Source organism: Rhinolophus sinicus, linkage group LG16, assembly GCF_036562045.2.
Source record: "Rhinolophus sinicus isolate RSC01 linkage group LG16, ASM3656204v1, whole genome shotgun sequence".
In the NCBI taxonomy this organism is placed as follows: Eukaryota; Metazoa; Chordata; class Mammalia; order Chiroptera; family Rhinolophidae; genus Rhinolophus; species Rhinolophus sinicus.
Genome location: NC_133765.1, coordinates 201,899 through 1,238,859, shown reverse-complemented (window position 1 = coordinate 1,238,859; position 1,036,961 = coordinate 201,899). Strand labels below are relative to the sequence as shown.

The following is a 1,036,961-nucleotide window of genomic DNA, read 5'->3' as shown; positions in this document are numbered from 1 at the left end:
CACCGCCCCCTGCTGCATCCCCACCTCCAACTGAGAGCTAAGAGCCAAACAAAATTAGCTCAGAGAACACAGAGGGCACTTGAGAGTCCAGATGAACCTGCCCCATTGTGAAACTCAAGAGTGTCAAATACTCGGGGCCCCAAAATGTACCTAAAGTGGCCGCAGCCACACACACACACACACACACACACACACACACACACGGCCCCAGCCCAGTGGTTTGTTCGTGACCCCTCCAGGGTGACCAAGTGCGAAGCTATTCGACCTCAGCCGCAAAATGGGCATATAGCCAGTCCCTTCAGCCTGCAACCAACACCACCACTTGGAGTCCTCTACCCAAGGATGTAAAGCTTGCCACTGAAGGCAGACACCCAAGGAGTGGGGAAGACACACTTTAACCCTGAATTCAGTTGAAGATCCAGACCCCTTGAACCACCAGAGAAAACGTCTGCGGTTGGAAATGCTGAGGCACAACCAAGGGAAATATTTTTTGCAGGTTTGTGGGAGCAGCCAAAGCATATCCACTGTGGTCTTCTCTATCTCATTTTATGCTTCACTGTGCTCTGGACTCCTGGTTTTTTATAAGATTAAAAAGCAGGTCTGAAGGACAGACTACTTCCATAGTTGAATACAAGCCCTTGGTTTAGATAGAGGAGGGGATGGTCAGTTCAGTTCCCCCAAAATGCTCCTTGTCCTCAATAAACCACTGTAGGTTGATTCCTACCTCTTCTCTCACTAGTATGCTCCAGTTAGTTGAGCAGAGCTGCCTTCCCCTACCTAGTACCACTGGTGATAAACTGCCAAAGGAGGGACAGCCTTTCCTCACCTTAAATCCAGCATTCTATCACTCTCCCCGACTCCATGACAGACTTGCTGGGGACCTGGCCTCGGGTTCTGCAGTCCCCACTTCCTCCCACCTTCCCTTTTCTCCCCCAGTTTTTCTGTACATCTTAGCATAATCATAGAACCACCCAGTTCTCCCCTCCAGGCAAATTGCTTATCCTCTGGGAAAGTCACTGAACCACTGCCAGCTCCTTCTTCCAATCTAAACCAGCGCCATCTTGTCAAGTATCACCTTACCAGGAGTGGACCACCCTGTGGCCTCCCAAGACCAGCAGCAAAGACACTTGTACCCCCATGTAACCCCCAAGGGAAAATGGGAGGAACAAGGCTAGGATCAGAACACCCTGTAGATGATTCAATTACTGTTTTTTTTCAATACATATTTAAAGGAAACTTTTCTACAAAAGCAAGTGTCAGTCCCCACGGAAAACAGAGGCACGTGTTCCTGAAGTGTGGATTTGAAGATAAGGAAGCTTTGCCCACACAAACTGCTGGCTTTAGGGTCCGGTAGCAATTTGCAGGGAAGGATTAATAGGGCAGGGCCAGCTACTTGCTGATTTTAATTTTGATTTGCAGCTTTGATGCTGGAGAACTGGCAAGAATTCTCAAACATGGTTAATTGACTCCTTGAAAGCCCTCCTCTGTATTCATTATCTGCATTCCAAGCCACTCTCAGGTGGATAATCCGCAAACCCTGAGGCTGTGTGTGCCTTATAAGCACATGGACTGGTGGAAAGCACAGAATTTTGAGTCAGAAGGTCCACTTTGTAACTTTGGAGACTTAGCCAAATAACCTCTCCAAGTTTTCATTTTTTTTATCTGCAAAATAAACCTATTACACAGGATTGCTGGGAGTATCAGATGAGATAATGTGTATAAAGTAAAATCATTGTGAAGGCCCCAGATAGGAGTATTGTATGCAGATGGCATTGGAGACATGGATTCTAGTCCTGGCTTTGCAACCAAGTTACTGTGTGATTTTCGTCCTGGTTATCTCGCCTCTCTTGGCATTGGTTTCTTCACATATGAAATGAAAAGACACCTTGTAGCCCTGATTGTTCCCCACCCCCTTCAGGACACCCAACCTGGGCATGAAATTGCAGCAGCCACAGGAGAGGCCACTCAGGACAACGGTTGGAGTTGAATTGTGCAATTGAGCCAAGTGTTCCTCCTAGCTTCAAAACCAGATCTAAATTGTAAACAAGCCACCACTTCCTCCAAAAGTAACATCAGGTTGGCGTGGGAATATAGACAGACAGAAGGCAGTACCCCATCCCCCTCTTCCCCAACCTGTGCGGTCTTGCTCTTGATGCTGCCCAACTTTATAGGAAAATTAACATGCACAGGAATTTAATACTAGACTCACAGCTGTGTATAAAAAGGTCTTGAGCCTATTGTCAGACTTCGAATTGCCTTCCTCTGTCCTGCCCATCCTAGGCCATCCTGAGCTAGGACTGGAGATGGGGCTAGGGGAAAACCACTCAGAGCTCAGAGTATCCCACATTTTCATCCAGATTGAGTCACTTTTAAAATAGCAACAAGGCCAGCAGTGAAGAAAAGGGGAAATAAATCCCAAAAGCCTGACTGGATTTCTTTCTGTTCTTTCTCCTCTCACGGACTTCCCAGATGTTGGGATCATTCTACTTACCCTCCCCCCAGCCCCTGGCTTGACAACTTCTATTCATCCTTCAGATTCCAAGAGGCCTCCCTCTGCATCTAGCCCAGCTTACATCCCCTGGCTTTAAGGCTCTAAGACCCCTGCAGTTTTTGATAGTCTCTGGTCACATGACCTATTTAACCCCATCGTCCTCTTAAACTACAAGCAGCAGGAGGTCAACAGGTTTGTCTTGCCCACATCTATGTTCCCAGTGCCCAGCATAATCCTGGCATATGGTAGGTGCTCTGTGATATCTTTGGATGAGTGGATATTAATGGAGGAGGGGTGACACCCAATTTGCCTGTGGTGAGGATTAAGGAATAGTTAAGGGGCCAATGTAGTTGAATTTCAGAACTTTTCTTACCACTATCCTTTCAAAGTTGGACTCACTCACAACCAGATCTCTAAGTCACTGAAGCAGAAAAGATCCCTTCCAACACTTGGAATAGTGAACTCTTTCCCCTCTTCCACATCACTTTAGTCAACTAGTGACCTTTTTCCCCACTAGCCAGGGTAAGAGAGAAACACCCTCCTGGCCCAAAGAAATAATAACTCTCCTGCTGTTGTAAAAAATTCCTTTAGTTAAGGCAATGTCCTGCGGGGGACCCTGCTCGCTGTGCCATTTGTCGTGCGGGGCGGCCTGCGGGGTCTCAGCTCTCGCTCCCCACATAAGAACACAGGATATGGCTAGGCCAAAAAGGAACACCCACGGAGCCATAGGTAGGGGAGTCATACCACTATAGTCTCACTGGGGGCTGGATTCACACGATCTGCAACCTGCCATCCACTTCTCCGCCTGCCAACCAACCGACTCCCCTCGACTCACCAACCAGTGCAGCCACGACAGTTATATCAGTGGCCAATCGGTTAACCGGCTACAGCTGACAGCCATCTACTACCTGAGACAGCACCTTTCCATGTGAGGACGAGAGCCTGGAAACTGCTTTCTGGGATTCCATCCCCACATTCCACCCCTACAGGGTCTCGCCTCACAATCTACGTGACAAGTGTCTTCCGTGAGGGTCCCTGTGCAAGAAGCCTGGAGATGAATGCAGTATCCTGGACACAGCCAGGGTTTCTCAGGGCACCACCAGTACTTCTTGGCACAGAAAGACTTCCTGGGCTTCTTAGGGTACCGCCAGTCTCCTCCTGCCCTCCTGGCAGGTGGTACTATCGCACTAGAACCACGCGCCAGGGCTGTGGCAACACTTGAGGAGGGTGGTGAGCATGCCCGCGTGTCACCGCTTTCACTACCCAGATCCGGAGACGGAACTCTCCTACCGACATCTGTAAGCTGAGGTAATGTAGCACGTCCACCCCTAGAATATACTCCAGAACGGGGTAGACATAAACCCTGTAGGTACGAGGAGGGAGCCTTCCTATACCCAGTGGTAAGGAAACAGCTATTACAGTCATAGTCTTTCCCCCGTAGCCATCAATGCACATTGCTGGTCCAGGGAACAGTTCTGGGTTCCCATAGACAAGACTGCAGTCTGCGCCAGTGTCAACTAGGGCCAAAACCCTCTGCACGTTAGAAAGGGACCAATGTATGGACAGTTCCACGTGGGGCCTCCGGTCTCTGCTTGTCCCCTCTGACCGGGTACCTTGGCCCCCACCCCTAATCAAGCTGAAAGGAGTCGGCCTCAAGCTGCCACATGAAGTCCTGGAGGGACACGGGTCGCCCTTTCCCAGACTTCTTCTTTAGGCTTCTCCGGAATTGCTGTTCCGGACGCAACTGTTTCCAAAGTTCCAACAAGAGTGCATTGGGTTGTCAGTCTATGTTTTCCCGATCAACCCCTGCTGCCACTAGATCACGCCACATCTGTGCACGTGTTACTCTCTGAGGCCTGCGACCTCACTCTTTTACTTTTGATTTGGGCTTCCAGGTCTCAACTGTGCGGACCTCCTGTCTTAACTTCCTTCGCCTCCGGTTTCAACATCCCCTAGGGTGGCCATGACAGTTGTAACTTCACGGATCCGTTGCCCCACATAGGGCGTAAGAATGGTAACCAAGGATCCAAAAGCACTCGCAGGTGCAGTATCCAAAACCAGATCTCTCATGCTGGCTGTAAAAAGCTCGTCATCCAGCTCCTGCATATTAAGGTTGAAAATAGCATGTCTCATACCCATTTCAAGGATGATTTGAGTAAGTTCCATATATGACTGCCATTGACTCACAGTGTCTGGCAGCTCGCCAGTCTGTCCCCATACTGTGCGTACCACAGCAGTGAGCCACTCCATTAGAGTGTGGTTGCCCTGGTTTTGGGCCAACCTATGGCAGTTCTGTAACCTTTGTCACAGGGACGGATGCACTGTCACGAAGTCTAGCTTTTCTATCTCTCCTGGGGAGCAGAGAATGTTGTCTGCTCCCTCATCCCATAAACGTAATAGCCAAGCTGAGACTGGCTCTCCAGGGCGCTGTCTGTACCGCCTCCCCAGCTCCTGCAACTCAGTGGGAGTGTAAGGGGTGTAGGTCGTGAACACAGTCACAACTGGGTTGCCGGCAGCAACGCCCCCGAGGCCCAAAGATTGCTCACGTTTTACACTTTGCTTCGAGATTGGCCAGGCTTGGGGGTTGAGAGCTACATTGTCTCCACTAGGTTCCTTCACCTCTGTCTCAGAGTCTCCACTGTGGGGCCCCTCTTCTAACAGGCGGACCTGAGCTTCCAGCGCCTCCAACCGGGACACTTTGGTCTGGTACCTGAGCCACTTTAAGTGCCTCTTCCATGTTGAGACTCAAGACCGTAAGGAACATCCAGCCCACGCGGCCAGCTGTAGCCTTCGCCTCCTCTGGCAGCCGCTCATCTAAAACCTGCAGGGCCCTCTTCACGCTGGCCAGAGAGCCATCCATGTCCTCCCACCCTTCCTTGGGGGTCCAACTCCTGAGAACAGTGGCCACCGGGCACCACACACTGTGTGGGGGCCACCTGTCCTCCTGTCCAGAGTCAGAGGCCATTCCTACCTGGTCGGAATCTTGCTCGCCGTGTCCAGGTGTCTGAGTGGGTGGTGGCCTTGGTGTATAATGTCCATAATCCTTGGAGCCTACAGCAGAAGCAGATCAACAAAAGGAAGACAACGCCTTCCATGGCCAAGAGGGTGGTGTGCAGCTGGAGGCTCGAGTCTCTCAGACAGTCCACACCTCTCACTCCTGGCATCGCTCCTCACGGGCTTCCCGAGGCTGCATTTTCTCTCGCACAAACTGCTCCACCATGCTTCAGTAGGTTTTGGCTGGCACCATACCCTGCTCGCTGCACCATTTGTTGTGCGGGGCGGCCTGCAGGGTCTCTGCTCCCGTTCCCCACATAAGAATGCAGGATGTGGTGAAGCCAAAAAGGAACACCCACGGAGCCATAGATAGGGGAGTCATACCACTATCGTCTCAATGGAGGCACTATAGTCTCATGGGAGGCTGGAGCCACACAATCTGCAACCTGCCGTCCGCTTCTCTGCCTGCCACCCAACCAACTCACTCGACTCTTGAGTCGACTCACCAAGTTACATCAGTGGCTAATTGGCTAACTGGTTACAGCTGATGGTCAATTAGCCACAGCTGATGGCCATCTACTACCCGAGCCGACACCTTTCCATGTGAGGCTGAGAGCCTGGAAACTGCTCTCTGGAACTCTGTCCCCACAGGGCCTGTCTGTCCCCACAGTGGCCTGTGGGGTCTCAGCTCCCGCTCCCCACATAAGAACGCAGGATATGGCTAGGCCAAAAAGGAACACCCACGGAACCATAGGTAGGGGAGTCATACCACTATAGTCTCACTGGAGACTGGATTCACACAACGTGTGAATCCGCTTTTCTGCCTGCTGTCCGCTTTTCTGCCTGCCAACCGACTCCGCTGCTTACTCGCTCAGCCACCATCTTCTTGCTAGCCCCCATTTTTCTGCTAGCATAGCCACAGCAGTTATATTAGTGGCCAATGGCTCACTGGTTACAGCTGATGGCCAACTAGCCACAGCTGATGGCCATCCATTCACAGTTGGTGGCCATTTACTACCTGAGCCAGCACCTTTCCACGTGAGGCCGAGAGCCTGGAAACTGCACTCCTGGCTTTGTCCCCACAGGGCCAAAGCAAGCATTATTGACACCTCTATTTTACAGATTTTGAGAATTAAGGCTCAGAAAGGAAGATTACACGACTTGCCCAAAATCACACAGTTTGTAACATTTAGAGTCAAACTCAGATTCTCTTTTTCTACCACCTCTGATCCCTCCCTTAAAAAGAGGAGAGGAGCTGGTGTTTTAGGTCCTTGGTCCAGTAGGACAGTGAAAACAAGGGCTGAAAGACTGATTTGTTCAAGTCCTCACCTCCTTCACAGCTTGGTCCTGCTTTAACCCTCCCTAAACCAACACTGTCCTTCCCCAGAGGAGGCTCAAGTGAGGAGTAATGTTACAAAGCTCAGGAGCCAAACCCTGTTTTCTATACTTTTCTAGAAGACACATTGAATGAGGGATTTCATTTGAAATTTTCAAATGAGGGATTTTGGTGCAAAATCTGTGAAGGAGCATAGGTTGGTTCCACTGCTTACCCTGGACATCTTGCTTTGACTTCTCAGACACACTTCTTGAACTTGTGTAACAAGAAAGTATTTGTGTGTGAAGCAAAAAATCTAGACAAGTTTCGTATTGTTATGTAAACACAAGGACAAAACATCCTGAAGTTAAGACAATGGTTTGCTGAGGGTCACTGTGAAATTATCCCCTTCCCTATGAATATAGACTAGTGTCGTGCGGGGCGGCCTGCGGGTTCTCTGGTCCCGCTCCCCACATAAGAACGCAAGACATGGTGAGGCCAAAAAGGAACACCCACGGAGCCATAGGTAGGGGAGTCATACCACTATGGTCTCACTGGAGGCTGGGTTCACCGGACGTGCGACCTGCTGTCTGTTTTTCCGCCAACCAACTGACCGATGACTCTCCACTCTCCTCGACTCTGCTCCTCTACTCTCCTAGGCTCTCATCTGTAGCCGCAGCAGTTATATTAGCGGCTAATTGGCTAACTGGCTACAGCTGACGGCCAATCAGCCACAGCTGATGGCCATCTACTACCCAAGCCAGCACCTTTCCACGTGAGGCCAAGAGCCTGTAAACTACTTTCTGGGGCTCTGTCCCCACAACTAGGATTCTCCTTCCTGGGTTCAGAGTGAATGGGAGGAACTAAAGCTGAGATTCTTTGAAAATTCCTGAATATTTACACATCAAAGGCTTATATATCCTTCCCTGTGAGCCCTTGCAGTAAAATAACTGGGTGAGCACAGCTTTAGGCACAATTGTGCCTGGAGATATTCCCAAGCAATTTGGTCACAAGCAATTTAAGTGATGCTTTATAGATCAACACAAGCCTCGAAGTATTCTTGGGGCTATCAAGACTGGGAAAGTAGGGCCACACTGGTGGCTCAGGCGGTTGGAGCTCCAGGCTCCTAACTCCGAAGGCTGCTGGTTGGGCCAGTGGGCTCTCAACCACAAGGTTGCCGGTTCAACTCCTTGAGTCCCGCAAGGGATGGTTGGCAGCGCCCCCTGCCACTAAGATTCCTGCAACTAAGATTGAACACGGCACCTTGAGCTGAGCTGCTGCTGAGCTCCCAGATGGCTCAGTCGAACAAGGTTGCCAGTTCGACTCCCGCAAGGGATGGTGGGCTGCGCCCCCTGCAACTAGCGATGGCAACTGGACCTGGAGGTGAGCTGCGCCCTCCGCGGCTAGGACTGAAAGGACAACAACTTGAAGCTGAACGGCACCCTCCACAACTAAGATTGAAGGGACAACAACTTGACTTGAAAAAAGTCCTGGAAGTACACACTGTTCCCCAATAAAGTCCTGTTCCCCTTCCCCAATAAAATCTTTAACATCCGGCCATCAGCTATGGCTAGTGAGCCATTGGCCACTAATATAACTGCTGTGGCTATGCTAGCAGAAAAATGGGGACTAGCAAGAAGATGGTGGCTGAGCTAGCAAGCACAGATTACAGATAGTGAGTGAGTTGAGGGGAGTGGAGGAGAGTCGGTCAGTTGGCAGCAAAGCGGACAGCAGGTCGCATGTCATGTGAACCCAGCCTGGAGTGAGACCATAGTGGTATGACTCCCCTACCTATGGTTCCGTGGGTGTTCCTTTTTGGCCTAGCCATATCCTGCGTTCTTATGTGGGGAGCGGGAGCTGAGACCCCACAGGCCACTGTGGGGACAGACAGGCCCTGTGGGGACAGAGTTCCAGAGAGCAGTTTCCAGGCTCTCAGCCTCACATGGAAAGGTGTCGGCTCGGGTAGTAGATGGCCATCAGCTGTGGCTAATTGACCATCAACTGTAACCAGTTAGCCAATTAGCCACTGATGTAACTTGGTGAGTCGACTCAAGAGTCGAGTGAGTTGGTTGGGTGGCAGGCAGAGAAGCGGACGGCAGGTTGCAGATTGTGTGGCTCCAGCCTCCCATGAGACTATAGTGCCTCCATTGAGACGATAGTGGTATGACTCCCCTATCTATGGCTCCGTGGGTGTTCCTTTTTGGCTTCACCACATCCTGCATTCTTATGTGGGGAACGGGAGCAGAGACCCTGCAGGCCGCCCCGCACGACACCCTCTCTCTTTCTCTTTCGCTCTCTGATACATTCTAATAGGGCCCAGGGATTTTTTTTCTCCTTCCATTTTTCTGCACCAGGAAAAACAAATAAAAATGCTCCCCCGCTCTGGCCATTGTTCACCTGATCAACTAAAAGGCCACTTCCTTTTTTTTTCCCCCCAATTATTTTTTACTTTTCACTTACAGTTCACATACAATATTATATTAGTTTCAGGTGTACAACATAGTGATTAGACATTTATATAACTTACAAAGTGATCATCCAATAAATCTAGTACCCATCTGACACCATACATACATAGTTATTACAATATTGTGGTCTATATTCCTTGTGCTATACTTTACATCCCCATGACTGTTTTGTAACTATCAATTTGTACTTCTTAATCCCTTTGCCTTTTTCACCTACCCCTCACCCCCCCTCCTATCTGGCAACCATCAAAATGTTCTTTGTATCTATGAGCTTGTTTCTGTTTTGGTTGTTCCTTTATTTTGTTCTTTAGATTCCATGTACAAATGAAATCATATGGCATTTGCCTTTCTCTGATTTTCTCCATGCAGCACAATATACTCTAAGTCCATGCATGTTGTTACAGATGTTTACAGATGGCAAGATTTCATTTTTTGTGTGTGTCTCTCTAGTATTCCATTGCATATATGTACTACCTCTTCTTTATCCTTTTATTCATCAACGGACACCCAGGCTGCCTCCACATCTTGGCTATTGTAAACAATGCTGTAATGGATATATGGATGCACACGTCCCCTTGAAATAGCATTTTGGGTTTCTTCAGATAAATACCCTGAAGTGGGGTTACGGGTCCTTCTTTGTTTCTTGTTGTAGCCTTTGTTTTAAAGTCTATTTTGTCTGGTATAAGTATTGCTACTTCAGCTTTTTTGTTTGTTTCCATTTTCAAGAAATATCTTTTTCTGTCCCCTTTCTTTCAGTCTGTATGTGCGTCTTTTGATCTGAACTGAGTCTCTTGTAGGCAGCACATGGAAAGGTCTTGTTTTCTTATTCATTTAGCCACCCTATCTTTTGACTGGAGCATTTAATCCACTTACATTTAAAGTAATTGTTGATAGATGTTGATATTGCCATTTTATTATTCATATTTTGGATCTTTTTTTCTTCTGTCTTAAAAATGTCCCTCTAATATCCCTTGTAATACTGGTTTGATGGTGAGGAACTCCTTTAAGTTTTTGTTTTCTGGGAAGCTCTCTCTCTGTCCTTTGACTCTAAATGATAGTTTTGCTAAGTAGAGCAATCTTTGTTGTAAGTCCTTGCTTTCCACTGTTGAATATTTCGTACCAATCCCTTCTGGCCTGAAAACTTTCTGTTAAGAAATCAGCTGACAGTCTTATGGGAGCACCCTTGTAATTAACTCACTGCTTTTCTCTTGCTGCCTTTAGGATTCTGTTTGTATTTAACCTTTGACATTTTAATTATGATGTGTCTTGGTGTGGGCTTCTTTGGGTTCACCTTGTTTGGGAATCTCTGAGTTTCCTGGGCTTGTATGCCTATTTCCTTCACCAGGTTAGGGAAGTTTTCCATCATTATTTCTTCAAATAGGTTTTTAATTCCTTGCTCTCTCTCCTCCTTTTGGTACCTCTATGATGTGAATGTTGGTACACTTGATGTTGTCTCTGAGGTCTCTTAAACTATCCTCACTTTGTTTTATTCTTTTTTCTCTTTGCTGTTCCAATTGGGTGTTTCCTGCTACCTTATCTTCTAAATTGCTGATTAGATCCTCTTCTTCATCTAGTCTGCTGGTGATTCATTCTAGCACATTATTCATTTCAGTTACTGTAGTCTTCATTTCTCACGGGTTCTTTTTTTATGTTTTCTTTCTTTTTGTTGAAGTTCTCCATGAGATCATTGAGCATCTTTATAACCAGTGTTTTGAACACTACATCTGGTAGATTACTTGTCTCCATTTTGTTTGGTTCTTTATCTGGAGCTTTGTTCTGTTCTTTATTTTGCAACATGTTTTTTTGTCTCCCCATTTTAGCTGCCTCCTTGTGTTTGTTTTTATGTATTAAGCAGGGCTGCTATGTCTCCTGGACTTAGTAGTAGGTGTCCTGTGTGGTCCAGTGGCTCAATCTCCCTGGTCACCTGAGCTGGGTGTTCCAGCTGTGTGCCTTGTATGGGTTGTATGTGCCCTCCTGTTGTAGCTGAGCCTTGGTTGCTGGTTGCACATCAATGCGAGGGATGCACCCATGGGCTTATTGGGTATGAGGATGGCCTGTGACTGCAGTGGAGGAGTTGTTGTGCAGGGGCTGACTCTACAAAGCAGGATTCATTTTTGCAGGACTTTGGTGCCTCTCCAGTCTGCCCTTTGGGTGTGTCACCCATGAAGACAGCAGGGTGTTTCTCCAGGTGGTCCACCAGGTGTGCTATCTGTGGGACCTCCTGGGAGGGGCTCCAGCACAGGTCAAGCTCAACTGCAGTCTGTACTATGCTTTGGGCCATCTGGAATGAGCCACAAGCCATCCACACATGGCTGCCATTCATGCTGGGCTTGAAGGTGTCTGCAAGAGGCTAAGCTGTGAACCAAGGCTGGCTGCCACTAGTGCCATGTGTGGGGCTCCTTAGCAAGAGGTATGGGGCACACTGAGGGCTTGTTTGGGATTTGTGAATATTTAAGAGATTTTTAGGAAAGTCCAAAGCATGAACCAAGAGAGGCCACTTGTATGGAAAATCCACTAGAACAATGACTTTTGCTAGCACTTTATCTGGGAGAAAGCTGCCTCTCCAGCTCTTGCTCTGAAGCCATACATTTCAGTTCCTCCCCATATGTCCCTGGTGCAAAAGACCACTTTTTGATTCTGCTCTGATTCCCTTACACCATCCCAAAGCCCTGCAACCTAAATTTATGTCTCTCTTGAGATGATCATGTTCTGCCTTCCATTATATCAACTATCTTGGTAACTGCCTCCTTTTCTAAATTATAATTAGGTCTTTGGATCCATTTCCCTGTCTTGCCATTAATAGATTATAGCCTATTGAATTGAAATAAAAAGCTTGGGGGGAGTGGGTGGAATTACCCTCACCACCGCTACTCACACCTGTGGCAGTTGATTCTGTAAGGAGGAACACTTCTGAATTGCTGCTTCTGGGAGAAAATTTCCCATCCTAGTGGCCATGTCAAAGGATGCTAGAAAGACAGCTGAGGGTCCTGTCCACACCAGGTGGGTCAGCCTCTCCAATAAGTGAGTCTCCTTCCCTTGCAACATACTTTTATATATGACCTAGTCATTATCTCATTACCAACTGCCCTGTGATAGAGATAATAGTGTCTATAAAGGATCCAGCCACTACCTGCAAAGAACTTGAAGGAAACAAAGACAAATAAACAAAAATAGCAGGAATATGTGAATACAGTGTTAAGCTAATTAAACAAGGAGATCATTAGACTAAAGTGGCTCTAGTGCAAAGGTGTCCTACCTAAACAAATCAGAACCTAAGCCTGTAAATGCTCCACGGTTAAGAAATGGAAACCAATCACAAATGGCCAAACCAATCACAAATGGCCAACCAGGCTTTAAGTTATAGCCAACCAAATAATTTTCTTTCTTTGCTTCCACATGTTCTCTATAGAAGTCTTCTCCCCTGGTTCCTGTCTGGGGAGCACTCCTTACCATTTCCGGTTTAGTGCTGACCAAATCAATCAATTTTTGCTCAAATAGACTCTTAAAATTTATAGTATGCCCCAGTTTATCTTTTAACAGAAAGGGCTCTCTCTCTCTCTCTCTCTCTATATATATATATATATATATATGTTTTAAGATGATTGATGGATTTGGGGAAGGTTAATGGGGAAAACTTTGTGCAGAACAAGATCTTCTGAGCAGTGGTTTCAAGTGTGGGTGGCCAGGGTTGGGGGAGGCATGGATGAAGGAGAAAGTTGAAATTGCTGTGTCCAGAAGGAACAAGAAGTTATTTTATGTGTCTGAGGAGAATGAGGAAGAGCTACAAGGTAGAAGGGTGGGGACAAGATACAGTGTGAGTGCAAACAGGTAGGGTGGTGCCCAGTGCAAGAAATGGGAGGGCGAAAGGCATGGTCTGGGAAGAGCAGAACCCTGAATGGACTGCCTCATCTAATTCCTGTCAGTACTGCGTTACAGGCTGATTTGCAAATGCTGGCCAGCTAGGGCAGCCTTTAATGTGCTTCTTCTACCAGGCTTTTCCCCAGGATCACCACAGAGGCACCTGTTTATCAGGCATGGTATCTCTCACAGGGCACTGCAGGTCATCTCTGTTACTGTGTGCAATTTCTAAATCCACCACGTTCTGAATTTTACATGGTGTCATCAGCTGAATTAACACCTGTTCAAATGATCATTCCCACCAGACTCAAAACTGCAAGTGCTTTTTATGAAGCCATGCATAAAGGACTAAATTTTCTCAGGGAGCTTCAATAAATTGTATTAAATCCTCCACACCAAATAAATTAATGACACTGAGGGTTTGGAACATATCAATAGATCTACTCAGAGGCAAATACATTCTCATTTGGGGTTTGACACAGTGTCAGAGTTAGAAAACTGTCCAACCACCTAAACTAAGGGCTAAGAGAAAAACCCTTGCCCTTTCAGTAGTTATTTAAACAAAAACTTCAATGCTAAATTGGCAGTGGATTTTGTGTATGAATTTTCTTTGCATTATAACATTATGAAAAACCCAAAGAAGTACACGTCAAGGCTATTCTTAATTCTAACGGGCTGCTATTCTGTGATAATGATACCATAGAATACCGCACAGTCTGCCAAGCATGGTGTGTGGTTCCTGCTCCCCCATCTGCCTTACTCACCTCTCAGCAGGGGAGCACCCACCGTGTCCTTGTTTTTCCTGTCCACTAAAGTCAGATCTGACTCTTCACATCTCTTCCACCTCTGATTTAATCTTGCCAGGAACATTTAATCACGTAAACAGAACAAGAGGTTTATATGGGAATAACTTGCATCAGGGAACAGTGTGGAGAGACCAGAGGCATTTAGACACTCAGAAGTCAACTTGATGGAGGAATGTTTTTCCTGTGAGTCCCCAAATGATGGAGATGATGTTGGATCTGCCGGCAGTTTCTGGATGTAGGTCGGGATCATGTCTCGTGAGAACGAAGAATGGAAACACGGACCCAGGAGAGGCTAAGAGTTTTAAAAACAGGATAGTTTATTGAAAGCAAAGGGTTAGAGCTCCTGAGATGAAGGGGGTCCCAAATTAGGGGGGTGCCCCGTGACTGAGGCAAAAGCTCTTACTTTTATACCTTCCCTTGCCTATTTGGGGAAGGGGAGCTGTTTGAAGAAGGGAACTTGTTTGAAGAAGGGAACTGGCGCCTTCTAATGAAATTCGCCTACCAGGTTTGTGCTGCTTGCCCATCCTGAAGGAATTAGCAAAGTAACCCACTCTTATCTATCAGATCTGCTCCATTTGTCAGGCCAAAAGGAATTTTATGATTAACCTCAAGACCTTGTTACATTTTGTCCTGGAGCAAAGGAGTGATTTCAAAACCTGGAGTTTTAGGATATGGCTGTCTTTGTTTATTCCACCAGGGACCTCCCTGTCTACCTAAGGAAATGCTAACTAACCTGTCTCAATCTCCCCTCGGAAGACGAAACCCGAACTGCTGTTAGGGAATAGGGGAGATGACCGCTCTGGCTACTTCAGGCTGAGGAGGGGCATAGAGAGAGACCAGCAGCTAGGGCTTGTCCAGAGGTCTATCTAAGGGTCCCTGGCAGATGAACAAGTCCAGGTGAGGATGTTGTTGTCTTGTAGGCCAGTGGATAATCTGTAGGCTGAGATGCATTGTACGCAACATCATGAGGTAATATCTATAACAATGAATAAAAGAGAAATGAGAAAAGTTTCCTTAAGTCCTGTTAAACTGGGAAGCTAGGAAGTAAGGAAGGAAAAATCCAGGCTGAAGAATCTTGTTTTTAGTTTAATAATGGAAATCTTTAATTAACTGCGAATTATCGGAGACACTGAAACAGCATAATCCTTTAAACTTTTTACATCCTTGATTGTGTTTGAGAAGTAGATAATCTATGGCAGCTGTTTGAGAACTGTTTCTCTGACCTGTCTGAACTCTTGTCCCATGGCATGGATAGCCTGTGAGGTAGATTAAAGCGCTGGTTGGAGCAGCCAGTGAAACCTTTTAGTATTTAGGTGAGAACCATTAGCTCAGCTAGTTGTGTGCTGTCTCCAGAGGGAAGGCTTGTATTTTTTAAGATATTCTGTAGAGTAAGTACAGTATGTCCAGCCTTCCATACGCTATGTTCTATAAGAGAGCTCTCATCAGTGAGGAGCATCCAATCCAGATTGTCCAGGGGCGTTTTTTGTATATATGTTCTGGCAGCATAGGTTTGTATTAACATTTATTGGTAGTTAATTCTTCCTCTGTCTCTGGGAGGAAGGTGGCAGGATTAAGGGTGGAGCAGGTCCATATTTGGATGACAGGACCTTTTAACAAGAGGGCCTGATGCCACAGGAGGCAGCTATCAGTGAGCCTGTGATTCTGATTAGCATTTAAAAACCCTTGAACGTGGTGTGGGGCAAAAATGAAAATGGTTAAGTCTAGCCCCATTGTGAGCTTGGTGGCTTTGGGAACTAGGATGGCAGCTGTAGCTATGGCCTGGAGGCAAGCTGGACAGCCACATGCTACGATGTCTAGTTCCTTACTTAAATAGTTCTAGAGTCCTTTTTTAAGTTTAATTTGTTTATTTTATATTTTCTTTAAGGTATAGACCAATGATAAGAAACAGGCTGAGTAAAATGAGCCCAAATCTAGGGGCTGTCTTTATCTTTACAACCAAGCAGTTTTTAGAGGAAAAAGGTCCAGAGTGAGCAGTTGAGACAGAATAAATGGCTTCTATATCAATTAGGAAATTAATAGGCTTACCACATCAGGATCACTCACAGTTTTACCCCCTGTGGTGGGAACAGCTTGGGAGCCACTGGGAACTTCAGGCCCAACAGTGATGACAGCCATTTTGGGGGGAGGGAGCTGGTCCTTGCTCCCTTCAGAATAAGGGGTACTCTCTCCTGTAGTGTCCTTTAGTCTGTACAGGGAGCACAGCTGTTTTGGAGGATTAGGAATCCAGTGACCTGGGCTTGTATATCCAGAGTGGGCTCTTTTATCTGGCGCTTTCTCTCTGGGGCATTTGGGGTGTCCTGAGCTGGCTTCAGCCCTGGGTTGTCTATAACTGTGGCCAAAAGTCTGGCCTGTCTCTGGTCTTATGCTCTGGTCTCACTGTTCCTTTATTCCTCGTTTTTCTGTCTTGGTTGTTAAAGATATTTAAACAAATTCCCGGTCTTTTCTGGGATCTGAGCCTCTTAATCAGGGATGTAACAGTGGGTCAGAACCATTAGAATTCCCTGCCAGTTAGGGGAAAATATGAAACATAAAAAATTATTCTGGTGACATATATATACTGACAACCAAAAGCAAGCAATTAGCACTTCCACTGGCAAATCCAGGAATATATTTGGCAACCTTTAAAAGCATAGGCTTTTGGGGGCCGGGCCGGCCCGGTGGCTCAGGCCGTTAGGGCTCCATGCTCTTAACTCCGAAGGCTGCCGGTTCGATTCCCACATGGGACAGTGGGCTCTCAACCACAAGGTTGCCAGTTCAATTCCTCAAGTCCCGCAAGGGATGGTGGTGGGCTCCGCCCCCTGCAACTAAGATTGAACACGGCACCTTGAGCTGAGCTGCCGCTGAGCTCCCGGATGGCTCAGTTGGTTGGAGTGTGTCCTCTCAACCACAAGGTTGCCACAAGGTTACCGGTTCAATTCCTCAACCACAAGATTGCCGGTTCAATTCCTTGACTCCCGCAAGGGATGGTGGGCTGTGCCCCCTGCAACTAGCAACGGCAACTGGACCTGGAGATGAGCTGCACCCTCCACAACTAAGACTGAAACAACAACTTGAAGCTGAACGGCACCCTCCACAACTAAGATTGAAAGGACAACAACTTGACTTGGAAAAAAGGCCTGGAAGTACACACTGTTCCCCAATAAAGCCCTGTTCCCCTTCCCCAATAAAATAAAATAAAATAAAATAAAATAAAATAAAATAAAATAAAAGGCTTTGTATGGAATATTTTTTTTTAAAAAGGATAGGCTTTTGTAATGAAATATAAGATATATTTATTAACAGATCTTAATTTCTCTCTTAACATTCCTGTGACAAGAAGCTAGAAATAGATGAACTTATAATGTACCTAATAATTAATACCTGGGCATTTTGTTACTTTGAAATACCTAGATATTTAATCTAAGCTATTTTCTCCACAAATTCTTTAACAGAGATAACATGACTTTAGTATTGTGGGACTCCAATCTAAAAGCTATTTCCCTTATAATGAATCTCACCGTGGGTGGTCGCTGTAGGACTTAGAGCAGCAGAGTAAGGGGGGTGGGGGCCAGGTCTGGCTTGAGAATTAGCTGCTTGGTTTTTTTAAAGTGCCACTTTTTCCTTCAGTGACCTCAGCCTCACACATTCCTGTTTATAGGTGGATTAGGAGATGGGTGTTTGTTGAAGGGGCCTCCTCAGGAGAGGAGGATTCTGCTGGAGTTCTCTTGGAAGACTCTCTTTAGGAGGGGTCTCCCTAGGGAGAGTCTCCTTAGAAGGAGTCCCCCTAGAAGGAGTCCCCGTAGGAGGAGTCCCCTTAAAAAGGGACTCATTGGGGGGAGGCAAGAGATGACAGCCAAAAGAGCCGGGTCAACTTTACGTTTCTTACAGAGATCTGGGTTGTCCCTCAGGGCAAAAAAAGCCTGAACATTGGAACTTGTGACCATTTGCCCTCCTGTCTGTAAAACGGGTCTAGTTGCATGATAGTATTATAATTAATACTTCCCTCAGAAGGCCAAGTCTCCCCGTCTTCCAATGAGTATTTAGGCCAAATCTCTGAACAAAAGAGAACCAGGCGCCGCTTCTTTAAAGTCTGAGGGCCAAATTTGTCCCAATATTTCAAGATGCAGTTCAGGGGGGTGTAGGCGCCTGAGGGCTGATTGCCCATCTGAAAGGGAGGAAAAAGAGAAAGGCGTCCCTTGGCAACTCATCTCCCACAATCTTCTCTGAGGCGTCCCCCAGACGCGTGCGCCAGATACCACGCGACCGGTTCCGAGGCGGGTGGGGAGACACGGCGTGCCAGGATTAGTCGTGCTTACCTGGGCAGCCCGGCCTGTGCCTCCGGGTGGGCACCTACCCTGTCCTGCCTGCATGTTTGGTGCTGGCCCACAGGCTGATAAAGGCTGTGGCTGACAATGAGGTGCCTTAAGATAGAGGGGTGTACCCCTACTCTGGGCATCACAAAAATTGATGGTATGACTAATATAATGGTGCCTTCTAAATAAAGATGTTTAAAAAGGGAGTATATACTTAAAGCTTGTAGAGAAGGCATATGGCCTAGGCAAGAGGGAGTGGAAGGAGGCCCTGAAGCCCAATATGTGAGGGGGAACAAAAAGAGACATCTGAAGTGCCAAAAGTCTTCGGAGAAGGCTGTTTCCTTAAGGAAAAGCGAATCCAGAATATGTTGGTCCTCCTTAAAAACTTTGCCTGGCAGTAGCTGAGGCGGCCTGGTGGGTGGTGCTCCAGAGGAGCTGCTCTCTAGCAGTCCTTCCCCCTCTGGGCTGTTGCTGCAGCCCTGCTGAGCTGGGGCACAGAGCCAGGCAGCAGAGATGCTGCTTGCAGTTCCCTGAGTACAGTGAGATCACGGAAGAACAGGCGATGATTTGAGAGGGAACTTTAAATGTCAGTAAATCTTATCCCAAGTGACAAGAGATGTCCTATAGAGGCAGAGGTTCATCTTCTTACCTTAAGATGTCTTGGTGTCTGCAGGGAGTATTATGGAGGTCTTACAGGGAAGAGACCTCAGACCAGCGTCTCAAAAGTTCAGGAGAGACAGTGACAGGATGAAAGAACAGGAAAGACAAGAGAGTCATCTTGCTGGCACCCTTACGGGCAGTCGGGCTGGGAAGGGACCAAAGGGACCTTTCGTGATTCACTGCTGAGTGGCCAGGGCCAGAATTCCCTCAGTTGTCCGCAAAGGCCCACAGTCCTGGCCACGCACCGGTATTCAGTCTCCTCGTGGAAAGGAGGAATAGGAGAAAGTAATAGGGAGGAGGAGGGAGCCTCCTCCTCACAAGAGAAGAGGGTCAGACTGGGGACAACATTCCCCCGGCTCAGTGCTGGAGGGGATTGATCTCAGCCCTTGCACAAAGCCTTACCTCCGAGGCTTAAGAGTGGCAGCCAGCGCTATTCACATTTAAGTGGCCGACAGAGGCCCACTATTTGTGTGACAGGGCAAAGAGACAAAAATTATGAAGGCCCACAAGGTGGGCAAGTAGAAAAGCACAGATAATATGTACCTCTCCTTCAATCCCGGACGAGCCCCCAAATGATGTAGGAATATTTTTTCTTGTGAGTCCCCAAATGATGTAGATGATGTTGGATCTGCCGGCAGTTTCTGGGTGTGGGCTGGGATCGTGTCTCCTGAGAATGAAGAATGGAAACACGGACCCAGGAGAGGCTAAGAGTTTTAAAAACAGGATAGTTTATTGAAAGCAAAGGTTAGAGCTCCCGAGATGGAGGGGGTCCCGAATGTGGGTGGCCCCGTGACTGAGGCAAAAGCTCTTACTTTTATACCTTCCCTTGCCTGTTTGGGGAAGGGGAGCTGTTTGAAGAAGGGAACTGGCGCCTTCTAATGAAATTCGTCTACCAGGTTTGTTCTGCTTGCCCATCCTAAAGGAATTAGCAAAGTAACACACTCTTATCTATCAGATCAGCTGTTTGTCAGGCCAAAATGAATTTTATGATTAACTTCATGGCCTTGTTATCTTATGTCAACAATGTCCAATGTTGGAAAGGCTGTGGAGCAACTCTATCTCCTAAATATTGCCAGTGAAAGTATAAAATGGTATAATCAATTTGGAAAGCTATCATTTTCTTATAAATATTTACCTATCTTGTGATCCCAGAATTCTAAAAAAAAAATTAAACCATATGCCTACAAAAATGTTGTATAAAAATGTTCATTGTGACTTTATTTCTAATATTCAGACTTTGGAAACAATGCAGATGTTTATCAAAAGGAGAATGGATACAAAAATTAAGGAATATTCATAGAATGGGATATTAAAAAGGAACAAACTATTAATACATACAGCAACATAGACTAATCTCAAAAATGTTATGTTATGTGAAAAAAGCAAGACCCGAAAAAGTGCACATACTGAATGACTCCAGTTATGTGAAGTGTAGGAACAGGCAAAATTAATTCATGGGAATAGAAATCAGAAGTGTGGTTGCCTGTGGGAGGGTGGAGAGAGGGTATTTAATTGAAAAGTAGCATGGGGAAATTTTCTGTGTGATGGCAATTTTCTACATTTTGATTAAGCCATTGGATACACAGATATATTTTTCAAAACTCATCAAACTGTCCACTTAAGAGCTGTGCATTTTACTGTATGCAATTATACCTCAATGAAAAATGAATTTAAATACATAACAGGATGAAATGAGTTGCCTCTCCCAATATTATGCTCCTTGGCATTGGAAATATTCAAGCTAGACTAAATGCTTGTCAGATACATTGTGGAGGGTTCAGTTTAGGTCATTAAAAAAAAACAAAAAACAAAAAAAACAAAAACAACAACAAAAAAAACTTGGATGGAGTGTGGCGGAGTGTGGATTGTGGATTCTGTGGCTCCTGCTTCCTGTGTCTCCAACCCAGCCGCCAGCGAGAATACAGTGGTATGGTATAAGAAATAGTTTACTTATTGCCCCGATGCCTACTGCTTCAACTGCTCAGATCCTGGGAAATAATGAGTCCATTGAACCATGTACCAGCAACATCTACACTCGCAGAGTCTTGTCAGGAGAATTTCAGATTGTAAATCCTCACTTGCTGAAAGATCTGACTGAGCAGGGCTTGTGGAATGAAGAGATGAAAAATCAGATTATTGCATGCAATGGCTCTATCCAGAGCATATCAGAAATTCCTGATGACTTGAAGCAACTTTATAAGACTGTATGGGAAATCTCTCAGAAAACCATTCTCAAGATGGCAGCTGAGAGAGGTGCTTTCATTGATCAAAGCCAGTCTCTGAACATCCACATTGCTGAGCCTAACTATGGCAAACTCACTAGTATGCACTTCTACGGCTGAAAGCAGGGTTTAAAGACTGGTATGTATTACTTAAGGACAGGACCAGCGGCTAATCCAATCCAGTTCACTCTAAATAAAGAGAAGCTGAAAGATCAGGAAAAGGCATCAAAAGAGGAAGAAGAGAAGGAGAGGAACACAGCAGCCATGGTGTGCTCTTTGGAGAATAGAGATGAGTGTCTGATGTGTGGATCCTGAGGAAAGATAAGAGACCAGCAGCACTTCTTCAATAACCAAACTCCTTTTTGAGCACAAATAAGTAGAGTAGGTTTGCTTGAAGTGGTAAGGCTTTGCTGGACCGAATTGCAACAAAAGGATCAATTGAGTTCAAGTATGGTTTTTACATAGTGTTAAAAGGAATGATTTTTGTTTTTGTTTTTTATTGGTGTGTTAGGAATCAAAGTAGAAGTTTTAGGACTAAAAAGGAGTTATCTTGCAAATAGGGAGTGATTAAATAGGGTTTCCTCACCCATTTGGTACCCCATTTTCTGGTGACTTCAGTTTTTGTAATGAAACTTATTGCTGCTTTGACTGTCGTAACACACGAGGAGTGCTGATAAGAATTTTGGATAAAAATTCTATTGGTTATTCTGAAATAAAGATACACATTGCCACTTGAAAAAAAAACCAAAAACTTGGATTATAAGATCTTGATATACCTGATACTGAACTAACCATATATTTCAGAAAAGGCAATAAGCTGCCTTCATCTGAGAAAATGAAGATAGATAAGAAAATTTATGTTAGGTAATAGGTAAGAAAATTAGATAAGAAGTAGAAATAGATAAGGAAATTTATGATACCAAAAACTTGAAAGCATTTAAAAAGTTGTTCTTTCTTTTTCTTTTCTGAAATTCTTTCCCTATCTAACCTTATCTCTACTTCCCTTCTGACACCCAAACCCTTAGCCATTTTACGTTCCTGTATCTCACAACATGAGTTGTTTGTACACTTCCTTTGTGAAACATCCTCACACTTCTCATGAACTTCTGCCCCTCCTTGAAGATTCTATGCAGAAGTACACTTTCAGCACCAGTAAAATTTCCTGTAAACACTACTTTCCACTTTTGAGTTCTATGTCCACCTCAGGTTTACTTGTAGCATAGTATATGCCCTGGGCTAAATGATGCCAAGGTTCCCTCCACTTCAAAGATTCTAGCTCTTTAAACGTATGATTCCAGACTTGAAGAATGAAGAGAAACAGTCAAGCTGTCAGCAGTAGCATCTTTATCAGGTTCTACATGAGGTGAACTCAACGAAAAAATACGACCTGGGCGACACTTTCCTGTGGGAACTACATTACTACACTATCAGCTGACTAGTAACCGCCAGCTGAGAGTGTCAAACTAGTGTGGAGTTGGAGATTTACAGCTTTGAGGCTCATTGTGAAGGGATTTAGCTTAGCAGCTGCATGAGAATGGGTCTGCACAGGAGTGTGTGGGGGGTGGGTTGATAGAAAAGGGTGAATAAAACTCAAGGCTAAATGCAGAAACTGATATTTATAGAGTACTTTCTCTGGTGTCAGATTCTATGCAAACACTGTATCCATTAATCTTGTTTAATCTTCATTATAACTGTGTAGAGAAGTTAAATAGTGTGTCCAAGATTTCACAGCTAGTAAGTGATAGAACTGGGTCTCATTTCCAGGTCTGCTTGACTCCAAACTCTGTGCTCTAAATCACTGTGCTCTACCCTGTCCTGTAAAGAAATCGCCCAAATCATTTTGCCCTGTCCAGATACCCCAACCAGTCCAAAGTGACCATCTTCTTTCCATTTATTTTAGGTTATTTGGGAAGAGGAGTCTACAGCTTTCCTCAGTAACGTGTTCCAGACTCTCTAATGTTTCCAGCCATGACGCTGTTCTTTGTATTTAATCTGAGTCCCCCGCTGCTCTTGTTATATCATTAATAGATGAGCTTGAGGCTCATTTATGCTAATAATTTCAGTGGAAACAGAAGGATGCAGAAACTGCTGCATGAGAATTTTTAAATATACTGGAGCATCCGCTATGTGTCTGGGTTTTCTCAGTTTGCTATAGCAGTGTACTCTAGAGCCATATAAAGGGATACTGATAAGGGGACATGATGAGTCAAGAAGCAAATGTTCATTAAAGAGAGTGGGAAATGGGTTCATCCTCACTAAGGTGCAAGCACAGTAGATCATAGAGTATGTTATAACATGAAGCTATGGTCGAGCCAAGGAAAACACAAGGAACTAATCTAGTAGATAAAGGAACTAGGAGCAGGAAACCGTAACAGTTTTAAGCTGAAGTTTTGCCACAGTCTTCTCTCCTTGGTTACTTTGTCTAAATAAACTAAAACCATGTCAAGTATATTCAGCACCTACTAGAAACTCATTTCACCACCCTCTCCTCTTCCTTCTCTTTAATGCATGTGACACTGTTGTGGGGAAATCCTTGCTTTCAGAAACAGTGCTGTGAGAACCGAGAATATGGGTCCCCCTTGCTCAAAAGCCTGACCTCAGTCCTCAGAGTTGTAAGAGTTGTAACCCAAGATGACTCAGACCATTGAACTGGTGGGTGGGAAGTTTTAAAGCAATGATCCAAAAGCTAGTAAGGGACAGAGCACACTTTGAGAACTACATCACTAAATAAGCAACAGTCAGTTGGTCAGTTTTTTCTTTTACTCTGTTCCCATTTTCTTCAACCAGTGTGATAAATGAGACACAGGACAACTACAGTTTTATAGACACCAGAGCAGAGAGAAAGAACCAATGCATAGAGTATTATCCAGGAGGACAAGCTGAGCAAAGCTTTATGGAGAGACATCCTGGTCAGGGTCAAACATGGAATATGAGATACAAGTAAAGGGAAGAAGGACAAGCCAATTGTGTGCAATATCTGCCTCAAGTGGTCTCTAATGAAGAATAAAGAGAGGAAACTTAACTAGGCCAACGTGTTGACACTTTCATCTGTCAGCGTGAATAAATACACCAGCTCCAGCATCTCATCTTATTGCCGATGCAAAAACCACATGCTTTGCACAAGTCCAGAAACAGGAGCCAGGTTTTCTGGCTGTTGCTTAAGTTTGTACGCTTTCCAAGCTAACCTCTTGGCAGATATCAGTTGAGCAGACAGGGTTGTGAAATTTCCTGAGGAAGCTTTTGGCTATAACAACAAACAGGGCCACCCCAGAAGTGGGATCAAGGTGAGATTGCTGTGCTGGCATTTGAGCTCAGAGGGACTTTCAGCACTCTATACTTCATTGTGTCCGCTGGTTATGGACGGTGACCAAAGCTGTGGGCTGGTCCAATTTGGGTCAGAGGCCTTTTTGAGTTTAAATGGTGAGGAAAGAGATTGAGAGGATTGCGGTACTGAGACTAACCAATTACTTAGGCTGCTACTGGGATCCACAGTCGGGGATTCCCCAAATCCAGGAGCTGGTTCTTAATTTGGCAGGCCCAGAAATTCAGTTTTGTCAAAGCACATGCAGTGATTTGGGCCATTATCAATTTCCTGGCTATCTTCCATTTGCTTATAAGACAGTCGCCATCTCTTCTCATTTTGCTCTCTGCTCCCAGAGGCTGGCAGCATAGACCACATTGACAGAATCCTCAACCCTCTGGATTTTAGTTTTCTTTGACCAGTTGAAGGCACTGGCAGGAGATCATGGTGTGGCAAACAAAGGAAGTCCAGGAGTTATTCCCCCAGTTTTCTACCTTCCAGGTAGCTGTGGATTAGCCATATCCTGGTACTAAAGGCCCCACTCTCTTCCATACAGCTCCCCTCCCTGGGTTCCAGCAACCTCTTCTTGTCCCTTCAGGCCTGGGGGAGGTAAGAATTTCCCCCTGTAATTAGCCTGGAATACTGCACTATTTCTTGCAAATTTTTCACATTTTGTAAATGTAGCTTTATTAAACTCGCCTTAAAATATCCAATTGCATATGCCACCTCAGAACACTTCTGATTTTTAATCAAGCTGATATTCAATTAACATCTGTCAAACTGACAGCAAGTTTATATACTGCCTATGATTTTACCCTCTAACTTTATTAGTTTAGATTGTTGCAAAGAGAACTTTCAAAAGCTCTTGATTTTATCTTGTATACTATGCCTCCAATTTGAATAAGATGCCTTCAGATGGATGGTAGTACCGGGTAATAATCTTGTTAAATATGTATTGGTATTAGCTTGCTTTTTTTAGATTCAATTATGTGATAATATAAAACTAAAACTTTATTAAAACAGTAAAATATTAAGAGCAACTGAATATTAATAGGCTTAGAGTACAATAATTCAGAGCATAAGCTTTAAGTTAGAGATTCAAATCTACCATCTATCAGCTGTGTGGCCTTTGGAAAGTTCCTTAACCTCTCTAGGTCTTGTTTCCTTCATCCCTAAAATAGTTGTAATAATTGTACCAACTTTTTATGGTTGTTATGAAGGTTAAATGAGATAATGTACATAAAACATGACTACAGTTATTATTATTCTCACCATTAGTAATGATAATGATAGTCTTACCTTTTCTAGGCTGAAAGGGACAAGGATGTTAGGAAGTCTGTGCCAGAAATGGAGACAAAGACCAAAGACCTAGATATAATTTGATTCCTTTCTCTCTGCCTTTTATTTATTCTCAATCTCAAACTACTTTTGGATTTCCCTCTAGGCTTACATAGAAAAAATTCTTCTAATTTCATCCTGAAATTTTTCTTGCAGTGAAAAACCTTCCTGAGCACATGTGTGGTTGTTTTAAGTTGATTTTTAAGCATAGGGTCAGCTTAGGGTCAAAAGCAATTTTAAGTAAGTTTTCTCGAATATTTTATTCCTTACCTTCCTGAATGAGATTTTAGACATCTTTTACCACAGTGGTAGAGCAAACGAAACTTTTCTTCCCATCCTAGCCCCTCACCTTTACCCAGCAACAGAATATGTGGTTAGGAAGAAGTGGTCTAGGCCCAGAGCTATTTATTCTCTGTTTATTTTGGGATTTTTGTCCATTAAATTGAGTCATAATTCAGTATAGTAAAGGGATAAATGCTTTCTTAATAAAATGAGACCAAGATTATTGCTCTCCAAGTGCCAAATTTATGATAACAGGGGAATATAAATGTCTTACTTAGAACAGATATGGTATTCATACTGAAGTAATTCTTAAATTCACAACCTGTGCCTGGTTACAGATACTCCCAAAGGAAGGCACCTGTAGTTCAGCGTGGTATATTGCTCCTCTGCTCCCTCCACTTATGCTCAGGTCTGATGCTGAAGTACCTCCTTTCCTGGGGGACCCAGCAAACCCTAATTCCAGAACCTTCCCCTCCTTGTTGCAGAGCAGCAGTGCTGAGTGTAGGAGTAAAGCCACTGATTGCCCGTGAAGACTGAGGATGTGGAATTTACTGTATAAAGGAAAACGCTTAGGTGGGCTGAAATTTGACTACTTCTTTAGGGAAGGTGGTGGATTCCAACAGAAAACGGGATGGGATGGGGAAGCAGAAGAAAGGGGTTAAAGAGATAAGGCTAATAAAAATGAGAGAGATGAGAGAAACAAGATCAAGGGAATGTCCATGAGGGACACCCTCTGAAAACCTAAGAAATAATGTCCAACTCTTTGTAGATGCTACAGACTGAATGTGTGTGTCCCTCTCCTCTCCCCTCCCTTCAATTTATATGTTGAACTCTAATCCCCACTGTGACGGCATTTGGAGTTGGGGCCTTTGGGAGATGATTATGTCATGAGGGAGAAGCCCTCATGATGAGGTTAGTGTCCTTATAAAAGAGGTCCCAGAGAGCTCTCTTGCCCCTTTTGCCACACAGCAAAAAGCTGGCCATCTAGGAACCAGCAAGCAGGCTCTCACCAGACACTGAATCTGCAGGTGCCTTGATCTTGGACTTCCCAGTCTCCAGAAGTGTGAGAAATAGTGAGTGTTGTTTATAAGCTACCCACTCTCTGGTGTTCTGTGATAGGAAACTCGCTTACATGTCAAAGGGAATTCACTGGCTTCTTGTAAAGGGAAAGCTTTCTCTTTTCCTCCTCTACTCACCACATTTCCTCCTACCACATTTCTGGTGACCAAATGTAGGGGGCAGAGCACTTTTCCCACACCAAGTAATTCTGCAACACTAGCTGAGTGTCCTACAATTCAATTCAACTCTCTACCTGAGATAGCATCAGACCCCACAGGTAAAAGGCTCAGTCTCACAGGACTGCTCACCCCATCCCTTCAGATGCTAATCACAACTTCAGGTGGTTTACCTGTGCTTCTGACCAACTGGCTGTAAATCAGACCACCTCCTCGGGTTCATTGAATTTGTTAGAGCACCTCTCAGAACTCAGAAAAAACAGTTTACTTGCTAGATTACCAGTTTATTACAAAGGACATTAAAAGAAACAAATGAAGAGCCAGGTGAAGAGATACATCAGGTGAGGTTTGGAAGGGTCCTGAGCCCAGGAGCTTCTGTCCCCACGATGTTTAGAACACACTACCCCCTCGCACATTGATGAATTCTTGTTCCCCAGCGAAGAAATTCTCTAAACCCCATTTTTTTTTTGTTTTTTAAGGAGGCCTCTTTACATAAGCATGATTGATTAAATCATTAGCTATTGGTGATTAATTTAATCTCCAACTCCTCCTTGGAAGTGAGGGGGTTGGGACTAAAAGTTCCAGCCATCTAATTATGTGATTGGGTCCCCTGGTAACCAACCCCCATTGTTAGGGGCTTTCAAAACTCACCTCAATATAAACTTAGTCATGGTTGAACGGAGCTTGTTATCAATTTAAAAATATACTTTTATCTCTTATTATTTAGGACATTCCAAGAATTTTAGGAGTGCTGTGCCATAAATGGGAATGAAGAACAAGTACAGTCATATGCCACCTAATGATGGGGCTATATCCTGAGGACTGCATCTTTACGTGACTTTGTCATGTAAACATCAGAATGCACTTACAAAAACCTAGCCTACTATATACCTAGGCTATATGGTATAATAGCTTATTGCTCCTTGACCACAAGGCTATACAGAATGTTACTGTACAAAACAACACGAGATAAAATCAAGCACAAGAGAAAATGATGCGATCAAGAGATGTGGTAAATACGAGATGTGTGAGGCTGCTTTGTCATAACACATCATACTGTTTTACAGCAAACTTTTTAATAAGTAGAAAGAGTACACTATAAAATAATGATAAAAAGTATAGTACAGTAAGTACCTAAATCAGTAACAGTCATTGATTGTCATTATCAAGTAGTATATACTGTACATAATTGCATGTACCGTACTTTTATGCAATTGGCAGTGTAGTGGGGCTGTTTACACCGGTATCACCATGCACACATGAGTAATGCATTGCATTAGGATTTTTTTTAAAAAATATTTTATTGGGGAAGGGCAACAGGACTGTATTGGGGAACTGTATACTTCTTGGACTTTTCCAAGTCAAGTTGTTGTCCTTTCAATCTTAGTTGTGGAGGGCACAGCTCAGTTCCAGGTCCATTTGCCGTTGTTAGTTGCAGGGGGCACAGCCCACCATCCCTGGGATGAGTCGAACCAGCAGCCTTGTAGTTGAGAGCCCGTGCTCCAACTGAGCCATCTGGGAGCTCAGTGGCAGCTCAGCTCATGGTGCCGTGTTCAATCTTAGTTGCAGGCAGTGCAGCTGCCATCCCTTGTGGGAGTTAAGGAGTCGAACCCACAACCTTGTGGTTGAGAGCCCACGCAACAATCAGTTGAGCCATCTGGCCACCCGGGAGCTGAGTGACAGCTCATTGACTTCATTCTAGTTGCAGAGGGCGCAGCTTGCTGGCCCATGTGGGAATGAAACTGGCAGCCCCATTGCCCAGAGTTCGTGCTCTAACCAACTGAGCCACCAGTCTGCCCCTGCATTAGGATTTTACCATGGCTATGACATCACTACTTGATAGAAAATTTTCAGCTCCATTATAATCTTGCAGGACCATTGTCATACGTGCAGTCTGTCATTGACTTAATGTCATATATGCATGACTGTATGTCTTATTATAAATCACAATACTACATTTCTATAATCAAGAATCCAAGAGGTGACCTGACTTCAGGCCCAGCTGGTTCCAAGGGTTCCAATTACAACATAAGTGCTATGTTTTTCACCACCTCTTAGTTCTACAGGCAGCTAGTTGTGTTGGCTCCAGGCAGATTTTCTCCATGTGACAGTGAAGATGATCACCAGTTGTCTCTGGCTTATATCATCCTGAAAGGTAAAGAGAAAAGAGAGGACCTCATCTTAGCATATCATTCAGTCTATATCAGTTCCTGAAGAATACCTTGGTGAGATCATATGCCCATCTTTCTATACCCAATAGGACGGGATATTTTGATTGTTTAGCTGGACACATGTGCCCACAATAATCACATAGTATGAGGAAAGGGCATTTCTCAGAAGAAAGACTTGGAGAACAGCTATCCATTGTAGCCCCTAACTCCATTTGGCTTGAAGAGTTTTCAAAAGTTTCCAATTAAAACCTAGTTTAACAACTATGGAGTTCGGTGTGTATTTAGTTTGGGAAAAGAAGCACTGTGGGTTTGATGGCACTGAGGACAGGTCCACATCATTTTCTCTGCCCAGTCACTCTCAGAACTCTTTGTCTTCATGGTGGACTATTGATTGATGATGATAATCGACCTAGTGATTACAATCTAGATTTTAAAATGAAGGTGACACTGCTGTACCGCCTCCCCAGCTACTGTCCCAGGTGGTAACTAGAGACACACCTGTGAGACAGAAAAAGAAAGTGTCTTGGCACAGATTGGTCATGAACAACAGCCACATTTATTCTTTCATACTCTCAGTTCCCCAATCTACTTTTTCTTTCCATTAGGGTAAAGCCAAAACGACAGAATTAAAAAGAGCCCAGTAGTGTATTATTCATAATTTGCCTGTGATAACTCCATGGTGCCCCTTATTTTTCAGTGAAGGGATTTTCTGAAAGCTGCCTTTTATAAATCATCTACTAGATAGTTTCAATTTGATGATAAATTTTGAAAAATAACTTTTGCAAGATCCCTGAAGTTTCAGCCATAACAGAACATAATAGAATTTTTGAAGAAATAAATGGTGATTTCTTTATACAGTTTCTCACATTCAAATACATTTGCATATACAGTCGAGCTAGACGAAATTCTTATTTTCTTATTCTCAGAATCCCTCTCTTCCTTGTATCAGTAAACTTTCAAAACCTAATATGAAATTATTTGCTCCAGAAAGTCTTTCTTGAGTAATCACTTCCAGATCTAATTACAAATTTTTCATCACATAAATAATAATTGTGGTTATAGCTCCAATTAGACTCACCTTCTTTTGTTCATATGTGGATTTAAAGTTTCATGAGTCTTGCAATGCAAGTGTACCTCCTACTTTCCCAAATAGGTGACAATTGGGCAGGAATCCTCTCTTTTGTGTCTGTCTAGCCATCCAGTCCCTCCCTTGTCATCCTCAGGACTGCTTTAAGCAGAAGAGCAACTTATTTACTGATGCAGTGAAAGATTCTGAGCTCTGCAAATTGCAAGAGCTGAGGTGAAATTCCAGCTCTACTATTTACTGACAGTGTGGGGAAAAGGATCAACTTCAGAAAGATTTATTTTCTTACATAAAAAGTTTATAATAAATTCTTGAGGGTTGTGTAAAAATTAAGTAAGATATATGTTCAAAACCACTTAAGGATCCTCGCAGATTGTGTAAAAAGTATTTGTGTTTTTAGTGATATGATTGTAGAAGCTACTGAGTCTATGAAATATCTTTCTCGTTTGTTGTTGACATTTGAAATTCTTTCCCAGAAGACAAAACCTTTTATGCCAAACTAAAGATAAGACTGAAATTGTAAATAATATTGGGGCAAATAACAATGAAATTGAATACTTTCACTTTGCCAGGTATGATGTAGCACTGAGAAAAGGCTCTAGGAGAGAAAAGTGTGCAAGTTCTCTGGCTTAATATACTTCATAAGATGTCACCAGTACCCAGAGATGTATCCTCAGGGTGCAATTGAAAGAATTGCCCTATGGACTACTAAATAAAATAATTACTAATTGTGAAGTACTTGAAGAAACAGTGTAGAGGGAGTAGGCAATATGAGAGCTACTGTAGACAAACTGGTCTGTGGAAAACATCTCTAAGAAGGGACATTTGGACTGAGATGGTCTTTAGGAACCAGCCACACAAAGAGGAGCAAGAAGAAACAAGTAGAAAAGTTTCAGATCAGAATGAATTTGGGTTCCTCAAAAAGTTGTACAAGAGCTAGTATGGTTGGAGCAAAGAGAGAAAGTTAGAGTGACAAAGACTAAGTTTAAAAGGTGAGGAGGGCTGGATCACACAGAATTCTGGGGCTCATGACAGGAAATTTGGATAGAAATTGAAGGACTTTTAGTTATGTGATTTTAGATCAGGGGTTTCCAAACTTTTTTCAATGTTTTTTACCAAGGGCCATATTTGGTAAAATACACAAACAGCCGGACCACTCACTCGAGGTGAAGTACGTATTGCCTCACCTGGTTTATTTAAGTAAACTAAATATATTTTTGGAATTTGCTGTGGGCCAATTAAAAGTGGATTGCGGGCTGCAGTTGGCCTGTGGGCCACAGTTTGGACACCCCGTTTTAGATTGTTTCAAAAGCCTTCATTGGATTTGCACTCAAGATAAAACAGTAGGTAAACACTGTGCTTGCCATCTCTCATAACCACATCAAAATTATAACTAGACTACAGAACAACCTCATTGAGAATCCCCTGAAGTCCAGCTGAACTGAAGTCTACAACTAAGGACATACAGAAGACACCACCTCAAGACTGGTGGATCAGGCTCATCCCACACCTGCGTGAGACCTTTAAAAATTGGAAGGAATATCTCAGCTATGGAGGTCCCCCTGCCCCAGATGAGCAAGCGGTCCCAGCCCCACACCAGGCTCCTCAGCCCAGAGCTCTAATGCCAGGAAGAGAAGTCCCCATAAGTTCTGGCTGTGGAAACCAGCAGAGATTGTGGCTGAGTGAGACAGAGGGTGGCTGCAGTTCCAGGTGTTCTCTTAAAAGGCCCACACTTGCACTTACTCACTGACAGGCTCACTTGCTCTGAGCTTCAGCACTGGAACAGAAGCTCGAAAGGTGCCAGAGAAATATGGGGAACAACTGAATTACCTGTCTTCAAGGTGAGGGCTGGAACAGCAGCTTTCTCCCAGAAAGAAGTATTGGCAGAATTTGTTTCTTTGTTGAGTCCTCCCCACTCCCAGTGCATACGCAGGTAGCTGTCATATCTGAGTCTCCATAAAACTGGCTAATACCATTTCCCTGCCCCACCCTGGTAATTTCCTGAGATGCTGCCCCACCCAACTTTTAGGCCCACCCAAGCCCCTTCCAGTGGCTTTTCCATAAAGATGGCTTATCTTGGCTCATGCTTCAGACTTTCCTAAAATCTCTCAAAGGTTAACAAAACCCAAACAAGCAGAATCTGGCTTCTGCATTTCCTACACCTCTTACTGAGCAGTCCCCAAACTGGCACTAGTGGTAGCCAGCCTTATTTTTTGGTTTTTGGCTTGGCCTCTTGAGGCAACTCTAAGTCCAGTGTGGGTGTTGGCCATCTGTAGATTGCTTTCTGATTCATGCCAGGTGGCCCCAGGCAGGGCACAGGCTGTGGCTGAACTTGACCTGTGGTGGGGCCTGTCCCAGAAGACCCTAGGGCTGATATACCCGGTGGCCAGCTTCAGACCATGACAGAGCATCACCCAGTCACCTCCAAGGATTACATACACAGGGCAATGGGCAGGCACTAGAAACTTGGTAAAGTAAATCCTGCTTCATAGGTGACCCTATGCACAACAGCTCCTCCACTGTAGTCATGGCCAGTCCTCACACCTAATCAATTCAGGGTCAATCTCTCCCAATGACATGCAAACAGCAACCAAGAACTATAATAGGAGGGCATACACAATCCACACAAGGGACACAACTGGAGTACACAGCTCAGGTGCCCCGGGAGACTGATACACTGAGTCCCACAGGACACCTACTGCATAAGGCCACTTCATTAAGGTAGGAAGACGTAGCAGCCCTACCTAATACATAGAAACAAACACAGGGAGCCAGCCAATATGGGGAGATAAAGAAACATGTCCCAAATGAAAAAAGAGAACAAATCTCCAGAAAAAGAACTGGACAAAATAGAGACAAGCCATCTACCAGACACAGAATTTGAAACACTGGTTATAAGGATGTTCAATGATCTCAGGGAGGACTTCAACAAAGAGAAAGGAAACATAGACAAAGCAGAGGATCAAATCAACAATTTAGACAACAAGGCATCAGAAAACACCCAATCAGAACAGCAAAAAGAAAAAAGAGTTAAAAAATAAAAAAGCTGAGGATAGTTTTAAAAACCTCTGGGACAACAACAAGCATACCAACATTCATATCATAGGAGTACCAGAATGAGAAGAGAGGGAGTAAGGGATTGAGAACCTAGTTGAAGAAATAATAATGGAAAACTTCCCTAATCTGGCAAAGAAAATAGACATACAAGCTCAGGAAGCACAGAGAGTCCCAAACAAGATGAACCCAAAGAGGCCCACACAAGGCACATTATAATTAAAATGCCAAAGGTTAAAGACAAAGAAAGAATCCTAACAGGAGCAAGAGAAAAGCAATTAGCTACCTGTAAGGGAGCTCCCATAAGACTGTCAGCTGATTTCTCAGCAGAAACTTTGCAGGCCAAAAGGGATTTGCATGAAGTATTCAAAGTGATGAAAAACAAAGACTTACAACCAAGATTACTCTACCCAGTAATTCATCACCACCAAACCAGTATTATAAGGAATCTTAGAGGGACTTCTTTAAGAAAAAAAAAATCCAAAGTATGAATAATAAAATGGCAATAACTACATATCTATGATGGTGGCTGAATGGATAAAAAAATAAAACCCTTGTGTATATATACCACATCTTCTTTATCCAATAATCTATTGAAGGAGATTTTGGTTGTTTCCATGTCTTGGCCACTGTAAATAATGCTGCAATGAATGTTGGAGCACATATATCTTTACGGATAAATGTTTTCAGATTTTTAGGGGTATATAGCCAGGAGACGGATTGCTGGGTCATATGGTAATTCTATTCTTAATTTTTTGAGGAACGTCCACCCTACCTTCCATAGTGGCTGTACCAATCTACATTTCCACCAACAGTGTAATAAGGGTTCCTTTTTCTCCACAGCCTCTCCAACACTTGTTATTATTTGTATTGTTGATGATAGCCATTCTAACAAGGGTGAGGTAAATATCTCAATGTGGTTTTGACACAACGGAATACTACTCTGCCATAAGAAAAGATGAAATACTTCCATTTGCAACAACATGGATGGATCTTGATATTATTATACTAAATGAAATAAGTCAGAAAAAGTCGAGAACCTTACGGCTTTACTTATATGTGGGAGACAAAACTAAAAGCAACAAAGGAACCAAACAAACAAATAAAGAAGCAAAATCTCATAGACACAAACAACAGTTTAGTACTTACCAGAGGATAAGGGGGAAGAGGGGATGGTAGAAGAGGGTAGAGGGGGTCAAATATATGGTAATGGAAGGAGAACTGACTTTGGGTGGTGAGCACACAATGTGATGTATAGATAATGTATTATAGAATTGTATACGTGAAACCTATGTAATTTTACTAACCATTGTGACCCCAATACATTCAATTAAAGAAAAGAAAACCCTTACATATGCTACCTACAAGAGACTCACTTCAGATCAAAAGAGATACAGACTGAAAGCAAAGGGATTGAAAAAGATATTTTATGAAAATGGAAACAAACAAAAAGATGGGTAGCAATACTTATACCAGACAAAATAGGCTTTAAAACAAAGGCTACAACAAGAGACAAAGAAAGACCCAGTAATCCACCTTCTGGATATTTGGTCAAAGAAACCCACACTACTTCGAGCAGACGTGTGCTTCTATATGTCCATTGCAGCATTGTTTACAATGGCCAAGATGTGGAGGCAGCCTGAATGTCCATGATGGATGAGTGGATAAAGAGGAGGTGGTACATATATACAATAGAATACGGATCAGCCATTGAAGGAAATGGGTTCTTGCCATCTGCAGCGGCATGGATGGACCTAGAGAGTATTGTGCTGAGTGGAGCATGTCAGACAGAGAAAGATAGATGCAATGTGATTTCTGTTATTTGTGGAATATAAGGAACAAAACAAACAAACAGCAGAAACAAACTCATAGCTACAAAGAACATTTTGATGGTTGACAGATGGGAGGGGTGGGGGCAGGTGAAAAAGGGGAAGAGATTTAGAAATACACACTGGTTGTTACAAAAAGGTCATGGGGATGTAACAGTATAGCATAAGGAATATAGTTAATAGTATAGTAATAACTATATATGGTGTCAGATTGGTACTAGATTTATCAGGGTGATAGGTGGGAAGGGTGTCAGGGGGCAGGGCAAAAAAGGTGAAGGGATTAAGAAGTACAAGTTGGTACTTACAGAACAGTCATGGGGATGTAAAGTAAAGCACAGGGAATACAGTCAATTTTATGATAATAACTATGTATTGCGTGAAGTGGGTACTCGGGTAGACTAGTCAGGGGATCACTTTTTAAATAACACAAATGTCTAACCACTATGCTGTACACCTGAAATTAATGTAAAATAATATTCAATGTCAATGGTAATTAAAAAATTAAAACTAACTACATATTTTGCCATGTATAATGAGCACCTTTTTGCCCGAATTTGTGAGGGAAAAATAAGGATGTGCATTATACATGGGTAGTACTAATTCCATATCTATATAAATGTTTTTAATTCTTTTATTTGTGCTTATGAGTTAAAAGTGTAACTCTAGAAATCAATGATGATATCCATATGCAAAATAATACCCTGAATACAATAATTGGTTTTGTTGAACTTACAACGAACTTGCAATGATGAAGAGTTCTTGGCCTCCTATGATGTGTAAATATTGTAAATTTGTTAAAAGGTACATAAAATTTCTTGTACCTTGTATCTGTTCTTGTGTTTTGTAATTATTTGTTACATAAAATTTCTTGTACCATAATATATTTAAAAATAAATGCTAGAATTCCTTTATAATACAAAAAACAAGTACCTAAATGTAAACAAAAATTTGAATTAAAAAAATGAAAGATTTTGTCCCCTTAAAGTTTGGGTCAAAAACGTGGGTGTGCATTATACACAGGAGTGCATTATACACGGCAAAATACGGTAACTAAATAAAAGCCTTCTCTGATTATTCTATGCAAACTGGGTAGGAAGTGGAAATGGGTCAAGAATAGAAAAGGACAGGTTAGGAGAGTAATTGATAGAGTGTAGTGGTTTAGTCTGGAGAAGTGGACAGCAATATGTGTTCTGGAGGTTGACATTATAGGGCTTGCTGTGCCCTGACAGTGGGGCAACAGGAGAAGAGGGGAATCATAGGTAACTGAGGGTTTTCCAATGGGGCTGCCATTTACCCAGAGAATGACCAATGGAGGGAGAGACATTGGGCAAGGGCGATTTTGTTGCTGAACAAGTTTGTGTGTCTTTCAGTTGCCATTTTCTCTTATTAATTGGGAATTCTGGGCATGAAACAGGAAAAAAGATGAAAGAGAATAAAAGGGAATATATGTTCTCATTGTGGTTATTTATTCATTCAACAGATATATATTGGGCACCAATCATGTGCCATGCCCTATTCTGTGTAGGTTTTGAGATTGTCAAAGATCTTGCTCTCATGAAATTTGTATTCTACTAGGTGGGGTTGGGGAGTACATAAAAATAAGTACATAATATACCAAGTAGCGATATGTTATTAATAAAATGTGTGTGTGTGTGTGTGTGTGTGTGTGTGTGTGTGTGTGTGAAAGAGGCATGGTTTGCTCTTTTAGATATGATGGTTAGCAAAGCCTCTCTGATAAGGTGACATTTGATTAGAAAGCTGAGGGAGGTGAGAAATCATCTACATGGATATCTGAGGGCATTCCAGGCAAAGGAACAGTAAGTACCAAGGCCCAGTTTGTTGTGTTCCAGGAGCTTCGAGGAGGCTTGTGTGGCTGGAGCAGAATGATGGTAGGGGAATGCGTCTGTAGACGAGAACAGCTTCTGTACCGCAAAGCTCACCAGAACTATTCAAACTAGCCAGTCTTAACAGCTGTTTACCTGTCCTGTCTTTTCTCTGCTGCAGAAACCCCATTATAGGCCGTGGCCTATGCTTTCCCGTCGCTCCTACTTCTGCCTCCTGACCAAACCTGGTGATTCTCCATGTGGCCTTACATGGTATACAGTGCCCCCTTCTCTTGGGAACTGTAAATAATAAAACGTCTTTCACTGGCATTAACCTCTCCTTGTTACAACTCAGTCACCTTCATCAATTAAGACCCAGGCACAAATCATTCATCCCCCAACAATTTCCTTTTTTCTTTTTGTCCCTTTTCCTCTCCTTCTTTCTCTGAGTCAAAAATCGCTTCTTTCCCTATGTTCCTTACTTAATTTTCCCTTCTCCATGCCTAAGATATGTTTTTTTTGGTTTTTTTGCTCAAGCAGTCTGGTCCGTGCTCCTTCGGCCATCTGAGGCCTAGAAAACGGATATTGGTTTGATTGTTGGTAGAACCACTTGCTGTTCTCGAGTTCACTGTGCTTTGGCACCATCCCTTGCAGACTGCAGGCTCCCTCTTATTTGCCTTGGGGCACTGCTTCAATTCTCCTTGCTCCTGATAGTCCTCAATGAAAATCTAGAATATCTTCAGGCCACCACTGAGTCTAGAGATACATTTCCACTCTGTTTCATGCCTCTGAGAAGTTATTATGGATATTGTCTGCACTTAAATGTTCCCTCTTGAGCTATGGTTCATCCAGCTAAGTAACACTTTAGTGATAATTAGAAAAGACGTGAGTGACACGGGGATTTGATTTGATGGCTTAGTTTGTCTGATATATATATATATTACTGCTAACTTACATGACAATTCTGGGAGGCACTCTTGGTTAGCATAATTTATGTTATTGAAGTGAGAGGTTGTATTATTCTAACTCTTCAACTGAGCTTGCTGACCTGTATAAAGTCAGCAAAATCCAATAATATTGTTAAAGCATCTTTGTACAATCTAACACTAGCATTCGGTGTCCTCTGAATATTTATATTCCAAAGCTTACACAGACATAAAACAGTTTGACACAATACCATGGAATATATTCATGTGTTGTTATGAGTAATTCACAATTGCTTCCTAGTTAAAGTTTTAGAAACTAAGTGCTGAGCCTCCCCTCCTACCAGACCTACTGAAATACACTAGAATCACCCAGTACTCAGACACTGATCCCAGTAATGGTAAGAGCATTCAGTGACAGTTTCCAAGTCTTAGGCGTGGCCTTCCACTGCTTCTGCTTTGCATTTCCCTTCTTAGTGACTGGTATCTTGGTGTTTTGTTTCAATATTATCTTTCAACTGGCTAGAATGTGTTAAGTAACTTCATTCTCCACAATGTACATTCATTGAGCTTCCTCTTATTCTTCAGATATCCCCTAAGAGTCCCCTCAGTGACATGGAAAGGCCTATCTGCAGCACCTATCTGCATGCATCTCTCCATCCCTCAGGAGAACTGTAGCCACCGCCTGAGTGCCCCCATCTTTCCATAATGCCATTTGAAGCTGATCTTAACAGCAACTTACGCCTGCATTTTATAGGTCAACTAGCATTTAACTGAGTAATTAACAAGCCCAGTTCCCTGCTGTGCTAAAATCATACAAAACTAGACCTGTAGATTCCTAACCCCACTTCTATGCTCTGCAACGGGGCTTGATGTCACAGTCACTTTGCGTGGGTTTATCCTTCAGAGCACAATAGAAGCATCATTCTGGATTCCAGGGAAGAAATTTAAGACAAGAGACAGAAGTAGGGGTAGAGAAATGTCACTGGTGCATCCACTAAAGAAAAACCTAAGGCTGCCAACTTCAGCTCTGCAGGGATTGGGGACTAAAGCCAAATAGAGACGGATTTCACCCTATGCCAGCTGAAATCTAAAATACAGTCATTCATTTAGACTATAGCTTGGAGTTATTTCTATGTATCTGTAACTTGGGAAATACAATATTAATCATGGTGTTATTTCTCTTGGACTTGGGGCAAAAGGACTTGAATGGAAGGTTGCCTATTACTATAGCAACATTTGAGGGAGGGAGGTTGGAAGGGAGGACAGTAAGTCTCCCATTTAGAGATTTTTCTCTTTCTCATAACTGCTCTTTCTTATTCCTGTATGCAGGGATTTTGCAAATTAGCTACAAAAAAAGAAAGGCCTCAGTATTTCTTACTTTGCCATTAACTCACACTTTAAAAAGAGAAAAAATGTCTTTATTATTTGACATTAACTAATTTTACTTTATTTATTGATAAACAATAGTACTTTCTTTTTTTTAATTAAAGTTTATTGGGGTGACAATTGTTAGTAAAATTACATAAATTTCAGGTGTACAATTCTGTATTACATCATCTATAAATCCCATTGTATGTTCACCATCCAGAGTCAGTTCTCCTTCCATCACCATATATTTGATACCCTTTACCCTCATCTACCACCCTCCTCCCCCCTTACCCTCTGGTAACCATTAAACTACTGTTGGTGTCTGTGAGTTTTTGTTTCTCATTTGTTTGTCTTGTTCTTTTGTTGTTTTGGTTCATATACCACATATCAGTGAAATCATATGGTTCTCTGCTTTTTCTGTCTGACTTATTTCGCTTAGCATTATAATCTCAAGATCCATCCATGTTGTCACAAATGGTCCTATTTCATCTTTTCTTACCGCCAAATAGTATTCCATTGTATATATATACCACAACTTCTTTATCCATTAATCTAATAGTACTTTCTTATTTCACTTTTTAAAATTAGTTACAGGTATACAAAACAATGTAATAGTTAGACATTTACACCCCTCACAAAGTGATAATTTCCCCCAATCTACTACCCCTCTGACATCGTATATACCATATTTCCCCAAAATAAGACCGTGTCTTATATTAATTTTTGCTCCAAAAGATGCACTGGGGCTTTTCTTTTTTCTTTTGGCTCTCTGAGCAGCACCACAGTGGTCGGCAAGAATAAGCACCTTACAAAAGGCGGCAAGAAAGGAGTCAAGAAAAAAGTGGTTGACCTATTTTCTAAGAAAGATTGGTATGATGTGAAAGCACCAGCTATGTTCAATATAAGAAATATTGAGAAAACACCAGTCACAGAACTCAAGGAACCAAAATTGCATCTGATGGTCTCAAGGGGCGTGTGTTTGAAGTGAGCCCAGCTGATCTGCAGAATGATGAAGGTGCATTTAGAAAATTCACATTAATTACTGAGGATGTTCAGGGCCAAAACTGCCTGACTGATTTCCGTGGCCTGGATCTTACCTGTGACAAAATGTGCTCCATAGTCAAAAAATGGCCCACCATGATTGAAGCTCATGTTGATGTCAAGACTACCGATGGTTATTTGCTTCATCTGTTCTGTGTTGATTTTACTAAAAAACGCAACAATCAGATTCAGAAGACTTCTTATACTCAGCATCAATAGGTCCGCCAAATCCGGAAGAAGATGATGGAAATCATGACCCAAGAGGTGCAGACAAATGACTTGAAAGAAGTGGTCAATAATTGATTCCTGACAGCATTGGAAAAGACATACAAAAGGCTTGCCAATCTATTTATCTGCCCCATGATGTCTTTGTTAGAAAAGTCAAAATGCTGAAGAAGCCCAAGTTTGAATTGGGAAAACTCATGGAGCTTCATGGTGAAGGCAGCAGCTCTGGAAAAGCTACTGGGGGCAAGAGAGGTGCTGAAGTTGAACGAGCTGATGCATATGAGCCCCCAGTCCAAGAATCTATTTAAAAATCAGAATTTTCATGGTGACAAAACTCGTTGCTAAAAAAAAAAAAAAAAGACTCATTAGGGCTTATTTTCAGGGGATGTCTTATTTTTTCATGTACAACAATCTATATTTACTCATAAACAACAATCTACGTTTATTCATTTATTCATGTACAAAAATCTACATTTATTCAAATACAGTCATGTCTTCTTCTGGAACATCAACATAACTTTCCAAACCCCAAATTCCAGCTTAAATTTCTTGTGACTCCATTTCCTGTAGAACCATTGGCCCCAATCTCTCATGTCCAGCAATAGAGCTCTCCTTAAATGAGCACTTCTTGTCCATGTAGCCTGCTCATAGTGCATTGGCAACAGAGCTGTCAGTGTTTATCCCATGAATTCAGGCTAAGTTTCACAAAGTTTCCACACTGATTTCTCTCCATTCTATTTTCAATGCAGTCATTGATTTTCATGCACAAATGGTCCTTGAATGGCTTGTTTATTGCAACATCAAGAGTCTGGAGATAGGCAGTCATTCCTGTGGGAATCATTATTTGATCTATTCTTCTCCCTGCAAAGAAGTTCTTCACCTCTTTAGCGTGGTGAGTGCTGGCTGAATCCCAGACTAGCAGACCTCTTTGGCCACCTTACAAAACAAGTGGCAGCATTAAATCAACCCACTTCCCTTAACTGCTTGTGTGCACCAGGTTTTTTCGGTTTCAAGAACATAAATGCCTGAAACACGTTCAACCTTATCTTTCTTGCACTTAGTGATGATTAGAAGTGGGGCTTTCTTTCCATCCAGATGAATTGCCAAAATACAGGTAACACATGCACCTATGTAACCAGTGGAAGGGATGTAGATTGATGAGGCACCCCTCTGATCAATTGTCATTTGAGATCCTTGGCCCGTGACCACTGCAGTTTCATCTATAGCAATCATGCTAGAGAGTAGGTATTTAGAAAAGTCGATGTCATCAACAAAGGACTTGAATGCAAGTGCACATTTAATAACTTCAATATCTTCCAGCTTGAACCATGTTGTCGATCTTAGAGAAAATTCATATCGCTGAAGGAAGCCATCCAGCCAGTATTGTGAGGCTTTGAATTCTTCTGGGGATATTTCTAACTGTGGTGCCATTGCAAGGGCAAATGCTTGAATATCAGCCCTGCACACAACCAAAGCCTTTGCTTCCTGTCAGCAATCCATTCCCCGATGATGTCTTCCAGCTCAGGAAATAATGGTTGCTGACCGGATCCACACTTGCGCTTCTTAGCATTTCCCTCGTCCACCTGTTGTTGGGAGTCCTCCAGGATTCCTTTCTTGTACTCGATGGACTAGCTCTTCCTTTTTGCACTCATCTTGTCTGGGGGTCAAAATATTACTCCCTTTAAATCTACCATTAAATCAGGTGTCAATTGAAGACTTACAAGACAGGAGTAGCAACAAAAATGATGACAGTTAAGAATAATGGTCCACGCAAATAGACATATGAAAAAATGCTCAACATCACTAATCATCAGAGAAATGCAAATCAAAACCACAATGAGATATCACCTCACCCCAGTCAGAATGGCTATCATCAACAAGACAAATAGTAACAAGTGTTGGAGAGGCTGTGGGGAAAAAGGAACCCTCAAACACTGTTGTTGGGAATGCAGACTGGTGCAGCCGTTATGGAAGGCAGTGTGGAGGTTCCTCAAAGAATTACGAATAGAATTGCCATATGACCCAGCAATCCCTCTCCTGGGTATCCACCCAAAAAATCTGAAAACATTTATACATAAAGACACGTGTCCTCCAATGTTCATTGCAGCTTTGTTTACGGTGGCCAAGACATGGAAACAACCAAAATGTCCTTCGATAGATGAATGGATAAAGAAGTTATGGTATATATACACAATGGAATACTATTCGGCGGTAAGAAAAGATGATATAGGAACATTTGTGACAACATGGATGGATCTTGAGAATGTAATGCTGAGCGAAATGTCAGACAGAAAAAGCAGAGAACCATGTGATTTCACTGATATGTGGTATATAAACCAAAAACAACAAAAGAATAAGACAAACAAATGAGAAACAAAAACTCATAGACACAGACAATAGTTTAGTAGTTACCAGAGGGTAAGGGGGGTGGAGGGTGGGAGATGAGGGTGAGGGGGATCAAATACATAGTGATGGAAGGAGAACTGACTCTGGGTGATGAACATACAATGGGATTTATAGATGATGTAATACAGAATTGTACACCTGAAATCTATGTAATTTTACTGACAATTGTCACCCCAATAAATTTTTAAAAAAGAATAATGGGCCACACAAAAGTGATGAAAAATTACAGGTACCAAAATTCAGAAAAAGTTTCTTTATTTCACACGAGTTCATTAAGTACATCCATTATAATACATGACATATTGAATACGAAGATTCGTATTAGACACAACCATGTCTGTTCGTTATCAAGTGCACATGTTATTCGTGCCTTGTGTCTGTGCTCCGATTGCTCATTCAGCAATAAGTCTCAAGTTCATCTGTTTACATAGGCGTTTACCTCTCATCCAAAGCCGTCCACTTGGGTATTTACAAATACTTAATTATCATTTATATTATCATTTATTTTAAGTATTAATGTCAATAATATTATTTATTTACATTTAATTATATATTAAAATTATTATTTTATAATTCAATACGTCCGTCTTGTGTTGCAACGGATGTACTAAAGGCATCCGTCTGGCTGATGATCTTAACTGGGGTTTATTTTTGGGGTAGGGTTTATGTTACAAGCATCCTGAAAAATCATGCTAGGGCTTATTTTCTGGTTAGATCTTATTTTCAGGGAAATATGGTAGCTGACTATATTCCCTATGCTGTACTCCACATCCCATGACTCTGTGTGTGTGTGTGTGTGTGTGTGTGTGTGTGTGTGTGTGTGTGTGTGTTTATACTTGACATTCAATATTATTCAACTTCAGTTCAGGTGTATAGAGTAGTGGTCAGGCATCTACACAGTCTATGAAGTGGTCTCCCTAATAACTCCACTGCCCATTTAACATCCTACATAATCTTTACAACACTATTTATTATATTCCCCATACTGTATTTCACATCCCTGTGACTATATTGTGACTACTAATTTGTACTTTCTAATGCCTTTACCCTCAATCCCCACCCCCCTCCCATCTAGCAACCATCAGTTTTTTTCCCTATATCTCTGAGTCTATTTCTGTTTTGTTTGTTCGTTTATTCTGTTCTTTAGATTCCACATATAAGTGAGATCATATGGTATTTGTCTAAATACCATATGATTTACTTCACTTAGCATAATATTCTTGATAGTACTTTTATATATATCTTATCTCCTGGTGGATTGTAAACTTGAAGAAAGGCAGTAGCTCTGTCATTACAGCAATATGAGAGTACTGCCCATCAGGCTGTATGCAAATGAGAATTGGCTGTCAGTCACCCTGGAAGGTGTACTCAAGGTACTGCTATTGCTCAACTAATTTTGGAATATAGGAAGGAGGAAATTTTCTAGCTTTCTCCATTTAATACATTTGCTTTAGAATTAGTTCCGAAGTCACACAAAAACCAGTTTGGATATTTTGTAATTATCATACTTCATTTACTAATTTTTAAAAGAATTATTCATATAATTTGTATGTAATAAAATTCACCCATTTCAATACAAAATTCAATGATTTCTGGTAAATTTACAGAGTTGTGCAACAGTCACCACAATCCAATTCTAGAACACCTCCATCACCTGTTCCCACCCTTAGCCCCAGCAACCACTACTTTTTGTCTCTCTAGATTTGCCTTTTCTGGGTATTTCATATAAATAGAATGATACTGTATATGATATTTTGTGCTTGGCTTATTTCCTTTAGGATAATGTTTTTAAAGTTCATCTATGTCATAAAATGCAATGGTACTTCGTTCCTTTTTAGGCTGGATAATATTCTATTGTATGGATATACCACATATGTTTACCCATTCATCAGTTGATGGATATTTGGGTTATTTCCAGTTTTTGACTGTTGTAACTAAAGCTACCTTGAACATTCACATATAAGTCTTTTTTTTTTCTTTCTTTTTTTTTAAGATTTTATTGGGGAAGGACTTTAGTGTGTACTTCCAGGATTTTTTTCCAAGTCAATTTGTTGTCCTTTCAATCTTAGTTGTGGAGGGCACGGCTCAGCTCCAGGTCCAGTCGCCACTGTTAGTTGCAAGGGGTGCAGCCCACCATCCCTTCCAGGAGTTGAAGAATCAAACCTGGTGGTTGAGAGCCCACTGGCCCATGTGGGAACCGAACCGCAGCCTTTGGCGTTAGGAACATGGAGCTCCAACCGCCTGAGCCACTGGGCCAGCCCTACATGTAAGTCTTTGGACTTCACTTCTTTTTTTTTTATCAGAAAATCTATTTCTCAATTATATCTTGCCTTTACTCTCAATAGCTTTGCAGCATTGAGAATATTCAAAAGGATGTACCATAGTCTCTGATGGTGATGCCCAAAGAAAAGAATTTCTTGAAAATTCTTCCTGTACAGATGACACCATTGGAGTGAGCATTATTGTTCTAGAGAAGACAATATTCACTTGATATATAAACTCAGGTATTTTAATAATAAAATAGTTAAACTTATGTGGTGTACACTTGATTTTATACCACTTCTGTGAATCTATCACAGTTTAGCAAAGTACTTGGCAGATAATAAATAGCTGCTTGATAAGTACTTGCTGATTGATTTTGAAATGCCTACAGTGTTTCCCCATGGATAGTAAAATATCAAAAGTTTCGATGTTTAACAGTGTTTTCTCTTTTGTATAAACAACCAAAGCCCTCTGAGAAAATATAACAAGCTATCCAAAGATCCCCAAGTCACAGTTATCTACCGTGGGCAGCCATATTGATCTTCCTTCACCTCAAGAGTCCACAGTTAAAATAATTGCTCTGTGGGATTGGAGAGGCAGGAAGGATTTATGTTGGGCTAGTGGGAGCATTTGGTCAGCCAATGCATTATGTCTCCATGAGAAAGTCACAGGAGGCAAGCTTTCTCTTGGCAGCAGTCTCCCCTGCCCCTTGCTGGCACATTTTCTTAGAAGGTTGACTGGCCTGGATCCAACATTGGCCAACTTGCTCCCAGGCATGTGTGGTCAGATTTCAGATGTTAACTCAACAGACTCCAACCACAAAGAAACTGAAACTACTTCGTGGTCCTGCTTGCTGACATTTTAGCCAACTTATTGGCTCTAGGCAGCAGCTAATGCATATATGCCTGTGGTCTGTGGGCTCTGGGGTGGCATGCAATAAAAACCCACCTTTAATTGGACAAACAAAGTATCTTCCTCTGGGTTTTCCCTGTGCTCAAGAAAATAGTGCATGATAAATGCAGTCTGAGTGTCCACCCAGAGCACATGACCTGTGTGCCTCTTCCCAAGGAACACTACCAAGGACAGGGGAATGACACGGTCTTCTAGCCAGTTTCTACTACTACCCCAGCAGTCAGCTCTTTTCTACATTCATATGATCATAAGTTGTTTCTATTTTAATTTTCAAAGCATCTTCATGCATTTATTAACTCATATCATAAGCATAGGTTTTAGAATTTAACACAAAATGTATTTATATAATTATTCTTTTTTACTACAAAATTTTACGTATCATTTTAGTAGATATCAATTAAAAATCAATACACTCTACATTTTATTGTTTCCTCATTATTTGCTTATCCACCTTAAAAAGTAAGAAAATTATGTATTGTTCAATAGCCAATTAAAATTTTTTCAGCATTGCTGCTGTTTTATCAACTCTATTCTTATATTATTGTACTTGTTTCTACTTTCGGCTCACTCACTGTAGGGCACATTTCTTTTTGTTTGTCCAGCACCCTTTTCTTCTGGGAGGAGTGCTCACCTCCTTCCTAGTAATGCTCTGCTTCCCTCCAGCCACATGATCCAAGTAGAGCTTTCTTCTTCTCACCCATCTCTGACTCTCTGATGCAGGGATTGACAATGACCAAGTACAGTCCTTTTCTGGAATTTTTCCACTGGAACTAAAGGGGAAAAGGGATCTTTGTTCTCTGGTCAAAACATTCTCTGTTTGCATAATCAAGTCCAAGATGGGTATTCTCCCTAGCAACCAAAGCCTTGACTTACCTGCCTATTCTTATCCCATAATCTTGGCCACAAGTCTTTCTGGTCCTATAACTTTATGATTGGCATTTTAATGAATTAGCAAATTAAAAAAAAAACAAAACATTTTTGATCAAAATGGCAGCGTCAAGTGAGCCTCTGGAACTTTCCCCTGGAATTTACAACAAATTGAAAAACTAGAACTCCATAAAGGACTCCCTGAACAGCAGACAGGCAAGATGAAGAGTCTCACTGCTGAATTCACCTAAAGGTGGGCAAATAGCACGAGCCGGGGAGGGGGGAAGGGAGAAGTGCAGAGACGGGGCTGCGGGGGCGCAGGACGCAAACCTAGCTCAGTGCCCTGAGCTCGCTGCATCCCAGAACTACTGCAGCTGTGGGACAGGGAAGAACTCAAACTGCTAGGGCTCCACTTATAGCCCACAGGGCTGAGGGGGCAGCACATAACACGACTGAATCCAATGCTCACGGCAGAAACCTCAGAGCAAAGACTGAGGGAAGAAGGCTGAAAACAGTGGTTTAAGCCCTCACTGCCGAGCAGAGAACAGAAGCCTTAGGACTGAGACTGGCCGCCCCTTCACTACCCTCCCAGAGCTCGCCACGCACCCACCTGCCCGGTGCTAGAAGCGGAACAGTAGCAGTGTCAGATAAGAAGAACAGAATATTTGCAGTTCGAAGACCTATGGTCCGCAGGCAAAGATTTGCAGCCCAACTAGTTCTGGCAAAGGGGAGGGAGCTGTGGAAGCAGGACCGGCTGTGGTGGTGGTCACCGCCATTGCTCTGGGCCAATTCTCACAACTCACCTCACCCCTGTCCCCACCTATCTGGTGAATCCCTGCAGGAGTAAACAGAACTGCTGAAACACAAGGGCTCTGAATCTGGTAGAGGAAGAGCTTTGGAACTTCAAAAGCTCTCTGCATCACCACAGGGACGTGGTGCCCTATGCCCTAGGTGAACTGTTAACAGAGGAGAAGCCCGCCTTCCAGGGAAACCCCCCATTGTGTGAGAAGCTGTAATAGTGCAGAGAAAACATAGCACTACCGTGTGAGAGAGAAAAAAAAGGCTGCAGTCGGGGAGAAAATAAAACATTCTACCAACTAGTACTGGAAAACAAAAGAAAGACCTCTTCCTATCAACCTGTTGCAGAAGCCACTCCTGTAGATGTCTAGGAAGAGAAATAATAAATCAGTAATTGCCATGAATAACCAAGGCAACAAGACAGCTCAGAAAGAAAGTGAAAAGTCTCCAGAAAATGAACTTAAAGATATGGAAATATGTGACTTAAATGACAGAGAATTCAAGATTGCAGTTCTGAAAAACTCAATGAGATGCAAGAAAACACAGAAAGGCAGTTTAATGAACTCAGAAACACAATCAAAGAACAACATGAACATTTTACCAAAGAGATTGAAATTTTAAAAAAGAACCAAATAGAATTTCTGGAGATTAAGAACTCAATAGAAGAAATTAAGAATGAAATAGCCAGCTTAGGTAGTAGAGTTGACCAGATGGAGGAAAGAATCAGTGACATCGAAGACAGAAACCTGGACATGACATGGATGGAAGAAGAAAGAGACTTGAGACTTAAAAGAAATGAGAGAAGTCTACAAGAACTTTCTGACTCTTATCAGAAAGAGTAATATAAGAATAATGGGCATACCAGAAGGAGAAGAAAGACAGAAGGGAACAGAGAGTGTATTCAAAGAAATAGTTGATGAGTACTTCCCAAACTTGTGGAAAGAACTGGATCCTCGAATCCAAGAAGCAAATAGAACACCTAATTACCTCAACTCCAACAGGCCTTCTCCAAGGCACATTGTATTGAAGCTGTCAAAAATCAACAACAAAGAAAGAATCCTCAAGGCAGCCAGGGAAAGAAGATGGTAACCTACAAAGGAAAGCCCATTAGATTATCATCAGACTTTTCAGCAGAAACTCTACAAGCCAGGAGGGAGTGGAACCAAATATTCAAACTATTGAAAGAGAAATTATGAGCCAACAATAATATATCCAGCAAAGATATCCTTTAGATATGAAGGCGGAATAAAGACCTTTCCAGACAGACAGAAGCTGAGGGAATTTTCTAATACACGACCTGCACTATAAGAAATACTAAAGGAGGCTTTTCGATCACCATCAACAGGGACAATTTGTGGCACTCAAAACACAAAAAGGGGGAAGGCCTGAACTGGAATATGGGAATGGAGAAAGTATGCATGCTGAAGAAAATGGAATACTCTAAATACCAAACTTTCTTTTACATAGACTTAATGATAACAACCCCCCAAAAAAATTCAAAACTGAAATATATATTCTAATAAAAGCAGAAAAAAAGGAAAACATCATAGAATACCACCACGCAGAAGTAATAGACAACAAAAAAAGGCAAAGAAACAATGGAAACAGAGCCTTACCAGAAAACTAAAGATAGAATGATAGGAAATCCTCACATATCGATAATCACCTTAAATGTAAATGGACTGAACTCACCAATAAAAAGGGACAGAGTAGCAGATTGGATCAATAAACTAAACCCAACCATATGCTGTCTCCAAGAGATGCATCTTGGCTACAAGGACAAACATAGACTCAAAGTGAAAGGGAGGAAATTGACACGCCAAGCAACTGGTATCCAGAGAAAATCAGGTGTGGCTATACTGATATCGGATGAAATAGACTTCACGGTGAAAAAGGTAACAAGAGACAAAGATGGACATTTTATAATGCTAAAGGGAAATATACAACAAGAAGACATAACAGTCATCAATATTTATGCCCCCAATCAGGGAGCACCGAAATATACCAAGCAACTACTAACAGAACTAAAGGGAGAAATTCACCAAAACACATTTATACTAGGGGAATTAAATACATCATTGACAGCTATGTATAAATCATCCAAACAGAAAATAAATAACGAAATAGCAGCCCTAAATGACACATTAGATGAAATGGACATAATTGACATTTATAGAGCACTTCATCCTAAAACATCAGACTATACATTTTTTTCTAGTGTACATGGAACATTCTCAAGGATAGACCATATATTGGGACATAAAACTAACCTCAGCAAATTTAAGAATATTGAAATCATACCAAGCATATTCTCTGATCAGGAGGCTTTGAAATTGGATATCAACTACAAAAAGAAAGCAGGAAAAATTCCAAATACATGGAGATTAAACAACATACTTTGAAAGAATGACCCGGTCAAAGAAGAAATTAGAGGAGAGATCAAAAGATACACAGAAATAAATGAGAATGAAAATACATCCTACCAAAATTTTTGGGATGCAGCGAAAGCAGCTAAGAGGGAAATTTATATCATTACAGGCCTAGCTCAAGAAACAAGAAAAATCCCAAATAAATAACCTCATGTTACACCTTAAAGAACTCAAAAAAGAATAACAAATGGAACCCAGGTCAGCAAAAGAAAGGAAATAATAAAAATCAGAGCAGAACTAAATGAAATAGAGAACAAAAAGACAACAGAAAAAAAAATATTTTTTTTTTAAATTAAATTTATTGAGGTGACAATTGTTAGTAAAATTACATAGATTTCAGGTGTACAATTCTGTATTACATCATCTATAAATCCCATTGTGTGTTCATCACCCAGAGTCAGTTCTCCTTCCATCACCATATATTCGAACCCCCTTACCCTCATCTCCCACCCCCCACCCCCCACCCCCCTTACCCTCTGGCAACCACCAAACCATTGTCTGTGTCTATGAGTTTCTGTTTCTCATTTGTTTGTCTTGTTCTTTTGTTGCTTTTGGTTTATATACCACATATCAGTGAAATCACATAGTTCTCTGCTTTTTCTGTCTGACTGATTTCGCTCAGCATTACACTCTCAAGATCCATCCATGTTGTCACAAATGTTCCTATATCATCTTTTCTTACCACCGAATAGTATTCCATTGTGTATATATACCACAACTTCTTCATCCATTCATCTATCGAAGGACATTTTGGTTGTTTCCATGTCTTGGCCACCGTAAACAAAGCTGCAATGAATATTGGAGCACACGTGTCTTTATCTCTAAATGTTTTCAGATTTTTTGGGTAGATACCCAGGAGAGGGATTGCTGGGTCATATGGCAATTCTATTCGTAATTTTTTGAGGAACCTCCACACCGCCTTCCATAACGGCTGTACCAGTCTGCATTCCCACCAACAGTGTATAAGGGTTCCTTTTTCTCCACAGCCTCTCCATTTGTTACTATTTGTCTTGTTGATGATAGCCGTTCTAACTGGGGTGAGGTGATATCTCATTGTGATTTTTATTTGCATTTCTCTGATGATTAGTGATGGACAACAGAAAAAATTAATCTGAGAAAATGAAATTTAAAAAAAATTCCATCTGCAATTGCAAAAGAAAGAATAAAATACCTAGGAATAAAGTTACTCAAGTATGTGAAAGACCTATATACTGAAAACTATAAGACATTTTTAAAAGAAATTGAAGAAGACACAAAGAAATGGAAAGACATTCCGTGCTCATGGATTGGAATAATCAACATAATTAAAATGGCCATATTACCCAAAGCAATATACAGATTGAATGCAATCCCCATTAAAATCCCAAAGGCATTTTTAAACAAATAGAACAAAAAAACCATCAGATTTGTATGGAACCACAAAAGACCCCAAATAACGAAAGGAATCCTAAGAAAAAAGAACAATGCTTGACGTATCACACTGCCTGAATTCAGCTTGTACTACAGGCCAACAATAATGAAAACAGTGTGGTATTGTCAGAAAAACACATAAAGCCCAATGGAATAGAATTGAGATCCCAGTAATAAACCCACATGAATACGGACAGATAATTTTTGACAAAGAAGCCAGAAACATACAATAGAGAAGAGACAGCCTCGTCAATAAATGGTGCTGGCAGAATTGGAAGCCACATGCAAAAGAATGAAACGAGACTGCTATCTGTCACCATGTACCAAAATTAACCCAAAATGGATGAAAGATCTAAACATAAGACCTGAAACATAAAGTGCCTAGAAAAATAATAGGTGCTAAACTTATGGGTTCAAGGAGCATTTTATGAATTTGACTCCAAAGGCATGGGAAGTAAAACCTAAAATAAATGAATGGGACTATATCAAACTAAAGAGCATCTGTACAGCAAAAAAAAAAAAAAAAAAAATCGACAAAATAAAGAGGCAACCAATCAAATGAGAGAAGATTTTTGCCAACAATGCCTCCAATAAGGAGCTAATATCCAAAATATATAAGGAACTCATACAACTCAACAACAACAAAAACAATCCAATTAAAAGCTGGGCAGTGGCCCTGAAGAGACATTTCTCCAAAGAGGACATTCAAACGGCCAATCAATATATGAAAAAATCTTCAACATCATTAATCATCAGAGAAATGCAAATAAAAATGATCATGAGCTATAACCTCACCCCAGTCAGAATAGCTATCATCAACAAGACAAATAGTAACAAGTGTTGGAGAGGCTGTGGAGAAAAAGGAACCATCATGCACTATTGGTGGGAATGCAGACTGGTGCAGCCACTATGGAAAGCAGTGTGAAGTTTTCTAAAAAAAAATTAAGAATAGAATTACCATACAATCCCTCTCCTGGCTGTATACCCCCAAAAAATCTGAAAACTTTTATCTATAAAGATATATGTGCTCCCAGCAATCAGACAAGAAAAAGAAAAAAAAGGCATCCAAATTGATAAGGAGGAAGTAAAATTGTCATTATATGCAGATGACATGATACTATATTTAGTGAACCCTGAAGACTCCACCAAAAAATTATTAGAGCTGACAAATGAACTTAGTAAAGTAGCAGGATACATAATTAATATTCAGAAATCAGTTGCATTTGTATATACCAATAATAAAATACCAGAAGGAGAAATTAAGAAAACAATCCCATTTACAATTGCTTCAAAAACTATAAAATACCTGGGAATAAGTTTAACTGAAAAAGTGAAAGATCTGTACTCAGAAAATTATAAGACACTGAAGAGAGAAATTAAAGAAGATACAAATAGATGGAAACACATACCATGCTCATGGATAGGAAGAAATAATATCATTAAAATGTCCATTCTGCATAAGGCAATATACAGATTCAACGCAGTTCTTATCAAACTATGAAGGACAATTTTCACAGAAATAGCACAAAGAATCCTAAAATTTATATGGAACCATAAAAGACCCCGGATAGACTCAGCAATCTAGAGAAATATGAACAAAGTGGAAGGTACCACGATGCCTCACATCAAATTATACTACAAGGCTACAGTAATCAAAACAGATGGTACTGGCATAAAAACAGACACATAGATCAATGGAACAGAATTGAGAGCCTAGAAATAATTCCATGCCTATATGGTCATTTAATATACGACAATGGAAGTAAGAATTTACAGTGAGGTAAAAACGGTCTATTTAATGAATGGTGCTGGGAAACCTGGAGAGACACATACAAAAAAATGAAGTTGGACCACCTCCTCACACCATATACAAGAATAAATTAAAAATGGATTAAAGACTTAAATGTAAGATCTGAAACCATAAAACTCCTAGAAGAAAATATAGGAAGAAACTTTACAGACATTACCCGGAGTAAGATTTTTACTGATATATTCTCTCGGACAAGGGAAGTAAGAGAAAAAATAAACATATGGGATTACATCAAACTAAAAAGATTTTTCATAGCAAAGGAAACCATCAATAAAACAAAAATGGATCCTACTGAAAGCGAGAACATATTTGCCAATGATATATCTTATAAGGGGTTAATATCCCAAATTTATAAAACACTCACTCAACTCAACTCCAAAGAAACAAACAACCCAATGAAAAAAATGGGCCAAGGACATGAAGAGACATTTTTCTAAAAAGGACATGCAGATGGCAAACAGACATATGAAGAAATGCTCAACCTCACTAACCATCAGAGAAATGCAAATAAAAACCACAATGAGATAGCACCTCACCCCAGTCTAAATGGCTATTATCAGTAAATCAACAAACAAGTGCTGTTGAGGATGTGGAGAAAATGGAACCCCTGTGCACTATTGGTGGGATTGCAGATTGGTGCAGCCACTATGGAAAACAGTGTGGAGGTATCTCAAAAAACTGAAAACGGAACTACCTTATGACCCAGGAATTCCACTCTTAGGTATCTATCTGGAGAAATCCAAAACTCTAATTAGAAAAAATTTATGCACTCCTATGTTTATTGCAGCACTATACACAATAGCCAAGACATGGAAACAACCGAAATGCCCATCAGTAGATGACTGGATTAAGAAACTGTGGTACATTTACACAATGGAGTATTACGCAGCCATAAAGAAGAAAGAAATCTTACCGTTTGCAACAACATGGATGGACTTAGAGAACATTATGTTAAGTGAAATAAGTCAGACAAAGAAAGACAAATACCGTATGATTTCTCTTATATGTGGAATCTAAAGAAAGGAATAAATGAATAAACTAATCAGAAAGTCTCAGAGACATAGAGGAAAAACCGAGGGTTGCTAGCTGGGGCTGGTGGGGATAAGGAGGAGATGAGGGGATTAGAAAGCACAATCAGTAACCACAAAATTGCCACGGGGATACGAAAGTCAATTTGGGGAATATAATCAATAATGTTATAAAGACTTGTCCCATTAGGGAGACCACCTCAGGGATGATGTAGATGCCTGATCAGTGCACTGTACCCCTGAAGCTAAAGCTGAAGAATAATGAATGTCAACTACAATTTTATACGTGTGTGTGTGTGTGTGTGTGTGTGTGTGTGTGTGTAGTTACAAGAAGTGGAGTACAGCATTGGGAATAGAGGCAGTGGGAATGTAATGGCTGTATGTGATGTTAGAGGGGTAGTTGATGGGGGAAGGGGGTGCGAGGGATATAAACAATAAATGTCTAACTCTTACATTGTTTTGTACACCTGAAAGTATTTTTAAAAAGAAAAGAAAAGATATATGTGCTCTAATATTCATTGCAGTGGCCAATACATGGAAACTACCAAAGTGTCCTTTGATAGATGAATGGATAAAAAGCAGTGGTGGTATATATACAGAATGGAATACTATTCGGCGGTAAGAAAAGATGATATAGGAACATTTGTGACAACATGGATGGGTCTTGAGGTTATATTGCTGAGCGAAATATGTCAGACAGAAAAAGCAGAGAACCGTATCATTTCACTGATATGTGGTATATAAAACTGAAACCAACAAAAGAACAAGATAAACAAATGAAGAAATGAAAACTCATAGACACAGACAATAGTTTAGTGGTTACTAAACGTAAGGATGGAGATGGGTGGTAGATGAGGGTAAAGGGGTTCCAATGTATGGTGATGGAAAGAGAACTGACTCTGGGTGGTGAACACAATGTGATATATAGATGATGTATTACAGAATTGTACATCTGAAATCTATGTAACTTTACTAACAATTGTCACCCCAATAAATTTTAATTAAAAAAAAAGGAGCACAAATTGGTTGTTACAAAGTAGTCATGGGAATATAGGGTATAGCATAAGTAACATAGTCAATAATATTATAATAACTATGTATGGTGCCAGATAGGTATTAGATCTATTAGGGTCATAGATGGGAATGGGTTTGGGGGCAGGGTGAAAAATGTGAAGGTATTAAAAGGTACAAATTGGTAGTTACAAAATCGTCATGGGAATGTGAAGCATAGGGAAGATAGTCAATAATATGGTAATAACTATGTGTAGTGCCAGGTGGTACTAGGTAGGGGGATCACTTCCTAAATTACATAAATGTCTAAGCACTATGCTATACACTTGAAACTAATATAAAACAACATTGAATATCAACTCTAAGTGAAAATTTTAAAAAGGGAGAGAAAAGATCAATAATATTGTGACAGAGTGGCACAGAGTCAGATGGTTGCTGGACTTATCATGATGATAACTTCTTTACCATAGGAATAAAATCAATAATGTAGTAATAACACTCTATAGTGCTAGGTGGGTACTGTTACATAACTATGATGTACAACCAAAACTAATATAATATTGTTTGTTAGCTGTATTTTAATTAAAAAATCTTTTTTAAAAAAAGTAGTAAGACAAAGGAAAGGAGACAAAGGGGTGAGACAAATTAAAATAGGTGCAAAGTGTGAACTAAGTCCCCTGATTGCTTGGAGTTGCAAATCATTGAACTGGGCTGGAGCAGAGTGTGGAAGCAGGCAATCGGTGAGAGATGGAACAAGAGAAATAAGCAAATATACTTACTATCTCTTTGTGTAACTTCTCACTGAGTTCATCTACTCTTCCCCTAATTTCATTGAGTTTTCTTATAACTAGTGTTTTAAACTCTGTATCTAGTAGATTGCTTGCCTCCATTTTGTTTAGTTCTTTTTCTGGAGTTTTGTCCTGTTGCTTCATTTGAGGCATGTTTCTTTGTTTCCTCACTTTGGTTGGCTCCCTGTGTTTGTTGCTATGTATTAGGTAGACCTGCTATGTCTGTCAGTCTTGGCAGGGTGGCCTTATGTAGTGGATGTCCTTTGAGACCCAGTGGTGCAATCTCTCTGGTCACCAGAGTCAGGTGTCCCAGGTGTCTGTGTTCCTTAGGTGGGTGTGTGTGCACCCTTATGTTGTAGTTGGGCATTGATTGGTGTTGGCACATCAGTAGGTGGGGTTGACCCTCAGGCTGACTGGCTGTGGGCACTGGCCATGCCCACAACAGATTTGTCCCAGTACCTGCTAAGACCACCCTTTGGGTGTGCTGTTTGTGGAGCTAATTGTGTGGTGTCCTGGTGTGGCCTGAAGCTGACCACCATGTAGGGAGGGGCTCCGGTGAAGGCCAAGGTCAGTCGTTACCTGTGCCTTGCCAGGACCCACCTGGTAGGAGCTCCAAAGCGATCCTCAATTGGTAGCTTCCTGTGCTGGGGCCAGATGCATGGGTGGTGGGGCAGGGGAGGCCGCACTGTGAACCAAGGCTGGCTATCACTAGTGCCGGGCCTGGGGCCTGGGGCCATTCAACAAGATGCAGAGGGCACATCAAGGCCAGCTGCTGTCTGCCTCAGGCTTGCAGACCTTTGAGAGTGTTTAGGAAAGTCTAGCAATGGCCAAGTTTGGCTGCCTTTGAGGACCAGCTGCTAAAAGAGGCTCCAGAGGTGAGTGAGTAGGGTGTGTCAGGGTCTCAGGGAGCACCAGGGTAGGGTGAGCAGTGTTCACCAGATTAATGCTGATTCAGATTTCGTGGTGGGAGGAGGTGATCACAGCATTTGCCTACTCCACCATCTTGACCAGAAGTCTCTGCTCTGTCCTGCACTGTCTTCTTCAACTCTCTCCAGGAATCTTTGAGGCTTCTTAGACCCTGGTAGCCATGCACATAGTGAGACAGAGAAAGTGAGGGGCCAGGAAGGATGTCCCGAAACACACTCCTTGGGTCATCCCCGTTGATAGTCTCTTACGTGGCTTTTCTAGTGTGTACAAGATAGTGGATTGAGTGGGGAGCCTGATTCTCCCTTTTGAAGAAGAGAAGATAAGGGTTTATATAAGACCTGGGATTCTTCACTCCTTTGCTGCCCTTTGCAGGTGTAGAAATACTTCATATGCCCAGGCAAAGATTGAGGTGTTCATAGCAATGTATACCTGCCCTCCAGCCCCTGGGGAGGAGGATAGCAATTCTTCAGAAGAACAGTGGACAATTGTTCCCTAGATGAACTGTTTGTTCAAAGCAGGGTTACTGCAGGTTGTGTGTGAGGGGTGGGCTTGGCACCAAGTTCCAGTCACACAAAGGTAAATGTATGCCCTGCAGATTTTTGTAGCTCTGTTTGTGTGCACACAAATGGGTCAGAGCCAACTGCATTATGTAAAACCTCTCCCAGTCATTAAAATACGGAGTGGCTGAGGGGGGTTATAGGGACAGTAATACATTGGATAATGCGGAAAATTTAAAGTAACTCTTGCTCAGATCTCTTTGTCTTTGCTGTTATTACTGTGTTACTAGGGACACATCATGGAAAGAACATATGCTGTGGAACCAGGACTTAGGTTCAAATTCCACTTCACACCTTAACCCAATGACACCACACAGATTACTTAAGGGTTCTGAGCTGCAGTTTCCCCTTCTGTGACACAGAGATACTATCCACCTAACATGTTTTATGGAAAGCTCCTGAACCACAATAGGCATCCAATTAATGGGCGCTGTTAAAGTTATGTTTGTGGAACCTAGCAGGATTCAATATAAAACTTGTAGGCTGGGAAAATGTCATCAAGATCACTTGAAATTTTTTTTCTGAAGCAATGATATTTTTTCTAACTCTGTTGGTGACCTCTAGCTCCTGGACAACAGGCAGATTCATTCCAGATTTCTGGCAGGAGCCTGTGAGTAGTCATTGCCAATAAGAGATCATGTCCCATTTTGTAATCCATCCCCAGAGTTCTATCAATTAAACAAATGAACACCTCCCATGAGCTGGGGACTAAGAGAGGTCAATACTTTCTGAATGTGAAGTACTTTTTGATTGCCTCTAATTGGTCTTTATCCTAAGCCAAATTGGTGTACAGCATTGTTTAGTGCCCATCTTTCATATAGGCTGCATTCAACCACAGGAGGATGAAATCCAGGAAGCAGGAAGAAGGCTGAGGACTTCATGGGCAGAGAGAGGAATGCGGACTGGTTCTAAGGGCAGGAAAGGGTACAAAAAGGCTAGAGGACAAAGAAAGTTGCTGGTTTATAAAACTGACAGTGTTCTGAACTTTCCTAAGAATTGGATATGGAAAGAGAAAGAAACAATGCATTTCTTCAGAGCCTGTCCATAAAGGGAAACTTGAATGACATTTTCAACTTATTTAGGTTGTGACTGTCTTTCAAAGCTGGTGCAAATGCCACTGCTTCTGGGAACCCATATTATTCCTATGCTATAATCACTTGTCCAACAGGGACCCTCGCTGCTTGCATCCCGAGTTCAGAGCGCACTAACATACCCTAGAACAATTATGGTGGCTCTCTAGTATTCATTAGTTGCCTGGGGAATTGTAGACAGAAGGTTTGAGGGGAATATTTGAAGTACAGACAGGGCCAGCATCCCACTGAGGGCAGATGAAGGGCTTATGAGCTGAGGTGCTACAGTTCATAGCTATTGGACATACACAAGACACTCATGCAGTACTTTTCACCTTGCTTCTTCTTGGAGTCTACTGCCCCTGGCACAATTTGGGCCATGGCCCACTGGTCTGACTCTCTAGGATAGACATCCCAGACTCAGGGCTCCTTTTTCCTATCTCCTCTTCAGTTTCCTACCTATTCCTTTTTTTTTGCCTCACTCTTCAAAGAACTTATTCTTCTCATTCACTTTTTTTTTTTTTTTTTTTTTGCTACTTCACATCTCTTCTTTTATTTATTTATTTTATTTTATTTATTTATTTTTTAAGATTTTATTGGGGAAGGGGAACAGGACTTTATTGGGGAACAGTGTGTACTTCCAGGCCTTTTTTCCAAGTCAAGTTGTCCTTTCAGTCTTAGTTGTGGAGGGCACAACTCAGCTTCAGGTCCAGTTGCCGTTGCTAGTTGCAGGGGGCACAGCCCACCATCCCTTGCGGAAGGTCAAGGAATCAAACCGGCAACCTTGTGGTGCGCTCCAACCAACTGAGCCATCCAGGAGCTCAGCGGAAGCTCAGCTCAAGGTGCCACGTTCAATCTTAGCTGCAGGGGGCGCTGCCCAACATCCCTTGTGGGACTCGAGGAATTGAGCTAGCAACCTTGTGGTTGAGAGCCCACTGGCCCATGTGGGAATTGAACCAGCAGCCTTCGGAGTTAGGAGCATGGAGCTCTAACCACCTGAGCCACCGGGACTGCCCCATCACTTTTTTTTTAACCATAAGTCTTTTTAACCATAAAAAGACTTAATGGTCCTTCCCTCTAAAGAGCTTGATGGCTGATAATAGACTAGAAAGTTTGTACAACCCTTATCAACACGCTCAAACTTGTTTGCCCTCATGTAGGGGTCGGGGGAGAATCCGATTCCTAGAAACACAAGCTGATTTCCCACCAGAGTAAGACATGTTTCCAACACTTTCTAATGAGTCATCATCTACCAGGGATGGATAAAAGGACTTTTTACTAGAGCAACAAAATAGAAACAAACAAAAGAACCCCCTTAAATTGGTTCTTAATGGGTCACCCTGCAAACAAAGTCTTTGGTGGGTAACCTTGTATACATTTACTAAATGCCTCCTCTCCCTTATTAGAAGAGGACAAAGAAATGTGTCCTTCTCAGCTTTCCTACCCTGTATCACTTAGCATTGTACTTATACCTAATAAATACTCAATAAATATCTGAAGGCCCCGCTCATGTCTTTATTGCTGCCTCTTTCACTCTTCCTCATATGATGTGGTTTCAAGTCCCTTTGCCATTTCATTGTCATCCCTGACATATTCTCCTATATCTACAGTCTCTTCAAGTGAGGCCCTTGGAAGAAAATTAAACATTTTAGCTATGGTCTGACCTGTCCAGAGCATGAACAGTAACAAGGCCATAACATTAAAACTTCTCTGTAGAGATTAATACCAACCCATTAATCTGTACCTTTATTGGTCACTCAAGCAGTTATAAACCTACAAAACTATTGGCTTTAAGCCATATTTCTCTATCTTGAACAACTGGAAATCAGAGGAGACTTTGATAAATGCTGCTGAAGTCTCAAAACACTCTATCAATCATAGTTCCCTGGTCTACTAGGATATAGTTCTGTCTGCTTAGCTTAAACAAGACAGAAGTTTATTTTTCTTATTTTTTTTTAATTAAATTTATTGGGGTGACAATTGTTAGTAAAATTACGTAGATTTCAGGTGTACCATTCTGTATTACATCATCTATAAATCCCATTGTATGTTCACCACCCAGAGTAAGTTCTCCTTCCATCACCATATATTCGATCTCCCTTACCCTCATCTCCCACCCCCCACCCCCCACCCCCCTTACCCTCTGGCAACCACTAAACTATTATCTGTGTCTATGAGTTTCTGTTTCTCATTTGTTTGTCTTGTTCTTTTGTTGTTTTTGGTTTATATACCACATATCAGTGAAATCACATGGTTCTCTGCTTTTTCTGTCTGACTTATTTCGCTCAGCATTACTCTCTCAAGATCCATCCATGTTGTCACAAATGTTCCTATATCATCTTTTCTTACTGCCGAATAGTATTCCATTGTGTATATATACCACAACTTCTTTATCCATTCATCTATCGAAGGACATTTTGGTTGTTTCCATGTCTTGGCCACCATAAACAAAGCTGCAATGAACATTGGAGCACACGTGTCTTTATCTCTAAATGTTTTCAGATTTTTTGGGTAGATACCCAGGAGAGGGATTGCTGGGTCATATGGCAATTCTATTCGTAATTTTTTGAGGAACCTCCACACCACCTTCCATAACGGCTGCACCAGTCTGCATTCCCACCAACAGTGTATGAGGGTTCCTTTTTCTCCACAGCCTCTCCAACATTTGTTATTATTTGTCTTGTTGATGATAGCCATTCTGACTGGGGTGAGGTGATATCTCATTGTGGTTTTGATTTGCATTTCTCTGATGATTAGTGATGTTGAGCATTTTTTCATATGTCTATTTGCCATTTGTATGTCCTCTTTGGAGAAATGTCTCTTCAAGTCCTCTGCCCATTTTTCAATTGGGTTGTTTGTTTTTTGTTGTTGAGTTGCATGAGTTCCTTGTATATTCTGGATACTAGCCCCTTATCGGAGGCACTGTTTGCAAAAATCTTCTCCCATTCAGTTGGTGGCCTCTTTATTTTGTCAATGGTTTCTTTTGCTGTGCAGAAGCTTTTAAGTTTCATATAGTCCCATTCGTTTATTTTAGCTTTTACTTCCATTGCCTTTGGAGTCAAGTTCATAAAATGCTCTTTGAACCCAAGGTCCATAAGTTTAGTACCTATGTTTTCTTCTATGCAGTTTATTGTGTCAGGTCTTATGCTTAAGTCTTTGATCCATTTTGAATTAACTTTGGTACATGGTGACAAATAGCAGTCCAGTTTCATTCTTTTGCATGTGGCTATCCAATTCTCCCAGCACCATTTATTGAAGAGGCTGTCTTTGCTCCATTGTATGTTTTTAGCTTCTTTGTCAAAAATTATCTGTCCATATTTATGTGGTTTTATTTCTGGGTTCTCAATTCTATTCCATTGGTCTATGTGTCTGTTTTTCTGCCAATACCATGCTGTTTTGATTATTGTAGCCCTGTAGTACAAGCCAAAGTCAGGAAGTGTGATACCTCCATTATTGTTCTTTTTTCTTAAGATTGCTTTGGCTATTCGGGGTCTTTTGTGGTTCCAAACAAATCTGATGATTTTTGTTCTATTTCTTTAAAATATGCCATTGGGATTTTGATGGGGATTGCATTGAATCTGTATATTGCTTTGGGTAATATGGCCATTTTAACTATGTTGATTCTTCCAATCCATGAGCACGGAATGTCTTTCCATTTCTTTGTGTCTTCTTCAATTTCTTTCAAAAATGTCTTATAGTTTTCAGCATATAGGTCTTTCACATCCTTGGTTAAGTTTATTCCTAGGTATTTTATTCTTTTTGCTGCAATTGCAAAAGGAATTGTTTTTTATTTCTTTTTCTGAGATTTCATTGTTAGTATATAGGAAGGCAATGGACTTTTGTGCGTTGATTTTGTAGCCGCAACTTTACTGTATTCGTTGATTGTTTCTAATAGCTTTTTGGTGGAGTCTTTAGGGTTTTCTATATATAGCATCATGTCATCTGCAAAGAGTGATAATTTAACTTCTTCATTCCCAATTTGGATGCCTTTTATTTCTTTCTCTTGCCTGATTGCTCTGGCAAGGACTTCCAACACTATGTTGAAAAGCAGAGGTGATAGGGGACATCCCTGTCGTGTTCCTGAACGTAGAGCAAAGGGCTTCAGTTTTTCTCCATTAATTATGAGATTAGCAGAGGGCTTGTCATATATGGCCTTTATTATGTTAAGGTATTTTCCTTCTATACCCATTTTATTAAGTGTTTTAATCATAAATGGATGTTGTATCTTGTCAAATGCTTTTTCTGCATCAATTGATATAATCATATGATTTTTGTCCTTTATTTTGTTTATGTGATGTATCACATTGATGGATTTTCGTATGTTGAACCATCCTTGTGCCCCGGGGTGAACCCCACTTGGTCGTGATGAATAATCTTTTAATGCATTGTTGTATTCGATTTGCTAGAATTTTATTTAGGATTTTTGCATCGGTATTCATTAGAGATATTGGTCTGTAGTTTTCTTTTTTGTGCTGTCCTTACCAGGTTTTGGTATCAGGGTAATGTTGGCCTCATAAAATGAGTTAGGGAGTACTGTCTCTTCTTCAATTTTTGGAAGAGTTTGTGCAGAATTGGTATTAGATCCTCTTTGAAGGTTTGGTAGAATTCACTAGTGAAGCCATCTGGTCCCGGACTTTTGCTTTTGGGAAGGTTTTGGATGACTGATTCAATTTAGTTACTGGTGATCGGTCTGTTTAGATTTTCCAGTTCTTCATGGTTCAGCCTTGGAAGGCTATATGTTTCTAAGAACTTGTCCATTTCTTCTAGGTTGTTGAATTTGGTGGCATATAGTCCTTCATAGTATTCTTGGATGATCCTTTGTATTTCTGTGGTGTCCGTGATAACTTCCCCTTTTACGTTTCTGATTTTGTTAATCAGTGTCTTCTCTCTTTTATCTTAGTAAGTCTAGCCAAGGGTTTGTCAATTTTGTTAATCTTTTCAAAGAACCAGCTCTTTGTCACATTAATTTTTTCTATTGTCTTTTTGTTCTCTATTTCATTTAGTTCTGCTCTAATTTTTATTATTTCCTTTCTTCTGCTGACCTTGGGTTTTACTTGTTCTTCTTTTTCTAGTTCTTTAAGGTGTAACATGAGGTTATTTATTTGGGAGTTTTCTTGTTTCTTGAGATAGGCCTGTAATGAGATAAATTTCCCTCTTAAAACTGCTTTCGCTGCATCCCAAAAATTTTGGTAGGATGTATTTTCATTGTCATTTGTTTCTATGTATCTTTTGATCTCTCCTCTAATTTCTTCTTTGACCCAGTCCTTCTTTAAAAGTATGTTGTTTAATCTCCATGTATTTGTATTTTTCCCCGCTTTCTTTTTACAGTTGATATCCAATTTCAAAGCCTTGTGATCAGAGAATATGCATGGTATGATTTCAATCTTCTTAAATTTGTTGAGACTGATTTTATGTCCCAATATATGGTCTATCCTTGAGAATGTTCCATGTACACTAGAAAAGAATGTATAGTCTGATGTTTTAGGATGAAGTGCTCTATAAATGTCAATTATGTCCATTTCATCTAATGTGTCATTTAGGGCTACTATTTCGTTACTTATTTTCTGTTTGGATGATCTATCCATAGCTGTCAATGATGTATTTAAGTCCCCTAGTATAATTGTGTTTTGGTCAATTTCTCCCTTTAGTTCTGTTAGTAGTTGCTTGGTGTATGTCGGTGCTCCCTGATTGGGGGCATAAATATTGATGACTGTTATGTCTTCTTGTTGTACAGTCCCCTTTACCATTATGAAATGTCCATCTTTGTCTCTTGTTATCTTTTTCACCTTGAAGTCTGTTTCATCTGATATCATTATGGCTACACCTGATTTTCTCTGGGTTCCATTTGCTTGGAGTGTCAATTTCCACCCTTTCACTTTGAGTCTATGCTTGTCCTTGTAGCTGAGATGTGTCTCTTGGAGACAGCATATGGTTGGGTTTAGTTTTTTGATCCAATCTGCTACTCTGTGCCTTTTTATTGGTGAGTTCAGTCCATTTACATTTAGGGTGATTATTGATATGTGAGGATTTCCTGTCATTCTATCTTTAGTTTTCTGGTAAGGCTGTGTCTCCATTGTTTCTTTGCCTTTTTGTTGTTGTCTATTATTTCTGTGTGGTGGTATTCTATGATGTTTCCCTCTGTTTCTTTTTTTATTTCAGTATATATTTCAATTCTGGATTTATTTTGAGTGGTTACCCTTAAGTTTATGTAAGAGAAAGTTTGATATTTATTGTATTCCATTTTCTTCAGCACGCTTACTTTCTCCATTCCCATATTCCGGTTCAGGCCTTTACTCTCCCCCTTTTTGAGTTTTGGTTGCCACAAATTGTCCCTGTTGATGGTGGTCGAATAGCCTCCTTTAGTATTTCTTGTAGTGCAGGTCATGTATTAGAAAATTCCCTCAGCTTCTGTATGTCTGGAAAGGTCTTTATTCCTCCTTCATATCTAAAGGATATCTTTGCTGGATATATTATTCTTGGCTCATGATTTCTCTCTTTCAATAGTTTGAATATTTGGTTCCACTCCCTCCTGGCTTGTAGAGTTTCTGCTGAAAAATCTGATGATAATCTAATGGGCTTTCCTTTGTAAGTTACCATCTTCTTTTCCCTGGCTGCCTTGAGGATTCTTTCTTTGTCGTTGATTTTAGACAGCTTCAATACAATGTGCCTTGGAGAAGGCCTGTTGGGATTGAGGTAACTAGGTGTTCTATTTGCTTCTTGGATTCGAGGGTCCAGTTCTGTCCACAAATTTGGGAAGTTCTCATCGACAATTTGTTTGAATATATTCTCTGTTCCCTTCTCTCTTTCTTCTCCTTCTGGTATGCCCATTATTCTTATATTGCTCTTTCTGATGGAGTCAGAAAGTTCTTGTAGAGTTCTTTCATTTCTTTTAAGTCTCAAGTCTCTTTCTTCTTCTATCTGTGTCATTTCCAGGTTTCTATCTTCGATGTCACTGATTCTTTCCTCCATCTGGTCAACTCTACTACCTAAGCTGGTTATTTCATTCTTAATTTCTTCTATTGAGTTCTTAATCTCCAGAAATTCTATTTGGTTCTTTTTAAAATTTCAATCTCTTTCGTAAAATGCTCATGCTGTTCTTTGATTGAGTTTCTGAGTTCATTTAACTGCCTATCTGTGTTTTCTTGTATCTCGTTGAGTTTTTTCAGAACTGCAATCTTGAATTCTCTGTCACTTAAGTCACATATTTCTGTATCTTTAAGTGCCTTCTCTGGAGATTTTTCACTTTCTTTCTGAGCTATCTTGTTGCCTTGGTTATTCATGGCGATTACTGGTTTACTATTTCTCTTCCTAGACATCTACAGGAGTGACTTCTGCAACAGGTTGATAGGAAGAGGTCTTTCTTTTGTTTTCCAGTACTTGTTGATAGACTGTCTTATTATGTCTCCAACTGCAATTTATTTTTCTTCTCCCACACAGTAGTGCTGTTTTCTCTGCACTATTCCTGCTTCTTACACACTGGGGGGATTCCCTGGGAGACGGGCTTCTCCTCTGTTAATAGTTCGTCTAGGTCACAGGGCACAGTGTCCCGGTGGGTATGCGGAGAGCTTTTGATGTTCCAAAGCTCTTCCAGCTCCTGATTCAGAGCCCGTATGTTTCAGCAGTTCTGTTTACTCCTGCAGGGATCCGCCCAGATAGGTGGGGTCAGGGGCGGGGTGAGTTGTGAGAGGTGGCCCAGAGCAATGGCGGCAACCACCACCACAGCCGGTCCTGCTTCCACGGCTCCCTCCCCTTTGCCGGAACTAGTTGGGCTGTGAATTTGTGTCTGCGGCCCACAGTTCTCAAAACAGCAAATTTTCTGTTGTTTTAATCCGACACTGCTGCTGTTTTGCTTCTAGCACTGGGCAGGTGGGGGCGGGGCGAGCTCTGGGAGGGCAGGGAGGGGGCGGGTAGTCTCAGTGCCTAAGGCTCCGTTCTCTGCTCGGCAGTGAGGGCTTAAACCACCGTTTTCAGCCTTTTTCCCTCAGTCTTTTCTCCGAGGTCTCTGCCGTGAGCGTTGGGTTCAGCCGTGGTATATGCTGTCCCCTCAGCCCTAAGGGCCATAAGGGGAGCCCTAGCAGTCCGAGTTCTTCCCTCTCCCGTAGCTGCGGTAGTTCCGGGAAGCAGCGAGCTCGGCGCACTGAGCTAGGTCTGCGTCCTGCGCCCGCGTGGCTCCGTCTCCGCGCACTTCTCCCTTTCCTCCTCCCTCCACTTGCGCGAACCTCCTACCTGTAGGTGATTTCAGTCGGTAGTGGGCCTCTTCGTCTTGCCTGTCTGCTGTGCAGGGCGTCCTTTGTGGAGTTTTTGTTGTTCGATTCGTTGTAAATTCCAGGGGAGCTTTACAGAGGCTCACCTCACGCTGCCGTTTTTCTGGAAGTCCAGAAGTTTATTTTTTCTCTCATGAAAAAGTCCAGGCTGGCATGCTGACTTTGCTCCCAGAAATTATCAGGGACACAGGCTCTTGTTGCTGAACCACACCCACACATTACCCTTCATAGTCCAAAAGGACTCATTCATTCACATCTTAGCAAATAACATACATCTTCATTTAAGGGCATGACTCAAAAAGTGCATACTTCACTTTTGCTCATATTCATTGTCAGAATTTGGTCATGTGTCTTAAACCTAGCTGCAAGTTAGGCTGGGTTATTTAGTTTATATTTTCGGTGGTCAGATAGGCTGAATGATGCCCCTTCCCTAGCAGGATGACCATGTCCTAATCTCTGGAACCTGTGACTGTGTTACCTTATGTAGTGAAAGGACCTTGCAGAAATGATTAAGAATCTTGAGATGAGGAGATTATCCTTGATAATCTCTAGGTGAGTCCAATGTAATAACAAGGGTCCTTATAAGAGTAAGGCAGGAAAGTCAGAAAGCAGAGGATAGAAGCACAGGTCATTGAGAGAGGGAGAGAGAGAGAAATTTGAAAGTACCATGTTGGTGGCTTTGAAGATGAAGGAAAGAATTGTAGGCAGCCTCTAGAAGCCAGAAAAGGCTTGGAAACAGATTGTCTCCGAGAACCTCCAGATGAAATGCAGCCCTGTGATTATCTTGCTTGGACTCATTGTGAAACTCACAGGCCTGTAGTTCTAGGAATCTTTTCTATTTCCGAAAATAATTCAGTTTTCCAGTCCTTCTCTTATTGTCCCTGATGCATAAGAGATAACCAAATGGAGTTCAACAATCTAAATTACTCACTCTCTTGGTGAAAGTAGCAGGGGCTCAAGATTTGAAATTGTTTAAAGCATTAGGGTGTTTCCACAATTCCTTCATACACCTTGGAGCATGTATTTCCACCTATGAATGATCATTTAACTTTCAGTAGGGAGATAATTCTCCCTGAGTCAGAATTCAGAAACAACATGGATGCTAAGAATTTTGCTTTCATGTCATCCATCAGTGGCATGCCATCAGCATTCAGTAACAGACTCTGAAGTTCTGCCTTAATTACCTTGGATGATATTAGGTCATCTCCATTGGGTTTATGGAGATCCAAGCCATTGCTGCTCTTGCTCAGTCAGAAAAATGTAAAGATTCAGATTTCTCTGTAGGCCTTTAAGCAATTGCTTGATTACCTTCCAAGAGAGATCAAATGCCTGCATTTCTGGGCCTCCATGCCCCCTGTAGGCCTCTGCTCCGTATACCAACAATAGTTCTAGGGGGGCTAAAACTGATGCATCTGCTTACCTTAGTTCACCCAAGATCCGTCATTTCTTCTAAGAGGCATTTCTTTTAGAGAAGTAGCCTACGGGATAACAGTCAAAATAATGGGGAGGTCAAATAACTCTAAGGCTTAAAATTTCCAAGAGATGAGCACATTTGTCTGTTTTGTCCTTCTCACCTGCTCTGTGTTCTCTCTGCCAACACTCCCTCTGCCCCAGATTCATTGGCAGTCAAGGCAGGAGAAAACAGTCCTCATTAAAATGTACCGCTCTTGCTAATTAGGAGCCAAGGGTCTCCCATGGTGGACTTGGCCTGGGTATTGCCATAAATTTTATAAATAGATTCTTTACTTTGCAAACGGTGGTGTCATAGACAGACCTTCCAATCCTGGCAAATGCTCTTCGCATTCTTAACCCATGGAGGGAATGTGTTAGCACGAGAAGACAGAGGCATTCCTGCTGAAGCAGGGGCTCTCTCCTGACTTCACCCCACTATGTCTGGTCAGCAGGCATCCAACACAATGGCTGAATCTGCGTGCACAACTACAATGTGAAGTAACCATATGACCCAGACTTTCTGGGAAATCTTATTTATTTCCCATTATTTTTACCTTTACAGTAATGGCAACTTGTTAAATGCATACGTATTTTTTTAAAAGTGATCTATTTGTTTTACCTTTTAAAAGACTATTTCTATAAATAAATTCACAAATCAGAAGAAGAAAATCAGATGAGTACTTGGTCTCCCACTTAGGCCTATGCAATCTCCTCTCTGAGAATATGTTGACGCATTTAATTTCTTTCACCTACGAAACTCTCTCTACTAGTTCTGCCTATCTAATGCTTATCTGACATTTCTAGTACTAGTCCTTTTGCAAGACCTGTTCTGAGTCCCTCAAATAAATGTAACCTTCCCCTTTTCTGCAATGTCAGCTTATTTGTTCATCTCTCTCTTATGCCACCTATATGTGGAATGCCAACTCTGTGCCAGGTCCGATGCGAAGCACTTTATATACATCCTTACAGTGAGCTTGCAACTTAGGTGTTATCCCCACTTTGTAAGAAAAACTTGTGACGTCGAGAAACATGCCCCAGATATCCCTTGGCAAGGAGCAGAGCAAGGCTTGAGCCTCTAAACCGCAGTCCATAGTGAACTTGATCCTCTCGTTAGATTGCAGACTCCTAAAGAGAAGATTCTGTCTCTGTCATCTCAGCATTTCCTTTCCACCTAAAGCTCTCAAGGAAACACAGTCCTTAATTACAACCCAATTAGGGAGATATAACATGCCTTCAATAAAAATAGCTATAATAGAAGGCAATCTAAAAGTGTAGTTGGTATAAGAAATAGACCTGCTGCTGGTGAACTTACATTCTGCAAAATTTACTATGACAAGGTTCATATGGCGATTAACTTATGGGGCAAGTTGTTAGCCCTCTAATGCTAGTGATATAATGAAGCATTTCTCAGACTTTAACGTGCATGTAAACCATAATGGGATCTTGTTGAAATGAAAATTCTGATGCATGTCTGGGGTGGGACTCAAGTATCTACATTTTTTAACAAGCTCCCAGGTGATATTACAGCTGCTGGTCTGCTGGCCACACTTTGACAGGCAAGGCTCTAAGAGACTGTACTATAAACTATAATAGTACAGGGAACCTGGAATGAAAAGAAGCAAGAGTTGAGGAGCAGGTAGGCTGTGGAGATTAAAAGCCAGAAGGAAAACATTTCTAAATAGAAGAAAAGTACGGAAGCATTTCATTGTTTGCTAGTATCTCACAGGCCCCATACCTTTTCCTATGTTGTACCCTTGACTTGGAAATCCCTTGCACATTCTCTCACCAACAAATTTTTATTCATCCTTTAAGACAGCTCAGAAGTCAGTGCCAGAAAACTTTGCTGAACCTCTAGTGCTCCTCTTCCATACATTCATGATGGTCAGTGAACGCTTCAGTGCTGTCTATCTGCTTCCCACTTAAATGTCCATTCTTTGAGGTCAGGGACTGTGCATCAAAGATCTGACAAATGATCTTAAATCGCTGAGTTTACAGTGGAGACTGAGGAGTGGGTAGTGAGAAGGCAACAGTAGAGTACTAGAGACGGAAAGTAAACAAAGGTAGGACAGGAAAGGAGTTCTGTACCAGTCATCTGTTACCACAATAAGGCTGTCTAAGAAACAACCACAAACCCACTGGCTTAAACAATAAGCATTTATTTAAGTCATGGAGTGTATGGGCCCGCTGAACAATTCTGATCTTAGGTAGACTCTCTCAAGTGTCTTGGCAGATTGATTTTGCTGATCTTGGCTGGGCTGTCTCACATATCTGAGACCTCAACTCAGGTCTCTTCTTAGAAACTGGTCCCGGTTTGGGCTCATGTTCAAGGCAGGGTTCCAAAAGAGGGAGTAAGATGTGCAAGGCCTCTTAATACCAAGGCTTGGATATAGCACACAAGTACTTTTGGTTCATTTTTGTTGGCCAAAAAAGGCCAAAAGATCAGTCCAGAGTCAAGAACTAGGGAAACAGATAAGCTCTACTTGATAAGAAGAGTGAAAAGTCAAAAGAGTAAAGGCATGGCTATGCACAGGGGAATAATTGGAGCCATTTTTGCAATCAACTGCCATAATTTTAGACTGACTCAGGCTCTTTGACTATTAGTAAGAGTATACAAGTTCCAGGGCAGATGAGTAGGGGGTCTTGACTTTAATGCTGTCACTTTCAGGAGACAACTGGGCTGCAAATCATAACCCTTGCACATCAGTTACCCAGGGTGAATGTTGTTTCCTGGACTTGCTTCTTAGCTGCCTCCTCCTACTGTCCAGCTGGTGTGTGTTCATATAATTCAAACGTGGTCTAAAATTAGAGTGAGCAAACCATGATTGTAGAGGCGAATCTCTTACAAAAATGAAAAATAAAAATAAATAAATAAATAAATAAAACAAAACTAAAGCTAAATATAAATACTTTTACGTTAATCTCCATTCAGATTACCTGTGTTCCTACAATCAATGTAGATACTTAAGAGCTGTTAGTTTTGAATACATTAATAGGTAATACATTAACTAAAGTATAAAAAAGTATATGAGACTCCTCCTTCACACATCCTTCCCTGCACATACACACCATTACTTAGTTTTCCTCAAAGGCAGACAATGTTGTTTTAAAAAATATATCCTTTCAGAAATGCACATATAATCAGATATAAATACATATCTATGTCATCTCCTTGATTCTGCATTTTGTTTTTATTTTTTCAATTAACATTATATCTATAAAGATTTTTCCAAATCAGGGCATAAAAGCTTTTTTATTTTTTGTTACATCCGCATAATTTTCCACTGTGTGGATATGTCATAACTCATTTAATCAGTCTGTCATTGATAGCCATTTAATTTGTTTCCATTCTTTTGCTATTGTATAATTAAAGCTTGATAGGCTTGTGGTAGCACAGTGATGAATTCTAAAATTTAGCCTTATGAATGGATTTTTCTTTTTGTAACGATTTTTTCTTAGATTTTATTGGGGAAGGGGAACAGGACTTTATTGGGGGAACAGTGTGTACTTCCAGGATTTTTTCCAAGTCAATTTGTTGTCCTTTCAATCTTAGTTGTGGAGGGTGCAGCTCAGCTCCAGGTCCAGTTGCCATAGTTAGTTGCAGGGGGCAGAGCCCACCATCCCTTGCGGGGGTGGAGGAATCGAACCGGCAACCTTGTGGTTGAGAGTCCACTGGCCCATGTAGGAATCGAACTGGCAGCCTTTGGTGTTAGGAGGACGGAGCTCCAACCGCCTGAGCCACTGGGCTGGCCCGTCTTATGAATGGATTGATGACAATGACTGCCCTATTATCTTCTGATTGAAGTCTTTGATTTAGTTTATAACCTTGCAATGTTCAAAACAAACAGAGAATTCCATGAAGATGCTGGTTTGGGCATGTGCCCAGCATTTTTGGAACTTTACGTTCTTAGTGACCTCTAGAGGAAGCCATATGGGATAGTGGGAAGATGGGAGTGAGCAGAATGATATGATTACCAATACAATCGGCTGTGTTGCATTTTTAAAGGGCTGATGAGACCTGTTAAGGGGAAATGCCAGTTTGTTCAACCATTTCTTCATGCTTAAGAACTTTTTCGTATTTGCTACGTGTTTCCCCAAAAATAAGACCTAGCCGGGCCATCAGCTCTAATCCATCTTTTAGAGCCAAAATTAATGTAAGACCCAGTATTTATATTATATTATATTACACCTGATCTTACATTACATTATAAAAGACCCAATCTCATATTATATTAAAATAAGATTGAGTCTTATATTAATTTTTGTTCCAAAAGACACATTAGAGCTGATGGTCCAGCTAGGTCTTATTTTCGGGGAAACACGGTAGCTCTACTTTGCTCCTGTTGGTGCTTTCTGTTCTGGAGGGTGAATGGGAGGTGTGCAGAACTGGTGTCCTGAAAAAACTATGATACGGCCATGCTAACTGAACTCTTAGGGGGTCCCAGAACAACTCAGAATATTCTAAATGCCAAAATCACTGTTTAAGATACAAGGAAGACAACCAGCTTGTCTCTTAGTTTATTCAGAACTATGATGTACAACAGTTGTTTCCATACGGCATCTCATGCACTTATTGCCTCAGCATCACCCCAGGTGTGTTGTTAAAAATTAGTTTCCTGGGCCTCACCACATCAGACCCATAGAACCAGCCTCTAGAATCTAGTATAACAAGCACCCTACGGAACTTGGAAGCATTGTCAGGACAGGGAACTCTACCAAGGCAGATAAACACTAACAATGCAGATAAACATTGCTGCATGTAGAAACTACCATGTTTCCTCTAAAATAAGACCTAACCAGAAAAGAAGCCCTAGCATGATTTTTCAGGATGTCATCCCCTGAACATAAGCCCTAATGCATCTTTTGGAGCAAAATTTAATATAAGACCCGATCTTATTTTCAGGGAAACATGTTAAGAAGCTCAGGCCTTACAGACTCAATGTGTGGGACACATTAAATACTCTGCACTATACCAGCCTGATGCTCAGGCTTGGAAAAGACTCTGACTTCCAAGGGTTCAAACGTGAAACTCCGTCCCCTCTTGGCTCCTTGCTGGTCAGGTTTCTGACAGGAACCCTGAATGGAGCTCTGAAATGGTGATCTATAGAGAAGTATGTGGTAGGTTGATGTTGACCAGAGAACCAGCGCAATTCTTCCCCTTCTGTTTTGTATTAATAGTCACGAGCCCTTCAGAATCAGCAATGACTCCCTTGGTGGGAAGCAGGAGGTTTGATTAGGTGCTGGGATTGGTCAGGCTAGCAAGAAAACTAGTCTGAAGAGGGGTACTAGATATAAGGCTGGGCCACAGTACCCAGGCAAGTGGGGATTGCTGTCATGAGGTGGCCCTGCCCACAGAAGAGCAGCTGCTTTCTTGATGAATATGTATAGAATCAGGCCATTTGGTGGTGCTGCAGGAAGGGGAGAGAGGGAGACTCAGGTCTTACAGTCAAGAGTTTATTTTAGGAGCTCTGTTTTCCCTAGGGGAAAGTAGGCCTCCTCACCCATATATGTGGCTATGTTAGGGGACTCAGATGGGGACTAGAAAGGGAGCTGCTGACTCTATGGGTAAATTGTCAAGGGTGGTCACTCTCTCCTAGACTGAACTTGTCTCTTTATGTATGGGAGACATATTTTCCTACTTCTATGTAAATGCACTAAGGGTTTAATTTCCAAGTTCCAACCAGGATGCTAAAAAAACATGCAACACACTTTGCTATTTCAAGATATAGTTGTGCAAATAAATCCTCTTTTAAAAGAAGTCAAAAGCAGTTTCTCAGAGTCTTAATAGTGCTTAGCACATAGCTTGTTTTCAATAAGTGTGTGGCAAAAATTAATGACAATAGATTCACTATCACCCTGAAAGAAAGTGGTATCTAGACATTAAAAGATGTGATATGAGGACATGGTACTGTTCCTATATTTTCCAATGTCCTGGATCTACATTACCATATTTGCCCACAATGACTTGTAATAATCCTTTGTGCTTTGAAGGCATACCACTTCTGTAAAGGAATAAATGGATAAAAAGGATTCACATGCAAATCTCTTCATGTATTTTAGATATGAACTTCAGAGAGAACAATAGAACACTATTTTAAATCCTCTTTCTCTAAGTATCAATCCATGGTTAACCCCAAGGCAACTGGAAGCACCTTTACTCTGCAGCTCCTCATAATTTCTACTTAGGGCTAGATGAAGTAAGGCAGAGAGGCCTGAGTAGTAATACTGGTGGTAAAGATTTTGACTAAAGACACGTTTTTTTGTCTTACTGAGTTGGGTATGAAAGCGATTTTGAAATGAAAGAGGGGGAAAAGAGAGAAAAGACAAAGGGAACCCGAGGGAAGAGAAAAGGTGAGAGAAATGTAATAACTGCTATAGGAAATGGAGCTTTGAAGGGTTGGGGGACGTGGGTGGGAAGGAGATAAAGATGATAGAAATAGAGATATAGAGACAGAGATGATAGAGATAGAGATAGAAGGAGATGGGTGAGAAAGAAGGGGAGAGAGATATCAATTTAACTGATCTTTTCAAAGAACCAACTTTGGTTTTCTCTATTGATTTTCTGTTTTCTATTTAAGTGATTTCTGCTCTTATCTTTATTATTTCCTATTGTTTCCTCCATCTCTCTCTAGCTGCTCTCAGGATTTGTTCTTCAGTTTTTCACAATTTGATTACAATGTGTCTGGTATGGATTTCTTTGGATTTATCATTTTGGGATTTGCCAGACTGCTTGAATCTATCTATGCATTAATACTTTCCACCAAATTTGGGAAGTTTCAAGCATTACTTCCCTTAATAATTTTTCTGTACTTCATTTTTTTTTTCCTGTTTTTCTAGGATGCCAATGACATGAATATTAGAACCTTTGTAATATCTCATACATCCCTGAGGCTTTGCTCAATTTTTTTTCTTTTCTGTTGTTCAGATTGAATACCTTGTATTGACCTATTTTCAAGTCTATTGATTCTTTTCTCTGACCTCTCCATTCTGTTATTGACTCCATCCAGTGCATTTTTAAATTTTAGTTATTGTATTATCTAATTCTGTACTTTCCCTTTGGTTCTTTTTTTATATCTTCTATTTTTTTTACTGAGACTTTGTGTTTTTCTATTTGGTTCACGAATGTTCAAACTTACTTCTTGGGGGATTTTTATAATAGCTGCTTAGAAGTCATTGATAATTCCAACATCTCTGTCATCTTATCATTGGCATCTGTTGATTATCTTTTCCTGTGAAAGTTGAAATTTTTCTGGTTCCTTGTATGCCAAGTAATTTCAGATTATATTCTGGACATTTTAAATATTATGCTATGAGACTCTGGGTCTTGCTTAAAGTATATGGAGAGTGTTGATATTTCTGTCTTAGTAGGCAATCAGCCTAGTTGGGCTCAGGATATATGTTCTGACTATACTGCTATGTGTGTGGTCCCAATATCAGTTTAGTTTTCAAAGCCTTTGCAGTGCTATTCAGATCTGCCCCCACATGTACATGACCCAGTGGCCAGTCTGGGTTGGGGGCAGTGGACTTTCCCATAGTTCAGTTTTCAAAGTCTATGATATATTGTTTAGGGTCAAATCCATGCATGTGAAGCCTGTGAGTAAGCTCAGAAATTTGTAAACAATGTCCCAGTTCCTCCTTTGCCATAATCTCCCCAGTACTTTCTGGCTCTCTAGGGCTCCACTTTTCATTCCTGAAATCAGAAAACTGGGGCTTTAATCCTGTTGCTCTGCTGTGTACTTCCATGATGCCTAGGGCTAAGGGGCAGGAAGACAGAGAGATTTTAAAAAAAGCAACTGGGAGCACCCACACACTTGAGACCACAGCAACTCCAATCAGAGTGAGAGGTTCCCTTTTCTCAGAGTTTCAGGTGCCCATGGGTCCCGCTGTTGCCATGCCTCAGGAGTGGCAACCTGAGGACAACCACCTCAGAATTGTCTAGGGACTGGAGCACAACAGAGAAGAGAAAAAGAAAAAGAAAAACAGACCATTTTTTCCACTCACCTTAAGCATTAGGCATCTCCTTTCTGCTTGTTGAGCCAGAATTAGATGGCTTCTCCTAGAATTCTCTATCCATGTCTAGTTCTCACTTCCAGTTTTCAGGTTTCCTTGAGTCGAGGCCAGGGGAAAAATGTGGGGAGTAGGGGACTGATTGCTGGTTCTGTGGTACTTCAAATTCCAATCTTCTTCCCCAATCCACCTGCTATCATTTATTTTCCAGAGTCTTCAGATAGCTGTTCCAATAATTCTTTCCAGTTTTTATATCTGCAATCAGTGGGAGAGATGGGGTAGAGTATGCTCATTACATCTTTTATGCTTCTATTTTGTTTTGCAATGTTTCTATCTAGCTTTGTTTAACAGGTTGTAAACTGATGAACTAGGTTTTTAACTTTCACTTTATTTCATTCTGTGACAAGTGCACAGTAGCAAAAATCACCAAGGGATAAGTTTATCAAAGAGAGTAACATATGTTTGATTTCTTAACTTTTTAGATTACTTTGCTTCTCTTTAAGATCAATGGCAAGAGAAATTAAAGATAGAGCTTTGTTACTATGCATTGTTCATACCCCTTGAGAAAAATGTCTGTGATGCCTTAAGGTGCTTAGAACACAAAGTAAACAGGAGATTTTAATTTTAGAGTTGGTTTGGGAAAATAGGTTTCTGTTCATACAGAAAGGTCTTTCATATATGCCTCAGGATTTAACTGCAATTCAAAGAAAAACCCTAACAATCTTGCTTTCTCAAAACTTTTGAAAATATGCAATGAATTGCCAAGACCAGAATGTTTTTTTTTATCAAGGACTTCCCAAAAGATAAAATGCAATTTGCTCTTCTATTGGCCTGTTGGGGCAGGTGAATTCCAGGGAGTGATGTATATTTTCTATGAACTCAAACCATTGTTGAATAGAATTTCTGCAGATATTGTCAGTGGGAACATAATTTGGGTCAATGAATCATAAATTCTATTTCGGTAATTTGCCAAAAACAACATTGAGAATATAGCTACCCAGTGGGGGAAAACTGGAAAGAGACACTCATAACTAAACAGCATGGCAGTAGGGCAGGCGGGAAGAGGAGTGAGACATTCTGCCCAACAGATTGCAGACTTCTTTTCAACCAATTAGTCACCAAGCAGGTAGGATTTTTTTTTTTTTTTTTTTTTTTTAGCTCCAAGTGCTGGGAGTAACTATGAATCAGTGAACACAGACTACACAGCCACAAAAAAACAAGAATGTGACACTTGAGATAAGTCCCCTAAGATACTCCAATGACTGACTCTGTTTAGTATATCAACCTATAAACTTGTCTCTTGGAACAAATCTACAGACATTAAATGCAACAGCCTTGTGGGATTCTTGTTGTCCTAGATTCTGTAGATTACAGAAAAAAGCCAGTTCATATTTTGGCTTTATTTTTCCTTCCTTTTGTTTCACAAACTTCAGGTGAAGCTATTGTTGGTGGTGGGAATGGAGTAAAGGAAAGGGCAATGGACATGAATGCAAATAAGAATGATTTGTTGGTTAAAGGTGGCCTTTCCTGCTTTAGAAGTGAAAAAACAGGATCAACAACAATCACCAAGAACCCCAAGTCACCATTATTCATTCCAGGAGTAAATCTAGGACCCTCAACAATTACCCTTCTGTTTAGGTCATCAGGGTACTGGAAGAAAAGAATTTTACCGGAGGGTTTATGCAAAACCAAGATCACACATATTCTGTATTTACCCTCTACTACCAGCCTCTGCACCAGTCCTCAAGAGCTTTGTGCAAGTGAGAATAGCTGTCCTTTGTTTTAGACAAGAACAAACAAGAAAACTGTAGTTTAATTGCAGAGGGAAGAAGTTAGATTAGATGTGAGAAAAAATTGTTGGACTCCAAGAATTGTGAGAAAAAGGAATGAGTTACAGGGGAGAGGAGGAGAGTCTTTTTTCTAAAGATTTTAGAGAGCTTTTTATCTGGGGTGGGCAAAGACAGTCTTTCTAGGAGATCAATTACTGGAACTTAGAGTCTACCATTTTTTTATACTTATTCTTCTGGCTAATAAAGGGTTCCAATTCTGGCCCTCGATATAAGCATTTCCACCATGACTGCTAAGGCAGATATCTTTTGTTCTCAGTTAGAGTGTTTCTGCTGCCATGGGATCGAGTCCACAGGGATCCTCTGTTTCATGTGGGGAAGCAGAAGATAATCAACCTTCCTTTAAAATGAGCAATTGCTTCCTCTTCATTGGGGAAAAGCTACTTAAGTTTTTCAAGAGGGAAAGAAAACCACCTCCCAAAGTTTAAAAGACATTCTTAGCACCAAATCAGCAGCAGCGTCCTAAAGTTGGGGTTCTCAAACCTGGTTGCCCATTAGAATCACTGGGGACTTTGGGCACCATCCAGTCTAACTGAATCAGAAAATTGGGTGGTAGGGCCTGGGCACTGGCATTTTGTTTTTTCAGTTTTCTAGGTGATTGGAAAGTGCATCCCAGGTAGAGAAGCATCATGCAAGGACAGTTGGTACTCAGCACCCTCTTTGAGGTCTTTCTAGTAGTTCAAACATACACTGGCTGGACCAAAGGAGGTGAGTACATATCGTCTACTTCCATGCATCATTGCAGTTTACTGCCATTTGATGGCTGTGTGGAGAATTAGAGCCCCAGGCATTATGTTATGAACAAGCAGCCTGCTCCAGGCTGGGAGCCTGAAGGGAGCCACTTTAACAGCCTTATTTCAAGAGCCCAGGAAGACAGAACCTGTGACTGACTCTCCGGGTGGTGCCTTCAAGTCTCCTTAAAGAGAATGGGAGCTGTGATTCTCCAAACTGCTGATTACAATCTTCTGATCCATCTCCAGCCCTCACAGGGCAGAAAGTGTACAATTTCCAGAACACAATGATATCGTTTTCTGCAGTACAAAGGAGACATGGTATTTGTGAAGCCTTGTGGCTGAGAATGTGAAGGCAACAAAGCCCAGGACTTAGGAATTACAATTCTGGATTTGGACTACCCTAGGTTCAAGTCCTACCTCGTAGTACTAGCATTGTACCCATAAGCATATTACTGACTTTCTTTTGGTTTTGGTTTTCCTTCTCTATAAAATGAAGATAATAATAGTAACTATCTCATAGTGTTGTGATGATGAAATAATGAGTGTAATACTTAGTATAACACATTCAGTAAGAACTGCCTACATTTATTTTGTTGGGGTGGTTGTTGCAGTGGAGGCTGTGATGATGGGGGAGGGAGGTGGGGAGTTTTCTTCAACAAGAGGGCTGTGGCATAGGAACCTGAGGAGGAGGTGGGAGGGAGAGCGCTCTGGTCCTGACAGATCCTCTCAAAATCAGAGTGCATACTTGCTGGGCCTCTGCAGCCCTTGTACTTGGTAGGGAAGAAGGGTGCCCCTCACCATAGGATCATGTACAGTCCTGCACCTGCTCAACCTTAAGAGAAAGTAAAGGTGTCACCTGGCTGTTTGTCCTCCTCAGCATCCCTGGAGCTTCTGAATAAGAAATTAGTCAGGGATCCAAGGAATCTGCATCTTTTCAAGAGTTCCCTGGCTGATTTCACTGCACAGACAGGTTTAAGAACCACGGAACAATCTACTCAGTCCAATGAAAAGGGGTCACGAAAGTGCCTCTATCTGAGCTCGCTGGTTCACTCTGTGTTCACTGCCAGATCAACAGCCTGGAATCCCACAAAATAGTTGTATTATCAAGTATCTTCTTTTAATGCACTTGGTTCTTGATGTGAAATCACAGGGTCTTAGCCCTTAAGATCAAATTCAACAAATACATGGAATTCTGAAGAGGGAGAAAGGTGAGATGTGATTTGGGGACAGAGGGTGATGTGGGAAAAAGAAGGGGACTTCGGGCAACATAGAAGAGGTCACCTGGGAGACAGGCACAGGAAGTGAACCAAGACGTGGAAGAGGGAGCAGGATGCAAGGAGTGAGGATGCCAAAGACAAAGACTGCTTCTTCAGCCTGCTGGATGCAGCCTGTGAGCGGCCATTTCCAGGGCACCTGCTGGGTGGCAAGCGTTGTACCAAACGTTTTAATACCAATTTGATGTTCACAACAGTTCTGCAATGAAGACATTGCTATTTCTATCTGGCAAATGAGAAAGTTGAGGTTCAATTACTTTGTCCAATGAGGTGGACAGGTGGCATTACAGCCCTAAGTCTTAATGGCATAGAGGTGAGGCCAGGCATGAGAAGCAAGAGCAAGCATCTTTAGAGACAAGCTCCTGCTGGTGACCAGGCCTCTTGCCATCTTCTGTCCTTTGTTTTCCCAGACTCACCCCTCTGCAAACAGGTTTAGCCATCCCATTTCTAAGGATGGAGGGAGGGAACTAACCCTAACTGAGTACCTACCACACTCTAAGCATGGTTTAGGAATTTTCAGAGCAGGGAGCTAACTAAGTACTGTCTTCTAAACTCCCAACCAACAGCAAATGCATTTGAAGAATACCTTTACTCGGCTTCTGGTTCTCATGCAGACATTGCTATTAAGTCCCAGAACTTCCTTGTACAATCCCACCTTCCTCTGAACCCTTCTCAGCATATCACTCCTAGCAATTAGATGCAGTTGGCACCAAATTGAAACCTATGAACTACCCCTTCCTGTTCTGTGTCGTTGGGCTTGTTGCCCATGATGCTGATGCCCTGCCTGGAACCTTCACAGACCTGGCTGGGCTAATGCCGTACCTTTCCCACAGCAGCCCTCCTCCCTCTGAGTTGTGCTCTGCCCCTGTGCTGTTGCTGCTCCCATAGAATAGTCACTTGTAGACTTAATGTCACTGCTCTTTAGGCTTTAAATTTAGTGTTTCCTGAAACGTTCTGCCGCTGTCCCCTACCCACTGGATTTAATCAGTCTGGCTCCAGTCAAACCCAGGTTTGCCAAACTTCTATGAACAGTATACGAGTAGATAAGGCAGTTGACTCTTTGGAGACAATTCTGTATTCTGTTCAGTTCCTCATGCATTCATTCATTCATGCATATTTACTGAGCTCTTTCTATGCCTACAGCGCTGAACCACCAGTTGGCTAGTATTTGGGAATGCAGTAATGAATGAAACAGTCCCACACACATGGAATTTAGTATATAAGCTCCTAGAGCAGTGGCAGCGGTACCTACTCTCATGGGTTAGAGAGGGTCTCTGAGAAAGTGTATTTCAGCTGGTATCTAAAGGATGGTTAAGCCAGACAAAAATGGGGAGAAAGGGGATTCCAAGCATAAGGGAAGCATGTGTGATGATTAGAAGTAAGATGGGGTGACCCACTAAAGATGTTGGAAGAGGTTCACTAGGGCTAGAGTGTTAAGCATGCATGATGTATTACTCTTTCTAATGCATGTATCACGTTATGGTGTGAGTATCTGGCTGCCTCTCTCTTTGCACCAGCCTACAAGCTCTGGGAAGGCCACCTCTGTTGTTTTATCTTCATATGCTCAAAGGCCAGCCAAGGAGCACTTATATAGTAAGTACTAAACAAATGCTTACTGCATGCAACTGAATGGAGCCAGCTTTGGACTTGTCTTGTGCCTCTCCCTTTCCCAGCATTCTCATTCTCAGCTCATGTCCTTGAATTTGCTTAAGTTATAGCAATACTCTTGCTACGTGAGTAGAAGGTAACAATATATGAGGAAGTGAAAACATCTCTGAGTATTTTGATGCATCAATAATTCAGATTTTTGTAGCTAGAAAGTTTACCTATGCTAAACTCTTAAAATAACATGGGAGTGTCTTGACATTAAAACCTGTTCTCTTTTCTTGCTTGCTATAAAGAACAGTTTTTGAGGTCCTAATTCCCACAAGTGTAATTCACTATCTAACTGTTTCCTCCCAAAAAGGCCTAGTATTTTCAGACAAGTTATATTTTATTGAGTTATTAAGAAAACGACATGCTTAATAACAAACTTCTAAAAATCTGTTTTCCTTCAAGGTTCTCCTTGGCTTTCAGCAGGTCTAATCAAATCTGGAGAAACGCTGTGTTGGGTCCATCAGTTTCCCCCATGCTACTCTATAAGTGAAGGTCCAGGTCAAGTTTAGCTCCTTTTGACTTTCCTGGACTCCCTGTGCTGGGGGATCCCGCTATTGTTGAAGAGCACCTTGCTTCAGCAGCCATTGGGACATATTCAACACATCATTCTGCCTCCATGCCCTATCCGTCCTTCAGGAGACACAGTCATGGTCAAACCGATCAGACTTTGCACCCTAGCACCCAAAACAATTTTTCCTTTCATTATTTTTCCTACCAGGTATACTAATACTGCAGTAAATTAAAATTAACAATTTACTATTTCACGCACTCGCAGATGGAATTTACAACCCTCCTAAACTCCATTGTCAACTTCCAAATTGATACACAAAAGAAAACCCAGCCAACTATTGCTACTGCTACTACTACCACCACTATCAGCTGACACTTATTTAGCACCTACCAATATTAGGTCACTTAATCTTCATAAAAATCTTTTGAGAGATTCTAGCTTTAGAAACGAGGAAGCTGAGGCAGTTTAGTTCCAACCTTTGTGTTCTTAATCATCACATTAGGATGTTTTCTAGTGAACAATCACTATAGTAGAGTGACAAGAAAGTGGTCTTTGAGTTTGGAAATACCCTTGGCTTTGTCACTTATTAGTTCAGCAATCTTGAGCAGGTTACTTAACTTCTCTGAACCTCAGTTTTATTGTCTATAAAAGAAGTATAATTCTTACCTCATAGTAATGAGTAAATAAAAGAGCATCAAAGGATCTCACATCTCTGTCTCTTGAATCGGCCAGGGAGAATTATTTCTAAATATCTAGTCTCATCTCTGCTTCTTTTTTCTGGGCCCTTACTTGGCACTATTAACATGAATGCCTCCAGACACCTGAGATCAAACATCAAAGGCCAAAGATCTGAAAGCCTATGGAGAACCACTAAAGCCTCAGAAGTGCAGCTCCTCCAAAGGAACTGTGTTAGTCCAGGGTCCAAATCAGGATTAAACATTCAAAAACTGGACGTCATCAAAATGGCGACGTGAGGTGATCCTCTGGAAATCTCCCCTGGAATTTACAACTAATCGAACAACTATAACTCCACAAAGGACTCCCTGCACAGCAGACAGGCAAGACGAAGAGTCTCACCCCTGAATTCACGTAAAGGAGGGCAAATGGCAAGAGCAGGGGAGGAGAGAAGGGAGAAGTGCGGAGATGGGGCCCCGCGGGCGAAGGACGCAGACCTAGCTCAGCGCTCCAAGTTCGCTGCATCCTGGAACAACTGAAGCTGCGGGAGAGGGAAGAACTCGGACTGCTAGGGCTCCGCTTATGGGCAACAGGGCTGAGGGGACAGCATATAATACAGCTGAACCCAACACTCACGGCAGAGACCTCGGAGCAAAGACTGAGGGAAGAAGGCTGAAAACAGTGGTTTAAGCCCAAAATGCTGAGAAGAGAACAGAAGCCTTAGGCACTGAGACTAGCTAGCCCCTCCGTACCTTCCCAGAGTTCACCCCGCCCCCACCTGCCCAGTGCTAGAAGCAGAACAGTAGCAATGTCAGATAAGAACAGAATATTTGCAATTCTGAGACCTGTGGTCCACAGACATAGATTCGCGGCCCTACTAGTTCTGGCAAAGGGGAGGGAGCTGTGGAAGCAGGATTGGCTGTGGTGGTGGTCGCCACCATTGCTCTGGGCCACCTCTCTAACTCACCCTGCCCCTGTCCTCACCTATCTGGGCAGATCCCTGCAGGAGTAAACAGAACTGCTGACACATACAGGCCCTGAATCTGGTGCAGGAACAGCTTTGGAACTTCAAAAGCTCTCCACATCCTTAGAGGGACGCAGTGCTCTATGACCCAGGCAAACTGTTAACAGAGGAGAAGCCTGCCTTCCAGAAAATCGCCCCACTGTGTGAGAAGCTGGAATAGTGCAGAGAAAACATAACACTACAGTGTGAGAGAGAAAAAGGGTTGCAGTCGGACAGAAAATAAAACACTCTACCAACACGTACTGGAAAACAATAGAAAGACGTCTTCCTATCAACCTGTTGCAGAAGCCACTCCTGTAGATGTCTAGGAAGAGAAATAGTAAATCAGTAATTGCCATGAATGACGAACGCAACAAGACAGCTCAGAAAGAAAGTGAAAAGTCTCCAGAAAATGAAGTTAAAGATATGGAAATATGTGACTTAAATGACAAAGAATTCAAGATTACAGTTCTGAAAAAATGCAATGAGATGCCAGAAAACACAGACAGGCTGTTTAATGAACTCAGAAACACAATTAAAGAACAACATGAGCATTTTACCAAAGAGATAGAAATTTTAAAAAAAGAACCAAATAGAATTTCTGGAGATTAAGAACTCAATAGAAGAAATTAAGAATGAAATAACCAGCTTAGGTAGTAGAGTTGACCAGATGGAGGAAAGAATCAGTGACATCGAAGATAGAAACCTGGAAATGACACAGATGGAAGAAGAAAGAGACTTGAGACTTCAAAGAAATGAAAGAACTCTACAAGAACCTTCTGACTCCATCAGAAAGAGCAATATAAGAATAATGGGCATACCAGAAGGAGAAGAAAGAGAGAAGGGAACAGAGAATATATTCAAACAAATTGTCGATGAGAACTTCCCAAATTTTTGGACAGAACTGGACCCTCGAATGCAAGAAGCAAATAGAACACCTAGTTACCTCAATCCCAACAGGCCTTCTCCAAGGCACATTGTATTGAAGCTGTCTAAAATCAACGACAAAGAAAGAATCCTCAAGGCAGCCAGGGAAAAGAAGATGGTAACTTACAAAGGAAAGCCCATTAGATTATCATCAGATTTTTCAGCAGAAACTCTACAAGCCAGGAGGGAGTGGAACCAAATATTCAAACTATTGAAAGAGAGAAATCATGAGCCAAGAATAATATATCCAGCAAAGATATCCTTTAGATATGAAGGAGGAATAAAGACCTTTCCAGACATACAGAAGCTGAGGGAATTTTCTAATACACGACCTGCACTACAAGAAATACTAAAGGAGGCTATTTGACCACCATCAACAGGGACAATTTGTGGCAACCAAAACTCAAAAAGGGGGAGAGTAAAGGCCTGAACCGGAATATGGGAATGGAGAAAGTAAGCGTGCTGAAGAAAATGGAATACTCTAAATATCAAACTTTCTTTTACATAAACTTAAGGGTAACCACTCAAAATAAATCCAGAACTGAAATATATACTGAAATAAAAGAAGAAACAGAGGAAACATCATAGAATACCACCACACAGAAATAATAGACAACAACAAAAAGGCAAAGAACCAATGGAGACACAGCCTTACCAGAAAACTAAAGATAGAATGACAGGAAATCCTCACATATCAATAATCACCCTAAATGTAAATGGACTGAACTCACCAATAAAAAGGCACAGAGTAGCAGATTGGATCAAAAAACTAAACCCAACCATATGCTGTCTCCAGGAGACACATCTCAGCTACAAGGACAAGCATAGACTCAAAGTGAAAGGGTGGAAATTGACACTCCAAGCAAATGGTACCCAGAGAAAATCAGGTGTAGCCATAATGATATCAGATGAAACAGACTTCAAGGTGAAAAAGATAACAAGAGACAAAGATGGACATTTCATAATGGTGAACGGGACTGTACAACAAGAAGACATAACAGTCATCAATATTTATGCCCCCAATCAGGGAGCACCGAAATACACCAAGCAACTACTAACAGAAGTAAAGGGAGAAATTGACCAAAACACAATTATACTAGGGACTTAAATACATCATTGACAGCTATGGATAGATCATCCAAACAGAAAATAAATAACGAAATAGTAGCCCTAAATGACACATTAGATGAAATGGACATAATTGACATTTATAGAGCACTTCATCCTAAAACATCAGACTATACATTCTTTTCTAGTGTACATGGAACATTCTCAAGGATAGACCATATATTGGGACATAAAATCAGTCTCAACAAATTTAAGAAGATTGAAATCATACCATGCATATTCTCTGATCACAAGGCTTTGAAATTGGATATCAACTGTAAAAAGAAAGCGGGGAAAAACACAAATACATGGAGATTAAACAACATACTTTTAAAGAAGGACTGGGTCAAAGAAGAAATTAGAGGAGAGATCAAAAGATACATAGAAACAAATGACAATGAAAATATATCCTACCAAAATTTTTGGGATGCAGCGAAAGCAGTTTTAAGACGGAAATTTATCTCATTACAGGCCTATCTCAAGAAACAAGAAAACTCCCAAATAAATAACCTCATGTTACACCTTAAAGAACTAGAAAAAGAAGAACAAGTAAAACCCAAGGTCAGCAGAAGAAAGGAAATAACAAAAATTAGAGCAGAACTAAATGAAATAGAGAACAAAAAGACAATAGAAAAAATTAATGTGACAAAGAGCTGGTTCTTTGAAAAGATTAACAAAATTGACAAACCCTTGGCTAGACTTACTAAGATAAAAGAGAGAAGACACTGATTAACAAAATCAGAAACGTAAAAGGGGAAGTTATCACGGACACCACAGAAATACAAAGGATCATCCAAGAATACTATGAAGGACTATATGCCACCAAATTCAACAACCTAGAAGAAATGGACAAGTTCTTAGAAACATATAGCCTTCCAAGGCTGAACCATGAAGAACTGGAAAATCTAAACAGACCGATCACCAGTAACAAAATTGAATCAGTCATCCAAAACCTTCCCAAAAGCAAAAGTCCGGCACCAGATGGCTTCACTAGTGAATTCTACCAAACCTTCAAAGAGGATCTAATACCAATCCTGCTCAAACTCTTCCAGAAAATTGAAGAAGAGATAGTACTCCCTAACTCGTTTTGTGAGGCCAACATTACCCTGATACCAAAACCTGGTAAGGACAGCACAAAAATAGAAAACTACAGACCAATATCTCTGATGAATACCGATGCAAAAATCCTAAATAAAATTCTAGCAAATCAAATACAACAATGCATTAAAAAGATTATTCATCACGACCAAGTGGAGTTCATCCCCGGGGCACAAGGATGGTTCAACATCCGCGAATCCATCAATGTGATACATCACATAAACAAAATAAAGGACAAAAATCATATGATTATATCAATTGATGCAGAAAAAGCATTTGACAAGATACAACATCCATTTATGATTAAAACACTTAATAAAATGGGTATAGAAGGAAAATACCTTAACATAATAAAGGCCATATATGACAAGCCCTCTGCTAATCTCATAATTAATGGAGAAAAACTGAAGCCCTTTGCTCTACGTTCAGGAACACGACAGGGATGTCCCCTATCACCTCTGCTTTTCAACATAGTGTTGGAAGTCCTTGCCAGAGCAATCAGGCAAGAGAAAGAAATAAAAGGCATCCAAATTGGGAATGAAGAAGTTAAATTATCACTTTTGCAGATGACATGATGCTATATATAGAAAACCCTAAAGACTCCACCAAAAAGCTATTAGAAACAATCAACGAATACAGTAAAGTTGCTGGCTACAAAATCAACGCACAAAAGTCCATTGCCTTCCTATATACTAACAATGAAATCTCAGAAAAAGAAATACAAAAAACAATTCCTTTTGCAATTGCAGCAAAAAGAATAAAATACCTAGGAATAAACTTAACCAAGGATGTGAAAGACCTATATGCTGAAAACTATAAGACATTTTGAAAGAAATTGAAGAAGACACAAAGAAATGGAAAGACATTCCGTGCTCATGGATTGGAAGAATCAACATAGTTAAAATGGCCATATTACCCAAAGCAATATACAGATTCAATGCAATCCCCATCAAAATCCCAATGGCATATTTTAAAGAAATAGAACAAAAATCATCAGATTTGTTTGGAACCACAAAAGACCCCGAATAGCCAAAGCAATCTTAAGAAAAAGAACAATAATGGAGGTATCACACTTCCTGACTTTGGCTTGTACTACAGGGCTACAATAATCAAAACAGCATGGTATTGGCAGAAAAACAGACACATAGACCAATGGAATAGAATTGAGAACCCAGAAATAAAACCACATAAATATGGACAGATAATTTTTGACAAAGAAGCTAAAACATACAATGGAGCAAAGACAGCCTCTTCAATAAATGGTGCTGGGAGAATTGGATAGCCACGTGCAAAAGAATGAAACTGGACTGCTATTTGTCACCATGTACCAAAGTTAATTCAAAATGGATCAAAGACTTAAGCATAAGACCTGACACAATAAACTGCATAGAAGAAAACATAGGTACTAAACTTATGGACCTTGGGTTCACAAGGTCCATTTTATGAATTTGACTCCAAAGGCAATGGAAGTAAAACCTAAAATAAACGAATGGGACTATATGAAACTTAAAAGCTTCTGCACAGCAAATGAAACCATTGACAAAATGAAGAGGCCACCAACTGAATGGGAGAAGATTTTTGCAAACAGTGCCTCCGATAAGGGGCTAGTATCCAGAACATACAAGGAACTCATGCAACTCAACAACAAAAAAACAAACAACCCAATTGAAAAATGGGCAGAGGACTTGAAGAGACATTTCTCCAAAGAGGACATACAAATGGCAAATAGACATATGAAAAAATGCTCAACATCACTAATCATCAGAGAAATGCAAATCAAAACCACAATGAGATATCACCTCACCCCAGTCAGAATGGCTATCATCAACAAGACAAATAGTAACAAATGTTGGAATGGCTGTGGAGAAAAAGGAACCCTCATACACTGTTGGTGGGAATGCAGACTGGTGCAGCCGTTATGGAAGGCAGTGTGGAGGTTCCTCAAAAAATTACGAATAGAATTGCCATATGACCCAGCAATCCCTCTCCTGGGTATCTACCCAAAAAATCTGAAAACATTTAGAGATAAAGACACATGTGCCCCAATGTTCATTGCAGCTTTGTTTACGGTGGCCAAGACATGGAAACAACCAAAATGTCCTTCGATAGATAAATGGATGAAGAAGTTGTGGTATAGATACACAATGGAATACTATTCGGCGGTAAGAAAAGATGATATAGGAACATTTGTGACAACATGGATGGATCTTGAGAGTGTAATGCTGAGCGAAATCAGTCAGACAGAAAAAGCAGAGAACTATGTGATTTCACTGATATGTGGTATATAAACCAAAAGCAACAAAAGAACAAGACAAACAATTGAGAAACAGAAACTCATAGACACAGACAATGGTTTGGTGGTTGCCAGAGGGTAAGGGGGGTGGGGGTTGGGGGGTGGGAGATGAGGGTAAGGGGGATCGAATATATGGTGATGGAAGGATGTCATGCGGGGCAGCCTGCAGGGTCTCTGCTCCCGCTCCCCATACAAGAACGCAGGATATGGTGAGGCCAAAAAGGAACACCCACGGAGCCATAGGTAGGGGAGTCATACCACTATATTCTCTCTGGCGGCACTATACTCTCACTGGAGGCTGGATCCACACTGTCCGCAAACCGCCATCCACGCTTGCCAGCCCAGCCGCCATCTTCTTGCTAGCCCCCATTCTTCCTCTCTCTCCCTCCTCCGTAGCCGCAGCAGTTATATTAGCGGCTAATTGGCTAACTGGCTACAGCTGACGGCCAATCAGCCACAGCTGACGGCCATCTACTACCCGAGCCAGCACTCCTCCACGTGAGGCCGAGAGCCTGTAAACTACTTTCTGGGGCTCTGTCCCCACAAAGGAGAACTGACTCTGGGTGATGAACACACAATGGGATTTATAGATGATGTAATACAGAATTGTACACCTGAAATCTATGTAATTTTACTAACAATTGTCACCCCAATAAATTTAATGGAAAAAAAGAAAAGTAAAATAAAATAAAAAAACTTCCAAAACTATATCCTCCTATAACTCATACATTCACATAGCAGCCAGCACAATAGTTCTCCTAAACATAGTATATCCTATCACTTCACTGAATATAGTCTTCAGTGTCTTCCCACTATTCTTAGGATAAAACCAAATCTCTTTGCTGGGCCAAAAAGCCCTCCAGGATCTGGCCTTACCTTGTACTGCAGCTTCAGTCACTTTCCAGTCTTCTCCTAAAATTCTGCATTCCAGCTGTGCTAGATTTCCTTCATTGTCTTTAATAGTCCATGCTCTTTCAACTCTGAATATTCCTCCACCCAATTTTTTCTTCCTGGAACCCTTTCTACTGGCCCACCTGCCTGTCACCTTCAGGTCTCTGGCTAAGTGTTGCATCCTTTTGGGAGCTCTTTCCTCCCCCTAGCCTAGTTTAGGTCCTACTGACTTCTGATCTCATAGCACTTTTTTTTTTTTAATAATTTTTTTTTTTTTTTTTGCAGGGGGTATATTGGGGAACAGTGTGTTTTTCCAGGGCCCATCAGCTCCAAGTTGTTGTCCTTCAATCTAGTTGTGGAGAGCGCAGCTCATCTCCAAGTTCAGTCACTGTTTTTTTTTCAATCTTAGTTGCAGGGGGCACAATCCACCATCCCATGTGGGAATTGAACCAGCAACCTTGTTGAGAGCCAATGCTCTAACCAACTGAGCCAATCGTCCGCCCCCTCATAGCACTTTTGTACATTTCCTATCAAAATATTCACCAGACTTTACTGATATTCCTGTTTAATTGTTCCTGTTCTATCCCACCTCCTAGCCCAATGCTCAATATACATGAGATGCTTAAACTATCATGTTTCCCTGAAAATAAGACCAGGTCTTATATTAATGTTTGCTCCAAAAGATGCATTAGGGCTTATGTTCAGGGGATGTCATCCTGAAAAATCATGCTAGAGCTTATTTTCCAGTTAGGTCTTATTTTCGGGGAAACGCGGTCCTAGTTGAATGAACACATTTACCTAATTGACAGTAACATTACCTGACCATTCATGTTTGAGACTTTCCACATCCCTTCAGGAACGTAGTCTTTGTGAGTTCTGCCATTTGCTAATCAACAGCTGCTTCCAAACAAACCTGTTCATTCAAAACAATTAGGCTCTTTTATAAAATTGTGCAGGAAAAGGCTGCAAAACCAAAAGACAGCTGTGTTGCTCTCCTCCTGTAGAACAGGGGGTGTGAGGTTAATTGGAAAGGTGTCTAACATCTGATTCAAATAACTCCTGGTGTTGTTTCCCCTTTAGACTTGCTGGGTAGTTTGCAATGTAAGAAATATCCAAACCTGTAGAGGATTTTTACGGTTTATTTGAGCCGAACTGACGATAATTGCCAGGAAGCAAAATTTCAACAGATTGAGAAAATGTTCCGGAGCATGGCAGTTATGCAGTTTATTTGATACATCAGGATCAAAGGAGGAGGTGTAAGAATAGTTACATGAAATCCATCGGTGGTAGATTAAGGGGGCAGGAGAAAGCAAAGTGGGAAACTCTGGGATTGGATGCAAAGTAAAATGGAGAGACACATACTTCCTTTACATTGGTGGGTACAGGATAGATTATAATTAATATTTACCGCACACAGAGATGGTATTCGGGGAACAAGATAAGCATGAGGGGTTCTGTGGGCTCATGCTCTGGTGCTGTGGCTGTGCTCTCAGGGGTCTGGAAAAGGAGATTATTCTGACATTTCAAAGGTGTGTTATCTTAGATGCAAAAAGACCACAGACAGGCTCACTTACGGGAAAGATTGACCTTTGTCAAGGAAGCTAGAAGACTAGGATGTGACTACCTGCCATGACCTGCTTTTAGTTAGGAATGTTTTATGTTCAGACCATCCTGTGTGGTTACTTTTGGTCTCTGAGTTTATAAGGCCCATGATACAGGCCTCCAGGTTTAGTATGTGGCCGTTTTTTAGTCCACAATGTAGGTTTAGTCCAAACCTACTTTGAGTGCTATGATTAATAGCTAATCATGAAAACACTGTCCTTTAAACGTTTTGAAACTATTTACCCCTAGATGTGGCTTTGTGAACACTTAGACGTAGGTTTTTGCAAAGAAGAGGGAAACATTGTAATTTCTAATGGAAAATAGTAAATTCATAGAATTAAATAGTAAGTACATAGAAAAACTTTCAGGAGCATACTAGATTCACATAATTTTTAAAAAGTATTTTCATACACCTCCTCTGGGTGAAACACAAGTACAGTTGACCCTTGAACAACATGGATTTGACCTGCGCAGGTCCACTAATAGGCAGATTTTTCTCAGCTGACCTGTGCAGTGGATTGACTGTTCAAACCGGCATTGTTCAGGGGTCAACTGGAGGTTGGAAATTGGCATAGGCAGAGAACCTACTTAAATTCTCAGATTTTTGATGGCCTGGGCAGTCAGACCCTAACACCCCCTCCCCACCTCACCCTCACATTATTCAAGGTCCAACTGTAATGAAGCCTCCCTGGGGCCTATGAGGATGTTGCATCTGTCTAAATCTTGCCCTACTGATGTTTTCCCTCTCTAGTTGAGGACCCAAAATACTGGGAAATCTCAACTTAAGACAAACAAAATGTTTCATGAGAATCTGTAGATAAAATTTACTAAACACTCTGAAATCCTGCAGCACCAACAGTGGTATGTTGTCCCACAGGGAATGGGTGTGTGAAATGCACATGTTGGATTTATTTGGGGGTTATTGTTTTGTCTATTTTGTTGTCGTGCCTAAAATACATGGCTGGGAGTAGAACAGTGGAGCTTTAAACGCAGTTAAAAGGAACATAGCAGCAAGGACACATCACTGCCAGGCTGGTTGAGAAGCAGGATTTTCTAAAGACGAGGGAGGGAGTAGATGACCTTTCCAGAGTCTGAAGATTTTTATGATTCCATGCACATCCTCTGTCTAGACCTAAAATGTCAGTGCTCCTGCTTTTGCTGTATCATGGGGAAAAAGTATAACTGCTCCACCTACAGTCTGATCCTAGCAACTACTCAGTCTCAGCCAGGAAAAACAAAACAAAATAAGGGAGAAAAAAAATCCACTTTAAAGAATGAAATTTCAGAGTCTATAACAAAGAATATTCCCTCAAAATTATATTTGCTTTCAAAGGAAATGTAACTTTAATATCTATGTTTTGCACAGTTATCAGTATTCATTCATTCATATATTTTAATGTCTACTATGTAAGACCATCTCATGAAAAGGAAGAGATAAAAAATTTGGGGCCAGCCCAGTGGCTCAGGTGGTTAGAGCTCCATGCTCCTAACTCCTAGGGCTGCCGGTTCGATTCCCACATGGGCCAGTGGGCTCTCAACCACAAGGCTGCCAGTTCAATTCCTCAAGTCCCGCAGGGGATGGTGGGCAGCGCCCCCTGCAACTAAGATTGAACATGGCACCTTGAGCTGAGCTGCCGCTGAGCTCCCGGATGGCTCAGTTGGTTGGAGCACGTCCTCTCAACCACAAGGTTGCCAGTTCGACTCCTGCAAGGGATGGTGGGCTGCGCCCCCTGCAGCTAGCAACGGCAACTGGACCTGGAGCTGAGCTGCGCCCTCCACAACTAAGATTGAAAAGACAACAACTTGACTTGGAAAAAAGTCCTGGAAGTACACACTGTTCGCCAATAAAGTCCTGTACCCCTTCCCCAATAAAAAAAAAATATTTAAAAAGGAAAAATTTGACTCTTTCTTTGACAAGTGAGGAACAAGACCTGAAAAGCTAAGTTAGCTGCCCATGGTTATATAGTGACCCAAGCCAATCAGAAATAGGGGTGAAGATTTCTATACTTCTGAGAATGACTCAACATTATAGTCGTGTTGTCAAACATTATACATCAAATTCTTTCTCCTTTCAGGTCCTAGTATTCGCTCCTCTCTATTCCATGCAACCTGAACCTCATCTCTCTTCTGGCCTCCTCACTTTCTTACCTCTATCCTTACAAACTTCCTCCCAATCTGATAAACTCTCCAGGTCTTACCAGGTCACAGCAGCCTTGTTATTCTTTCTCAAGCACACTAAAGACTTGCCCTGAATACTTGTCTCTCAGATACCCACATGACTTGTTCTTTCTTTTCATTCAGGTCAATGCTCAAATGTAACCCCTTGGAAAGGGCTTCCTCATCTATCTTATCTAAAACAGCACCCTATGAGTTCTTCATTCATTATTTTTAAACATTCATTAAGTATACTTTTAAATTTTTGTTTATTTTGAAATGTAATGCATACAATGAACAGCATATGAAGCACAAAGCCCTCTTCCACCTGCCTGGGGCTCCAGCTCTCACCATCACTGTTACTGACATGGAGCCTTCCTTACTTGACCCTACCTAATGGCTTCAGGACTTAATTACAGAGAAAGAGGAAGACAGGAAGAGAAAGATAGTAAACATTTCCACAACACTTTTAATCCTCATTCTTGGTCCTGAGTTCTAAGTTGAGACCAACATAGGCCTTTCTCTATCAATAAGCACCTAATATCTAATTAGTACCCAAGTAGCTCGAAGCTTGGCACTCTTAAGGGAGTAGGAATGTTCCATGCCAGCTCCTAATCCAGAAGGTTGACAAATTCCTTGAATTCCTATAGGATGATACTTCAAACAATAGGATTTTGTAAGGATTATCTATAAATACTGAATAAGTGATTTCATACTCATCAAGGGATTACTTTTTCCACAACTCCAACCCTGAAAAGTCTTCAGCTGGAGCTGCCCTGCATATTAGCATAGTTGCTTCAGAGGGAGTTGAACACCTGCTTTACTGATATTTTGTCGATTAACCTTCTCAACAGAGTTGTCATTCCAGCCTACAAACTCATATGTGACATTGAATAATTCAACACATCTCTTTGGACTTGTTCCTTCTTATGCAAATAAAGGGTTGAACTCATGATTCGTATCTTTTGATTAATAGCCTTTGTAATAAACTGGGAATCTATTCAATAAACAGGTTTCTTGAATTCTATGAGATGCTCTAGGAAATTAATCAAAACCAAGGAGGTGGTCGTGGGAAACTCTGATTTATAGAATGTCAGTCAGAAACACAGGTATTAACCTGGACTTGTGATTGGCATTAGAAATGAAGTGCAATCTTGTAGGACTGAGCCTGTGGACTCTGATGCTGACTCTGAGTATTGTCCGAATTTAGTTAAATTGTTAAATTGTAAGACACCCAGTTGGTGTTGAATAGCTTATTGGTATGGCGAAGTACTCCCTTCCTCCCCCCTCCCCCCCAAAACATTGCAATTGGTCCTACAACTATACGAAATAAGGGTTTATTTTAGCGCAAGCATAGAAGATGTGGGATTCCTTAGTTGGACTCGGAACTCATCATTTTCTTTGCTCAAGTTCCTCAGCACACTTAGAAGTAATCAACCAACCCAATCATACCCCTAATTTCCACTATAATGGTCTATGCAGCAAATACTTGGTCCTCCAAAGCCTTGCCTTCTCTAGGCACTTGATTACAGATATTTATAAGGGATTATTTAAGTAACTTTTGCTATTGCATATCATGGACTTCCAGTATCCCCTTTAATATTGGAAACAAGGTCATTAATGACTTTAAATCTAATTAGCAAACCAATTTCAGGTAACACAGGACCAATTCAGAGACCTCATTCTTAAGATTCTGACATCCGGAACCATTTTCAGGACCAAATTCCTTATCAGTGTTCTAGCCGAGAAACAGGGATTTGACCACAGACAACTGTGAAGCAGGTCACACAGTCCATATGAGGTAATTGTTTCTGTGTTTGGTAATAGAATCTAAAGTCTGCAGAGTAGAAAGTCAGGAAGAAGAGATGAATGTGACGTGAGTATAAGGGACTGACGACAACCTAGAACTTGGGAGGTTGAGCTGGAATTCATGATGGCAGACTGGCACCCCCGTCATTCTCTCAGAACTTTGAGATGGAGGTCATTAGAGGTTGGAACCCTTCATCTTAGAGTTAATCACACTTCAGGTCTTGCCTTAGGTCAACCAGGTGAGCCAGTAGATAAGTGACAACATGAGTGAACAGCAAAAATGTTTCACAGGCTGCTCCATCTTTTCAAGGATAAAAAGTAACATGTTTGCTGCTCTACTTCTACCTTCTAAATCTCACACAAAATGACTTGTGTAGCCATGCTAACCTAGAACTATGCAGGGAAGTCATTCTGGGAAACAGTTTTAGTTCAGTAAAGTTGACACAATACAAGCCCATCATACCACTAGTCAAAGAAGAAATCTCACTGAAAATAGAAAATACTTTGAACTGAATAATGAAAACACAAGGTATAAAAATTTGTGGACTACAGCTACAGCAGGCCTTGAAGGGAATTTTGTGGCTTTAAATGTTTATATTTATAAAGGGAAAAGTTAAATTCAATGATCTGAGTTTCTACATTAAGAAGTTAGGTGGATAAAAGAGAGCAATTGAAATAAAAAATAAGCAGAAGGAAATAAAAAGATAGAAGCAGATAATTAATGAAATTGAAGACAAACAATAGAGAAAAATCAACAAAGTCAAAAGTTGGTTGTCTTAAAAAAAAAATCAATAAAATTGATATTCTCTAAGCTAGACTGACCAAGAAAAAGAAGAAATGCAAACGATCAATACCAGGAAATAAAAAGGAAACATCACTACAGATTCTACAGACATTGAAAGGAAAAGGGACTATTACAACTTTATGGCAACAAATTTGATCATTTAAATGAAATGAACAAATTTCTTGAAAACAGTGCATCAAAACTGACAAAGGAAGAAATAAAAACATGAAAATGTATTAGAATTTGAATTCGTTATCAAAATTCTTCTTTCAAAAAAATTTCCAGACTTGCTTTGGGATAGGCAAATATTTCTTAAATGGGACATAAAATGCAATAATTGCTCATATGAAAGACAAAGAGTGATAAATTGGTCTTAAAAAAAATTAAATAATTTTTAAAATCAGAAATACAATTAAGGAAATGAAAAGGCAAGCCACAAATTGGAGTAAACATTTGTAATACATATATCTGACAAAGTGTTTGTGCCAACATATAAAGAATTTTTATAAATCAATAATACAAACAAAAATAATACAATTTTAAAATGGCCAAAAGACTTGAACAGATACTTCACAAAAGAAACATAAAACAACAAAAAGCAGGAGAAAAGGTATTTAAAATGCAGCAGGAGAAAAGGAAAATACAAATTAAGCCATAATTTACACCCCCTAGAATGGCTAAAAATAAAGACTGATGATACTGTTAGTGAGAATGTGGAGGCAATGGAAATTCTCACCATTGGTAGTGAGAATGTGAACTGATACAACCACTTTGGAAAACAGTTCAACCGTTTCTTGTAAAAGTAAACATATATCTATCCCAGGACCTAGTAATTCTACTAATACGTATTTACTAAAGAGAAAAGTAAATGTATCCATACAAAGACTTGTACATACATGTTTGTAGCAGCTTTATTCATACTAACTTCACACTAGAAATAACTCAAATATCCATCAAGATACACAGATAAACAAATTGTGATATTACAATGGAATACTATTCAGGAATAAAGAGGAACAAACTATAGACATATGTTAACAGCATAAACGTAACCGTACATGAACTTCACTTCTTTAGCATGCATTCTGCTTTAATCCAAGCTAGCTTTGTTTAGCCTGATAGAACTACGACCCCTTTGCCTTCTTTCCCTAGACCTTCCTACCTATACATACATTGTATGTCCAATCCTTTTAATCATTAAGCCCTTATGTCATTAGGTTCTGGTCAACATCAAATTCAATTAAGAATAAAGCTTCAGATCTCAGAAAAAGAAATACAAAAAACAATTCCTTTTGCAATTGCAGCAAAAAGAATAAAATACCTAGGAATAAACTTAACCAAGGATGTGAAAGACCTATATGCTGAAAACTATAAGACTTTTTTGAAAGAAATTGAAGAAGACACAAAGAAATGGAAAGACATTCCGTGCTCATGGATTGGAAGAATCAACATAGTTAAAATGGCCATATTACCCAAAGCAATATACAGATTCAATGCAATCCCCATCAAAATCCCAATGGCATATTTTAAAGAAATAGAACAAAAAATCATCAGATTTGTTTGGAACCACAAAAGACCCGAATAGCCAAAGCAATCTTAAGAAAAAGAACTATAATGGAGGTATCACACTTCCTGACTTTGGCTTGTACTACAGGGCTACAATAATCAAAACAGCATGGTATTGGCAGAAAAACAGACACATAGACCAATGGAATAGAATTGAGAACCCAGAAATAAAACCACATAAATATGGACAGATAATTTTTGACAAAGAAGCTAAAAACATACAATGGAGCAAAGACAGCCTCTTCAATAAATGGTGCTGGGAGAATTGGATAGCCACGTGCAAAAGAATGAAACTGGACTGCTATTTGTCACCATGTACCAAAGTTAATTCAAAATGGATCAAAGACTTAAGCATAAGACCTGACACAATAAACTGCATAGAAGAAAACATAGGTACTAAACTTATGGACCTTGGGTTCAAAGAGCATTTTATGAACTTGACTCCAAAGGCAATGGAAGTAAAAGCTAAAATAAGCGAATGGGACTATATGAAACTTAAAAGCTTCTGCACAGCAAAAGAAACCATTGACAAAATAAAGAGGCCACCAACTGAATGGGAGAAGATTTTTGCAAACAGTGCCTCCGATAAGGGGCTAGTATCCAGAATATACAAGGAACTCATGCAACTCAACAACAAAAAAACAAACAACCCAATTGAAAAATGGGCAGAGGACTTGAAGAGACATTTCTCCAAAGAGGACATACAAATGGCAAATAGACATATGAAAAAATGCTCAACATCACTAATCATCAGAGAAATGCAAATCAAAACCACAATGAGATATCACCTCACCCCAGTCAGAATGGCTATCATCAACAAGACAAACAATAACAAATGTTGGAGAGGCTGTGGAGAAAAAGGAACCCTCATACACTGTTGGTGGGAATGCAGACTGGTGCAGCCGTTATGGAAGGCAGTGTGGAGGTTTCTCAAAAAATTACGAATAGAATTGCCATATGACCCAGCAATCCCTCTTCTGGGTATCTACCCAAAAATCTGAAAACATTTAGAGATAAAGACACGTGTGCTCCAATGTTCATTGCAGCTTTGTTTACGGTGGCCAAGACATGGAAACAACCAAAATGTCCTTCGATAGATGAATGGATAAAGAAGTTGTGGTATATATACACAATGGAATACTACTTGGCAGTAAGAAAAGATGATATAGGAACATTTGTGACAACATGGATGGATCTTGAGAGTAATGCTGAGCGAAACAAGTCAGACAGAAAAAGCAGAGAACCATGTGATTTCACTGATATGTGGTATATAAACCAAGAACAACAAAAGAACAAGACAAACAAATGAGAAACAGAAACTCATAGACACAGACAATAGTTTAGTGGTTGCCAGAGGGTAACGGGGGCGGGGGGAGGGGGGCGGGAGATGAGGGTAAGGGGGATCGAATATATGGTGATGGAAAGAGAACTGACTCTGGGTGGTGAACACACAATGGGATTTATAGATGATGTAATACAGAATTGTACACCTGAAATCGATGTAATTTTACTAACAATTGTCACCCCAATAAATTTAATTTAAAAAAAAAAAAAAAAAAAAAAAAAGAATAAAGCTTCAGGTCTATCAACCATGACCAAAATACAATAACCAAATCTCAAACAATGAATAAGGTTTTAATACCACAAAGCTAACACCATGGCCTCAATTATGTTTCAGTTCCAGACTCATGAGAGTGGAACAGTCTCACGGATCACATCCCCTGAAAACCAGACAGAACATGCCATGACTGACACCAGGACCTGAAGCCATAATCAATTGCTCCCTGCCTGAGCCCCGACCTGTCAGTAGAGCCCCCAGTCCTAGTTCCCACAGTAACCATGATGAATGAATTTTCCTTTATATAACCTAACCACTAGAGGCCACCTGGGAGCCAGGATTTTGAGAGCAATAGCCCACCTATGGCTCTGGAGTTGGCACCAACTCCTTAAATAAACCTTTACTTTCTTTGCTACAAACTCCTGCTTGTGTTTTCTTTGGGCTTGGATGCATGTAGGCAAGTGGACCCCTTTGAGCCTGCAGTAACATAAATGCATCTCAAAATATGGCAAGCTAAAGAAACTAAACACGAGTACTTACCACCTGATTCCATTCATATGAAATTCTAGAATAGGCAAAATTGATCTCCAGTGACAGAAAATGGATTAGTGGTTACCTAGGACTGGGGACAGAGGACTGGGAACAGACTGCAAATGGAGATAAAACTTTTTCTGGTGAAGAAAATGTTCTGTATCTTGATTGGGGTGGTGGTTACATGGTGTACACATTTGTCAAAGCTCATTGAATTATATATAGTTAAAATGGGTACATTTTATTGTAAGTCAATTATACCTCCATTAAGTTGATTAAAAGAAAAAAGATCTTAATGAAGGGGCAGACAAAAGTCATTACAATTGCTGTCAAATAGTAGAATGTGCACTAAATTTCTAGGTTCTTACTTGTTTCTTTGATAGCATATCAGATGGCTGTTTTCATCTAAGTAAATGGCTTAGTACAATTACAATCTTAAAATAGACGAAGGCATAAAAAATAACACGAGAAGTGATTAAGTCTATAGTATGAATACTTCAATATTTGAATGACTAACTTTTGATATCATTATACTATTTTGTGTTTAAGTATGTTAAAGTATGTTTGAATCATGAGTTTTCAAGGAGGCTAAGAAAAATCCATTAAGTATACAAGTCTGCCTTTTGGGGGGATGAAATAAAATACATTAAATCTCTTGTCAAATGTTTAAGAAAATGTGATTAATGATTAATCAAGTAAATAATGTTAAATGTTTAGAATTTGATTTACCAATTTTGAGTTGTTAATCAAAGAAATGAAAATTTCTTACTTTTATACAAATTGTATCTTAATATCTCCAAGTTGAGCTTAGAGATTTAAGAAAAACTGTTTTACATGTATTTTAATAAAACAAATATTAATTAAAACAAGCATTTATAAGTGTTTTTCTTTCCATACCCAAATCCTGCTTTGACAGTAAAGCTCATTGACAATATGGTTCAAACAATACTTCCTTCTTGTCTTTCTTAAATTTATTTCTCTTTTCCGGGAAGCTAAGTTTCTTACTCTTTACCTCAAAATCTTATAGACTGCTTTTATGGTTTATAGCAACACATTTTTCAAGTCAAATTATTTAACAACAAATAATTTAGATATCTTTCAATTCTTACAAAGAAAACTTACAGGAAATAATGTAATGTTTTACATTATTGAACTATCTCAAGTTCACCTCGTGTTTCTCACCCTCCAATTTTAAGGTGAAAGTATCTAGGCTTTTTTCTCCCTGCGATTGATTTCTACTTAGGGTCTTCCCGAGGCATAATGACAGTACTCATTGACCCTAGAAAGAGGTATCAAGCAGTTTACATGAATAAAAGCCTCCATTGACATTTGTGTTTCTAATTTATTTAATCTTATTAGTTAGGTAGTATTTTCATTAATTTACAGATGGAGAGACCAAGGTCATGCAACCTGCCAAGTGCAGTATTCAAATTGTTTAATTCCAAAGCTCTTCGCTTCTACAGTTCCTCTGAGATGAATTACATTTCAGCCAAAGTTATAGATTATATCCTCCTAGATTTGTCATTTCTTTGTGTAATCAAACAATTGTGAGGATTTTTTTGTAATCCAGAACACTATGTTATATTACTCCAGATTCATTTACCCCTCTAATCTGTACCCATATTACTGATTCACATGAGGTCTGAATCCAGAGTACTGGTAGGTTTTGTTTCCAGTGGACAGTGTGACTTTGAGTGAGAAAAAAAGAATAGTCTATCCTTGATGTAGGAACTGTCTTTGTCCTTTAGTTCTCTTTGTGACTGCCCCAAGGCACACAGCAAATGTCAGCTAGTGAATAAATGGGAAACAAATTGTTGGCTAAAAAAGCAGTGTTTAACAAGAGTCTGGGATTGGGGGGAAGCCGGATGGTTCAGTTGGTTCTAGAGCACAAGCTCCCAACAACAAGGTTGCTGGTTCAATTTCTGCATGGGATGGTGGGCTGTGCCCCCTGCAACCAAAGATTGAAAACGGCCAGAGGGTAAGGGGTGAGGGGGGTGGGAGATGAGGGTAAGGGGGACCAAATATATGGTGATGGAAGGAGAACTGACTGGGTAGTGAACACACAATGGGATTTATAGATGATGTAATATAGAACTGTACATCTGAAATCTATGTAATTTTACTAACAATTGTCACCCCAATAAACTTTAAAATAAATAAATAAATAAATAAATAAATAAATAAATAAATAAATAAAAAGATTGAAAACGGCCACTGGACTTGGAGCTGAGCTATGTCCTTCACAACTAGATTGAAGGACAATGACTTGGAGCTGATAGGCCCTGGAGAAACACACTGTTCCCCCCCAGTAAAAATTAAAAATTAAAAAAAAAGAAAAAGTAGCTTCCTTAAAAAAAAAAAAGAGTCTGGGATTAAATATTTGCACCCAGTGCAGTGTGTGACATGTAGGAGTTCATTAAATATTTATTGAAGAGAATGGCATTTCCTCCATTTCAGTCATTCATTCAGCAAAGTATTTATTAAACCTCAACCATATCGTGAGCATTCTGTAAGGCACATGGTTAATACAATGACAATTCATTCACACATGGTTTTTAATTTGAAGGAATCTGGGATCTAGAATAAATAGGGTACACATAACAATGATGAAAGAAAGCAGTAAATGCTGATATAAGACTGCCAGTCAAGTGTTTTGAGCTTGAAGTTAGGAAGACAAGGAAAGGAAGTTCTTTTCCTCTTATGTTTGTTTCTTTGGACAGCTTTTCTCATGCTCTCCTTGGCAACGAATCTCACGGCCTCAAACTTTTCTTCTGAGTTAATCCCAAATATCTTTGTTCTGATTTGTCTCCCTACTTTCCATCTTCCTCCCAGATATCATCTCTATATAAACAACCTGCCTGCACTATAAACTCCATTTACTAACACTGAACTCATAATTCCCTCCCAAATCTGTCTCTGACTCCTTGAAGATGGGAGGGAAAAGAAACATGATACAGGGTGATGAGAAAGAGGAACTCACAGTATTCAGACAAAGGGAAACAGGGAGACAGACACAGGGAGGAAGACAAGGATTCAGTAAAGGTCTCTGGGTTTTGTACCACCTCCATCCATTTCCCAATTTCTAACATAAAAGTGCAAAATATAATCTTGATTTTCCCTTTCTACCCTATAAGTTTGAAAAAAGTCTTTCACTTGATATTCCTATGGGGGGAATTTAAATCTTCACTTCCATGAATATTCTCTGAGCTCCTCTAAGGGCAAATAGGAGAATGTGATGGTAGTCTACAAAAAAAAAAAAAAAAAAAAAAAAAAAAGTTAGGACTGTTTCACATAATACTGCTTAATAAGACCAGATTTTAAGAAAAAGTATAGCAGGGCGGAGACTAGTTTGATTACCTTTGAGGAAGCTTCCCTGTCTCCATCAGTTATGTCCTTTCTGTTCTGTTAGCTACACGGGAAGAAGAATCTAGAGGAAACTTTAACACTCATAATTGGAGTTATGGAATTAAAGACACAAAGACAACCAGTGAGTGGATAACTTGAAATAGTTTTGAGTTCATTTATCTCTGCAATAATTTTATGGGACACCTCAAAAAGAGGGGAATAAATTACGTGGGTATGGCAAATTGGTTAATGGTTCAAGAAACTGTCATCCCAGCTACACAATTAGACACATTTCCCAGATTCTCATACTTAAGTAAGACAAATATTGTAACAGTAACTCAAAGAGAAAACAAAAACATTTTTTTCTGGATCCCAAGCATTAAGTTTTACGACTGGTCTCCTGCTAAAACATTCAAATCTAATAAAAATATGAAACATAAAAAGAAAGTGATACCTTCCTTCTCTCTTTCTCCCTCTTGACATTGAGCATTTGGGGACATTCTAAAACAGTTTTGACAACGCACATCATTTTTGTGGTTTCGAATTAATATAAAATTTGTACAAAGAATACTTTGTGCTGTTACAATATTCAACCGATACAGCTTTATAACATAATCAACTTTTATTGATTTTATATAAATCGTTTATAGAATGTCTTTGCAAATCATTTTTTCCAATATATTTATGTTACAACAAACAAGATTTCTTTATAAAAATATTTGTCAAATCTTTTTGCAGAGGAAGTGGGGTAAAGTGAAGGGAGAAGCAGGAGAATAATACGTATTTCAAAACTAATCTTCAGTGTTAGGTCTAAATATTTGGCAATTACTCCCTTTTATAGAAAATTAAAGGTTTGTAATATTGAAACATCAAAAGTGCAGTGCATCAATTTAATTAAAAAATCAGTAGTGTCAAATATATTATTTGGGCATCAAACTTCCCGTTTTAACTACAGCAGTTAATTAGTTATTGTCATCAATCTCTTACTGTGCCTAATTTATAAATTAAACTTTATCATAACTATATATGTATAGAAAAAATATAGTATATATAGTGTTTGGAGCTATCTGCAATTTCAGGCATCGACTGGGGTCTTGGAATATATCTCCGATGAATAAGAGGAGACTACTATATGTTCAGATTTACATATTTTTAGACTTATTAAATAATGGTTTTATATAATAACCATCAAAATCTGTAGTTAAATAACCCCAGATCTGGATTAAATTGTGGTAGTATCAATTATTTTTTAAAATTCCAATTTACTCATTCATCAGGAAAATGTAATATTTGACAATGTTCCCAGAGAATAAGCTTCCTATGTATAGGAAGTGATAATCTAATTACTCCTGCTATGTATCAGGTCATTTACAATGCCACTAATATATCAGTATTTTTTTCCACAATGATGTTTCCACTTGAACAAATCATACCAATACTGAAGATGTAATCATTCCTGAAACAAGGAACCATCTTTATATTAGTATTTCTTTGTTATGGTACTTAGTCTTGGTATTAATAAGCACAATGAATTTTTCTTAATGGATATGGTAGACTAAGACGAAAGGGCATAACCTAGTTTCCTCAATACTTTATTCTCTATCTTTTTGAAATGGTTGTTGAGACTACACAAATTACAAAGCTGCTGGATAGAAAGACACAAGTTGTTTCTTAGGCCAACATCTAGTATTTTAAGCATGAGGTTAAAATCATGGTGCTCACCTTGACCTACCATTACGATCATTCCTCAGCAGTACCCACAATGTTGATTTTCAAATGATATCATTTACTCGCTGTCTCTTGGCTGTATGTAGATTATTTTTCCTTATTAAAAATATTAATATTTAATAATTGGGCAATAATCTACTCAGTCTTTGTAAACTCACCATTGAATAATTTTTCATTTTTACAACCATTTCCTGCATGGTCTTTGCACTTTTCTTCTGTCATCTTCTTCACATAATTTAGTGGTCCCTTCCCCTCAAAGGAGGAAGGATTTTTGAACGAGCCTCCAATTCTATCCCACAATGTGAAATACTGTCCATAGTTATAGTCAAAGAACATGTGGTGGTCTGTATGATGAGCTGAGCCATTAATAAATGGCTGTAAGATTTGGGGGACACGAAAATCACCATCATGAATAGAAATTGTCCAGATATTGACCAAGATGTACAAACCTAAATAAACCATCTTGTGTAATGGAAAGATAAAAGGGTATATATGATAAGGCAGACTTTGAAGGAAGCCATCCACAGGGTGAAAAGCATGACTTGCAAATGGAGTAGGAATCTTCCAGATATGATGAGGTTTATGTATGCGCTATATAAGAAAAAAAACACCATTACCATCACATATTTTACCCCATGCAACATTCAACTTGGTATTTCATATTCATGTATGAAATGACCTAACTAAAAAATCCCTTTGAAATTAGCCAAATCACTTTATAAAATGCCTTCCTTCTTTACCGCCAAATAGTAAAATTTTAACACAAACCCTCCAAACCCATAAAGAACACAAACAAAATGTACCTGGTACGTGTTATGACTATGGCTGTGTAAGTATTTAATATAGTTGGAGGAAATTCTTGGAAATAGAGAACAGAATTTATAAACATATACTGCTAAAATGTATATATATTTTTTCTTTCCCCTACAAATGACTTTACCTTATATACAAGCCTATGATGAAGGCCTCTGTGAATCCAGTAGATCAGCATGTCAGTGAAAAACAGGAAGGACAGAATACTAACAATGAGTTGAAACCAACCTAGAAGTGATATGACAGAATCAAGAGTCAGCATTTACTTTTTATACGTCTAAATGCAAAATACGATCCTAAACTCAAACACTATAAACTATCTGTTTTGGCTGATTCACCACATTATAAATTAATCTCCCTTGACTCTCTGGAACCTGTTCATTTCCTCACGTCTCTCATATAAAAACTGGAAGTGTCCCATCTAAAATATTTCTTAATTAAACTATTAAGATATTAATGAGACAGAAAAAGAATATCCCTGAGGTATCTTTATTATTTAAATCTCTGAGGATAATGCTATTTAATAATTTTCCTTCATAAACATATCTTTACATATTATCTCCCTGCTTAGAATTTTATTTTCCATTAAATACCTTCAGCTGAACATTTACTCCATAACCTAACCCTCTTTGATCTTTCCAACCTTACCTGTTCCTAGAGTAACCAGGCCGGTTTACTCGATGTCCTCCCAACATCTTGAAAGTATTAACTTTGTACCTTTACTCATACCATTGCACATATTTAGAACGCCCTTCCTCCTTTTATTTTCACTTACAATCCTACCCACTTTTCAAAGCCTACTCAATTCATCACCTTAGTGTGTGATTTTTGTTCCCTTCTTTAACTAACTAAACTGTTACTTAGAAAGCACGGGTGCTGATGCCAGCAATCCTGGGTTCCAGTCCCACATCCACCATGTATTTGTGGAGTAACCTGGGCAAGTTACTGAAATTCTCTGTATGCTTAATGTACTCACCTATAAAAGGAGCATAATAAACGTCCCTACCTCATAGAACTGATGTAGAATAAAACGGTCTGATATACATGAATAGCTTAAAACTGTAGCTGGTACTTATTAACATTTAATAAATGTTAACTATTATTCTTACTTTGTAATACCAGATATTAGAAATGTATCTGGATGAACTAATTTCAGAATTTCACAAAAATTTTGTTTAGTTAGTGCAGGACTGTTTATAATAGACAAAAAGGAAAAATCTAAAGGTCTAAAAATCAGAGATCATTTAAATAAACTATGGCTATCTATATATGAGAGACTACAATATACTACGTAATGCCAACACTTACACACATGAAAATATGGGCATATATATTGCTAAGAGAAATATATTTTCTGGTTTTCTATAATTGTCGTGTATTACTTAAAGTTTTTTTTTTTTTTTTAGAAGTTTGAATTCAATACAGATAATGCTGTGTTTCCCCGAAAATAAGACCGGGCCTTAATTAATTTTTGGTCCAAAAGACGCATTAAGGCTTATGTTCAGGGAATGTCATCCTGAAAAATCATGCTAGGGCTTATTTTCCGATTAGGTCTTATTTTCGGGGAAATACAGTAGGAAATGAATGTGAAAGTCTATATCTGATCACATCGATCTTCCCCGAGGCACAATTTCATCTAAAAGACTTTAAAATTGATAGATAAACTTAAAGACATGTATACATGTGGTAAGACATGTGCATAAAAACAGAACATTAAAAAACAACGGAACAATTTGTCATTATTTTAAAAAAAGAAGTAGATTTGTTTCTTTAGAAATACCAATCTGTGCCTGACATCCTCATTATTTACTTACCACTTGGAAACTCTCCTATGTCATCATATAATTTGCTGTAACCTCTCAACTCGAGCATGAACAATGAAACAGTGGGAATACTTATCCACGGTAATGCCTGGACAGTAAACACAATTTCTCGATAGACTTGATTCTGAAAACAAAATTTCCACCACTTAAAAATCACAAAATCTACATTAAGCAAAACTAGAATAAAATTGTTTTAGATTGGATTTTTTAAATCTCTTTTATATGAAGGAGCTTACCTGCAAATTGTTTCGATTAAAATGTTAGTATGTAGGAATGGGTGTGTAAGAAAAACATTCCTTTTGTACTGAGCAAAAAAACATTAAATACTTTAAATTCTCAAACTTTTTCTCTTTCCCACAAAATTTGTATTCATTTGTGTCATAATTAACTTCCACCCCTATCCCTCTCTATTTGTTTCCCCCAGTCCTTGGAGACTTGTATTTGACAAATTCAAATAACTGAAATAGAAAAATGATTGTAAACAAATCTAAAACTATTGAGTTTGAATCCTCTATCTACTCAAAGAAAAATATACATAGTAAAAACATATTTCAGTTGATGAAAGTCAAACATAAGATAACTACACAAATGTGTGCATTTATTCATTTATCACTATTAGCAAAGAAATTCTTATTTATGTAACAAGCAAAATACCAAGCTTTTGGTTTAAAAACAAACTTGGATTCATTTATTTGTTTAAAGTAAGGGAAGGAGAAGTGGGATTAGCCCTACCAAAAGTGTCTAACCCATTTAGGGATGGTTTCAAAAACTTTATTTAATGGTTATAACCAGTTTAAACTGAAAATCTCACAAATTCATCACATTGTTATTTTACTGTAACAGTAGTTAAAAAATAGGTAAGAAAATCACTTACCTTTAAAAATTGTGGATGTTTCATTAATGAATGATCGAAGACAAAATAATAGTTCAGTGTTGCAAAGAAGAAATAAAGGATATAAGCACCAAGATTTGTTATAATCAGGAGACTAATAGTTTGTCGGAAGAAGTCATCCTCTGGCCACGTGGCTGGATATATGTATGGTGTGAAAAAATAATAATCTGCAGCATTGAGTACAAGATCCATCTTAGCCCCTAAAGAATAAACATGTGCAACAATTATTAACTCACTTTGACATTTTATTTAAATAAATTTTATTGAGAAATATTGGGGAACAGTATGTTTCTCCAGGGCCCATCAGCTCCAAATTGTTGTCCTTCAATCTAGTTGTGGATGGCGCAGCTCAGCTCCAAGTTCAGTTCCCGTTTTCAATCTTTAGTTGCAGGGGGTGTAGCGCAGCATCCCATGCGGCATTTGAACCAGCAACCTTGTTGTTGAGAGCTCGTGCTCTAACCACCTGAGCCATCTGGCTGCCCCTCCGGAAATTCGGCAGCAGCTCATTGTCTTCAATCTAGTTGTGGAGAGCGCAGCTCACTGGCCCATGTGGGAATTAAACCGGCATCCCTGTCATTCAGAGCTCCCGCTCTAACCAACTGAGCCATGTGGCCGCCCCTCACTTTGACATTTTTCAAAGCAAAAAATTTTCAGAAAAATTATATATGAAGTTCCTGCTTTACTAAGCATAAGTAGTGCAAGTCTACTCCTACCAGCATCCCCTAAATGCCATCTTTAGACCTAGAAGGGATCTTAAATATCATCTCTACGCCAATCTCTTCATATCATACACAAGGACACCAAAACTCAGAGAAATTGAGGCCGGGAATTTTTTCTCTAAGGTCTAACATAAGTCCAGATCTAATTCCATCTTAGTGTTCTTTTCTACTATATGCTAGGGTAACATGGCAAGTAAGTAAAAACAAGAAACACAGGGCACAAGTATTCAGGCAAATAGTTTACTCTTTCAGCAGCCTCTCTCTCCTAAAATAATTCATATTTCAAAGATTTTTGCTTCAGTGCTGAAACTTAAGATTAACTCCTTAAAAGGTATCTCTATATTGCCATTATAAGCATAGAAGTCAGGGACTAACTGTTCTTGTGACAAAAGAAAAGGCCACTCTTATTGACAGAACAAAGAGAGACATATTCTTGATGTTAAGAACTAGACTACATTTATTGCTCTCCTTCTAAGCAGTACTCTAGATCAGCGGCTGGCAAATTGTGGCCATGGGCCAAATCCTGAGCCTGTTTCTGTAAAAAAGCTTTACTGGAACACAGCTGTGCCCAGATGTTTATATATTATCTATGGCTGCTTCTCTAGACAGGGTGGAGTCATTACAACTGAGACAGTATGGCCCACAAAGCCTAAGATATTTATTATCAGGCTCTTTAAAGGCAAAGTTTGCCTATTCCTGTTCCAGATGCTTAAACTTTTGAAAAACTTCAGTCAATTAAGCAAATACTTAAGTCTATTCTATAATCATGATCCTGTTGTATAGTTCAGCTTTGGTGAGCTGACCATTGAATCTATCATTTATGATCTACTCCTTCATTCTTCATTGCACTGTTTATAGAGGAAAATGTGTCCAATACTCCAAAACATCTCTCATTTATAATTGAAACTTTTGAACAACAACAACAACAACAAAATACCAGTCTGGAAATTGACTACCCACTTTAAGTTCCAGGTATTCAAATTGCCTTTATCTGCTACTTATTGAGCCACATAAATAAACATTAACTTATGAATTAAAATGGAAAGAAAAACTGAAAATAAAATTTTTCAAATATTTAATTACTTATTTACTATTTCTCATACTAGATTCCCCACTAAATTCCAACAGGGATTTAGAAAGTCTTTAAAAAAATAATATATATTATATATATATTATATATATTTATATATATAATATATATATATAATATATATCACTATATATCATATACCGGGGGTGCCAAAAATGTATACACAACTTGTATTCATCTTTTGTTATCAGTATCAATTGAGTATTACAATTTTAATACAGTTTTTTCCTTTCTTAAAATGTATATGCATTTTTTTGGCACCCTCTGTATATACGTAGTTTAAAAATAATTGATATAAAAAGATATACAGAGAGAAGTCTCACTTCCAAACATGTCTCTGTACACCACAATGATCATCTTACTTCTAGCCCTCTGGGTAATCATATTTATTAGTTTCTTATGAATCCTTACAATATTTTTAAATGTAAGATCAAACTACAAATATTTATTTCCCTCCTTCTTTACAAAAAGTGACATATTACAAACACTACGACGTTCTTTTCTCTTAACAATGTATCTTGGAGATCTTACCATCATTATATAAAGAACATCCCCTTTTCTGTTTTTAATTAAATACGTAGCTTTATTGATATATAATTCACGTACTCTAAAATTCAACATTTTAGAGTATGATTCAGGAGTTTTCAGCATATTTGCAAAGTTGTGCAATCATCATCACTACCCAGTTTTTGAACATTTTCATCACCTCCAAGAGCTTCTTGGATGTGTGGATTAATGTTTGTCATTCATTTTAAGGAATTTTGGGCTACTATTTCTTAAAATAACCTTTTTACCCATTTTTCTTTCTCTTCTCATTGTGGGACTCCCATTATGCTTATGTTGTTATTCTTGATGGTCTCTTCCATGTCTCTGAGGCTCTGTTCATTTTTCTTCATTCTTACTTCCTGCTCCTCAGACTCGATAAATCTCAACTGACCTATTTTCAAGTTCTTGGATTCTTTGGTCTGTCAGCTCAAATCTTATGGTAAGCCTGATGGTTCACTTTAAACTTCAATTATACTTTCAACCCCTGAATTTTTATTTGGTTCTTTTTAAAAAAAAATAATAATAATTCTATCACTTTATTGATATACTCTCTATCCGTTGGGGAATTGTTCTCATATTTTCTTTTAGTTATTTAGACATGGTGTTCTTTATAATAGCTGATTTTAAAGTCTTTGTCCAGTAAATCCAGTATCTTGGCTTTCTCAGAGATAGCTTCTATTGACTGATTTTTTGTGTGTGTGTTTAAGCCACACTTACCTATTCCTTTGTGTGTCTCATAATTTTTTTTAAATGGAAAATGGAACATTTTAAATAATATAATGTGGCAGCTCTGGAAATCTGATTCCCCAGGGGTCTCCTTTAGGATTTCATGCTGCTATTGTTGTATAAGTGACTTTCCCAGACTAACTGTACAACACCTGTATTCCTTGTACGCACCTACTGAAGTCTGCTCACAAATGACTAGACAGATTTCCTTAAATGCCTTAAACCAATAAGTCTCCCAGACTTTGCTGAGGTGCTGTGTGTTGGGCCATATGTGCTTCTGTAGGCAGTTTACAACTCTGATTTAGCCTTCATTTCCTGCTTGCACAGACCTGCAAGGTCGGCCAGAAGTGAGAGATCAGGGCCTTCTCCCATCTTTCTTAGGTATGTGCACAGCCCTTTTCATGGGAATCATTCCAGACTCTCAATAAAATGTCAGAGCTTTTCAAAGCCTCCTATGGATATTCCTCAGTGTTTCCTTTTACGTTTTTTGGTCAGGCTCTTGTTAGTGCCAACTGTCACCTGTTGACACAGCTACTGCTTCCTATAGCAGTGGTGTTAAACAATCACTACTGATTGTCTCAACCCTGGGGACAGAACTAGTTACCCCAAGCAAGCTCCAAATCATGTCAAATAAAGATAAGCCCGAGAACAGTTTTTCAGGGAACTGCCAGAAGGGTCAAATAATGAAAATTCTCTGGGTTGGGGCTTTTTGGAGAACTACAAACCTGTCCTGTCATTTCATGGTTGCTAGGCTGCTGTTTTTCAGTTACTGTCGCTGCAAAGCTGTTAGTTTTCAAGGCTACCACAGAGCTGAGAAAAGGGGGATGGAAATAGTGAACGTTAAAATGCCACAAAGCTTACTCTTGTCGCTGAGGTTCAGCTACTTTTCTAGAATAAGCATTTCTAGGATTGTGGTAAACATTTAATTTCTAGAGTTCTAAAAAAGCTGATTTTGACAACTTTTGTCCGTATTTTGTTGCTTTTATACAGAAGCAGATTTTCAGAGGTTCTTACTCTGCTATTCTGGACGTCAACACCTCCTCCTTTTTTAATAGTATAGGTCTATCATTCTTTCATAAAACATTTGGTTTCAGATGTATTTTGAAATTCAGAATTTCTAAATTTTTCAAAGTTCAAAACATCTCCGTGATATTAAACACATAAATGTTTGTGTAGAAAATGTATGAATATTCACATTAAATGGGATACACTGTAAATACTAGTACAGTTCATTTATGTACTAATAATTTATATGATTATATGTGTAGTACCAAACTAATAAAAAGTAGAATTGGTGTAGACCTAATAGTACTGTACTACTTCTATTTTTAGAGGAAAATATTGAATAAACTTTCAAATACATACCAAAGTTAAATATCTGTGTATGTATGTGTTCATATACGTGTAATAAATATTCATAAATCTGGTTGCTTAAGGATCTTAGAGATGATACATCAGGTTGGAATTAGACACTGATGATGGGCCAGGATCAGGACACTCAAATGATAAAGCCAGCACTACCCAAGATAGACTTTTGAAAAGATTTCTGCCATTGTCATCTGCCTAATTGACATGTTTCTGCCTAAGCAATTGCTTACCCTAAATGCCTTAAGGAATTTTCCATTTGTATTCACAATGTAGCCATGTAGTCATCATCATTAATGTAGCTATGACCGCCCTCACGCTTAAGTATGTATAACAACCTTTCAGCAGTTTCCAACCAAAGAAACGCATAACACAAGCATCCTGATCAGTGTTCAGCATTTCTTCAGGGTCAGCCTTCCCTGACTTATTTATAGTTTTGGCTGTGAAAATATATGGTGTAATTAATGAAGTCAGGCATCATCTTCTCACGGATGATAAAAAATGTTTCAACATGTTTATCTGCAGGTTAATTTTCAAACCTCATTGGCAGCTAAAATTTTAAGCACTAATTAATGTTGATTGATCAATATCATTTCAAGCATTAGCAATTTTGAAAACAAGATCTTTGTGACTGAACGCTTATAGGAAGTTTTTATTCCTATGCCTCTGTTAACTATTGCAGGCAGTATACTTGCTTTTCCCAGAGTGTAACAGACTTTGGTGAAAAAAAGCTGTATTCCAGTTACAGTGGGGGGAGAATAAATGCTAAACACATTATTTTAACAAAAAGTTGAGGAGAATTCACAAAAGAGCGACCTAGGAATAATTAAACATCTTCACTGTCTTCCAGTCTAGCCTGCCTAGAGCTTGTACCACCGGCATAAGTGTTACTTTTTGCATAAAGATGCCCAGGTATTTTGTCACTCATTCAAAAACTGCAGATGCTAGCTTTTTCTAATCATTGCCAACTAAAATAATTTTTTATGTTTGGAACATTGGCACCTTCTACAGTCATCAATTTTTACTTAGTATTAAAATCTCTCTCCTGTGGTCACTTTTTTTGTTTTTCGGTTTTCGGTTTTTTTAGGAATGAAAAGCAAGTACAGAACTATTTCATCACCACTGCAAATTTATTCAGCGCTCAGATTTCGACAGATATTATCTTAGCAAATTCATCAAGGTAATGTTTAGCAGAATAACTTTCATCCGCCTTTCAGATATTTTTCATCACACTGTGTCCTAAATTTCTGAATCCTTCCTTCTTGATACTAACAGTCATCTTCAACAGCAGTTCATGATATATTCTAGCTTGTTTCATGATCAACAAAGCAATCAGTGGGATTTATTTACATCCTTGTTGTCAAATTCACTTAATTTAAACATGGTTAGGATCTTCATTTTCTGTCCCACCTAATGGTATCCTATTTTTCATCCGTTTGTGGTCCTCACTGCCAGTGTAAAACTTCAGCAATCTGTCTTTAAGACACATGCGGTGGTTGTTTCCATGCTGTCTTTAGTATGAGGCCTCACGAACTCTTAGAATAGCCCCATGTTCTGTGCTATTACTAATCCTGCATGTTTCATTCATTGTTATTCAAAGGGCTATCTTTAACTATTTTTTTATATTATCACGTGCGACTAAACCCAAAGTAACAAAATAGTACGAACAAACAGCAGAGGCAGGGGTATCTGGTAGATGCACCGAGACACAACGGGCACCTAAGCCAGTTGGAATCAAGCTTTAGTCATCAAATGAGTTTGAATACCAAACTTTAAAAAACAAACAAACAAAAACCTTTTGGTTTTCAGGGATTTCCAGACTTTGAAACTGTGGCTAAAGGACTGTGGGTTTATGTTCCTTTATGTGACTTCACTGCTGTTTATTTAACCTGCATATAGGTATTTGGATAGAATCTAACCTTTTGCTATTACAAACAATGCTACAGTGACCCTACTTGGTAAACTTCTATAAGCAGAGGGCCTAGGTCAAGGAGTAACTGCACTGGTAACTTTGGTCAACATTGTTAAATTGCTCCTCATGGAAGCTGTACTACTTTGCAAGTCCATAGCAATGTAGGATACTGCCTATTTCCATACAAACTTACAAAGAATATCTCAAACTTTTGACTATTCATCAGTCTGATAGCAAAGAAATATCTCAGTGTATATTTAATTTACATTTATCTTACTATGAGTGAGGTTGAACATCATTTCATATAATTAGAATAATTTATATTTTTTCTGTGAATTATCTGTTTTTGTCCATTGATCATTTTCCCACTGGGTTTTTAGTCTCTTAAAATCAAATTCAAGAAACTCTTTATTTATTACCGTTTAGCCCCTTGTTTGTGATGAGTTCAAGTATTTTTTCTCAATTTGTCACAGAAAGAAAAATTTTAATTAATACCAAATGCCAGATGTTGACATATATCCTTCACCATACATTGTTCATTCATTCAAATAACAATTATCAAGCACTACACTAGGTAAAGAGTATATTAAAATGACATAATCTAAATCCATCTTAAAGGTAAAGCAACTACAGAAACAAATAATTACATTAGTATGACACGTTCTATAATAAAGGTATATATGCAAATTCTATGAAATCAGAAAAGACAACACAACTACCTCAGCTTACAGTGGGAGGCCTTGAACAACATACCATAAAGAAAAGGTTAGGGATAGCCACTTCAAATAGCAATAACAACTGCAAAGGAATGGAAAGGTCATGGTACATTCATGGCTCACTGTGGTTGGTGGGTGCCAAACAGTGTGATGGGGTGAACCAGAGGGGAAAAAAAATCTTCAAGGATGAACCTTGGTAAAAGGAAAGTGGTGTTAGACTGAAGGGATCTGATGCCCTGCTGAGGAATTTGGACTTTCATACACAATTGGGAGAAACTAAGGATTTTTGAGTTGGAAAGAGGTATAATCAGATCCACATTTCATAAAAACCATTCCATTAGGAATATGGAGTTTTGATGAGAAGCAGGGAGACTAGTATGGTTGTTTCTATGGTAGATTAAGCCAGAGAAGATGGTAGAATAGATACATTCATTGGAGATTTAGCAAGTGAAAAACACCATAGAATTCAATAACTGATTAGATACTGAAATGTGAAAGAGAGAGAAATCTAGGATGACTATGAGATTTTTATCTTGCCTGAGTACTGTTGCCCCTCCCCCACCCAAATTACTGTTGCAGTAACTGCAGCTGGCACTGCAAAGGTCAAGAAGTCACAGATGAGTTCATCAGACTAACTTCTTTGCCCCTTAAAAAACAAGCTGTGTAGATGTCTGACCACTGTGCTATACACCTGAATAATATTGAATGTCAACTATAATTAAATACACACGCGGGGGGGGGGCGGGGGGGGTATGCAAGTGGGACACATTGGGCGAGCAGTAGTTCACCATAATCAGAAGTGTCTGGACGCTAATGGTAACCACTCTGAGCACCTCTTGTAATTGCAGAAGTCAAACCTGACTTGTATTCATCTTTTATTACCAGTATATATTGACTGTTACAATTTTAACAGTTTTTTCCTTAAAATGTGTATACACTTTTTTGGCACCCTGTGTGTGTATATATATATATATAGTAATGGGATGTGGAGTACAGCATAGGGAGTACAATCAATGGAATTCTAACAGCTATATACAATATCAGAGGGTTAGTAGATTTGGGGAGAGGGGTTATCACTTTGTGAGGGGTGTAAATGTCTAACTATTACATTGTTTTGTACACCTGAAACTAATTTAAAAAATCCCTCCAAGAACAGAAGGAAATCTGGCGCAAAGTAAATAAAGCATTACTGTTCCCTTGGATCAGAGATCCACAATAGCCAACAAAAAATATTTTCTCCACAGCACATCCATGTGTCTGTCTTTCATTCAGGCCTCCTCGGCGCCTGAAATGTCTCCTCCAGCGGAGCAGAGGCCGCTAACCAGTCGTCTCTGGCCAGAACCCCTCGCCCCAGCCCGCCGCCCGCTAGTCCGCGAGTCCCGCACGCGCCCAGCGCAGCCCTGCAGCCCGTGTTTTCAGGAAGCCTACCTACCCGTCAGTCTCTGCCAGTGGTCAGCGCAGAAGTCCTACCGTCAGGTCAGGTTCACCCTTACACCGCCGGCGCCTGCCCAGGGCCTGGCATCGAGCAGGCATTCACTAAACGTCTGAAGAAGGATGGAAAAGAAAGAGAGACCCTTAACTTCCCCATCTGGGTGCCATCTTTGCTGTTTCTCTCCATCCCTCTTTTCTCTCCGCTCCCGTCCAGCTCAGGCGTATTCCGTTTCCTTCCCTGCCCTCCGGCCATCCTACCTTGAGAGGGTCCCGCGCCGTTGCAGCTGCGGTCCGATCGCAAGCTGCCGAGGCTCGTGAACCCCGTTGGTCTGCTAGCGGGCACTGCCTGGGAGGCGGAGCGAGACCCACGAGTGCTGAGCCGCCAGCCAATCAGGGGCCGGTAGCATAAGCTGATATGACGGCGAATCGCGCGACCTGGCTGAGCCCGGCTCTCCCAGGTCACGTGGGCGCCGCGCTCTCGGTCCCGCCCCTCTTTTCCTCCTGACAAGGAAGAGCAGAAACCTGATTCAGGTACTGAGGCTGCGTTGAATAGTCTCAGGTTTTTTCGTTTCTTTGCTTTTTAACTGGCACTGACCTCGGTAGCTCAGAGTCTTGTGCCAAGCAGGTTTATCGTATTTGTGGAAACATTCCCAAAAATGATGCTCTACGTTGGGGATATAAATGACATTTCCTTTGAGGTGTGTGTCGGGGGCATTTTCCCTCTCAAGTGAAGGCGGCTCAAATATCTCAGACAATTGCTAATATTAATATTTCTCAACCGGAGTCTGCCCTTTTCATGGAACATTAAATGGCCGGAATCTGGCTGGACCAATTACGTAGGTGTTTAAATGGCAGCAACATTTTCATAGTACAAGTAAAGCAAACCTATGCAGACTAGATGGGAACATCTGTAGATTCCCAGAGAGCTTCTGTGGGGGCAGAGCCCCAAAAAAGTAGTTTCCAGGCTCTCGGCCTCACATAGAAAGGTGTTGGCTCAGGTAGTAAATGGCCAACTGTGATTGCATGGCCATCAGCTGTGGCTAGTTGGCCGTCAGCTGTAACCAGTGAGCCATTGGCCACAATATAACTGCTGTGGCTACGCTAGGAGAGAGAAGGAGAGGAAGGAGAGAAGGAGAGAAGAAGGATGGGGCTAGCAAGAAGATGGCGGCTGGGCTGGCAAGCGTGGATGGCGGTTTGCGGACAGTGTGTATCCAGCCTCCAGTGAGAGTATAGTGCCGCCAGAGAGAATAAAGTGGTATGACTCCCCTACCTATGGCTCCATGGGTGTTCCTTTTTGGCCTCACCATATCCTGCGTTCTTGTATGGGGAGCGGGAGCAGAGACCCCACAGGCCGTCCCGCACGACAAATGGCGCAGCGAGCAGGGTCTCCTGCATGACAAATGGCGCAGCGAGCAGGGTCTCCTGCATGACAGCTTCGCTTTTGTGTGCATGCGTAGTTTTTATTTTTGTGGTTCTTAGCTTTTATAAACATCAATTACGGTGGTCACACTTGTAAATCGACCTTCCTGGGAGCCGCAGTGTAGTGGTTCTCAAAGTCCAACCGACAGCATCAACATCATCTGAGAATTGACTGGAAACACCAGAGCTGCCGAATCAGAAAAGAAACTCTGGGAGGGCCCCAGGAATCTGTTTTAACATTAGAGTGATTCTAATGTTTGATAAAGTTTAAGAACCACTGCGCTAGTGAACTTGACCAATCAGAAGAAAATCTGACTAGTTTAATTTTGCTCTCTCTAGAGTAATACATAGAACAAAATACAGGAAAGTGGAACATGACTAAGTTTGGGAAAAATCGCTTCTATTTCCTTATAAGACCATGAGAAGTGCTACAATGTAAGGGGAGTAGTTATTAGACTCCAATCATTAAAACCTCCTATATCATTGTTGTTTTAAATATCTGTGGCTTGCCTCCTACCTTAAAAAAAAGTCAACACATGTTAGTGTCAGATCTACAACACTTGATATTTGTATATATTGTGAAATTGCTTCCTACTTTCTAAATCACATTTCTTCTCCTTTCTTTCCTTTGTTACCATTCTTATTTCATCCTTTAATTTTTTAGATTAAGATTTTTGTATTCATATCTGGAGAAAATAAAAATGTGGTTTCAAAGGTATTTACATAGTACAAAGTTTCCACATTTGTGGCTGCTGTAGGATAAAGCTTGCCTTTGTGGTTTGTTTAGTCCACAAATATATTTTTCCCCTTTTACTTGAATTAATTTCACATTTAAAAATAACAGACTTCTCTTGAAAGATTGGGAAATCTGACATTGAAATTTTAAGCAAACTTCAAATATAGTGTTCTGAATAGAGAGAATTTTATCATGCAATATGTATTAGTGGTCATTATTTCTTGGTATTAGTAGTTCCCAAGGTTTGAAAGTATGCAACCTGCTCCTGACACCCCAAAGTAGTAATAAATTAGCCCTAAGAGAGAAATCTTTTTTAAAAATTAATTTTAAATGTGTTAATAGAGCATTATAGGATGCAGCTTTCAATATGCTTTCTGTATCCAGGAACAATGTTTAGGTTTATTTGTTTATTTATTTGTTTGTTTCTTTATTATTTGCAAAGTTCTGTACTAGCTAGCCAGTGCCAAGGAATTCAGGTATAAGCTATATACTTGCCTACATATCTACAAGCCATTCAATCATGTATTCAGTAAATAGTTATGGAATAGTTATGGAATGGCTGATAAGTGCCATACACTGCTCTATGCACATGAGCTATAATGGTGATCAAGAGAAATAAAGTCCTGCCTCATGAAGAATATACACTAGTGAGGAGACAGGAAACAAATAAATGAATGTATAATACAATGTCAGTGATAAATGCTATGAAGAACTAAACCAAGAGAAAAAGGATAAAGGGATCAAAATTGGTGAGGGCTGTATCTTTAGACAGCATGGTCAGAGTCAGCATCTCTGAAGGGGGAACATTTGACCCAAATAGGAAAAGGAGACCTCATTCATTTGCAAGATTCTAAACTGAGATAGAGTCTGAATGTTTTTGGTGAATTGGTGGGGCCACTGGCTTACCACATTTATTTCTTTTTTCTTTATTAAAGTTTATTGGGGTGACAATGGTTAGTAAATTTACATAGGATTCAAGTGTACAATTCTGTGATACATCATCTATATATTACATTGTGTGTTCATCACCCAGAATCAGTTCTCCTTCTATCACCATATATTTGATCCCATTTACCCTCATCTACCATCCCCTTCCCCCTTTACCCTCTGGTAACTACTAAACTATCGTCTATGTCTATGAGTTTTTGTTTATTTGTTTGTCTTGTTCCTTTGTTGCATTCAGTTGTATATCCCATATATAAGTGAAATCATATGGCTCCTGACTTATTTTGCTTAGCACAATAATTTCAAGATCCATCCATGTTGTTGCAAATGGCACTATTTCATCTTATGGCAGAAATTCCATTGTGTATATATACTACATCTTCTTTATCCAATCATCTATCAAAGGACACTTTGGTTGTTTCCATGTCTTGGCCACCATAAATAAAGCTGCAATGAACATCAGAGCACATATATCTTAACGGATAAATGTGTTCAGATTTTTTGGATATATTCCCAGGAGGGGGATTGCTGGGTCATATGGTAATTCTATTCTTAATCTTTTGAGGAAGCTCCACACTGCCTTCCATAGTGGCTGCACCAGTCTGCATTCCCACCAACAGTGTATGAGGGTTCCTTTTTCTCCACAGCCTCTCTAACACTTGTTATTGTTTGTCTTGTTGATGATACCCATTCTAACTCATGTAAGGTGGCATCTCATTGTGGTTGTTATTTGCATTTCTCTGATGATCAGTGATGTTGAGCATCTTTTCATATGTCTGTTGGCCATCTGTATGTCCTCTTTGGAGATATGTCTATCAAAGAGGCAACCAACTGAATAGGAGAAGATATTTGTAAACAATACTTCTGATAAAGGGCTAATATCCAAAATATATAAGGAACTTAAAAACAACAAAAAACAAACAATACAATTAAAAAAATGGGCAAACATTTATTTCAATGAATTTATTTTTTAGGGGGAAAGGAGTATTCAAGAAAAGGTGGGTACATAAGTATCCAAAAGCAGATCATAGGAAGAGAAGGTGTTAATTCCTCAACCTGGCCCCATTGGTTGGGTTTTAACTTATAGTATAGTACTTAACATTTTAAGGATCAGAGATCCTTCTAAAAATTAAATGAAAGCTATGGTCTCTGTTACCAGAAAAGTACACATGTGCATAAGATGGAAGTTCTTCCTAACCACTATCTACTTAACTAAGTTCTCATTTCCCTTTCTGAATACACCAACTGGTCCCTATAAAATACTGAAGATTCACAGCAAGTAGCCTTCACTTTGGTTCACCCCTGCATATCTGCTTTTAACAGTCGAGTGGAATGCTTGCCAAGAGTCAATTGTGTTTGTTTCTAAACTATTTCCATCATACTCCTCATAATTATGTAATTAAATTACATAAGTTGATAAAATTTGGGTCAGAAAAGAGAAAGCATTTTTTCTATGAAAACCAAGAAGAATGCTTTGGAAAGACCAGATCAAGATGAGTGCTAATAAAAATAGTCATTCAATTAGGTGTAGGAAAGGGAGTTATAAAAGATTAGAGAAATTTTTAAAAGCTCCCAATCTAGAAGGAGTCTGCATTCAATTTAATTTGCAAGAGTCTTTAACTTGTCTCTACTTTGAGCAAAATGAAACTGAAAATCCAATGCAAAGCACTAGGGATATAATTATGCAAGAAAGACTACCCAGAACTAGTCAGAGGAACCATACTAAAAAGAAAGGCATTAATGACTGGGGAATAAATAGGTAAAAATAAAATTCTTAATGTATACAAAGGTGGACAATTAAGTTTGCAAACTTGCAACGATGTTGCTAACCCTTTTTTTGATATCGGAAGGATTATTCAGTATGAATTTGTACCAACTAGACAAACAGTTAACCAAGTTTACTATTTGGAAGTGCTGAAAAGGCTGCGTGAAAAAGTTAGATCGCCTAAACTTTTTGCCAACAGTTCTTAGCTCTTGCATCATGATAGTGCTCCAGCTCATGCGGCACTGTCTATGAGGGAGTTTTTAGCCAGTAAACGAGTAACTGTGTTGGAACCCCCTCTGTACTCACCTGATCTGGCCGCCAATCACTTCTTTCTTTACCCAAAGATAAAGAAAACATTGAAACAGAGACATTTTGATGACATTCAGGACATCAAGGGTAATATGATGATGACAGCTCTGATGGCCATTTCAGAAAGAATTCCAAAATTGCTTTGAAGGGTGGACTAGGCACTGGCATCAGTGCATTGCTTCCCAAGGGGAGTACTTTGAAGTTAACCACAGTGATATTCAGCAATGAGGTATGTAGCACTTTTTCTGGGATGAGTTCGTGAACTTAATTGTCCGACTGCATATATTAATGTGTATATATCAATATTTATATATATCAATTTTATATATATATATATATATATATATATATATATATATATATATATATGTATCCATGTTGCAGAATCCAAGACCGGAAAGAACCCAAGCGGCACTCAGAGAGTTAGGAGAGTCAGCTTTATTAAGCGGGCGGGCTCAGCGAGATCCTTCCCAAAAGACTGAGCCCCCAGCAAGGTTTTGAGCAAGTGTTTTATGGGTTGGGGACTTCCTTGAGTTGGGGAAGGGGTAGGTGTTGTCTGGTGATTGGCTCGGGGTGTGGCTTGGAGGGGGTTATACAGAAGTGGTCTGGGGCTTAGGCTGGGAACTTCTCTCTCACTCGGGCCACCATTTTAGGTCAGTTCCACGTGGCAGGGAACCATTTTAAGGTCAGTTTCCCCATCACGTCCCCCCTGTTGATGATCGTAAGTGGTAACAACTTAGAGATCATCATATTGGCTAAGAGGACGATAACCCCGCAGGGCAAGGATCCGGGCTGTAGCCCCACGGGTGACGGAGGTCTCTATGAAACGTAAGTACGAGAAGGTTGGGTGGCCAGCGAATTTTCCCCAGCAGCCTGAGGGACAGGAAGGGGAGGTTGTGACTCCTTCCCGGGGAAGAGATAGTATGAGGAAAAGCCAAATCATGGTTGCTGCCTAAGACAGGTTAGGGAGAGGAAGCAAGCAGCCCAGAACAGAAAGTAGAACCTAACAGTCCCTTTTCCAGTGGTGACCAGCTCAGTGGGGAGGATGCAATGAGCAGGGTGAGGGCTAGAAATACTAGGAGTCCAATAACAGCAAGGATGGAGACCGGGCAGACGACGGCGAGGCTCATCCGGGCTGTTTCTCGAGGGTCAGGCAGAGTGGATGGGCTGGGTCAGGCCAGGCATTCCAGGCGTCGGTCTCTGGCTGGGCTCCTTTAACCCAGGTGTGATGGATTCACGGGACAATGCCTGAAACTTTAAGAGCAGTGGGAATAATGAGTATTACAGTATGAGGACCTGTCCACCTGGGCCGGAGGGGTTCGCGTTTCCAATCTCTGACCCAGACCTGATCTCCGGGATAAAGGGGTGTACCGGGGTACAGAGGGAAATGGGGGCCCTTTCCAGAATGTAAGCACATACATCTGTGAGGACCTTGCTTAGCGTGGCCATCTGGTTTTGGAGGCTGGAGAACCCCAGCTGGCGAATGTCACCAGGGAGACTGGTCAGCAGGGGAGGGGGCCTCCTGAACATAATTTTGAAGGGAGAGAATCCAGATTTGCCAGGGGAGCAGCATGCCAGAAGGACGGCTAGCGGTAGGATGTCCACCCACCCTAGGGAGGTCTCCTGGTGGAGTTTAGCCAATGTCTCCTTCAGGGTACGGTTCATGCGTTCAACTTTCCCTGAGCTTTGTGGTCTGTGAGCTGTATGGAGCCTCCAGTTGATGCCCATGGCTCTGGCTACCGTCTGGAGAAGCTCTGCTATGAAGGCTGGCCCATTGTCACTGTGTATGGAAAGTGGAATCCCGTAACGGGATAATTTCCCTGAGTAGGACCTTAGCTACTTCATGGCTCTTTTCAGTCCGAGTGGGTAAGGCTTCGACCCACCCGGAATAGGTACAGACCAGGACCAGCAAGTACTTAGTACCACGGCAGCTTGTCATGTCGGTGAAGTCGACTTCGAGGTCTTCAAAAGGCGCAGCTCTGCTCCTTTGGATCCCGGGAATGGGGCTAGTGCCGGACTTTGGATTGTTCTTTGCACAGGTGAGGCAGCGTTCTCTGATGGACTTGCAAAGAGCTGATAGCCGGCTAATGTAGAAGTTTTTGGCTAGGAGGCCTTCGAGAGCAGTTTTTCCTAAGTGGGTTAACTTGTGGTATTGAGGACCCAGCAGGGCCGGGATGAAGAGTCTTCCGTCGGGCAGTTGCCACCACCCTTGTGGCAATCTGGTGGCCCCTTCTGACTTTGCCCATCTGAGTTCTTCTTCTGTGTACCGTGGGAAGGACGTGGTGGTAGTGTCAGTGACCAAGAGTAGCTCACTAAGGCTTCCATCGCCACTGATTTGGCCGTGGTGTCGGCGAGCCTGTTCCCGACTGCTGAGGGCTCATTGCCCCTCTGGTGGCCCCGATAGTGGATAACTACAACCTGCTGGGGAAGCCAAATGGCTTGCAGGAGCTTAAGGATTTCTTGTTTATTTTTAACAGTTTTTCCCTCCGCTGTCAGAAGGCCTCTTCTTTGTATATAGCCCCATGGATATGGACGGTTACAAAGGCATACCGAGAGTCGGAGTAGATGCTGACTTTTCAGCCCTCGGATAGAGTGAGGGCTCTTATTAGTGCCCATAGTTCTGCCCGTTGGGCCGACCATCCCTATGGAAGTGCCCCTGCCTTGAGTACCTCATCTGTGGTAGTTACCGCATACCACCCATGACGTTTTCCGTCCCTCAGGAAGCTGCTGCCGTCAGTATACAGAGTAAGGTCCAGGTTAGGATGTGGGCTGTCCCGAAGGTCGGATCTGGTGGTGTAGACCTCGTTGATAACTTCTATACAGTCATGTTCTGGATCCCCGTCCTCGGTTGGCAGGAAAGTGGCTGGGTTCAGGGAGCGCACAGTTTCTAATGAGATTGGAGGGTTTTCTAGGAGTAGCCCTTGATACTGAGTCAACCGTGCATTCGACAGCCATCGGGGTCCTTGACTGTTCATTAAGGTGGTGACCGAGTGGGGTACTTTAACTATGAGTCTCTGGCCTAAGGTGAGCTTATCTGCCTCTTTGATGAGAATCACAGTGGCTGTTAGGGCCCACAGGCATGGTGGCCAACCCTCTGCTACAGGGTCTAGTTTCTTTGAGAGGTAGGCAATGGGACAGAGCCATGGTCCAACTGTTTGGGCCAGCAGTCCTGAGGCTCTTTTGTCTCTCTCATGGATGAATAAGTGGAGTGATCTCTCAGCATCAGGTAACCCGAGGGCTGGGGCCTGTCCAAGTGAGCTCTTGAGCTGCTGGAAGGCGTGTTCTTGATCTTCTGTCCATAGCATGGGGGCCTTTTCTTGACCAGCTAGAGCCTCATATAAGGGCCAGGCTATTGCCGAAAAGCCAGGAATCCAGATCCGGCAGAAGGCAGCGGCCCCGAGGAACTGACGGAGCGTCCTCTGGTTGGGGGGCCGAGGGAGGGAAGTGATGACTTTCTTCCGCTCGGTGCTGAGGGCCCGCTGTCCTTTGGCGATGACAAAGCCCAAGTATTGCACTTGTTCTCTGCACAGCTGGGCTTTCTTCCAGGAGACTCTATACCCTGTCTCAGCTGAGTGGGACAGGAGTGCCTGCGTCATGGTTTGGCACTCAGTCTCGGTGGCACAGGCCAGGAGCAGATCATCCACATATTGCAATAGAGGGCAGCGGTATTCTTCTCGAGGGAAAGTGGCTAAATCTGAGGGTAGTGCTTCCCCAAAGAGGGTTGGGGAGTTTTTGAAGCCCTGTTGGAGCCGAGTCCATGTCAGCTGGAGCTGCCGGCTGGTATCAGGTTCAGTCCATTCAAAGGCGAACAGTGATCGGCTCTGGGGTGCCAACTGAATGCAGAAGAATGCATCTTTCAGGTCCAGCCAGGTGAACCATCCAACTTCCGGGGGCAGCTGACTGAGGAGAGTATATGGATTTGGGACTATGGGGTGTAGGGAAACCATAGCTTGGTTTACTGCTCTCAAATCTTGTACTGGCCGGTATTCTCCATTAGGCTTCCTTACCAGCAGGAAGGGCGTATTCCATGGCGACTGGCACTCTATGAGTATCTCTGCTGCTCTGAGACGGGCGAGGTGTTTTTGAATCCCTGCCCGAGCTTCCCTGGAGGTGGGATATTGGCATAGCTGCGGGTTGAGCTGTGGGTCTCAATTCCACCAAAACAGGGGCCTTGTTTTGCTAGCCCAGGCAGGTTATCTTCAGCCCAAACCTCCGAGAAATTGGCCCTGTAGGCTTCCAGGTTCTGTTCTACACTGTTGGTCCCGTAGAGCCTCCATTCTTCTTCCCTTGGGGTGGTGATAGATAGAATAAATCCTTCCACCGGAGCCTGGCAGAGACATGGTGGCTTGGCCTGATGGTTCGAAGGAGATTTGGGCCTCTAATTTGGTAAGGAGGTCGCGCCCTAGGAGGGGAATTGGACAGTCCGGTAAGTAGAGCAACTCATGTGACACGGTGTGTCCTCCTAATTTACAAGTCCTAGCCTGGCAGAATGGCCGGTTCTTAGGTTGATCCCCGGTGACTCTGTAGTCCCTGAGCAGTGCCATCGGCATGGTGACTACCGAGTGTTCTGCTCTGGTATCTACCATAAAAGTCACTGTTTGGCCCCCTACATCTAAGTCAACCGTGGGCTCGTGGGGGCCGAGTTAGAATGAGCCCAGTCACCTTCAGTCCGACTCGATTCCTGCTAACCCTATGAAGTCGGGCTCCTGGCAAATTGGGTTGGGACCATGGGGAGGTCGAGGCTTCCCTCTCTGGCAGTTGGGACACTCATTTTTCCAATGGCCCAGTTCTTTACAGTACGCACACTGGTCTTCTTTTAGCGGGGGGCGGGGGCGGGGGCCTGCCTGCCGGCGGGGAGGTCCTTTCCTTCCAGGGCTGTCCCCTCCCTGTTGGAGCGCAGCTGCAAGGAGGGTTACCTTTTCTCTCATCCTCTTATCAGCTTCTCATTTAGCCACAACCTCATGGTTCCGATAGACCTTGTTAGCCACTTCCAAGAGCTAAGTGATGTTCATTCCTGTGAACCTCTCGAGTTTCTGGAGTTTTCGGCGTATGTCAGGGGCTGCCTGAGTGAAGAGGGCCCCGTTTATCATCCCTTGATTTTCGGGAGCTTCTGGATCGAATGGAGTGTAGACCCGGAACGCCTCACAGAGACATTCGTAGACGTCACCAGGAGTCTCTTTCCCATTTTGGGTCACATCGGCTGTTTTGGACATGTTGGTTGGTTTTCAGGCCCCTGCCCGCAACCCTCGTAGGAGTGCATCATGGTATCAGTGGATTGCACCTCTCCCCGCTTTAGTATTAAAGTCCCAATCAGGCCATGCATCCGGAGCAGCCTCAGTCGCCCAGGTGGCAGCATCCAGGACTTCCCCAGGGGCCACTTCTTCTAGCCACTGCCTTGCCCCCTGTATGAACCGTCGGCGCTCTTCAGTGTTGAAGAGTGTTTGGAGGAGCTGCTGACAGTCTTCCCAGGTGGGGCAATGGGTGTGGAAGATGGACTCCATAAGGTCTATCATGGCTTGTGGTTTCTCTGAGTACCCTGAGGTACGGTGTTTCCAATTTAACAGGTCAGTGGTGGAGAAGGGTTGGTAGTAGATGATGGGGCGTCCTAGCTGGAGGGTCCCGTCGTCTCCCACTTGGTCTGGCCCTCTGGTCTCTCGGAGGGGAAGCTGAAGTGGAGGCATATCCCTAGATCTAAGTCGGCTAGCAGGTCCCGGTGAGGGTTGTAGAGGATCAGGGGCCTCCTGGGGAGGGCTTGGGATGTCGGGTGTCGGCTCAGGGGGTTCGGACAGAGACGGAGTGTCTGGGAATGCTGGGGACACGTTAGCTGTTGGCCGTGGAGCATATGGAGGTGGTAGCACTCTTCATTGGGGTCTCCCTGGTATATGGTCTTAGTTGCCTCTATCTGGGTGCAGCCTCGCAGGCTCTGTGCAACAAAGATCCTGGACTGTCCTTTACTATTGGAGCAGAACCGTACCCAAGGAGGAAGGGTTCAGGCTATATCCAACCACGAAGCAACGTAAGGGAACTGGTCTGGATGTCGTGGGGTCCTGGTGACAACTATGTAGACTCGGCAAATCATGGGGAGGTCAAGAGTGCCTTCTGGGGGCCATTCCATGTCAAAACTTGGCCACTCCAGCTCACATAAAATGCGGAGACATTTGGGGGTCATTTTGACCCCATAGTCACCTCCGAAACCTTTCCTTAATTTCCTGAAATTCTTTAACATGCAATCTAGAACTGTGGATTTCCAGTGACTCCCTCCCATGATGTTCGGTGTCACGCGGACAAGGGAAGGGTTTCAATCAGGCACCCGCCTGGCCATTTCCCTCACAGGAACTTAGGGTACGTCTTGGCTAAGATGTGCCCGTATAAACCCTGGGCCAGGTTGCACCAAGAGTGCGAATCACCATTATGCTGTAAGATGCTACCACGGAAACGCAGGTTGGGGCTCACTCGGGTTCCGTAGCCCACAGGCTGTGGAACCACACAGAATCCCATTCAGGACCAAACACACACACATTCATTCAGGGAGGAAAGACACCCTCCCCCCAGAAGGCCCCTAACTGGAGTCCAAAATGGGACTCAGTGGGAGGTGATCAGGCTCCCCTTGTGCCCTTAGGCAGGCCTAACTGGGTCTGGACCCCTGGGTCTTACCGTGTCCGATGTCCTGGTTGGCTGTCCGTCCTTTCTCCCTACTGGGGTCCGGCAGACAGCCACGGGCCAGAGCCGGCAGGAGGTCACCGGACTCGGGCCTGAGGAAATCAGCAGGGTACGCCTAGCCCTGTCTCGGCTCTTCCGACACCCTATGGCCCGCTTCTGCCAAACCGGTGGCTCAAGGGGCCAGTGCGGTTGGGTCCCGGTCAGGGAACCAAATGTTGCAGAATCCAAGACCGGTTGAAAGAACCCAAGCGGCACTCAGAGAGTTAGGAAGGTCAGCTTTATTACACCGGCAGGCTCAGCGGGATCCTTTCCAAAAGACTGAGCCCCTAGCAAGGTTTTGAGCAAGTTTGTATGGGTTGGGGATTTCCTTGAGTTGGGGGATGGGAAGGTGTTGTCTGGTGATTGGCTCGGGGTGTGGCTTGGAGGGGTTTATGTGGAAGTGGGCTGGGGCTTAGGCTGGGGACCTCTCTCTCCACTCGGGGCCCCCATTTTAGGTCAGTTACACGTGGCAGGGAACCATTTTAAGGTCAGTTTCCACATCATACACACACGATGTAAGCTAGGCTTCATGTATCAGAGATTCAAAATAATCATTATTTACTCCAAAGAAAAGTTTATTTTTCTTTCACATAAAAGTGTTAATTAACATAGTTGTCTGTGGTAATATTACCGTACAAAAGGTCCGACTGCTCACCACAGAAAAGCCAAAACTCCAGAGGCAGTTTGGTGGAAAGAAAAGCAGGTTTAATCCAAAATGCCAGCATTAAGGGATAACAGTGTACTCTCTGTCACAAAGACTGTCTTCCTTCTCTTAATACCACCAAAGGGTTTTATAAGCACGCAAGGAGGGGCAGAACAAAGGAAGGAGAAATTGGCCATACAACTTCAGGAAAAAGTGCTTCCTTGAGGCTGCTCTGCCCCAGGGTTAGGAGTGAATCTCATACTGATGCAAAAGTCTTTCCCAAGTCACTGGGCCGGGCACAGACCAAAGTAAACAGAACCATTGGAACTGGTTTGCATAGTGAAGGTATAGTAAACAGAATTCTTAAGGTTTGGTGGGAGGGAAGGATAGCAAAGAAACATTTTTTCAAAAAGTCACAAGCCAAACCTCAGTTAAATTCAATTATGTCAAAGGTTTAAATTTCAATAGAAGGTATAGGGTCACCGTAACAATCCCCCCTATCTTTTGTTCATTTTATTTCTATAAAATCAGTATAGTTAGATTAGAGAGGAAACAAAACAACTATATTATTTTTTTTATAAACAGATTAAAACAATTTTTAAATTCAGGGATGGGTGGAGGGGGGAAGAGCAGCAACAGCTCCTGCTGCTTCCTGCTCTTTGCTATCTTATTACAGCAGGAGGGGGCTATGTAGGAAGTGCAAGAAAGAAAACACTGGGCTGATTGGTCAAGCCACTGCTGGCATAGCTTGTCCTCAGGAGGTACAAGTTGGAATCCTGTCGGATGACCATGTGGAGATGAAGTTGCTGTGACCTCGATGACACAAACCTGATGATGAGACCAAAAGACAAGGGCCAAAGATAAGCAGTCTGAGAAGAACTGACAAGAAAGTTACTTTCTCTGCTCCCCCGGAAGAGCCTGGGGAAAAAGACAGACAAAGGGACTGAAAATCATGGTGATGCATTCAAAGGGTATCCCAGGTGGGGCATAAGTAGAGGGAAAAGCTAGACTCAAAATAAGGCCCAGGAGAAAAGCACAATGAGCAGCTCCAGCAGTTATTCGTACTTATCGGCCTTGGGAGATTGACTTGTTCATCTGTTTGAAGCGGAGCTTATGGTCTTCAGTTGGCTCATAGAAGCAGGAGTGACAGCTTTCTTTCTGGGGGAGTCCTGTGGAGACTTAAATGAAACAGGTTTGATTCAAGGGAAGTGGATCCAGCTGCTGACTCTCTGCAGCTCGACAGCAGTTGGAGTGCTCGGGAAAACTGTAAAGTGTCCCTGCCATTTAGGAGCTAACTGGTCTGTCAGCAACCCCCACTCTAGGTTTCTAATAATGCTTGGTCCACTGGCTTTCCAGGGCTAGAATGTGTAGAGGGGTGGGCCTGGGGGAGGTGCCAGTCCCCCATATTTCCTAAATGCCTGCTGAATCTCTCCCAATTTAACAACATAGGAGATAACAATTGTGGTCAAAATCAAAAGCAACGGGCAGCAATTAGAGCCAGGGCTTAGAGGTCTCCTGACAAAACTTTTCCAGAGTCCTTTTTAAGTCTGATTTGCTTGTTTTACATTTCCTCCAAGGTACAGGGCAATAGGAAAGAACAGACTGAGTAAAATGAGCCCAAATCTGGGAGCTTTATTTATCTTTACAACTGAGAAGGTTTTAGAGGAAATACATCCAGAGTGAGTGGTTAAGACAGCGTAGTTGGTTCCCATATTAATCAGGAAATTAACAGGCTCACTTGCCATGCCAAGAGTTACTTGCAGTTCCACCCCTATGATGAGAATAGCCTCTTTCTCCTGGAGGACCTCTATGACACTCAGGCCCGTCTCACTCACAGCCATTTGCAGGGAAGGAGCTGGTCTCTGCTCCCTTCAGAATGGGACAATCCCTCCTCCAGGACCCTTTTAGTTTGCACAGGGGTGCAGCTTTTTTGGAGGACTAGAGCACTTCTTACTGCAGTGGTCTGGGCGTCTGCACCCAAAGCAGCCTCCTTTACATCACGTTCCTCTTCTGGAGCTGCCGGGTGCCCTGGCCTTGGCCTGTCTATTAACTGCAGCCAAAAATCTGGCCTGTCTCTGGCCTTGTCTCCAGTCTCATTGTTCCTTTCTTCCCTTGTTTTTCCTTTTTTCCCCCTCATTCTTAAAGATATTTAAACAAATTCCCGGGCCTTCTTTTAGGATCTGAGCCACTTTATCAGGGATGTAACAGTGGGCCAGAATTATTATAATATCCTGATAGATTAGGGAAAACATCAGCCCATACTGTCTTACATTGGCCTATGTTCTGACACCGAGGAGGGCACAAGAACTCTAGCAGTCCTAGAATATAGAAGCTTATATAATTATTAGCAAAACTTAGTTTTCAGATTTCGTTTTCTTGAGTAAACAAAGACCTAATTAAGACAATATAAACATAGAAAATTATTGATGACACAATCTTTGCATTTTACATAGAAAACATTTTCGTAGTATCAGTAGCAGACCGACAGTCTAACAAACTGTCTTACTTATTAGCAGAGAGAGAAAGCTTGAACTCTAATGTTACACCGGCTTACTTTTGATATTCAAATTTACTTAATTATTGTATTTAGCTTAACCATATGTAAAAGTTTCTCAACATTTTTTACCACACAAACCTTTTACAACTTTCCCAGCACCTCGTGTTGTTTTTTAAAGTGTAATTTGATCAAAATGGCAGCATGAGGTGAGCCTCTGTAAATCTCCCCTGGAATTTGCAAATAATTGAACAACTATAACTCCACAAAGGAATTCCTGCACAGCAGACAGGGAAGACGAAGAGGCCCACTATTAAATTCACCTAAAGGTGGGTGAACTGACACTAGCCGCCCCCTCCCTACCCTCCCAGAGCTCTCCCCGCCCCCACATGCCTAGTGCTAGAAGTGGAACAGTAGCAGTGTCAGATCAAAAGAACAGAATATTTGCTGTTCTGAGAACTGTGGACCGCAGACACAGATTCTCACCCCAACTAGTTTCGGCAAAGGGGAGGGAGCTGTGAAAGCAGGACCTGCTGTGGTGGTCACCCACATTGCTCTGGCCCATCTCTCACAACTCACCCCACCCCTGACCCCAACTATCTGGGCGGAACCCTGCAGGAGTAAACAGAACTGCTGAAACATACAGGCTCTCAATCTGGTGCAGGAAGAGCTTAGGCACTTCAAAAGCTCTCCAGATACCCACATGGACACTGTACCCTGTGACCCAGGTGAACTATTAACAGAGGAGAAGCCCACCTCCCACGGAATCCCCCCATTGTGTGAGAAGCTGGAATAGTACAGAGAAAACTTAGCACTACCGTGTGAGAGAGATAAAAAAGCTGCAGTTGGAGAGAAAATAAATCATTCTACCAACAAGTACTGGAAAACAAAAGAAAGACCTCTTCCTATCAACCTGTTGCAGAAGCCACTCCTGTAGATGTCTAGAAAGATAAATAATAAATCAGTAATTGCCATGAATAACCAAGGCAACAAGACAGCTCAGAAAGAAAGTGAGAAGTCTCCAGAAAAGAAATTTAAAGATATGGAAATATGTGACTTAAAAGACAGAGAATTCAAGATTGCAGTTCTGAAAAAACTCAACAAGATACAAGAAAACACAGATAGGCAGTTAAATGAACTCAGAAACTCAATCAAAGAACAGCATGAGCATTTTACGAAAGAGATTGAAATCTTAAAAAAGAACCAAATAGAATTTCTGGAGATTAAGAACTCAATAGAAGAAATTAAGAATGAAATAACCAGCTTAGGTAGTAGAGTTGACCAGATGGAGGAAAGAATCAGTGACATCGAAGATAGAAACCTGGAAATGACACGGATGGAAGAAGAAAGAGACTTGAGACTTAAAAGAAATGAAAGAACTCTACAAGAACTTTCTGACTCCATCAGAAAGAGCAATATAAGAATAATGGGCATACCAGAAGGAGAAGAAAGAGAGAAGGGAACAGAGAGTATATTGAAACAAACAGTCGACGAGAACTTTCCAAACTTGTGGACAGAACTGGACCCTCGAATCCAAGAAGCAAATAGAACACCTAGTTACCTCAATCCCAACAGGCCTTCTCCAAGGCACATTGTATTGAAGCTGTCTAAAATCAACGACAAAGAAAGAATCCTCAAGGCAGCCAGGGAAAAGAAGACGGTAACTTACAAAGGAAAGCCCATTAGATTATCATCAGATTTTTCAGCAGAAACTCTACAAGCCAGGAGGGAGTGGAACCAAATATTCAAACTATTGAAAGAGAGAAATTATGAGCCAAGAATAATATATCCAGCAAAGATATCCTTTAGATATGAAGGAGGAATAAAGACCTTTCCAGACATACAGAAGCTGAGGGAATTTTCTAATACACGACCTGCACTACAAGAAATACTAAAAGAGGCTATTCGACCACCATCAACAGGGACAATTTGTGGCAACCAAAACTCAAAAAGGGGGAGAGTAAAGGCCTGAACCGAATATGGGAATGGAGAAAGTAAGCGTGCTGAAGAAAATGGAATACTCTAAATATCAAACTTTCTTTTACATAAACTTAAGGGTAACCACTCAAAATAAATCCAGAACTGAAATATATACTGAAATAAAAGAAGAAACAGAGGGAAACATCATAGAATACCACCACACAGAAATAATAGACAACAACAAAAGGCAAAGAAACAATGGAGACACAGCCTTACCAGAAAACTAAAGATAGAATGACAGGAAATCCTCACATATCAATAATCACCCTAAATGTAAATGGACTGAACTCACCAATAAAAAGGCACAGAGTAGCAGATTGGATCAAGAAACTAAACCCAACCATATGCTGTCTCCAAGAGACACATCTCAGCTACAAGGACAAGCATAGACTCAAAGTGAAAGGGTGGAAATTGACACTCCAAGCAAATGGTACCCAGAGAAAATCAGGTGTAGCCATAATGATATCAGATGAAACAGACTTCAAGGTGAAAAACATAACAAGAGACAAAGATGGACATTTCATAATGGTGAAGGGGACTGTACAACAAGAAGACATAACAGTCATCAATATTTATGCCCCCAATCAGGGAGCACCAAATACACCAAGCAACTACTAACAGAACTAAAGGGAGAAATTGACCAAAACACAATTATACTAGGGGACTTAAATACATCATTGACAGCTATGGATAGATCATCCAAACAGAAAATAAATAACGAAATAGTAGCCCTAAATGACACATTAGATGAAATGGACATAATTGACATTTATAGAGCACTTCATCCTAAAACATCAGACTATACATTCTTTTCTAGTGTACATGGAACATTCTCAAGGATAGACCATATATTGGGACATAAAATCAGTCTCAACAAATTTAAGAAGATTGAAATCATACCATGCATATTCTCTGATCACAAGGCTTTGAAATTGGATATCAACTGTAAAAAGAAAGCGGAAAAACACAAATACATGGAGATTAAACAACATACTTTTAAAGAAGGACTGGGTCAAAGAAGAAATTAGAGGAGAGATCAAAAGATACATAGAAACAAATGACAATGAAAATACATCCTACCAAAATTTTTGGGATGCAGCGAAAGCAGTTTTAAGAGGGAAATTTATCTCATTACAGGCCTATCTCAAGAAACAAGAAAACTCCCAAATAAATAACCTCATGTTACACCTTAAAGAACTAGAAAAAGAAGAACAAGTAAAACCCAAGGTCAGCAGAAGAAAGGAAATAACAAAAATTAGAGCAGAACTAAATGAAATAGAGAACAAAAAGACAATAGAAAAAATTAATGTGACAAAGAGCTGGTTCTTTGAAAAGATTAACAAAATTGACAAACCCTTGGCTAGACTTACTAAGATAAAAAGAGAGAAGACACTGATTAACAAAATCAGAAACGTAAAAGGGGAAGTTATCATGGACACCACAGAAATACAAAGGATCATCCAAGAATACTATGAAGGACTATATGGCACCAAATTCAACAACCTAGAAGAAATGGACAAGTTCTTAGAAACATATAGCCTTCCAAGGCTGAACCATGAAGAACTGGAAAATCTAAACAGACCGATTACCAGTAACGAAATTGAATCAGTCATCCAAAACCTTCCCAAAAGCAAAAGTCCGGGACCAGATGGCTTCACTAGTGAATTCTACCAAACCTTCAAAGAGGATCTAATATCAATCCTGCTCAAACTCTTCCAAAAAATTGAAGAAGAGACAGTACTCCCTAACTCATTTTATGAGACCAACATTACCCTGATATCAAAACCTGGTAAGGACAGCACAAAAAAAGAAAACTACAGACCAATATCTCTGATGAACACCGATGCAAAAATCCTAAATAAAATTCTGGCAAATCGAATACAACAATGCATTAAAAAGATTATTCATCACGACCAAGTGGGGTTCATCCCCAGGGCACAAGGATGGTTCAACATCTGCAAATCCATCAATGTGATACATCACATAAACAAAATAAAGTACAAAAATCATATAATTATATCAATTGATGCAGAAAAAGCATTTGACAAGATACAACATCCATTTATGATTAAAACACTTAATAAAATGGGTATAGAAGGAAAATACCTTAACATAATAAAGGCCATATATGACAAGCCCTCTGCTAATCTCATAATTAATGGAGAAAACTGAAGCCCTTTGCTCTACGTTCAGGAACACGACAGGATGTCCCCTATCACCTCTGCTTTTCAACATAGTGTTAAAGTCCTTGCCAGAGCAATCAGGCAAGAGAAAGAAATAAAAGGCATCCAAATTGGGAATGAAGAAGTTAAATTATCACTCTTTGCAGATGACATGATGCTATATATAGAAAACCCTAAAGACTCCACCAAAAAGCTATTAGAAACAATCAACGAATACAGTAAAGTTGCTGGCTACAAAATCAACGCACAAAAGTCCATTGCCTTCCTATATACTAACAATGAAATCTCAGAAAAGAAATACAAAAACAATTCCTTTTGCAATTGCAGCAAAAAATAAAATACCTAGGAATAAACTTAACCAAGGATGTGAAAGACCTATATGCTGAAAACTATAAGACATTTTTGAAAGAAATTGAAGAAGACACAAAGAAATGGAAAGACATTCCGTGCTCATGGATTGGAAGAATCAACATAGTTAAAATGGCCATATTACCCAAAGCAATATACAGATTCAATGCAATCCCCATCAAAATCCCAATGGCATATTTTAAAGAAATAGAACAAAAATCATCAGATTTGTTTGGAACCACAAAAGACCCCGAATAGCCAAAGCAATCTTAAGAAAAATGAACAATAATGGAGGTATCACACTTCCTGACTTTGGCTTGTACTACAGGGCTACAATAATCAAAACAGCATGGTATTGGCAGAAAAACAGACACATAGACCAATGGAATAGAATTGAGAACCCAGAAATAAAACCACATAAATATGGACAGATAATTTTTGACAAAGAAGCTAAAAACATACAATGGAGCAAAGACAGCCTCTTCAATAAATGGTGCTGGGAGAATTGGATAGCCACGTGCAAAAGAATGAAACTGGACTGCTATTTGTCACCATGTACCAAAGTTAATTCAAAATGGATCAAAGACTTAAGCATAAGACCTGACACAATAAACTGCATAGAAGAAAACATAGGTACTAAACTTATGGACCTTGGGTTCAAAGAGCATTTTATGAACTTGACTCCAAAGGCAATGGAAGTAAAAGCTAAAATAAACGAATGGGACTATATGAAACTTAAAAGCTTCTGCACAGCAAAAGAAACCATTGACAAAATAAAGAGGCCACCAACTGAATGGGAGAAGATTTTTGCAAACAGTGCCTCCGATAAGGGCTAGTATCCAGAATATACAAGGAACTCATGCAACTCAACAACAAAAAAACAAACAACCCAATTGAAAAATGGGCAGAGGACTTGAAGAGACATTTCTCCAAAGAGGACATACAAATGGCAAATAGACATATGAAAAAATGCTCAACATCACTAATCATCAGAGAAATGCAAATCAAAACCACAATGAGATATCACCTCACCCCAGTCAGAATGGCTATCATCAACAAGACAAATAGTAACAAATGTTGGAGAGGCTGTGGAGAAAAAGGAACCCTCATACACTGTTGGTGGGAATGCAGACTGGTGCAGCCGTTATGGAAGGCAGTGTGGAGGTTCCTCAAAGAATTACGAATAGAATTGCCATATGACCCAGCAATCCCTCTCCTGGGTATCTACCCAAAAAATCTGAAAACATTTAGAGATAAAGACACGTGTGCTCCAATGTTCATTGCAGCTTTGTTTACGGTGGCCAAGACATGGAAACAACCAAAATGTCCTTCGATAGATGAATGGATAAAGAAGTTGTGGTATATATACACAATGGAATACTATTCGGCGGTAAGAAAAGATGATATAGGAACATTTGTGACAACATGGATGGATCTTGAGAGAGTAATGCTGAGCGAAATAAGTCAGACAGAAAAAGCAGAGAACCATATGATTTCACTGATATGTGGTATATAAACCGAAAACAACGAAAGAACAAGACAAACAAATGAGAAACAGAAACTCATAGACACAGACAATAGTTTAGTGGTTACCAATAAACTCATAGACACAGACAATAGTTTAAGGGGGAGTGGGGGATGGGAGATGAAGGTAAGGGGATCAAATATATGGTGATGGAAGGAGAACTGACTCTGGGTGGTGAACACACAATGGGATTTATAGATGATGTAATACAGAATTGTACACCTGAAATCTATGTAATTTTACTAACAATTGTCACTCCAATAAATTAAACAAATTAAAAAAAGACACAGTAAAGGGGGAAAAAAAAAAGAATGTTTGTGGGGATGGCCCGGTGGCTCAGGTGGTCACTGGTTCAATTCCCACATAGGCCAGTGAGCTGCGTCCTCTACAGCTAAGATTGTGAACAACAGCTCTCCCTGGAGCTGGGCTGCTGTGAGCAGCCGGAGGTTGGCGTGAGCTACCATGTGCTGCCATGGGCTACCGTGTGCTGCCATGAGAGGCCAGTGGCCAGAGTGAGTGGCCGGCAGCCAGCAAGAGCTGCCAAGAGCTGCTGTGAGTGGCCGACTGGTGACGAAATGTCTCGGGGCGGGGGGTAGTGCACAAGGCTCATAATACCAGCATGGGCCAGAGAGCTGTGTCCTACACAACTAGACTGAGAAACAACGGCTTGAACCAGAGTGGGGGGTGGGGAGGCAGAAGAAGTGGGGAAGCAAAAAACAAAAACAAACAGAAAAAGAATGTTTGTGGCAGGTAAGAGGAATATACTAGGAACCATGCCTTTTCTGCCTTTGGTTAACATAAAATTAACTTAGTAGCAAATTTGCACTAGAATACAGTCTTTAAATAAAAAATTCTATAAATTCTGGACAGACCCATTGCAAAGATTTTCAAGACTAATGTAATTAAATAAGTTACCTCTTTCAGTAAAATAATATATTTTTGCCCCAGTGAAAAGGTTGTATCAGTGGATTATTGTACTTTAAACTATTCCAACAAAGAAATTCAAGAGTTAGAAGGAAAATTAAAGAATTCTGTGTTGAGGTTTCTTTGTTCTTAAATGACTTTTAAAAGGCTACTAACATTCTAATATGTCATTCTAATCCTACATTATCTCTCTAATACTATCATTCCAATATCATTAAAGTTGAAAATTACTAAATAAACCTACACACACAAGCACACATATATGAGTGGGTTTGTGTTTTTCTTTACGTAGTACTTTATGCCATAACTTCAACTTAACATTTTCCCTCTAATTTCTCTATCAAAATGCAGCATGATTTAGGATTGATCAATACAGTTAGTAAATCGTTAGTTATGAAAGATGCTACATGAGCACAAGATATTATTTCATCTAATGAGAGAATATGTTAGTTTTAAAACTGTTTCACAATCAATATTTTATGCTAACAAATAAAACAGTAGCTAACCCATAGGTCACATGCAAACAGAAACATACAACAAGATGTACAGTGAACATTCTTCCTTCATGTGTTGTTTCCTTAGCAAGTAGATTACTGAATTCTTCGTGGAATGATTAGTCCTTTGTGTTTTATTTCTGTCTATAGGCACAGTTACCTGTCCCTCTGCCATGGAGATGTTATCTTATACAGAGTTGTATTTTAGCAAACATTATTAAACCATCACAAACAGAGCCTTCCATTAGTCAGATCAGAGTTATTTCTGTTGAGTTTTAATACATATGAAAGTACTTCACATTCTGCTAGGGGAAAAGAAAGACCACTAAATATTTCATGGATTTTTCTTGATCAGATTATTTCTCAACATTTTAAAGAAACATTTTTCTCTACAGCTATTTTTGGCAACACGTTAGAGAAATAGATATTAAGCGCAAAATTTGCATGGGATGCCAAGAGGTGGTATTTTCCTGAAATGATGCTTACTGTGTGCATAAAAATAAATAACAAACTGTTCTCCAAGGAAAATGTCCTTGGCATTTTATATGTTCTCTAAAGCTATATTCTCGTAATGCTCTGCATCTAAGGTTTTGAGGAGGGGACGATTCAAATTTTGTTTGGTGTGTGGTACAATATAACTTTGGGTTTCATGAAAACATAAAAAGAGGACACTAGAGGGTGCTGTTTGATTTTCTTTTTCACTGGATTCTACCACAGATGCCACTGCATTTAGGGCCCTAAAAAATGCCATCGTGTTCTCCTGACCAGGACCAAATTATAATGATATACAGGATGCAGATCTCCCGAGTTCTAGGAGAGAGGCCAGAAGGTTCAGAATGGGTAGATGCTTGATTAATTCTAAATTAGTAAGAAAGTAATTCTTTATTACCCTAAACCTGCATGCTTGTCATCTTTTGGTAATGACTTAATTCTTTTAGTTGAAAAATTTTTTTATTAGGTTTCAAGCTCTCACTAAATGTCAAATAGTTCTAAAAACAGTTATAATATTAGACAACGTGAAACAATCAGTGCTCTCAAGTTTTGCCGTTAGGATTTTGAGTAGAGCACACACCTACTACTGGTTAAGAAACTAATTACAGTATTCCCAATTGTCAGAAATACCAGATCCCAAGGTATTGTTTCTTTTGCTATCAGACAAATACCAAGTTAGTAAGAGTCCCAATTAAATTCCTTTTTAAACTTTCTAAGCCATGTGCATTTTTTCACCCTTCCTTGAGGCAAATCTTTTTGAGTGGCAGGAAAAAGCAATGTTCTGGAGTTATCTAAATATATACTGTCATATGGTTTACATCTGTATAGTATCATTTTCTAACATAAGAATGTTTGAAGTTTAGTGTTCTCATTTTATAGAGAGCAAAGTTAAAGTATTGTGATAGCGAATGATTTGTTTCAAGCAGAGAATTAATAGAAGAGTGAGGATCATCTTCCAGTTCTGCCTTCCAGATAAATTAGCTAAGTGGACTGTTTGTTTTTAGTTCTGTAGGTATATTTCTCTTTAATACAGATAGGAGTGACGGACTCAAAGACAGTGTGGCAACTGTCACCTCAGCTTTCCAATTCTTCTTCCTCCCATACTCATGGGAAGGTCACGATTCCCTGCTTTCTGTAAGTTAGTTACAGCTATATAACTTGCTTTGGCTAATGAAATGGGAACAGAGGTAACATGTGTCTGTTGTGGGGTGTGATTCTCCACATTTTCTCTCCTTACCAAGGTGAACCCCAAAAGTCTTGTGTTGAACTGGCAGCATCAAAAGATAATGAAGTTTCAAGAAATAACAAATGTTGGAGAGGATGTGGAAAAAAGGGAACACTCGTGCATTGTTTGAGGGTATATAAATTGGTGCAGCCACTATGGAAAACAGTATGGAGTTTCCTCAAAATATTAAGAATAGAGCTATCCTATGACACAGCAAATCCTCTTCTGGGTATTTATACAAAAGAAATTAAAACACTTACTCAAAAAGATATCTGCATTCCCATGTTCATTGCAGCATGGGATATGAAAACAACCTAAGTGTCCATCAATAAATGAATGAGGAAAAAAGGTTAGGGACACACACACACACACACACACACACACACACACGAATATTATTCAACCATAAAAAGAGAAGGAAATCCTGCCATTTGCAACAACATGGATGGACCTTGATGGCATAATGCTAAATGAAATATGTCAGACTGAGAAAGACAAATACTGCATGATCTTATATGTGGAATCTGAAAAAAAAAAATTTCATGGACAGAGAACACGTTGGTGGTTGCCAGAGACAGGAAGTGAGGAGTGGGTAAAATGAATGAATGTGGTCAAAAAGTACAAATGTCAAGTTATAAAATAAGTAAGTTCTGGGAATAAAATATATAGGATGGTGAATATAGTTAATAATACTATATTGTATTTTTTTAAAGTTGCTGAGAGTAGATCTTAAAAGTTGTAACTATGTGTAGTGATGGATGTTAACTAGACTTATTCTGGTGATTATTTCCTAAAATATACACATATCAAATCATTACGATGTACACCTAAAAGTAATATGTTGTATGTCAATTATACTTCAATTTAAAAAGTGTAGTTCTGACACAGGAACAGAAAAATAAACCAATGGCATAGAATCAAGAATTCACAAAGAGAAGCACAGAGATTAAAACTTGGTATACAATAAAGTTCTGTGGGGAAAGGATAAATTGTTCAAAAAATTCTGTTGAGAAAACAAAATGGTAATGAAGTCTCCATCAACCTCTGTCCCAGGGTGACTAAGAGATTCTGGTAAAAACAAGAAAGAAACCTTTGTTGTTCAACACTGAGATTCTGAGGCTTTGTTGTTGTTGTTATGGCACCTCTGCCTAGTTATCCTGTTGATAGATGAGTTAAGGATGTCAACCAAGTGAGAAATCCAAAGGCCAAAATGTGGCAAGAAAGCATTTCATTAAAAAGCTTAAAAAGAAACAAAACCCTATAAACATATAGTCTTTAATACAGAAATTTCTAATGACTTTGACCTGAAAATCAATAAAGAGGAGTTATTAAATATTAAAACACTCTTCCTTGTATGTTTTTACTTAAAATTCATCTAAGAAAATCAAGTAAAAAATAAACGAGACATTATTGTGTTCAACTCAGATTCTGCCTGATTGCAAAAACCTAAATCTTAAATGCGTAAGTGAGTGCGGTGCATCAGCTCATCTGAGTCTTCTAATTTTGAAGAGGATGGAGGACAGTCCGGAACTGAAATGCCCATGTGAAAAAAAGTACATGCCTATAACATCGATTTCTATCACGGTGAGCGAGACATTGTGTCTCACCTAGAATAGATGATTTGATTCCTTAATTCATCTAAACATGCATTTTCCCATAAGATCTTAAGATGTTCAGGCTGAAGCAGATGTATATTTTTCTCCATCAAAAAAAACCCTGTCATCCTCTTAGCCACATAGCATATCTGACTGCCGAGACAAGCTAGAATTTGTTGACGCTCCCAGAGGGCTGGGAGAACAAAGCAGCTCAGTCTGCACGCCACTGCTTCAACCCAGGGACAGTGTGGTGCCTTCACACGTAAGAGAACAGTAGTTGTATCCACACCCATGGTCAAGGATGCTAAGGATTTCTGTTCAGCTTTTCACAGAGTTCCCAGAAAAATTCAAAACTGCTGTTGGCTTACATCTAAAACAAAACTTTGAAATAAACCTGCAATGGGTTTTACCTTGTTTTGAACCTTAAAAAGAGAAGCATTTCAGGGGTATATATAGCAGGCCCTCCATTTTGTAGTTAATTATAGTAAATGTGTGTTTGTGTGCTACTTACAAAAGAGGGGGCTCCCTGCTTCTCTTCTACAGCCTCTTAACACCCTACTAGTGCTGTGCAAGTACACATGAACAGTCATACAATAAAAATGCATTGAAGCTCTGGCCCAGCAGTGCAGACCTGGTCTAATTGCTGCCTCTCCTGCCTCCTTTTTAAAATCACAATGTGCTATTTAGCGTGCAAGGCTTAACATCAGTAAGAATGATTCCAGCCACCAAGTAATGAGAATACTTGAACACAAAGTTTATTTAAGCATAAAACACATTAAAAATTATTTGGTTGATTTGTAAAAGAGAAAGGATTGGGTCTGAGGGGATGGGATATGAGGAGCAGGGTTCCCCAGGTCTGCAAACAATGTACCCAGTGACCAAGCTGCCATGGCAAGGTTGAAGGACATGGGATTAGGGAAGGAGTCCATCATAAAGAGAAGGGAGCAACACATGCATATCATAGATCAGACACATCCAAACATTGGAAAGATTCCTCAGAGGGAGTCAAACCTCCCAGTCATTGCTTCTTAATATGTTCCACAGACCCTCTCTTTGTAAAAACTATGATCCAGAAACAGCACTGGTTTGACAGATTTCTCTGGTCAGATTTCCAGTTAGACTTTTCTAACCAGATTTTTTTCCTTTACTGGTTAGTTACGTGAACCAAAGTTTCTAAATGACAACTGTTTGGAAATTTTAGGCAAGATATATGCTTTCCACAACTGGCTTTTAGAAGCCCTGTTGTGTACTTTGAAAGAGGAGCTTGGAATTCCACTCATTTCCAGATCTCTGACTGTTTGAGGCAGGTGGCATGGCATTGAGACGCTGCACACTTCAAATAGGTTTTGACTTAAGGGCACACACCTTTGATCCTACAGGGAGTTGGAGTAAGTAAATTACAGTACTTTATATAGCAACCTTGAGTTAATTATGAGGTCATGCCTGATTTATAGACAAAATGCCATAATGAAATCTGGGTCATGATGAGAAGAAGTGTCCAGACTTGAAGTTCAGTGGAAGAATTAGAAGCTGTGAACAAAAAGGAACATAGTAAGTCCTATTAAAAATATGTCTATTTGATAGAGATCAGACAATTTTTCAATTCTCAACTAAATAGAGGCAATTAAACTGGCAAGAACCCACTTTATCCAACTGGCCCTGACTGAGGCAGCAAAGCAGCAGGAGTAGCCCAAGCTCAGAAGACTCCTCCTCACCTCAGTGAACACCAAGGAAGCCACGTACTAAGGCTACTATGGGAGATCTTTTTGTTGGACCAAACATCCCAATCCCAATCACAGCCCAAATAGACTGCATGGCCATATTTAAGGCCAATATTTGGTCCTTAAATGGATGGATAACTTATCTTTAATAAAATGACTTTCATCTTTTAGCTAAAATAGCTGGAACCCAAAGGTTGAAAAACAAAACAAAATGGTGCTAGAATTTCTTGGGAGTTTTCCCAAATTTTCCTTCTTATTTTTTGCATTTTCATTGGTCAGTTGATGACTGAGTGGGCTTCAGTTGAGAATTTCTCCTCCTCGGAGTCAAGAACTTCCTGTGCCCCAGCTCCCTGCCCTGGAAAGGCGGGCGCGGGGTATGGGGTGTGTCTACCTCTGCAGCTCTTGCCGTCCTCCTGCAGGGTTCCGGTCACACAGCTACACAGAGGCCCATCTACTCGGCTTGTGCAAATCTGCTCACACCCTCCATTGTCCTCACACCAGTCCAGCCCTAAAAAAGAGTAGTTGGTCAAATTCACTGCAGACAGTTCAACTCTTCAACTCCTATCTAAGGGCAAGACTTTTAAAGACAGGAGAGAAAAAAGAAAGGCCCAATGCCATTGTGAGTTTTAAAAGCTAAGGAGAAGGTTTCATTACGGTAGTGGGCAGTCTTCTCAAACTGGTACTTGCACCTCCTCGAGGATCCGTCACATTCACACCCAGGGGAAACACAGGCAAGACTCATCTCCAGCCTTCAAGTCCCATTGTTTTAATCGTTTGTAGTGCATTTTAGGAACATACATACTTTTTCTCCTGATAGGTCCCACTGAAATGATCTGTTCTTTGGGTTCTTTGGTATAATCTGTGGCAATCCTGGAATTTTGTGGGCAATTCTGAAAGACAGAATACCAGAGGGAAAATTTGACACAATTAAGCTGATAATTTATTCTTCACCATGTTTCCATCTCCAAAGAGGCAATGGTTCTGGCCTTGAGCACTGTCACTGCTCAAATTAATTAGAACCAATGCCTTCTTGATCCCTGAGCCCACTGGGACTCTAGGCTTTATGTTGAAGAGAATTAAATATATTCTTCCTACTAGAATTAGATTCAAAGAGATTCCCTTCCTGGAATGAGAATCGTTATATCTCATCAGACAGTAATATATTCAGTAGATTGTATAAGCAGTTCTGACCATAATTCACATCTCAATTCTGCAAACATGGGGTAAAGTAGAAAGCTGGAATGTTAAAAGTTAGGGACCAGGGACCAGTGCAATAAAATCTTAGACACATTAGCCATACACAGTGGGGATGAACACCTGGCATGGAAGAGTTGATTGGTTTGTAACCTTATGCCACCAGCCAGGGCACACATCCTGTGTGGCTCTGAGTGAGCTGTAGGACAATCCCTGTCTAAAAAAAAACCTGGATAAAGTATATCCTGAGTCCAGCAGTTTGCTTCTACAGTGGAGTAGAGCTTGGCCTCACTGTTCACTTCGGAGTCAGGTGGCCTGGCTCCTTGAGACTCTGGTGCAGTGGTTCTCAAATGGGCAGCTTTTGTCCCATCCTCCCACCCCCAAGGGACAACTGGCAATGTCGGGAGACATTTTTGGGTGTTGTCAACTGTGGGGAGGTGCTACTGGAATCTAGTGGGTAGAGGCCAGGGATGCTGCTAAATGCCCTACAATGCACACCATAGCCCCCACTACAAAGGGTTATTTGATTTGGTCCAAAATCAGTTAGTGCCAAGGTTTGAGAAATCCTAATCTAGTGATACACCAACGACAGATTGACATTTCAGAGACAGACGAGAGGAGTAAATGGATATTATTCCACTATATTCTCTCTCTTATTGTCCACCAAAGATGACTGCTGCTCCTCAGCATCTGAGGATGATTCCAGTTCAGTCACTTCCAGGACCTATGAGATGTAAAGAACTCTAAGGAGTCACACAGATCCTGGCATTTGTGATCCCTGTGTTGGGAAAACTGGGGCAGCAAGAAATAGGGCTAAGCATTTCCGTTTTTACACTCTGACTTACTATTTTACAGGAGTACTTTTCTGAATCGCAGAGTGACACTGCACAGTGAAGATGAACTTCATCATAATCCCCAATGAATTTAAAGACCGTGACATGAAAGCGACAGGTTAGGGAGACACCGTTCTCCTCGATCCCAATGGTGTTATCTTTAATGTTCTGACACCTATTCAGGCAAAAAAAAAAAAAGGAATCTTTGCGTCACACTTTCGTATAAAACCATTGTAAATGGTAAAAATGCCTTTGCCTTTGAAAGTAACCTCTGGACCATGTGGGTTTGTCATTTATTACCACTCTTATATTTATATAGTTTTTACACAGTTTATACGTAAATATTTATAGTGTCCTTTGAATGCATCAAACAGCACCTCCAATTAGTACCCTAACTGCAACTAAAAACAAAATCACTGTAGGGATGGCACTCAATTTCCCTATGCTTCAGTTTCTCATTCTGCCCCCTCATAATGCTGTGTTTTACTGACATCAGTTTAACAAACACAAGGTTACTTCACCCGTACTTTCTTCAGTTAATTATCGACTTTGGGAGGGGCTCCTGATTCAAACCTTATTGGAAAATCTTTCCACATGTTGAAATAGGTGGGAGCTGGAAAAAAAGGGAGAACAGTCAAGGATGAGATGAAGAATTGTTTTGATGTGACTGTGTCTTCTCTCACCTCCCTATCCTCCTTGTGGTATTGAGACAATAAGCAATGACAGCTGCAGCCCTCCCTCAGGTACAGATATTCTGCCTCCAGTACTTAGTTTCCCAAGTGTATCATAGTCTCTCTTATGCCCCAGAGTCTTTTCAAGTAATGAGTCCCCGAACTACAAGGTCTTCCTGCACGCCGCGCCTTCACATGCATGAATCCTGATCTGTCTCCAAACCAGCCTGTGGCTCCTCTTCTTTCCCCTAGTCCTGCCCTGAGGAGGCAGGAATAAGTGGGTTTTCCTGGATTGGCCAACAGCACCCTGTTGAGCCCCTAGAGTGCAAGAATCAAGTTGTAATCCTCCCTGTGTCTCCAATACACTGCAGGGCACTAGTAAGTATGTAAAAACCTTTGCTGGATGACTGAGGTAGTGAATGAATGAATTGCGCTACCACACTCAAGGATGGCTCACACTAGGAGCCAAGAAGTTCTTTAAAATGATAAAGATAGAAAAGGGCAACTCTTTTTCTTAGGTTTCCTTCCCCTAGCCAACAGAATTAAATAGCTTAGTTAACAGGAAAACTAAAAATTGAAGTAATCCTTCAGCATTCCCACACCTATTAAGTTTTCTAATGAAGTCTTCAAGGCAATAGTCTCCTAAATGCTTTGAAACAAAAACTTGCTTGCTATACTGTTTCTTGTCACTGTTACTCACTTGAATAAGCTAAGTTGGTTCAAAGATTCTAAAATGTTCACAGCTCTTGATCTTCACATAGACCTTCCCTCTTAACCAGACCCCCAACTCCCAGAGAGACGACTTGAGGTCTAAGTATTAGAAAATCATGGAGCAAAAGGGAGAAGCCTAGGGAAGCAAGGACAGGCTATCTGGACACCTGCCTTAGTGTGAGCAAACAAGCCAAGCACTGGAATCGCTTGTCCCCTCTCGGAGGAAGAACTAAGTGTCCTTCCCTCTATCTAGGCACATGAAGAGGAAAAAGAGGTGACCTGCTTGTCCCCAGGCTTCTGAGTCACTAATAGATGCTGGTGCCACCTCTGCCATCCACACAGCTGGAGAGGGACAGACGACCACTCCAAAGTCTGAACTGGACCCTTTTGCTGCTTTTCCATTCAGCGCTGAGCACCAGTTTTCCTGCAAGTTCACTGGGAAAAAACAATACCCACATCCCTCCAAGAAAGGTCAGAAGGACTCAGGAATTAAAATTCTCCCACACGATGAAATCACTTCACTTTGAAGGCCTTTGTTCAGACTCTAGGGAAAGCTGAGATTTATGAACAGGCTCATTTGTTTGCTCTCCCTCTCAGTGTGAAGTCTATTAACTACTATTTAAAAAATGCTCAATGCCACAGTGATCTTCAAAAGGAGGTACAGCCATATCACCTGGGTTTGCATTTGTATAGTGGCTCACATCTTAGCCCTTTTATTTTGGGAAGATACATGGAGAAAAGGAAAACTGTGACATCAGCCCAAGCAACTAGGCCTGCAAGACACCAAGTAGTCTCCAAATCCTTCCCTTTGCCTCTAAGGAAGCTAAAAACCAATTCAGAAAGTCAAATGCCTTAGTGAAATCTTTGCTGAAAATTCCACAATATGCCTCAGCAACCCGTGCCAGCCAACACAAGCCAGGCCTGGCCAATTCAGGAGTTAGTATGTCGTGATACCTGGAAAGATCCTTCCTCTGCCCCTTTCTGATAGGGTGGCCTTCGTTAGCTGTATACCTAACCTCTCAGAGCCTGTTTCATCTGCAAAATAGTGGCTATTATTGTTTGCCCAGAACCACATCCTTCTTCTTTTGGGAAACCATTCCTTTCCCTCCAACCCTAAAGCTAATTACAGTATCCATAGCACTCCCTGACCCAGGACACACTACCCCAAAATCTGGCACCTTGGCATATTGAATTTTTTTTTTTTAATTAAATTTATTGGGGTGACAATTGTTAGTAAAATTACATAGATTTCAGGTGTACAATTCTGTATTACATCATCTATATATCCCATTGTGTGTTCATCACCCAGAGTCAGTTCTCCTTCCATCACCATATATTCGATCCCCCTTACCCTCATCTCCCACCCCCCACCCTACCCCCGTTACCCTCTGGCAACCACTAAACTATTGTCTGTGTCTATGAGTTTCTGTTTCTCATTTGTTTGTCTTGTTCTTTTGTTGTTTTTGGTTTATATACCACATATTTTAAGGTGACTGAGTTTGAGAAAATGTCAGAAGCAGGAAGGTCATTCTGACTTTCTCCCTGACCCTTTTCACCTGAAAGAGGTCATAAAACCTTCATGTGAGAGATGTCCACCCATAACCTGAGGAAAAGAGCATCCTTAATTCCAGAGACAAAGGGACTCAGAAGAATATGAACAAACAGGCCTTCTCAAGTTTCCCCAGTTCACCAATCACCTCCAACTCTTTAACCTGTTATACTGGTCCATGACTGCCCACTCTTCATCAAACCTAGTATAAAACACTCAGGTTTAATAATTTCCTATAGGGTCATCAGCCTTATGAAGGCTCCTGGGTCACATAAAACTTATATTTAATAAATTTGGATGTTTTTCTTCTGTTAACCTGTCTTTGTTCATTTAATTTTCAGACCCAGCCAGGGACCCTAAGAGGGTTAAGGAGAACTTTGTTCTCCCCCGACGACACCAGGCAATTTAATGTCATATCCCTTCCAAACAAAGGAGAAGCAGGGAGCCAAGAATGTCTAATCACATTCCTTCTCTGGGAGTCCCTGAATTAGGGTTAGAAGGAACGCTCACTCCTTGGTAGTTACAATGCTGTAAGAACACGAGTCCAGGTTTGCCAGTGTCTAATGAGGTCAGTGAGAGACAGAGAGACAGAGACAAAGGACAGAGCAAGGGACAGAGAGTCTTGACAGCATCTGGCTCCTTGGATCCAATCATCCCTGAACCCACATCCACTCCTGTGATTTGGTTTTGTAACCATTAAACGCCTTGTTTTCTGCATAAGCCAGTGTGAATTGATCTCTACCACATCTAATAGAAAAAAAAAAGATTGATACAGTCTTCTGCTCTAAGATTTATTATACTGGGGTGATGGAAATGTTCTAAAATTAGATTGTGGTGATGATTGCATCCCTCTTCTAAATTTACTAAAAATCATTCAATTTTACACTTAAAGCAAGTACATTTTATTGCATATAAATTACGTATGCAATAAAGCTATTAAAATAATTATTATTACTTGACATAACTAGTTTTTTTTTAACAAATAAAGATAATTATCATTATTGTTGTTTGGTTTATAGTCTTTACTTTTACATTCATTCACTCATTCATTGATTCATTCAAAAATTTTGTTTTATAACAAAATATAAATTTTGTTATATTTCAGAAAACATACTAGGTGCTGGGCATATAGTGGTAAGTAAAAAGAAATTGTTTGATTTTATAGACTATTATTCTACTTCTTTTTTAATTTTAATAGATGTCCTAGTCACCAACCTTTAGTTATTCTCATTGCATTCTCTCATGTGTAGAGGATCCACATTTCTCTCAAATTGAAATTCAAAGTAGGCAGGACAGAATCCCCTCTTTGATCACACTGAGAATATCTTTGTAGTTAATGCCACATGTACTTGAGGATGGATCTACCACTAAATTATTGTGTGACTTTAAGCAAGTTGCTTGCTCTCACTAAGCCTCAGCCTTTTCATCTATAAAATGAGGCTTATAATATCTACCGTACAAGTTATTATGAGAATTTGACAGTTAATGGATGCAAAATGCTGGCCTTGTAGGTAGTCAACAAATATTAGTTCCCATTCTCTTCTCTAAAAAATGATGAAGATTAAGGCTCTGAGGTTGTCTTAAAAGAGGCTACCCACCCTTCTTCAATGATGAAATATCGGAGTTTATCATTGCTGTCACGGGAGGGGGTTGCATAACATTTGTTCAGCGTCAGGATCAAATGTGTGGCATCGGCTCCAACCACAAAGACCCCTACATACAGCACATCTCGAGTTGTCAACACCACTTCACCCTGGCGGTAAGGATGTTTGTAGGAGGCATTTTTGTAGAGTGCCATCTTGGTGGTGAAACTGCCTTCTTGGGTTGGAACTGTCAGGTTAATGACACTAAAAGGGAAAAAATCATAAGGCAGGGAACCCCAAACAATTATGTTTATTCAATCACCTACCATTTTTCAAGCTGAAAATGCAGAGGGAAGGCAAAGCAGATAGATAAGCAGATAGTGAAGTCTAAGCCTGCACTGTCCAATAGGTTTCTACTAGCCACACGTGGCAATTAAAATGAAATTAAATTAAAATTCAATTTCTCAGCACCCTCAGCCACATTTCAAGTGCTCAATAGTCACATATAACTATTGTATTGGACAGTAGAGATATAGAACATTTCCATCATTGCAGAGAGTTTTATTGAACAGTGCTAGTCTAAGGCATTTAAGTGCAGAAAATAATAATTACTTTTTCCCTAGTGCTTCAAAGATAAAAGCTAGCAATTTTGATTATGCTAAACTTCACTGTCACGGAAAAGACAAAGCCACGCACACAACTCATGAAATTCTTTACCTGAGCATAGGCTTCACAACAGAGTCTAAGGAGATCTTGATATCCAGCTCATAAGCACACGAAAATTCCACATTGATGGTCCGGTCCCTGGTGATGATGTTGCCAGTGTTGTTGGCACTTTCGATCCAGATGGTGTTTTTATACATGATATGAGTACCATTGGACTGCAGAACAAACAGAGGTAAAAAATCATTAAATCTGGCAGTATGTGGCTCACATTTCAAACCCACGCCCCGAAAGTGAAGAAATGGCTTCATTCCATACATAACCCAGAGGCCAGTAGAAATCAGTATGGAGCTCGCCTTGGCATTTACTTGAAAACAAACAAACACGTATTACAATAGATGTCAACAGCACCCTTCAGTCTGATAACCTTTGATGCCCACAGAGGGTGATTTCATGAATTCTAACAACAACCAGCCTCCAGTTGCCTGTGGGAATCTAAATAGGGTACAGCCTGAAGTATTGCCATCATGGGGTAATGTTTAAGTCTTTTTAAATTCTTAATTCAAAATCTCTCCTCTACCAAATCTTTTACTAGACATGCCCACAAATACCAAAATGAACAAATGGAAGTTTCACTTTCTTATCCTCCCTTTCCCTCCCTGATTAAAGAAGGAACATATTTATCAAATGAACACAGATATCAAAAAAAAAAAAAAAAAAAAAAAAAGACAGACAGCAGAGAGGAACAGAAAGAAGAGAAGTAAGAGGCTTTGCTAACCTATAAATTGGATAATCTGATACTAAAAGTTGGGACCTTGCTGTATTTGTCTTAAATGATGTCTGGGACACACTATGCCCCGAAATAGTTGAACCCAGCTGTATTTACCTGGAAGAAGAGCAGAAGCATGAGAGAAGTAACAAAAATGTGTCAATGTGCAGGGCAAAGGATGACAGCACACAGCGTAAACCAAGGAAAGAAGCGTGTCACCATCAAGCTCTTTCCATTCAATCAACTACTTGGCACCAAATGACCATTCTTATGTCTTTCATTTCACATATGCCTTTTGCTCTTTCCCAAGGAGGATATTTCTAAGTGGCTTTAAGGACAATCAATGTGCAGACACCTGGAAGATCACTTCCTCTGCCAGGTGCTCTTCCCAGACCTGATTTCTCACCTGCACGATGTTCCCACAATTCCCTTTGGTGTTGTTGATCTGAAAGGAGATAAAATCTTCCCCCTCGATGCCGGTGCACTGTCTGTCATTGATCCTCACGCCCTCTCTCTCAAAGCCAAGCTGGAAGAGTTTACACTTAGATATGGACACTTCCATTTGGGAAGCCTTGCAGGTCACCTCTGCGTCAATAATGTCATGTGAGTCTGTGGGGAACAGTTATTATGAAAGGCAAGTCAGTGTGAGTTTGTCTTGCTGCAGGGATGGGGATGAGGCATCCATTACAGTTTCCTTTACAAAAAGCTAATGATCTTTGCACAAAGGCTGTGGCATGTCTCACTAAGCTCTGATCAAACCAAACGAGTATAAGAATTCATTCAAAGCAATAACTGGGACACTGTAGAAATGCAAAGATGAAAGTATGAATGAAAGATAAAAATATGAATAAAGTATCTTTTGTCTTTTCTTCATAAACTAGGACTTTGCCCCCACTTTGGAAGTAGCTGTTTTTCGTAAGTTATATACCACATCTGGCTCACTGTGGCTTGGCTAAAGAACATGCCCCAAGTGAGAGCAGCACTGGCTAGGCCACCCCAAAGTCCCAGCTGACTCCCAGGTGAGCAGTAGGAGCTCTTGTTTTATGACATGGGAATGCACCCATTGAGATGTTCTGTGAGTACATAAACACAGGCGAAAGAGCACTACAGAAACAGAGGGAAACATTGTTATCTGCTTAGGTGAAACTCTTGAAGAGCAGCACATGTTGTCCCCTCCTATGGAGCCTTTTAGTCAATTAGGCTTTCACTCTCTAATGTTAAACTTAGCACACGGCTTCTGAGCTTCGTAGTTCAGGCAAGGTTGCTCGCGGAGCTGATGTCCCCTTTTAGTGACATCACAGATGCACTCTTACTGTAAGGGGGCTATGTTAGGAACAGAACCTGGAGTCCTAGTTGATTGCTGTTTGCTTCAAACATTTCAATTGTTTCTTCAGGACCTACCTAAAGCTGGGGCCAGATAAAACTGGCTTTACATGAGTTGTAAAGCACCTGGCACTCATCCTGATTCTTTCACATTTTTGTCAAACCACCTTTCTTCCCTATAAGTCTGAAACATCAGTTTTGATCTCTCTGATGTTGAATGTGGCCTCAGATGGAACTGGCTGATTCCATTCATATATAGATTTATGGTAGAAAAGGATGTAGATATGAGGAAATGAACATTAGCCTACTCTGAAGTGGTCAGATTGCTTCCTTGATCTGTTTAAATGCTCATTAAAGCTTTGTTATTTGGGTTTCTAACCTACAGTGTGGGGGCATATGGGCTCCAGTCCTGGAGCTTTCCTATGTGGCTGCCAGGCCTATCCCATTGGGCCCATCTGGGTGGGGGTGGAGGGAAGGGGCAGGTGTCACTCACTGTTTCCATAGGGGGGTGGCTCGATGCAACCACATAGCTCTCCTCCATTGTCCAGCTCACAGGTTCGGTTGGGACAGTCCGCCCCCACACAGGGATCTTCAACCACTCCTGCTAAAAAGGAAAACAAACAGAAACATGCACAATTTGATTTTCACACAAACACCCAGTAGCATGTGGTTATACTCTTGGATTTGCCACTCTAATGGAATTGGTGATGATCAGATGGCAGTCACAAATTAACAGACAGGACAACCTTCTAGAAAATAATGACAACAGCTAGTAATTGGGCCCTTGCTATGGGTCCAACACTGTGCTTCATGCTTTAGTAGCATTATCACCTCCAACCCTCACAAATGCTCTGTGAGCTAAGTATTGTAACCCTGATTTCAAAACTGAAATTTGCCCAAGGTCACACACAAGTGAAGGTTCTGTGGTGAAGATGGAATGCATAGACACTCTTAACTGCCAAGATACACCATGATTACTGTACTTGTACACCATACTACAAGTATGTGCATTGTATCTTTATAAAGAGCAGGGTCCAAATCATTTATCTCTCTATTCCCAAAACCCAGTCACCTCATAATAGGTGCTCAACAAATATTTGTCAAGAAAGACAATTTTAGGGCCAGTAAGGACCCAGAGAGTTCCCTTACAACAGGACTTCTTAGTCTTTTTGATTATTCATGGTCCATTTTCCCCAGGAACTTCTACTTAATTTTATAAAAATAGATAAACCAAAAACCTACACACAATTCACAAGCACTGACATAGATTAATGGTGCTGTTTTGCTAAAAAGGGTAAAACTCTAAAGAAAATATGTGTACATGAAGTGTCATTATCATCATATTATGAATAATATTTCTGTAGCAGATGAAGCCACAGACCATCTGCAAGATGTTGAATACCTCAGTTTGAGAACCACTGAGGGCATTTTCATTGAGACACTCACTTCTTCATTTAAAGAATCTCTCCTATTCTTTAGGGTATATGATGGTGAGAGCTAAAGAAACAACAACTGTTCAATCCCAGCATGAGCCAATGTCAAGAGTTTAAAAATGAAACAAACAGGGTGGCCAGATGGCTCAGTTGGTTAGAGTGTGAGCCCTGAACAACAGGGTTGCTGGTTCAATCCCCACATGGGCCAGTGAGCTGCACCATCCACAACTAGATTGAAGACAATGAGCTGCCACTGAGCTTCCGGAGGGGCGGCCAGATGGCTCAGTTGGTTAGAGTGCGAGCTGTCAACAACAAGTTTGCTGGTTCAATTCCCACATGGAATGATGGGCTGCGACCCCTGCAACTAAAGATTGAAAACGGTAACTGGACTTAGAGCTGAGCTGTGCCCTCTACAACTAGATTGAAGGACAACGACTTGGAGCTGATGGGCCCTGGAGAAACACACTGTTCCCCAATACTGTTCCCCAATATTCCCCAATAAAAATTTTTAAAAAATGAAACAAACAAAACGGATCTCCACAGCTCTAGATGCCTCTCCTGACCCAGCTGCCATTCCCTCTCCATTCCCTCCCTCTGCTAATTAACTAATTGTAATAGGACTAATTGTAATAATTAATTGTAATAGGTGGGAGTATAGGGATCACCCTATCTTTAATTCTTGGAAGGAAGACTGAATGAAAGCCATCAGCATCATTTAATTACATTTAGTTTTAAAGGCTTCTTTTCATAAAGACACTTTCACTTGCTGAGTAGGCTCAGTAACTGACACAATGGTTACCACACAGCAGTCCCTCCCTAAATATGATGGTTGATTAACACAATGTGAAAACAAGCCAAGAGCATAACAGAAAGAAGGTGTGGAGGCTACAGTCCACCAGAAGAAAAACACCTCACAAATATGGTGGTTCATCTGCCAGTTGGCAGATAAGATATGCCTTTATACAGAGGGAGGTTTTGAGGTTAAAAACAAAAACTGATATATTTTTTAAAATCCCAGACAATTTTTAAAGTTCAAAAGAGTTAATTTTAAAGTTATTTAAAGTATAGTTTATTGACACAACAGAGTAAAATATTAAAGTTATCAAACAAAGCATTTTTGTTGATTTCCAACAGAGACCAGTAATTTGCCTGTTAACAGTATCTCAAATCAGTGAATGCATGTTTTAATTAGCTACACTGTTTTCAGGTTCTGAATGAAATGCATTCCTGTATTTGGTCAGGTTTAGTCTGCAAATTTTCCAATGTGCATGCACAGTCTTAGAATGGGCCAGTTTTCATGGTGGTACCTACGTACACACACCAGGTTGGTGGTATGTGTCAAGGTACATGGAATTCTGTTGGACACAGTATCATCCCACAAAAATGTGACAGTGACCATTTATGTATATGGACACACATATATGTATATGACAAATTTACATATGTTATATACATATTTGTTCCATCTATTACTACTTACATATTAAAAAAATGAACAAATAGAATAATGGATATAGACATCAAATAATTTTCTTAGTACAAAAAAATACAAGAATCTATAGATCTTTATTTTATCACTAATTTAATATAAACACACACACAAAGTTTGGAAAATTAAGTTCACGAAATTTTCACTGTGCACTTACATGGTAGAAAGTTCGCAAACTTAATTGTCTGACCTTCGTGTGTGTGTGTGTGTGTGTGTGTGTGTGTGTGTGTGTGTGTGTGGTGTTCCTTTTATAAATCCAAATCCAACCATAGCTTCCTTTCTACCCAGGCAGATACAGTCAGCTCAGTTCCAACTCAACTTGCCACTTGCCACATGCCTACCTTTTCTGATTTGGGCTCCAACCCATTTTAAAGGAGCTGGTGTAGAGCTGAGTTTGGGATCTGAAATCAATAAGGAGTCCCATACTCTGTCCCTTGACCTCATAAGTCACTAAACTGTTACTCATCTAACTCAGAGAACCTCATATTCCCAAATTGGTGTTTCAAATTCAATCACTGGACAGGAACTACAGGTGATTAAGGCTCCACTGAAAATCCTCCTCATCAAATCTCTGCCATAGCTCACAACTCTCAACTCTCCCACCCTGGAAGCAGATCTATGGATAAAGATGGAGACCAGCCAGCCAAACTATACAAAGCAATGTGGTCAGCAACATGGTTCTTTTAACTTAGAAAAGAATCTGCAGAAATAAAATAATTCTCTTACAGCAATTCTCCTTCTCAATCCATTCAGTGCTGAGGATCCCAAAGGAGCGACAGGACTCTCCATAGGCAGCCAGGGAGCCACACAGCTGGTACTTCTTGTGGTTGTAGCAGCCATCCAGGTAGCAGGACTCGTAGAAGGGAAGGGGGTCGAGCAGCCCATAGCAAGGCTGGAAGAAGCCCTTCATGTCCGTGAGCTTCAGGCAGTAGCCGTCCCCCTGCATCTTCTGGATGTGCACGTTATCGCACATCGCCGCATACTGTGAGAACTGCAGCTCGTTGCAGCTGGGGGCAAGAGGTCTGGTCAGGCTACATGAAGCAAGAGCAACCATCTGCGCCCTCCAGTGCAAGGGAAGATCACATCTGTTACCTCTTTTGCTAACACATAAGTTAGCATGGTATGCCAATCCCAGTACTAACTAGCCATGTGACCTTAGGAAAGTAGTTACGTAATTTCTATTATTACTATCACTGGGATAAGTGAGGGTTAAAATAATGGATTGGTAGCCAAGTGTCAGGCAAAAGGTAGATATTGACATAATAGCCATTAGCCTTTGATATAATGAACTGATATAATTGATATAATCACCACTAATAGGTTATTATATTTATCAATTATTATAATAATAATGGTGACAGTTACTACAATGGTAATGACAGTTGGTAGAATTAAAGATTTGGAAGGAAGTCCAGAAGCTTCTCAACCAGTTCCAGTTTAGCTATCAGAGACCAAAATAAAACCTTCATTAGAAAACTGATGTTGAACTGAAATTGTTTATAGAGGAAGAAAGAGGAAGAAAGGAAGGGAAAGGAAGCTCAAACAGAATCATAATTTCTTAGGGGGAACTGAACCTTGCATATGTCTGGAAGCCCCAGAATAGCTTAAATGTCCACAGTTGTCATTTTTCTAACTGTGGGCCCAATAAGTGACATTTTAGAGAAAGCATCAAGTTAGGAATGCTAGCATCTAATTCTGGCTCTTACAGGGCCTCCTCATACAAATCATCTACTCTAGCCTCAATTTCACCCCAAAAAAGAAGAGATTGGACTAGATATTGCCCAAGGTTCTTTGCAGTTCTGGATCCCATAATTCACAAGACTGTCTAATTTATGATATATTATTGAGTTTACACCTGTAGAAGGGTCAAAGGGGGTTTGAAGTTTCACTTCCACATCTGGGTATTTAGCTGATGTTTGACATGTTTAAGCACAAAGGGAGCAAGCCATTGTACAAGTGAAAAACAAACAAACAAACAAACCAGGAACAGGAAGCGTATCTATAGATCTAGAAAGGTATGACATAATTTAGCAGCCGAGAGGGGTTCTAAGTTAACTATCTTTTAAATAACTTGTATAGCTCATTCTATCTCAGTTGACCAGAGAGGGACCTGATAATAACCTTGGTAACTTCTGTATTTATGAAGGCTTTTCTGACTTCCACAAACTTCTACCTGTACAACCACAAATAAGCCTCTGGTAAGAGTCATGGACACACAATTAGAACCAGCACTGGGGGCGGGGGCGGGGGGACAGGGATAGCCCTTCTTCTCCTGAGTCAGCTCTGAATCCCACCCCAGTAGGGGTGCCCAGGTCCCAGTCGGGTAGCTGGCCAAGTCTTTAGAGTTCTAAGCCTGGGCAGACTCTGGGCAGTTCTTAGCCAAGGGCTGGATGACATGAAAATCTAGAGTCATACCATCTAAGCCCAGTTTCTTCCTCTGCCATTCAAGCAATTACTGAGGCCTCTGTATTATGACAACTCCATAGACCTTTGGCTCAGCTCTTTGCAGGAAAGGAAAATGATGCTATGGAAAGTGCATTTCTTGTGAACACCTGCTGTGGATGTGGGAGGATTTGGCCCACTGAGTCTAGAGGCTAGAACTCTCACCTCTTCTGCATGCCGTTGGTTTTCCAACTCTGGGCCAGCACCACACTGCTCACCACTGGTTTTCCTCGCAAGGTCACATAATCATCAGTTAAGTCCCCATTGAAGTTGCCACAGAGGCCACACACTTTGTTCTGCAGCCTCTCACTGATGCTGATTTTTATGACATTGAAACCATTGTAGTATATCTGGATGTCGGGGCTGGTGTCAATCACCAGGAACCCCTCACTGCTGTAGATTTTGGTTGCCAACCCGGTTATAAATGGAACATTCACTTGTGTGCCATTCACCTATTCAAGAAAAAAAAAGTAAATGACTCTTAGGGCAGAGGTTAGCAAACATTTACTGTAAAGGGCCAGAGTAAATCTCTTACAATCTTTATTGCTATCCATCTCTTCCCTCATGGCAGGAAAGCAGCCAACAGACAATATGTCACTAAATGAGTGAGGCTGTGTTCCAATAAAGCTTTATCTACAAAACAGGCAGCAAGTAGATTTGGCTAAATCCCATAGTTTGCTGATCCCTACCCTAGAGTTCAAGGACACTCACTCATCTTACAGTTCACAGTTCCCCCCAAAGAAGCAAAATATGAAGGCAGAGTGATAAGAAAACAGAAAAATATAACGCGCAACAAATGGCTGAATTTTTGTATAAAACTTTCCCCAGCATAAACCAATTACTGAAAATGAAATCCAATCCTGTGCTAAAGTGAGTCTAACACAGTTAAAATGAATCTGAGGATCATTACAATGTTTGTTGTTTTCTTGCTCATAATGTTCAAACAGAAGGTCCACCCCAGAGGTCCTATAGGCACAGTCTTCAGCTCTTATCATTTTTCCTGCTTTAGAACAGTTTCTTTTCTTAGCCCTTAGGACAGGACATAACATGCTTTTCTTATACTTACAAAATGAATTGTATTCCCCCCCACCCAGGTTATTAGTAACTTTTATTTCTTAAAAAAATCAGAAGGCTTCAAAAAATATGATTCTTTGTTATTTTGGTAGCTTGGTGTCTTTTATTCGGCAATGATGTCAGTTTTTTTGCTGTCGTAGGTAGTCATTTTCACTAGCTCCTGGTTTCTGGACCAACACAGTTGTACCTATGTTGGCCAATTTGCAAAAGGAACTGGGGTGTCAAAAACAGTAGAAGCTTTCACTGAAGTTAAAAACTAGTATTAAAATTCAAACTCTTCTTTGTAAGCTTACAAAATACTGCCAGTCATTTGCCTAACTCCCGATACTAAGCTATTTGATGACTGCTGAAATTTAAGATACACTCAATTATCTGAGCCAATGGTGGAAAGTAGATACACACAATAGCACTGAATTCCAAAAAAATGTTAATGTGTGCATCCTGGCACTCTCCTTGTCCCTCCCTAGCTGTAGTCACAGCACTGGGGTCTGACTCCCTTGTTCAGGTCTACCTGCTGTGAGCAGCCTGGTTTGGCTGAGAGGCTGGAGTCACTATCAATAGTTCATCAGAGCAAATGACCTTCTTAAATGGAAGAGGTAGGAGAAATCCAGGTCGGAGAGGCATATTAGTTATGGGAGTGGGCTAGAGATTCACATTTATTTATATGCAGGTCTAAGACTCAGGTGTAAGAAATCAGGCAGCTGGCATAAGGAAGAGCCAAATAAGAGAAAGTCACCATATTCAGCCTCTGTTTTCTTTTATTTGGCATGTCACCATGAGACCTCCAATAGTAGGGGCTGCTCCAGCAGGTTTTTATTTAGGTAGTTTTTTTCTTTTTTTAGGTAAATGCTTGCCTTCTCCCAGCTTCTAGAAAGGATGGCAAAGATGAAATAGCAGGTTTTGTTACAGGTGAGCAGAGCCAAGAATAATTTTAAAGGCTCTTAAAAACAAATGAGATGCTTTATGTAAATTAATCCAGAGTAAAAGCTGACTTAGCTACCATTTCATCACCTGAAGCTCTATTAGCACCCATGCTGTCACTATGGCCCTGAGACACTGTACCTTTCCTGTAAGCCTTTGGAATTGTCAACAAAGGACTAAATGGGACCCATTCTTACCCTGTGGAATCTTTATACTTTCATTCTTTAAAATCTGGTCATCTGTGTATGGCACACATGAAGCAACAACCTATTATCCTCAAACTTGGTTACCTGGGGAAACCACAACAAACAGTCCCCTAGCCATGCCTTGTTCCAGGGAACATTTCTTAAGAATCAACGATGGGCTTGTCACCTTGACAGTGTTCCGGTCATTGATGAGAATCTGCTCTTCATTAATGTAGAAATAGACAGGCGAAATGATGGTGAGGTTCGGGGACGACCACTTGTCGAAGTTAATGATGAGCTGGAAGGAGATGTCAGGCAGTTTCTGGCAGATTGTGGAGAGCACAAAGGCGCAGTTGGCAGGGAAGCGGAGAAAGGCGCCATCGAAAGTGCGAAAGACACCGCCGCCGGCCGCCAGGCAATAGGAGGTCTTGGTGCTGAAGCAGCCACGCACCCCGTTGCGCAACGCGCACTCCTCGTCTGACTTACACTGGCGTGGGTCGCACTGGATCAAGTTGCGCCGGAAACAGCGGCAGCGCCGCGTGCAGTCACTGTTCCAGAACAGCTGCTTGGGCTGGAAGATAGGTGCCATTTGCATTAAACTCAGGCTATATACAGGCAGTGTCGGGGAGGACCCCAAAGCCCAATCCATCTGGACCCTTTCCCGGGCTGGGCTAGCCTATCTTGAATGGGGCTGGACTTTGCAACAGACAGCAGTAGGGAGGCTGCTTTAATTAAAATGTTACATCAGTTCCATGTAATTCAGATGCCAAACAATATGCAATTTAGTCTATATTGGTTTCAATCAAGAATTTGGGAATCTTTACAGCTGGATTTTAGAACTAATCACAGCCAACCTGAGTGTGCACCTGTTAGAGGAACTAGATGAAGAGAAAAAATATTTGGTAGAAAATTATTCTAACAAGTACCAGTTCCAATTCAAGGATGAAATTTCAGTTCACTCAAGAATAAGAAAATTGGCCCTTTAAAGCTTAAATAGGTTAAAAGAAAGTGATAACCAACCATTATGATAAATCATTTCAACATGTCACAATACTCAACACTCCAAACTTTTTCTTTATATGTAGGCTACTTCTAATTTACTTCTGTTGCAAATACCTCCATATCTATGTGTCCTGAACTGAGAGATTTAGAGAACAGTGAGATTCTGTGAAAGGAAAGCTTGCTTTGGGATCAGGCCACCTGGATTTCAATCACAGCCCTGGCACATTACATGTGCCACCTTGAGGAGAACTACAAGCCTCCCAGATTGTCAGTTTGCTATCTCTAAATTGGAGACAATAACATCTTGCAGGGCAATTCTTGACTTCTGGTCAAGATGGTGGAGTAGGTAAACACCGTGCTTACCTGTTCCCATAACCACATCAAAATTACAACTAAGTTATAGAAAAACCACCCTTGAGAACCAACTGAAGACTAGCTGAACAGAACTCCTATAACTAAGGATATAAAGAAGAAGCCATGTTAAGACTGGTAGGAGGGACAGAGATGTGAAACAGGCTGGTCACATACCCACAAGTGGCAGTTAAGAATCAGGAGTGCTATCTTGGCTGTGGAGGTACCCACTGAGGAGTGAGTGAGGGATCCCAGCCCCACAACAAGATCTCCAGCCCAGAGCAGCAGTGCCAGGAAGAGGAGTCTCATAACATTTGGCTCTGAATATCAGCAGAGACTTTGGGTGAGACAGAGGGCTGCTAGAATCCCAGGCATTCCACTTAAAGGGCCCGAGCACAGACTCGCTTGCTCACAAATGCATGCTGCAAGCTCCAACAAAGGGAAAATGGCTTTAAAAAGGTCAGGGACATTTGGAAAGTGAATTGTCTGGTTTCAGGGTGAGGGCTGGGGGGTCAGCTCTTTCCAGGACTGAGTGTTGGCACATACCATTGTTCCTTTGTTGAGCCCTACCCACCATCCCCACAGCTAGCAAGTGCACACAGGCACTAAATCTGAGTCTATATTGACCTGCCCAACACCACTCACCCCATCCTAGTAATTCCCTGAGACCTTGCCCCACTGACCTCATGTGCCCAACCTGAACTTCTTTTAGTAGCTGTTCCACACAAGCAGCCACCCTCAGCCCATGCTGCAGACTCTCTTAAAATCTCTCAAAGGTACACAAACCCAAAACAAACAGTGGCATGCTGTGTACTTCTTGCTAAGCTGCCCCAAGCCCAGCACTAATGGCAGCTGGCCTCAGTTCACAGCATAGCCTCTTCCAGGCACAGCATAGGCAGCTACCAACCACAATCACATTGTAGCTCCTACCAAGTGGCCCTTGGCTGAGCACAGGCAGTGGATAACCTAGGCCTCCACCAGAGCCCCTGCCAAGAGGCTCCAGAACCAACACACCCAGTGTTTGGCTTCAGACCACATCTGAGTACCACCCAATTAGATCCACAAATGATATACCCAAAGGGTGAACTCAGCAGGAATCAGAGCCTTGCTAAAGCAAATCATACTCTGGGGGGTGGTGAGGGGGTGTCAAACCCACGCAACAGCTTATCCCCTGTAGTCAGGGACAGTCTTCATAGCCAGTCAGCTGTAGGGTCAATCCCACCCATTGACATGCCAACAGCAATCAAGGCTCAACTACAACAAGAGGGCACACACAACCCACACAAGGGACACACTGGAGCACTTGGCTCAGGTGACCAGGGAGATTGTACCATTGGACCCCATAGAGCACCTACTACATAAGAAAACTCTACCAAGACTGGAAAATGAAGCAGATCTACCCAATACATAGAAACAAACACAGGGAGGCAGCCAAAATGCGGAGACAAAGTAGTATGTCCCAAAAGAAAGAACAGGACAAAACTCCAGAGAAAGAACTAAAGGAAATGGAGGTAAGAAATCAACTAGATACAGAGTTCAAAACATTGGTTATAAAGATGCTCAATGAACTTAGGAGAAGAATAGAGGAACTCAGTGAGAACTTACACAAAGAGATAGAAACCATAAAAAAAAATCATGTCTGAAATGAAGAATACAATAACTGAGATGAAGAATACATTCAGTGGACTCAACCGATTTGATAAAGCAGAGGATCACTAATCTGGACAAGTTAGTAGAAAACAACTAATGGAAACAGAAAAAAAAAAGGAGTTAAAAAAAATTAGTATAGTTTAAGCAAACTCTGGGACATTAAGCATAACACCATTTGCATCACAGTGGTACCAGAAAAAGAAGAGAGAGAACAAAGGATTGAAAACCTCTTTGAAGAAATAATGACAGAAAACTTCTCTAACCTGGCAAAGGAAATAGACATACAAGGCCAGAAAGTGCAGAGAGTCCCAAACAAGATGAACCCAAGAGGCCCACACCACGACACGTCATGATGAAAATGCCAAAGGTTAAAGACAAAGAGAGAATATTAAAAGCAGCAAGAAAAAAGCAGTTAGTTACCTACAAAGGAGCTCCCATAAGACTGTCAATAGATTTCTCAACAGAAATTTTGTAGACCAGAAGGGATTGGCATGAAATATTCAAAGTGATTAAAAGGTAGAACCTCAAACTAAGATTACTCTACTCAGCAAGGCTATGATTTAGAATTGAAGGAGAGATACAGAGCTTCCCAGACAAGAAAATGCTAAGGAGTCCATCACCACTAAATCAGTATACAAGAAATGTTAAAGGGACTAGTTGAAGAAATAGGAGGAGGAAGAAGGAGGAGAAAAAGGAGAAGGTAAAGGAGGAGGAAGAAAAGAAGGAGGGAGAGGAGGAAGAGGAGGAGGAGAACAACAACAACAACAACAACAAATAAGAAAATTTCACAAAGGGAAAAAAAGAAAAACCTCTCACTGACAAAGGCAAACACATAATAAAAGCAGTATAACAACCAAATATAAAGCTAGAACAAAGATTAAAAGGCAAAACTAGGAAGATCATGTGTAACTACAACAGTAAACTAAGCAATAAACAAAACACACAAAATAACAAGTAAAAATGATTGTAAAAACATAAACGTGAAGGGAGTGAGTAAAATGGTAATGATTTCAGAATGTGTTCGAACTTAAGGAAACATGAAGTTCAAATAGACTGTTATAAATGTAGCTTGACATATATGAAACATAGGGTAGCCAGAAACCAAAAATCTATAAGAGATATACAGGCAATGAAGGGAAAGAAATCCAAATACAACACTACAGAAAGTCATCAACATACAAGAAAAGAGACCAAGAGAATAAGAAAAGAACAGAGAAGAACTGCAAAGATTATTAGAAAACAATTAATAAAATGGAATAAGTACATACCTATCAATAATTACTTGAAGTGTAAATGAACTAAATGTTCCAATCAAAAGATAATGGGGGGCTGGATGGATAAGAAAACAGGACCCATACATATGCTGTCTACAAGAGACCCACTTCAGATTGAAAGACAACACAGATTGAAATTGAAGGGATGGGAAAAGATATTTCAGGCAAGTGCAAATGAATAAAAAGCTGGGGTAGCAATATTTATACCACACAAAATAGACTTTAAAATAAAGGATTTAACAAAGACAAATCAGGACATTTCTTAATGATAAAGAGATCAATCAAACAAGAGGATATAATCCTTTTAAACACTTATGGACCCAATGTAGGACACCTTAAATAAATAAAGCAAATATTGATGGACAAAACGGGAGCGATAGACAGTAATACAGTCATAGTAGGGGATTTTAATATCCCATTGACATCAATGGGTGGATCATCCAGATAGAAAATCAAGAAGGAAACAGTGTCCTTAAATGACACATTAGATCAGATGGACTTAATTAATATTTTTAGAACATTTCCCTCCAAAGCAGCAGAATATACATTCTTTACAAGTGTATATGGAACATTTTCCAGGATAGACCACAAAACAAATCTTAATAAATTTAAGAAGATTGAAATCATACCAAATACCTTCACCAATCACAATAATATGAAATTAGAAATCAACTACAAGACTAAAACTGAAAAAACACACACACACATAGAGGTTAAATAACATGCTACTAAATAATGAATGGGTTAACAATGAGATCAAAGAAGAAATCAAAAGATACCTTGAAACAAATGAAAACACAACAACTGAAAATCTGTGGGACACTGCCAAAGCAATCCTAAGTGGAACATTCATAGCAATATAGGTGTACCTTAAGAAACAAGAAAAATCTCAAATAAACAATCTAAACTTACACCTTAATGGAACTAGAAAAACAATAGCAAACAAAGCCCAAAGTGAGTAGAAGGAAGGAAATAATGACGATCAGAACAGAAATAAACAGAATCGAGTCTAAAAAAATACGAAAGGTCAATGAAACCAACCTGGTTCTTTGAAGAGATAAACAGAATTCATCAAGAAAAATGATGAACCAGATTCATCAGGAAAAAAGAGAGGACTCAAATAAATAAAATCAGAAATGAAAGAGAAGTGACAACTGACACCACAAAAATATAAAGGACTATAAGAACGTAGTACAATCAATTATATGCCAACAAATTGGACAACCCGGAAGAAATGGATAAATTTCTAGAAACATACAATCTTCCAAGACTGAATCAAGAAGAAACAGAAAATCTGAATATACAGATAATTACTAACAAAATCTAATCAGGAATCAAAAACTCCCAACAAACAAAAGTCTGAACCAGATGGCTTAACAGGTGAATTTTACCAAACATTCAAAGAAAAATTAACACCTATCCTTCTCAAACTATTCCAAAAAATTCAAGAGGAGTGAAGGCTTTCAAACTCATTTTATGACACCAGTATTACCAATTCAAAAACCAGATGAAGACATTACAAAAAAGAAAGAAAGAAAAAAAATTTTTAAAAGAAAGAAAATTATAGTCCAGTAAACCTGATGAACATAGTTGAAAATATCCTCAACAAAATATTAGCAAACTGAATTCAGCAATACATTTAAAGATCGTACATGAATCATAAGTGGGATTAATTCCTGTGATGCGAGGTGACATACAATTAATGTAACATACCACACAAATAAAATGAAGGATATAATCCAACATCCATTTTTGATAAAAACTCTTAGCAAAATGGGAATACAGGGAACATACTGCAACATAACAAATGCTTCAGATGACAAATCCATAGCTAACATCATACTCAATGGTGAAAAAGCTAACAGCATTTTACTTAAGATCAGGAATAAGTTAAGGATGTCCACTTTCATCACTTTTATTCAACACACTATTCAAAGTCCTAGCCATAGCACTCAGACAAGAAAAATAAAAGGGATTCAAATTGGAAAGCAAGAAGCAAAACTGTCATTATTTACAGATGACATGATATGTATATAGAGGACCCTAAAGGTTCCACCAAAAAAACTATTATAACCTATAAATGAATTCAGTAAAGTAGCAGGATACAAAATTAATATTCAGAAATTGGTTGCACTTTCACACAACAATAACAAACTATAAGAAAGAGAAATCAAGAAAACAATCTCATTTACAATTGCATCAAAAAAATAAAATACCTACGAATAAATTTAACCAAGGAGGTAAAAGATCAATACTCGGAAAATTATAAGACACTGTAGAAAGAAACTAAAACAGATACAAATAAATGGAAGCCTATACCATGCTCATGGATAGGAAAAACAACATTGTTTAAATGTCCATACTACCCAAAGCAATCTGTAGAGTCAATGCAATCCCTATCAAAATACAAATGGCATTTTTCACAGAACTAGAACAAATAATCCTAAAATGTATATGGAATGACAAAAGAGCCTTAATAGCCAAAGCAATCTTGAGAAAGAAGAACAAAGTTGGTGGTATCAAGCTCCCTGATATCAAATATACTACAATCTATACTACAAAGCCACAGTAATCAAAATAGCATGGTACTAGTATAAAAACAGACACATAGATAAATGGAATAGAATAGATATCCCAGAAATAAGCCCAAATCGATATGGTCATTTAATCTATGACAAAGGAGGCAAGAATATACAATGGGGATAAAAATAATCTCTTCAATAAACGATGTTGAGGAAATTAGACACATACATGCAAAATAATGAAATTAGGCCAGTTTCTTACACTGTATAAGAATAAACTCAAAATGGATGACCCAAAACCGTAAGACTTAAATGTATGACCCAAAACCATAAGACACCTAGATGAAAACATACAAGGTATGACAATTAAGTTTGTGAACTTGTTCCAACAATATCAAACAGTTAACCAAGTTTACTACTTGGAAGGGCTGAAAAGGCTGCATGAAAAAGTTAGATGAAAACTACCTGAACTTTTCACCAACAATTCATGGCTCTTGCATCACGACAATGCACCAGCTCTCATGGCACTGTCTGTGAGGGAGTTTTTAGCCAGTAAACAAATAACTGTATTGGAACACCCTCGCTATTCACCTGATCTGGCCCCCAAAGACTTCTTTCTTCACCTGAAGATAAAGGAAAACATTTCGATGACATTCAAGACATCAAAGGCAATACAATGACAACTTTGATGGCCATTTATTCGGAAAAAAGAGTTCCAAAATTGCTCCGAAGGATGGACTAGGCACTGGCATCAGTGCATAGCTTCCCAAGGGGAGTACTTTGAAGGGGACCATAGTGATATTCAGCAATGAGGTATGTAGCATTTTTTCTAGGATGAGTTCGCTAACTTAATTGTCTGACCTCATAGGCAATAAACTCTTTACCATGACTCTGTCCTCCCAATCAAGGGAAACAAAAGAAAAAATAAACAAATTATACTACATCAAACTAAAAAATTTTTCACAGAGAAGGAAACTATCAGCAAATGAAAAAGACAACCTACAGAATGGGAGAAGATATTCATGAATGATACATCCAATAATGGCTTAATATCCAAAATTTATAAAGAATTCATACAACTTAACACCAAAACAACTAAACAATCGAATTAAAAAGTAGGCAGAGGAACTGAATAGACATTTTTCCTAAGAGGGCATACAGATGGCCAACAGACACATGAAAACATGCTCAAAAATCACTAATCATCAGAGAAATGCAAATTAAAACCACAATGAGGTATCACCTCACACCTCTCAGTAAATCAACAAACAACAAGTATCAGCAAGGATGTGGAGAAAAGGGAACACTTGTACACAGGTGGTGAATTTACAAATTGGTACAGCCTCTATGGAAAACGGTATGGAGATTCCTCAAAGAATTAAAAATAAAACTACCCCATTGTACTCCTATATACTAACAATGAAATCTCAGAAAAAGAAAAAAAAATTCCTTTTGCAATTGCAGCAGAAAGAACAAAATACCTAGGAATAAACTTAACCAGGATGTGAAAGACCTATATGCTGAAAACTATAAGACATTTTTAAAAGAAATTGAAGAAGACACAAAGAAATGGAAAGACATTCCATGCTCATGGATTGGAAGAATCAACATAGTTAAAATGGCCACATTACCCAAAGCAATATACAGATTTAATGTGATCCCCATCAAAATCCCAATGGCATTCTTTAAAGAAATTGAACAAAAAATCATCAGATTTGTTTGGAATCACACAGACCCCAAATAGCCAAAGCAATCTTAGGGAAAAAGAACAATGCTGGAGGTATCACAATCCCTGACTTTAGCTTGTACTACAGGGCAATAATAATCAAAACAGCATGGTATTGGCAGAAAAACAGACACATCGACCAATGGAATAGAATTGAGAACCCAGAAATAAACCCACATAAATATGGAGAGATAATTTTTGACAAAGAAGCAAAAAACATACAATGGAGAAAAGACAGCCTCTTCAGTAAACGGTGCTCACAGAATTGGAAAGCCATGTGCAAAAGAATGAAACTGGACTGCTATATGTCAGCATGTATCAAAATTAATTCAAAATGGATCAAAGACTTAAGCATAAGACCTGAAACAATAAACTGCATAGAAAAAAACATCAGTACTAAACTTATGGATCTTGGGTTCAAAGAGCATTTTATGAATTTGACTCCAAAGGCAAGGGAAGTAAAAGCTAAAATAAATTAATGAGACTATATCAAACTTAAAAGCTTCTGCACAGCAAAAGACACCATCGACAAAATAAAGAGGCAACCAACTGAATGGGAGAAAATTTTTGCAAACAGTGCCTCCAATAAGGGGCTAATATCCAAAACATACAAGGAACTCATACATCTCAATAACAAAAAAAACAAACAACCCAATTAAAAAATGGGCAGAGGACCTGAAGAGACATTTCTCCAAAGAGGACATACAAATGGCAAATAGACTATGAAAAAATGCTCAACATCACTAATCATCAGAGAAATGCAAATAAAAACCACAATGAGATATCACCTCACCCCAGTCAGAATGGCTATCATCAACAAAACAAATGGTAAAAAGTGTTGGAGAGGCTGTGGAGAAAAAGGAACCCTCATGCACTGTTGGTGGGAATGCAGACTGGTGCAGCCGTTATGGAAGGCATTGTGGAGGTTCCTCAAAAAATTACGAATAGAATTATCATATGACCCAGCAATCCCTCTCCTGGGTATCTACCCAAAAAATCTGAAAACATTTATACATAAAGACAAGTGTGCTCCAATATTCATTGCAGCTCTATTTACAGTGGCCAAGACATGGAAACAACCAAAATGTCCTTCGATAGATGAATGGATAAAGAAGTTGTGGTATATATACACAATGGAATACTATTCGGCAGTAAGAAAAGATGATATAGGAACATTTGTGATAACATGGATGGATCTTGAGAGTGTAATGCTAAGCGAAATAAGTCAGACAGAAAAAGCAGAGAACCATATGATTTCACTGATATGTGGTATATAAACCGAAAACAACAAAAGAACAAGACAAACAAATGAGAAACAAAAACTCATAGACACAGACAATAGTTTAGTGGTTACCAGGGGGTCAGGGGGAGGGAGGTGGTAGATGAGGGTAAAGGGGATCAAATGTATGGTGATGGAAGGAGAACTGACTCTGGGTGGTGAACACACAATGTGATTTATAGATGATGTAATACAGACTTGTACACCTGAAATCTATGTAACTTTACTAGCAATTGTCACTCCAATAAACTTTAATTAAAATAAATAAATAAATAAATAAATAAATAAAACTACCATAAAATTTTCTCGATTTTATTCAAAGAAATTCAAAACACTAATTTGAAAATATGTATGCTTCCGTATGTTTATTGCAGTATTATTTACAATAGCCAGGATAGGTAAGCAACATAAGTGTCCTTTGATAGACAAATGGATAAAGAAAAGGTGGTACATATGAGTATGTATAATGGAATATTACTTGGCCATAAAAAGAATGAAATCTTACCATTTGCAGCAACATGGATGGACCTAGAGGGTATTATGTTAAGTGAAATATGTCAGACAGAAAAAGGCAAACACCATATGATTTCATCTATATGTGGAACGTAAAATACAAAATAAACAAAGAAAACAGAAACAAACTCATAGATAAAAACTCAGAAAAAAACTGATGCTTGCCAGATGGAAAGGAGTTTGGGGGAATGGGTGAAAAAGCAGGAGGGATTAAGTACAGATTGGCAGTCACAAAACAGTTACAGGGATGTAAAGTACAGCATAGGGAACATAGTCAATAATATTGTAATAATTATGTGTGGTATCAGGTGGGTACTAGATTTATCAGGGGTATAACCTGATAAGTTATGTAAATGTCTAACCACTGTGCCATACATCTGAAACTAATATAATATTGAATGTCAGCTGTACTTGAAAAATTAAAACAAAATTTTTCATGTTTTGCAGGGCAGTTGTTAAGATTAAATTAAATAAGATATGTAAAATACAGTTCATGACATACTCGTAGGTAGGCACTCAATAAATCATAGCTGTTTATTATAAGAGGAGAACCAGTCATCTTCTTTCAGATGGTGAGGAATTATATCATGTTTTATAAAATACCTACAACAAAGTGTATCCTCAGCTGGTGGCAGCTATTATTTTGTACTATTCCCTAAATGAGCAAAACTCTGTAGATACAGCTCTACTTGGTAGTTTGTGCTCTTGATCTTGCACTTGTTCTAGCCTTAAAATTCCAGGAAACTGTTGGAAATTGGTAATGACTGTCCAAGTGGGGTGTGGTCCCAAGTAGCCAACTATAGCATAGAGACGGGACACTCAGTGCACTAACTCATTTGATCCAAACAGTGCTATCCAGAGATGTTTTAATGGCACAAGAAGGCCTATGATTCTGTCTTGTCACTGTTTTCTGCTTTAACTATAGACTTATCAAAACCTGAGATATGAACTACAGATATGACTCATATTCAAGAATAAATAGATATAGGATGAGATCTTCCAGGATGTTTTCTCAATCCAATGCACTTCAAGATGCCTCTGCTAGGGGCTGCCTGGTGGCTCAGGCAGTTGGAGCTCTCTGCTCCTAACGCCAAAGGCTGCCGGTTCGATTCCCACATGGGCCAGTGGGCTCTCAACCACAAGGTTGCCGGTTCAATTCCCGCAAGGGATGGTGGGCTGAGCCCCCCTGCAACTAAGATTGAACACGGCACCTTAAGCTGAACTGCCGCTGACAGCCCGGATGGCTCAGTTGTTTGGAGCGCATCCTCTCAACCACAAGGTTGCCGGTTCGACTCCCGCAAGGGATGGTGGGCTGCGCCCCACTGCAACTAAGATTGAAAGGACAACAACTTGACTTGAAAAATGTCCTGGAAGTCACACTGTTCCCCAATAAAGTCCTGTTCCCCTTCCCCAATAAAATCTTTTAAAAAGAAAGGAAAAGATGTCACTGCTAATGCTTTCATCCTCAAAGTGAAATAGTTCCTAGAATCAAGGTCCTTCCAGACCTGTAAAATATTCTAGATGCCAGTAACCTCACAAATTGACTTCATTTCTCTTACCAGATATGCAGAATAACTGAGTGGATGGTCTGGCTTCTTTCTGATAAGAAGTCATACATTACGTGGGTGGAAAGAGAAAAATAACATGATGTATGTGGATATGATCAAGGGTAAATAACTCATCCCACAGGAGAACTTGATCATGAAACTAGTACCACAGTAAAGTTACTGGTGCCAATGCTACTTTCTTTACCTTAATTAGACATGACAATGACAGCTAGGTGATTACCTTACATGCTCATGAGGGTAGATGTGTTTTCTCTTTCTTTCTGAAGAAATGTGTTGTATAAACAAGCCCCTAAGCTTGCTTGAGTTGTGGCAAGTAGATGTGGATTATTTGTTCTGTGAGCTTGCTACTTTCCAGATATAAGCTATCGTCAAAACCCACTGACATTCTGATGAAAAGTGGATAATAATGTTTATAGTATTAACAGCTGCCAAGAGCTGTACTATGCCTTTCCTGAGAGTTCCAAGGGCTTTTATATGCATCATTTCATTAACATGCCTGGATTTTTTATTTACAAAATGCTTCTCAGGAGAACAAGAAAAATAATAGCAGCTACCAGTTATTGAACTACTAGGTGTCAGGTACTAGGCAAGGCACCTGGCATAGATTATTTATACAACAATCATGCTGAGTTGGTATTATTAGTCACATTTCATAGACAGAGCAACTAAAGCTCAGAGAAATGATACAGGTTGCTCAATGTCACATCACTAGTGTGGTTTAGCTAGGATCAAACTCAAGTCTCATTCCATTATGCCACAGACACCCAGGATCTCTGTTGAGGGGTGCATGACACACTTATTAGATGTCTACATTTCAGTAAGGCTCCAGATAGGGGAACAGAGATGAGAAGAGTGCTTTTTCAGTTTTGAGCCTGGTTGTCGCTTCTCTTAGATTGTGAGAAAACTGAATTTATTATTATTTTCTCCACATGTTCTGCTGTTTTCTTTAAAATAATCAGTATTTTTAAGAGCTAACTTCAAAACAGACCTCTCCCAAGAAGTCTTCTTTGATTAGTTCTACTATTTAACTCTACTTTTCCCTGTCTTTCCAATGTAACACTTAAGCAAATTTCCCACTGAAAATGAAATTGATGGTAATTCAACATTTATTTATTTTTTATTTATTCTCAAAGTAAAGTCAACTTAGTTATTTTCAAACAAGTCAATGCATCTTTACAAAAAGGAGACATTATTTTTTGCCTAGTTTATTTCCAATTCAGACACTTCAATTCAATTTTTTAAATGCTGCTATTCTTTTTCATTTAAAAATGTTTAGTTCTGTCGTTTATTATTTTTCAGTTGTTGATATGTTACTTTGTAATTGTTCTCTTGTTCTTTAAAGTGTATGGTTTTTTTTCCTCTGCAAAATAGATTTTTAAGTTCCTTAGGCAGAGAACATACTTTATCATTTTAAGTTCCTTTTAAGGCAGAGCACATACTTTATCATCCCCAATAATGCCACAGCACAATGATCTGCATATAACAGATATTCAATATTTGCTGTTGTTAATTGTCTGCTCACCAATATAAGGCTTTTGTGTCATTTAAACAGACAATGGGCTTGAGACAGAACCATAAGCTAAATACCTTCTCCAGGCAAGAGTTTTCTGGCTGAGTATTATGGCACACAAAGAATTTACAAAGTACAGAACACATTAAAATTACAACTAAATTATAGAACAATTAACCTGGAGAACCATCTGAAGTCTAGCTGAACAGAATTTTTATAACTAAAGATATAAAGAAGAAGCCATGTCAAGACTGGTAGGAGGGGCAGAGGCTCGAAATGGGCCAGCCCCAAACCTCCAGGTGGCAGTTGAAAATTAGGAGGGATATCTCAGCCACAGAGGTTCCCCACAGAGGAGCAAGGGACCTCAGGCTCCCTAGCCTGGAGTACTGGTGCCAGAAACAGGAGTCCCCACAACATCTGGCTGTGAAAAACAGTGGGTATTCCAACCATCTGGATAGAATGGAAGGCTTCGGGAAACTCAGATGTCTTCTTAAAGGGCCCACACAAACTCACTCGCAGGCATTCACCCTGGCCTCCAGCAGAGGGACAGTGACTCAGGGGGACTCATAGACATACAGGGGGAAGGCTGAGGTGTGTGGCTTCAGGGTGTTGGCTAGAAGACAGTCACCATTTTCCCTGTGTGGGGTCTTCCTCCTGTGCACCAGCAGGTGGGTGCCATCTTTGCTTTGTTGAGCTCTCTCCCCACATAGCCAAATCTGAATCTGAATTGGTCTGGTGAGCTTGGCTTGCTCCATCCCGGTAACTCACTGAGACCCTGACACACCCAACTCCACACAAGGTTTTATCAGCTGAATCTTATGGGAGCTGGCAACTCACAGCAGGCCTCGGTTTCCTTGATTTTTTGCTAAGCTACCCCAGACCTAGTACTGGTGGCAGCCATCCTTGGTTCATGGTGTGGCCTCTCCCACGTGCCTCCAGCTTTAGCACAGGCAGCGACCAACTGCAGATCACTTTGTAGTTCCTACCAGGTACTCCTGGATAGTCACAGGCAGTGGCTGACCTGGGCCTGCATTAGAGCCCCTCCCAAGAATCCCCAGAACCAACATACTTAGAGATTGGCTATAGACCACAGTAGAGCACCACCCAATTAGCCCCACTAGTGGCACACCCAAAGGGTGGTCTCAAAGAGCACTTACCCTTTGCTTCTTTATGTAGGGGCTGAAACATAGTTAATGAAGGTGTCTTTGTAGGTGTCACACAGTAAAACATATTAGCTCATTACTTTTTGTACTTTGTAAATTATTTTTTTCCTTAAAATTTTCTTTTAAGATTTTTATTTAAAAATATAGTTAACATACAATATTATATCAGTTTCAGGTGTACCTCATAGTTGTTCAACATTTATATATCTAAAGAAGTGATCACCATAAGTCCAGCAACCATCTGACACTGTGTCACACTATCACAATATTACTGACCCTATTCCCCATGCTGTGCGTTACATCCCCATGATTTATTTGTTTTCTATCTGGAAAATTGAACCTCTTATTCCCTTCAACTTCCCCCCCTTTTTAATTTTTCAATTACATTTACAGTTAGCATTCAGTATAATTTTATATTAATTTCATGTGTACAGCATAGTAGTTAGACATTTGTATAATATAAGAAGTGATCCCCCTAACTAGTCTAGTACTCACCTGGCACTATACATATTTCCTATGCTTTACTTTACATCCCCATGACTACTTTGTAACAACCAATTTGTACTTCTTAATCTCTTCCCATTTTTCTGCTACCTTGTCTTCCAAATTGCCAGTTTGATCCTCTCCTTCATTTAGTCTGCTGATGATTCTTTCTAGTGCATTCTTTATTTCAGTTCTTATATTTTTCACTTCTGACTGGTTCTTTTTTATGGTTTCTATGTCTTTTTTAATGCTTGCTATCTCTTTGTTGAAGTTCTCAGTAACTTCCTTGAGCATCCTTATAACCAGTGCTTTGAACTCTGTCTCTGGTAAGTTGATTCCCTCCATTTTGTTTCATTCTTTTTCTGGAATTTTCTCCTGTTCTTTCATTTGGATGTATTTCTTTGTTTCCCCATTTTGGCTGCTTCTCTGTGTTTCTATGTGTTAGGTAGATATGCTACATCTCCCAGTGTTGCTGGATGGCCTTATGTAGCCTACTAAGGGCCCTGTGTGGCCCAGTGGCACAGTCTTCCTGGTCACCTGCACTGGTTGCTCCAGGAGAATCCCTCATGCAGGTTGTATGTGCCCTCCTGTAATATTTGAGCCATGATTGCTACTGGCACATCAGTGGGTGGGACTGACCCTTAGACTGACTGGCTGCGGGGTTTGACCATGTCCACAGCTTATGGGCTGCTGTGAGGGGGTCTTACCACAGAGTGGGATTTACCCCAGTGGGCTCTACTTTGATGGGGCATGTGCATTCATATGTTCATTGCAGTATTATTTACAATGGCTAAGATGTGGAGGCAGCCTGAATGTACATCGATGGATGAATGTATAAAGGGGAGGTGGTACATATATACAATGGAATATTCCTTAGCCATGAAAGGGAATGGATTCTTGCCACCAGCAGCACATGGATGAACTTGGAGGGTATTGGGCTGAGTGGAATATGTCAGACAGAGAAAGGCAGATGCAATGTGATTTCACCTATATATGGAATCTGAAGAACAAAATAAACAAACAAATAAAACAGAAACACAGTGATAGATATAGAGAATATTTTGATGGTTGCCAGATGGGAGGGAGTTTGAGGAGGTGGGTGAAAAATGGGAAGAGATTAAGAAGTACAAATTGGTTGTTACAAAGTAGTCATGGGGATGTAAAGTAAAGCATAGGAAATATGTATAGTGCCAGGTGAGTACTAGACTAGTTAGGGGGATCACTTCTTATATTATACAAATGTCTAACTACTATGCTGTACACATGAAATTAATATAAAATTATACTGAATGCTAACTGTAAATGTAATTGAAAAATTAAAAAGGGGGGGAAGTTGAAGGGAATAAGAGGTTCAATTTTCCAGATAGAAAACAAATAAATCATGGGGATGTAACGCTTTTCATGGGGAATAGGGTCAGTAATATTGTGATAGTGTGACACAGTGTCAGATGGTTGCTGGACTTATGGTGATCACTTCTTTAGATATATAAATGTTGAACAACTATGAGGTACACCTGAAACTGATATAATATTGTATGTTAACTATATTTTTAAATAAAAATCTTAAAAGAAAATTTTAAGGAAAAAAATAATTTACAAAGTACAAAAAGTAATGAGCTAATATGTTTTACTGTGTGACACCTACAAAGACACCTTCATTAACTATGTTTCAGCCCCTACATAAAGAGAAGCAAAGGGTAGGATGTGTGGGCACAGCATTAAGGCTCTTTCACTGACTCTCATGAAGCTTCACTAGCCAGAAGAGGGAAAACTACTCTTCCCAATCTCGAGTCCCACCTTTTCCTGTTAATAAATGTCCTTAGCTAAGACAGCTACACATATTAGATTCACAGTTACCATATTTCCGAACAATAGCCATATCAGAAGCTTTCAAACTAAGATTAACAGGATAGGAATTCAGGAGCTAGAGAGAGGCATGGCAGAGAGAGAAACACAAATGCTAGTGAGGAGAGGAGGCAGAGTGCCGGAGACTTTGCTGATGCCAAAGAAGGAGAAGAGTGAGGCACAAATGCATTTCAAAATCTAATGCTCAGTGAGCAAGAGCCTCTAGGGACCTGTTCGTAACCTCTTTGCCCTCTCCCGTCCTTGTGAATAAGCATCACAATCTTCATAATGAAGTAGGGAGCCTCTGAGCATTGGAGAGAAATCTGATGATTGGCAAGGAGGAAGAGGCAGGGTTGAGCTCTCCTACCTCGTAATATTTGCCATCTGAATAGCAGCCGCAACTGTGAGGCAGGATGCAGCTCTTGCCATTGAGGACGTAGCCTGCATCGCACTGACAGCCCTCCACACAGTAGTGGTTGCAGTCACTCTTCAGGCGGATGGCAGCACAGCGGGGCTGGCAGACACTCACGCAGCTCTCGTAATGGCTGTTGGGAGGGCACGTGACAGCTGAAACAGAAGACACCAATCAAGACTTACAGAATCACAAGAAGTATAAGGTCTTTTCCTGAGGCCATTGCTCACCCACTCAGGGAGATGGAAGGGGTATGTGGGGGGGGGGACAGTGCAGGGGGTAGGGTGGAGTAAGCTTTACCACCTTTCCTGATTGATATCCTCTGTTTATGGAAAGCCTCTGACTTATTATTGCTCAAATCATGGACCAAAGAGCAGGTGAAGGTAACTGTTCCTCACATAATCTTTGTCCTCTCTTCAGTCTGTTTTTTTGAGATCCTTTAACCTGCTATCTCAAACTCACCTCCGAACATGCATCTTGACTTCAATTAGGCAGTACCCTTGGTGGATGCCCAGGGCACCCCACATTCATTCCTATTCCTGCCTTTACGTCCTCATTCACATATTTAAATTTTTTTTTCAGTTACAGTTGACATTCAATATTATTTTATATTAGTTTCAGGTGTACAGCCTAGTAGTTAGACATTTATATAATTTACAAAGTGACCCCCGCCCCACAATTAGTCTAGTACCTACCTGGCACTATACATAGGTATTACCATATTATTAACTAGAGTCCCTATGCTTTACTTTACATCCCTGTGACTATTTTGTGACTACCAATTTGTACTTCTTAACCCCTTCATCTTTTTCACCCAGCCTCCCAAAGGTCCTCACTCATATTGATCTCTCTGTGAGTGCCCTTCTTTATCCTCAGCCCATCTAAATTCCCCATTGTTCAAGTCCCAGGTGGAGTGCAATCTTATTCATAAACTCTCCACTCTTATAGTATCTCCAATACTAACAACTCACCTTCGTCTCAGAACTTCCACAGAATTGTTTTCTAAGCCAGTAGTTTATAAACAGTAGTCCCCTGAGCTCCTTGATTTCTAAGAAGGCAAATGTGCATTCTCTGTGTGTTGTGTGCGAGAGAGAGAGAGAGAGAGAGAGAGAGAGAGAGAGAGAGAGAGAGAGAGAGAGAGAATATAGACTGATCCATGTCAACTATGTCCTATGCAGATGATTTATGGAAGGCAGTTACCGTCCTGGTGAAGACATGGGCCCTGGAGCCAGATGTAAGAGACCAGTGCCAGTCACTTAGCCTCTCTGGTTCTCAGCTCCTTAATCAGTAAAATGCAGACACCCACAGCATCACTTCATAACTTGTTGGGAAGGATTAAGTGAGTCTATGTGCTTAGAACAGTGCTTAGCACCTAAGTATTCAGTAAGTGTTAGCTAATCATTAAAGACAGGTTTGCTTAAAAGTTTTATATAAACTTATTTTAATAGATGTATATGAAAAACACAACTACTATTGTGTGGGATTTTCTACTCAATACCATTTAGCTTTGAATTATTGTTTCTGTACTGCTGCACGATAAATTGTATGTGTTTATGATGATGCTGCAGTGAACATCCTTGTACACATATTTTTGCCCTCATGAGTAAGTGAATCTGTACAATAAATTCCTGAAAGTGGAATTGCTGGGTCAAAGGGTATGGACATTTACATTCTTGATAGATGCAACTGAATTGCCCTCTAAAGAGGCTACGCAATTTATCCTCCTACCAGGGCTATATGAGGAGGGTTATTTTTCCACATCCTCACTAATTATTTATCAACAAACATCCTGATTCTTGGAAATATGAAAGGTTAAATGCTATAGCTATAAGGGATCACTATCCAGAATGTACAGAGAACTCCTAAAACTCAACTACACACACACACAAAAAGCCTGATTCAAAAATGTCTATTCAAAGGACTTGAATAGACATTTCTCTAAACAAGGAATATGAATGGCTAATCAGCACATGAAAATATGCTCAATATCACTAATCATCATAGAAATGCAAATCAAAACCACTCTGAGACCTCTCACCCATTAGAAGGGCTACTATTAAAAAGCCAGAAAATAGTGGGGCGGCCGGGTGGCTCAATTGGTTAGAGCGCATGCTTTCAACAACAAGGTTGTAGGTTCAATTACCGCATAGGATGGTGGGCTGTGCCCCCCGCAACTAAAGATTGAAAATGGCAACTGAACTTGGAGCTGAGCTGTGCCCTCCACAATTAGATTGAAGGACGACTTGGAATTGATGGGCCCTGGAGAAATACACTGTTCCCCAATATGCCCCAATAAAATTTAAAAACAAAACAGAAAATAACAAGTGTTAGCAAAATGTGGAGAAATTGGAACCCTTGTGCACCACTGGTGGAAAAAGTAAAATGGTACAGTTACTTGGAAAATACTGTAAGTTCCTAAAAATATTAAACATGGAATTACCATGTGATCTAGCAATTCCACATCTGAGTATATACTCAAAATATTTTAAAGAATTGTCTCAAAAACATATTTGTATACTCATATACATAACAGTATTACTCACAATAGCTAAAACATTAGAAACAGCCCAAGTATCCATCAATGGATAAATGGATAAAGAAAATGTGGTATATACATACAATAGAATATTATGCAGCTTTAAAAAAAAAAGGAAGTTCTGCAATATACTACAACATGGATGAAACTTGAGGACATTATGCTAAGTGAAATAAGCTACCCACAGAAAGATAAATATTGCATGATTCCACTTATATGAAGTACCTGAAATAGTCAAGTTCGTAGAGACAAAAATTAGAACAGTGGTTGTTGGGGGATGGGGAGGATGGGGATGAGGGGGGATGGAGAGCTATTGTTTAATGGGTATGGATTTTCAGTTTCGTAAAATGAAAACAGTTCCGGAGATGGATGGTGGTATTGGTTGCACAATATGTACTTAATACCACTGAACTGCACACTTGAAAATGGTTAAGATAGTAAGTTTTGTCATATGTATTTTACCACAATAAAGAAATTGAAAACAATGCTATATCAGCAATATCCCTATTTAGTTTGCATTTTTTGTGAGGTTGATCATCTTTTCATTTGTCTATAATCCATTTGTATGTCTTTTTCTGTAAACCATCTTTTCATGTGCTTTACACATTTTGTGTTACTCAACTTTTGTCTTATTAAATTGTAAAATCTCATTATAAATTAAAGTAGACTTTCGCCTGTCATATGTTACAAAATATTTATCATTTGTCTTTTGACTTTGCTTTTTTTGGTACATTTGTTTGTTCTTTATTATGCTTTTTCCATACAGAAATTTAAAATTTTAAAGTCAAGTTTATCAGGTTTTCCCTTAAGGCTTTGGGTATTTTGCTTAGAAAGGACCTCTCTACTCTAAGATTACCAAACCAAACCAAAACAAATAAAACAAAACAACAACAACAAACACCCCTTCATTTCCTTCTAGTACTTTTATAACTTAAATGTTTTTGTTTAATCTTGGTTCTGTCTGGATTTTATTTTTGAGTGAGGAGTGAAGGAGGGATTTAGCTATTTCCCCCCAGTGATTTGAAATGCCACTTTACTATATACTAATTTCTCCTTAGTGTTTGGCCCTATTTCTGGACTTCTTATCTTTCTACTTGTTGGTCTTTCTGTTCAAATGACTTGAATACACATTCAATTTTAATACCTGGGAAGATATACTACCAATTTAGAGATGTCCATTGTTGTTTTAAGTATGCTGGTCCTATTTCCCAAACTAGACTATAAACTTCATATTTTATACTTCAGAGTCTTCCATGGCACCTAAAACAGTGCTAAGAACATGGAAGGTGGTTAATAAATATTTGACTCTTGAAGACAAAACTTTAAAATTTCTAATACTTGTTTTTTCAACCCAAATGAAATAATGAGAGCTGTGAATGAGGATGTTTCTACACCTGGATTTCTATCATGGTCACAAATGTGTCTCTTGCCATGGCCAGTGGACTGATTTAGCCTTTGTTCCCAGGTGGGCGGGATTCACAGATTGCCTGAAGAGTAATGTATTACAATGCAATGGACAAGGGCTTTGGAGTCAGACTGACCTGGTTTGAGTCCTGGCTCTGCCACCTTCAGCAGGTTACTTACCCTCTCTAAACCTCTTTTCCTCCTCTGTGAAATGGGCATAATAATAACTCCCTCATCAAGTAGTTATTAAGATAAAATGACATGAAATTTTGCAAAGCTTCTAGTACAGTGCCTAGTGCTTCAACAATAGTTTCTGCTGTTAATAGCAGTAGCGGTTGGAGCAGCAGTAATAGATTTTTTTTTCTTTTGGTTATTCAACAAGAGTTGATTAGATCTGCCGAGAACTAGGTAGGAAAACCCCTAATTACCAGACTCTGAAGCAGCAAAAGCTGCCTCTGATAAAAGGGAAAATGATACTCAACCTTAACTGGCCATTGACCAGGTTTCAGGCACTGGGTGGTCTGGTTTATGAGACATCATCACGTTTCATTCTTACAATGGCTGGAAGATACCTCCCAGACCTGATTCTACAGAGCTGTACACCCCCTACAGCACCAGGGGCTTCCCCAGCTCCCAAGAGCCCCTTGGCCTGACCAGCGTCAGAAAGGTAGCATTACACCTTGGGAGAACACTGTCTCTGGAGCCACTTTCCAACTTACCCAAGCCACTTTCCTTGGGAAAGTTACTTCATTTCTCTGAGCTTTAGTTTTATCCTTTAGAAAATGGGACCATTAATATAGGTTGGTGCAAAAGTAATTGTGGTTTAAAAGGTTAAAAACAATTGCAAAAACCACAATTACTTTGGCACCAACCTAATAGTACCTACTTTACAGGACTGCTGTGAGGAGTGAGGATGCATATTGCACTTAGAACGGTGCCTGACACATAGTCAGAGCTAAGTAAATGTTATGCATTTATTATTTTCTTCTCTTACTGTACTTTCACTGTCTAGTACTTTAAGGTTCTGAAAGAATGATAGACTAGGCTGAACGAACTTTAAGAAGGGGTCACTAATTAAGACAATTTACCTCCGTTTCCCCCTCTAAGCCTATTTGTTCAACTTGGGTGAAGAAGTTTTCCAATGCATTTAAAAATAAGGTAATTGAGTAATAAATTATTTCGTTGGTAGGAACTGCTAATATCATCGAAATATTAAGGAACACCAGCATTCTACTTTGCTACCAATGGAGCATTAAGTTTTACAGGAAATTCTGGTTTAACCCCTTTTCTCCTGAAAAGCACAATTTCAACCTGTAAATGGTGGATTGGATTAATTATTAGTAGAATGGGGCAAAGGAGAGGATGTTAGTTCTGCCCTTATATCCCAGTGGTTAAAATCATATCAAATGCAGTTACAAACAACTATATTGAAGACAGACTTTCTGCATTCACCGATCTCTCAAATTGAATGGCTAAGTTGGGATTCAGTCTCTCAGAGCTTTCCTCTGCTTCTGAACTTCAAAATGGGAAACTAAGCTGCCTCCAACTGTTTCCGCCCCCATCCCCACCCACATACCATCTTTAAAGTATAATTTTTTTCTCTTATTTTAGCTGTCATTGCCACCATTTCTTCAAGTGTTCTCTTTTGGATCTTTGCCCCCTGTCCTGAAATGTCAAGGTAGGGAAAGGTGTAACTCTCTTGTGATGTGTACTGTGGCCAGCTGAGGGCCACAGGGATGGGGTTCAAGGTTAAGGGTGAGACAGGACAGCCTCTGCTATGAGTGCCTTAGATCCAGCTCCCCATTATTATGTATAGAGGAGGCAACCAATGTCTGAATAGAACTTTGAGGAAGGGAGAGAAAAGGGTTGCTGGTAGAGGGGCAAGAGGACAAGAAAAATGGTCTTTATATCCTTTATGAAAGAGTCTCCCTTTCTAAAACTGTTTCCTCATCCTACATGATTTTCAGCCCTGTGGGTCCAAGCTCTGTAAAGGTGGGGAGACCTTCATCCTCAGAGGTTATAGGGGTTTCCTAACTCAATTCCTTTTCCTTCCCATGAGTGACAAAAATTGAGACCCATAATTTAAGTTTTTGGTATTGCCCCCCTCTATAAACAGTTCTCTATGATTTCCCTGCTCACTGCAGCTAGAAGTGATGGTTTGGGCATACACTATGCCCCACCCTTCAGCCATCCCAGAGAACAGTTCGGCCACCATGGCATGACTGCAGGTAAAAAGGGGACTCCTTGTAGTAGGTATCAAGAAAGATCAGGCAGAGGGTTCTTTTTAAAACTTTTTCCCCATCCTGTACCATTTCAAGGTCCTTGGGTCCATGACTTTGTTTCCTGATTTGGAAAAAGGCAAGCTCTCTGGTCTCACTGTGCGGACCCTAATGATTCCAGGGTAGCTCTGGGGATTTATCCAGACTCTGACTTTGTTATAGACGTATTTATTTTACTGATGTCATCAAAGGTCAATTAGTCTGGAAAGTCACTCTTCCTGGCATCATTTCCCCAACCCCTCACTCAAGGACTGAGCCTGGATGAAATGGTATTGGCATCTTTTCCCTCCCTCTCCCCAGTTCCTCCCACAATCTACATGAATCCAATTATCTGGAATGTAAACTAACTGTGTAAGCATTAAACTACATTACTGCTTTTGGTTTTTAATCCAAATCGCCTTTATCCAGAATGGAAATAGAGGTTTTTTTTTTCTCTGGGACCCCTGCTGTATCACTTATTTAGAGCTCTATGCATTCAGCATCAATTTGTAGCTTTTTCATACATTTAGGTCTAAAAAGAAATTTGCTATAGTTAATGAGATTGAGATGGGAAAACACATTAATGCAGATTGGCCAAAGACCAATAGTCTTTTCCTATTGTGATGTGCTAAATGCAGGCAAATTATTCCAGTACATAGTATACCAGCACAGCGCATGGGTCAAGAGCATGAACTTTGTGGTTAGAATGTCAAATCTGGACTCCAACTGAGATTGCATAACTTTAGGCAAGTTACTTAACTCCTCTGAGTCTCAGGTTCTCCCCAACTAATTGGGTTCTGGAGGATAATAAATGAGATAATGTTGATGAAGAGTTTAGCACTGGGCTTGGCTCACAGCAAGCCATTGATATAACAACAATACCGTTTAGCATGCATAGAGTGTGCTGTGCTTTCAATTACCTAATTTGATCTTCCTGATGTTTCTGTAGCATAAATGGTATAGACAGCAAGATTATCACAGCACTATAGAGGAAAACTAAGAACCACGGAAGAAAAGTGAAATGTTCCAAGGTCACGCTGATCCTTAAGGACAGAGCTAGGCTAAAATCTAGGGCCTATAATTCTTTTTCTAAAGCTCTTAACATCTTGCTATGTTTCATAAACTCAAAATCTGATACATGACATATGTGGATCAAACAGAATAACACACTTAGAGAAAGCATGTAAATTACCAGTAGAACGATGGGCCCATGAGGTTCTGGAAATAACTAACTAACTAACTAACTAACTAACTAACTAACTAACTAACCAACCTACTCACTCTTCCCCCTTAGTCCTTTGTTAGAATTTTATTGTGCACTTGCTGAGTCCAAATACTATGTATGGTGCTCTGTGCTTTATATAAGCAATCGTATTTCATCTGCAAAGCAACATGTGAAATAAGTGCTATTAACCCCATTTTATAGATAAGGAAAAGGAAGCTCTGGGAGACTATACATCTTGTTTCAGACAACAAATTCAATTCCAAAATGCATATCCTTATATTGCTCTGACACCTATGGAGATGCAGACTGACCTGCCTACACCAATCAAGACACAAGGTGAGCTAACAAGAAGGACTCACAGCAAGAAGTGTAATTCCTCCAGCCGGTCACTGCGATCCCCTGAGTCTGGCAGGTGCTGGCGTAGTTCTGCAGCCAGCTGCAGGCGGTCTGCACTGCGCCCCCATCAATACAAGAGTCAAACAGGCAGTTTTTGTAGAAGAAGGTGGGGTTGACTTTGCTGTGACACTTGGTGAAGCCAGCATTCTGGTTGGGGATCAGGCTGCACAGCTGCTGCACCTTTGAGAAACCTTCCACCTTGGCACAGGAAGGGCAGCGGTCCCCACAGCCAACCTGGCAAAACGTGTCCCTTTTCACCCAGCTCTGCCCAAATTCATTGATACTAGATGCCAGCAGACCCATGGGCATTTCCAGATCATCATCGGGGTTGCCGTTATAGCGGCCACACAGGCCGTAGGTGGTGTTCTGCATGTTCCGAGGGACCGTGATTGACAGGAAGGTCTTCCAGTCATACACAACCTTCAGGCCAAAATCAGTTTCCACCACCACATGGAAGCCAAAGGAAAAGATATTTATCTTCCCTTGTCCCAACTTCAAGGGCAGATACAGCCGTTCATTGTTAACCTGTAAGAGAAAAAGGATTAAAGTAGAGAAATTCCAGAGATCTGCCAGCTCTTTTCCTAATGATTAATCTTTAAGAAGGAGTCCCAGAGAGGGGATTGAGCAGGTTGAATACAATCTTTGCATTTAGTGTTGTTTATGTGAGTCAACTACTATTATTAGGATTTGAATAGACTTAAATGACTATCCTTTGTACACTAATAAGCCTATTTATTTCAGAGCCTTCTGTTTACATAGCATTATTTCCCCAGGAGTTCAAATTGTTTCTTGCAAGTTAATAAGAGGGCAATAAGAATTCACTGAAAGTTTAGACTAAACTACCTAAACCTGGAATGCCTGTATTTTCTATTTCCAGCTCTACTGTGGATTTATTTTAAGCAAACCTCAATTTAAATATAGATATATATACATATATATGTATGTATATATATATACATATATATGTGTGTGTATATATTTTGTTTGTTTGTTTGTTTGTTTATTTGTTTTTTCCCTTAAAGAATGACTTTATTTGCTGTTCCCTCTGCCTAGGATGCCTTTCTTCACCTATCAACAACCTTCTCATCCCCTAGACTCTGTTCAAATGTCGTATCTTCTATTAAGCAAGATTATCTGAGCCTGTGGTCAGAATTAATCACCCCCTTGTTTGGGCAACCAGAATATGTTATTTGCACTTCTCTCATATTCTTCACCACCTTCAGCCAAGATCAATGTATGTACACTGCTATTGAAGCACATATCATAATTTGCCTTATATTATGATTGGTTGTCTATATTTGTATTTCACCTATAAGATTATGAGCACCTTGAGGGCAAGACCCACACTTTATTGATCTTTATACCCACATTCCCCTGGCTATCCGCTGGGCACACAGCACAATACCTCGCACAGAGATGGCACTTGACACATGTTTCCTCCCATATATATTTTTTTTTAATTCAGAAAACAAGGAAACCCCTTAATGTACAACTCCAGAGCTGCACTCTCCTTGAACAATTTTGATTCAGATGAGCCAAATCCTATAACCCATGGCTGGGTGAGTGCGTGAGGGAAAACAGATGGCTTTGAGGGCTAGGAGGAGAGCTGATCTTCCATGTGGGAGAAGCAGGTACTGCTCCTATGGGATATTCTGAGATTGCTCTCTGACCAGAAATATCTTCCCTCCTGACTTCGTAATCTCTCTCCTGTCTGACACTCCTCCCCCACCCCCACTGCACTACTTTAGTTAGACTGTCATCACCTTTCACCTTGACTGCTGAATGCCCTCCTAACTGGTCTCCTTGCTCGGGTATTGCTCGTCCCCTCCATTCACTCACAATGCCACTCCAATATTTCTTAATTCAATTGAAAGCAGTTGATCCAATACTTAAAACCCTCTTCATGGCTTGAATAAAATGTCTGATATGCTTAGCACATCACACGGGTTCTCCAGGAGCCGGCCTCTGCCTCTCAGACCCAATCCACTTACTTCCTCCACTCCAGCAATATCCAACACTTTGCAGTTCCCCAAATGAACCAAGTTGCATCCTACCACCCTGCTATTTCCTTCGCTGTAAGAGTGATGGTGCTTTCCGTGTCCTGCCTGAGGCCCCCACCCTCAGCCACTGTGACTATGGGCTAATGATAACTTATAGTTGGCCTTGGCTCCATGGCAGTCACTTGACCCAGGAGGTTATGACGCCTCACTCCTACCACCCCTCCCCATCCTAAGGGTAGCCTTCAGTCAGTGACTGACCAATACAAGGGACCAACCCGGTGTGCTGGTCATGTGCCAGAGCTCCTGGTGGCCCATACTGAAGCTCGTCTCCAGCTCAGAGCACGTCCTTGTTGAGCTCTCTTCCTCTGGTGCTTCCCTCACTTTCCCAAGAATGCCCGTCTCAGATAATGATGTACTTCCCCCGTCCCCCTATGGGGCAATACTCACCCTTTAAATTTCAACTCAACTATCTCCTTTTCTATGAGTATTTTTCTAGGCAAAATTCATTCATTCATCCAGTAGATATCAATTTTGCATTCCTGTGTGCCAGGCACCGTATTAAATGCTGGAATAAAGCAAAGGGCCCTTTTCCTAGGAGCCCATAAGCATGTGGAGTGACAAGTACATAAACAGATAATAATAACATCATCTGATCAAAGCAACAACAGAGTTAAACAGATGCATAGGCATCAGACTCAGCCTGGGGACAAAATCGGGATGCCTGCAGAAGATGAAGCCCACACCTCGTTCTAAAGGATGAATAAATGTTGGCCAGTCAAGAAGGAGTGAGATCAAAGAAAAGGGAATCCCAAGAAAATGGCAAGAGGACAGAAAAAAAAATACGCCTGATAAATACGAAGAATTACAGCGATTTAGTGCCACAGGAGCATAAAATGTGACTTTGGGAGAGGTGGGCAATGCAGACGGAGAGGTGGGGAGGGCTTGGACCATGGAGGGCCTTATATGCAATATCACACATGTCACAGAGGCCTTTGAGAAACAGCCTGAAAAAGACACATCATTTTGCAAAAAGGAATCATCATTGATGTCAATAAGAGAACTTCAGCAGTATAATGAGGCCAGAAGTCAGACTGCAGAAGTTAAACAGCAAGTAGGAGACATGGAAGCAGACATGGCTCTCCAGGTGTTGGGTAGAGAGGGGAGGAGAGATTGGATAGAAACTAGTGTAGAACCAGGGTGCAAGTTTGTTCTGGAATGAACATGTTTATGGGTTAAAGACACAGGAGGGACCGGGGATGACATGAGCACGGTGCCTGAAAGGTAGAAGAAGGTGACGAGGACACTGTGACAGGTTATTTCAGTGACTGGGTACAGAAGAGTGGAAGAAGGAGGAAGATCATGCCTGATGAGCACAACTTCCCCAACAGGAGGCCCGGAGACGAAGTGACTTCTGTGTAAACACAGAAGACAGATATGGAAGCTCACTGAGAGAAGTTCAGGCCAGGGGGACTCCATCTGCCTTGAAGACTCACACTAGTACACTGAAATCTTTGCACCCAAAGGCTCCCATGTACCGGCTTGCTTCTCCGCCTGAGTTTTGCTGTGCTTTATATTCTTGTCTACTGGGTGCCAAGCAGGAGGCAACACTTTGGGGAGGCAATATAATGGGATTGATGCTAAGGGCTTCCAGATTCTGTCATTGCCCAGGAGAACCCTGAGAAAGAAATGCCCTCTGACTGAGGCAGTCAGGCTCTGAAGCTCCGTAAATGCCACCTCCATCCTGACATCACTGCCCTGCCTCTCTGTGAGTGAGAAATAGAGAGAAAGAGGGAACAAAGGGATAGGAGGCAGAGAAAGGAAGAGGTTGGTATTAAAGCCGAGCCTGATAGATGGAGGAGAAAGGCATAGAACAGGAAGAGAAGAGGGCATGGGGATTAGTGTGGGGAAATGTATTTCAAATACTTAAGTGTTGGAAAAATACCACATGTTTGCTTTTTAGTAAAGAACTTTCCTTTAAACAAATGGCCCTGATCTGCTTCTACAGCCTGTTCAACTATTCTGAGGTGCCCTCATACCCCACACTATGCTCCCCCTCTGGGTCTTCATTGATACTTCCTTTTCCTAGAAAGCCCTTAACTCATTCTTGGCCTTGCCCAGGGCTCAGTTCTGGGTTATCTTTTCCAGAAAGCATCCCCTGAAGCCCTCCACTGGCTTAGGTAATCCCTCTTCGGTGCTCCTCCATGTGTCAGATTATGACCCTCCATGTGTCAGATTTTTCTAGCACTTCACATGACATCTACACTCCCTGAGAACATGCCTGTCTCTCCCACTAGACCCTGAATTCTCTTATGACATGTTTGATTCATTTTTTACCATCAGGGCTTGGCACAGAATAGGCATCAATATAAGCTCATCAAACTAATTAGAGCTAGAGTGATGCTCAAAACCCCACTCTTCTCTGATGGTCACAGGTTTGGCAATCAGTGATCAAGACATCAGTTGTGAGTATCCTCAAAACCGTCCCCTTGGCCTGGACCATGATGGACTTGGCTGTGCTGAAGGCTGGGGGATATGGAGAGAGAGAGAGAGTCCATCTCTACTGAGCTCTGGCTGTAAACAGCGATATGTGGGCTGCTGCAGTGTCCTGGGAGTGGCACACCTTCTGTTGCTCAGCCCCATAACCCTGTTTGGTTTATAGATAGCATATTTATTTCTAGTTTTCCTTGGCTGAATGTATTTTCCCACTCCCCCCACTACTGTTTAATGCAGGGAAAGGTCAGAGTCATAGAGGGACTCTGTGTCCCAAGGAGTCACTTCTATGTTACCTCCATTTCTGAGAGCACCAGCAATGACCCAGGGCTCTGTACTATTTTGCCTGGCACTTCATTGCACACTGTCATATGATGGCCATTATTATTCTCTCAGGAAGAAATGGTGACTAATAATAACATCATTGAAAACCACATGCAAATCAATCAACAAGCAGGTCCTGTAATGCATATTAATAATTCAAAGTAAATGGTAAATCTATCCCCCAAGCCCCAAAAGAAAAGAACCTTCAGTGCATCCTAAACCTGGCCTTCCTGTCAGAGATTTGAAAGCTATATGCTCTGTTCCCGGCTTGGGCACTTAGGATATCTGGGTGACTTAGAAAGATGAGCCCTGCCAAGGAGTCCCCCACCCCTTTAATTAATTCCTCCTTGATGCTCACTACTCTTACTCTCTAATCACCCCCTGTTGTGGGTTGACTTGTATCCCCAAAGAGATATGTTGAAGTCTTAACCTCCAGTACCTGTGAATGTGACCTTATTTGGAAATAAGGTCTTTGCAAATGTAATCAAGTTAAGATAAAATCATATTAGATTAAGGTGGGTCTTAAATACAATGACTGGTGTCTTTAAAAGGAGAGAGAAATTTTGGCACAGAGAAATAGGAGACACAGAGGGGAAAGGCCATGCACATAAAGATGGAGACAGAGTCAGAAGTGATGCTACCACAGCCAGGGATTCTTTACAAACACCAGAAACTAGGAAAGAGGCCTGGAACAAGTTCTTCCCTAGAACCTCAGGGGGAGCATGGCCCTGCTGATATGTTGATTTTGGACTCCCAGCCTCCAAAACTGGGAGATAATAAGTTTCTGTTGTTTTAAGCCACCGAGTGATACTTTGTGAGGGCAGCCCTAAGAAACTTGGACACCCTTCCCTTTCCATCTCTTTATGGGAGGAAGGTTCCAGCAGTGTGGCTCCCATGACTCATGACTTTAGTTGTAAGTTCACTGCATGAGATTAAAGCAGGACACATGCCTGGAAGGTGAGCTGACCCATTAGTCCTTAGCCCTAAAGCAAAGAGAAAGAGAGTGAAACACTCAGTGGGAATGGGGAATAGCTATAATGAAGGAGAGAAGGGATAGCATTGAACAAGGATAAGTGCCCATAAACATCCAATGGTCTATAGGTTAAAATAACTGGGTCAGAAAATAACATGTGTAGCCCCAGATATCTGTATACCTAAGTGCTGAAAGCATGAAACACAAGGCAGAAAATATGATTTCATAATACATTGGATGGGTACTTATGAACAGATTGTATTTCAAAAGAAGAGAAGAACCTGAAAGGTAGAAAGGTGGAAGACTGTTGAATGTCAAGGCAATAAGGAAATGCATGAAAATGAATAAATCTAAGGGTAGGGAGACATCAGACAAGGAGAAAAGGACAAACATGATGCAAGCCACATGGACAAAATGATTAACATGTTTTTTTAACACATATGATGAAAATGGAGCACAGGGAAGTTACTATAATGGGCAGACAGCTCTTGGAAACTTTACGTAGCTAAAAGCAAAGCATCTGATATATACCAAATTTGCTGCAGTGGCAATTTAATCTCCCAGATTGCTGCAAAAGTGACCAGCAGCAAAATGAAAGTCATCGGAAAGGAACCTTGGAAGAAAGGGGTTATTATGTCATCTCATTCACTTACTTAACAAATGTTTTGAGTGCCATTACATGTAGGGCACTGTATAATTATTTAACATAAAGATGAATTGGTTCCTGCCCCAAGAAGCCCACAATTAGGACTGAGTGAGTTAGACATCAACATCACACTCAAAAAAATACAGTATTATTAATGCAACAATGGATATAGTACCAAATGATATGAAGAAGCAGAGAGGAAAACAATTAGGGGTTTAGGCATAATATCCAAGAAAGTGAAAAATGGGCATAGCGAGACCTCTACCTTAGATGCTAAGGTGGCACATTTTCCAATAAATGTGCAAGGGAAGACAGTTTACGAAGCTTAGAAAGCTCTCTTTGTCAGAGCAAGAGGTTTAAGAAATCCTAAGGAAGAAAGAACTCAGTAGTGTTGCCTAGGGAACTCTTTAGAAACAGATCCGAATTTTAAAGAGCATGTACACAAGGAATCCCCTTAGAGATAATTTATGCCACAGACCAGTGAGGACAATGCAGAAAGGCTAACACCTAAACAAGCTCCTCCAAAATGTTAAGCCAGAGGCTGTTGGTTGGCTTGTTTGAATCCAACCTATGCTCAGAAAGAGTGGCTGGGCCTGCTGGTCTGATGTCCTTGGGCCAAAACAGGAGTGCACAGAACTCCTTAAATACAACTCGGTCCAATCTTCATGGTCGAGGAAGTGAAAAGGTGGGAAGGGTAAAAAGAGAGAACTGAGGCCTAGAATAGAGAGATTGTAGGAGAGCCCCTGAGCACTCCAAATGCTTGCAAGACTCAAACTCCTGAATCCTATGAGAGTCAACAAGGAGACTAGAAGAGGGACAAAGAAGCCAAAGCAGCCAATATCATTCTGATCCCTCCCAAAAAGGGAAGGAGGTGAATTAGACAATAGTACTAATTATAGACGCCTAATCCGTGCTGGGCATGTGTTCTCTTTGACAGATGGAGTGACTGCCCAAGGCTGCACAGCAGTAGCCAAGCTGGGATTCAAATGTAGGTCTGTGCTGTCTCTAAAATACTCTGATACAATATGAAAGGTACCATTTTCAGAGCTGGCTTTGCTCCTAATTTGAAGCCTCTGACTTGGGCAAATCATTTTTCTCTCTGAGGCTCAGTTTCCTTATCTGTAAGATTAAAAAAAAAACAAAAACAGAACACCACCAAAGCCCCCCTCTGCTTTTCCTTGGAATCTGAACCAGGCTGATTCAGCCACAGCCTGGCTTGCTGACCCAGGACCCTTGTCCTCACATCCCATGACTCCCTTCCTGGAGTCTGGCCTGTGACTACTCACCAGCACCGTGTGCTTATAGGCCCTGTGAATCACTATGCTGTAGCCAAACATGGTCACGTCCACCTGTTTGACCCACAAGGCAAGTGACGGGTCCCGGTCCTCGTTCTTGGCTGTGACGATGAACTTGGGGAAACTGTCTGAGCTTGGCCTGTTTCCTGTGGTGCACAGGATGAGCGGGCAGCTGGTCTGGAAGTCAAAGGGGTAGCCATCAAAGGTCAGGTAGTGGCCATAGCCCGAGACAATGCAGGAGGCGTCAGTGCGGGCCTGGCAGTAGTACAGGCCGCCCTCCTCCATGCAATACTCATCATCCTTGCAGGGGATGGTCTCACAATGGACGCTGTTGTCTGTGCCGTTGCAATAACAGAAGATCTGGCAGTCCAGGTCCACCCAGAAGGTCTCATTGGTGGCAAGTTGGTGCCCCTCAAAGTTGCAGCCACACTCGCTCCGAGTGACACACTGGCTGCCTTGCAGGGCATAGCCCTCATCGCACTGACAACCCTCAGAGCAGCTGTCCACACAGATAGGGCCCAGGGCCAGGGTCTCACAGGTCTCCGTACACGTCATGCATTCCTCAAAATGGCTGTTCTCCGGGCACTCTAGAGCTGAGGGTGGTCAAGGAGAAGACAGGCTTGAGAAAGGGATACAGGTCAGAGACACAGTGTGGGTGCACTCATTAGCATCCACATGTGTATGCATGCATGTGTATGCATGTGTGTGCTAAGTGTGTACTCTTTTTTGTACAGCACAGTGAGCTTGAGGAATGCTATGCCATCCTCATTCGGGGTGATCGAAGGCTCAGTGAACCCCCTCATCCATGCTCCTCTAGTGCACTTAGCTGTCATTCCATGTAGAAGATTCCAAGACTTGTGATGAGCCTGCACTGAGCTCCCGCTACATGCCAGGCACTGTTCTAAACATTTTAGTGTGACTTTTCTCAACAACCTGGCAGGTAAGGAAAGTCTTATTATCCCTATATTATAGATGAGGAAACTGAAGTTCAGTGACTTAACTTAATCCAGCAAATAAATACTGGAGAGAGATTTAAATCCAGATCTCCCAAGTCAAAGACCCTGGAGAGAGCGTCCCGGAAAGAATAAGTGCTGTGGATACCATCTCTGAGCTTCCGTTTCTTCTTTTGTTAAATGAGGACAATAGTTACCTAGTTCAGTTGTTCTGAGGATTAATAAACTAATATATTAATAAGTTCACAGTAGAGTCTCAATAAATAGTATGCCCTTTCCTTTCTTCACACTTTCTTCTATTATGGATAGGATTTATCTAGGTATTTTTACCTACAAATTTTACCTACAAATTAGTCTTTCCCTTTGTCTTTCATTTCTCTGATTTGCTGCCTTCTGGCCTCTTCCACTTCCTCCCCACCCTCTGTACATGGTCACTTCTACCTTATTTGCTCACACGCTTTCCTCCACCTGGATGGTCCTCACAAAGCCAAATCCTGCCCATCCTCCCATCCTTCAAGTTTCATTTCAAATTGCACATCCACCCAGAAGACTTCCTCAGATCAAGTCTGAATCACAAAGCACAGCACATAAAAAGACAGCAGCATAAGCTGCTCAGCATGGAGTTCTGGGGAACCTTCCCATTCTCTTTATTATTTTAGTTTGTCAACATTTCATATGGACGGGGATGAATTCAGGAGCACAGAAGAAATCTACCTACAAGTCTGTGTAGGTCAGTGAAGGTATGTGAAGGTCCCCACCGTCTCCTAGGAGAATAAGATCTTGCCTTTAAAACTTTGTTTAGCTCTTATGCATACTACCTCCTTAATAGTATTTCAGAATCCAAGGACACAAAAGATGATATGTAATTAAATTGCATGGCAATAATGGCTCTGACCACAAATACCAACTCCACAGTCCTGCACGATGTACTGAAAGCAATCATTTTTATCTCTGGGCTAAACGACTACCTCCACTCCCATCGACTACAACACCATACAGCTTTGGCGTAAAAACCTAGCTCAGCACTGATTAAATATGTTTGTATAGAGGGATTTTCCACATTTTTCTCTAAATTATGAATGTTATAACCCTGACTGCAGTTTTATGTTGATAGTGAATAACATGACTTATTTAAATGGCTCTGACTTTATGACTTGTTGTGTTGTCTGGATTTGTCTGAAAGTCTGGGACATACAGACGTGAAGTAATAAACTTCCCCTGGCCCCTGAAATACCTCTGTGAAATTATTCAATTGGGCAGCCTGGCTCTGCCAACAAGAGGGCTAGTTAAATATATCTGAACACAGAAGCAATGGTTGTCTCTCTAAGTCCAAAGAAGACTATGTACCTGCTTTGCAACTGTTGCCCAATCTAATGCCCACTCTGCAAGATCCTGACCAGAATTACCCCTTAGTACATGGAGACTTGATTAACCAAGCGTGCACTTTCCAGTACTTCCCACCAGACCCACATAAACAAGGTCTAGATGACATATCTTGGAGGATGTCTCAAATTTGAGCCCTGGCGCTCCACCCAAAGAAGCCATGTTCTGTGTGGCTGCTTCTGTCCACTGTTGCTCTCTAAAAAAGGCACATACAAGAACTTCCTCCAGCTCCATGGGCCCAGATAAGGGATGGTAAGAAGCTATTCTCAGGATCCATCACCATCCTACTGCACTTATTCACACAAACAATGCCACCAACCTATGTTCCCTGAAATACAAACAAACAACACAGGATCACTTCCACTGGGTAGGAGTTCATAGTCTAACAGAATGGCAGGGACATGGCCTGGCAACAAACTGGGTTTGGTAGGGGGCAGGCTCAGTAACCCCATGCCATAAATTAACTACATCTGGAAAGCTGAGTGCAGGAGCAGGAACAGAGATTACGTTCAATAAACTGGAGAGAGGACAAAGGAATATGAGGGAAGTGGATTACAAAAAAGAAAGCTTTGGGAAAGTATTGTAAGGTCCCACTAGATGTGGTGGTCAGTAGAAACCTTGGAGCCTCTCTTCCTTTTGGTGACTTTATGAAAAGAGCATGCTCCCAGAATTTCTGCTTTAGGATTCTCAGTATCTGCTATGAATCTCTCCCAAGAGTAGTTAAAGTTCACCAGGGATAAAACCAACCTTTGCTGATGACAGCCACCAGATTCTTCACATGACCCTCAGACTTCCAAAACTCAGAAACCAGAGATTTAAAGAGACATGTGTGTGTGTGTGTGTGTGTGTGTGTGTGTGTGTGTTTGTGTGTGTGGGGGATATTAGTTCTTAGCTCTAAGATGTTTCTGTTGAAAGGGCTTACAGGTAAAGCAAGAATACTCCAATAGTAATGGGTAAGCCTAACCCAGATCGTGGTTTCTAAAAACATTCCCCACAAAAAGGAATCAGGGTTTCTTGGAGTAGTGGCTTATTCTAGTCTGTGACAGGGGAAGGTTAAGAGATGAGTGTTATGCCAGAAAGTAAGAAAATGACAGAGTCATGCCAAAAGGACACAGGAAGCAACTTGAAGGGGCCAAATCTGGAACAATTTTGACACCAAAATAATTAACAAATGCAATATGAAATATAAATCATTGAAACATTAGAAATCCATATTGATAAGCTGGATAGATGACTTAAATAGATAAATGGATGGATGAATGGATGGATGGATGGATGGAAAGATAGATGAAAGGCAGACAGGCAGAAGAGAACACAGGGCTCTTGTCTGCAGTAGAATGACATCTGCTGACTAATAAAAGTGGACAGAGTGCTGTAGCTGGAAACCATCACTTTGTAGTCATCTGACAAGACCTGACCAAGGTATCAACCTGCTCATCACCCATGAGAGAAGGCTGGACAGAGTGTGGTGTGATGTGATACTGTGAGAAAAACACGCATCACCTATGCAAGAGTCTGTGTGGGGGATATACAGTAGAATTTGATCCTGAGGAAACATCAAACCCAAATGGTGGGCCACTCTATTTTTAAAACGGGCAGGCTGTATTCTTTAAAAAAAAAATCACAAAAGACAGATAAAGCTAAGGAATTGTTCCAAATTAAAGAGACTAAAGAGACATGACAACTAAAGGCAACATGTGGCCCTAGACTAGATCTGTATTGAGGGGGGTAAAAAGCCATAATGGACATTACTGAGTCAATTGACAAAACTGAAATATGGATATTAAGTTATTGGGTCAATGTTAAATTTCCTAACTGTAGTTCTGTAAGTGAGTGTCTTTACTCTAAGGAAATACACAATGAAATATTTAGGTGCAAAGGGGCATGATGTATACAACTTACTTTCAAATAGAGTGAGAGAGAATGAAAGCAAATAGGGCAAAACGCTAACAGAGGTTAATCTGGGTAAAAGGTATGCAGATATTCCTGCAACTTTTCTGTAACTTTGAAATTACTTCAAAATAAAAAGTTTTTAAAATAAACAAACTTAGATAGGAATCAATATAATGGAAGAGAGATAAACAAATGTAGAGGATGGAATCTTAAAGTTGGCATTGGTACTGCTTTAGGGCCTATCTTTTTGGAGGGAAAGGGATGGGTGCTCAAGTCCAGTGGGGCAGTCCTTGCTCCAGGTGTGGGTCCCATTGTCCCAGACTCTCCTATCCTTCATATTACTCCTCCCAGTGGCCGCCCGCATAACCAAGGGTGTCCAATGTCAGGTCTTCCCAGAAGTATTCTAATCACTACTAGTATGGCCGCTGCCCTACTGAAAGGGGTTAGATACTCTGGGGACAAAATGAAAAACCAGCAATATGGGACTCTCTTAATAGCCACTGTCAAGTTTGCCCCAGAGAGCAGTGCTAAGCTCTACTCCCTGACTGATCACCTTCTATTGAAATGAACGGGGCCCTTCTTTGCCGAGAGAGAGGGCACCAAGGGAGTCAACACAAAGATTTCTAGTCCTTTGACACAACGTGTATTAGATAAAACCACCAGTCAAAAGGATGGCTAATTGTTCTACAGTGAAGAGACATTGTGTAATTAGAAACAAAATAAAGGTGAGAAACAGTTTGGTTTAGGGTGATGGGCCTTCCAGAAGACACATCAGACTAGGAAAGGTGTACGCAGGAATTACATTGTCCTCGAGCTCAATTCCAGCAGCAAGAGAAATCCTGAAGAAGAAGATCCAGTGTCTCATCTATTCCATCACCACCCAGTTGCCCCCTTCCCCCAATCATGTAGCCCCACTTACGGCAGAAGTCGTAAGTTCGCCAGGGGCCCACCTCCACGTCGGCATTCTTGCAAGCACTTGCATACCGAGCCACAGAATCACAAAGTTCCGACTCGTTGCCTCCACTTTGGCACAGGCGAAAAAGGCAGGTGCGGTAGTAGGCAGTGACATTGACCACCCCATGGCACTCTAGAAAGGAGCTGTTGGAGGGGTCATTGATGATGCCACACCTGGAGCGGCTCCGATAAAATTTGAGCAGCTCTGAGTCATTGTTGCAGGCCTTCAGCAGGTCCCCACACTCCCCGTTGCAGATCTCCTCGAAAGTCGTCCAGCTTTCCAGGAACACTGCCAGGTTGTCCGTGCACTTGCCATTGGGGAGACAGAACTCATCACTAGCATTAGCATTAAAGAAGCCACACAAGCCCCCAGTGCAATTGAAATAAGCGGTGGAGAGCCGGATGTAGAGCAGACCTGTGTCAGAGTATTGGACGCTCACAATGCCCCTGGACTCTACTGTTGTACTGTTTTTATTTCGATATATTTCCAGCTTCCCCGAAGAATGGAAAAAAGGTAATTCCACTTCCTGACCGTTCAACTGAAAAATCAAATCAGTATCATCAATTCCAGCTACATGCGAAGTACCCACAATTTCCCAGGCTATGGAATAAAGATAAGGCTTGGCCCCAGGACTAGCCCTTTGAGAAAAGTCAAGAAGCTGGCAGTCTGTAGAAACCACACAGACAGACATCAACAGTTTTTCATGAGCATCTTTGTTCCTTTAGTTCTAGACTCCTCTGATTCAACCCATAAGCTGTTTATTTCTGTATGTATGAGATTCTAAATAAGATAGCCTGAAACAAAACTGAAATGTGAGCAAAAGCTCTTATATGTGCGGCTTCCTCCTGCTTCCTGACACCTTTTCATAGACAGTGTCCCTTCTCCCCACCTTTCTGGCTCCTTCCTTTCCCTTCAAATCTTAGTTTTCTTCTGTCCCAGCCTCTTGGGGGCATAGAGTGTATATCTAGTTATCTAGCTGTCCAGCCACCTATCTGCCTCCTACTATTATTTCAATAAATTAATCTCTGCCAGTGTTTCAAAATGAATAGAACACAACCCTGCCAGTTTGTGGATGTGTGTTTTATTATGTCCTTGTACAGTACTGCATTGACTTTTGTTTTCTAAAGTAGACTTAAGGTGATACTATGAAATTCATGTTAGCAGGAGAAGGAGGATTCCCCCCTTCTCCCAGCTCTGCTACTGCTTAGCTTGAAGCCCACATCCCTAATGTAGCCCTTTGGGACCCTCATGTGAAAACAAGGTGTTGCACTAGATTCCTTCTAGGACTAATGATCTATGGGTCTGGATGCCTAATCCTGGCTATTTCATACCAGGTCAGCAAGGCAGGAGGCACCATGGCAGTCACCCTTTGCATTAATCCACATGGAGTCCCAACTACAGGTAGGAGAGCCAGTAGAGTACAGGGTAAAGAGCACAGACTCTGGAGCTAGGCTGCCTGGGCTTGACTTTTATTTTGTAGTTGTGTGTCCATGAGTAGGTTACTTAACCTCTCAGTGCCTCAGTTTTCTCATCTGTAAAACGAGGATAATAATATATACATCATAGGATTAAATGTGATACTGCTTAGAATAGTGCTTGGCACATAGTAAACGTCCTATGAGTAATTGCTGCTATGGAGAACTAGTCCTGGTATAACTATCTAATTTGAGAAATTCCAGTTTCACTCTATTTCTCCACTCTTATTTGATGCTGATGGCTAGAAAATGTTCCCATCTTGGAGTCATTGCCTTCCTAGAATCCACTCATGGTAAGAGGCAGAGAGGCAAACCTGAAGAATATGTCTCCTTTACTTGCATGACTCATCGGAAAACTCTCTAGGGCAGCATGAGTCTTACCTTGACTTCTGAAGCCCCGACTCCTCCTATCTTGACCTCCTGGTTGGCCACCAGGATCCGAAGCCCTCGTAGCCAGCCAGGCCCTGCATCGGGCTTCTTCTTGTTGATGTCGATTTCCAAGTACTCTGGCCGCTCAGGGCAGGTCTTGAGCAGTGTGTAGGAGAACTCGGAGGGGAAGGCGTAGGCCGCTCCGTCAAAGGTGTGCAGCACCTGATTCTGGCTGAGTAGGCACACGGTCTCCCGCTTGGGGAAGCAGCCCCGGTAGCCATCCTCCACAGCACACACCTCCCCACCACGGCAGGTCTTGTTGAAGCAGTACACGTCGCCCCCCTCCTCGCACAGGCACTGCACTGTGCAGTTGGCTGTGGCCCAGAAGAATTCCCCCATGGCATAGTAGTGGCCGTTGAAGTCACAGCCACACTTGTGCAGAGGGACACACTGGCTGGTGCTGAGGACAAAGCCTTCATTACACTCACAGCCCTCTGTGCATGGCGTGGCGCAGTTCTGAGAGGCCGTCAGGTCCGAGCACGTGTCGGGGCAGCTGCTGGTGCACACGGAATAGTGGCTGAAGCTCGGGCACTGCACCATGGACACTGACGTGGGGGAGAGAAGAGAGCGTGACAACAAGGTCAATGACCCAGGAGCTAATGGCCCGAAGCCACCACGCACAGGGGCCTGGAAGAACAGTGCTCCTTCCATTTAGTTCCTAGAGTGAGAGCCCAGCAGCCACTCGTTTTGGGAAGACAGACTTGAGGTTGCATCTGTAGAAACGAGCTCAATTGCTTTCCTAACAACTACTGCACAACGTCATTGACCCATGAATTTTGACTCTCATTTGACCATCTTGAGTGAAATTAAACTTCAGATTTCTATCCTAACTAGACTAGATGCATTATTCAATATAGGGTTATTGTTTAGTGATCTACAACCATCAAGATGTTTTAAGATCTTCAATTGATGGACATATAAGTTGTTCTGATTTTAAAGGGCATGGCACATTCTTAGGAGGAAATAAATCCAACTTGCAGGAAAAAAGAAAAATGTAACTGTTAGAGGAGTAATTTGAAAAAATGAAATTTCTAACAGGGAGATACTTAAAATACCTGGGTGACCAAATAAGACTGTGAAAATGAATTCTCTGGGATAGTAAAAATAAAAAAGACAATAATTTGTGTGCCTGTTCCTTCAGGAGACTGGGTTGGAACTAGAACTAGGTACCTTTTAAAGGCTCTTGTTGCCTTGGAAAACTTTGATGCTTATTCCAAGAACATCTACATCTCTGTAAATGTTTGGATCTGGTTGAATCCAATAGGCAGAGGCTCAAGAGCCTGGTAAACTAGCTCTCTGAATTAAATATGATTCATCCCACTGACGAGAGAGAGAGAGAGAGAGAGAGAGAGAGAGAGAGAGAGAGAGAGAGAAGCTGAGGAACGTAGAAGTTAGGAAAGCAGTACTACTAAAAAAAAAATAACCATTGTAGGCAAAAATTTAGTGAGGTAATTTGGATGCTCTTGGATTATACAAGAATCAAAGAGAAGCCATATTCAATCTCAAATTCAATCAGGATTTGGATGCTCCAGACATAATGGAGGCTGGTCAGTCACAAGGAGAAAAAAAATACATTGTCTCTTAGTAGTTTGACCAATACTCAAAGAATTGAATCCGATATATGATAATTTATGTGAACCCAACCTATACTGAGAGAATAAAAATCTCCTTCTGGCCTCGTAACTCAAAGACATTTTTACATCTTCTCACCTCCATAGCACTCTCAAATGCATGGATTATAATTTTCTGTTTATTCCTATGGAGAAAGCCAAGGACCAGGAAAGAAACACAATTGCAATAAGCTGTTTTTTGTTGGCTTGTTCTAAAAATTTATATAACTAGGAAAAGGCGGAGAGATTTAAGTGGGATAGAAGGGAAAAAAAATAATGAGATAACAAAGTGGTACAAAATGCTTAATCCAAAAGTATAATTCCAAAGAAACTGGATTTCCCCACACTGTTTGGGCTTTTCCTAACCACTCAACATTTCAGAAAAAGGGCTTCTTTCCTAGTATGTTATACATCCTATGTGTAGCCCCTTCTTCCACCAGCAGCAGCAGGTCAGCCAAAATGCTACAGAGCAAGAGACACAAAACCTAAAGGGGCTGAAAGTGGAGAAGAGCAAGCTAAGGAACAAGTGCTGTCAGTTCCATTGGGAGGTGAATTACTTTCCCAAAGGCTGGTTTTGATTACCCAGGCCAGTGTCTGCATTTACTCAGCAGCCACAAAGATAGTCACCTACACCTCTAAAAATCCCACCTCCTTGTACAAGTCTGGGATTGCCATACCCTACTACAGGGCCTTCCTCTTGCCAAGTATTTCCTGCCACATATTTTATGTTTCTAGACCATTTATGCTCATCAATGGTTTCTTGTTTTCTGGCTATGATATTGGGTGGGGGGAAAAGGTAATGATCCTTTTACAGTTCATTCTTCATAATTTGTGATATTTCAACCTCACCTCCACTGTCAATTTGTCTTAACAAGGAGATTTCAGAGAAGCCCAGAAACCCTCACCCTGCCCCCTTGCACAGAGTGGCCTTCCATTTGGATGGGATGCCAGCTTACCACACCCAGTCTGCAGTCGCCAGTCTCCAATCGGAATGCCAAGGGCTTGGCATACAAGAGCGTAGGCCTGGATGGCTTGACAGAGAAGTGTTCCATTGTCCCTCACGCTGCACAGGTCATACACGCAGCTGTGCACAAAGGCTGTGGGTTCCACAACAGTGCCACACTCCCATAGGGGGCCGTCTGTCTTATTAAGGAAGCCACAGTAATCAGAGCCAAAGTAGAGGGCCTCAGTGGCAGCATCACATTGGGTGCAGTTGTCCACGCAGCCTGAGTCACACTTCCACTCGGCATGGTAGACCCGCCAGCTCTCTCCTAGATCCAGGACAGACATGGCTGGCCTGCCGTCCGGCCGGAGGAAATCATCCAGCGGGTTTTTATTGTAGTTCCCACAGAGTCCACATGTGGAGTTTATGTAGGAGCCTGGGATGGTAATGGAGGCGTAGTGCTGGCCATCAAATGTCACTAAGAGCCCAAAATCCGTTTCCACGGCAGTAGACATGCCACTCTGGTAGATTTTCACTGTTCCCAAGTCTAAGGTGACGGGCAAAGAAGTCACTAGGTCATTAACCTGCCAACAACAGCAATAGTAAAAGGCAGGTGAACAGGTGCCAGGGCAATGCATCCAGCTGAGGTCAGGAAAAAGGAGGCAAAGCAGCTCATGCTCCAGAGAGAATGCACCTACCCACCCCCAAACTGCCTGGGCTCTAGTAGGCTAGCTTCCTATTAAGGCAGAGGACGGGGGGAACCTTCAAGAGCAGCCTGGCATGGGCCAGTTGAGCACTGCGCATTTAAACTGTGGCAGATGGGCATTGCTAGTGCCACTCCAGCCTCCTCTGGGGGCCGGGTGGTTGTTCACTCTGCCTGCTGGCTCTAGTGCTAGCTTTAAGTCTCTTCTCAAAAGACTAGCTACCTCGCTTTTCCTCTAAATTAATTCTTTAAATTCCAGCTCAAGTCACAATTTTCCATTCCTGGCTCAATGCCTTTAGCAGTCCCTGACCCCTCCTCCCAGCTGAAATGTGTACTATACACCGTTTCCCACAATTTAGCATTGAGGCTGTCCTGTCCTTATTCTCTGAATATTTCACCCTGTCACTTCCTGATACCAGGACTATGTCATGGAATCATTCAACAACAACAAATATGAACACCTACTGCGTACCAAGCACTATGTCATGTGACAAGAAATAAGGAATAAAAGAAAATAATTGCTCCTGGCCCTCATGAGCTCTCAGTCTACTGAGGAACAGGGTACAACTGATATTTATAATATACTGTTTTAAATATGTGTTAATAGGTGACGCAATGGGAGAACAATAAATGAACACTTAATCCAGCTGGTGGAAGTCATGTAAAGCTTTTTAGAGACAATTAAATCTGACTCGAACATTTAAAAATAAACAGAAGTGGCCAAAGGAAGGGTGGGGTACAGGGAATGCCATGACAAAAGAATAAAGGCAGGGTCGAACAGTCAGCAGGGTGTTAGTAGACTGCAGAGATAGCTGGAGACATGGGTGAGGTCGATTCATTCAACAAATACCGATTTAGCCTTTTCCGTGTATCAAGCACTGTTCTAAGAGCTGGGGATTGGCAACAAGCAAAAACGCCTGCATCGCGGAACTTATATTTCAGGTGAAGACGCAACAATAAACAGAATAAATAGGTAAAATACATAAGTATGTCAGAAAAATTTCTGCAGAAAAATAAAGCAGTGAGTGTGGATCAAAAATACTAGGGATGAGGGTTTCTAATTTTAAATAGGATGGTCAGGGAAGAAGACGTCACGGGGAAGGGAACATCTGAGACAAGGAAGCCAAACTGTACTGTTATCTGGGGCGAGAAGGGCTCACACACAGCAGAAAGCCAGGCCCGAAAGCGGAGTGTGCCGGGGCGCTCCTGGGACCCCAAGGGGCCAGTGTGGCTGGAGCAGAGAGAGCAGGAAAGGGCCAAGGTAAATGATGTTAGAGAGATAAGAGCAGACAGGACAGGTAGGGCCTTTCAGCCATTGTGAAGACTTTGGCTTTGACTGAGCAATACAGACAGCCAAGAGGGTATCTAGCGCAAAAGATCAACTTGATCTGACTTTCATTTTTAGAGAATTGCTCTGGTGACTATTTTGGGAACAGCCCATGGGGGGCCTTTGAAGCCGTGTTTTAAAATGAAACGAAACAAAACAAAGTCCCATAAAAACAAAACTAAAGTAAAAAATAATAAAAATCTTGGATTTCTCTTCTGTAGGGAAAGCTCCAAGAGGTTGTAAACAAGGAAATGACATGGTCAGACTCGCATTTGAGAAAGTCCATTTTGGCCAGCATGAAGGACTCATTAAAGTATGTCCAAATTAGAAGCAGGGGAGTCAGGCTGGCGACTGTTGCTAGAATCCAGGAATGATGGAGGATGAGGATCTGAACTACATATGGACACGGAGAGGGAGGGATGAGCCATGGAGTACGTTCACAGGACCTGGGGTTTTTTCGCAGTGGGGAGTGAGAAATGAAGGGAAAATCAAGAGTGAGTCCCAAAAGTCCGGCTCACTTGAGTAGGTGGCTTGACAAGTCTCCAATAGAGAGTTAATTTTCTTTTTCACACTTAGCATGCCTAGAACCCATAGACATCATATTTGTTGGCTGGGACAGTCTGGTTAGTCCTAGGTGGAACTGACTGTAAATGCATATAGTCTTTCCAGGTTGCCCTGGACCCATACTGATTTCTAGCACACAAGAAGGACGAGGGGTCTTTAGTGCCACCATTGTTGCTACTTTCTGTGTTGTCTAGGAAGTGAGACAACAGTCTATCCAGGCATTGCTCCCAAGATTTACTATGGCAGATACCATCTGTCTCTGGAGATTAGTAGGACTTAAGAGGGGCAGGGGACAAGAAAAACATGCCTGAGAAATAGGTCATCCTACAGAGAGCTAGAAGTAGAAAGAAAAACTTAGGCACCGATTAGTTCATCCGTCTCCGCGGTAGCAGTTTGCAACAACGGTGAGAAAAGTCATAGTATAAGGAGGTCAGTTAGCAGGAGCCACGGGTGATTGCTGGGTACTGCCCTGCGCTGAGATGCAGAAAGCGCGATCTTCTCTACGGTTGGTACAACTGTAAATGCCAAATACAGTTGACCCTTGAACAACACGGGTTTGAACTGTGCAGGTCCCCTTATATGAAGCTTTTTTTTTCAATAGGTTCTATAAATGTACTTTCTCTTCCTTTTGATTTTCTTAACCTTTTCTTTTCCCTAGCTTACTTTATTGCAGTATAGTAAATAATACATATATAACATATAAAATATGTGTTTATATATTCGGTAAGGCTTCTGGTCAACAGTAGGCTATTGGTATTTAAGTTTTGGGGAATCAAAAGTTATGTGCTGATTTTTTATTGTGTGGGGGTCTGCACCCCTAGCCCCCACATTTTTCAATGGTCAACTGTATATCCATTGCTGAATGCTCTCATCTCCTTTCACGTAAGCTCCTGCTAACATAGGGTAGTCTTTGTTTCTCAGAGCAGAAGCCATGGGGTAGGCTGTCTCTGGATAATGCAACAGACCCCCACCCCCTCAGTTTCTCTGCAGTGGATCTTGTCCCACTGAGACTGACTTTATCCTTAGGCTGAAATAGGCACCGGTACTTCCAGTTTATACTCTTCTTCCTGGCATAAGTGTCCATTGTATCTCCTTTCACTCTCACACGTCTCATTTTAAACCACAAAAAGAGAGTCCTTATGTGTGTAGCTCACCGTGCTCAGAGTAGGAGCTCCCAGAGAACTCTTACCCCAACATTGTATTTCATTGCTCCAATCCCAGTCCTCAACTCTTTATTAACCAACGGTTGATCAATCTCACCTCTATGCTTTCCTTCTTCTCCCTGTATTCTAGTCATTTCCTGCTTTGATGGTGTTTCTCCCAGGATGTGGGCAGGGGCATGGTTAGGAGAGAGAAAAAGAATCCTAGAAGCATACGCCTTAGAATGGAAAGAGATTTCGGTGGGAATGGCAATGTGGGAATGAGCAAATACGAAGTGTCTACTGTGTCACAAGCTTTGTACTAGATAGTATACATGTGACTATTTTATTTCATCCTCACCATAGCCTTAGAAGGTTCTTATAATCTCCCCCTTTTGCAAATGAGGAAATTAAGGGTCAGGGCTTGCATGACTTGGAGGTGACAGGGTTTCCCTTCACTAGCTGGGCTCCAAGCTATGTTCTCTCTACTACTCCCTGCTTCTTCTGCTACTCCAGTGCTAAATAGGGGTAGCCAAGTCCACTACAGATCCTGAGCCCCGCCTCCTCAATACTATCACCCCATTTTACAGATGGAAAAAATAAAGCTCAAAAAGCTGGCCACTCAGCGGGCAGTGGTGGCACAGGGATTGAGCAGCTCTGTCCCCAGAGTCTGAGCTCTTCATCACCATATGCTAATTGACCTTGGCACTCTTCAGTGGAGCCTCCTAAACTACTAAGGTTTATCTGGGAGAGAAATAGGAAAACTGATAAGTATTAGCTATAAGGAGATATTTATTACATATGGGTTTTAGCTGGCTTTCTTTGGTCCCATTAGCATATAGAATCCTATAATGTTTATTTTGTTACTTGAGAGCAGTGCAAAGGGGCGAAATCCACATATAGAAGCCAATTCCTAACCCCAGTATGTGACGAAAGGCAATCTCTGGTTTTCAAGAACAGATATTAGTGGCCATTCCTGGCCTGGCCCAGCGTGTCTGAAGAAGTCAGTTGCCTTGCAGGCATATCGGGCTCCTTCTTGCTTTCCATCCCTCTCTCTGCCTGTCCCCACTTCACCCTGGGTAGGAGCTGTGCCATCCTCCGAGCCACCCCCCGCCCCCAGCAGAGCAGGTGTATTCAGAGACACTTGGAAGCCATTTGGCAAAAGGAAAAGGAAGCCATTGTTAGCTTGCAGTTGGAGTCACATAAGCTTTTCTTTCTGAAACATTTACATTCATATCCACATCTCTCTGTTGCTACAGAAAATTGAGGAATCCATGTTCTACACTTGGACGATGGAAAAGAGCCACACAAAATAAGCATAGCTGCAGGGACTGAAAGGAATGCTGGTGCCCCTTTCTTTCTAAAAAAAAAAGTCTGACTGAGGGCGAAAAAATTTTTAATCAAAATGGAAAGTAGAAAACAAGCATGAAGCTTTCTTTTTCAACTACAGATATTATACACAATACAGGAAGTTAGTGAACATTTTTCTAGGTTGAAAATGTTAGCATCTATCTACAAGAATAAGTACAGTGCTCAACAACACAATATAAACTGAAAGTGGAAAAACTGCAAACCTCTGTACCCAAACTCTTACCTTTGATTTGATACACAAAACTAAGATTCTAGAAAGAGCTGTCCCTATGGAGACTGACCTAATGATAAGCAAATTGGAACGTCAACCACAGTAACAGCTCCCTTTCCTAATTATGACACTGATAAGCTGCACCAACCTAGGAAGGGTAGAACCAGAAAAAGTGGAATTAGTACCTCAGTTCTGCCTTTTGTTGAACATTCTGCATCAATTAAAACTACCACAAAGAAAGAACTCCTTGTATTGGCATCAGTTCAGCTTTGTAATTTCTGTGATGACCTCCACGCTTGCGGATTAAGAATTGCATGGGGTGGCTGCAATCAATCCCTTGAGGTCTTGGTTATTATTGCTTGAATAAATACACAGCTGCAACAAGGTCTTCATTAACACTATGAAAATCGGAGCCTCCATATATTGAGTAATTGCTGGTGGCTTTCTGCTCTTCTTCTTTTGTCAATGCCCCGGCTTGAAATCCAGGTGGACAGTGACAGAGATGATTTGCATATGCTAAACAGACCAGCAGAGAGCCATCTTCTTTTCTCTCATTCCAGGCAGGAGTGGGGGATTCTGTTAGAGGGGTGTTTGGGCAAAGCTTTCACCGGAACTTCCTATCCAGGCTTCACTACAGAAGTCCCCAAACCCCCTCCAGGTGCCTGCACAGGAAGTACCTCTAGAAACATTTATCAATTTGGAATTCTCTGAGAATGAAGCAGCAGCTCTTAGGCAAACAGGATGGGGGGAGGGGTGTGTGGATGGTTAATCAAAAGCTGTACTGAATTGTGGGTTTGTACTTTGTGTTTACACCATCTCCAAGGCATGGCCATGTGGCTACCACTGTTTTAAGCGAGGTCCATGAGAAACTGAACTTACCTCCCTTTCCCAGTTACTTCTGAGTTTGAATGTGTGTGTGTGTGTGTGTGTGTGTGTGTGTGTGTGTGTACACCACAGTTTATGGGGGAACCAGAAATGTAAATGCACTTTAAGATAAATAGCAGATAGATATGTCAAAGAGGGAGGTTAGGTTAGCTCTTGTACAAATAAAATTTAGTTTAGTAAAGAATTTTACAAGGTTTTTGCAAGGCGGAAAGTGTCATGCATCACTGTGGTACAAACAGCAAATAGTAGAACCAGTAGATCTAGGCAAGTCTTCCCTAGGCTGAAGACTCTCCAGCTTCTCCATCTCCCTGTGAAGGATGGAGAGGGTCTCACCTTGACTTTTCCATAGCTTCCTTTGGGGATGAGAATCTTGTAGCCATTCACCTCCACAGAGAGCTCCTTCACCCAGGAGACAGCTGAGCCCCCACGGTGTTCATTCTTGGCCTCCACACTGAAGAAGGGGAGGCTGGAAGTCTGCAAACATTGCCGTGCCAACAAGTAGGCACAGGACCCTTGGAAGTGAAAGAGGAAGCCATCGAAAGTGTGATAGTGAGGTTCCCCAAACACCACACATGTACTGGTCTCCACGGGGGTGCAGTAGAAGAATTTGCCTTTGGGTTCACACACTTCGTAGGGGCTACAAGAGGCCTCCTGGCAGTAGATCTCATTGTTGAAATCCAGACAGCGGCACTTGATGGTGCAGTTCAGGTCATCCCAAAACACCTCCCCTCGCCGAAGGAACTGTCCTGGGGAATAATGACATTAGAGCCAACATTTACTGAGCATTTATCCTCTGTGCCAGGCATTGGGCTAAACGCTTGACTTGCATTATACCATTTAACCCACAAAAGAACCCTATGAGGTAGGTATTGTTGCCCTGACTTAACAAGTGAGGAACTGAGGCTTGAGAGAAATTAAGTAACTCATCCAAGATCACTCAGCAATTCCGTGGTGAAGCTAGGATTCCAAGTGAATTGGTTTGAATCCAAACTAAACTCTTGGCATGATCTTTTCCATGCTGGTAAGCACACTCTTATTCAAAGAAAGATGCATTATTTTAATCCACGGGCAAGGCATAGGAATTATATCCTTCCTTTCAGCAATAAGAAAAAGGGTATTCCAAAAGAAGGCCCGGCTTACTCAGGTAACTCAGCAACAATGTTCACTCGTTCACTCATCCACTCATTCAACAAACACTTGTTGGGGGCACAGTATGTGCCAGAAAAGGTCAATAGCATGAACCAGGAGTCAGAGGCACAAATTTAAATCCTAGGCTCCCTTGGAAGATTCTAGAAAGGGCTGACCTCTGGCTTAGCACCTTCCAGGGCTCATAAATTTTACAGATGCTGCTTAAGCAGAACTCACAACCATATAAGTTGCCTTCTCTTTCACTCGAGGCCCTGTGAAAATCCAGCCCTTCTCTCCTTTTATCCACCAGTCAGAACTGATCAACAGAATCTAAGTCAGGAGCATGAGGTGGGGAGAGGGGAATGTTTTTAAGGCACGTGCTAATTTTTAAAATGTTCACTACTATTTATTACGGTGACAGTTTTTAAAACCATTTCCCTAAATAAATGATCTCCCCCACAAAAACTTTGCTAATATTAACCTTCAATTGAAATGAGAGCATGTGGGCTGAGGGCTGTGATAGTCCTCCTTTGGCACTCAGAGTCAAGAGAACTGGGCAATGGTCACAACTCTGCAATCGACTTATATGACTAGTGACTTAACTTCCATCTGTCTCAGTTTTCTAACCTGCAAAATGAGGACAATGCTATTTTCCCATCTCTGCCTCATGCAGGAACAGTGATGCTATAAAAAGTTGGCACATGTTAATAAAGGTAGGAGCATTTGTAAATTGAGAATGTCCAAAAAGGAAAGTACCAAAGACACAACATTAAAAAATGTAAATAATGTCATAGACCAGGAGTAACTATAGTTTGGAACTGTGGTTTGAAAAGATTTCTCACATTTTTATAAAACTGAACACCTAGCGAGTAGCACAAGGCGAAAGGTTAACCTAAGCAGAAGGCATGGGTGCCTCAGTAACAGTTCTGTCTATCTCTGTCCAGCAGGAACAATTACATCTCAACAGACAATTATGTTTCAGACCTATTGAGAATAGCCCCCAAATGGGATAACAGATTTATTCACATTCCTAGTTCATAGACATGAGGCCTGAAGAAAGGCCCCTCGAACCTCAACATTCTGTGGCACTAATCCTGACTGCATATATTGTAACAGCCTCCATTCAGTGCAATTTCCAGTCTCTGCTTTTACAGGCTTCCAATAAATCAGAGGAAAATGCCTTTGAATGCAGAAGGTTTGGCCCAAAAGGTAGACTCTCTGAGATAATTTTGTTTGTGAAATGATTATATAATAAACAAGCTCCATGCAACACTTCCCCTGCTATCACCTGCACCAAATCCCAGTCTCATTAGATTGATGTATGTCCAGTGGCACATAAAATGCACAGTAGTCTATATAAGGATATTGAATTTGTCCTGTGAATGAAACCCAAACCCATAACTCAGGAGGAAAAGAATGAAGTCAAAGTGGGGACTTTGTACACAGCTGGCATCTGACCAACTCCACAACTCTGCAAGTCAATGTTTTCCATTACCACAGCATTTCAGTCCCAGGACTCAGGAGAAAGGCTGTCACCAGGCACTTAGGTTGTATAGCCCCAGTCAGCCAGTTCGGCAGTGCTTGGACAAAGGGGGAAAGGCATCGGGTAGATCTCTAGTCCAGGCCATAAAGGGGAGAGAGATAATGAGGTGTTGGTTTGGTATCTGTCACAGACCTTGAGTGAAGCAGTATTTACACTCAGTAAGGGAGGTGGGCACAGTCTCAGAAATCCTGAGAGCTAGATTCTTTTCTGTCCAGTTTAATATCAGCTTAGTTCTAAAACATATATTTGCTATTCTGAACATGGAGGAACTTACAGAGTCCACAGAGGCAAAGATTCCCAGGCAGGCCATTAGCACAAATGACCTTTCAATGGCAGAGACTTGATAAGCCTGACCACAATGCAGGGACTGAAGGGTAGAGGGTGCGAGGATTTCAGACCAGGTGACTATGGCTTTTCTGTATATTATACAAATTGAAGCTGAGTCAAAAGAGAAACCTGAAGTCCCCTGGGTTGCTGAGAAATGCAGGTCACCAGGCCAGGCTTTCTATCTGAGGAGGGCAAGAGAGCTCCTGAAACCTTCATCCCAACCCAAGGCTTTTTTATAGGATCATCCTCTGCATTTCCACAACACCCTGCACTCATGTCTGTCATAATAAGTCTTAAACTATGTCATCACTGTTTCTGTGGCTGGCTTCTCTACCATGGTGGTGTCATGGGAGGCTAGTACTCCTTCATCTTCAGCACCTAAAAGCGCGGCTAGCACCTACCGTGTTTCCCCGAAAATAAGACCTAGCTGGACAATCCGCTCTAATGCATCTTTTGGAGCAAAAATTAATATAAGATCCGGTCTTATATAATATAATGTAATGTAATACAATATAATACCAGGTCTTACGTTAATTTTTGCTTCAAAAGACACATTAGAGCTGATTGTCCAGGTAGGTCTTATTTCTGGGGCTCTCAAAATGTTCTTTGGAAAGACATAATGGCTGGATGGCTGATTGGATGGGTGGGTGGATGATTTACTAATTCTAGTTGCTATTGCCTCCACTCATAGAAGCAGAAATATTTACAGAAATCCTGTTTTCAGAATGCTTTTAGACACATCAGAAGCAGGAATCTGTAAACCAGGATGCTCCTGTGAGAGTCCTGGGCTGTTTTGCACATCCAAAAAGGTTTCAATAGTTCAGAGGAGGCTCCAAACTTTGGATGTCAAATGTAAAGGGAATCCATCGAGGTTCAACTATGGCTTGTTCACACAGCCCTAAAGCCAGCTCTTATTCTTCCCAAATTCCTACATGTTTTGCCACTGCTGGGAAGATTTTAGGAGAAACTGCACTAAAGAGAATGACACTTTTTTTCTTTCTTTCTTTCTAATCATACTAGGAAGTACTGATTTACTCTTGGAGAGACTAGGCAACGCTCCAAGCTCGCCCACTCCTGTGGGTCTATAAAGTGCAGATGGCAGAGCAGGAGTAAAGATGAGAAGAACATTTTAAAGGGAGAGGAGAAATGACAACGATCATGTTAAACAGGAGGGCTGCCTTCTGTCCTCTGGCTGAAAAATCACTCAAGACCCTCATCCACTAAGCAATGTTTGGGACAGGGAGCTGTGTTCACACCCCGGGGAAGGACTTTGCAAACCACAGTGTGGCACATGCAGGGTTTCAGCGCCCGGGCTGCTGACCGCACCTGGTAAAACTACCTTGCTCTCCATTACCCAGCTGAGATGTCAAAAGAGTAAGCCATCAAGAACACGTCCGCCCCCGTGGCTTAAAAGCCTGCCTGTCAATCCACACTGAGCAAATTCTGCTTTGCTGTAGAGAAAAGGAAAAGCCTTTACCTCTGGAGGTGCAGCCATTGGCTGGGTCAATTTCCTTCCCATCCACTTTAAACGCCCAGCGGCCTGGAACATTGACGTTTGTGGTCTCCTGGATATTCACAATATCAGGGGTTCTTGACCCAGGGAGGCTGAAGAAATTCGTGAGGTTTCCACCATTAAATCCTGCCTAGAGCACAGGAGGAAAACAGGACTTTTGAGCACAAACACCACCCACATTGGTTAACTTGTCCCAATACCTTATTTTCAGAATTTAGCACATCTGAAATCAAGAGAGCCCTTGAACTGCAGCCCCTGGGCCACCATTTCAGGTGGGAAAGGCCACCCCCGGATCAAGGGATGAAAGACAGACAGGACGAGCCTCTCTCAGGCCACCTGAAAGGTCAGACCCACTCCTTCACTTAAGATCTGTGGGCAGGACCCCCCCAGGACGCGGAGGCGCATAGGCGCCAGTGCAGAGCTGCCGCACCTGCAGAGCGCGAGGCGCAGCGCCACCTACCTGCGCCATCACTCCCCCCAGGCCCGTCAGGGGATCACCGCCGCTCGCGGTCCCGGTGGTCCAGTTGATTTCATAATAATTGAAGAGTGTGAATGTATAGGAGCCATCAGACACCAGGACGGCCTGGAAGGTGTTCACCTGCAGGAGGGGACGGTGGGCTCATGACTCCCCAGGAGCTCCTCTCCCCAGTTGAAGCTTCCTTTACTCAGCACCCTCCCTGCCCCCAACCAGCTCAGAGCTGCTCCATGCCGGCCCTCGCATTCTGCCTCCTCCCTCCTCCCTGAATTCGTTCTTGCCTCCAGTGGGAAAAGCAAGACATGTGAGATTGTGCACCTAAAAGTGAAGTTGCCTGAGGATAACCTAGAGGCTGATTCAGTGCCTCTTTCACATTTCTGATTTGCACCAGACAGAAAATGCAGAGGCCAGGCTCAGCTTGTGATGATACATGAGCACCTATAGATGGCAGCATGAGCATAAACCACAGGAAATCTTTAAGGCTGGGAAAGGGCTGCAAGCACCTCTTCCCACAGCAGGTGGAGTGGGGTGGGGGGAGGCAGAGAGAAGAGCCAGCCAGTGCTAGTCAGTGAGACTAAAGTGGTGGTATGGACTGTGCTCTCTCACGTCCCAGAAAATACGAGTAATCTGGGGGAGACGTCTCACCCTTTTTTAAATGGCAGTTGGAAAGTGATTTTTACAAAGCACTTTGTGGGGAGAAATTGCTCCTCTAATTATGCATCACTTTATATCTGCAAAATTCTCAACACTCATCTGTACCTCCGAACAATGCTAAGACAGGCAATTTGGGGGGCCATGTCCATCTTATAGCTTAAAAAACTGAAAGCTAAGGGAAATAAATTCCTGAAAATTTCACAATGACCCAGCAACAGAAAATGGGATTCAAGCCAGAGCTACCAGTCTTTCTGTCAACGCACTGTCGTTACACACTGTCTTAATGTTAAACTTTTTAGGACAGAGTGTTATATAAATTCAAACAAGCTTTACAAACAGTTTCTGGAAACAAGCTATAGCAAATGCCATCCTTTACTATTTCCCTTTGCTAATTCCCTACCCCTTGATGTATATTTTCAGGAAATTAAAATAAAAATAGAATTTAAAAAGAAAGACTGTTTTGACCTTTTCCATTCAAGCCTACCACTTTCCCCAGCTGCCTGATATTCTCCAGGTTAGCATTCTGCCAGACGCAGAGGAAGACACAAATCCTTATCCTGTGTAATCAAACTGGGGTAGAGGATCTTGGAAGCCCCAAATCTCCCATCCTAGATGGTCCCAGGGAGGGAGACAAGGTGCAAGTAAAGAAAAGCCCTTTTTGTAAACAAGAACTCTCTCCTCAAGCTCTGTGCTTGCCACAGCTGATGGTGTTTATGATAGGGTCGCCCAGGTATATGCCTCCATTCTTTGGCCCTGCTCAACAGAAAAGGAAACTGGGACACAGAGATGAGTGAGCAGTCAGCTCAAGATTGCTATAAGGTCACTGCAGGGTCAGGTTCAAGACACAGACACAAAGTGAAAGCCACACAAGGACGAAAGCTAAACCCTTCTTTAGACCAGGATTCTCCTTCAGGAAGTGAATTCCTTCTCCATAAATGAAGTTGGAGATATCTCTGAAGAAGCAGGTCTTGAAAGCAACCTATTTCTGATCCTAGAATCACCTTAAAACCAACCAGCCATCCTAACAACACTCCTGAATCTCACTTGCACTCATGGACATCCCTGCTCGCTCTTACACACCCCTGCTCGCACTTATCTGTTCAATATTAGTTTTAAGACTCCTCCAGATTTGTTTTTATAAAACCATGTTTTCAAGTCTTGAAAAACTCTCTTGTACTCCAGAGGACTTCTAATGATACCTGGAGGGGGCAGCAGAGGAAAAAGTTCAGGATTCAGTTAGGAGACCAGTTTGCACCCTGCTCTATCTTCTCTGAGGTTCAAACCTCTTTTGCTGCCACTTGGGCAATTTTCTTAACCTCTCTGGGTCTGTTCCCTTACCTTTCAAGTGGAGAGAGTGCTTATTGTGGAACACTCCTGTGAGGGTTACATGATATGCAAAAATAGCCTATCACAGAGCTGGGCTCATAGTAAGCCATCAGTAAATATTAGTTTTCCTTCCTTAAAGTAAACATGTCCCCTTTCCCTTCCCTTTCTATTGGGCTTCCATGAGACCTGCCTCTTAAAGACTTTTCACACCCAGTGTTTAGTTGGCCTGATGACATGAGTTCCTATACAGAAGGCTAAATCTAAGATAAAAGGGAGATGCAAGAGGGGGCCAATTTCAAAGACAGGGCTGGATGAACATTTCTGCAGCTCTGGAGGATTGCATCATCTTTTTTTCTCCAAGGAGCTAAAAAAAATTAAGAGGTTATCTTGTTCATCCTCATTGAAAGAGTTTTCACCCAGTCCAGAAATTTACTTCAAAGTGCAAATCAGAAGGTATCTAACTTATCTTGCCAATTTTATTGCCAATGGAAGTTTTTCGTTTTTTTTTAACTGGTTATCAGCATTTGATGGGCATTTCTTTTCTTTATTTTCCCCCACTGACACTAAAATTTATCTCTCACTGGCATAAGCGCCATAAGGTCTGAGGCTTAAAGGACACAAAATATCACCCGAGGAGTTGCTAGCAATCCATAACATGACAGAGGGAGACATATGCTTCTTTAGAGGTTATTTCCAGCCGTGCATAAAATGTTTAAATCGTGTTGTTCTGCTCTCCAGAACCTCTCAGCGATAAAGTGTATGCTGGTGCTCTGGTCAAAAGGTGCTAAAATACAAAGTGCTCCCTGCACAGTAGCTATGAATTCTTAGACCAGCACTTTCCCATCTCTGTTTCTAACTCAATAATTTCTGTTCCACCCCCAAACAGCTGACTCACTGCCACGGAAATTGGACAACAGATGGAATTGGAAATACTCCTAAGAAAGCAGAGGGCAGATATTTTTTGAGTGTCTTTGCTTACTGGAAACTATACAGATGATGACACACGTCTGCTACTTCAAAATTCTCCACTGCCAAAGTCACCCAAATAAGCTGCAGGCTTTCCTGAAAAGTGTGTTCTGCCCCTTCATGTAGAAAGTTGATTATCTCTACTATATAATGCTAGTGATAAACTTTCTTATTTGACTGCTCATTTGGGATTTCAAAGCAGATGTTAAAACTTTATTCATGAGATGCTTTAACTGCCCACTCCAATTAGCATCGAATATGAATGCTAGCCCCCATAACATGAAAAAAAAGTTTATAATATAATACAAGTCAGGTCATTTGTGCCCAGTACTAGCACCCTATTTTTATTTATCATCCTACCAGCTTTTGTGAAGGAAAGAAAAAAAGGAAATTTGCTGATGGCAAGAGGCATTTGTGCCTCTGGCAAGAAAAGAGGACCTTTGGGCTCCTACTGGGTCCTTAATCACGTGACTTGGATCAGGTCTCAGTGCCTTAATCCCTCTCCTGCGAAACAGATGCTACCTACTGCAAGGAAGTTGTAGCAGGGTTCTTTTCACACAGTTGTAATGATTCAGGATAGGGATGACACATCTTCTGAAATATTACAGCTGACTGGACTGATTAGGTATGATAACTTCCCCCGTTTCCTGGAAAGGGGGTGGCAAGACTCATTAGTATAACTCAAGGAAACGGACATTCCTCAGTTCTGACAACTACACTCCTTCACAGTAGTGAAGATGGACAAGAATTAAACGTCAGGATATGAAGTGGAAAACGGAAAATTTGAATTATTACAGGTGTGGTGCTGCTCCCTCCATAAAACGTGACTTCCTCCCATGTCACAATGAAAACCCAAGTGGCAGAGAAGGTTGCCATGTCTTTGAAGTACTTCCTGATGTCCTTGGTGGCTCTTTTCAAGATGACAGGGTCCATGGTCTCTCTGTAATAGATCTCGCCTCGAATTCCATTGTGCACATCTGCCCAAAATGGGGCAATGAAGGCCCTCCCATCCGTCAAGGGAAAGGATTCCGGTGTGAACTGGCTCACTAGCACATTGAAGGAGACAACTCCATTGTTATTGACCTGCAAATATAAGAAAGGTTTTGCACAGTGGATCTGAAACCATGACAGCTTCAGAGTCCTAAACCAAGACAGATGCTCACCTAAATCATATGAACAGAAACAACTTTTAAACCACTGAACTAGAACTCCTAAACATTCATCATCTAGGAGGTTTGTTTACTTCTAGACAAACTCATTGGTTTTCTTTCACTTTCAATTTGTGATAAACTTCATTTCTTATTAATAATCCATCTCATTTGCATGTTCTCTATCCTATCTCTATTTACGTTTATCTAATACTACCCAGTTGTGTGTGTATTGGGCCAGGCAAGGGGTAATGTGGGCAATAAAGAAGATCCAGAGGCACAGATATAAAACAGACAGGAAAAAAAAAACAACACAAAAAAAACATGAAAGCAGAAAGTTAAACCTAAAAATTGAGGAGCTGTATATTAGACCTCGATTCCTATGACATGACAAGAGATGAGTGTCAGAAAAAGAAAAATCAAATACTCCATCTTCAAACTCAGACGTCAGGATAAGCTATACCCTGCTCTAGATGAAACATTTAAAGGACTTTTACTGACTGTCACAACCACTCTGACTATCTTATGGTGATTTCTTCATGATTTGCAAATGTCTTAGCAAACTCGTTAAATTATTAAACCTACCTGCAAATAACAAGCCATTATGTATACTCAGTTGACACAGGACCTGTAAACAATTTTGCCTCTGCCTGCATCTGCAGCTCTATGCATTCTGTTTGCTGTGTTTATACCAATTAGTAATATTATGGACATTAACAAGGACCCAGGTCCCAGAGGTAAGTTATCAGTACCTGAGCCAATATTTGTCAATTTGTTTTGGAAGCAAGGGTGTGGAGTTTGGGAAGGAAGCTGGAGAGCCAGCTACAAGGACAGTAAGAATCTATTGTCTGCAAGTAATAGCAGACAAGCCAGAGGCTTGTAAAAAACTGCACTACTAAAAGTGCTAGAAACTCTTGGGAACAATTTGCCGTCAAATAAGTCTGTCCCAAATTAAGGTCCCTCCTTTTGCAAGGACAGGAATTATTCAGACTCCATGTCACATAGCACAATAGAGGAGAAAGGAGCTTAACTAAATACATTTGTTCTAGCTGTCTGTCTGTAAGACTAAGGCTTCCAGAATGAAAGTCCTGCATTTCTCTCTCATCTCCAAAATCAGGTCAACACATTCTGAAATTTACAATCAGCTATGACGACCTAAGGAAGCTCTACTGTGAGTAGAGAATAAAAGGCATTTCAGGATGCAGAGCAATGTGTTTGCTAGGGAATAATGGGTGTAATTAAAACACAGAGACTAGCAGAGGAAGCTGGTGATGGCTCAGTTGCGTTTTGATTATATTCTATAGTTAAGATCAGTCATTCTCAAACTTCAAGAACGTCAGAATCACCTGGAGGGCTAGTTAAAACACAGATTACTGAGTTTCCCTCCAAGAGTTTCTGATTCAGTAGGTCTGGGGTGGGACCTGAGAAGCGACATTTCTAACAAGTGCCCCGGTTATTCTGATGCTACATGTTCAAAAACCACTGGTTAGGTAATGGAAGAGGGAACTACTTTCTAATGTGTGTCAGCCCAGAGCTATAAATCAGCAGTTGGGGAAGACAGAGGTCCCAGATTCCCAGATGGCCAGAGGTATAGGTGTTTGGAGTTTCATTTCTTCCCCCAGGGCAGAACACACAATAGAAAAGGATGTGATATAATCTACATATGTTGCACCCAATCTTGTAAGGTCAAAGACAGAAACAGGTTTAGTTGCTCTGCACCTTCTTCCAATGTGCAGCAGTCGCACTAGCAGCAAACCCAGTAACCCAAAAATAATAATAACAATAATAACCTGAGAATGCAGGTGCCCAGAAGAATTGTGACAGCAAATGGCACCATTTCTTTATGCAGCTATGACAACGGGACTCTATGGAATGTCTCAGACCCAATGAGGGTGGCCAATTCTGCAAACAACTTTTATACAGTAGTTGGTTACCCCTCTACCATGCTTTAACTCTGCTTCAAATTGGTAGGAAGCCTAAGAACAACAGATGCCTAAACTATTTATATCCCCATAGGGGAAAGAAAAATGATATTGCTCTTATCGTGGTTCATTGTATCTTTTTATCTTGTTGAGTAGCAGAAATAATGTTCATGGCATGGGGCCTCTGTTTCACTTCTGTGTCTAATCACCCACAAAAGCAATTTATTGCCCTGTATACTCCTTTACAATGAATATTAGCCAGTAAATGCACCCTTGACTTTCTTAATCATAAAACCTATGAGTTCATGGTATCTCAGAACCTGTCATTTGGGCTGCCAATAAATCCTCCATTCCTGGAGCCCTGGAAGAAGGTATTTTAAATGTTTTCCTTAATGACAAACAAAGGGGAAAGCCACAAAGCAACAGCTGGGCTAGTTCTCCACTTACATAGACAGTGCGGTAAGGAACGCCAAAGAAGAAAATGGGGATGGCCAACTTAATCTCAGATGAGCTTCCGTCGTCTACTTTAGGGGTTTTGGTGTCGTTCTGCCAAAATGGATACATGAGCTCCCTGGGCTGAACTGTCAAGAGAGATGGTGGTTAGATAGATGACAGATTCCTCTTCCATTAGGCAAGCTACTTCCCTCCCACCCACTGAAGCCAGCTTCTTTCAGTAAGTCTTGCAAACTACATGCAAGTCAGACTCCCTTTTCATTTATTCTAAACCTAAGCTATACACAGCGCACGATCTCCTGCCTCTGGAAGGGAGAGAATGGGAGTGATGCTATTTCTCCGCAGGAGAAATAACTTCATGCATCATTTCTAAGCTTCCCTACATGTTAGAGAGCGCAATAGTTAAAACTAGCTGGAAGCTGTGAAATCAACCCTGCCGGTTGCTCTCAGAGCATTCAAAGATGGCTGCTAGGTCTGGCATGGCTTAGATGGCTTGATCCTTGATCAGAAGGCAACGTACAGAGAAGGTGGCTTGTGCTATGAAGCTCCTTTCTAGCTCAAGAACTGTACTATCATGTCTTTTCCTGAAAGGCGTCCTTCCCTCTTGCTGTATAATCGGAGAAGATACCAGATCCCAGAAGGAAAGAAACAACAGTTGGAACTGGGACAAAAGTAGGAGGAGAGGGTTTGTAGTAACTAGCCCATGAATGAGCTTGATTGAGCTCCAGCCCTGTGAGAAGGCTCTCTGCCCAGTTCCTGTTTACAAAAGACAGCAGGGGATCCTCTGGGGCGAGGGAGGTTGGGCCCTGGGAACTCTTTGAAGAGGAGGCTCAGGACTCTTACTCATTATCCTGATCAAAAAATGGGGCAATGAAGGCCCTGATCAAAGGTGGGAGTCAATATACAAGGTACCTTCATATAAATAACTGTGTCACCACCTCTCCCGGCAACCTGGCTTATTTCTCCTCCAAACTCATGCAAGGTGTGTCCAGTTTAGCGAGAAAAATTAGACAATTTCCCAAAGGTCTACATAATTGATGATCAGGTCCAATGGTATCTATGAAATAATCTACATTTGAGGCTGCCTCTGTCCTCTCTCTGTTGAATGAAAATAGAACAACAGAACATTTTCTTTTCTTTCATTTAAAAAAATGGTTTGTTAGGGCCGGCCCGGTGGCTCAGGCGGTTGGAGCTCCATGCTCCTAACTCCAAAGGCTGCTGGTTCGATTCCCACATGGGCCAGTGGGCTCTCAACCACAAGGTTGCTGGTTCAACTCCTCGAGTCCTGCAAGGGATGGTGGGCTGCATCCCCTGCAACTAGCAACAGCAACTGGACCTGGAGCTGAGCTGCGCCCTCCACAACTAAGACTGAAAGGACAACAACTTGAAGCTGAACGGCACGCTCCACAACTAAGATTGAAAGGACAACAACTTGACTTGGAAAAAAGTCCTGGAAGTACACACTGTTCCCTAATAAAGTCCTGTTCCCCTTCCCCAATAAAATCTTTTTTAAAAAAAATGGTTTGTTAGTTTTCAGGGGCAGTGGCAAAACCATTTGGGGCTTCTGCCCACAGTTCTTGGTTGCAGAAATCAAGATGCTAATACCCCATTCTCAGGTCAGCGGCCCTCTCTTTGGGAAAGCCCCTGCTCTGTGTGATGGAGCTGACAGGCTGCTGGGCACCTTGGCAAGGACTGCCCTGCTCCTTTGGGAGCCTTTTAGTAAGAGATAACAGCTCATGTAAGAGAGTGCAGAGTAACCAGAAAGCACAACAGCGTCAGGCCAAGTGCCAGCTTCTCCCCTTCTGGAGCAAGGAACAAGAGGTGATCTGCCTGGACAGAGAGCTAATCTGTTTGCGAGGAGTAACATCAGAGGGAAGCAGGGAAAAGTAGCCTGGTCATTACTGGATAAACATTGTTCCCCAATCCCCAGAAGTCTCTGGGAAGCCAAGCAAATTTGAGCCTTTAGGAGGTGCTGTAGCTAGTTTAATCACAGGAGCACTCAGCCGACTGCTTTATTTAACGTCACAATCGATAGGCAAAATGGGCTTCTCTGACATTCATGTTCACACAGAAGTAACAAATTCCAAATTCCTAGAAGGTAGGAATTAAAAAAAAAATCTCTATAATCCCTATTGTAGCATTATACACAGGTACTTATACTTGAAAAGTGAACTTTCTCAAATTAATAATAAATCAAATTATGTCATGGATTTATTCTTCATGGGGAACTATTTAGGAGTGAAGCCCAAGTGTGAGTAAAGGCTCATATTCACACTGAATTGTAATCATTTTAATGGAAAGATTAATTGGTATTTTGGGCAGCGTTGGCCAATCTGCCTAGGAAATGAAAAATCCATACCACTCACGGAGGAGACAGAAAACTATTGTCGTGAAGACTGCCCGTAACTTCCCTCTCTGCTCCAAAGGGGAGGAAAATGTGCAAGGTTTTTCTCTTCATGAGAGATCTTAACTAGTTCATGATTTTGAACAGGAAAGAATGGACAGTTATAACTTTTCAATTTTAAGAAGAATACAAATAATAAAGATATTTAATATTATAAATACTTAACAAATACTTGTTGAATGAAAACAATGGTGCTTAACAAAAGGGAATAGGTTAAAATTGCAATAATTTTCACCTTGGAAGCCATTAATATTATAAAAATATAACTCATTAACAGCATGACCTAGTCAACACCAGCAGAGTTAATAAAAGAAAGACTATTCTTATCCATGCTAGCTTTAGGCTGGGAATTTCACAAGAAACATAACTGTGCTCCCAGGACTTTGTTTTTTGGGTTTTTTTCACCAGACAAAATGTACTTTCTCAGAGCAGGAGGAGGAGATTGGAGTCAATGGGACTCTTGCATTATTGTGGGGTTTCACACTATAGTTTGTATGCTACAACTATTTAAATTTACCCAACCCTAGAAAAATGTTAGGGCTACACATGCCTTATAGATCTGTTCACTCAGGACTTATAATCAAGTGCCAGGTGAACTAAACAAATAAATAAACAAAATAAAAGATGCTTTAGAATTAGCCATAAAAGTTTCAAATCTATGTAGACTTTCCCACCTTTCTTTTCTAAAATCCAAAAACAGTAGAATGAAGTGTATATGGCTTCTCACCTACCCCAGGGAATGCTACCGAGAGAAAAAGAAGGAATTGTTAAAGGGAATCATTTTATTTTACTGGCAGTTTTAGGTTTTTGGCCATTGTAAAAGGCCACTGACACAAAAGTCACCAATATCAATGCCATCGGAACATCTTGATTTTGGCTAAAACAAATGTATTCTATAAAGTCTGTGCCACAAGTTAAATGCCTTAATGGGAATTAATCCTTAGGTTTGGGCTGTACACATACCTACTCTCTATGCTTCTAATGAAAATAATTCGCATTGTCTTAAGACCCACTCCATTAACATAGGTCAACAGGGGAAACAAATAGCATCCACAGTTAAATAAGAAACAGTATTAAATAAACATTATTCAAGGTTAATGCATTTTGTCCTTGACAACGAAATTTAATTTACATTTTTCCTTGTTGTATCTGTAGACACATGTACACCTGCCAAAACAATTATGGTTGCAACAAAAGTGTCTCTTTATAAGCATGCTAATCAAGAGCTTTATGGAATTCTGTAGTACTCACCTTGGTGCCGTACAAGTGCGAAGATGAAAGAGACCCAAACTCTAAGTAATGATGAATAATTCATCCTGGAATTTTAAAAAGAAAAAGAAAAAAAAAATCCCCAGCTTGCCAGAGTAAATAGAACACCAGGTGTGTTTGGTGGCAAATCCCAAGACATCATAACGATCATAGAACAAATTCACATAACATCAACAGTTCTCAGTCAAGTTGAAATTCCTCGAATGCTGTCAGGTCCTCCTAAGTTCAACACTTCATGAAAAAATTAGACTCTGGCATAGAAGCCAGTTTGGAAGTGTAATGAGATCATTCACATTATCAGGAAATTATATAGAATCAATGAGAGCAGCAATGAGTAAAGGAAAGGCATCTAGTCTGCAGCTACTAAAGCACTGAAAAATAGGACCGGGTTCTAAAGATCCAGGTCCTGGGTTGTGTCTCTAGGACAGAAACTCATCCTCTGTGAGACCTGGCTCTCCTGATTTTCACAACAGCTTTCAATCTTGTTCGAGTAAAAGTCAATTAAAACACAATGCGTTGCTACTGGTAGGAAAATTTAGTTTGTCATCACCTTCTCTATAGTATGGAGCCGATCCAACGTTTTGAAGTACTGACCAGATTCACCCGTACTACAGAAGACTCTGTCCACTGACTCTCCATAGTGAAATAAATGATAGGTACATTAGTAATAAAAAAGAACCATGCCGGGGTTGCTCCTTGGAATTACAATAAAAATGGAACCCAGCACACAAGCAAGTAATTTGTTCCAGCAAATTAATTAAAGAAAACAAGAAGTGAACTTGTTTTCATTTTAGTACAATCAGTTGAACCGGCTGCTTTACTCTCCGTTAGCAGCATGAACAGTCTATGCTGCTCGGTCAAGCTGAGATGCAAACACATATACGAGCTCTAAGTTATACATACACCTGCATAAGAACTAAGTGCATGGGTAGACCATGAAGTTTGCTTTCGACAGTATTCTTATGCACAAAAATCATCCTCTTAGGATAGTTGAAGCTATCCTAATTCTTCAGCCAAAATTTCAAGGAAAAAAATCAGTGACTCTACCCTATTAGAGTTTTATTGTAAATCTTCAATTGTCAAGCATACACACTGAAACTCAAGCACATAATAAATATTAGTCAGCTTTGCTGAAAATGGTGCTAAGACTTTTGCAGAGATCACACAGCTTTAGCAGAGGTAGATGCTGTGTGCGTTTAAGACTTGAGCCCTTAGGGAAACAGTTCAGAGAGCAATAAGGAGGATTCATTTAAATATTCGTATTTATGAAAAATGTCACTAACCTGTTCTGTAGAGACTGGAGGAATTGAGTCAGAAATATTAAGCCAAATCTTGGTAAACCAGGAAAAAATTAGGCAAAACAAGAATTCATGTCAGTTCTCCCCCACTTGCTGCCAATTATTTCTGATTCCTGAAATGATGTCTGAATCCCCTACTCTTAAAACCAAAAATTCAGTTAGTCCTGCGCTAGACTCAGATAAGTGTTGAGTTGCAATCAAGTTTTTTTCTATTGATTAAGGAAAAGTAAATCTAAAGATCAGTTTCAGGATTGCGTAGAGAGGTTCTTTTCCTGAAAAACTAGACCTTTTTTTCCCCCCCTTAAAAAAAAAAAAGTAGATTCAGATGGAAATGTCAGGTACTTGGAGCTGAAACCTTGAGCTTTTTTGATCGGAATCGCTTTGCACTGAAAAACACAAAAGAAAACCCCCCTTCTACCTTTGTACCCAAAAAAAAAGGCAACTGTATAATGTTACAGAATTAGCATCCACTAGCATGGGATTAAAACTCCGAACAAAGCTGCTGCCTCCAACATTTAAATGAAGTTGGTTTTCTACTAAAGCCTTTTTTTGTTTCTCTGGTTTTGAACAGTTGCCACAGATAGACTCTACTCTGTTTTTTCACAGGTGTGCATGAAGTATTTAAAGAAACTTTCTTAAACTTTTCTAGGTTTTATTCCTTCCCTTTCCTCTCTGATCCACCGCTGTGCAGCATGATAGTCCCGGGTACTTTCTAGCAAAACTGAAGGAGGTAACCAGGGCGGGACATGATCTTTCACGAGGGAAAATCCAAACCCCACTCTGGAAACCTCCATGGGTGCCCAGTGAGGGTCCTCAAAGGGAGAGGAGGGAGACAGTCCCCTCCTGACAAAAATTTGCAGTAAGTAAATAATTTGAAAGGTACTGTAAACAAGGGAATAAGGTGTTAAAGTTGGATGAGGAATGAGAAAATTGGCTAAGGCATAAAACTAAGTTTACTATTCAAAATATTTAGAGTGCAATTTGTTAAAACATTTCAACGTAGCAGGAAAAAACTCTCTAAATCAATGGGAAATTTAAAATTACTCCAAATTTGTCTCAGACCAGAGATGTAAATGCCAACAGCACACACACACAAAAACAAACCAAAAAAAAACAAAAACACCCATAATTCCAGCAAGGTGTCCAAAAATGGACTAGTGTGTTTGGGGAACTAATGTTTTAGTCTAAATTATTTAATATTTTTTCCAAAACCCTGTGATAATTCAGTACATTTTGCACACTAAGTTTACTTTCCCACTAGTATTATGAATCCTCCATATATATTTACTCACAGATGTTGAATAACTAAAAGGCACATATTTATGTGACAGAAAATCTCATTTTTGAATGCTTAATCAAAATAAAATTAAACCCAGACTCACCTAGAAAAGCATTCTCCTTGACCAATCTTTATTAAGCTTTTAGTCCAGTATTCAGTCTAAATGTCTTGCAGAATAGTTGGCTCTACTTAAAAAACTGCTAGTGGCATAATAATTGCTTTGGTCTTCTTTCTTCATGCACTCAAGGGTATTTATATCTCAGCCCTTTGACCCATATTAAATGCTTCATCCTTCTTGAGGCAGGACTGCTACTGAGATGAATGCCATCTGGGCATAACCAGATACACAAGATGGTGGCGTAAATGAATCAGAATGAACTTGAGAATCTGGGTACAAGGAGTGCCAGGTACTTGGGGACAGACTGGTCTGATTTATCGCTGGCTGGGCTGGGAAGCCAATCAGTGAGTATGTATGTCAGGTGTGTACTCAATGATTACAGATGGAGAAATGACCAAAATTTCTCTTTTTTTGCTCTTTTTATCTTTTTTTTTTAGGTTATAGTTTTAAAATGTATTTTGCAGTTATAGTTGACATGCAACATTAATTTCAGGTGTACACCATGGTGATTAGACATTTATATAATTTGTGAAGTGATCACCCGAAAAGTCTAGTACCCATCTGGCACCATACATAGTTATTATAATATTATTGACTCTATTCCCTATGCTGTACCTTACATCCCCATGACTATTTTATAACAACCAATTTGTGCTTCTTAATCCCTTCAACTATTCCCCCCCACCCGCAATCACTCTCTCATCTGGTGACCATCAGTTTGTTTTTTGTATCTATGAGTTTGGACAAAACTCTTTATGCTATGCTGGCAGGAGAAGTTATTTGCTGATGATGTAAAGTGAGCAAAGATTTCTGACAAGATTTAGAACAAAGGTGGCGTTGAGAGTGGCTTGAAGCTAGTAACCCAAGTTATTTGTACGTTATAAAGATGGCACAGAATGAGGCTGCTTTTTAGGCAGGAGGAAAGATACCTGAAACAAATAAACACTGTATCATTCCCTAGAAACAGTAGAATGGGCCTTATATGCTGATTGGTTTTGTTTTGTGTTGTTTTCTTAAGGTTCTTACACCTTTTCTGTGAAAGAGAGAGTCAGATTTGAGCTCATTTGAAACAATGCAGTGAGAAGTGTAGCGGGCCAACAGCCTCCAGCTGTTAAGACTTCCTTCAGGCTCAGCCTCAGCATTGGAGCCAAGGGCACACCCTTCTTGGGATGAGGGGGCGGGCAGCCAGTGACTGGGCAAGTGTCGGGAAAACGGCCTAACACTTCCCACTCAAACCAGGACCCCTCTAATAGGCAGTGATTGCTCTGGAGAGCGTAGTTGAGCTGACAAAAACTGTGTCAAGTGCTCAACTGAGGCAGCTATTATGCCAAAATCAGGGCCTGGTTGGGAAATCCTTATATACGTATATATAATGTATTATGTATATAATTTTATATGTATGGGATTTATTATATATATGAAGGTCTGACAATTAAGTTCGTGACCTTGTTGCAACGATGTTGCTAACCTTTTTTGATATCAGAAGGATTATTCATTATGAATTTGTATCAACTGGACAAACAATTAACCAAGTTTACTATTTGGAAGTGCTGAAAAGGCTGCTTGAAAAAGTAGACGATCTGAACTTTTCGCCATTAATTCATGGCTCTTGCATCACGACAATGCACCAGCTCACACGGCACTGTCTGTGAGGGAGTTTTAGCCAGTAAACAAATAACTGTATTGGAACACCCTCACTACTCTCCTGATCTGGCCCCCAATGACTTCTTTCTTTACGCAAAGATAAGGAAATATTGAAAGGAAGACATTTTGATGACATTCAGGACATCAAGGGTAATGTGACGAGAGCTCTTATGGCCATTCCAGAAAAAGAGTTCCAAAATTGCTTTGAAGGGTGGACTGGGCACTGATCTTGGTGCATAGCTTCCCAAGGGGAGTACTTCGAAGGTGACCGCAGTGATATTCAGCAATGAGGTATGTAGCACTTTTACTAGGATAAGTTAGCAAACTTAATTGTCCAATCTCGTATACACATGTACATACGTACGTGTGTGTATGTGTGAGAGAGAGGAGAGAGAGAGAGAGAGAGATTGAGAGAGAGAGATTGAGAGAGAGAGAGAGAGAGAGAGAGAGAGAGAGAGAGAGAGAGAGAGAGAATCATCTGGGTAGTTGTCCCCAGAGATTTTGACTCTCTAGATTTCTGAAGACTTCTGAGCCCTCAGATATGCCCCATTCCACCTAATTTAGAGCTAAAATTTCTGCCAGCAAAGGAAGACAAGAGAGAGGACTTTTCCCTCATAAGGCAACAGTTGACCCCCTATCCAACCCCCTTCAGAAGCTGCTCCCATCTCCTTTCTGAACTGTTAGGCTTATAACCAGGGCTAAGATGCAGCATAACCCAGGCCAGGGATATGCTGGGCCTGGTGAGGGAGGAAAGGGGCTATACCCCAAAGGAGCTGTAGCCTAGCCAGCACATACTGGCACAGAAAGCAGGGAAGGGGTACCCATGGGATTGAATTGTGAGGCTGCTCAATTAAGGAGAATGGGCCAGAACACAGACTAAGGGAAGGTCTGTTGACTTGCAGCTCTCTCTAGGGATATAGCTTTTAACTGGCAAGGACCCCAGGGGATGGTGCAAACTCCCTGCTAGGGCAGCTTCTAAAAGTCTGGAAATAAGTGATAGCCCACATGGAATAAGGTTGAAACACCTGAATTACTGTGACAGATGGCATAAGAGGGGACATAAAAAAGGCTCAGGGAAGTGAACGTGCTACATCAGATATGTGAGTCTGGAAGACCTACCTGGTGATCATGTTCTGTGGGAAGGTCTGTATCATCCACCAAAGTCAGCAGGAATATGCTGGTCAGAGAAGCACCAACATCACTGAGAAGCTCAGTCTTGGCTTCCCTCTGCAGGCCAGCACTGATGCCAGGAGCTTGACTACAGAACTTGCCTGTCTGATAGCAATGGACATGTGATGGGCTCCTGAAGTAGTAGAGACCAGATGGCAGCACTCTACTACTGTGTGAAGCCAGGAGTCATACTCTTCAGAATGACCGACAGATGAGACTGGTAACCAAGGGGGCCTGATCCATAGAGAGTTATGGAGATGATTGACAAAGCCTGGCATCGAAGGGGCAAAGTAGATGGGGAGCCACCCAGGGTATTGCCTACGACAGTATACAAGTATAATAAAGAAGAGCAAGAATTTGTGAGCAAGAGGCCAAAGGCAGTTGCCCCGATAAAAAATCTTGAGCCCTTGCTCAGTTTGTGAATCTGAGTCAGTTTTCCAATCTGGCATCCATAGACTGAAAAGGTAACCAGGTCCCCAAAGGGAAGAACCCTGCAACACCACATCAAGTATGTTCAGTAATGATTCTTCCAGTCGTCCCCCAAAAGACCTATGGCCATTTACTTGAGTGACTGTAGACTGAGGGAAAGGAAATGCCTGGACATTTTGAGAACTGGGGCAAAACTATAATTGGACAAGGGATTTGAGTTAACATTGATACCCAAAGACTCTGATAGAATGGGAACGTACAGGGCCCAGGGAATAAAAGGAATCCTGGCCAAGTCAAGCTGACAGTGGGCCCACAGGAGCTGCAGGCCCACCTGAATATCATTTTTTAAGTCCCAATCTATAATTGGGATAGACGCATTTAGCACATTGGGTCCTTGGTTTGCGGCTATCACTCTAGCCAAGGTAGTAAATATAAGAGTATTGCATCCCTGGGTCAGGGGAAAATGGTAAAGAGCAGGAATGGGGACTCTATTATTAATCTCCATTAAATTGGCCATGATGGGTCCTGAAAAATTACTCGATTACCACAAATTCGGCCAATTTGCAGCTGCTGTACTAACATAGTATCTTTACTAGAGCCATTTAACTTGGCTTCAGATACATGTGTGTCCATTCATTTGGCAAATACATTTTTCCTATCTGAATCGGGAACAAGCAGCAGAAATAGTTCACATTTCAATAGGACAGCAATATACATTTATAATTTTACCCCAGGGCTGAGATCTGGACCCTCTGGATTCCACAGAACATCACCTTGATTCATTATGTTGATAATATCAAGCTGATTGGGCATGATGAGTAAGAGGTGGCTAGCAGGCTGGGGGCCTTGGTAAGACACTGTTCCAAAAGGTAGGAGATAAATCCTTCAAAGATTCAGACCTAGTACTTCAGTCAAGTTTTTAGGAATCCAGTCATCAGGGACATGCTAGGACCTCTCCTTCAAAGTGAAAAACAAATTGCTGCTTCTTACAATCTCTCTACAAAGAAATTTATCCTTCTTTGTAGATTTCTTTGGGTTCTACAGGCCACACATTCCATACCTACGAAATCTGCTCCAGCCCATATTCCAGGTGATATAGAATTGATCCAGCTTTGACTTGGGCTGAGAGCATGAAAGAACTTCATAGTAGCTCAAGTCGAAATGCAAGCAACCCTGCCGCTTGGGTCATATGTTCAGTAGGCCCTTTGTTGTTGAAGGGTGGAAAAAGATGAAATGTGCAGTTTGTTACAAACCTCCATGGGAAAACCACAACACAGGCCCCTGGAGTTCTGGAACAAGGTGATGCCATCTGCAGAAAAGAACAGCACACCTCCTGAAAATCAGCTCATGTGCAACCAAGCCCTGTAATAGAAAATTTGACCAAGATACAAGTGACCAGGTGTTCAGAAATTCCCGTCATGAACTGGGCCTTATTGGGCCTATCAAATCAAAAAGTCAGGTGGGCTCAGTAGCAATCTATCATAAGATGGAAATGGGGACTGGCAATGAGCAAACCACCTGATTATGTAGCCCAGACTCCACGTCACCTTACACAGTTCTACCAGTATTCCCACCCCCAACCCAGATTACATATGGCTGAGTGTGTGTGTGGGGTGCACATGACAAAGAGGAGAAACAACCTTGGCATATGGATGGTTCAGCTTGGTGTGCGTGTGTGTACGCCTAAAGCAGTGGTGGCTGTATTCCAGCCTCTCTCAGGGGTGGCCTTGAAAGACAATGATAAGGAAACATCTTCCCAATGAGTGGAGCTTTTGGGCAATATATCTTGTCATGCACTTTGTGGCAAAGGAGAAGTGTTCTGAGGTTAGAACATGTACAAACTCCTAGGCAGTTGTGGGGACAGAGCCCCAGAAAGCAGTTTCCAGGCTCTCGGCATCACATAGAAAGCTGCTGGCTCAGGTAGTAAATGGCCACCAACTGTGACTGGATGGCCATCAGCTGTGGCTAGTTGGCCATCAGCTGTAACCAGTGAGCCATTGGCCACTAATATAACTGCCGTGGCTATGCTAGCAGAGAGGAGGAAAAGAATGGGGGTTAGCAAGAAGATGGCGGCTGGGCTGGCAAGCGTGGATTGCAGTTAGTATGGCGGTTTGCGGACAGTGTGGATCCAGCCTCCAGTGAGACTATAGTGCCGCCAGCGAGAATATACTAGTATGACTGCCCTACCTATGGCTCCGTGGGTGTTCCTTTTTGGCCTCACCATATCCTGCGTTCTTGTGCAGGGAGCGGGAGCAGAGACCCCGCATGACTCCCTGCATGACAAATGGCGCAGCGAGCAGGGTCTCCTGCACGACAGCAGTAGACAAGGGCATGGAAGGAAAAACCTTGGAAAATTAGGGACAAGGAAGGCTGGAGTAGAGACATGTGGATAGACAGATGGGAATGGACACAAAGTGTGAAGATCTTTGTATCATATGTGCACGTGGGTGAAGGGGCCACAGAAGCATCGATGGAGGTTATGCATGGGCCTAATAGCAGGAACTCCCATTTGGCAAGGCTGACCTTGTTACCACTGCCTCTGGATGTTCAACGTGGCAATAACAGAGACCAAAGCTAAGCCCTCAGCATGTCACCGTTCCTCAGAGAGGCCCACTGGTCACCTTGTGGCAAAATGACTACTTTGGACTACTTTCATCCTGGAAGGGCCAATAGTTCCACCTCACAAGAATAGACATGTATTCTGGATATGTGTATGCCTTTCCTGCCCAGAGTCTTAGCCAGCATCACTAAAGAGAGGCTTGTAGAATGCCTGATCCATAGGCATAGAATTCCATGCAAAACAGCATCTGACTAAGGAACCCACTTTTTAAAATGGGGCATGTGAGTGTGGGCCCATGATCATAACAGGATCTATTGGTTAGAGCACAAATAGTGTAATAGATACAGAAGATGCAGCTCGATGTTTCTTACTGCTTTAGAATCTTCATTCTTGGACATCTGGGTTAACTTTCACAAAATGGGACGCTCATGCAGTCTGTCAGGTTTTCATTCTTAAAAGCAGATTTTAAAAAAGACAAACAAATGAGAAACAGAAACTCATAGACACAGACAATAGTTTAGTGGTTGCCAGAGGGTAAGGGGTGCGGGGGGTGGGGGGTGGGAGATGAGGGTAAGGGGGATCGAATATATGGTGATGGAAGGAGAACTGACTCTGGGTGATGAACACACAATGGGATTTATAGATGACGTAATACAGAATTGTACACCTGAAATCTATGTAATTTTACTAACAATTGTCACCCAATAAATTTAATAAAATAAAATTAAAAAAACAAACAAAAAAACCTGATGTAGTTATTTCTAAAACTTTTCATATTTATTAATATCATGGTAATAATCATTTAAACAGCAAGCTGCCAAGCATCAGTTTATAGCATGAATGCTCTACACCTGTCTTATTAAAGAGTGAATATTACTTACCTCTAAGTAATATTTCTTTTTGTACTGGCCTCACTCATTCTAGACACTGGGCATGGGCTAAACTAATAAATATAGCTTAATTATGAGAAAAATAGCATTGGCTCTTTGAAAAACTACATTGAATGTCACTTATTAATGTTTATTAACCAATCAACAAGAGTTTCTAGATCTCAGATCTCAATCATAAAAGATGTTCATCTCTAAAATTTAAACAAGGACTCAAAGATATTTTCTGAAAAGCAATTTTAGTGTCTACCTCTAGCCAAGGAGTTTGTAATAGCTAATTCTAAGTAGACCAACATAACAAAAATTAGCCTTATTCTAAATCCTTCCTGGCACGTTAGACGTTAGCAATAAAGATGGAAAAAGAGGGTGGGCGGTGGACATACTGTATTCCTTATTACCAATTAGCACCAAGTAATTCCTCTAGAACAACTTCACTGGTCAGCCAGTAGCAGCTCTGACTAAAGCTTACTGTAGACAATAAGCAGAGAGTTTTAGGGCTATTAATCTATCACTTTTCAAGGACACTCAACTTTAACAAATGTTCATACATTAAGGATAAATCATACACACACACACACACACACACACCCCTTGCAGAGGGGAAATCTCACTTACCAATGATTTAGATTCCAGAGGAAATATGGCTTGGAAGACGACATGCATGGCTCATGCAAATTTGTAATGTGTTGAATTCACGTGCCTAGATTTGTGTGCCTAATTGGGAAGAATGCTATCTTGGTGGCACTAACCAGAAACACTATATCAGGCCCAAGATCAGTAATGTCTTTGACTGCTCAGATGTGACAAGTCATAAAACCAGAATAAATATTATTTTTATGTAACTCCAATGGAGAACAATTTGGCAATATCTATCAAAATTACAAACACTGAATTTTTTTTTCCAGGTGTATAATTCTGTAATACATTACCTATAGCTCACATTGTATGTTCACCACCCAGAGTCAGTTCTCTTTCCAACCACCACATATTAGATCCCATCCCATTTACCCTCTTCTAGAGCCCCTCTTCCCCCCATTTTGACTTTTTGATCCAGCAATCCCACTACTGGGAATGTATTCTACAGATTTATTTCAAATATGTAAAAGAACATATGCAGCAAATTGAAAAGAGTAAAAATGGAAGAGAGGGAGATGGGAGAGAGAGAGGAGAGAACTGAAATGTCTATCAACAGGTATTGGTCAAATAAGTTATAAATTACATCTATATTGTACTGTAAACAACAGACAAGTTGATTCCCTATGTACTGCCATAGAGAGATCCCCAAAACACATTTAAGTGGAAACAAAAGCAAGGTGCATGATAGTCTATAATATACTAATTTAGCTCTATAAACAATAAGAAGATACATTCTCATTAGCTATTATTTGTTTAAACTCTGTAAATACACACAAGAAACTAAGAAAAGATGTAGTATATGGGTTAGAATGGGATTTTCTAATGTATATCTTCTTTATATTGTTTGATTTTTGAATCATGTTTTCTGTTTAAAATTAAGTTTCAATTTTTAAAGACTTCTTTTAGTAAACAAACTGAAATTTAACTCAAACACAAATTTAACACAACTGAAGCAATTCATAATGTCCTAGTTGTATTCTCTAATAGTGAAGTAAAGGTTACATCTGCCCTCAAATGTATCAGACATTATCAGAAAACATTTCTCTTCTTTGGTCTGTGTTCTTTAATGTCTCCCTCCTCTTATTCCTATTCTTATTTAACACCTTAACTGTATTACTTAGAAGCATTGAAGGATGAAGTCTGTGAAAGACTCAGTGAACTAAAATTGCATTATAATTTTCTTGGCAGATCTAGAACTTACAGACCATTATAGACAATCTGTTTTCTCTATTTTGTAAGCAGTATTTATATTCTTCACAAGGCTCTCTCTTGAAAATTAAGGAGAACCAACAGTAGCGACGGCCTCATCCTTTCCCATAATAAAATCTTTGATACAGTCTTATTAGGTTGTAAACATATTTTTTTCATCTATAAATACCAATTTTAAGTTCACTTGAACACACTGACAAGTCCTTGATAAAAGTCTGAGTCAGAACTGAGTGACCTCTCTCACCTTTGGCTGTTTACTGAAACAAAGTTTTAAGGTTCTAAAATGTTCTCGGGTTAAAAACCAAATTATCAGTTTTCTTGCATCATATTACTGGCTCATTTATTCTTGTCAGGAACACCCATCACAAGTGTCCAATATGGCATTTCAGAGAAACAGAAGGATATAGATATATACCAGCCCCAATTTCACAGTTCTGGAAATGGCACGAGCACAAATTCCAATTTGGATTTAGAGCCATCAACCACATCAGTGATTCTGTTACACAGCAAATCAATTTAATAAATGGATATTGAGGAACATCTCATTTTAGTGAAACATAAAGACTAACAATAAAGGTGTGTTATGTGGAGGGCTATCGAGAACTTTAGCAGCAACTACAAAATAGTATAGCTGTCAAGTGCATGGATTCCACAGCCAAATTAGAGCATTAAACAGTTATTAGCAATTCTTATTTTACCTATTTAAAGAGAACTATTTCCTTTCTTTATTCTAGTTCAGTCTCTATTGCTTAGGCTCAATTATTATTTAGTCACTGTTTCAGTGTTTTAAAATAAAGTTGTAAAATGCCACTGACTCGGTAGAATGCCGAACCCGTGTTGTGTTGTTTTCTTTAGTTCAGTAAGGTGACAGGCTAGCATAAGAATATGTTCATCTATTATATTCATATATATATATGCAAATATATGTATTTTAACATTTTAATAGATCAGTTTGTTAAACAAAAAAAACCCTAAACATTTCTAGTGTTACTCTCAAATTTTTTAAGAAATCGTAAATTCATTATATTTCAAGGACACACATTATGGTGTTTTTCCTTTCATAGATTAACTCAATTCCTAAATCTTAGTTACATGAAAAAGTTAAAAGTAGATGAAATGACTGATGCTAAAATCTATAACGACAGATACGTATTTTAAAAAGTTACCTGGCTAGATTTGAATTCTAAAGTTCTAAGTCTAAGTTGGAGAACAGTTACTTCTTTTCCAAAGAGTTGGAAAGAAAAATGTGACTTCAAAGGTTAACCATCTTGTTTTATAAACATTTTAATATGAAAGTCACAGCATTTTTCAGTCCAATGGGTACTAGTATCTTGATATATGTCTACACAGACTACTTGCAAGTACTCAGAGGAGCTCACAATAAATGCTAACAGAATTTAGCACAGAAGTTAAAATTAGTTCTTTGAAATCTGAACGAGGTAGAAGCAATTTTAAATTTAAACAGATCATGATATTTATGTACTTCGGAAGCATTGAGAGAAGTTAATAGACTGTCTTTTAAATACAGAAATAAAGTACAGTTCTTGGACCTTCATTCTTGGCACAAGATTAATTTATAAGTTTACCAAGAAATTATTGACAAGCGGGTAGGGTTCAAGTGTCCAAAACTAATTCTTATAGAAAATTACTTTTCAAAGGAAAACAGCATCACAAATTTTTAAATCCTCAAAATGAGATTTGCTTTCTTACTCAAAAAAAGGGGTGCCAAATATCTCAAAGGTTTTTATCCTTAAACGGATAAAAAGAGAGTATCGAAGGCATATTAGAAGTATAAAGCTTTGCTAACACAAAAGCAATGACACGTTTAATATGAATCTTTGTTTTGCAGTTTTTATTCCTAACTTTAACAAAATTCCAATTAAGTTTGTTAAGATGGTGAAACTCTTCCCAGCTTAGGTCATTTCCCCAGAGGACTCAATCATAGCATTGATGTCGATTTTAAGTTATATAAACATACATCTTGACCACACGACCCCAGAAAAAAATCAAAACACAAAGAGAAAGTGGACTTGGATTTTTAATTTTTTTAAAGATTATCTCTGTCTCTACATATATATTAATAAAAAGTGCAAAGTATAGACCTTCATGTTTAAATTATATTCTAAAATATATATTTTCATTAACTGCAGGAGACAACTGGCAAGTAAAGAGCCTGAGAGAGTCCAGTACCTCTTCATCACTACAATGGACATATATTTTAAGGAAGCACCTATGGAAAATAGTGTTCACAACACACCTGGTAACACAGATAGCTTCTGGGTGTCCTTGAAAGCAGTTTGTTTGCATTTTCATGAAATGAAGGGACAAATAAATTCATAAACAGAAATGACATTGCTTCGAACCATCTATTATTCTGTATTCGTTTTGTACGTAGCCAGCCACACTCAGAGGTGCATCAGTAAAAGCTTTACCAGTGAGCTCCAATGGTGATCAGGTCCTTGAGCAACAAGTGTTCTCTGCATTACGCTGATCTAGCTGAAACATGTGGTTAGAATCGAACCTTCCATTTTTCGTAAGTAAACAAAATTTTAAAACATAGCATAACATTGGGCTCTGTTACACATACCTTATGTTTTGGGTTGATTTTCATCAAAAGGTTTTAAAGAAACAAGAGGTTATATAATATCAGCTGCTTTTTTTATGTATTTATGACAATGGTGGCAATAGGTTGCAGACACAATAGAAACTTTTAATAGTAAAACTTATATACGTCTCTGAACTTATTTTTCTTTAAAGCATTCTGGAATACTTCAACAATTCAAATTAGAAAACTGCCTTCTATTGTGGCTTCAGCAGCTACATACATGCCTACATGTAGAAAGGGTCCCTTGGTTTTGATTTGGCTTTCTTTTCTTATTCCTTTCCTTTTTCATAACTGAAAAGAATTTGTTTCAGAAACGGTATGTTCTATACACTGTGTCTATAGCAACAAATCTGTAGCACTGGCTACCAGAGCCTTTGCCTCATAAATGTCAACAATATGCTCTCATTGAATCTGGATGAAGTCAGTATTAATATACAGATCCGCTGCACCAATCAATTACACATAACTTGTAGACTCAAAGGTCTGTGGTCTCTTCTCTCCTTTTTGGCCTGTTATAAAAATAATTTTGGTTAAAAGTGTCTACACAGCACCAATTTTATGTCAAAAGCAGCATCTTTACTCAGCCACCCAAATTTAATCTATAAGTGCACATGTTCAAATATCTTTCCTCATATACTTCTGTTCTGTACCTCTAACAGACCAGTAGTTATATTAGATTTTGCCTCAATCAAAAATTATTCAGCAATTATTAAAACCATCAATTACAATGCCCTAAAAATACCCACATCCACGGAATGAAATAAGTTCCCCTGACATGCAACTGTATAATAGAAGAATTATGCCTGCAGTTGGTGGACACTGTGTTCTGTGATAACAGAACAGGTTTCTAATACCGTGTTTCCCAGAAAATAAGACATAGCAGACCATCAGCTCCAATGCGTCTTTTGGAGCAAAAATTAACATAATTACCCAGTCTTTATATTATATAAGACCCGGTCTTACAGTAGAGTAAGACCGGGTCTTATATTAATTTTTGCTCCAAAAGGCGCATTAGAGCTGATGGTCGCGCTAGGTCTTATTTTTGGGGAAACACGGTAGTAAAAAATCCATTTCATAAAATTTTGTCATATATAAAATATCCTATTAATTGTGGCTATTCCACTTAAGATTAAAGCATAACCTAAGTGTTTGTTCTGCTTTCTGCTGTGGGACAGTCAGGGGTCATACAACCTCAAAAAATAAGATTGCATCTGTTTCCCAGGCTGACAAAAGCAACGGGCTCAATTACACTGTTTCCCTCTCAAATCCACCTGCACTCATGCACGCGCGTGCACACACACACACACATACACACACACACACACACACACACACACACACACAAAGCACCCAACAGTTTTAATCTTCGTGATACTGTGGCCACACTTTTTTTCCTACTTCCAAAAATATGTCAGGAAAATGTGATTGCAAAATAATTATTCTTGTCTATATTCAGCCTGGATTGCCACTGCTCATTTTTATGATTTTGAAAGATAAAGTCTACAGCAGAAGGAAAACAGGCCTCACTTATCTTTCTCAAACCCTTTGGTATCCACCTTTAATGTTACAGTGAACGTAGATTTGACTCAGTAGGCCTGGGTCAAAGGCTTTAGAAATACTGAACCTGAAGTGCATTAAGAGAATAAACATCGGCTATTACGGCATAGGAAAATTTAAGAAATAGCAATAATAAACAAAACACCATGTACATGAAGAATTTACAAGTCACCTGAAAATTTCCTAAGAAACTAAAGAATTTGTAGGAGCAATGGAATCATATAAAAAGATCAAAAGGTCAAACATAATGAGATAATGGTTACATTCTTTGAAAAATACTTCATGTGTACACCTTCTATCCCAGTTATGCTGTCTTCCTCAAGTCTCCCATCTGTAAACATGTGGACAACGAAAGACATATATGAAAGAAAGGGATTGTACTGATTAACAAAGGAATAGAAGAACAAAAAAGATTTCAGAGCAGGTAAGGAATTAGCTTTTAAAGAAAACTGCTTCTGCAAAATATATGACTTGGAGGCAATTCTGAAGTTTTGACACTCATACTTTACTCATAAATTAGAGTTGTTGTTCTTCTGCAGGGGCAACTAACTTGAAATGTGACACAAAAAGAACTCTTCGATTACGACATCACAAAGTTCCAGGGAAGAACTAGGAATCAAAGTACCCTTTGATCAAAATTTCCCACTTTTAAAGCAAAGTGCCAGAGCAAGGGCTTCAAAGATGACACAAACAGAGAAATCACACCACTTTCCCATATTCTCCCCACTTCACTCCCTCACACACACTACAGATAGTTTATTAGCTAATTTTCAACTCTCCTGGTACATATATCCATCCATTACTCTATTGGATTCTTCATAACCTCAGGCCTCTATTCCCAGTAATTTAAATGACAATGATAGACAGATATGAGGAAATACAACAAATAAGCAAAAATAAAAGAACTCTGGAATCCGACATATTTCATGTAATGGAAGTAATGGTTGATACAATGTGCAAGGAACATTAAAAGTCAGATAGTTACATAAAAAGACATCAGACTGCTCTGCCTGTGCTTCCAGAAAAACAGCAAGTTTTCCTAGAGTTTTAACTCTCCATTTACTTTTCTTCAAATTCCTAACAGAGTTACGGTTCCAACTGAGTACCGGAGATCAGAATCAGGTTGAAAATGGTTAAAACATTTAAAATTATTTCAAAAGGGAGAAATGAAGAAAAAAATTACCCAAGTTGAGAAATAAGAATTACGGACAGAATAAAACTATTGGTAAATATGTGCTGACACAAGTCAAAATGAAAAACTGAACCAAAAAAAAGGAAGTGGGACTGAAAAAGAGGAATTGGGAGAGAAAAGTGCTGGCCCTTCTCGTAAAGATCCTTGTATCCTGATTTAAATACTATAAGATTCCCTCCTGAAGGGGATGTACTGTTCATGCTATCTTCACAAGTATACCTAAATGATAATGATAACTAAGCAGTAGGCAAATCCCAGTGAACACAGTAAGAAAACGGTGATTTCTTAGTCATTTTTCATGAGGGAGGAGACACGAACTAGAGATGTGGCCAATTCTGCTGACTGAGTTGAAGAAGTCTTGGTAAAAAAAAACAAAAAACCAAAAACAGCCCCCTACCCATTCTAGGGGGAAAAATATACAACCTCCCCCAAACCTAAATAAAATAAAACAAAACAAAAATAATCTTCTCCCTCCTAAAGAAAACCACATGGAAATAAATGCCCTGCAAGAAGTCCTTATGTGTGTATTTTTACAAGTCTGGTAGAGGTTATTTTGTTTTGGATTCCACATAAATTTTATCTCCATCCCTAATGCCAAAGGAATGCAATGCCCGAGAGCTATACTTCATTTCCTCTGGGCCAAAGGGCGCCTCGTGGTCAAAATAGTAGAGAAGCATGTTGCTTGCGGGTAACTGCACTAGAGTTTTTAATTGTTTCTTTAGTTCTGCAACGGTTTGGTCCAGACGAATGCTCATTTCTTCCACCTGATCATTAAAGTGGACTTCTACTTTGGCACTGCTCTGGGGTCTTAGATCCACTTCTGCCAAAGGCTCCAACTTTCCATATTTTGTGATCAATTCATGATACCTAGAAGGATAAAAAGACAGTGTCAGCTTAAGCTACTAGCAACTGAACTATGGACTTTTTTCAGAACTACTGATACATTACACTGCTATACTCAACATCTTTCTAATATCCTATTCTAATATTCTATCTAGCTGATGATTATTGTGGAATAGGTGATCTGATATAGTTGCCCTTTTAAGAACACAGTAAAATCACATCCTTGTGGATAGGAAAAGCATTTCTCCTAAAGATGGTCACCATGCTTGCTGTTAATCATTAAATAAGAATAGGCTTACAGAGGAAAATAGAACCTAGAAAAGCAGACACTACAAAGATTATAGAGAGAAGTCAAACTTATAGAACTTGCTTTCTTGGGTACCATCATCAAGAAGAGCAGAGAGAGATCTAAGCACATGTTCCTTGATAACAGATGGGAAGCTGGAAGTAGGTCAATAGTTCCTGAGCCCTGGAGAAGCCATAACTTAGAAACAAAAACATCTGGTTGTATGTTAGTTATTAGCCCAGCTTTTTCAGCGATGCCTTGTTAGAATATTCCAGCCTAGTCTTGTCGGCTACAATACATGGAATTTGTGATTTGTGAAAGAGTCAAAAATAAATTCCTATATATAAAAAAAAGTGGTAAATGAGGGATACAAGTTCCTTGATCAAGTAAAGAGCAAAAGAAACCAAGAGCAAAGTGTATTATAGGTGAGATTAGGGACCACAAGGTCAAGCTTCCCATGTGGAAAAGCTTGTCTCCACTATCAGCCTCGGAGGATCTAGGTCTGATTTTATTGAGGGAGCTGAGCAGTTTCCTAAAAACCAGAGGGAAAAAATGCTAAAAAGATCTGATATTAGCTTTATTATAACCAAGGCACACAAGGTTAATTCATGATCAGACTACAATGGTCACACAAGATTATTCCCCACCCTACTTTTGGTTTTAACCCGGTTAAATCAATGTTATAATAAGGTTGATAGGAATATTAAAGACATAGTAAGATGTCTGTGGTCAGAGATGGAGGTAATCATTTCTATTAATGGCAGTAACAGGGAATGTATGGTAAAACAGCACTGGTCTTGGAGTCAGGAGATCTGACATCGAGTCTTGACTCTACCTTGTACTTCATTAGCTGTGTGACTTGGAAACACTCAATCCTTTGGATCTGTTTCCTTATTAGTAAAATTGGGATAATAAGTTCTATCCTTCCTACCTTATAAGACAGTTACAAGAATTATATAAAATAACAGATGAGTAAGCACTTTGCAAATTATAAGTTCATATACAAATTAAAAATATCAACATTACATTTCTGTTGTTCTGGAACTTACATTATTAAAACACATACACCCCTTAGAAAATATACAATGGAAATGTATTTCGGTCGAACTCCTTGGAGAAGGTGGTGGTATGATGAAACAGATTACAGAACCATCGTCTTGCAGGACTTAGCCAAAAATAGTATTTTTTTAAAGGGTTAAAAAAATCACCAGCAGCAACTAACAGAAGACAGGTGTCAACCAAAGGTCATGGCCACCAATTCAACACCAACAGGAGTCCCCAGCTTGAGGTGTAGTGAAGCAGGAGAGTTTACTCAGTGAGAACAGCTTAGTTGTGAAACAGCACGGCTGTGAGAGCTCAGACATGAAACAGCTCCACTGAAGTGGCTCAGACGAGGTGGCTCAGAAGAAGTGGCTTGGGATAGTCAGTTCAAGTGTTCAGCTCCAGCTCCAGTGTGCCATCCAGTGTTCCAGCTCTAGACAGGGAAACTGAAAGTGCAATCCATTGAGGCAGAGGTGAAGCTGGCTTACATAGAGAAGAGTGTCCACACTCAGTCCCTGATTGGTCCATTTCTATGTAAATGAGGACTCCAAATCCTCACACTGGTCAGAATGGGGTCACTCTGATTGGTCAGGGAAGATGTAGATAGCTATGCAGCTCCAACTGGACACGGGAGGTCTCAGTCCTACTGGTTGAACTGCAATCCTAGGAACTCTCTTTTTAGGGTCAACTCAGAGAGCAGGAGCACTGCAGGGATCTTGGCAGCCCAATATGTGGCTTTTTCCTGAAATGCAGCGTGCATGAGAGGCCTCTATAAACGATGACTGCTAGACTCTGGTTATGACTGAGTCCAATTAACTATGAGCAGTCCTTTTTGGCAGGTATATTCTTCTCGGGTCAACAGAGGGAATAACCTTATTGCCATAATCTTTGAAAAGGAACTAAATATCTGAACTAACGGTAAGCCCCTGGATGCATGAGCTTCCTCATTCTGTTCCAACTTCTTCCCAGAATGCTTTCGCAACCACTAGAATTGAAAACTGAATTTCCCATACTCCTTTGCAGGTGAGATTTTTAGCTTCTATCGATCACATTCAACAGTCCTGGGGAGAGAAACAGTGGATCTAGCAGGAACAAGTTGGGTAGAGGCTTCCTAATTACCAGATTGCAGTTCAAGCAGTGTGTTCCTGGAGGCAACACCTCTGGCATCAGCTTGACAATAGATCCCAGCTAAGGTGGTGTTATACAGCACCAGGGAAAGCAGCTTCCTGAGTCTCCCCTTATATAATTCTAGCAGAAATAGCAGTGCCCTTAGTGGGCCCGTTCTGTGGTACCGTTCTAGAGGCAATCCTAGAGAAACAGCCCTTCCAAAGATTTTGTAAGCACCTTATTCCCTGTATTAAACTCCTTTCTTCTTAAAATAGGTACTGTGGCTTCTATTATCTATAACTGAATCCCAAATTATATTCCTTGAAATGGTTTCCCATGACTTCAGCTTGGGCCCCAAGCCTGTGACCCTTGTCTGTATTATAACCAAAGTGACTGTTACCATGTAAAACACAAATATGACCACATCTCTCCGCTACTTAAAATCACACAAGACCCATCAGAATAAAGCCCTCTTTTTTTTTTTTTTAATTGGGGAAGGGGAACAGGACTTTATTGGGGAACAGCATGTACTTCCAGGATATTTTCCAAGTCAAGTTGTCCTTTCAATCGTAGTTGTGGAGGGTGCAGCTCAGCTCCAGGTCCAGTTGCTGTTGCTAGTTGCAGGGGGCCACGTGGAAAGAATGAGAAAAAACTGAATTCTGCCACCATTATGAATGAGCCTGCAAGGTGATTCTTTTCCAGCTCCAATAAGGAACACAGCCCTGCTGACCCCCTGAGTTTGGCTTTGTGAGATCCTAAGCAGAAAAGCCAGTCGAGCCACGCTTTGCCAAACTTCTGACCAACAGAAGCTGTGACATAATAAGTAGGTATTGTTTTAAGCCACTAAGTTTATGGTATCTCGCTACAGCACCAATAGAAAAATAATACAATGACTATAAAAGGTCCTTCATGATCTGGTTCCTTCATAACTTTCCAAACTTATTTTGTGCCATCAACATTACCACTTTTAGCAACTGCTTTTCTACTTGTTTAGATTTAAAAATCAATGTTTGCTTACTAATTCTCAGTAAAAGCCAGCAGGTTTTTGTATGTGGATAAAAGTTTGGATACGGGCTATCACAAATATTCACTCTTTATATTGTGACTCACCACACACTGAATGTGTTCCCCTAAAAGTTACGTAAGTAAAAATCATGATTTCAAGATAATACATGTACTCCTGATTATCTTATTTTGGATTATCTTTATGCAGGGCAAATCAGTAATATAAGAAATCATGATTTTACAAAGTACCCAGTAAATTTTAGAAAACAATTTCTTTCTAGTCTCCCTCCTTAGATACTTTACTCATTATGCAAAAGTCCATCCATACTGAACTACATCTGCATACTCTATATTATCTGGTATTTTCTTAGCATCAGCCCTTATAGTCTTAAGAGGCAAATGATTTCTGATGGATAAATATTCTTCAAAACTAATAATCTCAATTTACATTCTACCAATCAATACTTCCATCTGATTACTTAAAAATATTCAATATTTGAAGGTCTCACTTCTGAAGTGGGCAAAATGTCATAAACCTACATTGGAAGACATTATTGACAAGGATGTGTTACAATAATGAAATGCTAAAATGTAACATATATGACACACACATATATAGATATATATATGAGTGTGCATATATATATATAGTACTCGTGTTCAGAAGTTCTGAACACCATAACATTCTAACAGAAAATGAACAATCACAAGACAAACAAAATTTACTACACACAGCATAAAGGCCAGCATGACCATATGGGCAACTGAGAATGAGAAATGGAAAGCAAATGCTAATGCAGTCTTGTGAAGAACACAACACACAGGCAAACTGGCATTGTATTTTTTTTTTAAATCTTCCTATTAAATAAAAACATCCACTGTGAGAAAAACTTCTTTCAACTTTAAGGGTCTTTGATTCATGACCAGTCAACAACCACACTACTAGGAAAGTGGGGTTGAAGGTGGCGTTAACAAAAAGTGAATAGAGTATGAAGCTATCCCTATGAGAGCTATGGTAGCTAAACTCCCAGTAGACATAAGCAAGTCTTCACACACTAGGGGCTCCTGGTCCATGGCATACCTGCCTAACGTGACAGACACATGAGCAGACTTTAGTAGCATGACGATCAAGTTGGAGGAGATATGCTCATTTTCACTCTTGACGCCTAAGATATCTGAAAACATTTCCTCAATCATAGTTCAGTAATAGGTCTATGACCCCAGAATAAATGTAGACTTGGCACACTACTTGAAAAAGATTGCAGGTTCCTGCTGTAAATCCTAATCTGAGGGTGAATTTATGCTAAAACCTAAAACCCCAAGATGGTTAGAGACAAAAGTTAACTCAGTCTCAGCTCTGAATAGCTTTATAAACTATTAACTAAATAGCCTCTTAACTAAATAACACAAACATTAAATATTTTACATAATTTTTAGGAAACTGGAAAACTAAAGTAGACATAGAACCAGGGGCTTTTAGGTGGCAGAAAGCATCCATATTTGGACCTCATGTCTCCGAATGCATAAAAATAGCTTACACGCTCAAGGAGCATCCTAAAGAAAAATGACGGGATTTATATTTTATGGAAGTGCCTATACCACAGTGGGATTAAACATATCCTGGAAGTGATTTATCTATCTATCCCTTACAACTTGCCTAGAGGTGTGCTCACAAGTGGCTTATATTAGCCTTGCACTAACAATTCTGGTAATCTATTGTTCCTCAAACACAGACCCATATTGAATCAACTGGAGTCCTTATTCTGAATAAAGCTATCTTACTCCAAAATAAATCCCTAATATATACATCTCTCTCTTTAAGGAACGTAACAAATAAAACATGAAAAATCTCTGATGATTCACTTGGATGAACCAAATCATTGAAGTATAACTAGAAGAAAAACATTCATTTAGTTTACTTTGTTTCCCAAGCATCATGAAGGATTCAAAAACATATTCCAAACATCCAATTGCTGTTAATCTTTCTTGCTATAGTATGCTTTTTTCTGATTTTGATATGGTATCATATCATGGCATATAAAAAACATCTCCTTAACATTCTACAACTGGGAGTTTACATTCTACTGAAACAGTTTTCTCAAAGTCACCAATATCCTATTTATTAAAACACATAAACATCACATTTCAATGGCAGAAAGACCTCAGAGATCATCTATTATATATATTATAGATATAGTAATTGAGGGCCAGTTTGTTAGCCCAAAGTCTAAATAGCTAGTGAATGGAAGGGGAGAAAGTAGAACTCAAATCTTATTTTCAGACCATCAGTCTTTCTTAGTTCTGATCATCTTTATGATTTGCTGCAATAATGAATACTGTTCTATAAATTCTCTTCTCATTTCTACATTTCAAATGCCCCCTTTCAATCTCTCTTTATTGGTTCTCATTCTTCTTCTTACCATCTACACTTGGGTAGTCCTTAAAATTCATTCCTGCATTCTCTTCCCTTTTCTCTTCATGATCTTTCATCACAAATCTAATTCTCTTACTTAACTTAAGCCGTAGATGTTTCCCACCTGTCTTCCTCAAACTTCTGCATTTCTGCTACCTCCAGAATAATTTATTCTCACCATTCACATATAGCAAAGTATCTTGAATTGAATTTAGTATTTTTCATGTAGTTTTTCACCAAGGCTTAAGTCACAGATTTTTTTTCAACTCACCATTTCTTAAATTCAAGTCCTATCAAAATTACCTAGTGAATGGATAAATAGAATGTGATTTATTCATGTAATAGAATACCACACATTAAAGAATGATTTAATCTACATTTATCAATATGATTAAGACTTTGGTCAAAATGGCTCCATAAATTCACATTTTAATGCACTTCTGCTCTAAACACTGATTAAAAATGGATAAAATGTAAAAGGTTGAATTCTAAGGAGACAGCTCAGGTTCAAAAATAGTAAACATCTCCATGGACCAGAAACTGAACAGAAATACAAAGCATACAACAAAGAAACCATAGGACTGCTAGATTCCAAATCCAAAGCAGGCAGTAGCAGTCTGGAGTTAAGGTCCTGTGAGGCAAAAGGGATAAAAAGTACTGTATGGGCGAGAGGGGATTTCAAGCCAGGTTCACTGACTGAAGCAGGAGTAGGGTTGGGGAGCGGGTGATGTGAGCACAGGCATCATATAAGAATGCAAAAACCTGCTGTAGATCCACTGTCTGAGGCTACCTCTTTGGAGCAAAGGGTCTAAATAAAAGAAGTAAAAAGATATCTCTACCACCAGGAATGGAATCAAATCACTTGCTGCCCAGGTGACTAGATCTGTATTAATTCTGTAATTTTTGTGGGACAGGTTCTCCAAAATCCATTACAAGAGACAGTTCTGGACCAGGAGTCTGGAGAATCTGTTAGAGACAATTGCAAATGAATGCCAACTATAATTATACACACACACACACACACACACACACACACACACATATATACACACACACATATATACGTATATATACACACACATATATATATGTATGTATATGGTTACAGGAAGCGGAGTACAGCATTAGGAATAGAGACAGTGGAAATGTAATGGCTCTGTGCGATGTCAGAGGGGTAGTGGATGGGGAGGGGGGTTCACACAGTGTGAGGGATCTAAATGATAAATGTCTAAGTATTGCTTTGTCTTGTGCACCTGAAACTATTAAAATTATTTAAAAAAAACCCAAACCATTAGACACAGAAAGGTAAGTTCAAACAAGAAGACATAATCTTCAATGCACATACATCTAACAACAGAGCTTCAAGATAATGAAGCAAAAACTGATAGAACTGGAAGTAAAAATAGACAAATCCCCAACTATAGTTAGAGACTTCAACACTCCTTTCTCAGTAATAGAACAAGCAGACAGAAAATTGTTAACAATATAAAACACCTGAATAACACTAAAAATTTGACCTAACTGACATGTATAAAACATACTGCCCAACAACATCAGAATGCACACGTTTTTCTAGCATATATGAACTATTGACCAAGAAAGACCACATTCTAGGCCAAAAACATACCTCAACAGGTTCAAAAGAATTGAAATAACATAAAGTATGTTTCCTGACTATAATGAAATTAAGCTAAAAGTCATTAACAGAAAAATAACTGGAAAATCCTCAAGTATTTGGAAAATATACAACACACTTGTAAATAACCTATGTTTAAAGAGGAAGTCACAAGGAAAATTAGAAAATATCCTGAATTCAAAGAAAATGAAAATACAATATAGCAAAAATTATAGAATATAGCTAAAGCGGTATTTAGAGAGAAAATTATGTAATTAAATGTTTAAAAGAGAAAAGATCTCAAATCAATGATCTAAGTTTTCACTTTAAGAAACCAGAAAAATATGAGCAAATTAAACTCAAAGCAGCAAGAAGGAATAAACTAATAAAGATACAAGCAGAAATCAATGAACTAGAACTCATAAAAATAATAGAAATCCCACAAAACCCAAAGCTGGTTCTTAAGGTTAGTAAATTTGGTAAACCTCTAGCCAGACTGATCAAGAAAAGAAGATAAGATATCAGGACTAAATGAGGAAACATCACTACAGACTCTAAAGGTTTTCATAATAAGTGAATATTATAAACAACTCTATGACCATAAATTCAATGACTAAAGTGAAATTGATAAATTTCTTCAAAGACACAAACTACCAAAGCTCATTTAAGAAGGAACAGATAACTCCAATCAAGCTACATCTATTCAATAAATTTAATCATTGTTAAAATCTCCAGCAAAGAAATCATTAGACATAGATGGCTTCACTGACAAAGTCTACAAAACATTTGAGAAAAAGATATTAATTCTATACAAATTCTTAGAAAGGAGGAGAGAACACTCACTAACTCATTTTATGAAGCCAACACTATCCTAATATTGAAACAAGACAAAGACATTACAAGAAAACAAAATAACAGATCAACATCCCTCATGGACATACTTACAAAAATCATCAACAAAACATTAGCAAATGAAACCCACCAACATATTAAGAAGATAATACAGTATAAAAAAGTGAGATTCATCCCAGAAATTCAAGGCTGGTTAAACATTTTTAAAAAATCAGTCAATATATTTCACTATATTGACACACTAAGAAAAACTATAGGAGCCTCTCAAGAGATGCAGAAAAGAAAAAGAGGAAAAAAAGAAAAAAGTGTAAGTTATGTAGATTGGAAAAGAAGACAAATATTGTGCCTTGTCATAGACAATGTGACTGTCTACAATGAATCTACAAAATAACTACTAGAACTAATAGTTTAGCAAAGTTGTAGAATATAAGGTCAATATACAAAAATCAATTGTATTTCTATACCTAGCAATGAACAATTAAAAATAGAAATAAAAAAACAATACTATTATAACACGACCAAGATACATGAAATCCTTAAGTAAAAACATAAAACATGCAGGAGCTATATGTAGAAAAACACAAAACACCAATTTCTGAAAGAAATCAAAGAAGACTTAAGGAAATGGAGAGATACACGGGTTCATGGACCAAAGACTCAATGTTATTACAATGTCAGTTCTACCCAATTATTCTACAGATGCAACACAATTCAAATCAAAATACCAGCAGAATTTTTTCTTTTATAATTCAACAAGCATATATACATATACATATATATATATATATATATATGTATTTATATTTATATTTATATATAAAGGCAAAGGAACTAGAATAGCCAAAATAACTTCGAAAAAGAAGATCAAAGTTGGAGGAACCACACTAACTGAAATTCAAAACCTACTATAAAGCTACAATAATCAAGACAGTGTGATACTGGCAAAAGGATAGACATGTAGATCAATGGAAAAGAACAGCAAATCCAAAAATAGAGTCTACATACATGGTTAATTAATTTTCAACAAAGGTATTAAATCAATACAATAGAAAAAGGATAGTCTTATCAATGAATACTGCTAGAACAGGCACCCATATGTCAAAATTAAAGAAAAAACTTAATCCATATCCTATACCATATACAAAAATTAACTCAAATGAATCATAAGCTTAATTGTAAAATCCAAAACTATAAAATGTCCATAAAACATTTAGGAAAACCTCTGTAATCTTGGTTTGGTCAAATAATTCTTAGATATGACAACAAAAGTGCAATCCATAAAATAAAAAAAATCAATTAAATTGAATGTCATTAAGATTTAAAACTTCTGCTATTTGAAAGAAACTGTTAAAAGAATGACATGACAAATCCCAAGTGAGAGAAAGTATTGATAACACACGTATCTGGTAAGGGACATATGTCTAGAATATATAAAGAACTCTCAAAACTCAATAATAAGATAACAAAGTACAAAAATGGGCGAAAGATTTTACATGTCTACTTTACCAAAGAAGGTATTTGAATAGTAAATAAGCTCATGAGAAGATGCTCAACTTCATTAGCCACTAAGGAAATTCAAGTTACAACCACTATATGTCTATTAGAATGGCTAAAATTAAAAACAGAAACAAAAATACTGAAAATTCCAAGTGGTGATGAGGATGTGGAGCAACAGGAACTCTCACATGTTGCTGGTCGCAAAGCAAAATGATGCAGCCACTTTGAAAAACAGCTTGGCAAATTAAACATACATTTCCCATATAACTCAATCTTTCTGCTTCTAAATATTTTGCCCAAGAGAATTAAGAACTTATATTCACACAGAAACTTGTAGGTAACTGTTTATCATAACTTTCTTAATAAATTGATAAAACATTGGAAACACAAATGTACTTCACTTGATGAATAGCTAAATAAACTGTTACATCTATATAAAAGAATACTACTGAACAGTAAAAAGGATCTCACTAGTGATACAGGATAGGTGAATCTCAAAAGCATTATGCTAACTAACAGAAACCAGATTCAAAAGGCTCTCTATACCTTCTTTCAGCAAAGGACAGAACTACCAGGCAGAAAATCAGCCAAGAATAGAGATTTGAATAAAGTAATCAATAAACAGTATCCAATTTACATGTATAGAACACTCCGCCCAACAACAGCAGAATACACATTTTTCTGAAACCACGCATGGAACAATAACCAAGATAGGCCATAAAATAAACTAACAAGTTTAAAAGAATTGATATTACACCGAGTATGCTCTCTAACCATAATGGAATCAAAGTAGAAATCAGTAACAGAAAGATAACAAGAAAATTCCTAAACACTTGTAGTTAAATTTCTAAATAATCCCTGGGTCAAACAGAAAGACTCAAATAAAACAATCTTTTCTAAAAAAACAACAACATAGAAATGAATGAAAATAAAAATATAACATATCATGACATGTGGAATGCCAGCACTGCTGAGAGTGAAATTTATAGCACGAAATATTCATTAGGAAAAGTCTGAAGTCAATAATCTACATTCCCACCTCTAAAGCTACAAAAAAGAAGAGCACATCAAGCAAAAGAAAGGAAATTAAAAAAAACAAAAAGCAGAAATCAATGGTTTTTAAAAAAGGAAAACAACACTAAAAACCACAAAACACTGCTGAAAGAAATTAAAGAAGACAAATAAATGGAAAGACATTCCATGTTGATGGCTTGGAATATTTAATATTATTTAGATGTCTAAACTATCCAAAGCAATCTACATATTCAATGTAATCCCTACCAAATTCTCAAAGCACTTTTTTTTTTCAGAAGTAGGAAAAATCATCCTCAATTTCATATGGAATCTCAAAGAACCCTGAATAGCCAAAAGAATTTTGAAAATGAAGAATAAAATTAGAGGACTCACACTTCCTTAATTCAAAACATATTGCAAAGCTACAATAATCAAAACAGTGTGCTACTGGCATAAAGACAGACATACAGATCAAGGAAACAGAATAGTGAAGCCGGAAATAAAACCTCATATACCTGATCAAATAATCATCAACAAAGGTGCCAAGACCACTCAATAAGAAAAGGATGGTTTCTCCAATAAACAGTACTGGGAAAACTGGATATCCACATGCAAAAAAATGAAGGTGGACCCTTACCTTATACCATATACAAAAATTAAACTGAAATACATTAAAGATCTAAATGTAAGACCCCAAACTATAAAACTCCTAGAAGAAAACGGGAAAAGCTTCATGACATTGAATTTGGCAATGATTTCTTGAATATTATACCAAAAGCACAGGCAACAAAATCATAAATAGACAAATGAGACTACATCAAACTTAAAAAACTTTTGTGCATCAAAATATACAATGAACAGAGCAAAAAAGCAACCTACAGAATGAGAGAAGATATTTGTAAATCATTTATCTGACAAGGGGTTAATATCTAGGATTTATAAAGAAATCCTACACCTCAACAACAATTAATTTTTTTTTAAACATTTAAAAATGGGCAAAGAACTTGAACAGATATTTCTCCAAAGATGACCAAAAAGCATATAAAAGATGTTCAAAATCTTTGATTAATTATCAAAGAACTAGAAATCAAACCCACAATGAGATACCACCATCTCATACCCATTAGGATGGCTTACTATCAAAAAGATACAACTAACAAACATTGGTTGGTGGAAAAATAGGAACTCTTTTCTACTATTGGTGCGATTGCAAAAGGATGCAACTACTATGGAAAATAGTATGGCTATTCTTCAAACATTAAAAATAGAATTACCATATAATCCAGAAATCCCACTTCTGGGATTCAAAAGAATTAAAAAGCTGGGTCTAGAAGAGATACTGCACACCCATGTTCACAGTAACACTGTTCATAACAGCACAGAGGTGGAAGCAACCCAAATGTCTATTGATGGCTGAATGGATAAACAAATGTGGTTAAAACTTGAGAGAATTAAACTAAGTGAAATAAGTCAGTCACAAAAAGATGAATACTGTATGACTCTATTTGTATAAGTTATCAAATTCATAGAGACAGAAAGTAGAATGATGATTGCCAAGTGGTTACAAGGGACTGCAGAAGGTAAGTCATGGGGAGCTGATGTTTAATGGGCATAGATGTTCAGTTTTGCAAGATGAAAACTGTTGTGGAGATCTGTTGCACAACAATGTGAATATACTTAACACTTCTGAACTACACACTTAAAAATGGTTAAGATGGCAAATTTTATGTAATGCATACTTTACCACAATTTTTTTAAAAAAATGATTAAGATGGTAAATATTATTTGTATTTTACTACAACTAAATTTTTAAAAAATTTTAAATGATAAAAAAAGGAATTAACACTAATTTTACACAATCTTGTCCAGAAAACAGAAGAGAAGGGAACACTTACCAACTCATTTTATGAAGCCAGGGTTACCCTGATAACAAAAGCACATAAAATAATTAAAAAAAAAAATACTATATACCAATATTTCTCATGACCTTAAACACAAAAATCCTGAACAAAATATTAACAAATTGAATCCAACAATGTATAAAAAGAAATATATACATCATGACCAAATGGAAATTATTCTAGGTATGCAAAGGTGGTTCAATATTTGACAATCAATCCATCTAGCTTCCCTATCAACAGCTAAAGAAAAATCACATCATATAATTGATATAAAAAAAGAATTTGTAAAAAACCTAATATCCATTACAACAAAAATTCTCAGCATGTTAGATACAGAGGAGAACTACCTCAACTATGGAAAAGATAAAGAGAACCTATTTAAAAACCTATAGCTAACATTATAGTTAGTGGCAAAAGACTGAATCTTTTCCCTAACATTAGGAGCAAAGCGACGATGTCCATTCTTATCATTCTTATGCAACACAATACTGGAAGTTCTAGCCACTGCAACAAGGCAAGAAAAATAAATTGTCATACAGATTTGAAATGCAGGAATAAAAATTTCTGTATTTGCAAATGACATAAAATACTTAGGTGTGAATCTAGCAAAAGATTTGTAAGACCTGTATGTTGAAAATTACCAAATGCTGACGGAAGAAATCAAAGAAGGCCTAAATAAATGAAGGGACATACTGTGTTTATGCATTGGAAGATCCAATAGAGTAAATATGTCAATCTTCCCCAAACTGTTCTATAGGTTTAATAAAATTCTTATGAAAATGTCAGCAAGATTGTTTTGTAGAGACAAAGACAAGCTTAGTCCAAAATTTACATAAACAGGTAAAGGCCCTAAAATAGCTAAAGTAATCTGAGGAATAAAGTGGGAAGAATCATTCTATGCCAGGGGTGTCCAAACTTTTCTCAACGTTTTTCACCAAGGGCCATATGCGGTAAAATACACAAACAGCCGGGCCACTCACTCGAGGTGAAGTACGTATTGCCTCACCTGTTTTATTTAAGTAAACTAAATATATTTTTGGAATTTGCTGCAGGCCAATTAAAAATGGATTGCAAGCCGCAGTTTGGACACCCCTGTTCTATGTGATATTAAGGCTTATTACATAGCTATAGTAATCAAGACAGTGTGGTATTAGTGGAGCTGTAGACACAAAGGTCAGTGGAAAAGAATAGAGAAGCCCAGAAATATACCCACACAAATATACTTCGAATTTTTTAAAAAGTTGCAAAAGCAGTGCAATGAGGGAAGACAGCCTTTTCAACAAATGGTGCTGGAGCAATTGAGCAACTATAGAAAAAGATAAACCAACCTAAACCTCTTACCTTCCACAAAAATTAACTCAAAAAGGGTTATGGACTTAAATGTACAATGTAAAACTATAAAACTTTTAGGAAAAAACCAAGAAAATCTCCAAGATCTATGTTTAGGCAAAGAATTCTTGACACTAAAAGCACAATTCCTAAAAAGAAAAATCGATAAACTGGACCCTCATCAAAATTAAAAATTTTTGTGCTATAAAAGCTCATGTAAAAAGAATGAAAGACAAGCTACGTACTATTAATAACAGAAAATATTTGCACATCACATAGCCAACAAAGGACTAGAATCTATAATATATAAAAAGCTCTCAAACTCAACAGTAAAGAAACATTCCATTCAAAAATGGGCAAAACCATGAAGAGATATTTCACTGAAAAGACTTTACAGATGGCAAATAAACACATGAAAAGAATTTAGCCACCATACAAATAAAAATTAAAATTATAAGATGTCATTATCCATCTATCGGAATGGCTAAAATATAAAAACAGTAACAACACCAGATGCTCGCAAGAATACAGGAAACTCAATCACTCATTTATTGCTGGTGGGAATGTAAAATGGTACATTCTAGAAAACTTTATGGTAGTTTCTCATAAAACTACGCCTGCCATTGCCATACTACTCAGCAACTGCACTCCTGGGCAATTATCCCAGAGGAATGAAAAATTATGTTCACACAAAAACCTGTACAAGAATATTCATAGATTATCTTATCTGTAACCAAAAACTGGAATCAATCCAGATGTCCTTCAACAAGTAAATGGTTAAACAAACTGTGATATGTACCATGGAATACTATTCAGCAGTACAAAGGCACAAACTAGTGATACAGGGAATGATGTGGATGAGTCTCCAGGGAACTGTGTTAAGTGGAAAAAAACAATCCCAAAGGTTATATACTGCAATGATTCCATTTATGTAACATTTTTGACATGGCAAATTTTTAGAAATGCAGGTAAGATTAGAGGTTGCTGGAGGATAGGGATGGGAGTGGGGGACCTGGCAGGGAGTTGAATGTGGTTATAAAAGGGAAACCAGTGAGATATCCTTGTGGTGATGGAACTATTCAGTATCTTCACAATGGTGGCGCATACACATATAATAAAATGTATAGAACTAAACACACACACACAGAAATGCCAAGTAAAGAAATCTGAATAAGATCAGTGGACTGTATCAACGTTAAGTCCTGGTTGTGATAACGTACTATAGTCCTGCAAAATTTTACTATTGGGGGAAACTGGATAAAGGGTACATGGGATCCAGTTACAACTGCATGTGAATCTACAATTGTCTCAATAAAACCTTCAATTAAAAAAAGGCTATATTCTATATGATTCCAAATATATGACATTCTAGAAAAGTCAAAACTATAGGAACGAAAACAAATCAGTGATTGCCAGAGGGTGAGAAACAGGAAAGGACTGAGGAGTACAAGGAGATTTTTTGGGTTGATAGAACTATTGTATATTCTGATTGTTTTGGTGGTTACATACTGTAGTATCTGTCAAAACTCAAATACATACTAAAAAAGGTAAAACTTACTCTGTGTCAATTATACCTCAACAAACTTGACTTAAACAATGGACACTCCTAAAACGTAACCATTTAGCAGGACTGATCAAGAAAAAAAGTAAAGGCAGAAATAAACATTACTAGGAATGAAAAAGATAAATGTTGATATATTTTTCAAAAAACACAAAGATCCCTCATTATGGAATAATACTGAAGATGCATTGTTATATGAAAAAGGCAAATAGCAATGAAAACTATAACAAGAATTAGTGTCAGTAGTTGCCTAGGGACCAAATACCTGAGGGGCTGCTAAGGTTAAAAGTGAGAAAAAGAACTAGTTTTTGGTTTACTCCCTTTTAAAATTTTTCAGTCAGGTTCCATTTACTTCCAAATTTTTCAGTGGAAGTTATTACGTAGTCCAAATGAGAATTAGAGAGAATAAAATAATTTAAAAACTTGAACAACTACCCCAAATCATAAGAACATTATGGATGAGTATGAAATTTTAAACTTAAAAAAACACACAGTTAATTTAATAGAAAAACAAAATTTCCAATGCAATTCATTTTATGAAGTGGACATAACCTTCATAACAAACCCACAAAATAGAAATGAAAATTATAGACCAATTTTAAATATGAAAACATCCTATAAAACATTTTAGAATTAAATTCTGCAGTGTTGAAAAGAACACTTAATATTTTATAACTAACTTGGCTATTCCAGAAATGCAAATATGGTTCAATATCTGAAAATGCATCATTAAAATTTAGATTAACGGAACAAAGCAACATGCTCATCTCAATACACAAAGAACATTCTATATAAAAAAAAATCAATGTTCATTTATGATAAAAGAAACTTTGAAAAAAAGAGATAGTAACTATTTTAATTTGAAGGGCATCTATCAAAATCCTACAGCAAAAGTTGTATTTCATATCAAAGTATTTCACAATGAAACTTTGGTAGTCCCTTTAAAGTGAGAAGCAAGATAAAGATGGCCTCTTTCACTGTTCATTTTAAATATTATACCGGAGGAGCTCCTATCCCAAAAACAGATATAAAAATTATTTGCAGATATGACTGTCCCCATGGATCCAAAAGGAAGTAAAGACGAACTATTCTGTACATCAGCAAGACTAACAGATACATGATCAACACACAAAAACAAATCTATTTTTATACACCAACAATAACCAATTAGGAAGTAGTAATTGAAAAAAAAATTTGAATTTAAAACATCGTAGAAGACGCTGCGCTAGAAATAAATTTAACAGAGATGTGCAAAGCCTTTGTGAGAGAATTAGAAACACTGCTGAAGGACAAAAAAGATGCTCTGAATTAAATTGAAAGTTATCCTATATTCACAGATAATACATAATAGCATCAAGATGTCAGTTCTCCCAAATTAGTGAACTCAATGTAATCAGAATCCTAACTATAGCAGGATTTTTGTGGAACTTGATAACCCAACCCCAAAATTCATAGAAAAAAAAGGTCTATAATAATTAAAGTAATCTGGAAACAATTAGGTGGGGAAAATTTCCCTAATTGGAAATTTAGACTTCTATAATTTAGCAACTTTGTAATGATACAGGAATTAACAAAAACACTGATAAAACAGAACAGGGTCCGGAAAAAGAACCATGAATGTACATGAAAAGCTAGATATATGACAGAGGTGGCATTACAGATCAGTAGTGAATACCAATTATCAATATGGGGGAGAAAATCAAACCCTCAGACCTCTATTTTGACACTATACACAAAAATAAATTCCAAGTAGGGCGGATGGGTGGCTCAGTTGGTTAGAGCACGAACTCTGAACAAGGCTGCCCATGGAACTTCCAAACGAGCCAGTGAGCTGCGCCCCCTGCAAGTAGAATGAAGTCAATGAGTTGCCACTGAGCTCTCAGGTGGCCAGATGGCTTAGTTGTGTGGAGCATGGGCTCTGAACCACAAGGGTGCCAGTTGGACTCCTGCAAGGGATGGTGGGCTGTGCTCCCTGCAACTAAGATGGAAAGGACAACAGCAGGACTTGGATGGAGCTGATGAGTCCTGGGAAAAACACACTACGGTTCCCCAATTAAAAAAAAAACAAAACAATTCCAGATAGATCAAAAACATAAATGTGAAAATACTTCAAGAAAGAAACCCAGGATATTATCTTAAGTGATCTTTCGAAAAGATTTCTTTAATAGATGGAATAAGAATAAACCATAAAGGACTGATACACTTGACATTAAATTTTTCAAACTTCTTTTCAAGAAAATTAAAAGTGAGAGACGTTATAAAATGGCGGCGTGAGGTGAACCTCTGGAAATCTCCCCTGGAATTTATAAAAAATCAAACAACTATAACTCCACAAAGGACTCCCTGCACAGCAGACAGGGAAAACTAAGAGGCACACTACAGAAATAACCTAACGGTGGGCAAATTGTGATAGTGGGGGAGGAGGGAAGAGAGAAGTACAGAGACAGAGTCGTGCGGGTAAGGGACTCAGACCTAGCTCGCTGCTCCTGGTTCGCTGCATCCTGGAACTACCGCAGCTGCGGGGGAGGGAAGAACTCACACTGCTAGGGCTCCATTTATGGCCCACAGAGCTGAGGGGACAGCATATAACACGGCTGAACCCAACGCTCACGGCAGAGACCTTGGAACAAAGACTAACGGAAAAAGGCTGAACATGGTAGTTTAAGCCCTCACTGCCGAGCAGAGAATGGAAGCCTTAGACACAGAGACTAGCCGCACCCTTCCTGTTCTCCCAGAGCTCGCCCCACCCCACCTGCCCAGTGCTAGAAGCAGAACAGTAGCAATGTCAGATCAAAAGAACAGAGTATTTACAGTTCTGAGAACTGTGGACCGCAGACACAGATTTGCAGCCCAACTAGTTCCAGCAAAGGGAGGGAGCTGTGCAAGCAAGAATGGCTATGGTGGTGGTCCCCGCCATTGCTCTGGGCCACCTCTCACAAACCACCCCGCCCACGTCCCCATGAACCTGGGTGGATCCCTGCAGGAGTAAACAGAACTGCTGAAACATATGGACTCTGAATCTGGTGCAGGAAGAGCTTTGGAACTTCAAAAGCTCTCCGCATACCCACTGAGACACTGCGCCCTGTGACCTAGAGGAACTATTTACACAGGAGACGCCCATCTCCCAGGGAAAACCCCCGTTGTGTGAGAAGCTAGAATAGTGCAAAGAAAACATAGCACTACCATGTGAGAGAGAAAAAAAGGCTGCAGTCGGAGAGAAAATAAAACATTCTATCAAAAAGTACTGGAAAACAAAAGAAAGACCTCTTCCTATCAATCTGTTGCAGAAGCCACGCCTGTAGATGTCTAGGAAGAGAAATAGTAAATCAGTAATTCCCAGGAATAACCAAGGCAACAAGTCAGCTCAGAAAGAAAGTGAAAAGTCTCCAGAAAAGGAACTTACAGATATGGAAATATGTGACTTAAATGACAGAGAATTCAAGATTGCAGTTCTGAAAAAGCTCAACGAGATGCCAGAAAGCACAGATAGGCAGACAGGGGAAAGAAGACGGTAGCCTACAAAGGAAAGCCTATTAGATTATCATCAGAGTTTTCAGCAGAAACTCTACAAGCCAGGAGGGAGTGGAAACAAATATTCAACCCATTGAAAGAGAGAAATTATGAGCCAAGAATAATATACCCAGCAAAGATATCCTTTTGATATGAAGGAGGAATAAACACCTTTCCAGGCATACAGAAACTGAGGGAATTTTCTAATACACGACCTGCACTACAAGAAATACTAAAGGAGGCTATACGACCACCATCAACAGGGACAATTTGCGGCAACAAAAACATAAAAAGGGAGAGAGTAAAGGTCTGAACCGGAACATGGGAATGGAGAAAGTAAGCATGCTGAAGAAAATGGAATACCTTAAATATTAAACTTTCGTCTACATAAACTTAATGGTAACCGCTCAAAAAAAACCAGAACTGAAATATATACTGTAATAAAAGAAGAAACAGAGGGAAAAAGCATAGAATACCACCACACAGAAATAATAGACAACAACAAAAAGGCAAAGAAACAATGGAGACACAGTCTTACCAGAAAACTAAAGATAGAATGACAGGAAATCTTCACATATCAATAATCACCCTAAATGTAAATGGACACAACTCACCAATAAAAAAGCACAGAGTAGCAGATTGGATCAAAAAACTAAACCCAACCATATGCTGTCTCCAAGAGACACATCTTAGCTACAAGGACAAGCATAGACTCGAAGTGAATGGGTGGAAATTGACACTCCAAGCAAATGGTACCCAGAGAAAATCAGGTGTAGCCATAATGATATCAGATGAAACAGACTTCAGGGTGAAAACGGTAACAAGAGACAAAGATGGACATTTCGTAATGGTAAAGGGGACTATACAACAAGAAGACAAAACAGTCATCAATATTTATGCCCCCAATAAGCGAGCACTGAAATATACCCAGAAACTACTAACAGAACTAAAGGGAGATATTAACGAAAACACAATTATATTAGGGGACCTAAATACATCATTGACAGCTATGGATAGATCACCCAAACAGAAAATAAATAATGAAATAGCAGCCCTAAATGACACATTAGATGAAATGGACATAATTGAGCACTTTATCCTAAAACTTCAGACTATACATTTTTTTTCTAGTGTACATGGAACATTCTCAATGATAGACCATATATTGGGACATAAAACTAGGCTCAACAAATTTAAGATTGAAATCATACCAAGCATATTCTCTGATCACAAGGCTTTGAAATTAGATATCAACTGTGAAAAGAAAGCAGGAAAACACACAAATACATGGAGATTAAATAACATACTCTTAGAGAACGACCGGGCCAAAGAAGAAATTAGAGGAGAGATCAAAAGATACATAGAAACAAACGAAAATGAAAATACATCCTACCAAGCTTTTTGGGATTCAGTGAAAGCAGTTTTAAGAGGGAAATTTATGTCATTACAGGCCTATCTCAAGAAACAGAAAAATCCCAAATAAATAACCTCATGTTATACCTTCAGGAACTAGAAAAAGACGAAAAATGAAACACAAGGTCAGCAGAAGAAAGGAAATAATAAAAAACAGAGCAGAACTAAATGAAATAGAGAACAAAAGACAAAAGAAAAAATTAATGTGACGAAGAGCTGGTTCTTTGAAAAGATTAACAAAACTGACAAATCCTTGGCTAGACTCACTAAGATAAAGAGAAGACACTAATAAACAAAATCAGAAATGAAAAAGGGGAAGTTATCACGGATGCCACAGAAATACAAAGGATCATCCAAAAACACTATGAAGGACTATATGCCACCAAATTCAATAACCTAGAAGAAATGGAAAAGTTCTTAGAAACATATAGCCTTCCTAGGCTGAACCATGAAAAACGAGAAAATCTAAACAGACCGATCACCAGTAATGAAATTGAATGAGTCATCCAACACCTTCCCAAAAGCAAAAATCCTGGACCAGATGGCTTCACTAGTGAATTCCACCAAACCTTCAAAGAGGATCTAATACCAATCCTGCTCAAACTCTTCCAAAAAATTGAAGAAGAGACAGTACTCCCTAACTCATTTTATGAGGCCAACATTACCCTGATACCAAAAGCTGTTAAGGACAACAACAACAAAGAAAACTGCAGACCAATATCTCTGATGAATACAGATGCAAAAATCCTAACAAAATTCTAACAAATCGAATGCAACAATGCATTAAAAAGATTATTCATCACCACCAAGTGGGGTTCATCCCCGGGGCACAAGGATGGTTCAACATATGCAAATCCATCAATGTGGTACATCACATAAACAAAATAAAGAACAAAAATCATATGATTATATCAATTGATGCAGAAAAAGCATTTGACAAAATACAACATCCATTTATGATTAAAACACTTATTAAAATAAGTACAGAAGGAAAATACTTTAACATAATAAAGGCAATATACGACAAACCCTCAGCTAATCTCATAATTAACGGTGAAAAACTGAAACCCTTTGCTCTACATTGAGGAACACGACTTGGCTGTCCCCTATCACCTCTGCTTTTCATCATAGTGTTGGAAGTCCTTGCCAGAGCTATCAGGCAAGAGAAAGAAATAAAAGGCATCCAAATTGGGAATGAAGAAGTTAAATTGTCACACTTTGCAGATGACATGATGCTATACATAGAAATCCTTAAAGACTCCACCAAAAAGCTATTAAAAACAATCAACAAATACAGTAAAGTTGCCGGCTACAAAATCAATGTACAAAAGTCCACTGCATTCCTATATACTAACAATGAAATGTGAGAAAAAGAAATAAAGAAGAAAAAAAAAAAACATTCCTTTTGCAATTGCAGCAAAAAGAATAAAATGCCTAGGAATAAACTTAACCGAGGATGTGAAAAACCTATATGCTGAAAACTACAGGACATTTTTTAAAGAAATTGAAGAAGACACAAAGAAATGGAAAGACATTCCATGCTCATGGATTGGAAGAATCAACATAGTTAAAATGGCCATATTACTCAAAGCAATATACAGATTTAATGCAATCCCCATCAAAATTCCAATGGCATTTTTTAAAGAAATAGAACAAATATCACCAGATTTTTTTGGAACCACGAAAAGACCCCAAATAGCCAAACCAATCTTAAGAAAAAAGAACAATAATGGAGGTATCACACTTCCTGACTTTGGCCTGTACTACAGGGCCACAATAATCAAAACAGCATGGTATTGGCAGAAAAACAGACACATAGACCAATGGAATAGAATTGAGAACCCAGAAATAAAACCACAGAAATATGGACAGATAATGTTTGACAAAGAAGCAAAAAACATACAATAGAGGAAAGACAGCCTCTTCAATAAATGGTGCTGGCAGAACTGGAAAGCCACGTGCAAAAGAATGAAACTGGACTGCTATCTGTCATCATGTACCAAAATTAATTCAAAATGGATCAAAGACTTAAGCATAAGACCTGACACAATAAACTGCATAGAAGAAAACATAGGTACTAAACTTATGGACCTTGGGTTCAAAGAGCGTTTTATGAATTTGAATCCAAAGGCAAGGGAAGTAAAAGCTAAAATAAATTAATGAGACTATATCAAACTTAAAAGCTTCTGCACAGCAAAAGACACCATCGACAAAATAAAGAGGCAACCAACTGAATGGGAGAAAATTTTTGCAAACAGTGCCTCCAATAAGGGGCTAATATCCAAAACATACAAGGAACTCATACATCTCAATAACAAAAAAAAACAAACAACCCAATTAAAAAATGGGCAGAGGACCTGAAGAGACATTTCTCCAAAGAGGACATACAAATGGCAAATAGACATATGAAAAAATGCTCAACATCACTAATTGTCAGAGAAATGCAAATAAAAACCACAATGAGATATCACCTCACCCCAGTCAGAATGGCTGTCATCAACAAAACAAATGGTAAAAAGTGTTGGAGAGGCTGTGGAGAAAAAGGAACCCTCATACACTGTTGGTGGGAATGCAGACTGGTGCAGCCGTTATGGAAAGCGGTGTGGAGGTTCCTCAAAAAATTACGAATAGAATTATCATATGACCCAGCAATCCCTCTCCTGGGTATCTACCCAAAAAATCTGAAAACATTTATACATAAAGACAAGTGTGCTCCAATATTCATTGCAGCTCTATTTACAGTGGCCAAGACATGGAAACAACCAAAATGTCCTTCGATAGATGAATGGATAAAGAAGTTGTGGTATATATACACAATGGAATACTATTCGGTGGTAAGAAAAGGTGATATAGGAACACTTGTGACAACATGGATGGATCTTGAGAGTATAATGCTAAGCAAAATAAGTCAGACAAAAAAAGCAGAGAACCGTATGATTTCACTGATATGTGGTATATAAACCAAAAACAACAAAAGAACAAGACAAACAAATGAGAAACAAAAACTCATAGACACAGACAGTAGTTTAGTGGTTACCAGAGGGTAAGGGGGGTGGGGGGTGGGAGATGAGGGTAAAGGGATCAAATGTATGGTGATGGAAGGAGAACTGACTCTGGGTGGTGAACACAAAATGGGATTTATAGATGATGTATTACAGAATTGTACACCTGAAATTTATGTAATTTTACTAACAATTGTAACTCCAATAAATTTAAAAAAATAAAAAATAAAAAGAAATAAACTTGAGTGACACATTAATAATTATCAGTTCTGAACAGTGTGAACATGAGTGTTTTATTATTCTCAGTATTTTTCAGTATATATATAGTTTAATTCTAAAAAGCTAACAAAACGAAACAGAGAAAACCAACCCCCTGCCCTTGCCAAAAGTAAAGTTCAGACACTAAAGATCATGATTTGGGAGGACTGGTTCTTATTCTTTTTTTCCTTTGCAGGTATATTCAGATTCTCATATATAATTCCTATCAAGATTAGGAAGGTAGCCTATCTTCTGCTGGGCTGGGAAAGTGGCAAGAAGTCAAAATAAAGTCCAAGGTAATTGGAATGACAAAGGCTGTAAGCGACAGGGAAGGCTAACATTTCAGAGGCTCTCCATGGTGCGCCAAGGAGAAAGCCCCTTTTGTTTCACATCAGACTAGCAGCTGAATGTGAGGAGTGCTGTGTCACTGCCCTTGTCAGAGGATGATGGAGCCTGGCAATATGGAGAACCCCAGGAGACTCAAGTCCCATGTAGGAATGTTCCTTCCCAACAGCAGTTCCTCTGTCTAGAAGGAATATGAGGTAACAGACACAGCACACTAGGATTTCTCCAGCATCCAAGACACAATCAGCCTTCATTGAGATGGTGTCCAAATACAGGCTGCTGCCCTGCTCTCACAATGACATGAAGATACAATCAGCTTTATTTAAAAAATAAAAGAGAGAGAGCCTCAGTCTTAAGGAACAAGAAAACATACTCTCCATATTTTAGAAAGCATACCACTAAAAACTACCAAATAAGCATTTGAGGAATGCCTAATATAAGCCTTGACATCATAAATTAGGATATCTCAGGGCATAGTTTTGAGATTCCTTGCAACACAGAAAGTGAAGTACCAGTGAAGAGTAAAAGCAAAGAAAAGCCTTTAAGAAAACCTATTTCTGGCTTTGCCACTCTCTCTGACAATAGCATTTCCTCCTGTCAAATCATTTCTCACTAGAGCTATGCCTCTTATAACTCCTCTTTATGAAAAACAATATTTTCAAGTCTCAAAAATTTAAAAAAACACCCCAAGTCTATGAATTTACTCCCCTCCACTATCCTTAAAAACAAAAAAGAAACCACTGAACCCCAAAGATAATGATACGTTGATTTCTAAAAGAAAAGTTATAGTTTTCCTTTTTCTCTTTAAAACTAAACAGAGGAGGACTTGGTATTAGTTAAGTACTATATAAGCAATTTAAATCGAATCTCTCAGAGGAAATTAAGAGATAAAGTAAACACAAAAAGGAACAATTTATATATGCGCGATGTGGACAGACATCTGATACAGGGCAAAGCAAAAATAATAGACAGGCATACTTTAACATGTACCAGATTCATGAATGTGGAGGTTTCTTGCTCTCAAAATGGTATTTTATACCCTAGCGAAATCAGGGCTATAAATATCTCAAAAAAAGCAGCAGAACTTCACAATGTGTCTTCTAAGGACAACTTGAAATTCTATGGTGAGATTCAGTCCTAACATGCGTAACTCTGTAGAAGATAGAAGCAACCTCCAAAACACATATCCTCCTTTACTAAAGTCTCAGTTATTAACTAGGTTACTGGGTCTCTCTCAGCTTTTCCTTCTAAATATAACCCCAAATCCGCCCACTGTAACTCCCCCAACTTGAAAGCTTTCAATGATTTCTCACTGCCTATAAGAAAAAATCTCCTGGCATGGCATACCAAGGTTTTTAATGGACTCCTCTAGTCCCTGTCTTCCTCCCCAACATTAGCTGCCATAGTTCCCACTTCCTACTTTTCACTAAGTCATATCGAACTATTGTACTTCACTACACACAGAGTTATTTCATACTTCTGTGCCTTTACTTCCCACATACTCAAAGCTGTCTGGAATACTTTGCCCTCACCTTCACCAGATCAACTCATTTTCTAGGAAGTACCACCTCTTCCAGCAGAGTTAAGTATCCCTCTTTTGTGCTCCCAGAGCATAATGTGACTATTCAATCACTTTATTGAAGAAATGCTATGTTTTCAGACACTACTCTAAGCACTGAGGGTATAACAAGGCACAAAACAGAAGTTCCTGCTTTTACATAGCCTACAGGACAACGGGGGGAGACCAACAGAATACAAGAAATACAGGTTAGGTGTTAATAATAAAACTAGGGTAAGAGACAGATAGAATGGTCAGGGAAGGAATCTCTCATAAGGTATCAGCAAAGGAGAGAGCCAAGCAGTTACCCTGGTGCATTCAAAGAGTGGAAAAGTGCAGAGGCCTGAGGTGGGAGTGTGCTTGACGTATTTGAGGAATAGCAGTGATGGTTTTTTAATAAACTCGAGTTCTTTTTTTTTTTTTATTGAGGAATATTGGGTAACAGTGTGTTTTTCCAGGATCCATCAGCTCCAAGTCAAGTCATTTTTTTTTCCAATCTAGTTGTGGAGGGCAGCTCACTGGCCCATGTGGGAATCAAACCAGCAACCTACGTGTTATGAGCACCACACTCTAACCAACTGAGCCAAATGACTGCCCCTAAACTTGAGTTCTTATAAACTTGCTGCCATGTGGAGAATAAGCTAGAAGGGGGCAAGGGTGGATTCAGGAAGCCCAACTAGGAGGATATTATAATAATGCAGGTAAGAAACGATGAAGGCTTATACTAAAATGAATGGCAAGAAGTAGATTCTATATGTATTTCTGAAAGAAGAACTGAAAGAAAACCAATGGACTCGACATAGGTGGAGAAAGAAATCAAGGATGGTGCCAAGGTTTTTGTCCTGAGCACTTGGAAAAATGAAGAGATGGAGGAAACTTATAGAGCAACAGATATGGTGGTGCAGGTTGGACCAGGGGAAGGTAAACAAGGTTATCAAAAGTTCATTTTTGGAAACATTAGTTACAAACGTGTAGATGGAGATGTCAAGCAGGCATTTAGAAACACTAGTTTGAAACTTAGGGTCAGGTCAAAGCAGGAGGTATAAATCTGGCAGTTATTAGAATACAGAAGGCATGGAAAGCAGCCCCAAACCCAGCACTAGTGGGAGCCGGCCTTGGTCCACAGCTTAGCCTCTCCCATACACCTCCAAGTCCAGAAAAAGGGGCAACCAGCTGCAGACCACTTTGTAACTCATACCAAGTAGCCCTGGGCAGGGCACAGGCAGCAGCAGCTGACTTGGGCTGGCAATCAAAGCCCCTCCCAAGTGGCCCCAGAACCAACCACCTGGTAGACAGCACCACACCAGAGCACCACCCAACCACAAAAGACATAACCAAAGAGCAAACTGGACAGGCACCAGAGCTTTGCTAAAGCGAATCCTGCTCCACAGGATTAGCTCCTGCACAACAGCTACTGCACTATAGTCATGGAAAGTCCTCACAATCAATCAGCCCTACAGTCAATCCCTCCCACAGATGTGCAAACAGCAACCAAGATTCAACTACAACAGAAGGGCACACACAACACACATAAGGGACACACCTGGAGCACTCGGCTCAGGTAACCAGGGAGACTGCGCCACTGGGTCCCACAGGACACCTACCTACTACATAAGGCCACTCTACTAAGACCAGGAGACATAGCAGCTCTACCTAATGCATAGAAACAAACACAAGGAGGCAGCCAAAATGGGGAGACAAAGAAACATGTCCCAAATGAAAGAATAGAACAAAGCTCCAGAAAAAGAACTAAATAAAATGGAGCAATCTACCAGATACAGAGTTCAAAACACTGGTTATAAGGATGCTCAGAGATCTCGGGGAGAACCTCAACAAAGAGATAGCAAACATAAAAATGGGAGAGAGAAAACATAAAAAAGAACCAGTCAGAAATGAAGAAGACAATAACTGAAAATATATATATATATATATATATATATATATATATATATATATATATATATTAGAGGGAATCAATAGGTTAGATGAAACATAGGATTGAATTAGTGATTTGGAAGATAAGGTAACAGAAAACACCCAATCAGAACAGAAAAAAAAATGAGACTAGTTTAAGGGGCCTGTGGGACAACATTAAGTATACTAACATTCCCATTGCATGGGATACAGAACGAGAGGACAGAGAGCAAGGAATTGAAAACCTACTTGAAGAAATAATGATGGAAAACTTCCTTAACCTGGCAAAGGAAATAAGACACACAAGCCCAGGAAGCACAGAGAATCCCAAATAAGATGAATCCAAAGAGCCCCACACCAAGACACATTAAAATTAAAATGCCAAAGGTTGAAGACAAAGTGAATTTTACAAACAGCAAGAGAACAGCAGTTAGTTACCTACAAGGGAGCTCACATAAGATTAACAGCTGATTTCTCTACAGAAACTCTGCAGGCCAGAAGAGATTGGAACAAAATATTCAAAGTGATGAAAAGCACTTTTCATCTACCCAGGAGAGCTATCATTTAGAATGGAAGGACAGATAAAGAGCTTCCCAGACAAGAAGAATCTAAAGGACTTAATCACCACCAAACCAGTATTACAAGAAATGTTGAAGGGACTTCTTTAAGAAGAAGTAAAAAAGATAAAAAATATGAATAATAAGATTGCAATAACTACATATCTATCAACAATTACTTTAAATGTAAATGGATTAAATGATCCAATCAAAAGACAAAGGGTGGCTAAATGGATAAGAAAACAAGACCCTTACATATGCTATGTACAAGAGACTCACTTCTGATCAAAAGATATACATAGACTGAAAGTAAAGGGATGGAAAAAGGTATTTCATGAAAATTGAAACAAACAAAAAAGCTGGGATGGCAATGCTTATACCAGACAAACCAGACTTTAAAACAAAGGGTATAACAAGGGACAAAGAAGGACCCAGTTATCCCACTTCTGGACATTTATCCTAAGAAACCAAAACATCACTTTGAAGGGAGATGTGCACCCCTATGTTCAGTGCAGCATTACTTACAATGGCCAAGATATAGAGACAACCAGGGTGTCCATCAATGGATGACTGGATAAAGCAGAGATGGTACATAGGTACAATGGAATATTACTCAGCCATAAAAAAGAATGAAATCTTGCCATCTGCAACAACATGGATGGACCCAGAGGGTATTGTGCTAAGTGGAGTAAGTCAGACAGAGGAAGACAAATACCATATGATTTCATTTGTATGTGGAATCTAGAGAACAGGATAACAGAAACAAATGTAACGGAAACAAGCTCATAGATACAGAGAGCATTTTGATTGTTGTCAGTTGGGGGGTTCGGGGGAGGGTGAAGGGGACAGGTGATTAAGAAATACAAATTGGGCCGGCCCGGTGGCTCAGGCGGTTAGAGCTCCATGCTCCTAACTCCGAAGGCTGCCGGTTCGATTCCCACATGGGCCAGTGGGCTCTCACCCACAAGGCTGCCAGTTCAATTCCTCAAGACCCACAAGGGATGGTGGGCTCCGCCCCCTGCAACTAAGATTGAACACGGCACCTTGAGCTGAGCTGCCTCCCGGATGGCTCAGTTGGATGGAACATGGGCTCTCAACCACAAGATTGCCAGTTCAATTCCTCGAGTCCCACAAGGGATGGTGAGTAGCGCCTCCTGCAACTAAAATTGAACACGGCACCTTGAGCTGAGCTGCCGCTGAGCTCCCAGATGGCTCAGTTGGTTGGAACACGTCCTCTCAACCACAAGGTTGCCAGTTCGACTCCTGCAAGGGATGGTGGGCTGTGCCCCCTGCAACTAGAAACAGCAACTGGACCTGGAGCTGAGCTGCGCCCTCCATAACTAAGACTGAAAGGACAACTTGAAGCTGAACGGCACGCTCCACAACTAAGATTGAAAGGAAAACAACTTGACTTGGAAAAAAAGGCCTGGAAGTACACACTGTTCCCCAATAAAGTCCTGTTCCCCTTCCCCAATAAAATCTTTAAAAAAAAAGAAATACAAATTGATAGTTACAAAATAGTCATGGAGATGTAGAGTATAGGATGGGGAATACAGTCAGTAGTACTGTAATAACTATGTATGGTGTCAGACAGTTACTGGATTTGTCAGGGTAATCACTTTAAGTTGTATAAATGTCTAATCGCTGTTGTACAACTGTATGTTAACTGTAACTGAAAAATAAAAAAAATTATTCCTAAAAAAAAAAGTAATATAAAGACACAAGGTCTAACAAAAATTATTCACAGCAGATAGATAAGAGTCAAGCATTAAAAGCATGGCTGTAAATGTCTGACGACAATGAAGTCTAGCAGCTTACTGATGACTGTCCAGTGGCCGGTGTAAGAAGACTGTTTATACAGCAAGACACAGAAATCTTGCCTGTGCCTTGCTTCTCATCAATCCTCCCCACGCCTGACTCTCTAGTCTTCTTGTCAATTCTGTGAGTTACATAGTATTTATTATTCTTAAATTGGTCTGAGCTGTTGTGTGTCCTAAGACATTAGTACCATGGAGTAGTAATTACTGCCAATAATACCTCGGGAAATTAAAGGCAATTTGGGATTGTTTTCTAGCCTAGTAGGGACCAGTGAATATCATACCAGCATTCATGGAAGTGATTCTGCAAGTCTGACACGAAATAATGAAATAAGTAATTATCACCTGCGGCCACATGGAATGCTTTAGGTAACTGAGAAAGTGCTGTCAAGAATAAAACAATATAAGGGAATGGAGAATCCAGAGCATCTGCTATTGTGAGGGTTAGCTAAAATAAAGACAATATTAGGGTCAAATCCCCATAAACTAAACTCAAGGGACAGACTGAAACGCAGGTACTTTAAAAAAACAGGGGTTTTCTCTTACAGTAACAGACCTGAGGTAGCTATAAAAACAAATGCACAAGGTTTGATGGTCCAGGTTGAATTATAGGTCAGTTAAATTCGCATCCATACTGGGAATATTCTATGAAAACTGGATCACTCATTGGAGAGAGAAAGTAAGAGAGAAAGAGAGAGCATGAATTGAAATGGAAGTATATGGGAGGATTTGGGAGTATCCTGAATTCCTAATTCTCACTCAGGCCCCCCTTGCTAGCTGGGTCTAATGAGACTGTTCCTCTCTTGTTTGAAAGGGCATTAAAATCCCCTGCCTTAGAGAATTACCTTGCAACAGTAAACTAATTCCCCATTTGCCTCATCCTTCCACATATATACTCTGTTCCCCTATCATAAGATCACAGCATGCTCTAAGGGGCTAATTACAAAAACACCATAAGAATTATAAGGCTCTGGTCATTTACATAAACAAAAATATAGGAAATAAGTATAGTAATAGATTCAGAGTGTGTTAACCAAGGAAGGAAAAGCAATTTTAGATCTAGCTAATTTTGTTGATATAGGTATATTAACAGAGGTTCTGAATTCAAAAAGCTAGATTCAGGGCCCGCCCAGTGGCTCAGGCGGTTAGAGCTCCATGCTCCTAACTCCGAAGGCTGCCGGTTCGATTCCCACATGGGCCAGTGGGCTCTCAACCACAAAGTTGCCAGTTCAACTCCTCGAGTCCCACCCGCAAGGGATGGTGGTGGGCTCTGCCCCCTGCAACTAAGGTTGAACACGGCACCTTGAGCTGAGCTGCCTCCCGGATGGCTCAGTTGGTTGGAGCGCGTGCTCTCAACCACAAGGTTGCCAGTTCAATTCCTCGACTCCCGCAAGGGATGGTGGGCAGCGCCCCCTGCAACTAAAAAATTGAACACAGCACCTTGAGCTGAGCTGCCGCTGAGCTCCCGGATGGCTCAGTTGGTTGGAGCGCATCCTCTCAACCACAAGGTTGCCAGTTCGACTCCCGCAAGGGATGGTGGGCTGTGCCCCCTGCAACTAGCAACGGCAACTGGACCTGGAGCTGAGCTGTGCCCTCCAGAACTAAGACTGAAAGAACAACAACTTGAAGCTGAACAGCACCCTCCACAACTGAGATTGAAAGGACAACTTGACTTGGAAAAAAAAACAAAAAAGGCCTGGAAGTACACAGTGTTCCCCAATAAAGTCCTGTTGCCCTTCCCCAATAAAATCTTTAAAAAAAAAAAAAAAAGCTAGATTCAGTGGTTAGCTGAAGTGGTTTAGAACTATTTAGAGTGATTCTAAATGTTTTCTAGTTGGCTGCTTGGAAAGTGGACTCATTGTGGTCTATACTAAAAGTTGAGACATCACAAATTCTTTGGGACAATGTGAAAGGAGAAATGAATTCAAAACCTTCAGGACACAGGAATGATGGAAATTACTGTCACCCATTTTCCATCTATGAACACTAGGAGGACCCAGAAGACATTTCCTTCTCCAAGGCCTTGAAAAATACACTAGTGAGTAGAACATTCACATCTTTCAAAAACATTTTTTATAGGCCAGGAATGTTGGTAGTAGACACTGAAATCAGGTTGCCCATTTTAATTTCAAAAAGGAAGGAAGAGACCAAAGAGTGGTATATAACCACTAGTGAGTGAAAAAGTAGGCATAATTACATAAATAGGCAGCAAGGCCAGAGTGATAATTAGAATAGCTTGACTACATGAATTTTGTGTAGTAGCTAATCAATCACAGAGTGTTTAGGATTAGAATAAACAGGTTATCTAATTTCATGGAGAGAAAAATGTATTTTCATTCGTACGGGGAATATATTAGGGCAGGTAAGAATAATTTCTTTTACGTAAGTATAGGGAGTAGGTAGGTAGGTAGGTAGGTAGGTAAGTAGATAGATAGATAGATAGATAGATAGATAGATAGATAGATAAATGTAGATATAGATACATAGATTGGGTAGTCTAAGTGGTAGACTATGGTAGATGTTCTTTCTGCTGAATTGTCCCTATTTGGAGGGAAGTCCCAAGATCAGGAGAAGTAAGATTCTACCTCACTGCAGAAGGCAAGGTGGAACAGATAATCCCTTTCCCTACCTCTTGGGAGACAGAGTGTGAGCACATGCCCTAAATATAGCCAAGCCATTGGTCAGATGCATATATTTGACCCTTTGGGAACGAAGCAAAGGACAGTGAGAGATTATTTTCGGCACTTAAGAGGACTCAAAAGTCCATGACACAGCTGCAGTGTCTCATCGTAAAGTCCAGTATTGTATCTAGACATGATAGTGTCAGCAGAGATATATATACAACAAACTGTAAGTTGAAACCTTGGCTATCCTTACCTCCCTCAGTTCCTGTATAAGCCTAGACCTCAGCCTGCCTAACAATCCTTTTAATTCCTCAGTATCCTTCCAATAAATTCCTCCCCTGATTAAAGATGACTTCTGCATTCAAGAACACCAACTACTACAGAGGCATAAATGCCCTTTAGGCATAAATGCCCTTTAGGATACTTACTCCATTAGAGACAGAAAACAATTCACTGCCCACATACAACTATATACTACTTCTTGCAAGACTGGAAGTTAACTGCTATGGAAGACTGGCTCAATGCCAAAATGCTTACTTCTTCCATCAAATGAAGCTATAGATATTAGACCATTTTTTACCTAAAAAAAAATGTGATGCAGTTTAATCTATTATTTCTGGGTTGTGTTAAAAGGCATAGTAATATCTATTTCTCTCTACCTGGCTGTTCCTGGCTAATTTTAAAAGGTTATCTTCTAAATCCTTAATTTGCCTAATATTTTTTAAATGCTTAAGTTTTAAAATTCTACTAATAATACCACAAATCTTTTTTTTTTTTAAGATTTAATTGGGGAAGGGGAACAGGACTTTATTGGGGAACAGTGTGTACTTCCAGGTCTTTTTCCAAGTCAAGTTTTTGTCCTTTCAATCTTAGTTGTGGAGGGCGCAGCTCAGCTCCAGGTCGAGTTGTCATTGTTAGTTGCACCAACCCTTGCGGGAGTCGAACAGGCAACTTTGTGGTTGAGAGGATGCACTCCAACCAACTGAGCCATCTGTGAGCTCAGCGGCAGCTCAGCTCAAGGTGCCGTGTTCAATCTTAGTTGCAGGGGGAGCAGCCCACCATCCATTGGGGGAGTCGAGGAATCGAACTGGCAACTTTGTGGTTGAGAGCCCACTGGCCCATGTGGGAATCCTACCGGCAGCCTTTGGAGTTAGGAGCATGGAGCTCTAACCGCCTGAGCCACCGGGCCGGCCCACCACAAATCTTTTTATGCAGCACTGGTTGAGCCTTACAGAATATCGACCTCAAAGTCTATAAATAATAGAGAAGTCTGGGGGAAAATGGATATATTAAGAATGAATGAATTAAAATCACAGAAGTTTGTAACCAGAAGGACCAACTCATTTGAGTCACGTTTAATGCCAATATGCATCCTGTTTGTCTGAAACTCCTCCTGTTAAATGTATTTCACATCATTCTTAAAGTCATTAAGGAAAGCATCCAGTTTTTTGGGTAACTGATTATAGTTACCAACACCCAGAAACTTGTTTTGAGAGGACTTTTTCTTCTTTGTATTTACCTATATTATACCTGTTACATTTCCTTTTATATTTACAGATTTCAAAGGTAGTTCCTCATATATATAATACATATACATATATATGTATTATATACATACACACAGACATATGCACACACTCTTTATATACTTAAAGTTAATTACTAATTCAGCCCTCAGCATTTCTCTTTATACCCAACCACCCTAAATTCCTTTACTATTTCCTGGAGTCTATACTCCAGTCCTTTTCTCAGTACAATTCTTTAAACCCAGTTCACATGACAACTCTTCCAAACTGCAGAACTTAGTATATATCCTAAAAGCAGATGCAATGTGAGAAAGAAGAGACCGATTTTGGGGGTAAGGGAAAATATGCCCCTGGAGAAGAAAATTAAAAAGGAATCGATGATATGGAGTATAGAGTGGGAACTTCTAGAAGCAGTCAAATACTTACCCAACCATTCTTAATACAAGTGCAAAGCTAGAAGAAATACATTGTGGAAAATTAGACAAGACAGGTTTGTTTTTGTGTTTATTTTTTTAACCTATCACCAATATCCTCTAAGAGGATCCAATAACAAATAATTATATTTTGTTGTACAACAACAGTGCTTAAATTGCCTCAGCACTTGCTGAAGTGTTGCTAAACGAACAAAGGATTTTTACCTGAATGGCACTTCTTCCTGCGGAACGTCCACATAGTAACGGATAAAAAATCTCTCAGAATCTTCTCGCTCACCATCAGTAACAACACTGCCATTCAGTTTGGAAACTGATGGCAATCTGTAAGCAAATACCAAAATAAAGACGTTTTAAGATATTAAAAATATTTGGCTTTAGACATAAAATTACTGGTTTGAGGTCCATTCTCATTCTCTTAAAAGGACACATTTGATGTAGCTCTGCTTGTGTACAACTACTGACATAAACTAAAATGGTGTAAAATAAAAGGACCAAAAATACCTAGTTTCATTTTTGAATGTGACACTGACCTTTTATAATCACAACTCACTTTTCAAAATATGATTGTAGGCAGCACTGCATTGTCCAACTTAAATATAATGCAAGCCAAATTCTCTAGTAGCCATGTTTTAAAAAAGTAAAAATACAACAGATGTAATTAATTTCAATCGTACATGTTATTTAACCCAACATATGCAGGGCATAATCATTTCAACCTGTAATCAATGCTAAAAAATAACTGCGATACTTCACATTCTCTTTTCCATATAAAGTGTTCGAAATCCAATGTATATTTTGTACTTCAATTCAGACTAGCCATACTTCAAGCACTCAAAAGTCACACATGGCTAATGGTACCATACTGGACAGCATAACTCTGTAATCAGTACAATTCGGTTATATACTTCAAGAATTAATTTATTATATTTACAAAATAATTAGTAAATAAAATACAAGGCCCATTACAAGACATTCATTTTAGAAGAAAAATATGCCAAAACTTATCTGTTCAGTGAGATATTAATGAGTATGTTAATAACTGGAAAGCAGTAAAGTGTTTGTTGGTCACAGAAATATTAATACCGTTTAACTAACCACACTTCTTTAGGAAACTTAACGGCTACTGTTCCCCTTTCAAAACTACTATGTATAGTACACAAAGAACAAGTCAAAGTTCCATGGCCCTTTGCACGTTAGCCGAGTATTATTGCTGTTAAAAGCACATACAAATATAAATACTCATCGGTCATTTCAGTAGTCTGTGGGAGTCTGAGACACGAAAGGCAGGGAAGTCAGGAAGAGGATAACAACATAGTAGTCACATTTAAGTCAGTCTATGCAATAAGAACAAAACACAGATGTTGTTCTCTTAAGTTTTACATTAATGAAAAAGCCTGATTTTCAGGTATTTACCCTTTAAATGACCACGATGTTAACAGAGAAAATAAGGACAACTAAAATATAACCGGTTTCCTATTGTACCTACTTTTTCTTCATGACCCAAAACAGAACTTCAGATATTATAAATATCAAGAAGTATAAACATAGACTACATTTGTGAGGGAATTTTTCAGTGGTCTTGGCAAGCCAAAAACATTTCACATTTTTCTCATTATATTGCATTCCTTTCCTTCCAGGATTCAGAGCTACAAAAGCAGCGCCTTCAAGCAGTCTGTTCAGAAGATGGATCAATTTGCAGTGTGCACTCCCCCCCAAATAGTGCATTATTCCTTTAATGAAACAACATGGCCCCTGAGAAAAAAAAAAAAAGAAAAGCAGAATAATCAGGACAACAGACCTGGCTATTACCAATTTCCTTCGCTCCTCGGTGGTATATGGCTGCAGAAGAGGAATTCCTAATAATCTCACTTCTTCAAGTTTGGGAAATGAATTTAGTTTGTCAATGTCTTCCCAGGATTGCAAACCTAATTTGAGAAATATATTGCTTAAGTAAGTCCAGAAAACCATACAAATAAGAAGATAAACATAGCAAGAAAAATTACTTCAATTAATAATATCTCAAATGCTAAAATGATAGTACACTAGTTAGAGATCCTGAGTTTTTATTTTTACTTTTCTTTTTATTCAAGGAAAGAATGAAATACAGTTCCATACCATAAAAACATCCCGATAGCCTCCCCTATTTGTATGATCCTAGAGGTCAAGACAGAGACCTTTATTCTCCAATATCCACTCATCTACTAATTCTCCACCCAAATGTCTTATAAAGGCAATCACTGGTGGTTTCAATGAGCAGGACATGTGTCATGAAAAAAATGATGTGATAAACTCTTTCATCAAATACAGACTAAGAATATAACTGTTGATCAGAGTTGACATTGTCAGACTCAAATTTTTACCTACCAAATTCTAAAAAGGGCAAGGTCAATAGGACCAGAAACTAAATATCTCTCTTTCATACTGTCCACATTTTGGGGGCAGGGAAAACAGATTCAAAATTTAAAACAAACACACAAAAACAAAAAACTTGAACCTTTGGGTAAGAACAACATGCAACAAACTAAGCTCATTTAGTCTTAAAACGAAACTCTTCCCATGGCTGTGAGCAAATCTGTCATCCAAGTCAATACCTGACACTAGTAGGAAATATATCCCTATAATAATGAAGCTGGTCAACTTTAGAACACGTTAAATCCATTTTACAGAACAACATAGCCCCTTCTTATTTCTATCCACCTTCAGCAATTTATGAGAGAAGCAATTTATGAGGACTCTGGTGCATAAACTATCCCAAGTTACAATCGTCCTCTTCCTTTCAGAAGGGCATTTCCATCTGGGATGAAGAACAGAGTTAGCTCAAGGGGTGTCGAGCTGTGAAATAAACAGCTTCCTCATGCAAAATACTATTTAACGTTTTCACTGTATTAACTGATTTCGAGTTTGTTCTCCAAAATGTGTCAAAAATCCACAGAAAATAATTACAGTATTTATACTTTAAGCAAATACAGATAAGGTGCTACAATTTATTAAAATAAATGATTAAATATTGAAATTCCCTATTGTTATTTATTCTTGAAAAACACAAAAATATAGAAAAATGTACATCTGCTCTCCTAAACTTCCTTTCTGGAACACTGAACTCCTGGGATAAAGTCAAACGCCGTAGTCAGCAGCATGGAAATATCATTCGACTATAGACGAATGTCACAGCGAAAATGTTAAAACTTAATTTCCCCCCTTATAACCTCTATGGCAAACTAAACCATTTGCTTTTTCAGTTATAGGTTAGTTATTTTTAGTTATGTAGTTATTTTAAGAAATAGGCTGAAAGATAATGTCAACAGAATGAGAAGAAAAGCCACAGACTAGTATATGTGCTAAAGACACCTCTGATAAAGGGTAGTCACACAAAATAAAGAACTCTTAGAACTCCACAATAAGAAAATGAACAACCGGGTTAAAAAATGGGCAAAAGACCTGAACAGATGCCTCACCAAAGAAGATACACAGATGGCAAGTAAACACATGAAAAGATATTCAACATCACATGTCATTAAGGAATTACAAATTAAAACAACAATGAAATACCACTATACACCTATTAGCATGGCCAAAATACAAAACACTGACAACACCAAATGCTGGCAAGGATGTGAAGCAACAGGAACTCTCATTGATTTCTGGTGGGAATGCAAAATGGTACAGCCACTTTGGAAGATAGTTTGGCAGTTTCTTACAAAACTAAACATACTCTTACCATATGATCCAGAAATTGCACTCCTTGGTATTCAACCAAATGAACTGAAAAATTATGTCTACACAAAAACCTGCACACAGAGGTTTACAGCAGCTTTATCAATAACTGCCAAAACTTGGAAGCAACCAAGATGTACTTTAGTATGTGAAAGGATAAACTGTGGTACATCCAAACAATGGAATATTATTCAGTGCTAAAAAGAAATAAGCTATCAAGACATGAAGGAAACTTAAATGCATATTATTAAGTGAAAGAAATGAGTCTTAAAAGGCTACATACTACGTGATTCCAACTCTGTAACATTCTGGAAAAGGCAAAACTATGGACACAGTAGAATCTCTTTGGTAGTACCCCTCCCCTTCTTTTAGTATACTGACGGAGGGAAGGTTACCCAAACTATCCTTAAACGTTAGGAACATTTCAGCTTCTACTTAACCATGTTTTGGTATGCTCAATGGTTTTGAGGACCTAAAGCAGTATTTTAACCTAGGAAGGGCCAAGAAACCTTGCTTGACACTTTGCATGATATCTTCTGCATTATTGGGGACTTTGCCCTGGCCAGATGAGTCCAGATATTTGACCTCTGTCAGCCTATCTTGTGTGTCTGCAGGGAATGTATGTGCTCCTGGCACTATGGACAGTGGAACAGAATCAACTCCATGACATTACTCTGGTGGCAAAATGCAGTCTGGAGATACAGGACAAATCTGGGATCTACCATACCAGAGAAGGCCAGGATCTGCAGCTAAAGATAGGTAGTAACTACCAAAAGAGATCCAGTTGGAAAAACAAACAAACAAAAAACCCAACCAAAATAAAAAATTCAAACAACAAATGACAAATGGGGGGAAATATGTGCAACTCATATAGACAAAGGGTGAATTTTTCTAAAATAGAAAGAACACTTAGGAATCAAGAAAAGACTAACATTCTAAGAGAAACATGGGCAAAGGACATGAATAAATAGTACGTAGACAAAGAAATACATCTCTTTTAGCATGTGAAAATATGGTCAATTTCATAATAAGAAAACTGTCAATTGAAAGTACACTGAGGGGCAGCCGGATGGCTCAGTTGGTTAGAGTGTGAGCTCTCAACAAGGTTGCCAGTTCGATTCCCACACGGGCCAGTGGACTGTGCCCTCCACAACTAGATTGAAGACAACGAGCTACCACTGAGCTGCCAGAGGGGTGGCAGGATGGCTCAGTTGGTTAGAGCGTGAGCTCTAAACAACAAGGTTGCCGGTTCAATTTCCACATGGGATGGTGGGCTGTGCCCGCTACAACTAAAGACTGAAAGCAGCGACTGGACTTGGAGCTGAGCTACGCCCTCTACAACTAGACTGAAGGACAACGACTTGGAGCTGATGGGCCCTGGAAGGGCACACTGTTCCCCAATATTTCCCAACAACAACAAAAAAAAATTGGAAAAACTGCAATTACTTAAAAAAAAAAAAAAGTACATTGAGATCATTTCTCATGCAGACACACAAAAATTCAGATGCTGAACACACTGTGTTGAGCCTGTGAAGAAGGTTATTGATTGCAATATGCTTTGTAATAAAAGACTGAAAACAATCCATCTACAGGAGACTGATTTAATAAACATGAATATGTCTACTCAGTGAGATTCTTTCTCCGCAACTTAAAAAAGATGTTCTGATATGGCAATACCTGCAAAATATAGTTGAGAAAACATAAGATGCAAAGCACTGTGTTTAATATGCTATCTTTTTATGTAAGGAGGGAAAATAATAATTTTTATAGAAATATAAACTATCTGTATTAAAGTAACACAGGAAAGATATATAAGAACCAAGTTACCTACAAGAGGAAAATAGTGTGTAGATGGATATATAGATGGAATCACTTTTTAATGTATATTTTTCATATGGTTGGTTTTTGAACTATGTTGTTGTCTTATATAACAAAAAATACAAAAATTAAAACAACAACAACAAAAAACTATGGACAGTAAAAAGATCAGTGGTTACCAGGGATTGGGGAGGGAGGGAGGGATGAATAGGCAGAGTGCAAAGGATTGTTAGAGCAGTGAAATTAGTACGTATGATACTACAGTGGTATGTACCTGTCATTATAAATTTTCCAAACCCATAAAATGGACAACACGAAGCATGAACCCTAATGTAAGCTACGGACTTTGGGTGATAAGGAAGAATCAGCGTACGTTCAATTGTAACAAATGGATCACTTTGGTGCTGGGATGTTGATGGCAGGGGAGACTGTGGGGGGGCAGGGAGTATGTGGGAATTTTCTGTACTTTCTGCTCAATTTTGCCATAAATCTAAAACTTCTCTGAAAATAAAATTTATTAATTTCTAAAAATAGGCTAAAAATATTCACTCCTGTGATATACAGAATTAGATGTCAACAAACGGGTAATCAGTTATATATAAACACTAGAAAAGAAAAGTGAGCATTTTGGGATTCCCTAACAACCTAAATCCAGGCAAAATGGTCTAGTGTGTAATTCCTTATATTCTTTTTACTCTGCCTTTTACTATACAATTCATTAATTTAACTCCTTTAATATATAAAATATAAACAGCTAATATAATGCTATGTCTCTTGATTTATGAAAATGAATACCTTAAATTTAGCTAACAGGCATCTGCATGTCACTGTTGAAAATACATCCTATAAGAAGGCACAGCTATGACGAAAAGAAATATACTTTCACTGTATTTCACACATAAGCTAAGATCAATTTGCATGTAGATGAGAACAAGCCTGTACCTCACCTGACTTGTGGAGGCTGATGGATCGCAGATTAGGAAACAACCTGGCCAATGAATCCTCAGGCTCCTCAATAGCATTCAAATGATTGTTGGCCAAGACGAGTGTATCCAGTGAAGGAAACATAACTCCTAACTTTCGTATTTCAGTCCAGTCTTGGAGGTTATTGTCTGTTATATGTAGTAGCTTAAGAGAATGACAGCAAACAGAAGGACAAGACACTGTTTCATAGTCATTAAGGCACAGGAAGAGCTCCTCCAAACTGCAGAGAAAAAAAGGAAATATTTATTGTTTAAAGCAGTTAAGTTTCTACTTTGCACCTACGTATTTTCATTAATTCAAGAAATCAATAACTGCCTACTATGTGTAAGACTCTGCTGGCGTTGTAGAGAAAATATAAAGATGTCTTTCTGAAGCTTAAAATATAGCTGGGAAGAAAAACCCTAAACAGCAGAGAATGATATAACCCAGTACTAAATTAATTATGTGTAGTACTAACTGTTAAGTACAATAGTTCATATAAAAATGGAATTGAAACTGCAGTTGGAATAATCAGGAAAGGATGCATGGCCTTGAAGGAGGGGAAGACTTGCATAAGTTGAGAGGAAATAGAATAAAATTCCAGAAACAACATGAACAAATGTTTAGAAATAGAAATAACTACCATTTATTGAATTCCTACCCTGTGTCAGGCCTTGTGCCATGTGCTTTATAGGCTGGACTTCTACTTCTGCAAGGTAGATATAATTGTGCCCATTTTATAGACAAGAAAGCAGCTCAAAGAGGTTAATTTATCAAAGGTGATATGGTTAGTAAGTGGAACTAATATTTAAAAGCTTACTCTATGCCATGCTAGATGTTGCATGCTGTGAGGAAACCAATTTCATTATAGTGATAGTGAGAAACTAAGATGGAATAAGTGGGGTGAAACCAGGTTCTGAAAAGCTTTGATAATTTCCATATTTACACAAAGAAACTATAGCTTCATATATTTCTTTCAACTACTTCCTTTGAACCCTTATATGCATATTCAAAGATAGATACAAACAAACATAACAAAGCATTTCTAAACTGACAGAAGTAGAATTTCTTGATTATTGAAAAGAATACCAGGTCATTTTTCAATCAGGCCAGCTACGCAATTAATCATCTCGGTGTTAACATATTTTAGAGATACTGTGATTCCCCCCCACCCCCCGCCGCCAAAGAAAAGCACTGAGGCAAAATTCTGAAATCAGGTAATCAGAAGATTAAAATGGAGAAAGGTTGGGTTGATCTAGAAATGATAAGTGCTTCTCAGGGATATTTTCTGGCCAAAGGATGACGTATCCTGTGTCTTGGTGCTACTCAACACTGAACAAGTATTCCAATAAAAATGCTCCTAGATTACCCTCACACCCGCATTGTAATTGCTTCATTTTCATTTTTCTAACCTGTCTCCATTCAATCTGCAGTTCTAGTGTTTCTGAGATGGGAGATCAGCAGTAACTCTATGTACTAACACAGACGGCAACACAGCCCCCTCTCCATCATGCTCTCGGGCTTACTCTGGTAACTCCTGCAGTATCATGTGGACTGTCTCCCAGGAAGCTTTGCTGTTGTTGAGGACAAGTTTGCGAACCCCAGAGAAGGACCCAGCATATGTTCTTTCTAAAACCGACAAACTCAGAGGGTTGGAACTCAGGTTTAGAAACTCCAACTGGGGAACATTTGACACAATTTTACTGACCTAGGGAGAAAAAAAAGAAAAGCATATCAGGCAGTAATCAGAGCTTTTAAATAGCAATCATGCTCAAGAAAGACTGAGTGGGTCTCCAGGCAAAGGGCCATTCACATTAGGGAGTCCTATTTAGTGACAGTACCCACAGAGGGGCATAAGTAATTTCAACAAACCTTGGCAAATAACTTAATCTCTTTCTACAAAAGAGTATCATAAATGAAAAGCAATGGTACAAAAGAAAGATTTCCCACATTGCTTTTGGCAAGGTTTTTGATTCTGTTCTATACGATATTCTCTTTGATAAATGGAGAAAAGATAGTTTAGATGACATTTTAGGACACAAGTTTCCAAAGAGCTGAGACTGGGTCATGTAATCCTCTTTGAATATCTCTTCCTTCCAGTACAACATTAAAGCTAATTAAAGGTTTATTGAAGACCACAAAGTAACAATTCAGTGTTCAAAATTGACTACACAGTCACAATCAGAAAAGTTTCAGCTTGGCTCAAAGATGTACTAAACTTTAAAATATTTTGACTGAAAAATAGCAAAGCATCCATAACTATATAATGAAAGAGAAAATATCATCAATTTAATGATTTCACTAGCAAACTGGTAGACAAAAAAATTTTTAAAAAGGAAACTGAGCATTACTGACCTTAACTACTGGGGTGCCAAAAAAACGTATACAAGTGGACACTTTGGTCAAGCAGTAGTTTGCTGTAATCAGAAGTGTCTGGATACTGATGGTAACCACTTTGAACACCTTTTGGAATTGCAGAAATCAAATGTGACTTGTATTCATCTTCTGTTATCAGTATATATTAAGTATTACAATTTTAATAGTTTTCCTTTTTTAAAATGTGTATATATATGTATATACATATATACACACATATATATATATATACATATATATATATATATATATATATTTGGCACCCTCTGTATTTGCTCTGCATAGTACTAGTGTCTTTGATACAGCTTATTTCACTACATTCTCAAAACAACGTGCAAGATGACAAATACTATTTTCATTATAATAAATGAAGAAACTGAATCTCAGAGATGCTAAATAATTTAACTAAGGTCTCCGGGTCACAAAAGCCAAATCTAGTATTTAAAAAGCAGAGCCACTGTTCTTTCCAATATACAGTAGTCCCCTTTACTCGCAGTTTTGCTTTCCACGGTTTCAGTTACCCGCAGTCAAATATTAAATGGAAAATTCCAGAAATAAACAAGTCATATGTTTTGTTTATTTTAATTTTTTTATACTGGGGAACAGTGTGTTTCTCTAGGGCCCATCAACTCCAAGTCACTGTCCTTCAACCTAGTTGTGGAGGGCACAGCTCAGCTCCAAGTCCAGTCACCGTTTTCAATCTTTAGTTGCACGGGGCACAGTACACCATACCATGAGGGAATTGAACCGGCAACCTTGCTGAGAGCTTGTGCTCTAACCAACTGAGCCATCCGGCCACCCCTCCGGCAGCTCAGTGGCAGCTCGTTGTCTTCAATCAAGTTGTGGAGGGCACAGGTCACTGGCCCATGTGGGCATCAAACTGGCAACCTTGTTGTTCAGAGCTTGTGCTCTAACCAACTGAGCCATCCAGCCACCCCCAAGTCACGTTTTAATGGTGCAGTTTTTGCGCACCATTGTGAGTGATGAAATCTCGCGTTGTCTTACTTACTCTTTCCCACTCAGGACATGAATTGTCCCTTTGTCCAGCATCCATGCTGTATATACACCTCTCCCCATCCATTAGTCACTTGGTAGCCATCTTGGTTGTCAGACCAAATGCTGTGCTATCATCACAGTGCTTGTGTTCAAGTAACCGTCTTTTACTTAATGATGCACAAGAGCCAAAAGCACAAGAGCAATGATGCTGGCAATTTGGGTATGCCAAAGAGAAGTCGTAAGTGTATGTACAAGAAAAAACATAGTAATTACAGGGTTTGGTACTATCAGTGGTTTCAGACATCCACTGGGGGTCTTGGAATTTATCCCCCATGGATAAGCGTGGACCACTGTACCAAAATTAGTAAATTATAAATATAACTAGAAACATATGAAGAATCAGACTTAAAGTAGTATGCAATAAAGGCTAGAAGCCCAGTAAACGTATTAAGCATCAGCCAGACAACGTGGTAACTAAAAGTTATGAGAAAAGGAGTACAACAGAATATTTAGCATTGGTTTTAGAGTCAGAAAGCCTGGATTCAAACCAGGTTCCAATACTTCCTAGCTGTGTGATTTGACAAGTTTGTTAGCCTTTCCAAATCTGTTTCCTCATTTGTAAAATGGAGAAAATAGTACCCATCTACCTCACAGGATTGTTGGTAGAATTAAATGAGATACATATGCAAAGCACTTAAAATAGTCATTGGTACATCTTTTAGAAACTTGTTTCCTTACCTATTCCCCAACAGAATGTAAATTCTATGAAAGCATGGATAGTACTTACCTAGTTCACTACTGCATAGTGGGCACTTAATGTTTGTTGAGTAAATTAATAGCACAAAATCATTCAATAAATGTAACTATTACTAATATGGTAAGTATAGCATGAACCAATATCTCAACCCTGGCTATATGTCATATCATATTTGCTTTTATTTAAATATGTCACAGTTAAAATCATTGGCAGAATTTCAGGATCCCAGGATCCACCTTAAGCTATTAAACCAGAAGCTTCACAAGTGGGACAAGCTTCATAGGTGGGACTTGGATACCTGTTTCTTTTCAGAGCTCCACAGGTAATGTCAAAAAGGTATCCAGTGTTGATACCTATGGGTACGAAGAAAAAGTAATGTGTACTTCACATCAGATTTACTGTGTACTGTACAGTTCAGGAGCTCTAAAATCGGTGAGAAGTAGATTCATTCTAAGAAGGTTCAGAGATGTCAGAGGGAATGTTCCTCACATATATTATTTCATCTGTCTTACACACTAAACCTTTGAAGTGCTGCCATTTTTATCTTCATTTTACAAATGAAGAAATGAGCTATTACAAATAAAACATTCTCCTGCTTGATCTCTTTTGTAACCAAGCGTTTGTGTGATATATGGCTAGGATGTGGAGTTAGATGTGGCCACAACACAACTAAATAGTCCACACAGGGACCAATTCCCTACTGCATTCTACCACCTGAATACTAATGATATGAAGCACTTCCATAGAGAACATGATGACCAGCTATGCTCATCTGTTTTAAGGGCAAAAAAAGATGAAGAAGAATTGTGCTTTAACTACAGCTGAAGAATAACTGTTAATTATAGCGCGGCCCCAGTTAAATAAAACATAAACCCTTTGCTAACTATCCCTCCTTATTTATTTTTGAGGAAAATACTCAAGAAATGGATAATTTAAGGGTTTTGGAAGCAATTTCTGGGAGAATTCCCAAGGCTAACAGGTGTTGATATAATCTTCTTAATAGTCTGCATCTACATTACTGTCCGGTGAGAATAAAGATTTAGAATAATGACTCATTCACCTCAGAATATCCTAAAAAGATAAAATTGGACCATAGTCTAATTCAAGCTGGAAAAAAATAACATATGTTAGAAATAAATATTTTCTTTAAAAGGCTAAAATTATTAAGTATTTTAAGGTAACCTTAATGATAAGATTCTGGAAAATATAATACTCATTACACAGGTAAATTTACTTAGCATAGAAAAAGGTCCTAATAACAAAGATTGACAAACATTCGGTGAGTTTCTAGGGCAGTATATTGACTTTTCTTTTTGAATTCTAAAAATTAAAAATACTGCTCAAGCTGGAATGACTTGAGTATACTCATGTGTAGAAACATGGAGATGAACTTAGATCTCCTTTTAAGTCTCCAGAATTCTATGATTTAATAGGGGCCCTCCACTCTGGCTTCTAAAAAGGAAGAAACTACAGTTTTAAGAAAAATGGGGAAAGCATTGTAAGACAACAATCTGTAATTTATACCCAAGCTATTCTCACCTCACCTGAGTAGCTGATTCAACTGCTTGGTTTAATTTCTTTTATAAAATGGTTTTGATAAGAAAGGGAGAAAAAAGGAGATACCTTGGGAAAGATCAGACAAAAATCTATTTAGCCAACAATTCAAGTCAAAAGCTAAAAAAAAAAGCATCCAAATCTTTGCTTCCCCCCTAAATATTACACTTCTTACTCATATTTACATTAGTCTCTGGACATACATCAGCCAGTAGTTTAAACCACAAAAGAAGTTTCTCATAGTATTAGTGATCATGCAAAACACTAAAAGAACAAATGATATTATTCTATTCCATACTGCTATATCAAATACTGGCTGAATAAATCTTAGCTAATGGCAAGGACAAATGATCTTTTTGGTAATCAGATATAAGGGTTGCAATGGGGTTGAAATGTAATGTCTTAAAACTGTAATCTATGAGGCATTTGTAGCCTAGCAAAGCGTTTAATCAATCCTAAAAATCAATATTCTTTGGTTGTCAGTATTTCTCCCATCTCTCTGTGTTTTGATATATATTCTGGAAGATTGGGATCAACTATAGTTAAGGCTAATAAAGACAAAATATAAAGGAATGATGAAAACAAAAATAAATTGGCAAATGGAAACCTGAAGGGTAGCAGTAACAAATGTTTACACTCGAAAACTGCCTGAAAACAGACTATACGAGTAGAGCACATAAAGGAATATACAAACTGAGCACAGCAGAAATAAACATGTGACCCTCTGCCTATGTAAGTCAATATGGCCTGGAAAATATTTAATGTAGACCTTTGTCTAAGCAGAGAAAAGGCTAAATTACCTACTGTTAACTGTGTTCTGATCCATCCTGACATAAATCGTTCTTCTGAGGTAGCAACTCCATCACTGGTAAAGTGTTCCCACCAGTTAGCAAAAGCATATGTATGTGGTCAAAGCACAAAGCACAACACCTTTGTGAAATGTTACACTTCCAAAGAAACAAATGTAGGGGAATCAGCCTGTGAACATAGGAGTTGAAATGATTCAGAGGAATACTGGGTCTGACTTGTCACCCATGCAGGTCAAAAAATATCTCACCAGAGGTTCAGCAGTAGGACTGCTGAGGGAATCATGGAGATGGGAGTTCTTTCAGCATCTGTGCAGTATGGACAGAGCATGCATGTCAGTTAAGCATCTCAAAAGACAAAGAAGGAACAGATTGTAATTTGTTGAACAGTGAACTAAACTAGATGTTTAGACAAGTAAATCAATCAATAAATGCATGTATAAATAGAGATTGTTTCTTGGAATAGCCCAACGAATCTTTATATATTAACATGTCACACAGAAATCAAGTGACATGCATCTCAAAGAATTCTGATAAACATCTTAATAAAAATAGGAAATATAATTGGGAGTATAAGTTACCGGGTTAAACATGACAATGAAATAAATCAATAAATATAAGAAAAGCTGAAGAAAACTAGGTTAACAAAACAAGGTTTAAGATTTTTCTTAAAGAAGGAAGTTGTGTAGCATTTAACATCTACAGAATGCCTTAATGATTATTTTATCAGCAGCCCTATCCTGTAAATGAGCAAAATGAAGCATTAAAATTAAGTTAATTTCTTAACATCACAGGAAAAGCTGGAGCAAGTGGTCTTCATCAATCCTTAAGATACAACCATTTATTCATAATGCGTTCGACAAACCTTGAGCGCCTAGCATTCTGGGTGCTGATGACAAAAAAGACAAAAATCTCTCCTTTTGAATAAACTCATGGTTTATCCAGTAAGACAACTGTCAAGTAAGCAAGTGATTGCACTACATTGTGATAAATCCTTTCACAGCAGCGTTATACAAGTGCTGGGATCATCTGACTCTGCCTGAGTGAGAGCCAGGGAAAGCTTCACAGAGGAACGGGCCAAGTCTTGAAAGAGACATAGGAAGTGGCTGAGTAAGCAGACAAGAGGTGAAAGAGAGCAATAGATTGAGAATGAATAAAAGCAAGTAAGCTTTTCATGTCAAGAGTTTATCGTGAGCTGCAAGAAAAAGTATGTGGCTAAAGATGGAGATAAAGCTCTAGAAATAGCAAAGGGCCATATGATAGAGGACTACGCATAGAGAGCTCAGACCTTAGTTTCTAGATAGTGAAACGCCGACTAAAGGATTTCAGAGTGTCATGATCATATGTCATTTATTAACAGGAGTCTTGAAGTATTGTAGAGGATAGCTTAGAGGAAGCAGAATAAAACCAAAGCAGGAAAACCCATTAGCAAACTTTTCCAATAGTCCAAGCAAGAAGTAAGAGCCTAAATTAAGGCAGGAGAACAAATGAAGCAGGAAAAACTATTTTTTCCTTATTCTTAAGGATAGCTTCTATTCAGGTAATGTTATAATCAGATAGGTTATATTATATATATTAATAAGAAAGACTATTGTAATATTTTTATTTATGTACTTGGTCTAGTGTTACTCTGAGGTCAAGACATCAGTTATGTCAAACCACCAAAGAGACTTAATAAGTTCTAAATATTTGGAATAAATTTCAGTCACAAGAATATTTTTATTCGAATATATGGTGATGGAAGGAGAACTGACTCTGGGTGATGAACACACAATGGGATTTATAGATGATGTAATACAGAATTGTACACCTGAAATCTATGTAATTTTACTAACAATTGTCACCCCAATAAATTTAATTTAAAAAAAAAAGAAAAAAGAATATTTTTATAATCTTAGTATATCAACCTCAAGCAAGTTTTATGTCAAATTATAGTAATAAATGTTGAAGCAGTAGTAGAGAATAAGCATTGGATGTATAAATTGGTGAAACAGTAGAAAATTTAACGCATTATTGGCAGTCTACACCTCTGTAGTCTTATTAAGCTCTTGATGCCTGGAATAAAGTTCCTCAGTGCTTTTTACATTAATCAATAACAAATTAGCAATAACAAAGTTAACTGAAAATCACCATAGGAACAGTTGAAGCAGTCAGTTATTTATCTTGAGACATACAGAAAACAAGAATCTCAAGTGAGAACCAGAATTCAGCAGACTTACTATAATTAATACAATGGTTATTGTTATATTTCACCAAAATGCAGCCATACAGAAACTTTACCTCATGCCAGTCTTCGAGTTTGTTGTCAGAAAGATCGAGTTCCGACACATGAGCACAGAAAGCAGCAATTTCTTTTTCGTCTCCAGCACAGGTTATTCCACAGCTGTTCAACACCAGTACGCTTGGGAGGTTGAGGCGATCTGAATCACAGGGTAAACAAAACACTTTCTAGGTCAGCCTAATTCTTGTCTACACACGTTTAGCCCCCAGTAATCAAATCAAATTGTGTGAAATCACACAAGGACCTGGAAAACACAGGATATGATGGGAACCAAGCGTTCTGAATTCTAAGTGGAGCCAGCCAAATATGCACTAGGCAATAGTTTGGTTCAAAACTGAACCAGGAGATGAAATAAACCAGGAGGAGATGAGAAATACTGCACCAGTACCACGAAGAAAGTCCTGCAGACTTGGCCTCCAGGCAGGAATCTTTATCCCAACTACTGACAACAGAGCCACCACACAAGCCATTGTCATCTGAACACTACTAGATGGATGTGATTCACGTCTGGACTACCTGCTGTCTTCCTATTGGCCTTAATTCTTTCTTTTCTGAAATTTAGTTCAAAAGTATCATTCTAGATAGCTCTTTTATCTCTGTATGGTGTGTATTTTCACCTTTTGCTGCCTTCGAAAATTATTTCAAACCTTTAGATAGTCTGCTAAACCACTTCTGTTCTTCAAGTTTTTATCATTCAAGAACTCTTCCTTGCTTAAGTGGATACATTTAAATATTTATATCTCTTTCTTTCATACTTGTCCATCAATCATTCCTGTTTCATACTCATAGAATTTGTCTGTTACAAAAATTAAACTTTAAAAAAAATAAAATTGAAATGAAGGTGTTTCAGAGTCTTAAACTATTCAATGGATTTGATCAAACTGGGGTAGTCAAACTATTGCCTAATTAAAAAACATGTGTCAATCACATTGTATCTCTAATAAAAAGGATAAATATGAGAATTCAACCATTCTTTCCCTATTTGTTATAAAACAAGGACTCACAAAGGTAATAAGTTATTAGTGGAGGCCTCAAACTATATGATTTTTCAACTTACTACTTTTCAGTATCAAATTTCTCAAAATGGAAATGGATCCTGAAAAATAATGACCAAGTAAGTAGTCCATTTCTTTGTGCCATTGCAGAGTATATGGAGTGATAAGACAGTTGTATTATGATAAGTGATAAGATAGACATAACAAATGCACAGCAGCCTTTGGATATAGGAACTAAAACACTGTTCAATATTAATCTTCCATAATTACGAAAAACGAATTCTAAGAACTATTACTTACAATATTAAACTGAAATGCAAGCAGAAAACCCAACCTGCACATTTCTAGTTGTAGATCTTTGCTTGTATCATAATCCGTCTCCTAAAACGTCTTTACATTTTTTTTTTTTAATGAATGCATCTGGGTCTTGTCCTTTTATGATGATGATGATGATGATGATGATATTCTCCAAACTGTATTTCTGTCATTTCATTCTTAAAGCGTTAGTTCGAGTGTCATAGCTTTGAACTGTTTTCAGATCATGTAAATTAATTCTTTTAAACTTCTTCCCCAATCATTGTGCCATTCATTTGGCTCAACACAAACTACCTTGTATTATATCTTTGTAAATGTGAGTATCTTGTAATCCAATTAGGCTGTAAGCTTGTTGAGGGCACAGACCAGTCTTGTATTAGGTTGGTACAAAAGTAATTGCCGTTTTGGCAATTATTTTTAACCTTTTAAACCGCAATTAGTTTTGCACCAACCTAATAGTATCTTGCACCCTCCGAATTCCTTGAAAGAATATGTATTTGAAATATTATCATTCAATATTGTTCTTGCTCTACAAGTGCAACTAAAATGCCTTTTGGTCAATCTGGAGGAAAACAAGTCCTTTTAGGTTTTTCAAAAAACTGAAATCATAGCAAGGGAGAAAGACTATTTAACTCATAATTCAAAATAAAGGAAATTATTTGCAAAAAAGGCAACATTCTGATTTAATGTCCTAGGAAAGCTCCAGTAAATAAATGTTTTAAGTCCCACCTTTTTTACCTTTCATAGGAGAGCCCTGAGGTGTGGCTGGGACATGGACGCCCATCCCAGGACCACGGCGGTAAGGAAAGTTTTCAGGACTATATTTCTCACATAATACTTGCATAAAACTCCTTCCACTAGGTTGATCCATCTTCCTTTCCTAAAATTCTACAAGAAAGCAAGAAATCATCAAGATTATTTATTTACTGATACAAGAGATAGTTATTGAGAATCAATTATTTATAAGGAACTAGACTAGGGATTGCAAACATATAAGACATGGTCAACTGCCCCCAAGGATTTATACTATGGTGAGACTTTGTAACTTAAGAAAGCTACATATGTAGACTATGTAGACAAGTGACAGTTCAGCACATGATACTTACAATATAGATTTAAAGTACTACGAGATTTAGAAGAGGAGGCAATCATTTCCAACCAAGGATAACAAGAAGACTCTTGGCTGGTGCGTAAGGTTCATGTGGTAAGGAAAAGGAAAAAGGACTAAACAGGACGGTATGGACTAAAAATTAGACTAAAGAGTGTGAATGAATCCTTCCATATTTGTCCCTCGAAATCCATTCACATCTTCTTTCTTGGTCAAAGAATTTTTAACTGTACACATAGCTACTTTTATTTAGGAATGAGTACATGACTCAGTTCTAGTTGATGAAATAGAAATATTCTATGGTGGCTGCTAGAAATCATCCTTAAAAGAGAGTCCAGGTATTGCTCTTTGCCTGAGTTATTTATTACTGCTTTTGTTGCCCTTGTCCAAGAAGACATATATATAAAAAAAAATACTGCTAAGACCCGTATCAAAGAGTTCACTAGTTATATTTTCTTCTAGGAGGTTTATGGTTTCAAGTCTTACATTTAAGTCTCTAATCCATTTTGAGTTTATTTTTGTATATGGTGTAAGAAAGCGGTCTCGTTTCATTCTTTTGCATGTATCTGTCCAGTTTTCCCAATACCATTCATTGAAGAGACTGTCTTTTCCCCATTTTATGTTCTTATCTCTTTTGTCATAAATGAATTGACCATTTAGGTATGGGTTTATTTCTGGGCTCTCTATTCTGTTCCATTGATCTATGTGTCTGTTTTTGTGCCAGTACGAACCAGTACAAACACCTGTCCATTTATTGAACCAAAGTTTTATTTGTACAATTTACCAACATTTTAGACTATGGAATACATTTCATAATGAGTATATCACAAGTCACCCTGAGAATATAGGGCTGCTCTCTGTTAGGATCCTCATTTGTGAGCTTAAGGATAGCCTGTTTTAGCACAAGACAGTTTGTTCTTTCTATCCATGCAGAGTGACAAGTGTCTGCTTGTGTCCTCTATCCCAGCACTGACTGAGTCAAAACAACTGTGTGAGTCATCTAGGCCTTCAGGAACCTTCAGACTGAAAGGTTTTCTTTTAAATGTAAATTTATCACCTCCAACAGCAGACAATATAGAGCAGGTACAGTGGTACCTCGGTTTTCTAACGTAATCTGTTCCGGAAGACGGTTCAAGTTTTGAAATGTTCGAAAACAGCCGACAGCTAGGCCTCAGGACCTTGCACTCAGTGGAAGCTGCGTGACATGTTCAACTTCTGAGGCATATTCGAAAACCAAAGCATTTACTTCCGGTTTACGGCATTCGTAAAACAAAATGTTCGTCAACGGAGACGTTCGAAAACTGAGGTACCACTGTACTACCATTAGTGACAGCACCATAGCTCTTATCAAAGACTTGTCTCAAGTAAATGTGAACAGAATTTTTAGGAATGTTTAACAAAAAGTCAAAGTAGTTGACAACTGGCAGTTGAAAAGGAATAAAACGTGTGGTGAGGGTGCTGAACTGTCAGTGTCAAAATAATAGTAACGGAGTTTAAATAGCATCTTTTAATCTGAAGCTTCAGAACCACTTAGGTTCAGACCTATGCAATTCAAAGACAATAATCTTACACACAATTTATATGGAGACAAACTGAGGCATGGGACTATTAAAGATATATTCAAGTCAAAATAAGTCCCAGTAAGCAAGCAATCATGGGAACATAAAAACGTTATTCCTCATGGCCCCATGCTTTAACAACTCTTCCAAATAGTCTGGGGTTTTTTGTTTCGTTTTGTCCCCTGCCCCCCCCCGCCCCCCCCCCCCCGACTTAAAAGCAATGCCAGGCGCCTTCATTGGTCATTTTCTAGGATACTCTATTGGAATAGCTTTCCAGGAATGTAGTGTACACATTAATACATGGGTTTTGAATTAGAACATTAAGATTGCAAAATGGATCAGTAACATAAATCTACTCAAAATCTGCTGAGACAGTTTGAGGAGGAACAGTAGGTGGGAAAGGAAAATTGAAAACCAGATTGAAAAATGAGGAAATACAGGATGGAAAAAGATCTTTAACTGGAGCCTTTAAAAAGGTTTTTTGGGGGTGGGAGGGTAATCTATGACTTTCTGGAGAGAATGGCTGTTAAATTACATCTGACTACCTCTACGCTTGGCATAGTTTTAATGCATTTGCAAAAGTGTTCTGAATTGGTGCTGAAAGTCAGGGAGCCAGACATCTTGGGGTGATACTGCTTGGTTCCATTACCAAGTTTGGTGTGCTCCTGTGAAAATTTCAACTCCTTTGTGCCTCAAATCCTGACTGTAATATGCTCTTGTAAAGTGCTTGGAGAAAGTCAGGATAAAGCGCAAGCAAGTTGGAGGATAAGGCACTTGGTGCACTTTCGCCAAATAGATTACTAACAGGACAGAACACACAGTCACCTAAGTGCCCCAACTGCTATCAAGCAACTGACACTTTATGTTTCCAATCAAAGAGTCAGGTCAAAATTAGTATGAAACTCAACGCAACTGACAATAGACAATGTCTGACCATTAACAATGATATACAAAATATATCCCCATGCTGGTATACAAGATCAATATTTACTACACACACACACACACACACACTTTAAAGTAGAGTACCATATTTCATAAAGTATGAATACTACCAGCCTCACTCACAACGTACATACTACCCCACAGAGTCCCAAAGTACACATTTTAAATCTTATAAAAATAGTTTTATCTGCTTATATGAATATGCACAGACTACCTTTGAGACAGGTTAGCTAGCATGTCGCTAGGTAGACAGGGAGGTCCCTGGTGGAATAAACAAAGACAGCCATATCCTGAAACTCCAGGTTTTGAAATAACTCCTTCGCTCCAGGACATAATGTAACAAGGCCTGAGGTTAATCATAAAATTCCTTTTGGCCTGACAAATGGAGCAGATCTGACAGATAAGAGTGGGTTACTTTGCTAATTCCTTCAGGATGGGCAAGAAGGACAAACCTGGTAGACGAATTTCATTAGAAGGCGCCAGTTTCCTTCTTCAAACAGCTCCCTTCCCCAAACAGGCAAGGGAAGGTATAAAAGTAAGAGCTTTTGCCTCAGTCGCTGGGCACCCCCATTCGGGACCCCCTGCTACTCGGGAGCTCTGACCCTTTGCTTTCAATAAACTCTCCTCTTTTTAAAACTCTTTGCTTCTCCTGGGTCCGTGTTTCTTCTTCGGTCTCACGATCCCGGCACTCACTCACTCAGTCCCCTACATCACTTGGGGACTCACAGAGACATATTCTTCCTTCACCTTCAGGAGGATAAAATAGAAATTAATAAAATGAGTACCTGTGGTTGACTCCAGAGATAAATGAGGACTAGTGTGGAAAGGAGATTAGCTTTTCACAGTTCACCCATTTGAACCTCACCAGATGAATACCTCATCTTTTTTTTCATATATCATTTTTTCCAAATATAAAACATTTTTAAGTGACGTATCTGGGAATGATCTAATAATAATTTGCCAATGGTTTTTTCTTTCAGTTCCTCATTATCAATTATCTATGGAAAAAAATTCCAAATTGGACCATGAGGAATATATAATATTAATTTTAAGAGGAACTGGAGAGTGAGGAAGAAAAATAGATGGTGAAAAGGAAATAGCAATTTTTGCAAAACTTGGAAAGAAAAAGAAAGCAAAACAAAACACACCTAAGCTTCAGAATTAAACTACAAATAAAATGACAGGTGGGGTTGAGATGAAGGGGTAAGATGACAGACAGAGCCAGAATGTAGAGTTCTGTTAGTCTTTACCATGGCTTTAACCAAAGCAAAGCAAAAGCTCCACTCTGTGAAGTGTGTAGGATTGGAACAATACCCTCAGGCCTGCTTCACTGTCACTTCCTTTGCTAGCCAAATTAAATGTGCTAATAAAAGTTACCCAAATATTTCATCCCAATTAGCCAAACTGTATCCAAATTACTGTGACTCTGGAACCATAATGGCTCAGGCAGAGATGACAAAGGTATAGCCTAAGGATGCTTTGGGCTCTTCAGGCATCCCTGTCACCTCTTACCCTGGAAACCAACCAAGAAAAGAGGGGTGCTTCCTGCAGCAGGAAGCCTGCAGGATTCAAATTACTGGAATAGTAAATAGTTGGGAACTGATTTACAGCTCTGAAAAATAAACTGCAATAATTCAAAACATGCATTCATTTAGCATAAGGCTAAATCTCCAGGAAGAATTTTCATAGCATAAAAATGGAGAAAAGGGAAACACTCTCAAGTAGTTTAAAATTATTTTCAGTTATTTGGCATGGACCCATTTACACACAAATAACCAATCTTACCTATTCATCAGAGAAGGGCAGAAAAACCTACACTCTGCCAGTATTTTGCCAACAAATATTTGAAAACAAAACGTACGTCAAACACTTGGGATACAGTCTACAATTTCACCTTTAGGTTCCTTTGGTCAGATTGATATGGGAAAGCCCCCTCACTATAGAAATTTTAAGTCTTCTTTTCCCTAGTTTGTTAGCTCTTTAGACCCTGGCTTTGATTACTCTTCTAATCAGTTTCTGAATGACTAAAGATTGCTCCCAGCCTGAATCACAGAAAGTCTTTCACCCCTGCTTCAGATAACTACTTAAAAGCCTGTGACTTTCCAACATCCCTCAAGCCATTCTGGACCCCCCAGGCCAGTATACTTGTTGATTGTAATCCATGAAGCCTAATATTCTTTCCAACCCATTCTGGGCCCAGCTCCTGGACAACTGACACCACCTAAAGGACAGGTTGAATGGCCACAGGCTCTACAGAGCTAACGGATTTATTAATTAAAATCTATTTTCCCTCATTCGGGGGCCTTGGGGATACAGAGGATACCCCAGCAAGACTGCCAGTGGCAACCAAAGAAGGCAACACGGTCTTACAGGCGGTCTCACAGGCGGACCTCTAAACCCCTTCCTCTCATCTAAGATCAGATAAAGCGAGAGTGCCATGAATCCCCCAATAGGCACGACAGCTCTACACCCCTACCCAGCAGGAAGCAGATACAGAAGACCTTGCGACCCTCAACTTCCCACAGAGATTTTATGGGGATCATGTCTCTCAAGATAGGAATCAGGTCTCTGCATTCTTGCACAACCCACAGAATGTGACCGTACAAAAGACCTCCCCTTTCCGCCCAAAACTTCCCCTTTCATTGTAATTATCTACCCCTATGAGAAAACAAATGGGTACAAAAATCCCAACTAGATTAAATTGGTCACTCACGTCGTGCAGTAAAGGCCACAACAATCTTCATTTCACCTGGGCCTCATTATACCATCATTATAGTATCATGCATACGCCTGACTAAATTATAACAGACCAAATCCTGGGAAGGAGCATGCACAGTCTAAAAAGATGAGGTAATAGCTTCTTGTCAATCAAGTGGTCCCACGCCTGGGAAGGAACAGCCCATTCTAGAGAAAAAGGGATAAAAACTCCAAGTCCTGCCAGTCAGCCCTTTTTTTTTCTGGGGGGGGGGGGGGTTGAACCTTTTGTGCCTCTTCTTATGCTCGGCCCGCTCCAAACTCTTTGGTTTCACTACTTTATCTCGGTATCTCATTCAATTCTTTGCTCGAGATGCCAAGAACCTGGACACCGCGCCGAGGAGGGCCCACCCTCCGGTAACAAGATGACATTTCATGCTAGTCATTTTTTTCCTCCATTTAGGTGCCTGTGTCCTTTACAAGACAATCTGAGAATAAAAATCTCTTTACTACTTTTTTATAAAAAAATGGAGAGAGCAAATATAGTTAGTTCTGCTATGTCTTTTATGCACTTTATCAAGTGGTTCCAATTAGACTTTTCTGCCAATTCATGTATTCACAAAACATGTGTCCTCATAAAGCTTACAGTCTCATTTAGTTCTGTTCAACAAACACAAACCACACAGTGCATGTATGTCGAACACTGTGCTAAACACTAAAGAAGTGAGAATTAATAAAATCTAAATTCTGTCCTTAAGGCATCCACAATCTAAGGAGATACATGGAAATAACACATACCTGAAATAAACCACCCAGAAATAGAGAACTCAAACATAAAAAGTGATTAACTTTTCGAAATATGATCAAGAAAGTAGGGGGTGAAAAAAATCTGAAAACATTTATCTGTAAAGATATATGTGCTTCAATGTTCACTGCAGCTTTATTTACGGTAGCCAATACATAGAAACAACCAAAGTGTCCTTTGATAGATGACTGAATCAAGAAGATGCGGTATATATAAATACACAATGGAATATTATTCTGCCATAAGAAAAGATGAAATAGTGCCATTTGTGACAACATGGATGGATCTTGAGATTACTAAGCTAAGTAAAATAAGTCAGCTAAAAAGTTGAGAACCATATGATTTCACTGATATGTGGAATATAAAACTGAAAACAACAAAGAAACAAAACAAACAAACAAAACCTCATAGACACAGATAGTAGTTTAGTGGTTACCAGATGGTAAGGGGGGAGGGGGTGGTAGATGAGGGTAAAGGGGATCAAATATATGGTGATGGAAGGAGAAATGTTGCGGAAAAGTGGCGAGGACCGAGAAACTCAAGCGGCTCCCAGAGGGCAGGGAGAACACAGCTTTATTACACTAGTGAGCCCAGTGGGATTGTTCCCAAAGAACTGAGCACTGATTGGGGTCAGGCGCTTTGTTTTATATGTTTAGGCCTCTGGGTTTGGGGGAAATCCGGCCGGGTGCCAGGGAGATCTGTCCCTAGCAGCTGTGATCCCTCAACTTTGTGTTGACAGGGAGGCCTCTAACTATGGTGCCTGCGGGAGACAGCTCCGATAAGGAGGGAGGAGGAGGGGGGCTGAGCTCTTGGGGGGGCTCCTATGTTTTCTAGATACATAGGAAAGACCGTCCCAACATATTCCCCCTGTTGATGATCGGAAGGGGAACCCTGAAAGATCATCATCCAAACAGAGAGCGACAGCCCCGCAGGACAAGGACGTGGGCGGTGGTTAGACGGGAGACAGCACCTTCGATGAAGTGGACAAAGGCAGCAAAGACGTCTGGGCCGATGGCGGCAAGGAGGAAAGTGGAGAGCAAGAGGGAGTCAGGAAGTCCAGGACTGAAAGCTAAACCCCAGGAGGCGAGCTCCTCGCAGCAGTTCTATACGCGATCCCTGGAGCTCATGGACCCGGCGGTGGGGATCCCAGACTGGCCTACACAGCAGCAACGTTCTTCTTGGAGGAAGAGACAGGTTCCGCACTTTTCGGCCGTGAGCAGATCCAGGGCTCCCCAGTTTATGAGGGCGACTGTCACCAGGCTGGAGAATTGGGTCTGGAGTGACGTGAGTGAGTCTGCGACCCGCTCCATGTCATCATTGATTTCTTGAGAAAGTTTGTAGTAAAAGTCGATGGAAGTCCCAAGGCCGGAGGCACCAGCGGCGACCTCTGTAAAGATGGCAGCACCTATGAGGAAAGGGATGAAAGCCGCCCCGCAGGTGCGAAGGGAAGGAAAGACCCGAGACTGGAATTCAGCGTCAGCAAAACGGGCAGAAGGAGAATGAAAATGAGGACGTAGCCACCTCCACCGTGATGCGCTCCAACACCTGTATGGGTCGCTTGTTACAGAAGAGCGTGCAGAAGGGCAAAGGTGCAGAAAAGCTCTGGCAGCAGGTATCGGGAGCCTGGCAAGGCCAGGGGGCAGGTAACAGGCTAAGTTCCAGGCAGGAGTCAGGGGGCGCCGACCAGGCCGGAGACGATGGAGGCTCTGAGCCGCGGGGCAGGGTCCTGGGCATCCAGGAGTTTGGCCCTGCAGAGGGAAGTCAGGCCGAGGCCACAGCAGCGAGGCTGGGGCAGTGCAGCCCGAGCCATCGCAGCAATCCAGGCCACTGCAATGTCGCGGAGGGCAGTGCCCTGGACTCCACCGTCATCGCAGGACCCGGTTTGGGCTAAGTTAGTCCAGCAGACAGACCCTCGGGGGAAGAGATTGCAGGGGAACTGGGAGGTCTGAGGCTCTTGTTCCGGACCCCCGGAAGCAGGGACACTTCAAGGAGAGACCTAAGGGGGAAAAGGCAAAGGAGGCCTAAGAGCCAGAGGGCCTCAGGCAGGCGAGCACGAGCAGAGGAGAAACCCATAGCAGAAATCCGGACAGGAGGAGACCCCGCTGGGTGGGGGTCCAATCAGGCGGTCTTCTCAAGCGTGGTCTTCAGTGGCTCGGCGGGCACTGGACGAGAAGTCCAGGCAGGCTGGTCCGACCTGCTCGCGTGACTCAGGAGTGGTGAATCCACGGCGTGTTTCTGGGGACCTTAAGTGCAGTGAGGGTGACAAGGGTTACTGCGCATGGGCCTGTTTATATGGGGGGAGGGGCTCACGTCTCTAATCTTGACTTAGACCCTGTCACCTAGAAGGTGGGGCTGGACAGGGGTCCCTAACGAGTCAGGAGTTACTGCGCATGGGCCTGTTTATATGGGGGGAGGGGCTCATGTCTCTAATCCTGACTTAGACCCTGTCACCTAGAAGGTGGGGATGGACAGGGGTCCCTAACGAGTCAGGAGTTCCTTTTAGTAGATGTGAGTGCAGGCTCGTAAGGATCTTTCCTAGGGCGATAAGCTGACCTGGGAGTCACTTACTACTCTGATGGATGATAGCAACGGGGGAGGCCGCCATAGAGAAATTTAAACAGGGGAAAAACCATCCTTTTGAGGAGTACACCGGGAGCGGAGGGCGCCTAAGGGGAGTAGATCCATCCATCCCAGGGAGGTTTTTTTTGGCATAGCTTAGACAATGTTTCTTTGAGGGTACGGTTCATGCACTTTACTTTCCCTGAACTCTGAGGCCGGTAGGCCGTCCATGTGAAGCTTCCAGGAGACATTGAGGGCCGAGGCCAGAGTCCGTAGTACATCTGGGATAAGACTGGTCCGTTGCCCTGTGAATGGTGAGGGGTTATGAAATGATTATGGCTGGAGTCCTTGAAATTCTAGCTCTCGTTGCTTAAGGCCGTATGTTGTATAAGCAGCTACGAAGAGTTTGGGTGGAAAACTGCTGTCAGAGCAGCTGCAGTCAGTGACTCTGGGAACAAGATTACCCCTGGATTGTCTCATAAGACAGCAGAACTGTGGCTGGTGCATCCAGCACTGATATCGGCACTTTGATTTTCCCTAGTGTCTTCCTCTTCTTCCTTTTCAAACTCAGCAAAATTACAGGTCAACTTTTCTTTTCCTTCCTGCTGCTGGAAGTAGGTGAGCCTCCCTTTTACAGGTGGGTTCTCCATCTGGTAGTAAGGTAACGTTAGCGTCAACGCGATCTTTGTTTGGGAGCTTGAGGAGAAGTCGTACGTGCATCGCACTTTTATAAGAAATGAGAAGGAAATAATAAGTAGTAAATCTGTAGCTGCTGTTTAGACGAACCAAGTAACAAAGAAGCGTGTCCCAATCCTGTCAGACAAAATCCAATCAGCACAGGGGCACCAACCTCGTTAAAAGACAGGAGATTCACAAAGTCAGCCTTTTCCCAAGCAGCGCTCAGTAAATTTCTCAGGTGTGCATTCAGAGACACTGAGTACGTCGTTTGCCTGCTTCTCAGTTTTGTGGCAGCAGTTTCCTTTGGTATTATATACTATGGCCTTTAAATAGTCCTCATCTAAAAAACCCAGAGACATTTTACATAATCGCTTATCATGCCGAACCCAGAACACCAAAACTGTCGCGGAGTTTGTAAGCAGAAAACACCTCATACAAAAATTAAAAGTTAACTTGTATGCAAAGTTTAAATGTGGTCTTTAAGTCCCCCTTCGCCGGAGTGAAAAGGCGACTGTTTCCCTGGCTGGGAATTGAACCTGAGTCGCCCGCTTGGCAGGCAAAAATTCTACCGCTGTACCACTAGGGGAGCACCAAGTGTGGCAAAGTCAAAAAAGGAGAAATCCGGACGCAGGAAGCTGGGCGGGGCCTTCTCTTGATGGTCCTCTTTCTTTCTTTCTTTTTTATTTTTCTCTCGCATTACCCAAGCAAAATTGGTTTTACTGTAGTGTGCGGGCTGGGCAAGGCCCAGGCTGCGCTGGCAGAGTGCGGGGGCAGCTGGCGTGGCCGCCTGGGTGCTCCCGGGTTCCCAAGCCGAGCTGGGATGGCTCCGCCAGAGGCTGCAGTCAGGCTGCGGTTTTGTTTAGGTTCGCTGTACGGGAGCACATGCGGGTGTGGCAGCAGGGGGAGAAGCCCCCGGGGTTCTTCAGGGGTGACCGAGCAGGAAGCAGGGACATGAGAGCCGCCGCTGAAAGCTTCACGATGGGTGAGAGGGGGCCGGGGGGGTGCTGGGTGCTGACCGCCGTTGGCTCTTGGCCCCCTCCCTGAGAGGCTGGTGCGTGGAAGCTCGAAAGGAGCTGCCTTTCCTTCTCCCCTGGGGCCCCTCCTAGGAGCTGTGTCCTCTCTCCGCCAGGATCCCTGGGGCGAAGGCCAGAAGGTGTAGCACCACCTGGTGCCCAGGTCCAATCTTGGTCCAATCTTGCTGAAATTGCTGCTTCCCAGGACTGGGGTACGGAGGGGGAGCCGAGAGAGGAGCCTCTCTCCTCCACTACGGCGCTGTTCTGCTGGAGGCATCTGGGTTTGCAGGCACGGAGCGAGCCACCGTGGCTATTCCTTCCAGGACCCACGAAAGCAGAGAAAAGCTGCACGCACGCATGCAGGCTCCTGCCGCCCCCAGGCCTGGCTGGCACCTCGGCCGCATCGGCTGACGGCTTCTATGTTGGCTGCAGGGCGCTCACGCAGCGCCTGGGCCTGGGTTGCTTCCCCTCCCGCTCACATTCGCCCAGAATGTGGGGTTGTGATTGTTACTGTACGTTCCGGAGGTGCCTCTCGGTGCTCCCGCTCGTGCTGCGACTCGCGCTGTCCCCAAACACAGTGGATCGCGGCTTCCCGAAATGTTTTTCTGGCACTCAGAAGTCTGTCCTCAAACATTCAGTGGAGTTTTCTTGTGTCCTCTTGGTGAAGGGGCTTTGTCGGAGGGGCGTTAGGAGTTTCTTTCCGAGCCTGGGTTACGAGAATCCTGCACTGTCCCTTTTTACTAGAGCAGAACCGTACCCTAAAGTCGAAGGATCCTGGCAATTTCCAACCAGGAGTTAATGTATGGAAACTGACCTGGTGAGAAGGATTGCCGGTCACTATAATATAAACACGCCGGATGACGGCCAGGTCGAGGGTTCCCTCTGACTGCCAGCCGACGTTAAAAGTGGGCTATTCTAATTCACAGAGGATTCTTAATTTTTCCTGGGGTCATGCAGACTCCGTAATTTCTGCAAAAACTCTTTCTAAAATTCTTTAACATGCAGTCTAGGACTGCAGGCTTACTTTGCTTCCCTCCCATAGCGTACGATGTCGCAGACGGGGAGAGGGGAATTTACTCAGGTGCTGCCCTGCTGGCGTCCCTCCCGGGAACTTAGGAGCGCTTTTGGCTACAGTGTACTGTGAATAATTTCACTGACCAGGCCTCCGTGGAGTGAATCACCGTTACGCCAAATGACGCTCTTCGAGAATCAGGGCGAAGCATATCCAAGTTTCCATAGCCAAAGCAATGGAATCAGACAATCAGACACACAATCAGTCACTCACACACCGGACTGACACCCTCCCATGGGTGTCCCTGACTGGTAGGTTATAAGAACCTACAGGGAGGTGATCAGGCTCCGCTTCTGTCACATGGGACAGGACTGGCTCCAGACAATGGCCTCGAGGCTTACCTGGTCCGACGGGTGGATCCGACTGGTTGTCCCTGGTCCCTCTCTGCGGGTCCAGCTGGGGAGGCGCAGGCCGCGGCTGCCCGGGTAAGCCCAGTCCAGGGTCCACCAAAATCGGCGGGGCGCACCTACACCCTTCTCGGGCCTCCTGTTGCTCCACGGCCCACCTCTCACCCCACACTGGTGGCACAAGGGGCCATTGCGGTTGGATTTCCCAGTCAGGGAATCAAAATGTTGCGGAAAAGCAGTGACGACTGAGAAACTCAAGCGGCTCCCAGAGGGCAGGGAGAACACAGCTTTATTACACTAGTGAGCCCAGTGGGATTGTTCCCAAAGAACTGAGCACTGATTGGGGTCAGGCGCTTTGTTTTATATGTTTAGGCCTCCGGGTTTGGGGGAAATCCAGCCGGGTGCCAGGGAGATCCGTCCCTAGCAGCTGTGATCCCTCAACTTTGTTTTGACAGGGAGGCCTCTAACTATGGTGCCTGCGGGAGACAGCTCCGATAAGGAGGGAGGAGGAGGGGGGCTGAGCTCTTAGGGGGGCCTGCAGGAAAAACCATCCCAACAACTGACTCTGGGTGGTGAACACACAAAGTGATATATAGATGATGTAATACAGAATTGTACACCTGAAACCTGTGTAACTTTATTAACCATTGTCACCCCAATAAACTTTCATTGAAAGAAAGAAAGAAAGAAAGAAAGAAAGAAAGAAAGAAAGAAAGAAAGAAAGAAAGATAGGTAAATCGTGAGCCATTTTGAAAGATGATGAAGATTAGGTTAATAGGGTGAAGAACATTCTAGGCACAGGAAATAACAGAATGCAAACAGGCACAAGAGGCATGACATGGGCTCTTAAGTGGTATTGTTAAAACATAAAATACATGTTAGGGGAGCAGTGGAGACAGGAGATTTGACTGTAGGGTGGACAGTAGAGTCAGCTTATGACTGACCTTGCTCAGGTTCAACTTTACCCTATAGAGATAAGAATAAAAAAATTTTTGATTGATCACCATGAAAAGAATGCAAGAATGGGGGTTACCAATCTTTATGTAGACTATCAATAGGTTAGAAATGATGAGAATTTTAAGGCCCCTAAAGGACTGGACAATTAGAAGTTCATTCACTTCGGTGAAGTATTTTCAAGACAAGGGAGTAGAAACCATAGTATACAGAGTTAAGGAAATAAATAAAACGGTGATTATAGACCACATCTTTGAGAAGCTTAGATGAAAGTGGAAAAGATGGGACAGTTGAAGAAAAGAAGGGACAAGTGTTCAAAGAGAGAGTTGTTGTATTTTGTTCTTTTTTCTAAGAGGATAAACGATGAATTTATACGCTGAGTCTTTTTTAGGAAAGGGTGCGGAGGTCAATAATAACTAAAAAAACAAGTCTCAGGAGGAAAAATCTCCTGGATAGCATCAAAGAGTCTCTTAAGATTACTAGCTTTCTCAATTTTTGCAAGTTTTTTTTTAAACTTTTTTTTTTTTTTTTTAAGTTTTTGCTTTGTGGACTCTTAACTTCATCCCCAGAAAGCTTCCTTTTCTGGAAGATCCTCACTATACCCAAACCTTCCCAGATTCTTGGACATTTTAGGTAGCTGGGACTTTGTTTTGTTTTCTAAATCTTACTGATCCTCAGTATAAGTGTACCCCAATAAAACATAATTGCTGTTAGGAAAGTATATGAAGGTCAGACAATTAAGTTCGTGAACACATCCTAGAAAAAGTGCTATATACCTCACTGCTGAATAGCACTACGGTCACCTTCGAAGTACTCCCCTTGGGAAGCCATGCACTGACACCAGTGCCTAGTACACCCTTCAAAGCAATTCTGGAACTCTTTTTCTGGAATGGCTATCAGAGCTGTCGTCGTATTACCCTTAATGTCCTGAATGTCATCAAAATGTCTCTCAATATTTCAAAATGTCCTTTCAATATTTCCTTTATCTTCAGGTAAAGAAAGAAGTCATTGGGGGCGAGATCAGCTGAGTAGGGAGGGTATTCCAATAGTTATTTGTTTACTGGCTAAAAACTCCCTCACAGACAGTGCTGTGTGAGCTGGTGCAGTGTCGTGATGCAAGAGCCATGAATTGTTGGAGAAAAGTTCAGGTCCTCTAACTTTTTCACACACCCTTTTCAGCACTCCCAAATAGTAAACTTGGTTAACTGTTTGTCCAGTTGGTAAAAATTCATAATGAATAATCCCTCCCATGTCAAAAAAGGTTAGCAACATCATTGCAACAAATCCGTGAACTTAACTGTCAGACCTCGTATGTGTAGGTTATATATTTTACCCTCCATGAAAGATTAAATGAATGAATAAAGACCTATTAGTAAATTTTTTTCTAAACAATTGCTTTAAAAAATACAAGTGATATATATTCTGAATTTTTTAAATGTCCAATTAAAAATAAGCAAAAAATGTGTAACACCATGTCATTTCCATGTTGACGTAGTTTCCCTTTTTATTAAGCTAAGCTAAGCATGTAAGTTAGTGTTACCAAAAGCTTTTCATAGCTGAAGCATATTTATAGCCAGTCATACCTGGAAACTTTGGTCAACAGGTTTAGCAAGTAGATTAAGGTTGATGATGCCACTTATGATATATACTTTTCCAGACCATTTTCCCATGCTATGTAGAATACGGTTTTTTTTACAAAAAATTAAATTTAGATAGTCTTGTAATCTGCCTTTTCCCTAAACAGCTCATGAAAACTTTTCTATATCAATAAACATATATTTACATAATCATTTTTAAGGTTTGTAGAGTATTCCATTAACAAGCTTCTGCAGCTAAAGTTATGAATGACAGCTATCTGTCCCATAAAAACACTTCAGGGACATTGTCCAAGTCAATATAATGAGGTTACCCAGTCTTGCTCTGTATGGCACCCCAATTTCATTTATCATGAAGTATGTAAACCTGCAATTCTTTCCCACTTACCTCCCCTGAGCATTATGCAGAATACCTAAGTGGATGCCTTCTTGGGATGAAAAGAAAGAAAAACAATTCTAATAAACTTTCAGAACTATTCTGTAGAATTATAGTTCACCAGTTCACAAATTTACTCTACGCAATCCAAGTGCAAAACTTGAGACCAACTGATAAAACCATTATCATGTCACTCCATGCAACCATGATTTCCCACCTACTTATGAACCACCCTATTTCTCAACGTCTCTTTCCCAACTATAAACTAAACCACATCCAAATGTAATAACCTGGCACATCAACTTTTCAAGGTGGAAGATTTTTTTAAAATCCAACACTGCCAAATAAAATGTGAATTCAGACTCCTGCTTAGTCCTTGTATTATGTTATTAGAAAGGCACTGCTACCTTCTTTATTTATCACAGCACTAAGCTTCTCTTTAAAAGCACCACAGACACGAAAATATCTAACTCACATTCTTTATTCCAAAGATCCCTAAATATGTGCCTCTGTGTACTCAGTGAGTACAGACTCAGAGACATACGTATTTTCTAATAAAGAGCTATACCATACATGAGGCACATCTGATGTTGAAAAAAGAAAGCAAGTTTTCTTATCTACAATCGCACATTTGCAAACATGACTAACTTGCGTGCTCATAGTCTACATTTGAATTTCTAATCCAAATGTACTAGTCAAAGAATTTTAACATTTTGATGAGAAAGTATTTGAGGGGAAACAAAAATACAAAAAATATTGCTATTTAAACTGAAGTAACTTTGTGTGAAAATTTTTCTAAGCACTTCTTTATTTCCATAGCTTATTGTCCAGAAATGTTGGCTTAAACCAATTGTCTATATCCCTATTAAATCAGGCATTCTAAGATGTAGAAAAAGACTTTCCATAAGCTTTCAGCAAGAACAAAATAACCTTAATATTCACCATACTCTTTACTCCAATAGCTTCCAAGGAGAGTTCCACCCTTCTCTCCCCTCCCAACTCTTTCTCAAATTTGCATACACCCCCTTCCTACTGGCCCAGATTCAATTTGGGAAAAATCTCAAGGTTTTAATGTTGCACTTAATCAAAATTTAAGAGTAGATGCATTTACCCCCAAGTCAATGTTCCCCAAAAGCCAAGTAGCCCCACAATGCAAAAGCTTGTTAATTCTCTAACTGGGATTAACAAACATTTTAAAGCATAGTAATTTTCCACAACCACCCTCCGAAACACACATACTGACACTTATCTCTAGTTACAGGACATGAAACTGAGGCGACAGGCTCAGGTTTCTGTGACCCAACCTGCATGCTAAGTCATACTTTCTGTATCCTTAATCTGTTGAGCCATCATGCTGTTACTACTAAAAAAGGAGTACTTCATGTCAATAACACATGGCACAACACACAAATCATAGAAATACAACTTATTAAAATACATGAAAACTCTTACACCGCAAATAACTCGTATAACCACATCAAAGTAACTGAACCACAAAACTAAAGCAGCAGTACAGAATGGTCTGGTCACCAAAGGGGAAAAATTATTCTCAACTTCTTCCTGCCAAAAAGGAATGAATATGAATTTCCTGAATGGATTAGTTTTCATCAGAAGAAAATTTTGCGTGCTATCTCTCAGCTATGAATACAGAAGTTTAAGGTCATTCATTACTCAGCTGTTCACAGAACAGATTACCCCATTATCTCTACTCATGAGCACCAACAGAAGCTATTAAGATAAAACAAGGCCCCATTAAGAACAGATTACTAGTTTATCACTCTGCAGCATTCTAGAGGAGTTTATAAACCATTCTGGCTCATAACCAGGGTCTGCCAGAATGTTAAACATGAGCCACACAGAGAGTTTGCAAAAGTTTACAGGTCATTAAAAAAATTCACCAGGCCCTTCCACATTTAATGCTACTGAGGTATTGCCCTATGGTGGTATTGCCGGGTGGTATGAAGTACAGGTTCTAGAACAAAAATGCCTGGATGTAAATCATGACTAGACTCCACCATTCTGTGTGACTATGGGCAACTTACTTTGGTTCTCTAAGTCTCCATTGCCTTATCCCTAAAAAGGGGTAATAGATAGCCCCTAACTCCTAGTTCACAGGCTGCTGAAGATGAATGGTGGTGAGTAAAAATTTAGCACAGTACCGGGCACATAAAAAGCACTTAATAAGTATCAGCTTCTGCTACAGCTACCATCTACTATTCCTACTACCATCACCACCAAGTAAGCATGCTAGTATTAATGTAGGGCTGGGGGACTTGCAATTTTTGTTAAATAGATTCAATCTAATTGTTTTTGGTCCCAGGACTATGATAATTAATGCCAATTAATGATTCAGGCAGTAAAATTGTCTGACATTTATACTATCATTCTTCCTTAACTGGAAGGTCTTCCCCTCGTCTTCACCTGTCTAAATTTTATGCACCCTTCGATGCCCAACTCAAGAGTCCACGTCAGAGATAAAGCCTTTTCAAATACCTCCTGCCATAATTATTGGTTTGCATTGAGCTGAGTTCTCTCAGTGGGCAATTAATCACATCATGGTATGGCATCTTTTTATGGCTGTCCCATATGTTACCAGTATGCATTATACCACTCATACATAGTGATGTGATTCTTGTGTTTATGTCTTGTGTCCTGTGACTGTATAGCTCTTGAGAATAGGGACCATATGTATCATAATGTTTCTTTGTAGCATTATGGACTGGAACTTTGCACTTAATTGGCACTCAGTAAATGTGCTAACCAATAATTTTTCTAATCAATTCTGATTGTGCATATCAAATGTATTTTGTAAAATATGAAAAGATTTATTAATGAACTCTAAGATCAGAGTACTTATGAACAAAAATGCTTCAGAGCTACCACTGAAATACGTAATTACTTCCACCTCTCCGTGGGGATTCCACAAATAAGAGATCTCATGATACAGCAATGAGTCAGTAGCAGAGTCAGAAATACTTACTACCTAACACAACTAAATTCTTATGCAAAACCATCAGCCACAATAGATTTAACACTGAATATCCATATTATACACTTCATATTCAAGAGTTAATCCTTTATGCCGTACTTCAGAATCGGCAATGTTGAGTAACTAAAGATGAATATATGTGCATTGCTGGTGAAAATGGTATAGCTGTTGTGGAAACAGAATGGCAGTTCCTCAAAAACTTAAACACAGGTTACCATATGATCCTGCAATCCCACTTCTGTGTATCTACCAAAAGAACTGAAAGCAGGGACTTGAACAGATATTTGTACACCAGTGTTCAATAGCAGCATTATTCACAATAGCCAAAAGATGGAAGCAACTCAAATCCATGGATGTATGAATGAATGGATAAGCAAAATGTGGTAGTACATATAATAGAATATTATTCAGCATTAAAAAGGAAATTCTACAACATGGATGAATCTTAAAGACAATGCTAAGTGAAATAAGCCAGATACAAAAGGACAAATCTTGTATGATTCCACTTACGTAAAGTATCGTGAGTAGTCAAATTTATAGACACAGAAAGTAGAATGATGGGTTGGGGACAGTGGGGAAGGGGGAGTTATTGATGAATGGGTCCATGGTTTCAGATGGGAACATGAAAAATTTCTGGAGATGGATGGTGGTGATGGCTGCACAACAATGTGAATGTACTTAATGCCACTGAATTGTACATTTAACATGGTAAAAATGGTACATTTTGCTATATATATATTTTACCACAATAAAAATATTTCAAAAAAATTAATGAATAAAATATATCTAAATAAAAAAGATGAATATAGGTCAACCCCAGAATTACTGGTTCTTACTCTCAGCAAACTTATCACCTTCATGCCAACAGTTCACTTACAGATCTTACACAGTGAGAGACAAATCAGCCACGTCTCAATAAGTGCATTTTGTGGGAAATTTGATTTATGATGTATATGATCTTTATTTATCTTTTTCTTGGATTCCTCTACTAATGTTCGCATGGAGAAATGTCACTAGTGGATAAGGGACTAATAGAGTCAAAATTTAAATTACAACGTCCAAAGGGTACTTGCCTTTACTAAACTTATGCCTTAAGTTAATAATAGTGCCTTTGAGAAAATATGACCCTCATAAGTCCCAAAAATAAGGGTTTAATAATTTATAATTGTTTTCAACATTTTAAGACGTGTAATTCTTTCCTAAAATTCTTTGCTCATTTACCTATGAATTAAATATTTTATGATAAAATATTCTCAAAGAAGTCTCTTTATTGAGAGAATGGCATCTGTCAACCAGAACTTAATATTTAAGAGATTTGTTGCACTATTTTTTAAAATAAAATGTTATATAAAGATACGTATAAGCATGAGTGGGACGGAAACGTGCTAAAGTTTATGGTTTCCTGAAAAACTGTCTCTTTCCCAAGACTTCATAACACATTCGGGCCTCATTATTAATGAATTCCTTATCTGCAAATTCACCTACTCACTAAAATTTGTTGTAAGTCAAAAATCAATATTTGGAGCATTTTCACAGCAATACTTGCGGAGTCACTTGCAGATAATCACAGAACAACAAAAATTTTAGTCAGCCGGTGTTCATGCACATTTCCAGCTAAGATAGAACAAGGTAGCATTCTGCCTTCTTGTTTCAGCTCTCATACTGAAACAAGTGTCCTCTTCAGGATCTATTTAGTGCCACGTTTTTCATATTTTTGTGTTGTTGTTTTTTTTGTGGTGACTTACTACTGAAAATGGCTTCCACGTGTAGTGTCAAAGTGCTATTTCGTGTTTCTAAGCACAAGAAGGCTGTGATGGGCATTATGGAGAAAATACCTTTAGATAAAATTTATTCAGGTATGAACTATAATGCTGTTCATTATGAATCCAAAGTTACTGAATTGAGAATATATATGGAATAAGGTGTCTTTAAACAGAAACACATATAAAACAAGGTTATATACTGATCAGTTGACAAAAATGTTGTGACCACAGGCTGGCAGGAACCTAACCCTATTAGTTCCCCTAGGAGCAATGGTTCCAGATTCACTAATTCAGTGTTCATGGCAACTTTCCATACAGCACCATAACAACAAGAATCAACTGTACTTTGTTAAAGAAAAACATCTCAGAAGGGCGGGGTGGGGGGGTGGGAGAATAGATCAATGGAATAAAAAGACAGCCCAGAAACAGGTGCATGTAAATATGGCAGAAGTGACACAGAGATCAACAGTAAAAGGTTAAAACATTCAACAATTGGTCTCAGAACAAGTGAGTATCAATCTGGGGAAAATGAAAGTGAATCCTCACTTCACACACAAAAAAATTCAACTCTGGATAAAATGTAAAAGACAAATTTTATCCTTATGAGACGAAAAGTTATGTTTTTCTAATAGGAGAGCTTTACGGTCTTAATTTAAGGAAATAGTTCATAAACAAAACATAAAAAGAACCCATAAAGGAAAAGTTGACCAGTAAAATGAAAAACATGAAAACATATTATCATGAAAAGACATTAAACACTTAAAAAGACAAGCCAGAAACTGGAAAAAGATACCTGCAACACATGTAACTAGGGTTTCCAGGCGGGAATTCCCACCCGTTCTCAGGAATATTTCCACTTTCCCGTTCCCGAATCCCGAGAAAAGTTGGTCAGGAAATCAGGAATATTGGCTCCTTGAACCCAGTAATACCCACAATTGGAAATAAATGTGCTACTCACGGTGTACCTCTTAGACATTTTTCCTATTTATCGCTAGAGTTTCCGGGTGGGAATTCCCGCCCGTTCTTGGGAATTTTCTTCACTTTTCTGGTCCCAAATCCCGAGAAAAGTTGGTCAGGAAATGGGGAAAATCAGCTCCTTGAACCCAGGTGGTTGGTAGTGTTGGCCGTCACTTTGTGGAAATGATCCATCATGGAGAACAGAAAACAGTTTATATCTCGGGATTCGGGAACAGGAAAGCGAAAAATATTCCTGAGAACGGGCAGGAATTCCCGCCTGGAAATCTACATGTAGCTAATATAGAGAACTCCTAAGAACAATGAGAAAAAGGCAAGCAATCCAATAGAAAAATGAACAAAAGGCACGAACGAACAAGTATTTAACAGAAGATAAAATTCAAATGACTAATGAATAGGTGTAAAAGATATTCAAGTTCAATAATATTCAGAAACAAAAATCAAAATCTCAATGAAATACCATTTTATATAATTTAGCAAAATTTGAAAACTGACAACACCAAGTGTAGCAGAAAATGGGGAAGAATGGGAGCTCCTCCATTGCTAATAGGAGTACAAATACCTTGGTACAAATTATACAAATGAATGCAAATAACTTGTAAAACAATTTATCACTGTCTAGTGAAGTGAAACATGCACCAATTCTACTTCTCAATGTAAAATCTATAGGAACTTGTTCAGGTGCACCAGGAGACAACTAAAGAAAGTCCACCACCACAGTATTTTTTGAAATTACAAAAATCCAGGCGGGAAAAAAAAAAGGACCTTTCCTCCAAGAACGGGCAATTGGATAAACTGCAATATAGTCATAAGATGAAATGTTATACAGCCAAGGAATTTAACAATTGACAGTTTCCTATGATTGCTTCCTCATCAACATGATCAACTTTAAAATACAATGTTGAATGAATAAATAATCACAAGAATATATACAATTCCACTTATACAAAATTAAAAAAACATAGAAAATTAGTTATATTGTTTGGGGTTATATATATATATATATATATATATATATATATAGATATATAGATATATAGATAGATAGTAAAAACTAAAGAAAAGTCAGAGAATAATAAACACAAAATTCAGAATGGCTGGTATCCTTGGAGGGTGGGGGGATATAATCAGGGAGATACACAAAGGCCAAAAACAACTCTTAATTCCCTCCTCAAACCTATTCCTCCTCACCAGTTCCCAACTCTAGAGTTGTATTCAATTTCACTCTTCCTCACACCCTCATGTAATTAATCAGCAAGACCTATCAACAGTACTCTAAAACACCCCAATTCTTTCCATCTCCATTACTTTACTGTTTCAAGCCTCCATCAACCTGTCACTAGGACTGTTGCAACAGCTTCTTCCCTGCTGACTATAGGTACAATCCATTCTCCACAAAGCAACCAAGTGATCTTTTCAAAATTTGAGTCAGATCACATGACAATAAACTTTCCAGTGGCTTCCCTTCACAATTAGAATAAAATCCAATCCCTTTATCATCTACTTCAGGGCTTCATTTAATCTGTTCTCTGCTTACTTCTCTAACCTTAGCTCCCCCACCCTTCACCTAGCTCACAAGGTTTCAGCCAGAATGGCTGTCTTAGTCTCAAACCTGCCAAGCTGATTCTGTCTTAACACGTTCATAAGAATGCCCTTTTCATGGCTCTTAGCTTAGCAGGCTTCATCTCAGCATTTAAGCCTCAAATAAATATAAACACAAACGTTACCTTATCAATGAGGCTGCCTCTGACCACCCCATTAAAAACAGCACCACTGCTGCCATCAATCACTTAACAGTTCACCCTCTTTCATTCTTACCACGATCTGTGCTATTTTTAGGTCCCTCTCGCCCAGAACCTAGTCCCACCAAAGCAGGGATTTGTTGGTCTGGTCCAGTGTTACACCGAGCAGTGTCTGGCAAATGGCAACAAACACTTGTTGGATGAATGAAAAATTGAATTTTACTTTGAAAAAAAAAAAGAGTATCTGGCAGTGAAATGAAAATCAACTACACCAATCAGAAGTATGACAGATGGAAAGCGAAACTTTGAAAACCACTGGAAAAGCATTAATTTAGGAAGAATTTTAGTTTAAATAATCCTTTTCTCAATGGTACTAGTAACAGATCACCTTCTTAAGGACCATTAGTGATTATTAAAGTTTCACACAGGTACACAAGCCTGAGTTTTGGCTGTGTCATCTGCTTAAATCTCCTGTTTTTAGAAGAGCACTGTGATTAAAAGCATGGGCTTCAGCTCGACCTGAGTTCAATTACGAATCTGCATTGAAATTTGAGCAAGTTATCTCTCTATGCCTGCTTTCTCATTTGTAAAATGGAGCTATTAATAGCTACTTCAGAGTCACTGTGAAGATTAAAGTAAGTTTTTAAAGCATCTAGTTGTGCCTGGCGTGTAGTAAGTGGTCAATAAATTGTAGTTATTATGATGAAAGCTGAGAGTAGGAAAGTCCAGACAAATGAAAGAGCTTATATGAGTCAAATAACAACCAAACACCTTCAGTCTCTAATAGAGGTGGGCTAACTGATATTTAAAATGTACCAAGAGCACGTGCCAGGATTAAATACTTTTCCCGCCAAAAGACAAATGTATACAAAGCTAACACATAAGACTGGCCCAAGCACGTTGAGAACATCAAGAGAGTGGCTGTCTTCAACAAGGAGGTCAGCCACACACAAAACCGAGTCTTAAAAAAAGAAAGCCACAGGAATCGGCTAGATAAAGAATAAAGTACATGTAAAGGCCCAAATAAGTGAAAGTGAGAAACGTAGTGATGCTGCTATGGAGTGTATGGGAGGAAGGCTGGAAAACTGGTGGGCAGGACCAGATGGTAAGGATCTAGGGCCCTCTGTGTGTTTTTTTGTGGGTTTTTTTTTTTTTAAGAAAGCTTTTTATTTATGTATGTATGTATTTATTTATTTATTTTTAATTTTATTTGGTTTTAAAGATTTTATTGGGGAAGGGGAACAGCTAGCGCCCTCCACAGCTAGGAATTAGAGGACAACAGCTTGGCTTGGAAAAGGTCCTGGAAGTGCACACAGTTCCCCAATCAAGGCCCTCTGTTTAAAAGTTTGCACTTCATTCTTCAGGCAATGGGGACATGAAGGGGGAAACTTTAACACGCTAATTTGATACTAATACTTCTAAAGAATGCAAAAACACCTGTATGAGTTTAAATACCATAAAGGGCCACTATCTGTTAACAATGAGCAATCTGCTTAACCATGATTGATGTGGAACCTATTCTCAACACTTTTCATTAGATGACCATCCTTACAACAGCAGATAGAATCTATTGAGTTTACTGTGTGCCTTGTATTGTGTTGTTTTACTCGTTCTCTCATTCAATTCTTACAACACCCTTATGAGAGGAACTATTATTAACCCCATTTAACAGATTGGAAAACTAAAGGAAAGATGTTATAGTGAGATGGCTAGTGAGTCTGAGAGATGGGATTCAAATCGAGGCTACCTGACTCCAAAGCCCTAAAATTAAACCAACCTGCTGAATTAATATTGCTCAGTTCATTTACATCATTTGCTCAGAAATTGTATGTATGTACCTACTGTAATTTAAAGCATCATGCTAGGTCAGTGATTCTCAAATTTTACTGTACAGAAGAATCACATGGGCAGATTCCTAGATTTTGATTCAGTAAGTCTAGGGTGGAATTTTCAGAGACCTGCAATTATAATCTTAACTTCATGCAGTTCTGATTCACTTGGTCCATGAACTATACTCTGATAAATCCTGTGCTAGGTGTCCCTAAGATTCAAGGATATTTGATTTTCCTGTGCTCTATGAGTTTACAATTTAAAAGGGGTAAAAACAAGGTACACAAACAATACAAAGCAATTCAGGAAAAGCAATATACAGGCAAGAAAGACTTGAGGAAGAAGGATCATCTATAACAAAAGGAAGATGAATAGGATTTCATTTAGAAAGGAAACACATTCCCTGCAGACTTTCAGGAATAATGTTACATACAAAGAAAGGTAGGATGAGCAGGTAAGATGAGCAGACTGGCTTTGGCTTAGCAGGAACAGAGGATCTGCATTTAGGGATGGAAACATGTCAGAAAAAAAGTAGAGGCTGTGGAATGCCCTCAACGTCACCCTAAACAGTATGGGCTTTATTCAGTGCTGGCACTGTGATGCTGGCACTGTGACTGTTTTTGAGGAAGGAAATAATAAATGACAGCAATATTCTTTGGATAGAGCTCTGATGAAGCTATGCAAGATCAGAAAGAATAACAGACCAAGGGCATAGTTAGGCTGTTAGCATTCTAATTTCAAAGAAATAAGAGTCAGAACAGGGTAGTGGGAAAGTTGAAAAAGGGAAGAATGATAACTCTTAATGACATTGCATGCAGTGCAAAGGCAATCACAGCTAAACAATTTTTTCACCCCTTAAATTCAAATTGTATCACTATCAGCTTCATGTTACTTTTTGGAACTTTTTCTTATATAGCTAACAAGATGCAAAATATATCGAGTTCATTTATTTAAAACACAGCCCATGAGTAGCCAAAACACATCACAGTTATCCACTAAAAAAAAAAAAAATGTATATATTATATATAATATACATATTATATATAGTATATAAATGAAAGAACATTACTCAGAGCTACACAATCTCATGTTACACAGAATTCTAACAAATGTGAGCAACTAATTTCCAACCCACAGCAGTTTGGAAGCAACAATTAGAAGAGGAAAAGAGCCTGATATAGGTGGACATATTTAAGAGTCTGAGGCTCAAAAGAAACGAAAATTTAAAAAGCACACATAATCACTCAGAGTAAATCACTCCACAACTGTTTATTGATAGGTACACGATTCACAGAAAAAAAACAATGAAATCAGTGAGAATCTTTCGTAATATTTCAAAGACCTACCACAAAAAGAAAACTTTTAAACTTTCTTTAAAGATAAATATTTTAAAACAACTATTTACCTGATTAAAAGATAATTTTTAAAGGATGGCTGACACATGACAACATAGCCCTTTCATCAATAACCAAGATATAGTCACTAGGTAATTAAAAGGTAAGAAAGATATATTTTACAACACACAAAGTTTGAAAATGAAAAGAATGCTTTCATAAGGCATTTAATCAAGAATGTGGCCCCACTAATGAAGTTTAATTTGAGCGATTCTTTACTGATGGCTGTGCCTTTGAACTCCATGTTCCAAGTAATATGAAGGCATCCTCAACAAAAAATAACACTATTAAACTGGTCTTAAATATATACCCTGGATATTTACCTACCAAAACCAGGCAACAACGTCATTTGACACTCAACATCCTGTATCAATAGGCTGTGTGGCAACTTTTAAAAGGACTTTTAACGTAGAAACTTAGGTAGGCCTCTCATTTGGCTCACCAGCACTCATTGACATTTATTACAATCAATCCATATAAAGACCTTACCTACTCTATAAACAGATAAAAACAACATTTTCCTGGGGGGAATTAAGATGTTAACTGACTCAAAGTTATACTTAAGTTTATGATTAAGTTTTTAAAACATATACCAAAGCCCTGACCGTATACCTTTAATCACACAGAAGTAGACCATATATTAATTATTGGAGTAAGGAGAGTTTAGGTTTCAGCTTGATATATTTCTTCTAAATAGCAGAAAAGCAAATCAGTGCATATTTACAACACTGTAACATTAAAATAAAATTACCTTAACTATGTTGTAGGAATAAATCAACTAAATGAAACTAGGTCTCATATTTCTCAGATACAACAAAGGATAGAGAAAATTAAAGCAGCCAATGAATTCAAAAATTTCATCAAATAATCAAGCAACATTCAGATATCAAAGATTAGGATTATGGTACAAAACACCAGTCAAATATGCTATATTATAAGTATTTAAACAAATGAAGCAGTAAATTGCACCTGGTCCTTGTAATCATCCTTGCTCTCTAGAAGCATACGAGGACACTAAATGAAGCCAGAGAAATGTGCCTTGGAGACTGAAAAATAAGTTTTTCAAATTGTAATTTGCGATCCATCAATCAATTTAATGGTTTTCTGTCTGCATCTTTTAACTAAAGAAAAAGGAATACATTAGAAACTATTAGACTGCGCCACTTGTAATAAGGGTAAATATTATTTTGTGAAAACTTTTTGTTCATATACAGGTAGTGTGTACTAGACCATGATACAAAATGTATTTCTCACTATGGAGCATGATACAAAACAGTTTGGAAACTCCTGCTCTAGGGATCTAGGCCTAATACCTCAAGACCCAAAGGCTGAATGTTTTCACTAGTCCTCAGCACCTACACATAATCTCTTTGCTTAAGATGGACTCTTAGGGAACCTATTTAAGAACTCTAGGGCAGCATAAAAAGAGGACCGTCAGCTATTCTTGTATTTAGACCAGGGTTAGCAAATCTCCCCACAGCCCTACGCCGACAAACTCCTTGTAAGTTAGCAGCCTTCAGAATAGAGCTCCTCCTTCCTCCATTGACTGTACACAATTCAACTCGTGCATCAACTTTCCTTAACTGCAACTTGCAGAATCAGTGTGTCCCAAGACAAGACACTGTTAAACTTCGCTTCACCCATTCCCTGGATGTCTTTCTAGGAGAGGACCCCATTCTCAACAGATAACAAAGCTCCACACTGCTCCCCTGCCAGGCCCCATCTCACTCCAATCCCCTCGTTCTCAGTGTCTCCCAACTTGGGGGCAGAACGATTGTCCCCAGAGCCTTTAACGAACTACCGCGTCCTGTTATCAGCCGTGAAAGGAGCAGGCTTACTGTCCCCAAGCCTGGTAATGCCCGCCCGCCGAGCCTCCCAGAGAACACGTCCTTCATTGATTTATTTTTTTTGATTCGGTGGTTCCGCGACAAACCTCCTGTTTCCCCACCCAGCAGCCCCAGACTCCTCCCCGCCTCCCGCCAGACAGCGGGCACTTCCCATCCCCCACGCCCTGGGGCTCAGCGAGAAGCCAGGACTCCCCCAGGCACTCGGACTGGCTCCGCCACGAGCCCTCCCCACCCGGGGCCGGCTCCCCTCTCCAGTCCCAGGCCCGCCCCGCTCCGCCCAACCAGACCAGGCCCAGCCTCCCTGTCGTCCGGACGGGCGCCCCAGCCATGTCCTCCTCCCAGACAGGTTTCGTCCCGCCCGGAGACCCTCCCGGTGTCTCCTCACACTGCGCCCCTGCAGGAGCGACCCTCAGCTCCTGGGCTCCGGACCGGAGCGCCTCGGGCCGCGAGGACCCGACAGCGCCGCAGGCCGGGGCCCCACTCACCCTCTCAGCCCGGGGGCGGGAGCTGCTGCGGCGGCTCCTCGGGCTGCGCCTCTCTTCCCCTCCCTCCCGGCCACCGCCGTGGTCGCCGCTCAGCCTCCGGCGGGGTCCCGGCCAGCCCCGGGCCGCTCCGCTTCACCTCGTACCCCACTCGGCCCGCAGGAACCCAGTGTCCTGCATTGACCCGGAAGCAGCTTCCACGGCCCAACAACAACACGTGACCCGTCGCACGTGTCACGTCCGCTGCGTGAATGGGAGGGGGCACCAGAGGAGTGAGTCCTCGCCAACCAACCTCGGGTTGCCATGGCGTCGAGATGTCTGTACTGCCGGTCGTCACTAGAAACACACTTCATCTGCTTTTTTTCTTCCGCGTCATTAGGGGACACCCTAAGTGCAAAGGAGGAGTACAGATTTTCACAGCAGAGTGAAATAGGGCGGGTCAGAGCAGAGGGTGGACCACTGAGAGAGAGACTGCTGCCATGCAAAAACGAGCATTGAGCTCGTCCAGCATTGAGCATTGAGAGCGTTGAGGACCTCTCCAGACTTACCCGGAATTTTGTATTGATTCTGTCACTAATTTGCATTGTGACCCTGATCAACTCACTTCCTGTCTCTGGATTCAGTGGTCCTCTTTAGGTGAGCTCTATACTGTAATCTAATTCCATCCCAGGATGCTTTTGTATGAGGATGTGGTAGCACTCTGGCCTTTATTCTGTGTCCCCTTCCCAAGGTCTGTGGCATCCTGAGTTTTCAATGCTCTAGCACCAATGTAGTAATAGCAGCTTCCGTTTACTGAGCCCCTTGTGGGTACCAGGCACTGTGCATACGCTACTTCTAATTTTACAACCTTCCAAAAGTACGTATTTTGTAGACATGAAAACTGAAGTTCACAGAGGTTAAATAATCTGCCCCAAACCACCCATTACTAAAAGTGAGCAGACTAAGATTTGAATCCAGGTCAGCTGGCACCAAAGGAAATTCCTGCACTTCACATTATGTTCTACTATGGCTCCAGCTCTATACACATTATGTTTGACTGTCGGGCTGTGATTGCTTATTGGACTTCTTTGAGCATTTCTTTTGCAGGAACGTACGCAGAATAGGAATGGTGTTGGCTGGCCCTGAAGAGAATTCAGTCTTGTGTGGATATGTTGGTTTAAGTGTTAGGATTTGAAGAGGTCTGTTGCATAAGGTGTGCATGCTTTCATGTAGTGTGTGTCAGGGAGCAGGTGAAGGGTTGTGATGTGCATGCACGTGTATTTATTGGTTCCTAGAGGCAGGGAGACTAAATTCTTTAGGAGGGATCCAATGGCAGTTCCCAGGGACTTAAATCTCTCATTTTGTTTTGTTTTGTTTTACCCCATAATAGGTAGGGCTTAAAGGAGTTGGGGTTGGGGGAGCTTTAAAGAGCTGATTAAAGAAAGTGCTTCTGAGGATCAAGGGAAGGGTGAGCCAAGCAATGTTTAGTTTAATTTGCTGAGGTGGAGGCTTTCCTTCTCCTGCAGAGAGCGGTGTCTTTCTGGCACCTTAGGATTAATGGCTTTGGGAGCATCAGGTCATTGGCGTGATCGCTGTAAAAAAAATAATCTCAATGGCAAGGACCATGAGAAGAGCAGAGTGAAATATGCACAGAGGAGGCAGGACAGGGTATAGGCTGCATTGACAGTTTAGTGATAGACTTACTTGTGAGCTCTGGTACACTTGGGGATACCCAGAAATGCTTAGGAAGTCCTCTGAGCAACTAGGAAAAAGACAAGAAATGTGGATCATTACTCTTAACAAATATCAGTGGCTAATTGGCTAACTGGTGACAGCTGACGGCCAACTAGCCACAGCTGATGGCCATCTACCCGAGCCAGCACCTTTCCACATGAAGCCGAGAGCCTGGAAACTGCTCTCTGGGACTCTGTCCCAACAATATAGCCAGCATTATCTTTCAAACACTCATATCTGATCATGTGAATCCCTGTCTCTTCTTATTCTGTACCTACCCTGTACAATCTGGTAGCCACTGAAGTAGGAATATGTCTCTGTGAGTCCCCAAATGATGTACATGATGTTGGATCTGCCGGCAGTTTCTGGGTGTGGGCCGGGTTCATGTCTCGTGAAGCCAAAGAATGGACACACGGACAAGGAGAGGTAAAGAGCTGTAAAGGAAGATAGTTTATTAGAGGAAGGAGAAGAGGTTGCAGCTCCCGAGCTGGAGGGGGTCCCGACTGGGGGTGCCCTGTGACTGAAGCAAAAGCTCTTACTTTTATACCTTCCCTTGCCTGTTTGGGGAAGGGAGCTGGAGCCTTCTAATTGAATTCATCTACCAGGGTTTTTCCTTTGCTCATCCTGAAAGGATCAACGAACCAACCTGTTCCTATCTATCAGATCTACTCCTTAGTCGGCCAGAAGGGTTTTGAGATTATCTATTAACCTCAAGGCATATTCTCATGTCCTTGTCCCAGAGGTGAAGGAGACATTCCAGGATGTGGGGACAAAGTCCCAGAGAACAGTATCCAGGCTCTCAGCCTCATGTGGAAAGGTGCTGGCTCAGGTAGTAGATGGCTGTCAGCTGTGGCTAATTGGCCATCAGCTATAACCAGTTAGCAAATTAGCCACTGATATAACTGCCACGGCTGCACTGGTCAGTCGAGTCAGTGAGTCTAGTCAAGTGAGTCGGTTGGTTGGCAGGCAGAAAAGCAGACAGTAGGTTGCAGGTCATGTGACTCCAGCCTCCAGTGAGACTATAGTGGTATGACTCCCCTACCTAAGGCTCCGTGGGTGTTCCATTTTGGCCTAGCCATATCCTGCGTTCTTGTGTGGGGAGCAGGACCAGAGACCCCACAGGCCGCCCCGTACGACAAATGGCGGAGCACGCAGGGTCTCCCGCTCACGACACAGGATATGGCTGCTCTTTTGTTTATTCCACCAGGGACACCCCCCCCCCCTACCTAGCCAACATGCTAACCTGTCTCACCACTAGCCGGGCGTGGCTCCAAATTTAAATTAATTAAAATGAAGTTAAATAAAAATTGCATTTCCTGAGTCACATGACACCAGCCATATTTCAAGGGCTCAGTGGTTAGTGCTATCATATTGTACAGTGCCAATATAGAATATGTTCATCATCAGAAAGTTCTATTGGGCAGTATTGCTCTATACTCTCAATTCCTCATGTTTCAGTTCTTTGGAATCTGCTTTGCTAAATTCTTTGCTTGAAACATTCTTCTTCCAACTACGTGAGACTGAAAATTAAATATAATTGTTTATTTTCTGGTTGTCTCCTTGACAAGCACATAAGTCTCTATGAAGGCAGGAGCTAAGTCTATCTTGTACACCATCAATTCCCCATTATCTCCAAAGGACTGTCATGTAGAAGGAGAGTAGATGGTGCACTAAAAAATGAGGAGGTAACAGAAAGGAAAATTTCTGGTCTTTTATTAGAACTTGTTTATAATTTGGTCATTTAAACTTACAAGTAGCAATTTCATATGGTTCAACCTAATAATAGAGAAGAACTTTCAAAAAATTGCAGCTGCTTCAGTTGATTCTAATGAGTTCCGTGTCACTAGGATAGTTTAAGCAAAGGCAGAATCTGTTAGAATAATTCCTAGATCATTTGGACGGGTTGACCAGTCTGACTCTAAGATTTTAAGTCTGTGTTCCTCCAACTGAGTCTTTAATTCAAGGTTGATTGTTGTCGATGAAAAAACACCCAGCCTAACAGAAAGTTTATAGGAGTTTATTTGAGCCAACTGACGACAATTGCTGGAGAGCAAAATCTCAATGGATCGAGAAAATGTTCCACAAAATGGTGGTTTGCAGCTTATTTTATACACAGAATTAAAGGAGGAGGTGGTAGATTGGTGGTAGATTAAGGGGTAGGAGAATACAAAGCAGGGATATCTCTTGGATTGGATAAAAGTAAATTGGAGAGAAGGTACTTCTTTCACAAAGGTGGGTATGGAATGGTTAATAGTTCGCATAGAGATGTTAATCAAGGGACAAGAATAATAATGAGGGATTCTGTAGTTTCCTGCTCTGGGCTGGAAAGAGGGATTACTGACATTCCAAGGATGTCATAGGTGCAAAAAGACAATAGACAGGCTCATTTAAGGTGAAGATTGACTTTAGGAAGAAAGCTTCAGGCTAAAGATGTGACTTCCTGCCATGGCTCCCCTTAATTATGAATTTTTTTTCTGTTCACGCCGTGTTATGTGGTTATTTTCAGTCTTCTGACTTTGGCAGTTTTAACCTGTGGCCCCTTTTCCGTCCTCATTGTGCTATAACAACAATCATAGCTACTTTTGAGTTTTTACTATGTGCCAGACAATGCTTGATATATTTCACATAATTTCCTTTAATCCTCACAATAATCTTATGAAGTATGTTCGTACCATCAGATTTAGCAAGTGAGGCACAGGTTAAGTAATATACTCTGCAACATACAGCAACATGCAGAGGCTGAATTCATATTTAGGTCCAACAACAGAATCTAAGTTCATAATAACATGGTAATGATGGGATATAGTTGTATCAAGGTTTCAGTCAGATATTTGTCCTTTTAGTTCAATGAATGGTTATTTTATAATGAATGTATTCCGTGCACTTAGCTAGGCAGTTTGAGGAAAACAAAGATGGATAAGGCATTGTCCCTAAAATGTTGTTGGCAAGATAATGCATATATTCAAATAACAGTGATATTGAGACAGGTTAGTTAGAATGATTGCTAGGTAGACAGGGGGTTCCCTGGTGGAATAAACAAAAAGCAGCTATATCTTGAAACTCCAGGCCCTGGAATGTCTGATAGGAATGGGTTGGTTTGTTAATTCCTTCAGGATGAACAAACAGGACAAACCTAATAGATGAATTCCATTAGAAGGCTCCAGCCCCCTTTGCCAAGCAGGTGGACAGGATCACGGCCCACACCCACAAACTGCCGGCAGATCCAACATCATGTACATCATTTGGGGACTCACAGAAAAATATTCCCACTTCAGTATAGGACAATTAAATGTCTATTATTTTAAAAGGGGGATAAGAGGGGGCCGGCCCGGTGGCTCATGCGGTTAGAGCTCCGTGCTCCTAACTCCGAAGGCTGCCGGTTCGATTCCCACATGGGCCAGTGGGCTCTCAACCACAAGGTTGCCAGTTCAATTCCTCGAGTCCCGCAAGGGATGGTGGGCTCTGCCCCCTGCAACTAAGATTGAACACGGCACCTTGAGCTGAGCTGCCTCCCGGATGGCTCAGTTGTTGGTTGGAGCGCGGGGCTCTCAACCACAAGGTTGCCAGTTCAATTCCTCGAGTCCCGCAAGGGATGGTGGGCTCTGCCCCCTGCAACTAAAATTGAACACGGCACCTTGAGCTGAGCTGCCGCTGAGCTCCCGGATGGCTCAGTTGGTTGGAGCACGTCCTCTCAACCACAAGGTTGCCGGTTCGACTCCCGCAAGGGATGGTGGGCTGTGCCCCCTGCAACTAGCAACGGCAACTGGACCTGGAGCTGAGCTGCGCCCTCCACAACTAAGACTGAAAGAACAACAACTTGAAGCCGAACAGAACCCTCCACAACTAAGATTGAAAGGACAACAATTTGACCATTGTTCCCCAATAAAGTCCTGTTCCCCTTCCCCAATAAAATCTTTAAAAATAAATAAATAAATAAATAAATAAAATAAAAAAAATAAAAGGGGGATAAGAAAGTCATCTTTTTAGCTGACGTCTTCTCCCAAGTAGGCAAAATAATGACAGAATTATATGAGAATTCAATGTGAACAGCATCAGCACATAGATGGGAACACAGGTGAAGAGAAAAACAACTGCTTCACTTGAAAGAAAAATGACTGGTTTAGAAATTAAGCCTACAATACTAGTTCTGTTTTTTTCCACTGACCAGCCATGTCACTTGATCTCTTTCTGCCTTAGAGCTTTATCTACCAAATAACCTGGATTGGATAAACTACAGTGGTGAACCCTGAAATTATGTGTAAAATTATATATAAATATTATAATCACATCTCAATATTATTTATCCATTTCACTGTTGTAAGACAATTGTGTTGTTTCCAGTTTGGGCTATTATGCATAGTGCTGCTATGAACATTCTTGTGCTTAACTTTTAGTGCACACACATACACATTTCTCTTGGGAATATACTTAGGAGTAAAATTGATGGATCATAGCTTTAGATCAGCATTGTCCAGTTGAAATATAGTGTGAGTCAAGTCACATACCTGTAATTCAAAATTTTCTAATAGCCACATTAAAAAAGTAAAAACAAAAATAAATTAATATTAATCATGCATTTTGTTAACCCAATATATCCGAAATATTATCATTTCAACATGTTATCAATATGAAAATTATTAATTAGACATTTAAATTCTTTTTACACATTAAATTTTCAAAATTCAATATGTATTTTACACTTACAACAATTCGGACTAGCCATAATTCAAATGCTTAATAACCAAATGTGGTACTAACTACTGTATTGGACAGTGCAGCTTTAGAAAATACTACCAAATGGTTTTCCAAAGTGTTTGTGCCAATTGACATTTCTGACAGCAGTGTATGAGAGCTGCAATGGTTCACATCTTCATCAACACTTGGTACTGTGAGTCTTTTTAAATTTTAGCCATTTTGATGGTGATACTATTTTAGTTTGGTTTAATATGCATTTCCTTAATGATAAAGAGATTAAGTATCTTTTCATATGTTATTGACCAATTGACATCTCTTTCATGAGTCTGGGCCCTTTTTTCTATTGCATTTATCCATTTTTTTCTTATTGGCCTCATAAAATTAGTTGAACAGTATTCTCTTTTTTTATTCTCTGCAAAAATTTGTGTAACATTGGCATTATTTGTTCCTTAGATGATTGTTTGAGTTCTCTAGGGAAGTCATTTTGACCTATAGTTTTCTATATGGGAAGCTTTAAATTATAGACTTGATTTCTTTTAGAAGTATAGCATTATACAAAATTTCCTATTTGTTCTTATGTCAATTTTAGTAAGTTGTATTTTTCTAGGAATTTGTTCACTCCATCTAAGTTTTTAAATATATTAGTATAAAGTTGTTCATAATATTCTACTATCTTTGTCAGAGTTACAGGATCTGCAGTGATATCTCATTTTTTACTCTAGGTCATAGGTACTTGTGGCATGTTGTTTTCCTTGATTAGTTCTGAAAGAATTATTGGTTTTGTTGAATCGCTCTGTTATATTTTTTCTGTTTTCTTATTTTCTACTTATCTTTATTATTTATTTTCTTCTATGCTTATTGGGAATAATTTACTGTCCTTTTTCTAATTTTCTTTTTTCTATAATATGTATTCAGAAGTGCACATCTGCCTCTATGCACAGTTGATTCTTTAGTTTTGATATGTACCATTTTCATTGTCATTCAGTTTTATATATTTTTAAAATTTCTTTAGGCTAGTGATATGATAAATTACATTAATTTATTTTTATTGAGATATAATTGACATATGATATTGTATAAGTGTTGATTTGGTATATTTATATATTGCAATATGATTAACACCATGGTGTTAGCTAACACTGCTATCATCTCACATAGTTAGCATTTCTTTTTAGCAGTGAGAACGTAAGGGTGAAATTCAGTGAATCAATAACACAATTAGACTTAGCTAGTTTGCAGTTTGACTCATGTCATAGTTCACTATCTAGGCACTTGGCAGTTTGATCCATCCTGATATTCAGCTGTTTTCTCTTTGTTTCTCCCCTCACTGATTAACTTAAGAACTCTGTTTTGTTCTCTTTCTCAAGGCTACACATACCTTGCTAAGGTATTTAATCCATTTAATCTACAGAATCCTAACCTGGAAAGGGCAATTTCTTAATCCTCAGGCACCCAGACACCATAATACTCATAAAGCCCCAGGCCAAGGTGGCTGAGTCTGGAGTCCAGAGATAACATTATCTTAAAACAGACAAGACGCCAAGTACGATGTCAGCCCTCAGACCTACCTGACCAACTCCCCCTTTCCTTTGTTCTTTTTGTATATCTATAAAACCTTCTGACTGGTCTATTAACAGGGAGATGGCTTTTGGACAAGAGTCCGCCATCCTCCCAGAATACCAGTATTCTGAGTAAACCTGCTTTTCTTTCCATCAACCATGTCTCTTAATTTTTAACTTTTTTAAGCGGCAGGCAGCTGGACCTTAGCATGGTATCAGGAACAGTTAAAATCTAGTCTCTTAGCAACTTTGAAGTTTATAGTAAAGCATTGTTCACTATAATTACGATACTGAGCTTAGATCTCCAGAACTTATTCATCTTCTAGTTACAACTTTATACCCTAAAATAACACCTCCCCAATTCCACCATCTCTCAACCCTAGGTAACCACCATTCTATTTTCTGTTTCTATGAGTTTGGCATTTTTAGATTCCACATATAAGTGATATCATACAGCATTTGAATTTCTCCTTCTGTGTTATCTCACTAACCCTCAAGTTTCATCCATGTTGTTGCAAATTACAGGATTTCCTTTTTCTCATGGCTGAATAATATTCCATTGTGAGTATGAGTGTGTGTGTGTGTGTGTATCACATCTTCTTCATCCATTCATCTGTTGATGGACACTTAGGTTGTTTTCATATGTTGGGTATTGTGAATAATGCTGTAATAAACAAGGGAGTGCAGGTATCTTTTAGATTCCCTGTTTTCACTTCCTTTAGACATATGAAGCATGATCAAAAAATATGGTGAATGTTTAAATTAAAAAAATTATTACAGCAAAAGACACATTGCCGTTAATCCCCCTCAAAATACTCCCCCTCACTTAGAACACACTTATCCCATCATTCTTGCCACTTTCTGAAGCAGTTTTGGAAGTCCTCTTTCATGAGTGTCTTTACCATCCATCATGACAATGTTCCGTGTTACACATCGCTTCTGGTATACAGCAATTTATGTCAAATAAAAACATTACAGTGTGTCCTCATCCACTTCATTCACTGGATCTGGCACTGTGCAACTTCTGGTTCTTCACCAAGTTCAAAATGACCATGAAAGGAAAACGTTCTGAATCAATTCAGGACATCAAGGCAGCCACAACAACACAACTAAAGACACTCATGAAAGAAGACTTCCAGAACCCCTTCAGAAAGTGGCAAGAATGATGGGATAAGTGTGTTCAAAGTAAAGGGGAGTATTCTGAGGGAGATTAATGGCCATATGTCTTTTACTGTAATAAATTATTTTAATTTAAACGTTCACCATATCTTTGGATCACACTTCATAAATTAAAATTTAGGATTGCTGGATCATATGGATTTGAATTGTGGATTTATTTTTTGAGGAATCTCCATATTGTTTTCCACAGTAGCTGAACCAATTTACATTTCTACCAATAGTGCACAAGGGTTCCCTTTTCTCCACAACTTTGCTAATACTTGTTATCTCTTATCTTCTTTTTTAAAATTATCTTTATTAAGCAATTCATGATTCGGGCATCATTCCACCTAGCAACGTGAAAGGGGCTCCATATCTCTAGTTTTCTTGATGATAGTCATTCTAACAGGTGTGAGGTGATATCTCATTGTGGTTTTAATTTGCTTTTTCCTGATCATTAGTGATGTTGAGTATATTTTCATGTACCTGTTGGCTATCTGAATGTCTTTGAAAAAATGCCTATTTAGATCTTCTGCCTATTTTTAATTACATTTCTTGTTATTAATTCTTATGAAATTTTTACATACTTTGGATATTAACCCCTTATCTAATATATGGCTTGCAAATATTTTGTCCTATTCCATGGGTTGCAGTGTCAGATCAAAAGAACAGAATATTTACAGTTCTGAGAACTGCAGACACAGTTTCGCAGCCCAATGAGTTCCGGCAAAGGGGAGGGAACTGTGGAAGCAGGACTGGCTGTGGTGGTGGTCCAGGCCATTGCTCAGCACCACCTCTCACAACTCGCCCCGCCCCTGTCCCCACCTATCTGGGTGGATCCCTGCAGGAGTAAACAGAGCTACTGAAACACATAGGCTCTAAATCTGGTGCAGGAAGAGCTTTAGAACTTCAGAAGCTCTCCATATACCCCCATGGAGGCGGTGCCAGGCGAACTGTTCACAGAGAAGCCCACCTTCCACGGAATCCCTCCATTGTGTGAGAAGCCAGAATAGTGCAGAGAAAATATAACACTACATTGTTATAATTCATTGATATGTGGTATATAAAACTGAAAACAACAAAAGAACGAGACAAACAAATGAAGGAACAAAAACTCATAGACATAGACAATAGTTTAGCGGTTAGCAGAGGGTAAGGGGAGAAAGAGGATGGGAGTTCTAGAAGAGGGTAAACGGGGTCTAATTTATGGTGATGGAAAGAAAACTGACACTGGGTGTGAAAACACAATGTGAGATATAGATAATGTAATACAGAATTGTACACCTGAAATCTATGTAACTTTACTAACAGTTGTCACCCCAATAAACTTTAATTAATAAAAAAGATATATAGGGAAGAGAAATATGTTAATACCATGAAGATACAATCAGCCAAATCCAGAATGTGAGAAATTGTATGACAAATGACCCATGTTCTTCAACTAAATGATATGAAAAGAAAGTGTGAGGGAATTGTTAGATAGATTAAAAGAAACTTAAGAGACATTAATCAAATGTAAGATGTGGGCCTTGTTTGGATTCTGATTTGAACAAACCATTTGAAACAACAGAAAACTGAAATTAGACTACGTATTAGATCAAATTAAGGTATATGGTTAATTATATTAGGTCTGATTATGATATTCTGGTTATGTTTTTTAAAAAGTCCTTATCAGTTAGAGATACTTATTAAAGTATATATGGGTAAAATTAAAAAAAAAAAAAAAAGAGGACTGTCTTAGTCCATTCAGGCTGCTATAACTGAGTGCAATAGACTGAGCAGCTTACAAACAATGGAAATCTATTTCTCACAATTCTAGAAGCTGAAAAGTCCAAGATCAAGACACTGACAGAGTTGGTGTCTGGTGAGGTGCTGCTTCTTGATTCATAAATGGCCATTTTCTTCCTTGTCTTTACATGGTACAAAGAGAAAGTGAGCTCCCTGGGGTCTCCTTTATAAAGGCACTTCCCATTCATGAAGGCTCTCCTTCATGACCTAATCATCTTCCAAAGGCCCCACCTCTGAATACCATCACACTGTGGGGGTAGAATTTTAACATACGAATGTTGGGGAGATATAACCATTCAGTCCATTGCAGAAACAAAAGTTTAAACCACACCATAGACAAATTAGACCTAACAGACATATAAATAACACTGTACCCAACATCAGCAGAATACACATTTTTCTCTAGTACACATGTAACATTCTCCAGAGTAGATCATACGTTAGGCCACAAAACAAATCTTAATAGATTTAAAAAGATTGAAATTGTACAAAGTATCTTTTCTAATACCATGGAATAAAACTAGAAACCAGTAGCAGAAAGAAAACTGGGACATTTACAAATATGTAGAAACTAAACAACGTAGTCAAACACTCAATGGATTAAGACGAAATCACAAGTGAAATTAGAAAATATGTTGAGACAAATGAAAACAAAACTACAACATACCAAAAATTATGAGATGCAGTGAAAGTAGTGCTAAAAGAGAAATTTATATCTGTACATGCTTACATTTAAAAAAAGTCAAATCTTGGCCACCAACATAGGAACAACCAATGTGTCCTTCGATAGATGATTGGATAAAGATGTGGTATATATATACACAATGGAATACTATTCTGCCATAAGTAAAGATGAAATAGTGCCATTTGTGACAAAATGGATGGACCTTGAGATTATTATGCTAACCAAAATAAGTCAGACAGAAAAAGTCAAGAACCATATGACATCACTCATATGTGGGATATAAAACTGAAAGCAACAAAGGAACAAGACAGACAAATAAAGAAACAAAACTCATAGACACTGATAATATTCAATGGTTACCAGAGGGTAAGGGGGGATTAGTAGAAGAAGGTAAAGGAGGTCAAATATATGGTGATGGAAGGAGAACTGACCCTGGGTGGTGAACACACAATATAATATATAGATGATGTATCACAGAATTGTACACTTGCAACCTGTGTAATTTTACTAACCATTGTCACCCCAATAAATTTCAATTAAAAAAACCCTTCAAATCAATAACCTAATTTTACACCTTAAGTAACTAGAAAAGAAGAATAAAACTAAATCCAAATCTACCAGAAGAAGGAAATAATAAAGATTAGAGCAAAGATAAGTAAAATAGAAAAACATTTTTAAAAACTAGTGAAATCAAGTTCTTCAAAAAGATTGACAAAATTTACAAACCTCTAGCTAGTTTAACCTGGAAAAAATGAGTGAAGACTCAAATAACTAATATCAGAAATGAAAAAGGAGACACTATGTATAACTGATATCACAGAAATACATAGGTTCATAAGAACCTACTAGGAACAATTGTATGCCAACACATTGGATAACCTAAATGAAATGGACAAATTCATAGAAATTTATAATCTAAAAAATTTACTAAACAATGAAGAAATGGAAAATCTAAAGAGGCGTACAACTAGTAAGGAGACTAAATTAATAATAAAAAATCTAACAAAGAAAAAATAGTCTTTAAAGCAATAGGCATTACTAGAGAAAAGTGGGGTATTTCATAAGAGAAAGTTAAATTTACCAGAAAAAGAATACAGTTTTAAATTGGCATGTATCTAATAACATAGTATCAAAATACATGAAATATTTTCTGAACTACAAAGATAAACAGATTCATTCATAGTCATAGTCTGAAGTTTTAACATACCTTTCTCAGTAACTAATACAACAAGCACTCAATCTGCTTATAACAATTGTTACAAATACAATTTGTAATAAAAAAATCAATAACGATATAGGAAGTTTAAACAACTCAGTTAAGAAACTTAGTCTAATTGCTTATATAGAACTTTGAATTCAATAACTGTAGTATACATAGTTTCAAACATTCACAAATACTTCATCCTAAATTCACCATATGCTGAGACATAAAGCAAGCAAAGCTTGATAATTTCCAAAGGATTGATGTCCTGTGGAGTGTGTTCTGTGACCACAGTTTAATTAAACTAGAATTTATTTTAAAATCCCTTTAAAATCTCCATACATTTGGAAATTAAGAAATATACTTCTAAATTACCCATAGGTAACAGAAGAAATCACAAGTGTTATGGACTGCATATTTGTGTCCCCTCAAAATTTGTATGTTGAAACTCTAAACCCCAATGGAATGGTATTTGCAGGTGGGGCCTTTGAGAGATAATTAAGTTCAAATGAGGTCATGAGGGTGAAGCCCACATTTTAGGATTAGTGTCCTTATACTGAAAGAGACTAGAACTTGCTCTTTCTGCCATGTGAGGTACTCTCTCCAGACATCACATCTGCCAATGTCTTGATCTTGGACTTCCCAGACACCAGAACTATGAGAAATAAATGTTTGTTATTTAAGCTACTCAGTCTATGGTATTTTTGTTATAGTAGCATGAACTAAGACAACAAGTGAGATTTGAACTAAATAAAAATAAAAATATAACATCAAATTTGTGGGATACAGTGAAAGCTGTGCTCAGAGAGAAGTTTATAGCATTGAATGCCTATATTAGAAAGAAGTAAGATCTAAAATCAATAATCTGGAAACCAGAAAAAGAAGAGCAAATTAAATCCAAACTAAATAAAAGAAAAAATAAATATTAGAACAGGAATCAATGAAATTGAAAACAGGGAATCAATAGAGGAAATCAATAAAACCAAAAGCTTGCCCTTTGAAAAGTTGAACAAAATTCACAAGCCTCTAGCCAGGATAAAAATAAAAGAAAAAAGATATGAGTTATAAATATAATAAAAGAGGACATCACTACACACCCCGGGGACATGAAAAGGATAAAAGAATATCATAAACAACTCTATGCCCACAAATTTGATAGCCTAGATAAAATAAACCAGGTCCATGAAAGACACAATGTGCTAAAATTCACACAAGAAGAGATAGACAATCTGATTAGCTTATATCTATTAAAGAAATTTAATCAATAATTAATACTATTCCAAAATAAAAAAGCACCAGGCCCAGATGAATTCACAGCTGAATTCTACCAAACATTTAAGGAAGAAATCATACGAATTCTTAATAAACTCTTCCAGAAGATAGAAACAGAAGTACTTCCTAACTCATTCTATGATGCCAGAATTACCCTACTACCAAAATCAATGACATTACAAGATAAGAAAATTACAGACCAACATCTCTAATGAATATAGATGCAAAAATCTTCAACAAAATATTAGCAAATCAAATCCAACAATATTTAAAAAGAGATATGCACCAAGACCAAGTGGGGTATATTCCAAGTATACAGGGCTGGTTCAACATTCAAAAATCAATTAATATCGTTTTCATTGTGTGGATCTTTCATTTCCTTGGTTCCTAAATATTTTATTGTTTTTGATGCTATTGTGAGTGGGATAGTTTTATTTATTTTTCAGATGTAAGCGCACAGTGGCAAGTTCACGAACTCAATGGTCAGACCTCATAAGTTCATATCATCTGCAAATATGACGACAATCTTACTTCTTCCTTTCTGATTTTGATTCCTTTATTTCTTTGAGTGATTGCATAGGACTTTCAGTTTTATGTTGAAACGGTGAGAATGAGCAACTTGTCTTGTTTCTGATCTTAGAGCAAAATCTTTCAATTTTTTTACTGTTGAGTATGACGTGCATTTATCGCATATGGACTTTGCTGTGATTAGGTATGTTCCTTCTAACCCCAGTTTGTTGAGGGTTTTTATAATGAAATAATGTTGTAATTTCTCAAATGCTTTTTTTTGCATCTATTGAGATGATCGTATAAATTATATCTTTCATTCTATTAATGTGCTCTATCACAGTTACTGATTTGCATATGTTGAACCATGCTTGCATCCCAGGGATAAATTCCACTTGATAATGTTATGTGATCCTTTTAATATGTTGTTGTATTCAGTTTCCTAATATTTAGTTGAGAATTTTTGCATCTATATTCAGCAGGGATATTTTTATTATTATTATTTGTGTTTTTCCAGGGCCCATCAGCTCCAAGTCAAGTGGTTGTTTCAATCGAGTTGTGGAGGGCGCAGCTCACAGTGGCCCATGTTGGATCAAACCTGCAACCTGGTTGTTAAGAGCACCACGCTCTAACCAACTGAGCCAACCAGCCGCCCCTTCAGCAGGGATCTTAATCTATAGTTTCCTTTTCTTATAGGGTCCTTAACTGAATTTAGTATCAGGATAATCCTGGCCTCATAAAGTGAGTTTGGGAGTATTCTCTCTTCTTCAATTTTTGGAAGAATTTGAGAAAAATTAATTGGCATTAATTCTTCTTTAAATACTTGTATAATTCATTAGTGAAAACATGTGGTCCTGGGCTTTTCTATGTTGGGAGGGTTTTTTTTATTATTATTGATTTAATCTCCTTACTCTTTATTATTGGTCTGCTCAGATTTTCTATTTATTCATGATTTAGTCTTGATAGGTTGTATATTTCTTTTTTTTAATTGCTTTTTGTTTTTTAGAATTTTAACAGATTTCATTCAATTTGAATTAAAGGGACAGAGACATTAGAAACTGGAAAGAGGCCTCTAGACATGAAACTTGTCTGGGCCTACACAAATGCAAACATGATCCTTTTTTGTGCATCGTAATGATTGGTCATAGGACAGAGCTAACAGCTGCAGTCTTTACCTGGGAGAATTACTGGGCAACACTGAAGGACTTTCAGTTTGTGCTAGGTTGGAACTGAGGTTGCTGTGGGCCAGATGTACTTCTCCCACTAAGTTTTAGAAGTTAGCATCACCTGCAACAAACCTATTTGTTTCCTCTGTTAAATTATGGGCAGTTGGGGCAGTGTTCCTTCATTCCTCAGATTGTCTGATTTCAAGAACCATTCCCAGTTTTCTTTCTTTAGGGAGAGGGCCTGTGTATTTTGCACGCGGGAATATAATTTGATCCCAGAGGATGTATTGGAGCTGCAAATTCTTTGTTACATCTCCCGCAAATGGTGGCATGAGAGCCTTCCACTCCAAAACGGTAGTTTGCTTTAACTGCTGGAAGAAGTAGACCCACGGCATCAATTGTGCTAGCTTCTGAGCTAAGAACTAAAGAAATTGACTTCCCTTATTCAACCCTTGGGACAGGCTGGAATCCCTAATATACACTATAGAAAGTCCAACACTCTAAAATCACCTTTCTGAAAAGACAACCATAGGGTTTTCTGCTTCGCATTTTCGTAGAGCCCAGCCTACCCGTCAGACCTGGCAGAGGACCAGATGTATGAGCGACCTACCTTTCTGACTGCCAATCACCCTGTGATATCACTCAGTTCATATGGATAATCTGACAAGATTTTGACCCCCAATTCTGTGTGGTATGATAAGGGGGTATTGTTTTAATCACCAACAATATCTCCAAGCCCCCTTCTACTTGGTTTCCAGCACTCACATTCATCCCTGTGACCTCCTGATAACAGCACCTCTGGGAAACAGCATCTACTGCAGATGGTGCATTTGGGACATTTTTTCTCTTCCAAATGGCAAGGTGACCCTAGGCAACTGTTTGTCTCTGCTCCCCAGTCTGTCTCTGCTCCCCAGTCTGTCTCTGTACATTGGGGCTTCTGGTTCTACAGAGCACCGAGAATGACACAGATAGTGGCCAGAGCAGAAGAAGAACTGTAGAGTCACATGGCTGTGGAGCAGGAAGTGGGACAAGACACTTCTGTGGATGCAGCCACTTGGAGAAGAGACTGATGATGTCACCAATGTCCCATTGTGACACACACGGTACCTCAGCTGGAATTGTCCAAGTGAGTGCTGGGCGAGGATAATACCCCAGTGCCATGCAAACACAAGGTGATGAGTCTGGATGGACAGGATGCTGTGTTGTTATGCTCAGACTGGGCATTTCTACTGACACCTTCAGGGGAAGACTTTACTGACCTGGTCCCTCTCAACTGACCCTCATTAGAAATCAATTCTGATGGCACTTTCATCTTGGATTTCCAGAAATGTGGAGAAATACCTTTCCATTTTTTATGCCACACAGTGTATGACATTCTGTTATGAGTAGACTAATACATTAGAAGTCAGGGAAATGTGAATCAAAACCTCAATGAGATGTTACATCACACCCACAAGCATGGCTATGATCAACAAAAACAGAAAATATCAAGTGTTAATGAGGATGTGATGTCAAGGAACTAGAATGCTCATTCATCACTGGTGGAAATGTAATATGGCATAGCTACCGTGGAAAAGATTTGGCCTTTCTCTAGTAAGTTGAACATACAAATTCCATATGAACAGCGATATACACCCCAAAGAACTGAAAACAGAACTGAAAATTTCAAAAAATTGTAAGCAAAGTTCATAGCAGCACTATTCACAATAGCCAAAATGTAGAAACCCATAATTTCCATCAACTGATGAATGAATAAACAAATATAATATATCCTTAAAATGAAATATGATTCAGTCATAAAAATGAATGAAGTACTGATACTGGCTCCCACATGGATGAACTGAAACCACGGTAAGTAACACAAGCTAGTGATAAATGGCCAAATGTTGTGTGACTGCATGTATATGACACATCCAGAATAGGCAAATCCATAGAGACAGAATGCAGGTTAGTGGTGCCAGGGCCTAGAGGAAGCGCATAATGGGGAGTAATTGCTCCGTGGTTTGGGATTTCCATGTGATGGTTTGGAATGAGAGAGAGGGTAGTAGATATAGGTGTTTGATTGATGATTGCACACCACTGCGAGTGTACTAAATGTCACTGACTTATACATTATAATAGTTCAAATGCAATGTTTGCTTCTGTGCATTCTACCAAAGAATATTAGAATTGTTCCCCATAGACCCTCTCTGATAGACAATAAGTCTTCTAATATTCTGAGAGCCCAGTCTCCTAGACCCCTTCAAATATATGAGAAAACTTTTTCAGTTTTAAAGGCATTAACCGCTGCATCTCATGGTTTGGCCTAAAAAGACATGGGACTATTTAAGATGAAATATGTGGTGGGTTTGTCTAATGGAGTATAGTGTTATAGAGAGACCACAAAATTTGGAAAGAATTTTAACACATTTCATTCCATTTGAATTGAAAGGGACAGAGACATTAGAAATTGTAAAGAGGTCTCCAGAAAATAAACTAGTCTGGACCTATGCAGATGCCAGCATGAAATTTTCTGTGGGGATCTTAATAATTATTCAGTGGGCACAGCTAGGAGCTGTAGTGTTCTTTTTTTTTAATTAAAGTTTATTGGGATGACAACTGCTAGTAAAGTTACATACATTTCAGGTGTACAACTCTGTAATACATTATCTATTTCTCACATTGTGTGTTCACCATCCAGAGTCAGTTCTCTTTCCATCACTATATATTAGACTCTGTTTACCCTCTTCTAGCGTCCCCATCCCCTGTCCCCTCTTACCCTCTGGTTACCCCTAAATTATTATCTATGTCTATGAGTTTTTGTTCCTTCATTTGTTTTTCTTGTTCTTTTGTTGTTTTCAGTTTTATATGTCACATATCAGTGAAATCATATGGTTCTCTGCTTTTTCTGTCTGACTTATTTCACTTAGCATTATAATCTCAAGATCCATCCGTGTTATCACAAATGATACTGTCACGCGGGGCGGCATGCGGGGTCTCTAGTCCCGCTCCCCACATAAAAACGCAGGATATGGTGAAGCCAAAAAGGAACACCTACGGAGGCATAGATAGGGGAGTCATACACTACAGTCTCACTGGCGGCTGGGTTGGAGACACAGGAGACAGGAGCCACACGATCCGAAACCTGCCATCCACTTGCCTCTGCCAACCAACCACACTTGCTAGCTGCAATCCGTCTCTCTGCAATCCCTAATCCACACACCACCATGCCACGCCACTACACCACCACTACACTACCTCGCTAGCTTAGCCGCGGCAGTTATATCAGTGGCCAATGTCTAACCGGTAACAGCCGATGGCCAACTAGTCACAGCTGATGACAATCTACTACCTGAGCCAGCACCTTTCTATGTGAGGCCGAGAGCCTGGAACTGCTCTCTGGGGCTCTGTCCTCACAGGTACTATTTCATCTTTTCTTACCGCCGAATAGTATTCCATTGTGTACATATACCACAACTTCTTTATCCATTCATCTATCGAAGGACATTTTGGTTGTTTCCATGTCTTGGCCACCGTAAACAAAGCTGCAATGAACATTGGAGCACACGTGTCTTTATGTATAAATGTTTTCAGACTTTTGGGGTAGACCCCAGGAGAGGGATTGCTGGGTCATATGGCAATTCTATTCGTAATTTTTTGAGGAACCTCCACACTGCCTTCCATAACGGCTGCACCAGTCTGCATTCCCACCAACAGTGTACGAGGGTTCCTTTTTCTCCACAGCCTCTCCAACACTTGTTACTATTTGTCTTGTTCATGATAGCCATTCTGACTGGGGTGAGGTGATATCTCATTGTGGTTTTTATTTGTATTTCTCTGATGATTAGTGATGTTGAGCATTTTTTCATATGTCTATTTGCCATTTGTATGTCCTCTTTGGAGAAATGTCTCTTGAGGTCCTCTACCCATTTTTCAATTGGGTTGTTTGTTTTTGTTGTTGCGTTGCATGAGTTCCTTGTATATTTTGGATATTAGCCCCTTATCAGAGGTACTAAAATCTTCTCCCATTCAGTTGGTTGACTCTTTATTTTGACGATGGTTTCTTTTGCTGTGCAGAAGCTTTTAAATTTGATATAGTCCCATTCGTTTATTTTAACCTTTACTTCCACTGCCTTTGGAGTCAAATTCATAAAATGCTCTTTGAACCCAAGGTCCATAAGTTTAGTACCTATGTTTTCTTCTAGGCAGTCTATTGTTTCAGGTCTTACGCTTAGGTCTTTGAGCCATTTAGAATTAATTTTTGTGCATGGAGACAGATAGCTGTCCAGTTTCATTCTTTTGCACTTGGCTTTCCATCTCTCTCAGCACCATTTATTGAAGAGGCTGTCTTTTCTTCATTGCATGTTTTTTCTTTCTTTGTCAAAAATTTTCTGTCCATATTTATGTGGGTTTATTCCTGGGGTTCTCAATTCTATTCCATTGGTCTGTCTGTCTCTTTTTGTGTCAATACCATGCTGTTTTGATTATTGTTGCCCTGTAATACAAGCAAAAGTCAGGGAGTGTGATACCTCCAGCATTGTTCTTTTTTCTTAGAATTGCTTTGGCTATTTGGGGTCTTTTGTGGTTCCATACTAATCTGATGATTTTTTTGTTCTAATTCTTTAAATAATGCCATTGGGGTTTTGATGGGGATTGCCTTAAATCTGTATATTGCTTTGGGTGATACGGCCATTTTAACTATGTTGATTCTTCCAATCCATCAGCACGGAAAGTCTTTCCATTTCTTTGTGTCTTCTTCAATTTCTTTTAAAAACATATTATAGTTTTCAGTATACAGGTCTTTCACATCCTTGGTTAAGTTTATTCCTAGGTATTTTTTTCTTTTTGTTGCGATTGCAAAAGGAATTGTTTTCTTCAATTTCTTTTTCTGAGATTTCATTGTTAGTATATAGGAAAGCAACGGGCTTTTGTATGTTGATTTTGTAGCTGGCACTTTTACTATATTCATTTATTGTTTCTAATAGCTTTTTGGTGGAGTCCTTAGAGTTTTCTATATATAGCATCATGTCATCTGCAAAGAGTGACAATTTAACTTCTTCATTCCCATTTTGGATGCCTTTTATTTCTTTCTCTTGCCTGATATCTCTGGCGAGGACTTCCAACACTATGTTGAAAAGCAGAGGGGATTGGGGCAGCCTTGTCGTGTTCCTGAACTTCAGTTTTTCACCAAAAGGCTTCAGTTTTTCACCATTAATTATGAGATTAGCTGAGGGTTTGTCATATATGGACTTTATTATGTTAAGGTATTTTCCTTCCATACCTATTTTATTAAGTGTTTTAATCATAAATGGATGTTGTTTCATGTCCAATGCTTTGTCTGCATTAATTGATACAATATATGATTTTTGTCCTTTATTTTGCTTATGTGATGTATCACATTGATGGATTTGCATACGTTGAACCATCCGTGTGCCTCTGGGATGAACCTCACTTGGTCGTGCTGAATAATCTTTTTAATGAATTGTTGCATTCGATTTGCTAGAATTTTGTTTAGGATTTTTGCATCTGTATTCATCAGAGATATTAGTCTGTAGTTTTCTTTTTGTGTGTGTTATCCTTACCAGGTTTTGGTATCAGGGTAATGTTAGCCTCATAAAATGAGTTAGAGAGTGCTGTCTCTTCTTCAATTTTTTTGGAAGAGTTTGAGCAGGACAGGTATTAGATCCTCTTTGAATGTTTGGTAGAATTCACTAGTGAAGCCATCTGGTCCCGGACTTTTGCTTTTGGGAAGGTTTTGGATGACTGATTCAATTTCCTTACTGGTGATCAGTCTATTTAGACTTTCCAATTCTTCGTGATTCAGCCTAGGAAGTCTATATGTTTCTAAGAACTTGCCCATTTCTTCTAGGTTATTAAATTTGGTGGCATATAGTCCTTCATAGTATTCTTGGATGATCCTTTGTATTTCTGTGGCATCCGTGATAACTTCCCCTCTTTCATTTCTGATTTTGTTAATTAGTGTCTTTTCTCTTTTTCTCTTAGTGAGTCTAGCCAAGGATTTGTCAATTTTGTTAATCTTTTCAAAGAACAAGCTCTTTGTCACATAAATTTTTCTATTGTCTTTTTGTTCTCTAATTCATTTAATTCTGCTCTGATTTTTATTATGTGGTCTCTTCTGCTGACCTTCGGTTTCATTTGTTTTCCTTTTTCTAGTTCTTTAAGGTGTAACATGAGGTTACTTATCTGGGATTTTTCTTGTTTCTTGAGATAAGCCTGTAATAGTATAAATTTTCCTCTTAAAATTGCTTTTGCTGCATCCCCAAAATTTTGGTAGGAGTGTTTTCATTCTCCTTTGTTTCTATGTATCTTTTGATCTCTCCTCTTATTTCTTCTTTGACCCAGTCGTTTTTTAAAAGTATGTTGTTTAGTCTCCACATATATGTCAGTTTTCCTGCTTTCTTCTTGCAGTTGATATCCAATTTCAAAGCCTTGTGACCAGAGAATATGCTTGGTATGATGTCAATCTTCTTAAATTTGCTGAGGCTAGTTTTTTTTTTTTTTAAAGATTTTATTGGGGAAGGGGAACAGGACTTTATTGGGGAACAGTGTGTACTTCCAGGCCTTTTTTCCAAGTCAAGTTGTTGTCCTTTCAGTCTTAGTTGTGGAGGGTGCAGCTCAGCTCCAGGTCCGGTTGCCGTTGCTAGTTGCAGGGGGCACAGCCCACCATCCCTTGCGGGAGTCGAACTGGCAACCTTGTGGTTGAGAGGATGCGCTCCAACCAACTGAGCCATCCAGGAGCTCTGCAGCAGCTCAGCTCAAGGTGCCATGTTCAATCTTAGTTGCAGGGGGCACTGCCCACCATCCCTTGTGGTACTCAAGGAATTGAACTGGCAACCTTGTGGTTGAGAGCCCGTGTTCCAACCAACTCAGCCATCTGGGAGGCAGCTCAGCTCAAGGTGCCATGTTCAATCTTAGTTGCAGGGGGTGGAGCCCACCATCCCTTGTGGGACTGGAGGACTTGAACCGGCAACCTTGTGGTTGAGACCCCATTAGCCCATGTGGGAATCGAACTGGCAACCTTCGTGGTTAGGAGCATGGAGCTCTAACCATCTGAGCCACCGGGCCGGCCCGAGGCTAGTTTTATGTCCCAATATATGGTCTATCCTTGAGAATGTTCTCTGTACACTAGAAAAAAATGTATCGTCTGATGTTCTGGGATTAAGTGCTCTATAATTGTCAATTATGTCCATTTCATTTAATGTGTCATTTAGGGCTGCTATTTCTTTATTTATTTTCTCTTTGGTGATCTAGCCATAGCTGTCTATGATGTATTTAGGTCCCCTACTATAATTGTGTTTTGGTTATTGTCTCCCATTAGTTCTGTTAGTAGTCACTTGGTATATTTCGGTTCTCCCTGACTGGGGGCACAAATATTGATGACTGTTATGTCTTCTTACTGTACAGTCCTATTTATCATTATGAAATGTCCATCTTTGTCTCTTGTTACCTTCTTCATCCTGAAGTCTGTTTCATCTGATATCAGTATGACTACACCTGATTTTCTCCGGATACCATTTGCTCGGAGTGTCAATTTCCACCCTTTCACTTTCAGTCTATGTTTGTCCTTGTAGCTGAGATGTGTCTTTTGGAGGCAGCATATGGTTGGGTTTACTTTTTGATCCAACCTGCTACTCTGTGCCTTTTCATTGGTGAGTTCAATCCATTTACATTTAGGGTGATTATTGATATGTGAGTATTTCCTATCATTCTATTTTGGTTTTCTGGTAAGACTGTGTCTCCATTGTTTCTTTGCCTTTTGTTGTTGTCTATTATTTCTGTGTGGTGGTGGTATTTTATGATTTACATTCTGTTTCTTCTTTTATTATATCACATGTTTCTGTTCTGAATCTTTTTTGAGTGCTTATCTTTAAGTTCATGTAAAAAAAAGTTTGTTATTTAGAGTATTCCATTTCCTTCAGTATGCTTACTTTCTCCATTCCCATATTTGGTTCAGGCCTTTACTCTCCCCCCTTTTATGTTTTGGTTGCCACAACTTATCCCTATTGATGCTGGTCAAATAGCCTCCTTCAGTATTTCTTATAGTGCAGGTCGGTCGTGTGTTAGAAAATTCCCTCAGCTTCTGTATGTCTGGAAAGGTCTTTATTCCTCCTTCATATCTAAAGGATATCTTTGCTGGATATATTATTCTTGGCTCATAATTTCTCTCAATAGTTTGCATATTTGATTCCACTTCCTCCTGACTTGTAAAGATTGTGCTGAAAAGTCTGATGATAACCTAATGAGCTTTCCTTTGTAGGACCATCTTCTTTTCCCTGGCTGCCTTGAGGATTCTTTCTTTGTTGTTAATTCTTGACAGCTTCAATACAATGTGCCTTGGAGAAGGCCTCCTGGGGTTGAGGTAATTAGGTGTTCTATTTGCTTCTTGGATTCGAGGATCCAGTTTTTTTCACAAGTTTGGGAAGTTCCCATCCACTATTTGTTTGAATATACTCTCTGTTCCCTTCTCTCTTTCTTCTCCTTCTGGTATGCCCATTATTCTTATATTGCTCTTTCTGATGGCGTCAGAAAGTTCTTGTAGAGTTCTTTCATTTCTTTTAAGTCTCAAGTCTCTCTCTTCTTCCATCAGAGTCATTTCCAGATTTCTATCTTCAATGTCACTGATTGTTTCCTCCATCTGGTCAACTCTGCTATCTAAGCTATTTATTTCATTCTTCATTTCTTCTATTGAGTTCTTAATCTCCAGGAATTCTATTTGATTGTTTTTTAAAATTTCAATCTCTTAGGTAAAATATTCATTTTGTTCTTTGATTGTGTATCTGAGCTCATTGAACTGCCTTTCTGTGTTTTCTTGCATCTCATTGAATTTTTTAGGAACTGCAGTCTTGAATTCTCTGTCATTTAAGTCACATATTTCTATGTCTTTAAGTTCATTTTCTGGAGATTTTTCATTTTCTTCCTGAGCTGTCTTATTACGTTGGCTATTCATGGCAATTAATGATGTATTATTTCTCTTCCTAGATATCTACAGGCATGGGTTCTGCAACAGGTCGATAGAAAAAGGTCTTTCTTTTATTTTCTAGTAGGTGTTTGTAGAATGTTTTATTTTCTCACTGACTGCAGCTGTTTATTCTCTCTCACACTGTAGTGTTATATTTTCTCTGCAGTATTTTGACTTCTCACAGAATGGGGGGATTCCCTGAAAGGCGGGCTTCTCCTCTGTGAACAGTTTGCCTGGGTCATTGTGTGCCGCCTCCATGGGGGGGTGTGGAGAGCCTCTGAAGTTCCAAAGCTCTTCCTGTACCAGATTCAGAGCCCGTGTGTTTCAGCAGCTCTGTTTACTCCTGCAGAGATCCGCCCCGATGGGTTTGAACTGGGGCAGAGTGGGTTGTGAGAGGTGGTCCAGAGCAATGGCGGCGACCACCACCACAGCCAGTCCTGGTTCCACAGCTCCCTCCCCTTTGCTGAAACTAGTTGGGCTGCGAGTCAAAACTGCAAATATTCTGTTCTTTTGATCTGACACTGCTACTGTTCTGCTTCTAGCACAGGGCAGGTGGGGACCAGGCAAGCTCTGGGAGGGTAGGGATGGGGTGGCTAGGCTCAGTTCCTAAGTCTTCCATTCCCTGTTCAGCAGTGAGGGCTTAAACCACCGTTTTCAGTCTTCTTCCGTCAGTCTTCGCTCCGAGGTGTCTGCAGTGAGTGTTGGGTTCAGCCATGTTATATGCTGCCCCCTCAGCCCTATGGGCCATAAGCAGAGTACTAGCAGTCGGAGTTCTTTCCTCTCCCATAGCTGCCATAGTCCTGAAATGCAGTGATCTCCAAGCACCGAGCTAGGTCTGCATCGTCTGCTTCTGCAGCCCCGTCTCCACACTTCTCCCATCCCTCCTCACCCGTTTGCACCATTTGCCCACCTTTAGATGATTTCAGTAGTGCGTGTTTTACTCTTGACTGTCTGCTGCGCAGGAAGTCCTTTGTGACGTTATAGTTGTTCAATTTATTGTAAATTCCAAGGAAGATTTCAAGACGCTCACCTCACGCTGCCATTTTTATGACGTCAGTCGACTGTCTTCTTTTTATGCATTATTGAAAGTGGGGTTTTGCAATGGAAACTATTTGGTGGTTAGAAAAGATGAAATAGGACCATTTGTGACAACATGGATGGATCTTGAGATTATAATGCTAAGCGAAATAAGTCAGACAGAAAAAGTAGAGAACCATATGATTTCACTGATATGTGGTATATAAACCAAAAACAACAAAAGAACAAGACAAACAAATGAGAAACAAAAACTCATAGACACAGACAATAGTTTAGTGGTTACCAGAGGGTAAGGGGGGAGGGGAGTGCTGGATGAGGGTAAATGGATCAAATATATGGTGATGGAAGGAGAACTGACTCTGGGTGGTGGACACACAATGGGATTTATAGATGATGTAATACAGAATTGTACACCTGAAATCTACGTATCTTTACTAATAATTGTCACCCCAATAAACTTTAATAAAAAAAGAAAGTGGGGTGTTGATGTCTCCTACTATTACTTTAGAGCTGTCTATTTCTCCCTTCAATTCTGTAAATATTTCTTTCGTATACATATTGGAACTTAGTGTATACATGTTTATAATTATTATATCTACTTGGAGAATTGACCCTTTTATCAATATAATATCCTTATTTGTCTCTTGTAACAGTTTTAACTTAATACCTATTTTGTCTGATATTACTATAGTCATTGTTGCTCTCCTTTTTACTATTTGCACAGCTCTTTTTCCATCCTTTCACTTTCAACTATGTATGTCCTTAGATCTAAAATGAGTTTCTTGAAGAGAGACTTGGACTCTTTTTTTTTTTTTCCATTCAGGCAATCTATATCTTTTGGTTGGGGAGTTTATTTACATTAAAGTACTTACTGATAACAAAGGACTTAAATTTGCCATCCTATTTGTTTTCTGTATATCTTACAGATTTTTTTCTGTCCTTAATTCCCCCATTACTGCCTTCTTTTGTGTTTCGTTGATAATTTATAGTGTAGTGACATATTTTGTTATACTTCTCATGTCCTTTTGTGTATATTCTTTTTTTTATTGGGGAATATTGGGGAACAGTGTTTCTCCAGGGCCCATCAGCTCCAAGTCGTTGTCCTTCAATCTAGTTGTGGAGGGCGCAGCTCAGCTCCAAGTCCAGTTGCCATTGTTTAATCTTAGTTTCAGCGGGTGCAGCCCACCATCCCATATGTGAATTGAATCAGCAACCTTGTTGTTAAGAGCTCACAGTCTAACCAACTGAACCACCTGTCTGTGTATATTCTATAGATATTTTCTATACCATTGTGGTTACATATAATACTCTAAACTTATGACAGTCCATTTTGAATTGATACCAACTTAACTTCAATTGCATATAAAAACTCTAGTTCTTTACAGCTCTGCCTCCCCCAACTTTATGTTATTGATGTCATAAATGGCATTTTTATATATTTTGTACCCATTAACAAACATTTATAATTATTTTTATTCATTTGGCTTTTAAATCTTGCAGAAAATATAAAGTGGAGTTACAAACCAAGATAACAATGATACTAGCTTTTATATTGGCTCATATATTTACCTTTACCAGAGATCTTTATATGGCTTCAAGTTACTGTGTAGTATCTCTCAATTTCTTTTTTTTTTTTTTGTATGCATATAGAAATACATATATTTTTAATTTATCCTCATGGCATTATATTTCACACACTTTTTTAAAATTAAATTTATTGAAGTGGCAATGGTTAGTAAAATTACATAGGTTTCAAGTGTACAATTCTTTAATGCATCATCTATATATCACATTGTGTGTTCACCACCCAGAGTTAGTTCTCCTTCTATCACTATATATTTGATCCTTTTTACTTTCTTCCACTACCCCCATACCCCCTTACCCTCTGGTAACTACTAAACTGTTGCCTGTGTCTATGAGTCTTTGTTTCTTTGTCTTGTTCCTTTGTTACTTTCAGTTTTTTTTTTTTTTAATTAAATTTATTGGGGTGACAATTGTTAGTAAAATTACATAGATTTCAGGTGTACAATTCTGTATTACATCATCTATAAATCCCATTGTGTGTTCACCACCCAGAGTCAGTTCTCCTTCCATCACCATATATTCGATCCCCCTTACGCTCATCTCCCACCCCCCACCCACCGCCCCCGTTACCCTCTGGCAACCACTAAACTATTGTCTGTGTCTATGAGTTTCTGTTTCTCATTTGTTTGTCTTGTTCTTTTGTTGTTTTTGGTTTATATACCACATATCAGTGAAATCACATGGTTCTCTGCTTTTTCTGTCTGACTTGTTTCGCTCAGCATTACTCTCTCAAGATCCATCCATGTTGTCACAAATGTTCCTATATCATCTTTTCTTACTGCCGAATAGTATTCCATTGTGTATATATACCACAACTTCTTTATCCATTCATCTATCGAAGGACATTTTGGTTGTTTCCATGTCTTGGCCACCGTAAACAAAGCTGCAATGAACATTGGAGCACACGTGTCTTTATCTCTAAATGTTTTCAGATTTTTTGGGTAGATACCCAGAAGAGTATCTCTCAATTTCAAAGTGAAGAGTTCTCTCTCTCTCTCTCTCTCTCTCTCTCTCTCTCTCTCTCTCTCTATATATATATATATATATATATATATATAATATATTAATATGTATATGTAATATATGTGTATATATTATATATACATATTTTTTAAGGGCAGAACACTGTAAGTGTCCTTTACCTGATGAGAATTAACTTTTTTTTTTTTTTTTTTTAGAGATTTTATTGGGGAAGGGGAATAGGACTTTTTGGGAAACAGTGTGTGCTTCCAGGGTTTGTTTCCCAAGGCTAGTTGCTGTCCTTTCAATCTTAGTTCTGGAGGGCGCAGCGCAGCTCCAGGTCCGGTTGCTGTTGTTAGTTGCAGGGGGCGCAGCCCACCATCCCTTGTGGGAGTCGAAGAGTAGAACCTTGTGGTTGAGAGCCCAGTGGTCCATGTGGGAATTGAATCAGCAGCCATCAGCATTAGGAACATGGAGCTCCAAGCGCCTGAGCCACCAGGCCAGCTCTGAGGAACTCTCTTTAGCATTTTTTTTAGGGCAAGTTTAGTGGTAATGAACTTCAGCTTTTGTTTCTATGGGAATGTTCTTGATTTTGCCCTCATTTTTGAAGGACAGTTTTGCCAATATATAATTTTTCATTGATAGGTTTTCTTTCCCCCAGCACTTTTTGTTGTTGTTGTTGTTGTTTATATTATCCCACTGCCTTTTGGCCTTCAAGTTTCTGATGAGAAATAGATTGATAATCATATTGAAGATGGCTTATACATGATGAGTCACTTCCTTTTTGCTTTCAAGATTCTGCCTTTATCTCTGGCTTTTGCAACTTTGATTATGATATGTCTTGCTCCAGGTCTCTTTGTGTTTATTTTACTTGGAGTTCATTGAGATCCTTGGATTTGTAAGTTCATTTTTTTCCATCATATTTGGGGAGTTGGGGCCAAGATTATTCTTCAAAAAATTCTTTCTACTCCCTTTTTTCTCTTTATGGGACTCCCATAATGCCTATATTGGTGCCACAAGACTCTGTTCACTTTTTCTCATTCTTCTTTTTTTTTCCTGCTTCTTATGTTCAAGAATTTCTATTGTCCTAAATTCAAATTCACTGATTCTTTCTTCTCTTCATATATGATGCTGAACCCCTATGGTGATTTTTTCATTTCAGTTATTGTACTTTTCAGATCCAGAATTTCTGTTTAGTTCCTTTTTATATTTTATATCTCTTTGTTGATATTCTCATTTTGTTCATATATTGTTTTCCTTATTTCCTTTCATTCTTTGTACATGTTTTTCCTTAGGTCTTTGAGCATATGTGAAACAGTTGTTTTAAAGTCTTCATTAAGTCTGATGTCTCGCTTCATTGGGGATGATTTCTATCAATTTATTTTATTCCTTTGAATGAGCCATACTTTCCTGTATTTTTTAGTATGACTTGTGATTTTGTTGTTGAAAATTGAACATTTGATTATTATAAGGTGGTAACTCAGGAAATCAGTTATCTGCCTTCCCCAAGATTTGCTGTTTTTTTTTTTTTAATTGTTGAAGGTATAATCTGTTTTGAGGCTTTTATAGACTATTTTTGGAAACACTATTTCTTGTCATGTGCTCATTTAAGTCTCTGTTCTTTTAACTCATATTTAGCTAATATTGTGGCCAAGATTTCCTTGAATTACAAGAACAAACAAATAAACAAAAAATGTACACTGAGGGAAGGAGGGAGAGGAATGGAGAAAGAGAGAGAGAGAGAGAGAGAGAGAGCGAGCAGAACCACATTCCTCAGTCTTGGCAGACTAGCTCTGTGCTGAGGCAGTCCCTCACAGATTAGCTATGCTTTCTTTGAGCCTAGGAATCATCCTGAGGTGAAAACTTAAGGGTTTTTCAAGACTTTTCTGAGAACGGGTCTCATCTGAGCATGTGTATGACTTCTAACTTTCTCTGTATACCTGATTGCTTTTGAATATCCTAATTTCCCAAAGAGTCTCACCTCAGCTTCTCCTCTGGGCCTTAGATACAGTATTGCATGTCTTTACCTGGAATCTCTTGTCTACGGTGTCTGTGGGTTTGTAGTCCCCCTACAGCTTTTTCTATCAATACCCACCAGTTTCCCTACCTGTATTCTCGGTTATACAAGACAGAGATGAGTGAGTCAAACATGTCAGAACAGGGTACACAATTATTTTCAGGTAAGGCTGTTCTGTTCCCTTTGATTCAAGAAAGGGAACTAAGAACTGGATTGCTGATGCTATAGACCAAGACTGTCACCACTGCATCAGGGATGTAGTGTGTCAAGGATGAGTAAAACAACACAAAGCTTATCTACAATTTTGAAGTTTCTTTTCTTAATTAGGCGTGCTTGGTTGCTGTAAACCTTTATTTGTTTTCAAATATCTTCAAGTTTGTTCACATAGTTTCTTTTCTCTTTCTGTTTTTCTTTCTTCCCTTCCTCCATTCTCATTCTCTCTCTCTCTCTCTCTCATGGTTTGTGGGCAAACAAAACCTTGGAGCTTCCTAGTCTCCTGTTTTCCTGACATAACTCTAATTGTATTGCTTTTTATTCCTTTTTATCTCCAACCCTCTTTCTGAAATGATTTTTTTTCCTGTGTGACAAACACCCTTTAGTATTTGTAGTAGCAATGAAATACAGGTGATTCATTCTTACACTTTTGTCTTAAATAAAGGTCTTCATTTAATTTCATATTCCAAATATTCCAAAAAAAAATTTCTGTTAGCTCAGAATTATAGATTGGCAGATATGTTCTGTCAGTATTCTGAAAATATCATTCCATTTTCTTCTAGCTTCCACTGTTTCTTTTGAAAGGTCATTAATTTTGAAAAAAATTACCAACTATATTTTCAAATACGTCTTCTGACACATTTGTTCTTTCCTTCTGAGACTCTGGTTACATGTATGTTACCTTGATATATCTCCTATGATTTTTATGCTCATTACAAATTTCATTTATCTCTCCATAATCTAGTATGGATAGGTTAATCTTTCAATTCATTAATTCTCTCTTCAGCTAGTTGTAATCTGCTATAGAATCTATCTATTGAGATCTTAATTTTTAAGTTTTATAATGTGCAAGTTCTCTATCCAAATTCTGAATCTTTTACCTTTTTCAAATATTTTAATCAGTTATTTTGAAGTCTGTGTCTCATAACTTATTATCTGGAGCCCTTGTAGGCTTGATTCAATTGTACATTGCTTCTCTTGGTTTTATTTATGTTTTCTTATCTCTTCACATGCCTCAATAATTTTGAATACATAACATGTTAGTTAAACATCATAGTAATAATTTAAGACCCAAGAAAACAGCTGTTTTTCTCCAGAGACAACTTATATTAGCTTTGGGCACGAAACTAGGGCATCAATAATTTCTGGACACTTTAATCTAATTTCAGATATTACTTGAAATTGTACTTCAAAATCTTTCTGGGCTAATCTATTTCCAGGTTATTCTTTCTTGCAAGAAGTAGCCCTTTAGAGACCCAACAAAAACATGCTGGATTATCAAGGCTTTCCTCTCAGGTTTCCAAAAGCACTGCTCTGTTTATGAGTATCTCACTTGTCTCTTCCTGAATCAGCAAACACTACTAGAAGAAAACAGCCCTAGTGCTTCTCTGGTTGCTGTCTTCTCTTGCATCTTGACCTCTTTCCTTGCCTTACAAAATTTTTTAAACATATATTTGTCCAGTTTTTTTCAGTTGTCTTTAAAGGGAGACTTAGTTGATATTATCTAGTTTATGCTAGAAATGAAAGTTATCAATTCACTTTTACTGCTCTTTCTTTTTTGGTATTTTTTTCTAATCCTTGACTTCATTCAAGAATATAGTGAGAATGGATATGGGAACTTGAGAGAATTTTATTGGGCATTTTGGGCTTAATAATAATAGTAGCTAAACATGCATTGAACTCTTGCTAGAGCCAGATATTGTTTTAAGCTTTTCATGCACGTACTCATTTAGCTTCTAAAGATAAATTTTATGCAAAGCCAAGGTATTTTTCTCCAGTAAGGGCTAATCCTTAAAAGGGGAATTGATTTAAAAGTGATGTACTTCTAGATCTATAGCTTGCTGATAACATTCAGCAACTAGCTCAACACTTGGCCATGGAAGTTAGTCAACAAAATTTGTGGAATAAATGAATTAATGAATAATATCGGAACATAATTGAACTAATAATTGTATTATTAAGTTATATTTTAAAGAACCATTTTTATTTATAATTGAAAATGTCCAGAAGCATCTAATCAAGTGTTCTTAGGCATGTTTTAATTGCTGGCTCCCAATAATGCAACTATTTGGCTACCCTGTTGTTCTCTACTCTGTAAATATTTAGCTCAGCAAAGTTGTGTCACAGTAAGCATTGCCTCTGTGCTAGGAACTTGTCATACATAAACCTAGCTTGACATTAAGATTAAATATTACTGACAGGTATTCACCTGTCTTGGAAGGTTTAGCTGTTCACCTACCTTGGGCAACTAAAAATATTATACATAACGTTAGTCCAAAAGCTTCAGCCAACTGTCAAGACCCCAGGAAGATAATCCTCTCCAATATATAATTCTCCTGTTATGTTTGTTTGTTTGTTTATTTATCTGTTTGATAGAAGTTTATAGCTATGTTTCTCTAAGAATCTTCAAGGTACTCCCACATGACTCCTTTAAACTTGGTTATTTTCACATAAAACTTCTAAATTAGGAAAGAAAGTCTAAATATAGAAAGGGAAAAAGAAATGAGAAAAAGAAAAGTTCAGGAGGGACTTTGGAAGAGCAGATAGTACTCCATACATTTTACACGAAGAAGTTATATAGCAATTGATATCACCTTAGTGCTAGTAGACTATCTTTCCACAAAATTAAAGATCTCTCCTTATTTAATGACCTGATTCTGTGACTCTGTGGTAGTTTTGAAACATGTCACAAACTTGTTGACACTGGTTCCATTGAGTGGTGGAGTCTATGTTCTCTCTCCTTAAACCTGGATGGGCCTTTGTGACTGTCTCAATCAGTTGAGTAAAATGCCAGGTACTACTGCTTTGTTCTCTTGGGATATTTGTGCTTAGAAATCAGCCACTGTGTTGTTAGAAAACCCATGTAGTAAGTCATGTGAAGGTGTTCCAACAACCCTGGCCAACAACTTTGGATAAGGTCTCAGCCAACAGCTAACATCAACAAACAAATATCTAAGTAAATGAACCTTCACACGTTTCCAACCCCCATCATTGAGTCACCCCCAGCTTTGAGTTTTTCTAGCTGGGGCCCCAGACATTATGGAGTGGAGACAAGTCAATCCATTGTGCCCTCTCTGAATTCCTGACCCACCAAATCCATGAGCATAATAAAATGGTTGTTTTATGCCACTAAGCTCGGGGTAATTACTTGTATGACAATAGATAACTGGAACTCACAGTAGAGGACTAGAATCTGGGCACAACCTGGTTTTCCTGGTTCAACTGCCATTGTTCTATCTAACTCCACCCCTGCGATACTCCTCAATTCTCCCCCTACTCTGTCCCTGCACAGTCTGCTCTCCCTTACATGGGCATCTCACGCATTTCATATTCCCCAGGCCTTTGCTGATGCTAGTCCCTCTTCCTTGTTTTCAGCATCAGTAAGACCTGGGTTTGAGTCCCATTTGGGTCTCTCAATAGCAAAGTAATCAATCTCTCTAACCTTACCATAAAAACAAGAAAGAAAAAATGACCTATTTATAGATTAAGTGGCTAATGTATGTAAAGTGCTTAGTGCCTGGCACATAGTAAACACTCGATAAATGTTAGCTATTATAAGTTTGTTCTGGAGTTCCAGTCAAGGTAGCAGAGCAGGTAAATGCTGTGCTTACCTTATCTCATGACCATATCAAAATTACAACTAAACTACAAAACAACCATAATTGAGAATCGTCTGAAATCTTGCTGAACTGAAGCTCTACAACTAAGGACATACAGGAGAAGCCATGCCCAGACTGGTGGGAGGGGCAGAGATGTGGAACGGGCTGATCTTACTCCCACATGTGACCATTAAAAATTGGGAGGTATAGGGGCGGCTGGATGGCTCAGTTGGTTAGAGTGTGAGCTCTTAACAGGGTTGTCGGTTTAATTCCCACATGGGCCAGTGAGCTGTGCCCTGCACAACTAGATTGAAGGACAACGACTTGGAGCTGATGGGCCCTGGAGAAACACACTGTTCCCCAATATTCCCCAATGAAAAAATTAAAAACATATATATATATATATATATATATATATATATATATATATATATATAATCGGAAGGACTATCTTGGCTATGGATGTCTTCCCCCAAGATAGAAGGGATCCCAGAACCACACCAGGCTCCCCAGCCCAGGGTTCCAGTGCCAGGGAAAGAAGTCCCATAATTTCTGATTGTGAAAAACAGCGAAGATTGTAGCTGAGTGGACAGAGGATGGTTGGAGTCCCAGGCACTCCTCTTAAAGGGGACATGCACAGACTTACTCACTGATGGAATCACTGGTTCTGAGCTCCAGTACTGGAGCTGCAGCTGGACAGACAACAGGGACAAGTTGGGGGGAGAGGGGGGACTGAGTTGTCTGGCTTCAAGACAAAGGCTGGAGGGGCAGCTTTCTCCAAAAAGGAGGAGGTGGTGGAAGCTGTTGTTTCTTTGTTGAGCCCTCCCCTCACCCAGCAAGAAGATGAAGGCAACTGCCATATCTGAGTCCCCATCAGGCTGGTTGACACCATTGGTTCACCATGCCCTGGTTATTCTGAGACCCCACCCCACCCAACATTTGGGTACACCCAGGCCACTTCCAGTAGCTTTTTCTTAGAAACCACTTGCCTTGGCTCATGCTACAGACTCTCCTAGGGTCTCTCAAAGGTTCACAGAACCCAGAAAAGCAGTATCTGGCTTGAGCATATCTTGTACCTCTGGCTGAGCAGCCCTAAGCCTGGCACTAGCAACAGCCAGCCTTGATTGCTGATTTCTCAATAGAAACTTTGCAGGCCAGAAGGGATTGGCAGGAAATATTCAAAGTGATGAAAAGTAATGGCAAACAACCAAGATTACTCTATCCAGCAAAGCTATCATTTAGAATCAAGACAGATAAATAGCTTTCCAGACAAGAAAAAGCTAACGGAGTTCATCCCTATCAAACCAGTATTACAAGGAATCTTAGAGAGTCTTTCTTAAGATGAAATATATATATATGTATGAATAATGAATAATGAATAATGAAATGGCAATAATTATGTACCTATCAATAATTACTTCCGACTTCCGGAAAAATGGCGGCGTGAGGTGAGCCTCTGTAAAGCGCCCCTGGAATTTACAAAGAATCGAACAACAAAAACTCCACAAAGGACTCCCTGCACAGCAGACAGGCAAGACGAAGAGGCCCACTACCGACTGAAATCACCTACAGGTGGGAGATTCGCGCGAGTGGGGGGAGGAGGAAACGGAGAAGTGCGCAGAGACGGAGCCGTGCGGGCGCAGGACGCAGACCTAGCTCAGTGCTCCGAGCTCGCTGCTTCCCGGAACTACCGCAGCTGCGGGAGATCGGACTGCTAGGGATCCGCCAGGGCTCCATAGGGCTGAGGGGACAGCATATAACACGGCTGAACCCAACGCTCACGGCACAGACCTCGGAGAAAAGACTGAGGGAAAAAGGCTGAAAATGGTGGTTTAAGCCCTCACTGCCAAGCAGAGAACGGAGCCTTAGGCACTGAGACTAGCTGCCCCCTCCCTCCCCTCCCAGAGCTTGCCCCGCCCCCACCTGCCTGGTGCTAGAAGCGAAACAGTAGCAGTGTCAGATCAAAACAACAGAAAATTTGCTGTTTTGAGAACTGTGGGCGCAAACACAAATTCACAGCCCAACTAGTTCCAGCAAAAGGGAGAGAGCTGTGGAAGCAGGACCGGCTGGGGTGGTGGTCGCCGCCATTGCTCTGGGCCACCTCTCACAACTCACCCCGCACCTGACCCCACCTATCTGGGCGGATCCCTGCAGGAGCAAACAGAACTGCTGAAATGTACGGGCTTTGAATCAGGAGCTGGAAGAGCTTTGGAACATCAAAGCTCTCCGCATACCCACCAGGACACTGCGCCCTGTGACCTAGACGAACTTTTAACAGAGGAGAAGCCCGTCTCCCAGGGAATCCCCCCATTGTGTGAGAAGTTGGAATAGTGCAGAGAAAACATAGCACTACTGTGTGGGAGAAGAAAAATAAGTTGCAGTTGGAGAAATAATAAAACATTCTACCAACAAGTACTGGCAAACAAAAGAAAGACCGCTTTCTATCAACCTGTTGCAGAAGTCACTCCTGTAGATGTCTAGGAAGAGAAATAGTAAACCAGTAATCGCCATGAATAACCAAGGCAACAAGATAGCTCAGAAAGAAAGTGAAAAATCTCCAGAGAAGGCACTTAAAGATACAGAAATATGTGACTTAAATGACAGAGAATTCAAGATTGCAGTTCTGAAAAAACTCAACGAGATACAAGAAAACACAGATAGGCAGTTAAAGGAACTCAGAAACTCAATCAAAGAACAGCATGAGCATTTTACGAAAGAGATTGAAATTTTAAAAAAGAACCAAAGAGAATTTCTGGAGATTAAGAACTCAATAGAAGAAATTAAGAATGAAATAACCAGCTTAGGTAGTAGAGTTGACCAGATGGAGCAAAGAATCAGTGACATCGAAGATAGAAACCTGGAAATGACACATATAGAAGAAGAAAGAGACTTGAGACTTAAAAGAAATGAAAGAACTCTACAAGAACTTTCTGACTCCATCAGAAAGAGCAATATAAGAATAATGGGCATACCAGAAGGAGAAGAAAGAGAGAAGGGAACAGAGAATATATTCAAACAAATTGTCGATGAGAACTTCCCAAATTTGTGGACAGAACTGGACCCTCGAATCCAAGAAGCAAATAGAACACCTAGTTACCTCAATCCCAACAGGCCTTCTCCAAGGCACATTGTATTGAAGCTGTCTAAAATCAACGACAAAGAAAGAATCCTCAAGGCAGCCAGGGAAAAGAAGACGGTAACTTACAAAGGAAAGCCCATTAGATTATCATCAGATTTTTCAGCAGAAACTCTACAAGCCAGGAGGGAGTGGAACTAAATATTCAAATTATTGAAAGAGAGAAACCATGAGCCAAGAATAATATATCCAGCAAAGATATCCTTTAGATATGAAGGAGGAATAAAGACCTTTCCAGACATACAGAAGCTGAGGGAATTTTCTAATACACAACCTACACTACAAGAAATACTAAAGGAGGCTATTCGACCACCATCAACAGGGACAATTTGTGGCAACCACAACTCAAAAAGGGGAGAGTAAAGGCCTGAACCGAATATGGGAATGGAGAAAGTAAGCGTGCTGAAGAAAATGGAATACTCTAAATATCAAACTTTCTTTTACATAAACTTAAGGGTAACCACTCAAAAAAATCCAGAATTGAAATATATACTGAAATAAAAGAAGAAACAGAGGAAACATCATAGAATACCACCACACAGAAATAATAGACAACAACAAAAGGCAAAGAAACAATGGAGACACAGCCTTACCAGAAAACTAAAGATAGAATGACAGGAAATCCTCACATATCAATAATCACCCTAAATGTAAATGGACTGAACTCACCAATAAAAAGGCACAGAGTAGCAGATTGGATCAAAAACTAAACCCAACCATATGCTGTCTCCAAGAGACACATCTCAGCTACAAGGACAAGCATAGACTCAAAGTGAAAGGGTGGAAATTGACACTCCAAGCAAATGGTACCCAGAGAAAATCAGGTGTAGCCATAATGATATCAGATGAAACAGACTTCAAGGTGAAAAAGATAACAAGAGACAAAGATGGACATTTCATAATGGTGAAGGGGAATGTACAACAAGAAGACATAACAGTCATCAATATTTATGCCCCCAATCAGGGAACACCGAAATACACCAAGCAACTACTAACAGAACTAAAGGGAGAAATTGACCAAAACACAATTATACTAGGGGACTTAAATACATCATTGACAGCTATGGATAGATCATCCAAACAGAAAATAAATAACGAAATAATAGCCCTAAATGACACATTAGATGAAATGGACATAATTGACATTTATAGAGCACTTCATCCTAAAACATCAGACTATACATTCTTTTCTAGTGTACATGGAACATTCTCAAGGATAGACCATATATTGGGACATAAAATCAGTCTCAACAAATTTAAGAAGATTGAAATCATACCATGCATATTCTCTGATCACAAGGCTTTGAAATTGGATATCAACTGTAAAAAGAAAGCGGGATAAAACACAAATACATGGAGATTAAATAACATACTTTTAAAGAAGGACTGGGTCAAAGAAGAAATTAGAGGAGAGATCAAAAGATACATAGAAACAAATGACAATGAAAATACATCCTACCAAAATTTTTGGGATGCAGCGAAAGCAGTTTTAAGAGGGAAATTTATCTCATTACAGGCCTATCTCAAGAAACAAGAAAACTCCCAAATAAATAACCTCATGTTACACCTTAAAGAACTAGAAAAAGAAGAACAAGTAAAACCCAAGGTCAGCAGAAGAAAGGAAATACCAAAAATTAGAGCAGAACTAAATGAAATAGAGAACAAAAAGACAATAGAAAAAATTAATATGACAAAGAGCTGGTTCTTTGAGAAGATTAACAAAATTGACAAAGCCTTGGCTAGACTTACTAAGATAAAAAGAGAGAAGACACTGATTAACAAAATCAGAAACGTAAAAGGGAAGTTATCACGGACACCACAGAAATACAAAGGATCATCCAAGAATACTATGAAGGACTATATGCCACCAAATTCAACAACCTAGAAGAAATGGACAAGTTCTTAGAAACATATAGCCTTCCAAGGCTGAACCATGAAGAACTGGAAAATCTAAACAGACCGATCACCAGTGTAAATTGAATCAGTCATCCAAAACCTTCCCAAAAGCAAAAGTCCGGGACCAGATGGCTTCACTAGTGAATTCTACCAAACCTTCAAAGAGGATCTAATACCAATTCTGCACAAACTCTTCCAAAAATTGAAGAAGAGACAGTACTCCCTAACTCATTTTATGAGGCCAACATTACCCTGATACCAAAACCTGGTAAGGACAGCACAAAAAAGAAAACTACAGACCAATATCTCTGATGAATACCGATGCAAAAATCCTAAATAAAATTCTAGCAAATCGAATACAACAATGCATTAAAAAGATTATTCATCACGACCAAGTGGGGTTCATCCCCGGGGCACAAGGATGGTTCAACATACGCAAATCCATCAATGTGATACATCACATAAACAAAATAAAGGACAAAAATCATATGATTATATCAATTGATGCAGAAAAACCATTTGACAAGATACAACATGCATTTATGATTAAAACACTTAATAAAATGGGTATAGAAGGAAAATACCTTAACATAATAAAGGCCATAAATGACAAGCCCTCTGCCAATCTCATAATTAATGGAGAAAAACTGAAGCCCTTTGCTCTACGTTCAGGAACACGACAGGGATGTCCCCTATCACCTCTGCTTTTCAACATAGTGTTGGAAGTCCTTGCCAGGGCAATCAGGCAAGAGAAAGAAATAAAAGGCATCCAAATTGGGAATGAAGAAGTTAAATTATCACTCTTTGCAGATGACATGATGCTATATATAGAAAACCCTAAAGACTCCACCAAAAAGCTATTAGAAACAATCAACGAATACAGTAAAGTTGCTGGCTACAAAATCAACGCACAAAAGTCCATTGCCTTCCTATATACTAACAATGAAATCTCAGAAAAAGAAATACAAAAAACAATTCCTTTTACAATTGCAACAAAAAGAATAAAATACCTAGGAATAAACTTAACCAAGGATGTGAAAGACCTATATGCTGAAAACTATAAGACTTTTTTGAGAGAAATTGAAAAAGACACAAAGAAATGGAGAGACATTCCGTGCTCATGGATTGGAAGAATCAACATAGTTAAAATGGCCATATTACCCAAAGCAATATACAGATTCAATGCAATCCCCATCCAAATCCCAATGGCATATTTTAAAGAAATAGAACAAAAAATCATCAGATTTGTTTGGAACCACAAAAGACCCCGAATAGCCAAAGCAATCTTAAGAAAAAAGAACAATAATGGAGGTATCACACTTCCTGACTTTGGCTTGTACTACAGTAATCAAAACAGCATGGTATTGGCAGAAAAACAGACACATAGACCAATGGAATAGAATTGAGAACCCAGAAATAAAACCACATAAATATGGACAGATAATTTTTGACAAAGAAGCTAAAAACATACAATGGAGCAAAGACAGCCTCTTCAATAAATGGTGCTGGGAGGATTGGATAGCCACGTGCAAAAGAATGAAACTGGACTGCTATTTGTCACCATGTACCAAAGTTAATTCAAAATGGGTCACAGACTTAAGCATAAGACCTGACACAATAAACTGCATACAAAAAAACATAGGTACTAAACTTATGGATCTTGGGTTCAAAGAGCATTTTATGAATTTGACTCCAAAGGCAATGGAAGTAAAAGCTGAAATAAACGAATGGGACTATATGAAACTTAAAAGCTTCTGCACAGGAAGAGAAACCATTGACAAAATAAAGAGGCCACCAACTGAATGGGAGAAGATTTTTGCAAACAGTGCCTCCGATAAGGGGCTAGTATCCAGAATATACAAGGAACTCATGCAACTCAACAACAAAAAAACAAACAACCCAATTGAAAAATGGGCAGAGGACTTGAAGAGACATTTCTCCAAAGAGGACATACAAATGGCAAATAGACATATGAAAAAATGCTCAACATCACTAATCATCAGAGAAATGCAAATCAAAACCACAATGAGATATCACCTCACCCCAGTCAGAATGGCTATCATCAACTAGACAAATAGTAACAAATGTTGGAGAGGCTGTGGAGAAAAAGGAGCCCTCATACACTGTTGGTGGGAATGCAGACTGGTGCAGCCGTTATGGAAGGCAGTGTGGAGGTTCCTCAAAAAATTACGAATAGAATTGCCATATGACCCAGCAATCCCTCTCCTGGGTATCTACCCAAAAATCTGAAAACATTTATAGATGATGTAATACAGAATTGTACACCTGAAAGCTATGTAATTTTACTAACAATTGTCACCCCAATAAATTTAATAAAATTAAAAAAAAATTAAAAAATTTTTTTTATCTCTTTCGTAAAATGCTCATACTGTTTTTTGATTGTGTTTCTGAGTTCATTTAACTGCCTATCTGTGTTTTCTTGCATCTTGTTGAGTTTTTTCAGAACTGCAATCTTGAATTCTCTGTCATTTAAGTCACATATTTCTGTATCTTTAAGTTCATTCTCTGGAGACTTTTCACTTTCTTTCTGAGCTGTCTTGTTGCCTTGGTTATTCATGGCAATTACTGATTTACTATTTCTCTTCCTAGACATCTACAGGAGTGGCTTCTGCAACAGGTAGATAGGAAGAGGTCTTTCTTTTGTTTTCCAGTACTTGTTGGCAAAATGTTTTATTTTTTCTCCGACTGCAGCCTTTTTTTTTCTTTCTTACATGGTAGTGCTATGTTTTCTCTGCGCTATTCCAGCTTCTCACACAATGGGGGGATTCCCTGGTAGACGAGCTTCTCCTCTGTTAACAGTTCACCTAAGTCACAAGGCGCAGTGTCCCGGTGGGTAAGCGGAGAGCTTTTGAAGTTCCAAAGCTCCTCCTGCACCAGATTCAGAGCCCGTATGTTTAAGCAGTTCTGTTTACTCCTGCAGGGATCCGCCCAGATAGGTGGGGCCAGGAGCGGGGTGAGTTGTGAGAGGTGGCCCAGGGCAATGGCAGTGACCACCACCACAGCCGGTACTGCTTCCACAGCTCCCTCCCCTTTGCTGGAACTAGTTGTGCTGCTAATCTGTATCTTTGGTCCACAGTTCTCAGAACAGCAAATATTCTGTTCTTTTGATCTGACACTGCTACTCTTCTGCTTCTAGCACCTGGCAGGTGGGGGCGGGACGAGCTCTGGGATGGTAGGGATGGGGCAGCTAGTCTCAGTTCCTAAGGCTTCCATTGTCTGCTTGGCAGTGAGGGCTTAAACCACCGTTTTATCCTTCTTCCCTCAGTCTTTTCTCTGAGGTCTCTGCCATGAGTGTTGGGTTCAGCCGTGTTATATGCTGTCCCCTCAGCCCTGTGGGCCATAAGTGGAGCCCTAGAAGTCCGAGTTTTTCCCTCTCCCATAGCTGCAGTAGTTCTGGGAAGCAGCGAGCTCGGAGCACTGAGCTGGGTCTGCGTCCTGCGCCCGCGCGGCTCTGTCTCCACACTTCTCCCTTCCCTCCTCCCCCGCTCGTGCAATTCACCCTCCTGTAGGTGAATTCAGTAGTCAGCCTCTTCGTCTTGCCTGTCTGCTGTGCCGGGAGTCCTTTGTGGAGTTATTGTTTTTCGATTAGTTGTAAATTCCAGGGGAGCTTTACAGACGCTCACCTCACGCCGCCATTTTCATGACGTCTCTTTTAGCTGTTTTTAGCACCAAAGTTAACTGGGGGTTTTCTCTAAAGTCACAGTGTATGATGCAGTGAATGTCATACTCAAAAACGTTATTTACAATAGAGTTAGTGAGGTTCATTGCGATGTATCTCAGCTAATAACATCTCACCAGGGGTAATTCTTTAAGAGTAGTTTTACAGGGGCCCAGTACAATCTATATAATCAGCTCTCTGCTAAGAATAAAGTGCAAACAATAGAGTAAAATAGAATCAGAAGACAGTACATTAATAGAATAGATTGGCTTGTTATTATCTGAGTACAAGAAGTTACATTTTGCTATTAAATGTTTCACTTACTTAAATTTTGATCACATTGAAAAGTTTCCTATGCCTTTCCCATGAGTGTCATAAATATTAGGAAGATATAGCTGATAGAAGTGAGTAGTAGCAGTCTGGGAAAAGGTAATTATTATCATCATCATCACAAGCTCCACCACTTCTTGGGCCCTTCTTATTTACTAAGCCCTGTACATATGTACTGTACATGTGTTATCTCTGTAATCCTCTCAGCAACACCAGAAGAGGTTCCATTTTATAATAAAAGGCATTGGATATTGTAACCATTAAATGAATTGCCTTAAGTACCACCAGCTCATAAGTGGTAGAGCCAGATTTTGACTCCAGTTCTGACTTTCCATTGTTTGACCATGCCGCCTCTATATTTCTAACATTTAATTAGGAGTTTGCCCTCCCTGAATTCTTGCAATCCCTTTCTATTTTGTATGACTTCCTTCCAAATGACACATAGGACTAAAAATCATTTGAAAAAAGAAACCACTCTAGGAGAGAAAAAGAGAGGAAGAAAGAGAGAGAAAGAGAGAGAGAGAGAAGCAGTTCTCAATCCTTTTACTCTGTTGATAGTAACATCACAATCTGAGTTCTTGAATAGTCTAATTCACATTACTGTTGACTAACACATTATCATTAAAAACCATTTATCTGCATTCCTTTAATGAAGTTAAGGCCCCTTTTTATGCATTCTGATAGGGAGCTGCTTTTTGGGTTTGTTTTCCTGCTGGCATCTCTTTTGTTTCATCAGCACACTCCAAGTCCATGCCAGTGCCCTCCATATATTACAGATGCACTCAAATCATGAGACCTTAAGGAAAAACTTCCTTGCTGGCATAAGATCAATAGTTAAAACTCCCAAAGTACCTAAGTGAGACCATGTCCATTTAATTAACAATACTGCTTTGAAAAAATGGTTGAGCAAGTGTATCTTGTGGTCAGTTATTAACCTTGAGAGACAGCATAGTTCACTTGAGATGCAGGGTTTTCACTGAATTATTATATTATAAAGATTTATCCATATGGAAATGTGTTGGACTAATTCATTGATTTTTACAACTGTGAATTTTTCCATTGTACTGATTAAATCGTAATTTAAAAAATCTATCCCTTCATTGGTGGACATTTAAATTTTTCCCAGGTTTTAAAAAAATCTATTTTTCTGTTACAAACCGCTACAGTGAATATTCTTGTTTATGTCTACTTTGAACACTTGCAAACATTTTTCTAAAGTATATGCCAAGATACAGAATTGATTAATCATAAAGTATTTCTCATCTTTATCTTTACTAGATATTACCAAATTGTTTTCCAGTTTATACTCCTACTGGCAGTGGATGTATAAGACTTTCTTTTACCCTACATCCTCACCAGTTCTTGCTATTATCTGATTTCTGTTTATTTATTTTGCCTACCTGATGGGTATGAAATAGTATTTAATTGTTGCTTGGCAGGTCTTTAAGTGTTTGAAAATCAGCTGACTTGGTAGCTCTGTGAAAACATAGCCATGTTCTAAATGAAGTGGATAATGCGTGAGAAGACCTTTTTCAATGACGTCCCAATAACTGTGGTCGAGGAGATCAGTCACTACTAGTGCTTTGAGCAGTTGAATTTAAAATAAAAATGTCATTGGTATTTATATTTTAACAAATTGTAAAAAGTTCTTGCCTGTTTCCTGTGCTACTTATCTTTTTCTGTTCAGGTTGGGTTATGAATTTGGTATTAACCAATAAATAAATAAGCCAAGATTGTAGCCCACCTGCATGGGGAAAGTAGTTGCTTAGTAATTTGAAAGCTTCCAGTGGGCTGAACTTCCTTAGACATGCTTTAAGATGTTCCCAGTTGCTTGGGTGGGGTGGAGGGTTTGGACTCTGCCACACAGAAACAGATTGGAATCTTTTGGTTCCCTGAGGCGAGATGGATTATGCTCTGAGGAGCAGCCATGACTCCTGAGGCCTATTAATTAGTTGCCTCTTAATCTGGGTTTATTTTTGCTTTGTTTCTCCAAGCCTTTCGTTAAGTCTTGTTTTATCATTTTAGCCTTGTCACAGCTCTGTTACAGAGAGCCAAGGAGAATTTTAAGTCCACTTGAGTCCAATTTGTGAAAGAGCACAAGTGACCCTGGAGACAAAGGTGGCAGCAACAATGATTTGTGACAATATTCCAAAGAGAATATGAATCTTGAGGGGACAGAAATTTGATTATCAATCTGTCTCACATTCTCATGCAGAGATTCTACCTCCATGCCAGTCTTGGAAGCTTTTATTAAGAGAGACTGTGGGGTTTCTTACAATTTCCCACATAGGCTGTTGGGACAGGTGAATCCTAGCTGATCCAATTGTGAAATAAAGCCCCTATTTCTGAATTTCCAGGGACTTGGCATGATATTGCAGAAAGAACATAATATTTGAAGCTGGAAAACTTGAGTTCACAGCCATCCTGGGAGAGGTTTGTGAACTTGAGCAAATTACTTCAACTCCCTGAGCCCCCAACTCTTCAGCTCTAAAATGAGAGTAAGAATGACTACCTTAGAAAGTTACTATGAGGATTAAATATGATAATTTATGTAAAAGCACTTAGTATAATGCCTGGAACACAATAGACATGAAATAAATATCAGTTCCTTTCCTTCTCCGTCCCCACCCTCACCCCTGTAGGGTCTCTGAGACCAGCTTTCCCACAGACCCAGTGCCCCTGACAACTCCCAGACCCCCAGAATCCTTGGAGGCAGGTCTGCTGGCACCAGACTTTACATGGACCTCTATAATCTTCATAAAGGCTAACTTCTCTCAAACCGTGTCTCTGCTATTGGGTAACAATTGACTTATAATATTAACTCAGTATTATACTTCCTTAACCCAAAGAATTCACTCTACTGACAATTCCAGGTTTACAGGGGAGATGCAGTATTTGGGAACAGTAGGAATGTTGCATTAATTGCTATTAACCTCTAAATCATACCACTTACCTTCAGGGCAAGCCTTGGTGATCAATTTTGACTGGAATGGATTATTCTCTGAGAGCCTCCAGGGAACAACTTTTGTTTTTAGTGCCAGTACAGTAACTGCTTTTCCTAACTGCAGGAAGAGATTTCAGACCAATAGTTGGGATTATGATTATTCATGACACTCTTTGATCTTAAATTAAAATGCTTTCAATGGTTGGTGGCTGGTTTACATGGCGGTGGTTGCCTATGGAACCTTTCATCTCTCAGTTACCATTTCAAATTTGCCCCTGCAACATCATTTTCCTCCAGGAAGGCAACCTCTGATAAGGAATTTGAATGGTGTGTCAGCTCTGCTGCCTACCAATGGAAACACAGCTTGCTGGAAATGTCTTTCCCTCTGGCACAATGGTCCCCTACTGACAGTCTCAGTGGAGAATCTGCAAAATCAAACAAGTTTAATCTCTGACCCCCACGCTGGCCACATAGCAGCGCTTTGTCTTTAGGGCAATTGGGATCTGAAATAATTCATGTTGCTTTCATAATGGTATTCTTTCTCCACAGGAGGTTGTCCATTGCTTAGGGCTATCAATCTGACATAGTTCCCTAGTTGTACATGAAGACTAAAATACCATTTAAGTCTTTGTAATGCAGGGTCTCTGGTCCCGCTCTTGTCGGGTGGACAGAGAATACGGTGAGGCCGAAAAGGCACACCAATGGAGCCATGGATAGGGGGTTCATACCACTGTATTCTCACTGGCGGCTGGGTTGGAGATACAGGAAGCAGGATCCACACGATCCGCAATCTGCCAGCCGCTTCTCTGCCAACCTCCTTGCCAGCGTAGCCACGGCAGTTATATTAGTGGCTAATGGCTAACCGGTAATAGCTGCTGGTCAACTAGTTACAGCTGATGGCCATCTGATCACAGCTGATGGCCATCTAATAACTGAGCCAGCACCTTTTCACGTGAGACTGAGAGCCTGGAAATTGCTCTCTGGGAATCCATTCCTACACTCCACCCCTCCAGGGTCTCACCTCACACCCTATGCAATCAGTGTCTTTCGCGAGGGGCCCTGTGCAAGGAACCCAGCCCACGAGGAAAAGTTTCAGTCTAGTTCAAGTAATGTCCCAGGGGGTGTCCCCCAATGTATACATCCATTGCCACCTGGAGTGGCAAATTTCCCGCGGCAACCTGGGTCTGAACTAACGGGCAGTTCTGTGCTGATCTGACAAGATGACTGATTCGCCACACCATTAAAAGTGAGGGCTCAATCCACTATCATATTAGCCCATAGGCACCTATGAGCAGAAAGAAATAATAGTCATAGGAACCAACACTGGCGAATCCCTTCCATTTGGGAGAATACATGCAAGTTTTTTGTCCTGGGAAAGGAGGGTCGCTGTCACTGGCACCTTTCCCGGTTTGTGGTACCAGACCTTTATGGCAGTGCTTGGGGTCCCTTGTGTAGTTTCAACATGTAGCAGAATAGGCTACCCCATAATAAGCCATAGCGAGATCACATAAGTTCCCCGCAAAATCATCCCAGCATCGGGACCTCCATATACCACAGTCACTTACGGTGGCCACTCGGCCACCACTCCTGGCGTCACTTGGAAATCATGGGTCAAACCAGCCCTCCATGGGGCTAGCAGGCCCAACCACTGACAGTGGGGGCTTTTGACCAGCCAGGGCCAAGTCCATTGCTGCTGTTCCCCTGCTTTCAAGCATGTGGGTGCTGGCAGCAAAATGTTTCAATTGCTGCCATAGCCTGGCTTTAACAGAGTCTCATTTGCAATAACCTGTAACTGAATGGGAGTGGCCGTTTAATGTAGCAGAGCCTTTACTGGTGCGGGCCCTGCCTTCCGTGGTCTCTCATTCAGGACTCTCAGGACGTCCCATAGACGCGAGGCCCAGTCACGCATTGTGGGAGGGTGTTGCAGCACCCGGAGGCCTTGCTTCAAAAGGCCATTATAGAGTTCAATCATGCCAGCTGCTTGTGGATTGTACGGGGTATGAAACAACCATTGTACGTCCATCCTGGCAGCTCAGCGCTGCACTTCTTGCCCCGTAAAATGGGTACCCCTGTCACTTTCAATGACTTGGGGGCGCCCATAGAGGGCGCACAGCCATGTAAGGGCGACCACTGTATGCCGCTGATCCGCAGCCGGACAGGGCCAAGCAAACATCCACCCCATAGCAGTGTCCACTGCTGTGAACACATACATCGCATTGAGGGCCTTAGGCAGAGGTCCAATGTAATCCACTTGCCAGCGAGTGAGGGGCACCCGCCCTCCCGTAATCTGCTGTGTCTCCCAGGGGAGCCTCCGCCTTTGGGGGCTGTCCTGGGCACAGACGGCACAGTCATAGCAGGCACCTGCTATCTCCTGCCATTTCAAAGGCAGACCCAGCGTCTGCTCACCTGCCACATGGTTCGGCTTCCAGCGTGCTGCAATTTCCTATGCAGCCAATGGGCCACATCAGTGGCAGGAGCCCGTTTTAACCATCCGACCCGTGCTAGGGCATCTGCTTCATAATTACCTGGGGACACTAACGGGGAGTGACCTTTGACATGCATTAGGGTCACCTTCTTTTTCTGCTCTAGGTCCCAGAGTTTCTGCCACATGGCTTGACCACAGTGGACGGTGTCCTACCAACCAGATTTGCCATTTCTACGTAGGAAACTACAATGTTAGGCCCCAGAACAGCACCCAGCTTTCAGTACAAATAACTAGGGGCCCAGGTTCGTGGCTGATTATCATCCACACAGCCCGTAGCTCAGCCCACTGGCTACTTTGGCCCGTCCCAGTATCAAACCAAATGGTGTCTGTTTTGGGCTGTACACCAATAGCTGTCCAAATGGCTGCAGCTCCCCGGGTAGAACCATCAGCATACCAGGCATCTTAAGGTACTGGGGACTGTCCTTCTCTGTAGGGTGTGGGCTTCAAGTCCTCCCCTCTAGGCAGAGCACTTGGCTCAGCCTGGGCTACAAACTCCACAGGCCCCAAGACTTGCTGTAGCTCTGTGCTCAAAGGGCTTGAACTAAGGGTGCTACATTGCTCCAAGTAGGCACCCCACTTGGCGAGGGTGGTGGTCTGTGCCACCCCCGTTTTGGGTCCCTGGGTCCACGTACGGACCCACCCCTGGACAGGATAGGTTGTTCTAACCAACACGCGTGCCGTTCCTGTGATGGCTTCTGTGGCCACTAGGGCTGCATACACAGCAGCCAGCTGTTTCTCTATTAGAGAGTAGCGAACCTCCGCTCCTCTCCACAATTGGGACCAAAATCCCACTGGCAACCGGAGACGCTCCTGCCATTGCCAGAGGCCCCAACCGTACCCCTCTTGGGTTACGTGAACATCAAGTTCAAATGGGTGACCAGGGTCTACTACTTGTAGAGCCTGTGCCTGCTGCACTGCCCATTTTGTGGCAACAAAGACTTGTTCTATAGCCTCTGTCCCTCTTTTTTATCATGGAATATAGGGGCCTTGCTATTTGTGCTAAATGGGGTACAAACACCCGCCAATACCCCAGCAGACCCAAATACGTCTGCAGTTGGGAGACCTTGGTCGGCTGGGGAAATGTTTGTATCTTATTAATAATCACTTCAGGTATGACCTTTGTCTTACCTGACCATACAACACCCAAAAACTTGACAGATAAGCCAGGCCTTGAAACTTTTCCTTGTTCACCTTCCAGCCACATGACTTCAGGTGGCGGAGAGGAGATGGAGCTGCTTGGTCTAAATCTGAAAGAGAATCAGACTTTAGTAAAATATCATCAATATAGTGAAACAGGACCACAGAGGATGGGCGATCCCACTGTGACAAGTCCTGAGCTACAAGCCCATTGCAGATAGAGGGGCTGTGCAAGTATCCTTGTAGAAGGACTTGAAAAGTCAATTGCCGCCCATCCCAAGTAAAAGCAAACCACTCTTGACACTCGGGTGCAATGTCAATGGAGAAAAAAGCACTTGCCAAGTCCACTACATAGTGATACGTTCCCAGACGGACAGTCAGACAATCCATCAAATCATGAACTGAAGGAACTGCAGCGTGCAAGGGTGGCGTCACCTTATTTAACTCCCTATAGTCCACAGTCATTCGCCAGGTCCCATCTGGCTTCTTGACAGGCCATACTGGGGAGTGAAAGGGACTGTGCATTGGACTCACAATATGTGCCTTCTCCAATTCCAATATTGTACGACCAATCTCCTCCTGTCCTCCTGGCAGGCGGTACTGTCACACTGTAACCACACGCCAGGGCTGTGGCAACACTTGAGGAGGGTGGTGAGCATGCCCGCGTGTCACCGCTTTCACTACCCGGATCCGGAGACGGAACTCTCCTACTGACATCTGTAAGCTGAGGCCATGTAGCACGTCCACCCCTAGAATATAGTCCGGGACAGGGGAGACATAAACCTTTTAGATACAAGGGGGAAGCCTTCCTATGCCCAGTGGTAAGGAAACAGCTTTTACTGTCACAGTATTTCCCCCATGGCCATCAATGCAGACTGCTGGTCTGGGAAAGAGTTCTGGGTTCCCATAAACAAGACTGCAGTCTGCGCCAGTGTCAACAGGGCCGAAACCCTATGCACATTAGAATATTTGGACAGTTCCATGTGGGGCCTCCGGTCTCTGCTTGTCCCCTCTGACTGGGTTCCTTGGCCCCACCCCTAATAAAGCTGAAAGGAGTCAGCCTCAAGCGGCCGCATGAAATCCTGGAGGGACACAGCTCGCACTTTCCCGGACTTCCTCTTTGGGTTTTGCTGGAATTGCTGTTCCTGACGCAACTGTTTCCAAAGTTTCAACACGAGTGCATTGGGTTGTCAGTCGATTTTTTCGTGCTCAACCCTTGCTGCCACAAGATCATGCTACATCTGCGTGCTGTTACTCTCTGAGGCCCGCTACCTCGCCCCCTTACCTTTGACTTGGGCTTTCAGGCCTTGACTTCTCAGACCTCATGTTTTAATTTCCCTTGCCACTGGCTTTCAACATCCCCCAGGGTGGCCATGGCAGTGGTAACTTCATGGATCTGCCGCCCACACAGGGCATAAGAATGGCAACCAACGATCCAAAAGCACTTACAGGGGCAGTATCCAAAACCAGATCTCTCATGCTGGTTGTAAAACACTCGCCGTCTGGCCCCCACATATTAGGGTTGAACATAGCATGTCTCATACCCATTTCACGGATGATTTGAGTAAATTCCGTATATGACTGCCATTGCCTCACAGTGTTTGGCAGCTCGCCAGCCTCTCCCCATACTGTGCGTATGCAGCAGTGAGCCACTCCATTAGAGTGTGGTTGCCCTGGTCTTGGGCCAACCTATGGCAGATCTGTAACCTTTGTCGCAGGGATGGATGCACTGTCACGAAGGCTAGCTTTTCCATCTCGCCTGGGGAGCAGAGAGTGTTGTCTGCTCCCTCATCCCATAAACGTAACAGCCAAGCTGAGACTGGCTCTCCAGGGCGCTGTCTGTACCGCCTCCTCAGCTCCTGCAACTCAGTGGGAGTGTAAGGGGTGTATGTTGTGAACTCAGTCACAGCTGGGTTGCCGGCAGCAACGCCCGCGTGGCCCAAAGGTTGCTCATGCTTTACTTTTTGCTGCACGATGGGTAGGGCGTGGGGGTGGGGAGCTACACCACTTCCACTCACGACCGCCACCTCTGCCTCAAAGTCTCCACCATGGAGCACCTCCTATAACAGGCGATCCGGGCTTCCAGCGCTTCCCACCTTGGCTGCCGGTCCGTACCTGAGCTGCTTCAGTAAGCGCTTCTTCTGTGTTATGATGCAATGCAGTGAGGAACATCCAGCCCATACAGCCAGTTGCATTTTTCGCCTTCTCCAGCAACTGCTCAGTTAAAACCTGCAGGGCCCTTTCTATGCTGGCTGGAGAGTCATCCATGTCTTCCCACCCCTCCACGGGAGTCCAACTCCTGAGAACAGTGGCTACCGGTACCACACACTGTGTGGGGGCCACATGTCCTCCTGCCCAGAGTCAGACATCGTTCTTACCTGGCTGGAATCTTGCTTGCTGCGCCAGGTGTCTGAGTGGGTACCTTGGTGTAACTCTAGAAGCCCAGGGCAGCAGTGGACTACCAAAAGGCAGGCGACGGTTGTTATGGCCAAGAGGATGGTATGCCATCCGGAGGCTCGAGAGAACCACCAATTTACCGAGGGGTCATGGTTCTCCCAGGCAGATTGCGTTTCCTGTTCCTCGTGCTGGTTGGGACCCTGCTCACTGTGCCAAATATAATGCAGGGTTTCTGTTCCCACTCTCGGCACGTGGACACAGAATATGGTGAGGTTGAAAAGGCACACCAATGGAGCCATGGATAGGGGGTCCATACCACTATATTCTCGCTGGCGGCTGGTTTGGAGACACAGGAAGCGGGATCCACATGACCCGCAATCCACCATCCACTTGCCAACCACACGTGCTAGCCGCAATCCGCCATCTGCTTCTCTGCCAACCCACCACCTTGCCAGCATAGCCACGGCAGTTATCTTAGTGGCTAATGGCTAACTGGTTACAGCTGATGGCCATCTAATAACCAAGCCAGCACCTTTCCACATGAGGCTGAGAGCCTGGAAACTGCTCTCTGGGACTCCGTCCCTACAGTCTTATTCTAACATTTCTCAAATCATTACCAAGCATGAAATCATCTGAAAACTCAATTTTAAAGCATTTGTCTTTGGGGTAAATAAGAAAGAACATTTGCTTCCGTTTACTCTGAGATTTGCTTTTTTCAATATTGTGGTTATTGTGTGTCTTTCTTGCTCTTTGGAGATTAGGCTCCAATATCCTCACAAATCTCTTCATTTTGCTTAATTTAAATGTTTTGGCCAACTTCATGGTTTAATAATGAGAAATAAAATTGGAGCTTTAATGACTACTAAGGAGAAAATTTTCATTTCATTTGGAATTAAGAGAGCTGTTACAGGGGTGGGCATCCTGTCAGATAAGCTGCCACGGCCTTAGCTGGGGCATGCTAAATGCAGCTTGATATACATTTCTTTATATTCAGGTTAATTCTCCATGTGATTACTTTAAATCCTTCAAATCCAGCTCTACATACACCCGCCTGATTACTATGCTCCTATTGATTAGCTGTGAACTATTAATTAAATTCAGGCCATGTGTGAAGCCCCCAGGTCCCTGGAGTGTCCCTCACATGCTGCCCATTGGAGCCAAGGCATATTACCCAGTTCCAATATGCTTCAGCACAAGCTGTATAATGGAGGCCCTGAGAACACAAGTATCAGACAACTAGGGAGTAGAGAGTAGTGTTTCAGCACTTCCACCTGAGTGGATGAACTTAAAAGAGGGAAAGAACTATAAAAAGTTTTAAAACCCTTTCTCAAACTCAGAATGGATTAAAGACATAAATGTAAGACCTGAAACCATAAAACTCCTAGAAGAAAACATAGACAGTAAACTCTCAGACATTCCCCTTAGTATAATAATAATTTTACCGATATATCTCCTTGGGCAAAAGAAACAACAACAAAAATAAACAATACATCAAACTAGAATGTTTTTGCACAGAAAAGGAAACCATCAACAAAACAAAAAGGCATCCAATTGAAGGGGAGAAGATATTCACCAATGATATATCTGATAAAGAGTTAATATCCAAAATCTATAAAAAACTCATATAGCTCAACACCAAAATAGACAAACAATTCAGTAAAAAAACGGGCAGAGGACCTGAGTAAACATTTCTCCAAAGGGGACGTACAGATGGCCAAAAGACTTATGAAAAAATGCTCAATGTCATTAATCATCGGAGAAATACAAATTAAAACCACAATGAGGTAACACCTCACACCTGTCAGAATGGCCATCATCAGTAAATCAACCAACAACAAGTGTTGGTGAGGATGTGGAGAAAAGGGAACTCTCGTGCACTGTTGGTGGGATTGCAAATTGGTGCAGCCATTATGGAAAACAGTACAGAGGTTCCTCAAAAAATTAAAAATAGAGCTACCTTATGACCCAGCATTCCACTCCTGGGTATTTATCCAAAGAAATCCAAAACACTAACTTGAAAAAATATACGCACCCCTATGTTTATTGCAGTGCTATTCACAATAGCCAAGATATGGAAACAACCAAAATGCGCTTCAATAGACGGTTGGATAAAGAACTTGTGGTACATTTATACAATGGAATATTACTCTGCATAAAAAAGAATGAAATCTTACCATTTGTAACAACATGGATGAACCTAGATGATCCTATGTTAAGTGAAATAAGTCAGATTGAGAAAAATAAATACCATATGATCTCACTTATGTGTGGAATCTAAAGAACAGAATAAACAAACAAAATAATAACAAACTCATAGACACAGAGAACAAACTGATGGTTGCTACATGAGCAGGGTTTTGGGGGGATGGGCAAGAAAGGTGAAGGGATTAGGAAGCACAAATTGATAGTCACAAAATAGTCATGGTGATGTGATATACATACAGCATAGGTAATATAGTCAATAATGTAAAAACTATGTATCGTGTCAGATGGGTAGTAGACTTACTGAGGGGATCACTTCATAAATTATATAAATGTCTAACCACTACATTATACACCTGAAACTAATACAAAATAATATTAAATGTCAACAATAATAAAAAAATAATCACAGGGATGAGTAGTACAGCATGGGGAATATAGTCAACAATGTTCTAATAGCTATGTACAGTGGCGTGTGGGTAGTAGACTTGGGGTTATCACTTTGTGCGTTATGTAAATGTCTGATCACTATGTTGTTCTGTACCCCTGAAAATAAATAAATAAATAAATAAATAAATAAATAAATAAATAAATAAATAAAACCCTTTTTCATAAGTTACCACTGGAGAAAGTTATTCATGGCAGGGCTACGTTGCCTAGAATTCCCTTCTTGTTCCAGACTTGAGAAGAAACTCTAGTTGGGTAATTCCCCTTGTGCAAAGAGAGGAGCTTTGGTTTCTTTTGCTTGTATAGAATATAGTGGATCCTCTCTGACTGTCATTGGAGAGGCTGATTGGCACTGATAGGAATTAGCTAGAGATGGACAAATCCATTTCTATTGGGGTCTTTTTGGATGGTTAGGAAAAAAAAATGATCTCAGATTCTTCCACGCTAGTCACCATCATTCAGGTATTTCCCAGGCCATCTTTCCTCACCACATATCACTTCTTTCTAAGAAGTATCCTATAATTATTCACTTAGCATTAATCACCTATTGACTTAGGTTAGAATGCTTTGTACAATTAGACTTGACTTAACACAGATTGTAAATACCTCAATGACAAGAACCTTGTTGATATTTTTAGTTCATTGATTGATTGATTGATAAATGTATCAGCAATTAATCCACTCATTATTTCAGCACCTACCATCTATGCTGAGAGCACTGTGCAAGGCTTATTTGTGGGTATTCCAGGGACTCCAGGAAAGTGTGGTACCTCATTTTTGTTATCCAGTAGTTCAAAATCTTGTTGTATAAGCTCAATGTGTACGGAGGGTAAGTTAGATAATAATACAGTAGCATACAGTAAGAACACAAAGATTCAAAACCAAATAAAAGTGACTAGAAGACAAATGTTAATAGTAAGTGTCTTTTGGTACAAAGAGTTGGAGAGTTTTATTTTTCTTCCACTTGCTGGATTTTCCAAATTTTCTATAATGTGTGTCTATTATTTTACAAATTATAAAAAATAAGCCTTAAAGTATTAATTAAATGGCAATATAATAACAGAAATGTCACAAAACCAAATTAAGATTCAGGGTCAAATGAGGGATTCAGCAAGTGAGCTCCTTCAGTTTTAAGTACCTTGTTTTATGTCTCCTTCAATATCTGTGACAGAAATGTGCACATGATAGATGTTGAAGGAAATTTTTTTGACTATATAATACTAAATGCTTCTTGAATATAAACTCTATTAATTGATTATATAATTTCATTTTTAATTAAAGTTTATTGAGGTGACAATTATTAGTAAAGTTACATGGATTTCAGGTGTACAATTCTGTATTACATCATCTATACATCACATTGTGGGTTCACCACCCAGAGTCAGTTCTCCTTCCATCACCGTATATTTGATCCCTTTACCCTCATCTACCATTCCCCTCCCCCATTACCCTCTGGAAACCACTAAACTATTGTCTGTGTCTTTGAGATTTTGTTTCTCATTTGTTTGTCTTTGTTGTTTTTGGTTTATATACCACATATCAGTGAAATCATATGGTTCTCTGCTTTTTCTGTCTGATTATTTCGCTTAGCATTATACTCTCAAGATCCATCCATGTTGTCACAAATGTTCCTATATCATCTTTTCTTACCGCCGAATATTATTCCATTGAGTATATATACCACAACTTCTTTATCCATTCATCTATCGAAGGACATTTTGGTTGTTTCCATGTCTTGGCCACCTTAAATAAAGCTGCAATGAACATAGGAGCACACGTGTCTTTATGGATAAATGTTTCAGATTTTTTGGGTAGATACCCAGGAGATGGATTGCTGGGTCATATGGTAATTCTATTTGTAATTGTTTGAGGAACCTCCACACTGCTTTCCGTAGTGGCTGCACCAGTCTGCATTCCCACCAACAGTGTATGAGGGTTCCTTTTTCTCCACAGCCTCTCCAACACTTGTTATTATTTGTCTTGTTGATGTTAGCCATTCTGACTGGGTGAGGTGATATCTCATTGTGGTTTTGATTTGCATTTCTCTGATGATTAGTGATGTTGAGCATTTTTTCATATGTCTATTTGCCATTTGTGAGTCCTCTTTGAGAAATGTCTCTTCAGGTAGTCTGCCCATTTTTCAATTGGGTTGTTTTTTTGTTGTTGAGTTGCATGAGTTCCTTGTATATTTTGAATGTTAACCCCCGATCAGAAGCACTGTTTACAAAAATCTTCTCCCATTCAGTTGGTTGCTTCTTTATTTTGTCGATGGTTTCTTTGTTGTGCAGAAGCTTTTAAGTTTGATACAGTCCCATTCATTTATTTCAGCTTTTACTTCCCTTGCCTTTGGAGTCAAATTCATAAAATGCTCTTTGAACCCAAGGTCCATAAGTTTAGTACCTATGTTTTCTTCTATGCAGTTTATTGTTTCAGGTCTTTATGCTTAAGTCTTTGATCCATTTTTAATTAATTTTGGTACATCAGACAGATAGCAGTCCAGTTTCATTCTTTTACACGTGGCTTTCCAATTCTCCCAGCACCATTTATTGAAGAGGCTGTCTTTTCTCCATTGCATGTTTTTGGCTTCTTTGTCAAAAATTATCTGTCCATATTTATGTGGCTTTATTTCTGGGTTCTCAATTCTATTCCATTGGTCTACATGTCTCTTTTTCTGCCAATACCATGCTGTTTTGATTATTGTAGCCCTGTAGTACAAGCTAAAGTCAGGGAGTGTGACACCTCCAGCATTGCTCTTTTTTCTTAAGATTGCTTTGGCTATTTGGGGTCTTTTGTGGTTCCAAACAAATTCGATGTTTTTGTTCTATTTCTTTAAAAAAAATGCCATTGGGATTTTGATGGGGATTGCATTAAATCTGTATATTGCGTTAGGTAATATGGTCATTTTAACTATGTTGATTCTTCCAGTCCATGAACATGGAATGTCTTTCTATTTCTTTGTGTCTTGTTCAAATTCTTTTAAAAATGTCTTGTAGTTTTCAGCATATAGGTCTTTGACATCCTTGGTAAAGTTTATTCCTAGATATTTTATTCTTTTTGCTGCAATTGCAAAATGAATTTTTTTTTGGCAATTTCTTATTTATTTATTTATTTATTTATTTATTTATTTATTTATTTTATTTTATTAAATTTATTGGGGTGATAATTGTTAGTAAAATTACATAGATTTCAGGTGTATAATTCTGTATTACATCATCTATAAATCCCATTGTGTGTTCATCACCCAGAGTCAGTTCTCCTTCCATCACCATATATTTGATCCCCCTTACCTTCATCTCCCACCCCCCACCTCCCACTCCCCTTACCCTCTGGTAACCACTAAACTATTGTCTGTGTCTATGAGTTTCTTTTTCTCATTTGTTTCTTTTTCTGAGATTTCATTGTTAGTATATAGGAATGCAATGGACTCTTGTAAGTTGATTTTGTAGCCAGCAACTTTACTGTATTCGTTGATTGTTTCTAATAGCTTTTAGGTGGAGTCTTTAGGGTTTTCTATATATAGCATCATGTCATCTGCAAAGAGTGACAATTTAACTTCTTCATTCCCAATTTGGATGCTTTTTATTTCTTTCTTTTGCCTGATTGCTCTGGTGAGGACTTTCAACACTATGTTGAAAAGCAGAGGTGACTGGGGACAGCTCTGTCATGTTCCTGAACGTAGAGCAAAGGACTTCAGTGTTTCACTGTTAATTATTAGATTAGCTGAGGGATTGTCACATATGACCTTTATTATGTTAAGGTATTTTCTTTCTATACCTATTTTATTAAGTGTTTTAATCACAATTGGATATTGTATCTTGTCAAATGCTTTCCTGCATCAGTTGATATAATCATATGATTTTTGTCCTTTATTTTGTTTATGTGATGTATCACATTGATGGATTTGTGTATGTTGAACCATCCTTGTGCCCCTGGGATGAACCCCACTTGGTCGTGATGAATAATCTTTTTAATGTATTGTTGCATTCGATTTGCTAGAATTTTGTTTAGGATTTTTGCATCTGTATTCATGAGAGATATTGGTCTGTAGTTCTCTTTTCTTGTGTTGTCCCTGCCAGGTTTTGTATCAGCGTAATGTTGGCCTCATAAAATGAGTTAAGGAGTACTGTCTCTTCTTCAATTTTTTGGAAAAGTTTGAGCAGGATTCGTATTAGATCCTCTTTGAAGGTTTGGTAGAATTCACTAATGAAGCCATCTGGTCCAGGACTTTTGCTTTTGGGAAGTTTTTGGATGACTGATTCAATTTCGTTACTGGTGATTAGTCTGTTTAGATGTCCCAGTTCTTCATGGTTCAGCCTAGGATGGCTATATGTTTCTAAGAACTTGTCCATTTCTTCTAGGTTATTGAATTTGATGGTATACAGTCCTTCATAGTATTTTTGGATGATCCTTTGTATTTCTGTGGCATCCGTGATAACTTCCCTTTTTCATTTCATTGGTCTGTTCCCTCCTTCCCTGCTCACGCAATTTGCCCACGTTTTGGTGAATTCAGTAGTATGCCTCTTCGTCTTGCCTGTCTGCTGAGCAGGGAGTCCTTTGTGGAGTTATAGTTTTTCAATTTGTTGTAAATTCCAGGGGAGATTTCCAGAGGCTCACCTCAGGCTGCCATTTTGATGACGTCTCCACATACACTCTACATAATTTCTTATTACATTGTTGTAATCATTTCTTTCATTATTAAATAAATTCGTCTATTATTTTGTAACATTGTGTTTCGTATCTCTTCAAGAAGATAATAATGTTTTGTATTATAATGTTTCCCTCTTCTGTTATAGTTATGTACATTTGTCTCCTTAACAGAGGACATTTTTAAAGAATGATATTCTGAAGGTAGACTGCATGCTTGACGATTATAGGATCTCAAGGTTGGAATGACAAGGACTTCACTAAAAATAGTAAAGACTTGCAGCCAGGCAGCTGTGTTCAAATCCTATTCCACCATTGATTTCTAATTTGATGCTGCCCAAGTAAAATAGTTTCCTTTTCTGTTATATGAGGAAGATAATATCTACCTGTTGTGAATATAAAAATTGCATATGTAACACACAGAGTATATTATCTGGTGATTTTTTAAGTATTCACGAAAATATAGATATTATTATTGATTACTCTTCTATAATCATCATCATAATAGGTCATCTATTCTGATTTCCCACAAAATATAAGTATCTTCTGTGGTATCCTTAATCGGCTAAGGTAGCTCTGATGTCATTAACTTGCATACTTACAGTGATAGGGAACTTGTGCTTTGTTTAAAAATTCTTCCTTTTATTGATCTATATTCTGTATCTCAGAATGTACCCACAAACCTCAATTGTATACACAAAATTTTCTCCCTCCCCACCAGTGCAAACATAGCATTTAATAAAGTTTTATTGGTTTGAATTGATAGACTTTACCTCTTTGGGCACAATGTCTTGGGTGCAATCCTAATGGTAGGGAGATGAACCACTATCTACTAATAGAGACTGACTACTAGAGGGTCCTTCCAGATTTACAAGTGTAGGTAGCAAACTTCTAGATCTACAAGGCTCTTATATATAATTTTCCTCATTTAGATTGTTATCTCTGATCACTGAACAGGACTCTCTCTCTGGAAGAAAATAGAGCAGCTGAATGCTTATATTAACTAATTGACTGTTCAGGTTCATTGAGGTGTTCTATCTTAAAACTATCAACCCTATTTGTTGTTAATCAGAAACACCATCAGAGAACCTAACAAAAAGTTCCATCTCTTGAGTAATATATTTAGCATCTCTGATGATATCTGAGCATTTATGGAAGCAGGTGGTTTCCAATCTAATGTAAAATATTAGGGGTGAACAGAGTTACAGAATAAAAATGATTTGTCTGCTTTAACAATAAAAAGCAAGAGTCCTACACTGTTTCTCCGAAAATAAGACCCAGCCGGACAATCAACTCTAATGTGTCTTTTGGAGCGAAATTAACATAAGAGCTGTTATTATATTATATTTGTTATATTATATTATATATATTATATTATATTATATTATATTATATTATATTATATTATATTATATTATATTATATTATATTATATTATATTATAGACCTGGTCTTATGCTAAAATAAGACCGGATCTTATATTAATTTTTGCGCCAAAATACACATTAGAGCTGATTGTCCGGCTAGGACTTATTTTCGGGGAAACATGGTAGCTAATAAAAATCATGCACATACGGAGCCCTGCCTATGTTCTGTCTTTTCTGGAGCAACCCCCCTCCTCAGTGGGATTAGGTGGTATGACACAATGGAAGATACCTGGGCAAGGGAGTCAGAGAGAACTGGGTTTGAATCTCTGCCTTTCGCTATTGAAGCTTTCACTAACTGTGTAACTTTGGACATGTTATTTAACTTTCAGAAGCCTTTATTTTCTCTCCCGAAAATAGTCATATTTAACTAAGATTGCTATCACAAGGATTAAATAAACAAATGTTTGTCATGTGTTTGGCATGTGGCTGATACTGAGGACAGGCTGGTTTCTTCCCTCCACTCTCTTCCTTTTTCTTTGATTTAAACATTAACGCTTAGGAAAATGCAGCTTTCTTCTGAACTCATCAAAACCGGCCAGATGTCTCAATATGATAATGAGTCTACCTGCTAGAACCATAACTTGTTGACTTTCAAACTGTTCTGATGTTTTCACATTTTAAAAGCAAGCCACGAGGGGGAATTTTTTTCAGTTTCCTTGGAGAGTAAGGTGGAAAAGGAAGTTGATTTTCATTATTTTGATAAGAAGATTACATTTATTCTGAGCAAGTACTACCTTGATGGGTTTCTATTGAAATAGATGGCCTATGAATCATGTTTTGTTAGTTTTATTTTAGAGCAGAAATCATTTTTTGAGGATAATGAGAAGGGAGAAGGCTGATTGATTTTTTTTTTAAAAAAAACACCAGCATAGGAATGGAGAGACTGAAGTCCTACAACCTGTGTAGAAGGCATAAGATGGCTGGAAGAAAACACTCCTTCATACCTACTGATGGGAGCCAACTCTCTACTAGCCTACAAATATTATCAACTTGCTCTACCCACAGGTTCTTGCCCAGTAAAATAAAGGAAATCATATTTTTGCCTGGTATAATTTATTAAGTTGTTCTGTATACAGTTACTTTAAATCAAGGGAGTATTAGCATATTCCTGCCTCTCAGTTCACACCTTTGGCATTTTTATGTACATTTTCACTCAGTTGAATTTGCCTCGTTTAGTCTTAGGAACCAGTATATCTAAGGAATCCTATGCACTGTGAAAAAATAAAAGAGAAAAAAGGCATTTTCTCTACACTTTCAGGGCCTTCAGTAGGTAAGGGAAAAAGGAACAGCATATGCATCGAGCACATGTAATTCAATGTAGAAAATGACAAGGGCCATGAAGAAACATTGGGAATGTTCAGGAGAGGGAGAAGTTATCTCCCATCCAAATACTACCCAGGCCCAACCCTGCTTAGCTTACGAGATCAGACAAGGCACATTCAGGCTGGTATGGCCATTGACACAAAGGGGATAGGTTATTTCCTTACTCCCTTGGGGATGGGGATCATAGAAGACTTTACAGGGGAAATGATATTTAAGCTGGATCATAACTATGGATAGACTTTGGCCATGTAGAGATGAATGGGAAGGGCATTCCAGGGAGTGGGAACTGCCAAAGCAAAGGCAGAGAAGAAAAGCATGGGATAAATGGGATAAATATGGAGTAGTAAGTGGTGTGGTTTGATTGCAGGGTGAAATGGAAAGTAGGCGAGAAAAGTATCAGGGGAATGTTGAAAGATCAGCAGGGGCTGGATCAGCAAGGGCCTTAAATCCTCTGGAAATAATGGTAGCCTCAGTAAATCTGCTGTTTTATTTGAAACAGAAGATATGGTATAAAACAAGGATATGGAATAAAAATGTTATTTCTGAATTCTGTACTTTATCAGCTAACCTAACCACTCAAATTTGAACAATTTCATTGTCTGATCTTTCTGAAAATTATTTTCTGCCTAAAACGGACAAGGCTGTTGATAAGTACAGAGTAAATAAAAGTCAACCTGCATTGCTCTTGTTCAATAACGCTATAGGCAGAATGCTTTGTGTGGTCTTATTAATGCCAGAGGAACTTTGTTTTGCAGCTGATAGAAGGGATAGGTTTTAAGAAGTAGGCTTGGACATCTGATCATTTGACTGAGAATGACACACACACACACACACACACACACCTTTATTTCATACCTCTACCCATGCATTTGGTTTAGAAATACATTACATCAAAGACCACTCAGTGAGAACTGAGCCACTAAAAGCCAGAAGACTCCACCCAGCAATGTTATCTAGAAGCAGGGAGAAAGGCTGAAGTGATAATGGGAAGCATCTTCCCTCTTCTGAAATGGACGTAAGGAGCACTGACAGGAACCTGCAGGTCTGTGCTCAATGGCTCCTTCCTCACACCAGTTTAGCTTATGTAAAGGGGGGGGCAAACATAAACAACTTTAAGTCTCTTTGCACGAAACTACTATTCATCTGATCCTCTTTAAGCCAGTTTTTAAAGTCCTGTCACCACACTGGAGTGTGTGGGCATGCACAGGCTCCTAGTAATGCTGTGCTGTGCTGTTTCCCTGCTTGTGAATTCTCTCTCTTTTTTTTTTTTTTTCTCTTGTGAATTCTCTCTCTTGAGCTTCATATTCGACCAAAGTTTGGTAATTTAAAATGTTTTCCTATGCTCACTTAGTGCCATAGGATGACAGGTGATGTAGAAATGGAAGTTATATACTGTTATTTTTAATGGAAACGCTACTAAGAATCTCATCAGACCAATCCAAGTAGAAAAACTTTCCAGGCTGATCCCATGTGCTACAGACAACAGGGTGGTTTAACAGACTGAAAAGGAAAATCATTCTAAATGTTCCTATACATCAGAAATTTGGGGGTTTGGTTCTGCATTGATTTTTTACATTGGTTCCACACCTTCATTCTGTTTTCACACTCCTTCCCCTCAATTTAAAAATTATGTGATTTTTTTATTTTTAAAGAGCTCATAATTCACTTTGGACAATTTCATTGCTCTTTCACTTAGTCTTTCTATGTTCTGTAGTGCTAGACTGTTTGTCCCTGCAGCTAATCCCAGTAATATAACTTAAAGAAACCTGGAAATGAAATAGTTGTGAAAGTCTCTAATCAGTGTTGGCAGCAAACAGGAAGAAGCATAATAGGAGAGCCAGAATCCTGTAAAATCAATCAAACAAGCAAGCAAACAAACAAACCCACTGTGGGTGAAAACAAAACAACAGTAACAACAAGCTCTTACCAACATAGCACTGAATTCATCAAAATGAGTTAACCATGTCACTTCAAGGGAGATGACCCAAAATCTTGTTTTTATACACATCAAAAAAATGTTTCTTTTGTGTGTGTGTCCAATTCTATAATACATCATCTGTAGGTTGCATTGTGATTACCACTCCACAAAGAAAACATTTTAACAACTCCAAGGCACAATGCTGCTTCTCCCACTAATATCTATGTCAACTACCTGGGAGAATCTTTAGTCCCTCTGAATTTCCACATGGTTTATATTCCAAATCATACACCCCAGCGTTTTGATTCTGTGCTTCGCTTTCACTGTTTTTTACAGGTAAGTTTTATCTTCCCAGACAGAGTACAGTTCTTCTACTTTTTCATCATTTTCCATAGAATTAATGTGATGCTGCGTGTTAGAGAAATACCCTCTCAAGGTCACTCACCAATCTATGAAAATGTGCCAACAGGATGAGAGATCCTTTGGTCCCTGTTCCCCTCTGACTTTTAACAGAGTCAAGAGAGAACATTAGATTGCACACAGGGAATACTGAAATGGGCAGGATTCGATTCTTTAGTTAATTTTCAAGCAGGAGGATCACTGCATTTATGTATTTGACCTCCATTCTTTATAATATAGACTCTATACTTCTAACTTGTTAATAGGGTCAAATCCCAAGACACAATATCAGTCACAATGTACCAATTCCCTGACATGCTTCAGTAAATCCCAGCCAGTAAAATATTTATATACATACTCTTAGTAAATTTATGGGTAGATTATATGCTCAATTTCTTTATGACTCTTCTCAGGGCCTCAACTCTTCTGCCATTTCCGATCAGAGAGGTTGTTTTCCACTGTCTTGCCTTCTTAGACTTCTGTCTTTCTTGGTCTCAGCACTAGTTCAGCTATTTGTGTAATGGTAATATTAGTATTTTATCATTCATTCTTCAGATTTAGAAATTAGTATGAAATTAATAAAATTTGAATGATAATGTTCTATCAATAATGACAGGACTTGTCTTGCCTGGTTACTCTTAAATTACAATGGGGATGTTGACTTCTTCAGCTCTAAAACTTGGAGATGTTTTTCCTCTAGAAACCACACACACACACACACACACACACTCACGCGCGCGCACACACACACACATATATATATATTTATTTTATTTTTTTCCTATGAGATGAGTTTTCTGAAGCCATGACATCACCAAACTTTGAGGAACAAATTGTAGGATGACAAGGTTGTCAGCCCTGAGGGCACTCTGTTTGGGTCATGGTGGGGGACTTGCTTGTGAAGAGAAAGTCACCTTTCACAGAAAGGCACTGGAAATCATCCACAGCTCAAGGCAACTAAAGGTTTAATTTCTTTGAGAAGGCCCCATAGGAAGCACTAGCTTTAAGCAAAATCTTTATGAAAGGATTCCTTCTCTGAATTTTCCAAACAGGTCTCTTTGTTATTACCCCAAGAGAGCTGACAACCAGTCAGGGAATCAAATCTCCCTTATCATTTCCAGACTATTTTACCTTGCTGCACACACCCCATTGGCGGGAGGGCCACAAATGGTTCTCTCAAGCTTCAGTCAAACCAATCTGCCCGTGTCTGAAATGCCCCAGCCCTTTCTGGTCTCATGTATTTGACTCCTACACCATGGGGAAGTCCCCTTGGATTCCAAAAGAAAATTAAACTCCTTGGAATCCAAAACTAATAAACTTTCACAGAGTGGCCCCAGGTGGATTGGTTATCGTGATATTTCAGTCTCACTTAACCAATAAGAGGGCCGGTTGGCAAGTTCCCAGGATGAATATTCTCATATGAGCATTGGATTAGAGGAAGCCAAAAGATTTTCGGCCATCTACATGCTCAACTTACACCCCACCTGAGTTCTGAGGTAGAGATCTTGTGACGGTTGGGGCCTTGCAAGGCAATTAAAAGAAATAAAGCAAAGTATTATATTTTAATTGATGTAATCTTCAAGCTCCCAGTGGAATCTGGGGTGATATCTGACTAGAGTTACTCTAGGTATCAATAGATGACTATTCTGTGAAAGTGCATTTAGGAAGACAAAGCCCTACGAAGCCTGAACTTCATTAACATGTGTATCTGTTTGGGGTGGGTGTGGGGGGTGGGGATTGGCTCAGACTCCTAGGACTACAAATTGAAAGAAGCCACCTAGACTTTTCTGGGATGTGAACAGAAAGCCGAAGGGGGTGGGGGAGTGGATAGGGCAGTGGAGAGAGGGATAAAGAGAGGGGCAGGTGGAGGGCAAGACAAAGTTGGTTTTTATATTTTTATTTGCTTTTAGAGTGCCAGATATTAGACACACCAAACCATTCTTTCCAAACCAAAATAGCTTTCATCCATCACTAACATTTCAGCGTTTGTTTCTGTTTTATTGTAAATATTTCAGTCAAAGAAAGATAAACAGACAAGAAAAAACTGTTTTATACAGAGTCAGATAGAAAATACAGAATGGAAAAGAAAGCCAACAATCAGCAGCTAAAACATGGAGACAAACGAGAGGAGAGAACCGCCTGCTTGCAGATTCACTCGCCAGCGGGGCGGGTGCAGTGCTGGTCTCAGCAGCTAACAGAAACCGTCTAGCGCTGTCAGTCTTACCTTCATTCCAAACAGTGAAAGGAACAGACTTCACAAATGATTCATGGGGACATTTATTTCTCTAATCTATTTTAAAAAGTTTGTTATTGATCAAGATATCCTGCTCATAAAAATGATTTTTTTTTTTAAAAAAGCAACCCTTCTCACCCCAAACGTGATCTGACAGTAGGGACCACATTGTCAGAAGCAAGGGATGGGGCTGTGGGTTGGAGTACTGTGGCACCATTGGGGGTCTGTGGTCCCTCGGCTTCTGGTGCCCTTCCCACCAAATCCACATTTCTCCACGAGTCAAGGTTTAAAAAATGCTCATGTCCTGCACAGCTTGCTGTCGTTTAGTGGTTAAAAAGGAAAACAATTAAAAACGGATTCAAATTCATGAGACAGAAAGTCAGTCTAGGACAAAACTGGCATCTGTTACAGGAATAATCAGGGTACCATTTTTCCCCCAGAGTGGCAGCTCTAACTAATTACCCTGGCACAAAGAGGATGTTGACCTACCCAAACGGCAAAATCATGGAATTAAGCTCAGCATCTTCCAAAGATATCTTTATTCTAATGCATTCAGAACAGAAAAAAATGTGAGGACAATTTGATTCAAGGTGGTGGTGGAGGTGGTGATAGCGGCTAATTATTTCTTACTCTCTCTGAATTTTTTAAGTTTACAATCAGAAATTGCATAGAATTTGTTTCCTATCAGAAAAGGTACACTTTCTTTATGAAACCCCCAATTGGTGAAGCCAAGCAAAGGTCAAGCAGTTGTTGGAAGCCTCACCCCTTCCATCAGATGAGTGCTCCAGACCCTGTAAACATTGGACAAGCAGAATGGTGACTAGCAGCCATCTGAAAGCCTGGAAAGCATCCGAGACTCTGATTTTGTAGATGGAAGAGTAGTTCAATACTTTATTAAAGTCACACAAGAGAGCCACTGCTCACACTGAGATTAGGATTAAAGAGTTCCTAGTTCCTAGGCCTGTGTATTGCCTACAAGACCCACCTCTCTCCCAGGAACATGTCAAATTCTTGATTACTTAAGGTCTTTCCATTTAATAAACACACACACGTGCACCCCCCCCCCCCCACACACATACACGTTTGCACCCAGGTCTCATGTCTAATAGCAAAAACCACTCAATCCATGTTAGCCTTGGGTGCCTGGCTTCACAGGCAGCTACTGAGTTTGGTTACAAAGAGATGCAGTTGACAAAGTGTGCAAGTGTGCACATACACACAGGGTGGCTGTTCCTTCCTCTTCTGTGACCAGCACGTTCCATCTGAAGCCAAGAGTGTGTTTTGGGAAATTGTATCTTCCCTCTCTGCTCCTTAAAAAAGGCCCCAGATAATCTGTGCACTTTGCTCTTCTGACCTATCTCTCTTCTGAGATCACATTCACAAAAGACCAAATCAAACCCAACGATAGTGAAAATCAGAAAGAGAAAGAGAAAGAAAAGACATACTAACCGCTGAAACGCCACACATTTCAAAGTCTCTCTGAGTAAGCTATGAGTTAACTGGTTTTCAGCTTTTTAAAAATTACTTTAATGGACTTTTATTTGAGACTCAATATCTTATTCGTCTTAAGACCCTTCTCCTATACCCAGAGAGTTCAGCACCTGAAATCTGAAGCACTGGCTGCTCCATGTCCTAAAATTCAGAAAAAAGGATCAGGGATTATTTAGATTTCCATTCCCTAACTTAGTCTCCCCCTCCAAATAAGCAAAACAATAGAATTGAGAAGACAACAAAGAAAAAAAGGGGGGAGGAGGAGGAGAGAGAAGGGGAAAGAAAAGAAAAAAAAATTAACAAAAAAAATGGATATCCAGAAAAGAAAAACTTCCCTGTTGAGTTTATTATTATTATTATTATTATTATTATTATTATTATTATTTTCCTGTAAGAACTAGACCCGGGGTATAGTGGTCCCTTCCTAAAGGGAAATTCCACTGATGATTCCACCAAGTCAATGGACATGTTTGGGCAGGTACCCCCACCCCAGATTCTGTCATTTTGGCGGGAGGGAAAGGCCCAGGAGAGAAACTGGGTACTTGTGGTCTTGGGTTGGGAGGGAGAGCGTCCCTTCCCCACTTGGGTGCAATGTCTCTGAGTGGACTTAGTTCCCGGATAAGGGTGCTGTCTCTGGCTGGGATCCGGGCTCTTTGATCCTTTTGTAAAGTTACCGAATCCCAAGTCCGGAGAGAAGTGTCGAAGTTGTACCAATCTGGGATCTGGACAAACAAAAGTGCCCTCCAGGCCCTTCTGCCTCTGCACCTGGCCTCTGAGGGTCCTGTCCCATGGGGGCTACTCGGGCTCGCTGCTGTTGGTGGTCTTGTCCCATTCCAGACTCTCCTCGCTGCGGGCGGGCGACGGCCGCGCCCGCAGGCCCTGGAACCTGCGGCACTCGGGGCAAACCCGTATGTGGGTGCAGCCGCGGGCTACCAAGGCGGCCTCTTGGGCTAGTCTCTGCGCCAGCTGGTCCGGCTCCCCGGCCCCGCACAGCTTGCCGTTGCTGAGCGTCGCGGTGCCCCGGGGCCGCCGCTCTTCCGGGATGGGGGGCCGGGGAGGCGGCACCGAAGGGCGCCGCCGGCGGGGGTGGACACTGTCCTGACACAGGATGATGCTTCGCAGCTCGGTCACCATCTCCTGGCAGACAGACACCTGGGGAAAACAGGAATGTCACAGCCCAACCTCTCAGACCCAGCCCCTGCTGGTCCCCTGCGCGTCTGTTACATTGGAGGCTTAGGGGGCAGTGCCACAGAATCATATAATCTTGGGTATGAAGATTATATGAAGGCCTTTCAATCAATCTCCTCACTCCCACCTTCCATTTAATATTCACACCCCCTCTGTACCATAATGTTTAACAGCCCTGACAACTGGTTGCCCAATCATTGTTTGAATACCTTCAAAGACCGCGACCTCCCCATGTTAAGAAAGAGTCCCTACCATGTTTTCACATTTCTGTCTACTGCTTCAGTCTACTGAGTTAACAATTCTTCTCCCTGATGTTTTCATCCATTGATATTAGTTAAATTTGGACACTGAAGCCTACTAAATAACCCCTCCACTGCATGTCTATCTTTCAAGTATTTGAAAAAACTACCATATCTCCACCAACATTTTGTATTCAGACTAAAGATGCTCATTTCTTTTAATCAACTGGTTGGAGCTGGAAAGGATGCAGTCTAAAGACTAGAACAACAAAAACCACAACAATACTACTGCTACAGGTCCACAATCTCCTGATACGAAACCCTTGCATCCGGCTGTGTTTCAGAATATTTTGAATTTTAGGAAGGTAATACAATACACATTTAAGAATTATGTATCACACCCAGTTGAGTCTGGGGCAGACCCTATATTTAAACACATTAATATTTCTGCAAAAAAATGTAGGTACCTTCACACTGAGTGAGATAGAGATCATAGACATTAGTTTCATACCAATTCAAGTTTTGTCACCAAATGTATTTGCATCAAACTTAAAAAAAACCCAAAAAACCTTGGAACTTTCCAACCTTCTTAGGTTTCAGAATTATACATGAAGAATCATGAACCTGGACTGCTGCTACTACGACTACTACTACTACTACTATCACACCCATTTCAGAGACGTGGAAATGGAGGCTCAGAGGTTATATATCGTGCTAAAAATTTCTTGACTAATAAATAGGTGACCCAGAATTTGAAACTAAACTTATCTACTCCAAAGAGCGTGCATACTCTGTTTAGTTCTCTACCCTGTACTAGAAAGGACACTTTCCCAGACCATGATGAGAGAAGCCTTCTGCACTTTCATGTTCTTTCTTCCAGTCTTCTAGTTCTATCAACAGGACAGTTTTCCTGCCACAGCCAAATACCTAATGTAGCCCTTACTCTTGATTTTAGCCATTGGGAGTCCTCACTGAATTTTTCAAGGTATATCCAGACCATGGGTGCACTCTTGGGAGAGTAACCAAATATGTACAGATCCTATACTTGAAGCAGCTACAGAGAAGTAGTATTACCTAAAAGAACAAGAATTGAGACCTGGATTCTATACACTCTATTGTTACTAAATAGCAGAGACTCTAGGCAAGTCACTTGACTTCTCTGTGTTTCTAATAATAACCATAACAACTAAAACAAGACCACCTTTCTAATCTGTGACAAGAATGCAACAACATATATTTATTGACTGTCATATATATATACTAAGTACCTTCATGGAAATAAAGAGGTAAAAGACAGTCCTAATTGCAACACAGTGTATAAGTGTTCTATGCACAGATTACAGTGGTGTTAGAAGGAGGAGGAATGATCTATTCTTCTGGTCCAGGGAAGAAGGCAGGAAAATTGGGGAAATTTTCACAGCGAAAGGAACACTGAAATGAGGTCTTTCTTTCTATAAGTAATAAGCATAAGGAACAAGTAAATAGCAGTCATTGAAAGAGTGGACAAAGGTAGAAAGCCAGTGAAGCTGTAGAGAGAAGAAGGAGGGAATCCAAGAGAGTTCAGTGCTTGGTGCCAGGCAAGGCAAGTGAGGATAGAGCTTCTGGAAAAAAAAAAAAGTCCACTTTGTCTAGAGGCACAGTGAGGTTCATTAGGGCACACTGGGTTCTCTTTGGGTTTGTCCATCGGGAGGGGTCAGACCTCTTAGCAATGACCTTTCAGTGCAGGGGTGGGGAGAACCCAGACTGCCCTGGATGGAGGGCTGAATGGGAGGTGAGGAAATGGAGACTGAAACAGTCAGATGACCTTGGCTTGGGAGAAGGGAGGGATAGGCAATAGCAATAGTAATATTGCTATTATTTTAAAATATAGGCTAAGCTTGAGCATGTTTTTAGCTTTGGGAAAGAGAGCAGGCAGAAAAATTAAAGAGGAGAAAGAGGATAACTCGAGTAGCTAAGGAAAGATAGATCAAGGCAGAGATAGACGGATGACAGGAAAGTCTGCTCCAACTGCTGGGGTGGCTTTAGCTGTGAGTAAATTTTTTGGTGTGGGTGTTCATTTGGGGCTGGTCACTCCTGATTTCTTGGTGAGGTGGAAGGTAAAATTAGCCTCTATGCACGACAGAGCAAAGGGTTACGAGGAGTGGGTAATAGCATGACGTCCTGAAGGAAAATGGGAAAGAGGCTGAGTGCAGAAGAGTCAAAGGCCTGGCAGGCAGCGTGGTATCGTGACCCTATGTGAGGGATACTGGACTCCATAAATGTATGGGGCACTGTACACTTATCTGTAGTTAAGAGCTATTTATCCAGTGTCAATTAGCAAAGAAGGTTGTAGGAAGATCCAGAGTTGGGAGACTGAGATAGAGGCTAATGTACTTTAAAAACCAAAGAATGCAATGAGCATGTAAGGATTTCTGCCCCTTCTCTGAGGTAGAATGGAGGTAGAATGCAATAAAGTCCCCTTCCTTCCTTCCTCTCAGACCCTTTGATCTGTGTGAAACTTTTATTAGCCCAGTTTCTAAGCCACAGCTTTGGGAAATAAACTTATTCAAAATCCCTGAGAAGGAAGATGTAATACTTGGGCTCATGTGAACTGAGATATCTCTAAGCATCTTTACTTGTAAGGCAAAAATGTATATACTTAAGATGAAAGAACTAAAGTCACCGTTTCCATTAATAATCTGGTATTTTTGCCTGTTTTTCTTTATAATGATGCATTTTAAATTACAGTTGTATAAGAAGACTTCATTGTTCATAAAACATTTTTCACATATTTATTTGCTGGGCTGTTTCATAGAAGAATCTGAAACCCAGAAGTTAAGTGCCTTTTCTATGGCTACATAATTAGTAAGTGATGAAACACTGACCCAGATCTCCTGCCCTGGGGTCTTTCCTGTGGGAGCTCCACCCTTACGTGGGATTTCAGGTTCTGTCTGAAATTACTGTTGTGTGTGCATGAGCCTGTGAAGTTTGTCCCTTCTGCCAACACTGTAGGCCATACCCCTTTGGAGGTTTACCTCAGTAGCTTCTGAGTGTCGGAGAGTCCATAAAAACTCCAACATAGCCATAAAAATGGCCACAATTAAGCCACAAATAAGAACCACAAAGATTCCACCAATATTCTCCATTCCCAGTCCTGTAAGAAAGTGATAACAAACAAAAAAATAGTGTAAAAGGGCTGGAAGACATAAACATTCTAGCAAAAATGTTAAAAGTCATTTAAATGTCATTTGAACTTGAGTTTTGTAGATGCTTTACACACACATTTCTTGAAGATATATAATTATTCTTTTGAAAAAATGCAGCATAAGTGGAGTAAAAGAGGGGCGGGGGGTCTAGGTACAAACGGAGGAGACTGGTGAGAAGCTTCTGAAAGTGTGTCGGGGAGTGCGAGGGGAGGGTGATTTTAAGAAAAGGGCTCAGAAGAAATTTGATTTAGCTTATATCAAATTACCAAAATACCTGTACATTCTAGCAGTTTCATAAAAAATTTAGCTCATCTTACTAATGTGTTTACTTGATACAGAGCAATTGTTTTAGTCAAACTATGATAGAAAATATATGTTTACCTATCTGTGCCAATATGTTACTAAAATACTAACTTGGAAAATAAAACGTTTTATTTTCATCAGACCAGTGGTTCCCAAACCTGGCTGCCATCAGGACCACCTGGGAAGCTTGTTAAAATATAGGTTCCTAGTCCATCCCTCAGACCTATTGAATCCATATCTCTAAAATTGGAGCCCAGGAATCTCTATTTTAAAACACATTTCACAGTTGACTCTTCTCCAGCCAGGCCTAAAATTAGTTTGCAAACTGGTATTTTTGGAAACATTATATGTGACTATATGAAGGTCTGACAATTAAATTCGTGAACTTGCCACTGTGCACTTACATGATGGAAATTTCGTGAACTTAATTGTCTGACCTCATAAGTGCCTTGACGTCATGCACAGTTTCTGGCTGGATCCTCATTGCCTAGCACAACACCTGGTGCACGGTACATACTCAATAAATATTTGTAGGATTATATGGGTGTTTCATTTCCACAGTGTCAAACACTGAGTTTAACTATGTAACTGCATGCTGTTTTGGGTATTAAAGAAACCCACACTGCAGGGCCCTGTCATGAACACATGAACTCCTGATGCGACAGGGGCCAAGTCATAAATCAGAAAGCATCTTTTATCCAGGGAAATGCCAAGAGCGTCGCTTACATCCTGTGCTATTCCAGAATGCTTACACATGTGAGAATTTTTGTTTAATCAATAGTGCCGTTATGGGACACGTAGCTATGTCAGTGTTATGGAAAGTTAGCGTCACACAACACTAAGAGATGAGCCATTGTTCAGGAGCAGAAATATGATACTAGTCTCTGCACCTTGGAAAGCTGGCAAAAGAGCCTTAAACAGCCATATCAAGATGAGTTGGGTTTCCTCTCACAAAGCCTCAAGTAGATGTCTGTTGTTTCTTTCTTGTGGTTTTAAAATAATATAGCACGGTGCAGTGCCTGCCTACACTAATAATCTGCTCCTATGGCTCCAAGGGCTCACATCCTAAGTGTCTCACACAGATGATGTATTCTGGTCTGCAGGTACACACAGCCAACTCTGGAGTACCTATTTTTTTAATAAACAATAGATTATTTTAAAACTCAATTGTAAGGGAAGGCATATAGAACTTGGAGTAGATTTCTACCTTTGAGAAGGAAGGTGCTGGGGTTCATTTGAACACCTGACCCTCTAACTTGGGACAATTTGGGCAGTAGGTTTTTGACCATAGGAACATCAGGATCTGTGGAGAGGAGGACAATAAGGACACTTAAGAGGATGCACTAAGGACCTGGCTGGGGTGTGCAGGCAGATGCTCTAGCCATAGGTTTAAGGGTGGTGAGATTTGGGGCATTGGGATAGATATGCATCTGAGCATTATGGATGAAGTAGTTTCTTCAGCTAATCCCTGTGGAAAACGGCTGGATGAATATCCCCACTGAAGTGGGAGTGACCAAGGATGCCCACTTATTCAGATAAATAGTCCCCAAGCGACTGTTGAGGTGCTATATGCCTCTCTTACCACTTTGGGATAGTTCTGCCTGATACAGAAAAAAAGACTAGGATCCCCTTGAAGGGCCTCAACCTCCCCTCATGTTTCTGCAAATGAGGTGTTCTGTCCCCTCTCCAGGTCCAATTGTGCCTGTGAGCTCTAGCTGCTTTTCCTTCTTCCCTCAATCACCACCATGGCCCTCCTCAGTCTTTTCCTCCCCACCAACTCTTTCCCTCAGCACACACACAGACTCATGTTTCTCCCTTCTCAAAGAAAAGTAAAAAATCCTTCCTCCCCCTCCAACTCTATCTAGTGAATACCCTTTTTCTTTCCTTCCTCCCCTGGCCACGCTTTTTGGAAGTTATCTATATCACAACTATTTTAAAACATTTTAAAACCCTTAAAATGCTTACATTTGGAGGTCCCATCTCACATAAAAGCAAGTAGAAGAAAATGCATTCCCACACTTACGTTAAACGCATTTTAAAATTTTTGCTTCTGATGTGATTGAATGGCAAAAAAAGGTTAACTTATAATTGGTTGTGATTTCTCAGCAATCGTTGTGCAAAATGAGAATACTCGAACAAAAAGTGTTTCTAAATGTAATGAAGTTTTTATGACTATTAAATTAAAAAATTAATGGAGCCAAAACAATGTCACATTTTGGAGATATTTAATTGAATATGTCTTAAATTATTTTTGCAGTTTTCTTTTTGCATTTTGAAGCTAATAATTTTCTTTAGAGCTCAAACATAATTTTGAATGCTGGAAGACCTTTTAGGCTCTAGGTAATCTTGTCTATGGTATCTGAAAGAGTAAATGATTCTGTTCTGAATTCACTTTTGTTTTTTCCTATTCACTCTTCATTCCAAAGAATTTTGTCTTGCACCACTAAAACCACTCTCACTGTATTCACCAATGAACATTTTAATTCAAACCTATTGGAAAATTTCCAGTCCTGATCTCAAGTGACCTCTTGCAGTACTTGACATTGTCAACCCCGCCCCTTCTTGGCTTTTATAAAACCATTGCTCTCTGCTGTCTTTCAATCTTCTCAATAACCTTTGCTTGCTCTGAGGAACATATTCTCCTCATTTTCCTGTAGTTGGTCTCTTGCCTCTCCTCCAGGTACTGGGCTATTACCAAGTCCTGCTGATTTCATCTCCAAAGTACTTTTGAATTTCTTACCATCTCTCTATTTTTCCTACCACTTCCCTAGTTTAGGCCCTCATTGTCTCTTGTTTGGACTATTGCAGCATCCTCCAAAACGATTTCCCTGCTTGAAGCTGTTTCTTTCTCTAGCTGCCACGTAGTTGCCTTGGTGATCTTTCTGAAATGCAAAGTCTATCTGTGACACATCCTCTAGTAACACAGAACTGTTTGTAGATCCCAGCACATGTCATTGTTGCTCCCATCTTCTGTACCTTTACTCCTGTTAGCACCTCTGCCTGGAACCTATCCCCAACCCCCAGACATATACCTGGCTAACCCAACCCTCTCTAAGATTTAGCTCAGGAGTCATTTTCTTGAGGCCACTTTCTCTGATGTTACCTAACTATGTTAGTTATACTGTTTTGTGTTTAATATTGTATAAAATAATACATTAGTTTTATTTTATATGTGTGGATTTCCCCACTAGACTGTGAGTTTCATGCAAGGAAGATCCATGTTTTGTTCAACTCTGTAATTCCACAATCATTGCGCTTAAACTATAACAAGGGCCCAATAAATGTTTGTTGAAAGAATGAGCAGAAGGAAAGAGGATAAAGAAATCCCAGATGCAGAAGCCTGAATTATCATAAGCTTTGGATCCATAATGTGATATGTATTCATTCCTAATTAAATTTTGTTTGAAATAATAGCAAACAAAGTGTGACAGCCCTTGTCGAGTGCTCCCAGGCTGGTCACAGAGGCAGATGGCCCAGACTGTATTGTGGTTGCCCAAAGTGGGCCTGAACATTGACATGGATAATACACACGGTGGCCCGACAATACTGGGTTCTGACAGGTGTAAGGGCACAGGGGAGGGTTATAAGCAGACAGATGATCTGTGCTAGATCATTTTGATTTGATTAAGGAAAGCTTCTTGGAGAACCTGAAGTTTTCACAGGATGCTGATGGAAACCATGAGTCACTGCAACATCCCATGGTCTTTCTTTCCCAGCCTCTGGGTTTCAGGGCCAGCATGTTAATCATGGGTGCTGGCTCCAGCGTGCTGATTCCTGGCAGAATGGTCTCCTTCCGTTAGGAGTGAGCCTCGTGTACCACTCATGCCTTTAGGAACTTACTGGAAAGTGGAAGCAAGAATAGATTGCTGGCAGAGTCAGAGTTGAGAAACAGATGGAGCAGGGAGTGGGAAGCGAGTGTTAAGAGAGTGCAGCCACTTCTGTTTAACACTGTCATCATTCTCTTAGGAGTCAAATGCCTTCCATGGCATACAGCCATCATGCAGAGGAGCCTTTGATGGGGACTCCTCTAGCCTGACCACAGGCCCTCACTGCACTCACACATGCCTCAGCACCTGTAAGAGGAGCCATCTAAACACCCCTCCCTTCCCTTCTTCAGATGGGAACACAAAGAAACCATTTAAACAGATGGCTCTCAAACTGGGATTTTCTCTTGACACTTGAGTCTCAGCCTCAGCTATGCTCCAGTGTAAGACTGAAACAGAATTGAATTTTCCTTGCAAACTCATGGTTGGTTAAATGCTAACTTTAGTTCCACACCAATGGCAGTTGACAAGTGCAAATGAATAACTTTGTTTGTAAAACTGCAAAGGGGAATGGTAGCCTGGATGGGAATACATTTGAGTAGATTTGAATCTCCTGCTCTGCCTTCAATTCTGATTGGTGAATAATCACTTCTTAGATTCAAGTGCACGTATGTCTCAGGCCTTAAAATCTTTGCCCATCACCAGGGAGCACAGTGGAAATTTTCGACTGAAATGCAGGGAAGTTCTTTTTTGAACAAGGAAGAGGTAGCTATAGACTGGAAGGCAAAGAAACAGAGGCCACAGGAGCCACTGAGGGAGAGGCAGAGAGAGGAGAGACTGGTAACACAATCTCATCAAGGACAGCCTATTTGTTCTTTGACATTCATTAACAAATTTTTCTTCAGGAGTTTCCATGAGCTAAGTGTTATGTTAGGGACTGAAACTCTGTGCAATGCCCTCCATTGAAAACATTTGACAAGAACATGAATTCTTTGACCAATATGACTTTCAAGCACTTTCTGTTTCAGAGTCACATTCACCTACAACTATGCAAATATATTAAATGGTCCCATCTAATTTGTTGTAAATAGAAGCTTCACCTGCCCATGTGTGAGCTGACCTGTATGGCCTTCCCAGAAAATATACAGTGACTCATCATGTTTGTCCTGATGAGGATTGTGAAATGATAAGCTTACCATTTCTTCGTGCATTCATTGGTACATCCATTGTCCAGAACTAGCAGATTCTGGAGACAGTGATGGAGAAGAGTAGGGCAAGGGACACGAAATAAAAGAGAGGTGGGAGAGGTATTTGATAAATTTTGCAATTTATCAAAACATAAGTTATGGGAGAGGCACTTTACAATTTATCAAAATATGAGCTCAAGCACTTCATTTTTGAAAACATTCTCTATCTCATTCAATTATCATTAAAAACACTGCACAGAAGGCCCGCTGTCCAAATTTTACAGTTAAAGAAATGGAAATTCAGAAAACTTAAGTTGCCCAAGTTTTCACACCTAAGATATGAGATCAAGATAAACCTGACTGCCCAGCTAATGTTCTTTATAAAAAGCAGGCTGACCTTTATGAGTGTTTACTATAAAAAAGTTACCATGCTAAACATTTTAATTCAATCCTAACAGTTGCCCTGTTTAATTTAATCCAAACAGCACTACTTGCATTTTCCTGACAAGAAACCCAGATCCAGTCAGGTCAATTGCCCAGGGTGATGAGGGGAAGTGCCAGATTCAAAGTGAAGCCAGAGTCTGAGCACTAATTCCTATCCCACACCGCCACTTCCAGAAGCTTGGGCCCTTCATGCTATAGGGGCATGGTTACAAAACTCAACCTGGCACTCTGATAACTAAATACATTCATTGCTGGGATACCCCCCACCCCCAGAGTGACTGGGGAGAGTGTCCTATGTATGGGCTACTAGTTCCACTGATAAAAATCCATTCTCTCCTTGAGAACATTACATCAAATGTTTGAATCAAATGTTTGATTTATTGACCTAATCTTGGCTATTTCCAGATAAAGTTGGGCTGCTGTCATTATAATTGTGGACCTCCTTTGATGCAGACACACTGGGCCAGCATTTGCGTCTGTTCCTGATCATGCTTCCTGGCATCCCTCTGGAGTTTCTCCGTCTCTTGGCAAAAAATCTGATTTGATTAGGGAGAAGCTTCCTCTGCAAGCATCTCCTGAGACACGATCTAAACTCCTTTATTCGGGTTTCCAATCTTGGCTCTCTCCAGAGAAACCAGAGAACCAGGATAATCAGGCCAGGCCCCCTGAGAAGAAAGAGAGAGGAAAACGTCCTCAGAATCCCCCCTCCCCAATCCCCATCACTGGCCCCCACTCTTGCTAAGATGTCTCACACTTTCATTCCAGTTGTGCCAGACAAGCAAACTTCCTGCTCTCTAAGGATTTTGTGAGTCAATGCCAATGGCCTCTTTTACATCCTTGAAAAGGGACTCTGATTTTCACAGCCTTGTGATGTATTTATGTTCCTTTGAAGCTTGATTGTGAGCTTGTGTTTTTCAAGATAAAGGTATTTAATTTCCTTGGAATTCACTGACTACCTTTTCGTCTAGCAATTGTTCTGCAACGCCTTTGGCAATCCAATCCCCTTGAATTGGGATGCTGGCATCTGTGAGTGGCTAGCGATATTTCTTTTTATAGGAGTTGAGTGAGAAAATAAATAAAATAAGTGTTTTGGAAAAGAAGAGGCAGAAGAAAATGAAACAGCTTGGAATGAATCCCTCTTCTTTTTGTAATTCTCCACTCTTTCACATGATCTGCCATTTCATTTTTTAGCTGTGCATGAAGGTAGACGGTCACTGGACTGTAGGCTGGGAAAGAAGTAGGGAGAGATGAAGTGAAGGGTAACGTTGTTCTCGCCAGAGCCAAGCAAGACCTGGCACAAAGACTCAGAAGTAGTGGCATCATCCCAATGTCAGGACTCTTCTCTGGAATTTGGCCCTGATGTTTGAGATGTCATATTGGATTCGAAGTGGGATAACACCCAAACCTTTCTTTGAAATTTCTTGCATTTTAATAGGATAACAAAGTAGAAAAGGATTATGTTAGGCACCACACATTGTCTGGTGCTTTCTAATTAAAACCAAGTGCCTATTGCCACTCTCAGTATCAGGTTTCTGAAAAAAGGACCCTCTCATTGTTCCGTTCATCTCTATCCCTCTCTGCCTGTTCCACATTCTTTTCCTTCTTTTAGGCACATGTGAAAGCCAACAGATTCAAATCATGAAGAGAAAGATCACCTGGGAGCTGCTTTGCAAAGCAAATTACAACAACTACTCTGTTCAGTTTGAGACACAAGGAGAAGAAAGTTCCTGTGGCTCCATTCCTGGCGACCACTTAAAGACTTACAGGAAGAGATCCTTTGGGTCATGCTAGTCCTTTTCTTCTGCTACAGGAGGGGGCTCTCTTGAGCAGTGAATTCTACTCCGTAAGTCTGATAGCTCTTCTGCCAGAAAGAAACCAAGCAATGGCGCCTCTCGTTCCACGCTAATGCTTCTCCTTTGCTTGGAGAAGATCACGTGGACTTTCCCTTGGCCGGGAAGCCTTTTAGCCTCTCTCAGCAATGTTTCCTTGGGCTTCAGCCATAGCAGAAATGGGGCCATTGCATTATACTGGCACTAGCTGCTGTGGCTGAGATGGGAGCAAAAGCTCTTGTGGTGCTTTGCACAATTCCGAGACAGCTCCCTCTGGGACATCACTGCTTATTAATACAGCTTGCCCTCTTGTTCCAAAAGATGACTGCAGAGACTCAGGTTAACACCGGTTGGTTGATAAAACCCTAGCATCTTCTGAAGCATTGCGACCTGGGCAGTATGATTTCCACTGTTTATTTTCCCTTTTCATCTGCTTGGTTCTTTTCTCCATGCCAGGGAACATTCAATCCCCAAGTGTGGAGCGGAGAGAAGCCTCCTGTTCACTCCTTTCCATCTTCCCTGGGAGCTTGATCTTTCTGTCTCCCCTCTCCATTCATCCTGAACTCTGCTTTGCATTCAGTCTTCCTACATCTCTGTGGAATGAGGGAGAATTTCCAAAACCAACCACTCTGCAAAAATGATAACAATTTTTCTATAAATGTACCTAGTAATCTCTACCTCAAATTTCCATTTCCACTTGATTGCCAAAAACATAGAGACTTCTCAGTCATTTCAGTTTTAAATTCAGTTAGATGCAGTGTTTTCTCTGTTTCCCCTTTCACCCCAGGATGTTTTTCAGGTCTAAGATTGGAAAGGAGATTATGAGTCATGGCATGAGGGTGGGGATAGTTGTCTGGTCTTAATGCTGGATTCTGCTTAGATTTCTAATATTCTTGTCTGGGACCCAGGAAAATGCAAACCTGTCACTGGGCCCTCTCTGCCCTGGGTTCTCATGCCCTCTATCCACTGTAGCAAGACATATATTTCTGGGGCTTGCCAAGCTCCAGAAGCAAGTAAAAATCTCTTTGTCTCTTGGAATCCCCCACTAATCTAATTACATCCATCACTCTTCGCCTCCCAGCAGGGCACAAGGATCCTTTCCAGAGCCCCACCACATTCAAACATATCCTTTCCGGCTCAGAAGCTCCCTGTTCTGGCCAGGGCAACATTTCAGTATCTTTGTTCCTCCCGAGGCAATGACTATTCCCTGGGACAATGAATGCCACTAACAGCCCAGAATTCTGTCTCACAGCACCTACTTTCATCATGCTACATCTCACCCCAGAACCTTTGAGGTCTGCAGCCAATACCCTCAAACCTGGTCCAATGTGGCCAATGGGAAACTCTGGGATGTTAATGGGGGCATCTTCCTGGGACGCTGATTTTACTTCAGCTTGAGGTGGTAAAAACATTTTTTCATTAAATAAACATGCCTATTTTATGTTGTGAGATGCAAAATTCACATGTGGTTTTAGGACAAAACAGAAGACTTTAAAAAAAATTCCAAGCATGGTAGGCTGCTTTAATCTATGTCACTAGATCCCAAGTGTGCACGCTCAGTCTCCTCTGCTATTAACTCCTTCCAGTAGTCTGGGACATACTGGTTTGAAGTCCAAATGCCTTTACCCAGTTTTCAATGCCCTCTTAACTCCAACCTCATCCTACTTAACCAAACCAATTTCTGAGTGTAACAACTATTCTCTACAACATTCCTAAAACAGTGACTCTTAATGAATGCTTCAAGGTCTAGGCCTAATGTCTCTGTAAAGCCTTCCCTGACCTTTGCTCAGAATTAATCACTTCTTCCTCTGGGCTGTCTAACACTTTCTTTATAGCTCTATTAGAGCAGTCCAATAGTACAACCATTGTAGAGACTACTTGTGCCTCTCTGTAAGTTCTAAACCTCTTGAGAGCAGGACCATGTTTTATTCCTGGTCATCATCTCAGAGCCAAGCACAGTACCTGATACACAGTGGTTTACAGTGGTTGTTGGATGCCATGGGGGCTAAGTGAACGCTTTCCATGTCAACACCTGGGGTGTCATGGTTCCTCTTTGTGAGGAAACAGACACAGGATGAGGGTGGAAATGGTACCAGGCTAGAGGTCCTTGAGAAGCTTGCTTATTCATTCATTCATTCTTTCATTCCTTCATTTGTTGTTTGTCCTTTCCTCAAATACTGATGTCAGATGATATGCTGATAACTGGGATACAAAAATAAATAAAACACAGTTCCTGCTCTTGAGTTCCTCATGTCCATGAGGGACAAATATCAAAAGACACAAAATAAATGTCCTGAGTGTTGATTTTAAGAGAACTATCTATTCTTAAGGAGCATGGAATAGACAGGCACACTTGTGGCTTGTGGATACTGTTTAGACCTTTCCTTGTGCCTTATTGCTCCTTTAGGCTTAGATTTCGGAACAAAATTAGTACTTATTTCCTTTCTGCCAGGCACTGTGCTGAGTGTTTAACGTGATTTAACTCCTTCAATCTTCATAAAAGCTCTGGAAGATAGCATTATTCTTATTACCTCTATTTTCTACAGAAGGAAACTGAGGCTCAAAGACCTTTTGTTGTGCATATAACAAGACCACCTATGGAATGGAGTCCATGATCCTGAACCCTATCAAAACTGCCTCAGGGAAGAGAAACATTCTAGTGGCTGTCCGCAGAAAGACAGTTATACAGGAGGTGAAAGTTAGAAGACCTTAGGGGATAGGAAGTGGGGAAAATAAGAAGAGTCCATTGCACTTTTGGTGACATCTAAAATGGGAGAGAGATAATCTATGAGTTGAGGTCCCTTAAGTGAAAACTGTAAGGTACCCAGATCCTGTGTCATCATCCCCACGTGTTTGCCAATTTTACTACCCACCAACTGTTTCTCTATAGAATTAGCAGTATATATAAATAAACACAGATAAGTAAATAAGTGCACAAAAGGGAAGGATCTGTGGTTCGATTTAGAGGTCAGGGATAAAAAGGGAAACTGGAGAGATGGGATCAACTCACTAGTGTCTCTCAAGGGGAAACCAGCTCCAAGAGATCCAATGGGATCGGGTTTACACAAGAAAGGAAAGCTGGGGAAATCCACAACTAGTAGGGAGGAGAAAAGCAGTGAGGCTTGGAGCTGGCCAGAGTTGGTAGCCTGGTGGAGTACGAGCAGGGGCCTGTGGGGTTCCCTGCACCACTCTGAGGCCCTGATCCCTTGCTCTAGGCCATCTCTTTTTTTTTTTTTTAATTTTATTATTTTATTAGTTTCAGGTGCACAAGACAAAGCAAAACTTAGACGTTTATCATTTATATCCCTCACACTGTGTGTGCTCCAGCCTCCCTCATCTGCATATGCTCAGTCAGCTGTTCAGAGGCAGTAACAACTTGATTGTGTGGAGAGCTCTGGGTATGAGGGCTGCTTAGGAAAGTAATTGCAAGCACAGTTTCATTAGTCACTTTAGCACGGCCCAGAAGAACAGTAATTGGTAGCTTTTGCTAACTATCAGTCAGTAGCTTTATTCACACACCCAAAAACATTTATTGAGTACTGACTATGTGCAAGGCTTTGTAAGGGACGCTAGAGACAAAGAAGCATTGAGACTGGGTCTCTGTCTAAGGTGCCATCATACAGGCAGAGAAAACCTAAGATGCAATGTAGTATGCTGAGTGCCCTGTCTAAAAGTCACAGAAAGCAACTGACCCACTGTGGGGAGGTGGGAGATAGAGAGGGGCCAAGGAATTCCTGACACAGATACCTGGACATTTCTCCTGGTTCACTCATCAAAGCCCTTTGCTCTGGATCCCAGGTCCACCTTTCGATTTCTACTTTAGATTTCTCCAGATCAAAAACGAATACTGTGGGCCGGCCCAGTGGCTCAGGGGACTGGAGCACCGTGCTCCTAATGCAGTCGCCGGTTCAATTCCCACTTGGCCAGTGAACTGCACCCTTTACAGCTAAGATTGTGAACAACAGCTCTCCCTGGAGCTGGGCTGCCGTGAGCAAGCTGAGATCGGTGTGAGCTGCCATGGGCTACTGTGTGCTACCAGGAGCAGCTGGTGGCCAGCATGAGTGGCTGGTAGCCGGTGAGAGCTACTGTGAGCTGCTGTGAGTGGCTGACTGATGATTGGCGACTGACTGCCTCAGCCTGGGGAAGCGCAAGGCTCATAATACCAGGATGGGTCAGGGAGCTGTGTCCTACACAACTAGACTGAGAAACAACGGCTTGAACCGGAGGCAGGGGCGGGTGGGAGGTGGAGGAAGGGGACCCCCCCCCAAAGAAAACCAATACTGTTTCCCTCCTTATCTCCTTGGTAGAATGGCACTCTTTCCTACTACTCTCAAGTTCATTATCACAGAACAACATCCAACATGTGTTAACTTATCAATAACCTCATTTTATTTGGACTATTTCAGGCCTGGTCAGATTTAGATTGTTTTCAATCCATGTGTCTTTATGGGGGAGGGGGTGGTGAAGCACCATTTTGCTACCTACACTTCCCCTAGTATAAAGCCTCTAGGCAGCCCACCTCTTTCCATGAGGATCTCTTTCTGCTCCACCTGCCGTTCTGGCTCACAGCCCTGCCCACTGCACTAATTTCTGCCTCCACACTTTCCCTCAAGGTGCTTATTCCCTGAACCCTCCCTACCCATTCAGGTTCTGGGCATCTTCAACATCTAGGTCATTCTATCCAAGCCACAAAACTTTCCTGATGCTTTTCTCTGTACCTTCCCCATTTATCTGCCCCCGCCCCCTGCCGCCTCCCCCCCCCCCCCCCCCGAGTTAGCATCCTCCATATTTGACCTTTGCAGAGTGGAGAGCCAAGAAGTGTGTGGCCTAACTGGGTTCCTGTGATGAAAGGGGCAGCATTTCCTCTAAATTACAAAGGGCTTGCATGCATAGGTCCATATTCCTTAGACCTCTCCTTGCAGGACAGAGAGGCACTTGGAGACAGTTACAAACAAAAAGTCACTCATTCACTGTCTCATGGAAAATCATTCATGCTGAGCAGAGAGGGAAGCACATGGTATTATTATTCATTTTACTCCTCAGTTACCTTCCGAGGGAAGGACATGTATAGGTAAATTTGTTGCATATTTTAGGAAGGCTCCAGTAGATTACTAGTGTGATCTATATGAATTATTGTCCAAACCAGGACATTTTGAAAATGAAAGAGGTTCTAAAAATAACAAACAGGCATTAACTGATCTACAACAGATATAATCCGGGACTATCCTGGGCAAACCAGGATGTGTGTTCCCCCTGCAAAAAAATCATGGGTGCTCAGGGGCCCTCAACTGTCAGTCAGTAACTTCTTTCTACTCAGCCTGATTTAACATTCACTCATTCATTCAGTAAAATATCCATGTTCCAGGCCCTATGGACAGCTCCATGGAGAAGACAGACAGGAAAACTGACTGGTAGAAGAGGTGGGGCTAAACAAACAAATGAATAGAACATGTAATATTAGTTAGTAATGAGGTCAGAAAGGGTTCAGGTGATGGGGAGAGATGCATGGGGTGGGGAGAGAAAGATCTCTCGGAGGGAACTTTGCCTGGGAGGCCAGAGGATGGAACAAGTTCACAGGCCATGAGGCAGCAGCAGTCTGGGAAGCTTGGGAACAGAAAGAAAAGGGGAAAGTCGAGGGAGGAACAGAACAGGTGGGGCTTTTGGCTATAGGAAGCCTGAATTTAATTCTAAGTGATACGGAAGGTTCCTGCAGAGGAATGCTGCAATCTCATTTGCATCTTAAAAAGAATCGCTGTTTACTGACGGAGAATACATTGTAGAGGGGCAAGAATGGGCAAAGGAGACCAGGCTATTTCAATTGTACAGTTGTGAGATGATGGGGACCTGAGCCGGGGGAAGTGGAGGTAAGAGGTGGCCAGATTCAGGAGACATGGTGGAGGTGGTCACTCGTACTTGTGAGCCAGGGGGACATTACATACCTAGGATACGCCAGCACCCTGAGATAGGCCTGACCCCAGCCAGTTCCAGCCTAGCCCTAGGTTCCTTTCAAGCTTCTCAACGTGTCCTAGAAGTCACTCGCTGGAATTTGGATACCAGAAACAAGCTGCCTTGGTCCTCTAGGGCAGGAACATCCTTACCTTTGGCTCTGTGATCTTCCTCCTTGGGGCACTTCCCCCCTTCCCACCATTTGCGCTTCAGAATTTCCAGGCGGTTGTTCTCCTGCAGCTGGAGAATGGCCAGATCAAACTCGTCCCGGAAAACTGAGCCTGTGGGGTCACAGGAGAGCCCAGAACAAAGGATGTGAGTGCCTTCTCATGTAGCACTTTGCTCCCTTTCCAGGGAAACCTCCTGGCCACTCTGCCTGCTTAGCTTAGGGGGTGAATGACAGATGAGAAGTGCGGTGTCCCTGCAGAAGCTGGAGACGCTCTCCATTATACTCAGTGGAGAGCAGGGATTCTGGCTTCATGCAGAGCACTCAGGCTTTTCTGCTTTTCTTCTCTCCACACTGACTGGCACGTCTAGCCCCTGGCCAAGACCCCAGTGTGGGTGAAGTGACAGCTTTCCAGGCAGTTGTGGCACCCTACCTCCCCACCTAGGTGCCACCACTTTCAATCCAGGTTAACTGACATGCAGGAAGCCAGGAAGGGAAATCTGTGACATGAACCTCAGTTGGGCAATTGTCTATTTTATACCTTATTTAAATTAATTTCTCATGTATCTCTCACTACATTACACCTGACAATTGTTTACCCACAGCAGCCACCAATGAGAGAGACAACCATCCAAGAGTATGATGGAAACTCCTCTCCTCCATTTGTGTGGACAGTCCAGTCACCAGGCACCCCAAACCCTCACAGGTGCCTGCAGAGAGCCCCAGAACCCATTGTCCAATCCACCACCCTCTTCACACTGCTCCTCCTTCCATTTGCGGATGGAAGGCTTTGGTTCAGTGCAATTCTTTTTTAATTTTTCTGGTGGAATATGGTCAAGGAGCTTTGGTTCTGGAATTTAGGTTTAATCACACACACACAAAAGGCTTAAGTGAAACCATGGAAAGCTCAATGCCCCAGCATAGGGTGAAGCCTGAAATCATTAAGAAAAAGCTGCCAGGAGTCTGAAAATCAACTAAGTTGCTCAGTTTTCTTGCCTAAACTCTGTAAAGGCCTGATGTGGATATATATCCCAGGGGAAAAGGCTATGGTGAAAAATTTAGGCAGAAGCTTGGAACAAGTAGATTAGTGCTCTTAAACTTTAATGTACATAGGAATTACCTGGGGAACTTGCTGACCTGCAAATTCTCATTCAGTGGGTCTGCATTTCTAACAGGCTTCAAGGTGATGCCCCGCTGCCTGGGCCATGGACTGTACTTTGACAGGCAACTATATCAACTCCCAGATCTCTCTGGACTCTGACAGCCCATGACTCTACAAATAGAACCTTCCCTATCATGGATACAACTATGCTTGGGTATGCAAGCCTGCAGGACCAAATGTGTCTGTGTAACTGACCTGGGTGAACATCAACAGTACCTATGACTAGTAGATACTTAACACACATCTGCAGCGAATGGCTACTTGAACTAACAGATGGTGGGTGTTAGGTGGTAGACTAATGAACATTCCAGGTTTGGAGACAACTGTCCAGACCAGCTAGGCATTTCAAGTAGTTTTCAATGAACTTCAACCATACCAGGGGCCCCATGAAAAGATTATTCCACATACTCCATGTTTGCCAACTTAGCTTCTAAACCGCCTGACTAATTTTCCATCACACTCCTTGTTCTGTTTCTCTTAACTTTCCTGGGTTTAAGCACATTGCTTATTCTATAGTTATGCTCTTACCTCCAGCTTAAGAATGACACACATGCTTGCCTTTCCTGGATACAACCTTAGCTTGACCTAAATTCCATCATACCAACGGACTGTGCAATGCTCTTCCCAGCCTGATGTGAGAAGCTGGACCAGTCCACAGCTCACCTTCTTGCCTATCCTGTCCCGTCCAGCTGGTAGGACTCATTGGCAACATGGACTGGTAAGCTAAGTACTAAATTTGGAGACAGGCGTCCTAGGCTCAAGCCCAGCTTGCTTCTCTACTTGTTCCATGACCTTGGACAAGTAACTTATTGGCTCTGAATCTCAGTTCTATTTTCTAGAATGGGAAGGATCACATCTACCTTGCAAGTGGGATGATTAAGTACGATAGCACATGTAAAAACAGCATCATGTCAGATACAGAACAAATGCATTTCTCTCCCTGTTTCCTTGGTAGGAGATGAAAATGTCTAGTCAGTTTGCATTATGTCAATATCAGTTTGTTCCATGAAAATTTTTAAAGCATTTCACATTTGAGTTCAATTTGTTTTGTTGCTAGAGTATTATTGAGGTGCACCTTAAGTTCATTTTGTGGTTTACTCCACGGTCGTAAAACAAAATGTCAGCCAATAAATTTCTCCAAGGGGCCTATAATCTGTAATATTAATGGGCATCAATAAAATCTGATAGTAAGTGAAGGGTATGTAGGTTTGCGAGTGCCCTGAGTGCCTCCAATTTACAGAACTGCTAATGTCAGAATTTACAGAGTTCAAGGATGAACCATATTATTACCTATGTTCATTGGCTTGGGTTCTGATCAGTCTTTAAGAAGTCATCTGATTTTATCAAATAACATAGGGAACTCTTAAAGAGACACGGAGGACACCAATGTCCCCCAAACAGGCTAAGTGTGAGGTGCTGTGGTAAAGCACCTGACTAGGTTATTAAATTTAACTCTCACAATAATCCTATGTGGTACGTTTTAGAAACCTAATTTTACACATGAGATAACTGAGACTCAGTTAAATAACCTAAACAAGGTTCCAGAGTCAGTAACCAGGGTACATCCCCAGGTTTACTTCAAACTCATGCTCTTCAGACTTTATAGGTCTAAGTGAATCCTATAACGTACAGAGTTCTGAGTTAGGTAAAGATCGAAAGAAGGAATGTGTAAGATAACAGCAAAGATGCACATACTATATGTTAGTTTCCATATAATCTGATGGCCTCAATTCCTACTTCTTCCCTGCTGCTTTGTATGAGGACAGACTTGGATGAGCTCAGCCCTATACAACATGGCTCTCAGTGGCGTGTGTGGAAGGGTGCATGTCCAAATCACCTAAGGAACATTTTCGGATCATCTCCACAATCACAACAATCAGCTAAAAATGTTCCCCCTCATCTTTTGGTAGAGGTACTATCAGCAGGGGAAGGCCCAAAGCACATATTATCCTTCAGGAAGCACAGCTGGGACACCTTTCTGGAAGCCAGATACCACTACCCTCTTATAGCAAAGCAGATGACACACAATCAGCAAGCTGAGTACCAGAGCTTTACCGCCCATTCTCAATTATGTATGCCGATTTGGAGTAGGTGCGTTAGTGAGATCCACAAAAGAAGCCCTCTCATCTAATCATGTCAGTCCTCCTTCATAGTGAAAGAGACCAGGGATACTAACAGCAAAATTAATTCATTTGAGTTTTACTTTTCCTTATCCTTCCCACTGCTAGTAGAGATGTTAATCAACAGAGAAATGACCAAAGGGCAGGAAACAGAAGAGGGGAGAACAAAAGGCCTAAAGAATCCACCAAGGGCATCAACATGCCCTTTAATAATTAATACATGAGTAATGAATCAATTAGCCCTTCAGTAATTAAGGATTGAGAACTGATCACTGATTAGTGGAAGTATATGATTTTGCTTTCTTCTGTTTTTTAACCTCCACAATGCCCACTTAAAGTCAGCGTTAATCTGGTTCTAGAAACAGGGGTTGTTGAATTCAATGCTGCATTCAGTGGTTCTAGCTACTCTGACTCTGCCTGCATGAAGCTCCCCGAGGAGGCTGTTCCTCTCCTGCTTACCCACTGGCATGCCAATCCCGTAGCCCTTGGTGTCCAGCAGGCCCCCAATCTGAGTGAGGTTGCAGTTTCGCTGCCGATAGTACTCATTCATGGTGGACTCCAGAAGGAAGGCATAGTTGGAATTCAACACCCTGGCAATTCCCTCCTCTGTGCTCTTCACAAACACACTTGGCTGCTTGGAATACATGTAATTCCACATGCGTTGGTAGGTCTGATAGCGGGAATTCTGGGAAAAGAACACAAGGAAGCAGGATTGGGAAAAGAAAAAGGAAATGTTGGTTTAAGAAGGGAGGGAATCAAAGTGGGACTTAACATTCTGGCTCTTCTGCTACTCAGTCCCCTTATTATATCCAACAAGCCATTCCCTTTCCCTCATCACTCAACTGCCACTGCTTAATAGCAGGAGGAGGGGGTTGTGCCTTTGATACCTTTCACAGAAGGTCAAAGAAGGAACAGGGTCCTAAGGCACTGTGACTTCTGCCTGATGGTTTGATGACTGATTTTGTCTTATTCACCTTAGCAAGGTCTTCCTTTGTCAACCCCCCATGTTTTGATAGAAGTAAGAATGGGAATTCTGGTTGTGTTCTTCATTGTCCTTCAGGTTGGGGGCAGTGAACTCAGGTCCATACAGGACTTCTAAAGAGACACCATCTGCAGGAATAGTACCAGTTCTTTTCTATCAACCATAAACTAATTATCAGTCACATAATAACAAATAATAACAATTTTGTCTAAGAGAATTCTGGGGGTCTATCCAAATCCTGTGTTTGCATGATGCTATTCCTGGTCCCTGTGCCAACAGGCATTAAGACTTGTATGGAAAACAGAAAACTGAAGGCTTTGTACTTGTTTCACGTGAAAATGAATTTCTTGGGTACTAAGTTTTTAGACACCCATTAACTCTCGGGGAAATCTACCTCCCTAAAGATCCTGAAGCATGTGAAACCTGCTTCTCTATCAGCCTTGGTGATCAGTTACTTGGTCTGTCAGCTAGTACATCACTGTCGCATGGCCTTGAGCCTTGCAAGAGAACCTCAAAGAAGCCATTAGGATACTGATCTGAGACCTATCTAGTCTGGGGTCAATGAAAACAGTTCATCGGAATCTAGTGTTCCTTACATTTCAGTCATTAGTGTATTATTCTAATCTTGTTTTGTCCAAGTACAACCTATAAAATTTAACTAACTTAGAAAAAGTTTAAATATATATATTAGCCTCATCCTATACAGTAATATAAATAAAAGTTCAGATTGGATTCACTGCATATATTTTTTTCTAATACTCATTAAAATAAATATGAAACTCTAGCAATTAAAAAATAGTTCTGCTAGGGAGCACTCGGGATCTTGCTCCATGTCATCAGTTCAGCTCAAATAAAATCTTATAAAAATTCTCTACAGGTTTGGATGTTTCTCACACTGACATTTAACTGGCATAGTCAGCAAGATTCTGAACAGACACACCCAGGACCGCCTTGTAGACCCTGACCTGGTGCTAGGTACAAGCAGGGGCCTGTTGTACTCACTGGTTCCTGCTTTGCATTGGGTGAACTGGAGTCAGTTCTCTCAGAATTTTGGGCCGCCTTGCTTTAAGTAGCAGGCCATGACTTTATCTGAGCTGTTCTTAGAAAATCCTCGGTGGATAAGGGTTGAGATAACCCAGGGAAAGGAAAAACAAATGGGTTGCTGCTTTAATTTTGGCTTTTTAATTGGATTGCTTCCTGAGAGTTAAACACAATCTTTGCTGGTTAAAAGAGTGACTGAGCTCTCTTTAGCTTCAAAAGAGAAAGGACACTTTCTTCCCCAACACATGATAGTTATTCAGATTCCCGAATCCAGAGCGATGGAGATGGGTGCTGGGAGTTGTCCAGTGCGGTAAGGCAGTGGATGCTGGAGAAGCTGGTGGGAGCCTTAGGGAGATGTGTAGGACACCCTGGAATGGGTTTACCCTGAGAGAGGGGCCCCAGAGAGAGGGCCCCTCTTAACAGTTATCTTATACATTGCTCAGTAAGCAATCCGATTGCCTTGGAAAGCATCACAATTCCAGCAGCATCTGGTTAGCTCTTGCGGGCCCTTGTTCAGACATTCTTCCTTGTGGGGTTGCTGAGGAGGAATTTCCTCGAGAACTTAAAGCAGTCTCTATAGGGAAATCCACAGCATTTGGCTTCTCCAGAGATGTGCAGGTAAAGGCTGGTTTTCCCTAGAAGTTCGTTCAGACTCTACAGATCTCAAAATTAAAATGGGAAATAGTGCCTCTGAGGCCGACAAGTCCCATGAGGTATTAGCTTCCCATTAACACTGACACAGCCAAGATGAGGCTTCTTTGATACCTCTAAATTAACCTTTTGTGCACACAATTAGGAAAAGCCAGCTATAAAATTGGGCAGAATGAATGGAAAACATATGTAATTGATCTCTCAAAGTTTCAGAAAAAGGATTTAGATAAATGGATCAATCTATGAGGTTGTTTAGGTGTCAACCCAATTCTTTGAGGTATTAAAAATTATTGTCCTTATTTTAAAAGGGGAAAGGTCATTTGGAACTTGCCTTGTCAAGGACAGATATAAATTTTAAAAGGTTTCCTAAACAAAATTTAGATCCAACTCTTCTGTTTGTGTCTGTGGATGTCTATGTAGTATGTCTGTTGTAAATGTGAGATAATTTTCTACTTTCAGATGGTATTATTATAATTAATTGTAAGGCAAGTGTTTGTAAGGATTGAGTATTCTAAAATTCTCAGAAATATAGAAACTAACTCAAATGATTTTCAAGTTCATGTGATCTAATATTAATCCTTAGTAAATAAAAGCTAGCTTAAGTTTGTTGGTTTAAGTAAAATAGAGATGTCTTTATTTAACCTGGGTTTTACAAAAATAAGTCCATGCAAGTAATTGACTTTTATGTCGACGAAAAAATGTTTCTAAAGGTTACAAAACGTCCATGCTAAAGAATGCTAACTGATTACTTCTTAGTTTTCATTAGACATTGAGGTTTTAAGGGCTAAAATCTCAATATATGTAGGAATAACTTTGTAATGCTCCAGAAGGACCCCCGAAACAGCTCAAAAGATTTGAAATTGCATGGGAAGCATTATAAAATAAGTGAAGAACACTTCTAAGGTATATAGTATGGGTAAACAATGGTTGTAAATTAAACAAATAGTCAGGGCTATGGGAAACCCAAGACTGCCGCTTAGTGCTTTCCTGATTCCTGGCTCCCCATTTTTTGGTTTCTGCATTCCTTCATGTATCACAGTGCATTTAAGCTGAACTTAGATGAAGGAACTTGTGAACTGACATTAAGAGCTGAAAGGAGACATCTTACACTATTGCCAAAGTTTGATAGTTACTTCAAGAAAATGGCAAGTTGGTAACTACTTCCTTTCACAGTAAGCTCCCAGGAGACAAAGACTTTAAAGATCATTGACTGCCACCTGGAGGTTTTGTTTATTGGAAATGATATGAAATAAAACACAATCTCCAACCTCATTGGAAGGGACCTTATCAGACATCTAATTGCAAATGGCCATCTACCGCTGTCTACAGACATCAAAGACTCCTCAAGTTTGAGAAGCCACCAACACCAGAGGTAGACAGATATCCCAAGACATGGACAAGGCCTGTATACCTATGGATTGATGTTGAGCTCAGAATCCATTTTGTTTGATTGGCTTTACCTGTCTGTAAATGATATTAGTCATAAAAATAGTTATACTTGTTTTTTGGACTTTTCTATATAGTACAACTCTTTATGGTTACTGAAGATGTATAAGATAACTGTTTAATTCTCTTTTCATGGCTTATATTAATGTTATACTAGATCCCAAAGGCAGAAAAATAAGACAGAAGGCAAAACTCAGATCATGATAGTTCACAGGACAGAAATGATCCAGAATGTTTGTTTGTTTGTTTGTTTGTTTGTTTGTTTCACAATGAAGCCCATAAGATCTGATTGCCTCATCTCCAATAGTCAACAAGACAGCGTGATACTGAGACTTCCTAGGAATAAGCCTTCTTAGTGCTGTGAGACCACACTATCCGCTTAAAAGGTTGGTCATCAGTACATCCTTTGGATTGATTTATGAACGAAAGGGAGAACTGTGGATGAAAAAAGGGTTCTATGGAAAGTAACCTCACAGGTGATCTGATCATAAATTCCTAACTGGCAGGTGAAGGTGGGTAATCATGCCCCAGGCTGATAACTTCTTCAGTAAAAGGTTTATTTTTACCTCAAACAAGACTTATCCATTGTTTCTGTGCATCTAGGTTAACACGTCTTTCAAATAACCACCCTCAAGAGAGCATATAATCTTGTTAACAATCCTGTAATCCAATCCCCACCTTGCTTTTTTCCCACCTCCATGTAATCTTCCTTATGTTCCCTCCTTAGTTTCAAATGCTTAAAAGAAGCTGCATTATTGTCATTTTCCAGAGCATTTGAGATCTTGCTTCCTGGCATATGTTGGCAGTTTGGCTCAAATAAACTCTTAGAAAAATTAAAAAAGAAATAGTTCTGCTAAACTGTACCTAAAATCATCTCAACTACTACTAATTGTTTACATAAAACACTATGGGACAGGCTAATATTAACCCGAAGTGCTCTTAGGACCTCATTCCAGGGGTATTTTATGGAACAGGAGAAAAATGAACCCCATGTGAACCTCCATACTACATGTTCTAAAGAAATAGTGGATGATGAGACTTTTTTTTATCTCCAATGGGCAAATATCTCAACTTTATTCTGTCCAATTCCTGATGTTGGTGAGCAACCAAATGGTTTTACTTGGAAGAAGGTCATGCTGGAGCCTCCGTGAATTGTGCCATACTCAATGGCAGTCTGGTCAGCCAGGTCATCCACTGACTCAATGGGCACATCCATGCGCTGCACAGTCAGGAAGGCTGCCAGGTTGGCCGTGTAGGATGAGATGATGATCAGCGTGAATGCCCACCTACATAGGAAAAGACCAGGAAGTCATCACTGCTTGGGGCACTCCCAGGAATATGAGCCTGCATCCCAGTCCTACTGTGGCTTAGGAGAGACCAGGTGTTCCTCTGTGGAAGGAGCTCTTAGCTTAGTGGGGGAAGAGGAAAAAACATGGGCATATGATGTCAATGAACAGTATTTGTGAGGATTGCCTAGAAGACAGTTTTCTTTGTGTCTTATTTCCTAAAGGAGGTGATTATTGGGTTGTTATTCAGTAGAGGTGTGTCCATGAACATGAGACAGTTCAGGAGACTAGGGAAATGAGCTAGGGAATGAGTTAAGGGTGGCAGCTTTGGGGGTTCTGCTTAGAGCTAGGATTGGGATGGCTCCCGTGTCTTCTCAGGACACTGCCAACCTTCAGATTGCCACGTACTGAGCACCTTCCATGAGCCACAAACACTATCTCATGTACTCCTTACAACTCACAGAGGTAAAATTTTTATCCCAATTTCACAGATGAGGAAACTGAGGCTCAGAGAAGCAAAGTTATTTGCCAAGGAAGACACTGATAAATTCACATTTTAAAACCAATTCTACAAACTCTAACAGCAGAAATTCTTTAGGAATAATTGTTTAAAAGCACTTTTGAACTATTCAGAAGTTAGAATTAGAAAACACTCTTACAGTGGTCATGCTATTTCAAAATAGAAAGTTGTTTTATTGGGGTAGATTGAACTCATTTAAAATTAGAGTAATTTTGCAACTCAGGCAGCATAAGTACTAAAGCTCTTAAAACCAGTTTTAATAGGTTAAACAAGCAGTATGGAGCTGCAGCCCAGTCCACTTGTTTATAGGGCTTCAAAGACGTATCTAAGTACAACTGAGGTTGTATAATCACACATTCTGAATCAGTGGAGTGTAAATTAATGAGGCTTTACTCATTATGAAGCCATTGCCAACTGAGACATAAAATTGGCCATAGAATTCAACGTGGATTTTGAAAAGCAGGAAGTCCTCCTGGCCCCTTTGCTACTATGTCTAGGACTCGTGCAGGCTGCCTGCCAGGAGTAACATGACAGGGGCATCCATCAACTCGATCGGTGGATCCATATGCCAGACCACCAGTAAGGTGGCCTGGTTTTAGTTCTGGCTTTGTCCCGTTCCACTTATGAGACCTTGGGGAAAAGCCACCCACATCCCCTGAGCTTATTTGTCTGTCTAATAAATGGGGATGATAATGCGTGCTCTGCCTGTATTCTGAGAGTTGTGAGATCAAATGAGATATGTCAGTTGATAATCTGAACATGAGTAGACGAATGTGAGATATAAAGAAATGTAGAGATAGACCCTCACACTGGATATGAGATGAAAATTATTTGGCCACCTTCCCTGTTTTTAACCTGTAAGTGCCAGGTGTCCCTCTCTCCTCAAGCCCTGCTTTCCCTGCTCCTGTCTGGGCTCTTACACTCTGTTCAGAGTTGTTTCTCATGACCATCTCCCAGAGGAAGCTGGAGGGTGAGTGATTCCAGGTGAAAGGGAGCATTCTGAAGCTGCTCAACAACACTGACTACTGATATGGTTTAAGGAGCCCTGGGTATGGACATCACCTCAGAGTTGGCTGTGGGGGTTCCCTCAGCCCCATGGCTACACTCTGGTGTCTGCTCCAGTCTGGGTGGCCATGTGGCTGTTTATGCCACTGGTCCAAAGAGAAGGGGTCAGAGAGTATAAATAGTTTAATGCAAGCCCCTGGCCTCTTCTGAGAAAGCAAATCATGCCCATGCTCTCTCCAGGGCAAGGGTGGGGGTAGGGTCAGTGGAAACTTGGTCCTGTCTGAAAGGGGCATTATGGATTGTAAAGTTGGCATTACTGTCAGGGAATTGGCATTTTCTGTCACCTGCTCTGGGTGAGGAAGCTAAAGGAAGCTAAAGGAAGTCTTTTGACTTCCCACTCCTCCAGGGAGCTGACAAAACTGAGGCCCTGATTTCATGACCAAGAGTTCTGAGAGGCAGAGGGGTGTACAACTCAGAGTTGGGGCCACACCCTCTTTGGAGCGCAGTGGCCGAGCCACCTGGGGCCAACTGCAGAGCAGTGCAAGGCAGAGCAGCTTGCTCAACAGAAGCACTGGGCAGGTGGGGAGCTGCCAGGTGGATGAAGCAGGCCCTCTGTACAGAGCATGGGAATGAACACCCTTTGCAAGGAAAAGCCCAGGTAGAGGGGGATCAAAATCTGCAGGTGACGTCTGCTCATCTCAGGGGTTCTGCCCAGATTTTCTGGATTTGAGGGAGCTCTGTGACTGTCCCTGCCAAGATCATTCCTTCTTCTAGGAATATGAAACCCAGTTCTCTCTATTGATCTACTTGGTGATTTCTGGCCACAGTTCGATAATGGGTGAGCACCTTGCCCACATGTTTTAAACACTATTGTATTTATCATTTGTTAGGGAAAACGAAAATCCTAGCTGGGAAGGGGTCACTTTTCTAGCTGTACTTTCACTTCCCATCAGTCCCTCTGATAACTGTCCAGATGACCTGCTGTCCCAGTATGGGTGTCGAATGGTGGAAACACCGCTTTTCCTTTTCCTCATGTTTGCACAGGCTGGAAAGAAAGGGAGTAAACTAAAGCTGCAAGTCCTATAAGCTGTGACAATCAAGCACAACAGTGGGCTTCTAAGTGAGAATGAGAAACTTGGATTCTGCAAACTTGTTTCTCTACGAAATATATGTATATATATACAGCGGTACCTCGGTTTTCGAACGTAATCCATTCCAGAAGACCACTCGAGTTCTGAAACGTCCGAAAACAGCTGACATCTAGGCCTCAGGGTCTTGCAATTAGCAGAAGCTGTGTGACATGTTTGACTTCCAAGGCGTGTTAAAAAACCAAAGCACTTACTTCCGGGTTTACGTTGTTTATAAACCGAAATGTTCGTCAACAGAGACGTTTGAAAACGGAAGTACTACTCTGTGTGTGTGTGTGTGTGTGTGTGTGTGTATCTCACATTTACCCCTATAATGGTCTAATAGCAATTATTAGTCTATACATTCATGTAGCACTTTCAAGTTTTCAAAGAGCTTTCCCAAACATTGAATTGTTTGACCATGTCCTTTTTGCCCTGGCTGAGCCAGAAGGGAGATTCAGGCAGAGGTTGGCTGACTACCCATGTAAATCAGAGACTGGACTACTCGCTGTCAACTCGCTCCTCAAAATCCTGTCTAACTCTGAGTGACTGAAAGCTTGCATTTTCCCACACCTGCTTAGGTGGACATGTCTGGCAAGCCCCAGAGCCAGGTGCAGAGGGAAAGAAAGCTAGTAGAGGAGGTGTGATATGGCATCTAGGCTGGATTCCTCCTGCAGGGACTTCCTGCACTTGCATACATCTGCATATGCCTTTGCAGGCCCAGCCACTCAAACTCCGGTCATTTTCAAGTCAGGAAGTTATAACTGCTTTGCTGTGGGCTTTCAAGGCTGTTTTCTCACTCTTTCTCCTTCCTTGAATTGGCTCACCTCTGTATCCAGACCTCCGAGGCAGAGAAAGGGGAAAGGGATAAGATGGCACAAAGTGCCTCCACCCACTGTCCCCAAACCTTCTGAGCTGGCAGAATACAGCTCAGCTCCCTGCTAGTCTATTTTGAAAGGCAGAGGCTACAGACTCTCCTACAGGGGAGCTAAAATTCCTGCCTGTCGGAAGCTGCAGCGCAGTTGAGCAGGGCTTACAGAGGACACCCTGTGTGTTGCCTCCCTGTGTGGCACTGCCCTTTCTCTACCCCATCTTACCAGACACCACTGACACAGCGGGTGGATAAGGCTCGAGGAGCGATGGTGGAGCCCTGCTGCATGAAGCCCCCGACTGGAAACCAGAGGCTGTTGCCAAGGGAGTACTGATTCACCAGGAGGTTGCACCGGCCCTGGACACATGGGTGGGGGCTGTACCACTCATAAGGGGTCAACCTGTGGAAGAAAAAGAACATCCACCAGTGCCATGGAAGTGGGCATGAAGGAAAGTGTGCTGGGAAGAGTCAGGAGACTCTCTTTCCTGGCCTCACCTCTGTACTTCAGCCACTGGCCTTGTGGCCTTGGGCAAGCCACTTCCCTTTGCTGGACTTGGAGTTTCCCAACAGAAAAATGAGGAGGTTGGACTATATTGGCAGTTTTGAATTGCTTTTCTTTAATCATAGAAACATCTTTTTTTTCCAAAATAAATTCTGATGTGGAACTCTAATGTACAAAATAGATGAAAGTGGAGCCGCTTGACTATAAGAAAGCTGGGAGTGTGAAGGGTGGATGGCCTGGAAGTTGATTGTCCTGCCACCCCCAGTCCCCTGAAGTGATCACGGAAGGATCCTGGCCCCACAGAGCCACAGATTGAAAACCCTCAGTGTATAGCAGTGGTTCTCAAACTGTAGCCTACGTCAGAATCACCAAGAAGACTTGTTACCGCACAGAATGCTGGGCCCCACCCTCAAAGCTTCTGATTCAATAAGTCTGAGTGAGACCTAAGAGTCTGCAAGTTGCTAGGTGATGTTGATACAACTGATACAAGGGCCACATTTTGAGAAACACAGACCTAGATGGTCCTTCAGGCCATGGTTCTCAACCTTATCTGTGTTTCAGACTCACCTGGGAGCTTATAAAAAATACCAGTGACTAGATCTCGCTCCCAGAGGTTCTGCTTGCTTCAGTTTGTCCAGGTAGGGCCTGGGCATCACTATTTTTTAGGGCTCCCAGGTGAATATAATGGGCACACAGGGTTGAGAAAGGTTCCTCTGAGCTCTCTGCTTCCTGTGAGGTAGACAGAACTCTTTCCCACTGATCCTCTCATCCTTCCCCTGGCTTCTCTCTGACTAATACCTCTGATGTCTAGAGTGCCTTTCTGGCCCGAAGACAAACATTCCCTCCTTTATTCAACAGCCCCAGCCTATCTCCCACACACAGCCTTCCAGCCTTGGTGTGTGTGTGTGTGCGTGTGTGAAAAACCTTCCAGCTTTGATGAGAGATGTGAGTGGGTATATGCCCCGCAGGGATGCGCAGTGTGTTCACAGGGTGTTGTCATCACCAACTTTCCCCGTCCTGTCCCTTCACTCAGCCCAAACTTCACTTGGTATTCTGCAGTCGCTGGCCCACATTCTCATCCTTGCGGCTTGCTCATAAATGCAATGCCAGTGTGTCATCAGTGGCCTCATGTCCTGAGATGTGTTCCTTCCCCTGTGGCTTATGGAGCTGGCTTTGCACTCATGGTGCCTCACCTCGGTGCTTCCCAAGCCTATCGGCCATTGGAAGTGAGCTTCGAGCATGTCAATTCCCAGGCCCATCCCTAGAGATTCTGAGAAGATCAGACTTGGAAATTCTAACTTTTGAAAGCTCCCTCAGTGACTCTAGTACCAGCTAGCTTGGGAATGGCTGCCTTAGATCAGTGGTTTTCAAACGTTTTTCCCTCTAAAATGTTACCCAGAAGTACAATATGCAAGAGATAAAAGTGGAGCTGGTTTGATGAAGATGGGTTGAGGCTCCAGGTCGCTGGCAGCCCAGCCTCTTCTCACTGTCCCTTCACAGTCTTTGACCTGCCGTGAGCTTTCACACTCCGTGGAGCCTTGTTTGAAATCACTACCTTAGGTCAGATTATTCTTGGCTCAGATATTTTACATATATATATACATATATATACATACACACACTCACATGTACACATATACCGTGTTTCCCCCAAAATAAGACCTAGCTGGACAATCAGCTCTAATGCATCGTTTGGAGCAAAAATTAATGTAAGACCAGGTCTTATTTTACTATGATATAGGAACGGATATTATATAATATAATATAAGACCGGGTCTTATATTAATTTTTGCTCCAAAAGATGCATTAGAGCTGATGGTGTGGCTAGGTCTTATTTTCAGGGAAACAGGGTATATAGTATATAATATATATATATATATATGTGTATATATACATATATACGTGTGTGTGTGTGTGTATGTCTGTGTGTCGGCTGTATAGTCAGACTTTTAATACTTTTTTTGGTTAATGTTTTTGTAAATGGTGGATCCTGGGGGGCAGTGTGTGCATGTATGGAGGGCAAGGAAGAGGGGCTGTTTAACCCCCAGGGCTGGTTAAGAAGTTTCAGGCTCCAACAGGCATGGTAAAGCAGCTCTGTGTGTGTGTGTGTGTGTGTATCTGGTGACCAAGCTGGAAGACCATTTCGAGAACCCTCAAGGTCACCTGAGAGCTGTGGCTTGCTATACACAATCAAAAGGGGACTCAATCAAAGGGGGCAGGAGTGAATTAAGGAGTAGCAAAGCCAGGCCTCAGGCAGACAGCTTCCTAAAAACAGTAGCAGACAGTGTGGTGAGGTGGAGGAAGAAAGTGTCAGACAGCATGCCAGCTCCCCACGACTCCCCTGTTGTCACTGACAATAGATACTTGACAGTGGCAATGCCTACAGGCCCAACAGGAGTAGGTGGCTCCTGAGAAGCACATAGAACAGCCTTTGAAGAACACCAGGTCATAAATGGGGTCTTTCTTTGTGGGCCCAGGATGCCTTCCTGAACTTGGCTTTGATCTCCACTGAAAGAAGCACAGACTGGGTGACACAATGTCTCCTGGGCAGGCTGGGAACTGCCCCGAGGTTAGACACAGTTCCTTGGGGCTGTGTCTTCTAACTGGAGAAAGCACACACTCCCCTAGAGCCACTGAAGAGATGTGCTCTCTGGGAAGACCCCACCCCACAGAGGTGGAACATACACTACCCAATCATCTGGTCCTGCTACTGTGGCCCCTAGGCAAAGGAGACCTCTGAGGAGACAGCTGGAATAGAATCATCATCAGCTCTCTAGAAGCTCATCCTGAGCAGCGCTCTCCTCCCATGTAACAGCCCTTTCTGGTCCTCCAGTATGGTGAGCTGAGCTCTGAGCAGGGAGCAGGGATCCTGAGGCAGTGACTGATGAGCCACTAGTACTTGTTCTGCTTCTGGATAGTGAGTTGGCTCTCCTAAAGCCCAGGCTGGTCCAATGGCCCTTAGCTTCAGAGAGAAACAACACTCTCTGTGCACGTCCTAGGGAGGCCCCAGCCATGGAAGGCTCCTTGGGTTGTTCAGTAGGCCCAGGGGCAGTCTTGGGTTTCCAGCTAGGGGGGAGGGCTTATTCTCCTCAACCCCTGATCTGGACCATTAGCCTTAACACTATTTGCAAATGCCTCTCTCCACCCTGTCCTCCTGCCATCTGCCACCCTCCATGGTTCACATTCAACAAGGCAGCTGTGTTTTCATAAGCAGATCCTGCCTCGGGAATGACAAGGCCCTCTGCAGAGGAGGCCTTTTCCCTGGCCTGTGTCACCAAGGCCTTTGGTCCCCGTACTTCGGATTTGCAGGCTATTTCTTATCATTCAGCACTTTGTGGCAGATCCTGGCGAGGACTGATGCCAGGGCAGCCAGATGCGTAGTGCTTAACCAGGGTGATCTCCTTGCCCCCACCCTCCCAAGGTTCCTATACAAGCAGGGGGCCTGAGACTGGGGAGTGGAAGGGGAAAGAGGCAGGGGTGTATATGCAAATTCAGGCGAGCTCACCTGCTTGGTATTGTGCATGTTAGGGGATGTGTGCCTAGATGGGTGGATGGATACTGCCAGGTTGACAGCTGGGAAGAGAGAGGTTCAGGTCCTGAGTCCCCTCCCATCTCTCTAGTTTGGCACCAAGGTCTTCTCCTATGCCCCACCCTTCCCATGTAGTTCCCAGAAGCGGACACGAGGTGGCGGTGTGAGGATAGGGACAGGAAGACTGTACCGAGCCACTAGGAAGAGGACGCAGCTGACGGCCAGGTAGGCTAGAAGCATGAAGAGCCAGACGCCTGGAGAAAAGGGGTCCAGGAAGGAGAAATAGCCGGGTTTGCGTCCCTGGAAATGGAGAGAAAAAGAAGATTCACTGTACACATTCAGTCAGAATGGCCTTTGGGCTAGGCAGAGCAGGGCAGGGCAGAGGGTATGGTGAGCATTCGTCTGGCCCCAGAATGTATTGCCTTGGGCTCTGGTCAATTGGTTTAAATGACACTGGGGGTGAAGGTGTAGAGGGGGCTTCTCTGAAACACCTATCCAACCCTTATCTCAGCAGATGAAACAAAAGAACAGCCCGGGCCACGTCACATCCTAGGGTGAGCGAGGCTTTGGGCAAGCAGAACAGCCCTTAGTGTCCCTTATGTACTGCCTCATGTTCTCCAACGGCAGCACGGATGGGTCCAGAAGCACCTTTGAGCTGCTGTTATCTGTGGTGCTGGAGTAGCACAATAACACCCATCTTGGACACTCACGTCTTTCTTATGAGGATGTTAATACAATAGGCATCCTTGTTTTTCCTTTGTAGAGTGATCTCACACACAGTGAGATCTCATATAAACCTCAAACAAGTGTTGTGAGCCACAGATTTTTATTTTCATTTTAGTGAAGAAACCAAAGTCCAGGGTTGTCAAGAGATGTATCCAGGTCATACAGCTAAGAAGTGGAAGAGCTGGAATGCAAATGCACGTTTTCTGACACAAAGCCCAGGGCTCAGACCATGATGCTGCGGGAAAACATGGTTTGTCCCCAGTTCAGGGATGTGTTTGGCCATGGGAGCCAAAGGACGGAACCAGGACCAGGAAGCTGAGTGACCAGCTCCCAGTCATTCACAGGAAAGTGAAACGGAATGAGAAGGAGAACGTTCAGTAATCTGCTCCCAGTTTTTGGCTGTGTGATCTTAGGCATGTCCACACTCCTCTCCAGCCTCAGTTGGAGCTTGACTAGATCAAAGGTGACACACTGGTGGCCTACAGACCACATATAGCCCACAGACAACTAGTTTGTTTACTCATTTTGATTAGTTGCCAACATTAAATGATTGGGAAATTTCATGTAAAAATCCAGATTTCTGGCTTTTAAAAAATGGGTGATCTGGCAACACTGGGCCTATCTACATTCTCAACTGGCTGGAGCTGAGTTGTGGCTGCCCACTCTAGACAGAGTGTATCCTCTCTGGCTCCCACTGTTCCCTTGGTCTTGCACTAGGCTTGTTGCTTTTATTTACTAAGAAACCACTGGACTAGATGCTCCCTAAGGACCATCCTTAATCGGAAATGAAATAAGATTTTATGATTCCAGAAATCTAGGAAGTCCATGGATAGGACAGAAAAGCACTATGAAGCTCAGGGGTTCTACGAACAGGCCAATTTCCAAGATCATATCAGTCATAGTACGACCTACTGTCAATATTAAGATATGTCATTTTTACACTGGGGTCCATCACAGGCTGACCGTGTCTTCATCATCATCATCTAAGAGCTAGTGGCAGACACAGGAAGACATAGCGAGTGCAGAACCCATACACAGAATCCAAAGGGGATAAAGGAGCCGATCATGGCTACACACCTGCTGAAGCAGAAATCACTAGCTTGGGCCACTTTCGGGGGCCTTCTATACTTCAGAGTTTCACTGGGCAAACATATGTGAGTTCGGCATGCCCTGTCACTCATGACTATTTCATTCTGTGTCTCTCAACTGAGAGATACCTGGGAGAAAAAAATCTTTTATTGTTGCTTTCTGAATTTGAAACCCCATGGGAAGTCAGCATCAGAAATCTATACCTGATTATATCACAACGAGTGAAACTGAGGAAAACGACAGCACTAGTTAAAGCTGCCATGTTTGGTTTTGGGTGATAAGGAACGATGCACAGCCGTGGGAAACATTCCTGGAGACTCAAGTTATAAAACATAGAACATCACATAAATAAGAATCAAGACATAAACACAGCTCCGCTGGAGACATATCAGTCACACTGGCAAGAAAACATCTGATTCCACTTGTGATTTGCCGACGCCAACCAGAGAGCAAAGAACAGGCAGTTATTTGAGAGTTGGGTCTGGGCTTATATAGCCCTGCCTTGGGCCGAGCCCAAGCTGTTTATATGATGCCAAAGAGAAGTATGTTACTTCCAAGACTCTGAACACCTATGAGGATGTTTTAGATTGCTTCCTTCCCAAAAGACATCTGAGTTACTGGTACTTGGGGCAAAATCAGGTGTCAGACGAGTGCCATAGGCATTTCTTCCAAATAATAGGTATTCCTTAACCCAAAGGATGTATGATGGTGACAGTTTTTTTCTGGAGAACTCAAAGTGCTTCATTATATTTTCTGGATTTCAATACCCTGTTCTCCATATCAACAGATGGAAGAACTCAGGGAGGGTCTTGACCCAAGGAGGTGAAGTGCCTTGCTCAAATCATTGATGATGGCTTCAATTTCTCTGGTGCTCATTCGTTGAACTGCACCACAGGGAAGCCATGCTCTCCTTCATTCGAACGACAGCCGTACTGCATCTTCTCCTTTTCACCTCTGAGTTTGCTCCAATAATGTACCTAATTAACTCCACACTTCTCCCCAATGCCAGCAGAATCCCAACCTGCTCCATCTCACCCCCTTAAAGTACTTTTAAACATTATTTACAGCCATCATTATTTATTGTGACTCTGTTGTATTTATAGGCATTTCTATTGATTTGTGCACATCTCTGTTGACTGTAAATTGGGCTGGTTCCTTCTGGTGAATACAACCACTTTGAAGGTAGATAATTGGTTATATGTAGTCTATGCCCCAATTGTCTAGAACAGGTCAAGTCTTGCAGATGGGATTGAAAATTAGATGGCACCAAATTTAGAAATGATTCCTTGACTTTTGTACTGTGCTTCAGACTGGCCACACCATAGCCAGTATCACTGATGCTGTCTGAGGGTGAAAGAGACCCAAAGGGCTGGTGACCAACTGACCACAATCCCCAAAGATGATGAGATTCTTTGACTGCTAATAGAACTGATCATGGAGCTAAAAAGTGGCACAAAACTCTCCTTGCATGTATAAAATTCTTCACATTAAAAAAAATCTATTAACTCACTGATACTTCATTCTATGTGTAATGGAAGAAAGGACATTATTGAAAGAACACAACTGTTTTCCCAGGGTCTGGAGCCAAATGAATAAGAGCCAGGTAATGCAGGACAAGCAGTGAATTTAAACACAGATGCTAGAGCAGACTGCCCAGGATTGAATCCTGGCTTTACCACTTACAAATTGTGTGACACTGGGCAAGTTACTTAACCTCCCTGGGCCTCTGTTTCCTCTACTGTGGAAATAATAAAACCTATCTCCTGGGGTTGTTTTGAGAACTCAATGACACACAGTAAGGACTGTATAGGTGTTTCCTCCCTCTCTGTCTACTGGTAGTCATGGGTGAAGGAGGAGAGAGGTGGTATGTGACAAAAAGGGGAAATTCCTTTTATACTGATGCTCCCTCAATGGACAAGAAATACTATTTTCTGTCATATAATGACCCATGCTAAAGATACCTGGGGGAGAATGCCATCTGGCTATAGTCACTTCCCATAACTCCTGGAATTTCTGTGGGCTATAACATATGAATTATGAGGGTTCCCCAGGGCTCCACAAGGAAGCAATACCAAATTCTCTCCTGGAAGGATGGCTCTTAGAAACCAGTGATTCCAACCTTTGAAATTCAGTTTGACCTCAGCCTTCCCAGACAGACAAAGTGGGTTGTATGTGTGGTGGGTTCTCCTGTGTTTGTGTAAGGGCTGTGTAACCTAGTCACCATTTCCCTACATACAAACTAGTGATATCAACATTCTTCCTTCCCTAGATCCCATCCCCTCCCTAGTAGAGCCAGTGACAAAGGCTCATCATATCCTCCAGGCGGTTTTGTGAGTCTTTGGAACTAAATGGCTATTTATAGAAAAGTTGTTTTTTAATTCTCAGCAGTGGTCAATGATCAATAAAACACTCCCTTGGGCTGAGGAGATAAGAGAACACAGTCTCCATGACTCCTCTGGGAGAAGCACAAGGACATGATTTCTGCTTGTCCCACCCCAGGATCCCATGGATAACCCCCCTCAGTGTGTCTGCTATAGATTGTCTTGATAATATTTTTGACTTAACATGCACATCTCACCTCTGACTCAAAGACATAAGCAATTAGTTGCTCTTACATAAAACACCGAGATGGGTTTGTTACCTATATGTAACCTAAATGCTAGCATATCTGTTTTCACTTTGCTTGTTGGAAATCTGGTATGAGGAGACCTAAGTTCTAACCTTGGCATTGACGTTTCCTTACTGAGTTATCTTAGGCAAACCACTCAACCTCTCTGGGTGCCATTTTTTTCTTCCATATAATGGAACAGCACAATCAGCATGAAGGAGGAATGTGAGAATTACTAAAGCAATGTTGATAAAACACCTTCAGCTTCTTGAGAGAGAAGTACTCAACAAATAAGCAATATTAAAATGACTCAGGAAACCATGTTTCCATTATATGGGCTATTATGTTACTTAGCTTTAAAGAATAGAACACTGTTCATTTTCTGTTTTCTTATAACAGAGTATTAAGCAGTATTAGAAATGATCTACTGTTTTACTTAACATTGTTCTCCATTTTCCTAGACAGTCTTTCTGAAATGAAACAGATTTTCTTGAAAAAAGGGTAATATATCCAGTAAAAATGCTGAGCATTAATTTAATGTCAGCATTTATTTCTTTCTTACTTTTTAATCACTACTTAAAAAAAAAAAGTTTTTCTTGAGAGGGATGACTCTTGCCAAGAGTGAAGAAGAGAGAGAGAGAGAGAGAGAGAGAGAGAGAGAGAGAGAGAGAAAACAGACTATGAAACTTTCATATTTATTAATCAAAGGTGGAACAGGACATTATAGAGAAAAAGTAAACTCACATTTTAAAGAGAGTCTTAAATGCTTTGGCTGGCTTGGGACGCTATACTATCATAAATAGTATCTTCAGATTAGAAAGGATCTTGAAAGATCACCTAACACATGGCCTTGACACAGAGAAATACTCCTATTATACCATAAAGATAAGTAATTGGAAATATGTGGACTTGGAGACAGAAAATGTGTGTTCAGTGCCTTCTCCACCACTGCACTACTTTCCCTGTTTGCACCACGAGCCACCACTAGCCTCAGAACCCTTCCATGTAAAATGGGAATCGTACCACCTGCCTTTGGGGATGCTTTTTAAACCAGAGACTCTATGTGAAACTGCTTCATAAATAAAGAGATGCCTGGTAGATGTTAGTTAGCATACAACTATCCTGGACACATACCCAACCTCCTTGAATATGTGAATACTGAATTTTTCAAAACACTATTATCCATTTGGGAATTATATGTGCCAAATATTGAGTCCCAGGTTGGCTTACAGCATACTCTGATGATGCATTACTACAATAGTCAGTATGTGCTTGAGGAATACAAACTTCCTTTAATATCAGTTTAAACAAAACATCATTAGGCAAATTGCTGCTGTGGAAAAACAAAACAAAAGAGAGACAAAACTAAATGATACATTCCAATGTCAAATATAAACGTTTTTGTTTCTCTATGCTCTTCTCCCCTCAATGCACACAGGTATTTGAGAGCTCACATTATGCATCAATGACTCCAAAATGTCATTGGGGTTATATTGCTATACTAAATACTGAACTTGAACTTCTCAATGAGAAGAAATGAGCTTATATTCCAAGGAAATCAAGAGTATTCAACTTCAGATATCCTGTCATTTGATTCCCATTCTTGTAATACCAGGGGTCACCCCAGATTCTAAAGGCTGGGCCCTCTGTGTGTGGCCTGGAAGCTCATCTTGCCCCAGCCAGGGATTCTGATGCTTTCTCAGGTGGGTGCCTTGTTGTGTGGGATATGCAGGCATCAGAGAGAGAGAGAGCAGTAAGTTCAGGTGGCAGCCATTGCCAGTCCTGAGCAGAAGATGTATCTGGCTGCCTGAAACATTTGCCTCCCATCTCTTTTTTGTTCTCAAGACTTATACGATAAAGGAAGGAAGGGAGGGAGGGAGGGAGGGAGGGAGGGAGGGAGGGAGAGAGGGAGGGAGGGAGGGAGGGAGGGAGGGAGAGAGAGAGAGAGAGAAAGAAAGAGAGAGAGAAAGAAAAATGTATTTAGGTCAGTCATCCTGATAGAAGCCAGGCTTCTGGGGCTCAGTGCTACTAAACCATGAGCCACAAAGGAAAGTAGTACTCATTTCCCACCGGATTACAGGGTTCCTCTCCCCTCTCTCTCCCTCTCTTCCTTTTATACTTAATCAAGCAAACACTGTATGTGAGGATGACCACATTTTCCATACCAAAAGTCATTTCATAAAAATAAATGGTCTGACAAAAGGATGCATTTCCCTTAATGTGTCTCCTACTAGGACATGGAGAGAGAGAGAGAGAGAGAGAGAGAGAGAGAGAGAGAGAGAGAGAGAGAAATGATAATATAATTCAGTATATAAATGCTGTTACAGAGGTATAGGCAGAGCTCAGAGAAGGAAGCAATCAACTCCATCTAGCAGAGTCACATTGAAGAGCAAGTGCCATTCAGGCTGGGTATTGAAAACTAGGGAAGAGTTTGTTAGATAGTTGAGATACAAGAAGATGATCATGAACCTAGATAAGAAGGAAGGAGAGGCTCACGTGACGGGAGGGCAGTCAGCACCACGGGGTGAAGGTGCCTACAGGTGAAGAACTGAAAGGGAGATGTGAAAGATGGGCTTCATTCTCCATGCTAAGAAGGTGGCCCTTGTTCTTGTAAGTGACAGGAGGTCAGTGAATGATTTTAAATAAGAAGTTGATAAATTTTACATCATTTTACATTTGTAAAATAAAATAAAATAAATTAAAAACACAACTCTCAGGCTGCAGTAATGGATTGAGAACGGCTGCAGTGGGGAGCAATTCACATACATTTATTAAATATAATAGGTAACATGTTATTATGCATATGTTAGGTACTGTTACTGTTTCCCCGAAAATAAGACCTAACCAGAAAATAAGCCCTACCATGATTTTTCAGGATGCTTGTAATATAAAAGAAGCCCTACCTTATTTCCCTGAAAATAAGACCAGGTCTTATATTAATTTTTGCTCTAAAAGACACATTAGGGCTTATTTTATATTACAAGCATCCTGAAAAATCATGCTATGGCTTATTTTCTGGTTAGGTCTTATTTTGGGGGAAACATGGTATACATGCATTATGTATATATCCACACTAAATTTGCATGACAACCTATTTTTACAGATGGAAAAACTGAGACACGTGACATGTAGTTAGTAAGTGTCAGATCTAGGAATCATCCCAAGCAGCCTGGCTCCAGAGCCCATGATTTTCACTCTGCTGCTTCTCAGTGTATACTTACACTGACTGCTGTCTGAGGGGTATAGCAATGGGTGAGAAACACATAACCCCCGGCAAAACAAAGAGGCCACCAACTGAATGGGAGAAGATTGTAGCAAACAGTGCCTCCGATAAGGGGCTAGTATCCAGAATATACAAGGAACTCATGCAACTCAACAACAAAAAAACAAACAACCCAACTGAAAAATGGGCAGAGGACCTGAAGAGACATTTCTCCAAAGAGGACATACAAATAGCAAATAGACATCTGACAAAATGCTCAACATCACTAATCATCAGAGAAATGCAAATAAAAACCACAATGAGATATCACCTCACCCCAGTCAGAATGACTATCATCAATAAGACAAATAGTAACAAATGTTGGAGAGGCTGTGGAAAAAAAGGAACCCTCATACACTGTTGGTGGGAATGCAGACTGGTGCAGCCGTTATGGAAGGCAGTGTGGAGGTTCCTCAAAAAATTATGAATAGAATTGCCATGTGACCCAGCAATCCCTCTCCTGGGTATTTACCCAAAAAATCTGAAAACATTTATACATAAAGACACGTGTGCTCCAATGTTCATTGCAGCTTTATTTACGGTGGCCAAGACATGGAAACAACCAAAATGTCCTTCGATAGATGAATGGATAAAGAAGTTGTGGTATATACACACAATGGAATACTATTCGGCGGTAAGAAAAGATGATATAGGAACATTTGTGACAACATGGATGGAACTTGAGATTATAATGCTAAGTGAAACAAGTCAGACAGAAAAAGTAGAGAACCACGTGATTTCACTGATATGTGGTATATAAACTGAGAACAACAAAAGAACAAGACCAACAACTGAAAGAACAAAAACTCACAGATACAGACAATAGTTTATGGGTTACCAGAAGGTAAGGGGGCAGGGGGGAGTGGGACTCTAGAAGAGGGTAAACGGGGTCTAACATATGGTGATGGAAAGAGAACTGACTCTGGGTGGTGAGCACACAATATGAGATATAGTTAACGTATTTCAGAATTGTACACCTGAAGTCTATGTAATTTTACTAACAATTGATGCTCTTTTCTTCCAGTTGATACGACCTCCTTTCCCAAACTGGGCAGGGATCATGACAGACATGGAGGCCCAGTACAGGACAGTGTTCTTCTGAGCTGCTTGAGTGGGCTCTGTGTCAAGGAAACCTTCCTGATGCCCTAGCGGCTGTCAGCTATGTAGCCCAGGCTGGGGTTGCGAATACAGACAAACTCTTTCTCTAGTGCTGGGATTTAGCGTCTGGAAAGGGATTGGAAGCTTGAGGGTCATTTCTTTAGCATGCACATGGCATAAGCCTTTGGTTACTTCCCTGTTGGACAGTCTTATGGTGTCAGATTGTATACTGGAGTATACCATGTGACTAGAGTGTTGGGAAATCCATATACTAGCTGTGCACTTAGAGCCAGTTTAGATGAAAAGATGAGAGAAAGGTTCTCCTGGTTCAGTAGGATAAACTAGGTAAAGTCAACTATGTGCTGGCAATGTAATGATGTCTACTTTGTGCTTGAGGCACAGCCAGGTACCCCCACCCGCCGCCCCCACTACCTGCCAGTATACTTTAATGTCAAGTCCATCCTCTGATGCCCATGGTGTGTTTTCACAAACTCATTTTGACACTCACTCTAGTCACTCTAGTCAACCTAACCAGATACATCCTTTTTTTAAAAGAATGCAGAAGAAGGGACAAGCCAGGTATAAGTGACATTAAATTATCTGCTCTTTATTCACCAGTGCAGATAATCAACAGTAGAAGGAGTCTCCATTCCCACATCAAATGCAAAGTTCAAAGTGAACAGAGGTAGAACTGGGAGTCAGGAGTCCTGGAGAATGCTGGGGTGACTTATCTGGGCTGTGGGCCCCACTATCTCAGAGGAAGCAGAGTGACCAACAGAGCCAATCGCTAACACCTAAGCACCAAGGTTGAATGGTCACTCTTTGCCATCGCTATTCAGTGAGGCAGAAGCAATTTTTATGGGAAAGCCACAACTGTGACTTTTCTATTCTTCCTATTTGGAAGTCCATGCAGCTAATGGGGGAAAAATAGCCTAGCACATTTGCATTAAAGTTTTGAAATCTAAATATTTCCATGAATCATTTGTTATAGCTTGGTGTTTGCATGCAAATAAGTTTAATGACATAAATGTTTATAAAATACGTTTCTTACCATATGAACTCGGTAAAGAATGCTAATTCCCAGAGTCATGAATGGCTTCGAGAAATCAATCACCTTCTCTCGTTCAGCAGTAATGGTAAGGCCTGCCACAGCCAGATCTGCTTTCTGAAAGGGATGGAGAGAGCCGATTAGTGGGGTGGTGTGGGGACAGAGCCAGGAGTGCAGTTTCCAGGCTCTCGCCCTCACGTGGAAAGGGGCTCACTCGGGTAGTAAATGGCCATCAACTGTGATTGGATGGCCATCAGCTGTGGCTAGTTGGCCGTCAGCTGTAATCAGTGAGCCATTGGCCACTAATATAACTGCTGTGGCTACACTAGCAGAAAATGGGGGCTAGCAAGGGCAGATTGTGGATTGTGGATTGCAGAGAGGCAGATGCAGCCAGCGAGAATATAGTGGTATGATTCCCCTATCTATGGCTCTGTGGGTGTTTCTTTTTGGCCTCACCATATCCTGCATTCTTATGTGGGGAGCAGGAGCTGAGTCCCTGCATGACACCCTGCATGACAGGTGGCCACGGGAGGTGGAGGAGTCAGGACTTGTAACCAGAGGCCATCACTACTGAAAAGTTGTTACTCAGCTCTGGCTTCTCTGCTTGGGGAGTGACTCTAAGTAGTCACAGCATATCTGAGGTCTGAATGATCACTCATGAAATGACATGGATATTGAAGCTACAACTCATGTTCATTTGAGGTTAGACTCCTCTAAATACTAAATAAGCATAAAAATCATGGAGGATCACTATAGACTGTGTAGAGATAGACTCAAATGCCCTAAAGGAGGGGTTTCAAAGGAGAAAACTGGTAGCTAGGTTCCCTGGATTCTCAACATTGTGAAGCTTTTTACTCAACTTATTAATTTGTGCAGTCAATAAAACGTCACTGAGTCACTGAGTTCCTACACTTTGGTTGGGGGTGGGGTTACAATAAAATATAAAAATGATGGTACCACAGGAATTAAAAACAATATAATGCAACCCATTCATTTCATGATGAGGAAATGGAGACCAAGAAATTGAGCAAGTGGCCCAATGTCAGAAATCTTGTCCTTGTCAGAGCTGGGACCAGACCTCAGGCCTTCTGGACCACTGGCCACTTGCTCAATTTCTTGGTTAAAATTCACGTGTCACAACAGAGTTAAAAGAAGGGTGTCTGGTCCCTTTCATGCAAAATCACCAGAATTTGTTCTAAAGACGTTTCCTTCCTACCTCTTTGCCTCCACATTGCACCTCAAGTGTCCACATCTGATGGATCTGTCCTGAGTTAACACCCTCTGGGAAAGGAGATGACATAGGCTTCTACAATAATCCTCTCTGTCAGGAAGTTCTTCCTTGTATCTAATTTAACTCTATCCTATTGCAAAGAAAACTCACTCCTATTGGTCTGCTCCCCTATAAATGGAAGGGTGGGAAAAACCGAAAGCTGGTGTTCAGTGCTCGTCCATGCTGTGCATTAACTAACTAACTAACTAACTAACTAACTAACTAACTAACTAACCAAACTAGGCTAGTCACTTCACTTCTCTAGGCTTCCTTAATCTCACCCCTAACACAAGGATGTGGGGTTAAGGAATGCTAGGATCCTTCTCAGCAATTCTCACGGTGATTCTCAAAATGTAGCCTATGACCACATGCATCAGAATTGTATGAAGGGCTCATTAAATTGTGAATTCCTGAGTCTCATGCCTGGATCAGACTCTGATACCCTGGATCAGACTCTCGGGTAGTAGGACTCAGGAATCTGTATTTGTAACAAGTTGCTCAGGTGATTCTGACTTATACTGGTATTTAAGAACCATGTTTTATAACCTAGGCATGTATCACAGACTGGCTGCCATTGGTTTACATTTCAGCTTCTTTAACTCCTTCTTCTAGTTCTGGTGGATCAGTTGATACAAAAGATGAGGAAAGAAATGAGGAAAAGTGAAGTGTCCAACAATCACTACTCATTCAATCAGTTCTGAATGAGTATATACACATACAATTCTTCCAAAATTATTGCAGAGCAAGTAGGGAGACAGATATGCTGGTCCTCATATGACACACAAAGGAATGTATGATTTGTGTACAAAAATGATGAATTCATTGGCAAAGGTCAGTTTCTTCTACATACAACCCCAATTGTCCACTCCCAATTCATGTTCCATCTGCTAACGCAGCCAGGTGATCCAGCGTGGGTCAACAAACTCAAGGCCTTGTAAAGTGAGGTCAGTCTTAAAAGAAACTAGAGTGCAGAGGTTAAATATGTTTAATAAAAAAAAAAGAAAAACGTGAATGACATATTGCATTCATTCTGTATTTCTCCAAGAGAGTGTTGATTACTGCTATCAAGTGAATTAGAAGACTGCTAGATCTTCATTTGGGGACTCTTTGGAGGGTTGTTTGGGCCTTTCAGAACCTCAGCTCTTCAATGACAGTGGCCCTGAATTGAGTTCAGCTCATGAGCACTGGTATAAAACAACAGAAAACAACCACAAAGGCATAGCAGGTGTAACACCAGTTCTGCGTGTGCAGGTTGATGGCAAATCAGTAGCCCAGCCCTGCCCATACCTTGGGATGAAGAAGAGACAGAAGAAAAAAAAAGCGGAATGGAAAGAAGGAACTTGAGAAAACGTTAGGAAAACCAAAACTGATAAAATGGGTAAGAGGTAAACACAGCATCCAGTCCTTTCTCTATTATTTAAAAATATATATGTCCAAATCAATTTTAACCAAAGTCAACAACTCTATCCTCAAGTTTCTTTACCTGCACACTCAGCTTTCCTCCAAAAGAGGCACAGTTTGGATTGAAATTTGGGAATCTCACAAGTTTATAAAAGTTGGCCAACAATGACATTATGGTAAAGCAATTCCATAGGGAGAGCAAGCTAGAAATGGACAGCATCCCAGAAAGACCCTGTCCTGGGTTCCTGCCGGAATGACCACATACCCAGGGAGAGTGTTTGCCCCACAAATAGAGGTGTCACACATTTTTCTAAAAAAGACATACAGATGGCAAACAGACATATGAAAAAATGCTCAACCTCACTAACCATTAGAAAAATGCAAATAAAAACCACAATGAGATACCACCTCACCCCAGTCAGAATGGCTATCATCAATAAATCAACAAACAACAAGTGCTGGTGAGGATGTGGAGAAAAGGGGACCCTTGTGCACTGTTGGTGGGAATGCAGATTGGTGCAGCCACTATGGAAAACAGTATGGAGGTATCTCAAAAATCTGAAAATGGAACTACCTTATGATCCAGCAATTCCACTCCTAGGCATCTATCTGGAGAAATCCAAAACTCTAATTCAAAAATCTTTATGCACTCCTATGTTTATTGCAGCACTATACACAATAGCCAAGACATGGAAACAACCGAAATGCCCATCGGTAGATGACTGGATTAAGAAACTGTGGTATATTTATACAATGGAGTATTACGTAGCCATAAAGAAGAAAGAAATCTTCCATTTGCAACAATATGGATGGACCTAGAGAACATTATGTTAAGTGAAATAAGTCAGACAGAGAAAGAAATACCATATGATCTCACTTACATGTGGAATCAAAGAAAAGAATAAGTGAATGAACTAATCAGAAACAGTTTTGGAGACACAGAGGAAAAACTGAGGGTTGCTAGAGGGGCGGGGGGGTGGGGATAAGGGGGAAGGTGAGGGGATTAGAAAATAGTCAGTAACCACAAGATGGCCACAGGGTTTTGAAAATCAATTTGGGGAATGTAATCAATGTTGTAAAGATTTTGTAGGGTATTCAATGGACACTTGTCTCGTTAGGGAGACCACCTCAGGGATGATGTAGATGCCTGATCACTGCACTGTACACCTAAAGCTGAAGCTGAACAATAATGAATGTCAACTACAATTTTATATATATATATATATATATATATATATATATATATATATATATATATATATATATAGTTACAAGAAGTGGAGTACAGCATTAGGAATAGAGACAGTGGAAATGTAATGGTTCTGTGCGATGTCAGAGGGATAGTGGTTGGGGGCGGGGGGTTGTGAGGGATATAAATGATAAATGTCTAACTATTACATTGTGTAGTGCACCTGAAACTAACAAAAAAAGTATCTATTGTAAGCACTAGCTAATTAATGAGGTGGTTGACTAGGTTTTTAAATGAGTGTTGGTAAATGTCTTAGGTTTTATTAATTGCATGGGCCCCTAAAAAAATAAAGCAGAGTGATTGAAAATTAAAAAAAAAAAAATAGAGGTGTCACAAATAGACACCTCCTCAAACTGGGCCAGACAGAAAAACTGCCTCTCCCTGCTGCCTCACTGCCCCCAGACTGTCTTTCCTTTCTTAGTCCCTAGTTAGGAGAAGTGGGGGGCAGGGGGGCAGGGATGAGATGCAGAAGGGCAATGACAAGCTAAAAGAACCACGGAGGTTTTGTGGGTGTTGTTTGTTATGGTTCATCGACTTGGTATAGAACAGTGATTATCTACTTTGGCTTTGATACACCCCTGGGTATCAGCAACAACCCCATGGGATCAGGTTATTCCAAAAGACATGCATCCATTTTATTTTACCTTAGTTAAAAAGACATTGTGCTATAAAGCAGTCTTAGATGAGGAGATAATGTGCCATGAAGCCAAACTTACAACGAAAGGAGGGTAAGAGTGTCAAAGTGCTAGCAATTGCCAACGTGGGCAGCTGAGGGATGGGCGCAATGGCAGCTCTTCTGAGCGCTCCCCTCTCTCTGGCCACTTGTTGGAGAGCACTGTGCTCTCCAGTTGGGAAAGAGCAGTGGACAGGGTATCAGAAGACCTGGCTCTCCTCACAGCTGGGCCACAGATTCACTGTGACCTTGGATAAGCTATTCCACACTCTGGGCCTTAGTTTCTTCCACAATGAAAAGTTCAACCAGATACTCTCTAAGCTCTTTTCCAGCTCTAAAGTCCACACTTTCGTTTGCCTGCCTAGAAAAGGTACAGCTTAGTTTACTGGCCTCTGTTTACTCAAGAGGATGATAGCGAGTAGCAGAATCGAATGCCATGGAACGATCAAGGAGCGTGAGCTCTGAGGAGGAAACTGTTTATCAGGCTAGCCAGCAAAAAGCAGCAGCTAACAGGGACCCAAGGTGGGGACGTTTTGCTTTAGGAAAGGAAATCCAGAAAGGAACTCAGGAAGGTGCAACACCATCTGGAGAGAGCAGGTCTGGAAGTGTAACCCCAAGGGCTGGGAAACCAGCAAAGGGACTGACCTCTAGAGATGGAGAAGGAACAGAAAGAGGACTGGCAAAGGGGAACTGGCAGAGTTCTAGATGCATCACGATGTTTCTGGTTGTGTCGTGCGTGTGTGTGCGTGCGTTTGTGTGTGTGTGTTTGTGTGTTTGTATGTATCTATCCACAGGGGTCTATACATACATTCACAATGACAGAAAGATCTCCTTCCTCATATTTCATTGAAAGCGTTCTTTTTATTTTGAAAAGCTTTGTTTTCTGCTTCTGAGAGATCCTTTCTTCTATCTCCTGGATGTTTGTGGAATTTACAAGGGGAGGGCAGTTTGGAACCAGCCTGGAGGTGACTTCCGAAACATACTATCCTTTGCCTCATGGAGTTTAGTAGGGGTCATGCAACTGCTGCCATTGCTATCAAAGCCTGAAGGCTCATCGTGGCTGCTGCTCTCCTCCCAGAATGGGCCATGGCTGGGAAGAAGATAAGGAATTCACAGCAGGGCTCAGGTGTGCATCTGCCTGAGTTTGCTACCCTCACCCTGCACTTCCCTGAGAACACCACCAGGGAGGTGTCTGGTGGCAGCACCAGATCCTGGACTATCTGACGCAAACAAAGCTTGCCTCTGTTTCCCTTACCTCCTCTTTCACACACCTGTTGCTTCCTTTGGGCTAAAACTCTATTCCTTCCTGTCAGCAGAGCCCCAGCAGCATTATGCAGACCTCCAGCCTTCTCAGCCCTGCCTCCTTCCACTTAGCAGCTCCTCCCTTACACAGATCAAAGCAAATGAGAAGGTGGGATGGGTCAAAAGACCTGACTGTGCCTCTTGCCAACCACATGTCCATGGCAACTCACTTACCCTTGCTGGGACTCATTTTACTGGGCTCTACAAGGGAGCAATACCTGCCTATCGATATTATGTGAGAGTCAAGAGAGATGATGAATATGAAAGAACCTTATTAACTGTACACACTGTAGCATCCTGCCACACCAATAAGGGGCTGTTACTAAGACTTAGCCTTTAGTGTGGGACAGACTTGTCTGGACTCTGTTACTTATTTGCTGTGTGACCTTGGGCAAGTCATTTAACCTCTGTCTCAGTTTGCTCATAAAAAAGTGGGGATAATAATAGTAATCTAACTTTTAGAATTGCTGAGAAAGTAAGACAATGGCTGTAAATGCTGAGCATGGGGTCTGGTTCAAATAAGTACCCATTAAATGTTTGCTGTTAGGATGATGACAATGGTGATGATGTTGGTAATGAACTTGACGATGATGGTGATCTCAACAAGGACCTATAGAGACAACACCTTAACCAGGGATGAATTATAGGAATGTCTGGGGGACAACCAGCCCTATTCTGCCTCTGTGCAAGACCGAGGCCCCTGGACACTTGGCCCCTCATGGCTTTTCCCAGGTGACCTGGGACATGTACACAGTTGTGTTGACACAATGTGCTTTCCTGGTATGACTGCCGACCTCTGCTGCTCGACATGAGGACCCTCTTGGGTCTCATACTGTTCCATCGTTTGGAAAACTCAAGGAAAAAAACTGACACCCAGCTTGGGAACCAAACCCAGTCATTCTCCAGTTTCTTCCTCGTTATATGATTCTCCTTTGGGGACAGTGGATAAAATGACCTCCCTAGCTTCCTTTGAATTCTTGGATCCACTGCACCATCTCTGATCAGTTTCCAGATCGTTTTTCTCTGGATTTTTTATACCGTCCACCCCACCCCCTCACCCGTTGCTTTCTGTCCTCTGGGGAGGCCATCTTCTCCTCTGTGCCAGCAGCTTTCAAGTCACATTGGCACATACCTTGTTTCACCTGCTGCTCAGGCCCCATAGTGCCTGACATTCTTTGCTGTCATTTATTTAACTCTGTAATTGTGTTACTTAATTCTGGAAATCTTTGGGATGCTACAGCTGGAATAGAAAATGCTACACAGAATAAGGTTGTACTAAGCATTCCTGGAAAACGTTCCAAGGTAATTGTCTCTTGAAATCCCCTGTATAATGAGGCCTGAGGCTCTGAGAATGGGAGCTGGCATTATCCATAACCACTGGATAGGAAGGAGCTCCAAGTCCAGCAAGCTTGGCTTTCCATGGCAGAAGAATGCACATTAGGATCTGGCCGGGGGTGACATAGGGCTCCTGAGCTCATCAGGGAACCCTGGAAGTGCTGGGTCCTGGGTTATGCCTTTGAGTGTGGGATCCTGGGGTAGGCAGGGACTGTCTGCAGAACCCACTGCCCGCTCCTGGTTCTCCCCTCTTGTTTCATGCTCAACAGTCCTCACCACTCTTTACTGATTCTCTGCCCTGCTGCAGGCAATGTGCAACGATGCAGGGTGAGCAAACACAGGCAAGGTCCCTGTCAGCACAGAGCTTACAGTCCACAACCTCCAGGGGGAGCAGATAGTCAGACTGTCAAAAAAACATTGTAAAATTACAACTACAATCAATGTTGTAAGGGAGTCTTATGTAACACCATGAGAAGGTACAGCAGGGTGTTGACAGAGTCTGAGAGGTCCACAGCGCTTTCCCAGGATGAAACACAGTTAACTGAATGGAATTTACCTGTGAGAAGGCCTGCATTCCCAGCGGAAGGGACAGCATGTCCCAAGACTCTGAAACAGGAGAGTTTGGTGCATTCCAGGGGATGGAAGGCCAGAGGGCTAGAACAGACAGGGCTAGGGAGTGCACTATAAAATGAGGTTGGAGAGGCAGGCAGAAGATGTGATGCCTAGAAGAGCAATTGGGAGGCCATGAAGTGTCTTGAGCAATGGATGACCTACAGGATCAGATTTGTGATACTAACACAACTAACCTCCTCTAGCCCTTCCTGTGTGTCAGGCACCAAACTAAGCACTTCACACAAATTACCTTACTCAGTGCTCGCAATACCTCTATGAGCTAAGTTACTATTATTATCCCCGTTTTACAGATTAGGAAGATGAGGCACAGAGAGGTTAAGGAACTTGCCCAAGGTTGCGCATAAAGTAAATAGAAGAGCCAAGATTCACATCTGGGCAGTTTGGCCTCAGAGGCTGTATCCTGAACTTGCAACAAATTCAATTGGCTCTAGTGAAGAAGAAAGATTGAAGAGAGGCAAGAAAGGCCAACCTCATTTTTACTCTCATTTTCTCACCATTTACATCACTCCACTCAGGAAAACCTGGTATCTATGCTACCTCTCCATCAATGTTGCCCAACTGGTCAGCAATGACCTCCGTGGAACAATGTCTAAGGGATGCTTTCCAGCCCTTATCTTGCTGAATCGCCTGGCCAACCACTCTCTCTAGCCCCTGCCTGGCCCTCCTGAATGAGGACAATGCCAAGGACCTAGCTCTCCTTCCTTCCACCTTTCTGTCTTGTGACTACATTGCCCTCCCTCACCGGCACCAAACCAAACTGGGCTCGCATCTATCCCTGCCAGTTACTAACTGTGACTGCGGGTAGGTCTCAAAACCTCTCCAGCTTACTTCTCTCATCTGTGAAATGGAGTAATAATCACCAACTTGGGGTTTTATGAAGATAGATGAGATAATACATATAGCGCACAGCACAGTGCCTGGTATATATAGGTACTCAATTAATGGTGGTGATTAATATTGTTTTTCTAACAAAACTAATTTTATACCATGACAGCTATACCTGTCCTCCCTCTTAAAACATCCACGTTCCCCACTCCTCTAAAGCCCAGCCCGGCAGTCAGGTCCTCATGGTCTCCCTCCTCCTGCGAGTTTGGCCTCATTTTCCAGCACCTCCCCCAGAGGCCCCTCAGCCATTCTAGCTCAGCTGACTCTAGACACACCTTACACTTTCCTATAGTGACAGCTCCAATTTGCCATTTCCTTCATCTGGAATGTCCAGTCGGCAACTCTACCCATTTGTCAAGGCCCATTCAAAGTTTACCTCCTTCACAAAATCTTCCTTATCATCTTCCCTCTAATAAGCCCACCCCTCTCAGTACCCAAAGGAAATAAGACAATGTTTCTACCATTTACATGACATATGCCATAAATTGCCTTGTATTACAGGGGGTCTGGGCTCACATTCCAACTCTGTACTTACTAGCTGTGTGATCTTGGAAAAGGACTTCCTTCTCTGTGCCCCAGTTTCTTCATCCATAAAAGGGGCATAATAACAGTTCCCACCCTCAGGGAGCCTCTATGGGAATTAAATGAGCAACGCGTGAAAAGCCAATGCCTGACACAGAATAACTCTCAACAAATGTTAGCTCTTACTATTATTGTTGTTGTGGTGGTGGACATTTGGGCACATACCTGAAGTTCCCATTGGATTATAAGAAGCAGGGACCATGTCTTTAAACCACTTAACATATATAGTATTTCAAAGTTGCCACTAGCCCCATTTTACAAAGAAATTGAGACCCATAGAGGTTAGTAATTTGCTCAGGTACTCACAGCTAGGATATGGATAAAGCTAGCTTTAGACGTACAGATTCTCACTTTGCTTTCTTACGGCATCACTGTTCACAGTGACTGTCCCCAAATGGGTACACAGTAAGTACCTAATGAACAATCCGTGCAGCCAAGAGTTCAGTGCAAGGCACAGGAGAACAACTGCCCAAACATGGTCTACTCTTGAGTCCCTTCTGGCTGACAGCAGAGTCAGGCTGATTTCTGACACGTATGCAGGAGGGATTTTGTCAGGAAGTGGGATTATTATAACCAGATTCAGGTCATGCTTGGGACGTGGTCAGGTACCGTTTCTCATCCTCCAGCCTAAGGAAGACTCAAAGCCCTCGATCCCCACTAGAGGGCTCCCTGTCCCACTTGCTCCCTCCGGGGCCCAGTTCTTTGTCACACCTTGGATAGCATTACTTGGGAAGCTCAAGCAGAACAGGAATGGGCCCCACACTCTGTACTTAAGGTGGGGTTAATTAACCCCAGGAAAGAATGGAGGTTACAGAACAGGCTTAGCCTGTGTCAGACAGCCAGAAGAGGACGGGCAAGCTCCAGGAGCTGCTTCCAAATTCTCTCCTGCCCTCAGTACTTTTCTGCCGCAGTGGAGCAGATTAACATCTGCACCTCAGCCCATTTCAATTTGATTATCTGCTCACTTCCTGTTTTTGATCAATTTACCTGCTGGGAGCCTTTCTCTCTTGCCCCCTCTGCCCCCACCTAGTGAGATGCCAAGGGACCTTTCCATGACTTGCTGGAGTCACCAAGCTGAATGGAAAGGGGATCTGAAGGAGAAAAGAAGCTCAATCCCACTCCTGGCTCCTGCATCGGTCGGTGTCATCATTTATACTTCCCAATAAAACGCCTCAGGAATGCATCCATCTGCTCTCTTGCCACACTAGGCAGGTTGTCTTCCCTCTCCATCTGCCACAGGCGGGCCAAAGATACATTTTTTAGGGGACATATGACACCTGCAAAATATTTGGTGTCCTTGTCCACTGGGGAGACTGCCAACGTCACTGCTTCTTCCTTCTTTCAGGCCAGGATATAGGAAGAAGGATGAGAGAATAATAAATAGTGCCCAATTAGTCATCTCTCTCTCTCTCCATATATATGTATAAAAATGCATATATATGCATACGTGTATATATGCACATATATACTCTCTATATGTGTTTATATATAGATAAACACACACACACACACACACACACACACTCCACCCAGTCAGTACACAAACTGCAAAGAAGGCCTGCCTCCTCTTCAGAGGGAGGCCCAAAATCAGAGCCCTTGCAAATCAGCCTGAGCCCAAGTTTGTGGAGTTTATGCACGCTCACTGGGCCAAGCCTTCCCTCAGTAACGCTTAGGGAGCAGAGGCCCAGAGAAGCAAAGCCCTCCCTCAGTAATGCTTAGGGAGCAGAGGCCCAGAGAAGCAAAGCCCTCCCTCAGTAATGCTTAGGGAGCAGAGGCCCAGAGAAGCATCAGCACTCCCAGGGTAGCAGCAATGTCTTCTTTACGTCCAAGTGCTCCCTGGCACCATTTCTTGAGGTGACAGGCTACTCTCAGGGTTGGATGAATTCCTTTAGAGTTAAATTAAAATCCCCATGAAATATTTAGTTGGCTCAGCTCAGGGCTATGTACTTGGCCTATGTGGGAAGATTTTAGCAAAGAACCAGGTTTAAGGTAAGAAGGGGTTGGTTTCTGGTCAAGATGGTTGAGTAAGTAAGCTCTGTGCTCACTTCCTCCCATGACCACATCAAAATCACAACTAAATTATAGAACAACCATCACGGAGAACCACCTGAAGACTAGCTGAACAGAATTCCTATAACTAATGATACCATGTTTTCCTGAAAATAAGACTGGGTCTTATATTAATTTTTGCTCCAAAAGACGCATTAGGCTTATGTTCGGGGGATGTCATCCAGAAAGGTCATGCTAAGGCTTATTTTCCGGTTAGGTCTTATCTTTCGGGGAAACACAGTATAAAGAAGAAGCCACATTGAGACTGGTAGAAAGCAGAGATGTGGAACAAGCAGGTTCCACACCCACGGTGTGGCAATTAAGAATCGGGAGGTGTAGCTCAGCTGCGGAGGTCCCCCCTGAGGAGCTAGGGGTCCCAGCCCTACATCAGGCTCCTCAACCCAGGGCATCAGTGCTAGGAAGAGGAGCCCCCATAACACTTAGCTGTGAAAACCAGTGGGGACTACATCCAAGATAGACAAAATGTTGCGAAGAGACCAAAGCACTCTGTTAAAGGGCCATCACACAAACTCACGGGCTCAAAACTCACTCACTCCAAGTTCCAGAGCAGGGGAAGCACATTGAAAAGTGCCAGGGATGTAGGTGGAGGAGCTAAGTTGACTAACTTCAGGGCAAGGGTTGGAAGAGCAGGGAGCGTGGCAATTCTCTTAGGGATGTAAGTGCTGGCAGGTGCTTTATTTTTATTTTTATTTTTTTAAAGATTTTATTGGGGAAGGGGAACAGGACATTATTGGGGAACAGTGTGTACTTCCAGGCCTTTTTTTTTTTCCAAGTCAAGTTGTTGTCCTTTCAATCTTAGTTGTGGAGGGTGCCGTTCAGCTTCAAGTTGTTGTCCTTTCAGTCTTAGCTGTGGAGGGCACAGCTCAGCTCCAGGTCCAGTTGCCGTTGCTAGTTGCAGGGGGCACAGCCCACCATCCTTTGCGGGAGTCGAACCGGTAACCTTGTGGTTGAGAGGACGCACTCCAACAAACTGAGCCATCCGGGAGCTCAGCAGCAGCTCAGCTCAAGGTGCACTGTTCAATTTTAGTTGCAGGGGGCAGAGCCCACCATCCCTTGCAGGACTCGAGGAATTGAACTGGCAACCTTGTGGTTGAGAGCCTGCGCTCCAACCAACAACTGAGCCATCCAGGAGGCAGCTCAGCTCAAGGTGCCGTGTTCAATCTTAGTTGCAGGGGGCGCTGCCCACTATCCCTTGCAGGACTCGAGGAATCAAACTGGCAACCTTGGAATCAAGCTGGCAACCTTGTCGTTGAGAAGACGCACTCCAACCAACTGAGCCATCTGGGAGTTCAGCGGCAGCTCAGCTCAAGGTGCCGTGTTCAATCTTAGTTGCAGGGGGCAGAGCCCACCATCCCTTGCGGGACTCTAGGAATTGAACTGGCAACCTTGTGGTTGAGAGCCCACTGGCCCATGTGGGAATCAAATCGGCAGCCTTCGGAGTTAGGAGCATGGAGCTCTCACCACCTGAGCCACCGGGCCAGCCCTGGCAGGTGCTTTATTGAACTCTCCTTCCACCCAGCTGGCCCAGACAGCTGGGTACTAAATCTGAGCTCTCCATTAACCTGCCTAACACTGTTCACCCCTCCCTGGTAATTCCCTGGGACTCCACTCCAACCAACTCTCCCTCCTGGCCTAAGCCCCTCTGGTGGCTCCTCAACATAAGACATTTGCTCAGCTGGTGCTGCAGACTTTTCCCAAATCTTTCAAATGTCCACAATCCCAAACGAGCAGCAGCTACTTCAGTATGCCTTGCAACACTTGCTAAGTGGCCCCAAGCCCAGCACAAAAGGCAACCCATCTCAACTTGCAATGTAACTCCCATCAGGTTGCCCTAAGCCTGGTATAAGTGGCAGCCAGTCTGGGGCTGGAACACAGCTTCAACTAGGTGGCCACAAACATGGCACAAGTGGTGGCTGGCCTCAGCTCATATCATGATGCCCACCAAAGAGTCCCAAACCAGGTACAGTGGGAACTGGTCTTGGTTCACAGTGTAGCCTCTCCCAAGAACCTCCAAACCCAGTACAAGCGTCAACAAATTCAGATCACTTTGTAGCTCCTATCAAGAGGACCCAAGCTTGGCACAAGTGGTGACTGACCTTGGCCCTTTAAAGAGGCTCCAGAACCAAAACACATGGTACATGGTGGCTGCCTTCAGACCACATAAGAGCACCGCCTAACTAGCTCCACAAATGATACACCTGATGGGCAGACTTGACTGGAACTAGAGCCCCACTGAAATGACTCCCGCCTTGTGGGGTCAGCCTCCATACAGCAACTTGTATGTGGTAGTCACGACCAGTAAACAGATCAGTCAGTTTGCACGTCAACCCAAAGTACTGAAATGTCAACCACAGCTGATGCTCAACTATGAAGATCATGTGTAACCACAATAATAAATTAAGTGATACACACACACACACACACACACACACACACACGCATGCACGTGCATGCGCAAAGTGAAAAAAATGACAAAAACGTAAATGTGGAGGGTGGGGTAAGTAAAAATTGTAGTGATTTTAGAATTTGTTTGAACTTAAGTAACCATCAACTTAAAATAGGCTGCTATAAACATAGCTTGGTATATAGGAAGCACATGGTAATCACAAACCAAAATTCTGTAAGAGATATACAAGATAAAGAGAAAGGAATCCAAAGACAGCACTATAGAAAGTTATCAACATACAAAATAAGAGAGCAAGAGAATAAGAAAGGAAGAGAACTACAAAAGCAATCAGGAAACAATAAAATGGCAACAACTACAGAACTATCAATAATTACTTTAAATGTAAATATACTAAATGCTCCAAACAAAATACATAGGGTAGTTGAATGAATATCTATATGTATATCTATATAGATCTATATAGATAGATATAGATCTATATCTATTAGACATATAGAATCTATATCTGTATCTACAAAACACACCACCTGTACATATGATTTCTACAAGCAACCCAGCTCAAACTGAAAGACACACACAGACTGAAAGTAAAGGGATGGAAAAATATATTTCATGCAAATAGAAATGAAAAAAAAAAGCTGGGGTAGCAACACAAAATCAAACAAAATAGATTTTTAAACAACAGCTGTAACAAAAGGCAAAGAAGGGCATTTCATAATGATAAAGAGATCAATCCAACAAGAGGATAAACATCTTATACACATCTATGGACCCAATATCAGAGGACCTAAATATATAAAGCAAATATTGGTGGAAATAAAGGGAGAGATCAGCACTAAGACAATAATATAGGGGACTTTAACACCCCATTGGCATCAATAGATAGATCATCCAGACAGAAAATCAACAAGGAAACAGTGGCCTTAAATCAGATGCACTTAATTGATATTTTTAAAACATCTCACCCCAAAGCAGCAGAATCTGTATTCCTTTCAAGTGCACATGCAACATTTTCCAGAATAGACGACATATTAGGTCACACAACAAGTTTCAATAAATTTAAGAAGATTGAAATTATATCAAACATCTTCTCTGGTCTCAATGGTATGGAGCTACAAATCAATTAAAAGGAGAAAACTGAAAAAACAACAAGAAAAAACACCAACGCGTGGAGATTAAACATCATGCTGCTAAACAATGAATGGGTTAATAATGAGATTAAGGAAGAAATCAGAAGATACCTTGGAACAAATGAAAGTGAAAACACATTGACCTGAGATCTGTGGGACACCATGCAAGCAGTTCTAAGAGGGAAATTCATAGCCATACAGGCCTACTTCAAGAAAAGAAAAATCGCAAATAAGTAACCTAAAATTATACCTAGAGGAAGTAGAAAAACAGAACAAAACAAAGCCCAAGTGAGTAAAAGGAAGGAAATAATAAAGATCAGAGTGGAAAGAAATGATATAGAGTAAAAAAAAGAAAAAAAGAAAGGATCAATAAAACCAACAGCTGTTTTTTTAAAAAGATAAACAAAATTGATAAGCCTTTAGCCAGACTCATCAAGAAAAAAGAGAGAAGGTCCAAATAAATAAAATAAGGAAGGAAAGATGTTAAGTGATAAACTACACCACAGAAATACAAAGGATTGTAAGAAAATGCTATGAAAAGTTATAGGCTAACAAATTGGACAACCTGGAAAAAATGGATAAATTACTTAGAAACATACAATGTTCCAAGACTGACTCAAGAATAAACAGAAATTCTGAAGAGACCAATAACTATTGAATCAGTAATCAAAAAACTCTCAACAAACAAAAGTACTGGACCAGATGGTTTCACAGGAAAATTTTACCAAACATTCAAGGAAGAATTAATACTCATCCATCTCAAAGTAGTGCAAAAACATGAAGAGGAGAGAAGGCTACTGAGCTCATTTTAAAAGGCCAGTATTGCCTTGATACCAAAACCAGACAAAGGTATACACACACACACACACACACACAAGGAAGATGAAAGAAAGAAAGAAAGGAAAGTATAGGTCAATGTCTCTGATGAACATAGATGGAAAAAATCCATAACAAAATATATTAGCAAACCAAATTGAGCAATACATTAGAAAGATCATTCACCATGATAAAATGGGATTTATTCCTGAGATGCAAGGTTGGTTCAATATCCACCAATCAATTTGTAATGCACCATATAAAAACAATGAAGGATAAAAACCATATGATCTTATAAATAGATTCAGAAAAAGCATTAGACATAATCCAACATCCAATTATGATAAGAAGTCTCAGCAAAGTGGGGATAGAGGAAAATAGCTCAACATAATAAAGGCCATATACGACACCCACAGCTAACATCATACTCAATGGGGAAAAGCTAAAAGCTTTTTCTTAAGATCAGGCATAAGACAAGGATGTCCACTTTCACCACTTTTAATCAACATAGTAATGGAAGTCCTAGCCACAGCAAACAGGCAAGGGGGAAGATAGGCATCCACATTTGGAAAGGAAAAAGTAAAGCTGTTATTATTTGTGGATGACATGCTAGTATATATGTAAAGAACCCTAAAGATTATGCGTGCGCGCACATATACACAAAACTATTAGAAATAATAAATGAATTAAGAAAAGTAGGAGACAAAATTAACATTCAGAAATCAGTTTAAATTTTATACCAATAACAAACTATCAGAAAAAGTAAGAAAACAGTCCCATTATAACTGCATCAAAATCAAAACAAAACAAAAAACCTCCTACGAATACATTTAATCAAGGAGGTAAAAGTCCTGTCCTTGGAAAACTATAAGACATTAAAGAAAGAAATTGAAGATACACATAAATGGAAGGATCATAGATAGGAAAAATAAACATCATTAAAATGTTCATACTACCCAAAGCAATCTACAGATTCAGTTCAATCCCTAACAGAATATCAATGGCATTTTTTCACAGAACTAGAACAAATAATCCTAAAATTTAAATGGAACCAAAAAAAGATCCCAAATAGCATCAGTGATCTTGAGAAAGAGCAAAGTTGGTATCACATGATCTGATATCAAACTATACTACAAGACTATAGTAATCAAAATAGCATGGTACTAGCATAAAAACAGACACAGAATAGAGAGTCCAGAAATAAACCCACACCTATATGTCAATAAATCTATGACAAAGGAGGTGAGAATATACAATGAGGTAAAGACATTCTTTTCAATAAATTGTATAGGGAAAACTGATTAGATATATTCAAAAAAAAAAAAAAAAAGAGGAATGGCAGCAGCGAGGTGGTCTTTCTTGAGTTCTCCGCAACTTACCACAAATTGAACATCTATAACCCATCAAAGGACTCTCTGCTCACCACACAGAACAGCTAAGAGACTCGTACGAGGATTACTTGAAGGTGGGCAAATGGTGAGCAGGGGAAGAAGGCAGGGAGTGGAGTGGAGACGTGGCCCGCACTGGTGGCTGCGGAGATGCAGGGGGTCCCAGGACAGAACGGAGACCACAAGAGCCAGGAGATGGGCTCCTTCCCTGAAGCCCACAGCTGATCTCTCGTGCCTAGAGAGCAGCGTATCCAGCATTTGAGGCAATAACCTCAGCTGAGACCTTCAGCTGGGCCCTAGGTCAGACAAAGGACATAAACACCATACCTGGGCCGCTCGCCCAATCCTACCCCGGCCCTTCTAGAGTCTCAAGCTGGCGCCTGAACTGAGGAGTAGTGTCAGATTACAGAGGAGCCCTAGTGCTCAGGATCTGGGAAGATCTGCTTACAGCTCTGACCCAGGGAAGAGGCTGGGAAGAGTGTGACACTGCTGGGTTGGGAGAGAGAAGACTCCTCCATCCCCAGCCACCACACTTTCTGGCCTGCCTAGGACAGGGCAATTACAACTGCAGAGACACACCCAGGGGTCAGCAGCATGTGGCAGAGGCAGTTTGGGCTTTCAGCAGCTCAGAAATCTCCCGCCCTCCACACACACACACACACACACACACACACACACACGGAAGAAGTGTGTGTGTGTGTGTGTGTGTGTGTGTGTGTAGGGCAGGAGATTTCTCCTAAGACTCAGGAGACCTGGGCACAGGGCTGGCTGTGTTACTCTCAGTGCGCATATGTGCAGGCAAAAGCAGAAACTGCACTGACTTTGTAAAAACTACCATCCAGATCCCATAGACCCACTCATCTAGAACTGTAGTCCCAGGGTCATTCTGGGCACCAGGTGACCGGCTCTGCCTGGACAAGACACAGAGGATTCTTTGGTACAGCAGAGGACAACCTGGAGATTACTTGGTGGGCTTAAGCCAAGACTGGTGCTGCTTTTTTGTTTTGTTTTGTTTTTGTATTTTTGATATTTTTGCCTGTGTTGAGGTTGGGTTATCGGTTGTTTTTACATGTGAGTGTATTTGATTTTTTCTTTGTTGTTGTTGTGCTTGGTGATTTGCTTTGTTCTGAAACTGCCCTACACCAGGACCCAGCTCAAGAGGCACAAGATTCAACATACCCAGAGGCCAACTCCAGACCAAACCAGAGTACTACTGGGTTTGACCTACAAGTGACACACTCAGAGGGAATTCTCTACAGGCATAAGAGCCCAAGCCTTATTTGAGCGGTCAACCCTCACACAGCAGAACATCCATTGTGGGCAGAGCCAAGTCTCACAACTAGTCAGCCTAAGAGTCAATCCCAACTACTGACAAGCCAAAAGCAATTAAAGATCAACTTTAACAAGACAATATACACAACATAAAGGTCAACTTTGGAGCACACACACAGGAGAATAGGTAAGTGGTGCAAGTCAAATATAAAGGACACATACTACATAAGATAACCCAGTAAAAACCAAGAATCCTAGGGGATCTATCTAATACATCGAAGCAAACACAGAGAGTCAGCCAGAATGGGGAAACAAAGAAACATGTCCCAAATAAAAAAACAGAAGAAACCTCCAGAATTGGAACCAAATGAAATAGAGGTAACCAACCTATCAGAGACAGAGTTCAGAACACTATGATAAGAATGTTTAAGGCGCTTAGTGATGACATAAAGAAGGATAGAGAAATCATAATGAACAACCATTAGAACTAAAGAACACAATAACTGGAATAAAGAACACACTTGAAGGAGGTTAGAAGAGGCAGAGGATCGAATCAGCGACTTAGAAGACAAGTTAGTAGAGATCACTCAAATGGAATAACAAAAAGAAATAAGAATAAAAAACAATGAAAATGGTTAAAGAGACCTCTGGGATAACATCAAGCACAACAACATACGCATCATAGGAATACCAGAAGGTGAAGGGACGGATCAAGGGATCAAGGGCATATTTGAAGTAATAATGCCCAAAAACTTCCCTAACCTGGTGAAGGAAGCTGACATACAAGCCCAGGAAGTGCAGAGAGTTCCAACCAGGATAAACCCAAACAGGTCCACACCAAGACACATTATAGTTAAAATGGCAAAGGTGAAAGACAAAGAGAGAGAATCCTAAAAGCAGCAAGAGAAAGACAGTGGGTTACATACAAGGGAACTCCTATTAGACTATCAAATGCCTTTTCTACAGAAACATTGCAGGCCAGGAGGGAGTGGCAGCAGGTACACAAAGTGACGTAAAACAAAGGCCTACAACCTAGATTGCTTTATCCAGCAAGGCTGTCATTTAAAATTGAAGGAGAGATAAAAAGCTTCCCAGAAAAGAATAAGTTAAAGGAATTTATTACCACCAAGCCAGCATTGCAGGAAATAGAAGAAAGATGAAAACAATCTAACTAGAAATAAAAAATGGCAATAACTATGTGCCTATCAATAATCACTTTAAATGTAAACGGATTAAATGCTCCAATCAAGAGACATAGGGTGGCTGAGTGGATAAGAAAGCAAGACCCTTGCATATGCTGTATACAAGAGACTCACCTCAGATCAAAAGACACACCCAGGCTGAAGGTGAAGGGTTGGAGTAAGATATTTCATGCAACTGGAAATGAGAAAAATCTGGAGAAACAATACTTATATCTGACAAAATAGACTTTAAAATGAAGAATATATTAAAAGACAAAGATGGGCACTATATAATAATAAAGGGATCACTCCACAAGAGGACATAACCCTAGTAAACATCTATGCACCCAACAAAGGAGCACCTAAATATATAAAACAGATATTGACTGACATAAAGACAGAGAAAACAGTAACACTATCATAGTAGGGGACTTCAACACACCTCTGACAACAAGGGACAGGTCTTCCAGACAGAAAGTCAATATGGAAACAATGGCCTTAAATGACACATTGGACCAGTTGGATTTAAGTGATATTTTCAGAGCATTTCACCCCAAAGCTGCAGGATACACATTCTTCTCAAGAGCACATGGAACATTTTCTAAGATAGACCACATGTTAGGCCACAAAACAAGTCTTGAAACATTTAAGAAAATTGAAATCATACCAATTGTCTTCTCTGACCACAGTGCTATGTAATTAGAAATAAACTACAGGAAAAAAAAAACTGGACGACACACAAATTCATGGAGGCTGAATAACATGTTACTAAATAATGAATGGGTCAACCAGGAGATCAAGGAAGAAATCAAAATACATTTTGAGACAAATGAAAACACGATGATCCCAAATCTATGGGATGCAGCAAAAAGCAGTCCTAAGAGGGAAATTCATAGCAATGCAGGCATACCTAAAGAAACAAGAAAAGTCACTAATCAACAGTTTATCTTCACACTTAAAGGATCTGGAAAAAGAACAGCAAAATAAGCCAAAAGGGAGTACAAGGAAGGAGATAATAAAGATCAGAGTGGAAATAAATGAAATAGAGACCAGAAAAACAATACAAAAGATCAATGAATACAAGAGTTAGTTTTTAGAGAAGATAAATAAAATTGACAAACCTTTAGACAGACTCATCAAAACAAGAGAGGACCCAAAGTAATAAGATCAGAAATGAAAGAGGGGAAGTGACAACAGACACCACAGAAATACAAAAAAATTTAAGAAATTACTATGAGCAACTATATGCCAACAAATTAGACAATCTGGAAGAAATGGACAGCTTTCTAGAAGCATACAACCTTCCAAGGGTAACTCAAGAAGAAACGGAAAAGCTGAATAGACTGATGACCACCAGGGAAATTGAATCAGTAATCAACAAGCTCTCAAAATACAAAAGCCCTGGACCAGACGGCTTTACAGGTGAATTTTACAAAATATTCAAAAAAGAATTATCACCTATTCTCCTCAAGCTAGTCCAAAAAATCCAGAAGGAGGGAAGTCTCCCAAACACTTTTTACGAGGCCACTATCACCCTGATCCCAAAACCAGACAAAGACATTACAAAAACGAAAACTACAGGCCCATATCCCTAATGAACACAGATGCAAAAATCCTCAACAAAATCTTAGCGAACAGAATTCAGCAATACATTAAAAAGATCATACACTATGATCAAGTGGGATTCATTCTTGGTATGCAAGTGTGGTTCAACATCTGCAAATCAATTAATGTGATACACCACATTAACAAAATGAAAAATAAAAATCATATGATCATATCAATAGATGCAGAAAAAGAATTTGACAAAATCCAGCAGCCATTTATGATAAAAACTCTTAATAAAGTGGGAATAGAGGGATCATATCTCAACATAATAAAAGCCATATATGATAAACCAACAGCTAACATCATACTCAATGGGGAAAAGCTTAAACCTTAAGATCAGGAATGAGGCAAGGTTGCCCAGTTTCTCCACTTCTACTCAACATAGTTCTGGAAGTTCTAGCCACAGCAATCAGACAATAAAAAGAAATAAAAGGCATCCAAATTGGTAAGGAGGAAGTAAAATTGTCATTATATGCAAATGACATGATACTTTATATAGAGAACCCTAAGGACTCCACCAAAAACTATTACAACTGAGAAACGAATTTAGTGAAGTAGCAGGATAGAAAATTAATATTCAGAAATCAGTTGCATTTGTATATACAATAATAAACTATCAGAAGGAGAAATTAAGAAAACAATCCTAATTACAATTGCTTCAAAGACCATAAAATACCTAGGAATAAATTTAACCAAAGAAGTAAAAGATCTGTACTCAGAATATATAAGACACTGAAGAGAGAAATGAAAGAAGATACAAATAGATGGAAACACATACCATGTTCATGGATAGAAAGAATTAATATAGTTAAAATGTCCATACTGCCTAAGGCAATATAAAGATTCAACACAATTCCTTTCAAGCTACCAAGGATATTTTTCACAGAAATAGAACATATAATCCTAAAATTTATATGGCACCATAAAAGACCCCGGATAGCCTAGGCAATCTTGCGAAATAAGAACAAAGTGGGAGGTATAATGATACCTGATATAAAATTATACTACAAGTCTACAGTAATCAAAATAGCATGATACTGGCATAAAAACAGACACATAAATCAATGGAACAGAACAGAGAGCCCAGAAATAAATCCATGCCTATGTGGTCGTTTAATCTATGACAATGGAAGCAAGAATTTACAGTGGGATAAAGACAGTCTATTCAATAAATGGTATTGGGAAACATGGATAGACACATACAAAAAAAATGAAGCTGGACCACCTCCTTACACCATATACAAGAATAAATTCAAAATGGATTAAAGACTTAAATATAAGACCTGAAACCATAAAACTCCTAGAAGTAAATATAGGAAGAAAGTTTACAGACATTACCCAGAGTAAGATTTTTGCTGATATATCTCCTTGGGCAAGGGAAGTAAGAGAAAAAATAAACATGTGGGATTACATCAAACTAAAAATTTTTTCACAGCAATGGAAACCATAAATAAAACAAAAAGGGATCCTATTGAATGGGAGAATATATTGCGAATGATATATCTGATAAGGGGTTAATATCCAAAATTTATAAAAGCTCACTCAACTCAACTCCAAAAAAACAAAAAACCCAATTAAAAAATGGGCAGAGGAGTTCCGGAAAAATGGCGGTGTGAGGTGAGCCTCTGTAAAGCTCCCCTGGAATTTACAACGAATCGAACAACAATAACTCCACAAAGGACTCCCTGCACAGCAGACAGGCAAGACGAAGAGGCCCACTACCGACTGAAATCACCTACAGGTGGGAGACTCGCGCGAGTGGAGGGAGGAGGAAAGGGAGAAGTGCGCGGAGACTGAGCCGCGTGGGCGCAGGACTCAGACCCAGCTCACTGCGCCGAGCTCGCTGCTTCCCGGAACTACCACAGCTGCGGGAGAGGGAAGAACTCGGACTGCTAGGGCTCCGCCAGGGCTCCACAGGGCTGAGGGGACAGCATATAACACGGCTGAACCCAACGCTCACGGCAGAGACCTCAGAGAAAAGACTGAGGGAAAAAGGCTGAAAACAGTGGTTTAAGCCTGCACTGCCGAGCAGAGAACGGAGCCTTAGGCACTGAGACTAACCGCCCCCTCCCTCCCCTCCCAGAGCTCGCCCCGACCCCACCTGCCCGGTGCTAGAAGCGAAACAGTAGCAGTGTCAGATCAAAAAAACAGAAAATATGCTATATTTGAGAACTGTGGCCCACAGACACAAATTCACAGCCCAACTAGTTCCGGCAAAGGGGAGGGAGCTGTGGAAGCAGGACCGGATGTGGTGGTGGTCGCCGCCATTGCTCTGGGCCACCTCTCACAGCTCACCCCGCCCATGGCCCCAACTATCTGGGCGGATCCCTGCAGGAGTAAACAGAACTGCTGAAACATACGGGCTCTGAATCAGGAGCTGGAAGAGCTTTGGAACATGAAAAGCTCTCCACATACCCACCCAGACACTGTGCCCTGTGACCTAGACGAACTATTAACAGAGAAGAAGCCCGTCTCCCAGGGAATCCCCCCAGTGTGTGAGAAGCTGGAATAGTGCAGAGAAAACATAGCACTACCTTGTGAGAGAGAAAAAAAGAAGCCTGCAGTCAGAGAAAAAGTAAAACATTCTACCAACAAGTACTGGAAAACAAAAGAAAGACCTCCTCCTATCAACTTGTTGCAGAAGTCACTCCTGTAGATGTCTAGGAAGAGAAACAGTAAACCAGTAATCGCCATGAATAACCAAGGCAACAAGATAGCTCAGAAAGAAAGTGAAAAATCTCCAGAAAAGGCACTTAAAGATACAGAAATATGTGACTTAAATGACAGAGAATTCAAGATTGCAGTTCTGAAAAAACTCAACGAGATACAAGAAAACACAGATAGGCAGTTAAATGAACTCAGAAACTCAATTAAAGAACAGCATGAGCATTTTACGAAAGAGATTGAAATTTTAAAAAAGAACCAAATAGAATTTCTGGAGATTAAGAACTCAATAGAAGAAATTAAGAATGAAATAACCAGCTTAGGTAGTAGAGTTGACCAGATGGAGGAAAGAATCAGTGACATCGAAGATAGAAACCTGGAAATGACACAGATAGAAGAAGAAAGAGACTTGAGACTTAAAAGAAATGAAAGAACTCTACAAGAACTTTCAGACTCCATCAGAAAGAGCAATATAAGAATAATGGGCATACCAGAAGGAGAAGAAAGAGAGAAGGGAACAGATAATATATTCAAACAAATAGTCAATGAGAACTTCCCAAACTTGTGGACAGAACTGGACCCTCGAATTCAACAAGCAAATAGAACACCTAGTTACCTCAATCCCAACAGGCCTTCTCCAAGGCACATTGTATTGAAGCTGTCTAAAATAAACGACAAAGAAAGAATCCACAAGGCAGCCAGGGAAAAGAAGACGATAACTTACAAAGAAAAGCCCATTAGATTATCATCAGATTTTTCAGCAGAAACTCTACAAGCCAGGAGGGAGTGGAACCAAATATTCAAACTATTGAAAGAGAGAAATCATGAGCCAAGAATAATATATCCAGCAAAGATATCCTTTAGATATGAAGGAGGAATAAAGACCTTTCCAGACATACAGAAGCTGAGGGAATTTTCTAATACATGACCTGCACTACAAGAAATACTAAAGGAGGCTATTCGACCACCATCAACAGGGACAATTTGTGGCAAATAAAACTCAAAAAAGGGGAGAGTAAAGGCCTGAACGGAATATGGGAATGGAGAAAGTAAGCGTGCTGAAGAAAATGGAATACTCTAAATATCAAACTTTCTTTTACATAAACTTAAGGGTAACCACTCAAAATAAATCCAGAACTGAAATATATACTGAAATAAAAGAAGAAACAGAGGAAACATCATAGAATACCACCACACAGAAATAATAGACAACAACAAAAAGGCAAAGAAACAATGGAGACACAGCCTTACCAGAAAACTAAAGATAGAATGACAGGAATCCTCACATATCAATAATCACCCTAAATGTAAATGGACTGAACTCACCAATAAAAAGGCACAGAGTAGCAGATTGGATCAAAAAACTAAACCCAACCATATGCTGTCTCCAAGTGACACATCTCAGCTACAAGGACAAGCATAGACTCAAAGTGAAAGGGTGGAAATTGACACTCCAAGCAAATGGTACCCAGAGAAAATCAGGTGTAGCCATAATGATATCAGATGAAACAGACTTCAAGGTGAAAAAGATAACAAGAGACAAAGATGGACATTTCATAATGGTGAAGGGGACTGTACAACAAGAAGACATAACAGTCATCAATATTTATGCCCCCAATCAGGGAGCACCGAAATACACCAAGCAACTACTAACAGAACTAAAGGGAGAAATTGACCAAAATACAATTATACTAGGGGACTTAAATACATCATTGACAGCTATGGATAGATCATCCAAACAGAAAATAAATAACGAAATAGTAGCCCTAAATGACACATTAGATGAAATGGACATAATTGACATTTATAGAGCACTTCATTCTAAAACATCAGACTAAACATTCTTTTCTAGTGTACATGGAACATTCTCAAGGATAGACCATATATTGGGACATAAAATAAGTCTCAGCAAATTTAAGAAGATTGAAATCATACCATGCATATTCTCTGATCACAAGGCTTTGAAATTGGATATCAACTGTAAAAAGAAAGCGGATAAAAAACACAAATACATGGAGATTAAACAACATACTTTTAAAGAAGGACTGGGTCAAAGAAGAAATTAGAGGAGAGATCAAAAGATACATAGAAACAAATGACAATGAAAATACATCCTACCAAAATTTTTGGGATGCAGCGAAAGCAGTTTTAAGAGGGAAATTTATCTCATTACAGGCCTATCTCAAGAAACAAGAAAACTCCCAAATAAATAACCTCATGTTACACCTTAAAGAACTAGAAAAAGAAGAACAAGTAAAACCCAAGGTCAGCAGAAGAAAGGAAATAACAAAAATTAGAGCAGAACTAAATGAAATAGAGAAAAAAAGACAATAGAAAAAATTAATGTGACAAAGAGCTGGTTCTTTGAAAAGATTAACAAAATTGACAAACCCTTGGCTAGACTTACTAAGATAAAAGAGAAGACACTGATTAACAAAATCAGAAACGTAAAAGGGAAGTTATCACGGACACCACAGAAATACAAAGGATCATCCAAGAATACTATGAAGGACTATATGCCACCAAATTCAACAACCTAGAAGAAATGGACAAGTTCTTAGAAACATATAGCCTTCAAGGCTGAACCATGAAGAACTGGAAAATCTAAACAGACCGATCACCAGTAACGAAATTGAATCAGTCATCCAAAACCTTCCCAAAAGCAAAAGTCCGGGACCAGATGGCTTCACTAGTGAATTCTACCAAACCTTCAAAGAGGATCTAATACCAATTCTGCACAAACTCTTCCAAAAATTGAAGAAGAGACAGTACTCCCTAACTCATTTTATGAGGCCAACATTACCCTGATACCAAAACCTGGTAAGGACAGCACAAAAAAAAAACTACAGACCAATATCTCTGATGAATACCGATGCAAAAATCCTAAATAAAATTCTAGCAAATCGAATACAACAATGCATTAAAAGATTATTCATCACGACCAAGTGGGGTTCATCCCGGGGCACAAGGATGGTTCAACATCGCAAATCCATCAATGTGATACATCACATAAACAAAATAAAGGACAAAAATCATATGATTATATCAATTGATGCAGAAAAAGCATTTGACAAGATACAACATCCATTTATGATTAAAACACTTAATAAAATGGGTATAGAAGGAAAATACCTTAACATAATAAAGGCCATATATGACAAGCCCTCTGCTAATCTCATAATTAATGGAGAAAAACTGAAGCCCTTTGCTCTACGTTCAGGAACACGACAGGGATGTCCCCTATCACCTCTGCTTTTCAACATAGTGTTGGAAGTCCTTGCCAGAGCAATCAGGCAAGAGAAAGAAATAAAAGGCATCAAATTGGGAATGAAGAAGTTAAATTATCACTCTTTGCAGATGACATGATGCTATATATAGAAAACCCTAAAGACTCCACCAAAAAGCTATTAGAAACAATCAACGAATACAGTAAAGTTGCTGGCTACAAAATCAACGCACAAAAGTCCATTGCCTTCCTATATACTAACAATGAAATCTCAGAAAAAGAAATACAAAAAACAATTCCTTTTGCAATTGCAGCAAAAGAATAAAATACCTAGGAATAAACTTAACCAAGGATGTGAAAGACCTATATGCTGAAAACTATAAGACATTTTTGAAAGAAATTGAAGAAGACACAAAGAAATGGAAAGACATTCCGTGCTCATGGATTGGAAGAATCAACATAGTTAAAATGGCCATATTACCCAAAGCAATATACAGATTCAATGCAATCCCCATCAAAATCCCAATGGCATATTTTAAAGAAATAGAACAAAAATCATCAGATTTGTTTGGAACCACAAAAGACCCCGAATAGCCAAAGCAATCTTAAGAAAAAGAACAATAATGGAGGTATCACACTTCCTGACTTTGGCTTGTACTACAGGGCTACAATAATCAAAACAGCATGGTATTGGCAGAAAAACAGACACATAGACCAATGGAATAGAATTGAGAACCCAGAAATAAAACCACATAAATATGGACAGATAATTTTTGACAAAGAAGCTAAAACATACAATGGAGCAAAGACAGCCTCTTCAATAAATGGTGCTGGGAGAATTGATAGCCACGTGCAAAAGAATGAAACTGGACTGCTATTTGTCACCATGTACCAAAGTTAATTCAAAATGGATCAAAGACTTAAGCATAAGACCTGACACAATAAACTGCATAGAAGAAAACATAGGTACTAAACTTATGGACCTTGGGTTCAAAGAGCATTTTATGAACTTGACTCCAAAGGCAATGGAAGTAAAAGCTAAAATAAACGAATGGGACTATATGAAACTTAAAAGCTTCTGCACAGCAAAAGAAACCATTGACAAAATAAAGAGGCCACCAACTGAATGGGAGAAGATTTTTGCAAACAGTGCCTCCGATAAGGGGCTAGTATCCAGAATATACAAGGAACTCATGCAACTCAACAACAAAAAACAAACAACCCAATTGAAAAATGGGCAGAGGACTTGAAGAGACATTTCTCCAAAGAGGACATACAAATGGCAAATAGACATATGAAAAAATGCTCAACATCACTAATCATCAGAGAAATGCAAATCAAAACCACAATGAGATATCACCTCACCCCAGTCAGAATGGCTATCATCAACAAGACAAATAGTAACAAATGTTGGAGAGGCTGTGGAGAAAAAGGAACCCTCATACACTGTTGGTGGGATTGCTGATTGGTGCAGCCACTATGAAAAACAGTATGGAGGTATCTCAAAAATCTGAAAATGGAACTACCTTAAGATCCACCAATTCCACTCGTAGGTATCTATCCGGAGAAATCCAAAACTCTAATTCAAAAAACTTTATGCACTCCTATGTTTATTGCAGCACTATACACAATAGCCAAGACATGGAAACAACCGAAATGCCCATCGGTAGATGAGTGGATTAAGAACTGTGGTACATTTATACAGTGGAATATTACGCAGCCATAAAGAAGAAAGAAATCTTACCATTTGCAACAACATGAATGGACCTAAAGAACATTATATTAAGTGAAATAAGTCAGACAGGGAAAGACAAATACCATATGATCTCACATATGTGGAATCTAAAGAAAAGAATAAATGAATGAACTAATCAGAACAGTCTCAGAGACACAGAGGAAAAACTGAGGGTTGCTAGATGGGAGGGGGTATTGGGATAAGGGGGAAGGTGAGGGGATTAGAAAGCACAATCGGTAACCAGAAGATTGCCATGGGGATATGAAAGTCAATTTTGGGAATGTAATCAATAATATTGTAAGGATTTTGTAGGGTATCCGATGGACACTTGTTCCATTAGGGAGACCTCCTCAGGGATGATGTAGATGCCTGATCACTGTATTGTATACCTGAAGCTGAACAATAATGAATGTCAACTATAGTTTTATATATATATATATTTTGTATTAATTTCAGTTGTACAGCATAATGGTTAGACATTTATATAATTTAAAAAATGATCCCCCTGACTAGTTTATTACCCTCCTGGCACTATACATAGTTATTAACCATATCATTAACTATATTCCCTATGCTTTACTTTACATCTCCATGACTATTTTGCAACTACTAATTTGTACTTCTTAATCCCTTCCCCTTTTTTCACCCATATCTCCCAACGCCCCTATCTGTCAACCATTAAAATGTTTTCTATATCTACGAGTTTGGTTTTTTGTTGTTATTGTTCTTTAGATTCCATATACCGGGGGTGCCAAAACAATGTGTACAAGTGAACACTTTGGTCAACGTTGCTCTAGCAATAGTTGGCTGTAATCAGAAGTGTCTGGATAACCACTTTGTAGTAACCACTTTGAGCACCTCTTGTAATTGCAGAAGTCAAACCTGATTTGTATTCATCTTTTGTTATCGGTATATATTGAGTATTACAATTTTAATACAGTTTTCCTTTCTTAAAATGTGTATACAATTTTTTTTTTTTTTGGCATCCTCTGTGTAAGTGAAATGACATTGCATCTGTCTTTCACTGTTGAAACTCCACTCAGGGCAGTATCTTCCAGGTCCATCCATGCTTCTGTGAATGGCAAGACCTCATTCCCTTCCATGGCCGAGCAATATTCAGTTGTATATATGTACTACCTACTCTTTATCCATTTTTCCATCGATGCCAGGCTGCCTCCAAATCTTGGCCACTGTAAACAATGCTGCAATGAACATGTGGATATGCAGCTCTCCTTGAAGTAGCATTTTGAGTTTACTTGGATAAATTCCCAGAATTGGGATTACTGGGTCCTTCTTTGTCTCTTGCCATAGCCTTTGTTTTAAAGTCTATTTTGTCGGGTCTAAGTATTGGTATTGCAGCTTTTTTTGTTTTTGTTTCTTTTTATTTCTATTTTCATGAATTAACTTTCTCCATTCCTTTACTTTCAGTCTCTGTGCGTCTTTCAATCTAAAGTGAATCTCTTTTAGGCAGCATGTGTAAGGGTTTTGTTTTCTTATCCATTCAGCTACCCTGTGTTTTGATGTGAGCATTTAATTCATTTACATTTAAAATAATTATTGGTAGGTATATAAAGAAGTCCCTGTAAAATTCTTTGTAATACTGGTTTGGTGGTGATGAACTCCATTACCTTTGTCATGTTTGGGAAGCTCTTTATCTGTCCTTCAATTCTAAATGATAGCTGGGTAGAGTAATCTTGGTTGTAGGTCCTTGCTTTTCATCACAGGGAATATTTTGTGCCAATTCCTTCTGGCCTGCAAAGTTTCTGTTGAGAAATCAGCTGACAATCTTACGGGGACTCCCTTATAAGTCACCAATTGCCTTTCTCCTACTACTCTTAGGATTCTCTTTTTGTGTTTATTTTTTGCCATTTTAATTATAATGTGTTTTGGTGTGGGCCTCTTGGGATTCATCTTGTTTGAACCTCGGTTTGTATGTCTATTTCTCTTTCCAGATTAGAAAAGTTTTCAGTCATTATTTTTTCAAATATGTTCTCAATCCCTTGCTTTCTCTCTTCTCCTGCAAATAATGCAAATGTTGTTATGCTTGATGTTGTCTCAGAGGTCTCTCAAATTATTCTAATTTTTTAAAGTTGTTTTTTTTCTCTTTCACTGTTCCAATCGGTGGTTTCTGCTACCTTGTCTTCCAAACCGCTGATTCAGTCCTCTGCTTCATCTAGTCTGCTGGTGATTCCTTCTGATGCATTCTTCATTTCAGGTATTGTATTCCTCACTTCTGACTGGCTATTTTTTATGGTTTCTATATCCCTTTTTTATGCTTGCTATCTCTGTGTTGAAGTTCTCACTAAGTTCCTTGAGCATCCTTATAACCATTGTTTTGAATTCTGTCTCTGGCAGATTGATTGCCTCCACTCCATTTAGTGCTTTTTTGGGAGTTTTTTCCTGTTCTTTCATTTGGGATGTATTTCTTTGTTTTCTTCATTTTGGCTGCCTTTCTGTTTCTATGTATAAGGTAGATCTACTATGTCTCTCAGTCTTGGCCAGATGGCCTTATGTAATGGGTGCCCTGTGGGGCCCTGGCACAGTTTCCCTGCTCACCTGCTCTAGGTGCTTCAGGAGTGTCCTTATGTGGGTTATGTGTGCCCTTCTGTTTTGGTTCAGCCTTGATTGCTTTTGGCACATCAGTGGGCGGCACTGGCCCTAAGGCTGATTTGCTGTGAGGTTTGGCCACAGCCACTGCTTATGGGCTGCTGTGCAGAGGGCTTACCCCACTGAGTGAAATATGCCACAGCAGTCTCTTGTGCCTGCTGAGACTGCCCTTTGTGTGTGCCGCTGTGGGGAAAATTGTGTGGTGCTCTGTTGTGGTCTGAAGCCAACTTCCAAGTATGTTGGTTCTGGGGCTTCTTGGGAAGGGCTTCAGTGCAGGCCCAGGTCACCCACTGCCTGTGACTGGTCAGGGACTCCCTAGTACGAGCTACAAAGTGATCCATGGTTTTTGGCTGCCTGTGCTAAAGTTAGAGGCATGTGGGAGAGACCATGCTATGAACCAAGGATGGCTGCCACCAGTACTGTTGGTAAGATTGTAAATTGGTGCAGCGACTATGGAAAAACAGTATGGAGGTTCCTCAAAAAATTAAAAACAGAACTACCATATGACCCAGCAATTCCACTTTTGGGCATTTATCTGACGAAATCTGAAACACTAATTCAAAAACATATATGGAACCCTATGTTCATTGCAGCATTATTTACAATAGCCAAGATATGGAAGCATCCTAAGTGTCCATCAATAGATGAATGGATACAGAAGATGTGGTACATATACACAACGGAATATTACTCAGCCATAAAAAAGAATGAAATATGGGGCCGGCTCGGTGGCTCAGGTGGTTAGAGCTCCATGCTCCTAACTCCGAAGGCTGCCGGTTCGATTCCCACATGGGCCAGTGGGCTCTCAACCACAAGGTTGCCAGTTTGATTCCTCGAGTCCCGCAAGGGATGGTGGGCTCTGCCCCCTGCAACTAAGATTGACACAGCACCTTGAGCTGAGCTGCCACTGAGCACCCGGATGGCTCAGTTGGTTGGAGCACAGGCTCTCAACCACAAGGTTGCCAGTTCAATTCCTTGAGTCCCGCAAGGGATGGTGGGCTGTGCCCCCTGCAACTAGAAATGGCAACTGGACCTGGAGCTGAGCTGTGCCCTCCACAACTAAGACTGAAAGGACAACAACTTGAAGCTGAACGGCACCCTCCACAACTAAGATTGAAAGGACAACAGCTTGACTTGGAAAAAAGGCCTGGAAGTACACACTGTTCCCCAATAAAGTCCTGTTCCCCTTCCCCAATAAAATCTTTAAAAAAATAAATAAAAAATAAAAAAAGAAAGAAAAATTACCATTTGTGACAACCTGGATGGACCGAGAGGGCGTTATGCTAATTGAAATAAATCAGACAGAGAAAGACAAATCCCATATGATTTTGCTTATATGTGGAATCTGAAAGATAAAACAAAAGAACAAAACAGAAACAAGCTCATTGTTACAGAGAACAAATTGGTGATTGCCAGATGGGAGAGGGGGTTGAGGGGCTGGGTGAAATAGGTGAAGGGTTAAGAAATACAAATCGGCAGTTAAAAAATAGTCATGGGGATGTAAAGTATAGCATAGGGAATACAATCAATAATATTGCAATAGCTATGTATAGTATCAGATGGGTGTAGGTTTATTGGGGTGATCACTTTGTAAGGTACATAAATGTCTAATCATTATGTTGCACAACTGAAACATTACAATTTATATCAAATTTAGAGAAGGATAGATGTAAATTTTTCCTTTCTAAGTTTATGGACTCTCTTAATGCTATCCTCAGACCCTTGGGTGTGCATTGATCCCAGGAAAAGAACCTATAGAGATTTACAAATTTACTGACAATAATTCCTTACCATAGCTCAGCAGGCATTGTGTGATATGGCAGTGTCCTGCTACCCACTTACCACACTCTAGCCTCACTGGCCTTTGTTGTGCTTCTCAAACACGAGTTCATTTTCACCTTGGGATCTTCACACATACTCTTTCCTCTCACTGCAATGTTCTGCCCTGGCCTTGGATAGGCCATCTTCTTCACACTATTCAGATCTCAGTGTGACCTTCCCCAAGTGCCCATCTACAGGATTCCTCTCCCTGACACTCTACGTCTTATTATCCTGTTTTGTGTTCTTCACAGCAAAAATCACAATCTAAAATTGTCCTGTTTATTCATTTAGTTGTTTATTGTCTGTGCAGAACGTAAGCTCCAAGAGACAAGTTCTTATTTGCTGTATCCACATGTATCTCCAGAGACTAGAAAAATGCCTGCACACGGTGGGCACAAAATTAACATTTGTTGAATGAATGCATAATCAAATGAATGAATACATGAATCAAAGAAAGTAGGAGTTCAGTTCATGCTATTCTCTTACCTAGACTCTGAGCTGGGGTACCAATTTTCTAGTAGAGTATTTCAACTAAGAGCACACATTCTAGGGTTAGTCTTGCCACTTGCCAGCATGTAATCTTAGGCGAATTACCTAACCTCTCCATATATCAGTTCCATCATAAGGAAAATGAGGATTGTAATAATACATGCTTCATAGATATGTTGTGAAGACTAAATGAATTAATAGATGAAAAGGACTTAGAATAGTACTTGGAATAGGAAATGGTACAGAAGTATAAGCTATTATTTTTTAGTTGCAATTTAAAGAAGCTACTTCAATCTTATTTTAATATTTTATTGTTTCAAAAACATCAATTTATGTTTAGAAGAGAATGCAAAGAAATCCCATGACTTTCCAGTGTGGGATTTTATCAACGTGTGCAAATATGTTATACAGGATTTATGTAGTTGGGATGTGAAAAAGATACAGCACGAGAGTATGGGTTTCAGCAGGTTACACGAATGCAGTGAAGCCCTGAGAAGCTTGAGCTCTGCTCCCTCGCATTGCATCAGCACTACCATCACCATTGTCATCTCACCTGATTTTCTGAAGACCAACAATTTACATGTCAAATAAAAAAAGAAATAGAAGCTATATAACATTTTAGGATGCTAGCCTCATTTCTAATCCAAATGCTCCCTTTTTTCCCAATCAAATTGATAAAACTTCCAGTTCATACGACAATGAAGTCATCAATAGACCATGTGATAAGAGACCTGAATTTCCACTGGGGAGTTCTCACATTTCTGCCAGTCTCCCATCCCTGATGGCTCCCAAAAACGTTGGGTAAGGTCTGGGACACAGTGTGGGGGTCTGACATTGAGCAAAGCTAACTGGACCACGTGGGGAATCAAACTTGCAGCCCTGACCTTACAAGCAGAGAGCTTGCACTGATCAAGCCGCTGCACACCTATGAGGGGCCTATAGGTCCCAAGCCTGTGTGGGAGGCTGTGTAAAGTGCACTCAGGCAGACTTAGACAAGCGGGTTCTGTGGCTGGAGGAATCTGACAGCACCACTAAGCTCACAGTGCTGTCTTTCTTTTATTTGTCTTCTAACTTGTCCGCCCTGCAATTAGGAATGGTATGATTCCCAGGCCTGTTATTAGAACTGTTTCTGTTGGGTGAAATAAAGTAGCACCATTGTTGGGAACATTGCTGACAGCCATAGAGAACTTTCATGGCCTTTCCCCTTTTCCCCTCTCAACTCCATGCCTATGACTCCCTCTACTGCTTACCCACCCCTTACTTTCCTGCTGGACAGAAGGGAGGTCTCAGAGACCAGCCTCAGAGATCAGTCCGTGAGCTGCCCAGAAAGCGTGAGCAGCGATCTCAACAATTAAATCCATGAATTAGAGAGAATCTAGCCTTTTCCTCATTTCTTATAAGTATATACACAAGTTAAAACCACTGCAAAGGGCAGTAGGGCATTTTCCCAGAGATCCCTGCAGATTTTTGAGGAGGAGAGCTAGAAATGTTGCTGTAAACCTTTGGCCACTCTTCCTGGACGATGAAGTACATCTGGTCTACTTCAGAGAGATGTCCCATCTTGTTGACATGGTCCATGGGCCCAACAATAATAACATCCCCAAAGTTCTTTTTCAGACTTCATTTGAGCCCCACAACAACTCAAGATCAGCAGCAGCCAATTTAGAGATGGCAGAATGGTGCTCAGCAAAGCTATGTGGTGTTAAATTCAGGAGAATGGTTACTTTTGAGGAAGAGCGGGGGCATGTAGAGAGTGAAAAGGGGCATGGTGGGGGGATGGGGACCAGGGGTCTTTAGGGTGCTGGCAAGGGTGTATTTGACCTGGATGTCGATTACATGGGTATATCCCCTTTGTAATAATTCATCAAACTGACATGATTATAGGTGAGCATTTCAATAAAATGATGTTTAAAAGGTTAAGTGATTTGCCCAAGTAGAAGAGAAAATGGCCACCTTGAACTCCTTGGGGTAAGAAAGCCTAGAAGATACACAACAGGCTGCAGGGGCTGCATTAATTGGGCCATGGTTTGGTCATTTTGCATATGAAAGAAATGTAAGCTCAGGCATAGACAGCCCTGTGTATCTCTGTTTAAATATCTGGGTGGCTTTTAACTTAAGAAGGGCTAAAAGGAACATCTGGATGTTTTGACTAGATTTGCATTTGTATCTGGTTAGAGAAAAGTCCAGATCCCTCCTCTGGTCCAAACAGCTGAACAGATTGTGAAACTCCCTGAGGAGCCAACAGCCCGTCTGCAGCAAATACCAGGCAAAGCCCTAGGGGGAGCCTGGCTTTACTGCTGGGAGTTGCCATCATCCTCCAGTACTTGCCAGCCTCCACCTTAGATAGATCTTAAAACCCAGAGAAGAGGGAGAAGAGACTGTCCCAGGTTCAACAGAGATGCTCTCAGTGTTTTGTGATAGAGAGCTGTCAGAGGGCCTCGGGTCTGCCTCTTGTTAGCTGTGTGACCTTGGGAAAGTTACTTAGCCTCTCTGAAGTTGTTTTCTCATGAGTAAAGTATAGATGGTAACAGTTTCTACTTCATAGGGTTGTAAGGATTTAGTGAGTTAATGTAAACACCTGGCACAGAGTCAGTGTTCACTGCCTCAACATATTATGTTGTTCCTGATTTTGGCATCCTGCTTCTATCCACTGTCTATCCCCTCGAAGCCCTTGAGACCTGGCCTCTGCTTTGGGCTGCACCATTCAGTCTGGTGGGGTTTTCTGAAGGCTGAACCCCTCTACTTGATGTGCTCCTACTGTCTTGTCTCCTCCTTCACTGTTGGCCAGACTGACACCAGATTACCCATTTGCTGTGCTTACTGACCACACCTATCCTCTGTTTTGATTTCCTTCCTGTATCTCACTGATTACCACTTCCTGGCAGCTAGCGAGGCCCCCAGTCCACCGTTCTTCTAACATCCAGGACATGGCAATTCTGCTCAGGCTGTGTATTGGATTTAGATAAAGGATCCATTTGGCAAAGGTTGACAGTACCTTTCTAAGCAGTTCAAATTCATTGAATGGACCACATGCTGACATTTAGAAGGATCTAGGCTTTTGTTTTATTGCCTAAATTGCAAATGTAGATACAGCTGGAGCAGGAGTTTGTCATCAAACAAGGGAGCACATCTGAGGGCTGTAGGAGACAAAGAATAATTCCATAGGTTCTGGAAAGGGCGGAGCAGAACAGAGCTCCCAGATGGCTGTGTCTGTGGCTGCTAGCACTGGCACTGGCATGACTGAGCAAGGCCTGGCTCTTGTGCTTGTAAATGGTGGGATGGCAGTTGATTCTGACAAGCTATAGGATGTCAAGAAAAATGGTTTGTGGATAAGCCACTGAAAGCATATATTGATTCTGTCCAGGAACTGTGAAACAGTACGGCCAAGCCATGGCAACAATCAATTTAAACACCATAAGACCTTCTGGTGCAAATTCATTTCTGTGAGTGAGGGATGGCCAGAAGAAAGAAGAAATTATCACATCTGGATTCTTTGAAGCAGGGCTATTTCTTCATCTGAAGGCAAGGATGTACAAGGCCTACCTGCTGGGCCAGGGTAGGAAACCAAAGCAGCAGGATTTGATGACTGAGGTATTGCTAGGAAAGCAAAGCATGGTATGTGTTCAGGACATTTCTGCATAGTAACTAAGATAACACATTGTAGATCCATCTGAGTTTGGAGCCTGATTCTGCCATTTCTCAGCCACATGACCTTGGACAATTTAACTTAATCTCAGAGCCTCAGTTTGCTGATCTACAAAATAGGGGTAATAATACTTTTCCTTGTAAGGTTCTTCAAAGATTAAATGAGATAATATTTGCAAAGCAATTATTAGAACTATGTCTGGCATGTAGTAAGCGCTCAAGAAATGGTTCCCATTACTATCTTTAGATCAATTTCCAGCCAAGACAGGCAAAAGGTCAGCACAGGGAGCCACAAGGGGTTGAGCACAATGGGAGTCTAGTCTCAGGTGAGGTGACTCAGAAGTTCAGATACCATGTTTCCCCGAAAATAAGACCTAGCCACACAATCAGCGCTAATGTGTCTTTTGAAGCAAAAATTAATATAAGTCTTGGTCTTATTTTACTATAAGACTGGGTATAATATAGTATAGTAAGACTATAGTATAATATAAGACCAGGTTTTACATTAATTTTTGCTCAAAAAGATGCATTAGAGTTGATTGTCCAGTTAGGTCTTATTTTTGGGGAAACACGGTAGGTGATTTGTGTACCTGCTTCATGATGTTCAGGCTGCTCTTACCCCTCCCCACCAACACACATACTAAAGAAAATAAAGCCAGCAAACACAATGGGAGAAGGTTTATTCCAAAGGCATTTGGAGAATAAATGTATGCGTGGTGGGGGCTGAGCAGATACCCAGTTAGGCAACTAACTTAAAGAGTGAAGAGAGGTGGAGCTGTGACTTGGGAACAAATTAGAAGACTGGGGGTCAATTTTAGAGACAGACAACTAATCCTGGACATTCCAAACCCATGAGGAGAGAAAAGAGGGATGAGGTTGCTTAAGTTCTTTCTCAAGACAATATTGGCATGAGAAGTGGGGTGAGGTTGAGCATACAGTGGGGTGAGCTGAAGGCCCAGCTATGGGGGAACTGGGGAAGGCAGAGCCCAGGAAGGGGACGCAATAATTTACAGGAAACATGTGCAGTCCCCATGGTTGCAGTGGGAGGGCAGCCCAAGAGAAAACATCATCTCTTGCATCTCCAACCTGCTAAATGCACCAGGACATCTGGGCCACTGGTGTACTTTCCCTCTTACCAGTCAAAGTGATTATCTGAATACCTACAACTGATTCTCAGCATTGGGTTGTTTTGTCCAGGCTGTGAGATCCTTGGGGTTAAGGGCTCTAATGCTTAGCTTTTTTACATGTGCCTTTACAGCATCCCATCCATCCATCACATCCATCCATCCATCAATCCATCCATCCATCCATCCATCCATCCATCCATCCATCCATCCATCCATCCATTGCATCCATCCATCCATCCATCCATCCATCCATCCATCCATCCATCCATCCATCCATCCATCCATCCATCCATCCATCCATGCATCCATCCATCCATCCATCCATCCATCCATCCATCCATCCATCCATCCATCCATCCATCCATCCATCCATCCATCCATCCATCCATCCATCCATCCATCCATCCATCCATACATCCATCCATCCATCCATCCATCCATCCATCCATCCATCCATCCATCCATCCATCCATCCATCCATCCATCCATCCATCATTCCATCCATCCATCCATCCATCCATCCATCCATCCATCCATCCATCCATCCATTGCATCCATCCATCCATCCATCCATCCATCCATCCATCCATCCATCCATCCATTGCATCCATCCATCCATCCATCCATCCATCCATCCATCCATCCATTGCATCCATCCATCCATCCATCCATCCATCCATCCATCCATCCATCCATTGCATCCATCCATCCATCCATCCATCCATCCATCCATCCATCCATCCATTGCATCCATCCATCCATCCATCCATCCATCCATCCATCCATCCATTGCATCCATCCATCCATCCATCCATCCATCCATCCATCCATCCATCCATCCATTGCATCCATCCATCCATCCATCCATCCATCCATCCATCCATCCATCCATCCATTGCATCCATCCATCCATCCATCCATCCATCCATCCATCCATCCATCCATTGCATCCATCCATCCATCCATCCATCCATCCATCCATCCATCCATTGCATCCATCCATCCATCCATCCATCCATCCATCCATCCATCCATCCATTCCGTAATAACTGAGTGCTGTTGTATGCTGGGACCTGTTCCAGGTGATGTTGTATGACGGGGCCAGTAAAGGGATGAATAAGACAGACGTAGTTCCTGATCTCAAAGAGCTTATATTCTAGTAAAGGGAGAGAGGCAATGAACAAATAGTCCCATAATAAAAAAAATGATTACAGATGGTGATAATTTCTTTGAAGACAATACAACAAAGTAATATGGTAAAGTGAGTAGGAGCAACTGCAGGTCCCTTAGGGTGTCAGAGAAAGAATGATTTCAGAAGAGGTGATATCTGGCTTATATCTAGATAACAAAATGGATTTGGGGGAATAGGTTTTTGACAGAAGGAAAAACAAATGTAGTGGCCCTAGGCTGGAGTCGAGCATGCTATGTTCAAGGCACCAAGGAAGGCCAGTAGGTATAAGCACAGAGAGTGAGGGTCAAGAGATGGGAGATGCAGGGCTTTGTGGGCTCTTGATTAGTTCTTCAGATCTAATTTTCCTGCAGAGGGCAGGAAGAGATGGGGTTAGGGCAGTACATTAGGCTAACACCATTGCATATAACCTTTGGAAGGCTGATGACCTCCCCACTATAGAAGCACAACTGGACATGTGGTGCTTCAGTTTTGCGTTGGTCAGTCATGCTTTTGTAGTCTCCCAACACAATGTAGCAAGAAGAAATTGACCCACGGAAGCCTGGGAGAGGGAAGGACCTCGACCCGGAGGAGCATATCTTACGGGATCAGGTGGACATGTGTCCACGTGTATGTGTGTTTGGGAACAGATGGTGGGAAGGCTGAGGACCTGAGCTTTAGTACCCGAGAGGAAATGCAAGTGGGGCCTTAAGTGGAGAGGTGGGTAACGGACAACAGGAGAGGAGAGGAGAGGGCAACACTCACTGAGAGCTACTGCATGCCAGGCACACTTCAGAGACTACTACAGTTCATTGATCTCTCTCACAATAACTTGGGGATGGTTGCTATCATTTCCATTTTGAGGATGAAGACATGGGGGTCAGAAACACTGGGTGATCAGTCCAAGCCTACACAGCTGATATCCAGCAGAGCAGGCATCTGCACCTGGGTGGCCAGCAGGGAGGGAAAGGGTGTGAGGACAGACGGGGGAACACAGTCCGTCCTTCTGTTTCACTAGTACCTGTGTGCTGGCAACCTCCAAACAGAGCTCAGGCCCCGCTCTGCCCTTTTGCTGGCCTTCCTTACCCATGGCTTACTGGACTTCTTTCCACCTCAAAGTCCTGCCAGCACTTCCGGTCCGTGCCGTGTATGCCTCATCTCTGCCATCTAAAGTAACTTTTTTCCGTGTACTCTTTCTCAGTTCATGAGTTTACCAGCAAACTGTCACCAAAACCAAAACCAGGAGATAGCCTGGAGCCTTCCCTCTCCCTCCCTGTTCAGCACCTCCCCATTTAATAAGCAAGCCCCATCGAAGAAATGCCTGTTTAATCCATTACTGCCACTCGAATCTTAATACTGCTACCATCCTTCCAGTCTTCATTTGCATTATTCAGGAGTCCCTGCCCTGGTCTTGCTGCTTCCAGTTCCTCCCCACTCCATCTGTCCATTAAACTGCACCAGTGGTTCTCAAATTTAAACACGCATCAGAATCACCTTGGTGGGGGGAGCTGTTAACATGCAAATTGCAGGGCCCCACTCCAGAGTTTCTAATTCATTAGGTGTGGCTGTGACCCCAGAAGGTGGATTTCTGATAGCTCCTAGGGGATGCTGCTGCTGCTGGCTCAAGCACCACACTTTGAGAACCACTGCTCTAGAGTCTATTTCTACACCAAAGATCTAATCATATCATACCCTTGCTTCAGAACTCCAGCAACTCCCTACTATCTTTAAAATACAATCCAAACTCCTTACAATGATCGTCACAACCTAGCCTAATCTTGCCTTCCAGCGTCACCTCAAACTACTGATTTTCCTTCAACCTATATGTGACCACAGGGCACTATTCGTGTTCCTTAAATCTGTCATACATCTCAGACTCTGTGTCTTTACCTACACAGTTCTCTCTGCCTGTATGCTTTCCCCCTTGGTGCTTGTCAAATTCCTACTTCTCTGTCAAGGTCCAACATGACTGTTACTTCCGTTAGAGGCATCACAGTGGGTTAGAACGACCATGGGCTTTAATGTCAGGCAGGCTTGGCTTCGAATTTCAGGTCAATCACTTAGTCATGTGACCCTGAGTTAGCCTCGCTGTTAAGCTAGAGTTAACCTTAGCTTCATTATACAAAGTGAATAGTAATGTTTCTCTCGTAAGATTGTTGTTGAAGAAGAAATGATGCAGGATAAGCCTAGCAGGTAGTAGATACTCAATAAACAATAGCTATTAGTACCATTAGTTCTGCTTTAAAGCCGTGACTGTCTCCTTGGAGCTGAACTATTTCCATTTTTCTCTGTGTTCCCATAAAGTTTTGTATATGATTCCATTTTGCATATATCACAAGCTATGGTCTCATTATTTTTATACACTGGGCCTCATTCCAAGCATAGTTGGGGTCATTGTATGAATTATAAAAATTGATTCTCACAGCACACTTTGTAGGAAGCATCTTTGTAGGAAGAAAATCTACACGTGGATACAGCCCCACACCAGAGCACATGCTTGGTGAGCAGTGTGAGGGCTAGTTTCAGCTCCCATTCACTCCTTGTACAATATAGAAGCTAGATAACTGTACTTAGAGATTCTATGTATATAGAATGTGAGCTCAGTGAAAGTAAGAACTGTATATTATCAAACAAGCCGCAGCTGACGCTGAATCAATGCATTGATGGGGCAGGTAATATTGGCTGAGGACAGAAAATGTATCAGCAGGGTTAGTAGGGACCTAGACTCAGGTTCAGGAACAGGATCCTTACTCCTGGGGAGGAGGGGAGTGCAAGGACCAAGGTTAGCAACATCAGAGATGCAGGCTTGGGGAATAATCAGGTGCTGAATAACTAAAACTGAGTGGTGAATGGGAACGTGCTTTGGGGAACAAGGCAGAGGTTAAGTCCCTGCATGCTGAACTGGAGTTCCTGAAAGCACTGCTAACCTCAGATTAGAGCCTGGTACATGGCTGAGCCTGCAGGTAATGTCTCACCTCTGCCACATGGGGTGGGCAATCAGGACTAGAATATTCTTAGAAGATATTAAGACACCACTTTCCATAGCTTGCTTTTCCACCCCTTCCCCAAATCAACTTCCTACTGCCCGTCTCTTCTGTTTAACAGCAAGAAAACCTCTTAGAAGGCTTTCAGATGTCTTAATTAATATATTTTCATTTCCTCTGCAGGTTCCTCACTTCCCTTAGTTGCTGGCACTCACTGGGGAACGTGGAAACAATTCCCAAAAAATGAGCCTTCTGACAAATTTCCCAGGCTACTTCTAGATGCCCATGGAGTTTGGAGGGGTACCCAGTCTCAAGAGGCTGAAGTAGCACTGAACATAACTGAACTCTGCCCCTAAGACCTCTGAGATTCTCATATCAACACCTTCACTGGAAAAGAAGCATCACAGGTATCTAAGGATGAGCAGGCAAAGCCCTGAGGTCTTTTCCTGAACCAGGAGCTGACTTCTGCACCTCATGTTCTATGATCGTGGGGAGAGAACAGGTTTGAGACGGCTTCATGGGAGATAGGGATTGTAGCTGTGCACCTTCACAGATGATACATTAATACAATGTCATTCCTTGACCCTGCCCTGCTCAGTGCTCCCGGAGCAAAGCACTCGTATCTCTCGCAGCCACACTAAAGCAAACAGTTCTTTTACACATCTGTACTTCCTTTACTTCCATACCACCTGGTCTACAGACTTTCAAAGACAGAACCAAATCCAATCTGTTCTTTTAACCCAAACCTCTAGCACAGTGACCAACACATAATAGGTCTTAAATTACCATCCATTGATTGCTTTATTAGTCAATTGCCTGGGTTTCTAAGCCTTGGGTTGACAGCTGGGTTGACACAAACCTGCTGAGGGATGAGCTCCCTAAGTTTATGCAAGGAATACTTATCATCGGGTGTCTTGTTCTGCATGATTTAAAGGAACAATTTATTAACACTTGACTGTGTTCTAGGCACTGCGTTAAGTGCATAAGGGTGTCAAGATGAATAAGATACCATGCTTGCCCTCAAGCAGCTGGCAGTCTTACTGCCACTAAGACTCCATTCCAGCAGGCCTCACTCAGAAGTAATCTCTGCCTCCTACTCAGCTATTCAAGTACTAGGTTTGTATTTCTAATACAGCACTTATCCCATACAACCGTGTGTTAAGTAATTTCTGCTTCTGTTTGCCCTTCTAGCGGGAGTGCTCCTAACAGAAGGGGCCTGGTTCCAAATCTCAGCACTTCCAGGTGTTAGCCTCTCTGGGGCTGAGTGCTCTTAGTCTATAAAAAGGAAGTAGTTATAATAACACACACCTCCTGGATTGAATATATAAGTGTCATCCAAGTGTCCTTCTCAGGCTGGCCACTCAGAGCCACCTACATTATTGCTATATTCCTGGACCAGCCTATTCCTTCCTCACCATTCCTCTAGCAAAAAGACCCAGAGGACAGGAAGACTGGACCCAAATCATTCTCTGTTCCAGCCATCGGTTCTCACGTGTCCTGTGTAATGCAGTGAGAAGAGCATAAGATTAGGGTCTGGATATGGTATGAGTCTGGGCTCTGACCACTCTGTATATCTGAGCATGTATTAGTTACTGAATTCTCTGAGCCTCCATGTCCTCATCTGTGGAATGGAGTACTAATTACTGCCTCTCGGGCCATGTAAGGATTAAATAAAATACTATGTGTAGAGCTCCTACGTAGTGTCTGGCCCTTATCAGGTGCTATCAGCCCCCTTCCCTGTTATTCCCTTTCTCTCTGGGGGGCTCAGCTTTGAACTAAGAAGAGTTGACCAAGTGTCTGGAGCAGGGGAGACTCTCATTCTGATTCTCCAGAAAGTCAAAGGAAGCAAAAGGAAGGAGAAAACCTAAAGGTTTTGGCAGAACCCTCCACTGTACGTGGGGCTCATACTTGTCATAGGCTGAGGCTTCAGGAGAGAGTACACCTCACCCTGGAGTGAGGAGAAGAGAAGCAGTCAGAGACGGAGACAGAAGAGCCCAGTTGTATTGGTGGCAGCCTATAGTCATCTCAGAAGGAAGGGGGAGTGGTTGCAGTCTGTAAACTCCTTTTTCTGGCTTTTTATCAGGGGGTATAGGACTGGTGTGACAGGAAAGATCCTCTGAGAACCCAAAATGAGACAGAGTGGTGGAAAACGAGGGAATGATGAGAGAGGAGGAGGGAAGATGGGTGTGGCCTAAGATGCAGTCCAGGGCTGTGGCCCTTTTATTCTCAAGGACAACATTCTGTGAATAATGAACAGATAAGATAGACTTCCTCCCTTCTCAGATCTCGGGGGTTTGTGCATCTCTCAAGAAGCTATTCCAGAATGGACCTTTCCCAGAGTTCAATAGCTATTCCTCTGCCCCTCAAGAGGCAAGGCTACCTGAACCCATGCTTAAAGCCTAAGTGACAGGGAAGCTCACCCCATTCAATAGGCCCTAGAATTAAATGCTGAAACCCTCACACAGTGACCATCTTCTACTGGGCATCCTCACCGCCACTACCTTAATTCAGACCCCATCCCATCCACCTAGATCATTGCGCAGCTGTCTAATGAATATGCCTCCATCTATTTTTCCCATCTTCAGTCCACCCCCTTCTCACCTGCCAGAGTAACCTTTGGGAAGCAAAGCTAATCATGTCACTCACCTCTTTGAATAAAACAATCAGACCACCTTGGTCTTCAATAGCTCCCCATTAGCACTCTGGACATAGCGTATATATCCAAACACATATCCTGTCACACTGGCCCCTACCTACAGCCTTACTTTCCCCTCTTCCCTTTGAAGCCTGATTCCAGCCACATAGAACCATGGCTCGGTATCCAATCTGCATTCGCTGCACCTAGAATATCCTTTTCTACCAAGATGTTCCTTCCCCACCCTAGATATTCCACTCAATTGTCCTTTCCTTGGTGAGCCCTTCCCTGCTCACATCTGTACCATTCCTTCTCCATACGTTTACCAGACCTACCCTTGCCACTCACTACCCATGTGACCTTGAAGAGGTTTCTTAACTGCTTTGCAACTCACTTTCCTCATCTGCACCATTGGGTTATTTTGAGGACTAAATGAGTCAACACAGTCAAGTGTTTAGAACAATGCCTGGCCCACAGGAAACAATGTGTCAGCCATTATTATTATCATTATTAATACTATTAATATAGTATGTATCACACTATACAATAACTCTTGATTTACTTGTCTTTTTGGGTAGATCCTGAACTCCTTACTGGCATTCCCCACATCCAAATAGTGCTTGTCAAACTATATGGATGGACCTAGAGAACATTATGCTGAGTGAAATAAGACAGATGGAGAAAGACAAATATCATATGATCTGACTTACATGTGGAATCTAACGAATAGAATAAATGAGCAAACTAATCAGAAACAGTCTCAGAGACATAGAGAAAAAACTGAGGATTGCTAGATGGGAAGGGGGGTGGGGATAAGGGGGAAGGTGAGGGGATTAGAAAGCACAAATTGGTAACCACAAGATTGCTACAGGGATACAAAAGACAGTTTGGGGAGTACAATCAATAATGTTGTAAAGATTTGATAGGGTATCTGATGGACACTTGTCTTATTAGGGAGTCCACAATGGATGACCATTGCAGTGTACACTTGAAGCTGAATAATAATGAACATCAACTCTAATTTAATATACATATATAGTCACAGGATGTGGAGTACAGTCTAGGTAATAGAGTCAATGGAACTGTAACAGCTGTGTACAATGTCAGAGGGGTAGTAGATTGGAAGAGGGGGGTTATCACTTTGTGAGGGGTGTAAATCTCTATTACATTGTTTTGCACACCTGAAACTAAAAAAAAAAAAAACAATAAAAAAAGCAAAACAAAGTGCTTGTCAGATAGTGGGCACTTTGATAAATGAATGAATGAATGAATCATTTAATTATCATCAAAACCTATCTCTTCCTGATTTGGTAAAGCCCTCCCTGAGCTTGGCTATCACATGGGGAAAGACTTGAACACTCCATTTTAGTCCCAGGATTGGTATCCCTATTTTAAATAATAGAATTCTATGACTTATTTGCAATAAAATAGTCTCTGGCTTCCAGGTGAAAAGTAATCCCAGGGGACTAGTTGTGGTATTTTTTTAGTTCAGCAAAATGTCTCTGGACAACCTTCTCAGTGTATTGAGGTCATGTTCAGCCCACCCCACAAATTCTCTGGTGAACTCCTCCATAATCCTTTTTCATAAGGGCCCAGGAGGGAAAAATGGAATGAGGCATTTCAGCTTCATTTACACTTAATTCATCAACATGTCACTGGTAAGACCTATTTGATGCCAAGGCTTATGAGCCTTGAATCTAAGCCTTCCCAAGCCCCTTCCTTTGAAACTAAATGTACCATTCTGCCTACATGGTGTTGAATGCCAAGAGTGTACTTGTTTCTGAACTTTGAAGCTGGAACGGGCTCTGTCTCTTCCCCGATGTGCTTTACTCTCTCCCAAGTTGCTCTCTGAGGATGTGACATGCAGTCTTTCCCCTTCAGGATAGGCAGTGCTCAGAGCTGAACTGACAAGAATGCCTCATCCACACTGGATGAGAGTGGAAGGGGTCAAGAGATCATCTGCTCAGCTCTTCCAATGCACAGATTTAGTGCAATCCCTCTATAGGCCAGAGTCAGATCTGGGTACCAAGTTCTGCATACCTTCCAAATCCTCTGCTTAGAAGGACATCTCAGAAGTAAATGCTAATTGTGGCTGGAGGGAGATGAGGCGGTAATTCCATCAGGAAGAGACTATGTGCTATTGCAGTCTCAGAAGCCCAAGTTCAACCTCACCTCTGCCACTCAATGGCTATGGTACATTGGGTCAATCATAAGCCTCAGGTTGCCTATCTATAAAATGGGGGCAATAATATCTATTTCACAGAGTTGTTGTGAATAATAAAAAGCTAATGCTTGTGAGAGTAGTTTCAAACATGAAACCAGTGCACAAATGTAAAGGATGAATAAGACAGTACCCAGGACAGATACGAGGTGTGATAAAAAAATATGGTGAATGTTAAAAGAAAAAAGTTATTTCCCAACCGCTCCAGTCCATAATGATTACTTTTTATTCTAAAGTCCTTTAGCTTGTACAATGAAGTGTTTATGCCATTTGTTCACAGTTTTTTTTTTAACATTTTTTTTATTAGTTTCAGGTGCACAAAACAATGTAATAGACATTTATCATTTATATCCCTCACACAGTGACAACCTCCCTCCCACCATCCACTATCCCTCTGACATCGCACACAGCCATTACATTTCCACTGTCTCTATTCCTAATGCTGTACTCTGCTTCTTATAACTATATATATATATATATATATATATATATATATATATATATATATATATATATATATATATATATATATATATATATATATACGTACATACATATATATAGCTAATTGCAGTTGACATTCATTATTGTTCATCTTCAGCTTCAGATGTACAGTGCAGTGATCAGGCATCTACATCATCCCTGAGGTGGTCTCCCAAATGAGACAAGTGTCCATCGGATACCCTACAAAATCTTTACATTATTGATTACATTCCCCAAATTGACTTTCATATCCCCGTGGCAATCTTGTGGTTACTGACTGTGCTTTCTAATCCCCTCACCTTCCCCCGTATCCCCACCCCCTCTCCCATCTAGCAACCCTCAGTTTTTCCTCTATGTCTCCAAAACTGTTTCTGATTAGTTCATTCATTTATTCTTTTCTTTAGATTCCACATATAAATGAGATCATATGGTAGTTGTCTTTTTCTGTCTGACTTATTTCACTTAACATAATGTTCTCTAGGTCCATCCATGTTGCTGCAAATGGTAAGATTTCTTTCTTCTTTATGGCTGCGTAATACTCCATTGTATAAATGTACCACAGTTTCTTAATCCAGTCATCTACTGATGGGCATTTCGGTTGTTTCCATGTCTTGGCTGTTGTGTATAATGCTGCAATAAACATAGGAGTGCATACATTTTTTTGAATTAGAGTTTTGGATTCCTCTGGATTAGATACCTAGGAGTGGAATTGCTGGGTCATAAGGTAGTTCCATTTTCAGATTTTTGAGATACCTCCACACTGTTTTCCATAGTGGTTGCACCAATCTGCAAACCCACCAACAGTGCACAAGAGTTCCCTTTTCTCCACATCCTTGCCAGCACTGTTTGTTTGTTGATTTATTGATGATAGCCATTCTGACAGGGGTGAGGTGGTATCTCATTGTGGTTTTTATTTGCATTTCTCTAATGATCAGTGAGGTTGAGCATTTTTTCATATGTCTGTTTGCCATCTGTATGTCCTTTTAAAAAAATGTCTCTTCACGACCTCTGCCCATTTTTCAATTGGGTTGTTTGTTTTTTGGAGTTGAATTGAGTGAGTTTTTAATAAATTTGGGATATTAACCCCTTATCGGATATGTCATTGGCAAATATCTTCTCCCATTCAGTAGGATCCCTTTTTGTTTTATTGATGGTTTCCTTTGCTGTGAAAAAAAACTTTTTAGTTTGATGTAATCCCACATGTTTATTTTTTCTCTTACTTCCCTCGTGCGAGGGGATATATCAGCAAAAATCTTACTCCGGGTAATGTCTGTGAAATTTCTTCCTATATTTTCTCATAGGAATTTTATGGTTTCAGATCTTACATTTAAGTCTTTAATCCATTTTGAATTTATTATTGTTTATGGTGTAAGGAGGTGTTCCACCTTCATTTTTTTGCATGTGTCTGTCCAGGTTTCCCAGCACCATTTATTGAATAGACTGTCTTCACCCCACCATACATTCTTGCTTTCATTGTCGTAGATTAAATGACCACATATGCATGGATTTATTTCCGGGCTCTCTATTCTGTGCCATTGATCTATATGTCTGTTTTTATGCCAGTACCATGCTGTTTTGAATACTGTAGCCTTGTAGTGTAATTCACATCGGGTTTTAAATTGTCATATAATTACTGCTTATGTGAATCTTTCGTCTCCCCAACTAAATCATAAATTTCTGTAAAACAGACACTGTAAATAATTTGCCCTACTATGCTCTCTGAGGTATTCATTAAATGATTTGCTGAATGAAAAAATTTGAATCACTAGGCTTACCAAGACACTTGCACCTAAATATTGATTTTGGAAGACGTTCTTGTCAACCTGCACTGCAACTGAGCTCACAGGCAGTAAAGTGAATAACTTCCATAGGTCCCAATCAGGTTACTTAAAAAGTTGGACCAAGAAGGTGGTGTGTAAACTGTAAGAAAAAGAAAAGTCTAAGCAGTCCTGAAATCTGTAACCATAGATAAAACAGTAAACATTTTATTCAGGAAGTCTAGGGATAAATATTTTCTCTACTATCTTACAAATTTTACATATTAATTTAAACAAATAGCATAATAGCAAATAGGTTCTCTCTTGTATGCCATTTCCCGTCAATACCTAGTGACTGTCTTGGGCTCTAACCTAAAGAAAGAGTCTAATTCCATATCTATGTTTATGAAAAAAAAACCTCTCTCTCTCTCTCTCTCTCTCTCTCTCTCTCTGTCTCTCTCTGTCTCTCTCTCTGTCTCTCTGTCTCTCTCTCTCTATATATATATATATGCATACACAGAAACCTACATATCTTTAATATTTTGTATATTGTATGCATTATTGCATACATATAATATACACACATGTGTCTGTCTGTACATGCATCAGGTCATATTCTGTATAACTGCCTATTCTAAACAATTATAAATGTATATAAAATTAACTTCATGAAGTAAAAAAAATATTACAGTAAAAGACACATCGTCATTAATCCCCATCAAAATACTCTCCCTCGCTTTGGACTTATCTCATCGTTGTTGGCACTTTCTGAAGCAGTTCTGGAAGTCCTCTTTCATGAAAGTCTTTGGTTGCACTTTCATGGCTGCCTCGATGTCCTGAATTGATTCAAAACATTTACCTTTCATGGTCATTTTGACTTTGGGGAAGAGCCAGAAGTCACACAGTGTCCGATCCAGTAAATAAGGTGGATGAGGACACACTGTAATGTTTCTATTTGACAGAAATTGCCATACCAAAAGCGAAGTGTGACATGGAGCCTTTCCATTGTGATCTAAAAATATGGTGAATGCTGCTGCCGAGTGCTATCCAATGGAAAGGCAGGGATCTTTAATATGGGAAGTGTCACGTGGAACCTTAGTAACAGTGGGTGACAAGTTTCAACTTGTTCAATGTAGTCAGTTGGGTGTGAGCTGCAGTTGAGAGAATGTGTGTTTTAAAGTGTGCTGTAAATCATCCTCCATCATGACAATGCTCCGAGTCATACATTGCTTTTGGTACAGCAATTTCTTCAAATAAAAACATTGATCAAAGTGGCGGGTGAAGTGAGCCTCTGGAAATCTCCCCTGGAATTTAAAACAAATCTAACAATTATAACTCCACAAAGGACTCCCTGCACAGCAGACAGGCAAGAAGAAGAGGCCCACTACTAAATTCACCTAAAGGTGGGCAAAATGCGCGAGCAGGGGAGGTGGGAAAGGAGAAGTGCAGAGACATGGCCACGCCGGCACAGGACTCAGACCTATCTCAGTGCTCCGAGCTCGCTGCATCCCGGAACTACTGCAGCTGTGGGAGAGGGAAGAACTCGGACTGCTAGTGCTCCGTTTATGGCCCAGAGGGCTGATGGGACAGCATATAACACGGCTCAACTCAATGCTCACGGCAGAGACCTCAGAGAAAAGGCTGAAGGAAGAATGCTGAAAATGGTGGTTTAAGCCCTCACTGCTACAGAGAACGGAAGGCTTGGCTTCGGCACTGAGACTAACGCCCCCTCCCTACTCTCCCAGAGCTCGCCCTGCCCCCACCTGTCCAGTGTTAGAAGAGAAACAGTAGCACAGTCAGACCAAAAGAACAGAATATTTGCAGTTCTGAGAACTGTGCTCCACAGACACACATTCACAGCCCAACTAATTCTGGCAAAAGGGCTGGACCTGTGGAAGCAGGACAGACTGTGGTGGTGGTCGCCGCCATTGCTCTGGGCCACCTCTCACTCCACCCCTGTCCCCACCTTTCTGGGCGGATCCCTGCAGGAGTAAACAGAACAGCTGAAACACACGGGCTCTGAATCTGGTGCAGGAAGAGCTTTGGAACTTCAAAAGCTCTTTGCATACCCACATGGACACGGCGCCCTATGACCCAGGTGAACTGTTAACAGAGGAGAAGCCCACCTACCAGGGAATTCCCCCATTGTGTGAGAAGCTGGAATAGTGCAGGGAAAACATAACACTACTGTGTGAGAGAGAAAAAAAGGCTGCAGTCGGAGAGAAAACAAAACATGCTACCAACACCTACTGGAAAACAAAAGAAAGACCTCTTCCTATCAACCTGTTACAGAACCCACTCCTATAGATGTCTAGGAAGAGAAATAGTAAATAATTAATTGCCATGAATAACCAAGGCAACAAGACAGCTCAGAAAGACAATGAAAGTCTCCAGAAATGAACTTAAAGATATGGAAATATGTAACTTAAATTACAGAGAATTCAAGATTGCAGTTCTGAAAAAACTCAATGAGATGCAAGAAAACACAGAAAGGCAGCTTAATGAACTCAGAAACACAATCAAAGAAAAACATGAACATTTTACCAAAGAGATTGAAATTTTAAAAAAGAACCAAATAGAATTTCTGGAGATTAAGAACTCAATAGAAGAAACGAAGAATGAAATAGCCAGCTTAGGTAGAAGAGTTGACCAGATGGAGGAAAGAATCAGTGACATCAAAGATAGAAACCTGCAAATTACACGGATGGAAGAAGAAAGAGACTTGAGACTTAAAAGAAATGAAAGAACTCTACAAGAACTTTAGGACTCCTTCAGAAAGAGTAATATAAGAATAATGGGAACACAGGAAGGGGAAGAAAGGGAGAAGGGAACAGAGAGTATATTCAAACAAATAGTCGATGAGAACTTCCCAAAGTTGTGAAAAAAAATAGATTCTCTAATCCAAGAAGCAAATAGAATACCTAATTACGTCAACTCCAACAGGCCTTCTCCAAGGCACATTGTATTGAAGCTCTTAAAAATCAATGACAAAGAAACAATCCTCAAGGCAGCCAGAGAAAAGAAGACGGTAGCCTACAAAGGAAAGCCCATTAGATTATCATCAGATTTTTCAGCAGAAACTCTACAAGCCAGGAGGGAGTGGAACCAAATATTCAAACTATTGAAAGAGAGAAATCATGAGCCAAGAATAATATATCCAGCAAAGATATCCTTTAGATATGAAGGAGGAATAAAGACCTTTCCAGACATACAGAAGCTGAGGGAATTTTCTAATACACGACCTGCACTACAAGAAATACTAAAGGAGGATATTCGACAACCATCAACAGGCACAATTTGTGGCAACCAAAAAGGGGGAGAGTAAAGGCCTGAACCGGAACATGGAAATGGAGAAAGTAAGCGTGCTGAAGAAAATGGAATACCCTAGATATGAAACATTCTTCTACATAAACTTAATGGTAACTGTCAAAAAAATCCAGAAGTGAAATATATACTATAATAAAAGAAGAAACAGAGGGAAAAATCATAGAATACCAACACACAGAAATAGTAGACAACAAGAAAAATGCAAAGAAACAATGGAGACACAGTCTTACCAGAAAACTAAAGATAGAATGATAGGAAATCCTCACATATCAATAATCACCCTAAATGTAAATGGACTCAACTCACCAATAAAAAGGAACAGAGTAACAGACTGGATCAAAAAACTAAGCCCAACAATATGCTGTCTCCAAGAGACGCACCTCAGCTACAAGGACAAGCATACACAAAGTGAAAGGGTGGAAATAGACAGGCCAAGCAAATGGTATCCAGAGGAAATCAGGTGTAGCCATAACGATATCAGATGAAACAGACCTCGGGGTGAAAAAAGTAACAGGAGACAAAAGTGGACACTTCATAATGGTAAAGGGGACTATACAAGAAGAAGACATAACAGTCATCAATATTTATGCCCCCAATCAGGGAACACCGAAATATACCAAGCAAACTACTAACAGAACTAAAGGGAGAAATTGACCAAAACACAATTATACTAGGGGACTTAAATACATCATTGACAGCTATGGATAGATCATCCAAACAGAAAGTAAATAATGAAATAGCAGTCCTAAATGACACATTAGAGGAAATGGACATAATAGACATTTATAGAGCACTTCATCCTAAAACATCAGACTATACATTTTTTTCTAGTGTACATGGAACATTCTCAAGGATAGACCATATATTGGGACATAAAATCAGTCTCAACAAATTTAAGAAGATTGAAATCATACCAAGCATATTCTCTGATCACAAGGCTTTGAAATTGTTTATCAACTGCAATAAGAAAGCAGGAAAAAACACAAATACATGGAGATTAAACAACATACTCTTAAAGAACAATAGGGCCAAAGAAAAAATTAGAGGAGAGATAAAAAAATAAATAGAAACAAATGACAATGAAAATACATCCTACCAAAATTCTTGGGATGCAGCAAAAGCAGTTTTAAGAGGGAAATTGATATCATTACAGGCCTATCTCAAGAAACAAGAAAAATCCCAGATAAATAACCTCATGTTATACCTTAAAGAACTAGAAAAAGAAGAACAAGTGAAACCCAAAGTCAGCAGAAGAAAGGAAATAACAAAAATCAGAGCAGAATTAAATGAAATAGAGAACAAAAAGACAATAGAAAACATTAATGTGACAAAGAGCTGGTTTTTTGAAAAGATTAACGAAATTGACAAACCCTTGGCTAGACTCACTAAGATAAAAAGAGAGAAGACACTAATTAACAAAATCAGAAATAAAAAAGGGGAAGTTATTACGGATACCACAGAATTACAAAGGATCATCCAAGAATACTATGAAGGACTATATGCCACCTACTTCAATAACCTAGAAGAAACGGACAAGTTCTTAGAAACACATAGCCTTTCAAGGCTGAACCACGAAGAACTGGGAAATCTAAGCAGACCGATCACCAGTAACGAAATTGAATCAGTCATCCAAAACCTTCCCAAAAGCAAAAGTCCTGGACCAGATGGCTTCACTAGTGAATTCTACCAAACCTTCAAAGAGGATCTAATACCAATCGTGCTTAAACTCTTCCAAAAAATTGAAGGAGAGACAGTACTTCCTAACTCATTTTATGAGGCCAACATTACCCTGATACCAAAACCTGGTAAGGACAGCACAGAAAAAGAAAACTGCACACCAATATCTCTGATGAATACCGATGCAAAAATCCTAAACAAAATTCTAGCAAATCGAATACAACAATGCATTAAAAAGATTATTCATCACGACCACGTGTGGTTCATCCCCAGGGCACAAGGATGGTTCAACATACGCAAATCCATCAATGTGATACATCACATAAACAAAATAAAGGACAAAAATCATATGATTATATCAATTGATGCAGAAAAAGCATTTGACAAGATACAACATCCATTTATGATTAAAACACTTAATAAAATAGGTATAGAAGGAAAATACCTTAACATAATAAAGGCCATATATGACAAGCCCTCAGCTAATCTCATAATTAATGGTGAAAAACTGAAGCCCTTTGCTCTACGTTCAGGAACACGACAGGGATGTCCCCTATCACCTCTGCTTTTCAACATAGTGTTGGAAGTCCTTGCCAGAGCAATCAGGCAAGAGAAAGAAATAAAAGGCATCCAAATTGGGAATAAAGAAGTTAAATTATCACTCTGCAGATGACATGATGCTATATATAGAAAACCCTAAAGACTCCACCAAAAAGCTATTAGAAACAATCAACGAATACAGTTAAGTTGCTGGCTACAAAAGCAACTTACAAGAGTCCATTGCATTCCTATATACTAACAATGAAATCTCAGAAAAAGAAATACAAAAAACAATTCCTTTTGCAATTGCAGCAAAAAGAATAAAATACCTAGAAGTAAACTTAACCAAGGACGTGAAGGACCTATATGCTGAAAACTATAAGACATTTTTAAAAGAAATTGAAGAAGACACAAAGAAATGGAAAGACATTCATGCTCATGGATTGGAAGAATCAACATAGCTAAAATGACCATATTACCCGAAGGAATATACAGATTCAATGCAATCCCCATCAAAATCCCAATGGCATTTTTTAAAGCAATAGAACAAAAAATCATCAGATTTGTTTGGAACCACAAAATACCTCTAATAGGCAAAGCAATCTTAAGAAAAAAGAACAATAATGGAGGTATCACACTTCCTGACTTTGGCTTGTACTACAGGGCTACAATAATCAAAACAGCATGGTATTGGACGAAAAACAGACAAATAGACCAATGGAATAGAATTGAGAACCTAGAAATAAAACCACATAAATATGGACAGATAATTTTTGACAAAGAAGCTAAAAACATACAATGGAGGAAAGACAGCCTCTTCAATAAATGGTGCTGGGAGAATTGGATAGCCACATGCAAAAGAATGAAACTGGACTGCTATCTGTCACCATGTACCAAAATTAATTCAAAATGGATCAAAGACTTAAGCGTAAGACCTGACACAATAAACTGCATAGAAGAAAACATAGGTACTAAACTTATGGACCTTGGGTTCAAAGAGCATTTTATGAATTTGACTCCAAAGGCAATGGAAGTAAAAGCTAAAATGAACGAATGGGACTATATGAAACTTAAAAGCTTCTGCACAGCAAAAGAAACCATCGACAAAATAAAGAGGCAACCAATTGAATGGGAGAAGATTTTTGCAAACGGTGCCTCCGATAAGGGGCTAATATCCAAAATATATAAGGAAGTCATGAAACTCAACAACAATAAAAGAAACAACCCAATTAATAAATGGGCAGAGGACCTGAAGAGACATTTCTCCAAAAGGACATACAAATGGCCAATAGGCATATGAAAAAATGCTCTGCATCATTAATCATCAGAGAAATGCAAATAGAAACCACAATGAGATATCACCTCACCCTAGCCAGAATGGCTATCATCAACAAGACAAGTAGTAACAAGTGTTGGAGAGGCTGTGGAGAAAAAGGAACCCTCATACACTGTTGGTGGAATACAGATTGGTGCAGCCGTTATGGAAGGCAGTGTGGAGGTTCCTCAAAAAATTACGAATAGAATTGCCGTATGACCCAGCAATCTCTCTCCTGGGTATCTACCCAAAAAATCTGAAAACATTTATACATAAAGACACGTGTCCTTCAATGTTCATTGCAGCTTTATTTATGGTGGCCAAGACATGGAAACAACCAAAATGTCCTTCGATAGATGAATGGATAAAGAAGCTGTGGTATATATACACAATTGAATACTATTTGGCAGTAAGAAAAGATGAAAAAGGAGCATTTGTGACAGCTTGGATGGATCTTGAGTATATTATGTTAAGCTAAATAAGTCAGACAGAAAAAGCAGAGAACCATAGGATTTCACTGATATGTGGTATATAAATCAAAAACTACAAAGAACAAGACAAACAAATGAGAAACAAAAACTCATAGACACAGACAATAATGTAGTGGTTACTAGAGAGGGTAAGGGGGGTGGGGGGTGGTAGATGAGGGTAAAGGGGATCAAATATATGGTGATGGAAGGAGAATTGACTCTGGTTCGCGAACACACAATGTGATTTTTAGGTGACATGGTACATAATTGTACACCTGAAATTCATGTCAGTTTACTAACAATTGTCACCCCAATAAACTTTAATTAAGAAAAAAACACATTATGGTGTGTCCTCATCCACCTTATTCACCGGACCTGGCACCGTGTGACTTCTGGCTTTTCCTCAAAGTCAAAATAATTCAGGACATCCAGGCAGCCATAATAGCGTAATTAGACATTCAAGAAAGAGGACTTCCAGAACTGCTTCAGAAAGTGGCAAGAACGATGGGATAAGTGTGTTCGAAGCGAGGGGGTGTATTTTGATGGGGATTAATGGCTATGTATCTTTTACTGTAAGAATTTTTTTCATTTTCACGTTCACCATGTTGTTTGATCATTGCCTCATATATCCCTGACTGCAGTAGTTCCCAGTTATCTGTTGTGGGAAGAAGCACTGTGTCTTGGCAAGAACTCCAAAACCTTTTCATGAATGCTTCATTCCTTCACCCTCTATTCTGCTTACTTGACATTGTTCCAACCATGTGAATGTCCCTGCATTTCCCAGTAAGGTGCATATTCTCATCTCAGAGCAGCCACTTCTATATACTATAGTAGTTCCCTTTATCCACCATTTTGCTTTCTGTGTTTTTTTGTTACCTTTGGTCAGCAGTGTACCAAAAATGTCAAATGGAAAATTTCAGAAATAAACAATTCATAATTTTAAACTGTGTGCCATTCTGAGATGAAATCTCACACTGTCCCGCTCTGTCCCACCCCGGGCGTGAATTGTCCCTTTGTCCAGCATATCCATGCTATACACTACCTACCCTATTAGTCGCATGATAGCTGTCTTGGTTATCGGATTGACTGTCAGTAGTATCACAGCACTTGTGATCAAGTAACACTTATTTTACTTAACAATGGCCCTAAAGCACAAGATTAGTGATACTGGCCATTTGGATATGCCAAAGAAAAGCTGTAAACTTGATCATAGTTAGGAATGCATAGAAAAAAACATAGTATATATACGGTTTGTTACTATCTGTGGTTTCAGGCATGCACTGGGGGTCTTGGAACGTATCCCCCATGGATAAGGAGGGACTACTGTATTTCATTTTAAACAACAGCTAACCTCTCAGCTCCACAGCTCTCTCTATCCACAACCCTTTATCTTGTTTTACCCTAAAAACTAAACTTCTTTAAAGAGTGTTCCACAGGATTCAACCACTGCAATGAGATCTCAACCAAGCCACCTACTGAAACTGCTGTTGCCAGTGACTTCTGTATTGCTAAATCTGATGAATGCTTTTCTGTGCTTCCTTGCAAGAGAAAAAAACTTCTTTACCGGTTCTCTTTCAGCAATCTTCACAGGCTGTCCTCCTCTACCTCCCTCTTGAACATGTGTTTTTCTCTCTGGGTGATTCCTGTCCTGCTCATAGATTCAGTAGCCACCTACTATTCACCGTTCACTCTAGCACATCTATAGCTTCAGTCTGCTGAGCCCGCTTTAGACAACATTTTTACCTGGATGTCCAAAAGGCATTTCAAAAGCTAAAATCTTCCTTCTCTTTCCTCTGAGATCCATTTGTTCCTGAATTTTTCGGCTCAATGACTGGTACCACCATCTACCCAGATGTCCAAGTCAGAAACCTGGGAATCATCTTACTGTACTTCTTCTTTCTCATGGCCCACATCCATTTGGTCCTTGAGTCCTGATGATTTATCTATTAGTTTTCAACAGGTTATAAAATATTATATCTACTTTGGTCCCATTTTACAAAAAAAACCCTCATATAAAATACAGGTATATTCATTAAGGAGTCAGAAAGGATGACACTGAAATGTTAACTATGGGTATTAATGGATGGTGGAATTAGGAGTATTTTTTTAAAACATATATATTTTTAAAACATTGTATTCCTTTATGTAAAACTATCTTTAAGATATCCTTTGAATGTGTGCCTGCCTCTAAGTCCCAAGTTACTTTAGATTCTTATCAGCTCTTGCAGCAACATGAACCTTGTATCTGGTTCCCCTGCCGCTAACCTTGTCTCCCCCTCCCCCCACCCATCCATGTCCCATACTGTAGAAGGCTATACAGGCCGTTCATCAATAACCATTGCCCACTTCCTGGCCTCATTTTCCACCATGCTCTGTTTCATGCACCTTCATGCCTTGGATCTTGTGTTCCCTCCCTCCTGGCATGCTATTTTTGTCTCCATGTTCTTCCTGTATCTGACCCACTTCTTCTCATCCTTAAAGATTCAGGTTGAGCATCCCCTCCTGCGGGTGTCTTTCCTAGATGTCACACGTGGAGTTAGGAGCCCTTCCTCCTGACCCCTGCACTGTACTTACTTATCATAGCCTTTCTTACTCTGATTTTACCCAACTAGTCTCCCATCAAAGAATGACCGAAGGACTATCCTACTCATCTTCGTATCTGAACACCTTGAACAATTTCCATCAAAAACTCAGTTTAAATCAATTTATTGGGGTGACACAGGAGTACCCTTGAGAGTGTTACTGAGCCATTTCTTTCATCAAGTTATTCCAGGCTATCTCCTCCTGTCTTCCAAGTACCCCTCCACCAAGACACACCATCACTGCTGCACAGGCCTGCTGTGGGCTCAGCTGTGAAGGATGTGACTCGGGTAAAACCAATCCCAACTCCAGAGTCTCTCAGTCATCCTTCTCCTCTTCACTGATCAGACACAGCACTGGGGGTCAAAGGCCACGGTTTAGGTGAATCTACTTGTTTTCACCACAACCACATCACCACATTTAGTGGGATTTACACCAAAAGCCATGTTCTAATGATTTCCAAACATGCAGAAAACATGCCTGAATGGTCCTCCACAAGTAATCTGCTATGTGTCGAAGCCCAACAGTCTTGGGTGATAATGGCAGGTGAAATGGACGTGAAAAGACTGAGGCTCTAACGCCCACAGGAGATAACTCAGGCCTCTATTCTTTACTCCATGTCATTCAGACATCGAAGAAGTTACTACACTCTTCAAACTCTAAAGAAAGAGATTCTGTAGTCAGCCACCAGCACCTTGGTAGTAGGGTTCTCCTTACACAAAGCCTTTGTTTCTCCTGCTGCAGTTTCAGCTGCACTAGCTTTGTCCATTGTCCAGGTGAAGCTGGTGGGCAGCTCTGAACACACACATTCTGGGGGCACCTCGTCCTTGTGCAAGTTCTCTTTCTTCCCCCGAGTGCCACATGTGTTGCACTAGTGAGCAGTACCAAAGAGCCACACATGCCAGCAGGATGACTGCTGAGTCCTAGCACAGAGGCACTGACTCAGGACCTCTGGACCCCCATGCAGTGATCTCTGGCTTGCCCCAGCATGATGCGAACAATGGTTTTCAGTCTTCACTGTTAACATGTGATTGGCTTAATTTTATTTTTGTACTGGGGAATACATATTACTTGAACAAAAAGAGGGGCATTGAGAATACCTAAAGGCGCCTAATAATAACCACTCATGGGCCAAATCGCCTAATGCTGGCTCGGGGTTCACTCAGTCATGAGGATTTCACTCAGTGTCACCAATAATCCTGCAGGCAGATGGCCTGGCACCAACTGCAGTCTAGTGATCCACAAAGGGAAGTTTCAATATCCACCGGAGGAAGGCTCAGCAGGTTCTCTCACTTCCTTAGTGGCTGGAGCCACATCATCATGGTGTCTCACCCTCTTGGCTGGCCCGGCCCACTGTGTCTGCTCTTCCTGACCCTTCCTGTTGCCTCACACCACTTCATGCTCCACGTTCTTCTAGCCTCCAGCCCTGAGGCTTTCTTAGGCTGCTGAGATGTGAGGATATGCAGGATCTCTTGGTAACCAGGCAGGCACTGGCTCCTCCAGCTGCAGGCAAGGCTGCAGGCTGGGAGGGGGGCCCCGGCTCACACCTGCTCACTGGACCAGCACACCTGATGTGGCTAGTGCTGACAGTACTGTCACTGTTACCTTGGGATCTGACTTCTTTGAAGGTGGCCAGAGGTGCACAACCCAGTATGGGGCAGGGGACGCCCTATGGAGTGAACTGCAGCCAATGAGAGACAGGACTCAGCAGATAAATTCCCCTCCCGCCCGCGATGGACTGTTTAGTGAGGCAGTAATTTCACAGGACCTCTCTGTGGACTGACAATCAGCCGTGCTTGGTGTAAAGCCCTGGCCAGCACAGTGACAAACTCCTGAGATGTGCTCTTCCTCCTGGCCTGCCTCCTTCCCTTTTCCTCACTTCTAATGTCTTGAAATTGCACTCCCTGAGTTAGCATGTAAGCATTTTCCCTGGGCTCTGTTTTCTAGGGAGTCTGGCCTAAGACAACTCTTATACTTCCTGTATGTCAAACACTCTGTATGTGAGCACATGTATGTTCATGCTTGCACGCATGTGCATGTGTGAGTGTTATTTTAAATCCTTACAAAAATTCTTTCCCGATGAACACTGAACCCTTGGGGAACGGTTGGAAAGGATAAAATAAACTGCCCAAGAACACACAGCTACTAAGTGGATAAATGGAAACTTAAGCTTAGGTCCGTCTAACATCAAGATTTCTGCTCTCTCAGATCATGAGCACTGAAGTCACAGACCAGGGCTTAAATGCTGGCTATAAACATACTAGCTGTGTGATCTCTGGTAGGTTACTTAACCTCTCGAGCCTCCCTTTATTTCCTCATCTGTTTAAATGACAGCTGTAGGTGCCGTGACTCTAAGGTTTCTTCCAGTTGGGACATTCAGTAACCCCAAGGCTCTGCTATTACAGCCTCTGAAATGTTCATGTGCAACTTGGGGAAGGGGTTATGCAGGATGGATCCAGGCCTTAGGACTATTGTAATTCCAGAGGAACATCTTGGCAGACATATGAAAGCATTGAGCCTGGGGAGGGAGGGATCCTGGAGTCACCCACTCCTGCGCAGGATCAGTCCCAGTGGCATTCAGACACCCTACTGACTGGGACACTCTTCCTATTTGTCAGAAGTCAATTGGCTGCAACATCATTTCCCAAGGGAAGCCACCCCCCTCCACCCTATGTCTCTCGAGACTGGACCCTGCTCCCTCTCATTGCTCTCATAGCTCTTTCTACTGCATCTCCCTTGCACTTAACACAGTCTGAAATTATACATTAATGTGATCATTCATTAATATCCGTCTCTCACTGGTAAGATTCACGAGGGCAGTGAATCAAGTTTATTTTGTCCCCTATTGTATCTCCAATATTTAGAATCATGGAAGGTGTTCAATAAATGTTAAACGAATGGGTTTAATTAATTAATTAACACTATGCAGCCAAGTCTTGATGAGACCGAAGCAGCATTTTGGCTGGAAAGCCGATCTGGGGTAAATGGTAAGATTCTTGTCTGATTGTCCAAGTCAGTCAGTATGTAGCTGCATGTCCTTGAGTCCCAGACTTCTCTCCTCCTCCTGCCAGTCTGTGTCACAGCTCATTAGGGGGCTGATAAGAGGATGGCTGTATGCTGACTGTGGCATCCCTAAAGTCACCCTACCAGTCACCAGGCAGCCCAAAGTGGCTGAAGCACCGGACTCAAGGTTACTGAGTACACTGATGAGAGGGGCAGGAAAAGGCCTGGTGTTTCAGCTTTCTGTGTTTACACACCGCTGGGCTGCACCTCCACTGTGGGATCCAAGCAGGAAGACTAACTGTTACACGAGAGGTCTGGGGCTGTAGAGAAAAACAGCACATCCTTTTCTGCTGAAGCAAGGTATCATCAGCAGGGTGGGTTTGAGTCTCAAAGACAGCAGACAGCTCCCCGAAGAAGTCTTCAGTCCCCACCCCTGCCCTTGTGAGATGCTTCCAGGGCTCCCCCCTAGGCCTTCTGCACCCTTCTGTTGATTGGTCAGTCCTTTACTTGCAAGCCTCTCCCTGGGAGCAATGCCTCACTTCTGAACCAGCCCATTTTGGATTCCAGAGCATCGGACAATTCACAGTTCCCTGAACAAGCCTTGCTATTTATCCCGCTGCCATCATTGCAAATGCTGTCTGCACTGCCAGACAAGCTCCTAAGCACCCTCCTCCTCAGCTTTGAAATGCCCTTTCCATGCTGGTCTGCACAGAACTTTTCACAATGCTTTGTCAAGGATAGTTTATTTAAGACCCTAACTAACATTTGAACCTTGGAGACTGGGATTAAAAATATTATCTTATATCCCAAGTTTGATTCAGTTAAGGGTTAAAATCATATTAATTCAACATAAAGGGAAGGGAGACAAGAAGAAAGAAAAAGAAGAAAGCAAGGGTGGAAGGGAGGGAGATGTGGAGTAAGGGAGGAGAAAAAGGCAGGATGGAAGGAAGGACCTGGATTTATGTGTACCTTTCGTGGTGACATCAAAATTCAGCTGAGGTAGTATGCTGTGGTGGGAAGAATCTGGGCTCTGGAGTGAGACAGATAGGGGTTCAAATTCCAGCCTTGTTTCATACTAACTGTATGGCTTCTGACAAGTCATTCAAGCTCTCTGAGCTCCAGGTGGCTCATTTGTAAAGTGGGGATAACAAGTAGCTAAAAGGTACGTTTAAAGAGGATTAGAGATAATGCATGTAAAGCACCTCGCACATTGGCTTTGCTGGGAGGCTGCAGGAGATCTCCCTTCAGGGCTCCATACTTTGACTCAGGTTGGATTACAGAGAAGGAAAAGGGTTGGTCCAAGGTCACAGTAAGAACCCAGGTCTGTGCTCTCTGCATTGGGTACCCATTACTTATCTTAACCACAAAAACTCAGTTATGGAAATATGGACAGTGAATGAATAATGATTTAATTAATTTTTAGAGATGGTAATAGTGTGTACCAAGTAAACAAGAGATTTCCCTCTGGAAGAACTTCCTATGTCCTTGCTCTAACCTAACAGATGACTGACATTCTATGATGGTCACCTGCATTTTAATCAAGTCTCTACATTCACCCTGAAAATCTACAGCCTGTCCAAGTGCACCTTGGTCCTGGTAAAAGCACATTGACAATAGCAGAAAAATAATACAAGTAACAAAATAACCATAACTGTGACCAACTCCTCTGCAATTGATCTCTTCCTCCTGTTATTTAACCATATTTCCCCTGATAGCACCTCTCAAGTATCAAAGTCAACTAATGTCGCTGTGTTCCATTCTCTCAGGGCCTGTCCAAGCCCTGCCAGGGGATGCTAATGAGTAACAAAATAATCAGAACAAACAAAAAGCACCTGGATAATCCAAACATGGAATCCAAACCCTCTAATTCGTGTTAATTGGTCAAAGCCTTCCTTACCTGTTACAGGTGCTGGACTGGGAAAGCCACAGGGCAGGCATCATGGTGTTAAATATTCACCAGTGTATGTCGCCAGTGCCAGCTTAGTAAAGATTTGTGCAATGAATGGGAAAATAAATGAAAAATATATAAATGATTGAATAAATGGAAGGCTCATAAGCATACAGCGCAACTTGAAGTCCTTCCACCTCCTCCCCAGCCCACCAATGAGTCCACATCACTTGTTCTGTGCTTACCCTAGTGATCAGCTCCCCGACCATTCCTGTCCAGGTGCCATTGGCCTCGGGAACGCCGTACACGCCGTCCCCAACCAGGTGGATCTTGTAGTTGAACCGGAGAATCTCTGCCAGCTCCTTGAGCATGTCCACACAGAAGCCTTCGTAGCGGTCATTGCCTTCCATCTCCTGGTGGTTCCCCTTCAGCATTAAATACGGGTTTTCCTGCAGCAAAACTGGGCAGCTGTCATTCTCATCTTAGCCCTGGTGTCTCAGCCACATGTGACGGGGGGGGGGCACAGGAGGAGATAGGTTAGAAGGAGATAAGTGGCTTAGGTACTGGGTTACTTGGAGGTGGTGACTAGCTCGCCTCTGACGACTTCAAGGCACTTCTCTTACCAGGAACGCACAAGGGTCCCATTTCATAGTGTCAAGCCAAAGCCCCTCTACTTATTTAAGGTCATTATCTGACCCTACCACCATCCCATCCCTTCCTTTTGTTTATTCCACACAGACCTATCACTGGACATTATGAGCTACAAAGATGCTGAGAATATAGCAGGGCACCATGGGCAAGGGAAAAGCATGATCAAGGGCATTATCCCGAGTGAGATGGAGCGTGGCCTATTCAGGGCATGATATGTCCTCCATTTAGTGGAGTGTGGATTGTGTGGACAGTTGGGGTAGGAGGATAAATTTAGAGACAAATTACGGTTCATGTGGCCCTGGAGGCCCGACATCATACATATATGTGTACATCATACATATATAGCAGGGGGCACTGAGAGTCTTAAAGGCTTAGGATGCGAGTAAAGAATATTCAGCAGCAAGAGAGAACATCTGGGGGTGAGGACAGACACCCCCCACCCAAATATGAGGTACTGACTCCTGAGCCGTAGTTTGACTCAGGGTGGGTTACAGAGAGCTGGAAGGATACAGAGAGGGCAGGCTTGACGACAGGTTGAGGGTGTGGCAGTTTGGTAGGGGTCCTCAGACCCTTGGCCAAGGACGGTGTCATCAATACCATGGATGATTTGGAAGGGAAATGGATTTGAAACGTGTTGAATTTGAGGTGCTGTAGGTTATCCAGGAGGAAATGTCTGACTGAGTCTTTAAAATGTGGAGTGAGGAAAAGACTGGGGGCGGAGATTGGGAGGCTTTTGTATAGAGGTGATGGCTGAAGCTGAAGGATATGTGAGGCCATTGAGGGGGAAGAGCTGAGGGAGGACAGAGAGGGATAAGAAGAGGCCCGTGGGGCGACCATAATCTTAGAGAGTGGGAAAATGAATAGCAGCTATAAAAGAAGATAAAGCAGAAGTAGCCAGAAAAGCTGAAAATCAGGAAAATAAGGTCATGAAAGTCCAGGAGGAAGCAGTTGCAAGAAGGAGAATGCAGACATTCCCATACAGAGATGAAGTAGGGCTGTGACAGGGCATCTGGGTCAGGTGCCACTCGTGACCTTTCAGGGAAGGTTCAGTGGGCGGTGGAGGAATTCTGCAAGTATTGGGGAGGGAATGAAATGTGCACAAATGAGAGTGAACCAGCATTTTGAAAAGTTAGGAGACAAAGGAAGGCAGGCAGACCATCTTTCCACCCAACTGCTACAAGTAATGTCTCTCTCCAAGCTTCATTTCATCATCTATTATGATGGTGCAAAAGTAATTGCGGTTTAAAAGGTTAAAAATAATTGCAAAAACTGCAATTACTTTTGCAGCAACCTAATACAAACAACAGGGCTGAATGATGTCCAAGGGCTCACCAATCCCATGATTCATTTATGATTCCCTAAACTGGAGGGTAGCTGACAGGGCAGCAGGGTGTAGATAAGGTAGTGGTTATGGCATCTTAGGATGGGAGGGACCAGAGTACGTTTGTAGGTAGAAAGGGAGGAATGCTTCAAAAAGGAGAGATTATAGAGAAGAAGAAAGAGATGTGCTAGTGCTAGTTGGTGCAGCAAAGACGCAGGATTTGGTGGGAGGAGACAGAGTCAAGGTGAGTGTGAGGCTGAGAAGTTGGCCTGGAGGTACGGTAGAGAGCATGGATGTGGATACAGTGAGAAGTGAGGAGGCCAGAAGTGAGGGAACTCATGCCAGCCTCCAGAGTTGTGTGGGAGGCAGGTAGTATTGAAAGCGTGGTACGTGAAAAGGTTTGGCAGAACTGCTGAGGGGATATGATAGGGAGTGAGAGAGATGAGCACAGGGATTGCCGAGGCTCAGCTGAAGTCAGAAGGCTGAGTGCAGATTGGCAACTGGGAACAGTGATTGCAAGGGCAACTGGACTTAAGGACCAGCATGAGATGACTGAGCATCATGGCGGAGACAATATTAGAAGCTAAGAGAGGGAAGTGCTGAAATGCTGGTTTGCTGAGCTCAAGCTGGAAGGAACATCTGGGATGGAAAAGATGGAGAACCAGACAGACCAGAGGTCATGAGTGGAGGATGGAGAGAGCAATTTTGTGAGTATGATAAATTCAGAGAAAGGGAGGTAGAAGGTTGTGTGTCAGAGAGGGGAGGCTCCAAGTTGAAGATTATGATACATGATCAAGTCCATTGTTATATCAGTGAGATGGGGCCAGTCTCCCTGTCTTCCACAAATGCTGTCCTCGGCTCAAAGGCTTCTCTCTGTCCCCTCTGCCCCAACTGCTCTCTCTCCCCTTCTTCTGTATAACCCATTTATCTCTGTCCTTGGGTTCCCATTACCTCTTCTGATGCCAACTCACTTCTCAGAACTCCTGTGCTTACAGCTAGGGTCCCACACAACCATCCTCCAGTTTTCCTTTTTGTGCCCGCTCCCAAGTATAATGTAAGAGGGGCATAGGACTAACTCTTTCCCTTCTTTGGTACACCACCTGGTTCCAACATTGAGCACTGGTGGATTGTGTAAGTGAAAATCTCTGAAATGGCCTGATGAACAGGGCTTGGCTGGGGCTTTCCACCTCTGGGATAGCAACACCCTGCGTATCTTATGTTATCCCCAGGACTGTCACAAGCTTATTCTCCCCAAACAGTCTCTACCTGAAATTAATTTAAAATTCACTGACGTATTCAAAGTAAATATACAAAAGATCAATCTTGGAGGGAGGAGCTATATGGGAAAGCTAAAATGTGAGAAAATTGGGGGCTCACGGCACGTTGGAAAACGTGGAGGTCAAGTGCTAGCCTGGAGCAGGAGCCCTGTCCTGGCAGGAGTGTTGGGAGAACGGAAGGCAGGGATGCGAGCAAAATGCTTAACTCAGGGCCTGACACAGGCAGGTGTTGAAGGAGTGGGAGGGAGCTGCGGCTAATTCTGTGTCTGCTGGTACTAACCAGCACATCGTTCACATATCCCAAGTGCACCTGGCAGGAGTGGGAAACAGTAAGGACATGTGCCGAGTTTTAAGGGAGAGATCATACGGGATGACCATTTACAAAGAATAACCCACAAATGGTCGCCAAGGGCTGAACTAACATAGTCATTCTTGGTAAGAGTTACTCACTTGTGTCAGCTATCTTAGACATACATGCACAAGAAAACATTTTTGCTTCAATTGTACTTACTATGTTATTAAATGTCATCTGACACAAAAGTGTCCTGTCCTCACCCCTCATGAACACACGTGTGCATATGTAAACAACTGTGTATGCGTGTGTGTGTGTGCATGTGCACACACATGCAAACACAGTCAGCTAGACATTTCCAGTCTAGAAACACGGCCCTGTGGTCTGTGTCACTGTGGGTCTGACTCAAAGCTCTGAGCACTGTCCAATTCCAGACCCTGAGAGGCAGGAAGTAAAACTCAGTAATGTTCCCATCTTCTTCCCAAACACTTGTTGGCTTTTAAGGAATACCCTTTACCCTGTAGGAAGGAATTCCTTCATTCAAATTCTGAAGTTCCCACTTTGTGTCAGGCACCCCTCTCTTTGAGGAGATCTCGTTCTAAAAGGAGAGGTAGAGCTATAAACAACAACCTCTAATAGAAGTGACACAACAGGGGTGTGTACAAAACACTAGAGAGAGGGAGAAGCAGGAGTCAGATTAGGGAAGACTTCATGGGCAGAGCTTTGAAGGATGTATAGGCATCTCTAGTTGGAAATAGGAATTAGGGGAAAGGGTATTCTGGGCATGTGCAGAGGCAAGGAATGGCATGACACAGTGAGGAAACGTTGGGCAGTACAGTACTGCTAGACCCCAAGTGGCATGGAGAGGAAGCAGGTACGGCAGGCTGGGCATGATTACGACGGCTGTACAGTCCAAGCTCAGGTGTGGTGGGTCCTGGGTAGTACTGGAAGATTGTAAGTAAAGAAATGATGGGACGATTCTGAGTTCAGAATGATTGTACAGGCAGGTGAGAACGGAGCCTGTGAGGAGGCAATGCTGCGGCCCAGGTGAAAGGGACAGGCAGGCCTAAATTAGAGCATGGGCTTTGAGGATAGCTAGCAGGGGACAGATTAGAGAAGTACTTCAGAGGTAGAGAAGACAGTGGGAAGGAGGTCCCAGCAATCACACTGTGTGCCACCTACCCCCAGTGGGCCAGGATCAAGCTTAGTGTTGCCCCAGCTCAGCCAGGCTTTCCACATCAAAGCTGGAGCAGTGACAGCATCACCCTCTAATCTTTCTGACCTTTTCACCCTTGGTTCAGATAAGCTCAAGTTGTAGATGAGATGGGAAGTGACTGGGAGCTAGAGTTGCTCTCTCTGCCCTTTGCCTCGACCCTTCCCTTTGCCCAGAATAATCCTTTCCATATGGCCACATGGCTTTCATCTCACGCTGTCAGGTCTCTGCTCAGATCTCCCCTTCTCTATGGGGCTCTGACCACCGGGTGTTCATATCGTTTGCACTCTCAGTCCCCTCCCAACTCCCCTTTCTCAATTCTATTTATTCCTGATTTCCCAGAACAGTGTCCAGAACATAGTAGTACCCAATAATTATTCCTTCAATACTGAATGAAAATATTGAGCAACCCCTGCTCCTACCCAGTAAAGGGGAGACTCAACAGCCTGACATTCGAGTTCCTAACAGAGCACTACGGACCAAACCCACTCTTATGACCTCACGGCTCACTTCTACCAATGCTCATTTCCTGGGAAAACCTGCACTTTTCAGCATTTCCTGACATCTGACAATGCTCTCCTTGATTCACTTCTCCCTCCTTACTTCTCCCTGTCTTTTGGAGCTCATCTTCCATGTCCCTTCTCTCCAAAGGCTTTGCTGACCTCCCTGATGGGATGGGGCCCATCTCTCCTTCAATCCCTAGGCATTCAGTATGTAGCTTTCTCCCCTGGCTTTTATCCTACTCTGCTTACAGTAGATCGATTCCAGTCTAGGGTCCTGGGCCCCAGGAGTTCATGATGGTAGTGATGGAGGTCCCTGAGCTCTTTTTATAATCTCAAAAAGCCAAAAACAAAACAAAACAAAACAAAAAAACTGACACATTTGCAAACCTTGCACATTTAGCAAGGATAAGGCTTAGCAGGTTAATGAATACATCAAGTCCTTGCTTTGGGTCAGAATTATATCAGTGAGGCAGCACTGGTTATCTCCAGCTGATAAGATGTTGTACCAGGCAGGGAAGTATGCTTTTGATTAGTTAAAGGGGTGGGGTGGGCTGGGGGAGAGGAACAAACTAATTATTGCTTAATACATGCAGTTGATTTAATTGACAAATCTTTTAAAACATGAGATCTTCAGGAAGGAAGAATATCCTGGCTATGAATACACCTGGCTGATATCATCTACTGACTTATAACCTCTTTGAGGATAGAGACTGAGTCTTATTCATTTTGGTGTCTCCAGGAATGAGCACAGTGCCTGGCAGATGGGGAGAAGGGCTTGGCAATTGTTGAAGAAAACTAAATCAAATAGGAAAGGCAGATTGGTCCCTGGCTCTATGGATTGAGAACTCTTTGCTCACCAGCTGGAAATGAAGAAATAGGCCATGAAAACCCACCGAAAGTCAGAGGTCTACTGCAGGGGACCACTTTATATTGTAGGCACCAAGCAAGGTAGGCTGTTGGGGAAGAGGAGGGGGCCATCCTGGTGGACTTCTCCCACCTGTGTCATAAGGTCCCCTTCCACTGGCCATGCACAGCTTCCCTGTCAGGGTGCCCCTGGAAGAGGCACCCACAAACTGTGGTGTCTCTTCACCCCATCCCAATTCCCCAGCTGCTTTGGAACTCATCGAATGTCATTTCCATATGAAACAGCAACTTGATTTTAATTACATTGCTATATATTGGCCTCAGTGCTGTGATTACAGCTCCCATCTTCTGTTCACTGGGAAGCCTATGAGTAGCCTGGAACTGGGGGAGGCACCCGGGGGAGCTACAGCTGGGAGGCCAGGAAGCACCCTGCTTACCAGGATAGTGGTGACAACCAGGGTGGTATTGAAGAGACTGTCGGATATGTTGGAGGCGTAGAGGCGGCTGTCCATGCTGAGGCCGTCCGCCACGTGCCACTGGCCAATCTGAGGAGACCAAGGAGAAAGGACTGGGAAGAAATGGAGGAAGGAGGAGTCTGGGGAGCTGGGCTGCTGAAATCGTGCCGTTTTCCAGGGCTGGAAGGAGCTGCCTCTGGTTGGACTGCACGTCAGCCATAGAAGCAGGGAGGGGTAAGGCCTATGGAGCAAAGAGGCTGACCTGGGGCAGGGGTACTGTCACATAGGGTTAGGGGGGCTTCAGGCAATGTGGGCAGACCTGTGAGAGGAAGGCAAGAAAGGGGTAAAGACTTAGGAGAGGTGGAAGAGAAAAATGGAAAAATAAATCAGGAATGGAATGGAGTTCAGGGCGTTCTCTCCCACAAAAGGGGATGGAACGCGTGGAATCACATTATCTTGAGTCAGGAATGAGCCACAAAGTTCTTCTGCTTTAGCCTGCCTTCATTCAGTCTGATTATCTAAATAAAAATCAGGATAGTATGCTAGAGAGGACTGGTATATATTATGCCCTTAATAAATGTTTGACTGGGTCAATGAATGCATAAACCAGAAGAAGGAAAAGACCCAGGTTCTAGTCCTGGTTGATTAGCTTACTAGCTGTGAGAACTCAGGTAAGTGACTTAAGTCTTTGTGAGTCTCAGTTTCTCTGTCTATAAATGGGGATGGTAATGTTTTCCCTGCCTTCTTCTCAGAGCCAACTGAGATCATGGATGTGCCACTTTGGGGTTACATTATTCAGCCAGACTCAGGAGCATGGATCTCAATTGCCTTAACCCCAGAAAAGTTACTGCACCTCTGTGAGCATGTTTCCTCATCTATAAAATGGGAATAACGAGAGACACTTCATTAGGTGGTAGTGAGACTGTATTTGACCTGACATTCAATAAATGTTATTTTCCTTCCTCTTCCCCATTGTCTTAACTTCTAGGGGAAAAAAATAATTCTACAACTTAATTCCCCATTCTAGAAAATCACCTAAACCTAAACTCAACAGCATTAGGTTTTTAGATGGTTTGTTTTCCCAGTGGAACCCTTTTTATAAATGTGTGTGTGTGTGTGTGTGTGTGTGTGTGTGTGTGAGAGAGAGAGAGAGAGAGAGAGAGAGAGAGAGAGAGAGAGAGAGACCAATATATTTCTACTAGCTGGAGCCTCTGGCAAACCATTTCTGTTGCTGAGTGTTTGAGGTGGGCAGCCAAGGAAGACGGCTGACAGCTGGCTAGAAACCCAATGAAATACACACATTTCTGGGCATCAGCAGCAGCTTTCCTGAAAAACCCTCTTAAGTTCCATGGGTGCCATGTGGCTCTAGTCACCAGAGTTGGGCTCTGGGTCCCTCTTGTGGAAGCGCCAACATTAATAAAGACATGTCTCACCCTTGGCCCCCACCTCCACCCCATGGGGTCAGTGGGTTGAGGGTTATAGGGAGCCGGAACCATCTCCCTGATGTCATGGTCTGGAGCTTGAAGAGGGGAGGGCCAAGCTAGGACCACCTTGGGCCATCAGCTGGGACCTCTTGCAGGCCACCAGTTCCAGGCAGTTTCTATAGTGCTACTTTCATCTGCCAAAGAGGAAATGGCCAAAAACTCCTTTCCAAGCCTCTGTGAGGATGCCACCTGGAGAATGGTGGGCAGCTTTCCCCATCTCTGCAAGAGTCCTGTACATGCTCATGTTCTGATTTTAGTTTACAAACAGTATTTCACACATCCACAAAGGAAGCCCCATTTTTCAGATAAAGAAAATGACACCAAAATAAAAGAGCCCACCCAACTTTCCCAAGGTCACCTTGCCCATTGTTGAAAGGCTTGAGCTTTAACCCTTGTGCTCTTTGTCCCAGATGACTCTTCCTAAGGAAGCCTTCATGGCCATCCTGTCTGGCTCCTCCAATGTTCTACTGCATGTTTCTGTTTACATATCTCCCCACTAGCCTGTATGAGGCTGGCCTATTTATTCTTGCACCCAGCACCTTGTTGAGGGACTGGTACTTGGAAGAAGGGGGAAGTCATCATTTCACACTGGCAGATTGCTGCTGTCAGTGGGCCTGGGACAGAAGGCAGGTGAGCCTTTCTCTGGCTCTCTGGAGTGTCTATTGTCTCTCAAAGAGGTCAGCCAGGTCAGGTTATGGTTGAGCTTTCCCCATCTCCTCTCTCTTTGCAGGGGAAAAGGGTGGGGAGGATGAGGGATGAGCTGCTAGATTTTTCAACTGAAAGGGGAAAGGAGAACAATAGTTACTGGACACCTGTTGTGCTAGTTGTGCCTCAGTTCAATCATCTCTGAATTCTCCCATCAACCTTATAGAATTATGATGGGTTTTTTGTTGTTGTTGTTGTTGTTTTTAGTAATTTTTTTAAGCTTGGGAACTCAGTGTGATCTTTCATTGTCCTGCATCACGTGGTGCATTGCAATTGAGGTGTTATAGGGAATTCTGTTTACTCAGAAGTTGTGGCCGTATATCTTTTTTTAATTTAATTTTTTAAAAAAATTTATATTGGGGAACAATATATTGGCCCATCAGCTCCAAGTCAAGTCGTTGTCCTTTAATCTAGTTGTGGAGGGCGCAGCTCAGCTCCAAGTCCAGTCACCGTTTTCAGTCTTTGATTGCAGGGGGCGCAGCCCACCATCCCATGCGGGAATTGAACTGGCAACCTTATTGTTGAGAGTTCATGCTCTAACCAACTGAGCCACATGGCCCTTCAGCGACAGCTTGTTGTCTTCAACATAGTTATGGAGGGTACAGCTCACTGACCCATGTGGGAATCTAACTGGCAATCCTGTTGTTAAGAGCTTGGACTCTAACCAACTGAGCCATCCAGCTGCCCCAGTTATGGTGTTTTTATTTTATTTATGAGGCTCACAGAGGTTTAATGGTTTGCGTAAGGTCACCTAGTTAGTAGGTATGGCATGAGTTTGAACCCAGAGCTGTCTGACTCCTAAATCCAAGGTCTTTCCTATCTTTGTTGCTGTCTCTTGGGTGGGGACACACATGTGCCCCTCCATGGAAGCAAGCCTGGCTAACCAGAGAAAGGCCTGAAGGGGCCTCAGCCATCCAGCAGGATGAAATGATTGTCTACAAAGTCAGGTGAAATGACTGTCCTTTCAGAGGCTCAGTTTCCTTGTCTTCAAAATGGCAAGAATTGGCTCCCAATGGTCTCCTAAGGTGGGAAGAGCCAGATTTGGATAGAAGGCATAAAGAGCAATTGGGCTGGATGTCAGCATTTGGATATTTGGGATAGGATTGAACTTCTTAGGGCACCATCTATCACCCTAAATTTGTATTTCACACCAACAAGGCCAGCAAGACCTCAGCCGCATCCCAAACCACTTCCCACTTCACTGTTCTCAGGGGACTCAATCCTCACTAATTGCCTGCCGCAGCCCCACACTACATGTTTTTACCTGAGCCATGAGATAGCCTCCTACAGAAGCCAGGAATAAAAATGATTTACCCAGAGCCAGATCCAATAGCCTGAGCAATTCACCTCCCGCCCTAATACCTCTGGGGACATAGCAAAGAGACTAATTAGCCCCTAAGCTTCAACCAGGAAATGAATTTCCCACCCACCCTCCCATTAGCCCCCAAGAAATTAATAAACTCATCAGATCCAACAAAGTGGCTTGGCAGTTATCACCCAGTACAATCTAATTGCTGAAAGGCAGTAGGAGGGAAAGTGAGAGACAGAGCCAGTCACCCTGTGGTACAAGATAATTGCCCCACTCACTGGGCACTTACCATGCCACACACATGCCAGGGGTGGGCAGGAGATATGTCATCACTGACAATATGTGGCTCTGCCCCAGCCAAATTCCCTTGCTCCACCCTATTGACATCTACCCCCCAAACCTCCTGCAGGAACAGCTGTTTTATAAGCCACTTCTACACGCCCATATGTGTGGGCTTGATAATGCTTCAAGTGATGTCTTCCCTTGGCCCTTTCCCTGTACTTCCTGTCTCTCCCACTAGCTCTGCCTTTCCATCCTTGTCCCAGAGGCCCTAGGGATTGCAGTGAAGGGAGAAGAGGGTATGGATTTAGACACCACCACTGCTAGAATATATAGCACCTTAACGCAGACAAGAAAAAGGCTGATGTGGCCCTGTGGGTGCATGCAGAATACAGGCTGGATTTCAGCTTCTATTCGCCCTTTAGCATTGCACAATTTGTACCATGAATGTAATAGTCCCAGAATTTGACAGAAGGTATAAAGAGCAATTGGGCTGGATATCGCTTTTGGATATTTGGGATAGGGTTGAACTTCTTAGGGCTCTATTTATCACCCTTAACGTGCATTTCACACCAACAAGGCCAGCAAGATCTCAGCCCCATCGCAACCCACTTCCCAGGAGGACCTGGGTATGACCTGGTTTCTCTGCTTATGAGCTATTTGACCTTGGGTAAATTACTTAATCCCTCTGAGCTTCAGTTTCCCTCCATCTATAAAATGGGGGTTAAAATTGTAGTTATTACCTCAGAAGATTAAACAAGATGGTATACATGGAAAGTACTACTATGTAAGTACTTGTTAATTTAATTTTCAATGCCATTGTCTGATGCAGAAGATGGGATCTCTTCTGTGCCTCACAAAGGGCTTTGCACTGTAGACTTTAACTTATTAGACAGATTAGACCAGTGCCTCAAAACTTGGTTTCCGGATCAGCAGTATCAGTGTTAGAAATGCAAATTCTCAGATCCCATTCCAGAATGACTAAATCAGAAACTCTAGGAGTAGGGCTCAGCAATATGTGTTGTAGCAAGAACTCCAGAGGATCCTGATACATGATGGGTTAGAGCATAGCAGGAAGAGCAACTCTGACAACAAAACATGCTGACACAGAAAGGCAAGGGTATAGAGATTAACAGTGTTTAGGTGCCTACCTGTGGTGAGTCAGGAAATGTTTAAAAACTGGCTCTCCAAGAAAAAAGGCCCTGATTCACAGCATCTGCCAATTTCTATGGTGTAACACTCTCCTCTGTGGCTGATTTCAAGCTACCAACCTGATGTGACCAAACAGAGGTGGGGAATAAAGTGTCCAATGGGCTCTCACCACCTGGGCAATGTGGCTCCAGCACACCACTGGCACCAGCCCTGTTCACACAGGCTCTGTGCTGGAGTTTATGCACCCAAATCTCACTGCCAATCCTCTCAATTAGTAAGGAAAAACGAGGTCCGGTCAGTTCATCATTTACGCTAGTAACAGAGCTGGTAAGTAGAAAAAATAGGATTCAAAACAAGGCCTATGTGCTCCCTACTGGGATCACAATATTTAAAACAAGTGTATTCTCCTCACTACAGATTTCTTAGAATAAACTACTGATGATACCAGTGCTTAGTCAAATATAAAAATTTACGTAGGCGACGTCATCAAAATGGCGGCGTGAGGTGAGCCTCTGTAAAGCTCCCCTGGAATTTACAACTAATCGAACAACAATAACTCCACAAAGGACTCCCTGCACAGCAGACAGGCAAGAAGAAGAGGCCCACTACTACTGAATTCACCTAAAGGTGGGCGAATCGCGCTAGCGGGGGAGGAGGGAAGGGAAAAGTGCGGAGACGGAGCCGCATGGGCGCAGGACATAGACCTAGCTCAGTGCTCCGAGCTCGCTGCTTCCCGGAACTACCGCAGCTGTGGGAGAGGGAAGAACTCGGATTGCTAGGGCTCCGCATATGGCCCACAGGGCTGAGGGGGCAGCATATAACATGGCTAAACCCAACGCTCACAGCAGAGACCTCGGAGAAAAGACTGAGGGAAGAAGCCTGAAAACGATGGTTTACCCATCACTGCCGAGCAGAGAACGGAAGCCTTAGGCACTGAGTCTAGCTGGCCATTCACTACCCTCCCAGAGCTCGCCCCGCCCCCACCTGACTGATGCTAGAAACAGAAGAGTAGCAGTGTCAGATCAAAAGAACACAATATTTGCTGTTCTGAGAACTGTGGACTGCAGACACAGGTTCACAGCCCAACTAGTTCTGGCAAAGGGGAGGGAGCTGTGGAAGAAGGACCAGCTGTGGTGGTGGTCGCCACCATTGCTCTGCACCTCTCACAACTCACCCCGTCCCTGTCCCCACCTATCTGGGCGGATCCATGCAGGAGTAAACAGAACTGCTGAAACATACCGGCTCTGAATCTGGTGCAGGAAGAACTTTAGAACTTCAAAAGCTCTCTGCATACCCACACGGACACTGGGCCCTGTGACCAGCCGAACTATTAACAGAGGAGAAGTCTATCTCCCAGGGAATCCTCCCATTGTGTGAGAAGCCGGAATAGTGCAGGGAAAACATAGCACTACTGTGTGTGAGAGAAGAAAAGACTGCAGTCAGAGAGAAAATTAAACATTCTACCAACAATTACTGGAAAACAAAAGAAAGACATTTTCCTATCAACCTGTTGCAGAAGCCACTCCTGCAGATGTCTAGAAAGAGAAATAATAAATCAGTAATTGCCATGAATAACCAAGGCAACAAGACAGCTCAGAAAGAAAGTGAAAAATCTCTAGAAAAGGAACTTAAAGATATGGAAATATGTGACTTAATGACAGAGAATTCAAGATTGCAGTTCTGACAATACTCAACGAGATGCAAGAAAACACAGAAAGGCAGTTTAATGAACTCAGAAACACAATTAAAGAACAACATGAGCATTTTATGAAAGAGATTGAAATTTTAAAAAAGAACCAAATAGAATTTCTGGAGATTAAGAACTAAATAAAGGAAATTAAGAATGAAATACCAGCTTAGGTAGTAGAGTTGACCAGATGGAGGAAAGAATCAGTGACATCGAAGATAGAAACCTGGAAATGACACAGATAGAAGAAGAAAGAGACTTGAGACTTAAAAGAAATGAAAGAACTCTACAAGAACTTTCGGACTCCGTCAGAAGAGCAATATAAGAATAATGGGCATACCACAAGGAGAAGAAAGAGAGAAGGGAACAGAGAATATATTCAAACAAATCGTCGATGAGAACTTCCAAAAAATGTAGACAGAACTGGATCCTCGAATCCCAGAAGCAAATAGACACCTAATTACCTCAATCCCAACAGGCCTTCTCCAAGGCACATTGTATTAAGCTGTCTAAAATCAATGACAAAGAAAGAATCCTCAAGGCAGCCACGGAAAAGAAGACGGTAACATACAAAGGAAAGCCCATTAGATTATCATCAGATTTTTCAGCAGAAACTCTACAAGCCAGGAGGGAGTGGAACCAAATATTCAAACTATTGAAAGAGAGAAACCATGAGCCAAGAATAATATATCCAGCAAAGATATCCTTTAGATATGAAGGAGGAATAAAGACCTTCCCAGACATACAAAAGCTGAGGGAATTTTCTGATACTTGACCTGTACTACAAGAAATACTAAAGGAGGCTGTTCGACCACCATCAACAGGGACAATTTGTGGCAACCAACATAAAAAGGGGGAGAGTAAAGGCCTGACCCGGAATATGGGAATGGAGAAAGTAAGCGTGCTGAAGAAAATGGAATACTCTAAATATCAAACTTTCTTTTACATAAACTTAAGGGTAACCACTCAAAAAAAAATTCCAGGACTGAAATACATACTGAAATAAAAGAAGAAACAGAGGGAAACATCACAGAATACCACCACACAGAAATAATAGACAACAACAAAAAGGCAAAGAAACAAAGGGGACACAGCCTTACCAGAAAACTAAAGATAGAATGATTGGAAATCCTCACATATCAATAATCACCCTAACTGTAAATGGACTGAACTCACCAATAAAAAGGCACAGAGTAGCAGATTGGACCAAAAAACTAAACCCAACCATATGCTGTCTCCTAGAGACACATCTCAGCTACAAGGACAAACATAGACTCAAAGTGAAAGGGTGGAAATTGACACTCCAAGCAAATGGTACCCAGAGAAAATCAGGTGTAGCCATACTGATGTCAGATGAAACAGACTTCAGGGTGAAAAAGACAACATGAGACAAAGATGGACATTTCATAATGGTGAAGGGGACTATACAACAAGAAGACATAACAGTCATCAATATTTATGCCCCCAATCAGGGAGCACCGAAATATACCAAGCAACTACGAACAGAACTAACAGGAGAAATTGACCAAAACACAATTATACTAGGGGACCTAAATACATCATTGACAGCTATGGATAGATCATCCAAACAGAAAACAAATAAAGAAATAGCAGCCCTAAGTGACACATTAGATGAAATGGACATAATTGACATATATAGAGCACTTCATCCTAAAACATCAGACTATACATTCTTTTCTAGTGTACATGGCACATTCTCAATGATAGACCATATATTGGGACATAAAATCAGCGTCAGCAAATTTAAGAAGATTGAAATCATACCATGCATATTCTCTGATCACAAGGCTTCGAAATAGAATATCAACAGCAAAAAGAAAGCAGGAAAAACACAAATACATGGAGATTAAACAACATACTTTTAAAGAAGGACTGGGTCAAAGAAGAAGTTAGAGGAGAGATCAAAAGATACATAGAAACAAATGACAATGAAAATACATCCTACCAAATTTTTGGGATGCAGCGAAAGCAGTTTTAAGAGGGAAATATATATCATTACAGGCCCATCTCAAGAAACAAGAAAAATCCCAAATAAATAATCTCATGTTACACCTTAAAGAACTAGAAAAAGAAGAACAAGTGAAACCCAAGGTTAGCAGAAGAAAGGAAATAAAAAAAATCAGAGCAGAACTAAATGAAATAGAGAACAAAAAGACAATAGAAAAAATTAATGTGACAGAGAGCTGGTTCTTTGAAAAGATTAACAAAATTGACAAACCCTTGGCTAGACTTACTAAGATAAAAAGAGAGAAGACACTAATTAACAAAATTAGAAATGAAAAAAGGGAAGTCATCACGGACACAACAGAAATACAAAGGATCATCGAAGAATACTATGAAGGACTATATGCCAGCAAATTCAACAACCTAGAAGAAATGGACAAGTTCTTAGAAACATATAGCCTTCCAAGGCTGAACCATGAAGAACTGGAAAATCTAAACAGACCGATCACCAGTAACGAAATTGAATCAGTCATCCAAAACCTTCCCAAAAGCAAAAGTCCGGGACCAGATGGCTTCACTAGTGATTTCTACCAAACCTTCAAAGAGGATCTAATACCAATCCTGCTCAAACTCTTCCAAAAAATTGAAGAAGAGATAGTACTCCCTAACTCATTTTATGAGGCCAACATTACCCTGATACCAAAACCTGGTAAGGACAGCACAAAAAAAGAAAACTACAGACCAATATCTCTGATGAATACCGATGCAAAAATCCTAAATAAAATTCTAGCAAATCGAATACAACAATGCATTAAAAAGATTATTCATCACGACCAAGTGGGGTTCATCCCCGGGGCACAAGGATGGTTCAACATACAAGAATCCATCAATGTGATACATCACATAAACAAAATAAAGGACAAATACATATGATTATATCAATTGATGCAGAAAAGCATTTGACAAGATACAACATCCATTTATGATTAAAACACTTAATAAAATGGGTATAGAAGGAAAATACCTTAACATAATAAAGGCCATATATGACAAGCCCTCTGCTAATCTCATAATTAATGGAGAAAAACTGAAGCCCTTTGCTCTACGTTCAGGAACACGACAGGGATGTCCCCTATCACCTCTGCTTTTCAACATAGTGTTGGAAGTCCTTGCCAGAGCAATCAGGCAAGAGAAAGAAATAAAAGGCATCCAAATTGGGAATGAAGAAGTTAAATTATCACTCTTTGCAGATGACATGATGCTATATATAGAAAACCCTAAAGACTCCACCAAAAAGCTATTAGAAACAATCAACGAATACAGTAAAGTTGCTGGCTACAAAATCAACGCACAAAAGTCCATTGCCTTCCTATATACTAACAATGAAATCTCAGAAAAAGAAATACAAAAACAATTCCTTTTGCAATTGCAGCAAAAAGAATAAAATACCTAGGAATAAACTTAACCAAGGATGTGAAAGACCTATATGCTGAAAACTATAAGACATTTTTGAAAGAAATTGAAGAAGACACAAAGAAATGGAAAGACATTCCGTGCTCATGGATTGGAAGAATCAACATAGTTAAAATGGCCATATTACCCAAAGCAATATACAGATTCAATGCAATCCCCATCAAAATCCCAATGGCTTATTTTAAAGAAATAGAACAAAAAATCATCAGATTTGTTTGGAACCACAAAAAACCCCGAATAGCAAAAGCAATCTTAAGAAAAAAGAACAATAATGGAGGTATCACACTTCCTGACTTTGGCTTGTACTACAGGGCTGCAATAATCAAAACAGCATGGTATTGGCAGAAAAACAGACACATAGACCAATGGAATAGAATTGAGAACCCAGAAATAAAACCACATAAATATGGACAGATAATTTTTGACAAAGAAGCTAAAAACATACAATGGAGCAAAGACAGCCTCTTCAATAAATGGTGCTGGGAGAATTGGATAGCCACGTGTAAAAGAATGAAACTGGACTGCTGTCTGTCACCATGTACCAAAGTTAATTCAAAATGGATCAAAGACTTAAGCATAAGACCTGACACAATAAACTGCATAGAAGAAAACATAGGTACTAAACTTATGGACCTTGGGTTCAAAGAGCATTTTATGAATTTGACTCCAAAGGCAATGGAAGCAAAAGCTAAAATAAACGAATGGGACTATATGAAACTTAAAAGCTTCTGCACAGCAAAAGAAACCATTGACAAAATAAAGAGGCCACCAACTGAATGGGAGAAGATTTTTGCAAACAGTGCATCCGATAAGGGGCTAATATCCAGAATATACATGGAACTCATGCAATTCAACAACAAAAAAACAAACAACCCAATTGAAAAATGGGCAGAGGACTTGAAGAGACATTTCTCCAAAGAGGACATACAAATGGCAAATAGACATATGAAAAGATGCTCAACATCACTAATCATCAGAGAAATGCAAATCAAAACCACAATGAGATATCACCTCACCCCAGTCAGAATGGCTATCATCAACAAGACAAATAGTAACAAATGTTGGAGAGGCTGTGGAGAAAAAGGAACCCTCATACACTGTTGGTGGGAATGCAGACTGGTGCAGCCGTTATGGAAGGCAGTGTGGAGGTTCCTCAAAAAATTACGAATAGAATTGCCATATGACCCAGCAATCCCTCTCCTGGGTATCTACCCCAAAAATCTGAAAACATTTAGAGATAAAGACACGTGTGCTCCAATGTTCATTGCAGCTTTGTTTATGGTGGCCAAGACATGGAAACAACCAAAATGTCCTTCGATAGATGAATGGATAAAGAAGTTGTGGTATATATACACAATGGAATACTATTCGGCAGTGAGAAAAGATGATATAGGAACATTTGTGACAACATGGATGGATCTTGAGAGTGTAATGCTGAGCGAAATAAGTCATACAGAAAAAGCAGAGAACCATGTGATTTCACTGATATGTGGTATGTAAACCAAAAACAACAAAAGAACAAGACAAACAAATGAGAAACAGAAACTCATAGACACAGACAATAGTTTAGTGGTAACCAGAGGGTAAAGCAGGTCGGGTGGGGGGTGGGAGATGAGGGTAAGGGGGATCAAATATATGGTGATGAAAGGAGAACTGACACTGGGTGATGAACATACAATGGGATTTATAGATGATGTAATACAGAATTGTACACCTGAAATCTATGTAATTTTACTAACAATTGTCACCCCAATAAATTTAATTTAAAAAAAAAACACAAGAAAAAAACACAAAAAAACAAACAAACACTATGGCTAGAGACCCCAGAAAATGAAGACTAAACTATAGTTTCACAGTCTCTACTGTATAAGTCTGTGCCTTGATATAAGACCAGCTATAAAGGCATGTAATGTAAGCCTCCATGATGATCACCCCGCAGGACATTTATTGAATTTAAATCCAATATCTCCAATCATAAAAGTTTAGTTTACATGGAAGACTGGGTTATGAGTAAGGGCCCAACTGAGTGCCTGAGGAGGTGATTTGAGGAAAAAAGGGAGTTGCTGATGTTGGCTAAAGACCTCATTCTCTTAGCGAAAATATTCCCTTAGTACAAAATAAGGGCTTGCATGCAGAACGCTGTGAATATTTTTGATCGAAGAACGACGACTTTGGCAAATGCCAAAGGTGAGATATCAAAAACAAGCCCAGGGAAAGCTAGGAAGACTCTTTAACAAATGTATTTTGCCGGGGCTTATTAAGCCTTCATGTCAGTTGGTCTAACAGTGTTTTGTTCAACTGTGGTTGCAACCCATTAGTGGGTTATGAAATCAGTTTAGTGCATTCAGGCCTGCATTTTTAAAATGAAACACATATTAAGAGTAGATCAGAGTACAACACACATAGCAGAGAAACTGTTCATAATTTTTGGGTTTAATTATCATAGCATAATGATTATGTATGTCCTGGATTGTAATCTTGCAAGTGATGCTCAAAAACTATGCAAGTGCCTGGAATAAGGATTTGGACAACTTACCTGCTCACAACTATATAACAGTCCCTAACAGAGTATCTGGAATATAACTGATACTCAATAAATACATTTTGGCATCAATGAACTTCTAGTCCTAGTCACTTGTTGTAACTAAAGGACTAACTGTAATAAAATTACACAGGCTAATACTTTTGAACATTTCTATGTGTTACATTTGTTATCTCACTTAATTTTTCCACTCACTCTGCAAGGAGGTTATTGCTGTCATCCTTGTTTTATAGATTAGAAAACAGGCTCGGGGAGGTTAGGTTTCTTGTCTAAAGTTCCATTGTTAATGCAGATTCAAACATACTGCCCCCAAGATATTAATTTTATTGGACTACAGACATGTAGCTGAACAGTTAGTAAACAATTGAATTGTTCTTCTTTACCGTTCGTATTTGCCGTAAGTGACTCTGCTTGAGTGTCCATATTCCAGAAGTCAGCCTTTGCTTTTCCTTGCCTTTGATTCTGACATATGTATGTTGAAGAAGATATTTAAATAAAGAGGGACTTCCGGAAAAATGGCGGCGTGAGGTGAGCCTCTGTAAAGCTCCCCTGGAATTTACAACGAATCGAACAACAAAAACTCCACAAAGGACTCCCTGCACAGCACACAGGCAACACGAAGAGGCCCACTACCGACTGAAATCACCTACAGGTGGGAGATTCGCGCGAGTGGAGGGAGGAGGAAAGGGAGAAGTGCGCGGAGACGGAGCCGCGCGGGCGGAGGACGCAGACCCAGCTCAGTGCGCCGAGCTCGCTGCTCCCCGGAACTACCGCAGCTGTGGGAGATCGGACTGCTAGGGCTCCGCCAGGGCTCCACAGGGCTGAGGGGGCAGCATATAACACGGCTGAACCCAACGCTCACGGCAGAGACCTCGGAGAAAAGACTGAGGGAAAAAGGCTGAAAATGGTGGTTTAAGCCCACACTGCTGAGCAGAGACCGGAGCCTTAGGCACTGAGACTAGCCGCCCCCTCCCAGAGCTCCCCCGCCCCCACCTGCCCGGTGCTAGAAGTGAAACAGTAGCAGTGTCAGATCAAAACAACAGAAAATTTGCTATTTTGAGAACTGTGTACCGCAGACACAAATTCACAGCCCAACTAGTTCCGGCAAAGGGGAGAGAGCTGTGGAAGCAGGACCGGCTGTGGTGGTGGTCGCCGCCATTGCTCTGGGCCACCTCTCACAACTCACCCCGCCCCTGACCCCACCTATCTGGGCGGATCCCTGCAGGAGTAAACAGAACTGCTGAAATATACGGGCTCTGAATCAGCAGCTGGAAGAGCTTTGAACATCAAAAGCTCTCCGATACCCACCGGGACACTGCGCCCTGTGACCTAGACGAACTATTAACAGAGGAGAAGCCCGTCTCCCAGGAATCCCCCATTGTGTGAGAAGTTGGAATAGTGCAGAGAAAACATAGCACTACCGTGTGGGAGAAGAAAATAAGTTGCAGTTGGAGAAATAATAAAACATTCTACCAACAAGTACTGGCAAACAAAAGAAAGACCGCTTTCTATCAACCTGTTGCAGAAGTCACTCCTGTAGATGTCTAGGAAGAGAAATAGTAAACCAGTAATCGCCATGAATAACCAAGGCAACAAGATAGCTCAGAAAGAAAGTGAAAAATCTCCAGAGAAGGCACTTAAAGATACAGAAATATGTGACTTAAATGACAGAGAATTCAAGATTGCAGTTCTGAAAAACTCAACGAGATACAAGAAAACACAGATAGGCAGTTAAAGGAACTCAGAAACTCAATCAAAGAACAGCATGAGCATTTTACGAAAGAGATTGAAATCTTAAAAAGAACCAAATAGAATTTCTGGAGATTAAGAACTCAATAGAAGAAATTAAGAATGAAATAACCAGCTTAGGTAGTAGAGTTGACCAGATGGAGGAAAGAGTCAGTGACATCGAAGATAGAAACCTGGAAATGACACAGAGAGAAGAAGAAAGAGACTTGAGACTTAAAAGAAATGAAAGAACTCTACAAGAACTTTCTGACTCCATCAGAAAGAGCAATATAAGAATAATGGGCATACCAGAAGGAGAAGAAAGAGAAGGGAACAGAGAATATATTCAAACAAATTGTCGATGAGAACTTCCCAAATTTGTGGACAGAACTGGACCCTCGAATCCAAGAAGCAAATAGAACACCTAGTTACCTCAATCCCAACAGGCCTTCTCCAAGGCACATTGTATTGAAGCTGTCTAAAATCAACGACAAAGAAAGAATCCTCAAGGCAGCCAGGGAAAAGAAGACGGTAACTTACAAAGGAAAGCCCATTAGATTATCATCAGATTTTTCAGCAGAAACTCTACAAGCCAGGAGGGAGTGGAACCAAATATTCAAACTATTGGAGAGAAATCATGAGCCAAGAATAATATATCCAGCAAAGATATCCTTTAGATATGAAGGAGGAATAAAGACCTTTCCAGACATACAGAAGCTGAGGGAATTTTCTAATACACGACCTGCACTACAAGAAATACTAAAGGAGGCTATTCGACCACCATCAACAGGGACAATTTGTGGCAACCAAAACTCAAAAAGGGGAGAGTAAAGGCCTGAACCGAATATGGGAATGGAGAAAGTAAGCGTGCTGAAGAAAATGGAATACTCTAAATATCAAACTTTCTTTTACATAAACTTAAGGGTAACCACTCAAAATAAATCCAGAATTGAAATATATACTGAAATAAAAGAAGAAACAGAGGAAACATCATAGAATACCACCACACAGAAATAATAGACAACAACAAAAGGCAAAGAAACAATGGAGACACAGCCTTACCAGAAAACTAAAGATAGAATGACAGGAAATCCTCACATATCAATAATCACCCTAAATGTAAATGGACTGAACTCACCAATAAAAAGGCACAGAGTAGCAGATTGGATCAAAAACTAAACCCAACCATATGCTGTCTCCAAGAGACACATCTCAGCTACAAGGACAAGCATAGACTCAAAGTGAAAGGGTGGAAATTGACACTCCAAGCAAATGGTACCCAGAGAAAATCAGGTGTAGCCATAATGATATCAGATGAAACAGACTTCAAGGTGAAAAAGATAACAAGAGATAAAGATGGACATTTCATAATGGTGAAGGGGACTGTACAACAAGAAGACATAACAGTCATCAATATTTATGCCCCCAATCAGGGAGCACCGAAATACACCAAGCAACTACTAACAGAACACAAGGGAGAAATTGACCAAAACACAATTATACTAGGGGACTTAAATACATCATTGACAGCTATGGATAGATCATCCAAACAGAAAATAAATAACGAAATAGTAGCCCTAAATGACACACTAGATGAAATGGACATAATTGACATTTATAGAGCACTTCATCCTAAAACATCAGACTATACATTCTTTTCTAGTGTACATGGAACATTCTCAAGGATAGACCATATATTGGGACATAAAATCAGTCTCAACAAATTTAAGAAGATTGAAATCATACCATGCATATTCTCTGATCACAAGGCTTTGAAATTGGATATCAACTGTAAAAAGAAAGCGGAAAAGAACACAAATACATGGAGATTAAACAACATACTTTTAAAGAAGGACTGGGTCAAAGAAGAAATTAGAGGAGAGATCAAAAGATACATAGAAACAAATGACAATGAAAATACATCCTACCAAAATTTTTGGGATGCAGCGAAAGCAGTTTTAAGAGGGAAATTTATCTCATTACAGGCCTATCTCAAGAAACAAGAAAACTCCCAAATAAATAACCTCATGTTACACCTTAAAGAACTAGAAAAAGAAGAACAAGTAAAACCCAAGGTCAGCAGAAGAAAGGAAATAATAAAAATTAGAGCAGAACTAAATGAAATAGAGAACAAAAAGACAATAGAAAAAATTAATGTGACAAAGAGCTGGTTCTTTGAAAAGATTAACAAAATTGACAAACCCTTGGCTAGACTTACTAAGATAAAAGAGAGAAGACACTGATTAACAAAATCAGAAACGTAAAAGGGGAAGTTATCACGGACACCACAGAAATACAAAGGATCATCCAAGAATACTATGAAGGACTATATGCCACCAAATTCAACAACCTAGAAGAAATGGACAAGTTCTTAGAAACATATAGCCTTCCAAGGCTGAACCATGAAGAACTGGAAAATCTAAACAGACCGATCACCAGTAACTAAATTGAATCAGTCATCCAAAACCTTCCCAAAAGCAAAAGTCCGGGACCAGATGGCTTCACTAGTGAATTCTACCAAACCTTCAAAGAGGATCTAATACCAATTCTGCACAAACTCTTCCAAAAATTGAAGAAGAGACAGTACTCCCTAACTCATTTTATGAGGCCAACATTACCCTGATACCAAAACCTGGTAAGGACAGCACAAAAAAGAAAACTACAGACCAATATCTCTAATGAATACCGATGCAAAAATCCTAAATAAAATTCTAGCAAATCGAATACAACAATGCATTAAAAAGATTATTCATCACGACCAAGTGGGGTTCATCCTCGGGCACAAGGATGGTTCAACATCCAAGAATCCATCAATGTGATACATCACATAAACAAAATAAAGGACAAAAATCATATGATTATATCAATTGATGCAGAAAAGCATTTGACAAGATACAACATCCATTTATGATTAAAACACTTAATAAAATGGGTATAGAAGGAAAATACCTTAACATAATAAAGGCCATATATGACAAGCCCTCTGCTAATCTCATAATTAATGGAGAAAAGCTGAAGCCCTTTGCTCTACGTTCAGGAACACGACAGGGATGTCCCCTATCACCTCTGCTTTTCAACATAGTGTTAAAGTCCTTGCCAGAGCAATCAGGCAAGAGAAAGAAATAAAAGGCATCCAAATTGGGAATGAAGAAGTTAAATTATCACTCTTTGCAGATGACATGATGCTATATATAGAAAACCCTAAAGACTCCACCAAAAAGCTATTAGAAACAATCAACTAATACAGTAAAGTTGCGGCTACAAAATCAACGCACAAAAGTCCATTGCCTTCCTATATACTAACAATGAAATCTCAGAAAAAGAAATACAAAAACAATTCCTTTTGCAATTGCAGCAAAAAGAATAAAATACCTAGGAATAAACTTAACCAAGGATGTGAAAGACCTATATGCTGAAAACTATAAGACATTTTTGAAAGAAATTGAAGAAGACACAAAGAAATGGAAAGACATTCCGTGCTCATGGATTGGAAGAATCAACATAGTTAAAATGGCCATATTACACAAAGCAATATACAGATTCAATGCAATCCCCATCAAAATCCCAATGGCATATTTTAAAGAAATAGAACAAAAAATCATCAGATTTGTTTGGAACCACAAAAGACCCCGAATAGCCAAAGCAATCTTAAGAAAAAGAACTATAATGGAGGTATCACACTTCCTGACTTTGGCCTGTACTACAGGGCCACAATAATCAAAACAGCATGGTATTGGCAGAAAAACAGACACATAGACCAATGGAATAGAATTGAGAACCCAGAAATAAAACCACATAAATATGGACAGATAATTTTTGACAAAGAAGCTAAAACATACAATGGAGCAAAGACAGCCTCTTCAATAAATGGTGCTGGGAGAATTGGATAGCCACGTGCAAAAGAATGAAACTGGACTGCTATTTGTCACCATGTACCAAAGTTAATTCAAAATGGATCAAAGACTTAAGCATAAGACCTGACACAATAAACTGCATAGAAGAAAACATAGGTACTAAACTTATGGACCTTGGGTTCAAAGAGCATTTTATGAACTTGACTCCAAAGGCAATGGAAGTAAAAGCTAAAATAAACGAATGGGACTATATGAAACTTAAAAGCTTCTGCACAGCAAAAGAAACCATTGACAAAATAAAGAGGCCACCAACTGAATGGGAGAAGATTTTTGCAACAGTGCCTCCGATAAGGGGCTAGTATCCAGAATATACAAGGAACTCATGCAACTCAACAACAAAAAAACAAACAACCCAATTGAAAAATGGGCAGAGGACTTGAAGAGACATTTCTCCAAAGAGGACATACAAATGGCAAATAAACATATGAAAAATGCTCAACATCACTAATCATCAGAGAAATGCAAATCAAAACCACAATGAGATATCACCTCACCCCAGTCAGAATGGCTATCATCAACAAGACAAATAGTAACAAATGTTGGAGAGGTTGTGGAGAAAAGGAACCCTCATACACTGTTGGTGGGAATGCAGACTGGTGCAGCCGTTATGGAAGGCAGTGTGGAGGTTCCTCAAAGAATTACGAATAGAATTGCCATATGACCCAGCAATCCCTCTCCTGGGTATCTACCCAAAAATCTGAAAACATTTAGAGATAAAGACACGTGTGCTCCAATGTTCATTGCAGCTTTGTTTACGGTGGCCAAGACATGGAAACAACCAAAATGTCCTTCGATAGATGAATGGATAAAGAAGTTGTGGTACATATACACAATGGAATACTATTCGGCAGTGAGAAAAGATGATATAGGAACATTTGTGACAACATGGATGGATCTTGAGAGAGTAATGCTGAGCGAAACAAGTCAGACAGAAAAAGCAGAGAACCATGTGATTTCACTGATATGTGGTATATAAACCAAAAACAACAAAAGAACAAGACAAACAAATGAGAAACAGAAACTCATAGACACGGACAATAGTTTAGTGGTTGCCAGAGGGTAACGGGGGCGGGGGGTGGGGGGTGGGAGATGAGGGTAAGGGGGGTGGGGGGGGAGGTGAGGGTAAGGGGGATCGAATATATGGTGATGGAAGAACTGACTCTGGGTGATGAACATACAATGGGATTTATAGATGATGTAATACAGAATTGTACACCTGAAATCTATGTAATTTTACTAACAATTGTCACCGCAATAAATTTAATTAAAAAAATAATAATAAAAAAAAAATAAAGCATGAGGAAGAGGATAGTGGGGTACAGTGGAAAAAGTTAAGCATCGGGAGTTCTAGTTTCTGTATCTGGCTCTGCTATCAACCAGCTCTGGTCTGAGTCCCACATCAGACCCATCATGCTCCCATTCACCCAGGGATGCACAGCCATCCATTAAGCTATGGTCAGAATGTCACTCTGTGGGGAGGCCCTTCCCAACCCTCCTGTCTCACTTAAATACCCCATCACAGGAACTTAAGCGTAATGCCTTAGAACTGCCCCTTTGTAGCACTCATCACACTTGTAATCATATAGTTATTTAGGTAATTATTTGTTTCAAGCCCATCTCCTCCACTGGACAATACATTCCACAAGTGGTAAGATTCTGTCTTGTTCCGCATCATATACCCAATGCCTAGAACAGCATCGGTGCTTAGTCATATTTAGTGATTACATTAATGCATTCTCCTTATGGAGCACCCATTATAGACCAGGCACTGTATTGGGTGGCTCCAGCTCTCAGTACAGTGCCTGGCCTGCAATAGGTGCTCCATAAATGTCTGCTGAATTGCATTATGAAATTCTTTTAGGCAAGTAACTTCTTTTTAGTCTTCAGCTACCTTACCTATAAAAGAGGGTATAGTCTAGCCCCTTCCGGCTCAAACATGAATTCCTAAAAATGCAGGGTATATTTATAATGTGATATGGTTTTTCAAAGTGCCTTAGGGCAGAGACTGGGAGAGATAGGCCCGAGAGGGGCAACATCAGGAGGCCTCAGACAGGTGACTGTAGGGACAGGAAAGAGAGCACTGGAAGCATGGCTACCCAGACATGGAGATGAAGCAAGTGGTTTCTCATGAGAGAGATTCGACAAGGGCTCTCTCCCACTTGCCACGAAACAGTTTTCTCTGAGTCTTATGGTTGATGTGTGGCATTCTTCCACTAGAGAACCTGGTTTTGGAGCTAAGACATTGTGCTTGGTTAATGTGGAAATAAATCTAAAAGTGTTAACACATTGTAGTCTTCTTAGTTGCACACAACCATTTACAAAGGCATGACAGTTTCAGTGCAAGGAAAGAGACTGTCTCCTACTCAGACCACACCGGAAATAGTGCATATTGCTCCAAGCCCCACTCTTTAAGTGGAGCATCAATAAACTAAAGTGTGTTCCAACAATACTGATCAGGAAGGTAGAGATTGAAATTACATTATAGAAGGAAAAAGTACAGGCAGTCATGGGAAGGATGGAAAAATGAGTGAACCTAAGAAACAGAACTAAGGACAAAAGGCAGATGCTTCAAAAAGAAAGAATTGTGCCCAATATAGATGGGAAAGCTTTCCAAGATGAAATATTCTGTCCCCATATGTAGTGAGGTCCCCAACACTGGAGGTATTTACAAACAGACTTTATTTCAGAGAAAGTAGTATTTGCAAGAATCCAAGCATTTGAGTTGAGCAGTGGTCTAGAGGGCCTTTATCATCCCTTTTGGCCCCAGGAGTGTAGGATCTAGATTCTACTTTGACATCAGGGGAACCAAGAGGAAGTCCAGGGCATCAAGGGCAGATGAGCTCCCTGGACATTGAAAGAAAACAAGAGAGGAGGGGTAGCGAATGCAGAGAGAAAACGCCACTTTTCAGCTATTGAAGAAAATGTCCGCTACTCATAACTTTGTTCATTCCTGGTCTTCTCTCCTGGCCGAATCTCATTACAGTTGATTCTCATCTTTCACAGTAGTTCTGGTCTACAAAGTTCCCACAAATACTGAATTAGGAAATACTGAACCATTTCTCCTAAGGGAAATGCAGGGTTACGTTTCTATGAGGACTCTGCTCACACTTTCGTGAACAAATCAATATATAACCTCATTGTCTGTGTTGCTGCTTACAGACACACCTTATTTAATCTATTTTGTTGATTCACTAATATTGAACAACAGCACTATAACTCATGCCTTGAATGCTGCTTTTCTAACATCTGTATTTTCTCTATAAGGCATATCACAGCTGTCTTGCACTTAGGAACAATAGACAGCACTTCAGCCTAAGCTTGGGGGTCATTTTAAACAGCAAAATCACCAAGAAAAAGAAAAAAAAAAAAAAAAGACATGACACTAAATAGACCATGAAAAAGACACTTCTTGGCAGTATGAGAGCTGAGAGAAGAAGGCAGAATGTCACCTTGCTCCACCTTGGCTGGGAACGCACCCTCTGCAGACTCAATTTTTTCACTGCTCTGCACATGTCTAAGAAAGTGCCATGAGTACTGATTTGGGGGTTATAAAAGAGATTTTAGTGAATAGACAAATTTTCAAGTATGGAACCCACAGATAATAAGGATCAATTGTACTCTGTGTTGAATGTTTGGCTTTGCAAAGATGTGCCCGGACTTCCATCCTGAATCCCCAACCTCTGGGATGTGAGGTGGAATTCGGTGTAGCCTTCACCACACCCCTTGCCAAAGAGAACAAACCTATGGTGGCTATTTCCAGGGATTCTAGTGACAGGTAAATACTATCTAGGGCAGGACTGCTGCCAGTTCACCCCAGTCAGCTCTGATTACATATGCCACCCCCAGTGGTGCTCTCAGGGATTTAATGGACTCTCCAACTAGCTCAGGGTTTCAGAAGTTAAATTTCCCTGAGTGAAGATGCTCATATCACCTCTGTTTTTTAACAGAAATACTGATTTCAATAATTTCTTTTACCTGTATCTCAACTTTCTGTTTTTTATATGTTTGGTCAAAAATCGCACAGACTCTCTTCTAAATATTTTGGGGGTTGATCAAACTGGTGGGGTGAGTTCACGGCAGAGTCTGTAAGTATAAAGACTCAGCTGCACACCTCTCTCACCTCCCAGAAGATATTTCGAATTAGCTGCTGAGGAGAAAATTTATCAGAGATCTCAGACATGCTGGAGATTTTTCATCATACAAGAAAATTACTGCCAATGAATGTGACACAGTCAGCAAGGACATACAGAGTGCCTGGCTTCAGTTGTTAAACTCGCCAGTAAAGGAGTATATTGGGAAAGCTGTTGTACTAATAACACAACTTTGAGCTTTGAGCAGCAGATGCCAATTAAATTAATGGTTCTGATGAAGCATCTGGGCTGAGGGAAGCTGGTCACTCACTGTCCTTTAGGGAACAGCAGAATGCTGGAGGGCCAGGCAAGATGTACAGCTGGGCTTTTGGGGATGGTCTGAGAATGGTCCATCACTGCCCTTAGATGGATGCCTGCTTGCAGGTGAGAGACAGTGTGTGGTTGAGCCTCACTGTCCTCAGGGAAAATGGGGAATTTTTAGTTTTGGGGTCTCAGCCACTCTTGTCTGAGTCAGGCAAAGCCTAGATGGGCTTTAGACTTTCCAGGAGTAGCCATGACTTCTGGTTCTTGTCTTAACACCTGTCCAGAGCCATTGCAAAGTGCAACTGGTGACACTACCATGTTAGGGATGGAGGAAGAAGAGAGGCAGGGGAGGGAGAAGGCCGTAAGGAACCCGTCCTGAAGCAGGGAGGGGCTGGCTGAGAGAATTTATGTCCAGCAAGCAAGGGTGGTCTTTGTAGGCCTCTTGCAGATGTCTCAGCCCTGCTTTGTCTTTCTCCATGCCCTGAACCAGCATTCCTATTCCAGGAATACTGCATGCAAAGATAGAGAAATACCTATATAGATAAACATCTCCATGAAAGATGACAGAACTAAATTTTGCATAATATAGTAGAATCCTCAAATCACATCTACAAACAATATTTCACTTTGTTCTCACAATGATCTTATGATGCACATAAAACAGATATTATAACTATCATCCTGATTTTATTGAAGAAGCAATTGAGGAACAGAATGCTAGGAACTGTGAGAGCTGGGCCTTGGCCCTGCATCTTCCCACTCTCCTCTAGTGCATGACTGCACACCGCCCCTCTCACCTCCCTGGATTTTCCTCTCCCCTTGGGCCACCTGCCTTCTCTCCCCACACCTCTGGCCCGTAGCCTGCCCATGTCTCATCACAGCTAACTGATGCAGGCTGCTTCAAGAGACCAAATTAGCAGCTCAGCCTCTTCCAGCTCTCCCAGGCATGAGCTGGCTGAAGAGGCACGGAAAGGATTCCCTGAGAACTGGCAAACTTCCCCTGGCTGAGCTCAGGCATGCATCAGGCATATTACAAGAAATACATTTAAAACACAGCACTTTAAACCTTGCTCCTCTGCCCCCAAACAGCCCTGTTTGAAAATTTAAGTAGCTCTAACTTGTTTGCAGGCTGATGTGTGAATCAGCTTCTGTAGTCGGAGAATTTTCCATCAAAGCTGATAAGCAGGAAGTCCCTGTGCTTTGGGAGAAAGAATCCAATATACATAGTCCAGGGAGGCAGCAGGAGAGAAGGCCCTCACGTTACACCCTTCCAAAGCCAACTCATCTGTCCCTTGTCTGTTGTCCTGGGGGTGGCCAGGTGAACCAGATGCTCTCACAGGAGGAGGTCCTTACTAGACTTTTAATTAACTAGAAGAGTAATGCTCTTAGAGAAAGGAAAGAAAATGGAAAGGGAAAAATGAATCAATGATTTGAGGGGCCTTCCACTCTAATTTTCAGATTCCTGTTGTCAGTGGGTAGGCTTGTCATGTGAAATCTCCCTTGAACAAACTGGGGAACAGTGACTTTTGAGAACTCTCATGACAAAAATCCGAGGTCCTAGGGCTCTGGTGTCCTTGCCAGATGTGAGCTCATTAGGGCCAGAAAAGCCAGCTGGTCCTGTGCACTTCCTGCACACTCCCCAGGCTCTGGTTATCTGGCCCATCCTTTCTCCAGGCCTATGCTGAGCCGCACTCTGTACTCAAGGAGTCCCCATCCCTGGAGTGATGACAGTGTGAGAACACTACAGTACAGGCAGGCACAGGGAACATATACACAGAACATCTGAAGACTTCCTGAGGAGAGGCTCTCTGAGCTGAGTTCTGGAGATGTGAGCATGAATTGTCAGGGGAGAAATGGGGGTGCGCAAGGAGACCTGTGCATTGGGGCACTGGCATGGGGAATGAGACCACCTGGTGTGTCCTGTTCAAGGTCAACTTCATTTACTGTCACTGGGGCAGAGCGGCTGAGAGTGTATAAAGTGGAGGCGGCTCAAAGGCAGAGTAGGCCCAGCACAGGACAGCTATGCTGTAGAACTGCCACTTCACCCTGAAAGCAAACCGGGGCCACCATGAGGTTTTAAGCCCATTAATGACACAGTCCCTTCTCTGGTGGGAAAGTTGGTCTAGGTGACCTCTCCTCCAACTCTAATAATTTATGATATTCTATGAGACTTAGTCAACTATTTTAAACTCATGCCAATTCCCCTTCTCCCGGCTCCTTAATTAAAAGGAATAAATAAGTGACTTCTCAGTAACCTTCAAAGCTCCCACCCGCCAAACCACCCATCTCTTTCTCCCCTCCCTCCACCCAAGAATCCGCTGTCTCAGAATTTTCTCATCAAAGGCAAATTCACTCCCATGACTCTCCCGAGGAATGGCCCACCAAGCAGCCTCCCCAGCCTGCCCACTCTAGTCCGGTCTGTCCCCCAGCCTGGGAGATGGCACTTGAGGCTTCTGATTTCCAGCAATTAGCTTCCCCACACCCCCCCGCGCACCCCAGCACTCTGAGACAGGTCCCGCAAAGGCAGCTTCAAAGAAAGGATCTGAATATTTATGGTAAACTCCTTCCTCAAATTGAAAATGTATGACAACAGCAATCATGGCACTCTCAAAGCAGCTTCCCCCACTGGCAGCTTCCCCACTATCGGGGCCTTAATGGCTGTTTGCCTTAGTGCAGGTGGGACCTGAGTTGTCACAGAGGGTGTTAGTAAGAGGGGCTGGAGAAGAGGGCATGGATGCAGGGTGGGACCTCTCCATACAGAGAGGGATACCCTCCTCGCTGTTCTCTAATGCCACATGCAGGCAGGCAATGGAAGCACAATCTCTCATCTGACGTGGTGTTTTCAGGGTTTTGTATTGTTCTTTGTTTTCTTTTGAAGGTATCTAGAGATGGGAATAGGAGGCGGTACCACCAGCAGGTCTGCTAAAATTGCCATCCAAGCAACAGAAGATGTTTCCTGGTGCTCCCAGCTGTAGAGGGCCATGAAAAGAAAAGTAGCTGTCTTTATGTCACTCAGGGGTGCTGCCAAAGCAAGCTCTGTCAGCCAAGATGTCTGGAGAGGAGATTAAAGAGAGCCAACCTATCCTCCCAGCAACTGGTGGAACCCGCAGGAACTGCAGGAAATTGGATCTGGATTCCCCAAAGCTTCTTAGAGGATACCAGATCCCTGAGATCTTGGTTTGCAAGGGGGACTCACAAAAGCCATCTCTCCCGTTCTCCTGCCTCTGGTTAGAACTCCGTATCCCAGAAAACCAGCCCCTTGGAAAGCTGAGTTATCAGCTTTGGAAAAAGAAATATACCTACCAGTTCATAATCCATTTGGCCAGCTCTGCCAATCTCTCCATCTCCATAGGAACAGAGTTAAATGGATCAGAGGTCCAAGGAAAAGGTGACTCAGGGCTGGTTTCTATGAAAAATTCATGTGAAAATAACCCTGTGTATTTGGAGAGGGGAGCAAGTGGAGAAATTAATTGACTCTAAGGCCCAAAGTTCAGAATGAATAAAAAATCTGGAGACTAACTCCCGGAAGCAAGTTAATGTGGCAAATAGAAATTTAGTGTTTGGAGTGAGGAAGGTGACAGTCCCACAGTACTCTCTCAGCTCTGTGCCATTTGCCCCATCATGGCAAAATGGTTTCCAATTTGGACTCATGTTTTAACAGAGACCTAGACAAACCAAAAGGCATTAGTGGGGGAGAGATTGGAAGCTGTGTTGTTGTGCTGGGAAAAGCTATGGGGAAGAAAACAATTGGAGGGAAGAAAAAGCTGAGCACTGCACAGTAACTGTTGGCTGCAATTGTTGCCTTTCCTGAAAGATGATGAGCTCTTAAAGGGACCATGATTCATTTACCTTGAATTCCCAGCCCTTGAAAGAGAGAAGGTACTCAAGATTTTCATGCTAAATTTCAGGAAGTTAAATCAAACTATTTTTAAATATTTGAAGAGCTGGTAAAAAAACAGAAAGCAGAGTATTCTGGGTTGCTTCACAGGAGAGGATTAGGAGGCAGATTCTGACCCAGTGCCTAGAAGATTTTGGAATGTGTCCCTTGGGAGGTGGTGAATTCCCCAGTCCAGGAAATACTCAAGGAGAGGTCGGATGGCTGTTTCTCTCAGGGACACTGTGGAGAACATTCTTGCATTGGGTGGAAAATTTAGACTAGAGGCCTCAGTGGTCTCCTCCAGCATGTTCTAGGGCCATGTCACAAAATGGCAAGACCACAGATTTTGAAAAACTTGATGCAGACTCACTTTGTAAGTCTGGAACTAACTAGCTGTGTGGATGTAGACACATTACTTTATCTCTCTGTGTTTCAGTTTGTTTACCTTCAAGAATAGCTTTTATGCATGTTTCATAAAAGATGAGACATTTTAAATACACATGCATACCACCCAGCACAGTGCCTTATGTAGGAGACACCTAATATATATTAACTGTTCTTATTATTATGTAAGTAGAGCCAGTTTTCTATCTAACCACCGGCAAGCAGAAGGGAGTAAGATGCAAATCTAGTTTCAATAATCCTTGGGTTTAGAAAGGCCAAATGTTGCAAGGTTCCCGTTTTCATTGCACAGAGAAGGCACACCGAGGTGCCCCTTTGTGATATACAGCGCCCAGTGGAAAACTCGCGATCTGCATCATTAGCCACGGATGTTGAACCCCCTTCCTCAGCCTTCCCTCTCCCACAGGCTGACGTAGAGCTTGTTAAGCCATTTCAGATCCTCAGATGAAAGGTGTACTCCTCTTATTACAGCCCTAACAGAGTCGCTTGAGGTTTGCTCAGAATCTCTGATCTTTAGGCTCAGTTAAATGAAGGAAATTAAGGGCTCTCTAATGCTGTGCTTCTTTTCCCCCCCTTGCCTCTTTTAAATGTGATTTCTCCCAAATTAGGAAGGGAGATTATACTATTCCAGTACCACCCAGGATATCCTCTGGGGGACGGGAAGGGAGAACATAGGATGGGGATGGGAGATCTCAAACGGGCAAAACCGAGGGGATGGAGCTAGAGAGGCTGGAAGCAACACTACTGACTTCTACATCCATAAATGAGCAATTGGGAGAGGATGCAGGTTCAGAAATGTCACTTCCAGGACACTAGGGAATATCTTCCCCTAAACCGGCTTCAGTGGAAGCTCCACAGAATTCCAAGATGGAAAACTGTCTCCAAACCAAATCAAAATGGTAAGTTTCTAAGTGGTAAAACACAACTCTAAATTTTAAAGACTATTTTTAAAACGGTAACAATCCCTTAATCAACCACTGGCAGGGAATGTGTCATTTGGTTCAGACATTTTACCAGTTACAACCCGCTGGGTCCCTACATGATGCTTTCTACATAATCAAAACCAGTTCTTAATAGTCACTCTTCCAAACAGGAAGAGAACAAACAGAACCAAATCCAAATGAGAAGGTGCCATCACTAGAGACAGCTCAGCCCAGCAGGTCCCTGGGAGTCAGGAGCCCTCCTGGTTTGCAGCAGGTGGCAGCAAAGCAACAGAACTGAGTAAAAGGGTTTGATTTGTGGGGCTCAGGGATTCCAGGAAAATGAGGAAAGGCCGAGAGTGGGAGACCCAAGAGCATGGGCTTCGGTGTTGGACAAACTCGAGCATGAGTTCTAGTTCTGCCCAAAGTCCTTGCTAACAGGTCCCCTCCCTGAGCTTCAGTTTCCTCATTTGTGAAATGGGGGGTTTATCCACCTTGAAGGGACATTATGCAGATCAGACGTGCCCTGCAGAGTACCCATGTGATGTCTGGTACACAGCAGGTACTCAAGAGATGTCATTTCCCCCTGCTCCTTGTCACTCTCCTTTCCCCTGCCATCATCGCCTTGGATGGAATTGGGAGAATATTAGAGCAGAGATACTGACATTTCTCCCATCCTGGAAAAGAAGCAGAATTAATTATCACCTCTCAAACCATTTATTCATCCTGTATTCAGCAGGGGAAAGACACCTGTCAGAAGGCAAAGATTGGGCCAGTGATTGGCATGGGATCTGGGGACCAGTGCTGTGAAGCTATATCTGTGTCCATATACATCTTGCAAAGTTTTCACTGATACTTACAGAACCTGAGCCAGACAGTAAAGCAGCAGGACAGTCACCAGATTTGTTGAAGAAAAATGGTAATAAAGAGGATTATCATAATCTACTTTATAATTCCAATCAGGACTATGTGTCTCTTAGGGTGGCTGAAGGTCAAAAGCATCATCCTCTTTCATGGTTACTTCTGCAGCAGATTCTGTTCAACATTCGCTCAAAAAGATGGGGGTAGGATGTGGGGAGGTCAAGAAGGAATTCTATGTATAGAAGCTGCAGTTGACTAACATTCTTCTACTAGGACAGCACCTGTCAAAGAGTAATCTGTGGGCCACCTGCACTATAATCATCTATCTAGGTGTCAGTTAAGAATATGCAGATTCCTGGAACGCACTCAGTTTTACTAACTGAGAATTGTGGGGCCTGGGAATGTGCACTTTAAGACAAGCATCACTGGTGTAGGATAGGGCTGGCTGCTCAATCCCAGGGGTGTGTGGTCATTCTTACATACCTCTGGGATTGAGCAGTCAGCCCTACCCTACATCAATGATGTGTGCTGCTGAAGAAGGAGCAGCAGCTGCCGTTTTGGATGCCTCAGAGCAGAAGACCTTGCTGGGCTGGGGTGGGGGCTGAGGGAAAGGTGCTGGTGGCTGGAGATGGTGTGTCTTAATGACTTAATCTTGCAGCCCGGCAGCTGGGAAAAGCCAGCCTGTGTAGCAGATGCTGGAGAAGCAGTTAAGGTGAAAAGGGACTTTGAGCTTAATCAGCTCTCGTTCAAGTGGGGGGTGGGATCAGGGGCACCAGGCAACTCTACCAGCACAGGTGTTGCCTGATGGAAGGGGTGCTAGACGTGGGCTCTTCCAGGGGAGCACTCAGAAAGCAGGGGTGAGCAAGAGAAGTTTTTCAAAGCCTTGGATTAGGCTTTCCATGGAGGGGGTCTGGAGCTCGGCGTGAGCATTATGTTCTCCTAACTATTGCTTCTCCACCATGACTATCTCCACACACTCCATTTCCTTACCCTGTTTTATTTTCCCTATAACACTAATCACTACTGACATTACATTATATATGTTTTGTTTGCTTATTGTCTGACCCTAGAATATAAGTTCTACATTTTTTTTAACCTGTGTCTAGAAGACAGCCTGGCACATAGGAGGCACTCAACAGATATTTATTGAAAGAATGAATGAATATTCTTCACTTTATACCCCACAAGCACAGGGAAAAGATTGCCTGACAATTTCCCTGTAGGCTGGCTGCTTCATTTGTTCAGGCAAGTATGAGCCCGAGGGCACGATTTGAGTTTAATAACCACAAATTTCACTTATTTTTTTTTCTATGTCAGTCTCCCTCCCACACTGTGAGCTCTCTTTCAGGCAGGGACAATTTTTCAGCTTTGTTTCCACGAGCCTGACCCATAGTACAGGCTTAAATGATTGTTAGGTAAACCAATTGACCACTTTGTGAGACTCCATACTATAGTATTAGGCCACCTACTTCAACCCTGGTCCCATCTGGGAAGTTATGAAGAATAGTAGCAGTTTTCGTTGCTTAAAGACCATATAGCTCTGGCCCAGAGCTGTGAGGAGCTATTTATAGAGCTGGCACCAGGACTCAGGGCTCTTCTCTCTTGGGCTGGGACTCATTCCTTTTACATTTTTTCATCTAAGATGGGTGATCAGGCCTCATGGCCCCTTGTAATCAATGTCCTCCTAGAAGGAACTCGAAGGGACCTTGTGAGAAGTGGTAAAACAGAACCTCTCAGACATGGTGATAGGATGTTAACATGACAGGCCTGCAAAATGTTTGCCCAGGGTGCCATCAGAATCACCTTGGGTGTTTGACTGCATGGGTTCCTGGGTCCTAGGGCTACCTAATCAGACTCTTATGGGGTAGAGTCTAAAAAAAAATCTGTGTTTTTACCAAATTACCAAGGTAATTTTAATGCATGATTTATCATAATGGTCAACAACTTGGGCTTCAGAGTTAGAGGTATTTGGGTTCAAAACCAGTTGCTATTACTATGCATTCAAGGCCACATGAGTCAATCGCCTCAGTTTCCTCACTTGCAAAATGGGAATTAATAAAAAGTACCTACTTTGTAGGGTTACACGAGAAAATACACGACACACTTAATGCAGTATATGGCCCATGTGAGAACTTACTAAATGAAAACTGTTGTGATGATGGTGTTAATTATGAAGGTGAAGACACGATTCTTAATAATCCGGAGAGGCAATCTTGCAATGGGATGTCCCCTTGTTCAGCAGCTCTGAGAGTCAGGAAGCTCTTCAATATGTCTGCTTCCTGCTATAATTAGTGCACCACTTCCTAATCCTCAGGTTATTTAAGGTTGGAGAAGGGCTAGGCTAAGGCTAGAGAATTAATTCTTAGAGTGATGGGAGGTTGGGAGATCTTCAGAGAGACACTTGGAGTGGCTGTCAGAACCCCTGTTTCCTCTGATGGAAGAGAATCGGAGAAAAGGAGAAGGTTAATGCAGGAGAATAAGAAAAAGAGTGGTGAGTTGAAAGGAGCTACAAAGAACAAAGCACCCCTAAGTTGATGGGAGAAGACAAGTAGCAGACAGGAGAGGAGGAGTGACATGATTGGCATGGTGGTGGTAGTGGGGAGCGTGGGTCAGAAAAGAGCTAAAAGGAGAGAACTGGCTGTTCATTCTAATGCCAAAGGAATTCCTCAGCCCCCATGGGACCTGACGGGTGTCTGACCAGCAAGCAACCTGGAGTCTGACACTGCTCAGGGTTAGGGCAAGATTCAGGGAGTACAGTAATTCAAAATAGTGGACAAGGCTTGGGAATTCCTTCCTTACCTGTCACCCCCTTGCCTCCCTTCTCCCCTTAATAAAGCATGGTTGCCCCTTTCTTGGTATTTTGCTGGGGAGGCAGCCCCTGATCCACATCAGCTGATCCTTGAGGCAGGAAGGGGGGAAGCCAGCACGTGCCAGAAGTCTTTCATAGGATGCAGCATGTTGTTCTTGGGGGTAACTGAGAGCAGGAGGCCATTCTGAGTGCCAAGGTGAAATAGGTTGGGGACAGAGAAAGGAACAAAGAGGAGGTCTGCCACCATGGCAGCATAGCTAGGCTTACCTGCTGAAAACCATTCCTTGTGAACTGTAAGATTTTCAAGGCATAGTTGGACCTCTGGCCTTTGCTGTTGAATTCAATGTGGCCGGTGAGACCTTCCAATTCTACCTGTCCAAGAGAGAGTGAGTTACAGCACCAAATAGGCCCCATGTTCCACTTGGCCCAAGCAAACATTCTGCACATGTGCTATTTAAGCATGCCCAAATAGCATACCCAAGGAACAAGTCATCAAGATCTGTTCTCCTGCCCACCTTTCAGCCATGGGATCTTGAGACTACAAATGTGATGTCTCTGAAACTGGTTCAGAATTGGCCGGGGCTGGAGGAGGGGAAGGATGGCTCATACCCAATGATCTCACAGCTGTTGCATAAACCAACACAAGGCCACGACGCTAACTTGAGCTCAGATCCCCCTGAGCTCCTCCTCTAGGCCCTTGGCTGTTAATAGCATTTATCCTATTTTGAAAAAAATCCAAGAGGTCACAAAATGGCTCACCCACCCCCAGACTACAAGAAGTGAGGATGAACGGACTGAAATGCAAAATCCAAGCCATTCTGCTCCAGACTCCTCTGACAGATGTCTTCTTTGTGGGCTAGAGATCCATGTCCGTCCACTGGAGAAGGCACGGCTGGGAGAACACGGGGCACCTGGTACCAAGTTAAGGGAGCTGGGCCTGCAACTCCCTGCGGGAACATGGGCTACAGCAACATCGTACGTTTTCATTTGTGTGGAATTTTTCTGGGACCACCTGTGAGCCAAGGGGTCAGGTTCCAAGCCTGGAATCTAGGGAGCCCTTAATAGTCTAAGGCTCTTGAGGGCAGTTGTCTTGTAAACAAACTTGCCATGGGTTCCTGGTGATTTTAGGGATTAGGGAACCAATGTGACCCATCATCCATTGAATGGTGTTGCCACAGATTGCTTTGTTATCTGGGGCTGTGATAAATTGCGGAGGCCTGGACATTCATGACCCTGAAGTGATTCTCCCACTGGCAGGTTGGGCATGGCCCACAGGGCCCCAGCCACCCCTTACCATGCGCAGGTAGTTCATGAGGCTGGTGCCGTGCTGCCAGATCTGCGCCGAGCCACAGGACAGGGGCTTCACACCAATTTCCTGGCTCCGGTTCAGTTCCTGCACCGCAGTCACCACAGCATAGACAGCGTCAAACAGCAGGGCTGAGGAGAGCTGGGCGAGGGCAGAGGGCAGTTCTCAGATAGAGGAGGCCATGTGGGTGGGCCAGGGTGGAGGAGCAGAGCAAGGAAGTAATAGGTGTAAAAGAAGGGAAGGGAAAGGAGGAAGAAAAGGGAGAAACACATGGAGGAGGAAAACAGGAGAAAAGCAAAACAAAGAAGAAATAAGTGTGTGTCTTTGTTGCCGTTGGCCCACCTCCAGTCTCTGGACTAGCTCCACTTCCTCCACTAACAGTCCAGGGCTCCCCCAGGGCAGACAATGGTGGCAAAAGGATTGGACCAACAAACCAGCCTTTTGGGCCCCAAATGATTTCAAGGATATCCTTTTGTCTCTTTGCTGCAGGGCAGTACCAACTTCCATTGCTCTCAGAGATCCCCATGAAGGGGACAGAGTTGCCTGTCTCAGGAACCCAGTCACTGCCCTCAGATATGCCCATTCTACAGGGCTCAGTTGAAGATCACTTCCTCTGGGAAGGCTCCCATGATATTGTTTCTTCTTAGATGTACTGATTATTACAGTCCATGTTGTACTATTAATTTGATAGGTATGTATGAAGTACATGCTAAGTTCAAAGCTCAAAGATGAATAAGACCCTATTCTTGTGGTAGGTTATAGTGGAATAGGCGAAGGGGTACACAGAGACAGGACAAAATAAGGGTAACATGAAACTGAGTCAGATGAACACACAAAGGTCTGTGAGGCTCCAAATAGGAAGATAGCTTACCTGGCTGGGTAATCAAGAAAACGTTTCTTGGATGCAGCATTAGGACTGAGCACTAAAGGTTTTGGTAGAAAAATTACTGGATCTGGGAATGGGGAGCAGCAAAGGAAGGGAGAAAGGAATTCCAGATATGGAACTGTATGAGCAAAGATAAAGAGGTGGAAAGTATAGAGCACACCTGGAAGGGAGGATGGGAAGGGAAGAAGCAAGAAGCTAGAAATGAGGCAGGGGTCTTACTCTGGAAGGCTGGAAGGCCAGGGGGAAGAGACCAGTGCAGTTTTTGTCCATATTTTTATCTCCCTATTACATTGTAAGTTCTTAGGGCAGGAACATGCAGGGCCTTAATCTCTCCATCCTGTATAGTTTCTAGCACCAGGACCTGGCATGTGGTAGGCCTCCAAGACATATTTCTTGAATCAAATTAAATTTTGGGTAAAATCTGCCCACAAGACTCCGCCTGAACACTATATGAAGTTAAGTGGATGTTAGCATCCCTTGGGGAGGGAAAGGCTGAGAAGTGTTTGGATGGAGATGGTAGGAACAGAAGAACAGAAGACACTTGTTGTTGGGGAATGTGCCATGAAAGAAGGCGATGACACTATGCTGTGTACATAAGGTCCCTGACAAGAGAGCCCTACTGAGTGTAAACAACTATAGGGTCAACTCTGTCCAGGGGCCCTGAGGGGAGGCCCAGGAAGGCAGGAGAGGCCTTCTGAGAGGAGTGATGTCAGAGGTAGGAAGTCCACACACTACCCCATTACAAAGCAACTTCCTTCACTGAACTGTGACATTCTATCATGGGCAATGCAGTACCATCCCTTCCAAGACTCTTCTTTCAACATAGGCAATAGTTGAGATCATTCTCCATGTGACTTCTTCCAACCTTCCTTCTACCTGGCCAGGCCCTGAGCACTAGGTTGGAGGCAGGGAGGCCATTTTGTGACCTCTTGAATTTTTTTCGAGCTTTGCAGACAGAGTGTAAGCAGCTTGAGACAGTGATGTGCAGGAAAGAGAGCCTGAAACCAGGAGCGCTGAACCTGGAGTCCAGATCCCAGCCCTTGCTTATGTGCTGAGTGACCTCGGCAGGCTGCTGAACCTCGCTCAGAATGAGCGCCCTTATCTGCCTCACAGGTCTCTATGGCAGAGGTCACCATTCCTGAGGGTGTGGGCTATGAAGATGCAGACACAAGTCAGAAGGTGCTCAGGGAGTTGAATTAAGGCTCTGGAGAGTAGTAAGAACAGGGTGTGATAAAGCAGGAAACAGTTTGGGAAGAGTGACTTATTTCCTTCACAGTTTGGCTAGATGTGGGGCAAGGAGGCCTGTAATAGGAACTGGGTGGGCTGACGACTTTCGATAATCTTTCTAAAAGGCAATTACAGGGAAACCCGGCCGAATACAGTTCTATGCCCCAACCCAAGTTCACTTGCAAAACTGCCTGGCCAGTGTATTTCCCTTTTTCCCTCTCACCCACCCCTCCCTCCTTCTCTTGCTCCTTTTCTTCCTCCCCACGTTTATTCAGCCCCTATGATCTGGCAGGGACTGGAGATCTCCACATCCCCCATCATCTGCCAAGGTGCTCCAGCCTAGCATGACCACTGTGTCCCCTCTGCCTGCATTGGGTCTCCTACCCTCCCAGCTCCATCACCTCTCCTTTACCCAAAGCTTGGTCCTGAAGCCACCTGTGACCTGCAGACCAAGCCGGTCAGGGCACCTACACAGTGTGATCAAGATGGAAACCTCTGCAGTCCTGCTGAGCCGTGTTGACCAGCCAGGCTCCTCCAAGTCCCTCCCATCCATCATCCATCATCCTTCATTCCCTTCTTCACCCCACTGCCTTTTCTCCTTTGCAGCTCAGCTCCTTCTTCATTTGACTTGCGGCTCACCTGATTGATGCCTGATGCTTCTTGGTCAGCTTACAATTGTCCATGTCCTTTGCATATAATTCATTTTCTCCTGAGCACATGTGGCTCTTTTATTAATGGGCCTCTTACATTTCCTTGCCAAAAGGACATATGAAAATTATGAATGCTATAGACTCTCCAGCTTAGACAAACATCTACCTGATGGGATAGTTATCCCTACTGACATTGGCTTCTAGATCCTTCCGTTTGGCTATTTAAATGATCCTGTAAACTCATTTCTGTCCCACCTTCTCCCTTGCTTCCCAGTTAATCTTTCAATTCTGAGACCCTCAAAATTAATGAGTGTTAGAAGGGGAAAGGAGCCTAGAAATCAACTGGTCCAACTCTCTCATATTTACAAATGAAGAACCAAGTCTCAAAGAGTTCTCTTGCCTACTGTCACCAAGCAAGACAGTGGCAGAGCCAGGATTGGAGCCCCAGCACCGTTTTCCCTGGTCTGGTTTGTACCCTCTCTGCAGCAATGTCTTTCCACCTCACTTCCCAACCAGGCACCTCTCCAGAAGCTGGGAGTATGTCATTGCTCTATCAGATTGATTCTTGTGCTTAGTCTCCTGAGACAACATGGGCAACCTTTCTAGATGTGGTTACCTTCTCAATAGCAGACAGGAGCATGAGGCTCTTGGGTCAGAGCTGGGGGCAGGGAATGGTGGTGGTCAGAGGCCTCTCTGCTGCTCTGGATTTGGACATCATCCAGTTTGCCTCCTGAGCTGACTGATTGTTTGTCCTGATGTTAACCGCTTAGTTAACAGCCACTTGGAACTTCTGTTGGAACAGGACTTATAAGGGTAGAACAGAGGGGGCAGAAGAAGGGTACCACCAGTTGTTTACCTAGCACCCATTTTCCCCTTTTTTCTCCCTAACATAACCTCCATTTCATTCAGGCGTCCTCCCCTCCCCCAACCAGCCTTAGCTCCCAAGTGAGCCTGAGTGGTCCAAGAGTCATCTCATCCCTCTGTGTGATTCAGGACTGGGCAAATGGCCCAATTCTGACCACCGATACATGAACTGAGGCCTGGAGTGAGGGATGGCTTCTCAGAAGAGCTTCCTGTCTCTAAGAGAGGCACTCCTTCTGCCTTTGGGCATTCCTGTCCCTGGACATTATGCCTGGACCACTGGCAGTCATCCTTGCTCCAGCCTGAGGATGATGTTGGCACCAAGGGGGACACAGCTGAGTTGCAAGGAACATGGGTTTGCAACAAAATCCCTCTGGAATCTGCCCTACCTCTCAACTTGCGATGACACGGAATGATATATTTCCTTTTGTTTGCACGAGGCAGTTTAATTCAGGATTTCTGTTACTGGAAACTGAGAGTACCCTAACTGGTACCAAGGCCCTGGGGAACCCCTTTGCTCTTAGAGGTACTATTGACCCAGGCCCCTAAAGAGCCCTGGGCCTCATCTCCTCTCCAAAGGGCTCTTCTTCTCATGAGGCTGCACCCTGGTCCCAGAGATACCCTCCTCACGTCACTGAGGACTTGCAGACACAGCTCCCCACACCACTTCTCACATCCTCCCACCGGGCCCCAGTGCGTTTTTCATGGCTAATGCTCTTTTATTAGTAAAGGATCCACATGCTGGGAGAGGTGTGTGTGCCTGTTTGCAGTGTTCTCTGGCATCTCAAACTTCGTGGTTTCTGAGTGCGTCTATTAACTACAACCCCAACAAGGCATGCTGGGGAAGGGAGCAGATGGAAGGGACATCGTCGAGGTTCCTGTCTCCTCTCCATCTGTGTATTCAGAGAGGTGACCCAGTGACATAGGTGACATATCCCCAGTATGCTCTGGGCTTCACAGGCCCATCAGAGCTCAGTCTGTCAGCCTGGGCTGATCTGAACTGAAAACTCCTAAGCCCCAAACATCTTCTCCCCTCCCAGTCCTGTCTCCTCAGGGTCCTCCATATATAGCCAGACGTCTCTTTTCTTGAAGGCTCCTGGCAATCTGCCCAAGCCTCTCACCTGGACCTTCCACCTGCTTCTCTGAGACTTTGCCTTGCATCCTACTTTTCTCCAGCTTATCTGCCCTGCCATCACCAGTCTCCTCCCTCCCCTCACCCAGTTTTACCTCTGATGGTGTGAAAGCTTGTAATCTCTATCTCATCAATTTTCCATGTCCATCCTGAAAAACCTTTTTGCTCTCCTAATTGCTTTCTCTCTCTGATATTATTTACTAATTTAGCTCTGGAAAGCCTTTGGGACAGTCGGCGAAAAGCAGTTCTGGTACAAAACATTTCTCTCTCTTTCCATGTCTCCACTTCTAGGCCTAATGTTCCTGCCAGTTTTTCATCTCATTTCCCTTCCCTTTCACAAAGAACCTCCTCTGTCTTTCTGTGGTTTCTTTTCCCCATCTGCGTGTACCTGCCTCTTGGTCTAGTCTCTGCTTCTCCTGTCCCTGTCTCTTCTAAATATTCAATCCCCCAAATGCCTCAATCCTTATTTAAAATGCTCTATTCTTTCTTGGCACCAAAATGTTGCTTGGCAAGGAACCCTCAATTCTCTTGTTTTTATATTTTCATTTGGTTCCTCATTGTTATGTTCTTTTGAGCTATTTGTAAATCGTTCAGGGGAATGAAAGACTCCATATGAATTAAGATGAGTCAATCTGAATCAGGGAATCATGGCTCAGTTTCTTCCCCCAGCCCTCAAATTAAAACATCTTCTAAATACATACCTGTGACTTGCATCTTCCTGACATCCCCACCCCACAGATCACTGGATTCCCAGAGTCCTCTTGGATGCCCATTTGTCTTTGAACCTTTGTAACTTAAACTCTGCTCCCCAATATAATACCAGGGCAGGAAGCATTAAAATCTCATGGAATGGTTCTTGCAATCTGGGTTTTATTCAATTAAATAAACACTTATTTACAGACATCTGTTTTAACCTAAATTCTTTTTTTTTCATCTTTACTTATGTTTATTTGTTTGTTTATTTTTTTAACATAAATTCTAATTACTTAATCTAGCCCTCTATAATTTTAGTGATTTTCCACAATTTAGTGCTTTGCAGTGCGATTACTGGGAATGGTGCGTGAAACTAATGGGTACATGTCTCCATTCACAACACTCCTTCTGCTTGCATCATCTCAGGCGAAGCACGTTTGCAGTTTGGTGCCGGCCACCTGGGGGTTCAGCCTGGGTGGGGGGGGGGCACTGAACTTTCTTTCATGGTTACACCTCAGTTCAGCTACTCCCTCTCCATGCTCTTAGAACTGGGCCCCCTTTCCAGCAAGCTCCACCTGGAACACTGTTGGCCCGACTGAAAAGGTGAGGAAGAGAGTGAGGCTTGCACACCAGTAGGGAGGAAAAGAAACAGGAGAGAGAAAATGGCAAGAGTAGAGAGGGACCATAACGTGTAGGAAAGCAGGAAGAGAAAGAGAAAGGAGGTTATGCGACAGAGGAAGGAAAAAGGAAAGCATGACAAGAGGAGCTGAGAGAAGGAAAAGAAAGAGAATGGGACTGAGGCAGAGAGAGAAGGGGAGAGGAAAAGGGAAGAAGAAGAGGGCAGTGGAGTTGAAGAGGGAGAGGGAAGGAGAGCCGGTTCCCGCTGAGATGGGAGCTGGTGGTAGCCTGTTTCGAAAGCTGGATGGGGAGACAAAATCAGGCTGTGCTTTCCTGAACCTGATTATTTCTTGCCTTCCAGTTCCCCAACAAATTAAAGAGTTGGGTTATTTGTGCTGGGAATTTCAGCTCCCGAAGTGACAGGAAGAGAGATGCTGCTTTTTAAAAGGTAGTTGCTAAAGTGAGAAGCCTTGAGAAAGATTTGTTGCTGTTTGAAGCTGTGAGCCTCCTTTCCGTTCCACATTCTTCAAGGTGAGGAGTTTCTGTAACACCTTCCATTCTGTCTCAGAGGCCACAGCGACTATGGCTGGAAGGTGCTTCGTCACCGAGAGGCACATTTGGGCTCTTGTCCAGTCTGCATTGAAATACCAACCCCTGGGGACCCTCAGTGTGCCACATAGATCTTCTGTGCCTCAGCTTCCTCATTTGTCAAAAAGGGGTGCATGACCACTTTTATCTGTTATTAGGATGCCATAGGAGAAAAAGGAGGTCAAGGTAGGACAATTTCATGGGGAGTGCTACAGTATTGTTCGGCTCTCTGCCGAGATGAAAGCAAATGGATGAGCGTCCTGGTCTCCTCAGCTAGAAACAACACGTCCCAATTTTACTGGCAAAAAAACCAAAGGGGCTTGGCCAAAAGAAAGCTGACAAGTAGAACCGGAATCTGTGGCCCAGGACTGGTTATCCCCTCCCAGTGACCAGTTCTGGGTGTAAGGCTCACACTTGTTCTTCTCACACCGTCCCTCTGAAGCACTGGAGCGGGCGTGACACAGGCTAATTCTTTTTCTCCACGCCCAGCAGGAGCGTCTCCAGAGAACCCACCCATTCCCCACATGCCCCCAAGTATTCTCAGGTAGCACAAGATGCTGAGATCTTGGGAGAACTGAGACTGGATTGGGAAGAAGAATGAGGTCAGGGTGTTACATCTTTTAAACTGCCTGCGGTTACTTTCATGTGACAGGGCACCATACCCAGGAGCAAGTCAGTGTTTGGATGCCTCTATGCCCTGCACAGTGTCCTTCACACAATAAATGAGCATCAGCAAGGCATTTGCTCCCCCTCCTCTAGAAAGCCTTCCCTGGATTCTCCAGGCAGAATAGAGGAGCTTCCCTCTGCTTCCCCAGGAGCAGCCTACCCCTCAGAACCATTTTCCTAGAGGTGGAGGCAGGTCTTGCTTGCTCCTCATGTTGCAGAGCTGGACGACAAGGAATTGGGCCTTCTCTGTGGAGGATCACATGATGAGCCCCAATCCTTCACCTGCTCTGTACTTAGACCCTTTGCCATGTGACTTCACATTTTTTTTTTTTCCTCTGCAAGGTGAAGTATGTTTCCTCATCCCCTGACTTTGAGTTTGTGTGCATGGCTTTCTTTGGCCAACAAAATGAGATGGACGTTACCATGTGAACGTTTGGGGAGCCTAGGCCTAAGAGGTCTTGTGTGTTTCCACTTGCTTTGCCATCTTTCTGCCACCACCATGAGAAAATGCCAGGCCAACCTGCTTGGTCAAGGCAAGGATGGGATGTATGTGGAACAGAGCTGCCCCAGTCAGGCCCAGCCTAGATCAGCCGACCCCTATCATTGAGTTTGCTCAGTCAGATCTGCAGAGCTGCCCAGCTGAACCAGCTTAGGTGAGACAATCCCTAGCTGACTCTCAGATCCTGGAGCTACATAAATGCTTATTGTTGGATGCTAGTGAGATTTTGAGGGTTGGTGTTTACACAACATTTCTGTTGCAAAAGCTACCTGACACATTTACTAATGTGTATCCCAGTGACTGGCATATAGAATGTTAAATGAACTCATTTGATGAATAGCTGTGCATCGAAGATAGAACCATATCCCATTTTATCTTCATGACAATCCTCAAAGATGGTCAAGCATAATTAGCTCAAAATCACAGAGAAAAAGGCTGAGGTCCAGAAGGGTTACACAGTGACCTAAGATCACACCACAAGACAATGACAAGGCCAGTACCTGAATCCAGGTCCTGTGCCGCCGAGGCCAGTGTTCTTCCCAGCACTTGTGAGCACAGCAAGAGCTGGCCCCACAGCCTGTGGAAGGTACTGCTTGGACTTTGTGTCGGGTCCTTACAAACCATCCTCCCAGGTACCAAGGGCCTCTCACCTGCCTTCTTGTGGTCCATGTGAGCACTAATAGAAGGGCTGAAACCCTCCAACAGAAACTGGAAATGTGATGCGGGGACATTTCATTGCAGTCGGCCAGATGCCAGCTGTGGAATGGTTTGAGTTGGAGAGGAGGCAGCAGGTTTCCTTCCCTAATGTTGTGCTGTGAGCCTCTCAAGTCCATTCGCAGCTCATTAGAACACTGGAGAGACTATGAGAATGGCAGACAAGACCAAGGGGACAGGGCTTGTTATCCTGCTGGGAGGGATGAGCCTGGTCCTATCCATGACGCTGTGCTTCCGGACGTTCCTTACTGTCCCTTAAGTCATCTAATGGGAGTGAGGACCCCTTTCCTTCAGACGTTTCATCCTCAACAAATCCTCCCTATGGATTCTTACCTCTTTTAGGTCTAAAATACCTTGTTGTAATGTGCTCCATAACCTTCCATAAAACTTAGTTCTCAAGCCCCTTTCTCCTGTCTGGTTCTTCCTGAGCTTTGCATGAGTTCTGACCCCTCAGCCACTTCTTCCTTCCGAAGCTTTCCACCAGGATACACAATCAGAAAGGCACAGAGTTTGGTAAAACCACTTTGCCTATGGCCCTGCCTTCAGCAGACCCAGCACTACTAGATCACCACCTTGGACAACTACTAATTAGGTGCCAGTGTCCAGAAATGGCCTTGCCTCTGAACATGTCTTATCAAAAACAGGTAGGTATTGCTTCTATTTCAAAAACCCACTGGAGAATGTCTCACTCCAGGAAGGTACCCGATTCCATTGCCATCTCCTAAACCTAATTCTTTTCCATTTCGAAGTCATTATTCCACCTGCCTCACTTATTCATTCATTCATTTGACAAATACCCATTGATTACTTTCGTTTTGCCAGACCAATTTATAGTACAGTGTGGCAAGGGAATCATGGTCCTAGAGAAAGGCAACAATGGCATAGTGTTTAAAACTGTGAACTGTAAACCCACATCGTCTGGATTCTGATCCTAGTTCCTCTGCTCATTAGTTGTGTGATCCTAGGCTGCTTACTTAACCTTTCTGTTCCATCATCTCTAAAGTGGAGATACTGATAGTAGTTACCTCAGAAAGTTGTTGCGAGCATCACATGAGCTGCTTTATGGGGTTTTTGGAGGTCTAACTGTAACATGGCTAGGATAGGACCTAGAAAGCCATGCAATCCCTATCTTCTGAGAACCTGTCTTTTAACAAATGGACACAAGCAGACATACCTGACCTGCTCCACAGAGTAAAGACTTCAAACCTAAGGGAGAATGGCAGGGAAACCTTTGCTTCCATCATATACACAGCAGGGGAAGGAAGTCCAAGGAGGAAGAATATAGGTGAGGGCACAAAAGAAGCCTCTCTGGACGAACTTCTACTTGGGACAGTGGTCCAGTGTGATGGACCAGGAGTCAGGAGTCTCAGAATCTAGTTTCAGCCTGCAAAAGGCTTGGTGTTTGCCCTTGAAAAAGACCCCCATACCGCCCAGTCCCAGTCTGGGCTTCAGTGTCCCCACCTGAAAAATGAGGGAGTAGGTCAGCTAAAGACCCTTCCAATAGTAAGATTCTTGGATTCTAAAATCAGGTAGCTCTCAGCAACAGTATCATCAGGAGTCTGGCCCCAGGATGCTTACAGACATCACTAAATGACAACTCGGTGCCTCCACACAACTCTCTCCCTGCTGTCTCCTCCACCAACCTTCCTGTTTACAGCTCACTATGTCCCAAATCTTTTCCCTTGTAACCACTTCCAAACACTTGTATGCACCTCTTTTTGAGCTGGGCCTGGAGAAGTCTGGACTCCAGGAGGGTTTGTGCCCCCCCATGTCTGGCCCAGTGGGGGATGTATGTGGAGGCAAAGGGGTACCACAGAGGGGCTATGGTAGGTACTTACCGCAGGCCCAGGAAAGGGCACATGGTCACAGTTCTCCTGCCAGGACTGGTTGAGGCTTTGGGCAAACTCTTGGAAGAAAGCATGTGATTGGTTGAAAATGGAAAATCCCAGGATGTTGACACGATCATCCACAAGGCTGTCCATTCTCTGGAGCGAGAACTCCTGGAAAGACCCAGCAGTCAGATACAGAACAGAGTTAGGAAGGGAAGAAGTGGGGGGACTTTGCTGACTCACATCGGGGTTTCATTCTAGTCAAATGAACACTTACTGCCAGGTACTCTGCTAGGCACTAAGGGCCAAGAGATAACTAAGAGTTGCCCTTCTGAGAGCACACAGTGTTGGGAGAGGGGAGAGAGAAAAAGAGAAATAAGCAGAATAATCTCTAAGAAATGTATATGTCAGATGCCATAGATGGAGAGAGAAAGAAAACACGGATGTGCCTGGTAGGGGCAGAACTGCATTCACAGGTGTGACCATTGAGCTGTCTTGAAGGATGCATAGGCATTTTCTGGGTGAAAAAATGTGGATGAACAAAGACTATTCCAGACAGAAGTCACCATGGATACAGACGCACAGAAGGAAGAAAGTGTGTGGCCCTTTCATTCAGCTGCCTGCAGAAGCATTGCTCCTCAAAGTGTGATCCACAGAACACCTGCCATCAGATTCACCCAGGTACACTTAAAAAAAGGGATGATTCCTGCACCTCACCTAACACCAAATGAATCTGAGGCTTTGTGACTGAAGCGCCAGGAGTCTGCATTTTCAGCAGATGCCAAGGTCTTATGCACACCAAAGTTTGAGATTTCCAGGTTAGCACGTAGGATGTATGAGGGTGGGTAATGGTGGGAAATGAAGCTGGAGAGGTGGGCAGGGGCCGAGCTTAAGGGGCCTGGATGCCAGGCTAAGGGGCTTGCACTTTATCCTGTATGAGATGGGACCTGAGGCGACTGGAAGTAGATAAGTGACAAGATCAAGACTGCTTTTGAAGAATCTCCATCTGAAGGTCTGCAGATAGAGCTTTTCATTCATTTCACAAATATTCAAGCACTTACTGTGTACCAGACATAGGCACCAAAGATGTTCTAGGCACAGAAGATATGAACTACAGAGAGTTTCTGTTCTCAAGGAGCTTGCAGGTTACCATAAGAGAAAATTGTAAGTAAACAAATAAATACATATAATTCCAGATATCTATGGAGGGGAAGAGTGGGGGACTGCTACTTCAGATGAGGCAGTCAGAGAAACCCCATCTAGGGCAGTGACATTTCAGAGCTCAGGGGAACTCTCTCAGAACACATGGCCCTCATCCAATAACATGGTACCACCCAGGTGTTAGCTCAGCAAGCTAAACCCTGCAGGTGTGAGTCCCACTGAAGCCAGTCAGTGTCATAAGGAGAAGACTCTCTCTCCTCAGGCGGGGTAGACCTCCAAGGCCATCCTTGGGCATCCACAAGGAAACCAGGCAGGGAGGTGTGGATTATTTGGCTCCCCAATCCCGGCTCCTGGGAAAATGCCTTCAAATATGAGTCAGGTCATCTTCGTGCACTGAAGTCACATCCATCACACGTTCATTGCAAGCGCCTCACACACAGCTCTGCACTGCGTGGGCACATGGTAGTTAAGACATCAGGACTAACCCATCCACCACCCCCCGACATGACAGATGGAAGGTTCCTTGAGCTTCCTTCCTGGCTAGGCAGAGACATTGCTTTCTTTCAGGTGGTCTCTTTTCTTAAGACTTCATGCCTCCAGGCCCCTGGCACACCCCCTGCACCCTCCTTCGCACCTGCAGTCAGCCACGGCCAAGGCCTCAGGCTACAGGCCTGAGCTCCCCTGTTCAGAGTCCAGCCTCATTAGCTGCTACCGCACACTGAAGTTACAAAGATTCCTTTGGAGACACCAAGCCCTGCCACTGTGGAGTCAGATGAGGATGGTGTGTACTTTGGGTGCTGCCACATTCCTGGTAGGGGAACACAAACATGCCAGAGAACGTATTGATTCATAAGCTGATATTATGTTATGTCTCTATAACAGAGCAGCTACCCATGTGCTGTGGGCTATCAGCAGGCACAAGGGGACAGATGGCTAATGAGAAGAGATTCATCTGGCAAGGGGGGCGGTGGCAGAGACACAGGCAAGGCTGCTGTTAGGCACCTGAGGGGCCTCACTGGCCATGGTTGGTGTTGGGGGGAATTGGAAGATGTCCCCTCTCCCTTGTCTTCCTGTCGATGTGGGCAGCTCATCGCCTGTCCTCCACCCTCTCCCCAAATGCACAGCCTGGTGGAAGGAAGCCTATTTCAATAAAGCCCTGATGTCTTGGATGTCCAGAGACTCACAGTGGCAACAGGGGGACATAGTGCATAAGAGCTTGGTGTTCAAATCCAGGTTCCATACCATACTGGATGTATGACCTTAGGGAAGGTCTTTCACCTCTCTAGGCTTCATTTCCTCATTTTGAAAAGTGGCAATAATAATGGCAGCAACCTCAGAGGTTAATTCAAGGAATGTGTAAGATCCATGCACAAGGCTTAGCATATCTGACACATGAGAAGTGCTCAACACGTGACAGTTACTAAAATTACTACCATGAGATCTCGGGCAGCTTCTGGCCCTCCCTCTATATTACCTTGTTAGTTCTACTTGTCTTGGAGATCAGAGTTAGAAAGGTGTTTCCTTTAAATGTATGTCCCAGGTACAGAAAGAATGAATGTCAACTGCAGACACTTAGAGATAGCCCTTCTAGAACTCAGCCAGTCTATCTTCTTGTCTATTAATTCTTACTTTCTTATCCCTCACTTACATCTATTTTCAAAGGCCCCCTTAAGATGAGAAGATCCAGGATCTTCCCTGATAATTCACCCTATTTATAATGACTCATGGGAGAGCTTGTGAAAGGACAAGAAAAGGGGTAGTATGTTCTCTTATCATAATTTCCCAGGACACTCTAGGATTCTACTCCCTAAGCACCCTCACAGTCAGAAAATGCTTCTTTATGTCTAAACTTAGACTCTCCCACTGCATTTGAAGACTAGTTTCTAAGTGAATATGGGAAGCAGCTGACCACAGCCAGTTTCTACACAATGAAAATCTTCTAAGTCAATATTTCCCAAAGTATGTTGCTCAGGACACTAGCTTTTCCAGAGGATGTTAACAGAAATTTCATGAAAACAGTTTCATGTTCAAATAAATTTGAAAGTATTGCATGTCAAATCTACCTTTTAAAGAGTCATAACACACATTAGCATATTAAAGTTTTAAAAAAGTGCTAAAGTGGATCAGCTTGTTTAATTTTGTTTAACCCAGAACTTTAAAACATATTGACTATGGAACACGTTTCCCCTCAAAATCTATGAACGTCTCGCAGTAGTGTTCTACAGAACATGATTTGGGAAATGTTACTCTAAACATAGGGAAACATGCATTATGAACCAAACTCAAGTGGTAGAAACATTTTGCTGAGAGGGATATTTCATAAAATTAAAAATTTCACGAGAGATGTCGTAAAAATGGCAGCGTGAGGTGAGCCTCTGTAAATCTCCCCTAGATTTTAAAACTAATCAAACAACTATAACTCCACAAAGGACTCCCTGCCCAGCAGACAGGCAGGACAAAGAGGCCCACTACTGAATTCACCTATAGGTGGGCGAATCATGCGAGCGGGGAAAGAGAGAAGGGAGAAGTGCAGAGATGGACCCACGGGCTCAGGACACAGATCTAGCTCAGCACTCCGAGCTCGCTGCATCCTGGAACTACCACAGCTGTGGGAGAGGGAAGAACTCGGACTGCTAGGGCTCTGTTTATGGACCACAGGGCTGAGGGGGCAGCATATAACACGGTTGAACCCAATGCTCACGGCAGAGACCTCAGAGAAAAGACTGAGGGAAGAAGGCTGAAAACAATGGCTTAAGACCTCACTGCTGAGCAGAGAATGGAAGCTTTAGGCAATGACACTAGCAGCCCCCTCGCTACCCTCCCAGAACTCACCCCGCCCCCACCTGCCTGGTGCTAGATGCGGAACAGTAGCAGTGTCAGATCAAAAGAACAGAATATTTGCTATTCTGAGAATTGTGGGCCACAGACACAGAATCTCAGCCCAACTAGTTCCGGCAAATGGGAGGGAGCTGTGGAAGCAGGACCGGCTGTGGTGATGGTCGCCGCCATTGCTCTGGGCCACCTCTCACAACTCACCCCGCCTCTGGCCTCACCTATCCAGGCAGATCCCTGCAGGAGTAAATGGAAATGCTGAAACACACGGGCTCTGATTCTGGTGCAGGAAGAGCTTTGGAACTTCAAAAGCTCTCTGCATACCCACACGGACACTGGGCCCTGTGACCCAGGCGAACTATTAAGAGAGGAGAAGTCCATCCCCCAGGGAATCCCTCCATTGTGTGAGAAGCTGGAATAGTGCAGAGAAAACAGCACTACTGTGTGAGAGAGAAAAAAATGGCTGTAGTCGGAGAGAAAATAAAACATTCTACCAACAAGTACTGGAGAATAAAAGAAAGACCTCTCCCTATCAACCTATTGAAGAAGCCACTCCTGTAGATGTCTAGGAAGAGAAATAATAAATCAGTAATTGCCATGAATAACCAAGGGGACAAAACAGCTCAGAAAGAAAGTGAAAAGTCTCCAGAAAAGGAATGCAAAGATATGGAAATATGTGACTTAAATGACAGAGAATTCAAGATTGCAGTGCTGAAACAACTCAATGAGATGCAAGACAACACAGAAAGGCAGTTTAATGAACTCAGAAACACAATCAAAGAACAACATGAGCATTTTACGAAAGAGATTGAAATTTTAAAAAAGAACCAAATAGAATTTCTGGAGATTAAGAACTCAATAGAAGAAATGAAGAAAGAAATAGCCAGCTTAGGAAGTAGAGTTGACCAGATGGAGGAAAGAATCAGTGACATCGAAGATAAAACCTGGAAATGAAACGGATGGAAGAAGAAAGAGACTTGAGACTTAAAAGAAATGAAAGAACTCTACAAGAACTTTCTGACTCCATCAGAAAGAGCAATATAAGAATAATGGGCATACCAGAAGGAGAAGAAAGAGAGAAGGGAACAGAGAATATATTCAAACAAATTGTCGATGAGAACTTCCCAAACTTGTGGACAGAACTGGATCCACGAATCCAAGAAGCAAATAGAACACCTAATTACCTCAATCCCAACAGGCCTTCTCCAAGGCACATTGTATTGAAGCTGTCTAAAATCAACGACAAAGAAAGAATCCACAAGGCAGCCAGGGAAAAGAAGACGGTAACCTACAAAGGAAAGCCCATTAGATTATCATCAGATTTTTCAGCAGAAACTCTACAAACCAGGAGGGAGTGAAACCAAATATTCAAACTATTGAAAGATAGAAATTATGAGCCAAGAATAATATATCCAGCATAGATATCCTTTAGCTATGAAGGAGGAATAAAGACCTTTCCAGACATACAGAAGCTGAGGGAATTTTCTAATATACAACCTGCACTACAAGAAACACTAAAGGAGGCTATTTGACCACCATCAACAGGGACAATTTGTGGCAACCAAAACATAAAAAGGGGGAGTAAAGGCCTGAACCGGAATATGGGAATGGAGAAGTAAGGTGCTGAAGAAAATGGAATATTATAAATATGAAACTTTCTTTTAGATAAACTTAAGGGTAACCACTCAAAAAACATGCAGAACTGAAATATACACTGTAATAAAAGACAAAACAGAGGGAAACATCATAGAATACCACCACACAGAAATAATAAACAACAACAAAAAAGGCAAAGAAACAATGGAGACACAGCCTTACCAGAAAACTAAAGATATAATGACAGGAAATCTTCACATATCAATAATCACCCTAAATGTAAATGGACTGAGCTCACCAATAAAAAGGCACAGAGTAGCAGATTGGATCAAAAAACTAAACCCAACCATATGCTGTCTCCAAGAGACACATCTCAGCTACATGGACAAGCATAGACTCAAAGTGAAAGAATGGAAATTCACACTCCAAGCAAATGGTACCCAGAGAAAATCAGGTGTAGCCATAATGATATCAGATGAAACAGACTTTAGGTGAAAAAGTTAACAAGAGACAAAGATGGACATTTCATAATGGTGAAGGGGTCTGTACAACAAGAAGACATAAGAGTCATCAATATTTATGCCCCCAATCAGGGAGCACGGAAATACACCAAGCAACTACTAACAGAACTAAAGGGAGAAATTGACCAAAACACAATTATACTAGGGGACTTAAATACATCATTGACAGCTATGGATAGATCATCCAAACAGAAAATAAATAACGAAATAGCAGCCCTAAATGACACATTAGATGAAATGGACATAATTGACATTTATAGAGCACTTCATCCTAAAACATCAGACTATACATTCTTTTCTAGTGTACATGGAACATTCTCAAGGATAGACCATATATTGTGACATAAAATCAGCCTCAGCAAATTTAAGAAGATTGAAATCATACCAAGCACATTCTCTGATCACAAGGCATTGAAACTGGATATCAACTGCAAAAAGAAAGCAGGAAAAAACACAAACATATGGAGATTAAACAACATACTTCTAAAGAATGACCTGGTCAAAGAAGAAATTAGAGGAGAGATAAAAAGATACATAGAAACAAATGACGATGAAAATACATCCTACCAAAATTTTTGGGATGCAGCGAAAGCAGTTTTAAGAGAGAAATTTATATTATTACAGGCCTATCTCAAGAAACAAGAAAAATTCCAAATAAACAACCTCATGTTACACGTTAAAGAACTAGAAAAAGAAGAAAAAGCTAAACTGAAGGTCAGCAGAAGAAAGAAAATAACAAAAATCAGAGCAGAACTAAATGAAATAGAGAACAAAAAGACAATAGAAAAAATTAATGTGACAAAGAGCTGGTTCTTTGAAAAGATTAACAATATGACAAACAGTTGGCTAGACTCACTAAGATAAAAAGAGAGAAGACACTAGTTAACAAAATCAGAAATGAAAAAGGGGAAGTTATCACGGACGGCACAGAATTACAAAGGATCATCCAAGAATACTATGAAGGACTATATGCCACCAAATTCAACAACCTAGAAGAAATGGACAAGTTCTTAGAAACATATAGCCTTCCAAGGCTGAACCATGAAGAACTGGAAAATCTAAACAGACCGATCACCAGTAACGAAATTGAATCAGTCATCCAAAACCTTCCCAAAAGCAAAAGTCCGAGACCAGATGGCTTCACTAGTGAATTCTACAAAGAGGATCTAATACCAATTCTGCACAAACTCTTCCAAAAAATTGAAGAAGAGACAGTACTCCCTAACTCATTTTATGAGGCCAACATTACCCTGATAGGAAAACCTGGTAAGGACAGCACAAAGAAAGAAAACTTCAGACCAATATCTCTGATGAATACAGATGCAAAAATCCTAAATAAAATTCTAGCAAATCGAATACAACAATGCATTAAAAAGATTATTCATCACGACCAAGTGGGGTTCATCCCCGGGGCAGAAGGATGGTTCAACATATGCAAATCCATCAATGTGATACATCACATAAACAAAATAAAGGACAAAAATCACATGATTATATCAATTGATGCAGAAAAAGCATTTGACAAGATACAACATCCATTTATGATTAAAACACTGAATAAAATGGGTATAGAAGGAAAATACCTTAACATAATAAAGGCCATATATGACAAGCCCTCTGCTAATCTCATAATTAATGGAGAAAAACTGAAGCCATTTGCTCTACGTTCAGGAACACGACAGGGCTGTCCCCTATCACCTCTGCTTTTCAACATAGTGTTGGAAGTCCTTGCCAGAGCAATCAGGCAAGAGAAAGAAATAAAAGGCATCCAAATTGGGAATGAAGAAGTTAAATTGTCACTCTTTGCAGATGACCTGATGCTATATATAGAAAACCCTAAAGACTCCACCAAAAAGCTATTAGAAACAATCAACGAATACAGTAAAGTTGCTGGCTACAAAATCAACGTACAAAATTCCATAACCTTCCTATATACTAACAATGAAATCTCAGAAAAAAAAAATACAAAAAAAGCAATTCTTTTTGCAATTGCAGCAAAAAGAATACAATACCTAGGAATAAACTTAATCAAGGACTGTGAAAGACCTATATGATGAAAACTATAAGACATTTTTGAAAGAAACTGAAGAAGACACAAAGAAATGGAAAGACATTCCGTGCTCATGGATTGGAAGAATCAACATAGTTAAAATGGCCATATTACCCAAAGCAATATACAGATTCAATGCATTCCCCATCAAAATCCCAATGGCTTATTTTAAAGAAATAGAACAAAAAATCATCAGATTTGTTTGGAACCACTAAAGACCCCGAATAGCCAAAGCAATCTTAAGAAAAAAGAACAATAATGGAGGTATCACACTTCCTGACTTTGGCTTGTACTACAGGGCTACAATAATCAAAAGAGCATGGCATTGGCAGAAACACAGACACATAGACCAATGGAATAGAATTGAGAACCCAGAAATCAAACCACATAAATATGGACAGATAATTTTTGACAAAGAAGCTCAAAACATACAATGGAGCAAAGACAGCTTCTTAAATAAATGATGCTGGGAGAATTGGATAACCACGTGAAAAAGAATGAAACTGGACTGCTATTTGTCACCATGTACCAAAGTTAATTCAAAATGGATCAAAGACTTAAGCATAAGTCCTGACACAATAAACTGCATAGAAGAAAACATAGGTACTAAACTTATGGACCTTGGGTTTAAAGAGCATTTTATGAATTTGACTCCAAAGGTAATGGAAGTAAAAGCTAAAATAAACGCATGGGACTATATGAAACTTAAAAGCTTCTGCACAGCAAAAGAAACCATCGACAAAATAAAGAGGCCACCAACTGAATGGGAGAAGATTTTTGCAAACAGTGCCTCCGATAAGGGGCTAATATCCAGAATACACAAGGAACTCATGCAACTCAAAAACAAAAAAACAAACAACCCAATTGAAAAATGGGCAGAGGACTTGAAGAGACATTTCTCCAAAGAGGACATATTAATGGCAAATAGACATATGAAAAAATGCTCAACATCACTAATCATCAGAGAAATGCAAATAAAAACCACAATGAGATATCACCTCACTCCAGTCAGAATGGCTATCATCAACAAGACAAATAGTAACAAGTGTTGGAGAGGCTGTGGAGAAAAAGGAACCCTCATTCACTGTTGGTGGGAATGCAGACTGGTGCAGCCGTTATGGAAGGCAGTGTGGAGGTTCCTCAAAGAATTACGAATAGAATTGCCATATGATCCAGCAATCCCTCTCCGGGGTATCTACCCCAAAAATCTGAAAACATTTAGAGATAAACACACAAATGTTCATTGCAGCTTTGTTTACGGTGGCCAAGACATGGAAACAACCAAAATGTCCTTCGATAGATGAATGGATAAAGAAGTTGTGGTATATATACACAATGGAATACTATTCGGCAGTAAGAAAAGATGATATAGGAACATTTGTGACAACAGGATGGATCTTGAGAGTGTAATGCTGAGCGAAATAAGTCATACAGAAAAAGCAGAGAACCATGTGATTTCACTGATATGTGGTATGTAAACCAAAAACAACAAAAGAACAAGACAAACAAATGAGAAACAGAAACTCATAGACACAGACAATAGTTTAGTGGTTACCAAAGTTTAAGGGGGGTGGGGGGTGGGAGATGAAGGTAAGGGGGATCAAATATATGGTGATGGAAGGAGAACTGACTCTGGGTGATGAACACACAATGGGATTTATAGATGATGTAATACAGAATTGTACACCTGAAATCTATGTAATTTTACTAACAATTGTCACCCCAATAAATTTAATTTAAAAAAATACAAAAAACAATTCCTTTGGCAATTGCAGCAAAAATAACAAAATACCTAGGCATGAACATAACCAAGGATGTGAAGGACCTATATGCTGAAAACTCTCAGACATTTTTGAAAGAAATTGAAGAAGACACAAAGAAATGGAAAGATATCCCGTGGTCATGGATTGGAAGAATCAACATAGTTAAAATGGCCATATTACCCAAAGCAACATAGAGATTTAATGCAATCCCCATCAAAATCCCAATGGCATTTTTTAAAGAAATAGAACAAAAAATCATCAGATTTGTTTGGAACCACAAAAGACCCTGCATAGCCAAAGCAATCTTAAGAAAAAAGAACAATGCTGGGAGTATCACACTCCCTGGCTTTAGCTTGTACTTCAGGGCTACAATAATCAAAGCAGCATGGTAATGGCAGAAAAACAGACACATAGACCAATGGAATTGAATTGAGAACCCAGAAATAAAACCACATAAATATGGACAGATAATTTTTGACAAAGAAGCTAAAAACATACAATGGAGCAAAGACAGCCTCTTCAATAAATGGTGCTGGGAGAATTGGATAGCCACGTGCAAAAGAATGAAACTGGACTGCTATCTGTCACCATGTACCAAAATTAATTCAAAATGGATCAAAGACTTAGCATAGGACCTGACACAATAAGCTGTATAGAGGAAAACATAGGTACTAAACTTATGAACCTTGGGTTCAAAGAGCATTTTATGAATTTGACTCCAAAGGCAATGGAAGTAAAATTTAAAATAAACAAATGGGACTATATCAAACTTAAAAGCTTCTGCCATCAACAAAATAAAGAGGCCACCAACTGAATGGGAGAAGATTTTTGCAAACAGTGCCTCTGATAAGGGGCTAATATCCAAAATATACAAGGAACTCATGCAACTGAACAACAAAAATAACAAACAACCCAATTGAAAAATAGGCAGAGGAGCTGCAGAGACATTTCTTGAAAGAGGACATACAAATGGCAAATAGACATCTGAAAAAATGCTCAACATCACTATTCATCAGAGAAATGCAAATAAAATCCACAATGAGATATCACCTCACCCCAGTCAGAATGGCGATCATCAACAAGACAAATAGTAACAAGTGTTGGAGAGGCTGTGGAGAAAAAGGAACCCTCATACACTGTTGGTGGGAATGCAGACTGGTGCAGCCGTTATGGAAGGCAGTGTGGAGGTTCCTCAAAAAATTACGAATAGAATTACCAGAAGGATTACCCAGCGATACCTCTCCTGGGTATCTACCCAAAAATCTGAAAACATTTATCCATGAAGACACGTGTGCTCTCAGCTTTGTTTACGGTGGCCAAGACATGGAAACAACCAAAATGTCCTTCGTTAGATGAATGGATAAAGAATTTGTGGTATATATACACAATGGAATACTATTCGGCAGTAAGAAAAGATGATATAGGAACATTTGTGACAACATGGATGGATCTTGAGAATGTAATGCTGAGCGAAATAAGTCAGACAGAAAAAGCAGAGAAGCATATGATTTCACTGGTATGTGGTATATAAACCAAAAACAGCAAAAGAAGAAGACAAACAAATGAGAAACAAAAACTCATAGACACAGACAATACTTTAGTGGTTGCCAGAGGGTAAGGGGGGCGGGGGGTGGGGGTGGGAGATGAGGGTAAGGGGGATCGAATATATGGTGATGGAAGGAGAACTGACTTTGGGTGGTGAACACACAATGGGATTTATACATGATGTAATGCAGAATTGTACACCTGAAATCTATTTAATTTCACTAACAATTGTCACCGCAATAAATTAAAAAAAAACATCAAAAAAACTCATAGACAGACAATAGTTTAGTGGTTACCAGTGGGTAAGGGGTGTGGGGTGTGGGAGATGAGGGTAAGGGGGATCAAATATATGGTGATGGAACGAGAACTGACTTTGGGTGGTGAACACACAATGGGATTTATAGATGATGTAATACAGAATTGTACACCTGAAATCTATGTAATTTTGCTAACAATTGTCACTCCAATAAATAAAAAAAATTTTTCACGATTACAGGGGATTAAAGGTCATCTGGTTCCTCCTGCCCACCACGAGCTCCAACACAGAATGCACATTTGGCGCACTCAGGTCCCCTGTGCTCCCCCAGCCATACTACCTGGCTGGCTGCGGCCTTCAGTGAAATGACAGAAAGGGCTGGGCGCCCTGGGGTTCAGGGGACATGAACCCTGAACAGGTTCTCATGGGGACCTTGATTCCTTTCTTATGAATGTCAGAGGAAAATCCTAAGGGTCCCTCCACACTCCCAATGGGATTGTATCCCATTGTCATAACACCAGAGAAACCAAGGTAAAGAACAGAGCAAATGACCATCTGCAAGGCTGAGTGGTGGACCAGAGGCCAAGACCAAGTTACTCCAAGCACATGTCGCTTTGTGACAGCCCTGTGTTGCCACTGCATTTTCATGCATGTGGCCTTTCTCGCCAAAGACCTGCATGTTTCCAGAAGGCAGAGATGTGTGTGCCTCATGTTTGAACCCCATACTGCACCTGGCACAGTGCCTGATACCTGGAAGCTGTTTGGTAAATGTTGGTAACGACCATTGGTTTAAAATGTCTCAATGCCATAGGGTCCTCACTGTGCCCAACTCTGATCACTAATCACAGTCTTACCCCTACAGATGGTATAAGGACATGAGGAGAATCTATACCAACCCTGGATTATCCTGTGGAAGTTGCATTATTGTGTTTGGAAAAACAAATTCTTGACAACTTGTTTTCTTATCATTGGGTTCTTAGCCACTTGTCAAATGAGAAAAGTTTTGCTAAATAAGGTGTTAATTCTTAGGTTTGGCTATTTGTGTCTAGACAGAAGCCTTGAGTTGAAGTTCCAGATCTCCCAACCATAAGTAATTACAATAAAGCAGTAATAATAATAATAATACAACTGCTATGATGTACTGACCGCCAACTGTGTGCCTGGCAGGACTAAGCACTTCATTTACATGCATGATCTCAGTCCACTCAAACCCAGACCCAGCTGACTTCAAAGCCAGTGCTGTACATTCCTATACCATTCTCCGTGGTGCAGCCAGTGTGTGGGGCACCAAGGGTTAGGGGCACTCTGACTTCATTGTGATTGTGCTATGAAATAGCTGGCAAAATTGAGTTAAAATTGAGTTCAGAACACACAACTCGACTTTAAGACCAGTGAAAAGATTTACAGCTACAAAATGAACACTGGTAGTCTAAATGAGTAAAGGGATTACCAAGCATCAACTAAATCTCTGGATTTTAATTACACAGGGGTTCCGGGTTTGGTGTGGGTTTCAGATTGAGAACTAACAACAATCCTGAGAACATGGGAGTGCTGAGGTCTGCCCCACACCATGTCTGTTCAGCATGAAGAACCCAAAGAAGGAATATAAGAAAACACCAGGGTGCAGCAGGTAGGGAGGAATTATAAATAAATGCAGTATAATTAAAGACATGCTAGAGAAGTAGGCAGTCAAATGCAGCTTCATGAACTTGGCCAGCCTCTACTAAGTGTTTTCCAGAGCCTTAGCCATCTCTATAAAACCTCTCTATGGTCACTGTCATTTGAGCCACAAATGCTTCCCTGCTGGCCTGTCAGCTGTCTCTCTCATTGTTGTATCCCCACTGCCTAGAGAAAATCACTGAAACCAAAAGCTGGTTCTTTTGCTTTAATCAAATGATTAGGTTAATAATTCTGCTGGAGAATGTGGGTCTGCATGGAATTGGAGTTATAACATTTTAAATCAGATGTTGTCAATTGGTATTTTGTCCTGGATTTTCTTCATTGAAATTCCACATCCCAAAAAACAACCTTGGTTTAAAAAAAAAATTAATCTCTTTATTTTTATCTCTTGTAATTAGACAAGTTTCCTCGTTACAAAATGAGGGAAATAACACTTCACAGTGTTGCTGTGAGACTTAAAAGAGATAATACATAAGAAAGTGCTATGTAGTCTGGAAGAATGATACAAACTTCTTGAATTTTTAGTAGTACTATTAGCAGTAATCATAAAATAGTTCAAGGAATGCATTTTGCATGTACTTTGAGGCATCGTTAACAGGCAATGAAGAAGACAGTGTGGGATGGGAGCCTTCGTGAAGCCCACCCGATGAGGCCACAAATTGGGCTTCCACGCTCTTGCATAAAGCCCTCAGCCTTAGTCGGCCCTAGAACCTTTAAAGCTCCCTTCCTGCCAGGGGTACAGGCACCCTATAAAATGTGCCATCCCAATGCCTTACAACCTCTGGAATCTTTCCAAATTCTGCCACTTGGACCCAGTCGGGTTCCGACTGTCTTTCCATGCAGAACCTTCACTCCAGAATGGTTCTTATTCTTAACAGTGGTGTTTCAGTCTCTTGCTTCTTGGCTGCTTTCACCCAAGATTCAGACTTTGATGCCCTCTGCTCCATGCTTAGCCCTGGCCCCTCACTGCCCAGGAGGGGAGACCCAGCAGCCTTCTATCACCCAAACCACAAGTCATTTATTAAACATCAATCGATTATTGAGTATAATAACATTAACTACTTCCTTTGACATGGCTGTGCATGGCTTATAAGGCACTGTCATGTATCACTTTTGGTCCTCACAAGCATATTTGGAGTGAACAGGCTAAGTTTTATTCACACTTCCATTTGGTGGAAGAAAAAACAGAGGTGTCTAGGAGTTAACTGTCTTGCCAAGAGACAGACATGATGTTAAGTTCTGGGCCCCTGTCACACAAGATCAGTATTTATTATCCCATTCCTTCCTACTGTGTACTCAGCACTGGGCTAGGTCACCAGGAGACACAGTATATACAAAAATGCATGTCTCCTTCCTTGAGCTTGTTAATGACTGACGGCTTTTAATATTCTCACCCCAGGAGTACTGCGAACACCAAAAGATTCCAATTTCTTAAGCTATTATTATGAAGCTGGAATGATGGAGATATCCTTAAGACCATATCACTCCTAAACTTGAACTCCAGTTTTCCACCCAAATCTGATCCCCTCTCTTGGTCACCTATCTGTGAATGCGGTTATTATCCACTCATGATGCAGGCGAGAATTGGGAACTCATCCTCCACTTGGCCGACTCTCATGCTCCCCATCTCATGCATGCAAGCACACATTAGTTGTCGCTGGAGAACATTTTACTGCCTTAACATCACTTGAATCTGTCCCTTGCTCTTCATCCCCTCACCTCTACCTCAAATCTCTTCACCATTCAGCTGTTGCTCCTGAATGATGAACAAATTGGTTTCCACTCTTCCAGTCTGGCATTTCTCCAGGTTCCTGTTCCATGCTACTGCTGGAGAGGTCTTTTTAAACTAGACATTTGACCATGAATCTCTCTTTACCTCCCAATGTTCCTTACTGCACAGAGGACAAAAGCAAACTCCTTAGCTAAAAACAGACATGTCAGTTCACACTATGAATCCTGTCTACCCCTCTGCTTATTCTTTACCTTGACCTCCTCCATCATCCAAGCCAGGCAGAACTGGCTACTGTATCAACTGGGCCACCACTGTACCTCACAGGTATACTTATCATTACTTAGAACTGTTCATCACATGAGTGTGTTCAAAGCTATCTCCCGAAGATGGGTGCACTGAAGGCCAATGCACTTACATTACCAGCATCTACCTGGGTACACAACAAATAGGAAGAAGTCAACACTGTTGACTGAATCAATTTAGGAAGGAAGCACCTGTCAGGCTGTCCCTCATCTTACTGAAAGAGCAGGCTGGTCCCCTTAACTTTCCAAGACTTTCTTTACGGCTATACCCATTTATTTTGCCTTGGGACCCAAGGTATGGCAGAGGCCAGTACCCAGATCCTTGCCTCACAAGTGTCCTCTTAGCCTTTCTCATGAAAGTGCTGGAGACACCAGAAGCCCAGCATCTCCTGGATACCTTCACATCCTCTCCCTCCCTTCAGGTACCTGTCTGTCTGTTCAGCATCAAAACTGTGCTTTCTGTAGGCTGGGTGAGTGCTTCTTGTGTAATAGGTCTTTGAATAAAGTAGCAATTGGGAGGCTAATTCATACCTGTCAGGGAATTCTGTTTCAAGAGAGACTTTGTCCTAAATCTCCCAGCTCCGAACTCCCCTGGATTCTTCTTCCTATGTGTTTCCTATTCGTGGGGGATAACCATGATGTGAACACACATATCCATTCCTCCCAGGAACTGTCCCTTCTGTGTTGTTCTTTCCCAATGTGAGTCCACACAGAGCACTTCAAAAGCAGACCATAACCTGCACCGTTCCTTGTACCTTACCCTGAACCTGTGCTCAGCAAGTGTTCTATGTACATTTATTAAATGAACTAATATTCACTTGCAAACACCCATCAAGGTGGGCCCACATTTACAGTGACTTCAGTCATTTGCTCCCAGGAAGAGGAAAGCAGAGACAAGGTGGGAGAACCCTACTGCCTCTACCCCAGCAGTTGTGACGATCTTTACTTTGTACTTAGAAGACCATTCTGTGCCTCCAGGACTAAAGAAGTAGTCATTAACTGTAAAGCTGGAACTTCAGTGGGGTCAAGCTGATATGAAACATGGTGATACTTTGTGTTCTCTCTCCTCCCCAGCAGGAGGCTGGGGAGCCCTCATGCTTTTCTGTAGGCCAGCTTCCTTTCGGGCATTAATGCCTCGTCTCTGAGGTCCCCTGCACTCAGAATCCACTGATCAGGCCTCCTGTCTACCCATCAGGTGCTAAATTTCTCTTTCCAGGTCCCAATTCATCAGTCTCAGGCACGTAGAGACCCAAGGCCCTACTCCATCTCCCCAGTGGTGTAAGGAGTTGCTGAGGAAGGTGAGCAGTGCTGGCCATCAGCAGCCTCAGCCTGCCCCCAGCTCTGCAGCGGAACCAAATCCATAGGAGCTACAGTCTGTCTCAGACATGCTCAAGATAGCTCAGGAGTTATGTGAGTAAGACAGGACCAGGACCCAGGCCACCGGGCTCTTAGATGGCTTCCCACAGCAGGAGAGAATGTACAGAACATGAGATTTTTCATATCGTGACCATTTTTGCCTCATTCATCTCACAAAAACCACGAACATCCCCTGCAGGACACACCTCCTGCTAGGCCCTGGAAACATAATGATGAACAAAGCTCTGTTTCTGTCCTCAAGGTGCTTATCCTCACAGGCAAACGGGAGACAAGCCCCAAACAGTGGTAAATGCAAGTTCTAGGAAGGCAGGCAGAGGTGGTCCTTTCTATCAGAATTTCTGTTGATTTTCCTAAGCTGAGTGCTGACTGCAATCTGAGTTCTGAAAGAGGAGCAGGAGTCAGCCAGATGAAAGGTGGGAGGAGAAGCCTCTCAGACAGGAAATGAAGAAATGTGCAGAGGTCTGGATGAGCGAGGGCAAGTGACAAATTCAGGGAACTGCCAAATGACTCAGTCTGGCTGGGGTGGAGGGAAAGTCGCAGGCTAAAGACCAGAGGTAAGTAAGTTCCTAAGAGGCTGCTTTGGTCTTTCTCCTGAGTGTAGCAGGGAGCTATTGCAGTGTTTTAAGTAAAGGAGAGATATGACCAGGAATAGTTTTAGGAAGTTCTTAACCCTCAGCCAAGAAAAAAATCCAGCTTTGAAACACAGGAGAGGCATCCACCATGTGAGATGGCTAGAGGCTTCAGCAGGACGGGAAGGTGTCATGCTTGCCACTGGGCTGTGAATGTGAGCTGTCAGCACCACAAAGACAGGGCGAGGGGAAGCCACAGACACTGATGAATTGAGCTGTTGATGCCTTTGACACTGAGTGGAGCCTGATGCTGGGGATAGAAATGCTGATTGCTTAATAATAACAACAGAATTTGCTACTTCTAATGGTGCTTGTAATATAATAGCACTTACAGTGTAATAATAGAATTTGCTATACTGTCTTTTATTTTCTTTATGCTTTGCAAACGTTCATTAAATAACAAACACTCTTCTCAGCAGGGCCCAAATTCTTCAGGACAGGAGTCTCTGTGGTAGAGACAGTCCCAAGTGGCCTCAGTTTCCCCCTTTGCTCTGGCTCTCAGTCTTCTCTCAGGGACTTGTTTACAGACCACCATTGGAGCCCAGGGGTGTGTCCTGACCAGAGCCTCGCAGGGGGCCAGCAAAGAGAAGCTGGGGCTATTACCTACATTATTAGGGCATGTACAGTTGCTTGCCCCAAGAGTCTCCAGTGCTGTCTTCCTGGTTCTCTGGCTAGGTCTCTCATTATCTATTCTTTCATTGGGGGCGGGTGTGGGGAGTAAAAAATACCTAATTTACATGGTTGGCACATGCGGTAGTCAGGATTCTAAGATGTACCCCAAGACCCTTTCTCTCCCCCTAACATAATCCCTAGGACTGTGACTATGATGAATTTTATTTCTGTGATCAAGTCATGTTATATGGCACAGTTGACTTTAAAAGAGGGAGATGATCCAGGTGAGCCAAACCTACACACCTGAGCCCTTTAAAAATAGTTTTCTCTGGCTGGTGCCAGAAAAGGAAGTCAAAGAGATTCAAAGTGTGAAAAAGGTTCAACTAGAGGGAGGGTCTCTGTTGATGAGATGGAGATGTCATGGGCAGGGACAAAGTCAGAGAGAGGTGAAGGAGGGGTCATGGGCAAGGACTCGAGAGTGTTCTCTAGATGCTGACAGTCCCTACCCAAGCACTAAGCAGATGACAGAGATTTCAGTTCCACAATTGCAAGGGTGTGAATTCTGCCAACAAGAGGAATGAGCCCAGAAGAGGCCCCTGAACTCTGGATGAAACTGCAGGACACTGACCCCTCGATTTCAACAGGAGCAGAATGCCCAGCCATGCTGTGCGGGACTTCTGACCAAAAGAACTATAATATAAGCTACTCACTTTGGTGGTAATTTGCTACACAGCAATAGGAAACTAAAACAGCACAGAAAAGCAATAAAGATCGATTTGATAAGGGTAAGATGTATGCTGGGAGGTCAAAGGCATTCTCAGCTCTACCACTTGTTGAATGAATATTCTTAAACAAGGCTCTCAAACTTCTCTGGGCCTCACTTTCCTGCTTTGTGGAACTGGAGCACCTACCTTGTGGTGACATTTTGAGGACTAAAGATCTTGAACATAAAGACTCAGTATGGTGTCTGGGACATCATTGGCACTCAGAACCAGGGAGCAACAATTACATAACCAGCTTGCGGGGAATTTTTATTATTAGACTCTCTTGATTGTGGATTATTGGGAATTGCCGGGTCACTAGGCATAAGGGGAGATTGAGTCATCGCTCATTGAATTAATGGGATTTGTGAATCTTTAACAAATTTTCAACAGAGGTCAAAACTGGTCTCCCCTTCTCCCAAAGCTCTACTAGACAGAAGGCCTGGACAATCAAAGGGGGGTGTTTCCATTAGGTTTCCAGAAATAATGAACCAGAGTAGTCCCCCAGAGTCTAGTTCTTATTTCAGTTTGATTTATTTCATATGCAGAGCCAGATGCTGTGAGTACAGAGTCCCAGAGAGCAGTTTCCAGGCTCTCGGCCTCACATGGAAAAGTGCTGGCTCAGTTATTAGATGGTCATCCGCTGTGGTTGGGTGGCCATCAGCTGTTACCGGTTAGCCATTAGCCACTAATATAACTGCCGTGGCTAAGCTAGGGGGTTGTTGGTCACCAGAGTAGCGGGTGGTGGATTGCGGCCAGCAAGTGCGGTTAGTAAGCGTGGATGGTGGATTGCAGATCGTGTGAATCCTGCTTCCTGTGTCTCCCCCGGCTGCCAGAGAGACTGGGGAGCAGGAAGACCCCCTGTTGGGGTATTGGCGGATGTTTGCCTTTGTGTCTGGACCAGCAAGAAACAAGTAGTATGACTCCCCTACCTATGGCTCCGTGGTGTTCTTTTTTTTTTAAATTTATTGAGGTGACAATTGTTAGTAAAATTACATAGATTTCAGGTGTACAATTCTGTATTACATCGTCTATAAATCACATTGTGTGTTCATCACCCAGAGTCAGTTCTCCTTCCATCACCATATATTCGATCCCCTTTACCCTCATCTCCCACCCCCCACCCCCCACCCCCCGTACCCTCTGGCAACCACCAAACCATTGTCTGTGTCTATGAGTTTCTGTTTCTCATTTGTTTGTCTGTTCTTTTGTTGCTTTTGGTTTATATACCACATATCAGTGAAATCACATGGTTCTCTGCTTTTTCTGTCTGACTTATTTTGCTCAGCATTACACTCTCAAGATCCATCCATGTTGTCACAAATGTTCCTATATCATCTTTTCTTACCGCCGAATAGTATTCCATTGTGTATATATACCACAACTTCTTCATCCATTCATCTATCGAAGGACATTTTGGTTGTTTCCATGTCTTGGCCACCATAAACAAAGCTGCAATGAACATTGGAGCACACGTGTCTTTATCTCTAAATGTTTTCAGATTTTTTGGGTAGACACACAGGAGAGGGATTGCTGGGTCATATGGCAATTCTATTCGTAATTGTTTGAGGAACCTCCACACCGCCTTCCATAACGGCTGCACCAGTCTGCATTCCCACCAACAGTGTATGAGGGTTCCTTTTTCTCCACAGCCTCTCCAACATTTATTAAGTATTTTAATCATAAATGGATGTTGTATCTTGTCAAATGCTTTTTCTGCATCAATTGATATAATCATATGATTTTTGCCCTTTATTTTGTTTATATGATGTATCACATTGATGGATTTGCGTATGTTGAACCATCCTTGTGCCCCGGGGATGAACCCCACTTGGTCGTGATGAATAATCTTTTTAATGCATTGTTGTATTCGATTTGCTAGAATTTTATTTAGGATTTTTGCATCGGTATTCATCAGAGATATTGGTCTGTAGTTTTCTTTTTTGTGCTGTCCTTACCAGGTTTTGGTATCAGGGTAATGTTGGCCTCATAAAATGAGTTGGGGAGTACTGTTTCTTCTTCAATTTTTTGGAAGAGTTTGTGCAGAATTGGTATTAGATCCTCTTTGAAGGTTTGGTAGAATTCACTAGTGAAGCCATCTGGTCCCGGACTTTTGCTTTTGGGAAGGTTTTGGATGACTGATTCAATTTCGTTACTGGTGATCGGTCTGTTTAGATTTTCCAGTTCTTCATGGTTCAGCCTTGGAAGGCTATATGTTTCTAAGAACTTATCCATTTCTTCTAGGTTGTTGAATTTGGTGGCATATAGTCCTTCATAGTATTCTTGGATGATCCTTTGTATTTCTGTGGTGTCCGTGATAACTTCCCCTTTTACGTTTCTGATTTTGTTAATCAGTGTCTTCTCTTTTTATCTTAGTAAGTCTAGCCAAGGGTTTGTCAATTTTGTTAATCTTCTCAAAGAACCAGCTCTTTGTCACATTAATTTTTTCTATTGTCTTTTTTTCTCTATTTCATTTAGTTCTGCTCTAATTTTTGTTATTTCCTTTCTTCTGCTGACCTTGGGTTTTACTTGTTCTTCTTTTTCTAGTTCTTTAAGGTGTAACATGAGGTTATTTATTTGGGAGTTTTCTTGTTTCTTGAGATAGGCCTGTAATGAGATAAATTTCCCTCTTAAAACTGCTTTCGCTGCATCCCAAAAATTTTGGTAGGATGTATTTTCATTGTCATTTGTTTCTATGTATCTTTTGATCTCTCCTCTAATTTCTTCTTTGACCCAGTCCTTCTTTAAAAGTATGTTGTTTAATCTCCATGTATTTGTGTTTTTTCCCTCTTTCTTTTTACAGTTGATATCCAATTTCAAAGCCTTGTGATCAGAGAATATGCATGGTATGATTTCAATCTTCTTAAATTTGTTGAGACTGATTTTATGTCCCAATATATGGTCTATCCTTGAGAATGTTCCATGTACACTAGAAAAGAATGTATAGTCTGATGTTTTAGGATGAAGTGCTCTATAAATGTCAATTATGTCCATTTCATCTAATGTGTCATTTAGGGCTACTATTTCGTTATTTATTTTCTGTTTGGATGATCTATCCATAGCTGTCAATGATGTATTTAAGTCCCCTAGTATAATTGTGTTTTGGTCAATTTCTCCCTTTAGTTCTGTTAGTAGTTGCTTGGTGTATTTCGGTGCTCCCTGATTGGGGGCATAAATATTGATGACTGTTATGTCTTCTTGTTGTATAGTCCCCTTTACCATTATGAAATATCCATCTTTGTCTCTTGTTATCTTTTTCACCGTGAAGTCTGTTTCATCTGGTATCAGTATGGCTGCACCTGATTTTCTCTGGGTACCATTTGCTTGCAGTGTCTATTTCTACCCTTTCACTTTGAGTCTATGCTTGTCCTTGTAGCTGAGATGTGTCTCTTGGAGACAGCATATGGTTAGCTTTAGTTTTTTGATCCAATCTGCTACTCTGTGCCTTTATAATGGTGAGTTCAGTCCATTTACATTTAGGGTAATTATTGATATGTGAGAATTTCCTGTCATTCTATCTTTAGTTTTCTGCTAATGCTGTGTCTCCATTGTTTCTTTGCCTTTTTGTTGTTGTCTATTATTTCTGTGTGGTGGTATTCTATGATGTTTCCCTCTGTTTCTTCTTTTGTTTCAGTATATATTTCAGTTCTGGATTTTTTTTGAGTGGTTACCCTTAAATTTATGTAAAAGTAAGTTTGATATTTAGAGTATTCCATTATCTTCAGCACGCTTACTTTCTCCATTCCCGTCTTCCGGTTCAGGCCTTTACTCTCCCCCTTTTTGTGTTTTGGTTGCCACAAATTGTCCCTGTTGATGGTGGTCGAATAGCCTCCTTTAGTATTTCTTGTAGTGCAGGTCGTGTATTAGAAAATTCCCTCAGCTTCTGTATGTCTGGAAAGGTCTTTATTCCTCCTTCATATCTAAAGGATATCTTTGCTGGATATATTATTCTTGGCTCATGATTTCTCTCTTTCAATAGTTTGAATATTTGGTTCCACTCCCTCCTGGCTTGTAGAGTTTCTGCTGAAAAATCTGATGATAATCTAATGGGCTTTCCTTTGTAAGTTACCGTCTTCTTTTCCCTGGCTGCCTTGAGGATTCTTTCTTTGTCGTTGATTTTAGACAGCTTCAATACAATGTGCCTTGGAGAAGGCCTGTTGGGATTGAGGTAACTAGGTGTTCTATTTGCTTCTTGGATTCGAGGGTCCAGTTCTGTCCACAAATTTGGGAAGTTCTCATCGACAATTTGTTTGAATATATTCTCTGTTCCTTCTCTCTTTCTTCTCCTTCTGGTATGCCCATTATTCTTATATTGCTCTTTCTGATGGAGTCAGAAAGTTCTTGTAGAGTTCTTTCATTTCTTTTAAGTCTCAAGTCTCTTTCTTCTTCTATCTGTGTCATTTCCAGGTTTCTATCTTCGATGTCACTGATTCTTTCCTCCATCTGGTCAACTCTACTACCTAAGCTGGTTATTTCATTCTTAATTTCTTCTATTGAGTTCTTAATCTCCAGAAATTCTATTTGGTTCTTTTTTAAAATTTCAATCTCTTTCGTAAAATGCTCATGCTGTTCTTTGATTGAGTTTCTGAGTTCCTTTAACTGCCTATCTGTGTTTTCTTGTATCTCGTTGAGTTTTTTCAGAACTGCAATCTTGAATTCTCTGTCATTTAAGTCACATATTTCTGTATCTTTAAGTGCCTTTTCTGGAGATTTTTCACTTTCTTTCTGAGCTGTTTTGTCCCCTTGGTTATTCATGGCGATTACTGGTTTACTATTTCTCTTCCTAGACATCTACAGGAGTGACTTATGCAACAAGTTGATAGGAAGAGGTCTTTCTTTTGTTTTCCAGTACTTGTTGGTAGAATGTTTTACTTTTTCTCTGACTTCAGGCTTTTTTTCCCCCCTCTCTCACAAGGTAGTGCTATGTTTTCTCTGCACTATTCCAGCTTCTCACACACTGGGGGGATTCCCTGGGAGACGGGCTTCTCTGTTAATAGTTCGTCTAGGTCACAGGGCACAGTGTCCCGGTGGGTATGCGGAGAGCTTTTGATGTTCCAAAGCTCTTCCAGCTCCCGATTCAGAGCCCGTATGTTTCAGCAGTTCTGTTTACTCCTGCAGGGATCCGCCCAGATAGGTGGGGTCAGGGGCAGGGTGAGTTGTGAGAGGTGGCCCAGAGCAATGGCGGCGACCACCACCACAGCCGGTCCTGCTTCCACAGCTCCCTCCCCTTTGCCGGAACTAGTTGGGCTGTGAATTTGTGTTTGCGGTCCACAGTTCTCAAAACAGCAAATTTTCTGTTGTTTTGATCTGACACTGCTACTGTTTCGTTTTTAGCACCATGAGGTGGGGGCGGGGCGAGCTCTGGGAGGGGAGGGAGGGGTCGGCTAGTCTCAGTGCCTAAGGCTCCGTTCTCTGCTCGGCAGTGCGGGCTTAAACCACCGTTTTCAGCCTTTTTCCCTCAGTCTTTTCTCCGAGGTCTCTGCCGTGAGCGTTGGGTTCAGCCGTGTTATATGCTGTCCCCTCAGCCCTGTGGAGCCCTGGCGGAGCCCTAGCAGTCCGATCTCCCGCAGCTGCGGTAGTTCCGGGAAGCAGCGAGCTCGGAGCACTGAGCTAGGTCTGCGTCCTGCGCCCGCACGGCTCCATCTCCGCGCACTTCTCCGTTTCCTCCTCCCCCCACTCGCGCGAATCTCCCACCTGTAGGTGATTTCAGTCGGTAGTGGGCCTCTTCGTCTTGCCTGTCTGCTGTGCAGGGAGTTCTTTGTGGAGTTTTTGTTGTTCGATTCTTTGTAAATTCCAGGGGAGCTTTACAGAGGCTCACCTCACTCCACCATTTTTCCGGAACTCCGGGTGTTCTTTTTTGGCCTCACCATGTCCTGTGTTCTTATGTGGGAAGCAGGAGCAGAGACCCCACCTGACAGATGCACTCAGTCAGCAACACACACAGGCATAGGGTGTGTGTGTGTGTGTGTGTGTGTGTGTGTGTGTGTGTCGGGGCAGATACAAGAAATGAGTTTCATTACTATTAAATGTGTGATACACAAATATCTTAAACTTGGTTCTGGGAGTCCATGAGACCTATGTTCACTGTCATGCTGTTTATCAAATATCAGACATGGGGTTGTCTGATAACTGGTTCCTATGACGTGATGCAGAGTTTGTTCACCTCCCCCAGGATTTCAACACCTCCAATCGAATGTTTCTTCAGTTTTTATTGATTTCCCTGGCAATACTTATTCTGCTCTCATACCCCTTGCCCCATGCGGTTAGGAATCAAGTATAGTAATTGGAAACTCCTGCCTCACCTTTAATAACCAGATCTCACTTCACAGTGGAGCCCCAGTGCTGGGCTCCTCCTTCTCAGCCCAAGCTCTGGGAGGGATAAAGGCCTAATTGGGTCAGTTCAGTTTTCAATGATCCAGCATCCCTGGAACTAGGGCTTGGTTCTTTTTCTAGGGTAATGGACAACAATGCCTCCTTTACTTTCCCGGTCAGATATACTGATTAATCACTCCCAGATGAGACTAACTGTTGCTATGGACAGAAAACAGATGAAGAGACCCAAATGGAAGATCTCAAACATGGTAGTTCTTGAGAAGCTGCCTATGTAGCCTGGGATGACTTTTTCGGCCACCTGGCTTGCCAAGGGGCATGTTCCATCTCTGAGGCCTTTTCCTCTTTCCTTGCCCAGCACAACTTAGCAAATAAATAGGCACACATCTGCCAGCCAAGATAGGCTATGGCTTGATTCAAATGCCCCCTGGTCCAGAGCCCTGTACCAGGCACTATCAGAGTAAAGAGAGGGGAATTTCAGAAACTCTGTGAAAGGAGTGGCCATCTTTAGAACCTGACAATAAAATAAGTGGACAGAGTATTAGAAATGAGACTTGCCAGCCCAGGGTTGCCTGGAGTTCCAGCTGAAGTTAATCTACACCACCTGGCATTCTAAGAGTTGGATTTATACTTGTGCCTACCATGTCTTCTGCCCCCCACAACAGCCCACAGCTCCCTGTAGCATTCCTTCTCCAGGAAAGAGTTGCTCCTTCCTCAGGTCTGTCGTGCGGGAGACCCTGCTCGCTGCACCATTTTTCAGGCGGGGCGGCCTGCGGGGTCTCTGCTCCCGCTCCCCACACAAGAACGCAGGATATGGTGAGGCCAAAAAGGAACACCCACGGAGCCATAGGTAGGGGAGTCATACCACTATGGTCTCACTGGAGGCTGGGCCCACCGGACACGTGACCTGCCGTCCGCCTTTCTGCCAACTGACAGACGACTCTCCTCCACTCCCCTCGACTCTGTTCCTCTACTCTCTTCCGCTCTCCTCGGCAATCCTCGGCAATCCTCCGGCTCTCCTCCATAGCCACAGCAGTTATACCAGCGGCCAATCGGCTAACTGGCCACAGCCGACGGCCAATCAGCCACAGTCAACGGTCATCCACCACCCAAGCCAGCACCTTTCCACGTGAGGCCGAGAGCCTGTAAACTACTTTCTGGGGCTCTGTCCCCACAAGGTCTTAGGGTTGGAAGGCCCTACCAACAGAGGTATAGCAGAGAAGGGGCCAGTCCACCAGTTTAGGCTGAACTGGCTTCATAATAAGAGGTGAGGCAGAGTCCTGGGTTGGCAGAACAGAGTTTGCCTATCAGATACTGATTAGTAGCTGGCATCATGAATATATCACAGCCACCCCATATATAGAACTAGCCAAATCTCCCTGCTCTTCCCTATGGAAGTCCCAGCTCACGTTCTCTCTTTAGGACAGTGGTGCCCATCACCTTGAAGGGGGACAATTGTTGACAGCTATCCAAGTGAGTCTGGACGGTCTCAGGCATTTGTGACAAGCTACCACCACACTCAAGGTGTTAACTCAGGTCCACTTGGGACTCACACCTGCCCTCTTCACCTGCTTTACACAGGACAGGGAAGTGGGCTGTTGGCTGCCTGGAGTAATGTGAAGGCACTGAAAGTTTCTCTCTACTCCAAAATACCTTCTTTACTAACTCCACAATTTCCCATACTACCCACTTCCTTGGTTTTGGCTTTAGTTAAAAAGTAAATGTTGTCTAAGGCATCAAACTATATGTATCCTTCACTTAGAATGTCCTACCTACTCCCTTCTCCACTTGGCTAACTCCTACTGATTCTTCAAGGTCCACTGGGTGTGGCCTCCTCCAGGAAGCTTTCTAGGAGCCTGCCAGGCTAGGATGGAGGCAACTTCTTAGATGGTCCCATAATACCCTGTGGCTAGTTACATCACTTTAACCCACCAATTTACAATAATCTGCTTGTGTTTGTCTTTCTCGCTAGCCTGACCTCCTCAAAGATCAGATTTGATTCATTGCTACATCCCTGACATAGTTAGTGCTCAATTAATGTTTATCCAGTGACTGAGTCGACCATGACTCCCTCCATTCCTGACTCACTGTGTGAGCTTAGATAAGTTACTTTCTTTCTTCAGTTACTTTTCCTCAATTGTAAAATGACAAGATTTAGATAGATGCTCTCAAAGAGCCCTCAAAATTCACTGCTGCCATCAGCCATTAACATATGGCCACAATTTGGATTTTGAGATTGGGCTCTGAGGAGGTGGGCTGGACATGAGTCACAGAACAGTACTTTTAAGCATAGGGGAGTGAGAGACCCAGAGCTCACAAGACAGGAGTGCTGCCCTACCCAGGAGACCTGGAGAATGGAGGGCACTAGAGGGTTAAGCAACCCACACAAGGACACTGAAAAACAATGAAGAGAAAAATCACGTGGAAAACAGGCTGGCCAGGAGAATTCATCAAGTTATTTATTATATATTCATTCAATCCACAGCATCAATGGAATTTATGAGCTCAAAGGTGCATGGAGAGCTCTAGTTTATCTCCAGAGGAGGAAGGACTTGCCCAAGGTCACACATGGTCAGTTAGTGGGACAGTCAAGACTAGACATTGGGCCTGCCAATGCCAACTCCAATGTTAAAAATATCTGACAACTTTGTAGGGCAGATGGTGTATCATCTGATCAGAACCTTCCTTCACTGGCTCTGGCTTCCCCTCTCTCCAATGCACCCCCTTGCTCCACCCACAGCAGGCACCATGCTCTTTCTCAGGCCCAGGACATACATCTGCCCACATGTCACTCTCTCATTCTCATTTTTAACCATCCTTCAACAAACCACTCAAAGGAAGCCATATCTGCAAACCTTTCTCCAAGCTCCCAAAGACGCACTAAATGCTTCTGCTTCTGGGCTTCTGCACCTCCAATTACCACCTGAGAGCTCTTCAAGCCATATTGTACCACTGCTGGTATTCCCCAGCACACAGTAGGCACTTCATAAGTGTTTGCTTAATAAGTAGTTGATTTTAATATTTTCCAGAGTCAAGTCGCTTACTCATGTCTCACTAATCATTTTATAGTCCTGATACTTGGACCAAGGGGCTTCCAGCTGTCAGCCAGTTTCCCCAAATACAAATGCAAAGACGAATGCTTTGGTTAAGGCCTCCTGAATCTCCTTCCAATTTTCCCTGTGATTTCTACCTCTGAATATACCCTTTCTACCAATGGCCAAGTTCAGAGAACAGGTACAGGAGGCTTAGCAGCCAGAGAGCACAATTTTAGAGTAATAGCTTTTCCTTAAGATGGAGTTGTACCCACATTTGCCCAGGAGACATCTGTCACTGCCAGCTCTGCCACCTCTCAGGTCTGCATTTGGTGGGGATAGCACCTTGGAAGCTCAGACAGACACATGGGGAGCTTTCATTCCATTACTCTTTCCTAGTTGCAATAAAAACATATTTATTTACCAAAGTATACTGTATTATGCAGAGTGGTTCTCCTAAAAGGCTCAATAAAAGTGAAATATGTGGATAGTCTTAATAATTTTACTATAAGCTACACTTTAGAATCAACTGCTCTAGCACTAGAAAGTTGTCCAACTGATGGATTGTAGCTGTTGGTTACAATGAGTGTGTGTGTGTGTGTGTGTGTGTGTGTGTGTGTGTGTGTGTGTGTAGCGATGTATATAGGGGTGTGTGCGGGGGGATGGGTGGGGGTGCTTTCAGTAAATGAGTGCAAGACATGGAAGAGGTTCAAGCACCCTGGGAACTGCAGTTCCAACTAGGTGAGAGGCTAATTTTGAAATGTTCCTGATAACAGCTTTAGAATTTTAGAATGCTAGAGGCAGTAAATCAGAAAACTGATGTCAAAGGATAGAAATACTCCACATGGAAACGGGAAAGATGGGAGGGAAGAGAAAGAATGTTTACTAGCAGCCCATTGAAACTTAGAAACTTTCATTGTTCTTCACAAATGTTGTGTTGTAAAAATCATTATTCCCATTTTACAGAAGGGAGACTCCAATAGATTAAATAATGTGCCACATTTACATCTAACACATGGCTGGGCTCAGATTCAAACTCAAGTATTCTTTGATCTGAGGCCCTGGCTGCTTCCATTAAACCATGTTTCTAACCTCTGTGTCAACTAAGTCACGAGGTTCACCCAACCTCATGTGCCAAACCATGGGGACAGCGAACAGGACGAGATAATTTCATAATGACCATAAAAACCTGAAGGACAGGTTTTGTTTCAAAGACCTTTGTGTTCTGGGTCCATGAGTCCAGTGTCAGTTACTAGTCTGAAGAGGCCACATGACCAAGACCAACCTGAGCACAGTGTGGCCCCAGATGGCACACTGCACACTGTGCCACTCAGTGCGGTCGTTCAGTCTCTGCAGTCTTCTGCCTCTTCCCACCTCAATGGTCATTCTCAGTGCCAGCTCTGGGCTTCCAGTTTTGACACCGCCCTCTATCATCAGAACCCCCCAAAACCCTGGACTGAACCACTCTGGATCCTAAACTAAACCACTCTTCACGGTCCTGCACACCTTTAGTTCTAAATCCGTGCAACTCAGAGTGGAGGAAGGGTATTCCAGACTTAGTAGTTACTGTGTGGTCCTCCTGTCTGAGCTACAGAACTCTGTCCTTATGGGCTTAGTGGGGCTGACCTGAATTCTTGCTGGATGCAAGGAGGGGAGCTACTATCTCACCTGGCTAGCCCTCCTAGTCCAAGAACTCTGTAACGTTATGAACTGCTCCATTCATTCACTCAACATACATTTCCTGAGCACCTACTATGTGCCAGTAGGCCTCTGGGTTACAGGGACAAACAAGACAGACTTGCCTTTATGAAGCTCATAGTCTGGCGGAGGGGTCAGATACGGAAGGAATTCCCACTTGAGATGAATGCTACAAAATACAGAACACAGGGCTCTAAGAGAGAGAGTAACATCAGACTCAACTTCGTGAGGTGTCAGGGGAGACTTCCTTGAAAAAGTGACGTTTAAGTAAGACCTGGAAGATGAGTAGGTTCTGTTTGCTTCAGGAGGACCCGGAGTGCAGGACGGGAAGCCTGCTCAGTGCTGCTGGAGTCAGTTCCTTCTGTCCCTGTCTGCCCCCACTCTCTTGTCTGTAATAATTTTAGCAATTTCAATTACTCTTCGCTAATCTCTCTGGTAAATATTTGGGAAAATATATATAGGCTCTGTCTGCTTGACAATAACACGAACCCAGAAGAGAAAAATTGGCTGCTGATACCCATTCTGCCCAAACAAGACAGAGACTGGGGAACGGTTGAGTCTGCAGGATGCACTGGGACCTGGCTAGTTTGGGAATCCAAGCATCTATTAGCTAAACAGAAACTAAATGGGAATAAAACAATGCCTTCTGCTAGAGTGCTAACGTTGTTGTGAGGTTTAAATGAGAAAATAACTGGGAAACACTTATTACAGAGCCTTGCATGTAGGAGGTATTCTATAGATATCAATTATCATTATTACTGTTACTCAGCAATTTACGTTGCTTCCAGCTTTTGGCTACTGTGAATAATGCTGCAGTGAACATAGGTGTACAAATATCTGTTCGAGTCCCTGCTTTCAGTCCTTATGGATATATACCTGGAAGTGGACTTGCTGGATCATTTGGTAATTTTATGCTTAATTTTTAAGGAGCGGCCAAACTGTTTTCTAGCTATACCATTTTTCATTCCTACCAATGAGGTATTAGTGTTTGAGTTCCTCCACTTCCTTACCAATACTTCTTATTTTTTGTTTTTATGATAATAGCCATCTTAATAGGTATGAAGTGTTCAGATATGTTTCTTATTTCTATTTGGAATTTGCAAATTGAAAGAAGCAAGACCACATGGCTAAATTTGATAGTCCTGATTAGAAGCTTTAAAATGAGAGAAAGCAGCCAGTATGTAAAAATCCAGTCTTTTCATCAGTCAGACCTGGTGAAAATCCCCAGTTCAGGTGCTTACTAGTTGTTACCCCTGATGCTCTTGGGAGTATCAGTTGCCTCGTATGTAAAATGTGAATAATAATATCCATCTCTAAAGTCTTGGTAAAATTAAAAATTAGCTATTAATAACACTGTAATAACACTGTTAGGTTATGCCAACTACTGGAACAGATAAACCCCAAATTTCATGGCTTTACACAATAAAAGTATATTTCTGACTCAACTGAAGTCCCAAAAGAGAGAAAGCAGCCAGTGGGCATCCTTCTAGAAAGTCATTTGGGTGGCCCAGGTTTCTTCTAGTTTATAAATGTGTCCTCTGAGAAGCCAGGAATGGGAAAAAAACATAGAGAATCAGATACAGGAGGGTTTTATGGGCCAGGTCTGGAAGTGGCACGTAATATTTCTCCTCACAATTCCATTGGCTAGAACTCAGTCACATGCCTGTACCTACCTATAACGGAAATTGGGAAATGTCATCTACAGTCTGCCCAGGGAGAAGAGGAAATCAGCTGGCACTATCTGCCACATTATTAAATTACTAATCATCATCACATATCTCTTTCGCGTATGCTGGAAAAGCAACTAGCACCCTAAGCTCTGGCATGTCTGTTTAGAGGGTAACTGATCCTATATGTGGAGATTAGCAGTTTGTTGTAAAGATGACCACTCCCTTGCAAGTAAAAGGGTCTGCTCCTGGAGTGTTCTAGTCCAGGTGGGCTGCTGCCCTGGCAGTCCTGTCTGGTGTTTCCAGGTAAGGCGTGCACGGGGCAGCTATCGATTTGCTGCACTTGTCCTGCTCTTTAGTCTGGAAAGGCTTTCTGTCCAACAGTCAGCCTCCTTGGTTTGGCCAGGGAAACTGTTGTTCTGTAAGACTGATGGAAGTCTGGATAAAGGACAGGAAGAATTAGGGGCCTTTGGGCAAAGCCCAGTCAGCTGCTGAGACAGCAGAGACACCATCTGAAGATCAGAGGTGCAGCAGGAAGTGTAACTTGAGCTTCCAGCTACTATTGAACCCAGGGAGATTCACAATAACTGCCTAATAGAAAAGATAAAATTACCCTAATCGATGTCAGAGAGCACAGACGGGCCTTGTGGGCCCTGTGTCAAAGGAGGGAATTGCCACCTTGGCAAGGAGAAGTGTGGAGATTTAAGGATAAAGGTCAAAAGTCATGGTATGTCAATGGAAGGCAGGAAATAACTGAGCTCCAGAAGCAGGAGGCTGTATGGTCTGTGAGGCACCTGGGCTTCTACCAGCATTGCAGGTGGCATGGCTAGTTGGATACCATGACCACCATTTTATTACCATGTGCCAGGCAGGGTCAGAGCTCTGTGCTCTTGGCACCACTACCATGCTGGATGGCAGGCTGCCATTTGTGCCATGTAGGCAGTAGGCATTTCAGAGTTTTTCCCTTAGGGAATCTAGAGAGAAAGGGCCAAGAGTTGGTATTACAAGGCATGGGAAAGGGTTATACCTGCAGGAGGCCTCATCATACAGAGTGAAGTAGCTTTGGCTTCTGGTTATAGCCCTGCCACTAATTAGCTGGGTGATGTAGTAGTAATTATAATGACTGGTGATAGTTATCGAATACCTTCTACATACAAGGCTCTTTAATAAGTGTTTCTCGTTATTTTCTTATTTAAACCTCACAACAACTCAAGCAGAAGGCACTGTTTTATGCCCATTTTAAAGAGGAGCAAGCTAAGCTCATAAAGTGTTGATATCTTGCTCAAGGTAGTGGAGCCAGATCACAAATCTAGGCAGTCAGCTCTCAACCACTTCACTCCATCACGTTTATCCAGCCTGTTCCTCATGGGGCTTCAGCTTCTTCATCTTACACTTAGGAGGTTGTATTAGATGATCTCGGAGGATCTTTTGAGTCCTGGACTTGTTCCATCCTACATGCTGTTGAGGGCATTTCAATTCATAGCACCCTCAGGTTGACATTCCAAGAAAGAATGACCCATCAGATTGGAGAGCCCTTGTGGCCCATGGGAACAATACAAGTTTAGTAAAGGGAAGGTGTTATTTTAAGAATACCTTGTTAAGGTATTATATTATTTAAGAATATCTCACTCATGTTGTGAGGCAGCTGCTGTGTGGATATTATCTCCTGAGGAGGGTATTATTAGTGTCCATTTACAGATGATGTCGCTGAGGCTCAGAGAGGTTAAGAAACTTGCACAGGGTCACACAGCTGGTAGCTAGTCAAACTAGAATTCTAAGTCCTATCTACCTAATGCTAGCGCCTGTGCATTTCTGGCTCACTTGCTGGCTTTCAAAAAGCTAATCTCAGTACCTGCTGCATCACTGTGGCAGAATTTAGGGAGATGGCATACAACAGGGCTCCTGAGGAATTCAGAGAGGAATGAATAAGAATTAAAGTCTGAGTGACATTTGTATTTGGGGGAAAAGGACTGGAGAAGTGCAGGGATAACTCATTAACCTCTATATCACGCCTGTCCCACTCTGGCCCAAGACTCCAACTGCAATTGGACAGGAAGAATGGACTTCAAAATAGTTTCTTTACTCTTAACAGAGGTATATCCCTTCCAGAAAGCCAGGGCACTAATGATAGGCTTCCAGGATATTCTCTCACTGACAAAATTTTGCAATAGCACTGCTTCTATTATCTTGACTATTATTCAACCATCATTATTCCTGGAGTTACTTTTCTGAGTTCCCTTTGTGAGCTTTGTGAATCTTGTTAATTCCAGGTTCAAAGGACTCTCTGAGACTCCCAGAGTTAATGTAGTCTGTGCCCACCCAAACGGAGAAGAGCTCTTGGAACACTCAAAGAATTGTAGTGTTATATATATAAAAAAGAAGTGTCTTACAAACATATAGTACTTTGCAATTTATAATGCAGTCTTATCCTCACAACAACCTCATATGATTGTATTGTCCCCATTTTACAAATGAGAAGACTGGTGCTCAGATAGTTAATGTGACTCCCCCAGAGTCACACAGCCAGTATAAGGCAGAGTGGGGACTTGACCCAGGCCTCCTGACTTCACAGGCCAGTGCTTTTCCCACTAGATAAATCATCACAATCATCATCATGGTTTCTGAGGAGGGAGTGGTAGTGCACAGGGTGGGTGATGCTGTCTTCTTAAAAATCTTCAAGCCAAGCAACTCCACCTTATTTCCGTTACCGTCCTGCAAATTCATATTCCAAATGACTGGCCTCCTTCCATCTGCTAAATCACTCCCGTGACCCCCTGCTGCCCAGCTCCTTTCTCCTCTGCTGTGGTGGCTGCATTATGTGGGGAGCACCCCTGGCAGGCGGCACAAGGCAGGCAGCCCCTGGAGCTGCCTTGTCCCTCTCCTTCCCGGGCTCCCCAAGTGGAACACAGCCGTACTTTAATCGCTCTTTACTCTTCTGCCAACTTGCCTCTACTGCTCCAGATGCCTCCTTACTTTAAGGAAGTGCTTTTGCATTGCTCTGGGAATAGCCTAATCCTTTCTCTCTTTCACATGTTAGTGCTCTGATTTATAGCAGCAGTGTTAGATAGGATAACATAAATATGAGGGGTGGTGACAGGGAGGACGCACAATGGTACTTCAGGGGCACGGCTCACACAGGTGTGCTCACTCGCACAGCGCTCATTAAGCTGCGCACACACGGTCGGTGTGGTCTTCCACACGTGGCTAGACTTCAATTTAAGAATTCCAATAATGAGGTAGTTTTGTAGTGGTGGTGAACTAAGAGAAGGTTAAATGAGTCTCTGACAAGCCTGTTGAGAAGGGAATCCCTACACTATAATAGAAAAGAGGCTACCCTGGGTTTTCAAGGGGGCTTTTAATTCTGAGAGCAAAGGCTTGTAGGATGCCTCAGGGTTAGCAATTCCACAGCAGCCCCAAGAAAGGGCTGCTTATAGAAACCTACGGCTGGAAAAGAACAAGAATCACAGAGTCCCAGTCTGTCTCTTTGAGCAGGCATCTCCTTAACCTTGCAAGACATTTCAGGAGACCTGGTCCCTGAATCCAAGGATGGACACTGAACAATCTCCTAGGTTGTCTTATCACATATGTTGAACAAGAAAGTCTTAACTTTTAGGTAACCTTTTTCATTTTAAAATTTAAGAGTCAAATCTGTGAGGTTAGATTCTGCTCAGTAACATATCGATATATCTGCTTTAAATCTTCTAAATAGCACATATCAGTGAAATCACATGGTTCTCTGCTTTTTCTGTCTGACTTGTTTCGCTCAGCATTACTCTCTCAAGATCCATCCATGTTGTCACAAATGAAATGTACACCTGAAATCTATGTAATTTTACTAACAATTGTCACCCCAATAAATTTAATTAAAAAAAAAATCTTCTAAATAGGTTACTTTCAGACAGATTTAATTAGACCACTTAATAATAATTAACTGACATTTCCATTCCTGGAGCAGTCCATATGTTTGAAGTGACTCACTGTTTCCTGGACATGCCACATACTTTCATATCTCCAAGTATGTGGACAAGCTGTTCTTTAGCCCAGAATGTTTTCCCTTTCTTTATTTATGTAAAATACCCCTTCCCATCTTTCAGGGTGTATCTTAAAGTCCCCTTCTTTGGGGCCTGCTTCAGTGATGCAATTCCTGCCTGCCCCAGGTTCAGCAAATGGCCCCTGCTTTAAGCTCCAGAGCATTTTGTGTACATGTCTAACAGAATTACCACTTTGCATTACAATAGGGATTTTGACTTTTTCCAAGGCAAACTTAGTTTCTTATTCCCATTTCAATCCCTACCTAACACTTGGCCCAGTGCCTATTAAATCAAAAGCATGTCTGGATGATGGGGCCACGAAAGTGATCTTGATGTCTCGTGTACTGTGTTTCCCCAAAAATAAGACCGGGTCTTATATTAATTTTTGGTCCAAAAGACACATTAGGGCTTATGTTCAGGGGATGTCATCCTGAAAAATCATGCTAGGGCTTATTTTCTGGTTAGGTCTTATTTTTGGGGAAACACGGTATTTATAAAATAAAATAAACTTCTTTTCTGAATGTTTATAATAACTCCACTTGTAATAGCCAGAAATTGGAAACACCCAAAATGTTTCTCAGTAAGTGGATGGCTAAGCAAACTGTGGTACATCCACACCAAGAAATAGGACTCAGCAATAATAAGGAAGAAACTATTGATTCATATAACAACTTGGATGAATCTCAAGGACATTATGCTGAGACTGAAAATAGTTAACCTCAAAGGTTATATACTGTACGATTCCATTTATATAACATTCTCAAAATTATGAAATTATAGAAACAGCGACAGATTAGCAGTTGCTAGACGTTAGGGGTGGTGGAGAAAGAGGTGGTAGGTGAGACTATAAAATAGTAGTATGAGGGAGATCTTTGTGCTGATGAAATAGGTTTGTATCCTGATTGCAGAGGGAGTTACACAATTCTACACATTGTGAGACAGTTGCTATTTTGATATCCTGGTTTTGATATTGTACTGTAATTAGGTAAGATGGAACGCCTGGAGGAAACCGGGTGAAACATGGTACCTCTCCGTATTGTCTTTGTGACTTCCTGTGGATCTTCTATTTTATTTCAAAATAAAAAAGTTATAGAATTATTTAAAAAAACCATTCTCTGAGGTTCTTTTTACTTTCGAATTGAGTGTGTCTATACTTCATAACAATCTTTCACATTTTTTTATTGATTTACAATTTCAAAATGCTTCCACATAGATTAAATTACATCATTTCAAAATTATAGCAACTCCACGATGTAGCTGTTTTTATCCTTGTTTTGCAGACAAGGAAACCAAGGCTCAGTACTTGTTGAAGGGCACACAGTTTGTAGGTGGCAAAGATAGTGCTCCAACTTGATGCAATAAAATTTCTAGAGACCTCTTTCCTCATCTGCAAAATAAGGGGATTTGGCAGAGATGACCTCTGAAGGTGCATCCCGTTATAACACCATAAGACACATGTAACTTTTGCACCCTAGCGGTCCTGATTCTGAGTTAGCGTAGGGTCTGGCAATGCAGAGACTGTAGGCCAGTAACTGGACCTACAGGGGAGACTCCTCCACCAGAAGAAGCAGTGCTACGTGGTTGGTGGCATTTGAATGGAGGATTAGAATTCCCGTTCTCCCAAGACTAAGAGTTGTTGGGATGAGAATCCCACTGGCTCCTGAACTCTCGTCTTTCTAAGATGCCCTGCCTCTCTGGCTGGCCTCTGCTTCTATTTTCCCTGTCCCTATCTCCTGGGCTTCATTCTGTCACACCCCACTGACCCTAATTAATGATACTCTCTATGCCAAGGAGGTGAGCTGTGAAAATGTCTTACCAGATTAGTGAAGATATATGTGTAATAGGCTGACACCATCCCTAGTTCAGCTGCCTGCAAAGGGAAGAGAAAGAGATTAGAGAGGAAAACAAAAACCCACTAGCAGTGATGAGGAGTGAGGGCTCCAGGTGTCTGCCATTTGTCTAACCCACTACCCTTTGGCTCCAGGCAGAGTAGAACATCTTGATTAGTTCTTACTTTGCCCTTGACTTTGGAGGATGGAGTACAGAAACACCAGCCTCTAGAATAAGGTCTCTCTCCCTCCACCCTGCCCCTCACTCCTGCAGTGACACTCACAGTAGCTGTTGTTCTCATGCACAACACATTGGCAAGGAAATAACCAGATATCATGGAAACCAAAATGACTTTAAGAAAATGAAGCAAATAATAAACTAGACTGTAACAATTATCTCCACTACTAACAATAACAATGGCTAACACTTACTGTTTATGTGCCGAGCCCTAGAAAGTATTTTACTTGGATTAACTTGACAAGGTAGGTATTATTATCCCTCCTCCACCCCACATTTGACAGCTGAGGAAACTGAAACACCGAAAGACTATAAGTTGTCCAAGGTTACACATCTCATAAATGGAAAAGATGAAATTAAAGCCACGCAGCCTAATTTCAGTGCTTTTAACTATATTCCCCTGGAGGACTGTGACACTGTTGGAAATACTGACACAACTCTTTTAGGGGCCAAGGCATAGACAGATGAGTCTGTGGGTTGTAGTCAATTCCCAAATTAAGTCTACCCCTGTCAGAATGCAAATAAGTGAGACCCGTGAGTATTCTTGAATCTTCAGTCATGTAGGAAACAAGTGAATCATTTGCAAATTTTGGTCCTTCACTAGTAGTAAAGAACAAGTTGCTTGTGACATGCCTCACCCTTGATCACAGTGTGTCATCCCACAGTTGAGAACTGCTGCTTCAGAAAAGCCTTCCTTTAGTCTGATCTCTGTAGCCATCATAAATACTCCCAACCAACATTCCCCATCAGTGTGTCTGGTTTCGAATGTGACAGGTGATATAGAAACTGACAAGCAGATCAGGTAAATAATGAGCCCAGCTCTCCCCAGGGCTCTCATCCCTCTTGGCAGTTGATTAAATTTTCATAATGTATCCTGCAGCCCTGGGTCACTGTGAAACCATTTTTGTCATGACTAGTGAGGTATGTGGGGGAGAACCAACACCAGGGATGATCACATCTTCCTCTTACATAGTGTTTAGCTCCCAAGGAATTCCAATAACTTTGTGAACATTCCTACAGGAACCTTCCCAGTCTCCTTGAAGAACAGGTTGGGGTAATTATATCACTGCCATTCCAATGGGAAACTGAAGTGGGGGTCACAGTGGAGCTCGAGGCTTCCTCTGTGAGGTTTCTTCTTCCTCCAGCAAAGCTATAGTTCCTCCTCCTCTTCCAAGAAGATGGTGTGGCATGATGCCCACCCCATTCCATCCCCCACACTCACATTGTCCATATAAAGTGCCATTTCCTCTCACCACTGCCTAGGCTGATGGGAACCCCTTAGTTACAGAGGTGGGCTGGGAGCAGGGGCCTGGGAGAGGGCACCGCCAGATGGTAAAACCCATTTTGTGAAATCTGCGGTCCTAAAGATAAAAGACAAGAGATCCTTGGTTTTTAAGACCTAAATTCTGGGTAAATATGGAGGTCATTGCTGGAATAGCTGCTCAATAAAGTAGGAAGTTACTCTGCAAATCCTCCTGAAATCAAGAGATAGCAGAGTGCTGCAAACTCCAGGGCCAAGCTCATGCATGCACACAGAATATCCCAGAAGTTCCGTGTGCTCTCTGCTCACACTGCTTCCCACAGTGAGTCCATTTTTCCTGAGGTCCCGCAAGTCCGGGTTGTAGTTCCCAGGAAAGAGGAGCAGGGAGCCCCAGGGAAGCATGAGGACTGAGTCCAGGCCTATTGCAGGGCCTGCCTGTCTGGGGCCACTAGGAAGTCAAATGGGAACAAAGGGAACATGGTTTCCCAAGGTTTCACTGGTCATTATCGGTCAGTTTGGTTCTGAGGTCTCAAGGGCTGGGGCCAGTAAATGGTCTCAGGAAAGCCTGCCACTCGTCACCCAGCAGAACTGTTTTCTAACGATGATTGTTACAGGTTGAGTTTCCTTCAAAAGCACAGCCATGAAAGAATTAAAAGCATTTTTAATGAAAATACCCGGTATTGCTATGAGTGCTATGACACCAATACATGGCTGGTGGGAGTATAAGTTGTTATGGCCTTTCTGAAAGGTAATCTGGCCAGTCATATCAAAATCCTTTAAACATGCATACCTTTTATTCAGTAATTCCATTTCTAGAAATTTACGCTGGGAAAATAGTCATCAATGTGCAGAAAGATTTATGTACAAAGAAAGATGTGCATCCCAGCCTTATTTATTATAGAAAAAGATGGAAAATGACATGTATCTCCAATAAAGGAATAGTTAAATAAATTATGATACATTATATGATAGGAAATGATACAGTCATTAAACTATTTGTAGAAAAATATGTAATGACATGGGGAAAGTGTATGGCATATAAATAAGTGAAAAAAAAGCTTACAGAAGAGTATGTACAGGGTAATAATTTTGGAAAAGAAAACAATGTGTCTGTAAATGCTGAAAGAATACAAATCAAAATTTAATAGTGGTTATCTCTGGGTGATGGAATCATGAATAATTTTTATTTTCATATATATATTTTTTTCATAAAGAAATATGAAAATTTCATATTTCATAAGGAAATATGCTTTCACAGAAAAATATGCTTTTCTGTACTTTCCAAAATTTCAACAGTAAACTAGACATATTATTTGAGAGAGAGAGAGAGAGAGAGACCAACTGCGTATGTTAGAAACTATGAAATATTGAAATATTCCTGGACAAGAACTGCCCCTAAAAGGCTTCCCCCTGGGGACTGTTCAGATAGGCTCCACTATTGGAGGCGGGGTGGGGGTGTGGGTGTGGGGGGGATATGGGATATGTGCATTCTGACCTGCCCTCTGCAAAGGGGCTGGGGCAACATCTATCTCACTCCCTGCTCCCCACTTTCCTGAGGACTCCTTAGCCTGTATGTCTCCTGTCTTGAAACTTAGAGGAGCTTTTCCATCCTGATGACTTCATTGATCCTAGCCCTAGACATAAGAAAGAGAAAAAGGAAGAAAAAAGAAAAATTCTGTGTGTGTATGTGAGTTGGATATATGCACACAGACAGACATGGGTTTGGAGCTATGGAAAATTACTATAGCAACAGGCTGAAGGGACAGCCCTCAGTACTCAGAAAACTCATTCAAATCCCTTATTCCCTCTGAGGCCAAAGCTACCTGGGGAGGGGAGTTTAGGAGGCAGGAAGGAGAGAAAGGAAAAGACAGTCATCAGAGTGACTGCTGGGCCCCTCACAGCGGGGCAGAGGCTAACAAGGAGCCCGGCTCCTCCAGTGGCGGATGGCAGGTTGCTTTTAAATGTGCAATTACAATGGCATTGGAAGAGGCCAATGCGTTTGTTTGGGGCCGAGGCTTGGGGAGCTGCTGTGAACCACAGAAGAACTTGGAAGCAGGATCCACTCTACCTTGGGTTATATGCCTAGGCCAGCCATCAGCCCAGGGACTGCTGCCAGGTAATTCCAAGTCTACTCAGTTGTTTCCAGCTGTTTGTCCAGCATAGATGCCCAGGAACTTGATTTATTTATCTGTGTCTGTCTCTGTCTCTCAGATAAGCCTCACAGAGCTCCAGCTTCCATGAGTGTATGTTCTGATTTAGGGGCTGACACTCTGCCCCTCTGTATTCAGGGGGAGTAGGAGAAACCACCCGATTTGCTGTCAGAAACAACTGGTACAGGCTTAGCTCTGCTCCTTACAGGGCTGGGCCTTGAACAGAGCTGTTAAATCTCCCAGAGTTTCAGTTTCTTCATCTGTCAAGAGAAGATATTATACCTACTTCAGGTAGTCACTGAGAGGATTACATTGGGAAATTACATAGCTTACTTCGTGAACCGTGGTACATGTATAAGGATTATAAGTGGGGCCGGAATTCAGCAGTACACGCAGATGTGACTGCCTCAATTGTCCAAATATGGAAATACTTCTACACCACTTGACAAATAGCCTCTGTCCCAAATCCCCTAAATACCCAAGCCCCTGCTAGGAACCCATGGACTTCCCCACAGATCCCCTGGTAGGGTCTAGGTTTGGCCAGTGTGTCGGTGGCTGCCCTGCTGCACCAGGAGTTAAATAGTTCTGTGAGACCACCATCATCCTGCTTTCTTCTTTCAGCTCTCAGGAGCTGTCCATTGAAAGTGAAGCACACAGTTTTGTCAGGGTTCAGAGGTCCAGCCCAGGGCTCCTTCAGCCATGGCCCAGGAGGACACCCAAGGCAAGGAGGGAGCAAAGGGTAAGATCAGAGGGAAGAAGGAAGGCAGGGAAGAATGCTACGTGCCCATCAGCGCCCGCCCAGCTCAGCTCCCACCTTCAGGAGGATGGTGCGGGACATGGAGGCGTTGGCATGGATGATGATGGTGGCTGTCTTGTCGTCCCGGATCTCTTTGAGGAGTGGGGTGGGGTCCTGGGTGTCATCCAGCATCCGGACTGAGAGTGTGTCCTTGGAGATAAGGAATTGCCGGAGCAGCTTCTCAAGGTTTAAAAGGCCTGGAAGGGAAGAGAGGATGAAGGCCCTCAGAGTCCACAGTGCCACTGCTGGAGACACTGGAGCAAAAGCAGGACTAGTGAGGACCGGGGCCAGAGGCAGGGTCATGGGTCTGGCCCTACTGCTGGTGCTCAGGAAGAGCATCTTTACCGGAACAAGTTTCTTAACCTCTTGGGGCTTCAATGATCCCATCTTAAATAAAAGGAATGCTCCTAAGCTCCCATTGCCTCTCTCCCACCCCACCGAGTCCCCTGGAAATACTCCTTTAAAGTAGAGAATGAAGCTTCCTTGAGTCAGACCAGAGAATCCCCACTCTTTCCCATCGCCCTCAGGAGCAGTGCTCCCCAGTGCTCAGACCTGGGTTCAGAGACCACCACGCCTGGGCTTCTTTCCCTAACTCAGTCACTGCATGACCTTTTTGTATGGCTTGGTCTTTTGGCCTCAGTTTCTTTGTCTGAGCAATGAGAATAAAAACAGCAGTCAGCTCGCAGGGCTATGGCGAGAATCAAATGAAGTAACGTGTAAAGTCATAAGCCTGAGTCTCGTACACAGTAAACCCTCATAAATGTTCCATCTTGCCCTATAACAGCCTTCAGGTGGGGAAGGAGTTCCCTCAAGATCACAAAGCCCAGGAAACAGGTCTAGCAAAACCCTTTGCACTCCTCAGAGCATAGTAGCTGCATTAAAACAAGATATTATTATGAGTATAAAAGAACAGGCTTTCAACTGCACTCCAGAAGGCAACAATGCAGGTTCAGGACTAAAAAGGAAAACTGAGATTGTGAGCTAAAGACTCTCCCCTCTTCCCCCCTGCTATCTGCTGCATTGGGGCAGTGGTGGGAAGAGGGTTTTCAGAATGGTATCACTCAGACAAAAGGGTCTTAATTCTGCTTGGTCTCTGAAAAGGCAGGCCAGCAAGAGGGTGGAGGGGGTGGCGCTCTCCTGGGAATAGAGTAGTCTCAAGTCCAATGGAAATGAAACCTACAGGCATTTGCTCCCCAAAGCAGTGACAATAGTAACATTTATTAAATCCTTACTGTGTTCCAGGTAATGGACTAAACATTTCACATTGTTCTTCTCATTTAACTCCTCACAATAATCCTATAAAGTGTCATAATCCCACAGCGCAGAGTAGAGCATGAGGCATGGAGATGAGTAACTCTCCCAGACATAGGCTCCAGACACTGGATGATGAGGGAAGGGTTTGGCTTTCCAACCAGTCAAAGGTCCCAGTACTCTGGTTTCCTTACTGGCTAAAGGGATACGAAACGCAGGAATGTCTTGACTATGACTCAGAGACTCCTCCCTGCCCAGGTTACTCACCCTCCTCACCCTTGAGTATCAAAAGGTAAGAGAAAGCGGGGGCTGTGGGGAGCATCACATTACCTCCCTCTTTATGTGGAGAGGTGACAAGCTTTGCCTGCTCACACAGGGACACAGCTGGGATCAGGATTCCCATTTTTTTTCATCTTCATCCAACCCTTTTCCCATGACACCAGGACAAAGCACACAGGAGGCAGCAGGCATAGACCCCAGGGAGGCCGTACACTTTTCTCCGGACTTAGCGAGGACAATCTACACAGGTGTTATTTATTTATTTATTTATTTATTTATTTATTTATTTATTTATTTATTTTAACAAGGGAAAGGTAGCAGGGTGGAGCCCAAAGGCCTGGCATGATGGGGACAGGAGCTCTGGGAAGGTGGTGTCAACTTCTATCCTGCAGTCATGGGCCCTGAGAAAAAGCATTCCAGGGAGCTGGAGGCTGTGGGGGTTGGGAGGGAAGCCTCCAGAGAGCCTGATATTCAGAAACAGCCCAGTTGTGCAAGCCACAGCATCTGGTTGGCCTTTCCCTCCTTCCCCAACAGGGCCTTGACCCAGGCTTGTAAAGATCCACTGCCTTCTGTGCTCCTCGCAGCTCCTCTCCACTGGCTTCCATCAAGAGTGGCGCTGATGTTGCTGGGGCACTTTCTGCTCCTGATGCAGAAGATCTGGATTCAAGCTCAAGGTCAGCTCTCACTGGCTGTGTGACCTTGAAAAGTTATCTAACCTCTTTGAGTCTTCATCTTCATCTGTAAAATGAGTATAACAGGCCAGAACTCAATGGGATGCTATCTGAAAGCATACGGGGAACTGGAACACACCGTATCAATGTTACTTCTCTTGTATTTACTCATCCCCACAAGAACGCAAAGGGCAGGCCTGGCTCAGTGAGGAAGGAAGAACGAGGGAGGAGAGTACAAGTCTGTTCAAGCAACACTTACCACGTGCATCTTAAGTGCCAGAAACTGGGACAATAAGATGTCAGAAGAGAAGATGGATCAGATACAGGCTCTGGCCTTCAGGAGCTTAGAGTCCAGGCACTTGCACCTAAGTCTACAGAGAAGTTCAAGTCATGCCCCTATTTTCTTTGCTAGCCTAAATAAGCTGGTTTTCTGTGGGGCAACCACATTTTGTCCTATATGTAAAACAGAAAGAATACTTGCCAAATCTTCCTCATTGTTGATATGTAAAGCACAATCTCACTTGTAATAAGGTCTGAGCACCTGACCCAAAAGACACTGTAACAAAGAGTCAATCTTTCTGAGGAGGGCACAGAGCAGGGGCACCTGTAGTCTCCCATCACCTTGGCTCAAGGAAAGATCTGCCTGGGCACGCTGGGGAGGGAGAAGTGCAGCTGGAGGGGTGAATAAGGGAGGGGTAGCAGGAGGGGTATCCCATGGGTCCTGGAATGTAGCGGGAGACTCTTTGTAGCCTGGCTTGGAAAGAAGCCAAATCCCCTGGGATCCTTCATGGGCAATGAAATTCAGTGGGATGAGACAGGAAAGTCTGGGGGATGACAGAAGGATTATGCACATCACAGCACAGAGATGCTGCCAAGGCTGCCAGGGACGCTTTCTCTCTTTAAAATCAGCTGGTGCATTGAGCTCCTGGAGAAAAGAGCACCCCCAGATACCACGTAAACTGGGGACCTTGCTCTTATCAATCCCTGGCATGCCCATCCTGCCGCCCCTCAGGGTGCTCTGCTGCCCTTTAGACAAAGAAGTAGCAGCCTTCCCCCATCCCATCCAGCACACTCTCTGTGTGCTCAGACAGTGCGCGGGCAGGAGAGGGGAGAAGGGCATGAGTCTGGGGAAGTCTGCTCCCCAACCCAGGATCTCCTCGCAGTTACTCCGTTCCCCAGCCTGGACCACGTTACAGCAGCAGAAAGAGCACAAGGTGTGGCAGTGAAGCCCGGCTCCAGTGCTGCTGGTAGTTAGTGCATGTGGGCAATTCCCTCTGCCCATTGCACTCACTGCCCTCATCTGAACATAAGGGTAATGACTACTTTACAGGATTAGTACAAGGATGACAAGCAAGCAGCAGTGTCTGCTGCCTACAAGGGACTTCACAAATCTGGTTTCCACTCCTTCCTCTCTCCCACACTTTCGCTTCCTGACCATCTTTCACCCTATCTCCTAACTCTTACAAAATTTATTATCCGTCCACAAAACACAGCTCTTGGTTATAAACCATGTAAAATATGTGATAGCACATACATATCAGTCAGAAGAGGATACGTTTTTTTTAATTCTAAGCAGTGGAAGAAATTTGAAGAAGAGAATGTGTGGTTTAGTTACATTAAGAATATTAGGAATACTACTCTGCCATAAGAAAAGACAAAATACTGCCATTTGCAACAACATGGATGGATCTTGAGATTATTATGTCAAGTGAAATAAGTCAGACAGAAAAAGTCAAGAACCATGTGACTTCATATGTGGAATACAAAATGGAAGGCAACAAAGGAAAAAGACAAACAAATAAAGAAAAAAAAACACTCATAGACACAGATAACAGTTTAGCGGTTACCAGGGGGTAAGGGGGGAAGTGGGATGATAGAAGAGGGTAAAGGGGGTCAAATATATGGTGATGGAAGGAGAACCGACTCTGGTGGTGAACACATAATGCAATAGATAGATGATGTATTACAGAACTGCACACTTGAAACCTATGTAGTTTTGTTGACCATTGTCACCCCAATACATTTTTAAAAAATAAAAAAAGTATATTAGGAATTTTTCAGTGCAGTTTGACATTTTCAAATTGTAATTATCCTTATCTCTATCTGTTTAATAGAACTAAGGGATTTACCAAAGACAGCTGCCATCAGAGAGGTTAAAAGCTGCTTTCTTCCAGGTTTCCCCTCCACTCTAGCACAACCCTTCTCTCCTACAAAACCCCCGGCCCAGCAGTGGGTCTGTCCGCCAAGTCAAAAGCTGCTAGAGAACTGGGGAACCTCTTAGTGTCGCTTGGGATGGAATGGGATGGATCAACGAAAGAATCAGCAGGCCAGCTCTTCTGGGAAGGAGAAAGGCTGGCTTTTGGAAGTGGAAGGCAGTGGGCCAGGCTGTAGGAGGATGGAGAGGCTGTGAAAGGCACAGCCTGTGTTGGACAGGGCCATAGGACAAGGACACAAGTACCTAAGTGAAGAGTCTTCAGGGGACACAGAGGACCCTTGGATAAAAAAATTAGAATAAATACCCATTTCAACAGGCATCCCTTGCTCTCCACTGGTTGAGTCCCTTGGCTACAGGCTTTGGTTCTGCAAAAAGCTATATTCCCAGGAAGGCAGCACTTTTACATCTTTTGGGAGGCAGCTGACATAATACTGACCTCAGAGGACTGTGGTAAGTGTTTAGTGAGGTAACATGAGTTCAGTATTGTGCACAGTGCCCCAAATCAGGAAAGTCTCCATCCCACTACCACCTGCCAGGCACACATGCCTCAGAGTATATGGTTTGCAGACCTGTTCCATGGAGCAGATGCTAACTGACAGGGATGAGGGTCCAAAGCATTGCAGAACAGCATAAGTTCAAATGCTTGAACAACATATTTCACTTGCTTCTCAGTTTTGTCCCATCCCACACCTAGGCTTGGCCCCAAAACAGGCCGGCAGGGCCAAACCATGGGGGCCAGAGGAGGAGACAGAGAGGTGGTGGGGGCGCAGGGTCAGGCTTCTGGCTCACTGGAGGACAATTGTGCCTTGCTTAGCCATTTGAGGCTGTCCCCTTCTCTGATGGCAAGGATGGGCATGGGAAAAATGTAGCTTCTGTACTCCCGTCAGCCTCCTAATTTCTGTATGTGTTTCCAGGCTGGGGCCCAGCAGGTATCCCTGCCCTGAGAACTGCCTTCCGTGTGTCCTAAGCTCCTTCACATACAGTGGATTTAACACCCACAAGTGCCTTGGAGGCAGGTATTATCATTATTATAACCACATTATATATATATATATATATATATATATATATATATATATATATATATATATATATATATATATATATATATATATATTATTATATGCAGGTAGAGGTCAAATCACTGAATCACTGAGGTGGGAGAAATGCAGTGACTGAGATCATAGAGCTAGAGATCCTGGGACAGGCCAAGATCCAAATCCAGGTTTTCTGATTCCAAGTTCGGGGCTCTGATTCACTACTTGAGTAGGCATGGGAAGGCCTCAGTCCTTCCATAAAGTAAGAAAGATGGTCCCTCACTTCTGTCTTTTCCACAGCACGCAGAGAGGCAGGAGAGGCGGTAACAAGAACCACTCAACCTTGAAAATGAACTTGCTCTCTCTTGTCTTCATGCATATAATAAGAATGTTTATAGAACCCATCTTACATAGTTATCCTGAGGTTTAACTGAAGTAATTTAAAATCCTCAGTAGAGTGTTTGGCACATAATAAATGCTCAATAAATGGTTAATTTTGTATTGCTGTGAGCAAAAGGCCTCCCACAGTGCCTCCTAGGAGGGGCATGGGGAAGGCCCAGTTACTTTCACAAGGGGCCCTGGGTATTATTCCCCATACCCCATCCTTCACCCCTACTGCCACAACCACAGTTGCATGACAAAGTAACAATAATTAAACTTGTATTATGTTCTGGGCCCAGATACCTTGTACCCAATTACCCTGAGAGGCATTATTATCCCCATTTCACACAGGAAGGAATGAAGGCTCAGAGAAGCCAAGTGATCTGCTGAATATCATACAACTCATGAGTGGTGGAGCCGCCCGGTTTGACTCCAAAGGTGGTTCTCTTTTATTGCACCTTCTGCCTTTCTCTTCAGCTGCACTTCCTCCCCAGGAGATCAGAGTCTGCTCCTTTCCAGTAACATGGACCAAGTTTATGGGACACATGGATGGTATAAGGACAGAGCCAAACTATTCTCATTCTGCTGTAGGTCAGGACCTGGTCTTGGAATTCAGGAAGGAAAGTAAAGGAAATCTCTCATGTACCACATATGTTCCCTAGGTGTGGACGCTGTGTTATACTCTGTGTTGTCCTATTTAATTCCCTCAGCCATCCTGGGAGGGAGGTAAAATTGTCCCATCTGTAAAATTGTCCCCATGTTTTAGATGAGACAGCAAGATGCTCTTAGAGAGTGCCTCAGTCACTTCCCCAAGATCACATAGGAAGTAATTAACTAGCAGAAGGTGTAGGGGCACAGGACACATAGCCATAAAAAGGACATTAAAATGTTTAGCAACACCAAAGCAAGCAAAAAAAAAAAAAAAAAAAAAGAAAAGAAAAAAAGATGATTTGAGCTATGTACAAAGTACCAGGAAAATGTACAGCATATTACACTTGTGGCCACATGGAAATGAAGGCTCTGGTGAAACCCAGGTCCACCATGAGTTTCAAAAGGTAACTCCAAACTCTCCTTGGAAGACCCAAACAACAAACTGCCCCAGGCTCTGTGGGGATAACCAGGACGGCCATGCCTGGGGTCCTCACCATATCTCCGCCCCCAGCCACATTAGAACTAGGCACTTTGCAGATGTTCTAATTTTTTTCCCATTAAAGAAAAATAATGTAATCTACAATACAACTCTACTTGGTCCAAAACCTGCTTATTAAAAAACTGCTTTGGGAAGGAGAGTAAATGATATGATTCCCGGTGGAATGATCTTCATTATGCGTAATTTGGATGGCTGAAAAATAGAATTAAATTCCTGTTTCTAATTTGACTTGCAGTGTCTCTTGGCCCTGAATTAATAAGATGGAAACGTGTCTCCTCCCAGCTCTGAGCTGCATTTCCCTTCAGTCCCTCATTTCTTTATTCTTTGATTAGATTTTAATCCTTTTTGCCCTTGAACTTCTCTTGCTCTGCTCCACCTTTCTTCCCTGGGCCCTGGTGGGTGGGGCCGGGGTTGATCCGCAGCCTCAATGGATGAGTTCTCCAAGGTGAGGTGGCGCTGTGTTGTTGATGAGTCCCACTTGGGCTGTGGGCTGGCCTCTCTGGCACCTGGGCAGGCTCATCCTCCCCAGGACTGTGTCTGTGCTCAGTCATCCTGCACCCAGCTCTGCCCTTCAAAGGACCTTGTACCTGCAAGGCAGAGCCTGAGCCACTGCTCTGAGGCCCTTTGTGCAGACCAGGAGGGTGGGAGGAGCCATGGGGGAGGAAGGCCTGACTCAGAGTCAGACTTAAGTTAGTCTTGACTTTGCCATGTACCAGCTGTGTGGCCTTCGGCAAGTAATAGCTCAAGGAAAGTTTTCTTGGCTCTAGAATGACTTGGGAAGAGGGTAAAATGGCAAAACATAAGTGAAAGTGCTTTGCAATCTGTAAGGAACTTTGAATGTCAAGGAACATCATAATTCTAATGGAAAGAGTCCTGGGCTAGGAGGCAACAGAATCTAGCATAGTACCTAGCGCATAGGAAATGCTTAACAAACACCTGAACAACTTATTTCCCAAGCCCAGGAAGAGTTGAAGCAGAGGAAACAGGACTCACTAATAGCAAGAGAGACTGTGGCTAGCCACAAGAATTTCCTGTCCAGGATGGCTCAGTTGGTTAGAGCGCGAGCTCTGGGCAATGCGGCTCCTGGTTCAATTCCCACATGGGCCAGTGAGTTGCACCCTCCGCAACTAGAATGAAGTCAATGAGCTGCTGCTTAGCTCTGGGGTGTCCAGATGGCTCAGTTGGTTGGAGTGTGGGCTCTCAACCACAAGCTTGCTGGTTTGACTCCTCGACTCCCTCAAGGGATGGTGGGCTGCGCCCCCTGCAACTAACAACAGCAACTGGACCTGGAGCTGAGCTGCGCCCTCCACAACTAAGACTGAAAGGACAAAAACTTGACTTGGAAAAAGTCCCGGAAGTACACACTGTTCCCGAATAAAGTCCTGTCCTCTTCCCCAATAAAATCCTGAAAAAAAGAAAAAAAGAAGTTTCTGTCCGGTTGGTGAGATATTGTACCCAGCACTGAGGAAGACTGCAGGAGACTCCTTTCCTGGAGCTATTTACAGCCTGTCCTCTGTCCTTCAACATTCCCACTGTGTGCCTGGGGTGCAGCAATTGAGTCCTGCCTGAGTGGGCTTGCGGCAGAAATGTCCAGGGGAGAATGTTTGATTCTGTTACACTATTCAATGGCACCCACATGACAAGGATCCCACACGACGAGGGCCACCCAGAGAATGCAATGTTTCCTAACCACATTCCATCAAATATCAGCATCCTATGGGCTTTCAGATCAGCATTCTTCGGGGCTTATTGGTTAAACATATTTGGAAGATTATGAGGTAAAATGATAGTTTTGATCAGAGGGCAATTCCGAGTTTCCACGTTAATGTGTGCTGGGAATCTCCATAGGGGGAAATGGAACAAAGTGCTATCTCTCTCTCTCTCTCTTTTTTTGGCAACAAAACTCTTCATTCACAAAAGAATTATCATCTAAGGTAGTGCTGTCCAATAGAACTTTCTGTGATGATAGAAATGTTCTATATCCACATGTGGTCACCGAATATTTGAAATATGCCTGGTGACACCGAGGAACTGGATTTTAAATGTTATTTAATTTTAAAATGGGGGAATTCCAACACCTCCAAACCCACTGGGTTGTAATTTAACTAAGTGATATAGAAAGCACACAAAGCTTGGACTCAGTTACTTTTGTTTCTCTTGTAGCACAGAGATAATCATCCACCTATGTTGAGTACTGGATGCACGTGTGGAGGCCATTAGGTGCAAAGGCATGGTAAAGAAGGTGCAGGAAAAGGGCATTTGTTTACAGATGCTGTCAGGCTTCCATGGTGGAGGAAGGACATGAGCATGCAGAGCACTCCTGAGCAACCATGGAAAGAAGCCCTGAAGAAATGGCATAGCTCGGCCAGGGCAGCCCACTCAGACTTGCAGGGTAGGACCTGAGCAGCTGAAATGCGCAGGACACAGATGCCTGGGGTTTGTGCACTGGAACCCAGTGACAGGCAGGGGCCAGCACCTGCCTGGCCGCTGTGGATGAGCAGCTGCCACCAGGAGCACAGTGATGCACAGGTTTTCTGGAAAGTGCTGGCTTAAATGAGCTATAGCTCACAGCACCAAATTTATGTCGGAGAGTCAGAGAAACACATTTCTAAAACCTGCATTTGCAAAAAAATGCTTTATCAGGAACTGACCTTGGACCTTATTCCATCAGCAAAAGTCACTCTCCAGGGGAAGAAGCTCTTCAACCCATCAAATACAAATTAATCCAATTTTATATTCCCCCCCTCTCCTTTTTGTAGCTCCTTAACAATGAGGCTGAAAATGTGGGAATTGAGTTTGCAGGTGGAAAAAGGCTTGGATATTAGCCAGTCTCCCTGCAACCCAGTTCTCTCTGTTCTGCCCACGCCAAGGGAATTCTTCCAAAAGGTGCTCCCACGCTGCTCGCTCTCTCTCTCTCTCTCTCTCTCTCTCACACACACACACACACACACACACACACACACACACACAGGATAAACAGCCAAGGACACATGGGATGCCGGAACCCTCTGGTTATCAGCCCCATGCTCTCAGGGAGCCCCCCCCTTCCTAGCATACCTCCAGCCAGGAGCAAATCAATCAGGTTGAAATCAACAAGCCCAGACTGTCTGGGGTACAGCCAGCCTGGGGAAACTTACATTCTGCTTTGGCACAAATGAGGCAGGCAGTGGTGCAGTTGAAGAAGTTCAGGATCCCAGCGACAGCCACGCTGATGTCGGTGTTGCTGGGGTGGAGGTTCAGGGTTGTGAATCTCTGGAACTGGAACTTGATGAACTCCTCTGGGGCTACTTTGAAATGAGGGACCTGGGAGGAAGAGCAAAAATGAACAGCAGGGAGGATCCAGAATGAGTGAGAAAGAAAGCAAGCAAGAAAGCAAGAAAGCAAGAAAGCAAGAAAGAAGGAGGGAAGGGAAGGGAAGGGAAGGGAAGGGAAGGGAAGGGAAGGGAAGGGAAGGGAAGGGAAGGGAAGGGAAGGGAAGGGAAGGGAAGGGAAGGGAAGGGAAGGGAAGGAAGGAAGGGAAGGAAGGAAGGGAAGGAAGGAAGGAAGGAAGGGAAGGAAGGAAGGGAAGGGAAGGAAGGAAGGAAGGGAAGGAAGGGAAGGGAAGGAAGGGAAGGAAGGGAAGGAAGGGAAGGGAAGGAAGGGAGGAAGGAAGGAAGGAAGGGAAGGAAGGAAGGGAAGGGAAGGAAGGGAAGGGAAGGAGAAGGGAAGGGAAGGGAAGGAAGGGAAGGGAAGGGAAGGGAAGGGAAGGGAAGGGAAGGGAAGGGAAGGGAAGGGAAGGGAAGGGAAGGGAAGGGAAGGGAAGGGAGGAAGAAAGAAAGAAAGAAAGAAAGAAAGAAAGAGGGAGGGAGGGAGGGAGGGAGGGAGGGAGGGAGGGAAGGAAGGAAGGAAGGAAGGAAGGAAGGAAGGAAGGAAGGAAGGAAGGAAGGACAAGCCATGGGTGAGACAAGGCTGTGGAGGACAAATTCTTTTACGTAAGACCTTTACCGCACACCAGCTGGAGCTTGCAGAACTCAGGGCACCCACTCCACAGGAGAAGACAAGATGACATCCCTGACAACACTTAAGACAGGAAGACCCAGGATGGGAAATCCTTCAGATGCGGACCTAAGTAAATGTATTGTGGACCTTAGAACTGGGTTATGTGGCCCTGAGGAGGTAAAAGAATAGGCCTTTATTCTCAGAGGAACTGCCTGCTGCTGTGCAGCTTAGACAAATGGCTCTTGGAGGCATAATCCTTATGATATTTTATTTGTAGTTAATAAATCAGAGCACAGATGGCACAAAGAGAAAAACACTTCCATGGGAACTAAGAGAGGAGGCCATCAGCCCAGCGTAGCCAACAAGTATATAAAGCAGCTCCCAACAAACTTCCTGGGGGAAAGCCTGGGGTGGGTTCCTCCTTAAACATGCATATAGAGAAGGAAGCATCCATCACAGGCTGGAGAAGCCATCTAGAGAGCCTCCAGATGGAGCCAGGTAAATAAATACTTGTGTTGGCTTCATTAGGACAGTGCCAACTTTCCTCTGTGTCTATTACTAACATTTCCAGGAGGCACTGACCCTGCCTTCTGCCTCTCTTTTCCTGGGAAGAGATATTAACAGGCTCCGATGGCTGCTTTATAGGCAGCTTAGGTTGCTGGGTAGGTAATAAGAAAGTTAAAACACAATAAGTTGTGTTCTACCTTGATTTTATTCGGTCTCTCTCAACCCTAGTACCTAGAGCCAGGAGAGCTGAAGGCTGCTTGGTGCCCCTATCGGAGATGGGGCTGAAACCTTAACCCTCATCTTCCCTTAGGACCAGTGCCCTATAGGAGGGCCAAATTACAGCAAGCAGGGGTTAGACTGATGTTAAGGCAAGTAAGATTGAGGGTAGACAGCAGGAAGAACTTCTAGATGATGAGTTGGTTGACTCCATGAATGGGTTATTTAAAAATGATTTTATTGGCCTGGGCTAGCTCAGAATCTGGGATAATATTGAGGTGATGATCTCTTTAGGAGTCTGCTACCTTATTGTTTTAAACTTCTGGGAGAAGTCAGCCAGAGATTGAACCTCCTCTGAGATTGGGTAAAGGTAGGGTAAAGATTTAGCAGAAATGAGGGAGAAAATTTCTCAGTTCAACTGGGATTAGCCCTTCAACCACAGGGAGAGGTCAACCAATATTTCCAGCAGAGAATGAAAAATGTAGACTTGGGGAGAGTCTAGTAAATTATGAGACAAGACTCTAAAGAGTGAAGCTGACCTGGGGTATGTCATAAAGAATCTTTCTTCCTAGCTTATATTTTACATCCCATATGATCTGTCTAAGATGAATAACAAATGCCCCTTGAAAAGGTAAGAAAGTCACAAAGGGGCAAGATGGAGACAAAGACGGGGCAGGGGAAGGTGGCCTGGCTGGCCAGCTTGCACATTTGAGCATCTCTGAGCAAGGCCTTCCCTGTGTGGACATCCCACCTACAGAGTTCCATTGTCAGCTAACTTGCCCCCCTGTGTAACGTATCCTTAGAGATACCCTTGAACCCATGGGTTCTAGAGATGGATCAGGGAGAAGACTTTAAAGTGAAGGAGAAATGGGTCATAGAGTCTAAAGACTTGGGCTTGCATCCCGGTTCTGCTGTGTGATTCGGGGCAAACTGCTTAACCTCTCTAAGTTTCATTACAATGGAGAAAACAATAGGTACTTCTTGGAGCTTTGGGAGGATAAAACGAGATCCTGTGTGAAGGATGTAATAACTCAGTACCGAACATGCAGTACATGTTCAAGCAATGCCTTTTCTTCTACACTTCCCCTTTTCTCCCAAAATATAGGAGCTCCCAAAATAGCTCTTGGAGCTATATGTGCAGGGGGTGAAGGTTGAGGGGCCTCCCCAGGAGGGGGAATTGGTGGAAAGTATCCACTATAGCCTGCCATTCTTAAGGCTGCTGGGGAAGCAGCCAGCTGCTCTGATGAGCCAGGCAGGGATGGCCCAGGCCAATCCTGCTAATTTTCTCTCTAAGACCAAGATCAATCCATTATTGATTCACAACTGCAAATGCATCCCAGGAAGTCATTTTGGAGGTGTGTGGGAGGAGAGGTGAGCAGCATGGAGGGGAGTGCCCCAAGGCAGGAAGTGGCCAGTCACAGGGCGACAAGGACTCAAGGCGATGGGCTCCTTTGTGAGAACTCCATGCCTTTTCCTGGAGCTGAGGGGAATCAGTATAAGGCAGTTCAACCTCATCAAACATTAAAAGAAACGTGTAATCTGAATGGAAAGCAAAGGTTGCTCTGGAAGGAACATGACCAGACAAAGGAAGGGTAACCACCTATCCATTCCCTGGGCAGGGCAACCTGTCTGGCTGGTCAACAGTGCAGGATGGAGAAGATGGTTGCAAATCAGAGTCTCCACCTCTAGCTTGAAATGCCAAAGCGGTGTCAGGAATGTGTTAGCTGAGATAAAATATCCACTGAACCCCAAGAGGAAGCCACTCTGAAGTGGGGGTTGGGGGAATGACTGAAAGGGACAGTGAGAAAAATATGGGGAGGAGGGAGAGAGGAGAAAAGAAAAGAAAAGGTGCGACCAAAAAAGAGAAAATATGGAGCTGCAGTTTTGGCAAGCTCACTTGGTGAAGATCACAGTGATCGCTGGAATAACAACCAGCCAGATCTGAGCTGTTACTTGGAGCATGACAAGAAAGATTTAAATTAAACATTGGATCCAACTTCCTGGGGCTGGAGTCTGTGAGATGCTGGAGAGAACTACAGTGGGACAGAAGCTCCTTTTTTGGCCTGGAATGGCTCAAAGTCATCTTTCAGGACATCTGAGGGGGTGGGGGATTGGGGAGTTGTCCACATGGACCTGATCTATGGCAAGAAGGCTCAGCCTACAGGGCCACTCCTGGCACCGGGGGAGCAAGACCAACCACGGGACTATAGCTAAGACTGCATGGCACTTTGATGTGTAGGTAACAATTCTGAGCCTGGGCTCATGAAATAGGGAAGATAAATATCTGCCCGAAGCCTCAGGGACACACCCAGCTCTCTGATCATAAGGGAAGTGATGGCATCAAAGGGAGTAGGTTCCAGAGGGCCTGGGATAGGCAGAGGCCTGTCTGCTACTCTGCTGCCTCTATAGGGGCAGCTGGCTAAGGAGGTGAGTGTAGTGAGTGTCCTCTTTGGTTTCTAAGAACCAGATATTCCCAAGGCTGAAGCTTCTGGAAGTTTGAGCCTCCAGGACCCTAGCACAGGTGAGCCTCCCATTTCCTGTCCCTCCCCTCTGCCCCTCCCTAGCTCCTGGCCTAGTGCTCCTCCTCACCACCAAGCTCCATCTGTTGCTGAAGGACCTGGCTAAGAAGGCCCTTGGGGACAGAGAGAGGATAAGGGATCACTGTGCCACTGTCTCTTGGGGATATACTTGAAGGCAAGGCAGTGATTGATTCCAGGAAAGACTAGGATAGATTCCAGCAATGGCCAGCCTCTCAGAACTTTCTAGTTTGTTTTCTCTAGGGGAGAAGGAGGGAGAGAGTTTGTAGAGTAGGTTATTACTCAGAAACTTAACCTGATTATCTTTATCTCCCATGGGACTACAGCTAGAGGAAATGGACTCAACGCTTTGAAACGAGAGATGCCAGCTTGAGATGGCACCTGAGGAAGAATTTACGGACTGGAGAAGTAAACACTGGAATTGGTGAATGAGGAGAAAAGCAAAATGAAAAATCTCTTTTCTAGAGAACTTTTAAAGCAGAGGTTTTCAAATTTCATTCTGATTTACCAATCAAATGTAGCAACGCCTTCCCCCAAGGGCCTGCTTCCCCGGATCCCAATACCTAAACCGATAACTATGGAGCTGAGACATACAGCTCAGTCTTTTGTCCTCTTGGCCTCTCCCAGACCATCTCCGACCCCAGCCTCTCCCTCTGCCCACTGCCAGCAAGTCCCGCCCACCCCCTGCCCCCACCCCCAACACAGGACACTGGTCAAAAGTTTTCAGCTTGAAAATCCTGTTGTGAAACTTCTCTGAGTCTCCTCCATCCAAACCATCTGAAAAAAGTAAATGCCCAGCGAAGGACCACTTCCTTGATTTGTACTGATGTTCCTGTCATTAATGACACCAACCAGGCCTTAGTGGGATCTTCCAGCCCTTCAGAATCTAGGACATCTTTGGGCACAGGCTTCCAGCCTGCAGACAGTCCCCCAACCAGGAACTCACCTCCTTCTCCCCACAGATGTTGCTGATGATGGAGCTGGATGCTGGGCTGGAGGATGGTCCCAAGACAGCAACCACCCCCTTGGGGAGGATCTGGCACACTGCAGCCAGCAGCAGGGGCAGAGCAGGAAGAGAAACAAGGCGCTCATCAGGTGGGATGTGGGCCATCTACCCTGCCTGGGCTTTGGCCTCTGAGTCCTTCAACTTTACCCGCTGCCCTGGCCTCTGCCCACTGTGGCCCCCACCCCCTCTCCCAAGCTTCTAAAGCCAGTACCTCCCCTTCCCTGGACTTGGGGTCTAGGACAGTTTTATTGGATTTTATGGATGTTATCAAATGAGGAAATGACCCAGGTTATGACAACATATGGCCACAACCAATAGCATATACACGAGTATATTATCTGGGCTGTCACTGAAAGACACAAGCTAATGGTGGAGACCTGCAGAGTCCATCCCAGGCCTGGCCTGCAGTTTAGGTGTTGGGAGCCCAGGCATGGTTGCTGCAAGGGTGGAGGACCCAGCTCTCAGAATGGTCACCCAGCATGCAACCTGTTAGTCTCCCCCAATATAAAGAGGGTCTGGGGAGGAAGAGAGACAGACAAGCAGAGAGACGAAGGGGGTGAAGGTGATGCAGGCACAGAGAAGAAAGCAGACTTATCTAAAGTTAAAGGGAACAGGACAGAGAGAAGAAGAAAGAGAAAATACGAGGCAGAGATAGAGAGTGAGAGGCTGAAGGGGGTCTCAAGTCTCAAGGCCACCCTCCGTTTACCTCGCCCTGAGCCTAGCCTGGAGCACTTACTTCCGTGAGTGTATCAGGTGCTTTCTTGAGTAACCAACATGTTGCATGACCTTGTGCCTCCCCGAGGGGAAGGTGACCATCCCTCTTCTGCTATAGGCACTCACTCACCTGTCAAGGAGTACCTCGAACACTGCCTTCTCTTTATACCTTCTTGGGTTCCTTTAAGTGGAATCCATCCTCTCCAGGGCTCCCAAGGCCCTTGGTTTGTCCCTCTAATCTAAGGCACCTGTGGGTCTATTTCAGTGTGTTCTTAGGTGTCTTTCTCCTCTCCCTAGATTTCAAACCCCTGAAGGGCAGGAGCTGAGCCATACTGTCTCCAAATCCTTACTTTTCATTTCTTCGGTGTCCATCACAATGTTTTCTAGCACTAGTAGGTGCCCAGTTCATATTCACTGAGTGAATGAGTGGATGGATGGGATATGCAGTCAGAAGAGGGAGAACAGGATATAAAAGAGGAACTAAATGGAGAGAGAACATGAGACAGTTCTCAGATAATTCTCTTGCTTCTGTGATAGTAGAACCAAGGAGCCACCCCTCATAATATGCATCGAGGTTCTCCTTCACACTACAAGACATCCTTCTCTGCAAAACTTAGAGCTGGATTCTGGGCACATTTTCCTCCAACTCACATCAGAGGCAGGCAGAGCCATTTCCCAAGCCAGTAAACAGGTTGAGGGAAAAATCCAAGGTTCCTCGTTGAGTCAGCTGTAAAGCCACACCTGCAACCTGGATGCTCTTCCTTCTAGGACAGAATCCTAAGTGTTGGCCACACAGCCAAGTGATGGCCCTAATGGGGTGCAGGTAGTGGGGAGGAGCACAACTGCATTGCAGTTCACCCCATGAAGGACAAGTCTGCAAGATCGTCTCTCAACCTGCCGCCCAGGCAGGGATCCTACAATATCATAGGTTTCAGCTGACCAAGAGGCTGGGGACAGTGGTATCTAAAGGCCACCCAACAGTACTATGTGTCATCCCAGTGGCATGATCAAGCTTTACCTTCGAAGAATGTTCAAGCTATTTCCATGTAAGTTATCTCATGTGATCTCTGCCAGCTTAATTTATCCCTACTAGATGCTCTAAGTTCATCAGCCGTCAAATTCCTACAGCATCATCAGGGGTGAGTTTTAGCTCTGATCTTACCAATTAGGAAACGGCATCCTAGAGACGTTCAGTGACTCCCCTAAACTCACACATCTAATAAAGGTCAGAGCCAGCATTGGAGTTCAAGTCTGTTGACCCATCCAGTGTTCGTTCTGCTCTTACGCAGCCACCTATTTTGTCTGCCCTACTCCTTGCTGCCACTTTGGCCCATCTCTTCTCAACCCCTTTCAGTTGAGGTTCCCACTCCATCTTGTTCTATTGAATCTGCTTTCCTAAAGTCATCAGTGACCTCTAATCAGTTCTCATCCTACCCTCTTTTTGCAGCATCTAATGCTTTTGATTACATTGTTCTTTATAATTTCATAACACCTTCCAATCCTAATTCTATCCACTTCTCTGACCACTCTTTTTCACTTTCTTTGCTGACTCCTTTTCCTTCTTCCACCTGCCACATTCAGATTTTATCTATGTTTCACTCTCCCTGGGCAATCTCACCCTTGCCTGTGGTCTGCTCCTTTATCTCTGCCCAGATGATCCTACACTCTGACCTATGTCCTGGGTTACAAAATCAGTTCCAACCACCTGCTGAATGTCACCACTGGGACTTCCCTCTGTTATCACTCACTCAATGTGTCGATGGCAGAGAGGCAGAAAGCAGTCATTAAGAGCATGGACTCTGAGGCAAGCCTGTCTGGGTTTAAGTCATTAAGCCAATGGCTTAATTGGCTCTTTCATTTACTACCCATGAGACCTGGAGCAAGTTACTGAACCTCTCCAGGTCTGCTTCCTCATCTCTAGAACTGAAATGCTAACAGCACCTCTCTTGTAGGGCTGTTGTGAGAATGAAAGTGAGTTAGTACATCCAAAATGCTTAGAATGGTGCTGACATGCTATGCAACTCTCATGATCACACCCACTACATCGTATTTACTATACACTTTACATACATAATCTGATTTGATCTTCATACTTGTTGGAAGAAGATTCATTATTATCCCCATTTTACACATGGGGAAATTGGGGCTTAGAAAATTTCAGTAACTTGTTCAAGATTACATAGGTAATATGGTAGAGCTGGGCTTGAACTTGGAGGTACATCTGGCACCAAAGCCTGAGTTCTTAACCATTGCACTTCATTCCCCTTAGCTCTGTAAGCTCAAAGCCATAGTCACCCTTGACTCTTCCTCACCTTCCCTCACTGAACCTGTTCACTTACTACCAATCAAGGGCCAAGTTTTGGTTATTTGATCTTCTCTTCCCGCTGTCCTCTCCTTCCCACTCCCACTGTCACTGTTACTACCTGCCTCCTAAGGGGTCTCTGTCTCCAGGATTCTTCATTTCCAATCTGTTCTCCAAACTGTGAGGCACATTATAATCTTAAAACATTGATCTGTGTGCTTCTGCAGGGCAGAAAGCTTGTCATATTTATCTCTGCATCCTCCGTATCTAGAGCAGCGTCTGACTCAGAGTTATCTGCTCAATTGATAGTTGTTGAGCCACACTGAAGTCTGCTTAACACCTTTCATGGGAAACTGGAAATAAACCAAGTGTCTATTCATAAGGGAATAGCTATCTAAAGTCTGGGACCTATACTTATTTGGGTATTTAAAATGCTTATAAACAGCTTATAATAGTATTTATGTAATAAAATTAAGAAAAAGAAGCAGGATATAAAATTATATGTATATTTTTATGAAGGCTACAGCTAAACGAATACAGAAAATAGTTATGCACTGAGAAATGATTGGAAGAAGATATTATAAAAGCCCACATTTGTTGGGTGCTAATTATGGCCCATAATAAGTATTTTATATGAATGGATTTATTTAATTCTCAAAGTAACCTGATGAGATAGCTACTATTACTGTCACTTTCATTTTACAGATGAGCAGATGGGACAGGAAAGTTTAAAGGAAAAAGGTAGGATCTGAACACTTAACCCATGACTTCAGCGTTAGTTCCTTAACCACTGTACCACCTAACTCCCATTAGTTAACACTGATTAACTGAGATATTAATAGAGATTGCCTTGACCAGTGGAACACAATGATTTTCTTTCCCATTTTTCTTACTTTCTATAAACAAGTAAAATCCAAATGGATCTGATCGCCTCCATTTCCTACCTTTCCACCCCTTTCTCCCATGGCGCCTCCTCCTGTTTCATGCCAGTTCACCTAGAATACATTCTGAATTTTCTTCCCTGAGCCTATTGCAAAATACTTCTTTCTGGTTAGGGCAGGGGTTCTTAACCTGTTGCCTGAGATCTGGGGGTAAAAGTCTGTGGTCTGTAAGTATTTTTTTTCAGAAAATGATCTTATTTTCTCTAACTCCTAACTGAAATTTAGCATTTCCTTCCATTTTGAATGTAAGCAAACCACAGTACTGGTGACTTTGTCACCGACGGGCATTGTGATGTTCTCATATCACATCACAGCGCTGCAGGTGTCTTGAAATATAATTTATGTTCATAATTACTTCAAAATTATACTGGTAGTTAGACTTAATACTAGGCTTGGCTATTTAATATATTAATCTTTATTAATATACGCAGATCATATTTATTAATTTACAAAGCACATACGAAGATTAGACAATTTAGTTGGCAAACTTTCCACTGTGCAGTTACACGGTGGAAAGTTCGCGAACTTAATTGTCTGACCTTCGTATATTAATATATCACTATTAAAATATTTTAATTTAATTTCCATACAATTGGTTTTCTTGGTCATCCTATCGATTTCATTTTATTCATTTAAAAACATTTTCTGGATGGAAAAAAATGGCGGTGTGAGGTGAGCCTCTGTAAAGCTCCCCTGGAATTTACAATGAATCGAATAAAAAAACTCCACAAGGACTCCCTGCACAGCAGACAGGCAACACGAAGAGGCCCACTACCGACTGAAATCACCTACAGGTGGGAGATTCGCGCGAGTGGAGGGAGGAGGAAATGGAGAAGCGCACGGAGACGGAGCCGCGCGGGCACAGGACTCAGACCTAACTCAGTGCGCCGAGCTCGCTGCTTCCCGGAACTACCGCAGCTGTGGGAGATCGGACTGCTAGGGCTCCGCCAGGGCTCCACAGGGCTGAGGGGACAGCATATAACACGGCTGAACCCAACGCTCACGGCAGAGACCTCGGAGAAAAGACTGAGGGAAAAAGGCTGAAAACGGTGGTTTAAGCCCTCACTGCTGAGCAGAGACCGGAGCCTTAGGCACTGAGACTAGCCGCCCCCTCCCTACCCTCCCAGAGCTCGCCCTGCCACCACCTGCCCGGTGCTAGAAGCGAAACAGTAGCAGTGTCAGATCAAAACAAAAGAAAATTTGCTGTTTTGAGAACTGTGGGCCGCAAACACAAATTCACAGCCCAACTAGTTCCAGCAAAGGGGAGAGAGCTGTGGAAGCAGGACCGGCTGTGGTGGTGGTCACCGCCATTGCTCTGGGCCACCTCTCACAACTCACCCCGCCCCTGACCCCACCCATCTGGGCGGATCCCTGCAGGAGTAAACAGAACTACAGAAATATACGGGCTCTGAATCAGGAGCTGGAAGAGCTTTGGAACATCAAAAGCTCTCCGCATACCCACCGGGACACTGCGCCCTGTGACCTAGACGAACTATTAACAGAGGAGAAGCCCGTCTCCCAGGGAATCCCCCCAGTGTGTGAGAAGCTGGAATAGTGCAGAGAAAACATAGCACTACCGTGTGGGAGAAGAAAAATAAGTTGCAGTTGGAGAAATAATAAAACATTCTACCAACAAGTACTGGCAAACAAAAGAAAGACCGCTTTCTATCAACCTGTTGCAGAAGTCACTCCTGTAGATGTCTAGGAAGAGAAATAGTAAACCAGTAATCGCCATGAATAACCAAGGCAACAAGATAGCTCAGAAAGAAAGTGAAAAATCTCCAGAGAAGGCACTTAAAGATACAGAAATATGTGACTTAAATGACAGAGAATTCAAGATTGCAGTTCTGAAAAAACTCAACGAGATACAAGAAAACACAGATAGGCAGTTAAAGGAACTCAGAAACTCAATCAAAGAACAGCATGAGCATTTTACGAAAGAGATTGAAATCTTAAAAAGAACCAAATAGAATTTCTGGAGATTAAGAACTCAATAGAAGAAATTAAGAATGAAATAACCAGCTTAGGTAGTAGAGTTGACCAGATGGAGGAAAGAATCAGTGACATCGAAGATAGAAACCTGGAAATGACAAATAGAAGAAGAAAGAGACTTGAGACTTAAAAGAAATGAAAGAACTTACAAGAACTTTCTGACTCCATCAGAAAGAGCAATATAAGAATAATGGGCATACCAGAAGGAGAAGAAAGAGAGAAGGGAACAGAGAATATATTCAAACAAATTGTCGATGAGAACTTCCCAAATTTGTGGACAGAACTGGACCCTCGAATCCAAGAAGCAAATAGAACACCTAGTTACCTCAATCCCAACAGACCTTCTCCAAGGCACATTGTATTGAAGCTGTCTAAAATCAACGACAAAGAAAGAATCCTCAAGGCAGCCAGGGAAAAGAAGACGGTAACTTACAAAGGAAAGCCCATTAGATTATCATCAGATTTTTCAGCAGAAACTCTACAAGCCAGGAGGGAGTGGAACCAAATATTCAAACTATTGAAAGAGAGAAACCATGAGCCAAGAATAATATATCCAGCAAAGATATCCTTTAGATATGAAGGAGGAATAAAGACCTTTCCAGACATACAGAAGCTGAGGGAATTTTCTAATACACGACCTGCACTACAAGAAATACTAAAGGAGGCTATTCGACCACCATCAACAGGGACAATTTGTGGCAACCAAAACTCAAAAAGGGGAGAGTAAAGGCCTGAACCGGAATATGGGAATGGAGAAAGTAAGCGTGCTGAAGAAAATGGAATACTCTAAATATCAAACTTTCTTTTACATAAACTTAAGGGTAACCACTCAAAATAAATCCAGAATTGAAATATATACTGAAATAAAAGAAGAAACAGAGGGAAACATCATAGAATACCACCACACAGAAATAATAGACAACAACAAAAAGGCAAAGAAACAATGGAGACACAGCCTTACCAGAAAACTAAGGATAGAATGACAGGAAATCCTCACATATCAATAATCACCCTAAATGTAAATGGACTGAACTCACCAATAAAAAGGCACAGAGTAGCAGATTGGATCAAAAAACTAAACCCAACCATATGCTGTCTCCAAGAGACACATCTCAGCTACAAGGACAAGCATAGACTCAAAGTGAAAGGGTGGAAATTGACACTCCAAGCAAATGGTACCCAGAGAAAATCAGGTGTAGCCATAATGATATCAGATGAAACAGACTTCAAGGTGAAAAAGATAACAAGAGACAAAGATGGACATTTCATAATGGTGAAGGGACTGTACAACAAGAAGACATAACAGTCATCAATATTTATGCCCCCAATCAGGGAGCACCAAATACACCAAGCAACTACTAACAGAACTAAAGGGAGAAATTGACCAAAACACAATTATACTAGGGGACTTAAATACATCATTGACAGCTATGGATAGATCATCCAAACAGAAAATAAATAACGAAATAGTAGCCCTAAATGACACATTAGATGAAATGGACATAATTGACATTTATAGAGCACTTCATCCTAAAACATCAGACTATACATTCTTTTCTAGTGTACATGGAACATTCTCAAGGATAGACCATATATTGGGACATAAAATCAGTCTCAACAAATTTAAGAAGATTGAAATCATACCATGCATATTCTCTGATCACAAGGCTTTGAAATTGATATCAACTGTAAAAAGAAAGCGGAAAAACACAAATACATGGAGATTAAACAACATACTTTTAAAGAAGGACTGGGTCAAAGAAGAAATTAGAGGAGAGATCAAAAGATACATAGAAACAAATGACAATGAAAATACATCCTACCAAAATTTTTGGGATGCAGCGAAAGCAGTTTTAAGAGGGAAATTTATCTCATTACAGGCCTATCTCAAGAAACAAGAAAACTCCCAAATAAATAACCTCATGTTACACCTTAAAGAACTAGAAAAAGAAGAACAAGTAAAACCCAAGGTCAGCAGAAGAAAGGAAATAACAAAAATTAGAGCAGAACTAAATGAAATAGAGAACAAAAAGACAATAGAAAAATTAATGTGACAAAGAGCTGGTTCTTTGAAAAGATTAACAAAATTGACAAACCCTTGGCTAGACTTACTAAGATGAAAAGAGAGAAGACACTGATTAACAAAATCAGAAACGTAAAAGGGGAAGTTATCACGGACACCACAGAAATACAAAGGATCATCCAAGAATACTATGAAGGACTATATGGCACCAAATTCAACAACCTAGAAGAAATGGACAAGTTCTTAGAAACATATAGCCTTCCAAGGCTGAACCATGAAGAACTGGAAAATCTAAACAGACCGATCACCAGTAACGAAATTGAATCAGTCATCCAAAACCTTCCCAAAAGCAAAAGTCCGGGACCAGATGGCTTCACTAGTGAATTCTACCAAACCTTCAAAGAGGATCTAATACCAATTCTGCGCAAACTCTTCCAAAAAATTGAAGAAGAGACAGTACTCCCTAACTCATTTTATGAGGCCAACATTACCCTGATACCAAAACCTGGTAAGGACAGCACAAAAAAAAAAACTACAGACCAATATCACTGATGAATACTGATGCAAAAATCCTAAATAAAATTCTAGCAAATCGAATACAACAATGCATTAAAAAGATTATTCATCACGACCAAGTGGGGTTCATCCCGAGGGCACAAGGATGGTTCAACATACGAATCCATCAATGTGATACATCACATAAACAAAATAAAGGACAAAAATCATATGATTATATCAATTGATGCAGAAAAGCATTTGACAAGATACAACATCCATTTATGATTAAAACACTTAATAAAATGGGTATAGAAGGAAAATACCTTAACATAATAAAGGCCATATATGACAAGCCCTCTGCTAATCTCATAATTAATGGAGAAAACTGAAGCCCTTTGCTCTACGTTCAGGAACACGACAGGGATGTCCCCTATCACCTCTGCTTTTCAACATAGTGTTAAAGTCCTTGCCAGAGCAATCAGGCAAGAGAAAGAAATAAAAGGCATCCAAATTGGGAATGAAGAAGTTAAATTATCACTCTTTGCAGATGACATGATGCTATATATAGAAAACCCTAAAGACTCCACCAAAAAGCTATTAGAAACAATCAACGAATACAGTAAAGTTGCGGCTACAAAATCAACGCACAAAAGTCCATTGCCTTCCTATATACTAACAATGAAATCTCAGAAAAGAAATACAAAAACAATTCCTTTTGCAATTGCAGCAAAAAGAATAAAATACCTAGGAATAAACTTAACCAAGGATGTGAAAGACCTATATGCTGAAAACTATAAGACATTTTTGAAAGAAATTGAAGAAGACACAAAGAAATGGAAAGACATTCCGTGCTCATGGATTGGAAGAATCAACATAGTTAAAATGGCCATATTACCCAAAGCAATATACAGATTCAATGCAATCCCCATCAAAATCCCAATGGCATATTTTAAAGAAATAGAACAAAAATCATCAGATTTGTTTGGAACCACAAAAGACCCTGAATAGCCAAAGCAATCTTAAGAAAAAGAACAATAATGGAGGTATCACACTTCCTGACTTTGGCTTGTACTACAGGGCTACAATAATCAAAACAGCATGGTATTGGCAGAAAAACAGACACATAGACCAATGGAATAGAATTGAGAACCCAGAAATAAAACCACATAAATATGGACAGATAATTTTTGACAAAGAAGCTAAATACATACAATGGAGCAAAGACAGCCTCTTCAATAAATGGTGCTGGGAGAATTGGATAGCCACGTGCAAAAGAATGAAACTGGACTGCTATTTGTCACCATGTACCAAAGTTAATTCAAAATGGATCAAAGACTTAAGCATAAGACCTGACACAATAAACTGCATAGAAGAAAACATAGGTACTAAACTTATGGACCTTGGGTTCAAAGAGCATTTTATGAATTTGACTCCAAAGACAATGGAAGTCAAAGCTAAAATAAACGAATGGGACTATATGAAACTTAAAAGCTTCTGCACAGCAAAAGAAACCATTGACAAAATAAAGAGGCCACCAACTGAATGGGAGAAGATTTTTGCAAACAGTGCCTCCGATAAGGGGCTAGTATCCAGAATATACAAGGAACTCATGCAACTCAACAACAAAAAACAAACAACCCAATTGAAAAATGGGCAGAGGACTTGAAGAGACATTTCTCCAAAGAGGACATACAAATGGCAAATAGACATATGAAAAATGCTCAACATCACTAATCATCAGAGAAATGCAAATCAAAACCACAATGAGATATCACCTCACCCCAGTCAGAATGGCTATCATCAACAAGACAAATAATAACAAATGTTGGAGAGGCTGTGGAGAAAAGGAACCCTCATACACTGTTGGTGGGAATGCAGACTGGTGCAGCCGTTATGGAAGGCAGTGTGGAGGTTCCTCAAAGAATTACGAATAGAATTGCCATATGACCCAGCAATCCCTCTCCTGGGTATCTACCCAAAAATCTGAAAACATTTAGAGATAAAGACACGTGTGCTCCAATGTTCATTGCAGCTTTGTTTACGTGGCCAAGACATGGAAACAACCAAAATGTCCTTCGATAGATGAATGGATAAAGAAGTTGTGGTATATATACACAATGGAATACTATTCGCAGTAAGAAAAGATGATATAGGAACATTTGTGACAACATGGATGGATCTTGAGAGAGTAATGCTGAGCGAAACAAGTCAGACAGAAAAGCAGAGAACCATGTGATTTCACTGATATGTGGTATATAAACCAAAAACAACAAAAAAACAAGACAAACAAATGAGAAACAGAAACTCATAGACACAGACAATAGTTTAGTGGTTGCCAGAGGGTAACGGGGGCGGGGGGTGGGGGGTGGGAGATGAGGGTAAGGGGGATCGAATATATGGTGATGGAAGGAGAACTGACTCTGGGTGATGAACACACAATGGGATTTATAGATGATGTAATACAGAATTGTACATCTGAAATCTATGTAATTTTACTAACAATTGTCACCCCAATAAATTTAATATAAAAAAAAATATATGGTGATGGAAGGAGAACTGACTCTGGGTGATGAACACACAATGGGATTTATAGATGATGTAATACAGAATTGTACACCTGAAATCTATGTAATTTTACTAACAATTGTCACCCCAATAAATTTAATTTAAAATAAAGAAAGAAAAGAAAAAAAAGAAAAGAACATTTTCTGAGAAAGAGTCCATTAGCACCCCCAAACTACTATGGTCTAGGCCCGTTCTTGCCCTTCTGCCTGACAAACTCCTACTCATCCTTTAGAGCCCAGCTCAGATCTTGCCCCTAGGCAAGAAGTTACCTCTCTATTCCTCTATTCACATCACACTGTGGCTCTGAGTTAGCTCTTTGCTAGAACTGCCTAAGAGACGGTCAGCTTCTCTTTTCTCTGAATTCCTGGCCAGTTTCTGCCCCAAGATGGCTCATTATGTTGGGTCTCAAGCAGAGAGAATTTTCTCCTAAAGATCAATTCTTATAGAAGGCCACAATCCCTTATTCTCAACACCTAAATCCAAAAGGCTATGAAACAGGATGGTTGTCATCAAACTCATTTGGTGGCAAAATCTGATCTATAAAGACAGATGTGAAGCTATATATATATATCTGAATATAAGCATTCATTTATTTGGGTATTGGGTTCTGCCCCGTGCCCGACTGGAGATGTTATTTAATACATGGTTTATGTACCACATGACCTTTCCAATATAGAGAAAGCTCTGTATGCTAAACACCTCTGGCCTCAAGGATTTGGTGAACATGTGCCTGCTGTTCTGAATGTCCAGCTCCCATCTCCCTCACTGGATCGGAAACTCCTTGAGGGCAGCTGTCACATCTATTCAGTTCTGGCAAAAAGCAATTGCTCAATAGCTGCTTGCTCAGCTGAATTGAAATGATCCAAAATGAGTCCACGAAATTGAATTATCATCTTCCCAGCAGCCATGGGCTGGGGATTTGCTGGGATCTGGGAATTGCTCTTTCATTCCCTATGAAGAATGCCCCGCTCAATAGAAATGGAAATCATTTCTAAAGGACCTCCGGGACCCTGATTCTGCAGGCCCTGGCAGTCTCTGTGAAGGCTCTGAGCAGTCTGTGAGAAGGATGGGAGGGGAGGGAGATGCACTTTACCTCTGCCTCCCAGGGAGCATGGAAGAAACCAGGAGACAAGAATGACATTGCCATGGCAACAAAGTTTCCCAGCCAGCAGAGGAGTTGGAAGGCAACTGTCAGAGCAGTTGCTAGATTAAAAGACCATGATGGGGTGTTATAAGAAGGGGGATTTCTTCCCCTCAAGATGTTAGCTCCGGCCTGGGTTCCAAGTCTCCTTAGAAACCTGGGCTACACAAGAAGGACTCATGGGAACTTCCTACTTCTCTGAGTCTTCACAGTGAAGGGAAGGGTCTGGCTGTGATGCAGGTAGTCCAAAGAGGCTAATCACAGGTACCACTGACTGGAGGCCCTCTAGGAAAGAGGCCACTCCCTGGGAGGGGTCATGGAAGCCCAGCCTCCTAGTAACTCTCAGCAGGCCACTAGATGAGTCACTCAGCTGCTCTCTGAGCCCTTGTGGTAAACCATCCCCATCACCAGGAGCTGACAATTAAGTGAAGCAGAGGGGCTGGGAGAACTGAGTCCTTCACATCAAAACACTTCAGGGTGCTGAAGCCTGAGAGGAGTGTGTGAGTGTGTGTGTGTGTGTGTGTGTGGGGGGGGGGACGGTAGAGGGGGGAGGTGGGAGGGACAGGCGGTGGGGGGCAACTTCTCCCTTTGTGCCTGGTTATGCTGCATACTAAGCACCACGTGAAGCCCTAACTGTCCCCAAGCAAAGCAAACAATGCCAAAGAACCCTTTCCTCCCTGCGCCTACGCCTGCAGGAGGGCATTCCATTCTCAACTCTCCATGAGTGGCTGAATGGGTTGGCCTTGCTGGCCTCTGAGCCAAGAGGGGAGGGTGTGAAGGTGGTAGTGTCAGGTCGCTGCAACATCACACTCTAGGATGTGACCAACAGCATATCATTCAAAGCCCTCAGCCTGGTCCCAAACCACCTTGCCAGGGGTTTTCCCTGTGCAGGCATCGGGCTGAGAGACAGGAGTCCTCACAATCACCAGTGAGGGAGGAGTGAATGTACTAATTGTGCTACTACTGCTACTAATATGTACCATTTATTGAGGGTTCACCCTACTGCCAGGCACTGCTCTAAGTCTTTTAAGTGTATCATCTTATTTAATCCTTACCACAACCTCATGAAATGAGAACTCTTGTTACTCTTGTTTTACAGAAGAGGCATCTGAGGCACAGGAGAAAAGCCCATGGTGCTGGTAGAGGCAGGATTAGGACCCTGGTGCGTTTGACTTCAGCACCTGAGTTCTGACTGTTCTTCTATAGGACTCTTCCTTGGCCCTCACCACCGCCCCACAGAAGCTCCGTTTTAGCCATGCCCATCTGTCACTGTGCTCCCAGGTACTCCTTTTTCCCCCCTGCCTCAAGCCTTTGCTCAGGCTATTATGCCTTCTGCATGAATGCCCTGTTCCCTTCTTATTACCTATCCAACACGTCAAGGTCTGGTCTAGCTACATCTATGACCTAGTTCTGACCTCCCCCTGCCCTCGTCTGAGGCACTCACTGGCAAGCCCACAGCAGAGCTACTGAAGTTTATGTCACTTTTCAGATGTGTGGTTTTAACTGCCTTCTGAAAAGACCATGAGTCTCAGTTTCCCTATGTGTAAAATGCGGAGGTTGGACCAGATGTGATTCAGTGCCTTTCTGAGTCCATATTATGCTTGTTATGTGGGTAACTCAGAGAAGGGGAGCGAGGGGTGTTTGTTGAGTGACTCATCACTATTCCTCTGCCTTTCTCTTCTGGTTTCTCTCTTTTTTTTCCCTTGGGCTGACTTGGATTCACTCTGCTGAACTGACTGAAAGAAGCTAGCTCTCACTAGACACAGCTCCGAGTCACCAGAGGCCATGGCCTCGGAGCCTGCGAGAAGTTCAGGAGCTTGTGCAAGAACAGTCACGTGGCTGGAGCGTGACACATCTTGCCCCTCTCCAGGCCCACTGGGGCCCAGATAACCAGGGCGCCTCTGGGTTTTCAGGGGCAACAGTGTGGATATCTGATAGCACAGCTGGACTCACAGACACAATCCAAGGCAGAGGCGGGGGGTTGACAAGGATGCTCCTGCTTCTTAGTTCTGCAGTAAACAAAACCTCAAACTGGCTCTGGCAGCAGGGGGGGTGCCTCCAGGCGTCAGAGTGATAAGGGAATGGGCGCTCAGTTAAGCTCTAATACATTAGCTGCAGGAGACACACTGATCTATTGGAATAGAGGGCAAGGCCTGTGGGAGCTCCCTGCACAAGAAAGGCCGAAATGGAGATAAGATATGAGATGGATGTAAGGGAAAGGGAAGGATAGAAGGGCCAGGCAGGAGTGGATATGACCTAATGGGTCTTGTCCATCCTTTTATTTCAGATCTGTGGAAGTGGGGAAGTCAAACATCAAGAAGCCTGAGGCAAGGATGTTCACCCAGGGGCAGAGGTGGAAGGAATCAGATGTGAGTTTGAGGAAGCTTTATGAGGGACACTCACTTTATATAAAACCACCCTATGAAAATCTACGTGAACCAGATAGAAGCAGGAGCAATTTTCTACTGTACCTTCCCACTTTCTAGGTTTGTTATTAATTAATGCTCCCATGTGATGCTTCCCATCTCATTTTTAAGCATCAAATAAGAAAGTTAAATTCCAACATCTTTAGTTCCTTTACACTTCAGAATCTTTGATTCCGAAATTGTCATTACTCCCTTTGACTGACATGCCCTCTCCGAATATGGTTAATTAAGTGATTTGTGCAGAGATTTTTGAAACTCATCTGTTGCTGAAAGCGGGCACTATAGTACATTGTAGGATTGCCACTGCCCCAACTTAGATCAGAGCCTTTACTTTCCATAACCAAGAACAGCTTCAGTAGTATCTTTTTCATCCTGAAGCAGAGTCCCTAGTCACAGGGTGACAGGTGTGAGGTTTAGGATGTTTTTCAGAGCCCCAGAGCCTTTCAAATAGTTTTAAGTTAACAAAGCAAATTAGCCCTGGGCCACCAGCCCAGGGAAGACACAGCCTATGACATTTGATGGTAGCTGGCTTTGGATGGCCCTCCACAACTTCCAAAGGCTCAAAACTGTCAGATGTATCAAGCCCAGAAAACTGGAAAGAGAGGGGGAATATCCAATTACAAAGGATGCCCCATGAGGCATGCTGACATTAAGACAGGCTATTTTAGAGGAGCCGGGAGATAAATGGTGCTGCCAGATAAGGATGGCTGAACTTTGAAACACACGAGGGAAAGAGACGATAGTAGGAGATGGGAGAAAGCCTGCTTCAAGGTGAGGCTAAGAGAATAAAGCCAACAACAGAATCCATAGCTGCCACTTACTGAACACCTGTTATACGCATGGTGCTAAGCACCTCACCTATATTGTCTCATGTCATTTGCCTAAGGAGATGATATCAGCATCCACAGTCACACAGCTAGTAAATAGTAGACCCAGGATTTAAACAGGTCTGTCTGATTCTAAAATCCAGGCTCCTACTTTTTATACCACACGATCTCCGCAAAGTAGAGATCACAGAACTGAAGTCCCTTCTTCATCCAGCCGTCCTGTCTCCCTCCTACTTCCTCCCCCAACACTGCCACTGAAGTCCAGTCCCTGCCCCCGCCAGCTTCAGCTAATAGCACTAACCCACCACCCGCCCTCCCCCTTACTGTGGGAGGGAAAGAGCTGGGCTGAAACCTTTCTATGAACTATCTGGGTGGTGTTTAAAATCCTTTGTTGGGGAGCAGCTCTGGCTTCAGATGAAACGCCTTTGCGTAAAAAGATCCAGAAATGCTCTTTTCTGACAAATGCTAATCATGACTCAAATGCACTGAGATGTAAAAGCTGAACCAAAGGCCACCTGCTAATAAAATATCTGATACCTAAAAGACGGGCATTAGAAAGATGCCCCAAAGCTCTGCAATGTGGACTAGAGATATCAGTGTCTTTTATTCCCCTGATTCATCTGGCTTAATATTTTAGATGTACTGACTCTGCTGAGCCTGGCTGCATATGTCATGGAAGAGAAAATTTACATCTGCTAATGACCCCCCATCAGCAATGGGCAATCTGTTCTGCCAAGGAAGCCCAGAAGCACCAAAGAAAAGGAAGGAGCAGCTTGTTTTCCAAAGTATAGACTACACAACTATTTAGAAATCCAGACCCGTGTCTGAGACCTGCCCTCCTGGAGAAACATTACAGACTAGACTAGGAGATTCATGAGAAGTTATTACTGATATTTCGGATTTCATTTGAAAGATCCTGAGAAAATTAAATCTTCCATTCATTGTATTAGAATTTAATCTCAGTGACAACTAGGATTTCTATCTGTTCCCTGCTGAATCCCCGTTGCCTAGGAAAGTGTACAAGAGACCCTCACTCACTATTTATTGACTGACCAAGTGAATAAATGAATGACTATTTCAGGTACCTGTTCCCCCAAGCCCTCTTCTGGAGGAATCTGTGTCCATAGATCCTGCTAGCCCCAACATCCCTGTTTGTATGGTAAGAACCCATCCTCAGTCTCTAGAGATGGATACTCTCCCCAAGGATAGTTGTTAGACTATCCAACCAACACCTATGACATGTTGAGACCAACTCCTGCAAGATCAGCTGGACCAATCAGATCCTCTACCTTGGAAATCCAAACCAAGAGGCACTGAGGGAAGCTGCCCCTGACGTGCACACTGAAGAGACTAAAGCCACCTGAGGGCAGGGACCATGTCTGTCTTGTTTTCTGCATTGTTCAAAAACAGTCTTGTTTTCCGCATTGTTCCCAAACATGATATCCTGAATCATGCCTGAAATAGAGTAAATGCTCCATGAAAGTTTCCTGAATGAATAAACAAAGAGTAAATTGGATCTGGCTGGCTCTTATGGGACAGGTGCATGATGAATAAGCCAAACTAGCAGAGAGGGAAGAGCATGGATCTGATACCATAAGAGCATTAAAGAAACTGAGACCAAGAGAGAGGGCCACTGCCACATTCCTTTCCTGCCCTCTCTGGATATCCTACCTATTACGTGTGGGCCAATGGGAATATGTTTCTTCTCTTGTAATACTAATAGACTAATTAAAGCATTGCTGGATCCATACATAAAATACCAGATGTCTAACAGAAATACTGGGGGTGCCAAAAAAACACATGCACATTTTAATAGATGTTATCTACGTATTACTTTTCAAAATTGAATTGAATTACTGTAGCAATGTGTAATGTGATGTTCGCTCAAAAGATGGCATTACTCAAATGAATGCTAGCATCACCTGCAACAGGCAGGACAGTCAAAGAAAATGGCAGAAGCACGACTGTAATTTGAGGAGCACAAGACGATTTTGAAGTGGTGTTTGAAATTCGAGAACGTTGTGGAAGTACGATGACAATGGAGGTGTGAGTGTGCGACAGGACCTCCAACACATCTAACAACTGCACGCATTCGTGATAAGTTGGAGACACATGGCACTGTATGAAGAAATTGAAACGGCATGCACAGCGATACAAGTGGACACTTTGGTCAGCGTTACTCAAGCAATAGTTCGCCATAGGAGGGTCTGGATGCTGATGGTAACCACTTTGAGCATCTCTTGTAATTGCAGAAGTCAAATGTGACTTGTATTCATCTTTTGTTATCGGTATATATTGTGTATTACAATTTTAATACAGTTTTTTCCCTTTCTTAAAATGTGTATACATTTTTTTGGCACCTTCCGCACTTGAGCAAGAGGCTCTTTTGTTTTGCTTGTTTTTGCCACTGAATGTTGTTAAAGGTAGAAAAGGGCTAGAAAGGGAGGTGATGGGCACTCCAAAGTCTTAGGGAATAGATGCTATCATCTCTCTGGGCTGAGGGGTTCTTTCCCTTCCCTCTTAACTGGAACTGTTCATTTTCAGCTTAGCTGCAAGCTACCAGCCCACTAACTTGGAAGCTCATTCTGTAAAGTCATCAGGGTTATACCAGCAATATGCCAGAGAATTCCGAGGGAGGCGTAGTGGATTGTGCACTGGACTTTTCAGGGTGGTGATGTGAATCTAGGGTCCAGAGCTCTCTCAGCCATTGACTAGCTCTGTGGTTAAGCAAGTTATCCAATGTCTTTTAGCATCAGGTTCTCTTGTAAAGTGGGAATAAAAACACTTAACACTCGGGTTGTTGGGAGAATTAAATGCAGTGCCCAGCACATAGTAGGGGCTCCATATGTGTGACTTGTGTGACATACTATGTATGTTTGTAAAGCATTGCAACTCACAGAAAATTTTCCTATATTTTAATTCCTTTAAATCTCACAATTTGCAAAATTTGCAGAGTAGATCCTAGCATTCCCATTTTACAGGTGAAGAAATTGAGGTTAAATAAGATAAGTGACTTGTCCAAGGTAACCCACAGAGTGAGTATTCAAACTTTGTCCCAAGTCCCAGTTTCTTCCCACAGCACTGCCCTCAGGACAAGAAAGCAAGACAGGCCGTCAGATGTGCAACAACTAAGCAATCTTTATGCTGGCTGTATCTCTCTGCTTAATCACACAAGGTTTCTTTCAGGGATTTGTGACGAGGAGGCTGAATGATTCAACATATGAAGGGATGAATGAATGGGTGAATTAATGAATGAATGAATATCCTGTCTTAATTCTATTCCACCTATGATTTGCAACAAAACCTGGGAATCTCATCCAGACTAAGCTCTCTAGGGTTTCCTGGCGTATGTTTCTCTCCCTCCCTTGGGAATATCTACATCACAGGCCCAGTGATGGGTGCAGCTCACACCAGCGCCTCCTCTGACAACAAGGGAAGCAGAGGGCAGCCCTGCCCATTCTACGTACTGGTTTCTGCAGTCTCGTACTCGCTGTCTCTGAGAAGCTCAAAGATGTCCACTTCGACCTTGGCCTTGCCCAGCCTCTCAGGAGCGCGGTTGATGTGGTTCTTGGCCAGGGTGATGGAGAGCCGCTCCCCTCTGCTGCACTCCATGGGGTCATCCAAGATAGCAGCTGTGGGCAGGCAACCACATGGAGAGTGTTGGTATCTTCTACCATTACCCCTCCTCCTTCTCCAATTTCCCACCACTGCCACCTTCCTCTTCCAGGCAGCTCCCACATCCCCCTCCAGCCAGCCATCATCAGAACTGTCTTCAAAGCAAGTCCTCTACATCCTAAGGTCTTGGTTGGCAGCCAGGGGTAGCAGTGAATTCTAATGTGGATCCACCTCAGGAGTCCTGTAATGACCACTGTGGGTCTATCTGTATGAGATCCCCAGGCTCAAGCATGGTGACACCCTTGGATATATATCACCATGCACACACAGGTACATGTGTACCAAGGAAGGGAAATAGTAGCTGTCCTTCAAACATTGTATTTTATGAGAAAATCTCTGGCAAGAGAGGGTTAAAGGAGGCCAGGTTGAGAGAGAGAGAGAGAGAGAGAGAGAGAGAGACAGAGACAGAGACAGAGAGAAGGAGAGAGAGGGGAGAGAGATGAGACAGAAAGGAGCAGCTGCAGGATACTGCTGAGTGCTGGCTCTCGAGGCTCTGACACCGATAAGCCGTGCCACCCAGGGAGCTGTATTGTTCCTTTCAGCTTGTTTGCCTCATTGAACGTTAGGAATAGTAAAACAACCTCATGGGGTTGGTGTGAGGATTAAAGATTATATAGGTAAGTGGTACATTGTATAAATTTAACCTGTGTGACTTAATCAATGTGAATGGTGTCCATCTAATGGAGTGGTACAGGGCCAATAGCTGCCCAACTTCTGTAAGCAGTATTTAAGATAAGTGTTATGGTATCATGGAGACTTGGGTTCAAATCCCAGCTCCACCCCGTATTAGCTATGGGACCTCAGTTTTCTCACTTGTAAAATGGGAAGAGGGCCTATCCTTGGGCTATTCTGAAGATTACATGAATAGTATGAGTGAGGTGCTCAGCTCAGTACGTGGAACACTTAAACACTCAATAAATCTAACTATTGATATTCATTCTCTTGGTAGGAGAAATTATGAAATTGAAAATCTCTACACAAATATTTGTACACAAATGCTCATAGCAGCTTTATTCATAAAAGACAAAAAGTGGAAAAGCCCAAGCACCCATCAGCTGGTGAATGAATAAACAAAATGTGGCAATGGAATATTATCTGACAATGTCATATTATCATATGACGACTCTATTTTTAACTTTTTGAGGAACCTCCATACTGTTTTCCATAGTGGCTGCATCAATTTGCAATCCCACCAACAGTGCACGAGGGTTTCCTTTTTTCCACATCCTTGCCAACACTTGTTGTTTGTTGATTTATTGATGATGGCATTCTGACAGGTGTGAGGTGGTATCTCATTGTGGTTTTAGTCAATAATATTGTAATAACTATATGTGGTGTCAGATGGGTACTAGACTCACTGGTTGATCACTTCATGAGGTATATATAAATGTCTAATTACTATGTTGTACACCTGACACAATATAATATTGTATGTCAAATATAATTGGAAAATAAATTAAAAAAATAAAATGTCAGGAATTGGCAGAGTCATCACACAAGTCATGTGAAAGAGGCGCTAGATTCATGGTGTACAAGCTTTATGTTAATAGGCACACATTTACTCAGTGACCACAACCACATTAGTGCAAGTGCTTCATGGACACCTCACTTAATCCCCAAACAGCTCTTTTAGATGAGTGTGTCGTCTGTATCATCCTCACTCGGAGATGTGAAAATGGAATTCAGAGAGGTCACGCTATCTGCCCTCATTCACAGGGCTGGTGAGAGGTAGACAAGGGAGGTGATGGCAGGTCATAGACTCTGAACTCTTAAGCACGGCTCATCTTCCTTCTAATTGTCTCCCTAGGGATTTGCTGCTAAAAAGGAGGCGTACTAGGTAGAGGTGTCTTAGTCAGCTCCAGCTGCTACAACCAGATCATAGACCGGGTGGCTTAAACAAAAGGCTTTTATTTCTCACAGTTCTGGAGGTTGGGGAATCTGAGATCAGTGCCTGGTTGGGTTCCAATGAGGGCCTGCTTCTTGGTTTGCAATGGCTGTTTTTTCACTGTGTCTTCAGGTGGCAGAGAGAGAGGGAGAACAATCTCTCTAGTCACTTTTAAAAGGGCACCAATCCCATCATAGGGGTCCCACCTTCACGACCTCATCCAAACCTAATCACCTCCCAGAGGCCCTACCTCCTAATATCATTACATCAGGGGTTTGAGTTTTATCATATGAATACTGGGGAGACACAGACATTCAGTTCTTAGCAGTAGGGCATATGAGCCTTGTAGTCACCACAAAGGAAGTCTCACCAAGGCAAAACAACTCCAAAACACCAATAGGCTGAACCCTGGCCCTCTGCACATTCCCATAGGTAATGCCCTCCAATCTCCATGATATTTTCAGACCGGGGGCAGCTATCTTTCTCTTTGGGCCATGCGACCTCACTCTTACTAAATTTTCAATCTACATTCTATTAAATATTTAATTAATCACTTGTAACAAAATAAATTAATAAAATAATCTCTCAGAAAATTCCCATGTCCCCTGGGAATCTGAGAACTTGGGTTTCTAGGGTGAGAGGAGTGACTTTAGGAATGTTTTGATCAGGTTTTTCATGCTATAACGTGACACTGAACTTGGCTCTGCCCCATCAATACACAGAGGACACAACCATACCTACACCACAGGAGGCAACACATATATAGTGGTCTGTTCCAGAGCCTATCAGTTCTGTCCATTCCCTTCTTTTTGCAGAATACACATTCAAGATGTGTGCTGTGGACTGAATTATGTTCCCTAAATTCATGTCAAAGTCCTAACCCTCAATGTGGCTACATTCAGAGATAGGGTCTTTAAGATATTATTAAACTTAAATGAGGTCAAAACGGTGGGGCCCTGATTTGACAGGATTCGTGCTCTTCTAAGAAAAGATTATCAGCTCTCTCTCTCTCTCTCTCTCTCTCTCTCTCTCTCTCTCTCTCTCTCTCTCTCCCCCTCTCCTCCCCCATGGAAGGAAACAGCAAGAAAGTGGCTGTCTGCGATCCAGGAAGTGGGCCCCCACCCCAGTGCTGCTGGCACCCTGCTCTTGGACTTCCAGCCTCCAGAACTGTGAGAAATAAATGTCTGTTGTTGACTGCACCCAATCTGTGGTATTTTGTTATGGTAACCTGAGCTGACAAAGACAATGGGCTAATACAAACCTAGATGTGCAAGACATCAGTCAGCTATATAACCAACTCAAAGCCTCACTGGACACACTTTGAGACAGAAGTATCATGGCCAGGTTGGGGATAGGGAATATGGGAATTTTGTACTAAGGGGTGTATGAGGTCCCCTAAGTACCCCTTTCCTTCTACCCTCCCTGCAGGGTCCAAGGCAGGACTCTGCACTCAGAGTTACTTGGCAGATGTTCACCAACTCATTAAGATCCACAGTCCTGCCAACCCCTTCCACCCAACCCCTGTGGCATTCTGGGCACCATTTTTCATTAGGCTTTAGGTAATGGTTAATTTCTGGCTGGGAATAGCCTCAACTAGAGGGCTGGTCAGCATCAAACAAATTGGGAACAGAATAATTAAGACAACACTAGGAACCTTGATTCTGGGCCCATGGAAACCAAGGACAGGGTGCAGGCTCAGATACTCTCAGAACACCAGAGCATCATGTCTCCTGCAGGTGTTCCCAAGCAGCAAGCACACTTGCTGTTTGGCAGGCCCTGGTGAAGGGTTTCATGGGTGAAGGAGAGCAATGTGCTCAGGACTGAATGTGCAGCCCATGCTCCTGGCCTATGCTGTGTCCCCCAGGGCTGGTTGTCCACCTGGGCCAGGATGCTCAGAATTCCCAGCCACTGCCTAATGAGGAAGAAATCATCTGGCACATCTGCACCCCCATGGTCCATTCTGCAGAAGTGGACCAGCAGCCATGGAGAGGCTGTGAGATCTGGGGCTGTAGCAAGGGCAGGGTTGAGATGGGGAAATGCAGTCTGAGACCAGGATCTGCCCCCTCTCAGCCATGGGGAGTCTGTATGCAATGACTCTTCCAACCACGTTTCCAACATGCCAGGGAGCTGACAAGCTCTGACATTTATACTGGGCCTTTCCCCCCATGAGCCAAGAGCTTTACCCTCTACCCAGTTCTCTTAGATGATGTCAGGGGAATGGCAGCCTCTAGACTTGGTGCTCACCTCCACACCAAGTTCCTTACCTGTTCTTGTCCCATACCTATGTCCACTCTGGAGAGATGCCTCCCCTGGGGCTCGCAGGCCTGGCAGGTCTGGCAGGTCTGGCAGGCCTGGCTCTGGATCTTAATGAGTTGGTGAACATCTGCCAAGTAACTCTGAGTGCAGAGTCCTGCCTTGGACCCTGCAGGGAGGGTAGGAGGAAAAGGGTACTTAAGGGACCTCATACACCCCTTAGTACAAAATTCCCAACCTGGCCATGATACTTCTGTCTCAATAGACAGATACTTCTGTCTATTGCAGAAAGTATTGAAACTGCAATACTTGTATATTCTGGATACTAGCCCCTTATCGGAGGCACTGTTTGCAAAAATCTTCTCCCATTCAGTTGGTGGCCTCTTTATTTTGTCAATGGTTTCTTTTGCTGTGCAGAAGCTTTTAAGTTTCATATAGTCCCATTCGTTTATTTTAGCTTTTACTTCCATTGCCTTTGGGGGTGGGAGATGAGGGTAAAGGGGATCGAATATATGGTGATGGAAGGAGAACTGACTCTGGGTGATGAACAAACAATGGGATTTATAGATGATGTAATACAGAATTGTACACCTGAAATCTATGTAATTTTACTAACAATTGTCACCCCAATAAATGTAATAAAATAAAATTAAAAAAAAAAAAAGAAAAGAAAGAAACTGCAATACTTTCTGGCTCAGCCTTAATAAGTGTGGCTGGGACTACCCAAAGGAGGTCATATGATCACTGACTTGCTCAAAGCCTCAGGCCTCCCGTTGTCTGAAGGCTTGGTCCCAGGGAAATCTTAGGATGGCATCAGGCCCTCTACAGTCTGGCTTCCACACACCTTTCTGGCCACAGCATCCTCTACCACCCACAGTGACAGCACCTCCGTGTTAGGACCTGGGCTGGTCTTACTGCCCCTTCTCCATGCCTCTGCTAACACTCTCCCTTGTTCCCCCTTTCCCTACAAGGCCTCTTCTTCTTCTCCTCAGACTCACCTCTTCCAAGAAGCCCTCCCTCCCCCATGCCTTCTTTGGATTATCGAGACCACACAGTGTCTTGGAGGGGTACTTATCTTTCTGTCTGGATATATGAGTTTCCTCAACTACTTTGTACTTTAAAAGCTCAGGGTGATACCCCCTTCCTTTGAAACTCTCCAGGTTCCCCATCACAAATTAATGCTGCCTTCCTTAGAACTCCCACAGAAATGTCTCTATACCTTTCATTAGACACTGATCACTTCTGACATTTTTTATTATGCCTGCTCGTCTATCCATCTTTTTGTGCCCCTCGATAGGCAGCTCCTTAAGGGTGAGGGTCATTCCTGATTTATCTTTGTACCTGCACAATTCCAGATACACAGCATGTGCTTAATGAATGGTTTCTGAGGGCATGAATAATGGGGGGGAGCACTTGTCTTTTCATACCCTGAATCAAACAGTAGATACTGTACTTGCTGGTGGTACAGTAAGCATTAGATGGCGTGTCGCCTGAGGGCAGCCACTGTGCAGCAGGACCCACAGGATAGAGGACCCACGCGGAAACCTCCAGGGCACCCAGGGGCTGGCAGTTCTCCTCCTCTCTGCTCACCTGTGTAAACGAACAGGGCTTGCCCTCCCTCTACAAATTCTCCACAGACCATAAGTGACCCCTCAACTCAGAAAGTCAGAGTCTCGCCGATGAAAATTTCCAAGCACCTTGATAACTGCTACTTTAAGTGGGGGAATAGAGGTTTTACTGGACAGTCATTACAGGTCGTATCTGTAACAACGCGGACAGCTGTTTGTCTGGGCCGGTTAGAGCCCTGTGCTAATAGTGAGAGATGGTTTGAGTCTCCAGGGAAACCATCAGCTTTACCTGCAAACAAAGCCCCAGGCAGCTCACTCCTTGGGTCCCCAGTCACAGCCCCATGGCCATCACTCATCTGGCACCAGCTTTCTCCACGCTCCTCTGAACTTTCGGTGCCCCTCTTTTTACTCCTGGTGGTCCGTAATCTCTCCTTCTGAGGAAAATCACACCACTGTGCAGGGTGCTCCCACCATAGATACACACCTGTCCTCCTCACCTGGGGTGCAACAAAGGACTGCCATGAGCCCTTGGCCTTGCTTGGCTAGCTTCTCCCAGTACAGACTGTACTCATCTGCTGGGGCTGCGATAACAAAGTACTACAGAGCAGGTAGCTTAAACAACAGAAATCTATTTTCTCACAGTTCTGGAGGCTAGAAATACCAGATCAAGGTGTCAGCGGGTTAGATTTCGCTGAGGCCTCTCTCCTTGGCTGGCATGTGGCCATCTTTTCTTTATGTCTTCACATGGTCTTCTCTCTGTGTGTGACTGTCCTGATCTCTTATAAGGACACTAGTCATGTGGGGTTAGAATGCACCCTAATGACCTCATTTTAACTTACCTCTTTAAAGATGCTATTTCCAAATACAGTCACATTCTGAGGTTCTGAGAATTAGGACTTTAACATATGAATGGGAGGGTACACAATTTAGCAGTTAAGATGGACTTTCTTCACCTGTGGCCATTACCCAGTTGCCACACCCTCACTCTTGGCCCACAGACTGGTTAAACTGAGGCCACTCTCAGTGAACTGCCTCAACTTTGTGCCTCCACCTCTTTCCAACAGGCTCCTGTTCCAGGAGGGTCCCCTCCTTCAGCCCATGCCCTGCTCTCCTCTCTCGGCACTTTGCCTCACCATGGTTCCCTTCTCTTCTTTATCTTTAGTCTTTCTCCCAGAATGGCTCATTCCCCTTCACTAAAATATGGGCAGAGTGCTCCCCTCCCATAGGGACCTTCCACTGATCACTCTGACCAAGTACGCCCCTCTGGCTCTCCTTTCTATCTCACATTCAATACAGGCCAGGCTTCTCAAGTGATTACTCAACGTTTGCCAACTTCACTTTATCCCATATTCTCCTCAACACACTGCGGTCTGTTTTCTGTTGCCACCCCACTCAAACTGTACTCACTAAGTCACCATCAACACATCAGCAACCATTTTCTCAAAATCTATTTTGATTTCTTGTCTAACTACATCACCAACTGGCATTACTATTTACCATTTGCCAGGTGTTGTTCACATACCACTACAACGTGTCCTATTTTATAGGTGAGAAAACTGAGAAAGCGGCAGGTGAAGTAACTTGCCCAAGATCGCACAGCTCTTCATGGCAGTCTGGGTCCAGAGCCTGTTGACTGCTAGGCCACTTCATTAGGCTGCCTCCCGAGTTCACTTTGCATCTGAGAGTCCTGAGCATTCCTTTTTTGCCTGAGCTCCGCAACTCCCCTGGCTTCCATGACACAACTCGCCAGGGGTTTTCCTCCTACTTCTCTGATCATTCTCTCAAGGTACACTTTTCATCTGCCTACAAGGGTCTGTGCAGAGAATTAGTGAACATCTAGTCCTGTCTGAAACATCCACACAGACATTGGGTCCATGATCCATTACAGACTACAAACACTGAACCTAATTCACATTTGTATGGATGCTACTTTTCTTATAAGTCAAGAGAAATCTTGGATTTCACATTGGTTCTTGTTCTTCCTTTTCATGAAGTTTGGCAGGGTTACTCTGAATCAGTGAGCAGTTGCTTGAATATATCTCAATCTGATTATTGGCTTTCTATTCATTCTATGTGAACAGATTAGTGATATAGATGTTATTCTTTTAGTAGTATCTTTGCGAGGGTGGTACCATCTGTATTTGAGTGTGATCATCAAAAACCTGGGTTATAATCCATTCATGGCCCAGCTGCTGGTCTTTTCACACGTCAAGGACTTTTGGGAGTGGACCAAATGTCTCCGTGGATGTTTTGGATAGGACCAAATGTCCTTCAAGGGTGCAGAGCCCTCTTCTTGCCTTACTCGCAGAAGATTCCTAAACAATCTCATTCACAGCCACCTCCATGGGGACACTTCACTTATGTTAACCTGCCTGATGACATCTCCATGTAAATGTCTAATGAGCAGCTCAAATTTATTAATACCCAAAGTAAACTCAATCTCTTCCCTGCTATATGCTTCCTGTTATATTCCTAAGTTTAGTTAGTTAATGGCAGCACCACTACCCAGGTATCATGGCCTTATCCCAACACCTCACTTCCCGACTGCTTCTGGTTTTAACTCCTCAATATTTCTTGATTCAATCCTCTTCTCTCCAGTTTTTATTTTTTTATTTTTTTATTTTTATTAGTTTCAGGTGCACAAGACAAAGCAATACTTAGACGTTTATCATTTATATCCCTCACACTGTGTGAACCCCCTCCCCCATCCACTATCCCTCTGACATCGCACAGAGCCATTACGTTTCCACTGTCTCTATTCCTAATGCTGTACTCCGCTTCCTGTAACCATACACACACACACACACACACACACACACACACACACACACACACACATATATATGAAATTTTTTTCATATGTATATGAAATGCACCTTCATTTTTTTGCATGTGTCTGTCCAGGTTTCCTGGCACCATTTATTGAATAGACTATCTTTACCCCACCGTACATTCTTGCTTCCATTGTTGTAGATTAAATGGCCATATAAGCATGGATTTATTTCTGGACTCTGTATTCTGTTCCATTAATCTATGTGTCTGTTTTTATGCCAGCACCATGCTGTTTTGACTACTGTAGCCTTGTAGTATAATTTGATGTCAGGTATTGTTATACCTCCCACTTTGTTCTTAATTCTCAAGATTGCTGAGGCTATCCAGGGTCTTTTATGGTGCCATATAAATTTTAGGATTATATGTTCTATTTCTGTGAAAAATATCCTTGGTAGCTTGAAAGGAATTGCGTTGAATCTTTATATTGCCTTAGGCAGTATGGACATTTTAACTATATTAATTCTTTCTATCCATGAACATGGTATGTGTTTCCATCTATTTGTATCTTCTTTCATTTCTCTCTTCAGTGTCTTATATATTCTGAGTACAGATCTTTTACTTCTTTGGTTAAATTTATTCCCAGGTATTTTATAATCTTTGGAGCAATTATAAATGGGATTGTTTTTTAATTTCTCCTGATGTTTTATTATTGGTATATACAAATGCAACTGATTTCTGAATATTAGTTTTGTATCCTGCTACTTTACTAAATTCATCATCAGCTCTAATAGTTTATTGGTGGAGTCTTTAGGGTTCTCTCTATATAGTATCATGTCATCTGCATATAATGACAATTTTACTTCCTCCTTACCGATTTGGATGCCTTTTATTTCTTTTTCTTGTCTGATTGCTGTGGCTAGAACTTCCAGCACTATGTTGAATAGAAGTGGAGAAAGTGGGCAACCTTGCCTCATTCCTGATCTTAAGGTTTAAGCTTTTCCCCATTGAGTATGATGTTAGCTGTGGGTTTATCATATATGGCCTTTATTATGTTGAGCTATGGTCCCTCTATTCCCACTTTCTTAAGAGTTTTTATCATAAATGGCTGCTGGATTTTTCAAATGTTTTTCTGAAGCTATTGATATGATCATGTGATTTTTATTTTTCATTTTGTTAATGTGGTGTATCACATTAATTGATTTGCAGATGTTGAACCATACTTGCATACCAGGAATGAATCCCACTTGATCATAGTGTATGATCTTTTTAATGTATTGCTGAATTCTGTTCACTAATATTTTGTTGAGGATTTTTGCAGCTATGTTCATTAGGGATATGGACCTGTAGTTTTCGTTTTTGTGGTGTCTTTGTCTGGTTTTGGGATCAGGGTGATAGTGGCCTCGTAAAAAGTGTTTGGGAGACTTCCCTCCTTCTGGATTTTTTGGACTAGCTTGAGGAGAATAGGTGATAATTCTTTTTTGAATGTTTTGTAAAATTCACCTGTAAAGCCGTCTGGTCCAGGGCTTTTGTATTTTGGGAGCTTGTTGATTACTGATTCAATTTCCCTGGTGGTCATCAGTCTATTCAGGTTTTCTGTTTCTTCTTGAGTTAGCCTTGGAAGGTTGTACGCCTCTAGAAAATTGTCCATTTCTTCCAGATTGTCAAATTTGTTGGCATATAGTTGCTCATAGCAATTTCTTAAAATTTTTTGTATTGCTGCAGTGTCTGTTGTCACTTCTCTTTCTTTTCTGATTTTATTAATTTGGGTCCTCTCTCTTTTTTTTTAATGAGTCTGGCTAAAGGTTTGTCAATTTTGTTTATCTTCTCTAAGAAACAACTCTTGGATTCATTGATATTTTGTATCGTTTTTCTGTTTTCTATTTCATTTATTTCCGCTCTGATCTTTATTATCTCCTTCCTTGTACTCCTTTTGGGCTTATTTTGTTGTTTTTCCAGATCCCTTAAGTGTGAAGATAAACTGTTGATTAGTGATGTTTCTTGTTTCTTTAGGTAGGCCTGCAATGCTATGAATTTCCCTCTTAGGACTGCTTTTGCGGCTTCCCATAGATTTTGGGTCATCGTGTTTTCATTTTCGTTTGTCTCAAGATATCTTTGATTTCTTCCTTGATCTCCTGCTTGGCCCATTCATTATTTAGTAACATGTTATTCATCCTCCATGAATTGGTGTGTCTTCCAGTGTTTTTCCTGTAGTTCATTTCTAATTTCATAGCACTGTGGTCAGAGAAGACAACTGGTAGGATTTCTTTTTTCTTTTTTTTTTAATTTATTGGGATTTTCTTAAATTTACCAAGACTTGTTTTGTGGCCTAACATATGGTCTATCTTGGAATATGTTCCATGTGCACTTGAGAAGAACGTGTATTCTGCAGCTTTGGGGTGAAATGCTCTGAAAATATCGATTAAATCCAAGTGGTCCAATATGTAATTACTAAATACCTACATATGTAAATATATACAGTTCTAGTATATGACATAAACTGTATGTTATTCATAATCCTTTACATTGTTTCCTGAAATAAATCAGAATGTTAAGAAACACCATAATAAAAAATACTGAAATTTAAAAGGAAAAAAAAAAAAAAAAAAAGAAATGTTGGATAAAATATAATAAACATCATTTTACAATCTTAAAAAAAAAAAAAAAAAAAAAAATCCAAGTGGTCCAATGTATCATTTAAGGCTGTTGTTTCCATATTGATTTTCTGTCTGGAAGACCTGTCCCTTGTTGTCAGAGGTGTGTTGAAGTCCCCTACTATGATAGTGTTACTGTTGATCTCTGTCTTTATGTCAGTCAATATCTGTTTTATATATTTAGGTGCTTCTATGTTGGGTGCATAGATGTTTACTAGGGTTATGTCCTCTTGTCTGATCGATCCCTTTATTTTCATATAGTGCCCATCTTTGTCTTTTAATATTTTCTTCATTTTAAAGTCTATTTTGTCAGAAATAAGAATGGGAACTCCAGCTTTTTTTCTCATTTCCATTTGCATGAAATATCTTCAACTCTTCGCTTTCAGCCTGTGTGTGTCTTTTGATCTGAGGTGAGTCTCTTGTATACAGCATATACAAGGGTCTTGCTTTCTTATCCACTCAATGTCTCTTGATTGGAGCATTTAATCCATTTACATTTAAAGTGATTATTGATAGGTACATGGTTATTACCATTTTTAAATTTGTAGTTAGATTGTTTTCATCTCTCTTCTATTTACAGAAGTCCTTTTAGTATTTCTTGCATTGCTGGCTTGGTGGTAATAAATCCTTTAGCGTATTCTTTTCTGGGAAAGCAAAGCTCTTTATCTCTCCATCAACTTTAAATGATAGCCTTGCTGGATAAAGCAATCTAGGTTGTAGGCCTTTGTTTTCCATCACTTTGAGTATCTCCTGCCACTCCCCCCTGGCCTTCAATGTTTCTGTAGAAAAGTCATTTGATAGTCTTATGGGAGTTCCCTTGTATGTAACCCTCTGTCTTTCTCTTGCTGCTTTTAGGATTCTCTCTTTGTCTTTAACCTTTGCCATTTTAACTATAATGTGTCTTGGTGTGGACCTGTTTGGGTTTATCCTGGTTGGAACTCTCTGCACTTCCTGGGCTTGTATGTTGGTTTCCTTCATCAGGTTAGGGAAGTTTTCGGGCATTATTACTTCAAATATGTTCTCAATCCCTTGCTTCCTCTCTTCACCTTCTGGTATTCCTATGATGTGCATGTTGTTGCGCTTGATGTTATCCCATAGGTCTCTTAAACCATCTTCATTGTTTTTTATTCTTTTTTCTTTCTGTTGTTCTGTTTGGGTGATCTCTGCTAACTTGTCTTCTAAGTCGCTGATTCGATCCTCTGCTTCATCTAACCTGCTGTTAATTCCTTCAAGTGAGTTCTTTATTTCGGTAATTGTGTTCTTTAGTTCTAACTGGTTGTTCATTATGATTTCTACATCCTTCTTTATGTCGTCTCTAAGCTCCTTAAACATTCTTATCATCAGTGTTCTGAACTCTGTCTCTGATAGGTTGGTTACCTCTGCTTCATTTGGTTCCATTTCTGGAGGTTCCTTCTGTTCTTTTATTTGGGACATGTTTCTTTGTTTCCTCATTCTGGCTGACTCTCTGTGTTTGTTTCGATGTATTAGGTAGATCCCCTAGAGTTCTTAGTTCCTGCTGGGTTATCTTATGTAGTATGTGTCCCTTATATTTGACTTGCACTGCTTTGTTCTTCTCCTCTGTGTGTGCTCCAAAGGTGACTCCTGTATTGTGTATATTGTCCTGTTAAAGAAGATCTTTAATTGCTTTTCACCTGTCAGTAGGTGGGGTTAACTCCTAGGCTGACTAGTTGAGAGACTTGGCTCTGCCCACCACAGGGTGTTCTGCTGCGTGAGAGTTGACTGCTTAAATGTGGATTGGCCTCTATGGGCTCTTGTGCCTGTAAAGCATTCCCTCTGGGTGTGTCACTTGTAGGTCAAATGCGGTAGTACTCTGGTTTTGTCTGGAGTTGGTGTCTGGGTATGTTGAATCTTGCGCCTCTTAAGCTGGGCCCTGATAGGGCAATTTCAGAACAAAGCAAATCACCAAGCAGAACAACAACAACAACAACAACAAAAAATCAAATACATTCACATGTAAAAACAACCAACAACCCCCACTCAACACAGGCAAAGATATCAAAGATATAAAGACGAAACAAAACAAAACAAAAAGCAGCGCCAGTCTTGGCTTAAGCCCACCAAGTAATCTCCAGGTTGTCCTCTGCTGTACCAAAGAGTCCCCTGCGTATTGTGCAGGCAGAGCCGGTCACCTGGTGCCCAGAGTGACGTTGGGACTGCAGATTTAGATGCTTGGGGCTGAAGGGTCTGGACGGTAGTTTTTACAAAGCCAGTGCAGTTTCTGCCCTTGCCTGCACATATGCACACTGACAGTAGCATCACCAGCCCTGTGTCCAGTTCTCCTGAGTCTTAGAGCACATCTTCCGTGTGTGTGTGTGTGTGTGTGTGTGTGTGTGTGTGTGGCGGGTGGATTTCTGAGCTGCTGAAAGCCCCGAGCTGCGTCTGCCGCTTACTGCTGATCCCTGGGAGTGCCTCCGCAGTTGTAACTGTCCTGCCCTAGGCAGGCCAGAAAGGGTGGGGGCTGGGGATGGAGGGGTCTTCTCTTTCCCAGCCCAGCTTTGTCACACTCTTCCCGCAGGCCAGAAAAGGTGGTGGCTGGGGGCGGAAGAGTCTCTTCTCTCCTAGCCCACCAAAAACCACACTCCTCCCAGCCTCCTCCCTGGGCCAGAGCCTCCCACCAGTCTTCCCAGAGCCCGAGCACCAAGGCTCCTCTGCAATCTGACCCCACTCCTCAGTTCAGGGGCCAGTTCAAGTCTCTGGAAGGGAGGGGGTAGGACTGGAATCGCGGAGGGAGGGCCCCAGGTATGGAATCTGTGTCCTTTGTCCGGCCTAGGGCTTAACTGGAGATATCAGCTGAGGTTATTGCCTCAGATGCTAGATATGCTGCCCCCTCGGCGGGAGAGATCATTGTGGGATGCAGGGAAAGAGCCCACCTCCTGGCTTTTGTGTTCTCTGTTCCGTCTTGGGATCCCCTGCGTCTCTGCAGCTGCAGATGCCGGCCGCGTCTCCACAGCCAAAGGTGCGGGCATGTCCCCACAGCCACAGGTGAGGACCGCGTTTCCACAGCCGCAGATGCGGGCCGTGTCTCCACTCCGCTCCCTTCCCTCTTCCCCTGCTCACCCAATTTTCCCCACCTGTAAGTAATCCTTGCATGAGACTCTTAGCTGTTCTGCGTGATGAGCAGAGAGTCCTTTGATCGGTTATAAATGTCCCGTTTCTGATAAGATCCGGAGGAGAACTCAAAAAGTGCGCCCCGCTGCTGCCATTCCTATGATGTCACTCTTCTTTCCAGTTTTAACAGCACGGTCCTAGTTCAATCCTTTCATCTTAAGTACGTAACTACAACCTCTCAACTCTCACTTGGTTTTCCCACTAGAGTTTAAAGCGCCACAATTACTCCCACACACAGTTCCCACACTGATCACTTTAAGGTGCAAACCCCTGTTTTTAACTTTCAGTCTCAAAATAAATGGAATTACTTGATATGGCAGACAAAAACTGGTTCTATCTCTTGAACCTTATATTCTGCTTCTCTACTCATCCCTCTCTACCTTCTAGAAGTATTGATCTACCCATAATACCACATAACCACACACACACACACACACACACACACACACACACACACACACTGCTACTTCATGCCTACATACTTTTGTTTATGCTTCTCCTTCTGCCTTCTCACCTTTGCTCACTCTCCACTCTCATTCAGAATGAGTCTTCAGCCAGACATCTCCTTCCGCTTGGAACATAGAGATTGATCAAGTTCCCTAATGATGCATAATCATAGAATTCTACACATCTTATACTATATTTCAATTATTGGTATTAGTCTTTAACTTTTCTTGTTTAATTTTTCTCATTCCCAGTGCCTGGTACCTCACTGATAACAGGAGGCACTCTATAAATGTTTAAGCCAAATTGTCTTGGCTTTGAGTGATTTTATGTCAACTCCTATTCTTCCATCAAAATTAGTGTTCTGACCTATACATATATGGACAACTGATTTTGCCAAATGTGCAGTGAAAAAAATTGTCTTTTAAACAAATTGTGCTGAAAGAAAAAAAATTCCAACCCTGTCTTGTCCTATATATACACAAAAATTAATACAAATTTGATTTTTTTCTGGAAGAAAATCTTTGTGACTTTGAGTTAGAAACAGATTTTGAAGATATGATACAAAAAGCAAAACCTATAAAATAAAATATTGATAATGATGTCATAGAAATAGTGGTGTGAGGTGAGTGAGCCTCTTGAAATCTCCCCTGGAATTTACAACAAATTGAACAGCTATAATTCCACAAAGGACTCCCTGCGCAGCAGACAGGCAAGATTAAGAGACACGCAACTGAAATCATCTCAAGGTGAGCATATTGGGTGAGTGGGGGAGGAGGGAAAGGGGAAGTGTGGAGATGCAGGCTATGTGGGCACCAGGATGCAGACCGGAACTGAAAGCTCTGAGATTCCTGCATTCCAGAGCTACCACAGTATCAGGAGAGGGAAGAATTCAGACTGCTACTGCTCCGCTTATCGGACTGTCCACCGTCCCGCCTAAGGGATCAGCATATAATACAGGTGAATCCAACGCTCATGGCAGAGACCTCAGAGCAAAGACTGAGGGAAGAAAGGTGAAAATGTGGTTTAACACACCCCACCCTTCCAGCGCTGGAAGCAGAACAGTAGCAGTACCAGATCAAAAGAATAGAATACTTGCAGTTCTGAGAACTGCAGCCTGCAGCCACAGACACATGGCCCCACTAGTTCTGGAGAAGGGGAGGGAGCCTTGGGTGCAGGACAGGCTGTGCTGCTGGTTGCTGCCATTACTCAGAGCCACCTCTCACAAGCCACGCCGCCCCTGACCACATCTAGCTGGGCAAATCCCTACAGATGTAAACAGAGTCACTGAAACACACAGGCCCTGAATCTGGTGCAGGGAGAGCTTCAGAACTTCAGATGCTTTCCACATCTCCCAAAGGATGTGGTGCCCAGAGACCCAGGCAGCCTGCACACAGAGGAGAAGCCCACCTTCCAGGGAATCCCCCCATTGCCTGAGAAGCCAGAACAGTTCAAAGAAAATATAACACTACAGTGTGAGAGAAAATAAAATGATGCAGTTGGAAAGAAAATAAAGTATTCTGCCAACACGTACTGGAAAGCAAAAGAAAGACCTCTTCCTACCAGCTTGTTTCAGAACCCACTCATGTAGATGCCTAAGAAGAGAAATAATAATTTATTAATTGCCACTACTAACCAAGGTAACAAGGCAACTCAGAAAGAAAATGAAAGGTCTTCAGAAAATGAACTTAAAGACATGGAAATATGTGACTTAAATGACAGAAAATTCAAGATTGCAGTTCTGAAAAATCTCAACGAGATGCAAAAAAACAGACATGCAGTTTAATGAACTCAGAATCAAAGAACAAAATGAACATTTTACCAAAGAGATTGAAATTTTAAAAAAGAACCAAATAGAATTTCTGGAGATTAAGAACTCAATAAAAGAAATGAAAAATAAAATAGCCAGCTTAGGTAATAGAGCTGACCAGATGGAGGAAAGAATCAGTGACATAGAAGATAGAAATCTGGAAATGACATAGATGGAAGAAGAGAGAGACTTGAGACTTAAAAGAAATGAAAGACCTCTACAAGAACATTCAGACTCCATCAGAAAGAGCAATATAAGAATAATGGGAATACCAGAAGGAGAAGAAAGGGAGAAGGGAATAGAGAGTACATTCAAACAAATAGTTGACAATTTCCCGAACTTGTGAAAAAAACTGGATCCTTGAATCCAAGAAGCAAATAGAACACCTAATTACCTCAGTCCCAAGAGGCCTTCTCCAAGGCATATTGTATACAAGGTGTCAAAAATCAACGACAAAGAAAGAATCCTCAAGGCAGCCAGAGAAAAGAAGACGGTAAGCTACAAAGATTACTAGATTATCATCAGATTTCTCAGCAGAAACTCTACAAGCCAGGAGGGAGTGCAACCAAATATTCAAATTATTGAAAGAGAGAAATTATGATCCAAGAATAATATACCCAGCAAAGATATCCTTTAGGTATGAAGGAAGAATAAAGACCTTTCCAAACATACAGAAGCTGAAGGAAGGTTCTAACACATGACTTGCACTACAAGAAATACTGAAGGAAGCCATTCAACCTGAAACAAAAAAGCAAAAGAATACAAAATCATGAGTAGTATTATGAACAGACAGACAGAAGTAGGAAACAGCAACCCCTACAACAAATAAGACACTATACACTTGTAAATAACATACAGGGTAAAGAAGAAAAAAAAAACTTAAAAAAAAGAGGAAAAAGACAATTTGCTACTGTAGCACAGAAATCGACTCACAGAATAAATACGGATAATTTGTGACAACAAAAACATAAAAGGGGAGAGAGTAAAGATCTGAACCAGCACAAGGGAATGGAGAAGGGAAGCATGCTGAAGCAAATAGAATTCTATAAATATGACACTTTCTTTTACATAAACTTAATGGTAACTACTCAAAAAAAATCCAGAACTGAAACATATAACATAAAAAAAAGAAGAAACAGAGGGAAAAATCATAGAATACCACTACACTGAAATAATAGACAGCAACAAGAAGGCAAAGAAACAATAGAGAAATAGTCATACCAGAAAACCAAAGATAGAAGGATAGGAGATCCTCATACATCAACAATCAACCAAAATGTAAACGGACTGAACTCAACATAAAAAGGCAGAGTAGAAGATTGGATCAAAAAACTAAACCCAACCATATGCTGCCTCCAAGAGACACATCTCAGCTACAAGGACAAATGTAGACTCAAAGTGAAAGGGTGGAAATTGGCACTCCAAGCAAACAGTATTCAGAGAAAATCAGGTGTAGCTATACTGATATCAGATGAAACAGACTTCAGGCTGAAAAAGGTAACAAGAGACAAAGATGGACATTTCATAATGGTAAAGGGGACTGTACAAAAAGAAGACATAACAGTCATCAATATTTATCCCCCCAATCAGGGAGCACCGAAATATACCGAGCAACTACTAACAGAACTAAAGGAAGAAATTAACCAAAACACAATTATAGTAGGGGACCTAAATGCATCATTGACAGCTATGGATAGATCATCCAAACTGAAAATAAATAAAGAAATAGCAGCCCTAAATGACACATAGATGAAGTGGACATAATTGACATTTATAGAGCACTTCATCCTAGAACATCAGACTATATGTTCTGTTCTAGTGTACCTGGGACATTCTCAAGGATGGACCATATATTGGGACATAAAACTAGCCTCAGCAAATTTAAGAAGATTGAAAACATACCAAGTATATTCTCTCATCACAAGGCTTTGAAATTGGGCATCAACTACAAAAAGAAAGCAAGAAAAACCACAAACAGGTGGAGGTTAAACAGCATACTTTTAAAGAATGACTGGGTCAAAGAGGAAATAAGAGGAGAGATCAAAAGATACACAGAAAAAAATGAGAATGAAAGTACATTCTACCAAAATTTTTGGAATGCAGCGAAAGCAGTTTTAAGAGGCAAACTTATGTCATTGCGGACCTATCTCAAGAAAGAAGAAAAATTCCAGATAAATAACCCAACAATACACCTTAAAAATTAGAAAAAGAACAAATGAAACCCAAAGTCAGCAGAAGGAAGGAAATAATACAAATCACAGAACTAAATGAAATAGAGAACAAAAAGGGAATAGAAAAATTTAATGCAACAAAAAGCTGATGCTTTGAAAAGATTAATAAAATCGAGAAACCCTTGGCTGGACTCACTAAGATAAAAAGAGAAGAGACACAAATAAAAACAGAAATGAAAGAAGGGAAGTTACCTCGGAAGCCACAGAAATACACAGGATTACCCAAGAATACAATGAAGGGCTATACACCACCAAATTCAATAACCTAGAATAAATGGACATGTTCTTAGAAACATACAGCCTTCTTAGGCTGAATCGTGAAGAACTGGAAAATCTAAATAGATGCATCACCAGTAAGGAAATTGAATCAGTCATCTGAAACCTTCCCCAAAGCAAAAGTCCAGGGTCAGATGCCTTCACTACTGAATTATACCAAACATTCAAAGGGATCTAATACCTGTCCTATCTAAACTCTTTCAAAAAATTGAAGAAGAGACAGTACTCCCTAACTCATTTTATGAGGCCAACATTACCCTGATACCAAATCCTGGTAAGGATAACACAAAAAAATGAAATTACAGACCAATATCTCTGATGAATACAGATGCAAAAATCCTAAACAAAATTCTACCAAATTGAATGCAACAATGCATTAAAAAGATTATTCATCATGAACAAGTGGGGTTTATCCCAGGGGCCCAAGGATGGTTCAACATATGCAAATCCATCAATGTGATACATCACATAAACAAAATAAAGGACAAAAATCATATGATTATATCAATACATCCATTTATGATTTAAACACTTAATAAAATAGGTATAGAAGGAAAATACCTTAACATAATAAAGGCCATATATAAAAAACCCTCAGCTAATCTCAGAATTAACGGTGGAAAACTGAAGCCCTTTGCTCTACGTTCAGGAACATGAGAGGGCTGTCCCCTATCACCTCTGCTTTTCAACATAGTTATTGAAAGTCCTAGCCAGAGCGATCAGGCAAGAGAAAGGAATACAAAGCATCCAAATAGGGAATGAAGAAGTTAAACTGTCACTTTTCGCAGATGACACAGTACTTCATCTAGAAAACCCTAAAGACTCCATAAAGAAGCTATTAGAAACAATAAACGAATACAGTAAAGTTGCCGCTATAAAATCAACATACAAAAGTCCATCATATTCCTATATACTAACAATGAAACCTGAGAAAAAGAAATAAAAAAAAATTCCTTTAGCAATTGCAACAAAAAGAATAAAATACTTAGGAACAAACTTAATCAAGGATGTGAAAGACCCACACATTGAAAACTATAAAACATTTAAAAGAGAAATTAAAGAAGACACAAAGAAATGGAAAGACCCTCCATGTTCATGGATTGGAAGAATCAACATAGTTAAAATGGCTGTATTATCCAAAGCAATATGCAGATTTAATGCAATCCCTACCAAAATCCCAATGGTATATTTTAAAAAACTAGAACAAAAAAATCATCAGATTTGTATGGAAACACAAAAGACCCCGAATAGCCAAAGAAATGCTAAGAAAAAAGAACAGTGTTGGAGGTGTTACACTCCCTGACTTCAGCTTGTACTACATGGCAGCAATAATCAAAACAGCATGGTATTGGTAGAAAAACAAACATACAGAGCAATGGAATAGAATCGAGAACACAGAAATAAACCCACATAAATATGGACAACAATTTTTGACAAAGAAGCAAAAAACATACAATGGAGAAAAGACAGCCTCTTCAATAAATGGTGCTGGGGGAATTGGAAAGCCACATGCAAAATAATGAAATTAGACTGCTATCTGTCATCGTGTACCAAAATTAACTTAAAGTGGATCAAAGACATAAACATAAGACCTGAAACAATAAACTGCACAGAAAAAAGCATAGGCACTAGACTTATGGACCTTGGGTTCAAAGAGGATTTTATGAATTTGACTTCAAAGACAAGGAAAGTAAAAGCTAAAATAAATGAACGGGAAGATATCAAACTAAAAACTTGGGCACAGCAAAGGAAACCATTGATGAAATAAAGAGGAAATCAACTGAATGGGAGAAGATTTTTGCAGATAGTGCCTCCGATAAGGGGCTAATATCCAAAATATATAAGGAATTCATACAACTCAACAACAAAAAGCAAACAATACAATTAAGAAATGGGAAGCGGATCTGAATAGACATTTCTCCAAAGAGGACATACAAATAATCAATAGAAAAAATGCACATCACTAAATATCAGGGAAATGCAAATAAAAACTAGAATGAGATTTTCACCTCACACCAGTTAGAATGGCTGTCATCAACAGACAAATAATAACAAGTGTTGGAGAGGCTGTGGAGAAAAGAAACCCTCATACACTATTGGTGGGAATGCAGATTGGTCCAGCTGCTGTGGAAGGCAGTGTGAAGATCCTCAAAAAATTAAAAATAGAATTCACATATGACGCAGCAATCCCTCTCTTTAGTATCTACCAAAAAATCTGTAAATATATATGTGCTCCGATGTTCATTGCAGCTTTATTTATGGTGGCGAAGACATGGAAACAACCAAAGTGTCCTTCGGCAGATGAATGGTTAAAGAGGATGTGGTACATAGGTGTACACAGTGGAATACTATCTGTCATAAGAAAAGATGAAATAGTGCCATTTGCAACAACATGGATGTACCTTGAGATTATAATGCTAAGCGAAATTAGTCAGACAAAAAATAGAGAACCATATGATTTCACTGATACGTGGGATATAAAACTGAAAAAAAACAAAGGAACAAGACAAACAAATGAAGAAACATAACTCATAGACACAGACAATAGTTTAATGGTTACCAGAGGGCAGAGGGCGAGAGGGGTGGTAGACGAGGGTAAAAGGGATCAAATATATGGTGATGAAAGGAGAATAGACTCTGGGTGGTGAAAACACAATGTGATATATAGGTGATGTACTACAGAATTGTACACTTGAAATCTATGTAACTTTGTTAACAATTGTCGTCCCAATAAACTTTAATTTAAAAAAAATATTGACAAACTGGGCTTCATCAAAATAAAAAAATGTCTGTTCTTTCAAAGACACGGTAAAAAAAATGAAAAGAAAAGGCACAGACTAGGAGAAAATATTATACGCAAAGAACATACCTGATAAAGGACTGATCCAGAATATATAAAAGACTCTCAAAATTCAACGATAATAAGCCAAACAACCCAATTTTAAACACTGGGCAAATTATTTGAATAAACACTTCACCAAATAAATTATATGGGTGGCAAATAAGCAAGTGAAAATACGCTCAACATCGTCAGATTAAAATACAGATTAAATACAGTTTAAAACCATAGTGAGATATTGCAGTAAACATATTAGAATGGCTAAAATTAAAAAGCTCAACCATATAAAGTAAGCAAGGATATGAAGGAACTGAAACTCTCATGGTACTGGTGGGACTGTAAAATGGTATAATCACTTGGAAAACAGTTTCGCAGTTTCTTTTTTTTTTTTTAAATTAAAGTTTATTGGGGTGACAATTGTTAGTAAAGTTACATAGATTACAGGTGTACAATTCTGTATTACATCATCTATAAATCCCACGTGTGTTCACCACCCAGAGTCAGTTCTCCTTCCATCACCATATATTTGATCCCCTTTACCCTCATCTACCACCCCTCTCCCCCCTTAACCTCTGGTAACCATTAAACTATTGTCTGTGTCTATGAGTTTATGTTTCTCATTTGTTTGTCTTGTTCTTTTGTTGTTTTTGGTTTACATAACACATATAAGTGAAATCATATGGTTCTCTACTTTTTCTGTCTGACTTATTTCACTTAGCATTATAACCTTAAGATCCACCATGTTGTTTACAAATGGTCCTATTTCATCTTTTCTTAACACCGAACAGTATTCCATTGTGCATATATACCCAACTTCTTTATCCATTCATCTATCTAAGGACATTTTGGTTGTTTCCATATCTTGGCTACCGTAAATAAAGCTGCAAGGAACGTTGGAGCACATGTGTCTTTATGGATAAATGTTTTCAGATTTTTTGGGTAGATATCCAGGAGAGGGATTGCTGGGTCATACAGGAATTGTATTCGTAATTTTTTGAAGAACCTCCACACTGCCTTCCATAACGGCTGCACCAATCTGCATTCCCACCAACAGTGTATGAGGGTTCCTTTTTCTCCACAGCGTCTCCAACACTTGTTACTATTTGTCTTGTTGATGATATCCATTCTAACTGGGGTGGGATAATATCTCACTATGGTTTTTATTTGCATTTCTCTGATGATTAGTGATGTTGAGCATTTTTTCATATGTCTGTTTGCCATTTGTATGTCCTCTTTGGAGAAATGTCTCTTCAGGTCGTCTGCCCATTTTTCAAATGGGTTGTTTGTTTTTTTGTTGTTGAGTTGCATGAGTTTCTTTTATATTATGGAAATTAGCCCCTTATCAGCGGGACTGTTTGCAAAAATCTTCTCCCATTCAGTTCGTTGCCTCTTTATTTTGTCGATGGTTTCTTTTGCTGTGCAGAAGCTTTCAAGTTTGATGTAGTCCCATTCATTTATTTTAGCTTTTACTTCCCTTGCCTTTGGAGTCAAATTCAGAAGACACTCTTTGAATCCAAGCTCCATAAGTGTAGTACCTATGTTTTCTTCTAAGCAGTTTATTGTTTAAGGTTTTATGCTTAAGTCTTTGATCCATTTTGAATTAATTTTGGTAAATGGTGACAGATAGCAGTCCAGTTTCATTCTTTTGCACGTGGCTTGCCAATTCTCCCAGCACCACTTTTTGAAGAGGCTGTCTTTTCTCCATTGTATGTTTTTTGCTTCTTTGTCAAAAATTATCTGTCCATATTTATGTGGTTTTATTTCCGGGTTCTCAATTGTATTCCATTGGTATACGTGTCTTTTTTTCTGCCAATACCATGCTGTTTTGATGATTGTTACCCTGTAGCAAAGCTAGAGTCAGGGAGTGTGGTATCTCCAGCACTTTTTTTTTTAATGTTCCAAAGAACTGTTACTTATATTTACCAAATAATTTCTTATAATTACAAATTCATATTTATTTATTTTTTATTTTTTTATTGGGGTCACAATTATTGGTAAAATTACATAGATTTCAGGTGTACAATTCTGTATTACATCATCTATAAATTCCATTGTGTGTTCACCACCCAGAGTCAGTTCTCCTTCCATCACCATATATTTGATCCCCCTTACCCTCATCTCCCACCCCTCACCCCTTTACCCTCTGGTAACCACTAAACTATTGTCTGTGTCTATGAGTTTCTGTTTCTCATTTGTTTGTCTTGTTCTTTTGTTGCTTTTGATTCATATACCACATATCAGTGAAATCACATGGTCCTCTGCTTTTTCTGTCTGACTTATTTCGCTTAGCATTATACTCTCAAGATCCATCCATGTTGTCACAAATGGTCCTATATCATCTTTTCTTACCGCTGAATAGTATTCCATTGTGTGTATATACCACAACTTCTTTATCCATTCATCTATCGAAGGACATTTTGGTTGTTTCCATGTCTTGGCCACCATAAACAAACCTGCAATGAACATTGGAGCACACGTGTCTTTATGTATAAATGTTTTCAGATTTCTTGGATAGATACCCAGGAGAGGGATTGCTGGGTCATATGGGAATTCTATTCATAATTTTTTGAGGAACCTCCACACTGCCTTCCATAACGGCTGCACCAGTCTGCATTCCCACCAACAGTGTATGAGGGTTCCTTTTTCTCCACAGCGTCTCCAACACTTGTTACTATTTGTCTTGTTGATGATAGCCATTCTGATTGGGGTGAGGGGATATCTCATTGTGGTTTTGATTTGCATTTCTCTGATGAATAGTGATGTTGAGCCTTTTTTCATATGTCTGTTTGCCATTTGTATGTCCTCTTTGGAGAAATGTCTCTTCAAGTCCTCTGCCCATTTTTCAATTGGGTTGTTTGATTTTTTGTTGTTGAGTTGCATGAGTTCCTAGTATATTCTGGATATTACCCCTTATTGGAGGCACTGTTTGCAAAAATCTTCTCCCATTCAGTTGGCGGCCTCTTTATTTTGTCGATGGTTTCTTTGGCTGTGCAGAAGCTTTTAAGTTTCATATAGTCCCATTCGTTTATTTTAGCTTTTACTTCCATTGCCTTTGGAGTCAAATTCATAAAATGCTCTTTGAACCCAAGGTCCATAAGTTTAGTACCTATGTTTTCTTCTATGCAGTTTATTGTGTCAGGTCTTATGCTTAAGTCTTTGATCCATTTTGAATTAACTTTGGTACATGGTGACAAATAGCAGTCCAGTTTCATTCTTTTGCACATGGCTATCCAATTCTCCCAGCACCATTTATTGAAGAGGCTGTCTTTCCTCCATTGTATGTTTTTAGCTTCTTTGTCAAAAATTATCTGTCCATATTTATGTGGTTTTATTTCTGCGTTCTCAATTCTATTCCATTGGTCTATGTGTCTGTTTTTCTGCCAATACCATGCTGTTTTGATTATTGTAGCCCTGTAGTACAAGCCAAAGTCAGGAAGTGTGATACCTCCATTATTGTTCTTTTTTCTTAAGATTGCTTTGGCTATTCGGGATCTTTTTTGGTTCCAAACAAATCTGACGATTTTTTGTTCTATTTCTTTAAAATATGCCATTGGGATTTTTATGGGGATTTCATTGAATGTGTATATTGCTTTGGGTAATATGGCCATTTTAACTATGTTGATTCTTCCAATCCATGAGCACGGAATGTCTTTCCATTTCTTTGTGTCTTCTTCAATTTCTTTCAAAAATGTCTTACAGTTTTCAGCATATAGGTCTTTCACATCCTTGGTTAAGTTTATTCCTAGGTATTTTATTCTTATTACTGCAATTGGAAAAGGAATTGTTTTTTGTATTTCTTTTTCTGATATTTCATTGTTAGTATATAAGAAAGCAATTGACTTTTGTGTATTGATTTTGTAGCCAGAAACTTTACTGTATTCGTTGATTGTTTCTAATAGCTTTTTGGTGGAGTCTTTAGGGTTTTCTATATATAGCATCATGTCAACTGCAAAGAGTGATAATTTAACTTCTTCATTCCCAATTTGGATGCCTTTTATTTTTTCTCTTGCCTGATTGCTCTGGCAAGGACTTCCAACAATATGTTGAAAAGCAGAGGTGATAGGGGACAGCCCTGTCATGTTCCTGAACGTAGAGCAAAGGGCTTCAGTTTTCCCCATTAATTATGAGATGAGCAGAGGGCTTGTCATATATGGCCTTTATTATGTTAAGGTATTTTCCTTCTATACCCATTTTATTCAGTGTTTTAATCATAAATGGATGTTGTATCTTGTCAAATGCTTTTTCTGCATCAATGGATATAATCATATGATTTTTGTCCTTTATTTTGTTTATGTGATGTATCACATTGATGGATTCTTGGATGTTGAACCATCCTTGTGCCCCGGGGATGAACTCCACTTGGCTGTGATGAATAATCTTTTTAATGCATTGTTGTATTCGATTTGCTAGAATTTTATTTAGGATTTTTGCATCGGTATTCATCAGAGATATTGGTCTGTAGTTTTCTTTTTTTGTGCTGTCCTTACTAGGTTTTGGTATCAGGGTAATGTTGGCCTCATAAAATGAGTTAGGGAGTACTGTTTCTTCTTCAATTTTTTGGAAGAGTTTGTGCAGGATTGGTATTAGATCCTCTTTGAAAGTTTGGTAGAATTCACTAGTGAAGCCATCTGGTCCCGGACTTTTGCTTTTGGGAAGGTTTTGGATGACTGATTCAATTTCGTTACTGGTGATCGGTCTGTTTAGATTTTCCAGTTCTTCATGGTTCAGCCTTGGAAGGCTATATGTTTCTAAGAACTTGTCCATTTCTTCTAGGTTGTTGAATTTGGTGGCATATAGTCCTTCATAGTATTCTTGGATGATCCTTTGTATTTCTGTGGTGTCGTGATAACTTCCCCTTTTTCGTTTCTGATTTTGTTAATTAGTGTCTTCTCTCTTTTTATCTTAGTGAGTCTAGCCAAGGGTTTGTCAATTTTGTTAATCTTTTCAAAGAACCAGCTCTTTGTCACATTAATTTTTTCTATTGTCTTTTTGTTCTCTATTTCATTTACTTCTGCTCTAATTTTTGTTATTTCCTTTCTTCTGCTGACCTTGGGTTTTGCTTGTTCTTCCTTTTCTAGTTCTTTAAGGTGTAACATGAGGTTATTTATTTGGGAGTTTTCTTGTTTCTTGAGATAGGCCTGTAATGAGACAATTTCCCTCTTAAAACTGCTTTCGCTGCATCCCAAAAATTTAGGTAGGATGTATTTTCATTGTCATTTCTTTCTATGTATCTTTTGACCTCCCCTCTAACTTCTTCTTTGACCCAGTCGTTCTTTAAAAGTATGTTGTTTAATCTCCATGTGTTTGTGTTTTTCCCCGCTTTCTTTTTGCAGTTGATATCCAATTTCAAAGCCTTGTGATCAGAGAATATGCATGGTATGATTTCAATCTTCTTAAATTTGCTGAGACTGATTTTATGTCCCACTATACGGTCTATCCTTGAGAATGTTCCGTGTACACTGGAAAATAATGTATAGTCTGATGTTTTAGGATGAAGTGCTCTATAAATGTCAATTATGTCCATTTCATCTAATGTGTCAGTTAGGGCTGCTATTTCGTTATTTATTTTCTGTTTGGATGATCTATCCATAGCTGTCCATGATGTATTTAAGTCCCCTAATATAATTGTGTTTTGGTCATTTTCTCCCTTTAGTTCTGTGAGTAGTTGCTTGGTATATTTTGGTGCATGCTGATTGGGGCCATAAATATTGATGACTTTTATGTCTTCTTGTTGTATAGTCTCCTTCACCATTATGAAATGTCCATCTTTGTCTCTTGTTATCTTTTTCACCTTGAAGTCTGTTTCATATGATATTTTTATGGCTACACCTGATTTTCTCTGGGTACCATTTGCTTGGAATGTCAATTTCCACCCTTTCATTTTGAGTCTATGCTTGTCCTTGTAGCTAAGATGTGTCTCTTGGAGACAGCATAAGGTTAGGTTTAGTATTTTGATCCAATCTGCTACTCTGTGACTTTTTATTGGTGAGTTCAGTCCATTTACATTTAGGGTGATTATTGATATGTGAGGATTTCCTGTGATTCTATCTTTAGTTTTCTGGTAAGGCTGTCTCTCCATTTTTTCTTTGCCCCTTTGTTGTTGTCTGTTATTTCTTTGTGGTGGTATTCTATGGTGTTTCCCTCTGTTTCTTCTTTTATTACAGAATATATTTCAGTTCTGGAGTTTTTTGAGTGGTTACCCTTAAGTTTATGTAAAATAAAGTTTGATATTTAGAGTATTCCATTTTCTTCAGCACGCTTAGTTTCTCCATTCCCGTATTCCAGTTCAGGCCTTTAGTCTCCCCCCCTTTTGGTGTTTTGGTTGCCACAAATTGTCCCTGTTGATGGTGGTCGAATAGCCTCCCTCTGTATTTCTTGTAGTGCAGTTCGTGTATTAGGAAATTCCCTCAGCTTCTGTATGTCTGGAAAGGTCTTTATTCCTCCTTCATATCTAAAGGATATCTTTGCTGGATATATTATTCTTGGCTCATAATTTCTCTCTTTCAATAGTTTGAATATTTGGTTCCACTCCCTCCTGGCTTGTAGAGTTTCTGCTGAAAAATCTGATGATAATCTAATGGGCTTTCCTTTGTAAGTTACCGTCTTCTTTTCCCTGGCTGCCTTGAGGATTCTTTCTTTGTCGTTGATTTTAGACAGCTTCAATACAATGTGCCTTGGAGAAGGCCTGTTGGGATTGAGGTAATTAGGTGTTCTATTTGCTTCTTGGATTCGAGGGTCCAGTTCTGTCCACAAGTTTGGGAAGTTCTCATCGACAATTTGTTTGAATATATTCTCTGTTCCCTTCTCTCTTTCTTCTCCTTCTGGTATGCCCATTATTCTTATATTGCTCTTTCTGATGGAGTCAGAAAGTTCTTGTAGAGTTCTTCATTTCTTTTAAGTCTCAAGTCTCTTTCTTCTTCCATCTGTGTCATTTCCAGGTTTCTATCTTTGATGTCACTGATTCTTTCCTCCATCTGGTCAACTCTACTACCTAAGCTGGTTATTTCATTCTTAATTTCTTCTATTGAGTTCTTAATCTCCAGAAATTCTATTTGGTTCTTTTTTAAAATTTCAATCTCTTTCGTAAAATGCTCATGCTGTTCTTTGATTGTGTTTCTGAGTTCATTTTACTGCCTATCTGTGTTTTCTTGCATCTCGTTGAGTTTCTTCAGAACTGCAATCTTGAAATCTCTGTCATTTAAGTCACATATTTCGGTATCTTTAAGTGCCTTTTCTGGAGATTTTTCACTTTCTTTCTGAGCTATCTTGTTGCCTTGGTTATTCATGGCAATTACTGGTTTACTATTTCTCTTCCTAGACATCTACAGGAGTGGCTTCTACAACAGGTTGATATGAAGCGGTCTTTCTTTTGTCTTCCAGTACTTGTAGGTAGAATGTTTTATTTTTTCTCTGACTGCAGCTTATTTTTCTTTTCCCACACGGTAGTGCTATGTTTTCTCTGCACTATTCCAGCTTCTCACTCAATGGGGGGCTTCCCTGGGAGACGGGCTTCTCCTCTGTCGCCTGGGTGACAGCGTGCAGTGTCCGTGTGGGTATGCGGAGAGCTTTTGAAGTTCCAAAGCTCCTCCTGCACCAGATTCAGAGCCTGTATGTTTCAGCAGTTCTGTTTACTCCTGCCGGGATCCGCCTAGATAGGTGGGGCCAGCAGCAGGGTGAGTTGTGAGAGGTGGCCCAGAGCAATGGCAGCGACCACCACCACAGCCGGTCCTGCTTCCACAGCTCCCTCCCCTCTGCCGGAACTAGTTGGGCAGCAACTCTGTCTGAGGTCCGCAGTTCTCAGAACAGCACGTATTCTGTTCTTTTGATCTGGCAGTGCTACTGTTCTGCTTTGAGCACCGTGCAGGTGGGGCTGGGCGAGCTTTGTGAGGGTAGGGAAGGGGCAGCTAGTCTCAGTTTCTAAGGCTTACCTTCTCTGCTCTGCAGTGAGGGCTTCAACCACCGTTTTCAGCCTTCTCCTCCCAGTCTTTTCTCCAAGGTCTCTGCCATGAGCCTTGGGTTCAACCGTGTTATATGCTGCCCCCTCAGCCCTGTGGGCCATATGTAGAGCTCTAGCAGTCCGAGTTCCTTTCTCTCCCGCAGCTGCAGTAGTTCCGGGATGCAGCAAGCTCGGAGCACTGAGCTAGGTCTGTGACCTGTGCCCGCGTGGCTCTGTCTCTGCACTTCTCCCTTCCCCCCTCCCTGCTCGAGTGATTTGCCCACCTTTAGGTGAATTCAGTAGTGCGCCTGTTCGTCTTGCCTGTCTGCTGTGCAGGGAGTCCTTTGTGGATTTATTGTTGTTTGATTAGTTGTAAATTCCAGGGGAGCTTTACAGAGGCTCACCTCATGCTGCCATTTTGATGACCCACTGTTTTCTTTCTGTTCCCACTGCTGCCACCCCTGCCTCCCTCCTGAAATACCGTTAATCTGATTCTCACCTCCAGTCTCTCCTGCACCAATCCAGCTACTTCCCACTGCAGATTCACCTACCTGGTCCTAACACCCTCCACAATCTGGCCCCCTAGCTGCCTTTCCAAGCTCTCTAAGTTCTATGGCCACTTAGATACATCTAGGTAGTCTTTGCTGAACGCTGAATAGAGCATGGGACTTTGCCCTGTCTTCCTCCAAGGTGGTCTCTTCTTTCTTGAGAGCTCTCTGCTTTTCGTCATCCATATCCATATCCTACCAAAATTATTCTCCATTTTCAGGCCTACTCCTACCATGCCCCAGGCAGTCATTGGATTGCTCCAGCCCATGCTGATTTTGCCCTCTTCAGATCCCCACAGTGCTTATTGTCTGTGCCATTCATTTAGTACTTAACCTTGTGCTTCATAATTGATATAGGTAATGCATTCATTCATTCCAAAATTCCCTTATTTATTCATTCGTAAAATGCTTATTAAATGCCTATCATAAGCAAGACACTATGCACATAGAGAAGGATCAGCTGTATCTCTGCTTTCATAGTGTCCAGAAGAAGATATGGCCATAAAAGGAAATAGCCAGACCGAATAAGGTGAGTGATATGACAAAATTGATTATGCCCTAGTCAAAAGCCATCTAGGTGCTCACTATGGTGGTAAATCACAGATAATTAAGACTGGGTCTTCGGCTCTCAAAGATGTCTGTGGAGATGGGGGGAGGGGGGTGAAGAGAGATTTTTACTGTAGAATGAGGTAAATGGTTCAGTAGATAATCACAAATTTCCAAGGAAGTATAGATAAAGGAAAACTAAACTCCTGTGAGTGGTGGAGAGAAGTTTGAGGGAAGGCCCCATGCATTTATCTCACACACGTGGTGAGCTTCTGCTACCTACCAGGTACTGTACCAGATTTCACAGAAGAGTCTGCCTTGAAGTTTATCAACCTTGAAGTTGGCATGTGAGTTTCCCAGGGAGGCAGGGAAATGAAATATGTTCCAGTGTGAGGAGCCACCAAAGACATGAGGAAGCCTGGGGTGACTGGTTCATTTCTTCTAAGGGCCCCGAGTGCCAGGCAGGAGAGGCTGGATAGGAGGAAAGGAGCCTGGGCGTGAATGATCTTGTGTGTCATGTTAGGGAATTTGGGCGGTACCCTGTAAGGACTGAGGAACAATAGGAGGACCTTCAACAGACAGTGACATCACAAGATTTGCATTTTAGGACTGCCACTCTCACTGCACTGTAGATAGACTGGAGAGAGAGTTGAAATATGAGCTGGGAAGACCAGTTTGGGGATAATTTTAATAGTCCAAGATAGAGATGAGGCAGGTACTGAGGGGCAGGGCAGTGGGGATCAAAGAGAGGGGGCACATTCAAGTGAGATTCATGATGTAGAGTCCAGGGAGGCAGGTAGGTGTGGAAGGATGGGAGGATCTGAGAAAGGCTCCTGGCTTCACTTACTATTTAGGTGGTGCTATCACTGGTTCAGGTAAATAATATGGGAGATGAAGATGGGAGATGGTTGGTCTTTTTTGGTTAGAGAAGAATAGAGATGATGAGTTTGGGGTAGCATTAAGTTTGGGGTACTTTTTAGTAGCAGACAAGTATTGGCCTGGCTCTCCAGAGAACCATCCAGGCTGGAAACACAGACCTGGGAGACCGTGGGGTTATGGTGGCCATGATAAGTGGGATCTGGCATAGGGTGGAGGGTAAGGTGAATAAGGAGTTGAAAGAGACGGAGATTAATCACTTCTATTTTCTCTGAGAAAAAAAGCTAGTCACCTTCTGAGAGCAGGGGTGACAAAGATGGGGTAGGTTGCTTCAGATGAAAGCTTAGAATAGGTGCTCTGATGCATAAAGGTATTTCTGTCTGGGCCCAGTTGAAATGAAGAAATGTCGGTGTGTTTCTGCAAGCAGCCTCAGAGCACAGACAAAAGAAAGGCAGGGAAATGTCAGAATTATCGAGAGCAGGAGTTATCAGGTGTGTCGGCAGGATTAAGGGGACAAAGCAATTGAAAGCACTACGGGCATGGGGTTGGGGTTGATGGGTGATGGTTGTCCAACTGGTTAGACCAGGAGGGAATGAGAGGGTGTGGAACACTTGGAATGTGTGGATATGTGAGTATGCGGAAGAGTATTAGTGGTGGTAGCAAGACCAGAAAAGCTAGAAGGATAAGATGCTGTTTTCAGACGATGGGATTTTGAAATTTTAGGTTTTAGAGGCAGACTAGGATCAAGAGTTGCCACAATTCAGAATGAGGTTTAAACAGTGAAGTGGGGAGGGAGTGGAAGGGAGGAAGTTAAGGATCCGCAAGGCAATGGCATTAAAGGGATGGCCATTGAGGGGTTCATGGGCACTGAGGATGGTCAAGGCAAGAGCAAGGCAGAGTGAGAGGAAGGCTGTGAGCCAGGAGTCAAAGGCCTGTATGAGAATACCAGGTATAAGGTGAGTGAACGCTTGTCCTGGTGAATAATGGTGAGGGCAGCAGTGTTTGTAAGTTGCACTGGGACGGCCTAAACATAGCTGCCACTCTTTTTTTAGTGAACAGTGCCTTTTCAGGTGGGTGGAAGGGAAGCACTCCACCTGAAACATTCGGGTTCTGACAAGTAGAGGGGGCTGTGTGTGATGGGCTTGACCAGTCAGCACAATGGGTGCTCTGTGTCAAGGTGGAAAGGGCCTGGAGGGAGGTCAGAAGAGGGAGTATGAGCTGGGGAGAAAGCACAGAGTGGGGAGGGGAAGTGATCCAAGGAGGATGGGTGATGGGGCAGACATGAGAGTGCTGCAGAGTGCTGTTTCCTGGTAACATGCGGCTGCTTTCTGAACTGTGAACACCTTGAGTGCAGGAACCCTGTCTCATCTTTTCTGACGTGCTCCATGCAGCTCAGCAGAGATCTAGACAATTGTTAGTCACCCGTGCCTTCCAAACTTATTAAAAGACTTGATCCTGATACATACTAATTGTTGGACTTTCACATCATGGTTCACCTTTTGGTCCATCCCTTAATCCTTCATACCCTCACAGTTAACAAAGGACATGACCCCTGAAAAAAAAAATGAATAAAGTCCCTGGCATAACCAGCAATTGTATCTGCTGTTAATACTTTGTTATATGGCCATTCTGTGAGGTTTTTGTGTACCCGTTTGATATTCCCAGTTAATCTGAAGCCTTTCTCTTTCTGGCTCTTGTCTCCTACCCCTAGGTTTTCTATGGGCAACGACAGTCCCCATGTTTTCTCCTGGTCTCAGAGGAAGCCCCCAGCTATGTCTGTGGCTGTTCCCCTGGCCAGCTCTGACTGGACCAGATGCATGACTATGGCAGGGCAGTGCCCAGGATATCCATGCTCAAAGCTCACTGAAACCAGAGCAATGTGGGGGAGAGAAATAGTGGGCTGCAGTTGCCTGTTTGTCTTTTCTAATGGCTGCTGGTGATAGCCTTCTGGCCAAGTTATGGGACAGAGCAGAATGAAGACTACTGGGAACCTCAATGGCCAGCATGTACGAGGATGCCAGGCAAGGTCTGCCTTAATGCCAGAGGAGGCTGAGCCCAGGTCAGCTTCACTATCTAGGGGAATTCATTGTGACGAGCAGTTACTGAGCACCTACCTGACACCAGACACAAGTGGTGTAGATGAAGTTGAGAACCCAAGTCATGGAGACATGAAGCAGCTCTGGCCCTGCTCTCAAAGACTCATGGACTAGTTGGGGAGATGGTGATGGGGGTGGGGAGCGAGAGTAGAGAGCACAAGTGCAGGGCAGACTGAAACGTGAGCTCAGCAGGGCAGCCAGCAGGTGCCATCCCAGAATCCACCACAGCTCCATGTTGTCTGAAGACCCACCTATCAATCTCCATCAAGTTATGTCACCATTGCTTCATGAGGAAGGGAGACCCTAAGCCATAATACCACTGAGGGGTTCTTATCTCTACATTTTTACCCAAGGCTGTGAATAACTGAATGTCATGCCCACTCGAATTTACAATGAAGGACCTTGTCACCTCCAAACAGAAACAACAATTACAATGGCAGCCAGAAGATTAACATGTTTGGTTGATGTTAATCTCCCTCCACCCAAGGAAAAGAGCAAGTGAGAGATAATGACAGATTAGAACTGCTTTGAGTCTTTTTGGAAGGATATGGCTAGAAAAATATTAAGGCCCATTACTTTGATTATTTCCACTTTTAAGTCATCTGTCTCTTTTCCCAGGCGATCAAAGCACAAGAAATAGATCTTATTCACCATCATCATCCCCCTGGACAAGAGTCAGAACAAGAAAGGGACACTGGGGTTTAAGGCGTCTAAGCTAGGGCCCCACAATGGGAGAAGAACAGAATATTTTTTCGCTCATTCATTTGAAAAATATTCAAATAATCTGTCATCCTCTCTTGCTTGCCCTTTTTTCCTAAAGTGAAAGGGAGGAGATTCGTATCAACAAAATGTGTCAAACTTCTAGCTCACATTATAATTACTGTTTCTGATTGGGGATGACAGTAACTGTTCTATGTGCTGGGGAATCAGAGAAAGTCCTTATGGAATCTGCATCTAGACTGTAGATAGGAACTCTGTCCCACTCCCCACTCAGTCTCCCTGCAGTGTGCACCTCCCTACCATACTACCTCCCTCATATTCTGTACAGATCTCAACGTCTGTTGTGGCACTTTACCAAAACAAACACCTCAAAAACCATGTATGTGCCACATTTCTCCTGGAGACTAAGTTGCTTGTCAGCTGGGGTCCACAGGCGCCTCACGGTGGAGGGACAGTGAGGAGTTAGGATGGTCCCTTTAGGAGAAGAAAAGGCCCTTGCCACCTAGAGCCCTGAAGAGCAGCTCAAGATGGGCGGGGAGCACAATGAAAGGAGGGGCCTTTGCCCAGGTTCTGCATCAAACCCTAGCAGACTGTGTCTTGGTCTTGCTTTTCTGGGCCACCCTACGCTGACTTTCTGAGTTTCCCAAAGAGATGCTGTTGGCTCGAAGAGATACTTAGTGGCTGTTGTCAGCTATTTAAAATATGTAGAGGGACAAGGAAAAGAAATTGCACTAACCTGCAGGAGATAAAAAGCAGTCCCATTCAGATGCCATATGCTGGAGAAGTAAACAGCTAGTAAATTGAATTTAGTATAGACCATACAATTATCTACTTTAAAAATTAAGGACTGAGACCATAAACTCACTAAACTTCAAATCTTCATAATGAGCAATTCAATGAGAGAGAGAGAAAAAAGAGGGCGCAGAGAGAGGATGAAAAAAGAAAAAGGCAGGAGGACAGAGGAAGGGTGAAGGAAGACAAAGGAAAGAGGGAGGGACAGAAAAAAGAGGAGGGGGAAGAGGGGAGAAAATAGAAATACAGAACTAGCAAGACAGTGTGTTGGAGAAGCTCAAGGTGAAAAGCAAAGGAAGAAAGAAACAGACCATGACAGAAGGCTCCCAAAGGAATTTCCTGGGTCTTCTGATTCTGTTACCAAAACAATTTAAAGTCACAACTATAGGCACAGATGAGGACAAAATTTTACCCTTCTGAATAGAAAATATTCACTCTTTTTTTCCCCTCTCCATTTCTATAACTACTACCCTAGTTTAGAGCAGGGTTTCTCAACAGCCCTACTGACATTTAACGATGAATAATTATTTGTTGTGGGGGGTTAGCCTGTGTGTTGCAGTAAGATTAGCAGTACCCCTAGCCTTTATTCACTAGGTACCACTAGCATCTTTCCCATTTGTGACAACACAAAATGCCTTCAGATATTGCCAAATGTCCTCAGAAGAGGGGGAGGCAAACTGCTCTCAGGGAGAGCCACTAGTTTAGACCATTATTGCTTCACAACTCATCTCTTGCCTGCAGCAGTTTTCCTTCCTTTCCCAGGCCCACAACCTTAACATAAAACCACTAGAGGAATAACCCCCACCCCCAAACACACCACTTTGAGGGTGTCACTTCACTGTTCAGAACCACCTAACAGCATCCCAGTGTCTGCTGAATAAAAAAGTAATAATAGTGGATACCTGTGATATGCCAGGTTTTGTTCTAAGCACCAGAAATAGAGTGGTGAATATGATCTAGGCCCAAACTTATGCTCTCGTTGGGGAAGGCAGACAATGAACATGTAAAGAAAGAAATATAGGATAATTTTAGATAGCAAAAAGTGCTGGAAAAAAATATAGGGTAGTTTGAGAGAATAATGGAGTGCGGACAGAGAAGTTATCTCTCTAAAGAGGCATCACCTCAGCTGAGACCTAAAAAGTGAGGAGGAAGAAGCCAGTGGGGAGAGGGGAAGAACATTCCAAGCTGAAGGGACAAGACAAAAAACAGCTTGGCAGGCATTGGAGTTCAGTGGCTGGAGTATGGTGAATGAAAGGAAGAATGGAAGGAGGTAAGGTGAAGAGGGAGACAGGCAATCATATTGCCTCATGGGCCATCATGTAATTTTATTCCAGTTGACAGTCACTGGGGAGTTATAAACAGAGACCAAACTTCCTCACCTAATTCCAGGCTTCAAAATCTAGCCCCGAACACACCACCAGATTAATCTGCTTCTACTCCCATATAAACTTGAGCTTGCATCAGAATATCCTGGAGAGGTATTAAGACAGACTGCTGAGTCCCACTGCCAGAGTTTCTGTATTCGTATTCGTCTGGAGAGGTGCCCAAGAATTTTCATTTCTAGTAAGTTTTTGAGAGTTGCTGACACTGCTAATCCAGAGACCACACTTTGAGTAGCACTCTCTGAACAAACTTGACTGATTCTGAGATTCATTTTTGATCATGCCATTTCCATGTGGAGACTACCTACTACTCTAACCCTTCTCTGAAATCTCTGTGTATTGAAATCCCAGTCATTCTTCAAGGTCTAACTCAAAAACTAACTATCACACATACTTTCAGTGATCACCCCAGGCAAATGGATCAGTGCACTCAGCCCAATCAGCATATAGATACTATTTCTAAGTCACCTGTACTACACAAAGTTGTGAGAGAGTCTCAGTGTCCTTTTAAACCGTGACTTCTTCCAGGGATGGATTCCATCTTAATAAATCTGTTTTATATCCCTCTCTATTTTATGTTTTAAATAAGATGAGCTATAGTTAAATCAATTCACATATAAATGACTAACAGTTTGTCTTCTTTACACTTCACACCCATTAGAATGGCTATTATCAGAAATTAAAACAACAACAAAGGGACATCACAAAAATGGCACCGTGAGGTGAGCCTCTTGAAATCTCCCCTGGAATTTACAACAAATTGAACAACTATAACTCTACAAAGGACTCCCTGAGCAGCAGACAGGCAAGACTAAGAAGTGCACTACAGAAATAACCTAAAGGTGGGCAAATTGGGAGAGCAGGGAGGAAGGAAGAGAGTAGTGTGGAGACGGAGCCATACAGGTGCAGGACGCAGATGTAGCTCAGTGTTCTGAGCTCGCTGCATCCCAGAACTACCGCAGCTGCAGGAGCGGGAAGAACTCAGACTGCTAGGGCTCCGCTTATGGCCCACAGGGCTGATGGGACAGCATATAACACGGCTGAACCCAATGCTCACGAAAGAGACCTTGGAGCAAAGACTGAGGGAAGAAAGCTGAAAACTATGGTTTAAGCACTCACTGCTGAGCAGAGAATGGAAGCCTTAGGCACTGATATTAGCTGCCCCATCCCTAACCTCCCAGAGTGCACCCTGCCCCCACCTGCCCAGTGTAATAAGTGGAACAGTAGCAGTGTCAGATCAAAAGAACAGAATAGTTGCAGTTGTGAGAATGGTGGTCTGCAGACACAGATTCATGGCCCAACTAGTTCCTGCAAAGGGGAGGGAGCTGTGGAAGCAGGACTGGTTGTGGTGGTGGTCGCCACCATTATTCTGGACACCTATCACAACCCCCCCCCATCCCTGACCCCACCTATCTGGGTGGATCCCTGCAGGAGTACACAAAACTGCTGAAACATACGGGCTCTGAATCTGGTGCAGGAAGAGCTTTGGAACTTCAACAGCTCTCCGCATACCCACACGGACGCAGCGGCCTATAACCCAGGAGAACTGTTAACAGAGGAGGAGCCCGCCTTCCAGGGAATCCCCCCATTTTGTGAGAAGCTGGAACAGTGCAGAGAAAACATAACACTACAGTGTGAGAGAGAACAAAAAGACTGCAGTCGGAGGGAAAATAAAACATTCAACCAACACGTACTGGAAAACAAAAGAAAGACCCCTTCCTACAAACGTATTGCAGAACCCGCTCTGTAAATATCTAGGAAGAGAACTAATAAATCATTAATTGCCAAGAATAACCAAGGCAACAAGACAGCTCAAAAAGAAAGTGAAAAGTCTCCAGAAAAGGAACGTAAAGATATGGAAATATGTGACTTAAATGACAGAGTATTCAAGATTGCAGTTCTGAAAAAACTCAATGAGATGCACGAAAACACAGAAATGCAGTTTAATGAACTAAGAAACACAACCAAAAAACAACATGAGCATCTTACGAAAGAGACTGAAATTTTAAAAAAGAACCAAATAGAATTTCTGGAGATTAAGAACTCAATAGAAGAAATTAAGAATGAAATAGCCAGCTTAGGTAGTAGAGTTGACCAGATGGAGGAAAGAATCAGTGACATTGAAGATAGACACCGGGAAATGAAACGGATGGAAGAAGACAGACTTGAGACTTAAAAGAAACGAAAGAACTCTACAAGAACTTTCTGACTCCATCAGAAAGAGCAATATAAGAATAATGGGTATACCACAAGGAGAAGAAAGAGAGAAGGGAACAGAGAATATATTCAAACAAATAGTGGATGGGAACTTCCCAAACTTGTGGACAGAACTGGATCCTCGAATCCAACAAGCAAATAGAACACCTAATTACCTCAACTCCAACAGGCCTTCTCCAAGGCACACTGTATTGAAGCTGTCAAAAATCAATGACAAAGAAAGAATCCTCAAGGCAGACAGGGAGAAGAAGACGGTAACCTACATAGGAAAGTCCATTAGATTACCATCAAATTTCTCAGCAGAAATCTACAAGGCAGAAAGGAGTGGAACAAAATATTCAACCTATTGAAAGAGAGAAATTATGAACAAAGAATAATACACCCAGCAAAGATATCCTTAGATATGAAGGACCTTTCCAGACATACAGAAGCTGAGGGAATTTTCTAATACAAAACCTGCACTACAAAAAACACTAAAGGAGGCTATTTGATCACCATCAACAGGGACAATTGGTGGCAACCAAAACATAAAAAGGGGGAGAATAAAGGCCTGAACCGGAATATGGGAATGGAGAAAGTAAGCGTGCTGAAGAAAATGGAATACTCTAAATATCAAACTTTCTTTTACATAAACTTAAGGGTAACCACTCAAAAAAAATCCAGAACTGAAATATATACTGTAATAAAAGAAGAAACAGAGGGAAACATCATAGAATACCTCCACACAGAAATAATAGACAACAACAAAAAGGCAAAGAAACAATGGAGACACAGCCTTACCAGAAAACTAAAGTTAGAATGACAGGAAATCTTCACATATCAATAATAACCCTAAATGTAAATGGACTGAACTCACCAATAAAAAGGCACAGAGTAGCAGATTGGATCAAAAAACTAAACCCAACCATATGCTGTCTCCAAGAGAACATCTCAGCTGCAAGGACAAGCACAGCCTCAAAGTGAAAGGGTGGAAATTGACACTCCAAGCAAATGGTATCCAGAGAAAATCAGGTGTAGTCATACTAATAGCAGATGAAATAGACTTCAGGGTGAAAAAGGTACAAGTGACAAAGATGGATATTTCATAATGGTAAAGGGGACTATACAACAAGAAGACGTAACAGTCGTCAATATTTATGCACCCAATCAGGGAGCACCGAAATATACCAAACAACTACTAACAGAACTGAAGGGAGAAATTGACCAAAACACAACTATACTAGGGGGCCTAAATACATCATTGACAGCTATGGGTAGATCATCCAAACAGAAAATAAATAACGAAATAGCAACCCTAAATGACACATTAGATGAAATGGACATAATTGACATTTATAGAGCACTTCATCCTAAAACATCAGACTATACATTCTTTTCTAGTGTACACGGAACATTCTCAAGGATAGACCATATATTGGGACATAAAATCAGTCTCAGCAAATTTAAGAAGATTGAAATCATACCAAACATATTCTCTGATCACAAGGCTTTGAAATTAGATATCAACTGCAAAATCAAACCAGGAAAACCCACAAATATATGGAGATTAAAACACATGCTTTTAAACAACGACCGGGTCAAAGAAGAAATTAGAGGAGAGATAAAAAAATACATAGAAACAAATGGGAATGAAAGTACATCCTACCAAAAGTTTTGGTATGCAGCGAAAGCAGTTTTAAGAGGGAAATTTATATCATTACAGGCCTATCTCAAGAATCAACTAAAATCCCAAACAAATAACCTAACAATACAACTTAAAGAACTAGAAAAGAAGAACAAATGAAAGCCAAGGTCAGCAAAAGTATACCACTAAATTCAATAACCTAGAAGAAATGGATAAGTTTTTAGGAACATATAGCCTTCCTAGGCTGAAACATGAAGAATTGTAAAATATATATAGACTGATCACCAGTAACGAAATTGAATGAGTCATCCAATACCTTCCCAAAAGCAAAAGTCCGGGACCAAATGGCTTCACTAGTGAATTCTACCAAACCTTCAAAGAGGATCTAATACCATTCCAGCTCAAACTTTTCCAAAAATTTAAGAAGAGACAGTACTCCCTAACTCATTCTATGAGGCCAACATTACCCTGATACCAAAACCTGGTAAGGACAGCACAAAAAAAGACAACTACAGACCACTATCTCTGATGAATACATGTGCAAAAATCCTAAACAATACGCTAGGAAATCGAATACAACAATGCATTGAAAAGATTATTCATCATGACCAAGGGGGGTTCATCCCTGAGGCACAAGGATGTTTCAACATCCGCAAATCCATCAATGTGATACATCACATAAACTAAATAAAGGACAAAAATCATATGATTATATCAATTGATGCAGACAAAGCATTTGACAAGATACAACATCCATTTATGATTAAAACACTTAATAAAATAGGTATAGAAGGAAAATACGTTAACATAATAAAGGCCATATATGACCAACCCTCAGGTAATCTCATAATTAATGGTGAAAAACTGAAGCCCTTTGCTCTACGTTCAGGAACACGACAGGGCTGTCCCCTATCACCTCTGCTTTTCAACATAGTGTTGGAAGTCCTTGCCAGAGCAATCAGGCAAGAGAAAGAAATAAAAGGCATCCAAATTGGGAATGAAGAAGTTAAATTGTCACTCTTTGCAGATGACGTGATGCTATATATAGAAAACCCTGAAGACGCTACCAAAAAGCTATTAGAAACAATCAACGAATACAGTAAAGTTGCTGGCTACAAAATCAACATACAAAATTCCATTGCATTCCTATATACTAACAACGAAATCTCAGAAAAAGAAGTACTCATAGACACAGACAATAGTTTAGTGGTTGCCAGAGGGTAAGGGGGGTGGAGGGTGGGGGGTGGGAGATGAGGGTAAGGGGGATCGAATATATGGTGATGGAAGGAGAACTGACTCTGGGTGATGAACACACAATGGGATTTATAGATGATGTAATACAGAATTGTACACCTGAAATCTATGTAATTTTACTAACAATTGTCACCCCAATAAATTTAATAAAAAAAAAAAAAAAAAGAAGTACAAAAAGCAATTCCTTTTGCAATTGCAGCAAAAAGAATAAAATACCTAGGAATAAACTTAACCAAGGATGTGAAAAACCTGTATGCTGAAAAGTATAAGACATTTTTGAAAGAAATTGAAGAAGACACAAAGAAATGGAAAGACATTCCTTGCTCATGGATTGGAAGAATCAACATAGTTAAAATAGCCATATTACCCAAAGCAATATACCAATTTAATGCAATCCCCATCAAAATTCCAGTGGCATTTTTTAGAGAAATAGAACAAAAAATCATCAGATTTGTTTGGAAACACAAAAGACCCTGAATAGCCAAAGTAATCTTAAGAAAAAAGAACAATACTAGAGGTATCACACGCCCTGACTTTAGCTTGTACTACAGGGCTACAATAATCAAAACAGCATGGTATTGGCAGAAAAACAGACACATAGACCAATGGAATAGAATTGAGAATCTAGAAATAAAACCACATAAATATGGACAGACAATTTTTGACAAAGTACTAAAAAACATACAATGGAGGAAAGACAGCCTCTTCAATAAATGGTGCTGGGAGAACACGGTAGCCATGTGCAAAGAATGAAACTGGACTGCTGTGTGTCACCATGTACGAAGATTAATTCAAAATGGATCAAACACTTAAGCTTAAGACCTGACAAAATAAACTGCATAGAAGAAAACATAGGTACTAAAATTATGGACCTTGGGTTCAAAGAGCATTTTATGAATTTGACTCCAGAGGCAATGGAACTAAAAGCTAAAATAAACGAATGGGACAATATGAGACTTAAGAGCTTTTACACAGCAAAAGAAACCATCAACAAAATAAAGAGGCAACCAACTGAATGGGAGAAGATTTTTGCAAACAGTGCCTCCGATAAGGGGTAATATCCAAAATATACAAGGAACTCATGAAACTCAACAACAAAGAAACAAACAACCCAAATGAAAAATGGGCCGACGACCTGAAGAGACATTTCTCCAAAGAGGACATACAAATGGCAAATAGATATTTGAAAAAATGCTCAACATCACTAATCATCAGAGAAATGCAAATCAAAACCACAATGAGATATCACCTCACCTCAGTCAGAATGATTATCATCAACAAGACAAATAGTAACCAATGTTGGAGAGGCTGTGGAGAAAAAGGAACCCTCATACACTGTTGGTGGGAATGCAGACTGGTGCAGACGTTATGGAAGGCAGTGTGGAGGCTCCTCAAAAAATGACAAATAGAATTACCATATGACCCAGCAATCCCTCTCTTGGGTATCTACCGAAAAAATCTGAAAATATTTATACCTAAAGACACGTGTGCTCCAATGTTCATTGCAGCTTTGTTTACGGTGGCCAAGACATGGAAACAACCAAAATGTCCTTCGATAGATGAATGGATAAAGAAGTTGTGGTATATATACACAATGGAATATTATTCGGCAGTAAGAAAAGATGATATAGGAACATTTGTGACAACATGGATGGATCTTGATAGTATAGTGCTAAGTGAAATAAGTCAGACAGAAAAAGCAGAGAACCATGTGATTTCACTGATATGTTGTATATAAACCAAAAACAACAAAAGAACAAGACAAACAAATGAGAAACAAAAACTCATCGAGACAGACAATAGTTTAGTGGTTATCAGAGGGTAAGGGGGTTGTGGGGTGGGAGATGAGGGTAAAGGGGATCAAATATATGGTGATGGAAGGAGAACTGACTCTGGGTGGTGAACACAATTGGATTTATAGATGATGTAATACAGAATTGTGTACCTGAAATCTATGTAATTTTACTAACAATTGTCACCCCAATAAATTTTTTAAAAATGAGACAAACAAAGAAAACAGATTCATTTTTCTGATATCTAACTCTCAAGCCTCTAACTTTGGAAACAAGAGTCTGAGTTTTATAGAAATATTGTACAGCACCGAAAACAGGGCTGGATGTAGTGTATGTAGAATAAACTACTTCATAAATATTTGTTGCATTGAAAATGATCACTATTTAGCCAAAATGAAAATAGGGTATGTAGCCTCTTGTTGAAATTCAGTACCAACAATCCCCTGACTTCTGGAGAGGACTCGCTTATGTATTTTATTTTATCTAACTAACCACAACTGGTCAGGATGCGTATAAACCCTATGCTACTGAAGAGAAAACTGAGGGCCAATGAAATAATATGTCCAGTCTGAGGTTGCGGTTAATAAATGACAACGTGCAAATATATTCCAGTATTCATAACCTGTGTTCCCTAAGCAAAGCGACCCTGACTTCCTCCCCCAACTCTCTCTGTCTCTCTGTCTCTTTCTGTCTCTGTCTCTGTCTCTGTCTCTCACACACACACACACACACACACACACACACCACCTTGCTGTCTGAACAGGCTAAATGTAGAGTACTCAGGAGAAGCATTTCTGTTCTGCTCTGGGGATCTGGGGAAAGCTGGGCAAAGCCCCAGAACTTTCTTGTCTCTCCAATCACCCATCCTGTGCTCAGCCTCCACCTGCGAAGGACGTGATGAGATGAATGGTGACATTTCAAGCACAAGTGAGCACTTCTTCCCTGCCCAGCATCCCTCTCTCTCAGGACAAGTCCCCTGGAAACTGCAAGTTGGTCATCTCTTCCTCATAAATTGAAGGGAGACTTTAGTGTGAGCGCCAGGCCCTGGCGAGGCATTCAGCCACCCTGGGGAGAGAATGCCATCACCCTGCAGGGAATACTGGGCATCTTATCAGCTCTCAGCCCAACAACCTGGAGCAGGGGTCCTCAAAGTGTGACCTACCACCCGCCAGCTACATGCTAGAGGTACAGATTCCTGGGCCCTATTCCTGGCATTTCATGTCAGTCTCTGAGAGTTGACTTGGGGACCAGTGACAAGCTTACCAAACCAAGGATTACCTGCTAACTCTACATGAAGAATTGCCGTTCAGGAAGCTCAGAACCCAGCCCTGGAGCCCAGCTGGGCTGAGGAGGGGAGGGAGTTTGGGGAGTGGGATGGGCTTCCAGGAAAGACAGGAGAAAACTGCAGAACTGAGTTCTGGTGGAAGACAGGGCTGCTTTTATTGAAACCAGGTGGCTGCCCTACTGTGTCCCTGACCTGCCTGCTTCCTCTGGAGCTGTACCCTGAAACCTGCCCCACCCCGACTGCTCTGCAACCCACAGACGCTTGCCATAGAGGCTCCTGGAGACCCTCAGGAGAACCCAACAAAGCAGGAGCTTCCCACTCAGAGCACAGGCTTTGGGAGCTTACTTGGCAGCTTCACCAACCCATTTATTTTATTTCATAAGCTATTGATAAGGCTTCCTATGAAAATGACTCCCAGGTGAGATGCAAATTTGGATTCAGAGCCAAGAACCACCCTAGCTTTTTTTTTTTTTTTTTTTTTTTTAAACTGTAATAGCATTGCACTACCTCCTGCCTGGTCCTTTGTCCTGTGCTCAGCAGCCTCCTTACCACATGCTTCCTGCTGGCAGCCACTGGCAGGGCTCTGCCTGCTCCTGCCAGGCATGGGTTCTGAGCTTGCCATGGAGAACTGGTTAACTGTGCCTGAGTAGGGGGCCTGGGTAGTGAGCAAGCCTGGGGGTTGCTGCCAAGGTGAAAAGGCATTGCTCCCTCTCTGCTGAGATTCTCATACTGGAGTCTTCCCACCCTGCCTCCTTTGCACATAGGTCAAAGTTGACACAGGGATATTGCAAGGACACCTCCTTGCTTAATTTTTACAGCCTTGACTGCACATGTACTACTTTGGAATACTACAGATCTGGGTTCAAATCCTGCAACAACCACTAACCACCTGCATGGCTGAGCCAATCACTTAATTTCTGAGCTCCCATTCCCTCATATGCAATGAGGATAACAATGCCTACTTGCTGACTTGGTGAAATTGCGTGGAATAATTTCTCTCAAGTACTCAGTACAGAATAGCTAATCAATGGGCTATTTTTATTATATTATTTTAATAAAAGGGCACGTAGAATATCTCACTTTAAGGAGCTCATGCTCCAAACAAGAGGGTATAAGAATAACAAAGAGGTTTCCAATCTGAAGATCCCATTTTACAACTAGGGAAGGGTCAGGTTATACCAAGGCCACATCTCTTAACAATTATTTTTTCAAGTCAATACACGTTTTTAATGAACAACCAACCATGTGAGTAACAAAGAGGTCCCATCCTTGTGCTAAGTAGCTTAACCTCCCCCACCCCCGTTCACACAGTGGTATAAGTCCTGGTCTCAACTCTACCACAAAGTAGCTGTGTCAACTCCAGCAAGCCACGTCCCTCTCTGCCTCAGTTTCCCCATCTGTACACTGAGGAGATCACACCATTACCAAGGCTCCGCCCAGTGCTGTAGCAGGAGGTGCTCCACCAGAGGCTTTGTCCTCCCTTCCTTCCCCCAGTACCGCCCAGAAAGCACATTAACAAGTGGCTCTCACATACCCAGTATGACAACCCTAAACTTGGGACCCACTGCCAGATTGATTTCCCTTTCTCATCTGTCAGCAAAACATTAATAAAAAGTCCATTTTAAATGAATTGGAAACTTTTTGCCACCCCACTGGAGCCCATCAGCCCTCCCGTGGAGTCGTGCCAAGGCTACCTTAGTAAGAATGCCTCTCTGCTAAGTAGTGGTGTGGTATTTCCTGTCTTCCTGCTGTCTCTCCTCTCTGGGGCTGTGCTAATTGTGTCAGCTAAGCCCTCGATTCTCAGTTGGGCAAACCCAGGCCTTTTGGGTCTGGCCTCTTTTGGGGAGTTCCTCTTCCGGTGTTTTGTACCCTCTCAGTCTGCCTGGAAAGCCCTGCAGCAGCCAGTGGCATGGTTTCCACAAATGTGGGTGGCATTGGGACCATAGCAGGACTGTTTGCTTCTCTGTAGCTCTTTGCCACCATATGTGAGCTAGGCAAATAGAGGCTCTCTGGCCCCATTACCCACCCCCTTCCCCAAGTCATGCCCACAGCAGGACAAAAGAAGAGAAGGCTTCCTTCTAGCGTAGCACCAAAGCTGTCAGTGCCAAGAAGTCAGCTACTTTGGAGTTCTGGAGTAGTCTGTGTCTTCCTCAGCTACATCAGATCAGAAGAAGACTGTGATGATGATGGGGGATTGGGGAAGTGTTAGCAGAACTCCCCTGGGGCAAAAAGAGTACTAGAGGCCAAGTATAGATCTGTCTCTGCCTACAAAATCCCAAACCCCTGGAGCTTTCTCCTTGTGTGTTTACGAGTAAATATACCCACCTCGTCCTAGGGCCAATTTCCACTCCTCAGGGTCAGTATGCAAAGGAGGAGATGGCGGCTTGAAAAAACTTGAAAATAGCCAGAGCCAAGGCACCTGAATTAGAAATAGAAACCCACTAGGTTTTCAATCCAGGCAGTGGGTGCATATGCGAAGTTGGTTTGATTAAGAGGTTCTCAAGTTCTTTTGGTCTCAATTCCCCGCCTCACTCCTGATGTGCAACCCATGTTATAGACTGCTCAGAATTTGGTTCAAGTGCATTAACATTTTCCCGAGAAAGATAAAGATGCTTTATAAGAGGTACTGGGAAGAAAGGCAGATTTCTATAATAATCCTTGGGCAGCTTGCCCAGCCTCTCCTGCTCACAAAGGACCCCGGGTGACTTACTGTCTAGTGGTTTCAATACAGAGCTTATCTTTCACATGCGAAGAGCTAGAGGGTATTTAGCAAGATACTGAAATTCCCAGATGCCAGATATTACTATCATTAGAAACTGACAAATGTTAATGGAGAGGTCAATACTGGGAAGTAGACACTGCCATCTGTCACGGGAGACCTCAAAGAATAATAACTTATGGTACCAATCCCTCAGCAGTTCATTAAATAGTAGGGGGGAAATAACAATACTAAACAGAAAACAAACGAAAAGTGTCCAGGAGAGAGGAGGAGGGGGTCTCCATAGGAGACCCAAAATTTGGATTCTTGCCCTGGGTCTGTTGCTGGGCAGACTTGGAAAGGTGACTCTTGGGGGGAAGGGGTCAGTTTTCTCTTTTATGAAATGAGACTTTGGGACCAGATGATTTCTAATGGTGACCAGGGAGGGCTTTACAGAGGAAACAGGTTTGGAACTATGGTGAACGATGCGTAGGTGTGAGGTGTAGGGGAGGGTATTTACCATCAGATGAGAGCCAGGTGCCAACACCAGAGCCAGGAAAGGACAGGCACACTTCATTCATTTGTCACTCTCCTGCAGCTGTTCATTAATCTCTGGTGTGCCAGGTGCTTTGTAGACACAGGTCCCAGCGAGGAGGTTACCAGTGCATGCAGGTGAACAGAGGAAGTAGAAACTGGATTCCTGCATCTATCTGCCACACAGAGGCCTATGACATGTACCCAACTCTCCCTTCTTGCAGACACCAGGGCCTGCTTATTTCAAGGGGAGGTCTAAAGGTGATAAATAAAAGCAAGGAGAAAATGAGGTGCAAGAAGAAGACAGAAGCAATTATTCCAAGCAAATTAAAAGTGCTCTGGCAAGGAGTGGAAGGAGATAGAAAGGGGGGTGGGGGGGGCACTGGGGAAGGTTTCCAGTGGATGCAATAGCCAAGCGCTTGAGGAGAGATGGAGGGAGGAGGGATTAACCTGTTAGCTGGTTTCCCAGGAGACAAACACAAACGCCACAGCTAGGATTTGCTTGTGAATGGAGAGGCTGAAGGCTGGTCCTCAGCACAGAATCACACTCCCCCTGATGGTGCTTCTTAGAGAGGATATTGAATTAGCTACATTAATACACAGAAGCACCTGGCTTAGGGTAGCAGTGATAAGCTTAATTAAACCATTTAGTTACCGAATCAGGGGCTTGGGTTCCAGTCAAGTCTGCTCATCATGTTAAAAATTTAACTCCACATGTCTGTCACCTTGGGTCTTGTTTGGAAAGCACACTGGAGGGGGTGAGCTTTGAGAATTGGTTAGTGTGTGTGCCAGGCCCTGTACCACTTCTAGAAACTGTGATAAAATTCTGATTCAATTATCTTACAACAATGTTTGCAACATTAACCACAATACTAAAAATATTCATAGTCATACTGTTAAAAGAAACAAATCACTAAGCAAAATTATCACAGATGGGACCGGTGTATGGAACAGGAACCCTGGCAGCCTATACTCCCCTCCTCACTCCCTCACTGCCTTCCCCGACCCCAATACTGTTCGGAATACTTCTAAAGCAATTTCTAAAGCCTTAACTATTTGCCTAAGGTCCTCATGAGCCTCAAACCACCTTTACACTTGTGACTTTACATCTGAGGTAACCTGTTTACAGGGTTTTGGACTTTTTCCATCACTTCCTGGCTTCCTTCCAGATATCTTCACCATCCCTAATACTGATTTTGTTTGTCACAAACCCTTAGAGGGGAGCAGACTGTGGAGAGTCAAGACAGGCTGGAGATACATAGGTCTCACTCAGAACTGAGGTTGCTCAGTGCCTGTTAGGACATACAGTTATTCAGTTTCCAACTGATGTGAACTACCAACCAACAGATTAATAGGGTATACTGGAAGAGCCTTCTGCTCACCCACTAATTGCCTATTTATGTAACTGATGATTAATGTACTCATTAGGGGTTGTTAGCACTCAAGACAATGTCTGTGGATACTGGGAAAGGCCTGAGTTTCTGAATTTTAATTGGATGTTAGAGTTGGGCCGTAGCATACATAGCTGTTACTTCAGGGTGCTATATCTCACACAGCTACCATGTATGGAGATTACTATGTTCCAGGCATTTTACCTCATGTAATTCTCACAGCATGCATGCAAGAAAGGTATCATTATCCCTGTTTTAGAAATGGCGGAACCATGGCTCACAGAGGTTAAGTGATTTACATAAGTTCATCCAGCTTACCAGTGGAGGAGCAGAATTTTAAGTCCACAGTCTCAACCATTCCGTTGAACTGTCACCCTCCCCCAACACCTGCCTTTATACAGTGACTTCATTAATTCAATAGTTGTCTCTGTTTGAAATTTAACAAGGTGGTCACCTAAGAGGTGAGGAAACCTGTGTTCCGCCTGCCTCTCTTCTGAAGAATCTGAGGTTCCGGATGATGACAGAGAGACCTTTTTGTCTGATGCTTGCCACTCCTAAATATTTCTTGATTTCTCCAGAGTGTGGCTGAATAAAAATGGAAACTTTATTCCACCTTTTGGGTAAGTGAAAACTCCTCCCTGTCTGCTATCTAGGGCAGTTCCTTGGCTCCTAAGGTTATTTCCTGTGCCAGGACTCTGTGTGCTGTGTCCTTGGTCTCTGAGGGCACAGAAACCTCCCCTCCTGGCCAGGACAGAAGAGGGGTTTGGAGGAAGGAGCAGTTTGTTCTTCTCATCTTGCTCCCATGACCTATGTATCTATCTATCTACCTACCTACTTAACTGTACTACCTGTCTTATCTACCTGCCTACCTACCTGCCTACCTACCTACCTGCCTACCTACCTACCTACCTACCTACCTACCTACCTACCTACCTACGTATCTACCTAGCCTGTCCATCTACCTACCTGTCCTACCTCTGTACCTCCCTGTCCTACCTACTTACCTATCTGTTCCACACTCTATCTTAAAAAAGCAAAGCTCTTCTGCTTAGATGTACCAAACTAGATGGATATCCTTTGGCAAAGGATGCTACTGATCACCACAAGTTTGAGCCTCTTATATACAATTGTGTCTCCTTCAAGTTTTTGGAAGGGGAAATTCTGGTTGAGAGAGGTTTAATAATTTTTCCAAGGTCAAAGAGCAAAGAGGAGAAAACACACATCTGTTCTTTAGGTCCTAGGATTCTGAGTACTGTGGTGGAAGTTGGGGGAGCAGGGGAACACTTTGGTCAGCTTTAAATAAACCTTAGATTCACTATTAATAATAACACTGACACTTAATTAGCATTTTCTACTTTACAAAGCAATATTTAAAAATTATAGCATTTAATCCTTAGAATAACACTGTGAGATGTGTGTGATGGTCCCCATTTTACCCAGTAAGAGGTTAAAAACTACACTCAAATCCTGAGCACATTAACAGCATAGCTGGGATCCCAGTGCTAGTTTGGACAGCAAGTCCCAAGTGCTTCATTCATTGTCAGCAGTGGTAGCTGTTATTACCACCAGCTGAGGTAGCAAAGGGGATTATCATTACCCTTTTGAATACATCCCAGACCACAGCATCAGTGCAGATGAGGCTCAACGTCCCGTACTCCAAAACCAGCACTATCTCCTCCTCAATGTATGTTCTGCCCCTTAAATAAGCACAAGCACCAATTCCTAGAAATATCTTTCAAAATTTTGCCCACTTGTCTGACATCATGAGAATCCATTTGACCTACAGGGCAGGGGCTGTCACATCAATTTTTTCAAGGTTGGTAATGCTCAATTGATTCTAATTTAAAATGTTCATACCCTCTGATTCAAATCTTTCATTCCAAATCTTACTCTCCATAAATACTCCTGCAAATGTACACAGTCTTGGGCACAAGGATGGATACAACCTACATGTCCATTAAAAAGGGAACGCTTACCTAAATGATGGAATGAATGTTCATATAAAGAAAGAGCATAAAAAAAGTAGGCTGATTTATAGAAATTGACATAGAAAGCTGTTCACAATGTAGCAAAAAAGGCAAACTGCAATACAATATGTACAAAATGATCCAATTTTTAAAAAGAAAAAATGTATAGAATTAGTATGAATATTAAAAACAAAATAAAACAGAGGAAGGATCAGCCATGGTGGTTAATTTGGCAGGTGGGAGAGGGAGGAATTACAGGATCTGGGAGTAAAATTTCCAGAGGATGCCCTGCGGACTCTGGAAAGAATTACTCCTCCGTCTTCACTGTTTTCCCTCCAGCTGTGACAAGGAGGGAAACTCAAGGCCTTTTCCCAGCAATCATATTTGGTTATCAATGCTCTGGGGAAAGTCATTCCCATTCACATCCCTAATCAATTCCCTTCAGTCTCCAAGTCCCATCAGATTCAGAATGAAATCAAATAATAAAACTGAAACACATACTTATTTACCACCATGGTAGGATTGGCCATTTTTTTCTTTCAATTTTCTAGCCAAGAAATTACCTTTTAAATGGATAATGATGATCTGAGGGTCCAATTATTACCTTGAAACCTCACATTTTGATCTATCTAATGCTGTTCTCTTACATAAATAACAGTTATTTTTGCAGTGATTTCCTTTTTTCCCTGCACTTCCAAATTGTTCCTGCAGGAGATGGCAAGAAAATGGATTCCATTAATATTCCACTTAGAACTGTCGCTTTTTCTAGCACTAACTTCCACATAAATCTCCTCAGGAGTCTTTTATACAGATGCCATCCCTTCACCCTGCCACACACCCTCCTCCATCTCTCCTCCTGCTTCCTCCTCATCTCCTCTTCACCAGAAAAAGAACACTTCATCCTCATCCTCAGGTTGGTTAGTCAGTTGCTGGAATAACGCAGCTGACTGCTTGGCCCAGAGCCTGGCACAGAGTAAAAGGTGGCTGACATTATTCTTGTCATTGTTTGCAGCCCCACCCTCCCGCCACCATCCACAGAACAAGTCTTTCAGCACGTTTTTTTCCTATTTAGTACTAATTAAAACCTCAAAGTAAAATGTATAAACAACAAAAAGCTGAACTGATTGACATGAACCAGGGGACAGTGGTGTCCTGGGTCTTGCTGCCCCCCACATCCCTGCCCCGGGGAAAGGAGGAGACATGGGCCCCACACAGCTTTCTGAACATTCATTCCCAAGTTCCCATGGAATCTGATGGAGCTGGGCTTTAAAAAGACACCAAACAGCCTCATTAACGCTCTAGCCAGCCCCGCTCCCGGTGGAAATGGTGTATGCAGGTTGTTGTTATTAGGAAGTATTTATAAGACTCTGTCACTGCAAAGTAATTTTACAGTCATTTCATGGGTGAGGCCAGGATGCGTGGAGAATCAGTCTTTCCAATGAGTGCCTTAAAGGTACTTAATTCTGTTATTCCATGTCCCTAACTGGAAATCTCAGCTTCGCTCTGCTCAACCCTTATGCCGGCCTCACGGTGCCAGTCATTACAGTGAAGAGTCAAGTTTACATTCTAAAGCCCCTTCATCCAAGGTAAATCGTTTTGTGCCCACCACAATCTTTTTTTTTTAAGTTTAAACAACAGAATATATTGTAAGAAATTTCTATCTTATAACAACACAATATACAAGATAGACCGAGAATTAATAAAAACAGGACATCTAGAAAACAAATGAATATGCTTCATATGTATACATGTATACTTATATCATGTTTACACACATATATTTATTTGTTAAAGATTTGTATTAAAATATAGCTAACATACAATATTATATTAGTTTCAGGTGTACACCATAGTCATGCACCATTTATATGCCCAAAGAACTGATCACCATAAATGCGGCAACCATATGACACTGTACCAGCTATCTCGACATCACTGACTCTGTTCCCCATGTTGTCTATTACATCCCATGACTTATTTGTTTTGTACCTGGAAACTTGAACCTCTCATACTCCTTCACCTCCCCCTTTTTAATTTTTCAATTACAGTTGACATTCAATATTATTTTACATTAATTATCACAATCTTTAAAGGTAGTCAAGAAAGGTACGATTGGTCTAGTTTTAGATATGGGACAATTGAGGCTCAAGGAGGTTGGCTGACTTGTTCAAAGTCACAGAGCTAGTTGGTCAAAATAAATAAATAAATAAATAAACAAACAAATAAATAAATGAAATTTATGAGATTGTGCTGAACTTTGTGCTGGGTCTTTTGACACATCACCTTTGCAACTCCCCAGCCAGTAATTGGCACATCCGGAATTTGAGCTCAGGCTTTCTTTATGCTAACTCCAAGATTCCATTATATCCAAACTTTGCTCAGTTCCTGAGATGAGATCCCATCTCCAGGTTGCCAGACCAGACATTCTTCTGTGTGCCCTCTGTAGTTCACACACCTCTGTTGCTACACCTACTCTAAGGACATTGTACATTTACAGGTCTGTTTTCCTCTTAGGCCAAGAACTCCCCCAGGGCAGGGACTAAGTCTTCCTCGCCTCTCAAGCCCCATAATCCATCACACTGCTCAGTGAGGCTCAGCATGTTCTGGTTGTTCGAATGAGTCAAGAGTGAGGCAGGGACTACCTACTGAAGTGAGTGTGTGCGCGCCCGTGAATGAGCTGGCACATGCATGTACACTGACACCCATGAGAACACAGGCATTTTATATCTGACCTGAAAGGTTAAGGTTCCCTCTGTGGCATTCACAGGAACAGAAACCTGCCTGAGGAGGAAAATCTGTGAGCTAGTTCTTTGCAGAGGCAGGATTGTACAATGGTTAAGAGTACACATTCTGCCATCTGTCAGCTGTGAAACCTGGGACCAGTTTCTTAACTTCTTTATGTCTCCCAATCCCTCAATTGTAAAATGGGGGATGCTGTGAATAGTAAGTGAGTTAATGCATGCAGATGCTGAGAATGACACCTGGCATTTGACAAAAGCTCAATGCTAGCAATCCCAGAGAGGAAGAGAATGCAGCAATGGGGCTCTGTCCAGGGAATGTGCCTGGGCATCTACCATATTTTGCTGTGTATAATGCACACTTTTTTTTTGGCCCAAATTTGTGAGGGGTAAAAATAAGGATCTGCATTATACATGGGTAGTACTAATTTGTATCTATATAAATGTTTTCAATTCCTTTATTTATGCTTATGAGTTAAAAGTATAACTCTAGACAATCAATAACGATATCCGTATGCAAAATAATACCCTGGACTACGATCACGGGTTTTATTGAACTTACGACAAACTTGAAACAACAGAGTTTCTTGGCCTTCTATGACGTGTAAATAGCATACATTTGTTACTAGTACATAAAATTTCTTGTACTTTGTATCTGTTCTTGTATTTTGTAATTATTTGGTACATAAAATTTCTTGTACCATAATATGTTAAATAAATGCTAAAATTCCTTTATGATACAAAAAACAAGTACCTAAATGTAAACAAATAAAAATTTGAATTAAAAAATTAAAACAAAAGATTTTTTCCCGGAAAGTTTGGACCAAAAACGTGGATGCACATTATACACAGCAAAATACGGTCACACACACACACACACACACACACACACACACACACACCCCAAGGCTCCTCACCTCCCTCAAATGGCTACATCCCAGGTCCAGCTGGAAGATCCAGAAATATGGGGTGGGGTGGGGTCAGGAACCTCAGTTCAGTTTTAGCTCTTGGATTCATATAAATCCAAAGTATTATGCCATTTCCATGATAAGGTGGCATTGACACACAAGAGGGCCCAGAATCAAAGCATTTTACAAAGTGTACGGCCAGGAGTAGGGTGTACTGAGGAACTCACAGGAAGGGGACTGACTGATGAGAAGAGGGGAAAACTCACAGCACTGCCGTCCCTCACTAGCTACTTAGCTCCATAGTGACTGGGAGAACTCCTCTGGACCACAAGGCAATGTTGTACCGCTCCTCTTGCAGGTCAGCTGCACTCTCCGTGCTAGGGCTCTACATGGGTGGAGAGCATGGGGAGTCATGATACTCAGAGGTCCAGCTGAGACAGGGCCATGGGGCCACTGTGAATGATGTGGGTGTCAACAGGGTCCTGTGGGAATGCCCCAGACCCTACCCTTACTCTAACTGTAGGCTCTCCCCCTCAATGTGGAGCGGAGGCTGAGAGCTACTGCCAATGTGAGAGGCCAGCTGTGATTATCTTGGGTCCCCTTGATCTTCAAATCAAAAGCAGTTTGCATAGATGGTGTATGACTTTCCCAGTGGCCTAACTACAACCCACTGTTACACTCAGGTATAACAGGTTGTAGATTCTAGAGGCCAGCCAGACTCAGGTATTTTAATAAAATTCCATGAGGCTGAAAGTGGGCTTGGAAAGGGGAGGAGAGGGTAAGCTACACCTGTGTGATGCCAGACATCTGGCTGAATCTGCACAAGTTCAGCCAACTGTCCATGTAGCTCAGATCCCAAGATGTTCAATGTCACACAAACCAGCCATCTGCATTTACCAAATGCAGACTTTGGCCACAGACAGCCTTGTCCTGGTGGACAAGGCTGCAGTACATGTGAGGTCAATTGGCTGGAGTGCAGTCTTATGACATGGTTAATGGGTTTGGTCCCTGAGTATGTGATTCTGTTTGTAGCTGCAAAGGACACTTTTCGCTTAGGACTGCCCCCTGATGTTAGACAGGTGAGTGATCAGGCTAGTTCACTGTGAATTCACGACAAATACTAGAAAACAATGGTATGTGTATAACTGATGCTGAACACTGCTACCGGAGGATCGAAAGGAGATGTGTGATATATATATGAGAAAGAGAGAGATTGATAATCCATTTAGTCCTCCAAAATGCCCTACAAAGCAATGGAGAATTTTGGTTCATATATATGAATATGATATAGGTAAACATTTTGTCTCAGAGAACAACAGAACGAGAAAAAAAAAACCTCTAGAAGCAGTAGAAAAGGAGTTCTCCCCTATGGGCCTCAGTTTTCTCATCTACATAATCCTCCCCGGCACTCTTGAGCCTCACAACCCCCTGGCAACAAGCAGTCCCGAATGTGCAGATAAGAGTATGCAGCTCTGCAGCTCTGTGCTCAGGTTCAGACTTGCAGGACTGTCTTAAGTTGCTGACAGGTGGTGAAGCAGACAGAGCCTAGGGAAGCTTAAGGAGCCAGATAAGCCAAAATTGGCCCCACCTGTGTGGCAAGCGCTGCTTTAAGCACAGTAACTCATTTCATTCTTACAGTAATTCTATGAGGTGGGCACTATTACTATCTCCATATACGGGAGGCTCTTCATCACTCTGCCATCCTGCTATAATGCCTCTGCCCATGGGCAATGTAGATGGCTACAGGGTGGAGGTCTGCAGACATAGTAACACAGTGTTGGGGGTGGACCGAGGCAGGTACGGATTAAGGGCTACAAAGCTCCTTTTAAACTGCTAGGCTGCTCTGAGGGTGTCCAGCCCTGCTGTTAAAGCTTCTCAGCTCCAACTTTTGGGCTCTGACCTTTCGATGAACATAGGGCTAATTTGCGCCAGTATGTGGATAAGTCAGAACCGGCTCCCTGCTAGCTGTCTCCATCAGATTGGCCTGCCTTGTTGTCCGGCGCCAGGCCTCCCTGTCTCATGGAGATGAGAAACGGCCATGGCTAAGCTTTGGAGGGAAGGCATGACCAAGACCCAGGCAGAACTGGTCCTCTCAGCTTTGCCAAAGCAGGAGATGATGGAAATCAGAAACCCTCACTAAGGCTCTTTGACTTGACTGCATCCTTTCTCAACAATCGGTTGTTGAGGCTCACAACGGTGGTGCCTCTCGCCCTTCAGATCCTGCTTATCCCACACATAAAATATCAGCTGGCCACCGACTGCCTTGTTGCAGGTCTAGTCTCTCCAGCATTCTGCACTGACTGGAGCAGGGTGTGGGACAGGGTGGGGTGTGGGGTGGAGGGTAACGGACTGCAGCAGAACAGGCCATGTAGCTCATCTGCTGAGCAGAGTGCCTGTGTCATGGAGATCAGCAGGATTCCCTTCCTGACGGCACCAAGGTACTTCACATGCTTTCTTGACCTATCCTTCAGCCTTCCGTTCAAACTCAAGGCACGCGTGAAACTTGTCTTTACTCACTGTCTCCATCTCACCTCAACCCACGCTATCGGGCTTTCTGTCATCTGCACCACTCCAAGACAGCACTGACTAAAGTCACCAATCACCTCAACCACACTGAAGCCCATGGTAATCTTCTATCTTCATTGTTTAGTATCTCGGAAGCAATTACCAGTGAAATCACCTACTCCATCTTGAAATGTTGTCTTCTGTAAGCTTCCCTGATACCTCTCATTTGTTTTTTCAGAGCTGTTGTTTTATCTTCCTGCCTCAATGGCTGCTCCTTCTCAATCTCTCCTTCTTACCAGACTTTCAAATGTTGGGGTGCCCCCAAGATTCAGTTTTGGGCTGTCTTCCTTATCTATACTCTCAAGTGACCTCATCATTCCATGGCTTTAAATTCTTATATATTTATGACTTAAATTTTTTAACCTGTTTATTGTAAAATAAAACATAAATACAGAAAACTACACAAAATAAATAGCTTAGTGAGTTATTATGAGGGTTTTCATAATGTAAGGTGAACATCCTCATAATAACTACACAGGTTAAGATCTAGAACTTTGCCAGCCACCCAGAAGGCCTGCTTGTCCCCATCCCAACCACAGCCCCATCCTCCCCTCCAAAATTAACCACTTCCCTGACTTTTATAGTAATTGCTTTTTTTTCTTGAATGGTTTTATCACCCAAGTGCATTCCTAGACACTGTAGTTTAGTCTTGCCCATTTTTTGAAACTTTGTCTTTTAATAGATCTCTCCTACATCGTTTCCTTTTCCTTAAATTTTATTTGTTCATTTGCCCTGTGGGGTTTCCCACAATCTTGATTCTCCTGGTGCAGTTCAACATGTTCCTCTATGTCTGTATTCTTATAAATTGGCAGCTAGATCAGGCTTGATCAGGCTCAGGTTCCAACCTTTAGTAATGCTATGTTCTTTCATTAGGAGGCACTCAATGTCTGCCTTTTATTATTATTATTATTATTATTATTATTATTATTTTAGTATTAGCAGCTACTGGTGCTCCATGTCTAAAATCTAGATCCTAGATCCATTAATCCATTTTAGTTTTCATATATCCTGCCAAATAATTTTATACAGAGATGCTGCCCCTCATCTATTATTTGGTTGTCCAGGTGCACAGTTCATATAGGAATGACAGGATAGATGCTAATTTCCTTTTATTTGCCTGGTGTTCAAGATAATAAATTAGTTTCCTGCCATCCTCAGATGATGCCCAATTCATTAATTCCTTAAATGTCATGATAAATTCACGCATATAAACCTATTAATTGTTAGTAAAATTACATAGATTTCAGGTGTACAATTATTACTAACAATTGTCACCCCAATAAATTTAATTAAAAAAAAAGTATAATGATAAAAAAAACAACCTACTAAACCCATGTTTAAAGACAGGTTTCAATTCATTGCAATTATTACCTTTATTAAGTCTCAAATCGTTATCTTTGGCCAGTGAGAGTGTCTTTAAATTGGCTCATGACCTGTTCCAGGCTCATTTTGTGCATTTCCAGCCCAGACCTGGGCTCAGCCATTTCTCCCAGAAGCCCTGGTTTCTTTTAGTGGAAATTGTATAGAGCACAACCATAATCTGATTACGTCTCTTGGTCATAGTTCCGAGGCCTTTTTTAGTGGATAGAGTTAGGGGGCAAAATAAAATAGATAGATAGATATTAAATACATTATATAGAAAATGAAATATATAATATAAAACTATGAAATATATATACAAAATTTATAAAATAAAATATCCAATTCAAATTCAAATCTGCAGGGTCTTCCCTTTGTCTCTTCCATACTACCTCTGTATTTCGATTCTCTTGCACTGAGAATCCTCTTCCTCAAAAACACAGAAATGATAGAAATTGAATGACTCCCCAATTATTTGCTTTATCCCATATCATATAATACATACAACAGTCTCAGAGTAATAGTTGCAATACTAATGGGACCACCAGCTATTATGATCATTAAAAAGGTTTACAATGTTTTTGCGTATGGCATCTCCATTTCCCTCATTCTTAATATTACACATTTAGATTGTCAGATCGTATTGCCATTGCATAATACACTACAGCCCTTTCAACCCTCACTGAGTCTTAGTGCTATAAGAGTCACTGGTCTTATGTCTGTCTGGTTATTTGGTTGTCTGAGCTTGTTCTCTAGTAGATTCCCGAGGAAGGACTCATGGGAACAATATTCTCTGAGTTCTTACATGCTATTCTAGTGATAGTTTGTGCTCTTTAGCACAAGGATCATTTTGCTGAAAACAAAATATTTAGTTGATGTTCACATTTTCTTTTTTGAGTACCTTTAATTTGTTACTCCATTTTCCTCTGTTAAAACATGTGGCTGTAGAAAAGCACTATTTTCTTCCTCATATAAGTCACTTACTCTTTTTCCTTAGATGCTCGAAGGATTTTTTTCTTTTTTTAAAACCCAGTAATTTTACTAGAATATGTCTTGGTCTTTCTGGGTCAATACTCTTAGGTACATAATGTGCTCTTACAGAATGCAGCTTTAAGTATATACATATTTTTAATTTCAGGAGGTTTTTTTGAATTATAAGTTTCAGGTTTGGTTTGTCATCTTGCTTTAGTTCCCCGCCCCCCTTTCCGAGGTGCCTATTATCAACATGTTAAATATTGTCACTTTCTCTCAAACCACATTTATCACTTTCTTAATTTCTCTTTGGTTTTAATTTTTTCCTTCCTTTATGCCTTTTATTCTTCTTAAGGCATCATTTATAGTGTTGATTGGCTCTCATGTTCCTTATAGTTCAGTTTAGTCCTCATTTATAAAATGATATTTTTCTTTTATTTCTCTTTCTTGAATTCTATCAACTCATTTCTAAATTTGTATAGTTCTGATTTGTTAAATTTCATGTCTTGTATCATTTTAAAATGCTTTTTAGCTCGTTATGAAATAGCATGTTATAGGGTTTTTTTCCTTTTTTTTTTTTTTTTTTTAGCGTGTCTTTCTGGTGTGCTTTTATTGTCTTCAGGGATGTCACTCTCCTCATTCTCTCTTTTTTATAGTAACTTATGGGATTTGGATAAAATCATTTCATTTTTATGTGAACTGACTTTTCCTGAACTTTTAGAAAGAGGCGTAATTCAGAGGCCCTTTCAAACTCTATAGAGCTCCCTCTTCGATTGTTTTTGTTTTATAATAAAAATATATATAGTGGCTGGCTTTGTGAGATGACCTTCGTGAGATTTTCTGTTCCCCTCCCCAACTTTTATCTGGACCTTCTCTTCTTTCTCTCCTTTTTCATTCGATTATCCTGGCCCTGTTCAATTTTGACTTCATTTTCAGCAGTTTCTCTTCGGTGGGGACCTTGGAAGGAAGCCCTGGGAGGTCAGTTTTGGAAATAAACAGGAACTATGCTGGTCTAGTCCCTTTAGCCCATCTGCGAGGCTCCTTGCACTCACCTGCTACTGTAGTGACGAGAATCACCACTCCCCGCCCTTCAATTTTAGCTGCTACTCTCAAATTGTTCCACGACATGTTCCACTGAATTTCTGTGGTTACTTTGAGGTTCTCTTGTTCTCATGTCCATTTTCCATCTGTTTCTCTCTGTTTTTCATGTATGGACTCCAGTAACAGACAAGTCTTGTGTTTGTGAATGGTTTCTTCCCATCTTAATGTATTTTGGAGACCATGGGGATACCTTGACACCTACTTTTATTGTAAATGTTGAATATGGAGTTTTGGTTTTGTTCTGTTTTCATTGTTCTGTTTTATGTGGCGATTTGGGAAGATCTAAAACCTATGCTGCCACTATCTTACCAAACTCTCTTGCTGATAAATTTCTTTCATTTTTTTAAAAATTAAAGTTTATTGGGGTGACAATTGTTAGTAAAATTACATAGATTTCAGGTGTACAATTCTGTATTACATCATCTATAAATCCCATTGTGTGTTCATTACCCAGAGTCAGTTCTCCTTCCATCACCATATATTCGATCCCCCTTACCCTCATCTACCACCCCCCCCCTTATCCTCTGGTAACCACTAAACTATTGTCTGTGTTTATGAGTTTTTGTTTCTCATTTGTTTGTCTTGTTCTTTTGTTGTTTTTGGTTCATATACCACATATCAGTGAAATCATATGGTACTCTGCTTTTTCTGTCTGACTTATTTCGCTTACCATTATATTCTCAAGATCCATCCATGTTGTCACAAATGGTCCTATTTCATCTCTTCTTACAGCCAAATAGTATTCATTGTGTATATATACCACAACTTCTTTATCCATTCATCTATCGGAGGACATTTTGGTTGTTTCCATGTCTTGGCCACCGCAAATAAAGCTGCAATGAACATTGGAGCACATGTGTCTTTATGGATAAATGTTTTCAGAATTTTTTGGTAGATACACAAGAGAGGGATTGCTGGGTCACATGATAATTCTATTTTTAATTTTTTGAGGAACCTCCACACCACATTCCATAGCGGCTGCACCAGTCTGCATTCCCACTGCAGGGAGGGTTCCTTTTTCTCCACAGCCTCTCCAACATTTGTTACTATTTGTCTTGTTGATGATAGTCATTCTAACTGGGGTGAGGTGATATCTCATTGTGGTTTTTATTTGCATTTCTCTCATAATTAGTGATGTTGAGCATTTTTTCGTACGTCTATTTGCCATTTGTATGTCCTCTTTGGAGAAATGTCTCTTCAGGTTCTCTGCCCATTTTTCAATTGGGTTGTTTGTTCTTTTGTTGTTGAGTTGCATGAGTTTCTTGTACATTTTGGATATTAGCCCCTTATCAGAGACACAGTTTGCAAAAATCTTCTCCCATTCACTTGGCTGCCTCTTTATTTTGTCGATGGTTTCTTTAGCTGTGCAGAAGCTTTTAAGTTTCATATAGTCCCATTCATTTATTTCAGCTTTTACTTCCCTTGCTTTTGGAGTCAAATTCATTAAATGTTCTTTGAACCCAAGATACATAAGTTTAGTACCTATGTTGTCTTCTATGCAGTGTATTGTTTCAAGTCTTATGCTTAAGTCTTTGATCCATTTTGAATTAATTTTGGTACTTGGTGACAGATAGCTGTCCAGTTTCATTCTTTTGCACGTGGCTTTCAAATTCTACCAGCACCATTTATTGAAGAGGCTGTCTTTTCCTCATGGTATGTTTTTTTTTGCTTCTTGTCAAAAATTATCTGTCTGTATTTATGGGGGTTTATTTCTGGGTTCTCAATTCTATTCCGTTGGTCTACGTGTCCCTTTTCCTGCTAATACCATGCTGTTTTGATCATTGTTGCCCTGTAGTACAAGCTAAAGTCAGGGACTGTGATACCTCCATTATTGTTCTTTTGTCTTAAGATTGCTTTGGCTATTCGGGGTCTTTTGTGGTTCCAAACAAATCTGATGATGTTTTGTTCTAGTTCTTTAAAAAGTGCCATTGGGATTTTGATGGGGATTGCATTAAATCTGTATATTGCTTTGGGTAATATGGCCATTTTAACTCTGTTGATTCTTCCAATCCATGAGCACGGAATGTCTTTCCATTTCTTTGTGTCTTTTTCAATTTCTTTTAAAAATGTCTTATAGTTTTCAGCATATAGGTCTTTCACATCCTTGGTTAAGTTTATTCCTAGGTATTTTATTCTTTTTGCTGCAATTGCAAAATCATTTTTTTATTTATTTCTTTTTCTGAGATTTCATTGTTAGTATATAGGAATGCAATGGACTTTTGTATGTTGATTTTGTAGCCGGCCACATTACTGTATTCGTTGATTGTTTCTAATAGCTTTTTGGTGGAGTCTTTAGGGTTTTCTATATACAGCATCATATCGTCTGCAAAGAGTGACAATTTAAGTTCTTCATTCCAACTTGGATTCCTTTTATTTCTTTTTCTTGCCTGATTGCTCTGGCAAGGACTTCCAACACGATGTTGAAAAGCAGAGGTGATAGGGGACATCCCTATCATGTTCCAGAACATAGAGCAAAGGGCTCCAGTTTTTCACCATTAATTATGAGATTAGCTGAGAGCTTGTTATATATGGCTTTTATTATGTTATTTTCCTTCTGTACCTATTTTATTAAGTGTTTTAATCATAAATGGATGTTGTATCTTGTCAAATGCTTTTTCTGCATCAATTGATATAATCATATGATTTTTGTCCTTTATTTGTTTATGTGATGTATCACATTGATGGATGTGAGGATGTTGAACCATCCTTGTGCCCCGGGGATGAACCCCACTTGGTCGTGATGAATAATCTTAATGCATTGTTGTATTTGATTTGCTAGAATTTTTTTTTAGGATTTTTTCATCTGTATTTATCAGAGATATTGGTCTATAGTTTTCTTTTTTTCTGTTGTCCTTACCAGGTTTTGGTATCAGGGTAATGTTACCCTCATAAAATGAGTTAGGGGGTACTGTCTCTTCTTCAGCTTTTTGGAAGAGTTTGAGCAGGATTGGCATTAGATCCTCTTTGAAGGTTTGGTAGAATTCACTAGTGAAACAACCTGGTCCCGGACTTTGCTTTTGGGAAGGTTTTGGATGACTGATTCAATTTCGTTACTGGTGATCGATCTGTTTAGATTTTCCAGTTCTTCATGGTTCAGCCTTGGAAGGCTATATGTTTCTAAGAACTTGTCCATTTCTTCTAGGTTATTGAATTTGGTGCATATAATCCTTCATAGTATTCTTGGATGATCCTTTGTATTTCTGTGGCATCTGTGATAACTTCCCTTTTTTCATTTCTGATTTTGTTTATTAGTGTCTTTCTTTTTATCTTTGTGAGCCTAGCCAAGGGTTTGCCAATTTTGTTAATCTTTTCAAAGAACCAGCTCTTTGTCACATTAATTTTTCTATTGTCTTTTTGTTCTCTATTTCATTTAGTTCTGTTCTGATTTTTTTATTTCCTTTCTTTTGCTGACCTTAAGTTTCATTTGATGTTCTTTTTCCAGTTCTTTAAGGTGTAATGTGAGGTTATTTATTTGGGATTTTTCTTGTTTCTTGAGATATACCTGTAATGATATCAATTTCCCTCTTAAAACTGCCTTCGCTGCATCCTAATAATTTTGGTAGGATGTATTTTCATTGTCATTTGTTTCTATGTATCGTTTGATCTCTCCTCTAATTTCTTCTTTGACCCTATCGTTCTTTAAAAGTATGTTGTTTAATCTCCATGTATTTGTGTTTTCTCCTCCTTTGTTTTTGCATTTGACGTCCAATTTCAAAGCCTTGTGATCAGATATAATTCTTGGCTCATAATTTCTCTCTTTCAATAGTTTGAATATTTGTTTCCACTCCCTCCTGGCTTGTAGAGTTTCTGCTGAGAAATCTGATGATAATATAATGGGCTTTCCTACGTAGGTTACCGTCTTTTGTTCCTTGGCTGCCTTGAGGATTCTGTCTTTGTCGTTGGTTTTTGACAGCTTCAATACAGTGTGCCTTGGAGAAGACTTGTTGGGGGTGAGGTAATTAGGTGTTCTATTTGCTTCTTGGATTCGAGGATCCAGTTCTGTCCACAAGCTTGGGAAGTTCTCATCGACAATTTGTTTGAATATATTCTCTGTTCCCTTCTCTCTTTCTTCGCCTTCTGGTATGCCCATTAGTCTTATATTGTTCTTTCTGATGGAGCCAGAAAGTTCTTGTAGAGTTCTTTCATTTCTTTTAAGTCTCAAGTCTCTTTCTTCTTCCATCTATGTCATTTCCAGGTTTCTGTCTTCAATGTCACTGATTCTTTCCTCCATCTGGTTAACTCTACTTCCTAAACTGGCTATTTCATTTTTAATTTCTTCTATTGAGTTCTTTATCTCCAAATATTCTATTTGGTTCTTTTTAAAAATTTTAATCTCTTTCGTAAAATGCTCATGTTGTTCTTTAATTCGTTTCTGAGTTCATTAAACTGCCATTCTGTATTTTCTTGTATCTCATTGAGTTTTTTCAGAACTGCAATCTTGAATTCTCTGTCATTTGAATCACATATTTCCATATCTTTAAGTTCCTTTTCTGGAGACTTTTCACTTTCTTTCTGAGCTGTCTTGTTGCCTTGGTTATTCATGGCAATTAATGATTTATTATTTCTCTTCCTAGACATCTACAGGAGTGGGTTCTGCAACAGATTGATATGAAGAGGTCTTTCTTTTGTTTTCCAGTACGTATTGGTAAAATGTTTTATTTTCTCTCCAACTGCAGCCCTTTTTTCTCTCACACAGTATAGTGTTACGTTTTATCTGCACTATTCCAGTTTCTCACACAATGGGGGGATTCCCTGGGAGATGGGCTTCTCCTCTGTTAACAGTTCGCCTGGGATAGGGTGCCATGTCCCTTTAGGTGATTTCATTAGTGAGCCTGTTTGTCTTGCCTGTCTGCTGTGCAGGGAGTCCTTTGTGGAGTTATAGCTGTTTAATTTGTTGTAAATTCCAGGGGCTATTTCCAGAGGCTCAAGTCACACCGCCATTTTGATGACGTCTCGCTGATAACTTTCAAATTTTTTTTTTTAAATTAAATTTATTGGGGTGACAATTGTTGGGAGAATTGGATAGCCACGTGCAAAAGAATGAAACTGGACTGCTATTTGTTACCATGTACCAAAGTTAATTCAAAATGGATCAAAGACTTAAGCATAAGACCTGACACAATAAATTGCATAGAAGAAAAAATAACTTTCAAATTTAATCTACAGTCCGCATCTCTCAACTGACCTTGTATATTCAACTACTAATTGATATCTGCACATGGATGCCTAATAGGTATCTCAAACTTAACTTTGCCAAAAGAAGCCAATTTTTCCCCTCAAAAGTACCTTCTCTATTAATCTTCCCCATCTCAATAATTGGCATCACTTCCCTCCCCATTACTTAGGTCAACAATCTAGGAGTTAGTAATTACTTGTTCCTATCTCCATGCTTTAACCCTGGTCTAGGCCTCCACCACCTCTCTCTGGCCTTCTGCACTAGCTTCCTGGTCTCCCTGCCTCCACTCTCCCTGTAGGGCAGCCAGAGTGATCTTTTAAAGCATAACTCAGGGTACTTCCTTCCCATGTTTAACATATCCCCAAGCCTCCCCCACTGCATATAAAATCCCAACACCTAACCATGGCCTACAAGACCCTGCATATGAAATCTGACAGTTAAGTTCCCGAACTTGTTGCAACGATGTGCTAAACTCTTTTGATATCAGAGGGATTATTCATGATGAATTTGTACCAACTGGACAAACAGTTAACCAAGTTTACTATTTGGAAGTGCTGAAAAGGCTGCTTGAAAACGTTAGATGACCTGAAGTATTCGCCCTCAATTCATGGCTCTTGCATCACGACAACGCACCATCTCATACGGCACTGTTTGTGAGGAAGTTTTTAGCCAGTAAACAAATAACTGTATTGGAACACCCTCCCTACTCACCTGAGCTGGCCCCCAATGACTTCTTTCTTTACCTGAAGATAAAGGAAATACTGAAAGGAAGACATTTTGATGACATTCAGGACATCAAGCATACTACGACGAGAGCTCTGATAGCAATTCCAGAAAGAGTTCCAAAACTGCTTTGAAGGGTGGACTAGTCACTGGCGTTGGCCATAGCTCCCCAAGAGGAGTACATTGTAGGTGACCATAGTGATATTCATCAATGAGGTATGTGGCACTTTTCCTAGGATGAGTTCGCAAACCTAAGTGTCAGACCTCATAATTTGGACCATACTGTCCTCTCTGACTCTATCTCACTACGTTCCCGATATTCTGTATGTTCTAGACATCTGGTCTTCTTTTTGCCCCCAAAACATCTCCATGTACTTCTCCTCTCAGCGTCTTTACCCTTGTTCTTTCCTGTAGTTGGAATGCTTTCCCCCTAGATCTTTGCAACATTGTCTCTTTGTCATCATTGAGTTTGAACTCAGAGAAGCCTTCCTTTACACCCTAGGAAAGCTGTTAACTATTTTGTCTTCTCCTTAGCACTTAAGTGCCTGCAGTTATCTATTTAATTTATTTGTATGTATAAATACTGTATACGTTTCAAACACCACTAGAATTCTCTTTGTGGACAGTGACATAATAGGACGTACTAGTGACATAATAGTGACATAAGTGGACCTGGTACATAACAGGTACTCAACAAATATTTATCAGCTAATTGTTTTTCCAGTTATTTCTAGAGATGGCCAAGGGAACTGAGCCCTGTTCCACAGTAAGCTCTGAAACATGAATATTTTTCTAAACTCATCAGCTGCTAACCTAAACTTTTCACTCAGGACATGGTCGTATCTATGCTGCTGAATACAGTGTCCTGACCATCTGACTCTTGGAAAGAGTAGTGGTTCTCATCTCTATTAAAATCAACACTCCCTTTCTATAACAAATATTTTATAATGCTCCTTTTCCATTTTGAAATAAAATTCATATATAAATACATACCTGATTGTTTTTTAAAAATCTACATAGTTCCCTAATTATAATGTAAAGGAGTCATAAAAAGAAAGTAATTTATAATAAAATAATAAGTATTTCATTATGCAAATGCTCGAGTATGACTGAAATATAATGAAGTGCTCAGATGTTTGCACCTTTCTGTACAATCACCATGAACACAAACTATAAATTCGGACTAATACAGAAATGTTGTGTTGGCAAGTCAAATACTGTAAGCTGAGTTGGCAAGAGTGATGAAGGGTGACATGGTTTTCCAAAACGTTATACAACTTATAGTAAAATTCAGAACAAAACAAAGTACAGTCTTTCCAATTAACTCAGTAGTTACTTTAGTGGAAAATTCAATACTAAATCTTCATGAAAAATATTCTGCATTTACAAATAAAATGTCGTTAGTTCCTAGGTTCAGAACTCCAGAGAAACTTCCACGCTAGTGGCTGAGCCCTGCTTCCCAATGAAACCCCTGCAGTGCTTTTTTTGTCATATTATTTCTTCTTTTCCTCCCCCCGCCCAATTTTATCAATACCTTGTTTCCTTATAAATGAATCTTGAGGTCACCCCTGACTGTTTTCTCAGGATAAATTCCTACATGAGAAGTTAAAGGGTCAAAGGATATGCTTACTTTGAGGCTTTCTGAAGGTCTATGAAAGTTTGCCTTCCAGGCAAATGTCTCCAATCCTTAAGCCATTTTGGGGATAATTTTCTTTCTTTTTAAAATGTCCATTTTATTGTTAGAAATGGACATCATTGATTTTATTCGCTTCTTTGATTACTAGGAAAGATAGACATTTTTCATATTTTTATTGACCATTCATAACAGCACATGGAGGAAGAGATGGTGATATGAAGGGAAAGCCTTGCCCTAACCACCTCTGCAATGCTGGAATTAAACAATCTACTTGGAAATGCTCACTGCCCCTATTACATAAAAAACAAATGCAAAAACCATAAAGGGAAATGCAATAAATTTGACTCTACAGAAATATAAAAATACATTGTAAACAAAATTAAAAGGTAATTGACAAATTAGAGGAAATATTTGCAGCATATATCATAGACCTGAGTTTCACATAACATCAAAAACTCTAACAAATGATTTGTTTTACAAAAATGAACACCAAGTGAAAAGATGGGCAAAGACTCTGCAATACCTTTAAGAAGAGTTAATTCTAACTCAATCCTGTTACGTATCCTGGAGCCTTCACTACCGGAACAGAGGAGGGAAGGCCAATTATCAGAAGTCGAGACATATCCCAAACCTCAGTACAGTTGTCCCTCCTTATCCATGTTTTCACTTTCTGCGGTTTCAGCTACCCATGGTCAACCATGGTCAGAAAATATTAAATGGAAAATTCTATATATTTTGAAAGAAAAAGAGAGAGAGAGAGAGACCGTATTCACCTAACTTTTCCTATAGTTATAATAGTTCTATTTTCTTATTAGTCATTGTTATTAATCTTATTGTGCCTAATTTATAAATTAAACTTTATCATAGCTATGTATGTGTAGGAAGAAACATAGTATACAGGGTTTGGTACTATCCATGGTTTCAGGCATCCACTGCGGGTCTTGGGATGTATCCTCTGTGGATAAGCGGGGACTACTGTATGTCCTTTCTCCCTCCCCAGTCACTACTGCCTTTGGAATTTGAACCCTTCAAAATCTTTTGTTTATAATTCTGCTATTGTAGCACCATTTATTGGTGAGGAATGGCCAGGGTCTGAATAAAGTCCTGTTGTTAGTTACTGCCCCCTTTCAACTTCTTTAAGAAAAACATAATTACCAAGTAAATTTCATTTGGGTTTACTCAGTGATCCACAGGTTTAAGCACAGACTGTTGTTTGCCCCTTCTTTATAGAAAGAAGAGCATGGGGGTTTGCAAGAGTCCTTAAAACCTGGAGACACTTGGTGTGCATGCAAATGAAGAAAGCACAATGTTTGGGGGAAGTCTGTTGTGCTGCCTAGAGAGAAAAATGCTATTTCCTTTCAGAAGAGCCACAGTTGGATTCTGGCTCCCTGACTAACTCAAGATGTCTTTGGAAAAGCCTCAAAATCTTTCTGATCCTCAGTTAATCCTACTGCAACATGCCATTACCTCCATTATGGCTGAAGCAGGAAGATCAAATGGAGAGCTCTGAAGTGAAAAGTGCCACATGGAAATGCAATAAATTCTCAACTTTAATTAAAATGGTCCCTGCTGAATGAAGGATCCGCATGCTTTGCTGTGACTTCCTAAGCACGCACTGGAGAGGTAGCATAGCACAGTGATTAAGAAAGCCTACCTGCCCGGGAGCCAGCCGGCTGGGCTGGACTTCAGGCTAGCAACTTACTAACTGGCTGACCTAGCTCAAGTCACTTAACTTCTCTGAACTTCAGTTTCCTCATCTATAAACTAGTACATAACTCCTAAAGATGCTGTGAGAATTGTCTTAAAATACGTAAATTACTAAGAAGCGTACATGATATATAGTAACTGTCCAAACAATGTTACCTATGATTATTTCCTCAACTTCCTGTATTAACCATGTCTTTTATTTTCTGTATTCTGATGCTCTGACATCTGGGGCCTTGCAACTCTGGAGGGACTGCCCCTCTCAGGGTTAGCCAATTCCTAGAGATAGTAAACAATTGGCCCATAAGGCTGCCTTTCAAATATAAACTAATGATCCAGAGCCTACACCCCCAACTACCTCCTTTATTGGGCACTCACAGGACTTACACTACAGGCCACTGGCCACCTCCCCTATTCACTATCAGGACCAGGTACCAGACAATTAGGGACAGCCCCTATGCCCAGAACATATTGAAGAGTTTCAAACTAACCAAACCTAAGTCAGCTTACCCTGTCTTATCCATTCCTCCCTGCAGAAACCATAATAAAGGCTCTTGCTCACATATTCACTTCTCTCCCTCTGCTTCCTGACCAACCCCAGTGCTTCCCTGTATGGCTCTGTGTGGCAAGGCATGTTCCCTGCTCTTGGGAGATGTAAGTAACAAACTATCTTTTCAATGGCAATAATGTCCTGATCTGTTGGCATTACTGTACCTCTAATTTTCTATTAATGTGCTTTTAGGGACAGAGCCAGGAGTGCAGTTTCCAGACTGTTGGACTCACATGGAAAGGTGCTGGCTCAGGTAGTAAATGGCCATCAACCATGATTGGATGGCCATCAGCTGTGACTAGTTGGCCGTCAGCTGTAACCAGTGAGCCATTGGCCACTAATATAACTGTCGTGGCTACACTAGTAGAAAATGGGGGCTAGCAAGGGCGAATTGTGGATTGAGGATTGTAGAGAAGCGGATGCCACCAGCGAGAATATAGTGGTATGACTCCCCTATCTATGGCTCCGTGGGTGTTCCTTTTTGGCCTCACCATGTCCTGCATTCTTATGTGGGGAGCAGGAGCTGAGACCTCGCATGACATCCTACGTGACACATGGTGCAGCGAGCAGGGTACGGTGCCGGCCAAAGCTCTCCGAAGGGCGGTGGAGCAGTTTGTGCGTATGAACACTCAGTCTTAGAAAGACCAGGAGGAGCAGCTGCCGGAGAGCTGGACCCCATGGAGGGGTGGGAAGACGTGGACAGTTCCCCAACCAACATAGGCCGGAGAAAGTGAAGGTCGTTGGGGCCCTGTGGGCTGGGAAGTTCTTGCTGAGGCCCTAACCCCCAGGTTGGGGAGGACTTGGAACCCTCACCCTGTGGAGATGGCACATGTTGTAGAGCCGGCACACAGTTCTGGCGAATGACTGTGGACTATAGGGAATGGGCTCCATCCCTAATTTAATGGACTGCTTGACTGTTTGCTTGGGAACATACCATCATGTAGTGGAACTGGCAGATGTTTGCTTTTGTGTCTCGACTGGCTGCTGTTGAGAATATGTGAGAACCCTGGCTATGCCCAGAAAGTCTGGCTGTGCCCTGAAAGACTGGCTGTGCCTAGAAAGATTGGCAGTACCCTGAGAGGCACTGGCTGTGTCCAGGAAGTCAGGCTGTGCCCCGAGAGAGTGGCAGTGCACTGAGAGGCCCTGGCTGTGCCCGGGGAGACTAGTCGTATCCTAAGAAGCCCAGGAAGTCTGGCTGTGCTCTGAGACACCCTGGATGTGCCCAGAGAGCCTGGTGCCACCAGTGAGAATATAGTGGTATGACTCCCCAACCTATGGCTCCGTTGGTGTTCCTTTTTGGCCTCACCATGTCCTGCGTTCTTATGTGGGGAGCAGGAGCTGAGACCCTGCATGGCACCCTGCATGACAGTGCTCTATTTTAAAATATTGCATTTGCTTCCCAAACTATTCTCTAGATGGTCATCAGTCATGTCTTATTGCCAAACAGGTGTTCTCATCAATGTCTATTTTTTCTTTTGGTGTTACTATAGCATTTGACTTTGTTGACCAGCTCGTAGCTTGGAAGTTACCTGCTCCTTAAAATCTTCCCAAACCACTCCCAATGCTCCCACAGCCATTGTAGCTGCCCATTTTTCTGGCTATAAACCCTCCATTAAAAACTAAAATCAAGAAAGCTTGAGCTATGTCTTCCCTCAGTGTGGAGCCCAATGCTTGGTGCTGCTCAATAACCATGGCTTGAAAGAATGAATGAATAACTGCATGAACCAATTAACTCATCCAATTTTTATATCTTAGAGTCATCCTCAACTATTCATCCCTCTCTGTTCTGTCACCACATTCTTCTCTTCCTTTTCCTTTCCACCATCACCCACTACTCTTCTATCCTTTCAATCACAAGCAGAAGCAAAGCAATGCCCTCTTAATTCATGTTTTTAATTCCAGTATTTTCCCCTCAGCTCTTACTGCACCCCATCACCACAACCACATTAAACTTCTTAAAACATTACTAAAGTCTTCAGTTTACCTCCCTCCCTGCCACTCCCCAACCTCCACCCTCATTAAGTCCCAGTTGCTTAGCCTGGTGTCAGTACACCTCCTTCCCCTCTGTGATCGCTTCTGCCCCTTCTCCATTACCCATGGCTGTGTACCATCATCTCCCACCTGAAAGCTTATTTCCTTACCAGTCTTGACCAAAACAGGGTACACATAAACACCCTCAGCTCCCACCTTTCACGTTGCTTGGACCTGGGGTCTGGGAGCCCCAGCTCCATCACAAATAGCTGCTTATCCCACATAGGTATAGGATTGCGGTGACTCATCCTTGAGATTTGGAATGTGATGGGAAAATCTATATTAGTTTGCTCACAGCTAAAGACACATCAGAGGATGTCCAGAAAAAAATCAGTCTACAATAAACCAGAACAAAACACAAAATGCAGTGTTGATCGCTTTCATGACCAATTCTGCCTCAGCAAACCCTCATATGCTGTGACTGTGACAAGCAGAAGTAGTTTTAATGGTCATGCCAATAGGAGCCCTTGCTTCTCAATCTCACCCTTTTACTCCCTCACTGTCCCTGCATGCACACAATCACAGAGACACACAGACACGCACACACATTTAATACGCTCTGTATTCTAGGTACAGGGTAGTACAGTGCTTCTCAATTCAGGTGTACTTTATTTTATCCAAATGTTGCTTTCTCAAATGGTTTGAGTTTTTATAAATCAAATCCCCGTTTCCCAAAATTTTACTTTTCTGATCTACCCTTTCTCTAATTGATCTTTAGGAAACAAAGTTCCCTAATATTTAAGTCTTTAGCTTTCAGCCTCTCTTCTTTGCTTCTGTATCAAATGGATAATAGCTTTTAATATGGACAAAGGTGCTCTGTAGTGAAAATACCTTGGCAAATATCATTATGCCAAAAGGGTCCTTCTGTAATAAGTCTAGGCATTGTCCATTTGTTTTCTATTTCATAAATTCTGATTTTCAGTATTAGGTGGGAGAGAAGCTTATCTAACTCCTCCATTTCACATAAATCTGAATTTGAAATGAAATACCTTTTGAGTATGAAAAAGAGTGTCTACAAATAACTATCAACTCCTGAGGCCTGAAGGCAAAGGAGCAGGGCGAGCAGGGGGGAGTCATAATATGCAAAAGAGGCTGCCAGTCTTCTTGAAGACTGACTTCACATGCTGTATTTCAGCCTGTATTCACAACTAAGAAGTAGGTGTTATCAGTCTGACTTTACGAAAAGAGACAGCACTCAAGGTCGGGTATCTGGCCCAAGGTCACACAGGCAGTGAATGTCACAGCTGGGGTTTGAATCTAGATGTGTCCGACTCCAAAACCTTCATCATCTACTAGGTTGTCTCTGGGAGGAGGCAACGTAGTTGACCCCCACGCCCACTCCCATGTCTATTTAGGCCAGACTGATTACAGAAAATACTGCTGTATCTGTGTCCATAAAAGGTGCTATAGTCTTTCTAAATTTAAAAACAACAACAATGATAGAAAACTATGGTTTTGCTTCTTTAAGCACTACTTTGTTCTATAAAGGACTGGAAGAGGCTAGCAAATCATCCCAATGATTAACAACTCTTGTTAAAACCAGGAATCAGCCAGTCGTGAAACCATTCAGATGGGAGCAGCACGCAACTGAAATTAGGCAGGATAATGGCAAAGGAGGACAAGGTGCAAGCAGTCAGTTTGGGAAGCAGGCAGAAAACAGGGTGAAGAAGGTCTTACAGCAGCCTTGAGTGTAAGCGCTCAGACAAAGAGGTAAAGGCAAGGCAGGACCAAGGTGGGTGCTGGCAGATTCTGGGCTGGGAAAGAGGCAACAGACCACAGTCCTAGATATACATCCATCTGCCTGAGGCAAGGAGCATACTGGAGATGACAGCACCTGGTTCACCTTCAGTGTAAAGACAGTGCTCTATACATGTTAGACTCTCTCCCTCCTTCCTTCCATCCCTAGGACAGGATTCATCGCATGCTGGGGCAAGGCTATACTTACAGCTGGACGTTAAGTGTCCTGACTTAGAGCACTGGAGAGAAGAGGAGCAAGGGGGCTAGCAAGTCATTCTATTCAGCACCAAGCTCTTTCTTTTTCTTCTTCTTTTTTTCTATGCACATGATTCTTGCATTAAAGTTGAAAACTCCTGTCATTTTTTTAAAATTTATTGGGGTGACAATTATTAGTGAAATTATATACATTTCAGGAGTGCAATTCTGTATTACATCATCTATAAATCCCATTGTGTGTTCACCACCCAGAGTCAGTTCTCCTTCCATCACCATATATTTGATCCCCGTTACCCTCATCTCCAACCCCCCACCCCCCTTACCCTCTGGTAACCACTAAACTCTTGTCTGTGTCTATGAGTTTCTGTTTCTCATTTGTTTGTCTTGTTCTTTTGTTGTTTTTGGTTTATATACCACATATCAGTGAAATCATATGGTTCTCTGCTTTTTCTGTCTGACTTATTTCGCTTAGCATCATACTCTCAAGATCCATCCATGTTGTCACAAATGTTCCTATATCATCTTTTCTTACCGCCAAATAGTATTGCATTGTGTATATATATCACAACTTCTTTATCCATTCATCTATCAAAGGACATTTTGGTAGTTTCCATGTCTTGGCCACCGTAAACAAAGCTACAATGAACATTGGAGCACACGTGTCTTTATGTATGAATGTTTTCAGATTTTTTGGATACATACTCAGGACAGAGATTGTTGGGTTATATGGTAATTCTATTAGTAATTTTTGAGGAACCTCCACACTGCCTTCCATAACGGCTGCACCAGTCTGCATTCCCACCAACAGTGTATGAGGGTTCCTTTTTTTCCACTGCCTCTCCAACACTTGTTACTATTTGTCTTGTTGATGATAGTCATTCTGACTGGGGTGAGGTGATATCTCATTGTGGTTTTCATTAACATTTCTCTGATGATTAGTGATGTTGAGAATTTTTTCATAAGTCTATTTGCCATTTGTATGTCCTCTTTGGAGAAATGTCTCTTCAGGTCCTCTGCCCATTTTTCAATTGGGTTGTTTTTTTTTTTTGTTGAGTTCCATGAGTTCCTTGTACATTTTGTACATTAGCCCCTTATCGGAGGCACTGTTTGCAAATATCTTCTCCCATTCAGTTGGTTGCCTCTTTATTTTGTCGATGGTTTCTTTTGCTATTCAGAAGCTTCTAAGTTTCATATAGTCCCATTCATTTATTTTAGCTTTTACTTCCATTGCCTTTGGAGTCAAATTCATAAAATGCTCTTTGAACCCAAGGTCCATAAGTTTAGTACCTATGTTTTCTTCTATACAGTTTATTGTGTCAGATCCTATGCATAAGTCTTTGATCCATTTTGATTAATTTTGTTACATGGTGACAGATAGCAGTCTAATTTCATTCTTTGGCATGTGGCTATCCAATTCTCCCAGCACCATTTATTGAAGAGGCTGTCTTTGCTCCATTGTATGTTTTTAGCTTCTTTGTCAAAAATTATCTGTCCATATTTATGTGGTTTTATTTCTGGGTTCTTAATTCCATTCCATTGGTCTATGTGTCTGTTTTTCTGCCAATACCATGCTGTTTTGATTATTGTAGCCCTGTAGTACAAGCCAAAGTCAGGAAGTGTGATACCTCCATTATAGTTCTTTTTTCTTAAGATTGCTTTGGCTATTCGGGGTCTTTTGTGGTTCCAAACAAATCTGATGATTTTTTGTTCTATTTCTTTAAAATATGCCATTGGGATTTTGATGGGGATTGCATTGAATCTGTATATTGCTTTGGGTAATATGGCCATTTTAACTATGTTGATTCTTCCAATCCATGAGCACGGAATGTCTTTCCATTTCTTTGTGTCTTCTTCAATTTCTTTCAAAAATGTCTTACAGTTTTCAGCATATAGGTCCTTCACATCCTTGGTTAAGTTTATTCCTAGGTATTTTATTCTTTTTGCTGCAATTGCAAAAGGAATTGTTTTTTTGAATTTCTTTTTCTGAGATTCATTGTTAGTATACAGGAACGCAATGGACTTTTGTAAGTTGATTTTGTAGCCAGCAACTTTACTGCATTCGTTGATTGTTTCTAATAGCTTTTTGGTGGAGTCTTTAGGGTTTTCTATATATAGCATCATGTCATCTGCAAAGAGTGATACTTTAACTTCTACATTCCCAATTTAGATGCCTTTTATTTCTTTCTCTTGCCTGATTGCTCTAGCAAGAACTGCCAACACTATGTTGAAAAGCAGAGGTGATAGAGGACAGCCCTGTCGTGTTCCTGAACGTAGAGCAAAGGGCTTCAGTTTTTCTCCATTAATTATGAGATTGGCAGAGGGCTTGTCATATATGGCCTTTATTATGTTAAGGTATTTTCCTTCTATACCTATTTTATTAAGTGTTTTAATCATAAATGGATCTTGTCAAATGCTTCTTCTGCATCAATTGATGTAATCATATGATTTTTGTCCTTTATTTTGTTTATGTGATGTATCACATTGATGGATGTGCGGATGTTGAACCATCCTTGTGCCCCGGGAATGAACCCCACTTGGTTGTGATAAATAATATTTTTAATGCACTGTTGTATTCAATTTGCTAGAATTTTGTTTAGGATTTTTGCATCTGTATTCATCAGCGATATTGGTCTGTAGTTTTCTTTTTTTATGTTGTCTTTACCAGGTTTTGGTATCAGAGTAATGTTGACCTCATAAAATGAGTTTGGGAGTACTGTCTCTTCTTCAGTTTTTTGGAAGAGTTTGAGCAGGATTGGTATTAGATCCTCTTTGAAGGTTTAGTAGAATTCACTAGTGAAGCCACCTGGTCCCGGACTTTTGCTTTTGGGAATGTTTCGGATAACTGATTCAATTTCCTTACTGGTGATCGGTCTGTTTAGATTTTCCAGTTGTTCATGGTTCAGCCTTGGAAGGCTATTATGTTTCTAAGAACTTGTCCATTTCTTCTAGGTTATTGAATTTGGTGGCATATAGTCCTTCATAGTATTCTTGGATGATCCTTTGTATATCTGTGGCTTCCGTGATAACTTCCCCTTTTTCATTTCTGATTTTGTTAATCAGTGTCTTCTCTCATTTTATCTTAGTGAGTCTAGGCAAGGGTTTGTCAATTTTGTTAATCTTTTCAAAGAACCAGCTCTTTGTCACATTAATTTTTTTTATTGTCTTTTTGTTGTCTCTTTTTTTAGTTCCGCTGTGATTTTTGTTATTTCCTGTCTTCTGCTGACCTTGGGTTTCACTTGTTCTTCTTTTTCTAATCTTTTAAGGTGTAACATGAGGTTATTTATTTGGGATTTTCCTTGTTTCTTGAGATAGACCTGTAATTATATCAATTTCCCTCTTAAAACTGCCTTCGCTGCATCCTAATAATTTTGGTAGCATGTATTTTCATTGTCATTTGTTTGTCTCTTTTGATCTCTCTTCTAATTTCTTCTTTGACCCAGTCGTTCTTTAAAAGTATGTTGTTTAATCTCCATGTATTTTTGTTTTTTCCTGCTTTCTTTTTGCAGTTGATATCCAATTTCAAAGCCTTGTGGTCAGAGAATATGCTTGGTATGATTTCAATCTTCTTAAATTTGCTGAGGCTGATTTTATGTCCCAATATATGGTCCATCCTTGAGAATGTTCCATGTACACTAGAAAATAATGTATAGTCTGATGTTTTAGGATGAAGTGCTCTATAAATGTCAATGATGTCCATTTCATCTAATGTGTCATTTAAGGCTGCTATTTCGTTATTTATTATCTGTTTGGATGATCTATCCATAGCTGTCAATGATGTATTTAGGTCCCCTAGTATAATTGTGTTTTGGTCCAATTCTCTCTTTAGTTCTGTTAGTAGTTGCTTGGTATGTTTTGGTGCTCCATAATTGGGGGCATAAATATTGATGACTGTTATGTCTTCTTGTTGTATAGTCCCCTTCACCACTATGAAATGTCCATCTTTGTCTCTTGTTATCTTTTTCACCCTGAAGTCTGTTTCATCTGATATCATTATGGCTACACCTGATTGTCTCTGGGTACCACTTACTTGGAGTGTCAATTTCCACACTTTCACTTTGAGTCTATGCGTGTCCTTGTAGCTGAGATGTGTCTCTTGGAGACAACATATGGTTGGCTATAGTTTTTTGATCCAATCTGCTGCTCTGTGACTTTTTATTGGTGAGTTCACTCCATTTACATTTAGAGTGATTGTTGATATTGAGGATTTCCTGTCATAGTATCTTTCGTTTTCTGGTAAAGCTGTTTCTCCATTGTTTCGTTGCCTTTTTGTTGTTGTCTATTATTTCTGTGTGGTGGTATTCTATGATGTTTCCCTCTGGTTCTTCTTTTATTACAGTATATATTTCAGTTCTGGATTTTTTCTTGAGTGGTTACCCTTAAGTTTATGTAAAAGAAAGTTTGATATTTAGTGTGTTCCATTTTCTTTCATTTTATTTATTTATTTATTAAATTTATTGAGGTGACAATTGTTAGTAAAATTACATAGATTTCAGGTGTACAATTCTGTATTACATCATCTGTAAATCCCATTGTGTGTTCATCACCCAGAGTCAGTTCTCCTTCCAACACCATATATTCCATCCCCCTTACCTTCATCTCCCACCCCCCCAGCCCCCACCCCCCTTACCCTCTGGCAACCACCAAACCACTGTCTGTGTCTATGAGTTTCTGTTTCTCATTTGTTTGTCTTGTTCTTTTGTTGCTTTTGGTTTATATACCACATATCAGTGAAATCACATGGTTCTCTGCTTTTTCTGTCTGACTTATTTCGCTCAGCATTACACTCTCAAGATCCATCCATGTTGTCACAAATGTTCCTATATCATCTTTTCTTACCGCCGAATAGTATTCCATTGTGTATATATACCAGAACTTCTTCATCCATTCATCTATCGAAGGACATTTTGGTTGTTTCCATGTCTTGGCCACCGTAAACAAAGCTGCAATGAACATTGGAGCACACGTGTCTTTATCTCTAAATGTTTTCAGATTTTTTGGGTAGATACCCAGGAGAGGGATTGCTGGGTCATATGGTAATTCTATTCGTAATTTTTTGAGGAACTTCCACACCGCCTTCCATAACGGCTGCACCAGTCTGCATTCCCACCAACAGTGCATGAGGGTTCCTTTTTCTCCACAGCCTCTCCAACATTTGTTACTATTTGTCTTGTTGATGATCGACATTCTGACTGGGGTGAGGTGATATCTCATTGTGGTTTTGATTTGCATTTCTCTGATGATTAGTGATGTTGAGCATTTTTTCATATGTCTATTTGCCATTTGTATGTCCTCTTTGGAGAAATGTCTCTTCAAGTCCTCTGCCCATTTTTCAATTGGGTTGTTTGTTTTTTTGTTGTTGAGTTGCATGAGTTCCTTGTATATTCTGGATACTAGCCCCTTATCAGAGGCACTGTTTGCAAAAATCTTCTCCCATTCAGTTGGTGGCTTCTTTATTTTGTCAATGGTTTCTAAACTGAAGCCCTTTGCTCTACGTTCAGGAACACGACAGGGATGTCTCCTATCACCTCTGCTTTTCAACATCGTGTTGGAAGTCCTTGCCAGAGCAATCAGGCAAGAGAAAGAAATAAAAGGCATCCAAATTGGGAATGAAGAAGTTAAATTATCACTCTTTGCAGATGACATGATGCTATATATAGAAAACCCTAAAGACTCCACCAAAAAGCTATTAGAAACAATCAACGAATACAGTAAAGTTGCTGGCTACAAAATCAACTCACAAAAGTCTATTGCCTTCCTATATACCAACAATGAAATCTCAGAAAAAGAAATACAAAAAACAATTCCTTTTCCAATTGCAACAAAAAGAATAAAATACCTAGGAATAAGCGTGTTCCATTTTCGTCATCATTGCTTACTTTCTCCATTCCCATATTCTGGTTCAGGCCTTTACTCTCCCCCTTTTTATGTTTTTGTTGCCACAAATTGTCCCTGTTGATGGTGGTCAAATAGACTCCTGTAGTGTTTCTTGTAGTGCAGGTCGTGTATTAGAAAATTCCCTCAGCTTCTGTATGTCTGGAAAGGTCTTTATTCCTCCTTCATATCTAAAGGATATCTTTGCTGGATATATTATTCTTGGCTCATAATTTCTCTCTTTCAATAGTTTGAATATTTGGTTCCACTCCCTCCTGGCTTGTAGAGTTTCTGCTGAAAAATCTGATGATAATCTAATGGGCTTTCCTTTGTAAGTTACCGTCTTCTTTTCCCTGGCTGCCTTGAGGATTCTTTCTTTGTCATTGACTTTAGACAGTTTCAATACAATGTGCCGTGGAGAAGGCCTCTAAGGATTGAGGTAATTAGGTGTTCTATTTGCTTCTTGGATTTGAGGATCCAGTTCTGTCCACAAGTTTGGGAAGTTCTCATCAACAATTTGTTTGAATATATTCTCTGTTCCCTTCTCTCTTTCTTCTCCTTCTGGTATGCCCATTATTCTTATATTGCTCTTTGTGATGGTGTCAGAAAGTTCTTGTAGACTTCTTTCATTTCTTTTAAGTCTCAAGTCTCTTTCTTCTTCCATCTGTGTAATTTCCAGGTTTCTATCTTCGATGTCACTGATTCTTTCCTCCATCTGGTCAACTCTACTACCTAAGCTGGTTATTTCGTTTTTAATTTCTTCTATTGAGTTCTTAATCTCCAGAAATTCTATTTTGTTCCTTTTTTAAAATTTCAATCTTTCATAAAATGCTCATGTTGTTCTTTGATTGTGTTTCTGAGTTCATTAAACTTCCTTTCTGTGTTTTCTTGCATCTCGTTGAGTTTTTTCAGAACTGCAATCTTGAATTCTCTGTCATTTAAGTCACATATTTCCATATCTTTAAGTTCCTTTTCTGGAGACTTTTCACTTTCTTTCTGAGCTGTCTTGTTGCCTTGGTTATTCATGGCAATTACTGATTTACTATTTCTCTTCCTAGACATCTACAGGAGTGGCTTCTGCAACAGGTTGGTAGGAAGAGGTCTTTCTTTTGTTTTCCAGTACTTGTTGGTAGAATGTTTTATTTTCTCTCCGACTGCAGCCATTTTTTTTTTTGTCTCTCACACGGTTGTGCTATGTTTTCTCTGCACTATTCTAGCTTCTCCCACAATGGGGGGATTCCCTGGGAGACGGGCTTCTCCTCTGTTAATAATTCGCATGGGTCACAGGGCACAGTGTCCGTGTGGGTATGCGGAGAGCTTTTGAAGTTCCAAAGCTCTTCCTGCACCAGATTCAGAGCCCATATGTTTCAGCAGTTCTGTTTTCTCCTGCAGGGATCCACCCATATAGGTGGGGCCAGGGGCAGGGTGAGTTGTGAGATGTGGCCCAGAGCAATGGCGGCGACCACCACCACAGCCGGTCCTGCTTCCACAGCTCCCTCCCCTTTGCCGGAACCAGTTGGGCTGCAAATCTGTGTCTGTGGTCCACAGTTCTGAGAACAGCAAATATTCTGTTCTTTTTATCTGATACTGCTACTGTTCTGCTTCTAGCACCGGTCAGGTGGGGGCGGGGCAAGATCTGGGAGGGTAGGGAGGGGGCGGCTAGTCTCAGTGCCTATGGTTTCCATTCTCTGCTTGGCAGTGAGGGCTTAAACCACCGTTTTCAGCCTTCTTCCCTGAGTCTTTTCTCCAAGGTCTCTGCCGTGAGCGTTGGGTGCAGCCGTGTTATATGCTGCCCCCTCAGCCCTGTGGGCCATAAGTGGGGCCCTAGCAGTCCGAGTTCTTCCCTCTCCTGCAGCTTCGGTAGTTCCAGGTTGCAGGGAGCTCGGAGCACTGAGCTAGGTCTGCGTCCTGAGCCCGCGCATCTCCGTCTCCGCACTTCTCCCTTCTCTCCTCCCTCACTCGCGATTCACCCACCTGGAGGTGAATTCAGTACTGGGCCTCTTCGTCTTGCCTGTCTGCTGTGCACGGAGTTCTTTGTGGAGTTATTGTTGTTCGATTAGTTGTAAATTTCAGGGGAGCTTTCCAGAGGCTCACGTCACACAACCTTTTTGATGACGTAAACACCAATATCTCTCCTAACCCTAGCTGAAATCTGGCTTGTTTCTGCCTGTGACTATCTTCTCAGTCTGTCCTCAGGGGAAATGGAAATTGGTAAGCATCTTCTCCTGAATATGGATGCTTTAGCAACACAGAGACGGTTGGTCACCTCACTCAGTTTACCGAAAGTCGTAGCTTTTTCTGCTGTTTCCAAATGCCGGGGTACAGGCAGGGAGAAGAGTAGGGGGTGGGAGGTCCCCCACTGACTTACAGATGCAGGGGAGCAAGCAGGGCAAATGCACCTTTGGTGTGAGGCAGGTTTCCTAGGAACTCCAGTGAAAGTCACAGGGCTGCAGCCTTATGGCTCCAGGGCTGAGCCCTGTCTTTGTTCTTGGTGAGGAAATGGAGGAAGGATGCATCAGAATAGAGGGGAACTGGCGGTAGGGAGACATCAGGCTTTTCAGCACTCAAAGCAGCAAGCAGTTGAGTTAAGACCTTCCTTTCCTCAAATCAGGTGTGTGTCTAGACATACATTTGGGGAAAAAGCCACACTGACTTAATTATATTCAGAATTTCCTCAAGCCCTCTTCTTACAGGTAACTGCTGGACTGGGAAGGTGCTGAGGGGTCCACCTTGGTAATTTTCTGCCCCAGCACTGAGGATGGAAGTCATGCCCTCTCTCACAGAGAGCATGTTCCTGCCCACAGAAGCCCACTCTAGAGGGTGGCACCAGGGCTGGGATTTCTTTATTGGAACCCCACATACCTAGAGAGTTTTCCCTGCTGATGCGCTCTCTGTTCATTCAGCGTCCTATCATCATTTTGGTGAGATAGGAACAAGAAGGTTCTTCTTTTCCTTCCTATAAGTAAGGAAATGGGGACCATGGGGGTCAGATGATACAGCCATAGTCAGTCTTTGGCTTTTGGGGCTCATATTTCTTGGCCCTACCCTGTCTTTCTGAACAGGCTAGGAGGTGAGGTGGGGGTGACAAGAGAAAGAAGTGGGTCCTCTTTTTCTCCACTGTCTTAGCATTGCCAGACCCTTGGCAAGCTTGCCATACCTGTGAGCAGAAAGAAAGAAACCCCAAGGACCAGCATGGTCTCCGCTCTGGTTTCAATGCACACATTTCCAATGGAGGCCCCACAGAAGCTGCCTTTCTAGAAGCATCTGTTCCTGCAGTGTTTCCTGAGACTCATATGTGTGCAGTTGCTTCCTCCTCCTCATTCCTGTTACATTCGCATTAGCCCAGCCAAGACATCCAAACCCCTGGCTCACATTAAGGGGACCAGGTCTGCAACAAGCATGAGGCATTTGGCCTCCATTTGAAAGTCATTTGGTCATTGAGAGAAATCTCCTGGCCGGACCCAAATCTGCCCGTTTGAGTGCCAAAGAGCCTCAGCATTCTCTCCCCTATGAAAAGGTCCCCACAGCAAATATTTGGAGGATTTGGATCCTAATCCCTGCCCACGTCCTCTCTAAGCCTCCTAACTAAAACCTCAGCTCGGGGCTGTGCAAATGGGCTCTTGTGCTAGGGCCCTGAGAACTATCATGCAGAACCACCCATCCTTATGAATCCATCATTAGCTCTGGTTAGAGAGGAGGCTGCTTGGGAAGGCTTTCTCTCCAGGAAGCCTCTGGGAGAGAAGAACTGCTTTTCTCCTTCTCACTGTTGGAAGGATTCCTGCACAGGGTTAGAGAAGGGCAGGGGTCGAGGTGCCAAGGGTCTGAGCTTCCTCCCCATCGACTTAACACATTGTTTCTATTTCCTTAACCAGGCTGCCAACTCTTCTAAGACAGGGACTACATTTTATCTTTGAAGCTCCTGGTTCAAGTTTTCAGCCTGTAAATAGCAGGCATTTGCTTCACTTTCAGTAAATCAGTGAGTTCTATAATTGTACAAATCCAGGTTTGGGTTCCTGCAAATCAGGCTCTGGTTCCTTTAACTTAGCTCTGATATGGTCACTCCCATCTCAAAAACCATTGCCAGCTCCACACTACGTACAGAATAGCCCAGACTCCTTACCCTCCTTGCATTTGGGACCACCACCAGGCTCCAGGCTGCTCTTTTGCCTCATTTCTTACCATGACAATTTCCCGTGCACCCAGTATTTGAGCAACCTGAAGTCCTTTCTCTGCTCAGGACAGGCCTGCCTTGGTTCTTTTTCTTGGGTTATTTCTCCCACCTGGAATCCAATGTGCTCAACGTGAAGAAAGGGGTCAGGAAGAGTACACTTCATTCATTTGAATTAAATTAAAGTTGGAACCCAGAGGAGGCTGAGTCTTATTTTCTGCTTCTGTCTCCCCAGCTCTATCTCAAAAGTAGCAAAATATCCACTGGCCCCAGGAAAGGGAGCTGGTGAGGCGCTTTTGGAGCCTGGTGTGAGATAATGCTGTAAAAGTGTGCACTTCCTTTTCTGTGGTTTGGGGCCATGGGGACGTGAGATCCCCGCCCCGTTGGCAAATGTCATTCTCCATACTTGACACTGGGAAATCATTAGTGAGAAAAACTAATGTCTAGAAAAGGAAATGTGAAGGGAAAGAAAGAGAGATGGAGGGAGGGAGGGAGGGAGAGAGGGAAAGACGGAGAGAGGGGGAGAGAGAGGAAGACAGAGAGAGAGAGAGAGAGAGAGAGAGAGAGAGAGAGAGAGAGAGAAGGACCGAAAATTAGGGAAGGGAAGAGGAGCATGAAGGGATGGAGACCTTTTATCCCTCTAGGGAGGTGCCTTAGCAGGGTTTCTTCACCTCAGTTCACTGATCAGCCTCTGGGGGGTTCAGAAGCTTCCAGTCTCTGTTTCCGTTTTTTTTTTGAGAGAAGACTCACTGCTTTCATTGGATTCCATTTTGACTCCAAAAAGAGCTTCTTGTTCTTGGGTTACGTGCTTGCCCTCATAGTTCGGTACTCCTTAGGATTCTGTCCGAGACCCTCTTCTTCCCCCTCCCTTGCCCCTAACCCCGCCAGTAACACCCATACACACAACTTTGATTACTGCTTGCAAAGCTGACTCCTGGCATCTGGACAGGACTGGCAGTAGTGCTGAATGCTAGAAGAGACATAGTACATTCCTGTTTCCAGCCTGCACCTCTCTTCCGAGTTCCATAACCACGTATCATGTGATCGATAGGATGGAAGCTCCACTGGGAAGCCCAGAGTTGCTTCAGACTCAGCAGAACCTAAACTGAACACCTACCCCTTCTGTGGGGACAGAGTCCCAGAGAGCAGTTTCCAGGCTCTCGGCCTCACGTGGAAAGGTACTGACTCAGGTAGTAGATGGCCGTCAGCTGTGGCTAATTGACCATCAGCTGTAACCAGTTAGCCAATTAGCCCCTGATATAACTGCCGCGGCTGCGCTGGTTGATTCAGTCAGTTGGTTGGCAGGCAGAGAAGCGGATGGCAGGTTGCAGGTTGTGTGGATCCAGCCTCCAGTGAGACAATAGTGGTATGACTCCCCTATCTATGGCTCCGTGGGTGTTGCTTTTCAGCCTAGCCATATCCTGCGTTCTTATTTGGGGAGTGGGACCAGAGACCCCGCCTGACACCCTGCACGACAAATGGCACAGCGAGCAGGGTTCCCCGCACGACACCCTCCGACTCATTCTCCTCATTACAGCTGGAGGAATCTCTCTGAAACAGAAATCCGATCATGTTCCTTCCTGCTTATAACTCTTCAGTAGCTTTCCCCTGTGCTAGGCTAAAGTCCAACCCTCCTCAATAGGATTCCTAAGGCCCTTTATGATCTGGCCCCTGCTTACCTCTCCTGGCTCATCTCTTCCTACTTCGCTGTCTTCCTACATCTCATAAAAACATCATGTTCTCCCTTGCCCCAAACCTTTGAACAAACTTTCTCCTTTGACTACATTATCCTCCCAAAATCTCTTCACCTGGGCTAATGCCTTCCTTTTATTTAAACTTCAGTTCTCAGTTTAAGTCATGATTTCTTCTAGGAAGGATTTCCTAACACCCTGATTAGGACACAGGCCCTTGCTAAGTGACCCTGCAGCACCTCATACGTCTCCTTTTAGGACATATTTGACACTTTTCAGTAAGTGCTTTGTCCTCTGTGTCTTCCACTAGATTCTAAGTCCCAAGAGGCCAGAAACTGCATCTGTCTGTTCACCTGTGTATCCACAGCACCTAGCTCACTGCCTAGCACACAATAAGTGTTCAATAGTTGCTAACAGAAACAAACAAATGGGAGTATCAATGAATGGAGGGAAGAAGGAAGGGAGGAGGAGGAAAAAAAGAAGGAAGGAAGGAGGGAAGGAGGGAAGGAAGGAAGGAAAGAAGGAAAGAAGGAAGGAAAGAAGGAAAGAAGGAAAGAAGGAAGGGGTTAGCCTTTTTCTACTGCAAGTCCCTTGTCTTTAGGTTGCAATAGACACATGAATTAGTACTTCTCTTTCTCCAACTCCACCCCGCCTCCCCCGCCTCCAGTTATGGATTGTACGTCAAGATGAGCCTCGAGGCTGGGTGAATTCCTGACGTTATTAAACATCACTCCTACTGAAAAGCCAGGATAGCGTATCACACACTTTGCATCCCACATGGTGCCCAACACAATGTCTTATACACAGCAAGTCTTTAGTAATAACAACTGAAACTATGGAGAGCACCGCTGGTCAACGTGCTGTCATACACATTATCTCATAAATAATGGTGGTCAGAGAGGAACGAGTGAGAAGCAGAGATGTAGTACTGTGAATAATGCTGGAGGGGCAATGTGCTTTATGCTGAAATCAGAGTCCAAGATCCAGATTCCAGTCCCAATTCTATTCCTGACTTTCCAATGGGACCTTCAATCAGCAGCAAATCCATTTTCAACTCAATGTGGAAAAAAGGGAACCATCGTGCACGGTTGGTAGGACTGAAAATTGGTGCAGCCACTATGGAAAACAGTGTGGAGTTTCCTCAAAAGGTTAAAAATAGAACTACCATATTACCCAGCGATTCCACTTCTGGGTGTTTACCCCAAGAAATCCAAAATACTAATTTGAAAAGATATATGCACCCTTATGTTTACTGCAGCATTATTTGCAATAGCCAAGATATGGAAGCAACCCATGGGCCCATCAATAGACAATTGGATAAAGAAGAGGTGGTACAAATATACAATGGAAAATTACTCTGCCATAAAAAAGAATGAACTCTTACTATTTGTGACAACTTGGATGGACCTGGAAGGTATTAAGCCAAGTGAAATAAGTCAGTCAGAGAAAGACAAATATCTTATGATCTCACTTATATGTACAATCTAATGAACAAAATAAATGAACAAACAAAACAGAAAAACTCATAGATACAGAGAACAAACTGGCCAGATGGGAGGGATGTTGAGGGGAATGGGTTAAAGAGGTGAAGGGATTAAAAAATACAAATTGTAGTTACAAAATAGTTAAGGGGACATAAAGTACAGCCTAGGGGATAGAGTCAATAATATTGTAATAACTATGTATAGTGCCAGGTGGGGACTTGACTAATTTGTGGAGGAGGAGGGGGAATCACTGCATAAATTATATAAATATCTAATTACTATGCTGTACACCTGCAACTAATATAAAACAATACTAAATGTCAACTGTAACTGAAAATAAATAAACTCAGAAACACACACACACACACACACACACACACACACACACTAAATAATTGAGTCCTCCTCTCCCTATCTGCCAAGGCTGCCTTGAAGAGATAAGGCTAGAAAAGCACTACCTAAGTGCACAAAACTATGAATATTCATGTTGTATATCTTTTAGGGCAACCTCAGCAGCTGCAACTCGTCAAGCCACTTGTGGCCACCTCTCCACCTTGCAGAGTTCCTGGTTCCAGTCCCACTTGTCTTTCCTCCTCCTTTAGAAATCCTCAGTAGCAAGAGAGTATGAAAGAGACACAGTCACATCTATTCCATCCTACGAGCTACGATCATAAATCCCATTGTAATTAAACCTAGCTTGAGAAGGGGCTTGAAGCACAAAACACGCTGCTGCTTTCACATTTGCCAATTATAACATGACAATGATTGAATAGCCCAGTGTCAGTGATGCAAGGGGCGGCCCACTCCGCCTTTCTGCTGCCCCCATATGGACTTTACCAGCTTGGTTCTGAGGGCTCACAGATGCCAGGGATGACAACACAGAGCATGCTGATCAAATATGCATGGGGCACAAAACTGACAGGGCAGGCACTTAGCATGTCAGTAACAGACACCAAACTCAAAATTACCAGCAGAATAAAACACTGATGGAAGCCAATAAAATGAAATCTGGGATGGAAAATGTAAAGTCTTACACTTGGATTCAAGTGTAAGCAGACTTATAAACAGGGGACACCTGGCTTGCACACATAGATTAAAGGAAAAAAACATGGGCTTTGTTCATTTGTTTTGAACCACAAGCTTGGCATGAGCCGACTGTGACAAACCACTGCTTATAAACAATGTGTAATCTTGGCTGTGTTAATAACAACAGTGTCTGGAACAGAGGAGGGACTAGCTCTCTGGTTTCTGCTCTAGCCAGACTAATGCGAAACGCTGTGACCAGTTTGGTCACCACTTTCAGACAATGACAAACTAGAAAAGGAGAGGGTTTGGCCTAGTGACAAAAATAGAAATCAAATCATACGGGAAGTGGTTGAAGGAGCAGGAAATATTCATCCCAGGGAAGAGAAGATTTGGAAGAATCATGATTGTTGAGTTCAAGTGTGTCAAGGGCCATCAAGAAGAATTAGTAGTTCACGTTCTTAGGTCCATGAGGGTCAAACCAGGGCCTGCAGAAGGAAGTGACGAGGCTCAGATCTGGATACCAGGAAAAACTGACCAACACCCAGGGCTGCTGCCTCAGGAGGCAGTGAGCAACCTATCCTCAGCAGGATGTAAGCAGAAGATGGATTCAGGAGCAAACAAAACAGAAGAGTCCAGGGCCTCCATTGATGTTGCCTCTGCAGTATACACAAATGACTGAGTTGGAGATGTTCCTGGTTGAACAGGAAATGGTTGCAGACTGCTTTGGCTGAGGTGCTTCGGGAGATCAGGAGGCCTGGTTCCATCACCTCCCTAAAATCCTGTGTCTCTGTGATCATTCCTGCTACTTTTGCCCCTTTCTGTCCCACCCTAAGCCCAGCAAACCACATAGCTGGAGATCAGGACCCAGCTCCTGCATCATCTCTTCTGAGAAGCCTTCCATCACCCCCACACTCCAAGCAGGTTGGATGCCCCTGCACCCCAGCTCCCTTAGCACCCTGTATGCTTGGTATTGGAGTACTTAGCCCTGTATATTAGGTTGGTGCAAAAGTAATTGCGGTTTAAAAGATTAAAGATAATAATTGCAAAAACCTCAATTACTTTTGCACCAACTTAATAGTGATTGCTTATTTACTTGTCTGATTTCCCTGCTGCACGTAGATTGGGTGAAGCCAGAGACCTTGTCAGGTTTATTCATTACTGTATACGAGGCACCTGTTACAGGGCATGACACACTGCAGGCCCAAAGTAAATATATCTGAATGCATGAATGTATGAAATAACTGGATTCTAAATGAAGCTACCCAGACTATAGTACGAGCAGATTCAGTTGCTAGGACTTTCAAGCTTCTTATCCTTACAGAACTCACCTTCGGTCTTCTGTGGATGGCGGGTCAGCTTTGAGGCTTTTCTGCCCTGGCCTCAGTCTCTGGAGACGAACACCCTTCCCTCTCTAACCCAAATAGGCCTTCCACAGCTTGTAGGTGTGTGAGCTACACCCCTTCCCATTCCAGCATTGGACATTTTGGAATATTCTTTCCCAGAAAACCGATCTGTTGGATATGGTTTTGCCAGGTGGTTGGAGACTGGAAAAGGTAGTCTCTGAGGCCCTTTTCTGTCCTGGAAATCTTTGCTCTGGTATTCTGCAAGAGCCTGTGTCCTCCTAAACTTGAGCCATCCTGAGGGACGCCCCGTGAATAGAACTAGGCCTCATTTCAGGGTGTGACTCAGCAGTGTCCCAAAAGTGATCCACAGCCCCCACAACCCCAGGCCCAGAGGTATGAGTCACACCAAGATGAATTTGTTTTTCCCCAGAAATCCTGAGCTGTGGCAGAGACAGGTGAGAGGCCCCACGTCTCTGACTTGGGACAGATAAAGTACAGAACATTTGCCCCATCTTGGTCAACCCACGAAAAGTAGAGACCCAAGGAGTTAAATGCTTTTGCCCTGCCCTGGAAATGCCCATTCTGCTTTCAGGCATTAACACAGGTGTCCTTAAAATGAACATCTGATAACTTGGTTTTGTTTACCCGCTGCCTTTTCCGCTACTATTGCTGCTATTAATATTTAATGTCTTTTGAGGAAGGCATGCTTTCCTGACATAACAAGATACGGTGCAATATTCATCAGCAAAACTGACTTGCTGCTCAGCAGGGTCCACCCCGGGCCAGAATGGGAGAGCAGGGCCCTGTGGGCACTGACTCCTCCTCCCCACTTCCTGAGGGCATCCTGCATATGGCTGGGAGGCTGAATGCTCAGGTTCCGTGCTGCCCTCCAGGGAATGACAGTCCTGGATTCTGCTGAAGTCTCCCAGTTTATTTCTTTACCCATTCCCTCAGTCACTGGGCCGCTGGCAAAGAGGCCTCCAGGCACACAAATAGATTTTAAAATAATACAAATCATTAATATTTAAAATGCTAAAGCGGCAACAGTTCCTTCTGTTCTTCCAGGAGGTGGCAAAGCAGCTCAGAAAGAGAAGCCGGGAGTGGGATAGGCAGGGATCCCTCTTTAGGCATCAGACCTACTGGGGACAGAGTCTGGAGGTGTGCTCTCTTCCTTGGAGAAAGGCCAGGTGCTTTCCAATCTGAGAAAGAGCCCCACATAGCTGGAATCGGGGACCAATTTGCCGGTATAGAAGGCGAGACTCAGAACCAGTATTTGCTTGCTCAGGGAGGGGCTGGAATGAAACAATGTAGTCTATCAGAAGAGCTAGGTGGGAGGCCAGAAGGCCCCAGCTGCATCTTGACTTTTGTCATTAATGAGTCATGTGGCCTTTGCTAGGCCTCTTAACCTCCCCTCAGCTCAGTTCTACTCAGTTTTCTCCTCTGATAAATAATAGATGTAATTTTAGAGCTGGAAGAGGGCCCAGAAATATCTTGTCTAATCACCTCTCTGTACAAATAACCTCAACGTTGCTATAAGGATTAACTGGAATACAGGACACCGATATTTGTGGATTCAGGATTTTTTAAGACTTGACATAGGTGATAAGACAGAGAATTGTAATAGTGGCACTAAATCTTCTATTTTGAGATTTGGACCTGTGGGGGCAGAGCCCCAGAAAGTAGTTTCCAGGCTCTCGGCCTCACATAGACAGGTGCTGGCTCAGGTAGTAAATGGCCATCAACTGTGATGGGATGGCCATCAGCTGTGGCTAGTTGGCCGTCAGCTGTAACCAGTGAGCCATTGGCCACTAATATAACTGCTGTGGCTACGCTAGAAGAGAGAAGAATGGGGGCTAGCACGAAGATGGTGGCTGGGCTGGCAAGTGTGGGTGGTGGTTTGCAGACAATGTGGATCCAGCCTCCAGTGAGAGTATAGTGCTGCCAGAGAGAATATAGTGGTATGACTCCCCCATCTATGGCTCCGTGGGTGTTCCTTTTTGGCCTCACCATATCCTGCGTTTTATGTGGGGAGCGGGAGCAGAGACCCCGCAGGCCTCCCTGCATGACAGGACCTCTGGATAATTCCATTCAACAAGTGTAATTTAGCTTGGGAATTTTTGAAAGCTTTCTTTTCTTTGCCTCCCTACACTCTTACCAAACCTTAATGATTTTGTTTACTATATATTTACTATGCAGTTTCAATGGTTCTGTTTACTTTGGCCCAGTACTGGCCCTGTGACTAGGGAGAGGTTTTAATCTATATGGGATCCACTCCTGGCTCCAATTTAAATCTACATAATATATGCAAAAGCTGTGATAACCAGTTTAACCACACCTTCCCCCACCTCAACGGACAAAGCTGAACTCAATAGAAAATACCACTACAAGCTGAAGCAATTTACATCCTGGTTAGAAAATATAAAAACTTCAGACTACACAGTAGTTTCCAGCAGACTCTGCCAGACTCTGCCAGCCGACCCTTCTCTTCCTTTAATAAATCTTCCTTCTGTATTTCTACCTGCCTCGTGAATGCTTTCACAACCCCTGAGCAAACAGCCACAACAATATGGTCAGTCATTTCACTTTATTTTTGCTTTGCCTCTTACTGACCACTATTCAGCTGGGACCTGTAGGCAACTCTGAAACCAAGGCCCAGATCATAATGCTTTGCATGTATGTGGTTGCTGCTCAGTTTTTTCTTTGTTTTTTTTTTTTTTTCTGCCCTCCTCCCCTCCCCAAACTCCGGTTCAAGCCTAGTTGTGCAGGACACAGCTCCCTGGCCCATGTTGGTATTATGAGCCTTGTGCTCCACCCGGCTGAGGCAGTCAGTGGCCAGTTGCCAGCCAACGGTCAGCTGCTCATAGCAGCTCATGGCAGCTCACAGCAGCTCTCGCTGGCTGCGGGCCACTCACGGTAGCCCACGACAGCACATGGTAGCCCATGGCAGCACACAGCAGCTCATGCAGTCCTCGGGCTGCTCACAGCAGCCCAGCTCTAGTTCCAGCCGTTGTTCACAATCTTAGCTGTAGAAGGCGCAGCTCATAGCCCATGTGGGAATTGAGAGCACAGCGCTCCAACCACCTGAGACAACGGGATGCCCCATGGCTCAGTTTTTAAAGCACCCTCACCTGCTTTATCTACTAGATCCCTAAGAGGTAGGCGGGAGGTATCAGCATGGCAGATGGGAAAATGCAGGCAAAAAGGTGCACTCCAGGTCTCATGCATCATAAGTGGCTGAGAGGGGATTTGAATCTTGGTCATCTTACTCTCTATCTGGGACTCTTTCTTTTTCACCATTCTGCTTTTTCTTTTCTTTTTCCTTTTCTTTTTTTGTTACAGAAAGTGAGACTATCTTTGGTATAATCAGAAAACCTAAAAGAGCCTTGGGAAAGAAAGGGCTTTGAGAAATGGGGTGAACAGCTGCCGAAAGCATTCTGTGCATGGAAGAAACACTTGTAGGTATGTCTATTCGCAGGGACAGTCAAAAGTGCCATATAAAAATAAAGTATGGTTATTATTAAAAGCCACATTTCCCACGCTGCAAAACCAGATGGCAGCAGTTCCCCAGGATACCTACCAAACTGACCTTTCATGTCTATAAGCTAGTCAGCATTTGCAGACAATCTCTCAGGAAGTATCCAAAACCCTGATAGAGGGTGAAGAGCAGGCTCAGGGAAGTGAATCCTCGTTTTCAGATGATAACACTTAGCCAGGAATTTCCAGAAACATTTATCCCTCCCTGGCTGGTACCATGTCTTATTTATCCTCTAAGCACCAGCACCTAACACAACCCATGGCACAGAGTAGATGATCAGCGGAGGTAAACAGAACGACTGCATTTCGCATTCTAGATTGGAGGTATGGGACTACAATTGGGTCTCAAACTTCCGAATTCCTGTACTTATTAAAATGCGAATGCCAGTATCAGAGATTCCAGATTCAACAGGTCTGAAATCTGTATTTGTAATAACATCTCCAGGTAAGATTCTTAATAGGTGATCCTTGGCCCTCCCTTTGAAAAATATGGCTCAGGAAGAACTATGAATTTCCAAGTGGGCAAGTCCTCCTGACGGATATTGATATATCCCACATCCACACAGTCTGCTTCCAAGCTCTTGGGTTTTATAAATATCCCCAGGCCAACCAGGTAATTGTTACCGCCATGACTTTTCTCAGGCTCTGGGCCATTAAAAAGGAGCCAGCTGGCTTGCTAGAATCCTAGGAACAGACAAAGTGACCTCCCACAGTGTGGGAGAGGGTGGGATATGGGAGACAGAAGAGAATCATCTGTGGACAGCAGTCCTGGGCCTCAGGGCAGTAGAGTACTAACCTGATGCAAAGGAAAGATTTCAGCCTGTGCAGCCTGAGAGGGAAATATCAGAAGGACAGTGGCTCTTACCGTGTTTCCCCCAAAATAAGACCTAGCTGGACAATCAGCTCTAATGCATCTTTTGGAGCAAAAATTAATATAAGACCCGGTCTTCTTTTACTTCGACCGGGTCTTATATAATAATATAATGTAATATAATATAAATATAATACCAGGTCTTATATTAATTGTTGCTCCAAAAGATGCATTAGAGCTGATTATCTGGCTAGGTCTTATTTTTGGGGAAACATGGTAGAAACTGCTTCCTAGCCCAACACAGCTGAAGGCAATTAACCTTTAGAGGGGCAGCTTCATTTCTGGAACAAGCAGCTGCCTCTGTCTTCTGGAGCCTGTTCATATTCCCACAAGGAGCACCAGGCTGGGGGCATCTCCCTAGATGTGGCTTGTTCCTGGCCCCAGAGATTTAAAAGGAAATAACCTGCACAGGCCAATGTGCCCACTACTGGGGCTATACCTCTGAGTACTGCACTCAGCCCTGCCTCTGCCTGGCTGCTCAGTAGGAACATATTTCTGATCTCTCCACAATGAGGATTATTCAGGGATTTCTGCTGAGCTGAAAGACATTAGGGAGGGGATGGGGACACTCAAAGCACACAAATGCCATTAGGATTTTTCTTACAAAGGGTCTCTCACATTTATCAAAAATTAGATCAAACGCTTTGTGATCCCTCTCCCCTACCACACCCAGAGCACAAACAAGGTTCCTTGTGCCAGTGGCAAGATTCACTTCCTCAGCACCTTACCTTTTGACCCACTACCACTTCCAGTCCCTTAGGGATGGATGTGGTACTGTCTAAATGTAAATGTGTCTATTCCTTCTCCATGGCTCATAGGGAGATTGTATTTTCCAGAAATGGTCACAATTTCTCCCATCCTACATGCTCTTCAAATGAGGTAACTCCGGCATCCGCCCCCCCGCCCCCCGCCCTCCCCTCCAGAGAGGTGGGGTCTATGGACCCTCTTTTGGAATCTAGGTGGGCTTGTGACTAAAGTGGAAGTGATGCTACGTGACTTTTGCTGAGTCAGCCATAAAAGGCCATACAGCTCCTGCACAGTTCTTTTGGGTTGCTCAGCCTTAGAACCCAGCCACCCTGTTGTGAGGAAGCTCAAGTAACCTGCAGAGGAGCCCACATGGAAAATTCCACGTAGACAGGAAGAGAGGCCCCTGGTCCCTTAGTTCTAATTGAACCTCCAGCCTCCAACCAGCACTAACTTGCCAGCCATGTAAGTGAGCCATCTTGAAGTAGATCCTCGCGTTTCACTTCCCCCACCCTCACCTCCCACCCCCAACGGGTACTACATGGAGCAGACATGAACCTTCTGAACCTTCCCCATGGAGCCTTTCTGCAATTGAAGAGTTGTGAGCTAAATAAATGACAATTATTGTATTAGGTCACTATGGTTGCTCAGCCTCTCAGTCACCTTGTTACCTTTGCCAGTCTATCACCAAAAGTGGGCTCTGATATTATGAATTCACGTAGAAAGACAAAAGTGTGGGATTTTCAGGGGACACAGTTCAGAGTGGATTCGGCCCACACTGACAAGTCCCGCCTCAGGCTTTCCCTCGATGGTTCGCCCTGAGCAGAGTGGCTGTGCCTGGAAGGCTGGCAGCCAAGGCTGTGGGTCTCAGCCAGTGAAGTGATACAGTGAGAGCTGCTGGCTCCAGCTCCCGGGGCATGTGGTTCTGACTCATGTTCTTAGTCCCGTCTATAGATCCCTAGGGTTCTTATCTCCTTACTTTCTTCTTCTCCTTATCTCTATACCTCTGTAAATGAGCACCACACTGCAGTGTCCTCCTGAGAAGCCCTATTCTGGCAGGCTAACCCAAGCCTGAGGGTTTAGTGGTGAGGAAGACAAGAAAGCTCCGCTTGGTTGTAACAGAAACTCTGAGGTATTCCAGGATCTTTGCCAGAATCAGAGGAGATCCATGGCGATTTTTTCCTTTCATGGTGCCTGACATAGTGTCAGGCCTTGGCAATGTGGTATAGCTATTAGCACTTGGTATGTTAACACAGTGATCGTAACAAAAAGAACAGTGTTAGTAGGAGACAAGGTCACTGATTGGCGTGCAGCTGCAGGCCAGGGACCTGAAACCAGGAGGCCTGCTGGGCCGGCAGCCACTGGGGGGTGGGCCTCGCTGCCATCAGTCTAGTCACAGCTTCCCAGGGCCTTGGTCCTGAGCTCCCTCTCAACCTCCCATATTGCTTTGACACTGCATGGAACAAACTCCCTGTATATCTTGTGTTATAAAGATCCCAGCAGGTTGGAAAATCAACCCTGGTCCTTTAAGGGGACCCCTGTGCACCTACTGTGTTTCCCCGAAAATAAGACCAAGCCGGACCATCAGCTCTAATGCGTCTTTTGGAGCAAAAATTAATATAAGACCCGGTCTTATATTATATTGTATAAGACCCAGTCTTGTATTATAGTAAAAGAAGGCTGGTCTTACATTAATTTTTGCTCCAAAAGACGCATTAGAGCTGATGGTCCAGCTACGTCTTATTTTCAGGGAAATATGGTAAAACCTCAGAGAACACACCAAATATACAGCCTATCGGCCTGCCGTCCAGCTGTCCATTCCATTCCCTGAGTGGCTTATCCATGGCCTTCATGTTCTCTTGTCCTACAGAAGGGGAGGGAGCAGGGCAGACATGAGCAGAGGCTCACATACAGACTCATGAGCACATCCACATGTGCACATCCACACTCATTCCTCTCAGAGCCCCAGCAAGCTGACACAGTCATGATGGAAGAGGTACAGAAGCTGAGAAATGAGAGCTATGAACAAAACACTGGGGCTGAATCAGCCAGGAGACCAGCAGAAACTGGGTCTGAATGTTGACAAGACCAGAAATCCACAAATAATTAGAGGGGTGGGGTTGGCAGCAAAAATGTGTTAAAAGAGTTATACGCAGAGATCAGGGTCAGCTCTAAGGCCTTCAGTCCCTGCCTGGGAAAGGCATGCATTTCAGGGTGGGTCATCAAACTTCTGTACACAAGCAGGAAGAGGCTCCTGTGTCTCCCATGAGAGGACATCAAATGGACTTGGTCATGATGACAGCCCAGTGTCCACAGAACTCTGGACAGCTCAGACAAGGCCGGAGGACGGAAGCAGCGCTCTGGTGTTTAGGGTCCCATGCTGGGAGTGGGGTGTCCTAGAGGCCTCGCTGTGGCTAAAGGAGGATGTTGGGTAGTAGCCTAAGACATTGAGTCTCCAGGGAAAACAAGTGGAAAACGCTGTTTGGCTTTAGACGTTGTCACTGCACTTGATCCAAGAAAGAGGCCACAGACGATGTAAAAAAGGGCTTTGCAATTTTCTTAACTATAACTTTGTGATTTATAATCAGAAACATACATTTGTTCTTTATCCCTGTTTCTGTGCAGAACTCTTAAACCCCTTGGGATTTCCTAAGTTACAAGAATACTAGGAGCATCTTTTGTTCTATTTTTGGTCTTTTAGGTAACAGGGCTCCTTGCAGTTTCCTGGGTGATAGGAGTGTCTTTTGTTTCATTGAGGAGACTCTGGGTAGGCTCCTGGACAGCTCCTGGATGGGGACCAGTCACCAGAAAGACCAAGCCAGGATTAGAAGGTTGGAATTGCTATTTTCACCCCTATGCTCTTGAGAAGGGAGAAGGGCCGGAGAGGGAGTTAATAATTGATCGTGCCTATGTTGATGAAGCCTCCATAAAAATTCGACAAAGACAAAGTTCAGAAAGCTTCCAGGTTGGTGAACATACTCACACTGGGAGGGTGACACAGCCCAACTGCACAGGGACAGAAACTCCTGTGCTCGGGACCCTCCCACACCTCACCCTGTGTGTCTCTTTATCTGGCTGTTTATCTGTATCCTTTATCATATCCTTTAATAAATTGGTAAATGTAATTAAGTGTTTCCCTGAGTTCTGTGAGCTGCTTTAGCAAATTTATCGAACCTAAGGAGGGGCTGTGGAAACTTCATATTTATAGCCAAACCAGACAGAAGTTGTCGTAACCTGGGGACCTACAGCTTGCAGCTGACGTCTGTAGTAGGGTGTGTGTGTTGGGGGGGGAAGTCTTGTGGGAATTAGCCCTTAACCTGTGGGATCTGACACTGTTTTCGGATGGATAGTGACAGAATTGAGTTAAACTGTAGAACACTCAGCTGGTGTCACAGAGAATTGCTTAGTGGGGGGGAACCTCTACATATTTGATGACCATAAGTGAAAGTAGTAAAAGAGACACACAGGAGGGAAAGACTACTGGCTTTTTCTTATACCTTGTTTCCCCGAAAATATCTACCTAGACAATCAGCTCTAATGCATCTTTTGGAGCAAAAATTAATATAAGACCTGGTATTATATTATGTTATACTATATTATATCATGTCATATTATATTATATATTAAAGACCCGGTCTTATAGTAAAATAAGACCAGGTCTTATATTAATTTTTGCTCTAAAAGATGCATTAGAGCTGATTGTCCGGCTAGGTCTTATTTTCGGGGAAACATGGTACATTAACCATGGCCAACAGAAATAAATATATATATCACGTCATTAACCAGGACCAACATACCTATACGTATATGCATAACTGAAATAAATATTTCATGAAACAATAACTCTTTACTGTTTATGACACCCCTGATACATTTTATTTCATTGTTTTTCTTTTTTCTAAAATTGCTGTTTGTGACACACTAAAGCAGGGGTGTCCAAACTGCGGCCCACGGGCCAACTGCGGCCTGCAATCCATTTTTTATTGGCCCGCAGCAAATTCCAAAAATATATTTAGTTTACTTAAATAAACCAGGTGAGGCAATATGTACTTCACCGTGAGTGAGTGGCCCGGCTGTTTGTGCATTTTGCCGCATATGGCCCTTGGTGAAAAACGTTGAAAAAAGTTTGGACACCCCTGCACTAAAGTGATTTCCCAACCTACTAATGGGTCTTGGCCTGCAGTTTGAACACCACTACTTTAGAAGGTTGGGAAACTATGGCCCACAAGCCAAATCCTGCCACCTGTTTGTTTTGAATTAACTGATACTGAACTGAAATTCATATGGCTCATACAATTTCATACATATATTTTAAATTGTACCTTTCAGTGTTGTTTAGTGCATGTATTCACAATCATGCACAACTATCACCTCTCTCTAGTTTCAAAACTTTTTCATCACCCAAGAAGAATATCCCCCACCCCGTTTCCTCCTCTCCCCATCCTCTGGCAATGACTACTCTTCTTTCTATCCAGAATAGGATTTACCTATTCTGGAAATTTAATTTAAAGGAATCATAAAACATTTGTCCTTTTGTGTCTGGCTTCTTTCACTTAGCATAATGTTTCTAAGGTTCATTCAAGTTGAAGCATGTATCAGTACTTCATTCCTTTTTATGGCTGAATAATATTCCATTGTATGCATATGCTACAATTTGTTTATGAGTTCATCTGTTGATGGACATTTGTGTTGTTTCCATATTTTAATGCCACTATAAACATTTGTATACAAGTTTCTGTGTGGACATATGTTTTCAATTCTCTTGTGTACATACGTATGAATGGAAATGACGGGCCATATGGTAATTTTATGTTTAACTTCTTGAAAAATAGCCACCCAATTTTTTTTTTTAATTAAATTTATTGGGGTGACAATTGTTAGTAAAATTACATAGATTTCAGGTGTACAATTCTGTATTACATCATCTATAAATCCCATTGTGTGTTCATCACCCAGAGTCAGTTATCCTTCCATCACCATATATTCGATCCCCCTTACCCTCATCTCCCACCCCCCACCCCCCACCCCCCTTACCCTCTGGCAACCACTAAACTATTGTCTGTGTCTATGAGTTTCTGTTTCTCATTTGTCTTGTTCTTTTGTTGTTTTTGTTTTATATACCACATATCAGTGAAATCACATGGTTCTCTGCTTTTTCTGTCTGACTTGTTTCGCTCAGCATTACTCTCTCAAGATCCATCCATGTTGTCACAAATGTTCCTATATCATCTTTTCTTACAGCCGAATAGTATTCCATTGTGTATATATACCACAACTTCTTTATCCATTCATCTATCGAAGGGCATTTTGGTTGTTTCCATGTCTTGGCCACCGTAAACAAAGCTGCAATGAACATTGGAGCACACGTGTCTTGAACTTGACTCCAAAGGCAATGGAAGTAAAAGCTAAAATAAACAAATGGGACTATATGAAACTTAAAAGCTTCTGCACAGCAAAAGAAACCATTGACAAAATAAAGAGGCCACCAACTGAATGGGAGAAGATTTTTGCAAACAGTGCCTCCGATAAGGGGCTAGTATCCAGAATATACAAGGAACTCATGCAACTCAACAACAAAAAAACAAACAACCCAATTGAAAAATGGGCAGAGGACTTGAAGAGACATTTCTCCAAAGAGGACATACAAATGGCAAATAGACATATGAAAAAATGCTCAACATCACTAATCATCAGAGAAATGCAAATCAAAACCACAATGAGATATCACCTCACCCCAGTCAGAATGGCTATCATCAACAAGACAAATAGCAACAAATGTTGGAGAGGCTGTGGAGAAAAAGGAACCCTCGTACACTGTTGGTGGGAATGCAGACTGGTACAGCCGTTATGGAAGGCAGTGTGGAGGTTCCTCAAAGAATTACGAATAGAATTGCCATATGACCCAGCAATCCCTCTTCTGGGTATCTACCCAAAAAATCTGAAAACATTTAGAGATAAAGACACGGGTTTAGTTTTTTGATCCAATCTGCTACTCTGTGCCTTTTTATCGGTAAGTTCAGTCCGTTTACATTTAGGGTGATTATTGATATGTGAGGATTTCCTGTCATTCTATCTCTAGTTTTCTGGTAAGGCTGTGTCTCCATTGTTTCTTTGCCTTTTTGTTGTTGTCTGTTATTTCTGTGTGGTGGTATTCTATGATGTTTCCCTCTGTTTATTCTTTTATTTCAGTATATATTTCAATTCTGGATTTATTTTGAGTGGTTACCCTTAAGTTTATGTAAAAGAAAGTTTGATATTTAGAGTATTCCATTTTCTTCAGCATGCTTACTTTCTCCATTCCCATATTCCGGTTCAGGCCTTTACTCTCCCCCTTTTTGAGTTTTGGTTGCCACAAATTGTCCCTGTTGATGGTGGTCGAATAGCCTCCTTTAGTATTTCTTGTAGTGCAGGTCGTGTATTAGAAAATTCCCTCAGCTTCTGTATGTCTGGAAAGGTCTTTATTCCTCCTTCATATCTAAAGGATATCTTTGCTGGATATATTATTCTTGGCTCATGATTTCTCTCTTTCAATAGTTTGAATATTTGATCCCACTCCCTCCTGGCTTGTAGAGTTTCTGCTGAAAAATCTGATGATAATCTAATGGGCTTTCCTTTGTAAGTTACCGTCTTCTTTTCCCTGGCTGCCTTGAGGATTCTTTCTTTGTCGTTGATTTTAGACAGCTTCAATACAATGTGCCTTGGAGAAGGCCTGTTGGGATTGAGGTAACTAGGTGTTCTATTTGCTTCTTGGATTCGAGGGTCCAGTTCTGTCCACAAATTTGGGAAGTTCTCATCAACAATTTGTTTGAATATATTCTCTGTTCCCTTCTCTCTTTCTTCTCCTTCTGGTATGCCCATTATTCTTACATTGCTCTTTCTGATGGAGTCAGAAAGTTCTTGTAGAGTTCTTTCATTTCTTTTAAGTCTCAAGTCTCCTTCTTCTTCTATCTGTGTCATTTCCAGGTTTCTATCTTCGATGTCACTGATTCTTTGCTCCATCTGGTGAACTCTACTACCTAAGCTGGTTATTTCATTCTTAATTTCTTCTATTGAGTTCTTAATCTCCAGAAATTCTATTTGGTTCTTTTTTAAAATTTCAATCTCTTTCGTAAAATGCTCATGCTGTTCTTTGATTGAGTTTCTGAGTTCATTTAACTGCCTATCTGTGTTTTCTTGTATCTCGTTGAGTTTTTTCAGAACTGCAATCTTGAATTCTCTGTCACTTAAGTCACACATTTCTGTATCTTTAAGTGCCTTCTCTGGAGACTTTTCACTTTCTTTCTGAGCTATCTTGTTGCCTTGGTTATTCATGGCGATTACTGGTTTACTATTTCTCTTCCTAGACATCTACAGGAGTGACTTCTGCAACAGGTTGATAGGAAGAGGTCTTTCTTTTGTTTTCCAGTACTTGTTGGTAGAATGTCTTATTATTTCTCCAACTGCAATTTATTTTTCTTCTCCCACACGGTAGTGCTGTTTTTTCTGCACTATTCCTGCTTCTCACACAATGGGGGGATTCCCTGGGAGACGGGCTTCTCCTCTGTTAATAGTTTTTCTAGGTCACAGGGCGCAGTGTCCCGGTGGGTATGCGGAGAGCTTTTGATGTTCCAAAGCTCTTCCAGCTCCTGATTCAGAGCCCGTATGTTTCAGCAGTTCTGTTTACTCCTGCAGGGATCCACCCAAATAGGTGGGGCCAGGGGCGGGGTAAGTTGTGAGAGGTGGCCCAGAGCAATGGCGGCAACCACCACTGCAGCCGGTCCTGTTTCCACGGCTCCCTCCCCTTTGCCAGAACTAGTTGGGCTGTGAATTTGTGTCTGCGGCCCACAGTTCTCAAAACAGCAGATTTTCTGTTGTTTTGATCTGACACTGCTACTGTTTCGCTTCTTGCGCCGGGCAGGTGGGGGCGGGGCGAGCTCTGGGGGGGGGTGGCGGCCAGTCTCATTGCCCAAGGCTCCGTTCTCTGCTCAGCAGTGAGGGCTTAAACCACCGTTTTCAGCCTTTTTCCCTCAGTCTTTTCTCCGAGGTCTCTGCCGTGAGCATTGGGTTCAGCCGTGGTATGTGCTGTCCCCTCAGCCCTGTGGACCACAAGCGGAGCCCTAGCAGTCCGAGTTCTTCCCTCTCCCGCAGTTGCAGTAGTTCCGGGAAGCAGCGAGCTCGGCGCACTGAGCTGGGTTGAGTCCTGCGCCCGCGCGGCTCCGTCTCCACGCACTTCTCCCTTTCCTCCTCCCTCCACTCGCGCGAATCTCCCACCTGTAGGTGATTTCAGTCGGTAGTGGGCCTCTTCGTGTTGCCTGTCTGCTGTGCAGGGAGTCCTTTGTGGAGTTTTTGTTGTTCGATTCTTTGTAAATTTCAGGGGAGCTTTACAGAGGCTCTCCTCACGCCGCCATTTTTCTGGAAGTTTTTTTCCAACTTTTTCTTGTGTATTTTTTTCATGGTATATTTTTTTCAGTTTCAACATCACCAAAATATATTCTCTCTCCTGGAAGCAACTGAAATCACTGTATAAGTTTAGTGTTTAGTGGTTGCCAGAGGGTACGGGGGGTGGGGGGTGGGGGGTGGGAGATGAGGGTAAGGGGGATCGAATATATGGTGATGGAAGGAGAACTGACTCTGGGTGATGAATACACAATGGGATTTATAGATGATGTAATACAGAATTGTACACCTGAAATCTATGTAATTTTACTAACAATTGTCACCCCAATAAATTTAATAAAATAAAATTTTTAAAAAATTAACATTATATTATAGTTAAAAATAATTGGGTAAAACATTGTATTGAAATGGGATATTTACATAATTTCAAAGTATTACCACACAGATTACTTATTAATAACAAGGCAGCAAGTACCATTAAAATGTAAAGACCTAGCAGACATCAGACCTGGGTGTGTGCATCCTGAATAGTACATTGTCACTATTTGACAAACTGGCATAAAGTACTCATATGTACTGAAGGATGCAGTGAGTAGCACACATAATCTATGTAGTATACTCATCAAGAATCTTAAACCTGAATCTAATCATGAGGAAACCATTATACAATCTATATTGGAACCTAGTGTAAAAGACAACTACACAAAACTTAAAAATGTCTGCATTAAGTTAAAAAAAAAGTTGATATGGGAAGATTGTTCTATATGAAAGGAGACTAAAGTTAAATGACCGCCAAATACAATACATTAATATTGACGAGATCCTAAATTTTTAAAAAAGAAAACTATAATGGATTTTTTAAAATAGGGCAAACTGGAATATGGACTGTATGGAATATGGAACTCTTTTTCTGGAATGGCCATCAGAGCTGTCCTCGTATTACCCTTTATGTCCTGAATGTGATCAAAATGTCTTCCTTTCAGTATTTCCTTTATCTTCAGGTAAAGAAAGAAGTCATTGGGGGCAGATCAGGAGAGTGGGGTGGGTTTTCCAATACAGTTATTTGTTTATTGGGTATAAATTCCCTCACAGACAGTGCCGTGTGAGCTGGTGCACTGTCATGTTGCAAGAGCCATGAACGGTTGGCGAAAAGTTCAGGTCGTCTAACTTTTTCATGCAGCCTTTTCAGCACTTCCAAATAGTAAACTTGGTTAACTGTTTGTCTAATTGGTACAAACTCATAATGAATAATCCCTCTGATATTAAAAATCTTAGCAACATTGTTGTAACAAGTTTGCAAACTTAATTGTCAGGCCTCATATAATTTATGCACTGATTCCCCCACCCCTCGATTAGTCTAGTACCTACCTGGAGCTATATGTAGTTGTTGCAACATTATTGGCTATATTCTCTATTTGTGCTTTACATTCCCAGACTATGTTGTAACTATCTATTTGTACTTCTTAATCCTTTCACCTTCTTCACCCAGTTCCCCAAGCCCCTCCCCTCTGGCAATCATCAGTATATTCTCTGTATCTATGAGTCCGCTTTTGTCTGTTTGTTTACTTTGTTCTTTAGATTCCACATGTAAGTGAATTCATATGGTACCATGTTTCCCCGAAAATAAGACCTAGCTGGACCATCAGCTCTGATGCGTCTTTTGGAGCAAAAATTAATATAATATAATGTAATGATAATATAATACAGGGTCTTATATTAATTTTTGCTCCAAAAGACGCATCAGAGCTGATGGTCCGGCTAGGTCTTATTTTCGGGGAAAAACGGTATTTGTCTTTCTCAGTCTGACTTATTTCACTTGCCATTATACTCTCTAGGTCCATCCATGTTGTCACAAATGGTAAGATATCATTCATTTTTATGGGCCAGTAATATTCCATTGTATATATGTACCATATCTTCTTTATCTAATTATCTATTGATGGCACTTGGGTTGCTTCCATATCTTGGCTATAGGGCTGCAATGAACACAGGCGTACATATATCTTTTTGTATTAGTGTTATGGATTTCTTTGGATAAACACCCAGAAGTGGAATTTCTGGGTCATAATGTAGTTTGAGTTTAAATTTTTTGAAGAACCTCCAAACCATTTTCCATAGTGGCTTCACCAATTTGCAATCCCACCAACAATGTATGACAGTCCCTTTTCTCCACATCCTTGCCAACACGTGCTTTTTGATTTATTGATGATAGCCATTTTGACAGTTATGAGGTGATACCTCAGTGTGGTTTTAATTTGCATTTCTCTGATGATTAGTGACATTGAGCATATTCTCCTATGTCTGTTGTCCATCTGTATGTCCTCTTTAGAGAAATGTCTATTCAGGTCCTCTGCCCATTTGCTAATTGGATTGTTTTTTTGGTGTTGAGTTGATGAGTTCTTTATAAATTTTGGATGTTAATTCCTTACAGACATATCAATAGCAAATATCTTCTCCCATTAGTAGGATGTCTTTTTGTTTTGTTGTTGGCTTCATTTGCTGTACAAAACCTTTGGTTTGATGTAGTCCCATTTGTTTCTTTTCTCTTTTGTTTCCCTTGCCCAAGGAGATAGATCAGAAAAAATATTACTAAGGGTAATGTCGGAGAGTTTACTGCCTATGTTTTCTCCTAGGCGTTTTATGGTTTCCAGTTTTATGTTTAAGTCTTTAATCTATTCAGAGTTTATTCTTTTATATGAAGTAAGAAGGGGGTCCAGTTTCATTTTTTTGCACATATCTATCCAGTTTTCCCAGCACCATTTATTGAATAGACTGTATTTATCCCATTTTGTATTTTTGCCTCCTCTGTCCTAGATTAAATAGCCATATAGGCATGGATTTATTTCTGGGCTCTCTATTCTGTTCCATTGATCTATGTGTCTGCTTTTATGCCAGTACCATGCTGTTTTGATTACTATAGCCTTGTAGTATAGTTTGACATCAGGTACCGTGATACATCCAACTTTGCATTTCCTAAGATTGCTATGGTGATTTGGGGTCTTTCATTGGTCATATAAATTTTAGGGTTATTTGTTCTATTCTGTGAAAAATGCCATTGGTATTTTCATAGGGATTGCAGTGAATCTATAGATTGCTTTGGGTAGTATGTTAATTCTTCCTATCCATGAGCACAGTATATCTTTCCATTTATCTGTATCTTCAATTTCTTCCTTCAGTGTCTTAAATTTTCTGAGCACAGGTCTTTTACTTCCTTGGTTAAATTTGTTCCTAGGTATTTAATTTTTTTAATGCAATTGTAAATGTGATTGTTTTCTTAATTTCCCTTTCTGTTACTTCATTATTGGTGTATAAAAATGCAAACTATTTCTGAATGTTTTGTATCCTATTTTGTTACTGAATTCATTTATCAGTTCTAATAGTTTTTTTTTTTGTGTGGAATCTTTGGGGTTCTGTATATTTAGTATCATGTCATCTGCAAATAATGACAGTTTTGCTTCTTCCAATCCTTTTCAGATGCCTTTTATTTGTTTTACTTGTCTGACTGCTGAGGCTAGCACTTCCAGTACTATGTTGAATAAAAGAGGTGAAAGTGGACATACTTGTCTTGTTCCTGATCTTAAGGAGAATGCTTTCAGCTTTTCCCTGTTGAGTATGATGTTAGCTGTGGGTTTGTCATATATGGCCTTTATTATGTTGAGATATGTTCCCTCTATCCTACTTTGCTGAGAGTTTTTATCATAAATGCATGCTGGATTTTGTCAAACATTGTTTCTGCATCTATTGGTATGATCGTATGGTTTTTATCTTTCATTTCATTTATGTAGTGCATCACGTTAATTGATTTGGGGATATCGAACCAACCTTGCATTCCAGGAATAAGTCCCAATTGACCATGGTGTATGATCTCTTTAATGTACTACTGAAATTGGTTTGCTAATATTTTGTTCATGATTTTTGCATCTATGGTCATCAGGGATATCAGTCAATAATTTTCTTTTTAGTAATGTCTTTTTCTAGTTTTGGAATCAGTGTCATGGTGGCCTCATAAAATGAGTCTGGGAGCTTTCCCTACTCTTGAATTTTCTGGAAAAGTTTGAGAAGGATACGTGTTAACTTTTCATTGAATTTTTGGTAAAATTCACATGTAAAGGCAGCCAATCCAGTGCTTTTGTTCGTTCCGAGTTTTATGATTACTGATTCTTTCATTACTTGTAATCAGTAAATTCAGATTTGGTTTTTCTTCCTGATTCACTCTTGAAAGATTGTATGTTTCTAGGAATTTATCCATATCTTCCAGATTGTCCAATGTGTTCACATATAGTTTTTCAAATTTTCTCATAATCCTTGTTTGTATGGTGTCAGTTGTCTCTTCTCTTTCATTTCTAATTTTATTTATTTGAGTCCTCTCTCTTTTTCTTTTTTTGTAAATCAATTTTATTTATATTTTCAAAGATCCAGCTTTTGGTTTCATTGATCTTTTGTATTTTTTTTTTTTTTTTTTTGGTCTATTTTGGTAATTTCCCCTCTGGTCTTTATTATTTTCCTCCTTCTACTCACTTCTGGTTTTGTTTGCTGTTCTTTTTCTATTTCCTTTAACTGTAAGGTTAGATTGCTTCTTTGAGATTTTTCTTGTTTCTTGAGATATAGGCCGGAATTGCTATCAAATTTCCTCTTAGGACTTTTTTTGCTCTGTCCTATAGATTTTGGGTCATTGTGTTTTCATTTTCACTTGTTTGAAGGTATCTTTTTTATATCTTCCTTGACCTCATTGTTGACCCATTCATTATTTAGTAGCATATGATTTAGCCTCTATGTGTTTGTGTGTGTGTTTTTTTCCAGTGTTTTTTTTTCTTGTAATTGATATCTAGTTTCATACCACTGTGGTCAGAGAAGATGCTTGATATGATTTCAATCTTTGTAAATTTACTGAAACTTGTTTTCTGGCCTAACATGTGTTCTATCTTGGAAAATGTTCCATGTGGATTGAAAAAAAAAAGTGTATTTTGCTATTCTGTGGTGCAATGCTCTAGAATATCACTTAAATCTATCTGATCTATTGTGTCATTTCAGGCTGCTGTTTCTTTGTTGATTTTCTGTCTGGAAGATTTATCCATTGGTGTCCATGTAGTGCTAAGTACCCTACTACAATTGTATTACTGTTGATCTCTTTTTATGTCAGTCTGTATTTGCTTTACATATTTAGGTGCTCCTATGTTGGGTGCATAAATGTTTACAAGGGTTATATCATCTTGTTGGGTTAATCTCTTTATCATTATATAATGTCCCTCTTTCTCTCTTATTATAGCCTTTGTTTTAAACTCTATTTTCTGTGTTATAAGTATTGCTATCTCAGGTTTTCTTTTTCATTTTCATTCGCATGAAATATCTTTTTCTTTCCCTTTCCCTTCAGTCTCTGCGTGTCTTTTGATCTGAAGTGGGTCTCTTGTAGACAGTATGTGTATGGGTGTTGTTTTCTTATCCATTAGGCTACCCTATGGATAGGAGCATTTAATGATTGGAGCATTTAATCCATGTACACATAAAGTGATTATTGATAGGTGCATAGTCATTGCCATTTTATTATTCATCTTTATGTTCTCCCCCTACCCCCTTCTTAAAGAAGTCCCTTTTACATTTCTTGTAATACTAGTTTGGTGATGATGAACTCCTTTTGCGTTTTCTTGTCTGGAAAGCTCTTTATCTGTCCTTCCATTCTAAGTGATAGCTTTCATGGTTGTACTTCCTTGGTTTTCATCCATTTTAATATTTCCTGCCGGGAAAGATCTCCAGAAAAATGGCGGCGTGAGGTGAGCCTCTGTAAAGCTCCCCTGGAATTTACAAAGAACTGAACAACAAAAACTCCACAAACGACCCCCTGCACAGCAGACAGGCAAGACGAAGAGGCCCACTACCGAAATCACCTACAGGTGGGAGATTCGCGCGAGTGGGGGGAGGAGGAAAGGGAGAAGTGCGTGGAGACGGAGCCGCACGGCCGCAGGATGCACACCCAGCTCAGTGCTATGAGCTCGCTGCTTCCCGGAACCACCGCAGCTCCAGGAGAGGGAAGAACTCGGACTGCTAGGGCTCCGCTTGTGGCCCACAGGGCTGAGGGGGCAGCATATAACACGGCTGAACCCAACGCTCATGGCAGAGAACTCAGAGAAAAGAATGAGGGAAGAAGGCTGAAAACAGCAGTTTAAGCCCTCACTGACGAGCAGAGAACGGAGCCTTAGGCACTGAGACTAGCCGCCCCCTCCCTACCCACCCAGAGCTCGCCCTGCCCCCACCTGCCCAGTGCTAGAAGTGAAACAGTAGCAGTGTCAGATCAAAGCAACAGAAAATTTGCTGTTTTGAGAACTGCGGACTGCAGAAACGAATTCACAGCCCAACTAGTTCCAGCAAAGGGGAGGGAGCTGTGGAAGGAGGACTGGCTGTGGTGGTGGTGGCCGCCATTGCTCTGGGCCACCTCTCACAACTCACCCCACCCCTGGCCCCACCTATCTGGGCAATTCCCTGCAGGAGTAAACAGAACTGCTGAAACATATGGGCTTTGAATCAGGAGCTGGAAGAGCTTTGGAACATCAAAAGCTCTCCGCATACCCACCGGGACACTGTGCCCTGTGACCTACACGAACTGTTAACAGTGGAGAAGCCCGTCTCCCAGGGAATCGCTCCATTGTGTGAGAAGCTGGAATAGTGCAGAGAAAACATAGCACGACTGTGTGGGAGAAGAAAAATAAGTTGCAGTTGGAGAAAAAATAAAACATTCTACCAACAAGTACTGGAAAACAAAAGAAAGACCGCTTCCTATCAACCTGTTGGAGAAGTCACTGTGTAGATGTCTAGGAAGAGAAATAATAAACCAGTAATCGCCATGAATAACCAAGGCAACAAGATAGCTCAGAAAGAAAGTGAAAAATGTCTAGAAAAGGCACTTAAAGATACAGAAATATGTGACTTACGTGACAGAGAATTCAAGATTGCAGTTCTGAAAAAACTCAACGACATACAAGAAAACACAGATAGGCAGTTAAATGAACTCAGAAACTCAATCAAAGTACAGCATGAGCATTTTACGAAAGAGATTGAAATTTTAAAAAAGAACCAAATAGAATTTCTGGAGATTAAGAACTCAATAGAGGAAATTAAGAATGAAATAACCAGCTTAGGTAGTAGAGTTCACCAGATGGAGGAAAGAATCAGTGACATCGAAGATAGAAACCTGAAAATGACACAGATGGAAGAAGAAAGAGACTTGAGAATTAAAAGAAATGAAACAACTCTACAAGAACTTTCTGACTCCATCAGAAAGAACAATGTAAGAATAATGGGCATACCAGAAGGAGAAGAAAGAGAGAAGGGAACAGAGAATATATTCAAACAAATTGTTGATGAGAACTTCCCAAATTTGTGGACAGAACTGGACCCTCGAATCCAAGAAGCAAATAGAACACCTAGTTACCTCAATCCCAACAGGCCTTCTCCAAGGCACATTGTATTGAAGCTGTCTAAAATCAACGACAAAGAAAGAATCCTCAAGGCAGCCAGGGAAAAGAAGACTGTAACTTACAAAGGAAAGCCCATTAGATTATCATCAGATTTTTCAGCAGAAACTCTACAAGCCAGGAGGGAGTGGAACCAAATATTCAAACTATTGAAAGAGAGAAACCATGAGCAAAGAATAATATATCCAGCAAAGATATCCTTTAGATATGAAGGAGGAATAAAGACCTTTCCAGACATACAGAAGCTGAGGGAATTTTCTAATACACGACCTGCACTACAAGAAATACTAAAGGAGGCTATTCGACCACCATCAACAGGGACAATTTGTGGCAACCAAAACTCAAAAAGGGGGAGAGTAAAGGCCTGAACCGGAATATGGGGATGGAGAAAGTAAGCATGCTGAAGAAAATGGAATACTCTAAATATCAAACTTTCTTTTACATAAACTTAAGGGTAACCACTCAAAATAAATCCAGAATTGAAATATATACTAAAATAAAAGAAGAAACAGAGGGAAACATCATAGAATACCACCACACAGAAATAACAGACAACAACAAAAAGGCAAAGAAACAATGGAGACACAGCCTTACCAGAAAACTAGAGATAGAATGACAGGAAATCCTCACATATCAATAATCACCCTAAATGTAAATGGACTGAACTCACCAATAAAAAGGCACAGAGTAGCAGATTGGATCAAAAAACTAAACCCAACCATATGCTGTCTCCAAGAGACACATCTCAGCTACAAGGACAAGCATAGACTCAAAGTGAAAGAGTAGAAATTGACATGCCAAGCAAATGGTACCCAGAGAAAATCAGGTGTAGCTATAATGATATCAGATGAAACAGACTTCAAGGTGAAAAAGATAACAAGAGACAAAGATGGACATTTCATAATGGTAAAGGGAACTGTACAACAAGAAGACATAACAGTCATCAATATTTATGCCCCCAATCAGGGAGCACCGAAATACACCAAGCAACTACTAACAGAACTAAAGGGAGAAATTGACCAAAACACAATTATACTAGGGGACTTAAATACATCATTGACAGCTATGGATAGATCATCCAAACAGAAAATAAATAACGAAATAATAGCCCTAAATGACACATTAGATGAAATGGACATAATTGACATTTATAGAGCACTTCATCCTAAAACATCAGACTATACATTCTTTTCTAGTGTACATGGAACATTCTCAAGGATAGACCATATATTGGGACATAAAATCAGTCTCAACAAATTTAAGAAGATTGAAATCATACCATGCATATTCTCTGATCACAAGGCTTTGAAATTGGATATCAACTGTAAAAAGAAAGCGGGAAAAAACACAAATACATGGAGATTAAACAACATACTTTTAAAGAAGGACTGGGTCAAAGAAGAAGTTAGAGGAGAGATCAAAAGATACATAGAAACAAATGACAATGAAAATACATCCTACCAAAATTTTTGGGATGCAGCGAAAGCAGTTTTAAGAGGGAAATTTATCTCATTACAGGCCTATCTCAAGAAACAAGAAAACTCCCAAATAAATAACCTCATGTTACACCTTAAAGAACTAGAAAAAGAAGAACAAGTAAAACCCAAGGTCAGCAGAAGAAAGGAAATAAAAAAATTAGAGCAGAACTAAATGAAATAGAGAACAAAAAGACAATAGAAAAATTAATGTGACAAAGAGCTGGTTCTTTGAAAAGATTAACAAAATTGACAAACCCTTGGCTAGACTTACTAAGATAAAAGAGAGAAGACACTGATTAACAAAATCAGAAACGTAAAAGGGAAGTTATCACGGACACCACAGAAATACAAAGGATCATCCAAGAATACTATGAAGGACTATATGCCACCAAATTCAACAACCTAGAAGAAATGGACAAGTTCTTAGAAACATATAGCCTTCCAAGGCTGAACCATGAAGAACTGGAAAATCTAAACAGACCGATCACCAGTAACTAAATTGAATCAGTCATCCAAAACCTTCCCAAAAGCAAAAGTCCGGGACCAGATGGCTTCACTAGTGAATTCTACCAAACCTTCAAAGAGGATCTAATACCAATTCTGCACAAACTCTTCCAAAAATTGAAGAAGAGACAGTACTCCCTAACTCATTTTATGAGGCCAACATTACCCTGATACCAAAACCTGGTAAGGACAGCACAAAAAAAAACTACAGACCAATATCTCTGATGAATACTGATGCAAAAATCCTAAATAAAATTCTAGCAAATTGAATACAACAATGCATTAAAAACATTATTCATCACGACCAAGTGGGCTTCATCCCCGGGGTACAAGGATGGCTCAACATACGCAAAGCCATCAATGTGATGCATCACATAAACAAAATAAAGGACAAAAATAATATGACTATATCAATTGATGCAGAAAAAGCATTTGACAAGATACAACATCCATTTATGATTAAAACACTTAATAAAATGGGTATAGAAGGAAAATACCTTAACATAATAAAGGCCATATATGACAAGCCCTCTGCTAATCTCATAATTAATGGAGAAAAGCTGAAGCCCTTTGCTCTACGTTCAGGAACACGACAGGGATGTCCCCTATCACCTCTGCTTTTCAACATAGTGTTGGAAGTCCTTGCCAGAGCAATCAGGCAAGAGAAAGAAATAAAAGGCATCCAAATTGGGAATGAAGAAGTTAAATTATCACTCTTTGCAGATGACATGATGCTATATATAGAAAACCCTAAATACTCCACCAAAAAGCTACTAGAAACAATCAACGAATACAGTAAAGTTGCCGGCTACAAAATCAACGCACAAAAGTCCATTGCCTTCCTATATACTAACAATGAAATCTCAGAAAAAGAAATACAAAAAACAATTCCTTTTGCAATTGCAGCAAAAAGAATAAAATACCTAGGAATAAACTTAACCAAGGATGTGAAAGACCTATATGCTGAAAACTATAAGACATTTTTGAAAGAAATTGAAGAAGACACAAAGAAATGGAAAGACATTCCATGCTCATGGATTGGAAGAAGCAACATAGTTAAAATGGCCATATTACCCAAAGCAATATACAGATTCAATGCAATCCCCATCAAAATCCCAATGGCATATTTTAAAGAAATAGAACAAAAAATCATCAGATTTGTTTGGAACCACAAAAGACCCCGAATAGCCAAAGCAATCTTAAGAAAAAAGAACTATAATGGAGGTATCACACTTCCTGACTTTGGCCTGTACTACAGGGCTACAATAATCAAAACAGCATGGTATTGGCAGAAAAACAGACACATAGACCAATGGAATAGAATTGAGAACCCAGAAATAAAACCACATAAATATGGACAGATAATTTTTGACAAAGAAGCTCAAAACATACAATGGAGCAAAGACAGCCTCTTCAATAAATGGTGCTGGGAGAATTGGATAGCCACGTGCAAAAGAATGAAACTTGACTGCTATTTGTCACCATGTACCAAAGTCAATTCAAAATGGATCAAAGACTTAAGCATAAGACCTGACACAATAAACTGCATAGAAGAAAACATAGGTACTAAACTTATGGACCTTGGGTTCAAAGAGCATTTTATGAACTTGACTCCAAAGGCAATGGAAGTAAAAGCTAAAATAAACGAATGGGACTATATGAAACTTAAAAGCTTCTGCACAGCAAAAGAAACCATTGACAAAATAAAGAGGCCACCAACTGAATGGGAGAAGATTTTTGCTAACAGTGCCTCCGATAAGGGGCTAGTATCCAGAATATACAAGGAACTCATGCAACTCAACAACAAAAAAACAAACAACCCAATTGAAAAATGGGCAGAGGACTTGAAGAGACATTTCTCCAAAGAGGACATACAAATGGCAAATAAACATATGAAAAAATGCTCAACATCACTAATCATCAGAGAAATGCAAATCAAAACCACAATGAGATATCACCTCACCCCAGTCAGAATGGCTATCATCAACAAGACAAATAATAGCAAATGTTGGAGAGGCTGTGGAGAAAAAGGAACCCTCATACACTGTTGGTGGGAATGCAGACTGGTACAGCCATTATGGAAGGCAGTGTGGAGGTTTCTCAAAGAATTACGAATAGAATTGCCGTATGACCCAGCAATCCCTCTCCTGGGTATCTACCCAAAAAATCTGAAAACATTTAGAGATAAAGACACGTGTGCTCCAATGTTCATTGCAGCTTTGTTTACGGTGGCCAAGACATGGAAACAACCAAAATGTCCTTCGATAGATGAATGGATAAAGAAGTTGTGGTACATATACACAATGGAATACTATTCGGCAGTGAGAAAAGATGATATAGGAACATTTGTGACAACATGGATGGATCTTGAGAGAGTAATGCTGAGCGAAACAAGTCAGACAGAAAAAGCAGAGAACCATGTGATTTCACTGATATGTGGTATATAAACCAAAAACAACAAAAGAACAAGACAAACAAATGAGAAACAGAAACTCATAGACACGGACAATAGTTTAGTGGTTGCCAGAGGGTAAGGGGGGTGGGGGTGGTGGGGGGGGAGGTGAGGGTAAGGGGGATCGAATATATGGTGATGGAAGAACTGACTCTGGGTGATGAACATACAATGGGATTTATAGATGATGTCATACAGAATTGTACACCTGAAATCTATGTAATTTTACTAACAATTGTCACCCCAATAAATTTAATTTAAAAAAAAAAAGATAAAAAGAGAGAAGACACTGATTAACAAAATCAGAAACGTAAAAGGGGAAGTTATCACGGACACCACAGAAATACAAAGGATCATCCAAGAATACTATGAAGGACTATATGCCACCAAATTCAACAACCTAGAAGAAATGGACAAGTTCTTAGAAACATATAGCCTTCCAAGGCTGAACCATGAAGAACTGGAAAATCTAAACAGACCCATCACCAGTAACGAAATTGAATCAGTCATCCAAAACCTTCCCAAAAGCAAAAGTCCGGGACCAGATGGCTTCCCTAGTGAATTCTACCAAACCTTCAAAGAGGATCTAATACCAATTCTGCACAAACTCTTCCAAAAAATTGAAGAAGAGACAGTACTCCCTAACTCATTTTATGAGGCCAACATTACCCTGATACCAAAACCTGGTAAGGACAGCACAAAAAAAGAACACTACAGACCAATATCTCTAATTAATACCGATGCAAAAATCCTAAATAAAATTCTAGCAAATCGTATACAACAATGCATTAAAAAGATTATTCATCACGACCAAGTGGGGTTCATCCCCGGGGCACAAGGATGGTTCAACATCCGCAAATCCATCAATGTGATGCATCACATAAACAAAATAAAGGACAAAAATCATATGATTATATCAATGGATGCAGGAAAAGCATTTGACAAGATACAACATCCATTTATGATTAACACTTAATAAAATGAGTATAGAAGGAAAATACCTTAACATATTAAAGGCCATATATGACAAGCCCTCTACTAATCTCATAATTAATGGAGAAAAACTGAAGCCCTTTGCTCTACATTCAGGAACACGACAGGGATGTCCCCTATCACCTCTGCTTTTCAACATAGTGTTGGAAGTCCTTGCCAGAGCAATCAGGCAAGAGAAAGAAATAAAAGGCATCCAAATTGGGAATGAAGAAGTTAAATTATCACTCTTTGCAGATGACATGATGCTATATATAGAAAACCCTAAATACTCCACCAAAAAGCTATTAGAAACAATCAACGAATACAGTAAAGTTGCCGGCTACAAAATCAACGCACAAAAGTCCATTGCCTTCCTATATACTAACAATGAAATCTCAGAAAAAGAAATACAAAAACAATTCCTTTTGCAATTGCAGCAAAAAGAATAAAATACCTAGGAATAAACTTAACCAAGGATGTGAAAGACCTATATGCTGAAAACTATAAGACATTTTTGAAAGAAATTGAAGAAGACACAAAGAAATGGAAAGACATTCCGTGCTCATGGATTGGAAGAATCAACATAGTTAAAATGGCCATATTACCCAAAGCAATATACAGATTCAATGCAATCCCCATCAAAATCCCAATGGCATATTTTAAAGAAATAGAACAAAAAATCATCAGATTTGTTTGGAACCACAAAAGACCCCGAATAGCCAAAGCAATCTTAAGGAAAAAGAACTATAATGGAGGTATCACACTTCCTGACTTTGGCTTGTACTACAGGGCTACAATAATCAATACAGCATGGTATTGGCAGAAAAACAGACACATAGACCAATGGAATAGAATTGAGAACCCAGAAATAAAACCACATAAATATGGACAGATAATTTTTGACAAAGAAGCTCAAAACATACAATGGAGCAAAGACAGCCTCTTCAATAAATGGTGCTGGGAGAATTGGATAGCCACGTGCAAAAGAATGAAACTGGACTGCTATTTGTCACCATGTACCAAAGTTAATTCAAAATGGATCAAAGACTTAAGCATAAGACCTGACACAATAAACTGCATAGAAGAAAACATAGGTACTAAACTTATGGACCTTGGGTTCAAAGAGCATTTTATGAACTTGACTCAAAGGCAATGGAAGTAAAAGCTAAAATAAACGAATGGGACTATATGAAACTTAAAAGCTTCTGCACAGCAAAAGAAACCATTGACAAAATAAAGAGGCCACCAACTGAATGGGAGAAGATTTTTGCAAACAGTGCCTCCGATAAAGGGCTAGTATCCAGAATATACAAGGAACTCATGCAACTCAACAACAAAAAAACAAACAACCCAATTGAAAAATGGGCAGAGGACTTGAAGAGACATTTCTCCAAAGAGGACATACAAATGGCAAATAGACATATGAAAAAATGCTCAACATCACTAATCATCAGAGAAATGCAAATCAAAACCACAATGAGATATCACCTCACCCCAGTCAGAATGGCTATCATCAACAGGACAAATAATAACAAATGTTGGAGCGGCTGTGGAGAAAAAGGAACCCTCGTACACTGTTGGTGGGAATGCAGACTGGTGCAGCCATTATGGAAGGCAGTGTGGAGGTTCAGCAAAGAATTACGAATAGAATTGCCATATGACCCAGCAATCCCTCTCCTGGGTATCTACCCAGAAAATGTGAAAACATTTAGAGATAAAGACACGTGTGCTCCAATGTTCATTGCAGCTTTGTTTACGGTGGCCAAGACATGGAAACAACCAAAATGTCCTTCGATAGATGAATGGATAAAGAAGTTGTGGTACATATACACAATGGAATACTATTCGGCAGTAAGAAAAGATGATATAGGAACATTTGTGACAACATGGATGGATCTTGAGAGTGTAATGCTGAGCGAAATAAGTCAGACAGGAAAAGCAGAGAACCATGTGATTTCACTGATATGTGGTATATAAACCAAAAAGAACTAAAGAACAAGACAAACAAATGAGAAACAGAAACTCATAGACACAGACAATAGTTTAGTGGTTACCAGAGGGTAAGGGGGGTAGTGGGTGGTGGGTGGGAGATGAGGGTAAGGGGGATCGAATATATGGTGATGGAAGGAGAACTGACTCTGGGTGAACACACAATGGGATTTATAGATGATGTAATACAGAATTGTACACCTGAAATCTATGTATTTTTACTAACAATTGTCACCCCCAATAAATTTAACTCTATCAGTAAAAAAAAAAAAAAAATTTCCTGCCAATCCCTTCTGGCCTGCAAAGTTTCTGTTGAGAAATCAGCTGACAATGTTATGGGGGCTCCCTTATAAGTTACTGGTTGCCTTTCTCTTGCTGCTTTTAGGATTCCCTTTTTGTCTTGAACCTTCTCCATTTTAATTATAATGTGTTTTGGTGTGAGCCTGTTTGGGTTCATCTTGTTTGGGACTGTATGCACTGTCTGGGTTTTTATGCTATTTCCTTCATCAGGTTAGGAAAGTTTTCATTCATTATTTCTTTCTCTTTCTTTCTTTTCTTTCTTTCTTTCTTTCTCTTTCTTTCTTATTTTTCTTATTTTTACTATTTTCTTATTTTTATTATTAGTTTCAGGTGAACAAAACAATGTACTATTTAGACATTGATAACCCTCCTCCCCCAATGTACTACCCCTCTGACATCGCGTACAGCCATTACATTTCCACCTTCTCTATTCCTTATGCTGTGCTCCACTTCCTGTGACTATATGTACATACATATTAAATGATAGTTGACATTCATTATTATTCAGCTTCAGGTGTACACTGCAGTGGTCAGGCACCTATACTGTCTGTGAAGTGGGTTCCCTAATAAGACAAGTGTCCATTGGATACCCTACAAAATCTTTACAACATTATTGATTATATTCCCCAAACTGTCTTTTGTATCTCTGTGGCAATCTTGTGGTGATTGATTGTGCTTTCAAATCCCCGCACCTTCTCCCTCATTCCCACTATCCCTCCCATCTAAAAACCCTCAGTGTTTCCTCTATATCTCTGAGAATATTTCTGATTAGCTTGTTCATTTATTCTATTCTTTAGATTCCACATATAAGTGAGATCATATGGTATTTGTCTTTCTCTGTCTGACTTATTTCACTTAGCATAATGTTCTCTAGGTCCATCCATGTCATTGAAAATGGTGAGATTTAATTCCTCTTTATGGCCAAGGAATACTCCATTGTACAAATGTACCACAGTTTCTTGATCCAGTCATCTATTTATGGGCATTTCGGTTGTTTCCATGTCTTGGCTATTGTGAATAGTGCTTTAATAAACATAGGGGTGCATAAATTTTTTCAAATTCGTGTTTTGGGTTTCTGTGGATACCTAAAAGTGGAATTCCTGGGTCATAAGGTAATTCCATTTCCAGTTTTTTGAGATACCGCCATAATGATTTTCATAGTGGTTGCACCAATCTATAATCCCACCAGCAGTGCAGGAGGGATCCCTTTTCTCCACATCCTCGCCAGCACTTGTTGTTTGTTGGTTTATTGATGATAGCCATTCTGACTGGAGCAAGGTGGTATCTCATTGTGGTTTCTATTTGCATTTTTCTAGTGATTAGTGAGGTTGAGCATTTTTTCATATGTCTGTTTGCCCTCTGTATGTCCTCTTTAGAAAAATGTGTCTTCATATCCTCTGTCCATTTTTTAATTGGGTTCTTTGTTTTTTTGGTGTTGAGTTGAATGAGTTTTTAATAAATTTTGGATATTAACCCCTTATCAGATATATCATTGAGAAATATCTTCTCCCATTCAGTAGGATCCCTTTTTGTTTCATTGATGGCTTCCTATGTTGTGAAAAAAATTTTTATTTTGATGTAATCCCATATGTTTGTTTTTTCTCTTACTTCCCTTGCCCAAGGTGATATATCAGTTAAAATATTACTAACGGTAATGTCTGCAAACTTTCTTCCTATATTTTCTTCTAGGAGTTTAATGGTTTCAGATCTTATATTTCAGTCTTTATTCCATTTTGAATTTATTCTAGTATATGGTGTAAGGAGGTGGTCCAGCTTCATTTTTTTGCATGTGTCTGTCCAGGTTTCCCAGCACCATTTATTGAATAGACTGTCTTTACCCCAATGGAAAGTCTTGATTCAGTTGTCATAGATTAAATGACCATATAGGCATGGATTTATTTCTGAGCTCTCTATTCTGTTCCATTGATCTATGTGTCTGTTTTTATGCCAATACCATGCTGTTTTGATTACTATGGCCTTGTAGTATAGCTTGGTATCAGGTCATGTGATACCTCCAACTTTGTTCTTTGTCCTCACGATTGCCGTGGCTATTCAGGGTCTTTTATGGTTCCATATAAATCTTAGTATTATGTGTTCTATTTCTGTGAAAAACGTCCTTGGTAGTTTGATAGGAATTGCGTTGAATCTATATCTTGCCTTAGGCAGTATGGACATTATAACTATACTAATTCATCCTATCCATGAGCATGGTATGTGTTTCCATCTACTTGGATCTTCTTTCATTTCTCTCTTTAGTGTCTTATAATTTTCTGAGTACAGGTCTTTTACTTCTTTAGTTAAATTTATTTGTATGTATTTTTATAGTTTTGAGGCAATTTAAATAGGACTGTTTTCTTAATTTCTCCTTCTGATAGTTTATTATTGGTGTATACAAATGCAACTGATTTCTGAATATTAATTTTGTATCCTGCTACTTTACTAAATTCATTTATCAGTTCTAATAGTTTTTTGGTGGCGTCCTTGGGGTTCTCTATATATAGTATCATGTCATCTGCATATAATGACAATTTTACTTCCTCCTTATCAATCTGGATGTCTTTTATTTCTTTTTCTTGTCTGAATGCTGTGGCTAGAACTTCCAGAACTATGTTGAACAAAAGTGGAGAAAGTGGGCAAACTTGCCTAGTTCCTGATCTTAGGGGGAATGGTTTTAGCTTTTCCCCATTGCCTATGATGTTAGCTGCGGATTTATCATATGTGGCCTTTATTATGTTGAGATATGGTGCTTCTATTCCCACTTTATTAAGAGTTTTTATCATACACGGCTGCTGGATTTTCTCAAATGCTTTTCCTGCATCTATTGACATGATCATATGATTTTTGTTTTTCATTTTGTTAATGTGGTGTATCACATTAATGGATTTGCGGATATTGGACCAACCTTGCATACCAGGAACAAATCCCACTAGACCATGGTATATATGATCTTTTTAATGTATTGCTGAATTCTGTTTGTTATTATTTTGTTGAGCATATTTGCATTTATATTCATTACGGATAGCCTGTAGTTTTCCTTTTTTGTAATGTCTTTGTCTAATTTTGGATTCAGGGTGATCCTGGTCTCACAAAAAGAGTTTGGAAGCCTTCCCTCTTGGATTTTTTTTTGGAATAGTTTGAAGAGAATAGGTAATAATGCTTTTTTGAATGTTTTGTAAAATTCACCTGTAAAGCCATCTGGTCCAGGGCTTTTGTTTGTTGGGAGCTTGTTGACTACTGATTCAATTTCCCTGGCAGTAATCAGTCTATTCAGGTTTTCTGTTTCTTCTTGAGTTAGTTTTGGGAGGTTGTATGCTTCTATAAAATTATCGATTTCTTCCAGATTGTCTAATTTGTTGGCATGTAGTTGCTCATAGTAATTTCTTAAACTTTTTTGTATTTCTGTGGTGTCTATTGTCACTTCTCCTCTTTCATTTCTGATTTTATTAATTTGGGTCCTCTTTTTTTTTTTTTATGAATCTGGCTAAAGGTTTGTCGATTTTGTTTATCTTCTGGAAAAAACAGCTCTTGGTTTCATCGATATTTTGTATATATATTTTGGTCTCTACTTCATTTATTTCCACTCTGGTCTGTATTATTTCTTCCCTTGTACTCCCTTTGGGCTTATTTTGCTGTTCTTTTACCAGATTCCTTAAGTGTAAGGATAAACTGTTGATTTGAGATTTCTCTTTTTTCTTTACATAGGCCTGCATTGCTATGATTTTCCTTCTTAGGACTGCTTTCGTTGCATCCCAGGGATTCTGGGTTGCTGTGTTTTCATTTTCATTTGTCTCGAGATATCTTTTGATTTCATTGTTGACCCATTTATTATTTAGCAAAGTTATTCAGCCTCTACGTATTTGTGTATCTTTCAGTTTTTTTTCTTGTAATTGATTTCTAATTTCATAGCACTGTGGTCAGAGAAGACAATATGATTTCAATTTTGTTAAATTTATTGAGACGTGTTTTGTGGCCTAACATGTGATCTATCTTGGAAAATGTTCCACGTGCACTTGAGAAGAATGTGTATTCTGCAGCTTTGGGGTGAAATGCTCTAAAAATATAGATTAAATCCAACTGGTCCAATGTGTCATTTAAAGCCACTGTTTCCATATTGATTTTCTGTCTGGAGAACCTGTCCCTTGTTGTCAGAGGTGTGTTGAAGTCCCCTACTATGATAGTGTTACTGTTGATCTCGGTCTTTATGTCAGTCAATATCTGTTTTATATATTTAGGTGCTCCTATGTTGGGTGCATAGATGTTTACTAGGGTTATGTCCTCTTGTGGAGTGATCCCTTTATTATTATGTAGTGCCCATCTTTGTCTTTTAATATATTCATTTTAAATTCTATTTTGTCAGATACAAGTATTGCAACTCCAGCTTTTTTCTCATTTCCATTTGTATGAAATATCGTACTCCAAACCTTCACTTTCAGTCTGTGTGTGTCTTTTGGTCTGAGGTGAGTCTGTTGTATACAACATATGCAAGGGTCTTGTTTTCTTATCCACTGAGCCACCCTATGTCTTTAGATTGGAGCATTTAATCCATTTACATTTAGAGCAATTATTGATAGGTACATAGTTATTGCCATTTTGTTATATGTATTTCTCCTCTTCATTAGTTAGATTTTCATCTTTCTTCTGCTTATAGAAGCGCTTTTAACATTTCCTGCATTGCTGGCTTGGTGGTAATAAACTCCTTTAGCTTATTTTTTCTGGGAAGCTCTTTATCTCTCGCTCAATTTTAAATGATAGTGTTGCTGGATAAAGCAACCTAGGTTGTAGGACTTTGTTTTTCATCACTTTGAATACCTCCTGTCACTACCTTCTGGCCTGCAATGTTTCTGCAGAAAAGTCATTTGATAGTCTTATAGGAGTTCCCTTGTATGTAACCCATTGTCTTTCTCTTGCTGCTTTTAGGATTCTCTCTTTGTCTTTAACCTTTGCCATTTTAACTATAATGTGTCTTGGTGTGGACCTGTTTGGGTTTATCCTGGTTGGAACTCTCTGCACTTCCTGGGCTTGTATGTTGGTTTCCTTCATCAGGTTAGGGAAGTTTTCGGTCATTATTACTTCAAATATGTTCTCAATCCCTTGCTTCCTCTCTTCACCTTCTGTTATTCCTATGATGCGCATGTTGTTGTGCTTGATGTTATATCACAGGTCTCTTAAACCACTTTTGTTGTTTTTTATTCTTTTTACTTTTTGTTGTTCTGCTTGCGTGATCTCTGCTAACTTGACTTCTAAATCGCTGATTCAATCCTCTGCCTCATCTAACCTGCTGGTAATTCCTTCAAGTGTGTTATTCATTTCAGTTATTGTATTCTTAAGTTCTAACTGGTTGTTCTTTATGATTTGTCTATTGTTCTTTATGTTGTCACTAAGCGCCTTAAACATTCTTATCACTAGTGTTCTAAACTCTGTCTCTGATAGGTTGGTTACCTCTATTTCATTTGGTTCCAACTCTGGAGGTTTCATCTGTTCTTTTATTTGAGACATGTTTCTTTGTTTCCCCATTCTGGCTGGCTCTCTGTGTTTGCCTCAATGTATTAGGTAGATCCCCTAGCATTCTCAGTCTTTGCTGGGTGGTCTTATATAATATGTGTACTTTACATTTGAATTGCCCCACTTCCCTATTCTCCTTTGCATGTGCTCCAGAGGTGACCCTTGTGTTATGTGTATTCTCCTCTTAAAGTTGAGCTTTAATTGTTTTGGGCTTGTCAGTAGGTGGGAGTGACTCCAAGGCTGACTAGCTATGAGAATTTGCTACGCCCAGAGTGGATGAGCTGCTGTGTGAGGGTTGACCCCTCAGATGAGGCTTTGCCCCTGTGGGCTCTTGTGCCTGTAGAGAATTACCTCTGGGTTTGTCACTTTTAGGTCAAACCCGGTAATACTCTGGTTTGGTCTGGAGTTGGCCTCTGGGTGTGTTGAATCTTGTGCCTCTTGGGCTGGGCCCTCGTGTAAGGTGATTTCAGAACAAAACAAATCAAAAGCCCAACAATAACAAAAGTCAAATACACTCACATGTAGAAAAAACTGATAACCAATACTCAACACAGGCAAATTATCAAAAATCCACCCCCCAAAAAATGAATGCAGAAAAATGGAAGGAGGGTGGAAAAGTAGGGCAAGGAAACGAAAAAGGAAAAAGGAAAGAAGAGAGAAAGAGGAAAATGTATATATATATATATATATATATATATATATATATATATATATATATATATGTGTGTGTGTGTGTATATATATATGTGTGTATATAAATATATGTGTGTGTATATGTGTCTGTGTGTGTGTATGTATATATATATACACACACATATATGGTAAAAATGATAATACTAAAATTAAAAGGAAAAAAAAGCATCGCCAGTCTTGGCTTAAGCCCACCAAGCCATCTCCAGGTTGTCCGCTACTGTACAAAGACTCCTCTGTGTCTTGTGGAGGCAGAGCCGGCCATGTGGTGTCCAGAGTGACCTTGGCAATGCAGGTACAGATGAGTGGGGCTGTGGGGAGTGGTTGTTAGTTTTTACAAATTCAGTGCATTTTCTGCTCTCACCTGCACAAACACGCGCTTAGAGCACCAAAGCCAGCCACTGGGAGGTGGGCTTATTCTCTGTGCCCAGGTCTCCTGAGTCTTAGGGCACTTCTTCTGTTGGAGGGTGTGGAGGGTGAGAGATTTCCAAGCTTCTGAAAGCCCATTGCTGTCTCTGCCATCTGCTGCTGTCCCCTGCGTGTGTCTCTGCAGCTATAATTGCCCTGCCATGAGAGCCCAGAAAAGGTGGGGTCTGGGAAGGCCAGTGTCTTCTGTGTCTCTGTCTGGTCTCTTCTGTAGGTCACAGCTGCAAACCAGCTTTTTCCAGATCCTGAGCTCTACAACTCCTTTGTAATCTGACACTACTCCTCAGTTCAGGGACCAGATGGAGTATCTGGAAGGGCAGGGGTAGGTTTGCTGTAGGGAGGGTGGGGAGAGGGGACTAGGTATGGAGTTCACTCTTTGTGTGACTTAGGGCTTAGCTGGAGATCTCAGCTGAGTTTACTGCCTCAAACACTGGATATGCTGATCTCTGGGCAGGAGAGATCAGCTATGGGGTGCAGGGGAAGAGCCCAGAGCATGGCTGCTGAAATCTATGGTCTGCGTCCCGGCAACACGTGACTGCATGTCTCCACACTGCTCCCTTCCATCTTCCCCTGCTCACCCGATTTGCCCACCTTCAACTAATCCTCCTGCGAGTATCTTAGCTGTTTTGTGTGATGAGCAGGGAGTCCTTTGATGGGTTATAGATGTTCAATTTGTGGGAAGTTCCAGAGAAGAGCTCAAGAAGCCCACCTCACTGCTGTCACTCTCATTCATCATTTCTTAAGATAGGTTCTTTTAAAGAACGACTGGGTAAAAAAAAGAAATTAGAGGAGAGATAAAAAATACACAGAAACAAAAGAGAATGAAAATACATCATACCAAAATTTTTGGGATGCAGGGAAGGCAGTTTTAAGAGGGAAATTTATATCATTACAGTTCTATCTTAAGAACAAGAAAAATACCAAATAAATAACATCCCATTACACCTTAAAGAACTAGAAAAAGAAGAACAAGTGAAACCCAAGATCAGCAGGAGAAAGGAAGTAACAAAAATCAGAGCAGAACTAAATGAAATAGAGAACAAAAAGACAAAAGAAAAAATTAATGTGACAAAGAGCTGATTCTTTGAAAAGCTAAGAAAATTGACAAACCCTTGGCTAGGCTCACTAAGATAAAAGGAGATTAGACACTAATTAACAAAATCAGAAATGAAAAAGGGGAAGTTATCACGGATGCCACAGAAATATAAAGGCTCATCCAAGAATACTATAAAGGCCTATATGCCACCAAATTCAATAACCTAGAAGAAATGGACAAGTTCCTAAAAACATATAGCCTTCCAAGGCTGAACCATGAAGAACTGGAAAATCTAAACAGACCCATCACCAGTAACGAAATTGAATCAGTCATCCAAAACCTTCCCAAAAGCAAAAGTCCGGGACCAGATGGCTTCCCTAGTGAATTCTACCAAACCTTCAAAGAGGATCTAATACCAATTCTGCACAAACTCTTCCAAAACATTGAAGAAGAGATAGTACTCCCTAACTCATTTTATGAGGCCAACATTACCCTGATACCAAAACTTGCTAAAGAAAACACAAAAAAAGAGAACTACAGACCAACATCTCTCATGAATACAGATGCAAAACCCCTAAACAAAATTTTAGCAAATTGAATGCAAAAATGCATGAGAAATACTATTTCGCTCAGCATTACACTCTCAAGATCGAAGGCGAACTGACTCTGGGTGATGAACACACAATGGGATTTATAGATGACGTAATACAGAATTGTACACCTGAAATCTATGTAATTTTACTAACAATTGTCACCCCAATAACTTTAATTTAAAAAAAAAAAAGGACAAAAAAAAAAAAGGACAAAAAAAAAAAAAAAGAAATATTATTCATCACGACCAAGTGGGGTTCATCCCAGGGGCTCAAGGATGGTTCAACATACATAAATCCATCATTGTGATATATCACATAAACAAAATAAAGGACGAAAATCATACGATTATACCAATTGATGCAGGAAAAGCATTTGACAAGATACAACATCCATTTATGATTAAAACACTTAATAAAATAGGTATAGAAGGAAAAAACCTTAACATAATAAAGGCCATATATGACAAACCCTCAGCTAATCTCACAACTAATGGTGAAAAACTGAAGCCCATTGCTCCACGTTCAGAAAGATGAGAGTGCTGTCCCCTATCACCTCTGCTTTTCAACATAGCGTTGGAAGTCCTTGCCAGAGCAATCAGGCAAGAGAAAGAAATAAAAGGCATCCAAATTGGGAATGAAGAAGTTAAACTATCACTCTTTGCCGATGACATGATGCTGTTTATAGAAAACCCTAAAGACTCCACCAAAAAGCTATTAGAAACAATCAACAAACACAGTCAAGTTGCCGGCTACAAAATCAATGTACAAAAGTCCATTGCATTCCTATATACTAACAATGAAATCTCAGAAAAAGAAGTAAAAAGAAAAAACAATTCCTTTTGCACTTGCAGACAAAAGAATGAAATACTTAGGAATAAACTTAACCAAGGTTGTGGAAGACCTGTATGCTGAAAACTACAAGACATTTTAAAAACAAACTGAAGAAGACACAAAGAGATGGAAAGACATTCCGTGCTCATGGAGTGGAAGAATCAACATAGTTAAAATGGCCATATTACCCAAAGCAATATACAGATTTAATGCAATCCCCATCAAAATCCCAATGGCATATTTTAAAGAAATACAACAAAAAATCATCAGATTTGTTTGGAACCACAAAAGTCCCCGAATAGCCAAAACCATCTTAAGAAAGAAGAACAATGCTGGAGTTATCATACTCCCTGACTTTAGCCTGTACTACAGGGCTACAATAGTCAAAACAGCATGGTATTGGCAGAAAAACAGACATGTAGACCAATGGAATAGAATTTAGAAAAAAACCCACATAAATATGGACAGACAATTTTTGACAAAGAAGCAAAAAACATACAGTGGAGAAAAGACAGTCTCTTCAGTAAATGGTGCTGGGAGAATTGGAAAGCCACATGCAAAAGAATGAAATCGGACTGCTATCTGTTACCATGTACCAAAATTAATTCAAAATGGATCAAAGACTTAGGCATAAGACCTGACACAATAAACTGCATAGAAGAAAACATAGGTACTGAACTTATGAACCTTGAGTTCAAAGAGCATTTTATGAATTTGACTCCGAAGGCAAGTTAAGTAATAGCTAAAATAAATGAATGGGACTATATCAAACTTAAAAGCTTCTGCACAGTAAAAGAAACCATCGACAAAATAAAGAAACAACCAACTGAATGGGAGAAGATATTTGCAAACAGTGCCTCCGATAAGGGGCTAATATCCAAAATATAAAAGGAACTCATGAAACTCAACAACAAAAAAACAAACAACCCAATTGAAAAATGTGCGGAGGACCTGAAGAGACATTTCTCCAAAGAGGACACACAAATGGCAAATAGACATGTGAAAAAATGCTCAACATCACTAATCAGCAGAGAAATGCAAATAGAAACCACAATGAGATATCACCTCACCCCAGTTAGAATGGCTATCATCAACAAGACAAATAGTAACAAGTGTTGGAGAGGCTGTGGAGAAAAAGGAACCCTCATACACTGTTGGTGGGAATGCAGACTGGTGCAGCCGCTATGGAAGGCAGTGTGGAAGTTTCTAAAATAATTAAAAATAGAATTACTGTATGACCCAGCAATCCCTTTCCTGGGTATCTACCCAAAATATCTGAAAACATTTATCCATGAACACACGTGTGCTCCAATATTCATTGCAGCTTTATTTGCAGTGGCCAAGAAATGGAAACAACCAAAACGTACTTCGAAAGATGAATGGATAAAGAAGTTGTGGGATATATACACAATGGAATACTATTTGGCGGTAAGAAAAGATGAAATAGGACCATTTGTGACAACATGGATGGGTCTTGAGATTATAATGCTAAGCGAAATAAGTCAGACAGAAAAAGCAGAGAACCGTAAGATTTCACTGATATGTGGTATATAAACCAAAAACAACAAAAGAACAAGACAAACAAATGAGAAACAAAAACTCACAGACAGACAATAGTTTAGTGGTTACCAGAGGGTAAGGGGGGAGGGGAGTGGTAGATGATGGTAAAGGAGACCCAATATATGGTGATGGAAGGAGAACTGACTATGGGTGGTGAACACCCTATGGGATTTATAGATGGTGTAATACAGAATTGTACACCTGAAATCTATGTAACTTTACTAACAATTGTCACCCCAATAAACTTTAATTAAAAAAAAAGAAAAAAAGAGAGAAAAAAAGAAGAAAGAAAGACTTCCCATGTTAATGGATTGGATGACTTAACATTGTTAAGATGGAAATCTTCCCCAAAGCGATTTACCGATTCAATGCCGTCTCTGTCAAAATTCCAATGGTGCTTTTTACAGAAATGAAAAAGCTGATCTTCAAATTCGTGTATAATTACAAGGGACCCTAAATAGTTAAAATGATACTGAAAAAGAAAAACAAAGTTGGAGGACTCACACTTCCTGATTTCAAAACTCACTACAAAGCTTCAGTAATCAAAACAGTATGGTACTGGCATAAAGATAGATGTATAGACCAATGGAACAAAATTCAGAGCCCAGAATAATCCCCAAACCTCTGGCCAACTGATTTTTGACAAGGGTGTGAAGACTATTATATGGGGAAAAAATAGTGTCTTCAACAAATGGTGCGGGGACAACTGGAAAACCACAGGCTACCTGTTCATGTACATTAAGTTTCATTGAAACATAGCCTCGCTCATTTGTTTATATATTGTCTGTGGCTGCTTTTGTGCTACCATGTGGAACTGAGTAATCACAACAGAGACAGTAGAGCATAGAAGTCTAAACTATCTATTATTTGTCCCTTTACAAAGAAAGTTTGCAGACCCTTGTATAAAACATTACTTGTTATGCTACCTGTGGACATTCCTTCATTTACCAAATATTTATTGAGCACCTGCCATGTACTAGGCATTTCTACAGATATAACAATGAACAAATCAGACAAAAATGTTTGACCACATGGAGCCTAAATTCTAGTAGGGGAACTATCCAGGACAGCCCTATAATCTAGACTCCTTGGGGAGGAGAAGCAATGGGATTGTCTGTAAATTATAATCGGGCTACTAAGCTGAGATAGAGGCTATGAGTCCTCCAAGCTTGGGCTCACCCAATTGCTCCTGCTGGCCTTTAGTCATATTTCATTCAGCTGCATCTCCTGAGTTGTGTCCAGAGGTAACCTGAAAACAATAAATCCCATAGCTCTTCCAGAGAGCCTAATATGTTTAGGGCATTTTATAAGTGCTATAGAGGACAAGGGTGAGTAAAACACAGTCCCTGAATTGCAGAAGGTCACAGTCTAGAGGAGAATAAAGTAAATACATATCATCATAAGAAAAACAATGAAACACTGTGACTTAATGAGCACCTGATAGGTGCCAGGCATTGTGCAAAAACTTTTTCCCACTTTCTTTTTGCAGTTGATATCCAATTTCAAAGCCTTGTGATCAGAGAATATGCTTGGTATGATTTCAATCTTCTTAAATTTGTTGAGACTGACTTTATGTCCCAATATATGGTCTATACTTGAGAATGTTCCGTGTACACTAGAAAATAATGTGTAGTCTGATGTTTTAGGATGAAGTGCTCTATAAATGTCAATTATATCCATTTCATCTAATGTGTCATTTAGGGCTGCTATTTCGTTATTTATTTTCTGTTTGGATGATCTATCCATAGCTGTCAATGATGTATTTAAGTCCCCTAGTATAATTGTGTTTTGGTCAATTTCTCCCTTTAGTTCTGTTAGTAGTTGCTTGGTAAATTTCGGTGCTCCCTGATTGGGGGCATAAATATTGATGACTGTTATGTCTTCTTGTTGTATAGTCCCCTTCACCACTATGAAACGTCTATCTTGGTCTCTTGTTATCTTTTTCACCCTGAAGTCTGTTTCATCTGATATCAGTATGGCTACACCTGATTTTCTCTGGGTACCATTTGCTTGGAGTGTCAATTTCCACCCTTTCACTTTGAGTCTATGTTTGTCCTTGTAGCTGAGATGTGTGTCTCTTGGAGACATCATATGGTTGGGTTTAGTTTTTTGATCCAATCTGCTACTCTGTGCCGTTTTATTGGTGAGTTCAGACCATTTACATTTAGGGTGATTATTGATATGTGAGGATTTCCTGTCATTCTATCTTTAGTTTTCCGGTAAGTCTTTTTCTCCATTGTTTCTTTGCCTTTTTGTTGTTGTCTATTATTTCTGTGTGGTGGTATTCTATGATGTTTCCCTCTGTTTCTTCTTTTATTATGGTATATATTTCCGTTCTGGATTTTTTTTTTTTTGAGTGGTTACCCTTAAGTTTATGTAAAAGAATGTTTGATATTTAGAGTATTCCATTTTCTTCAGCACGCTTACTTTCTCCATTCCCGCATTCCGGTTCAGGCCTTTACTCTCCCCCTTTTTGAGTTGTGGTTGCCACAAATTGTCCCTGTTGATGGTGGTCGAATAGCCTCCTTTAGTATTTCTTGTAGTGTAGGTCGTGTATTAGAAAATTCCCTGAGCTTCTGTATGTCTGGAAAGGTCTTTATTCCTCCTTCATATCTAAAGGATATCTTTGCTGGATATATTATTCTTGGCTCATGATTTCTCTCTTTCAATAGTTTGAATATTTGGTTCCACTCCCTCCTGGCTTGTAGAGTTTCTGCTGAAAAATCTGATGATAATCTAATGGGCTTTCCTTTGTAAGTTACCGTCTTCTTTTCCCTGGCTGCCTTGAGGATTCTTTCTTTGTCGTTGATTTTACACAGCTTCAATACAGTGTGCCTTGGAGAAGGCCTGTTGGGATTGAGGTAATTAGGTGTTCTATTTGCTTCTTGGATTCGAGGGTCCAGTTCTGTCCACAAGTTTGGGAAGTTCTCATTGATAATTTGTTTGAATATATTCTCTGTTCCCTTCTCTCTTTCTTCTCCTACTGGTATGCCCATTATTCTTATATTGCTCTTTCTGATGGAGTCAGAAAGTTCTTGTAGAGTTCTTTCATTTCTTTTAAGTCTCAAGTCTCTTTCTTCTTCCATCTGTGTCACTTCCAGGTTTCTATCTTCGATGTCACTGATTCTTTCCTCCATCTGGTCAACTCTACTAGCTAAGCTGGTTATTTCATTCTTAACTTTTTCTATTGAGTTAATCTCCAGAAATTCTATTTGGTTCTTTTTTAAAATTTCAATCTCTTTCGTAAAATGCTCATGCTGTTCTTTGATTGTGTTTCTGAGTTCCTTTAACTGCCTATCTGTGTTTTCTAGCATCTCATTGAGTTTTTTCAGAACTGCAATCTTGAATTCTCTGTCATTTATGTCACATATTTCTGTATCTTTAAGTGCCTTTTCTGGAGCCTTTTCACTTTCTTTCTGAGCTATCTTGTTGCCTTGGTTATTCATAGCGATTACTGGTTTACTATTTCTCTTCTAGACATCTACAGGAGTGGCTTCTGCAACAGGTTGATAGGAAGCGGTCTTTCTTTTGTTTTCCAGTATTGTTAGTAGAATGTTTTATATTTTCTCCAACTGCAGCTTATTTTTCTTCTCCCACACAGTAGTGCTATGTTTCCTCTGCACTATTCCAGCTTCTCACACAATGGGGGGATTCCCTGGGAGACTGGTTTCTCCTCTGTTAATAGTTCATCTAGGTCACAGGGCGCAGTGTCCCGGTGGGTATGCAGAGAGCTTTTAATGTTCCAAAGCTCTTCCAGCTCCTGATTCAGAGACCGTTTGTTTCAGCAGTTCTGTTTACTCCTGCAGGGATCCGCCCAGATAGGTGGGGCCAGGGGCGGGGTGAGCTGTGAGAGGTGGTCCAGTGCAATGGCGGCGACCACCACCACAGCCATTCCTGCTTCCACAGCTCTCTCCCCTTTGCCGGAACTAGTTGGGCTGCGAATTCGTGTCTGTGGTCCACAGTTCTGAGAACAGCAAATATTCTGTTCTTTTGGTCTGACACTGCTACTGTTCCGTTTCTAGCACCAGGTAGGTGGGGGGTGGGGCGAGCTCTGGGAGGGTAGGGAGGGGGCGGCTAGTCTCAGTGCCTAAGGCTCCGTTCTCTGCTCGGCAGTGAGGGCTTAAACCACCGTTTTCAGCCCTCTTCCCTCAGTCTTTTCTCCGAGGTCTCTGCCGTGAGCGTTGGGTTCAGCTGTGTTATATGCTGCCCCCTCAGCCCTGTGGGACATAAGCAGAGCCCTAGCAGTCCGAGTTCTTCCCTCTCCTGCAGCTGCGGTTGTTTCGGGAAGCAGCGAGCTCAGAGCACTGAGCTAGGTGGGCGCCCTCCGTCTCCGCGCGCTTCTCCCTTCCCTCCTCCTCTCCCCGCTCGCACGAATCTCCCACCTGTAGGTGATTTCAGTCGGTAGTGGGCCTCTTCGTCTTGCCTGTCTGCTGTGCAGGAAGTCCTTTGTGGAGTTATTGTTGTTCTATTCGTTGTAAATTCCAGGGGAGCTTTACAGAGGCTCACCTCACGCCGCCATTTTTCTGGAAAGCCTCACAAAAACTTTTATAGTTATTATCTTATCTGATCCTCATGAAAACACAAGAAAGATCACAATTGATAGATAAGGAAAGTGAGTTTCAAAGAGCTTAGTATTTTGCCTTTGGCCACAAAGCTACTAGGTGGACACTCAGAAATCTGAACTAGGATTATAATAAATCTAAGTTTAGCCATTAAATTATTAAACAGACATTTATGGAGTTCCCACAATTTTCTAAACATCATTCTAGGCTCTAGAGATATAAAGACGATTGAGACTAGTATTCTTTACACCACACAATTCTGTACCCACCATGAACAGGAAACAAAGAGGACATGACATAATTAATTTACCAGTCTGCAGGAGTTTGTTTATATGTAATTCAGGAGGCACGATACAGACACAAATGAGATAATGACAATAACACCAGGTACATTCTAAGTGTACAAAAAGAGCTTTAAATAACAATATTTCAAAGCAATCTTAGGGATGGGATGGGCAGGGATGGCTTCCCGGGGGAGAGGGAATAGACAGATGGTAGGATTTATAACTGGTGACATGTACTAGGTACAAAATCCCCTTAGATATACCCAGCCCACCTGGGCTTGGCTAAGGAGCAGGAGAAAAAGGCTGAAGGATGCCTCGATGAATCTATAAACTGGCTAATAAACCTGAGAACTTTAGATGAGCCGTGCACACACGACATTCATAGGTCAGATATATCGTCTCCTTCTCCAACTCTGCTCTCCAAAACGCACAAGCTCAGGCCAGTCTCGTCCTCTTTGGAACATGCCACCACCTTCTTGGTAAGCAGAAGGTAGATTGGGAAGACCTTAGGCCATGGGTCAGAAGACCTGGGTTTGCCATTTTAAACTGCAGTGTCTACTAAGGCGACCACTAGCCAATTTTTAATTTAAATTAATTAAAGTGAAATACAATTAAAATGTCAGCTCAGTTGTACTAGCCACATTTCAAGCACTCAACAGCTGATGTAGCTTATGGACCCAATACTAGACAAAGCAGATATAAAACATTTCCATCATCACAGGAAGTTCTATTTGCCAACACTGATTTAAAAGGCCGTGACCTAAATTTAGCTATGCTTCCTCTGTATGCCTTAGTTTCTTCATCTTAAAATGGGGGTAACACTACAAATACTTCCCTAACAAAACTTTTCATGGAAATAAAATGAGTTAATTAACTTAAAAGTGTAATGGTATTTTCCTCTTTCCCTTTCAATACAATAAATCTTCCCTCTTGTTTTCACAGGGCCAGGGCCTCCCGCTCCACTCAGACAGCAGTGTCCCTACCACTGGCTCAGCTGTTCTTCCCCAAATCATGAACAATGGGAGGGTGGGGGGGTTGGGGGGTGGGGGGGATGCAAAGTGAAACAAAAATGCCCACAGGAGAGAGCCCACCTCTCAGTCCTCGTCTTCATCTACTGGATCTCTCAGGAGCATTTGTCAAAGGCGATCACTCTTTCCTTGGCTTCCAGAAGATCATGTGCCTCCGGCCTTCCTCCTCCTCCCTGATTTCTTTCTCCTCATTCTCCTTTGCTGGCTACTCCTCATCTCTTTGATCTCTTAATTTTGAAGTGCCCCAGAGTTTTGTCCTTGGTCCTTTTTTCCTCTCTATCTACACAAACCCAGTCTCATGGCTTTACATATTATCTACGAGCGCTGATGACTTCCAAATCTCTCTCTAGCAGAGTCCAGCCACTTGAGCTCCAGACTTACGTTCCAACTGCCACCAGACAGTCCTCTAACAGACATCTCAGGCCTAACATACCAAGATTGAACTTGGACAGCTCCTAATCTCAAAAGCAGCCCAGTCTATGCCAGCTCTATCCTTCTAGTGCCAAGTCACATTTGACTTTCAAATCTCATCTACATCATCAGGAATTTCTCACGGTTTTACCTTCAGAATCTACCCAGAATTCCACCACTTCTTGCTACCTGTGCTGCCATACCTGGTGCCAGCCCCCATCTTCTCTTGCCTAGATTACTAAAACGGCCTCCAAAAAAATTGGTATCCCTGCTTCTTCCCTTGCTCCCTTCAGTCATTCTCAATACAGCAATCAGAAAGATCCCTTTAAAATCTAAGTCGGATCATGACCTTGCCTTGCTCAAACTTTCTGGGGAGCATGAAGAGAGGATCGGGGCAGCTAGGCAGTGTATCTGTCACCTGTGTGTGGTCGAAGGGTCACAGGCCACTGTGTGGACTAAGCAGCTGGTTCTATTAGCATCTAGTGGCAATGGGAAATATAATGTGTAAGATATATTATGTGCTCGGGGCTGCCAAAAGAGCCAAACAGATGCAGGTGGGGAGTCTTTCCAGAGCCAATAGGATTTCTCCCCATTATGTATAGTAGGGAAGGTCATGGGGTATTTACTACGGACTCTTACCTGGGTCTAGGACTCATTGGGGATAGATGAACACCAACAGCTCACTTCCCCTGATTACTATAATACACTGACAAAATAGAAAAATGTAAATGATACACTGTAAATGTATCATGTAAATGTAAATGATACACTGGACTCATGTAAATGGTACACTGACAATATAGAAAAATATATGGTGGGGCTCCTGAGATCCACATTCCTCTGATCCAGGGTGGTGAAGCCAAACAAGCTTAAGGACTGTCAGAGGCTCCAGCAGGTCTGAGAGGCCAGGGTTGGAGGGCAGGTGACAAGCTGGGACTGGGCTGCTGAGCCGGCAGCCTGGGGATTAGCAGGGATGGGAGGAGGGGCGGCCGCCAGGCCTGATGGGGGCAGAACTGCTTCGAAAGGTGAAGCACAGAACAACAGTGAGGCAGAGGCTGTCATGAATATGACCAGGAGGTGGTAATATTCCAGAGCAGAAGCAGCAGGAGGCAAAACGTCAGCCCTGAATAGACAGCTTTTATATAGGGCACCTCATAAATGCCTCACATCTGCCCAGAGAGCAGCCACAGTCCTGTGCAATTTACAGATGAGAAGCCCTGGGCTGCAAGAAGCTAAGTCACTGGCCAAGGTCACACAGCTATGTAGTCACACAACAGCCTAGCCAACTGTCCCCCGTGTCTTTCCTTAAGGAAAGAAGAGTCTGTGAGACTGTGCCTTTCTGGGTCTTTGTTCCATCCTTATGTTTACACCTTATGTCTCTCTGTCTGGTCCCCAAAAGATGTTTTGCAGCCAAAGACGGGTAAGATATCTCATGGGAGATACAACCTAAGCCAGTCGGAACCGAGTGGGAACCCCCAATGAGCTGCCTTAGAAAAATATGGGAAGGGGCCTTGCCTCCCCATCCCCCTGCCTGGGAAAAGCTGTTGCCGGCTCTGCCTTTTCCCTGGCACCTGTTTGTGAGAGAAGTTACAAAAACAATAAAGATCAGTTCTCTCCACTTAGCTCAACGGAACTGTTACAAAATAAGAGACTTGACCCTGAGAAGGTACATACCTTAATTAGGACATTGTGGGACCTTGTGCTTCAGCTGTTGACTGACAAAGGGTGATTGAGATAAATATTTTTCTGTTAGGATGTGTGAGTTTCAGAGACCGTGTAAGAAACAATGTTGCTTTCTCTTTGTTTTTGCATACCTATTCAATAAAAATCCCCAGTCGCCATATTCTGGGCTCCAGTCCTCTGAGACTGAGAGACCCCTGGCCTTCGGAGAGATTTAACTGCATTAAGTCTCTGTTTGTTTCTTTTTAAAAAACTTAACCCAAACCGCTCCTCGCACCCTCACTGCCCGTGTTGCGCTGGACGCGACACAGCTATCAGTGGCTGGAGACAGAATTTGAATCCATGTTTCTCTAACTCCAAAACCAGAGGTTCTTAACAGGACCCTATGAGGCTTACTGAAAATTTGGGGGACACGTTTGTCCTCTACAATAGTAATGCCTAGGTATTTATGTATTGAAATATAGTTTATTATGTTACATTATTTTAACTTATCCTTTATGTTACATTTAGGACAGTATATGTTTTTTAAATCATGTGTGCTGAGAGGTTATAGTATCTCCGAATTTCATTTTAGGTTAGAAAAGCAGGCTTTTTCAAAAATACTTTGGATACAAAATGGATTGGATTGAGTTGAGAAACACCACACCATAAGGTGTGGTCAAAGCATCTCAACTCTACGCCTGGGATGCTGGAAGCAGAGAGGGTGGCCTAGAGCAGGAGGAACATGGGAGAGGGGTACAGACTGATGCAGAAAGGTAGCAGGGCAGGAAAGGAGCTGAGACTGTCTGTCGAGACCACTCTGGGCTCTGATTCGCTTCCCACACGGACTGGCCCCTATCTGACCGCCCCAACCCCACACACCACCCCACCATAAACTACACCCTGGTAGTGTCCAGTTGCCAACATGACTGATAATGCAGCTGATAGCTTCCTAAAAGGCATTCTGCATGGAGTCAGTGTGCCCATGTGTGCTTTGTGGTTCTTTCCTAGCTCACTTGGAAGCTTGGGGTTATCCAAGCATGTGCCAAAGGAACACACTCTCACAAAGGTCAGACTGCAAAATCAGTTTGTATACAGTGTGCCATCAGGCATTCAGGATTTGAAGTGAGCTGATGCTTTGGGCTGTCCATTGTTGTTCCCCTCAACCAGCACCACCAACCAAGGGCTCCAACTGTCCCTTCTTCAAGAACAGAACTGGCCACTTAGTCCAGTTTGAACCACAAGGCAGGGCCAGCCCTGGGATTGGACTGGAGGGATATGGTCAGGGAAGCAAAGGAAAAAATTGGGAAGAGAAGGGGACTAAGGAGGGGTGGAAGCAGATTCTTCCATAAGCGGAAACATACAAGCACCAGAGAGGTGCAGTGGTGCGGACACTGGATGAGGGCTGGACACCAGGGTTCCAGCTTGAGTCACATGTCCTCCCCGGCTGGGTCTTAGTTTTCTCTTCTGTCAATAAAGGAGTTGGACCAGAAGATCTCTAGGCCTCTTCTTGGCTCTGACAGCCTATGAGCTGGAGAGTAGTTGGCAAGAAGGGTACAAAGAGCAGAGCCCTGGCCCTCCAGGGGGTTCTCTGTCATGAGTAAAGGTGCCAAGGTCTGGGAGTCACCCTCAACTCCTTCCTCTCCCCCCGTCCATCTCTGCTACTGTTGCCTTGATGGAGCCCTTATCAAATCCTTCAGTTGGCACTGGTTTCCTCCTGGCTCTCCCTGCCCCTGCCTTACCTCCACCCCAAGCCCATCTGGCAGCCTCCAGTTCTATTCCAAAGGAGAAATAACAAGGAATCCACCAGGGACAATGACACCCCACTGTTTCTGGGATATGCCTTGACTCCACACTGGACACAGGGCGCCAAACACCCTTCAACCTCAGATCTCTCACCTTGGGCCTCACCAAATTTGAGCTTCTCAGGTTTCTCTGGCACATGCCCTCCATGACATTTCTATCTAGAACCATCTTGCTCAAAAGTTAGCTCAGATTTCACCTACTTTGGGAAGCCTTCCCTGAGTCCGAGTCACTCCTCACTTCAGACTAGTATTTTAGTTCTCTGCCAAATGGGTTATAATTATCAGAATTTGACTCTTTCATTCGACCCTAAATACCTCAAAGCAGAGAGAGAACCTTACACCCTGTACTAGACACGAGGCAGGAAAGACTGGCCTTCCCAAACTCCAAGTTCAATCTTGTCTCCACCACCAATCAGCTCTGTGACCTTAGGTAAGTCCCACGTCCTCCCTGGGCCTCAGTTTCCTCATCTGTAAAATGAATGCATAAGATCTGACTCAGGCTCCTTTCCAATCTAATGCTCTGGGATCTGAGCTGGGGTGGGTCCCCAGGGGTGGGCCCCCACCCTCCTCGCCCACTGAGCAGGACTCCAGGATTCCATGTGGGTGGTGTGAGGTCTGCTATGCAGGGCACATCTCTCCCCAGTTGCCACTGGGGCAAACACACTTGAGCACAGATACACTCATGCGCAGTCCACGCAGAGATGCCTCCTCTCACTGTGCACGCCCAGTTTTAATTAGCCTGCAGTACCAATAGGGCTGCTTTCTCCTTAATGGTCAACTTCATCTTGTTAGCACTATTGTCATTTATAGGACAAGTCACAGAGGGGCTCGCAGGGTCACTGCCACATCTTGCAGAAGCAGGCAGCCTAGATCCCTCAGCTGGTGAGGGAGAACTGGAGGCCTGCTGTTGGAACAAGGGCACCAAGAGAGGTCCTTTCAGAGACAAACAGCCTCCAGTCCCCTGCGTGGAGGCATGTGAGAGCCTTGTGCTTTGCTCCTGCCAGTCGAGGGAGCAGTGCTCTGTGTGGATGGTGTAAGGTCCCTCACCATTCTGGTGTTGTCACCTCAAAATGCTCTTTCTGGGGGCTGCACACAGCTGGATCCATGGGTAGTGTGTTCTCTGTGTGGTGGCTCCATCTGCCACTCTACCAGGCCTCTGTAAAGCTGAATATTCAGCCAGGCCACCCTGCTAATGACACTGTATCTCACCCTGGTTACAAGGGGCCCCGGCCTGCTGTTGCTTCAGCTCAAGACAGGGCCTCAGCTGTGCACTAACAAGGCAGGGACAGCTCTGACCATCTCCACCTCCTGCCTGTGGCATCCTTCCAGGCCTGGGAGGCCGTGGGCAGGACAGACCCCACAGGTTAACCTCTCTTCCTCTTCTGCATAAATGAAATTTCTGACAAGCATGGCCTTAAAGTGCATTTGGTGCCGAAGAGCTGACGTCTTGATATGGCCAAAGAAACCTCTCTCTTGCTTTGCAGTTAGAACAGAATGAGTCTTTCTCACAGGGATCTGGGTGAAATACGCGTTTTGGAAACAATCCCTTGGCAAGCCACAGAAGGCCGTTCATGGCAGGACGTGGCAGCCACACTGCCAGAGGGAGGGCCAGGGACTCGGTGGGAGAGAAGACTGAAGCCCTGATGGGCTGGAAGGGAGAGGGCAGAATGGCTCCATGCACAAGCCCAGTGCCAGAGGGAGCTGAAGGCCTCTAGTCTATTTACAGCCCCTTTGGGGTTGTATGTGTAACTCAACTGGCAACCTCACAGCTAGGAACACAGCTCAGCACTCCCCTTTGCCTGCAGGGGCATCCCAGCTTACAAACTGGAGGAGGAGGCGAGCTGGGTGGACAGCACTCTCAGCCAGGGGGCTCTGGGTCTCCTCCTTTGGGACCTTGGGACGTAAATAGCACAGGCCTTTGAAAGGGGTGAGAAGCAGAACCGGCTTCAACTGAGGCTCAGGACTTATTTTTCACCCTCCTAAGTGCTCTGGAGAGGAAAAGGACATAATAAAGTTACTGTGACCAAGCCTGAGGATGACAAAGCAGGAAGAACTGGAGCTGCAGGAGGCTACAATGCTTTACAGCCTGTGCTGCTTTTATTTCTTTCTCCATATTTTTTTTCTTTTTAAGGAAAATAAATTAAAGGGATTGAATTTAATTAGGCTACTGAAAGATAAAAATTGTCTTGCGTTTGTGCAGGTGGAAATGGGCTCCAGTTGCCTCTTTCTCCCTAGACTCCCACTAGCCCTACTGAACCTTCCAGGACGCCTACGGCAATGCCTACCTCCTGCACCCACACTAACTATGAATCAGGCTCTGGGAAGCTGGGGCTGGAGGGGAGGGACCTCAGAAGCCCCATCAATTTCTGGTTCTCAAACTGTGCTCCCCAGAACACCCTCAGGGGCCAAGGCTGGGTGTGAGGGGAGAAGGGAGCCCAACTGCAAAGTCCCTGATGCTCTGCTTCAACTAGAGCAGCTCAATTTCTACCTGTTGGGATTCTGTGAGTGATTTTATTTGAACAAAAGATTTTACTATTAAACATAAGTTTGGAGACCACTGATCTAGTCTGATCATCTCCTTTTATAGAAGAGGGACTCCGAGACTCTCCAATGGGCAAGAGCTTATCTGTCACACTGCACATGAATGACAAATCTAAGTCTTGAGTCAAGGTATCTTGACATTTAGTCCACTGTTATTTCCCCTACACCACTCCCTCCATGTGACAATCATTTTTTCTGCTGTCCTCACTTCCTCTGCTGACAATGCCAAATCTATAATTCCACTCAGACCCCTTCCTCATGCTTTAGACCTGCATATCTAGCTGTGCAGTGGATGTCTGCAGGCCTCTGCAGTCTGCCACACCTACACTCACCATCTGCCCCTGCTGAATGTCCCCCTCAGTGGGCAGCCCATCCAGATACTCAGTCACCCAGTGGCAGCTCCAGGACTTTCATAGGAGAGAATGAAAATCGGGCCAAAAGGGGGAATGGTGCTAGTGAACTTACAGCTGAGTCTGTATGGCTAGCACACTGTTTTTCCTTAGGTTGTATGCTTAATTGGGGGTGGGGGGTGGGGGATGGTTGAGGGTGCTAATAGAAGACCTTCTTCTGACTACTCAGCCATGGCAGTCATCCAAAGTGGAAAATATAAGACATCCTTATTTTCTCTTTCATGTTCACCACCTGCCCCATCCCATCAATGACCAAATCCTACTAAACTGACCTCCAAAATTATATTTTACTCCATCTTCCTGCCTCTATCTGCTCTGCAAGACAGATTCAAGCCTCCTTACCTCTCCCATGTCAGTTTTGGAGGGCAGGGACTCTGTCTTTCTTATCCACCTCTGTATACCCAGTACTTTCCAAGTACTCGACACATACCAGGTATTTAGTAAATATTTATTGAAGAAAGAACAACTAGATTGATGGATAGATTGACGTAGGGAAGGGTTGAGCCGGCTCTTCTCTCACCTCCCCACCTCCAGCAAGCACAGGCACTGTTTACCTCCACTATGGGAGAGCCAAGCTTTTCCATTGTTATTTTCTGATGGGGTCATTGCTCTTGTGATAGGTTAGGCAGTGGTATCAACAGTACAGGGGAAGAGCCCTCCCCAACCCCCAGCCAAGTGATAGAGGCAGCCACCACAGTAGGTACTTCTGAAACTTGGCTTTCCCATGTTGGGCCATCATATCTTCTCTCTGGTGCCTGGCTGGGCTCAGAGAATGATGGGATAGTAGGTCACCCACAGAGGAAAAATGCTCAGTCTGATCCAATGCACAGAGGGTAGTCTCACAGCAGCCCGATTGGGGAGCGGGAAAGGGATAGGGTTACCATCAACCAGTGGGGAAAATTCCCAAGCTCTAGGATACAGAATGTTCTCCACCCAGTTCAGCAGTGGGAATAGTATACCAGTAACCCAAATATGCCCCTTCAGGCCAGTGGCTGGAGATCTGGGGGCAAATGGCTCCCACTGTACAAGAGGCAGGAAATAACCTAATTTCAGGATAAAGAAACGGGTTTGAATTAAAGCAAGTGAATTGTTTGTTTTTGTTTTCTGTGATTTTTGTTTGTTTGTTTGTTTCTTTATCAGGTCACATAAGAAGAAAGCCACTGGTCCCTACGATATGGGTTCAATGAAGACAAAAGAAAGAGTCCTCACCTTAATGCTGCTCTGAGTTATACTGCTCCCTTTGCAAAATCCTCTCTCCTACTTTCTTTAAAGGAGGCTGCATAGAGAGGAAAGAAAGGCTTTGGGGGTTCCTGTCATAGCCTCTGTTCAAATTCCAGATGCGCCATTTATTAGCCATGCATTTGTGGAAATGTTATTTCACAATTTTGAGTCTCAGTAGTCTTCTTTTTTCCAGCTGGCACTATACATATTTATTACAATATTATTGACTATATTCCCTACACTGTACTTTACATCCCAGTGACTATTTTTTAACTACCAACGTGTACTTCTTAATCCCTTCGCCTTTGTCACCCATCTCCCCCACTCCCTTCCCATCTGGCAGGCATGACTTTGTTCTCTGTATCTATGAGTCCATTTCAATTTCTTTTAGGTTGTTGTTGCTGTTTATTTTGTTCTTTAGATTCCACATATGAGTGAGATCATATGGCATTTGACTCTCTCTGTCTGACTTATTTCACTTAGCATAATACCCTCCAGGTCCATTCATGCTGTCGCAAATGGTGAGATTCCATTTTCTACGGTTGAGTAATGATCCATTGTATATATGTACAATTTCTTCCTTATCCAATCATCTATTAATGGGCATTTCAGTTGCTTCCCTATCTTGGCTATTGTAAACAGTGCTGCAGTGAAAATAGGGGTGCATATATCTTTTCAAATTAGTGTTTCAGATTTCTTTGGATAAATACCCTGAAGTGGAATTTCGGGGTCATAAGGTAGTTCTAGTTTTAATTTTTTGAGGAACCTCTGAATCGTTTTTCATAGTAGCGGCAGCAATTTGCAAACCCACCAACAGGCATGAGGGTTCCCTATTCTCCACATTCTCACCAATACTTGTTGTTTGTTGATTTACTGATAATAGCCATTCTGACAGATGTGAAGTGGTATCTCATTGTTGTTTTAATTTACATTTTTCTGATGATTAGTGATGTTGAGCATCTTTTCATATGTCTATTGGCCGTCTGTATGTCCTCTTTGGAGAAATGTCTATTGAGGTCCTCTGCCCATTTTTTAATTGGATTGTTTGTTTTTCTGGTGTTGAGTTGTATGAGTTTTTTACAAATTTTGGATATTAACCTCTTATCAGATGTTTCATTGGTGAAATCTTGTCCCATTCTGTAGGTTGTCTTTTCATTTTGTTGATAGTTTCCTTTGCTATGCAAAAATTTTTAGTTTGATGTAGTCCTATTTCTTTCTTTTCTCTTTTGTTTTCCTTGTCTGAAGAGATCGATTAGGGTAATGTTGGAGAATTTACTGCTTATGTTTCCTTCTAGGAGTTTTATGGTTTCACGTTTTACATTTTAGTATATGTGCTGCCGAAGCGAGCACTCGTTTTACATTTTAAGTCTTTAATCCACTCAGAGTTTATACTTCTATATGGAGTATGAAGGGGGTCCAGTTTCATTTTTCTTCCACATTATCTGTCCAGTTTTCCCAGCACCATTTTTTGAATAGGCTGTTCCTACCCCATTGTATATTCTTGCCTCTTTTGTTATAAATTAAATGACCATATAGATGTGGGTTTATTTCTGGGCTTTCTATTCTGTTCCTTTGAGCTATGTGTCTGTTTTTATGCCAATACCATGCTGTTTTGATTACTATGGCCTTGTAGTATAGTTTGATATCAGGTAGCGTGACACCTCCAACTTTGTTCTTCATCCTCAAGATTGCCGCGGCTATTAAGGGTCTTTTATGGTTCCATATAAATTTTAGGATTATTTGTTCTAGTTCTGGAAAAAATGCTATTAGTATTTGATAGGGATTGCACTGAATCTATAAGTTGTTTTGGGTAGTATGAACATTTTAATAATGTTAATTCTTTCTATCCATGAGCATACTATATCCTTCCATTTATTTGTATCTTCTTCAATGTCTTATAATTTTCTTAGTACAGGTCTTTTATCTCCTTGGTTAAATCTACACTTTTTTTTTTAATCCAATTGTAAATGTGATTGTGGTCTTCATTTCTCTTTCTGATAGTTTGTTATTGGTGTATACAAATGCAACCTATTTTTGAATATTTTGTATCCTGCTACTTTACTGAATTATCAGTTCTAATAGCTTTTCAGAGGAATCTTTTGGGTTCTCTATGTATAGTATTATGTCATCTGCAAATAATGTCAGTTTTACTTTTTCCTTTTCAATTTAGATGTCTTTTATTTCTTTTTCTTGTCTGATTGTTGTAGCTAAAACTTCATACACTATGTTGAATAAAAGTGGTGAAAACAGACATCCTTATCTTATTTCTGATCTCAAGGAAAATACTTTTAGCTTTTCCCCACTGAGTATAATGTTCGTTGTGGGTTTGTCATATATGGCCTTTCTTATGTTGAGATAGGTTCCCTCCATTCCCACTTTGCTGAGAGTTTTTATCATAAATGGACACTGGGTTTTGTCAAACACTCTCCCTGCATCTATTGGTATGATCGTATGATTTTTATCTTTCATTTTGTTTATGTGGTGGATCACATTGTGGGCATTGAACCAACCTTGCATCCCAGGAATAAATACCACTTGATCATGGTGTATGATCTTTTTAATGTACTGCTGAACTTGGTTTACTAATATTTTGTTTAGGGTTTTTGCACCTATGGTCATCAGGAATATTGGCCTGCAGCTTTCTTTCCTTGTAATATCTTTGTCTGGTTTTGGAGTCAGGGTAATGGTAGCCTCACAGAATGAGCTCAGGAGCCTTCACACCTCTTGAATTTTTTGCAATATTTGAGAAGAAACTGTGTTAGTTCTTCTTTGAATGTTTGGTAAAAAAATTCACCTGTGAAGCCATTTGATCCAGGACTTTTCTTTGTTGGGCGTTTTTTGATTACTGATTTGATTTCATTGCTAGTAATTGGTCAGTTCCGATTTTCTGTTTCTTCATGATTCAGCTTTAAAAGAGTGTAGGAATATATCCATTTCTTCAAGATTGTCCACTTCATTGGCATATAATTGTTCCTAGTATTTTCTCATAACTTCTTTGTAGTTCTGTGGTGTCCATTGTTGCTTTTCCTCTTTCATTTTTGATATTATTTTATGGGTCCTCTCGTTTTCTTCATGAGTCTGGTTAAAGATTTGTCAATTTTGTTTATCTTTTAAAGGACCAGCTCATGGTTTCATTGACCTTTTGTATTTTTTTAGACTCTATTTTGTTAATTTCCATTCTGCTCTTTATTACTTCCTTCTTTCTACTTGCTTTGGGCTTTATTTGATGTTCTTTTTCTAGTTCCTATAAGTGTAAGTAGGGTTTTCGGGTGGGAATTCCTTCCCTCCCGTTCTCAGGAATTTTTTTTTGCTTTCCCATTCCCAAATCCCGAGAAAAGTTGGTCAGGAAATTGGGAAAATTGGCTCCCTGAACTCAGTAATACCCACAATAGGAAATAAATGTACTACTCACAATGTATCTCTTAGACATTTTTCCTATTTTTCACTATCTAAAGTTACATTGTGTGACAAGGTTACACGCCACCCTCATGGGCAGCGCAACACCAGGATCAAATATCAAATGACCAGCTAATTTCAGCTCTTATAAATTGAGCACATTTGATCATGGAGAACAGAAAACACAGTTTGTATTTACACAGAGAAATATTTATTTTCACTGCCCAGGATTTGATTACAAAATCATCTTCAGGTGAACTAACTAAGTAAGGAAATCTAAGGCAGTTTACCTTAATATGACATTGTAGTCAAATCCTGGGTTGTGAAAATAAATATTTCTCTGTGTAAATACAAACTGTTTTCTGTTCTCCATGATGAATCGTTTCCACAAAGTGATGGCCAATACTACCAACCACATTCAATCAGTTGGTCTGCGGCTGACGAGTGTGATGAATGGGTGTTCTTGGCTCTCTCAGCTGCTGTGGGTAAGTTAGTCTATTTAAAAACAACTTGCTTAATATCACAAATTTATAAAAAACTCACTCAACTCAACTCCAAAAAAACAAACAACCCAATTAAAAAATGGGCGGAATCTAAAGAAAAGAATAAGTGAATGAACTAATCAGAATCAGTTTTGGAAACATGGAGGAAAAACAGAGGGTTGCTAGAGGGGCGGGGGGGTGGGGATAAGGGGAAGGTGAGAGGTTTTGGGAACGTACAGAGGGATAGTGGATGGGGGAGGGGGGTTCACACAGTGTGAGGGATATAAATGATAAACGTCTAAGTTTTGCTTTGTCTTGTGCACCTGAAACTAATTAAAAAAAAAAAAAAAAGATATCTGGTTTAGATTAAATCTTGTTTTATGCCAAAAAAAAAAAAAAATGGGCAGAGGACATGAAGAGACATTTTTCTAAAAAGGACACACAGATGGCAAACAGACATATGAAGAAATGTTCAACCTCACTAACCATTAGAGAAATGCAAATAAAAACCACAATGAGATACCACCTCACCCCAGTCAGGATGGCTATCATCAATAAATCAACAAACAACAAGTGCTGGCGTGGATGCGGAGAAAAGGGAACGCTGGTGCACTGTTGGTGGGAATGCAGATTGGTGCAGCCACTATGGAAAACAGTTTGGAGATATCTCAAAAATCTGAAAATGGAACTACCTTATGATCCAGCAATCCCACTCCTAGGTATCTATCCGGAGAAATCCAAAACTCCAATTCAAAAATCTTTATGCACTCCTATGTTTATTGCAGCACTATATACAATAGCCAAGACCTGGAAACAACCGAAATGCCCATCAGTAGATGACTGGATTAAGAAACTGTGGTACATTTATACAATGGAGTATTACGCAGCCATAAAGAAGAAAGAAATCTTACCATTTGCAACAACATGGATGGACCTAGAGAACATTATGTTAAGTGAAATAAGTCAGAAAGAGAAAGACAAATACCATATGATCTCACTTATATGCGGAATCTAAAGAAAAGAATAAGTGAATGAACTAATCAGAAACAGTTTTGGAAACATGGAGGAAAAACAGAGGGTTGCTAGAGGGGCGGGGGGTGGGGATAAGGGGAAGGTGAGAGGTTTTGGGAACGTACAGAGGGATAGTGGATGGGGGGAGGGGGGTTCACACAGTGTGAGGGATATAAATGATAAACGTTTAAGTTTTGCTTTGTCTTGTGCACCTGAAACTAATTAAAAAAATAAATAAATAAATAAAAATAAAAAAAACAACAACAACAACTTGCACTGCTAATATTTTATTCCAATATTACAATAATTTCCTCATATCATAATGTTTTGTGGCACTTTTAGCTATAAATATTCACTGCACAATATAGGTCTTTCTTAATTTTTTCTTAATGCTTTTAAAGGAAATAAAATTTGAATTGGTTAAACGTGGAAATAGAGATCTTGTGTCTCTCACAAAGTACTTGAGCAAAGTTAGTTGTCTATGTGAAATGAAAGAGGATGAATTTTTTGCCTTGACAAGTAAGAATGAAATTGCATGATTGGAGAAGTCATTAATGGAAAGACTTTTTAAAGGAACATTTACAGCAGAAGAAGTTTCAAGAGAAGAAATAAAGGATGTCCTTACAGAGAGTTCTGATGTTAAATCAGAATCTGATCTGAAATGTAAATTGACTAAAGCAATATCAATTTTGACATCAAAGCCTAGTCCTATGCATGCAAAATATTTGCTTCTCTAAGAAAGGAAATGAGCTTATATGAAGCAACATGTTCTCTCACTCCCAATTTGAAGATGCTTTTAGATACACTCCTAACAATTCAACCAACGTCTACAGAAAATGAAAGAAATTTTTCCACATCAAGTATATTTGTTACAAACCGAAGGTATTGGTCTGATCGGGCAATTAATGCTCTATGTTTCTTAAAGTTTCATTTTAAAAATGACAAATAAAAACTATTTGAACTATTTTTAAAATTTTCAAATGAATAATATTTGCATTTGTTTTCTATTAATGCATAATTTAATAAATAAAATCTTTAAATGAGATTGGGAATGTTAATACGTTGTGTGATATATGTAAAAACTCACTGTATACTATAAGGTTTAGTTAAATAAAGTTTATATTAATTACATTGTTTATATTTTGAGCAAACCTGAAATATAACAGAAACCTAGCCAAAATGATACCGTAGTGATCCCTGTTTAGCGCTCAGGGCAAGAGATGCACAAGTCATGAAATTCCGGTCAACCAGCATTTTGGAAATTTTATTTACTCAAGTTTTGAGTTGACTTTTTACATATTGGAGTGTTTCGAAACCTCTGAAAGACTGTGCAGAGGCCATGAACCCTGGTTGCCCCACGTTTCCTTTTTATTTTTTTCCCCCAATTATGTAAAACATAGTGTATTAAAAGAAAGAGTTTGTCTTGTTCTTTTGTTGTTTTTGGTTTATATACAGTGAAATCATATGGTTCTCTGCTTTTTCTGTCTGATTTATTTCGCTTAGCATTATACTCTCAAGATCCATCCATGTTGTCACAAATGTTCCTATATCATCTTTTCTTACCGCCGAATAGTATTCCATTGTGTATATATACCACAACTTCTTTATCCATTCATCTATCAAAGGACATTTTAGTTGTTTCCAAGTCTTGGCCACCATAAACAAAGTTGCAATGAACATTGGAGCACACGTGTGTTTATGGATAAATGTTTTCAGATATTTTTGGTAGATACCCAGGAGAGGGATTGCTGGGTCATATGGCAATTCTATTCGTAATTTTTTGAGGAACCTCCACACTGCCTTCCATAACGGCTGCAACAGTCTGCATTCCCACCAACAGTGTATGAGGGTTCCTTTTTCTCCACAGCCTCTCCAACACTTGTTGCTATTTATCTTGTTGATGACGGCCATTCTGACTGGGGTGAGGTGATATCTCATTGTGGTTTTGATTTGCATTTCTCTGATGATTAGTGATGTTGAGCATTTTTTCATATGTCTATTTCCCATTTGCATGTCCTCTTTGGAGAAATGTCTCTTCAAGTCCTCTGCCCATTTTTCAATTGGGTTGTTTGTTTTTTTGTTGTTGAGTTGCATGAATTCCTTGTGTATTCTGGATATTAGCCCCTTATCGGAGGCACTGTTTGCAAAAATCTTCTCCCATTCAGTTGGTGGCCTCTTTATTTTGTCAATGGTTTCTTTTGCTGTGCAGAAGCTTTTAAGTTTCATATAGTCCCATTCATTTATTTTAGCTTTTACTTCCATTGCTTTTGGAGTCAAATTCATAAACTGCTCTTTGAACCCAAGGTCCATAAGTTTAGTACCTATGTTTTCTTCTATGCAGTTTATTGTGTCAGGTCTTATGCTTAAGTCTTTGATCCATTTTGAATTAATTTTGGTACATGGTGACAGATAGCAGTCCAGTTTCATTCTTTTGCACGTGGGTATCCAATTCTCCCTGCACCATTTATTGAAGAGGCTGTCTTTCCTCCATTGTATGTGTTTATCTTGTTTGTCAAAAATTATCTGTCCATATTTATGTGGTTTTATTTCTGGGTTCTCAATTCTATTCCATTGGACTATGTGTGTGTTTTTCTGCCAATACCATGCTGTTTTGATCATTGTAGCCCTGTAGTACAAGCTAAAGTCAGGAAGTGTGATACCTCCAGTATTATTCTTTTTTCTTGAGATTGCTTTGGCTATTTGGGATCTTTTGTGGTTCCAAACAAATTTGATGATTTTTTTGTTCTATTTCTTTAAAAAATGCCTTTGGGATTTTGATGGGGATTGCATTAAATCTGTATATTGCTTTGGGTAATATGGCCATTTTAACTATGTTGATTCTTCCAATCCATGAGCATGGAATGTCTTTCCATTTCTTTGTGTCTTCTTCAATTTCTTTCAGAAATGTCTTATAGTTTTCAGCACCTAGGTCCTTCACATCCTTGGTTAAGTTTATTCCTAGGTATTTTATTCTTTTTGCTGCAATTGCAAAAGGAGTTGTTTTTTGTATTTCTTTTTCTGAGATTTCATTGTTAGTATATAGGAATGCAATGGACTTTTGTGCGTTGATTTTGTAGCCGGCAACTTTACTGTATTCGTTGATTGTTTCTAATGCTTCTTGGTGGAGTCTTTAGGGTTTTCTATATATAGCATCATGTCCTCTGCAAAGAGTGATAATTTAACTTCTTCATACCCAATTTGGATGCCTTCTATTTCTTTCTCTTGCCCGATTGCTCTGGCAAGGACTTCCAACACTATGTTGAAAAGCAGAGGTGATAGGGAACAGCCCTGTCGAGTTCCTGAATGTAGAGCAACGGGCTTTAGTTTTTCACCATTAATTATGAGATTAGCTGAGGGCTTGTCATATATGGCCTTTATTATGTTAAGGTATTTTCTTTCTATACCTATTTTATTAAGTGTTTTAATCATAAATGGATGTTGTATCTTGTCAAATGCCCCACCTTTTCTACGGCTTTTCCGTTAATTAACATTTACTGTTACAGCCATTATTACAGATGATCAACAAAAATTAAATAAAAAAGATTATTTCAGGAATTCTTGAGAATTCTCAGGAAATGTGATTTCCCATTTTCGATCCTTGAAGGTTCCAAAATGTCAGGAATTTGGAAACCCTAAGTGTAAGGTTAGATTGTTTATTTAATATTTTTCTTGTCCCTGGAGTTAAGCCTGTATTGCTATGAATTTTCCTCTTAGCACTGCTTTTGCTGCATCCCATAGATTTTAATTTGTTGTGTTTTCAATTTCGTTTGTCTCAAGGTATTTTTTTTATTTCTTCCTTGATTGTATTGTTAACACATCCATTGTTTAGTAGCATGTCATTAACCTCCATGTGTTTGTGTATTTTTTAGGGATTTTTTTTGTTTGTTTTGTTTTTGTTTGTTTGTAATTGATTTGTAGTTTCATATCATTATGGTTGGAGAAGATGCTTGATATAATTTCAACCTTCTTGAAGTTACTGAGATTTGTTTTCTGGCCTAACGTGGTCTTATTGAAAAAAATTCTACGTGCGCTTCAAAAGAATGTATATTCTACTACTCTGGGGTGAAATGCTCTAAAAATATCAATTAAAGCCATCTAGTCTAGTGTGTCATTTAAAGCCACTGTTTCCTTGATTCTCTTTCTGGAAGGCCTGTCAATGGGATGTTAAAGTCCACTACTAGGGTTGTATTACTGTCGATCTCTCCATGTCAGTCAATATTTGTTTTATATATTTAGGTGTTCCTATGTTGCGTGCATAGATGTTTACTAGGGTTATATCATCTTGTTGGACTGATTTCCTTATCACTATGTAATTTCCCTCTTTGACTCTTATTATAGCCTTTGTTTTAAAGTCTATTTTGTCTGATATGAGTTTTACTACCCCAGATTTTTTTTTCATTTCCATTTGCATGAAATATATTTTCCCATCCCTTTACCTTCAGTCTGTGTGTGTCTTTTGACCTGAGTTTGGTCTCTTGTAAAAAGCATATGTATGAATCTTGTTTTCTTATCCATTCAGCTACCCAATGTCTTTTGATTGGAGCATTTTACCCATTTACAGTTAAAGGGATGATTGCTAGGTACAGTTATTGCCGTTTTATTATCATATATTTGATTTTGTTGTTGGTGGTGGTGGTTTTGCTGTTTACCCAGTTGTTCCTGTCTAGGAAGCTCTTTATCTCTCCAATTTTAAACAGTAGTCTTGCTGGGTAGAGAAGTCTTGGTTGTAGGTCTTTACTTTTTCATCACTTTGAATATTTCTTGTCACTCCCTCCTGGCCTGCAAAGTTTTTGCTGAGAAATCATCAGTGTTAGGCGTGGGGCAACTTAGCAAAAGGCCCAGGGCACCCCTAGGCCTGTGGCTACCTGCTGGTTACCCATAAGGCTCATTCGCAAAAGAGCCTCCTTAGACATGTGGGGCTGGGCTGGTTGCCCCGATGCCGACAGCACCTTTGGTGTTGCTGTGTGAGTTGGGTGGGGTAGGTTCCCAGGGAACCACTGGGGAGGGGTGGGTGGTATTCACAAGGTTAATGCAGATTCAGTTCTTGGGCCAGTTCCAAGCCTGTGGCCACTCTGCAAAATTCCCAGAGAACACTGAGGCCAGCTGCCACTCACCTTGGCCTGCAGATCCCTGACTGCTGTCCAAGAAAGTCTGCAGCACGAGCCAGGGCTGATTGACAGCCACTGAAAGTGTCCCAGGCAGCCAAGCAAGTTGCCATGGACTGTCTGCTGCTGGAAAAGCCTCCCACAGTGTGCAGGTGGGGCTGTCTGCCCAGTTGCTGAGATGGCTCCTAGGTGATACCTCACAAGCTGGGTAGGGTCCCAGGGAGTCACCAGCGTGGGACAGGTGGAGTTCACCAGGTCAATATAGGCTCAGATTTGGCTGTGTGGAGGAGGGCTCAACACAGGAAAGATGGTGCCCACCTGTATGCTGCACCTGAGGTGGGCTCCACACAGGGATAATGCCAGCTATCCCTCTAGCCTTCACCCTGAAACCACAGAAATCAGTCTTTCTCTGTATGTCTCTGGCACCTCTTGAGTTAACTGCCCCTCTGCTGGAGCCCAGAGTGAGTGCCTGCAAGTGAGTCAGTCTGTGTGGGGACCCTTTAGGAGGACATCTGTGTTTCCAGCTACCGTCTATCTCACTGGGACAGTACTGATTTTCTCAGCCAGATGTTGTGGGGGCTCCTCTTCCTGGCACTTGACCCCTGGGCTGGGGAGCCCAGTGTGGGGCTGGGACACCTCACTCTGCAGGGAGGACTTCCACTGCTGAGGTAAACCTCCCGATGCTCAATCACTATCCATGGGTGTGGGGCCAGCCCATTTTGGTCCTTGTCCCATGTACCAGTCTCGATCTGGCCTCTTCTTTGCATTCTTAGTTATAGGGGTTCTGTTCAGCTAGACTTCAGATGGTTCTCGAGGTTGACTGCTGTATATTTTAGTTGTAATTTTAATGTGGTTGTGGAAGGTGGAAGTTACAGCATTTACCTATTCTGCCATTTTCCCCCATCTCTAAAGTTGCCACTCTTGAGCCTTAGTTTTCTTAATCGCAAAAAGGGGGAAACAGTGTATATCTCATATGTGTATGTATGAATTTATGGAGGTAATATATGTGAGTGTCTTGCACAATGCCTGTAACATCACAGGTGCTCAGTACCTGTTGGCTTCCCCCTCTTTCCATCCTAAATCTTCACAACCTTAGCTTCTGTGCTATCAAAAAATACCTACCGTCCAAGCCAAATCTGGGAGTTGGGCCATAGTGAGAATAAGCCCATTCTGTGGGAAGGTGAAAATTAGGGTAGATGATGTGGAAACAGTGAGTCAAAGGTAACACAAATAACACAAGAGAGCTTCATCAGGGAAAGGAGCAAAGAGTCCCCAAAACAAAGGTCCCTGACTGTCCCTAATCCAGGTCATTCTTGGAACATGTTCTAAAACTTGGGCCTTCTTGTTCTTAAAAGAAATGAAGGAGAGAGACTGAATTTAAAAAAGTAATAAAAATGATTAAAGAATTTGAAGTTTTGACCTATAAAAAGAGGTTGAAGGAGCATAATATGTGGAACCCAGAGAACCACGGCCTATGATAACATGCTAATTTACCATAAATATGTAAGGCAGAGCCACATAAAATAAGGGCAAGAATTATTTCAGGCAGTTTGGGATACCACTAAAAGAAGAAATAGCCTGCAACTAAAATAAAAGTTAAATCTGGGCCTTGGGAACATGGTGAGGAATGTGGAGGAAAAAGCACCTGGCTGTTGATGCAAAAACCACAGGTCACAGGGCTGTTGTCTCTGTTTGGGAGAAATGGCCCCATCCTGGCTGCTCAGGAGGTATTCTCACTCTCCACGCTGAGCTGCTGTTTTGGGGCATCCAAGTCATAACAGGCAGGGTGCTCACTCTGGCTGCCTGGATGCCCAGCTGCCCGTGCTCAAATTCACGCTTCCAATAAGAAGAGACAGGTGCAGTCAGCTCCTGGTGTGGTTGTTGGCTCGGCTAGCTGGAGCATGAAGCCAGGAGGCTAAGGTCACAAGTTTGAGCCCAAGACTTGTAGTGAGAGAATGTGGCTGAACAAGTAAGAGTTATACCCACTGGTAGAACAAATGTGCTTTAGAGCCTCACACAAAAGACCACTCCCGAACATGGGACTGCAGAGCATAGGTGAACACTACTCCTTAAACATCTTAATACACTCTGAGCAGTGTGCATTTTTATCTAGTACTTCAACAGCACATACTAAAGTCACTCACATGCCGAGGGGGAAGGGGGAAGGGAGTTCTGCCTGAAGGCCTCTAGGCCTTGGCCGTGGCTGTGAAGGCAGCTGTGCTTCTTCATTTAGGGTCTGGAATGATGGAAGGAGGCAGCAACTGACTATGACCATTTCCCCAACCTGTTTGCACAGATCTCCTACAACCCATAAATCACTTTTACAGTTCTTCTCACACATCACATAAAACTTGTCTTGCATTTTGCCTGAAATTGACTTAACAAAATCACTTTAATTACAAGACACACCTAGAACAAAACAGATAGAAAGCCCATTCAATTCTCATTCATTCATTCAGTCAGTAAATATTTATCAAACACCAGGAATGTATCACGAGGTGTGATGGAGACTATAAAATGAATAAAGTATTCTCTCTGCCTTCAAGGAGTTTGTCCTGGGAGGGGTGGGGGCTGCAACCAATAGATAGAGACACAAAAAACTCTAAGATAGGCAGAATGTGATTTATTTTAACAGAAGGGGTAACTATGAGAAGTCAGAGAATAAATAAATTGTTCTGACAGGAGGATCAGTGAAATTTTCAGAGAAAAGGTGAAATGTGATCTGGGTCATGAGTAAAGAGTAGAATTTCATCAGGCGAATCTGGCAGGCAAGGGCATTTCAGATATGAGAAATGGCATGAACAAGGCCATGGAGGTAGGGAAATACTGGTTGTCCACAGCAACAGTGAGTGGTCCAATAAAACTAGGGAACAGAGGCCCAAGGTACGGTTGGAGATAGTGTAGAGGAAGATGATGATAGCAGAGTAGCTTATAGTCAGAACATGGAAGGGTTTAATGCACACCAAGGATTTTTTACTTTACTTTATAAACAAGAGAAACCCTGAAAAGTTCTTGAGTTGTGAACAATGACCAGGTCAGTATGTTATGAAGAAAACATGAGTTCAAAGGGTAGGATAGACTCAAGAATTGAGAGATGGGAGGCAGGCAGAAGGCTCTTGCCGGGTGAGAGGTCATGAAGACCAGACCAGGGCAATGGCAGAGGTAACAGAAACTCCCTGTTTATGAATTATGTGCATGTTATTATAATATTGTAGCAGCACATTTCCTCAACCTGTTCCTTCTGCTTGAACTATCCTCTACCCCATCCAACTGGTTTACTTCAGAATGATATCTGAAAGCATTTCCTGGCCCACCCAAAGCCCTGTCCCTCTTCTGTGCTCCCAACGTGGCAGGGGCATCCTGCACCTAGTACTACTGTCGCTAATCATCTGGTGACTTATCAGCCTCCACGATCAGACTACGAAGTCCTTAAGGGTAGAATTTTGGTTCTCTTTCTCCTGGTATTCTCAAAACCTGGTCTAGACTGACTATTCAGAGAGAATTCTGTGATGGAAGGGAGTGTCCCTGAAGCACTCTCCGTGCATATAATGTCTTTCTTTCATATCTACACATATAAGCACACGCCATTTTGGTACATATGTGGGCCAGTTCCATGTCCAATGCCTGTCCCCCATTCCACTCTTACTCTGAACTCCATCACCCTATTTATAGTGTAAATTACCCTGACCAACCTGTCTCAACCGCATTAAAATATGGTAAATTGTTTCCAGCTCTCATGCAAGATTCCATTTTGGGTTATCTGGGCTGAAATACAATCTGTTTGCTGATATCAACATGATGCTGCTCACCCAGGGGATGAACATTCTGCCAAAATCATTAGAAACTTCATGGAGTATCAAGTCCTTCTAAGCTTGCCGAATGCCAATTCCTCAGTCTAATGAACACCTTCCTTCTAGGCACTAATTACAACCCATCCATTTCCTTGCCTTCTTCCTGGTTGGGCAACCCAGAGACTCCAGCAAATGCCCTGAGGAGGGTTAACTCCCACTTGGCTGGGCCACCTACCAAGGCACCCAGCTAAAAAGTACCTTTGTATACACATGGCTTTTGTATGTTAATAACAAACATCTGATTTCTGCTTCAGGGTAAGATGGCATAGTTTGTAGCAGATCAATACTTCTACTGAGAATAACTAGAAATGCTAGATAAAATACAATATTCATCTGTTTTAAGGCATCATAGACCTGCTGGAGCAACAAGGATCAGAGGAGATATAATTACAGATAGGGAAAAATGAGAATAGGCAAGTTCATGTTCTGTAGTTGCTTCTAACCTGAAGGGATTTGCCATTTCTGGGCACAAGCTGAGAGACTGGGGATCTCCAGGCTTTGCACAAGCATAGGTCTGCTGCTGAAGGGAAAAGAAGCCAGGAGAGCTTCTGGCAGTCTTAGTCTAGCAAGAGAAAATTAGAGACTTGAGAGGCCTCAAAGGCATGGCCAGTTTCCCCCTGAGGTTATTTATAGAACCCTGAAGCTGAATGGAGCAGAAGGACAAAGAAATCTAAGCAGAAAGCCACTATTAAGCAGAATTTTTCTGCAGTCTTAAGATACTGAAGAGATAATACACACCAGGCTCTCAATTAATGCTGGCTACTCCCTGGGAGAAGGGTGAATCCAAGGTAGACTAAATCTTATCAAAACACAACCCAGCTTGGATTCAGTTCAGTCTTTAATTGAATTAAGATCATCTGTTACACTCTGCCTAGCAAAGAGTAAACCCTCTCTTAAAGATCACAGCATTTACAGACTACACAATGTCTAGCATTTAATAAAAAAATTATTAGGCACACCCACAGATAAAACCATATGACCAAAATTCAAGAGGGAAAAAACAAACAAACAAACAAACAAAAAACAGACAATAGAAACAGACCCACAGGTGGTCTAGATTCAAAGTTAAAAGAAAAGGACTTTAAATGTGATAAATTTGTTCAAGAAAATGGAAAGAAAATGTATAAAGTAGACGAAAATAAAGAAAGTATAAACTCTAATAATGAGTCACCTGGAAATAATAATGAATCACAAGGGAATACTAATAAACATCTTAAAGAACTGGAAGTTCATTAAAGGAGCACGGTAAAGTAGGAAAAGTGCTGGCACCCAAGAGTAAAAAGACAAAGGCTGTTGTCTCCGAATCTACCTGTATCTAGCAAAGAGAGACTGGGAAAGTCACTTAACTTCTCTGAGCCTTGGTTTCCACACAGGTGAAACAGGATAATGATAATGAGACCTACTCTTATCTACTTAGGGCATTCAGCAGATAGAATTAAATAACATATGTGAAAGCTCTTTATAAATTACCAATCATTATACAAATGTAAACTATCATTGTTATAATAGTCTGACATCAATTCAAAACACAGTACTACTGCTCCATCACCAGAAGTATTTTATGTCAATGATAGGTGATTAGCATGCCTTTGACTAATGCCCGTATTGTTATAAATGGCTTTGACCAGAGAAAGCTAAGAGAGGACTAACAACAAAACAGCCAACTGTAAGTTATGTGGGGGTTGACTATTCAATTTTTGGATTATTCCTGGGCAACTGAAAATCCTAAAATAGCTTCGGTCACTACTCAACATGCTTTCAGATTAGCCCCTTCAGTTTTTCAGATGGTGTATGCTCATGAAATGCAAACTTACATTAATGTCTGCCTTATAAAACAATCAGCAAGGTAAATCTGAAGCAGAAATACCCCCATGCCTTCGAAAGCCAACAGCAATAATGTTGGGACAATCTGTTATTTTGATTCCCTACATCACAGTGTCATGCAGGGTGTCATGCGGGGTCTCAGCTCCCGCTCCCCACATAAGAACGCAGGCTATGATGAGGCCAAAAAGGAACACCCCCGAAGCCATAGATAGGGGAGTCATACCACTATAGTCTCGCTGTCGGCTGGGTTGGAGACACAGGAAGCAGAAGCCACACTGTCCAGAACCTGCTGTCCACTTCTCTGCAATCCGCAACCCGCACTCTGCCACCTGCTGGCTTAGCCACGGCAGTTACATCAGTGGCTAATGGCTAACCAGTATCAGTTGACGGCCAACTAGTCACAGCTGATGACCATCTACTACCCGAAACAGCACCTTTCCATGTGAGGCTGGGAGTCTGGAAACTGCCCTCTGGGGCTCTGTCCCCACACAGGGCTTTCCTCTATTAGCATACGTAATGGAGAGTAATGTGCTAGCTTTCACATGTAAAGGTGATATAGCCCATTCACTACCAGTAAAACATTTGAGCTTTCCTGGCATAGAAAGGATAGATGTACTAGCCCTTTTGGGGAATACAACTATTATAACGTCATAAGCCTGTCCTGAATGAAGCTTTTAGTCTTGTACAGAAGATGTCATGTGCCTAAATAATTATAGTACAAGCTATGAAGTGATGTAAGTACCATAAGAGTGACAGTTAAAAAAGCACAGGATTTGTGTGAAAGCTCATTTGGAACTGAGTTGATCATAGACTTCATGGTCAAGGTGGCAACAGAGTTTGGCCTTGAAAGACAGCAAAATTGGAAATAATCCAAGCAGAGGAAAAAGTATGAGCAAAGGCACAGAGTTAAACAAAAATATAGGCTGGGTAGTGCAAGGGATTGAGTTCAGTTTGATAAAAAGTATAATGAAGAAGAATGTTTTTTCAAAAGAAACTAACATTTATCAAGAACTTCTTATGTGGCATGCAGTTTATATGCATTATCCCAATTGTTCTCAAAAAGAATCCTCTGAAGCAGATACTATTAACCTAACTTTAGAGGTAAACTGAGACTCAAAAGTTAATTTACCCAAGATCTCTCCACTGACAAGTGAAGAGCAGGATTCAGATCCAAGTGGGTTTGGCTCTAAAGCCCATGTACTTGCTGCCTCTGAGGGTAGCACTAGTAACCACAGCCTAAGCGACACTAGCATGTGTGTGAGACCTCCCCCATACAGCTGGAGCTGGGGAGAGGCAAGGTTGCAGAAGACTTGAAAATTGTGCACATCGACCTAGTAATTACAGCCACAGAGTGGACAAGATAGCATAGAATGGGTAAGGGAAGGGTGAAATGCTCAAGGAGAAGAATAATTTGAAAAGGAGATGAAGTCACTAAGAGGACAAGAACTGGGAAAGAAGACCCTAGTCTAGTGGAAACCAGGATTGAAAGAGTGCTTCAAAAAGGAAAAGGCAGTCAGAACCGCACTGCTGCAGAGAGGTAACAGAGGAGGAGAGGATGAAGATCAGGAAAGTGCCATTTGGTTGGTGGTCTTGAAAAGAATGGTTTCAATGGAAAGAAGAGAGCCAGGAGTACTGATATGCATGGTGAAAAAGCTGGCTTGAACTAGGGACAGGGGCAGACCACAGCGAAAAAAGAGCTTTCAAAATTTTCCTGATGGCGGAAAGTCATCACCTAGGGATACTTACTAAAAATTTGAAATTTCCAGATCTCATTTCATTCCCACTAATCAAAATCTCCATGGACACGGAGGGTCTGGAAGCAGCCCAGGGGGATTTTAAATCACCAGGACTATATCAGTGTTTCTCAAACATTAATGAACATGAGCTACACCTGGGGATTTGGCGAAACTGTAGATACTGATTTTGTAAGTCTGAGGCAGAGCTTAAGATTCCGCATTCTAACACATTCCTAGGTGATGTCAATGCTGCTAGTCTGAGGACCATATTTTTGTCGTCCCACAGAGGAAGATGGCAACACCTGATTCTTCCTGGCACCTTTCTTTTATACCACCTGTGGACCATGCTTCTGGATCCTTTCCACCCTCACCAATAGATGGTAGCAGATCTAAACATCCTCTTCCACAGAAGTACAGGCTTGGAGATTCCATTCCAGTCCGTCTGACTTCCCCTATGCCTTAAGAAGTACCCCTTATTCACTCCTCCAAGGCAAATAATTGGATTCGATGAGCACAGAAAAGCTGTCCTTGACTACTCCCTCTTCTAGACTCTTATACCATGTACTGTCTGTACCATTTCACTGGGCACTTAAATATGCTTTACCTTATTACTATAGTTATTAAATTGTCTAACACTGTCAGTTTTTCATGTTTTAGTATTGTCTCCACAAGCCCTTGGAGGCCAGGGATCAACTACTAACTTTATTTTTCTTCTTAACCTTGACTTATAGTAGTTTGCTCATAATATTGAGTATGAATGATCCTTTCCCTCAGTCAGCCATTAATTAAATCAAATGTTTATTCTATTTGTTTCACTCTGCTTTCTTCCCAGGGGGAAAAAAAAAAAGAGGGCATACCAAAAAGTGTTAATGGTCTAGAAAAGTTCTGTACTCATCTGCAAATCTGTGTTCATGATTTATCCTCTGAGAATCTTTCAACACATCACTAGGGAAAACTTTTCCAGACCTGGCAAATGGATATTCCAGAGCTAATGTTTACTTTATCTAGGGCAGGGTGTGAGTCCATAACACAGTGTCAGTTGGTCTACCAAATGACATGCTGGTCTCTCAAAACCATTCTCTACTTTTCTATGGCTAGCCTATCATAATTGGCTAATATAACCACCACCCCACCCCCGCCCGCCCAGACATAAAATTCACAGCTTTCCACAATTTCTTGCCAGTTAAAATATGTTGGCCGATTAAGTCCTCTTTACTTTAGTCCTGCAGTTTATTGTGGACTCACTAGACTATGTCTATTTTACAAAACGGTAGCTTTCATTTTTGAGTAAGCATATTAGGTTACTCAGTTTTTGTCCCTCCACACCATTTTCTCTCTGAGACTGCCTGATCCCATGGTTCTCAATACCACTTACACGTCAATGACTCCCCTATTTATCTACCTGTCCAACACCACTTTTCTTTTTAAAAAATATTTTTATTAAAAATATAGCTAACATACAATGTTATATCAGTTTCAGGTGTATACCATAATTATTCAACATTTATATACCTAAAGAAGTGATCAGCATGATAAGTCCAGCAACCATCTGACATCATACCACGCGGTCACAATATTATTGACTATATTCCCTATGCTGTATATTACATCCCCATGACTTGTTTTATATCTGGAAATCTGGACTTCTTATTCCCCTTCACCTTTCCCCACTTTTTAATTTTTCAATTACAGTTGACATTTAATATTATTTTATATTAATTTTCTGTGTACAGCATAGTGCTTAGACATTTATATAATTTAAAAGTGATCCCCCTGACTAGTCTAGCACCCACCTAGCACTATATAGTTATTACCATATTATTGACCATATTATTCCCTACGCTTTACTTTACATCCCCATAACCATTTTGCAACTACCAATTTGTACTTCTTAATCCCTTCACATTTTTCACCCTGGCGCCTACCCCCTCCCATCTATCACCCAAACAATTCTACTACCCACGTGACACCGTACATGGATACTGTATTTCCCTGAAAATAAGACCAGGTCTTATATTAATCTTTGCCCCAAAAGACACATTAGGGCTTATTTTCAGGGGATGTCTTATTTTTTCATGTACAACAATTTACATTTACTCAGTTATTCATGTATAAAAATCTACATTTATTCAAATACAGTCATGTCATCTTCTTCTGGAACATTGTCATAACTCTCCAAACCCCGAATTCCGGCTTGAATTTCTTGCGACTCCATTTCCTGTACAACCATTGGCCCCAATCTCTCATGTCCAGCAACAGAGCTCTCCTTAAATGAGCACTTCTTGTCCATGTCGCCTGCTCATAGTGCATTGGCAACACAGCTGTCAGTGATTTTATCCCATGAATTCTTCACACAAGTCATGACCTGTTGCAGGCTAGGCTTCACCAAGTTTCCATGCTGATTTCTCTCCATTCTATTTTTAATGTAGTCATTGATTTCCATGCACAAATGGTCCTCGAAAGGCTTGTTTATTGCCATATCAAGAGTCTGGAGATAGGCAGTCATTCCTGCGGGAATCATTGTTTGATCTATTCTCTCTGCAAGGAAGTTCTTCATGTCTTCAGTGCGGTAAGTGCTTTCTGAATCCCAGACTAGCAGACCTCTTTGGCCACCTCATAAAACAAATGGCAGCATTAAATTGACCCACTTCCTTATAACTGCTTCTGTGCACCAGGGTTTTTCGGTTTTAAGAACATAAATACCTGAGACACTTTTAACCTTATCTTTCTTGCCCTTAGTGATGATTAGAGGTGAGGCTTTCTTTCCACCCAGACGAATCACCAAAATACAGGTAACACGTGCACTTTCGTAACCAGTGGAGGGAATGTAGATTGACGTGGCACCCCTCTGATCAATTGTTGTTTGAGATCCTTGGCCCATAAACACTGCAGTTTCATCCATAGTAATCATGTTGGAGGGTTGGTATTTAGAAAAGTCGATGCCATCAACAAAGGACTTGAATGCAAGTGCACGTTTAATAACTTCAGTTCCAGTTTGAACAGTGTTGTCAATCTTCTTACTAGAAATAGTTCATATCGCTGAAGGAAGCCATCCAGCCAGTGTTGTGATGGTTTGAATTCTTCTGGGGTATTTCTAACTGTGGTGCCATTGCAAGGGCAAATGCTTGAATATCAGCCCTGTGCACAACCAAAGCCTTTGCTCTCCTGTCAGCAATCCATTCACAGATGATGTCTTCCAGCTCAGGAAATAATGGTTGTCAACCTGATCCACACTTGCGCTTCTTAGCATATCCCTCGTCCACTTGTTGACTGAGGTTATTGTACTCTGCTCGCCATTTTTGGACAATTTGGAGATACAACTTCTCCTCTTTGCAGAAAGCCATAAGATTCTTGCCCCAGGAGTCCTCCATGATTCCTTTCTTGTACTCGATGGAATAGCTCCTTCTTTTTGCACTCATCTTGTCTGGAGGTCAAAATATATTCCCTTTAAATCTACCATTAAATCAAGTGTTAATTGAAGACTTATGAGACAGGAGTGGCAACAAAAATGATGACAGTTAAGAATGATGTTGAAGCCCTAATCACCTATACCTCAAATTATACTGTATTTGGAGATAGATCCTTTAAAGAGGTGATTAAATTACAATCAGGTCATTAGGCCAGGTTCTAATCAAACGTAACTGTTCTTACAAGAAGAGGACATCTGGACACACAGAGAGACAGAGAGGAAACACCGTGTGAGGAAATGACAAGAAGGCAGCCTTCTACAAACCAAGGAGAAATAACTCAGAAGAAACCAAACCTGTCAGCACCTTGATCTTGGACTTCCAGCCTCCAGAACCATGAGAAAATAAATTTCTGTTGTTTAAGCCACCAGGTCAGTCATATTTTGTTATGGCAGAACTAACAAATTAATATAGATACTATATGCGACTGAGTTTGCACCTTATGCTGGAGGCAATGGGCAACTGGGGCAGGGTTTAAGCAGGAAGAAGACTCTTTATCCATCCATCCCTCACTCCCCATATGCAATGTGGCAACTGTGCCAGACATTAGGAGTAAAGTTCAAATAAGGTTCATCTATAGAAATAACATTTTACCTGAGGGAGAAACAGGAGTTGGCCAGATGAAAAAAAAAAAATAAAATAAGAAAAAGGAGAGAGGGGTGTTACATCATGGTCAAGAGAAAGGGAACCATATGTGTGAAGGCCTTAAGACAGGAATGCTCTTGGCACATTCAAGAAACTGACATTAGGCCAGTGTGGGCAGACCTGGCTGAAAGAGGAGAAAAGCTTTAAGAGATGCAGATGGAGGGAGTCAAGGCCAGATCATGCAGGGCTTCACAGGCCTCATAAGCAAGTGTGAACCTTCTCCAGAGAATTTTCCTGTTGCCCAGCCCGACTCCCTCATCGAGGCTGAAGTTGAAGCCACTGCCTCTGGCTGTCACCATCTTTCCTTCCAACGAGCAGCCAGAAAAGCCCTCCCCATCACCCATCTGCCTGTTTATTGCAGCCAAGGTGACACCACCAAATGCTTTTCTTCCTGTCCAGTGCTCTGGATAGAAAGAAATGCATTTGGTGGTGTCACCTTGGCTCTAATAGAGAGACACAGGATTTGCATTTCATTTTGACTTCTTTCCAATGCTTCCAGCCAAAACATAGACATCACTGCCCGTCATTCTCTTCTTAGTTCTGTTTTCCTTTTTTCCCCCTCCGCCCCATTTTTTCCCCTTGACATTCTACTCTTCGATGCAGAGAAAAATCATCCTTAGCAACAGTTTTATTGCCCTGTGACATTAACATAATGAAGGAAATCACTTAATTTTGATGAATTATCTCATCATAAGCAACTAATTAACGGCTATGAAGGAGCAGGCACTGGGCTTCTCCTCAGAGAGCCTTTACCTGGAGCACTTCAGAATAGCCCTACCCTCGGCATCAAGGGGGGTCCTCTGGTTGAGACAGGCATTTCCTCTCCAACAGGCTCCCCAGTTCCATGTCTCCCAGCCCTAATTCTGCACTTTCTTGCCTGTCCCAGCCTGGGGTGGCAGTGTTGGGCTGGCCTATATACTCAGCAGTCACAAGGCCGCCTGTGATGCGGATGATTTAGGTTAACTGGAAATTTTATTAAAACCCAATCTAAGCCGGCCACTGCTGCTCTCTGTTCTCATTACCCTCCCTCTCTAAAATCAGGCCTTGGCCTCTGTGCCTCACTGAATGTGTCTATAAAACTGAGGGAACAGGCAACCAACAGCTAAAATGCACTTAATCAGGGGATAATCTAGACCCAGGTGGACAATAAATACTTAGAGGGGCAGAGGAAAGAGAGGAGGGAAGAGAAAACGGCAGAGGAGGAGGACAATGGGGAGGTTAAAAATATATCTGTTGCAGCCTTGAGGGGAACTGCACAGAAACACAGAATCCCAGGCTACACAGGACATGGGAGACCATGGCATGAGAAACAGAGGCCAGAGAGGTGACATGACCCCTGAAAATTCAACAGTTCACACAGCCTGGGACACATTCTCATCCTGGGCTTCTATCCTAAGCCCTGAGCTTCTCAGGTCACCGTACCTGTCCTCACCTGGCTTTTCCCCACAACCTTCTCTATTCTTCCTCCAACTGGACCCTGGCATCTGGCCCAACTCCAGGCAGCAGCTGCTGTGTCTGCAGAGATGAAGGGAGGGGCACTGAGGGATGGGATGGGAGGGGAGAAGGCTGGAGGCTGACCCACCCCTCTGTGGGGAGACATCTCCTTGGGGAGGAGTTGGGCGTCCGAGCCAAGCAGGGCAGGGGGTCCCTGTGATGCTGGGCCAAGCACATACAATCCTTCTGAAGGTCAAATGTTCAACTGAAAAGGCCAGAGACTCTATGTTGGTGTTCTAGGAAGGAGAGGGCACTGGGAAGGCACTGCTGAAATCCTCCTTTTGTACTCAGCCTAGGTCTCTTTCTTCTCGCTTCCAAACTCTGAGATAAACAGCCAGTTAACAGTTTCCTTCCTACCCCCAACCGGAATGTTCCAGGCTCTTTGCTATTCTAGTTCAGGTTGTATAACTTAGTTAATTTAGTCCCTTGTTTCCTGCCCCTGCATCCTCATTTTCAAAGCCAGTGGATGTATGGTCCCAAGTAGAATGAGCACCTTCTCTATAGCAGCCCCAAATAAGAATGAGTCACTCATTAATTCATTCAATTAATGTTCACTGAGCACCTACTATGAACACAGCCAGGGGCAGTGACAAGCAATTAATGTGGTCTTTGCCCTCAGAGAAACTAATGCTTAAACAACTCACATCACTATATCCTGTGAGGTGTGGGCTAAGGTAGAATCGGTTGCCCACACCATGGCATGGGAGCACTGAAGAGGGACAGAGTCCTCATATGTGGGCATTGAAATGATGGTCAGGGAAGTTTCCTTTGAGGAGGAAGTCACATATCAGAAAGGCCTTGAATGATTAATAAAATTCTGCCAGGCAGGCAAGGTGAAGAGATGAGTATTCCAGGCAATGGGAACAAAGGCCCAGAAACCTGAGGGGCAAGGACGTTCTGGGGACTCCAGCATGTCAGAAGGCAGGATGCACGCTAGAAAGTGTTTATGGGGTAGGATAGGAGTGGGGGAGTGAGGATGAAGGATGACACTATCTAGATAGCTGCAGTCTCCCTATGAAGGCTTCAGATGCCCTGGAAAGGAGTTTGAGCTTTCTTCTGAAAAGATAAAACTGGGAAAGAGTGAGGGAGTGAGAAGTAAAAGAGAGAGTGCCCAGGGGCTCAGAGTGGCTGCAGTTGGCATGGGGAAGTTCTCTGAGACAAGTTCTCCTCATGAAGAAGGTCCTGCTCTCCTCAGATGTCCACGGGTAGAGTCTGTGTCATGCGCCAAGGCCTGAAGGTGCCCAGGCCATTACCACCACCTTCCACATTCAGATGCCCTGGATGTCACACTCTGGGGCTTAGACCGGGAGGTATCATTGTCTAAGAAAACTTTACTCAACATCCTGAATCTCACATTCCCTGCCCTACCTGAAGTGGCCCCCTCCACGTTTATATTAGGTGGTCCTGGGTGGACTATGCCCTCAAGACAGCTAACAGCTCATCCTGAGCAGGTTGTAAAGTACCTCAGGAAAGCACAGGGGAAGCCAAGAATTTTAGTCTCTACACTCCTTTCCAGGTTCCAGGGACAAGTTTTCCATACTTTTCCTAGAGCGGTTTACTCACAAAGTTAAGCTTACGCAAGAGGAGAGGGTGCAGGTTCTGAAGTAGGGCAGGGAAGCACAATGGGCATAAGGCCTCCAGAGGCAAACGGCTTGGGTCCTAAGGCCAGCTCTAGACTCACACCAACCTTGTGACCTTGGATGTGCTATTTAACTTCTCTGAGCCTCAGCTTTCTCATCTATAAAATGGACATGATGTTAGTATCAAATACTTTTGAATAGTACAGTCTCTGGCACATAATAAATATTTAATAAATGCTGCTATTATTAGAAGGCTAGATATTTCAGGCTCCACAAGTTCAATTCTTACTTCAAATTCTTCTATCCCTTTTTGGGTGTTCTCTCTCACTCCCACCACCACACCATATAAAAGAATCGTCCTTTCTTTAAAAACAAAACAAAACAAAAAAACAAAAACAAAAAACGAAAACAAAACCTTCTGGTGGATTCCCTCACCTGGTCTTTAGACACCTGCCAAGGCACCTTCTCTATTCTCCTTCCCCTGGGGCCTTGTGCTGATCTTAGAAAGCAGGGACTCTCAGGACCCCTTTCCTTGGTACCTTCCAAGAAGGGAAGCACTCAGGACATTTAACAGGGCTGAATAAAAAGCAATAATAATATATGTTTAGTCATTAGCTGCATAAATAATCAAAGATGACTGCCATATGATTCCTGGTTAAACATCATTTGGGAATCTAATATATAAGGAGTTATAAATAAAGGCAGTGTGTAGAATCATTTCCTTAGAATCGGCACAGCCTCCGCTTTTATTTTTAGCATCAAGTTGCCTTCAGCCTGACTCCTGTTCAATTTTAAGTTAATTTCCCTCTCTCAGATGTCTGAGAAGGAAACTTTCAAGGGCAGGGTCAATGAAGAGGGCTTAGGTGCTATGTGTGCCTTCTGCTTCTCTATAAAAGCTGAGGTGTCTTGGGGATCTGGGGCAGGCCCCATTCATACCCACCTTCCCCCTACTCTTCCCAGAGGCTCCACAGAGGGGAGCAAAAGGGAGGTGCCTAGTGTGGGGGACAGAACATAGAGTAAGAGCTCTATGTTCCACACGAGTGATCTTCAGTTTCTCCAAGCTTCGGTTTCCATACCTAAATATCAGACATTATCAAACCCACCTCTGGAGACTGTTGTAAAAATTAAATGTTATAATCTATAGAATGTCACGGGCACATATTAGGTGTTTGATAAACACTTTCTTTTTTCTTTTTTCTTTTTTTTTGAGAGAGATCAAAGTTCTTTATTTTGGATACTAGATTCTTATTTATATGACTTACAAATAGTTTTCTCATTCCCTGGGTTCTTTTCACTTTTTTTTTAAAATTTTATTTTATTAAATTTATTGGGGTGACAATTGTTAGTAAAATTACATAGATTTCAGGTGTACAATTCTGTATTACATCACTTTCTAAAGCGTGTTTTTCCAGGACCCATCAGCTCCAAGTCAAATACTTGTTTCAATCTAGTTCTGGAGGGTACAGCTCACACTGGCCCATGCGAAGATCAAACCGGCAACCCTGGTGTTACGAGTATCACATTCTAACCAACTAAGCTAACTGGCTCCCCCAACTCTTACTTTCTTACCTCAAACTTATCTTTTCCTTTTAGGGTATTTTCTCCCGCTCTCATCACCCTCCACATAAAAGGATCGCCCCTTCTTTAAACAAACAAACAAACAAACAAACCCAAAAACCTTCCAGGTGGATTCCCTTACCTGGTCTTTAGGACACCTGCCAAGCCACCTTGAATATCACCGAATGTCATTTCATCTCTCATAATACAGCGCTTTAAAGTGATGGTCCACTGCCCTTTCATTAGCCCCACTATAGATGGAAACAAGAGATACATCAAGAATGAAAAAAGGAGTGACGTCATAGGAATGGCGGCAGCGGGGCGCACTTTTTGAGTTCTCCGTCGGATCTTATCAGAAACGGGAAGCTTATAACCCATCAAAGGACTCTCTGCTCATCACGCAGAACAGCGAAGAGACTCGCTCAGGGATTTCTTGCAGGTGGGGAAAAATTGGGCGAGCAGGGGAAGAAGGAAGGGAGCGGAGCGGAGACACGCCGTACCTGCGGCGGCGGTGGGGACGTGGGTTGGAATCGCGGTCCACACCTGTGGCGGTAGAAATTCTGCCCCCACCCTTGGGTTGTGGAAATCTGCTCCACACCTGTGCCTGTGAAATTCCAGCCCACACCCACGGCTACAGATACGCAGGATATCCCAGGACGGAGGAGAGCCCGGAAGCCAGGAGGTGGGCGTTTTGCCCTGCGTCCCACAGCGGACCTCTCCCGCTGCAGAGGCAGCATATCCAGCATTAACTTCAGCTAATAACCTCAGTTGGTCCTTGGGCCGGACAAGGAACACAGACTCCGTGCCTGGGCACCTTCCCCCGCTCTTCCGACCCTACCCCCGCCTTTCTAGAGACTTGATCTAGCCCCTGCACTAAGGAGCAGCGGCAGATTACAGAGGCGCCTTGGAGCCCCGGCTCCAGGAAGACAGGCAGGCCCATGGAGGAGGCTAGGAGCTGGGAATCTTCCGCCCCCAGCCACCACCTTTTCTGGCCTGCGGGAAGAGTGCTAAGACAGCGGGGCTGGGAAAGAGAAGACCCCTCCTTCCATCCCCAGCACCCACCCTTTCTAGCCAGCCTAGAGCAGGGCAAACACATCCCCAGCTGCAGAGATGCAGGGGTTCCCAGGACAAAAGAGAGAACACAAAAGCCAGGTGGCGGACTCTACTTTGCGTCCCACAGCTGACCTCTCCCCCCCGCAGAGGGAGGATATCTAGCATTTGAGGCTATTAAACTCCATACCTGGGCCCCTCCACCCGCTCTTCCAATCCTACCCCCACCCTTCCAGAGACTTGAACTGGCTCCTGATCTGAAGAGCAGTGTCAGATTACAGAGGAGCCCTGGGGTTTGGGCTATGGGAAGACTGGCCGCTGGCTCTGACCCAGGGAAGAGGCTGAGAAGAGTGTGGTTTGTTTTTGTTCTGTTTTGATTTGTCTTTATATTTTTGACATCTTTGCCTGTGTCGAGTGGGGACTCTGTGCTATAGCAGAGAACAACCTGGAGATTACTTGGTGGGCTTAAGCCACAACTGGCGCTGTTTTGTTTTGTTCTGTTTTGATTTGTCTTTATATTTCTGACATCTTTGCTTGTGTCGAGTGGGGGTTGTCGATTGTTTTTTTACATGTGAATGTATTTGACTTTTTCCTTGTTGTTATTGTTGTGCTTGGTGATTTGCTTTGTTCTGTAATTGCCCTACCAGTGCCCAGCTTAAGAGGCACAAGATTCAACATACCCAGCGGCCAACTCCAGACCAAGCCAGAGTACTACCGGTTTGACCTACAAGTGACACACTCAGAGGGGATTCTTTACAGGCACATAGAGGCCAAAGGGCAAACCACATCTAAGCGGTCAACCCTCACGCAGCAGAATACCCTGCGTGGGCATAGTCAAGTCTCACAACTAGTCAGCCTAGGAGTTAACCCCACCTACTCACAAGCAAAAAGCAATTAAGGATCTTCTTTAACAGGACAATATACACAACACAAGAGTCACTTTTAGAGCACACGCAGGGGAGAAGAACGAAGTAGTGCAAGTCAAATATAAAGGACATTTATTATATACTAATCCAGCAAGAACCAAGAACTCCAGGGCATCTACCTAATACATCGAAGCAAACACAGAGAGTCAGCCAGAATGAGGAAACAAAGAAACATATCCCAAATAAAAGAACAGAAGAAACCTTCAGAAATGGAACTAAATGAAGCAGAGGTAACCAAACTGTCAGAGACAGAGTTCAGAATACTGATGATAAGAATGTTTAAGGAACTTAGAGAGGACATCAAGAAGGATGTAGAAATCATAACGAACAACCAGTTAGAACTAAAGAACACAGTTACCAAATAAAGAACTCACTTGAAGGAATTAACAGCAGGTTAGATGAAGCAGAGGATCGAATCAGCGACTTAGAAGACAAGTTAGCAGAGATCACCCAAACAGAACAACAGAAAGAAAAAGAATAAAAACAATGAAGATGGTTTAAGAGACCTATGGATAACATCAAGCGCAACAACATGCATCATAGGAATACCAGAAGGTGAAGAGAAGAAACAAGGGATTGAGAACATATTTGAAGTAATAATGTCTGAAAATTTCCCTAACCTGATGAAGGAAACCAACATACAAGCCCAGGAAGTGCAGAGAGTTCCAACCAGGATAAACCCAAACAGGTCCACTCCAAGACACATTATAGTTAAAATGGCAAAGATTAAAGACAAAGAGAGAATCCTAAAAGCAGCAAGAGAAAGACAGAGGGTTACATACAAGGAACTCCCATAAGACTATCAAATGACTTTTCTGCAGAAACATTGAAGGCCAGGAGGGAGTGGCAGGAGATACTCAAAGTGATGGAAAACAAAGGCCTACAACCTAGGTTGCTTTATCCAGCAAGGCTATCATTTAAAATTGACGGGGAGATAAAGAGCTTCCCAGAAAAGAATAAGCTAAAGGAATTCATTACCACCAGGCCAGCATTGCAAGAAATACTAAAAGGACTTCTGTAAATAGAAGAAAGATGAAAACAATCTAACCACAAATTTAAAAATGGCAATAACTATGTACTTATCAATAATCACTTTAAATGTAAATGGTTTAAATGCTCCAATCAAGAGACATAGGGTGGCTGAATGGATAAGAAAGCAAGACCCTTGTATATGCTGTATACAAGAGACTCACCTCAGATCAAAAGACACACACAGGCTAAAAGTGAAGGGTTGGAGTAAGATATTCCATGCAAATGGAAATGAGAAAAAGCTGGAGTTGCAATACTTATCTCTGACAAAATAGACTTTAAAATGAAGAAAATATTAAAAGACAAAGATGGACACTATATAATAATAAAGGGATCAATTCGACAAGAGGATATAACCCTAGTAAACATCTATGCACCCAACATAGGAGCACCTAAATATATAAAACAGATATTGACTGACATAAAGATGGAGATCAACAGTAACACTATCATAGTAGGGGACTTCAACACACCTCTGACAACAAGGGACAGGTCTTCCAGACAGAAAATCAATACGGAAACAACAGCCTTAAATGACACATTGGACCACTTGGATTTAATCGATATTTTCAGAGCATTCCACCCCAATGCTGCAGAATACACGTTCTTCTCAAGCGCACATGGAACATTCTCCAAGATAGACCATATGTTAGGCCACAAAGCAAGTCTGGATAAATTTAAGAAAATTGAAATCATACCAATTGTCTTCTCTGACCACAGTGCTATGAAATTAGAAATGAACTACAGGAAAAAGACTGGAAGACACACAAATTCATGGAGGCTGAATAATATGTTACTAAATAATGAATGGGTCAAACAGGAGATCAAGGAAGAAATCAAAAGATATCTCGAGACAAACGAAAATGAAAATACAACGACCCAAAATCTATGGGATGCCAAAAAGCAGTCCTAAGAGGGAAGTTCATAGCACTGCAGGCCTACCTAAAGAAACAAGAAACATCACTAATCAACAGTTTATCTTCACACTTAAGGGATCTGGAAAAGAACAACAAAATAAGCCCAAAGGGAGTACAAGGAAGGAGATAATAAAGATCAGAGCGGAAATAAATGAAATAGAAACCAGAAAAACAATACAAAAGATCAATGAATCCAAGAGTTGGTTCTTAGAGAAGATAAACAAAATTGACAAACCTTTAGCCAGACTCATTAAAAAAAAGAGAGGACCCAAATTAATAAAATCAGTAATGAAAGAGGAGAAGTGACAACAGACACCGCAGAGATACAAAAAATCCTAAGAAATTACTATGAGCAACTGTATGCCAACAAATTTGACAACCTGGAAGAAATGGACAATTTCCTAGATGCATACAACCTTCCAAGGCTAACTCAAGAGGAGACAGAAAACCTGAATAGACTGATTACCACCAAGGAAATTGAATCAGTAATCAACAATCTCCCAACAAACAAAAGCCCTGGACCAGATGGCTTTACAGGTGAATTTTACAGAACGTTCAAAAAAGAATTGTCACCTATTCTCCTCAAACTCTTCCAAAAAATCCAGAGGAAGGAAGACTCCCAAACACTTTTACGAAGCCACTATCACCCTGATCCCAAAATCAGACAAAGACACCACAAAAAAGAAAACTACAGGCCGATATCGCTAATGAACATAGATGCAAAAATCCTCAACAAAATACTAGCAAACAGAATTCAGCAATATATTAAAAAGATTATACACCATGATCAAGTGGGATTCATCCCTGGTATGCAAGGGTGGTTCAACATCCATAAATCAATTAATGTGATACACCACATTAACAAAATGAAAAATAAAAATCATATGATCATATCAATTGACGCAGAAAAAGCATTTGATAAAATTCAGCAGCCATTCATGATAAAAACCCTTAAGAAAGTGGGAATAGAGGGATCATATCTCAACATAATAAAGGCCATATATGATAGACCCACAGCTAACATCATACTCAATGGGGAAAAACTAAAACCATTCCCTTAAAATCAGGAACAAGGCAAGGTTGCCCACTTTCTCCACTTCTATTCAACATAGTGCTGGAAGTTCTAGCCACAGCAATCAGACAAGAAAAAGAAATAAAAGGCATCCAAATCGGTAAGGAGGAAGTAAAACTGTCATTATATGCAGATGATATGATACTATATTTAGAGAACCCTAAAGACTCCACCAAGAAACTATTAGAGCTGATAGATGAATTTAGTAAAGTAGCAGGATACAAAATTAATATTCAGAAATCAGTTGCATTTGTATATACCAATAATAAAACATCAGAAGGAGAAATTAAAAAGCAATTCCATTTACAATTGCTCCAAAGACTATAAAATACCTGGGAATAAATTTAACCAAAGAAGTAAAAGATCTGTACTCAGAAAATTATAAGACACTGAAGAAAGAAATGAAAGAAGATACAAATAGATGGAAACACATACCATGTTCATGGATAGGAAGAATTAATATAGTTAAAATGTCCATACTGCCTAAGGCAATATATATATTCAACGCAATTCCTATCAAACTACCAACGACATTTTTCACAGAAATAGAACATATAATCCTAAAATTTATATGGGATAACAAAAGACCCCGGATATCTTCAACAATCTTGAGAAATAAGAACAAAGTGGGAGGTATAACAATACCTGACTTCAAATTATACTACAAGGCTACAGTAATCAAAACAGCATGGTACTGGCATAAAAACAGACCCATAGATCAATGGAACAGAATAGAGAGTCCAGAAATAAATCCATGCCTATATGGCCATTTAATCTATGACAATGGAAGCAAGAATGTACGGTGGGGTAAAGACAGTCTATTCAATAAATGGTGCTGGGAAACTTGGACAGACACATGCAAAAAGATGAAGCTGGATCACCTCCTTACACCACATACAAAAATAAATTCAAAATGGCTTAAAGATTTAAATGTAAGATCTGAAACCATAAAATTCCTAGAAGAAAATATAGGAAGAAACTTCACAGACATTACCCGGAGTAAGATTTTTACTGATATATCCTCGCCGAGGGAAGTAAGAGGAAAAATAAACATGTGGGATTACATCAAACTAAAAAGCTTTTTCACAGCAAAGGAAACCATCAATAAAACAAAAAGGGATCCTACTGATTGGGAAAAGATATTTGCCAATGATATATCTGATAAGGGTTAATATCACAAATTTATAAAAACTCACTCAACTCAACTCCAAAAAACAAACAACCCAATTAAAAATGGGCAGAGGACATGAAGAGACATTTTTCTAAAAAGGTCACACAGATGGCAAACAGACATATGAAGAAATGTTCAACCTCACTAACCATTAGAGAAATGCAAATAAAAACCACAATGAGATACCACCTCACCCCAGTCAGGATGGCTATCATCAATAAATCAACAAACAACAAGTGCTGGCGTGGATGCGGAGAAAAGGGAACGCTGGTGCACTGTTGGTGGGAATGCAGATTGGTGCAGCCACTATGGAAAACAGTTTGGAGATATCTCAAAAATCTGAAAATGGAACTACCTTATGATCCAGCAATCCCACTCCTAGGTATCTATCCGGAGAAATCCAAAACTCCAATTCAAAAATCTTTATGCATTCCTATGTTTATTGCAGCACTATGTACAATAGCCAAGACCTGGAAACAACCGAAATGCCCATCAGTAGATGACTGGATTAAGAAACTGTGGTACATTTATACAATGGAGTATTACGCAGCCATAAAGAAGAAAGAAATCTTACCATTTGCAACAACATGGATGGACCTAGAGAACATTATGTTAAGTGAAATAAGTCAGAAAGAGAAAGACAAATACCATATGATCTCACTTATATGCGAAATGTAAAGAAAAGAATAAGTGAATGAACTAATCAGAAACAGTTTTGGAAACATGGAGGAAAAACAGAGGGTTGCTAGAGGGGCGGGGGGGTGGGGATAAGGGGAAGGTGAGAGGTTTTGGGAACGTACAGAGAGATAGTGGATGGGGGGAGGGGGGTTCACACAGTGTGAGGGATATAAATGATAAACGTCTAGGTTTTGCTTTGTCTTGTGCACCTGAAACTAATTAAAAAATAAATAAATAAATAAATAAATAAATAAATAAATAAAATAAATTAAAAAAAAGAAATAAGCTATCGAGGTTTAAATAAAAAATGACATGGAGAAACCTTAAAAAAAAAAAAAAAAAAGAATGAAAAAAGAAGCCCAAAACATGATGGTACCCATGGTGCCTGGACCACAACATTTACCATTGCTGAACTCTGGAGCTTTCACTTTAGCACTTAATGCTTTCTTGTTTTATACTGGTTTATAGTTCCATCAACTCTGAGAGTCTTCCTTTTTTACATTTAGAACAACAACAACAAAACCTGGAGCAGCAATATTTGTATAGACAAAATGGACTTTAAAACAAAAACTATAATAAGAGACAAAGAAGGACATTACACAATGATAAATGGATCAATCCAACAAGAGGACATCATCCTAGTAAACATCTATGATTCCAACATAAGAGCACCTAAACATATAAAGCAAATGTTGACTAACATAAACGATGTTTGTTATGTGATGCACTACATAAACAAATGGAAAGATAAAAATCATATGATCATACAAATAGATGCAGAAAAAAGCATTTGACAAAATCCAGCAGGCATTTATGATAAAAGCTCTCAGCAAACTGGGAATAAAGGGACCATATCTCAACATAATAAAGGCTGTATATGACAAACACACAGCTAATACCATACTCAATGGGAAAAAGCTAAAGCATTCTCTTTAAGATCAGGAGCAAGACAAGGATGCTCACTTTCACCATTTTTACTCAACATAGTACTGGTAGTCCTCGCCACAGCAATCAGACAAGTAAAAGAAATAAAAGACATCGGAAATGGAAAGGAAAAACAAAACTGTCATTATCTGCAAATGATATGACACTATACATAGAGAACCCCAAAGATTCCACCAAAAAACCTATTAGAACTGATAAATGATTCAGTAACATAGTAGGATAGAAAATATTCAGAAACAGTTTGCATTTTTATACCCAATAATGAAGTAACAGAAAGAGAAATTAAGAAAACAATTGCATTTGTGATTGCATTAAAAAATTTAAATACCTGGGAACAAATTTAACCAAGGAAGTAAAAAACCTGTACTCAGAAAACTGTAAGACACTGAAGGAAGAAATTGAAGAAGATACAGATAAATGGAAGGATATACTGTGCTCATGGACAGGAAGAATTAATATGCTATCTAAAGCAATCTATACATTCACTGCAATCCCTATGAAAATACCAATGGCATTTTTCACAGAATAGAACAAATAACCCTAATATTTATATGGAATAATGAAAGACCCTGAATAGCCATGGCAATCTTAAGAAATAAAAACAAAGTTGGATGTATCACGCTATCTGATATCAAACTCTACTACAAGGCTATAGTAATCAAAACATCATGGTATTGGCATAAAAACAGACACATAATCAATGGAACAGAATAGAAACCCAGAAATAAACCCACATCTATATGGTTATTTAATCTATGACAAAGGATTAATCTATGACAAAATATACAATGAAGTAAAGACAGTCTATTCAATAAGTGGTGGTGGGAAAACTGGACAGATATGTGCAAAAAAAATGAAATTGGACCCCCTTCTTACTCCATATAGAAGAATAAACTCTGAATGAATCAAAGACTTAAATGTAAAACCTGAAACCATAAAACTCCTAGAAGAAAACATAGGCAATAAACTCTCTGACATACCCTTAGTAATATTTTTTCTAATCTATCTCCTGAGCAAGGGAAACAAACAGTAAAGAAATAAACGGGACATGAAACTAAAAAGTTTTTGGATATCAAAGGAAACCATCAACAAAACAAAAAGACATCCTACTGAATGGGAGAAGATATTTGTCAATGATATATCAGTAAAAGATTAATATCCAAAATTTATAAATAATTCATACAACTAACTCAACACCAAAACCACAAACAATCCAATTAAAAAATGGGCGAAGGATCTGAATAGACATTTCTCCACAGAGGTCATACAGATGACCAACAGACACATGTAAACATGCTCAAACATCACTAATCATCAGGGAAATGCAAATTAAAACAACAATGAGATACCACCTCACATCTGTCAGAATGGCTATCATCAATAAATCAATAAACAAGTGCTGGCAACGATGTGGAGAAAAGGGAACCTTCACACAATGTTGGTGGGATTGGAAATTGGTGTAACCACTATGGAAAATCGTTCGGAGTTTCTTCAAAAAATTAAAAATAGAACTACCTTATGACCCAGAAATTCTACTTCTGGGTGTTTATCCAAAGAAATCCAAACACTAATTCGAAAAAATATATGTACCCCAATGTTCATTGTAGTACTATTCACAATAGCCACGATATGGAAGCAACCCAAGTGCTCCTCAATAGATAACAGGATAAAGAAGATGTGGTACATATATACAGTGGAATATTAGTTAGTCATAAAAAATAAAATATAACAATTTGTGACAACATTGATTGACCTAGAGGGTATTATGCTAAGTGAAATAAGTTAGACAGAGAAAGACAAATGTCATTTCATCTCACTTATATGTGGAATCTTAAGAACAAAATAAATGAAAAAACAAAACATAAACAGACTCATAGATACAGAAAACAAACTGATGATTAGAAGACGAAGCGGGGTTAGCGGACTAGGTGAAAAAGGTAAAGGGATTAAGAAGTACAAATTGGCATTTACAAAATATTCATGGAGCTTTAAAATACAGCCTAGGCACTTCCGGAAAAATAGCGGCGTGAGGTGAGCCTCTGTCATGCGGGAGACCCTGCTCGCTGCGCCATTTGTCATGCAGTGAGGCCTGCGGGGTCTCTGCTCCCGCTCCCCATACAAGAACGCAGGATATGGTGAGGCCAAAAAGGAACACCCACGGAGCCATAGGTAGGGGAGTCATAGCACTATATTCTCTCTGGCGGCACTATACTCTCACTGGAGGCTGGATCCACACTGTCCGCAACCAGCCATCCTAACTGCAATCCGTGCTTGCCAGCCCAGCCACCATCTTCTTGCTAGCCCCCATTTTTCTCTCTTTCCTCTCTCTCTCCCTCTCTCTGCTAGCGTAGCCACAGCAGTTATATTAGTGGCCAATGGCTCACTGGTTACAGCTGACGGCCAACTAGCCACAGCTGATGGCCATCCCATCACAGTTGATGGCCATTTACTACCTGAGCCAGCACCTGTCTATGTGAGGCCGAGAGCCTGGAAACTACTTTCTGGGGCTCTGCCCCCACAGCCTCTGTAAAGCTCCCCTGGAATTTACAAATAATCGAACAATAAAAATTCCACAAAGGACTCCCTGCACAACAGACAGGCAAGACGAAGAGGCCCACTACCGACTGAAATCACCTACAGGTGGGAGATTCGCACGAGTTGGGGGAGGAAGTCCTTGCCAGAGCAATCAGGCAAGAGAAAGAAATAAAAGGCATCCAAATTGGGAATGAAGAAGTTAAATTATCACTCTTTGCAGATGACATGATGCTATATATAGAAAACCCTAAACACTCCAACAAAAAGCTATTAGAAACAATCAACGAATACAGTCATGTTGCCGGCTACAAAATCAACGCACAAAAGTCCATTGCCTTCCTATATACTAACAATGAAATCTCAGAAAAAGAAATACAAAAAACAATTCCTTTTGCAATTGCAGCAAAAAGAATAAAATACCTAGGAATAAACTTAACCAAGGATGTGAAAGACCTATATGCTGAAAACTATAAGACTTTTTTGAAAGAAATTGAAGAAGACACAAAGAAATGGAAAGACATTCCGTGCTCATGGATTGGAAGAATCAACATAGTTAAAATGGCCATATTACCCAAAGCAATATACAGATTCAATGCAATCCCCATCAAAATCCCAATGGCATATTTTAAAGAAATAGAACAAAAAATCATCAGATTTGTTTGGAACCACAAAAGACCCCAAATAGCCAAAGCAATCTTAAGAAAAAAGAACTATAATGGAGGCATCACACTTCCTGACTTTGGCTTGTACTATAGGGCTACAATAATCAATACAGCATGGTATTGGCAGAAAAACAGACACATAGACCAATGGAATAGAATTGAGAACCCAGAAATAAAACCACATAAATATGGACAGATAATTTTTGACAAAGAAGCTAAAAACATACAATGGAGCAAAGACAGCCTCTTCAATAAATGGTGCTGGGAGAATTTGATAGCCATGTGCAAAAGAATGAAACTGGACTGCTATTTGTCACCATGTACCAAAGTTAATTCAAAATGGATCAAAGACTTAAGCATAAGACCTGACACAATAAACTGCATAGAAGAAAACATAGGTACTAAACTTATGGACCTTGGGTTCAAAGAGCATTTTATGAACTTGACTCCAAAGGCAATGGAAGTAAAAGCTAAAATAAACGAATGGGACTATATGAAACTTAAAAGCTTCTGCACAGCAAAAGAAACCATTGACAAAATAAAGAGGCCACCAACTGAATGGGAGAAGATTTTTGCAAACGGTGCCTCCGATAAGGGGCTAGTATCCAGAATATACAAGGAACTCATGAAACTCAACAACAAAAAAAACAAACAACCCAATTGAAAAATGGGCAGAGGACTTGAAGAGACATTTCTCCAAAGAGGACATACAAATGGCAAATAGACATATGAAAAAATGCTCAACATCACTAATCATCAGAGAAATGCAAATCAAAACCACAATGAGATATCACCTCACCCCAGTCAGAATGGCTATCATCAACAAGACAAATAGTAACAAATGTTGGAGAGGCTGTGGAGAAAAAGGAACCCTCATACACTGTTGGTGGGAATGCAGACTGGTGCAGCCCTTATGGAAGGCAGTGTGGAGTTTCCTCAAAGAATTACGAATAGAATTGCCATATGACCCAGCAATCCCTCTCCTGGGTATCTACCCAAAAAATCTGAAAACATTTAGAGATAAAGACACGTGTGCTCCAATGTTCATTGCAGCTTTGTTTACGGTGGCCAAGACATGGAAACAACCAAAATGTCCTTCGATAGATAAATGGATAAAGAAGTTGTGGTATATATACACAATGGAATACTATTCGGCAGTAAGAAAAGATGATATAGGAACATTTGTGACAACATGGATGGATCTTGAGAGTGTAATGCTGAGCGAAACAAGTCAGACAGAAAAAGCAGAGAACCATGTGATTTCACTGATATGTGGTATGTAAACCAAAAACAACAAAGAACAAGACAAACAAATGAGAAACAGAAACTCATAGACACAGACAATAGTTTAGTGGTTACCAGAGGGTAAGGGGGACGGGGGGTGGGGGGTAGGAGATGAGGGTAAGGGGGATCGAATATATGGTGATGGAAGGAGAACTGACTCTGGGTGATGAACACACAATGGGATTTACAGATGATGTAATACAGAATTGTACACCTGAAATCTATGTAATTTTACTAACAATTGTCACCCCAATAAATTTAATTAAAAAAAAAATACAGCCTAGGGAATCTAGTCCATATAGTGTAATAACTATGTATAGAGGCAGGTAGATGCCAGACTAATTGGGGGGAATCAGTTCATAAAGTATATAAATATCTAACCACTATGCTGTACACCTGAAACTAAGATAAATTAATAGTGAATATCAACTGTAAATGAAAATTAGGAAGAAATTTTAAAAAGGATAAAGGAAGGGGGCCACGCACGAAAGGATGTGGCAGACTCTTGAAGCTAGGAAAGGCCTCAGCTGACATCCAGTAATAAAGTAGGAACCTTGATTTTATAACTGCAAGAAATTTAATTCTGCCCAAATGAGCAGGAAACGGATTCTCCTCTAGAATCTCCAGAAAGATTCACAGCCCTGCCCAGAACATCTTAGTTTTAACCCAGCAAGATCCATGTTGAACTTCTGACTTACAGACTGTATAATGATAAATTTGACTTGTTTAAGATATTAAGTTTGTGGTAAGTTGTTATGGCAACAATAGAAAACTATAGTAATATTTATGATAGAAGTATTTACTGATAATAACTATTATTGACCTCTTACTAATCATCAAGTACCATGCTAGCCATTTTGATTACATTATTGCACATAAACCTCAACAATCATACAGGGTGAGTATTACTAACCCTGTTTTATACCGTGTTTCCCCCAAAATAAGACCTAGCCAGACAATCAGCTTGTCATGCAGGGACTCAGCTCCTGCTCCCCACACAAGAACACAAGATGTGGTGAGGCCCAAAAGGAACAACAACAAAGCCATAGATAGGGGAGTCCTACCACTATGTTCTCAATGGCGGCTGGTTGAGACACAAAAGCAAACATCCACCAGTACCCCAACAAGGGGTCTTCCTGCTCCCCAGTCTCGCTGGTGGCCGGGCGAGACACAGGAAGTAGGATCCACACGATCTGCAATCCGCCATCCGTGCTTGCTAACCCCACTTGCTGGCCGCAATCTGCTGTCTGCTTCTCTGCCATCCAACCAACCAACTAGTGTAGCCATGGCAGTTATATTAGTGGCTAATGGCTAACCGGTAACAACTGATGGCCACCCAGCCACAGCTGATGGCCATCTAATAACTGAACCGGCACCTTTGCATGTAAGGCTGAAAGCCTGGAAACTGCTCTCTGGGACTCTGTCCCCGCACAGCTCTAATGTGTCAATTGGAGCAAAAATTAACATAAGACCCGGTCTTTTATGTTAGATGTATTATATTATATTATATTATATTATATTATATTATATTATATTATATTATTATTATATTATATTACCAGGTCTTATATTAAGTTTTGCTCCAAAAGATGCATTGGAGCTGATGTCTGCCTAGGTCTTATTTTTGGGGAAACATGGTAGTAGATAACAGAGGCCAAATAACTTGTCCAAGGTCACATGCTGAAACTAATTCTAAGTTTGTATTCAACAGAACCCATCCCCATTCCACTGCCCTGTAATTCCACCCAGAATTATACTTGCTGTACATGTTGAGCAAACCACAATTTTTTAAAAAGAACTGATTTTCATTAAATATTACTAAATGCCATACACTGTACATGATCCTTTATATATCTCCCTATGGTGAACCGTTATCTCCAGTTCATAGATGAGAAATTGAGTGTGAGGAAAGCTGAGTAATTTGCCTAAAGGAACATGACTAAGAGAGATTCACACTCGAAGTCTGAATCCAAGGACAATTTGTTCCATAATGCCTAGGATATGAAGACTTGAATGTGAACTCCAATTTCTTCCAGGTAACCATCCTCAGGGCTTCATGGTAAGATGGGCACTCACTGGAGACCCAAAAGGGATTCTCCCCACCCCTCCCCCAGCCTGCAACCACAAGCCAACAGCAGTAGCACTTCATGAGAGTGTGGTCCTGCCTCCCCTGATAGGGGCCCTCCCTGGAGCCAATGTTGCTCTCTGGGAGATCATTCCTGGGGCAGATGACGAAGAGGTTGATTAAATATAGGGAGATCTCCAATGGCGGCAATCCACAGATACTTTCACTCATTTACACCTCATTTCATCTCCGCCAACTCCACTTATTTCCATTTAATGACCTTAATTTCTTTAGCACTCCAGGTTTGCCAAACTGGCTCTAAAGGGGAAATTAGCATTCAAGCAGCTTTTCCAGATATTCGTTTCTTTCGTTTCAAAATCCGCAAGAGATCCAGGAAGTACAAGGAGAATTCCTTACTGATAGCCTTTGGAAAGTTCTTCCCCAGCCTGTTGGCCTGAGAATTCCAGTGGCTGCCCAGGTTTGGGGCCGCCCGCTGTAATTCCATTCCACCACAGGTTGGTGGAAGTAGCTCTTTGGATCAACTCCTTAGCAGAGCCTCCTGCTGAGCCCCTGCCCTCCCCATGGCCTCCCCCCTACCCCCACTCCCTGGACTGTATGCTGCCCTTTTCTGTCATCTCTAGGAAAAATCCCTGTTCCTTCATCTGTGAGCTGAAAGCTCAAAGTCTTCTGTTGTCAAATCCCTGTCACTGGGTGAAATTTATGAATATTGCCAGCACTGTTCTCAGTGCTTTGTATGTAGTAACGTATTGAATTCTCATAAAAACATGAGGAAGGGACTACTGTTATCCCATGTTATAGATGAAACTGAAGCACTAAGAAATTAAGTTCTTACCCGAGGTCATACCACTAGTAAAGGGTGGAGCTCAGATGCAAACCCAGGAAATATCCTTAGAGCCCAAGCTTTGGCTTCCACCTCTACTGGAGCCTTCCAGAGCCAGTCCTAATGCTACCCGTAAAACATCTAGTTCTGTCTTGCCCTTGTTCTCCAGACCCCAGCCAACTTGGAATAGCCATGTAAGACGCCTGCGTGAGTCAGGGCAGAAGGAACTGAGGGAAGAGGGAGACACAGGAGGGACCTTCTTGTGGGCTGCCCCAGATAGCAACTCAACCCCAGCTACATTGAATACAAGGAGTGAGAGGAGCTGAAGGGACGGTGGCTGATGTCTGTCCCTGGGGTTGAGTTTTAGAACAGTGAACCTCTCCTCTGAAGGGGATGATGCTAACAGAAAGAATCTCAACTACAGAGAGCCCCAATCAGGGCTGCAGTGTGGCACTGTCTGCCTTCCCATCCAGGGGATAGGGCATGCCAACACATGCACGTGCTGAGCCCAACTGGGCTGGGCTCTGTTCCCCTCCACAACACCCACCATGAGATGACTGGACCCCAAGACTCAGCTCAATGGGAAAAAACAAACCAAAAAGACATAGAGGGGCTGCTGGGCAGCCTGACAGCTGTCTGCCACTTCCTGCTGCTCAGTACAAACCCCGAAGTCAAGGCCCAGCCCCTGGTAAGCCAATATGGAATGTGCATCTGCTCATCTAGACTAATGAGAACGAAGTGTGACCGCTGTGTTGCCTGCAGCTGAGCTGTGAGGCTGTGAGTGGGATGTGTGGATTCTACTCATACACACGTGTGCATCTCACCCACTCAGGCTCTCACACATTCAGGCACTTTGCTGAGATCTAGCAGTAGCTTCCACCATTGCCCGTGCTTCTCTAGCTCCTCCACCAGTGGCCACAGGGAGAAAGGAAACACCCAGACAGGTCTACACCAACACAATGAAAAGAATAAGTAGGGCTTCATGTCTTATCTTGTCTACCCCAGCCACTGGGGCCAAATGGGGTCATGGCTTAAATCTGGAAGATGGATGCTTCCATTCTGAGCTCTTATTAACGAAGACACAATGATAATGGAATGTCTCCCTATAAGACTATAAGAACAGGCCAGAGACTAAAATATTCTATCACAGAATCCCAGATTGAAAGGAGTCTTAGCGGTAACAGGTCCAACACCCATTTGATGCTGAAATCCCTATGCAACCCATCTGTGGTCACCGCCAGCTGTAGGGATCTTGGTACCCAAAACAGCCCATTACATCTTTCTGGTAAACATTTTTTTTACATCAAAATATCTCTAGATCTTTTTCATGACTCCCACCCCTCCCAAGATTCTGTAAAACACAGAACTGGAGACAGATTTTTGAAATTCTGACAAAATATTGCCATGGCTGTTCTCCCAACACCACATGCATTTCTGCCAGGCAGGCTACATGGAGAAGAGCAGCAGATAACATCAGACCATGACATGTGTGGAGGGGCAAAATGAGAGTCCAGGGGGAAAACAGACCATTGTAGCACAAATGAACACAGGCACCCACATACCAAAAGTATTTGACAATCAGTTCTATTATCTAGGACTTCTGAATAATAGCCTCATCCCTTCATCTCTGAGACCCCAGCCACTGGGACCTTCCCAGTTTCCTCCCAGAGATCAATCATGATATGTTTAAGAAGACACAATGTTTTTTCCTATTACTTGCCTGTTCTCTTCAGCTTGCCCTGATTTTGTAAGGTCTTGGATGTCAACACACTGGCCTTGGTAGCTTATAGTCCTCACCCATCAAGACGTACTGCTAACAGGCATTTCAGGTCTACAGCACCACAGATGTCTTCTGACTCTACTCGTTCACCGCTTTGTCCACGCCTAGGAGATGTCTTCTCCTCTCTTCCCTTTGAGGCTACCACTCCCTCCGTATGAGCCTGGGCAAGTCACAAACTGTGAACCTCAGGTTCCTCTTCTGTAAGATATGCTTACTTCTACATACCTCACAGGTTGTTGGGGAAATTAAATTAACATGTGTGTAAGAACATGAGTAAACCATGGTACAAATGTCCCCAGGCAGTTGGGAGTCAGAAGACTTAGCACTACCAAAGGGGCCTTTACCAATTCACTTCTTATTGGGACCCCAGTTCTTCTTATCAGTAAAATGGGATATCTAGACCTAATTCATTCCTCACTTCTCTGCAAAAGAGACTATGGCCAAAGGTTGTAGTCAAAATGAGTTCTAGAAAAATTGAGAGAGAAAATAAATGTCTTGCAAGCATCCTGTGTGCTGCTCCTGGAACAAGACCGAGCCACAGGTGAAGATAGATGGTGACACTGTGGGCTGAGTGACTCCATGTAGTACACTGGTCTGGATGCCTAAAACTGCAAGTAAGCCTCTCTCATGACAATGTGGTGGTGGCAGGGATGGGGCAGGGGACAGAAGAGAGACAGCCTTGTTCAGGCACAGATGCATGCAGAAACACATGCAGACTTTTTTTTTTGGTCTGGCAAAATATTTACTCTCCTAATTACATATTCTGTACAGTTATTGTGAAATAAAATTCATTGGCATTTTTGAGCACTGACCAATAGCTGAGGATGAGAAATTTCAAAACTGACAGGTCAGCTCAAGATTCATATGTTGCCATTAGATAACTCATCTAGTAAAATTTACTAAGCACCTTCTATGGGCCAGTCACCATGCTAGACCCAGGAATAGAGATTGTGGGGGCAAAGCCCCAGAAAGTAGTTTACAGGCTCTCGGCCTCACGTGGAGGGGTGCTGGCTCGGGTAGTAGATGGCCGGCCATCAGCTGTGGCTGATTGGCCATCAGCTGTAGCCATTGAGCCATTGGCCACTAATATAACTGCTGCGGCTATGAAGGAGAGTGGAGGAGAGTCGTTGGTCGGTTGCAGACAAAACGGACAGCAGGTTGCACTTCCAGTGAACACAGCCTCCAGTGAGACCGTAGTGGTATGACTCCCCTACCTATGGCTCCATGGGTGTTCCTTTTTGGCCTCACCATATCCTGCGTTCTTGTGTGGGGAGCGGGACCAGAGACTCTGCATGACACCTCGCACGACAAATGGCACAGCGAGCAGGGTATGGTGTCGGCTGAAACTCTCCGGAATGTACTGGAGCAGTTTACACGTATAAAAAGCTCAGCTTTGTAAGCAGAGTGTGGTGCCGGCCAAAACCTACCAAAGCATGGTGGAGCGGTTTGTGCATGTGAGAGCCCAGCTTCGGGAGGCCCATGAGGAGCGACACCGGGAACGGGAGGCGCGGTCTGCCTGGGAGACTCGAGCCTCCAGCTGGCACACCACCTTCTTGGGCATAGAAGACGGTGTCCTCCTTTTGTTGATCTGCTGCGACCTTAGGCTCCGAAGCTTGTGGACATTATACACCGAGGCCTCCACCCACTCAGACACCTGGCACGGCAAGCAAGATTCCGACCAGGTAGGAATGGAGTCTGACTCTGGGCAGGAGGACGTGTGGCCCCCACACAGTGTATGGTGTCCGGTGGCCACTGTTCTCAGGAGTTGGACCCCCAAGGGGGGGTGGGAGGACATGGACGGCTCTCCGGCCAGCGTGGAGAGGGCCCTGCAGGCTCTGGCTGAGCAGTTGCCAGAGGAGGAGAAGGCTACAGCCGGCAGCGTGGGCTGGATGTTCCTCACGGCCTTGAGTCTCAACACGGAAAATGCGCTTAATGAAAGGGCCCAGGTACCTGACCAGGTGTTCTGGTTGGAAGCGCTGGAAGCCTGGGTCCGCCTGTTAGAACAGGGGCCCCAAGGTGGAGACTCTGAGGCAGAGGCGGAGGAAGCAAGTGGAGACAATGTAGCTCCCAATCCCCAAGCCCGGCCCATCATGAAGCACATGGTAAAGCATGAGCAACCTTTGGGCCTCGGGGGCGTTGCTGTCGGCAACCCAGCTGTGACTGAGTTCACTACCTACACCCCATACACTCCCACTGAGTTGCAGGAGCTGGGGAGGCGGTACAGACAGTGCCCTGGAGAGCCAGTCTCAGCTTGGCTATTACGTTTATGGGATGAGGGAGCAGACAGCATTCTCTGCTCCCCAGACGAGATGGAAAAGCTAGCCTTCGTGACAGTGCATCCATCCCTGCGACAAAGGTTACAAAACTGCCACAGGTTGGCCAACAACCAGGGCAGCCATTCTCTAATGGCGTGGCTCACGGCTGCGGTACGCACCATATGGGAACAGGCTGACGAGCTGCCAGACACTGTGAGTCAATGGCAGTCATATACAGAACTTATGCAAATAATCCGTGAAATGGGTATGAGACATGCTATTTTTAACCTCAACATGCAGGGCCCAGATGACGAGATTTTTACTGCCAGCATGAGAGATCTGGTTTTGGATACTGCACCTGCGAGTGCTTTTGGATCCTTGGTTGCTATTCTTACACCGTATGTAGGGCAACGGATCCATGAAGTTACAACTGCCATGGCCACCCTAGGGGATGTAGAAAGCCGGAGGCGAAGGAAATTAAGACAGGAGGTCCGCACAGTTGAGACCTGGAAGCCCAAACCAAAGGTAAAGGGGCGAGGTCACGGGCCTGAGAGAGTAACACGTGCACAGATGTGGCGTGATCTCATGGCAGCAGGGGTCGATAGGAAGAAAATAGACCAGCAACCCAATGCACTCCTGCTTGAACTTTGGAAACAGTTGCGTCCGGAACAACAATTCCGGAGAAACATAAAGGAGGAGTCTGGGAAAGCGTGACCCATGTCCCTCCAGGACTTCATACAGCCGCTTGAGGCCGACTCTTTTCAGCTTGATTAGGGGTGGGGCCAAGGTACCTGCTCAGAGGGGACGAGCAGGGACCGGAGGCCCCACGTGGAACTGTCCATACATTGGTCCCCTTCAAATGTGCAGAGGGTTTTGGCTCTAGTTGACACTGGTGCCGACTGCAGTCTCGTTTATGGGAACCGAGAACTGTTCCCTGGACCAGCAATCTGCATTGATGGCTACGGGGGAAAGACTGTGACTGTAAAAGCCGTTTCCTTACCACTGGGTATAGGAAGGCTTCCCCCTCGTACCTACAAGGTTTATGTCTCCCCCGTTCCGGAATATATTCTAGTAGTGGACGTGCTACATGGCCTCAGCTTACAGACGTCGGTAGGAGAGTTCCGTCTCCGGACCCGGGTGGTGAAAGCGGTGACACGCGGGCATGCTCACCACCCTCCTCAAGTGTTGCCACAGCCCTGGCATGTGGTTACAGTGCGACAGTACCGCCTGCCAGGAGGACAAGAGGAGATCGGTCATACAATATTGGAATGAATTGGAGAAGGCACATATTGTGAGGCCAACGCACAGTCCCTTTAACTCCCCAGTATGGCCTGTCAAGAAGCCAGATGGGACCTGGCGAATGACTGTGGACTATAGGGAGTTAAATAAGGTGACACCAACTTTGCACGCTGCAGTGCCTTCAATTCATGATTTAATGGATCGTCTGACTGTCCGCCTGGGGACATATCACTATGTAGTGGACTTGGCAAGTGCTTTTTTCTCCATTGACATTGCACCCGAGTGTCAAGAGCAGTTTGCTTTTACTTGGGATGGGCGGCAGTGGACTTTTCAAGTTCTTTCGCAAGAATACTTGCACAGCCCCACTCTCTGCCATGGGCTCGTGGCCCAGGATTTGGCACAGTGGGATCGCCCATCCTCTTTGGCCTTGTTTCATTATGTTGAGGACATTCTGTTAACCTCAGATTCTCTTTCTGATTTAGAGCAAGCAGCTCCCTCTCTTCTCTGCCACCTGAAGTCACGGGGCTGGGCAGTGAATGAGGAAAAGGTCCAAGGCCCTGGCTTATCCGTCAAGTTTTTGGGTGTTGTGTGGTCGGGTAAGACAAAGGTTATACCTGAGGCAATCAATGATAAAATACAAGCCTTTCCCCGGCCGACCAAGGTCTCCCAACTGCAGACGTATTTGGGTCTGCTAGGATAGATCATCCAAACAGAAAATAAATAACGAAATAGAAGCCCTAAATGACACATTAGATGAAATGGACATCATTGACATTTATAGAGCACTTCATCATAAAACATCAGACAATACATTCTCAAGTATACATGGAACTTGTACATGGAACATTCTCAAGTATAGACCATATATTGGGACTTAAAATTAGTTTCAGCAAATGTAAGAAGATTGAAATCATACCAAGCATATTCTCTGACCACAAGGCTTTGAAATTGGATATCAACTGCAAAAAGAAAGCGGGAAAAAACACAAATACATGGAGATTAAACAACATACTTTTAAAGAAGGACTGGGTCAAAGAATAAATTAGAGGAGAGATCAAAAGATACGTAGAAACAAATGACAATGAAAATACATCCTACCAAAATTTTGGGGATGCAGCGAAAGCAGTTTTAAGAGGGAAATTTATCTCATTACAGGCCTATCAAAGAAACAAGAAAACTCCCGAATACATAGCCTCATGTTACACCTTAAAGAACTAGAAAAAGAAGAACAAGTAAAACCCAAGTTCAGCAGAAGAAAGGAAATAACAAAAATTAGGCAGAACCAAATGAAATAGAGAACAAAAAGACAATAGAAAAAATTAATGTGACAAAGAGCTGGTTCTTTGAAAAGATTAACAAAATTGACAAACCCTTGGCTAGACTCACTAAGATAAAAAGACAGAAGACACTAATTAACAAAATCAGAAATGAAAAAGGGGAAGTTATCATGGACACCATAGAAATACAAAGGATCATCCAAGAATACTATGAAGGACTATATGCCACGAAATTCAATAACCTAGCAGAAATGGACAATTTCTTAGAAACATATAGCCTTCTAAGGCTGAACCATGAAGAACTGGAAAATCTAAACAGACCGATCACCAGTAACGAAACTGAATCAGTCATCCAAAACCTTTCCACAGTAAAAGTCCGAGACCAGATGGCTTCACTAGTGAATTCTACCAAACCTTCAAAGAGGATCTAATACCAATCCTGCTCAAACTCTTTCAAAAAATTGAAGAAGAGACAGTACTCCCTAACTCATTTTATGAGGCCAACATTACCCTGATACCAAAACCTGGTAAGGACAGCACAAAAAAAGAAAACTACAGACCAATATCTCTAATGAATACTGATGCAAAAATCCTAAATAAAATTCTAGCAAATCAAATACAACAATGCATTAAAAAGATTATTCATCACGACCAAGTGGGGTTCATCCCCGGGGCACAAGGATGGTTCAACATACGCAAATCCATCAATGTGATACATCACATAAACAAAATAAAGGACAAAAATCATATGATTATATCAATTGATGCAGAAAAAGCATTTGACAAGATACAACATCCATTTATGATTAAAACACTTAATAAAATAGGTATAGAAGGAAAACACCTTAACATAATAAAGGCCATATATGACAAGCCCTCTGCTAATCTCATAATTAATGGTGAAAAACTGAAGCCCTTTGCTCTACGTTCAGGAACACAACAGGGCTGTCCCCTATCACCTCTGCTTTTCAACATAGTGTTGGAAGTCCCTGCCAGACCAATCAGGTAAGAGAAAGAAATAGAAGGCATCCAAATTGGGAATGAAGAAGTCAAATTATCACTCTTTGCAGATGACATGATGCTATATATAGAAAACCCTAAACACTCCACCAAAAAGCTATTAGAAACAATCAACGAATACAGTAAAGTTGCTGGCTACAAAATCAACGTACAAAAGTCCATTGCTTTCCTATATACTAACAATGAAATCTCAGAAAAAGAAATCCAAAAAACAATTCCTTTTGCAATTGCAGCAAAAAGAATAAAATACCTAGGAATAAACTTAACCAAGGATGTCAGAGACCTATATGCTGAAAACTATAAGACATTTTTGAAAGAAATTGAAGAAGACACAAAGAAATGGAAAGACATTCCATGCTCATGGATTGGAAGAATCAACATAGTTAAAATGGCCATATTACCCAAAGCAATATACAGATTCAATGCAATCCCCATCAAAATCCCAATGGCATATTTTAAAGAAATAGAGCAAAAAACCATCACATTTGTTTGGAACCACAAAAGACCCCGAATAGCCAAAGCAATCTTAATAAAAAAGAACAATAATGGAGGTATCACATTTCCTGACTTTGGCTTGTACTACAGGGCTACAATAATCAAAACAGCATGGTATTGGCAGAAAAACAGACACATAGACCAATGGAATAGAATTGAAAACCCAGAAATAAAACCACATAAATATGGACAGATAACTTTTGACAAAGAAGCTAAAAACATACAACGGAGGAAAGACAGCCTCTTCAATAAATGGTGCTGGGAGAATTGGATAACCACGTTCAAAAGAATGAAACTGGACTGCTATTTGTCACCATGTACCAAAATTAATTCAAAATGGATCAAAGATTTAAGCATAAGACCTGACACAATAAACTGCATAGAAGAAAACATAGGTACTAAACTTATGGACCTTGGGTTCAAAGAGCATTTTATGAATTTGATTCCAGGTAAAAGCTATAATAAATGAATGGGACTATGTGAAACTTAAAAGCTTCTGCACAGCAAAAGAAACCATTGACAAAATAAAGAGGCCACCAACTGAATGGGAGAAGATTTTTGCTAATAGTGCCTCTGATAAGGGGCTAATATCCGGAATATACAAGGATCTCATGCAACTCAACAACAAAAAACAAACAACCCAATTGAAAAATGGGCAGAGGACTTGAAGAGACGTTTCTCCAAAGAGGACACATTAATGGCAAATAGACATATGAAAAAATGCTCAACATCACTAATCATCAGAGAAATGCAAATAAAAACCACAATGAGATACCACCTCACCCCAGTCAGAATGGCTATCATCAACAAGACAAATAGTAACAAGTGTTGGAGAGGCTGTGCAGAAAAGGAGCCCTCATACACTGTTGGTGGGAATGCAGACTGGTGCAGCCATTATGCAAGGCAGTGTGGAGGTTCCTCAAAAAATTAAGAATAGAATTGCCATATGACCCAGCAATCCCTCTCCTGGGTATCTACCCAAAAAATCTGAAAAGATTTATACATAAAGACATGTGTGCTCCAATGTTCATTGCAGCTTTGTTTACGGTGGCCAAGACATGGATACAACCAAAATGTCCTTCGATAGATGAATGGATAAAGAAGTTGTGGTATATATACACAACGGAATACTATTCGGCAGTAAGAAAAGATGATATAGGAACATTTGTGACAACATGGATGGATCTTGAGAGTGTAATGCTGAGCGAAATAAGTCAGACAGAAAAAGCAGAGAACCATGTGATTTCACTGATATGTGGTATATAAACCAAAAACAACAAAAGAACAAGACAAACAAATGAGAAACAGAAACTCATAGACACAGACAATAGTTTAGTGGTTACCAGAGGGTAAGGGGGTAGGGGGTGGGGGGTGGGAGATGAGGGTAAGGGGGATCGAATATATGGTGATGGAAGGAGAACTGACTCTGGGTGATGAACACACAATGGGATTTATAGATGATGTAATACAGAATTGTACACCTGAAATCTATGTAATTTTACTAACTATTGTCACCCCAATAAATTTGGAAGAGATGAAAACTTACATGTCAATCAAAATTTCATAAATCACAACACATGGTAACATTATTAAGGGTAGGCAACTACCCAAAAAGCCCTGTGGTGAATTGTCTGCAAAGCATAGAATTCAGTTGGTATATCTGGATCTTAGCATGCCAGATATATTTAATGCACAGGAGAATAGGAGAAGAAACCAGTGTTTATTATTCTTTCCCCTTGTCCCCCCTCTTATTATCTTTATATTGTTTAAATGGTCTATGTTTAACATTCTCTCTACAGGACTTGGAACTCATTGGGGCAAAACCAGCTAAGTGTAAAACGGTAGTTGTAAAGTGCTTGTGGGTTCTAGTAAGGCAGACAGTGAAATAACTCCCAGTCCTTGCTGCTTCACCCGACATGGAAATCTTAACAAGAGATTCAACTGCTACAATAACCTGCTGATGTGTCTAATGCCACCCTCAAGAGCAGGACTCTGTACCACCATGAGTGAGCCTTGAACATCCCCAAGCCTCAGTTTCCTCAGTTTTCAAATGGACTCAGTGCCCTTAGAAATTATTTGGAGGTAAAAGAATCAAAGAAAAGCAAAAGATTCCATAAACAATAATGATGCCATCTTTCAATTCCTTTATCAGAGAAAACCCAACATCGTTACTGTGACTGCTGTGATCATGGAATATCCCAAACATCTCAACGGGGGGAGGTGGGGGTGCTAGGGGCCATAGAACAAAGCAGAAAGAGACAGCTTTGGAGGCAGGTTCACATTTCAGTATCTGTTACTGAATGTGACCTTGGATATTATTTAAAGTGCCTGAGCCTCTGTTTCTTCATCTATAAAATGGGATCCTTAATACTTCCATGAAGATTGCCAGAATTATGTGAAATGCCTAACACAGTGCCAGGAAGAGAGTCAGGCCTTTCTAAGGAGGTGTTATGGTGATTCTTATTGTTTCATACTATATCCTCAGCGTGGCACTCAAAAAAGTGCTTGTTGAGTGAACTGATGAATGGATAACTGAATCAATGTATTTACCAGTATAGCCAAAACTTGCATTAGAACCCAATCGGGATCTTCAGCCTGTTTCTATTCTCTAAGTAAGACAGATATTTTTTCCTTCTCGTCTTTCTCCTTTCTCTTTAATTTCCTCCCAGAAGTCTACCTCTTTAGGCATAGGTAAGACCAGAAGAAAGCACTCTAAAAACAGTGATATCAAGCATGTTCTTGGGGAGCCAGGATTCACCTGCCCATCACATTCACTGAGTTTGAGCAATAACACTTGCATGTACTGGGCCATGTGTCAGCGGTTGCCCTCCCATGCAGCTCAGAGTCTGATGAGAAGATACCTTCGTAATTACAGCCCAGCCCAGTAAGTGCTAGAACCAGAGGAAAGGAGGAACAACAGGAAAGAGATGATTTCTCCCTGGGAGGGACAGAGTGGTACGAAACGCCTTTGCGGAGGAAGAGCTATTTAAGCCAAAGGAGGAGGAGAAAGAGATGTTTTCCAGGCAGAGAAGACAGAATGGGAGGAAGAGCTCTGCAAGCACAGGAGGTGGATGGGTAAAGCCCTGAGTAAACCGACCTGGTGTATGTGGTAACAGTGAGTAGTTCAGCATGGCTGACAGAAGGGACCAGGAAAGGAAAGCGTAGCATTCATTTGACTGACAAATACTTACTGAGTACCTAATGTGTTTGGGGCAAGGGCAACATTTACTAATGACAGAAGCAGGATGAGAGAAAACTACAAGAGATAATGACCTTCACATACTGCTGAAGGTGATTCTTCATCTCTAGTGGCTAAGGGAGTCCAATGGTAGGCAGCGAGGAGGGCACTGCAAGAGGATTCAAGGAGACCAAAATGGCTTTAGTTCTGACTGCCACCAGCCTGGCCACCTGTTTGTTACATCATCTTGGCCAAGTCACTGCCCCCTTTGTGCTTCCTTCCTCATCTATGAAATAAACAGGCTGGAAAATGGGATCCTTAGAATTCTTTATGGCTCTAAGAAATTATGATGATCTCTTTAAGCAATGGAGAACTATAAAGATGGGGTGGGGTCTTCTCAGAGCATTTATTAACTTGTGGCTCCCAAAGTCATCACTCAGAGAACTCAGAGGGACAGAAGCAAATTCAAAAGTCATTTTCAGAAGATAAATGACTAAAGGAGGCTGACATATATGTGAGAGTTTGGGGAATTTATGCAGGCAGCCTCACAATCATAAATAAAATCCCTTCCTCTTATCCAAAATCTCATTCAGCAGATAAACACTAGCCACTGTAACAGACAATTTGGCTGTATCTCCTGCCCGTTTCTCACTTGAATGAAAAACAGAAGTCCCAAGGCAGGGTTATGGGTACGGCTGCCTTTTTACAAACATCCATATTGTCACCAGCGGACAAGCAGGGCTTGAGGATGGAGTAGGTGGGGCAATTTTTCTCTGAGATTCCTGGTCACTTTATGGAATGTCACTTTAATAGCCATCTATTCTGAGGCCCAGGGTTGGGAGGAACCCCCCCAAAAAAAAAAACAAATGAGGGGGAAAAGAGACCACTGGGAAGGGGGGTGGGGAAGTGGCAGACTCTCAAGGACTTGGGAGACCCTAGCACGATCAACATTTGATTCAGGCCATCTGTGTGCAAGGCTGCCTGCTGCTAAGCACAGCTACTTGTGTTTGCTTGACCTACTTCTCTTCCCATCCAGTCCTACTCCAGATCCTCTCTGGAGTCCCTGTAATTACTACCTTTACAACCATAAGCATTGGGAGATTCTAGACAGCTCCTGGCTCCCAGGATAACCAAGGAGACAGGAAAACAAGTTCTGGTATTGCTGTTTTGGTTTTTCTATTCCTTCCTTTTTGTTGGCTTAACTCTGCTTCCTGGCCTCTGCAGGAGATTAGGCCCAATTTGACCTTACTGGCTGGAAATCAGCTAGAAGTGACCTGGCATGAGCCAACGCTGAGGGCCAACAGAGTTTTGACAGAACTGGACAAGAAATGCTCCAAGTGTGTATTTGAGAGCTGAGCAGGTCCCTTTGAAGCCCTCTGTTCTTGGCCTAGCAGGCAAGAGAGGGATCTGTCAGCTCCACTTTCCACTCCCCTGCAGTAGAACAAGTGTCAGGAGAGCTGAGGCCGTGCGGCTCTGCCAATTCTGGCTCAATCCCTTTCCACCTCTCATTAGCAACAAACGGAAATTGATGGGTTACCACTTTATCTGCTCATTTAGAGGGGGAGAAAACCTTGCAGCAAGTGCTGAATAACTGTAGGCATCTTATAAATTAAGCATCTTAAGGATATGAACCATTTTGCATTGCTGCTCAACAGAATTAAATTAGGTTTTGAATTTTCAGTTGAAATGAATGAGGAAGAGGGAGGGAAGATTTTGTTTTCAGTTCCTTTTTTTAAGCATGGAGAGTGGTGAGCCCAGGGTAGCAGGAGGAAGAGAATTGAGTCACCTGTCTGCAATTCTGATTCCTACCCATTGCTGCTGCAAACGTGTAGAGAAACATGCCACAAGGTAACACAGAGCAGCTCGGAGACCTGCAGCTTGGCCTCTGGCCTAACCAGGGTATCAGATTGTGTCTTGCTTCTGCCCATCCTCGGCCGCCTGACCATTACCACTATGCCAACTTCGGGGACCTTAGGACCAGTCCTGATTGCAACTGGAGGAATTTGGGAGCTTTAAGCCAATTCCCTGGCTTAACGCATCACAACATCTTTATAAATCAGCCTCTACCCCTTCAGGATTGGTTTTAGAATCCAGGAGCCTACCTTGCTCATAGTAACCTTTTCCAATCTCCCCACCCCAGTCTGGGCAGAGGGTCTTCAGGTGGGCATGTGTTTGGATAGACGGCCTGGTGTTTGAGTCCCTCTGGGGCTCTTCCCTAGCCCTGCGCCTGGGGTCCTGCTGTCGGACAGGCCTGCATGTGACCAACCCACCTGCTTGGATGTCTCACTGCCATGCCCCAACTATGTGTTCACATTTACCCCCTTTTCCCATACACACATAGACATCCTCAATCCCTGACACCCCGCATTTGCCCAGGCCATCAGATCCCAACACGGTGTCTCCTGGACTGCAGTGTCTCCTTTTCCCTGAGGCTGAGTCTGTGTCCACCGGACCCAGGTCAACCTGCAGTTACAAGCCTTGCTCAGTCCTGAGAGAAGAGGCACTTGATTTCCCTGGCACTCCTGGACCCCGGGTGAAGCCAAGCCTCCCTCCAGGGATGGGGGTGCTGATGGAGCAGGTGGCAGCATGTCCTGCCCACACCTAGAATGGGCACCCCTACAGCAGCTAGGATAAGGGAGAGAGCAGAGGGAACACACATCATTCAAGTGATCCTGCCCTTCCCCTCCAGACCCAGGCCAGGGTAAGCAGGGACCAAGTCAATGGCCCCACCCAGCAGGGGGCCAGGATCACCCAAAGGGCTCCAGGGCTTTATCCAAAGCACACCTCCAGAGAGCCTTCTTGGATTGCTCAGAGGAGAAGAGAGGTGATTTCTTCTCTGATTTCCAGCCCTGCATTTCGAATCCCCAGGGACATTCCTACCCTCCTTCCTCACCTAACAATTGCCCCTTCATGATCTAGGCTGTTCGTCACAAGCTGTAATGGGGACTTAGCAGCATCTTTATTCTTGTCACAGCGGGAGCTGGGCAGGTTGACCAGATTGGAGCTGTGAGCCTGTCAGCCGCACCCTAATCCCCGACCCCGGGACCAGCCAAACTCGAGGAGACATAGTGCACGGTCGTATGTCCCTTGTGAACACCTTGGGTAATAAGACAGGGCATTGCCCATGGCCAGGATGCCCCCGGGTGCCACTTGCGTAGCACTTACCAATCCTCAGGGAGTGCGGACTGCAGGTGACCATCACAAGCCATGTAGGAAGCAGCACCAGAGGCACAGAAACTCGGGGCATCTTCTATAAATCCTCATGGAGCCCTCTGCTGGTCTGGGCATGACATAGCTCTGTGAGAGAGTGGCGGGAGGATGTGAGTCCCAAGCATTTGCGAGGAAGACACCCATCCAGTTCAGTGACCCCCGCTACCCACCCCCAATCCTCTCTACAGAACTGCTGGCAGTGCCCATGGAGAGCTCCAGGCTGGCTCAAGGCCTCTGGCCTTCCTCCCTGTGCCCAGGCTCATAGGAGGCTTAGGTTCCAACTCCTGTTTTCCTCATCACAATCGGGGTAGGTGATGTACTGTGGTTGAACGATTCATGGTGCTCCACTTTTTTAAAATCTCGAATTGGAGATGAAGCCCTTCATTTGCTCTTAAGGAACAGAAGCATGGATGAACAGAAGGGGACAGGGTCAGATGGTTATGCCAAGGCCCCCAAACACACTGCATGCACTGCTCACTGAGGAGTGGTGTGAGAAAGGGCTGGGTTCGAGTCCAGCTCCATGTTCCAGCTGGGTGGCCTTCATGAGGGCTTCTCTTGGTTACTCAGCCCAGTATCCTCACAGGTAAAACGGGCACAACACCACCTGTCTGGTGGAGTTGAATTGAGGACTGAGACAATACAGAAAAAGCTGCCAAGCTCAGGGCCTGGCATAAAGGAGGAACTATTCAGATGTCAGTTCCTCTTCAGCCCAGATGGGCAGAAGGAGGTAATCAGCTAGTTTCCACATCTGCTCCCGCTGACTGTTGAAAACTAAACCCTTCCCATCCTTCCTCCATCAATTCCTCTCCTCCTTCCCAGGATAGGTGGGCCTCTGGATGTCAAAGCCAGAACCTTGGCAGGGGCTGCCTCCCCCCAGGGCAGCGTGGGTGTTATCCCCTCACTGAGGCCTTTCCAACACCCTGAGACCAGAGTCTGGAAGCTGTCAACTTTGCCCCATCTCTGGGGTGAGGGTGGGGACAGTGAGTACCTGGATATGCTAATGCTGGGTCACCTGGGTTAGGAAAGCAGTATTAAAATGATTCCTCCTCTCATCCCCTAGACAGACAATCCAATAGAAACATGGGTAAGAGACCAGAACTGAGACTTCAATAAGAACTATATCCAAAGGCCTAGAAACATTTGAAGAGGTACTCAGCTTCATTGGGCATCAGGAAAAGGCAATATTAAACCACAATAAGATACCACTACACACTCACAAGAGTGACTTAAAAAAAAAAAAGATAATATCAAGTGTTGACAAGTATATGGAGCAATGGGGACTCCCATATAGTGTCAATGGGCGTGCAAATGGGTAGAACTGCTTTGGAAAACTGGTCCACTAGAGCTTCACACACTCCCTAATGACCCAGCAACTCCACACCTAGGCATACATGCAATAGAAATGTATGTATATGCTCACCAAAGATGCACTACAATGTTCACAGCAGCACTCTTTGGATTGCCCCAAACTGGAAACTAACTACCCAGATGTGTAGCAGCAGATGGAGACACATAGTGCATGTTCACCCAGTGGAATGTTGTGTGGAAATGAAAGTGAATAATCAACTTCATGCGACTGTAGGGATGGATCTCATACATACGTACTGAGTGAAAGAAACCACAAGAGTATGTAAAGTATGATTCTATCTATACAAAGTACAAAAACAGACAAAAAACTATTCTGTGTTTTCTGTGCTATTAGAAGTCTAGTTGATGGCTACCCTTGAGGGTGGATAGTGACTAGAAGGGGACATATAAGGTCTTCTGGAGGTGCTGGTGATGTCCTTTTTCTTATTTTGGGTGCTGGTTACATAAGCATATTCAGTTAATGAAAATTCATTCAGCTGTATACTTATGAGAATGTTCCTTTTTCTGTATGTGTTTTATACCTCAGTAAGTTTTGTTTAATGACATTCCCCACCTCCTCACACACACTCAATGTTCCCGCCATATCCAGCATCTTGCCACTTCCTGTGCATGCCATGTTCCCTCTGCATAAAGGACACCCCTCTTTCCACCCCTGCCATTTGCCAGAATCAGGTGCCTCTCTATGCACCATCACAGCAGCCTATAGTGGCTCTGATACCAGCACTTTGGTCCCTCTGTGTTTATGTGTCTACACCTGGGATGAGTGTGGGCTTCTTAAGGGCCGGGACTGTTTCCCATTTAATGTTGTATTACCAGAGTCTACTTATACACAATAGGGGCACCATGCATATTTGTTCAATGAATGGAAGGCCTCATGCAGTTGGCTCCTTTAGGGAGACAGAGGACAATAAAGGGTCAAGGATTGGGTCAAAGACAACTCTGCTCTTGGCAAATCAGGCCTAGAATCTATGTCCTTTAATTCATGGGTGTCGGTGCAAGGATAGATGACAGTAAATAAATACAGTCTCAAAGGAAGCTTGACATTCTTATTCATTATGGAAAAGCCAATTGTTCACTGACTGTGTCTCCACTAAAATGCAAGCTCAATGGCTGGGGGTGGGGGTGGGGGAGAAAAGGGGGGAGGAGCAGGGGCAGAAATCTTACTTGTCTGTTTCTTCAGAGCCCAGAACAGTGTGCCTGGCATACATTACAGTCTCAATAAATATTTGTACAGTGGATAAATGAATAAATTGTCAAAGAGGAAAGAACTGTAAAAATCTGGTTAGGTTATATAAAACTAATATCAAATATAATACTTTATGTCCAATGCCTTCCATTTATGCGCTTGATCAGCATGCTGCATAATAATTATTATGCACACTGCTAAACAGGTGTCATATTAGCCTGTGTAGATTTTATTTGATGACAGAATTACACTCAGTTCCTGCAGATCTGACATTTGCCACTCATGGCCCCGAAGCCTTGCTGATTCTGAAGACCAAATGTAAGGACAACGATAACTTAGGTCCGGGGCTGCTCTTGGGCCTCAGCAGCCCCCAGGCACAATGATGAGAACTAATCTCCTCCCAAACCTTCCAGGAATAAAAAGAGTCATCATGTTACATGTCTTCATGCCTCAAGGGTTTGCAAAATTCTGCATATGAGAGTAGAAAGATGAAGCTCTCAGATCCTTTATCAAAAAGCACAAAGAAGTTTGAGGTCTTATTTTCACTTCAATATTTAGATGAGTCTGTCTTAGAACCTAACAGTGAAGCCTTTATTAACTGAAAGTATTTTAATAATTTAGGGATAAAAAAGAAATTATCCTGGAGATATAGCACCAATGACCTCTTCCCACTAACATTACCCCTCTCTGAGAATTTCTCCTCCATGCATGGCTTACTACGATCTGCATGGTGTGGCTTCTAAATAGGCATCTCATGCCCAGAACACTTGCACTTGGCTGTCCCCTGCAATCTCCATCTTGATGTCCCACTGTACTTCAGACATACCCCATCCTAAAAAGAAGGTATCCTCCTCTCCACCATTCCCACCAGCAGCTTCTTAGCACCACAGTCCACAAGTTAGCAAAGCCAGCAAGTTGAAAGTTACCCTAGATTTCTCCTTCCCCATACCCCACATCTTATCAGTCACCAAGTCCTGGTAGCTCCGCCCCCTAAACACCATAACCTTCTCTTCCATTGCCCCAGACCCTCTCCAGTCCAGACAAGTGTCAGCAACAACCCAAACCTCTGTAACAGCAGCCTTCTTGGTCTCCTTCTCTCTAGTCCTTCCCTCTCCAGTCAGTTCACTTCGCAGCAGCCAGGAAACTAAAATGGAAACTTGATAATGACACACTCTGGCCCCAAAGTCTTGGAGGAGCTCTCCATTGCATCAGGGATCAAGGGCAAACTCCTCACTCCCTTCCATGACCTGGCTTCTGCTCTCCTGTCCCTGCCACCCACCCCTTACACTTGACACTCCAGCAGAGCTTGACTTTCCTCGGGATGCCACCTCTGCAATATGTGTGGAATGTAATCTCATCTCCTGATGGCCTGGAAACAGCTTTTTCCAGGCTTACTGCAGTACCTCCCTTTTGAGGCTCTTTGTGATCCTTTCCCAATATGCTGTCACCATTCCTCATAAGGGCACACATCCTACTTATGACGATACTGTCTATCTCCCCACAGAATTGACAACTAGGATGGCAGGCTCTGACAAGCACCTAGCACATTATCAGGCACATGGCAGGTGCTCAATTGATATCGGCTGAATAAATAAATGAACAGATGGTGTCAAAAGGCATTTCCTGACTTTATATCAATATGAAATAAATTTCCAGTCTGGCTTACACATTTTTGTATATTCTCTGTGGTTAAAACGAACAACCTTAGCAGACATAATGCTGTAGATCTGGGCAAAGGATGATCATAGAAATATATATTGAGAAGGGGACGAAAGCCAATATTTACTGCTTTTTTTTTTCTCTGTGCTTGGGGCTTGGGCTTAAAGTCACAGTTAAGATGCGAGTTAGAGTCCTGCACTGCCATTTACTAGCTGTACACCATGGGCAAGTTACTTAACTTCGCTAAACCTTGATTTCTTCTTTCATAATATGTGGATGATAAAAGTACCATCAAAGAATTGTTATGAGGAGTCATAAGATGTTTGTCCTGTGTTGCTTGCAGTAAGCACTTGATAAATGTTAACTATTTCTGACCATTATATTAACCCTGTGAGATACTGTTACATACCACATTTCACAAATGTGAAAGCTAAGGCTCAGAGAGGTTCTGTAATTTGTCCCTTTGCTGCAAGTAACATGGTCATGTTCCTTAGAATCCCAGTAATGCTGGGGCTCAAATTCAAGAGTCTCATCATATGCAATCACAATTCTCATGCTCCTTCTATGACTAGAGTTGCATATGGAAGCCCTGGCCAATTTTAAGTCCAAAGTGAGTATACAAATATGGCTTCCAATTTCCAAGGGTCTCTGACAGTCCCAATCTAAGCAGAGCTGGGCCTCAATTCTACACTTCAGATATTTCAGAAGACAGAAGTCCAAAAATAGGACTTTCCCATGCAACTGAGGACACTGTTTTGACACCATAGGGTAGTCACACCCACCATAATGAGTGCACAGTTAGGGCCCGATATGGATAGAAGCCAGGTCGGATCTGGCTGTGGACCTTATTAAGGTATTACTTTCAAACAGCTCCTCCCCTTGGAGCCTGTTCCCTCATTAGTAACATGGGAATATGAATGCCTACCTCACAGGGTGATGTGCACCAGGAAAGCAGGAAACATGTTGGAATTTTCCACCTGTGTCCCCAGTATCTAGCACAGGCTGGCACATAGTAGGCACTCAAAAAATATCTGTTGAAATAATGAAAGAATCAGATCAGATAATGCACATGAAAAAGGTTCTGTCCACATGAAGTATTTACTCATGACTTACATGCAGAATCCTTACCCATAAGGAATTTACCTAGCAAATCCCCTCACCTAGGAGTACTACTCCTTTGAACTCCCAGCCCATACTGTATGTGTGGTGGGCAGCATCTGACCGCACACTGTCCCATGAAAGCTTGAAACATGCACTGTGGAACACTGTGGAATACTGGACTGCTTTACCATTTACCTACCTAGGATGTTTCCTCACTCAAACCTCAAAAATCAGACATCCCCACTTCTTACAGAAGGGTTCTTACAGAACCTAATATCTATTTTTCAGGAAGATTGGGTCATCTTCCTCAAGCTAGAAGATCCTCTAATGTCTCTAAGTGTCTCTGACCCCTGTCCATGCTTGTACTTTGAATACAAGCTCCACGAGGGCAGGGCCTCTCCCTCTTCATCACTGCTATACCTCCAGTATTTGCTATAGAACCCAGGGCAGTGCAGCTACTAATAAACAGTGTTGAATGCATGAATGAATGAATGGTTATTCAACTGAGTCCTTATTTATGCCGTCTCTCTATAACCACACAGTAAGCTCCTGGGGGGCAGGGGAACACCTATCTCGGGCATATATCTTCCCAGCACACTTGTTATGGTGCCTATAATAACTACACAGAGACTCAATATTTGCTGATTCTGACCAGCACTGGTTGACAAGCCCAGATAGACACCACCTGCCAACAGCTCATGGTGTTAAGGTGATGAGCACGTTGTCTGGACTCCCCAGTCCAGTCGTGTTGTAAATGGCTTCTCCTCTCCTGACTTGTCAACAGTCCCTCCACTGGTCTCTCTCTCATCCTCATAGGGCTCTTATATCATTAATCATGATTTTTCAGAGTGGGTCAGAGAGGAGGCTGACAGCCACCAAATGGCGTTTAGTGGTGGGGAGGACAGAGGAAATCAGAGGGGTAGCCAAATTCATTATAGGTTTTCTCTCAGTTGTGGGCAACAAGACCTTGATTACTGCTCATGATGCTCCAGGCTCCTCAAGACAAATGGATGTGGGGATGTGTTCTATGCTGTTCTGACTCCCAGCTGGGAGAAACTCCTAGCTGAAGCCAGCAGCTTGGATGGAACATGCAGGATGGCAAGATGGCCAGGGCAGGGGACTTGGGGCCGCCCCAGTCTCTGTGGCCTCCATGAAGGACAATCAACCTTTGTGACCAGATCCAGTTGGGCAGCATGTGTAAATGTCCTGTCTCCCTGGAAACAAGCCGTGCAATGCCGGGATGTAGCCCTGTCCTGAGAGGCAGGGACCTGGATATTCACTCACTCTGGGAGTCACCTCTGAGCTTCAGTTCCATTTTGTAAAATGAAGGCATTACACTAGATGATCTCTAAGGTTCTTTTCAGCTCTGATTTTCTGAAGTTCTAGGAAGTGTACTGTATGATGAAAGATTGTCACGTGGGGTCTCTGGTTCCACTCCCTGCATAAGAACGCAGGATATGGTGAGGCCCAAAAGGAACACCAATGGAGCAATAGATAGGGGAGTCACACCACTATATTCTCGCTGGCGGGTGGGTTGGAGACACAGGAAGCAGTAGCCATACGATCCGCAATCCGTCGTCTGCTTCTCTGCCAACCAACAAACCCCCACTTGCTAGCTGCAACCCACACTTGCTAATTCAGCCACAGCGGTTATATCAGTGGCCAATGGCTAACTGGTTACAGCTGATGGCCCACTAGTTACAGCTGACGGCCATCTGCTACGTGAGCCAGCACCTTTCCAGGTGAGGCTGAGAGCCTGGAAACTGCTCTCTGGGACTCTGTCCCCACAAAGATATTTACTGAATATTTACTTACTATGCACAAAGTACTATTTCATACTCATTGCTCCTCAGATGAACCCTGTGAGGCAGAGACTTTCATTCTTCCTGCCTGCACATGTGCAACCCAAAGGTGGAAAGGCTGAGTGAGACTTGCCAAGGTCACTCAGCTGGTCAATGAAAAACCGGGGCATGGGCTCCAGTACCCATTCCACCCACTACTCCCTACATGGCACTCTCTCTATATATTCCAGAATCTGGCACATAGTTGGCACTTGAGGGAATGTTGGAATGGGAATGGGATTATAATGATTGTCACAATGTTGCGAAAAAAATAGACCTAGGGCCCAGCTGCACATTTTACCAAATCAGAAGGCAAACAACAGAAGAATTGAGTCTGGGGGTGTCCTTTGGCAAAATGATCAGTCCAGGTGTCAACCTTTGGGATTTTTCCACCAGAAGATACTCCCAGGAGTTTGTGATAAGTTACACTATCACAGTTCAGTGGGGGCACTTTGCATAGGCCTGGGAGATGGACCAGGTGTGACTCATCTGGATGAACTGAAGAGCAGTTGGGGGTGGAGGGAGGCTGGGGGGGGGGGGAGCAGGGACCCAGCCTGACCTGACTTTAGGGGAGGATATTCAGGGAGCACAAGCACTCAGGACATGTGACTAGTGATAGCTGTTCCCAATCTTGGACACTAATGAGCAGGATATAAGGAATGCCTCGTCTTTCCCCCACCCTCTAAATCACCTCTCACGTAGATTTCAGATTGAAGGCTCAATCCACCTCTAAACAATGGCCCCTCACCAGAGGCCAGAGCAAACGTCCCTTGTTTCCAATCCCAGCTGCCACTATATGTCCTTAACCTGGTTACTTAACCTCTGAGAGTTTCATTTCCACATCTGTAAACCACGGGTGAAAATACATGCCTGGAAAAGCTGTTGCAAGAGATTCTAGGTGTAATGAACTCAGTAAAAGTGAGCACCTTGCTTTCCTCTCTCCAGCCCCATTCAAGGCTCCCTCAGAGCTTGTACACAGGCACCCCAGACTGTATCTGCGGGGCAGAGTCCCAGAGAGCAGGTTCCAGGCCCTCGGCCTCACGGGGAAAGGTGCTGGCTTGGGTAGTAGATGGCTATCAGCTGTAATCAGATGGCCATCCACTGTGGCTGGGTGGCCATCAGCTGTTACCGGTTAGCCATTAGCCACTAATATAACTGCTGTGGCTACGCTAGTGTTGTGCAAGGTGTCAGGTGGGGTCTCTGCTCCCGCTCCCCACATAAGAATGCAGGATATGGCTAGGCCAAAAAGGAACACCCATGGAGCCATAGATAGGAGAGTCATACCACTATATTCTCATTTGAGGCACTAGAGTCTCACTGTAGGCTGGATCCACACGACCTGCAACCTGCTGTCCGCTTCTCTGCCTGCCAACCAACTGACTGACCAACCAAAGCAGTCGTGGCAGTTATATCAGTGGCTAATTGGCTAACTGGTTACAGCTGACGGCCAACTAGCCACAGCTGACGGCCATCTACTACCCGAGCCAGCACCTTTCCACATGAGGCTGAGAGCCTGGAAACTGCTCTCTGGGACTCTGACCCCACACTCCACCCCTACAGGGTCTCACCTCACAATTTACATGACAAGCATCTTCCACGATGGTCCTTGTGTCATATTAGCCTATAGGCACCTACGGACAGAAAGAAACAGTAGTCATAGGAACCAACAATGGCAAATCCCTTTCATCTGGGAGGATACATGCTAGCTTTTTGTCCTGGTAAAGGAGGGTCACTGCCACTGGCGCCTTTCCCGGTTTGTGGTACCAGACCTTTATGGCAGTGCTTGCATAGTTTCAACATGTAACAGAACAGGGGACCCAATAATAGGTCATAGTGAGAGAACATAGGTTCCCTGCAAAATCATCCCGGTATCGGGACCTCCGTATACTACAGTCACTTGTGGTGGCCACTCAGCCACCACCCCTGTCGTTACTTGCAAATCATGAGTAAAACCAGCCCCCCATGGGGCTATCAGGCCCAACCTCCGACAGTGGGGTATTTTGACCTGCCAGGGCCAAGTCCATTGCTCCCATTCCCCTGCATTCAAGCATGTGGGTGCTGGCAGCAAAATGTTTCCATTTCTGCCATAGCCTGGCTTTAACAGAGTCTCACTTGTGGTAACTTGTAATTGAATGGGAGCAGCCGTTGAATGTAACAGAGCTTCTACTGGCCCGGGCCCTCCCTTCCATGGTCTCTCATTAAGGACTCTCAGGACGTCCCATAGACGCGAGGCCCAGTCACGCATCGTGGGAGGGTGTTTTGACACCCTGAGGCCTTGTTTCAAAAGGCCGTTGTAGCATTCAATCATGCCAGCTGCTTGTGGGTTATACGGGGTATGACACAACCATTCTGGCAGCCCAGCGCTGCACTTCTTGCCCCGTAAAATGGGTACCCCTGTCATTTTCAATGACGTGGGGGCGCCCATAGAGGGTGCACAGCCGTGTAAGAGCGACTACTGTATGCTGCTGATCCGCAGCCTGACACGGCCAAGCAAACATCAACCCCGTAGCAGTGTCCACTGCTGTGAATGCGTATATCGCATTGCGGGCCTTAGGCAGAGGTCCAATGCAATCCATTTGCCAGAGAGTGAGGGGCACCCTCCCTTGTGTAATCTGCTGTGTCTCCCAGGGGAGCCTCCTTTTGGGGGCTGTCCTGAGCACAGATGGCACAGTCATAGCAGGCATCTGCTGTCTCCTGCCATTTCAAAGGCAGACCCCAGCATCTGCTCACTTGCCACATGGTTCGGCTTCCAGCGTGCTGCAATTTCCTATGCAGCCAATGGGCCACATCAGGGGCAGGAGCCCATTCTAACCATCGGACCTGTGCTAGGGCATCTGCTTCATCATTACCTGGGGACATTAAGGAGGAATGACCTGTGACATGTATTAGGGTCACCTCCTTTCTCTGCCCTAGGTCCCAGAGGTCTTGCCACATGGCTTGACCCCACAGTAGATGGTGTCCTACCAACCAGTTTTGGTGTTTCCACATAGGGAGCCACAACATTAGGCCCCGGAACACTGCCTAGCTGTCAGTGCAAATAACTAGGGGCCCGGGCTCATGGCTCATTATCATCCACACAGCCCGTAGCTCAGCCCACTGGCTACTCTGGCCCGTCCCAGTAAAAGCAAACTGCTCTTGACACTCAGGTACAATGTCAATGGAGAAAAAAGCATTGGCCAAGTCCACTACATAATGATATATTCCCAGGTGGACAGTCAGATGAGCCATCAAATCATGTATTGAAGGTACTGCCATGTGCAAAGGTGGCGTCACCTTATTTAACTCCCTATAGTCCACAGTGATTCGCCAGGTCCCATCTGGCTTCTTGACAGGCCATACTGGGGAGTTAAAGGGACTGTGCGTTGACCTCACAGTATGTGCCTTCTCCAATTCCAATATTGTATGACCAATTTCCTCCTGCCCTCCTGGCAGGCAGTACTGTCGCACTGTAACCACGCGCCAGGGCTGTGGCAACACTTGAGGAGGGTGGTGAGCATACCCGCGTGTGACCGCTTTCACCACCCAGATCCGGAGACAGAACTCTCCTACCGACGTCTGTAAGCTGAGGCCATGTAGCACGTTCACCCCAGACTATCCTCCAGAACCGGGTAGACATAAACCTTGTAGGTACGAGGGGGAAGCCTTCCTATACCCAGTGGTAAGGAAATAGCTTTTACAGTCATAGTTTTTCCCCCGTCGCCATCAATGCAGATTGCTGGTCCGGGGAACAGTTCTGGGTTCCCATAAATAAGACTACAGTCTGTGCCAGTGTCAACTAGGGCTAAAACCCTCTGCACATTTGAAGGGGACCAATGTATGGACAGTTCCACGTGGGGCCTCTGGTCCCCGCTCGTCCCCTCTGATCGGGTACCTTGGCCCCACCCCTAATCAAGCTGAAAGGAGTCCGCCTCAAGCGGCCGCATGAAGTCCTGAAGGGACACGGGTCGCGCTTTCCCAGACTTCTCCTTTAGGCTTCTCCAGAATTGCTGTTCCAGACGCAACTGTTTCCAAAGTTCCAATAAGAGTCATTGGGTTGTCGGTATATGTTTTCCCGATCGACCCCTGCTGCCACGAGATCACGCCACATCTGTGAGCGTGTTACTCTCTGAGGCCCGCGACCTCGCCGCTTTACTTTTGATTTGGGCTTCCAGGTCTCCATTGCTCGGACATCCTGTCTTAATTTCCTTTGCCTCCAGCTTTCAAAATCTCCTAGGGTAGCCATGGCAATTGTAACTGGATTCGTTGTAACATGGATCCGTTGCCCCACATAGGGCGTAAGAATGGCAACCAAGGATCCAAAAGCACTCACAGGTGCAGTATCCAAAACCAGATCTCTCATGCTGGCTGTAAAAAGCTCGTCATCCGGCCCCCACATATTAGGGTTGAAAATAGCATGTCTCATACCCATTTCACGGATGATTTGAGTAAGTTCCGTATATGACTGCCATTTACTCACAGTGTCTGGCATCTCACCAGCCTGTCCCTATACTGTGCATACAGCAGCAGTGAGCCACTCCACTAGAGTGTGGTTGCCGTGGTTTTGGGCCAACCTATGGCAGCTCTGTAACCTTTGTCGCAAGGATGGATGCACTGTCACGAAGGCCAGCTTTTCCATCTCACCTGGGGAGCAAAGAATGTTGTCTGCTCCCTCATCCCATAAACGCAATAACCAAGCCAAGACTAGCTCTCCAGGGCACTGTCTGTACTGCCTCCCCAGCTCCTGCAACTCAGTGGGAATCTAAGGGGTGTAGGTTGTGAACTCAGTCACAGATGGGTTGCCTGCAGGAACGCCCCCAGGGCCCAAAGGTTGGTCACGTTTTACCCTTTGCTTCAAGATTGGCCGGGCTTGAGGGTTGAGAGCTACATTGTCTCCACTCGCTTCCTCTGCCTCTGCCTCAGAATCTCCACTGTGGGTCCCCTCTTCTAACAGGCTGATCCGAGTTTCCAGCTCCTCCAACGGGGACACATCGTCCGGCACCTGGGCTATTTCATTAGGTGCATTTTCCATGTTGAGACTCAAGGTGGTGAGGAACATCCAGCCCACATGGCTGGCGGTAGCCTTCGCCTCCTCTGGCAACCGCTCATCCAGAGCCTGCAAAGCCCACTCCACGCTGGCCGGAGAGCCATCCATGTCCTCCCATCCCTCCTTGGGGGTCCAATTTCTGAGAACAGTGGCCACCGGGCACCACACACTGTGTGGGGGCCACCTGTCCTCCTGCCCAGAGTCAGACACCATTTCCTACCTGGCCGGAATCTTGCTCGCCACGCCAGTTGTCCGATTGGGTGGAGGCCTCGGTGTAAAATGTCCACAACCCTCAGAGCCTACAGCAGCAGCCTACCAAAAAGCTGGTGATGCCTGCTATGGCCAACAGGGCGGCATGCCATCCAGAGGCTCCAGAGGACCACCAATTCACCGAGGGGTAACGTCTCTCCCGGGCAGACTGCGCTCCCCGTCTCTGGCACTGCTCCTAATTGGCTTCCCAAGACTGAGTTTTCACATGCACAAACTGCTCTACCATCCCTTGCAGAGCTTTGGCCGGCGCCATACCCTGCTCACTGCACCATTTGTCGTGCGGGAGGCCCTGCTCGATGCGCCATTTGTTGTGTGAGGCAGCCTGTGGGTCTCAGCTCCCACTCCCCACATAAGAACGCAGGATATGGCTAGGCCAAAAAGGAACACCCACGGAGCCATAGATAGGAGAGTCATACCACTATAGTCTCACTGGAGGCATTAGTGTCTCACTGGAGGCTGGATCCACACGACCTGCAACCTGCTATCCGCTTCTCTGCCTGCCAACCAACCGACTGACCAACCAACGCAGCCGCAGCATTTATAGCAGTGGCTAATTAGCTAACTGGTTACAGCTGACGGCCAACTAGCCACAGCTGATGGCCATCTACTACCCAAGCCAGCACCTTTCCACGTGAGGCTGAGAGCCTAGAAACTGCTCTCTGGGGCTCTGTCCCCACAGCATTTTTTACCTCTGGCTTTGACCTCGCTGGAGCTGGAGGTTCTCTGGGTACCATCATCTGTAAGTCTTTAGTAACGCATCTCTGGCTTCAAATGGTTAAATTCTGAATTCAACTCCCCTCCCCCATCACATAGCTCCCTCCCTAATTCTCTTTTCCAGGTTGCTTAGCTCAGCTTTTTTCAAATCTCTTTATGGAAGGTTGCAATATACACAAGGGTGAGCAAGAAGCTATCCCTAAGTACATGCATTCCTCAGGGAAGCCCAGGACTAGCTCCTTCAGCCCTGTAAGGGGTGGGAGAGGAGGGCAGGTGTAAACTAGAATAGGAAAGCTAGATATTGTAAAATAAAGGTCCATATCAAAATAAATGGTGTCTCCTTCAAAATACAAAGCAATGGACTTATTCTACTTGTATCATCTAAGTTCAGCACAAGCTCTGGGAATTGCCTAAAAGTACACGAATGGTCCATTTTACCTCTTTCCTGTCATCCAGCCCCATTAGCACTGATGACCATCAGCTTCGAGAAGGCCTGGCACCAGGCTCTGTGAGGAACTGGGAACAGAAACTCCAGCTGGCCACTTGCCCCCTGGAGAGGTGGTTTTAGAACTTCACAAAGGGAGGGGTATGAGGAAAACTTGCTGTCCATTCTGAAGTGTAGTCTACTGTTTGCATTTTAAACTAAGAGGTTGGACTGCTTTTTCAATTAAAAAATCTAGTTAATAATTTGGAAAACAATAAAGAATCCCACTTTCTCAATGACAGGACTCCAAGACTTGGGCAAGTAACTTAACCCACTGAGCCTGGGTCCCCTCCTCTGCATAGTGAGGGTAATAATACCTCAGATTCAAGTGCTCCATGACTGCTGGGCCTTCCCAGGTCCCTTGTAGCCTCTCTGGATCACTGGTCACTGGCCCAGGTGCTCTGGCTGCCAGGAGAGCATGAGCTGAGCTACTCTCAGAGCTGACCCTGGAGTGTGATCTGATATCACATCCCTCTTCCAGTCACAGTCTAACCCCAATACTCACCTCCTGAATCAATTTACAATGTTTACCTTTCATGGTCATTTTGACTTTGGGGAAAGAGCCAGAAGTTGCATTGTGTCAGATCCGGTGAATAAGGTGGATGATGACACACCGTACTAGAAGTGATGTGTGACATGGAGCCTTTCTGTTTTGATCACAAAATACGGTGAATGCTGCTGCTGAATGTCATCCAATGGAAAGGCAGGGATCTTTAGTATGGGAAGCGGCACGTGGAACCTTAGTAACAGTGTGTGACAAGTTTCAACTTGTTCATTACAGTCAGGTATGAGCTACGGTTGAGAGAAGGTGTGTTTTAAAGTGTGCAATAAATCATCCTCCATCATGACAACGCTCCATGTCACACATCACTTCTGATACGGCAATTTCTGTCAAATAAAAACATTATGGTGTGTCCTCAGCTATCTTATTCACTGGATCTGGCACCATGCGACTTCTGACTCTTCCCCAAAATCAAAATGATTCAGGATGGGGTGGCAGCCATGATAGTGCAACTGAAGACACTCACAAAAGAGGACTTCCAGAACCGCTTTCGAAAGTGGCAAGAACGATGGGATAATTGTGTTCAAAGCGATGGAGGGTATTTTGAGGAGGATTAATGGCAATGTGTCTTTTGCTATAATGATTTTTTTTCATTTAAACATTCACTGTATTTTTTTATCATACCTTGTAAGTCAGATGGCATAGAGAACACAGAGGTCACTTAATGGGTGCTTAGTCATGTGTGAAATGACTATGAATGTGGGGGGGAAGCTGACACTAAAGGGAATGAACCCCGTACTGGTTGAACATTAGGGTCCTAGACTTTCCTACAAACTGGCAAAGAAAGTTCCTGAGTAGCCAAGCATTGGGTTGAAGGGTATACTCTGTGGATCTTTTTTCTTTCTTTCTTTCTTTCTTTTTTTTTTTTAATTTTATTTTATTAAATTTATTGGGGTGATAATTGTTAGTAAGGAGAGCAGAGCTTGGGCAGCTCCAGAGCCAGCCTCAGTGGTACACGGGCCATTGAACATGGCCAAGTTCTGACTAAGCCCAGCCTATACACTGGACTGCAATGGGAGTGACTCTAGAAGTCTGGGCTTGGAGAAGGCCTATGTTCAAACCTGGCTTTGCCACTTGTTGCCTACGTGACCATGGTCAAGGCCTAAGATCTCTCTGTTCCTTAATTTCCCATAAAATAGGAGACATGCTACTGGCCCTGTCTACTTCACAAGGTTGTTCAAAGATTAAAGAGGACATTACATGTGAAAAAATGTGTTAATGATCAGAAAGTAAGCTTTTTTTCTTTTCCTAAGTCGGATCTAGGGTTGATTATTTCTTATCTCTTCCACCCCAACCCCCAACATTTCACTCCATGTCTTTTGTTCTAGAATCTGTGTCTGATTCCCCATCTCTCAGATTTACTGAAAGAATGAATGATTTCTCTTTGTTTTCTATAAAACAGGACAATATTTTCCACTTAGTTGGAGCTCAATAAATGTATAATTGATTAATAAAAATGAACCTATAGAGGATGTTTTGATCCTACTCATCATCCCCCCACTCATCTTAATACCAATGCTAGTAAAAAAAAAACACAATAATTAGGGTGGCAAGTTGGAGATCTCCCTCTGCCTTCTATCCTCAATCACAAAACTTCACATAATTCATCCCAGAGAGAGGCAGTGTCAAGTAGTAGTTTGCAGCACAAGCTTTGCATCTGCATTAAAGAGAGGCAGAGTCTGGGCTCTGCTGCTTATTAGCTATGCCTTAGGCAAATGATCTCCAAGCCTCAGTTTCTCCACCCAAAAGAATCGCGAATATGTTAAATATTCCTAAGGTTGCTTTCAAAGATTATCTACAGTCATAGCAGTATGCCTGCAAATCATAACTGCTCAATGGTTGAACTCTGATACTGTTGAGAGCTGTTATTGTGATTATTCCTGTTACTGTCCAGAGCCAAATCACCATGATCTTAGGGGGAAATAGTGCTTGGATACAGATTTCCCATTAGTGTGAAGGATGGTGAGTGCTCTGTGACTTCCAATGGATTAAGCCTCTCCTTGGAGAAAGTAGATGAGGATGAGCTTTGAAATGCCTAGATCACAAAAGCCAACCTAATATCCTACTATCAAGAGGTATCTGGGACTGGAAACACTGAGTGGATCAGTGGCCTTTATGGTCGTGCTGACCCAGCGTGAATGGCGCAAGTGAATTATAAACAAGGCCCACCTTCCGTGCTCAGCAACAGAACCTGCAAGAGGGTAATTGCCTGGAACTTAAGCACAGGGGGACACATTAGGAGTGGAATACATTAAGCACAAGGAAGAGCAACTTCCCAACACTTTCCTCCTCCACACAGACCCAAGGAAAAGCCAGCAGGCAAGGGGACAGGAATGCAGGCACCAGGTGGGGAACCACAGAACCAGAACTGCAGAAGAGGGGCTCTCCTGACAAGCATAGATGACTGTCCAGACGAACACGTCCACAGATCTGAGAAAAAGGAGAACACCTCGGTCAGCTCTATGCAGCCTGGGATTCCAGTGAATGATCACTGATAGATAATGGGCTCCCTGGTGTATGCAATGGTAGCATAAACACCATTTATTTGTTCATTCGTTTGTTCATCTACACACTCAGTATGCATTCATTAGGCATCAGTTGGAAATGAAAGAAAGCTAATAAGAAACAAGACATTCTTTCAAGGAGAGATGGGCACAGACATCAGTCACTAGGCACAGGCTGGGAAGTGCAGTCACATAGCCAAGGTACAAGGCAGTGCTGGCACTAGGCAGAGAGCTCTCAGTGCTGCCCAGGCATAGCCAGGGGAGGCTTTGCAAAGAGACCCTTGCCTGGTCTTGAAGGATGGATACACACACACACACGCATACATACATACACTACATACCATACGCATACACATACATATATACATATACATGCACATATACATACATATACACATACATATAATCCCCAGGCTTTAGGTGCCTAAGAGGGAAACACGAGGCCCAGGGCTCTCATAGCTTCACCAAGTTCTTAACACATTCTGAGGTCAAAAGGAAAAGGACAAACCCAGGCGCACAATAGAAAGCAGCCCTTGTCTTTGACAAAGCAGGAAAAGGTAACCCCTTCATATTCTCACCTTCTACTGGAAAGATTTTCCAATCATCTGAGAACTGATTTTATATCTGATACTTTCCTCCTGACTTGCCTTCCTGTTCCTCCTTCTGAGAGATCAGACCATGGAGGGGGCAGTTTGTAGGAAAGTCTAGGACCCTAATGTTCAGGTAATATGGCGTTTGTTTCCTTCGGTGTCAACTTCCCCCACATTCATAGTTCCCTCACACATGGCTAAGCACCCATTAAGTGGCCTCTCTGCTCTCTTGGCCCTCTGGCATATGAGGTATGATAAAAAAAATACAGTGAATGCTTTAATGAAAAAAATTATTATAGCAAAAGACACATTGCCATTAATTCCCCTCAAAATACCCTCCATCGCTTTGAACACACTTATCCCATTGTTCTTGCTACTCTCTGAAGCAGTTCTGGAAGTCCTCTTTTGTGAGTGTCTTCAGTTGTGCTATCATGGCTGCCTCCCCGTCCTGAATCATTCTGATTTTGGGGAAGAGGCAGAAGTCGCATGGTGCCAGATCCAGTGAACAAGGTGGCTGAGGACACACCATAATGTTTTTATTTGACAGAAATTGCCGTATCAGAAGTGATGTGTGACATGGAGCATTGTCATGATGGAGGATGATTTATGGCACATTTTAAAATACACCTTCTCTCAACCATAGCTCGCACCCGACTAACTGTACTGAACAAGTTGAAACTTGTCACACACTGTTATTAAGATCCCACGTGCCGCTTCCCATATTAAAGATCCCTGCCTTTCCATTGGGTGGCACTCGGCACCAGCATTCACTGTCTTTTGCGATCACAACAGAAAGGCTCCATGTCACACATCGCTTCTGGTACGGCAATTTCTGTCAAATAAAAACATTACAGTGTGTCTCATCAGAGTAGCAGCCAAGTGCATTAGCTCCGGAAGTCTGGGTTCCAATCCCAGATCCCTTATTTACTAGCTTCAATCCAGATATTAACCTCTTAGACTTAGAAGCCTCATCCATAAAATAGTGATAATAACTCTATCTTCCTCATTGGGTTGTTGGCAGTTTAAAATGAGAAGGTGCTTAGCACAGTGCCTGGCACATAGTTAAATTCACCGTAAATATATTCTAAATATAATTCACGATGGTACCATATCCCTGATACCTGAAGTCACACAGCTCTATTGATTTTGATCGACACATTTAATCCAGCAGAGAGCATTTTCATCAGCACTATTTCATTCATCCAGCAAGGATTTACTGAGCACCTAATGTATGGGAGGCGTTAGGTCTTGTACAAAAATCAGCGTCCATGTCCTTGAAACATTTATGTAATTAAAAAACCTATCTGTCTCCTGCAAAACTGTACACACACACAATAGTATCCATATATACACACATGTGTGTTCACTCACACATATACACAGAGCCCCTACCCCTGAAAATTTGTCATCTATATTTGAAGTACAATTATCTGCATTGTTTCACTTAATAGTTATTAAAGTCTAGACAGTAGGCAGCACAGGGATGACTATACTTTGTTTTCTGGAAGAGGAAACAGAGGCTAAGAGAAAATGAACGTCTTGCTCAAAGCCCAGGGGAAGAGTGTGCAAGAGACTAACATTATTGGGCACTCATGTGTACCATGCATGTGCAGTGAGTTAGCCATTTCCATATGGCTATTTCATGAAGACCTACAACTACTCTATGAGCCCGAGTTGTAGCCCTTCTGCAAAGAGGAACAAACAGAAACTCAGAGTGTAAGTAATTTGCCAAGGATCACAAAGCCAGTAACCAATGAGCCAGAATGCAAACAGTTTTGTCTGATTCAGACCCACCAGCTTATCCCACGGGAACGGAGTCCATTTAATAAGTGGCACAGTTCTGATAAGTTGCAGGCCATTCGGTTGTAGGCCCAGCAGCCCATACTCTAACCTCCAACAAATAGTGATGGGAGGCCCACTATGCACTGGGCATTGTGCTCGGACAGGTAACACTGTGTCCTCGTAGCTCCTCGCACACCCCCTGCATGGTCCCACCTTGGGGTCTTTGCATGGGCTCTGCCCCTGGCCTAGAACATTCTTCCCCCAGAAGAGCTGGCACATGCCCTCACCTTCCGCCAGGCCTTGACTCAAATCTTGAAGTCTCAGCGGTTTTTTATCTTCCCTGCTTTACTTCCTTTCTTTCCATAGCATTTACTACCTCCAAGCTTATTATGTAATTTACTTATTTGTTATGTTTCTTTTTTTATATGTGTTTCCCCTTCACACACTTCCTAAATTGTAAGCTCCCTAAGAACAGCGCTTTTGTCTGCTTTGTTCATTATGTGTCCAAGGCACCAAAAACAATACTTGCCATATAGTAGGTGTTCAACAAATGTACTGACTGAATATGAGAAACATGAGAAGAGTAAATGAGTATTAAGTCTGAACACACAGGGCTGACTTAGGCAGTGAGCATTCTGTGGAGGGAGTGTGGCCACCAGGAGTTTCTAATTTCTGCTGGGGGAAGGGCTTTAGGAGAACCTAAACTCCATGCTTTCCTACGGGTTACTGTGATAATTCAGAGACAGAGGCAGGATTAGAAGCTTCCTATTTACAATGTTCTGACACAAACAAGATGAAGTGAAAAGGAGGCTATCTGAGAATGTCAAGGCACTCTTGTCCTGGATACAAGGAAAGGCCAAGGTCACTGCTGACCATGTCCAAGCCCAGCTGAAGCAACGAGGGCAGGGCTTCTCATCAGCACATCCTGAAGGAACAGGAATAGAGAATGAGCAGGGCGAGTCTGGATTCTCACAGCCTGGGAAGCCAAGACAGCCAGTAGAGCAAACCCTTCCGGGTGCAGAAGAGAGATCCCAGAATCTCAGAGCTACAAGGAACCTTGGAGATCACCTAGAAATGGCTCCTCACGGCACAGGTATGAAAAGAAGGCTGAGAGGGAAAGTGACTTAATTGAGGTCTAGAGTTTGTCCCAGAGCAGATTCTAAAACCTGAGTCTCCTGACTGCTGGATCGATGCCCTTTACATGGTGGTACTCACTTGTATTTGCTTGTTTGTTGTTTGTTCTTACTGTCTTCCACAAACCAGCTCTACTTCAAGTACTAGACTCACAAGATACTCTGTGAGACAGATAAACGCACAGGTAACTATTAAACTAAAATACAAAGGACACAGTATAAACATGGGAAAAGTGTTTTCTGGTTTCATAGGAATGCTGGGAAGGTGTACCCCGCAAGCCAGTAAGGGGAAGCAAAGTTTGGCACCCCAAAATATTCCCTTTGGGATATTATTTTAAGCTGGTTATTTTTAAGAAACAAGACTCAGAAAGAAGCTTTGACCTGCCCCCTAACTGCATAAAAGAATTTAGATACAGGATCTGCTGGAAGGGAGCTATTATCATAAATAACTGTAGCTTAATATGAACCAGGTGTGATAGACAGGGAGCAATCTAGCAAGGTTCATTTGATCCAAGTCCTCTCTGTGTCTCATTGTTAAAGAGGGCCTAGAAAACATTTATTTACCAAACATTTGCTTTTCTAGCTCCATGTGGATTGCCTTCCTGACTTTGGAAGTCTCAAACCACATCTCCCCTTCTCCTTAGCTCCAAAATCGCAAATGAACCTCAACTGCCCAATGTATGTCCTTAAGCCCCATATTCTCAAGGAATTCCTATATGTACATGTAGAATAAATTTGATCATTTTCTCCTGTTAATAAGCCTCATGTTAATTTGATTATTAGTCCAGCCACAAGAATTTACCAACGTAGAAGGAAAACTTTTTCCTTCTCCACAGTTTTGGTGAGCCAGCAATAAGACATTACTGGCTAGACACTCTTCGCTTTGGGATTGCTGCAGATACAGGGATCCTGGGGCATCTGACACTAGCTAGTGAAGGTAGAGTTCTTTCTACATCAGCACCCCTCCCATATCTCTGTCTGAAAGAATATTTTTTCTTTCCCTTTTTTTTAAATTAGTCTCAGATGTACAAAACAACAGAGTGATTAGACATTTACACAGCTTACAAAGTGATAACCCCCCAAAAGCCATCTGACACTGTACATAGCCACCAAAATACCACCGATTATATTCCCTATGCTGTACTTTACATCCTGTGACTATATATATATATATATATATATATATATATATATATATATGTATAATTGACGTTCAATATTATTTTAAAATAGTTTCAGGTGTACAGTGTAGTGGTTAGGCTTTTATACAATTTATGAAATGATCCCCCTGAAAAGTCTAGTACCCATCTGACACTATACATACTTTTTACAATATTATTGGCTATTTCCCCATACTGTATGTTACATCCCCGAGACTATTTTATAGACCAATTTGTGGTGGTGCTAATCCCTTCACTTTCCTCACCCATCTCCCAACACCCCTCCCATCTAGCAACCATTAGTTTGTTCTTTGTATCTATGAGTCTGTTTTGTTTGTTCCCTTATGCTGTTCCTTAGATTCCACACATATGTGAGATCATATGGTATTTGCCTTTCTCAGTCTGACTTATTTCACTTAGCATAACACGCTCTAGGTCCATCCATGTTGTTGTAAATGGTAACATTTCATTCTTTTTTATGGCAGAGTAATACTCTATTGTATGCATGTACCACAATTTCTTTATCCAATTATCTATTGATGGGCATTTTGGTTGTTTCCATATCTTGGCTATTGTGAATAGTGCTGCAATAAACATAGCAGTGCATGTATCTTTTCAAATTAGTGTTTTGGATTTCTTCAGATGAATGCCCACGGGTGGAATTGCTAGGTCATAAGGTAGTTCTATTTTAAATTTCTGAGGAACCTTCATATTATTTTCCATAGTAGTTGCACCAATTTGCAATCCCACCAACAGTGCACAAAGGTTCCCTTTTCTACACATCCTCACCAACACTCGTTTGTTGATTTACTGATGATGGCCATTCTTTTTTTTTTTTTTTTAGAAGAGCTTTCATGAAGTTTTATTTTATTTATTTATTTTTTTTAATTAAATTTATTGGGGTGACAATTGTTAGTAAAATTACATAGATTTCAGGTGTACAATTCTATATTACATCATCTATAAATCCCATTGTGTGTTCATCACCCAGAGTCAGTTCTCCTTCCATCACCATATATTCGATCCCCCTTACCCTCATCTATCACCCCCAATTGTTTAGTGGTTGCCAGATGATGGCCATTCTAAAAGGTGTGAGGGGATACCTCACTGTGGTTTTTATTTTCATTTTTCTGATGATTAGTGACATTGAGCATCTATTCACATGTCTATTGGCCAACTGTATGTCCTCTTTGGAGAAATGTCTATTTAAGTCCTTTGCCCATTTTTTAATTGGATTGGGTTTTTTTCTCTTTCTTTGGTTTTCTTTTGGTGTTGAGTTGTATTAGATTTTTTTTTTTAAAGTAAAGTTTGGATATTAACCCCTTATCAGATGTACCATTGGCAAATATCTTCTCCCATTCAGTAGGATGGCTTTTTATTTTGTTAATGGTTTCCTTTGCTGTGAAAAACCTTTTAGTTTGATGTAGTTCCATTTGTTTCTTTTCTCTTTTGTCATCCTTGCCCAAGGAGATAGATCAGAAGAAATATCATTAAGAGCAATGTCAGAAAATTTACTTCTTATATTTTCTTCTAGCAGTTTTATGGTTTCAGGTCTTACATTTAAGTCTTTAATCCATTTTGAGTTTATTCTTGTATATGGTGTAAGAAGGTGGTACAGTTTCATTATTTTGCAAGTATGTGCCCAGTTTTCCCAGCACTATTTATTGAATAAACTTTCTTTACCCCCATGTACAGGTAACCCCCGTGTAATCCGGCACTTCTATAACATGGTTTCACTCTAACACTGTTAGAAAATTGGAGAAAATCCTTGTATAACACAGCATCCTAGAAACACAGTTTCATTGTAACACGGTTTGAGAATTAGGTAACTCCCTGAGCAACACAGAACGTAATAAGAGCTTCTAAGAGCAAAAGATATCTCATTTGAAATTTTTCATTCGACCGTGGATGTCATATCACATTTGACTGCAGAATTTTAAAATTTATTAGAATTTTAAATCCATTTTGTTCAAGGAGTATTAAGTTCAGAGGATGAAGATATCTTGTCAAAAAGAAAATGCCCTCAGTTAATGGTGCTTAGGAGTGATGACAAAGAAAACATTATTTAATACGTACTAATATGTTATATTTTGGTGAAAATTGCTTTAATAAAGATATTTCTCTTAATTATAAAAATATAATAATAGTATGTTTTTTAATTTTTGGAACCTAACCCCCTTTTTTGTACTAGTTCTTTGTTTCATATAACTTTTCCCCATTGAGTATGAAGTTAGTTGTGGATTTGTCATGTATGGCCTTTATTATGTTAAGATATGTTCTCTCCATTTTGTTCTCTTTGTAAACTTAGATTGGCAGGAGAAAATATTGGTGCAACTAGTTTTTTTGGCAAACACGACTGTAAAGATTTAGTTTAATTACTGGTGTTGTGTTGACCCCACTCCTCCCAAAGACGGGCATCATCTCTGGCAGCTGGAGGATGCATATGCATCTGGTGGGCAGCCAAAAAGGTTGTGGATCCAAGCTTAGGGAATGTAAAGCATTATTCTTCTCAAAGGGTTAGAGAAGCATTCCTTGTGTTTAGGTACAGCTGTTTAAAGACAGATCTCTTCATTTTTTTTAGGCTAACTCTGGGAGTGAACTTTTGGATTTTGTGAGGGCTGCATCCTTTACATTCCATAGTTAAACTGTAAAAAAAGCTTACTGGTTTCAGTCGCTATTGAGATTAATAGATCCTACCATCACTGGCCAGACAATGGCTTCTTTGAAATGGAAAAAGCTTTTAAAATGGAAAATTTTTAGATAATTCTTACGGTAAATATTTGTTTTATCAGTACCCATAAAAAAAAACACAAAATTAAAAATAAATGGATACAAAGAAATATAATGACAGGCCTAATAAACAAAAAAACCAATTTGGGAAGCTTTATTGAATTTGCTGTCTCAGCTTCCCCCATGAGTTTTACAGATGATAATAAAAACATTAGGTTAATTAACAAAAGTATGGCGAGAGCGGAGGGGAGAATCACAGTTCTCTTCTCAAAAAGGTGGCAATTTTTAAAAGGTTATTAAGAACTAAGGTGAATAAAGGAAATACTGATAGGAGCAAAAGTAAGAGGAAATAGAAAAGGAAGTCACAGGACTCATCCCAGCAGTGTGAAAATCTTTAGGTGGATATTAAGAAATGGACCAAAAAATACATAAAATATTAAGAAAAAAAAAAGAAATGGTATAAATAAAACAGACATTTATGGGATTATAACAAAGGTTTTAATACAACACTACCAAAGGATAGGTGGGCAAAAGAGTTTCCCTGCTGGTCCCCCAACATTAAAGGGCCCCAAACAGGTCTGCTCTACTTACCCCACTTTGGAGAAATTATTTTTAAAGCTGGAAGGCAGAGACTATCATGAGAAATCTGACCAACAATAGTTTGGGGCAACAGTTAGCCCGGTTAATCAGGAACCTACCCCCCGCCACCCCCCCACACACACACACTGTGGTACACAAACCCATTTGTGAAGACCTGACTAGGGGTACAATTAGATTGATAGAATATAAAAATGTAATGGTCAACAACATGAAAGTTGGAACGTTTGAGCAGGTATTATGTAAAGAGGTTGTCTCTCTTTTACCTGAATGTTAAATGAGAATGGTATTATTTCTGGCTGGGAGACATTTCCCCTACCTAGCATTGTAAAACAAAAACTTGATTAAGTGCTAATGGAGGCTAGAGATAGAAGTATTCAAGACTCGATGGAATGAATTAAGGTAAAAGTTTACAGGAGAATTAGTATATTTGAACAGGCTTTATATAACATGATTGTGTCTCTTTTACTTGATTGTATTACTGAAACAGGTTAGTTAGCATGTTGTTAGGCAGACAAGAAAGTCCCTGGTGGAATAAACAAAGACAGCCATATCCTGAAACTTCAGGTTCTGAGATAACTCCTTCACTCCAGTACAAAAGGCAACAGTGTCTTGAAGTTAATAAATTACGTCATTAATCCCTTTCGGCCATCTGATAGATAGGAATTGGTTATTTTGCTAATCCCTTTAGGATGGGCTAACAGAACAAACCTAGTAGACAAATTCCATTAAAAGCGGGCAGCTCCCCTTGCCCAAACAGACAAGGGAAGGTACAAAAGTAAGAGCTTTTGCCTCAGTCACTGGACACCCCCATTCGGGACCTCCTCCAGCTCGGGAGCTCTGACCTTTTGCTTTCAATAAACTATCCTCTTTTTAAAAATTCCTTGCCTCTCCTGGGTCCGTGTTTCCATTCTTCTGTCTCACGAGACAAGATCCCAGCACTCACTCAAAAATCTCCTACATCATTACAGCGATGGAAACTTTATCTAATTAGGAAACATTTCCTCTACCCAGTATTGTAAAACAGAAGGTAATGTAAATCCACCCTTTAAACAATATTAATTAGACATGCTAAATGGGAATCAGTAAGATTGCTGGAATCCACATCATATGGAATAGAAGCTAGAGGCTTCTACCAGGGGATAATAGGAACAAATTAAAAACAAACAAAAAAAAGCTTTTAATTTGGATTCTTTCTCTGTGCCTTTATGATGTAGAATTTCTAATCCATCTTCTCTAGGACCTAAGAGCCAATCCCTAATGATGCTTGAAAATTGGGCAAATGGAAAAATTTTAACTGTCCTCTCTACAAATACTTAGTTACTCTATGTTTGTGATCTCTGTAACCTCTGTTTGCTTGTCTGTATGTTTTATGTATGATATGGTGTTTTCCCACCTACAGATGATAATACTAAATAAAAAAGTAATTTATAAAGGGCTCTTTAATTGGCTTATAGGTATTAAGCGCTTATATAAATTAAGAAATATAACAAATTAACTTAAATGTTTTTCAGGTTGTATGAAAATATTTGGTATCAAAACTAATTTAAGTTTGTTGGTTTAATTAAAACAGACAATTCTTTAAAGTTATCAGTATTAAGTATAATACTTTTATATTACCTGGGTTTACAAAAATAAGTTCATGTTATCTCCATTGCAAAATTTGTCAGCAGGAAAAACAGTTTGGGTTAATAATAATTGATTTTGATATCTCATAGAGTTTTCATGAGTAATCCAAACATAATTGTTAAGAACTAATAAATTAAATAGATATAAGTAAAATAAAAAGGCTTGGGATGAAACTTTTTAACAATAATTATATGTTATACTATATGTACTTAAAAATGATTTCCCAAAATCTTTTGGTATCTTGAAACTTTACAGTTTTGCTAAACTGAGTTAAATATGAGTTAAGTTAAATTACAGAATTAGCTAGATAATTTCCAAATAAGATAAAATGCTGAAACAGTAATTGTTAAATAAATCTAAGTTTATCCACTTTTAGCTTTTTATTACAGAAAAACTAAAAGAAATTTGAATTTGTTCATAAAATATTTTATCCTTTGTTGAGGAAGCATTTTTCTAAAAATTATGAAATCTATTTTCCAGTAAAAGAGCCTATATTCCTAGAGGTTATGAAATGTATTCATGGCTTTGCCAATCTATAGAATGCTGATATGACTACTCATAATTGCTTACTTTTAAATTGTCATTAGAAATTAAGAAAATGTAATGTGTGGTCAAGCTGAATAAGATTGGAATTAATTTAATTAAGTATGTGAATTTAAATATCAAAAGTAAACTGGTACAAAATTAAAAATAGTTTTCTCCCTTTAATTAAAAAAAGGACAAAGCTTTTCTTGGACTATTGGTCTGCTCCTGACAAGGTAGCATGAAAAGTTTTTTTGTCTGGAAAGCAAAGATGCTGTGTTTTATCAAAATAATTTTCTATCGAAGGACATTATGGTTGTTTCCATGTCTTGGCCACCGTAAACAAAGCTGCTATGAACATTGGAGCACACGTGTCTTTTTGTATAAATGTTTTCAGATTTTTTGGGTAGATACCCAGGAGAGGGATTGCTGGGTCATATGGTAATTCTATTCGTAATTTTTTAAGGAACCTCCACACTGCCTTCCATAACTGATATGTGGTATATAAACCAAAAACAACAAAAGAACAAGACAAACAAATGAGAAACAGAAACTCATAGACACAGACAACAGTTTAGTGGTTACCAGAGGGTAAGGGGGTGGGGGATGGGAGATGAGGGTAAAGGGGATCAAATATATGGTGATGGAAGGAGAACTGACTCTGGGTGGTGAACACACAATGGGATTTATAGATGATGTAATACAGAATTGTACACCTGAAATCTATGTAATTTTGCTAACAATTGTCACCCCAATAAATTAAAAAAATAATAATTTTCTGTGTTTTATGTTTTCTTAGGTCTTCGATTACTTAAAAAAACGGAATCTTCTCAATAGTAAGAGCTGAACAATAATTATTTAACTTTCTGTATTTGTCTTTGAAATATTGTATTGCCATTTTGGTTAAATATATAATTAAGTATTATTTTATAATGATCTGTGATCTTTTTAGTCAACTATCCAAACCTTTTGATATGGTAAATGACCCAAGATTCAAATTTTAAATAGTCTTTTTCTTGAACTGCAAATAAATTTAAGGTTTTTCAGAGGCTACTGGAATACCTCAAAAAACAAAAACAAAAACAAAACTAGCACCCTCTCTTTATGAAAGAAATATACTAAACTAACCAGGTTTATCTGGTGTGTTGAATTGCATGGGAAGTATTGTCAAATAAGTGATTATGAACTTCTAGAGTATATTGTAGGAGTAAATATTATTACTATAAGTATTCTCAAAGTTGTATAAAATTTCCAAAATTCTGATATGTCCTGGTATAATGTTTTCACTTGTAATTCAAGTTAATTTTTTTCATATTGTGTGTCATAAACAAATTTCCTTGTAAATTGCATTATATTTACTCATGAGCATTTTGTCTTTGTCATTCACAGAGTCACTGTCTTACTCTGATGCTTCTGCAGATGTTTCATCTTCAGAGAGATTCATGGAGAGGATTCTGACACTTACTCTAAAATACAGGTTTCTGGTAAACTTTGATATCATACCACTGAACTTGGTAAAAATTTGTAAAACTCTAACAGAAAAGCTGATGGCTTCAGAAAATTGCTAACAAAAGACCAAGATCAACAAGAATTAATTACATGAGACTAAATAATGAGGATGATTATAATTTTTGTGACTTTTTGTTTGAAATATTGCTGAGTTTTTAAATGTTTTGTTTTCCAGATATAAGAACACTTGATTCTCTTAAACTACCTATGACTTAGAGCAATTTGGTAAATTATACCTTTGTGGGCAGATCTGAAACATTTATCTTCTCCTCCCTATGTGAACCCCCCTGAACCTAGAAATTCTTAGTGAATATTCTTATTTTTCATGGCAATATAGTTACTTGCATAAGTTCAGTAAGAGTAAGTTCTCCTTGAAACAGGACACAATTGGAAACTGGTTATATTTACAAGGCATTGAGTGGAATGTCATGTTTGAGAAAGACATGCATATACTCAGATATGACTAGGCAGGTTTAAGGAACTAGATTGACTTTGGAAGTCAATCTAAAGCCTCCTTGGAAAAATCAGCCTGGTACCTTGCTTACAGTGTGCCCAGCAACATTACCAGATGAATAAAGAAGGTCACTTCCTGGCAGAAGCAGGAGCCTCAGGATATTGGGGGAACCTTGAGAAAATAGGAATTAACCCAAATCTAAAGTTACTGCAGGCAAAGTGAAGGAAGAAGAATGTGTGCATTTGAGACCTTTCTAGGATGTAGAGTTGGCAAGACATGGTGATTAGCTGTAGATCATACAGAAACAGGAAGTAAGGATGGCTTCCAGGCTTCTAGACTGAGCAACAATGTGGATATTCGTGCCACTTACAGAGACAAAGACTACCAGAAGAGAGATGGGGGAGGGTCATAGAGGAAGGAAGAAGCAGGAGAAAATGGCAGGAAGTTCAGAGATGCCAAGAGCACCTGTTGTGTGTATGTCTATCAAGATAAGCAGAATAAATAGCAGTTCCTTGTAATTCTTCCATCCAGAACTCAGATGGTTCTGGAAGGTGAGCTCCAGCTTCAGCTTTTCACCTCTGTCCATGGCACTCCTTATTCAGCCGGTTTTTGGGCAGGTGTGTGTCACAGAGTGACTTGTTTCCTAGGGGCTGACCCTCTGCTCATGTAAGGTCAAGGGTCTACCCTCCATATTGATAGATATTAAGAAAAGCACAGAAAGTTACTTCTAATTCCTGAAAAAGGCAGACCTGTGCTTATGATGCCACTTTAGAAGATACAATTGAGAGGCAGCAACTGGCTGGTGATGAAGAGTACATACTCTCGGGACAAATTCTAGCTACACTTCCAACTGGCTTATTTGGAAAATGGGGTTAAAAATAAGTGCCTCTTAAATGAGTTTCATTTGTTAAAGAGCTTACAAGGGTGCTGGGCACATAGTAAGTGCTACATAATTGTTAAATTAATATAAACACATCCATAAGATGTGGACTTAGATGCCATCACGAGGAATAAGACAATTGTGGGGTGGGGGGAGATACAATTCTGTAGACGAAGGGGCTCAGGAGAAAGAGGGATCATTCTGCAGTGTGGACTTTAAGCACTCTGGCACACTTCACTAGGGAAAATAAAAACACAAAAACAACTGGGCTGAGTCAAATGAATACATTAAAGCAGCTTTAGCCTCAGATCATTCTAAAAAATTATTGTGGGTGTGAAATTTCTTTAAGAAGTAATGTTTGTCTTGGAAACACAGCAACTGCACCCCAAATGGCTTAGATGTATGTGGAATTTGACCAGCCTTCATTACATTAGGGGAGGGAGTCCTGTTTTATGTAGCAGGCACTCTCTAAAGCACTGCAATTTACAGCACATTTGTTATGCAGCTCAGCAAAAGGTATATGAATAAAGAATAACCTGCTCAATCAATGCTGCTCAGCCAGAAAGCCTGAAAAGCTACTTACTCTGCTTGTGAAAGGTATCTGACAAGCACCAAGGGAAAAAAATAAAATAAAAAGCCCATCCCACCAGGGCATCCTGACATTGCATTTCAACAGGCTCATATTCCTGCTTTCACTTTGTCACTTGAGTGAAAACAATAAAAAAAGTCCAAATATGAGGACCTCACTTCCCCCAAGAGCAGGGGCTCCATGCCCATCTGGCTTTCCCCAATGCTGGAAAAAGAGAAAACGATTTGTTCCTGTGTCTGCTCTGCCTCTCGTCTTGTCTCCTCTCTCTCTTCCCTTCCTTTCTGCATTTTCTCTTCTCTTCTATTCTTCATAACTCCTCCCTCCCAGCTGGCGGTGGCATCTGGGTCCTCAGAGACACAAAGGGGGCAGAAACTCATTTTGCATCAGCTTGGTCTCTGGGGGACACTCTGTGACACTCCCAGAAAAGATTGCTCCTGCCCAGCCAGACACCTCTGACCAGGGTTCTGGACTCCAGTCCTATCTCAGGGACACCCAAATGGAGCCCAGAATCTAGACAGCAACACTTGCTCTAGGGAGGAATCTTAGTGGGTCACCAGAGCTCCCCAACACAGCTTTCCCAAGCTGCTTTTCTGAAATACCAAGACCAGCCCCGGATAAAACAGTGATGTAGGTAAAATTTATTCATTTACTCAACCAACACTTTCGAGCATCTACTTAGTGCCAGACACTGGCCTAGGAGCTGAAATACCACTTTTCAACATTCCTGCCCTCATGGAGTACTATGGAGTGCCATGGGGGACAAACAGAGGGCCACGTAAGCTTCCTTGGGGAAGTCAGAGGAGGGTTCCCAGGAGAATGCCACCTAACCTGAGACATAAAAGAGAAATAAAAAAGAAAAAACACGTCCAAGAATATTGAAGGCATCACTCATGAAAATCACATTCACGAAAGTCAAAAACTAGACATCAAAATGTCCATCAATCATAGAATCAATAAATTATGACATATTCATACAATAAAACACAACAATGAAAATGAACAAATTGTAACAACATGGATGAATCCCACAAAGAGAATGCTGCACAGAAGAAAGTCAGACACCAAACGTGCATACTGTATGATTCCCTGTTCATAAAGCTCAAAGGAGGCAACATTTAGTACGGCATTGGGAATCAGGACAGTGGACACTTTGGGGGTCACAGTGACTAGTTGGGGGTCTGAAAGGCACAACTGGGCACTGTTTCTCAATACGGGTGCTAGATAGAAGGATATGCTCATTCTGTAAAAATCCAAAGCTGTACACTTATGCTTCCCTCATTTTTTGGTATATTTGATAGACTCCCATGATAAAATTTGCATCAAATAAAGATTTTAAGACAAATAAGAGATGACCTGGCAAAGCAGGGGTCCTGCTTGTCTTCAATGCCCGTGGCTTTCCTCTCCTTTGGGAGGAGAGCTATCCCTCCATTATCACCCAGTGACCTTATACCCTTTCTAATCTTCATCATACCCTTCTCACTCTGCAATCACATGGGAAAGCATCAGATTAATTAATTCATTCACACTCAACTATCCATGACTGATAGCACTTCAGTAGTATTACCCTTCCCTGGAGGATTTCCTTTTTAATAAAGAAGCATTGCTTTCACTCAAAACAGTAAATACTATCAGGAAGCAGAAAGAGGAGCAAGAAGAGATAAGTGGTGGGGTGGCGGGCACTACCTTAACTCTCTTCATCGAACACTATGCCACTGCTTAGTCCAAAGGCCATGCTGAACTTCTTGGCTTCTTCCTTGAGAATGAGTAATGGTGGCAATGCGCCTGAAATCCTGGGCTGCAGCAGAGGGAGGCATCGTTTGGGCATCTGAACCGTGAACTATGACTCTTGGGGCAGGTCTGCCTCAGAGCAGAGTGGTGGGTCCTGGGGTCAGCCCCAAGGTAAGCACAGAGTGAGCAACAGAAATGTAACAATGCTCCACGCAAAAGGCAGCCGGCCATGATGAGGATGTGCCCGTGCAAGGCTTGCCAGGGAATTGCAGTTTTACACGGCCAAAGGATAAGCAGGCATGTGACCTGGGCCTCTCGATTTACATAGCTGATTTAGTGCACTTTGGGTAGTTCTATCATGTTTCCAAGAATTATCCAAATATTTCCCTTTTGAACAGGTGGAGAGTTGATAGGTTTGTAACTACAGAGTCAGACTATCTCTGAGAAAAATTCACAACAGGCAGAGCAGGAACCAGACACATTATAGGGGCCATGACATGAGGCGTCTGCCGAGATTCTTGGTCACGCCTTGCTGCCCTCCCATCTTCTCAGTCCTGAAAGGGGATGATGGGACAGAAAGCAAACCCCTTGTCTGCTCAAGGTCCCCTGGTCTCATGGCTCCATTTTCTCCCAGGCTTTGTTCCCTGGCTGTCAAGGTTGAGCTCAACTGAGCAAAAGGGGAATGTTCGCATTCTGCTTCCCCAGGCAGCAAGAGATGAAAGGCCGCCCAGTCCAGCCACCTGCTCTGGCAGGCACGTGGTCACACACTTGGCAGCTCGGTGAGCTGGGCAAGGAGGCTAGCAAGAAAGAGAGTGAGATAAATCCCTGCTGGGGGGAATTGCCCCTCCTGCCTTTGAGGGTCTCGTGAGAGCTCCTGAGGTGAACCTCTCACTGTTTCCCGACTCTGCTCCCCTCTCTTCAGTTTCCAAACCAGCCATCTCTAGATCAGTGAGTTTTCCAGACAGCCACAAGTGCCCCGTCTGACACACTCAGCCCTGGATGCATCCCCGTGGGAAAAAGACTCTCTGAAGTGCCTCTGGGGAAAGGCAGGCTATGAGAGTTTTCTGTATAGGAGGACTCTTTCTAGAAAGGTCAGGGTATGGGTCTCACCAGGAAAAAACCCTTGGGGGTGGAGGGGACTCAATTTTAGAAGTAGAGGCCTTTCTAGGCTGCCTCTGCTGCAATCTGGGAAACAGCAGCGAATGGTGGAAAGACAAGGCTTTGGTTTGAATCCCAGCTCCACTTTCTGTGAGCTGTGGGGCCTCAGGCATGGCCCTGGCACATGGTATGGTCTCAGTAAATGTTAGTTGTCATGTTTGACCACTAACACTGTGACCACCTTAGAGTGACAAAGAGAGTGCCATGGCTCCCTAGAGACCACCTCTTGCCGTTTATTAGGTGGCTTACGATATATCAGGCACCATGCCAAGCACTTTACATAGATTACCACTCTTAATCCACACTCAAATTGTAAGGCAGGTATAAAGACCTCTGTTTTAGAGATGGGGTTCAGAAAGGTACAGCTGCTCTTGTAAGTTTGCAAGTGGAAACACTAGGATTTGAACCTAGGTTTGGCTGCCTCCCAGGTCTGTACAGCTAACCATGACGCTACCCCTCCCCAACCTCCACAGGCTCAGAGATACCCAGATGCATAAGCAGAGGTTTGCAGTGCTCTTTTTGTACATCTTTTTGTACATTTGTACAACATGGGTAGATGTTCTGCAAATGGGGCTCTTCTTTCTCTCTCTCTCTCAAAAACAAAACAAACAAACAAACAAACGAACAACTCCAGGCCCAGCCACGCTTTCTTTCTGCCTCTGCTTCACTTCCCCAGCAAACACCACAATGCCAACAGAGAGGCTCACATATCCTCTCCCAGCACACCCCTCCCCCAGGGACCTTCTAATGCTGACATAGCCAACCCCTTTTATCTAGGGGCTGTATCATTTTCATTTCCCTCAGGCAAAAGCTAAATTGGTACAGTTTTAATGCTTAGAATTTATCTTTTTTTTAATGAATATTTTTTGCCAGTCTATGACTTGCCTTTTCATTTTGTTTTCATTGCTTTTTTATTATTATTATTGGGGAAGGGGAACAGGACTTTATTGGGGAACAGTGTGTACTTCCAGGCCTTTTTTCCAAGTCAAGTTGTTGTCTTTTCATTCTTAGTTGTGGAGGGCGCAGCTCAGCTCCAGGTCCAGTTGCCGTTTTCTAGTTGCAGGGGGCACAGCCCACCATCCCTTGCGGGAGTTGAACTGGCAACCTTTGTGGTTGACAGGACGCACTCCAACCAACTGAGCCATCTGGGAGCTCAGTGGCAGTTCAGCTCAAGATGCCGTGTTCAATCTTAGTTGCAGGGGGCGGAGCCCACCATCCCTTGCGGGACTCGAGGAATTGAACTGTCAACCTTGTGGTTGAGAGCCCACTGGCCTATGTGGGAATCGAACCGGCAGCCTTCAGAGTTAGGAGCATGGAGCTCTAACTGCCTAAGCCACCGGCCGGCCCTAGAATTCATCTTTGTTAATAAACAATGAAAGTTAAACACTTCTCAGGTCTCTAACTGAACATCATCAGTGGCACATGCAGCAGCCTAACATCAGACACAGAGTAATATGCTGAAAACATCTACCCCAAAGAATGTTAAGATAGATACGTGCAAGTACACACTTATGCTCATGTGTACAAGAGGGCTGTGGAGTCATTCTAGAGCCAGAGCCTGCTGTCTGCAGGGAGCCTTCGTTATCCCAGCAAACAGTTCTCTCTGCTCCTTACTGAGGAAGGATGGGATTTCTATGAGGCCTGGCCCCAGACTAACTGCCTCTCTGATTTAGAGAGCTGTAAAAGCTTAACACGGCTTCAAATATTTAAGCACTTTAAATATGCTGATAATGATAATTACCCTGCTGATGGAATTTTATCTTAAATGAAGCTCCAGACCAACAAGACTCTGAAATCATTGTCACCAAACAGACAATGCTCTTGTCTGCTCTTCAACATTGTGCTGGTGGCCTTGTGGACAACTGTCACCCAAGTCAAAAGGCACTGAATTTAGAACCAGATGACCAAGGTGCCACCATCTGATTGTGCCCCTGGGTGAACATGGTGACTTCTAAGTCTCCGCATCTATAAATTGAGGATGCTGGGATAGCCAGCCTGCCTCACAAGTTATGTGTAAGGCTGAAGGGAAACCACATGTGAACTCCAAGTGGACCACAGATATGAGCAATTAATAAGGCATTAGCATCAACGCTCCCAACCAGACACAGGTGTCTCTCAGCAGCAATGCCCAGCAGATAAAGTGCACTCCAGTCCCCCCACTCTCAGAACATGGAGAAATGTGCCCAGGTTTCTTGGACAAAAGCTTGTTCACCTTGATCATACAGAGGCCTCTGGGGGCTACCAGTGGTAGTGCAGGGGGCTGTCGGAAACGAAATGAATTCAGTTGGTGCTCCTCCATCCCATTCCACAAGACTCACTGGCAGTGTGACTTGAGTGTTATTCCTGAAAGAGCAAAGTTTTCAGCAAGATAAATGGGGTAGGCAGAAGAGGGAGGGGAGTACTATGGAACTGAGGGACACGTTTTACACTTTAGTTTTTCACAGCTTGGAGCTAACCTGGGGGTAGGACTGGCTGGCACAGTGAGGCCCTTGGAGATCAGCATGGAGTTCTAAGTGATTCCAGGATTCAAAGAGGACGTGCTGTAACTTCAGATATGGGCAAAGACAAAGAAAGGAGACTAGGAGGAGGGAAAGGGAGCAAGTGGGAATGGAAGCGCCACTATGAGCTGCATTCTTTGCATACCTTACTACAATCCTGATCAATCTCTGAGGTGGGTTCTACTATTCCTATTTTTCCAGATGAGGAAGCTTGGGGAGGTTAAGGAATGCCCCCGCTGGCTGCATGACTGTATAGGATTGTGTTGGACTGCAGCCAGGGCCACCTGATTACAGAGCCCATGTCCTCATCCCTACAGTCCACCAAGCTCTAAGGCTGGGGCTCCAAACAGATGTGTCCCACATGCCTCCTATAAGCCCAGCTCAATCCTAGGAGCTCTGGGGTAAAGAGGAAGGTGAGACCAGACCCTTGTTCTCAAAGAGCTTTCAGCATAATTGGAGAGACAAACCCAAGACTCATGAGGCAATCATAACAATCGGCTAGCTGTAAATTGCAAGAAAATTAGGAGTTCAGGAAAGAATCATTTTCAAACTCTCTTTCATGACATCAGCCAGGAAGATCTCTCTTCCCCTAGAGGGATCTGCCTCCCCTCTCTCTCCTCTGATGATGGGGCTGCTGAACTTACTAGTCTTGTCACATTTTCTTGGACCTTAAGAGACTCCCACCTGACTCAGAGGGTTGGCCCTGATGACACATCCACCCACGCTGTGCATCAATGGCTGAGGTGTCATATTCACAGCCTGGTTACTCAGAGCATGGTACATGGACCATGGACAGTGATGGGTGTGGGGACAGAGCCAGGAGTGCAGTTTCCAGGCTCTCGCCTCACGTGGAAAGGTGCTGGCTCAGGTAGTAAATGGCCATCAACTGTGATTGGATGGCCATCAGCTGTGGCTAGTTGGTCGTCAGCTGTAACCAGTGAGCCATTGGTCACTAATATAACTTCTGTGGCTATGCTAGCAGAAAAATGGGGGCTAGCAAGGGTAGATTGTGTGTTGCGGATTGCAGAGAGGTGGATGCCGCCAGGGAGAATATAGTGGTATGACTCCCCTATCTATGGCTCCGTGGGTGTTCCCTTTTGGCCTCACCATGTCCTGAGTTCTTATGTGGGGAGCGGGACTAGAGACCCCGCCTGCCACCCTGTATGACAATGGGGTATTGCCAGGAAGTTTGTGACAAATGCAGGAGCTCAGGCCCCACCCCAGACTTCAACTGAGTGAAAATCTGCCTTTTGAAAAGGTCTCCCAGTGATTCAGGGGCAGAGTAAAATTTGAAAAGTGCTCTGGAACCCCCAACGAGGCACACAGCCAACAATGTCACAGCTGGAAGGAATGGTGATAATCATGACAATGACAATGAAAGCAAACACGACAGCTGACATATCTGAGTGCTGTCTGTGAGCTGGACACTGAGCTAAGTGCTTTATGTGCATCTCTGTTAGTTCTCACAAAAGCCCTGAGAGGCCAATGCTGTGATTATTCCCATTTTTCATACAAAAGAACCGAGGCCAAGAGAGGTTATCCAACTTGTAAATGACAAAGCTGAAACCCAGACCCAGGATCATCCAACACGATAGCCCATGCACATCATTGCCCACTTGTCAAGAGTGCTTCTACAAGAACCTGGAGGCCACCTGGGCACACTTTCCCATTTTACAGATGAAGAAGTTCTCTCCAGAGAAGATCCAAGATGGCGGATTAGGGAAACACTATGCCTACCGCCTCCCAGGATCACACCAAAACTCCAGATAAATTATAGAACAATCAACTTTAAGAATCACCTGAAGACTAGCTGAACAAAACCCCTATCATTAAAGATATAAAGAGGCCAAACTGAGACTGGTAGGAGGGGCAGAGATGCAAAAGGCTGACCCCAAACCCACAGATACTGGTTGAACAATGGGAGAAACAACTCAGTGGTGGAGGTCCTCCTGGAAGAGGGAGGGGTCACAGTGCCATACCAGGCTCCCCAGCCCAGGGGTCCTATGCCAGGGAGAGAAGTTCCCACATCTGACAGTGAAAATCAGTGAGGACTCTGTCTGTCCAGCCCGGTGAGACAGAAGGTGGCTGGAAACCCAGACGCCCTCTTAAAGGGCCCACAAACAGACTTACTCACTTGCAAAAAACAGGTCTCTGGTAGAGGGGTGGCAATTCGAGAGACACCAGAGACATACTGGGAAACACTGAGTTGTGTGGCTCAGGACGAGGGCTAGAGGGACAGGAGCCACTGTCCCTGTGTGGAGCCTGCCTCATCTTTTCTATGTTGAACCCTCCCCCAAAGAGCCAAATCTGAGACCACATTGGTCTGGTGAAAAACAAGCATGCACACCACCTTGATGACACCCTGGGTTCCTGCCCCACCCAGGTAGTGCTACATTGTCCTGGGCACTCTTGGATCCTGGGTGGCCAGCCCTACCTCACAAGCTGTGGAAGCCTTTTACAGCAGCAGACGACCTACGGCGGGCTGGGGGACCCTTGGTGGTGAGCACTTAGCCACAACTTGAGCTGCAGCCTCTCTTGGAGGGCTCTTGGGGATCTACAGACTTGAGGCAAGGGGTGGCTGGCCACGGTGTTCTCAGGGTGTTTTGCAAGGTGGTCACAGGCCCAACACTGGTGCAAGAACCGAATCTCTACTGAATTTGTAAAGACCAAAGTCCACACCCTGTGACACCCTGTAACCCTGCCTCTCCCAGCTGGTGCTGCATTTCTGGGGGCACTCTTGTCTCCTGGGTGGTGAGCCCTGCCCCACAAGTTATAAAAGCTGTTTACAGCAGCAGATGGCCCATGTGCTGTAGCCTCTCTTGGGGAGTTCTCGGGGATATACATGCCTGAGGCAAGTGGTAGCTGTCTGCAGTGTTTCATGGCATTTTGCAAAGTGGTCATGGGTCAGCAATGGTGCCAGAACCAAATCTGCATTAAAGTTGTAAAAACTACAGCGCATAAACCATGACTCCCTGGAAACCTGCCCTGCCCAGCTAGTGCTATATTACCAGAGACATTCTCAACACCTGATTAACAAGCCCGGCCTACACATCTAAGGAGGCTCTTTAAATAATTGAGCCTTATGGGCAGCCAATAGGTGGCAACAGGCCTAGAGGGCCCTGGGCCTTTTGATAAGCTGTTCTAGTCACAATACTAGTGGCAGCCAGCCTTGGTTCACAGCAAGGACACTTGCATATGACTCCACATCCAGCAGAGGCAGCAACCAACCACATATAGCTTTGTAGCTCTTACCAGGTAGCCCTAGACTGCTCACAGGCATGTCTGAAATTGGCCTGCACAAAAGCCTCTCCCAAGAGACACCAGAAACAAAACACCCACAGGTTGGCCTCAGACCACACCAGAGCAGTACCTGGTTAACCCCACAAGCGGTAAACCCAAAGGGTGGTCTCAACAGGCAAAAGAGCCCATGGTTGCAGATCACCCTTTAAGCAGGCACCACCCACAAGCTCCTCTTACATTCTAAGCATAGCCAGTCTTCACATTCAGTCAGCCTGGGAGTGAATCCCACCCACTGATGTGCCAAAAAAAAAAAGTCAAAGCTCAACTTAAAAAGAAGAATACACACAACACACACAAGGGACACTCCTGGAACACACACACAAGAGACCAGGGAGACTGTGTGTCGTGCGGGAGACCCTGCTCGCTGCGCCGTTTGGCATGCGGGAGACCCTGCTCGCTGCGCCATTTGTCGTGCAGGAAGGCCTGCGGGGTCTCTGGTCACGCTCCCCATACAAGAACGCAGGATATGGTGAGGCCAAAAAGGAACACCCACGGAGCCATAGGTTGTGGAGTCATACCACTATATTCTCTCTGGCGGCACTATACTCTCACTGGAGGCTGGATCCACACTGTCCGCAAACCGCCATCCACACTTGCCAGCCCAGCCACCATCTTCTTGCTAGCCCCCATTCTTTTCCTCTCTTCTCCTTCTCTCTTTCCTAGCACAGCCACAGCAGTTATATTAGTGGCCAATGGCTCACTGCACTGGTTACAGCTGACGGTCAACTAGCCACAGCTGATGGCCATGCAATCACAGTTGATGGCCATTTACTACCTGAGCCAGGCACCTGTCTATGTGAGGCCGAGAGCCTGGAAACTACTTTCTGGGGCTCTGCCCCCACACTGTGCCACTAGACCACACAGGACACCTACTACATAAGGCCGCCCAGCAAAGACAGAGAGGCATAGGAAACATACCTAATAAATAGAAATGAATACAGAACAGCAGCCAAAATGAGGAAACAAAGAAGCATGTCCCCCCAAAAAAAAACAGGAGACACTTCCAGAAAAAGCTAAATGAAATGGAGGCAACCAACCTACTAGAGACAGAGTTCAAAACACTGGTTATAAGAATGCTTAAGGACTTAAGCAATGAAGTGATAGCAAGCATAAAAAGGACATAGAAACCATAAAAAAAAGTCAGAAATAAAGAATACAATAACTAAAATGAGGAATACACTAGAAGGAATCAACAGCAGATTAGATGAAACAGAGAATAAAATCAATGATTTAGAAAATAAGGTAGCAGAAAATCACCAAATCAGAACAGCAAAAAGAAAAAAGAACAACAACAAAATAATAATAAAGATAATTTAAGGGACCTCTAGGACAACATCAAGCACAACAACACTCATATAACAGGAGAGCCAGAAGGAGAAGAGATAGAGCAAGGGATCAAGAACCTAGCTGAAGAAATAATCACTGAAAAGTTTTCTAACCTGGCCAAGGAAATAGACATACAACCACAGGAAATACAGAGAGTCCCAAACAAGATGAACTCAAACAGACCCACACCAAGATACATTATAAGTAGAATGGCAAAGGTTAAAGACAAAGAGAGAATCCTAAAAGCAGCAAGAGAAAGACAACTAGCTACTTACAAGGAAGTTCCCATGAGACTATCAACAAATTTCTCAACAGACACTTTGCAGAACAGAAAGGAGTGGCAGGAAATTTTCAAAATAATGAAAAACAAAAGCCTACAACCAAGTCTACTCTACCCAGCAAGGCTATCATTTAAACTTGAAGGAGAAATAAAGAGCTTCCCAGACAAGAAAAAGCTAAAGGAATTCATTACCACCAAGCCAGTATTACAAGAAATATTACCAAACACACCTAACTACATTTAAGCAGAAGAAAGGAGAAAACAAACAATGATAAAAAATTATGAATAGTAAAAGGGCAGTAACTATGTACCTATCAATAATAACTTTAAATGTAAATGGATTAAATGTCCCAATCAAAACACACAGGGTAGCTGAATGGATAAGAAAACAAAATCCATGCATATGCTGTCTGCAAGAGACCCACTTCAAATCAAAAGATACACATAGACTGAAAGTAAAGGGATGAGAAAAGATATTTCATGCAAGTAGAAATGAGAAAAAAGCCGGAAGCAATACTTTTATCAGACAAAATAGGCTTCAAAATGAAGACTATGAGAGACAAAGAAGGATATTACATAGTACTAAAGGGATCAATCAAACAGGACATAATCCTCATACACATTTATTCATCTAACATAGGAGCACCTGATATATATAAAAGAAATGTTGACCAACATAAAGGCAGAGATCGACAGTTACACAATTATAGTGGGGGACTTTAACATCCTACTGACACCAGTGGACAGATCTTCCAGACAGAAAATCAACAGACATAATGGCCTCAAATAACACACTAGAACAGATTAATTAAATTGATATTTTTAGAGCATTTCACCCCAAAGCAGCAGAATATACATTCTTTTGAAGTGCACATGGAACGTTTTCCAAGATAGACCACACATTAGGCCACAAAGCAAGTCTCAATAAATTTAAGATCGAAATCATATCAAGCATCTTCTCTGCCTACAACGATATGAAACTAGAAATCAACTATAAGAGAAAAACAAACAAACAAAAACAAAAAAATGAAAACCCACAAACACATGGAGGGTAAATAACATGCTACTAAATTATGAATGGGTCAACATTGACATCAAGAAAGAAATCAAAAGATACATCAAGACAAAAATGGAAACAGAATGACACAGAATGTATGGGAAACAGCTAAAGCAGTCCTAAGAGGGAAGTTCACAGCAATGCAGGGCTACCTAAAGAAACAAGAAAAATCTTAAAACAGTCTAACTTTACACCTAAGGGAACTGTAAGAAGAATAGAAAACAAATCAAAACGCGAGTACAAACAAGGAAATAATAAAGATCAGAGTGGAAAAAAAGAAATAGAGGCCAAATAAACAATCCAAAAAAAAAAAAAAATCAATGAAAGAAACAGTGGTTTTTTTGAAGGGATAAATAAAATTAACAAACCTTTAACGACAGTCATCATCAAAAAAAAAAAAAGAGGACCCAAATAAATAAAATCAGAAATGAAAGAGAAGTGACAACAGTCACCACAGAAATAAATTTTTTAAAATTTTAAGAAATTACTATGGGAAAGTACACACCAACAAATTGGACAATCTGGAAGAAATGGATAAATTCCTAGAAGTATACAGTCTTCTTATTGAATCAAGAACAAACAGAAAATGTCAACAGACCAATCAGTACTAACAAAATTGAATCAGTAATCAACAAGCTCCCAACAAACAAAAGTCCTGGACCAGGTGAATTTTACCACATATTCAAAAAAGAATTAATACCTATTCTCCTCCAACTGTTCCAAAAAATTCAAGAGGAAGGAAGGCTCCCAAGCTCGTTTTACAAGGCCATATTATCCTGATTCCAAAACCAGACAAAGATACCACAAAAAATAAAACTATAGGCCAATATCACTAAGGAACACAGATGCAAAAATCCTCAACAAAATATTGGCATACCGAATTCAGCAATACATTAAAAAGATAATACACCACAATCAAGTGGGATTTGTTCCTCGTATGCAAGGTTAGGTCAGTATCTACAAATCGATTAACGTGATATATCACATAAACAAAATGAAAAATAAACATCATATAGTCATATCAATAAATGCAGAGAAAATGTTTGACAAAACCCAGCCATCCATTTATGATAAAAACTCTCAGTAATGTAGGAATACAGGGAACATATCTCAACATAATAAAGTCCATATATGACAAACCCCATAGCTAATATACTCAGTGGGGAAAAGCTAAAATCATTCTTCTTAAGATCAGGAACAAAACAAGGATACCCTCTTTCACTGCTTTTATTCAACATAGTACTGGAAGTCCAAGCCACAGCAATCAGAAAACAAAAAGAAATAAAATGCATCCAAATGGAAAAGGAAGAAGTAAAACTGTCATTATTTGCAGATGGCATGATACTGTATACAGAGAAACCCAAAGATTCCACCAAAAAGCTATTAGAACTCATAAATGAGTTTAGTAACATAGCAGGATACAAAATTAATATTAAGATATTGGTTGCATTTTTATAAACCAATAATGAACTATCAGAAAGAGAAATTAAGAAAACAATCTCATTTACAAATGCATCAGAAAAATAAGACTTAGGAATAAATTTAACCAATAAGGTAAAAGAAAATTGTAAGATATTGGAGAAATTAAAGAAGATACAAATAAATGGAAACATATACCATGCCCATGGACTGAAAGAATTAATATTATTAAAATGTCCATACTACCCAAAGCAATCTACAGATTCAACGCAATCCCTATCAAAATATCAATGGCATTTTTTCACAGAACTAGAACAAAAAATCTTAAAATTTATATGGAATCATAAAAGACCTGAAAGCCACGGCAACCCTGAGAAGGAAGAACAAAGCTGGAGGTATTACACTACCTGATATCAAATTATACTACAAGGCCATAGTAATCAAAACAGCATGGTACTGGCATAAAAGCAGATACATAGATCAATGGAACAGAATAGAGAGCCCAGAAATAAATCCATGCCTATATGATCATTTAATCTATGACAAAGGAAGCAAGAATATACATTGGGGTAAAGACAGTCTATTCAATAAATGATGCTGGGAAAACTGGACCACCTTCTTATGTCATATACAAGAATAAACTCAAAGTGGATTAAAGACTTAAACCTAAGACCTGAAACCATAAAACTGCTAGAAGAAAATATAGGAAGTAAACTCTCAGACCTTCCTCTTAGTAATATTTTTACTAATATTATCTCCTTGGTCAAGGGTAACAAAAGAAAAAATAAACAAATGGGACTACATCAAACTAAAAAAGTTTCTGCATAGCAAAGGAAATCATCAATAAAACAAAAAGACATCCTACTGAATGGGACAAGATATTTGCAATGATTCATCCAATAAGGGGTCTATATATACACATATATACATACACACACACACACACACACACACACACACACAAACAATCAGATTAAAAAATGAGCAGAGGAACTGAATAGACATTTCTTCAAAGAGTACAGACAGATGCTCGATAGACATATGGAAAGATGCTCTCTATCACTAATCATCAGGCAAATACAAGTGAAATCACACTGAGATATCAGCTCATGATTGTTGTAATGGCTACGATCAAAAAATCAACAAACAAGGGCTGGTGAAGATATGGAGAAAGGGAATCCTTGTGCGCTGTAGGTGGGAATCCAAATTGGTGCAGCCAGTATGGAAAACAGTATGGAGGTTCCTCAAAAAATTAAAAGTACAACTACCATATTACCCAACAATTCCACTCCTGGGAATTTATCCAAAGAAACCACAAACACTAACTCGAAAAAACATACGCACCCCTATGTTTACTGCAGTGCTATTCACAATAGCCAAGATATGGAAACAACCAAAATGCTCTTCAATGGACGGTTGGATAAAGAACTTGTGGTACATATATACAATGGAATATTACTTTGCCATATAAAAGAATGAAATCTTACCATTTGTAACAACATGGATAGACCTAGAAGATACTATGCTAAGTGAAATAAGTCAGATTGAGAAAAACAAATACCATATGATCTTACTTATGTGTGCAATCTAAAGAACAGAACAAACGAACAAACAAAACAGTAACAGACTCATAGACACAGAAAACAAACTGATGGTTGCTAGATGGGAAGGGTGTTTCAGGGATGGGCAAGGAAAGTGAAGGGATTAGAAAGCACAAATTGGTAGTCACAAAATAGTCATGGTGATGTGATATACAGCATAGGGAATGTAGTCAATAATATTATACAAACTATGTATGGTGTCAGATAAGGACTAGACTTATGGGGGGATCACTACATAAATTATATAAATGCCTAACCACTGCACTGTACACTTGAAACTAATATAAAATAATATTGAATGTAAAGTACAACTATATATATATATTACATATATACATATATATAATGTATATATATGTGTGTGTATACACACACACATATATATTCATTCATGGGATATAAAGTACAGCATAGGGAATATAGTCAATGGTACTATAATAGCTATGTATGGTGACAAATGAATAGTAGACTTTGGGGGTTATCATTTTGTGAGATGTGTAAATGTCTAATCATCATCTAATGATCATGTTGTGTTGTACTCCTGACACTAATAATAATAATAATAGTAAAATGAAATAAAAAACATTCTCTCCAGTAAAATAAAGGGTCTTACCCAAGACCCCACAACAGTACTCCAGAACTCTGGTCAGCGTACTTTCCACTATACCTTACTGCCTTTCCTCAGCATCCAATGGTGTTGCCCAAAAGGAGCTGGAGTAATTTAAAGTAGACAATGCTATTTAAATCATTAGCTCATTTTTGCTCAAAATGATATGGCATTATGAACCATAACATAACCTGTCTCCCAAGAGAGTTTCTCCCTTACCTGAAGCTCCTAAGACAAGGTTCCAGCCACCCAGAGGTCAGCCCAATGCCCTCAGAAGCAGTCAGAAGCCAGCTGCCCTCCAGATGTCACTTTTTCCTGGCGGTGCAAGGAAGGCTCCTGGAGATGGCTGCTCACGCAGAGCCATCAACAGAAGTGCTGCTCAAAGGACTGCCTCCTCTTCCCAGTGGGCTGCAGGAGCATGTGCAACCCAAAGAGATTCTGATTCACTGTTGTTCAGGAATGTTTCGATTTGTTTTAGAAACACTTTCAGAATGATACCACAAAGTGCTCAGGCAGTCTTTTGTCTGAGCTAAAGAGCTATTTAAATCATTAGTTCATTTTTGAGCCACTGGAGGCCTGGCTTATCCACTTCCAAGGAGCTTGGCTCCTGCGCGTAGGGCCTTCTGCTCGTCCCAAGGCTGACAGGTGAAAGGCAGTGAGGGGTGAGGGGCCCTATAAAGGGCAGTGAAAAGGAATGACGGCAGCCTGTAGCTGGGTGGGGAGAGATGAAACCCTCCCAGCCACTTTACTTGCAGAATGAGCTCAGCGGGACTTCTAGACCCTGGTTGGGAAGGGGCATTCCCGGCCCAGGGCCCATGGTGGCCCTGCCACAAGCACAAATGCCAGTAGCCTTTCATCTCTGGACTAGACACTCTGTACCAAAGCAATGTCAGTCCAAACTGCAGGCTCAATGATATTGGATTAACACTAGTCCAGTTGGAACAGGTCCAATTCGCACAGAGGCCTCTGGCCTGATGCAGACAAAATGTCAGGCTCCAGAGGGGGTGGGCAGATGCTACCTCCGAGGGCATGGCATACCCTTCTCCTAGCAAAAGGCCCCTAGCTGCCTAGCATGGAGGAGAGGCCAGAAGGAAAACATGGCTGGAGTTGTCAATACAAACAGCAGTGGCCTAGCAGGGAAACTTTCTGCCTGGAGGACAAGTAGAGCGCAGCAGAACAGAAACTAGCTTTAATTCACACCTGCCTAAGGCCCTCAATCCTCCTCTGCTTCGGGAGAGGGGACTGGCCAGAGGCCTGAGTACATAACCAGGTGCACAAGTGGCCCCAAGGGGCAGATTCAGGGAGGACAGGAGGGCATGAGGACAGAGAAGGAGCAGCTGGAAGGCAGAGGGCTGAGGAGCACTAACAGCAGTAAGAATAGCGATGACTGTTTTTGGAAGATATATGTACTCTGAAGCAACTTGGTTCTGTGTTGCTTTTATTTTATTTCATTTAATCCTCAAACAACCCTATCAGCTAGATACTGATATTGTTTCCATTTTTCAAATAAAGAAACTGAAGCTCAGATAGGAAGGTGACTTGTCTAAAACCACATGGATATGTAGTGGTATAGATAGGATACATACTTATATCGTCAACCACTGCCCTGCAGCAGTTTAGTTCTCATTATGCACGTCCCTTCACCATCCCCACCTCAGCACATCCACCCTGTCTTCCAAGGCCCTGCCCCACACAGCCCTCCTTGACTCTACCAGGCTTTCCCAAGTTCATCCCCGTCTGAGTGGCCATACCACTTCCATCAGTGCCTGCATGCCTGTTTCTATTGCCTTGTTCAGTCGTTATTTCATCTTTCTGACTAGACTGTGAGTTCCTAAGAGGGAAGGAGACATGTTCTTTACACTTTGTGTCCCAGCACAATGTAAAACATACACAGCTTACTCAAATAAATGTTTAAGAAAGGAAGGAATGGAGGGAGGAAAGAAGGATGGATCTTTCCCTGGAACCCTCTTTACTTTACATGTATTTTTCATGGAATCGGGGAAAGAGAGAGAGAGAGAGAGAGAGAGAGAGAGAGAGAGAGAGAGAGAGAGAGAGAGAAGCATGGGGTTTCTTACCTCTTCTGGAGAAGTTATCCCCTGAGAGCTGATGAGATTGCCAAGGCCTCAGGGCCCACTAGGTCCCATGGAATGACCTTCCTCCGGCCTCTTTGAAGCTAATCTCCCCTTTCCTTTATCTACTGGTGAAATCGACCAGAAGCCCAGGAATTCAGCTGACAACCTTTATGTCATCACAGGCTTTCACCTTTGCAAGCCCCTCTCTGCACAGGCCCCTCTCTCTGTCAGTAAGACCCTCAGGAGCACATTTCCTGGCTTTGGGGAACCTACAAACTCTAAAGAGTCCTCTTACCCATAGGACTGTGTGGAAGTCAGAGGGCCCAGTGAACACCAAATAAACACATTATCAAGAGTCAGATTCCTTATTTCCACCCAGGGAAAGGGCAGCTAAGAGACAGTGGGGGGTGTTGGGTTGGCTGGTGTCTACTGGTGCCATGGGCTGAAGACATATTTCTGGGGCAAAATGAATGACTCCTCTGAGCAGGAAAGAAGACAGCACTCAAATCTGTGGCCTCTGCCAGGGATGTCTGATGAAGGGCCAGGGATGAGGTTAGAGCCCACTCAGCCTCCCTTAACCTACAAGATTGCCAGGCCTCTGACTTTCTCACCACACTTGAGCCATCTTTGCAACACCCCCTCCAAACAGCGTGCCCTCAGCCATCAGCATTCCTCTAGCACCGTCACAGGCTGCCTCCTCTTCCCTGACGATGAATGCTGAGACAGCCCTTTGTACCTTACAAAGGACTTTCACAAACTTTGCCTCCTACCATCTTTGTACTGAGCATTCTCAGGTCCATTTCACAAGGATGGAGGCTGAGGCTTGGGGGAATTAAGAGGCACAGAAAATTGTTGGCAGTGCCCTGGCATGAGATCAGGCATTTTCTTTGGAGTGTGCCTTAACATTTATTCTTCAGGGACTATGTTATGACCTGAAGAAGGATTTCATGCTGGAATTGGAGAGTGTGCAGCTCTTGAGGGCCCCGCTCTGTCTGTTTGGCTCAGCCGCTCCAGCCAAGACTGAACCAGGCCCTCCTGGACAGCTCCAGCAGGTGACCCCAACCTTGGCCTCCACCTGGCCCCTTTCTCCCAGGTGCCATTGACTGCTATGCCAAGGCCTTGAATAGTAGAAGAAACAGACCCTTGAGACTTCAGGTGTCAGTTGGCACATCAGGAACTGGAATGCTGACCATCAATATTTGCCACTTCTAGTGCTCGCTTTATCAACCACATTAGGATGAAGCTCATTCAGGGCACATCACAAAGCAAACATTCTAGTCTGTTCGGCCCTACAGAGTTCTGACAATGAGACTCTACCATCCTTCTGTTGAGCCTTGAACAGAATGTAGGAATGAGCTGAAAAGTGTAGCAGGAGGTTTTCCAGACTATATGGGTCTGGAGCAAAATATGGGTCCAGGAAAAGCCTGGATCAAGGTCACCTTAGAGAGTGAGCACTCCTGGAAGCAGCATTGGTCTGGCAGTGGAAAGATGGTAAGGTCACAAGATACAGGTCCTAGAACCACCACTCTGCATGGCCTTGAGACAGTACAACCTCTTAAACAGCTTGCTTCCCCACTGACGGAAGATATGCGACTCGCTCTTCCAATGGCAGAGGAAACTCATTAGCTTCCTTCCAAAAAAAAGTGTCTGTGCCAAGTCAATTAAAGCAGGTAAAATGGCCCCAAGTTCTCTCTGGCATCTAGCTGGAATAACTTAGACCCATTTCCATTCCCAAGGTCTCTGTTCCCTTGGTGGCAGAGTCTTGCCTCATCTGTCTCCAGCACATAGGGGCAACGGGCAGGGAATTGACACCCCTCTTTCATGGCCCTCTAGATCATTAGCAGCTGTAACAATTCAAAGAGATACATATACATAATATTTTTATGTGATTTCCCCAAATGAATTCCTTTCTAAAACATTTTTTTTGGGGGAAGAGGGCTTTGAAATAACTAAAGTCTTTCATCAAATAATCCTAGAGATCTCTTTCCATGAAAAGCCTTTAATTTCATCCTCCTTAACGTTATTCTATCCTGGCAGATAAACTTGGCTTTTTTATATTTCTTCAAATATTGTATCAGGGTCCTTAATCAAAGGTAGAATATGAACAGAGGAAGGACTGGGCAGTGTCTATTCATCAGGAGTGGGGATTGGGCAGGGGGTGGCCATCATCAATACCTCCCTATGTCCCCATATGCCACTGTCTCCACCCGCTGACAAATCAATCTTCCAACACATCGCTTCAACCTGGAAGTGCTGATTCACCCATCCATGCACCCACCCTCCCACCAAACACACTGTTGCTACCATATCCCTGACACTCTGGAACTGGGGATGAAGGTAAGAATTCAGTGGACACTTCAGTTCAGTGGATACTTCTGTCCACTGAAACCCAGACCAAAATGTTTCCTCTACTCAACAGATGATGCTGCCCCTATTAAAAGTGGAAACAAAAAGATCTAAAGAGGAAGAGCAGCATAAGAAGTGACTAATCAGCATTTCCAACGCTAGTGATAACAGGCACTAACACCGAATTACTAACACGATGAAGCACAGATGGTTAATATTTTACCCATTGCTTCTGCTGTCAAGTCCCTTTCTCTCCCAGCCTCCCTGGCTCTTCTTTCCTTCCCTCTGCTCTTTTCATCTGTGTCACTCCGGCTCAGGCAGCTGCTCTTCTGCCGTTCCCTTCTTTATTGCTCTCCCTCTGGATCTCCCTCTTTCCCAACTGCCTTGGCTGACCATCCTATGAAATTAAAGTCTATTTTTAAATATTTGCTTAAAATATGGTCTTTCATTTTAATTTGGCTGCATGTCATCTTTATTTTTCTTTTTTTATTAAATTTATTGGGGTGACAATTGTTAGTAAAATTACATAGATTTCAGGTGTACAATTCTGTATTACATCATCTATAAATCCCATTGTGTGTTCATCACCCAGAGTCAGTTCTCCTTCCATCACCATATATTCGATCCCCCTTACCCTCATCTTCCACCCCCCACATCTTTACTAAGTCACTGTTCAGTCCTCACCACCGACCTCCCTCTTAGATAACCAGATACATGAAGTTTTTATTTCAGTGTGGCTTTCTTTCTGGGACAACAGGTGGGGAGGGGGGCTGGGGGGCAGGAGGTGAGGTGGGAGCTGTTTCATCTTCTTGTGAGGAAGAAAGGAGTGTCTGCAATAATGGATAAGGAAGAAGGCTGAGCTGAGAGCAATTCCCAAGGCACTCCAAAAATGCAATAGTCTGGGGATGGTTAGAGATCAAGTGTTCATTAGTCTTAAATGATGTCCTGTGAAGGACTTCACTCAGTTTGCTTTCAATTCTCTGTGCCAGCTAGCTCCAGAGAGGGTGCTAAGAAAACAAGGAATTCTGGAAGGTGGTGTGCTCGGCACAGAGAGGTGGACAGGACAAGCCCTCTAGTGGCACCAGTGGGCTATTCAGAGCTCAGAACCTGAGTGTGGAACAAGGAGGAGGCTGATGGGGATGGGGCAGCCACCAAAAACACTCCAGTGTTTACTGGAGTGTGGCCTGGGGCCTGTCCTCTGCACCTGATTACAGGTGAAGTGCTGCACTGGAGATAAACACACTGTCCAAAGATTTCTGTCCCATATGGTCCCACTGAAGGCCACAGAAGGATTGGGCAGCCAGTTCTTGGGCTCTCCATTGATGTTACCCCAGGAGAATCCCCAAAGGGGGCTCAGGAGCCCTCGTCAAGAGGCAAGCAGCACACTGAGAAGTTGCTTGGACCGTGCCACAATTATTGTGATAACAATTTAATCATTTTAAAACACTGTCTTGTGTTTCTCTAACAAAGAGACAGGCTCTTTTCCATATTGTTTGTGCCATCTGTGAGCAATTTTCACATTAGCCTCTCAGAATGGCAAAGCAGGGAGGCCTGACAATGATATAATGGGGCAGAGTGGGGGTGGAGAGAGGAGTAGAGAGCAGGGGAGGGGGAAGAGATAGTTGAATCCCAGAAAGGAAGCAGGGTGCCAGGGAGGAGTAGGGGCCCAGGAAGTGTGGCCCTTTATATACAGACTCTGTTCTGGAGCCAGGAGAGAGCCAGTGGATGGTGATTTGGCCATGCTTTGGGGGTACTTCACATTCAGATGGGAAGGAAGTTCCTAAATTTGTGGGCAAGGTAAGGTAAGGCAGAATAGCCCAGCATAGTGGTTTCAAAATGTGGGTCGAAATCGATACGTAGGTCCCTGAAATCAATTAAGTAGATTGCAATCAGTTATTTTTTAATGAAATAGAATAGAATGGACACTATCAAAGAGAAATGCCACTCACTACTGAAAGAAATTAGGGCAACTTGGAGAAATTCCGGGTCAGGGGCAAGGAATACACAAGGTAAGCCTGCAACATCTCATTCTAGAGAGCAAGGAACTGCTTGTAGACCAATGGGGTCACGTCTAATGAGTAAGGGACTGATGAAGAGACAATGGCCGACGATGGGACAATCTGACCTTCAATTAGAATAGTGAGGGTAAGTGGTGGAAATACACTAAAATGTGAAAATCCACAAGCCCATAACTGTAGTGGGTTAAAAGATGGTCCCCCAAAACACAGGTCCCTGTCCTAATCCTTGAAATCTGCAAATATGGGAAATGGTACGATTAAATTAAAGACTTAACAGGAGGACTTATCCTGGGTTATCAGGTGGGCTCTGAATGTAATCACACACATCCCTATGAGACAGTAACACAGAGGAGAAGACACAGGGTGGAGGGCAATGTGACCACGGACCAGGGAGGCAGAGACTACTGGATGCTGTGGCCAAAAGTCAAGGATGGCCTGAAATCACCAGAAGCTGGGAAAGGCATGGAACAGATTCTTCCCTAGGACCTTCAGAGGGAGCACGGCTCTATCAACATCTTGATTTCAGACCTCTGGCCTCCAAAACTGTGACAAAATAAACTCCTGCTGCTTTAAGCCACCCAGTTTGTAGTCATTTGTTATGGCAGCCACAGTAAAGTAATACAGTAATGACACATAAAAAAACGAGCAAGCCAAAAGTAATGAGGACAGAACTGTCTGTCAGAGCACATAGCACAGAGGATTTCAGTTTGATATTCATCTATGTGTGGGTAATCTGGGTTGGGCTCTGAAATGTATTTCTTGCTGTGGATTGTGGTAAAAAATGATTAAAAATCTCTGGCCCAGTGGTTGAGGGATTGGGCTTTGGAATCAAACCGCCCAGATAAGCAACTCACTTCTGCTCCCTGTAGTCTGTGTGGCCTGGGACAAGTCACTTACCCTCTCTAAGCCTCTTGTCCCTGTCTGTAAAATGGTCTTGTTATGAAGATTAAATGAAATAAAATACTTGCTACAGAGCCTAACATGTACTGAATCTCCAAGGAATGTCAGTAGTTGCATATCTGCTGTTATGGTTCATAATAATACTAATACTAATAATTACACAGATGAAGACAGACACAAGCTCTACCCCATGCCCATGTTAACTACTACAAAGGTCCTTTGTCCACATGAGAAGCCTCAAGAGATGGCAGACTTGTTGTGTATCAGAACTGACTAAAGTCGTGCAGTCAAGCTCCTTCACTTCAGACAGGAGGAAGCTGAGGCCCAAAGAAGAACAATGTCTTGGTCAAGGCTGCAAAGTTAGCAAATGACCAAGATGGGAACAGAACTCAGTCTTTTAACTCCAGTTGGAGGCAGAGGCACACTAACCCCAACTCCCCGTAACCTCTCATTTGCTCCTAGGATGTCATGGCCACCACTCCTGTTGGCTTGCTTCTAGCCCAGGACTTTGTCCAACTATCAGGGCCCCAGGAAGCCTCCTTTATGTCCACCCCATAGGAAACCCCTGACATGCAATGCCCATTGATTATCCAGGAGGGGGTTTCTGTACCACTGAGCTTTCCTTGCACTGAACAAGCTCACAATATCCTATGATTACCTGTTCAAATGATTCCAGTGTTTCTCCCTGACAGTGCAAGTGTCTGATCCCATGATCTCATCTAGCAGGAGGGCCTGTAGGCTTCCAAGCAGCCAGCTGATCAGAGACATGAAAATGTACTGTGAGAAAGGCTTAATAGGGGAGAGGATTCTCAGGTTCACCCACCAACCCTCCAAACTTACTGTGCCCACCACAGCAGCTTTCCTGACCTCACCAGGACTCTGAGCAACCGTGTTCCTTTCCTAGCTGACAGGGGCTTTGGTTTGGGCAGGCTGTGTAGACTGCTCCACGGCATGTCTCAAAGAGAATTCAGCTACTCTACAAAAACAGGGAAAGGTGAGACGAGTCCTTGTCTTGAGCTCTGAGCCTCCTGCCCCTGAATTAATGGCTAGGGATACAGGTTTTAGAGTCAGGCTGACATAGTTGGAATTAGGACTTTTCCACTTATCAGCTGTGTGATCTTGGGCAAGTGACATAACTGTTCTGTAAGCCTCATCTGTAAAAGGGGAGTAAGGATCTCTGTTTCACTGGACTGTTGAAAGGAGTCGATGAGACCATGTTTATAAAGGGCTTAGCACAACATGTGGCATGTCATGTTTGCCTAATAAATGGGAGCTAGTAGGAGTAGAAGAAAGAGAGGTGGTGGTGGTAGCAGTGGCACTAATAGTAAATAATACCTGGCACAGGATTGGCGTTAAACAGGTGTTTACTAAATAAATTAAACAAGGGCTTTTCCACAGGACTGTGAACGTCTGCATTCAAAGCTTTCCCCATCCATGAGCCACTATTCTTTTTAATCATCTAGTCATTCAACAATTATTTATTAAGTATTGCTACAAACTGAATGTTTGTGTTCCCCTAGAATTGAAATCCTAACCCCCAATATGAGGGTTCTGGAGGTAGGACCTTTGGGAGGTGATCAAGTCATGATGGTGGAGCCCTCATGAATACAATAAGTGCTTTTATAAAAGAGACCCCAGAGAGCTCCCTCATCTCTTCTGCCATGTGAGGTTACAGCCAAAAGATGGCCATGTAAGAAGAAGCAGTCCCTTACCAGATACCGAATCTGCTGGCACTTGATCTTGGCCTTTCCGGCCTCCAGAAGTGTGAGAAATAAATTTCTGTTGTTAGTAAGCCACCCAGTAAGCTGCCTGAACACACTAAAACAAGCACCTAGTAGGTGTCAGGTGCTCAGTCAGGACCTGGAAATACAGTGGAGAGCAAGGCAGACAGAGCCCCATTCTCAGAGTTAACTGTACTTCTAAACCTTAACCTTTGGGGGAGAAAGATCATTTTGAGACCCGGATTGAAAGTTTTAGAGTATTCCTCAGGAAAACATATCACTACAGATACCGTATTTCCCCGAAAATAAGACCTAGCCGGACCATCAGCTCTCATGAGTCTTTTGGAGCAAAAATTAATATAAGACCCAGTATTATATTATATCATTACATATTATATTATATTATAATTATAATTATATTATATTATAAGACCCAGTCTTATAGTAAAATAACAGTGAAATAAGACTGGGTCTTATATTAATTTTTGTTCCAAAAGACACAGTAGAGCTGATTGTCTGGCTAGGTCTTATTTTCGTGGAAACACGGTGCATAAAATTTTGCCAATATTCAGGAGGCTCAGAGAAGGTTCTCAGTGAGACCCTCTGTACTAAGTGAACTTTTAGATCTAGCGTCACTCATCCACTATCACTCCTGAAACCCTCACTGACCAATCTAGCAGAGGCTGAGAGGAGCCCTTAACAAACTCCAGGACAAAAGCACAGTAAAAAGTGCCTGACAGTGGTACTAGAACCACTTTCACAGGTAATCGTCACATATGGCAAGCTGCTTTACAGAGAAACTCATTGGTTGATTTCCTGATGCAGAGGGGTATCTGGTAACATCTGAAAAGCCTGATCCCATGTTTGAAATCTGTCTGCTCCTTCAAGCTCTCCACTTGGCTTCACATGCTGGCCTTTGGTTTTCCAGCCACCCTTGGGAGCGGAGTGGTGCCTCATGGATGTCCATCTCCATTCTCTCTATGGCCCTGTAAAGCTGTGCCTCCCTTCCTGCACAAAGGCCGAAGCTGCTCACTGTTCTCAGGTGCCTATTATAGGCCTAGCCTCACTACCCTCAGCTCATTCATGCTGGGCAGCGACACGATCCTGCCATCATGCCTTTGCTTGCGTAATTTCCCTAGACAGAAACCTCACCCTCTTCCTCACCTCACCTTCCTTTCAGAAATCTAAATCCTCCTATGGGGAATTTCCAATTGTATCCCAGTCCTTGGTACTCCCTCCTGTTCTGTATTCATCAACTACAGATGCAGGAACATCAGCAGATGTCCTGTCTCTGCCCAGAGGATCAAAGCCCCTTGAAGGAAGGGTCCCTGTCTGAATCAACTTTGAATCTCCTGGAACCTAGCACAGTACCTGGCACATAGTAGGTGCTCGGTGCATGTTGCTTTCTTCTTTGGGAAAATACAGACTTTGGCAAAAGAGAGATGGGGAGAGAGCATGCTGAGAGGCTTGTGAAGAGGCTAAGGCACACTAGCTGGGCCCCACGCCCTCAGCTGAAGCACTGTAGAGCTAACCTCCTACATTACCCACCCTGGCTGACTAGCTTAGGGACAGATCCTCTGGATTCAAGTAGCTAGGTTCCATCAGAAGAAAGAGCTAATAATGGTTCTTTAAGGGACTTCTCTGTTACAGCCAATTTGAAAGAGCAATCTAGTAGGCAATTCCTAAGGACCCCCTTATGAAAGCTGTCTTCCATTGCCTGCTTTATGACTGAGCTCTGGCTAAGCTGTACCTGGGGTCCCTTAGTGACGAGATTATTGACCCAGAAGCCTAAGGGTACAATTAATCGTGGCCTGGCCCATTCCACTACCTCTCTGCTGCTGGGGCTGTCCCAGACACCAGTGGCTCAAATCTGGCTGTATCCACAGCTCTCTCCCCTGCCCCACCATGCACAGATCTCCACATTCTTCCCTCTGTCCCTCACCCCATACCCTCCACCATGGAAATGAAAGGCCTGCAATTTTTTCAAGCTTTCATGACAGACAGGGTCCAAAGTCTCTGGGACTGTTATAAAGATCCCGAGTGTTTGAACTGTCAGCTGGCAGACAGCGTGACTTAGGGAGGCCAACATCTGAAATCAGCTGTTAACTCTCTGCCCTCTCTGTAACCCAGTTACATCCTGCATCTCCCTGACTCCTGGGATTTCAGGACTGGAAAGGATATTAGATTCCATAATTTAGGACGTGAGGAAACTAAGGCCCAAAAAAGTGACGTACAAGGACACACAAGCAACTACTGGAACTTAAATCAAGATCTCCTGAATCCTACTCCAGGGTTCTTCAGCTATTAAGATTAACCTGAAATCTATGTAATTTTACTAACAATTGTCACCTCAATAAATTTAATAAAAAATAAAAATAAAAATAAAAAAGATTAAACTGAAAACTGAGCACCCAGTTGAAAAGGACTCTGGGGGTGCCCTGCCCACGAGCTACCATCATAAAGCCTGATGGCAAAATCACTGCACCAGATCCTACGGCAGGGAGATTGCCAGCCAAGCTCAACAGGTAGAGTGTGTAACTGAGAGGTCTCCAGGAGCTCCCTGGGACAAAGAGAGTGCCAAGCAGGAGCTGGAATAGCTGGTATTCCTGGAATGGAGGAGACAGCCAGGCTCAGGCTGCAGCCAGGTTCTGATGGGGGGAGGGGTGAGGAGGGGGGAATTCATCAAAGGGCCAGAGGATGGGACATTCTTCAAAGCCTGATTCAAAGGCAGCTCCCATCCATCCAGGCACCAGTACCAATCAATTCATAATCCAGGGAAGCAATCAACAAACTATTAGATGGATTTGGTCTCACTGGGGTGTCTTTATACACCAAAGGCCCACAGAAGCAGCCCACCCAACCTGTACAGGCCTTTGTGAAATGCCAATTAGCATAACCAAACTCTCAGATCTTGAGACAAAGCAGAAGAGCTGATACAGTGAGGGGTAACAGGCCTGGTTAGACCCCAATTCAGCCTCTTAAGATCTATGTGAATTGGAACAATCACTTAACCACTACTCACCTCAGTTGACTTAAATGGAAAATAATGACTTCTGGTTAAGATGGCAGAGTAGATGTGAGATCACATAATTAAGTTTGCAACCTTGTTGCAGCAATGTTACTAACCTTTTCTGATATAAGAGGGATTATTCATTATGAATTTGTACCAACTGGAGAAACAGTTAACCAAGCTTATTATTTGGAAGTGCTGAAAAGGCTGCATGAAAAAGTTAGACAACCTGAACTTTTCACCAACAATTCATGGCTCCTGCATCACGACAATGTCCCAGCTCACATGATACTGTCTGTAAGGGAGTTTTTAGCCAGTAAACAAATAACTGTATTGGAACATCCTCCCTACTCACCTACTCTGGCCCCTAATGACTTCTTTCTTTACCTGAAGATAAAGGAAATATTGAAAGGAAGACATTTTGATGACATTCAGGACATCAAGGGTAATACGACAACAGATCTGATGGTCATTCCAGAAAGAGTGCCAAAACTGCTTTGAAGGACAGAGTAGGTGCTAGCGTCGTTGCATAGCTTCCCAAGGGAAGTCCTTTGATGGTGACCATAGTGATATTCAGCAATGAGGTATGTAGCACTTTTTCTTTTTCTTTTATTTCTTTTTAAATTTATTGGGGTGACAATTATTAGGAAAGTTACATAGATTTCAGGTGTACAATTCTGTATTACATCCTCTATAAATTCCATTGTGCGTTCACAATCCAGAGTCAGTTCTTCCATCACCATATATTTGATCCCATTTACCCTCATCTACCAACCCCCGCCCCATTACCCTCTGGTAACCACTAAACTATTGTCTGTGTTTATGAGTTTTTGTTTCTCATTCGTTTGTCTTGTTCTTTTGTTGTTGGCGAGTTATATAACAAATACCAGTAAAATCATATGGTTCTCTACTTTTTCTGTCTGACTTATTTAGCTTAGCATTATACTCTCAAGATCCATCCATGTTGTCACAAATGGTCCTATTTCATCTTTTCTTACCTCCGAATAGTATTCCATTGTGTGTATATACCACAACTTCTTTATCCATTCATCTATCAAATGACATTTGGTTGTTTCCATGTCTTGGCCACTGTAAATAAAGCTGCAATGAACATTGGAGCACACGTGTCTTTATCTCTAAATGTTTTCAGATTTTTTGGGTAGATACCCAGGAGAGGGATTGCTGGGTCATACGGTAATTCTATTTTTAATTTTTTGAGGAACGTCCACACTGCCTTCCATGGTGGGAATGCAACTGCACCAGTCTGCATTCCCACCAACAGTGGATGAGGGTTCCTTTTTCTCCACAGCCTCTCCAACACTTGTTACTATTTGTCTTGTTGATGATAGCCATTCTAACTGGGGTGAGGTGATATCTCATTATGGTTTTTATTTGCATTTCTCTGATGATTAGTGATGTTGAGCATTTTTTCATATGTCTATTTGCCATTTGTATGTCCTCTTTGGAGAAATGTCTCTTCAGGTCCTCTGCCCATTTTTCAATTGGGTTGTTTTTTTGTTGTTGAGTTTCATGAGTACCTTGTATATTTTGGACATTGGCGCCATCTCGGAGGCACTGTTTGCAAAAATCTTCTCCCATTCAGCTGGTTGCCTTTTTATTTTGTCGATGGTTTCTTTTGCTGTGCAGAAGCTTTGAAGTTTGATATAGTCCCATTCATTTCTTTCAGCTTTTACTTCCATTGCCTTTGGAGTCAAATTCATAAAATGTTCTTTGAACCCAAGACACATAAGTTTAGTACCTATGTTTTCTTCTATGCAGTTTATTGTTTCAGGTCTAATACTTAAGTGCTTAATCCATTTTGAATTAATTTTGGTACATGGTGACAAATAGCAGTCCAGTTTCATTCTTTTGCACGTGGCTTTCCAATTCTCCCAGAAGCATTTATTGAAGAGGCTGTCTTTGCTCCATTGTATGTTTTTAGCTTCTTTGTCAAAAATTATCTGTCCATATTTATGGGGGTTTATTTCTGGATTCTCAGTTCTATTCCATTGGTCCATGTGTCTGTTTTTCTGCCAATACCATGCTGTTTTGATTATTGTTGCCCTATAGTACAAGCTAAAGTCAGGGAGTGTGATACCTCTGGCACTGTTCTTTTTTCTTAAGATTGTTTGGCTATTCGGGGTTTTCGTGATTTCAAAAAAATCTGATGATTTTTTGTTCTATTTCTTTAAAAAATGCCATTGGGATTTTGATAGGGATTGCATTAAATCTGTATATTGCTTTAGGTAATATGGCCATTTTAACTATGTTGATTCTTCCAATCCATTAGCACAGAATGTTTTTCCATTTCTTTGTGTCTTCTTCAATTTCTTTTAAAAATGTCTTGTAGTTTTCAGCACATAGGTCTTTCACATCCTTGGTTAAGTTTATTACTAGGTATTTTGTTCTTCTGTCTGCAATTGCAAAACGAAATTTTTTATTTAATTTTTTTTACTGAGATTTCTTTGTTAGTATATAGGAATTCAATGGACTTTTGTACGTTGATTTTGTACCCGGCCACATTACTGTATTGATTGATTGTTTCTAATAGCTTTTTGGTAGAGTCTTTAGGGTTTTCTATATACAGCATCATATCATCTGCAAAGAGTGACAATTTAACGTCTTCATTCCCAATTTGGATGCCTTTTATTTCTTTCTCTTGCCTGACTGCTCTGGCAAGGACTTCCAACACTATGTTGAAAAGCAGAGGTGATACGGGACAGCTCTGTGGTGTTCCTGAACATAGAGCAAAGGGCTTCAGTTTTCACCTTAATTCTGAGATTAGCTGAGGGTTTGTCATATATGGCCTTTATTATGTTAAGGTATTTTGCTTCTATACCTATTTTATTAAGTGTTTTAATCATAAATGGATGTTGTATCTTGTCAAATGCTTTTTCTGCGTCAATTGATACAATCATGATTTTTGTCCTTCATTTTGTTTATGTGATGTATCACATTGATGGATTTGCGTATGTTGAACTATCCTTGTGCCCCGGGGATGAACCCCACTTGGTCGTGATAAAAAATCTTTTTAATGCATTGTTGCACTCCCTTTGCTTAAATTTTGTTTAGGATTTTTGCATCTGTATTCATCAGAGATATTGGTCTGTAGTTTTCTTTTTTTGTGTTATCCTTACCAGGTTTTGGTATCAGGGTAATGTTGGCCTCATAAAATGACTTAGGGAGTACTGTCTCTTCTTCAGTTTTTTGGAAGAGTTTGAGCAGGATTGGTATTAGATCCTCTTTGAAGGTTTGGTAGAATTCACTAGTGAAGCCATCTGGTCCCAGACTTTTGCTTTTGGGAAGGTTTTGGATGACTGATTCAATTTCGTTACTGGTGATCGGTCTTTAGATTTTCCAGTTCTTCATGGTTCAGCCTAGGAAGGCTATATGTTTCTAAGAACTTTTCTATTTCTTCTAGGTTATTGAATTTGGTGGCATATAGTCATTCATAGTATTCTTGGATGAACCTTTGTATTCCTGTGGTGTCCATAATAATTTCCCCTTTTTCATTTCTGATTTTCTTAATTAGTGTCTTCTCTCGTTTTATCTTAGTGAGTCTAGCCAAGGGTTTGTCAATTTTGTTAATCTTTTCAAATATCCAGCTCTTTGTCACATTAATTTTTTCTATTGTCTTTTTGTTCTCTATTTCATTTATTTCTGCTCTGATTTTTATTATTTCCTTTCTTCTGCTGACCTTAGGTTTCATTTGTCCTTCGTTTTCTAGTTCTTTAAGGTGTAAAGTGAGGTTATTTATTTGGGATTTTTCTTGTTTTGAGATAGGCCTGTAATGATATAAATTTCCCTCTTAAAACTGCTTTCACTGCATCCCAAAAATTTTGATAGGATGTATTTTCATTGTCATTTGTTTCTATGTATCTTTTGATCTCTCCCCTAATTTTTTCTTTCACCTGGTCGTTCTTTAAAAGTATGTTGTTTAATCTCCATGTATTTGTGTTTTTTTCCTGCTTTCTTTTTGCAGTTGATATTCAATTTCAAAGCCTTGTGATCAGAGAATATGCTTGGTATGATTTCCATCTTCTTAAATTTGCTGAGGCCAGTTTTATGTCCCAATATATGGTCTATCCTTGAGAATGTTCCATGTACACTAGAAAAGAATGTATAGTCTGATGTTCTAGGATGAAGTGCTATATAAATGTCAATTATGTCCATTTCATCTAATGTGTCATTTAGGGCTGCTATTTCGTTATTTATTTTCTGTTTGGATGATCTATCCATAGCTGTCAATGATGTATTTAAGTCCTCTAGTATAATTGTGTTTTGGTCAATTTCTCCCTTTAGTTCTGTTAGTAGTTGCTTGGTATATTTTGGTGCTCCCTGATTGGGGGCATAAATATTGATGACTGTTATGTCTTCTTGTAGTATAGTCCCCTTTACCATTATGAAATGTCCATCTTTGTCACTTGTTATCTTTTTCACCCTGAAATCTGTTTCATCTGATATCATTATGGCTACACCTGATTTTCATGGATACCACTTGCTTAGAGTGTCAATTTCCACCCTTTCAGCACTTTTTCTAGGATGAGTTCGTGAACTTAACTGTCTGGCCTCATAGACACTGTGCTCGCATCCTCCCACAACCACATCAATATTACAACTAAATTACAGAACAACCATCATTAAGAACCACCTGAAAACCAACTCAATAGAATTCCTATAACTAGGGATATAAAGAAGAAGCCACACGGAGACTGGTAGGAGGGTTGAAGAAGTGGAAAGACCTGGTCCCACATCGATGGTGTGGCAGTTAATAATCAGGAGGGCTATCTCGACTGCAGAGGTCCCCCCTGAAGAGTTAGGGGTCTTAGTCCAACACAAGACTCCCCAGCCTGGGGCACCAGTACCTGGAGCAGAAGTCCCCATAACATCAGTCTATTAAAACCAGCACAGTTTTTGTCTGTGAAAGACAATAGGCTGCTGGAGAATGGGGCGCTGGAGAATGGGGCTCTGCAGACCTTAAAGTGCTCGCACACAAACTCACAAACTCATTTGCTCAGAGTTCCAGAGGAGGGTCAGCTCATAAAGCACAAGAAACATAAGGGGAGAAACTGAATTGTCCAGTTTCAGGATAAAGGCTGGATGGCCAGGGTTCAGGAGAAATGCTGGCATGTGCCATTGTTCCTTTGTTGAGCCCTGTAGGCATAGGTGGGTGTCAATTTGAGCACTTCATTAATCTGGGTAACACCTTCACCAGACCCTGATGGTTCCTTGAGACCCTGCCGACCCACTAGGCTTGCCCAGTTTGATCCTCTTTCAGTAGATTTTTCACACAAACGGGCTGCTTGGCTCGTGGTATGGACTTTACTAAAAGCTCTCAAAGGTTTACAAACCCCAAACAAGCAATGGTGGGCCTTGACGTGCCATGTATCTCTTGATAACCTGTCACTCATCGTGGCTGGATTCAGCTCACATTATTGTGCCAACCAAAGGGTACCAAACGTAGCACTAGCAGCAGCTAGCCTCATTTAAAAGCATAGCCTCGCCCAGCATAGCAGCAACCAACCACAGATCAGTTTGTAGCATCTAACAGGTGGCCCTGGGTCGGGCACAGAAACAACACACTGGTTGATTGGTTTCAGACCAACATACAACCAGCTCCACAAATGACACAACCAAAAGGAGTGCCCAGTAGGCACCAGAGCCCAACTAAAGTAAATCCCACTCTGTAGTGTGAGACCACACAACAGCTCATCCACTGTAGTCATGGACAATCCTCCCAGCCAGTCAGCCTGAGGGTCAATCCTACCTACTGACTTGCCAGAAGCAATAAAGGCTCATCTACAAGAGGGTATATATAACCCACACAAGGGCCAACCTGGAGTACCTGGTTCAGGTGACTAGGGAGATTATGCCACTGGGCCCCACAGGACACCTACTACATAAGACCACCCTTCCAAGACTGTGACACATAGAACTACCTAATACATACACACAAACCAGCCAAAATGAGGAGAAAAAGAAACATGTCCCAAGTGAAATAACAGGACAAAATTCCACAAAAAGAATTAACAAAATGGAGGTGAATAATCTACCAGACACAGAGTTCAAAATACTGGTTATAAAGATGCTTAATGAACTTGGGGGGAGAAGAGATGATCTGAATGAGAGCCTATACAAAGAGATAAAAACCATAAAAAAGAACCATTCAGAAATGAAGAATAAAATAACTGAAATGAATGCATTAAAAGGAATCAACAGTAGACTAGATGAAGCAAAGAACTGAATTAGCAATTTAGAAGATAAGGTGGCAGAAAACACCCAATATGAACAGCAAAAAAGAAAAAGAATCCCCCCCCCAAATAAAATGAGGATAGTTTAAAGAGTCTCTGTGACAACATCAAGCATATCAACATGTGCATCATAGGGATACCAGAAGGAAAAAAGTGAGAGAAAGGGATTAAAAATATATTGAAGAAACAATGACTGAAAATTTCCAAAACCTGGTAAAGGAAATAGACAAACAAGCTCAGGAAGCACAGACAGTCCCAAATAAGATGAATCCAAAGAGGCCTACAGAAAGACACATCGTAGTTAAAAACCAAAGGTTAAAAACAGAGAGAATCTTAAAAGGAGCAAGAGAAAAGCAGTTAGTGACATACAGCGGAGCTCCCATAAGATTGTCAGCTGATAACTCAACAGAAACTTTACAGGCCAGAAGGGATTGGAATGAAATATTGAAAGTGATGAAAGGACAGGAACTATAACCAAGATTACTCTGCCCAACAAGGCTATCATTTAGAATCAAACAAGATATAAAGAATTTCCCAAATAAGAAAGAAACTCAAGTTCCTCACCACTAAACCAGTATTACAAGAAATGGTAAAGGGACTTCTTTAAGAAATGAAAAGATCAAAAACATGAATAAGAAAATACAGAAAAGAAAACAGTTCTAGATGGAAAGGATGACATATGATAAAAGCAGTACTATACTTTGTATTATAAAGTTAGTACAAAGGTTAAAAGGCAAAAGAAGGAATATCATGTGTAATTACAACAATAAATTAAGGGATTCACACAAACACACTCAGAAAAAGAAATAAAAAATAATGATAAAAACAAAAAAGTGGAGAGGGTGAGTAAAAATTGTTGTTATTTTAGAATGTATTCAAACTTAAGTGACCATCAATTTATATAAATGTGCTATCAATGTGATCTGGTATATAGGAAGCACATAGTAACCACAAACCAAAAATCTACAAGAGATTAAAACAAGAAAAAAAGAAAGAGTATTCCAAACTCAACACTATAGAAAGTCATTATCATACATGAGAGGAGAGCAAGACAGTAAGTAAGAAATAGAAAAGAACTACAAAAACATTCAGAAAGCAATTAATAAAATGGCAATAACTACATACCTATCAATGCTTTTAAATGTAAATGGACTAAATGCTTCAATCAAAAGTCACAGAGTAGCTGATTATATAAAAAAACAAGACAATACTGTGTGCCTGAATGCATAAAAAACCAAAACCCATATATATACTGCCCACAAGAGACCCACTTCAGATGGAAAGACACACACAGACTAAAAATAAAGGGACAGAAAAAAATATTTCATTCAAACAGCAATAAAAAATATAGCTCAGATAGAAATACTTGTATCGGACAAAATAGACTTTAAAACAAGGGCTGTAAAAATAGACAAAGAAGGGCATTTCATAATGACAAAGGGATTAATCCAAAAAGAAGACATAACTCTTGTAAACATCTATGCAACCAACATAGGAGCACATAAATATACAAAGCAAATAGTGATGGACCTAAAGGGCGAGATCAATACTAATAGAGTCATAGTAGGGGATTTTAACACATCATTGAAATCAATTGAGAGATCATCCAGACAGAAACTCAACAGGGAAATAGTGGACTTAAATGACACATTAGACCAGATGGACATATTGTTATTTTCAGGACATTTCACCCAAGAGCAGCAGAAAATACATTTTTCTCAAGTGCACATAGAACATTTCCAGGATAGACCACATGTTAAGCCACAAAGTAATTCTCAATAAATTTAAGAAGACTGAAATCATATATAGCATCTTTCTCCAGTCAAAACAGTACGAAAATCAGAAATTTATTATAGGAAAACTGAAAGACACATAAATACATGGAGGCTAAATAATATGCTACTGAAAAATACATGGGTTGTCAACATGATCAAGGAAGAAATCAAAAGATACCTTGAAACAAACAAAAATGAAAACACAATGACACCAAATTTATGGGACACAGACAGTAAAAGCAGTTCGAGAAGGGGAATTTATACCAATACAGGCCCACCTCAAGAAACAAGAAAATATCAAATGAACAACTAACCTTACACTTAAAGGAGCTAGAAAAAGAAGAATAAACAAAGCCCAGAGTGAGTATACGGAAGGCAACAATAAAGATCAGAGCCAAAATAAATTAAGTGGAGTGTAAAACAGCAATAGAAAGGATCAAGGAAACAAAGAGCTGCTTCTTCAAAAAGATAAACAAAATTGGTAAACCTTTAGACAAACTCATTAAGAAAAAAAGAGGTCTCAAACAATGAATTCAGAAATAAAACAGGAGAAGTGATAACTAAAACCACAGAAATACAAAGGGATATACAAACACACAATTAACAATTATATGCTGACAAATTTGCCAATCTGGAAGAAATGGATAAATTCCTAGAAACACAATCTGCCAAGGCTGAATCCAGAAGGAATAGAAAATCTAAACAGACCTATAATTGCTAACAAAATCAAATAGGTAATCAAAAAACTCCCAATAAAAAGAACCCCTTGGCCAGATGGCTTCGCAGGTGAATTTTACCAAACATTCAAACAAGAATTAATTAATACCTATACTTCTCAAAATATTCCAACATTTGAAGAGGGGTGAAGGCTGTCAATTTTACAGGGTCAGCATTATCTTGACAACAAAAGCAGACAATGACATCACACACACACCAAAAAAAAAGGTAAAGAAAATTATAGGCCCTCATAAACACAGAGGCAAAAATCCTGAACAAAATATTATCAAACCCAATTATACGATACATTAAACATATCATAAACCATGATCAAGTGGGATTTGTTTCAGGGACATAAGACTGATGATCTGCAAATCAATTAAGCTATACACCACATAAACACATTGAAGGATAAAAATTACATGCTCATATGAATAGATGCAGAAAAGCATTTGACAAAATCCAACATCCATGTATCATAAAAACTCTTAGAAAAGTGGGAATAGAGGAAATATACTTCAACACAATAAAGGACATACATGACAAACCCACTGCTAACATCATACTCAATGGTGAAAAGCTATATTTTTAAGATAAGAAAAAGACAAAACTGTCCACTTTCACCACTTTTATTCAACATAGTATTAAAATCCAAGCCACACTGGAAATTAGAGGAGAGATCAAAAGATACATAGTAACAAATGACAATGAAAATACATCCTACCAAAATTTTGGGGATGCAGCGAAAGCAGTTTTAAGAGGGAAATTTATATTATTACAGGACTACCTCACGAAACAAGAAAAATCCCCCCAAAAAAACCTCACATTACACCTTAAAGAACTAGAAAAGGAAGAAGAAGTGAAACCCAAGGTCACCAGAAGAAAGGAAATAACAAAAATCAGAGCAGAACCAAATGAAATAGAGAACAAAAAGACAATAGAAAAAATTAATGTGACAAAGAGCTGGTTCTTTGAAAAGATTAACAAAATTGACAAACCCTTGGCTAGATTCACTAAGATAAAAAGAGACAAGACACTAATTAACAAAATCAGAAATGAAAAACGGGAAGTTATCACGGACACCACAGAAATAAAAAGGCTCATCCAAGAATACTATGAAGGACTATATGCCACCAAATTCAATAACCTAGAAGAAATGGACAAGTTCCTAGAAACATATAGCCTTCCAAGGCTGAACCATGAAGAACTGGAAAATCTAAACAGACCGATCACCAGTAACGAAATTGAATCAGTCATCCAAAACCTTCCCAAAAGCAAAAGTCTGGGACCAGATGGCTTCTCTAGTGAATTCTACCAAACCTTCAAAGAGGATCTAATACCAATCCTGCTCAAACTCTTCCAAAGAATTGAAGAAGGGACAGTATTCCCTAACTCATTTTATGAGGCCAACATTACCCTGATACCAAAACCTGGTAAGGACAATACAAAAAAAGACAACTTCAGACCAATATCTGTGATGAATACAGATGCAAAAATCCTAAACAAACTTCTAGCAAATCGAATGCAACAACGCATTAAAAAGATTATTCATCAAGACCAAGTGGGGTTCATCCCCGGGGCACAAGGATGGTTCAACATCCGTAAATCCATCAATGTGATACATCACATAAACAAAATAAAGGACAGAAATCATATGATTATATCAATTGATACAGAAAAAACACTTGACAAGATACAACATCCATTTATGATTAAAGCACTTAATAAAATAGGTATAGAAGGAAAATACCTTAATAAAATAGGTATAGAAGGAAAATACCTTAATAAAATAGGTACAGAAGGAAAACACCTTAACATAATAAAGACCATATATGACAAACCCTCAGCTAATCTCAGAATTAGTGGTAAAAAACTGAAGCCCTTTGCCTTCATTCAGGAACACGACAGGGCTGTCCCGTATCACCTCTGCTTTTCAACAGAGTGTTGGAAGTCCTCGCCAGAGCAACCAGGCAAGAGAAAGAAATAAAAGATATCAAAATTGGGAATGAAGAAGTTAAATTATGATTCTTTGCAGATGACATGATGCTATATATAGAAAACCCTAAAGACTCCACCAAAAAGCTATTAGAAACAATCAATGAATACAGTAAAGTTGCTGGCTACAAAATCAACATACAATAGTCCATTGCATTCCAATATACTAACAATGAAATCTCAGAAAAAGAAATACAAAAAACAATTCCTTTTACAATTGCAGCAAAAAGAATAAAATGCCTAGGAATAAACTTAACCAAGGATGTGAAGGACCTATATGCTGAAAACTGTATGACATTTTTGAAAGAAATTGAAGAAGACACAAAGAAATGGAAAGACATTCCATGCTCCTGGATTGGAAGAACCAACATAGTTAAAATGGCCATATTACCCAAAGCAATATACAGATTCAATGCAATCCCCATCAAAATCCCAATGGCATATTTTAAAGAAAGAGAACAAAAAATCATCAGATTTGTTTTTAACCACAAAAGACCCCGAACAGCCAAAGCAATCTTAAGAAAAAAAAAAAACAGTAATGGAGGTATCACACTTCCTGACTTTGGCTTGTACTACAGGGCTACAATAATCAAAACAGCATGGTATTGGCAGAAAAACAGACACATAGACCAATGGAATAGAATTGAAAACCCAGTAATAAAACCACATAAATATGGACAGACAACTTTTGACAAAGAAGCTAAAAACATACAACGGAGGAAAGACAGCCTCTTCAATAAATGGTGCTGGGAGAATTGGAAAGCCACGGTTAAAAGAATGAAACTGGACTGCCATTTGTCACCATGTACCAAAATTAATTCAAAATGGATCAAAGACTTAGCATAAGACCTGACACAGTAAACTGCATACAAGAAAACATAGGTACTAAACTTATGTACCTTGGGTTCAAAGAGCATTTTATGAATTTGACTCCAAGTAAAAGCTAAAATAAACGAATGGGACTACATGAAACTTAAAAGCTTCTGCACAGCAAAAGAAACCATCGACAAAATAAAGAGGCAACCAATTGAATGGGACAAGATTTTTGCAAACAGTGCCTTGATAAGGGGCTAATATCCAAAATATACAAGGTACTCATGCAACTCAACAACAAAAAAAACAAACAACTGAATTGAAAAATGGGCAGAGTACCTGAAGAGACATTTCTCCAAAGAGGACATACAAATGGCAAATAGACATATGAAAAAATGCTCAGCATCCCTAATCATCAGAGAAATGCAAATAAAAACCACAATGAGATATCACTTCAGTCAGAATGGCTATCATCAACAAGACAAATAGTAACAGCTGTTGGAGAAGCTGTGGAGAAAAAGAAACCCTCATACACTGTTGGTGGGAATGCAGAAGGCATTGTAGAGGTTCCTCAAAAAATTACGAATAGAATTGCCATATGACCCAGCAATCCCTCTCCTGGGTATCTACCCCAAAATCTGAAAACATTTATGTATTAAGACACATGTGCTCCAATGTTCATTGCAGCTTTGTTTACAGTGGCCAAGACATGGAAACAACCAAAATGTCCTTCAATAGATGAATGGATAAAGAAGTTGTGGTATATATACACAATGGAATACTGCTTGTTGGTAAGAAAAGATGATATAGGAACATTTGTGACATGGATGGATCTTGAGAGTATAATGCTAAGTGAAATAAGTCAGACCGAAAAAGCAGAGAACCATATGATTTCACTGATATGTGTTATATAAACCGAAAACAACAAAAGAACAAGACAAACAAATGAGAAACAAAAATTCATAGACACAGACAATAGTTTAGTGGTTACCAAGGGGTAAGGGTGGTGGGGGGTAGGAGATGAGGGTAAAGGGGATCAAATATATGGTGATGGAAGGAGAACTGACTCTGGGTGGTGAACACACAATGTGATTTATAGATGATGTAATACAGAATGGTACACCTGAAATCTATGTAATTTTACTAGCAATTGTCACCCCAATAAATTTTTTTATAAAATGAAAAGACAGCCTACTGTATGGGAGAAGATATTTGCCAATGATACACCTAGAATGAGTTAATATCCAAAATTTATAAAGAAATCATACAACCCAACACAAAAATACTAAACAATCCAATTAAAAAATAGCAGAAGGCCTGAATAGACATTTTTCAAAAGAGGACATACCTATGGCCAATAGACATATGAAAAGATGCTCAGTATGACTACTCATCAGGGAAATGCAAATTGAAACCATAATGAGCTATCACGTCACAACTGTCAGAATGGCTATCATCAATAAATCAACAAATAACAAATGGGCATGTGGAGAATAGGGAATCTTGGTGAGCTGTTAGTGGAACTGAAAATTGGTGCAGCAACTATGGAAAAGTCTGGTGATTCCTGAAAAAATTAAAAATAAGCTACCATGTAACCCAGCTAATCTTTTTTTTTTTTTTTTTTTTTTTACCCAGCTATTCTAACCCTCAGTATTTTCCTGAAGAAATCCAAAACACTAATTGAACAAACAAACAAAAACACAGAAAACAACTTATGTATTCCTATGTTTTTTGCAGCATTATTTACAAAGGCAAGCTATGGAACAACCCAAGTATCTATTGATAGAAAAATGGATAGAGGACTTCCGGAAAAATGGCGGCGTGAGGTGAGCCTCTGTAAAGCTCCCCTGGAATTTACAAAGAATCGAACAATAAAAACTCCACAAAGGACTCCCTGCACAGCAGACAGGCAAGACGAAGAGGCCCACTACCGACTGAAATCACCTACAGGTGGGAGATTCGCGCGAGTGGAGGGAGGAGGAAAGGGAGAAGTACGCGGAGACGGAGCCGCGCGGGCGCAGGACGCAGACCTAGCTCAGTGCGCCGAGCTCGCTGCTTCCCGGAACTACTGCAGCTGCGGGAGAGGGAAGAACTCGGACTGTTAGGGCTCCGCCAGGGCTCCACAGGGCTGAGGGGACAACATATAACACGGCTGAACCCAATGCTCACGGCAGAGACCTCGGAGAAAAGACTGAGGGAAAAAGGCTGAAAACGGTGGTTTAAGCCTGCACTGCCGAGCAGAGAACGGAGCCTTAGGCACTGAGACTAGCCGCCCCCTCCCTCCCCTCCCAAAGCTCGCCCCGCCCCCACCTGCCCGGTGCTAGAAGCGAAACAGTAGCAGTGTCAGATCAAAACAACAGAAAACTTGCTGCTTTGAGAACTGTGGACCGCAAACACAAATTCACAGCCCAAGTAGTTCCAGCAAAGGGGAGAGAGCTGTGGAAGCAGGACTGGCTGTGGTGGTGGTCGCCGCCATTGCTCTGGGCCACCTCTCACAACTCACCCCGCCCCTGACCCCACCTATCTGGGCGGATCCCTGCAGGAGTAAACAGAACTGCTGAAACATACGGGCTCTGAATCAGGAGCTGGAAGAGCTTTGGAACATCAAAAGCTCTCCGCATACCCACCGGGACACTGCGCCCTGTGACCTAGATGAACTATTAACAGAGGAGAAGCCCGTCTCCCAGGGAATCCCCCCATTGTGTGAGAAGTTGGAATAGTGCAGAGAAAACATAGCACTACCGTGTGGGAGAAGAAAAATAAGTTGCAGTTGGAGAAATAATAAAACATTCTACCAACAAGTACTGGCAAACAAAAGAAAGACCGCTTTCTATCAACCTGTTGCAGAAGTCACTCCTGTAGATGTCTAGGAAGAGAAATAGTAAACCAGTAATCGCCATGAATAACCAAGGCAACAAGATAGCTCAGAAAGAAAGTGAAAAATCTCCAGAGAAGGCACTTAAAGATACAGAAATATGTGACTTAAATGACAGAGAATTCAAGATTGCAGTTCTGAAAAAACTCAACGAGATACAAGAAAACACAGATAGGCAGTTAAATGAACTCAGAAACTCAATCAAAGAACAGCATGAGCATTTTACAAAAGAGATTGAAATCTTAAAAAAGAACCAAATAGAATTTCTGGAGATTAAGAACTCAATAGAAGAAATTAAGAATGAAATAACCAGCTTAGGTAGTAGAGTTGACCAGATGGAGCAAAGAATCAGTGACATCGAAGATAGAAACCTGAAAATGACACAAATAGAAGAAGAAAGAGACTTGAGACTTAAAAGAAATGAAAGAACTCTACAAGAACTTTCTGACTCCATCAGAAAGAGCAATATAAGAATAATGGGCATACCAGAAGGAGAAGAAAGAGAGAAGGAACAGAGAATATATTCAAACAAATTGTCGATGAGAACTTCCCAAATTTGTGGACAGAACTGGACCCTCGAATCCAAGAAGCAAATAGAACACCTAGTTACCTCAATCCCAACAGACCTTCTCCAAGGCACATTGTATTGAAGCTGTCTAAAATCAACGACAAAGAAAGAATCCTCAAGGCAGCCAGGGAAAAGAAGACGGTAACTTACAAAGGAAAGCCCATTAGATTATCATCAGATTTTTCAGCAGAAACTCTACAAGCCAGGGAGAGTGGAACCAAATATTCAAACTATTGAAAGAGAGAAATCATGAGCCAAGAATAATATATCCAGCAAAGATATCCTTTAGATATGAAGGAGGAATAAAGACCTTTCCAGACATACAGAAGCTGAGGGAATTTTCTAATACACGACCTGCACTACAAGAAATACTAAAGGAGGCTATTCGACCACCATCAACAGGGACAATTTGTGGCAACCACAACTCAAAAAGGGGGAGAGTAAAGGCCTGAACCGGAATATGGGAATGGAGAAAGTAAGCGTGCTGAAGAAAATGGAATACTCTAAATATCAAACTTTCTTTTACATAAACTTAAGGGTAACCACTCAAAATAAATCCAGAATTGAAATATATACTGAAATAAAAGAAGAAACAGAGAGAAACATCATAGAATACCACCACTCAGAAATAATAGACAACAACAAAAAGGCAAAGAAACAATGGAGACACAGCCTTACCAGAAAACTAAAGATAGAATGACAGGAAATCCTCACATATCAATAATCTCCCTAAATGTAAATGGACTGAACTCACCAATAAAAAGGCACAGAGTAGCAGATTGGATCAAAAACTAAACCCAACCATATGCTGTCTCCAAGAGACACATCTCAGCTACAAGGACAAGCATACACTCAAAGTGAAAGGGTGGAAATTGACACTCCAAGCAAATGGTACCCAGAGAAAATCAGGTGTAGCCATAATGATATCAGATGAAACAGACTTCAAGGTGAAAAAGATAACAAGAGACAAAGATGGACATTTCATAATGGTGAAAGGGACTGTACAACAAGAAGACATAACAGTCATCAACATTTATGCCCCCAATCAGGGAGCACCAAAATACACCAAGCAACTACTAACAGAACTAAAGGGAGAAATTGACCAAAACACAATTATACTAGGGGACTTAAATACATCATTGACAGCTATGGATAGATCATCCAAACAGAAAATAAATAACGAAATAGTAGCCCTAAATGACACATTAGATGAAATGGACATAATTGACATTTATAGAGCACTTCATCCTAAAACATCAGACTATACATTCTTTTCTAGTGTACATGGAACATTCTCAAGGATAGACCATATATTGGGACATAAAATCAGTCTCAACAAATTTAAGAAGATTGAAATCATACCATGCATATTCTCTGATCACAAGGCTTTGAAATTGGATATCAACTGTAAAAAGAAAGCGGGAAAGAACACAAATACATGGAGATTATATAACATACTTTTAAAGAAGGACTGGGTCAAAGAAGACATTAGAGGAGAGATCAAAAGATACATAGAAACAAATGACAATTAAAATACATCCTATCAAAAGTTTTGGGATGCAGCGAAAGCAGTTTTAAGAGGGAAATTTATCTCATTACAGGCCTATCTCAAGAAACAAGAAAACTCCCAAATAAATAACCTCATGTTACACCTTAAAGAACTAGAAAAAGAAGAACAAGTAAAACCCAAGGTCAGCAGAAGAAAGGAAATAACAAAAATTAGAGCAGAACTAAATGAAATAGAGAACAAAAAGACAATAGAAAAAATTAATATGACAAAGAGCTGGTTCTTTGAAAAGATTAACAAAATTGACAAACCCTTGGCTAGACTTACTAAGATAAAAAGAGAGAAGACACTGATTAACAAAATCAGAAACGTAAAAGGGAAGTTATCACGGACACCACAGAAATACAAAGGATCATCCAAGAATACTATGAAGGACTATATGCCACCAAATTCAACAACCTAGAAGAAATGGACAAGTTCTTAGAAACATATAGCCTTCCAAGGCTGAACCATGAAGAACTGGAAAATCTAAACAGACCGATCACCAGTAACGAAATTGAATCAGTCATCCAAAATCTTCCCAAAAGCAAAAGTCCGGGACCAGATGGCTTCACTAGTGAATTCTACCAAACCTTCAAAGAGGATCTAATAGCAATTCTGCACAAACCCTTCCAAAACATTGAAGAAGAGACAGTACTCCCTAACTCATTTTATGAGGCCAACATTACCCTGATACCAAAACCTGGTAAGGACAGCACAAAAAAAGAAAACTACAGACCAATATCTCTAATGAATACTGATGCAAAAATCCTAATTAAAATTCTAGCAAATCAAATACCACAATGCATTAAAAAGATTATTCATCAAGACCAAGTGGGGTTCATCCCCGGGGTACAAGGATGGTTCAACATACGCAAATCCATCAATGTGATACATCACATAAACAAAATAAAGGACAAAAATCATATGATTATATCAATTGATGCAGAAAAAGCATTTGACAAGATACAACATCCATTTATGATTAAAACACTTAATAAAATGGGTATAGAAGGAAAATACCTTAACATAATAAAAGCCATATATGACAAGCCCTCTGCTAATCTCATAATTAATGGAGAAAAACTGAAGCCCTTTGCTCTACGTTCAGGAACACGACAGGGATGTCCCCTATCACCTCTGCTTTTCAACATAGTGTTGGAAGTCCTTGCCAGAGCAATCAGGCAAGAGAAAGAAATAAAAGGCATCCAAATTGGGAATGAAGAAGTTAAATTATCACTCTTTGCAGATGACATGATGCTACATATAGAAAACCCTAAAGACTCCACCAAAAAGCTATTAGAAACAATCAACGAATACAGTAAAGTTGCCGGCTACAAAATCAACGCACAAAAGTCCATTGCCTTCCTATATACTGACAATGAAATCTCAGAAAAAGACATACAAAAAACAATTCCTTTTGCAATTGCAGCAAAAAGAATAAAATACCTAGGAATAAACTTAACCAAGGATGTGAAAGACCTATATGCTGAAAACTATAAGACATTTTTGAAAGAAATTGAAGAAGACACAAAGAAATGGAAAGACATTCCGTGCTCATGGATTGGAAGAATCAACATAGTTAAAATGGCCATATTACCCAAAGCAATATACAGATTCAATGCAATCCCCATCAAAATCCCAATGGCATATTTTAAAGAAATAGAACAAAAAATCATCAGATTTGTTTGGAACCACAAAAGACCCCAAATAGCCAAAGCAATCTTAAGAATAAAGAACAATAATGGAGGTATCACACTTCCTGACTTTGGCTTGTACTACAGGGCTACAATAATCAAAACAGCATGGTATTGGCAGAAAAACAGACACATAGACCAATGGAATAGAATTGAGAACCCAGAAATAAAACCACATAAATATGGACAGATAATTTTGACAAAGAAGCTAAAACATACAATGGAGCAAAGACAGCCTCTTCAATAAATGGTGCTGGGAGAATTGGATAGCCACGTGCAAAAGAATGAAACTGGACTGCTATTTGTCACCATGTACCAAAGTTAATTCAAAATGGATCAAAGACTTAAGCATAAGACCTGACACAATAAACTGCATAGAAGAAAACATAGGTACTAAACTTATGGACCTTGGGTTCAAAGAGCATTTTATGAACTTGACTCCAAAGGCAATGGAAGTAAAAGCTAAAATAAACGAATGGGACTATATGAAACTTAAAAGCTTCTGCACAGCAAAAGAAACCATTGACAAAATAAAGAGGCCACCAACTGAATGGGAGAAGATTTTTGCAAACAGTGCCTCCGATAAGGGGCTAGTATCCAGAATATACAAGGAACTCATGCAACTCAACAACAAAAAAGCAAACAACCCAATTGAAAAATGGGCAGAGGACTTGAAGAGACATTTCTCCAAAGAGGACATACAAATGGCAAATAGACATATGAAAAAATGCTCAACATCACTAATCATCAGAGAAATGCAAATCAAAACCACAATGAGATATCACCTCACCCCACTCAGAATGGCTATCATCAACAAGACAAATAATAACAAATGTTGGAGAGGCTTGGAGAAAAAGGAACCCTCATACACTGTTGGTGGGAATGCAGACTGGTGCAGCCGTTATGGAAGGCAGTGTGGAGGTTCCTCAAAGAATTATGAATAGAATTGCCATATGACCCAGCAATCCCTCTCCTGGGTATCTACCCATAAAATCTAAAAACATTTAGAGATAAAGACACGTGTGCTCCAATGTTCATTGCAGCTTTGTTTACAGTGGCCAAGGCATGGAAACAACCAAAATGTCCTTCGATATATGAATGGATATAGAAGTTGTGGTATATATACACAATGGAATACTATTCGGCGGTAAGAAAAGATGATATAGGAACATTTGTGACAACATGGAGGGATCTTGAGAGAGTAATGCTGAGCGAAACAAGTCAAACAGAAAAAGCAGAGAACCATGTGATTTCACTGATATGTGGTATATAAACCAAAAACAACAAAAGAACAAGACAAACAAATGAGAAACAGAAACTCATAGACACAGACAATAGTTTAGTGGTTGCCAGAGGGTAAGGGGGCGGGGGGGGGGGTGGGAGATGAGGGTAAGGGGGATCGAATATATGGCGATGGAAGGAGAACTGACTCTGGGTGATGAACACACAATGGGATTTATAGATGATGTAATACAGAATTGTACACCTGAAATCTATGTAATTTTACTAACAATTGTCACCCCAATAAATTTAATAAAATTAAATTAAAAAAAAAAAAGAAAAATGGATAGAGAAGATGTGGTACAAATATACAACGGAATATTACTCAGCCATAAAAAAGAATGCTCTCTTACCATTTGCAACAACATGGATGGATCTGGAAGGTAATATGCTAAGTGAAATAAGTCAAACAGTGAAAGACAAATAGCATATGATCAGACTTATATTTGGAATCTAAAGTACAAAATAAACAAATAAACATAACAAAAACAAATTCATAGATACAGGGAACAAACTGATGGTGTTTGCCAGATGGAAAGGCGGTTGGGAGGAAGTGTTAAAAAATGGGAAGGGATTAAAAAGTACACATTGTCTGTGTCTATGAGTTTCTGTTTCTCATTTGTTTGTCTTGTTCTTTTGTTGCTTTTGGTTTATATACCACATATCAGTGAAATCACATGGTTCTCTGCTTTTTCTGTCTCCTCAATAAATTTAATAAAAAAAAAAAAAAAAAAAGTACACATTGCCAGATATAAAATCAGTCATAGGGATGTGTAAAGTACAACATAGGGAATATACTCAGTAATATTGTAATAAATATGTATGGTGCCAGATGGGTACTAGATTTATTGGGGTGATTACTCCATAAATTATATAAATATATAAATGCCTTGTTACTGTATTGTACAGCTGAAACTAATATACTATACATCAATGGTAATTGTGAAATTTAAAAACTGGAGAATAAAGAGTAGCTCTTTAAGACTAAGAAATTGACATAACGAAATGTTTGCTCATGAACTGCTCTTCATCTGTGCCTTATGTATACAAGATTTTAAAGAAGATGCTAAAAATGAAGCCCACGCTTCTTTTCATCCATGAACTGAGTTACTAGTTATGAACTTCGATCTGGAAAACATCTTTGAAAAAATTCTCATTGAATGCCTTTATTTTAACCAGAATTTAATTTCACTTTGAATGCTAATATCATTAGAACTATTACTGTAAAATCAATGATATCTCACCTCAACTCAACTCTCCTGTCCTGTCCCCTCTCCTCCTCTTTCATACCTTTCCCTCCCTCCCCCCACTTCTCTTCATATATGGAATTACTGTCATGTGAGTTCTGTATAGCCATTGTGTTAAATTCTCCATTGTGTGGCCTCTGATCAGGCTCCTTACATTGTGTCACTTGACATTCCCCTTATATCCATAGAGGCTCTCACTGATTATTTTCAGACTATGACTTTCATGTTATTTTAGAAACCAGTGTATAGACCTGGGTCTGTATGCAGATCAGAATCTGTGCTGTTTCTTTTCCTACTATCATTCCATTGATTTTCCTGCCTAAGTGGGTCATAATAAGTGTAATTCCATTCCAGACTTCCCCTTTTATATTTTTTAAATCCTTTAATGTCAATATAAGCCATGGCACATGAAGCAGGGAATGCCAATATAGGTTATTTCTATAGGCAGTCTTTTTGTTTTGTTTTGTTTTTTGTTTGTATGTAAATCCTACCAAAACTTATAAATTTTGAGTCACAGTTGTTAATTCAAAAATTATGTTGATAATATGGTCTGTTTTCATTGTTTAAAGGAGTCTTTCCATATATATTAACTCAATATTTTGCCATGAGTTAAACTTTTAAAGACATTTAACAAAATTTAAGTAATCATCATATAGTTTAAGACTGATTTAATGTTTATAGTTAAATTATTGTAAGGAGAGGTAGAACAACTGTTTTTAGAGATTAATGTCTTCATTTGACCCTCAACTCAATTAATTTAAATATATTGAACATCTGGTCTTCCAGGCAAAGAGTAGAAATAATTTTTTTCTCAGATAAATCCAAACAATCAGTGGCTTAAATTTAATATATATATATAATTGAAAATAAAAAGAGTAACAATACCTATTCTGTGGAATACCAAGAGGACTAAGAGGAGATATGCAGGAAAAGCATTTAGCTTGGTTCCTGGAACACAGAAAACCCTCAGTAAATGATCATTTGTTGGTAGTTTTAGTAAATCAGTTCACTGCCAGTCCTTTAGGTAGTAAAAATTGTAGACATGCTCCTAAACCTAGAGGGTAGATGGCATGTGCGTGTGAGTGGGTCATGGCCATAGGAGTTGCACGTATCCCAGTGAGCCAAGCATAATCTGGGCTCTATGTTGGTTCGTAGTGGCCAAGAGAAGCCAAGGGTCTCTTCTCATCGCCGCTTATACTCACTGACCTGAGGGCTCCCAGCCTTGGACACCTGTGGCTCACCTAGAACTTTCTTGTCTCTGGAGCCCACGTAGCCCACATGCAAGGGCCATAATCAGTCAGCAGCCAACGGGATACCTTGCCTTTGGATGCTCTGCTCTCTCTTCCACGGCAACCAGTGGGGCTGGGCCTAGTTTCCCACAGGGATAATCTGCTTTATTGTCTTTTTTCCTTTCACTGTATCACTTTTTAAGCAAATGGTCGTTTCCTGGAGTCGCCTCCCAAGTAACTCCTTGCCATTACATTTTCATCTCAGATCTGCTTCTGGGGAAGCCAAGCCTAACACAGGGTATAGGCCAGGCATTACACTGATGGTCTGTTTGATCACCACACAGAGGGGAGGAGGGAGGCAGGAAGTAGGAAGCTAGGGAGGACGTGGGCAGAGCCTACTTAAGGAGAGGAGAAGGTTGAGGAGGAAAAGGTAAACCAACTAATAAAACCGAAACTCCTAGGAAAAAACAGACTATTGAGTCAAAGCAGAACAGAGTGTATCTCAGTTCACAGATTCCCCAGTTCTAGGCTGCAGCAGGGCTGACAACTTTACCAGAAGGCTAGTTTTTAAATGCTACAGGAATCCGGAAACAATAGGCAGGGCAGCATGAAGAAAGCTCCCCCTGCATTGGGCTCTTAAATCCTTCCGGTGGACCACACAGACAAACATTCAGATTTCAGGAGCTCTCAGAACCAGGGTCCCCTTCCAACCAAGGACAGAATCACAGGAGTTCTGGGATGGAAAAATATGGAGGGCATCTCCTCCAAGTCCCATCTGATACATTAATCCCTGCCCACTACTTCCGCAGCACCCTCAAGGGGAATATAAACAATGTGTGTATGTGTATAGATATACATAGAAATATGTGTGCACGAACACCTGCACAAGCCTACACATTCTGTCATTCTCAGCTGCCCTGCACTCCTGGTCAATTCCCCCAATGCTGCTTCCCTAGTACATTCCACTCACACATTGTCCCACACAGATTGAGGGGCTTAGCTCTTATCAAGAGCTTTGTATCTCCAAAGCTCTTACCAACACTAGCTAATTAAACAGACACAGTCCCCTTTCCCTCAGCTGTACTGTGTATAAAAATCTTAGGAAATGAATTAACAAGACCATGGTTCTAATCCTGAGGGGAGCCATGCTTCCTTGCACAAAATGCAGAGAAATAGTTATTATGATACCCCACACAAGAGATAAAGTAACCGAGGGTGTAAGTAACTTACCCAAAGTCAGTTAGCTAGTAACTGGCTGAGCTGGGCTGTAAACTTAGGCCTCTCCAACTCCAGAACCTGAGCTCTGTTAACCACTACTATATACAGATGTTAGCTATTATCCTTAGCTATTATAAGAAAATGATTACTTATCATTTTCACATTCCAAGATGAAATGCAGAGACCAACCATTCCATCCTTGGATGAATGTTTCTCCCAGCAACACCCCTGCCCCCCCCGCCCCCCCCGCCCCCCCCCCACACACACACAGAGCTCTAATTACTAGGAGGGTAATGGGTTTGGAATGCTTTATTTCACACAAACACTCAGGTTCGCATCATGTGCTCACACCTTTCTCCTCTCTCCAGACTCTAAGTTGTCAGCAGCCACTTCTCGCCTGTGCTCCCTGCCACCTGCCCACAAGAGACCCTACCTCAGGACTCCATACATGATGGAAGTTCACAAGCACGGCATGGTTTCAGCCAGGCCCAGAACAAGCAAAGATTCCCTCTCTTTCTTTCACAGATATCACAGGGAAAGCCCCAAAGCCAGTTACCATCCACCACAAGACAGTTCAATTAATCAAGTCATTAAAGAGGGCTATATTTACAACTTCTATCATCAAGTCTAATAATTCCGTTTAACTGAGACCTTTTGCCTTCATTAAAGTTATTAGTGCCTGTCAGGAAATGATCAGATAAACTCATAGGATTTCCATATGTCATATGAAATCCCATATGCCTTATGTTTCATCATTTGGGATTCAGGCTCAGTCAATTCTTTCAAATGTTGTCACGCCTTAGTAAGAAAAGATGAAATAGGACCATTTGTAACAACATGGATGGATTTGAGAGTATAATGGTAAGTGAAACAAGTCAGACAGAAAAAGCAGAGAACCATATGATTTCACTGATATGTGGTATATAAACCTAAATCAACAAAAGAACAAGTCAAACAAATGAGAAACAAAAAGTCATAGACACAGACAATAGTTTAGTGGTTGCCAGAGGGTAAGGGGGGAGGGAGGGTGGTAGATGAGTGTAAAGGGGATCAAATATATGGTGATGGAAGGAGAACTGACTCTGGGTGGTGAACACACAATGGGATTTATAGATGATGTAATACAGAATTGTACACCTGAAATCTATGTAACTTTACTAACAATTGTCACCCCAATAAACTTAAAAAAAAAAAAAGATTAATAAGGCCCTTTTTTTTTCTTCAAAAGTCTGACTAGGATAGAGAATTTAAGGAAATCAACAATTAATTACCCATTAAAAACATTATTTGCCCAGTACTATGAGGACACAGATGGATTTAATAATAACATCCTTGTTTTCTGGGAGCTTAGAACCCTGGGTGAGTAAAAAACTAGCATACCAAACAATGAGGTAATAGTTGAATAGGCTCCTATGCTAGAAATGAAGTAAGAAATCATTCATTCACTCATTTAATGAAATGCCATTTAGACCCTACTAGGAGTAGAGTCTAGTATAGGCAGACCCCCTGGCATTCACGGTCACGAGAGGTGTGAAATAGGGATAGATATGGGATGTGTCCCCAAGGAGTCTGGAGGAAACAGATTAGGTAAGCAAGTGACTATAGGACAAGATAAAGTGACAAACATATCAGAAGACTGAACCAAGTATTCTGGGAGTAGTTCAGAAAAGATGGAATTAGCAAGGAAGAGTCTATAAAAGCAACAGGACTTTAGCTGCAACTGGCCCCATAAGGAAGTAACCTGGGTCACAGACTCCCTCCCCGTCACTAGGAGTGGATGCTGTAACCCCAAAAGAAGTGTTCCTTGCATAGCAAGAAATTATGATTAATCTTGGAAAATGAGAAGCTGGTATGTTCACACCCACTGGCTTCCTTCCATGCTTATTAGACCCAGAGCAAGATCACTCATTCATTCCATGAACATTTACCAAAGACTGGTGCTGAGGATAACCAGAGAGACAGAGGCATAGCCTCTGCCCTCAGGGAGCTTATAGTCAGAAGGTAAAGAGAGAGATGAGCAAACTCCAGCAACAATGCAGATGGGTAAATGCTTGCATGGGTAAGTGCTTGCACGGCACACAGAAGAGAGTGGGATCCAGGCGGGGGTAGTGGGCAGTGAGGCAATAAGCCCAAAGGAGGTGATGAGTTATCTGAATCCTGAAAGACAGGTAGGAGATAGGTGTGAAGGCTGTGACAGTGAAAGTAAGTGATGGTGATAACAGTGACAACACTTAATTATAACACACTATCATTTCTGAGTGCCTTCCTTGCTTTATGTCAGAAACTATATTTGGTATCACACACATGCACAGGCATGCACACATTATCATTTTTTAGTGTGTTTAGGGATGTGAGCGATCCTTACAATTTAATTACACTACGTATTAAATATTATTATTCCTGTTTGATAAGCAGGGACACTGAGGCTCAAAGAGATGAAATGATATTCTCACAGCCACACAGCCAGTGAGAGGCACAACTCGGATTCAAATCTGTTCCCGCTCTACTCGCCATCCCACGACTTGGAACTACAGGGTTGAGTTCAGAGTTGAATTCTTCCTTGGCCTGTTGGACAACTGAGCCGCCTATGGGTCCACACAGCCACAGAAGTCACGCAGTCAAGGGGCCACAGGGCCCCAGTCTCAGCGCTCCAGTCTTGAGTCCCTGAGAAACCAAGGAGGGAAGTCTCTCTCCCAGTTCTGCCTTGAGCCTTGAGCTATGAGCCCAAAGCAGAGTCTCTTCTCACTTCAAATAGAAACTACAATACTTCTTGTTCTGATGTTCTATGACTCCAGTTCTAGTCTAAAACTCCTGACTGAGCATCAATATGCAAATAGAACCCAGTCAGAGTTCCTCACCAACATTTTTTTTTGGCCCCAGCCTCTGACTTACCAAGGATACCCCATCCAGGAGATGGGACCTCCCCAGAGCAGGGGGCAAGACCCCAGAGCTCCTCAAGCTCTCAAAACACTGCAACGGCTTCCTACTCCAGGGTCCTTCCTTCACTTCACCCTCTCCTATCCCACTGTTCCTTCGAAAACTTAGAGTGGGCTCCATCAGCCATGAAGAATATGCTGCATTGTCTGTCAGGAGCAGCATGCCTGGGCCAGCTCCCAGCTGCCTGGGCCAGCTCCGAGACAGGTGAGAGAGCTCCCTACTAGCAGGTTCATGATACCAGAAAGCTGTTCCTCCATGTGTCCCTTCCTGCCGCACACACACACCACCACCACATTTGCTGAGCCTTAAGTGGCCAGGAACTAACAGTGCTGCACACAAGAATAAACAATCTCATCTCTGAGTGTCTATTTTGTCTTCATTATGCCACCATGAAGGTGTTAATATACAACTTAGAACATATTAATCACCCCTCTAACTTCCAAATGCTAAATGCATCATTAACATTCATGCTTTCTTCAATTACTTGGCTTGTTGTGGGGGAGGAGAGCGCATCAGCTCCTCACTAAATCCATCTCCTGTGGATGGCTCAGGAATTATAAAACGCAGTCCGGGCCTCCACCTGTACTATGGAGAGGGGAAAATTCCCTGCTCCCACCCTTCAGCACTGCTGCCTGGCTGAACGCAGGCTGGCCATAAAAAAATGCAACTGAGGCCAAGAAGTCTAGAGGAAGAAAACAAAAGATAGAGAAGACAAGTGGAAGGGAAGAGAGAGAACAAGCAGAGAGGAATCGTATTCACACCAGAGGATCACAGAGACCAATTATTCTAACCACCTCATTTTATGAGAGGACTGCGGCTCAGAGAGGGTAAGTTATATGCCCAAGATCACACAGCAGGTTAGTGGAGAGAATAGGAGAAAGAAGGGATAGGAAGACTGAGTACAGAAGAAGAAACAGGTGATAGAAGGAAAAGCTGGCAGGAGGCAGGTCAGTAAAGACACAAAGAGGGAGAGAAAGCAGGAGCAGAAAGGGAGGGGCAAAGGGACAGTTACAAGGGGGAAAACCTATAACAGACACAAGCCCGGAGTTGTCTTCAAGTTTACTCCCAACTGCTCAGCACCCATATCCCTGAGGCAGGAGAGGATGGGACAGGGGATGTAACGTCTCTGACGGGATGAACAGACCAGACTGAAGGGGGCGGGATGAGCTGAGGAACACTCAGGGGTTGGGTCTCTACCTCAGGCCTCCAAAATTTAGCCAGATTAAACATGGCACATAATTAAAATGTTATTGCCCCAAAATGATGCTATCCAAACTTCACTCAGAATTTGTTACAGGTTCTGGTGGCTACAAAATTAACTTGCTATTGTATTTCAGCAAATCAGATTCAATCGTCTACCCCAAATTGCAAACCAGCCCTGAAATGAAGAGGTAAGAGAAAAAAAGGGTCCTGCAAGCAGGTCACTTTTTGTCCACAGGCTACCATCCAACCAGACCTGTCCACCTTGGAGTAGAAGCATCCAAGGTCAGCACACACTGGTGCTTCCAGAAGGGTGAGACTGTGGAGCTCATAGCCCAGGGAGCAGAGATGCAGGGAAGGAAGCAGCAGGGTCCATTTTGGGGGGGTCACCATCCTGGGCTCTCCAAAGACATAAGCCATGACAGTTGTTCTGACCATAGTTAAAAACCCACACAGGTCATCAAAACCTATATGGTACTTTGAAATAATCAGCTGTTTGAGTCTCACAACTTAGGAGGTGGGTGAGGTGGGCATCACCACTCCCTCCACAATGAGGAAAAGCCTCAGAGGAGTTAGGAGCATAGTCAAGGTCACCCTCTCAGTAGGGGGAGGGCAGAGACCAAGTGTGTTAATCATGACACAGCATTCAGCCCTGGAACACACACACACTCGTGATAAGGCAGAGTCTGCAGCCTCCTGGCAGAGTGCAACCGGTGGGACTAGCCCTGACAGCCACTCCAAATAAGGCCCCCATTGCCTCAGCCTAGTGATTTTGAGCATTATCACGTCTTCCTTGCAAGCTGCCACCCATCTGTCTCCTCTAAACCCACTGCTACATTCCAGTTCAGGGTCCGGAATGCCTGCAGTAGCTTCCTTACTGCCTCTCCTCTTTCCTTTCTTGCACACCAATTCCAGAATAATCTCCTAAAATGCCACGTTGACCGTGACACTTCCTTGCTCATAAACCTCATACAGCTAGCTGCCTCTACTCTCTGTCTTCTGCTCCCACCACTCAGCTGAAAATACAGCCCCCGCCAAAGGCCCCATGATCTCTCCATTGCCCAATGAATATTTTTCCTTCCTCACTTTACTGGACCCTTTTCTCAGCAGCATCTGTCATTTCCAGCCACTTCCTTTCTGTAAATCGCCTCCCAGGGTTTCTGTGGTCTAACTTGCTTTTGTTTGTCCTTCTACCTCTCTGGTTATTCTTCCGTTGACTTTTGGACTTTCTTCCTCAGCTTGCTCCATAAATTCTTGTGTTTCTCAGCTCCTTCCACCATCATTGCTCTTCTTATCCCTTATATAAGTGACTTAATTTGAGCCCATCGTTTTGTTGCATCTCTACCCAAATGAAGCCCAAATCTGTGTCTTGAGCCCACATTCCTCTCCTGAATTGCAGAGTCCATCAATCAGTGGCTCACTAGATGTTTCCATGTGGCTGTCTTATGGGCACCCCAAACTCAACATGTCCAAACTGAATTTAGTCATCTTTCTGTCCCCAAATGGCTACTTCTCCCAACTCTCTTTCTGAATGGCATCATTACTCAACCGGCGGTCCTGGGAATCATCCTCAACTTCCCCATCTCACTTACCCACTGTACAGAGGCCAAGATGGTGGTGAAAGCACCATCCACCATTCCTGTACTGCAAACACCTGTGGCTCCCTGAGGGCTTCCTCCCACAGGCCACAGTGCTAGGGACTTAAACATGCAGGCAACTCTCAGCTAATGAAAAATGGAAACTGGATGATGAATTACCCTAGCTTCCTGGCCCTTCAGGTGGGACACCTCAGAGTCATGTTCCCCACTGTCTTCCCAAGACCCCAGTGGGATTGAATCCCACGTGTCCAAGAAGTAACCTCTTCAAGTACCTTCCATTGTCTTCCTTCCCTTCCTTGTCACACTTTGCCATTGGTGTTTCCTGTGATCACCCCCTAAATAAACCCTTACAAATCTAAATTCTGTTTGCAGGATATACTTTTGGGGGAACCCAGCCTAAGTGCCCACCCATTCAGGACCAGTTATCACTGTCAATTCCACTTCTTAAGTGTTTCCTGAAGCCATGCACTCCTTTTCAATTGGGTTCCAGTCCTTATCATTCCTCACCTGGACTACAGAAGTAGCCTCCTGACTGGCTTCCCTGCCCTTGGTCCTGTCTTGCTCCAAACCATCCACAATTATACATCTGATCACGGCATTTCCTTGCTTAAAATTCTTCAGTGGACCCCCACTGTCTACAGGACACAGGCCAAATCCTTCACCCTTGTGGCTTCAAGGCCCTCTGTGATCTGTCCTCACCTCTTGTCCACACTCAAGTCCCATCAGGCTCCGCCCTGAATCCTAGAAACCCAGCCATACTGAGTAGCTCCCAGCGCTAGAGCAGGCTGCTTCACTCTTTCATGGCACACTCCGGAATGTCCTTGTCCTCCCTCAGCCTTTTATACACGTATTCTTAGCCGAAAACTGAGCTCAAAGATTATTCCTTCTACGAAGTACACCCTGATGCCCCATTACCTCCCAATGCCCCCCACAGGAAAACTGCATGCCTTTCTCTCCATGTTCACCATTCCTATGGCATGCTTTTCTCTGATAGTTGTGGCACTCTAGTGCCCTCAATGGCATATATAACTTCCCCGTTGATGATGAGCCAATAGCTTATCATCTTAAAACCTCCAGGGCCTAACTTAGTACCTGACACTTAGTAGGTGCACATTAAATATTATTTGAAAGCATGTGAGCTGGAATTGATGGAATGAATGAACATAATCACAGTCTCTCCCTCAGGCTCTGCCACTGGCCGGGCTACTTTCTGCTGTGGGATCTGGAGCTGCCTGGCAGAGACCTTGCCCTTCTGCAAATGTTACAGTGCTGTGTAAACAACTCTCCTCTGGGATGATGTATGTAGCTCTCCTGCCCTGGGTCTGTGAATGGTCCATGCCAAGTAGGCTGTCAGTGTGGCTGCTCAAGTGAGACACTGAGAAATGTGGGAAAGGGGGGGTGAGTGGATAGAATAAAAATAAAACACTGAACAAAGACAAACCTGGGCCCCGTGCCACGTAAAATGTGAATCTGACGTTGACTTCAATGGCAAATGAGGCATGAAGACGTATCAAAATGTGATATTCTATATATGGATGTATTTGACATTTTATGAAACTAGAAATCTGTTATGGAAGGTATGAATGATAAATTAAGCATCGAGTGGGTGAACTTTTTCAAGTGTCTGTACCTGATGTGTGCCATTCTCCAGGAGGAAAGCAGGGAAGCAAAAGAGAAAAAGAGAGCAATAACCAAAGGCTTAGAGAATCCAGAAGGCAAGATAGAGACACACACCCCCGACACACCCTTTTTCAAGCCTCCCCACCTTTGCACATTCTGTTCTACAAGCCTTTTCCACCATGACCACCTAAAGAACTGTATTCACCATGAAAACTCCAGCAACTTCCTTTGGAATTCTCTCCAAGCAGATTTCCCTGGACCTTGTATCCTCTCACCCCAGCCCCACAGAAAGTGGTACGCAAGTTGCTCTGTGCCCAGTGTGTCCTGGCATTCCATACACTGAAGGGTTGGGGGTTTTACATACTAGCCCCCCTACCACAATGGAAGCTCCATGAGTCTCAAGACTAGGTCTCCCACACTTGAAATATCCCTAACACAGAGTAGACCCTCAATACACATGGAACTTGAAATCAAAGCAGAAACTCTTTCATCAGGACCATGGACAGCAGACAGCCCCGAAGAACCCACTATGGTCCAAAAGGCTAAGTAAGTTAGGAAGGAACTTGCTGATGGTTTTCATATTGCCTTTTTTTTTTTAAGATTTTTTATTCAAATATAGCTAAGATACAGTATTATATTAGTTTCAGGTGTGCATCATAGTTATTCAATAGCACACACCGAGCACTATACAGAGTTATTGCCACGTTATTGATTATACTCCCTGTGCTCCAATCAAAAGATAGGGGAGCTGAATGGATAAGAAAACAAGACCCTTACATCATATGCTGCCTACAAGAGACTAACTTCAGATTGAATGACACACACAGACTAAAAGTAAAGAGATGGAAAAGATATTTCATGAAAATGGAAATAAACAAACAAAAAAAGCTGGGGTAGCAATACTTATTCCAGACAAAATAGGCTTTAAAACAAAGACTATAACAAGAGACAAAGAAGGACCTACCAATCCCACTTCTGGTTATTTTTCTGAACAAACCCAAAATGCTACTTCGAGGGGACATGCTCATCCATATGTTCATTGCAGCATTGTTTACATAAGTCAAGGTAACCTGGGTATCCCTGGATGGATGAATGGCTAAAGAAGAGGTGGTACATATATACAATGGACTATTACTCAGCTGTAAAAAAAAGAAGGAAATCTTGCCATCTGCGACAACATGGATGGACCTAGAGGGTACTGGGGTACTGTGCTGACTGTATTAGGTTGGTGCAAAAGTAATTGCGGTTTTTGCCATTATTTTTAACCTTTTAAACCACAATTACTTTTGCACCAACCTAATAATGTCAGATAGTGAAAGGCAAATGTCATATGATTTCACTTATAAGTGGAATCTAAAGAACAAAATAAACAAATGAAACAGAAACAAACTCATAGATACAGAGAACATTTTGATGGTTGCCAGATGGGAGGGGACTTGGGAGTGGGTGAAAAGGGGAGGGGATTAAGAAGTACAACTTGGTTGTTACACAGCAGTCATGGGGATGTGGGTATAGCATAAGGAATATAGTCAATAATATTGGAATAACATTGACCTTTTACATAAACTTCACAAAGCCCCTGTGCTCTTAAGTAGTACTTGTCCTATTTAACAGATGAGGAAAATGAATCTCAGACAGAATTTGTCACCTGTGCCTAATTCTATTCCATGCACTTCCAGAGGGCAGGAGACTTGCCCACCCTTCCACTGTAAGGCCAGCAGTGCATGGCATGTGGCAAGTCTTCAAACATTTGTGGCACTCTTAGCCTCTCTCAAATACCTATTTGGATGTTTAATGTCCTTCACTGACAAGTAACATGCTCATGTATCCCAGAGGTCCTCACACTTGTCTGGTCATCAGAATCACCTGAGGAATTTTTTTTAATTCAGAGTTCTGGGCCCCACTCCTGGCCATTTAATTAAATCCAGGTTGGGGTCTGGAGATATATATATATATATATATATATATATATATATATATATATATAATTATTAAAGTTCTCTGATGATTCTGACAATGAGGCAGATTTGGGAATCACCAATACAGCCCATTAAACCCTCCCATCTGCATCTTGATTATATTCTGCCCACTTGGACTTACAGACTCATATAGTCTAACTGGCCCCTTCCTGGGACTGGAGTTCTTTCTGCTTAGTATCACACACACACACACACACACACGTTTTTCTTGTGAAATCTCCCGGTGTTATTTGTCTTCAGGTCACAGTTCCCTCTGCTTGGTGATAACCAAGAGCCTCTCCTGCTTTATTTTGACTCCCAGGTCTGGGCCCCGGGCGCCCAGTCAAGGCTTAACCCAGCCCCACATTGAAATCTGCTTCCACGAGACAGTCAGCTCTTCCCAAATAATGCTCTTCCTTTCTGACCAAAATAAAAGTAACCTTTATTTAGTTTATCTGTTCCTAAGAAAGACAATAAAGGGAAATATTCAAGGGGCACCACCAGCTAAGTCAGGGGTCCTCAACCTCGGCACTACCAGCATTTGGGGCTGGATAATCCTTTGTTGTGGGCCTGTCCTGTGCACTGTAGGATGTGTAGAAGTATCCCTGGCCTCTGCCCCCTTTATGCCAGTAGCTTCACCTCCACTGTGACAACTAAAAATGTCTCCAGACGTGGCCAAATGTCCCCGGAGGGTCAAAACTAACCCCATTGAGAACCAAGGAGCTAAGTCTTCAAAGAGCATTGAACCTGAAGGCAAAGTATTTGTCTGAATCCCAGCTCTAGCCCTACCTCCCCTTAACCGTTCCCCACACACATTTCTTTGTCTGCAAGATGGGGTCAGTGACATTCCCCACACAGGGTTGTTACGAGAAATAAATGAGATTGAGTTAAATAAACCAACTTGGGTGAACACGCCTGGAACAAATCAGAATTTTAAAGCAAGGGTGGGAAGCAAATTCCCACTGGCAGTGATATGCAAGTAAACAGCTCTCAGTCAACAAGTAACTAAATAAAAAGCTCTGCTTTGTAGTGTTTTCTTATTTCCATGATGTGAGTATGCCCCAAGTGGCCAATTTCAAGATACCAACCTGATGTTACTAAACAGAGAATTGGGGAGAGATGTGTAGAATCACTCTCTCGAGCCAGCCAAGCCAATAAAATAATTGTGACCTGGGCAGGCATGTGGCAGTAAGGAAAGGTGGGCCTGTGTCCTGATTGGAAAATACCCACTCTTCCCAAAGGCATTCAAAGTCATTTCAAAGCAACAACATTTCTGGACAAAGCATATCTGCCAGCAGGACTCAGCCCACCCATTTATGATCTCAGCTCTGGAGATTCCCCAAGAGAAAATCATTGCTCAGCCTTTTTCCTCCTTTTCTTCTGCTTTAGGCTTTTATTGCCAGAGCTAGTACTGAACATAATGGACATATTTTTAGTATTAACAAGGTATTAATGAGAACAGAGTCAGGAAAGTAAGGGAAGGCAGATACCTTTACACCCAGTCAGAACTTCAACCATGACAATAGGCTTTGGGTTTAGACATTTCTGTGTTTAAGTCTCCTGCAAGACTGACGAGGCATGCTCCTTGAGGTCTCTGGGCCTTTATTTTCTCATCTTCAAAATGGGCTACAACTGTTCATCCCCTAAAGGCTGTGATGAGTCTGGCCTAAGAGAATGTCTGTACCAAACCAGCTCATTCCTCTTGAGGCAAGTCCCCACATATTCCCAGAAAGAGCCTAGCAGTTCCTGAATTGGGCATCGAGGAGCCAGCAGGGTGGTAATCAATTCCTATTTATCCATCTGAGACTGCCCCAGGAAGCAAAACCTCTTATCAGTTGAGAATAGCAAAAGGATGTTTTCAACATCATCATCATTTAAGAGAAACCAGAAGTGAAGAAATCCAGGGCTAGTTCAAAGGTAACAAAGAAAAAGGAAGGGCCAACCTGCATGAGGCTGGCCCCTAGGGGCTCCCTGGCCAATACCTGAAGTGGAGCAAGCTGCACATTTAAGGAGCTGCTGGATGAGAAAGGAGGATGAGAGCAGACAGAAGACAACTCCAGGACACCTGGCTGGTGACTGCGCTTGTGAGAAGGACCCAGGCAAAATCAAACGCAAGAATCTAGGACCTAGAAAGTAAGAGTTCCACTTCAATCTTCCCAGGCCTGCAAAAGTTGGGGGACATGCCAAGCCTGGGGCTCCTCACTTAAAGAGAACGGCAACCCCTTAGCTCCACTGTTCCAGAAAACAAAACACGAAAACTTGCTCCAATGTTTTTTCTTTATCATTTATGCTGCTTTTTCTACCTCATTCACTCTGGACGAACACATATGGCCCAATTTCATCTTTGCTCCTATTCAGTTTTACCCCAAACTCAGTTGCCTTTTATTTTCCACCTCCCCCACACATTGAGACAGTTTATTCCTTATATATTTTGCTCATCTCAGCCCCTTTACTTCTGGGAATGATTCCAACAACAAAAGCAAACAAACGAAAAAGATAAAAACAAACATCACACCCAATCAATAAAGAGACAAGCTGCTTGGAAATTGCCAGCAAAAGAGAAAAAGTTCCCCTCTCCTTAATCATGGGGACTTGATCTTTAAACAAAAAGCCACTAGTGTGCCGTGTGATTTGAATCAAGTCGCTGTCCCAGAACAGGCCTGCGGTTCTTCTTGTCTGTAATGAGGGAGCTAGGTAGTTCTCATGAGGACTTCATCTTTTTCAGAGTCACCTACCTCTTTGAGAATGTAAAGAAAGCTAAAGATTTATCTCCAATTTTACTTTCTATACATCTACAAAATGTTGCCTATTATGTCAGGGGCTCCCCAGAACCCCTGATAACCCTCTTGGAAGGGTCCTGGGACACCTGAATAGGATCTCCGGAAACTCTGATTAGAGAAGCAAAATGAAGACCCACAATTCCTCCTCAGTCCTCTATTCAAGGAATAGACAAAAATTAGGCAGGCCTTCCTGGGAGGCCCCCAGAGTAGAAACCTGAGGCACTCCTTCTAGAAGGCAACCAAAGCTGGTTTGACATGTGTTTAATTTGCAGCAAAACTCTTTACCACTTTTTTTTTTAAAGGCAGAAAGGAAAAAAAATCACTCTAATCAAACCTTTTATTCTCTTGCTTTCATGGGACCCATAAAGGCTGACAGTGTGCAAAGAGTCAATGAAGCTGAAAAGCCAGCAAGCTGGGGAACAGAGGGGGAAGGTGCCACCCATGGGTGAGGGGAGTAGCTTCAGAAGTTTCTTTTCTCTGAGGGCAAATGATGGAGCCCTTGGTGATGGAGCCATCAGGGCCCCTACACTGAGGGTCTTTCCTTCCCCATCTACCTCTCCCACCTTGACAACTAGAGCAACCAGTTGTATTTCCACCTGAACCACGCTCCCTGGAAACTTCCACCAGAGGGCTTTAGGCTGGGAGGCCTTGCTGCATTTGACTTGCTTCAGGAGTGATTCACCTGAGAAGCCTAACCTAAGGAAAGTCCCAAGGTATTTATATCTCCTACTGTTTTCTCTCTGGTGGAAGCAGAGGTTCAGGGCAACCTTGAACTGAGGCCTGAGGGTCCATACCTCAATAGTACCCAAGACAGGCTGCCTTGAAACTCGTTTCCACAAACCTCTGAATATAACAGTTTCTACTCAGACAACAGGCCATCATGGCCTTACTAGCATAGGAAACAGGCTGGGGGGCCAGGAATACAGAATCTGAGATGGAGGTGGCAAAATATATAGAGACTCAATCACTGCACTGATTCTTCTGAACCTCTCCCTCCTTCAAAGAGCCTAAAACTCCGGTCTGCATTTCCCATGGGAAGAAACCAGAGCATGCTGTGAGCTCCAGAGAAGGGCTGAGGCATGGGGCACAGAGCTGCCCCTCCTTCTTCACTGCAGCTACAAGCCACGGAGTAGGGATGGTCCCTACCAAGTCCAAACATGCACTCCCAGGCATCTGATGCATCTGGTCCAGAGAAACAAAAACAATGACAGAAAAGGCTTAGTTATGAGAATATAGATACATTATCAAAGGGAGGTATAATTTTCTCATTCTCTGCATGTTTAAAAAAAAAGGAAGGATGGAAAGAAGGGAGGGAGGGAGGGAGGGAGGGAGGGAGGGAGGGAGGGAGGGAGGGAGGGAAGGAGGGAGAAAGGGAAGAACGTCTGTCTGGAACTGCCTTGGTGACATCCTGTCCAGATGTAGAGAATTAGTAAGGCCCCCTCTCTAAGCCCTTAGTTTACAGGACCAGGAATCATGAAAGGGCCTTCTGAAGAACGTTAGCCTTGTGGTAACTGCAAAATGACCACAAAGCCTTCCCACCTCTGGATGCATTCCTTTTGTAGTGGGGCTTCCTTGCCATCAACGAAGGAGTCTATTCTCCAACCCTTGAATCTGGGCTTGGACATGTGACTTCCTTTGGCCAGTTAGACATTAGCAAACATGAAATAACAGAGGCTCTAAAGGTGCTTGTGCATCAGGGTATCCCTCTTCTGCTGCTAAGAACCTTCCATCACCACACAAACAAGTACAGACAAACAAAGTTCAAACCAGCAGAGTGTATTATCCCTAAAGAGGAAAGATTGAATCTGTGTCTATATCTACATATTAAATATATGAAGAAAAGACTATACCTGGGGGAGCCTCCTGGAGAATGAGCTGATACTGAAGGAGGCCATCCCAGACCATCTAACCCTGGTCAAGTTAGCCCAGATCAAAAGAACCATCTAGCTAACTATGGAACCATGAAACACAATAAAGTTGTTTTAAGCCACTAAGTTTTGGGAAGGTTTGTTATGCAGTAGACGTTAACCATTATACTCTCTTTGCCATTCACTTTCAAGAAAAAGAATCCCTTGGGGCCGGCCTGGTGGCTCAGGCGGTTAGAGCTCCATGCTCCTAACTCCGAAGGCTGCTGGTTCGATTCCCACATGGGCCAGTGGGCTCTCAACCACAAGGTTGCCAGTTCAATCCCTCGAGTCCCACAAGGGATGGTGGGCAGCGCCCCCTGCAACTATGATTGAACACGGCACCTTGAGCTGAGCTGCCGCTGAGCTCCCGGATGGCTCAGTTGGTTGGAGCGCGGGCTCTCAACCACAAGGTTGCCAGTTCAATCCCTCAAGTCCCACAAGGGATGGTGGGCAGCGCCCCCTGCAACTATGATTGAACACGGCACCTTGAGCTGAGCTGCCGCTGAGCTCCCAGATGGCTCAGTTGGTTGGAGTGCGTCCTCTCAACCACAAGGTTGCCAGTTCAACTCCCGCAAGGGATGGTGGGCTGTGCCCCCTGCAACTAGAAAACGGCAACTGGACCTGGAGCTGAGCTGCGCCCTCCACAAGTAAGACTGAAAGGACCACAACTCGAAGCTGAACGGCACCCTCCACAACTAAGATTGAAAGGACAACAACTTGACTTGGAAAAAAGGCCTGAAAGTACACACTGTTCCCCAATAAAGTCCTGTTCCCCTTCCCCAATAAAATATTAAAAAAAAAAAAAAAGAATCCCTTGGTTCCTTGGGAGGGGATGGGTAGACTGGACCAAGCAGGCTAGGAAAATGTCCCTGGGGCCAATGTGAAAGACCATGGACTCTGCACCTGAAGGCTGAATTAAAACCACCCCTCAGGTAAGTGCCAGCTGTATGTGACCTTGAGCAAGATACTGACTAACTCTGTGAGCCTTACCTGCCTCATCTGCACACTGAGGACAGCAAGCCATTGCATAGCATTGTTGTCAAAAGGCAATGAGAGAAAGAATGGGAAAACCCCTGACACACAGCAAATGCTAAATAAATACTTGTCTCTTTTTTATTCAGCCAGACTAGATGGTCAAGGTGTCTTCCACTTTGATTGCTGAAGAGTAGAAAGTGTAGAAAGGGTCACAAGAGGGACCCACTCTCCCTGACCCCAGACCACTCAAACTGCACGGCCACACAAGGGCAGGAGGGAAAGTCTGTAGCTAAAACAGCTGCTTAGATCTGTTGCTGAAACACTTGGTTTTTCATCTCTCTGAGGAAAGATATGTTTCATCCAACATTCACTGTATCAGCAACTCTGTAAGTAAAATGTAGAAAACACAATGTCTTTATTCATCCCATCAAGCAGTAATTAGCGCCCTGAACAGTAATCTCATGAATCTTCGTTGCCAGGCACAATGGTTCCTAAAAGCCAAGCAGGTTTCTAACTGGTCTAGAGAATGACTCTGGGGGCGTCTCACAGAGGCTGCTGAAGAGGGACTCATCCAGAGCCGCAATTCCCATTTTCTTTTCACATCCTTGGAGGAAAATTGGAATGCTGCACTGTATTAGGGAATTAGACAGGGTGGGAAATAGGCAAATACACACAGCCCAAAAGCTGGGGGACTCCCACAGATCCCTTAATGTAAATGTGTTGGAAAGGCACTTGGCTGAGGCAGCCAAGAAAGACAGAGGTAATTTTATTTCTTTTTGTTTTTGTTATTTTTATTTTTTTAAGCAACTGAAGAAATTGGTTTATGTTACACCGAGACTCTGCCACCATCCGCTGGGCTCAGCCTGAGGGAGCCATGAGCTGGGGCAGAGAGCAGGGCCAGTTCAACATCTGTTGGGTAGAACCAGCCAAGAAGGGAAGAGAAAGGAGAGAGAGCTGGCAATTACTGGGCTCCATGGTGTGCTGAGTTCTGGGAGAGGCACTTTGCATACATTAACCCACTGAGTATTCCCAAGACCCTATGAGCCAAGAAGCATCACCCAGTCACACTGAGAAGGGACTTGCCCCCCACCCCCCACCCCCACACACACAGTTACCCAGCAGGTAAGGAGCAGAACCAGATTGGAAACTAGGAGGAAAAGGGTCGACCCTCTAAGGTGAGTGGAGATACTTCTAACAACTAGGGCCCCTGGGAAACAAAGCTACCTAAGGCTGGTCTGCATGAGGCTGATGTGTTCCCAGCTCTGTGAGTAGCCACTAACTAAGCCAGGGGTCCCGAGGCCCCCAAGTATTTACACATAAAGAAGCACCAGGTGAAGTGAGAATTGTATGGCACACAAGACTAGCTGCTAAAGCCCCTTCTCATTCTCCCCTTTCACTTTCCCTACACCCTCCCTATCCCCCAGCTCCCCACTTAGTCCATATATGTTATAGATACAGATGATATGACATAGACATAGAGAAAAAGATATAGATTCCAACCTTCCTCTTTTTTTTTAATTAAATTTATCGGCGTGACAATTGTTAGTAAAATTACATAGATTTCTGGTGTACAATTCTGTATTATATCATCTATAAATCCCATTGTGTGCTCACCACCCAGAGTCAGTTCTCCTTCCATCACCATATATTCGATCCCCCTTACCCTCATCTCCCACCCCCCTCCCCCCACCCCCCTTACCCTCTGGCAACCACTAAACTATTGTCTGTGTCTATGAGTTTCTGTTTCTCATTTGTTTGTCTTGTTCTTTTGTTGTTTTGGTTTATATACCACATATCAGTGAAATCACATGGTTCTCTGCTTTTTCTGTCTGACTTATTTCGCTCAGCATTACACTCTCAAGATCCATCCATGTTGTCACAAATGTTCCTATATCATCTTTTCTTACCGCCGAATAGTATTCCATTGTGTATATATACCACAACTTCTTCATCCATTCATCTATCGAAGGACATTTTGGTTGTTTCCATGTCTTGGCTACCGTAAACAAAGCTGCAATGAACATTGGAGTACACGTGTCTTTATGGATAAATGTTTTCAGATTTTTTGGCTAGATACCCAGGAGAGGGATTGCTGGGTCATATGGCAATTCTATTCGTAATTCTTTGAGGAACCTCCACACTGCCTTCCATAACGGCTGCACCAGTCTGCATTCCCACCAACAGTGTATGAGGGTTCCTTTTTCTCCACAGCCTCTCCAACATTTGTTACTATTTGTCTTGTTGATGATAGCCATTCTGACTGGGGTGAGGTGAGATCTCATTGTGGTTTTGATTTGCATTTCTCTGATGATTAGTGATGTTGAGCATTTTTTCATATGTCTATTTGCCATTTGTATGTCCTCTTTGGAGAAATGTCTCTTCAAGTCCTCTGCCCATTTTTCAATTGGGTTGTTTGTTTTTTTGTTGTTGAGTTGCATGAGTTCCTTGTATATTCTGGATACTAGCCCCTTATCGGAGGCACTGTTTGCAAAAATCTTCTCCCATTCAGTTGGTGGCCTCTTTATTTTGTCAATGGTTTCTTTTGCTGTGCAGAAGCTTTTAAGTTTCATATAGTCCCATTCGTTTATTTTAGCTTTTACTTCCATTGCCTTTGGAGTCAAATTCATAAAATGCTCTTTGAACCCAAGGTCCATAAGTTTAGTACCTATGTTTTCTTCTATGCAGTTTATTGTGTCAGGTCTTATGCTTAAGTCTTTGATCCATTTTGAATTAACTTTGGTACATGGTGACAAATAGCAGTCCAGTTTCATTCTTTTGCACGTGGCTATCCAATTCTCCCAGCACCATTTATTGAAGAGGCTGTCTTTGCTCCATTGCATGTTTTTAGCTTCTTTGTCAAAAATTATCTGTCCATATTTATGTGGTTTTATTTCTGGGTTCTCAATTCTATTCCATTGGTCTATGTGTCTGTTTTTCTGCCAATACCATGCTGTTTTGATTATTGTAGCCCTGTAGTACAAGCCAAAGTCAGGAAGTGTGATACCTCCATTATTGTTCTTTTTACTTAAGATTGCTTTGGCTATTCGGGGTCTTTTGTGGTTCCAAACAAATCTGATGATTTTTGTTCTATTTCTTTAAAATATGCCATTGGGATTTTGATGGGGATTGCATTGAATCTGTATATTGCTTTGGGTAATATGGCCATTTTAACTATGTTGATTCTTCCAATCCATGAGCACGGAATGTCTTTCCATTTCTTTGTGTCTTCTTCAATTTCTTTCAAAAATGTCTTATAGTTTTCAGCATATAGGTCTTTCACATCCTTGGTTAAGTTTATTCCTAGGTATTTTATTCTTTTTTGTTGCAATTGCAAAAGGATTTTTTTTCTGAGATTTCATTGTTAGTATATAGGAAGGCAATGGACTTTTGTGCGTTGATTTTGTAGCCGCAACTTTACTGTATTCGTTGATTGTTTCTAATAGCTTTTTGGTGGAGTCTTTAGGGTTTTCTATATATACCATCATGTCATCTGCAAAGAGTGATAATTTAACTTCTTCATTCCCAATTTGGATGCCTTTTATTTCTTTCTCTTGCCTGATTGCTCTGGCAAGGACTTCCAACACTATGTTGAAAAGCAGAGGTGATAGGGGACAGCCCTGTCGTGTTCCTGAACGTAGAGCAAAGGGCTTCAGTTTTCCTCCATTAATTATGAGCTTAGCAGAGGGCTTGTCATATATGGCCTTTATTATGTTAAGGTATTTTCCTTCTATACCCATTTTATTAAGTGTTTTAATCATAAATGGATGTTGTATCTTGTCAAATGCTTTTTTGCATCAATTGATATAATCATATGATTTTTGTCCTTTATTTTGTTTATGTGATGTATCACATTGATGGATTCGTATGTTGAACCATCCTTGTGCCCGAGGATGAACCCCACTTGGTCGTGATGAATAATCTTTTTAATGCATTGTTGTATTCGATTTGCTAGAATTTTATTTAGGATTTTTGCATCGGTATTCATCAGAGATATTGGTCTGTAGTTTTCTTTTTTGTGCTGTCCTTACCAGGTTTTGGTATCAGGGTAATGTTGGCCTCATAAAATGAGTTAGGGAGTACTGTCTCTTCTTCAATTTTTGGAAGAGTTTGTGCAGAATTGGTATTAGATCCTCTTTGAAGGTTTGGTAGAATTCACTAGTGAAGCCATCTGGTCCCGGACTTTTGCTTTTGGGAAGGTTTTGGATGACTGATTCAATTTAGTTACTGGTGATCGGTCTGTTTAGATTTTCCAGTTCTTCATGGTTCAGCCTTGGAAGGCTATATGTTTCTAAGAACTTGTCCATTTCTTCTAGGTTGTTGAATTTGGTGGCATATAGTCCTTCATAGTATTCTTGGATGATCCTTTGTATTTCTGTGGTGTCCGTGATAACTTCCCTTTTACGTTTCTGATTTTGTTAATCAGTGTCTTCTCTCTTTTATCTTAGTAAGTCTAGCCAAGGGTTTGTCAATTTTGTTAATCTTTTCAAAGAACCAGCTCTTTGTCACATTAATTTTTTCTATTGTCTTTTGTTCTCTATTTCATTTAGTTCTGCTCTAATTTTTGTTATTTCCTTTCTTCTGCTGACCTTGGGTTTTACTTGTTCTTCTTTTTCTAGTTCTTTAAGGTGTAACATGAGGTTATTTATTTGGGAGTTTTCTTGTTTCTTGAGATAGGCCTGTAATGAGATAAATTTCCCTCTTAAAACTGCTTTCGCTGCATCCCAAAAATTTTGGTAGGATGTATTTTCATTGTCATTTGTTTCTATGTATCTTTTGATCTCTCCTCTAATTTCTTCTTTGACCCAGTCCTTCTTTAAAAGTATGTTGTTTAATCTCCATGTATTTGTGTTTTTGACTGCTTTCTTTTTACAGTTGATATCCAATTTCAAAGCCTTGTGATCAGAGAATATGCATGGCATGATTTCAATCTTCTTAAATTTGTTGAGACTGATTTTATGTCCCAATATATGGTCTATCCTTGAGAATGTTCCATGTACACTAGAAAAGAATGTATAGTCTGATGTTTTAGGATGAAGTGCTCTATAAATGTCAATTATGTCCATTTCATCTAATGTGTCATTTAGGGCTACTATTTCGTTATTTATTTTCTGTTTGGATGACCTATCCATAGCTGTCAATGATGTATTTAAGTCCCCTAGTATAATTGTGTTTTGGTCAATTTCTCCCTTTAGTTCTGTTAGTAGTTGCTTGGTGTATTTCGGTGCTCCCTGATTGGGGGCATAAATATTGATGACTGTTATGTCTTCTTGTTGTACAGTCCCCTTCACCATTATGAAATGTCCATCTTTGTCTCTTGTTATCTTTTTCACCTTGAAGTCTGTTTCATCTGATATCATTATGGCTACACCTGATTTTCTCTGGGTACCATTTGCTTGGAGTGTCAATTTCCACCCTTTCACTTTGAGTCTATGCTTGTCCTTGTAGCTGAGATGTGTCTCTTGGAGACAGCATATGGTTGGGTTTAGTGTTTTGATCCAATCTGCTACTCTGTGCCTTTTTATTGGTGAGTTCAGTCCATTTACATTTAGGGTGATTATTGATATGTGAGGATTTCCTGTCATTCTATCTTTAGTTTTCTGGTAAGGCTGTGTCTCCATTGTTTCTTTGCCTTTTTGTTGTTGTCTATTATTTCTGTGTGGTGGTATTCTATGATGTTTCCCTCTGTTTTTTGTTTTATTTCAGTATATATTTCAGTTCTGGACTTTTTTTGAGTGGTTACCCTTAAGTTTATGTAAAAGAAAGTTTGATATTTAGAGTATTCCATTTTCTTCAGCACGCTTACTTTCTCCATTCCCTTATTCCGGTTCAGGCCTTGACTCTCCCCCTTTTTGAGTTTTGGTTCCCACAAATTGTCCCTGTTTGTGGTGGTCGAATAGCCTCCTTTAGTATTTCTTGTAGTGCAGGTCGTGTATTAGAAAATTCCCTCAGCTTCTGTATGTCTGGAAAGGTCTTTATTCCTCCTTCATATCTAAAGGATATGTTTGCTGGATATATTATTCTTGGCTCAAGTTTTCTCTCTTTCAATAGTTTTAATATTTGATTCCACTCCCTCCTGGCTTGTAGAGTTTCTACTGAAAAATCTGATGATAATCTAATGGGCTTTCCTTTGTAACTTTCTGTCTTCTTTTCCCTGGCTGCCTTGAGGATTCTTTCTTTGTCGTTGATTTTAGACAGCTTCAATACAATGTGCCTTGGAGAAGGCCTGTTGGGATTGAGGTAACTAGGTGTTCTATTTGCTTCTTGGATTCGAGGGTCCAGTTCTGTCCACAAATTTGGGAAGTTCTCATCGACAATTTGTTTGAATATATTCTCTGTTCCCTTCTCTCTTTCTTCTCTTCTGGTATGCCCATTATTCTTTTATTGCTCTTTCTGATGGAGTCAGAAAGTTCTTGTGGAGTTCTTTCATTTCTTTTAAGTCTCAAGTCTCTTTCTTCTTCTATCTGTGTCATTTCCAGGTTTCTATCTTCGATGTCACTGATTCTTTCCTCCATCTGGTCAACTCTACTACCTCAGCTGGTTATTTCATTCTTAATTTCTTCTATTGAGTTCTTAATCTCCTGAAATTCTATTTGGTTCTCTTTTAAAATTTCAATCTCTTTCGTAAAATGCTCATGCTGTTCTTTGATTGAGTTTCTGAGTTCATTTAACTGCCTATCTGTGTTTTCTTGTATACCGTTGAGTTTTTTCAGAACTGCAATCTTGAATTCTCTGTCATTTAAGTCACATATTTCTGTATCTTTAAGTGCCTTTTCTGGAGATTTTTCACTTTCTTTCTGAGCTATCTTGTTGCCTTGGTTATTCATGGCGATTACTGGTTTACTATTTCTCTTCCTAGACATCTACAGGAGTGACTTCTGCAACAAGTTGATAGGAAGAGGTCTTTCTTTTGTTTTCCAGTACTTGTTGGTAGAATGTTTTACTTTTTCTCCGACTGCAGGCTTTTTTTTTTCCTCTCTCACAAGGTAGTGCTATGTTTTCTCTGCACTATTCCAGCTTCTCACACAATGGGGGGATTCCCTGGGAGACGGGCTTCTCCTCTGTTAATAGTTTGTCTAGGTCACAGGGCGCAGTGTCCCGGTGGGTATGCGGAGAGCTTTTGATGTTCGAAAGCTCTTCCAGCTCCTGATTCAGAGCCCGTATGTTTCAGCAGTTTTGTTTACTCCTGCAGGGATCCGCCCAGATAGGTGGGGCCAGGGGCGGGGTGAGCTGTGAGAGGTGGCCCAGAGCAATGGCGGCGACCACCACCACAGCCGGTCCTGCTTCCACAGTTCTTTCCCCTTTGCCGGAACTAGTTGGGCTGTGAATTTGTGTCTGTGGGCCACAGTTCTCAAATATAGCAAATTTTCTGTTGTTTTGATCTGACACTGCTACTGTTTCACTTCTAGCACCGTGCAGGTGGGGTCGGGGCGAGCTCTGGGAGAGGAGGGAGGGGGCGGCTAGTCTCAGTGCCTAAGGCTCCGTTCTCTGCTCGGCAGTGCAGGCTTAAACCGCCGTTTTCAGCCTTTTTCCCTCAGTCTTTTCTCCGAGGTCTCTGCCGTGTGCGTTGGGTTCAGCCATGTTATATGCTGTCCCCTCAGCCCTGTGAAGCCCTAGTAGTCCGATCTCCCGCAGCTGCGGTAGTTCTGGGAAGCAGCATGCTCGGCGCTCTGAGCTGGGTCTGAGTCCTGCCCCCTCGCGGCTCAGTCTCCGCGCACTTCTCCATTTCCTCCTCCCCCCACTCGCTCGAATCTCCCACCTGTAGGTGATTTCAGTCGGTAGTGGGCCTCTTCGTCTTGCCTGTCTGCTGTGCAGGGAGTCCTTTGTGGAGTTTTTGTTGTTCGATTCTTTGTAAATTCCAGGGGAGCTTTACAGAGGCTCACCTCACTCCGCCATTTTTCCGGAACTCAGTCTCCCAACCTTCCTCTTTGGAAATAACTTTGCTGGCTTGAACCCTACTCTGTCTTTCCACATACTTCCTCTCTGATGCTCTCCCTAACAACCCATGCCTACTTCCCAGGCAGAATTCATTGTTCCTTCACCTGAGTTCCCTTTTTTACCCACACTCATCATACTGTATTCTATTTACTAGTTAATAGACTTATCTCCCTTTCTAGAATGTGAGAATACTAAAAAATTCTTATTTATCTTTGTATCCCGAACACTTAGCATAATGTTGACAAACAGTGGGCACTCAAAAATATTACTCAAAGGAAGTGATTCAACCATTGTTTTTTGAGTACCTACTATGAGTTGGGTGTTAGGGATATGGTGATAAAGAAATGATATAGAAGGTATCCCCTCAAAGAGTTCAGAGTCTAGGGGAGTCAGACAATCAGGGACGACCTACAGTGCAGTCTGGTAAGTGCTTTGGTGGGTGAGAAAAGGATCTAGAATATGGTGTGGGGAGGGAGGCTCCAGAAAGGGGTGGCACCACAGCTGAGACCTATGGAAGAGTGAGATGTGTCTGGGTGAAGACAGCAGAGATGTTCTAGGCAGACTGAGCTGCATATGCAAAGGTCCAGAGGTGAGAGACATTGAGGAACATTCTAGAAACTACAAGGGTGACCAAAAAATGTATACACATTTTAAGAAAGGAAAAAAAACTGTATTAAAATTGTAACACTTAATATATACCTATAACAAAGGATGAATACAAGTCCTATGTATATATTTTGTCGGAACCCCTGGTATAATAGGTAAGTATGACTAGAATATAAATGTGGTATGTCACTAAATAGCAGAGGATAAAGATAGGAAGACGAGCATGGATTAGATCATTCCTCCATTCATACAACCAGTCAGCAAGTAAGATGCGAGCACCTTCTCTCTGTGATGTACTGTATATGGTGATTGGGCTGAGGTGGTGAATGAGGCATCCAGTCTTTACCTTTATGGAACATACAGTCTAGAGGGGGAGAAAAAACCAAACACAAGAAATAATTTCAAAATGCGCTAGGTGCTATGAATGAAACTAACAAAAATCAGTGACTAAGAAATATAATGTATTCCTCTCGTATGTGAGATAAATCTGAGACAAGGATGGACAAATATTGGCTATGTGGAAAACAGGTGGAGAGGCTCCAAATAGAGGGAACAGTATGTGTAAACCTCTTGGGTGAGGAAAGAGCTTGGTATGTTCAAGTGCTGAAAAGCTAATGAGGGTGAAACAGAGAGTGAGAAGGAGGATATCAGTTAGGATGGATTCAGCTGCAAGCAACAGAAAACCTTCTTAAATACAGAATTGTACACCTGAAATCTATGTAATTTTACTAACAATTGTCACCCCAATAAATTTAATTAAAAAAAAAAAAAAAATTCAAAAAAAAAAAAAAAAAGTGACTGGAACTGTAGAGACACTTCCTATCCTAATTAGGAGGCTGTCAAAATTACAGGGCAAATACTGCCATTCAGCCGTGTTTTCAAGGACCGGCTCCTCCCATCTACCATGTGTGCGGCAGTGTCTCCCCTCACAGTGTGTAGGCACCACATCTGACAAGCAGGAGAGTGGTGACGGGCATCTTCCCCTAGTGCATAATTCTCTTACAAGGGCAGGGCATCTTTCCTAAAAATCGCCAGTAGACATTCTCTTAAGTCCCATGGCACAGAAAAAAAATCACATGCCACCCTTAAACCAATCATTGGCAATGGAGTCATGGCATTACCATGATTAGCTTAGATTAACCATAGATAGTTACCTTCTGTGGAGGAGAGGAGGGCTCACCTTCCCTGAAAATGTCACGGCCTCTTGCATAAAAAATCTCACCTATCTGAAAACAATCAGGGCTCTGCTACAATGAAAGATGGGAGGAAATGGCTGTTGGAAGGGCCACTGATCAAGGAGAAGGTGCAAGATATGGCTGGAAAATGAGACGGCTAAGCCAGATCATACATTGCCTTACAAGGCACATCAAGGAGTTAGGATTTTATTCTAAGGATAATAAATAACCACTGAAGGGTTCTAAGCAGAGGCGTAACATGAAAATTTATGTTATTAAAATGCTGGACTGTGTGAAGAATGGGGAGAAAAAGTGGAAGTAGAGAGACCAATTAGAAACCTATTGTCCTAGGTCAAGAAAAAGATGATGGTGGCCTGGACTGGAAAGTGGCAGAGCAGACAGAGAAAAGGGCATACATTTGAGAAACATATTGAAGGTAACCTCACAGGACTATAAAGGATGTGGAAGGTGAGAGAAAGGAGAAATCAGGGGTGACTCCCACATTTTATAGCTTTGCAAACTGGTGGACAACGGTGCCATTTATTTACATGGGGAAGATTTAAGAAATAAATTTGGGAAAAGAAATCAAGAGTTTGGAGGTGTGTGTGTGTGTGTGTGTGTGTGTGTGTGTGTTTGGGAAATCTGTAGGACTTCCAAATGAAAAATTCAAGTAGACAGAATTGCAACACCAGAACTCAAGAGAGAAATTTGGAAGTCATCACTATATAATGGTATTTAAGGCTTGGTAATAGGTGAGCTCACCTAGCACAAGTGTGTACATAGAGAAGAAGGCCTACGGCAAAGACTTGGGACACCCAATATGTAGACAAGAGTAAGAGTAAACAGAAAAGGAGACAGAATGATTGATCTGAAGTGGGGGAAACCGGAGTAGGAGTGTATGCAGAGCTTAGAGAAAGTGTCTCCAAGGAAGAGAGGGTGTCAAATGCTGCTGAGAAGCCAAGATGAGAACAGCAAAGTGTCCAAAGGATTGGTCAACATGGAAGCTACTAGTGACCTCCACAAGCTGTGGAGTGGCATGATGGGGACTGATGCCATATTGAAGTGGGCAGGAGAGTGACTGGGAGGTGAAGAAGTGGAGGCAGTATGTGCTGACAACTCTTCTAAGTTGTCTGGCCAGGAGAGGAAGCAGAAATGGAGCAGGAGCTGAAGGAGAAGACATAATTGCAAGCTGCTTTTTCAAAGGTGATAGATAACAAAGCATGCCTACACAATGCTGGCAATGACCCCAGGGTGAAGTCTCTGAGAAGGTGAGAGGTTGGTGTTGTGCGGGAGACCCTGCTCGCTGCGCCATTTGTCGTGCGGGGTGGCCTGCGGGGTCTCTGCTCTCGCTCCCCACATAAGAACACAGGATATGGTGAGGCCAAAAAGGAACACCCACGGAGCCATAGGTAGGGGAGTCATACCACTGTAGTCTCACTGGAGGCTGGGTTCACCGGACGTGCGACCTGCTGTCCGTTTTTCTGCCAACCGACAGACGACTCTCCTCCACTCTCCTCAACTCTGTTCCTCTACTCTCTTTGGCTCTCCTCCGTAGCTGCAGCAGTTATATTAGCGGCAAATTGGCTAACTGGCTACAGCTGACAGCCAATCAGCCACAGCTGACGGCCATCTACTACCCGAGCCAGCACCTTTCCACCTGAGGCTGAGAGCCTGTAAATTACTCTCTGGGGCTCTGTCCCCACACTCCACCCCTACAGGGTCTCGCCTCACAATCTACGCGACAAGCGTCTTCCGCGAGGGTCCCTGTGCCATATTAGCCTACTGACACCTACGGACAAAAAGAAACGGTAGTCTTAGGAACCAACAATGGCAAATCCCTTCCATCTGGGAGGATACATGCTAGCTTTTTGTCCTGGGAAAGGAGGGTCACTGCCACTGGCACCTTTCCCAGTTTGTGGTACCAGACCTTTATGGCAGTGCTTGGGGACCCTTGCATTGTTTCAACATGTAACACAACAGGGGACCCCATAATAGGCCATAGTGAGAGCACATAGTTTCCTCGCAAAATCATCTCGGTATTGGGACCTCTGTATACTACAGTCACTTGCGGTGGCCACTCAGCCACCACCCCTGGCGTCACTTGCAAATCATGAGTCAAACCAGCTCCCCATGGGGCTATCAGGCCCAACCATCGAAAATGGGGGCTTTTGATCTGCCAGGGCCAAGTCCACTACATAGTGATATGTCCCCAGGCGGACAGTCAGATGATCCATTAAATCATGAATTGAAGGCACTGCAGCGTGCAAGGGTGGCGTCACCTTATTTAACTCCCTGTAGTCCACAATCATTCGCCAGGTCCCATCTGGCTTCTTGACAGGCCATACTGGGGAGTTAAAGGGACTGTGCGTTGGCCTCACAATATGTGCCTTCTCCAATTCCAATATTGTACAACCAATCTCCTCCTGTCCTCCTGGCAGGCGGTACTGTCACACTGTAACCACGCGCCAGGGCTGTGGCAACACTTGAGGAGGGTGGTGAGCATGCCCGCGTGTCACCGCTTTCACCACCCAGATCCGGAGACGGAATTCTCCTACCGACGTCCGTAAGCTGAGGCCATGTAGCACGTCTACCCCTAGAATATTCTCCAGAACGGGGGAGACATAAACCTTGTAGGTACGAGGAGGAAGCCTTCCTATACCCAGTGGTAAGGAAACAGCTTTCACAGTTACAGTCTTTCCCCCGTAGCCATCAATGCAGATTGCTGGTCCAGGGAACAGTTCAGGGTTCCCATAAACGAGACTGCAGTCGGCGCCAGTGTCAACTAGAGCCAAAACCCTCTGTACATTCGAAGGGGACCAATGTATGGACAGTTCCATGTGGGGCCTCCAGTCCCTGTTTGTCCCCTCTGACCGGGTATCTTGGCCCCACCCCTAATCAAGCTAAAAGGAGTCGGCCTCAAGCGGCTGCATGAAGTCCTGGAGGGACACGGGTCGCGCTTTCCCAGACTCCTCCTTTATGTTTCTCCAGAATTGTTGTTCCGGACGCAACTGTTTCCAAAGTTCAAGCAGGAGTGCATTGGGTTGTCGGTCTATTTTCTTCCTATCGACCCCTGCTGCCATGAGATCACGCCACATCTGTGCGCGTGTTACTCTCTGAGGCCCGCGACCTCACCCCTTTACTTTTGATTTGGGCTTCCAGGTCTCAACTGTGCGGACCTCCTGTCTTAACTTCCTTCGCCTCCGGCTTTCAACATCCCCTAGGGTGGCCATGGCAGTTGTAACTTCATGGATCCGTCGCCCTACATACGGTGTAAGAATAGCAACCAAGGATCCAAAAGCACTCGCAGGTGCAGTATCCAAAACCAGATCTCTCATGCTGGCAGTAAAGAGCTCGTCATCTGGGCCCTGCATGTTGAGGTTAAAAATAGCGTGTATCATACCCATTTCACGGATTATTTGCGTAAGTTCTGTATATGACTGCCATTGACTCAGTGTCTGGCAGCTCGCCAGCCTGTTCCCATACGGTGCGTACCGCAGCAGTGAGCCACTGCATTAGAGAATGGTTGCCCTGGTCGTGGGCCAACCTATGGCAGTTTTGTAACCTTTGTCGCAGGGACGGATGCATTGTCACGAAGGCTAGCTTTTCCATCTCGCCTGGGGAGCAGAGAATGTTCTCTGCTACCTCATCCCATAAACGTAATAGCCAAGCTGAGACTGGCTCTCCAGGGCGCTGTCTGTACTGCCTCCCCAGCTCCTGCAACTCAGTGGGAATGTAAGAGGTGTAGGTCGTGAACTCAGTCACAGCTGGGTTGCCGGCAGCAACGCCCCCGAGGCCCAAAGGTTGCTCATGCTTTACCATGTGCTTCATGATGGGCCGGGCTTGGGGTTGGGAGCTACATCGTCTCCACTTGCTTCCTCCGCCTCTGCCTCAGAGTCTCCACCTTTGGGCCCCTGTTCTAACAGGCGGACCCAGGCTTCCAGTACTTCCAACCGGGACACCTTGTCCGGCACCTGGGCCATTTCATTGAACGCATTTTCCGTGTTGAGACTCAAGGCCCTGAGGAACATCCAGCCCACGCTGCCGGCTGTAGCCTTCTCCTCCTCCGGCAACCGCTCATCCAGAGCCTGCAGGGCCCTCTCCACGCTGGCCGGAGAGCCGTCCATGTCCTCCCACCCCTCCTTGGGGGTCCAACTCCTGAGAACAGTAGCCACTGAACACCATATACTGTGTGGGGGCCACACGTCCTCCTGCCCAGAGTCAGACACCTCCTACCTGGTCGGAATCTTGCTCACCGTGCCAGGTGTCTGAGTGGGTGGAGGCCTCAGTGTAAGATGTCCACAACTCTCGGAGCTTAAGGCCGCAGCAGATCACCAAAATGAAGGCAACGCCGTCCATGGCCAAGAGGGTGATGTGCCAGCTGGAGGCTGGAGTCTCCCAGGCAGACCGTGCCTCCCGTTCCCGGTGTCGCTCCTCATGGGCATTCCGAAGCTGGGCTCTCACACGCACAAACTGCTCCACCATGCTTCGGTAGGTGTTAGCCAGCACCGTACTCTGCTTACGAATCTGAGCTTTTATACGTGTAAACTGCTCCAGTATATTCCGGAGAGTTTCAGCCGACACCATACCCTGCTCGCTGCGCCATTTGTCCTGCAGGAGACGCTGTTCGCTGCACCATTTGTTGTGTGGGGCGGCCTGCGGGGTCTCTGTTCCCGCTCCCCACATAAGAATGCAGGATATGGTGAGGCCAAAAAGGAACACCCACGGAGCCATAGGTAGGGGAGTCATACCACTATGGTCTCACTGGAGGCTGGGTTCACCGGACGTGCGACCTGCTGTCCGTTTTTCTGCCAACCGACAGACGACTCTCCCTCACTCTCCTTGACTCTGCTCCTCTACTCTCTTCGGCTCTCCTCCATAGCTGCAGCAGTTATATTAGCGGCCAATTGGCTAACTGGCTACAGCTGACGGCCAATCAGCCACAGCTGACGGCCATCTACTACCCGAGCCAGCACCTTTCCACATGAGGCTGAGAGCCTGTAAATTACTCTCTGGGGCTCTGTCCCCACAGTTGGGATCCAGGCATACATGGAAGGACTGGCCCTTGGAGTTTCAGGAGGGATGAATCTGAGTGCCGCTGCAGATGGGTTTGCAGATTCAGGGGTGGAAAGATGAGGGAGCTCCATTTCCTCATCGCCTTTGTGGTGAGAGGCTGAACTTGGAGTGAGGGCTTGGAAGGTGAGGTGGTAGACATGAAGTGAGCAAAGGCAATAAATAGGAACCATAGGGATTAGAGAGGGAGTCTACTAGAGAAACATCATAGGATAAAAATCTTAAAAGGCCATTGAATTGAATTCTGACTTTCAGTTAGGCAATCTCTCACCCAGCCTAAGGAATGCACTGCTGAGTAGAGCATGGGGTCAATCAGAAAACCAGCATAGAAAGCTTAGTTCCTGTTCTCTGGGATCATCAATCATTAAAGAAAAACAGTACATTTTTGTAGGGGTCCCTGGCAACCATTTCTTAAAGCATGTCAGAGACCATGTTTCAGGGAGTCAGCACCTTCCCACTGGCTTACATACAATTTTGGTGGTGCTTCATCTTCAGTTTGGAGGGATCTGTAATTGGCACTGGTTCTTAAGCTTGAAGACATAAGTTTTCCTGTCCCTCAAGCCTCTCTGTCAAGTATTAATTACCTATAAATCACTAATATAAACTAAAAGAGCTCCAATTTTAAGTAACCTAGCAGCATATCCTTTAATAAAGTGACTTTTTTTTTTTTTTTGGTAATGCAAATGGCCTTGACCTAGTGGGTTTTCCCAAAGAAAGACCCACCTGAGGTCCAAAGCTTTGTGGCCAGAGCAAACACAGGTGATTTGTACTGACATCTTTTATTTCCAAGGACACTGACACGTCTGCTCAAATGAGTTGCTCTTCCAAGATCTCTCCCCTGACTGACCCCATGGGAACAAGAGCTCCTGTGCCATGCTGATGCAAATGCAGACAGGAGGGGGATACTAGAAGAGGAGGCCTCAAACAGTTTGCAACTTACCATAATGTAAAAGTGTCAGCACTTCACTTACACCTAAAATGTCTGTCTATGAGCATCAAACCAAACACCAGAACAAGCAAACACCAGAGCTGTCTGGGACAAAGACAGGAGAGAAGAAAGCTGTGTGTGAAAGAAGAAAGCTGACCAGGTGGACTTCTGAGAAGAGGCAGTGGCAGAGGGAGGACGGAGGGGGCCAGGAAGGGGAGGAAGCAGAAGGCAGCACCGCGCACACTGAATGTACCCATGGCTGACCCTTCCAACACACTTCTAAGTGATTCTGATTAGCACTATGGCTACAATGAGACCGTATCAAGAGGAAGAGTGAAAAATGAGGTCGAATTGTATAGAGAAGGTGGCCACAGGATGGTGTCCTCATGAGGCACTAAGCACTCTGCAATGCAATGGCAGTTATGTCCAGGCCCACCCACCCTCCAGTGTCAAAGCCTGGGTGAAGACTTGGGGGGAGGGGAGAGAGGGCATGGCCCCGGCATGTAGCCAAATCTCCCAGTATGGTGACTTGCCTCAGTTTACCCCTCCAGTCGAGGAGGAAGCAAATGAAGAAACCAGATCTCTTGTGATTTAACCAAGGAACACACCGGTCTTGGTAATAACCATCACAATGTGTGAGTGTCTCAGGACTTAGGTCAGGTTCAGAAACTCAGGGATGAGAGGGAGCTGAGGATTAGTTAAGTCACTAACCTCTCAACATCTTCATTTAACCTACCTTTAAAACACAGATAGCAACACCCATCTCAGGGAGTGCTGGGAGAAGCAACAATGTGTGCAAATCACTTAGCAGTGATTTACTGCTGGGACAGAGTCCCAGAGAGCAGTTTCCAGCCTCTCGGCCTCACGTGGAAAGGTGCTGGCTCGGTTATTAGATGGCCATCAGCTATTATCAGATGGCCATCTGCTGTGGCTGGGTGACCATCAGCTGTTTCCGGTTAGCCATCCGCCACTAATATAACTGCCATGGCTACTCTAGGGGGTTGTTAGTTAGCAGAGAAGTGAACGGCGGATTGCAGTTAGCAAGTGCAGATTGTGGCCAGCCAAGTGCGGTTAGCAAGCAGACTGTGGATTGCATATCGTGTGGCTCCTACTTCCATTGTGTGTCTCGCCCAGCCGCTAGCAAGACTGGGGTGCAGGGCGGCCCCTTGTTGGGGTACTGGTGGATGTTTGCTTTTGTGTCTCGGCCAGCCACCAGTGAGAATATAATGGTGTGACTCCCCTGTCTGTGGCTCTGTTGTTCCTTTTTGGCCTCATCATATCCTGCGTTCTTGTGCAGGGAGCGGGAGCTGAGTCCCTGCATTACACACAGTGCCTGGCATTAGTAAGTACTCCACAAATGGAAGGTGAGATGGGGCCTAGAGAAAGAGACCCTGCAGCAGAGGTTGCCTTTGAGGGGATGTCATGCGGGAGATCCTGCTCGCTGCGCCATTTGTTGTGCGAGGCGGCCTGAGGAGCCTCTAGTCCCGCTTCCCACATAAGAACGCAGGACATGGCTAGGCCAAAAAGGAACACCCACGGAGCCATAGGTAGGGGAGCCACACCACCACAGTCTCACTGGAGGCTGGAGCCACATGACCTGTAACCTGCTGTCTGCTTTGCTGCCTGCCAACCGACCGACTCCCCAACCAACACAGCTGCAGCAGTTATCAGTGGCTAATTGGCTAATTGGTTACAGCTGACAGCCATCTACTACCCGAGCCAGCTCCTTTCCATGTGAGGCCGAGAGCCTGGAAACTGCTCTCTGGGACTCTGTCCCCACAGGGGACATTAGACTATCGGGGTCTAAGACCCCACTGACATGGGCCACTGAGTCATGCAAGAAGAGCCTGCAGTCTGAATCAGGGGAATGAGCAAAAACTATTTATGCATCCATTTATTCACTGCACTACTGAATTGAGTACACTATGTGCAGCCTATAAATACAGCAACGAGGAAGATGACAGGCCAGCAGGAGGAGACACCTGGACGTCAGAGTGCAGGAAGACACCACTAAGGATTTGTCTAGGACCCAGACCTAGGCCACCAGGCTGATACGCACAGCTGAGTGCTCCTTGTGGGTAAGCCTGCACAATTTCATTCCATCTCTCTGGGAAAGACAAAGCCTGAGGCTACAAGGAAATGTTCTACCCAGGCAGGAAGAACTCAGAAGCATGGGTGCAGGTAGGGGCCTCCTGGAGCCAGCTAATAAGAAGCAGAGAGGCAGACATAAGTGGCAGGCACTGGGATGGCGTTGAAATACTAAAGAGAAAGAAGAAAAAGCCAGTGGGGATTAATCCTTCATGGATGAAAAAGGCATTGAGACTTCTTGGACCCAGACCTTGACCCATGTGATAGATATGTCCTGTAACCTGCAGGGTACATTGGTTAGAAAGACTGGAGTCCCAAAGCTGACTCTTCTCCTCCTTGGCCTCTTAACCCTGAGACCCTTACCTCTCTCACTGGCCTCAAGGTTTTGGGTAGAATGACCTTTGAGGCCCCTTCCTGCTCTAGCCTTCCAGGAAGTAAAGGAGAGAATCCTTTATATGTGAAAATGCCAGCAACCCAAGCAGGGCTGTGCACGCATCCCTCTGGCCTTTTTGGTTATCGGTATCCTTTAAATATATATTAAAAGAGACAAATGTGTTCTGCCCTGCTGATGATGGTTACTATTGTGGACAGAGGGACAGACAGGGCAGGCATGGGGTAGTAAGAGGCCCAAGGGGATTCATGTTTTGTTCTGAGTTCCCCCTGCAAGCAGGGAGTGCAAACAGGGAATGCTCCCAAAGCAAATGGTTTAAGTTCATAGGCTCAATGCCTTTGTCATTTTTCAAACATTCTGAGCCCTGTCCTTCTCCAGTAGCTGAATCTAATTCAAGAGGATGGACTAGGAGAATGAGACACAGGGAGTAGCCAGCACTGAGGACATTCCAGGGGTGGAGTCAATGGGAGTTCCTGAGGCTGTGTCTTGGGCCCAAAGCAGGTGTCTCTAATGTGTGAAGCCTTCCCTTGAAAGCTTTCATTTAGATGGTAGCCAAAGTATGATTTTTGACCTCTGCTAGGAAGAGGCCAGGCACTGCACACCTACAGCCTACAAACTGTTTTCTTTACCTTGGTCAAGGGGTCAAAATTAGGTACAGCAGTAGTTCTCAAAGTTTCTCAGACCAGCAGCATCGGCGTCACTTGGGAACTTGTTAAAAATACACATTCTTAGGCTTAACTAAGTCAGAAACTCAGGGGGGGGAGGGAGAGGTGGGACCCAGCAATCTGTTTGCACAAGCCCAACAGGTGAAGCAGATACCTGCTAAAGTTTGAGAGCCACTGAAGTACGGTAACTACAGATAGGGGTCATTCTTGGGCTCAGTACAAGCTGTTTTAACAACTACTGTCTTCAGTTTGTCCTGCCTGGTACCTTTATGTTACCAGGCAGCTTGGCCCTATATTGCATCTGACTTTTGTGACCCTTGGCAGAGAAGGTAGTTCCATTCTGAGCAAAAGCTGTTGATGACACAATGTCCATCAGCGGATGAATAGATCAACAAAATATGGTATAGACATACAGTGGAGAACTGTTCAGCAATAAAAAGGAAGGAATTTGAAGACATTATGCTAAATGAAATAAGTCAGACACAAGAAGACAAACATTGTATGATTCCACCGACATTAGGAAGCTGGGCTGGTCAAATTCAGAGACAGACAGTAGAATGGCGGCTACCGAGGGCTGCGGGGAGGAGGGAATAGGAAGCTAGTGTTTAACAGGTACCGAATTTCAGTTTAGGAAGTTGAAAAATTTCTGGAGATGGATGCTGGTGACAGTTGTACAGCAATGTGAACAGACTTACTTAATGCCACTGAATGGTACAGTTATAAATGCTTTACATGGAAAATGGTAAGTTTTATGTTCTGTAGAGTTTACTACAGCTGTTTTTTTAATAAACAAAATTTTAAAAATCTCCTTGTGAGACTATGCTGATACCACAGCCTCTCTGAAGTATCTGCTCATAAAAGGCTCCCCATTATTTCTAGAATTAAGTTCTAACTTTCTTTTTCTTAAGTTGTGGCAAAAACATATATATCATAAAACTTACCATCTTAAGCATTTTAAGTGTATAGTCCAGTAGTATTAAATATGTTTACACTGTTGTGAAACAGCTCTCCAGAACTTTTTCATCTTGCAGAATTGAAACTCTATCCTCATTAAACAGGAACTCCTTTTTTGACCCTTCTCCCAGCCCCTGATAACCACCATTCTATTTCTATGTCTGTAACTTGACTATATACCTCATCTAAGTAGAATCATAGTATTTATTCTTTGGTGACTGGCTTATTTCATTTAGCATAATGTGTTCAAGGTTCATCTATGTTGTAGCATCAGTCAGGATTTCCCTCCTTTTTAAGGCTGAATAATATTCTGTTGTATGTATATGCCACATTTGCTTATACATTCACCTATCAATAGACATCTGGGTTGCTTCTTCCATGTGGCTATTGTGAATAGTGCTGTTATAAACATGGGTGTGTGAATATCTCTTCAGACCCTACTTTCAACTATTTTTGTATGTATACCTAGAAGTGGGATTTCTGGATCACATGGTAGTTCTATTTTTAATTTTTTGAGGAACCACCATAGCAGTTTCCATAGAGGTTGCACCATTTTACAATCCCACCAATGGTGCATAAGTGTTCCAAGTTCACATCCCCGCCAACACTTGTTATTTCTATTTTTTGATTGATATCTCATTGTGGTTTTGATTTGCATTTCTCTGATGATGGGTGACATCAAGCATCTTTTCATATGTTTATTGGCCCTTTGCACATCTTGGGAGAAATGTCTATTTATACCTTTTGCCAATTTTTTAATAAGGTTATTTGACTTTTTTTGTTGTTGTTGAGCTGCTGTAGTCCCAACTTTCTTACCTGCCACCCACGACTCTCTTAGACTTGGCTCAGCCAACCTTTTCATGCTTGTCTCTGACTATCCCTTATGTCAGTGCTTGTCATCTGGAGGTGACACTGCCACCCAGGAGATGTTTGGCAAGCCTAGAGACATGTTTGGTTGTCACAGTGTGGGAGCTGGAGGCAACTGCTACTGGCATCAAGTGGGTAGAGACCAGGGATGACGCTAAATATCCTACAATGCTAGGTGAGCTCCCACAACAAAGAATTATCTGGCCAAAATATTGAGAACCTTGTGAGACACTATTCCCAGACACCAAACTCTTCCATTCATTATTTCAAACATTTTGCCCTTGGCTTACACCCTGGGCTCCCTAGAATGCTTCCCTGGCTACCACACCTGACTGAATCCTCCTGCAAACCCCACTCTTGCTGTAAAGCTTTCATGACAAGTCTAATTCATAGTAACTCCCTGCCCTCTTAAAACCTACTCAAGAATTAGCTAGTAAGGATGTATTAAGCTTGCTGCCTCCTCTCCCAGTGAGACTCTACAGGACCCAATTCCCTATCCCCCTCTCCTCTTGCACATAGTAGGTACCATATATGTGCTTCTTGACTGGTTGCCAGGCAGTAAAAAAGGGAGTTGACTGACACAGTGACCCCCCTTCACCCCAACAAACCAACACCAAGGATACCATACTCTAAAAGCTTCTGCCACAACAGACCCTGAATCCAGGCACTAAAAAACCTGAGGACCAGAGCATGCCGAGAGCCCTACTGAGGCTATTTCACCTCCCTCTAGATTCCAGGTATCCCCAAGAGCAGGCCAAGTCCAGCCACACACCAGAAGAGACAGGCGCTCTGCACATCTCTGTCTTGTTTACCTCCAGCTGCTCGCTGTCCTGAGTCTACAAGCCCATAAGCTGTGTGCCTCAGCTCACTATCCAGGTGATACACTGAATTCATAAATACAGCTTGGCAAATCCCAGCAGCCAAATGACTGGCTTTGATTTTCATACTGGGCCCTGCAGGGCTAGAACAATTATGCTGCATCAGTTTGGAATCATAAAAATCTCTTTTTTTTTTTACGCTTTTTTCTCCATATTTTTTTTTTAACCATATGATTTAACTGCTATGTGGGATATAAAACTGAAAGCAACAACGGAACAAGTCAAACAAATAAAAAAACAAAAACTCATGGACACAGACAATAGTTTAGTGGTTACCAAAGGTTAAGGGGGGAGAGGTAGATGAGGATAAATGGGTCAAACATATGGTGATGGAAGGAGAACTGACTCTGGGTGGTGAACACACAATGTGATGTACAGATGATGTGTTACAGAATTGTACATTTGAAATTTACAGAATTTTACTAGCCATTTACTAGTCACCCCAATGAATTTTAATTAAAAAAGAATCTCTTAATGATACAGCTGCTACTCTAGCAGTGGCACCCTTGTCCAACAAGGCCATGCTCCTCCCACACAACTCGAAAGGCAGCTCACCAGGCTCCAGGTGCTTGCTTCCTGCCCCTGAAGACTTACCCTGAAGCACCAGAGCTGACCAGTACCTGGCCAGGTAATCCAGCAGGCCCATGTTGCCACTATACAGGCATATCTGCCCATCTGAACTCATCTAGCCTTGCAGACAGGTTTTAGGATGAACGGGCTGTGCCTGACAATGAGCCCTGAAGAGCTCCTGACTTGCTCACTATATAAGTTACTGGCCCAACCACCTTAACAATACCCACCACTACCTAGAATCCCATTCTGGAGAGATCAAGCTAATAATGACTACATATTCTGATACTGTGGTAGGCAATTCACATAGGACATCTCACTAGATATCATTATCTCTATTTCAGGTGTCAGAGACTTTAAGTAACTTCTCCCAGGTGACATAGGCAATACATGACAGAGCTAGGATTCAAACCTCAAGCCAATTAATCCCAAACCCATGCTCTTTTCTTCACATGGCATTATAAAAATCCTTTCTCCATATCAAAATTGCTCCACGATTCCCTCCAACCACTCATACCCAGCCTGCACTGCCTCCCCTGGGGGTCTCTCACCCCTGATTGTCAGTGTTGTTACATTAAGCTTCTTTTCACTCCAGTTCCCATTATATCATCTCTGCCTGGCATTATAAAGCAGCCCATCATAAACATCAGCTTGATTACAAGCAGAGACTGTTGACTCTGATAAATAAGCCTGTGTAATATATATAGAAGGAAAAAGAGACACCTCTATATTTTCCATTTTGTAAAGATAAGTTGCCTCAATTGTTTAATCAATAAAAATGCCTCTCTAACTCCTACTGGTATTCCGGAGCAATTTCAGACAGAGTGAAAACAAAGCATCACATCTGTATGCCTATCAGGACAAACAGGGTCTGATTGGGCCCCCAGATGAAGGAAGGATCAGACCTAATGCCAGTCTACTGAAGGCTCCTGTGGGGACCTCCCTCACTGTCATGCTTAAGCCCCAGCTGCTCCAGGGCAGAAGAGGAAGTAGCAGGTGTCTTGATCTCAAGTACACATCAGGTTTGGGATAAGCCAAAACGCAGAGAAATTCATCTAAATTGTGGTGTTTAATCTAATCAGGGAATCCCTAAGGGCAAAACCACCCTACAAGTTAGAGGAAGAACAGCCTTGATAGTGAGGCAGAGGAAGGGGGGATTAAAAAGGGAGGGTGCTCATCTTAAATGATTAATTGTCACCCCCAATTCTCATCCCTCCAACTAGTGCCACGTTGAGACACTCAGCATCTCAGCATGAGTGGACACCTACTCACTGACCTTCTTGTTTCCTGTCTTATGGCCTCTAATTCTCACCATAGCCTCGGTCATTTACAGAAAACAAACATCTGAGGGAAGAAGGAATAGTCACTCCCTTACAGAACATTTCTCATTCATTTGTCCAATGTCTACATGAGAAAGTCCAAACTCCTCTCTAAATAAAGGCCCTCCCTGAACTACGTTCTTCCAGACTCAACCCTCATCCTCCTTTCTCTGGCTGTTCCAAACTCTTTGCAGTCCCCTGAATGACCTACACCTCATGCTCCTAAGTCTTTGCACATTCTGATCCTTCCCCTAAAGTGTCATTCCCAGCATCCTCTCTTGACAAACTTTTACTCACCATTTAAGATCCATTCACATGAACTTTTTTTTTAAAATGGGGTGAAAATTGTTAGTGAAATTACAGATTTTAGGTGTACAATTCTATATTACATAATCTATAAATCCTATTGTGTGTTCACCACCCAGAATTAGTTCTCCTTCCATCACCATATATTTCATCCCCTTTACACTCATCTCCAACCTCCCACCCCCCTTACCCTCTGGTAACGACTAAAATACTGTCTGTGTCTATGAGTTTTTGTTTCTCATTTGTTTGTCTTGTTCTTTTGTTGTTTTTCGTTTACATACCACATATCAGTGAAATCATATGGTTCTCTGCTTTTTCTGTCTAACTTATTTCGCTTAGCATTATACTCTCAAGATCCATCCATGTTGTCACAAATGTTCCTATATCATCTTTTCTTACCGCCGAATAGTATTCCATTGTGTATATATACCACAACTTCTTTATCCATTCATCTATCGAAGGACATTCTGGTTGCTTCCATGTCTTGGCCACCGTAAACAAAGCTGCAGTGAACATTGGAGCACACGTGTCTTTATGTATAATGTTTTCAGATTTTTTGGGTAGATACCCAGGAGAGGGATTGCTGGGTCATATGGCAATTCTATTCCTAATTCTTTGAGAAACCTCCACACTGCCTTCCATAACGGCTGCACCAGTCTTCATTCCCACCAACAGTGTATGAGGGTTCCTTTTTCTCCACAGCCTCTCCAACACTTGTTACTATTTGTCTTGTTGATGATAGCCATTCTGACAGAGGTGAGGTGATATCTCATTGTGGTTTTTATTTGCATTTCTCTGATGATTAGTGATGTTGAGCATTTTTTCATGTCTGTTTGCCATTTGTATGTCCTCTTTAGAGAAATGTCTCTTCAGGTACTCTGTCCATTTTTCAATTGGGTTGTTTGTTTTTTTGTTGTTGAGTTTCATGAGTTCCTTGTATATTCTGGATATTAGCCCCTTAACGGAGGCACTGTTTGCAAAAATCTTCTCCCATTCAGTTGGTGGCCTCTTTATTTTGTCGGTGGTTTCTTTTGCTGTGCAAAAGATGTTAAGTTTCATATAGTCCCATTCATTTATTTTAGCTTTTACTTGGAGTCAAATTCATAAAATGCTCTTTGAACCCAAGGTCCATAAGTTTAGTACCTATGTTTTCTTCTATGCAGTTTATTGTGTCAGGTCTTATGCTTAAGTCTTTGATCCATTTTGAATTAATTTTGGTACATGGTGACAGATAGCAGTCCACTTTTATTCTTTTGCACGTGGTTATCCAATTCTCCCAGCACCATTTATTGAAGAGGCTGTCTTTCCTCCATTGTATGTTTTTAGCTTCTTTGTAAAAAGTTATCTGTCCATATTTATGTGTTTATTTCTGGCTTCTGAATTCTATTCCATTGGTCTATGTGTCTGTTTTTCTGCCAATACCATGCTGTTTTGATTATTGTAGCCCTGTAGTACAAGCCAAAGTCAGGAAGTGTGATACCTCCATTATTGTTCTTTTTTCTTAAGATTGCTTTGGCTATTCGGGGTCTTTTGTGGTTCCAAACAAATCTGATGATTTTTTGTTCTATTTCTTTAAAAAACGCCATTGGGATTTTGATGGGGATTGCACTGAATCTGTATATTGCTTTGGGTAATATGGCAATTTTAACTATGTTGATTCTTCCAATCCATGAGCACGGAATGTCTTTCCATTTCTTTGTGTCTTCTTCAATTTCTTTCAAAAATGTCGTAGTTTTCAGCATATAGGTCCTTCACATCCTTGGTTAAGTTTATTCCTAGGTATTTTTCTTTTGGCTGCAATTGCAAAAGGAATTGTTTTTTGAATTTCTTTTTCTGAGATTTCATTGTTAGTATACAGGAATGAAATGGACTTTTCTACGTTGATTTTGTAGCCAGCAACTTTACTGTATTCGTTGATTGTTTCTAATAGCTTTTTGGTAAAGTCTTTAGGGTTTTCTATATATAGCATCATGTCATCTGCAAAGAGTGACAATTTAACTTCTTCATTCCTAATATGGATGCTTTTTATTTCTTTCTCTTGACTGATTACTCTGGCAAGGACTTCCAACACTATGCTGAAAAGCAGAGGTGATACGGGACATCCCTGTCGTGTTCCTGAACGTAGAGCAAAGGGTTTCAGTTTTTCACCGTTAATTATGAGATTAGCTGAGGGCTTTTCATATATGACCTTTATTATGTTAAGTTATTTTCCTTCTATACCTATTTTATTAAGTGCTTTAATCATAAATGGATGTTATATGTTATCAAATGCTTTTTCTGCATCAATTGATATAATCATATGATTTTTCTCCTTTAATTTGTTTATGTGATGTATCACATTGATGGATTTGCGGATGTTGAACCATCCTTGTGCCCCTAGGATGAAACCCACGTGGTCGTGATGAATAATCTTTTTAATGCATTGTTGTATTCGATTTGCTAGAATTTTGTTTAGGATTTTTACATCTATATTCATCAGAGATATTGGGCTCTAATTTCTTTTTTTGTGTGTTGTCCTTACCAGGTTTTGGTATCAGGGTAATGTTGGCCTCATATAATGAGTTGAGGAGTACTGTCTCTTCTTCAATTCTTTGAAAAAGTTTGAGCAGGACTGGTATTAGATCCTCTTTGAAGGTTTGGTAGAATTCACTAGTGAAGCCATCTGGTCCCGGACTTTTGCTTTTGGGAAGGTTTTGGATGACTGATTCAATTTCGTTACTGGTGATGGGTCTGTTTAGATTTTCCAGTTCTTCATGGTTCAGCCTTGGAAGGCTATATGTTTTCGAAGAACTTGTCCATTTCTTCCAGGCTACTGAATTTGGTAGCATATAGTCCTTCATAGTATTCTTGGATGATCCTTTGTATTTCTGTGTCATCCGTGATAACTTCCCCTTTTTCATTTCTAATTTTGATAATTAGTGTTTTCTCTCTTTTTATCTTAGTGAGTCTAGCCAAGGGTTTATCAGTTTTGTTAATCTTTTCAAAGAACCAGCTCTTTGTCACATTAATTTTTTCTATTGTCTTTTTGTTCTCTATTTCATTTAGTTCTGTTCTGATTTTTGTTATTTCCTTTCTTCTGCTGACTTTAGGTTTCACTTGTTCTTCTTTTTCTAGTTCTTTAAGGTGTAACATGAAGTTACTTATTTGGGATTTTTCTTGTTTCTTGAGATAGGCCTGTAATGATATAAATTTCCCTCTTAATACTGCTTTCGCTGCATCCCAAAAATTTCGGTAGGTTGTATTTTCATTGTCGTTTGTTTGTATGTGTCTTTTGATCTCTCCTCTAATTTTTTCTTTGACCCAGTCATTCTTTAAAAGTATGTTGTTTAATCTGCATGTGTTTGTGTTTTTTCCTGCTTTCTTTTTGAGATGATACCCAATTTCAAAGCCTTGTGATGAGAGAATATGCTTCGTATGATTTCAATCTTCTTAAATTTGCTGAGGTTAGTTTTATGTCCCAATATATGGTATATTCTTGAGAATGTTCCATGTACACTAGAAAAGAATATATAGTCTGGTGTTTTAGGATGAAGTGCTCTATATATGTCAATTATGTCCATTTCATCTAATGTGTCATTTAGAGCTGCTATTTCATTGTTCATTTTCTTTTGGATGATCTATCTTTATCTGTCAGTGAGGTATTTAGGTCCCCTAGTATAATTGTGTTTTGGTCAATTTCTCCCTTTAGTTCTGTTAGTAGTTGCTTGGTATATTTCAGTGCTTCCTGATTGGGGGCATAAATATTGATGACTGTTATATCTTCTTGTTGTATAGTCCCCTCTACCATTATGAAATGTCCATCTTTGTCTCTTGTTATCTTTTTCACCCTGATGTCTGTTTCACCTGATATCATTATGGCTACACCTGATTTTCTCTGGGTACCATTTGCTTGGAGTGTCAATTTCCACACTTTCACTTTGAGTCTATGGTTGTTCTTGTAGCTGAGATGTGTCTCTTGGAGACAGCATATGGTTGGGTTTAGTTTTTTGATCCAATCTGCTAATCTGTGACTTTTTATTCGTGAGTTCAGTCCATTTACATTTAGGGTGATTATTGATATGTGAGGATTTCCTGTCATTCTATTTTTAGTTTTCTGGTAAGGTTGTGTCTCCATTGTTTCTTTGCCTTTTTGTTGTTGTCTATTATTTCTGTGTGGTGGTATTCTATGATGTTTCCCTCTGTTTCTTCTTTTATTACAGTATCTATTTCAGTTCTGGATTTTTTTGAGTGGTTACCCTTAAGTTTATGTAAAAGAAAGTTTGGTATTTAGAGTATTCCATTTTCTTCAGCACGCTTACTTTCTCCATTCCCATATTCCGGTTCAGGCCTTTACTCTCCCCCTTTTTGAGGTTTGGTTGCCACAAATTGTCCCTGTTGATGGTGGTCGAATAGCCTCCTTTAGTATTTCTTGTAGTGCAGGTCGTGTATTAGAAAATTCCCTCAGCTTCTGTATGTCTGGAAAGGTCTTTATTCCTCCTTCATATCTAAAGGATATCTTTGCTGGATATATTATTCTTGGCTCATAATTTCTCTCTTTCAATAGTTTGAATATTTGGTTCCACTCCCTCCTGGCTTGTAGAGTTTCTGATGAAATATCTGATGACAATCTAATGGGCTTTCCTTTGTAGGTTACCGTCTTCTTTTCCCTGGCTGCCTTGAGGATGCTTTCTTTGTCTTTGATTTTAGACAGCTTGAATACAATGCACCTTTGAGAAGGCCTGTTGGGATTGAGGTAATTAGGTGTTCTGTTTGCTTCTTGGATTCGAGGATCCAGTTCTGTCCACAAGTTTGGGAAGTTCTCATCAACAATTTGTTTGAATATATTCTCTGTTCCCTTCTGTCTTTCTCCTCCTTCTGGTATGCCCATTATTCTTATATTGCTCTTTCTGATGGAGTCAGAAAGTTCTTGTAGAGTTCTTTCATTTGTTTTAAGTCTCAAATCTCTTTCTTCTTCCATCCGTGTCAACTCCAGTTTTCTGTCTTTGATGTCACTGATTTCTTTCCTCCATCTGGTCAACTCTATTACCTAAGCCGGCTATTTCATTCTTAATTTATTCTATTGCATTAATCTCCAGGAATTCTTTTTTTCTTTTAATTCAATCTCTTTCATAAAATGCTCATGTTGTTCTTTGATTGTGTTTCTGAGTTCATTAAACTGCCTTTTTGTGTTTTCTTGCATCTCGTTGAGTTTTTTCCGAACTGCAATCTTGAATACTCTGTCATTTAAGTCATATATTTCCATATCTTTAAATTCCTTTTCTGGAGACTTTTCACTTTCTTTCTGAGCTGTCTTGTTGCCTTGGTTATTCATGGCAATTACTGATTTACTATTTCTCTTCCTAGACATCTACAGGAGTGGCTTCTGCAACAGGTTGATAGGAAGAGGTCTTTCTTTTGTTTTCCAGTACTTGTTGGTAGAATGTTTTATGTTCTCTCCAACTGCAGCCTTTTTTTTCTCTCTCACACGGTAGTACTATGTTTTCTCTGCACTATTCCAGCTTGTCACACAATGGGGGGATTCCCTGGGAGACGGGCTTCTCCTCTGGTAATAGTTCACCTGGGTCACAGGCACAATGTCCGTGTAGGTATGCGGAGAGGTTTTGAAGTTCCAAAGCTCTTCCTGCACCAGATTCAGAGCCCGTATATTTCAGCAGTTCTGTTTACTCCTGCAGGGATTCGCCCAGATAGGTGGGGCCAGGGGCGGGGTGAGTTGTGAGAGGTGGCCCAGAGCAATGGCAGCAACCACCACCACAGCCAGTCCTGTTTCCACAGCTGCCTCCCCTTTGCCGGAACTAATTGAGCTACAAATCTGTGTCTGCGATCCACAGTTCTCAGAACAGCAAATATTCTGTTGTATTTATCTGACACTGCTACTGTTCCGCTTCTAGCACAGGGCAGGTGGGGGCGGGACGACCTCTGGCAGGGTACACAGGGTATGGCTAGTCTCAGTGCCCAAGGCTTCCGTTCTCTGCTTGGCAGTGAGGGCTTAAACCACCGTTTTCAGCCTTCTTCCCTCAGTCTTTTCTCTGAGGTCTCTGCCATGAGCATTGGGTTCAGCTATGTTATATGCTGTCTCCTCAGCCCTGTGGGCCATAAACAGAGCCCTAGCAATCCAAGTTCTTCCCCCTCCCGCAGCTGCGGTAGTTCCGGGAAGCAGCGAGCTCGGAGCACTGAGCTAGGTCTGCGTCCTGCACCCATGGGTCTCCGTCCCTGCACTTCTCCCTTCTCTCCTCCCCTGCTCGTGTGATTCACCCACCTTTAGGTGGATTCAGTAGTGGGCCTCTTCGTCTTGCCTGTCTGCTGTGCAGGGAGTCCTTTGTGGAGTTATTGTTGTTCGATTAGTTGTAAATTCCAGGGGAGCTTTACAGAGGCTCACCTCATGCCGCCATTTTGATGATGTCTCCCACATGAACTCTTATAAGTGCCTTCCCTGCTCCCCATTGTACTCCTGTCCCAGAGCCCTGCTACCCTTTGCACATAGGTCTATCACACATGACACTCTAAGCACCAGCTAATCTGCCCATTTCTTTGTGCCAGTGACTTGTATCTACAGCCCTTACTTCTGCCCTGAACTCCACACTCATGCCTAGCTGTCCCCTTGCCAAATGCTCATATGTCTCATAGGGCTTTCCAAAACATAACTCTGAACTCACATCTCCCAAACTTTTTCTCCCCATGAGTCCCCCATTTTAGAAAATGGCACCCCAATCCAACCAGTTGCTTGAGCCAAACTCCTAGTGACCCTTAATTCCTCATTCTCTCTCATGTTCCACATCCAAAAACCAGTCCTGTTGTTAATCCTATCTCAAAACCATATCTAATATAAAAGTAATTCAGTGAAGGACAATCTGTTTAACAAACGATGCTGAAACAACTGGATATCCATTTGCCAAAAAATAAACCTTAACCCATACCTCTCACCGTATACAAAAAAAGACTCAAAATGAATCATAGACCTAAACTATATCTAAAATAATAAAACTTCTAGAGGAAAACACAGGAGAGAAACCATTTGTGATCTTGGATTAGGCAATCAGTACGGACTGACATAAAATACCAAAAGCACAATCCATAAAAGAAAAAATTGATAAATTAGACTTTATCAAATTAATAACTTATGCTTTTCAAAAGGCGTTGCCAAAAGAATGAAAAGAATCTAAAAGAATTAAAAGCAGGGTCTCAAAGAGATATATTTACATCCAATTTTATAGCAGCATTACTCACAATAGCCAAGAGGTGGAAACAACCCAAAAGTCTATTGACGGATGAATGGATAAGCAAAATGTGGCATACACATACAACGGAATATTACCATCCTTAAAAATGAAGGAATTTCTGATACATGTTACATCATGGATGAACCCTAAGGACATTAAATCAAGTGAAATAAGCCAACACAAAAGGGCAAATACTATTTGATTCCACCTAGTGAGTAGTCAAATTCATGGAGACAGAAAGTAAAATGGTGGTTCCAGGAGCTGGGAGGAGGAGGGAATAGGGAATTGTTATATAATGGGTACAGAATTTCAGTTTTGAAAGATGAAAAGAGTTCTAGAGATTGGTTGTAAAACAATGTGAATGTACTTGAATTCTACTGTATACTTAAAAATGGCTCAGATGGTAAAATTTATGTTATATTTTACTACAATTAAAATAATAACAAACCACAAAATCTGGACCATCATGATAAGAGACTCAAAGAGGATGTCTTCTGGAACCATTCTCTGAATGACAATAGAGGAGTGGTCTGTGATAAGTGAATTACATATGTTTTGGTCTATGTTCTATTTTCATAAATATACATGGTCTTGTGATTTTGAGAGAGAGAGAGGAGACAAGCCACAGACTGGGAGAAAATATTTGTAAATTCACATATCTGATAAAGGACTTGTATCCAGAATATATAACAAACTCTCAAAACAACTCAATAATAATAAAACTAACAAGCAATACAAAAATGTACAAAAGGCTCAAATAGATACTTTACCCAAGAAGATACAGGGATTGCAAATAAGCAGATTAAAAAAAACACTCACATCATTAATCATTAGGGAAATGCAAATTAATACCACAAGATACCACTATACATCTATTAAAATGGAGAAAGGAGTAAACTGATATATGAAATGCATTATGCTAAGGCTCTATAAACTACATACCATATCATTCCATTTATATGACTTTATATGGACAAAAACAGATCACTGGCAGGTGTGAGATGTAGGAAAGGTGTTGACACAAAGGACACAGGGGCACTGGGAGGTGATGGAAATGTTGTATATCTTGACTATGGTGGTCGTCACACTACCACATGCATTTGTCAAACCCCATGGAGCTTTATGCTAAATAGGATGACTTGTCCTGCATGGAAAGTGTACCTTAGTAACAACAATGAAAGCATAAGTATCTGGACCCTGCCCAGCAGGCACCTGTTGTTGCCAGGGCCACTCCCTGTCTAAGCCTCTGTCAGCTCTCACCCAGCCTACTGCTACTTATCCCTTCTTAACCTTTCCTCCCTTATAATTTATTCTTCAAGAGCAGTAAGAATTTTCTCCAATATAATTCAGATTATGTCCCTTCCCTGCTTAAAACTCCTCCAGTGTCTTCTCATCTCATTTTAGAGTAAAATGCAAATTCCTTCCAGGCCTAGAAGGCCAAGCCTGGTGCTCTAGCCTCACAGCACACCCCTCCCCTGTGTCCACCACGAGCCAGCCACTCTGGCCATCTGTCTGGATTCTCGAGGACCCCCAGCATGTCAAATGTGAAAGACTTCACACCTGCTGAGTTGCCCTCACCTGGAAGGCTCTGCCCTGACCGCTCTGTGGCTGGATCGTTCTTACCTTTCAGGTCTGAGCATACGTGTCGCCTCCTCAGAGAGGCACTCCCTCTGTTCATCCCACGTCATCACTCTGCACCCGCACACCTCGTCTACCCCAAGGTTTTCATTTTGTGATGGTGCTCATTGCGTCCTGACAATCCTTATTTACCATTGGTTGTGCTCACTCCACTAGAGCACCATCATGCTGGCCTTGTTCACTTCTGAATCCTTGGTGCCAGGGCCTGTCATGGCACACAGTGGGTGCTCCATAAATGATGCTTGGACTGTTATCTTCAGGGAGGAGTCTCCCTCTGAGCCTTAGTGGATACTCATGGTGGGGTCAGAGTCACTGACCATGGGGAAAGCACAGGATTGCCTGCAGGATCTTCTACCCTCACCCCTGCTCTGGACGAAACATTTCACCTGGGACTTCCAACAACCAGTTAGTGGCAGAGCCAGGGCTCAAACCTAGCTATCTGTGGAGGTGTTGGCATTAACAACCCTCTCTACCTCCCACTCTGAGGATCTGTGAAGATGGGTCGAACTTGGAACCACGCAAGAAAGCAAAAAATGCATGGTAGGGCAGTACCAGGATCCGTTGGCCAGCTGGGCCCAGTCCTCAGGTCTGCCCATTCCAAACTCCAGGATTGAGGGGCAACTGTTGAGTGGTTTGCAGGATTAACAATCTGATTATACCAGGTTACACCGAGAGCCAAGTATGTGTCTGGCGCTGTGCTAGGTATCTCTTTTACAAAAGGGAGGGAAGATGGTTAATATCAGCTTACTGGATGCCTGGTATGTCCTAGAAGTTCCTAGTTGTCTTCTTAACACACAACATGATAGTATCCTCATTCTTATGTGACCTCAGAGAAGTCATGCCTGCTGTGTTAAGTAGCAGAGACTTTTGGAGTCCATGTCTAGAGTTGGTTCCATCGAATGCCTAGGCACAGCTCTAAATCTCATTCTTTCTCCAGTTTCTTGGGAAGCATTAACTCAGCATGTTCTCAACCAAAGAGCAGAGGAGCAGACCAGGGCCCCAAGGGACCCTGCTGCTGTTGGAACATTTGGCCTCCCCGGGGCAGTGCCCACCTCTGTTCTCATGTCCCGTCTCCTATAGATGCAGATACAGATGAGTTAACTTCAACCAATGTCCCAGCCCTGAGGAAGGCAACTGGTGCCATTCTATTTCTCTGCCCCCAGCCTTGTTTCTCTCCTTCTGTCCGTCTCTCTCCTTCTTTGTCTCATGCATATGCTCACAGGCATACACTCACTGGGACACTGCTACCACCACTTTTCCAACTTCCTTCAGCTGTTCAACTCACTCTACCAAAAGGACAGATAAAGGCTCTGGAAAACCCTACTGCAGGGGATCAAGGGCATTAAAAGGATGTCTTGGCTGCAGTTTTTGTCCCTAGGGCCAGAGCCAAGGAGTCTGTGCACTGCACAGGGGCTCAGGTCCACCTGGACCCTGCTCTGACACCGCCAGACCTCATGAAGTGCTCAGCCTTGCTAAATACCAGCCAGGTGGCCAGGGCTGCATTCATGGCTCCCAGTAGGGAGGAGCTCTGTCCAGCAGGTGCTCTGGGCCATCTCAGCTGCAGCACAGTGGGGTGGTTAGGGAGAGCTGGAGAGAGGAGGGCAGGAACTGCCATAATTTCATGTCTGGCCTTTCCTAGCTGACAGGCAAAATGACTCTGTGGTCCGCTAGCTCTAAATTAGTTGTATTTTAAGATCCCCGTCCGTCGAAAATATCCCATTAAATCCTAATGACCTGCCTTTTAAGAAACTCCCCTATTGGACAGCTTACCCTAGAAGAACATGGTAGGATGTTGGTAGCAGATAGGGGTAGGTGAACACCCAAGAGATAGTGTCCAGAATGGACTCCCACCCACCTTTCCTCGGGCAGCTGTCTTCAGAAAATGAAGTAAACAAGTCCTTCCAAACTGAGAAATCACCATCATCCCATTGTGTGCTTCCCACAGGACCCCGTTCCTTGTCACTGGACCTCTCTCAGGCCACAGCCTACTCACCCACTCTGAAACCCACCTGGCCCCTCTCCAACGTAGTTAGTTTATGTCTCGAGGCTGCAGAAACCACTGGCTTCGACTCCACCAGATGCAGAATTCAGGACAGCGTCGTACCCTGCCCCACTTCTCCATGTGTGCAGCTGAAGCTAGGAGTCTCCTTTTGAAAGAAAGATGCCACATGGCCTTCAGAATTATTCAGACGTTAACTACCTGGATAAATAATTTCTCCTATATTGTCATTATCACCTCTCTTGCTGAAGCTAAAGTATAATACTCCTCTTTTATATTCAGAATGGAATATGCTTCTGGTGACTCCTGGGGAGACGGGAAAGAAAGAGGAGAGGGCAAGCTTGGGGGAAGAGGGAGAAGAATTTTTCCAGCTCCTCACCCAACATGAGCAGTCTGGATGCCCAGTAGGAGCTAAGGTGAGACTGAGCAAAAGGCCAGGGGTCACCTGAAACCGAACAATAGCCAGCCTTATCCCTGGCCCAGCACAGGCTGGTGGTCAAAGAGGGGACTTGGGAACATAGGCTGACGAGGATCCATCCAACTCCAAGAGCTCCTTGTATAACCTTGGACTTGTTACCACTTGAGCCTGCCTCTCTAGAGACACGGCCACTTGCCCTGGCCACAGTGGCTGTCCATGACCATCAGAGGTCTAAGTAGGGTTTCTCTTCACTGACCCTGGATTAGAAAGGGTCTTGGCTAGATCCTTTCCTTCCTTTCTTTATACTCTCTCATCTCATGTAACCTTTGGTCTCCACCTGCTTAGGTCATGAGAAAGCTAGGCACAGGTGTGTGATCCTCCCTGCTTCCTGTAGCACACCTGGCCAGTCAAAACTCTCACCTAGACAATGACACCTGCCTCTCCACACTCCCATCCCTCCCCTAGGAGAGGATGAAAGGGGAACCCCAGTTCTCCTGAAGTCCAGCCTAACCAAGCAGAGAAGACAAAGGTATTACCAACTTACATTATTACAACTCATTTTAAAGTTATTATTATGGATTCTTAAGATGTAAATAGTGAGGAAACCTACTGTCCCACTAATTAACTCAGCAAACTCCCTGAAATAACAGGAGTTGTTAATTGTAATTCTAAACTCATCCCCAACCTACCATCACTGGATTCAACTAATTAAACAACAATCAGCCAGCACCAGGCTTTCATGGGGAAGATGGACTATTCCTTTTCATAGCCGCAATTAGGCAACACATTCAATAATCAGAATGAAATACAAATTTACCCAGAAGCCCAGTAAATTATGACCATTCACTCTGTTTTCTTATGGTACCCTCCTAAAAAAGAAAAGGGGCTGCATCTTCTAGCTACAGCAGGATGCCATCTGGACGACCTTTGCGACACTCCTCAGGGTCCCCCTAAACAGGTTTCTGCTGGCCAGTTCATAAGCACCAACTGAAGCAGAGGGCGCTGCTGAATGCCCATATCTAGTTCTGCTAATATCTGTTGGTGTGCCGAGCAGGAGATCAGAGTGGCTCCTGGTTTCTAGAGGGAGAATGGTGGAGAATGAGGCAAGAGTAGACATCTCGTGTATGGTTGTGCCTTGGCTGGTGTGTAAGGGACACACCCCAACACATTCACACTCTCAGCACACCCCATTCAGAAAACGCTTTGCATTTCTGGCAAAAAAAAAAACCCCACAAAGAACAAAAAACAAAGTGGGGTGGGGAAGGGCTTGGAAGATGATGGGAAGAACCCCACACCAGAGGGAAGTGATACAGACAAATTTTATGAGAAGCCACTGAATAAAGTGTGAAAGTTAAATGAGGTAAAAGTCAGTGGCATTAGAAGGCACAATTGGTAACCACAAGATTGCCACGGGAATATGAAAGTCAGTTTGGGGAATATAATCAATAGTATAAAGATTTTGTAGGGTACCCGATGGACTGTTGTCTTAGCATTAGGGAGACCACTTCAGGGATGGTGTAGATGCCTGATTACTGCGCTGTACACCTGAAGCTCAATAATACTGAATGTCAACTATAATTTTATATATGTGTATATATAGTCACAAAGAGTGGAGTACAGCATAACAAGTAGAGACAGTCCAAATGTAAGGGCTGTATACGATGTCAGAGGGGTAGTAGATTGGGGGAGGGAGGTTATCACTTTATGAGGGGTGTAAATGTCTAACTATTACATTGTTTTGTACATCTGAAACTAATAATAATAAAAAATAAAATAAAATAAAAAGGCAGTGGCTGGGCAGGGAGAAAGAGAGGCATGAGACGATCCATGGAAAGATACTACTCACATTGAGGTGCCACAGTCTGAGCAGAACACCTGTAGTCTTCAGAATTTTCAAAAACATTCATGTCCTCAACTGAAGAGAGCAAAGGTCCCAGCATTAATGTGCATAACCGAGTCATCTCAGCTAGTCTACCTAGGGATGGTGGGCATGGCAGGGTCCTCTGAAGCAAAAAGGCTACTGAGCATAGTGCCATTCGCCCCTTCCTAGAACTCACTGAGGGCAAAGCAGGAGCTAGTCACCAAAAGCATGGAAAACTTGAGGAGAAATTCAAGTGAAGAGATGTAAACTCCTTGAGATCATGTACCCTTTCCCTGTCATTCATTATAGACTTGGGAACATAGTAGGTGCTCAATAAACATGTGTAAGCAGAGATTCATGGTTCTGGGACAACCCTCTGTGGGCACTGTGGAGAGACACAGAAGAAAAAGCCTCCCCTCCCTGAAGATTTATTGACGGAGTGCTTCAGTGGAGAGCAAGTGATGCTCTCAGAATTAATTAATTAATTAATTAATTCGAAAGCATTTATTGAGCATCTACTGCATACCACCTGCATGCCAGGTATCAGGGGTTCAGAACGAGCAAGACAGGCACAGGCCCTGCCCTAATAGAGCTTACAGTCCTAGGACAGAGGGACAAGTGAGCAAACAGTCAGGAAGAGTGAGAAATGCAGTGATAGAGGGTGTTACAGCCTTCCCAAAGGAAAACAACGTTCAAGCTGAGACCTGAGGAATACATAGGAGTAAGCCAGGTGCCACCATTTATTTCCTCATCTGTAAAACGGAAGTAAGAATTCCCTGCCTCATAGGGTTGTTGTGAGAATTAAATGAGATAATCTCTATAAGCTGTTCCAGGCCCTGGGGCATAGCACGCACTGTTTAAGTGTCTGCTTTTGCTGCTATTATTATTATTATCCCTCCATCATCCCCCATTTGGGAAAAGACATATAACCACAGAAGTCATCCTTGATACTTGCTCTCAGCACTGTTCTCTGCTCATTCAGATATAACCACACAAAGTACACCACTGCTCAATTCCAGCAGCATTTATGGAGCCCCTGTGACACAGCTGGCACATGCTAGGGAATGACTTGTTCTTAAGCTTATGATAAGGTGGGACAGAAGACACCTAATAAAGTATTAAATTTCATATTGCATAGTCTATCCTGGTATTGATCCCAGAGGTGAGAAGAATTGTGAGGACATGTTCTCATGGCTGTAGGGTCCTCCCAAGGTAGCAGCTCCCAAGTCATGAGCCAGTGGAGATGAGTCAGCAGGAGCCCCAAGGCCTTGCCATCAGCCAAGCCTCAGCCACATTCTATCCAGTCCTCTAAGGTGTGGAGGAGCCAGAGTGAGAGCACAGACTTTGGTGTTAGTTCAGGCCACCTCCAGATATCAGGGGCTAGTAGAGGGTCCTGAGCCCCAAGCACTGGACCTCGGTGGCTCCCTGGCTCCTGATTCAGGCCCAGGCACACACTGTCCATGGTGGCCAGGACCAGGGCCTGCTGACTCCAAGTCTGGTCTCGCCCTACTCTTCTGCCCACTCCTGTGCACCTCCTCCTCCCACCTAGGGAGACAAGATTTGAGCTGAACTCAAAGAACTCACAAGCTAATGCTGAAGAAAGCTGAGCTGAGGCCCAGGGTTCTTAGCAGCTGCAGGGTGGCATGGGTAGGGACCGGCTGTGCAGCCAGGCCTAATTCAGTGACTTCCTGCTTCCTATTCACCTTCTTTTTCCTCAGCAGCAAATCACCAAGACCTTTTTCATCACGTCCCAGCTCTTAGAAACCATTAAAGAGTCTGACTGACCACCCTTAGAAACACACTCGAGGGGAAATTCTCACACACAAATACAGATTTATTCCCTGACCACAAGTAGCTTTATTGATCAAGCATCACTGTCATTAACAACAAACATTTATGGGGCTCTTAATCAGAGCGCACAGCCTGTCCTTTGGCCCAAGCATGGACATGGAGGAACCCATACCAAGTGAGCAAAAGCAATGAAGTTCATGGCCTTGGGGCGATTACAGTCCACAACAAGTCACTTTTGAAGGGAAGCAGAGTTTGCCACCCCAAAATATGAGTTTTCGGATATTGATTTTAAGCTGGTTATTAAGGAACAAAAGACTCAGAAAAAAACCTTTGACCTTTCCCCCAACTGCCTGAAAAGGAATTTAGGTAGAGGACCTGGTCCAGGAAAGGAGATATCACAGATAACTATAGTTTAATAAAAGCTAGTGTGTGATAGACAGAGAGAAACCTAGCAAGGCCCATTTGTTCAAAGCTCTCTCTGTGTCTCATTGTTAAAGATGGCCCAGCAAACATGTATTCACCAGACATTTTCCATCTCCATGTGAACTGCCTCCCTGCCCTGTGAAGTCCCAAACCATAATCACTGCCCCCTTCTCCTTAGCCCCAGAATGGCATATAAACCTCAAATGCCCAGTGCCCCTTTGGGTATCTATTCTTATGGCACCCCCAAACGTGCATTCACATAATAAACTTTGAACATTTTCTCGTATTAATCTGTCTTTGTCAAATTTGATCATTAGCCTAGTTAGAAGAACTTAGAAGGTAGGACAAAAAATCACTTTTAATCCCCCACACTTTGCTTAAAATATACTTCAAATACCTCAAAATGAAAGATACTATAATTTCATAACATCAGAGCCTAGAAGTTTATTAGATCAATAAATGACCACTGACTGATTGAATGAATGAGTGAATGAATGAGTAAATAGTATATAGTGACCTTCAATGGCTTTGGGCCTGATAATCTAATTTATGGATTACTGAAGCCTCTTGCTTTTCTAACTTCTTGCAGAATATTTACTGGCCTTACATAGGTTATTTCATTGCCAACTTGTACCGTGTTTTCCCAAAAATAAGACCTAGCCAGACAATCAGTTCTAATGCATCTTTTGGAGCAAAAATTAATATAAGACCTGGTCTTATTTTACTATAATATAAGACCAGGTCTTATGTAATATAATATAAATTGGGTCTTATATTAATTTTTGCTCTGAAAGATGCATTAGAGCTGATTGTCCGGCTAGGCCTTATTTTCGGGGAAACACAGTATCTCAATCAGAAGGAGAGAAAGAGAGCAGAGGAAATGAGAAGGAAAAAGACACAAATCAATCTGTGTTCTTCCCTTCAGCAACTCAGGGAAAGGTTTTGTGGGTAAGAAAAATAGAAACTAAAGAGTAAAGCAAGGCTTGGGAATTATCTGTGGATTTTATTTACGCATGACTTCCGGCATGAATCGCCATCTTCCACTTTGCCTGGAAAACTTCCCAAGAAAGGTTAACGCTTCAGAAGGGGGTTGAAAGAGGGGAGGAAGAGAAGGAACCTGGTAAGGAAGAGGCAGCCTCCTTAAAGCAGGCCAGGCAAGTCCTCCCAGATACAGTCTGCAGAGGGGACAGGCTCTCCCACCCTGTTTACCATCTCAATATGCTCTTACTCACTGAGTTACAAGGGACTTCAGAGGAGCCTTACTTTCTCCCTGACGCACCACTCCTTACCTACTTGATTCGGGCCTGAGGTTTTCCAGACAAAGACTATCAGAGATGCTGTAAAGGAAATTTCGCCACTAACTTCCTATCAATTCAAAGGGACATGAGCAGGGCTATGTGACAAGCAAAGGGAGGAGGCAGTGGTAGCCTCAGTCCTGATAAACCACATTCCCTACCGACAAGTAGACTAGCCATCCAGAAAAGGGTAAAAGGTCCAGGTCACCTCAGAGACCCTGGGCTTTCCTCCTGGGAGACCGTGCCTTGCACGGGGCCCAGTCAAAGATACAGGGTGTTGGAGAGACAGACATCAGCAATGGGGCTGGCTAGGGACACAGAGAAGGAGAGGTGAGGTACATAAGTGAGTTCAGATGGATGGCTGGTGGTGAGGGCCAGGGAGTGTTGGTCCTGGCCAGGACAGGAGGAGTAGGGACTGGAGCATGGAGGGAAGAAGAGCACTGGATTTGAGCCAGCGGATCTGGGTTCATGTCACAGTTCTGCCACTCACTAGCATGGATGTGCAAGGGCCCTGCCACCAACCAGCCTTCCTAAAAAATCAAAACCCTCCAGGAAGATCTTCATCTAAGATAAGGGCCACGTGGCCTTCAGAAAACAGGAGATCCTGCTCAAGGGAGTGGATACTGCTGTGTACCAAGTGCAGATGGCACCAGCCCAGAGGGTGCAAAGCCATACCTCCCACTACCATTACCATGCCCTCGGCCACTGCACACTTGAAACTGAAGAAACTCCTGGAGGATGTACTCCAGCAGAACAATGGAGCAAACCAAAATGAGGACGATACCAGACCATAGAAATAGGGGATGTAAATCAAGGAAAGGCAAAGGGAATTTCTGAGACCAGAGCAGAGGGAAGTCCCAGGATAGCAGTCATACCACAGGCCTAAAAGCAAGCCCTTCACACAAAACAAAGGTGTCCAGAAGTGAAGTCTCCAAGAAATGTGTTGGAGCTGATTGATTACTTAGTGAGACTAACCTTGGGGAAGATTATTCTGAGAGGCTACTGGTAAGCACAAAGAAAATTAAAGCAAAAAAAAAAAAAAAAAAAAAAAAAAAAAAAAAAAAAAAAAAAAAAAAATTAAGCAAAACAAGGCAGTTATTAATGTTAGGGGGAAAAATCCCAAAAGAAACATAACCATAATATAATAGTTGTGAATAATATTAAAATAGGCTTAACAATGTAAATTCTGAATACTGACTTAACTAAAATTCAATTACACTATATAGGGGTTAAGAATCTGAGCGGATGGCAGTGTAAGAGAACTAAATCCTCATTACCATAAATAGAAAGTCAATAGATAACATAATCAATGCATTAAAATACGGCAACACATATTATTTATAACTACGAAGACATGTAAATGTAAGAAAAACAGCTAAAAAGTTGAAAGCTATTGCTAAGAAGGGAGGCTGGGAGATTAGGGAGGGGTCAGGCAGAGAAATACTGTCTATTGTTATGTCTTTTAATACTATTTGATGTACATATTATGAGCAATTATTATAATCAGTTATTTTTTATTGTGTTAAAATACACAAAACATAAAATTTACCATCTTAATCATTTTTAAGCAGTGTTAAGTATATTCTTAAATACTTTAAAAACTCTCAAACCCTGACCCACCAGTGGTTGCAAATGGAGGGAGGCTTTCCGGTGAAGCAAGCCAGCCAGTAGGCTCTTTCTATCCTAACCCTTTCACCCAGGCTTCATCTTGTCCTGGGTGGGAGAGCGAACTATCACTCTTTATTGGTAACACCAACAGGGTGGTCTCAGGAGCAGCCGTACCTTCCAAATAATGCTTTCTATGCACATGGGACCTCTGCCTTAATCCCAAGGCGCACAATGAATCAGACTGCAATTATTAAATAAGACTTTCCTAGCAGCCTGGAAATACAAAGAGGAAAGGACCAGGAACCTGACCTTTGTGGGTACAGTTAGACCCTTTCTGGGGTTCCCAGTTCACACTTCCTAGCTCCTGCGTGCCTGAGTGGAGGGAGCACCTTTCCCTATGCCCAGCCCCCTCCAAGTCTGTATTCACAAGAGTGGGGCCCAAAGTTTCTCCCCTGATGTCTGGGATCCTCCTTGCTACTCTCGGTTGCTGGCTAACAACCTTCTCTTCTCCCAGTGACTAACACTGAGCAGTACTACTCGTTAGGGAGTAGTACCTCTGCCCTAAAATGAGAATTCAACAGAAAATCCCTGACATTCACAAGGGGACACCCACATACAGAAATGGGAGGACAAGAGACAGGCAGCCACTTCATCTTGGAGAAAGTAGTGAACATCTTAAAGCCTCCCTTTCCTCCTGCGTAAAATGGGGATGGTAGTATCTGTTCCCACCTGACGGTGGTTACCAGGACCAAGTCAGATAACGGATAGAAGGCAGCACTGAAATAGAAAGTCCGTTACAAATGTCAATTAGTATTATTAATAATACTTTTTAAAAATTAGCAGACTACAACAAGATCGAGTGGCAGGAGACCAGTGCACTGAAGTTAAAAGCCTCCACCATGTGTAGCCCTTTCCCATGTTCACCCTGGGGTGTAGCCTGGTGGTTCTATTATCAGACTTACAGCAGTGCCAGCTGCCCCTCCTGGAGCTGCAAACGCCCCAGGTACAGACCCTGACACCTTAAGCAAATGGCTCCAAACACCTGTGCCACTTCCCCTTCATAAAATAAAATTGCTCACTAATTCTCCTCAACTTCTTTCATTTGAACGGCAACAGCCGTTGTTCTTATTGGATTGTAGATGAATCATTTGGAAAATATTTTTGAGCACATTACAGAGGCAATAACATAAAAGTACCTGGAAAATGGTTCTGTTTTGTTTTCTACTTTGCAAACCCAAACTGGAGCCTAGGGTTGTATTACATATTCTTAGTTTTGGGGTGTTGTTTTTTTTTAACAGAAGTGCTTTGCTCATTTCCTCTCCCTTCTGGGAAAAGGGACATGTTAATCACTCCTGAGTGGAGAGTGAAACTCCTGGAGAGGGTCTAGCTCAGTCTTTGGCAGGAAGAATTTGAGCAAAAGGAGAGGTGAGACGTAAATGCCAGTCTTCAGATCTATGAAGAGTGACTAGAAAGAAGGTGGCATACACCTCTGTCTCCACTGAGGACAGACAGAAGACAACAGCAGCAGTAAGAAGTCAGGCTGGATACCAAGAGGAACGATTTTACTGTAAGGAAATGAGAAACATTTGATTGCATGTCCTGAAAAGGTTATAAAGTCTTGGTTGGAGATTTTATGTGGCTGGACTGCAGGATGTTTTTGGTTCATGCCTCGGAGCAGGTGACTGAACAGATGACTTCTGAAAACCCCAACAGTGTGACATGCTGATCACACAAGATACTCCTCTTGTTGATATCGGGCACCCATTCGCTACCTAGGGCCAGGCACATGTGTCTTGGAAGGGAATGTCGGCTTCCCAGTCTGCGCAAGAAGATCTCTCAGTCATGGAGACCATTATTTTATCAACCTCTTCCCCTGCTCAGGAAGTGCCAGTCACTCTGTGGACTCTTTTACAGGCCTGGCACTCACGGCTATCCATCATGTGTCCACGGGTCTGTTATACACCCTTAACTCTGCTGACTCTAACACAGAAGTCCTGTCTCCAGTCCCTCTCCCATGCTGCTGAGAACTTTTTGAGTCTTTTTTTATTATTATTAAATTTATTGGGGTGACAATTGTTAGTAAAATTACATAGATTTCAGGTGTACAATTCTGTATTACATCATCTATAAATCCCATTGTGTGTTCATCACCCAGAGTCAGTTCTCTTTCCATCACCATATATTTGATCCCCCTTACCCTCATCTCCCTTTAATTACAATATTTGACATACCAAAAACACTAAAGTGGATAAGAACAAGGACAAAATCCTGTGACATGTCCCTAGGAATCTCACTCCTGATTTACATCAACCCAGTAATTGCTGAACTAGTTATGAATCCACTTAACTGTACTACCTCCTATTCAGAGAACTGAACCTAAAAAGACAAAACTGCGGAGACAAGAAAAAAATTAGTGGTTTTCAGAGGTGGGGGGAGGGAATAGGAGAGCAGGCAGAGCACAGAGGATTCTTTAAGGCAGTGAAAATAATCTATATGATATTATAGGGATGGATATATGTCATTATACATTTGTCCAAACCCACTGAATGTACACTACGAAGAGTGACCCTTTAGGCAAAGTATGGACTTTGAGTGATGATGATGATGTGTCAATGCTTTATTCCAGCTTTGGAGGGTCCAAACTACACCACACGTTGGTCTGACTTAGTCCACAGATTAACTTGCCAACATCCTAAATAGACCCTATTTTCACGCACTGTGGATTTATCTGACTTCTGAGGCCTTACTCAGTAAGAAGGGGTGTGCAGTCTGGTCTCCTTCCTCAGTCACTTCCTGGCTGGATGATGGCCTGGCCTGCACAGGTTGCTTAACGCCTCTGGGCCCCAGTCACTTCCTCTGAAAAGTAGAATAAATAATATCTTACTTAGATCAGAAGATCTCTTGAAATCACTTACAGCTCAAGAGCTACAATTCCTCACTAAGTGGCGTATACAAATGAAGAATTTTTTTTCCTTTTCATTTGTCAAAAAATAAAATAAACAAACAAAACAACAACAAAAAAACAACAAAAAACAAAAACTGAGGCCTAGGATAAGAGGCAAAGCATAGGTTTTGGAGTCTGAAGGACCAAAGAAGGAATACAGGCTGCCATTTACTAGACCTTGAATATGACTTCACCTCTCTGGGCCTCACTCAGATCTCTCTCATCAAAATAATGACAGCTCTGGTACCATAGCTAATGTATAATAAAAACAGTATCACCATCCTGGCTTAAGTGCCAAAGTCATCCCCCTAACCTAGAAGGGCGACTAGGCTCAGCACTTTCTTCTCCGTTCCCTGTCGGGTGTTTTACTCCTCTTAGCAAAAGATGGCTTTGTCTATTCCCTACCAACATATATGCTATTAAGTTTTCTCGAGTGGCCAGAAATTACGTCTGAATTATAAGTAGAAAGACTGAGGTGTAGGAAAGAACCAGGAGGTCAGGAGTAATTAATTAGATAAAGCCTTCAGCCAGACCTTCTGGTCTGGTTTCCTTAGTCAGTGAGCACAGGCCTGCGCTGGGGGCCCTCTTCCCCTCTCTACTCTGCTGTTCTCTATTGTATCTCTTACAATATTGGATCTGTTAAATGCTTTATATTCTGTTTGCCAACGCAGGAATGATTCAGAACAAGATTGGGTTATTACAAATTCAGGAGGCACTACGCATATAGCTGTCATGTTTCAGTTACCCTTTCTCTCAGTTTAATAAAATTCGCCTCACTAATACAATGCCATATTGTATTGTTTTCCCTGCAGTCATAACGACTTGTCCAGGTACCTCCTACTAATTAAAGGAGAGAATGCAGCAGCCCATTGGAAAGTGAGTTTCCAGGGAGGCTGTCGGTTCTTAACCGCCCTCTCCTCCATTGTATGAGCCCTAATGAAGTCAGCAGCTGATAGCCACTTGGTAGGCAAAGCCCTGCTTAGCGGTAGGTGGTGGGAGCAGGACACCTATGTCTGCTGTTAAGAGAGCACCATAGCACCCTCCACCCCCACCTACTGTATGACTTGGGCTCCACAGTCTGTCTTCCCACACCTGCCCAGGTATCACTGACGGCCCTGATGTGTGTGACAGCCTCATTGGCAAAGGGTCCCCAACAGAATAACCAGAGATTGCGACTGAGAGATGGGCAATTAGACAGGACCCCCTTGCTCCGCTCCTGGGTGCAACAGATAACCAGAAAAAAGGGAGGAGGTAGAAGAGAAGGAAATGGAGAGAGAAACTGAGGAGCTGTAAACAAAAGGCTGCCCTAGTGCTAAGTCCTGCAATGGTGTCGTGCAAAGTGGCCTGCGGGGTCTCTGGTCCTGCTCCCCACATAAGAACACAGGATATGGCTAGGCCAAAAAGGAACACCCACAGAGCCATAGATAGGGAGTCATACCACTATAGCCTCACTGGAGGCACTAGAGTCTCACTGGAGGCTGGATCCACATGACCTGCAACCTGCTGTACACTTCTCTGCCTGCCAACCCACCAACTGACCAACCAGAGCAGCTGGGGCAGTTATATCAGTGGCTAATTGGCTAACTGGTTACAGCTGATGGTCAATGAGCCACAGCTGACGGGTTGGCCATCTACTACCCGAGCCAGCACCTTCCACGTGAGGCCAAGAGCCTGGAAACTGCTCTCTGGGGCTCTGTCCCCACAAATGGGTCCAAAGCTGCCCACTTCTGGAAAGCCCATACTTTGTTAGTCAGCCCATTCAGGAACGTTTAGCGGGTGAGCAGGAAGAAGGGTGCCTGTTTTCACTGTGAACGTCTAACTCACAGCCCATCTCCACCTGTCCAGCTAATTACCTGCTATAGCTGCTACAGCAACTAAGCCGCTGCCCTTGAAAAATAAGGAGGCACGGATGAGTGGGCGCATGAAGCATTCCTGGAGCAGACTACCTCCCATCGCAGGGTGGGCGAATGTTCAGGGACTGTGGATACAGGAAGCCCAAGGACTAGTAGCTAGGGCCCCTGGGGCAGGGCAGGGAGCCCGTCCTTGTGGAGGAAGGGGTGCTTCCCCAGGAGACAGATGTCTCCTCTCTGGGTTCTAAGACCCCTCTCAACTTTGCCCTTAGACCTCACTCCTCGCGCAACATAGGGCATTGGAGCAGGGAAGACCAAGGGCAAAGCAGGGAGGGTGGGGCTCTGGACAGGTGGACCCTTACCCCTCAGCTCAGCCCACCTCAGTGATCAGAATGAGGCCTCTGTACTCCCCTGGGATTCTCCCATGCAACTGCCCAGATTCCCAGGCCCTCTCCCCTCCAACGCACATTAATAAGTTTACAAATAGAAGCCTGTGATGCCGGTTGCAATAAAAGGCAGAAGCTCTGCTCTGGTGCTTCAATGAGAGCATTTTCCCTGTAACAAGGGACTGGATTCAGCTGCCGGGTGCAGTCTGAGACTGGCGAGTTGCCAGAGTAACGAAGGTCTAGCGTACACGGGGTGAGAGCAGGGCGCGTAAGCGGGGGCTCCAGACTTGCCACTGATGCAAACATGCAAGCCCAGGCCCCCAGGTCCTTTCTTAGGCCAACAATCCATTCCTCTGGACATTGCCTCCCCTATACCAACTTTTCCACTACATGCAATCACTCATGATCGACCCATCCCCGCTCTAACCCTCAGCTTTTATAAAGCTCTTAGGGAGCATGTGGTCAATTTATGAGACACACCTGAGGCACCTAGTCCTTGATGGATAGATAATGTGCCAGGCCCTACATGTCAGACTGTAGTCCAGCTGGATGGTGGCTGTGCTCATGGGAGGCCTGAAAAGCATAACCCACTCTAGGGGTAATAGCTGCCAGAACTGGCACAAACAGCCCGAGAAAAAGCAGATGGGGATTTATGAGCTCCATACTGGAACACGTGGGCTTTTCTGAAGCTCCAGGAGTGGTGGAGAAGAATTTAGAGATGAATAAGGGAGAGTGCCACACCTAATTTCCTTGGATGAAAGACGACCAAAGGACAGAGTTCCAGAAGTGCTTGGTTCCACTAAGCTAAGGAAGGAAGCCAGCTGGAAGGTGAACAAAGCCCATCCATTCCACTCATAGCCTCCAGACAACTGCTGTTTCTTTCTCCCAGCCCTTGGCCTAGTTTGACCCAAAACTGACCTTAGCTTTTGGTCGTCAGTTTTCAAAAGTTTACATTTTACCCCAGAAAGTTAAGGTTGCTCATCTACACTGCTTTCCTCCCAGAGATTGAAAAAATAGGGATTGTCTTATCTCCTTTTATAAGCTTCTCCTTGGGCGCCAGGTGGAGATCATCCAGACTGTCATGCAGGGTGTCCTGCGGGGTCTCAACTCCCGCGTCCCAAATAAGAACGCAGGATATGGTGAGGCCAAAAAGGAACACCCACAGAGCTATAGATAGGGGAGTCATACCACTATATTCTCACTGGCAGCCAGGTGAGACACACAAAGTAGGTTCACACGATCCGCAATCTGTCGTCCACTTTTTGGCCTGCCAACCAGCCAACCAACCAACGCAGTCACAGCAGTTACATCAGCAGAAAACTGGCCAATCGGCTACAGCCAACGGCCCACCACCACCTGAGCCAGCACCCCCCCCACGCGAGGCCGAGAGCCTGGAAACTGCACTCCTGGCTCTGTCCCCACACTCCACCCTACCAGGGTCTCGCCTCTCAATCTGTGCCTCCTCCAATTCCAAAATTGTACGACCAATCTCCTCCTGTCTTCCTGGCAGGTGGTACTGTCGCACCATAACCACGCGCCTGGGCTGCGGCAACACTTGAGGAGGGTGGTGAGCATGCCCGCGTGTCACCGCTTTCACCACCAGGATCCGAACACGGAACTCTCCCACCGATGTCTGTAAACTGAGGCCATGTCCACCCCTAGAATATATTCCGGAACGGGGGACAAGACTGCAGTCTGCGCCAGTGTCAACTAGGGCCAAAACCCTCTGCACATTAGAAGAGGACCAATGTATGGACAGTTCCACGTGGGGCCTCTGGTCTCTGCTGGTCCCCTCTGACCGGGTACCTTGGCCCCACCCCTTATCAAGCTGAAAGAAGTCGGCCTCAAGCGGCCGAATGAAGTGCTGAAGGGACAGGGGTCGCACTTTTCTGGACTTCTCCTTTATGCTTCTCCGGAATTGCTGTTGCGAATGCAACTGTTTCCAAAGTTCCAACAAGGGTGCATTGGGTTGTCAGTCTATTTCTTCCAGATCAACCCCTGCTGCCACGAGATCACGCCACATCTGCATGTGTGTTACTCTCTGAGGCCTGTGACCTCGCCCCCTTACTTTTGACTTGGGCATCCAGGCCTTAACTTCTCTGACTGCCTGTCTTAACTTCCTTTGACACCAGCTTTCAGCATCGCCTAGGGTGGCCATGGCAATTGTAACTTCATGGATCCGTCTCCCCACATAGGGTGTAAGAATGGCAACCAAGGATCCAAAAGCACTCGCAGGTGCAGTATCCAAAACCAGATCTATCGTGCTGGCTGTAAAAAGCTCGTCATCTGGGCCCTGCATGTTAAGGTTAAAAATAGCATGTCTCATACCCATTTCACGGATTATTTGCGTAAGTTCTGTATATGACTGCCATTTACTCACAGTGTCGGGCAGCTCACCAGCCTGTCCCCATACTGTGCGTATGCAGCAGTGAGCCACTCCATTAGAGTGTGGCTGCCCTGGTCTTGGGCCAACCTATGGCAATTCTGTAATCTTTGTCGCAGGGACGGATGCACTATCACGAAGGCTAGCTTTTTCATCTCGTCTGGGGAGCAGAGAATGCTGTCTGCTCCCTCATCCCATAAATGTAACAGCCAAGCTGAGACTGGCTCCCCAGGGCGCTGTCTGTACCGCCTCCCCAGCTCCTGCAACTCAGTGGGAATGTAAGGGGTGTAGGTTGTGAACTCAGTCACAGCTGGGTTGCCGGCAGCAATGCCCCCGGGGCCCAAAGGTTGCTCACGTTTTACCCTTTGCTTCAAGATTGGCCGGGCTTGGGGGTTGGGAGCTACATTGTCTCCACTCACTTCCTCTGCCTCTTCCTCAGAGTCTCCACTGTGGGGCCCCTCTTCTAACAGGTAGACCCGGGCTTCCAAAGTCTCCCACCAGGACACCTGGTCCCACACCTAGGCTATTCCAGCAAGCATTTCCTCCGAGTTATGATGCACCGGGTGAGAACCTCCTCCAACTGACAGTCCGGAGCTTCCACCGCCTCCCCACGGGCTGCTGGTCCTGCAGCAAAGCTATTTCATTAAGCCCGTCGTCCATGTTACGATGCAAGGCCTTGAGGAACACCCAGCCCACATGGCCGGCTGTACCCTTCGCCTCCTCCGGCAACCGCTCAGCTAGAACCTGCAGGCTCTCTCCACACTGGCCAGAGAGCCATCTATGTCCTCCCACCCCTCCTGGGGGTCCAACTTCTGAGAACAGTGGCTACCGGGTACCGCACACTGTTTGGGGGCCACATGTCCTCCTGCCCAGAGTCAGACGCCATTCCTACCTGGCCGGAATTCTGCTCGCCATGCCAAGCATCTGATTGGGTGGAGGCCTCAGTGCAAGATGTCCACAACCCTCGGAGCCTATAGCAGCAGCAGATTACCAAAAGGAAGGCAATGCCTTTTATGGCCAAGAGGGTGGCGTGCCATCTGGAGGCTCGAGTTTTCCAGGCAGACCACGCCTCCTGTTCCCAGCGCAGTTCCTCACGGGCCTTCTGAAACTGATCTTTCATACGTATAAACTGCTCCATTACTTTACGGAGAGTTTCGGCCAGCACCAAACCCTGCTCATTGCACCATGTGTCATCCAGGGTGTCATGCGGTGTCTCAGCTCCCACTCCCCACATAAGAATGCAGGATATGGTGAGGCCAAAAAGCAACACCAACGGAGCCATAGATAGGGGAGTCAGACCACTATATTCTCGCTGGCAGCTGGGTGAGACACATGAAGTAGGATCCACATGATCCGCAATCCACCGACCGCTTTTCTGCCTGCCAACCAGCCAACCAACCAACACAGTCACAACAATTACATCAGCAGAAAATTGGCCAATCGGTTACAGCCATCGGCCAACGACCACCCGAGCCAGCGCCCCGCCACGCGAGGCCGAGAACCTGGAAACTGCACTCCTGGCTCTGTCCCCACATAAACCTCAGAAGTTGCTCTCTAGAAGCAAGAGGCTGGGGCCTGGGGGAGCCTGAAAGCACCCTCCCCTCACCAGGATCCCACAGCTCTTCTGAAGCTAGGATGAGGGCCAAAGGGCAGTTGTCTTCCAAAAAGCCATATGCCAGTAACCTAGGAGAAGCTAGGTACAAAAGCAGTGCTTACTGGCCAAGCAATACCCAGACCATACAGGAAAAGAGACCAATAATAGACATTGTCCATATGTCTAATACAGAGTCTATCGCATTTGTAACTGACAAAATAGGGCTTTTGCCTAAGAGAAAGATGAGGTTGGGAGGCACACTTCACCCTGGGAGCTGAGCCAGCTGGGTCCCTGCCTGCATCACTGATATCTCAATAGTCACATGCATCCCACAACCTATTGGTCATAATGCATCTATTTCATCCACGTAAGGCCAGAATAGGACCCGTATCCATGGTGAGGACCACCACTACCACCACACATATTTGGGGACTAGCTGCCCACTCTGGTCCCCCAGACCTCACTCCTCCCTTCTCCACAAACGACACCACTCCACCATGTTCAATCATCACTGACTTTTGTTGATTGTACCTTCTAGAGGGTTTCTCAAATTTGTCCACATCCGGACTTACTTTAAGCCACATATTTCACACTAATGTCTTCAGCAGCCTCGTGGTTTTTCTGTATACTATCTAGCCACCCAGAAGATCTCAACCTGTTCCTTTTGTATAAATCCCGGCACTGGCTTCCTGGTACCTTTAGCCTGATGTACAAGGCCCTTCATGATTTGATCTCTACCACTTCTCTGCTTTCCCTTTCATCTTGTACCTCCACTTGCTTGCTGTTACCCAAACACAAGTCCTCCCTCATTCGCTTCTATAGATTTGTTGAAGCTCCTTCCCCAGCTTTACAATATCCTACTCCCGTTCCTTCTCTGGCTGGCATCCTTCTAGATATAGTTCAGGATCACCTCCTCCTGGAAGCCCCATGTGTTTCCTTACCATCTATTCTCAGCTGAGTTCACCCTTCAGATATACTTATCCACTCTCATACAAGACTGTGAGCTTCTTAAAGACAAGGCCTGGCTCCCTGTTGACTTTTCAATAATGCTTTATTGTCAAAGAATTAAAAGTGATTTTAAAAGTGATTAAGGAGACGTCATCAAAATGATGGTGTGAGGTGAGCCTCTGTAAATCTCCCCTGGAATTTACACTAATCAAACAACTATAATTCCAAAAGGAATCCCTGCCCAGCAGACAGGCAAGATGAAGAGGCCCACTACTGAATTCACCCAAAGGTGGGCGAATAGCGCGAGCGGGGAAGGAGGGAAGAGACACATCTCAGCTACAAGGACAAGCATACACTCAAAGTGAAAGAGTGGAAATTGACATTCCAAGCAAATGGTACCTCCTACCAAAATTTTTGGATGCAGTGAAAGCAGTTTTAAGAGGGAAATTTATATCATTACAGGCCTATCTCAAGAAACAAGAAAAATCCCAAATAAATAACCTCATGTTACACCTTAAAGAACTAGAAAAAGAAGAACAAGTGAAACCCAAGGTCAGCAGAAGAAAGGGAATAACAAAAATCAGAGCAGAACTTAATGAAATAGAGAACAAAAACACAATAGCATAAATTATTGTGACCAAGAGCTGGTTCTTTGAAAAGGTTAACAAAATTGAGAAACCCTTAACTAGACTCACTAAGATAAAAAGAGAGAAGACACTAATTAACAAAATCAGAAATGAAAAAGGGGAAGTTATCACGGACACCATAGAAATACAAAGGATCATCCAAGAATACTATGAAGGACTATATGCCACTAAATTCAACAACCTAGAGGAAATGGATAAGTTCTTAGAAACATATAGCCTTCCAAGGCTGAACCATGAAGAACTGGAAAATCTAAACAGACCGATCACCAGTAATGAAATTAAATCAGTCACCCAAAACCTTCCCAAAAGCAGGAGTCCGGGACCAGATGGCTTCACTAGTGAATTCTATCAAACCTTCAAAGAGGATCTAATACCAATCCTACTCAAACTCTTCCCAAAAATTGAAGAAGAGACAGTACTCCATAACTCATTTTATGAGGCTAACTTTACCCTGATACCAAAACCTGGTAAGGACAACACAAAAAAACTACAGACCAATATCACTGATGAATACAGATGCAAAAATCCTAAACAAAATTCTAGCAAATCGAATACAACAATGCATTAAAAAGATTATTCATCATGACCAAGGGGGGTTCATCCCTGGGGCACAAGGATGGTTCAGCATCTGCAAATCCATCAATGTGATACATCACATAAACAAAATAAGGGACAAAAATCATATGATTATATCAATTGATGAAGAAAAAGCATTTGACAAGATACAACATACATTTATGATTAAAACATTTAATAAAATAGGTACAGAAGGAAAATACCTTAACATAATACAGGCCATATATGACAAGCCTTCAGCTAATCTCATAATTAATGGTGAAAAACTGAAGCCCTTTGCTCTACGATCAGGAACACGGCAGGGCTATCCCCTATCACCTCTGCTTTTCAACATAGTGTTGGAAGTCCTTGCCAGACCAATCAGGCAAGAGAAAGAAATAAAAGGCATCCAAATTGGGAATGAAGAAGTTAAATTATCACTCTTTGCAGATGACATGATGCTATATATAGAAAACCCTAAAGACTCCACCAAAAAGCATTAGAAACAATCAATGAATACAGTAAACTTGCTGGCTACAAAATCAACGTACAAATCCATTGCATTCCTATATACTAACAATGAAATCTCAGAAAAAGAAATACAAAACACCAATTCCTTTTGTAATTGCAGCAAAAAGAATAAAATCCCTAGGAATAAACTTAATTAAGGATGTGAAGGACCGATATGCTGAAACCTATAAGACATTTTTTTTTCCAACTTTTTTTTTTAATTAAATATATTGGGGTGACAATTGTTAGTAAAATTACATAGATTTCAGGTGTACAATTCTGTATTACATCATCTATAAATCCCATTGTGTGTTCATCACCCAGAGTCAGTTCTCCTTCCATCACCATATATTTGATCCCCTTTACCCTCATCTCCCACCCCCAGCCCCCACCCCCTTTACCCTCTGGCAACCACCAAACCATTGTCTGTGTCTATGAGTTTCTGTTTCTCATTTGTTTGTCTTGTTCTTTTGTTGCTTTTGGTTTATATACCACATATCAGTGAAATCACATGGTTCTCTGCTTTTTTCTGTCTGACTTATTTCACTCAGCATTATAAGACATTTTTGAAAGAAACTGAAGAAGAGACAAAAAAATGGAAAGACATTCCGTGTTCATCGATTGGAAGAATCAACGTAGTTAAATGGCCATATTACCCAAAGCAATATACAGATTTAATGCAATCCCCATCAAAATCCCAATGGCATTTGTTAGAGAAATAGAAGAAAAATCATCAGATTTGTTTGGAGCCACACAAGGCCCCAAATAGCCAAAGCAATCTTAAGAAAAACGAACAGTACTGGAGGTATCACACTCCCTGACTTTAGCTTGTACTACAGCGCTACAATAATCAAAACAGCATGGTATTGGCAGAAAAACAGACACATAGACCAATGGAATAGAATTGAGAACCCAGAAATAAAACCACATAAATATGGACAGATAATTTTTGACAAAGAAGCAAAAAACATACAATGGAGGAAAGACAGCCTCTTCAATAAATGGTGCTGGGAGAATTGGATAACCACGTGCAAAAGAATGAAACTGGACTGCTATCTGTCACCATGTACCAAAATTAATTCAAAATGGATCAAAGACTTAAGCATAAGACCTGACACAATAAACTGCATAGAAGAAAACATAGGTACTAAACTTATGGACCTTGGGTTCAAAGAACATTTTATGAATTTGACTCCAAAGGCAAGGGAAGTTAAAGCTAAAATAAACGAATGGGACTATATGAAACTTAAAAGCTTCTGCACAGCAAAAGAAACCATCGACAAAATAAAGAGGCAACCAACTGAATGGGAGAAGATTTTTGCAATCAGGGCCTCCGATAAGGGGTTAATATCCAGAATATACAAGGAACTCATGAAACTCAACAACAAAAAAACAAACAACCCAATTGAAAAATGGGCAGAGGACCTGAAGAGACATTTCTCCAAAGAGGACATACAAATTCAAATAGACATATGAAAAAATGCTCAACATCACTAATCATCAGAGAAATGCAAATAAAAACCACAATGAGATATCACCTCACCCCAGTCAGAATGGCCGTCATCAACAAGATAAATAGCAACAAGTGTTGGAGAGGCTGTGGAGAAAAAGGAACCCTCATACACTGTTGGTGAGAATGCAGACTGGTGCAGCCGTTATGGAAGGCAGTGTGGAGGTTCCTCAAAGAATTACGAATAGAATTGCCATATGACCCAGCAATCCCTCTCCTGGGTATCTACCCAAAAAATCTGAAAACATTTATCCATAAAGACACGTGTGCTCCAATGTTCATTGCAGCTTTGTTTACGGTGGCCAAGACATGGAAACAACCAAAATGTCCTTGGATAGGTGAATGGATAAAGAAGTTGTGGTCTATATACATAGTGGAATACTATCCAGCGGTAAGAAAAGATGATATAGGAACATTTGTGACAACATGGATGGATCTTGATAGTATATTGCTAAGCAAAATAAGTCAAACAGAAAAAGCAGAGAACCATGTGATTTCACTGATATGTGGTATATAAACCAAAAACAACAAAAGGACAAGAGAAACAAATGAGAAAAACTCATAGACACAGACAATAGTTTAGTGGTTACCAGAGGGTAAGGGGGGCGGGGGGTGGGATCAATTATATGGTGATGGAAGGAGAACTGACTCTGGGTGGTGAGCACACAATGGGATTCATAAATGATGTAATACAGAATTGTACACCTGAAATGTAGTTAATTTTACTAACAATTTTCACCCCAATAAATTTTTTTAAAAAAGTGATTGAAAGTCATATGTGGATTTGATTCTCAGCTCTTCCATCTGGGAAGTTTACTTAATTTCTCTGAATCAGTTTCCTTATTTAAATGGATAATAATAATATGTTAAGGCTGTTAGGCTTAATTAATGTGTTTAAAGGATTAGCACAATGTATGTGAGATAGAGTCTTCTCTTTATTATTTGTAGTTCCTCAGTATCCAGCACATCTGGCACATTCTAACCACTTATTCATAATTGCTGAGTAAATGAATGCATGAAAGGAAGAGCAGGACATGGTTCTGAGTCTCTTCACCACCCTTGGCTATTCTCCCCAGGCAGACTTTGATTTGTTGGTAGCCCTTTTTCAAGTGGGTCACAAAGAAGTGGTGACAGATTCACAGACCATCATCAAATGTGTATAGTGTAATTGTTGAGAGTCACATCCTGATACATGAATGGGTGAGAAGGCAGGAAAGACAAACACAGATGAGGCGGTTGTATGTGTCTGGGTCATCTTGGTGCTGGCGGAAGGCCCAAAGGAGTTGTGGGGATGTTTGTGTTCTTCTGGAAAACAGAATTATGTTTATGTAAAGAGACCTCACCTAAATCTCATCTTTGCTGTTTCCTGACCTCTGAAGACACATGTACTGCCCTCCGTGTAGTCTGGGAGACACTTTCTATACGTGAGACCCTCTCACAGCTTTGGCCCTTGTTGGGGCAGAGGATGCCTAGAAGGTCCTCTGGGGAGGCCCAGAATAGGCTTCTCCCTCCCCATGTGGCTCTCCAGCAGCAGAAGGCCCAAAGGGGACAGAGCCTTGTCAACCACACTATGCTTCCTCTGAGGCAGAAGGAGGGAAGAAAGGAGCCTCGCTGGTGGGCGGGCAGACAGGCAGGAAGGCCAAAGTAGGAGAGAAAGAGAGAGGAAGGCATGAAGCCAGCAGGTGCAACCGTGACACAGATCTAAGACAACGACAGAAGCCTCCATCAGTACCCTCTGAAGTGTAAAGTCTGCTGAGCTGACGGTTTGCAGCAACCAACCCTCTCCTGACTGGCCTGAGCCCAGGGCCTGCTCCTCTTCCTGCTCCAAAACTGCTGCCGTTACTGGGAGTCCTTTGCTCTACCCACCCTCACCTGAGACCATGTACCAGGGGCTGTACAACTTGCTCCCTCCCTGGATGGTCTGCAATTTTATTTCCTCACCTCCCTGTACAGCTAAGATTTATGGCACACTTCACAGAAATATTTAATTTTCCCAATGTCTATTACTGAAACCCTATGGAAATCTTCAGCCTTAACATTTCTGCATTAACATCCATCTAGAGCTGAGGCCAAATAAAGAACTTCCCAGAGGTGTGGAAGGGGGAAAGAGAAGGGTGAAATCCTGGACAGAGAGGAAGGGCCCTGGAAAATCCCCAGGAGGCCCATAGCATCCCCACCTCTCCTGCACCAAATCAAACTTCTGACTTTATTGCTATTAACATCACTGATCACTTATTATGTGCCGGGTATTGTGCCAAGCAATTTCAACAGCCAAGATATCATTTAATCCTCACCACTCTTATGGGTTTGCCACTAAAATTATCCCATTTTTGAGACCAGGAAACTGAGACACAGAGTAAGATCACCCAGCTAGGAAATGGAGGAGCTGAAATTAGAATCCCAGTTTTACTAACTCTTATCCACTACTAAATTCTTTTGTATATTTGACGGAAATGCTCTGTTTCTTTCTAGCAGTACAACTATGCTATCTTCAGTTGAACTCCATATCTCATTAGGTCCATTAACAAATTCAAAGTGTACATATGTTTCGGGTCTTTGCTACACATGGAGCACTACTGTGGGGAGAGCGTAACAAGTGTGAAGCCAGGTCCCTTGTCTACCACGTTCTGAAAGTCTATTTGCAAACCTGGGCATGTACGCAAACAATGCAGCACCAACACTAGGTGAGACTGAGACTACCTAGCTAGCGGCTCAACTCTAATGAGGTAAAGAAGGAAACAAAATTCCCCAGGAAAAACAAGAGAGACCTTCTCAGGCCCTCTAAGCCAATTGCTGAAAGAGGTTATTCACCCTAACTAGAACAGAGCAGAGAAGGGAGGAAGGCAGGCTGGCAAAGAGGAGGCAATTGGCAGAATAAGAGAGAGGAGAACATCATAAAAAGTAGATGAAGAACCCAAAAAGTTCAGCGGTCTTGGACCATTTGGTGTAGGGGAAAGCAGAATACCCGGCTAGCCTCTGGCGTATCAGTTCATTAGCACACAGGATGGTAGCTAATTATTATAATAATAAACCTGAGTAATGAAAAAAAAAGTAATGAAAATTGTGCTCTGAGTATACTGTTTAAGAAAGCATGTGTATTAGTCATACTTTCCTGATGTCCATCTAGATGGAAATGTTTAAAGTGACCAAAATATGTTTTTGTTTTTTTTAAAATTTGGGTGCTTAAAGAACCAGTTCTGTAATTCTGTAATAAGCACCACAGCTAGTTAGTCAGGACTGGGAGCTCCTGTTGGACAAAAAGATTCTATGTGGCCCTCTCTGCCCAGGGCCTAGCACAAGTAAGCCCCCCCATCAAAGATGACTGTCACAGGGGTGTTGGTGCCTGCCTATATGCCTCTTTCATGCACAGCTGAAAAAGTAGGGGAAGCTAGGGAGCCTGTGCCACCCTCCAAAGGCATTCCTGGGGAGTCCAAGACCTCACTTCCCCAGCACCCTAAGACCATGCTTAGAGCAGAATTGCCACCGCCAAGCTGAAGAGGGCCTTTGCTATACGCTGGGGTCAGTGCTCTTAGACTTCCCTAGGATTCCCTAATCTCAGTTGTCAGCTGATGATAGAGGTTTCTCTATCTCCCTTTGCCTGATCCTAAATGGCTCTATGAAGTTGCTGCCTGGAAAGGTGACAGGATGAATAAACAGCAAAAAGCTGAGGGCGCCTCACCATGACCATGGTGAGGCCTTACGGAGGATCTCTGAAGGCTCTGTAAAACCGGACACTCAGAAGTAACGGGCCAGCGCAAGAAAACAAGTAGGACACAAAAGAGAGACCAACTAATAAAGCACATACTATGTCTGGAAAGTAAAAACTTCTGCCCACTTTCCACGTGAACGTAGGAAGTCTCCAGAACCCATCTGCTTCTCCCTATCAATCAGAAACATTTAACTGTTACTTGTATACAAGATACTAGCTTGTTAATTTTCTCATTTATGATGTTTGCAAATGCCACTTCATCAGCGTGACTGAACCGAAACATCCATGGGCTTTTTTACTTACCCCAAGTGGGGGAAAAGGAACTAATATTTCTAAAGCATTTACTATGATGCAGACACTTCATGTAGGCTATTCTCATTTAACCTCAAATAAGAGAGGTATCATTTCCACTTTACACATAAAAAACTGAGGCTCAGAGAGGTTAAGTAACTTGCTCAGAGTTGCACAGCTAGTAAGTCAAAGCAGAGATTCTGTTCCAGATCCATCTAGCCCTGACTCTGAGTACCACCAATGATGCCTTCTTGATGCTATCACCAGGAAAAGAGCAGAGAGAGAGAGGCCTCTCAGGTGCCAAGTCTGGGGACAAGGAAGACCCCTTCAGACCTCACAGAAAAATGCTTCTCTTTTTTGGTATAAGCATGGCTGTCATTTCAGGAGCTGACTTACAAGATGAATGGGCTCAGGGCACACATGAGGTGTAATACACCTTGATTTAGTCAAGTGCTTGATATGTCACCTGATGAAATTTTACTTGCAAAATTAATTCAGGATGTCTTGGCTGCGTACTCCCATCACCCAGACAACAAAGAGCCTAGGAAACTGGAAACAAGGCGTCCAGAGAAGAGGGTGTCCATGGCAGAAGCACAGCACCAGAAGCACAGGCGCCTCCAACAGCAGGAGGTACTGCTGCCTTTCCCCCAACAGGCAGAACTAACTCCAGCAGCAAGAAGACTGCAGGTATGAAAAGGGAAGCCATGCTGAACGTGAGAGGCCCTGGACAGGGAGAGGGTGTCTTCTCAGGCAGTCAGAAGGTGCTTGCCAATGGGGGAGGCTCGGGAGGGGAAATGGCCTCTAAGGACTCGTTCTGGCCCCTGAGGTCTCTGTGAGCATCAAACCTGGCTGTAGACAGCACTGAGAGCCACAGAGGAAGCCAGTCAGGCCCAAGTTGCTGAACGCTGTCATCAAGCAGCTCCAAGTGTGTCAGGACGAGTCAAGTCTCAGTCAGGTCAACTCTGCAGCAGGAGTTGGAGGTCGGGCCTTTCTGTAGGTGGCCTAGATGGGGTCAGCTGAGGGGGAATGACAGTTCACAGCAGGAAGGGGATGTCCCGGGAGGCTGGGGACCTAGGGAAGGGTGGCAAGATCGAGGGGACTAATGAGGAGGAATCAAAGCCCGGCACAGAGTCTAGATAAACTGACACAAAGGGCAGCACGTGACTGCCATTCACAATTAATGAAGGAGTAGAGAGAGGAGATGCATTAGGAACTTACGGAGAACAGTAAAATAATAATAACAATAATAATAATAATAATAATAATAATAATAAAGTGTCCTCTTGTACGTATAGTCAGTAGGTGAGAGGAGGGTGCCGTTTTTCTGTCCTCTTAGGGCAGAGTGTAGGGGTTAAGCCCACTTCAAAGGCAGATGTTCCCGAGGTATTGAGGAAGTCAGTAGGATCCTAGGTGCTTAAGGAGAACGGGAGGGTCAAAAGGAAACCAGGCAGATGGAAAAGAAGGCAGGTGCCCGAGACATCTCGATCCCCGTCTCTCTGAGGAGGTGGCAGGAGCTAAATGCAATGGACTGATGTGGGGGGTAGGGCTGCCTCTTGGATGCACTCTTCATTGTCCTTGTGAAATGACTGATCTGACTTGCATTTTAAAAGGTTTATTCTGGCTGTGATGTGAAGAATAGACTGTGGGGAGGGAGAGACTGCAGAAAAGAAACAGGGAGTTGAAAAATGGGTGGTGGTTCAGACTAGGACAGCGAGAGAAAAAGGTAAAAAGTGGTTCATTGGGGTATATTTTGAGAGTAGAACAGGATTGTTGAGGAATTGAATATGGGGTGTGAGATAAAATAAGGAAGAATGAATGAATGAGTGAATGAATGAATGCCCCATGCTGACTGCATTATGTGGACCCAGTACAATGACCTTTCCTTCTCTCGGGCCTGCCCCCACTCCCCACAATCTTCTCTCCAATTTATTCCTTAACTTACCCCTTCCAACTATCTGATAATTGACTTTAATCCAAATTGAACAGCCCTTTGTGTGCTGGCACGGAAACCTAACCCACCCCCATGCCTCCGAAGATGTATTTCTATGAGAAGAACTGGTTTCAATTTATAAATAAACAGCTAGAAAAATGACCTGTACATAAGTGGGAAGTGCTTGTATCAACACTGTCATTGCCTAAATCATCAAATTCAAAGTAAAGTAATTTCTGTTGCTCCTGAGACAAATGGTCCTGGCCTGGCCAATATTTTCTGTGAGCAGGGACATTGATACTGATGGTAGGGAGAAGCTCCAAGGCCTCTCATGATGACAGAGCAGTTGGGAATGGAGGTTAAGAACTGGCAGACTTTATGTCACTCATAGATTTCCCAAGAGGCCAAAAGGGCCAAGGGTAGAGGTCATACCTTCTCTCTGCCCCTCTTCCCAACTCACCACCTAGGTGCTGGATGCTTCTCAGTTCCAGTTTCCAAATTAGAAGCTGCTTAGAAGTTGGGAGGTCAGGAAAGACAAGCCAACTGTGAGAGAGAAGGATGCCCGCTGTGTGCATCTGGCAGCAACCTCAGCCCCAACGTGAATTCTACTGAGGGAAGATGAGGAAGTCTGTGAGGGGTGGCAGGGTGCATCGAGTACATAAGCACAGCCAGGCAGAAAGCTGTCTTAGCAATCTCAATGCAAATCAGGTTTGGAGAAACAAAAACCAGACCTATGACTGCTGAGTCAGCTCCAGAGATCATTTTCCACTTCTCCTCTGGCCAGAACTCCCTTACTATAGCTTGTGGTTCACCACCCAGTAATGAGAGCCCCCACACCTAATGAAGAAACAGAAAGCCACTAACTGGCCATTGCATTCAGAATACCAGTCAGCGAAAAACATGGGCTTTCAGGGGCTTAACAGCTCCATTTACAGGAGTTAAGCCTGAAGTCATGGTAAAGATGGGTAGTTAACACAGCGACATCTGCACTTTGACCCAAGTGTGCATGGCCTGGAGGACATCTGGGCAGCAGCTTATGGTCTAGGGCTAGAGAGAACCTTCTCAGGTCTCCCAAGCACCAGAGCAACCACCCCAGCCTGTGAAGAACTGTGGACCCCCATTCCACAGTTGCATTCTTGTGCTGAATTGTGGTTGGGAGGGATTGCACTGAATCTACAGATTTCTTTGGGTAGCATGGACATTTTAACTTGTTAATTAACTATGCTAATTCTTCCTATCCAAGTGTACATTATATCCTTCCATTTATTTATTTATTTACTTATTTATTTTTATTATTAGTTTCAGGTGTACAAAACAATATAATAATTAGACATTTATACCCCTCACAAACTAATAACCACCCTCCCCCAATCTATTACCCTCTGACATCGCACACAGCCGTTACATTTCCACTGTGTCTATTCCTTATGCTGTACTCCGCTTCCTGTGACTATATACATATATCACATTATAGTTGGCATTCATTATTATTCAGCTTCAGCTTCAGGTGTACAGTGCAGTGATCAGGCATCTACATCATCCCTGAGGTGGTCTCCCGAATGAGACAAGTGTCCATCGGATACCCTACAAAATCTGTACAACATTATTGATTATATTCCCGAAACTGTCTTTCATATCCCCATGGCAATTTTGTGGTTACAGATTGTGCTTTCTAATCCCCTCATCCCCGCACCCATTCCCATCTAGCAACCCTCAACTTTTCCTCTGTATCTCTGAGACTGTTTCTGATTAGTTTGTTCATTTATTCTATTCTTCAGATTAGATCTCATATAAGTGATATCTATGGTATATGTCTCTCTCCGTCCAACTTATTTCACTTAGCATAATGTTCTCTAGGTCCATCTATATCATTGTAAATGGTAAGATTTCATTCTTCTTTATGGCCAAGTATAAATGTACCAGTTTCTTGATCCAGTCATCTACCGATGGGCATTTTGGTTGTTTCCATGTCTTGGCTATCGGGAATAGTGCTGCAATAAACACAGGGGTGCATACATTTCTTTGAATTAGTGTTTTGGATTTCTCTGGATAGATGCCTGGGAGTAGAATTGCTGGGTCATAAAGTAATCCCATTTCCAGTTTTTTGAGATACCTCCATACTGATTTCCATAGTGGTCGCACCACTCTGCAATCCCACCAACAGTGCACAAGGGATCCCTTTTCTCCACATCCTTGCCAGCACTGTTGCTTGTTGATTTATTGGTGATAGACATTCTGACTGGAGTGAGGTGGTATCTCATTGCAGTTTTTATTTGCATTTCTCTAATGATTAGTGAGGTTGAGCATTTTTTCATGTCTGTTTGCCCTCTGTATGTCCTCTTTAGAAAAATGTCTCTTCATGTCCTCTGCCCATTTTTTAATTAATTTTTTTTTTTTTTGGTGTTTAGTTGAATGAGTTTTTTTATAAATTTTGGATATTAACCCCTCATCAGATATATCATTGGCAAATATCTTCTGCCATTCAGTAGGATGACTTTTTGTTTTATTGATGGTTTCCTTTGCTATGAAAATATTTTTTAGTTTGATGTAATCCCATATGTTTATATTTTCTCTTACTTCCCTTGCTCAAGGGGACATATCAGAAAAAATATTATTAAGGCTAATGTCTGCAAACTTTCTTCCTATATTTTCTTCTTGGAGTTTTATGGTTTCAAGTCTTACATTTAACTCGTTAAATAATTTTGAATTTATTCAAGTATATGGTTTAAGGAGGTGGTCCAGCTTCATTTTTTTGCATGTGTCTGGCCAGGTTTCCCAGCACCATTTATTGAATACACTGTCTTTATCCCAATGGAAATTCTTCCTTCCAGTGTCATAGATTAAATGACCATATAGGCATGGATTTATTTCTGGGCTCTCTATTATGTTCCATTGATCTATGTGTCTGTTTTTATGCCAGTACCATGCTGTTTTGATTACGATAGCCTTGTAGTATAATTTGATGTCAGGTATCTGTGATACCTCCCACTTTGTTCTTATTTCCCAAGATTGCCGTGGCTATCCGGAGTCTTTTATGGTTCCATATAAATTTTAGGGTTATACATTCTATTTCTGTGAAAAACGTCCTTGGTAGTTTGATAGAAATTGTGTTGAATGTGTATATTGCCTTAGGCAGTATGGACATTTGAACTATATTAATTCTTCCTATCCATGAGCATAGTACGTGTTTCTATCTATTTGTATCTTCTTTAATTTCTCTCTTCAGTGTCTTATAATTTTCTGAGTACAGGTCTTTTATTTCTTTGGTTAAATTTATTCCTAAGTATTTTATAGTTTTTGAAGCGAGTGTAAATGGGAGTGTTTTCTTGATTCTCCTTCTGATAGTTTATTATTGGTATATACAAATGTAACTGATTTTTGAATATTAATTTTATATCCTGCTACTTTATTAAATTCATTTATCAGTTCTAATACTTTTTTGGTGGAATCTTTGGGGTTATCTATATATAGTATCCTGTGATCTGCATATAATGACAATTTCACTTCCTCCTTATCAATTTGGATGCCTTTTATTTCTTTTTCTTGTCTGATTGCTGTGGCTAGAACTTCCAGAACTACATTGAATAGAAGGGCTGAAAATGGGCAACCTTGCCTTGTTCCTGATCTTAAGGGGAATGGTTTTAACTTTTCCCCATTGCCTATGATGTTAGCTGTGGATTTATCATATATGGCCTTTATTATGTTGAGCTATGGTCCCTCTAGTCCCACTTTCTTGAGTTTTTATCATAAATTGTTGCTAGATTTTGTCAAATACTTTTTCTGCCTCTATTGATATGATTTTGATTTTGATTTTGTTAGTGTGGTATAACACATTAATTGATTTGCAAATATTGAACCAACTTTGCATACCAGGAATAATCCCACTTGATCGTGGTTCATGCTCTTTTTAATGTATTGCTGAATTCTAATATTTTGTTGAGGGATGTTTGCATCTATGTTCATTATGGATATTGGCCTGTAGTTTCCTTTTTTTGTAATGTCTTTGTCTGATTTTAGGATCAGGATGATAGTGGCCTTGTAAAAAGAGTTTGGGAGACTTCTCTCCTTCTGGATTTGTTTGCAATAGTCTGAGGAGAACATGTAATAATTCTTTCTTGAATATTTTGTAAAGTTCACCTGTAAACCATCTGGTCCAGGGGTTTTTGTTTGTTGGGAGCTTGTTGATTACTGATTAAATTTCTCTGGTAGTAATCAGTCTATTCAGGTTTTCCATTTCTTCTTGAGTTAGCCTTGGAAGGTTGTATGCTTCTAGAAAATTATCCATTTCTTCCAGACTGTCTAATTTGTTGGCGTATAGTGCTCATAGTAATATCTTAAAATTTTTTTGTATTTCTGTGGTGTCTGTTGTCACTTCTCCTCTTTCATTTCTGATTTTATTAATTTGGGTCCTCTCTCTCTCTCTCTCTCTGATGAGTCTGGCTAAAGATATGTCAATTTTGTTTATCTTCTCAAAAAAACAGCTCTTGGTTTCACTGATCTTTTGTATTTTTTTATCTCTATTTCATTTATGTCTGCTCTGATATTTATTATCTCCATCCTTGTACTCCCTTTGGACTTATTTTGCTGTTCTCTTTCCAGAACTCTTGTGTAAGGGTAAACTCTTGAATTGAGATTTTTCTTGCTTCTTTACATAGGCCTGCACGGCTATGAATTTCCCTCTTAGGACTGCTTTCACTGTATCCTATAGATTTTGGGTCATTGTGTTTTCATTTTTGTTTGTCTTGAGATATCTTTTGATTTCTTCCTTGAGCTCATTTTTGACCCATACATTATTTAGTAATGTTATTCAGCCTCTATGTATTTGTGTGTCTTCCAGTTGTTTATTTTTATAATTGATTTCAAATTTCATAGCATTGTGGTCAGAGAAGTGCTATGATTTTAGTTTTCTTAAATTTATTGACATGTGTTTTGTGGCCTAACATGATCTATCTTGGAAAATGTTCCATGTGCACTTGAGAAGAATGTGTATTCTGCAGCTTTGGGGTGAAATGCTCTGAAAATATTGCTTAAATCCAACTGGTCCAATGTGTCATTTAAGGCTGTTGTTTCCATACTGATTATCCATCTGGAGGACCTGTCTCTTGTTGTCAGTGGTGTGTTGAAATCCTCTACTATGACAGTGTTACTGTTGATCTCTGTGTTTATGTCAGTCAATATCTGTTTTACATATTTAGGTGCTCCTATGTTGGGTGCATAGATGTTTACTAGGGTTATGTCCTCTTGTTGGATAGACTGCTTTATTATTATGTAGTGCCCATCATTGTCTTTTAATATATTCTTCATTTTAAAGTCTATTTTGTCAGATATAAGTATTGCTACTCCAGGTTTTTTCTCATTTCCATTTGCATGAAATATCTTACTCCAACCCTTAACTTTCAGCCTGTGTGTGTCTTTTGATTTGAGGTGAGTCTCTTGTATACAACATATGCAATGGTCTTGTTTTCTTATCCATTCAGCCACACTATGTCTTTTGATTGGAGCATTTAATCCATTTATATTTAAAGTGATTATTGATAGGTGCATATACTGTGTTTCCCTGCAAATAAGACCTAGTCAGACAATCAGCTTTAATGCATCTTTTGGAGCTAAAATTAATATAAGATTCAGTCTTATTTTACTATAAGACCGGGTATAATATAATATAATATAATATAATATAATATAATATAATATAATATAATATAATGTAATATAATAGCGGGTCTTATATTAATTTTTCTCCAAAAGATGCATTAGAGCTGGTTGTCTGGCTAGGTCTTATTTTCAGGGAAACCCAGGAGTTATTACCATTTTGTTATTTGTATTTCTCGTCTTCATTAGTTAGATTGTTTTCATCTTTCTTCTGCTTACAGAAGCTCTTTTAACACATCCTGCATTGTTGGCTTGGTGGTAATGAATTTCTTTAGCTTATTCTTTTCTGGGAAGCTCTTTATCTCCCCTTCAATTTTAAATGATAGCCTTGCTGGATAAAGCAATCTAGGTTGTACGCCTTTGTTTTTCATCACTTTGAATACCTCCTGCCACTCCCTTCTGGCCTGCAAAGTTTCTGTAGAAAAGTCATTTGATAGTCTTATAGGAGGTCCCTTATATGTAACCTGCTGTCTTTCTCTTGTTGCTTTTAATATTCTGTCTTTAACTGTTGCCATTTTAACTATAATGTATCTTGGTGTGGGCCTGTTTTGGTTCATCTTGCTTGGGACTCTCTGCACTTCCTAGGCTTGTATGTCGATTTCCTTCACCAGGTTAGGGAAGTTTTTGGTCATTATTACTTCAAATATATTCTCGATCCCTTGCTCCCTCTCTTCTCCTTTTGTTATTCCTATGATGTGCATGTTGTTGTGCTTGATGTTACCCACAGGTCTCTTAAACCATTTTCATTGTTTTTTATTCTTTTCTCTTTTTGTTGTTCCGCTTGGGTGATCTCTGCTAACTTGTCTTCTAAATCACTGATTCGATCCTCTGCCTCATCTAACCTGCTTGTCTTGTTTCTTCAAGTGTGTTCTTTATTTCAGTCATTGTATTCTTTAGTTCTAATTGGTTGTTCTTTATGATTTATCTACCCATCTTTATGTCATCACTAAGCTCCTTAAACATTCTATAATCACTGTTCTAAACTCTGTCTCTGATAGGTTGGTTACCTCTATTTCACTTAGTTCTAATTCTGGAGGCTTCTTCTGTTCTTTTATTTGGGACATATTTCTTTGTTTCTCCATTCTGTCTCTCTGTGTTTGCTTCAATGTATTAGGTAGATCACCTAGGGTTCTCAGTCTTTGCTGCATGGTCTTATGTAGTATGTGTCCTTTATATTTAAATTGCACCGCTTCCCTATTCTCCTGTGCATGTGCTCCAGAGTTTACCTGTGTTGCGTGTATTCTCCTGTTAATGTTGAGCTTTAACTACTTTTGGCTTGTCAGTAGGTGGGATTGACTCCTAGGCTGACTAGTTGTGAGAACTGGCTATGCCCAGATTGGATGAGCTGCTGTGTGAGGGTTGACCCCTTAGATGAGGATTGGCCCCTATGGGTTCTTGTGCCTGTAGAGAATTCCCTCTGGGTGTGTCACTTGTAAGTCAAACCCAGTAATACTCTGGTTTGTTCTTGAGATGGCCTCTGGGTTTGTTGAATCTTGTGCTTCTTGGTCGAGGCCCTGGTGTAGGGCAATTTCAGAACAAAACAAATCAACAACCACAACAACAACAAAGAAAAAACCAAATACACTCACATGTAAAAACAACCGATAAACACTCAACACAGACAAAAATATCAAAAATACAAAAAAAAAAAAAAACAACCTAAAGAAACAAAACAAAAATAGCAACACCAATTAAAAAAAAATCAATACAGAAAAATGGAAAGAGGAAGGAAAAATAGGCAAGTGTGGGGACAGAGTCCCAGAAAGCAGTTTCCAGGCTCTCAGTCTCATATGGAAAGGCGCTGGCTCAGTTATTAGACGGCCATCAGATGGCCGTCCGCTGTGGCTGAGTGGCCATCAGACGTTACCAATTAGCCATGAGCCACTAATATAACTGCTGTGGCTATGCCAGGGGGTTGGTTGGAGTGTCAGTTTGCAGAGAATCGGATGGCAGATATGGATTGTGTGGATCCTGCTTCCTGCGTCTCCAACCCAGACGCCAGTGAGAATATAGCGTGTGACTCCCCTATCTATAACTCTGTTGTTGTTCCTTTTTGGCCTCACCATATCCTCCATTCTTGTGCGGGGAGTGGGACCAGAGATCCTGCATGACAGCAAGGAAAAGAAAAAAGGAAAGAAGAGAGAGAGAAAGGGGAAAATGTGTGTGTGTGTGTGTGTGTGTGTGTGTGTGTGTGCATATATGCTAAAACTGATAATACTAAAATTATAAGAAAAGAAAAAAAGCAGCGCCAGTCTTGGCTTCAACCCACCAAGGTATCTCCAGGTTATCCTCTGCTGTACAAAGACTACTGTGTCTTGTGGAGGCAGAGTCAGACACCTGGTGTCCAGAGTGACCCTGGCAATGCAGTTCTACATGAGTGGCACTATGGGGTGTTTTTGGTAGTTTTTACAAAGTCAGTGCAGTTTCTCCTGTCGCCTGCACAAATGCGCACTTAGAGCACCACAGCCAGCCACTGGGAGGTGGGATTATTCCCTGTGCCCAGGTTTCCTGGGTCTTAGGGCACTTCTTCCGCCAGGGAGTATGGAGGGCACAAGATTTCTGAGCTGCTGAAAGCCAAGAGCTGTCTCTGCCACCTGCTGCTGACCCCTGCGTGTGTGACCCACAACTGTAATTGCCCTGCCATGAGCAGCCCAGAAAATGTAGGAGCTGGGAAGGCAGGTGTCCTCTGTCTCCCAGCCCAGCCTCTTCCCTAGGTCACAGCTACAAGCAGGCTTTTTCCAGATTCTGAGCTGCACAACTCCTCTGTAATCTGACATTAGTCCTCAGTTCAGGGACCAGCTTGAGACTCTGGAAGGTCGTGGGTAGGATTGCTGTAGGAGAGGGAGGAATGGGCCCAGGTATGGAGTTTGCTTCTTGTGTGACCCAGGGCCCAGCTGGAGATGTCAGCTGAGGTTACTGCCTCAAAGTCTGGATACGCTGACCTCTCTTCTTGGCAGGAGAGATCAGCTATGGGACGCAGGGCAAGAGCCCAGAGCCTGGCTTTTACAATCTCCGGTCTACTTTCTGGGACCTCACGTCCCCACAGCCGCAGATGCAGGCTGTGTCTCCACTCCGCTCCCTTCCCTCTTCTCCTGCTCGCCCAGTTTGCCCACCTTCAAGTAATCCTCATGCGGGTCTCAGCTGTTCTGTGTGATGAGCAGAGAGTCCTTTGATGGGTTATAGATGTTCAATTTGTGGCAAGTTCCAGAGGAGAACTCAAGAAAGACCACCTCGCTGCCACCATTCCTATGACGTCACTGTGCTTCCATTTATTTTGTATCTTCTTCAGTTTCTTTTCTCTGTGTATGCTATCATGTCATCTGCAAATAATGAGATTTACTTCTTCATTTCCAGTTTGGATGTATTTTTATTTTTCTTATCTGACTGCTGTGGCAAAGACTTACAATACTAGATTCAATAAAAGTGGTGAAAGTGGACATCCTTGTCTTGTTCCTGATCTTTAGAAGAATGCTTTTAGCTTTTCACCACTGAGTATAATGTTAGCTGTGAGTTTGTCATATATGGCCTTTGTTATGTTGAGGTATGTTCTCCCTAGTCCCGCTTTGCTGAGATTTTTTATCACGATTGGATGTTGGATTTTGTCAAATGCTTTTCTGCATCTATTGATATGATCATGTGATTTTTATTTTTCATTTGTTTATGTGGTGTATCATGTTAATTGATTTGCATAATAATTCTCTTGTTCGTCTTTAATGTCTTTGTCTGGTTTTGGAATCAGGGTAATGTAGTCATTATAAAATGATCATGGGAGGCTTCCCTACTCTTCAATATTTTTGCAATAGTTTGAGGATACATGTTGATTCTTCTTTGGATGTTTAGTAAAATTCACCTGTGAAGCCCTCTGGCTCAGGACTTTTGTTTGTCGGGAGTTTTATTTATTTATTTATTTTTGATTAGTGATTTCACTTCATTAGCAATTATTCATCTGTTCAGTTTTTCTGTTTCCTCTTAATTAAGTCTTGGAAGATTGTATGTTGCTAGGAATTTATCCACTTCTTGGAGGTTTCCAGTTTGTTGGCATGTAATTGTCCATAGCATTTTTTTTTATTAGTTTCAGGTACACAACACAATGTAATAGTTAGACATTTACACTCCTCAGAAAGTTATAACCCCTCTCCCCCAATCTACTACCCCTCTGACATTGTATAGCTGTTACAACTCCATTGACTCTATTCCCTATGCTGTGCTCCACATTCTGTGACTATATACATAAATATATAGATATAGCTATATATATACATATAAACATATATATTAAGTTATAATTGACATTCAGCTTCAGCTTCAGGTGTACAGTGTAATGGTCAGGAATCTATACCGTCCATGAAGTGGTCTCCCTAATAAGCCATGGACCACCTGACACCCTACAAAATATTTATAACATTATTGATTATATTCCCCAAATTGTCTTTCATATCCCCGTGGCAAGACTGTGGTTATCAATTTGTGCTTTCTAATCCCCTCACCTTTTCCCTCATTCTCACCCTCCTCCCATAATCTAGAAGAAATGGATAATTTTCTAGAAGCAATACAACTTCCCAAGGCTGAATCAAGAAGAAACAGAAAATCTAAATAGACTGATTACTACCAGTGAAATTGACTCAGTAATCAACCAGCTCCCAACAAACAAAAGCCCTGAACCAGATGGCTTTACAGGTGAATTTTACCAAATCTTAAAATAAGAATTATCACCTATTCCCCTCAAACTATTCCAAAAATTGCAGAACGAGGGAAGGCTCTCAAACTCTTTTTATGAGGCCACTATCACCATGATCCCAAAACCAGATAAAGATATTTCAAAAAAGGAAAACTGCAGGCTGATATCCTTACTGAACACAAATGCAAAAATCCTCAACAAAGTATTAGCAAACAGAATTCAGCAATACATTAAAAAGATCATGCACTACGATCAAGTGGGATTCATTCCTGGTATGCACGGTTGGTTCAGTATCCACAAGTCAATTAGTGTGATACACCACATTAACAAAAGTAAAAATAAAAATCATGGTCACATTGATAGATGCAGAAAAAGCATTTGACAAAAATCCAGCAGCGATTTCTGATAAAAAAGAAAAAACAAAACAAACTCTTAGCAAAGTGGGAATAGAGGGATCATATCTCAGCATAATAAAGGCCATATATGATAAACCCACAGTTAAAGTCTTATCCAATGGGGAAAAGCTAAAACCATCCCACTTAAGATCAGGAACAAGACAAGGATGCCCACTTTCACCACTTTTATTCAACATAGTTCTGGAAGTTCTAGCCACAGCAATCAGACAATAAATAAATAAATAAATAAATAAATAAATAAATAAATAAATAAATAAATAAAGACATCCAAATTGGAAAGGAGGAAGTAAACTTGTCATTATATGCAGTTTACATACTATATAGACAGATCCCCAAAGACTCCTCCCAAAAAATATTTGTATTTTCTTATAAGCTTTCTATTTCTGTGGTATCAGTTGTCAGTTCTCCTGTTTCATTCTGATTTTATTTATTTGGATCCTCACGCTTTTTTTCATGATGAATCTGGTTAAAGGTTTTTCTATTTTGTTTGTCCTTTCAAAGAACCAGCTCTTGGTTTCTTTGACGTTTACTATTGCTTTTTTAGACTCTGTTTTGTTTATTTCTGCTCTGATCTTTATCATTTCCTTCATTATACTCATTTTGAACTTTGTTTCTTTTTTCTATTTCCTTCAGGTGTAAGGTTACATTGTTTATTTGAGCTTTTTCTTGTTTCTTGCGGTGAGTATGTATTGCTATAAATGTCCCTCTTAGAACTGCTTCGTGTCCCATAAATTTGGGATCATTGTGTTTTCATTTTTCTCAGGGTATCTCTTGATTTTTTTCCTTGGTCAGGTTGTTAACCCATTCATTATTTAGTAGCAGGTTATTTAGCCTCCACATGTTTGTTTGTTTCAGTTTTCTTGTGTTTTTCTAGTTTCATAGCATTGTAATCAGAAAAGATGCTAGATATGATTTCAGTCTTTTTAAATTTACTGAGAATTGCTTTGTGGCCTAATATGTGGTTTATCCTGGAAAATGTTTTATGTATGCTTGCAAAGAATATGTATTTTGCTGCTTTGGGGTATGATGTTCTAAAAATATCTATTAAATCCATCTGCTCTAATGTGTCATTTAATGCTATTTGATGGTTGATTTTCTGTCTGGATGACCTATCCATTGATGTCAATGGGGTGTTAAAATCCCCTACTATCATTGTCAATATCACTGTTTATGTCTGTCAATATTTGCTTTATATATTTAGGTGCTCCAACACTGGGGGCATAAATGTTTACAAGGGTTATATCCTCTTGTTGTATTAATCCCTTTATCATTATCAAATATCGCTCTTTGTCTCTTGTTAGAGTCTGTTTCAAAGTTTTTTGTATGATAGAAGTACTGATACCTAAGCTTTTTTATTTTTTTCATTTCCCATTACATGAAATATCTATTCCAACCCTTTACTTTCAGTTTGTGTGTGCCTTTCAATCTGAAGTGTGTCTCTTGTAGGTAGCATATGTGTGAGTCTTGTTTACTTATCCATTCAACCGCCCTTTGTCTTTTGATTAAGAGTTTTTAGTACATTTACATTTAAAGTAATTATCGATAGATATGTAGTTATTGCCATTTTATTACGCATATTTTTGGTCTTTTGTTTCTTCTTCATAAAGAAGTCCCTCCAACATTTATTGTAATACTGTTTTGGTGGTGATGAACTCCTTTAGCTTTTTCTTGTCTGGGAAGTTGTTGATCTCTCTTTCGATATCTAATGATAGAGTTGCTGGGTAGAGTAATTTTAGTTGTAGGTCCCTTTCTTTTCATCACTTTTTGAGTATTTCTTGATGGTTCCTTCTGACCTGCAAAGTTTCTGTTGAGAAATCAGCTGACAATCTTATATGAGCTCCCATGTATGTACCTACCTGCTTTTTTTTTTTCCTGCTTTTAAGATTCTCCCTGTGTCTTTAACTTTTGGCATTTTAATTATGATGTGTCTTGGTGTGGGCCTCTTTGGGATCATCTTGTTTGGGACTCTCTGTGCTTCCTGAACTTGTATGTCTAATTCCTTCATCGGGTTAGGGAAGTTTCCAGTCATTATATCTTTAAATAAGTTTTCAATTCTTTGTTCTTTCTCCTTTCCTTCTGTTACCCCTATGAAGCAAATATTGGTATACATGATGTTGTTCAAAAGGTCCCTTAACCTATCCTCACTTTAAAAATATATATATAGTTTCTTTTTGCTGTTGTGATTGGATGTTTTCCACTACCTTGTCTTCCAAATCACTGATTCAATTGTCTGCTTCATCTAAAGTACCGAGGCCTATGGGGAGGGGCTCTGGTTCAGACTCAGGTCTGCCACTGCATGGGCCCTACCCAGGACCACTTGGTAGGAGCTACAAAATGATCTGTGGTTGGTAGCTGCCTGTGCTGGACTTGGAGGTGCCTGGGAGAGGCTATGCTGTGAACCGAGACCAGCTGCCATTAGTGCCAGTCTTGGGGGGTCACTTAGCAAGGTGTACAGGGCAATGTGAGGCCAGCCACTGCTTGCTGAAGGTTTGTGAACCTTAGGGAGATTTTAGGAAAGTCCACAGCCCAGCCTGGGGAACAGCCATTGAAATAGGTTCCTGCAGGTGTATGATTTAGGTGCGGCAGGTCTCAGAGAACCACCAGGGTGGGTCTCAGGGAATCACCAGCGTGGGGCAAGTGGTGTTAATCAGGTTGATGGAGCCTGGAGTGGGGCTGGGACCCCTTACTCCTCAGTGGGGACCTCCACAGCTGAGATATCCCTCTTGATTCTTAACCCCTCAGGTAGGTGTGGAACCAGCCCGTTTTGAGTCTCCGCCCCTCCTACCATCTCGATGTGGCTTCTTGTTTATATCCTGAGTTATAATTCTGTTCAGCTTGTCTTCAAGTGGTTCTCAAGGGTAACTGTTCTATGATTTACTTGTAATTTTGATGCAATCCTGGGAGGAAGCAAGCACAAAGTTTACCTACTCCACCATCATGACCAGTAGTTCCTGACCCTATTTTTTTTTTTTTTAAACATCAGATATTCTTTCACCTGTCTTTCACTCATGGAGTGTTATGGGTCTCTATGGCATGGGCATATTCCCAGTATTATGGGGGTGTGTGAAACCCATAACATTCTCCTTAATGCGTGTGTCCCACACCCAGCCCAGTCACATCTACATCTTCCTTCTAAGCAGTTTGTCTTAAAGCCTGATCTTGACACTGGGGCCTGGACCTTCCTTAGCCCTTCCCCAACCACTCCTCCATTTTGCCAACATTGGGAGTACACAGTCAACTTTTATACGGAGTGAGACATCTTAGGGCACAAGTGACATATGGGCAGGCGCTTTGCAGTTACTCAGTGGTTCAGATTCAACAGTATCACAGTCCTCATTCCCAACCTGTTCTCTGACCTCTCTTAACTTCTTTCCTCTCCAGGTGCAAACTCATACTCCTCTCACTCATAGCTCTGAACCCTGAGGAAGCCAAGTGTTGTTTTCCGGTTCCACATATAACCCCGGAGTTCAGGTCACAACTTATTTTTCCTATAGTCTCTTGGAAAATAATCTGATTTCCCATTTGTCCAGACCCAAGTCAAGTTCCCTCAGTTTCTAAGACTTAATCCCCCTGACCTCACTCACTGTTTCAACTTCCTCCCTGCCTTTTTTCACTCTCACGTGCCCCCTACCACCACTGCTCTGAAAACTTCTCACTTAGGTCACCAGTGACTTTCCAATGAACAACTCCAGCCTCCTGGGACTTCTTGGAAGGATATAGTAAGGCTGGCCACTCCTACTCTTCCTTCCTCTTGGTTTCCATGGCACCACCTCTCTTGGTTTTCCTCCCTCTCTGTCTCCAGGAAGACTCCTCCACTTGCCCCTTAGTAATTGACTCTCAGGGTTTAATCATTGGCCCTCTTCTCTCTCACTCCATACTCTCCTTGGGCAATCTCATCTAAACCCTCAGTTAGTGCCTATGAGTTGAAAATCACAACTGTTTATTTCCAGCATCTTTTCTATTCAAGAAGTTCTTGGACATGCATAATTAATTATAGCTCATTATCATCACTCCCTGACAAATATCCTGAAATCCTTTGTCTCTTTCCCACCCCGTTTCTAGTCACCTGGCTAAATCCCAGGTCTACCTGAACCCAACTCTCCATCTTATCCTGCATCTTAGCAACTGAACATTTCTGGAAAACACCATAGAGCCAGGTTGACTACTTGCACTTTAATTTTATAACCACAAGCTTCAAACAGATACTCAACATTTCTCTGGAATCCTCCTATAGATCCCCAAATCTCTTAAAGTTACCCCAACTCTCTTAGACTATTATTTTACACCTTTCCTTCACCTCAACTCCCCCATCACTCTTAACTCATTGCCATGCCCCATAGTCCCTTGACAAAACAAGTAAACAGGAAGGGAACCCCTTAACTTCCCACCAAATTTACAGATTTACCTCTTTCTGTTCTCATATTCCCTGTCACCCCTCCATTTATGCTCCCATCACCGGCCAAACCATTTGTTTTCCAACCCCTCACTTTTTCAAGGTCTTCATCCTGGAAGTTATCCCCCTCTCTTATTTATTCCCCCTTACTCGGTCGTTTCCATCACTATACATACATGTTCCATCCTCTCCCATCTTTGAAAATAAAATGCCCTCAAAGGAACCTATATTACCCTCCAGCCAATGCTCCTGTTCACAGCATATCTCAAATAACTTTCTGTGCTCATTCCTGTTTTCTTCTCCCATTCACTCTTCAATCACTGCAGTCTGGCTTCTTATCAAAGTCACCAATGACCAGCATGTTGCCAAATCCTATAGACACTTCTGAATTTTGCTCTTGTGTGATCCTCTCAGCACTGGATCTAACTGACCTCTCTCTTCTTCCTCCCTCCTTGATGCCTGTTCCCCTCTGCAATGCTGTGACACCACACTGCCCTGGATGGCCTCCTCCCTCTCTGGCGACTCTCCATGTCTACTGCTGGCCTCTATACTTCTACCTTGCTGTAATATTGGCATACTCCAGGACTCTGTCCTTAGCCCTCTTCTCCTCTGGTATTCTCCATACATTACTTTTACTTTCCTCTTAATCACTGATGAGTACCAAATTATAGCTCCAACCCTGACCTTCTGCCTGGGCAAGAGACTGATACGCAACTGCTGACTTGATCTCTCTACTTCATCGTCTGATCAGCATCTCAAAGTCAACCTGCTCAAAGAGAATCCCAAACCCTTAACCCTTCCCACCCAACCCTGTTACACCTCAAACCCTATTCCTATTCGGTATCACTTAACAGCCCCATTCTCCTCCCAAACACTCCATATCCTTCCAGTTCATCCACAGCAGTCTTGTTGGTTCTATACCAAAATATACCATCACTCTGTTGGCATCTGCCCACACGACTACAACCACCCGAGTTTAAGACACTTCTTCACCCACACAAACGACTATGACAGCCTCCAGAGTGGTCTCCTCCACTCTTGCCAATCTACAGTCCCTTCTCCCATGGCAGCTAGAGGGATCTTTTTAAAATGTAAATCAGATCATGTCATTCCTCAGCTCAAAATCCTTTAATGGCTTTTCATTGCACTTTGAACCAAATCCATTGCAAGTGACAAAATCCAACTCAAATTGTCATAAATGATAAAAACTGATTAATAGATAGCAAAATGGCTGAAACTGTTGAAGACTTCATAGCTTCACAATTCACACCTTAATATCCAAGTCCCCCAAAGGGGACTTGTCAGCTAGCAGCCGCCCTAGCAGTTCAGCTGGGAGTCCTCGGTACCTAGGGGCTCTGTCAGCTTAGAGATTTCCCTTGTCTTCCCTCATTTCAACAGTCCACATTTCCTGGCTCTTCCTGGCTCTTCCAGCTCCTCCTCAGCCTATGCTTGTTCTTGTCCCAGGCTTCTGCTCTTAGTCCAGCAACATTTAGTTGCATGTAACCTTTCCAGGCTTGGGGTTGGAGTTCTCACTGTGCCTCTGCCATCCTCTCTCTAACTCTATGTCCTTTAAAAGGAAAGAGGTTTTCGAACACCTGCTATTGCAGCTCCCCATGAAGGTATCATTCTTTCTTTGTTACATGTGTCTGTTCACAACTACCGTTTAACAGTACCCCAGGAATTTGTTTCTTCTAATAAGAAATATTCAAGAATAGGATCCTTTAGAGCTCCTCGTCCCACAGCTGCCTGGGATGATAAAGCAGAAAGAGGAAAGAGTTGGCCATGTACCACATATGATGCCCAAGATTGCCCTGGGCTGTGCCACCAAACCCTGTCTCTGAGCAGAGGTACTCTCCTGTGCAAGGGAACCCTTTTCTCCCCTGCATATTCTGCCACCTCTGCTGAGTGACTTTTGATGAATCTGTTAGTCTCTCGGGATCTGAAAAATGAAGGGGCTGGGAGAGTGAGCTTAGGGCCTATTGTAGCTCTAATATACAATGCTTCTCTGGCCTGGAATGTTAGTTCGAAGTTGTGTTTCCACACAAAATGCCTGGTCCCAATGAAAGAGTTTGCTGATGCAGCACAAAGGGTCTTGGAGCTGTGGTAGGCAGCCCAAGGATGTGCCTGTGCTCTAGGGCACTGGCACCAGAGCTGTCACACAGGTGGAAGACTCTCCCCTCCCCACCCGTCCATCCGCCACACTGCCATCAGAGTACCCTTCCCAAAACGTCAACAGAATATCATTCTCTCTCTCTTAGAACCCACTGCTTAGAAGAAAAAGTCTAAATCCCTCAGCAAGGCCATCAGGAACCAACTTGCCTCATATCCTCCCACTCCTCCTGCAACTATGATGTGCAGCCAAATGATATGCCGTCCCGTCTCTGACCACCCATCCCATTTCTGCGCCACCATGTTTTCGCTTGGGTGATCCCTCTGCTTGGAATCACCTTACTTTTGTTCCCTCATGTTTCCACCTTGTGCAGTTCTATGTAATAATCAGGGCTCTGCTCCAATGTCCTCTGTGTATCCTTGCCTACCCCCACCCCCTAATCAGAATTGAAGGCCTGTCATCTGGACATCCATGTACTGTGTCCTTTTCTACACTCCTACTATAGCCAGCACTCATAACATGGCATGATGTGTATTTTCATGCATCAGGGAACTCCTGGATGCCAGGGAGGGTAGAGGAGAGAGCTCAGCAGGCCTGAGTTACTATCAGTCTGTTACCTACTGGCACCAGGTAACAGGTGATGAGTCACCCTCATGGCCCTCACATGTGTGCTCCCAAAGGACCCTTCAGGAGTCACGCTGACATAAGACCAAAGAAGCCCTGCTCACCCTGGCAGCAGCAGTGGTGGCAGACTCCCCTCGTACCCAGCACACTTATCCTGCTAATGAGGTTCTTAAAGCTCTCTCCACCAAACAGGTTCAGTAACAGAGTCTTATAAAAAATAATTCAGAACATTAAACCCAGATTTCAGCACATTAGCGGACCCATGGGGAGGGGCCTGAATTCACCAAATAGCAGGAAATTGTTGTCTTTTAATTAAAAAAATAATAATGATGAGCTCATGTAATTTCTGGACTCTCCCAAAGAAAGATTTTCTGATTTCCCATGTAAGATGTTTCAGTGGAAAAATCACATGTTTATGTTAGGACAAACCATCTCTGAGAGGCTGGGAACAGAAGGAAATTCTCCCTACTTGGTTTCACCAGCTCCAATGCCCCCCAACACCTTCTTCCTCCACTTTTCCGATTACTGCATTGGAAGTGTGCTTGAGGCTTTATGCTCTCTGGGTGGGGGCATATGGTTACCTCTGACCAGATTCTGACTGAGCCCCACTTCATATCACCATGTTATTTATTTGCCTGTCTGTCCCTCCAGCCATTCAGCAACCTGGTGAGGTCTAGGAGCTAGACATGAAAAGATACCTGAGAAAAGGTTTCTAATCTCCAGAATCTCACAGTGTAACCACCAAGACATCAAAAAAAAAAAAAAAAATGAGCACAGATGCTAAGGGCCATAATAGAGGCATGCTCAGAATGTTCTGGTGGCTAGATGTGACTGTTTCTAAGAAAGGCTTCCAGGCTAGGCTTCAAGGAGGAGATGACCATTGAGTAGGCATCTAAGGATAAGCAGGGGAAAGAGGGACACTTCAAGTAGTTGGGACTGTCCATGCCAAGGGACTGAGGCATGCGATCACTAGCATGTAGAGGGAATGCAGGAAGGGGCAGGGTGCCAGGGGAGGCACCCAGGGCTCTGCATGCAAGAGCCTCCCCTGGGGGAGATTCGAAGGGACCTGATTAGAAACAGAATTGCTTTGCCTCAGGGTCAACACATGGACCAACCCACAAAGGCCAAGGACTCTTGGTCCTTGGCCATATGGGCACTAAGCAGAGAATCCGAGGGTGCCCAGCTATATTATGGGACACCAGATGACAAAGTAGACCCCACAAAAGAAGTGTGATGAAATCACCCCAGAGCCACTCTCCTTGCTGCACAGGGAAGAAGACTGTTCTATACTTTGCTCATCTCTATAACAACAGTGTCAACTGAATGACATTCTCATTAGGGAGTACAGCTCAGTGATCCTCAGTAACTCTTTCTTGGTCTTCACAGAGCCCAAGAAACTCAAGGTGTCATTATCTAAAGATTCCTGAAAATGGGAAGTGACTTCATCAAAATGGCAGCGTGAGGCGAGGCTCTGGAAATCTTCACTGAAATTTACAACAAATTGAACAACTATAACTCCACAAAGTACTCCCTGCACAGCAGACAGGAAAGACAAAAGGCTCACTATTGAATTTACCTAAAGGTGGGCAAATAGCGCGAGCGGGGGAGGAGGGAACGGAGAAGTGCGCAGACAGGGCTGCGCTGGCACAGGACTCACAACTAGCTCAGTGCTCCGAGCTCAATGCATCCCGGAACTACCGCAGCTGTGGGAGAGGGAAGAACTCGGACTGCTAGTGTTCCGTTTATGGTCCACAGGGTTGAGGGGACAGCATATAACACTGCTGAACCCAATGATCATGGCAGAGACCTCAGAGCAAAGACTGAGGGAAGAAGGCGGAAAACGGTGGTTTAAGCCCTCACTGCCACAGAGAATGGAAGCCTTAGGCACTGAGACTAGCCGCACCCTCCTAACCCTCTCAGAAATCACCCCCCCACACCAGCCCAGTGCAAGAAATGGAACAATGGCAGTGTCGGATCAAAATAACAAACTATTTGCAGTTCTGAGAACTATGGTCCGCAGACACAGATTCGCAGCCCAACAAATTCCGGCAAAGGGGAGGCAACTGTGTAAGCAGACCGGCTGTGGTGGTGGTCCTCGCCAATACTCTGGGCCACCTCTCACAACCCACCATGCTCCTGTCCCCACCTATCTGGGTAGATTACTGCAGGAGTAAACAGAACTGCTGAAACACACAGGCTCTGAATCTGGTGCAGGAAGAGCTTTGGAACTTCAAAAGCTGTCCGCATCCCCATATGGACACTGTGCCCTATGACCCAGGGGAACTGTTAAGAAAGGACAAGCCCACCTTCCAGGGAATCCCTCCATTGTGTAAGAAGCTGCAATAGTGCAAAGACACATTACACTACAGTGTGAGAGAGAAAAAAAGGCTGCAGTCGGAGAGAAAAAAAAACATGCTACCAACACTGGAAAACAAAAGAAAGACAAATGCCTAGGAAGAGAAATAACAAATCATTATTTGCCATGAATAACCAAGGAAACAAGACAGCTCAGAAAAAAAGTGAAAAGGATCCAGAAAATGAAATTAAAGATATGGAAATATGTGACTTAAATGACAGAATTCAAGAGTGCAGTTCTGAAAAAACTCAACAAGAAACAAGGGAATACAGGCAGTTTGATGAACTAAGAAACACAATCAAACAAAAACATGAACATTTTACCAAAGAGACTGAAATTTTAAAAAAGAACCAAATAGAATTTCTGGAGATTAAGAGCTCAATAGAAGAAATGAAGAAACCAACAATTCACTAATGAGATTATTCATCACGACCAGGTAGCGTTCATCCCCGCAGCACAAGGGTGGTTCAACACACGCAAATCCATCAATGTGACACATCACATAAACAAAATAAAGGACAAAAATCATATGATTATATCAATTGATGCAGAAAAAGCGTTTGACAAGATACAACATTCATTTATGATTTAAACACTTAATAAAATAGGTATAGAAGGAAAATACCTTAACATAATAAAGGCATATATGACAAGCCCTCAGCTAATCTCATAATTAACGGTGAAAAGTGAAGCCCTTTGCTCCACGTTCAGGAACACGACAGGGCTGACCCCATCACCTCTGCTTTTCAACATAGTGTTGGAAGTCCTCGCCAGAGCAATCAGGCAAGAGAAAGAAATAAAAGGCACCTAAATTAGGAATGAAGAAGTTAAATTGTCACTCTTTGCCGATGACATGATGCTGTATATAGAAAACCCTAAAGACTCCACCAGAAAGCTATTGGAAACAATCAACGAATATAGTCAAGTTGCCGGCTACAAAATCAACGTATGAAAGTCCATTGCATTCCTACATACTAACAATGAAATAGCAGAAAAAGAAATGGAAAAAGAATACCTTTTGTAATTGCAACAAAAATAATAAAATACCTAGAAATAAACTTAGCCAAGGATGTGAAAGACCTATATGCTGAAAACTATCAAGACATTTTGAAAAGAAACTGAAGAAGACACAAAGAAATGGAAAGACATTCCGTGCTCACGGATTGGAAGAATCAACATAGTTAAAATGGCCATATTACACAAAGCAATATACAGATTTAAGGCAATCCCCATCAAAATCCCAATGGCATTTTTAAAGAAATAGAACAAAAAGTCATCAGATTTGTATGGAACCACAAGCGACCCCGAATAGCCAAAGCAATCCTAAGAAAAAAGAACAATAATGGAGGTATCACACTCCCTGACTTTAGCTTGTACTTCAGGGCAACAATAATCAAAACAGCATGGTATTGACAGAAAAACAGACACACAGACCAGTGGAACAGAACTGAGAACCCAGAAATAAACCCACATAAATATGGACAGACAATTTTTGACAAAAGAAGCCTCTTCAATAAATGGTGCTGGGAGAATTGGAAAGCCACGTGCAAAAGAATGAATCTGGACTGCTATCTGTCACCATGTACCAAAATTAATTCAAAGATGTACCAAAGACCTAAGCATAAGACCTGAAACAATAAACTGCATAGAAGAAAACACAGGTACTAAACTTACGGACCTTGGGTTCAAAGAGCATTTTATGAATTTGACTCCAAAGGCAAGGGAAGTAAAAGCTTAAGTAAACGAATGGGACTATATCAAACTTAAAAGCTTCTGCACAGCAAAAGAACCCCCGACAAAATAAAGAGGCAACCAACTGAATGGGAGAAGATTTATGCAAACAGTGCCTCCGATAAGGGGCTCATATCCAAAATATACAAGGAACTCATACAACTCGACAATAACAAAACAAACAACCCAACTGAAAAGTGGGCAGAGGATCTGAAGAGACATTTCTCCATAGAGGACACAGAAACGGACAATAGGCATATGAAAAAATGCTCAACATCACTAATCACCAGAGAAATGCAAATAAAAACCACAATGAGATACCACCTCACCCCTGTTAGAATGGCTATCATCAACAAGACAAATAGTAAAGTGTTGGAGAGGCTGTGGGGAAAAAGGAACCCTCATACACTGTGGGTGGGAATGCAGACTGGTGCAGCCGCTATGGAAGGCAGTGTGGAGGTTCCTCAAAAAATTAAGAATAGAATTACCGTATGACCCAGCAACCCCTCTCCTGGGTATCTACCCAAAAAATCTGAAAACATTTATCCATAAAGACATATGTGCTCCAATATTCACTGCACCTTTCCAGGACATGGAAACAAGCAAAGTGTCCTCCGATGGATGAATGGATAAAGACGCTGTTGTGTACATACACAATGGAATACTATTCGGTGGTAAGAAAAGATGAAATAGTACCATTTGTGACAACATGGACGGATCTTGAGATTAAATGCTAAGCGGAATAAGTCAGACAGAAAAAGTAGTGAACCGTATGATTTCACTGATATGTGGTATATAAAACTGAAAACAACAAAAGAACAAGACAAACGAAGGAACGACGTAGACCGTAGTTTAGGGGTTACCAGAGGGCAAGGGAGGAGAGGGGCTCCGGAAGAGGGTGAACGGGGTCTAACATATGGTGATGGAAAGAGAACTGAATCTGGGTGGTGAACGCACAATGTGAGATATAGATAATGTGTTACAGAGTAGTACACCTGAAATCTATGTAACTTTACTAACAATAGTCACCCCAATAAACTTTAATTTAAAAAAAAAAAGTAATGAAGATGTGAGGTAAAGCATGGGGTGACTGTGTGTGGTGTTGGGTGGGTGCTGGACTGATGACTTCTTAAGTTCTATGCGTGTCTGGCCACTGTGCTGTACACCTGAAATTAATATAAAATGGTGCTGAATGTAAACCGTAATTGAAAAATGTAAAATGGCGGGGGCGGGGGAGCTGAAGGGGAGTAAGAGGTTCAAATTTCTAGGTACAAAACAAATAAGTCATGGGAATGTAATGTGCAGGATGGGGAATAGAGTCAATAATATTGAGATAGCGTGGTACGGTGTCAGATGGTTGCTGGCCTTATCATGGTGATCACTTCTTCAGGCATATAAACACTGAATAACTATGGTGTACACCTGAAACCAATATAATATTGTATGTGAGCTACATTTTAATAAAAATATTAATGAATAAACTTACACAGTGATGCATGTCAATTATATCTCAATAAAACTGTAAACCAAAATGACACTCGCTTAGATGGAGTAATTCCCATTAGGAATTCTGTAGCGAATGAAACCTGCAGTTAAATTTAGAGGGTATGAAGTATTGGAATGTTTTCGTTAAATCGTGTTTGGTTAGTTTTAATATGCATCTCTTCTGTATTTGGGAAAACATGCCCTTAAATAATGTCAACCAGTCAATGGTATATCAATTCGTAGTCTTCAACGTAAGATTCGTGCCATATCTGAGTCTTCCTGTCAGGAAGCAGAATCACATGTGGCACCTAGGATTTCCCTTCTCATTTTAGGGAATGTGAATGTCAGGCTCTTGCATGATGAGTGAGGACACTTTTATTGATCTGGGAAGAGTAACAGGTAATGATTTCACTTTTGATGAGACTTTATCTTGATCAGACTTTATCCATGGACTTTACAAAAACAAATTTTTGTAAGCTTTGGTTTAAAAAAAAAAAAAGGAATCTGAGATTTGTTTAAACACCGGCTTCTCACCCACTACCCTTTACCCACGTCCAGTCAACCAACCCCTAGGTATCCTAGAGACTCTACCTCCTCCGTGTTTCTGGAACCCCTGCTCCTCTCTGTGACCCGATGCCCGTGACTTAGCCAGACCACTGTCCCTCTCACAGGATCACGGCCACTCTCAGTAGCTGCTCTTTCTGACCCCAGTCCGGATCAAGTCCCATCCATACTTCATAGAGCAGCCAGAGTGATGATTTCTAAAAACAAGTCTGATCAAGCTATTCCTCTGTTTAAAATTTTTCAGTGGCTGTGTGTAGCTTTCAGGATGAAGTTAAAACATTTTAGTGTACACACAAGACCCTCCATGATCTGGCTCTACAAGGACACCCCAAGGTCACTGACCCAACCCTTGGTATAATATCCATGAGCCAGAAAACAGCTGTGAGACAGCCGGGTGCTGAAGGAGCCAGTACCTCTGAATCAGACGTCAGAGTTCATGTCTCTGGTCCTCCACGAAGGACATGTGGGATCTGGGCTCCACCACTTCAGCGATTAAAGGAGATGCCGATAACACCTGCCAGTAGGGTTGTTACAGGATTAAACTAGATAATCCGAGGAAAACCGTGGGACACCGCCCATGCTGCCAGACGCTCCGTGGATGTACAATAGATTATCATTATTGTCAGTATGATTAGCCCTTAGACATTCTTGGCCACCTCTCCCTCCAGGTCCCCCCTGACCCAGCCACCATACGCTATTCCCACTGCCTAGGATACCCGTACCCTTTTCTTTGCCAGGCAAATGCCTACTTGTCCACTAAAACGCAGATTAACCGTTAAGTACTACAAGTATTATTCCACCTCCAGGAAACCCTCCTGCTGCCCACATCTGATTTTAATGTCCTCTCTTTGTCCCCTTGGCCCTCGGTCTTGGCCTCCACCTTGATACTGCATTGTATCATCTGTTCACTTCTCCATCTTCACTACAAACTGCTAAATTCAGGAATTTGTCCCCTAAGTGCTGAACACAGGGCCTGGCATAGAGTGTCCCAAAACACCATCATTGAATGAATGAATGAATCAATGAATGAATGAAAAATGAATGAAGCAGCAAAATCAGGGCTCATCCCCTAAGTCTGCAAGCGGCTGCCCTTTCCATGCCCTCCCAAAGAACACCTCAAAGCATTTAAATCCCCAAAAGAAATGCACCAGGCTGACTCCGTCCTGGGTCTCCAGACACTTCAGAAAACTCTAGCTGAGGAACGAGTCATGGGAATCCACTTGGGAGTAACTAGTGGCTACTGGGAGGCCGAGGCCAAGGCCAGTGCCAGAAAACAACAAATGCTCACTGTGAAGCCAGCGAAATGAAACCAAGGTTGGGGGTGGTGGGGTGGGTTGCAGGGAAGAAATCCACATTAGAGAAAGAAAAAAGAGGACAAAGCAAGCAAATTATTTAAGCAGACTGAGAAAGGAAGGGCAGATTAAATCAAACCTCAGACAGGCAATCAATGGACATTCGATTAACAATTACATTATTACTAATTCATACAAAACATCTAAAAACTACCCTTTCCTCCTCTGAGAAGACCTTGATTCAATGCCTCCCAGCTGTTCAGACATTCCCTGCTGACCCTGCAGGGCCTCAGGGACACTGTGCCCATTCCCAGCCAGATTCCACGGCACTGGACAGCCAGATCGAAAGACGCAGGGGTGAAGGGTGGGCCTAGGTAGATGCACAGAGCTTGACCTGGAGTAGAGAAAGGATGTTCAGAGCAGTGAGGCCATGTCACTTCTGGAACTGGAGCCGAGCAAGCAAGGACTGAAAGAGGCCAAAATCAGAATCAGACCACCAGCTTTGCAGCAGTCCAGGGGTCCAAGGGGCCACAGACCCTGGCTCGGCCTTCGGATACCTTGTCCCCTGCAGTCCTTGCCACTTTAAAATACGTGCCAGGTGCAACTGAAGTCCTTCTTCATACTCAGAGCATCTACAGATGGGGCAGGAGGAAGGTCTCCACTTGCGGGTAAAGGAGAAAAAGGGATGGTACCCACTGCACAGGGACACCCCAAAGTCACTGACCCAACACTTGGTGTGACATCCTTGGGCCAGAGCCTCGAGGCAGCAGAGCACTGAAGGAGCCAGGCGGAGCTCAGTCCTAGCCGCAAACTTGAGCAGGACCCTCACCACTCTGGGCCTGTTTCCTGTTCTAGTGAAACAGGATAATACCGGTGCCCAGCTCAAGGTTGGGTGAGAAATGGAGAGCAAGTGTGTGGAGCCACTGGACCCCAGCACATGCGCCTCCTGGTGTCTGAGCACCAATCTGGGCAGTGCTACAGAGCCGATGCCCGTGGTGGAGGCAGGGAGGGCCAAGGGAGGTAGGAGGGAGGGGAGAGAAATGCCATTCCTCGTTGCAACATTCCTGATGGATGAGTTCTGAAAGATGCTGCAGGTACTGTCTACACACACAAATCACAAATACCGTCACATTTTTTAAGCCCTACAAAAGCCCAGCTTTAAGCAAAGCAGTTTCGTAAGGAAAGCATGAGTGCTTTCTCCAGGGATGCCACACCGCTCCTGCTTACACAACCCTGTTTCCCTCTTGAGTGGGCCACAGCAGCTCTCATCATCCCTATTTTATAGGTAGGAAAACTCATTCACAGAGAGGTAAAACGACTCGCTCAAAGTCACACAGTGGCAGGTCTTACCTGTCTTCAATTATATGTTTTCCCGCCCATGATGCTCCTGAGAGACAAGCAGAACCAATGGATTACAAGGGAAAGAGCGTGCACCCACTGTAAGGGAGAGGGGCCCAATAATCAGAGCTCTCCTTACTCCAAAATGCTATCCATCTCCGAGTCCCCTCAACATCCCGGGGGCCTCTCTCTCTCTTCCTACATTGGCAGACTCCATGAACCTACGGTATGTATCTAGGTTTTTCTTAGATCCTCTTTACACAGAACACAGCCTGCTCTATCACTCAGGTGTCCGAGATGTAGGCATCAGTTGAATCACAGAATGAGAACCTGCAGGAAGTGGCTTTCCCAACTATGGATTTTAAACACACATGACTAAAATAGATACTTGGGAGCTAGTCACCCCGCCAACAGCCACCTCCTCAGCCTGGAGATGCGGCCGCCATTGGCAAGTGCGCTTTCTGACGAATTTTATTGTGCAGATGAACAACTTCCCCAACTGAAACGGGAGTGGAAAAGTGACCCAATAATAAGCCCTCTCACCCCTCTTTCCAGGAGGAGCCTGCAAGGCTTAGTGCCCCTGTCACTCCTTTCCATGACATATCCTTCCCTGCATCCTCTTCCCACAGGCCAATTCATTTGCTCACCATGATTTTTAAAACTCAAATTTTATTAGCAATTTAACAAGGGTAACAAATACCAATACACTGTTTGCACCTGAGCTAGCCCTGCATGTCCTGCGCCCAGGGCTATTTGTCAAATCTAAACAGTCCCCTGGCCACCTGCACTCTGTGGTGAGGACACAGACCCTTCTGTTGGGCACCAAGCAAGGACAGGGGGTGCTCTGAGGACTCACACTCGGGGCTCCCTGACTGCTAAGCGGGACACTGAGCTTCCTGGAAAAGAGGGCAGCTATGCTGGGGCTTCAATGCTAGAAAGAAGAACCAGATCCCTCGATGCACATCCTCGTGACCACTCTGAACTTCCACTTCCTCATCTGCAAAATGGGTTCCTGTCTCTCACCCACCTCCCGGGATTGCTGGTGGGATTAAATGAGAAGCTAGGTTCGAAAGCACCCAAAAGCAAACCTGCACACAGAGGAGATGGTGGCCAATGGGGGGGTGGGGGTGCGGGGGGCAAGAGGCAGGCTTCTCTGTACTAGAGTCCTAGGGTACCTGAAATCACCTACACCAGGCTCTATGGAAGGATACGCCTTGGGTAACACTTTTCCTGCCTCCTCCCATTCCCTACACGGGCTTACAGGCATACATGTGTGACACTGTGATGCTGCATCTGTGTGCAGGTGTCAGGAACTCAGTGCTGAGCAAAACAGAAGTGGTCACTGGTGCCCAGGCTGGGCTCTAGAGTCCTGTCTCTAGCAGCTGTTCAGGGGCTCAGACTCAGCTAGAGGCCGATCCTTCCATGCAGATGGGCACAGCAGCTGGGCTCCCAAAAGAGGAGCTCTGAAACCCCGCTCCTCTCTTTGGTGCTCAGTGGCCTCCCTTCTTTCACAAACATTTAGCAAGATCCTCCTGTGTGCTGGGCTCTGTGTTAGTCTGGGGCACAGAAGGAGATCTGCCAGCCCAACCCAATCCCTGGCCTCCCAGAGCTCGGTGCCCAGTAAGGGAGAATGAGCAGTGAACAGGCAGTTACAATGCAGGGTGGGGGGTGCTTCAAAGTGAAGAAGTGCAGGAGGCTGAGGGAGCATCTAAGAGGGGGACTCGTTCTGGTTGGGGGAGGAAGGACGAAAGATCTTCCTGAAAGAGAAATGGATAAGCAGGAGTGAAGCAAGCGAAGGAAAGGAGGTGGAGGAAGTGGTTCCAAACAGGGTGAATAGCATGTGCAAAGGTCCTGAGGCAGAGAAAGCCAAACCTACACTTAGGAACTGGAACCAACACTGCAGATGTGCAACTGCTAAATGGATGGAGTCCCTCAAAGAGACTCAGAAGAAAGGTCCTCATAGTCCCGGCCCTCAACCAGCCTCTGGTCAAATAGGGATACAGGACCAACACCCTGGAGACAGACTTAAGACAAAAACAATCATAGAAAACCAGAACTTGTTAATGGGCGTACCCTATTCACAGTGGACGAGGTGTGATCACAAAATACGGTGAATGTTTACATTTAAAAAAAATTATTATTACAGTAAAAGACACATTGCCCTTAATCCCCCTCAAAATACTCCCCCTCGCTTCAAACACCATTATCCCATCGTTCTTGCCATGTTTTGAAGTAGTTCTGGAAGTCCTCTTTTGTGAGTGTCTTTAGTTGGGCTGTCGTGGCTGCCCGGATGTCCTGAATCGATTCAACACGTTTACCTTTCATGGTCATTTTGTCTTCAAGGAAGAGCCAGAAGTCCCAAGGTGCCAGATCTGGGGAATAAGGTAGATGAGGACACGCCGTAATGTTTTTATTTGACAGAAATTGCTGTACCATAAGCGATATGTGACACTGAGCGTTGTCATGATGGAGGATGAAGTAAAGCCACTCACGAAAGAGGACTTCCAGAACTGCTTCAGAAAGTGGCAAGAACAATGGGATGAGTGTGTTCGAAGCAAGGGGGATTATTCTGAGGGGGATTAATGGCAATGTGTCTTCTACTGTAATATGGTATTTTTTAAAATTTAAACAGTCACCGTATTTTATGATCACATCTTGTGTAAGTCTTTGCCAAGGGCTGGGATGTAGCCAGGAAGAGCTGAAGGAGTTACTCTGGGCAGGCCTCCCAGAGGAGGTGAGCCAGCATGCTCAGGGTTAAAGAAGCTGTCTGCCCTCCAGCAGCTGGAATGGCACCTCCAAGCCCTTTGTTCCCCCATCTCATTGGAAACCTGGGACAACAGGAAGACTTTATGTGCTTTGCCCGTTGCATATAAATGCAAACACCATGCCACCCCTTTCCAACTATTCAAGGGCACATTCTAGAGTGGCTTAGTCGGAGTGAAGCTCACTTACTCAGCCAACTAACAAAGGCAACAAAAAGTATCTGTCTTCCCATCCTCTTGCCAGCCCCCAGCCCACCCCTGGAAGACACAATCTGTGCTGCTGGCCTCTCCTGGTGAGCAGGAAGGTTTCTATGAAGATGCAAAGGCCCTGCTCAGTCTCGAGGAGACAGTGAGGGAATGCACACCACACAGAGCAGCTCCATCCTACCTTGACTGCTGGGAGAAGTACTCTGCTTCTCCCTCTCACCTGGGAGGGATTTGCCCTGGAGGGTTTTCAATAAGCACATCATTTTCCCTGGAGCCTCCACCCAGCCCTCTCCCTACCAGAATCCCGGGACCCTTGGAGACCGCCCCCCCACCCTACTGGCAGGGAGCGCTGAGCACAGCACAGCTTGTGGCTCTCCAGACAGATGTCTCCCTTCTAGCTCCCGCTTCCCACTTCCTTTCATTCTGGAAGCAGCTCCAGACTGGGACCAGCCTGGGAACTGTGGCTGTTCTGCACATTCCGCCACAAGCTGCAGGGCCCAGCGGGACCCACGCATAGTCAGAGCTACAAGGACAACACAGACCCTGGGGGCAGGGCAACACTTATGTCCTTCATTCGCCACCTGAGTATGGCTCTGGGCTCAGACTTGGCCTCAGCCCACCTCTTATGTAATCTGTCTAAGCCTCAGTTTCCCCATTTGTAAAATGTGGGTTCTTGTAAGGATTTAAATGAGAAAATGCATGTAAAGTAATTGGCACACTGCCTAAAATATTCAATAAATATCAGCTACCATTTCTATTATCAGCCACTATTCCAGGTCACCTCTTAGACATTCTGTCAAGTGACTGGACCCTACCCATGATACCTTGGTCATCATACGCACTTAAAAAAGAAAACGTTTTAAATTGAAGTATAATGCTCATACAGAAAAGTGCACGTAAGTGTAGAACTCAATGAGCTTCCTATATAACCAGCTCTCAGATCAAGAAACAGCATTATCAGTACTCTGGAGGCCCCCTCGTGCCACTTCTAAGGGTAATAACTACCATCCTGACTTCCATCACCACAGATCACATTGCCCGTTCTTACACTTTATATAAATACAATCGTACAGTGTGTGCTGAAAGCACTTTTCATAGATGGTATCCGATTTGCTCTTCCCTGAGCCCTGGGAGATTAGGGTTGTTTGTTTGTTTTATTTTTTTTATTGTCTCCATTTTATTGCTGAGAAGACAGAGGCTTCGGATATAATAACTGACTTGCCCGAGGCTGCACAGTAGGTAAGGAGGCAAAGACTCTAACCCCAGGCTGGCCCATCTCTCTTTTGTCACCTTTCCTCAACACCAGGGTACTTTCCACACATCATACAACCCCTTCTCCCCGCCCCCAAACCACCACCCTAAAACCACTCAAGCCTCCCAGGAATTCCCCTCCTCCAGGAAGCTTCCTTGGGTTGCTCAGAGGGGAGCCATCGGCCTGTCCTGCTACTCCTCATTTCTGCCTGGACACTGGGTCTTAACACACAGCAAACCGTGCCTGACAGGTGTGCCCTTTCTGCCTGCTATGGGTTCGTGCGGTGTGTCAGCCCATCTCTTCTCCACAAAGCTCTGGGGTCACAACCCCCAGAGGGCAGGACATGCTTCTGGGGTTCATTCCACACCCTGCCCAGGATGGATGGGGCTGGCTAGAGGCTGGGGAAGGTGGGGGCACCTCTGAATCAGGCCCCGGCCACGTGGGAGCAGTGGAAGAGGGCACTTGCTCCCCTGGTTTAATAAAAGGCTCCTTGTGAGTCAGTCTAATGAGAGGCATCAAATAAGAGTGAACCAGGGCTAGGGGCCCCTTTTTGAATCCTGATACTGCAAGTCACATGACCTTGGGCCAGTTACTTGCCCTCTCTGAGTGTCAGTTTTCACATTTATAAAATGAGGTGATCGGACGAAATCTGACTTGACAAATTCACTGTGCCCTGTACCCATCTGTGTCTATCACAAGTCGACCCACAACCCATCCCACGGAGCCCGTGCTCGGCCCCAGACACTTCTCAACCCCACGCTACAGGCATCACCACCAATCAGCAGAAATGGGCATAGGAGGAACCAAACTGACCACACTGACCACAGCCAGCACCAGGTGGCGGGAGTCACTGGGACGCTGCCTCCAGGCATAGCTCCTGATTGTGCCCCAGGATCCAGGGGTGAAAGGTCATACAGGACAATGTAGATGGACCCCAGGATCCTGGCGTCCATTTTCACAGACCCCACACCAAGGCAGCCTTTTCCTAGGTTCCTTGCCCCTGCAGGCTCCACACTCCATCCTGCCCACGGCTCTCCGACACAATGAATTTTGGGGTACACAGTCCCCAGCCCATACTGGGTGTCTGGAGGAACACCACTGGGGCTCAGGCCTCTGCTTCCAGAGGCTCCTTCTGACTCAGGGGAGTAGCAGTGCCCCTACCCCGATTCCAAAATGAGCGTCCCCTCCCCCGTACACCACCTCTGCTCTCACCAGGCACCCCTCTCCAGTCCCCATCAATGCCAGACTCTGCTGGGCTCGGAGAGCAGATGAAGTGCTTAGGGCCAAGGTCCAGGTAGATCCAGTGTTAGTTACCCTGTGTACTAGTTCAGCGCTATTATGGGTTATGCTAATCCCACAACTCACCAGGAAAATGTGTTTTGAGATCCACACGACAGACTTTCAATCCCACGTGTCTGTGAATTGAAGCAGCCCATCCAAGCTTTCTGGAGCAGAAGCTCATCGCTAGCCTAAGGCTCTGGGATCCAGGGATTCTGTAGACAAGAGCCTCACAAGTGAAGCCGTTCATTCAACAAGTACTTACTGAGCACCTACTGCAGTCCAGTAGTGCCCTAGTCACTGGGGATGCAACACTGAGAAGCAGACACAGGCCCTGTGCCAAAGGAACTCCTGCCTTGTGGGAGAGACAGACGATGGCCTCTGCAGACCTCCCTGAAGCATCCAAGCCTGGCCTGACGTGCTTCACAGCCACTCGTCCTGATACTCCGCAGGGTGAGCTGCTTAAGGTTCCTCCCATGCCGGGTGCTGGAGGCTCGAGCAGAGACATCTACTGGTTCCTGGGAGAGGCACCAGCCATGGTGGACAAGCCATGCCCATAGAGAAAAGGACGATTCTACGGTTCAGCTGTGTGACCCTGTGCAAATTACTCAGGCTCTCAGAACATCCGTTCTTTCTTGGATCAAATCGAACTGATAGCCCCAATGGTGCAGGGTTGCTATGAGGATTTGTGACATCACATGAGAATGGACACTGCAGATGCAACAAGAGCCAACAACGTCACTGACCCAGGAACATGGGACAACGACTGGCTCCACCCCAGGTTCTGAGGACCAACGTCAAGCCCTGAGCATCCCCCTCTGCTAACTTTCCTCCCCAAAGAGGAAAGGGGAAGAGATTCTGTCAACTGCCTGCCCAGGAGGCCTCGTACTGATGAAAATGTCCTTTCTCATCTGAATTCCCCCTACTATATAATCCAATTGCTGGTCGGCTTCCAATTTGCACCCTACCTGGCAGATCTCATGTTCCAGTTTATTTGCTTTGGACTCTGGCAGGACTCTTACTTTTCTAAAGAGAGTGGGATGGCACTGTTTTACCTCAAATAAACTGGTGAGCTTTCTCCACCTAGTAGTTGCTCACTCTGTACTCTTAGCTTTGGGTCATCTGAACTTTGTGGCCTTCTGATGAGGTGTCTGCAACACCACCTAGTCTCATGGAGGCTCAAAAAATCTAGCCAGTCACCCTAGTCTTCGCCCTCCTTGCCCCCAGGACCCCAGAGCCAATCCAGCATCTGACAGATTCAGAACACACCTGCATGCACATTTGATATGGGCCCCGTCCTGGGGTGAGCACACCCTGAGCTCCTGGATGGCCATACCTGGCAACAAGAGGCACTCAGTAAAATTGTGCTACACAGGGTTGCATGGACCTCTCCGCATAGCCCTACGGCCAAGGATCAGGCAACTAGCTGCCCGTGAGGCAAGTCCTAGACTTGGATGTTTCCCGGAGCCTCCTAGGCCTTCATCTTCCTGGCTGGGGACTCTGCCCGGGGAAAAGAGTCTTGCGGGAAAGTGAGTCCTGGCTTTGCCTCTTGTTCATGTGGTATCTTCACATCCCAAAGGCTGGAATGTGAAGAAGGGCAGACGTGCCTTACGGGGTTCCAAGGAGGGGTACGAAACAAGGACCCACGGGAAGTACTTTTGGCTCAATATAAGTTAACGTCTACTGGTATTTTTTTAAAGAAAATCACTAGCATTTCCTGAGCACCTTCTATGTGCCAGGCAGGACGCTGAGAGCTCGCCAATGCTCCCTCATTTGCTGCCTGGAGAGGGATGGCCTGCCTCATGAGTGGTCAAGGGCATGGTCCAGACTGCACAATGTATGGTTCTACCACTCACTAGCATGTCTCCTTATGTGACCTCTGTGGGCCTCAGTTTACTCATTTGTAAAATGAGACAACTATAGTCCCTACTTCACAGCTTTGTCAGAAGGTCAACTTAAGGCATATCAAGCATCTAGAACATAGTCAGTGCTCAGTAATGTCCCCTTTCAGAATATGGGGCAGAGGAGCAGGAGCAGAAGGAGGAGGCAGCTGAGGCTGGATAACTAGCCAAGCAGTTTCTGTCTGTAGACAAGACGAGAGCAGCTGGTGGGGTGCTGAATGAATGATCTCAAGTTCCTTCCGAGAATAAGAGTCTACAATTCACTAAACCTCTCGGGGTTTCGGTTTTCCTAGCAATAACCTCGGCATTACCCTTACTGGACAAACACTGCTTTATTCTGTGTAATAGTCTCAACCTCTGGAAGAGCAGCTGTACCCAAGGACCTCTGCCTCCACCATTTGTGCAGGCCGCTGGTGGCCTTCAGAAGGTGCCGGGTGTGTTGACCGAGCCCTGGGTTGGGGGCAGGAGTCCTGGATCCTGATCACACCTCCCAATCAAATAACTCAATGGTTTTCAGCTCGTTCCTGAAATCCTGAGCGTCTGGGACAATAATCCCCACGTGCCCTACCTCTCAGGTCTGTGACCCAGTGAGAGCCTCAGGAGAGGGGCAGAAACCACCAAGAGCATCATAAGCCTTCGAATGTGTGCTATCCACCAGGAGGTGGCGTTAGCAACTTCAACTTAAGGGCAGGCTGTGCTTAAGGAGTCTTGGCAGGGGTGGGAGGCAGGAGAAAAGCTCCACCACCTCCCCTCAGGAAATGATGCCATTAGGGGCTTCTGGCCCTCCCTCTACTCAAGCTAGCCTTCTCTACCTCTCAAAAAGCCTCTGCTGCCTCCAGAAAGAGAGAGGCCCAATTTCCCATCTGGTCCCTAACCTCACCAGGGACATTCTTCTGTCATGATCTTATGAACTGCACAAGGCCAGGGCGATGCTGGAAAGATCAGTAATAACCACAACTGTAATAGTAGTGCCCCATCAGATTTCTTCCAGAGGTGACCTGACGTGACTCTGAACATCCAAGACCCCAGTTAGACCCCCCTCCTGATAACCTGGGCAGCCATGACAGCCAGCTGGGCCCCAGGGCTGGTGACTGGAGGGGATGGTGACTCGACTGACCCTGGCCTGGTCCCGGCAGGGCAGGGCTGCTGTAACCTCACCTGAGCTCCATTAGTGCTCAGACTTTGTGGCTCATGAGAGGGTTCCATCAATGCTTCAGCTCAGTGCCTTTTTCTGACCTCCAACCTAGTCTCGTCCCTGCATGGCCTCCATGTTGGAAAAGATTGGCATATGATTCAGGGACCACTGCTTGGTGTGGTTTCCAGTTGATTCCCCAATATTGCCAGTGACCGCTCAGTTAAGGGTCAAAGAAATCAGGCCAAGGAAAGATAAGCACCAGAGTGTGTAAAGGGTCCCCTGGCCTCACCATGCCTGGCCTCCTCGCCTATAAGAAGAGGAACAGAAGTGGTGAGGTACCCAGAGGGGAAGTCAAGGAAATTAGGAGAGGGTCCGTGCATATTTCACATAATCTGTGTGTGTGCACACATGGGCCTGCACCCACACATGCACACAGGAATTCTTATTAACAGAATTTTAAAACAGATCACCCGGGTGTAAATTCCAACTCTGCTTCTTACTAGCAACGGAATTTGGGGGTAAGTAATCATCTCCTCTGAATCTCAGCCTCCTCACCTAGTAAACAGGTATGATAACGGTACCTTAATCTTACTAAGAGGATGACCTAACATAACATACCTGCTGAGATTCAGAGATAGGTATTATGCTCATCAAACTCCTGGTCCAAAGCCACATCCACGGGAAGAGCTGGGCTTTGAATCCCAAGTGATCTGATCTGGGAATAGCCGACCACTACACCACACAGCCTCTTGGCGAGGAAGGGACACCCCACTCAGGCCACCCAGCCAGGCAGAAAGAAGCAGAGAGCTGTCCCCCAAAAGGGACAACAGCACTTCACTCCTTGAACTCAGTCTCCCTATTGGGAAGTCTCGCTGGGCTGGAGAGCAGAAACCACCTCAGCACCCCCATATAGGCCTCCATGCTCCACAACTTCTTAAACTTCCCTGTTTTATTAAGTGTGCCTTGTAGCCAGTCCCTCACTTACACATCTTAACATCCCCTGGGCTATTAATTTCTCGTTGTATCAAATCCGTCTCCTTTGAGTCTGGCCCTTAAACTCCAACTCTAAACTTGTGTTTACTCCAAGGCCACTCTCCAAGGCCACTTCTATGAACCTCCTGTCCCGGGAGGAGTGGACAGGAGGTCACTCCCTTCCCTGCTCCCTTCTCCAGGAGCCTTCACGTGATTATCTCACTTGAATCAGGGACTCTGTGAGGTAGAATTTATTATACGCCCCTGTTAGTAGAGAGGAAACTGAGGCAGCAATGAGTAGCCTGGGTTTCCTGTTCCCAAGCCAGCTTTCTTCTGCTGATCCACGACATACCAAAGAAGACCCGGAGACCCAGCACACCCCAGCTTCCATTTCAGCCTCTCTGTGGCCACAATATGCCACAGCACCCCAAACAAGGATAACCACCACCCTCTGTTTTGCTCTGCTTCCTCTAAGCAAACTGCTCCCTGAGAAAAGCCTGAGGAGAAGGAAGGGCCAGGAGCATGAGAGCTCACTTCCAGGTGAGGGGCAGGGGCTCACAGGGGCCTGCCCAAGGCCTCACACAGTGAATGGCAGGTCAGCCTCAAAGTCAGGATTGAGTGACAAAGTGAGATAGTCTGGTTAGCTTCGGGACTCGCCACCCCCTACACCCACACCTCCCAAACCCTGCAGCTCAGGCCCCAGAAACCCTGGAGAATAGCTGGATTCACAAGATGGCACCAAGTGGGTGGATACAAAAGCAATCAGGAAAGTGCAATCTTACTTACAGAAGGTCCTGGGACACCCTAATCCCAGAAGCTGAAGGCCCACGCAACCTTCCTCTCCCTTCCTCACCCCCATGTTCTACGAACTTATCTCTGTAACAAACATTTGCTAAACATTAGTTGAGGCCACTTAAATAAGACAAATGTTTATTTAACACCTACACTGCAAGGTACTGGGAATATGACTGACCTTAAGCAAAGCAGGTGTGGGGGCCCGGCCCTCTTGGAGGTAAACTCCATTCCTGGTCCCCTGGAGGTGACAGGCACACATGAGTAACTTCAAGCGCAATGAGTGCTGGGTTCCGGGGTCCCTCTGCCATGAAGGGAGGGCAGAGAGGGCTCACAGAGGTTGGGGAGGGGAAATTCAGGCATCAGAAATGCCAAAAGCAGCCCCCTCTGCAACACATGGCCCGAAGCACATGCCCTCGCCCGAGACTGCTCAGCTGCTGTCCAGGAACTCCCCCGACCATGCATGCCCCATGGCCAAATGCTCCAGTACCCCCATCACAGCACGTCTGGAAACAAACTCAGCAGCTTTCCCACAGACCCCCATCCCCTTCTGGTTTCCCCTTTTCTGAAAGTGGCATCACAATCTCCGTAGTCCCCTGGGCTAGAAATCTCAAAGTTCTTGCTGACACTTGCTGCTCCCCCATCTGCTGTTCCCAATCGGTCAGCAAGTCCTGCTCTTCCTTGGAAATGTTACTCAGTGCGCTCCCCTTCTCCCTGCCCTGGACCCCTCTCTGGGCACTGCACGGAGCTGCCCGAGGGTCCTCAATGCCTCCCCAGACCGGAGGCACCAACCTGATCTTCTTCTCTATGGCTCTCAAGGCCCTCCTGCTTTAGGCAGCGTATGCCCTACCCCTCCACCCTTAACCCCAAACCGGGCCCTTCCTTCACTTGCCTCACCCAATCCTCTGCCTGTGCAGCCCCTCCTCACCAGTGACGTCCTTCCCCCTGTCACGGTCCCAGCCCCGTCTGCCCGCCTGTTTGGCTGTTTGGTGGCCAGTGCACATCAACACATGCCTGACCATGTGGTGGGTCCTCCTTTTCTCCCCACTCACATCATAAACCTGCTGAAGGACTAGAGCCCTGCCTCAAGATGTTCCTGACTACCCAACCCCTGCTGGATTGATACATTTACTTTTAATGGGTTGTTATTTAAGAACACCTGTGAGGAATCTTTTTATAAAGAGCCTCTCCCTCCCGCTTTCAGGCCCAAGAATAGGCGAAGGAACTGGGGTTCTTGAATGCTCCCCGGTCTGTGAAGTAGCATGGAGTCGCAGTGCAGGACCCCCTATGGGCCCCCTTTCCTCATCTGTACAAATGGAGATGCTCACACCTAACTCATGGGGAAGCCGGGATGACTGAGTAGAACAAGCAAAGTGCTCAGTGGACACAATGTTAAATGGATTCCCTCCTTCCTTCCCATAATTTACCTTGGTGGTATGAGAGTTGTTTTGTTCGCATTGGAGGCATACCCTATTTTATGCAACCAAATGTTACAATCAAGTAACAACTGTTTCTTAACATGTTCCCACTATGAGCAGGGGCCAATTTGTGGGGTGCAGAAGGAAAACACTTGCTCTTGGTTAGGAGCCCGGGATGAGAAAAAGGGCACCAGACAAAGGTCTTCGCTCCTCAAGGGACTCACTATCTGGGTGGGGAGACCAATGGAGATAGATAATCATCAGTAGTGGGCGGGAGCAGGAAGCCAAAACAGTGCTACAAAGAGGCAGTGTGGAAGGAGCCCACACAGGGGTGCTCAGTGGGCACCCGCTGGGCGGCCCTTGACACTGACAAGTCATATTCCCATCCCACTGACACTGTTGCTGAAACAATGCTTTCTGGCAGGTGCGATTATCCCCATTTTACAGGTGAGGCAAGTGAGGCTCGGGCAGGGTAAGCAATTTGATCAGTCACTCCGGGAGTGACAGCAGGATTGGAACCCAAGTCAGTCCAACAATTAGCAAACACTTCCTGCTGGGACCTAAGGATGGGGGTCTTGGGGGCAATTCCCAGGAGGAGGAAAGAAAAGGGCCCTGAAGAGGGTGTCAAGTGGTGGTGTGAAGGTGGGCAGAGGATTACATCCAGAGACATAAAGCTGGGGCCAGCCTGTGAATGGCCTTAACCTCCAAGATGCTGCATGGGAACTCTTATCCAGTAGCCCAGGGGGCCCATTCAGGCCTCTTGAGATTGGGTCACGTGTCATAAGCACCTTCCTTTACAGGAAGGCAGGTGTGGTCTCAGGCTGCCCAGGAAGGAGACAGTGTTACCATAACCCGGGGGTGGACCACTAAAACCCCAAGTGGGGACAGTGGCAGAAGGAAAGGAAAGGTCAGACAAGGCACCAGAAGTCCTCGAAAGAGCTGAGAGGGCTGAAGTGATAGGATAGGAGAGTGGATGCGGGGAAGGCAAGGGAAGAGGGGGCACAGCGGTCCCCAGGCCAAGCCTCATGGCCCAGACAACCTGGAGCTCTCTCCGCATGAGGGCGTCAAGAGCAAGAGCTGGTTCAGGGTCAGGGTGGCTGGACATCCTGGGTGCTGGGGCAGCCAGTCTACGCGCTGAGAGAATGCAGAACCAAGAATTAGCCAGACCCCAGACAATGAGCCGGGGTGGGGAGCCAACCCTTCTGCCCCACAGAGAGGAGAAAGTGTTGAGCTGACACAGGAAAAGCTTGAAGAACAACTGAAGCATGGGATGGGGAACAGGAAGGAGGACCAGCTTAACGCGTACCGTAGCAGCAAAAGAGCAATGGCCTGGGAGTCCAGAGGCCTCGGGTATGGATGGCTTCAGAGCTCTGGACAAGTCGTCTCACCTGCGGGAGACTCGGTTTCTGGGAGACCAAGAACACCTTCTCACAGGGTGGTGGTACACATCAAATGGTAGTAGGGCCCTAGCAGACTTCAAGTTAAGTCACTTTTCTAAGAAGCATTTGGAAAACTTTGGAGCTCAGTATACACATAAGGGAGTCGCACTGTGCAGAAGTAACAAGAGACGCTTTCTTCACACACATGTTCACCACTGCCCACCCCACCAGCCGCACAATCCTGGCTCCCTCCTCGCCACTCCTCTTGTTTTTCCAGCCTTTTTTCCCCTCTCACCCAAGACAGGTCTTCCTGCCTTCTTCCTTCCTTCCATCATGATCAGGCTGAGGCCTGCTCTCCAAGAGCCCCTGCCTCCCAGCAACGAGGACCTTCTCCCTGGAGCCTCCACTTCTCTCCCACTACGCAAAAGTTCCCTCATTGTCTTCAGGGAAAACAAACTGGCAAGGCAGTCCAAGAAGCTGACCCAGTCTCCAGAAAAAACTTTTGGTGCTGGGGAAAATGTCAGTCAATGGTCAAGATGCCTTCGGAGCAGGGGGATGGAGAAAACACACACACAAAAAACAGAATTTCCTCTCAACCCCCCTCCACTAACCGCCGCCTCTTCCCCACCAGGTATTCCCCAGAGCTCTGAGGCCAGAGCTCCTGGTGGCAGGTCCAGAAACGACTGGGGGGCAGAGCTGGTGAGGCAGGCAGAAGCCAGTGGGCAAGCCCGGGGCCCAGCTCCCTACAGAAATCTTGCTCTACAAGAAATGAACAAAATATGGAAAATTAAAGAAACCCAGACACTATAATATGTGCCTTTTAGAGTCACTGTCCAAAGGGCGTGACCTTGAAGAACACATCCAGCCAGTGAGGAAAATAATACACCTGATTAATGATGAGACATGAGCTGCAGCTTCAGCGAATACAATCAGCCTGATGATGCCCAGTGGAGTTCCGGGGGCTTCCTTCCAGGGTGGGACCGGAACACAGCTGACCTCTCCAGGCCCCTCACCTCTATCACATAAGCACAAACACTAAGGAAGTTAAGCTGGACCAGAGTTCTCTCTCGGATGACCACTGCCAACCCAGACAGCCTCTATCCCAGGGGATACCACGCCAGCTGTTGGCAGGTGTTCCTGGAAGTATCACTGTCACCTGGGTGACTCACAGGAAGCTTAAGCGAAGGTAGATCTCTTTGTTACTGGCAGGGCGCAGTGCTCTTGGCCAATCCTAAGATGCCCACCTCCTGGCAAAAGGGCCCGACAGAGCCGAGAGCTTTCCTCCTCTTTCCAGACAACACAGACCCTTGGCATACATGCCCAGGAGAGCCACTGGAGGGAGGTGGCACCCTGTGGCATCCCCAGACAACAGCACCAGAAAGAACGTGGCAGCACAGAGATACCAAGAGCTGTGCAGCCAAAGGTCCAATAGAGGAAAAGCTCTGCTCATTGCCCCATGCCAAGCAGGCCAGAGGGCCCTGGGCCAGCCCCCCACCACCGCCTCCACCACCCAAAAGGCCCTGGGACAAGATTCCCTGGGCTCCCACTCCTCCACTCTCTCTTCAGTTTGAGGGATCCAGGGAAAGAGACACAGGTGCTTTCAGGGCCTTGAAAGCCCTGTCCCAGGTGTGGCAAGCTGGCCCTCCACAGGGCCAGGTCCCAACAGCTCAACTCTCTGCCAGTAGTCACTGGAGACAAGGTCAATCAGCTCCCCTCCCCCTCTCCTACCCTATCAGGACCCCATATGAAGGTCTCTAGAGTTCTTCCCTCTCATCCCTCCCACTCCAGTGAAATAGGATGGGATCCATGGAAGCGCCATTAGTCCAGGGAAAGAAAGTCGTTTCTGATAGGACTCTGGGTCCCCCAAAGCGAACTGCGGCGTGCAGTGTGTGTGTGTGTGTGTGTGTGTGTGTGTGTGGTGGTGGTAGCCAGAGTCCAGTGCAGGGACAGGGGGCGATAGAGGCAGATGTCAGTGAGGAAAGGGGGAGGGGACTTCTTGGGATCCACGGCTGAGCTGGGATGGGGGCCTGTAGCCCGGCAACCTGGTGACCAGAGAAGCTGAGGGTGACGGACAAGGGGTGGGGGAGAAGGGCCAGTGTGGGAAGGGGCCACCATCCCTGCAGGGGGCAGAAGAAGGCTGGGAGTTGCAAGGGGGAAGGAGGAGGACCGGAACCGGAGGATCTCGAGCCGGAGGAAAGGATGCGGAGGGGCCAGATGGGGATGGGGACTGGAGGAACTATGGGAGCAGAGCCATGGGGACGAGCCCAGTCGGGAGAGGCAAGAACAGACTGCCTGAAGGCGGGAGAGGGGGAGGAACGGCGCAGGGGCGGGGCGGGGGACGGGGGCAGGGTGCGGGGCAGCGGCCCCAGGGGAAAGGAGGGACAGAGACTTCAGGATAAAGGTTACAGGCGCGGGAGAGGGCGCGTGCAGGATGTGCGGCATGGAGGGGACGCGGCGCCGCCTCGTAGCCGAGGTTCGGTCAGGGGGTGGGGGAGAGTGTATGCGGGGGGGGGGGGGGAAGAATCATCGCGGCCCTCCCCGCCCTTACCTAGCCTGCTCCGCACTCCAAGATGGGAAGGGGCCGGGCTGCTCCGCCTGCTGCCGGGCTGCTGTTTGTCTTTTCTTCTTCCGCAGCAGCTGCGGCGTCTCCGATCAGATCCACAAGCAGCTGGAGGTAGAGAGTCTGTGTCCGGCGGAGAGCGAGCGGGAAGCCGGCAGCGCCGGAGGAGCGCGGCGGGGGCGCAGGGCGCCGCCCTGCGAGCAGCGCCGGAACAGCGGCGGCCCGTGCAAGCTGGCCGATGGGGGTGGGGATGGGGCGCCCCTTGGGGCCCGGCCTCCCGCACTCCCTCGCCACCCCCTGGGTGCCTTGCTCCTTGCGCCAGGAACACAGGCGCGAGAGGAGCGGGGCGGCGGCGGGTCGGAGCGGCCGGTGGCAAACTTGCTGCCTCCCCGGGGGGCCGAGGCAGAGCGACAGGCGCCGGGCTGGGGACGCAGCGCCAGGCAGGGGCGCGAGGGCCGCACGCGGCCGAGACGCCGCGGGACGAGGTGCGGGAGCTGCGGTGTATCGACCTCCGAGGGCCCCGGGCCCAGCCCGCACGCTGCGCCGCCCTACGCAGAAGGGCAGCCCCTCCACCATCCCAGCTCCGGCCCGCAGGAGTTATAGCCTGGCCAGCTTCGACGGGCAAAGGGCGCCTCCTGGTGGGATTTTGGGGAACAGCGCAAGGGCCGAGCGTGCCCTGTTACCAGAGACTGGTGGAGAAGATGGAGACCTGAAGGTTTCATGGGGAGAGAAAAGACCAAATTGTTCCAGGAGGCTGAAGAGAAACAGCTTGCATTGAGTAGTTCCAAGGCAGTATTTTATGAATATAATCGTCTTGGGAGGAGCTGTCTTTCTCATGTTGAGAATGAGGACCCCAAGGCTAGGAGAGGCAAAGGGACCAGTTCAGCAGCCCAGGGCTCCAAGTGAACAAGGACCACCCCAAGTGAGTGGCAGGATCAGGAGGGCAACCAAGCTTTCTGACGCGCAGTCGGTGCTCATTTCCTACACCACAGCTGCCCTAAGGTGGAGGCTGAGGAACGGGGATCCTGAGGAAGGAGGACGAAGGACATGTGTCCTCCTCAAACATTAGTTCCTCTTACCCATCCCACGGGGGTCTCTGTCTTGGGCAGACAAGGGAACGGATCACCTCCGTGCTCTTCCCACTTCTCTGCCACGCAGGCTGCAGGGATGAATGTGAGTGACAAGATGCCTGTCTTCCCATCTCCCACCCACAAACACTGTGTTTGATGAATGCTCCTTAGGGAAAACATGGTTTAGTACCTACTGTGTGCCAAGACTGCAGCACTTACCCAAGCATAGTTTCCAATAACCTTCACATTAACTTGTTAAGGTGACACGACCCTATTTTCCAGACGAGGAAGCCTGCTAAGATTTAAGATCACCTGTAAGCCAGGCACACCCTGGGGGTGACTAGGCTACACACAACTAATTTCTAAGTCCAGCTCTAAACCCTCACACTAGGCTTTGTTTGCAAAATGGGCGAGTGGCAGCATGGGCCAGGCAGAGGGTACACTGGAGAAGTGAGTGGCAGCCCTGGGACGCTGGGCAAGCAACTGCACCTGCCTTGGCTTCAGTTTCCACATGTCTAGACGTGAGGGAAGCAGAATAGTCTCTGCTTAGACGTGAAATGTCTCTAAAGTTCCTCCAAATTCTGAAATGCCAAGCATGGGTCCTGGGCCCGTTTTACTAGAAGGATGCAAGATCAGCAGCAAGACTATGGAGGCCTAAGTGTTAGGGAAGAAAAATACTCTCCGAGTGAAACGCTTCATCTTATTCTTTTCCCTGGCGAGCTCATCCTCTTAACAACGGAAGTAGAAGGAGCCTTTGGCAAGGTCAGAGAGATTGCTCATGGGGCTGGAGGTAACCTTGCCTGTGGCCTAATGAGGACCCCGGTTTCTCCCCTTCCTGCACAATCTTGTGACTTTCTTTCCCTTACTTAAGGTCTCTGTGCCTAGAAGCAAGGAGCCCTCTACAAGTCCGATGGTGGGCAACAATGCCAGAGAAGCCTGCCTTTAGCCCCACTCACTTTCCTGTCTCTTCCATCTGCTACTAGCTGCTGAGTTCTTTTCCGTACTCACTGCTTGCTCTCCACTTTCTCTATTCCTGAATATCACTGCTGCTTGCCAATCAAACTTTAATCCCAGGCAAGCAAATTTCCCAAGCTCAGCTGGGGGTGGGGATCAGGTGGGGCAGTCAGTCCAGATCATTTTTGGATTCCACAGCAGGGATGTGTCAGAGTGGTGTGAGGCTGGCCCATCTGAACTATTTCTGAAGCTGCTGCCTGGAGTGAGGAAGCAAAAGGGGTGGTAAATGGGGCTCCCTCCCCTAAAACCTCTCATCTGAAGCACCCCTCACAGCTAGCTGCTGTACGGTGCTAGAAGGAAAGGATTCAGTGTGCTTTGGCCTCGTGGTCTGAACTGTTTGGTGGCTGTAGCCCCCCAGAAGGAGTTGGGTTTCCTGGGTTTCTTTTTAGCTTCTTCCTTCTTTGTTTTTGCCTCAGGTATATTCTCCAAGAATACTTGATCTTTAAATTTACCTACCATGTCTTTTCCAAAGGTCCCTTTGAAGGTTCATCACAAGTTCATAAAGAATGCACTGCATAGATGGGGCCGACCGTATGTACACAGTGACTCAGCGACTTGTCCTCACTTTGCTTAGTGGCACATGCCATCATCATGTCCCCATCTCTTATTGCAGTAGACATTCTAACTGACCTCCCTGCCTTCAGATTGGCTTCCTCCAACACAACGACAAGTGGCTGCCGGAGTGATAGATCTAAAACCCGCTTTACTGCTTCACACTCTAGCTTACAATGCTTTCACGACCCATGTGGCCTATAAGGTAAAATTGAGTCCAGACTCCATAGCGCAGCATATAAGCTTCCTGCTTCTGCCTCGCCCATTTTCTACCACCGCTCATCTCATACTCCATCAATACCAAACTGCTTATAGTTAGTTTTCTGGTCCTCCCATTCGATGCCTCTGTGCCTTTAACACGTGGAATTCTGCCTGGAACCCCCACCGCCCTGCACACACAGAGAGATACATACGTTCACATTTACCTTTCAAAACTCAGTTTAGGAATCTTCTCCTACTAGGACTTTCTCCTACCCTGCTACTATCTGGTCCCTTCCCAACAGAATTCGTTACTCCCTTCACTAGTCTTCTCTTGTACTTAAGGCTTATGGTTACTTACTTGGTTCCTGTCTGCTTTCACTAAAAGACTGTGAACTTGTGCTCCTGGATTTATTTTTAGCTTCTCCCTTCTTTGTATTTGCCTCAGGTATAACCATGAAGCAGAAACTTGCTCTGGAATGTACCTACCATCGCTTTTCCAAAGGTACATTTGAAGTTTCATCACAAGTACATAATGAGAGTATGAACTTAAAAAAAAAAAAAAATACTACATTAACAGCACAACGCCTGGTATAATAGGTACTCAGTAAATGTGTTGAATGAATGCATGAACCAGCATGGAGTAAGGGTTACTGGGGTCTGCAATACTGGAAAATCAAATTTGCTTCTGTTGTCAGTCCAAATAAGCCAGACCTCAGTGGCAATATGAGACCACTGGTCCCCACCAAGCTTGCAGCCTTTACAAACCTCAGCTGAAGTTGTGGGTCACATCTGAGGGACTTGAGGTTGAAGGAACACAAGAGCCTGACACTGAATGTCCTTATTGCCACACAGTATGAAAAAGCAGCAATCCTGCCACAGTACGACATTCAAACTCCAGATGAAATGAAAATAATTCTCTGTCCTTCTCGTCACCTGTTTGGGGGATAAATGGTTGATTTCTAATGGATAATGTCTAACAGAACCCATTTAGAAGCATAACAGAAATTAAAAAGAGAACTCTTCTCTGATTTTACTTTGATTTTTACTCATGCCTTAAAGGATACAGTAAGCAAGGGTTTTGCCTAATGACACTATAGCCAAATGTTGACAAAGAGCAAATGTATATGTGGGTGGGTTTCGATGTACAAGGCTTCCAAGTCTCATAGTCACATATTGCTCAGCCTAGCTGGCTGCAAAAATTATGTCTCATGTTAAAAAGCCCCACCTCCACTTGACAACCATGTTATAACCCTGCTCCTTTCCCCCACCGTCTCTTATCTCCGTTTTATCAGTCTAGGCGTAAAGAACACTGCTCACACTGAAATGAAAACGTAAACTTGGTCAAATGACAACCTCCCTCTCATTATGCAGCCCTGCTCCCGTCACTAATGTGAGAACCTGATTCATTCCTACTACGTGTCTCAGCTTCCATTTACTAGTCTGCAGAGGAGTTAAGCTGCCATGGCCATTAGTTCTTCTTCAAGAAATCTTTGGTGCCCATTATGTGCCAGGCACTGGAGACAAAATAGAAAACAAATCCAGGGCTTGGCATCTTGGAGTTCACAGTCGAGTAGCATATATCGTAGAGGTAGGGCATTCTCCTTCTGACAATTTTGGCCCATTCTGACATCAGGTATTTTCTGTACGATGTTTCACACACAACAAACTCAGTTACATAGCCATAGTCGAGGCTGGCAGACTGGGTGCAGGTGGATGGCAGACTGAAGGGCATGAGGTAGATGGCAATTCCAGAATAGGGACCCAGGGCCTCCAGCACACAGTGGTTTGGGTATGCACCTCGAATTCTCAGCTTGTATCTTCTGCAGGCCCCCACTGTAGTGGAGGCAGGCCACACTGGCTGCACCTATGCGGGGAAGGGGGCGTAAAGGCCGTCACTGGTACCAAACTGCAGTGGTACTGTGGTTTGCTCACTTCTCTTTTTTTTTTTTTTTTTTTTTTGAGTGTTAAATTCCTTTTTTTATTTTAACTACTATTAAAATTTTTAAACTTCTTTTACCATTTTTCTTTCCTTTTTAATTAAAGTTTCTGGGGTGACAATTGTTAGTAAAGGTACATAGATTTCAGGTGTACAATTCTGTATTACATCATCTATAAATCCCATTGTGTGTTCACCGCCCAGAGTCAGTTCTCCTTCCATCACCATATATTTGATCCCCTTTACACTCATCTACCACCCTCCCTCCCCACTTACCCTCTGGTAACCACTAAACTATTGTCTGGGTCTATGAGTTTTTGTTTCTCATTTGTTTGTCTTGTTCTTTTGTTCTTTTTGGTTTATATACCACATATCAGTGAAATCACATGGTTCTCTGCTTTTTCTGTCTGACTTATTTCGCTCAGCATTATACTCTCAAGATCCATCCATGTTGTCACAAATGTGACAACATCTTTTCTTACCGCCGAATAGTATTCCATTGTGTGTATATACCACAACTTCTTTATCCATTCATCTATCGAAGGACATTTTGGTTGTTTCCATGTCTTGGCCACCGTAAATAAAGCTGCAATGAACGATGGGGCACACGTGTCTTTATGGATAAATGTTTTCAGATTTTTTGGGTAGATAACTAGTAGTGGGATTGCTGAGTCATACGGTAATTCTATTTGTAATTTTTTGAGGAACCTCCACACTGCCTTCCATAGCGGCTGCACCAGTCTGCATTCCCACCAACAGTGTATGAGGGTTCCTTTTTCTCCACAGCCTCTCCAACACTTGTTACTATTGGTCTTGTTGATGTTAGCCATACTGACTGGGGTGAGGTGATATCTCATTGTGGTTTTGATTTGCATTTCTCTGATGATTAGTGATGTTGAGCATTTTTTCATATGTCTATTTGCCATTTGTATGTCCTCTTTGGAGAAATGTCTCTTCAGGTCCTCTGCCCATTTTTCAATTGGGTTGTTTGTTTTTGTTGTTGTTCAGTTTCATGAGTTCCTTGTATATTTTGGGTATTAGCCCCTTATCGGAGGCACTGTTTGCAAAATTCTTCTCCCATTCAGTTGGTTGCCTCTTTATTTTGTCGGTGGTTTCTTTTGCTGTACAGAAGCTTTGAAGTTTGATACAGTCCCATTCATTTATTTCAGCTTTTACTTCCCTTGCCTTTGGAGTCAAATTCATAAAATGCTCTTTGAACCCAAGGTCCATAAGTTTAGTACCTATGTTTTCTCCTATGCAGTTTATTGTTTCAGGCCTTATCCATTTAGCTCTTTGATCCATTTTGAATTAATTTTGGTACATGGTGACAGATAGCAGTCCACTTTCATTCTTTTGCACGTGGCTTTCCAATTCTCCCTGCACCATTTATTGAAGAGGCTGTCTTTTCTCCATTGTATGTTTTTTGCTTCTTTGTCAAAAACTATCTGTCCATATTTATGTGTGTTTATTTCTGGGTTCTCAATTCTATTCCATTGGTCTACGTGTCTGTTTTGCTGCCAGTACCATGCTATTTTGATAATTGTTGCCCTGTAGTACAAGCTAAAGTCAGGGAGTGTGATACCTCCAGCAGTGTTCTTTTTTCTTAAGATTGCTTTGGCTATTCGGGGTCTTTTGTGGTTCCAAACAAATCTGATGATTTTTTGTTCTATTTCTTTAAAAAATGCCATTGGGATTTTGATGGGGATTGCATTAAATCTGTACATTGCTTTGGGTAATATGGCCGTTTTAACTATGTTGATTCTTCCAATCCATGAGCACGGAACGATTTTCCATTTCTTTGTGTCTTCTTCAATTTCTTTTAAAACTGTCTTGTATTTTCCAGCACATAGGTCTTTCACATCCTTGGTTAATTTTATTCCTAGGTATTTTATTCTTTTTGCTGCAATTGCAAAAGGAATTGTTTTTGTATTTCTGTTTCTGAGATTTCATTTTTAGTATATAGGAATGCAATGGACTTTTGTACGTTGATGTTGTAGCCGGCCACATTACGATATTCGTTGATTGTTTCTAATAGCTTTTTGGTGGAGTCTTTAGGGTATTCTATATACAGCATCATGTGATCTGCAAAGAGTGACAATTTAACTTCTTCATTCCCAATTTGGATGCCTTTTATTTCTTTCTCTTGCCTGATTGCTCTGGCGAGGACTTCCACCGCTGTGTTGAAAAGCAGAGGTGATGGGGGACAGCCCTGTCGTGTTCCTGAACGTAGAGCAAAGGGCTTAAGTTTTTCTCCATTAATTATGAGATTGGCAGAGGGCTTGTCATATATGGCCTTTATTATGTTAAGGTATTCTCCTTCTATACCTATTTTATTAAGCGTTTTCATCATAAATGGATGTCGTATCCTGTCAAATGCTTTTTCTGCATCAATTGATATAATCATATGATTTTTGTCCTTTATTCTGTTTATGTGATGTATCACAATGGTGGATTTGCGTATGTTGAACCACCCTTGTGCCCCGGGGATGAACCCCACTCGGTCGTGTTGAACAATCTTTTTAATGCATTGTTGCATTCGATTTGCTAGAATTTTGTTTAGGATTTTTGCATCTGTATTCATCAGAGATATTGTTCTGTAGTTCTTTTTTTTTTTTCTGTTCTCCTTGCCAGGTTGTGGTATCAGGGTAATGTTGGCCTCATAAAATGAGTTAGGGAGTACTGTCTCTTTGTCAATTTTTTGGACGAGTTTGAGCAGGATTGGTATTAGATACTCTTTGAAGGTTTGGTAGAATTCACTAGTGAAGCCATCTGGTCCCGGACTTTTGCTTTTGGGAAGGTTCTGGATGACTGATTCAATTTCGTTACTGGTGAACGGTCTGTTTAGATTTTCCAGTTCTTCATGGTTCAGCCTAGGAAGGCTATATGTTTCTAAGAAGTTGTCCATTTCTCCTAGGTTACTGAATTTGGTGGCATATAGTCCTTCATAGTATTCTTGGATGATCCTTTGTATTTCTGTGGCATCCATGATAACCTCCCCTGTTTCATTTCTGATCTTGTTTATTAGTGTCTTCTCTCTTTTTATCTTAGTGACTCTAGCCAAAGGTTTCTCAATTTTGTTAAGCTTTTCGAAGAACTAGCTCTTTGTCACATTAATTTTTCTATTGTCTTTTTGCTCTCTATTTCATTTAGTTCTGCTCTGATGTTTGTTATTTCCTTTCTTCTGCTGACCTTGGGTTTCACTTGTTCTTCTTTTTCTAGTTCTTTAAGGTGTAACATTACTTTATATTTTTGGGGTTTTTCTGGTTTTCTGGAGACTTTTCACTATCGTTCTGAGCTGTCTTGTGCCTTGGTTATTCATGGAAATTAATAATTTATTATTTCTCTCCCTAGACATCTATAGGAGTGGCTTCTGTAACAGTTTCATTGTAATAGGTCTTTCTTTTGTTTTCCAGTATTTGTTGGTGGAATATTGTTGTTTTCTTCTCTCCGACTGGAGACTTTTTTTCTCACTGACACTGTAGTGCTATGTTTTCTCTGCACTATTCCAGCTTTTCACACAATGGGGATATTCACAGGGAGACTTTTCCTCTGTTGACAGTTCACCCGGGTCATAGGGCACAGTGTCCATGTGGGTATGTGGAGTGCTTTTGAAGTTCCAAAGCTCTTCCTTCACCAGATTCAGAGCCCATGTGTCTCAGCAGCTCTGTTTCCTCCTGCAAGGATACGCCCACATAGGTGGAGACAGGGGCAGGGTGAGTTGTGACAAGAGGCCCAGAGCAATGGCAGCGACCACCACCACAGCCAGTCCTGCTTCCACTGCTCCCTCCCCTTTGCCAGAACTAGTTGGGCTGTGGATCTTTGTCTGCGGACCATAGTTCTCAGAACAGCAAATATTCTGTGGTTTGATCTGATACTGCTACTGTTCTGCTTCTAGCACCTGACAGTTGGGGGCAGGGCGAGCTCTGGGAGGATACGGAGAGGTCGTGTACTTCCGTGCCTAAGGCTTCCGATCTCTGCTCGCAGTGAGGGCTTAAACCACCGTTTTCAGCCTTCTTCCCTCAGTCTTTGCTTCAAGGTCTCTGTCATGAGCGTTGGGTTTAGCCGTGTTATATGCTGTCCCCTCAGCCCTGTGGGCCATAAACGGAGCCCTAGCAGTCTGAGTTCTTCCCTTTCCCACAGCTGCAGTAGTTCTGGATTGCAGCGAGTTAAGAGCACTGAGGTAGGTCTGTGTCCTGTGCCTGCGCGGTACTGTCTCCATGCTTCTCCCTTCCCTCATCCCTGCTCGCACAATTCACCCACCTTTAGGTGAATTCAGTAGTGGGCCTCTTCGTCTTGCCTGTCTGCTGTGCAGGGAGTCCTTTGTGGATTTATAGTTGTTTGATTTGTTGTAAATTCTAGGGGAGATTTACAGAGGCTTACCTCACGCCGCCATTTTGATGACGTCCTCCAGTTGCTCTTGTTGTTGGAGGTTGAGAAGGAAAACAATGAAAAGGTAAAAAAAATAAAATTAAATTTAAAAAAGCTTCTGTACTCCTTGCTTAACATTTTACCCATTTGACTTAATTAATCTTCACGCCTTCTCAGTGGTGTTTGGCTGGTGTCTTACATGCAGCATGTTTCCCACCAGGAGGCAGAAGCCCCAAGTGTTAACTTGGCATTGCTATTTCCTTCCTTAGTGGTTTACATCTATACCATGGTGTGATAGAATCTACTCAGACTGTGAGTTCACATGAGGAAAGGTGGATGTGACAGTATGAAACCCACCACAAATAAAATGCTACTTTTAGAAGTGAGCACATGGATGTCATCAAAATGGCGGTGTGAGGTGAGCCTCTGGAAATCTCCCCTGGAATTTACAACAAATTAAACAGCTATAACTCCACAAAGGACTCCCTGAACAGCAGACAGACAAGATGAAGAGTGAGACTACTGAGTTCACCTAAAGGTGGGTGAATCGCGCGAGCAGGGGAGGAGAGAAGGGAGAAGTGCAAAGACGGAGCCGCGCGGGCACAGGAAGCAGACCTAGCTCAGTGCTCTGAGCTTGCTGCATCCCGGAACTACCACAGCTACGGGAGAGGGCAGAACTCAGATTGCTAGGGCTCCACTTATGGCCCACAGGGCTGAGGGGGCAGCATATAACACGGCTGAACCTAATGCTCACGGCAGAGACCTCTGAGCAAAGACTGAGGGAAGAAGGCTGAAAACGGTGATTTAAGCCCTCACAGCTGAGCAGAGAACAGAAGCCGTAGGCACTGAGACTGGCCACCTCCTCCCTACCCTCCCAGAACTTTCCCCACTCCACCTGCCCAGGACTAGAAGAGGAACAGTAGCAGTGTCATAGCAAAAGAAGAGCATATTTGCAGTTCTGAGAACTGTGGGCGGCAGACACAGATTCGCAGCCCAACTAGTTCCGGCAAAGGGGCAGGAGATATGGAAGCAAGATTGGCCATGGTGGCAGTTGCCACCATTACTCTGGGCCACCTCTCACAACTCATCCCACCCCTGTCCCCACCTAGATGGGCGGATCACTGCAGGAGTAAACAGATCTGCTGAAACACACGGGGTCTGAATCTGGTGAAGGAAGAGCTTTGGAACTTCAAAAGCTCTCCACATCCTCATAGGGACACAGGGCTCTATGACCCAGGCAAACTGTTAACAGAGGAGAACCCTGCCTCCCACGGAATCCCCCCATTGTGTGAGAAGCTGGAATAGTGCAGAGAAAACATAACACTATAGTGTGAGAGAGAAAAAAGGGATGCAGTCAGAGAGAAAATAAAAAAATTCTACCAACACATACTAGAAAACAAAAGAAAGACCTCTTCCTATCAATCTGTTGCAGAACCCACTCCTGTAGGTGTCTAGGAAGAGAAATAATCATTAATTGCCATGAATAACCAAGGCACAAGACAGCTCAGAAAGAAAGTGAAAAGTCTCCAGAAAATGAAGTTAAAGATATGGAAGCATGTGACTAAAATGACAGAGAAATCAAGTTTGCAGTTCTGAAAAAACTCAACGAGATACAAGAAAATACAGAAAGGCAGTTTAATGAACTCAGAAACACAATCAAAGAACAACATGAACATTTTATGAAAGAGACTGAAATTTTAAAAAAAGAATCACATAGAAATTCTGGAGATTAAGTACTCAATAGAAGAAACTAAGAATGAAAGAGCCACTTTTGGAAGTAGAGTTGAACAGATGGAGGAAAGAATCAGTGACATCGAAGATAGAAACCTGGAAATTACACAGATGGAAGAAGTAAGAGACTTGAGACTGAAAGAAATGAAAGAACTCTACAAGAACTTTCTGACGCCATCAGAAAGAACAATATAAGAATAATGGGCATACCAGAAGGAGAAGAAAGACAGAAGGGAACAGAGAATATATTCAAACAAATTGTTCATGAGAACTTCCCAAACTTGTGGACAGAACTGGATCCTCGAATCCAAGAAGCAAATAGAACACCTAATTACCTCAATCCCAACAGGCCTTCTCCAAGGCACATTGTATTGAAGCTGTCTAAAATCAACGACAAAGAAAGAATCCTCAAGGCAGCCAGGGAAAGGAAGACGGTAACCTACAAAGGAAAGCCCATTAGATTATCATCAGATTTTTCAGCAGAAACTCTACAAGCCAGGAGGGAGTGGAACCAAATATTCAAACTATTGAAAGAGAGAAATTATGAGCCAAGAATAATATATCCAGCAAAGATATCCTTTAGATATGAAGGAGGAATAAAGACCTTTCCAGACATACAGAAGCTGAGGAATTTTCTAATACACGACCTGCACTACAAGAAATACTAAAGGAGGCTATTTGACCACCATCAACAGGGACAATTTGTGGCAACCAAAACATAAAAAGGGAGAGTAAAGGCCTGAACCGAATATGGAATGGAGAAAGTAAGCGTGCTGAAGAAAATGGAATACTCTAAATATCAAACTTTCTTTTACATAAACTTAAGGGTAACCACTCAAAAAAATCCAGAACTGAAATATATACTGTAATAAAAGAAGAAACAGAGGGAAACGTCATAGAATACCACCAAACAGAAATAAAAGACAACCACAAAAAGACAAAGAAACAATGGAGACACAGCCTTACCAGAACACTAAAGATAGAATGACAGGAAATCCTCACATATCAATAATCCCCCTAAATGTAAATGGACTGAACTCACCAATAAAAAGGTACAGTGTAGCAGATTGGATCAAAAAAC

The 1,036,961-nt window shown here is 41.9% G+C and overlaps 3 protein-coding genes and 1 pseudogene across 23 annotated transcripts; 1 reads left to right on the top strand and 3 right to left on the bottom strand.

The window, feature by feature from the left end:
• The first annotated feature begins 20,866 nt into the window (after positions 1-20,866).
• On the top strand, positions 20,867-41,120 carry LOC109438143 (small ribosomal subunit protein eS1; annotated as a pseudogene).
• A 62,159-nt stretch (positions 41,121-103,279) lies between these two features.
• On the bottom strand, positions 103,280-118,327 carry SC5D (sterol-C5-desaturase). The gene is made up of 7 exons (XM_019719879.2): positions 118,184-118,327; positions 117,927-118,038; positions 109,403-109,620; positions 108,520-108,652; positions 106,833-106,933; positions 104,177-106,483; positions 103,280-104,062 (listed from the first exon to the last, which is right to left on the bottom strand). The coding sequence occupies exons 3-6, from the start codon at positions 109,610-109,612 to the stop codon at positions 106,028-106,030; spliced, it is 900 nt and encodes a 299-aa protein (XP_019575438.1). The 5' UTR covers positions 109,613-109,620; positions 117,927-118,038; positions 118,184-118,327; the 3' UTR covers positions 103,280-104,062; positions 104,177-106,027.
• A 26,107-nt stretch (positions 118,328-144,434) lies between these two features.
• Positions 144,435-323,604, bottom strand: LOC109438846 (tubulin-specific chaperone cofactor E-like protein). Of its 5 annotated transcripts, XM_074321534.1 has the most exons (31): positions 323,388-323,604; positions 298,722-299,016; positions 295,396-295,545; positions 293,347-293,486; positions 286,104-286,285; positions 284,562-284,818; positions 279,881-280,007; positions 278,287-278,403; positions 226,059-226,123; positions 222,398-222,531; positions 219,676-219,963; positions 215,920-216,057; positions 215,424-215,589; positions 211,282-211,694; positions 204,762-205,332; positions 202,148-202,740; positions 200,256-200,829; positions 195,099-195,700; positions 187,343-187,904; positions 179,516-179,715; positions 162,450-162,833; positions 160,248-160,534; positions 158,367-158,647; positions 155,212-155,322; positions 153,802-154,004; positions 152,681-152,844; positions 151,979-152,227; positions 147,462-147,624; positions 146,225-146,312; positions 145,814-145,930; positions 144,435-145,231 (listed from the first exon to the last, which is right to left on the bottom strand). In XM_074321534.1, the coding sequence occupies exons 3-31, from the start codon at positions 295,526-295,528 to the stop codon at positions 145,131-145,133; spliced, it is 7,410 nt and encodes a 2,469-aa protein (XP_074177635.1). In that variant the 5' UTR covers positions 295,529-295,545; positions 298,722-299,016; positions 323,388-323,604; the 3' UTR covers positions 144,435-145,130. The 5 variants fall into 5 exon arrangements, with proteins under 5 accessions (XP_074177635.1, XP_074177631.1, XP_074177632.1 ...); XM_074321530.1 differs by lacking the exons at positions 278,287-278,403; positions 279,881-280,007; positions 284,562-284,818; ... (3 more) ...; positions 298,722-299,016; positions 323,388-323,604 and adding an exon at positions 228,757-229,389; XM_074321531.1 differs by lacking the exons at positions 278,287-278,403; positions 279,881-280,007; positions 284,562-284,818; ... (3 more) ...; positions 298,722-299,016; positions 323,388-323,604 and adding an exon at positions 227,360-227,866.
• A 66,139-nt stretch (positions 323,605-389,743) lies between these two features.
• On the bottom strand, positions 389,744-1,025,545 carry GRIK4 (glutamate ionotropic receptor kainate type subunit 4). 17 transcript variants are annotated; one of them, XM_074321318.1, is made up of 25 exons: positions 1,024,997-1,025,545; positions 966,204-966,312; positions 834,663-834,725; positions 831,078-831,183; positions 825,895-826,026; positions 630,568-630,708; positions 626,194-626,358; positions 607,238-607,335; positions 602,191-602,356; positions 592,088-592,266; positions 587,612-587,665; positions 550,230-550,391; positions 548,328-548,537; positions 539,846-539,998; positions 538,819-538,923; positions 507,033-507,140; positions 500,720-500,923; positions 435,914-436,027; positions 426,270-426,379; positions 422,275-422,448; positions 418,360-418,525; positions 413,579-413,804; positions 409,824-409,952; positions 396,028-396,146; positions 389,744-392,738 (listed from the first exon to the last, which is right to left on the bottom strand). In XM_074321318.1, exons 5-25 carry the CDS (start codon positions 825,974-825,976, stop codon positions 392,382-392,384), a joined length of 3,222 nt encoding a protein of 1,073 aa, XP_074177419.1. In that variant the 5' UTR covers positions 825,977-826,026; positions 831,078-831,183; positions 834,663-834,725; positions 966,204-966,312; positions 1,024,997-1,025,545; the 3' UTR covers positions 389,744-392,381. The 17 variants fall into 17 exon arrangements, with proteins under 17 accessions (XP_074177419.1, XP_074177423.1, XP_074177422.1 ...); XM_074321322.1 differs by lacking the exons at positions 396,028-396,146; positions 630,568-630,708 and adding an exon at positions 796,453-796,561; XM_074321321.1 differs by lacking the exon at positions 548,328-548,537.
• Between the last annotated feature and the right edge of the window lie 11,416 nt (positions 1,025,546-1,036,961).

Bases quoted from the DNA above. Each gene is read 5' to 3' on its own strand.
- GRIK4 (XM_074321313.1), bottom strand. From the start codon at position 825,976: ATGCCCCGAGTTTCTGTGCCTCTGGTGCTGCTTCCTACATGGCTTGTG. The intron at 426,380-435,913 runs GTAAGAAACGTA...CTCCATTTCCAG, and splicing joins TTCTTTACCGAGTTCATATG to GGACGCAAACCCGGCTATTT. The intron at 422,449-426,269 runs GTACAGTCTTCC...TTTCTTCCACAG, and splicing joins GTCCTCTTCCTAGTGGCTCG to GTTGACCCCTTATGAGTGGT.
- SC5D (XM_019719879.2), bottom strand. From the start codon at position 109,612: ATGGATCTTGTACTCAATGCTGCAGATTATTATTTTTTCACACCATAC. The intron at 108,653-109,402 runs GTAAGTGATTTT...TTTTGTTTTCAG, and splicing joins AACATCCACAATTTTTAAAG to AATCAAGTCTATCGAGAAAT. The intron at 106,934-108,519 runs GTAAGTAAATAA...TATCACTTCTAG, and splicing joins CATAGGAGAGTTTCCAAGTG to GTTGGTTTCAACTCATTGTT.
- LOC109438846 (XM_074321534.1), bottom strand. From the start codon at position 295,528: ATGGATCAACCTAGTGGAAGGAGTTTTATGCAAGTATTATGTGAGAAA. The intron at 158,648-160,247 runs GTGAGAGTTCTA...TCTTGCCCCCAG, and splicing joins ACCAACGGCATGCAGAAGAG to CTGCAACGAGCTGCAGTTCT. The intron at 152,228-152,680 runs GTAAAGAATTTC...TTTCCCTTTTAG, and splicing joins GTTGTGAAGCCTATGCTCAG to TGTCATTAACCTGACAGTTC.